This window comes from Podarcis cretensis, assembly GCF_951804945.1.
Source record: "Podarcis cretensis genome assembly, chromosome: 9".
Lineage (NCBI taxonomy): Eukaryota > Metazoa > Chordata > Lepidosauria > Squamata > Lacertidae > Podarcis > Podarcis cretensis.
In genome coordinates this window covers 63,417,467-64,570,899 of record NC_137178.1, presented here as the reverse complement: position 1 = coordinate 64,570,899, position 1,153,433 = coordinate 63,417,467, and the positions used below count along the sequence as shown (strand labels likewise).

At 43.0% G+C, this 1,153,433-nt stretch overlaps 6 protein-coding genes and 2 long non-coding RNA genes across 12 annotated transcripts in view; 4 read left to right on the top strand and 4 right to left on the bottom strand.

The window, feature by feature from the left end:
* Positions 1 to 385,433: 385,433 nt before the first annotated feature.
* On the bottom strand, positions 385,434 to 524,414 carry ARAP2 (ArfGAP with RhoGAP domain, ankyrin repeat and PH domain 2). 4 transcript variants are annotated; one of them, XM_079989593.1, is made up of 34 exons: positions 524,185 to 524,412; positions 522,126 to 522,296; positions 510,134 to 511,187; positions 501,612 to 501,682; positions 496,637 to 496,713; positions 493,156 to 493,244; positions 490,740 to 491,078; positions 489,231 to 489,300; positions 486,803 to 486,923; positions 481,622 to 481,800; positions 460,729 to 460,844; positions 457,307 to 457,506; positions 455,830 to 455,915; positions 454,214 to 454,396; positions 450,665 to 450,839; positions 449,779 to 449,907; positions 440,099 to 440,243; positions 438,125 to 438,227; positions 436,349 to 436,547; positions 434,826 to 434,889; positions 423,202 to 423,365; positions 421,707 to 421,919; positions 420,784 to 420,889; positions 417,823 to 417,970; positions 411,750 to 411,818; positions 408,237 to 408,311; positions 407,369 to 407,486; positions 403,581 to 403,709; positions 400,459 to 400,598; positions 395,068 to 395,150; positions 391,929 to 391,964; positions 391,462 to 391,525; positions 389,649 to 389,783; positions 385,434 to 386,728 (listed from the first exon to the last, which is right to left on the bottom strand). In XM_079989593.1, exons 3-34 carry the CDS (start codon positions 511,021 to 511,023, stop codon positions 386,399 to 386,401), a joined length of 5,046 nt encoding a protein of 1,681 aa, XP_079845719.1. In that variant the 5' UTR covers positions 511,024 to 511,187; positions 522,126 to 522,296; positions 524,185 to 524,412; the 3' UTR covers positions 385,434 to 386,398. The 4 variants fall into 4 exon arrangements, 3 of the variants coding, with proteins under 3 accessions (XP_079845719.1, XP_079845718.1, XP_079845720.1); XM_079989592.1 differs by lacking the exon at positions 522,126 to 522,296; XM_079989594.1 differs by lacking the exons at positions 389,649 to 389,783; positions 522,126 to 522,296 and having other exon boundaries at positions 524,185 to 524,413.
* Positions 518,708 to 973,629, bottom strand: LOC307223644. Its single transcript, XR_013842143.1, has 5 exons — positions 973,292 to 973,629; positions 971,772 to 971,822; positions 966,960 to 967,670; positions 795,128 to 795,227; positions 518,708 to 519,093 (listed from the first exon to the last, which is right to left on the bottom strand). It is a non-coding gene; the product is annotated as an uncharacterized lncRNA (long non-coding RNA).
* Positions 540,710 to 569,430, top strand: DTHD1 (death domain containing 1). Its single transcript, XM_079989887.1, has 9 exons — positions 540,710 to 541,498; positions 541,996 to 542,329; positions 545,583 to 545,762; positions 556,437 to 556,681; positions 561,458 to 561,622; positions 562,888 to 563,177; positions 563,786 to 564,030; positions 566,703 to 566,760; positions 568,814 to 569,430. Exons 1-9 carry the CDS (start codon positions 540,801 to 540,803, stop codon positions 569,161 to 569,163), a joined length of 2,565 nt encoding a protein of 854 aa, XP_079846013.1. The 5' UTR covers positions 540,710 to 540,800; the 3' UTR covers positions 569,164 to 569,430.
* A 16,110-nt stretch (positions 973,630 to 989,739) lies between the features above and the next one.
* Positions 989,740 to 1,059,998, top strand: NWD2 (NACHT and WD repeat domain containing 2). Of its 2 annotated transcripts, XM_079989588.1 has the most exons (7): positions 989,740 to 990,071; positions 1,020,948 to 1,021,036; positions 1,034,737 to 1,034,853; positions 1,044,042 to 1,044,245; positions 1,049,790 to 1,049,934; positions 1,050,654 to 1,051,243; positions 1,054,592 to 1,059,998. In XM_079989588.1, the coding sequence occupies exons 1-7, from the start codon at positions 989,921 to 989,923 to the stop codon at positions 1,058,528 to 1,058,530; spliced, it is 5,235 nt and encodes a 1,744-aa protein (XP_079845714.1). In that variant the 5' UTR covers positions 989,740 to 989,920; the 3' UTR covers positions 1,058,531 to 1,059,998. The 2 variants fall into 2 exon arrangements, with proteins under 2 accessions (XP_079845714.1, XP_079845715.1); XM_079989589.1 differs by lacking the exons at positions 989,740 to 990,071; positions 1,020,948 to 1,021,036 and having other exon boundaries at positions 1,034,754 to 1,034,839.
* Positions 997,900 to 1,062,071, bottom strand: LOC307223681. The gene is made up of 3 exons (XR_013842191.1): positions 1,062,057 to 1,062,071; positions 1,060,269 to 1,062,002; positions 997,900 to 998,103 (listed from the first exon to the last, which is right to left on the bottom strand). It is a non-coding gene; the product is annotated as an uncharacterized lncRNA (long non-coding RNA).
* On the top strand, positions 1,024,381 to 1,027,018 carry LOC307223451 (zinc finger BED domain-containing protein 5-like). The gene is made up of 2 exons (XM_079989406.1): positions 1,024,381 to 1,026,065; positions 1,026,925 to 1,027,018. Exons 1-2 carry the CDS (start codon positions 1,025,070 to 1,025,072, stop codon positions 1,026,952 to 1,026,954), a joined length of 1,026 nt encoding a protein of 341 aa, XP_079845532.1. The 5' UTR covers positions 1,024,381 to 1,025,069; the 3' UTR covers positions 1,026,955 to 1,027,018.
* A 7,889-nt stretch (positions 1,062,072 to 1,069,960) lies between the features above and the next one.
* Positions 1,069,961 to 1,130,442, top strand: PGCKA1 (PDCD10 and GCKIII kinases associated 1). Its single transcript, XM_079989842.1, has 4 exons — positions 1,069,961 to 1,070,151; positions 1,122,272 to 1,122,329; positions 1,128,250 to 1,128,304; positions 1,129,201 to 1,130,442. The coding sequence occupies exons 3-4, from the start codon at positions 1,128,273 to 1,128,275 to the stop codon at positions 1,130,114 to 1,130,116; spliced, it is 948 nt and encodes a 315-aa protein (XP_079845968.1). The 5' UTR covers positions 1,069,961 to 1,070,151; positions 1,122,272 to 1,122,329; positions 1,128,250 to 1,128,272; the 3' UTR covers positions 1,130,117 to 1,130,442.
* A 9,753-nt stretch (positions 1,130,443 to 1,140,195) lies between these two features.
* The window catches only part of RELL1 (RELT like 1), a 23,780-nt gene continuing 10,542 nt past the window's right edge, over positions 1,140,196 to 1,153,433 (bottom strand). The window contains exons 2-7 of the mRNA XM_079989845.1: positions 1,150,709 to 1,150,936; positions 1,149,030 to 1,149,101; positions 1,148,333 to 1,148,390; positions 1,147,206 to 1,147,445; positions 1,144,663 to 1,144,919; positions 1,140,196 to 1,143,281 (exon numbers count right to left, since the gene is read on the bottom strand). Coding sequence (XP_079845971.1) covers positions 1,144,700 to 1,144,919; positions 1,147,206 to 1,147,445; positions 1,148,333 to 1,148,390; positions 1,149,030 to 1,149,101; positions 1,150,709 to 1,150,936 — 818 coding nt within the window. The 3' untranslated portion in view covers positions 1,140,196 to 1,143,281; positions 1,144,663 to 1,144,699. The remainder of the gene's footprint in view (positions 1,143,282 to 1,144,662; positions 1,144,920 to 1,147,205; positions 1,147,446 to 1,148,332; positions 1,148,391 to 1,149,029; positions 1,149,102 to 1,150,708; positions 1,150,937 to 1,153,433) is intronic.

The window sequence follows — 1,153,433 nt, the reverse complement described above, 5'->3', positions numbered from 1 at the left end:
CACTATATACAGAATACCACACCAGAAGGGAAAGAGCTAGAAAGAGAAAGTGAAACCCAGGCTCCTTCTGGCCCTACTTTTATAGTCAGCATGACCTTGACAGAAAGAGATAAGAGAACCAGTTTAAGCCAGCTGTACTCAGCTTCTCTGAAGGAATAACCCAAGCAACAGGAACCTTCTGCTTGTTTCTTTCACACAGAGAAGCTTCCAGAACCCTCTTGAAATAAGTAGAATAGGAAAGATCTTTACACTTCAGATTGGTACTTTCTGCACTAAGAAATGCAAACTAACAGGGGCCCATAAAAATTTGGCGCCAAACCTTCTCAGCCAATTGGTTCCTTCAGTGCCAGAAAAATAACATAGATTGTGTGTAGAAAATCACATGGCAAGAAGTAACAAGGTAAGAAACACGTCAGAATGTTTATTGCTGTCTGCGACATATCCATACTTGTAGGTGGCATCTCCTAGAGCCTCTTGCTTAGCGATTCTTCAAAAGTAATTGGAATTTAAGTACTCGGTGAATTGATTCTCAGGAGTTTACTTAGTAGGATTTGTGTGCACAGCCACCTACTGTAGCTTTCATTAAAAATGTTAATGACAGAAGTCATATGTTAGTGGGGTTTTTTACTCTTCTTGCAGAGTTGTGACAAATCCCATTACTCAAGCAACATCTGCCCTTGGTCCCTTAATCACAATCTCCTGTTTTCATTATCTTGCTGTTAAATCTTCAAAGCACCGCAGCTCGCAACAGTTGTGAGGGGAAACGACATTTCCCTCAAGTGCGGTGGGTGGGGGAGAGAGAGGAAAGCAGCTAAATTACTTCAGAATCAATTAATTAACAAATGGAGCCTATAGATATCTGGAGTCCCAAAAGTGTTTCCTTGGGGGCTTACGGGTCTGTGGGACAGTCAGTCTGCATGCCACAGAGAAAATGTGTGCACATGTATGTCAGTGAATGTGGCCACACAACCACTAACAGGGGATTTTGAGAGGGACTTGGTGGTTCCTGCTTGGGTAAAATGTCAGAGAAATTTCAAAGGATGTAAATGGGATGGGATTGTCATATTTCCCTAGGTTGCTACCCAAATTCATGTAAAATGAAATGGAAGCTCCTTTTAGCTGTTCCCTCTCAAGCAAAGCAGCCGGAGAATGCCAAGGGAAAGGAAAAGACTCTTGGAATGAGATCCTAGGCCTACTTAACTAAGAGTAAACCCAACTGAAATAATAGAATCATATAATTGTAAAGTTGGAAGGGATCCCAAGGGTCATTCTAGTCCAACTCTCTGAAATGCAGGAATCTCAGCTAAAGCATCCATGACAGGTGGGCATCCAACCTCTGCTTATAAACCTCCAAGGAATGAGAGTCAACACCTTCCAAGGGAGACCATTCCACTGTCAAACAGCTCTTATTGTCAGAAAGTTTCCCCCAATGTTTAGTCGGAATCATTGTGATTTAATTTTGACTAGACTTGTGTAAAAAGGTAAAGGTACCCCTGCCCGTACGGGCCAGTCTTGACAGACTCTGGGATTGTGCGCCCATCTCACTTAAGAGGCCAGGGGCCAGCGCTGTCCGGAGACACTTCCGGGTCACGTGGCCAGCATGACATCGCTGCTCTGGCGAGCCAGAGCCGCACACGGAAACGCCGTTTACCTTCCCGCTGGTAAGCGGTCCCTATTTATCTACTTGCACCCGGAGGTGCTTTCGAACTGCTAGGTTGGCAGGTGCTGGGACCGAGCAGCGGGAGCGCACCCCGCCGCAGGGATTCGAACCGCCGACCTTTCGATCGGCAAGTCCTAGGCGCTGAGGCTTTAACCCACAGCGCCACCTGCGTCCCTAGACTTGTGTAGGACTGTGTTATTAATGAGAGTGGCATAAGTTTCTTCATGGTGGTAGTCATAACGTATATCCCTTTCTTGCAGTAGTAACCCTTAGCAAAGCTGAATACAAGAGATGTATCAAGTATTTATTACGTTGATTTTTTGGGTACAAACCATGAATGATTGCAGGAGCTCACCTAGGGGCCACACAATACCTTTCATTGGATTTTCTATGTATTTTTTTAAAAAAAATATTTATCTACATCTCAGCACCTGCACATTTCTAGCCATCATCTGTTCTCAGTTTAATGGCTACCTTGTTTTTCATTCTGTAGATACTTGTCATTCTCTAGATCAAGGCTTTTCTTCAGCTGGAACTCACTGGAACTTAGTTCTGGCACCTCTTTCTCTAGAAAAATAGCACTGCTTATAATACATACTCTTTCTTGGCAAGCCGTGTCCATGTTTGTTTGTAAATTAATTTCATGTAAAGAAGGGGATAATATGTTGAGATGGTCTATTTGTAAAAAAAAGTAATTTTGAAAATGAGTCTCGTTCTCAGTCTGTATCCAAGTGGAGATTTGTTATCTTTCCCAGTTATACACCTTGCGATTTGAACTTGGGCTGATTTGTCGGCATCATCTTGCTGGCCACTGTTGAGTTTCCACAACCATGTGTGACTGGTTTGGGAAGCAATACAATTGGACCATCTTTTGCCAATACAGGGAGATCCTGCAATATGAAGAAGGAGAGGAGTTGTTAGTATCAGCATCAGGAATGACTGAGGTGTCAAATTGTGATTAAGTGTGTGAATCAGCCCACACAGATCAGACACCACAGGCATACCAACAACTACTTGTGGCATCACCTCTGACTCAATGTTTTTAAGCAGGTGGTGACATGCTTAGTGCCAAATTATCTATTGCTGGGACACTAAGGCCTTGTAAATTGTTGTGTGGCTATTGCAACCATGTCCTGAGCAGAGATAGTTAACGGTGTTAAGTGCTGCTGTTCTTAACAGATCATATCATTAAAATTGTTAAGTAGCGTATTCACTTGATTCCTCTTGGTGCCCTCTGCTTTGAACCATCTCTATGTGTCTGTGACCCTTTACATATGGATAAGTAGATAAAATTGGTTAAAGATTTTTAAATAGATCGTTCAGTTGCCTTTGAACTTACATACCACCACAAAAGAGGATATGCACTCCCAAAAAAGAGGCCAAAAGAGGACATCAATTTGCATAGAATTTGCACAGACATGCACACATATGTAGGAGATATAGGTAGATTTGCATTCTGCCTTTGCTGGAAAGCAGGTCAAAATATAACTACCCCCCTTAAAATATACAACTCAATACAATGTTTTCAAATCTTTCATTGGACATTTTTTTAGCAATGTGGGGAGGACATGGGAGGCATCTTATAATTGGACAGGGAAGTGGCCTGTGGGCAGTCTATCATTCTGTTTTTCTTCCTTTTTAGTAAAGGCAAGCTGGCAACTGAGATGCTACTGCCATCCCAGCACAGTGCAAATTGAAACAACATTGCCTGCTCAGGGCATGGAAACACCATTATTTGCATTGTTCCTTATACCAGGGAAGGCATCCATCCCCTTCCTACAATTTGGAAAGGAAGTGGTAATGACATGGCTTCCCTTTCCAGGCTGCCACTGAAATTTCAATTTCAGGACACCTATATCAGCTGCAATGATCTCTGGCAGGCAAGCAAGCCCGATAAGAAGTAATGACTCTCTGGCAATTTTTTGTTTATTTACAAAAAGACACATCCAGAGCACGGCTTCTCGCCTGCTCGCATTTATGATAGTTGGTCAGTCTGAAATTCCGCCCCTTCCACAGCAGGAAGGATGACAAACTCCCGCCTTTCCCCTCTTGCCCTTCCGTCGCCATCTGATCTTATCCAGATGCCCAGAATGGGGACTGAGAGGCTGGCCTGCCCCCTCTTCACTGCCACTCAACACAGACTCAGACCTCTGCTTATCTGCTGATTGCCTAGCAATGCTCTGGCTGCCTTCTAACTCTTCCTCTTCTTGAGAGCTAACAAAGTCTTCCCCTGAAAGGGGAGGTCGAGCTGCCCTTTCTTGACTCTGTCAGCTAGCTCTCATCTGGAGAGTCACTCCCTCATTCACTTAATTCGATTTCTGAGTCTAACTCTTCTGCGCTCTGGGGGGGGGCACGTTTCTGACACCAGCTTGCCTTTAATAAAAAGGAGGAAAAGATCATCCAATGGTCCATTTATTTCATCTTGCATGTCCAGAGGATATTTTACCAGTAGTCCTTAAAACAGATGTTGGTTTGGTAAGTTCTTGTCCCAAGTTTAACTAGTTAATGCATTATCAACTGCATTTAAAGTAATTTGAATATAACCAAACTTAATGTAGGTGCTTTTCTGAGATATGAAAGTACCTTAAAATAACTTATGATTAAACAACAACAACAACAAAATACAGAGTTTGAAGGAAAGGTCATATTTTATATTTTCACATTTCCTGCTAGAGTAACATCCCAGAATCCTCCCTCTCAAGCCAGACATAAATGTACCTCACTGGTTAAAAAAAAAAAAAAGCCTTCTACTGGTTCAGAAGTTGATTAATTTGCTGATCAGACTGATTAAAAAGCTTGCAGCCCTCTTCACTACTACCAACACAACTATGAGGAGTCAGCTTCAAAGTCTTAGGCTTTTAATATGATTCCGTCTTTAATATGTGAAGGATGCAATGTAGGAATGAATCCGTGGTGACCATTTAGAATGAAATTCGAGGAAAAGCAGTGCTTTATTTGCTTCATAAAAACCTGTGAAGCATTCAGATTGAATAACGTAAGCAGAATGCAGCGCTATAAATCTTCTTAATTTACATCCTGGGTTTCATTATGCATATTGTATGGCACTCTTCAGAACTTTAATTTACAGATTTTTTTTGGAATTTCACCAATCCCAATAGAAGTGCTAAACATGCCCGTTGGAACATTTAACCAAAGTAAGTCTCTAGAGATTTACTTAATGAGTCTAGAATTATCAGTTATTTGCATTCCTAGTAGATTTAAAGCAGAAAGGCCTATTAACAAGATAATGGGCACATGCCGCTCGAATCCTAGTCTTCAGCAAACTATTTATGGAAATGAATAACTCAAAGTACAAATTTCAAAGCGTGTCACTGAATGGAGGTAGCATTTGTTCGTGTCATTGAGATAGGTAATTTGACTCAGAATGGCCGCTTATTTAGCAATGTGTGTCTGAATAGACTTGGGCAAATAACCCCAATAAACTGAAAAGTGAAATATTTCATCCGTGATGACCTTCATTGTGATCTACTTTGGGATGGAGATAGATGACAATGAGGTTGTTATTTCCTTAGAACAACTGTGATTGTAATGATGTACAGAGAAGAGAAAAAGAAAGATTGTTGAAACGAATTGTGAACATACAGATCCCCCCCCCAAGTTAAAATCTGTCTGTCAAACTGTGGTTCAGACAGAAACTGACCTAGGGCTCAGCATTCATGGCCTCGCCAAAATTATTCAGTTTATTTACTGACTCTGAAATGGGGGGGAGGAAGACATTTGCCTGAGTATTTTCTGAGAGGAGGCAGAATTCCTCAAGAATTTGTGGAGGGACATGGCTGGCCCTATCATTAGGCAGACAGAGGCAGACGTATTGGCATATTTGGGGTGTCACAAAGAGGCAGCAAATTTTTATTTCAGTTGTTATTGTGTCTTTACTACCTGAAAAGGGAAGAGGATTTTATGGGATTTTCTGCCTCTGGTGTTAAAATAATTTGACTAGCTTTGGATAGTATGCACCTTGACTGGGGAAGGAATGAAAAAGGAAATTCTCATAAGGTCTTTCAGAGAATTCCTTCCAGCTGTTGATGAATGAAACCCTATTGTTAATTCCTACTGACATATGAAGGAAACAATGTGCTAAGAAACAGGGGCTAAACCCACTGCCCCCTTCAGCAATATTAAAATAATATTAAAACTGGATCTAATTCACAGCCTGTTTGAATCTGCTCCTTCCCAGCATCCTGAATTCAATAGGACTTGCATTTGAGTAGACATGGTCAAGATTCTGCTGCAAGCCAATGAGACTCATTTTGAGTAGATATGGGATTATGTTGCTAATATCTCTTTCTCCATCCAATCTATTTTTTCAAGCAATTAGGCAGGGCTTACTAAAGGATCAAAAGGGTGGTGCTGTGGGTTAAACCACAGAGCCTAGGACTTGCCGATCAGAAGGTCAGCTGTTCAAATCCCCACGACGGGGTGAGCTCCCGTTGCTCGCTCCCTGCTCCTGCCAACCTAGCAGTTCGAAAGCACGTCAAAGTGCAAGTAGATAAATAGGTACCGCTCTGGCGGGAAGGTAAACAGCGTTTCCGTGCACTGCTCTGGTTTGCCAGAAGTGGCTTAGTCATGCTGGCCACATGACCCGGAAGCTGTACACCGGCTCCCTCGGCCAATAAAGTGAGATGAGCGCCGCAACTCCAGAGTCAGTCACGACTGGACCTAATGGTCAGGGGTCCCTTTACCTTTACCTTTTTACTAAAGGATCACTGTTTCTATTTGACAGGAGACTAATGTTGCTTTTAAATATTGGTTCTAGCTAATAAATTGCAGTGGGAGGCAGGATCCACAAACAGTGTCCTGGGACCTGGAAATCCTGCTGCCACCCCTGGGTAGGTTATGCTGAGAAATAGTGACTGGGTCAAGGGAACCCAGTGATCTTTAAGATCGAGTGGGGATTTGAACTTGGCAGTTCTACGAACTTCCAATATGCAAGTTGTGACCCACTGAGCCAAATACAGCCTACCGAACCTCAGTTTGTATGTGGTTATGAACACCCCACTCCTTCTGTAGTCTCAGTCAGTCAAAGTAGGAAGTTTGTCAAGCCTCTGGTGTGCTTCTGTATGTGGTTTGGACTACTGCAATGTGCTCTACTAATTCTAATCCAGAATGCGGCAGCTAGACAGGTGACTGGGAGTGGCTGCTGAGACCACATAACACTAGTCTTGAAAGACCTACATTGGCTCCCAGTACGTTTCCGAGCACAATTCAAAGTGGTGGTGCTGACCTTTAAAGCCCTAAACGGCCTCGGCCCAGTGTACCTGAAGGAAAGTCTCCACCCCCATCATTCAGCCTGGACACTGAGGTCCAGCATCGAGGGCCTTCTGGCGGTTCCCTCACTGCAAGAAGTGAAGTTGCAGGGAACCAGGCAGAGGGCCTTCTTGGTAGTGGCACCCACCCTGTGGAACGTCCTCCCATCAGATGTCAAAGAAATAAACAACTATCTGACTTTTAGAAAACATCCCTGTTTAGGGAAGTTTTTAACATTTGACTTTTATCATGTTTTTAATATTCTGTTGGGATCCACCCAGGGTGGCTGGGGAAACCCAGCCAGATGGGCAGGGTATAAATAAATTATCATTATCATCATCATAATTATTATTATACAATTCTCTGATAATCATTTTGCGTTAAGACTGAGAGTGGTTTGCTTGAAACCACCCATTGAGCCCACACCAGAAGTAGACTAGCTCTCTACAGTGTGAATTGACAACTTCCTACCAGAGGCAACAACAATATCCATTGCACATGAGGAAAAAGAGAGAGAGATTGATTACACATTTGAAAGCTTGTTTGTCTAGAAGGCAAATGTGGAAACCAGTCTGTTCATTCTGTACTTACCCGACTCTGTGCTTGAATCTGTCTATAGCAACAATAATACAAGAGTTATCAATAATGTGGATTTATTTAATGGGCCTGCTCTTCCTGAGAATCATAAGCCAAGAGAATAAGGGGTTTTCGGCTGGTGTTGCAATGCCAGATGAAAAGCAACCATCATTATTGTTTTTAATGGTGAATACAACTTATTGCCTATTACCTACCATGACAGCATAAGATAAGCCTAAAATGTACAAGTTGCAAAAGAATGGAAAACATTTTACAAAGGCACTTGTCACCGAAACCCCTGATTATAGTGAAATGTCTTACCTTCCAAAACTATACTCAGGAAGGCGGGGGGTGGGGGGGACCTCAGTAATTGCTTTGCAGAGTAATTTAAAGTGCTGAGGTAGCATTGTAGATTCAGTAAGGAGCTGAAGGATGTCCTGTGGAATGAAACAGTGCATTTAACAAACTGCCTTCCGAGCTGACAGAGGAGTGGAAATTTCACTGCTCCAACAATAGCTTATGGAGAGGAAATAAGTGCCTCAGAATAACAATGACATCAGTAACCCTGCGCGTCTTGCTGGCATTTGAATGTGGTTTCCACCAATCAGTGGCGTAGCGTGGGGGGTGCAGAGGGGGCCGGCCGTACCAGGCGCAACATCTGGGGGTTAGGGTTAGGGGGCGCAAATCCATGGGTTAGTGGGCGCAAATTACTTGCCTTGCCCCGGGTGCTGACAACCCACGCTACGCCACTGCCACCAATACTTCTTGCCATTCCTTCCCAACAACAGTTGCCTCCAGTTGGAACAAGGTATTATAAGAGACATCACTGCTCTCAAAAAGAGCATCTACATGCTTATTTACTTCTACATCTCTGCCCCCCTTCCAGGTTATGTAGAACAAGATGCAGGGATATGAAGTGGGATAAAGTCACTGCATCTCAGCCTAAACTGAGAGCAGCTGTGAAGATGGGATGGGGGGAAAGAGACCCACAAATGTCACCTTGAGCTCCTTGGAGGAAAGGCGGAATGGACAAATAAGGGACAAATGAAATAAACGTATCTGTTATGTACTGAGTTGCAGTGGCGTAGCGTGGGTTGTCAGCACCCGGGGCAAGGCAAGTAATTTGCGCCCCCTAACCCGTGGATTTTAGCAGGGGGCAGAGAGCTGCGAGTGCGAGCGCCCCCCCCCCCTGAGGTTGCGCCTGGTGCGGCCGGCCCCCCCTGCACCCCCACGCTACGCCACTGCTGAGTTGAATAGGATCCGAATTGCAGTAGTCTGATTGGTCCTAGAACAATAGGATCCAGAATGCAGCAGTCTGATTGGTCTGCAGGAGCCACCCAGTCCAACTCCAGGTGGAAGTGAATCCGCAACCTGATTGGCCTGCAGGAGAATCCCGGAACTAGCCAATCATGTGGGGCCCATTGTGTAAATATTGTATATAAAGCAGACATTTTGCGGGAACTTCCATTCCTCACTATGAGCTGAATATGAGCTGAATAAAGAGCATGAAATCTACACTCGACTCTGAGTATATTTCAGTATCCCTCCAGAAAGCCTGCCTCTGATTTTGAATTAGGGAATTAGGGAATGGGCCAGGTTAGGAATAATGAGAAATACCTACTCAAATTCAACAACAAAAAATGAAAAAAAGAAAACCCAAACAAGCCAGGGATACAGGGATTTTAAATGTTGGACATAGTCAAATCCAGTGTGTGACTGTTGGGTAAGAGAAGTTTTCCTGGGTGCAAATGCACAACTTCCAGTGCAACTTTACTCCCAGTTAGGCATACATAGGCTTGCAACCTAATACTGCTACCTATTACAAGCTGAATAAAGAGCTGAGCTATTCCATTATAATCATATTTGAAAGTGGTGGCTTTTTTTTTTTATCCTTAAGCAAGACAAAGGATCCTGTATTGACTCTAGAGTTCTATGCAAAAGATCTATGTATGCGGCAGAAGGAATAAGGCACATTTGCACTCTCAAAGTGCTATGTTTTCCATAACAAGGTCTAATTCCCTGGATAATGCCATATAGCACATAATAATGTACAATTCATTTTAATTTCAGCAGTTTACTCCAAGGCTGCTCTCTTAGCATGGCCAATATGTGAAAGGCCTCATAATGAAAATCAATTACACAATTATGTGCGGTCTAAGATAAAGTAGTCATTCTGATATACGCATGGGTAGGTAGATTTGCTTCTACAACTAGGACAAACTACAGCCACGTTATAGAACTAAATGTTGCTCTCTTTGTCAACACGTTAATAGCCTCATACACTGATAATAAATTTACCCTCTCTCTACCCCATAAGACTAGTGCAGATATCGATGGAATTAAAAGGCTAAACACTTTCAGTTTCCCAATTTAAGACTAAAAGCCAGATTTAAACATTGCTCTCTGCTGTGATAGGCTTTGAGATCTATGCATTAGGAAGGAGCATTTAGCAACACTGCTTGTATGCAGGCTTGTGCAACCTGTAATCCACCAAGTTGAACATATCCCATACTCCTCAAGTGTCCCGATTTAACCGGGACATCCCAGATTGGCAGAAGTCACCCTGCTACAGATCCCAATCTCAGATGCCCTGCTTTGGCTCCTGTGCCCTGGTCACTCCAGATTGTGGGACGGAAAGATGGGAATTTTGGGGTTCTGGCAGGCTGCTCTGGGCCTGCAGCATCTCCTGAGACTGTGGAACAGGAGGCAAAGAAAACAGACAAAGGTAAGAGTGGGGAGGGAGGGGAAGATTGAGTGGGTTGCTGTAAGGAAGAAGAAGAGTTTAGATTTGATATCCCACCTTTCACTCCCTTTAAGAAGTCTCAAAGTGGCTAACATTCTCCTTTCCCTTCCTCCCCCACAACAAACACTCTGTGAGGTGAGTGGGGCTGAGAGACTTCAAAGAAGTGTGACTAGCCCAAGGTCACCCAGCAGCTGCATGTGGAGGAGTGGAGACGCGAACCCGATTCCCCAGATTACGAGACTACTGCTCTTAACCACTACACCACACAGGAATGGATGGGCGAGGATGGGGTCAGTAGCAGGAAGGGGGTAAGTGACAGGCTTGATGGGATGGTGCCCCAAGTTTTCCTCTAAAAAAATAGTGGGGGGATGCAGAGCCAATAATAATAATAATAATAATAATAATAATAATAATGATGATGATGATGTATACCCTGCCCATAAATCACTGACCTCCTCTTTCGAGTCAGACTTCAGCTCCTCTTCTCCTTCTCGACAGCATCCTGCCAGTCTCTGAAATCAGGATTCTGAAATATTAACATGTGGGTGTTGAGGTCTTGCTCAAATACAGAATAATAATTATAATTAATTAATATTAATTAATTTATACCCCACCCATCTGGCTGGGTTTCCCCAGCCACTCTGGGCAGCTCCCAACAGAATATTAAAAACATGATAAAACATCAAACATTAAAAACTTCTCTAAACAGGGTTGCCTTCAGATGTCTTCTGAAAGTCAGATAGTTGTTTATTTCCTTGACATCTGATGGGAGGGCGTTCCACAGGGCGGGTGCCACTACTGAGAAGGCCCTCTCCCTGGTTCCCTGAAACTCCACCACTTACTGTGAGGGAACTGCCAGAAGGCCCTCGGAGCTGGACCTCAGTATCCAGGCTGAATGATGGGGGTGGAGACGCTGCTTCAAGTATACTGGGCCGAGGCCATTTAGGGCTTTAAAGGTCAGCACCAACACTTTGAATTGTGCTTGGAAACATACTGGGAGCCAATGTAGGTCCTTCAGGATCAGTGTTATATGGTCTCAGCCGCCACTCTCAGTCACCAGTCTAGCTGCCACATTCTGGATTAGTTGTAGTTTCCAGGTCACCTTCAAAGGTAGCCCCACGCATTACAGTAGTCTAAGCAGGAGATAACTACCATGAGGTAGGGTCTCAGCCTGCTTTCCAGATGGAGGTGGTAGACAGCTGCCCTGGACACAGAATTGACCTGTATTGTTTGAAGGGACCATATGATGTTTATGTGTCATAATACTTACTGGTTTTTCATAGTTGTCATTAGGAATAGAAAAACGTAAAGTGTTCAGTTCAGGACTCCAGCCATTCTGGAAGAGGAACCTTACATTGCCATTTGGTACTTGCAAATGACCTTTTCTCTCTCTCTCCATCTCCCCAATACTACTTGCTCATTAAAGGGCAGGTGTTGTCAATCCTAAATCTGAGAGCTATACTGCTAGTACATAGAGGGAATTAAGTTTTGCTTTGCCCTGCTTTGCCCTCATGGCATGCATCTTCCCAACCCACATGTTCACCAATACTATGCGCTGTTAGGGCGTATAATAGGTCAAGCGTGTATTATTATACGCAAGTGTGCCAATAATAGGTCAAGGGTGTATTCTCTAAGTACCATTGACTCCATTTCATGCCAGTGGTGGCTGGTGGCCATTTGGACTGCTAGGGAAGAAGGCAGGAATGCCAACAGTAGGAGGAGTCAGAGTCAAAAAGAAGCGGAGCCACCACTTGATTGGTAGCAGTTAGGAAGGCAGGCAGGTTGCTGGGTCACCGTCTCATTTGTTGTAACAGACCAGCCTCCAGTGCTTTTGACCACAGTCTGAATGCGCCAATCACACTATCTCTCAGTTCTGAAGAGCGAAGGCTCATGTCTGTACACTGCTAACTCTCCTGCCCAAATCCAGCATGCAACCACAGAGAAAGGATCAGTTTTTGTTTCTGCTTTTTGCTTGTTCAAGCTGATTTCATAGCATAGCCCAGCTCAAAAGATCTTTTCCAGATCATGTTAATCTTGCACAATCCTGGCATCCAGTTTATCACTACCCAGGATATTTGACTAACAAGGGGAGCAAAAAAAAATTCTGATGCTACTATTTCGGGGGACAATAACTCGCTTTGGGGGCTCTTTTGATTAACTTCTATTCTGTTTTTTGTTTGTAATCCATGTGAATTGTGTGATGAGTAAAATTCAGCATGTCAAGCTGGCTGTCTTTAATCCAACAAAGGGAAGAAATTACTTTCAACATCATATGCTTTTAGAAAACAGCATTAATGTGCAGTGAAGAGTATACCAGAGAACTATAGTCAATGCTTTTTCTAGTCAATTCCAATCGACACATGAAATTGTAGGTAAATTTTTGTGTGTAATAACTCTGTTTGCTCAAAGAATTACTTACATTAATAGCCTACTTGTTTGAGTAGCATAATTGTGGAGCCATTAACACATGCAACATCTGGAAAAATCACAGCATGATGTTCCTGATCATGGAGAGAAAGAGGTGATGTTGTGTTAGTTCTCAGATCTGCCATTATTCTAGTTCAATAGCATTTTTCTGTACAACAAGATTTGGTTTAATCATCACATTCAATTTGACCACATGCTAATATCAACAAATCAGATTCTCTGCTTCTGTAAATTCCATTGCCTCATTCTTCAGTTTTATTTGATAGCTACCCATGTAGTTATCCATTATCTGTGAGCATTGTGAATCAATCATTGCAGAGCCTGATTTGTGAGCTCAGAAATTTTCAGGAGAAACTGGGGGAGCCTTTTTCTAATGCTCAGATTTTATTAATTTGGTCTTAACTGCCCTGAGACCTCCAGGTATAGTGTGGTATATTCTTCTTCTTCTTCTTCTTCTTCTTCTTCTTCTTCTTCTTCTTCTTCTTCTTCTTCTTCTTCACTGGATGTCATGTAGAGCACTTAATGCATTAAATACTTAACCATGAAATAAGTTGGTTGACTTAGCTTGATATATTTTATCTAGGGCTTAGTTCTCACTGAGATGGTACTTTTGCATATGAGCTAGACAGGAGTCAAAATTTGCCAGAAGTCAGTTTCTGACCATTTTAATGAGAAAGTCCAGTTTGCAGAGTTTTCTCTAAATATTCTCCATGATGTGTGCGTGTGTGTGTGGTAGATACCATTTTTTCTCTACAATACATCCAGAAATACACAATGCCTGCATCATTGTGAAAATAAAAAAATGGTAGACAGGCAGCATTTGAATAAACTTGCAAGGAGAAAGAAGCTGAACTGCTTGCACTCCTAATGGCGAATCTCCCCGGTCTTCCTGCCCCAAATGGGTAATTTCACTTCCTTTTGAAGAAACTCAATACTGGGTGTCCTGTCACCCAGCCTTAATTTCTCTGGTCACAAATAGTGTAGAAAAATCAAGAGGCCATTTATATACAACTCAAACCTGGGCTGTACCAATTCAGACTTCAAGTGTAAACTCACAAAATTAAATGCTATTCCACGGAGAAGAACCCCGGTACATACGTGGAAGACAAGATTTCAGAAAGAAGGTATCTAGTCCCGAGATGCTGTTCTTCTTTAGGTGTAGAGATGGTGAAGTTTGGGAGCATTCAGTCCTGCGAACCCCACATCAGCAGTATGAAATGGCACAGCCCAGAAACAGATTGGCCACCTTGTTGAGAACTAGGGCAATGTGTCCTGCTTGTGAAACCGATAAAGGAAACACATTTTCCCTCTGCCTTGAACTATGGTAGACATTTGTGCCAGTTTAAATTTTCTGGTTGCTTCTTCTCCTTAGCTTTTAATAAATTCCCTTATCAAAGCTGAAAGTATTTGCACATCTTGTAGAATTCCTCGACACCAAATCTATCCCTGAGGTATTTCTGAATTAATTTTAATAGATTTTTGTGCCCGAGAAATCATTCTACATTTCAGCGGAGAGCATCAAATGACAACACAGCATACAGATTCCCCCCCCCCTTAATATTCTCTCCAGGTACGTCCCTGTCATTACTGAGACTCCTTGCTCTACAAGGGTTCCTGCTGGGGGAAAAGGTGTTGCTATAGCTTTGGGCTAATAGTAACTGCCAAGTCTGATTTTATGCCTTTCCATTTGCATCTATCCCAAAGAAACCCCTTTCCTACCTCCCTCTCTGCTCGGCTGTATCTTTGGAGGCTGTTCATCACTACTGCTCATCAACACCAAAATGTATTTCTTAGCTTGACAGAGTTGAAATGCAGAAAACCTCAGCGCAAGCCAGGAAACTCAGAGGCAAAAATTATGCTGGCATTTTAACATCTCCGGCTTTCAGCCAACAGCTGAGGAGGGATAGAAGTACCATGAGATGTTGAGTGAACTTCAAGGTGGTTCCTTTCCTCTTGCTCTTCAGGGGCTCCTAAATGTGGGGATGTTCAGGGTGACGGGAGAGGATGTATTATTTATTAATATCCTTTTTAACTTGCACTAGCAAGTTCCTTTATGTAGCAGAGTTACATTCCCCTTCTTTACAGGCACATCAGATACATGGTTGCAGGCTCGTGTGAGCCTCTCACTATTATACAATTCAATCTGTCTCAGATTGAATTGCACATTCCTGGTAAATTCCCTTGAATCCCTCTTAAAAGAATAAATATGCCACAATGTTATACAAAGTCAATAAAAGAAATTTACTCACATCAGTTCACAGTTGGATTCCTGAAGGCAGACTTAGTTTCAAATATGTACACGTGGATCTACCCCATATGGTCAAATGAAGCTGGTCAAATGAAGAAGGAAGTGAAAAAAGAGGGGAGCATCCTGCGTGACTTGTCCTTTTGTTACCTGGACAGGTTAGGTCACGCCCACCTTCTAACACATACAAAAGGAAGGATGCTCCAGCCAGGAGGAAGAGGAAGTTTCGACTGGCTGGACCAAACATTCCCTCGCATATTTTCTCTAGCATTACAAGGAATGTTGTACTTGACTGCCTCTCATGGATCACATCCCACACTAAACGCATGTTAACTTGTTTGGGTAGTAACTCTGATGGTTGACACATCATGCTCTTTTTTCCTACTCTCTTTCTCAAGCAGAACCAAGTGGTTCTACCACTGAAATGCAGTTAACCATGGCTGGATCGTACTTTTAAACTGGAGTGTGGTGTATTTTTCCCCATGCCCATTGATCATTTTTAGGTTTTTTTGCCTTGTTGCCTCCAAGCACACAAAAACCCAATATATATAAACCAACCCAGGAAAAACAGTGTGATCCCAGCATCTTTTGGAGACTTGCTATAAATTTGCCTCTTGTACAGTTTATCTGAAGAAATAGCTTCTGCAAGGGGATGGAGAATGCCTGTTTAAGACAACCCCTATGCCTCTAATGAAACTCCTATAAAAACTTAAAATGCAAAATGTTAGAATTCCTGATCTAGGATTGCAGTCATGGGACTTTTGTCTATCACATGACAGTGTATGTTTTGACTCCACAGAGTGGGAAGTGACGGAGATAGGATGTTTGTGTTACTGTGTTCCGTGAAGTGGGACTATTGTCCTTTGTTCTTTCTCTCTTTGCTGTCTGATGCTAGAGAGAGAGGGAGCCATGTTGCAGTGCTCTCTGTGTGTTTATATGTAAATAAAGTAGATTAGCCAAAATGCTGAGTTGCTGAGGTCTGTTACTCAACTGCGCAAACTCTGCGGATCCCTAAGTGTGCCGGTGTCGGTTGGCATAGGTCGCTGTGATGTTCAAGATGAAGAAAGCTCTTGAAGCTCCTGAACGATCGACCAGGAGGGAGAGAACATGCCAGTAGGGCATGTGTCTCTGCCAAAGTCCTACTCAAGTGTAGGCTGAACTCCTGACACAAAATACCTTAGAAGAGGTGCACATTTTTTAGCTGCATCAAATGAACATTAAATCAGGTCAAGAAGTTCATACTTGACATGCAATGTTAAAAGTTACAATGGAAGATCCTCCCCCCCACCCCCCTGGGCTGATTAATGCTGCCAACTGAAACAGGCTAAGTGTGAATTAAATTTCACATAATAGAAAACAAATTAACACATTAACTCTATTTAAGATGACTGATGTGTTTGATACAGTAAAATATAAAGCAATCTAAATGACATCTATGCTAGACAAGAAAATTACGTTGAGGTTGAAAGCAGAAGGGTACATTTTGCAGTGCATTCAGTATCAAGACAGGACAACTTGTGAGTAAGTTAAAAAAAACCAGCAGAGAGAATTTGAAAAATGGGGGGGGGGATTGCTGTCACTTATCTAATTGCTTGAAGTTTTTTTTTTTTTTTTAATGCTTATTTCGATAAATCTACAAAGATGGAATATTTATTTATAAATTGCAGGGGAAATTAGTCATCTAGATGGTTGGGGTGGGGGCTCATGGGCTACATAGTCCATTCAGGGCAGCCCTGTAGCAAGGGAAGATTTTGATCTTTCACATTTCAGCAGTGCCCTGTGTGAGGCCAAAATTCAGCAACCCCTTGGCCTTGCGCCTTCCATTCTTCTCAATTCACTATGTCATAGTTGCTGTGTTAAGCAACGCCTAGCATGCATCACTGTGCTAGGGAAAATAACACTTGTTGATTTTGTTGTTTTACTTCTCACACAGTTTCCTCTTTCCCCCAACATAGATGCACAATATACCAGTTTGCATGATGCTGTTCTGTTGCATCTTATTGTGGTGGCTTTTTAACATTAGGGCAGTGGCAAACTGCAAACAATGTGTCTAAATTCAGACCAAAGCCCAGCTGAATGCCCCCAAATATTCACACAAATAAAATCCATCTAAGGGTCATACATAGCAAGGGTAAGGTAAAGGTAAAGGACCACTGGACTGTTAAGTCCAGTCAAAGGCGACTATGGGGTTGTGGCACTCTTCTCGTTTCAGGCCGAGCTGGCATTTGTCCACAGACAGCTTTCTGGGTCATGTGGCCAGCATGACTAAACCACTTCTGGTGCAACGGAACACCATGACAGAAACCAGATCGCATGGAAACGCTGTTTACCTTCCCGCCGCAGTGGTACCTATGTATCTACAGGCATGCTTTCAAACCGCTAGGTTGGCAGGAACTGGGACAGAGCAATGGGAACTTACCCCATCTCAGGGATTTGAACTGCTGACCTTCTGACTGGCAAGCCCAAGAGGCTCAGTTGTTTAGACCACAGCGCCACCCGCAAGGAGCATGTTTGGATACACATAGTTCTAGCTGGGCTTGGGAAGTTGTGATGTTGGGTTTTGTCTTTACAGCAAACAACTGGTCAGTGTCATTGCAGAATATGTTGCATAGTTATGCATGAGCTGCCCCAGCTGCCATATGTGCTTGTGTGCATATGCACACACTATTAGCTCTAGGCCGGTCACTCATAGGAAGAGAGATAGGCTGTATTTCACTGTCTATTAAATGACAAATGTGATCCTTCTGAATGATGAATTGCCCAGATGTCAGTGAAATCGAGTATGGTGACATTTGACACATTTTTGTTTGTTGGCGCTTTTTGCTCCAAAGCATCGAAAGTGGAAAGAGGGAAGAGCCTAAAGACCTCCGCTTCACAGTGTGTCACTGTCAGAGCTGCCCCTAGGTCCCAGCTCACAGAGGACCAACGCCCGATCGTCGTTATGTACAAAAGTCTTTATTGAAGTTCAACTTCCATTCCAAAGCCGCAGCGCGCAGCCCTACGTCTTAAACCCTAGACCGGCGAAGTCCCGTCTGAATCTCCTCCCCTCTGACACCAGTTTAAGATCCTAGCCCTGCTCCACCTTTTCCGTTGTTCTCTCCTCCTCTGGGTCCTCCTGCCCGCCGGGGCTTTCCCCTTTCTGGACTCTTCCGACGCTGAGTCGGCTGACTCCTCCCCCTGTCTCCGGTGGGCTTTAGGACCCGGTTCCCAATCCTCATTCTCTGCTGTCCCGCGCTCCTGTACATTTGAACTTGCCTCTCGCGCCAACCCAGTGACCTTCCTTCTGACCGTCACACTGCTTCTGTCACTGCTTCCCTCTTCCGGAATACTGCCCGGATCTGACCTCCCCTCCATTGTCTGGCTCTCCGATGGAGGCGTGGCCAGCCCTGACTTATCTTCACTCCCTGGTGTGGAATCCTCTGCCCTCGATACCTGGGACTCTTCCCCCCCACTATGCTCTGGTGGGGAAGCTGGTCCTGATTTCCAACTGCTACTCTGGGAGTCCCTGCTGGCCCCTTGCTCCTGGAGTGTCCCCCTTGTGAATCCCCTTGCCCTGGCCACTGGCGCCCCCTTCTGTGAATCTTCCGATTCGCTGAAGAGGCTCATGGAATCTCTCGGGCCACTGTCATCTTCTCCTACGCTGCCCTCAGATTCTTCCCCTTCACTCTCCATCTCCCCTCTTCCCTGTGCTTCTGCTCCTGAACCCCTGACATCCATCCCCCCCTCGAAGCCCCCCCTTCCCCCCTCTCCCTCTTCGGATGCGGGTTCCGGGTGCTCCAGTGTTGTGGGGGTGAGTGCGGGATACAGTTCTTCCCCTCTGGTGTGCAGCTGGCCGGCTGGTTCCGGCCAGTCCGGACTGGGCTCGTCGACGTCGATCTCCTCTGCTTCCATCTCTCTGCAGCTGTGCTCGAACCCAGGATCCTCCCCCAACACGTCCATGTCCGTCTCCCCCCCGGTCGCCTCGGGGGATGCTGCCTGCCAAGGCCACTTCAGCAATTCCCTGCTCCGCCCCACCTCCGGTTGATCGTCCCACCAATAAGAGTGCTCTGTAACAGACCCCGAGGGTGATCCCTCCGGGGAGCGTGTGTCGGGTGCTGGTTCCTCATCTGATGAGAACCCCTGAAACGTGCTGGCTGAAAGTGTGGGTGTGAAAAGATATTCGTCGAAATAATCTGCCGGCATAGGTCTGTGTGGGAAGAGTGCATGGAACTCATCTTTGAGGTAGTGCTCCTCCATGGCATAGTACGGTACCCACCTGTTGGCGCTGGCCGGGGTACCTTCCCTGGCGAGGAGATATTCAACCCCCTCTTCCCCCCATCTCGAGTCTAAAATCTGTGACCTCGTTGAGTGGCTCTGCTCTCGGTGACCCCCCCTTCGTGGGCGCCTCGCTGAGCGGGCCTGGTGCTGTCCCTGGTGCCTGAAACCTGTGGGGTGCCTTGTAGGGCGTGAGCACTGATCTATGAAAGACCGGATGCATTCTGGAACTCTCCGGGAGTGTCAACCGGAAGGCTACTGGGTTGATCTGTGCCTCGACTTGGTAAGGGCCTAGCTGCTTGTGTCCGAGCTTCTTCTTAGCTAACGATCTGGCCGGCACTGCCTGGGCTGCTAACCAGACCCAGTCCCCCACCCGGATGTCCTCCCCAACTCTCCTGTGCCTGTCTGCCTGCATTTTGTAGGCATGCTTTGCTAACTCTAACTGCCGTCGGAGTTGCTCGTGGACCTCCTGTAACTCCGCTGCCAAGGCCTCTGCTCCCTGTGGCTCCCCCTCCCCCATTTTCTCCAATCCCGGGAAGGTTCTGGGATGCCGTCCATTGTTGGCGAAGAAAGGTGTCACCCCCGTGGACACGTGTTTCATGTTGTTGTAGGCAAACTCGGCTAGAGGTAGGTAGTCCACCCAGGTCGAGGGCTGCTGATTCGCGTAGCATCTCAGGTACTGCTGCATGATGGCGTTGACCCTCTCCGCTTGTCCGTTGGTCTGCGGGTGTCTTGCCGACGCTAGGTTGACCTTGACGTTTAGGATGCCCATCAGCTTCTGCCAGGAACTCGAGATGAACTGGCGCCCCCGGTCAGACAGGATAGACCACGGTAGTCCGTGCACCTTGAACACGTGGTCTATGAACAGCTTGGCGGTGTGCTCCGCTGTGGCCACCTTCGCGCAAGGAATGAAGTGGGCCATCTTGGTGAACAAGTCTACTACCACGAGCACTGCTGTTTTGCCCCTCGAGCTGGGCAGATCAGTGACAAAGTCCAGTGCCACCCTCTCCCACGGTTCGAGCGGGGTCTGTAGCGGTTCCAACAGTCCCGCCAGCGGTCTGTGCACTGGCTTGGCCCTTTGGCAAGTGTCGCACCTTGTGACGTAATCCGCGACTTCTCCCCGCATCTTGGGCCACCAAAAGTCTCTGGCTACTAATTCCACCGTCTTGTCCACGCCGAAATGTCTGGCGCTGGGTGCGTCGTGCAACTGTTGTAGTACTTTCGCGCGGAGGTCGTCTCCCGGTACGTAGATGGCCCCTTTGTGGAGGAGTAGGCCATCGCGTATCTGGAACTCGTCGTCCTTCACCGTGCCGCTTCGCACTTCCTCCATCTTGGATCGTGCGAAGGAATCTGTTTGCAGCACGTGACGTACCGCTTCCAGGTCCACGGTGGCCGAAGCGCATGCCCACGCTCTAGGTGTGAAAATGTGTTTGGCCGCCACCGGTGCCACTTCCTCGAGATACTGCGGCTTCCTGGATAGCGCATCAGCCATGATGTTGTTGTCTCCCGGGATATACTCTATCCTGAAGTCGAAATCCGCAAAGAACTCCGCCCAGCGGATGTGTCTCTGGTTCAGGAACCACGCCGTGCACCAGTACTCCAGGTTCTTATGGTCCGTGCGAACCTGCACTGTGTGTTTGGCTCCGATGAGGAAGTGCCGCCACGCCATGAAGGATGCATGGATGGCTAGCAACTCCCTGTCCCAGATGGTGTAGTTCTGCTCCGACTTGCTGAGTTTCCTGGAGTAGAAAGCGCACGGCCTCCAGTCCCCTTGTGGATCTTGCTGCAACAGGACCGCCACCACGGCTCTGTCTGAGGCATCTGTTTCAACCCTCATGGGTTTGCTGGGGTTCACATGTAGCAGCTGTTCTTCGGACGCGAAGAGACGCTTGAGTTTTTGAAAGGACTGCTCTGCCTGCTCTGCCCAGATAAACTTCTTCTTCTTGGAGCTGAGGGTGTCCGTGATGGCCGCCGTCTGCATAGCGAACCCCTTGATAAACTTGCGATAAAAGTTGGCAAAGCCGACAAACTTCTGGACCTCCTTCCGATTGCGCGGGCTCTTCCAGTCCAACACTGAGCGGACCTTGGCGCTGTCCATGGCCAGTCCCTTGTCGGACAGTTTGTAGCCCAGGAAATCCACCTCCGTCATGTCGAACTGGCACTTCTCCAGCTTGGCGTAAAGCCTGTGCTCCCGCAGTCTCTGCAGAACCTCCTTGACGTCCCTCTCGTGAGCCTCCTGCGATTCCGAGAAGATCAGGATGTCGTCCAGGAAGCAGACGCACTTCTTGTAGAGGAGTCCCGCTAACACGTGATGCATGAAGGCTTGGAAGCAGTGGGAGCCATTTTGTAAACCAAATGGCATAACTCTATATTCGTAGGTGCCTAGGGGCGTAAACATGGCCGTCTTCCACTCATCGCCCTCCCGCATGCGTATAAGATTCTACGCCCCTCGTAGTTCCAGCTTGGTGAAGATGCGTCCCTTCCTCACCGTCGCGAGCAGGTCGTCGATTTTGGGCATGGGGAATGCCGTGGGCTTTGTCCTCGAATTTATGACCCTATAATCAACTACAAGCCTCTTTTGGGGCGTGACTTTTTTCTTCACGAAGAACACAGGACTGCCCCCCACTGCTTTGGATTCTTGGATGAATCCCCGCTTCAAGTTGTGATCTATGAACTCCCTGAGCTCTTGCAGTTCGTCTTCAGACATGGAATACATTTTTCCAGTCGGCAGCGTCGCCCCCGGCAGGAGGTCAATTTTGCAGTCGTACGGTCTGTGGGGGAGGCAGCTTGTCCGCTTCCTTCTCGCAGAAGACCTCCAAAAACCCTTTGTACTTGTCGGGTACCGCTTGCAGCATGCCCAAGTGTAGCTGCGAACCATCCTCTTGCCCCTCATCTTCCTAGCTAGTCAGGATGCAGTGTTCTGCGCAGTAGGATGAGCAGAAGGTCAATTGACGCTGGTACCATGCTAATGCCAGGCTGTGCCTGTGCAGCCAACTCATGCCCAATACTATGGGTGTGTCTGACAGGTGAGTGACGTTGAAGCTGATGACTTCGCGGTGATTTCCAATCTGCATCACCATTGGCGGCGTTTGCTGTACCACCTGTCCTCCCAGTAGCTCTCTGCCATCAACCGTGACAACGTGCAGGGGCATCGTGGCTGGTAGGAGTGCTATGCAATGTTGCTTGATGAAGTCCACTCCTACAAAGTCTGCATTACTACCCGAATCAATAGTAATAGGAACTTCCATGGTTAGTCCACTGGGTAGCTGGATCGATGCAGTGAGTTGCACCACTGGTTTGGGCGGGAGGGGGTCTGTGGGCCGTAAGATCCCTGGGGACTGCTTCACTGACTCGTCTGACTGGGCCCCAGTGCCTCTGTCTCCAGCCAGACTCCGTCGTTTCCCTGCAGTGGTTCCCCCTGCTGCACTGCTTCCTTTACTGTTGCTGAGGCTGCAGTGTGCTTGTGGATCCTCTGGGGACACTCTTTCGCCATATGCTGAGCACTGTCGCAGATGTAACACTTCCTGTTCCCTCTAGGAGCCTTTGCTTTGACTGCTCCCGGTGTTGGGGCTCTGGTGGCTGTCTGAGCCCTGGCACCACCTATCTCCATCGGCTCCTCTCCCCCTCCCAGTAGAGGCGTGGACTGGGCGCGCGCTGTCTCTCTGGGAAAGAAAGGAGGTGATCTAGCTGGCGTGCGTCCCCAACGCCCTTCATCCTTGCTCCAAGGACGTTCTTCCAGCCTCACTCCAATCGCCAGCGCTCTCTGGACGACTTCCTCAGTGCTCTGGGGTCTCTCCCCCCTCGCAATTTCATCTTTCACAGTCCCATTCAGCCCCTCCCAGAACAGGTCCCTGACGGCGGCTGAGTTCTTTTCCCATCCCAGCGCGTTGACCAATGCAAAAAAGCGGGAGTGATATTGCCGTACAGTGGCTTTGCCTTGTTTCAGTCCATGGATCTCCCTTCTGGCCACATCCACATCCACAGCCGATAGAAAACAAGCATCCATCGCTTTAATAAAGGCATCCAAATTTTGGAGGGCTGGGTCATTATCGCGCCATGCCTTTGCTTCCCCATGGAGATGAGTTAGTATGAAGCCCACTTTCTCCTGCTCATCTCTAAAGTCCTTTTGCAGCAACTTGAGCGCAAAAACCAGGTCTGCTCTGAAACTAGGATACTGCTGCAGGCTCCCGTCGAAATGGGACACGAGGCTGCCCCCCCCTTACCTAGACCAATTCCCTCCGGCCTGGCACCCGGCAACCCCTGTTTGATCAGCATTTCCAACCTGGTCTGCAGATCCTGGCAGGCGGCGGCTGCTTCATCCTCCCTCTTTCTGGATGCTGCTATTTCCATGTTGAGCCTTGTGACTGCTTCTTGCAAGGCTGCCATTCTTTCATCCATACTCATCCTTCCCGATCTTCGTGAGCTCGCAAAGCACCAAGCTTTGCCCTTCGCCGCTTCAACTCACGCTGCGAAGGTTTTTGAGATGGGACTTACTGTCAGAGCTGCCCCTAGGTCCCAGCTCACAGAGGACCAACGCCCGATCGTCGTTATGTACAAAAGTCTTTATTGAAGTTCAACTTCCATTCCAAAGCCGTAGCGCGCAGCCCTACGTCTTAAACCCTAGACCGGCGAAGTCCCGTCTGAATCTCCTCCCCTCTGACACCAGTTTAAGATCCTAGCCCTGCTCCACCTTTTCCGTTGTTCTCTCCTCCTCTGGGTCCCCCTGCCCGCCGGGGCTTTCCCCTTTCTGGACTCTTCCGACGCTGAGTCGGCTGACTCCTCCCCCTGTCTCCGGCGGGCTTTAGGACCCGGTTCCCAATCCTCATTCTCTGCTGTCCCGCGCTCCTGTACATTTGAACTTGCCTCTCGCGCCAACCCAGTGACCTTCCTTCTGACCGTCACACTGCTTCTGTCACTGCTTCCCTCTTCCGGGATACTGCCCGGATCTGACCTCCCCTCCATTGTCTGGCTCTCCGATGGAGGCGTGGCCAGCCCTGACTTATCTTCACTCCCTGGTGTGGAATCCTCTGCCCTCGATACCTGGGACTCTTCCCCCCCACTATGCTCTGGTGGGGAAGCTGGTCCTGCTACTCTGGGAGTCCCTGCTGGCCCCTTGCTCCTGGAGTGTCCCCCTTGTGAATCCCCTTGCCCTGGCCACTGGCGCCCCCTTCTGTGAATCTTCCGATTCGCTGGAGAGGCTCATGGAATCTCTCGGGCCACTGTCATCTTCTCCTACGCTGCCCTCAGATTCTTCCCCTTCGCTCTCCATCTCCCCTCTTCCCTGTGCTTCTGCTCCTGAACCCCTGAATTCATCCCAAGTCGCTGCTAATGCCTATGAGAACTGTGAAACTAGAAAAAGGAGGAAAAAGAATAAAGGGCTGGCAAAATATTGCTTTTGCCCTTTGTCTAATTTGGGCTGCTGAAACATAATAAATGAAGAAAACACAGTGCTGATAATTTATTAAATTTAGATTATTTAAATTGCAAAAAAAAACCTCATAGCAATTTAAAGTAGCTTAATGAACACTATAGAAAAGCAAATAGAACTAATCTAAAGTATTGTTAAATTACTAAAAACCAAGAAAACAAGCCTGAGCCCTATTGGATCCTGTTTTTAGCACAGCAGCACTGGCTGCCTCTTGACTTCGAGGCCCAAATCAAAGGGCTGCTTATCACTTTTACAGCCTTCCATGGCTTATAGACCCAGCATACCTCAGGGAGTGCCCTATTCCAAATAATCCTGCCTCTTCTCTCTTCTAGACTGGTGAAGCCCTTCGCTGTCTTCCTTCTCTTTGGACTGAAAAGCATGTAAATCAGCCCCTTCCATCATCGTCTGTCAAGGATAGCTTTCTGATAGTGTTTCAAGTACTATGGCTTCTTCTATGAAATACTTGCAAGAGATGCTGCTGGCGAGCTTCAGAAATCCCATCTGGGTCATGGGGCAAATATATTTTAACGAGCCTGAAGCTGTGTTCACATATACTGTGCTTCATGCTTATGGATCAATACGGGGAAGATAAGCATTCAGCTGTATAGTTTGCCCAGTATGGAGAAGAGATGTAGATCCCAGTTGTGAAAACTGCATATTCACTTTGCCCCACATCTCCCCCAATGAAGAATCATGAGGCAACATGCTAGTAAAAAGAGAATGAGGGGCGGGGGGAGATTATATTTGTTAATATAACAAATGGAATATCTGCAAACCAGATGAACCAAATTCAGAAAGTACAGACAGTTGATGTTATTATTAACTCTGGAAGGGATGTATCCTTTCAGATCTTGGGCTTGTCAACAGTCACAGTTTGCCATTCCCCAATAATAATAATAATCAGTGTTTTTTTCTGGGGGGGAGGGTGACGCAGGGGGACACATACCCCTAAACATTTTGTGAATCTTTGTACTTTTGTCCATCTGCTGTATTTATTTCCCCCAATCTGAACTATAAAATGGTGATTTTCTTGAGTCAAAATGAGAGTATCCCTAAACATTTTTAAAGCTAATAATAATAATAATAATAATAATAATAATAATAATTTATTATCTATACTCCGCCCATCCAGCTAGGTTTCCCCAGCCACTTTGGGGAATTCCCAACAGAATATTAATAATGTAATAATAATTTATTATTTGTACCCCGCCCATCTGGCTGAGTTTCCCCAGCCACTCTGGGTGGCTTCCAACAAAGATTAAAAACACAATAAAACATCAAACGTTAAAAGCTTCCCTAAACAGGTGTCTATCTAAAAGTCAGATAGTTGTTTATTTCCTTGACATCCAATGGGGCATATTCAGCAAAATTTTATTAGGAAATTTTATCAGGAAAATGTCTCTGTCCCAAGTTCTTGATGTTGGTGTATGGGAAATCAGAAATCAGGTCTTGCACATTTTATTGCATTCTTTATCCCTGCACCTCAATACATTCGTAGAATTTCATAAAGGCCTCCTTCAGTGAGTTTTTTTTTTTTTTCTAGTTAAGGCATAGTTTCCACTGAGGTGCTTTGATTGCACGACTTCATTCTCCTGGGGTGTGGTGGGGGCAAACATAGCTCAGTTGGAAGAGACCACGGCTCTTAATCTCAGGACCATGGGTTCAAGCCCCACGCTGGACTCCTGCATTGCAGGTTGGACTAGATGCTCCTTGTGGTCCCTTCCAACTCTACAATTCTAGGATTCTATGATCCTGACATTTTCAGATAGTTAAGAAGTATAATACAGAATCAAGTTCAGCATTAATAGTCTGGATTGTCCTATCCTTGGTACCTTTCTGCTAATGAAGGGCTCTGGGACACACTACCCAGTAATAGCAGGCACTTATTTTATATTTTAGGGACACGGGTGGCGCTGTGGGTTCAACCACAGAGCCTGGGACTTGCCGATCACAAGGTCAGTGGTTCAAATCCCTGCGACGGAGTGAGCTCCCGTTGCTCAGTCCCTGCTCCTGCCAACCTAGCAGTTCAAAAGCACACCAGTGCAAGTAGATAAATAGGTACCGCTCCAGCGGGAAGGTAAACGGCGTTTCCGTGCGCTACTCTGGTTCTCCAGAAGCGGCTTAGTCATGCTGGCCACATGACCCAGAAGCTGTACGCTGGCTCCCTCGGCCAATAAAGTGAGATGAGCGCCGCAACCCCAGAGTCGGCCATGACTGGACCTAATGGTCAGGGGTCCCTTTACTTTACCTTATTTTATATTTTATATATAGAGAGAGTGCACTACTTTCATCTTCATAGTCCACACGTGAATTACTATGTGAATTAGAAGACTTCCATCAGTGGGCTTGAGTGGGGGTTTAAACCTGACTTTTCCCACATCCAACCAAGCACTCTAGCCTCCAGCTGAGGAAATATGTGCTTTAAATCATAAACAGCCCTGACAACTTTTCACATCTAAACAAAGAAAGCAACTTAGAATCCAATTTGACCCTCAGGTTACTAACTGCTTTTGCTTGGGAATAAATATATGAACGTTGTCAACAAGATAGGAAGGATGTTGTAGGAAAGGACTAGAAATATATATCACCATATTTTCCCTGTCACCGTTCAGGCAAAAGCCCTCGAGTTTCAGATCCAGCACTTATATCAAGCAGTCATCATAATGACACAGAAAAAGCAGTGCTTAAATGAGACTTGAGGTTAATATAAGGCACCCTGACATGTATACAAACGTGACAGACAGTTTAGCTGAAATAAAAATATCAGGAGTGCTGAAGGAAAATTGCAGGATGTTAAACTAATGTCCAACTGTGCAACAAGGAATATCAGTTGTTGTCCAGCTTGAAGTCGTCTCGACGACTGGGCTGCCACGAGGCTGCGAGCTGTAACCAGACTGAATTTTTCAATTAAATGATTGCTGGAAAGACAACTGAGAAGAGAACATAAGAACTCATCGGGGAGTGGAAGAGGCCATCCATTCCTTCCAAGTTCATCCATTCTTAGTACTCAGCTTCCCTATGGAAGGCATCTCATTTTCCTCTTCTGACCCCGGTGTTTTTGCCTCAGCAACTTTGTCTGACAGCCTGTTTCACACATTTATCACTCTTGGCAAGAAAAAAGTGCTCGCTGACACCTGTTTTGAATGTGTGCGAGAGAGCGAGTGTGTTTTGATATGGGGTGACTATATTTTTTTCCATATCTTACCTTCCAGATAGAGGGGAAAACAGGACGGATTCTAGTTGTGCTATTTACTTGCAATGCATGCAGACAAATTTCCCTTAGCTTTTGTTTAGCCATGAAAGTTACATTTGTGAATATTGTAGGAATTACTTTCATTTTCTTCCCCCCAAAGTAACTGTACTACTCTGTTTTACTACAACTAATAAAAAAAGGTGGTGGCGGCGGCAGCAGCAGCAGCAGCAGCAACAACAACAGTGCTCTGTGTACTCATTAGGAGTAACCTTATTAAATATAGTGGGACTAACTTCTTCACAAACCTGTGTTTGCTTGGGAATTCCAATCTGATGTCGGCATGGTTAGAATTGAAGCAGGATGCGCTATATTCCAGATTACAGTGGTACCTCAGGTTAAGAACTTATTTCATTCTGGAGGTCCATTTTTAACCTGAAACTGTTCTTAACCTGAGGTACCACTCCTGCTGCCACTGCGCTGCTGCTGTGTGATTTCTGTTCTAATCCTGAAGCAAAGTTCTTAACACGAGGTACTATTTCTGGGTTAGTGGAATCTGTAACCTGAAGCGTCTGTAACCTGAGGTATCACTGTAGTTAATTTGTTATAAAAAAATATGGATGCTATGACTACTAAAATTGACATTTTGGAACCAAAAGTGAGCACCAATACAGAAATTATTCAGGATTTGGCACAGGAATCTATTTCAACAGGACAAATTGCTGAAAAGGAGAAGGAGAAAGTTGCTGTTGTCGAACCTAAAGTAAAGTAAGGGGGAGCCTTAGCCTTACAGAGGCAAATTGAGGACTACAAGTTGAGGCCCTTTATGATTGAGACTAGAAAAAGTCAGATTTTGAAGATCGGAGCCTGGCCTGAACTAGAAAAGGAAAGTTGGAAAGATCCCTCTATGCAGGGATTAACTGACTTTTGGAATATGGACTTGGGTCAGGAGAAGATTGGAGTTCTGGGGGCCTTTGGATTTGGAGGAATTTTGAAACATGCCCGGAAATACTTTATGGATCCTAGCTTTAATTATGGAAATCTGGCTGACCCGTCGAGAAGGAATAAAAGTATCGTTGGATTGGAGTTTCCCCGAGATCTGCTCTTTAGCATCAAAGAATATGAAGCAGACTGGCAGAAGGGACGTGGAAAAGAGTTAAGAGCCTCGGACATAAGATCTCCAGGTTGATGGACTGTATGGAGTTGACGGAAGTGGCTGGTAGAGTCCGAGACTGGGGAGAGGAGATGGTGGAAGAAGATTGGAAATTTAAAGTCTATATATAGAAATATTGTAAAATTAATGAGTGATAGAAAAATGTTGGAAGGAAATTTTATGGCTTTAGCTGAAATGCTATAAGGAGTTAAGCTTAAATAAGTATACTAATTTTAATGGAAATAAGATTAAAAATATGTTAAGACATTTATATGATAGAAAATAGAGAAAGTTGGAAAGGAATTGCTGAAACAATTAATGGAAGTGGAATACAAAGAGGGAGGTGAGAGGAGGTCAATGATACAAGGGAATGAAAGATAGAATATGAAAAAGGTACGATGTATGTTTTTAAATTGTTTTTGTTTTGTTTTGTTTTGTTTATTGTGTTAGCTTAATTTGTTAAGGTTGTGTTTTGTATTGTTTATGTATTGTATTGTTTTTTTTCTTTTTTGTCCTTTTGTTTCTTTTGTCTTCTTTCTTCCTTTTCTTTTTTGTAAGCCTCAAAAGTAATAAATATTATTTAAAAAAAAATAATAAAAAATGAAGGCAGCCCAGTTTAGGGAAGTTTTTAATGTTTGATGTTTTATTGTGTTTTTAATATTCTATTGGTAGCCACCCAGAGTGGCTGGGGAAACCCAGACAGATGGGTTGGGTATACATAATAAATTGTTGTTGTTGTTGTCGTCGTCATCGTCTCCACCCATCATTGGCTCTGGATCCACCCCTTGCCAGCACATAGCCTATGAAAGATTACCCTGCCCCAGTTGCTGCTCCACACATGGCTGGTGGCTTATGACAAATAAATAAAACAAAACAAAATAAAGGACTTGCTCATCCCAGCCTAGGGCAACAGATTCACCATTAGGTGACTTAGGTGAACCTCTTTGAAGATAATGTTCCAAAGACACAACCCTATCTCTGGTCACCATCAAACTCTCCTCCAAACATTCATCCTTTCTTCATCGTTCTTATCAGCCCGTACCCATTCTATGTTTATTTTTCTTGTTTTAACATGGGCTTCAGCTAATCCTCAGTTTCCGGGTTGCTTGGTCCTTCTGAAATAATCTAACAGGATTTCCCTTTCACAGAGCTCTTAAAAATAATTTTAAAAATCAAGGTAATTTTAACTCCACATTTTTTTGGGAGGGGGCATATTCTGTAACATGTCGTTTATACAATAATAGTGCATTAAGGGTGGATTTATCCTGGACTGTCCACACAACATTCTGCTTTATTACTTGTTCTGCTGTGCTTCCCCAGAGCTACAGCATTACAGTGGTACCTCCGGTTGTGGACAGGATCTGTTCCGGAGGTCTCGTCAGATCCCAAGGTTTCTGCAACCCAAGGACCACTTCTGTGGATGCACACATGCCGAAACCCAGTAAAATACCATATTTTTTGCTCTATAAGACTCACTTTTTCCTTCCTAAAAAGTAAGGGGAAATGTGTGTGTGTGTGTTATGGAGCGAATGCAGGCTGCACAGCTATCCCAGAAGCCAGAACAGCAAGAGGGATCGCTGCTTTCACTGCACAGCAATCCCTCTTGCTGTTCTGGCTTCTGGGATTCAGAATATTTTTTCCCTTGTTTTCCTCCTCCAAAAACTAGGTGTGTCTTATAGAGCGAAAAATATGGTACTTCTGGGTTTGCCGCGCACGTGCATCCCAAAGTTTATGTAACCAGAGAGGCTTACATAAACAGAGGTATTTCCAGCTGGAGGGTCACTCTTGCACTATGCCTCAACCAAAGCAGGACACACACACACACACATTAAAAAAGTGTTAAAAGTTACAGGACTTCTGCAAGAAGTTATATAGAATGCACTGATTGGAATCAAATCAGTATGTCCATGCTGAAACTTTTGCATGTTCAAATATTATTGAACTTGAGCATGGGATCACCCATGACCATCCTGATACAACCATGAGCACAGAGCACCACAAATACACAATTTTAAAAGGGTGTGCAAAAGTGCACAGGGTAATTTGATGACTGCGGGCTATAACATTTAGTCTTAAATTTCTGGGAAATGTTGTTATCTGAATTATGTCAAACTCTATCAGAATTGGTAGAGATGTTCTGCCCAGACGCGAGTCTCCAAATTTATCTTTGTAGAGTAAATTTCACAGTGAGAAGCAGCAGCGTAGCTCAAGGCAGGCTGGTACATTTAGCTGGGTCTTACTACTACAAACGACGCAAATAGAGAGCGAGAGTTTGCTTTTTGTACACAGGACTGTATTCCAGGATCTTGAGAATGAGATGCTGAAATAACTTCCCCGTTTTAAAATTCCCCTCAAGTTTCTGCAGAAACACTTTTAAGTGTTAACTTGGGAAAAACATTAGAAACCTTTTTGAAGAAAAGTCAGCCTCTCCTTCCCTCCTTCTCTTTTTCCTGAATGTTGAATCTTGTTAAAGAGAACTTCAAATTTACCCCAGTGGACCTTTTAGAAGGTATAGAGTAAAACTTTATTTTTTTTTTTAAATCTGCCACTATTTATTCTTCTCTCTTTCTCTTTTTTTAAATCCTCCACTTCTGTAATTCCCACAGATGCTCATCTATGTTCCCTCTAATAGTTCAGAATGGTTTTCAAGGGCAGCTGTTCATGGTTAAGGGATTCTGTGCTGCAGCCACTGTTCTGACAGGTTGGTAGGTTAGGCTGAGAGGCCGCTCGTTTCTTTTTTTCCTCCCCCGAGCTTTAATACTTCAGAAATTCTTCTCCGGGGCTAGCTCCACAAAACTCAAAAGTATTGTGGGAAATTCCAAGTGCTGTTTTTGCTCTCGTGTTCTTCCAAATTCAGCATGTCTTCCACAAGCAAAGTTAATTAAATGCAAGGCTACGTAATGCGATTAGCAGCTCAGCTGCAAAAAGGTCAGTCACGTCAGAACTGTCTCTGCTGCAACAAAATTGTAGCTCACCCTCCCCCCCCCCCACACAACTCAGTATTTATATTGATGTAATGTACAGTAATTGCCTTTTTGGGAAAACACTCCAATTGAATGATTGCTTTCGATTGTTATGTTTTCCTTTTCTCTCTCTCATGCTCTTCTTGCAAATTACAACGTTCAGCCCCCATCATCTGCAGGTGCGGCTGGGAGAGCCCCTTTCTGAAATGCTGGAGACCTACTAGATGGAGAGGGCCTATGTGAGTGGGGGGAGCTGGTGCAAATTACTGAGGTCTGAGGGTCGAGATGAAGGCCTGGGTTCTGACTATCTTGCACATGTTCTTTTTTTTTCCTTCAAAAAAATAATTCTTAACAAAATATGTGGTTTTGCATGTACAGGTCTGAATTACAGATTGCGATCTTATGCAATGAACTGAGTGTTTCTGACTGTATACCTGAAGGGGCGTCTCCACATCCATCGTTCAGCCCAGACACTGAGGTCCAGCTCTGAGGGCTTTCTGGCGGTTCCCTCCCTGCAAGAAGTGATGTTACAGGGAATCAGGCAGAGGGCCTTCTTGGTAGTGGCACCCGCCCTGTAGAATGCCTTCCCATCAGATGTCAAGGAAATAAACAACTATCTGACTTTTAAAAGACATCTGAAGGCAACCCTGTTTAGGGAAGCTTTTTTAATGTTTAATGCTGTATTGTGTTTTTAATATTTGGTTGGGAGCCACCCAGAGTGGCTGGGGAAACCTAGCCAGATGGGCGGGGTAGAAATAAATTATTATTATTATTATTATTATTATTATTATTATTATTATTATACAAGCATTTGCTTCTAGGCTTTGACATTATGACACTGCAGCCTCATTTTACTATACACATTTGCATTTGTATGTTTTTGTACGTGAACACTGTATGCATACAACAAAGTTGTTGTGTGATACACATTTTGTAGTGTTGCACATACAAGTTCAGCTTTTAAAGTGTATGCAAAGATCATGAGGGTGCTATTATTATTGGTAGCAATCATTTGTCATATAATGTAACGCATGAAACAAGCACATTGCCTAGGGCCTAAGAAAAAGGTAAGGAATGAGACCCTGGAGAAAAGACAATACCAAGTTATATGCACAAATTATCTGGTCTGATGTAATGTGGCTTTCTGTGCTCTGTTCCAAGCCTGCATTTTGTGCAGGCCTTACTCAACCACTGAACATGGCTCCAATTTATTCTGAGGAGGAAATAAGAAAAACCATTGCCACATAAACAACAACAACTAACTTACATAAGTTGTCATTGTTAGGAATTGACATTTTGAAGAAGAAGAAGAAAGTTGCATCAATTCCTTTTGTGCAGCAATGTGAAAGAAATCTAAGTTTGCATTGCTTCATTTAAAGAGAGTAGCCAGAGAGGGGCAACTTGCCTTCAAAATACCGCACAAAAATGTACAGAGCGCCAGCAATTATTGCTGAATAAAATGTGTTTTCCTTCAGTTTCATATACCGCGAAGATCTCAGAATGGGAAACATATTCCCCCAAAGTTTTGTGCTAACAAGAAATCTTTCCTTGTCATCATGATCTGAAGTTTTTTTTTTTTCCTTCCCCTGCCAAAGAATTAAAGCTACAGCACAAGAATGTAAACAATATTAGGAGCTCATTAGAATGGAACTGCCTTTCCTTGCAATGGCACCTCTCGATACAGCTTTAATTGGCTGAATGACGGAAATGCTGAGCTCAAAAGCAGCCTCACTTTGTATGGAGAAAGTGCAGCTATCATTTCGCAGTTGATGTGATAGACAGGCCAAACCCTTTGGAGCTAAGAATGTTGTTTCAACTCTTCAACTATTCAGCACTGACACTGAATTCTCTCTGCCTAATCTTTCTCAGGCTTCCAGGTGCATAGGACCAGATGGAGAAACAGGCTAGCCAAACTGCACGAGCAACCAAAACAGCTGCTTGGGGACAGGAGCGCCATATTTTAATGGTCAAAGGTGTGCATGTGCCCATCCTTTGTACCTTTCCATGTGATAATGCAAACAAACTGGTACTGAAGAGTCCAGCATTCTTTGCAACATGGCTGGGGATCAGGAGGGGGGGCTAGTGATGAGGTATGGATGTGAATCCATTCACATTTAAATTGCACTTTCTGAAACAATACACACACTGAAACACAGCCATTCATCCAAATTCACACCTCTCTGAATTTTGCAATGGAATTCTCCAGTCAGGCCATGGGTGCAAAAATGCCTATACTGGTGTATATTGTGCATATAAATGCAGATATGCATGAAAATAAAATATGAAAATGTATTATACAGTTGTACCTCAGCTCCCAAATGCCTCCCGAATGATCGAAAACCAGAAGTGAGTGTTTCAGTTTTCAAACTTCTTTTGTAACCCGGACATCCGATGGAGTGCTTTGGTTTTCAAACATTTCAGAAATCGGAACGGATTCTGTTTGACTTCTGAGGTACGACTGTATTCGGGAACATCACTTGGCAAAAAAAAAAAAAAATGTATAGTAGGAAAATGACATACAAATATGTTTTAGGAGAAATTCTAACTTAAATACTGGTGAATAACCATGAGGGATATTCCCAAGCTACACAAACTGATGTAGAAATGTGGAGAGCTGTGTTAGTGTATAAGAGTTTATACATGCAGAGAAAAGGCACAATAAATAGTTAATTTACGTGTGCTTGCAGCTGCTTAAGCGTGAGTCAGCAAACTTGAGAGAGTTAGAGAGTGACTCAGCACAATATAAAGTATAAATACCCTGATGTCTGTAACAAGTTTATCTCAGTCCCTGCCCCTTGGCTAGAACCTAATCTGTGCTGCAATGCAGCATTCTGCACGTTCCCCAACAAGACAAACTTATGATTAGAGAAATGAGAGGAGCAAAACTGATGGATTCGCCCATCCCTACAGGGGCACATCTCTTTGTTTGTATGATATAACCGAACTGGGTGGCAAAATATTGGACTAACACAGAATGAAGAATCTGGTTAATATGCCTCTATTGATCTAGTGGTTACCAATTAGCTAAGTGCTGCTGACCCCCTGTTTTTCAAACACCAAGCCACAAACCCCCCACTTTTGAAAATGTTGCTATCTCTGGGGTAGTTTCTGTTATGTCCCAGCACGAAACTGGGACATGTGTCTTCCTGTGTGAAAACAGTTTCATTAAACAGAGATCAAGGTGAAAGATGAGAATTGGGTGGGAGGATCTGTTTGGATTAGCCTGACATTGAGATTTTTAGAATAGTTCTTCCCTAGAATGAGCTTCCACCTGACATCCCTTGGGCCATTAGTTCAAGAAACGCTGCAAGCTCAAGTCCTAGTTAAAATAATAATCTTTCCCCCCTTCAAGAATCTTTACTGCAGCTATGAATTAATTTCTTAGCTGCACATTCAAGCACAAAAAAAATCAATATACATTTAATCCAATTTTCAAATTTAGATAAAGAAAACACCAAGGTGTGAAAAAAATCAAAGGATATCCTTGAGACAGAGTTTAGTGAAATTACCTACAGTCCCTAATTAAACCCAATTGAATAGCTGCAGCTGTCCTTTAGAAAAATGAAAGCCAGCTAAATGTGAACTTGCATTTTTAAGGAACATATAAAAGTTTCTATGGGTGAAAGGAGAATACAGTAATTATCCCAGTCAATTAAATGGTGAGAATCAAACACATCCCTGCATTATGTACTAATGAAATTCTATGTATTGTATTCATTAGAGTTTTCTTTAATTCCAAATCCAGTGTGCAGCATTTTGTCTGTGTCTCTCTTCACAGAAGCTACGTATGTTGTGACTGTAAGGTCACAATGTTAATTGGCTATTGAGTACTTAAAGTAGGTAGTTCTGTCTTACAAATTATCTGATGTACAAATGTAAAGTCCTCTGGTCAAGGTTATGGAATAGTTCCCAAGCCAGGAAATGATTTACTGAGCTAATGTGAGTCACACCATTGAGGGGGGGAAGTAGTGCTGTTGTTATTGATTTAATTATAGAGAGGAATGCAGATTCACACATCCACACTATTTAGTATATACAGATTTAAGATGGGGGGAAAATCCTAACCAAGATGGTTAGCTCTGTGGTGTAATGGAGAAGCAGGGATGGTGGGTAAGGGATTTGATTCAATATGCATTTAAAGCCAAATCTATCAAATCTTCACTTTCCAAAACAATACGAGAACAGAAACACAGCCATCCACTGAAATTTGCACATATCTGAATTTTTCAATGCTGTTCACCAACCAAAGAATGTTTACCAAAAAATGCATATGTTAAGGGAAAGAGTGCATGAAAGTCAATATATTCATGAAAATAACAAAACATGCATTGTATTTTGCTTGAAAAGAAATGTGACCAAAACTGCATACCCAAATGTGTTTATTAAGAGAAATTTGCACTAAAATGCACTAGATTACTTTTCATGAGGATTTCAATTTTAAAAAAATGTGAATTGCTGCAGAAATGTGGAGAACTGAATTAAGATTGGGCGGAAATGAGAAATTGAGAGAACTGAAATCAACAGATTCTTCCATTCCTACAAAGTGAATGGAGCTTTGTTACACACCCACACCCACATATAGTTTTTCAGATTAAAAATTTACAGTCGCATGTCCAACATACAACATAAAAACAAGATTCCAAGGAATCTCTTGGAATTGCCTTCTCCCCTTTGTGGGGCCTATTGTTAATCATTTCCTCCTGCATCTTTCATAATCATCCAAATCTTTTATCTCTCTCTTGTATCCAAAATTCACCATTACAGTGGTGCCTCGCAAGTCGAAAAGAATCCGTTCCGCGAGTCTCTTCATCTAGCAGTTTTTTCGTCTTGCGAAGCAAGCCCATTGACGGCTTAGCGGATTAGCGCTATTAGCAGTTTAGCGGCTTTTAGCAGCTTAGCGGATAAGCGGCTTAGCGGCTTAGAAAAAGGGGGGGGAACCCGCAGGAACTCGCAAGACATTTTCGTCTTGCGAAGCAAGCCCATAGGAAATTCGTTTTGCGAAGCACCTCCAAAACGGAAAACTCTTTCGTCTAGCAAGTTTTCCGTCTTGCGAGGTATTCGTCTTGCGGGGCACCACTGTAAACTAAAAGTGTTATTCCAATCCTACTAATGATTTTAACTGTTTACAATGGTCTTTAAGATAAGTTAGAAATTTTCCCCATTCCTTATTAAAATGTTGGTCTTCCTGTGGAGCTTTGTTACTTTCAACCAGTATGGTCCTGCACTGATGATGTAACTTCCTGGATCATGTGGGACGCCTGATACTGGGATGGATCCACAGTGTTGGCTTCTCCAATGGGCTCTTGGGATCCTGATGTTACCTATGTGAAACTGTCCTGAATGAGCCCTACCCCATGAAGCTAACATGCAAAGAAAGAGCCCCATGTCATCTAATGTTATAGAAGGACTATTCTGTGATTTTTGTGTGTGTGGACTGTGTTTCTCAAGCTGTTTGCTTCCTCTTGGATCACTCTCCACTGTAGTTTCTAAAATGTGTAGGTTCATAACATTTTGAGTCGTAGCCCTGGGTTGGGATTCTCAGGCACTGGTTTATAATCCTCATTCTAAGGGGCAGCAGGCATTATCCTGCAGTCTGCATTTTGCACTTAGACACTGCACTAGATAAGGTCATTTAGCTCAACCATTTAGACTGGCAGTATCTATTGATTTCATGGCAGTGTATACATAATGCGGCGCATATGAGATTGACTTGAAGCTTACAAAACCCTTTGACTTCTAAAGACCTCACAAACACCTTGCGTAGTTCAAAAGTTGAATGCAACTTGGGAGGCTATGTATAAGCAAGTTGTCATTTGGAGAATGTAGGGGGGTGGTACATGACCTTGCCTTATGCTGCATCAGGATGTTGCTATATTTATCCAAGTATTGCCTTTCCTGCTTTAGTCTCTCCAGTATCTGAGCCTTTTCCCAACCTTGGTATTTGTGTCATTATGGATAATTTTGCCAGGGATTGAATCTGTAGCCTTCAACAGGTGAAATGCTTCCTCTACTACTAAGCTATGGGATCTGTCCTAATATGTATCCCTGATTTTTCAAGATAGTATTTTTCAGAAGCTCACTGTCTCTGCACTAATGTTGTAAACTAGGAATGGGGATGCTGTGGACTTCCAGATGTTCATCTTTGAGTTTTTGTCATGCTGGCTACGGCTGATGGAGGTTGGAATCAAATAACATCTGGAGGGCCACAGCTTCACAATCTCAGTTAAATATATCTGTATATATTGGTGCTCTCTCTCTCTCTCTCTCTCTCTCTCTCTCTCTCTCTCTCTCTCTCTCTCGTCTCACCGTCTCTTAAGTATCATTAACTTCTGAGCATGAGCTGGGTGTGTTTTTCAAAGGTGGTTGTGGTTGGAAAGGATGAAATCACCCCTTCATCTGTGCTGTGATCCTGATTTAAATCAGGGGAGTGTGTTGCTTTCCCATAAGAAATAAGAGATACACTGGCAGCTTCAGGGTTTGTATTGAATGTAATGTATAGTTTGACCCCCAGATGACACATTTTACATGTGTGAGAGAATGAAAAAAAATCTTTTTTTTTTTATTATGGTGCAGTTTTTATAAGCACTTGTTTTAATCATATATTTTAATTGGAGGCACCTTCTTAATTAATTTGTTGATTGAAAGGGTCTTAAATTGGTTAATTTATCTCAGGTTGATACAGTTGCAGCCCTGAAATGAAAGCTTTTAATATACACCCCACCTTTTTCTTCTAATTTAACATTGAATGGATCCAAGATTTAGCTTAGAGAAAATCCCTACCCCATCCTTTTACTGTGCTATCAGGAATTTCAGAGCTCATGGAGCATTGTGCATTATGCATACCCTGCAAGTGTCTCAGAACAAATGGGACATCCCATTTTCTTATGTAAGAGCTTGACGAAGGGTGTTTTCATTCTTCAAATGAAGCGTCATTTCAGGCTACAGAAGGATGTGTCTGTCTCAACAGAATGCTTTCCCAACAACAACCCAAAGGCTGAAGTAATATACCTGGCATGCTGGTTTTCTATGAACAGGGATGCTTTTTTGTGGAAAAACTTTAAGAAATTCAACACCACTCATAAACACACAAGCACATGAATGTCATAGTCCAGGAAAAAACTTATTGTGAAAATTATAAAAGCTTAAAACCCAGTGAGATGTACAGCTTGATCTTTAATGCCTGTTTTCTCAGAAGTATATCCTACTGAATTCAAATGGACTCTGGAACACAGACTTAAACAGTTTTCAGTTTAACTGAATGACTTGACTTCTCTGAATCACACTCCTGAGTTTTAATTACTTTAGGTTGCCCTCCCATCCCCCCCCCCCTTTCCTTTTTGTTCGTTATTGAGGATTTGCCCTTTCTTTTAAATGACTGGCTTTGTCTTCCATTGAATTAGAATACAAAACAGATACATGCCCAACTCTAAACATAATTATAGTTAATACAATGCAGGAGTGAACAGTGCCCCATACCTAAAGTGCCTTTCTGCAATTATTACCTATTCACGGTTGCTTTATTCTTGACTGTTAGCATTAACGTTACTAAGGAGAAGTCCATCTCCTCAACAGTCCCAGGAGACCAACTTTCTGCTTTATTGCCACGTCAACCCTTAATAAAGCCTTTAAAGCGTCATGCTTTCGTACACATCGCTGAGGCAGGTTTTTGTTTAATTCCAGAGGCTGCCAACTAGAGCAGCACTTACAGAGATGATTCATGAAATGATGCGGACAAAAAGGGAAGAAGTCACCACTCTTCCCAAATAAAGGCGGAAAATTGAATCTTGAGCAGTCCTGTAGAAGTTGTGAGGCAGTACCCAATTGCAGGTGACTAACACGACTTCTATTTCTGTATTACAATGTAGAAAGCCAAGGTTGATTTGGCACTTTTGCACAACAAACCCGCTTCTCACCCTCCACCAAAAATCAGAGGAAAAGAAAGTGATTGGGAAATATACTGGAAGGTAGGTGATGATCCTACCTTACCATGGACTGCAAGAAGATCAAACCTACCCATTCTTAAGGAAATCAGCCCTGAGTGCTCGCTGGAAGGACAGGTCGTGAAGCTGAGGCTCCAATACTTTGGCCACCTCATGAGAAGAGAAGACTTCCTGGAAGAGACCCTGTTGCTGGGAAAGATGGAGGGCACAAGGAGAAGGGGACTACAGAGGACGAGATGGTTGGACAGTGTTCTTGAAGCTACCAGCATGAGTTTGACCAAACTGTGGGAGGCAGTGGAAGAGTCGGACAAGACTAAACGATTACACAACAACAGGTGATGAAAAGTGAAAAGCCAGACACAAACAAATTGTTGACCTTTTTTAAAAAAAGGAAATTCCCAAAATTGATAAGCTTTTTTTGGAAAAGATGCAAAAAACCACATAATTTTGGGTTATGTTGCTGAAAATCCAGGACGAACATCATTTTTCAGAAATTCCCCAAGGACATCACTTCTGCCATTGTCCTTTCCAGGAAAATCCGGACATATGGCAACCCTAGTCCAGCACTTGAGAAGACATACACAAATTGCCACAAAGCAAAACCACCAGTAGTGAAACCTCCCTGGATTCATGTCTCAAATCCAAGGCCAGCAACACATCTCCCTGATTCTGTCAGTTTGCAGTTCTTAGTGCAGAAAGATGTGTAGAGATCTTTCCTATTCTATTTAATTCAAGAGGGTTCTGGAAGCTTCTCTGTGTGAAAGGAACAAGCAGAAGGTTCATGATGTTTGGGTTATTTCTTCAGAAAAACTGAGTACAGCTGGCTTAAACTGGTTCTCTTATCTCTTCTGTCAAGGTCATGCTGACTATAAAAGTTGGACCAGAAGGAGCCTGAGTTTCACTTTCTCTCTCTCTCTCTCTCTCTCTCTCTCTCTTCTGGTGTGGTATATAGTGTTAAGATTTTGACTTATTATAAGTTTAAGTGAAATCTGCTGCAACTGGATTTCTTATGGACAGCGCCAATCCTGAGTGTATTGGATTTGTGACCATGATGCTCATTTGCTTTCAGTAGCAGTAAAGCTCTGCTGGATGAAATACAATTGCCTCTGGTCTATTTTCATGGGAATCCTGCAATGTGCTTAAGTTTTTACTCTGCTAACTATACATTGGAATCTACTCTGGATCGATATTGAGTGAAATTCATTTCTACCTCAAATCTTAACATGAGCCACAAATAAATTTATTTCCCATAAGAATACCAGTTACTGGAAACTTCCAGAAACTTCTGATTTGGTCCCACTTGTGGGTTTCCCACAGGCAATCTATCTGTGAGATTTGATGGATCATCGGCCTGATCCAATATGTTCTTCCTACGCTCTTACGTTTTTAAATCGAGGAAAACTATGCAGCTGTAAAGTCTTACATAAAGTAGAACAGAGGAAAAAGAGAGAGACTAGAACATTCTCATGTCAGCAGAACGTTTTTAAAAATTAAAATGAACATTCACAGTGGCCTGACACCCCATGTGTTTGGTCGTATCTGTTTTGAGTCAAAAATCCCACTTGGAGTCTGGCACCATGATCTGAGCCAGAAAACTGGCTGGCCATCTGCCTGCATCTGTCTGTATGCAAATGCATGATTCCCCAAGGTAGGAACTTCAGCATCATTTCACTTCATTTTGTAGTTGGCTACAGTGCCTGAGAAGAACCTTATGCAGCTGGTTTTTTTATGCTGTGTGTGTGTGTGTGTGTGTGTGTGTGTGTGTGGAAGCTTACAAATAGTTGATATTTATTATACGCTCATAAAGTTAACAGCCCTGGATTTCGGGTTTGTGGAGGTTCTAGCCAGTTTACAAATATAAGCCCTCATTCTGATTTCCCCAATTTGATTATAGATATTGTGATGGAGGGGTGTGTGTGTGTAGGCCTGGAGCCTGGCTTGATTGAATCAGGATGCTAAGACTGGCCACATTCCCAGTTTAGTTCTGATTATTTTGATGCTATTCTGAAACTCTGGATTGCAAAACCCACCCATCAGCAAGGATTTCCCCTTACTCCATTTTCTTACAAATGATTCTTTAAGACATTTGCACAGAATTTACTACTTTTGCTTCAGGATGTTTGATGCCCCTAAAATGCTTAGTCATGTTTACCCATTAGTAAATCAACCTCCCAAAAGGAAACATTCAAAGAATAGAGAATAAGAACAATGGCAAACTGTGGTCACAAGCTGCAGTGTGTAGCTGAATATAGAAAAGAACTTGGAAATATAGGATTATGAGAAAGACCTATTCCAGGATTTATATTGAGGAATAAACTATCCATCATCATGCAGGGTAGAAAAAAATATTGGTAGTATTCATGGAGTTATGATGTGATGTTATAAGGCATAGGGAGAAGCTCTTTGAGAGTCACAGCTGAATTTTGCTTAAGATGAATGCTGCGGTTTCCAAAATATTGAAAGAATTTTCAGTGTCGAGATAATACTTAGCTGGATGGGCTCATGTTCTGATCTGACAGATTCCAATGTTCTTACAGTAGATCATTTGACCATGTCTGAGCTCAGCAGGGTGTGCTTTGGGCTGTTTAGTTGAGGGGATAGTACCAAACAGAGTAACAAACAGAGGAGGGTTTAAGAGCCCAGAAGCAAATTCATCATCGGAACTGTGCAGAAGTTTGACCTCCAAAGTAGAAAACCTAGATTAGCATGGGTCAAGGTCAAAGGCAGCAGTCAGGAAAAGGGAACACTGGTATAAGCAGAAGTCTCATACTTAGACCAAGGAGTAAACTCTCAGCTTGGAGAACAAGGACTGCCCTATGGAGTCAACTGGCATTATGCAAGCAGGCTGGTATTGCAGCCTAGGTTTTGCAACCCTTGAACCACTGTTGGCCTGTCATGTAACCAGGTGGTATAGGAGACAAGCCCCTTGATCCTGGCGGTTGGAAGCCTTTGTTTGATGCACACACAGTTTGGTGTTTTGCAGTCAAGGACAAAGAGGTGGAGCCAGAGAACAGCATGCTAGGTCAAAGCCAAGGAGGAATATTGAAATATTAAAATTGAAATACTTTTATTGTCACTTGTACAACTTGTATACAGTGAGATTACACGAGCACCCTCCACTCAGCTCTCTTAGTCTTTTTTTTAAAAAATAAATTTTTATTAAATTTTTTCCCATAAAGTCTCCAATCATACAAATTTCCACATCACATATTTTAACTTATTGGACCTCCCTCAACTCCTCTGACAATCATCCGTAGTTAAATTTCTATCTTCACATTCCTTAATTATAATATCGCCTTTAAATAAAATTTTTCTGTCCTCATTTACATTCTTGCAATATTCCTTATTTTTTCACAAAGCTTCTTTAAAACACACTAGTGTTGTGTGTTCCTCACAAACAGTTTTCAAATATTCTCTTAGTCTTAATTCCCCTCGTTTACTGATGCACACCCACCAAACCCGAAAGTCAGCGTACCACAAAGTGATGCAGTATGAAAGGACACTTTCTATTGTTGACCGGTAGAAGGAGATCATCAAATGTTGATTGACATCGTTCTTCCACAATACTCTGAGGAGATGGAGTCTCTGTTGGGCTTTCTTAACCACCTGGGTTGTATTGATTTTCCAAGTAAGGTCTTTGCTGAGATAAACTCCTAGGAATTTAAAGGAAGAGACTCTCTCCACACTTCCCTCCCCGATGTACAGTGGGGCTAGTTCTCTTCTCTTCCTCTGAAAGTCCAACACCATCATCTTTGGTACGCTGAGAGGGGAATCTAGTGGGCAATAGGCTGAGTCTAGTGGCATGTATTACTTGCTTTTCAGACTGGACAACTGACTGGTTACACTGCCAGTGGTTTTCAACCAGTGTGCCGTGGCACCTTGGGGTCAGGGGTGCCACAGGCAACACTGGACTCTGTCCCTCTTTCCTTCCCTCCCTCCTCCAATGCCCTATCATGTCTCTACCCCCCAAAGGTTTGCATGGCTGTTTGTTGCAGCAGCCCTGGCTACAAGTTTCTTAGGTGAATTGTGCCTCTGGAGGTGGCCAGGGGGTGCTGGTTTCCAGGAGCTGAAGCTGCCTCAGAGTAAGCAAGAAAGTGGGTGAGGAACAGCCAGCCAGTCCATCAACCCTTGTTGTTGGGAATGGACGACAAATGGGAGGCCAGGCAGGCGCCATGCTGGCCTTTCTTGTGGTTGCCATGTGCAATGCCTACCTGGGAGCTAAGCGTCCAGTGCTGAAGGAGAACCTTTCTGCCATGCAGGCCCAGCTGCCTCTCAAGGTGAATAAGGTGCTGTCCTCATGCTCACTTTTGGCCAGTCTCCATTGGGCTGCTAAGGCTGGGCCCATCTACTTCCCAGGCCCCTGGGGGGAAGTGTGAGGAGGCACATCTCTTTGGGGTGGGGGGGGTGGCTCAGAGACCAGGGGCTGCTGTGGTGGCTGCCCGGAGGACTCCCAAGGAGAGGGGAGAGGTGAGAAAGCTCACCAAGGAGAGTGTTCAAAAAGGAGTGAGGGGCTGCCGTCTCTGCAGGTAAGGGGTGACATAACTGGGCTTCTGAAGCTCGGAGCCCGTTTCCCCACAGGGGAGCCACAGAAAGAATGTAGTTGGTCAAGGAACTCAAAAAGGTTGAAAACCTCTTTGCTACAGTATTAAAATCCTGGCTTTCGGCAGTGCTCTAAAATAAGTCTTCTGGTGGGGGAGATTTCCTCTGGAGTGTCATTAATTTTTGTTGAAGAATCTAAGAACTGACTGAAAATAAAGCTACAAATTATATTCAGCAGTGTTCTCTTAAAGTTCACATGGTGTAAAACCCTTCTCACCATTAAAAAACTGTGAAAAGCTTTCCAAAATAAAGCTTTTAATGATTATAGTCGACATTTCTGAGGTGACAGCCATCTGGTAGGATAAGTGACAGCAGTATCCATGTCTTCTGTATAACAGGTTTTGTCAATAGCCCCCTCTTTAACTTTCAATAATATTGCTTTGAAGAAGATGGAAGTCTCCTCTCCCAAACTTTGTATTGGATCGTGGAGTTGTGAATTTGTTTCCAATGGGAAATTATGTATTAGGAATATATCATAGTTTCCATTTTTTTAAACTTCTGAATTTTCTACACGCACAGCCTGCTTTCAGCCATTGCAAGTTAATTTGTAGTTTCTCTGCATACGTTTTTAGCAAGATGAAACAACCATCACAACCATCTTTGCCCTTGCTCAGATGCTGACTTCTGTAGCCTTTTACTTACTGAAGGAACTTATTATCTGACTGTGTAATCTTAGGCGTGTCTACTCATTGAATTTCAGTGTGATTTATCCTTAAGTAACTGTGGATAAAATTAAAACAAAATAAAAAAATTCCTTCCAGTAGCACCTTAAAGACCAACTAAGTTAGTTCTTGGTATGAGCTTTCGTGTGCATGCACACTTCTTCAGATACCTGAAGATACCTGAAGAAGTGTGCATGCACACAAAAGCTCATAGCAAGAACTAACTTAGTTGGTCTTTAAGGTGCTACTGGAAGGATATTTTTTTATTTTGTTTTGACTATGGCAGACCAACACGGCTACCTATCTGTAACTGTGGATAAAATTGCTCTTCCCTAACCACACTGTGAGGTACGCAGGTGGCGCTGTGGGTTAAAGCCTCAGTGCCTAGGACTTGCCGATCGAAAGGTCGGCGGTTCGAATCCCTGCGGCGGGGTGCGCTCCCGCTGCTCGGTCCCAGCGCCTGCCAACCTAACAGTTCGAAAGCACCTCCGAGTGCAAGTAGATAAATAGGGACCGCTTACCAGCGGGAAGGTAAACGGCGTTTCCGTGTGCGGCTCTGGCTCGCCAGAGCAGCGATGTCACGCTGGCCATGTGACCCGGAAGTGTCTCCGGACAGCGCTGGCCCCTGGCCTCTTAAGTGAGATGGGCGCACAACCCCAGAGTCTGTCAAGACTGGCCCGTACGGGCAGGGGTACCTTTACCTTTTTAACCACACTGTACCACACTGCTGCTCATAAAATCTACACTTTCCTTCCCATTGCACCTGCAGCCACAGTCATTCCTGTTGGTTCCATCACAGTACAAAAAATATTGTCAAATGTGAGCAAACAGTATGTGCAAACAACCAATCAGAGAAAGGAATATAGCGATGCATAACCTCAGCATCGCCCTGCAGGGAATAATTTCCAGCACTTTGCACACACAAAAGGTAGGGAGCCTTACAGTATTGTAGCTAGCTATCAGAGATCAATAAGAAGTAAATTAATTTTCTTTTGTGATTGTGATGTGTTTCCTCTCACCCCAAGTTAGATAAAGAACTTGATTGCAAGTGCAATATCCCTGTATTGAGTTCTGTCTAGATGAGAGCTGGTGAAAACAGAGTTACTGACCTCTCCAACAAAATGCAAGATTACATTAAGTCCTTCGTTTGTACTGCCTCTGTTTAATCTGGTCGGGTGAATGGTGTACCAAACACTCAAATGTCATTGCCGATATGTTAATCTGCTGGAAGCTGCATGGTGACTGAAAGGTAAGAGGACTTCATGACATTTGCAGAGAGAACCTCAACCAGCACTCACTCAGCAACCCAGCCAGGTTGGGGTATAAATTATAAAATTATCATCATTATTGTCAGGTGCTGGTGGTGGTTGCTCATGACTCCGATCTGACTTTTACAGGTTTTATTGGTGCAAATTATTTACAGTGCAGAACCACAAAGTTCATGTCCGTCTTAGTCACTTGCAGATTCCGGGAGTGGCCCCTTCTGCTCCCCTCCCCCAGCATAAGAACTTACACAACCCAAATCTCTGCCTCCCCTCCTTACGTTTCACCCCTCTGCACAAGCTGGGCGACGGAAACGGCATGTCTGCTTCCTGGCTAGCCGGACTAGGTGAGGCGCTTGGGCTCTCAGTAGCACCTTTGAGCCCTCCCCTCGCTTGGCTGCCCCTTCCCCCCCCCAGCTCCACTGGAGGTGTGGCTCTCCCCACCGCTGGATGAGGCGCTGCTTCTCAGAAGCATCAGAGGCTCTCTGTATCCCCCTGCCTCCGTCCTCTGTTCCGATGGCAGTCCCCTGACAATTATTATTAAAGGCAAAGGTACCATTGACCATTAGGTCCAGTCGCGAATGACTCTGGGGTTGTGCGCTCATCTCGCTCTGTAGGCCAAAGGAGCCAGCATTTGTGCACAGTCATGTAGCCAGCATGACTAAGTCGCTTCTGGCGAACCAGAGCAGCGCACATAAATGCCGTTTAGCTTCCCGCCGGAGCTGTATCTATTTATCTACTTGCACTTTGACGTGCTTTTGAACTGCTAGGTGGGCAGGAACTGGGACCGAACAACAGGAGCTCACCCCGTCGTGGGGATTCGAACTGCCGACCTTCTGATTGGCAAGCCCTAGGCTCTGTGGTTTAGACTACAGCACCACCTGCGTGCAAATGCATACCTGCTAAAGAAGGCTCAGGCTGTGACGATGGAGTCAGCTACGTGTGCTTGCATAGGAGATCCTGCCTCTACCACTCCCTCCCAGGTCGCCACATTAAGGTATTACCTGGAATTTCTTCTCCCTTGATTAATAATAATAATAATAATAATAATAATAATAATAATAATATCATCTGCCTGTTGTTTGTCTATCTTCCTTCTCTCACTCTTCCCACTGTATATATTTGTGTCTATGACCTTCTTTCATAGGTGTCCATTTATCAACTTCTTCCTTTTCAGTTGAGGTCAGTGCTCTGGCTTGCTATTTTTTAGCATATATTGGGTCAAAGTTAGATGGCAACTGACAGCCCCTTTGCATAATGCTGCTCTACCAAGACTCTTTCCCAGGGTAATGGTTTTGTATGTCTGTGAGGTGACTCAGATTGTGACTGACCTAGGCTCACCCCATGGACTTCAGTAGAGTGGAGATTTGACCTGGGACACCCCAAATCTAACACCGGCATTATACTCATTACCTCCTTCACTACACACAGCCTGAAAGAGTATCTCTGCTGAGTAGAGTAATTGATGACATGACCTTTGCCTTTTACTCCCTTTCCTCAAGAGCAGAGATAAAAAAGAAGGAACGGAAACCAATGTTTTCTTTCTAACAGTCTCCCTATCCAGTGGACTGGAGGCAAAATCCATCAGTTTTCAATTAGAACCATGTAACCTTCCTGTGTTTTTCCTGAGAGTGACATAGTAGCCCTTCTTAGGAGGCAAAGAACTTGAAATGGACACAGATTGATTTGCAGACATTTCTTAGTGCTTAAGCCAGCCAGCTACGGAAATATTAACTTCGCATAGGAAGGTCTGTCTTGCTACCCAAAATATAATTGACTCCTGGTGGAGGACAGATTAAAGATAAACAAAAAGAAGTTTCCAACCTGCTGGCAGGTAAGTGCTGTATAAATTAGTGCTAAACTTAAATTGACCAGGGGCAGGGGTGGTTGTGAATGTTTCCACCATCATAAAATGTGTCTTCCAGGTTTGGTGATTGCTTTATAACTTTCCTTGGAAAGGTGTCAGGTGAAAAGGGAAGATGTCCCGGTTACCTAATCAGCTCCTTGGCTCAGTCTAATACTACAGAGCTGACGAGCTGGGAAGGCACATCAAATCACACATCTCATTGAAGACTATGTGACACAGACAGCATTTGCATATGGTAACACATATAGATGTAGATGTTTTTCTGGAACTCACTAGCTTTCTCCATAATCCAGTGCATGTTTGCAATTTGGTCTATGGTTCCTCTGCCCCTTTGAAATCCAGCTTGCACAAGAAGATCAAACCTATCCATTCTGAAGGAAATCAGCCCTGAGTGCTTACTGGAAGGACAGATCCTGAAGCTGAGGCTCCAATACTTTGGCCACCTCATGAGAAGAGAAGACTCCCTGGAAAAGACCCTGATGTTGGGAAAGATTGAGGGCACAAGGAGAAGGGGACGACAGAGGATGAGATGGTTGGACAGTGTTCTCTACTAACATGAGTTTGACCAAACTGCGGGAGGCAGTGGAAGACAGGAGTGCCTGGCGTGCTCTGGTCCATGGTGTCACGAAGAGTCAGACACGACTAAACAACTAAACAACAACACATATAGAGGTACATCCTTCCACTTCCTTGCAGAAAATCTTCAGGAGAAGTAAAGGCTAAGGAGTAAACCCCACACAAAACCAGAGTGGAGTCCCTAAAATGGTTGGCTATTGCCTTGTATGCCTCCTTCTGGCAGCTCTTGCAGTCAAACATATTGCTCAGCTTTCATTTGGACCACATCAGCAAGGCCAAGAGGGAGGTCTTGTCATTTGGGCAGCCCAGGACTTGCATCCTGGGGAGGTAACTTTGATTCTGCTGATGCAGCGGTTTGACTTCACCCCTGGAGGCACACTCCATTGTCTCTCGAGACAGATGGATACCAACAAAAAAAGAAGATGTGCAACTTTTGTAGCAAAAAATGAGAAGAATCTTGTAGGGAAAAAATCACAAATGCAGAATGTTATGAAAACTCTAGTAATAACTGGAAAAATACTGAGTTATTATATTATTAATGTGGTCTTCTTTCGCTTGCTTTGTGCAATTAACTACCCCTGTGCATAACTTGATAAATAAGAAACTAGCCCTCATTATTTTATGTCCTGGATTGTAGATGAAACTAATGTGTGAGCAGCTGCATTGTCTGATAGCCAACTCTCATGCAGACACAGAAGGAAAATGTTCATCTGTGCACCATGGATCGAGCAGACTAAATGACAGTGGGCTTTTTATCAATAGCTAAGCTTTTTATTCATTTTATGAGTTAATAGGGTTCAATTAATGTTGCTGAGTTGCATGGTTCTTGCAGCTGTCTCTGGGGCTTTGGTGAAGTTGAGAAGAAAGCTTAATGAATGGTTGAATGGTTATATTGGTACCCTAGTAATTAGAGAACGGGTAATTAATGTGCATCTGTGGTAGGCTCTTGGGTGCTGTCAACGACCCTGTAGTGTGCAAGAACAAAAAAGGAAATTATGCGCTTGGTGAGGGAATACAGCTTTTTCTATTCCTTAAATTTTAGATGTGCATCTTTGTTTAATTAGAGGAAGAAAATGAATTCCCAGTAAAACCATTAAGCGACATGCAACAAGTGGTTAAGACTGACATGGACTGTGAAAGTGATCAGGAAATCTGAACAGACTGGAAGCTTGTGTGTGTGTGTGTGTATGTGCGCGCGCGCATAGTAGTAGGTGAAAAACTCTTAAAGAAATTGGGGGAAAAGGAACTCTGAAAATGTTGGCATAATGTAGTCAAATGGCTGCAATCCTATAGACACTTTCTTGGGAACAGGGGTGGATGGAATGGTCTTTGTTCAGTCTGTGTCTATTTCACATGAGACCAAATGAAAATCCATTCCAGAACTTTCCAAGCTGTGTGTCATGACACATTAGTGTGTCAACTGCAGTATGTAGGTGTGTTGTGTGACCCCTCCCCACGCTCCTTCCAGGCCTGTAAAGGGGTTAGTTTAACCCAGGGGTCAGCAAGGTTTGTCTTGCCTGGGTGGATCAGTCCCACGGAGATCCCTCTGTGGGCCAGATCATGTGGGTGTGAGAGCGTGTGCACCCGCGATTTTCAGCATCTGCGGTTTAGCACAGTGCGTGAGTGGGCAACTCGGTTCAGGGGCAGCTCATGAGCCGGTCAAACGACCTCCGCAGGCCACTTCCGGCCCATGGGCCTTAGGTTGCTGACCTCTGGTTTAACCTCTGGTTTGCTAATACAGTGGTACCTCGGGTTACATATGCTTCAGGTTACAGACTCCACTAACCCAGAAATATTACCTTGGGTTAAGAACTTTGCTTCAGGATGAGAACAGAAATCATCGTGCAGCAGCGGTGCAGCAGCAGCAGGAGGCCCCATTAGCTAAAGCAGTGCTTCAGGTTAAGAAAAGCTTCAGGTTAAGAACAGACCTCCAGAATGAATTAAGTTCTTAACCCGAGGTACCACTGTAAAACTGAATTGCTGTGTCATGAAAGGATACATGTCTAAAAAGTGAAAAGTTTGGAAAGCTCTGGTCTATTCTATCAGTTTGCAATTTCATATGTGGATGCTTTTTGTTGTTGTTTTTTTAAAAATCTGCACAATATCCTCATTGTAAAAACTTTTAAGGAAACACACACAAAAAACAAAACACTAGTTACAATTTTATGAGGTGGCCTGGGGGCTGCTTTCATTGTATTTTTCTTTTCTCTTACAGTTTCCAAGATGGCGGGGGGGGGGATACTCCAGTGCTTTGTTATGTGTTGTCTTTTCCTGGTTGATAGTAGGGGGGCCAGGGCAGAGATGGCTGCCCGATCAGCATATGTGAGCCACCATGTTTTTTTCTTCATACAGTTATCCAAGACAGGACAGCAGTTAATGATGTATGGTGGCTTCCTGGAGCATTTCCAACCCGCATGGCAGGCAAATGTTTTCCAGCTGCTTGGAGCAGCTTGGCAACTGTAAAAGAAAAGAGAAAAGAATATGCTACCCTTAGGCTACCTCATTCAAATTCATCAGAAGCTGGATTCTGGAACACAGCACTGCACATTGCTTGGGCAGCTCTGTATTGGGTGAGTTTGCTTACCACTCCAATATCCTTCTCAATCCCTGCCTGGGAGTAATTCTTGCTGAATTCAGTGGAGCTGACTTCATAGATAGGACTATGCTACAGGACTCCCATCTAATTCCACTGGAATTAAACTGAAGCATATGGGTAACTCTCATTTAAATGAAAAGGACAAGAAGAAGAGGAGGAGGAGGAGGAGGAGGAGGAGGAGGAGGAGGAGTTTGGATTTGATATCCCACTTTATCACTACCCTAAGGAGTCTCAAAGTGGCTGACATTTTCCTTCCCTCCCTCCCCCACAACAAACACTCTGTGAGGTGAGTGGGGCTGAGAGACTTCAGAGAAGTGTGACTAGCCCAAGGTCACCCAGCAGCTGCTTGTGGAGGAGCAGGGATGCGAACCCGGTTCACCAGATTACAAGTCCACCGCTCTTAACCACTACACCACACTGGCTCTTGAAAGTGTTTGGATGAATTGTGTCCATTGATCTCAAAAGCAGGGATTTTTTAAAAGCAGAACTCACCAAAACTCAGTTCCGGCATCTCTCAGGTGGGTGCCATTGTAAGAGAGTTCCAGCACCTCTTTCTCTAGAAAAATAGCACTGCTCTAAAGCATTGCCGGTATGGAAAGTGTTTCAGAATGCTTACCTGATCTGTGCTCAGAACAACTCTGTGGGGTAGGTTGCTAACTCTGATAACCTTCTGATCCACCAAGGAAGCGGTCTTTGGCTAAAGCAGTGTACACATGCAGTAAAGAGCAGAAGAAAATGCAAAATGTTTTACAAAAGCATTTGCAAAGTGTTTCACCAAAAAGGGGTGTGTGTGTGGAACCAACATTGTAAGCGTTCAAAATAAAATAAAGCAGCCATTTTACAAGATAACAATAGAGAAATATCAGCAAATGACAACATAAATGACCCCGGTCAATTTCAACAAATCAATAAACAATCAAGGCAATATTGCCAAAAATATAAGCCACAAAGTGTGCATTCATGCTTCTTAGGTATTATGGACCAGAAGTGTGAGCTCACTAACACAGGTATTAAGGTAAAGGTACCCCCTGACTGTTAGGTCCAGTCACGGACGACTCTGGGCTTGCACGCTCATCTTGCTCTATAGGCCGAGGGAGCCAGGATTTGTCCGCAAACAGCTTCCAGGTCATGTGGCCAGCATGACTAAGTCGCTTCTGGTGAACCAGAGAAGCATGGAAACACTGTTTACCTTCCTGCCAGAGTGGTACCTATTTATCTACTTGCACTTGACATGCTTTCGAACTGCTAGGTTGGCAGAGCTGGGACCGAACAATGGGAGCTCACCCCGTTGCGGGGATTTGAACCGCTGACCTTCCGATCAGTAAGCCCTAGGCTCAGTGGTTTAGACCACAGCACCATCCATGTCCCCTAAAACATGTATAGCCAACCTGTAACACTAGGAGCGACAAGATAGAGGTAACTGGAGTTTGTGATGCTTCTAGCTGGAAGCAGGAATCTCCTGCCATAGAATCTAGACTGCACGTCACCCCTGCCTCTCCCACAATGCTCTGCTGATTGCTTTCTGGCTCTGTAATCTGGGAGCAAAACCACAGGGCACGGAGACTACAAACAGTGTACATTGGAATGGTATTTTCTGACACTTTGGACTTGCCAGCCCTTGCCATCAATGTGCTGGGGACATCTGGCATCTGTGTACCTCATTCCCTTGTGCCCTTTGGTTGTGACAGGTTATAATTAATTGTTTCACGGGATATTGCCGTATGTTTTGTGCTCTACAACTGCATGGAGTTTGATGGAGGCTGAGTCAGTTGACCTTTTAGGTACGCTGTAGCCCTACATTCCTATGATTATACACTTTAAGATATCTTTATTGTTATAATTATTTCAGGCAATTTTCAAAAGCACAAATGGTAGCTAAGCGCTCTACCCATAACTGCCACATAGATCTTTGAATTTCTACTCCTATTGCTGTTAATTGAAGGTAGATCCTATACTGTTGCTTCTTGCATAACATTTTGATGTTTAATTAAACTGTGGTTTGGGATTAAAGTCTAGAGAGTACAATATTTCTTTTAGTTTATCACAACTTCATTTCACAATTATTACAATCTTTCCTCTGGGGAAATTAACTACAATTGATTTTTTTAAAATACTCATTTTTATTCTAAGCATTTAAAAAAAAAAATTAAATCATAGACCCAAAATAATTCCAGCTGCTATGATTAGATGGTGAAACGTTTTATGAGAGACTGTATTCTATTTTGGCCAGGGGTGGGGTGTTGGGTTTACTAATGTAAATTAAAAACTTCAGAAAATTCCATCAGTAGAAGTTTTTCAGTTGTTCTCCTCAGTTCTATTTTTTCTAGAAAAAGAGGTGCCGGAACTCACCATGAACGCCTCCATTGTTTTCTTATAATGGCAATGGGACCAATCTGAGAGGTGCCAGAACTGAGTTCTGGTGAGTTCTGGCTTAAAAAAACAAACAAAAAAACACACCCCTGGTTCTCCTTAATATATAACTGGCAGTATAATATGCAGAATGCAAGGACTTTAAAAGGCAGTACTAAATTCTCTTTGTGTTCAGTAGGGTTTTGTTTGTGCCCAATTTGTTTGTCAGCGACAGTGCATCTGATGACTGCAGTGTCAATTCATGACTTGGACGTGTAAAAGAGCCATCAAACATCACAGTTATAACACCATACTTTTGATGGAGGCCACACGGATGTTTAGCCACCAATGGTCAAGGGTTGAGTGGCGTTTGCATTTCTTTCACTTGAGGACTTGCATGACCTCTTAGTGGTGCAAATCTGCTAGCACATCTGCTAAAGCCAAGCAGATTTCGGTATGGTTTCAAATTGGATGGGGGACGGAGGATTGTGTTGTCATTCCTGCATTGTAGTCAGTTGTACTAGATCAGGCATCCCCAACCTTCGACCCTCCAGATGTTTTGGACTACAATTCCCATCATCCCTGACCACTGGTCCTGTTAGCTAGGGATCATGGGAGTTGTAGGCCAAAATATCTGGAGGGTCGCAGGTTCGGGATGCCTGTCCTAGATGGTCTTCTGAGTCCCTTCCCATTCTAAAATTTCATGATTCTATGAACTGCCATGATTCTATGAACTGCCATTTGACTTGACATTGGGAGATACTACGTTTTGTTGCAAGGATTATTGCATGATAGTTGATTCACACAAGCAAATCATTACCTGGTGGCAATAGTCAATGAAAGTGAACATTGATGTGTGGACTGATCCCTCAATTCAATTTTTAATTTCCCAGTTGTTGAAAAGCTCAAAATAATTTCATTTGTATGTAAATAATAATAATAATAATAATAATAATAATAATAATTATACCCTGCCCATCTGTAGAAGCATAGTTCTCTCCATTTGTCACCATGGTTCTTATTATGAATGTTGGGGCAATTTCATCTATGTATATAAATGTTGCACATGGTCAGTTGGAGGACGCAAGACCATTTCACTTAATTTCTGGTCACTTAATTTACATCAGTGAATGAAAGCATGAGTGTTGAGCAGCTGGAATTTCACATGGATATTGTTAGATGTTTGCTAGTTCTGACAGCCATGAAATGAAATTGGAATTGTTCCACATGCCTATAACAACTCGCATTAAGCATTGCAAGCCAATCCTTCCATGTTTACCTAGAATAGAGTTCTAGGACTTATTTTATAGTAAGTATGTTTAGATTTCAGCTTCAGTTTTATAATGTGGTGTAGCAGAGTGTTTCCACAGAGTCCATATTAGCTACGGGGATATTTCCCTGATATGCAAAATAGATCATGTAAGTTCAAGCCTAATTAGTCACCCAACCGTCTGCCTTGTCTAATGCAAGTTGACACCCTTCAACGTCAGATTTAGGTGGTGTGGGTGGTTTCCCTGCACAGGGTGCCAAGCCAAGGTTGCACAAAACTGCGAACATCCATTTGGGAGCACCAAAATTTCACCTCACCATATTATGAAAGATTAGCAAAGTCCACCACTGCACCCTTGTTTAGCATCAATTAAGTGATGGAGGCAGGTAATGGATGTGGAATTCTAAAGGATAATTCATTCATTTTTTCATTCATTCATTCCCTTTAGATCCCATATTTTCTCTCAATGAGCTCAAGGTAGTGTACATTTTTCTGCTGCTCATCATTTAATCCCCACAGCAACCCCATGGTATAAATTAGGCTGAGAAGCAGTGACTAGCCCAAAGTCACCCAGTGAGCTTCATGGTCAAGTGTGAATTTGAAGCCTGGTCTCCCAGTCCTAGTCCAATACTCTAAGCCCTGTTTCCGCCACTAAGGACTGTTAGGCCCCAGTGCTATGCATACTTCCTTGGAGTAAGTCCCAGTGAGTACAGAGTATAAGCTTGTATAAGATTGTGTGTTTAAATTATTTTGTTTACCATCAGGTGCCAGGTTATATAAAGCCGTAGCAATATCCTCCTCACAATAATCAAGACAGTGAAACTCATAACAATATAAATTCTTCCCAGCTCTCTACATTTATATTCTGTGGCACTTCCATTGCATATTTTTTTCTGAGAGAGTTTTGTTTCCTTTAAAAAAAAGGAAAGGAAAGAATTGCCAATTGATTTACCAACAAATTCACTGTATATTGCCCTTTCTCCTAGGGTCTACCATGTCTATTAAAAAAGAGAAAGCAAACAGTGTTGAGGATATTTCAAAGAAACATTGCGCTACCACAGAAAATTTGCTCTTATTACTTGCAAACTTATTTCATCCGCGCAGCAGTGTCTCATTTTTGAAGTAATAAGTGTCGTCTTTGGAGACCTCTGAGTGTAGTGAAGAGTAAAATAATCAGAATTATCTGATCCTCTGGAGTGCATCTTCAATATCAAGGAAAGGGAAAGGATTGAAAGTGTGAAAATAATTTTCATCCCACAATGCAAAACATCTCCCTGATGGTATTAAGAGTTTGATTTCAAAGCACGTCCGTACCCAGTTGGTTAAATGGAAATAAAGGGGCTCATCTCTTTAAACGCTCCCTTTATGTTTTAGACAGAGGTGATTCCAAATTTTACAGGGAAAAGTAGAAGCAAATCATATAGTTAGGGGTTTATTTCTATGTGTATTACATATGCATAGAGTTGTGGATATTTGTATAAAATAAGATGCCGCAGTTCCTTAGATAAATAAACTAGGCCCGAGCAAAACCCACAGCATTTTTTTAAATCAATTTTTCTTGCCATGAGCTATAAATTTGCATGGGAAATCCATTGGCGCATTCAGATTCCTGGCAGATTCTGTTTCCATTGCCATTTTTTCCTTATTATCAATTGCTTGCTTCAAGTCAGTATTGTCTGGAGGAGAAAATGCTACCACTTGATTTGGCAGAATATAAACAAATTGGATCAAATACTATTAATACTAGGAAGGGAAGGAATCAAAAGAACACAAGAGTAGCCAGTGCTATTCTTCTAGAAAAAGAGGTGCTGGAACTCACCACAAACAACTCCTTTGTTCTCTTAAAATGGCAACTCTCACCCACCTGAGAGTTGCTGGAACTGAGTTCTGGTAAGTTCCAGCTGAAAAAACCTTGAGAGTAGCCATTCTGCATCCAGCCAATGGCCCATCCTGTTCTTACAGTGGCCACCCAGATGCCTGTGAGAAACTGGGAAGCAGGATTTGAACACAGCAACTGGCATTCAAAAGCATTCTACTTACAACAGTGGCTTTTTAAACTACCTGGGCCGGATTTAGGTTTGATGAGGCTCTAAGCTACTGAAGGTAATGAGGCCCTTTATATGTCCAGCTGTCCTTTCTCAACAACAAATTGTCACTATTTTTTGTGTTGAATATACAAGGTAAAGGGCAAAGGGACCCCTGACCATTAGGTCCAGTCATGGCCGACTCTGGGGTTGCGGCGCTCATCTCGCTTTATTGGCCGAGGGAGCCAGCGCACAGCTTCCGGGTCATGTGGTCAGCATGACTAAGCCGCTTCTGGCGAACCAGAGCAGCGCACGGAAACACTGTTTACCTTCCCGCCAGAGCGGTACCTATTTATCTACTTGCACTTTGATGTGCTTTATAACTGCTAGGTTGGCAGGAGCAGGGACCGAGCAACAGGAGCTCACCCTGTTGCGGGGATTCGAACCACCGACCTTCAGATTGGAAAGTCCTAGGCTCTGTGGTTTAACCCACAGTGCCACCTGCGTCCCTATTGTTGAATATATGCTGCATGGTAATTTATCGACCTAATAGGTATCTAAAGCGATTTGTATATAACAAATATGTATTTTATCACATTGGTTTTCTTTTATTTGTTTTTTATCTTATATTTTGGAAGGGTACATCCAGGTTTTTTCCCCTTTGAATTTTTTTGGGGGGCCCCAGGAGAGTTGGGCCCTAAGCTATAGCTTGTTTAGCTTATACGTAAATCCGGCACTGGTGGCGGTGGGGCAGTTATTCTTTCATTTGTTCCTATACTGTGTATTTTTGTGCTTTTCTACTGTAGCCCACCCTGTGATCCTCCGATGGAAAGCAGTATAGAAATTAAAAAATACATAAAAATGAAATAAATAGAATATATCCTTCATGTTTAGTAGCAACAGATATACTTATCCTCCATGAAAAGATGGTGCTATCAATGGCCAAATCATTGACTAGCATGATCTTTATTTCTGATTTTCAGTCTGACAGCGTTATTGCTTATGTAGCCAAAATGGCGTCACTCATGCACAAAGAATGGAGGAAGTATCAACGAACGTAAGCGCTGGTCTAAGAGGAAATGCTCATTCATTGGCTGGCACATACCACAATATTGGCACACGATTAAACGAACACAGAAACAGTTGCATTTCTCTGTGCTGGTAAAGGCACCAAGCTCTCCATGTAACAATTATCTAAGATATGCATATTTAAGAAACTCTTAAGAAGACTGAATGTAAGCCTCCTACAAGAAGTAATCTCCAAAGGTATAAAAAGAAACCCTAATCTTATTTAGTTTAAGAAAAGGCTTTCCAACAATTCACAGCTGCCAAAGGAACAAAAAAAAAAAAAAAAAAAAAATACATAATGAGTTTGGCATCGCTAGAATAGATCTCTTGTGGGTAGGGATCAGTGAATCTGTCAATTTCAGTTCCTCATTTTTTTTCCAATTATAAGTTCATTTCTCTTCATGTCTGCATCAGTTTGCAATTTCTTTCCTCGTGTAAAATTAAGCATCATTTTAGTGCATTAGATTTCTGAATGTATACATATTAGCCTGCATCTCCCCCTAAAATAAAGCATTTTTGTACGTTGCCTTAATATATAAACATTTAGTAATATATGCATTTAAATGGAGTTTTTGTGCACATGACTTAGCAGAACTGGATTGCAAAATTCAGAGAAGTGTTAATTTGAAAGGATGGTTGCACTTCAGTTCTCATACAGTTTCAGAAAGTTCATAACAGGTAGATTCACCTTTAAATTTGAACTGAACCAAATTTCTAACCTGCCCCTACGTACGAAAGCTCATCTTTCAGGCTATTGTGGAACGTAGTTTACTATTAATAACCATTGCAGGGTTAAGCTGTGGGTGGCAGGGCCTAAGTATGGTGTAATTGCAGTAAACAGGACAACCGCTAGGGATTCATACAGACCACAACTTTATTGATTGTCAACAGGTGTCAGGGGCTCAGGAGCAGAGGCACAGGGAAGAGAGGAGATGGAGAGCGAAGGGGAAGAATCCGAGGGGAGCGTAGGAGAAGAGGACAGTGGACCGAGGGATTCCATGAGCCTCTCCAGCGAATCGGAAGATTCACAGAAGGGGGCGCCAGTGGCCAGGGGTAGGGGGTTCCCAAGGGGAACGCCCCAGGAGCAAGGGGGCAGCAGGGACTCCCAGAGCAGTAGCTGGAAATCAGGACCAGCTTCCCCACCAGAGCAGAGTGGGGGGGAAGAGTCCCAAGGATCGGGGCCAGTGCATTCCCCACCAGGGAGAGAAGATAAGGCAGGGCTGACCACGCCTCCATCAGAAAGTCGGACAACGGAGGAGAGGTCAGATCTGGCCAGTGTCCCGGAAGAGGGAAACAGTGACCGAAGTACTGTAACGGTTAGGAGAAAGGTCACTGGGCTGGCGCGAGAGGCAAGTTCAAATGTACAGGAGTGCGGGACAGCAGAGAAGGAGGATTGGGAACCGGGTCCTAAAGCCCGCCGGAGGGAGGGGGAGGAGCTAAGCGACTCAGCGTCGGAAGAGTCCAGAAAGGGCAATGCCCCAGCAGGCAGGAGGACCCAGAGGAGGAGAGAGCAGCGTAAAAGGTGGAGCAGGGCTAGGATCTTAAACTGGTGTCATAGGGGAGGAGACTCAGACGGGACTTCGCCGATCTAGGGTTTAAGACGTAGGGCTGCACGCTGTGGCTTTGAAATGGAAACTGAACTTCAATAAAGACTTTTGTACATTACTACAGCCTAGCGTTGGTCCTCTGTGAGCTGGGACCTAGAGGCAGCTCTGACAACAGGCTTCGGCACGGGCATTTGAAACAACCAACCTATCTGCTAGTTGGTTATTTTGGCAGGGCTAACCAAGGTTATAGGTCGCCTTATGAAGTACCCCAAATCAGAGCAAATCACCTTGGACAGAAATATTTCCATGCTGGATCCCTTAGATGGGATTCCCTGATTCCTTAGAACGGTCGGAGTTCCGACCCCACCATCCAACTGGACTAATAATAATAATAATAATAATTTATTTTTTGTACCCCACCCATCTGGCTGGGTTTCCCCAGACACTCTGGACGGCTTCCACAGAGACCAAAAATACACTAAAATGTCACCCATTAAAAACTTCCCTGAACAGGGCTGCCTTAAGATGTCTTCTGAATGTCAGGTAGTTGTTTATCGCTTTGACATCTGATGGGAGGGCGTTCCACAGGGCGGGCACCACTACCAAGAAGGCCCTCTGCCTGGTTCCCTGTAGCTTTGCTTCTCATAATGAGGGAACCGCTAGAAGGCCCTCGGCGCTGGACCTCAGTGTCCGGGCTGAACGATGGGGGTGGAGATGCTCCTTCAGGTATACTGGGCCGAGGCCGTTTAGGGCTTTAAAGGTCAACACCAACACTTTGAATTGTGCTCGGAAACGTACTGGGAGCCAATGTAAGTCTTTCAAGGCCAGTGTGATGTGGTCTCGGCGGCTGCCCCCAGTCACCAGTCTAGCTGCCACATTCTGGATTAGTTGTAGTTTCCGGGTCACCTTCAAAGGTACCCGTAGAGCGCATTGCAGTAGTCCAAGCGGGAGATAACTCGGTGAGGATCCACCCTTATCCACCATCAAGTTGTGACAACGGCTATGAGATAGGCAAAACCCTCAGACGGACCCAATTTGTCTTAAGGCAAATTTCTCCCTGGCTCCAAATCCGACGACTAGAGACTTCAATAGCAAAGTCTTCTGCGGGTCCTGCTCCCTTACTGTCATGCAGATTCACACATAGAGCATTGGGGTGTGTGGGGGGGGGGGAGAGACCAAGCTCTGACTTGAGAGCAGATTGTGAGAATGGCATTCTTATATACCAAAGGGAAGCCAAGCAGACAAATTGTTCCCTGTCACCTGCTCTCAGGCCATGCTGCTAGGGCCACTTGCAATTGGCTACAATCTCAGGTGAGCTTCAGTAGTTAATGCAGCCAGCAAAGGAAGTAGCAATGCCCTTCCACAGCCATGCTGAAGTCGAATGGGGGGCTCACTGCTGCAGCTCATGCCAGAGCCGCAACTGCCACTGCTGGCAGGTGTCTGAGATTTGGTTATTGGCATTGGCTTAATAATACATGGTTGCAGGGGTGCCAACTTGGTCCCACAACCGTGGGTGCCTGGGGTTGTGGGTGCCATGCAGCGTGCATGGCCCTGGCACTGAAATTTGTGGGTGCCTGGCACCTTCATGGGGAATTTTGTGGGTGCTCAGGCACCCAGGGCCCCAGGGAGTTGGCACTAATAATAATAATAATAATAATTTATTCCCCGCCCACTTAGTTCACCCTTCACATTTTTGTGGTTGGTTCCCACATCACCTCAGGCAGAGGGCCTTCTCAGTAGTGGCACCTGCCCTGTGGAACGCCCTCCCAGCAGATGTCAAGGCAATAAGCAACTATCTTCCTTTTAAAAGACATCTGAAGGTGGCCCTGTTTAGGGGAAAAAATTAATGTTTGATGCTGTACAGTGGTACCTCGGGTTACAGACACTTCAGGTTACAGACTCCGCTAACCCAAAAATAGTATCTTGGGTTATGAACTTTGCTTCAGGATGAGAACAGAAATTGCACAGCGGTGGCGCAGCGGCAGCGGGAGGCCCCTTTAGCTAAAGTGGTGCTTCAGGTTAAGAACAGTTTCAGGTTAAGAACGGACCTCCAGAGCGAATTAAGTTCTTAACCCGAGGTACCACTGTATTGTGTTTTCAATATTCGGTTGGAAGCCGCCCAGAGTGGCTGGGGATAATAATAAAATTATTATTGGGGTATAAATAAATTATTATTATTATTATTATTATTATTATTATTATTAGTATCAGTAAGCTCTTGTCATGTGGGATTGCACTGAGGCCAGCTTTCTCATGCCCCACTATATAGTTGCTTACACAGACATGAGAACTAGCACAAGAGTGAAGATGGGTTTTGCCTTCTCCATCACCTCTTTAAACCATTTTTCTTGTTCTTTTCCCATGGCTGCAAGCTCACATGAGCCTCCAGGTACTTATGGGCACCATTCCACCCCCAACAATGCCTCCTTTGAAGAATGTTACAACATGACATTGTGGTGGGAAATAGCAGCAACCACATCTGTCGACCCACAATGCCTAGGGAATGGCTCTAATTCATGATTCACAGCAGAGTTCTCAGAGAACCACGTGGGCTGAAAATGGTGGCTGCTTGCATGTGGCCAGCAAGAAGAATTTTTCTTAAAAAGTTAAAAACAAAACCAGCTACGGTTGCCACCACCCAATAATCTTCAGAAATGTGTGAATAATTTTGACCCCATTTCTGAATGAAAATTTCTCATCTAAGAATTGCTACCTCAGCCTTAGAAGGAATAACATGATCAAGGCAGCCTTATATTAGGGGACACAGGTGGCCTTGTTGTCTAAATCACTGAGCCTCTTGGGCTTGCTGATCAGAAGGTCGGTGGTTCCAATCCGTGTGACAGAGTGAGCTACCATTGCTCTGTCCCAGCTCCTGCCAACCTCGTAGTTTGAAAGCATGCCAGTGCAAGTAGGTAAATAGGTACCGCTGAAGCAGTAATACAGTAATTTCCATGCGGTATGGTTTCTGTCACAGTGTTCCGTTGCCTTAGAAGCAGCTTAGTCATGCTGGCCACATGACCTGGAAAGCTGTCTGTGGACAAATGCCAGCTACCTTGGCCTGAAATCAAGATGAGCGCCACAACCCCCTAGTCACTTTTGACTGGACTTAACCACCCAGGGGTCCTTTGCCTTTACCTTTTATCTTTATATTAGCAGAGATTCCATAGATGATTGAGATGACATGGAATCTGGCCACAGGGAAGCAGTTTTTTTTTCTTTTTCAAACTTTATTTTTATTAAACTATGAGAACTCCTTTCATTAAATGATGGGCTACCAAGCTGTCTCAGTATAATATACGAATTAAGCCTTAGAGGAGATGAGTTGAAGGACATCCAGCAGGAAATAAACATCAAAGTTCTGACTTTGCTGGAAGCAATCTGAGATAAGCCAATAACTTCACTCAAAACTAGGGACGTGCAAGGCTTCCCTTTGTATTTTTGTGGATATGCTCATAGATCTCGGAAAGTGTCCTTGTGTGTTTGGGACATTTATTTGTAAAAGCAGATGCATAGTTTTCCAGAGGTCGATTTCCCAACTTGTTAGATTGAATGTTTGTGTGTGTTACTGTCTGTTCTTTAAAAGTACTCTTTTTTTTCTCAACTTAGGTGTGTATGCACAGAACTCCTTAGTTAAAAATGAAAATGAATAATTCATAGTTAAGAATGATTAAAAAGCATTCTGGGAATGGGAGGAGAAAGGGTTTCTTACGCTCATTCTCCAAGGACTCCAGGCAATCAATTTATTGAACATTCATTCTGAACTGTTTTGGGGGAGGTTATATGACAATGGGCATTCATCCTGAATTCATCCTAATTTGCATCTGCAGTGCTTATCCATATTACTGTTAATCACCCATTCATCCCAAGCTTTCAGTTCATTTCCTTGTTAATTTTCAATCTGCTAAAGGTTCATTCTTTTTTATGCATCTGGGTGACACAACACTTTAATACACTATTATTATTATTATTATTATTATTATTATTATTATTATTTCCACAGCCACTTTGAGTGGCTCTCAACAGAACACTAAAAAGATAAAGGTAAAAGGTAAAGGACCCCGACAGTTAAATCCAGTTGCGAACAACTCTGGGGTTGCAGCGCTCATCTTGCTTTACTGGCCAAGAGAGCTGACATTTGTCCACAGACAGTTTTTCCATATTATGTGGCCAGCATGACTAAGCCACTTCTGGCGAAACCAGAGCAGCGCACGGAAATGCCGTTTACCTTCCCACCAGAGCGGTGTCTATTTATCTACTTGCACTTTGATGTGCTTTCAAACTGCTAGGTTGGCAGGAGCTGGGACCGAGCAATGGGAGCTCACCCGGTCACGGGGATTCGAACTGCTGACATTCCAATCGGCAAGCCCAAGAGGCTCAGTGGTTTAGACCACAGCTCCACCCACATTCCAACAGAACACTAAAAACAGAATAAAACTTCAAACATTAAAAACTTCCCTAAACAGGGCTGCCTTCAGATGTCTTCTAAAAGTCAGATAGATGTTTATTTCCTTGACATCTGATGGGAGGGTGTTTCACAGGGTGGGTACCACTGCCTGGTTCCCTGTGACCTCACTTCTTGCAGTGAGGGAACAGCCAGAAGGTCCTCGGTGCTGGAATCTAAATTTCTGGTGTTCGGAGGTGCCATCTTCTTAAGCACTTGGGGGGGGGGCTGACACAACATCCTACTGTTGCTCCATGCCCGGCCTCAACAAGCCCCACCCCTGGTCCCCTCTAAAAAACTTTGAAAGAGCCCACAATGCTTTGACCCCCCTGGAGCTAGCCCCTATGCTGGTATGTGCTGGAATCCTCCTACAAAATAATGAAACCACAGAAGTGACTCAAAGTGCTCCTGTTTCTGTTTGTGATGGTGCAGGTTCATAGCGACTCCTCCCAAGGATGTATGCAAACCAAGTTTCACTTGCGAGAGGGTGCTGCTTCGCTAGTGGTGTTTGTACCTTCAGTTGACTGTGCAGGGCAATGCTCACTTGTTCGCATTTGAACATTTAAATTTGTGCAGTTCTTCCAAAGCTTGCACTGTAAGATGCCCTCTTTTCAATTCTAGGATCATTATTTGGAAACTTGCTGTTATTTCTAGGATAGTTTCCAACAGTTATGGATGTTTGTTTTGGGGGTGTTTGTATGTTATGTTGCAGAAAGAAAAAGAAAAAGATGATTGTTTACTGCAACCCCGATGAAAGCACTGTTTTCACCCAAGACGCTGCTCAATTTAACGTCGAACAACAGATGATCTTAATCCATCTTGTCACTGATTGATTGCCGCTTAGTTGCTCTAGAGTGCTAGTAAAATTTAACATAAAGTGAAATTTCAAGGCAAATGTGGAATTTTCTGCTCTTGAGGAACAATAGCCAAAGAACTTCACAGAAAGCTGAAATACATTCATTTGCATTTCAGGGGGAAAAACTCATCTGTAGGTTAACAATGGATATCCTATGAAGGCATATTCCTGTTTGACCTTTCAGGAGCTACACACATGGAATGTCTCACCATAGTTTTGTTTAATGCTGTCCACAAGGCTTCCCGTGCAGTTCTTACAAGTGTTGCCAAATCAGGGTTTCAGGGTGAGGAGTTTGCACAAGTGGAAGAGGCTCCAGACTTCAGAAATGAGTTTTGCAACTTGGAGAGTGCTTTGATGCATGTGCGGGTACAGGTCTTGGCAGCACCCCCAAACTCTCCCATATGCCATTTGCATCACTTGAACCCAGTGAACACCCAAGCAGGACCAATATTAAATGGAAATTTGGAGGTTCCCACTTGGTCAAAACTTCTGAAGAATTCTCAAGAAGGTGAATTGCTCGGATGACACACTACAATGAATTGTCTTCAAAGAAAAGGTGTTTCAATCAGAGTAGTGAATTTCTCAGATTCAGGTGGTGTGTGTGTGTGTGTGTTTCTCTGTCTGCATCCTAGGAATTGATGAATTTGTCAGTTTGGGTCCCCCCCCCCCCCAGTATTAATTTCAGTTCTCCAATTTCCATTTGAGTTGGCAGGATGCATTCAGTTTTGTTTAATATGCATTTTCATTGTTACTTTCAGAACTTATGCTTTTTAATGCACAGTTTACTGTATTTTTGTACAGTGGTACCTCAGTTTTCAAACATAATCCGTTCCAGAAGACTATTCGAGTTCTGAAAAGTTCAAAAACTGAAAACTCAATAACCGACAACTAGGCCTCAGGAACTTGCACTCAGCGGAAGCCACGTGGCATGTTCAACTTCTGAGGTGTGTTCGAAAACTGAAGCATTTATTTCCAGGTTTACGGCATTCCGTAAGGTACCACTGTATTTGTTACTTTGCATTGCAAAATTTGGAAAACTGCAAGTTTCAAAAGATGATTGTGTTTTGCTTCACACGTTGTTTCGGAAAATACAAATTTGGTAGGTTTACCTTTAAGTACAAATTTCTTCCCCATCTCTGATTTGTTTGCAATGAAGCTCTAAACCAGGTTCATATTTTTAGAGCAGACATCAAAAGATAAGTGTTTACTATGAAGATATGATGGGGGTAGTGACAGAATGTGGTCTGAGAATTGAATCACAGTGCTGGCAGTGTATCCTATTTAGAATACATGATTAAGTCATAAAAATCAATTTCAAACAAATTAATCCCTCCATTCTTTTGTCACAGAAACAAAGTGGGATTTGCTTTAATCGTGTATAAATATATTCCGTTTATGTCGGTTGAGGTGCCCTGTCAAATCTATTTTGTTCTCCTTTGCTACTGAACTGAAAGAAACCAGATGTGGTATTGCGCAGGCTGATGAGAGGGAATGGACTTCTTCAAAGATCCAACCAGAAAAAGCAATGGTTCCTCACAATTACAGTCATATTTGAAACTTGTTAAACTAAAATATACCTGACACACTATCAAATGTTGTCTACAGGCAGCCAATATGCAAACCCTACGTTATCTACTTTTTTACTTGCAGATTAGTCAGAAGATCTTATAGGAGAAATGGAAAGAAACACCCTTTCAGACATCAGGCCAAAGAGGTGGGAGTGCCAGAAATTTCCAGGAAAGGTTACTAAGGCCCTTAGAACATATTAAACCTCTAGGACTGGCGAGAAATGCCCTGGTCCTCTGATTCTGCAGCCCCAACTGTTATATTGTTAATGGTATTTGGGGGGAACAAAAATGACAGCTATCAGCTGTTCAAAGCTCCATAAGCCTCGTCGATGTCTCAGCCCCAAAATGCAAAATTGTCACAGCTCAGATTTGCCTCATATTCAGGAAGGTGTATGGGTTGCAATTAGTTGTGAAACATGAACATCACACTTCAGGAAGACTGCAAGTTACAGAAGTAGCAGGGAAATCTGATATACGTGGGTGAGTTCCCACTGAGATGCAGGTCCCAACTTCAGTAAAATATTGGGAGGTACCTGTTATGTATTCAGTGGTCTGTGTTTGCCTGAGCTTCAGTCTGGACTCAGGATTCTGAGCCCCTGTGTTCTGATTCAATACATGATATCCAATCACAGAACATTTCATAATAATAAATAATAATTTATTATTTATACCCCACCCATCTGGCTGGGCGGCTTCCAATCAAGTGTTAAAAACAATACAGCATTAAATATTAAAAACTTCCCTAAACAGGGCTGCCTTCAGATGTCTTTTAAAGAGAAAATAGCTGCTTATTTCCTTCATATCCGAAGGGAGGGCGTTCCACAGGGCGGGCGCCACTACCGAGAAGGCCCTCTGTCTGGTTCCCTGTAACCTCACTTCTCTCAATGAGGGAACCGCCAGAAGGCCCTCGGCACTGGATCTCAGTGTCCGGGCTGAACAATGGGGGTGGAGACACTCCTTCAGGTATACAGGACCGAGGCCGTTTAGGAGTTTGGGCCTCTGCCATTGCCCCTTAAACTCTGAATCATGATTCACAGCTTGGGAATTTAGACAGCCAATCACATTGGGAGTGGCCCAGCCCTTCAGAAATCTATATAAGAAGTTGCTTTGCTCCTGTTGTCCAGTTCTGTTATTTCAATAAAGGTTATTGCTGTTATCACTGTGTCTTGCCTCGTGGGAACCCACCTACTCTTCAGTACCTAGCCCGCATAATCAATAACAATATGTGGTGCATGCAGACCATTTCAATGGCAATGCCCATAAACTTAGGGAGGTGGCCCACTCAAATATTTTATTGGGGAGGGGTGAAGGGACCCCGGCCCCTCAGAATTAGCTCCTATGCTGAGATGTGTGAGTGAATCTTCACATATGTTATTGTTTCAAGCACAACGTTTTTTCATTGTGGCCACTTCACGGATTCCGCTGTCAGTCATCAAGGTCTGGTTCACATGTGCTTGTCTACCACTTGATTTCTCTGTGCACTTGAAGAAGGGAAGCTTATTTCACTGAAAAGTATTGGATGTGAGGGAAATATGGAAGTCCTACCTGCAGCGCTAAGTCTGTGATGACCAATTTACACAAGCATATCATCACCTGATACTACTGTCATCAAGGGATGAACATGTGTATACAAAGAACACATAAGCGGCCCTTAACCAAGTGCAGAAAAATCAGGTGATATACCTGCATGTGTGAAACAGGACAAAGCACTTAAATTGCAATTCTAATCCTATTTAAAGGGGATTAAGCCCCATTGAGTTCAATGGGTCTTATTTCTGAATAGGTTTGCACTGTTGCTTATTAAATTTCCCTGCTAGGCCATAACGTCTAAGACATCCTAATTCTGTACACAATAAAGTGTTATTCTAGGTAACATTTGTTCAGTGTCTATAACCTTTACAATTCCTCCTGTGTTTTTTGCTTGATCCTGGAAACTATTGTTCTGAGTTACCATCTGAGGGAAATTAATGTCAGAAGTTTGGCCCACAAAGATGTCCGTAGCTTGTCAGCATCTATCCAGGTTTGTTTGGAAGGGAAAAAAGAAAAGAATATCTTCTTTGACTAAATGTGTGGAGCTAATTAAAAGGAAATGGCAGCATGTTCAGTCTGCTTCCATTCCTGTAAGATTTGGAGACCACAAAGGAAAACAATTTTTGTCTGCCATTTAGTTAACTCTCCAAGGTATGCCTGCTGTTGAAGTATCCTTCAAGCTGCACAGTACATATAAATATGTAAATAGATTTCAAATGCATTTTTATGGCAGTTTCATACAGCTTCAAGCTATACCTGTTAGAACCCTTTAAAAAAAAAGACAACGAAGGCAGGGCTGTGGAAACCAGAATAGGCTTATTTTGGAAAGCTGCTGCTCTCCCCACCCCCAGAAACCAGAACAACAGTTCCTTTATTTATTTCTTCAAATTAAAGACTGTCATATGTCAAAACAATTTATTTACTTTACTCTAGATATTTCACTTCATACTGAATGATGAATAATGGATCCGGGCTGAATGTGATACCAGATGGCTTGATGAAGCCCATGTTTGCAGTTAGATTTTCTATTTCATTAATAAATGTAGAGCTATCGAGCACTTTCTTTTTCACAGCAAAGAATATGCCAAGAGAGGAACCTGGGGCTGGATTTGACGTGGCCACTGAGCCAATTTCATGTAATGGCAAGGAGAGAAAATCAGGGGGGAATGGGGGTGAGGCAGCAGAAAGAGAAAAACGAGGTGTCTTCAGCTACTTTTGACTCTATCCTCACCCACCCTTGCCACCATTGTTAGTCAGCCTCTGACAGAATGGTCACCCACCTCAACCAAAAAAAAAAAAAGCCTATTTCAGTTGTAGCATGCCCATGAAATGGAACTGAGGGCAGGACTGAGAAGACAGGGACTGGCTTGGTTCTTACTGGCTCTCATTCAGTTTTGCAGGATAAAATCCAGGAAACTGAGACATTTCCAAAACCTAACCCTTTCCCCAGTCACTAGCATAGTCAGGGGTAGAAGCACAGAGGCTCTCTGCAACCTTCAAGGGTCTCCTGCAGTATATCTTCTCATGTGAAAAAGTTGCCTTTTGTAATCTTGTGACATTTGGTCATGTGGGAGAATCTTTTCTCTGACTGTGTATCTCTCTGTGTGTTTTTATATATATACACACATACATGGAGAGAGAGAGGGAGAGAGATGTCCGCTGTGTCTTGGCCACACTCCCATATGACCCAAATACTTGCATGGCTATGAAAGCGGGCAGGAGAGACATAGCCTTGAGACCTTTCACTGGAAAATCCTATCAAACATCCTCCCTCAGCACAAACAGCTATGTTTGATAGTTCTTCTTCTTTAGCGATCACTTGTAGCCAAGTAAGATTGTCTTCCATGAACACAATCTTCACAGTGAGTCCATAAGTGACTGTGGAGGCCAATTCTGGATTCACACGTCCTTCCACAGTGGGGACATAGGTTTCCGGGTGGGAGTTGATCCCGGTGAGGGTTTGCCAAGCATGCCTTCCTCTTAGCTTGTTTTGCCCTGAGTTCGAGCTGAGGAGATTTCACCCCTCCCATATCCAAGAATCTGCTGATGTTCTCTGCTGATTCTCCAGAGAGGAGGGGGCGGTTTCTGCTCTCTACTTATTCCGCTCCAGCCTCACTTCAGAGAGAGAGAGACTGAGTGTTAGAGAGAGATCGTGTGTATAGATAAGGTTGCTGCTAAGAGCAGCTGCAGACACTCAGTGCAGTTCAGCATTTTCGTTTAGACCTCATTTAGCTCTGTACATAGTTGTGTATTTTATTTTATTTTTAAAATAATATTTATTAAAGTTTTAAAAGTTACAGAAAGAAAAGAGAAAGAATTAAACATAACAAAACCATACAATACAATACAAAGACAAAAATACTACATATACATAACAAAAATAAAACAAAAACAATTAAAAGAAAGAAAAAAAACACATCCAATACTTTCAATGTTATTAACTTTCATTTACTTGTTTCAGCGACCTCCTCACACCTTCCTTTTTTTGTATTCTACCTCGATTAATTATCTCAGCAAATCCTTTCCATCTTCCTCAATTTTCTGTCCTATCATTTAACTTAACAAATTCTAACATTATTTTTTCCTTTAATCCATTTACAATCTATTGTACTTAATTCTTTATAGCATTTCTGCTAAAGCCATGTAACTTCATTCTAACATCTTTCTAACATTCCTTAATTTTGCAATATTTCTGTAAATAATCTTTAAATTTCTTCCAATCTTCTTCCACCATCTCTTCTCCCTGGTCTTGGATTCTGCCAGTCATTTCCGCCAATTCCATGTAGTCCATCAACTTCAACTGCCACTCTTCCCGGGTGGGTAAATCTTGAGTCTTCCAATACTTTGCGATGAGTATTCTTGCTGCTGTTGTTGCATACATAAAAAATGTTCTATCCTTCTTTGGCACCAATTGGCTGACCATGCCCAGGAGAAAGGCCTCTGGTTTCTTCAGGAAAGTATATTTAAATACCTTTTTCATTTCATTATAAATCTTCTCCCAGAATGTCTTAATCCTTGGGCACATCCACCAAAGGTGAAAGAATGTACCTTCAGTCTCATTACATTTCCAACAATTGTTTTCGGGCAAATGATAAATTTTTGCAAGCTTGACTGGTGTCATGTACCACCTGTAAATCATTTTCATTAAATTCTCTCTTAGGGCATTACATGCCGTAAATTTCATACCTGTGGTCCATAACTTTTCCCAGTCAGCCATCATAACATAGTTGTGTATTTTAGTTGTAGATAGAATAAAAGAAGATATTCTGCAGAGCTGCTCTCCAAGTCGTTTATGCTCTGCTATACTCTGCTGTGCGACGACTGTCTTCTTGTTGGAGTGAATCCGGTGCTCACAACTCTAAGCTGTGAGTCCACAGCACTTTGACCTGTTCCTGTGCAGAAGGTGGTCTCTGGAAGTGCTACCCAGCTCGCCTAGCCCAGTCGGGGCTGAAGTGTGTGAGTCCAGTTGGTGGCACTGGCTCAAGGGCGATGCTGACACGAGCATCTTCAAAGCCCATGACACCTTTGGTAAAGGCTTGCAGGCCAGTGTTTCCCAGTTGTTGGTGTTTATACTACATTTTTACTTGTACCATGACTGAGGGAAAGAAGTGAGGAGAAACTTTTCCCAGACTGGGCTTGCCTTAGTCTCCTCGTCAAATCTGCCTAAGAGTTACCCATGCTGCCAAGATAGGCATAAGGACCACTTCTGGAGAGAAGCAAGATGTGGCAACACCCCCCTCTCCTCCTCCCAAGAGCAGTTACAATGGGAAAAACTATACCATAGTAAACTGATTCAGTTCCATTGTTTTGGAGAACAATATTGGGGAAACTTGCTTACACTGTTGGTATGACATCCATGAAAGCTGTGGACATGGGACAAATCTGACTTGTATGAGGAGGTACATTACATCTCCTAATAATAATAATAATAATAATAATAATAATAATAATAATAATTTATTATTCCCATCTGGCTGAGTATCCCTAGCCACTCTGGGCAGCTCCCAATCAAGTGTTAAAAACAGTACAGCATGAAATATTAAAAACTTCCCTGAACAGGGCTGCCTTCAAATGTCTTTTAAAGATAGGATAGCTGCTTATTTCCTTCACATCTGAAGGGAGGGTATTCCACAGGGTAGGCGCCACTACCGAGAAGGCCCTCTGTCTGGTTCCCTGTAACCTTACTTCTCGCAATGAGGGAACTGCCAGAAGGCCCTCGGCACTGGATCTCCGTGTCCGGGCTGAACAATGGGGGTGGAGATGCTCCTTCAGGTATACAGGACCGAGGCCGTTTAGGGCTTTAAAGGTCAGCACCAACACTTTGAATTGTGCTCAGAAATGTATTTGATTTACTTTCAGACTGTTGGTACAACAGAAAAATAATTCATATATTTCAGGAATCCCTGGGGCAGATTTATGCTCATGTTTTTAACATTAAAAAGAGGTTAAGGAAGGGTTGTGGTAATGTAGATGGACACATGACACATTGCTTTTAATAATCTTAATGCCTTATTAAAATGTGATACTAGAGGGTTCTGCATTGCAACCAGCAGCGTTTTAATGGAAACAAACCAAGAACAAAGTAAGAAAAAATACCTTAAATTACAAGTATGCCCTGTGACATTTTATGTATTACATATTTTAGCTATATCTTACATCATTCTATTAATGTTAAATAGGTCAGTGTAGGTTCAGCCCTGGTTTTCCTCTGAAGTATCAAATATGAGTCACTGCCACATTTTGTGCCACATTTGTTAATAAAGGTGGTTAGAAATGGATTTGGACCATGGAAGATGGTGGACTGTTCTTTGCTGAAGATCTTTAATCAGAGGCTGAACAGCTATTCAATTCCAGAGTCTGCACTGACCAGGGCCCCTTCCCAAATCTGTGATCCAGTTATGAAAGGAATAATTTTTGGCACTGTTTAGAGTGTTTATGCGAACAAGAAGCACATTAACTCAAGCCTCACAAATACTGTGATGGAAATAAAACTCCAGTTGAGTTTCCTTTCACCTGAGTGAGTGTAGGATGGCCATGCCCAGAAGCTGCTATCCTAAAAAGGTTCAGGGATGTAAATACCATTGAAACCTGTGGACTGATATCTGAGTAAAAACGGCTGTCTCCTCAGATCCTAGTTTTTTCTCAGCATTGGCAAGATAATTAAATGGAAGTATTGAAGGCCAGCCAGTGGGTGAATTCATCCTGTTACTAGAAATAGCTCATATGAAAGTGTTTTCCTCCAAGCATAATGCAGATTTATTATCCTTTTTATCCATGGGGGTAAAAGGAAATGCTGACACAACAAGCTCAGAAATCAGTAAGTTACAATCCAAAAGGACAAAATGTTTCCAATGTGCTTTGGTATTATAAAAGCTGTTAAAAAAATGATAGTGTTGAGTGTTTTTAGTTCTTGTGGTTGTCATCTAAACACCTTTCATCATGCAGAGAATGGGGGAATGGTAAAAAAAGGAATTCTATCCCTTACAGCACAATCCTAGACCTGTCTACTCAACTCAACAATTCTTACAGCTGTGGAAGAGATGCTTAACTGTTTCCCCACAAGGTGTTTTTCCGATCAAAATTCCCTCTCCCTGGCTATCCCCCCTACCCTTAAGGGGGGGGGGAATATGTCCATATCTTTTCATCTATGAGTAAAGAATAGCTTGTGGGAAGCAACTTTGATTTAAAAAGCAAACTTCAAGGAACCTGATGGTCAGTCCCAGTGCCAGATTTACGTATAAGCTAAACAAACTATAGCTTAGGGCCCCACTCTCTTGGGGGCCCCCCAAAAAAATTAAAGGGGAGAAAACCTGGATGTACATTTCCAAAAGTATAAGATAAAAAACAAATGAAATAAAACCTACATACAGCAAGAGTTGACACCCCGCTTTATCACTACCCGAAGGAGTCTCAAAGCGGCTCACATTCTCCTTTCCCTTCCTCCCCCACAACAAACACTCTGTGAGGTGAGTGGGGCTGAGAGACTTCAGAGAAGTGTGACTAGCCCAAGGTCACCCAGCAGCTGCATGTGGAGGAGCGGAGACGCGAACCCGGTTCACCAGATTATGAGTCCACCGCTCTTAACCACTACACCACAAAAAGACAGCTGGACATATAAAGGACCCCATTACCTTCAGTAGCTTAGGACCTCATCAAACCCAAATCCGACCCTGGTCAGTCCCTCTGCCTCTGCTGCAGTTCAGTAATGACAAACACATTACAGTCCAGTCCATCACACTACTACATGGGGATGGGAATAAGTTTATCCCGTCCCATTCTTGCGTAGATTTTAAATGGGAAGTCTTGTAAAATCCATGCAGAAAAACTAATATCACTAACAATGAAGGAGGTAGTCTGGCAGCTGTCTTCATGGGACCAGCCATGTTTTTCTGATGCAATTACTTCTGAGAGCGATGGTTTTTGTTGTTTTTGCTGTATTCACATGGCTACCCCTGAGCTAAACACTACAAAGAATCCCAGGAACTTAGAAATTAGAGGAATGGGCTTCAAGATGGCTGGTATTTCCAGGCAGCCTCGAGCCCAGCACCTCTTTTTCTAGGATTTTGGCACTATATAACTCTCCTATCACTTAAAGATGTGCACCACAGAGACTTGATAAAACATGAAACATGTTCTCCTGCTTTCTTCTCTTGGCTGCGGAAATGGGTGGAGTTGTTGTTCAGCAGCTCACAAGCATGGGTGGTTGGTTAAATCTGGGTTGCATACTCTCCAAAAATGTATCAGTTGATGTATCAGAAGGCAAAGTTTTTCCACCGCTATGTAAAGGTAAAGGACCCCTGGATGGCTAAGTCCAGTCAAAGGTGACTATGGGGTTGCGGCGCTCATCTCACTTTCAGGCCGAGGGAACCAGTGTTTGTCCACAGCTTTTTGGGTCATGTGGCCAGCATGACTAAACTGGTTCTGGCGCAACGGGACACTGTGACAGAAACCACAGTGCAAGGAAACCCCATTTACCTTCCCACCACTGCAGTACCTATTTATCTACTTGCACTGGAGTGCTCTCAAACTGCTAGGTTGGCAGGAGCTGGGACAGAGCAACAGGAGCTCACCCTATTGTGGTGATTCGAACCGCCAACCTTCCAATCGGCAAGCCCAAGAGGCTCACTGGTTTAGACCACAGCGTCACTCACAGCCCTTACTCTTCCACCACTACACCAACAGAACACAGCACAAACGCCCTCTGCCATCCTGAGAAAACCTGTTCTAAAGGTCCAAACAATCCACATGAATTGCCATAAGATCCACTGTCCTGTAATATCACCTATGAGCTTTAACTACTGATGAAGCCCAGGACGGCGAAACAAGGCCAGTATTCCAGAAATCCTTGTCTTAGACTCTGTGAAAGGATTCTGTGGAACTGTAACAACCTTTCATGTGGATTTTTGGACATTATGAACAGACAGGTGGAATAGACACTATAAGACGGATGGACCTTATGCATGAACTGACTAGAGAATGATCCGATCCACTGGGTCTTCTGCTTTGTTTGTTTGTTGAACTTTATGAGTTACTTCCATTGAAATTTATGATTTGATGCATGAATAGTATACCTTATTTATCTAAGAACACAACTGGTTATATCTCGTGTGTTTATCAAGGTAGGAAGCCGGCAGCAGTGGCAATGGAGATGACATGGGGAGGAAATGGGATTTTCCCTCGCCACTGCCGCTGCCACTGCCACCATCGCTTGGGACATGTGCTGGCTCACCCTCCTCCCCAAGCTTTGCAGCACTGGTGGGGGAAATAGGGACATTCTGGGATCAAATCAGAAGCCAGGGTGGCTTTCATAATTATGTCCCTGGAAAATCATGAGACTTGGAGGCTATGGCGTTGATGAATTATATGTTATACAGGCCTGTGATAAGTGAATGCCTTTGTATAAGTTTCTAGCAGGACAGGTAGAGAGTGAAATAGATGAAGCAGAGTATCCCCCTCCCCCCCAAAAAAATACAGTTTCATTTTCCTGAGATAAATAAACACAGAAGCTCAGGTGTGTTCCCCCCCGCCAGGCTGAGAGTTTCTCTAAATGATTGTTCCATTTTCCTATTTAAATGTGCTATTTTTCTTCTTTTTTCAGACTCAGACCTTGCTTTATGTTTATGGTACCTTTAAATTGGTGATTTCCCCCCCTTCACGGTGTGTTTATGAATTGGAGTTCAAAAGATAGACACATTAGTGCCCATTAGACTGTAGTTCAGATGATAATGATATGATTAGAAAAGCACATTTAGAACTAAATTATTGTACTTTCTGATTCAGTAGCTATTATAACCTTCATTAATAATGTTAGCCCTTTATTTTCTCTTGCTTTCACTTCACTCCATATCATTTCAGACTTCCATTGCAAAAGTGTTTTTGTTTCATTAAAGATATAATTTTGTACTGCTTCCAGTGTTTTCTGCAAAATAGCTTTTCATAAATTACGTGCTGGGTGGCTCAGAGGGGATACCAGGAGTATGGAGAGGTACTTTCAGGTTGCTAGCACTTCGAGGACTGAAATATTCAGTAGGGCTGGTCCTTCCAAGATTGCACACAAGTGTGCATGTGCAGTAGACTATTATTATTTTGAGTCATTATTGATATATTATGTCAGTGTGAAACTCATGGCATCATTACGAGTACTGTGCCATTGCTCATTTGTAAGTCGTTGCGTCCTTCACAGGGCTGGCTCACTCATGAGGCAGGGTGAAGCAGCCACGGATGGTGGAAGTCCCTGAGATGATAGCCTGGTGGGCATCTCACGTGCCCTGTCACTTCTGCCACCAGTGGAGAAACAGCAATGGCATCACTGTTGATTTCCTGTGAGATCTTGCAAGACCTTGCCAAAATCTTGTGAGATCCCACAGAGCACAAGAGAACTCATGAGATTTTGGTGGAAATTGGTGGCACCCAGAACATGGCAGACAGGAGGGTTGTGGTGCCAGCAGAGATGGGCAGTGCAGTTGAGGTGGTGCGGCACAGCAGGCAAATTTACGCCAGTGGCGAAACAGGACATGCCACCCCTGTTCCAACATAGAGAAAAATTGGGACATTTCTAAGCCAGGATGTTTCCATATGTTCTAAGTGGGCCTGTCAATTTTGCCATCCATCAAGCTACATGCAGACTCACCCAGGGCTCAAATCTTCTCTTTCATAGCAGCCAACTCCTAGGGGCTGAGGTCCCTGTGCACCCACCAATAAAATATTTGAGCACCCCCCCCACACACACAAAAGGTCATGGGCATTGCCATCCAAATGGTGTGTGTGCACTGCATTGTATGATCAATTGTTACTCTCTCCCTGTCAGCATCGCCCTTGAGCCAGTGTCACCAACTGGACTCATCCACTTCAGCCCCGACTGGGCTAGGCGAGCTGGGACGCACTTCCAGAGACCACCTTCTGCACAGGAACAGGTCAAAGTGCTGTGGACTCACAGCTTAGAGTTGTGAGCACCGGATTCACTCCAACAAGAAGACAGTCGTCGCACAGCAGAGTACAGCAGAGTATAAAGGTAAAGGTACTTTCGAACTGCTAGGTTGGCAGGCGCTGGGACCGAGCAGCGGGAGTGCACCCCGTCGCAGGGATTCGAACCGCCGACCTTTCGATCGGCAAGTCCTAGGCGCTGAGGCTTTAACCCACAGCGCCACCTGCGTCCCCACAGCAGAGTATAGTAGAGCATAAACAACTCAGAGAGCAGCTCTGTAGAATAACTACTTTTATTCTATCTACAACTATCATACAAATTATATACAGAGCTAAATGGAGAAGCTGAACTGCACTGAGTGTCTGCAGCTGCTCTTAGCAGCAACCTTATCTATACACACAATCTCTCTCTAACACTCAGTGTCTCTCTCTCTCCGACACACTGACTGACTGACTGACTCTTTGATGTGGTGCTGGAGCAGAATAAGTAGAGAGCAGAAGACCGCCCCTCCTCTCTGGAAAATCACCAGACTCATCAGGAGATTCTTGGATATGGGAGGGGTGAAATCTCCTCACTCCCCCCCCCAATATTTTGTTTAAGTTTGCACCCCTGTTCTCTTTTGACTGCTCTCCTGATGAGTTGCAAAGATGTCTGGGAAGCTACAAACATATCTAGTGGTGTGAATTTCCGTTGGTATGTCACAAGTTGTTTCAGATCCGGTGAAAACCCGCAGCGTTACAAAATAAAACTTACATATGTGAGTTGTTAACTGTACGGATGTGTAGAAAAGGGCAGGCACAGCACAGCTGAAGGGGCACTGAAGCCTGGGGGAGATAAGGAAGATGAGAAGTGGTTCTTCACTGCCTTCACAACTACACAGTAAGCATATGCTCTTCCACTCATGCTTGGTCAGTTTCACAGAACATCCTTCAACTACCTGTGCTCTAGCAATCACCTGGCCTGTTGCATCGTCCTTAATTCTCTGATGTAGGAAGATGTAGAATGAGTACCACAGTACCAAAGAGGGTGCTTATGGGCAGCTGCATCAATAGGACTCTTCCATGCCCACAATTTTGTGACACATGAAAGGGCCTGCAAAATGTGTGTAGGGTAGGATTACAGCCTGATTAATCCATTCTTACTAGTCAGAATGTAGCCTTTGCTTTAAATTACTTTTTCCTTTTCGGTGCTCCCCAGCATAACTTTGTCACTGATAACAATTTCCCTGAGGCAGAAGCTTTGTATATGGATAATTTTGGGGGGCCACTACCAGCCAAATATTATGGCTATGCTCAGTGTTTGTTTGTTTTTAATAGGATGTAGCACTCAACAATGTGTTTCCCCCACCTGGAGTTCATAGTGATATAGACTAACAAGATCTATACCATGGGATTTGCCTTACTGCAGCTTGATGCCACATGGAACAATGCCACTGTAATGTCAAAAGCAGCAAACTGAGCATCTGTGACAGCAAATGGACCATTTCCTTCACTCCCCTCCTCAGCTACATTGGATTGAGAAATGACTTTTTGCAGAATAACTGCACAGCATGGCAGGTATGTGTAATGGAACGTAGCAGCATGTTGTGTTGTGTTACCTGCAATAATAGATTGCAGGTGTTGTGGCTGAAATTCATCAAATACAGAAACTTGACAGTGAGTTTCTTAACCATTTTCAGTGCAACTATGTTGTTGCAGGAGCTAGCAACAATGGCGTATCAGCCTCTTCAAGTTCTGGGAAACACCAGCTTAGGGGCAAACTCTCTGAGGGTCTCTTTATATTAGTTATGTTGGGATATTGACCTCTGAACTCCATGCATGTTGAGATATTGACCTCTGAACTCCACACATTCTCTGATTTGTTTACATGTTGAAGAAGTAAATCAGAAATTTTTAAAGTTCCTCCCTTTTTTTGCAAGAGATATTGGCTCCTCCATCTTTCACCCCAAGATAAACGATTATGTTAGGTGCAATGTAGTTGTTTGTAATTTTCGACAAGTTGCTATGTAAAGTTCCTATAGAAGTTGGGCCACACTGGTTGGGCAGGTTGTGAACTTCACAACATGGCAGATGGTCATCCAGCCTCAACTTTAAAACCCTCCAGTGGAGGAGAGTCTACAGCAGCGGTTCTCAACCTGTGGGTCCCCAGATGTTGTTGAACTACAACTCCCATCACCCCTAGCTAACAAGACCAGAACTCAGGGATGATGGGAGTTGTAGTCCAACAACATCTGGGGACCCTCAGGTTGAGAAAGGCTAGTCTACAGCCTCCTAAGGGAGTTTGCTCCACTTACCATCAGAAAGTTCTTCCTGATGTTTAGTCAGAATCTCATTTCTTATGACTTGAATTCATTGGTTTGGGTCCTAGCCTCCAGAGCAGGAGAAAGCAAGCTTGCTCCATCTTCTATGGGACACCCCTTTAGATATGTGAAGATTGCTATCATATCTCCTCTCCATCTCCTATTTTCCAACTCCCTCAATCGTTCCTCATAAGGCTTTGTTGGCAGACGCTTGAACATCTTGGTCACCCTCCGTAAAGTGTCTATTCAAAGTGGTTGATGAATAAAGCTAGTGGAATTTATTGACTGTATATACACAGAGATACTGTTCTATCGGGATTGCAGCCATGGGATAGCATCCTCCGAATTCAGACTATGGAGGCAAGGAGTGAAATGTCCACTTCGGAAACACAATTGAGTTTCAGGTATGCAAAAGACCAGTTTCAATTCTCATTAAAACAATATTGAGTCTTCGAAATATAAACAATCCTGGCTCCAAACTACAAAACCAGGGTTCACCCTAAGTAACCATCCAGGAGCTGTCTTTGTGTAGTCAGAATTCCAGTTTCTTCTTCCCCTGCTTGCAAATCTAATTAACAATATTCCTTTAAAAAGAAGATTACTTTCCATGTGCAATTAAGTGAAATTCAGTCTGCTTTAAGCGTTTTGATATAGCAATGAATATTTATAAACGTAATAGAACTTCACCCTCACAGGGAGCTCCTTTAATCTTATTTGAAGCAGCACGGGGTCCAACTCTCAGTGGATTAACATCATATTTTCTTTCTTACATGGTAAATTTTTTTTAAAAAAAAAAATCTTAAAATGGTATATATGACCAGATGATTTTTCAATTCTATACCAAAGTGATATGTGAATATAAATGACAGTTCAAACTCTGCTATGCTCATATTAGCGTGTATATCTATATTGTCTACTGCTTCATGTTACGATATGAAAGTGATTTCTCAGGCTCTGCTACTTGTTTCTGCCCCATTAGCATATCTTCTTATGCCGCTGTAAGCGCCAATAGCTTTGGCTGTGTAATGAAAATAAAATAAAGCTCTGCAGAAAGAGAACAACAATAATTTAAAGAGGAAAGAAGTGGAATCACTTCTATGGATAGCCTTTTTTTTTAAAAAAAAAAACCAGACTCCCTGTGTTATTTCCTTTGATGTATTCTATGGAGGGTTCAGTATCAACACTGACTGCTGTAGAAATAATATTTGGTCCAAAGTCTCTGAAGAAATGGGACAGCACAAACTGTTTTCTGTTAATCTCCGAAACACATTGCTGCTCAAACATTACGCACCAGTCCTAAGATCCTTGAAATAACAATGCTGTCCGCTTATATAGCAGCAGTTTGGAGATGTAACAGTAAACTGTGGTTTCCATTACATGAACAAGCTGTAGCGATCCTCAGGCTTGCATCTCCTCACACCCAGGAACAGAGGAAGGTGTCTTGCGCCAAATCAAACCATTGGCATATCTAGCTTAGTGTGGTCACCACAAACTGGCAATGGATCTCCTGGATTTCAAATGGAGTGTCTCCCAGCCCTACTTGGAAATGCTGGGGACTGTTCATGAGATATTTGAAGCATGTACTCTCCCACTGACCCATGACTCTTCCTGAGCCATGGTTCTTTTCCTGGGTCCCCCGATGCAGTGATGAGAAAGAGGCCAGAAACTTCCACTTTGACTATAAACTAACCACAGTTCCTTGTTACATCTGAACCTGTGGGAACTGGTGAGTTAAAACTCTGTTCTTATTGATTTCAAACAAGTCAGGATCATAATGTTTGAACGAAGTCAATGTGTTTTGAATTAGGCACTCTTATTAGTTTAAAGCTGGAATTGGTTGCTCATCCCAACCAAACCAGAGGAGGAGAGGGGCAGGAGAACATGTGAGCCGAAGGCTTTTGCACTATGTCTGAACTGGGCCAGTATTGTTGTTTTTACTGCTTTCAATATTTGCAGTAATTTCATATCACAGATGAAGGGGGAAGGATGCTAGAACTGAGAAGTGGTGTCTTGGTGGGGTCACCCAGAAAGGTCATGCCAGAAGTAAAATTTGGAGTACACACATGCAGGATCACACAGCATCTCTTAACCACAAAGCTCACAATGCGAGCCTGCATAAAGAGATACTTAAGCAGGTAGGTATATCTACTTTGTCTACAAAGAAGAAGAAGAAATGTTTTGTTTCAATGCAACATAGTGAATCTCAAAGGTCAAACAATGCAAGAGATAGCTGTAGGTTTATCACAGTACCACGCAGAATGCAAATGAATCCAGAATCCAGTCAAATGAATCAGCATGGGTGTGATATGATCCCACCTGGTATCTGCTAGGATAGCTTATTAATCATTTCTTGATAATACACATACACAGACTCATCCAAGATCAAAACATAGATAGCAGATTGCCTACCAACCTTACATTTAAAGTAAGCAGCAGCAAGTCCAAACTGAAAGCAACTTAAATCTCTGTATTACTTGAAGCTGTGTATTTGATTTCTTCAAGAACACTTATATGTCAAGTCTACAATCATCCTGTGCAGTCTTCCTTCTATATAGACTAGAAACATCTCTGGGAAAGGGTGCTGGAAAGTACATCAAGAGACATTCTGGAATAAAAGCTGGGAACTATGTAACATATTATGGGTATGTGCTGATTGTTTCTTAGAATCTTGTTTCTCCAGTTCAAATCTGAATGGCTGAACTTGTAGCTCAAACACATACACACACAAACCTGGCCACTCACAGTTTTAAATACATTTTTTAAATACATTTTGTGCCACCATCGTACTATCCATAATTTTTGATCTATGCTTAATTACCTAATTGTTTGACCATCTAAATATTATTATTATTATTATTAGTATTATTATTTCAGATGGAAATTGGATACAGTGAGAAAAACATGGTTAAAATATATATCAGTATTATTACTTAATTAATTATTCCTGTTATTCACTTATAAATAACATAAAATTTTCTGAATGCTCCCAGAAATGAAACAATAAGACAGTCCCTGCTCAGAGGTGCACAATCTGCTACATGCAATACAGAAGGGAAAAGACATGGGGAGGGAAGAAGAAAGCTAGTCTATGTAGTCTGCAATCATACACACACTTACCCAGGAGTAAACAACATTGAAGTTAATGGGATTTAGTGACTCCCTGCTTGAAATCGAAAGTATGGAAATATACAGCTGCATTCAGAAGAGTGGAGAACAAAAGAGAGAGGTCTTTCCAGAGTAACTCTGAGTCAACAGAGCCATAAGGCACAAAGGAGATCAGGAATAACTAATATGGATATGATACTTGATAAAGCAATAAAAGAACAACTGATGAAAATTAAAACCTCGCACAGGAAGAAAAAAGAACTTCACTTGCGAATTTGCAAATTACTATATGTGTTAATACGAATTGAAGTCAATTATTGTAGCTGTGCTATAAGGGATTTTATCAAGAGTGGATTGTATTTGGTTTGAGCAATAGTCTGGAGGCAGAATTAAAGGGAATCAGACCTTGAAGTACAGCACGTGGGAAGCCACACAAATGTTATAAGCGGCTATGTAATTTATTAGTATTTGAATTGGTATTGCTATTATATGGTGCTTATTGGGCTTTTGTAATTGAAAATTAAGAAAAAAAACTATTTAGCATAAAAAATATCAATGGGGTTTATTTCTGAGTAATATGTATGTACAGAATATGGTATTCTGAGTCAGATACCAATTGCTGGAGTTGCAGTTGGGTTATAACAGTTGTGTAGTCATTATAAATGGATAGAGATTATGGCTGGGGTGGGATCTGGCTATGCCATCTTGCAATGTCCAGCCTCCATGTTACGAAATGTTGGCTCTGAACACACAATCTGTACCTTCCATTTCTGCAGCATGCAGATTAGTAGCTGGACCCTATACACACTGAAGTGAATGCACATACATTACCGTGTCGATGAGACCTTGAAATGTGCGGAGGTTTGGCGAGGCAAAGGGATTTATTTGTATTCAATCTGACAAGAAAGTGGCTTTGATTGATTTTTGATGGCAAACGAGCCTGTCATTCAGTTAGAAAAATTTGCACACATTTGCTTTCTCCATATTTCCTCGGTGACATTCACAAAAAAGAGAAAATTATTTTGGATGTCACAGTGTTTTCAGATTGCCCAAAGGGATGGCTTTGTCAGCCATCTTCTAAAAGACAGAAAGAATTCAACATGGGATGGCTGTCGGCTGCATTTTTTAAATGTAGCCAAACAACTATATCTATCACTTCTAAGACAGTTCTGAGAATCTCATAATTGCAGTCCTTAGATTTTACAGACACAGAATCATAGAATCACAGAATTGCAATTTATCATCGTATTGTTTGGAGTAGCTGGGATGTTTCATGCAAACCCCAAAGTAGCTCCTGCCACTTTCTTTCCCAAGGTTATTCCGACTTTGGTTTTTAAGTTATTTTAATAAAAAGCTGCAGGGGGAAAATATATATTTATTTGTGCTGTAGAGCTTTTTTCGCCAGAACGTGTTTGCAAGAGCGGACACTTACGGCAGTATGAAACCCAAGTTAAACATGTTTCAGTCCCACTATGCATATACTCCAGTTGAAATCAATGGAATTTAGAAGAGCTTTGATCTTCACTCTTCCATTTTTCAGGAACTTTTGGGTTCAAATCAGGAACTGCATCATCTGATGCTGAGATCTAGCTATGTGATCTCATACCCTCCAACATTTCTCCAATGAAATATGGACATCCTATTCCATCAACATCACCATCACCATAATCATCATATGATTTATGCCCTGTCCATATGACTGGGTTGTCCCAGTCACTTTGTGTGGCTTCCAACACATATAAAAACATAATAAAAAATTAAACATTAAAAGACTGCCATTACAGGATTGCCTTCAGATGTCTTCTAAAAGATACTTATAACACTGACATGGGCGATCGCCTAACTCCATAACCTGATGTATGTCTCTGATAAAAATAGGGATGTCCTAAGGAAAAACAGGACATTCTGGGATCAAATCAGAAACCGGGATGGTAAATCCAGGACTGTCCCTGGAAAATAGGGACACTTGAAGGGTGTGTGATCTAAGATGGGCTGTTTGAATAACTCAGCATCATCTTAAAGCCCAGAAGCGGCTCTGTGTTTGCACCATTGGCCCCTGTGATGGGCAGAAATTATGAAGCCTCTTGATTGGCTAGGAGTAGCCTAAATGCTAAGAGCTTTTTGCTCTGTTCTGGCTACAGCATTTATTCACAAACTGTTGGCCTGAGCCACTCAGACTAATAGGCAATGAATATTTCAAAGCTTTGAAGAATGCCTTATTGTGTGCACTTTCTTATATGTGTGTATGCACACATGTGTAGCTATATCTATATAAGCTCTTTTGCTGTATTGTGGAAGAGCAGCAGTGAGGAGCCTTTAGATCAGATGTCTAGGTAGGCCTTAGAGATTGGCCTGCCAGGCTGTTTGGGACAAGCCACATCTACCTTTCCCATCATATATGCATTAGATAATAATCTCAGCAAATGATCTTAACCTTGCAGGGCCAAATAAAAAGCCAAGCCTAAAATAGGATGCCTTTTGTGATTCTACACCAGGCTTAGGCAAACTTGGCCCTCCAGATGTTTTGGGACTACAACTCCCTTCATCCCTAGCTAACAGGACCAGTGGTCAGGGTTGATGGGAGTTGTAGTCCCAAAACATCTGGAGGGCCAAGTTTGCCTATGCCTGTTCTACACCCATAATCCAGATGTTTTATGACCTGAGAAGAAAGCAAAACTACAACCTCAAAAAAACAAAATGCTGCGATGTGGGAAAATTCCACTTCCTGCTTATCCAAAATCAATACGATTCCTTCCTCGGAGTAGAAATCAATTCTGGGCAGAGAATTAGCATTAATTTAGCAGTTTGCCTTAAAATGTCTCACAGATAGCCACACGTGTAGCACTTTGAGTAGTTAATCACACACACTTCTCTTGTTCCTCATAATTACATTTCCAAAGTCAAGTTTGCTGCCCTGATTCAATGGAAAGTGTGATCAGCAAAGCTCGAAAAGCACACAACTTGACCCACCAGCGGCATGATGGATGCCTTTATGCTTATTTGGAACATTCATTCTTTGCATTTTTCTTCTCCAGTTAAATATTTTTAATCCCCCACTCCAAAATAATCTGTATTATGTATCACCTGCTGGGATTCCAATATAAACTATTTGAATTAATAACATTTCCCCCTTTTCTTTTTAATTAAACAGAGTAATCCTTCTCTGTCAATGAAATATTTTGTAATTCCCAATTCTTACCTTGAATGTGTTTCACTTTATTCAGCAAATTCAACTTTTCTGCTGCCTCTGCATTTCTCAAACTGTATATTACTGTGACTCCCATAGGTGTTTTCCTCACTTTTTACGCTGTCTGGAAAAGAAACTATGAAACACTTTGGCAGAGTTCATGGAAGACCACTAGCTGTCGATGCCTGCTAGCTTCAATGGAAATCAACATCTTCCATTGCAACACTCCCAATACTTCACTATTCAAAACTGGGGAGTCACAGCTCTTTTTTTGTATGTGGAAGCCTATTAAGGACTGCCTCTGAATATATGCATTCCCTCATCCCCATTGGCTAAGGATTTGTCCATAGCAGAGTTTAATGCATACTTCCAGCTGTTTGCATTCCCATTTAATTTGTGTTGATGTCCCCCTGGCAGCCCACAGTCTTCGCTTATCCAGACTAAATATAATCAATTCCCTCAACCTTTCCTCATAAGATTTGGTTTCCAGACCCTTAATCATCTTGGTTGCCCTTTTCTGTCCCTGACAAAAGTCCACAACAGAATTCAGGTTTTGAGGCATGTAGCAACACACATATTTTTAAAATAAAGTAAAAAAAAAAAAAATAGTGCAGTTTTGTTTTGTGCAAATTTGGAGCATTAGAAAATTTATCCTTGAGGAATTGTTGTTTAGTCATTTAGTCGTGTCCGACTTTTTGTGACCCCATGGACCAGAGCACGCCAGGCACTCTTGTCTTTCACTGCCTCCCGCAGTTTGGTCAAAGCTTGAGGAATTAGATCTTTGCAAATCCCAGTATGAACTGAGCTCCTGGACTACTGGTTAGGTTTTAGAGGTCCATTGGCTTTTACCTTTCACAAATGTTGCAAAACAATTCTTAGTTCAGAATATATAAAGAATACATTTTAAGACTCAAATTTTGAGTGAAAATGCACGTGGAAATGTCCATTTTTAAAAATCGGAGGATAAATGTGGAAATGAGGTAGGATTGTGGGTAAACAATTGTGAAAGGAACACAGCACAGAAGCAAGTTTGATTTGCCCAGTCTCAATTATCACAGCAACGTGAGAGCATTGTAATGGACACAATGATTCTGGGGGAAAGTTGGAATCTCAAAGTTCATGTAAATGTGGGCCAAATCTTAGTTACTGCAGAGCAACAACTTGTCAGTTTCCAAAGCTGGTCCTCTGCTCTGTTGATGGGGAAAACTGTTAAACCAGCATTGGGTGAGGAGTGGAGTAACTTCTCAGTTAATGCATGATCTCAAGTAGCGTTTTTGTCACTATATGGTGTGGAAAATGGGATTATTAAAGCTATAATTGATAGTGACTTCTTGCCTTTCCTCACTCCATGTTCTCTTACTAGGATCAAATTTACTTACTCCTTTCAGGCAGGAGATCCCAATGGCGGATGCTCACAGAACGTGAACTTTTCTTTCCAAAATGTTCCACTTCAAACAAAACGTAAACAAAACCAATGGACGTTGGGGTGATCTCTTCCTGGAAACTGTGTAACCTGATTTAGACCCTTTAACCACTTTCTACAAATGCTTGTTTGGGTGGGATTATTATTGAAAACCGAGAGAAGCAACTTACTGCCATGACAAAATTACTGCCTTGCTTAGGAAATACACAAGCTTCATATACTCTGCCCTGACAGAACCTATATTATCCCTATAATGCAAGAGTGTCTAATTAGAAAGCGTTTGATAAGCAGTCGGTTATCAGCATTAAACATATGTGTCACTATTCTTTGTGCACATAAACCTATTATTTCTAAATGAAATCAGAGTCATTAGATCAGAGAGGCTTACTGAAATAGAACTTTCTTCATTACTAAGCAAAATTGGGGATTTCTCTCTCTGAAGAGGAGCATACATATCGTTTCAAAGCAAATGACACAGTAATAGATGTAATTAGCACTATAAAGTGCTCAAGAGTCTTGAGAAAATTAATATGAGAGTCTTGAGTTTGAATGCATTAGATTACTTCTTAGGTCATCTACATATTCCATTACAAACAGGTTTTTAAGTATATTAGCTTTTTAAACAGGCTTATGGAGAAATAGATACTTCATGAAGCAAAACACCAGTAAATTATTCACACAGGAGAGAAAGGAACAGCCACCATTATTAGAGATGGCTTACAATATATATTTCCTTCTTTACAATCTCAACAAATAAATAAATCTGCATAGACAGAACATTGGAAGACATCATACTAAAAAGAAGCCATTTGATGATATTAATATTTAATATTTACATTGGAGTACAAATGCAGCAAACAGAGAATGAAGGCATCTTTAAAGATGGTAACAAAAGTTCCAAAGTTTGGCATATACTCATATAAATTTAGAACAGAATATTATGTTTCCTCAAGAAAATACCTTAATTTGTCAGCTGCAGAGCTCCTTTTTGTTGCACGGGATTCTGGGATATTTTTCAGAATATACTTGCAGTTCACGCAAGACACCTACCAGACTTGCCAGGCTTGTCGCTTGCATTCTAAACACAGGCTCAGTATTATGGCTGCAAATTGTTTGTATACATCTGTGATAAGTGGGCCTTAGTTATCATCTGTCATTCAAGGAAGCTTGCCTGCCACTACTGACCTTCTCACCAAGGAAGCCTCATAGGTTTCCAACAGACCTAACAACAAAGCTTGAAAGCCACCAGATTAAAGCCATAGAAATGACTGCATTGGAGACAAATCAGATTAGAGGTATTTGTGAAGAGGAGAATATATGTGTTTCTCTTGTACACATTAAATATGTTTTACACCAGGCATAGGCAAACTCGGCCCTCCAGATGTTTTGGGACTACAACTCCCATCATCCCTGACCACTGGTCCTGTTAGCTAGGGATGATGGGAATTGTAGTCCCAAAACATCTGGAGGGCCAAGTTCACCTATGCCTTACACTTTTGCTCAAAATCTCTGTATTCAGAATAAGGGTAGAATTCTTTCCCCATGATAGGAGCACAATGTTTGCATCAGTCACTATGCAAAGCTCCATGTATGCTCTGCTTCTGGTCTTCCACCTTCACTTTAATGCTGTTACAGCTTCATGTCTACACAGTTTGGGATGCCTATATTTGTACTCTTCACTGAAAAGAGAGAAACCTGTGCATGAAACTCTCATCATCTGAGGCCCAGGTGGGAAGAGTCACTGACTTGTCAATCACCTGACACCACAATGACATCAGGTGACCCATGCATAGGTCTTGTAGGGCACTTTGCAAAGTGCTCTGCAAGATGCAGCTTTGCAAGGGGCTTCTTGACCTCACCATCAGCTAATAGTTCTGTCTTGATAAGCTCTTTGCAAAGTATTATCTTGCAGAGCACTTTGCATAGTTGTTTGCAGGCACCCCTGATCATCACTGACTAGAAGCCCCCTTTTAGGCTTAGTCGGGTTGTTACCTGCCCCATACCTGCTGTTCTGTAGAGGAGGTCAGCATGACTTGGCCAAAATCCCTCTTGGGCCTAACAGATAAGCTTGGCGGGCCTAGTTAGGTCCATGGGGCAGACGTTCCCCACCCCCTGTTCTTATGTATTTTTATTTCAACACTTGATCTTAGCCAAAATCCCCCAGAGGATTTACTAGCACCATAGATTATATCCTAACATCTAATAATGTGCCAATTAACTGAGATACCTTCAGGATAATTCCCAGAGCTGAAAGTGACCACTTTCCACTTGAGTTATCTCTGACATCATTCGTTTCTCCTGCCTTTCCTAAATTATTGGATGAAACGGAATATCTGATACTTGGAAACAGAAGGTTAAAATGCAATGCACAGGTCCAAGAAAAAATGATTCTGATCCTGGATTCCCTCGAATTTGCTTTATTAAAGGGGGAAATGTTGTTAGAAACAGGAAACATAATCAGACTTTATGACGACATATTCAACCGAATGTGCCCACTGATGACCACCACTAGTGTGATAAAAAACAAAAAGTTTAAAAGACGGACTTGGTTTGATAAGGAATGTCAGAATAGCAAAAAATGCCTATCTAGGGAATTTAGAAAACTGAAGTTAAAGCAGGATAAGCACAATCTTGCTCTACAAGCTGAGGTAGCCCAATTACGATACAATTATAAATTATTACTTAAAAGCAAGAAACAAATATATTATGAGTAGTTTTATTTCTAGCTTTTCGGATTTAGATGTTCCAATACAAACAACTTCTCATAACTGGGTGGACTGAGTGGAGTGGATCTCAGAATTCAGAAGGAAGAGCAAAGGGTAGAGTCTCAACAGCCTCTGGAAGATTGAGGAATGGGGACCATCACAAACTGAATGTGTGCTGATTAGAGGAGGAAAGTAGATGGGGGAGATGCTTCTTGCTCATTCAGGTTGGAATTTGAAACCCTAATCAGGATCGGGCCTGTTACATCTACCTCCCTTAAGCTCAGCACTGGCACCCCACAGGGATGTGTGCTGAGTCCCTACCTGTACTCGTTGTATACATATGACTGTATTTCATCTGATACATCCACTGTAATTATTAAGTTTGCTGATGATACTACCATAATGGGTCTAATTACAGGTGGAGATGAATCAGTGTACGGGGGTGTGTGTTCAAAATACCTAAATATTAGCAAGGCAAAGGAGACGGTGGTGGACTTTCGGAGGAAGAGAGGGGAACTAGTCCCATTGTATATCGGGGGGGGGGGTTGTGTGGAGAGAGTCTCTTCCTTTAAATTCCTGGGAGTTTAGCTCAGTGAAGACATCACTTGGAAAAACAATATAACTCAGGTGGTTAGGAAGGCCCAACAAAGACTCCATTTTCTCAGGGTCTTGTGAAAGAACAACGTTAAACAACAATTGATGACCTTCTTCTACCAGTTCACAATAGAAATTGTCCCCTCATATTGTATCACAGTGTGGTACGTTGGCTTGACAGAAAGTCTTTACAGAGTGTGGTGAACACAGCACATGATATCATGGGCTGTCCCCTGAGCCCGCTAGATGACATTGCAAGGGATTGTTGCCTTAGGAGAGCGAGAAAAATTCTCAGGGACAATTCACACCCCAGCCAGCACCTCTTTAATATTCTATCCTCAGGCAGGAGATATAGAAGTATAAACAGTCGTACCAACAGGCTAAAAAACAGTTTCTATCCATAGGCTGTTAGGCTGCTGAATGGAAAATAATATAATGCAATTGACTTTGGGGTTGGTGTGTTGTGCAACAAGCACACAGAGTGCAATGAGATTGACTGTTTTTGGGGGGGAGGCTCAGTTAATTTCATTGTACACAGGTTGTACATTGACAATAAATGTATTAAATTTAAAAATAAACTTAAAAATAAATAATCTCATTTCTTTATGCAGCAGATTTTTAAAATATTTACCACAGAACAGGGGATAACCAATTTCTTTATCAACAAAGGTTACTGCATACTCCAGATACTGAAACAATCCATTCTTTCCATGAATGTGCAAGCACTTTATAATAAAAAGTGCTTCACCCAGCAGTAAACACTTCACCTGATTTGGAGTAGGTGTCTGAAGCTATATAGTGGGGTGAGGAATGACTGCATTTCCTAAGCCAGTTGCACGATCATATTATAAAGTAGTGGTGTTCTGTGTTCAAGCACAGTTTCCTTTTATATATAATTTTGTTATTGAAAATATCAACATGCAACATTATAAAAACCAAAGTAATCAAAATAGAAAAACGAAAAGAGGGGGAGGAAAGAAAACAATAGGAGGAAGAGGAAGGAAAGGGAAAAAAATACAGAGCCCTTTATCTGTGCTAGTCTTAACCCCTGTCCCACACAAAAGCAGGTAGACCCTCCCAGATTTCTCCTGGGAGCTTCCCTTTCTTCTCCCAGCACCCCAATCTTTCTTTATGTTTTCAATGTATTTTGAAAAATTTGGTGTGGCGTGAGCAAATTTTTATTCTGAAAGTGTAGCCCAGAGAAAAGATTTTGAGAAGGCACACAAATATTCCTGAAAATGTATCTTTTCTTTTCAGAGGAAACAATGAGCTGTGTTTTTACTAAGCCTTGATGAAACTTTGATAAGCCCACCAGAAGCCAAATAACATTGCTAGTGAGGCCTCATTGTGTCTAAGAAAAAGAAGAAGACTTTGGATTTGATATCCCGCCTTTCACTCCCTTTAAGGAGTCTCAAAGCGGCTCACATTCTCCTTTCCCTTCCTCCCCCACAACAAACACTCTGTGAGGTGAGTGGGGCTGAGAGACTTCAGAGAAGTGTGACTGGCCCAAGGTCACCCAGCAGCTGCATGTGGAGGAGCGGAGACGCGAACCCGGTTCCCCAGATTACGAGACTACCGCTCTTAACCACTACACCACACTGGCTCTACAATCTCCAAGGATTTTGCCTCAATGGAGGGGTCGAGTTTTGACTAGGTAAAAATTACTCTATTTTTGACCCATGTCACTTTAGCCAGTGTTTACCCATATTCTGTTCTCTTCCATTTCCCAATTAATCTGCAGTGAAAAATGAATAAATCACAAAATATGAATTTAGATACAGATGTGAATCTGCATTTCCCCTTAAAACGCACACTTAAACATGTGCTTTCATTTAGAGTATATATTTAAATATGTATGTTGTTATGATTTAACTCTCCATAACTAGCCTGGAAGATTTAGAGAAGTGTGAAGTCTCTTTGATAGCTACCATCTACACATAAGGCAGAGAGGGGTGGACCAGGACATTTTGTACAGGAATTCTCAAAGGACTTATTCTTCAACCTTGGTTTAATTTATTTCCAGCCCTAGAACATATGGACCTATGAATCTGCTTAAAGAATTTTAGTTTAATATTCAGAATAATACCAAACAGAAAGTAAACAGAAAGTTAGTGTGACAGTATCTGACCAGATGTTTATTTAAGTCACCCAATAATCTATTAAATTGTGTATGTATACACACACAAACCCACAAATTCAGAAGCTGCCAAAGTAAGTTGATATTAACTGAGTCAAATTCTAACAGTGTCCTCAGTTGTGTGTGTGTGTGTGTGTTTTACAATGCACTTTCAAAACATCAGATATTTAATATTCAGCTGCATCACTACTCTGTGTTATTTGTTATTGCCGGCACAGTTTTGACACTGGAATCAAAAGTTATCATAGGCTGAAACCACTATCAATGGTACTTACCATAAGTCGTGTGGGCTTGTGACAGAAGTTCCTCCCGTTAATTAATTCATTAATCTGCCCGTATCAAAATTCTATTTGGCACATGTACATTTTAATGAAGCAAATTCTTTCTCCCCTTGACCTTGTTCTTGTGGGGGCAGGGAGTTCACCTTACATAATTATTTTAATTGCTACTAATTATGGTAATCAGGCCTTTCTCATAAAAATGAACAACTCAGGTAATGAATAACAAATAATGAATAAAGATCTAACTTCGAGTATTAATAGACATATTAGCATACATTTTGATCCCAGCCCTGCTTACAGGACTGATTTTCCATTAGGTGTCCTGCTTCAGGGTGACAGGTAAATTTGGATTAATATCTAAAAGGGTCATGCAGTAAAGATCATTGATTTGCTGTGTCCCCAAATCCTGAAGCCTTAACTTAATATCTATTAGAATGCCCTTTATATGAGTCAGCAAGAGAAAAGTTCTTGGAATTTTTAAAGGCTTATTTTTGTATGACACACACAGGTATATTGATTAGACAACAACATTTCCAAAGATTTCTTCTCCTAAATTAACTGACTTCCAGGGTCGATGAACAAGAGAACATCTATGTGCAGAGGAAATAGTTGCTGCAACCTAATTGATCCCAGATATATCTTAGAAGTGGGAATCATAGCTTGAAGTGTATGTGAAAATATAGACCTTAAAAATACCCACATTTGGTAACAAAAAAAATGTTCCAAGGGCCCAGGCATTTTTACTCATATCTCAGTTTCCCCCACCCCCAGCCCAGCATAAAAAATTGTGTATGTGATCTACGGATAAAGGACAGTATACACATTTTAATAATCATTATCATCTCCTTCCTGAATTTCTCAAGATCCAACCCCATTTATTCCAGATGATCACCATAACATATATATCTTCACTTGAATTTTTTTCTGTGAATTGTGACAGAATTCTATTTGACTCGAATAATCCTTTGTATATGATATACTATATTCTTTGTATATGATATAGTATATGATATACTTAGTGATGTATGGAAGTGAGAGCTGGACCATAAAGAAGGCTGATCGCCGAAGAATTGATGCTTTGGAATTATGGTGCTGGAGGAGACTCTTGAGAGTCCCATGGACTGCAAAAAGATCAAACCTCTCCATTCTGAAGGAAATCAGCCCTGAGTGCTCACTGGAAGGACAGATCCTGAAGCTGAGCCTCCAGTACTTTGGCCACCTCATGAGAGGTGATGTTGGGAAAGATTGAGGGCACAAGGAGAAGGGGATGACAGAGGATGAGATGGTTGGACAGTGTTCTCGAAGCAACAAGCATGAGTTTGACCAAACTGCGGGTGGCAGTGGAAGACTGGAGTGCCTGGTGTGCTCTAGTCCATTGGGTCATGAAGAGTCGGACACGACTAAACAACAACAAATATGATATACTATATTCACCTGCAAATGTGTTTGTATTCAAAGGAGTAGCATATGCCAATATTGTTAGTAGGGAGAGAAAAAAATATGTCACACATAAATGTATTGATTGGGACTGTGCCATCATTCATCGTACGTTTTCCCTTTCCCATTCAGTGACTCTCCCTTGTAGGCGACTTATCTTTTAAGCTCCCCAATTAACAGTAGCAGTATTCAGAATATTGTGTGGCTTGGTCAGAGGTTAAAAATGCAAACGAATTCACTGGCTCTTTTGATCTGTCACTAACACACTTGTTCTCAGCTTATTGTGCCCTTGAGGTTGGGTCGTACCATAGTGCACCTGGCAACTGTTCTCAGATCCTTTTTATCTTTCTGGGATTATTTCATGAGAGGGAAGCATGAGAGATGTCAAAGGTTTATAATCCTTCTCATTTCTCTTCCACATCCTGCCCCGGGCACTTTAGCTCTCTTGCTAAGAAAACATTTTAAAAATGTAAAAGTGAATTGTTTTGATGAGGGTGGTTTTCATTAAGGCATCAGCTTCCAGATGACAGTGGACAGTATGGATACAGTTTGACATATGGCTGAACTGAAATGAGAGGGGCATTTGTGACATTTATTCCCCTGTGAACAGCATCCCCATTTGGGGTCAGTTGCAAGGAGTTACCTCACTCCTGATTGTTCCTTTGGCCTTTGAAGGCCTACATTACCACTTGGCTGATATAGCCGTCTTGGTGGGATTATTTTTATAGATATTTTATTGCTTCCTGGACTGTGTTTATCTCTCAGTCTGCTCCTCTGTCCAATTACTGTAGCCAACACTCCCCAAGAAGATCACGCAGTTGGCATTCAAGTGTCACCAGTAGTCTGTTGTGAGAACCAATGGTAACAGAATCTTCCCCAACTGGAGAATCCATCCTGGATTTTACATTTCCGTACTTCTGGAATGGCTTCCAGGTCGAAACTGGGAAATAAGGTGCCCTTGTGTCCAACTTTACAAAGTACAGTCCTCCCTTTGTGAAGGACTATCAGAGGGCAATCTCATATCCTCCAACATTTCTCTGTTGAAAATAGAGACGTCCTATTCCATCATCATCATAATTCTATTATTTATATCCCGTCCATCTGACTGGGTTGCCCCAGCCACTCTGGACAACTTCTCACATATATAAAAACATAATAAAACATTAAACATTTAAACACTTCCTTATAGAGGGCTGCCTTCAGGTGTCTTCTAAAGGTTGTATAGTTACTTATCTCCTTGGCTCAGGGGGTCGCATAACTCCAAACCCTCCAACATTTCTCCAATGAAAATAGGGATGTTCTCAGGAAAAGCGGGACATTCTGGGACCATATCAGAAACTGGAATGGTTTCAATAAAACTGGGACTGTCCCTGGGAAATAGGGGTGCTTGGAGGGTCTGCAATCCTTTATTTGAAGGCATCCTCTCAAAACCTAGAAGCACCTTCCAGCAGATACACAAGTCACCTGGTGTCTTGCATTATAATAATTATTTTAAATAATTATAATTATTTAAAACTTGCACCTTTTGGCATGCATTACCATAATCACGTTTTATGCAAATAGATACCTTCTTTGAAGTCAGTGAATAAACAGCCACTCTGTTTGACAAGGTGGAATATGGTTGGATTCCAAAGGAGGTGTTTCAGAATCTTATTAGGAGGAAATTAAATACTAGATTTAAAAAAGAAAATATGAGGTATGTCACCCCCCTCTTTTTTATTGGTGAAATTGTGTGGCAGCACACCTTGCCTCATTTTGTAAATATAATAAATGAAGAAACATTCGAAATTTCAAAAGTTTACATATTCAGGATTTCACCAAAAAGTCAAACAGAAGAAATGTTTCGGAAAATACATTGGAATAGATGAGTGGCATTTTACTAAAGTTTCTGGAGATTGCTTGCAAAGTTTCAATTTCAGAATTGAATTGCCTTTTTCCTGTTCCAACTTTGCTACATAATTGTTCTGCTCCTTCCCATCTATCAAGATGCTCATTATGAAGCACAGTTCTGTAACGTCCATTGAAGTAATGGGTAGCTAAGGGTGCTCGGCATCTTTAAATGTTTCTGTTTATTAAAGAAAGCAGAGGGAAAATAATATTGTTGTAACATTTTCTTTTGTCAGCTAAGCTAATGAGAGACTGAGCTGAAATCCAGCAAGAGATCATTAGCAGCCATGGCTCTGTGTGGCATTTTAAATATCACATGAGTATAAGGTTGGCCTTTTGTTGTACAGGGGTGTAAAGCACTGCTATTAGAACATCTGTTCTATTTGCCGGCCGTGTGAAAAAGAATTAATTAAAGAATTAATCAAATTGCAGTTTCCATAAACCCCTGTTAGAAGAAGGAATGCATTCTTGAATTCTGCCTCCCTTTTCATTCTTCGTAGTTCTAAGCATGATGAAAATCAATACTCCACTTTCAGTTAGTGACTATAGTTTAGAATACGGTATAGTTTACCTTTCCATTCATAATCTAATGATTATAGGTTTTCTTCTACATAAAATCATTATTCCAGCATAGAATCACTCAGGAGGCTGAAAATAATCGTTGCAGACTATTAATACAAATGGAGGGGTATCCATTATTACCATGATGTGCCCTGAGATTTGGGCTGAAGTCTCATCATCAGTTTCCAGCCTGAATCACTTAAGGGTTCGATAGGGGAGATAAAGAAATCTGAGGTCTCACCTATACTTATCTTTTGCCCCATGCTTTCTAGGCACAGGTCTGAGTTTTTAAGCTCCGTGTCAGAGTGATTTCTATTTTGCTTCTTTGCCTTCCCCAGGAAAATCCACTCTTTAATGCTGAATCAGTACAAACAGCAATTCAGGTTTTCCAGTACCGCATTTCAGTGGTAAAGAGTGGGTTTTTGCTGGGAAAGCAATGGGGCAAAAAAAAGGAAAGGAAACTCAAATGTGGAGCTTTAAAGCTCAGAGCTGTGTTTTAGAAATGCAGCACAAAAGAAAGACTGGATGAGTCCCGAGTTTTAAATGTCCTCAGCCCTGTATACCTGAAGGAGCATCTCCACCCCCATCGTTCAGCCTGGACATTGAGGTCCACCTCAAAGGGTCTTCTGGCAGTTCCCTCACTGTGAGAAGTGGGATCGTCCTCAGCGAGGGTCCTGGTTGCACAAGGGCCCTTAAGACACCCCCCGCTTGGTTGGTAGGTGCTGGGCATGGCCCAGGCCTTGCCAGTAGGGCCCCACAGTCACGCCAAGCCATTTGAGCCAATCTGATGCAGGTGGCATGATTGGGGCCCCATAAAAGTGGTGGTGTGGCGTGGCTGAAGCACTTAGAATCATAGAATCATAGAGTTGGAAGAGACCACAAGGGCCATCGAGTCCAACCCCCTGCCAAGCAGGAAACACCATCAGAGCACTCCTGACATATGGTTGTCAAGCCTCTGCTTAAAGACCTCCAAAGAAGGAGACTCCACCACACTCCTTGGCAGCAAATTCCACTGTTGAACAGCTCTTACTGTCATGAAGTTCTTCCTAATGTTTAGGTGGAATCTTCTTTCTTGTAGTTTGGATCCACTGCTCCGTGTCCACTTCTCTGGAGCAGCAGAAAACAACCTTTCTCCTTCCTCTCTATGACATCCTTTTATATATTTGAACATGGCTATCATATTACCCCTTAACCTTCTCTTCTCCAGGCTAAATATGCCCAGCTCCCTTAGCCGTTCCTCATAAGGCATAGTTTCCAGGCCTTTGACCATTTTGGTTGCCCTCCTATGGACTTGCTGCACGCTGCCAAACACCTACCCTTCTGTCCCTATTTGTTGGTGTTGCTGCTTTGGCCTTGCTTCAGATATTGGTTGGTCGCCTGTTATGCAAATTGGCAGTGGCCACTTGGTTTTCGCCTACCCCCTTAGCAATCATCACAACTTCATAAGGTTTGGCAGTTAGGCATTGGCCTAGTGAGGTGTGTGAGAGGGGAGGTGTGGCCATCACCTGCCCCTCCATGAATAAGGGTATTCCGGTAAAGGAATCTGGGATCCTGGATCTTGTCCGAAGTCCGCTTGAGGGGCTAGGGCCATGCCAGGACCACAGGAACCCCGGGGTGAGCTTTGGTTGATCTTCACCAATGTTGCTCCCTTGTTTGGTGTTTACCCTTCCAGACTACCAGCCAGAGAGGCAGGAGTCAGTTATAGTCTGTTGCCAATGCCTAAGCCAATACCACTCACTTTGCTGTAATCAATAAAGTTGTGGCCAAAATTTGGCCAATTAACTGTAAACCAAAATTACGTCTCACTGTGAAGTTATTTACTTGGGGAAGGGCTTGGGGGCCTCGGGGCGCAAGTGGAGCTACCGGGAACCAGGCAGAAGGCCTTCTCAGTAGTGGCGCCCGCCCTGTAGAATGCCCTCCCACCAGATGTCAGGGAAATTAGTAACTATATAACCTTTAGAAAACACCTGAAGGCAGCCGTATATAGGGAATCCTTTTAATGTGCAATATTTTATTATGTTTCCATATATGCTGGAAGCTGCCCACAGTGGCTTGGGCAACCCAGTCAGATGGGTGGGATTTAAGTAATAAAATTATTACTATTATTATTCTGATACAGATTGCCATCAGGTAAAGGACCTTCATCAGATCTCAACTCCTGCGGTTCATAAGTAAGGAATATAAAGCAGACCGCAGGTGTTCCTCTAACGGTTCCATTGAGAGCTATCAAAGTCTCAGCATACTGGTATTTAAAGAAGCTGTAGCGTGAACAGGAAGCTGATTTAGCAAACAATCAAGGTTTGACATCTTCAGAAACAGGTTTAAAAAGAGAGTGATGCCTTTGGACATAATACAGTGGAATCATTTAGCATAAAGGATGGAGTCAAAAGATGAAGAGAGGCAATAAATGACTACTGAGTTCATGGCTGCCCCTTGTTATTAGAATATAAAACCAAAATGAGCATAATGGACACTTATACACCACAAGCATGGCTATTTTTGCTATCACATGTATACAGCTATTATAACCTCCCTGCTTGGTTTATCCATATGAGGTCCTTTGATTATGGCTCTGCTAGTCAGCTGGCAAGAGGTGTAGGAGACAAAAGCTATAAGCCAATCGAGGAGCTGACCCAGTCATAATTAGGCATGGAATGTGCCTTTCGAAATTGTCCATTCATAAGTCTATTCAATCCTGCTTCTGCAAGATTCAGGGGGGTTTTTAAGGCACACAGAATTTGTGTATCTGAACACCTTCACACACACACATTTCCTCTCAAAATCTTCTTCTTTGGTGATCACTCATAGCCGAGTAAGATTGTCTTCCATAAACAAGGTTTTGAGCCAAAGCCTGCACTGCAAATTGCAGAGAAGGGAAAAATGTGAAGATTAACTATTTTATTTCACTTTTTATTTATTTAAAAGATTTCTTTTTTTAAGAAAACAACATTATTTATTGGCTTTTAACACAAATTAAAAATGCATTTTGGTATAACCTATATAAAGAGAAAACTAAATATAATTACAACCAATAAAATTTTTGATTAAAGTCAGCTTTTGGGTACCACACATAATAAACATCTTTGTTAAGGGATCAACTCAAATAAGTGCAAGAAATTAACATCTGAATCAAGTTCTTTTCTTTATCCCATTTTCCTGCTTCAGGGTGTAGGGGTAACAAACCTGAGGACACTTAAAAGAAGTATGAACACCAACTCAAATTATCCATCCCATCAAAAAACTGGAGATGGAGACTAGCCTTGTACCTATATATTAACATATATCACATCACATCATGCCATAACAAAATACATTTATCTTTTTAACTTTGGCCTCTAAGGACTTTTAATTTAAATGTCATTTTTTTTAAATAACACTGTATCCTATACCTTTGCATGCCAGTGATCCAGATTAGCTCTTATCAAGTCCCTCTCAAATATCACAATTGTGAATTCTACTGCAATAAGAAAGTGTCCAACTGATTCGTTGCTATTTAAAAAAGAAATTAAGGAGTGTCAGTTGTAGAGAAAGTGTCACATGACTTTTTTTAATCGTTCCAGTTTCATGGAATACTGCATTCCAGAAGAACCAATTAACCTTTGGACATTCCCACAACAAATGAAAGTACATCCCAGGGTGTTGTCACCCTGCCAACATTTTACTGAGGAACCATGGCTTCAGAACCGGTTGTGAATCAAATTAAACACAAGTTCTTTGTTTCTCATCTATAAATAAGTAAGGTCGAAGGATGAAACTATGTTCCCACCCACACATTGGTGTGTATTGGGTTAGTTTGTTGAATTTGTTGAGCATCCCTAGTCAAGATGCTTTCGTAAGGTACCAGGGCACATATGCAGAAGGATGTGGTGATCTGCTTCTCTTCTTCTTTCTTCTTCTTTGGCGATTACTCATAGCCGAATAAGATTGTCTTCCATAAACATGGTTTTAACAATGAGTCCATAAGTGACTGTGGAGGCCAATTCTGGATCCACATGCCCTTCCACAGTGGGGACATAGGTTTCCGGGTGGGAGTTGATCATGATGTGGATTTGCCAAGCGTGCCTTCCTCTTAGCACATTTCTCCCTTGCATCCTGAGTTCGAGTGTCTTCAAAGTCCATGACACCTTTGGTAAAGGCTGTTCTCCAATTGGAGTGCTCACAGGCAAGTGTTTCCCAGTTGTTGATGTTTATACTACTTTTTTTTTAAAAAAAAAAACACGCCTTGAGAGTCTTTAAACCTCTTTTGTTGACCACCAGCATTACGCTTTCCATTTTTAAGTCTGGAGTAGAGTAGTTGCTTTGGAAGATGATAATTAGGCATCTGCACAACATGACCCATCCAACGGAGCTTCTAACATGACCTTGACCACAATAGGAAGAAAATCTGTAGCGTTCTTTACTTGATTATCATATTTTTCTTTGTAAGTGTTCAAATTTGTATCTTAAATTTGACCTTTGAGTTGAACATTTCCAGTTCCCCGAACTTGTTATTGCTTTACATAACAACTGGTAAATAGCACCCATCTGTCTGGTCTTTGCTATGCTGGGGAAGGTCATTAGCTCTTCCTGCAAACTGGAATTTAAGCATTCTTTTGACAAAATTTCAGCTAGGTCCATTTTATGTCCACAGCAAAGGGGGGAGGGTAGCAAATGAGAAAGCCTAGGCACTTTTTTTCATGCAACGCAGTTGAAAACTACACTTGAACCAAAGTGATTGACATTCACAGTTTAGTAAACAGAAGCCTCCAAAAATATACATTTATATTAAGAACTTGAACTAATTCTAACACCTCCTACATTTTGTTAAATTTATCAAGCAAGCCGGTCGTGCATCACTTTCATAGGTTCAAGTTTCAAATGCTTTGTGAATAGTTCAGTGTATGTTTGTCTATTAATAATTTATTGAAAATCACTCAGAAGATACAGAAAACCAGGCAGAGGGCCTTCTCGGTGGTGGCGCGTGCCCTGTGGAACGCCCTCCCATCAGATGTCAAGGAAATAAACAACTACCTGACTTTTGGAAAACATCTGAAGGCAGCCCTGTTTAGGGAAGTTTTTAATGTTTGATGTTTTATTTTGTTTTTAATCTGTTGGGAGCTGCCCAGAGTGGCTGGAGAAACCCAGCTGGATGTGCTGGGTATTATTATTATTATTATTATTATTATTATTATTAATCCTTGTTCTGATACCAGGGGTGCAGAAGGTCCCAGGTCCAAATCCTGGGATCTCAAGGTAGGCCTGGGAGAGAATCTTGTGGATCTACTGCCCATCATTGTAGACAATAACTAGATGGACCATTGAACTGGTCATAAACAGCAGTTTCCTATGTTCCTATGAAAAATTCAGAACTTGAGAGGACAGCGGGCGCAGAATTGGGAGGAATGCTTCATTTTCACAGATAGGTCCAGCCTTCTCACAGTGAATTATTTTCCCGGGGCAGTTAAATCACAGTGATTTGGGGGAAGGAATTAAAACCGTGTTATATTTTCCATGGGGACCTGTGTCTTCTATGCAAATCAATAGAGACATTTCCATCGTATCCCCCAAAATTCAGGGAGTCAGAGACCCACCTGTAAACAACGACCCTTGAGGAAATGAGCTCCTTGCTGCAGGCTAGCATTTCCCTCACCCCACCCTTTGCTTGGAATTTACGCTATTTTTCTCACTACCCCTTTCCCTAGCCAAGTCAATGGAGAAAGATCTCTTTCCCAAGGAAAAGAAGTTGTATCCTCTAAAATCCACCAGGGCAGCAGATCCCAATGCCAAGCTTTATTCCCCCCTCCCTTTGTTCCTGATGTAGATCTTTCTTCACCCCTTCTTCCCTGGCAGGGAGGGAAGTAGCATCTTGGGTTCTGCCTCAGGTGCCAAAATGTCTTGGGCTGGTCCTCTCAATATGCCAGTGAAACTCAGCTCTGCTTATTCTTTGCATTTTTAGCAAGTGTAGTGGTGGCTATCGGAGGATTCCACTGGAAATTCTTACCATTTGCCTGTTCATTAGATGGCAGGAACAGAAATCTTGCAACTGAGGAGTTCAGTGGTACCTCGGGTTACAGACACTTCAGGTTACAGATGCTTTAGGTTACAGACTCCACTAACCCAGAAATAGTACCTTGAGTTGAAAACTTTGCTTCAGGATGAGAACAGAAATCGTGCAGTGGCGGCAGGAGGCCCCATTAGCTAAAGTGGTACCTCATGTTAAGAATGGACCTCCAGAACGAATTAAGTTCTTAACCCGAGGTACCACTATATCTGCTTTTGAAATCTGGACATGTTGCATAAAAAATTGTTTTATTCACAGCATTTTTTGGATGTGTTCCATCCACTTAAATTAATTACTCAAGTTTTGGCCACAGCAGACAGTGACACAAACAGCACAAATCTTAGGGGAAGCCAGACTGTAGTGGAACAGAAAGAGTGCTGATTGTGACAGACTCAGAATGGAGTGGAAACGGCTGTCTCCTTAATATCCCTAACCAGTGTCTGGCTTCAGTGGTGGACTGAATGAGCTGAGGAACTGTTAAGATTGAAATAATGCACTAGAAAGTTCACATTTCAACTGTGTGCATTTAAATGTAAAAAGCACACTACTTTAATGTAAAAGAGACTCTTTGCAAGCTCTTCAATGCACCTATCTCTAAATGAAGCATTGTGCATGACCCTTTTATTTTGTGTGCACTTTTTGTGCACTAAAACTGAACCACAAACTGTGTCGTCAGCTGAACAATCGAGCAGGGTGTTACACTTCAGGTTCACAAACATTGGATTGAGACAGTCCACTGCAAAAAGCAGCCGGAACAAATTCTTATTCTTTCTCTAGGCTTAAGTCTCTTGTGCTGGTGGTAACCTAGAACAGGGGTCTACAACCTTTAAGACAAAAAGAGCCACTTGGACCCGTTTCCAAAGGAAAAAAAAACTGGGAGCCGCAAAACTCATCATTATAAAAATAACTTTTTTGTCACTTTTTTATTATTTCTTTGTTTGACCCCCTCAGAATTACTCCTCCTCATAGAAATAAACGTTAAATTAACAAGTTACCTTTTGTGTGTGTGTGTGTGTTCTTCACTCCCCTTCAAAACAGTGACCAGCGTACATGCCACCTTTCAATGCAGTGACCAGCGTACATGCCCTTTACAATGTAGCGGGCAGGCGGGCGAGAAGGTGACATCGGGATGGTGCGTGACTAATGCACGCACCGTCCCCATGCGACATCACAGCCAGTACAGTGCCCACCACAGTGGGGAGTGTTGGGGCGCACAATGCGCCTCCTCCCCTCGCTAGTATCCGTCCCGGAGCCGCGGCAAAGGTGTAAAAGAGCCACATGCGGCTCCGGAGCCGCGGATTGCAGACCCCTGACCTAGAATACACACGACTGTGAGTGTATGCATGAAGTGTTGTGCAAAAGTCCTCCAAACTGAAATGCCATATGTTGCTTTTGAATTTCTTCGATTTCAGATCTAGCGGTGCTGCTAAAGACCACCCACGTTGACTCTTTATTTCCTAGCTGCTTAGTTGATCAGACTTCATTTGTAGCTCAAGAATAAATTAATCAGCTTTTAGATCCTGTCCCTCAGTCCTATAAATGGGATATTAATCAGCCAACTGCTGGGTGATGCTCTCTGTTTGGAAGAAGAAAACACGGCCTCTTTAGGATTTACTGATAAATATCTGCTAAAGATAAGTAGCATAGCAGATTAGGTAGCAGGAGATTAGGATCCTGTCCCCCTCCTAGTCATAAACTGTATATAGAGAGAAAAGAGACAAATTTGGTAGGAGCAACTTTTCTCCCTTTTGCAACCCTGTGGCCTGTAAACAGAACCTTTTGAAGTTTTATTTTTGCACATTGTTTCATTTGTTTGTATTTTACATTGCCTCTTTGTTTTATTCTGAATGTCACTCTGGATTCATGCTTTTCAGAAGAGAATGTAGCTAACAAATGCTCCACATCAAAGGTTCTCAAACTGTGAACTGCAAGGAGCTACCATTCTGATGACCCATGGAAAGTCAATAATATCTGTACTTGGCTCTGTACCAAAAACTCAGAGAGAGAGAGAGAGAGAGAGAGAGAGAGAGAGAGAGAGAGAGAGAGAGAAAGAGAACGAAAACCATAAGGGTCATCTAGTCCTACCCTCTGCAGTGCAGGACTCTTGAACCCATAACCCATGTGGTGCTTGTACCCATAACCCTGAAATTAAGAATCTTACTTTGGACAATGGAAATTGAGGCTACTTTGATGAGGGACAGATTTATTGAAGAGGCTAAACAAGGCCCACATTTAGGTGCAACCTATTAATTTTCCCCTATTTTTTTTTAAAAAAAAGTTAAAGTAAAAGTTCACAGTGGCTGACCAAAGGCTGAAGGGGGGAGGGGACAGATCTTAGATAATCCATTACGAAAATATTTTAACATTCTGATAACATTTATTTCCCAGTCGGATGCCTGCAGGAAGTCCGCATACAAGGTATGAACATAGCAGCACCTTCCCACCCAACAACTGGTATTCAGAGAGGCATAGTGCCTCAAATACATGTGTATACTTCTCTTTAGAAATAATCCAGGCTCCTGGCCATCACTACAACTTTTGAGCACGAATTCCATAATTTAATCATTATGAGCTGGATGAAGATGTACTTCCTTTTGTCTTTCCTGCACCCAACTTCATTTGATGGCCTGGGTTCTAGCGTCTTTGGGAAAGCACGAACAATATTTCCTCACAGGGGAACTTCCTCCAGCCCCCTGGTCATTTTCTGGTTGCCCCCTTTCCACCTCTGCAATATCCTCCCTGAGGAGAATTCAAACAGAGCTGTACAAAGTATCCCAGGCATGGCTTCACCATCAATATGAATAAAGTCATCAGAAGTTTTGTATCTGAACCCTTTGCTTAAGGATACATAACATGGAATGTGCATTATTGGGGTTGCCATGTCTCTTCAAGGATTAAAATGGTCTTATCCAAGTTTCTAAAAACATACACAGTAATCCCACAACTTGTGTGTATTTAATTTGCGTGCATTCAGCTTTACGCGCATGGGCAAATAAAACAAGGGGGCAGAAATGGGGTGTGCTTCTGGGCAAAGCGACATTGGCAATCCCACCTACCACTGAACCCAATGAGTTTTGACTATACACGATCTGGGCTTTAGGCACGATCCTCCACAAAAGTTGCAGGCCTATTGTACAGCTGTTTTCATTAACGTTGATGTAGATTTCTATTTTCAAAAACCAAATTGGTACTTTTGTTTGGAATACAAAGTATATCTTCAAGGGATATTCCTCTCTCAGCATTCTTTGTCTATGAGCTATGGTGTCCCTTTGGAGCTTTAGATGGGCACCATATGGAGGAGGATGTGACAGCAGTGGGTGGTCAGAATCTGCCAATAATATCTGGGAAGGACTTGCAAAGGAGGCTGAACGCAGCACGAGTCCTCTTCTCATTTAGAACCTGTGGCAGAGGCAGCTGGAGCTTTCTAGATGAGACAAAAATGCTCTTTCCTATTGAACAGCTTGGCTCTTGCATCTTCCAGTGCTTCCTGTCAATTTCCCAGAAGCAGCTTCATTTTCTTTACACCCTCTCTGCAAGCTGCAGAAGAGAGTAGCTGGGGGGTGGTGGGAGGGATTGGAACGGCTGTTTTCAAACTGAACTGATAGAGGCAATTGTTAGAATTCCTGATCTATGATTGCAGTCATGGGATTTTTGTCTTTCACATGACGGTATATGTTTTGACTCCACGGAGTGGGAAGTGATGGAGACAGGATGTTTGTGTTATTGTGTTCCATGAAGTAGGACTATTGTCCTTTGTCCTTTCTCTTTGCTGTCTGATGCTAGAGAGAGAGGGAGCCATGTTGCAGTGCTCTGTGTGTGTTTATATGTAAATAAAGTAGATTAGCCAAAATGCTGAGTTGCTGAGTTCTGTTATGCATGATGCGCAAACTCTGCAGATCTTTAAGTGTGCCAGTGTCTGTAGGCATCGTTGGCTGTGATGTTCGGGCTGAATAAAGCTTTTGAAGCTCCCAAACGATTGACCAGAAGGGAGGGAACATGCCAGTTGGGCATGTGTCACTGCCAGGGTTCTACTCGAGTGTAGGCTGAACTCCTGACAGCAATAGCATACCCTCCAACATTTCTCTGATGAAAATAGGGATGTCATATTCAATTATTATTTTTGTTGTTCTTGTTGTTGTTGCTGTTGTTATATTTATACCGTGCCCATCTGATTGGGTTGCCCCAACCACTCTGAGTGGCTTCCAACATATATAAAAACATAATAAAACATCGAACATTTAAAAAGCTTCCATATACAGGATTGCCTTCAGATGTCTTCTAAAGGTTGTATAATTACTTATCTCCTTGGCTCGGGGGTCGCATAACTTCATACCCTCCAACATTTCTCCAGTTAAAATAGGGATGTCTTAAGGAAAAGTGGGACATTCTGGGATCAAATCAGAAACCTAGATGGCTTCTGTAAATCCAGGATTGTCTCTGGAAAATAGGGACTCTTGGGGGGCCTGCAATAGTGGTATGTCAGATACGGTAGGAAGGTAACAGGAAAAGACTGATAGAGAACAGCAGGATTCCAGCATAGAAGAGCAAAGAAGACAGAAGCAGCAATGTAGAGGTTGAGTGCATGGCAGAGCGAAGAAATATGCAGCTGTACTTGAAACAGGATGGCCAACTCTGTCTGTCCATATGAAAAGATACTATGTTTGTTTGTTTTTTAAATTTTATTTTTGCTTTTCAGGTTTATACATTTCACTAATTTTACAGTCATTTTAACATTTCAGAACTTGACTTCCTTCCCCCTCTTTCTGCATATCCAAATTAACTTAATTTGCTCATTTATTCATCTACTTTAAATATATACTCTTATCAAACTGCAGGTTGTTACAACAATCCTGCCAATCTTCTTATCTGTTTACAATTTATCTGTAAATATTCAATAAACCATTTCCATTCTTTTATAAAAAGTTTGTTGTCTTGATATCTTATTCTTCCGGTAAGTTTCACCATTTCTGCATATTCCGTAAGTTTTTGTTTCTATTCTTCCTTTGCTGGGATTTCTGCTTCTTTCCATTTGTTGTGCAAGTCACATTCTTGCCGCTGTAGTAGCATATATGAATAAGTTTCTATATGGTTTAGGTAGTTCTGTCCTTATAATTCCCAAAAGTAAGTAAGAAAGAACTTGAAGGCATGTGGTTGAAAAAGAAGTCACCCAATTCCAATTGGGTGGTTGAGCTTAGAAAGGGAAGTTTGAAGATGCCCTCTTAGGTGCAAACAGGGAGTTTACCAACTCTCATCCATATGTATCTTACCGCTTGATCTCTCCTCAATGTTGATGGCCACTTAACTCTGTGACATCATCCATTTTAGCTCACTCAGTGCTTGCTGTTTAGGTATCAACATCAAATCCACACTTGTCTTCCATTGGCCTTCCCCCACCCCTTTCTGGTGGAGTGAGGCAGAGGTTTCTGCTCAGCACTATTTGACATCTCCCTAGGTACAAGCCCAGGAATGGTACCTCCTTGTGCTTCAGGTGACATGGAGTTCCCTAATTCCTCAGCTCCAACTTTTTTAAAATCTTGAAATTATTAGTTGTGAGGGTATGCAGCTATTTTTAAACAATTTTAGATGTCCCTAATTGTTTTAAAATGTTTTCAGGTGTTCATATTTGTTTTTTAAATATTTTAGATGTTTTGTTTTTAATTGTATCATTTTTACTACTGTGTTCTCTTCTGCTCTGGGTTCCTTTGGGAGGAAGGCTGGAATAGAAATTGAACGAGAGGAAGAGGAAGAAATTCAAAAGATCTCCTCGCAAGGAAATCATTGCTCCTTCAGTTAACACCTACAGCAACCCCTCCTGTCACATCTACATCAAATAAAGCTGGTATAGCTATTTATATCTTCTCTTCCACCCAGATGACATTATACTTGGAGACCCTGAAGCAAAAATCTCAGCATGTGAACAGCCAGAAAATGAAATAAAACCGGGAAAAATTGGGTGGGGGGGAGGAATTGAACATCTGCTTTATGTTGTCTTGCTGTATCAGCCATGGTATGGTGTGATCTCTTCTTTATAACATATATGAAGCATTTTTCAGTGTGTTGTTTAGTGTATTATTTATTGTATGTCAGCAAAACTCCTAGATCCAGCAATGAAAGATAGCAAAGGGATTGGAAGAGTCCTCGACCAGAAGGAGGAGGAATATCAGGAAGAATGGAATAAATTTAATGATTATTTAGTTAAATTTGTTAAGTTAAATTAACTGGAAATAGCTTGCAGATACCTAATGGGCTTAGGATTTTATTTATGTTAAATGATAAAGTAATATGTTAAATTCTATAAGGCGAAGATTTAAGGATGTTAATGTTTAAGTTAAATTTCATAAAAATTGGGATTTGGAAAACCATTAAAAGGATATGCAATGAAATTCAACTAAGGGGAAGCGAGGAAGTCATTTAACAAAGTTAATAACTGTAATTTTCAATAAGGCTATGATTTATGTTTGTTATTTTTGTTTGTCTTGTGTGTTTGTTTGTTTGTTTGTTTGTTTATAATATTGTAAAAACCAATAAAAAATTTGGGGGGGGGAAGAAAAGAAGAAGAGAGAGATTGGATTTACTTTCTTAAACCTCCAACTTTTCTGAAATGTAGACGGAAGTATGCTCAAAACATGGGAGGGGGGGGGGTGAAAAAGGAAAAGCCACACCACTTACAAAGCACAGAAACAAAGGAGGTGAACTTCAAAAGGTAGCGAAGGAGATGAGAAATGTCTTTCATAAGAGCACTCTAGTTGCACTTATTATGGTTTGAGTGCTAATACTCTTCACCAGAGACTGATGGTTTTCCCCTTTTGGGAGGAAACAAAACCATCCGTTTTCTACAGCACCTTTTAGGTTTCCTTCTTTGTTTTTGACATGGTGGTAACACCTCACTTCCAATATCAAAGGGACGAGGGAGAATTTTGATTCAGTTTGCACTGAAAGGGTTGAACCCAACTAATTTACACTTTCTGAAACAACGTGCAAAGCAAAATGCAGGAAGCTCCTTTGAAATTCGCATTTCCCTGAATTTTGCAGGGCAGTATTCCATCCAAGTAATATAACTTGTGGATTGACTTACAAGGCCGATATAAAAAATAAATAAATGGGAAGGGAAACCCAAAAAAGGTGGGGAAGGGAAAACAAAAGATGGACAAAACACCACATCAAAAATTCTGGCTACCTTTTTCATTCCCTTACGAAGACTTTAAATATATATATATATTATTTATTATTATTATTTATACATACCCCACCCTTCCCCCTAACGGCACTCAAAGTGGCTTACAGATAAAAGCAAGAATCCCTACAAACACAGAAAAAAAGTATCTTTAAAAGCAACAAAACATAAATACAATTAAAACTATATATACGATCTGTTTAAAAGATATAAATAATTACAGTAAAGACAGCACGGCACCAGCCTTTTCGTTAAAATCAATCAGTTCCCAAAGTCTGTTGGAACAATATTTCTCTCCCATTGTTTCCAATTAGAAGGAAAATAAACTAGGTCTGGGTTTTCTTAGACATTTCCCCACATTTCTGAGGTGTGTCGGGGAAACTGGAATATTGTGGATGTGTCAAATCAGAACCTCCGCCTGATCTTCTCCAGGCACACAAATTCTTTTTTCTTTACCAGTGGTGGAGATCCAAAGCTGGTAAGACAAGGGCTTTGGAGATTTTTTCAAGTTTGCCCTCTCTCTATGCCCTCGGAGGCTGTGATATAGCGCAATCTATCCATCTAAGAGGCCCTCTCAGGGACTATGTGAGTGCAGCCCAAATGTTATAATTATACATTTATTAGCAAATCCTACTTGTATTCTGTGGGCACAGACCCGAGTCTATGATTGTTACTGAATGGGAATGTTATTCTCTGAAGTCATGATTCTGCTGTTTCACATCTTCACACTTCTGTGAAAGTAAACCAGAAGCAACTGACTTCCCTTTGAAAAAAGCAGCTGGTCACAACCTGTCAGGGACCGTGCTGAGGAGGGCTGCACTAAGGAGGAATGGTGGGAGCCTCCCCCTCCCACTGCTCCTGATCCGGATCCTGAATCTTCCCAGGAGCAGAAGGACAGTATAGATTTGGAACAGTGGTTTGCAGAGGGACATAGTTCAGAAGGCAAAAGCTGGGAAATACTGGATGGGGAACAGCTAGGAAAAGACACACTGGAAGAGAGAGGGTTAACAGATTCACAGTCTCTGGATAGCATCCACCCACCTTCTCCAAAATCATGGAGAGCTCAGAAAGTCTCAGAACAGAAAGCACAGAGGCTACAAGCGCAGATTACAATTTGTAGGAGTGATGTAGATTAATAGGGACAGAAGGGCTTGTGGTTTCTTTTTCTTTTGTTGCTGTGTATACTGAGCTTGATGAAGAGTTCTCTAAAACTCAGAAATCAGCTCATTGCTTTGCGGTGGTTTTGTGTTTTAATTGGTCCTAATAAAGTGGCGCTGTGGGTTAAAGCCTCAGCGCCTAGGGCTTGCCGATCGAAAGGTCGGCGGTTCGAATCCCTGCGGCGGGGTGCGCTCCCGCTGCTCGGTCCCAGCGCCTGCCAACCTAGCAGTTCGAAAGCACCTCCGGGTGCAAGTAGATAAATAGGGACCGCTTACCAGCGGGAAGGTAAACGGCGTTTCCGTGTGCGGCTCTGGCTCTGGCTCTGGCTCTGGCCAGAGCAGCGATGTCACGCTGGCCACGTGACCCGGAAGTGTCTCCGGACAGCGCTGGCCCCTGGCCTCTTAAGTGAGATGGGCGCACAACCCCAGAGTCTGTCAAGACTGGCCCGTACAGGCAGGGGTACCTTTACCTTTAATAAAGGTATCACAATACTATTTCTTTTTTATTTTATTTTTTAATCATCAACACATTCACCTGGCTTTCTTTGCCTCATAAATTCACAACATAACTTCTATCCAAATAAGTGACAGACTCTCTTGGTTAGTTTTTGATACCTTGCACTAAACCTCATTAAAATCTTTGAAAAGCTAACACGTTGCTGCTAATAAGCAGATCTGTCAAAAGGGCAAACATTGAAAAATTATCAGTTTGAGAAGAAAATGGGAAATAAAGTACACATTTAAAAGATCATAAATGTGGACCTTCAGATGTCTGAAAGACATTTTCTTTTGGAACTGAAGTGCTTTTAGAGTTCAGGATTTAGTTAAAGGCAATAGTAAAAAAAAAAAAAAAAATCAATGCGCAGCCCAAGATAAAAGGTGTAGCAGTGCGACTTCCAGGGATCAAAGCATTCTAAAAGAATGATTTCCTCCACCCACTAACCCCTGCACATGTCACAGAAGTCTTTAAAATAGCAAAGCTTATTTTGTGGTTATAGCTGGAAAGGCACCACTCTAAACAGCGAAGCACCACCTCTAGCTACTCAGGTGTGACATTTGCTTTAGAAATTTCAAATCCCCATTTACAGAGTATATTATAGACTATACTATTAACATTCTTGATATAGTACTCTGCATGCATCTCAGTTTGTACAAAATGAGATCAGAGCTACGGCTTGCAGGCAGCATTGGACAATTGAAGAAGAAAAAAAACTAGAGAACTCAGATAAATATTAATGTCCTCCTTTTAAAAACATTTCAGAGAGAGAGAGAGGCCAATACATAAACTCTCCAAATATATCTGGTAATGAAAATCAAGTTGAAGCTACATTAAAGTAGTAAAATGTCAACAGGGATATTCTAGTTAAAGCACACATTCTGATATGTAAGAAGCAGGTGCCAGTCATTTTATGTCGCTAATTGTCAATACTGGCTGGTTTTCTTTTCACAGGTATCTCAGATTCTTTGTTCAACCCTATACTGTATTGGCATAAATCCAGGATTGTTATACCAATGCCAAAGCAGGTATGTCCTATTTTACAGGCAACAGTATTTGAAGGGCTCTGTGGTTGAAGTTCCGTTTAAAGATAAAGAACTGTAAGAAGGATTAAAAAGAAAGAAAGGTAAAGGAACCCTGGATGGCTAAGTCCAGTCAAAGACAACTATGGGGTTGCGTCACTCATCTCGCTTTCAGGCCAAGGGAGCCAGCATTTGTCCACAGACAGCTTTCTGGGTCATGTGGCCAGCATGACTAAACCACTTCTGGTGCAACAGAACACTGTGACAGAAACCAGAGCGTACGGAAAAACCATGTACCTTCCCGCCACAGCAGTAACTATTTATCTACTTGCACTGGTGTGCTTTCAAACTGCTAGGTTGGCAGGAGCTGGGACAGAGCAATGGGAGCTCACTCCATTGTGGGGATTCAAACCACCAACCTGTGGTTTAAACCACAGCGCCACCCATGTAAGAAGGGAGAGTGAGTTGAGACCTCCATCAACGGTTTGCACCTGAACTGAGCACTCATTTGGGTCCCTTGGTCACAATCTTCCGAATTATGGTGAGATGTATTATGCCTATTTAAATTATAGGAATCATTGATCAATTGGCATCTAAACATATCAATGTGCCCACGCAAATTTTATGCAGCTCTGTGTCATCTTTTGTCTTCTCCTTTGGCAATAATGTGTTTCCTTTGTTTAGGCTTGCACCACCATTCCTGATTCAGGTGTTATGGAGAAACAGTGTTGCCTGTCACTCCTAACAACTGTTTCCACTGTATCAACACTGATAGACAGTGTCTGCAAATCCCCTTTTCATCATGGAGGTGTGTCACAAGGCAATTGGGCCTCACAAGCCAAATGGGGAGGCCTAGTGGCCGTTATTAGACCCACAGGCCAGAGGTTCTTCACCAGCATTTCATAATAAAGAGTGATGGGGTTGACAAGCAATTTGTAAGAAGCACAAAGGGAGACGATATCATGCAACCAACCAAAGGGGTTTCAAATGCAATAGGAAGGAAAGAGCACTCTTCTCTGTTTTCGCCACTGGTAGACTCCCTTATTTACCCAACCGTCACAAGGTATTAATGCTTTGTCTTATCTAATCTTATGGTACTGGTTACTGTTTCAATGCATTCTTTGTTTGTGTTTTATTATTGGTTGTATTGTGCTGCATTTTAATTGCTCCTTGCTTTGGAATCACTTTGCTATTTTTTTTAAAAAAAAATGAATGAATTAATGAATAAAATGAACGCATTCATCATAAAAGGATCCCATTCTGGTTGATAGTGAAGTGTGCAGAAGGTGCCTCAGATTGCAACTCAACAGCTATATGTAGTGTTTTTTTTCCTCTTGACTACTTTAAGATAACTTCTCCAGCCTACACGTGAGGATTACTAATCATATCTGGAGCTGAGAATGGCTTACTTTAATTTCTTTTATTCAGCCCTGGGGCCTTTTTAACTGCATGTAATTTCTTCAGCCTCCAGAGAAAGATGAATCTTTACCTTTTTGATTTGTTTCTATTAGCCCCGAGAAACGCCTCTCTCAGATTTATTACCTCATCCTATTAATTAATGTAATTAATATATTTACTTCCATCCTGAGAAAAAGTATAAAGTCTTTTTAATTATACTGTGCTTCGTATATTTTTCAGTCTTGGGAGACACAGGGCTTATTTGAATAATGAAACTTCATCAATCTTCAAAGGACTGTTTCACAGCAGCCTTGACTGATACTGTCAACACCTCAGATCCCAGAAATGGCTTTGCATTCAAGCCGTACTTATGTCATCACCGTGTGTCAGACCTCTTGTGGTTTGATCCAGATGCACTCTGGAGTCTCAATTAACTTTCCAAAAATACAGAGTATGTCCTAGAAATTAATTCATTTACTGTGGATTATTTTTGGTACGGATCTGGGAATGGGAGGGAGGGGTCTGCCCAGTTGTATTGTTTCACACCACCTGCAGACTCTGCCAACCAGAGTCTGCAGTGTCTTAGAAATATGGTTTCTTCACACATATTTACACCTGACTTTTATGGAAGGAGAGTAGATGTCATGCTCTGTGGATAAGGTTGGCCAGATTTTGATCATGGAAGGTGATCATTGCTCGTACCGAGTGACCATCATAGTATAAATACTCTATAGAAGCTGTATCAGTTGGCTTTACTACACCTGGCAGTATATCATTTAAGATGTTCAAGAGGTGCTTTATGCGATCTATATATGGGAGGAAGCCCTTCGGTTTTGGGTAGTTGGCGAATACAGTGGTACCTTGGGTTAAGTACTTAATTCATTCCGGAGGTCTGTTCTTAACCTGAAACTGTTCTTGAAGCAAAGTTCTTAACCCGAGGTGCTATTTCTGGGTTAGCAGAGTCTGTAACCTGAAGCGTATGTAACCTGAAGGGTATGTAACCCGAGGTACCACTGTACAAGTTTTTGGGGTATTAATACCAAGCTCCAGCCTTTTTTCTGGCTTGAAACTTGCCGGACCTGTAGCATGTTCCCATCAATATTATGGGTCACCACCTCTCTACTACCCATGTTGCCAGTTGGTATCCTTCCAGGGCTCTGGGAAGTTAATTCCATTGTTACGTTTGTTTCAGAGAAGCAGAATAGTTTGGATTTGATATCCTGCTTTATCACTACCCGAAGGAGTCTCAAAGCAGCTAACATTCTCTTTTCCCTTCCTCCCCCACAACAAACACTCTGTGTGGTGAGTGGGGCTGAGAGACTTCAAAGAAGTGTGACTGGCCCAAGGTCACCCAGCTGCTGCATGTGGAGGAGCAGAGACACAAACCTGGTTCCCCAGAATACAAGTCTACCGCTCTCAAGGTTTCCTTCTCAGATATAGACTGGGGCTTTGCCTTGATTGTTCCTACTTTGCCTTTCTCATTATGGAAGGAGAGTTCACAGCATTTAAATCCCAAAATGGGTTTGTCCTTCCAAGTAGCTGCATTGGATTTAGCCTCATCCTAAGCACCATCCCCATGTCTCACTGAAACAGCCTGCTCCAGCCATCCAGCATGGCTGCTAACCTTCAGTTCTCACATGGAGTTCTGCCCACTTTCTACTCCTTCTTCCCAGAAGCGCCTGCTCCCAAAACCTGTGTTGTAATAGGACACCCTTTTCCCCTGTGATGACATCACACCCATTACCCTGGCAACCTCCCTCTGTGCCTGGCCAAGCCTTCTGCATGGTCAATGACTTCCATTGAGTAGCTAATGGCTAGCCACCAGCACCAGTCTTCATTCCACGACCCACCATCATCAGGCTGGTCTTGTGGGAACGTCCCCACTGAAATATTGGGTCCAGTTCTGAGTACCACAATTTAAGAAGGATGTTGACAAGCTGGAACCTGTTCAGAGGAGGGTGACCAAGATGATAAAGGATTTGGAAACCAAGCCTTATATAGTGGTACCTTGGGTTAAGAACTTAATTTGTTCTGGAGGTCCGTTCTTAACCTGAAACTGTTCTTAACCTGAGGTACCACTTTAGCTAATGGGGCCTCCCGCTGCTGCCGTGCCACCGCCGCACAATTACTGTTCTCATCCTGAAGCACAGTTCTTAACGAGGTATTATTTCTGGGTTAGCGGAGTCTGTAACCTGAAGCATCTGTAACCTGAAGAGTCTGTAACCCAAGGTACCACTGTATGGAACAGTTGAGGGAACTGGGTATGTTTAGCATGGTAAAGTAGAGCCTGAGAAGAGATTGATAGCCATCTGCAAATATCTAAAGAGCTCTCATGTGGAGAATAGAGCAAGCATTTTAACTCCTCCAGAGGATAGGACACAAACCAATGGCTTCAAGTTACAAGAAAGGAGATTCTGACACAACATGAGGAAGATCTTTCTGACAGTAAGAGCTGTTTGACAGTGGAAGAGACTTCCATGGGAGATGATGGACTCTCCTTCCTTTGAGGTTTTAAAGCAGAAGTTGGATGGCCATCTGTCATGTGTGATCTAGTAGAAAGTCCTGCATTCCAGGGGGTTGGACTTGATTACCCTTGTGGTCCTTTCCAATTCTTTAGGCTTAACACACAGATCTGGGTGGACACCAAACCAGTAGGACCATGGTTCACTTCTCTGAGGCTCTCATAAGAAGGGAGAAGGGTTCCTTCCAATCCTTTCTGTGATGCCACAGGTTGAACTTGTAGATGTGCCCAGGAGACTGGAAGTAGATATTACCTCCTGGTTTAGGGGACTTTCCTGATATTTTCTTTCAGTTGATCTATTTGCAGATCCTCCCATTTTATTATATTTTTTAGAAATATAAACATTTCTCCACAATGCTGTTGTCTCCTGAGTCTTCTTTATGGGTGTGCTAGTAATAGCAACATTGGGACTATTTTTTGTTGGGACCACAGTAGGGAAAAAAATTAACCCCTCTCCTTACATGCTGATCCCCCTCCTCCACCATGGCTACTATTTTTCAAAAATCAGATGTGCGAACTTTTATTTTTCATTTATTTATTTAGCAGTAATAATAAATCTTTAAGTGGTTTACATAAAAAAACCCGTCATTTAAAAACAGTGATAAAAACACCAGTACACATGATACAGTTATCAAAATATAGATAAAATCAATTGCTTTAGAAATAAATATGTCTAAGTAGGCTCGCCTAAACAAAAATAGTAAAATGAAAGTGCCTGCCTAATATTAATATCATGTATTTTGCATGTGATCTAGTTTAGTCCTCAGGCAAATTTTGAAGGGATTTCTGCTAATCTTCAGGGAATTATTTCCTCCACTCCTTCAGTTTCTCCTCCTTGTGGGTTTCTGGGAGATATCTGATTTGGCAGAACAGGAAAGAGAATGATTAAATGGACTTTTGGTTTCATCCACCAGGGCTATTATGTTCTTATCCCCAGACCTCTTCAGCACTTGTGCCTTCAGTTTTTAAAAAAGGGTGCAAATATGGAAGTTCTGTTCAGATGAGATATCTGCAGCCATCCCTGATCATTTTCATTCATAAAGTATGAAAGTAGAGTTTCGTTTTGATTTACCAGGTCTTAACTCACTACTTTTGTACTCCTGAATCTTAAAATTCACCGTTGCGAGCTCATCATGTGTCATGAAATAGAAACCTGTCTCCAATGCACGCTGAGATGTTATCCCGTATTGCCTTTCAATTATCAAATAGCTGAATTCCCTCTCTCATGCCACAATTACCAGTTATTTGCTGTAAGAGATTTTTATAAAATGCCACACTGGCAGGATGATTTGGTGGCAGACTTTCAAAAACGTATGATATTCTTCTCTCTCTCTCTCTCTCTCTCTCTCTCTCTCTCTCTCTCTCTCTCCTCATCAGATTGCCTTCCCATTTTTCACAAACATATCTGGAAAGTATACCGACGTAAAAATATACCGTATTTTTTGCTCTATAAGACTCACTTTTTCCTTCCTAAAAAGTAAGGGGAAATGTGTGTGCATCTTATGGAGCAAATGCAGGCTGTGCAGCTATCACAGAAGCCAGAACAGGAAGAGGGATTGCTGCTTTCACTGCGCAGCGATCCCTCTTGCTGTTCTGGCTTCTGAGATTCAGATTTTTTTCCCCTTGTCTTCCTCCTCCAAAAACTAGGTGCCTCTTGTGGTCTGGTGCGTCTTATAGAGCAAAAAATAGGGTATATACTGATACCTCTTAATTTGCATTTTCTCTTGCCCTCAGTACAGCTGCTCCTCTGCTTTAAATCATGACCTCCACAGTGTGTTTCATATGTGACTGGATGCAGGCCTTAAAAAAAATTAATGCTGGAGGAGACAAGGGCAGAGGCAAGCAAAATAAATGTGAGTGGAGGGTGTCATTTTTTCATCTTTCGGACCCCCTGAGAAACTCACCCAACCTGCTGTACTTGGAGCTGAATGTGGAGAGTGAAGATAACTGACTGCTGAAAGGGACACAGCTGAGGGCAGCCTGTTGTATCCGCCTTGGTGCCTGCCCTTAAAAAGCAACCCTAGAGTGAAAAACTCAGGTAAGATAAGCATCCGTAATCTTTGTCAGGTTTTTTTTTATGGGAGAGCTGTAACTTTGCTTGGGCCATGGGTGAGAATTAAGTGCCTAAGAGTGGAAGAATGTCAAAAAGAAAAGGAACTCATATTGGTTTATAGGGTAAAGGTAAAGGGACCCCTGACCATTAGGTCCAGTCGTGGCCGATTCTGGGGTTGCGGCGCTCATCTCGCTTTATTGGCTGAGGGAGCCGGCGTACAGCTTCCGGGTCATGTGGCCAGCATGACTAAGCCACTTCTGGCAAACCAGAGCAGCACACGGAAACGCCGTTTACCTTCCTGATGGAGCGCTACCTATTTATCTACTTGCACTTTGACGTGCTTTCGAACTGCTAGGTTGGCAGGAGCAGGAATCGAGCAACAGGAGCTCACCCTGTCACAGGGATTCGAACCACCGGCCTTCTGATCGGCAAGTCCTAGGCTCTGTGGTTTAACCCACAGTGCCACTCACACATTAGTAATCTTGTATTCCTGTAGCATTTTCGTGCATAACAAATAGTTATTTATTTTTGTAAAATTGATTGTTACTTAAGTTATCTGTTGTTGCTTTAGTTTTCTGTACACCACCGAAGAGGGATTTTTTTTTAAAAAAGGTGTCATAGAAGTTGAATAATTAAATAAATATTACAAATAATGGTACAGCACATGATATCATGGGCTGCCCCCTGAGCCCGCTAGATGACAACGCAAGAGATTGTTGCCTTAGGAGATCGAGAAAAATTCTCAGGGATGATTCACACTCTGGCCAGCACCTCTTTAATCTTCTACCCTCAGGCAGGAGATACAGAAGTATAATCAGTCGTACCAACAGGCGAAAAAACAGTTTCTATCCGTAGGCTGTTAGGCTGCTGAATGGAAAATAATATAGTGCAACTGACTTATCAGGATGGTGTGTTGTGTGACAAGCACACAGAGTGCAATGAGACTGATTGAGTGTTTGGGGGGGGAGGCTCGGTACACAGGTTATACATTGACAATAAAGGTATTATTATTATTATTATTATTATTATTATTATTATTATTACAGGCACGTCCAACTCCCAAGAGACTGCGATCTACTCCCAGTATGGAAAAAAAATCTGGCAGTGATCTAACCATTGTCATTGGAGGAAGGAGGGGCATGCGTGGGGTGGGTGGGTGGAAGGGAGATTTGCTTTTTGGGGGGAGGACTGATTTTTTTTTAGGGGGGAGTGCAAGATGGTGAGGCCCAAGGCCAGTCCATTTGCAGGTATTTCCAAGGGTGGAATGGGTGATACAGAGGTATACTGTGTGCATGACATCTGCATGGCTGTTGCACTGATGACTGCAACACAGATCGTGAATTGGGGATGATGTTAGAATTCCTGCTCCATGATTGCAGTCATAGGATTTTTGTCTATCACATGACGGTATATGTTTTGACTCCACGGAGAGAGTGGGGCCTTAAGCTATAGCTTGTTTAGCTTCTACGTAAATCCGGCACTGCATGCGAACCACAAAGTGACCTTTCCAGACAATGGAACAACTCTTCTTTTTAAAGATCTCTGCAGCTGCGATCTCCTGGGTGATGTGGATGCCATTAGGCAGTTGAATGTGCACACATACTCCATCCATTTCCCTCCCTCCCTCCCTCCCACCTCTTCCATGCAGCCCTGGGCGCTGACAACCCAGGCTATGCCACTGACAGGGGCTTCCACCGCAATGGATTTTTCATTGTTGGTGGAGACTAACAGAGGCTGGGAGAGATATAACCTGGCATAAAGATACCTCTGCCTTGCCTGCTCGCCCCATGTTTTGCAATGTGGGTTAGTATTGCACTGTTACATACTAGTAATCTTTATCACTCTGGATATTATATTCTATCATTTATGCTTGCGAAGACAAATTACTACGCATACTCTCCAACATTGCACAAAAGTACATTGACTGATTTGCTTAATTAATGTGCATCGCATGCGCCTCAAAACTATAGAAAGCATGCAGCATTGTTCTGAAGAAGTTCTTCATTGCTGCCTTCCTTACTGCTAGAGGGGAACGTAAATTGGTTTATTCTCTTTATACATGGATTTTATGAATCTGAGCTTAAGATTAGTGCAATTTTCACCGCAGTGCCAATGCAAGTGCCCCCATCTGAAGTAATAAATACTTAATATACAGTTTCTTGTGCAGGTCATGAATGTAATTTGAATAAAATTTGACTTGCAGAGGACAGCTTCTTGGCACCAAAATGATAATCACTCTGAATGATATGTAATTTGTACATGTAAGGTCTTTTTATCCTTTTAATTTAGTCTAGATGCATAACCAGAATCATAAAACGAGCAGAAAGACTGATGAGCTGGTGTCATGAAACTTGGGATTCTGTTATGCTCTTTTGAAGTTCTCCTGATTAATACATTTATTTATTGCATGCATTTATTTTGTTTATGGGGGGGGGGGGATTCTCTCCACTTGTGCTAGGTTCTAAAAATAGGCAGACTAAAGAGTATGCTTCCCATTGCCAATGTTCTTTGGGGGTTTTAATTGCTAACTATACCACAAAAGTAATGCTAGTTTGACTGTGTGTCCCTAAACCTATTCGCTGGCTGCACAGTGATCAGATTTCAACCAAAATCAGTCATTGCAAGGTAAAATAACTTGCTGTAGTGGGTAGGGAGACTTAAGAGGCATTCTGTTTAGGGAAGTTTTTAATGACTGATGTTTAATGTATTTTTCATCTTTTGATGGAAGCTGCCCAGAGTGGCTGGGTATAAATCATAAATTAGTATTGGTAATAGTAGTAATCCTCGTTTCTTTCTTTTTCTCCAAAAGTGAGTTTTGATTTTAAAAAGCTTCTGCTGTATCACAGATTTTTCACCATGGATCTATTCCTGTGTTGTTGTTTTTTATGTACAAAGTCAGACATATCTACAAAAATGTGGTCATTCTTGTTCCAATGCATGCATCAGGAACTGGATGTGGGAACCAGTTTACTCATCTGCAGGGTATAGAAAATTGCATTGACACCTTAAGTGGTTTTTGCATATGAAACTAAATTTTTTTTTGTTCCCCACCAAAATATCTTTGTCCACCACCTCCCAGAAACCTAAACCATAAGCCCTCCTCTGAAGTCAAAAAGGAAATTCATAATAAAGTGAATGCTGATTAAGGGGTTTTAGCAGTTCATTAAAGATGCTCATATAACAAGTTTATGAACATCTTTGATAAACATTTGGATTTGTTGTGCATGAACTGCTGTTGAATAGTCATTAAACTGTCCCTAAATTTATTCATTATGAATGCTTATTAATTTCTCATGAATTATTATAAAAGTCAGGCTGCTGTGGCAAGCATGCAGAAACAGAGAATAATCTTCCGTGACATGGTTCAATTGCAACTAACACTAAAATAATATTATAGTCTATGCTATTATTAATGCAAATTAATGAATTGAAATATATTATTAATGCAGTGATATTCCCTGAATCAGAATTAATTGATCAGATGCAATCTAAAGGCAGCAAACAGGGGAGTCTTGAATAACAATTTTTGTCAGAACAAAATAAAAAAATTCCTTCCAGTAGCACCTTCTTCAAATACATGCACACGAAAGCTCATACCAAGAACTAACTTAGTTGGTCTTTAAGGTGCTACTGGAAGGAATTTTTTTATTTTGTTTTGACTATGGCAGACCAACACGGCTACCTATCTGTAACTGGAATTTTTGTAAGAGTTATCACTGAAGACCACAAATTGCAAATGCTACCTGCGTCCCTTGAGTATGGTGTTATGTTGATGCACATGTTCATTAGAGACATGCCTGTTGAATTAGGGGTGTCCTGTGGTCTAAACCACTGAGCCTAGGGCTTGCCGATCGGAAGGTCGGCGGTTTTAATCCCCGCAACGGGGTGAGTTTCCGTTGCTCGGTCCCTGCTCCTGCCAACCTAGCAGTTCAAAAGCACGAAGTGCAAGTAGATAAATAGGTACCACTCTGGCGGGAAGATAAACGGCGTTTCCGTGTGCTGCCCTGGTTCGCCAGAAGTGGCTTAGTCATGACCCGGAAAAATTGTCTGCAGACAAAGATCGGCTCCCTCGGCCAATATAGCGAGATGAGCGCCGCAACCCCAGAGTAGTTCGAGACTGGACTTACCGTAACTGTCAGGGGTCCTTTACCCTTACCTTTAATTCTCCTATGGCTTTCCAGATATTGTTGGAAGTGTCAAGGAAGAAAAGATAAGAAGACCAGGTGTGGGGAACCTTTTAAAGTCTGGGAGTGAGCCTGATAAATTTAATTCAGTTTTTTGGCTCACAATTATTTTTGGGGTCAATTTCTCTTTTCCCTGTACTACTGAGTCAAGACTTCTCATGCATAATCTCATGTCTCTCTCTCTGTCTCTCTGTCTCTCTCTCTCTCTCTGTGTGTGTGTGTTTTCATTGCCTTTGCGACCATAACAAATTGCAGGGATTTCTTTAAGGTTATCAGAGGTTGTCCTTAAGTTTTGGTTGCATCAATTTATCTCTTGATCTAAATCTGCTACAAGATAATGAAAGAAGTCATGAATCATTGCCACTGCTTGATGGCCATTAAATAGCATTCACCAGACTGTATCATAGTTACAGCTCATCAAATAAAGCTTTGAAATAATATGTGCCTCCTCGTATGTAAATAAGGAATTAGTATTTCCTTTAGCAATGATTTTAAGTATACAGTTTTTAAGCAAATGTGTGGAGGCTGTACCTGACTGTGTGAAACTCTGTGTTAATTTCTGTTAAACAAGTAATATTAATGATGACTGCTAATTTGGGGGTCCAAATAAATGGTAGTGCTTATTTGAGCAATTCCTGGATAATTGGGACCTCCAAACAGGGTTCAGATTTGCTCATTAACAACCCAGCGAGGCACAAAGTAAAGCAGGGGTAGCCAATGTAAGGTCCTCCAAATTTTATGGGCTACAGATGTTATGGACTACAATTCCCATCATCCGTGATGATTGGTCATGCTAGCTGAGGATGGTATGATTTCTAGTCCAGATGCATGTTTGTAACTGAGATGAATCCGTTAGTTTGCTGGTACATAATGATACCGATGAAGTTTACATCGGTGTTGCATACTACCCCAATCTCCAAGTGGTGTGAGATTCCAGGGGTTCTAGCTGGTTACCCAGGGTTCTTGTTTCCTTCAGAATGAGGGACAGTGGAGGCTGTGGTGTCTTTATGGTTTATTTACATGTATATACAACGTGAGCCTACAATGAAAGGATTCATTGTATTAGCATTCCAGTAGGGTCTAGCTTAGGGACGCAGGTGGCGCTGTGGGTTAAAGCCTCAGCGCCTAGGGCTTGCCGATCGAAAGGTCAGCGGTTCGAATCCCTGCGGCGGGGTGCGCTCCCGCTGCTCGGTCCCAGCGCCTGCCAACCTAGCAGTTCGAAAGCACCTCCGGGTGCAAGTAGATAAATAGGGACCGCTTACCAGCGGGAAGGTAAACGGCGTTTCCGTGTGCGGCTCTGGCTCTGGCTCTGGCTCTGGCCAGAGCAGCGATGTCACGCTGGCCACGTGACCCGGAAGTGTCTCCGGACAGCGCTGGCCCCTGGCCTCTTAAGTGAGATGGGCGCACAACCCCAGAGTCTGTCAAGACTGGCCCGTACGGGCAGGGGTACCTTTACCTTTACCCTTTAGGGTCTAGCTTGCATCATAGCCACAGCCTTGAATTCAAGCAGAAATCAGGCCTGGTTCTGGCCCTCTGCCTTCCTAGCCTGCTGCTTTGCTTCCAGGTTCTAGCTCATGTAACTCAGCTCTGGATTTTGTCTTTTCTCAATAGCATCCAGTGAGTAGAGGGAAAGGGCCACACCCATTTGTGGCCCAGAGCTGTTTCCTTTGTTACATCAAGAACCCATATTGAGAGGACCATCATCAAGAAGCTCGTCTGGCTATTCAAATAATTTGAACCCTTCCTTAGATTTTAATACTTGCTGGATCCAAGAATGAGAAGGGTCTTGGCATACAGCTTACTCCCCACCCAAAACTCATAACATTATTATCTTCTTATAAAATAAAATTATATGAAATTTGTAGAAACTTCCTAGCCCATCCAATTGTTAAGTGGAATATAATAAAATATAATATATTAGGATTTTGGAATAAAGTTCATAGTTAGCCATCCAGGAATCCTGTAATTGTTTAGGTACCACAACTGTTGACTTCTTCATGTTTCTTAACATTTCATCATGCTGATGACATAAAATTTCCCTCTAATCTTACCATCATCCAAGAACCCAGGATTTCACCTAGCAGCCAGTGAAATCTATCACAAAGCTCTAGTGTCATAGATTTGGACATTTCATCCATTTTGATCCATCATGGCTTTTCATCTGTAGTCCACATTACTGTGATCAATGGTTCTGATGTTCTAGGTAAAGGTAAAGGTACCCCTGACCATTAGGTACAGTTACAGACGACTCTGGGGTTGCACGCTCATCTCGCTCTATAGGCCGAGGGACCTGGCATTTGTCTGCAGACAGCTTCCGGGTCATGTGGCCAGCATGACTAAGCTGCTTCTGGCAAAACCAGAGCAGTGCACGGAAACACCGTTTACCTTCCCGCCGGAGTGGTACCTATTTATCTACTTGCACTTTGACGTGCTTTCGAAGTGCTAGGTTGGCAGGAGCTGGGACCGAACAATGGGAGCTCACCCCGTCACAGGGATTCAAACCACTGACCTTCTGATCGGCAAGCCCTAGGCTCTGTGGTTTAGACCACAGGGTGGCTATCAAGTAAAAGGCATCCCATGCCAACTGCCCCTCATACCAGAGCCAATCCTGATGTTTACTATTTGTATATTTGAATATTTGTAGTTCGTATATTTGTATTTGTATAGTTCAGCTACTACATCAAACCAGTTAGTACATAATAACAAAATGTGTATTCGCAATAAGCAGAAACATCAGTGCTTGCTCTTGTACAGCTCCAGTTAAGACTTTCCCTCCTGTATATATGTTATAAATATGCTGAGAAGAAGAAGAAGAGAAAGAAAATCTCCCTCTGCAGAGCGTGGACTTCAGCAATAGTTAGTGATGTTGCCCAGCTTGCATAAATACTGGAGTGAAAGGAATATATCTTCCCTTAATGCTTGAGCTAAACATCCATTAATGTTGATGAGAGTTATACATGCACATCGAGGGAACGATATAACCCAAAGCTACTTAATTTATGAAATCAGGATCTCGTCTTATTATCTAATTATCTGCGTCTTATCAGAAATGATAATTGCACTTTGGAAAGTGGGAAGAAGACCCAAGCCTGAGAATGCAGATTCAGTGCTGCTGCCTGATATTCTCTGTGCTGTATATAAACACAAAGGCCGGGAGCTGCATAGATTTTTTTCAAAAAAATAAATGAATAAAATGTGGCAATGGCTCAGTAGAAAGAGGAATGGGAGAATAAAAAGTGGATTATTTACCTGGTGTGGACTGTCAGGGCAGAAGCCTACACACAGATGGTTCTGAACTGGCAGGCTGAACATAGGCTGCACACTACAACCCAACTCTCGTCAAAGGATTTGATTTTCCTGTCACACTTTTGTGGTGCAAGAGTGCCCCTCCAGTTGGCAATAATGCCATAACATTGAGGAATCATCACAGGACAACTACTAAAGCAGAATGATGTGTGGATGACCCAATATAAACCCACTACTATTGCCTCAGTGACATGTCACACAATGAACCCACCCCCCAAAAAAGGCCACCAGTCTATAGGGGCCCTACATTTGGAATATTTCCTTCCACAGCTGGCTCATTTATTATCTTCAGTGAACCTACAAGGTTAGAATAAATCAGCAGAAATGCCCATAACTACACAGTGGGAAGTACCAGAGAAAGGTGTTTTTTTAAAAAAAATAAAAAAATAGAAAATATATCCAGCATCTGCACAATTATTTGGCATTTTTTCTTACAGCACAGATGAATGTGCTCTGTGCCACCCATTTCAGCAAATCCAGCTGAACAGAATATATTTACATTCCCACTGTTTGTTTCTTCAACCTATTTATTGGATAGCTTAGCCTCAAGTTGTTTTTAATTAGCTGATAAGGGAAGCAATGACTCTAAACTCCACGAACATTTTATTACAGAGTGTTTGAGTATTAATTGCTGCCAATTTATCAGCCCCAAAGCTCTGTAGCGCTGTGGGGAAAAAATGGGTTTATTGTTGTTTGCTCTATATTTATGAGCGCAATCTCAACATCAAAATATTAGTAAACAAAAACTATCTTTTGAATATGGATTTTCACCCTACTCCCATTTTATTCACTGCTTGAAGAATGAGACCTGGTCCTTATCTTGTGCATTTAGCACCCAAAAACAGAATTTAATTAAGATCCCTTGGCTGCATCTTGTGCCTTTTTAAAAACGGATTGTTCACTTCTTTCCTCTTCATTTCTTTTACATTGTCTCATCTGTTACACTGGTCACAATCTAGCCTCTCCGCAAATAGAGGGGATGAGATTCAAGTAATTGTTGGTGTCCAGAGTCACAGGGCTCTGATTTTCTCCTACCATTCTTTCAATGTTCATTGAACAAATGTGATCTACTGCATTAGGCTGATGAAGGCAGACGGCCATGTGTAGAACAGTGAAAATGTCCCGGAAGGCCTGTAAACCATTGTGGCAGTTGTTAGGGAGGAATGGTGGAGACCGCCTCCCCAGCCTGACCCTTCCAGAGAAAAGGAAGACAACTGGGGTTTGAGGGAGGTCACAGCTCAGAGGCAGATGAGGGGGAAAGTTGGGAAATAATGGAAGAGGAGAAGGAAGAAGCACCAGGGGGGTGACAGTTGATGGACACAGTGTCTTTAGAAAGCATTCCAGACCAACCCCCTCTCAGAACCCAGCGAACCTTGAAAGTAGGAGAGCAAAGAGCTCAAAGGCAGAGGGCACTTGTCAGCACTCATAGGGATGACACATGAGGGAGTGGAAGAGACGGAGGGGGTGGGGTTTCACTCAGGACAACGCCATTATCCGAGAGGCTGTGTTCCAAAGCCTCTCTCTGTAAATATTGAATAAAAAGCAGGTGGTAAGAAACTTTTCCTTCTATTTGTATGCTCCTGGCAAACCAGCTGGGGGAGTTGCTTGCAGCCTCCTGACAGTAGTCAAGTTTGTTAGAATTCCTGCTCCATGATTGCAGTCACAGGATTTTTGTCTATCACATGACTGTATATGTTTTGACTCCACAGAGTGGGAAGTGACGGAGACAGGACGCTTGTGTTACTGGGACTATTGTCCTTTGTTCTTTTTCCTCTTTGCTGTCTGATGCTAGAGAGAGAGGGAGCCATGTTGCAGTGCTCCGTTTTCTTCCCTGTTGCAACTGATACCATCACCCTGAATATGATGCCGGCTCCACTTTTACAAATTACAACTGTGAAGAATCCCATTAGAGAAGGCAGCATGCATTCTCTGCAAATCTAAGACTGGGCTTTTCAACTTTTCATAGTATAAAAAAAAAGTTTGTGGCCCGCCTCCTCCTACAAAAATAAAAATAAAAATGAGACGGTACATCAAAGCATAACAAACAACACAGAGCTATACAATGAATACCAGAAGGAGAGCAATTTCAGACAGCTGCAAAAATATTATTCCTTATAGCTGATGTTGTGCGGATGTTATTTTCTATTTAGAAACAGTTGGCTTTGCAATCTCATTATGGCATGCAAAGCATTATACTTTTTTGTGCAAGGATAGGGTGAGTACAGGGAAGATAGAGGAAGGATGTTTCTAAGAACATAAGACTGCCAAGTTGCACCAGAGGTGAAACTAAGACTTTCTGATGGATACTATCAAAAAGGTTCTCTCTTCTACCCCCCCTTTTCTTCAATTGCTAATTCTAATGTGTTAATGATTTCCAGTGGCACGGAAAAATGGCAAGACATCCCAGTGCAAAAATTTACATGCCATGCATGATGCAGATATGAATGCCAAGTTTCCTCTATATGTAGTCTGGATCAATTTTCACTGGCAAGAGATTTCATGGGGTGCAATACTGCAGATCATAACAAACTGAAGAATTACAGAATTGGTGGGTGACAATGGGTGTATAGTAGACATGCTTTGTAGGTATAGGCTCCTGGTGGCAGTACCTGTCTAAGAAGATCTCAATTATGAGGTTGGGAGAAACTGACTAATAATAATAATAATAATAATTGGTGAGGCATTGTCAGTCATAATAGATAGCAATGACATTACAGAGGGACCTGGTGATCTTACAAAAACTTATATAAACATCAAATTAAATAGCTTCCACTGTAAGGAGGGGAACTGGATTTAGAATAGATAATTCACAATTCCTGTGGTTTAGAAACTCTGTTTTCTGAAATGGCATAGTCTAAGAAAGCTTTCAGGCTTGTTTATTTACATGCTGACTTGCACCTAAGTAAATCACATGGGTGGATTCATTACTCGGCCTGCCCTTTAGTATCTGTTAATACTTACTTTGGGTTCTGATATGCAGAGCGTTTGACCCTGTCAGTGGCAGTCAGTGATGCAGAGCTTGGGGAAGTGGAGAAGCACAGCATGTAACTGATGCTGGGAGGGGCACAAGGTAATTTGTCCTCTAAATCTGAATAGTGGCTGAACATTGACACTCCTCTGTACCTGTGATGGGCAGAAAATTCTCCCACTTGATGGTGGATTTAGCCTTCAAAGCTTATACAAAAAGAGGAGAGCACCTTCGCATTTGGCCCAAGGGGGTTAATCAATTTGGGTGAGAACCACCTTTATAAAAAGGGGAAGGGTGACACAACCACTTCCTTCCATGCAACACCCCATCACACTTACACAACTGCCCTTTGTTAGAATTCCTGCTCCATGATTGCAGTCATGGGATTGTTGTCTATCACATGACGGTATATGTTTTGACTACACAGAGTGGCAAGTGATAGAGACAGAATGTTTGTGTTACTGTGTTCCGTGAAGTGGGACTATTGTCCTCCCCCCCCCCTTGCTGTCTGATGCTAGAGAGAGAGGGAGCCATGTCGCAGGGCTCCGCGTGTGTTTATATGTAAATAAAGTAGATGAGCCAAAATGCTGAGTTGCTGAGGTCTGTTACGCCAGCTGCGCAAACTCTGTGGATCCCTAAGTGTGCCGATGTCTGTTGGCATCAGTCACTGTGATGTTCAGGCAGAAGAAAGCTTTTGAAGCTCCCAGATGATCGACCAGGAGTGAGGGAACATGTCAGTTGGGCATGTGTCTCTGCCAGGGTCCTACTTGAGAGTAGGACGAGCTCCTGGCACCCTTGGCACAGTCTGAGATTAGCCACTCACCTGTCTAGGGGCTGAGTAGGAATTATTTGGCCATCAGTAACCAGCTCTTAAGTCACCTTTTTTCACCTGCTCTCTACCATGAGATAACCCTGAGCCCAGTGGTATTTGGTTGCTTGGTTTAATGGGACTTTGGTTTAGCTGACTGTGTGGACTTAATTTACTGTGGACAACTAGGTAAAATGCAGTGAGATGTACATGGCTGGTGGAAGAAGAAGAAGAAGAAGAAGAAGAAGAAGAAGAAGAAGAAGAAGAAGAGTAGTTTGGATTTGATCTCCCGCCTTTCACTCCCCTTCAGGAGTCTCAAAGCGGCTAACATTCTCCTTTCCCTTCCTCCCCCACAACAAACACTCTGTGAGGTGAGTGGGGCTGAGAGACTTCAAAGAAGTGTGACTGGCCCAAGGTTACCCAGCAGCTGCAGGTGGAGGAGTGGAGACTCGAACCCGGTTCCCCAGATTACGAGACTACTGCTCTTAACCACTACACCACACTGGCTCTCTCACTGGTGGAAGAAGGAACTGAGCCTTAACACAGGGCTGCGAGCAAATGGCTTTGAAGGCAAAAGGCAGGATGACAGTGTAGCACTCCAGACTCATAAATTAACCCCGAAGAAGAAAGTGATTACAAGGTAAATGGGAAAGTTGCTGATAAGCCGAGTGGTTCTAACTCCGTAAATGCAGGACAGAATTATGAGGTTCTGTAGCTACAAAGGAGAAGGCAAACAGAATACTTGATACACATGAGAAGGCTCCTGGACTTCCTCCTGGAGGAGTAAAGGATTCCTCAGAAACCATTAGTGAATGAAAGCGGATTCTGCGGTTCTGAGAGTACATTAAGCCCAAACATGTTTTGGCTACTTCTGGTAAGCAATTTGGGGTCTCTACAACTACCTCCCAGCCATTGCCAGCCAGCTGGGGCAAAGGGTGCTGCTTGTTTTAATGATTGCAACCTGCTGGTCTTACACTGCCACATGTGGGACATCAGGGTGGACAAACAGGGACCACCTCAACCCATCTTCGTGAGCTTGCATCAAAGCGTCACACTAATCCAAGCCAAGATAGAGCTGCCCATGTTAAGAGACAGTTAGCCTTTTGTCATTCCTCTTTGGTTTCTGAAGAATTACATACCAGCAGCAGGAAAGTTAATTGAATTTTATAGCTGCAGATCCTGATTAAAAGCTGAATAAAGTTGTGATATTTTACATCAGTTCTTGTCTCTCAAGTCCTCATCTTGGGGTCTGTGGGAACACTGAAGGAGAAACAAGAGTTCTTATTGAACAGTGTATCAATCTTTTCCATGGGCAGGTCTCCATACAGAGAAAATGGAGTGCAGTCATAATATTTTTTTCACGCATTGGGAATGTTTCTTTTATTTGATAATGGAATGTCTAAATTCAACAAGCGTAAACTGTACACAGTCAGTGCTGATTTTGGGGTGGGGGTGGGGACAGAAACAGTGAATGTGAAAAGCATCTGTTGTATGATTTTGTTTATACTATTTTTCTAGAAAAAGAGGTGCTGGAGCTCACCTTGCACATTTCCCTTGTTCTCTTAGAATGGCAATGGTGTCTGCCTGAGAGGTGCCAGAACTGAGTACTAGCAAGCTCCAACTAAAAAAAAGCCCTGCTCCTTAATGACCACAACTAATAGATATTGGAACAATATGGGTTGCTATATTTCAAAAAGTAAAAACCAGGACATCCTGAAAGTTGCTTAGCGTTTTTTTAGGAAGACCCCAAAACACCAAAAAACCCACAAGCACCTCATTCAGAAATTCCTCCTGGATGTCAATTCCACCTTTGAAATCACAGTAATGTCTGGGAAAATCCCAATGTATGGCAGCCCTAATATATGTTGTTGTTGTTTAGTCATGTCTGACTCTTCATGATCCCATTGACCAGAGCACGCCAGGCACTCCTGTCTTCCACTGCCTCCCGCAGTTTGGTCAAACTCAGGTTCATAGCTTCAAGAACAGCGTCCAACCATCTCATCCTCTGTCGTCCCCTTCTCCTTGTGCCCTCAATCTTTCCCAACATCAGGGTCTTTTCCAGGGAGTCTTCTCTTCTCCTGAGGTGGCCAAATTATTGGAGCCTCAGCTTCAGGATCTGTCTTTCCAGCGAGTACTCAGGGCTGATATCCTTAAGAATGGGTAGGTTTGATCTTCTTGCAGTCCACAGGACTCTCAAGAGTCTCCTCCAGCACCATAATTCAAAAGCATCAATTCTTCAGTGATCAGCCTTCTTTATGGTCCAGCTCTCACTTCCATACATCACTACTGGGAAAACCATAGCTTTAACTATACGGACCTTTGTCGGCAAGGTGATGTCTCTGCTTTTTAAGATGCTAATATATGTATATAACAGTAAAGGAGGGTATTTGCTTCCTTGGCATAGCAAAGCTGTACATCCCCATTTTTATGCATTACTGGGTTGACATGATTAATGTTTTCTGTTATTCTAATGGTTTAAGTCATGTTGTGTATTGTGATTGCAATAGAAGGGTAGGATATAAATGATCTGAATATAGTAAATAAAGCAAATGCAGCCATTTCACAGTTTATGAAAAAGGCCACTATGATTTCTCTGTGTGGTCAGAGATGTAGTTGCTCCTTCAAGCCTCATCACATGTGGCCTGAGACATGAAGGGTCTGGGTTGATGCTTCCCAAGTCTCCTTAATGATGACTCCTTTAATACAGAGAGCTGAAACAATATTGCCAATATTAGAGTCTGGAGAGCAGTGCTGAATGTCAGGGACAAGTAGCAGAACTGTGTTAATTAAACCACTATGGCGACTGTTGTAAGAGAGATAAATCTACGAATGAGTCAGCAGTGCTGTTTAATTGCCTTTGACCATTTATGCCTACCTAGGACGAGTTAGATCCTTATCCAAAGTACATCCAACTTTACTTTTTCTGCTTACACAACTATGTTCTAGACCCTTGAGCACTTTAAACATCATTGAACTGGAAACAACCCAACCAAAGGTGAACTGTTATGCTCCCTTTTCAGAGATCTCTGAGACAATACAAAGAATAATTCCAATGATTTTATTGTGTTTCTTCTGCTAACATCAGCATATTCTGGCAGTGTATTAATTCACCCATTCTCGAAGACAAAAGGGGGAAACTGTGCTATTGAACAATCAGTTATCATTCATGTTTAGGGGGCAACTGAAAAACTGTGTGCACAGTGAAGGAAACACATATCCTCAACGCCAATAGGGTCTAGTGGATTGCATGGTAGGCAATCATTGTGTTTGCATAGAATGGTAAAGACTCTCCTCCTGCAAAGAGGGGAGGAGTTGTGGGCGGGATCCAATCTCTGCCTCAAGCAGGGAGCGTTCGCCCCCTGCCACCCACTCACCTGGCTGGCGCACCATGCCCACGGGCAAGAGCCCAACCAGGCGGCTTGAAGGGGCGTGGACAGCAGCTTAACTTGTTGCTGCGCCAGTCACGGGTCTCACTTTTTGCCATCCCGGCGCAAGTCACACACCCTCCACTCCCTCAGAGCTCAGGGTTTCAATTTCTCTTTTGGCCTTGCTATGGACCTTAGGTTGGTCGCCCTGGTTGTCCAGGGGGCCTGGTAGGAGTTTTTCCATTTGGCATTAGGCTTTGTGGTTTTTTCGCCTACCTCGTAGCAACCGTCACAACTTTCGTGGTATTGGTGGGTAGGTTAGGCATTGGAATGTGTTTGCGGTGGTGGAAGGGCTAGGTGTGGCCATCGCCTATGCCTTCAATTTTGGGTATTCCATTAAAGGAATCCGGCGGTCGTGGATCCTGTCCAATGCCTGTGTGGCGGGGGGCCATGGCACGACCCTCGGTGACATCAGGGGAGAGCTTATAGTTGGATTAGCATCAACGGGCTCCACCTACTGGTGAATAAACCCCCCTTTTTAGACTCACCCCTCTCCGAGTGGGTGGAGTCAAGTCACGTGATCCAATGTCTAAGCCAATACCTTTTCACTTGCTGTCATCAATAAAGTTGTGGCCTTTTCTTGACCCATTAACCTTATATTATGTGTCCTTGTGTCTTCATTTCACTAAGCGAGGATCGGGTCCTCGAACCACAAATCATGGCTTAGTACTATGCTGATGAGCATCCATGACCCTGAAGCTTTGCTGAAGCTAAAGTCTCATCTGCACTACCACTTTAAACAGTCTCCCCTTCAAAGAATTCTTTGGGCTATAGTTTGTTATGGGTGCCAGGAATTGCTATGATATCCCTATTCACCCTCGCAGAGCCATAATTCCCAGAAAGGTTTAATAAACAATCCTTCTTCTCAGGGACCTCTATGAACTATAGCCCCCAAGATTCTGTGAAGGAAACCATCATTGTCTGAAGTGGCATAATGGTGCTTTAGATGTATGGTGTAGATGGGTTTAGCATTAAATCCAGACCATGCCTGCATACCTCCTTCAGCTCAATGGAAAATAAAAATTTGGAGGGGGGGGCACCTTCAATTCTCTTGGGGGCGGATCCAAGTACAGATGTGTTAAATCCTTAGTGAATGTTTAATAGGCTTCTCAAAACTCTTTTGTCTTCTTTCAAGATGTCTTAGGTTAGAAGTTTTGCCTGAAGAACTTCCTAAGCTGCATTAAATTCCATGTAAATCAAAAGCTTGCCAGCAATCTCAGAATGCAGTCTTATCAAAACTCTTGGGGTCCCCTCAAAATCCCTCAGATGTTTTGCCTGAGAAGGAAATCCCAAACTCTCTTAGAATTTTGCTTCAAGTGAAATTTCAAGGGCAACTGGAAGAGATAGAAATCTGACTAACTTTAGACTTGGCCCTGGAAGAAGAACACTCAAATCCCAGCTTCAGCATCATTGCACTAGGTGGCTCTGGGTTGTGTTTCTATTACTCACCGATTTCAGTCTGTTCTTTCCCCTTTTTTCAAGTGCAAAGAGATGGCTGCACACAGTGATACATATTAAATATGAAAAACAGCAGGCTTCATTGGTTGCAAAAGAATAAAGCTTGCTGATACTCCAAGCTGAAAACAGAAGGTCCTATTCGGTAACTGATAACTTGGGGAACATTGTAGATTTCCCCTGCAGGTAATTTTTAAGTGCCTTTGGCTCCAGATTATCAGTGCACTCCTGGGGGTGGGGGATATTTAGAGATATGAAAACAGGCTGTTGTTTGCAACCTTCAGAATCATAATCAACCTTCATGATCGTAATTTTAAAAGTCCCTGGCTTTTAAAGAAAAAGAACTTCTATTGGGAGCTCGCAAGGGTTTAAACCGTAGACTAAAAATGGTAAGATACTTGCCCAGCAAATTTGCCCAGCAAATTATATTCCCACTGAATATCATGGAAGCCGTGCAACTACAAGCTCTAATAATTACAAGTTAGTGGCTGCATTTACAGAAGAAATCAACAGGGAGCAGATAATTTTGAACAGCTTTCATGTGGCTGGTTTTCCAAAAAGAACACTGGGAATTTTGACTCTAAGAATCCATTATTATTGGATTTCTCTAGCCCTGTCAAAAAGGAGAAGAGAGGAGAGGCTAAAGTTGTAGATTCTACAGGTTCTATAGTTATTAAACAAAATGATGAAGGGGAGGCAGAGTAAATGGATATGACCAAAAAGATCTGTTATTTGTACTGTCCTTAAGGCAGAGTGTAGCAGATTTAGGGTTGAACCAAATGCCCCTTGCAAATTGGCCACCCTATTTACAGGTGGAAAATTTGTGAATTGCGGATGGGGTGGGGTGGAGAGACATTTTAGTGATTTTTTAATTTTAAAAAATCCTGTTTTTTTCACAGAATGGCCCAGAAATTGTGTCTTACTTGGAAAAAAAATATAAAGAGGAGTGATTCATTTTCAGTTGCTGCTGATAATAAGCTTTCCTGGAGCTTTCAAAGAAACCTGTTTCCCTCTTCTTCCCCACCTTTCACTGAGAAAAGCTCCACTGCTGTTGTGTTGTGGTAAAATACCCTCCACTCAACTTTCAAAGAATTCCCTTCCTTTTTGGGGAGAAAAATTAGGACAGATGGGACAGCATATTTGAAGAGGCCATTTTTTTGTTCAGTCTATTATTCTACAAAACATACACAAATCCTTGGCAGCTGTGCTGGTAGCAGAGTTCAGGGCTTTTCCATCAAATGAATTTTGTGTGTATGTGTGAGAGAGAGACTTTAAAAGTTGGTGCCTGTGTTGGGTTGTTTTCCTCTTCCCTTCCCACCTTCCACTCCTGCTTTTGTCATGTGTTTTTGAGTGTAAACCTGCTTGCAGTGGCAGTCTTATTTTCGGGAGGTTTGGGTTTTTTGCTGAAGAGTGAAGTAAAATCCCAATCCTATGACACAGACCCTTTTTCTTTGCCTTCACATCCAGTCTGAAGAAAAGTTCTTGAAAACCTGAAAACTTGCTGCCAGTTTTATGACAGTTTATTTGATTCTAAAAAGCTTGTTTTATTATTACTCTTTCTTTTGAATTCTCCCCCCACCCCCATGGATTAACATCACTCCCCACAACGTATTAATTCCCCCCAAGAAATAATCTCCCTGTATTTTGATGGTATAGGTAAACTTTCTTATGCCTTTCCCTTTTATGACAGCCTCATTAAATATTATCTGTGTACCAGCCCCCAAAGGACAGCAGCTGAATTTTATTAAAACCTCCTTTGGGTTGTGGCATGTGTTGGTGTTATGACTAAAATGGCGCACTTTGCCCCTGAGTGAGCCCTGTTGCCCTAGGACATCAAGCAAATTCTACTGCCACGAATTATGGTCTCTCTCCTATTAGATGTTTTCCCTGCTTGTCAGGAATTGTGCTTGTCACTGTGCTAAGATGCAGTTTATAATGAAAGTGATAATGTACCATATGGCACTTGCTGTAGGACGGCGGGAACACATTCAGCTACTCACAGGCTATTAATCAAATCCTGGCGCACAGCTCTCTGAAACGACGCAATCTCGCTCCTCTCTGCTGCAGTAGAAAAATCGCTCATCCAAATTCCTTCAAGGATCTTTGAGTTAGTTATTGTACAATTCCACCGAAGCAACAATGTATTGTCATGAAGGCAGCTCAACTTTCCCAAAGCTGGTCTGTTGAAAATGCCAGCAATTTATGTTTGCAGTAACCATAATAATATGGAATCATCATCATCTTCATAAAATATTACAATGAACTTCATTTGATCAATCCATTCACAGTTGAAGTACCACATTTTTTCCTACAAGCGATTTGTAGCTCCATTCTTTGTCCCCGTTATTATGCATAATTGCTTAAGGTTGTTTTTTCTCTCCAAATCAAGGGCATTGTGCTAAAGATGATCCCCCATCCTCTCAAAATCATAGAACAAGGAATGGCTAGGAGATTCTCCCCCCCCCCTTTGGGAGGCATTCTTTCCTCCATACAGTGGCTGGGGTAGGGGCAGGGCACAAGGCTGTGTTTGGACAGCATCCATAATATAGCCTGTGCTATTTATTAAAAGGCATTGATAAAGTTCTTAATATTTTAGAAATCTCTTTGAAAATCTAGCACTTTGTCCCCATCTTTACTTCTGCTGAGTTCTACAGTATAAGAAGAGCCTGCTGGATCTAGTCCAGCATCCTGTTCTCACAGATAGAAAACCCACAAGCAGCGTGATGGCCTGGGACTCGGGCTTGGACTCGGAGCCAGAGGAGTCTCAGTCTGCACCGGATCCTTTGCCTCAGGCAGCATCTGAACCTAGTCTGGGGCCTGATTCTGAAGAGCCCCCATCTGCACAGGCTCCCCTGCAACAAGCACCAGCTGGGCTGAGTCAGGGGCCTGAGCCTGCCCTGGCTCCAGATGCAGGGATTACCGTATTTTTCGCCCTATAGGACACACTTTTTCCCCTCCAAAAATGAAGGGGAAATGTGTGTGCGTCCTATGGGGCAAATGCAGGTTTTCGCTGAAGCCTGGAGAGCGAGAGGGGTCGGTGCGCACCTACCCCTCTTGCTCTCCAGGCTTCAGGAAGCTTTCCGCAAGCATGGCTTGCGGAGAGCTTGCCAGCACCCAGAAGCTCGGGGCGCGCTGAGCTCAGCACGCCCCAGGCTTCAGGCTTTGCGCAGCTCTCCGTTAGCCACGGCTTGTGGATAGCAGCCTGTTCTGGGGGCTGGGGTCGGGGAAAGCTTGGGCCAGGGGGGAAATTTTTTTTTTCTTTATTTCCCCCCCAAAAAACTAGGTGTGTCCTATGGGCCGGTGCACCCTATGGGGCGAAAAATACAGTACCTCGTTGCCTTCAGCTGGGCAATCACTTACAGCTGCTCCACTACCAGCTCGGTCAGAAGAGGCTGAGGTGGCCTCTGGATCTAGTAACCCACCAACATCTCCCGAGCTGCAAAGACTGAGGTCTGAGAAAAGGAGAGACTTGAGTACTCGCAGGAGGAGTGCTCGCCTTCAGGCGAGACAGGGAGGTGAGTCGCCAGGGGATCAGGACCGGCTGTTACCCCGACAGAGATAAAAGGCTGCTGGACCCCGCCCCAGGTAGTGGGAGCAACGTTGCTGTTTCCCAGAACCTGCCTGTGATCTTGTGCCTGACCTAGCCTGGTTTTCTGCCTCGTGACCTGCCTTGGCCCTGTCAGACTGACTCCTCACGGAACCCTTGGATTTGGGACCAAACCTGGACCGCGTTACTCAGGTTACCCCAGCACAAGCAGGACCTGAGCACAAAGGCACTCTCTGCCCTCTGTGGTTTCCAGCAAACCATGGAGGCAGAGCAGGGCCCTCAGGGCTAGTAAGAAAACTGAGATTAAGGAGGATGGACAAGCAGTGCTAACCCCTGGCTTTGTGGGATAAACAGCCCAAACAGCTTAAGTCTAATTAATGGATGAAGGAGTTAAGACCATAGAGTAGGATGGTCCAAAGGCTGCATGTGGCCCTTGCAACCTTTTTTGGAATCCCTGAGCAACATGCCCAAGTCCTTATGCTGCCTTCCCAAAGCCAGGTGAGTGAGGTGATGGACTCTGGAAAGGAGGGCAGTCAGAGACCTCAGCCCTCCTTTCCAGAGTCCCAACTAGGCTTTGGGAAGGAGGTGGGAGGGACTTAAGGACTCAGTCAGTCCTTAAGTCCTCCCACCTCCTTCCCAAAGCCTAGTTTGCCCTTTCTCAGCTTGGGGAAGGAAGTGAGAGAGCTCTAGAACCCTCCTAGAGCCTTGTGTCTCCTTCCCGAAGTCCAGCACTTCCCTTAACCAGCTTTGGGAACGCAGTACAAGGACTGGACTGGAGCATCAATTTTTTGCCTTGCTTTCCCCTCCCACACATGTGACAAGGCAGTATGTGGCCCATATATTGAAGTACTCCTGTGGCCCAATTGGGATGAAAAGTTGGACCACCCTGCCTTAGCTAGCTCACTTTCCCTCACCTTAGGAGGAAGGGTTATCAAGCCTTTTTTCTTCCATTCCCCCATGCAAACCCTACCAGTGAGGAAGTCTAAGTTGGGTGCTCCAAGCTTAGACTGTGTGGCTTAAGCAAGCCATCTTTGTTTCTATACAAATAATTTAGAAACCTTCACCACTTTGGAACCTACGTTTTACTCCTTGTGTTTTTTATTGCTGTATAGGAAAGCACATGAATCTGACATTTGAGGAGTTTGTAAGTAAACTATTTTTAACTTACCAAGCATGTTGTTTCTTTTTATGCTAGAGACGTGGGGAACTTTGGAAGCAATAGGCTATATCTCCATGCTTTACTTTGCTGCATATTTTGTGATTTTAAATCTCTCCTGGGGTTCCCTCACCAAAGAGTACTTACCCTAAACCTGGATCTTGGAATCCAGGTAATTCTTCTTTTTTATTATATATTTCTCCTTTAACCAAGTAAAGTACCAACAGGCTTAACTGTAACTAAGACAGATGAGGGCAAGCTAAAGTTGGCAGGGAAGCACCCTATTCACTCTAATGGAGCAATCTCCACTGGCTAGGTGTCAGGGCCTGGATACTACCTGGCCTCAGAGCATGTGAAATTTCTTACTTTTTCCAATGCTTAGACCCTGGATCTTCCTGCTTGTTCTTGGCACCTAGTAAATCAGATACAGACTTACCTCAGAAGTAGAACAGAATCCGTTCCGGAAGTCCGTTTGACTTCTAAAAAGTTCAGAAACCAAGGCGCGGCTTCCAATTGGTTCCCGATTGTGCAGGTACATCGGAAACAATAGCTGAAGCTGTGCCGGACGTTTGGCTTCCAAAAAAATGTTCCAAAACTGGAACACTCACTTCCGGTTTTCAATCGTTCAGGAGCCAGAACGTTCTACTCCCAAGGTGTTCGGGAGCCTAGGTATGACTATATAGGCATTCCCATCCTCCATTTTTTAAAAATAGGACATTGGCAGAGGTGGGCTCATTGAGCCCAGGATTGCATATGAAAGACAACTTCAATATTTGCATCATTATCTTCCCTGAAGCAAGTTTATTGTGTCGCCACCCACACTCATCCTGCATTCAAGAAATCCTTCAGTTCGAAAATGCTATTGTGTAGCATGTAAAGGAACACATCCCTTCCTAGAAGCTATTAATTCTGGTGGCTAACACTTTAATTTTAACAAGGATATTAGCTTTATGCCTCGTTGTCTGTTGTATTATCTTTCCTTCTCTCACAGCTCATTTAACCATATTTACCTGGAGTGTCTGTGTGACCCACATCTAATGGCCCACTTCATTACAAATGATCACCTCCAGGATTGCTTCTAATGACCCCATTCACTTAAAAGTTTTAATGCTACCAGCTTGGGGGCAAATGAAATCCTGCTATTTATTTATTTTTTTAATGGAAAGTAATCTCAGAAGGGTGCCATTTTGAATAGAGAAGTCGAGGGAAGTTCTCCTTAACCCTTTCCTCACCTGCCTTTCACCATTCATTTTTCACCAGCTATATTTTCCTCATGTGGGGTTCCAGATACACGTTATTTAAAAATGAGCACCAATTTTAGTCTGAAAAGACAGATTTAAAAAATGTATTAAAACAACTGGCCATTTGGGTTATGGGATATATCACAACTTCTCAAGAAAACCCAGCTGACACATATTCTAGTATATGTGTTTCTTTCCAAAGAGGGATATCGAAACCTGGCTGGTATGTGTTTGCCACACTTATCAAGTATTTATATATTTTAGTGAACATTTCCCTGTGTCTGTGTATTGGCTGCATATGGTATAGAGCAGATTGAAGGCTGCATGAGGGAGGGAAGGAAGACTACTTCAGCAGCATTGAATACACCCATTAAATTTATGTCTCATCCCTCAGCACGTGATACTGAAGTGAATCACACCAGTGAAAAGAAAGCAAACAATAAAAATAGTAGCAAAATATACTTCAAAATACAACCTCCTCCATCAATGCTTTTTTTGGTCATTTTCACTGTTGTGAACTAGGCTTCAACTGAGGTAGAGTAGGGATGTGGATTATTATTATTTTGTATGGCAGTCCAGATTGCTATCTGTTCCCATCCCTATGAGCCAGCTGTGGCACCTTTCAGTCACTTGATATCATTACAATTTCACAGCGCTGTTGTTCAGCTCAAGTAATGTGCACAAAAAGGCATATCCCAGGCTGTTCTAGCAAATGGCATATGAAGACAAATATCAGGAAAATCTGCTTTGCAAAATAATAATAATAGTAATAGTAGTCATAATAATAGCTTTTTCTTGCCAAGGCAACTCAATGTGGCTTACAAAAGACCAACATGTATTTAAACCTAAAAAAACCCCATAAATTAAAAAAACCAGCCCATATTAATAGACTAACAGTCACAACAATTATGTTAAAATTTGGGAAAGTTATCCATGAAGGAGGTTTTACTTTTTGAGTAAAGCCACACAGGAACTGACAATAACCTTGCAAGAGCATAATGGAACAGGACTACAAGCATGTGTCAGTATGCACTGTATCAACATTCAGAGGTGCCTGGGATTTTCCAGCTGGAACTCTCCAGAACTGAGCTCCAGTATCTCTCTGATGGGCAGCGTTGCCATTCTAAGAGAACAAGACAGGTGTTCATGGTGAGTTCTGCCACCTATTTTTCTAGAAAAATAGCGCTGAGAGTCACAGCAACATTTTGGTTACAGCGAACTACAACTTAGAAGAAGAAGAAGAAGAAGAAGAAGAAGAAGAAGAAGAAGAAGAAGAGTAGTAATAGTAGTAGTGTGGATTTGATATCCCGCTTTATCACTACCCGAAGTAGTCTCAAAGTGGCTGACATTCTCCTTTCCCTTCCTCCCCCACAACAAACACTCTGTGAGGTGAGTGGGGCTGAGAGACTTCAGAGAAGTGTGACTGGCCCAAGGTCACCCAGCAGCTGAATGTGGAGGACTGGAGACGCGAACCCGGTTCCCCAGATTACAAGTCTACCACTCTTAACCACTACACCACACTGACACTTAGTATTTATTGAGTAAAATTGCACATAAGTATGTGTATATTAGGGACACGGGTGGCGCTGTGGTGTAAACCACAGAGCCTAGGGCTTGCCGATTGGAAGGTTGGCAGTTCGAATACCCGTGACGGGGTGAGCTCCTGTTGCTCAGTCCCTGCTCCTGCCAACCTAGCAGTTTGAAAGCATGTCAAAGTGCAAGTAGATAAATAGGTACCACTCCGGTGGGAAGGTAAACGGCATTTCCATGCGCTGCTCTGGTTCGCCAGAAGCGGCTTAGTCATGCTGGCCACATGACCTGGAAGCTGTCTGTGGTCAAACGCCGGCTCCCTCGGCCTATAGAGCGAGATGAGAGCTGCAACCCCAGAGTCGTCCGCAACTGGACCTATCAGTCAGGGATACCTTTACCTTTTTATGTGTATATTAGGTGAAGTTTGCACTAAAATGCTGATGAATCTTCAAGAGGACTTTTTTTGGTCAACTAATGGGAAAATGTGGAGAAATGAACTTAAGAGAGAATTGAGAGAAACTGAAAGCGACAGATTCAGCTATCCCTGGACTCATGATAGCTATCTGTTGCTTCTGGTGTCAGAGGCAGCAAGAATTTCAGTTGCTGTGGAACATGAGCTGTTGTGCTCATGACATGATTCTCAGTTTCCCACAGATATCTGGTTGACCACCAGAACAGAATGTTGTATTAGATGGGGCTTTGTCCTGACCCAGCAGAACAATGATGTTACTAACCATAGCGATGTTCAGCTAAATTTCAGCCACAATTAAAAGATCCAAGCATAAAACAAAAAGTTATTACAAGAGACAGATAGAAAAAGAGAAACTATTCAAAGAGTCCACATGAAAAAAGGTCTACTATTCCTTCCTTCGAAGCAACCAGCTCTCACCTCTCTGAATTCCTGCTTTCATGTCATCATAGCAAGCTGAAAAGAAACCCAACAGACCTTCTTTTTTTTTAAGGTATGATTTATCTTCCAGCGGACATTTGTACAGTGAAGATATTCTTGAAGATGAATCTGTAACTGAAAGTGAGATGGCACTGCAAGAAAATCAATGAGCTGGCATCATTTTGAAAAAGTCTCTCTAAAATTCCTACAAATAGACACCTTTTGGAGTAACTGTTTTCCAGAACAGGAGTGTTCATAAGACATGTGACTAACAGCTTAACACAAAATACATAATTGTGGGAGAGAGAAACAGAGAGTAAGGTATATTTGCTTGATAGTGCACCTTACACTCAGAAACAGAATCTACAAGCTGAGCAATACACGACACCCTAGCTTTAATATGTAAATTGATTTATTGGGTAGATGTCAGCATTGTGTTGTGATCATAAAGGCACTAAAACATGGAATAGGAATATGGAGACTCAGTGCAGCAGCACATGTCAGTGGATGAAGAATTAATTTTGTGCCCCATCAAAAGGATGATATCCAACCAAGTTTCTGAGTAAGAGCTAACCCAACAAAATCAGTGGATCTTTGGGATGCTTTGCCAGCATCAACAACCTCTTCACAAGGGCCACAAAGATTTTTTTTTTAAAAAAAAACAATAATCTCTGAGCTGGCTTTAGGTGGCTCAGAATAAATTTATTATAAACAAGTGGGACCTGCGACAAATGTGAAGTACTCCTGTTCACTATGCCCTCCATGCCTTTTCCTAGGATACTCCATTCCATCCATATGCTCAGACATAGAATCATAGAATCATAGAGTTGGAAGAGACCACAAGGGCCATCGAGTCCAACCCCCTGCCAAGCAGGAAACACCATCAATGCACTCCTGACATATGGTTGTCAAGCCTCTGCTTAAAGACCTCCAAAGAAGGAGACTCCACCACACTCCTTGGCAGCAAATTCCACTGTCGAACAGCTCTTACTGTCAGGAAGTTCTTCCTAATGTTTAGGTGGAATCTTCTTTCTTGTAGTTTGGAACCATTGCTCCGTGTCCGCTTCTCTGGAGCAGCAGAAAACAACCTTTCTCCCTCCTCTATGTGACATCCTTTTATATATTTGAACATGGCTATCATATCACCCCTTAACCTCCTCTTCTCCAGGCTAAACATGCCCAGCTCCCTTAGCCGTTCCTCATAAGGCATTGTTTCCAGGCCTTTGACCATTTTGGTTGTCCTCCTCTGGACACGTTCCAGTTTGTCAGTGTCCTTCTTGAACTGTGGTGCCCAGAACTGGACACAGTACTCCAGGTGAGGTCTGACCAGAGCAGAATACAGTGGCACTATTACTTCCCTTGATCTAGATGCTATACTCCTATTGATGCAGCCCAGAATTGCATTGGCTTTTTTAGCTGCCACATCACACTGTTGGCTCATGTCAAGTTTGTGGTCAACCAAGACTCCTAGATCCTTTTCACATGTACTGCTCTCAAGCCAGGTGTCACCCATCTTGTATTTGTGCCTCTCATTTTTTTTTGCCCAAGTGCAATACTTTACATTTCTCCCTGTTAAAATTCATCTTGTTTGTTTTGGCCCATTTCTCTAATCTGTCAAGGTCGTTTTGAAGTGTGATCCTGTCCTCTGGGGTGTTAGCCACCCCTCCGAGTTTGGTGTCATCTGCAAATTTGATCAGGATGCCCTTGAGTCCATCATCCAAGTCATTGATAAAGATGTTGAATAAGACCGGGCCCAAAACAGAACCCTGTGGCACCCCACTAGTCACTCTTCTCCAGGATGAAGAGGAACCATTGATGAGCACCCTTTGGGTTCAGTCAGTCAGCCAGTTACAAATCCACTGAGTGGTAGCATAGTCAAGTCCACATTTTACCAGCTTCTTTACAAGAATATCATGGGGCACCTTGTCAAATGCCTTGCTGAAATCAAGGTAGGCTACATCCACTGCGTTCCCTTCATCTACCAGGCTTGTAATTCTGTCAAAAAACGAGATCAGGTTAGTCTGACATGACTTATTTTTCAGAAATCCATGCTGACTATTGGTGATCACAGACTGTTTGCTTAATGATCTGCTCCAGAATCTTCCCTGGTATTGATGTCAGACTGACTGGGCGGTAATTATTTGGGTCCTCTCTTTCCCCCTTTTTGAAAATAGGGACAACATTTGCCCTCCTCCAGTCTGCCGGGACATCGCCTGTTCTCGAGGAATTCTCAAAGATGACTGCCAGTGGTTCTGAGATCACATCTGCCAGTTCTTTTAATACTCTTGGATGCAGTTCATCTGGCCCTGGAGACTTGAATACATCTAAACTAGCCAAGTATTCTTGTACTATCTCCTTAGTTATTCTGGGCTGTGCTTCCTCTGCTGAATCATTTGCTCCAAATTCTTCAGGTCAGGCATTGTTTTCTTTATCGGAGAAGACTGAGGCAAAGAAGGCATTGAGGAGTTGAGCCCTTTCTGTGTCCCCTGTTTGCATTTCACCATCTTCTCCTCTGAGTGACCCCACTGTTTCTTTGTTCTTCCTTTTGCTACGAACATACCCATTAAAGCCTTTTTTGTTGCTTTTAACCTCTCTAGCAAGCCTGAGTTCATTCCGTGCTTTAGCTTTTCTGGCTTTTCCATTTTTTGTACACATCCTTTTTTAATATTAACTCAGTTAAAAGTTCTTAAGATAGCCACCCTGGCTTCTTTAGGCACCTTCCATGTTTCCGTCTCATTGGTATTGCCTGAAGTTGTGCTTTTACTATCTCCCTCTTAACAAACTCCCAGCCATCATGAACTCCCTTTCCTTTTAGTATTACTGTCCATGGGATCTCACCCAGCACTTCCCTAAGTTTTATGAAGTCGGCTTTCTTAAAGTCAAGAAATTGAGTCCTAGTATGCTTGGCTGCTCCTTTCCGCTGTATAGTAAACTTCAGAAGTATAGTAAACTTTAGGGATTCATCTTTAGGGTAGTTTTATAAATATTTTGCAAACCTTGGTTTTCTTCCTGACCTGAAAACTCTCTCTTGTGCATGGCAAGTTCTGCTTTGGCTACGTATGCAACAACACTCATGTCAGACTGTCAAAAATAGAGGGAATAAAGTTTTGTTTAAATGTTAAGTTTGATTTATTCCATTTTCACTTGTTGCCCCCATGTGGGGAAGTAAGCAGTCCTCCATTAATTGACACCTTTCTATCTACGCCGTTTCTTTGTGGGAGCTCTTTCTTCCTTCCTTCCTTCCTTCCTTTCTTTCTTTCTTTCTTTCTTTCTTTCTTTCTTTCTGTGGAGCAGCTTGTGGCATGACAGACAGCAATAGCAGGGAAGGATACTGGTTTTGCAATTTGTTCTATTTTTTATTTAGTTCTTTAAACATTCAGAATGATCTATGTTGAGTGAGGGTCAAGAAGCAGGTAGGAACAGGGAGAGTTAAAGGCTGCATATGCTTAGGAAATCCTATTGGCAGTCCTGTTTCTTGTATACCAGTGCCAGCCTTGACTACTTTGGACAACCTTGACTATACGGCCTGAATATATGACTCAATAAAATCAAAGAGAAAAGTAAACTGATGAATTCCACCCCGCCCCCCCAAAAAAAACCTCCTCAAAAAATGAAGGTTCTGAGTTGGAACCCTAGGTGTACAGTCCAAGATTATCAATTGAGCTGTCCCAGATTCTTATTTGTAAAGTTCACCTTATAATAATAACAATCAAGGATGGTCTCTTGAAAAGCTATTTGTGCAAAATCATGACTAATTTCTCGCCAAATGTTCCCATCAAGTAATAGCAGAGTTCTCATTTGATTAAAATATCTCAAGAGGTTCCCTGCCTGTCAGAGAGATCAAATTAAAATTGTCAGTTGAGTGTCGTCAGTTACAGAACTTCTAGTCCTGTGATTTGAAAAGTTGCAGTGGCAACTTCCCACAAGACTGACATCATTATCTATATAATACCGTTATTAATGAGGGTCTGGGGAATTTCAATGCCAATAGGAAGCAAAGTAACTTATTATTATTATTATTTTTTTTAAAAAAAACAACTCTGTAGGCTAGATCATTCAGAGATGGTCTACCAAAAAGCTGGATGGGATGCCTGGGTTACTCCACTCTGTGCAACCCACAACTGGAAAGAAAGCTCTTTGTGCGAGTGTGTTTTCATGACTGCCATCGACTTCAGGATTCAGAAGTGCAGCAGTCATGTGAAGGAGACAAGCTTAATATAAAAATCCTTTTTTCTGTGCATAAACGTTTGGTTGCTGTTGGTGGGTCAGGACGGCATCTTCAAGCTTGTTCAGACAGGGGGTGCAATCCGGCAATATTTTTTTTACATCCCTTGGATTTTAAATGGGACATGTATTAAAATGATCCAGGCAAAGTTAAGCACTTTTAAGTCTCATACATGCCAAGTGATGAGAACAGTATGTAAAATTTTTACATTAATACCAGAGGGGGTTAATTTTCATTATAGTCCTGGGTAAGGGATCTCAAGATCCAATGGTCCCTCATACATACATACATACATACATACATAATTTTATTTGTATGCCACCTTTCCACAGTTGAAACCATGCTCAAAGCGGCTTACAACATGGGGGAAAAAACACCCACATAACTGCAACAAAAGTAGTCATAAACAGAAGGTCCTGTGCGAGTGCCTGGAGGCGGTTGGAGGATGGATGGCGGCTAATGGATTGAGGTTGAATCCTGACAAGACAGAAGTACTGTTTTGGGGGGACAGGGGGCGGGCTGGTGTGGAGGACTCCATGGTCCTGAATGGGGTAACTGTGCCCCTGAAGGACCAGGTGCGCAGCCTGGGAGTCATTTTGGACTCACAGCTGTCCATGGAGGCACAGGTCAATTCTGTAACCAGGGCAGCTGTCTACCAGCTCCACCTGGTACGCAGGCTGAGACCCCTCCCTGCCCGCAGACTGTCTCGCCAGAGTGGTGCATGCTCTAGTTATCTCCCGCTTGGACTACTGCAATGCGCTCTATGTGGGGCTACCTTTGAAGGTGACCCAGAAACTACAACTAATCCAGTATGCGGCAGCTAGACTGGTGACTGGGGGCGGCCGCCGAGACCACATAACACCGGTCTTGAAAGACCTACATTGGCTCCCAGTACGTTTCTGAGCACAATTCAAAGTGTTGGTGTTGACCTTTAAAGCCCTAAACGGCCTCGACCCAGTATACTTGAAGGAGCGTCTCCACCCCCATCGTTCTGCCCGGACGCTGAGGTCCAGCGCCGAGGGCCTTCTGGCGGTTCCCTCATTGCAAGAAGCAAAGCTACAGGGAACCAGGCAGAGGGCCTTCTCGGTAATGGCGCCCGTCATCAGATGTCAAAGAGAATGCCCTCCCATCAGATGTCAAAGAGATAAACAACTACCTGACATTCAGAAGACATCTTAAGGCAGCCCTGTTCATGGAAGTTTTTAATGTATGACATATTAGTGTACTTTTGGTCTTTGTGGAAGCCGCCCAGAGTGGCTGGGGAAACCCAGCCAGATGGGCGGGGTACAAATAATATATTATTATTGTTATTATTAAGCAAAACATTAAAAAAAATATAGCTACTTTAGCTGCTCTGCGTAGCTCATACATTTTTCTTGCCACTGTTCTTTCGTTGGGATTTCCTCATTCTTGCCGCTGTTGTAGCATATATAAATAAGTTCTTTGTTTTTCTTTGCAGGTCTTGTCCTACAATCCCTAACAGAAATGCTTCTGGTTTTTTTACAAATGTCATTTTTTTCAACTCATTATATCATTTCCCATTTTTTTTAAACTTCTCTACATTCCCACCACATATGATAAAAAGTCCCTTCTTTTTCTTTACATTTCCAACATGTATTTGACCCGGTTTTGTACATTTTTTGTACAAAAATAAATCATAACAGGATCTAAAATGAAGAAACGAAGATACAAAAAACCAACAGCAACTCCCCACCCCAAGGCAAGGCTAAATCTGGCAGCTGTATTTTAATACTGCTGCCTTGGAACCTTATGATAAAGGGCAGGTAAGAACTCAAACAACAAAAATAATAATTGACATGCCCCTCAATGAAGATGAATGAAACGTTTTAGGGGGACACCTCTCCCCAGCCCTCCCAATATCTATAAGTTTTAAAATTGATGTTATGGACTGTTGTTTTGATGGGCTGTTGTGACCCATCTATCTAGGGCAGGTAACTGCAATCTTACCAACATGACAAGACGTCCACATGCGGGACAGAGCGGAATGGCCATTTCCACAGAGAAATAGAAGCACAACTCCAGAGCATCCCTAAACATGCAGCTTATGTACTTGGGCTTCATGCCAGACACAAAATACAGCAGGGTGACTTCCGCATTCCTCAGACACAAACACAGCTTTACCCTTTAAGTGTATGAAGAATTAACCACAGTCTGGGCAAACGACCAAGATGAGTCTTAGCTTTAACGTGCACCTTAATCCTAGACATGTTTATTCAGAAGTTAAGTCTGTCTGAGTTCCAACTGGGTTCGGTGGGACTTGCTCTCGCGAGTGCATAAAATTAGCAGCATTAGTTTAGCATTCATTTCTTCTCTCATCCAAAGCTGCTGTTGGACCAATACAATAAAAGCAGAAGTTGTTGCCGTAATGAAAATCTCCTCAGAAAATCCACCAGATGATACTGATGGTGATAATTCTAATATGCAATGCTAGATTTAGGGTGCTTCAAGAAAGGTGTTTATTGTAGGATCTGAGCAAGATTTTTTGCAGCACTGACACTATGTAGTTGGCATCAAAATGTCAGCCTCTATTCCACTTCACTTTTTTTACCAGATTTACCCTTTCTGGGGAAAATCTGATAAGCAGAACAACCCATTTGCAATACATGGAAATACCATTTGCAAATTAAGCCTCTGTCTGGAAGCAATCTTTATTAAAAGGGACTGGCTTTAGATAATTCAAAATGATCTTAACAGATTAGAGAACTGGGCACAAGCTAACACAATGAATTTCAATAGGGACAAATGTAAGGTTCTGCACTTAGCCAGGAAGAACCAGGTGCGCAAATATAGGATGGGGGACACCTGGCTTACTAGCAGTACATCTGAAAAGGATCTAAGGGGTCTTGGCGGACATGAGTCAACAGTGGGATGCTGCAGCAAAAAAAGCTATTGCTATTCTAGGCTGCATCAACAGAAGTATAGTGTCCAGATCAAGGGAAGAAATAGTACCATTCTATTCTGCCTTAGACCACACCTTGAATACTGTGTCCAATTCTGGGCACCAAATTTAAGAAGGATGTTGACAAGCTGGAACATGTGCAGAGGAGGGCAACCAAGATAATCAAGGGTCTGGAAACTAAGCCTTATGAGGAACGCTTGAAGGAGCTGGGTATGTTTAGCCTGGAAAAGAGGAAAGTGAGAGGAGATATGATAGTCAGATTCAAATATTTGAAGGGCTGTCCCATGGAGGAGGGAGTATGCTTATTTTCTCCTGCTCTGGAGGATGGGACATGAAGCAATGACTTCAAGTTGCAAGAAGGGAGATTCCGACTAAACATTCGGAAAAACTTTCTGGCAGTAAGAGCTGTTCAGCAGTGGAACAGACTCCCACGAGAGGTGGTGGGCTCTCTTTCCTTGGAGGTTTTTAAACAGACGTTGGATGGTCATCTGCCATGGATGTTTTAGCTGAGATTCCTGCATTGCAGGGGGCTAGACACTTGAGATGCCTTCCAACTCTAAGATTCTATGATTCTTATTGCGTGGACAGGCGGAGTCCCCCAGATCCCGGGTACCCCCCCCCCGTCATGTGGAATAATGACTCAAGACAATGTGCTATGGGATTAAATTGGCCACAACTTTATTAAATTTCAAATGTGGGTAGACCTTGGCTCAGGCATTGGGCGTTCTCCCTCCCCAGTCCCCAGCCAGGGACCTAGGGAGCTTCAGGGTTATCCAATGTGTGTGGGGGGGATGGGCCGGCTCTGGAGAACATATGTTCAAGCAGAGATAGCCGCCCCCGTTAGGCCGCCACCGCAGGGGAGATCAATGACGACCTTTCGGCATACGGTCAAAGCCTCCCTTCAGAAACCCCTTTAACGGGGAACCCTGGTATCGCCGCCGCAAAGAGGAAGATGGACTAAAGGATTCCGCCCAAGGCCTGATACCGCCAAAGTTGTGATGTTTTGCTATGGGAAAGGCGAAACCTGCCAATGCAGGGAAATTCCTTTCCGGCCCTTTAACAGCAACCTTAACGTAGCAGCGCCCGCATACCTGTGAAGAAAAGTTAACCTGCAATACCTGTGAAGAAAAGTTAACCTGCAAAATAAGACATTAACTAAGGGTGGGTAGGGTGGGAGAAGCTCTGGAGCCAAGTGAGGATTCCCAGGTAAGATCCTCCCTCTATTGTGTGGGCAGGTAATCCCTCCCCTACCTGGCCTGGTCTCCTTGGCAACGCTTCCCCCAGGTGGGATTGTACAACTGACTGAGGTAGGCGGAGACCTCCAGGTATCCCACCTGAGGGAGGCAAAGCCAAGCCTATGCTGTTGGAGCCGCTCCAGATCTAGGGGCTGCACGCGTGCACGCAAAGGGCGCCCCCCGTTTTAAGTGGGGAGCGGTCATTCTAGCCTCAGGCATGCAGAGGGGGGCCTTTAAGACACATAAATCAGAACAATGTAAACTTTTTTAAAAAATCTGAAATTGTGAACTTAACACAGGCATAGGCAAACTATGCCTATGGGCGGGTGATCCGGTGCAGAAAGCCAAGAGGACGCCCAGTGTTGGGCGTCCTGTATTTATTGCTTCTGATCCCTCCTCCGAATTGGCAACATTCAAAACTCCCCAGTAACCCAAATCAACCACTTAAGGGCTTGGTTTTATCCAAATCTGCCCAGTAACAACAGGGTGGCTTGTATCCCCCAACCGCAACACATGCTCTCAATTAGGGAGAACACGTTTTGTTTAAAGCTTCCTGGATACACAAATTGGTCAACTAGCACTAGGTCACATGTTCCCAACACAAACTTAACAATGTAATAGGCTAGGTTAGAGTTTACATGTGTTGCAAAATATGCCATCAACAACAAAAGCTCGTGAAAAAAAGAAATTAAACATACAGACACCTGTTGTTAAACTTATGTTATGCTTTGTAATACATTTTTGCTGATTTCCTCCAGAGTCCTCAGTTTTTCTCCTTTTAGTTACAGTCAATTAAATCAGATTTCCATGACTTGCCATAGAAATGCAAAACACAGGAAGAATTATTGGCAGTATCTCTCATTTCACTCCACTGCACATATTAATTTCATCACTGCTTTTACCATCTGCTCAGGACCTAATTTTAAATACAAAATAAAACACGCAAATATGCAGCTGGAAATGGTGTGAGCCCATGTGCTGTGGAAGTGTGTATTCAGAAGTACGTGTGTGTTCACATTAATTTCAGTGTATCACATGAGGGGTGGGGAGCCAAACTCATAGAAATTAAGAGTTGAACTTGCAGATAAATAATTGTAAGAATTGATCTGATGGGTAGAGCTGATTGCAGACTGAAGTTCATTTACCCAAGATGTTCAATAAATGGCACGGGACACAATCCAGCTCAACTCCTGCTGATATTGTTTAACTGAAATAAATGCTTAGACTTTGGCTGTCTGTCTCTTGGATCCTTTAGAAAGGCTCTTAAACCCACCCTTTGGTGGTATATTGTTTAAATGCAGAGTGTGTGTGTGTCTATATAGTCATACCTCGGGTTACAGATGCCTCAGGTTACTTTTTTTGGGTTATGGACCACCATAACCCGGAAGTACCGGAACGGGTTACTTCCGGGTTTCGGCGTTTGCGCATGCACAGCAGCGCCGAATCATGACCTGCACATGCGCAAACGTGCTGCTGCGGGTTGAGAACATGCATCCCTCATGGATCACGTTTGCAACCCAAGTGTCCACTGTATATATAAAACAAATACAATATCTTGTTACGCAGATGGAATAGTTACAACATACAGAGCGCAACAGGCTGAGTGTTAATGTTTGTAACAATTTTCTTCACTGGTTACTTCCTAGAATATGAATCAAGTCCAGCATGTACGCCATAAACAATCCTTAAGCAAGGTATATAAGCCTATTTAATTAAATCCAATGCAGATATATTTCTTCCTTTCTTCATACATTCTTGCTTTAGTTCATATATTACACAGTCCTCGAATGTGGTTAAGGAAAGGTCCCCGGAATGTCATGGATAATACAGCTCATAAGGTTGGCTAGCATAGGTAGCAGACATAGGGAGGCTGGCTCAGGTAGCTGGGTAGGGTAGAAGGTAGAAATATTATTGGGGATCATCCAAGAATCATTGCTTATGTAATCTGTTACACACTATTAATAGCTGAGGAAGCCCTCCGGGGTGAAACAAGGAAATATCCGGAATTCTTGTTCTAAATTGGATTTAATTAAATAGGTTTATATACCTTGCTTAAGGACTGTTTATGGTGTACATCCTGGACTTGATTCGTATGATAGGAAGTAACCAGTAAAGAAAATTGTTACAAACATTACCACTCAGCCTGTTGCACTCTGTATGTTGTAACTATCTATATATATGGTCATGTAGAGTTGGTTTTGCTGGAGACTCTAAGACACTTTTATGGAGAAACCTTTTCAAGAAGTGGGGTGTAAATGTTGTTGGCATCTGTCTGTCTCAATAGACAATGGAGTGCGCCTCTGAGGTGAAGTCAAACTGTAGCCTTATTAGACTTTACTGATTGGTGGGCTCTGGGTTGTTCCCGGACGAGAGGAAGGAAGTCAAATGACACCGAGGGTTGGTTCAGAGAAAGAGTTCTTTATTTCTGCTCTCCGGAGCAGCAGAAAGGCACTTGCGTGGTCAGTCCACAGCAAGTCCAAAGAAATGAGAGATTTCATGCATTATATATATCCTCCAGGCACCCTCTTCCCCCCTTCCCCAGGAATCCAGTCACGTCAGCTTGTACATGCAGGTTGACATCACAGATGTTCCTGCTCCGGTACTCTTAACCATAAAAGGGTTTTCCTTCCTGTACTTCTGACCATAAAAGGGTATTCCTGTTCCTATACTCTTATCTTGGAGCAAGAGGTCACCAACTCCAAGAACACATTCTGGCGCTGTTCCCGGACTAGGACTGTGCATCAGAGTGTGTTCAGAATGTAAGATAAAACCTAGACGTGCCATCCCTACTCTGCTGGAACAGCCAAGGTCATCCTTTGCCGTGACTGATAAAGGAGAGAGCTTTGTTTATACAGCTGTGTTCTTGTTATGCATTTGCTCAACAGCTCAAGTTAATGCATTTTAGAAATGCTCCAAAGAAGAAAGAAAGAAAGAAAGGGGGGTTTTGGATCCCATTTCAAACTGACTGCACAGAAACCCATTCCTTCATTAATGTAAATGTTGTTGGCATCTGTCTGTCTCAATAGACAATGGAGTGCACCTCTGAGGTGAAGTCAAACTGCTGGAGAATCACAGTGCTTGCAGTGGCTACAGAGACCGGTAACTGGGGACAGGAAATATGTAGTGGTATGGAAACCAAACCCTTTGCTGTTAGTCTGGCTTTGTAATTCAGCATCACCATGCAATGAGGCAAGGGTAGCTAATGTGGCAGTGTACTAAACAACTCTTCTCATCCTGAACTAGTGACTGCGCTGGGGCTGATGAAAGTTTGAGTCTAAGAGGTAAAGGTAAAGGACTTGACTTGACTCATCTTGCTTCAGGCCGAGGGGGCCGGTGTTTGTCCACAGACAGCTTTATGGTTCATATGGTCAGCATGACTAAAGTGCTTCTGGTGCAATGGGACACTGTGATGAGATCAGAGAGCATGGAAATGCCATTTACCTTCCCGCCACAGTGGTACCTATTTATTTACTTGCACTGGCATGCTTTCGAACTGCTAGGTTGGCAGGAGCTGGGACAGAGCAACGGGAGCTCACCCTGTCATGGGGATTTGAACCACTGACCAAGAGGTTCAGTGGTTTAGACCACAGCACCACTTGCTCCCTTCTGGAGTCCAATAACATCTGAATGGCACTATATTTGTCACTCCGGTAGTCAGGATTTCACAAATGAGAAGAACTGTATTGGTTCAGATCAAGGAGCCATCCTGCCAGTTCCAGTTGATTCTAGGAAACATATCAGCATGGCATGATAATGCAACTGTCCTCCTGTGACATTTATCCCTAGCAATTCAGAGAGAAACTGTCTTTGGAAATGAGAGTTTTATTTAACTCTCAAATCTAGCAGACATAGATATATCCAGTGCTATTTTCCTAGAAAAAGAGGTGCCAGAACTCACCATGAATATCTCTCATGTTCTCTTAGAATGGCAATGACACCCACCTGAGAGGTGCCAGAACTGAGTTCTAGTGAGTTCTGGCTGAAAAAAAGAGCATTGGATATATCATCCATAAATTTATTGAAGGGTAAAATCTAGGGGGTGTCCATTCACCAATGGAATGGGCCCCCTTGGCAAAACCGATTTCCCACCCAGTGTAGTCCTCTTGGCATTCCCTCTGAATCTATTTGTGAGAGTCGGGGTCATTTGATGTCACAATGTAGAAAAACCCATTTTGTAACTCTTTGTTCTATTATTCATTTCATGACAAAACGGTCAGCAAGCTATTTTGCACCCCTTGATTAAAGCTGGATAGTTTTGCCAGAGCCTTGATGATGAACTTGCCCCAGGAACCTTATCTGACCTTCCCTTAACTAGAGCCCTCCATTTTATCCAATCAGATGGAGGGATCTGCTCCTCTCCTGTACAGCACAGGTTTCTCTTCTGACTGCCTTTCATGAAAATGACATGATAGACAGTGTCTGATAAGAGTCCATTTGGAAGGACAAGTTGCCTCATCCAAAAAGTGCTTGTGGTACAAAATCTCATCTTAGACTTTTCATAACTTGCAATCTCGAGGTGGGGGGGGGGGAGAGAAAGAACCCAGAGCCTCAAAGCCTGAGAGACATATGGGCAGGTGTCAAAATGCACCAGTTTCTTTTTTTCAATTTATTTCCTCAAGACTGCTGGGAAATTGACATTTCTCTAAGTACACTTGCTTTGAGGAGTAATTTACTGGCTTTTGTAGAATGCACAGGCAAACGCTGAGTTATCCGAACTCTTTCCTCTGGATTGAGGCGACTTCTGAAAACATGATTTACTCACAGAGCCTGTACAGCTGAGGGATTCATCGGTTGGCTTGCTCTGCAAGTGAAAAAGGAAGAGAGCAGGAGCAACAACAATAGCCAAGAGAGAGAGAAAATAGAAATTTATTTTATTTTATATTTATTTTTGCTATTTATTACACTTATATAACACCTTGTCTCACCTTGTCTTCCAAGGAACTCAATGTAGTATTCATGGTTTGCCTCCTCCCCATTTCATTCTCACATCAACCTGCTAAGAGATGGTGGCTGGCCCAAGGACACCCAATGAGCTTCATGGGTGAGTGGGGATTTGAACTCTGATCTCCCAAGTCATAGTCCAACACTCTAGCCATTACACCACACTGGCATTCCTTCATGAAGGATGGAGGTCTTTCCCTCATCCCAACCCTGCTGGCAGAGTTGAACGTTTTTGTTTCTAAAGATGTTCATGGAACGTATGCTCATCTGTATTGGGCAACTAAGTTTTTTTTAAGGGATTTGCTTAGGATTACCATATTTCACAAAGTAAAATCCAGAACACCCCGAATGTTGCAGAGGTTTGTTTTTGTTTTTTTTTTGACAAACTCCAAAACACCAAAAAACCCACGATTTTTAGATTGACTTGCCTAAGATCCAGGACAAAGCACCGCCTTTCGGAAATTCCCCCAGACATCCATTCCCCCATTGAAATACCAGTAATGTCTGGGGAAATCCGGACGTATGGCAGCCCAAAATTTGCTTAAAGGAATTTCTTCTTTTTCAAAAACTCTATATCAGAGGCCCCAGTAAGATTAGAAAAGGGGAAATGAAGCTGTGTAAGTGATGCTCTCACAGTCTTTTCTCAGTTATTCTTTAAAACCATTCCTCCAGCTAATTTTGAATGCAAATGCCCAACCTGCAAGGGTGCATTTAATTATTTAATTACCTATCAATCATGTTCCTCTTCTGCTTCATGGCAGAATGGAATGTGCTGTCCTTGGTGCAGATGCAATTAAAAGCAGTCCTGTTACAAACAACACAAATAAATGCACCTGACACACACAAAATACATAGATTGGAGGGGGCAGAAATGGTGAGTGTCAATGCTTCTCAGGAAACGAGATCAAATCGTTTGGAATTTAACAGCAGTAGCACCACCATTGGGGTGGATTTCATAAGCATCCGGTTCCTCAGAACTATGAGTCCAAAGTCTAGGATGGAGTGAATGTGTGCACAAACTCAGGACCTGCACATAGATGAAGAAGAAGAAGAAGAAGAAGAAGAAGAAGAAGAAGAAGAAGAAGAAGGGTAGTTTGGATTTGATATCCCACTTTATCACTGCCAGAAGGAGTCTCAAAGCGGATAACATTCTCCATTCGCTTCCTCCCCCACAACAAACACTCTGTGAGGTGAGTGGGGCTGAGAGACTTTGGAGAAGCGTGACTGGCCCAAGGTCACCCAGCAGCTGCATGTGGAGGAGCAGAGACGCAAACCCGGTTCCCCAGATTACGAGTCTACCACTCTTAACCACTACACCACACTGGCTCTACTTACAAGTATTTACGAGATAGTGTGCTGAGTTTAGGGGTGGGAGATAGGCTGTATGCCCCAGTCCCATCTAATTTTGGGATCCAACGATCATCCAATTGCTGAAATAGCCAAACAAGTTTCTTCGTAATGCCCCCTAAGTATGAGTCATTGAGGTAACCAAGTGGCTCTGTGCCAGAGGGCAAATGGGTGCCCCCCCTCCATCAACTGCCTGGTTCTATTATTATTCTATTATTTATTAAATTTATATAGTTAGAAATACAAAAGAGAGAGTTGAGGTGTGTGAGCTAGAAGCAGACTGTAGGCTGGGCAGCTTACAGACAGAGCCATGCCTGATTCTGGCTGGAATCCAAGGCTATGGCTATGGGAGAAGCAGGAGTTTCTTGGGGTGTTAATGCTATGAGCCCCTCCGTCGTAGGCTCAGGTTTAATATATGCATAAATAAACCACATATACTAAAGTCACCCCCATGGGACGTGGGTGGCGCTGTGGTCTAAACCACTGTGCTTAGGGCTTGCCGATCAGAAGGTTGGTGGTTTGAATCCCTGTGACGGGATGAGCTCCTGTAGCTCGGCCCCAGCTCCTGCCAACCTAGCAGTTTGAAAGCATGTCAAAGTGCAAGTAGATAAATACGTACCGCTCCGGCGGAAAGGTAAACGGCGTTTCCATGCACTGCTCTGGTTCGCCAGAAGTGGCTTACTCATGTTGGCCACATGAACCAGAAGCTGTATGCCAGCTCGGCCAATAAAACAAGATGAGTGCCGCAACCCCAGAGTTGTCCGCAACTGGACCTAATGGTTAGGGGTCCCTTTACCTTTTCTTACTAAAGACATCACAGCCTACACTTTCCCTTATTCCAAAGAAAACCAGTCCCTGAGTAAATTCCTGTAACCCCTTGACTCTAGCACTTCTCAGTGATTAGAGTAATTGCCAAAATATCTAATGCAGGGGGTCAGCAAACTTTTTCAGCAGGGAGCCAGTCCACTGTCCCTGGTGGGAGGCCAGACTATATTTTGGGGGGGGAAATGAATTCTTATGCCCCACGAATAACCCAGAGATGCATTTTAAATAAAATGACACATTCTACTCATGGAAAAACACACTGATTCCTGGACCGTCTGTGGGCCAGATTTAGAAGGTGATTGGGCTGGATCCGCCCCCCGGGCCTTAGTATGCCTACCCGTGATCTAATGCCAATAACTGGATTTTCAGCTAGATGACCTCATGGGTTAGGTTGCATACTGGGACTTTATCTTCTCATTCCCCTTGCAGATATTATTATTAATAAAATGTGTCTCACCTCTTTATTCCCAGGTCTAGTTGCAAGAATGCAAAATGTTGCCAGTTGCTGTAGAGGACGTCACAACAGGCCTATGATATATTACAGCATTTAGAGACATGTATGTGCTTTCAAATAAGGAACATGATGCACCTTTCAACCTATTGTGGATAATATGAGTATGATGGACAACGATTCTGATATATGTTGCACATACAGCAGACACATGTCCTAAACATATAACATCAGCATGAAGAGGGATGCGGGTGGCACTGTGGGTTAAACCACAGAGCCTAGGACTTGCTGATCAGAAGGTCGGCGGTTCGAATCCCCACGACGGGGTGAGCTCCTGTTGCTCAGTCCCTGCTCCTGCCAACCTAGCAGTTATAAAGCACATCAAGCGCAAGTAGATAAATAGGTACCGCTCTGGCGGGAAGGTAAACAGTGTTTCCGTGCGCTGCTATGGTTCGCCAGAAGCAGCTTAGTCAAAATAATAATAATTTAAAAAAATCAGCATGAAGAAAGTCAGAATATCTGTGGAAATAAAGAGATGGGCTTCACAAGTCCTTCTGTTGATTGGATCTGACTGCCACTCTATGGTTTCAGCCTTTATAGCATATCTTCCTTCCAGCCGGAATGTGTTCTTTCTGTTTCATGGGAACCAGATGACAGGGCGCTACACTGAATCAGCATGCAAGTGTGCTACGAAGCAATTATGTTTGATGGTGCAGATGTGCTCAAATTACCTTTCCTTCCTGACTTCAGAAAATCTGCTTCGAAGAGACTAAAGGGAGCATTTCTTCCATTATTAAAAATAAATTACTGGCTGAACTGCAGCATGATTCGGCTCATTCGAACAATTTAGAGCACCAAGAGGAGAAAATAAAAGAATGTACGCATTGTACTACTAACAATGTATTGTACAATAGTTTTGGCTCTGCAATATAATTTGCAAGCAAAAGGTCACAAACTAACACAGAGTTAAATGAGCTTAAGTGTTTAACAGAGCAACCCTCTGTCTTAAACATTCAACTTGTTGAGTTCGGTCAATTTCTATCCAGCTGTACTAGAAACTAGGGCTGTGCATGGCACCCCAATTTGGTGATCCTGATTCAGCCCCAATCTGGGATTGATCATGGACCAAAATAACCCCCACTCTGAACTAAATAGGAGTCCTTGCACAGTCCTAATGTTTAATTGGGGCTTTGAAACCTAATTAAGCATGTGGTTGGTGGTAAGGAGGTAAGGTATTCCCTCCTTTCCTTGCTCTTTGACAACCCCCTTTTAACAGCCCCAGATTGTTCTGTGTGGGCTGAATCCAGGGCGATCTTGAGCCTGAATTGGGCTAATTTGGTTCAGGATACAGGATTTTTCCAGACTGGATGCACAGAAATCACTTTGCTTTAAAAAAGATGTCTATTTGACTGTTGTTGCTAATACTGAAATAGCTATTAGGAGGTATTTTTAAAATATAAAGGTAAAGGTAAAGGTACCCCTGCCCGTACGGGCCAGTCTTGACAGACTCTGGGGTTGTGCGCCCATCTCACTTAAGAGGCCAGGGGCCAGCGCTGTCCGGAGACACTTCCGGGTCACGTGGCCAGCGTGACATCGCTGCTCTGGCGAGCCAGAGCCGCACACGGAAACGCCGTTTACCTTCCCGCTGGTAAGCGGTCCCTATTTATCTACTTGCACCCGGAGGTGCTTTCGTACTGCTAGGTTGGCAGGCGCTGGGACCGAGCAGCGGGAGCGCACCCCGCTGCAGGGATTCGAACCGCCGACCTTTCGATCGGCAAGCCCTAGGCGCTGAGGCTTTAACCCACAGCGCCACCTGCGTCCCACTTTTAAAATATAATCAGCCTTTAATCACATCTCACCTTTCTCACTGACCGAATCGCATCATTTTTTTGTGTGTATCATGTTTGAGCTTGTCAGACACCAGTTCAGGATGTCGACTGAATAGACAACTCCTCCCTCCAAACGCACCTGCCATCATAATTATGGGTATTTTGTTATATCACATGGGAAATGGGTACTTAGGAAAACCTTTTGTCTGAGTAGTGACATGTGCCAGATCAACTACTCTAATAGTCATTAAAACCTCAGATCCTTCGACAGTACACTACAACATTTTTACAGGAAGCCTTTTATCTTTCCCCCTTCCGGCATCTTCTATATAATCAGGTTCATCAACACAACACCAGGAAGCATAATTTCAAAGAAACGAGCTGGATTTTTGCTGTGTGGTTACCGCAGGTATTAGTTGAGGTCATGCAGCTAAATCTACACCAACCTGCTTTGAAAACCCCACCCCTCTAACTGTTATAGGCAAATAAGTATGACTATTACAGTGGATTGGGTTGAAAGATTAAAGAAAAGAGAATAATAAAAGAGCAAAGATACATCAAAGTCTGTAGGAGTTGCATATTTATCTCATGAGGGAGGTGTGCACAAATGCAGATTTCTCCATGTTTATGAAGAGCCATGTGCATGAATCAAAGGTGCATCTAAATGGACATTGGCCAGCACATCCCAACACATGTGCCACCTATCTAAAATGCAACAAAATGCTTCTAACACAATGTAGATAGCTATCTACAAGTTGGTGCAATTGCTAGTTCCACGTAAACTTTGCTTTTAGCAGCAAGTTTATCTGGATCAGGATGCAAGCATCTTGAACGATACATTTCAAATCACTGATGTTATTCAATTAAAGAAATATGAATCATCTCCCAACATATGCAGCAAATGAAAAATGCATGTATCCCATCACTAGAAATACAAAAGAGAAATCCATAGGAAACATCCAGAGAAATAAGTTCCCCCAAGTTCAGTGGGTTACTTTTCTAAGTTTGTCCACACTTCCAATTGTCCTGCACCTAGAAAACATGGGTCTTAGAGGTCTTCTGCTTGTCTCGTGCTTTCTAGGCATGGGTCTGAGCAGTTTTTCGTTTGCCCGGCTGTTGCTGCAGGAAAACCCGATTGATGCTTGCTCCAATTCAGTAGCAAAGAGTGGCTTTTCCCATGGCAAAGCTGTGGAAATGTGGACAAGCCCAAAGTATGGACAGGAATGCTGCCTTGGCTCCCTCTTCCAGCTTCCCAAATGCTTGCACCACAATAAAAGCAAAACCACCAGCACCAGGGATGGCCCTTTTAATCTTTGGATTTATTCAGTTTGCGTTCGCAATGGAGATCATTTAAGGTGCAGTAAAAGTGAAAATGAAGTTTAAGAACACTTTGTTAAACCTGAGGGATATCTGACTTGGTCAGCAAATCCAGCTCTTGAAATATTTAGCAGCTTAGGTTTAACAGTTTTCTGATTGAACATCAACACAAGCTGACGTTTTGTAGTGTAAATCAATGGATGAGAAATCAAGTACTGTGCATACATCCCTTCCCCAGTAGCAGGTAAAGGGGGAAATAGTCCCACAGCAGCAGCAACAGCAAATGATTATACATTAGCAAAAGGGGGAAGGGGACGGTTCCTGCCTTTGTTGCTGTGGTTGAAAGACAATGGAGTGTGCCTTGAGTCAAACCAGTGTGCTTGCAGCACCAAACTGGACTCTCTGGGGTGCAAGCCTGGGCAGTGTGTATGGAGGTGTTGGGATGCCCAGATGACAAGACTCCTCTCTCAGCCTTGCTGATATGGTCCAAAGGAAAGGAAAGCAATACATTTGGCACCAGTCTGGCTTCAGGAGTTTCCAGAAGGAGGCATACAAGGTGCCATCCAACTGCCTTGGGGACTCCACTGAACATTTGTGTAGGTTTTACTCTGTAGTGTTTTTCCCCCCTCCCAAAGATATCTCATAAGGCAGCAGAGGTTTAAGATCAGTTTTCCTTCTCTTAGATGGGCTACTTCCCAGGTTGACCAGCCCCATCTGCCCCTAACCTCCCTCTGCAACACATGCAGAAACCCCTTCTAGACTGTTGGTCTAGTCTGCTTAATCCACCAGATCTTGTCTTTGTATTCAGGGGAATTCACCAACTCACCAAGAGTTTGAGAGCCATCGGCTGCCCTTACCTGGTTTAGCTGGCCAGTCGAAGCTGTTTCCCAGGATGTGGCGGCTGTCACATGCTGACAGCTTTTTAGGAGCCACAAGTGAGGGAGGAGTTCAGGGTGGGGACCAAAGGTGGACAAACTACCCCAGAAAGAGCACATCAGAGGTACTACCCCTCCCCTGACACCCCATATACCCTGATCTCTGCCTTAAGGAGTTTATACTCTAGACAGTGTAGAGAATGATATAATACTTTGTATTCAGTGTTATTTTTCTAGAAAAAGAGGTGCAGGAACTCACCATGAATACCTCCCTCATTTGCTTAGAATGGCAATAGCACCCACCTGAGAGGTGCTAGAACTGAGTTCTGGTGTATTCCCACTGGGGAAAAAAATCCCTGTTTGTATTTATGTAGTGGTTTTGAGTGTTCCAAGTACTTTATGATTAGAATTCCTGCTCCATGATTGCAGTCATGGGATTGTTGTCTTTCATATGATGGTGTATGTTTTGACTCCACAGAGTGGGAAGTGATGGAGACAGGATATTTGTGTTACTGTGTTCCATGAAGTGGGACTATTGTCCTTTGTTCTTTTCCTCTTTGCTGTCTGATGCTAGAGAGAGAGGGAGCCATGTTGTAGTGCTCCATGTGTGTTTATATGTAAATAAAGGTAGAGTAGCCAAAATGCTGAGTTGCTGAGGTCTGTCACGCAAGATACATAAACCCTGCGGATCCCTAAGTGTGCCGGTGTTGGTTGGCATCGGTCACTGTGATGTTCGGGCAGAAGAAAGCTTTTGAAGCTCCTGAATGAAGGACCAGGAGGGAGAGAACATGCCAGTTGGGCATGTGTCTCTGCCAGGGTCCTACTCGAATATAGACTCAATTCCTGACACTTTCCTGGGTTGCCATTCTATAAACATAAAGTCTCCTTTTCTTCCTGGAAGGGGCTACAATAAAGAAGAGGTTCCCACAATGGCAGGAATGTAGGATCCAAGACATTGTTGTGTCAACCTCACAACCATCCTTTGAGGTAGGTCAGCATTACTGTGCCTATTGCAGATAAAGGAAGGGGCTGAGAGAGTAGCTTGCTCAAGGCCACTTATTCAGCCTTCCTGAACCTGGAATCTTCCAGACGTTTTCTACTCAAGCTCTCACCAGCTCTAGCCAACATTGCCAATGGTCAGGGATGATGGAATGATGGGAGTTGTAGCTGCAGGCTGGGGAAAAGGCGAGTTAATGGCAGAGGTGAGATTTGAACAGGACAATTTCTCTTTTGTAGATCAGGAACAAGGAAGAAGGTAGGAAGAGAAATGTAACTAGGGATTAAAGTGGAAGAAATGGAATCACATATATGTAGGCTTTGCTTCGATAGGGGATGAGAGCTATTGGTCAAGGCAAAGGTTTTATGGAAGTAGAGGCAGAGGTGATGGTGGTGGTACCCAAATCTCAATTGGATTCTCACACAAGCTACTGTAAAAGACACCTAAGTGGAAGTAACCTGCCTTGTATATTCCTTTCTTATTCATAGGAAAGCTAAGCATGGCTGTGTGGGCAGTGGCAGCCCTTGGGGTCTCAAATTTCAACATTAGGTGCCCCCTGCCTCTCACACTCCATTCCAAATCATAGTTGTGACATCCCTGGTCACACACTCCTAAACCTACCTCTGGTGTAGGGGATCAAAACATTTCCCTTGCATGTATATTATTTACAAGTGGAGAATGCAGCCGTGGGAGCTGGTAAGATTCATATTTAATACACACACAACACACGCATATATATATATATATATATATATATATATATATACACACACACACACACACACACACACTTTTCAAACAGAAGCAATTATGTCAACTTCAGTTTCTTCCTTGGATGTCAGATCCTCTTACAGAATTCATGAGTGGTTTAATAGGACTTACCATAATGCAATGGGAGAGAGGTTAAGACCAATGCAACAGAAAATAAATGAATCCTTTATTGAATATGCCAGTGTTAAGATCTGATACAAATAATAAAAGGAAATAGAGGGAAAATGGAATTATAAAGGCAGAAACACAGAGACTGAACATGCTACTATTCACCCACATGGAATTTGTAGACCAGAAGTTGTTAATAATATTACTTGAGTCTAAAATATTGTCTATTGGCAACTGGCAACACACTATAATAGTCTGCTATACTTAACATTGTTCTTTAGCCTATAATTAATATACACACTTATGGCCTGATGACCTGCTAGCATAACCTTTTATCACGGCAGCGCAATTCACTCCCCCACAGTTAAGCTCCTGGCGTTGCTTTTATTATAAGTCCTTTTTGGAGAGTTTTATCACCCGCAAGTTTCACCTTGAGTTTCAGATTTGGAATGAGGATTCCAAATGACGGATTCTAAGATACCTTCGAATTCTACTGTGGAAAGATCAGATCAGAGACCCTGAGACCTGGACCTTTTCCCAGAAACAATTATTTTCTCTTCACAAAATTCTTCCCGATCTTTTATGCTGAGATATGCCACCCTTTCCTAATTATTAATGCATCATTCATCATTTGGGAGTTCCAGTCCATCACAAGTACAAAATCTATTATGAAGGACATCATAGAGGTGCTGTAGCGTTGCGACTAATCAGGCCCGGATTAAAGCAACCGATGTCCCTGGGCTAGAGGACCTTGGGAGACCCAAGTTTAATAGCATCTGATCATGAGGAACAAAAGCTTGTTTTCTTCTTTTATCCACTCAATGAAGTACTTTTCTCTATCTATTTTGTCTACTCTACTTTATCTACACTGATGAAAAAGGACTGGTGATAAATTCATAACCTTTCATAAGTTTACAAAATAATAATAATAATAATATCTTTATTGTCATTGCCCCCCCTCGGGGACAACGAAATTTACTTGGCTGCTCCATCCACCCAGGTAGGGCACTCCACACAAAATCAAAACAACTATAAAAACACTAATTAAAACAATGCAATATAATACAGCAAGGAAGATTAGATGACTTTCAAAGTCCAGGTTTCCCATTCAGGGCCAAGATCGCTATGGAGAAGAAGCTGTTCTTGAGACGGCTCGTTCTCGTCTTCATCGTCCTGTATCTCCGTCCCGACGGCAGGAGCTCGAAGAGACAGTGACCAGGATGCGATGGATCTTTTACTATGTACAGTGCCTTCCTATGGCACCTTGTGGCATAAATCTGCTCTAAGGTGGAAAGTGGGCAGCCAACAATGCTCTCTGCTGCCTTAACAACTCTGCACAACCCCATCCTGTCCTGGTTAGTACAGCTTCCGTACCACACACATAAGCCATAAGTGAGCACACTCTCAATGGCACAGTGATAGAAGGCAAGCAGCAGTTTCTGCGGAAGATGGTTTTTCCTTAAGATTCTCAAAAAGTACAGTCTCTGCTGCGCCTTCTTCACAAGCCCCCTTGTGTTGACACTCCAGGACAGATCCTCTTGTAATTCAATACCCAAAAATCTGAACGTTGTTACCCTCTCCACACAGACCCCATCAATCAAAAGTGGCTGGACATTGCTCTTCTGTCTCCTGAAGTCCACCACAAGCTCCTTTGTCTTCCTTGTATTTATGAGCAAGTTGTTAGCTCTGCACCACTCTATCAGCCGCTCCACCTCATCTCTATAGTCCGTTTCACCCTCCCTTTCAGAGATGAGCCCAATCACGGTTGTGTCATCTGCAAATTTAACAACCCTATTACTAGGGTGAGCAGCGACACAATCGTACGTGTAGCGAATATAAAGGAGAGGACTAAGGACTTCCGGGTTAGCGCGATCTGGTTAATGGCGGATTCCCTCCGAGCTCCGGAGGGAATCGGCTCCGCTGGAGAAGGGTTCTACCGCGACGGCGACGCGGGGACCCTCAGAAACCACAGGCGCTGAAGCCTGCGGACTTGGTGACTCGGCGGGCACCTAAAGCGCCCCCCCGACCCACGAAGAGCCTTTTTAAAGGCTGCGGAGAGGGTACGGGGAGCGGCGTGGTGCTGTGAGTGGACCGCTACTGCAGTGGAGCGAAGCCGCAAGCCATGGCCGGAGACCGCTGACTTTCTTCCCTGAAATTCGGACTTTAATTAATCCGTGAGTAGAATGGAATTTGGACTTTAAAATTTCTACCCTTGAATTCGGTACGACCGGGGGATGTGCTAAAGGGAAGTCCGCACCCCCCTGCTTACAGAAGATTTAAAGCAAGGATCGGAGAACTAAGGTGGAGAGTTTTTTCTTTTTGGTGTTTTTTAAAAGATAATATTTTCATGAATTTGACAGAAGAAGATTTGTGCTGGAGAGTAAGAGTGGAATTTTAGAAGCTTTTGTTTAAACCCCCCCAGACCCGGGAGTGTCCTGTATGTGAGCTGGAGAAAAAGGAACAAGGAGTTTGACAGCTGTCAAAGGAGCTGTCAAACGGGCAGTGAAAGTTAAAAATCTTATTATTTAACACCTTTCTGGACTAAATTTGTTACATTTAAATTAAAGTGGTTGGGAACAAAGTAGTGAAATAATAAAGTAACGGACTGTTGGGAAAAGACTATTAAGTAACTAGAATCCCCCTAGGGGAAACATTGAAACACTACAATGGCTGCAGATGGAAAATTACAGGCAGAGATAGAAAGAATGTTTTTTCTCGTGGGAAAGTTGCAGGAGCAGACTACGGCTATGAGTAAACAACTTATAACCTTGAACTCTAAAATAAGTGACTCTGCTGAATGCACAATGGACTTGACCGGGAAAAAATCTGCAGCTGAATTAGAAGAGACAACTTCGGAACAGGAGGAGAGGGAACAAGGGCCAGTACAGATGGAGAGTACCAACCAGAAGCCTACATTGTCAGAACACAAAGAAGAAGACCTTTGGATTACAAATCTGCAAAAGATGCGAAAGAGGAGGGAGGAAGCCCCTGGAACACTTGGAATATTTGAATTTAAAAGAAACAAGAAATATGATTGGGGCTTCCTCTTTGAGTATGGATTAGCTGATCTTTCGCAGCAGCTGGTACCAAGTACTTTGGATGGAAGAAAATTTGATGAGACTGAGCTAGAACTCCTTCGAGACCCGAGGACCAACAAAGAGGGCTACCAACAAAATTGGCAGAGAGAGACTGACAGAGATTTAAAGGCCTCAGATGTGAGGAATCCAGGCTAAAAACTGTTTTTGTGGACATGGGGACATTGGGAAGGGACAGAAACCGGGGCGGGGGGGGGGGGAAGATTTTTTAAAAAAAATGTTTATGACCTTTGTGTTTGATTATTATGACCTATTTTTAAGATAAAAGGGAAATTCGTGGAAGGAATTCGAGTCGACCTTAGAAAAGGATTTAATATTTATAAGAAAACTGGATAAGTAAAATTTGGCCAAGTAATAAGAATTAAGTATTTCTTTAAATATATATATATATAATAATAATATGTAAAGGATGAGAGATATGAACTTGCTGAGCTAATTTAATTGAATTAGGATGTATGAAGGGGGGTGGGGGGAGGTCAAGAACTGGGGTTAGGAAAGTAAGGGTATGAAACTTTATATGTGTTGTCTTGGTCTGTGTGTGTGTGTCTGTGTCTATAAAATGTGAAAATTCAATAAAATTTAAAAAAAAATAAAAAAAATAAAGGAGAGGACTAAGTACGCATCCCTGCGGTGTTCCTGTGTTAGTGTTAAGCGTATTAGAGGTATAAGGGCACAACCGAACCCTCTGGGGGCGGTCTGACAGAAAATCCAATATCCACCCACACAGTGATAACGGAAGCCCCAGATCTTCCAGTTTAGACATCAGACGTTGTGGTAGAATGGTATTAAATGCCGAGCTGAAATCTAAAAAAAAGTATGGAATTAATGAAGACATTCACACAGAACATTCATAGGGAAATCATAGCCATGTTATAACAATACCATGTTATCCAAAGTCAGAACAGCTTTCTTTCAAGCTCTTCTGGATGCAAACTGATCCATTACATCAGGCATAGGCAAACTCGGCCCTCCCAATGTTTTGGGACTACAACTCACATCATCCCTAGCTAACAGGACCAGTGGTCAGGGATGATGGAAGTTGTAGTCCCGAAACATTGGGAGGACTGAGTTTGCCTATGCCTGCATTACATCATTAAAATCAGCAAGTCACTGTTTGTCATAGGAGCCAACAGCTAGGGGCTGAGGTTCCTTTGCCCACCCCCCAATAAAATATTATAAAATATTGGAGGGGGCCAGTATCCTCAAAGTTGATGGGCATCGCCATTCAAATGGTGTCTGTGTGCCACAACTTGTTACAGTGGTACATCGGGTTACATACGCTTCAGGTTACAGACTCCACTAACCCAGAAATAGTACCTCGGGTTAAGAACTTTGCTTCAGGATGAGAACAGAAATTGTGCAGCAGCGGCAGCAGGAGGCCCCATTAGCTAAAGTGGTGCTTCAGCTTAAGAACAGTTTCAGGTTAAGAACGGACCTCTGGAATGAATTAAGTACTTAACCCGAGGTAACACTTTATTGATTATGCAGGTTATGGCTTACCTGCCCCCCAACCTTTCATTCAAGTAGGTACTCCTGGTAACTGATATACAGTCATAAACTCATGTTTAATGTTGCTAAGCAACTGAGTCTAGATAGTAAAATCGGCCTGTTTTTTATTCTTCTATTTTTGGGCAAGCGGCCAAGGTCTGTCCCCCCCCCCCCAGGTTATGAGGCTTTGGGCTGCAGCCTACTCAGCCCGTATGTAAATCCAGCACTGCAGCTAAGAGACTGAGCAATCAGTGAGAGGCCTTGGCTTGAATCTTGCATCTGTGATCTCACACTGCAAAGCAAACTATTCTCTCTTGGCCTCATGCCTCACATCTACAATATGGCTAGACTAACACTGACCTATCTGTCAATTGTTGTAACGATTACATGATTCGTGAATATAAGAAAAGGCTGCTGAATCAGACCAATGTGTAAACTCTCTTCTAGACCCGCAGACAATGGTAATAAATCTAATGTACCACAAATAGACCAGCTATTTCACAGCAATATAATTTGCCTATAAAAGGTAAAGGGACCCCTGACCATTAGGTCCAGTCGTGGCCGGCTCTGGGGTTGCGGCGCTCATCTCATTTTATTGGCCGAGGGAGCCGGCGTACAGCTACCGGGTCATGTGGCCAGCATGACTAAGCCGCTTCTGGCGAACCAGAGCAGCACACGGAAACGCCGTTTACCTTCCTGCCTGAGCGGTACCTATTTATCTACTTGCACTTTGACATGCTTTCGAACTGCTAGGTTGGCAGGAGCTGGGACCAAGCAACAGGAGCTCACCCCGTCACGGGGATTCGAACCAACGACCTTCTCATCGGCAAGTCCTAGGCTCTGTGCTTTAACACACAGCACCACCTGTGTCCCTATGGATCCCCTTTTATACCTTAATATTTTCCTTAGCTCTTTTGCTCCTATCTTCCTGTATCTTTTCTGATGAGACACCCATTTTCCAGAGAAGGTAAAACCACATATATATTTTTCAGCCAGAACTAACCGGAACTCAGTTCTGGCACCTCTCAGGTAGGCGCCATTGCCATTATAATAGAACAAAGGAGGTGTTCATGGTGAGTTCTGGCACCTCTTTTTCTAGAAAAATAGCACTGGGTAAAACTAATCTCACCATACTTGAGTTGCCACCATCATTTCATAGCAAGCAAAGGCCTGGGAAAAAAGACTATATACGAAGAAGAAGAAGAAGAAGAAGAAGAAGAAGAAGAAGAAGAAGAAGAAGAAGAAGGAGGAGGAGGAGGAGGAGGAGGAGGAGGAGGAGGAGAAGAAGAAGAAGAAGAAGAAGAAGAAGAAGAAGAAGAAGAAGAATTGGTATTAGGCAATTTACAACACAACCCTATGCATGCCTGCTCAGAAGTAAGCCCAATTAGTTTAATAGTACTTGCTCTCAGGAAAATGCATATAGGGTTGCAGCTTTAGTCTTCTTTTAAATCTCTCACTGGATCATTATTATCAGTCTGGGGCCTGTAGAGCCGCCATGTTGGAAGAGCCCAGTGCAATAATACAGCAATACATTTTGCCAGCTGCCACAGATTTAAAAATGAAGAAGAAAGAAGCTATCTAGAATCCATTGAAAAGATGGAGCTACTGCTGTGTTCTTGTTCCAGGCCTCTGCGGTCAAATAAATTAGATTAGTTGGCATTCAGAGTCACCATTGCATACAGAATGATTTTGTGAGCTTAGTGAAATTTTCATTTTCAGGAAAATGAGTTGTCTCCTCCCCTCTTTTTCAAATCTCTACTTCACACATTAATCAATTAACTGGTGCCATTGATACAGACACTGCCTGGACTGTAGCTTGAAAATGGAGGGCAAAAATCCAGCTACAATTGGAAGAAAACAGTCTTTGAAACCCTTTACCTGGGTGATACCCTGAGGTAAGATTCTACCCATTCTGCAAAACGAGGTGGTATGGTGAGGATTGTGCAACTTCAGACGGAATTAAATGATTTGGGATTCTGCCATTTCTGTGGCATTTCCTTTGTGGACCACGTTGCCTGCCAATTATTTGTGGCAAAGCATGTGAGATGTCTCCATTAAAAATGCAGTGGCTTAGATCCTAACTTCCATGAATAGAACAGAGTTCATGGATCCTCCCCTTTCTCTGCAGCTCCCTGTTCTATAGCTAAGGTGCCCCTACCCAAAAGGCCTGCTCCTCACATTTAATGGGGGCATTTAACAGGGCATTCTAAGATGATATTCAGGTTTGGAGACAGTACAGACATGTACAGTAAGTGAGGTTCATCACAATACTTTGATATAGTGTGTTCTCCCTCATGGAGAGCACAGGTTGCGAGCGGGGCTGACGAGACACCTCACTGTTGCTAGGCAAATGGTTTGGTCATCCTTTAAGCAGGGGCGGGCTGTTACTGGGGAAATCTAGATGTTGCCATTTGTTGATTGACAGCCCTATTTGTTAAATACAATGCTCGCAGCGACAAACTTCCTCTTTTCGCTGCTTACTTCGGATGACCCGCCCTCCCTTCCCTAATTTTAGGCTGTTTGCTTGACCTTGCTATGCCTGTCATGGGGTCATCTGCTTTGGGGCAGGGGCCTGGTAGGAATTTTGTCCATTTGGCTGATTAGTGTGTGCCACTTGGTTTTTTGCCTACTGCGTAGCAAATCGTCACAACTTGTAAGGTTTGCGGTTAGGCATTGATTTTGGAATTGGTTGGTGGAGGGGTATGGATTCGGCTGTGCCTGCCCCTCCAAAATGCTGCTGTTCCCGTCTCTCTCCCCAAAATGTTCCCAGTCCCGTCTCTCTCCCCAGGTGACTTACCCTTCCTGACTTCGCGGGGGGTGCGAATGTCAGAGCTGTCCCCGTGTGGGGTCAGTTAGTGCTACCAATGCCTAAGCAACCACTCACATTGCTGTAATTTGAATAAAGTTGTGCCCAAAATCATGCCAAAAACCTTAAACAAAAATTATGTGTCAATTGTGTTATTCTTTGGGGGGGGGTGTCTTGGGGACCTCGACACGCAATATGCACCTAGTGATGGGTTATCACCTCAAGGTTTCCACTGAATTGACTCAGTGTCAGGCAGATAGACAGACAGACTTGAACATGTCAGGGCATGACTTGCCTTAATTTGAGCTAATCCCAATTAATCCAAACCCTGTTGTGCTCTTGATTTGAGACCAAATCAAAACCATTCCCTACCCTCTAGCTCCAAAGCCTCTCCCTCTCACTTCATCTCACTTGCAAACTGATGTCTTGTTGTAGATACCTGAGTTTCACTGCCACTCATTGTTCCCCATCAGTTCCATGTTCAAAGTGAAACTCCAGCTGATAATGCACTTTGTTCAACCTGCTTCTTATTTATTAAGTCTACCAAAGACCTTTTTTGCTTGTTCTCAAAGGCAAATCATCACAAGATGGCAGCTAACTGATCATCCTCATATGTTTATTTGAAGGTAAGAGCTGGACAACAACACAGAACACTGAGGCCACCCCAATACAAGTTTGATGAGAGTGCCTCAATACAAGTAGGAATCCAGTTGTTGTTTTTCAAGAGAAAGCCCACGAAGAGGGCATCTGCTGAACAGAAACATGACATTGATGGACTGCCAAATGAAAAGAAGCTGGCTTGAACAAAACAAACAAGCAAGCAAACAGGCAAAAAAGCCTGGCACTTGATGCCTACAGCTGGGAACTACCATGGAGTTGCTGTTTGACCTGTTTTGTGTTTGTCTTTTTAGTTAACTGGTTGCTGAAACACTGAAAGTTGAATTGGAGACTGACAAGCTATCAGTGCTGTTGTCTTCTGTGTTGAAGCAGCTCCTAGGTTTATTGTGGGTGGTAACTACTATCACTCCTCTTCAGAGGAGCTTGCTAGGACAATGGCTTTTTTTTAGCAACAGTGAAAAGAAAATGTCGCAATGAGATCCTGTGTTGGGATTTGTTTGGCAGCAGTTGCTCATTCTTTCAGTCAGAATAACAATGGAATTTTCCATAACACAAAACGGGAAGATAGTTTGGGAAGTCTTTTTTCAAGGGGAGATAAATCTTCACAATGGGTGGGGAACTTCCCGCCTGAGCACTCAATTAAGCTGCCTGCTTGGCCTACAAGGCCATTTTCTCCAAACCACATCACTTTCCCCACACTTAACATATGTGACGTCAAGTGTGGAGCAGGTGAGGAAACAGCTCCAAAGACACTATTGCAGGGGTCGGCAAACTAAGGTCCGTGGGCTGGATCAGGCCCAATTGCCTTCAGGACTCGGCCCACAGATTGTCCATGGATTGGTGTGGGGATTCGGTTTGTTCGGGCTGTGCCATTCCCCCCCCCCCCGTGCCATTCCATTTCCTCCCCTCTCCCTCAAACACACTGCAGCGGCGCCTCCTCCCTCCCTCCCTCCTCCTGGCTTCTCCCTGCCCTGCCTAAAGGAGGGAGGGGGCTGGGCTGAGCGCAATTTTAAGCAGCCCCTCTCTGGAGCCAGCCCTTTCATGCCGCTCATCGTCCCTCTGCTGCCGCCACCCTAGTGCTCCTGTGGGCCAGAGAGTGGAGCGGATGAGCTCACTCTGCCTACCCACGAGAAGCAGCAACAGCAGCGGTGGTGGTGGTGGCGGCGGCAGCCCCTGGGAAGGTAAGCCTCTGTTATTTTCTCCTTCCTATAGGGAACCTGGGACGCAGGTGGCGCTGTGGGTAAAAGCCTCAGCGCCTAGGGCTTGCCGATCGAAAGGTCGGCGGTTCGAATCCCTGCGGCGGGGTGCGCTCCCGCTGCTCGGTCCCAGCGCCTGCCAACCTAGCAGTTCGAAAGCACCTCCGGGTGCAAGTAGATAAATAGGGACCGCTTACCAGCGGGAAGGTAAACGGCGTTTCCGTGTGCGGCTCTGGCTCGCCAGATGCAGCTTTGTCACGCTGGCCACGTGACCCGGAAGTGTCTCCGGACAGCGCTGGCCCCTGGCCTCTTAAGTGAGATGGGCGCACAACCCCAGAGTCTGTCAAGACTGGCCCGTACGGGCAGGGGTACCTTTACCTTTACCTATAGGGAACCTACATAGGGACTCTTGGATACCCCATAAGGGAAATGGAGCAGTTTTTCCTTTTAACACTATTTCCTAAGAACCTCTCTGCTGGTCCAACCCAATGCCTGGCATGCAATGTAGGAGTAAGTTGCACAGTTCTGTTGAGATTGGGCCATTCTAAAGAAATAAAGGAGAATTCTCTTGAAAGCAGATTAACCCCATTCACACAAAATAGTTCCCATACCTATAAGCCATCTATGGAACAGAACAAACACTTTTGACACATAAACTATCAAAGGCTTTTTTATGACAGTTCATTTAGGTATTGAATTGAATTAATGGCTGGTTGGTTAACCCTTGTATTATTATTTTTCCTACTCCAGCTGAAAGCAATGGAATTTAACCTAAATGATGGCTAACTTAACAAGGATATAGCAAGTATACAATTTGTATATTAGCACATTCCCATTTGAATGGGAATGCCCATCAACTTTGTGGGGGCCCAGGCCCCTCAAATATTTTATTGCAGGGGACTGAAGCCCCCATGGCCCCTCGGGTTTGGCTCCACTCTTGTGGTCCCTTCCAACTTTACCATTCTATAAGAAAAAAATTGTATTTTCTCATGTGCTTCTCCTTTGATCCTCCATGATTCAAACAGAAGGCTATTTAGTAGTGATGGTCTAACTGGAAACTCTCAGCTTATAGGCAAAGGCACAAAATATACTTTAAAATACATCTTCCATGCTCTTATATTTCAGGATGGTCTTCTAGAATGTCTGTGATAGCTAGGTGGTGAAAGAAGCCATCAGCTCACAAATAAAAAGATTGCCACATCAGCAAATGTGTTAATCTCAACTTTGCAAATCCTGGGGCCTTATGAAACATCACTAATCATTATTTGGATTAATTATCAAATCATTATTTGGATGGCAGCTTGGTTGACCCTTTTTTTTAAAAAAAGAAATGATTGATTCCTCTGCCTCACACCCCACCCTAAACCCCATACCATGTAAGTGAGGTTCATCAGAATATTTTGATATTATGCAACTAGTGATGGGTTATCATCTCAAGGTTTTGACTGAATTGACTCAGTTTCAGGCAGATGATAGATGATAGATAGATAGATGATAGATGATAGATAGATAGATAGATAGATATAGATAGATAGATAGACAGACAGACAGACAGACTTGGACATGTCAGGGCATGACTTGCCTTAATTTGAGCCAATCCCAATTAATCCAAACCCTGTTGTGCTCTTGATTTGAGACCAAATCAAAACCATTCCCTACCCTCTAGCTCCAAAGCCTCTTCCTCTCACTTCCTCTCACTTGCAAATTGATGTGTTGTTGTAGATACCTGATTTTCACTGCCACTCATTGTTCTCCACCAGTTCCATGTTCAAAGTGAAACTCCAACTGCTAATGCACCTGCTTCAACCCATATTGGACTTGTTCTGTACTTACATTTATGGTTGGGGAAAAGTTCCAACTGAATGGTCCCCATCTATAAAAAGAGCAAAAGAGAAAACCCAGCCAATTATACTTGTATTAGTTAACTTTCAAAATCCAATACTAAGTGCAATCCAATTATGAACTGGCAAGAAGCATAAAACAATAGAATTGTAGAGTTGGAATAGACTCTGATGGACTAGTACAAGCCCTTGTAATGCAGGAATCTAAATGTATGCATCCATGACTATTGGCCATCCAACCTCTGTCTAAAAACCTCCAGTAAAGGAGAGTTCACCAGCTTCCAAGGGAATCTGTTCCACTGTCAAACAGCTCTTGGCATCGGAATCTTTTTCATGTTGTTTAGCCTCCTTTCTTATATCTTGAAGCCATTGTTTCGAGTCCTACCATCCAGAGCAGGAGAAAACAAGTGTATTGTATCGTTCATGGTGAGCATCATATCTCACTCTCTTCTTTTCCAGGCTAGACATACCCAACTTCCTCAACCATTCCTAATAAGGCTTGGTTTTCAGACTCTTGCTCTAGATGTTGCTCTCTTCTGCATGTGTTCCAGCTTGTCAATAACCTTCTTAAATTATAGCACCCAGAGCTGGACACAGTACTCCAGTTGTGGTCTGACCAAGGAACTGCTATTCTTTCTCTTAATTAGGACACTATATTTCTGTTGATGCAGTCTAGAATAGCATTGGGTTTTTTGCTACTAAAACACACTGTTGACTCATATTAAGCTTGTGGTCCCTAGATCGTTTTCACTCGTAATACTGGTAAGCCAGCTGTCCTGCATCTTTTATCTGTGCGGTTGGTTACTCCTGGCTAATTGTAGAACCGTACTTTTCTCTGAATTGGAATTCATTTTGTTAGTTTTGGTCCAGTTCTCCAATCTGTTAAGGTCATCTTGAATCCCAATTCCGTCTTCTGCAGCATAAGCAACCCCTCCCAGTTTGGTATCATATGCAAAAAATTGATGAGCATTTCCTCAATTCCTTCATCCTAGTCACTTATAAAGACTTTGAACAACAGCGGGTCCAGGACAGAACTTTATGGCACATCACTTGTCACTTTCTCCAGGATGACAAGGAACTCTTAATGAATGCTCTTTGGGTTCGGTTAGTAAACCAGCTACCAATCCACCTTCGTCCAACCCACATTTTATCAGCTTCTTTGCAAGAATATCATGGAGGACTTTGTCAAAAGTCTTGCTGAAATCAAGATACACATCTTCTAGTGAAACTTGAAAATTGGGGAGTAAGTAATATATTGGCATATGAGCAAGCAGGCTTTCAAGCTGCTAGGTCTGCAATTAATCATTGCTTCCTTTTATATCCTCTTATACAAAAATATACTATAAATTGCACTCATACTTCATATCTGGCCTTTATCGATCTTTGGTCTGCATTTGATACTATACTGAAAGAGTGACTTTTTGAGAAACTTGAGGAGCTACAAAGAGATAAATATATTTTATATCACATACCTGCTCTGTATACTAACATCTCCTTTAAAGTTAGGGTGAGCATCCATAGGGAACTTACTGATTCTATCAAAACCACAAAAATGGCATGAGTCAAAGACGGAGCCTGGCACTGGTGTGTGTAGTAATGGTCACCTCCAAGCCAGTCTGGGTACAGTGCCTCCTGAGAAATACCTGGCCACAACAAAATGCCCCCCTCTATCTGCCCACCCTTTCCCTGTGTGAGAATTCATTGCCCAGTAAAGCAGTTTTTCCCCCTGCAAGGCTACCCTTCATCAATCCACTAAAAACTTCCCTGAGGTCTCATTCAAGACTCTCTTAAGAGTGTAGTTTATGGTTACAGGTTGCAGGGTGTTTAAAATAAGCTGAAACCACAACAGGTTTATGAAATGAAATCTAAAGTTGACCAAAACAAAAATAGAAAGTTTTCAGAAGAACTGCATTAAAAGGTTTCAGGAAAAATCATATCCCCAACGAAGCAAAAGAACAAACAAAACCCAGTCTTCTTTCCCTTTGTCTCCCGTATCACTCTCTACAGCCACTGCAGGAACTGCAACCTTCCAACAGTTTGACTTCACCCCCAAAGACACACTCTTCCATTGTCTCCCAAGACAGGTGGATACCAACCACATTATTACATTTTTGGTCATACTCCGCCTTATCAGACTGATGTACAGAATGCATGAATGAATCTTTATAAAAGTGCCGTAGCCTAACTAGTAGTTCACCCATCTCTGGGGCTGTTATGAAAGCATACATTCACAACTGGTTGGCATAAGAGATTCCATAGCACAATTGCCAACTGAAGTTATAGCTAGGATCAGATGGATCCTATAATCCCTAATATGCAAATAATTAGTTGTTTCTTGATTTATACTTGATGCAGAAGGCCAGTTATTGCAAATCATTTTGCCAGTGCAGTTTTAATTTACTTCAAAACATGGCTCTTGTTAACAGATTGACGAACACGGTGCCAATATTTTCTTTGGCCAATCCTCTCTGCATCCTGAAATAAAACAACTATAAAATGCTTTGGTTTGTAGAAAACACTGAGGTCCAGAGCAACACATCTCTGGTGAAGCATTACAGCAGCTGGTCAGGGACACAAATGGCCCAGCTGTATGGAAGGAACAGCAGTTTTACCATTATAAGGTATCATTAAATAAAAGGCATAGACCTCTATATCAGATGCTCAACCAAACCACACAATTCTCTACATCAGGGGTGGCCAACTCCCAAGAGACTGCGATCTACTCACAGAGTTAAAAACTGGGAGTGGTCTACCCTCTTTTGGGGGGTTCAGGTCAAAGTTGTTGGGCTTTTTTATGGAGGAGGAAAGTCCCATTTTTGGGGGGTGCAGGGCAGAAAGTGTTGAGCTTTTGGAGGGGCCCAAAGTTGTTGAGCTTCTTTGAGGGGAGCCAGTGATCTACCACAGACCTTCAGTGATCTACCGGTAGATCACAATCTACCTGTTGGACGTGCCTGGTCTACATCTATATGTGCAGCTGAAAGACCCTATGATCCAATTCCACAAGCACTTTAATATTGGACTTTTTCAAACCTCTGCTGTGCTATGACACTTGGGGCAAGTCATATCTCTAAGCCTAAACACAGCAAAGTTATAGCCAAAATGGTCTCAGCTGTGAATGCTATGTTTAAGGTGCATCTGAGGCTATGAAGATGTGCTCATAGCAGCACATTTGCTGAGATCGTTGGGATCTGCAGCAAGGCAGGATTTCCTAACTCAATCTCTGTGGGCAAGTTTAACTGGGGAAAGAGATGCTCTCAGCACCAAATTGGGAGATTAGCAGATTCATGCTCCCCTTTGCCTGCTCAGCAAAAGGTGAACAGAGGGAATCTGGATTTCTCCATCCTTCTCCTGCTGCCCAGGGTGCCAAGGAGTGGGAAACCTCCAAGGACCAAAGGTGACAATGAGGGGGAGTGGACTGCCTCCACTGTAGATGTCTCAGGATGCTCACAAGGGCCACCTAATCTATGCCTCACACAGACATCTGAACTACCTTCCAAATGTGGGCAATTTAGAAAAGAAAAGCCATAGGATCAAAGAAACAATTAGCTGAGTTGCCAATCCAGTCAAACAGAAAGAGTGTGGAGTTTGCCAGTTTGAGAAAAGTACAACGTAATGCCTAGTTGTTGTTGTTTAGTTGTTTGGTTGTGTCCAACTCTTTGTGACCCCATGGACCGGAGCATGTCAGGCACTCCTGTCTTCCACTGCCTCCTGCAGTTTGGTCAAACTCATGTTAGTAGAACTCATGTTAGTAGAACTCATGTTCAAAAACACTGTCCAACCATCTCGTCCTCTGTTGTCCCCTTCTCCTTGTGCCCTCCATCTTTCCCAACATCAGGGTCTTTTCCAGGGAGTCTTCTCTGCTCATGAGGTGGCCAAAGTATTGGAGCCTCAGCTTCAGGATCTCTCCTTCCAGTGAGCACTCAGGGCTGATTTCCTTCAGAATGGAGAGGTTTGATCTTCTTGCAGTCCATGGGACTCTCAAGAGTCTCCTCCAGCACCATAATTCAAAAGCATCAGTTATTCAGCGATCAGCCTTCTTTATGGTCCAGCTCTCACTTCCATACATCACTACTGGGAAAACCATAGCTTTAACTATACGGGCCTTTGTTGGCAAGGTGATGTCTCTGCTTTTTTAGATGCTGTCTAGGTTTGTCATCGCCTTTCTCCCAAGAAGCAGGCATCTTTTAATTTCATAACTGCTGTCACCCACCGCAGTGATCATGGAGCCCAAGAAAGTAAAATCTCTCACTGCCTCCATTTCTTCCCCTTCTATTTGCCAGGAGGTGATGGGACCAGTGGCCATGATCTTAGTTTTCTTGATGATGAGCTTCAGACCATATTTTGCTCTCTCCTCTTTCACCCTCATTAAGAGGTTCTTTAAATCCTCCTCACTTTCTGCCGTCAGAGTTCTGTCATCTGCCTACTTAGCCCCTTAACAGCTCACAGTCTGAATGATGTGTGGGTAGGTGCCACATTGAGTCAAACAGGAAGAAACAGGGAGGGCTTCCTGTGACATCTAGATTGTACAAATCTGCCCCACCCTCTCCTTCTTTCTTCTAAAGGGACAAATCAGCACCCGGATTAATGTGTGTATATGTGGGGGCTCTTATTTAACAGTGATGTAGTTCACCTGTTTTAGTCTGCAGAGACTTGGTGAAATATCATGCTGATCAGAAAAGCTCCCCAAAATGAAACTAGTTTGGCAGTTGTGGAGCCACAAGGACTTGTGTCCTTGACTTGTGATAATGCCTCTTTCTTAGTCAAATGGAGAGGAACCTGTAGCTTTAGCACAGCTGGAATGCAAAGGTAAGTGTCTCCTTCATTGCTTTGCACAGTTTTGTTTCTGATTCTGGCTGCCACTGGTGGAAGTTTCTCCTATATGTGATTCTATTTTGCTTTTAATTTTATGATTTCACTGAGGGCACTGAGACCAAATCATCTCCAAGTAAAGTGAAGCCAAGGAAAACAATTCATGACCATAGCATTAGGATCTATTAGGATTCATGACCATGGCATGGTGAAAACTTTCATTTAATGCAATATGTTGACGAAGTGCTTAAAATAAAGAGGTGTTAAATATTCAGTATTTATTATTACTGTTCTTCATACTTCAAGTAATATTAGAGCTGAACATAAAAATGCAGAGTCTATCAGACCTCAAAGAAATGAATATTGGAGATCTTAATTCAAGATGCAAGCTTCCCATCAATACTTATGAAGTCCATGCAGAGAAAAAAAATACCCTTCTCATTGATCATTCATATACTGTTCCTATAAACAATATTCCCAAATTTAATTTCACATTTTGACTCATTAAATTGAAGTTGCTAATATCTTGCATTTTTATGCTGAGACCTATGAATGAAGGATGGTATGCAAATTTTAAAGAATAAAATAATGTAATGTAATATCATTTCATTGGTTGGTTAGCTGGAACAGCAATCTGAGTTTTGATCTATCTCGCCCTTACCTGCACTCCCAATACCAGATTAGTAAAATGTTTTTTTAATCAAATGTAACATAGTAAAAGCCATGCAGAACTGGGTTGATTTAAATTGGCCAGAAAATCCTGTGTACATAATGTGTCTTTTGCATTTTAGTCCAGTCCCCAAGCTATTTGTAAGGTAAAGGTAAAGGTAAAGGTAAAGGGACCCCTGACCATTAGGTCCAGTTGTGACCGACTCTGGGGTTGCGGCACTCATCTCACTTTATTGGCCGAGGGAGCCGGCGTACAGCTTCCGGGTCATGTGGCCAGCATGACTAAGCCGCTTCTGGCGAACCAGAGCAGTGCACGGAAACTCCGTTTACCTTCCCGCCGGAGTGGTACCTATTTATCTACTTGCACTTTGACAGGAGCTGGGACCGAGCAACAGGAGCTCACTCCATTGTGGGGATTCGAACCACCAACCCTCTGATCAGCAAGTCCTAGGCTCTGTGGTTTAACCTACAGTGCCACCCACGTCCCAGATTTGTATAATTCCCCAATAATTTATTTCACGAGGCATCTCAGAAATAGAATAAATAAATGGAGTGGCATAAGGGGACAACCAGCTATATATAGTGACAACCACTTAACATGGGGAAGGTTGGACAGTTAAAAATAGACCAAAGGAGAGATTTGTGGATTTCATTGAGAGCCCTCCCACTTTCTCCTCCTAATTCAAGAACTGCTTCAGTCTGTGTTTCCTGCAATATGCCATTGTTCTCTGGAGGTCCACTTGGAGTCTAATCCTGTGTATTTCTATGAATCCTGGATGCTCGAGACACTGTATTAACAACCTTGAAGTTCTTACAGCTGCACTCCTAGACTTTGAGAGCTGAGAGCAAGCCAGAAAACCTGTTTAGCATGTGATAGAGGGGAGCAATGGAACACGGTTAATGGATTTCTCAATGCCAATGACAAACCATTGTGCCAGTACAGTCAACTACTTCAACCCTTGCTGCTCTTGTTATGTTAATCTAAGTGCTTGCAGTTCAAATCAGGTTAGGAGTAATAAGGACTGCACTACACAGAACAGAAACCACAACAAATAACAAGCTCAGCATAAACAGTTGGTTAAATATAAATGGGGGGGGCGGGGCAGGTTCAAACTATATGTGACGACAGTAGATCATAACCCAGGGGTCAGCAACCTTTTTCAGCCATGGGCCGGTCCACCATCCCTCAGACCATGTGGTAGGCCGGACTATATTTTGGAAAAAAATATGAATGAATTCCTATGCCTCACAAATAACCCAGAGATGCATTTTAAATAAAAGCACACATTCTACTCATGTAAAAACACCCTGATTCCCGGACCGTCCGCAGGCCGGATTGAGTAGGCAATTGGGCCTTTGGTTGCCTATGCCTGCCATAACCCTTAAACTTGAGAGTCTGGTAGAGTGCATGCATCCAGTAGTTTAAGAGCAAAATGACTACAGTGGTACCTCGGGTTAAGAACTTAATTCGTTCTGGAGGTCTGTCCTTAACCTGAAACTGTTCTTAACCTGAGGTACCACTTTAGCTAATGGGGCCTCCCTCTGCTGCCGTGCCACCACCCCACGATTTCTGTTCTCATCCTGAAGCAAAGTTCTTAACCCGAGGTACTATTTCTGGGTTAGCGGAGTGTAACCTGAAGCGTCTGTAACCTGAAGCGTCTGTAACCCGAGGTACCACTGTACGCAGATAAAAAATAAAATATTATGAATGGGAAGGAATACACTGAACCTGGATTTTAATGTGGTCTCCATGATTTCATCCAGGAGAATTGCGACTGCATTGCTTCCTCCATTGTGTAAAAACCTGTCTTTTAAGCTGCTGAGCAATGGTGACATCGCCACCGACAGACTGGACTGGCTCCTGCATAGGGCTCTATGCCAGCATGCACTTCGGATGCAGATACATCAAATCCCCAAGGGAGGGATTTTCTGTTACTTTTATGGAGAATTGTACAGGGAGAAATGAAGAGCTCCATGCATGTAAAAGCTAGGAGCAGTTGTGTTTTTTTCTGTAGAATTCCATCCTGATGTTTGTGTTTTGTTTAGCACATAGCTTACAGGGAGGTTAGAAAACATTGATTATCTTATTGAGCATTTGCTATGATTTGTCTGTAAGGACAACAGACAATACAATGTTGTGTCAAGCAAATTCTTTACCACAGTTTCCAGTTCATTTTCCTGTCACTTTCCTGATCCTTTTTTTAAAAAAGGGTAGTGTAAGTTGTGCGGAAATCAGTTTTTACTTGTGCAACCTGCATTTGCTGGTAAATGACTGAATTGCACCTGGAAATGGTGACTACCTGGAAGTAACTAGAGACTGAAATAGCACTCTGCATCATCTAACACCATCTGTGAAGGTGCTACACTCAATATGCCAGCAAGTTTGGAAAACTCAGCAGTGGCCATTGGAGAAGATCAGTCTACATCCCAATCCCAAAGAAGGGCAGTGCCAAAGAATGCTCCAACTACCGCACAATTGCACTTATTTCACACGCTAGCAAGGTTATGCTTAAAATTCTTCAAGGCAGGCTTAAGCAGTATGTGGATCAAGAACTCCCAGAAGTGCAAGCTGGATTTCGAAGGGGCAGAGGAACCAGAGACCAAATTGCAAACATGCGCTGGATTATGGAGAAAGCTAGAGAGTTCCAGAAAGACATCTACTTCTGCTTCATTGACTATGCAAAAGCCTTTGACTGTGTCGACCACAGCAAACTATGGCAAGTTCTTAAAGAAATGGGAGTGCCTGATCACATCATCTGTCTCCTGAGAAATCTCTATGTGGGACAAGAAGCTACAGTTAGAACTGGATATGGAACAACTGATTGGTTCAAATTTGGGAAAGGAGTACGGCAAGGCTGTATATTGTCTCCCTGCTTATTTAACTTATATGCAGAATTCATCATGCGAAAGGCTGGGCTGGATGAATCCCAAACTGGAATTAAGATTGCCGGAAGAAATATCAACAACCTCAGATATGCAGATGACACAACCTTGATGGCAGAAAGTGAGGAGGAATTAAAGAACCTTTTAATGAGGGTGAAAGAGGAGAGCACAAATATGGTCTGAAGCTCAACATCAAAAAAACGAAGCTCATGGCCACTGGTCCCATCACCTCCTGGCAAATAGAAGGGGAAGAAATGGAGGTAGTGAGAGATTTTACTTTCTTGGGCTCCATGATTACTGCAGATGGTGACAGCAGTCACAAAATTAAAAGACGCCTGCTCCTTGGGAGAAAGGCGATGGCAAACTTAGACAGTAACTTAAAAAGCAGAGACATTACCTTGCCAACAAAGGTCTGTATAGTTAAAGCCATGGTTTTTCCAGTAGTGATGTATGGAAGTGAAAGCTGGACCATAAAGAAGGCTGATCGCCGAAGAATTGATGCTTTTGAATTATGGTGCTGGAGGAGACTCTTGAGAATCCCATGGACTACAAAAAGATCAAACGTATCCACTCTTCAGGAAATCAGCCCTGAGTGCTCACTAGAAGGACAGATTGTGAAGCTGAGGCTCCAATATTTTGGCCACCTCATGAGAAGAGAAGACTCCCTGGAAAAGACCCTGATGTTGGGTAAGATTGAGGGCACAAGGAGAAGGGGACGACAGAGGACGAGATGGTTGGACGGTGTTCTCGAAGCTACAAACATGAGTCTGAGCAAACTGCGGGAGGCAGTGGAAGACAGGAGTGCCTGGCGTGCTCTGGTTCATGGGGTCACGAAGAGTCGGACATGACTAAATGAATAAACAACAACAACAACAACAACAACAACAACAACACCATCTAACATCCACAGCCCAACTCAAACCAAGCCACAAAGGCTGCCATGACACTGTTATTCCTTTGCTATCCTGATTCACTCAGCCAGTGATGTGATGTGAGGACAGCACAAGAAGGCCATGCCACAAAGTTTGCTGTGTCAAACACTGGGCCCCAGATGCCCCTTTTTATTGTGCATTCATAATGATATGTGTCTGTGGTGGTATTTCAGTGGTTATACATGCACCCACTTTTGATATTTGCATCTGCAAAGGGTGGAAGTGCCACTTAAATTCCAATCTCTGCATTTTTTGTAGCTTCCTGCTGAAATCCTGTAATATTTCACACCAACACTGTTCCAGGTTGTGTATGCATCCTGCTTTTTGTAGTGCAAGAGTACCCCTCCAGGCAGCAATCATGCAATAACACTGGGGAAGCACTGCAGGACAAATAATAAAGCAGAATGATGTGTGGACAGTCCACTATAAATCCACCATGAATGCACTATTATTGTGTCAGTGACATGTTGCAGGATATACCCACAAGGAAACACTGGTCCGGAGTGGACCATTAGGAGGAAGAGGGAAGAAAGAGATGCTGAGCAATAGCATCCCTGTGTTTCTTGCAAAATCTCTCCTTCTGTCCTTGACAGCAAACCAATTCATAGACAAGCAAAGATTTACACATGCACTCCCTGTAAGCTGCCAGCAGTGCCCTGGGTGGAGTTGAATTGCTTCACCTTCTATCTTCTAACAAGGAGGAATGCCAGTCCTAGAAGGATTGTGTTATGTGAAGTGCCAACAGCTAATTCGGCCGTTGAAGGCAGCTGCAGTTATGCAGATAAAAATCCTTTACTTAACAGTACTGCAGTGCCTCCTAAAGGTCAGCTGGGGATTAAACAGGTTTCCGCCTTGCTCTGCTGCGTTTTCGAGGGTTGCTTTTTTCCCTTTGCCTAAGCAGAGAATCTGGCACTGTTTAAAAGGGATAACTTAAATGGTTGAGATAATTTCAATTGCTGGTTTGGGTGGGGGGGGTGGGGGGGTGTTTTAAGGGGAGTTTAAAAAGAAAAGTCTTTTTGAGCCATGAATTTGTCTCCCTGATCTTCATCTGCCTGGATTTCCATGATAACTGATTAGCTCCTGTGGATGCTCCAATTATAAGCTTTAGAAAATCAGTCAAAGAAGCAAATTAATGCTTGGGGGAGCATTAGAGAGAAGAGAAAGTTTTAATCTTTTTTCCAGAATTGTGGGTGAACAGAATAACATTGACTTTTCAGGAGATTAACAACCATATCTGTATGGACTAATGACCACTTATCATAAGGCCCCCGGGAGCAGCGGTTTGTGGGCCGGCACGAACATGATGGAGCTGGGCACCCTCTTCCTGTCCCATGCAGCCATGTGGGGATAAAATCCTTCTCCTGCAGTTGTGCAAGTTGGCAGGGTCCTGCCTGTTTGAATGAGCCAATGACGGGCAGTCTAGTGGGCATAGCCACCTCATTCATAAAGAGGAGCCTCAGCTTTTGCTCCTGGCTCATTTCCCACCCTTCCTATGCATCAATCTCCAGTCTTGCCCTGAGTTACGTGGACAGGCCATGCTCAAGACATTGCTATGGAGGTTCTCAGTCACCATACTGAGGACCAGGTAGGAAATTTTCCTGCAGACGAATCTGGTCTGTCTGGAGGTTTTGCCTACTTCATAGTAATGGTCACTAACTGTCACACTACACCAGTGTGGTGTAGTGGTTAAGAGCAGTGGACTCATAATCTGGTGAACCGGGTTCGCGTCCCCACTCCTCCACATGCAGCTGCTGGGTGACCTTGGGCCAGTCACACTTCTCTGAAGTCTCTCAGCCCCACTCACCTCACACAGTGTTTATTATGGGGAAGGAAGGGAAAGGAGAATGTTAGCCACTTTGAAACTCCTTAGGGTAGTGATAAAGCAGGATATCAAATGCAAACTCTCCTCTTCTTCACAACTTTATGGCACGGTTGGATCCATAGCCTAAGTGGGGCTGGGGGTGTTGGTAATCCCATCCCCTCCCACTAAAAAGTTTTGGACAGTTTGATAAAGGGGTCTGTGGGGTTCATTCTGATGCCTAGATGACAGGCTGACTGGCCAGGGCACCCCTCCTGAGTGGCAGGCCTAGATGGATTGCCCTGATTTGATGTACGTCATAGGGTGACCCTCAGTCTGGGGTTGACCTAGCGAAAACAATCCATCAGCAGTCACGTTGATTGATTCAGGATACATACCCAGTGCCAATACCTACTTACATATGTAATCAATAAAGTTGTGGTCTATTCAAAACCAAGGTTTTCTCCTGTGTTCATTCATCTTTCTTTCTCCAGGAGAGCAGTCCTGTTGGCTGTTTGCATGCTGTGCCTGGGCTCACAATAAAACTCACAGGATTTCTTGTTTTGTTTTCTGAGAAGTGTCTTGGGAACGGCGGAGGGGGGAGTTAGGAAATCGTACATATTCTGCTTTTTTTTTTTTTTTGAAATGTGAAATGCTACTCCCCAGTTTTTCGAATTAAATATTTTGCTTATTCAGTAGACATAAACACCTTCATGTCTCTCTGCCTTAAGGCATTCTCTGTTTGTTTAGTAAATCGGTTCATCTGGGACTTAAGGAAATGTTTGCTTGCCTTGAGAACTCCATTCGGCCTTTGTGGAATTCAAATTGAAATCAGTTTGTTTTACTCAAATACATTTACATGAATAGGTACTTTTCTTTGAATGGCCTGGAAACATTCGATTCAAATGTTTCCATGGCAGGAAATTTGCATTAAAGAGGAAAGTGTTGCAGTAGCATGGCTGCATAACTGGTCAGCTAGTGACACAGCTGCTGGAAAACATCTAGAATCTATGGAAGCCTCACACTGGAATCGTTACATCACATAATTTTTGACTGTGCTCTTCACTTACCGGCTAGGAGCAAGTTTCTTGCTCAATATCTTAAGGGAATTGCCGATGATACGATTGAAGCCAAACTGAGATATCTACTAATTGACGATGACCCCCTAAGATCACTCATGGTTGCCAGATTCTTGATCAGCGTCCTACCCCTAAAGAAGAGAAACGGTCTCCTGTGTGGCTTGGATAACCCTTTTAAACCATGATCTATGTTTTAGGTGATATCACCATTGTTTTAAACCATGATCTATGTTTTAAGTGATATCACCATTGATATCCGTGATTAATTTATGAGCAGAGGGCGATGTATAGGTTACAAATTTATTGTAATGTATGATGGTCGTCCTTGTTTTTGTTTTGCTTCGGTTCCTGTTTGTCTTTTGTAAGTTTAGGCGATTTTAAATCTGGAGGTCTAAGTATAATATGTTGGTATGGGAAACTGTCGTGTAATGGGCCAATGGCCGTAATAAAGATCAGTCCAATCTATGGAAGCCTCACTTGTCCCTTGACTTACTGTTGAAGGAGGGTGGGGAGCTCTGGCACCTGATTTAAAGGCTATCTGTAGAGTGCCTCACCAAAATATTCTCTTGAGTCATTAAGTATCCATGCATACTGAACATGTATAGGTTGGGACAGCAAACTCTGCTGTTGATTCTAATGTCTGGAAAGAGCATTTGTACATACTGCTGCACACATGGAAATCCATTAAGTAATGTGAATGGAAATTATGCACGCTGTGTATCCATATATACAGTGGTACCTCTAGTTAAGAACTTAATGCATTCCAGAGGTCCATTCTTAACCTGAAACTGTTCTTAACCTGAAGTACCACTTTAGCTAATGGGGCCTCTTGCTGCCGCCATGCTGCCAGCACGTGATATCTGTTCTCATCCTGGGGCAAAGTTCTCAACTTAAGGTAACTCTAACAGGTTAGCGGTGTTTGTAACCTGAGGCATTTGTAACTCGAGGTACCACTGTAAAGTGCTTTTTTCTATTTGAAAAAGTATGTTTAGCAGTACTCTCATTTTAACTCAAGAAAACCACCATTTTATAGTTCAAATCGGGGGAAATAAATACAGTAAATGGACAAAAGAACAACGATTCACAAAATGTTTAGGGAGATATGTATATATATATATGGGACGCAGGTGGCGCTGTGGGTTAAAGCCTCAGCGCCTAGGGCTTGCCGATCGAAAGGTCGGCGGTTCGAATCCCTGCGGCGGGGTGCGCTCCCGCTGCTCGGTCCCAGCGCCTGCCAACCTAGCAGTTCGAAAGCACCTCCGGGTGCAAGTAGATAAATAGGGACCGCTTACCAGCGGGAAGGTAAACGGCGTTTCCGTGTGCGGCTCTGGCTCGCCAGAGCAGCGATGTCACGCTGGCCACGTGACCCAGAAGTGTCTCCGGACAGCGCTGGCCCCTGGCCTCTTGAGTGAGATGGGCGCACAACCCCAGAGTCTGTCAAGACTGGCCCGTACGGGCAGGGGTACCTTTACCTTTTATATATATATATATATATATATATATATATATATATATATATGAATTGTAGAGTTGGAAGAGACCCTGAGGATCATCTAGTCCAACCCCTGCAATACAGGAACATGCAGATGTCCCATATGGGGATCAAACCTGCAACCTTGGCATTATCAGCCCCACACTCTAACCAACTGAGCTTTCCAGGCTTGAGGGATATGGGCGGCTAACTTGCACTAAGGATTGGTGACTCTGACTATTTTGATTTCTCTCATTTTTCCAGTCTTGAGTTAAGTTCTCTACATGTCTATATATATATATATATATATATATATATATATATATATATATATCCCCATGAAAATCTATGAGGATTTCATTGGAAATTTCTCCCAATGCACACACATGTGCATGCCATGTTTCCCGATGTAGAAAATTTTACAAAGAGCTATTTCCCCTAATACAATACATTTTTATCCTGAATTTACCCTAGCATGTATTAGGGTTGCCATATTTTGAAAAGCAAAAAAAGAGGACACATTTGCTATGACAACCCTACCCATGAAAAAGAGGGCGTGTCCTGGAAAAAGAGGACATACGACAATATTGTATGTATTTTTGTGCACATTACTTGGCTGGAGAACTGCGCTGCAAATTTCAGAGCAGATGATACATTGGGCTAGAGATTTTGGGTATAACATCCAGCTTTCATCTTGGGAAAAGTTATGGAAAGAAGAAATAAAGTTTACTGCATGCTGTGCGTTGAAAGAAAACAATATGGAAATGATGTATCATTGGAATCTAACACTGAGTAAAATTGCTAAAATGTACAAAACAACAAAATTGTGTTGGAAATGTAAAGAGAAGGAAGCTACTTTTTACCATATGTGGTGGACATGTACATTGGTAAAGGCTTTCTGGGAAATAATATATAATGAAAATGTTGAAAAATACATTTGTTAAAAAACCAGAAGCCTTCTTACTAGGTATAATAGGTGAAAAGTTACCAAGAGAATATAAAAGACTTTTTATGTATGCAACGATGGCAGCAAGAATGCTACTAGCCCAGAGATGGAAGGAAGGAGAAATACCAACAAAACAAGAATGGCAGATGAAACTGATGGAGTATGCAGACATGGCCAAACTGACGAGCAAGATCAGAAACCAGGAAGATCAAGTATTTTCTAAAGCCTGGAGTAAATTTGAAATTTATTTAAAAGACCACTGTAAACAGTTAAAAACTTTGGCAGGGATGTAATGACACACTTCAGGTTACAGACTCCGCTAACCCAGAAATAGTGCTTCAGGTTAAGAACTTTCCTTCAGGATGAGAACAGAAATCGTGCTCCGGTGGCGCAGCAGCAGCAGGAGGCCCCATTAGCTAAAGTGGTGCTTCAGGTTAAGAACAGTTTCAGGTTAAGAACAGACCTCCGGAACGAATTAAGTACTTAACCTGAGGTACCACTGTAGATGGATAATGGTAAAAGATGCAGCAAATTTAAACTTAAAAATGGAACCCATGGATGGAGGAACGGAGGTCTGAATATTCAAAAGAACCTTGTATTTTAATGTCTGAAGTGGTTATGTTTTATATGTATAAAATTATGAAAAAGCCAATAAAAATGAGAGGGGGGGGGAGAGAGAGAGAATTTGAAGGATGGTTTTGGAAAATGTGAATTAGACATCTTCTCCTTTGATTGTGACATTCATCACATTTCTTCCCCATCCCTAAATTGAACCATAGATGTCAACTCTTATTTCAAAAAGAGGAGTACCCCTTTATGAAACAGAAGAGCAGAAAAGGTAATTCAGTTTGGGCTGCATCTGCCCAGAATCCCCAGAAGCTTTGGGAAGAACAGGTTGGCTATCATCACTGTGAGATTACTCAGTGCCAAGATGTGCGGTCGCCTCCAGAGACACTCTTTAACTTTCCTCCAAAATTCCCAGACAGATGCTTCACCTGAAGAGAACCCTCCACATCTGCGGCAGCTTTCGCCTCAGGCAAAATTCTGCGGCAATTTATCTTCTTCTTCTGTTTGCCCTCTTCCCCACTGAGAAACTTACCAATGTTCTTTGGATGGCGATGGGAAATCTTAGTCCTGAGAAATTCTGAGTGTGAATTTTGCTCAAGGCAAAATGTGGTAGCACCTCAAATTCCAAGAGTCTGCCTAAAGTGATTATGGACACAATGGTGTGGGGTAGCGGGAATTATTGACAGCATGGTCCAGTTGGTGACTAATCTACAAGCAAGAGAGAAGTACCATGGGTAACTGATGCTTCTTTGGTCACTTGCATGGAAAAACTACTACTACTACTACTACTACTACTACTACACTTACCACTTTTTCTTTTCTTCTTTTTAAATATATTTTTTTAATTAAAGATTTCTTGGTTTACCAAAGTATGTGCAATGTCTCTTTTTTCAAGTTACATTTCCTACAGATCAGTTTCATTTGTTGAGACGTTAGTGTTACATTGGGGAAAAAAGGGGGAAAGAGGTGGTGAGTGGGTTGAGGTCGGGTGGCAATGCTTCTATTCTACTTTGCATCTGTGTGGGGTTTTGTGTCAGCGTCACTTGTGTGGGTTCTCCTTACTATCCGCTTGTATTCCTTTGGTGGTGAGAGAGGTTGGGGGTGGCCTAGGGTGTGGTTGGTTGTCTTTGATTGGCTGTAGTAAAATTTGTTTTCATGTGTGGGGTGTGTGTGTGTGTGTGTGTGTGTGTGTTTGGATCAGGTTAGTCTTTTAGAAGACATCTGAAGGCAGCCCTGTTTAGGGAAGTGTTTAGTGTTTGATGCATTACTATATATCAATATTTTGTTGAAAGCCGCCCAGAGTGGCTGGGGAAGCCCAGCCAGATGGGCGGGATATAAATAAATTATTATTATTATTATTATTATTATTATTAGCCAGATTGATTTGAATGATGTTGGTGAGTTCTTGTTGTTGTCTTGTTGGGCTGTGTATGTGATAAAGGGTAACCATATCAGGGTGAAGGGGTCTTCTTCTATTTGTCCCCATGTCAGTTTCAGTTTGTTGGTTAGTTTTTCTACTAAGGCTGTTTCCCATACTGTTTTATACCATTGATCTATGCTTACTCCTGATAGGTCTCTCTAGTATCTGGCTATGATGCTTCTGGTTGTTGAGAGTAGGTGGGTTATGAGCTCTTTGTGTTGTGAGTGGGCATTATTGTCTTGGAAGATGTTTAGTAGGGCCAAAATGCTTCACATACTTTATCCCAGCAATCCTTACAATCAATGCTGTTTCTCTAGAAATTAAGGTGCCAGAACTGAATTCCAGTGGGTGGCTGCTGAATAAAAGCCCTGCTTACACTAGACCTCTAAAGTAGGTCATTATCTTGTATCCCCAGTGTGTCATCGGAACTGATGTGGTAGTCACAAGTATTTACTTCTGTACTGTATTGTGGTTAACAACTGCAAGTCCATAAAATAAATATTTAAGATTAACACATCGGCCACAAACTAGCTTTAGAAAGATTTAGTTTCCTTCAGAAGTTGGGAAAGAAAGGCTGCAATGTTATAGTAAACACACCTACTTAGGATTAAGTCCTGCTAAATATTATTATTATTATTATTATTATTATTATTATTAATAATAATAATATCCCGCCCTCCCCAGCCGAAGCCGGGCTCAGGGTGGCTAACAACAATAAATGTGATTATGTCTGGGTAACTGCACCTAGGATTATATTTTTTAGCATTATTTTCTTTGTCTTCCATGCCAGGGATGGTTTCCAGTGCTAGGTAGAAAGCTATCTAGCATCTCGAGCAAGAGGAATTGTCTCAACCTGCCCTCCACACCAATATCTGTCTGTTTGCTGAAAATCTGGGAGCGATATGAGCTCTGGAAATCATTTACAAAGGTCTCTGTCATCACTGATCTACCTGACAGCTATTGGTATCTTCCACAAAAGCTGGAATCCTGAGTTCATCACAGACATATTTTTTTCTTTATTGCCTATATTTCATTGCCGAATCTTCATGTTGAGTTCCCTGTTCTTATGCGGAGCCCTCCCCAGGGCATATATTTTCCCCCTAATACAACAGAAAGCAGGATTTTTGACAATCCTATAAATAAAGTCAAATCCTACTCTTTCAAATAATATCATTGGAGATACAAGGAAGCCTGTAACAAGTCTACTGAATCAAACATGAATTGCTGGTCAGGGAATAGATTGTTTTTTATGACTAGTCCCATCTTTGGTTAGCAAGGAATGGGAAAGTCATACATCTCTGCTAAAGCCAGATAATGGCTTTCTGTTGTGCTCCCTTTGGTATTTTTGACACTGTGAACAGAACTGGACTCCCACATATGGATCTAGCATTGACTAGATATGAATATTCTGGCTAGTGCACATGAAAAGAGCTGGGGTTTGCAGTCTAGGCTAGGGATTCCCAAACTCCTGATAGCTGAGACATACCTTTTTCCTTAATTAAAATTGGATGAACACTTAACCCTCACAGCCTCATAAATGTACTTGTTGGGGTAGTATTCAACCACATAGCTGCACTAGTGCAATGGGATTTCCTCCCTCTCTTTTTCCCTTGTGTACTCAACACTACCACTAAATCTGCTCTGCGGGTTGGGGGAACCAACAAAGCAGAAATAGGGGGCCAGGTGGAGGCAGGAGAGGGAAAGAATATTCTGTTGCACATGGATAAATCCTTGTTCTAATGGAAGATTTTGCTTAGTGCTACATTGAATACAAGGGACGCGGGTGGCACTGTGGGTTAAACCACAGAACCTAGGACTTGCTGATCAGAAAGTAGGCAGTTCGAATCCCCGCGACAGGGTGAGCTCCCATTGTTTGGTCCCAGCTCCTGCCAACCTAGCAATTCGAAAGCACGTCAAAGTGCAAGTAGATAAATAGATACCACTCTGGCGGGAAGGTAAATGGCATTTCTGTGCGCTTCTCTGGTTCGCCAGAAGCGGCTTAGTCATGCTGGCCACATGACCCGGAAGCTGTACTTCGGCTCCCTCGGCCAATAAAATGAGATGAGCGCCACAACCCCAGAGTTGGCCACGACTGGACCTAATGGTCAGGGGTCCCTTTACCTTTAACTTTACATTGAATACAACCCTTTGAGGGTGTAAGAATTGTCCATTCCATGAAGATGATAGGAGGATGGACCCACTGAGAGCAGAAGGGAAGCCCACTGTTGATGCCCTTTCCAAGACCCCTTTCCAATCCCCAATCCTTGGAGTCATAAATGGATCCCACTCACTATGCTTTTTCCTGCTTTGTTGTTCTGAGTGTGGTTCCAGAAGCAGGTAATTCTGCTGCAACTGGGGGCTAACCGAGTCATACCCAACATAAGGTTGATGCAGGTGTTATTCAGGTGTAGGGCATGGCTGCATACAGGCCAGAGCACAGCCACACTTTTAATCCCACTCCCCTGTTGAGTTTTCTTTCTTTGACAACACCACATTGTGTTCAGCTGTCAATCTAGAACGTCCAGTGCATGAGTTGCTCCTTCCAAGCCTAAGCTCCATGTTGTAGGGCACAGACTGGTTGTGTGTAGAGAAAGGCCAACTCTCAAGCTTCTCCTTGGAGCCCCTGCATGTGAGGAGAGCCCAGACACAAGAAGGAGTTTAAAGATTAAATGCTGACAATTATGCAGAGCTCACATGGGAGTAGCACATGCATAAAGAAGGGTCAGTGCAGAAAAGTGTGACGCGGCAGCTAAAAAAGCCAATGCAATTCTGGGCTGCATCAATAGGAGTATAGCATCTAGATCAAGGGAAGTAATAGTGCCACTGTATTCTGCTCTGGTCAGACCTCACCTGGAGTACTGTGTCCAGTTCTGGGCACCACAGTTCAAGAAGGACACTGACAAACTGGAATGTGTCCAGAGGAGGGCAACCAAAATAGTCAAAGGCCTGGAAACGATGCCTTATGAGGAACGGCTAAGGGAGCTGGGCAAGTTTAGCCTGGAGAAGAGGAGGTTAAGGGGTGATATGATAGCCATGTTCAAATATATAAAAGGATGTCACATAGAGGAGGGAGAAACGTTGTTTTCTGCTGCTCCAGAGAAGCGGACACGGAGCAATGGATCCAAACTACAAGAAAGAAGATTCCACCTAAACATTAGGAAGAACTTCCTGACAGTAAGAGCTGTTCGACAGTGGAATTTGCTGCCAAGGAGTGTGGTGGAGTCTCCTTCTTTGGAGGTCTTTAAGCAGAGGCTTGACAACCATATGTCAGGAGTGCTCTGATGGTGTTTCCTGCTTGGCAGGGGGTTGGACTCGATGGCCCTTGTGGTCTCTTCCAACTCTATGATTCTATGATTCTATGATCAGAGGCTGGTTGGAAGGAAGCCAAAGCCAGAGCAATCTATCATGATGAATCACACTGGGCAGCCTGTTCTGCATGTAGTCACTCTTTAACTCAGAAGACCATTTGCCTTTTTAACAGGATAAATAATTTCTTGTGGCACATTCACAATCGTCTTGCAACACATTAGTGTGCCCTTGCCACACATTTTGAGAACTTCCTGTTCCAGATGCCTTCTCTATCTATCTATCTATCTATATCCCACCTTTACTCCAAGGAGCTCAAGGTGGCATATATAGTTTCACCCACCTTCATTATATCCTCACAATAAAACAGACCTGGTACCTCCTACCCTACTCTATCAACCAACACAAACTCTAGATGTCACCTGGAACAAAGACATTGTCTGCCCTGGGGGACATCCATGGCTAAGTGAGAGAGCAACTGCTCTTCAGGCCAAAGGTCCCAGGTTCATACCCCGGTAGTGTAGTGAAGGCCTCTGAAACCCTGGACAACATCTAGCAGTCAGTATAGACAATTCTGAGCTAGATGGGCCAATGGACGGACTCAATATATGACAGCTTCCTATGTTCCTTTGATGTTACAGCTGGGGAGCTGATTCACTTGGTAGATGGTCTCCATCTAGCACTGACTGTGTGATGCTCAACCCACACTGGTCAATTTAACCATGCAAGCAAACCATGCACTTTGTTTTGGATAGCTTCCCATGAGTAGTTAATGCTGCTCTATTCCAAGTACTGCTTTACAAAAGTGGCATCCACTCCACTGAGGTCCAGGACATAAACTACACTCCTAGTGAAGCTTATGATTTGGTCTAGAAATGCCTTTATTTTTCCATATATATATATATATATATATATATATATATATATATATATGCATTTATTTCCAGGAGTCTTTCTTCAATCACATTCTAAATTTTGTCAGCTCACTGGTTTCATGGCAGATAATGTCATCTAATAGTGAACATTTAAGATTTTGTATTATATTTGCTTCCCATCCAAATTAAAAGCATCTTTTGAGAGACTCTATCCATTCATTCCTTCATAATGTAGCTGTCAAACTGATAATTTCATCATTAAGATCCCTATATTTATGTAGATCATAGACATCTAGACGACTTGCTTTTGTCATACTTTCTTTGCAATTAAATATTGTGGGGAGGGTTTATTATGAGCTAGAAAAGGCACAGTTTCATCTAGGGCTATTTAGGCAAAAGCTCAGTTGTAAGAGGCCCTAGTTATGAAATCCATTGATCAAGTTAATAAAAGGAAAAAAAGCACAAGTCTTCATTCTGCTTTTTGTGGCCTTGTCTTATCCAAGACAATATGAGAATATAATTAGTATCAATAGTGGCCCTGTTAATTTGGCCCCTTTTGTACACAGTATTTCATAGAAATCACTTTCAGAAGAAATAGTTGGTTTTCAGGGAATGGTTTTGGCTGGCTGGCTAAACCAGTTGAGGGCAGCCTGTGGGTCTCAAACCCTCAGTTACTTAGGGACTTCCCCTGCATGCGATGACAGTTTCTGGTGGATTGAATGGATGAGACCAATGGTTAAGAAGGAGGTTTCTGAACATGCTGTAGAGAGAAGTTAGCAGCAGATGGGGCTCATCAACCTGGGAAGGTAGCTCATCTAGGAGAAGGAAAACTCTGATCCTAAAGCTCAGCTGTCTTGCATGATATCTTCAGGAGGAGAAAGGGCTAAGGAGTAAATTGGGGTCTCTAAGACAGTCCAATGGCGCCTTGCACACCTTCTTCCGGGAACTCTCGCAGCCAAGCTGGTGCCAAATGTATTGCTCTGCATTCCTCTGTGCCTTATTAGAAAGGTCAAGAGGGGGGTCTTGTCATCTGGGTAGCCATACACACTGCCCAGGCTTGTGCCCTGCTAATGCAGCAAAAACAACATGGGAGGCAGCAGCTACAATTCTCTGCAGCCACAGCAGGTGCTGTGATTCTCCAGTGGCTTGACTTCACCTCCCAAGACACACTTTGTTGGCTCTTGATACAGACAGATGCCAACAACAACAAATTATGGGGTAGGAGGATGGAGGATTGGGCCAAAAGGCTGAATATTGCCCTCTGGGCTTCTCCGTCTAGACCTTGATGCTCTCCCTTCACCATGCCTCTCACCAGCTGGACTCAAAGCCTTCACGGAGTGTTTTGGCCTGAATTGAATGTGTCGTTGAACATGCTTGAGTCATCCCCAGACTGTGAAAACAATGTTTGGTGTTTTTAAGCAAGTGAGGGAGCAGTGGGAGATGAAAATGAACTGGGAAAGTAGGTGGGAAAGGAGGGTGGTAGCACTGCTACCATAAAGAGGGGCATGGGGTGGGGAGTCCAGTGTCCCAATTGTGCAATGCTGATTGCCGAAGAATTGATGCTTTTGAATTATGGTGCTGGAGGAGACTCTTGAGAGTCCCATGGACTGCAAGAAGATCAAATCTATCCATTCTTAAGGAAATCAGCCCTGAGTGCTCACTGGAAGGACAGATCCTGAAGCTGAGACTCCAATACTTTGGCCACCTCATGAGAAGAGAAGACTTCCTGGAAAAGACCCTGATGTTGGGAAAGATGGAGGGCACAAGGGGACGACAGAGGACGAGATGGCTGGACAGTGTTACCAGCATGAGTTTGACCAAACTGTGGGAGGCAGTGGAAGACAGGAGTGCCTGGCGTGCTCTGGTCCATGGGGTCACAAAAAGTCGGACACAACTAAACGACTAAACAACAACAACACTTTAGGGCAAGATGAAAATATTGATAACAGTCAGATATCGCTGTATTTAATTGTAACACTAATGCTGCACTTCTAGACACACAGACCTAAGAATAAGCCCTGTTAAACTCAAATGTCAATATGATTGTGCAATGTTCTTGTTTAGAGGCTTGGGACTCTTAGAAATAAGAAACTGGACTCAGGCTATGCTTGCTAGATGGAGCTGTTTATTTCAGAGTTCTTTCCTTGCTTGCAGTTACAAACAGACTGGGCTTTACGCTTCCAGACTTCTCTGTAAGTCCTGGAGTGGACAAGCTTAGACCAGAGCATTCTAGTATACTGATCTGAATCGAGAAAATCACAGGAAGCTGCTCTACACTATCACAATATTGTCTACAATGGCTGGGAGAAGTTCTTTAGGATTTCGGGCAGGTTTCTCTCCCCATCCTGCCTGAAAATGCTAAGGATTGAACCTGGAGTGTTCTGCATGGAAAGCACTGAGCTGCGGTCTTCCCCAAATGAATGAACATGCCATAGAAATTACCGTATTTTCCCATGTATAAGACGCCCCTAGGTATAAGATGACCCCTATTTTTTTAACCCAAAATTAAGAAATTGTTTAGCTTGGGGGGGGGGGGAGGTCACTTCTATCAATCGCTCACTGCCAATTGCTTGCCACAGCCACTGCCGATCACACACCTCACCGCAGCCGCCAGTTGTCTGCCCTCTTGCCACCACAACAACCCACCCGCCCACTTGCCACAGCCACAGCCAATCACCAGCAGGCCTTGCCGCAGCCACCAATCACCTGCCCAATTGCTGCTGCCAATCTCCTGCTTGCTGCTGCCATTAATTGCATGCCCCCCCTGCATTCACTATTCATTTATAAGACGACAACCAATTTTTGCCTCTTTTTTCAAAGCAAAAAGCATCATCTTATACACGAAAAAAATACGGTATAACCCTCTTTGGTTATTTGCAGGAACAAAGTTTTCTAGTTGCATGGATGGGATCCTAAGTGCCTAGCCATCAGAGAGATAAGGTTCTGGGTATCAACCTGTGAAGAAGTGATTGAAAATAGCCTTACAGCAAGGCAATTAAATTCTTCTTAATTTCTCAAATTCTGTGACCCTCTTCTAAAGCTTATCCGTGCACAATGTGCCACTTTACTGCCCAGTATTTCCTGATTCCTCCCCCATAAGCCTCTTTCTATTCACAACACAAGAAATTATCTGCCCATCCAACAGTTTGAAGACCTAACATAAAAGCGACACCTCCTGCATAACAGAATCATTTGCTTGCCATGACTCCTCTTGCATGCCCCAGCTATGTTAATGAGGGAGAGCTGCAGAGCCACGATAAGACTGCCATACAATGAAGGTCCCTTCAAAGCTATCCAGGTAAATAAATAATAAAAAAGGAGAGATAATACAGGAAAGCAGCTTTATTGCATTGTAAGGACACATAGTGGGACTATTCTAGCATGCGGGCTAGAGCCTTTCAAGGAAGCTTTCAGGTAAATTTTCAACAGACTGTAGACTCCTAACGTTAATTTGGAGTTGCATTTTAACATGTCGCCATGTTATTCCCAACTTTCCCTGAGCAGGGAGAAGTTTCAGGGGTGGCACTTCTTCAGAGATTATCCTCATTGTTTGAGAGCTCACTGGAGATGTCAGTCTGTGCAGCAGCATCACTTAGGAAGCTGCCTTATATTGATTCAGAGCATCAGCCTATTTTGGTCAGTGCTGTCAACATTGACTGGCAACAGCTCTCCAGGGTCTCAGACAAGGAGTCTTTTCTCAGGCCTAACTGAAGACGCCGGGGATCAGACCTTGGACTTCCTGCATGCAAAGCAGATTCTCAACTACTGAGCTACGGCCTTTCCCTAAGCTAAGTTGCAAAGCAAAAGCTTTGCCAGCTACCACTGAGCTACAATTGTTTTTTCCCCAAAGCAAACAGCATGCATTTGAAGCTCCTCAAGACTCTTCCTTCCAGCAAGCCGCAAAACAGAACTGTTTTCTTTGCTGTTTAGCAAAATCAGAACATAGTATCTGCCCCAGCTGGTAGTAGGTGTGTCTGCTGGTAGTAGCTATTGATGGTCCAGGGAAGAAAGCTTTTCTAATGATTATAAAATAATTAGAATGACAAAATATGTGAGTGCTAAAGAAATATTATAATCATAATAATTAGAAGATATGTGAGGGCCAAGTAAGGAATTATCAACAGGCAGGCAAGTACACCAAAGGCAGCCAAAGACAACCAGTCATAACACTGGTGTCCTCATGGAGAAATTCTGGGTGTTGGTGTAGCATGGAGGCTAAAGACTTGTGAAGTATGCACCAGGACTTTACAACTTCAAACCTCATCAATTAATCAATCAACACTTTCTTACAGTCGTAGACCAGCATAAGGAGGGAGGGGTACAATAATTTTAAATCATTTAATTTTTTTTTTAAAAAAAAAACCCACTAAAAGGAGTTAAAACAGAATATATATATATAAAGGTCCATAAGAATCCAAAAGAAGCTAAGAAAGTCTAAAAGAAGGGTTAGGAATAACAGACAAGTGTGAAAAAATGCAAAAGGCTAGTATATATAAAACCACAGCTATCAGTCTACAGAGCACTCCAATATGAGTGCTCATTATATCTAGTTTGCGGCACAGGCATCATCCGTCGAATCTTCAGCGCTGCTGTGCAGATTCTGGCAACGTTGTATGTTATAGCTGGATTGGTATCTGAAAGCAGCAGGGAGGTATAAAATTGTCCTGTGCACGGGGGCATAGGAAGGGGGTGCAGGGGGTACAGCTCACCCCATCCCTGAGGGGGTGACAAAATGGCACACCGTGGGGGGGGGTGTCACTTACAGTGGGGCCTGGCCTGCAGCGTGCCTGAGCCACGCGTCTCTCCTAGGAGTGACGTGGAGGCCCATGCTGTCTGAAACGGCAGCATGGGGCTTGCACCCACCAGGCAGGCTCCATGGGCAGCTCACCGCGCCACCCAACAGGGTGGATCACTGTGGCGTTTCTGTGAGTGGATCGCCCCACCCCCATGGGTAGATTGCCCCGCCCCCGCTGCTCCGGGTGCCAGAGCAGCTAGCTACGCCCCTGCCTGTGCGCCCTGGGTACTTATGCAGTGATCGTAAGATGAGGTTAGTATGAATGTCTGTATAATAAAGACAGTAGGGACGTGGGTGGCGCTGTGGTGTAGACCACTGAGCCTTGGGTTTGCCGATCAGAAGGTTGGTGGTTCGAATTCCCGTGATGAGGTGAGCTCCCATTGCTCGGTCCCAACTCCTGCCAACCTAGCAGTTTGAAAGCATCCCAAAGTGCAAGTAGATAAATAGGTACCGCCCTGGTGGGAAGCTAAACGTTGTTTCCATGCGCTGCTCTGGTTTCGCTAGATGACCCGGAAAAACTGTCTGCAGACAAACGTTGGCTCCCTCAGCCAGTAAAGCAAGATGAGTGCCGCAACCTGAGTCGTTCGCGACTGGACTTAACTGTCAGGGGTCCTTTACCTTTTTTTATATAATAAGGATACTGCTTAAACCTCAAATGAGTCTCATATTCACTGGATGGCTTTAGGAACAGTGTTTACTCTCTAGTAATGAACCATTCAAGGGACGCACGTGGCGCTGTGGGTTAAAGCCTCAGCGCCTAGGACTTGCCGATCGAAAGGTCAGCGGTTCGAATCCCTGCGGCGGGGTGCGCTCCCGCTGCTCGGTCCCAGCGCCTGCCAACCTAGCAGTTCGAAAGCACCTCCGGGTGCAAATAGATAAATAGGGACCGCTTACCAGCGGGAAGGTAAACGGCGTTTCCGTGTGCGGCTCTGGCTCGCCAGATGCAGCTTTGTCACGCTGGCCACGTGACCCGGAAGTGTCTCCGGACAGCGCTGGCCCCTGGCCTCTTGAGTGAGATGGGCGCACAACCCCAGAGTCTGCCAAGACTGGCCCGTACGGGCAGGGGTACCTTTACCTTTACCTTTAATGAACCATTCAACCTTATTTCTGTCCAGTGCTAGTTTCATGAGTACATGAAAACAGATCTGTCTCATCCCACTTATGTGTGGATTTTTTAAAAAGGCAAAGTCCTGCAAAATCAGCATAGTTGTACTTATGAGGTGTTCTGAGAGCTGCCTTTTTCTTTTTCTCATTTTAAAGCAAACCATTCCATTGGAATATCTCGTAAGCATAGCAAGAGTAAAACCTCTTTGACACTCCAGGAAGTGACTGTGCCTCATCATGTGGCAGTCTTTTTTTTCTGATAAAAATAAGAATGACACCAAACTGGGAGGGGTGGCTAACACCCCAGAGGACAGGATCACACTTCAAAACGACCTTGACAGATTAGAGAACTGGGCCAAAACAAACAAGATGAATTTTAACAGGGAGAAATGTAAAGTATTGCACTTGGGGGGGGGGGAAATGAGAGGCACAAATACAAGATGGGTGACACCTGGCTTGAGAGCAGTACATGTGAAAAGGATCTAGGAGTCTTGGTTGACCACAAACTTGACATGAGCCAACAGTGTGACGCGGCAGCTAAAAAAGCCAATGCAATTCTGGGCTGCATCAATAGGAGTATTGCATCTAGATCAAGGGAAGTAATAGTGCCACTGTATTCTGCTCTGTTCAGACCTCACTTGGAGTACTGTGTCCAGTTCTGGGCACCACAGTTCAAGAAGGACACTGACAAACTGGAACGTGTCCAGAGGAGGGCAACCAAAATGGTCAAAGGCCTGGAAACGATGCCTTATGAAGAACGGCTAAGGGAGCTGGGCATGTTTAGCCTGGAGAAGAGGAGGTTAAGGGGTGATATGATAGCCATGTTCAAATATATAAAAGGATGTCACATAGAGGAGGGAGAAAGGTTGTTTTCTGCTGCTCCAGAGAAGCCGAAACAGAGCAATGGATCCAAACTACAAGAAAGAAGATTCCACCTAAACATTAGGAAGAACTTCCTGACAGTAAGAGCTGTTTGACAGTGGAATTTGCTGCCAAGGAGTGTGGTGGAGTCTCCTTCTTTGGAGGTCTTTAAGCAGAGGCTTGACAACCATATGTCAGGAGTGCTCTGATGGTGTTTCCTGCTTGGCAGGGGGTTGGACTCGATGGCCCTTGTGGTCTCTTCCAACTCTATGATTCTGTGATTCTATGATTCTATGATTCTATGATTCTAAGATTCTAAGAAGGTTGCCTCACAGGATTTCACCCATGTGGTGTCATCGTACTCACCCTACCTCACAAGTATGTAATGTGTTTAGTTATTGATGGACCATGCACTGATGGTTTCATAGACTATTCTGCATAACTATGTATGTGCATGGTCTGGGAGGTGAAACAGGCAGAGATTGAAACACTTTTCTCCCAGCATGGCTCCCCTGAGTTGGGGGGTGGGGAGAGACAGCTGGCTTCTCAGCAGGTGGGTAGCTGGTGCTTACCAGAAAGCAAAGAATGAGGGATGGTGTTGTGGGGAGGTCAGCGTGGTGCAAAAGCACTAGCTGGAGCACCAAATTGGCTCTGCCAGTATGCTTGCACTGGGCCAACTTTTCCACAGATGCTTCTGTGTTCTCAAATTGGCCAGGGGTGCCGCCCTCTGGCAGGTTCTGGGCCCATTCAGAAATGTCCTGGGCAATATGTAGGGTGTGAAATTGGGGGCAATACACTTTGAAGCTTGGGTCAAGCCAAACAGATTCATTGCTTGCTTTATCACAGATTTCTGTAGAAGGAACCAGTGTTTCCACTCATCGCTAATATTTAGCGATTTGAATGCTTAAAATCTGCTTTATCTCTCATGGGGGGGGGTAATTACTTTGGTGGAAGCTGTCTGAGAAACAAATGTCCACTTTGAGAAGATGGTAGAACCAGAATAGAAGGCGATGGTGGCGGTGGTGGAGGAGGAGGAGAAAAGCTAGATTCGGGTTTTTTTAGCGATTAAGAATCATTACTAACTTTTTACATTTTGTATATTATTTATTTATTTTAACTACATCTCTTGGGATTAAGCCTACCTTCTGTAAACAGAGGAAGCAGTCCATCTCCATCTCATTACTGAGTGCCATCAGGGGTGATACTTCACATCCATTTAGTCGGGTGCTGTTTAGAAGGATATATAAAGGGAGAAACTGATAATGGCACTTGCTTCCAGAAGAGTTATAGTATCCCTTTTCTTCTAATTGAAGGCAGGAGACATGCTGAGGCCTCAGAGGTGCCTAATTGAGTAGTCCTTCCTTCAGATATTGACCTAAAGTATGTCTAAGTGGGACTGCCACTTTTAGTTGTGTGGTGTCACGAAAACATAAATAACTGACAAAAGGGCACAACACATTTTCCATGGTTTCATGATGACTTTAAATATGCAACAGAAACCCAGTCACGTGACCCTCCCCATTGCATACTATTAAAGGGTTTAGAAAGCATAAACATCACTTGTGGCTGATCCATTAGGGCAAATGGGGCACTGCCCCATCTGCTTGTTTTCTTACTTATAGCTAGTCTAGGGCATGGGACTGTCTGTCAGCTTCCTTCTCCTTAGTCTCAGTGTTGTTGAAGAACTCATCAGGCAAGAGTATAAGCGCAAAATCGCATTAGTTAGCTCTGTTAGTTCTGTTTCCACCTTGGGCTCCCTGTTTTCTTCCTGTGGCTGGACAAGGGGTGCCAACTTGAATAAAATATTGGGGACGGCAGTTATGCCCCGCACCACGTAATCGATCACAAGAGGCAGAGCGCACACACCATTTGAATGGCAATGCTCACCAACTTTGGGGGGCCCTGGCCCTCTCAAATATTTTATTGGGTGGGCCTGAAGGGATCTCAGACCCTATGAGTTGTCTTGTTCTATCAGTGTGATGGCCTGGGAATCTGATTCAGAGGCTGAACCTGAAGAATCCCAGCCTGCACAGGAGTCCCCACCTCCAGGGCCGGATGAGCCGGGGCAGGGGCTTGAATCTGAAGGGCCCGCACCTGTGCCGGATCCTCAGGAGCAGACACCAGATGAATCCACTCTGGCTCCTGAGGTGATGGAGGACCCATTGCCTACAGGTGCTCCTCTCCCAGCCCTGTCAGGCGAAGGTGAGGTTGCCTCTGGGTCCAGTAACCCTCCAGCCTCTCCTGAGCTGCAGAGGCTCAGGGCAGAGAGGCAGAGGGAACTAGGTTCTCTCAGGAGGAGTGCTCACCTCCAGACCAGGAGAGGCAAGTCACCTGTGGGCCGGGACCCTTATGCCTCAGAGGAGATAAAGGCCAGTCAGCCCAGTCCCAGGTTGCGGGAGCAACATTGCTGGAAACCTGTTCCTGCCAGCACCCTGACCTGCTCTTCCAGAGTTCCTGACCACGACTGGCTCCTTGCCTTGGACCCTGCTTCGCCCTTGACAGATAGCCTCCAGACCCTTGACCCAGGACCGGACTCAGACCACGCCGCATGGTAACTCCCCAGGGACCAGCACAATCAGCTTGACAATGAGGAGTGGTGGATGAAACTGATGAGTGGGCACCAGGAGAAGAGGAGATGGAAAATGACTTGGAAGAAGGAATTGGTGATCTGGCAGTTCCGTAACAGCCAGGAGACGAGTGTCAGAAGCAGGAGAAGTTGCAGGACTGGAGTTGGAGAGTGAAGAACAGGTATAGGAGGAGATAAGATAAGTCAAGATAAGTCAAGCTGGTGTAGGTCAAGGGCTTTCACACCTCCTCCTCCTGCCTCCACCTTCCCTGCTCCATTATCTCCTGGGACCAGGAAAGGATTGAAACAGGAGGAGCAGAAACAGGTTACATGCAAGCGTAGTTCTCACTTGCGCTCAGCTCAGGTGAGAGAAATACATAAGCAGAGGTCAGGGACAGGACCTCTCTGCTGCTCCAGCTGCCTGATTGGATGCACACCTGGGGAAGGCTGAGAGATGTAGAACTGATGGACATGCCCTCCCTTAACTTGTAGGTGTACTTTTGACAATAAAAAGTTATTTCCACAACCTGGATATTGCTTGCCTGACAGTGCTGTGACACTGCCCCAACAGCCCCAATTAATGGCAGCAGGTGCCATTAATTAAAAAAAAAGTTTAGGAGGGAAAGATTAATAATATTAATAATATTAATAATAATGTAGTTGAATATTGCAAAGAGCTCAGTTCAACCCCCTTTACAAAACGGAATTGTTTCCAGCTAATTCCAGCTAACAAACCTAGACAGCATCTTAAAAAGCAGAGACATCACCTTGCCAACAAAGGTCCGTATAGTAAAAGCTATGGTTTTCCCAGTAGTGATGTATGGAAGTGAGAGCTGGACCATAAAAAAGGCTGATCGCTGAAGAATTGATGCTTTTGAATTATGGTGCTGGAGGAGACTCTTGAGAGTTCCGTGGACTGCAAGAAGATCAAACCTCTCCGTTCTTAAGGAAATCAGCCCTGAGTGCTCACTGGAAGGACAGATCATGAAGCTGAGGCTCCAATACTTTGGCCACCTCATGAGAAGAGAAGACTCCCTGGAAAAGACCCTGATGTTGGGAAAGATGGAGGGCACAAGGAGAAGGGGACGACAGAGGACGAGATGGTTGGGCAGTGTTCTCGAAGCTACCAGCATGAGTTTGACCAAACTGCGGGAGGCAGTGGAAGACAGAAGTGCCTGGTGCGCTCTGGTCCAGGGGGTCACGAAGAGTCAGACACGACTAAACGACTAAACAACAAATTTAGTTCTTTCAGAATTCCTAATTTTGGCTGTAATCCTGATTTAGGGTTATAATCCTAAACTCATTTATCTGAGAGCAAAATCTGCAGAATTCAGCAGGACTTTTGAGCAGACATGGTTAAGTCGCAATGTGGGTTGAGTTTGCTCTTAAAAAGGAGGGAATCAGCCCTAGTACTCAAGACTGAAAGAGTTTAATGAGCTTTTAACTTAAATAAATAAACAATCCCCCTAATAACCAAAAAAGGACTCCTCTGGAGCTGTTCAGTGCTCTGCAGGCAGCCTCCTGACTAGCTGCACTTCTTGGAAACCCCTGCAGATCGCCCTGATGTAGCATCTGCAAGCTGACATTCTGGGAATCTGGAAGAATAAGAAGTCAGCTCAAAAGCAGACATAAAATTCATATTTGCTCTTGAGGTAAGAACAACAAGCAAATTCCCCAAGAATTCCCTCTAAGTTTGAAACCCACTTCCTTTTTTTTGTAGTCAATTTCTTTTTACCCATTTTGAACAAAAATGGTGGGGTGGGGGGAGCCAGGTGAAACACCAATGCATTTTAAATAAAAGGACACATTCTACTCATGTAAAAACACACTGATTCCCAGACCATCTGTGGGCTGGATTGAAAAAGGCAATTGGGCCACATCCGGCCCATGGGCCTTAGGTTGCCTACCCCTGGCATAACCCTTAAACTTGAGAGTCTGTCAGGCATATGGTAGAGTGCATGCATCCAGTAGTTTAAGAGCAAAATGACTACAGTGGTACCTCGGGTTAAGAACTTAATTCGTTCTGGAGGTCCGTTCTTAACCTGAGGTACCACTTTGGCTAATGGGGCCTCCCGCTGCTGCTGCCGCGCCGCCACCGCACGGTTTCTGTTCCCATCCTGTTGTTTTTTTTTAATATATTTATTAGGTTTTTATAAGAAAGCAAACACATAAGAACCAAAAAGGTGAAGAAAAACAAAAACATAATCAAAAATCCACATAAAACAGATCAAGAAAACAAGATACAGAACGTATAAGATTCCTTCCAACAATAAAAAGAAAAAAAAAGAAATAAAAACTCCAACTTTTAAATTCATGTTTGATTAACTTCCTTTCTTGACTTCCTCACGCCTCCCTTTTTTGTGTTCCTCTTTACCCAATCGGATACAGCAAATCCTTACCCTCTTTCAGAACTCATTTCTAATTATTAAAATCACTCTATTATGTCTCCAATCTTTCCTCCTTATCCTTAACATATTATTTACTTTTGACATAATAAAACTTTTGTCTTTCACCCTCTTTCTATTACCTTTTTGCATATTTTTTCACACTGTATCACTAATGGCATATTATTTTCATATCCAACATCCTTTTAACATTCAGAAACTTTGCAGTATTTCTGCAGATAGTCTTTAAACTTCTTCCATTCCTCTTCCACCAATTCTTCTCCCAGGTCTTGGATTCTGCCAGTCATTTCTGCCAATTCCATGTAGTCTATTACTTGCATCTGCCATTCTTCCAAGGTGGGCAAATCTTGTATCTTCCAGTACTTTGTGATGAGTGTTATTGCTGCTGTTGTCGCATACATAAAAAACATTCTATCTGTCTTTAACACCAATTGGCCGACTATACCCAAGAGAAAGGCCTCTGGTTTCTTGAGGAAGGTATATTTAAATACCTTTTTCAGTTCATTATATATCATCTCCCGGTTTCTGTTCCCATCCTGAAGCAAAGTTCTTAACCCGAGGTACCATTTCTGGGTTAGTGGAGTCTGTCACCTGAAGTGTCTGTAACCCAAGGTACCACTGTACTTAACAAGTACTGTATATGTGGTTGCTGGAAGGGGTGGCCAATGGGTTTGGAGGTGTGGCCAGCAAGCACAATGCTGTCCCTCCTCACCTTCCATGTGTGTTTGATGTACATCATGAGTGGGGAATATTTTAGAGCTCAAGGCCCACATTCCCTTCTGGACAACCTCCCAAGCACCACATGGGCAGGGCTAGAGGCGAACGTGTAACAAATGTATTTAACACCTAATAAATTGGCTAAAATGTACAAGAAGGTTCCAAATAATTGTTTTTTGGGTAATGATATATGAGGAGATAAAAATGATATTTAATATGATTATACAAAAAAAACAACAACCCTGAAGCTTCTCTACTAGGATTATAGGGAAGAAATCCCACCAAAATATGATTAAGCTGCTTATGTATGTCACAACTGGACCTAAGATTCTGTACACACAAAAACTGAAGGGACCAGAAGTTCCCACCAAAGAAGAATGGATAAGTAAGGTGGTGAACGATGTGGAACTGGCAAAGTTAACAACCAAAATAAGAGAACCTAATGACAAAGGTTTTGTGAAAGAATGAAAGCCCTTTTCGGAGTTTTAAAAGAAAAATGATTTTGTACGATGAATACGCCACTAGGATTTGAACTATCGGCAACAGAAGAACTTAGTGATTACAGTGGTACCACGGGTTATAAATGCTTCGGGTTACAAACGTTTCAGGTTACAGACTCCGCTAACCCAGAAGTAGTACCTTGGGTTAAGAATTTACTTCAGGATGAGAACAGAAATCGTGCGGCGGCAGCGGGAGGCCCCATTAGCTAAAGTGGTACCTCAGTTTCAGGTTAAGAACGGAGCTCTGGAACGAATTAAGTTCTTAACCAGAGGTACCACTGTATAGTAGTGTTGTTAAGCTATAAGAGACAGAAGACAGGGTGCATAAGAGGGAGAGAAATAAAAACACCATGGGAAAAGGGGACAGGAAGTCGACAAAAATAACAAAGAAAAAATGTTTTACTATGTATTGAAATGCATGCATTATTTTTTTTGGGGGGGAGATATGATAAAAAGTGTAATAAATGTAAATTTTACCTTTCTACAGTAGACTAGTTTCTTTGCACACCTCTCAATTCAGACAAGCAAAAGGCATCGTCAGACTTCAGCCACACATTCCACTGATGTTCCCCATCCCTGATGTACAGCCTTTAACAATGCATGCCCATGTCGCGTCTGTAGCCATTCCCTAAGGTTCAGCCAAACTGATCGAGAAAGAAGGAATTGTGCAGCAGAATGCTTCAGCTATCTTGGATGGCTTTCCTTGCCTTACAAAACTTAACCTAATGTAGCTTAACTTAATCATGCACACACACAACGAAAGCAAGGGGAAAAAATGCTTCTGCTACCAGATTCTGAATTACAGTGGTGCCTCGCAAGACGAAATTAATTTGTTCCGCGAGTCTCTTCGTCTTGCGGTTTTTTCGTCTTGCGAAGCACGGCTATTAGCGGATTAGCGGATTAGCGCTATTAGCAGCTTAGCGGCTATTAGCGGCTTAGCGGCTTAGCGGCTAAGCGGCTATTAGCGGCTTAGCGGCTTAGAAAAAGGGGGGGGGAGGAAAAAAACTCGCAAGAACTCGCAAGACATTTCGTCTTGCGAAGCAAGCCCATAGGGAAATTCATCTTGCGAAGCACCTCAAAAGACGGAAAACTCTTTCGTCTAGCGAGTTTTTCGTCTTGCGAGGCATTCGTCTTGCGGGGCACCACTGTATCTGTGATACGATTGCAAACACATGGACCGGCTGCAGCCAGCCGTACTATAGAAAGAGAAAGGATAGTATCTATTTGTTTTAACACCAGTTTGTTGCGAAGAAATATCTGAAATAGTCACTACTGGATACAGCTTTTCCTTAAGCTTCTGTCAGTTACTTTTCAAAAAGGTCTTTTTAAATAAAGGAAAAACATTGCTTTAGCATATATATATTCTCATTTAATGTTTCCCTTCATCCCTGTGAAGTACTGTTTTCTGTACCCTATCGGGGAGCCAATTCATTATTAACAGAGCTTTAAACAAATATGCACTCATGACATCAGTCTGCCTTTTTAAACTGCACCTCTGGGTGTCCTCTGAACCTTTTATGAGGTAGCTTTTAGACGTACGACAACAAAAAAGAATAAAAAATTACTAGAGAGGCTCCTAGAAAGAGAGGTATTGCAGTTTAAAATGTATTTTAAAATCTTTGAAGCTTTAAATAACCCAGCAGCTTTTAATTTGAAGTGCAATAAAAGTTCTACATAGCAGAAATTAATACAGAGTCTGATCCAATAGCGTCTTATTTTCCTGGCAATTCAGATTTAAATGAAGGGAGAGTAATATGCAGCATGCTTATTCAGAAGTGTGTCCTGTTGAGTTCAAATGCCCAGCAGGTATGCTCAGCAATTCAGTCTTATTGAAAGACTTTGAGAAACTATTGAAAGCCATATTCAGAGGATCACCAAATCTTTTCACTTTGGGTTTCTTGCAGTTTTTCACTTTTTCACTTTTAAGTTCTGTTATCTACATTTTTTAATCAGTATACAGTTTATTTACATATTTTGTTGATAAAAAGTACAGTGGTACCTTGGTTCTCAAATGCCTTGGTACTCAAACAACTTGGAACCCAAACACTGCAAAACCGGAAGTAAGTATTCCAGTTTGCAAACATTTTCGGAAGCCGAACATGCTCCGTTTTGAGTGTTACACTTCTGATTTGATTGCCACACTTCCGTTTTGAGTGTTACGCTGAGGTCTGCCTGTTTTTGCTGTTTATTTTGCATTTTTGTTTTTGTGGCTCTTTTGTTTTGTTTTTGAGACTGTGTGGAACCCAGTTCAGCTACTGATTGATTGATTGATTGATTGATTGTGTGACTGCAGTACATTGTTTATTGCTTTCATTTTATGGACCAATGGTCTCGTTAGATAGTAATATTCATGTTAAATTGCTGTTTTACGGGTTGTTTTCAAAATGGATTAATCCATTTTGTCTTACTTTCTATGGGAAAGCATGCCTTGGTTTTGGAATGCTTTGGTTTTGGAACGGACTTCCGGAATGGATTAAGTTTGAGAACCAAGGAACCACTGTACTCATAACAATGATTTTATCCCAATAAACACATATTTTTGCAACCAATTCCCCCTAATATAATATCATTTCACTAGAGTATGCATTTTTTGCATACTTTTCTTTTCAGGGAGGGTGTTAGAGGGGTTTTTTCCTCTGGTGGCAGATGGACAGAAGCTATGACACCATGAGACTGGTGTAAAACCAAATCAAATAAAGGTTTTATTACAAAACAACAAGCTTGTGGGTGTTTTTCCTGCAGGCAAAGTTCAAACTGCAGCTTTTCCTCCTTTTGTAGTCATGGCCAGCTGTATCCAATCAGCCCAGAGCTTACAGAAACTGTTCTTAAAGGTACAAACATCCTTACTGTTTCTTTGCAGAATGAATCCCAACAGGGGGTTGGAGAACTACCTTGCAAAATTGTCTGACATGCAAATTTTAAAGGAGAGCTGCATTTCAGATCACTCTTATGTTGTTGGAAGTATGAGTTATACTCCTATACCATGCAAACTGAACAGCATTCCCCCCTGCCTTCCTGTTTTCTACTACTTCTCTACGGCTATCTAGTTACTCCTGAGATAGCTGGAATATAGCTGGGACAGCCGAGTCAGAAGAGCGTGAGACTCTTAATCTCAAGGTTGTGGGTTTGAGCCCCGTGTTGGGCAAAAGATTCTTGCATTGCAGGGAGCTGAACTAGGTGACCCTTGAGATCTCTTCCAACTCATTTTTTACAAGAAAAGCACTAATGTTTATCTCAGGGATGGGCATTTGGGACTCTGCCCCCACCTACACTTCCCCCCAGGCCACACCCTTTCTTCTGAGGCCACACCCCTCACAAGCCTTACTTCATACCTCTTCCATTGTTTTTTGGCCTGGCGCAAATGTAACCTTGAAGTCTGATCATGCCTCTTAACTCGCCTGAACGCAGGACAGGGAAGCAGTGTAAATTAGAAACTAATTTACTGTACAAATGTGAGATTTGCATTTATTTGCTTTTGCCTCTGGCCCCGCCCACAATGAGGTTTTGGTTCCTGGAAGCTTCTCTACCCCTCAGTAAGGAAACCTGCTTAAATTTAGGGTGCACCCTGGAGAAGGCACACAAAATTTCTCACACAGCATTTGTCATGGTCATTCCAGGTATTGCAACAGGGATCTGCGAAATGGCCATGAGACTACCATTTTCAGAGGGATCCTGACAGAAACATACAACATAGTCTGGAGATGATGGAAGGCAATGAAGTGAAGGAGAAGCCATACTGTTGGGGGTTTTGCTTGCCATCTTCAGGAAAAAGAAAAGTTTAGGAAATTAAACTTTGGAACAAATGCTAACAAAGCAGGTTATCTAAGAGACAATATTATCTCTCATGAATTTAATAAAAAAGCACCAAAAATATCAGAGAGCAGATAGCAGATAGCAGAACCCTTTACCTTTCAATAATTCTTATCGACATTTGAAGGATTATTACATCCTTTTATTTGGTACAGCGTCTGTGTCACCGCGAAAAGCAAAATAAATTGCTTCCAGTCTAGATGGTTTTCTGGTATAGAGATTTCAAAACTCGATTAGCCAGTACCCCAAGTATTTTATAGAGTAGTTATGTGTAGCTGTATAGACACTGGACAAATATTGCTAATACACCTCCCTGTGCAAGGCCATTTAACACCCTTCCCCCAGATCTTGAGGCGCCAGCTTAAGCCAGGCTTTGGGAAGGAGGCCAGACCCTCCAAGTCTGCAGGGACAGTCCTGGATTTACAGAACCCGGCCCAGTTTCTGGTTTGATCCTGGAATGTCCCACTATTCCTTAGGCCACCCCTATTTTAATATTTTAATATTTTATCATGTTTTTAATATTCTATTGGGATATTATGTTTTTAATATTCTATTATTATTATTATTATTATTATTATCCATGCACCTTGCTTGAAGCTTCTCCCTGACAGTGGGATCCACAGACCACTCCCTCAAGCCCTCCAGTGGATCCATACTTCTCCCTCCAGTTCCACTAGGACTTTCTCCTAGGTCAACAATTTATTGGGGTTCTGACCTGTCATCCTCCCACAACCTCCTAGAGCCCTCACCTGTATTGGAGTCCTCCATATCCCAAAGATCCTCCCATTTCTCTGCATCAGTCAGACCACCCTCTCTAGGAATTCTTCATGGGACTAGTGCTACAAAGTAATTTTGTGGGCATGGGGTGAGGATGCTTATTCTTAGGAAGCAGGAGAAACACTTGGCAAAGGATTGCTGTCTCCTAGCTCGGCCGCTTTCAAATGATTTGGTTGTGAAATGTCTGCTTGCTGTACTACAGACTTTCAGATCCATTCTCTGAATTTCAAAGATCTGATTGCTTAAACCCTGGACCCTTCAGACTGCCGAAGAACTTCTGACAGATATTGGTAGAGTGAGGAAAATCTGCGGCCTTTTATATTTCTCACTTTTGAAAATCATATTTCTTCAGCATAATGGATGAGCTGCCATGATTTACAAGGAAATAATTTCACCGAGGGTTTTGGGAATCTGACGATATAATATAACAGGAGAAGAGGTCTTGATTGGTTTATGGTTTTGCTGAAACCCGGAGGGGAAATTAATTTCATTTAAATCGCTGCTTGTCAAATCCATTGTTATTGTTGTTTGTAATATATGGATCCAGCACATTCCTAAAGTCTGGAGATATTTTAAGCTAATAAATGTTTTAGTAGTTTAATAACTTTGTTAGAAATGATTGAAACAGCATAAATACTTAATATTGGGTGGAAGGAAGAGATGCTGGAAATTAGTGTTTATTGTGGTTATTGTACTGAGGTCACCATGATCCCAGTTCTTTGAATTCCTTGGATGTTGCAACCTGTGTCATGAAAACATGAGGTTGGGCACTTAGTTACACTGAGAGTAGACCCTTGTCTGACTTAAGTCCCATTGATTTCAATGGCTGCTCTAAGCACGACTAAGTCTGCATTCAACCCATATAATTAAGATGTCGGCATTGATGGATTATGGGTTCAGATTGCATGAAAACAGGTCATCATTTTATGAAGTACATCCTGCAACAAAATTGCCAGTGCCCATCTGGTGACTTTTACCACATTGACAAAGCACTAATTGGACAATGAAAATGTTTAATGGGTCTGTGACCGCATAATAAAATTTGATTGATTTGACAATGAAAATGTCTATGTTTTGGCATGCAGCTTAAGGGGAGGCTAATTCAAATTTGGTTAGAGTCCTTCCTGGACAATTCCACCTTAGAACACAAGTAGGCATGGCTGTGTTTCCTCCATCTTCAAGACCCCTTCCACTCAGAAAGCATTCAAACCAAGGAGAAGATTAGGCTAAAACATTTCTCCTTTGCACACTTGATTCTAATATATTCATTCATTCATTCCATTTCTTTTTTAAAAATTAAATTTTATAAAACCGTTAGAGAAAGCTATTTCTCAAGATATATTAAATTTGTTTGGAAACAAAAGGCATATCAATATTGCAAAATGATGAAAATATTATGTGCCAAAATAATAAGACAAATTTCAATGAAATAGCAAATACAAAATATAAAAACATGAAAATTATAAGAGCATCTCATATTAAATCACAAAAACACAGCAATAAACATAAAGCCAGAACATCAATCAGAAGCAAGATAAAACAAAAAAAGTTGGAAAGTCAGAAAAAAGGAGACAGTGTTCTTGTGTTCTATGCAGATGAAGGAAATAAGAATGTGGAAGTAGTACATTCAGAGACTATTGATGGTAATCTGGAATTGATATCAGGTAATTCAGAATCCTGAAGCATGACGGAAAATTTGGTTGGGCAGATTTTTTAAGGAATCTAATAAAACCCATTTCCACCAGTCTTCTTTTGGTCTATCAAAAAAGGTAAAGGTAAAGGACCCCTGACAGTTAAGTCCAGTCATAGACTCTGGGGTTGCGGCACTCATCTCGCTTTACAGGCCGAGGGAGCTGGCGTTTGTCCGCAGACAGTTTTTCCGGGTCATGTGGCCAGCATGACTAAGCCGCTTCTGGCGCAATGGAACACTGAAACAAGAGCAGCACACAGAAACGCTGTTTACCTTCCCGCCGGAGTGGTACCTATGTACCTACTTGCACTTTTTTTTGGTGTGCTTTTGAACTGATAGGTTGGCAGGAGCAGGGACCGAGCAACGGGAGTTCCCCCATTGCGGAGATTGGAATTGGTCCATCAAATAAACAAATTCCTAAATGTAGTGCAGCAAGATCTATATGGCCACAGGTTTCCTACCTCAGAATTAAGCTTTATGTGGCAGCCATGTATTAAAACTTTCAGTGTTGGGGATCTATCTGGAAATCTCACTGCATCACGCTCTCTCCAACATGGACTTAATAATTTCCTTCATTGGGTGCTGAACAGCTGGAGCTTGCCAAATGCAGGAAAGATGGACAATCTCAGCCAGTGAATTCCTGGCCCCTTAGACTCTGAAATGAGTTTATTATGGTGAAGATCACACATCATATGAAAGTAGCTGAAGGCTTCATTGAGCAAAGGCATTTTCTACTCAGTGGTAATCATTTATGCCTTATATTAAAGGAGGGTTCCAACTGGCGCAACCAGACTTCCAAAAATGGAGCTAGGTGGTTCTACTGCTATGATTAGATTGGGCTGCTATGGCAATGCTTTTTGTTTCTTTGTATCCAATATGTTTGTGAAATAAACATACATGCAAACATATACAGTGGTACCTCGGGTTAAGTACTTAATTCGTTCCGGAGGTTCGTTCCTAACCTGAAACTGTTCTTAACCTGAAGCACCACTTTAGCTAATTGGGTTTCCCGCTGCCGCCGCACTGCCAGAGCACGATTTCTGTTCTCATCCTGAAGCAAAGTTCTTAACCGAAGGTAATATTTCCGGACTAGTGGAGTCTGTAACCTGAAGCGTATGTAACCCGAGGTACCACTGTACATGCACACATATAGACATACCTTTGAAATAAAAATTAAAGTTCAAATGAAATGGCTGCAGCCTAAATGTCTGCCCATATTCCAAAAAGAAAGGAAGACGGGAAAGCATTTATTGTCTAGCAAGAATTGCACATTTAGAACTCTGTTTCTACTATTTCAGATTCATCAGAACTGGGCAGCAGCAGCCAGCATTCGGTCCAAATATGGTTATCAATAAAGCAGGCAGAGATGGAAGGCGATGCTGCTCTGAACTGGAAGAAACTGTCACCCAGAGTGATTTATCATATGCATAAGAGTCATAAAAAGACTGTGAGTGATTTCTCTGAGTGGCTTCATACATTATATCAGTATTAAATAACAGGGGTGAAAGATAAGAAGCTTGTGCTACACAGCACAAACGAATGAAGTCACATTAGGTGGAGGAAACCCAAGTCCTACTAAGTGATACTAAGGAATGACTTTCCTTAAGAGACTGAAGAAATGGCTCAGTAAGGAGAAAACTTCAGTCACTGGAAGCCAGGAGAACAGTCACTTTCCATCTCAGAACAACTGCTATGATCTGATAACCAGGCAAAGGTCTTGGAACTATGCCATCTTGGCTACTATTAATAGCTCTTCTAGTAAGATTATTAGGGCTCAGTAAAATTTACCAGACATGATGGAAAAGTATGCTGAGCTCAAGCCCACACACGACCTTTGGGAACTCAGTAAAATGGTCATGCAAGGAGTGCCTTTATAATTTCTAATTACATATGTTTAAAGACGCCATTTGTTTCGTGACTCATTCATTAAAATCACATTTGGTATTTAGCTCCTTCGTTAGAGACACCGTAGTTTCATTACTAACATCTATTTTTGTTCAGCTTGCCTTTTTTTTTTTTGTTGCCTTTTCATTGTTCATTTTTACAAAAGAAAGAACTGGCCCCACACTCAAATATACCTTGAATGGTTCAGAATCGTTCACATGGGAGTCTGTATTCAGAGTTCCATGCGTCTAATGGCTCCATTCGGTTCAATTACAGATGGAATACTCGCTGCATTGGAGGGGAGAACATTAGATTTCCCCAATCCCCAAAAAAATCAAATAGGAGACTATATGCTCTGCATTGGAGGGCTGCTCCAGTTGTCCCAAGAATGTCCCACGGAAGTGAAATTTTACCACACCACAACCACTCCCCTCTTGTGTAAAATCTGTGAGTGGGGTGGGATTTTGACCCTCCCTTGAAGGCAGCTTTTCAGAGACAGTTATTCCTATGTCCTTGTAATGCTGAGAAAAAAAGCTCATCTGTAAATGTATGTGTGTATACAGTATATATGGTTTAAAAACAAATTACATTCAAATTTATAAAGTGGTAGTGTGATTTGTCTCGATAGATAGTTTGCTTCCATTCACATTTTCTACAAATGTAGAAAGCTTAGACACATCTCCTCCCTTTAAAATAGTGACAGTTCTGCTGCTGAAGTGAAACACCTGACAGTAATTAAGGATACAAAAATGGAAGCTTGTTTTGGATAAAATATGACAGGGGTGTTTGTTTTTCCTCTCCTTCTAGTATTCTATTGGCAGGAGAAAAGAGCTAAAGCAAGTCCTAAGTCGGTCAGTGTGCCCACTGTTTATTGCCAAGTAACAATTGATTCTTGTCAACTGGGACTGATCCACACATGCATGTTCATCACAGAACAAAGTTGGGTGACTGGCATGTGTGAATAAGATTTCAAATATCAAGCACCACAGAGAAAACATTCATATCACCTTGGACACAATGACTTGGCTCCTAAGTTGCTCCTCCATTCAAAGCAGGGTTATGGTTTCTGACAACTACCTCTGTCCGAAATCCCACACTATTCTTAAATATCCCCCACCTCTCAGGTATAGGTCTCGGGAGGCAGGCAGAGGGGGCTGCAGTGTGAATTGACAGGCAAGAAAATCCTATTCCATGAAAGTAAAATTGGTTTGGTTCACAGAAGAAAAATTAGGATCCAAGCAAATGACAATTAAACACACTTGCACACACAGAGAAACAAATATTGGGTTATCAAGTGGGGAGAAATAAAATGATGTGTATATGCATGTGAACTTGCCACATGGTAGATTTGTATTTTTCAATCTTTATCCAGTGGTACCTTGGTTTACGAACTTAATCCGTTCCGGAAGTTCGTTCCTAAACCAAAGCATTCTTAAACCAAGGCGTGCTTTCCCATAGCAGTGGGGGACTCAATTTACAAATGGACAGGAAGCAAAACATGTTCTACTTTCAAGGCAAATATCACAAACCAAAACACCTACTTCTGGCTTTGCAGCGTTCTTAATCCAAGTGGTTCATAAACTAAGCTGTTCTTAAACCAAGGTACCACTGTATTATGATCTGTTAGAAGGGACGTCAGTGGCACTGTGGTCTAAACCTATTGGGCTTGCCGATCAGAAGGTTGGCAGTTCGAATCCTGGTGACAGCGGTTTTGTGCACTCTGATTTCCATCATGTTATTCCGTTGTGCCAGAAGTGGTTTAGCCATGACCCAGAAAGCTGTCTGTTGGCAAACGCCAGCTCCCTCGGCCTGAAAGCGAGATGAGCACCACAACCCCATAGTTGCCTTTGACCGGACTTAACCATCCAGGGGTCCTTTACCTTTACCTTTTTATTACAATGGGTATTAAAACAAGGAATGTTAATCAGGCCCAAATTAAGCCAAATTAAGCACCAAACCTGCTAGCAAATTTTCAAAGCTAAGCTGGGCCTGGTATGGTTTCAAATTAGATCACAGCTGTAAACTTACAGATTTGAAAATAAGGGAGCAGCAGCCTCGAAAATAAGGGATCAGCAGCCAAAATAAGGGATTTTCCAGGCACAGGTATGTTCAACTTCTGAGTCCCTCCGAGCCAAAGGCAGAAAGCCCAGCCAGCAGCCAAACGAAGTCTCAAGTGGTGGTTCCCACAGCGCAGCAACCCGGCAAAGGGGATGCAGCAAGGAAAACCACCGTCACCTCTCCGCTGGGAAGCGCTGAGCAAAGGCGAGTCCCCAGGCAATGCGGCCGATTTGATCAGCACAAGGCATGCAAGCTCCACCCCCCAGTCATTCTTAGACTCCTTATTAGGTGAGCAACGCAGCCAAGCAACACAGTTGGAGCCTCCTTCCTCCCTGGCCAGCAGGGAGGGAGGGAGAGGAGCTGCTTCCTTTGAAACCCAGAAAATTTAAGGGACATCATCAATGAGGCACAGCAGCAGGACACGGTGCTGGGATAAGGGAGTTTCCCGCCAAATAAGGGACGGTTGACAGCTATGAATTAGATGGGGTACCGTGTGTTGAGATTACTGCATTGCAAGGGGTTGGACCAGTTGCCCCTTGTCCCTTCCGATTCTATGATTCTATGTAAAAAAGGAATTCAGAATGTTTGCATATAAGAACTTCAAAAGTGAATGGAAACTCATATTTCCAACTCTCATTAAATGTAGCATCAACCTTTTGAAGTTCTTTTACCATTTCAGCTGGACGATATAAAAAATCTTCTCTGTCTGATCTTTTGTTATCTGCCAGGCAGCCTACTTGAGGCCATCAGATATTTTTTGTCTCCTGACCTGTGTTCCACTGGGAATTTGTTTAATATCTGCTATTCACTATCTAAGAACAGATTATACAAAGCTCTTATGCAACAGGAAGCTAATTGACTTTAAATTAGTGTCTGCTTTGAAAAGCAGTACCCATGATTGACTAGAACAGAAAATCTTCCATGTTCAGCTTGGGCATTAGGGAGGATGCATTGTAATTTTTTCATGTGCTAGATTGTTTGGGTGCTTCCAGATATCACAGATTTTCAGTGGGATTCAGGCTGCATGATTAAAGTTAATTTGGAGTTCATGTGCAGTATGTCATGACACAAAGGTTCTTGAGAGCAAAAGAAGCAGTAAGGCCTACAAGAACTGCTAACTGCTAACTGTTAACAGCAAACTGGTAAGTCACTGTGACTCATGACTCATCTTGGGTGATGACTCATTCTCCCTATAAAACTAGTCATCTTCTCTATGGGCCTCAGTCAGAGAGCTGTATGGATTGTGTATGGAGTAGTCTGCATAGCTGTCAACCTTCCCCTTTTTTGTGGGAAATTCCCTTATTCCAGTGCCGTTTCCCGCTGCTTCCCGCTACTATCCCAGATTGTTAGATATCCCGTAGACTGTCCCCGGGACAGGTGAGGCTGCTGATCCCTTATTTGCAAATCTGAAAGTTGAAAGTTATGGTAGTCTGTGGAATAGTGCTGTTGTTGTTGCTATGGAAAGCTAAGGCAGACAGAGTGACTCTGGGACTCTAGTAAATCACTAAGACTGTGCCTCTGTGAAGAGTCAAATATATGCTATGAGCACTCTGTGTATGCTCTTTAACTATGCTGTTTCTGAACAAGTTTATTTTCTTTAGTAAAGTTTTATTCTGTTTATGAAGAAGACTCTGTGTTGATTAATTTACTGCTGTGCGATACAATAAGCCCAAGTGCCCCCCCTCCGCACTGGCAGAGGAACGGGGGGTGGGGGGAGCGCACCACCCCTAGTACCATCGGGGAGGGGGGGTACCATCGTGGCCGCCCCCGGACATGTGCCACCCCCCCACACACCATGCCAGATGCCACACCCCGGCAGGCAGCGCAACATGCCCCCAGGTCACACACCACGGCCCTGCGGGCAGTGTGCCATGCCCCCAGGATGCACGCCATGCCCGCCCAGACGACATTCCATGTCCCAGGGCGCATGCCACGCCCCTGGAATGCACGCCAGCCACACCCCCGCCTGCTCTCCACCCCCGGTGCAGGAGCATGCAGCTTTGCCACTGCCCCCCCCCCATTTCTGAGATAAGGAAACTGAAAGGAAGATGAATTGGAATGTCTGGAACTTGCTTGACGCAAATGCTTATCCGTCTATCTACAGTGGTACTTCAGGTTAAGAACTTAATTCATTCCGGAGGTCCGTTCTTAACCTGAGACTGTTCTTAACCTGAAGCACCACTTTAGCTAATGCAGCCTCCCGCTGCTGCTGCACCACTGGAGCATGATTTCTGTTCTCAGCCTGAAGCGAAGTTCTTAACTCGGGGTACTATTTCTGGGTTAGTAGAGTCTGTAACCTGAAGCGTATGTAACCTGAAGCGTATGTAACCCAAGGTACCACTGTATATCTATATCTATCTATCTATCTGCCATACGACGGAATTTCCTGGACAGAGTGGGGATTCAGCTCTTGTAAATAGCATCCAGGCGCAACTCATGTTGGAAGTGTAGATTTTAGCAAATTTCCTAAAAAATTGCTCAACCCCCCCCCCTTCTCTCTCTCTCTCTCTCTCTCTCTGGAGATTTCACCAAAAAAAGCCCAACAACTTTGGCCAAAAATATAAAAAGCTCAACAAATTTGGCAAAAAAAAAAAAAGTTCAACAACCTCCTTTGTATGCATGGAGGGCTTTGTGTGACCCACCTCCATCTGAGTCCAACTTTACCCATGTTTCAAAGCCACCATGCGTCGGCTGTCTTACTGGCAGCAGCCAACGGAATGGAATCGAGTGGAAATTGCAGTATGAGCAACCAGGCAAGTCTCACCCAGGCTTTTATCAGCAATCTAAGTGGCTAAGGGGAAAAGGATGGAAGGAAGGAAGAGAAATAGGGCAAGTGGAGACGAGGAGTAAAGTTGATATGGAGAAAATGTCCCCCTAAAGATAGATAGCAGAACAAAAGTTATTTTATCGCTTGCTGCCCAAATACCTTAGGGAGGTTGACTTGCTCGATGGGGGGGGGGGGGGGGAGAGAAAAAGAAAAAATAACAGAGGGCAAAAAGAAGCTGATAAACTGCTGCATTCACCAAAAGATAAATGACCACAATGCTCTGGCTTCCAACATTCTAAGCAACAGAGAGCCTTTTTTATCTTAATGAAGAATGCCTTTTCTTAACATTTCTGTTCCCAGCCTTATTTTTACTGAAACTTGTTATTTTCTCTGTGCACAATTAGAGCGCAGACAAATATATATAAATGGACACGAGAGATTCATTTCCTGATCAGTTTCTAGAATAAATCATTTCTGAGCATGGTACAGTGCATTACTATATAATAATAATTCCCAGAATTTAATTTGGATGCTAATTAGATTTATTGCAATGCCCTGTACTAAAGAAAATTGTCCATTGCTATGCTTCTTTTCTTTTCTTTTCCTATGTTAAAGCTTTGTACCAATCACAACGAAAGGAAACCTGCAAGAAGTGGGTGTAAAAAGAGAAAGGATCTCATTTTTTTGGAACTCACTCGACGATCCTGTTGTTTACCAAGTCTGCACAATTTGTGGTCCAGCAGGCCAGCAGAGACCACTACCTGTCCAATAGGTAGTGGTCTCCCCATTCATAGGAAAAGATCATCTTATCCCTGAGGGAAGGGGACTTTTTCAGTTCAAACGATGCATTCTCTCATGGGTAAAATCCCTGGGCTATATGGTGGGCGGGGCCAAGACCCAAAAGTGGGCGGAGAATTCCAGTCCGGCTAAAGCCTGAGGTTTCTACGCTCCCCCTTCACATCTTGTCATCATCCATCCAAGCAAGGAAGAGGCATGATCACAGTTCAAAGACATGTTACAGCCAATCAAAACCACATTCCAAGAGGGTGTGTCTAGGGGAGTGGCCTAGATTAGCTCCACGAACTACAGATTCCTCGAGGACCAGAGATCCCCCCTGACTTAACTGCTCTGTGTTTCAGACCATGCAGTCCTTGTCATGAGATACCTAAACTGTATTCACTTAAGACCCATTTTTACTATTTTATTTTCAATTGTTAACAGTCTGTTTCCTCTCTTCTTGGTGGTTTATATCTTCTCACCATTGTTTTGCATTAAGTTTGTTTAAACAGGGAGAAGCATTACCCTCCCCTACTGCAAGACGCGAGTGGCACTGTGGATTAAACCACAGAGCCTAGGACTTGCTGATCAGAAGGTTGGCGGTTCAAATCCCCACGATGGGGTGAGTTCCTGTTGCTCGGTCCCTGCTCCTGCCAACCTAGCAGTTCAAAAGCACGAAAGCTCCGGCAGGAAGGTAAACAGTGTTTCCGTGCGCTGCTCTAGTTTGCCAGAAGTGGCTTAGTCATGCTGGCCACATGACCCGGAAGCTGTACACTGGCTCCCTCAGCCAATAAAGCGAGATGAGCGCCACAACCCCAGAGTCAGTCACAACTGAACCTAATGGTCAGAGGTCCCTTTACTTTTACCTTTTACTGCAAGATAGTTCTAAGTTCTGGAGCTTTGCATGTGAGTACTTTCAATTATTCAGTGTGTTTTTATTTTATTATTCACTTCTTATTATTTGAGGGTGTCTGTGTGCCTGTGTGTGCAATGTGCCAAGTGACTTTCATTTCATTTGTTGTGAGTCTCTCGCATTCTTGTCATCCCTTCCAATCTACAGTTCTAGGAAAGTAATACTTGAGTAATATTTATCCAGCTATCGTTCTCTCATTAGTTGCCTCTATGGTAATTTTGTGATTTTGTCCATGGTAGTCTTTTCCAACCTTGTTGCTAGACTCCCATGAGCCCCAACCAGCATGGCCCAATGAGAAAGGATGATGGGAATTGTAGTCCAAGAACATCTAAGGCTGAGGAAATAATTTCTCATCCATTCCTCCCCCCCCCCCCCCGGCTAGTGCCAACCCCTCCAGCTCCAAAGATCAGAAGAGCTACATGAGTGAGTCTATAGCAGGGGTTGGCAAGGTTTACAGGCCATGGGCCGGATCACTCCCACAGAGATCATCAGGCGCAATTTTTGGCATCTGAACATGCGCAGACCCGATTTCTGGTGCCGCTCAGCTAGTCCCCATGCTATGTCAGTTTAGCGCAGCATGCGGGGGATTCGCCGAGCGGGCGGCTCAGTTCAGGGCAGCTCGTGGACCAGTAAAATGGTCTTCATGGGTCGCATCCAGCCCATGGGCAGCACGTTGCCGACCCTTGGTCTATAGTACGACTCATGCAACACGTTGGCGACTAATATACACACAATTACCAAATTAATTGGTAACCAAATTACCAAAATAATTATACATTCTTTATCAATCTTCTGAGAAAAATACAAAACCTTATGCAAAGCCACAGAGGCTTGCAAACTACCCAATCTAAGATGAACTTGTAATGTCTGATTTTAATGGATTTTTCAAGTGCTTAACTCAGTCTTTTGTTTTCTTTATCTTTTTAGGTAAGTTCATGAAGATATCAACAAAAGGTAAGTTCGGTGTTGTTCATAATACCAAGAGATGCTAGTGAAGTTGTAGATGGATGTTAGTGAAGTTGTAAACAGGGTGCCAGCGTTTTGCACCTGTTTTGCCCTGGCAGTCCAAGTAATCAAGAGGCCAATGTTTGCCCCCGATGGGGCCCTTTTACTGGGACTTGCAGGTAGCACACTCCCAAGATAGTTTTCCGGGCTTCTTCAGTAGTCTAATCTCAAAGCCTTGATACATATATTGATATTCAGTTTCATAGAGAATACTATTTATTGGCTTAAGTTTAAGAGACTGATTTGCTTAGCCATCTTCTATCATCTATAGCATCTGGAGAACTGCATGAAATTAGACAGTTCTCCCACAGGTTACCTCACCCCAGTGCTAGTGGAAGCCTTTATTGGACCAAAGACCTCCTAGAAACAGAAAGACACGTTTTAGTCACCCCATGGCAAATCTGGATTTAAGCTCTTGTGTTTGAGGGGAGGCAATATCAGTGGGATAAGTTACATCTGTGATGGGTGATACAAGTCATTGCTTCATGCTTCACTCTTCAGGTATCGGGCATGCTTGTGTGAGGCAGCATGAAGAGTAAGTCAAGAGAGTGTTCATCAACATACCCTCTAGTTGTCTACGGATCATCAATTTACCTTACATCTTGTATATTTTTAGACACTGCAGACTACTTCATGTCAGCATGCAAGGGCAAAACTCAGTTAATGTCAAACTGACAGGCGAGCTAGAAGATTTTAAAGTGAAATTAGCTCTCTGAAGGTAACACCTCAAATCAAAACAGCTGGATGTGTTTCCACTGACAGCCAAAATAGTCCCAAACAGAGAGATGATTTGTTCAACTATCTGTGAATGTGTTTCCCCACATGAAAGGCAGCTTGGACAGTATTTTCCATCCCCACAGGTATTTGAGTTTGATTGGGATGAGAAATCCATTCTTACCTAATTCTGTTCTAACTGCAAGCCATTTATTCCTGAAACTACAGGAGCCCCCACCCCTAAGATAATCGCACACTGAATCTTGAAGATGAAGCGCACAGCAAGTTGCCACACTGAATAATCTGAGGTAGCCACAGAAAACAAATAGCAAGGAACTGGATCTATTGCCCTACTGCTTGTGTTTCTAAATGTGTGGGGGAATCTTACTTTTTCACCAATAACTGCAGGGGGGAAAACAAGTCTCTTTGACTATGCAGAAGGAGAACTTTCTTCAACATCTATCTTTACATGACCCAGCTCTGATTTCACACTTCACGGCAAAATATGAATCCCTGTTGCATCCTGAACCACAAACAGATTAGGCATAGTTTCAGTGAGTCTGGGTTATAGGGCTTGTGTCTTCAGAGTGTGTCAGCTCAACCTCAACATGATTCCCTCCAGAATTTGTTAGGCTTTACTTCCTATCAAGCTCGACAACTAGATGGAGTTGATGGGAATTGCAGTCCAACAACACTGGCTATTCCTGCTATACACAGAGTGTCGTGGATCCTCTTGTACCAAAATTGCACCATCCACACTCAAGAGGGAGAGATCAGCAGGCTTGGGGGGAAGGTACAACCTAAGTACAAAAGGGATGCGGGTGGCACTGTGCTCTAAACCACTGAGCTTAGGGCTTGCTAATCAGAAAGTCAGCTGTTCAAATCCCTGAGATGGGGTGAGCTCCCATTGCTCGGTCCCAGCTCCTGCCAACCTAGCAGTTCGAAAGCACGTCAAAGTGCAAGTAGATAAATAGGTACCACTCTGGCAGGAAGGTAAATGGCATTTCCATGTGCTGCTCTGGTTCACCAGAAGCGGCTTAGTCATGCTAGCCACATGACCCGGAAAAACTGTCTGCAGACAAATGTCTGCTCCCTCGGTCTGTAAAGCGAGATGAGCGCCACAACCCCAGAGTCGTTCGTGACGGGACTTAATTGTCAGGGGTCCTTTACCTTTTTTACAACCTAAGTACAGGCATCCCTCCACTTACACATGATTGACTCGTGCATGGTGATGGAAAAATCAATCAATCAATCAATCAATCAATCAATCAATTTAAATCAATTCAAACCTCAAAATGGTGAGGGAGAGCTCAAAAGTCCTTGCGGCTCATGGGGAGACCCTCTCCAGAGCATGAGGAAGTTTTAAAGGCTTAAAAAAAGAATTTATGGGTTCCAAAATGGCCCATGGGAGCCCTCGCTGCCACTATTGGACGAAAAGCTGCATTGCAGCTGTCGGAAGTGCTGTTCCCTGCCCTTTCTGGTGATCTGGAGCCAAAAGTACAGTACAGGGTGCTTTTTGTAATGTAGGGTTCTGAAGCATAAGAGCCAATTCCTGGGGGCTCAGGAGGCTTCAGGCCCCCAATAAAATACTTGAGGTGGCCAAGCTTCCCCAAAGTTGATGGGCATTGGTATTCAAATGTTGTGCATGCTGCGCATCATGTGATCGACAATCCGGAGCAGGGCCTACCTACCCCCCCCCCCAATATTTTATTAAAGTTGGCACTCCAGTTCTGAAGAGCTCTGAACTTTTTTGTTGTAAAAGAAGAAGAAATCACTTTTGTTCCCCGCTCCGACGAGACTCCCCACTTATTCGCATTTCCCTTATGTACACAGGGACCTGGAACATAAAACATAACCCCCAGAATATAAACCCCCAAAAATAAAAACTTTAAGGGAAAATGCTAAGGGGGGAGGAATACCCTCCCCCACAAAATAACACTATCAATCTCTAAGCATGTGCAGTGACCACAGAATGCTCTCTTGGGTGAGGGAATGGAGCTGGAGCAAGCAAAGGGAATGAAATGAAATATAGGATGCTCAAAGAAGGGATTGTTGGTGGTTTGGAACCTAGAAAAGGAGCTGTCCACAAAGCAACATATCACTACACATCTTGTTGTATTGCGGGATAAGAGCAAAGACCCATTTAGTCCAGCATTCTATTTGCAGCCATGGTCCACAAGGTATCTCTGGAAGTTAGCAAGTTGAGGCAGGGCACAAAGATGATGCCCATTTCTGTTTGCTTGTCTCCAATATCTACACTTTACACACATACTTCCAGGGCCACTTCAGCTTCAGTTGCATAAACCATCTAAAGGTAAGGTAAAGGTAAAGGACCCCTGGATGGTTAAGTCCAGTCAAAGGCAACTATGGGGTTGCGGCGCTCATTTCGCTTTCAGGCCGAGGGAGCTGGCATTTGTCCACAGACATCTTTCTGGGTCATGTGGCCAGCAGGACTAAACCGCTTCTGGTGCAAGGGAACACATGATGGAAACCAGAGTGCACAGAAACGCCATTTACCTTCCCACCACAGCAGTACCTATTTATCTACTTGCACTGGTGTGCTTTCAAACTACTAGGTTGGCAGGAGCTGGGACAGAACAACAGAAGCTCACTCTGTCACAGGGATTTGAACTTCTGACCTTCTGACTGGCAATCACAAGAGGCTCAGTGGTTTAGACCACAGCACCACCCGCATCCTTATATAAACCATCTAGGAATCTGAGACAAGAGAAAAAGAGACTCCAAATTGAGTGCTAATCTTTTAGCTCTGTGACACAAGTTGCTGTTTCTTAAAAGAAAGAAAGAAAATTGCTATTTATCAGGAGAAATGTGAATGGTTTAAAAGGTACTGTAATCAGGGATGATAGGAACTCCATAAAAACCCCCACAAATCTTATCAGAATCCTTTGGGTTTCTTTCAAAATTCCTCAGATGCATTGCCCAAAAAAGCACAAAATTCACTTTGAATTCCAGAGGCAACGAATGGAGAAACACCATGCATGAATGAACATGGGGGTTGCCCTTTTCACTCATGTCAGGGAGCCAATATGTACCACAGGATTCCTTCAATAGCTGAAGATTCCCTAACTCCTCAGGGCAACCTATTCCATTACTCAACTAACCTTGCTGCTTTTACCATCGTTCACAGTGTTACCTTAATTGACTTTCTGGAGTTGCATTTATTTCACCCAGAGCATAATTGAAAGCGAATTTCAGACTACCTCCTCAGGCACAAGTTTGGAGGAGCTTTGAGGTAGGCCAAATGAATTCTAATAAACCAGCAACATTCCTTGGGGAATGGTAAGGCACACATGTCTCTAGATCAGTGGTTCCCAACCCGTTTTTGGCCATGTCCTACCTTAGCATCTCTAAAATCCTGATCCCTGTGACATATAATTCTTACCATTGAAAAAGTGAAACCCTATTCACGTGGAGGAAGCTTAAAAGGCCATTCATTGTTAATAGTGCATTCTCGAATTGCCCCCCTTAAAAATCAAATTGCCCCCCTGTGAGTTGTGTGCCCCATGTTGGAAACCACAGCTCCACATCTCATTTTGTTTTTTGTATAAGTTCCTCATCAGGTGTGACATGTGGAATTTCAATAAAAAACACAAGTTTTTTTTAAAAAAAAACCAAAGCAGGAAGATGAGATATAGGGGTGTCTACTTGAATAAAATATTGGGAGAGCAGGTAAGCTCCACCACGCATAATTGGTCACAAGGCATGGTGCACACACACCATTTGAATGGCAACGTCCATCAACTTTGGGTGTGGCCTCCTTAAATATTTCATTAGGGGGGCGAAAGGGACCTCACCCCCTGAGAGTTGGCTTCAATGATGAGAGAAGTGATATTTCTTAAGGGAGTTCAACACATATCTACCTGATTACCAACGTTTTGGGGACATTTGCAAAGCAGAGAATCTCTCATGGGTACCACACACATCTTGCCAATTTTCCCTCCCCATCAGTACTCCTAACAAATTTCAGCTAGATTTGAGGACCAAAGGTTCCTCACCCCTGCCCTAGTCTTGTCACTAGTCTTGTCTTAAAATGATATTGGAAGAGAACTTGGAAATACTTTCTCGGGTGTGTCATGTGAAGAATTTGAAGGGAAGGTAAAATAGTTCTGATGAAACGGGTGAAATTTCATGGCAGGGCAGGGGGAGTCCACACATCCCTTACCTTTGTCCTTTGGCGTTCTGAGTTGCCAAATGTTAAGTGCTCCCACTTTCAAAACATAAAGTTGGCATTTGTGTGTTTCCCTAAGCAACAGGCATCTGCCAGCCAAAAGCCATTAAAGGAAGAGCAACACACACGCACACAAAAGAAGCAATATAGGAAATTAAAAGAGCACAATGCTTGTGCCTCTTGAGGATGAGCACTGAATCCTGAGCAGGTATAGAAAAGGTTCACTTAAATAAGTAGGAAGCTGAATTCTCATCAATCACAGCTTCGCTCTGGCTGCGCTAGAAGACATTATCCTACTGCAGTGAGAATTAAAGGGAATTATAATGAATAACTATGGTGCTGCTAAGTGTCAGCGCTATAATATATGATATGATACTTTCCTCCTATTGTGGCTGGTGTACGCATTGCCCAGAGCCATCGCTGCAGGCAGAGTGTCAGGGAAAGGGAGAGAGGAGAAGGGGGAAAGAAGCATAACAGCTGCCTCCTGGCATTTCGCAGCACTCCCACCTTTGCACGAAGCAATTTTCTTTTCACCTCCGGGTCAGGATCGTGGCTTGGGCTGGAAAGAGAGCAAACGAGCAAATAAAAGGATAGTTTGCTTCCTCTAGAGGGAGGAAAACAAGCAGAAACTTTAACTTACAAAGGTTCCTATAATGATGGCAACCCTTCTATGTAAGCAAGGTTACCAGTCCCCCTCTCTGCCTCTGGTCTTGGGCCAATAGCCTCTCTCTTTATTTTCCCCACTCTTGTTTTCAATGATAAGGGGTCTTTTTATCCTCCCGCTTTCCTCCCTGCCAGCTCCTCAGGGGCTTTCTGGCTCTCAGCTCTTTCTTTTATACCTTACTCAATGGCCTCAGGCAAATTATGAAGTTTCTCCAAGGGAGGATAATGTGTAACCCCTGCTTACGGTAGCCAAACCTTCCTTGACTGCTTTAACAGGCATTCCATTCTCTATCCTTCTCTCTAACTGAGCATGCTACCTCTAAAGATGATTATCGCAGATTATTATACCAGTAGGCACATATTCTTCTCCTACAGTGGTTTAAATTGCTTGCACTATGTCCATGTTGGGCCCCATCTGCACTGCATTTATAGCAGTATCATACCGCTTTAGCCATGGTTTCCCCAAAGAATCCTGGGAATTATAGCTTGAAAAGGGCACTGAGCATTTTTTAGGAAACCCCTCTTCCCCTCGCTCAACTACAGTTCCTTGAGTTTGCTGGGAAAAGGGATTGATTGTCAAACTATTCTAGGAATTGCAGCTCTATGGGGGGGTGGCCTCCTAACAGCTCTCAGCACTCTGAGTGAACTACAGTTCCCAGAATGCTCTGGGGGAAGCCATCACTGTGGTGTGACGATGCTTTAAATGTATAGTGCTTATGGGACCTTACACTTGCACATTTTGTGAGCCAACAAGATAACCGCAACCCACTAACCATGTCTTGTGGCCCATCAGGAACTCGGCAGATGCCCTGTTGATGCAATGGATGTGGAAGGTGTTTGAAAGTGGGCAGCTCAAAATATATTCCCTACCCCCAGCACAACCAGGGTGCTAAATTGTGCAGGGGGAAGGTTCCACCGTCAAACTCAGGGAGGGTTGAAGGCAATGCACTTTAGGGAACAGAGCTTACATTTAAAGAGAACACTAATCGGGTTCTAGTTTGCTATGTGCAGGGAGTTGTCATATCTATATATACAGTGGTACCTCGGGTTACAAACACCTCGGATTACAAACACTTTGGGTTTACAGACTCCGCTAACCCAGAAGTAGTACCTCAGGTTAAGAACTTTACCTCAGGATGAGAACAGAAATTGTGCGGCGGCAGTGGGAGGCCCCATTAGCTAAAGTGGTACCTCAAGTTAAGAACGGTTTCAGGTTAAGAATGGACCTCCAGAACGAATTAAGTTTGTTAACAGAGGTACCACTGTGTGTGTGTGTGTGTGTGTGTGTGTGTGTGTGTATATATATATATATATATATATATATATATATATATATACTGTAAGGTGCAACAGTCAATATAATGTCAGTCAGCTGCAGTCTGAAGTGGCCCGTTCCACAAACAGTTTTGCCGTGTTGTGAGTTGTTTTATCTACACCGGACGAAAGGCAAAAGTCCTAATTTCAACACCCTGAATTTGCATATTTATGGAATAAGATGGAGTCGTCAGAGTCACATGGCTCCACTTCATTCAGAGGTGTATGGAGTGAACCAAGTAAAAATGGATTCTGTAGGTAGTCTCTCCAAATTAGATATTTTGTCTGTGTGTGAAGGACAGCATAAACAGACAACGCACACTGATGAACCATCACAGAATGTGTTTTCTTAAAATGATGGCTACTAAGAAAGTAACAGAGAAACTCAGCTCAGAGTAGGTTGAATGAGAGAGAGAGAGAGAGAGAGAGCTTACCCCCCAAGCCTCTGTACATTACCTTGTTTGTGAATTTCTCTTTGTCACTATTATGGTTTCCCTAAGCAATTCACCACAAAGGAACAGAAAGGAAACAGATAGGTATGATCCATCTAGTGCTGAAATGCTTTTAATGAAAGTATTGTGGTTTCAAATGAGTGCTATCCATTATCTCCTTTTTTGAACCAGATGAAAAATCATGAGGCTTCCATCCAATATGTGCCAAAGAAAAAGCACAATAAAAATGGCATTGAAATATATGAGCTCAGTGACAGTGGTATTAGTCACATCTTATACCTTGACCTTTCTACTAGCAGGGACATTTAGTAAGCTGTTATAGGGGTTTGGCATTTTCAGTTGTAATAAAACTCCTTAATGCCACTCAAATGCTTAAACTGGGAAGATCCCCATTTTACCGATCCTTTTAACGGATGTAAAACAGAAAGTAAAGAACTCAGATATGTTTTCAACTTCTAGTTGGTTTCCATGGAGGTTGTTAAGTTTCTTCAAAGAGATTGCTGCATGGATGAGGTGGGGAAATCAAATTGCATGTTATCATTATTTAGATTGTACAGACTTATAATTTTTTTTTTTTTGTACAGTGTAAGCACTCTAGAAAGAAAAGAGCAAACAAATCAATACACAATGCCTACAGAGTGATGTATCCAAAAACCTGCCCATCCACTGACTTGACTAATGAAGAAGTGGGTCACATGGGAGATTGGTGAACTCCCCAGTGCACCAGTGAGAGCCAGTGTGGTGTAGTGGTTAAGAGCGGTAGTCTCGTAATCTGGGGAACCGGGTTCGCGTCTCCGCTCCTCCACATGCAGCTGCTGGGTGACCTTGGGCCAGTCACACTTCTTTGAAGTCTCTCAGCCCCACTCACCTCACAGAGTGTTTGTTGTGGGGGAGGAAGGGAAAGGAGAATGTTAGCCGCTTTGAGACTCCTTAAAGGGAGTGAAAGGCGGGATATCAAATCCAAACTCTTCTTCTTCTTCTCTTCTTCATATGAGGCAAAGTGTACACTCTAGGGGTGGATCTAAACACAGGGAAAATGCTATAAATGTCAGAAATTAGATCGTTATAACAAAAGAAAAAATCCCTATGGTAAATCAAATTTTTAAATTTCCTGCTCTCTGCCGCCATCTGGTGTTGCATGCTTATAGTGCATTCAAATTGCTGTTTCTTTACTAATGTAGCTGAGACCTGGATCAGACTATACATGCAAAACACTATCATTCTCTCTATTTTTCATGGTCAGACAGTAAGTGCTATTGCTTATATAGTCAAAATGGTATCATGCATACACAAACGGGAGACATCAGCAGGCCTGGGAGAAACACAAAGTTGGAAAAAAAGGGGGGCCCAAATAAGCCTAAGTATAATTTGGGCATGCTCAGTGGTCATAGCATGCCAACCGGTTTTAAATGATACTGTGGTGGCTTGATCAGGTTTATTATTTTAACTGGTTCTATTCATTTATGTAACACAATTTATATACTGCTTGGTTGTAGTAAAACCTCTAAGTGCTTGACAAAGAAATGTTAAAATTATCAATAGAGTGAGAAACAATTTAAAGCATTAAAAAGATTTAAATATTAGAGTAAAAGACATTGAAACACATCAATAGTTATGTATCTAGATAGGCTTGCCAAAACAAAAATGTTTTATGAAAACACTGAAAATAGTACAGCTAATTATTTGATATGAGAGAGAGAGCGAGAGAGAGAGTGCACATGGTGGCTTGATAGATAGATAGATAGATAGTATGGAGGCAGAGGGTAGTTACCTTAAAAGGTGGTTTACAAATCTTTTAAATGAGCTTTATCTCAGTGATAGAGGAACTGTTGTAATGCAGAAGGCTCCAGATTCAAATCCTAGCATCTCCAAGTATGGCTGGGGGGGGGGGGGGACTCCCGATAACAATCACACATAGGTAAAGGTAAAGGTAAACGGACCCCTGACCTTTAGGTCCAATCGTGGCCGACTCTGGGGTTGCGGCGCTCATCTCGCTTTATTGGCCGAGGGAGTCGGTATACAGCTTCCGGGTCATGTGGCCAGCATGACTAAGTCGCTTCTGGCGAACCAGAGCAGCACACGGAAACACCATTTACCTTCCCACCGGAGTGGTACCTACTTGCACTTCGTGCTTTCGAACTGCTAGGTTGGCAGGAGCAGGGACCAAGCAATGGGAGCTCACCCCGTTGCAGGGATTCAAACCGCTGACCTTCTAGTCAGCAAGCCCTAGGCTGTGTAGTTTAACCCACAGCGCCACCCGCATCACACATACTGCACTAGTAATCAAAGGAAAACAGAAAATGTCACTGCAGTCTAAACATTTCAGATGATGTGTAGTTTGGACCTCATGTTGTGTTGAATACCACTAGCTATCTGCTTAGAGCATGGAGGACTGGATCCTGAATTACTTCCCTGAAGTGGTAATTGGAAGGACTGAACACTGTCGAATCAAGGCTCTTGGGTTGGGTTTTCAGCCCATAGAAATATATAAAGCTTCCTAGTGGATCAGAGATTATACCACTATATTCATTGCCAAAAGGAGTAAGGAATTATGGCCTTAGGGGAGGCTATCATGTGCAGGGGGGAGGAGGGAGCTGGTGAAAAGCCCCTCTGAACCAAAATTCATCTCTCATCTTGCAGAAGATGAGGAGGCAGGTAATATTTCCAGGGCTTGGGAACATTATACATCTAATATGTCCCGAAGTCAAATTCACCGGTCATAGATCCTGAGACCATGGGTGGTATCAGATACCATATAAAAGAATAGACTTGCCAGGAATTACCTCTAGACCTCAGGCTTGGAAAACTGCCTTCTGTGCTGTATTGTTTCACTGCTTGTATGGTTGTTATATGTCCCCTTAAATTTTCATTCCCTTGTTGCCCCATGGCTCACACTGGGGTCCTTCTCCTCATATCCCTCAGTAAAGCAAAAGTTTCCCTTCATGTGTAATAGGATCTTTGTGCCAGGGGCTTTGAGAGCTGTGCTGCTGTGCAGTCATAAATAGCATGAGAAGCACAGCAGACTAGGAACTTCTGCAATTTATGCTGAATTCCAGTCTCAAACTTTCTCCTGGTGCTGTCTGCCTGCAAATTATAATGTTTCATGCATGCTGATCAGCATAACCATGGTTTAATCAGCCATGGTTATTTAAATTGTGATGATAGTACTGGTATTTATTTTCTTTTTCTAAGAACTGGGACTCAATGGGGAGTTATCATTATCCAGTGCTTTTTTTTCTGGGGATACGCAGGGGTACGCATACCCCTAAACATTTCGTGAATCTAAGTTTGGCCTCATTGAGTGACAGTATTTCAATATGAGTAGGAAAATGAGAGTACCCCTAAACATCTCTATCTCTATCTCTATCTCTATCTCTATCTCTATCTCTATCTCTATCTCTATCTCTATCTCTATCTCTCTCTCTCTCTCTCTCTATCTCTATCTCTATCTCTATCTCTATCTCTATCTCTATCTCTATCATCTCTATCTCTATCTCTATCTACAGTGGTACTTTGGTTCTCAAATGAAATTCATACCGGAAGCCATTTTGGCTGCTGAAACGTTCAAAAACCAAGGTGCGGCTTCCCATTGGTTCCAAGAGCTTCTTGCACTCAAAGGAAGCCACATTGCACATTCAGGTTCTGAAAAACATTTGAAAACGGAAGCATTTACTTCTGGGTTTTCAGCATTCGAGAACCGAAACATATAACAATGGAGGCATTCAGGAACTGAGGTTCCACTGTATATATCTATATCTATATCTATATCTATATCTATATCTATATCTATATCTATATCTATATCTATCATCTATATCTATATCTATATCTATATCTATATCTATATCTATATCTATATCTATATCTATATCTATATACAGCTATAGATACAGCTATAGCTATAGCTATATCTATATCTATCATGTCTATGTCTACATCTACATCTACATCTATATCTATAAAACACAGTGTGATGGAAAGTTCAGCTAGACCCCAAGAAATGTTCGAAAACCGAGGCACGGCTTCCCATTGGTTGCAAGAGCTTGTTGCACTCAGCAGAAGAAATGTCGCATGTTTGAGTTCCGAAAAACATTCGAAAACAGAAGCATTTAGTTCCAGGTTTTCAGTGTTTGAGAACCAAAGCATACGACAACGGAGGCGTTCGGGAACGGAGGTACCACTGTACTTTATTTTCGCAAACTTCCTCAGCTGAAGTTGCCTTGGGATCCAAGCCAATGTTTTGATCCGATATGAGCAAAATGCCCTTCACCAGGATGGACTGAGAATGTGTTGTATACTTCATAGATCTCTAGCTGCTGTGGCTGGGACAAAGAGTAATTTTGCTTCTCTTCAAATGTGCCCCTGGATTTCAGGCCACTTACATTGTGCTATATACCTCACCGTGAGCCACAATGACACCTGTTCCCTTTCCACTGCATAGCCCTACTTTTGAGTCTGTTGCTTGGCTATGTTGGTGTGTGACAAAGAAACAGAATTAAATACTGGTGTTTGTGGGTGTAAAATATTATCAGTGTTTCTGATCAATCTATTCTCACAGAATATTTCCAAATTATTTGGGAATGTTGGGAATATTTGCAAAAATGAATGGAACACGCATTCATCAAATTACCTTAAAAGCCGCTTGAAAGCAGAGACCAAGAAGACAAGAAATTCAAAAAAAAAAGGGAATAGTTTGTTGTTTATTTAGGAGACCACTGTAAGCAGATGAAAACATTAGCAGGATTTTCATCTCACTTGTATTGTAACAAATACTATGGACAATATGGATAGATATAAAACACAGATTATAAGCAGTTGAAAATTTGAACAATAGAGCCCATGGAGGTTATGGGGGGAAGTCTCGAGATTCAGAGTATTCTCATTCTATGGATATGTATTTGGTACAGTAATTAATTTACATTTGTAAAATCAAATGAAAATGATTTTTAAAAAAAAAAAAAAAAAAAAAGCAGCTTGTAAAACTTTTCTTACCCAATGAAAGCTCTTGTTCCAAGTTAAGGAAAAGTTAATTTGGCAGAACTAGCCCCGAGACTATCCAGATTATCTGACGTATGAGGAGCTTAGCAAAAAATAAAGAAGACAGATTTATGCTACTGTGAGCGGCAAATGGGGACCAGGAACTTTAATACCTTTCTTTGATTGCTCATCTGGACAAAAAGGCCCTTTATAAACAGAGCGAACATTTTCAGTGCAGTTTCTCCTACATCAATCAACCTTCGTACCATGCAGTTTGGGAAAGTTCAGTGATTCCTGTCTACTGTTCCAAAACCTATCATTGCAAACATCAAGGGCTTTACCTACTTAGTGCTCGAACGTACGAATCAAACGTTCAATTCCTGAAGATGTAAGATACCTCATGAGACTCCATCACCTCAGTTTTCACTTGCTCCTTTGTCTGGTTGAAGGTCTTCTCAGTTCAACATCATATCACATGAAAAGCAAAGAGACTGCTCTTCTCTTGAAAGCGTAAACCTCTTCGTACCTAACTGTGGTTCTTCCAATAAATGGAAGTTATTTGCTTCAGATTATTTTCGCTGAAATTAAGGAAGTGAATCCAGATCATGACTCCTCTGGAAGAAGAGGAAGAAAGCCAAGAGTTGGAATGGCATCTCAGCAGTATAGGATGTTTATTGTACATTTACAATTATATACTGTCTAATTTCAACCATTCTTCTTTGAATTTAAATGTTTCGAGTAGGAATTTGCCTAAACTGCTCACAAGTTTTCATGGACATTTTTGATAAAGTTGGGAGGCGGGAAACACTTTGAATATTTGGGAGCTCCTTGCCCTTATGCCCATTCATTTTCACTGGGCTCTCTTATCGTCACTCTGACTTCATCTGCCCCTCATGACATCATCACATAGCAAAATTATGTCAGTTTATCAGCATTGTGATATAATTTCTATTCATTTGGGTGATCCCTATTTGGATAGTATCACTTCTGTGACTAATCTAGTATCCATTTCTCTCACTATCAATTAATGATGAATAATAGATCAGTCTATTTCTGGTTGTTGCCAGTGTTGCATGAGTTCATTCATTTCTCCATTCTGTCCAGTTTCAGTATTAATCTGTGATTATTTATTTTAATGTACACAGTTGTGTTGTTAAATAGTGTCAAGATATGTATTTTATACCACTGTGCACAATTATACAGTATCTCATTTGTGCACATTTTAAAATACATTTCTTCTAAAGTATGCATTTTTTGCATATTCGGTACTTTTTAAAGTCAAAACTCTATTACAAAATTCAGAGAAGAGTGAAATCTGAAGGGTAATTAGGTTCTGATCCCTGTAATATTTTGAGAAGTGTGAATCAGGTCAGCTCACAAAAGGACTTAACAAAATTCCTCTTCATACTTACTACGCATTATTTTTAGTATCATATATCTAATTGCCTACACTATGTTCACTCCAAGATCCCTGATTGGTTAGGATCGCCAATATGACTGAAGTGAGAAAGTAAAAGAAGGCAAAAGTTCAGGTGGAGGATGGAATGGTGCTGAATCAAGAAAGCTTTGGGAAACAATTTTACCAAACAGGAGTTGAAGGAAATACTTTTTTGGGTTTAGTTATTTCTCTCTAAAATCCCTACATTTAAAAATAAAAACTGGGGGATATTAAGAGTTTTTGAGTAAGATCAGTACACAGAAATGAAAAATTAAATGTGAGCCGAAAAGAGAAACAAGTAAAAGAACACAGTAGTCTATATTCTCAAAGTATTTTTCCCCAGAAATAGAAAATAAAAAAGGAAGTAGGTAGCAGACATATTCGAATGAAGAGAGACAAGAGTAACTTTCATTTCCAAAGCCTTTTTTTAAAAATGAAATTTGAAATTTGAAGCTAATCAGACAATGCCAGCTAGTCTTAGCCCCGAGGCAGTAGGAGGAGAATTCCAAGTGTGGAGTTATTCAAATTTAATGAATTTATTTGAGCTATCTTATCTGGCCTCCGGCTCCCAGTATTTTCCAAAGGTCCTGGTCAGCTATACCATACTGTTACTATAAAGAAGACAGGGCATGAGATATGGGGGGGGGGGGGGAGATAGAGAAATATCACATCACTGAATAAACAGCTGGAATCTCTGTGCTCACATCTCAGGCCTATATTTTGATTTGAAATACGTTCATTAAACATTGGCATGGTATTTGACTTGTATGGTACTCATTAAACATTGCCATGGTGTTTGACTTCCCTCCATTTTAGATCGAATGCAACTGAGGATAGGACTGTCCAACACTCTATTGCAAAATAAATCGGCTTCTAGAACATTCGACTCCATCTCACTCACTTTCTATCCAGTTAGCTTTTTTGGTACCCTTCTACTTACTGTAGGGTAGAAATGCCCTTAACTGTCGCTTTAGAAACCTCAGGGAAAACAGAGCCTGCTTTATTGGTGTACTACAGTGGGTCTCCAAACTGTGCACTGAGGAACCTTCAATCTTTCTTGTATGCAATGCTATTTTTCTAGAAAAAGAGGTGCCAGAACTCACCACAAATGCCTCCTCATATACAGTGGTACCTCGGGTTACATACGCTTCAGGTTACACACTCCACTAACCTAGAAATAGTGCTTCAGGTTAAGAACTTTGCTTCAGAATAAGAACAGAAATCGGGCTCCGGCGGCACGGCGGCAGCAGTAGGCCCCATTAGCTAAAGTGGTGCTTCAGGTTAAGAACAGTTTCAGGTTAAGTACAGACCTCCAGAATGAATTAAGTACTTAACCTGAGGTGCCACTGTAATGGCAATGGCACCGGGTCTCTGTCGAGTTCTGGCTGAAAAAAGCCCTGCTTTTATGACATGTCACTCACCACTAATAAACTGCTCCTGCAATATGCAGCTGCAGGAGTGCATTTGGTGGGTTCCAAGCAGTGCTTTTTTCCTAACAAAAAAATTAAATGTTTAGGGGTAATGCAATAATTTTCATGAACGATTATTTATTACAACTGCAGTCATAAAGAAAAACGTGAAACACAGAGGAAAAAATGAGATATACAGGTGAAATTGCCGTGTTGGCACTTTGCGATAAATGAGTGGGTTTTGGGTTGCAGTTTGAGCACTTGATCTCTCAGAGGTTCACCATCATTGGCCTAGAATGTACTACTATGAAACTAAGTATCAATTCTAAACAATATTCAGTGCTGCCCTGTATATACAATTTCAACTTGTAGGCAATGGCAATTCTTTGTTTCAATTCAAGGCCTTCAACTGCCTTAAACTTTTCTATTTTTATTTTATTTATATCGTTTTTTTTGTCCACAGAAAGCAATCATAGTTTATTCCTACATGACAGGTATTGTGCAGAAGTCTCAGCTGAACTGAGCAATGTGTGTATAATTATTGTTTCTTATGGTAGAAATTATAGTTTAGCCGAGCTCTAAAGTCGTTTGCTGCACTGCCACAGAGACTAATAAGATCAAAGGATTTAAAACAACACCCACAAAGAAAGAGACTCTTGTGTGATGTTGACACATTTATTTCAAACTCACCCACCAGCATCTGTCTGTAGCTGAGGACTGAAATAAAGATGTGGACACAAAAATCTGGGTTGAACAATGGGTCACTTCTGTTAACATTGACCCCGAACCTGGAGATGAAACTCTTTCTATAGGAACTAGCCATAAGGTGTAAGGAAACACCTGCAGCTCTTTGAGTGGGGAAGGGCAACAGTTTTAGAGTTGCTTTTGTGTTTCTGGTTTTAAAATTCACCTTCATGATAGAATGGAATAATATCAGACTCTCCATATGTCTGTATTTTCCAGGGACAGTCCTGGATTTACAGAAGCCATCCCAGTTTCTGATTTGATCCCGGAATGTCCCGCATTTCCTTAGGACATCCCTATTTTCATTGGAGAAATGTTGGAGGGTATGGAGTCATCTGACCTCCAAACTATCTGAAGGCAGCCCTGTATAGGGAAGTTTTTATAATGTTTAATGTTTTTTTATATATGTTGGAGCTCACTGGAAGGACAGATCGTGAAGCTGAGGCTCCAATACTTTGGCCACCTCATGAGAAGAGAAGACTCCATGGAAAAGACCCTGATGTTGGGAAAGATGGAGGGCACAAGGAGAAGGGGATGACAGAGGACGAGATGGTTGGACAGTGTTCTCGAAGCGACCAGCATGAGTTTGACCAAACTGCGGGAGGCAGTGGAAGACAGGAGTGCCTGGCATGCTCTGGTCCATGGGGTCACGAAGAGTTGGACACGACTAAACGACTAAACAACAAACAACAAACAACAACAACATATATGCCGGAAGCTGCCCAGAGTGGCTGGGGCTACCAAGTCAGATGGGTGGGTGATAAATAGTAAACTTATTATTATTATTTGATATAGAAAAATAGAGGTGGTTGGCTTTTGCTTCCCAACTCCCCAAGGGACTGAGTCCCCTAAGTCCATGGTCGGTCAGAAATGAGTGGATGGAGGCAGGATGCAGTGAAAGCAAGGCAGATCTTTATTTTTCTGTTGCAAGAGAGACCCAGAACCAAGAAGAAGCATCTTTTTTTAAGGGTTTGCATTTTGGCATGGAGAAGAAGGACATCCCCTCTACAAACAGTCAGAAATTACGTCACACATAACGTGGGATTGCTGTGGCTCAGGCAGGCCAAGGTGTGATATTCCTGAGGATTTGGCAAGTTTCACATAGTTCCAGATACAGTTTACACAAAACATTAACATTTTATAAGATAATCAGGATGCCCGACAGACATCCCTCAATGCAGAGCATCTGGGCAAATGATGACAATTAATATAAAGGATAGATACAGGAGAGGAATCCCTTCATGAACTTCCCCTGATTGCTATCAGCCTACCTGTTCTCAGGCAAGGGGGATTAAGGAGGCAGAGGAAATTCTGAGAGTCTTTAAGAGAGCCAAGAGGGTTTCTGGATTGCTCTCCTGTACTATGTTAGACATGTGCTTTATATACTTATGTATGTGAGTTTACCTTGTGCAATTATCAACACATTCTATATTTGAGACTTTTGAATTCCTATATCATCATCATCATTGAATAGGACATCCCTATTTTCATCAGAGAAATGTTGGGTGCAATATATTCATGTAAAGAAACAAAATTGGACTGATCCTTTTTTGTTTAGATGGTTAATCTACTGTCTTTCCACCAGTGGCATAGCGTGGGGGGGTGCCAGGGGTGCCGGCCGCACCGGGCGCAACTTGGGCGGGGGGCGCACTCGCACTAGCAGCTCTCTGCCCCTACTAAAATCCACGGGTTAGGGAGCCCGCGCTCGCTCGGCTTGGCGAGGAGGTCACAGAATGGGGAGAGCAAAGCCTTCTGCCGCGGGCAAAAAAAGGAGAGGAAGCCGGGCGGGCGGGCGGGCGGGCGGGCTGGCTGGCTGGCGGGGGTCTGGCTGCGCCTGCTGCTGCTGTTGCCGCTGCTGCCGGGCTTTGACAGCTTGGCAAAGCGGAGGGAGAGGAACTTTATGGTAATTGCGGCTCTCTCTCCACTGGCCACCTGGGTAGTGAGCCGAGCCGAGCAGGGAGTCTGGCGAGGGGGCGGGAAGAGACTTTCCCCCCTTTTTTCCACCTCGCCTGGTCAAAAAGGAGAGCGGAGTCTCCTCAGGGCGCCCTCAGGCAGGGCAGGGCAAGGCAAGCAGAGCGAGGAGGAGAGAGAGGGGAAGGGGGGGGGAAGCAGCCAGGAAACGCCGCGGTGTGGAGGGGGAATCAATTAAGGAGAGAAAGCGAAAAGCCTTGGAGAAAGGGAAAAAAAGGAAAGAAAAGAGGCAGCTCCGGAAGAGCGCGGGGGAAAGAGAAGCCTCGCTGCTGCTGCTTGGGAGAGTAAATTACTGTACTTGCCTTGCCCCGGGTTAGGGGGCGCAAATTACTTGCCTTGCCCCGGGTGCTGATAACCCACGCTACGCCGCTGCTTTCCACCAATTCATTGATTCTGCAGTGGCTTCATAGATGTAGTATGACAAGGTCTACTCTTTTATCAGAACCAGGAAGTGTAAATCTTAGCTCCTTTCTGGACAAAACAACAACTAAGGGTCAAACCAGGCATTCCATTAATTACTTGCTTGACCCCTAAGTGGCTTCTATGAAGGACTTCTGAAATGAGATCATGATATTGACCCTCGTGCAAATGGGAGCAGGGGGAGGCATGGTGTTTATTTATTAAATAATGAATTGAAAGGCCCATAGTTCAGTGGTAGAGCATCTGCTTTGCTTTCAGAAGGTCCCAGATTCAATTTCCAGCATCTCCAGGTAGGCTGGAAGAGATCCCATCTGAAAATTGGGCAGCTTCCTATGTTCAGAAGTGTCAGGGACAAGCCAGTGGTTTCAAGCTCCCCAGAGAGAGGGAAGAACCTGGGAGTGGAAGAAGAGGGCAAGGCACCCGAGGGGGAAGGAGATAATGAGGAAAGAGCTGTGGGAGTAAGCCGAGAGGAAGAGGCAAGAAGGGCTAGTGAGACAGGAAGTTCACAGGAGCAGCAAGGGTTAAGAATCGGGGGGGGGGGGAGAGAGGTTTACAACAGCCCTCTGAGATGTGTGGAGAAGAGGAGGGCTGAAAGGTGAGGTGGCGTAGCGTGGGTTGTCAGCACCCGGGGCAAGGCAAGTAATTTGCGCCCCCTAACCCTGAGTGAGCCAGGTAGGAGCAGAGAGCTGCGAGTGTGAGCGCCCCCCCCCATGTTGCGCCCGGTGCGGCCGGCCCCCCCTGCACCCCCCACGCTACGCCACTGGGGAGACTTAGTCATATCATGGGATGCTGGAGGGGCAAAGGCAGGCCTCAGCAGAGATCTGAGCTGAGTGACTCTGATGGATGATAACGATGGTTAATGACCCATTGTAAATACTGTAAATAAAGACTATAAAAACATAAAGAGGCTCCAGTGGTGATTGTTGTGAAGAGAGGACACCCTGAGCCTGACAAGAAGCATGCAAGCACACACCTCAGATCATGTCTTGCTTGGCCCTAACAAGAAGGACAGAAATCAAATTGAAATGGTTAGTCTCGAGGCTCGTGCACAATTCACGAAATTCCCAAGTGCCTCCATTGGACACAATGTCACAAACTCGTCCGTCAATTAAATGTAAAATAAATGGGTGCATTACGAAAACTTCAGTACATTTTGAGAGACCGAAGGGCACATAAGTGAGATTTCAATTAAATAAACAAAAGCTTCCATTCATTCTTCAGAGAAAAGGGCATCTTTAACCTTTTCACTCTTAGCCCCTGTTACCATAACATGCCAGAACCAAAAGAGTCTCAGTGTGTCAGCCCCATTGATTAAAATTTGCCCCTGATGATTACACAACCAGTGTTTTAGTTAGCTAACCTGCCAATTAAGCCAATTACATCTTGAAAATGCACATATTAAGTGCTGCTTAGTGTTTATTAAAATATATGAATGTTCATTTACAAGCAGAGGCTCAGAAAGATGGTGGATGATGTTAAGAAGATGCCTCTGGTATTTACATATTAGGAGATCTGTGATTTATATTCATTATTTACAGTCTTTTGTTGAGCTCAGCTGGATTAGGGTGTCCTCAAATGGCTAGAGGGGGATGGAGATAAGACGGGGAATGGCAGACTGTGATCCATTGCTCATATTTCTTGTTTTCATAAATCTCTGTCTGAAACTTAAGTACAATGATGAAACTCTAAAGAGGTAATATGGTAATGGGGCTTATTTCATTAGAAGTCGAGGTTCTCAGCCTTTTTTCCTTGAAGGCAGATAATTTATCAAGATGTAAGTAAAAGCGGTGCAATTAACACATGAGACTGAACTTAGTAAGTCTGGAAAAGCTTTTATCACTACCCCAAAATAAAGTCTTTCTGAAGTGGCCTTATTGCACTGCGTCTCAGTTGCCATTCAAAGGGAACATATTACCTTTTATCATCTAATTTGGTTCTAGGACTGATACGGCTAATATTCACATCATATTTATATGACTAGTATTTATATAATAACTTTAATATTTAAAGCATGCTATTGTTGCTTTCCATTTAATGAACAACCTTCAAGGGTCAAACTACATGTTACACACAAAACTATATAACTTTATTTTATGTATTAATTAAATCATTTAAATATTTATACAGCACCTTTCTATTTTTTAAAAAAAAATTATTAAATTTTACCATTTATATTTCAACATCATAATGAATTCACATGATCAAATATCAAAAACACAACCCATTTAACCCTGTGGCTTCCCCCACCCTGTGGCTTCCCCCAACTTCCCCTTCTGGTTTTTTGGTACATTTATTCCTTCTGCTTATATTGTTTAACCTAATTTCATAATCTCTTTTACAGATACTCATATTCCTCTTTCTGTCATATTTTAATGTCTTTTTACATACTTTTTTTCTTAATTGTAAGTGTTTATTCAAACCCCGCAAGTGAGTCTATTCCTTTACAATATTTCTGTGGGTACTGTATAAATGGATTCCAGTCTTTTTTAAATTCACTATTGTCTTTGTTTCTTATTGTTTCAGTAAGTTTTGCCATTTCTGCATAGTCCATCATTTTGACTTGCCAGCCCCCCTTTGTTGGTATCTTGTCATCTTTCCAAAGTTGAGCCAGTAGGCACTTTTCTAGACCAAATCCACCCAAAGCAGGGAACAAAACGTAAGCAGAAATGCAACTCAAAATTACAATAAATAATTAAAACCCAAATATTATATGAAACATGCAAAATGTAAAAACTATAATAAAAAAAACCAGTTCTAGAACCATCATAACTCATCAGTCATGGTGATGAGTGAATAAAGCATATCGATTTAGAACTATTTAAAATGGATGAGTTTTCACTGCCTTTTTGAACATTGCAACTGAGTGGGCCAACCACACATCACACATTCCTGGGGAAGGAGTTCCATAAAATAGGGGCCACTACTGAAAAGGCCCTGTTTCTAGTGCCCACCAATCAAACTGTTTGTAAAGGAGGGACAGTTCTGATTAATATGGGAGCAAGTGAGACTTGAAAACAACATGGCCCTGCACCTTTTAGGACTTTAAAGTTTAAAACCAGCTCCTTGAATTGGGTCTGGAAGCTGTGTCCACACCTTGCAAACCTTCCAATGCCTCTCCTCTCCCCACTCCCTCTTGTTTAGCAGTGACCTCTGTGTTGGGAAATCACATTGTTCCACCCTGCAAGTTGCTACTGGCGCAAGTGATACTGAATTGGTGTAATATGTTCTGATCATCAGGCCCTGATGAGCAGATGAGCAGCCACACTGTGCACCATCTCAAGGTTCTATGTTGACTTTAAAGGTGGACCATGTTGTCTTTAAAGGTAGAATAAATTTCAATAACGTGGTGAGGGACACCTCATGCTACTTTTAGGGTGATTTGTCCACCTTTGGTCCCCACCCAGCACTCAGCTCTCATTTGTGTCTCCTAGAAGCTGTCAGCAAGAGACAGTTGCCTCACCCTGGGAAACAACTTTGACTGGCTGGCTAAACCAGGTGAGGGTAGTTGATGGGTCTCAAACCTTCTGTGAGTTAAGGACTTCTGCTTCATGCAAAGACAGGCTTCAGCAGATTGAGTGGATGGGTCAATTGTGGATCCAGCGGTCAAGAAGGCAGTTACTGTATGTGCTGTAGTAGGAAATGAGGGGCAAATGGACCTCATCAACCTGGGAAGGTAACCCATCTAGGAGAAGGAAAACTCTGATCCAAAACCTCCACTGCCTTTCAGGATATCTTCAGCAGGAGAAAAGGCTAAGGAATAAACTTTGCACAAATCTGAGAACTATGGAACATTATTTCAATACATGATCACAGCAGTGAAACCTTTATATGCACAAAGATGGAAAGATTCATCATTACCTATCGTGGAGGAACGGTTGCTAAAATTATTGAACTCAGCTGAGGTGGCAAAGTTGATGTGTTTAATCAGATAAAAAAATATTGTCAATATTTACTAAAGACTGGAAACTCCTTACAGTGGTACCTCGGGTTAAGAACTTAATTAGTTCTGGAGGTCCGTTCTTAACCTGAAACTGTTCTTAAACCTGAGGTACCACTTTAGCTAATAGGTCCTCCCACTGCCACTGCACTGCCGCCACATGATTTCTGTTCTCATCCTGAAGCAAAGTTCTTAACCCGAGGTACTATTTCTGGGTTAGCGGAGTCTGTAACCTGAAGCATCTGTAACTTGAAGCGCCTGTAACCCGAGGTACTGCTGTATAGACTTTGTGTGTGAGAAAGATAATGAACTCACGATATCTGGGTTTGAGGATTGAAAAAATGTGGAGAACCTGCAATCCTCATGATGTTGTGGGACTTCAACTCCCATCATTCCTGGCCATTAGCCATGCTAATGGGGCTGATGGGGGTTGGAGTCCAATGGCACCCAGAAGTTCCCCAGCCTGAATTATCCCCAGCCTATGGTGCTCAGAGTCAGTCTGCCCCTGAACTCAGAGGTCCCATCTAGCTAGGATGGTCAAGCACCCATCTTCCATGATTCTGTCCTAGTATATCATTAGCCCTGCATGATATTCTCTCTCCTGACCATCCTCTTCCCAACCAGAAGTCTTCTTCCATCAAACATATTGGATCAAATTGCCCATTAACTTCAATAAACCAAATAAATCATTTTGCCATGCATCCCATGTAGCTTTCTGGTTATTTCCTATTCTCGGTTACAAGGCAGCAAAAGCAGTGTTTAAAAATTCCTTTTGTGAGCAGTAATTAAGACAAACATCACCTCAGGTCCTATAAAAGCACTGAGGCACTTTATGGTGTGGCTGTTAAGCTGAGACACTACTGGCTCTAAATCATTTCTAGTTGCAGATCCATTGTCTTAAAAAAAAAATGAAAACACTTCTAAATACTGCAGATTAAAAGTGTGCATGTTGTCATTTCCTCTGGGACTCAGAGGATCCATATTCCCATTTAGGAAGCTGCCTTCTACTGAGTCAGATCATTGGTTCATCTAGCCCAGTATTGGTTTCTGAAAGGGGACTTTTTCAGCCCTATTGGGAGATGCTGAGGAATGAACCTGGCATTCTGTGCATGCCAAGTATATAGTCTACAACTGTTCAGTGACCCATCGTCAACATCTCTCTCTCCTCTCCTATGTTTATCATTTGAGCTATACAAAAACCAGAATCTGCTTCCTTGATAGACTAGTCTTCTAGATAAAGGGTCTTTTGATTCAAACCCTTCGATCAACCCTCACTTGTAGTCTCAAGTGCTACGGTTTCAGAAAAGATGTACCAGAATTGATGGTGTACATTTGTGCAGAAAATGCACACGCATTTCATTATAGTTTAGCTATAGTTGTATTCAGAAGTTTAAAAAACTTTTAACACTAAACTAGAATGTAAAATAGCTCTTAGTAAGTGTTGACTCTTAAAGAGAATTATCAACAGCAGAGAAAAGAAAGGATACCCCCCTCCCCATTTCTTAACTAAGGTTAGTTCAAATTATAGGTCAACATATATGTGCCACTATTTTATTTTATTTTTAAGATAAAATAGCTGCACATCTCTTGAGGGAACAAAAAGATTGATAGCACAAATTTCTGTGTCAGAAAATGCACATTAAAAACCTATAGCTCAATTTGCTTTTTCCTGTGTTGATTATACCAAGGCAGAGTGGAAATCTCCAGCCTATTGGTAAACTTTAAAATAATAAATAGTGATTAGACATTTGGCATTTCTAAATTGTCTATGAAAGAAAACAACAACATTCTAGTGATATGTCTCTCTTTATATCTGCAACACTGTATTTAGAGAAATGAAATAGTGCCTCCCCAGAATTACGTATAAGCTACATAATATTCATTTGGTTGACCCGCCAGATAGACTCTGCCAGCCACAGGACCTTGTGATATCTGTACACAGTAAATGATGCATCAAGTTAATAGTGCCCCGTTGCAAGAACTGATTTGCTGTGATTCAATGAGCTAGTTTAGAAACAATCTCCCATCACAGAGGTTTCCAATTTTGATCTCTGCGGTCTGAAAAACCTGCTGCTGTGAGGAGCAACTTTGAAAGATACTTGGCTGATTTACCTTCTCCCCAACCCTGGTCTTCTGCCTACTGTGAAGAAAACCTCTAGGTTTCATACACGACTGACCTACTCACAAAAGCCTACTGTAGAATGCTGGGAATGGGATTTTTGCTGCAATTGTAATCAATGAACTTAATGTCTAGAACTTTGAGGCTCCAGCAATTATGGACAAACTATATTGAATAATACAATACAATGTGTTCTTTTTTTTAAAAAAAAGTAGGAGAAAGCTAGAAAGCATAAGCTGCCTTCATTTGTTAGGCAACAAATATGTCAATTAGTATTATAAATGAGGAGAAGGTTAGCCATTTATATTTAGTGCTGTGCTGTGCAAACCGAGATCATTCAAAAAGCAGCAAAATGCAAGCAGATTAACCTAAAAACAATGCAGGGAGTCAGTACAGATGCTTCAATGACGGTATTTTCCTAATGGGGCTAGTAGACTAGTTTCAACAAACACACTTTTATCCTTCTCCTGGTCAAGCACGAGGTAATAGTATTCAATTTCTTACCTGCCCTTTGCCACAAGTCCCAGGGTGAGTTACAGCTATTTAAAATATGATATTATACTCAGTGGTGGGTCTCAAAATATATACATCTCAGATGTCAAAAGGCATGGGAAAGGGGGTGAATATTCAGTATGAGACAGAAACTGTGTTACGAAGGTGACAGATAAGTTAAAACATATTATTATTATTATTATTATTATTATTATTATTATTATTATTAGCCTCCCATCTGACTGGGTTGCCCCAGCCACTCTGGGCGGCTTCCAACAAATTAAAACACTGTAAGACATCAAACATAACAAACCTCCCTAAACAGGGGCTGCCTTCAGCTGTCTTCTAAAAGCCAGATAGTTGTTTATTTCCTTGACATCTGATGGGAGGGTGTTGCACAGAGTGGGCGCCACTACCGAGAAGGCCCTCTGCCTGGTTCCCTGTAACCTCACTTCTCATAATGAAGGAACTGCTGGAAGGCCCTCAGAGCTGAATCTCAGTGTCCAGGCTAAATGATGGAGGTGGAGATGTTCCTTCAGATGTGCAGGGCCAAAGCCCTTTAGGGTGTTAAAGGTCAGCACTAACACTTTGAATTGTGCTCGGAAATGTACTGAGTACAAAGCCATGCCAGTGAGGGATATGGCCTGGGAGAAAGGGGTGTGGAGATAGGAAAACCTGTAGAACCACATGCAGCATCGAGGCCTGAGGTTTCCCACCCTCTGCTTTGAGGAGATACAAGTTAACAGATCTGATGTCCATTTGAATGCACATTTCCATCTACCTTGTGATGCTCACCTGAGCCCCCTGAATGTACAGTGGTACGTTGGGTTACATACGCTTCAGGTTACATACGCTTCAGGTTACATATGCTTCAGGTTACAGACTCCACTAACCCGGAAATAGTACCTCGGGTTAAGAACTTTGCTTCAGGATGAGAACAGAAATTGTGCTTCGGCGGCACAGCAGCAGCAGGAGGCTCCATTAGCTAAAGTGGTGCTTCAGGTTAAGAACAGTTTCAGGTTAAGAACGGACCTCCGGAATGAATTAAGTATTTAACCCGAGGTACCACTGTATATTTTGATGCAAGTGATGTCATACCCTCCGACATTTCTCCAATGAAAATAGAGACGCCGCATTCCATAATTATAATTTTACTATTTAAACCCCACACCACTTGCCCCAGCATTCTGGGCAGCTTCCAACATATATAAAGACATAATAAACATTAAGCATTTTCTTTAAAAAAAAAGCTTCCCTATACAGGATTGCCTTCAGACTTGGGTTGGATAACTCCATACCCTCCAGCATTTCTCCAGTGAAAATAGGGATAGCCCAAGGAAAAGCGGGACATTCCGAGATCAAATCAGAAACCTGGATGGCTTCTCTAAATCAGGGATGTCCCTGGAAAATAGGGACAGTTGGAGGGTCTGTGATGTGCATTTGGGGCCTCCAGGCCTTACACACATATGACTAGTTGGTCACAGCAATGGCTGAAGCAAGATCGTTTTTTTTTCAAAATAGAGACCCACGCTAATTTCCCTTGACCCCCAAAGGGTCTTCTTTAATTAGCTGATATTTTTAGCATTGCAATGCCTTACATATATACATATGTAAGCCTTTGTACTGGGATTCTTTCTTCAAATTAATTAATTCAAAGCAACTCTCTTTAGTTATTTTTGCTGCGAAGCCAAGGACTGCGCTAATGACTCTTTCTAGGGCAATGTATCAGCTTTAAAAGCCATTAACTTTCTATGACTTTTCTGCATGCTAATGCTAATTATTATATTATTCCCACTGTTCTTGGAAAGCAATTGAAATTCGAGCTCTGAAATGCTGGGAGTGTAACATTGCGTTTAATTGTTCTATCTTTACTGTGCTGATTTGGTTGCTGCGGGTCTGAGATAAAACAGATACGAAAGTTGATTGTTGGTGGTGGGGGGTTTTTTTGTTTACACAAGCACAATACATTCCAATAGTGCTAGAATGTTCTTCAAACTGGCCCAGAGTGCAATTCTGCTTCTGCCATAGCATTTGAAAATACATAAGAAAGCATCCAGAAAAATTATCATTGGAACTGACTGTTGGCAAGGCCGGATGTGAATATTTTTCAAGTGCAAGGCATGTTTTCCAAGGTAATATATATTTCTTAGTTACATCTGACCACTCTGAAATTGCTCAGACCAATGTTTCCTTTGCCATTTTCTGGATGCTTCCCATAAAATCCTTTCAAAGCATTGGCACATTCTAGTGTGAGATGCTGCCCAAGAGAAAGGGGAAAGGGTTTTACAGTCAGCCTCGTGTTTTTGTTCAAAAGTATTGTTGATAACGTTTGTTCAAAGCTACTACGGGGAATCTGCTTTCAGAACGAGAAGATGAAAACTTTTTCTGCACAGAGTTTGTAATATACTAAGCTTGGATTGCGAGAAAAGCATAACTGGGTTAGCAATCCTCAAGGCAGCTGTGAGAAATTGGCAATTTAAGCTCCATGATTGATTAACAGCCGTCAACATTACAAAAAAAAGCAGTCCATTTGGCTATAATGAGTTCCTTGTTGGCAATCTAAGAAGGGTGGTTTGGGTATGGAGATTGAGGCATGTATTTCATCATGGGATTTTGTCTTTTCTGTCTTTTCTTCGAGGTTCATTAATTGAATGGGGGAGGAAATAAGCCATCAGCTGTAATTACACCTGAGAGCCAGTGTGGTGTAGTGGTTAAGAGCAGTGGACTCGTAATCTGGTGAACCGGGTTCGCGTCTCCGCTCCTCCACATGCAGCTGCTGGGTGACCTTGGGCTAGTCACACTTCTCTGAAGTCTCTCAGCCCCACTCACCTCACAGAGTGTTTGTTGTGGGGGAGGAAGGGAAAGGAGATTGTTAGCCGCTTTGAGACTCCTTAGGGTAGTGATAAAGCGGGATATCAAATCCAAACTCTTCTTCTTCTACACCTTCGGAACCAACCGACCAGTTGATATTAAAAACAAATCATGTTACTCTGGATGAAATTCCAGGATTTCTGGAATCTGTGAGGTGCTATCATGAAGCTTTCTACCCCTTAAAAACATGTAAAGAGCCTCATTTGGTTTATATAAAAACATTTGTAGCCCACCTCTCTGTAAGCTGAAGATGTGTCACAACAATCACAGAATCACTGAGTTGGATGGGACCACGAGGGTCATCTAGTTCAATCCCTGCCGTGCTTTAACAACTGAGCTATCCCAATGTCAATGCAAACCAGTGGTTTTTAATGAGAGCCATCACATGATCAGAGCAACAAGACGGGTGAATGACTTTGGCAGCAAGTTGGATGTGGGTAGATAAAGCTGAGGTAATGAAAATCCGAAGGGATGTTGATAGCAGAGGAAGAAAAATAAGGATGATGGGTTGAAGATCTGCATGGAAAATCTGTGGTTTTGCTCACCATGGTTAACACAATCCACAGTCTACGAACCTGCTTTTAAGTCTGGTTGCTTTAGAGTTGCTCACAGTTACCCCAAACGAAGGTGCATACTAACCAGAGTTAGCTCCAGGAATGAAGCTGGAGGAACTGTTCACAAAGGCAATAGATGTGTATAAGCCAATGTGGTGTTCCAGGAAACAGAGATTCCCAGCTTAGATCTCCTTACCATAGTTACGAAATCAGACTGTGCTACATCTTGCCGAAACACTGCTGAGGTCATTTTCAGCTTAGATGGTAATTATTACTTTTTTTTACAATGCTGTGTCATCTTTCTTTTAATTAAATTCTCAAACTGCTGCTCTGAAATTAAAGCTGGAAAAATATTATCTAATTAATATGTCGGTTGCTATTAGAGTTGCAAGGCAGCAGCTGTATCAGATTCACTTCAGGGTTAGAATCGCTAAGGACAATGTTCTGCAAACGGCACAGGTTTGCTAGTACAGTGGTGCCTTGCAAGACGAAATTAATCCGTTCCACAAGTCTCTTCGTCTAGCGGTTTTTTCGTCTTGCGAAGCAAGCCCATTGACGGCTTAGCGGATTAGCGCTATTAGCGGTTTAGCAGCTTTTAGCAGTTTTAGCGGCTTATCATCTTAGCGGATAAGCAGATAAGCGGCTTAGCGGCTTAGAAAAAGGGGGGGGGAAACCCTGCAGGAACTCGCAAGACATTTTCGCCTTGTGAAGCAAGCCCATAGGAAATTCGTTTTGTGAAGCACCTCCAAAACGGAAAACCCTTTCGTCTAGCGGGTTTTCCGTCTTGCGAGGCATTCATCTTGCGGGGCACCACTGTAGATGGAGTCCCTATCAACTGTCAGCCTTTTTACCTTTCTTTTTGTACTCAGATGACGTATTTTAAGCTGGATGCAGTTTTGGGGGTCTTTCTTCTCCTTCCAACCTCTTGTATCCCCTGACAAGCTGCTCTGGAGGGTTGGGTGGGAAGGAGTAGTTTCTCAGGGTGCTTCTAAATGGACATGTTTCCAAATGGATGTCAAGGGTGTGACCGGCGTTCCTCAGGCATGTGGGATGTGAAACACAAGAGCAGTCAAGTACAACATTCCTAGAGTGAACATGTTTACACATGGGGAGGAATGTTTGTCCAGCCAGCAGGTAAACTTCCTGTTTCCTTCCGGGCTGGGACAGACTTCCTCTGCATGTGACTAGAGGTGGGTGTGGCCTCACCTGTGCAGGTAACGACAAAAGCACAGGGCAGCCATCTCTCTCTCTTTGACTACATGCATCAAAAAAGCAACATCTGCTTAGCCAAAGATGCTCTCTCGCTTCCAGCCAAGGGAGGACAAAGGGACGGTCTCCTTATGTTTCCAGGTGTATGTTACTTTTCTAAGCTAAGTCTGCCTTCTGGGATCTGATTGTGAACAGAATGTGAGTGAGTAAACTCTTTTTATACTTTTATAGGAGACTGTGTCATGTCTTATCCTTTATGGGGAAATAAGGGGGAAATACCAGAACGGTTATTATAGAGGCTTTAGCGAGCCTGAGCAAACACATCCACTGTAAGTTTAAAAGGGGGGATGTTACTAAATTGTGAACTTGTTAACACAAGTTGGAAAGGCTATAATCAAACAATATATCCTCTTCTGCATCCCTGAACATTCCCACAAGGCATGCAAGCTTTTTGCAGTATCCACATGGCTGCACCTGACTTTACAAAGATTATCGTAGAGCTGGGGGTGGTTCAGAAAAGGGCAACAAAAATGTTTAAGGAGGTGGAGCAACTTCCCTATGAAGAAAGATGGTGACTTTTGGGGCTTTAGTTCAGAGAAAAGGTAAGCAGGGACAGAATAAGAGGTGCATAAAATTATGTGTGATGTGAGAAATGTGGATAAAGAACTCAGAGACATCCAACGAAGGTGAATATGAGGCAAAAGCTGGCAAAAGGAGGTCCTTCTTCTCACAGCACATAGTTCCGGCATGGCCAAACTTGGCCCCCCAGCTGTTTTGGGACTACAATTACCATCATCCTTGATCACTGGTCCTGTTAGCTAAGGATGGTTAAAGTATAGAATTCACTAACACAAGAGGTTGTGATGGCCACCAGCATGTATTAAAGGTAAAGGTAAAGGGACCCCTGACCATTAGGTCCAGTCGTGACCGACTCTGGGGTTGCAGCGCTCATCTCGCTTTATTGGCCAAAGGAGCTGGCATACAGCTTCCAGCATGTATTAGGATTAGATTTAAAAGGAGGTTGGACAAATTTATGGAGGATATCATTGGCCACTATCCAAGATAGATGTATTCTACGTCTACTGCAAAGAAGGGCTTAGTTGTGCTTGGGTTCTGTTTGCAGGCTTCACATGGGAATCTGGTTGAACATTATGAGAAAAGAATGCAGAATGGGATGGATCTGTGGACTGATCCAGCAGAGCTCTATGTTCTTATGCTGTTATCAAATTGCCAGCCGTTAGGCCCATTTAATCTGGATTTACTCTTCCCATGGGAAATTAGATAAATTAACCAATAAGCATCTCGCCAATGACCCCTTTGTGATATCTCAATGACCCTTTAATGGCGTTAAGCCTCTATCTGGAAGCATCCTCAATCCTTTCCACAACTGGAAGGGACTTTCATGGAAGGCAGGCTCTTGAGCCAACAGATGGAGTGTTAGATAGAGACAAATAGATATGGATATAGAGGCATTGCTAGTTGAACTGTAAGGTGATCATTTCTCAAGATGTACTTCTGTGGTTTATTTTAACAAGCATTTTATAGTTTAGGCGAAAAGAGTGCTTATTTTAAACAAGTTCACACTTTCCTTACAGCAGCCTCATTAAAAAGGAAGAAAATGGAAGTGGTTTCAGTAATGGGGCTTAAGTGTTAGATAATACTATCAATTATTGAAATTCATTAATTAAGCAAAATATTTGCTGGAAGTTGCTACATAGCTCTCTCATTCTGAACGTTTTGCTATCAAAACAGAGTCTCATTAAAATTTTACATGCTAATCAGCATGTTTACAATTTCCTTTCTCCCAGCTACAGTTCTTTTGCACCGTGGGTTGAATTTTATTGCCTTCTACCAATTAACTCACAGGAGGAAATGTAATTTGCAGGTTGCCCAGATGCTTAGATGGAAGAGAGACCAGGGCAGAAAAAGGACATTGGATTTGGAAACCTTATTGTATTTAACAGTATGGGTGATTGATATTTGTCAGATGGCCTGGTTATTATTTTTATAGCACTGATTTTGAAAGTGGGTTTTGATGGACACGTAAATCTGGGAATAGTTATGGGTATGGATTGTGCCCAGTTATCCTAACACAATATCTGGGTGCATAATTATTCATGGCTGGATCCGGCACCAATATAGTACAATTTGATCAACAGGATCACATGGGTCAAGCAAATTGTGTTAGATTTAGGGAACAGGCCATAGCTCAGTAGAAGGATCTTGCATCCAGAAGGACTGCAGTCATTGTGTTTTAAGATGTGGGTGCACATAAATGACACATCAGTGTATGAGATGGCGCTTGTGGTATCTATGTAGGTATGAAGGATGGGACCAGATGAGTGCATGAGTATCTGTGTGGGCATGGCTCTTTTGGATGCAAAGAACAGATATAAGACCATAAAAAGCTGTTTATACATTGGTCCATTGCTCCCTCTAGCTCAGCATTTCCTTCGCTTACTGGCATGGGTCTCTGGGGTTTCAAACATGAATTGTTTCCCAGCCCTACCTGGAACATTCTGCATGCACTGAGCTATGGCTGTTCACCAGGTAACAGTCAATTCTGATGATTTCAGAATCCATCATTGTCTTTAGGCACTTCAAGTTTTTATACTTACCGTATTTTTCGCTCTATTGGACACAGTTTTTCCCCTCCAAAAATTGAGGGGAAATGTGTGTGCATCCTATGGAGTGAATGCAGGCTTCTGCCATAGCCGTGCGCAACCCCTCCGGCAGGGAGAGGCTGCACGGGGCTATGGCTTCTTTAGCCCTGCGCAGCGTCTCCCGGCAAGGAGAGGCTGCACGGGGCTAAAGGGGAAGCCAAAGCAGCGAGCGGGATCCATCCCGCTTGCTGCCTTGCCTTCTTCCATAGCTGCGTGCAACCCCTCTGGCAAGGAGAGGTTGTGTGCAGCCTGTATGCTGCTCTTTGGGGCTGGGGGGGGGAAATATTTTTTTCCTTGATTTCCCCGCCCTATGGTCCGGTGCACCCTATGGTGCGAAAAATACGGTACTTATTTTCGTCACCTAACATTGAAGACCAAACAAACAAATAAACTCAACTACCCAGACCTGCAGGAGCTTGCTTTATCCTTCCTGTCATCATTTAATTGAAGAAATATTTCAGCTCATACATCTTTTTCTCCTCTCCAGCTTTTCTCTTTTCTCTCCTTTCCTTGTTCAGCTCTGGAATAGAGATAAACCAAAGTGTTTTATTTCGCCTAGACTCTAAGAAGATCTACACCTCCTGATCCTTTTTTCAGATGCGATGTGATTGTTCAAAATGAAATAAGCACCAGTACCCATACAGAACTTCGTCTTGGCTTTCCTTCCCTAATCCAATTTGCTAATCTTTTCCTCTGTGTCATATTAAAAATGGTACACCCATTGAATATTTTGGCGTTCTTCGCAAGGAAATGGTTTTAAAATCAGGCAACACTGAAATAACCAGAGCTACACTAAATGGATATTTCTTACTATTGTTCTCTGTGCTTTAGTTTCCTTGTCTACTAAAATCCTTTGGTATGTTTGCTGTTTTACTTTAGAATACATATGTGTGATGTTACCATATATGAGAGAATGCTGGAGGGGAAATAGTTAAATAGATTGCACAGACAGGACCCAGGGGGTGGAGTCAGTGGGTCTATAAAGGAGTTCTGAGAGGAGTTCTGGGGAGTTAGTTGGGAGTCGTGGTTGGTTGGTTGGTTGGTTTGAGTGGGTTGGCTGGTTGGGAAAGGCAGTTGGTAATACAGAGACAGTTAGGGCAGTTGGTCCTTGAGTGTGGGGTGGTAGCAGAGATAGAGAGAGGAACATAAGACTAAGAAAGTAAAGAGGAACACTGTTTGGAATGCTGTAATAGTTTTGTTTTAAGTCTGAAATAAAATACACTCTTCTTTATGAATTGAAAAGCTGACTGAGAAAGAAGTGATTTAACCAGGGAGGACCTGGTTGGTGGCAGCGAATTAGTGGTGTACGGGTCAATAGTCCGTGAGACGACCGGGGGCTCCGTACGAACGCCACAATAAGAACATGTTTGATAGAAGGAGACTATTTGTCCACCTAGATCAGTAGTGGAGATCTTTATACAGCCTGAGGGCCACAGCCTTTTATTTGCAACTTTCCCGAGGCCACTTGCCAGGGACTATGTTCAAAAGGAGGTTTCTTCACACACATCTCTACCCTTCAAAGGAGGCATTATCACAGTTCAAGCGCACATTCCAGCCAGGAAGAAACTCTCAAAGAGAGTACACAACAGGGCCAGTGAGAAACATAGCCTGGGGAGAAAGAGCATAGCCTGGACAAATTCCAACAGCCAGATAGAGAGATCTGGACCCTGGACCAGGTACCCCACCTTGATCTAGATTCTAGCTATTATCTACTCTGAAGGATAGCAGTTTTTTAAAGCTTCAGAACAAGCAGTTCCCTAGCCCTTCTGCTTGAGGTCACTTTCAATGGAAATGGCAGGAACTCATTTTTGCAAGGCGAAGCACCATTAGGTCCAGTTGTGACCGACTCTGGGGTTGTGGCGCTCATCTTGCTTTATTGGCCGAGGGAGCCGGCGTTCAGCTTCCAGGTCATGTGGCCAGCATGGCTAAGCCGCTTCTGGTGAACCAGAGCAGTGCACGGAAACGCTGTTTACCTTCCCACCGGAGCGGTACCTATTTATCTACTTACACTTCATGCTTTCGAACTGCCAGGTTGGCAGGAGCAATGGGAGCCCACCCCGTCACGGGGATTTGAACCGCCGACCTTCTGATTGGCAAGTCCTAGGCTCTGTGGTTTAACCCACAGCACCACCCGTGTCCCAACTACTGTAAGTGATAGTTTCTCCCTAATGCCATAACCCATAGAAGCTATATGGTGTCAGGGACTGGCTGGATGAGGAAGAGTGGTGGAATCCATCTAACCAAGAGCCTCCCCAGGGGAGGCACAGAGGAAGAGGATTTTGAGCCTAGAGATTCGTGGTGGGACTCTGGCCACACCTCAGAGGAGGGGATGAGCTGGGAAATGCTAGAAGCAGGGCTCTTGAGGGATAATCAAGAGACAGGACAGGGTGAGGAGATTTCCAGGCTGGATGTGGGTGCCGAGAGCAATGATAGAGCCCCTCTGAGAGCTTCTCTGTTGACAGCTTGCAGCCCCCCCCCAAACGAGGCGTTTATTGCATGGTGCCAGGGCTGTCTTAAGCATATGCGGTGCCGGGGTGCAAAGATCCACCCAGCGACCCCCCCCCCAGGTTGCCCAATCCCAGGCACGCAGGAGGGTGGAGCTGGCCGGCTGCCTCAGTGTCTTGCTGGCTCAGTCACTCCCAAACTTGTAGCACAGAACAGCCCACAGCAGAAGAGCTCACCACGGTGCTCCGACTGATGGGCAGGCTCTTCCCCGGACTCAACTCTGAGAATCCGGCACCTGGGTGCCCCACACCTTAGCGCCTTGCATGGTGCTAAGCAGCAAGCCAGGCAGACACAGAGGGAATTCCTTGGGGTGGAAGAGCACAGAGAGAGGGTCCTGAGACAGAGAGCTAGGGAGTGAAGGAGGGACTGCAAGGCAGTTCAGCCAACTACTTCATCAAGACAGGATTGCCCTTTAAAAGTCTCTGTGCATTCTTTGTTTTGCTTTCCTTAATAAACTGCATATTAGCCAAGCATCTCTCTCTCTCTCTCTTTCTGACCTGCGTATGACCTGCTCTCCCTGTCATGACATATGGCCAGCCATGGCTAGTGCCCTTTGGAACTGATAGGGCAGAAGGCACAGAGACCAAGAGTAGGTGGTGCCAGAGCTGATGACAGATGGAGTCAACTAATTCTCATTTCATCTCTCCATCCCCCTTACTGTTGAGTTCTACAAGTGGCAACACTGAGACAAAGGAGGAGGAAGCTGACAAACATTGCCACTCTCTAGGCAGGTTATGAGTAAGAAGGCAGGCAGGTGGGGACTGACAAAGATCAACTGAGGTCGGTGGGCAGCAGTGTCGCGTACACTCAAATAGACTTGCCTCCACTGGATATGGTGCAACATATTAAGCTAAGGCTGAGTTCATAGCTTTGCATCATGTGGATTATTTCCAGGAACCCAAGCCCTGATACCACTCAGCCTTGCAAGGCTACAGCCCCATGATTACCTCATAGCTACTTTCTTATTTAGGTCCTTTATTTTTTGAGTAAATACTGTAAATAAGGCCAAGTTAGGCACTTCCTTGTTCTTGCTAGCAACTACTGTGCTGCCATGCAGTGGCATCTAGGACCAGCATCTTGGGTTGGCACTGCTGGGCACTTTCCAAGGCCCATACCCAAACAGGGCAGCCACAGCCAACTCCCTGGCCTTGCTGCCTGTTCACCTTCAAGTATGTGAGTGTGAGGAGAAAGAAGCAGTAGCTGTGGGATGTAATCCACTGAGAGCGGTCAAGTACAACTTTAATTGTAATGCTAGAGAAGACATGCAAGAGAATGTTTGGTCCCTCCAGTCAAAACTTCTGGCTGGAGCATCCTTCCTTTTGCATGTGATAGAAGGTGGGCGTGATCTTACCTGTCCAGGTAACAAAAGGACGAGTCATGCAGCACACCTCTTTATTTTTCACTTCCTTTGTCATTTAACCAGCTTTTAGCTAGGACTTTTCTGCAAGCTCTCAGCTAACAGAAGCACTGGGATTAACCCCCCCCCCCCAATATGGGGTAGATCCACCTGTACGTATTTGTAACTAAGTCTGCCTTCAGGGATCTGATGTAAGTAAACTTCTTTTATTGACTGTGAATAAGATTGTCACATCTTTATTCTTTTAAGAGGGATTCAAGGGAACTTACCAGGAACATACAATTCAATCTGAAGACAGACTGAATTGTATAATAGTGAGAGGCTTACACAAGCCTGCAACCAGCTATCTGCTATGCATGTAAAAAGGGGAATGTAAACTCTGCTGAGTAAAGGAACTTGCTAGCACAAGTTGGGAAGGATATTAATAAACAATATATCCTCTCCTGCCACCCTGAACATTCCCACAGTAGCTTCTCTTTCTGGGCCAATGTAAAGACTGGGTCCCAGTGGAAGGGGCAATTGACAGAGGCAAGGAAGATGGGGCCCATTCAGGGATGGCAGCCAACTGAGGGCATCTTGCCTGATGGCCCACAAAATCTGCAGTTGATGCTGGAGCTAACTGGCTGAAAGGAGGACGAGCAATCAACATAGTCCTTGGGGAGCTCTTTCCAGAACACTGCATCCAGAACCAATTGTATGAAATGGGGCTTAGTTGTCAGACAAACGGTTCCACTCAAGGAATCCTGCTTTAAAAAGAGATGTGGGTTATAAACACACACACACACACACCACACAATCCTTGTTTCAAAAATGAATCACGATTTCCTCTTAATGTGTAATTACGGTTTGTAGTCTGGACAGTAAAGCCCTGATTGCCATTGTAAATGTTTTGAATCCTAGTGTCACTTAGCAACCAACATAATTTTTTTTTAAGGGTTTCAATCAGTAGTTGGTGGCAGGATCTGAAGTCTGGAATTTTAATGAGAGAAAGATCAATAGCTGTATTTTGGCGCTGCCAGTGAGTTTAAGTTTATCTGTATTAAGTGGATTTTTCTATTGCTTTGAAAAATTAAATTATGATGTTTGGGAGCAAAGGTTATCTCTTTAAAAGAAGTCAAGGGGCAGGATGGGTCACGAAGGCCAGTATGGATAGACTCGAACGTGACTGGCTGCTGTGAATGCCACAGGTTGCACAGGCAGTGAAATGTTGTAGTTCTCCTTGACATGAACAAAGGGACTTGTGGGTCTTGCTAGATCCAACCAGGATGTGGGAAAGGGATCCCTGTCTTCTGATTCCCAGCAAAAAAGAAACAACACATGTTACAAAAAGATAGCCTTCCTGGAAAAGCACTGAAGATGAAATGAGTTCTGAAAGCGAAGAAAAGGCAAGTGTGTCAGTTTGTCAGCCAGGCACTGCAGTAGGACATGTGAGCCTTTGGCAGGTAGAATAGTAGTAGTAGCCTCAGCTCCATGCTGTAAATCCGGCACTGGGGCAGTTTCCTCTTCCACTCCAAAACCCAATCATACCCAGTGCAAAGATGCAGAAAAATTGCCCCCCTCCCACATCAAAAGCTAGGAAAGAGACAAGGCTGGCACACTGAAACATGCAAGCACATAGCAGGGGGTAGAATGTACTTGGGATTCACAGGAGCTTTTAATTTCTTGCAGCACACTAGAGAGTCTCTCCTGGCACACAGTTTGGTTTTTCCTTTTCTACCTTATTGAAGATCTAGGAGTATATATGCACCCATGTTGCATTACACCAGGAAAAACAACTATCCTTTGGTTTTAGAAGTTCAATGTGTATATATTACTTTCCAGTGTTTTTTTTTTCTTCTTCTTCTTAAAGTTTTCAGAAGATATCAAAGAGGAGAAAGATTGAGTTTCTCACTGCTGGAAATGGCAAGCCCAAGTACATCAATTGAATTGATCACAAACTCCAGGGTATAAACAAATTGATTGTAGCTCTGATGGTCTAGGCTGGGATCTATTGAAGATGATGAAATGAGACTATTATTCAGGTAAATCAGTTGCTTGGCCTCTGTTAGTAAGAAAAGAGAATACTGGATTTAGAATCAAAGGGAATAACAGAGAAGCTCTGCACAGAAGGATAACCAGGGAGCTTTATTAGCCGAATTTGCACTCCCAGATCATTTACACTTCATGAGCCTCCTGAACCAACAGAGAAATATTCCTAAACTTATCCTGGTTCTGATGAACCTTGTAGGAGTTACTGGAGTTTACACAAAACTATGTGATATCCAGTACTATGTGTGGACTTCAACTTGGAAATATAGATATATAATGTTCACTTGTACATTTATTGTTGTTATTTAGTCTTCGTGACCCCATGGACCAGAGCACGCCAGGCACTTCTGTCTTCCACTGCCTCCCGCAGTTTGGTCAAACTCATGCTGGTAGCTTCGAGAACACTATCCAACCATCTCGTCCTCTGTTGTCCCCTTCTCCTTGTGCCCTCCATCTTTCCCAACATCAGGGTCTTTTCCAGGGAGTCTTCTCTTCTCATGAGGTGGCCAATGTATTGGAGCCTCAGCTTCACGATCTGTCCTTCCAGTGAGCACTCAGGGCTGATTTCCTTAAGAATAGATACGTTTGATCTTCTTGCAGTCCATGGGACTCTCAAGAGTCTCCTCCAGCAGCATAATTCAAAAGCATCAATTCTTCGGCGATCAGCCTTCTTTATGGTCCAACTTTCACTTCCATACATCACTACTGGGAAAACCATAGCTTTCACTATACAGACCTTTGTTGGCAAGGTGATGTCTCTACTTTTTTCACTTGTACATATAAATGAGCAAATAAACTTTATGCCAACTCAGTTGCACTAAGGGTCAGTTTTCATATCCTTGTTCCTCATCCAACTTCTTGCACATACGACTCTGTGAGTATTGATTCCATGTCATGTGCAGAATGCCCACACTGCTGCACATCAGCTCCAACAAAATGCATTTACGTTGCATGAATTTATGAGACCAGGACACATCTAGAATAGTAGGCTTCAATATGGGCCTCCAGAATTTCTGTCCGATGTGCTGAGTCCTGAAACCTGGGTCTGTTATATCAGGGGTGGTGACAGTAGATTGCTAGTTATTTTATTGATTCCTACTGTATTTTTACTGCCAAGGAATGGGAGAGGTGTTTTCAGGCTGTTCTGCCTCAGGTGCCAAATCAACTTGCACAGCCTTGTGTGCTTGGGAAATAAAGGGCATTAGTTGCTCCTCTGAGGCAGCAAAATGTTTATGCCAACCTTGCAGCTAGGCCTGTCCACCTGCTTGTGCATCCCATAATGCACTTTCTTTGGTGATATACTAGAGGCGAAACTAGAGGCTGTCTGTGTGCTGCAGCATGGCCCAGAAGGCCATTATATCATATTTTGGCCTTGACTTATGACACATTTGTCACACACACAAAAGGGATTGGCAATCACTATTATAGATACATATATCAGGCTGACAGTCTGAACAGCTGAGCTTCCAGTGTATTTGAAAGGGAAATGGATCTGTGGCTCTCTTTTCAAAAGCCTTGATCGACTTTTCCACTTCCTTTGATGCAAACTTCATTGTACTCCATCACTTTATAGCAAGTTGCTACAGCTCTAACCTCTCCCCCCACCCTGCAAAATCCAGTTGTTTGTTCTAAAATCTTTCCTCTTTCAGAACTTTGACAGCACATCAACCAACAAATCTCACTCATGACAAGCCCTAATGATTGAAGCCCGCCTCTTGATTTCTCCCAGTATCTCAATCTGTTTCTGATTCAATACGGACTTTAGCATTATTAGCCAGCCTTGCTTTTTACTGTCTCCTTTCATCCATCAAGCACAAAATACATGTCACCTTTAGAGACATCCGAACTGAAAAAGTTCAGGGAAGGAAGGGGGATGAAAATGAAAATAGCAGAAATAGAGTGTTTCATCTCAGGACTCTGCATACACAAAATCAACTTCTGATGATTGACTGGAAAATGGTTAGTTAGCTGTCCAAAAGAGACAGTGCTAATTTTATGATCTGTACCTTAAAAATAATAATAATGGGGTCATGGCCTTTGGGGAGGAAACCATCAAAGAAGCCTCAGCAATACTGAGCCTAGGCAAGATGTGCTCATCAAAATATTGAAACTGAAAGAATAAACCACTTGTTGTGCCTATCAATGTGACCTTACATTATGATCTTGTTTGATACCATAGGTTGTCAAAGTTTCTTTCTTTCTTTCTTTCTTTCTTTCTTTCTTTCTTTCTTTCTTTCTTTCTTTGGCAGGGTTCCCTTTGCTTTGTTTTTGGCAGAAAGCAAGTATGCATCATCATCAAGACAAAACGACTTAAAAACAAGAATCACCAGTCAGATAGTAGTTACTGCAGATGGTTGCAGTTTATCTACTCGCGTCTGAATTCCACACGGGTGTGTGCGTGTGTGTGTGTGTGTACACAACACACAAACATATATGATCAATAGGTAGGTAGATAATATAGATATATAGAGTCGACAAAGTACAGTCAACATTTAAACAATGCACTCATAATTCACACATGGGCCTAACAAAGAAATACAAAAGAATGGTCTAAAGAGCAGCAGTCCAAACTTAAATGTGGATCTCAGCAACCAACCGATACAATACCTCATTCTGATGTTCTCTAGGTGTCTTGAGTAGCAGAAGTCTGCCCTTGTCTGAAATGAACTCGACCAGAGCTTTCCAAACTGGGTGTCACGACACGTTAGTGTGTCGGCTGCAGTGTGTAGGTGTGTCATGCGAATGCTCCCTGTGTTCCTCCTGGGGCTGTAATGAGGTTAGTTTAATCTCCAGTTTACTAGTGAAACTGAATTACTGTTTCACAAAATGATGCATGTCTAAAGCGTGTGCCATCAACGCAGTGCTGGATTTAAAGGTAAAGGTACCCCTGACCATTAGGTGCAGTCATGGCCGACTCTGGGGTTGTGGCACTCATCTTGCTTTATTGGCCGAGAGAGCCGGCGTACAGCTTCCAGGTCATGTGGCCAGCATGACTAAGGCACTTCTGGCGAACCAGAGCAACACATGGAAGCACCATTTACTTTCCCAGCGGAGTGGTACCTATTTATCTACTTGCACTTTGAGGTGCTTTCGAACTGCTAGGTGGGCAGGAGCAGGGACTGAGCAACAGGAGCTCTCCCCGTTGCGGGGATTCGAATCGCGACCTTCTGACTGGCAAGTCCTAGGCTTTGTGGTTTAACCCACAGCGCCACCCGCGTCTAAGCTAAACAAGCTATAGCTTAGGGCCCCACTCTCTTGCCCCCCCCCCAAAAAAAAAAAACCAAAGAAAAAACTGGATGTACATTTCCAAAATATAAGATGAAAAACAAATAAAATAAAACCTACATACAGCAACAGTGTTTTGTGTTGTGTAGGCTCCTATTTGTTATGTGCAAATTGCTTTGATACCTATTAGGTCCCTAAATTATCATATAGCATATATTCAACACAAAAAAAACCAGTGACAATTTGTTGTTGACAAAGGATCGCTGGACATATAAAGGGCCCCATTACTTTCAGTAGCTTAGGGCCTCATCAAACCTAAATCGGGTCTTGCATCAACGTGAACAGTTTGGAAAGCTCTGAACTAGACAGAGAGCACAGATGAGGTCTGGTGCAATTTGTACCTAGACAATCTACCAAAAATGTGTTCCACTATTCACATAGATGGGAGTATTTGGGGTCATTAAAAAAACTGTGGGCTGTACTGCACAGATTCACCCTCACCTCCAGGAAAACTCAGTGGGAGTGGCTTTGAGGGCCCAGACTTAAGTATCAAAAGACTTTACTGTAGTGAGCTTTTTGGCACAATATATATTCATTTTGTTTTACCAACAGCATCCATTCACTTCTAATGTGACCCACAGAAGTGCTGCTTATATTAATTAAAAATAGTAAGCCAGTTATAAGGACCCAGCCTTGGCAAATAAAATCAACTTGAAATGTAACATGCCTGCTCAGGCCGTTATTTACATTCACTAAAGGACGATAAAAATTAGACATTATAATGGGATTTAAATATGCAATAGTTCCTCAGCCCACAATTTTAACTAGTGTGGGAATTATTATTTTTTGCACAATTATTTAACCATAAGTCTTCTAAATTTCTCTTTTTTAGGGCTGCTTGGTTGCTTATAAATATTTCAAGGGCATGAATGGGGTGCTATAAAATTCATGTAGTTCACTCAAGAGACTGGAAGAGCTCTGTCAGCATCCTGGCATTCTGTTGGGAAGTCGGTATTTACACATTCTTGATAAAATGTATATTATATTCCAAAGGCCTGGCTATGTCTTTGCTGTAAATACAGAACACAAAGCAGTTCAGCTGCTTCTTATATTTAGCACTGTAAGTAGATATAGCTGCTACATACACAGAACTCTATGCAAAGCCAATGGATTAAAAAAAGAGGAGCAAATTGTTTTTTTTTCCTGTAATCTCATTTGAATTTTCAGTGGCTTCTATATTATGTTTGTTGGTCCACCTGGGCTATTGTTTGACAATAGCCCTGATATCCAAATGGCCCTGATATCCAAATGGAATAAAGGTGACATATTCTGTGCATCTGCATCAAATAAAGAGGTCATAATGTTCAGTTTCAGTAGAAGGTATCAATTATGGAAACTCCCAGGGTTAGTTGTCATCATCTGATTTTCAGAAGGACAGACAAAGTGTATACATCCTACAGGACATTTGGAAGTAATTCATAGAATCATAGAATTGTAGAGTTTGAAGGGACCCCAAGGAACATCTAATCCAACCCCCTGTAATGCAGAAATAAGCAGCTACTCCATACGGGGATCAAACCTGCAACCTTGGCGTTATCAGCAAAATGTTCCAAATAACTGAAGGGACGCGGGTGACACTGTGGTCTAAACCACTGAGCCACTTGGGCTTGCTTATCAGAAGGTCGGCAGTTCGAATCCCCATGTAGGAGTGAGCTCCTGTTGCTCTGTCCCAGCTGCTGCCACCCTAGCAGTTCGAAAGCACAACAGTGCAAGTAGATAAATAGGTACCAATGTGGCTGTGTGCTCTGTTTTCCGTCACGGTGTTCTGTTGTGCCAGAAGCGGTTTAGTCATGCTGGCCACATGACCCGGAATGCTGTCTGTGGACAAACGCCAGCTCCCTTGGCCTGAAAGCGAGATGAGCGCTGCAACACTGTAGTTTTTATTGATTTATTTTTATTTTTACCCAATAACTGAATCATCAAGGCACAATGTCATACTCAATATATGGTGGCTGAGGGGCATTTTAATTCGCTGTAAGATCCATTATGTGAATAGGGCACAGGAGTCATGGGAAATGGCTCTCACGGGAAAATGTAGGTGAGTCCCCTGCCACATGCTGGCAGTTATTTTGTAGGTGAAGTTAAATAGGTGGGACTGCTAAATTAGGGTGGAATCATAAGCAGGATGTGTGCAGAAGAAGTATACATTTATTCCAAATCGTAGACAGGACCATTCCCTTCCCATGGCCCAATAAACTGCCCTCCCACTTATGTAAATGGAAGAGAAAATAAACATGCACATGATACTGCCTCCCATGTTTGGTTTTCACCAAAAGAAGCTGTGAGAATGACAATTGCAAAGTTTCTCAGCTAAAACAATTCAGAAACGATGAAGCAAAGGCAATGTGGAATCAGATTCTGATCTGCTTTGCGGTTACTGCACAAAGGCAGACTCAGACATGGAGATGAGGAGCCTTATTGTCCCCTAGAGTAAGAGCAGGGTGGCATGAATGTCAGGTGCCTTTTATACAAGCACGCTTGGATTCACATGAGTTAGACTCTGCAATGAAGGGACAACCTTTTTGACAAGTTGTTTCTAGTCATTTTGTCAAGGCCAGTACTCTCACAAGGCAAATGACTGAAGATTTTGCAGCGCCAGCCAAGAGTCCTCCGGAGATATTGCTCTCTTGTACTACACATCCAGAAGTTTAATTTCATTTATTATAACTTCATAATTCCAAATTAATATGAACCTTTTTTGCCCTTGCCAAACCGTTGCAAAATGTGTTTAAAGACAACATGGTACCCTACAGATGTGGACCCCAACTCCAACAGTCCCAACCAGCATGACCAATGGCCATGAAACATGAAAGTTGGTTATCCATAACATCTGGATGGCACAACATTGGTTAACCCTTTTTAAGAAGAAGTGACAGATCCAATAGCATTAGCATCAATTGCATTGCGTGACCAGGCAGCGACAGACCCAGACCCCAATGATCATAAGGAAGGAATAAAGACTCTGACGTTATATGGAATTAAAATTAGGCCACAACTTTATTGAACTTCTGAATGTAGGAAGACCTTGACTTAGGCCTTGGGCATGTATCCCCCCCAGTCTCCTAGCTGGGGGTACTGGGGCTCATCAGGGTAAATGGGATATGGGGGTGTTCTGCTAGACGTAAGTGCATGCAGGCAGCCCAGCCCATGTCCCCACACACAGGGTAGTTCACTGACAACGTTTCAGTGTATGGCCAGTGACAGCCCATATATATAACCCCTTTAAGAAGGGGACCCTGGAATCATCCCCCCCCCCCATATAGGGAAGAAAAGACTAAAGGATTCCACCCAAGGCCATAACCGCCAAAGTTGTGAGGAATTGCTATGGGGAAGACAAAACCTGCCAATGCAGGAAAATTTCTTCCTGGTCCTTCAACAGCCTGGTCCTACAGCCATAGGCTGTAGGCAGTGCCCACTACACAGGAAGAAAAAGTTAACCTGCAAACAAAACATTAAACTAAGGGAGGGTAGGGAGTGTGAATCTTCTAAGCCGACTGCCTGGATACTGTCGGCTCCACCCCCTTATATAATTGTGACTGGCCCCACCTCTCAGCGGGGACGCAGGTGGCGCTGTGGGTTAAAGCCTCAGCGCCTAGGACTTGCCGATTGAAAGGTCGGCGGTTCGAATCCCTGCAGCGGGGTGCGCTCCCGCTGCTCGGTCCCAGCGCCTGCCAACCTAGCAGTTCGAAAGCACCTCCGGGTGCAAGTAGATAAATAGGGACCGCTTACCAGCGGGAAGGTAAACGGCGTTTCCGTGTGCGGCTCTGGCTCGCCAGATGCAGCTTTGTCACGCTGGCCACGTGACCCGGAAGTGTCTCCGGACAGCGCTGGCCCCTGGCCTCTTAAGTGAGATGGGCGCACAACCCCAGAGTCTGTCAAGACTGGCCCGTACGGGCAGGGGTACCTTTACCTTTACCTTTACCACCTCTCAGCAATGAAACTAAACTACTGAGGCTGGGCGTGAACCTCCAAAAATTAACACTGAGAGGCAAGCCAGCCCGTTTGCCAGTAAGTTCCCTGGGAACTGTGAGCACCACATGCGATCCCGCAGAGGGCAACCACAATGTAAAGTGTGAGTGCTCATTAGTCACATGGGGAGAAGATGTGCATGCCATTTTCTTTTGACTGATCCTGTATTATTAACAACCTTTACCAATTTTTTTAAAAATGAATGCATTTCAGAGTCATTTTAAAAGATGCACCTACTCTGCATTTCACTGCAGTATAAATACACAGAAATCTATGTTTTTGAATTTGGGGTATATCTGCACAAGCACAAATCACAAGTTGTATGACGCTTGCCACTGGCACATACTTGTGGTGGTACTTCTGGTGCTGAGGAAACAGAAGTCTAGTTTAATGATTAGTTCCATTATTTTTGAATTCTATTTTTTTATTTTTTAAAAAATTCATTTTGTTTGATATATCTCTGTAAAAATTTAATTTAGAAAACTATATATATAGTTATATACATACACAGAGACACACACACACACACACACACACATATATACACACACACACGCGTGCACACACACACACACATATATATATGACTAATGCAAACATGTTAAAGCTATGGTTTTCCCAGTAGTGTTGTATGGAAGTGAGAGCTGGACCATGAAGGCTAATCGCCAAAGAATTGATGCTTTTGAATTATGGTCTGGAGGAGACTCTTGAGAGTCCCATGGACTACAAAAAGATCAAACCTCTCCATTCTTAAGGAAATCAGCCCTGAGTGCTCACTGGAAGGACAGATCCTGAAGCTGAGGCTCCAATACTTTGGCCACCTCATGAGAAGAGAACACTCCCTGGAAAAGACCTTGACGTTGGGAAAGATGGAGGGCACAAGGAGAAGGGGACAACAGAGGACGAGATGGTTGGACAGTGTTCTCAAAGCTACCAGCATGAGTTTGACCAAACTGCGGGAGGCAGTGGAAGACAGAAGTGCCTGGTGTGCTCTGGTCCATGGGGTCACGAAGAGTCGGACACGACTAAACAACAAAAATGCAGATGTAGCTTTAGAACATAAGAAGAGCCTTCTGGATCAGACCAAAGGTTCATCAGGTCCTGCATCCTGTTCTCATAGTGACCTACTTTATACCTGTAGGAAGACCAGAAGTTGGGCATGAGTGCAACAGCATCCTCTCCTCCTGTAATCCCCAGCAGCTGGTATTCAAAAGTATACTGCCTCTGACACTGGAGGTAGAACATAGCCTTATATTCCATGAGCATGTTCTTACTGAAGCTTTCTGCTGAACCAGAAGTGTGGGAAGCAGCAAGGAAGAGATACTGCATCTCGTGGAAGTGGCTGAGCAAAAGACTCCTATACCGCTTATACTGAATCACAATTCTCCTGGTCCCCGGGATGCAGGTGGCGCTGTTGTCTAAACCACTGAGAATCTTGGGCTTGCCGATTGGAAGGTCGGCGGTTTGAATCCCTTTGGCGGGGTGAGCTCTCGTTACTCAGCCCCAGCTCCTGCCAACCTAGCAGTTCGAAAGCACACCAGTACAAGTAGATAAATAGGTACCACTGCGGTGGGAAGGTAAATGGTGTTTCCATGCGCTCTGGTTTCCATCATGGTGCCTCCATTGTGCCAGAAACAGTTTAGTCATGCCAGTCACATGACCCGGAAAGCTTTCTGCGTACAAACACCAGCTCCCTCAGCCTGAAAGCGAGATGAGCGCCGCAACCCCATAGTCGCCTTTGACTGGACTTAACCGTCCAGGGGTCCTTCACCTTTACTTTTACCTCTCCTGGTCCCGTGTTTATTTCTGCTACCCCATATGATAATGAGGTAGCAGAAGTAAGCATGGGTACCAGTAAGTGTAGTGGCAGGAATTGGATAGACTGAATTTCTGCAATGCTTTTCTACCAATATATTCGGCCCAAGAAGGAGCATGGTGCCTGAATATGGCTGGCTCCCGTGAAGCTCAATAGAAATCTGTTTACAAGAGTACCTTGAATGTTGCAGAAAGGAAGGGCTGGAGATACGGACTTATGTATTTCATGCAATTCCCTCTCACGCTTCCTGAGCAGATAGGAGAATCATGCATGAGCCAATACAGGAAAGGGAAACAGAGCTCTGTGGAATCTCCCACATGCAAGTGCTATGGCCATATTTGAGCTTGATCAAACCCATGGCAGGAAGTTTGATTGGTTTCCGATTATAAGGCCACATGTGACTAGGTTATAAGTCTCGTGTGCCTGTTTCTTTCTGATGGCAATTCAATTTCATGCAAGAGCTTTTGAACTGAAGATACTATTCTTTTTCAGCTCTATTCGTATGTAGCCCCAATCAGATACACTGAACCAAGTTAATCAGCTCCTCATAGGGAAGAGTGAATGGTACGACTCAATCCAGCCCATCTTGAACAGCTGAACTAGCTCACATCAGAGCAAAGCGCCCAAGGTGGGAACGAATGAAACTTGCAAGATTACCAGATGTGAACTTTGCATCCCCTATTCATCAAGAGACCATGGGGATCTAGAGTTATGGGGTTCCCTGAGATAAGAAGGAAGAAAGAATCAGAATGCTGCTTTTGTCAAATGATAATTGTTTCAGCGAATGGCCCGAAACTCATTTCTGAAGGACTGTGCAAATATTCATCACATTTGCAAAGGCTGAAATTATTCTTCCTCATGCATATTGATACATGCAGATGCACATTGAAGCCTCATTAAAGCAGATTGCAAAGGTTTCCACAACAAACATCACACTTCCAATGTTTTTAACAAATGCTAAGCACAACTTATTAAAGGATTCTAACAGCACACTCCCCGATGAAATGAAGACAAGACTACCAATGGCTACTATTTGTAAGGGCTATGTTTCACCTTCACTGTCAGAGGCAGTATACCAGTTGCTGTAGATAGCAAGCAGGAAAGTGATGTTGCACTTAGATCGTGTTTGGGGGTTTCCTATAAATATATGATTGGCCACAGAGTATTGGGCAGGATGTGGTTTTGCCTTGGTCCAGCAGGGCTCTTCCTATCTTCTTATGTGCGAGAAGTTTTTTCTTGGGGCAGAGTTCTGATGTTGCAGCCCTGCTAACATCAGAACTGAACTCACAAACTATTTAGGATACACCCAAGAGAAGTAACATCAAACAAGGTGTGGATTCAAGGAACCAGGCTGTACTGCAAGCTTGTACATCTTGTGATCTACAAAGATGAATGTCGCTCACCAAACGTGTACTGTAATCTAGTTATGTTCGCCGTGTTCACAATTGCCTGGTTCATAACAGCAATTTGTATAGTCTACTATGCTCAAATGTATTACCTCAAAAAATTCTAAGGTTTTTTTTTTAATCTAAAGAGATTATGTAACCGCACAGAATATGATTTTAGTTTAAATCTATTTTTGAGTAAATGCTGGAAACTAATCACAGTATAGAGGTAAGGAAATGCCCCTGAATTGTGACTTTTTTAAAGAAGAAGAAGAAGAAGAAGAAGAAGAAGAAGAAGAAGAAGAAGAAGAGAAGGAGGAAGAAGAAGAAGAAGAAGAACAACAACAACAACAGAAACTCTGGAGGTCTGAGGGGAAAGAAAGCAACACAGCCTCCATGCTTCTCCAGTCCATATGGTTTATAGCTCACTCAAAAGCCTTTTATATAATCTCTGTTATATATTTTCTGTTTCAGGGAACTTGTAGGCATCTACAACTACAACTACAACTACCAGACTTTTAGAAGACATCTGAAGGCAACCCTGTTTAGGGAAGCTTTTAATGTTTAACAGACCACTGTATTTTAATACTTTGTTGGAAGCCGCCCAGAGTGAATCATAGAATCATAGAATCATAGAGTTGGAAGAGACCACAAGGGCCATCGAGTCCAACCCCCTGCCAAGCAGGAAACACCATCAGAGCACTCCTGACATATGGTTGTCAAGCCTCTGCTTAAAGACCTCCAAAGAAGGAGACTTCACCACACTCCTTGGCAGCAAATTCCACTGTCAAACAGCTCTTACTGTCAGGAAGTTCTTCCTAATGTTTAGGTGGAATCTTTTTTCTTGTAGTTTGGAACCATTGCTCCGTGTCCGCTTCTCTGGAGCAGCAGAAAACAACCTTTCTCCTTCCTCTATGTGACATCCTTTTATATGTTTGAACATGGCTATCATATCACCCCTTAACCTCCTCTTCTCCAGGCTAAACATGCCCAGCTCCCTTAGCCGTTCCTCATAAGGCATCGTTTCCAGGCCTTTGACCATTTTGGTTGCCCTCCTCTGGACATGTTCCAGTTTGTCAGTGTCCTTCTTGAACTGTGGTGCCCAGAACTGGACACAGTACTCCAGGTGAGGTCTGACCAGAGCAGAATACAGTGGCACTATTACTTCCCTTGATCTAGATGCTATACTCCTATTGATGCAGCCCAGAATTGCATTGGCTTTTTTAGCTGCCGCGTCACACTGTTGGCTCATGTCAAGTTTGTGGTCAACCAAGACTCCTAGATCCTTTTCACATGTACTGCTCTCAAGCCAGGTGTCACCCATCTTGTATTTGTGCCTCTCATTTTTTTTTCCCCCAAGTGCAATACTTTACATTTCTCCCTGTTAAAATTCATCTTGTTTGTTTTGGCCCAGTTCTCTAATCTGTCAAGGTCGTTTTGAAGTGTGAGACTGTCCTCTGGGGTGTTAGCCACCCCTCCCAGTTTGGTGTCATCTGCAAATTTGATCAGGATGCCCTTGAGTCCATCATCCAAGTCGTTGATAAAGATGTTGAATAAAACTGGGCCCAAGACAGAACCCTGTGGCATTCCACTAGTCACTCTTCTCCAGGATGAAGAGGAACCATTGATGAGCACCCTTTGGGTTTGGTCAGTCAGCCAGTTACAAATCCACTGAGTGGTAGCATAGTCAAGTCCGCATTTTACCAGCTTCTTTACAAGAATATCATGGGGCACCTTGTCAAATGCCTTGCTGAAATCAAGGTAGGCTACATCCACTGCGTTCCCTTCATCTACCAGGCTTGTAATTCTGTCAAAAAACGAGATCAGGTTAGTCTGACATGACTTATTTTTCAGAAATCCAAGCTGACTATTGGTGATCACAGCATTCCTTTCTAGGTGCTCACAGACTGTTTGCTTAATGATCTGCTCCAGAATCTTCCCTGGTATTGATGTCAGACTGACTGGGCGGTAATTATTTGGGTCCTCTCTTTTCCCCTTTTTGAAAATAGGGACAACATTTGCCCTCCTCCAGTCTGCCAGGACTTCACCTGTTCTCCAGGAATTCTCAAAGAATTCCAGCCAGATACCCAGCCAGATGGGTGGGGTATTATTATTATTATTATTATTATTATTATTATTATTATTAATACAACCATAGAATTAGGAGGGACCCATAGGGTGATCTAGATCAACCCCCTGCAATGCAGGAATCTCAACTAAAGCTTCAAAGACAGATGGTCCAAGTTGCTGGGCTCTTATCAGCCCCAGTCAGCATGGCAAATATTCAGAGATGATGGAAATTGGAGTCCAAGAACATTGGGGGGTGGTGCAAGCTTCGTACCCCTGTTTGGATGAAACTCACATTAAGAGTCAAATTAGACTCCTTGAGAACACTTAGATGTTAATGTATTTATTCATTGTTAGGATTTTCCAACAAGATGGAGCAGATTCTATTCATTATTCATTAACAGAAATCGGAGGGGTATGACAGACTGATGCTTGACCCTTTGTTTTGTTGGTGTTGAACCCTTTTGACAGCGGTAAAGCCTTACAAAGCCTAAAATTTGCAGTGCAGCAACATTTTTGAATGATATCATTGAATGATATCAGAATATTAAAGACTGCTACTCAATATAAATGTGCTTTGCTCCTGAAACAAACACTAGTTATATACCTATATATTGATTTCCTTTTAATATATAATATGGTGCGAAGACAAAAAAAAAAGGAAAATGTTTCTGCACTTGTAATAGCTGTGTAGAAGGGAGGATTTTAGCAAGCACGGCTTGAAACACACACAACCTTTTCTGACATTGTCTCCTCAAAATGGTTTTCAGAGCCACCATAATGCAGAAAGCAATGGCTGAGTTCAATCAGTGCACTTAAACAGTAATGGTAGATTACAACTCTTACAGCAGAAAGTACTGCTTTAATATGATGCCTTCTGGTTTAGGGAAGTGTCTTCCTACTTAGAGATGGGTGATGAATTCAATTTGATTCACGTTTAAAGCTACCTAAAGCACATTTTCTGAATCAAAACACAGCCATCCTCCAAAATTCATGCTTCTGCATAGCTTGTAACACAGTTCTCCAACCAAATAATGTGCCCACAAAGGCATATGCTAGGATAAATTGTGCAGAAATTGTGTATATTTGTGGAAATAGCATTCCAAAATGCATTATATACGAGAAAATTGCTTTGCAAAAAAATGTGCATATTGGGCAAAATTGCATACAAATGCACACCAGAATGCTGATTTTTTTTTTTAAAAAAAAAAGCAAACTGATGAGGAAATGTAGAAAACTGAGCTTACGATTGGAAAGATGAAAAACCGAGAGAAACTGAAATTGACATATTTGCCCATCCTTACTTCTTCCTCGCATCACCCCTAGCAGCATCAGGACTGACACACAGGCAGAGATCTGAACAAACCTCAATAATTTGTCAGAAGCCAGTATATCTTGATACTGTAGTAGCTTTACTGGAAATGTTCGAGTGTCAGACTTGACTCTTGTTCCGCAAAGTGGGACATGGTGATTAGTGAGAATTTGCTCTGCAGTCAAACTGAGATTGCTGTTATTACCTTTTAGATCATCAGCAGATTAATTATGCATAACAAAGAGAAAGTGCACCTTATAAATAAAATATTAATAAACAAAATACTGCAGTATTTTATTGTTAGAAGCGGCAAGGGAAATTTCATCATTTAGATTCAAGCAGTAATCAAACCCATCAAAGATTAACGGTACTATATTGGATTAAAATATTAAAGACTGCTAAATATAAATGCTTTCCCCCCCCCCCTCCCAAGAGAACAATGTCTTGACTTTTGTCTTGGTAGAAGCAGCTTTGAAAGATAAACTGTTAAGATATTTGTCTCTCCTTCTCTAAAAGATTATGAATTTCAAATCAGGTTTGCTTCCACAAATTGCACTCTCTAGAAAGACTTATTTGATTAATAGCAGAAAAACACCTGGATGTTTCTTGCTTGCTTCCCTCCCCCCCCTTTTTTTCCACATGTATGCTCAGATATTGGGGGGGGGGTCATGTTTTGAAAAGGGGAAAGTCTTTAAATTTGTAAGATTTTAAAATTTTAACATTTGTAAGATGCCTGGAGGGGTTCCACCTCAAATGGGGGACAACACAGAGTATTTCTCCTTGGGGGGTGGGGGCATTTGGGAGCAAGGACTGCACCCATATGAAAATGCAAGATATGTAGATGGTGGAGTGAGGTTAAAGCAAATGGAGCTCTCCAAGGTGAAAGAATGAGAGAGGAAAAGAAAGGAAAGCTCCCAGGTGAGAGCTGAGAGGACCTGCCATTTTCTGTGTACACTCTTTTTCCACTTTAGATATACTGCCACTCATTACTCTTCCCTTTGTTGTTTGTTATAAGAATTTTAAGGTCTTATATATATAATATAGATGTTCAGAAATGCATCAAGCAAACACATACAAATATGTAAACCACATATCTGAAAGCCACAGAAAAGTCCTGAAACCATTTTCTCTCTCCCAAAATGACCTCAAATATTTCTCTGCAAGGTCGAAGGAAATGGGAAATCTCCCCATTGTCTCTTTCACAAATCCTGTCTGAAGGGCACATTTAAGATATGAATAGGGTGTGAGCCTGTGACCTGTGACCTGGGTTCAGGAACTGAGTAGTTATCATAACAAAAGAGTGGCCAGGATGCACAGGTAATCCAATCAGGTAACCTGGCAGACAGGAATAAACAACACACCCAGATTTCTTGGACTCCAGGGCAGGCAATTTAAAATGTCTATATAAGGGATTGCGTGCATGCCTCGGGCCCTCCCCCTTGTGTGTGTGGGGGGGGGAGCACACTGTTACAACAGTTTAATAAAGATCAGGCTTACTAGCTGCTTTGCTTCTCAATATTCTCTGGTTGGTCTCTGTTATTTTGTCCTACTGATAGAGAACCTACAAAAGGACTCTGTATGGGCTCTTGGGTACCCCATAAGGGAGAAGGAGCAGCTTTTTTCTCATAACATGTTATTATGCTCTATAGTTATACCCTAGATAAGTAGGTAACAACCTGCTATGAGACTATGGTGGAATCTACACACATATAAAAAAACGCTATGAAAATGCTTTTTTTTAAAAAAAAAAAAACATGTTTTGAAAAATACACTGAATTTGGCATAGTTCAGCTGTGGATATAGTGACCAAGCCACAGTTCTATCTTCTGAAATGTTCTTTCAGTCTCTGTCCTGTGAGCCAACCCCAGGGTCCAGCAGGCTTCTAGACTGAATTGGGTCAGAAGCAAAACAAAAACCTCGAATACCCCGCATTAACTGGAAACTGAACTCTGGTGTTATTAATCCTAAAGGATTACATTTACTTTGGCTATGAAATTTTGCAACCAAATGGAATAAACACATTGCATGCACAAAGCCTTTGTTCTTAGCAAAGGCAAACTCTCTGTACTCACCCATTAAAGCACAAAGACGGAGAGAAAATAATTTCTAAAGTAAAACCTCCTAAGGCAGCAATAGTTATACTGCACGCTTAAAAAAGAAAGAAAGAAAATCTAGATAATGATTGAAATATACACATAGCCATTTTTAGTCCTTCCAGAATGATTCTAATTAAAACTTTCATTAACTACTTTATATTCCGATGAATGCAAATGTAGTGGCCAAACATCCAACACAGAGAAGGATCTATATACATTCCCCCCCCTCAATTGTGCTGTTTCCAAAGCCTTTTTCAAATAATTTATCTTCTCCGTTAGAAACATAAACAAAGTGATTTGTAATCCCCCTGTATTTTAATGATTTATCGAGATCCTCATTGCTATTAATTACAGATGGGTCTTAAGTTCACATTTTAAGTATCTCATTTAATTTTTCAAAGCCAAACCTCAGAGATGTTTGGCTCCATTATTATAGCATGCTGGTATTGCTGTCCTGGTGATTATGAACTGACCTTTCGCTATGCTTTTGTGTAGCCTAGCCCCAAGTGGTAGACAAACTAGATTTTAATAGCTGGAAATCTCTCTTTTGCCTATTGAATGCCATACACTTTAGAGCAGCCTTTCCCAGCCTGTGGGTCCCCAGATGTTGTTGGACTACAACTCCCATCACCCCTAGCTAGCAAGGCCAGAGCTCAGGGATGATGGGAGTTGTAGTCCAACAACATCTGGGGACCCACAGGTTAGAGCGAATAAATGTTGCACTCATATCCCATGTTTCCTTCGAGGAGGTGAAGGTGGTCCACATCCGCATTTCACCCTTACAACAACCTTGTGACATGAATCCACACCTTTGATCTAAAGTGCTACAGCCTGGGCTCATTCTTCTTAACCTTATCTCCTTTGTTTTCTCTTGTTCTGGCAAAAAGCACCTGGCTCTCCGAAGTGGGTTTTCCCCTCCTTTGAAAGTTTTCTGTCACCTTCGTTTTAAGATCAGCACACAAATTGTCTAACTTCATTTTTTATTGCCCTTACAGTAAGTAGAAACTTACTGGGTGGCAAAGAAGATCCACTCTAAAACTAACAGCCCGGTCCATTTTGGTTATTACAGACACAGCAGGCTCTCACTCTGCTGCTGACATTTATTTTGAGACGTGTTCCATTTTGGCATGGACTTAGCAGGGCATTGACATTTACTAACACGAGCAGCGCATTGTTTAAAAAATTGTGTGGAAATTGGTTGAATGAAGCAAAAAATAAACAACAAAGACCTCAAAACACAATTGGTCCATTTGCAAAATGCAATAGTTAAAACAAATAGGAAAATCAGTTTTGCTTGAAGGATTTCTTCCAAATTTACTTCTCCAACGAACATTCCAGTTTGCTTTTTCACAAATTATGAGGATTCTGCTTCCATAGCTGTCAAGTTTTCCCTTTTCTTGTGAGGAATCCAATTCGGAATAAGGGAATTTCCCTTAAAAAAAGGGAAACGTTGACAGCTGTGTCTGCTTCCCATACACAAGAAATAACAGTTATTTTTTAAAACTGTTCAATTCTTCTCATTCATGGAACTGGTTTATATAGACTTATCTACAAATGCTGGGTTCCTTTCATTTCCTGGTTTACAAATTAAAGTGCTGGGTCTTGTTATTTCAGTATGGAGAAGGGAGATGACCCAAAACAAATATACCTGGGTTTCACCAGAGTTCTTGCTCCACCTGACAGTAGAGGCTGCCACACCCAACTCAATCTTAATTCCTCCAAGCCCACCTGTCTTGTTATTTACAACCAGTCCCAGGCTATCAGCTTCCTTCTCCTTAGTCTTGGTGTTGCCCTTGTTGAGCTCAGCAGGGAGAAGGATGGGCATGAAACTAGAATTAGCTTCCTGTATCTGTCATTGGCTCTAAATAATAATAATAATAATAATAATAATAATAATAATAATAATAATAATTTATTTATACCCCACCTATCTGGCTGGGTTTCCCAGCCACTCTGGGCAGCTTCCAACAGAATATTAAAATACTATTAAACATTAAAAGCTTCCCTAAACAGGACTGCCTTCAGATGTCTTCTAAAGCCTCATTACAGCAGAGGACAACCCCCCTTTTTGGCAAAGCAGTCAGAGCCAACTTCACACATATTTGTAGGAATGGAACTACTACTGCTACTACTACTGCTACTATTACTAATTTATTATTTATACCCCACCCATCTGGCTGGGTTTCTCTAGCCACTCTGGGTGGCTCCCAACAGAATATTAAAAACACAATAAAACATCAAACATTAAAAACTTCCCTAAACAGGGCTGCCTTCAGATGAATTATAAAAGTCAGGTGGTTATTTATTTCCTTGACATCTGATGGGAGGGTGTTCCACAAGGCAGGTGCCACTACCGAGAAGGCCCTCTGCCTGGTTCCCTGTAATCTCACTTCTCGCAGTGAGGGAATGGCCAGAAGGCCCTCAGGGTTGGACCTCAGGCTGAACAATGGGGGGTGGAGATGCTCCTTCAGATATACTGAAGGTTGGTCTACCTGCAGTTGGTCACTCTACCAGTCCTAATGGGTGCCATTGGCTATGATCCTAAAAATCTTTGGTTCAATTTTCACCTGCTTCCCCAAAGGCATTGATAAATGTAGGGCACAAGAGCTTCCCCAAAGCTATCCATAAATGGGATGTGTTTAAAGAAGAGCTGTGGGATGAGAATTTCGAATCCCAGTCTCTGAAATTGCTTCTCTCTGTGCAAAGAAAGTACTGCAAATGATGCATTTCCAAAACATTTCTCTCTCTCTTTTTGGTGTTTTGTTTTGTTTTTAAGTACAAAAAAAGGCAAAGGGAAAGAAACATATTTAACGCCTTGGAAAGGTTAGCCAGCTATTTTGTCAAGTGCCTTCCTCCGAGCCCTCCAAAACAACTGGGCCAATTCAGTGTGGAAACAAGGCACAGATGATATAAAGGAAGAGACTCCTTTGAACCTGCAGCTGCACTGACTGCCGCTCTCTGTGACGAGCAGGCCAATTCCATGAGGAAAGGGAAAGAGCACAAGATATAAAAAGGATCAAAACTGTTTGAACCAGCAGCTGTGCTACCTGAAGCCCTTAATCTTTCCTGGCAATCTGTTTGAGACACACTTTCCTTCAGTTAAGAGGACTAAGAGGCTTTTGCTGACTGCTGATCCTATGAGAGAAGCCGGTCCAATTCTCCCACCGTATTTATTGGAATGCTCAGATATATTTGGAATGAGGAAGGGGGTGGGGGTGGAGAGAAGTAACTTTTCTTTTGGTTGGGATGAAACCGAAATTGGATTTGGATCAGCTGGCTTGGATGAGCTTGTACTGAACCGGACTCTAGTATAGAGTCTTTCTTTTCTTTTCAGTTATCAAGCAGGGAAAAGGCTTGTGTAGTTCATGGTAATGAGAGAGAACTATACTGAAATCTGGCACTTCTGACCAGAATGAAAGACAATCTCTGCAGAGACAAGAAAGGGGGCTGCTGAATACTGCCAAGGAAAAAGATTGCAATTTATCCTTGAGTAGAAAAGCAGGTGTATTGTTCCATTTCAAGCTGCAATCTGTCTCATACTCTCCACAGGCAAGCCATCTCAGTAATGCCCCCCCCTTTTGCTTTCTATCGCAAATGCCCCCTCCTATAACCCTAACATTTCTGTCTTCTGTAGTCCTCTCATTGCTTGTTCAGACATGCACGCAACTGACTTTTCTCAGGTTTTCAAGGGTGGGGAACCATTTTTAAGTTGAGGGCTCTATTCTCTTGTGGGCAAATGACTGAGGCCACATGCCAGAAGTGGTCAGGGTCAGAGCTGTGGGTGAATGGTTAGCATCAAAGCCAAAAATACCATTTTGGCCTGAATATAAACCACATTTTTTCTCCAAATTCCAATCGTGAAAAGTTAAAGTGTGGTTTATATTTGTGAACTTATGCAGCCAGCAAAGTGGTGTGGCTCCCTCCCCCCCCCCCCCCCGCCGGGAAGCAGCCTGGGAGCACAGAGCAATGGCTCCCAGCCCAGCCCCCACTCCCAAGCCTCCCCCGAGCCATCAGAAAAAAAGGAGGAAGGGGGAGGCCGCCGGCAAAGCGGCTCGGCTCCCCTCCCCAGAGAACAGCCCAGGAGCATGGGGCAATGACACCCATCCCATCCCAAGCCTCCCCCAAGCCACCAAATTTTAAAGGTGCACCTTATTTGCGGGTGTGCCTTATATTTGGGCCAATACGATAGGTGGAGATATCCCTTTTCTCACAGACACTTTATTACCTCAATCACTGTCACCCCTTCTTTCTCCTCTTCATTGCCATTCATTCTCTGGTGCACACAAACTGCATATCAAGCCACTCATACACGCACAAACAAGGATGTATCCTTCCATCCATCGTCTGTTCATTCTTTCATTCCCTCTCACCAATCAACTCTAACACACCACTTCCAGCTATGTGCTGAAAACTTCTACCTTTCCCATCAGCAGTGATCCCAGCCTATACTCTTCTGCCCTTGGGGTGAACCAGGATGTCTGCCACTATACAATGAGCAAGGGAGAGGGGTCCATTTAACCATCTGCCTCCCATGGGTTACACCAAAGCTTAAAATTATGGCACACCATATCCTAGATCATCCTCAACAGGTGAGGCATTGTTCAGTGGTAGAGCATCTCGTTTGCATGCAGAAGGTTCTGGATTTGGTCCCTGGTGTCTCCTGGTAGTCCTAGGGATGTGATTGATTGATTGATTGATTGATTGATTGATTAGACTTCTTGCCCACCCTTCACCACAAGGTCCCAGTGCAGCTTATAAAAATAGAACCTACAATAATGAAGCCATTACAATTATGTTGTTGTTTCCACTGCCTCCCGCAGTTTGGTCAAACTCATGCTGGTAGCTTTGAGAACACTGTCCAACCATCTCGTCCTCTGTCATCCCCTTCTCCTTGTTTCCCAACCATCTTTCCCAACATCAGGGTCTTTTCCAGGGAGTCTTCTCTTCTCATGAGGTGGCCAAAGTATTGGAGCCTCAGCTTCAGGATCTGTCCTTCCAGTCAGCACTCAGGGCTGATTTCCTTCAGAATGGAGAGGTTTGATCTTCTTGCAGTCCCTGGGACTCTCAAGAGTCTCCTCCAGCACCATAATTCAAAAACATCAATTCTTTGGCGATCAGCCTTCTTTATGGTCCAGCTCTCACTTCCATACATCACAAATATTATACAATGGTGTGTGTGTGTATTACAATTATACAATACGTAAAACTATTCAAAATGGAAGAGAACTGTCTGCTCCCTTGAGATTGTCTGCCAGTCAGTGCAGATTTGGGGTGCTTAACATCTGAGGGGAAGTAGCAGATCACCTGCTTTGCATGCCAGAGGTCTTAGGTTCAAGGATGATGGGAGAGGCTTAAATCCCGAAGAGATGCTCCAAGTCAGTCAAGACAAGACCAAGACCAAACTAGATGGACTAATGGCCTGGCTCAGCCTAAGCTAGCTGCCTATGTTCCTGTCCCTTTTCTAAGCTTGCTGTACTGCTCAACTCCTCTTACAAGTGTTCAATTTTATATCTATATATTTTGAGAGATGCAAGCAGAGTAACAATAGAGAACTACCATCTATGGTGATAGGAATGCTGGATAATTCTACAGCATTCATAATGTTTATTGTGCAGTATTTCTCATTCATACATATAGTGGGGGGGGGGTCAGAAAGACGGAGGGGATAAAACTTATTCTATTTCACTGACACATTAATCTATTTCAAGCTTTAAAAAACAGTTTCTGCTTCAGCCTCACATGATGGAGCTGCACTCTCAGCAGAACCCAAGAGAATATTCAGTCCTTCAGTTTGTGGTGCTTAAATATTGATTTTGGTAATCAATCAAAGAAACAAATTTTACTATTAACAAACATAAATTTTTCATTTTTGAAGGGGAAGGGGTGGTAAAATCAGCTGCCGAGATGACCTGTTTCACAGCCATTCCCTCTAAGCCTGTTATTCAGATGGACATTGCTGTCACTTCATTGGTACAAACTTCATCAATGACTGAGTGTAATTTCTCTCAAGAGATGAATGCACAGAATAATGTAAAATCCTGGCAATACCATGGCCCTTCTTATCAAGAATATGCAGCAGAGAAGCTCAGATTAGAGTGCTGAGACCACAGAGTGCATATGGCCACTTTTGGCTGGCATGCTAGCTGCACTGTCTTCCAGACAGAGATAGTTTGCATCACACTCCAGGAACATCCCATGACACTGTAGATGTGTGATTCCACTGAGAATAGTTTGAAAGCTGCAGTTAGTGTAGAAAGCACAAATTTTGATTGGCACAGGCCACTCATATGTCACCAGTCTTGAAAGAACCTTATTGATTGTCCATTTACTCCAGGGCTTAACTTGAAGTTCTGGTGCCTACTCTCAAAATGATCAATGGTTGGAGCCCAAGAAAATGATCACATGCTAAGGCCATCAGCTGATGCCTTTCTCCAAATGTTACCCCCATTTGAAGTTTGCATCTGCTACATTTGATACAGTATATGACCTAGATGCAGTGACACCAAAAATGGTGTGTGTGTGTGTGTGTGTGTGTATCCTTCTTGACCACATCCTTTGCTTTGTTGTTGTTTAGTCATTTAGTCGTGCCCGACTCTTTGTGACCCCATGGACCAGAGCATGCCAGGCACTCCTGTCTTCCACTGCCTCCCGCAGTTTGGTCAAACTCATGCTGGTAGCTTAGAGAACACTGTCCAACCATCTCGTCCTCTGTCGTCCCCTTCTCCTTGTGCCCTCCATCTTTCCCAACATCAGGGTCTTTTCCAGGGAGTCTTCTCTTCTCATGAGGTGGCCAAAGTATTGGAGCCTCAGCTTCAGGATCTCCCCTTCCAGTGAGCACTCAGGGCTGATTTCCTTCAGAATGGAGAGGTTTGATCTTCTTGCAGTCCATGGGACTCTCAAGAGTCTCCTCCAGCACCATAATTCAAAAGCATCAATTCTTTGGCGATCAGCCTTCTTTATGGTCCAGCTCTCACTTCCATACATCACTACTGGGAAAACCATAGCTTTAACTATACGGACCTTTGTTGGCAAGGTGATATTTCTGCTTTTTAAGATGCTGCCCATAATAATCCCTTCTTTACTGCCCACAATTCAAAGAGTGGTTTAAGTTTCAGGTACTGGACATTTGTGAAGTGCTTATCTTACATTATTGGACCAGACATTAAACTGGCATTTAGATTAAACATCAAGCACTTTCACCAAAAGAAAGCATTTGTAGTGTGTCTTCTCTTCTCAGGGAACAAAGACCATGTTGTTTGAAGTTACCCAGTTCCTTCAATAAATACAGTTTATCAAGCCAGTTAACAAATGGTAAAAGGCAAGAAGCAAGATAGGAATTATTCATTAATATGCAAGCTAGGGTTGCCATATTTCAAAAAATAAAAACCAGGACACACTTAAAGTTGCTGATTTTTCTGTATAGAAAGACCCCCATATTGTTGAGCTTTCTTTCTTTCTTTTTACAAATACACCACAAAAAATCTTGATTTTTCTATTGACTGTACTGAAATATTTGGACATAAGGCAGCCCTAATGTAAGCAATTTCTTTTTCTTAAAAAAAAGAGAGTCCAAATAAATTGTTGGCTTTACAGTTTATGGGATTTGTGGTTCCTATGTAAATTACTAGAACTGTGGAAGGGGTACAATCAGATCAGAGCCATAATGGGGGACAGGGTGCTAAGGACTTTTGCTCCTTTGCTCACGAAAACCCAAAATGATGTGCAACACCAGGAACAAAGCAGGAGTTGAAAAACCACCAACTTTTCTAAAACTCCCCCCTCCCTAATATGATGCCACTGACAAATCTTTGGTGGTGGGGAGGAGAAACAAAGGCCTATGTGGCCTGAGAGCCATGGAATAGCCTCCCTCAATATATTCAGGGAAGATAGAGAATTATCTTTTAGAAAGTAGACAGAAGCAGGGGTGAAATATCAAAGTCACAGATGATGAATATGACTCAAGGACTAACTATTGTATCAAAAAGCCTGCAGTAAAAAATTGAATAGTGACATATTTAACTGGTTTGTGGTAGTAACATTAGATGCAATAAGTCAATATAGCTGAGAGTTCAAGTCATAGATAGCTCTAATCATGGATACAAAAAAATCCAGAGGGTTGTTAGCTCTCCAGCAGAGAAGTTGCTGAGGGATATCTCATGCTGATATCTCATCCCATTTTTCAAATCCTAGCACTGTGGAGTTGCAATGATCTGAGTGAAATCTGAAGGGATAGGTGGATCTGTCTGTTTCAGTTTCCCTCTGTTCCTCATTTTTCCAGTATTAAAATCAGTTCTACACATCGTATTGTGCTCTCTCTTTCCCTCCCTGCTTCTCTCTCTCTCTATGAAAATCTTTATGAAAAGTCGTCAGCATTTTAGCGCAAAGTTCTCCTTATCTACACAAGTTTGTATGCAATTTTGCCTAACAAAATGCATTTTTGTATGTTATTTTCACTAACATATTCATTTCTATGAACTTTAGCCTGGCAAATGCATTCTTGTACACATCGTATGGCCGGAGAACTGCATTGCAGGATTCGGAGAATTGCAAATTCAAGGGAAGCTGTGTTTCAGTTTTTGTATTGCTATGGAAAGTGAAAATTCAATAGGTTTGCCTTGAAATGTGACGTCGATCCCCCATCCCTCATAATCTGGTCCAGTTCCTGACTACTCCTTCTAATCAAGCACTCCAAATCAGTGAATTAGTCCATATAATTCCAAATATGAAGAAAGGAGGCAACTGAATCTAATATGGTGAACATTTGCTAGAGGTGCTGTAGGGCATATAATGTTAATAAAATCCATCTGTTGATTCAAAGAAAGAAACAGTGCCATGGGGACTTGCACAACTCCCAGGGGAATTCCGCTTGAGGGAACTTGCTTCTCAAACCAACTTACACTCCCAAACGAAAGAAAAGCCCAGGAGGATTGAGATAACTAAACGATGCATCCAATATAAATATTTTGATGGTTAAGGTAGATATAGCCTAATGCAAATGGATCTCTGCAGGGTGACGAGTGTCATCTATTGTATTTTCTATAAATAGCCCTGCCTACAATATGAACATTAAAAGGAGGGATGCTAATTTGCTTGACTATTTGTAAGCCCTTAATATCAGAGGATTATCAGGTTTCTAAATCAGTTTTCAACTGCAGGGAGAACAGTAATTACTGTAATTATGAACTGCAGATAAATGCCACATTTTCATTTAAATAGTTCAAACTCACCAAGGTAATCTGCATGCATAATTTGACCTCATCAACACCTGTACTTGTTTCTGATTAACTGAGATCAGTGACTATATATATTCATGGATACATTATTGTGCATAATACTATAGCATGGCCTGTGGATGCAACATCACAAAAATAGCAGGAGGGAATTCAAACTGATCTTAAATTATGATTGAAATCTCATAGGTAGGACAAGTGCATGAATTTGATTAAATAGAGATATGCCAGCTCTTACTTTTTCACCCTTGGCTCATTGAAAAGCAAAGATGCTTGAGTATAAAGAAATCTCTCATTTGTCGTCGTTGTTTCCACCCCCACCCCCCCGATTATTCTTTATAAATCCACTCTGCCTTATCTCCATTTTATCAAACTTCGGAGAGTAGCTTAAATCCTAAACCAAACAATAGCCCCTAGTGCCTACTTGCTCACATAATTGTCTTCAACTTTTGGTCTCAGACAAATCTTTCAAGCGAGATAAGCAAAAAATGTAATATGGAAGTATTTCCCAAATTAATAAACAATTTTCAGTGGAAAAATGGCCATGTATTTTATCAGAGCAGTATATAAACAAAGTTAATGGTATCACATTCCAGATTCAAATGCTTTCTATTGCCAATGCAGATTGAATTACCCAAGGAAAAATCGCCAGTAGAACATCCACTGTAGTGTCGTAGTTAGAGTGATGGACTAGGACCTCAGAGACCAGGGTTCAAGTCTCCACCTTGCCACGAATCTCACCCAAGTGACCTTGGGCTAGTCATTACCTGACCTATCTTACATCATTGTGAGAATAAAATGGGGAAGAGGAAAACCACATGTGTCACCTTGAGCTCTTTGGAGAAAATGGTAGAATATAAATACAACAAACAAACAAACATGGCCCCCCAAAACCAGACTCTGTTAACTACTGCCTTATGACTTATTCACAGAGGATAGGAATATCAATTAGATCTTATAATGTGAAGGGAAACAAAAGGTACTTTCAGCACCATGGACAGCTAAAGTGCTACTGAGACTTCTGAAGGTGGCTTTGTGTCTAATTAAATACCACCTGTTTGAAGGGTCATTGTTTTATTGCTTAATGAGTGCAGGTGGGAGATTAGTGATGAGCATCTTGTCAATTGCCCCTTGAACAGCTTCTCTTAATTGTACCCCCATCAATTTCTGCTCCCGTGGAGCAAGAGGTTTAATCAATGGGTTCCTCTCATTCTATAAAAAATTAAATAAATGCAAAGCAGTGTTATTTCCCTACTTCAAAAATAAGAAAGAAGTCAGTGCCCCCTTTGGGAACAGAAACTGACATTGCAACACTTGTCAGGAAGGACTAAAATGGGTCAGAAGTAGCAAGGAAGAAACTTCTATTAAACTGTTGGGAACTGCGACAGAACACAACTTGTGTGTGTTTAAACATGCTTGTGAGTAAACTCTATACCGTTAGCTAATATAAAGGTAAAGGTAAAGGGACCTCTGACCATTAGGTCCAGTCGTGACCGACTCTGGGGTTGTGGCGCTCATCTCGCTTTATTGGCCGAGGGAGCTGACGTACAGCTTCCAGGTCATGTGGTCAGCATGACTAAGCCGCTTCTGGTGAACCAGAGCAGCGCACAGAAATGCTGTTTGCCTTCCCGCCAGAGCGGTACCTATTTATCTACTTGCACTTGATGTGCTTTCGAACTGCTAGGTGGGCAGGAGCAGGGACCAAGCAACAGGAGCTCACCCCGTCACAGGGATTCAAACCGCCGACCTTCTGATAGGCAAGTCCTAGGCTTTGTGGTTTAACCCACAGCGCCACCCGCGTCCCACGTTAGCTAATATAGCTCTGTATTAATTGATTGCATGGAACTTCCATTTTAATTCTGCTTTGAATTAATGTGGAAAAGCAATGCTTCTGCAGGACATTAGAGATCTAATGTGAAAAGAAGTACCAGGTATGAACTGTGGGGCAAGACAGAATGGAGCAATTTCTTTGGGGTGCAGCTGTTTGTCTGTCTGCACAGAGGATGCAAGGCAACACTGTGACTCAGGCCCTGCCCCAGAAACCAATCAGACTAGCCAAGTGCCTTCTGGGGTATGGGAGATCTTTCTTCCTTTGGTCCACTCCTAGGCTATACAGCATTAAATCCTGCACACCACAGAATATATAACAGCAGAATTCTAGCCTTGAATTTGGATCAGTGATTTAAGCACTTTGAGTTTATGGAATAAACTATTATACTTGAAATTGCCCCTTGCTGTTGCTGATGACTGATTTGAAAAGTGTCATTTGATCTCCAGTAGCATTATTCTGTCACTTTCCAGAAATCTCCTTTTATTAGTGAAATCCATACAACCCATTTCAGCAGACCAAGAGGCCATGTGTATATCAAAAAGGCACCACGCAGCTCTTTAGTGGTGGATACAAAGCACTAATAACAGGATCCATTTGCCTATTCAGTGCACCAGACTTTATACTAGAAGGTATTATCTTCAAATATCTAACAAATCTCCATGGAGCATAAAATAAACCAGGCCAGCACAATTTGTGACTCATCAAGCTACTCCTCCCCCCCCCCCTCCAGACTTTACACAGCCATTTTAATTATTTTACATTGACGTTTACTTTCTTACTTTTAACTGCCCTGTGATCATCTTTGATGAAGGGCGGTGACATTATTTGTAGAGGAACAGTTGGTGAGAAAATCCCGCTTTCTTCTGCCACCCTTCGACCCAAAAAAGAGGAGGGCTGCAAGAAGTTTTGTAAGGAGGACTATGTGAAATATTCCAGAGAAAAGTATGAAGACAACTATTAGTGAAGGACCATTAAAAGTAATAGTGAAATTAATGAAATGCAGATTAAGTGATAAAGATTGAAAAATCTTCAGATGTGGTTGATGGAAGTCCAAAACACTGAATAAGATGAGTAAATATGTTGTATTTTATTTATTTTTGAAATTTCATGTAAAAAAAGTTTAAAAAAAAAATTTAAGGGATTTCCTAACCAAGGCCTCCTCCCCACTGGGTTCAATGGGGCTTAATCAGATAACTCTACCCCCCCCCATCCAGTTTCCTTTCCCCACTTTCAGCTATTCCGCAGCACACAGTACAAAGGAAATCACAGGGAGAGATGTTTCAAACATTCCCTCCCATGATCCTAGTTTAGCTTATCCCGGATTTTGGCTGGTCAGAAGCATCTTTTATGTTCATAAAACCTTTCCTAAAATGGTTAACTCTTCCCTCCACTGTGATCCTGATTATAATTAACCCCATGCTGCTATAAAGTTTCCCCCCTAAGAGTAATAGTGGCAGAGAGAGAGAGAGAGAGAGAGAGAGAGAGAATTTTCATTTGAATGGTGAGTGGGATCGTGATGCTGAGAAAATTTGGGAAGCAGGAGTATCACATAGGAGGCAAGCCATTTACCAGCCACCTGAGCTCACAATTTGGTGACCAATTCTGATAGCACCTCCAATGGTTTTTTCTTCCTTTTCCATAGCAAGGGCCAATGTGATAACCTTCCCAAGATAGTTTTGTACAGTTGTTTTGAGTCAGTGTAAAATGCAAGTTTACAAGCTAAGTGATATGGATAAGTGACATGAATCCGTATCTTCACATAATATGGCATGTTGTCCACATGTAAGCTTCCCTCATATCTTTAAGAGCAGCTTGGTTTGGAGATGATAATATTAATTTCCATGTTTTGTAAAGCCTCATCTGCTAATTTCCATATTTCAATCTTCCTGTTTAGAAGACAAGAGCAAGTCAGGCATGTTTGTTTCTAAGCAGTTTGCAATTTTAACTGCAAGTGGAAGACACCTTACGTAAGTTTAACAGTATTCTGGCCTTCATTTATTTACCAGTAATAAGCCCCAGTTCAAAGAAAGCCCAAGCTAATCATAAAATAAGATACTATTTAGTAGAATTATAGACCTAGTCCGAGTTTAGCCTCCATTACAGAATTATTTTATTTCAAGATTACATATTAGTGCCCCTAATAAATGGGAAAGCTAATAGATAGGAGCAAATTGATATTAAGCACCAGATGCAACATTACCAAACATATCAGAAAATGTGATAGCAATTATCAGAGATTGTTTAATCTCCTCCTGATTATTTTAGCCATTTGTCTATATGATAGCTAATATTGCTTCACCCCAATGCATTTTCTCTCCCTGTAGTTTACATCATTAATATTCGCAAGCTAACGGAACATGGTAGGCGAGGAAGAGAAAACAAGATGGGGTCGAATCTAATTTTAATAGATTTAATAATGAAGAGTTACATAGGAAATATTGGTGAGTTTCTGCATGTTCGCACCTGCTGCTTCTGGCACTCAAATTTACCCTGTTGAGAATTGATCAGAGACAATCCCTGCCCCATATATTGTGCACCATATATTGTGTTCCTATGATAAGTCATAGGAACTTGCCTTACACTGAGTTAGAATCATCATCAATTTTATTTATATCCTGCCCTCCCCAGCCAGAACTGGGCTCAGGGCAGCTAACATCAAAGTATATAATACATTAAAACATAAAATCAAACAATTGATTAAAATACAGCATAAAATCAAATTAAGATCAGAATAAAATCAGATGGCAACCCACGAACCATGAACTATTGGGCTTGGGAACATTAAGTGCTCACCAGGCCCAGTTATTTGTACTGGTCTTATATGAGCTGGGACACGGGTGGCACTGTGGGTTAAACCACAGAGCCTAGGACTTGCCGATCAGAAGGTCGGCGGTTCGAATCCCCACGATGGGGTGAGCTCCCGTTGCTCTGTCCCTGCTCATGCCATCCTAGCAGTTTGAGAGCACGTCAAAGTGCAAGTAGATAAAGGTAAAGGTAAAGGGCGGGAAGGTAAATGGCGTTTCCGTGCGCTGCTCTGGTTCGCCAGAAGTGGCTTAGTCATAGGACTTCCGGTCGGCGCCAGCGCTTAATGGCGGTCCGAGCCTCGAGCTCCGAGGCAGGACTGCTCCGTTAGTTCGGGTCTTACCCGCTACGGCAAGCGGGGGACCCCTAAAATCACAGGCGCGGAGCCTGTGAACAAAGGAGATTCGGTGGGCACCCTTTGCGCCCCCCGGTACTGTGAGGGAGCCTTTTTAAAGGCTTCTGAGCGGCATCGGGGTAAGCGCGGTGCTGAGAGTCGTCACCCAGCTAGCGGAGTGAAGCCGCGTCGCCATGAGCGGAGAGCGCCGATTCCTTCCTGCAATTGGAATTTGACCACAACACCCGTGAGTAAGATTGGAAAAGCAACGGGACTTTAAAAAAAAAAAAATTGGCTGAAAACGGGAAAGGCAAAAATTAAGGAAGTCTGCCTCCCCGGAACTGCAGAAGGAATAAAGCAACGAAAATCAAGCTGCACTTAAAGGGAACCTTTTTAATTTTTTTAAGCTGTCAAACTGACATCGGACTTAAAACCTCCCCCCAGATTGGCAGGAGAAGGGGGGAAGGGATTGGAACGTTGTTAATCTGCTGGAAAATTAATGGAAAATTAAGACCTTCCATTGCCAAATCCCCTGGGGTCGGGCTGCCCAAACAAGACACCGGGATGTGGACTGTCAAACTTTGAGAAGTGGGGACTTGTTTGCAAAAAAGTTATCGGACCTTAGATGTACTTTGCTGCATTTTGGCCACATAGAAAAATAGAGACATTACAATTTGGACATTGGAAACTTTTGGCTATTGTTATACTTCCTTGCTTCTTTGTTTTCTTCTATCTCTGCCATTTGGATACAATTGAATGCTCCCTCTAGAGGGCTCTATCTGAAACTGTTGCACTTGAAAAAGTAACAGTGGGATTTTCCACTTGGGAATCAACTCTGTGAAAACGACCTTGAGGATATGAGTGCCCCTACAGAAGAGATAGTAACAAGGCAGAAAGCAAAACAATCTCACAAGAAAAGGGCCTCTATATCAGGAACTGCAGCTGTGCAGGAAAAAACACCAGCTTCTATGGATCCTATGACTCAGGCTCTACTTAAAATAAATCAATCCCTGGAAGCATTGACAAAACTTTCGACAGAGAATTCTAAAAAATTAACAGAGTTGACAACAAGGTTGGATGTGAATACGGCTAGTGTTGCATCGAACACAGATTCTATAAATAGATTAATTCAGGAAAGTTCAGAAACACGAAAGATTGCAGAAAGTGCAAAAATAACGGCTGAAGAGACAAGGGAAAAATTTGGGCCTATTATTAAAAAAGTGAATGAGCATGATGCAGCCCTCTCCTTACTGGAACTTCAACGTAAAGAGAAGAATTTAAAATTTAGATTGGTGCCTGAAGGGGAAGGGGACAACCTTGTGAAATTTCTCACAGAGAACATCATAACTTTTTGGCAGGAGGAATGGGAGGAAGATGAGGAACTTGAGATAATATCAGCCTTTCGACTGGGTAGAAGGCAGGACAAAAAACCAAGGGACTGCCTAATTACATTGAGATCAAAAGAAGAAAGAGATAGAATATTGAATTTGCATTATCAAAAGGCATTGGTGATCCAAAATTGTCAGATACAGATTTTTAAGGACATTCCTAAATACATTTTAGAGGTGAGAACATATTACAAGAGTTTAGTAGACCTGCTGAAGAAAAACACAATACCATTCAGATGGGAGTTTTCACAAGGATTGTCCTTTAACTTCAATGGAAGGAAGATTAAAATAAAAACAATTCAGGACAAAGAACTATTTCTAGAGAAGTATCTGGAGGATCTGCAGAAAGGAACCGTGGAGGAGAGGGAACCACCCGATATAGCAAATTTGTCATTTGGACTTTCACTACCACCATCGGAGGAAGAGCAGAAGCTTGGAGCAGTTGGAGGAACAGCTACCTAAATACAAAATGTCTCTGCAACTCCTTAGTTGGAACTGTAATGGTTTGAACCTTCCTCGGAAAAGAAGACAGGTTTTTCACATTTTGAAGAAAGAACAATTAGACATAATATGTTTGCAAGAAACCCATATTGCCAGGATACACAGGAAATTATTAATAAATAAGAGACTCGGTCAAGAATTCATCTCATCAGACAAAGTAAAGAAAAGAGGTGTGGTGATCTATGCAAAGGAAAAGTTGGCTCCAAAACTAATATTTAAAGATGAACAAGGAAGATACCTGGCAATTGAAATACAAATTCAAGGAGAAAAGATATTAATTGTGGGAGTTTATGCCCCAAATGAAGGGAAGGCTGAATTTTTTAGGAAGTTGCATGAGACATTAGTTGACTTTTTAGATTATAAGACAGGAAAATAGGATTTCAGAAAGAGAAGTCAAAATTAGAAACAGAATTGTTGGAACCCAATACTAAGAATTTATCAAGAATGTATAACTTGCTGTTAAAATGGAATACACAGGATGAAACGGTGAAATCAGCTATGATCAAATGGGCACAAGATATAGGTCATGATATCATGTTTGCTGACTGGGAACAATTATGGACCACCGGTATTAAATTTACTGCATGTAATGCTTTAAAAGAAAATATTATGAAAATGATCTACCGGTGGTACATGACCCCAGTCAAGCTAGCAAAGATTTATCATTTGCCTAATAATAAGTGTTGGAAATGTAATGAGACTGAAGGCACTTTCTACCACCTTTGGTGGACCTGCCCAAAGGTTAAAGCTTTCTGGGAAATGATCTATAATGAAATTAAGAAGGTCCTTAAGTGGACTTTTCCTAAGAAACCAGAGGCTTTCCTTTTGGGTATGGTGGGCCAAGTGGTGTTAAGAAAGGATAGGACTTTCTTTATGTATGCCACTACAGCAGCAAGAATTCTACTGGCAAAGTATTGGAAGACGCAAGAATTACCTACTCTGGAAGAATGGCAAACAAAGGTGATTGATTTTATGGGACTGGCCGAGATGACGGGCAGAATCCGGGACCAGGGGAAAGAGACAGTGGAAGAGGACTGGAAGAATTTCAAAATATATCTTAAAAATAATTGTAAAATTGAGGAATGTTAAGATGTCAGGGGGTAAGAAGTAAAGAATTGCAGCAGTAAATAAAAAAAACTTAAGAATTATTTACGAAAAGGAATTAAGACAATGGACTTAAGGGTTGCTAAAGAATTATTAAACAAGGATGCAGGGATGGGGAGGTATGGGGAAGTCAAAGAAAAAAGGTTATGAACCGATGAGTATGAAGTTATACTGTGTTATATTGCTGTTTATTATCTGTGTGGAAAATTAATAAAAATTATTATAAAAAAAAAAAAAAAAAGAAGTGGCTTAGTCATGCTGGCCGCATGACCCGGAATCTGTACGTTGGCTCCCTTGGCCAGTAAAGCGAGATGAGCGCTGCAATGCCAGAGTCGGCCATGACTGGACCTAATGGTCAGGGGTCCCCTTTACTTTTACCTTATATGAGCTGGTGGGAAGAGTTAGCGAGGCCACTTACATGCAGGGTCTTGTAGACAGAGGGGGGTCAGACTGGCCCCAACCAAAGGCCTAGAAAACTAGTCCATTTAGCTTACACTGACTAGCAGCTGCTCTATGGGGTTTCAGACAAGATATATTGACTAAAAATGTCTAGTAAACAAGATCAGTAATTGGATTCCTATTTGGTGAGCTAATATGACAAAAACTGGGGACTGAGGATTGGAGCAGTCATTCTGTGATACAATGGCAGTGGACAAAGCTGTATGGTAACTCTTGAATAAATGTGTGTTTTTGTCAGAGACTGGGCAGAGGAGGAGTGGTGGAGACCGTCTCCCCTGCCTAACCCTTCCAGAGAAGAAGGAGACAGTTCAGAATTACAACAGGGGTTTGAGGGAGGTCACAGCTCAGAGGCAGTTGAGGGGGAAAGCTGGGAAATAATGGGAGAGGGGGAGAAGGAAGAAGAAGCTCCAGGAGGGCAACAGCTGATGGAGTCAGTGTCTTTAGAAAGCATTCCAGACCCCGCTCTCCCAGAACCTGGCAGGCACTGAAAGTAGGAGAGCAGAGAGCTCAGAGGCAGAAGGCCACCATAGTGATGACGCATAATGGGAGAGATGGAGGGGGTGAGGTTTCACTCAGAGCAACACCATTACACTAAGAGGCTGCATTTCTAAGCCTCTCTCTGTGAATATTGAATAAAAAGCATCGGTAAGAACTTTCCTTGCCTTATCCATTCCTGGCAACCTACCTACATGGAGATGTGGGGATTTAAACAGAGAGCTTCTACATACAGGGCATTTCCTGTACCACCGAGCAATGGTGGTACCACCTTTTACCACAAAGCATCTTCAACACAATACAGTGGTACCTCGGATTACATACTCTTCAGGTTACAGACTTTGCTAACCCAGAAATATTACCTCGGGTTAAGAACTTTGCTTCAGGATGAGAACAGAAATCATGCTTTGGCGGCGGCAGCGGGAGGCCCCATTAGCTAAAGTGGTGCTTCAGGTTAAGAACAGTTTCAGGTTAAGAACAGACCTCCAGAACGAATTAAGTTCTTAACCCAAGGTACCACTGTATCTGTAAACATCTTAAAAACAGCAGAAAATACATCACAAAAATGATCATATAATACAAAAAGATAAAAATAATAACACAGCCATAATAAAACACCTAATTAAACCAGCATAAACCCATTTAAACCCAGATGATCTTTTTAAAAAACCTCTCCAGGATTTCAAGCAGGGTTCATTTCCAGGACTACCTAGACATCTCAAGGACTGAGCTAAAGCCAACTCCATATTTTGCTCCCACTATGTTTGCCTTGGAGTGCATGGAGGTGGGGATTGTATTTCAGAATCCTGTTAGTATGAGTTGCTATAGCTCTCATTCTTCAAGCTTCTGTCCTTGGTTCTGTGGAAGGTAAGCAACTTTTGTGAACCTGTGAGAGGGGGGAAACTCCGCCATTTGTTGAGAATTATTTTGCGTTCTTTAAAGTATTTCCCACAAAAATCTCTTTTTTTCTCACTCTCCTTGATTTATTTGCCCATGCTTCCATGAAAAACCTAATTGGTTGTGGCACCTCTTTTTATTTGGTTTGCAAGCGTCAGAGAAATCCTCGTATCAGTGAGAGCATCATCATCATATTGCCACTTGCAAAACTATCCACAACTTGTTGATGCCAACCATATGAAATGTCATTCTGGTCCAGTGAGTCTGTGGGCCACAAGGAAATGGTGCATAGAAAGCAAACAGGTATAAAATGAATTCCTGAAATTAGGGGAAACAGAAGGTAGTTTTTTGAAATACACAGTGGCTCTCAGCTTTAGATAGAACCTACATTAGGAAAATGGGACACAGATGGCGCTGTGGGTTAAACCACAGAGCCTAGGGCTTGCCGATCAGAAGGTCGGCGGTTCGAATCCCCGCGAAAGGGTGAGCTCCCGTTGCTTGGTCCCTGCTCCTGCCAACATAGCAGTTCGAAAGCACATCAATGTGCAAGTAGATAAATAGGTACCACTCCAGCGGGAAGGTAAACAGCGTTTCCGTGTGCTGCTCTGGTTCGCCAGAAGCGGCTTAGTCATGCTGGCTACATGACCCGGAAGCTGTACGCTAGCTCCCTTGGCCAAGAAAGCGAGATGAGCACCACAACCCCAGAGTCGGTCACGACTGGACCTAATGGTCAGGGGTCCCTTTACCTTTACATTAGGAAAACATTGAAAGAGATCTTAAAATCTCAATATTAAAGATATTGCAAAAAAAAAAACAAATTTCAAGTGACCCTTCTGTTCATACATTTAGATATGGGAACCTTTCTATTTTCTTGTGAGGGAAGCATTTCCTCAACAAAGGTGGTAGGTGACCCAAGCTAGTGATGGGAAGGAACAGAACCAGAGGTTCGGGAAGGGGGCTGCAGCAGAAAATGGATGAGAAAAGTCATTCACTCTCTCTCTCATATCCACTCCAGCCTTATCTTGCCATCCACATTAATTTAGGCCAATGACATTCGATTCTGCCATGTCCTAGATAAAATGAGGACTTTCAATATCACAATCCTACACATGTTTTCCTGGGAGTAAGCCCCACTGTTTCTGAGTAAACATGGCGTAGGCTTGCTCCGCATGTCTCCTCTTAACTTTCTGCTTGGGAGGAGTTCCATTTAATTGCTCACAAAGTGTCTCAGAGGGCACCGAGTTTGACAGTGAATTAGAAGCAGCGAAAGGATATTTCACTGATGCTGAGAAGGGGGAATAATGTTTAAGCTAGACGTGTTCTCATTCCTAATTGAGAAGATGTCAACCTCACTCCCGACCCCTTAATTCCTGAGAGAATGGTATGTGACTTGGCCACAGAAATGGTTCTATGTAGGGGGTTTTTCTTCTCCTCGGTCACCTACAGCTGACCTAGCAATATGGAGAACAGACAGAACTTTTTAAAAGTGGGTTTTGTCTGGCTTTGGCTTAGTTCCTCTTGAATGCACTTCCTTTTGCTTCACTGTGAATATTCGCCAATGTCACTGCATCTGGACTGTAGACTTGGCTTGTTTTTAATTAACTCCTCAAGATGATTTTTTTAAAAAAATAAAAATAAGTAAAATCCTTAGAACAAGGTATAAAGGCTACAATCCTTATCCTTCCTACTCATGAATAAGCAATGTGCATTGATGGCACAGTGTTAATAATTAATTAAAAAAATAAGTCCTCTTGATGCTTGCGAGGGTTGCTCTTGAGCAAGCACGTTGAGGAGCTCATCAAAACTTGTTCAAAAGGATACCAAAGCCCTAGAGAGACTTCTGCCGACTTTGAGACTCTTTCTATTTGGCCCTAAAATAATAAGATCTCATTAAGCTGACTGATGGGAATCATTTTTCTATATTTCATGTTGCTCATTTCTATTGCTTTGTTATTTCTTAAGTGGGCCTAGCACAATATCACTTCCAAGGAGGATGCAGCTGATCCTCAGAGCGCTATTTCACTGCAACCCATTGAAAAGACTACAAAATGAATGCAGTCAGTGGATTCCTTGACAACACAAGCTTCTTGCAGCAGAATGTTTATCCATCTCTGAGATATGCCAGAATGTACAGATGCAACATTCAGGTTTTAAATGTCTAATCCAAACATGCATTTTGTATGACAGATTTTAGTTTCAAAATTCAAATTCTTTAGACTTCTTTGGTTTGGATGTTGTTTTTTGGTTTTTTTGGGGGGAGAGGCAGAATCTGTTAAGAAATAACAGAGCTTCTTAACTGTAGTATAATAAAGGCAATTGGTAGTTATCTTATTAGTTGCTGTCATCTACTGAACAACCCCCCCCCCCGCAAAACATCAAATATGATCAAATGTTAAATGCTGTCATATGTCACCTATCAGCAGCTGTCAGTTACTAAAATCATTGCTTGCCAGCTATGAAACACAGTCAACTTACAGTGCAATTCTATTGTGTCTGCTTGGAAATTACACTGAATTTACACTGAAATTCATTGAAATGAAATGAGTGGTATTTCATATCTCATTTCAGTTTAGATGCACATATTGTAGATTTTAGATACATTATTGTAAAGTTTAGATATGTTAAAATCATGCCATCAAATTTATGACTGCCTATTTAATTTCCCCCAAAGCTGAAAAGTGGACGAGATGAGAATTTTGTCTCATGAAATGAAAATTTTGTACGTTTTCTGAACCTCTCTACTATAAAAATTTTGGAAAGCTGTTTGTTTGCTGTGCATTTGGCCATCTTTTAAGAGGTTATAACCAAATTTGCATTTTTGTTCCTGAGATCAAGGAGCAGATTTTCATCTATTTTTTTTTTATATACAGTTGGACACCATTTTGAATCAAGACAGCAGACTAAACCTTTCAAAACTGCAGTGATTCTAACAACTGGTTTCAAAACTGCACTGATATTTTGGTTTCTTAGTATTTCAAAACAACAGCTGGTGCAAGGCTGTATTGGGCTGTGGAAAGATGGCATCTTTGTTTTCTTGAGAGAAGCCACAACCTCTTAAACTAGCCTTTTCTAACCTGGTGCCCTCTAGATGTCTTCTAAACATAGCCAAGATTTTGGTTAGGGGAGGGCAACCAAAGTTGATGAGCTTTCTTGGCATTTTTTAAAGGAGATGGTGTCTGCCCCCTCCCCAAGTTGCTGGGAAATCATCAGTAAATATACCCCCAGACTTTGGAATGGGGGCAGGCTTCTCTGGAGGGGCAGAACCTCACTTAATGGAATACTTTCAATGTTTTTCAATAACTTTGGTGGATCTAAGATCCTGGCCCACCCCCTTGGCTACACCCATGACACCATCCCTTACCATTGGCCATGTAGAAGTCCAGAACATCTGGAGGACAGCAGCTTAGGGAAGGCTTTATTTTTACTTTTGACAATTGGCCATAATAGCTAAGTTTTTGTTGTTGTTTAGTCGTTTAGCCACGTCCGACTCTTCATGACCCCATGGACCAGAGCACACCAGGCACTCCTGTCTTAGCTAAGTTTTGGGACGTCAAATCAAGTGGATTTCTTTCCATCTTCCCATTGGACTCCCATTATGGCACAGACTCCTGCCGTGGAAGTTTCTTGCCTTGGTTCCCTAGAAGAAAAGGTTTTCTTTTAACATGTACACATAAATAAATATGTGCATTGTTTTGCAATGTACGTCATTTACATATTCATTGAAGTTTAATTGCTGCTGTTCCAATAGGTGTGCCTTGTTGCTTTTCTTGATGTCTGTTGATTTTGCATAAGTTGTTCATTGCCTCCTTACTCCACTTCTTATTGTGAATTTAAAAGCCAATGGAATACATCATTGATCATTGCTCCTTTTCACATGGCAGGAATACCTTAGTGCAGAAAAAGATTTCAAGGTGTCAAGCACAAAATTGTGTTTCCTACAAACATTTTAAGATTAGCTTGAGCATTATCTATCTACTGACTTTTTTCTGATCATTTTCTGAATCAAATACACATTTATGAAATGTTGCAATAAAAAGGGACTTCTATCAAGTTAAGGGCAGTACTTAATAATGGCAATAATCCAGGACAAAAAGAGAAAGATACCAGCAGGGTGCTAAACTGTCTCTCCCTCATGCCTGAGTGAAGGAAATGAGACAGGATGACAAATTTATACTGAATTGTGAAATCTAAGAAGCAAGATAGGCTGCAATGAGACTTACTTCTGAGTAGACATGGTAAAAAATTGAGGGCAAGGATGACTTCATAATAGGCCATTAGCTACAGCATTCACTTTGTCTTTAAGGTGCCAGTAGATTGTTTGCTGTTTCACCCATTAAAGACGAACTATGGAAATTCATTAACTTTGATAGGGAACATGCCAGGAAGGTAACTGATTCGTAAATACCTTTTTGATGGCTGAGATACACATGTCTATCATGCACTGCAATATGCCAAAGAAAAAATTACTTACATTTCTGCATCAGTAGGCAGAACAGAAGAAAGACCTTTGTACAATAAACCAGTTGTGGTGGAATAGAAAATAGAGATGAAAGTGCCAATGAAAGTTGGAATGGGTTAAAACACGTTTGTACATCCCTTGCTAAGTGGAACCTACCTGCCCAGATATAGTATGACCATAAGTTATTTAATAACAGCAGAGGGAGGAAAGAGAAGCACGACCATGATCAACTCTGCTGAGGTGGTTGGACTAGATTACCCTCTGCTCCTTCCAAATCTACAGCTCTATGATTCCATCAGGCTCCTACCTCCAGCAGCTGTCTCCTGCCAGCAGCCACTACATCTGGTTACATGCAAAGGGAAGGAAGGGAGGAAACCATCAGGCTCTTCCCTCTGTCACCTGTCACTTGATACCATCCATTACAACAGACTACAAGAAGAGAGAGGGAGGGAAAGCAAGGCTACTCCTTTTGACTCTGCCAAGAGGCCAGCAACTTCTGACTCTTCCTTTCCTTGAGCAGATTCCATTCCAGCTGGTCATTCTTAAAAGTTCATCATAACCAAGAAGTAGCACATGAGTTTGCTTTTTTCCTTCTTCCTCCCAATACTTTTTTTTTTTTTGTTGTTAATTTTGTGTCATGTATTTTAGATTGGCATTACAAACTTCTTATTGATATTTATCAGTTGTCCTGAGACCTGAGGTCAAAATGCTTTAAATAAATAAATGCTAAAGAAGTTTTGAACCCAATATCAAACATCTTGGACCCTGTGAATCTTGATGATGTTGCCACTGGGGGCTGCCCAGTTGGCATTTGATCCCCTGACAGGGCCTTCTCAGTGGTGGTTCCCAATTTGTGTAATGCCATTCCTGGTGAGGTGCACCCACCTCCCTCTTTACAGGCTCCCAGGAAGAATGTTAAAACATTCCTGTTTCCCCAGGCATTTGGTGGTTGACAGATGCCCTGAAAACATTGGCTGAGGAAATGTGGATTGTTCTTAGCTGCTTTTAGAACATTTTTAATGGTATTGTTATTGATCTGTTTGCTGCCCTGAACTCCTTTGAGAGGAAGGGTGGGTTGTCAATTTAATAATAATAATAATAATAATAATAATAATAATAATAATAATAATTTATTTAAGCACCATCAGTATACATGGTGGTTCACACAAGAAAGACAGATCCCTTGTGTCTTATGTTTAAACTACATACAACTAAATAAATCAGGTTACGCAACTGTTAATAAAATACAGTGCCAAAGATGGTGACAAAATACCATGAGCATTTCATGGTCCACTTTGTTTCCTGGTGGTCTGAGCAGCTGACGTATGTCAGGAAAGTTTCCTGCTGTTAAAATTCTCTATCTACTTGAGCGTTCCACTTCTCTCCCCATACACCATCTGTCTCCTTCCCTTCCTTTCAAGATTCAAAGTGTAAACACTGAGAGCTAAAGAGCAGGGAAACCAAGAATAGAAGATGTGAAACCTAAGCAGTTTCTGAGCTCTTTGAAGGGTCCCCATAGATATCCACGTACAGGGAGCCCCCAATGGAGAACTTCGTCGAAAAGGCAGACCTCCACCTTGAGCCTCTCCACCAACACAAACAAGTGGAAGCAGCATGCCATTCTTTCCACAGTGAGAGATGAAAGTGATGGCTGAATACAAAAAGAAGATGCATATGCTACTAAGACAACTAAATCATAAGTAAGCAGCCAAATGGGCTCTAAAAAACGCTACCATAGGAGGCACAGCTGTTTGACAAGACAGAGAGAGCATCTTCCAATACAGATTAAATTCTGTGTTGCAAATCACATTCATATTCAAAACATTAAGACCAGAAAGGGGGGAGAGAGAGAGAGGGAGAGGAAAAAGTGATGGAAAACACTGCTTTCATAAGTGCACACAAACCAATTAGATGAAAACGTAATTTTGAGGGAAAGCAGTGGCAGTTTTGACTGCCAAACAATTTTGATTGGCTGCCTTTTGATGTGCAAATCAATGGTGCTGGGTTAGCTACCCGCAGGGCAGAGATGACCAAAATGTTTTGCTGTTTGAGGCAGGACAGTAGATGGAGTCTCTTCCCCTGCGCCCCAATTTCAAGAGACTAAACACTCAAGAGGAGAGAAGTACGGTAATCAGATGGCGTGTGTCTCTCTGTGTGTGTTCATGGTACCCAGTCAAAATTCCAAATGTGCCAAGGAGACTCAAAACATTGGTGACCCTTTCTCTAGGATTTGGGCAACACTTAGTTCAAACTTTATACAGTACCATTTCCACATGGACACATGGAATCCTGAGGCATTGGAGAAGATGCATGGATGCACTGTAGTGTATGCTGCCATTTTGTGTGAGGTGTTTGTGAGACCTGCTGTGCTTAATTATTGTCTGTCCAAATAGAGAGTTTCCGAGAAGGTCTCAGGGCAAAATTACGATGTCAGGTTTTCAAAACAAAAAAATCTCCACATTAGTTTGAGGGATCCCACAATCCATTCCAATTTCTGAAGTTGCCTCCTTGTTTGCACAGAGGCACATAAGGCAACAATGGGGAACGTTTGGGCAGATCAGGAGTGACAACATTCCCTTCATGGCCAATGTCATTGGTGGGCAAGACCAGGGACAAAGTGGTAGAGCAACAAATGTAAATTTACCTTTGTACTATAGGTGCACTCTTGACACCCTTCTCTCTATCCTCTATGCAGGGAAGCAAGAAGAACTACTCAAGTTCAAGGACAAATTTTACCTGTGTACAGTAAGCTAGTTTCACTGTTTCCCATATATAGGCAAGCAAGAAACATTGTCAGAGTTCAAGGGCATATTCTAGCCAATCCAACACACTTCAGGAGGGCCAATTAGGGGTGCAGCCTTGGTTTATTGTATAGCTATGGAAGAATATCCAAATCTGCAACTGAAGTGTTACAGCTCAGAAAAAAGCTTTGGCCCCATATCTGCTGTTTGTGTGGACTTAATGTAACATCCTGTCATGTTTTTCTTTGTGCACCGAGATCCAGTAGAATAAATTCTACCGTACTTTATGAGCTTGTACTGTGTACTACCGGCAACTGGAAATACGGCTCTTAAGGTACACATGTACAATCTAAATGATTGTAGCTCGAATATCCTCAACTGTGCAGTTGTATTTATAGAACGAAAAAGCTTCAAATAAATTGTGTGCATTTCTACTGTGGGAAGTAGCCACAGGATGTGAAGTTCAATAGATCACCAGGCCAATCCCCTGAACATGCCAAAATCTATTATACCGCTGTCTCTTTTAACGATTCCCAAAGTTCTTGTGCTATATTTAACAGGCTTAAAAAAAAAATTCTCAAATATACGGCCAAGATCCATGTCCACAGAAAAAGCATTTCTTTTGTTTATGACTTTTGGGGGTGGGTGAGGGAAGCATACCTGATGGATCTGCTTTGATTCATTTCCTTCCATACCTCCACCACCCCCAAAGCTGTTTCAAAATCATTATCCTCCCGTTTAGCTCGATTTTAAGCTCTGCCCTTGATCTATTTTTAAATGGCTGTGATTTTTCTGGAGTTTAACTCGCCATATCAATTTTAAGAAACAAGCATTCCTTCTGGTTTCCCTTAGAGATTTCAGAATCTCAAAGCAATTTGTCCCCCAAATTATTATGAACTCTCTCTCCTACTTCTCTACTACAGTGCCCCCAATTGAGTTTCAGCTTCTAAGACGCAGAGCCTGTTTCATCTTGTGGAAACTTTTATTCCCTCAGCTCTGTGTCAGAGGCTCATCTTCCTGGACATTTTAAAGGGTTTTCTCTCCCCTGCCTCTCGTTGTCAAAAATAGGAAGTCATGGTTTTCAATAGATAAGCCTTGGTTTATTGATACAAAAGCTTGGAGTTTTATTTCTCCTCTGCTGCTGTGCAACTTGCCTCATATGGAGTTAGTTTTTCTTATCAGCATTGTATCTTGCAAAAAGGCATTTTCTTCCACGAGATTTTTCTGAGCACTCCAATGCTTACACTATAGTATTCTGAACAGGGTACGTTATTTAGGAAGGAACCAGTGAAATCTATTGGATCTTTCCTCACCCCCCCTCCTTGAACTTGGATTTCAGTAATAGAAATAGAGTTTATAGAGAACAAAAAATGCTGCCAGAGCCAACCTTCAGGCAGATTATCTTTCCAAGTGGTTTAGAAGTAGATCTGTGAATCTCATGGTCTGAGGCAGGGCCTAACCCGATGAAAAAAGCTACAGCTATCTGTGTTTAAGTCCCAGAACCCTATTCAACACACAGCTTATTAAGGATATGTAACCACAGAAGTTGAAGGTTGTAGAATAGGCACTACAGATTTTGACAGCCCTGTTCAGTGCTTGGAATGAACTAGTTCAGTTTAAATAAGTTCACTGAATTAGCTCAAAAATCTCTGAACTGTACCTCACAGTAGCTCCCATAACTGCCAGGTGAACTGAACATGAAATAGGTTCATTTTGGGGTAGAATTTTGAACGGTTTCTAGTTCATCTTCAATTTCATTCTCTTACCTGTAATTTAAAAAAAATAAATATTTCCACTCTTTAGACCTTTAAGTTTAACCATTGTAATTGTTGGGAAATATAAATAAAACCATTCACATGCCACTGTGAGTTTTTAAGGGTTTTTTTTTTTGTCTTTTTGGGGAGGGGTCTTTTAAGTTTATTCTATACTTCAGCACAGCAGCTTCATTTGGATGAACTTGATCTGAACTGTGTACTGAACTGATATGATATGAATTACTTCCCCTTTTGGGACATATTGAACTTGAACTAAAACTACCGTATTTTTTGCTCTATAAGACTCACTTTTTCCCTCCTAAAAGGTAAGGGGAAATGTGTGTGCGTCTTATGGAGCGAATGCAGGCTGCGCAGCTATCCCAGAAGCCAGAACAGCGAGAGGGATTGCTGCTTTCGCTGCACAGAGATCCCTCTTGCTGTTCTGGCTTCTGAGATTCAGAGTATTTTTTTTTCTTGTTTTCCTCCTCCAAAAACTAGGTGCGTCTTGTGGTCTGGTGCGTCTTATAGAGCGAAAAATACGGTAGTTCCTTTTAAAAATGATCTTTCCAAGTTCTGAGACTGACACATCCATCCGCCAGCTTTTCTCAGCTCTACGTTTGCCATCACATGGCCTGAGTAAGTAACCCCTTCTCAGCATCATTTTTCAACCAGGAATGTGGAAAATGACAAGTACAGTGGTACCTTGGTTGTCAAACGGCTTGGCTCCCAAACAAATCGACTCCCAAACACCACAAACCCGAAAGTGAGTGTTTCAGTTTGCGAACATTTTTCGGAAGCTGAACATCTGGCATGGCTTCCACGGCTTCTGATTGAGTGCAGGAAGCTCCTACAGTCATTCGGAAGCCACAGCTTGGTTTTTGAATGATTCCAGGAGTTGAACGGACTCCCGGAACGGATTAAGTTCGACAACCAAAGTACCACTGTATTAGGTGAGGGCTAATGATGAGTGCCACAAAGATATGTGCATTGACCTCTTGAATAGAAATAAATGGACCAGTGGACATTTGTCATGTAGAGAATATGTTGGGTACACATACATGTTACTGTACACACCCATTATTTTTGTATCTTTCCCTCCTAACCTCAGCAGGAATAACTGGGACAAAAGGTTCTTTGAGACATCACATAGGAGCCAGCAAAAGAGGTGAGAGAAACAGCTGACCGGCTCAACAGTAGACCCGTTAGCTTCTTAATAATAAATCAATAGGACCACTCCACAGTGAGGACTAAAATGTCTGCTAGTGATGGGTCCGTGTCAAAGCTCTGACTTTACCATAGATCTAGGTTCTATCCCTCTTAGCTCCATGCACTGTAAAGGTTTATTTCATTTCATTGGAAGTCTCAGCTGTGATGTACTTTCTGCTTTTGTGCTTTTCTCCTCTTCAATGCTTGGTTGAATTTAAAAGCTCTAAGCAACCAGCTTTGCTGGTTACCGCAGCACAGGATCAAAAGCATTGATGCTTGACTGCTGTCTAACAGAATCTTTTCAAGTTTTTCAAGTGCAAGTTCAGTGTAATAGCTCCCCATCACCACCGAAGCATTTCTTCATTCATGACATTAGTGTCACTGAGGAGAACGAGCAAATTATCCAGGGACACCGAGACTTGCAGCTCTCAGATATGTTGCCTGTTTGCATACTTTCACAGGAAGAGGGCAAGACCAGGTTAAGCGATGAAAGCACTTCAAACATCTTGTCTGATAAGGTTTGATGTTAGATTGATGAGCAACTCTGATAAAAAAATATATTTACTTAACTTGGCAACTTAAAAGTCATGCTAAGCAATCGGAAGAATTGTTTAGTGTGGCTCTTTCCCCTGATTCCAATTGCAGTCTGAAGAGACCAGAGAGAGCCATATGACATGGTTCTGATGATCATCTAGCTTGGCACCAAAGCTGCTTTCATGTGGCATGCTTAAGGAGGAAGCCCATGTTCTCTAGGAGGGCATACCCTCCAAAATTTCTCTGATGAACGGCGAGAGTCTTAATAGCACAAGGATGGAAGAATGAGGAAATCCCGACTAAAGAATTATGGCAAGAGAAATTGATGGACTATGCAGAACTGGCAAAACTGACACATAAATTACAGGACAAGGATAACTGTGACTTTAAAGATTAATGGGAACCTTTTACAAAGTATTTAAAGATCCAACAAAGTGAATTGGACTCTTTGGCAGGCTTTAAATAAACATTCACAAACTCTTTATTGATAATAATCAGTTAGACAAATTAAGGATTTATACAATTTTGTAACATGTAGAAAATAGCATCTATAGAAAAACCAGAGATTGGAACTGAGGGAAGTTGGGGTGGGGGTGGGGAGGGTGGGTTGTTTTATGGGAGGGGGTAAGGGGGGGGGAATTAAGGATGATATGTTTTAAGATAATATGTTCTGTTTAAATTCCTAATAAAAAAATATTTAAAAAACAAAACAAAACAAAATTTCTCTGATGAAAATAGGGAATGTTCTATTCCATCCCTCTAACATTTCTCCAGTGAAAATAGAGATGTTCCATCCAGCATTTCTCCAATGAAAACAAGAACATCCTAAGGAAAAGCAGGACATTCTGGGATCAGATCAGAAACCAAGGACAGCTTCTGTAAATCCAGGACTATCCCTGGAAAAGAGGGACACTTGGAGAAGGGCAGCTAAAGGCCATAGGAAGCAGTAGAAGGTTTCCCCAGTGGCTGAAAAGGGAGCTCTTGTGCAGCAGCAAAAAGCTTCATTGCTGTCTTGCCAGTGGTGTTCTGCCGGCAATGGGGGCAAAACCAGGACATTCTACGGGCAGGTTGCAAAAAGGTGAGGAGAGTCTTTGGATGCACAAGATTCTAAGCCCCCTGGTGCTCTCAGCCTACTCCCAAACAAGCTCCAAGACTAGACCAGCCTTTGAGTTAGTGTACTTAATTCCCACCTGATGTCAGTGGAAAGAGGTGGTGGAGGAGAAGAAATAGAAGGATAGAAGAAGCAGTGGAGGCTGGTCCACTGGGGTGAATGGAGCCCTACCCTCACTTGTCTGCCTTCTAACTTACAACCAGCCCAGAGGGTGGCACTGTCTGGGGCCGGTTTGTTCCCCTTAGACTCAAATGTTGCTTTTGTTGAACAGGAGAATGGTGCCAAAACTAGAATGAGATGGCTTTGTCTGTCATTGGCTCTGATCACATCAACTGTTGGGGTCTTTGCCCTACCAATTCCAATGGGCACCACCCACCAAAGCAAAAAAAAAAGGGGGGGGAAGCTGCTCCCACCTCCAAATCTGGATGGGGTGATTGCTCCAACATGAATTCTTCTCTCTCTATATATATATCCTATATCTCCATTGTGAAACAACAGCAAACAACATAATGCACATAATGCATGTCAATATCTATCTCCCTCTTAGGAGCATGATCACAATCACTTTCCAAGACCTCCCCACAAGAAGAGATGTCAGAGGCATTGCTTCTCTGTGGCAAAAATTGAAATGGCATTTAGGTAAAGGTACCCCTGCCCGTATGGGCCAGTCTTGTCAGACTCTAGGGTTGTGCGCTCATCTCACTCTAGAGGCCGGGAGCCGGTGCCATCCGCAGACACTTCTGGGTCACGTGGACAGCGTGATGGAGCTGCTCTGGCGAGCCTGCACCAGCGCAGCACACGGAACGCCGTTTACCTTCCCGCTATAAAGCGGTACCTATTTATCTACTTGCACTTAAGGGTGCTTTCGAACTGCTAGGTGGGCAGGAGCTGGGACCGAAAGACAGGAGCTCTGTTGGGATTCGCAGGATGATGAGTAAGTCTGCAGGCTTCAACAGGCTGATGCAATACTCTGTGAAGTGCTGGGTCAGAGTGACTCAGCAGGAATATGATTGGCTATCACCTGTTTTAAAAGGAAAGCCTGTTCAACAGTAAGTGTGGTGGTTGTGCTGTGGTGTGGTGGAGAGTATTCGTTTGCCTTAAGGAGCAGGTACTCTGTATGGACTGTTTTTGTAAATATCTGTATATAAGGTAAAGGTAAAGGTACCCCTGCCCGTACGGGCCAGTCTTGACAGACTCTGGGGTTGTGCGCCCATCTCACTTAAGAGGCCAGGGGCCAGCGCTGTCCGGAGACACTTCCGGGTCACGTGGCCAGCGTGACATCGCTGCTCTGGCCAGAGCCAGAGCCGCACACGGAAATGCCGTTTACCTTCCCGCTGGTAAGCGGTCCCTATTTATCTACTTGCACCCGGAGGTGCTTTCGAACTGCTAGGTTGGCAGGCGCTGGGACCGAGCAGCGGGAGCGCACCCCGCTGCAGGGATTCGAACCACCGACCTTTTGATCGGCAAGCCCTAGGCGCTGAGGCTTTAACCCACAGCGCCACCTGCGTCCCTATACCTGTATATACCTGTATATAGCTGTATACAGCTCACATTAAAAATACCTGTATATAGCTCACATTAAAAAGACTGCACTGGGAAAAACCTGGGACTCTGAGCGTTTCTGCTAAAAACGCCGCGAGGAACTCGCGACAAGCTCACCCCCACCGCGGGGATTCGAACCACTGACCATACGATCGGCAAGTCCTAGGCACTGTGGTTTTACCCACAGCGCCACCCACGTCCCTGAAATGGCATTTAGTGACCATTAATGTACATATTTGACACCATGTCTGATCCTGCAAATAGGTACAAATTAATCCTCCTCCAAATCATTTAGCTTCAGTAACCCAATTTTAGGTACTATAATTCATACTTAAAATAGCAATTTCCTGTACTTTTTTTTTTGAAGGGGAGCAGTGCCTCACATGACTGACACCACTAACACAGCCAAAAATCCCTACTCATAGATAATTAGCATGTGGAGGAGAATGCTAAGCTATAATGCTTTTCCAGACATCTAGTCTTCTATGTTCAGGGAATAATAATGAGTCTCTGATAGTAATCCCATATTGTTCATAAGCATGACTTGCAACTACCAGAAGCTGTGCATCATCAACCTGGATAGTTCAGTTGGTTATAGCATGGTGCTGATCACTGGTGGAGGAAGAGGGGGGCAGGGAGAGCACACCACCCTGGCAGTGCACTCCTGGTGGGGTGCCATTGTGGTTGCCCACCCCGGGTGCCACGCCCCCACAGGCAGTGAGCCACACCCCCGGGATGCACGCCCCGCCCCTGTGGGCAGTGTGCCACACCCCCAGGACACGTGCCAGCAACGCCTCCACCTGCTCTCCACCCCCCATTGCCGGAGCTTGAAGCTCCGCCACTGATGCTGATAACACCAAGGTTGCAGGTTCAGTTCCCATATAGGGTAGCTGCACATTTCTGCATTTCAGGGGTTTCGACTAGATGAGCCTCAGGGTTCCTTCCAACTCTACAATTCTATGATTTTATTGTGACCCCAATCCTGTGGAACTCTTTCCTAATTAAGATTAGGCAGATCCGCAGTCATTTTGAGGTACTTTTATGTTTATAGGATTAAAATTAATTCTTCTTCTTCTTTGTATTTGTAAACATTTTATGTACAATTGGAGATTCTGGATATCAAGTCCAACGGGGCTTCCCCGGCTTCTGATTGGGTTCAGGAGCTTCCTAAAATAAATGATTTTGCTATGGTGGAATGTTCAGATATGTTAGCAGTCACCTGCCCTCTGAACTGGCACAGCCCAGACATTTCTTTGCCCCCATGGTGTGGGTTTATCTAAGCACAAGATGGAAGGTCTGTGACTCAGATCTCTTGTTTGGTTTATTTTTTGTTTGGTGGAGGCTTTGTAAACCCCCATGGGGAAATGGCACTAAGGGTTTAGGGTGTAAGAGGAAGGAATCCTCCTGGTCTTCCAAGCACTTTTGTGATATTACTAATTAGTAAATAAATAAATTTAGAGGATCCTGATTATGAATTTCCTATTCACATCTAGTTTGGGCCAGAGAAATAAGGGGGAAAGTCTTTGTGGTGTTGCTTGTGAGCATTCCCTAATTCCAAGCAATGCTCTGATATACAGGGTTTTTTGTTAAAAAAAGGAAAAAGTCCTTTGCTGACTGAATGGAATAAAGCAAGGTATAAAAAGGCAATCAACTTTCACTACAGGATTCTTCCCAATTGCAAAATTGCCTCATTTATTTCACTAAGCTGCTACACATTACAGGTTTGAAGAGTAAATCATAAGGATCCCAATAACAGAAATTACTCCAGAAGTGAAAATTCTTCACTTGGCTCTAACAAATGATCTAAAAGGAAGGGCAAGGTAATGCATCTCAGATTGAAAGGGTTGCTCAGCTAGAGAAGGGGTAAAGCAGTAACCCAGCAGATGGACACAGAAAATGAACAAGCCAGATTTACTATTACGATAATGGGCAATGACTGCACTCAAATTGCTTTTCATTTTCTAACCAGTAGCCCTTCAGAACTTCCACGGCCTACTAATTTCAATTATATATTAACTGATGGGTATTTTTTGCATGCTTTAAAGATAGACAGAGTGCTATCTTAACATGGGCTCAAATAAGGGTGAGTGAAGCTGTCCGTTTCTCTTGGTTTCTCATATTTCCAATGTTAATTTCGGTTCTCCACATTAGTTTGTGTTTTCTTCAAAAAAAAGGTCATCATGAAAATCCATCAGAACCAGACGAAGCATGAAAAGGCTGGAGAGAGCTTGGCTTCATGCAAGTCTCTGATCTCCTGGGGAAAGCCCAAGAGAGGAGGGGACTTAGAAGATTCTGGGGAGTCAGGGACTTTTGATTTCAGCAAGTGATCCAAGGGGGCAAGACCTACCAGGGATGAGCTGCTATGCTCATTAGGCCTGACACCCCACCTAGTCTGTGCAGATTGTGTTCTTGGTAATAAAGAGTTAAGTCCAGCTTACACAGTGTGATTTATTGCCAGCTCGCTCCTGCCCTAGGCGCTCTCCTCTGTTAAGAGGCTTTGGCAGACTTATGTGGCTACAGTGCTGGTGCGCAAAACAATACAGGTTGACTGGATCGTGCAATTCTTTTCATTTCCCACAATGGCAATGTCACATGAAATGTACTGCAGTAAATTAAAAGGGTAGTGATGTACGGAAGTGAGAGCTGGACCATAAAGAAGGCTGATCACCAAAGAATTGATGCTTTTGAATTATGGTGCTGGAGGAGACTCTTGAGAGTCCCATGGACTGCAAGAAGATCAAACGTATCTGTTCTTAAGGAAATCAGCCCTGAGTGCTGACTGGAATGACAGATCCTGAAGCTGAGGCTCCAACACTTTGGCCACCTCATGAGAAGAGAAGACTCCCTGGAAAAGACCCTGATGTTGGGAAAGATGGAGGGCACAAGGAGAAGGGGACGGCAGAGGACAAGATGGTTGGACAGTGTTCTCAAAGCTACCAGCATGAGTTTGACCAAACTGTGGGAGGCAGTGGAAGACAGGAGAGCTTGGCATGCTCTGGTCCATGGGGTCACAAAGAGTCGAACACGACTAAACGACTAAACAATAACAACAAATTAAAAGGGTAGCTAGATCTATCCACCTGGTACATGTCAAAGTGCCAGACTGGGGTGGGGGGAGATTAAGTGAGGATCAATCAGACATCAGCTGTGGGATCTACCCAGGAGTTGGAGCCCGCAAGCCCACAAGCCTGTGTCCGGGGGAACCTGCGCGAAGCACGGGGCGTCCTCCGGAGGGCGCCCCGTGCTCCGCACTGCCGGCTGCCGCCCGCAAGCCCTGCGCGCCGGGGGGAGTTCCCCCGGGCGCACAAGGCTTGCGGACACCTGCGCGAAGCATGGGGCATCCTCCAAAGGGCGCCCCTTGCTCCGCGCTGCAGGCTGCCGCCCGCAATCCTTGCGCGCCCGGGGGGAGTTCCCCCGGGCACGCAAGGCTTGCGGATAGCTTCCTGGAGCCTGGAGAGTGAGAGGTGTCGGTACGCACCGACGCCTCTCGCTCTCCAGGCTTCAGCGAAAGCCTGCATTCGCCCCATAGGACGCACACACATTTCCCCTTCATTTTTGGAGGGGGAAAAGTGCGTCCTATAAGGCGAAAAATGCGGTATATTTAAATACCTTTTTCATTTCGTTATAAATCATCTCCCAGAATGTCTTAATCCTTGGGCATGTCCACCAAAGGTGAAAGAATGTACCTTCAATCTCATTACATTTCCAACATTTATTATCGGGCAAATGGTAAATTTTTGCAAGCTTGACTGGTGTCATGTACCACCTATAAATCATTTTCATTAAGTTTTCTCTTAGGGCATTACATGCCGTAAATTTCATACCTGTGGTCCATAACTGTTCCCAGTCAGCCATCATTATGTTATGTCCGACATCTTGTGCCCATTTAATCATAACTGATTTCACCATTTCATCCTGAGTGTTCCATTTCAACAGCAAGTTATACGTTCTTGACAAATTCTTGATATTTGAGTCTAACAATTCTGTTTCCAATTTTTATTTTTCCACCTGGAAGCCAACTTTTTTGTCCAAATTGTATGCCTCCATTATTTGGTAATAATGGAGCCAGTCTCGCATTTTATTTTTCAATTTCTCAAAACTCTGCAATTTTATTCTGTCTCCGTCTTGTTCCATAATTTCCCAATATTTTGGCCATTTGGCCTCCATATTGAGTTTTTTCTGTGCCTTTGCTTCCATTGGTGACAACCATCTTGGGGTTTTCCTTTCTAACAAATCCTTATATCTTATCCAAACATTAAACAATGCTTTCCTAACAATATGATTTTTAAAAGCTTTATGTGCTTTTACCTTATCATACCACAGATATGCATGCCAGCCGAATACATTATTGAAAGCTTCTAAATCCAACACGTCAGTGTTTTCAAGAAGCAGCCATTCTCTCAGCCAGCAAAAAGCAGCTGATTCATAATAAAGTTTAAGGTCTGGCAGGGCAAATCCACCTCTTTCTTTAGTATCAGTTAATATCTTAAATTTTATTCGAGGCTTTTTGCCCTGCCAAACAAATCTGGAAATATCTTTCTGCCACTTCTTGAAGCAATCCATCTTATCCAAAATTTACAATGTTTGAAACAAAAACAACATCCTTGGCAACACATTCATTTTTATCACAGCAATTCAACCTAGCAATGATAACTTCAAATTTGTCCATATTTCTAAATCCTTTTTCACTTCAGTCCAACATTTTTCATAATTAAGTTAAACAAGATGAAAACTAAGGTTCTAGGGAGCCCTGGAAAATTTCCAAGGATGTCAGGCAGTGGCACTGACCTTGGTCCATTGCACTTGTTCCCCATTCCACAACAGAGGCAGAAGCATAATGCAGATTTGAATCACTGTTGTACAAGACATCAGATGTTACATTTCACTTAATGCACAAAAGTCTGTGTAATTAAACTACCTCTCACTTGTACCCGTGCAAGCATGTGTACCAAAAAAAAAAAAAAATGCAAGCCTGCTGCTTGTTTGGGACACAATGCCAAAGCTGCGGTTTTCACTTTAGGAGCAGACTATATAATGTATTCATGGCACCCCTATCTTGTAATTATCTTAAGATTTACGGTTTATGTGGTTTCACAGTGCCTAGCATCTTGCCATTTCCACTTTAGTTGGTGTCATGGAAGGCTAAACAGACACAAAACTGGGAAGCTAGACAATATTACAGTGGTACCTTGGGTTACATACACTTCAGGTTACAGACTCCACTAACCCAGAAATATTACCTCAGGTTAAGAACTTTGCTTCAGGATGAGAACAGAAATCGTGGAGCAGCGGCACGGTGGCAGCAGGAGGCCCTATTGGCTAAAGTGGTACCTCAGGTTAAGAACAGTTTCAGGTTAAGAACGGACCTCCAGAACTAATTAAGTACATAACCCGAGGTACCACTGTATCTCTTTCAAACAAGAACAGGAAAGGAACAGGAAACTCGTAACTGTACCCAGATTCAACTGAGTCCACTGCCACCTAGTACTGAAACTAAATAATTGCATTGTCTGCATAACTGGGATCTCTAAGCTCTGCTTTTCATATAAACAATAGCAGATTGTCCCATTCCTGAATTATAACTGTTTAAAATAGCCAAATGTCATGCATGTGGAGTATTAGCAGTTAGTCTGGCTTGGATCTGTCTAACAGCACTACTGAAAATTTAAAAGAATGGCACCATGGGAATATTTTAAAAGCTTAGAGTACATTTTGCACTCACTTAGCTGAAGGGAGTTCAAAATGTTCTCAATTATGTGTTCCTAAAGTCTTTTCTTGTAAATATACCTGCTTCTTTGTGAGTAATAAAATTCCTGCAGGCTTCTAAGTGAGCAGGCTTCGAAACAAGAGAAAAAGAAATGTTTCTATTATTATTTTTTAACGCTTCCCTTAAGATGATTAAAGTGATGGTGATTTTCTTCTTCCATAGGTGACAAACTATATGGAATTTCAAATAGATGGAAAAACATGCATATTTTTTTTAAAGTGCCGTGTGCATCTGAGTTAGCAGCATTAAAAATGAACCTCCCGTAGCTCTCCTGTATAATTCCATATACACTGTAGACACTTGAAGCCTCATCATTGTTCATGTTAAGCAATAAAATATATGTCACACAATAATAGAATACTATGCGAGTTGCACATTAACAAACACCGCCAGAAGCCAGTAGATTATTTGGTATGCACGATGTAAAGACAGAAGAGAGCTAAAAAATAATGGTTGGACACTGTGAAAAAACTAGTGTCACTGGAATACAAAAAAGGGTATTATTCTGTGCTACAAGTGCTACTTTATGGCTAGCTGGCTCTCCAACCAACCAAACTCTATCTACTGCAACAAAGGAACCAGATAGGCTCCTGTACTCAGGGCCATTGGAGATCATGCCAGTAAGCCTCTGTTTAGTGTTCCCCTTTGCAAGAAAGCTATCGCTGATGAGTCAATAGTTCACTTTCCAAAGATTTTGCTGATTATTAGAGGTTACCCAAAGAGTGCAAGGAATGAACTTCTTCTTATGTCAATGTAGTGATGATAGGTGGTGTTCAACTAAGTGTTACGCAGAGCAAATTCACCGAAATTAATGGACATGACTACACAGGATCCCTTAATTTCCATAAGTCTACTCTGAGTAAGACTTTGCCCCAAAGGGGAACAAACCTGCTGCTTCCACAAAAATGTGAGGCTCTGCAAAGGATGTATTTAAATAAATCTTACATAATAGAAAATGCCAACAGCATCCCATGACCTTCATCCTAAGAAAATCAAATGCAAGGTATGCACTGGGAACCTTGTGATCTCTTACCGCTTGGAGAATATATATATTTCTGAACCTCTGCTATTGTTGCTTTCCAACCTCACCTACCCCACACACCGTTTAGACCTCCCCTCCCATTTCTTATCCTGTAGAACAGCCATTCAGACATTGCAGCTGGGGTTCCATTGCTTTCCTGTATCTCCAATATCACAGATCACTGCTTCTTACCGAGAAGTGGGAGGAAAGATGTGGGAAGCGTGGTGAGTGGTGGCAGGGTCGATCTGACACTTCTGCTGTGCACGCCATGCCAATGTCTCCACACCTCACCTTTCAGTGTTTCAGTAAGCAGTAGTGATCCATGGTGCTGGGAAGCCAGAAGACCTCCACCCACGCTGTGTAACTGGCCGCTACTTCTCAGCTCACCATAACACCCAGCCCCTCAGTGATGGAAAGTAAGGAGTAGGGAAGTGGTAAGCATAGCAGGAATGGGGAGCAGTTAATAGAGAACTGCCTTATTCTGTTCTGAATGTTCCTCTGTGGCTCACCTGGGACTGCTCCCCTGCCTCCTGCTCACCAATGAGGGTGAGTTTGGGGGTGAGGTGTCATCATGCTGTAGTTTGCAGTGCCACCTGTCTGTTACCAAGCAAACTGCAATGTGACAACACCATTGCATTCTTGGTATACAGTAAGATATACAGTTGTACCTTAGTTCTCGAATGGAATCCATTCCAAAAGTCCGTTTGACTTCTGAAAACATTTGAAAACCAAGGCGCGGCTTCCGATTGGCTGCAGGAGCTTCCTGCACTCAATCGGAAGCTGCGGAAGCCTTGTCGGATGTTCGGGTTCCAAAGAATGTTCGCAAACTGGAACACTCACCAAGGTACGACTGTATATGTATCAGCTTAACTGTTTGGGCTCCCTTCCCACCCTAAGAATCATGAGAGCTATGTCTTGGTGATGGTTATACTAGAGATCCCTAACTGAACTACAGTTCCCAGGTCTCTGAGAAGAGGATATAACAATTAGCCAGTTTTAAGTCTGTGGGGTGGATTTTCTCAGTAATATATAAATGAATAAATACACAGGCATAGCCTACAGATTATTAGTGCATCCTTATATAAACCCAAAGCAGTTTCATAGTTTTATATTTGCTCAGCTTCCATGTAGAAAAGGTGTTTTGTTTTGGATTTCTTATAAAGTCCTGCATGACTCTTGGCTGTACTCCTCAACCGTATCTCTCAGCTTAATTAAGTTGGTTTCTTCACGCTACAAATACCCTTCCTTGTTCAGCAGCAAGAATAAGAGGTAAAAAAAATAAAATCAAAATCAAGGGACATTCACTGAGCCATGAAGCTGTCAGTCCATCATAACTTGAATATTGATTATTATGAGCTGGTGACATTCCCTAGGCTCACATATCATAGTTGTTGACTGAGAGCTTTAGACTTAATTGAATGTGGTGCTGGTGCAAGAAGTGATGAACAATGCAGTGGATGTACAAGCTAAGCTTCCCAGCAGCCCAAGATGCATCAGAAAGTTATGAGGTGCTACGCACTTTCCAAAGCTCTGAAAAAGTTTCCTACTTTTAAGCAGAACAAGGCATTATCGAAAATTGAAAATAAAAAACAGGACTGCCTCCTCTAACCTATCAACCCTGTGTTGTTATGCCCCCCCCCCCACACTAAACTGTCTAGTTCAGGGGTGACTCCCGTCAGCATCAGCCATCAGGACCAAGGATCAAGCATGATGGGAGTTATAGCTTACAGCATCTGGAAGCAAATCCTTGGTCTAGTTCATCAAACCTCAGTCATCCACACACACACACACATAACCATGGAAAGGGTTGAACCTAGCTATTTGGGGATACCTAGGGGGAAAGAGACCAACAATCATCATTGCTCTCTTTTCCAAAGGAACTTCATAAACCTTATAAAGGCTGCCTGGGGCCTCCTAGTCCTCATTCATTTATTTGGTTCCATTTATGAATTGCTTCCTCTAAAATACCTCAGACTGGGGAAAAAACAACAACAGCAAAAGTAATGCCCTATGGGGGAAAAACAATTAAAAACCATGCCATGTATAACCATTTCATGTGTAAAAACTATTTCAGATCCAACACGGATATAAAGATAAAGATCTCCACTTAAAAGGCTTGCAGAAAAAGGAAAGTATTCAAAAGGCACCAGGAAGACAATGGAACAAGGCCTGTCTGATATTAAATGGGAAGGAGTTCTAAAAGGTAGGTGCCACAGTACTAAAGGCCCGACTCCTCAATCGTACAGAGCAGACGTCCTGGTGAGATGGTATCTGCAGGAAACCATCTCCTGCAGAGTGCAGAGTGAAGCAATCAGTTGGGTGCATTAGGGGTGAGAGGATGTTTTAGGTCTCATGTGCCCAAGCTGTATAGGGCTTTGTATGTGAGGCAGAAAAGTGTGAAAGAATCAGCTATTGAACGCAAGGTAGGGGGGCCCTACAAAAAGCAGAACAATTCTCTTGATAGCCTTAATCTTCTTATCATACTGCAAAGCAAAGCAAAATGGGAAGGGATTTTCAGTCCTTTTCATCATCAGGTGGGAACCCATGGAGAAAATCCAACAATTCTCTTTGCATAGAACCCTGAGATTATCCTGACCCCAGTTGTTCAACAGGAGCATTAGGCTCATCCATGATGAACAAACAGATGCAAATTCAGCAAAGCTCCTTGTTGCATTGACAACAGAAATCTTAATAACTAGCTTGTGGTGTTCAGCAATGAACTCAGTAGGACTATTACACCTTAAGTCTTAGTACTTCCATTGAAAGGCACTGTGAGTTGATCTAAAGCAGTGGTTTTCAGACTTCCTCCCTTCAGGGTAGGAAGTGGGCATTGATTCCTCGGCTGATCAGTTCTTGAATATCAAGAAGTCCCAAATGTTGAACAAACAATCCTACATTCTAGCCGTCGTGCACAGGTAACAGTCCTTAAACACCATAGAGACTTGGTTCAGATGACTTCTGTTGTTACCACAACTTTGTGGTTAAATTGTTTGTAGTGTTGCACGCCACCCTAATCTCTGAGTGGTACGAGATTCCAGGGGTTCCAAGCACTTACCCATGGTCTATGCTCCCCTTGGGAAATGAGGCACAGTGGAGACTGTGGTGTCTTCATGATATAAGGTTTACTTACATAAATATATGAGATGGAGGGGTTCACAGCATTTACACCCCAATATGGTCTTGCTTCTCCCAATAGATTCCAACAAAAAACAGTCATGCATCTGTCTCCCAACTGCCCAGCCTGCAGCCTTGCTTCTACCTTCTAGCTCACATAACTCAACTCTCCACTCAGGCCTCTGTCTTCTAACTACCAGTGAGTTGAGGGAGGGAGGGATACCATCAGGCACAGAGCCACTTCCGATTTTTCAGCCCATACTCTGTTGCTGAGATAAGCCCTTTTGCTATAGCTCTAGGTGAAGGCTGAGGTGGCAGACAGACAATCACTCTAGAGTCGGCTGACCTTTCGTCACACTGTGAATTTAAACCCATCTACACTATCAAGTCACTGTCAGATAAAATATGGTGAAAGCATAACTCTACAGCTGATTACTTGGCATAGTTATTAATGGCCAATGACATACTTTTGCTAATTTCTTTCACAGTTTCTTTCTGCTGTTGCTGCAGCTCATTCTGTCTCATAATTTAGTCCTCTGTGTCTCAGCTTTCTTGATCTCCTCTATTCCTTCTCCTCTTCTCTCTGTTGCTTCTTCTTCTCATTGCACCTCAGCTGCTCTTCTGCTGCCCCTTAAACTCTTCCATGCCTGTCTCCTCCATTTCCCTAGATTTCGTGACATTTTCCTCTCCACTTTCTGCACCATTCCCTCTAGAGTTCCATATAATGGACTTTCAAGAGGGAGCATTGTGCACCAACTCTGCAAAGTTACGAAGACTGGTGGCAACACTTCCCAAACTTTCTGGACTTTCTATTAGGGATCCAATTTGTAAAGCTTTCCCTTGCTGTCACTGCTTCAAACCATCTGACATTTAACAGAAAAATAACGTCTTTCACAACACTACACATTTAAAGCACTTTGTGTGTTCAAGAAATGTCATAATGCCATTAATTCACATTTTGGAGGTATGTAATTTTTGCTCTATTACAGAAGACTGCAGCCAGCAGAGTGATTGCATGAACACAGGGGGGGAAATCTACAGGGGACTTGTTTGGAAAACATTTTTTAAAAAATGAAAAATGAAAAATCAATAGTAAATGCTGTCAGATCTTTGATTTGTGAACCTGGGGGTGCGTGTTCAGTGGGTCTGTGAGGTAAATCCTCTTTTACCAAACAAAGCCTAAACAGTGAAGGACAACTAATCCCTAGCCATTAGAAGATTTTTAAGGTTGGATACAGTAGAAGATGTTAAGTTCAAAGCAGGAGGAAATAATTAATGAAGTTTGTTTTCCTTTTGACAATATATATATAGGCGCATAATGAAGGCACCAGGAGAACTTCCCTGGGGAGAGCATTCCATAGACGGGGAGCCATTGCAGAGAAGGCCCCATTCTCATGTTGCCACCCTCCGGACCTCTCGAGCAGGCGGCCCACGAAAGAGGGCCTCAGAGGGATCTCAGGGTCCAGGTAGGTTCATATGGAAAGAGGCGGTCCTTGAGGTATTGCAGTCCTGAGCCATTTAAGGCTTTATAGGTCAACACCAGCACTTTGAATTGGGCCCGAAAACTAATTAGTAGCCAGTGCAGTCGGACCAGGATGGGTCTAGTATACTCAAACTGTCTTGCTCCGGTGAGCAACGTAGCTGTTGACTTCTGCACCAGCTGAAGTTTCTGAACCATCTTCAGAGGCAGCCCTACATATAACACATTAGAGTAATCTGCAGTGGTCAACAAGTTACCTGTAAGAAGCCAACAAGCAAGGCATGAGCACAACAGCAGTCTCCCCTTTTGTATTTGATTTCAAACAATACCTCAAAGATGTAAGAATGAAACTGGCAATGAGCAATGAAACAGGCTATCTGGTATCCAGATATTTACATGCTCGACTTCCCACAGTGCCTAAGCATCCATAAAGGGGGAAAAGGAGTCATCCACTTAATGATGTTTAAATCTACAACCCAGCGCTAATATGCTGCATTCCCTGCTGGGGTTGTAGGTTATCTGAAGGCACGTTGATCTTTGCCGATCATCAAATGGACTACATAAACATGTTGATTTGGCATGCAGTACAGGTCTGGGCCTTCAGGTAAAAAGAAGACAGCATTAGCAAATAAGTCATAAGAAGTAATGTTCACAAACCTTTTTCTTAAAAAAAAAAGAAAAGGCGCCTTGTGCTATATGAAGAATAACAGGTATTAGAACGAGGTCCCGTTATCTCTGGAAAACACATTTGTTAGGCATATAAACAAGATATAAATTATGTATACCTTTGCTGCACCAACAAAAATATAACCCTTACGTTAAAAAAAAAATCATTAAATTTTAAATAAACTGCAGCATTAGCTCGTGAGAAAATTGTTTATTTCAAGACATTTCTGCACCCATCAAAGGGCAAGTGATACTATTTGTTATTCCTGGTGGAAGAAATGTTGAATCACCGGGAAGGCAGTGCTTAATTGCAGAACTTTGGGTTAAAAGTTTGGGTAACGGGAAGGTGACACTAATTGCTACATTGAAACCTGACCTAGGGAGTCAGTGACAAAATGCAGCTGAATAAAAAATCTGGCTCCCAGGTAGGAGGCTGTTAGGGTCTGGCTGGATGAGGAGGAGAGGTGGAAACTGCCTGACCAAGAGCCCCACAGGGAAAGCACAGAGAGAGAATTTGGATCCTAGATCCTGGTGTTGGGAAACCGACCACACCCCAGAGAAGGAGAAGAACTGGGAAGTACTGAAAGTGTTAGGAATGTGGCCCCCCAGGACCCAACAGAAGGGTCAGCATTGGGAAGTGAACAAAAGGTTATGTTAGAATTCCTGCTCCATGATTGCAGTCATGGGATTGTTGTCTATCACATGATGGTATATGTTTTGACTCCACAGAGTGGGAAGTGACGGAGACTGGATGTTTGTGTTACTGTGTTCTGTGAAGTGGGACTATTGTCCTTTGTTCTTTTTCCTCTTTGCTGTCTGATGCTAGAGAGAGAGGGAGCCATGTTGCAATGCTGTGTGTGTTATATGTAAATAAAATAGATTAGCAAAAATGCTGAGTTGCTGAGGTCTGTCACGCAAACTGCACAGACTCTGCAGATCCCTAAGTGTGCCGATGTCTTTTGGCATCGGTCGCTGTGATGTTCGGGCTGAAGAAAGCTTTTGAAGCTCCCGAATGATCAACCAGGAGGGAGGGAACATGCCAGTCGGGCACGTGTCTCTACCAGGGTCCTGACACTGACAGCCCACAGCCCTCCCTTCCCATGCCGGACGCTCCTAGCTCAGATGAAGAGGGAGAGTTGGAAGGTGGCCAAGGTGAGGCCAGGCTGCAAACAGATAAGATAGGCTTGGGAACTTGTCCACTGACAGTGGGGAAGGGCCAGTCCAGACTCTCAGTCCTCAATCTCGGTGTTGGGAACACCTCAAGAAGAAGCGGAAGGGGAGGGAGAGAAATACGAGGTTCTGGCGTCGTTCCTGTTGGAGGCGGAGCTCTGATTCAGATGAGAGCATCTATCGTTGCTGAGAGGGAGTGCAAAGCTCCGCTCTGGATGTTTATTTCTGTAAATAAAACTACCTTGAAATGATGGGAATCTTCTTACTGCTGGTCAGCCAGCTCGTTACCGGAGATCGTTATAGAAAGCTGGGAGCTTGGAGGAGAGAAAAGGCAGGTGCCCAGCCCAGGACAGAGACAGGAATCAGAATTGGCAGCTCCAACCAGAGCTACCCTGACAGCTTCTCTGTTGACAGCCTACAAGCACCCCCACCACTCTCTGAACAAGGCGCCTATTGCATGTGACTGAGCAGAGAACCAGGGAGAAATCGAGAGGGTCCCTGGGGGCTCACCATAGACAGAGAGAAGGGCCTGACACAGAGGGACAGGGAGTGGAGGGGGAGTTACAAGCCAGTAACTTCATCTAGACAGGAGCAACCCTTAGAAGTCTCTGTGTGTTCTATGTTCTGCTTCCTTAGTAAAGACGCTAAGTGTAAACAGTGGAGAAACTGCATGCTCTGGCACCAGGGGCAGAGAGCAGGCAGGGGCATGGCTGGCGCACATCCCGGGGTGGTGGTGCATGTCCCAGGGGTGTGGCATGCATCCTGGGGTGTGGCACGCATCCTGGGAGCATGGCACATTGCCCGCGGGGACGTGGCATGCGTCCTGGGGGCATGGCGCCTGGCACGGTTGGGGGGGTGGCGCATGTCTGGGGGGCGACTGCAATGGTACCCCCTCTCCGATGGTGCCTGGGGTGATGCGCTCCCCTGCCCCCCGTTCCTCTGCCAGTGACTGCAAGTTATCAAGTGTTTCACTGTTTTTCTCTGAACTGCAGGTGACCAGTTCTCCTTGTTAGCTCCCTGACAGAGGCTCATATATGCAAACTCCACACAATGAAAGGTGCCTTCTGGTACAGGGGTAGTCAGTGTGGTGCCTTAAAGATGTTGTGGACTCCCAACTCTAAGCAGACCCAAGCAACATGGCCGAAGATCAGGGGTGATGGAAGTTGTAGTCCACAAAATCTGGAAGTCACCATGTTGGCGATCCCTAATCTAGTTTGTCTTGAGGTATATGGAGTGCCCTGTTTTGAATTAACTAGAGGCAGGTATGAAAGGGTACTGTTGCCCTTCGTCATTGTTAAGTAGAATGCCTGAATATGTATCTGGGCTTCTCAATTTTTCTCTGAGCAGATCCACCAATGGTAGCATTATTATCTAGACAGGCAGCCTCATTCATGTACAGTACATATTTTTTTCATATACTACTTGTGCCTCAGAAATTGACACTGTTTTGTAAATCCATTCAAAGCAATGCAATCTTATTTCCCCAATAAGATGACCCTGCTGCCACACACAAAAATCATACTCATTTGGAAATAGGAATGTTTGAGGATTTTGATTTGTCTCATTCTGAAGCAAACTGACCTGATCTGCAACTTCCAGGCTCAGAAAGTAATGATCATTTGGATTTTGTACTTCTCTGAGTTTTTCAAAATATTTCTTGGTCCAGAAAATGTACCTAAAGGCATTTAAAATGCCTTTTAAAATCTCACATACTATTAGAAATAAAATAGTATTTAAATACATATGTCGTGATAAAATATGCAATTAAGCAAATGCATATTTAAATATGAATTTTATGCAGAATATTTTTCCCCAAGTTACAGATAAATGCAGAAACAGACAGAACAGACTTACGACTGAACACGTAAAATTGAAATGTACTGGAAATAGAATGATCCATCTATCCCTAATAGGAACTCCCAAGTAAGGCTTGTTAAAACAAATGGAGGCTGTGCAGTAATAGCTCTTATTGGATTACATCCTAGGTCTGAACTGTGTCTTCCCAGCAGTCAAGAGACTAAGTATCTACACAGCTTTCATCACAATCATTTTTTAAAAAAAATGGGCAGATAGATTCAAGACTAGAGAATGCAATGCTGAATCCCAGGGTGGCAGAATATTGTCTCAGAAGTTATACTCCCCTCATCAAACTACATTTACTCCTGATCCATACATGTGGACATGATTTCAGCTATGGATGGGTGAATCATTTTTCCACTCTTAAGTTCAGTTCCCCATCAGTTTGCAAATTTAAAAAGAAAAAATAAATCCTCATGGAAATCCAGCGGAGTTTTAGTCTGAATTTCTCCTAATGTAAACATCTTTGTAGACAATTTTGTCTATTTTCCACAAAGCAATTTAACATTTGTGTGTGCTAGTTTCACTAATACTGATGCAGTTTACTCTGATGTGTGTGTGCATGAATATGTACACAGTTCTTGCCAATGCAAAATTCAGAGAAGCGTGAATTTCAAAGGACAGTTGTGTTTTGGTCCTCATTATTTTAGTTACATTTGCCTGTAAATCTGAACCAAAATGAATGTCTAAGCCATCCCTAATCATCTTCTCCCCATGATGGCAGTCTCTGCGCACTGACTTCCAGCTGGTTACTATACAAGTTTATTTGGGCGAGGCAGGGAAAGTAAGTGGGCAGGTAGAAGAGCAGACAGGGATGGGCAGGCATACCAATGGAGCCAATTCAGTGGTCCTGCATAAGTGCAGCTCCGACCCCACCACTGCCCTGCCCTTGACTCGTCCCGGTACAATCCAGTAAACAGCAGCAAAACTGCTATCAGGAAGGCAGTGGCACAGCAGCACTTCACTGCCCCAGCTGCTCCTCTCTCTGTGTATTGATTGACCAAGTTATGAGGGAAAAGGCTTTGGAGAACTAGATCTCTCCTCCCTTCAAGATAGAATGGTCCTTAGGTAGCCCTGTGGTGAAAGTTGGAGTGGGATGAGAGACCTTGTTAAAATTCCCTCTTCTATCCCCTGTTGAAGACCCAGGAGCCTAGTCTTCTTTTTCACCTGCCCACCTGAATTCCTGGGCTGACCTCAAAGCCAATGGAAGAATGCTTTCTCTAGGGCAGTGATGGCCAAACCTGGCCCTCCAGCTGTTTTGGGACTACAATTCCCATCATCTCTGACCATTGGTCCTGTTAGCTAGGGATGATGGGAGTTGTAGTCCAAAAACAGCTGGAGGACCAGGTTTGGCCATCACTGCTCTAGGGTATGCATGGTTGGAAAGAGAACTCTGAGTAGCCCCACATTCTATGTGTGGCAATAAAATATTGTGAATTGGTGTTACACACACACACACACACACACACACACTGCTTTTAGTGAAAATGTTCTTTAATTCAGCAAAGGAAAACATACTGAAGTAGGTTTTGAGAGAGGAGGGAGGAGAGAAAGAGAGAGAGAGAGAGAGAGAGAGAGAGAGAGAGAGAGAGAGAGAGGTATTAGAATAGCTAAGCCTACCTCGTGGAATAGGGGAATTAAATCTAATTTTCAGTATGACCAAGCAGTGCTCTCACCAGCTACATTTTCTATATTCATAATATGCATGGTGTTGCCTTGAAATGCTGTGGGGATTAAAAAGAAATATATATATTTGAGAGAGTCAGCAATCTGCAGGCAAGACCACTATTGTCTAGTTAATAGGTTTAAAAATCAGGAGACATGCAAAATACCAATTTAATGTGCCCACATTTAACCATCTCCTATTCTTCTACTTACAGAAAGTTTACTTTGGAAGAACAATGATTCCTAAATCCTTAACTGCGAGTGATGTACCATTCTGAAGCAGCATAGCTGGTGATTATAAAGAGGACTTATTACGTCTGAGTCCATCAAGATTCAGATAAAACCCCATGACCTTGAAAGACAGACTTTTGCTATGAGCCACCATTCAGTTGAGCAGTAGAACATCAGAAATTCAGTTCTGATTTCAGACATGAGGATGGTGTCATTTCTTTCTCACTGTAGCTCTGTCCCATCCCAGTAGCAAATAACCATTTCTACTACAGTTACCTACTCATCAGAGCAGCAGCAGCTCCCATGGATATTTCTAGGGAGCTAAAAGAATGTCTAAAAATTATGTTAATGTGGGTTGCTTTAATGATGTAGATTGTAAGCATACAGGTGAGGCACCACAAGGAAGACTGGGTACCACCTTCATAGTTGCTGACTGTTAAATGATAACTAATCAGAGGCAGCTACAGTTGTAAATGGCCCAAAAAAAAAAAGGAAAGGAAAGGAAAGGAAAGGAAGAGGAGCAGGTTTGCTCAGTTGTGTAGAAGGTAGAAATACTCTTTGTAATGAAGTGAGAGCAGTAGTTTACTTGCTCAAATTAACAAATAAGAAACTTTTGATAATTTAAATTCTAGATTAAAATTGATTACTTAATTGAGAAGGGGATTGTAACAAAAACACTTAGGCCTAATTTGAATAGTAGAGTGCCTGGTATCTGGTGGGCAATCTCATCCTTTATTTCCACACTGTGGCTGCAGACCAAATCGCCTGTCGGGAGAGTTATGAGATTCAGGTGAGGGTCAGATGCCTTTTCAATCTAAGCAGGTATATAAGAGGCCTTCACCCTCCAGAGCCTGAAGGGGCCAAACATGTGTTGTGAATACATGTATTCCTCCTTCATTCCATAGCCCACTTCTAGGAATCTAGCTAAATGATGCAGTACTGTGTCAACTCTTCCATGTGCAAAGAGGGCGATGGAGCTCCCTGAAAGCTGCTTTGTTTGGACAGGAAAGTAGCTCGGATGAAAATATCTGATAGTTCTTAAAATGAACAGCATCTGAGTTAGATGATCCAAAGCCATCTAACCATGCTGAAAGCAATCTCTCTCCCTCCAGGTGTCCGTTTATTACCAAGTGTTGTCTTTATTATCTCTGTTTACAGCCATAAGTGGTAGAGTAAATAAACTCTTAAATAACACCATGTTGAGGGAACAGAAACAAATATTGACTGAATTAGAGTCAGCCTTTGCAGCACTTTGCTGCAAGAGATAGGACTCGGTGGGCAAATGTAATTAATGAATCTTTTCCCAGGGTGTGTTGGTAGCCTGCGCCTTTAAGCAGGGCCATGCAAGAGCTAGATGTTTTTGGTTTTACAGAAAGTAAACTCCGCTAAGAGACTACATAGTAAGGCACTCCGGGATTCAAGCAACCAAATCCTAGCACTCTAGTCTCACTCGCATGTGTCACCCTGACACCTTACCAGAAAAGGGAACTGTCGGCCTTCTCATTGCAGTACTTAAGTAGTCAGAACCACTGAGCATCTTGGGCTTGCCAATCAGAAGGATGATGTTTTGAATCCCAGCAACGGGGTGAGCTCCTGTTCCTCTGTCCCTGCTCCTGCCAACCTAGCAGTTCGAAAGCACACCAGTGCAAGTAGATAAATAGGTACTGCTGTGGCGGGAAGGTAAACGGCATTTCTGTGCACTCTGGTTTCTGTCATGGTGTCCTGTTACGCCAGAAGCGGTTTAGTTGTTTAGTCATGCTGGCCACATGCCCAGGAAAGCTGTCTGTGGACAAACGCCGGCTCCCTTGGCCTGAAGCGAGATGAGCACTGCAACCCCATAGTTGCCTTTGACTGGACTTGACTGTCCAGGGGTCATTTACTTAACTGAACAGAACGCAGCTGTAGGATATATACAACGCAGTCAAACCAAGAATGCACGTTTGCTAGATAGACACATGAATGGAGCTGAAGCTCACAGAGTTTTCCTGTAAAATTGCTAGAGATAAGTCTTGAGAGACACTCCCTGCACTCTGAAAGGGAGAGAGTGTGGCCATATATAATCTATTCACCTGGCAAGGCACTTTCGCCTCTTTCCAGCAATGTGAGAACATGAGCTAATAATCTCTTTGTTATTGAATTACCATTTTAAGACTGCCTGAAAAAACTGCTGTATCTGTTACTCTTCAACAAGTAAATGTTATTTTTACAAGATTGTTTGTGTGATTATTGTTTTCAGTCAGAGAAAGAGGGGAATACCAGTAAAATCCAGTCTGCCTTAAAGCTTCCTGGATTACTTAAACTCAAAGGCTGAAACTAGCCTATCTAAGCTTCCCATTTTAAGCTGCAAAGAGATCCACTGGAAAGAGATCTCACAAACGTAAGGAAGGGATGATAATATCTAATAAATATATCCTCTCCGAGCATCTATTCACATTCTACGACAGCTACAGCATCCACACTGTCAAGTGACACAATAATGTTCCACATGGACCTAGAAACACATTTCAGCCTGGCTCTTCTCCTTAATTCAGTCATAATCTAAGGGGGTCTTCAGACTGTTAGTATTTGGTGGAATAAACTGGAACAGAGCTGTAAGTTTGTACATTAAATGCAGGTTGAAGTGCTCCGTCATCCTTGCACAGCTTTTTGGGTTTTTAAAGGACTTCTGTGGTTTGGAAAATGTTAGGGAAGTGCATTCAAATTTTGGGGGTGAATGGATTATTTCTGGCAGTACCAGCCCAGTCATAAGGCAGGTGAGGCCACTGCTTCAGGCAGCAGAAACCACACCGGGCCGCACACCAGTGGGTGTACTGCCTACCCCACCAACTCAACCAGAGCCACTGACATCAGTACCGATTTGGGGTAAGAACGCTGCTGAAAATGGTGTGATGTTGCCCGAAATCAGGACCGATTGTGTTGCTGCTTCTCTACCAGCAGCAGATGGGGCAGAGCAGACAGTAGTGGCATGGACTGATGGGATGCAGAGGAACGTTGGGAGGAACCAGCTGGGGAACTCCCAAAGGAAGAAGGCTCAGAGCCTGGGGATTGGTGGTGGGACAATGATGAGTGGCCAGAAGGAAAAAGAGGGAGAAGACTGAAGGGGTTTTGCCAGAAACTGAAGAGGCAACAGGGCGTAGTGAGTGGGAGAATCTGTGGCAGAATGCAAATATTAACTGGCATACACAGACCAATTGGAAATGTAATATTTACAAAATGGTCTGGCACTACTTCCATTCCGTTGCTTTATTTTCGTTAAAAAGCAGGCACACATTCCAACAATTAATCACGATCAGATTATCAAGATAAGATGTGTCCACTACGGTACAAAAATATAAGAACTAAATATAAGAGTTTATTTCTTGTAGGGGGGGAAATGTTGGGGTGTGCAAGAGTGCCATTTGTATACGAGCTTAGTTAAAAGAATAAGTGTTCCCTTTTTGAAGTGCCTTCAATCACAATTGGACATTTTCCCTACAGGAATTCTGAGTCAAGAAAATATCTCCTGTTTTTCCAAAAGAAACATTTCTGCTGCCAAAGAACCTGTGCTTGGTTACTAGGCTTTGTGAGCCAACAGTGGCATCCAGTGGAGAATCCATTTATCAAAGAAACATATTTACTATTGCTGTGTTTCTTCGCATTCCTCTGTGCTATTGTGCTTTGGGCCTAAAAGGGACAGCTCTCAAGTCTGCTACAGGCATATAGCATTAGCATCTCCCCGTTACCGTTTTGTAATGCGGTGTGAACAGTATAACAATGCAGTCTACTGAATAATGGATATCATAAAATTGCAAGAGGATTTTATGCTATATCAGAGCGAGAGCTATTTTGTGCGTGCAGCAAAGTCATCAGAAACGTATTGAGAATTGCTAAGTAGATGCTCTAAACTGGGTCCAGTCCATGCCCCCTAAAATTTCACAGATGCAAGAACATTCTTCGGTACCGCAAACATCCCTCCTCTCACAGATAAAAATTAATGCCTGTGTTCCTCCATCTGAAATGCATTTTAGCCCTAAAGGTAAAGGTAAAGGTACCCCTGCCCGTACGGGCCAGTCTTGACAGACTCTGGGGTTGTGCGCCCATCTCACTTAAGAGGCCGGGGGCCAGCGCTGTCCGGAGACACTTCCGGGTCACGTGGCCAGCGTGACATCGCTGCTCTGGCCAGAGCCAGGGCCAGAGCCAGAGCCGCACACGGAAACGCCGTTTACCTTCCCACTGGTAAGCGGTCCCTATTTATCTACTTGCACCCGGAGGTGCTTTCGAACTGCTAGGTTGGCAGGCGCTGGGACCGAGCAGCAGGAGCGCACCCCGCCGCAGGGATTCGAACCGCCGACCTTTTGATCGGCAAGCCCTAGGCGCTGAGGCTTTAACCCACAGCACCACCTGCGTCCCCTCATTTTAGCCCTATCCAAGTGTTATTGCAAGTACATGAAAATCCATATGTGAAGGTGTGATGGCATTACAAGCATCACAGAATCATACAATCTTAGAGCTGGAAGGGACCCTGAGGGTCATCTAGTCCAACCCCCTGCAATGCAGCAATCTCAGCAAAAGCATCCTCCAAGGAAGAACAGTCCTCCACCTCTCGGGGAAGTCTGTTCCACTGCCAAACAGCTCAGAAAGTTTTTCTGAATGTTTAGTGGGAATGTCCTTTCTAGTAACTTGAAGCCTCTCCCTCAAGAGCAGGAGAAAGCAAGGGTGCTCCCTCTTCCATGTGACAGTCCTTAAGATATTTGAAGATGGTTATCATATCTCCCCTCTCAGTCTCCTCTTTTCCAGGCTAAACATATCCAGCAACTTCAAGTGTTCCTCATAGGACTTAGTTTCCAGACCCTTGATCATCTTGGTCGCCCGCCTCTGCACACGTTCCAGCTTGTCAACATCCTTCTTAAAATTGTGGTGCCCAGAATTGGACGCAGTATTCAAGGTGTGGTCTAAGGCAGAAAAAAAAAAGGTAAAGGGACCCCTGGCCATTAGGTCTGGGGTTGCGGCGCTCATCTCGCTTTATTGGCCGAGGGAGCTGGCGTACAGCTTCCGGGTCATGTGGCCAGCATGATTAAGCCGCTTCTGGTGAACCTGAGCAGCGCACGGAAACGCCATTTACCTTCCCGCCAGAGCGGTATCTATTTATCTACTTGCACTTTGACGTGCTTTCGAACTGCTAGGGTGGCGGGAGCAGGGACCGAGCAACGGGAACTCACCCCGTTGCAGGGATTTGAACTGCTGACCTTCCGATCGGTAAGTCCTAGGCTCTGTGGTTTAACCCACAGCGCCACCTGCGTCCCTTCAATACTAGTAGCTGGGAATGAAAAGTGGGTAGACTCCTGGTGCACTCAGGTTATGCTGGTGGGCTTCCCATATGCATCTGGTTGGCCACTGTGGCAACAGGGTTTTGGGCTAGATGGGCCATTGCCCTAATCCAGCAGGCTCTTCTTATCTTCTTATGAGACACTGGGATGAGCACACTTTTGCTGCTGCCCTCCTCTCCATCCCTGTTGCTCTGCCCAAGTTATGGGATAGTTTTCTGAAGCAAGGGAACCTCTCACACTCAAGGAAGTTTCTGTGTGATGTAGAACATAGGAACAACTGGGTTCTGCAGTGTATGAGGAAAAGTCAGCTCCCCTCTGCAAACCATTAACCCATGGAGGGTGAGGTGGGTAGAAATAATGCCAAGGCCCTGGCAAGGCTTCCAGTTGAGGCAAGAGCAGAAAAAACAAGGTAGAGTTCTTTTTAATGAGTTTTATTCAATCCTAATAGCGAGAGACAAAAGAGCGCAACAAACCTTAACAATGGTTTTGCTCCAAACTGGGCTCCTCCTCCCTCTTTCCTAGCAATAGCATCTTCTCTTATGGTGGCCTTCCATGGTCAAATTTCTCTGATTCCATTGTTCCTGTACTCTTAACGAATGCCAAGTCCTCAGAGATGGGGGATCAGAAACACTTTCCAGTGACAATGTGTCATCTGGCTGCCCTGCCACAGTTTCTCTCCCTCTTCTTCTAACACTGCCCAACTTCTCTGATCGTTTATCTCTGAGTTATGACTTTCCTCAAACCCCTGCTGTAAATCAAGGATTCCTCCCTCTTCTCCTGCAGCATCAGGAGAAGAGTGGGGGGGTGATCTCCACCATTCCTCCTCCTCCATCTCGCCTTCTTGAGTCCAATCCCTGACAAATAAGGAACAGAGCTCGTGTGAGAGTAGCTGCCCCTCACCTTGTATAGAATTTCTGTGTTACATATTAGCCTCTTGTTGGAGGCTATCCATCTAAAGTAAAAGGTAGAAGGTAAAGGACCCCTGGACGGTTAAGTCCAATCAAAGGCGACTACAGGGTTGTGGCGCTCATCTTGCTTTCAGGCTGAGGGAGCCGGCATTTGTCCACAGCTTTCCAGGTCATGTAGCCAGCATAACTAAACTGCTTCTGGTGCAATGGAACACCTTGACGGAAATCAGAGCACATGGAAATGCCGTTTACCTTCCCACCACAGCAGTACCTATTTATCTACTTGCACTGGTGTGCTTTCAAACTGCTAGGTTGGCAGGAGCTGGGACAGAGCAGTGGTATCCATCCACACTGCAAGAGCATGTCCTAAGCAACATCACAAGTTACCTGTTAGCACAGCAGAGGAAATATCTTTTTCCATTTACTCCTCCTGAAATCCCACACCCCTTCCATGTTGCCCGAACCATATAAAGAAAGGCCCCTGCTCCTATGGGAAACAATTGGTTATTGTTTTGTGTTTTTGGTTTACGTGTGTTTCAACTTGGTTTTTAATCTGCAAACCACCCTGAGATATTTTGATGCAGGGTGGTTTATAAATAAATAAGTAAAATAAAATTGAAGCCGAAGGGCCAAACTTACATGGGATATGAAATGTGCCTTGGCATCAGAGCACAACTTGGTTGTTGGCTTTTAATTGATCAGTCAGAACAGGTATGGGGAGAAGGGGCAGGTAGAGGGCAGGGCTGCCCTGGGTGTGAAGATAGGGGGAGCAGAGAGGAGAGGAGCACAAGGAGTCTTGATTATATATATATATATATATATATATATATATATATATATATATAATGCTTTGTGCCCCTTTCTAAAATTTATTTATTGGTGTGCGCTTTTCTTTTTGTAAATACACCAAAGCAAAAATAAACTTGAGATTAATCTGTTTTCTCAGGAAGGTGGAGGGTCTGTGTGCTGTGTCCCATTGGTGGAGGGTTTGTGTGCTGTGTCCCATTGGTGGAGTGGTGGCGGCACTCACCTCTGGTAAAAAATGCTCTGGGGGGGGTGGCAAGGGTTGATAGAAAAAGTGGGGGTCAATGAGGGTCATTTGTGTGGGAATGATAACTCCTGGTGGGGTGGCAGAAGCACGGATGCCAAAGGGGTAGCATACCCTCCTTCCAACATTCCTCAGCGGAAAAGGTCCTTTTATCTGAGGAATGTTGGAGGGTATTGAACTCGGGAATTGTAAATGTGCTTTAAATGTGCATTGTGTACACCGCCCAAGTCACATTGTCTCTCACAATGGCCTATTCTGCCTGCAGAAGCCACTTCAGTCGAGCACTCATACACAGACACTGGGAAAGGCAGCTTGAACTTTTGAAGACTGACTAGCTCCAGCACACTGTCAGCATTAGATAGGACAAGTTGTCAAGCTGAAAGAAATTCAAATCACAAGGTAAGAGTTTTTAAAGCTAAGTAGTTCTATTCCTGTCCCCCCTCCATCCCCACACACACCAAGTTTCTGAAATGCAACTGATGTTTCTGTGGGGACGAGTCAAGATAGAATAATAGATTTGAGAAGGGAAGATGTATTTAAGAAACAAAAGATCGCAGCTGACTGCACAATTTCTCTCCAAATGACATGGAATACCTTTCCTTATAATGTGATCCCCATAAAAACAGAATGCCCTGCAGCAGGGAAGATGAACGGCGGTCACCATTATGGCACATCTGCCCTGGGAGGATTTATTATTTTATATAGAGTATTTGTACCCCGCTTTTTAGCCAAAAATCTTCCCAAGGTGGTTGTCCTTACAATCAATTTAAACTAGACAATCCCTGCCCACAGGCTCACAATGTTTTAAGAAAATGACACACAAGGAAATATGAACAGGGAGGGAAGAGGAAAAAATAATCTCAGGCAACAATTCTTATATAGGAGTTATTATAACAACCAGCTGGCATAGAAATGGTTCAAGAGCAGGAAGTGCCTAATGGAGCTGGTCTTTCAGCACAGCTGATGGAACAATGTGACTATCCATGGCCCTGGTCTACTGAGCTGGGAAGTTTACACTACTGCACATTGGATAGTTATGCTACCACAAGGACCATGAGCGCTTGGGTTCTCCCCACATCTTGCCATAATTCCTGATGCCTTTAGGGTGGCATCAGGAACTGTTTTACGGAGAGAATTTGAAAGGCTGTCACTACAGTCCTCTACATGAAGGGCTATCTGGTACAATTCCAGTTTTTTAATTTCTTTATTATGGCTGATGAGAATTCTAGGTTAAAGATAAGGAACAATCAAAAGGGAGAGTTGGAGCCTTAAAGTTGCCCATCAAGAAGAAGAGTAGAAGAAGAGTTTGGATTTGATATCCTGCTTTATCACTACCTGAAGGAGTCTCAAAGCGGCTAACATTCTCCTTTCCCTTCCTCCCCCACAACAAACACTCTGTGAGGTGAGTGGGGCTGAGAGACTTCAGAGAAGTGTCTAGCCCAAGGTCACCCAGCAGCTGCATGTGGAGGAGCGGAGACGCGAACCTGGTTCACCAGATTACGAGTCCACCGCTCCTAACAACTACACCACACCATTAGCTACCCTCCCAACACCAGGGTCACTGCTGAGAACCTGGACGAGACTGGGGTGGGGTGGTGGCCAAGTCAGGGCTTTGCAATTTGATGCTCCCATGGGTGCTGCTCTGTAGCTGAGGTCTCCCCATCACTGCACTCCAGCTATGTTGATGTAATGAGCAGCAATGCTGAGGTAATAGGACAATTCTGTTCCACCCCATATACTGCTAATGTATACAGGTATACAGGGCCAAGGCTGTTTAGGGCTTTAAAGGTCAGTACCAACACTTTGAATTGTACTCAGAAATGTACTGGGAGCAAATGTAGGTCTTTTAGGACTGGTGTTATATGGTTTCGGCGGCCACCCCCAGTCAGGGAGACAAAGCAACATCTTCTCTTTTTCGATGCAGCAGAAGTGGCAAGATCTCTAAGTCCCTGCTATTATTTTTTTTTTTTGTCATAGTTAATGTATCTCAGCACAAATAGGATTTGATTGTATTTGGTTATTTTTAAGGCTGTTTAATTCTTGAGGAAAGGTTAGTTGATTCTTAATTAAAAAGAAAGGAGATGCACTGGAACAGAAACATGGAACCATTTTTCTGTCACTTTACATACTTTTAAAGTTACAAATCAGGTCCACACATGGCAACGTATATATGTTGTATATGAACAGGCCGTGGTAGAACACCTTTCCCCACCAGGTATGAAAACTTGAAGGTGAAATGGAGCCTACCTTACTAAATTCCTTTACAATGAATCTCCTGCTTGTGGTCCTTTTCTTTCTCCCTTTCTTTTTTCACAATTGTCAGATCACATGAGCAGGGCTTGCTAACAGAAGTTACATCAATAGGCTCTGGTTGACACTCAAAGCTCTGGGCACAGTAGGACAGGTCGGATGAGTGTTTCCATCATGTGTAAAGAAGGCACAGAGTAGACCAATCTTCTCCAACTCTTGGGTCTCTGGGTGTCATTGGAATATAACCACATCAATCTCAGTCAGACTGGTGGTCAATGGGGTCAGGAATAATGGTGGTCGAAGTGCAACAGCATCTATAGAGTCACAGCTGGGGAAGGCTGCTCTAGAGCTATACATGGACCACATTTTTCAAAAAAACCTCACTTATGTCTCACAATTTCCCAGGCACAGATATAGTTGCTACAAAGCTTTGCCTCACTCTAGCCTCTTTCTGCAGAAGGTGAAGGTCAGTTTCACCTTTCTTCGCCTGCTTTCTGTTTTCTATCTGAGGACAGGCCAAACCTACTTCAGAGTTTCCGTCAAATGCCTCAAGTCAGTTGTTGATGATATTTCTTTCACAGCCTCCAAGTCTTCCTTAAATGCTAAGCAACCCATTCTCAGCAGCACGAGGGACACCCAACACAGCTCATCTGTCTACGATATGCAAACGCTGACCTTACGAGGGGTGTCAACGCTTCTACTGAACTCTCAATAAACCATTTCTCAATTTGCACATGCCTTGTCTTTGCCACCACTCATCTGGCATGCTTAATTACCTCCCCCTCCATGGCAGCAGGAATCTCACAGCTAATAATAAACATCTCTTAATATTTTCAAAAATGAGATCCACTTAACCATGTCATTCTGACAGAATGTGGTTAACGTAAGAGGGAGGTACACTGATTTAGAACCAAGGGCAGTCAGACAAGGAGTGTAACTTCAAAATATGTTTCTTGAGCTGTAAGAGCCACTTCATACGTTGGAGTAGGTGGAGAAATCATCTTCTGGTACTGGTATGTTCATGGGGTGTGGGGGAAAACAAAACCAAAGCTGGTTTCTCTCGTTTATGGGATGAGGCCCGAACTCTCAAACAACTTCTAGGCTAATCATGCTGCCTGATCTAAGGGGGAAAGGGAGACTTTTATGGCCACTCTACCCTGCTGTTCCCTTGTCATCTCCTCAGCCTCAGTAAAGGTGAAGGTAAAGGACCCCTGGACAGTTAAGTCCAGTCAAAGGCGACTATGGGGTGCGGCACTCATCTCGCTTCAGGCCAAATGAGCCGGCGTTTGTCCACAGACAGCTTTCTGGGTCATGTGGCCAGCATGACTAAACCGCTTCTGGCACAAAAGAACACCGTGATGGAAACCAGAGCACATGGAAATGCCGTTTACCTTCCCGCCGCAGTGGTACCTATTTATCTATTTGTACTGGTGTGCTTTCAAACTGCTAGGTTGGCAGGAGCTGGGACGGAGCAATGGGAGCTCACCCCATTGTGGGGATTCTTTCTTTCCCTCCCCCCCCCTTGGTGGATCTGGATGGCTCTGCCTTTTGTAGCCAGAGTTGGGTGGTGGTGCATGGACTGAAAGTGACACCCCTAATTTCACCAACTGAAGGATTTGCAATGGGCTTGAGCTCTGGCACCTGCTTATCCAGCACATATCAGTGTTATTCATAACAGTCCATAATTTTAATGACAAATAGATCTCTCTCTCTCTCTCTCTCTCTCTCTCTCTCTGAAATCAAAGGATACATTTCATACAAGTTGAAGTCATATACACAGCTGGCTAGAAGGAAGGTATGTTCCAGGAGAAGGCGCCAGAGAAGTGTTCAGTGTGTGAATGAATGATAAGATCTTGTAATGGTTCTAGGGGTTGCTTGTGCGTAAACCGGCGCCACACCTGGCTGGGTTGCCTGAATGAACCTTTTCTGTCCGGACAGCCACTCGCCTGTGGCTGTCTCAATTGCTGGCAGAATCCGTCAGTGGGCGTTTCCTGAACTTCTTCCAGCAAAGAAGCTCTTTGACGCCTAGTCTCCTCCTACTCTCCCTGCGTGGAAGCCTTCTGCGCAAGGAGGGTGTGGGCAGCGGAGGACCCTTACTCTCTCCGCTGCTCCCCGGCAAGGAGTCATGGGACCACCTCGCCGATTCCCCCATCTGCCCCCCTTCTCCACTGGTGCTACGCTGATTCCCTTCCCCAGAAGATGGGCTGCCTCTCCCCATCCCGGGACGCTCTCTGGAATCCCTCTGGAGCCCGCTCTCTCCCTCCGGCCCTGATGGCAGTTCCCTGACAGATCTGTTTATCACATTGCAGGGTGCTGCAACATAATCATTCACAGAAATTATGCGGAGGACTACCCAGCACAGCAGACTGAATATTGAAGCACTTCAGCCACAAAACTGCAGTCTTTTGCCTCGTTAATCGGTAAAAAAACCCCAACAACTTTAAGATAGCTGCTGATGCCCAAGGATTAGAGGCAATTGACTATCACCCTGTTGACCTGACATAATGTTAGCAAGCAGCGGACAAGGAATGCTCTATGGAGAAATACAGGAGTCCCATGGTGCAAGAATCTGACAACTTTTTTTATTCCCTGCAGAGAAAATATGAGAGCAGCAGGACCTGACAAGCAGCAAGGCTCAGTATCAACACTGTATCATCTGGTGTTCCCGTAACAGCGCTAATATAGATAATGACAACAAAGAAACTGCCTAAATGGGAGGTATTTTTCATAAAGAAACACGTCCATTTCTTGAAGCATTTTTGACAATTACAGGAGAAGCAGCATTTTCTTTTTGACAGTTACAGGAACTTTCCTGAGTTTGGCTTTCAGGAGATTGCTGTACTGCTGACCATGAGGAAGGCTTCATGACAATATCTAACAAAAAGAAGTTTTAAGGTTTACATAATTCACCCTTGTGAGTATAGGGTTATACACAACAAAGGGTTATACACAAAGGGTTATACACAAAGTCATTACATCAGTGGAATGCATTCTGTTTGTGCAATGGAACTTTCCTCTCAACGTGGCATGTCACCCCATACCCCCAATTTGTTCTGGTGGTTCCCTTGTATTTTAGTTTTTGTTGGAAGCTGCCCAGAGTGGCTGGGAAAACCCAGCCAGATGGGCGGGGTATAAATAAATTATTATTATTATTATTATTATTATTATTATTATTATTATTATTATTATCCTTCCTTCACTCATGCTGGCGTAGCAGAGCAAATTCCCCTCAATATGGCTGGAAGCTAGTTTGCAGATTCATTTGAATCTCTTAGTTAAGATTATTTCCTGATGTCCCCTTTAATCCCTCTTAAAATAATAAAGACACAAGAGTCTTTCTGAGTAAAGTAACAAAAAGTTTACTCACATTTCAGTTCACGATATGATCCCCAAAAGGCAGGCTTTACTTAGTGGTTACACAAAGAAACTGTGAGTTCATCTCATATGGAGATTGAGCTCATGTGCTGCTGGCTGAGAGCCAGCAGACAGCAAAATTACAATAAAAGAGCAAAATGGCTGCAGGAGAGCAGCATGGCAGCAAGAGATAGAACAAGACAACACTGGAGCAAGACAACTTCAAGATGAACAAAACTAGACTGAGAAAATTGCTGCATGACTTGGCTCTTTTATAGAGTCAGCCAGAGCCACGCCCATCTCCCAGGTCACATGTAGGGAGAAGAACAGGAAGTTACACTGACTGGATGCCCCCCTGTCTGTGCCCACTCTAGGGAAATAAGGAATGTTGCATTTGACGGCACCAATGGATTACATCCCACAGATTCAACAACTCATTCCGCCCTCATAGGACCTTTCCTGAGTTTGACTCTTAGGAGGTTGCTGTACTGCACCCCATTTACAAGGCTCTACACCCAGGAAAAAAACTCTATCATAAAGTATCAGTGTTTACATCATTGGTATATCTATCCTTCTGGTTGTGAGGTCACCAGGAGTGCAATAAAAGTGGGGTGCTCATGACAATTCTGTTCAATCCTGTTTAAAATGCCCTTTTGTTCTTTATGCTAGTAAAAAGGGGTGTCGGTAGTCTTTGCGGGTTATCTGTCGTAGCTGCTGTGGTTCGAGGGTCTCTCCTGCCACAATGCAACAACCAGTTCATGAAGATGGTGAAGGAGACAAGCAGGATGAAAGGAAAATGAAGAGGCTACTGTCTGGATCTACTGAAGTCATGTGAGGCTGTATAGCTAGCTGGGTTATAAACAAGTTTTATAAGGCCTCTCCTCCTTCCGGAGGGGAGGTGTTGTGAGCGGGAGACGATTCCCGCGTCACGCAGGGGGCATTCTGCCCCCCGGCCCCATTCACATGGCTGGCACAGAGCAATGGATCCAAACTATAAGAAAGAAGATTCCACCTAAACATTAGGAAGAACTTCCTGACAGTAAGAGCTGTTCGACAGTGGAATTTGCTGCCAAGGAGTGTGGTGGAGTCTCCTTCTTTGGAGGTCTTTAAGCAGAGGCTTGACAACCATATGTCAGGAGTGCTCTGGTGGTGTTTCCTGCTTGGCAGGGGGTTGGACTCGATGGCCCTTGTGGTCTCTTCCAACTCTATGATTCTATGATTCTATGCCCCCGGCTGAGCACCCAACCGGGGGGCTTGGTGGGGGGCGTGGTTGGCTGCTCAAATGCAGCCGCGCCAGCCATCGTGCCCATTCAGTCACCTTTCACCTCGAGTCACCCACCCACCACTCCCTTTTAGGCTTAACTCTTCTCATAACCTTGCTATGGACTTATGGTTGGTTGCCCAGGGGGCCTGGTAAGATTTTTTTCCAAGTGGCAAATTGGCACCGGCCTTTTGGTTTTTTTCACCTACCTCGTAGCAATCGCCACAAATTTCTTGGTATTTGGTGGTTAGGCATTGGAATGTGTTGTTGGTGTGTGGAAGGGCAAGGTGTAGCCATCGCCTACCCCTGCAATTTTGGGTATTCCGTTAAAGGAATCCAGCGGTCGTGGATCCTGTCCGATGCCTGTGTGGCAGGGGGCCATGGCACGACTCTCGGTGACATCAGGGGAGAGCTTATAGTTGTATTAGCATCAACAGGCTCCCCCGACTGGTGGTTAACCCCTCATCAGACTCACCCCTCTCCGAGTGGCTGGAGTCAAATTTGCTCTTGTCCAATGCCTAAGCCAATACCTTCTCACATGCTGTAATCAATAAAGGTGTGGCCTTTTCTTGCCCATTAACCTTATATACACTGTGTCCACGTGTCTTTATTCCCCCAAGCGGGGATCGGGTTCTCGAATCACAAATACATGCTGCTTTGTATTTTGTTGTTGTTGTTGTTGTTGTTAGCTTTTCCATGCTATCAGTCTTCCCACTTCCAGTGAAGATGGAAATATGCAACACCATTATGTACTGCAGAGAGATGTCTTGTAGTAGGCCAAAGACTGGCTCTAGGTTTCTGTAGCACCCAGACAAGAGACCTTCGCTGGCCTTTCTGCAGCCCTATGCAATTACTACCATGTCTGGATCATGTCTGTGGGATTACTTTCCCTCTCTTTATGGGGATGTTGTGGATAGTAGGAGAGGATATATTGATTAAATATTATCCTTCCTCACGCTAGTGAGTCAAGTAGTAGAGCACATTCCCCTTATACAGCTGGAAGCTAGTTTGCAGATTCGTTTGAATCTCTTTAGTTAAGCAATCCAGTCGGGCTTGCCCAGATTGGATTATTCCTGCTAAGTCCCCTTTTGATCCCTCTCAAAAGATTAAAGACACAACAGACTTTCCTTAAAAGTAACAAGAAGTTGTGGTTCGAGGACCCGGTCCCTGCTTGGAGGAATAAAGACACGAGGACACAGTATATAAGGTTAATGGGCAAGAAAAGGCCACAACTTTATTGATTACAGCAAGTGAGAAGGTATTGGCTTAGGCATTGGACCACGGAAGATTTGACTCCACCCACTCGAAGAGGGGTGAATCTGAAGAGGGGTTAACCACCAGTCGGGGGAGCCTGTTGATGCTAACACAACTATAAGCTCTCCCCTGATGTCACCCCCCCCCCACAGGCATCGGGCAGGATCCACGACCGCCGGATTCCTTTAACGGAATACCCAAATTTGAAGGGGTAGGCCGATTGCCAGTTGGAAAAAACTCCTACCAGGCCCCCTGGGCAACCTGGGCGACCAACCATAGGTCCATAGCAAGGTCAAGAGAAAAACTAAGCCCTAAGCCCTAAGGGAGTGGTGGGTGGGTGACTCGCGATGAGAAGGTTAGCAAATGGGCTGAATGGCTGGCGCAGCTGCGTCTTGAACAGCAAACCATGCCCCCCCCAAGCCGCCCGATTGGGTCTCAGCCGGGGGCGTGGCACACCAGCCGTGTGGATGGGGCAGGGGGGCAGAATGCCCCCTGTGTGACACGGGAATCATCTCCCGCCCACAACACCACCCCTCCGGAAGGAGGAGAGGCCTTTGCTTACATTCAGTTCACAGTTCCCTCAAGGCCAGCTTTGGTTTGTAGTTACACAGTTACAGAGATAGCTGTGGATTCATCCCATATGGGGATTCATCCCATGGGCTTCTGGCTGAGAGCCAGCAGTGCAGTCCAAGAGAGTCAGAATGAAGAAAAGAACAAAAGAGAAAGATGGCTGCGTGACTGGACCTTTTGTTGGGTCTACCAGGGTTACGCCCACCTACCTGGTCACATGCAGGGAGAGGATGCTCCAGACCAGGTGTAACAGGAAGTTATACTGGCTGGAGTAACATCCCCTGTCTGTGTCCACTCTAGGGAAACAAGGAATGTTGTATTTGACTGCTCCAGTGGATTAAATCCCACACTCCTCTGCTTCAGCATTCCTAGAACCAGCTTCCACTTCCTCTCAGGGACCTGCCTAGTCCAGTGCCAGAGACCTAGGCATGCAGCATAGCTCCTTTCTCTCCCCCCCCCCCCTCTTTGCCACTGTTCACTATTTGAATGCTGTAGAGCTCGTCTGACTTCTGGTGACTCCTCTACTGTTGACCAGAGGCACCAGGCTCTGGACTGACTGAAAACCAACCTCTGGGCTATCCTAAATGTTGTTCTGTATACCATGGTGGGCATCTTCAGTTTGAATTACATTGGGTGCCTCTGTATCAGTCTCCCCAACCTGGTGCCCTTGCTGTGCTGATGGGAGTCCAAAACACATGGGGTTGGGAGGGGCTGCTCTCTAGCAATGTTGAACAAAGCCACCATCAGAACCTATCACAACTAGGCATCTCTTTGCACAAGAGGTAAAGTGTGTGTGTGTGTGTATAGATGATAGATAGATGATGATGATGATAGATAGATGATAGACTAATCAGAATTTTTTGTCTCATCTCTACTGACTACTTATCTATTTTCCACACTGACACTGTGTGGAAAATATATGCCTTTTGTCCAATTCCATGCAGCTTTAATGTTTCCCAGTTTTATTTTCTAATATAGGTGGTATTAAATATTTAGCTGGGACGAGTCGAGGTAGCAGGTAGAATCGAGTATAACTTTAAGCTTGATGAACACCAACATTAGCAAAAGAAGAGAGTTCAAAGAGAGCATTGTGGGTGCAGAAAAGTCAAATATCAGAATAATTGTGACTCTGAAGCTGTGTGTTGAGTAGTTGCTGCTTACCAAAATAGGACCCAGTCTGGGGAAAGGTAATCTTGTTTATGTCCTACCCAAAAAAATAGACTTCAGTTGGGACTAACTTATCTCATTGATTTCAGTGAGACTGAAATGTACAACTTTTGATTTGGACTATGGTCTTTAAAGCAGTTTTCACCAAAACACATCCAAGATATTCCCCCCCCCCCCCCCCGATCTGCAACTGATCTTATTAAACATTTATGTATTCAGACAATGAAAAAGGTTCTGGAAACCAAGTGTGAATTAGAGGACTCTTCCTGAGCCCTGCTTCTAAAGGACAATGAAATGGCTACATGTTTAGGGAATGCAAATCCAAAGAGAGATTTTGATAACTTTCAAGTTCAAGTCAAAGTCATATCCTTTGCTATCTTTAATAGTAACCCAAAGGCAAAACGGGGGGAGGGGATTAAAAAAAAATTCATGTGCTGATGAAAAAAAAAAGGAACTAAATCCAGCTGTGACCTTCAGGTATATTCCTGCATAAGCTGACAGCAAGATGTCCCACAAAAGATGTCCCAATGGGTACCAATATCAAATAGATTGTCCTTTTCATCTGCAAACTCAGAATTCTTCCACGTGTTTGAGTCTTCTTGCCGCCAGAGTCCCTAATCTTTTGACAGAGTCATTGACAACCTTTTATCTGTTCAAACACACTTCCCTGATGATCTGAACAGTTAAGGACTATCTTATCTTCTGCAAGAACACATGCAAGAATAACTAATGCTGTAGTCTGTGAGCTGGTTTACACATTACTTTTTGAAAATAGAAGCACATTTGCCCAGGCAGGAACAATCTGGGACACTGTGAGGTTGATGAAATAATGGATATAGGACATAGGCATTGGGTGAAATCAGGCAATTATTGATTACGGTGGGAGGGGGGTTGGCATGGCCATGGGCCAAAGATCATTTCCTTTGCCTGCTCAGCCCATCCTGGTGGAATAGAACTCTATTGTAATAATAACAATAATATAATAAATTTTTATTTATACCCCGCCCTCCCCGGCCAGAGCCGGGCTCAGGGCAGCTAACACCAATAAAATTACAATAAAACATAATAGGGGGAAACAAACAAACAAACAACCAGTTTATTAAAATACGGGTTAAAATACAATTTAAAATGCAGCCTCATTTTAATAGTAGCCCATAAATCAAAACCATAAGGGGAGGGAAATATAAGGGCCAGACTGAGTCCAAACCAAAGGCCAGACGGAACAGCTCTGTCTTGCAGGCCCTGCGGGAAGATGTCAAGTCCCTCAGGGCCCTAGTCTCTTGTGACAGAGCGCTCCACCAAGCCGGGGCCAGTACTGAAAAGGCCTGGCCCCAGTTGAGACCAATCTAACCATCTTGTGACTTGGGACCTCCAAAGTGTTGTTATTTGTGGACCTTAAAGTCCTCTGCGGGGCATACCAGGAGAGGCGGTCCTGTAGGTACCTAACCCCACCTGCATATGAATCAGCCAGCACTGGACCCTGGCACGGTGCAAGCCAAGCACCCGGAATATCACTGGGTGACTGGAGGAGAGATTCTAGCCGAGCAGAGGCACTAACCAGAGCTTAGGGAAGCTCCACCCTACCCTCTGCCCATGTCCCACGATAACTCTCGCTCTCACTTTTGGCTCTCCTCATGGAACCACCCGCTGCCCACAAAAGCTCCCATTCCTGCTCTCGCTCTCTTCCTCCCACTAGACAAATCCTCTTCCTTAAACAGGTTTGAGAAGAGGAATGAGCTTGAACACATGAAAATGGCATCCCGTTTTTCAAAAATAGGATGGGAAGCACTTTTCTCCAAAAAACCCCCGCAGGATGGTTACATTTTCCTAGGGACGGGTGGCAACCCCACACATGTATCCTACGGTTGTGCCAATTTTTTTTTTATCCTGCTTTGTTTTGATTTTTTATCATTCCTCATCAATGAATGAGAAAAGATTTGGGTTCAAAAATCATCCAAAGAGAGAGATTTTATTGAAATTCTCATGGGTGGGGTGCAGAGCTTTTGATGCAATTACCTTATTAATAAGGGGTCCAAGGGTGTTTGTGAGTATCCTTTCATTCTACAAATCATCTTAATGGTGGTCTGTGCCCCGCAACCTTCCAAGGTGCCCTTATTCCAATCATAGCCCAGGGGGAGGCATCACAGAGCACTAGGAAGGAAAAATACAATACATACAGCACCCAATGACATCTCACAATGATAAGTTTACACTCACTGAAATTCTAAAGAATTTTTCCCCTTACATTTTTTTTTATTTGGTTTTTCTGATTAAAACTTTACATCCACATATCAAATGTACAACATAGAAACAAGATTCCAAAGAATATCTAGGACTTTCGTCCTCCCCTTTGGGGGTCCTATTGTTAATCATTTCCTCCTACTTCTTTTATGATAATCCACATCTTTTACATCTTCATTGTGTCCAAAATTCACCATTAAACTACAAGTGATATTCCAGTCCTACTAATGATTTTAACTGTTTACAATGGTTTTTAAGATAGGTTATAAATTTTCCCCATTCCTTATTAAAATTTTGGTCTTCCTGATTTCTGATTCTTCTGGTCATTTTAGCCATTTTGGCATAGCCCATCAACTTGAAAGATATTCTTAAGGGTCTTGAAAATGGGGCAGAAATAATGGAAGCCTCTTTCACAGATAAATAAAACCGTTTGAGAAGCAGAAGGATGGGTTTCAGCACAGAAATAATCTGTAATTGTCATTCAAATGCCATTTCAAACCATCAACCACAGGTAGAATTTTAATGCCTTCTGAATACTTTCCACAGGAGTCAGTTCACACATTCAAGGAGTCATCAGGTGTTGAATGCATAAATGAGCAAAGCGACTTCATGTTGCAAATTCTTCTCCTAGAATAAGTTGTTTCTGTTTACTTTCCAATATTCACCGAGGATTGTGAGAACCACAAATAGCAAGACAGCTTCTCTTGATGCAATCTGTGTTTTCACATAATGACTTTCTCAAATTAAACTGAAATTAGGCACTAATTCTGTCAATTGCCAGAAACTGCAAATACCTAAGAAGTGGGACAGAATAGATGTCCTTACCAATAGGACTGTTAATGTGCCCCAATTCTAATGCAGAGGCCTTTGGATTATAGAATTGTAATTTAAAATGAAATCCAAAATTTCCCAAGTGATTTGATCAGTATTCCATGGCAGCAAATAGGAATCTATTCCATTTTTAATAAGCAAGTGTCCCCAAAAGGGGGGAAAAGGCATTGCCTATTAAAAAATAAATAGAATCAAAATTGTCGTGGTTTCTTCATACCGTTATTAGAAGGCAAAACTGTTTTTAATTCATGGGGATAATACTAAGTTTAATGTCCTACCATTTCAACATTTCCCTGCATTTATTATGAGTTTAACAGATTGCTTTTGCTTATCACTACTCTGTATGCATTAGAACTTTCACTTGTAACTTTTGCTAAAGTATTTTAATTAAAATGAGACTGTTTACATTTGTTTATGGCACATTAATATTCCAGTGTGCATAAAATTTTTACTAAATAATATTAAATAATTAAGAAGTCATGCATTATTTATTGGTCCTGAAGAGTTTCCTATAACAATGTAAACCATGGTGCTATTCAGTTATTGCAAAGTCAAGTTGGTGACAGAAAATGAATTTGCCTCATAAATGCAGAGCAAATGTAAAATGACTAGGAAATAATAAGATAAAAATGACTAGGTTACATTCGTGTTATAATGTTCCCTAAAGGTAGCATGGCTTTGAATTCCAGAAAAATAAACGTGGAGTGCGGCAAAAAGAAGGAAAGAAAAACTGCACCTGTAAAACACCTGGTTTCTTGTCAGCATTTTATTTCAGAAAGCTGTGAAGTGTTTATTGAAAAGTATCATACCTTTGAGAAGCAACAATCATGCTCGAAACTTTCCGTAAGAGCATTCTGATGAGAAACCAGTTTTTGATGGAATCACAATTAGTGGTCATTAAGCCATTTTGTCAAATCTAGACAGCATCTTAAAAAGCAGAGACACCTTGCCAACAAAGGTCCGTATAGTAAAAGCTATGGTTTTCCCAGTAGTGATGTATGGAAGTGAGAGCTGGACCATAAAGAAGGCTGATCGCCGAAGAATTAATGCTTTTGAATTATGGTGCTGGAGGAGACTCTTGAGAGCCCCATGGACTGCGAGAAGATCAAACCTATCCATTCTGAAGGAAATCAGCCCTGAGTGCTCACTGGAAGGACAGATGCTGAAGCTGAGGCTCCAATACTTTGGCCACCTCATGAGAAGAGAAGACTCCCTGGAAAATACCCTGATGTTGGGAAAGATGGAGGGCACAAGGAGAAGGGGATGACAGAGGACGAGATGGTTGGATAGTGTTCTCGAAGCGACCAGCATGAGTTTGACCAAACTGCAGGAGGCAGTGGAAGACAGGAGTGCCTGGCGTGCTCTGGTCCATGGGGTCACGAAGAGTCGGACATGACTAAACGACTAAACAACAATAACAAAGCCATTTTGTTCCAAAGACCTAGTTCATATGTTCAGCTGGAAAACTTACAAAATCTCATACTGCATAGGGAGGGAGATGTGAGAAATAAAGGGAAGAGTTTGGGGAGGAGCCAGCTAATAAAGCCTAGTTTTGTTCCCCCCCATCCCCCAATGATTGGCTCTTCCATCCACATGGTTTTCTCCAACTCCTCCCTTGGGAAAAACCATGCAAAGTCTTCTTCCCAGGGGAGTTGGGGTGTGGCAAAGATTCCTCCAATAAAAGGTGAGCACAGCAATCTCTAAACCAACGTTACAAACTGTACTGTGCATGTGTGTGTCTGTTGGTCAGTTGGACAATCAGTGTGTATTTTGCAAAAAAATTATATACCACTTAATTGTAAACAATAAACATGTCATTAAGTGAAAAGAAATTGTACCAAGCTTTAAGCAAACGATGCTGGCTTTAAAACTACAATCAATTCAATTCAAAATGCTCCATAGAGTTGATTACAGTAGTACCTCGGGTTAAGAAGTTAATTTGTTCTGGAGGTCCGTTCTTTATCTGAAACTGTTCTTAACCTGAGGTACCACTTTAACTAATGGGGCCTCCTGCGGCCGCCGCACCACTGCCACCTGATTTCTGTTCTCATCCTGAAGCAAAGTTCTTAACCCAAGGTAGTATTTCTGGGTTAGTGGAGTCTGTAACCTGAAGCGTCTGTAACCCAAAGTACCACTGTACTTGCAGATAGAAGCCCAACTTACCCATCTTTCCATCTCTTGGGCACACTCATTTCATGCTGTGATCATGAAAATTTTGTTGTTTCTTTTCTGGAAAGAGGTCACAAGACACGGATTTAATCTGGTAAAATGATGCCACTTCATAGTTGTTTTCTAGCCCCAATTCTGGAGCGTGGAAACTCCGGGACAGGGGCGGGCAAGAGACAAAGTGTTGAATATACATCCTCAACAGAGACATAATTCTTGCAGTTGATAGGCTGCAAATGGGTGAAAAGGTAACTTTTGAAAAAGGGGATACATTTTGAGACTCTGAGGTTCATTTATGGAGGGTTGCGGAGGGAATAAAAGGGTTCTTTTTCTTCTTCCCTAATTAAGAATATTCTATTTTTATCCATAAAGGTTTTAAAAGCACATAATTACCAAGTTTTAAACCTTTACGTATTTTTATATAACTATATATGTTTTATTTAAAGGAACTGTTATCTACTTAGCAAGAGAATATATTTTGAAAAATAGTTCACTGGGATTAATGGAAAGCAAAACCACTTGTATTAATAGCGATGTGTATGAAGGATTATCTTATTTTGGATTACTGTGGGCAAAAGGTTTCTAAACCTCCAATGAAACTTTGAACCATAAAGGCCATTATATAACTGGCAAGCCATGCACTACACTGCGCACACAGCTAGCCCATAGAATAGAGAGCTGTTACCAGCAAAGCAATTGCTGATGGGAAGAATTCTACATCTGCCAAGTAAAACTGCACTTCCTGCAGAAGTCAGTCCATTCATGTGAAGAGTTGGCAAACTCTGCACAAGAATAGGCTAACTCCCATGGTCATTTGGGATGCTTACATAGGCAAACACATTACCTGTGGCTATTGTCATATCTGTTTTAGCCCTAGCATATTTATACAGTGGTGGCACTGTGGGTTAAACCACAGAGCCTAGGACTTGCCGATCAGAAGGTCGGTGGTTCAAATCCCTGTGACGGGGTGAGCTCCCATTGCTCGGTCCCTGCTCCTGCCACCCTAGCAGTTCGAAAGCACAAAGTGCAAGTAGATAAATAGGTACCGCTCCGGCGGGAAGGTAAACAGCATTTCCATGTGCTGCTCTGGTTCGCCAGAAGTGGCTTAGTCATGCTGGCCACATGACCCAGAAGCTGTACGCTGGCTCTCTCGGCCAATAAAGCGAGATGAGCACCGCAACTCCAGAGTCAGCCACGACTGGACCTAATGGTCAGGAGTCCCTTTACCTTTACCTACCTCGAGTTACAAACGCCTCAGGTTACAAACGCCTCAGGTTACAAACTCTGCTAACCTGGAAGAGTTACCTCGAGTTGAGAACTTTGCCCCAGGATGAGAATGGAAAACATGTGCTGGCAGCGCAGCGGCAGCAAGAGGCCCCATTAGAGAAAGCATGCCTCTAGTTAAGAACAGTTTGGACCTCCGGAATGAATTAAGTTCGTAACTAGAGGTACCACTGTACAAGGAAGAAACACATGCCACTTCTCCATCAGGCTCTTTTATAGTATCAGCCCCAGCTGAATGTATGAACTTGGAGGGAGGTGTCACAGTAAAAAGTATCTGTGAGCAGATGACAGTGCTCTGGCAGGGCAGTGTGTATGGAGATCCCAGGCTGCCCAGGTGACAAGACCAACCCTCTCATCCTCACTGATGTGGTCCAAGGAAAGCAGAGTAATATGTTTGGCAACAGCTTGGCTGCAGGAGTCGTGAGAAGTAGGTGTACGTACAAGGTGACGCAACCATCTTAGGGACTCCACTCCAGATTTGTGTAATACTTACTTCTTAGCCTTTTCTTCTCCCGAAGATATCCTGCAAGGCAGTGGAGCTTTGGGATCAGATTTTTCCATCTCCTATATGGACTACCTTCCCAGGTTGATGAGCCCCATTTGCTCCTCATTTCCCACTATAGCACATGCAGAAACCACCTTTTTTTTCAGTTGGAACTCACCAGAATTCAGGTGGGTGCCATTGCCATTATAAGAGAACAAGGGAGGCATTCATGGTGAGTTACGGCACCTATTTTCTAGAAAAAATAGCACTGCATGTATGCCAAAACATGCTCTCTGTTCACAGCAAAGTGCCATATCTGTTTCATGGGTTTCTACTTTTATAAAAAATCCACACGGAAATGTGAGTCCATCCTTGTCCAGCATGAAACACAGAAATGGGGCAAAACTATTTTTGACTGATACATTCATCTGTGTTCCAGACCTGTGACAGTTGCCCTGGATCCCAATATCTCTATTGGCAAATCTATCAGTTTTGGCTTTTCTCACTTTTTCATTTTATCAGTTCTGCATGCATTTCTCCATATTTTCATTATCAGTTTGTGGGTTGCTGTTGCTGTTGTTGTTAAGTCCTTATGAAAATTCATCCAAATTCTAGGCTGAATTTCTCCTAATACACATAATTTTGCAAATCAATTTCCCCCTGATGCAGTTTCGTATGTTATTTTCATTTACAAATGCATTCTTATGCACACTTTACTTTAGTCTATGCATTTTTGCACATTTGACTTGAATGAAGAAGTAGATTGAAAAATTCGGGGAAGTGTGAATTTCGAAGGATGGCCCTGTTTCGGTTTGCCTATTCTTTCGGAAAGTGTAGGTTTGATGAGCTCACCTTTAAATGTGAACGGTATTGAATTTATCTTGCATCAAAGGGTGCCCCTGCTTGCTTCTTCCCTCATGGGAAGGGAGTCTTCTGGATATATATATATATATATATTTCTTTTTTTTAAGGGGGAGGAAATAATTGGAACATGCCTAAACAGCAATTTGTAGTTGCTGGAGATCTCATTATGAACTGCTCTGAAGCGAAATGAGCAAAGGGTTCTTTGCTATCAGATGGCACAGTGCAAATGCAAGGCGGACGTTGGGGGTGTGACTTCTCTTCTGAAGCAACATTTGCACATTACAAACCTGGCAAGTTAGCTCATTAGGATTCATCTCTATATGAAATGAACATGTTTTGCATAAAGAGGGAAATGAATGAGTAAAAAGAGCTCATTACTGATTTCACAGGAATTGCTATGCAGGCTTTCAATGCAACCCACAAAAGCTTTTTATATAGCCTATGTTCCTTTGAAATTAATAAAGAGTCCATTCCTTTCACACTTAGGATTGTGAAGTAGTTTGAAGACAAAAGGCCCACTCTCCACCACACGCCTAATTGAACTTGGGAATAATATCTGAGTTTCAAAACTTATGACACATGCAATATGTGTGGCAAGTCGTTATCATGAATAACCTCAAAACAAACATGGGTACCAGTATTAGAAGGGTGAGGTAAGCTTGAATTACTCTCCTTATACTGTAGATGGGTATAATAATTAGCAGTGTATCTCAAGGATAAAGATTCAGTTTATACCCCATTTTAGTGCTTTGGAAAGTGGTCTGGTTTCGCTGAAATTGCGTCAGAAACAGAATATTGCTTCACCAAACTTTGTGAATTCCCATTAAATATCATTAGGAAATGACAGGTGAGGTGGCTACCCACTACCACTGACATTTTGGGCAACTCCTTAAAGGGGTCTTAATCACACCCCAGTCATTTTGAGGGCTGAATGGATGTTTGTCCAACGCAAGCCAAGAATGTTCACATACATTGCATTCAAAAAGTACACCAACAGCTTTGTGCCTGTGTACACATGTAACTGAGCTGTAGACTTGCACAGTTATTCACATGCAACGTTCGATGTTTGTGTGGTCTGTGTGCACCATAGTTCATCTGTATAAATCAATCAGTGTGCACTTTTTCACACAAACACTTCTACAAGTGTGGAGATAGCTTACACCTGTCTTTAGTACAGTGTGTGAACAAGCCGACTGAGGTCTCTGGCTTGTTTGAATTGTGGGCAGGGGGTGGGAAAATGACTTAATGGGAGCACAGGACATTGCTTTCAAAGTGTCACTCCTTGCACCAAGTGTAATGGCTAGAATTTCACTCCCTACCAACCGTTGCCTCTCCCCAGTAAGTAACTGAGGCATACCTGCCTCATTTACTTGCTCTGGGTAGAAGAAAACCTTTGCATCCCTGAAAAACAGCTGGTGAGGAGAGATAACGTGCTTCTTCAACAAAGACTGCAACACCAAGCTACTAAACTCTAACCACCATCACCCAGCTGCTATAGCAAGAAGTAAGAAGAACTTGGTGATATTATTTCTTTATTTGCTTAGATGTATATGTGGCTTAATAAACGAATAAATAATGCATCCAAGCAGTTTACATGAATTAGTAAAACTATATATATATTAGAAAATACTGACGATATTGAAGATTGAGTAGACGCAATAAACATTCTGAAATACAGATAATATCAGCAGAGTTAAAGAACAAATATGCACAACGTAATTACAGGTCTGGATAAGCTTGCCGAAGGAAAAGAACGTTCTTAGCAGGCATCAAAAACAACAGCCTGAGAGAACAAGGGATACTTAAGGCCTGAAGGAAGGCAGAAACCCAGTCCAGCAATCTCAGGCCATCAGCTCCCAAAGGGATGCTCAGCCAGTCTGAGAAAACAGTTGTTTTGAATTTTGTTTGTTCACGTTCGCAGTTTCAAACTGCAAACTGCCTTAATAGCAGAGAGAGGTGGTGTAGGCATGCAGTAGGCAAATAGATTTAATCCATTCTGACTGCAACAGAAGTCTCCGCTGGCATCCAAATGGAGCTTCCGTTAAAATGCAAATAGCAGCTTGAAAGTTGGGGGTTTTGTCAGGATTGTAGGCAGGCGGGAAAGAGAAACTCTGCCTCCTCACTCATCCCATGGTTACACAAAGTTTCTCAACTCCCATGGAGCTTCATTCACAGCCATGCCATGCATTGAAAGAACATTTAATGCATGTTTAAAACACATGGTTTCTCACAGAAAATCCTAAGAGCTCTAGTTTAACTTTCACATAGCTACAGTTCCTGACAGTCCCCAGGATTTTGGGATGGATTATATGAATGACACCCAAGAGTCAAGATGCTCACCATTTTGGAAACCTATGTGTGTGGGTTGGCAGTCAGTGTTGCTAGGGATTCCATGGCCCTTGCTTTTCCTGAAGTTGACACATTGATATCAATGTATCAATGGTTAAGGTGAAGGAGCATGTCAATGGTGGATTGGGAGAAGTATTGGATTTGAAAGATCCAATACTCTCCCATTCCTGCCAGACTGGAGAGGGGAATATATAACAACTCTGGACTCTTTCCCAGGCCATGACTTTGAGAACATAAGAAGCAGCTGGGAACAGAGGAGCTCAGGGATATTCTTAAAAAAACAATTGTATAATTTGTGTGTTCTTGTTTCTCAATTTGATCCTTTAATGTAGTTTTGTATGTTTTGTGGTATTTGATGCAATGTGATTTGCAAGGTCCCCTGGCTTTTGTAAGCACTCAAAGAAAATGCATACACAACTCCAGTCACATCAGTTTTGAGCCTGACATGGAGATGTTTGTGCCTCCTTATGTGTGTTGTTCTAAAAATGCTTCCCATTTTCACTTAAATTCCTAATGGAGTGCTTTGGCAACATTTATGGGATTTTTTTGGGAGGGAAAGGGGGAATCAAAGCTCCTGTATCTGTAATTAAAAGTCTAGAACTTGATTTCAGTGGTGTGCTACTCTTCAATGAAACGTTCAGGCAGAATCAATAGGCTTATTATGACCCATCATTCCTCTAGGACTCTCATTTACCCCTGAGCTTTATATTGCCTTTCATTTCCCTCATGAGGTCAGCTCGTTCGCCATCATACACTTTTGCTCTGCGTACGAGCTGGAAAAGAGCTGTTACTATATATACCGCATGTGCTGTCATTTGTTTGCTCCCAGACTGCCTGTAGTATCCAGGCACCACACAATGGAACCGAGTGAGAAAGTTAGAAAAGGGATGTTGGGAAGAGAAATGAAGAGACATAGATCACAATTCTGGCTTAAAGGTCAGGAAGGATGAACAGGAAAGGTTTTCGCACAATAAGGGACACAGAAAAGTAGAAGAGGTGCAAAGCAGAGCAGCGTAAGCCATCCGGGTACATGTCTGTGTGTGTTCACACTAACCTGTGCAAAAGCTCATGTCTCGTTATTTAAGAGATGTGTCTACTGCCCTTTGTCAAAAAGACAGCAGGGCAGTTTACAGCATAATAAATATAAACAACATAGTATAAATCCATATTATGTACTAATCTCAGGTGTAACTATAAAACAGAATACATTTTTAACAAGAGCAGTGCTATGAAAAATGGGGAGGGGGGGAATCAGTGTCAACAATCATATACTTCTCTCTCTGCAAAAGTAGCCCTTAAACATTGCCCTCAGATAAAATCTTTGACATGTTTTGAAGATCGCAGTGGATGCGGGTGGCGCTGTGGGTTAAACCACAGAGCCTAGGACTTGCCGATCAGAAGGTCGGCGGTTCGAATCCCCGTGACGGGGTAAGCTCCCGTTGCTCGGTCCCTGCTCCTGCCAACCTAGCAGTTCGAAAGCATGAAGTGCAAGTAGATAAATAGGTACCACTCCGACGGGAAGGTAAACGGTGTTTTCGTGAGCTGCTCTGGTTCGCCAGAAGCAGCTTAGTCATGCTGGCCACATGACCCGGAAGCTGTACGCCGGCTCCCTCGGCCAATGAAGTGAGATGAGCACTGCAACCCCAGAGTCAGCCACGACCGGACCTAATGGTCAGGGGTCCCTTTACCTTTACCTTAGATCGCAGTCTCTTGGAAGTTGGACGTGTCTGATATATTCTACCAAGAATAGGGACAATTAACGATAAGTCAAAAAATATGCAAATATGCAGTCAATAAAGTAATGATGGACACATACTGAGGATGAGGGAAGCCCCAATATATGGAAGAGTTTTATTTTCTGTGTAAAAAATTCTTTGTATTTGAGGTGATTTGTTTTCTTTTTTGTTCTTTTGTGGCGGAGGGATTTAATACCTAAAATCAATACAGATTAAATTTCAAAAAAAGAAGAAGCAAAAGCAGCCCTTAATACACACACATACTGTACACTCATTTACAGACCCTCCCAGCGCCCATCTGAGAATTTTCCTGTCCTCTCCCAAACTCTCAACCTGGGAGATCTCCAGTTCCCTGTCACTCCATCAAGGTATTTCCGTCTCCTATGTGCCACTTTAAGTAGGGTGCTGTCCCTACTTTCCAATAGTGGCAAGAAGGGGAGACAGGAAAGGATAAATTGTAAGCTGCCTTTTTCGATTGAAGAGTAGGATTAATATTAAGGGGGGAAAACCCACTAGATAAATAAATAAAACCTTGCAGGTCTTTGGGGGGGGGGCAGGAGAATTTTATTTCTCACCCTGCTTCCATGGGGAGTAGCAGAAGTGTAGATAAACAGGCAGTGCCAAATCTACTAGTTTTCCATCTCTGATTTATTCTTTATACATACCTGCCAATTGCTAAGTTTTAAATATATGTATATATATATTTCAGTTTGGCTTTAGTTATCGTGCACCCTTTATGCTTCTGAAATAGCCTTTGCTTTCCTCAACCCCATCAATTCCCATGCCATCAGCTGCATTTTTTCCTGCCGATACAATGATTTTTGTTTAATGCTACCTGCATTTGAAGGGAGTGATTCATCATACTGCTAGGTAGCCATTAAGCTGGTACACAAGGGAATTCCACTGATCCATGTTGCTCCATAAAAAAAAAATAGGCTGTAAAATAGCCAAGGAATACAGTACAAAAAGGAATTGACCTGAAAGTATGCAGAGCAATTTGTAAACTATTCTGGGTTATTATTTTTAAATATCTAAATTTCATTTTTTTTCCCCAAGTCATTCAGGAAATATGCAACTTCCTCTGAATTCCACTGATCAAGCTACAGGCTGACTAAATGCTCTTCTCCTTGTGAGTTTAGGCAATAACAGAAGCAAATTTTCTTTGGGTTTACCTGCTGGTGATGCAATAGATATTTCAGGAAATATGTGATTTCTCCCTTATTGAGGTTGTAGAGGATTCAGAAGGAATTACCTCTGTTTTATTCCTTAGTCTATAAACTAAATGGAAATCTGTCAATTGCTGAATTTGGCTTTTTCCATCCATCATCAGAACAACAAAAGCTTCCCTCACACCCAAATGTATCTACCAAATCCTGTTACCAACAGCAACAGCTGAAAGCCACCATTACTTTTCATTTCAGAAGTGCACTGTTGTTTATTTTAAACAACATAAAATTACAGCATCTATGACATACGTAGAAGATACACAAATAATAGAAACTGATGAATGCAAAAGGTACATCACACAGTTTATGCCACTACCCAAAAATGTACATGAAATTTCCGTCTCTACCGGCTGAAGGTGTGTTTTTTGGCTGCTAAACCGTCTTATTAAAATGCAAATTTTGACCTTCCACCTAGTATTAACCAGAAGCTTGTCTCCCCTGAAATCCTTTGGGAAAGATATATTTTGAAAGAGAGGAATGATTATCTTGCCGGATTGCAAGTGTTTATTTTAATTTTCTTTCCTCCTGGCCTTTTTGGCATTTGAAGGTACTTCAGCAAAATAAATAGGAGAAACTAGTTTGGAACTGTCATCATTTCAAGAAGGGATGCTTAAAAATAGAAGTCAGAAGTCTAATGAGAACACAGCAGTGCCCCTTCTCAACTCAGGGAACATTTTATTTCTGAGCAAATCCTAAGGGACAACTCAAAATAGCAGCGAGGGCTTTTCCTCCCCAGGGGTGGCAAGTTTATTTGAACTGGCTGAAATGCAAGGCAATGGCAGGAGGGACAATGAGCGCGCAGTCTTGTATGTGTGTCCATCATTTGGTGACCACAACATTCAAATATGCAATCACACACTGCTGAAGGAACTTTAGTTATCACTTCATATTGCTTTGAAATGTAATAGTTTTCAGTTGCCATAGGAAACACCAACAAGGCAATCCGCTTCATGTCTCCTCATCTGCACTGAATTCAGTGGGACTTATTTCCAGGTAAGTCTGTATGGGACTGCGCCCTTAAAGTTTTTCATTCTGCCTCTTTCCGTAAGTCTGCTGTATGGACAGTGTTATACTTACAGATGACACTGAAATGCTTCATTGTTCAGTTCAGAGGCTGAATCAGATCCTCTCGCCTTTGTTTCTCTCTGCCATCACTTTTCATAAGCCATCAACTGCACTCAAACCATATACGCAAACACCCCTGACTACTGAGACTCTTGCTCTGTGCATCTGATGAAAAGAAATGTAGCTCATGAAATCTTGTGTCATTTAAAGTGCCACAAAGCTCTTGGTTGTATTTACTGCTGTAGTGCACTAACATGGCTACCCTTCTGGTGGTAACCATTGCAGAGCCTGCAGGCAACAAAATAATTTATAATAATAATTTATTATTTATACCCCAGCTGAGACACTCTGGGCTGCTCCCAACAGAATATTGGGACTCCCCTGTGTGAGTGCCTGAGGGCCCTGCTCTTGCCACTTACCACCTGGCCCGGGGCGGGGCCTGAAGCCTCAAAAGGACTGCTCTGCTGCCCAGGAGGACTCCCCTGTGTGAGTGCCTGAGGGCCCTGCTCCTTCCTGCCACTTACCACCTTGCCCAGGTTCTAAAAATTCCCTTTCCCTTTAGATTTATTATATATCGGGGTGGGATGGATGTTTGGGTGGGCTTGGGAATTTGTTAGATTTTGATGAAGTTGTAATTTTTGCAGTTTTTATTTGTATTGTTTTATTGTTTTCTGGGTTGTTTTTGTTTTTTTGTTTTTTGTTTGTTTTGTTTTAAGGTTTTATTGTTTTAGGCTGGGAAAGAATAACATTAATTGCCATCAATGGAGGCTACTATAAGGCTTGGGATTGCTACCGTGGAGGGGCGAGGGAGGTATGGCGGTGGGGGCAGATGTTATAGGTGAAGGGGATCGAGATATAGATATGCTCGTATCCCTTCCTATCTGCGCCTCATCCCGAGGGACGAGGGTAGGGTGAGCAAGGATTACTCACCTCCATCACTGGTGCTGTGCAATGCCAGGTCTATAGGCAACAAAACCGCCACCCTGCGAGATTTCTTTATCTCACAGGGGGTCGACCTAGCTTGTGTGATGGAGACCTGGGTGCGCGAAGGGGCAACAGTTACCTTACGAGAGATGGCGCCCCCTGGTTTCTCCATCCTCCACCAGTCACGGACTGTGGGCCGGGGCCGGGGGGGAGGGGTGGCATTATTAATCTGGGAAGATTGTCCTTTCAAGGCTCTACCACCGTCATCGATCCCCGGCATTGAATATGTTGGCCTAGTGTGGGGCTCCGAGGAGAGCTTGGCTGTCTGGCTGGTGTACCGTCCACCTAGCGCACCAGCAGCCACCCTGTCAGGCCTATTGGAGGCGGTGGCCAGCTGGGCCTTGGAGTTCCCTAACCTATTGGTATTGGGGGACTTCAACATCCATGTTGATGCCACTCCCTCCTCACAGGCTCTGGACCTGGTGTCTTCCATGGCGACACTAGGGCTCTCCCAGTTTGTTTCAGCCCCACACATCAAGCAGGCCACACGCTGGATTTGATCTTTGGCGTAGGTATAGATGTGATCATGTCTCCTTCGATGAAGATGCCATGGTCTGATCGCTACGCTCTGAAAGCCAGGATTGACTTTCCACCCCCACCCTGCTTAGGTGGTGAGCCGATTTGGGTTCGCCCGCAGAGGCTGATGGACCCTGATAGATTCCGCCAAGCCTTGCGGGACCTTGCTCCCCCTGGCGACTCATTGACTGAGCTTGTTGAGGGCTGGAATATCCAGCTCCTGGCAGCCATCGATGAGATCGCACCTAAGCGCCCTCTGTGACCCCGCAGAAACCGGGCTCCCTGGTTTACTGAGGAGCTCCGGAAAATGAAGCGGGACCTCAGATGGCTAGAGTGAGTATGGCGGGGTGTCCATAACAGAGCCTCAAGAACATCTTATAGGGCTTTTATGAAAACCTACGAGATGGCGTTGAAGGCTGCTAAGAAGTCTTACTTCTCGGCCTCCATTGCATCCGCTAGCTCTCACCCGGTGCAATTATTTAGTATAATCAGGTCTTTAACGTCCCTTGAGGGACAGCCAAATTTAAATAACAATTTGACACACAGCTGTGAGGCATTTGCGAGCTTTTTTGCGGAGAAGGTCTTGTTGCTCCGTCATGACCTCCCTGCCAATTTGGATACAATAAAGGAACTGGAGGCCCCTCGACTGTCCTCGGGTCCAGTATTGGACCACTTCGACCGGATATCCCCAGCCGATGTGGACAGACTCCTCCGAGCTGGAAAGCCCACCACCTGTCCTCTCGACCCGTGCCCGTCTTGGCTGATTAGAGCGTGTCCAGACGAGGTGCGGGCCCTCCTGGGGGATATCATCAATTTGTCCCTTGGCACGGGGACATTCCCAGGGGAACTGAAGGAGGCAGTGGTGTGCCCGCTCTTAAAGAAAACACCATTAGATCCTTTAGATCTATCCAATTACCGCCCGGTTTTGAATCTTCCGTTCCTGGGTAAGGTGATTGAGAGAGCGGTTGCTGAACAGCTTGGTGGGTTTCTGGATGAAACATTGGCTCTGGATCCATTCCAGTTCGGCTTCTGCGCTGGTGATGGGACCGAGACGGCTCTGGTTGCCCTAACAGATGATCTTCATAGACAGCTGGATCAAGGCGGGTCGGGGCTGCTGATTCTTCTAGAGCTGTCAGCAGCTTTTGACATGGCCGATCACGAACTTCTGGACCACCGCCTTGCCGACGTGGGGATCCAGAGCACAGTCCTTCAATGGCTGCGCTCGTTTCTCTCTGGTCGGGGACAGAGGGTGGCACTTGGGGGGGGGGGAATTGTCATCACGCCACTCCTTGGTGTGTGGAGTACCTCAGGGTGCGATACTCTCCCCGATGCTTTTCAACATCTTTATGCGCCCCCTCGCCCAGCTTGTCCGGAGTTTTGGGCTGGGTTGCCATCAGTATACCGATGACACCCAACTCTATCTGTTGATGGATGTCCATCCTGACTCGGCCCCAGACACACTGACCAAATGTTTGGAAGCTGTGGCTGGATGGTTATGTGGGAGCCGGTTGAAGCTAAATTCTTCGAAGACAGAGGTCCTGTGGCTGGGACGGGATGATATGGGATTGGGGGGGCAACTCCCATCTCTTGCGGGGGCACAGTTAGTGCCAGCACCATCCGTTAAGAGTTTGGGTGTAATCTTCGACACCTCCCTTTCCATGGAGGCGCAGATTGCAGCTATAACAAAGGCGGCATTTTTCCATCTCTGCCAAGCTAAGCAGTTGGCTCCTTACCTCTCTCGCCCTGACCTAGCCACTGTGATCCACGCAACGGTCACCTCCAGACTGGATTATTGTAACTCGCTCTACGTGGGGCTGCCCTTGATACTGACCCAGAAACTCCAGCGGGTGCAGAATGCTGCAGCGAGACTCCTTACGGGGTCTTCGCTGCGAGATCACATTCACTCGGTGCTATACCAGCTGCACTGGCTCCCGGTGGAGTACAGGATCAGGTTTAAGGTGCTGGTTTTAACCTTTAAAGCCCTATACAGCCTAGGACCCTCGTACCTACGGGACCGCCTCTCCTGGTATGCCCCACAGAGAAACTTATGGTCTTCAAATAAAAACATCTTGAAGGTCCCAGGCCACAGAGAAGTTAGGCTGGCCTCAACTAGAGCCAGGGCTTTTTCGGCCGTGGCTCCGATCTGGTGGAACACTCTGTCACAAGAGACTAGGGCCCTGTGGGACTTGACATCTTTCCGCAGGGCCTACAAGACAGAGCTGTTCCACCAGGCCTTTGGCCAGGACACAGCCTGACTCCCTCCCTCAGCAATCTTCGCGGAGCTCTGGCCCAATGGTTGCCAGTGGCTTGAATTAATTAATTTTATAATGAATGATTTTTAGAGTGTTGTTTGTGCTGTACTTTTGTACGGTTTTATTGTTGTTAGCCGCCCTGGGCCCGGCTTCGGCTGGGGAGGGCGGGATATAAATAAAATTTTTTTTTTATTATTATTATTATTATTATTATTATTATTATTATTATTATATTAAAATAACAAAAAACATCAAACATCAAACACTTCCCTAAACAGGGTTGCCTTCAGATGTCTTCTAAAAGTCAGATAGTTTTTTATTTCCTTGACATTTTATGGGAGGGTGTTCCACAGGGCGGGTGCCATTACCAAGAAGGCCCTCTACCTGGTTTCCTGTAACCTCAATTCTCACAGTGAGGGAACTGCCATTAGCTGGTGGACCTCAAGTGTCTGGGCTGAACAATGGGGGTGGAGATGCTCCTTCAGGTATACTGGGCCGAGGCCGTTTAGGGCTTTAAAGGTTAACACCAACACTTTGAATTGTGCTCAGAAACATATCAGCAGCCAATGTAGGTCTTTCAGGACCAGTGTTATATGGTCTCGACGGCCACTCCCAGTCACCAGTCTTTCTGCCAAATTCTGGATTAGTTGCAGTTTCCAGGTCACCTTCAAAGGTAGCCCCACGTAGAGCGCATTGCAGTACTCCAAGTGGGAGATAACTAGAGCATGCACCACTCTAGCAAGACAAGATAAACACATTTTAATTTGAAATTATATTATATATTGTGACTCCATCTCTCCCTCCCTCCCTCCCTTTACATGTTTTTATCCTTTTAAAATCAGGGACAATTAACAAACAATTTCTGACTTATGTTGGCAGTATAAGAAAATAGCTTAACTGGGCAGGGGAATGAGTCGTGAAATCAAATGTTGGCAGTACAGCCCCAAAGAAGTCTATGTTTTATGTTCTATAAAGAACTATGGGACATGGCCAAGTGTTTTGAACATTGGAAAAATGTCGACTTTATATGCACTGTTGCCAGTGTTTGGCATCCACAAATGCGTAATTCCAAGAGAAAGCAGAATTTCTTTTGTGCACATGAAAAATCAACATGGTCATTACTTTAAATGCCATTGGCTATCTGTCAGAGAGTTCATGAGAAGGTCTTCACAGAAAACTATAAAAACAACAGGATGATGATTCATTCACTTATTTATTCATATGCTGCTCTTCTACTAAAAAGTAAAGAGAGGCATGCAACATAAAAATAAAACCTTATATGGTAATCGATAAAAAGTACAACCATTTTTTAAAGCGACAACAAACTACAACCAGCACAAGGAAGCCGAACTTGAATCTGATAGTAGCTGGAAGATTAGATGTTGCATGTTAAAACTTGAAACCATAAGAAGAGCCTGCTGAATCATAATAATTTTAATATTTGTACCCCACCCATCTAACCAGGTTGCCTCAGCCATTCTATGCTTCCAACATATACAGAAACATAATAAAACATAAAACATTTCCCTATACAGGGCTCCCTACAGATGTCTTCTAAAGGTTGTATAGTTACTTATCTCCTTGACATCTGATGGGAGGGCATTCCACAGGGTGGACACCACAACCGAGAAGGCCCTCTGCCTAGATCAGGCCAAATATATTCAGCATACTTTTCTCACAGTGGTCAAATAGATGCCTCTAGGAAACCTGCGAGGAACACTGAGCACAACAGCACTCTCCCCAGTCTGTGATTCCCAGAAACCATTATTCAGAAGTGTACTGCTTCTGATAGTGGAGACAAACAATACACTATGTGTTACACATTAAACGCCCATTGACATAAAAGCATCCTCAATTTTTGGTGGAAAACACACAGAGAGAGCACTTTATTCTGACATTTCCTTACCTGATAATTTCCACCTTCTACATGATCATTCACAGGACATGAAAGCCTTTTCTGGAAAAGTAGCATAATCTACCAGAAAGTTAGTGCACATTTCTGCTGTTATGCACTTCCAGTGAAATCTGTTAGCAACCTCCTTAACCTACAGATTACGGGCATTTTGTGTCATAATTTAACATGGCAAAGTTTGGGGTAGTGTTCCAGCGTTGAGTTCTTTCCCACTATTTAAAATGTAGCACAACTATATATATATATATATATATATATATATGCAGTGGTACCTCGGGTTAAGTACTTAATTCGTTCTGGAGGGAGGTCCGTTGTTAACCTGAAACTGTTCTTAACCTGAAGCACCACTTTAGCTAATGGGGCCTCCTGCTGCTGCCGCACCACTGGAGCACGTTTTCTGTTCTCATCCTGAAGCAAAGTTCTTAACCCGAGGTACTATTTCTGGGTTAGCGGAGTCTGTAACCTGAAGCATATGTAACCTGAAGCATATGTAACCTGAGGTACCACTGTGTGTGTGTGTGTGTGTGTATACACACACACACACACACACACACACACATATATTTATATACCGTATTTTTTGCACCATAACACTCACTTTTTTCCTCCTAAAAAGTAAGGGGAAATGTCTGTGCGTGTTATGGAGGGAATGCCTACGGGTGGCATGCCTACGGATTTTCCTCCTCTAAAAACTATGTGCGTGTTATGGTCGAGTGCGTGTTATAGAGCGAAAAATACTATATATATATATATATATATATATATATATATATATATATATAGGCATATAATAGGAAAACTTACACAATAATTCCCACATCTGAATGTACCCACAAAGAAGGAAAGGGCATTCTAGAGTTGGAGCATTGCCACAGAATAGGCTGCCCCTCTCATGCTAACCAGCTGAACCTTCCAGAACATTACTGACAGCAGGCCTTCAACGTTGCTCTTAATTTCCATGCAGTTTTAGATAGGAGTACTCAATCTTTGAAGGGCTTTGAAGGCTAGAACCAGCACTTTGAACTGGGCAGTTGACATAAGACTGGGGTTACATGCTCTGACCCACAAGCACCAGACAGAAGCCAGGCTGCTGCATTTTGGACCAGCTGAAGTTTCCAGACTTATCTTCAAAGGCAGCCCCATGTAGAGTGCATTACAATAAGGTAGGATGGATGACTGAAACCAAGTCTATCTTCTCCAGGTTAGTTTCAAAGCTGACACAAGCTGAAGCTGTTAATAGGCACTGATAGGAACTTGCATTACCAAAGGGTTCACGGGAAGCCATGGATCAAGGCAAATGACACACCTGCTTCTTCATGGGGAGTGCAACCCTACCCAGGACTGCTCCATTTAGATAACCAGTGTTCTTAACTAATAGTACTTGAACAGTATACTGACCTGAACAGAACACTAAATCTTGTGTTAGCCCAGCTAAGTGCATCAGACCAGGTAACATCTGAAATCTGAACCATGAAGATCTCAGCTGCTTCCAACGAAGGACCTTGGCATATACCGTATGTTAAAGTACCCCAACTCTGATGACAGCAGCACAGCTATTATTGGTCCAGAGATGGAAAGAAGACAAAGTCCCGACCGGAGATGAATGGCTGATAAAGATGATGGACTACGCCGAAATGGCGAAAACGACTGGAAAGATTGGAAACCAAGAAGGTAGAAATGTTAACAAGGAATGGGAAAAAATTATAAGTTACCTAAGAGAACAATGTAAAAGTAAAGGTAAAGGTAAAGGAACCCCTTACCATTAAGTCCAGTCGTGGCCGACTCTGAGATTGCGGCGCTCATCTCGTTTTATTGGGCAAGGGAGCCAGCGTACAGCTTCTGGGTCATGTGGCCGGCATGACTAAGCCGCTTCTGGTGAACCAGAGCAGCACACGGAAACACTGTTTACCTTCCTGCCAGTGCTTTCAAACTGCTAGGTGGGCAGGGGCAGGGACCAAGCAACGGGAGCTCACCCCGTCGCGGGGATTCGAACCGCCGACCTTCTGATTGGCAAGTCCTAGGCTCTGTGGTTTAACCCACAGCGCCACCTGCATCCCACAGAATGTTGTAAACAACTAAAAACTTTGGCAGGATTATAATAACACTTGTAATGTAACAAGAACCAAGGTAAAAATGGATTTTTAAGTAAAAATGAAGAAACGATGATGCAGTAGAAAGAGATTGACAGTGGAACCCATGGAGGGGTGGAGGGAAGTCTAAGGATTCAGGGAATCCTATATGTTTATGTTTATGTTTATCCTGGGCTGCTTCCTGATAGGGAGCAGCACCGCTTTGCCAGCAGCCTCCCCCCCTTCCCCCTTCCTTACGGCCGCTTGAGGGAGGCTTGGGAGACATGGTCAGGACGGGAGCTGTTGTCCCACACCCCCAATGGCCCTTGTGGGCAGCTGATTCAGCAGCAATACCGTAAGGTCATAAATATAAGCCGCACTTTAACTTTTCACAATTGGAATTTGGGGGGAAGGGAGTGTGGCTTATATTCGGGCCAATACAGTAATTAATACTACTGCTGCTACTACTACATTCATACCTCATGTTACGAACACTTCAGGTTACGTCTTTTCAGGTTGCATCTTGCGGCAACCCAGATGTACTGGAAAGGGTTACTTCCGGATTTCACGGCTAGCGCATGCGCAGAAGCGCTAAATCACACTTCGCACAAGCGCACAAGCGCCAAATTGCGACATGCACCTGCGCAGATACAACACTTCAGGTTGCGCTCTTTTCTTTTCTTTTTTAAATAATATTTATTAAAGTTTCAAAAAAGTTACAATAATAAAAAAGAAAAAAGAAAAAAGAAGAAAAAGAAGCAAAAAGTACAAAATACAAAAAAGTAAGAACAATTAAAAACAAATCAACCTTTCCATGTCTTGACTTTCATTTACTTGTTTCCCTGATCTCCTCGCACCTCCCTTTTTTGTATTCTAGTTCAATTAGTCATTTCAGCAAATCCTTTCCATTTTTACTTCTGTCTTAATAATTTATCTTGATATATTATAACTTTACATTCTCACCTATTAACAATCCATCTTTAAATACTCCTTTATAACATTACTGCTAAAACCACATAACTTCATTCCAACATCCTTCTAACAATCCTTAATTTTATAATATTTCTGTAAATAGTCTTTAAATTTCTTCCAATCTTCTTCTACCGACTCTTCTCCCAGGTCTCGGATTCTGCCAGTCATTTCCGCCAGCTCCATGTACTCCATCACCTTCATCTGCCATTCTTCCTGGGTGGGTAGATCTTGTGTCTTCCAATACTTTGTGTTGAGTATTCTTGCTGCTGTTGCGGCATACATAAAAAAAGTTCTATCCTTCTTTAACACCAATTGGCCGACCATGCCCAGGAGAAAGGCCTCTGGTTTCTTCAGGAAGGTATATTTAAATACCTTTTTCATTTCATTATAGATCATCTCCCAGAAAGCCTTAATCCTTGGGCACATCCACCAAAGATTGTACCTTCAGTCTCTTTACATTTCCAACATTTATTATCGGGCAAATGATATATTTTTGCGAGCTTGACTGGTGCCATGTACCACCTGTATATCATTTTCATAATATTCCAGGTTGCGCTCTTTTCAGGTTGTGGAAGGGCCTCCAGAACGGATCCGTTCGCAACCAGAGGTACCACTGTACTACTACCCTGGTAATAATAATTACCTAGGCCTGACCTAGAGGCATTTATAGTTATTCAAGACCAGGAGGAACTCAGTGGGCTATCTGGGACTGGGATGAGCTACAGCTATGAGCATTAAGTGGCTCATTTTGGAATGCACAGACCAAGAGACTCCTAGTTCAGGAACTGCTTCCTCCTTGCACACACATCACTAGCTTTAGCCACACTGTATTCTCCCTGGATTTCTTGGCCTCAGATATTTATGAATCACAGTAAACTGCAGGAAGCTTCTCTGTCTATAGTTCTGGGCCCAATAACTGTTGTCATAATCCAACTGTACTTGCCAGTGGAAATCACATGCCATTTATCACTGCTGAGCATAATATGCTATTTCTCAACCATGTCTGAGCTTCTTTCCACCACCAGAAATTCTTTCCCAAAAATGACTCTAGTGGGGTCTTCTCGTTGCCACTTCTCTTTAACAGATCATGCATGATTTTAATTAGGTAATCAAGTGTCTAGATGCATAATTTCTACTTAAAGAAAAAATATTGCATTTTGGGTGGCTTCATTTCCTTTCACTGAAGTTTCATGCTCTGTGTACAGTCATACCTCAGGTTACAGACACTGCATGTTGTGTGATTTTAGGTTGCGCGCCGCGCCGAACCCGAAAGTACCGGAATGGGTTACTTCTGGGTTTTGGTGCTTGCGCATGCGCAGAAGCGCTAAATCGCGCTTTACGCATGTACAGAAGACCAAATCACAACCCGCGCATGCGCAGAAGTAACGCTGTGGGTTGCCAACGCTGCGGGTTGCGAACGTGCTTCCCACACGGATCACGTTCGCAACCCGAGCGTCCGCTATAATTTCTTTCATATCAGGGCAATTCTGGATGTGTGCCTATTACAGACCTTACATGGTGCTGGTCAGCAAATAATTTTTAAAGGGGGATCAAGGGCTCCACTGTACCTCAGAAACAAATACTTCTATCTTGTCGGGATTAAACCTCAATCTGTTAACCGCCATCCATCCTCCTTCCTGGCTAGCAGCCACTGAGACATTGCTCTGAATTTGAAATGCAGGCGGTTGTTTTGTAGACCTCCCATCTGAAAGAGACACGCAAAAACAATTGGCTGGGTGACCCATGATGATAAGCCAAACCATGACTTACTGGGACCAGGTAAATGTGCATAATTTCAGGGGAAAGCTCCTAGCCGCTATGTGTCCTGTCCCCCCCCCCCCCCAGTCTCTCTGTCTCTCCTTCTGCACCACACCTTGTCGTCTGAATCTGGGCTTGTAATTAAGCTATCTCCACACTAACCATAATCTGTAGTCCACATTCATACGGTCCTGAGAAGCCATGGCTTCACTTTCTGTGACATACAGACCAGATCAATGCGAAAGCCATTTGAGAGCTTGTACAAAATCCTAAAAATAGAGAATGCTGCTAAAGATCTCCAGCATTGTGCAAAAATGCCAATGTGATGTCAGATCATTGTAAGCGGCTCCAAAGGAAACCTTTTGCCAGATCCAGGAAAAGCAACACAATTTTACAAAATAGTTACAAAAATATAACTTCTGCGCCAGCAACAGGAGGTGATTCAGCTCGCTAGCTGGCAATAAAGGTTGTTTACCAGGTTCTGGACTCCTAATTGGGTTGTTGAGCTTGCTAAGTAGCAGCTGGTCTTTAATTAGTTGAAAAATTATTACCACTAAAAGTTGCCACCGAAAAAAAAGGAAAAGGAAAAGGAGGATATAATTAAAATGTTACAATCCATATGGTGAGACACTTATCTGCACTTGTCAATAGTTCTTGCTTTCCTTTCCCCTCCTCTTGCTCAGCATTAACGACAGTCAAAAGAGGCGATTTTGGTTTCTCTCTCTCTCTCTCTCTCTACGATTTTTTGTCAGAGAAAATATGTAGCTCCAAAATACTAAATGCATTGAGAGACCAAAGCTCAGATATACTAACTCTCTGACTATGAAATTATCTGTGTTGCTAGCTTCTAAGTATGAAGTGTAATGATTAATGAGTCATCCCTGTTAGCACATCAAACATAAAGTACTATAATGGAGCATCAGAACCCTTTTGGAGGGGGGCGTTTTAACAAAAATTAAAGAAAAAAATAATATAGCCTAGACATTTCTGACTTTGGGACAGGAAGATGACATTGTGGATGAGCTGCTTTCAAGAATAAAATAAAACCATTTTTACAACAACCCATGCCTACACTGTCATTAACAACATTAACAAATAAAATCCTATGTGAAACAATTTACAACCATAAACAAACCATGTGAGGACCCAGGTGAGGCTGCAGAATCAGACCTAGAGCAGTTTCTGTCAAACTGATGCCTTCCAAATATTTTCGGAATGCAACTGTCAACAGATAGCACATAGCTCAGTTAGTAGAGAATGAGACTCTTAATCCCTGGCTTGTGGGTTTGAGACCTGTGTTTGGCAAAAAAATTCCTGCACTGCAGGGGGTTGGATTAGATCAGGGTTTGCCAAGCTTGGGTCTCCAGCTGGTTTGGGACTACAATTCCCATCATCACTGACCAATAGTCTTACTAGCTAGGGATGATGGGAATTGCAGTCTGGAGACTCAAGTTTGGGAAACCCAGAACTAGATGGTCTTCATGTTCCCTTCCAACTGTACAGTTCCATGATTCTATGATTCTTCAGACTAAGCCAACATGGTGGAAGGTTAACCTAACATATGTACATTCTCTAACCCAGAGCCCATGAAGTTTGCTTCTCCAGCTGTAGGTGATACTGCAGGGATGGGGAACCCTCAACCATCCAGATGTTGTTGGACTACAATTTCCATCATCCTTGATGACTGGCCATATTGAGTGAGACTAATGGGATCCAACAACTGAAGGGTCATAGGTTCCTAAGCCCTGTTATAGGGGAATCCTCACCTACAGACATAAGTTACTTCTCTGTTGATCAGGCCAGGCTGAAGACCAGGCAACCATTATAACGAACAAGAGAGGAATGGAAGCAGCTGCAGAAGAATGGCCAAACATGAAAAAGGCAAGAAAGAGAATATCTTTTACAAGAGAACTTAAAAATACTTGATTACGAAAGTGCATGCTCTAAATTAAAACACCCAAGAAATGCTTGATACAATGCTCAGCCATTACGTGGCCCTTATGAAACGTGACCCTTATGAAAAGCAATATGGTAATGCAGTGGTACCTCGGGTTAAGTACTTAATTCGTTCCGGAGGTCCGTTCTTAACCTGAAACTGTTCTTAACTTGAAGCACCACTTTAGCTAATGGGGCCTCCTGCTGCTGCCGTGCCACCGGAGCACGATTTCTGTTCTCATCCTGAAGCAAAGTTCTTAACCTGAAGCACTATTTCTGGGTTAGTGGAGTCTGTAACCTGAAGCGTATATAACCTGAAGAGTATGTAACCTGAGGCACCACTGTATCACAAAGCCAGTTGTGAGTGAGAGCAAGAAGAACTTAGTTAGAATTGGTGTCTGGGAGTGAGCTGAGTTCCAAATACAGCCCTCTAGACACTCGTTCCAAGTGGGGTCAGTGCTTCTTGCTTTCACCCCAAATTGTGATTCCCAATTGGCTGATATCTGAAATTCTACAGACTGTCATGAGCATTTATGGCACTGTTTAATTAAATACTACTTTTGGGGAAATTGTGAATACAAAACAATATGCAAAAGATGACCACATGAATATTAAGCTGACATTGATAAAAATTAAGATTTGGGTGCATTTAGTTTGTAATTCCTCATTCATTCCGGATAGATGTCTTGTGATTCATCTGTTTCATCACACCCTGTTATGTGTGTTCATCAAAGCCAGTCTAGGAAAAGAGATTTTTCAGGCATTTTATGCCTGGAACCTGGAAGGTATTGAAGTACCGGTAAGTCATGTTTATTAGCATCCTTATTTTATCCAATACACAGTATAGAATTGGAAAGCCTTTACATGGTTCATTTTTCATGCACATTAATTATGTGAAATTAGAGCCACAGAGAGTGGGCTATTAAGTGCTGATTAGACCATAATATCAAGAACTCTACCAGTGCTGGTAATGATGTACCTAATTTTACTTCCAAAGGGAACAGAGTTCATTACAATTTTAATTTGTTTCCCCACAGTTCAATTATAACATGCTTAATGTGCTACATATTAACCTTCAGGGGCCTGAACGTAAGTATAGCCCCAACCAAAATTGCCTTTCTCACTTGTTTTATGTGAACAAAACAGACCCGGCTAGAGCCAAATCTTTGTTTTCTATCTCACCCATCAGTCATTTGCCTACATTTTCCACATGGTTAAAGCCACTTACAATTCATAAGGTTAGAAGGCAGATAGAGGGACAAAGGCTTAGTTCTCACTGAGAAAATAAGCCCGTGTTTCACTTGAACCACTTCAGACTGCAGCTGAGGTCTCTCGTGGTGAAATGCTCTCCTGCCAACCAAAATGATTCCTACACAGAGCAAGCAACGCATGCCATGAAAAATAACACTAAAGAGAAATCTTGTTTTTTTTTTATATATATATGGAGAGAAGTTTCATGGCAGAACAGCATTCAGTCATCTCTGTCACAAGAGACTAGGGCCCTGAGGGACTTGACATCTTTCCGCAGGGCCTGCAAGACAGAGCTGTTCCACCAGGCCTTTGGACAGGGCACAGCCTGACTCCCTCCTTTGGCAATCTTCACAGAACTCTAGCCCAGTGGTTGCCATCAATTTGATTTGAATTAATTTTATAATTAAATGATTTTATAATGTTGTATTATTTTATTGTTGTTAGCCGCCCTGAGCTCAGCTTTGGCTGGGGAGGGCGGGATATAAATAAAAAATTATTTATTTGTTTGTTTGTTTGTTTATCTGATCTCCCACCTGCAGCCTGAAATGATACAGCCCCAAATTCAGGTTTCCTATTTCAATGAAGGATGTAGTACCTCTGGTGGGGGGGGGGGTGTGCATTGTGGTCCTTCTGGGGTAATAACAATAATAAGTTATTATTTATACCCCGCCCATCTGGCTTGGTTTCCCCAGCCACTCTGGGAGGCTCCCAGCAGAATATTAATAACAATAAAAAGTGATAAAACATCAAACATTAAAAACTTCCCTAAACAGGGCTGCCTTCAGATGTCTTCTAAAAGTCAGATAGTTGTTTATTTCCTTGACATCTTATGAAAGGGCGTTCCACAGGGCGGGCGCCACTGCCAAGAAGGCCCTCTGCCTGGTTCCCTGTAGCCTCACTTCTTGCACTGAGGGAACTGTGGGAAGACCCTCGGAGCTGGACCTCAGTGTCTGGGCTGAACGATGGGGAAGGAGATGCTCCTTCAGATATACTGGACCGAGGCCGTTTAGAGCTTTAAAGGGCAGCACCAACACTTTGAATTGTGCTCGGAAATGCACTGGGAGTCAATGTAGATCTTTTAGGACCGGTGTTATATTGTCTCGGCGGCCACTCCCAGTCACCAGTCTAGCTGCCACATTCTGGATTAGTTGTAGTTTCCGGGTCACCTTCAAAGGTAGCCCCACATAGAGCGCATTGCAGTTGTCTCGGTGCTGGACCTCAGTGTCTGGGTTGAACGATGTGGGTGGAGACGCTCCTTCAGGAGTACTGGGCTGAGGCCGTTTAGAGGCCATTTAAAGGTCAGCTTGGCTACCTTAAAGGATAGTTTATCCACTTTTGGTCCCCAGTCTGCACTCAGCTCTCACCTGTGGCTCCTAGAAAATGTCAGCATGTGTATGTGGCTTTAGCAGAAATGTTATAAAGGATTAAGTAATAATGGATTGTTAATTGGTGAAAGAAGAGAGTGTAAAATTACAGTATGGTAAGATAAATTATTAGGATAAAAACAAAGATGGGAAGGATTTGCTGAAATATCTAATTGAACTAGAATACAAAAAAGGGAGGTGTGAGGAGGTCAAGGAAACAAGCAGATGAAAAATAAGTTATGGGAAGGTTTGATTTGTTTTTTTGTTCGTATTCTTTTGTGCTTTTTTCGGGGGTTTTTTGTCTGTTTGTATCTATTGTGATGTATTGCTTTGTTTTTTCTTGCTTAATTTAGTGTTTTCTTTTTTGTAACCTTTAAAACTGGAATAAATATTATTTTTTAAAAAAAGAAAAGAAAATGTGACAAAAGCTACACCCTGGGAACAGCTTCAACTGGCTTCAACTGGCTGGCTAAGCCAGGTGTGGGTAGCTCATGGGTCTCAAACCCTCAGTGAGTTATGGACTTTACCTACATGCAAAGTCAGGCACCGGTGGATTGTGTGGATGAGGCCAATAGTGGGTCCAATGGATAATAAGGCAGTTTCTGCATGAGCTTTAGAGGGAAGTGAGGGGCAGATGGGATTCATCAATCTGGGAAGACTAACACCCCAGGGTGGTCACTTTGGTGCTACTAACACAGTGGTTTAACTTCGCCCCACGGAGGTGCACTCTTAAGTCAGACAGATGGCGACAACAAATTTCTGCGAGAATTAGACCAACGGTGGAAGGAAGAAAGAGCTAGACCAGTCTTCTAGCAAAACTGGACACAAGGGGCTTAGGTTGGGATGTCTCAGTTTGCATCGCAGCACAGGGACCCAATGCTGCACAAACTCAAGAGATTTCGGCCGCACAGTCAGGCAGCCCCATTGACTTTCACTGGGTTGATACCTTAGTTTTTGGACGCCGAAAACCCGGAAGTAGCTGCTTCGGTTTCCGGGTGCTTATCGGAAGCCGAATGTGCCACGCTGCTTCCGTATGGAGTTTTCCAGACATAAATGCTTCTGGAAATGCCTGCTTTGGTTTTCAAACATTTTGGAAGTCAACCTTCCGGAACGGATTATGTTCGAAAACCGAGGTTCCGCTGTACTAGTGAATGGTGCATAAAAGGGTAAACATTCACACTCTACAGTGGCGCCATAAATGTCAGGACAATGATGTTAGCTATACAAAATGCTCCCTAACACTCTCCAAGGCATGGGTCATAAAGGAAAGGGAATCACATATCCCTGGGCATGGTCAATGCCTAGGTGACTTTGGACAAATACAGAGAGCCATGTGAACATGCAATCATCACAGCACAAAGAGTTTAAACAAAGGTTATAGAGGTCAGATCAGTGGTGTAGCGTGGGGGGTGTAGGGGGGGCCGGCCGCACCGGGCGCAACATCTGGGGGGGCGCTCACACTCGCAGCTCTCTGCCCCTACCGGGTTAGGGGGCGCAAATTACTTGCCTTGCCCCGGGTGCTGACAACCCACGCTACGCCACTGGGTCAGATCATGACCGCACTAGCCATCTCGAGATATTTATGAAGAGATTTTATAGAGTGATGTGTCAGACCTCCTAGTGACACATTGTACACAGATTTGCATTTCTGATATACAAGTTTTTCTGATGAACATAGGCTGGGCTTGATGCTCCAGCAACCTCTCAAATTTAATGATTTTATGATCAGCCCTCAGGCACATCAGTGGCATAGTATAATTTGCCAAAATTGCTGCCGCACAGTGGGCCAGTCAGGGACTAAACATAGGATTGAACTATTTATTTACTTGGCCATTCATGTGCTGTTTTTCTGCCCTCAAGGTGGATTCATATACTAAGCTCTGCCTCTTGCCTACTGAATCCCTTATTTAGCTTGGGGTATTCTAGATCTTGTGCAATTTGGTTTGAAATCAAATGTTCCTTCTTTAGTTTCATTCTGACAGTTCCGACATCCATTTTAAGCACCACAGAGCTTGACTTTATGTCAGTGTCACTTTAACCCAAGACACAATGCACGCCAATTTCATGCCAGTTTTATTCAGAAGAACTCACTCCTTTAGAAAACTCCAGTATCAGTGAACTGAAATTGACATGAAACTGACACATCTAACCATTACAGAGTGACTTCAACAACCTTAGGAGAGTTCTCCCAAGATCCATGTGGACATGATGGAATGCCAGATGCAACACTAAGTGCAATAAATTCTATGCCCCAGTCAATCATGCTAGCTTTCTTTCGATGTGATTTTCTGACTGTCTGAAATGAATCATAGAATCATAGAATCATAGAATCATAGAATCATAGAATCATAGAATCATAGAATCATAGAATCATAGAATCATAGAATCATAGAATCACAGAGTTGGAAGAGACCACAAGGGCCATCGTGTCCAACCCCCTGCCAAGCAGGAAACACCACCAGAGCACTCCTGACATATGGTTGTCAAGCCTCTGCTTAAAGACCTCCAAAGAAGGAGACTCCACCACACTCCTTGGCAGCAAATTCCACTGTCGAACAGCTCTTACTGTCAGGAAGTTCTTCCTAATGTTTAGGTGGAATCTTCTTTCTTGTAGTTTGGAACCATTGCTCCGTGTCCGCTTCTCTGGAGCAGCAGAAAACAACCTTTCTCCCTCCTCTATGTGACATCCTTTTATATATTTGAACATGGCTATCATATCACCCCTTAACCTCCTCTTCTCCAGGCTAAACATGCCCAGCTCCCTTAGCCGTTCCTCATAAGGCATCGTTTTCAGGCCTTTGACCATTTTGGTTGCCCTCCTCTGGACATGTTCCAGTTTGTCAGTGTCCTTCTTGAACTGTGGTGCCCAGAACTGGACACAGTACTCCAGGTGAGGTCTGACCAGAGCAGAATATGCTTTGCTTTCAGGACAAAACCTTCAATGCTGGTACCTAAATACATCCATGCGCCTTGTGGATCAGAGGTTGGCAAAGTTTTTGTGGCTTGGGCTGGTTCATGGTCCCACAGTAGGCATGCACAAACACTATTTCCGGTGCTCATTCCGGTGCGGAGGAGACTTGCGCAGCTTCCCGTTGGCTGCAGAAGCCAGTGAGGAAGCCAGCCAGCATCGCAGAAGGTGGTCCCCGCTCTGGTCAGTGCCAGTTTAGCGTGGCTCACGGGAGCCAACCGAGCGGGTGGCAGGGGTCCATGGGCTGGTTAAACGACCCCTATGGGCTGCTTGTGGGCCATGGGCCTTAGGTTGCCGGCCTCTGTTGTGGATAAAGGTAATGGAATGCCATGCAAGTTTTTCTGTCTCCGCATACTTGGATCTGTGGTCCTTTCCTTGCTTTGTCTGGGATTCAACTTTTCTTCATCAAAGAAGTTAAACTGAATATTTCATCCAAAATTTAGCAACCACGGGTTATTTTTTGTTCTATGTTTTCGGAACTATTGTTCCCTTTTTTTAAAAAAGGGCCTGAACTGTTAGTTTTAAGTAGTAAACTACAACCCTATGCATATTTAGATACAAGTAAAACACAGGTTCTCGAAGCTACCAGCATGAGTTTGACCAAACTGTGGGAGGCAGTGGAAGGCAGGAGTGCCTGGCATGCTCTGGTCCATGGGGTCACGAAGAGTCAGACATGACTAAACGATTAAACAACAACAATAACCAAAACACAGGTTAATAATACTAATACATTGTACCTTGGAAGTCGAATGGAATCCATTCCAGAAATCCGTTTGACTTCCAAAATGTTCAGAAAGCAAGGTACAGGTTCCAATTGGCTGCAGGAAGCTCCTGCAGCCAATCAGAAGCCGCGGAATCTGTGTGAGATGTTCGGGTTCCAAAAGAACATTTGAAAACTGGAACAGTCACTTCCGGGTTTGCGGTGTTCAGGAGCCAAAACGTTTGACTTCCAAGGTATTCAGGATCCAAGGTACAACTGTAATAATAGTAATAATAGTAATAGTAGTAGTAGTAGTAGTAATATTTGTATCATACCCATCTGACTTGGTTTCTCCAGTCATATGTTGGCGGCTTCCAACATATATGAAAACATAATAAAACATTACCCATTATGTCTTCTAAAGGTTATATAGTTACCTCCTTGACATCTGATGGGAGGGCGTTCCACAGGGTGGGTGCCACCACCAAGAAGGCCCTCTGTCTGGTTAAAACTGCACCCACCCATGGGAATGCGGCACCAGAGATGTTGCTGAGCTTTGCCATGCAGGATACAAACCTTGGTGATTCTGAGTGTTACCTTAAAATCATAGCTAGCTTCACATGTGCACACCTATTTCAGGACTACATTTTAAGAGTTCTTCCCTCCTGCCCACCATGCATGGTACCTGGAGCCCTGTTATGCCCTGGAAAAAAACAACATTTAATGTGACTCCTTGCACCTGAGTTGCTTCCTTTACTGGCTTTCATATACAATGAAGTGGAGAAAAGAAAGGGAGAGATTCCCTCCCTCCAGAGCAACAGCTGCTATCCAGTAAAATGGGGTAGGGACTCACAGAGACTGGTAAAAGGAAAGATCCCAGTGCCACCACAATTATTTCATTGCGAGTACAAAAGGGTCAAATTTTGTCCTATCCAAGTCTTGAGCAGAATCCAACCATGAGCAAAGCTTAAAAGCTTAAAAAAAATGATTAGACAATATTCAGAAGCATCAGCAATGCTACAGTGGTACCTCAGGTTAAGTACTTAATTCGTTCCGGAGGTCCGTTCTTAACCTGAAACTGTTCTTAACCTGAAGCACCACTTTAGCTATTGGGGCCTCCTGCTGCCGCTGCGCCGCTGGAGCACAATTTCTGTTCTCATCCTGAAGCATCCTGAGGTACTATTTATGGGTTAGTGGGGTCTGTAACCTGAAGCGTATGTAACCTGAAGTGTATGTAACCCGAGGTACCACTGTACTGAATCCCAGTTGCTGGACACCAAGGAAATGGGAGAGTACTCTTGTGCTCGAATCCTGCTTGCTATTTTCCCACAGGCATCCCATGGGCCTTTTCTTTTTAAATATATATTAATTTTTATTAATTTTCCAAATTTTAATAAATTGATCCAAATTATTTAAAATTAATATTTATTTATTTTTTGAAAAAAGGTTTCCCACTCCTGTTACAAACACATGTCCATTGCTTCCTGATGTTGCCACTTCATTGTTCTTCTTTAATCACCTTCTCATCCTTCTGTTAATTTTAAACCATTTTGATAGCTGGCCTTTCTTGTTTCCTTACAATCAGCACCTTTGTTGTTTCCCAAACATATAAAAATCCATTTCACGTGTGTAGCCCTTCCGGCCCTCTGTTTCTAGACCTGGTGTGTAGAGATAATTTATTGCCATCATCCTTTGTCCATTCACATCCCACTCCTTTGAAAACAATCCTTCCGTTGTTCAAGGACTTGGTGGGCTATAAATAACTCCAAGATCCCCGCTGCACCATTAAAACTCTGGGGATTATTTTCCTCAGCCTGCACTTAAAGAACAAAGTCACCCCATGGGCATTTTCTGTGGTGGCTCCCCATTTGTGGAATGTTCTTCCCAGGGAGGATGACCTGGCGCCTTCATTACATATATTTAGGCGCTGGTGCTGGAGGAGACTCTTGAGAGTCCCATGGACTTCAAGAAGATCAAACCTCTCCAATGTGAAGAAAATCAGCCCTGAGTGCTCACTGGAAGGACAGTTCCTGAAGCTGAGACTCCAATACTTTGGCCCCCTCATGAGAAGAGAAGACTCCCTGGAAGAGTCCCTGATGTTGGGAAAGATGGAGGGCACAAGGAGAAGGGGACAACAGAGGACAGAGGCTCTTATGAAGCCTGAGGTAGTCACCCATTACTCAGCACACCAGATCCTTATTCTTGACTTGTTCTTTCTTCTTTGTTCAATAAAGAAAAGCTCTGTGAAAATAGGGCCACCCTGTAACAGCCCTGTGACCACAGGGAAGGGGTGGGAGAACCGGCTTCTATTATGTCCACTGTAGCTCTCCCCATGCGCAGGTGTCCATCATGGTTGAACTAGATGGAACTCCCAGCATTCAGTATGATTCTTAGTAAGTATGTGTAGGAAAGTGTCCCAATAATATTGAGCCAAGCAAATAATAAATACCTAGATTAATAACTCCGAAATAGCTTTCTTACAATAATTGAAATATGTAAATAGAAATAGAAAATACTATTCAAACCCGAGCACGATTAGCCCTTAATTGGCACATATTGGAAACAAAGAAAACAGGTCATTAAACGTATTCATACACGGAATGAACCAACCCCAATTTACTCCTAATGGGTAGTGTAAAAATTGCAGCTCTTGGTGAATTAATGCTGAGATTTAAAAGCAGGGGAAAGGAATTATATTCTATGTTACAATTGGTAAAGTATTGTATTAACATAAACAATGTTCATTACCAAAGTCAGAATGACTTAAGGAAGAAGAAAAAAAGGTAAATCTCACTTCGGAACAGAAATTGGAATAATTAACAGCAGAAGCTCTTTTAAAAGGATGAAGCCTGCATCGAAAGCACTCCGCCACTCAATCTGCACATCAAGGGAGCTTTGGACTGATCACAGGAATCAGTTAAAAAGCGCTAACAAGTGTACTGGGAACACCCAAATCCTTGGCCATGTTGAAAGTAGTTCTTTGGAGTCCAGCCACTGTCTGCTAATAGCTAGGGGGGGGGGGGACTTGATCAGATTGTCAGTACTAGTGAATTATTTACTTGGCAAGACACCACAATTGCCCTTTCTTCTTCATAGAAGCCACCTTTGCATAGCTACAGAACCCAGAATTTAATAACTGGCTAAAAATAGCTAAAGGGTTGTGACATCTGACCAAGCGAGTCAGGGATGTGGGTGGCGCTGTGGTCAGAAGGTCGGCGGTTCGAATCCCTGCAATGGGGTGAGCTCCCGTTGCTCTGTCTCGCCTCCTGCCAACCTAGCAGTTTGAAAGCATGCCAGTGCAAGTAGATAAATAGTTACCACTGCGGTGGGAAGGTAAACAGTGTTTCCGTGCACTCTGGTTTCCGTCAAGGTGTTCTGTTGTGACAGAAGCAGTTTAGTCATGCTGGCCACATGACCCGGAAAGCTGTCTGTGGACAAATGCCAGCTCCCCTGGCCAGAAAGTGAGATGAGTGCCGCAAACTCATAGACACCTTTGACTGGACTTTATGATCCAGGGGTCCTTTACCTTTTTACCAGCACTTAGCTCTCACCTGTGAGTCCTAGAAGCTGACAGCATTCAATAGCAGCCACACCCCAGGAAACGGCTTCTACTGGTCGGCTAAACCAAGTGAGGCTGGCTGATGTGTCTCAAAGCCTTGAGAAGCTAGAACCTTCCCCTGTGTGTGAAGATAGGCTCTGGTGGAATGAGTGGATGAGACCAATTGTGGGTCCAATGGTCAAGATGGTGGTTTCTGCATGTACTGGAGAGGAAAGTGGGGGAAGATGGGGCTCATCGACCTGGGAAGGTAGCCCATCTGGAAGAAGGAAAACTCTGATCCCAAACCTCCACTGCCTTGTGGAATATCTTCAGGAGAAGAAAAGGCTAAGGAGCAATCCCTACACAAATTTGGAGTGGAGTCCCTAAGATGGTTGGATGGCACCTTGTGCGCCTTCTTCCAGCAACTCCTGCACCCAAGCTGTTGCCAAATGTATTGCTGTGTTTTCCTTTGGACCACATCAGAAAGGCCAGTGTGTGTGTGTTGTTATCTAGGCAAATACACTGCCCAGGCTTTCACCCTGGGGATGTCACTTCAGTGCTGCTAATGCAACAGTTTGCCTTCACCCCTGGAGGCACAGTCCATTGTCTCTCAAGACAGACAGATGCCAATAACTACCTTATCATGTGATGTACAAAAGGACAAGTGCATCGTGACTATTAGTCCTATGTCACTCTTATCAGAGTTATCAATCCTGTTACCTCAGAGTAACACTCAAAACGGAAGTGTGGCACTAAAATTGGAAGTGTAACACTCAAAACAGAAGTGTGGCACTCAAATTAGAAGTGTAACACTCAAAATGGAGCACGTTCGGCTTCCGCAAAAAGTTTGCAAACCAGAACACTTACTTCCGGGTTTTCAGTGTTTGGGTTCCAAGTTGTTTGAGTACCAAGGCGTTTGAGAACCAAGATACCACTGTAGAGAGGAAGATTGTCTTCCTGGGCATTTACTTAAATGTTCTTTAAAATTATTATTAATTAGGTTAGAATTAGATGATAAAAGAGATCTGTGGCTGCTGCATATTATTTCCAGCCCAACCCAAATTCTTGTGGACTTTCAACAAAATGTTGCAGCGTGATGAGCTCCTGTTTGAGAGATTCATTTGAAGCTCCCATTCAGTTTTCCATGCCCACTGAGCATCCCTAGTAGTCATTGAGATTTGTTTTTTTTAGGAGGGGGGGGTCTTCTTGGGACTTCTCTGACTTACATAATAAACATTAGGAATAGAAGGATGTGTAGACATTATTATTACAAAAGGCAATAAAAAGGATAAAAGGCATACAACGCCAACAACCAAAATAAAATAATATAAAATACAGGTCGAACTTCACAGTGACCCATCAGATACAATAAAATGCATGACAGCAGCTACTCCAGCAAGGCTGGGATGAAAAAGTGAGAGGAATCTTTAGGGTGTGCTGAAAATATAAGATTGTCGGTGCATACATTTCTTAGAGGGGAAGAGTGTTCCACATGGCTGATGCCTTTATACTTAAGGCACAAAATAGTATTTGAGATTCAAATTCATCTTCTAAAATAAGTGGTATCAATGAATTTGCAACGGAATGGGAGCTATGAGGGCAATGGTATCACATCACTGCCTCGACAGCATGGTGGAGAAAGATGTGGCATTGCTTCTTTTTGGCACAGCCATGCATATCTTGAAATGTCTATTTCTGCTCCAACAGGCTGTGCAACTTTACTTCTGCAATTCAACAACCAGATAGGTTGATTGGTAAAATAAGGAGAAGCAAGGAACTTTCTGAACTTTTTTGCTCTTAAACTAGACAAAACCTTCCTGCAGACATTTTAAAAGCTTAAGATATTTTTAAATAAAATTTTAAAAAATCCCTGGGGGGGAATAACTAGCTCCCTCTCCCAAGAAACTCTACCACAATATGCAGATTTTGTTTATATAAATGCCAGCTTTCATTTTTCACAATGAATTGATTCAGTGCTAACCAGCATGAGAAACAAGTGGAATAACAGTGATGGCAGAACAGTTGGCTTATCAGAAATTAAATATAAGTACAGTAGATTGATTTTTATTTATTTTTACTCACTGAGCTATTGAAAAGAGAGAAAAAAATGCAGCAGCAATTCACCATTGGCTGCAGTCTGAACCTCTGCAGGGATTGGATGTGCATGGAGAGCTCCTTTTGAGAATGTTTTTCTCCAGCACTGGGGAGAGTAGGATCAAAATTTGTTTGTGCACCACAGATGCTGAATCACACCGATAATCCTATCTGCCCTTAGCTGCACATGATATATATTTTTCCATGAAGATTGAGGCAGTTTGGGGCATTGCTGCATTACTGAACAGGCCAGCAAGCCCTGGCCTGGGATCCATTACTGTTCTAACAAAGTGCTAATACAGTCCACCATTTTATTTTCATCTAAAATGTGTTTTTATGGTCTGTATTATTTTCTTAATACTATAATCTAACATAAGTTTGCCATGGCCTTTGTCTAGAACAATAAACATACGAACTTGAACTAAAAAAAAATAATCAGTTTAAGGTTCATGATACTTTAATGACAACGAAAAAGTTCATTAAATGGACTGTCGAGACACCCAAGAATTTTCAGGTGGTCCAAGGTGCAGAAATATTTCAGAACTGGTCCTCTGCACTTATTATATATACATCAGTTACATTTAGAACTAACAGTGTTAAGATGACCCCTTATTCACTGCCAAATCCCATTAATCTTTCCCTTCTCTTCCAATTGCCTATAAAATCTGTTACAGGAAATGACACAGCTTGGATTCACAAGTGAAAAATGATGGCCAGTATCACTTTATTCTTCAGTATCTTAGCAGCAGCAAGTTGTACATAAATAGGTATAAATCCACTTTTTAAAAAACGACGACGCAGTATATTACATTCAAGAGTTTGGGTAAGGTGACTATAGTATCCTCGTCAAAATACTGGTCTGATCTGCGCATACGGCAGAATGTGAAGTGAGAATGAGATTGTTGTAGCCAAATATGATGGGTTGGACTGTTCCAATTCAGACTGCAGATGCAGGAGGATTTTAATGCTATTGTTTGTATAAAAAGTAAAATAAAATAAATTCTCTGCTCGGGAAAACTAGCACTGGAGGAAATAGTACAAAATCAATGACTTCTGCATTAGGGCCAAACTACATGGTTTAGCCCTCAGTGTGTGATTTTTCTTTCAGAAACTGCCAATGTGGTGAGTGGCAGAATTCTGATTGGGAACTTGGTTTGCAATGATAGGGGAATTTAGCCATCTCTCCCTCCTGCAATCTAGATCAGTTCCTCACACACCTCCCAATATGTAGGTGAGAGGAAGCTCCCATTTCTCAAAGAAAGAAAACATGAACTCAGGGGAAATCTTAATGCTGAAAGTCATGCAACTTTGGCTCTTAGTGAAAATTCTGCAGTCTGTTGTTCTCAGCCTTGCCTATGGGCAAGTTTGCAACCTATGTCACTGATAGGTTTCTAGGTCATTGTGTAGTTTCCTTGAACTGACAAATCACATTTCAAACTCCTCAAAGCTTTTTAAAAGAACGCTCCATTCTTTGGGAAGCTCTATACGCCATACAATGAAGATAACCATGTGATTGCAATATAAAGATGAGTTGTTCATTCTTGGCACCACACAGTCAAGGTCCACGGATTGGTAGTCAACACCCACTTTCTCTTAGATCATGGACAACATATTGTGTTTCCTAGAATATTTAAGTCTCTGATGTGCAAATCTGAAGAAATGATTCTAAGTGTTTTCATGGACAATTCTGTGCCTGTGCAGGACACTGTTGAGTTCCTGAATAACATTTGCTGGAAGCTGCTTATCAGATTCCTGATGGGTTTGGCCAGTCTTGCTCTCATTTTTCTTTGGCGACTTGCATTCCTTGTAGGGTCTTTGGGGTAAGTCAAGAACATCTGCCCCCGTGTCATCCAAACAGATGAGGCTCCGGTGTTTTCTCGCACGGGTTCGGGCTTTCTCCTCCTTGCGTTCCAAACACTGAGCTACCAACGTCGCTTTTTGTTTTAAACCTTTCCTGTCTTCGGTTAAGTCGCTTTCAAATTCCAGTTTTGAATTCTGAAGAAAGAGGAGCACAAGTTGAAATGCATGCTCAATACACCCCCAAATAATTATCTGTAGCTCATTTAGTTTGAAAGCAATTGTGGCCATTGTTTGTGAAACAGACAAGAATTTTTATATAACTTTCCCTCACAAGCAAGGCTTTCTGCTGCTACCCTGGGATTGCTATATTTCCAAATGTGAAATTCCAGACAAAGCTGTTGACATTTTTTGGCTGAAGTTGTTGAATAAGCTTTTGGGGGGATTTTAAAGCACTAAAAACACACACGCCCTAGTTGCCATATGTCCAGGCCTGCCCAGACATTTTGCTGATTCAGCGAAAATATGCCCGGACGCCATTTTGACATCCCAATTCCAGGACATGTCTGGGAAAACCAGGACGTATGGCAGCCCTCCTTCTGAGAGAGACATGGTTTGAGACAACACATAAGACTGATGTTGTCTCCCTCATGGTGCCCTCTCTCTGCAGCTTCCTGTCTCAAGAGGTTTGGTAATCTCTTTTCTGTGTTCCATGGGAATGGAAATCTTTCCTTTTAAAAAATAAACCTTTGATTTTGTTGCTGCTTTATGTACTGAGTTCATGGCTTCTGTGTTTTTGCTGCTGCTATTGTATTACATTAATTTAATTCCATTTATATTTATTTATTTTACTTTATTAAGTACTGTTTTTTTAAAATTCATTCAATTCTAACCCACACTTCATCTGTTGATTAGTTTTAATATTTTGTTGGGAGCCGTACAGAGTGGGTGGGACAACCCAGTCAGAAGGACAGCATATAAATAATAATAATAATAATAATAATAATAATAATAAATATTATTTCAGGGTGGAGTCCAATACAAGCAAATATGTGTTTTGTTTTGAGAGCTGGATCACATTATGATGGTTTGTAAGCCATTTTATGGAGAGGAGCAACATGGTATACTTTTTTTAAAAAATAAGCAAATAAATAAGTTCAATACTGAGGTGAGCTCCATTTCATGTTACTTCCTATTCTGCCCTACTGAGGCAAAACAGAAAAGGAGGTCATTGTATCGTTAGCATTATGAATTTCTAAAGTGCTTAGAGCCGGGATGTCCCTTCAGATGTTGTCTAACTACAATTCCTATTATCCCTGACAATTGCCCCAATGTCGGCTAAGGCTGATGAGAGCTGAAGTACAACATCATTAATCTCAGGGTTGTGGATTCAAGCTCCCTGTTGGGCAAAAGATTCCTGCTTTGCAGGAGGTTGGACTAGATGATCCTCACAGTCCCTTCCAACTCCACAATTTTATGATTCTAAGATCATCTGTGGGGTACCAGGATCCCCATCTCTGAAGAAAAAGAAACACGAAACTACAGTGGTACCTCGGGTTAAGTACTTAATTTGTTCTGGAAGTCCATTCTTGACCCGAAACTGTTCTTAACCTGAAGCACCACTTTAGCTAATGGGGCCTCCTGCTGCCGCTGCACCGCCGGAGCACGATTTCTGTTCTTATCCTGAAGCAAAGTTCTTAACCTGAAGCACTATTTCTGGGTTAGCATAACCTGACGCGTATGTAACCTGAAGCGTATTTAACCTGAGGTACCACTGTATAATGTGTACAAAAATAAGAAGAAGCCGCAGACCCTTCTCCTCAAGGCTTGTAACTTGAGAGACTGAACACATTAAACAATATATATATTGAGAGAGAAAGGTCTGCCTGAAGATGCCAGAGTGAAAAATTAATTTTGAGAACAGTAGAATTTGAGCCAGACGAGCATCAGGAGGTCCTGAGTTCTAATGCAGTAAGTGAGAATGGATGCAGTTAAGGAAGAGAAGATATAATTTAGGGTTCATAAGGTGGAAGGACATAAGAACTCTGAAGGATTTGAGGAGGGACATGGAGAAAGAAGAACATAAAGAAGAAAAATCAGAACAATAAAGTCGTTAGAAAGTCAATAGAAGATTATCATCATTAACATCCGTTGTGTATGGAAAGTTTCTTTTGTATTCCCAAACTGATAACTCAAAAATGAATCATATCCACATAGGCAAACCATCTGTTATGCCCCCATGTGTATATGCAGTGATTTCTAGTCAAGTTCGATGGGTAAGTTAGAGCTATAAATTTTATTTTCTCCCTACCTCACCTAGAAACAGAACTAAACACTCATACCCAAAAGACACGACTGCACTCCTTGTGGGAGCACATGATTCATCTTGCAAGGCACATATGTTGAAGAAACAAATCCCAACAGACCCTAAATGTCTGCTGCTATACGAGGAGGCCTCAGTTGCTATGGTTCCAGCCAATTTCTTCTTCAAGTTGAACAACATTATAATGAAAATATATGGCTGCTAAGTTCCAGATGAGGCTTAATTTACTATTTCAGCTGTTTAGTGCAATTCTAGATATACACTTTTGAGAACTTCCCTGCTTTGGGGGGAATAAGCAGTGATATGGCACAGGCAAAAAGTGAAATTATTCTTTGATGGATGCATTAGAGCTCTTGAAGTGCAATAATTTTTCATTTAATTCAAATGGATATTTTGTCCCCTAGATAAGACTTCTATTTAATGAAAAATTAATCTGACAGAAAAAAATAAATAGAATTATTTATGAGTGCCAATGCAGTTAGATGAATCTCACAAAATGCGCCACAAATCTTTAACATCAACATGTTATTATGACATAAATTCAAATATTTAATATACAGAACTAATTCCATACAAAAGAGAGTGTGTATATTATCCTTTGCCTTCAGTTAATGGATGCCATTTTTTAAACTGTTAAATTTCTTTCTTTAATATAGGCTGGAGTGTGCTATGTTTGTGTAACTGCAAAGGTCTCTGCGTTAGGAATATCTACTGTTCTAATTATCACTGGACTAGAACACCTACAAAAAGTGGAGTAATATAAATGCTAATAACCAGATATATCCAGCAACCCACCTCTGATGTGTTGACTTTGGTTTTGAGCACACTTCTTTCTTGTTGGATTGGTATTAAAGGCAAGCCACCAATTTTTGGATTTTTAGTAACAGATTGCTTTCTTGTCTTCCCATCTGGTGGCCAGATATCACTGTGCTGTGGAAAATTTGTCAAGTCGGAGACATTATTACTGCGAAGTGCAATCTCTTTAGTATACAAAATTAAAGCAGTATATTTTAGAACGCAGTGGGGTTCTCACATGTGAAGAAAAGCAAAGTGGTGACCTTTGAAGCCCTTCTAAGGCAATTGGTGACCAATGCATGCAGGGACTATTGAGATTAGGCCCGTCAGCACCCCAGCTACAAATTAGCCAAGCCCCCAGCAAATCTACACTCATCGCCAGTCAAAAGAAGGCCGCACTCTCAATATTGCCTTCATGCATTATCTACTGTTGGCTTGCACTTGATATAAACAAGATTGCAAAACATATTTTAAACTGACTCTTGTGGGAAAGTTGTCAGGAGCTGAGGAACATCTAGATCACCCCTGGAAGATGGAAGGCTTCATCTCCTCAGATCATCTAGATCATATCTAGAATGAGCTGAGGAACATCTAGATCATCCCTAGAAACCATCTGATATTTGGCAGGCTTCATCCCCTCAGAAGGGGAAACCATGTATGCAATTCACATCCAATTCTGGAAGACTATTAAGAAGTTACAGACTTAAAAATATGTAAACGTCCCCAGTATGAAAACTCCTATATGTATTTGCCAAATTGGGGACTGGGGGGCAGACAGCTTTGCCTGTAAATTCTATTCACCTTTGTAAAAAGGAGTGTGTGTGTGTGTAGATAGGTAAAGGTAAAGGATTCCTGGACAGTTAAGTCCAGTCAAAGGTGACTACGGAGTGCAGCACTCATCTCGCTTCTCAGGCTGCGGGAGCTGGCATTTGTCCACAGAGAGCTTTCCGGGTCATGGGGCCAGCATGACTAAACCACTACTGGCCCACGGAACACAGTGACGGAAGCCAGAGTGCACAGAAATGCCGTTTACCTTCCCACCGCAGCAGTATCTATTTATCTACTTGCACTGGCATGCTTTCGAACTGCTAAGTTGGCAGGAGCTGGAACAGAGCAATGGGAACTCAACACTGCTGCGGGGATTCGAGCTGCTGACCTTCTGATCGACAAGCCAAAGAGGCTCAGATAGACAGACAGATAGATGATGGATGGATGGATGGATGGATGGATGGATAAGAGACATTTTCAGATTGCCCGTTGACTAATGGGAATGAAACAGATTTTAGGATAGAACAGATAAGATTTGAACCCAAATATTGATTTGAAGCAGAATGGTGTCAAATAGATCTGAAACAGTCCAGACTGCTTCCAAAGGTGCTGATTCTTGGGGTTTCTGTGCACCCCTAGGAGTGAGGTGGTGTCACTCTGTATATCAAAGAGACCATTAAGTGTAATAAATTAGAAATCTCAAATGATGTGAACATCTCCACAGGGTAGCAATAGCAGGCCCTCAAAATAATTCAGTAGTGGGGAGACACACCCCTCCCCCATGACCAAAATGGTGAGAGCAGCCTTGAGATACAGAATGAAATCAGAGAGGTATCTAAAATGAGAAAGGTTTTATTGAGGAAAGATGTCATGTGTAGTTTACAATTTATGTTGATAAGGTAATTTTTTGTTTAATGAGTGTGTAGGTGTGTATGCATACAGACAAATGCATTAATACATACCTAACACATACATTAAAATGCAAAATTATTTTCAAGAACCCAGAGAGTTTTTCTTTTGAATAATGATATAAAAGAACTAATACCTGTGCAATAAAAATGCTGCTTAGCCAATCCAATTGGGAATCCTGTCCATCACAACACAAATGCCTAGAAGACACACATTAATTAGCGTGAATTCAGTTGCAGTGACATAATATACTACACAAGCAATGCCAGTCAGGTTGGCACTATAATTGCTTGCAATACTTCAGAAAAATCTAAGCAATAATGGAGAAGACATGGATCAAATCTGAAGATACATCACTATGCATGCTTAGCGGACAGATTCTGGCATTGGTAGAACTCATACTTTCAGTCTTTTAGTGTCTAGGGAAGAGGCGGTCAGTGTGCTATAGTAAAACAAGTGTTGGTCTTGAATTTGGGGTATCTGGTCTCAAATTCAGGCAAGAATCTCTTTGGGTGAGTCATTCTCCTCATTTAATTAAAAAAATAGCCATACCTTTCCAGATGCAATGAAAAATGGGAAATTGTTTCCGTGCCAATTACTTACCAGTGATGTTTTTCAGAATACAATGTGAGACCCCAACTGCAAAAAACAATAAAACAATTAACACATACTTATTGTGTGTGTGTGTATAGGGGGGGGGGAGAGAAGAAGTACACACTGGAGTTTAGGTAAAGGTAAAGGGACCCCTGACCATTAGGTCCAGTCGTGGCCGACTCTGGGGTTGCGACGGTCATCTCGCTTTATTGGCTGAGGGAGCCAGCGTACAGCTTCTGGGTCATGTGGCCAGCATGACTAACCTGCTTCTGGCGAACCAGAGCAGCACACGGAAATGCCGTTTACCTTCCTGCCGGAGTGGGACCTATTTATCTACTTGCACTTTGAGGTGCTTTCGAACTGCTAGGTGGGCAGGAGCAGGAACCGAGCAACGGGAGCTCACCCTGTCACGGGGATTCGAACCGTCAGCCTTCTGATCGGCAAGTCCTGGCTCTGTGGTTTGACCCACAGCGCCACCCGCGTCCCGTTATGAAAGCGAAAGCCCTTCAACTTTGGATACCAAGATGCTGTGGGACCACAATTCTCACCATCCCAGACTATTGGCTAAGAATAATGGGAATTGCAGTCCAGCAACATCTGGGGCAGAGACATAGCTATTTGGGGGGCCTAGTTGGGTCCCCACATAGAGCCTCCAAAAGGGCTCCATTGAGGATCCTGGCCTCTGTGTGTGTGTGTGTACACATATGCGCATAGGGAGGGTGCCAAACTGGGTCTTTGAGTCAGGTGAAATAAAGCCTAGTTCTGCCCTGAGGCTGACAAAGACTGCAGCATAAGCCATGGGTTGTATCAAACATTGCGGCCCTTCTCCCCTGTAGCCTGCTTAAAAATGCTTCTTGGCAGGGTCGGGATGACCTACTGAATATTGTGGACCTACTGAATATTGTGTAATGGGGCAGTGGGACTGCATGTTTCAGGCAACAAACCCAAGTGGATCGTTGGTGGGCCCTGATTCCAGTGGTGCAAAATGCTGATCAATACCACTTCAGGGCAAGGTTCCTCAGAAAAGAATTTTCAGGCAATTTTTTGAGGATTTCTGTGCTGTCTGGCCCCATCCTATTGAATGTACTCTACTCAATGTATTTTAGAGGAATGATCTCACATAACATATACAAAACAACAACAAATGGGGAATCTGTATTTGCGTATCTGCTCTTACTGCTCATGAATGGAAGGGTTTTTGGAAAGATTAGTGATGGGGGACAGTGGAAGACAGGGGCACATTCTCACTGTATTCATTAGATAGGAGCTACCTTAAGGTAAAAAGGTAAAGGACTCCTGGACGGTTAAGTCCAGTCAAAGGCGATTATGGGGTTGAGGTGCTCATCTTGCTTTCAGGCTAAGGGAGCCAGCATTTGTCCACAAACAGCTTTCTGGGTCATGTGGCCAGCATGACTGGTGCAACGGGACACCGGGACATAAGTCAGAGTGCACAGAAATGCTGTTTACCTTCCCGCCACAGCGGTACCTATTTATCTACTTGCACTGGTGTGCTTTTGAACTGCTAGGTTGACAGGAGCTGGGACCGAGCAACGGGAGCTCACCCCATTGCGAGGATTCGAACCGCCGACCTTCTGATCAGCAAGCCCAAGAGGCTTAGTGGTTTAGACCACAGCGCCACCCACATCCCAGCACATGCACCCAGTTCTGGCCAGTATTTATCCCAAGTATGTGGCCTACAGAAAGTTAGCAAAGGGTGATTGTCATCCCTGGGCCAACTATCCTTTAGTCACTCCCAGTTTAAGTTTTTCATCCAGTGCTTTGAAATTTCGTTGAGTTATATGCAATAAACCAATAAAGACAAAATAAGCTACCATTTGCCAGCCTGAGGGAAATTATGGTCAAACTGTGGTTTGGTGCTAACTAAGGTTAGCGGGTGGTGCTGTGGGTAAAACCTCAGCACCTAGGAATTGCCGATCGCATGGTCGGTGGTTCGAATCCCCGCGACAGGGTGTGCTTCCATCGTTCGGTCCCAGCGCCTTCCAACCTAGCAGTTCGAAAGCACCTTCGGGTGCAAGTAGATTAATAGGGACCGCTTACCAGCGGGAAGGTAAACGGCGTTCCGTGTGCTGCTCTGGTGCCAGTTCGCTGGAGCAGCTTCGTCACGCTGGCCACGTGACCCGAAAGTGTCTGCGGACAGCGCTGGCTCCCGGCCTATAGAGTGAGATGAGCGCACAACCCTAGAGTCTGGCAAGACTGGCCCTTACGGGCAGGGGTACCTTTACCTTTACCTTTACCTTTTAAGGTTAGTAAAGGGACGCGGGTGGCGCTATGTGTTAAACCACAAAGCCTAAGACTTGCCGATCAGAAGGTCAGCGGTTCGAATCCCTGCGACGGGGTGAGCTCCCGTTGTTCGGTCCCTGCTCCTGCCAACCTAGCAGTTCGAAAGCACGTCAAAGTGCAAGTAGATAAATAGGTATTGCTCTGGTGGGAAGGTAAACGGCATTTCCGTGCACTGCTCTGGTTCGCCAGAAGCGGCTTAGTCATGCTGGCCACATGACCCGGAAGCTGTACGCCGGCTCCCTCAGCCAATAAAGCGAGATGAGCACCACAACCCCAGAGTCATCTACGACTGGACCTAATGGCCAGGGGTCCCTTTACCTTTACCTAAGGTTAGTAAAAATGCCAGTGCTGAGGTAACAATAGCTGAAGTAGTGGCGAGTCTGCAGGATTTGGCAATTGTGCAGTACTGTGCCTGCACCGAGTCAAAGTTGTACCTCAGGGAAGGCAAATGTTTCTTCTCTGGATCTGAGCTTGACACCGAGATGATCAAATTAGTGTGTTTTACTGCCTCCCACATTGAATATCTGCCTATCACTAGAATTCAGGTCAGAGGATTAGAGACAATTTAAGCACATAACCAATACAACCCACAAGAGACAGCATGTTGAGATAGAAAAGGGTGGTCAATAATGCAATTTCTTAGCACAGAAGCATTAGGACCACTTGGGTAAAAGAGCAACTAATATTATGGGAATGCAATTTAAGAGCAGGACAAAACGATGGATATAGATTAGCTTCCTTGTTTTCGTTGGTTGTTAAAAGTTTTGTGTTCCTGTCTTGTCAATAATGCAGCATGCCTGGCTAGAAAGAAACCAACACAGCCTTTTCTTTTATCTTCTTTTCTTACTTTGTTGGGGGCTTCAGTTTCTTCTTCACTCCAAGATACAGTTTCAGTGATTTGACCGGCAGCACTTTCTCAGGCTTGCTGCTCTGTTGAGATCAGAAATGTCTAAATCAATGGAATGGAAATGTACTAACTGGAACGCTGGAAAATAAATATATCTCTCTCTCACACACACACACACACACAAACATATATATATATAGCCCATTATCAGCTTTTCTTCTGGCTATCCCTTCTTGCCATTTCATTACAGGCCAATTTATTCCAAATCATTCTCCCTTTCAATTAGCATGAAAATGGAAAGCATTCGTCCCTGGGGTGCACTTAAGACGTAATGCAGAAAACTGGTTAATTTTACTTATTTGACTATGCTGTTTATAGAAAGTAACGACCAAAGATGGGGGGGGGGGGGAATACAAAAGCAAAGAAGCGGAAACTCTTGAAATATGAAGAATACTATAGTCCTACCTCAGCTCCCAAACGCCTTGGGAGTCGAATGTTCTAGTTTCCAAACCACTGAAAACCAGAAGCGAGTGTTCCCGTTTTCAAATGTTCTCTAATTTGAGTGCCACACTTCCGTTTTGAGTGTTACGCTGAGGTCTGTCTTTTTTTGCCATTTATTTTGCGTTTCTGTTTTTGTGGCTCTTTTTTTTACTTCAGTGACTGTGTGGAACCCATTTTAGCTACTGATTGACTGATTGTGTGACTGCAGTACATTGTTGATTGCTTTCATTTTATGGATCACTGGTCTCCTTAGATAGTAAAATTCATGTTAAACTGCTGTTTTAGGGATTGTTTTTAAAAGTCTGGAACGGATTAATCCATTTTGCATTACTTTCTATGGGAAAGCGTGCTTTGGTTTTGGAACGCTTTGGTTTTGGAACAGACTTCCAGAACGGATTATGTTTGAGAACCAAGGTACCACTGTACTGGGGAAATACCGTTAGAAAAGGAGAAGAGACCCTCACTGACCTATTTCTAAGGATATGACAAGCTAAATCCCTACCATAAATCATTACACATCTCTCTTTTGGGGGATGGATCCACCAGGAATCCAGAAAAGCTGAACCCAGTTTCATGGGAGCCCCTCTACATCCTCTTAACTTCCTCAGGCTCAAGTTGGCACACATGTACAGTAGCATCCCATGACTTTCAGGCAAATTCAACTCACTGCTGAGCTCTCTCTTTTCCTTCGTATTTTGTGGCTAATGGGCCTTGCAATGTTTCAAAAATAATTTTTAATCCAATTCTGCCACAGTAATAAAAGCAGCCATTCATGCAAAAGAAATGTACTTATTAATCTAGGTATGCACAAGTGAATAAGTTTTTAAATGATAGCTTAGCAGTGTAATATAACATTTTCAGGCAATTGATTGGTTATATTGCACATAATGAAATAAACATATCTGTGCTGACATCATCTGATTTAGAGGACTTGCACTGGCATGATTGAAAAAAGGCATTAATTACAGGGTAAATAAAGAAGCATTAAAACAAAGAAAGGCAGAGGAGGGGAAAGGCAGCAGAAGGGGAAAGGTGGGGCAAAATTGGAAATGGGATAGGGAATTTTTTTGCTGGAGCATTTTAGACACACTTCTCGTCAATTAATGGTATGTAATATACCATATTTTTCGCTCTATAGGATGCACTTTTCCCCCTCCAAAAATGAAGGGGAAATGTGTGTGCATCCTATGGAGTGAATGCAGGCTTTCGCTGAAGCCTGGAGAGCGAGAGGGGTCAGTGTGCACTGCTCTCCAGGCTTCAGGAAGTTATCCGCAAGCCTTTGGAGCGCGGTGGGAGTTCCCGCTGGGCTCAGAAGGCTTGCGGATAGCAGCAAGCTCCGGGAGCGAAGGCGAGGTTGCACGCAAGCTCACCACCGCTCCCGGACCTCTTCTGGGGGCTGAGGTCAGGGGAAGCTTGGGCTTCCCCCGCCCCAGCCACGTGGCTAAAAACAAAGCCAAGACAGCTAGCGGGATCCATCCATAAAAAAATTTTCTTTATCCCCCCCCCCTAAAATCTAGATGTGCCTTATGGTCCGGTGCGCCCTATAGAGCAAAAAATACGGTACTTGAAATTAAAAACTGCAGAATGACATCCACATTAGACTTCTTAGTGCAGAACCACAAAGAAGTTTGTAATAATAATAATAATAATAATAATAATAATAATAATAATAATAAATTTTATTTATATCCCACCCTCCCCAGCCGAAGCCAGGCTCAGGGCAGCTAACAACAATCAAACAATCAAATAATCCAACATTCTAAAAACATTTCATTATAAAAATTAATTAAAATCAAATTGATGGCAACCGTTAAGCAAAGTTCTGTGCAGATTGCCATTGGAGGGAGTCAGGCTGCGCCCTGACCAAAGGCCTGGTGGAACAGCTCTGTCTTGCAGGCCCTGCGGAAAGATGTCAGGTCCCGCCGGGCCCTAGTCTCTTGTGACAGAGTGTTCCAACAGATTGGAGCCACAGCCGAGAAAGCCCTGGCTCTGGTTGAGGCCAGCCTAACCTCTCTGTGGCCTGGGACCTTCAGGATGTTTTTATTTGCAGACCGTAGGTTCCTTTGTAGGACATACCAGGAGAGGTGGTCCCGTAGTTAGTGCCAAATAATTCTTTCTTGCAAAGAATTTGTAGTGACACCACAAAAAAAGGTTGCCCAGGATTGAGATTGCTCACCTGTTCTATCAAGTTCAGAACAGACTACTCACTTATCCTGACATCGCTACTGTACAGCAGTAATGTTGATCAAGAGCACAGAATTATAAAGCAGTCTCAACATAAGGACAAGGGGGTAAGTTAAAGGAGAGGTGGGGTAGTTAGATACAAGTTCTTTGCAATGTTTTGTCCTGAAAATATATGATTCAGACATTATATCAAGGGAATATTTTATGCTTCTATTTTTTTAAAAAAATGTTTCCATTCTTTTATAACAAATAATATGCCTTTCTGCTTTTCTTTTTCTTATGTACACATCACCACAAGAAGTGAAATGTTAAGGGAAAAGTTATGAATGGGAGCAATTTAATGGTATGAAATGCAAAGTTTAAGGCAACTTATTAAATCAACCCAGTGATAAACACTTGCCAAGTGCTAATTAAGACTTCAGTCATGCCCAGTTACATGTGCACAAGTTTTAAAGGTGCCAATTTGTACTCACAAATGTGCCAATTTTAGATTGTAGCCCTAAATAATTAGACATCTTTTTAAAAACACAGCAGCCGTGCCAATTAAAGGACAGTTTAAGGTTTTTAGAAAAAAAATATCTATGCTTAATACCATCATAATATTAACACATACTTTACTGGTCAGCTGAAAAGAAAAAAAGTTCCATTTTTCCTTAGGAAACACAGAAGATGAGAAAGGAATTTCACTTTCTCCCTTAACATTTTATGAAATCAAGATGTTCTGATGAAACATTGCTAACCAATTAATTAAAACGCTTGAGAAAGCCAAGATAATACTAATAGTATAACTCTATACATATCTACTAAGAAGTGGGCCCTTTCAAGTTCAATGGCACTTACTCTCAAGTAGGTGTGTTTAGGATTTCAGCCATAAATATGTTAATCATCCTCTTGAACAATGGAATGTATAAGGATAAAAAAAAATGTGATTAGCTAGTAAAAGGAGGCCACAGACCATGTTTAAATACTTTGGAGTCTGCCTTGCCAAGTCAACAGAGCATCCTTAATGCACTCTGATTTGGAGACCAAGACTAACTTCTAATTTCAGCTCTTGTTTCAACATTAACTATGGGAACCCTGGATTGGTGAGCACCCCATTCCAGATTCTGACTCATAATTTATGGGAGCCGGTGTTCAATTCACACAATGGAACAGTTGTCCATTCAGGCAACATGTGGTGTTAACTGAAGCCACATTGACAGCCAAAAAACATGGTGACCATGTTCACATCTCCTTTTCTGAGAAGGAAGACACAGGCCTGGTTTACTGTATTTTTTGCTCTATAGGTAAAGGTAAAGGTACCCCTGCCCGTACGGGCCAGTCGTGTCTGACTCTAGGGTTGTGCGCCCATCTCACTTAAGAGGCCGGGGGCCAGCGCTGTCCAGAGACACTTCCAGGTCACGTGGCCAGCGTGACGAAGCTGCTCCGGCGAGCCGGCACCAGTGCACCACACGGAAACGCCATTTACCTTCCCGTTAGAAAGCGGTACCTATTTATCTACTTGCACTTTTTTTAAGGGGTGCTTTCGAACTGCTAGGTGGGCAGGAGCTGGGACTGAAGATAGGAGCTCACCCCGTTGTGGGGATTCGAACCGCCGACCATGCGATCGGCAAGCCCTAGGCGCTGAGGTTTTACCCACAGCACCACCCACGTCCCTTTTTGCTCTATAAGACTCACTTTTTCCCTCCTAAAAAGTAAGGGGAAATGTATGTGCATCTTATGGAGCGAATGTAGGCTGAGCAGCTATCCCAGAAGCCAGAAGCCAGAACAGCAAGAGGGATTGCTGCTTTCACTGCGCAGCGATCCCTCTTGCTGTTCTGGATTCTGAGATTCAGAATATTTTTTTTCTTGTTTTCCTCCTGCAAAAACTAGGTGTGTCTTGTGGGTCTGGTGCGTTTTATAGAGCGAAAAATACGGTATGTTAGACAGTTGGAAGCTTGTCCAAACCAAGCACCCATCACAATCGGCGCATGTCTGGTTCCGCCATGGCTTCTGCTTGGCCCTGAAAGGTACCAGTCTTAAGTCCATTAAATGGCATGAACAATGTGTGGATATGAAAGGTAAGGTACTTGTGCTTCCCTTTTGGATTTCAAGATTCCCTATCACAAAAACATCCCACCTTCAAAGAAGAGCAGATCACTAAAGAAAATTTGTCCTTAGAGCCTGTTATTTTACAGCCTTGAACTTCCCCCTCCTACATTATCCAAAGCACTCTTGCCCAATCTTGACGTTCCTCCTGCTATCGTTTTTCCTCTTCACCATCACAATTTACTCAGATTAGGTCCTCTCACCTGTCTCATGCTTTCGCTTGGACAGACTCACTGATGGTGAGAATACAGAGAGAAGGGAACAAAATAATTTTTTCTTCCCATATGATTCTTTTTTTAAACAAACAGACTACCCAAGCTCCACAAACCAGTGAGGTGCCTATTAAAAGTGTTGGCAACACATTCGACATTCACTCAAGTGTGTTTGAATTAAATGTTACATTAATCTTCACTCTTGTGCAAAGCAGAATAAATTCCTTTTGAAACTCTGACTTTCTTTTCTTTTCTTTTTTTTTTGTTATACTGAATGTTTTCCAACTTTTCACGTCAGCAAGCAGAACAAAAAGCGTCTAATGTCAGTTGTCAAACCCAACGTGAAAAGAAGGATTTTAAGCATAATTGCTCGTGATTTAAAAGGACTCAGTGCAGGCATTTATACCTTCATATCCTTGTAAAGGAAAAGATTTCCTTCCCGCAAAACAAAATAACGCTCCTGAAACTTATTTCCAGACAGTAATTTGGATGGTTCCTCTTTGTATTTCAGATAGCTGGCTTTTACGGTGCCTTCTGCCTTCTTTTCTGTCAAGATGATAAAAAGAGCACAGTATTTTATTTTATTTTTTAAATAAACACTCTGCAGAGTACCGAATTTCATAAATCCTTAACATTAATCTCCACAAACAGAATACAGAAAAAAATAAAGATCCTTTGACTGCCTCAATTTATTTTAAACACGGTTGCCCTTGGCAGACAGAAGGCTTATGCACAGTTTGATTACTTTAACTATGGTTACGTATTACACCCTGAATACCGGATTTAAAGTATTAGCCAAGAAATCAGGATGCGAAACCCATTTTCATTCAACCAGAGTTAACTGTTCTGCCTGGATCAAGCGAACAAAGGTGAAGATAATTTCCTCTTCAGAACATGAAATGAGAAGCAGGTGTCTTCTTATACCTTACATAACTTTTAAAGGAAACTGACACATTCATTTTTCAAACAAAAGGCATGGATTAGTTTGACAAGTTAAACCATGGTTTTGCTGGATGCTTGGAATCTTAACCAGGGTAAAGCAACAAATGGTCATCAGCAGGGTTAAGGTAAAGGGACCTCTGACCATTAGGTCCAGTCGTGACCAACTCTGGGATTGCGGCGCTCATCTCGCTTTATTGGCCGAGGGAGCTGGCGTACAGCTTCCGGGTCATGTGGCCAGAATGTAGTGAACCAGAGTAGCGCACGGAAACGCCGTTTACCTTCCCACCAGAGCGGTAACTATTTATCTACTTACACTCTGACGTGCTTTCGAACTGCTAGGTTGGCAGGAGCAGGGACTGAGCAACGGGAGCTCACCCCCGTTGCGGGGATTCGAACCGCTGACCTTTTGATCGGCAAGTCCTAGGCTCTGTGGTTTAACCCACAGCACCACCCACTACAGCTAATGACCAATATCTGAACACATCAGACCACTTTGCAATAGAAGGTCTAAAGGGAGGAGGCCTTTACAATGAGCTCTAAGGGAAATGGGAGGGGTGTTGGAAGGTTTGGCAAGATCCAGGGGGTGGACCATTTGGTGAGGACAATTGCACTGTTCCCACCCGCTATTCCCAGCGATTGGGAATTCTCGGTAGTGGGCCTTCTGGGTAATGGCACCCACCCTATGGAACGCCCTTCCATCAGATGTCAAGGAAATAAAAAACTGTCTGACTTTTAGAAGACATCTGAAGGCAACCCTGTTTAGGGATGTTTTTAATGTTTGATGTTTTTAATATTCTGTTGGGAGCCGCCCAGAGTGGCTGGGGAAACCCAGCCAGATGGGCGGGGTATAAATACATCATCATCATCATCATTCAGAAGAACGGTGAAGGTAGAACTTAACCGGCAGAGTTAGCAGCCATTAATAGCCTTGCCCTCCATGAATGTGTCTAATTCTCTTTTTAAACCTTCCAACATTTCATTTTTGAAGTTTCCTAACCTCTCGTTTTCATCAGCCCCTGACTGAAGGAATATAAACATGTCTATGTTAGATGGGAACCAGAATGAATTGGGGGGGGGGATGTGTTGAATGAGAAGGGTGAAATGACCTTCAAGGGTACACCCCCACCAAGTTCAGTCCTCCACTTCTTTGAGATTGGGAGTAGCCTCCCTTTCTGGACATTGCTATGGATTATAACCAGTTGCTGTATTTGGAGTTGGGGAGAAAAATTTCCCCTCAAGTAAATTGACCAAACTGGAGTTTTTTGCCTGCCTCATGACAACTGTCACAGCATTGGGTGATGCCTTAGTCGTGTTTGGAGGGGAATCTGTAAGACTCTGCCTGCACCTTCAAGGAAACGGGGTCTTCTGTTAAAGAGATCTTGGAGGAGCTGCTACTGTCTGAATGACCAGACAGGGGCTAGGGCCACAACTTTCTTCCAAAAGGTCAACCAAGTATGGTAGCACCTATTTGATGTACAGTGGTACCTCGGGTTACATACACTTCAGGTTACAGACTCTGCTAACCCAGAAATAGTGCTTCAGGATGAGAACAGAAATCATGCTCCGGCGGCGTAGCAGCAGCAGGAGGCCCCATTAGCTAAAGTGGTGCTTCAGGTTAAGAACAGTTTCAGGTTAAGAAAGGACCTCCGGAAGGAATTAAGTACTTAACTTGAGGTACCACTGTACAGTCGTACCTTAGAAGTCGAACGGAATCCGTTCCGGAAGTCCGTTCAACTTCCAAAACGTTCGAAAACCAAATCACGGATTCTGATTGGCTGCAGGAAGCTCTTGCAGCCAGTCGGAAGCCACGGAAGCCCTGTCAGATGTTCGGGTTCCAAAAGAATGTTTGCAAACCAGAACAATCACTTCCAGGTTTGCGGCGTTTGGGAGCCAAAACATCCAAGTTCCAGGATCCAAGGTACTGTATGTCATAGGACATCCTCAACGTTGGTTCAACCTCTGGGCAGGCTGGTTTATATAAGTTACACCCTTCTTTCTCAGGGGGAACTCACCAGAAGTCAGTTCCGGCACCTCTTGGGTGGGTAACATTGCCATTTTAAGTGAATGAGGGAGGTGTTCATCGGTAGTTCCAGCACCTCTCTTTCTAGAAAAACAGCACTGCCTAAGCCAAAACTCCTTATATCCGCAATCAATAAAGCTGTCGCCTAATTTGAACCAAAGGATTGTTGCCAATAGCAGCCGTTCAACTGCACTGCACAGAGTGGGGGGGGGGGGAAGGATCACATCATCTGGGCATGCAGTTCCCTTGGTTTATTTTATTCCAATAACATTTGGCTCCTTCCAAGACTGAGACTTATTTTCCTGCTGCCTATGATAGCAAGATAAGGAGCTGCTCTCTATTTTTCAAAAGAAACCTTCTGTAAGCACACTGCAGTTAATCTATCAGTCTTGGGAAATTATAGGGCAAGGTGATGGCTGCACTCCAATGGCCCCATACGACACTTATCTCACAGAAACCTCTTTGAAACTTGAAAGCTCAGCCAAGATTAACATATGAAAGTCTTTGTTGGGAAGTGACATGGAACATGACATTCTTTTTTTAAAATGAGTTTCTCTCATACATACCGTTGTATAGCTTCATTGTGTCTGCTGTCAGAAACTTCTTTACGACAAGATATGCACTGCTGGGGTTAGGCAAAGAACTCCAATGGAGAATTTGCTCTAGAACATTCTCAGTATAATGCAAAGGTCGTTCTGGGAGGGGAGAGGGGCAGAAAAAAGCCGTAACTAAATAAGATTAAATTCTTATTTCCATTTACCATAGCTTCCGTTGTGGATGTTGCTATATCACGGAAGTCAAATTACGTATTCTGGCCAGCACAACTATGTCAACACAACTCTTACATCTCTCTATACATTGCACCTGAGCTATTTGTACATAAAATATACAGCCTTCTTCTCTGTTTAAATCAGGGGTCAGCAAGGTCTATCTTGCCTGGGCCGGATCAGTCCCGCGGAGATTCAGTATGAAGTACATTCACTCCTGTCTTCATAGATTACATAGACCAGCTGTGATAGAGAGAATTACACAGCTACAATGTTGACTTAATAAAGGAAGGGGCATACAAACTGTATCCTAAAAATCAGGTGTTGACATAAGGGTTGCAGAAAGAAAGAAGGTGGCTATAATATAGCAATAATGTCTCCTTTGCTACTTGCTCCCCCTCCTAGAAATCACTAGAAGAAATAATAGATGTGAGGACACTTATGCGTGCAGCTGCCCATGCAATCGAGGACCAGACCTGAAGATGGGATCCTGTTCTACATGCAAAGGCTGCCTGAGTAATTAAGAGGCCTTATTAGAATCAAGTGTTGAGACTACACAGACTCTTCTCTTCAGGCCTTCTCTCTGTGTGCATAGACAATGGGGAAGGACAGCGGATGACTCACTAGCCGGATCATCAACTTGTCATGGTGGGAGGGCTTGCACATTCCTATGACCCTTGTGAGCAAAGCCGCCAGGAGTCTCCTCTCCTAGCAGGGTCACCCAAGGTGGTAAGGTCAAAGGGGAAGAACTAGACAAACAATGATCCAAGAAGTCCTCAACGGCAGAAGAGGCGGAGGATAATAAGTGGTATGTTGCAATGGCTGTGAAGGCGGATGAAGGCTGCAGCAGATAATAATCTACCCGTCATCGTGATACTCATGCCTTACTGTGAAGACTGTGCGTTGGTCAGTGTGCACTGATCTCCACACATAAAACAAATTCATGCACAGGTGTCTTTGCCTTTACCAAAGGTGTCATGGGCTTTGAAGGTACTCAAACTCGGGAGAAACGTGCTAAGAGGAAGGCACGCTTGGCAAACCCTCACCATTTTCAACTCCTGCCTGGAAACCTATGTCCCCACTGTGGAAGAACGTGTGGATCCAGAATTGGCCTCCACAGTTACCTACAGACTCACTGTTAAAGCCGTGTTCATGGAAGACAATCTTACTTGGCTACAAGGGATCACCAAAGAAGAAGATGACAGTGGATGAGGAGGAGGAGCAGGGGTGCCATCTCCTTTTGGCGCCCCCAATAACATTGGGCCCCCTCCCAATATTCAAAAGAGAAGGCCAAGCATGGAGCTGAGCATGGCACAGTGTCAGTGGCTGGCTCCTTCTCCTCCTCCTCCTGCCACAGAGGGATAGGAACAGCCCCTGGTGGGTGGCAGCAGCAGCAGCAGGAGCCATGGCCAATGAAGTCATGGTGCCACCACATTTGGCTCCACCTCAAGCTCCTCTGACATCATGACGTCTCATGTGCGACATCACGTGCTGTATGATGTCATCACCCCCCACCCAGCAATTCTCCTTCGGAAGCCAGCACGAGGAGGAGTCAGTGGATACAGTCAGGGAATTGTGTGAGCTAAAACACCCCAATAGGCCTTGTGAGAGTGGCTTGGTTCAAATGCCATGCCAAGCCAAGCCATGGCTTGGCATAAATATGGAAAGAGATTGCTCCCTGGTCATTCTGCTGCTACTCTGAGTTAAGCCATGGTTTGGTTTAATGTGTTGTCTGATCCTGGGCAAATCACGACAAATCAGACAAATCACGAACTGCAAACCATAGGACAAATCTTGGTTACAGTCGTACCTTGGTTGTCAAATGCCTTGGTACTCGTCCATTTTGGTTCCCGAAAGCCGCAAACCCAGAAGTGAGTGTTCCAGTTTGCAAATGTTCTTTGGAAGCCGAATGTCTGATGTGGTTTCCCCAGCTTCCGACTGAGTGCAGGAAGCTCCTGCAGCCAATCGGAAGCTGTGTCTTGGTTTTTGAATGTTTTCAGAAGTCGTACCGACTTCCAGAATGGATTCCGTTCGACAACCAAGGTACGACTGTATTTGGAGAGAGCCAAACCACGAGTCCAGGTTGGGACTACATGCTAAGCCTTAATTCAGCACAGAGCTCCAACCAGGAAGGAGCAAAGCAGTTCTTTCCATGAGCCCACACACTGTGCTAAACCATGGTCTGGCTTAGCATGGAACGTGAACCACACTACATCCCAGTCTTGAGCTGGGATGCCACCAAACATGGCAATTCTCCAGTGAGTTCTTCAGTGTTTACAGGTCTTTACAACATGAAACACACACTCCCTTGTTGGCAGGGCAGAAAATTCATTATGGAATGAATTGTTGGATGCTTACACAGTAAAAGCTTCTGAAAAATTCTAGCAGTTTTTGGAAGGGGGGTATTGCCTTAGGAGGAGTTTAAAAAAGGATAAATAAAGGGCTTTGTTTAACCCTTACAGCAGCTGTCTTCCAAAACCAGTTAAACTTAATGGCAATTAACTCTTACACAAATATAACATCTTATCTTCAGTTCCACCTTAAAGCAGAAGCTTCAGTAGAAAAAAGCAGCAAAACAAGACACATCCACTAAGAATGTGTGTGCTCCCAGAGCAAACACCTACTGCTTTATTTATAGTTGCATTGAAGACCATCTGTCATAATGGATTATATGGTACATAAATCATCCTATTGAAATGCATTAGTTATTTTACTGGCAACACACCTCATTTGCAAACTATCCATCATATAGAAATTACTGCAGAAAAAAATAAAAAATAAATTATATACTAGAGATCCCATTTTTACAGCAATCCCTCTGTATAAGACCAGATAATTTTGCCAATTATTTCTGCTGGTATATATGTAAATAATTCAGTTTATCTTTAATATTTCAGTTCCAATATTTCAGACATCTAAGCTGTCAAACTTACATATACCATTATTCTGCTCCCAAGGTCATTATGTGTCTTCCGGTAAACAGCAAGAGAGCTATTTGTTCCAATCCAACAATAAATATCAGACGGAAATTGCTTTCTTGAAAATGCAAGGTTTTAATATACTTCTCTTCCCAGAATTTGGTTTCAGCCAGTTAAAGAAATTCTAATTTGAACTGAGATTTTTTTTCTTTTTTCTGTTTTTAATATTTAACTCCCCACAGAGCTGAATTGTACCTGAAGGTCGTTTTTCTTGGTCCAAGATCCTACTAAGACGCCTCAAGGTGGTATCACTTCAGAATGCAGATAGAGGAATGCTGAGGTCCAGGATTACATGTATACAGTGGGGTTTTTTGGACCTCAGCATTCCTCTATCTGCATTCTGAAGTGATACCCCTAAGTACCCCCTGAAAAAAAGCACTGCATGTATATCACAGAAGTCATAAAGAAGTCAAGATGATATGGCCAAGGTAGCCCTCAGCACTGTGCACCCTTAATACAGGTCTGGGCAATCCAATTAGATTTAATATTTGCATTTATTTTAAAAAAATGTTTAAAACAAACTACCACAGCCTTTTATACAATAAAAACATCACAGAATGAATAAATACAGATATACAAAGACAACAGCAAAATAGGGAAGTCACAAACCTAGCTCTCCACTTTCAATCACTTCAAATGTAGCCCACATATCATCTTTATGGGGTGTGATGTTTTTTATTCCCAATATGTCATTTGTCAATTCTTCTGCTTCCATTATTGGCGATACCTGCATGGAAGACCACAAATAGTCCTGAAATCATTAAAATAAGCCCTAAGACCGTAAATTGTGCTGGAGGTTTATGCTCTCAGTCACAGGACAAAGACCTGCCCAACTTCTACAACAAGGGCAACTGCAAAAGAATGTTGATACATTTATCATTTTTTTTACCCAATTCATCATTAACTGGGTAACAAAACATTGGAAAGGACTCACATTGTTTTAGAAAAACAGAGAGGGGGTCCTAAAAACATTCTTACCATAGCATTCTTACTTAATTAAACATTTCCCAAAGTCTAGAAGAAAAAATCTATCATAGGATTTCTGCTCATTTACTGCTTACTGTATTTCTCCAGGCTTTTAAAAGCAATTCCCTCCTTTATTCTATATGCTTAAAGAATAACGGAAAGCGACAATATTTCATTTGATATAAATAAATGGTTGAATTTTTGTTTTTTTAAAAAAATCCTGGTTGTATGGCTTGGGGAAATGACATTTGGTTCACCATATGAGAACAAACTGGTATGCTTTTGCTATGTGTGCATTTCCACGCATAGAGCACACTAAAGTCAGAAAGTAATACATTTATTTTGCTTTCCAAAAGAGTAACTGTATTATTATTATTATTATTATTATTATTATTATTATTATTAAAAACACCTCTGTGTTGGGGTTTGAGAGCAACACCCTTGGCAGTCCTTGGCAGAAAAAGGGTGCCACCTCGAGTTGAAAGAGTATAGAAAAATAAATGATCCAAACCCGTATTATAATGCTGCAGTCCGGCTCCTTTCTTTCCACATAAACTTCAATAAGCATGTCTCCTGCCTGGGAAACCTAGAATAGTAGGTAAAAATGGAAATGTTAAAGAGATAATCCAGACTCAAGTTTTCCTCTTGCATGCTACAACCAAACTCCACACCAGTGTTCAAAACTCCTATTGTTCTAGGTGTGCTTTGCGATGGAGAGTTTCATTCACGCAAGCAGTTTCTGAGCTCTGGGTGCAGTATTGCACCTAAGATTTCAGATTAAAACTGCAGAGTGGAAGGAAAGATGGACCTTTTTCTGCCTTCCCACTTCCAGCTACTCTCTGAAGACTGGAGAAGAGACTCTCTTAAGAATATTAGGGGGTGGGCAGTGGAAGAGGACTAGGCCATGTGAAAAATGAACATAATATTTTAGCTGCAGTTCATTCATTTTCAGCTTTGTATTGCGAGCCCATGGGCTAACACATCCCCCAGCCCAGAATAAGGAGACACAACACAATGATGTGTGGGGTAAATTAGGCCACAACTTTATTGATTTCAGTTGTAGGAAACCTTGGCTTAGGCACTAGAGGGCATCCCTCACATCCTCGTTTAGGTCTGAGGATGTGCAGGATGTGAGGATGTGGAGGACACTGCAAAATGTGAGATTTACACAGCATGCCCCCCTCCCACTTCACCGATGCTGGGAGTTTGACCTTACGCCACCACTCAGGGCCAGTGACTCCCACAATCACCCTTTAATGGGCCTTGCAAATGCCGCCGCATGGGGCTGCATAATAATGCTACCCCCCCCATTCCGAAGATAGACTATAGGATACCACCCAAGCCCTAAAATTGCCACCCGAGACCATGAATGAGGGGACGTTTGGCAGGAGCATGTCCTTACCTGGCCCTCATTCCGCCCACCAGCCAGCCACCGACTGGTCAGCCAGGTGGGGGGGCGGAGCGATGGACAGCCCAAAGGTGGGGGTATCACCCAGGCTTGGGGAAGCCCACACCAGGTCACAAATCCTGCCCACCGCTTGATTGGTGAGCAGTAATTCTTGCTATAAAAAAGTGTGCCTAGACATTCCATTGTTGCACCCATTGCGTGGTGAGTTCCCGCCTCCCCCCGAGGAAATAAAGACAGAGGACACAAGAATTCAGGTTAATGGGTCGAATTAGGCCACAACTTTATTGATTATAGGAATTGAGCGGTATTGGCTTAGGCATTGGTCCTAACTACTAACCGGCTTGAAGGCCGGGAGGGTTAATCACCAGTGGGAGGAGTCCTGCTAAGGCACGTCAACTAGGACCTCCCCCGGTGTCACCACATGGGGGCGTGCCGTGGGCCCACACCTCCTTAGGCTTAGGACAAGGCCATGCCCCCCGGAATCCTTTACCGGACTACCCTTGTTTGGGGGAAGGTGATGGCGCTCCTTCCCCCCTTCATTTGCATAACAATAGGACAGTACCCCCACCAATGCCTAACCGCCACTTGAGCCCAGACTCGCCACCAATACCCTGAAACCTGTAACCAATCCCTAATTCCTGAAATAATATCGCTCAGCCAAACATCATTTCCCGCATCGGAAAGATGCACGCCATCATTTCTATAGAGGGCCACCTTGGGCAGCTGGAGCAAGGGGAAGAGGAGGAGCCTCGCTGCAGCAGGTTTAAATAGCCAAGGCCCTGCCCCCGGAGCCAGCCGATTGGCTGGCCCGGGGTATGATGCGGCCGGGGATTCCCTTTGCTATCGCGGGGGCTTGAGCCAGCCCCCGCAAGAGTAGGGGAGGGGCGTGAAGCCCGCAACCCCACCTCCTATGTTATCGCGGAAGTGGCTTAACCTAGGTTTAAGGTGTTATTCAGCTCTGAGCTTTCATATCTCAGTTTCTAACACTGCTCCACACACAATGTTCCTTTCTTATACATGGTGAACTGAGCTTATACATGGTGAATTTGATATGGGTCTTGGGCACCCCTTCCCCATATGTGGTTTACCCTTAGATGCACTTCCAGCAGATGGGCTGAAGTGGAACAGCAATGGCTCTACCCAAGGTCAACGCCAAACCGTTCTCTACTGTAACTAATGACGTTGTGGCCATATTCAAGCCCAGACCACCCAGTATGCTGTTGTCCTGTGTGGTTATTCAACTCCTTAGGGAACTGTGGGGTCGCACAAGGCCCTCATCACCAAAAACCTGAAGGAGGGGGAAGTCTCTTTCTGATAGGAGGTAGAATTTCACCTTGGAGGAAATCAAACTACACATGCAAAAGAATGGAGGAAGGCAGGATTTCCTATTCACACGCTTGGATTACCGTAGTTCAGATTGCCAGGGGTGCTCATTTGGTAGAGTATGCAGGAATGTTAAGTCTGACCCCAAAAAACTCCACACATGTAACATGTGTTGCCCAACATGAGAGTGGGGGATTGTTACAGTGCATGAATTGGGGAGGGTAAATTTTCCATGGGATGGAGAAATATATCTGTGCTTCTAGGATTCTAACTGCATCTATTGGAAACAATGGGACTTTATTTAGAGGAATTTTCTGTAGAAATACTGCATTTTCTGCAGCTAAACCCACAACATCACTATGTTTGAAAGAGTCACATAATGGAGAAATTAGGACTTTAAGGTCACAGTGCCTTCTGAGAATTGAAACTAATGGAATCATTTGCGAGGGGGAAAAACATTACAAAGCGACTTTGAAGAAAGCTTCTTAATTATACTGGCAACGATTCAGAAAAAGCCTATTTCCTGGTGAAATTTGCTTTTTAGATGATATTACGGGGAAAAGGTTGGAGGAAAGAATGAAGTTGACATTTGATTTCCACTGGGCGTATGTAAACAACTGAGCATTTGAGGAAGGAAAAAAAATGTGTTGCAAATTACGGCAGCAAACAAAAACAGCTGGCAAAGTGTTTGGTGGGCAGGAAAAAAAATGAAGAACCGTTAACGAAGTGCCAACTGGAACGGAAAACAAGGTCATCGTAAGTGACATGAGAAGTAGGAGATTTTTCTTTGAGTTGAAATAGAAGTTTGGGCTAAATGAGTTTTATTTTTAATTTGGCTTTCTATTTTTAATCACTCTGAAGATAGATTTACTGCTCCTACCAGACAAAAAACTGCTGTTAATTTTCGTATTTCCAGCTGCCTTTCACTTCTATACAGATAGGTGCTGTATAAATTGTACTGTAACATCTATATACTTTTATTTTTGACTTTTGAAGGTTAACAAAGAAGGTTGGCTCATGCAACCAAAAGACAGGTGCATCACCTGAATAGTTTGCATAAAACAGCTGGATATCGGCTGCATTTAGCAGATTCTGACTTTCTTTTTAAAATAGATAATGCCACGTACAGAGGCAGATCACTGCTTCATCTAGCTCAGTATTGTTGAAACTGACCATCAGGGTTTGAGGCAAAAGTCAGTTCCAACCCTACCTGCCTTTCCGCTTGCAAAATATTTGCCTTACTGCTGAGTGACAGCTCTTCCCCTGAACAAGGAAGGAAATGTCATTACTCACCTGAGTATCCTTCCATTTGGTAATAAAGCTATTTTCAATATCCATTTGCTTCACCTGATCTTCATTCACCTGTTCATAAAAAAATGGCAATATTGGTGCCTCTATTATTTATTATTAGGGACGTGGGTGGTGCTGTGTGTTAAACCACAGAGCCTAGGACTTGCCGATCAGAAGGTCGGCGGTTTGAATCCCCGCGATGGGGTGAGCTCCCGTTGCTCAGTCCCTGCTCCTGCCAACCTAGCAGTTTAAAGGACATCAAAGTGCAAGTAGATAAATAGGTATTGCTCCGGCGGGAGGGTAAATGGTGTTTCCGTGCGCTGCTCTGGTGTGCCAGAAGCGGCTTAGTCATGCTGGCCACATGACGCGGAAGCTGTACGCCGGCTCCCTCGGCCAATAAAGCGAGATGAGCGCCGCAACCCCAGAGTCGGCCATGACTGGACCTAATGGTCAGGGGTCCCTTTACCTTTTTATTATTTATTATTACTACTACTACTACAATTTGTATGCCAGCTTTCATCTGTAGATCTCAGGACAGTTCACAACATAAAAATACAATTAAACAAACACACATAATAAAAAGAAGAGCAGAAACAAACCAATAATTCCCCCTCTCAAAACAAATTTAAGGGTATCGGATGTCAAAGGCCTGGTTGAAGGAGAACATTTTCACCTGGCGCCTAAAAGTATATAATGAAGACACCAGCCAAACCTCGCTGAGGAGAGCATTTCAGAAATGGGGAGCCACTGCAGAGAAGACCTGTTCTCATGTTGCCACCTTCCTCTCCTGGAGGAAGCACACAAAGAAGGGCCTCAGATGGTGATTGCAGGGTCTGGGTAAGTTCAGATGGGGAGAGGCAGACCTTGGGGTATTGTGGTACTGAGGTGTTTAAGATTTAATAGGTCAAAACCAGCACTTTGAATTTGGATCAGAAACTAATGGGCAGACAGGGCACTTGGGCCAGGTTTGGTATCAGATGCTCAAACTTTATTGCCATAGTGAGCAACATGACTGCCAAATCTTGCATCAGCTAAGCTTCCTGAACTGCCTTCAGAGGCAGCCCTATATATAATGCATTGCCTGCAGACTGTCTCGCCAGAGTGGTGCATGCTCTAGTTATCTCCCGCTTGGACTACTGCAATGCGCTCTATGTGGGGCTACCTTTGAAGGTGACCCGGAAACTACACTTGATCCAGAATGAGGCAGCTAGACTGATGACTGGGAACGGCTGCCAAGACCATATAACACTGGTCCTGAAAGACCTTCATTGGCTCCCAGTATGTTTCCGAGCACAATTCAAAGTGTTGGTGCTGACCTTTCAAGCCCTAAACGGCCTCGGCCCAGTATACCTGAAGGAGCATCTCCATCCCCCACCATTCAGCCTGGACACTGAGGTCCAGTGCCAAAAGCCTTCTGGCGGTTCCCTCACTGTGAAAAGTGACGTTACAGGGAACCAGGCAGAGGGCCTTTTGGATAGTGGCGCCCGCCCTGTGGAACGCTCTCCCATCAGATGTCAAGGAAATAAACAACTATCTGACTTTTAGAAGACATCTGAAGGCAGCCTTGTTTAGAGAAGTTTTAAAATGTTTGATGTTTTATTCTGTTTTTAATCTGTAGAGAGCTGCCCAGAGTGGCTGGTGTATAAATAATATATTCTATTATTATTATTATTATTATTATTATTATTATTGCAGTAATCTAACCTTGCACCATTCCTAATACAGTAAAACAAAATAATCAAGGTGGCTGTGTTCCTGCAAGGCACACCAACTTTAAAAGTGAGGAAGACAGTGCCCTGGCCTACACATAGTGGAGGAGACATACTCTGAAAATAATTCTTCAGGGATGCTTCTTCCATGTTGCTATTATCAGGTGGGGTTCAGTCACATATTGGCCGACCACATTGCACAATTACAGTTGCACAACAAGGCCACCTCTCCCACAGATTGGACATTTGGCAATAAGGAAAGTGATGAGGCCATGTACTGGAAAGTGTGGAATAACACTTGGTGCAACTTCATCTAACCTCCCCGCAAACAAATCAGAATGAATGCTTATTAATGACTGACATCATCTAAACTCCCTGCAAAGAAATCGGGATAAATGTTCAATCAATAGGTTGTCTGGAAGTGCCCTTAGGCACAACCAGTGCTTTTTTTTCTGAGGGGACATAGGGGTACGCATACCCCTAAACATTTTGTGAATTAAGTTTGACCTCACTGAGTGGCAATATTTCAATATGAGTAGGAAAATGAAAGGGACACGGGTGGTGCTGTGGGTTAAACCACAGAGCCTAGGACTTGCCGATCGGAAGGTTGGCGGTTCGAATCCCCATGATGGGGTGAGCTCCCGTCGTTCGGTCCCTGCTCCTGCCAACCTAGCAGTTCAAAAGCATGTTGAAGTGCAAGTAGATAAATAGGTACCGCTCCAGCGGGAAGGTAAACGGCGTTTCCGTGCGCTGCTCTGGTTCGCCAGAAGCGGCTTAGTCATGCTGGCCACATGACCTGGCAGCTGTACGCCGGCTCCCTCGGCCAATAAAGTGAGATGAGTGCCGCAACTCCAGAGTCGGCCACAACTGGACCTAATGTTCAGGGGTCCCTTTAGGAAAATGAGAGTACCCCTAAACATTTTTTTTTAAAGAAAAGAAGCACTAAGCACAACCAATGCCAGGGATTAGTCTCCTAATTTTGTCCCCACACCCATCCACTCTCCCTATACTTGGTGGCTTCTTAGCATTCTTTTTTTTTGTGAAAAGAAAACTCTGCAAGTAAACAACTATGATAATGGTTGTAACTGAGACTATTCCCTATTCTAGTTTTCTATCTACAATGAATTTTGACACAAAAATGTGGGTCTGCCACAGAGCTGGGGAAACTTTGGTCCTCCACCTGTTGTCTGAATACATTCGTACCTTGGATCCCGAACGCCTTGGTAGTCGGGATGTTTTGGTGCCTGAACACCGCAAACCCAGAAGTGAGTGTTCCAGTTTGCAAACGTTCTTTGGAACCCAAATGTCCAAAGGGGCTTCCACGGTTTCCGATTGGCTGCAGGAGCTTCCTTCAGCCAATCAGAAGCCACACTTTGCTTTCTGAACATTTTGGAATTTGAACAGACTTCCGGAACGGATTCCGTTCGATTTCTGAGGTACCACTGTATGGATCACACCTTCCTTCACATTTGACCACATTGCCTGGTGGGAGAGGACAGCCTTTCATCAGCTAATGCTACCGATTATCCCTACAGCCTGAAGAACAGGCGCAGACCAGGACAACTTGAGGAAGCCAGAACTGAACTTGCTGCTGAAACATTTCACACAGTTTAAATATACGTAATTCTAAAGCACACACGTGTGTGTATTTGATAAGTTTAACCATACCACATAAAAAAAAATATAATAATGACAATACCTTTCAGGGAGTGAAGAGCCGATCCCAGCTGAGCTAAAGGTTTGTTCCGAGCTGTGAGTGTTTTTACACATTTTGGGTAGAATCTCTACCAGGAAATTTTCAAAAATAAGTCACACGAAAACAAATGGCAGCTGTGCACGAGCATAGCTAATAGTGCTCTTGTACAGCTCTCATTCATTTTCATAGGAATTGCACAAGCAAATATCCTGGTGAATTGCGCACCCTGTTCTTATGCATTTGATTTTTATTGCTGCCTGTTTTCCTGTGATCTTGCGTTCCAATGTTTATATTAGAACATTAATGTGGCCCATAGGTCATCTCGCTGGTGTAATTAAAGTGCAGAGGAAAATCTGTTTATCCCCCCTCCAGGCATTTCAAATTGACATGCAGGTATTTTAGCTGTTGCCTTTTTTTTTAATACGGTTTTATCGCTGCTGCTTTTATTGTTGTTTTATGGCATCTATAAGTTATATATCACTTTGAGTACCTTGCCCAGAGGCAGAAAGGGAATTAACAAATTTTCTAAATAATAGATTTTTATTCCTATTTCACAGTGAAACAATTTGAGGGCCCTATCAGACCCAAATGCAGATGATGATGATAATGATTCGGAAAATAAACAGAGTAAAATTGATGTTCACGCTAAAGGATTTACAGTGCAATTCTGACCCCCTCCTGAAGCACAGCTGAAGGGAATTAGGGTGGAACATACATGCAACTCCAGCACTTCCACTCCAAAGACTCTGGAAAGCTCTGCAGGTGTTGATCTACCAACACTAATGTTCCCTTGTTCCCATAGCACATCCACGGACTGGGTCTCCAACCACCATAGGTATTTTAACTTCCTTTGGTGGTGTGAGTGGAAGGAACAGTATTAAAAATGAATTAGTAACTGCTGGAGGTGGGGAGAGCGGAATTAAAAAGCCACCACCTCAACTTCTGCCCTGGCCTATGTAATAAATAAATAGTAATAGTATGGGACACGGGTGGCGCTGTGGGTTAAACCACAGAGCCTAGGACTTGCTGATCAGAAGGTCAGCAGTTCGAATCCCCATGACAGAATGAGCTCCCATTGCTCGGTCCCTGCTCCTGCCAACCTAGCAGTTCAAAAGCATGTCAAAGTGCAAGTAGATAAATAGGTACCACTTCAGCGGGAAGGTAAACAGCGTTTCTGTGTGCTGCTCTGGTTTGCCAGAAGCGGCTTAGTCATGCTGGCCACATGACCCGGAAGCTGTACGCTGGCTCCCTCGGCCAATAAAGCAAGATGAGCGCCACAACCCCAGAGTCAGTCACGACTGGACCTAATGGTCAGCAGTCCCTTTACCCTTTACCTTAATAGTAATAGTAATTAATTGTACCTTGCCCATCTGACTGGCCTGCCCCAGCCACTCTGGGCGGCTTCCAACATACCGTATTGGCCTGAATATAAGCCTCACTTTCCCCCCAAATTCCGACAGTGAAAAGTGCGGCTTATATTCGCAACCTTATGGTATGCAGCCAGGAGCACAGCAAACTGTTGCCCACCCCATACGTAATCCCCCATCCTCTCCCCCAAGGCCAGAAAGTAAGATATCGAGGAAAGGTAAAGGCCACTGGCAACACAACGTTGATTCCCCCCCCCTCCCATATGCAGCCAGGAGCATCAAGGAATTTGTAATCAGGTATTTTTTTCCTTTTCCCTCCACCAACTTGTAATCAGGTATTTTTTTTCTTTTCCCTCCACCAATTTTAAAGGTGCGGCTTATATTTGGGTGTGGCTTATATTCGGGCCAATACGGTGTATAAAAACATAATGAAGCATTACACATTCAAAAGCTTCCCTATACAGGTCTGCCTTCAGATGTCTTCTAAGGGTTGTTTATTTACTTATCTCCTTGACATCGGATGGGACGGCATTCCACAGGGTGGGCGCCACTACCAAGAAAGCTCTGTCTGGTTCTCTGTAGCTTACCTTATTGCAGTGATGGAACCACAAGAAGGCCCTTGGAGGAGGACCTCAGTGTCCGGGCTGAATGCTGGGAGTGGAGACACTTCTTCAGGTATACAGGGCCGAGGACGTTTAGAGCTTTAAAGGTCAGCACCAACACTTTGAATTGTGCTCGGAAATGTACTGGGAGCCACTGTAGGTATTTCAGGACCGGTGTTATATGGTCCTGGCAGCCGCTCCCAGTCACCAGTCACTGCTGTGAATAATGAACTTTAAAAAAAAAACACACACCCCTAACCCTCAGTTTTAAGCAGCTATGGTTTGCTTCTGTCCATGTTCTTTAACTCTCTCTTTCCCTCCTTCTACTGTCTCCACTCTTAGTGCTTCTAATTTGTATACTCCTTGAGTGCAGGGATCTCTCAGTGTGCTAACTACATCATGGACAAGAAGATATACCTGTATACAGGTAATCTAAGATGACCATCAGAAAGTTTTTCCCCCCTCAAGGGAGGACACTGGGTGCAACCCATAAGTTTAGGTTTAGCTGCTCTGAGTCAGTCTAACTTCAAAAGGAAATCCTTCAGATTGAAAATCAAAGAGAGAGATAACGGTGTTTTTCAGGCCTGATGAAAGCATTTCTGAACATGAGACAAAATGCTGTTTATGATGCCCCATTGCTGTTTTCAGCCATTTGCTAAATTATATTATTGGAGAAATCTGATAAATGTGCTGGTTACTTACATCAAAGAGATGCACATAATTTATAATCAGGTCTTCGATCACATCAACTTCTTCGCTGGTTTGGCCTTTGGTCTGAAACAAGCACGATGAAAACACCATGGCTAGATTGTGAGGATCCATGTGATTGATTTCCGAACACTTTTGTACCCTGCGCAAAGTTAATAAATCCATTTAGAAGGCTTCAGTAGGCATTGGCTTGTGTAAGGGAAGAATCCCCCAACCCACGACACAGCATGCATTTCCAACACAGCACCTCCACTTAAAAGCAGGCATCCATTAAAATGAAATTATGCATCTCATTTTTTCCTAGATCATTAACTCACAATTCTCTTGCCACCTGTTTTCATACAAACAGATTGTTCTGCCTTTACACAAACAGATTGTTAGAGTATGGTGAAGTTGCTCCCTCCAGCTAGGCCAGGGTACAGGACTGTTTGAAACAGTGAACAAGCCAGCTGCCTTGGGAAGGTCAGAAGCAGAGCAATATTATGGAAAACACCAAAACTAGTTGCTTCTTCTCCACATCTGGCAATCAGGGGTATACTCTGGAGGGACGTAAAGGCCACCTTCTGACCATTGGCTATCTTATTCAGCAAATGGGACATGGGTGGTTCTGTGGTCTAAACAACTGAGTCTCTTGGGCTTGCCGATCAGAAGGTCGGCAGTTCGATTCCCTGCAAGTAGATTCCCTGCAAGTAGATAAATAGGTACTGCTGCGGCGGGTAGGAAAACAGCGTTTCTGTGTGCTGTGTGGTCCCGTTGCAACAGAAGCAGTTTAGTCATGCTGGCCACATGACCCAGAAATCTGTCTGTGGACAAATGCCAACTTCCTCGGCCTGAAAGCTAGATGAGCGTCGCAACCCCATAGTCGCCTTTGACTAGACCTAACTGTCCAGAGGTCCTTCACTTTTAGCTTTTTTTACCTTATTCAGCAAACAACCACCACCGCCACTAAGCTTGTGAGATTTCATACCTTCACAGCTAGAAGGGCTAGGAATTTTTGTAAATAAAATCAATGTGGAAATCTCAGAAAGTGGACTTTCCCCCATTCAATAGTATATTTGTATGAAACCACTCCATACATAATCCTGGACTTGTAGAATATTAATGGTGACACAGATTGAAATTCCCAGTTCCCAGACAGTTAACTGATGTGACTCCAATGTCAGCTACCTCCAGGTTCGAGAAGCAGTATATGTGGGGCTGCCACCGAAGACAGTTTGGGACATGGCAGTTAATTTAAAATACAGATGTTCAGGCTTTGTGAATAAATACACTTCCGGCAAGATCCATCACCAAGTGAAATACACCAGCATCTGGAAGTTTTCAGTTGCTATGGATTGGATTGTCATGGCTAGCAGTGACAGAGCATAGCGCGGAAGAGCTGTGAACCAGGAAGCCACCAGGTTAAAATCTTGCCTCACCCATGAGTTCCTTAGATGGCCTTATGCATAGTACTATTCTCAACCTTCAGGGGTGACTGCCATTGTTTATGTAGCCCAAACTTCACCAGCTGTGTACAAGAGAAAGGTGCTGGCAGAAATTGAGGGCCTGACTGACAGAAGTACTGCAACAGCTTATTATTACTTATTACAGTTTATAATAATATAATATAATATAATATAATATAATATAATATAATAATAATAATAATAATAATAATAATATGTTATATAATACATTGTGCAATATATTCACACCATTGCTTAAGGGCTGTTGTAAGAATTCTAAGGTCTCAAATAGAAATTAAATATTCATAAATGTACAAGTCAAGCACATACATAAGTATATAAACCACGTGTCTGAAATAGTACAGGAGAACAATCCTGAAGCCATTTTGACTCTCTCTGCAAGGAGGAAGGAAATGCAAAAGCCTCCCCATTGTCTTTTGCTTACAAATCCTGTCTTAAGGGCATATTGGTGTATGAATAGAGTGAGCCTGTGACCTGGCTTCAGGAACTAAAGTATTTTACCATCACAAAAGAATGACCAGGCTGCCCAGGTAAAGCAATCAGTGAAGAAGAAGAAGAGTTTGGATTTGATATCCCGCTTTATCACTACCCGAATGAGTCTCAAAGCGGCTAACATTCTCCTTTCCCTTCCTCCCCCACAACAAACACTCTGTGAGGTGAGTGAGGCTGAGAGACTTCAGAGAAGTGTGACTAGCACCCAGCAGCTGCATGTGGAGGAGCAGGGAATCAAACCCGGTTCCCCAGATTACGAGTCTATCGCTCTTAACCACTACACCTCACTGGCATTTTCAGGTATGCTGGCAGACAAGATTTCTGCTGTAGACCGCCTCCTTCTGTGGTGTATGTATGATGTTTTGGGGTGGTGGTCTTGGGCTACAGGGTGGGCAATTTCAAAAGTCTATATAAGGGCTTGCACACCTTTGTTCTCCTCCCTCCTGCATGTTTGTGAGTGGGGACCCTGTTGCAACAGTTCTTTGAATAAAGACCAGGCTTACTAGCTGCTTTGCTTCTAAATATACTCTGGTTGGCCTCTCTTATTTTCTCCTACCAATAGGGAACACACCTAAGGACTGTATATGGGCTCTTGGATACCCCATCAGAGAAGAGGAGCAGTTTTTTTCTTATAACAGGGCTATCAGCTGCCAACTGGCTTGTGCTGATCCTCATCTTTAGTTGTCATCTGGTGATCCTGTTTGCTAGTAATGTTTTGAGATTGCTTCTTGTGATTTTATTAACATATTTTGATGTTACATGCAAGCCCACCTGGAAAGATTTGCATTCTGCAAGGGAGGGGAAATGTCAGCTATGATAATGGCCCCTTAGAGCATTCCAAGGATTCCTGAGATAGTATATAAATAAAATTTTGAACGCTATCTGGTATATCTAACATTCATTTCTCCCCAAAGACCTTTGACAAAGTTAAAAGAAGATGCATAGAGAGCTTTCTGATATAATACCTTCTTTTCAGTAGATTTATCAACACACTGACCTGTAAAGGTGCTCCATTAAAGCTGCCAACGTCGCCCTATTGACTGGTGGAAGTGTTCGAATAAAAGTGCTGTACTTTTTCACCCTCTTTTTCTCATCCAGTGTATCTGATAGAGAAGAGGGGGGGATTAAATTACCCAGCATTAACAGCAGTGCAATCCAAAAGAGAAGGATATTGATCCGCCATCTCAGCAGCATCTAGTCATTTAAGATTATTATTCAGCCAATCCACCCCTACTTCACTGACACAATATTGGTAAATTCTCTTTTGACGTGCTATGTTTGAAGGGAAACAATTTTGAGAACAAGGAGGTTACGCCTTGCAACTTTTGTATTCTTGTACCGCCTGCAATGAGTCTCAGGCTAAGTATCCATAAAGCAGATTCTTCTGTTTGCTCATAGATGCAATTAATGGGCAGAGCTGATTAAAATACAACTGGGCAAGACATACAAATAGGTAGAATGGAAAAGTGAGTCTTTCATTGCTCAGAGCAGGTTACCTGGAGGTCACAATATTGATTGGAATACATCCCACTTGAATGACACCATTAACAACTCAGATAGTCTAGTCCACAGTCTGAAAAATATGTTTTTTCCTCCTCAGCTCGGTGTTTTCCCCACTGTGCTTCTTTCAACAACCTGTTGTTCTAAAATGTGTTATACCCACTTGTCCCCATGTTCTGTTTACTGATAACCATATTTAATTAGAACCCATCCTTCTCCAGAGCTTAGAGAGGGGCAAAGGCACTTATGACCTGGAATTGAATGAGACATCTCATTGCGTTTTGAGCCTCACTGAGGCTCAGCACAACATCAGAGAGAGCTCCAAAAAAAATTTCAGGCTTGGAAGGAGGACAGAAAGGGGAGGCTCAGAAAACAGATGCAATGTCTCTACGGCTTCATCGAAAACATGCAGCACATTACCTAATGCAGAAATCCAAAATGGATAAAGTTCTTTGGTAAGCAGTGCATCATCTATTTCAGACAGAAAGCATTTCAGTGCATCAGTGACATCTTCCAGCTGATTTGTCCCAGCCCTCAGCTTAACACTTCTTGCGTCTTTTTTGAAGCACTCCAGAAGTTCGTTCACACGAGAAGGATCGCCTCCTTTCAGGTAGATGTGTTTGCTACCCAGACCTTAGAGAAAGTAACACAAAATCACTTTCCAAAAAAATTAATTATGCCTTAAATCAGGGGTTGTCCACCGGTTCCCTACCGCCCACTACTGGGCGTCTCAGGATTCTAGGTGGACGCTCCTGCAGCCAATCAGAAGCTGTGTCTTGGTTTTCGAATGGTTCTGGGAGTCGAATGGACTCTTGGAACACATTCTGTTCGAGAACCAAGGTACCACTGTACATGGTATCTCAACTTTTCTCAGATGTTTTGCCATTCCAGCTCCATTCAGCACTGCTTGCAATCCTTTAAAGTTTCAGATTACTCTATGTACATCTGCTTGTATGCCACAGTACCCTAATGGTACGGACATTTATTCGTTTCTTACCTATCTTTTATGTGCCATGCAAAAACATTCCCAGGGTTTGGGCTAATTAAACAATCTATGATCTTTTAAATTGTATTGTTTTTTCTTTGCTACTATGGTATGTATTTTTTTAACTGCCCTGTGATTCTTGGATTAAACCTGGTATAGAAATTTAAGTAAACAATAATACTTCAAGGACCACTTCTCCCCACATAAACTGTCCCAGACTCTGCGATCAGCATCTGAGGGCCTTCTTCCCGTGTCTCTGCCACGTGAGGTGCAGAGGGTGGCTACACAAGAACGGGCCTTCTCTGTAGTAGATCTCTGTTTGTGGAATGATCTCCCCAGGAAGGCTCGCCTGGTGTCATCATTATACACCTTTAGGCACCAGGTGAAAACGTTCCCCTTCAACCAGGCCTTTGGCTGATTAATAGTCTACAGCCTTTGAAATGTGTCTGTGGGAAGGGTGGGGGCTATTGTTTTGCTCTTCTTGCTTTAATTATTTACACGTGTTTTTAGCTTGTCTTCTGTTCTGTGAACCACCCTGAAATCTTGTGGTGAAGAGCCGTATACAAATTTAATAAATAAAAATAAAATACCGTATTTTTCGCTCTATAAGACGCACTTTTTTCCCTCCAAAAATTAAGGAGAAATGTGTATGCATCTTATGGACTGAATGCAGGCTCCATTTTACATTTGTACATTTGTACATTTTAGACACACACAGACATTTGTACATTTTAGACACACACAGACACACACACACACACAGCCATGCAAATAACACAGTGCAACAGTGTGAACCTGTGACAAAGTGTGGTCTTTGCAAATAGCAGTTCAAGCCCCGCTAATGTAATCTGATATAGATGCTTCTTAAGTACTCTATCTGGATGCATCTCCAATTTTCAGGAACTTGAACAAATGCTCTGCTCCACTTACCATACTGCATAACAAATGCAATACAGCTGTTCACTATAATCGGGACGTCATTTCTGCTGAGCTGCTGATCTTCTAACACGTTGCCATCTGTACCTGCTGCTTTTTCAATTGCGCTGTGCCAGACTGTGAAATCCAACTTTGTGTGGCCGTGGATATATAATGTTCTGCAAAAAAAAAAAAAAAAAGTTTTGGGGAAATATTTTGAAAGGAGCAATAAGAGGGTGAGTGGAGAAAGAGATTCTTATTTTAGTGAAAAAGAGCAAGATGGATATCATATGGATAGGTGAACACAGACCAACTGAACAGCTGGCAATAACCTAAGGCTGAAAACAGCCACGATGCTGCTTCTCTCTCACTTTTGAGAGAATATTCAAAGAGAACATGAATATTTCTCCTCAGTGTTAACTTGGATGATGGGGAGGGTGGAGTGAATCACATATAGTTTGATCCTCTTCAAAATTTGTCAGCTTCTTTGGGCAAATTTCTCCCAATAAACACATAAGCAGTGTTGATTAATAGGCATATTGCTGCAAGCAGTTCCTCCTATTGTAATGCATTTTGGAAGGTTCTTTTCACAAACGTATGCATTTTTATGGGGATTTTCCTCTAATATATGCATTGTGTACATACTGTTTGGATTTTAAAGGTTAACAGTTTGGTTCACATATCAGTTTGAGGATTGTGAAAAAGGTAGTCTCCAAGTGTCCCAAGTACCGTATTTTTTGCTCTATAAGATTCACTTTTTCCCTCCTAAAAAGTAAGGGGAAATGTGTGTGTGTCTTATGGAGTGAGTGCAGGCTGCGCAGCTATCCCAGAAGCCAGAACAGCAAGAAGGATTGCTGCTTTCACTGCGCAGCGATCCCTCTTGCTGTTCTGGCTTCTGAGATTCAGAATATATTTTTTTTCTTGTTTTCCTCCTCCAAAAACTAGGTGCGTCTTGTGGTCTGGTGCGTCTTATAGAGCGAAAAATACAATAATTGCTGGAGGTGTGGAGATAAATCAGGGACATGTGGTGGCTATGTAAAAAAAATCCTGGCATTTTGGGAGCGTATCCACTTAGAAATACAAAATAAAATAAAATAAAGACTTCCTTTAAGAGAAAACCAGAAGCTTATCTCCTGGGCATCACAGATTCGGATATCCTGCAAAAAATGAAGAGTATATTTTTATACGCCACAGTGGCAGCAAGAGTTCTTATCGCTAGAAAGTGGAAGAATGATGAAATCGCCTCTACCCATGAATGGATCCAAAAGTTAACAGATTATGCGGAGCTAGATAGTTTATCAGAAAAAATAAAGAACAAACCAAAACAGGAATTTATTTCAAAATGCTAAGTCTTCAAAGTTTATTTGAAAAACAACTACAGTAGATTAAACTCGGTGGCAGCATTTGAATAACCTTAGTAGTAGATTTAAGAAAGATGTGAAATTTAAGATAAAGCAATGATTAGTTAATTTAAGACAAAAATGTGTTTTGGCAACAAATAATAGATAATTGAAACAAGGAATGGACAGGAGGTTGGGCCTATAGTCCAAGGACTGCTTTTTGCTTTATTGATTTGTAATTAATATTGTCATTCTCACTGTTTTGTTTGAATTCTTGTCTTGTTTTTTTTCCTTTCTTGAGTATCAGAAAAGAAAAGAAAAGAAAAGAAAAGAAAAGAAAAGAAAAGAAAAGAAAAAGGTAGTCTCCCATGAAAGGGCAAAATAATTTTGATTTTTCCCTCCATCCCTCCTTGACACGGAAATTTGCATGAATGACAAAATGCAGTTTGGACAACAAAAGCTCTAAAAATTCATGCTTTTGATAAATTTACTCAATACTCCTCTTGGATATATAAGCTTTTATTGTCCTTCATTAAAAATGTATTATTTCCACATCATCTGCATTTGGGGGCTATTTTAAGCCTTTTGAATCATAGTACCCCTTGTAATCTTGCTGAATTTCTCAATATCTACAGAGGCACAAAAATGAATCAATGGTTGAGAAGATTTAAGATGCTAGATCCCATAAGATAGTATGACATTGTGCAGAATAGATACACTCAGGAATAACTAAGTGAGATCATGAGCAAAAGTAAAGCATAATAAATATCCACCAAACAACTGAGGAAGTGAACACATGAAACTTTATTTTCTTTTTCTTTTTCTTTTTACTCTGCCAATGTGTTTTCTGAGGAAATTCACCACTTAGGGTCAGGAAATGGAATCAACAATGGATTTAGTCCTGTGAGAGGGTGGGTGGGTGTGTAAGAGAGAGGGGGTTATTCAAGTGCCACTGTATTCTGCTCTGATCAGACCTCACCTGGAGTACTGTGTCCAGTTCTGGGCACCACAGTTCAAGAAGGACACTGACAAACTGGAACGTGTCCAGAGGAGGGCAACCAAAATGGTCAAAGGCCTGGAAACGATGCCTTATGAGGAACGGCTAAGGGAGCTGGGCATGTTTAGCCTGGAGAAGAGGAGGTTAAGGGGTGATATGAGAGCCATGTTCAAATATATAAAAGGATGTCACATAGAGGAGGGAGAAAGGTTGTTTTCTGCTGCTCCAGAGAAGCGGACACGGAGCAATGGTTCCAAACTACAAGAAAGAAGATTCCACCTAAACATTAGGAAGAACTTCCTGACAGTAAGAGCTGTTCAACAGTGGAATTTGCTGCCAAGGAGTGTGGTGGAGTCTCCTTCTTTGGAGGTCTTTAAGCAGAGGCTTGACAACCATATGTCAGGAGTGCTCTGGTGGTGTTTCCTGCTTGGCAGGGGGTTGGACTCGATGGCCCTTGTGGTCTCTTCCAACTCTATGATTCTATGATTCTATGATTCTAAGATGTATGTGGTTATTTATAGAGCTCTTGTATCCAACTTACTCACAATGTGATTCCAGCAACCAGTATAACTCTTTTCAACTGAACAATGCCTCAAGCTACTTTGAATTCTGACAAGAAGTGTCAGGTGTCAGAAATAGTATAACCTCTGGAGAGCCTCTATCTGCTATAACTCCAATCCCCTCTGTGAAGTCTCCCCTCAGATTCTCCACCCCAGTCAAACTGGTTCATTGAAAAAGTATTTCTCAGTACAGCCAGCCAAGATGTGCTCAGTTCTAGATGTGTGAGTCCTTTTCTCTACATGCACATCAATCTGGAAAGGGTACAGAAAACCTGACCAAGCTACCATATAAACCCCAATGTGACTCTTTCCAAAGGACCCATGTGTTGTAGTCAAACAGCTTCTACCTCAAACCTCAGTTCTCAAACGGCTCCGTTTTTGAACTTTTCGGTTCCCGAATGCCGAAAACCCAGAAGCAAAATGCTCCGGTTTTCTAACGTTCCTCAGAACTCGAATGTCTGATGAGGCTTCCGCTTGAGTGCAAGAAGCTCTTGCAACCAACTGGAAGCCACGCCTCAGTTGCTGAACATTTTGGAAGTCGAACAGTCTTCCGGAACGGATTACGTTCAACAACCGAGGTTTGACTGTATAGCTCAGTGAATAGCGCTCTTGAACTGTATGAGAAACTGTTAGGTTGGCTGGTCACACAGCAGACATAGGGAGAGGGAAAGCTTTCTTTTGTGGGGGGGGGGGGAATACAGTTAGACTCCCAAGGCAGCCGCTGAAGTCAGATAACACTTATTTCTTTGCAAGGCTTTCCTTGCAAAGGGTTTCAGAAGTTTACTGAAGTGTTAGAGGAGCTTCTCTCTGAATTTCCAACATAATGCGCTGTTCCTCTCTTTCAAAGTCAAGTGTATGCAGTGTGAAAAGAAAAAAATGCAGAAAAACAGGAGGATTTATCTTATGGGTTAAGAAAGAACTGAACAGAAACCTCAAATTACACTTTTCAGATGTCCAACATTCACAGGAAATGGAAGGTCAGAAAAATTTCATTTTCTGACCAGAAAACTGCTATGTACATGAAGAGAACAATGGAAGTTCACTTTTTGCAGTAAGAGATTTAGGCTGCATACATAATGCACATTTATATCACATATGCACCCAACAAATCCTAGGAGATGAGCTTTGCTAGGTTACTGGGAATTGTAGCTCTGTCAGGGATATGCTTCAGTTCCCAGGACGGGAAGATGTGTTTTAAATGTACGATGTGCATGCAACCTTTTAGGTGTGGGAAGGATTTAAAGTGCTGAAGAAAGGATTGTATTAATCTAATATTTATATCCCACCTTTCCTTCAAGGAACTCAAAGATGGCATATATTTGTCTCCCCACCACACACACACACACATGACAGATATTCTCACAGCAACCTTGTGTTAGATTGAGAGATGTCAGCTAGTGAACTTCATGGATACTTGGAGATTTGAACCAGTTTCTCTACCAGACATTTTAGATACACAACAACAACAGCTCTCAAGAAGCCATTTTGTAGCAATAAAGCAATTTGGTCCACCTTTTATTCAAAGTTATCCAAAATATAATTCAAAAGCAAAAGCTTTTGAATTATGGTGCTGGAGGAGACTCTTGAGAGTCCCATGGGCTGCAAGAAGATCAAACCTATCCATTCTGAAGGAAATCAGCCCTGAGTGTTCACTGGAAGCCAGATCCTAAAGCTGAGGCTCTAATACTTTGGCCACCTCATGAGAAGAGAAGACTCCCTGGAAAAGACCCCTGGTGTTGGGAAGGATTGAGGGCACAAGGAGAAGGGGACGACAGAGGACGAGATGGTTGGATAGTGTTCTCGAAGCTACCAGCATGAGTTTGACCAAACTGAGGGAGACAGTGGAAGACAGGAGTGCCTGGCGTGCTCTGGTCCATGGGGTCACAAAGAGTCAGACAGGACTAAACAGCAACAACAACAACATCCAAAATATACACCTCAGCCAATACACGTTCCATGCATTATACCCACTGAGTTTAATACGCATTCCAGCAACACCTTCATAGTTCCAAAACAAGAAGCTATAAAGCCTCCACACACACACACACAAACACACACACACACACCTCCTAATAACTAGGCTGGCTGCAGCAGTCAGAAGGTGGTTTTCATTTTGCTAGGCTCACAAAAACGGACAATACAATTTGCATAGCAAAAAAGTGCAGCTGAACACAAGACAAATCTCAGCAATGCTCAGGGCAGCATTTTAGAACTTCTCTGTTGCCTGCTCCAATGGGACACATTAACATCAGGCATGCTCCTGGTGTAGGCTTACCTGTGCTCTGTCCTTGAGCAGAAAATACCAGGATACCTGTAAAGTAGCTACATATGTTCACATGAAAGGGCTGCACAGGATATCTTCAAAAGAGAGATGGGGAACCTCTCCCCCTGCGTCCTTCAACATTATGGGACTCCAGCTCTCATCATCTTTCACTATTGGTGAGGCTGGGTGGGCCTGGTAGGAGTTGAAGTCCAACCATTTCTGGATGGTCTCAGGTTCCCATTCCTACTTTATTTTTTATTTTTATTTATAATAATATTTATTAAGAGTTTAAAGATTACAAAAAGAAAGAAAAAGAATTAAACAAATCAACATAACAAAATACAAAAACAAAAACAAAAACACTACATAAAACATTGAAAAAACAAAACAAAACAAAAACAATTAAAAACACTTCCAATATTTTCAATCTTAACTTTCATTCACTTGTTTCATTGACTTCCTCACGCCTCCCTTTTTGTATTCCACTTCAGTAACTGTTTCAGCAATTCCTTTCCGTCTTCATCTATTTTCTGTCCTGTAATTAATCTTAACATATTCTAACCTTGTTTTTTTCCCCTTTAATACATTAACAATAGGTTCCCATTCCTACTTTAGAGGCCAAAAACCCAGAAGGAGAGCACCTAAGTTGCAAAAGGTCCAGACTTCAATCTCTGACATTTCCAGTTCAATGGAGCTTGAGGAGCAAAGCTGAGACCTTGGAGAGTTGCTATCACACAGTTGGAGCAGACCATGCTGGCTAGATCAAGGGCTTGACTGTGCATGATTCTTTCTTTCTTTCTTTCTTTCTTTTTAAAAAATACTCTAGAAACTTGCAATTCAGAATATTTATTTTGTTAAGCTGCATTTTAATGCAGTATTTACATAGTGTGGATAAGCATTATCTTTCTTTGTATTCCCAACACATTTACATAGTTGATTACTTCAGAACTGCCTGGCCAACAACCAAGGCAAATCTAAGAAACTAGCTGCACCTCAAAGACTAACAAAATTATAATGGGATAAGCTTTTGTAGACTATTGTACATTTCATCAGAAGAAGGAAGTATTATTGTGAGTTGCAGGGTTGTCTGTCTGTCTGTCTCTGTGTGTGTGAGAGAGAGAGGGGGGGTGATAGATGAAAGATGATTAGATAGATGATAGATAGATGATAGATATAGATAGATAGATAGATAGATAGATAGATGATACATAGATAGATAGATGACAGACAGACATTGGTATCAGAAAGAGAGAGGAAGGATAGATTAGATAGATAGATAGATAGATAGATAGATAGATAGATAGATAGATAGATAGATATAGATGATAGATAGATAGATATAGATAGATGATAGATGATAGATAGATAGATAGATAGATAGATAGATGATGATGATAGATAGATAGATAGATAGATATAGATAGATAGATGATAGATAGATAGATATAGACAGATAGATGATACATACATAGATAGATGACAGTCATACATTGGTATGAGAGTTGGAGGATAGATAGCTAGATAGATAGCTAGATAGATAGATAGATAGATAGATGATAGATAGATGATAGATAGATAGATAGATAGATAGATGATAGATAGATAGATAGATAGATAGATAGATAGATAGATGATAGATAGATGATAGATATAGATAGATAGATAGATAGATAGATGATAGATAGATGATAGATAGATGATAGATATAGATAGATAGATAGATAGATGATAGATAGATAGATGATAGATAGATAGATAGATAGATAGATAGATAGATAGATGATAGATAGATAGATGATAGATAGATAGATAGATAGATAGATAGATAGATAGATAGATGATAGATAGATAGATAGATAGATAGATAGATATAGATAGATATAAATGATAGATAGATAGATAGACAGACAGACAGACAGACAGACAGACAGACAGACAGATAGGTAGATAGGTAGGTAGATAGATAGATAGATAGATAGATGATAGATAGATAGATAGATAGATAGATAGATAGATAGATAGATAGATAGATATAGATACGTAGATAGACAGACACATCGGTATCAGAGAGAGAGAGAGAGTTGGGGCCATGGTGAACAGTTAACAGGGAGGTCAGAAGGAAAGGAAATGCAAAAAATGCAGAAATGCACAGTGATAATTACCCGTGAAAGTACAAAAACCACATCAGATGATAACACAGACATCCTAGCATTGTTGTTGTTGTTGTTTAGTCGTTTAGTCGTGTCCGACTCTTCGTGACCCCATGGACCAGAGAACGCCAGGCACTCCTGTCCTCCACTGCCCCCCGCAGCTTGGTCAGACTCATGCTGGTAACCTCGAAAACACTATCCAACCATCTCGTCCTCTGTCGCCCCCTTCTCCTTGTGCCCTCCATCTTTCCCAACATCAGGGTCTTCTCCAGGGAGTCTTCTCTTCTCATGAGGTGGCCAAAGTATTGGAGCCTCAGCTTCAGGATCTGTCCTTCCAGTGAGCACTCAGGGCTGATTTCCTTAAGAATAGATACGTTTGATCTTCTTGCAGTCCATGGGACTCTCAAGAGTCTCCTCCAGCACCATAATTCAAAAGCATCAATTCTTCGGCGATCAGCCTTCTTTATGGTCCAGCTCTCACTTCCATACATCACTACTGGGAAAACCATAGCTTTAACTATACGGACCTTTGTTGGCAAGGTGATGTCTCTACTTCTCAAGATGCTGTCTAGGCCTATCATTGCCCTTCTCCCAAGAAGCAGGCGTCTTTTAATTTCGTGGCTGCTGTCACCATCTGCAGTGATCATGGAGCCCAAGAAAGTAAAATCTCTCACTGCCTCCATTTCTTCCCCTTCTATTTGCCAGGAGGTGATGGGACCAGTAGCCATGATCTTCGTTTTTTTGATGTTGAGCTTCAGACCATATTTTGCACTCTCCTCTTTCACCCTCAATAAAAGGTTCTTTAATTCCTCCTCACTTTCTGCCATCAAGGTTGTGTCATCTGCATATCTGAGGTTGTTGATATTTCTTCCGGCAATCTTAATTCCGGCTAGGGGTTCATCCAGCCCAGCCTTTCGCATGATGAATTCTGCATATAAGTTAAATAAGCAGGGAGACAAAATGCAGCCTTGTCGTACTCCTTTCCCAATTTTGAACCAGTCAGTTGTTCCATATCCAGTTCTAACTGTAGCTTCTTGTCCCACATAGAGATTTCTCAGGAGACAGATGAGGTGATCAGGCACTCCCATTTCTTTAAGAACTTGCCATAGTTTGCCATGGTCGACACAGTCAAAGGCTTTTGCATAGTCAATGAAGCAGAAGTAAATGTCTTTCTGGAACTCTCTAGCTTTCTCCATAATCCAGCGCATGTTTGCAATTTGGTCTCTGGTTCCTCTGCCTCTTCTAAATCCAGCTTGCACTTCTGGGAGTTCTCGGTCCACATACTGCTTGAGCCTTCCTTGTAGAATTTTAAGCATAACCTTGCTAGCGTGAGAAATTAGTGCAATTGTGCGATAGTTGGAGCATTCTTTGGCACTGCCCTTCTTTGGGATTGGGATGTAGACTGATCTTCTCCAATCTTCTGGCCACTGCTGAGTTTTCCAAACTTGCTGGCATATTGAGTGTAGCACCTTAACAGCATCATCTTTTAAAATTTTAAATAGTTCAGCTGGAATACCATCACTTCCACTGGCCTTGTTATTTGCAGTGCTTTCTAAGGCCCATTTGACTTCACTCTCCAGGATGTCTGGCTCAAGGTCAGCAACCACACTACCTGGGGTATATGAGACATCCGTTTCTTTCTGGTATAATTCCTCTGTGTATTCTTGCCACCTCTTCTTGATGTCTTCTGCTTCTGTTAGGTCCTTTCCACTTTTGTCCTTTATTATGGAAATCTTTGTACGAAATGTTCCTTTCATATCTCCAATTTTCTTGAACAGATCTCTGGTTCTTCCCATTCTATTGCTTTCCTCTATTTCTTTGCATTGCTTGTTTAAGAAGGTCTTCTTGTCTCTCCTTGCTATTCTTTGGAAATCTGCATTCAATTTCCTGTATGTTTCACGATCTCCCTTGCATTTTGCTTGCCTTCTCTCCCCCGCTATTTGTAAGGCCTCATTGGACAGCCACTTTGCTTTCTTGCATTTCCTTTTCATTGGGATGGTTTTCGTTGCTGCCTCCTGTATAATGTTACGAGCCTCCATCCATAGTTCTTCAGGCACTCTGTCCACCAAATCTAAATCCTTAAACCTGTTCCTCACTTCCACTGTGTATTCATAAGGGATTTGACTTAGATTGTATCTTACCGGCCCAGTGGTTTTTCCTACTTTCTTCAGTTTAAGCTTGAATTTTGCTATAAGAAGCTGATGATCTGAGCCACAGTCAGCTCCAGGTCTTGTTTTTGCTGACTGTATAGAGCTTCTCCATCTTTGGCTGCAGAGAATATAATCAATCTGATTTCGATGCTGCCCATCTGGTGATGTCCATGTGTAGAGTCGTCTCTTGTGTTGTTGGAAAAGCGTGTTTGTGATGACCAGCTTGTTCTCTTGACAGAACTCTATTAGCCTTTGCCCTGCTTCGTTTTGATCCCCAAGGCCAAACTTGCCAGTTGTTCCTTTTATCTCTTGACTCCCTACTTTAGCATTCCAATCCCCTATAATGAGAAGAACATCCTTCTTTGGTGTCACTTCTATAAGGTGTTGTAAGTCTTCATAGAATTGGTCAATTTCAGTTTCTTCAGCACCAGTAGTTGGTGCATAAACTTGGATTACTGTGATGTTAAAAGGTCTGCCTTGGATTCGTATCGAGATCATTCTATCATTTTTGAGATTGCATCCCAGTACAGCTTTTGCCACTCTTTTGTTGACTATGAGGGCCACTCCATTTCTTTTACGGGTTTCTTGCCCACAGTAGTAGATATGATGGTCATCCGAACTGAATTCACCCATTCCCGTCCATTTTAGTTCACTGATGCCCAGGATGTCAATATTTATTCTTGCCATCTCATTTTTGACCACCTCCAACTTACCCATGTTCATGGTTCTTACATTCCAGGTTCCTATGCAATATTTTTCTTTACAGCATTGGACTTTCCTTTCGCTTCCAGGCATATCCGCAACTGAGCGTCCTTTCGGCTTTGGCCCAGCCGCTTCATCAGCTCTGGATCTACTTGTACTTGCCCTCCGCTCTTCCCCAGTAGCATGTTGGACGCCTTCCGACCTGAGGGGCTCATCTTCCAGCGTCATAACTTTTATATGCCTGTTGTCTTTGTCCATGGAGTTTTCTTGGCAGGGATACTGGAGTGGCTTGCCGGTTCCTCCTCCAGGTGGATCACGTTTGGTCAAAACTCTCCACTATGACCTGTTCATCTTGGGTGCCCTGCTCGGCATAGTTCATAGCTTCTCTGAGTTCTTCAAGCCCCTTCGCCATGGCAAGGCAGTGATCCATGAAGGCAGGCAGTGATCCTAGCATAGATGAGCTAATTAACCCCTTAGAGTCAGGCAAAAACTTCCTTCATCCTTAAACTTCAACTTGCAAGGTCCAGAACCAGCCTTTTTTATCACATTATTCTTCAAACTTTCATACATGCCCATAATACCATATTAATAATAACTAGAAGGTAAAGAAAGCTCGTTTCATTATGTCAATTATCTTGATGCAAAGGTCTCACTTCAAAATGCATATGTGGGGTGGACAAGCTGCATATCCCCATATTCACTGACATCTTTAAAACAAAAGGGATTAATAGTTTGGGGCTAACTGCTACAATAATTATTGATGATGCAAGAATTGCTTTATAGTCCTATTCATGCATGCAGGACATTATGTGGACCCTGCTGCATGAGCCCTTCCTCCCAACCTCTGGACATTGTGAAGGAAAGGTGAAAAGGAGAAACTTACATGAACACTGGTGCACCCAGAAGCAGTTCATGAGATGTGTATTTCTGCTTCTGTTCACAAATCTTACAACAATGCATGGGTGTTGGGTGTTATAGCAAAACGATGGCTGGGGGTGAGGTCTAGACCCAGCAGCTCCACATTAACATTAATTATGTGATGCATGTGAAAACAGAGGTGAAGGCTGAGAGCATCATTTTCACATATGAAAATACGACATACCAATTTTTTTTCTTCCAGACATGCATGGAAGATAATATGTCTGCCCCACTAAATTTTAGAATAGTGTGTGTGTGTGTGTGTGTGTGTGTGTGTGTGTGTGTTGAGATGATAGATAGATAGATGATAGATTAGATAGATAGATAGATAGATAGATGATAGATAGATAGATAGATAGATAGATAGATAGAAATAGATAGATGATAGATAGATAGATAGATAGATAGATAGATAGATAGATAGATAGATGATAGATAGATAGATGATAGATAGATATAGATAGATGATAGATAGATAGAGATGATAGAAAAGCAATTATGAATCTGGAATAAGATTTTGGATATAGGAGATACGCATTTTTGCCTAACTATCCCTTACCTTCCTTTCTCAACCAAAAGCAGGACATCTATTTTTTCTCCGTTTTGGATTATGCTGCTGATTGCTGAAAAATGGACAAAGAAACCAAACCATTTACAATTGCCTAATGGAAGTTTAAAACAGACACACAACATTTAAAAAAAGCAGAATCAATCTTTTGGAAGTTATACTGCAAAACAGCAACAGCAGCTGAGCCTGGAAATCTGCTTTAATAATCATTAGTCTCTGGGTAAGCATTAAATGGAAGCTGGCATCTAGGAAAGGTGAAACAGGCAGCTCTCTCTGTGAGTAATAATGAAGACAAGTAAAGCAATGAATATGTTTCCTATTAAGGACAGTCAAGTGAAGTCAACAGAAATATTTCAGCTCTTAGGTTGGGAACTATATACAAGGGTGTAAAAGGGGAGAGGGGTACATAAAGGTTGGGGTTCTATGGCAGTGGAATTCAAAAAGTACACCCTGTGGCAATTCAGTTGGAGCCCAAATGTATGCAAACTTCCCCTTCCTAGCAGGAGCAATCCGTGATAATGCCATCGTTTAGACCAGCTGAGTAAATTAACATTTCTATAGTGGGACAAGAAACCATTAAGTCCCTTGGAATTTGGTGAACTCTCCTTCCTTGGAGGTTTTTAAGCAGAGGTTTGATTGTCATCTGTCATGGGTGCTTTAGTTGAGATTTGTGCAGTGCAGGGAATTGGACTAGATGAAATAATGTCTCTTCATTCATTATACCAAAATGTGTGTGTGTGTGGATGTACAGCTATCTATTTATAAATCTACTACATCTATCTATAGGGACGCGGGTGGCGCTGTGGGTTAAACCACAGAGCCTAGGAATTGCCGATCAGAAGGTCGGTGGTTCGAATCCCCGCGACAGGGTGAGATCCCGTTGCCGGTCTCTGCTCCTGCCAACCTAGCAGTTTGAAAGCACATCAAAGTGCAAGTAGATAAATAGGTACCGCTCTGGCGGGAAGGTAAACGGCGTTTCCGTGCGCTGCTCTGGTTCGCCAGAAGCGGCTTAGTCATGCTGGCCACATGACCCGGAAGCTGTACGCCAGCTCCCTCGGCTAATAAAGCGAGATGAGCGACGCAACCCCAGAGTCGGTCACGACTGGACCTAATGGCCAGGGGTCCCTTTACCTTACATCTATCTATATATCATCTCACGCAGTTCACCCATTACCATATCAGTGTGGGAGTCACTTTGTCATAGTTTGTAAATTTGGGTATTATTGTAATCGGTTCCTTCTCATGTGAATGTTGCTCAATACTCTGAGGGTGACATCGTGCAGGAAGAAGCTATGTCATTGGCCTTGCCCACATTTCCTTTATCCATGCATTGCTCAAGAAGAGTGGGAAGACGTTACAGAGAAGTAACTCCCATACCACTGGATACCCAGTTATGGAAGTTTATTACGCCAACACACACAGAGACACACACAGCATCTCTGTGTGTCTTGCCCTTCAAGCAAGTAAAGTTCTATGAACTAGCTCTTAAACCCATGATGTTTCCAAAGTCTTACTTAGCTCCTGGAGCCTCCGTAGATACATGGAATCCTCCTGAGAGTTTTCTGGTTCCAGGCAAAAATACAAGCTTGACTTCTCTACGGCAAACCAGCCTTTCTTCCAGTTATCAAGGTTCTGGCAGTCTTTGTAGTACAGCTGGCCAATCAGATCATAGTCCCTCTCCAAAAGACATTTGCCAACGATGGGTACAAAGTGCTATTCCAAATGAAAATAAAGAAAATAAGTGCACATAAAAATCAATACTAGAAACTAAATCAGTGCCGGATTTACGGATAAGCTAAACAAGCTATAGCTTAGGGCCCCACTCTCTTACCGCACCCCCCAAAAATATACCGTATTTTTCACTTCATAAGTCGCACCGGACCATAGGGCGCACCTGGTTTTTAGAGGGGGAAATCAAGAAAAAAAATCTTATTTTCCCCCCAGCCCCAAAGAGCAGTGTACAGGCTGCACACAACCTCTCCCTGTCGGAGGGGTTGCGCGCAGCTATGGCATAAGCCAAGACAGCGAGCAGGATGGATCCTGCTCGATGTTTTGGCTTCCTCTTTAGCCATGCGCAACCCCTCCGGCAGGGAGAGGCAAGACTCTCCTGGCTTCAGCGAAAGGAACCTGAAGCCTCCAGAACACAGTGGGAACTCACGCTGCACTCTAAAGGCTTCAGGTGGCTATCCCTGAAGCCTGGAGAGCGAGAGGGGTCGGTGCGCACTGACGCCTCTCACTCTCCAGGCTTCAGCGAAAGCAACGCGAAGCCTCCGGAGCACGGAGGAAGCGCTCCCTCTACGCTTCGGAGGCTTCGCGTTGCTATCGCTGAAGCCAAGTAGCCTGCGATCGATCCATAGGACGCACACACATTTCCCCTTAATTTTTGGAGGGGGGAAAGTATGTCCTATAGAGCGAAAAATACGGTACTTCTTAATTGTATTTCAGTTCAACAATTACTTTGATAAAATACATATTTTATTATGTGCAAATGGTTTTAGATACCTATTAGGTCCATAAATTACCATACAGCATATATTCAACACAAAAAACAGCGACAATTTGTTGTTGACAAAGGACAGCTGGACATATAAAGGGTCCCATTACCTTCAGTAACTTAGGGCCTCATCAAACCTAAACCCGCCCCTGCACTAAATGCCGTATGACCTGTTGAGTTTTAAGTAAAATTCAGATTGACTTTACTTCCCAAATATTGAAATGGTCCATGACCTATTTCTTAACTTTAAAATAATTATAGCTTGACTTTACATCACATATATTAGAGGCTCAAGGTTGCTTAAAAATAAAAATGACACACAACAGAATTTTTTTAAGCACCGTAAAAACTAGCATAGAAAAACAATTAGCAGAACTATACTGATGATACTGCAACTCAGTCTTTAGATGACCTCGACCAGAGGACTTGGGCATTTGTTAATAGCAGGGTTTGTTTGTTTTTAAGCAATGAGGGTTGGAGGAAATCAATATTTTGAGACATCAGAAATCAGTGTCTCCTCAACCTGATTCCCCTTAATGTGTTCAACCAGTGCTTTTGAATACAGTTATTACCTTAAAATTCAAGATTATTCTGATCTATGTTTTATGCCTGCTTCAGAAGCAATTATAACAACAGATATTTTCCATTAAGAAGTTGTGGGCAGAAACACATTTCCACATTCTCCAGATCCAAATTCACTTGTATTGAAACCTGGTTTCTCCCAAGATTCTAAGCTAATAGTGCCAACTTCACACACAGTGCAAATGCTCTTGACTTATCTGGAATAGATAATTACCTTAGCAATTGCCCGAGTCCATTTTCTTTGAGTATGCGCAGCTTCAGCACAGAAGAGAAACACATGTTCTGACAGTAAGTAGATTTCAAAGGCAAATATAGCTCTAAAACCACCAAGGACAAGGAGAGTCAATTCTATTTAGTATAATCCTCATAAAAGCGAAGTAACAAACGTTTCAATTATTCCCCCATATTTTCCTGCATTATACTCATAATTGAAAAAGGGGAAAGCAGGTTGTAAGAGTGACACCAACTAAAAGGTTTTATTTATGGTTTGTGTGTTTTTAAACAATATAAAATTAATCGCTCATCTGACTGTTTAACGAAGAGGGAATGGATGACAGGTAAGTGGTAGGAGAATATGCAAGTTTAAAAGAGAAAAAGATGGGACTAATGGGTTGTGGGTGGGTGAAGTTGAGTATTCAGTATATTTGTTAATTTAATTGCCACTCAAGTTATTTCAAGTTGAAGGTAGATCAAAATTTCTTGAATCCCCTGGGGTAGCTCAGTTGATAGAGCACGAGACAGCTGGTAGAGCATGAGACTCTCAGGGTTGCAGGATCAAGCCCCATGTTGGGCAAAAATATTCCTGCATTGCAGGGGTTGGACTAGATGACCCTTGGGGTCCCTTCCAACTCAACAATTCTGATTCTGAATCGTAAAGGGGCATGTCAAGGCACTGCCAAGGCTCTGGGAAGCTATTCCTCCCCCAGTTGCAGCAAGAGCAGAGGAAACAAGGAGAGGCCTTTTTTAATGAGTTTTATTCAGTCCTAATAAGGTAAAGGTACAGGGACCCCTGACCATTAGGTCCAGTTGTGACCGACTCTGGGGTTGCAGCACTCATCTCGCTTTATTGGCCGAGGGAGCCAGGATACAGCTTCCGGGTCATTTGGCCAGCATGACTAAACTGCTTCTGGCGAACCAGAGCAGCACACAGAAACGCTGTTTACCTTCCTGCTGTAGCAGTACCTATTTATCTACTTGCACTTTGACGTGCTTTCGAACTGCTAGGTTGGCAGGAGCAGGGACTGAGCAACGGGAGCTCACCCCATTGCGGGGATTTGAACCACCCCCCTTCTGATCAGCAAGTCCTAGGCTCTGTGGTTTAACCCACAGCACCACCTGCCCAAACTGGGCTCCTCCTCCCTCTTTCCTAGCAACAGCACCTTCCCTGACGGTGGCTCCTTGTGGTCAAATGCCTTTGAGGCCTTTGTTCCTGTGCTCTTAAACAAACATTGTGTTCTGGGAGAAGGGGGATCAGAAATACTTTCCAGTGACAATGTGTCAGCTGGCTGCCCTACCACAGTTCCCTTCCCCTTCTTCTAACACTGCCCAATTCCTTTGTTCACCTATCTCTGAGCCGGGACTTCCCTCAGGCTCCTTAAACTCCTGCTATAAATCAAATCTGCATTCCTCTTCTCCTGCAGCATTATTCTGAGTCTTATTCTGCTTGCCCATTCTCTTCCGTAAACATTCCCCAGACCGCTTTATTTCTCCAGCTAAGTTCCGAAAGCTGAATTAAGCGAGAAAGGGTGTTTCTTACATTGGAGGGGAGGGTCATTTTGCAGGTGGCAAATCGGTCAGTACAGGAAGAGCTAAATAACTCTTGCCAATTCTTCTCTGTAACTGTCCCTCCATGCCACCCCTACAAACACATTATCTTCTATGTTTTGGAATAGGTGTCTGCATCATAGCTCTGCATTCTGCTTCCCCATCTGGAGAGAGCAGCGTTAGGCTATCTCAGCTGCCAGTTCTGGTTTTAAAAGGCCTGGAGGGATCTCGGGAAAAGCAAAAGAGAATGTAGTCACAGCAGCTCTTGAAGCCAGCAGCAATAGTTGGGAGGGAAGCAGCACATGCAACAAGAGCAGGGGGGTAAATATTTGTTTTCCAAGTCCCCAAACCAACTGTGCTTTGGGGAGGATATATTTCAAATAAGAATATTTAAGAGGGTTTTTGGGGATGATCCAGAACTTACCCCATGTGTGAAAAGGAGTTTGCTTTGTGAATGACAAGGCAGATGACTTCATTAAGGTCAATCATCCCATTGGGGGAGGCAGTCTTCTCATTTTCATAGTAGCTCAAATAGCGACTTTCCAAAGCACACCATCTCTTATTGCAGTCTGCATTTATGTTAAAAAGGGAAAAGGGGAGATGCGTGAGTCTACATATCAAGGAAATAGTGCATAGCAAAGTTTCCATATTTTTCCGTGTATAACACTAGGTTATTGTCATGAAAAATTATTCCAAAAACTGGGGCTCGTCTTATACATGGGTAGTTGAGAGGTGGGAATTGTGATTGTTTATCAGCAGAGTTTTAGTGGGTGAATGGTGGATGCGTCAAGGTCCGCCGGCTATTGGCTGCTGCGGCAATTGGGTGGGTGATTGGCGTTTGCTTTCTGTGATCGTGCAGATGATTGGCGGTTTCTTCGCTGTCCTCCATGTGATTGGCTTCTGTGGTTCTGCGGGTGAGCGATTTTCGGCACCCCCCTCCAAATAAAGCTCCACAAGTGTGGGCAATCTTCCCCCAGAAAGCTCAACAACTCTTGGCAATCTCTCCCCATTTTCTCAATTTTGAGTCCCAAAAAGGAGGGGGCATCTAATACATGGGGGTGTCTTATAGACAGAAAAGTACGGTAACACTGAAAAAAGACTCTTGCAAAACTTAAGGCTTTCATTTTCTTTTGCCAACTAATATCTGTGATATTAGTTCAATAAAAGGTAGTTTTCAAAGGAGGAGGAGACACACTTTAAGAAACACAATTTGGGAAACACAATTTGGTTTTCTTTGCAGAGAGTATCTCTCAAAGTAGGATTAAATAAAGCAACAGCAAATGAGCTGACAGGGTTTTATCTTCTTAATAACAGGTAAAAGTACCATGTAGAGCTACTCAAATGTTATTCAACATATCTCCACTCTGGTATACATGCAGATCATTCAATACACACACAGGTCTAGTCCACATATGCAGCAGAATGATGTGAGAATGAGGTGGAAGAACAACCTCCCCTAGATTAGTATCCTTCAGATGTTTTTTCAGACTACAACTCTCATCAGCCCCAGCCAGCATGGCTAATGGTCAGGGATGCTGGGAATTGGAGTCCAATGACTTCTGGAAGGCCCCAGGTCCAAGAAGTCTGCAGCAGAGTCATGAGCTGGTAGATTTGACCAGGCCAATTCAGACGCCAGAGCAGGACTGCATTTTTGAATGCTCTGTGTTGTAAGAGGATGTCTGCAAATACAAACTAGTACAAGATGGGGCTGGCTAGGCTAGAACATTTCTACTGTCCCAGAGGTCCGTTCTTAACCTGAAACTGTTCTTAACCTGAAGCACCACTTTAGCTAATGAGGCTTCCCGCTGCTGCCGCGCGATTTCTGTTCTCATCCTGAAGCAAAGTTCTTAACCCGAGGTACTATTTCTGGGTTAGCGGAGTCTGTAACCTGAAGCATATGTAACCTGAAGCGTATGTAACCCGAGGTACCACTGTATTTGTAGTTATTATTTGAAAAGGAGTTATTTTTATGTGAAGTCCAGCTCCCATCGTCGCTCCTGCAGATCACAAAAGGGTCCTCTTTTTTCCAGGACACACCCTCCTTTTCATCATAGTGATACATAGTTAAAAGTAAGGGTAAAGGGGACCCCTGACCATTAGGTCCAGTTGTGACCAACTCTGGGGTTGCGCACTCATCTCGCTCTATAGGCCGAGGGAGCCGGCGTTTGTCCACAGACAGCTTCTGGGTCATGTGGCCAGCATGACTAAGCCGCTTCTGGCAAACCAGAGCAGCGCACGGAAACACCGTTTATTCGAACCGCCGACCTTCTGATTGGCAATTCCCCAGCTAAAAGTAGCAGTTGGCAAATGTGTCCTCTTTTTGGCTCTTCAAAATATGGCAGCCCTACGTATAGCATTTTATATATGGTTTTAGTCAGAACTGTGCTGTTCTTTAAGCTTTATGTTTTTAACTAGCTCTATGTTTTATTGCTTGTTGTGTTTGCTAGTGAAGGGGTTCATTGTTTCGGTTTGTTACTATGTTATGTATTTTTGTGTTTTTATATTGCAAACCGCCCTGTGCTCCTCGGATGCAACACGGTATAGAAATTCAATAAATAAAATAATAAATACATATGCAAAATACAGGTGGAAATCTTTGGAATAGAAGTTGTATTTTCTGCACTCTGCAGTCTTTGAGAAGGGTATGATTCAGATTTGGGATTAAAAAAAACCTGGAAATTGTGAGGGCTTCCGTAGTAGCAAAAGCTTGAAACAAAAGCAAAAATCCACAAAACACATTAAATAAAACACTAATGCGGTTCCCATGTGCACAAGCACACACAGAGAGAAGTCAACAAAATGCAACTGAGCTTCCTAGACATGCATCCTTTTTTTTAGTATACAGCTTTAAAATCTGGTTTTTCCACAATCTTGGTGCACATTAAAACTAAATAAGGATGTCTCAGCGAACAGACTTATGTAGACTGCTTGTTACATTTAGGCCTTTAGCAAATAAATATTACAGCTTTAAAGGACAAAGTAGCTGCACACATTAGTTAACTGCCCTCACAATTCTTCAAGAGAACATAAAAGTAACATTCATTTATGTTTGTGCCTCATGTAGTGCACCATTTCTTGCTTTAACCATCACCCAGGTAACAAAACATTATGGTTTTTAAGGACTCATTTGAACTGCACCTCGTATTTAAAAAGTGTGTAGCTTCTCAAATAGCCATGAATAATTTCCCATAGGTGCTGGTTTGCTTGCTGAAAAGCTAATGGTCTTTATAGTAGTGCTATTCAGATAAGCCCCCGACACATGTATAAGCAATGGAAATTCCATTTTTTTCCCCAGCCCTCTCTGCACCCCCCCCAAAAAAAATGGCACCCCTGGACAGGTATTGGGGGTGCATGGGAGGCTGCACAGAGGAAAATAGGAACAGGAAGTCCCACCATGTGAGACGTCCACCCAGTAAGTAAGCTGATATTATGATTGACATCCAACCATCCCTGCTGACTCCACCCCCAATGTCCATGGAATTCCCCAATCTACTTTATGGAACTGAATGTCAACTGAAGAAGGGACGCAGCTTAAACTTTTGTGGCCACAGGAGGGGGAAAGGCAAGCTGATGTTCAGATGATCTCGTGGCCACACCTTGCTTTTTTCCAATAAAAACAGTGGCGGATTCAAAAAGATGAATTCAAGTAGTCATGAGCTAACCCTTTTCCAATTGAGGAATTTAGCACACAGACTGCCCTCCTGGTTCTGTGGCTTCTCCCATGACAGAACTAAAGTGTAGGCAACAAATGCACAGTGTTGGGAAAGGTCAAAGTTATGTAACAGGATTGGGGGGAAGCTAAGAGCAAAGTGCAGTGACGTATGGAAGTGAGAGGTGGACCATAAAGAAGGCTGATCGCCAAAGAATTGATGCTTTTGAATTGTGGTGCTGGAGGAGACCCTTGAGAGTACTATGGACTGCAAGAAGATCAAACCTATCCATTCTGACAGAAATCAGCCCTGAGTGCTCACTGGAAGGACAGATCCTGAAGCTGAGGCTCCACCTCATGAGAAGAGAAGACTCCCTGGAAAAGACCCTGAAGTTGGGAAAGATGGAGGGCACAAGGAGAAGGGGACAACAGAGGACAAGATGGTTGGACAGTGTTCTCAAAGCCACCAGAATGAGTTTGACCAAACTGCGGGAGGCAGTGGAAAACAGGAGTGTCTGGCGTGCTCTGGTCCATGGAGTCACGAAGAGTTGGACATGACTAAACAACAACAAAGAGCAAAAGTGACCCGGTGAGAGCTATAGAAAACCAGGACAAAGCAAAGACAAAGTTTAATAATAATAATAATAATAATAATAATAATAATATTTATACTCCACCCATCTGGCTGGGTTTCTCCAGCCGCTCTGGGCGGCTTCCAACAGAGCACTAAAATACAATAACTTATTAAACATTAAAAGCTTCCCTAAACAGGGCTGAGTTTGACCAAACTGTGGGAGGCAGTGGAAGACAGTAGTGCCTGACGCGCTGTGGTCCATGGGGTCACAAAAAGTCGGACACAAATAAATGACTAAACAACAACAACAAACAGGACTGCCTTCAGATGTTTTTATTTATTATTTATTATTTATTATTTATTATTTATTATTTATTATTTATTATTTATTATTTATTATTTATTATTTATTATTTATTATTTATTATTTATTTATACCCACCCATCTGCCTGGGTTTCCCCAGACAATTTGGGCGGCTCCCAACAGAATATTAAAAACACAACAAAACCTCAACCATTCAAAAGTTCCTTCAGATGTCTTCTAAAGGTTGTTTAGTTACTTATCTGTTTGACATCTGATGGGAAGGTATTCCACAGGGCGGGCACCACTACCAAGAAGGCCCTCTGCCTGGTTCCCTGTAACCTCACTTCCCACAGGGAGGAACCCCCAGAAGGCTCTCAGCACTGGACGTCAGTGTCCTGGCTGAACGATGGGGGTAGAGACACTCCTTCAGGTATACTAGGCCGAGGCTGTTTAGGGCTTGAAAGGTCAGCACCAACACTTTGAATTGTGCCCAGAAACGTACCGGGAGCCAATGTAGGTCTTTCAGGACCGATGTTATATGGTCTCAGCGGCCACTCCCAGTCATCAGTCTAGCTGCCACATTCTGGATCAATTGTAGGTCACCTTCAAAGGTAGCCCCATGTAGAGCGCATTGCAGTAGTCCATCATGGAAAGGACAGACGGCTCTGAAGTTTGTCTAAGTGGAACCAGCCTGACATCAGCCTCCATCTGCTTCTATAGTGGCTGCAGGAAGGCAGGCACTAAGGAAACACAGGTATTCCCAGGTGCACTGGCATTCCAAAGCAGGGAGATACCTTATGGGGAATTCAAGGTTGCACCTTGTGAAAATGGCATAGGCTCCCGCAATGCTTTTGTTCCCATCTAGGGCTCTGGAAATATGTAGAAATATGTGCCTTGTCTACAAATACAGACAGATACAAGTCTCCACTCCCATCAGGGATCTACAGATTTGCAACAAATTGCCTTGTTCTCATCTCCCGGATCATCTGGATATTCAAGTCCAATCGGTGTCTATTTTGACCAAGGCTTCCAATAAATCGATGGGTTTACACAGCTTGTTTATAGATCAAAAGCAGACGAAGGAATGTTTTCTGAAACAGCCTCCTTTTAACACTTGCCACAACCTCGCTGGGTTTCCAAATAAGAAGATCTTTTTAAAGCAGAATATCGTATTTTGACAATTTCAGGTTTACTGAAACTATACAGACACGGATAGAAGAAAGAAAAACCTAAGTGGCAAAGCAAAAAAACACCTCTGAACTTAGAAGAATTGAAAGCTGCAGGAAAAAACATGTAGCCTGACAGGAGCTGATTGCAAAATGAACAGTTGAATCATAGCATGCAATAGCTAAAAGGTGGTGCGCTTGTTTTCCATGAACACTGGAAATAGAGGCCAAGACAGAGTCAATCTATTTTACGTTGGCAGAGGTGATGGTAGAAAGCCCACTCAGTATTGTGGGGCTATAGCTTTCACAAAAACACAAAGACACACACAAAATCAGGCTTTACCTGAAGATATATGCGTAACAGATTTGTAACAAATAGGAGAAAAAGCCAAGGAACACTATAATATTTTAAAGCTTACCAATGCTATTCTTCCAAGAAACCACTACATGTCAAGATTTGAGAGCCCATCCTATGAAAATATATACCTAGCATCGTCATGTACAACTATTATGGTGCCTGTTATCTTAAGATGAGCAGTGGGGGGAAACAGAGGGCCCTTGATTTTCCTTCCTTCACCCCACAACACCACAGGTCCTTCACCTTTTCCCCCTTGGTCTTCCAACCAACTCTTCCCTTTCCCCACTGTGAAATCCTTTATCCAAGCCTCAGTCATCAACACTACAAATGACTGAGAGGGTCATTTGCGTAACTCTCCTTGTCTCTTTGTCACAAGGGAATGTGACCAAGACATCATCTGTATTAATAGAAGGTACACAGAACTGCTTCGGTTTGGCATTGTAGTGACCAAGCACCTCCTTAAAGCAATCTGTTATGACCTTGCAACATCAAGAAGCAATTCTGCAGTAACTGTTGTCCTGTGGGATGATTAAATAGGACAATAGTTTCAAATACAGTGGTACCTCTACTTTCGGATGCGATCCATTCCAGGGTGCAATTCACACCCTGAAAAGTCCATAAGTAGAGCGCCGCTTCTGTGCATGCGCGTGACACGATAGAGCGCTCCTGCACATGCGCGAAGCGGCGAACCCGGAAGTAAACACTTCCATGTTTCCTGTGTTCATAACCTGAAAAAACGCAACGTGAAGCAAACACAACTCGAGGTATCACTGTAGTGGTGAATTACCCATCATTCCTGAATGAAGCTTCCATGTTAGTGGCACACATCCTAGGCAGTGTTTCGAAAGGGTATGAGCTATCTCCACTCTATGGGGCAGCGAGAAGTAATCCTTGCAACAGGGCAACACATTTCATTCTACCCCTGAAAACTGCAAGCCTCTATGTTGTGTAACAGCATTGAAACACCTTTCCATTTTGCCATGTGGTAATCTGCTGTTCAAGAACTACAAATCTCCTGTGGGCATATGAAATTAATGTCGCGGCTAAAATGGCCGCTGTTTCTTTAATGCGAATAAAGCTGGGTCAGCATGACTCAGTGGTCTGCACCAAGTTGTATATATAAAGTGAGAAATGTTAGTTTGTGCTGAGGCTGGTGTTTGGGTTGGTTGCTTGGTTGGTTGGTTGATTGGTGCTGGTGTGTATAGTTGTTCAGTTGTGTTTTGCACAAAGACTTTTAAGAATAAAACTCTGCAAGGATATTCTCGTGGACTCTTTTATGCAGACAAGGGTCCGAGGACCAGGCTGAAGAGACAAAGGGAGGTCAGAACCCTTTCCTTCTTTTTTTTGCTTTTTACAAACACTGACAATTAATCCCACAATATATTTAAACTCAGGCTCTAATAAAAGGCATAGGACCCAACTCCACACCCAAACGCTACCACTTTTTGTTACACCATTTGGTGCCCTTGCAGTAGAGGTTCCCATAAAAGGCTTTCAGAAAAACATATCTTTACAACTTAATTTTCGTTCTCTAAGAACCACAAAGAAATGAATAAATACAACTGAATTATAAATACAAATGTTTGGAATTAAGTAATTTCAAGAGGGGTATACCACATTTTTCACCCCATAGGACGCACCGGCCCATAGGACGCACCAAGTTTTTATTTTTTGGGGGGGGAATAAAGAAAAAAAATATATTTCCCCCCCAGGCGCTTGTGGGGCCGGCAACGGGGAGAAGCGCTCTTCTCCCCGCGGCCCGCCTGCAGACCAGGTCCGGGGACAGCGGGAGGACGCGCTGCGCCTCCCCGCTGTCCCCGGAGCTTGCGGGGCTGGTGGCCGGGAGAAGCACGCACCTCCCCACCGTCAGCCTCCAAACCACATTGGGAGACAGCGGGATGGCGGCGTTCCGCCTCCCCGCTGTCCCCCGACCTTGTAGGACTGGCGCTGCGGCTCTCCTGAAGCCTGGAGAGCACCGACCCCTCTCGCTCTCCAGGCTTCAGCGAAAGCCTGCATTCGCCCCATAGGACGCACACGCATTTCCCCTTCATTTTTGGAGGGGAAAAAGTGCGTCCTATAGGGCGAAAAATACGGTACTTTGTTTTGTAAGGCGTTAAGGTGCTACACTCAATATGCCAGCAAATTTGGAAAACTCAGCAGTGGCCAGAGGATTGGAGAAGATCAGTCTACATCCCAATCCCCAAGAAGGGCAGTGCCAAAGAATGTTCCAACTACCACACAATTGCACTCATTTCACACGCTAGCAAGGTTATGCTTAAAATTCTACAAGGCAGGCTTAAGCAGCATGTGGACTGAGAACTCCCAGAAGTGCAAGCTGGATTTCAAAGGCGCAGAGGAACCAGAGACCAAATTGCAAACATGCGCTGGATTATGGAGAAAGCTAGAGAGTTCCAGAAAGACATCTACTTCTGCTTCATTGACTATGCAAAAGTCTTTGACTGTGTCGACCACAGCAAACTATGGCAAGTTCTTAAAGAAATGGGAGTGCCTGATCACCTCATCTGTCTCCTGAGAAATCTCTATGTGGGACAAGAAGCTACAGTTAGAACTGGATATGGAACAACTGATTGGTTCAAAATTGGAAAAGGAGTACGGCAAGGGTGTATATTGTCTCCCTGCTTATTTAACTTATATGCAGAATTCATCATGCGAAAGGCTGGGCTGGATGAATCCCAAGCCGGAATTAAGATTGCCAGAAGAAATATCAACAACCTCAGATATGCAGATGACACAACCTTGATGGCAGAAAGTGAGGAGGAATTAAAGAACCTCTTCATGAGGGTGAAAGGGGAGAGCGCAAAATATGGTCTGAAGCTCAACATCAAAAAAATGAAGATCATGGCTATTGGGCCCATCACCTCCTGGCAAATAGAAGGGGAAGAAATGGAGGCAGTGAGAGATTTTACTTTCTTGGGCTCCATGACCACTGCAGACGGTGACAGCAGTCACGAAATTAAAAGACACCTGCTCCTTGGGAGAAACGCGATGGCAAACCTAGACAGCATCTTAAAAAGCAGAGACATCACCTTACCAACAAAGGTCCGTATAGTTAAAGCCATGGTTTTCCCAGTAGCGATGTATGGAAGTGAGAGCTGGACCATAAAGAAGGCTGATCGCTGAAGAATTGATGCTTTTGAATTATGGTGCTGGAGGAGACTCTTGAGAGTCCTGTGGACTGCAAGAAGATCAAACCTACCCATTCTTAAGGATATCAGCCCTGAGTGCTCACTGGAAGGACAGATCCTGAAGCTGAGGCTCCAATACTTTGGCCACCTCATGAGAAGAGAAGACTCCCTGGAAAAGACCCTGATGTTGGGAAAGATGGAGGGCACAAGGAGAAGGGGACGACAGAGGACGAGATGGTTGGACAGTGTTCTCGAAGCTACAAACATGAGTTTGACCAAACTTCGGGAGGCAGTGGAAGACAGGAGTGCCTGGCGTGCTCTGGTCCATGGGGTCACGAAGAGTTGGACACGACTAAACGACTAAACAACAACAACAACATACTTGGTTTTGACTTAACTGAACTACATCTTTAATCCTAAGGAACTTTTTTTTTTTTATTCCCAGAAAGCAAGCTTGAATATGATCCCCATTAACTATCAAACTAATTTGTCATAATTTAGGCATTTTTAAAAAATTAGAAAAAACTTTTTTTTAATTTATTCTTCTTTGGAACTATTGGAAAATAAAACCTAATTGATCTCTTATAATGTACACATGGAATTCATTAGGGTAAGCAGTATTTTAAAAGAAATCAAGTGTGTAGGAATTATAATACTTGCTATACGTATTACCGAATCATTCCCTCTCCTTCTATTCTTCGTTATGAACTTGTGATCAGAGAATCTTATTTTATTTAAGGGAACATTTCAGTCTCTTTGCATACACATCATTTCACAAAAACATCCCCCCCCCCTTGTATTACCTTTAAGGTTCTAACATAAAACAGGAAAGGGCTGCAATCTGACCAATGGTCTAAAAACCAAGTCAAGCATTGGGGTGAACAGGATGGGAAAGAGACTGTAATACCTTCTTTTAGTTTCTTCTCTGTAAACGGCTTTGTAGCATTGAAGGAAACCTTGTACAAATAGTCACAAAGGAAGGAAGAAGAATCTCGACAGGAAGCATTGTCCGAATGAACTTCATAGTTAGGGAAATCTGTAAAAGTCACAGAAAAGTATAATGAAAAGACTATGAAACACGTATCAATAAAACAATAGAAAAATTATTAGCTATTGGAATTTTATGTGAAATTTGTGGGAATTTTAATAAAATATATTTAAAAAGGTGTATACCTCAATTTATTTCTCCATCCAGGCCCTCTGCCCCTTCCTTTTTTCTCTTTCTTCCTTTCTCCCCACCTCTCTCTCTCTCTCTCTCTCTCTCTCTCTCTCTCTATCTATCTATCTCACACACACACACACACACACACACACACAGACATACACATACACATGTCCCAAGGCAGCAAGGTGCCAAAACCAGGAATGTACAGTCATACTTGGAAGTGGAATGGAATCTGTTCCGGAAGTCCCTTTGACTTCCAAAATGTTTGAAAACCAAAGCAGGGCTTCTGATTGGCTGCAGGAAGCTCCTGCAGCCAATTGGAAGCCACGGAATCCCCATCGCACGTTCGGCTTGCAAAAATAGTTCGCAAACCGGAACACTCACTTCTGGGTTTGTGGCGTTCAGGAACCAAAATGTTCAGGAACTAAACTGTTTGAAGACCAAGGTACGACTGTAAAGGGGAATTTACCTGCAAGTGTACAGGATTCATGATTTTTATCTAGCTTACAAAAATCCAATCATAGCATCCAATATACATCAAAGAGTTTTGCAAGTAGTGCTTCTCCATTTTGTCATTATTTGATCTTTATATCAGTATTAATTTAAAATACATTGCACAAGTCTGTACCTGAAAACTTATTGTGGTGGAGGAATTCCATCTGCAGCCTTTGTCCAAATTTCTTGGCTAATAAGTATGGGGTACTGTAGACAGGATCTCCTGTAGCGCACATCACATCTGCTCCGCTAAACAACAACATCATTGTTTCCAATACGTCCTGCTTAACTACCGCAGCACACAGGGCCTGATCATAAAGATGAAAAGCATGAGCTACAAGTAGAACACCAAACAGGAAGGAATTAATGACTCTTAATGCAATGGGCGGGACGCGGGTGGCACTGTGGGTTAAACCACAGAGCCTAGGACTTGCTGATCAGAAGGTCGGCGGTTCGAATCCCCGCGACGGGGTGAGCTCCTGTTGCTTGGTCCCTGCTCCTGCCAACCTAGCAGTTCGAAAGCACCTCAAAGTGCAAGTAGATAAATAGGTACTGCTCCAGCGGGAAGGTAAACGGCATTTCTGTGTGCTGCTGTGGTTCACCAGAAGCAGCTTAGTCATGCTGGCCACATGACCCAGAAGCTGTACGCCAGCTCCCTCGGCCAATAAAGCGAGATGAGCACCGCAACCCCAGAGTCAGCCACGACTGGACCTAATGGTCAGGGGTCCCTTTACCTTTAATGCAATGGGCAATCTCAGCGGTCTTGTCACACTGTAGCCGATGCATTCAGCTGAAATTCACTCAGCAAGGTCAAAGCTGGCCACATTTCACAGGCAGCTATCATAAGGTTATTAAATCACAATGTGCTACAATTATTGGGGGATTCGTAGGTCTGGACTGACATCCATTAAGACAGCTTAGCTTGTACAGGAACTATTACAAGCTCTGTTCAGGAGGCGAATGGGTTATAAAACGTAAAGGTAAAGGACGCCTGGATGGTTAAGTCCAGTCAAAGGTGACTATGGGGTTGCAGCGCTCATCTCATGTTCAGGCCGAGGGAGCTGGCGTTTGTCCACAGACAGCTTTCCGGGTCATGTGGCCAGCATGTCTAAACCACTTCTGGCACAGCGGAACACTGTGATGAAAACCAGAGCGCATGGAGACGGCATTTACCTTCCCGCTGGAACGGTACCTATTTATCTACTTGCACGGGTGTGCTTTTGAACTGCTAGGTTGGCAGGAGCTGGGACAGAGCAACGGGAGCGCAACCCGTTGCGGGGATTCAAACCACCGACCTTCTGATCGGCAAGCCCAAGAGGTTCAGTGGTTTAGACCACAGGGCCACCCACATCCATTATACAAAATGTATATGTACACATACACACCTAACTTTTGTTATATTATTATCAATAATATTTGTATACTGCCCCATACCCACAGGTCTCAGGGTGGTTCACAATGTAACATCACAATATAAAACCACAAAATGCGTAATAAAAATGAAAACAAGAACCATCAAATAAACCACCCCCTCCCAAACACAATTTAAAAGGGCATTAGATGTCAACCAGCCAAAGGTACTCATTTGCCTGTTGCCTAAACGTGCATAATGAAGACTCCAGAATCCAGCCACAATTTTCACACATTCAGCTAGACCGCCGAGCAGAGCACATGTTGTACAATTTGTATGTGCACAGGGTCTCTCTCTTTTTTTTAGTGTCCGTGATCATGCATGCAAGATGCACATGTGCAGGCAATCTACAGGGAATTTGAGCTAGTATGTGGATGACAACAAGGCACCTCTTCTCTGTACAGGCATTTATTTGCCATCTGAGCAGGGCTTCTATCATCCATGGATGGAGGAAAATGCATAACACCTGGGTTTAGCCAGAAATGTAGGTCACAAATTTATGGGGTTATGCAAATACATATTTTTCTTTTTTCTCATTTTGAGCAACGTTAACTGGACTCTGACTTCTCAAGGCAGACACAGTAAGGAAACCTTATAAGGCATTATTTTAAAAAGCTACACAGGAAGCATAATCATTTTACTATTTGTTTCAGCAATACTGGTGACACATCGATCCTCTAGAGGATACTGTAGCTCAACTGATTATGTTGCTGGTCCTTGTCTACCTCTGCAGATCAAAACAAAATCCTTTCTGAACACTTACATTTAGAAGTCACAGAACAGATGGAACAAACTGAAATATCTTCATTTAACCCTAGTAGTGTAACTACTGTCACTTGGCATTCTGGAATAAAATTGTAATAGTGCTGTATACCCTACATATAAAATACAGAGCTCTCTTAGGTGAAGCCAAGGCCTTCTTTGAAGTTCTAACGTTCCTCCCCTCTTTGAACAACAGACCTTCATGCCATATAACAAGCTATCTTTAAATCTCTACACCATTTCAAAAGCAATTTGTTATACAGAGCATGAAGACCACATGAAATTACAAGTTCAAAGCTCCCCTTGGAGGTATAGTACTAGCTATGTGATTCTCTGGATTCTGGCCTTCATAAATTGCATACAATAAAATTAACAATTAATTGAACTATTAATGTGAGTTCATCAACATAACTAAGAAAAGCCAGAAATAATTGAAGCGGTCAGGGGGAGTGATTGTATCTAATGTTAGTCCTGGTCTGATCCTCTGGCTCTGCAATGGCCTGTGGGATTTGCCACTGGAATCATGACTTGTGTTTAATCAGAGATGTTTCTTAGGATTTGGGGTCCACCCAGGGACAGCTGTGAGCCAAGGCTTCCTGCATTGCGGGGGTTTGTACTAGATCACCCTTGGCATCCCTACCAACTCTACAATTCTATGAGTCTATGAGCTGTGGTCTATATATGGGCTATACACCCAAACGCCATTTGGCATCAGTTGAAGTTTGGAAGGGCATGATGTATCTATTTGCTCACTTTGGCAATAAAGCAAACTAGGTTTTGGCCAGTCATTTTTATTGCACGTCTGTTTGACTGTGCCTTTTTTTTTTTTAACACCTTCTTGTAATCTTTCTTCTCCTGGGTGTGTCAGTTGAGTTGTGACAGAGAGCATCAACAGAGGACATCAACAGAGAACAGTCCAGTTGTGTGTTCAATTAGTCTGGGCTACTTATTCCTTTCTTTACACAGAGATGACCATTTAATAAAGTTGTGGCCTATTTAACCCCACAATTCCTCTAATCTTTTCACATACTGGACTCTAATCTACAAAAGCACAATGTCATCCAGATGTTTTGAACTACAGGCAGAATGGCCAATAGTGAGCGGTGATGGGAGTTATGGTTCAAAACAAAATTGGTGTTAGTCTTTAGTCTTTATTATGCCCAGATTCTTTGAGATAGATGATTGATAGATGATAGATTAGATAGATATAGATAGATAGATAGATAGATAGATAGATAGATAGATGATAGATAGATAGATGATAGATAGATAGATAGATGATAGATAGATAGATAGATGATTGATTGATAGATAGATAGATGATAGATGATAGATGATAGATAGATAGATAGATAGATAGATGATAGATAGATAGATAGATAGATAGATAGATAGATAGATAGATAGATAGATAGATAAATGATAGATATCAAACAAGAAAAAGAGACATACAGTCCACAGCCTCAAAAAAAGACTAGCCCCATATCCCAACATTTCCTCCAGATTTACCTGGTTTAATTCTTCTTTGGTTTTGTACAACAAAGTGCTTTTTCTGAATCTTCCTTCTTTATATTTCTGTGTAATAAAAGTTAACCTCCGGTCTGTTGGGGCATCCATACGCAACTCCTCATCGGGCTGAATGTTTCCTTCCCAAAAGCTATTTGCCCTCTTATTCCCTATCACAATAAAAAGCTGCAGAAGGAAGAAAGCAAACTTAGCAAACATTTACACTTTGCTGCCTTTCCATGACACCCAAAATCAGCTGCATGAGGTGGCTGTTTTACTCTGTCTGAACATGGGACTTGCTCTGCTGCTTCTCCTAGCCAAAGGGACTGTAATGGAGCCAAACTTCATCCTTGAGCTGCCATAGTCAAAACAAAATAAAAAAATTCCTTCCAGTAGCACCTTAAAGACCAACTAAGTTAGTTCTTGGTATGAGCTTTCGTGTGCATGCACACTTCTTCAGATACACACAGATGTGTACACTTCAGATGTGTATCTGAAGAAGTGTGCATGCACACGAAAGCTCATACCAAGAACTAACTTAGTTGGTCTTTAAGGTGCTATTGGAAGGAATTTTTTTATTTTGTTCATCCTTGAGGACAGGGAAAGGGTTGTAGGTGAGTGATAGAGCATGCAGAAAGTCCCAGGTAAATTTGCAACATCTCAAGTGGGGCTAAGAGAGAATCCCACCTGAAATTCTGGAGAAACACTACCAGTCTTTGTAGACAACCCAGAGATAAAGGGAACAGTGTTCTGACTCTGTGTAAAGGCAGCTTTCCCATGCTTTCTTAGCATCTTATTCAACAAAATCTTCTTCAGCAGTTCATGTGACTTCAGCAGGCATTATCTGCACACATCATCAAGCACATCAGCAGAGCCATATGGCCTAGATATACACTTTTAAAAAATGAAACTCTCAGGAAGCTGAATTCTGTGCTGTGCCATGCATTCTGCAGCTTTCCTGTGTTCCTATTGAATCACATCATATGCATAGCACTAGCAATAACCCATCACAGGATCCAAGAAAAATGATGAAATACTTAGAAGGTACAGATGAATTAAGGGGCATCTGTAGAAAACCAATTATGTACCCCAACATTCCTTACAAACTGACATTTTGCCATTCTGGAAACTGGAAAATGTGGGGAAATAAATTAAATTATTATGTCAGTGAAGTTCTTTAAAAAACAACAGCAAACTCTAATAGCTTGGCATTAAGGAGATCTTTTCAAAGTACTGAAGTCACTTAAGAAAATAAAAAGAGCGTGTTTTATTTAATGCATGGTGACAATGAGCTTCTATTTCCACAGTAAAACATAAAACAGCCTTATTTTTTATGTTAATGTATTTATCCCCCACACTTTCTATTCTAAGAAATCTGGCTCAACACGGGGGGGAAATCCTCACTACCATGGATCAATAAAAAGCAATAAAAAAATTAAAAAATCAGCACAAAACAATGAAGCACAGAAGCATTTGTATCAAGTGGGAAGGGACTTCAAATTAATAGACAAATTCCTCAGGAGCATCATTACATGCCACGAAACTTCACAGTAAATGTTTACTTTTCCCACTGATAAGGCTTGTCTCTCCTATTCCCTTTCCGCCCTACTGTTTCCTACCTCAATGAGTTCATTACTCCAAATGCTGGCATCCATTTTGAGGCTTCGGACCTTCGAATCTCTGGGTCCTAAGGATCTGTGCTGCCCTGGGTCAAAATAACAAGATGTAGCACGTTTCAGGGTTAGAAATTAGGGACAGAACTTTGATAAACAGATAAAGGAAAAGAAAGGGGTGCGCCTGCATCATGTGGCTTACAATATATGGCTGGTGGGCAAGATCCCGAACTCCTTCACCTGTGGATCATTTTGACAAGCAGGTTGGATCATCTACTTGTCTATTACCTGACTTCAAGTAACCTATTTTTCCTTCACAATCTAGCTTGCAATCAAGCCATGCTGCAAAGGAACATTTGTCCTCAGCAAGGTGGATTGATTCAAGCTGGGATGTGAAGGAAAAATGGTCCTTCAAAGGGATCAATTGGATTAAAAAAAAACCTCAGCAGTGGCTTCAAGCTCCATTTTCACCAGGGGTCAGCCACACTGTATAGAGTTCCCAATCAGGAATTCCAGAGTAACCAATCCTAGGGAGTGCCCAAATTTAAAGGTGCTGAATACAAGCCCTGCTTGCAAGGGAAAAATCAAGAGCACACATTCCTTTGCAGCCACATCTTTACCTGTTTCACATATTTGACATCAGGTGTAGGGCAGGTGGGCTTCATAAAATCGTAGAGTTGGGAGGGACCTTATGGAGAATCTCAACTGAAGCATCCATGACAAATGGCCTTGACTTTGAAAAACAGTTTTATGGGCCAAACTATAATCCCTACTGGATGTAGATTTGCCCCTGGGCTGGAATTTCCTTATGCCTTATTCAACTGGCCTGTAGGTAAAAAGATAAAGGACCCCTGGACGGTTAAGTCCAGTCAAAGGGGACTATGGGGTTGTGGCACTCATCTTGCTTCAGGCTGAGAGAACCGGTGTTTGTCCACAGACAGGTTTTCAGGTCATGTGGACAGCTTGACTAAACCACTTCTGGCGCAACGGGACACCATGATGGAAACCAAAGCGGATGGAAACACTGTTTGCCTTCCCACTGCAGCAGTACCTATTTATCTACTTGCATTGGTGTGCTTTCAAATTGCTAGGTTGGCAGGAACTGCGACGGAGCAACGGGATCTCACTTCATCACGGGGATTTGAACCTTTTGATCAGCAAGCCCAAGAGGCTCAGTGGTTTAGACCACAGCGCCACCCGCATCCCTACTCTGCTCTGTAGAACCCTCTAGGACAAGTGGGAGTCATTACAGATCCCACATACTATCCCTGCAAAGCTGTACAATAATTTCGCATATAATTTCATATGCTACACTTAAAAGGGATTTATCAACTATATCACAATTTTGAAAAATTAAACTGGGCTCTTGGAGCTATAATAGGATTAAAGCCTTTGCACTAGATCAGAAATAAATATGGCTGAGACACACCATGCCCTTTAAGGTAGGCATGTTGTCTGATGGAACACTCAGTTTCTTAATTACCTGCACACTTCTTACAAATGACAACACAGAGATTGATGGATGCCCAGTCAGGATCCGGTTCCTTGCAGTCAGCACAGAACCTGTTTGAGTCATTGAACCAGATCTTCTCAGCTACTTCATAGTCAGAGAGAGTTTCCGCAATAGACTGCTGTAGTGCTTCGATCCACTCCTGCTTCTCTTTTTCAGACTCTGCCGTAAAGCTGAAACCCATTGACAAAGGGTCCTCCAATTAAATACAAAATAGATCAGGCCTATTTGTTTTACCAGCTATTAAGAGATGTTAGCTGCATGAAGATGAGAGCTGAGCATAAAGATAATCAAATTAATGCACATTAAATGAACCTTAAAATAAAAACCCTGCTTTGCTTTCTTACCTCAGTTAGTATTTGCCAACTTATACTCATCACCCTTATATATCATGCTTATGACAATATTTTATTCCCTTGTTAATTATGCGGTTTTAAATGTGCATTTTTTTGGACGCAGGTGGCGCTGTGGGTTAAAGCCTCAGCGCCTAGGACTTGCCGATCGAAAGGTCGGCGGTTCGAATCCCTGCGGCGGGGTGCGCTCCCGCTGCTCGGTCCCAGCGCCTGCCAACCTAGCAGTTCGAAAGCACCTCTGGGTGCAAGTAGATAAATAGGGACCGCTTACCAGCGGGAAGGTAAACGGCGTTTCCGTGTGCGGCTCTGGCTCTGGCTCTGGCTCTGGCCAGAGCAGCGATGTCATGCTGGCCACGTGACCCGGAAGTGTCTCCGGACAGCGCTGGCCCCTGGCCTCTTAAGTGAGATGGGCGCACAACCCCAGAGTCTGTCAAGACTGGCCCGTACGGGCAGGGGTACCTTTACCTTTACCTTAAATGTGCATTTTATATTTTACTTCACTTAGCAATGGTTTTTTTAAAAAAATGTTTAAGATTTTTTAAAAACTTTGTGCTAAATATGTATTCTGTAGTTGACCTCCTTTGTAATGTTTTGTTTTGAAATCTTTAAGATATTTTAGTTTTCTGTTAATTATGTTGCTTTGACTCTATACTCTATATTTGACTTTCTTCAGATTGTTTTGTTGATGTTTTGTTGATGTTTAAATATTCTGTAAACCGCTTTGAGATTTTTCTTCAAAATATAAACAGTATAGAAATGAAATAAATAATAATAATATACAAAGGGTGTGCATTGGGTCTGTGAGGAAACCAAATAATGAGGCTTTCCCTACTCTCGGAATCAAACTGTGATGTCAGGAAGCCTCCTCAATGCAGATCTGGGTTTCCACAAAGACTCATATGTTGCTCTGTTGTGTCTGTCCTTTCTGTCTCGTATACAGTGGTATACAGTGGTACCTCAAAGTCGAATGGAATCTGTTCTGGAAGTCCATTCAACTTCCAAAATGTCCAGAAGCAGTGTCGAACATTCAGATTCCAAAGAACGTTCGCAAACCAGAACACTCACTTCTGGGTTTGCAGTGTTCAGGAGCCAAAACATTCGACTTGCAAGGCATTCAGGATCCAAGGTACGACTGTACCTCTATCCTCTTCTATACCTACGCTTTGCAAGAAGTGAAGTTGTCTAAAATATTGCCTGTACACTTAGGAGTTCTGGATTTATTTCCTTTTGTCAAAACACAGCAGAGGACTTAAACAAACAAACAAACAAAAAAGTCAAAAGATTCATTTAAGTTTTTCATTAAAAATAATAATTCCTATCCTGCCGTTTCAACAAAAGCAAACAAAAAGCAAAAAAGCAAAACAGAGTTCTGAATTCTACAGGCTGCATCCTAGACAGCCTCGTGCTGTAAGTCTCATTGGAAGCCTACCAGAGGACACAAAACAAGGACCGGAAAAGATGGTATAAAGTATTTGTTAAAGTACAAGCAAGAACAGTACACACCAAGTAGCCATCTCTTCATTATTTCACAGTAAGAAAGAACAAGAGACCAGTTGCCCTCCCATAAAAGGCAGCAAGCTGGAAAGAGGGTCAGAGCAAAACGGTTGATTTCTGTTTCAAACAAGACCCTCTTGGCGGGGTCGATGCTGTGAACCACTGTTGTGGGTTCAGGTTGTATATATGTGTAAATAAACCATATATCCTAAAGATACTACAGTCTCTTCTGTGCCTCACTCCCGAAAGGAAACACAAACCCTAGGTTACCATGCCTGGAAGCTCTAGAACAGGGGTAGGCAACCTAAGGCCCGTGGGCTGGATGCGGCCCAATCGCCTTCTAAATCTGGCCCGCAGACGGTTCGGGAATCAGTGTGTTTTTACATGAGTGGAATGTGTCCTTTTATTTAAAATGCATCTCTGGGTTATTTGTGGGGCCTGCCTGGTGTTTTTACATGAGTAGAATGTGTCCTTTTATTTAAAATGCACCTCTGGGTTATTTGTGGGGCATAGGAATCCATTCAGTATTATTATTTTTCCAAAATATAGTCCGGTCCACCACATGGTCTGGGGGATGGTGGAACGGCCCATGGCTGGAAAAGTTTACTGACCCCTGGTCTAGAATCCCTTACCACTCAGAGATTGGGATGGCATGCAACACTATTTTTGCTCTATAAACAGGGTTGCCATACATCCTGGAATTCCTGGGCATGTCTTCTTTTGGGGGGTACTACATGCCCATCTAGGGGGAATTAAACATTTTAAAGCAAACGTCCTGGATTTGGGGTTTAATAAAAAGAATTGTGTGCACAGGCAGCTCTGGTTCAGGCTCGAACTCTGCCGTGGGGGACCCGGGCTCTGGTTCGGGCGACCCGGGTTCTGGCATGAGCGGCTTCGGCTTGGCGGTGGTGGTAGGGGGCTGTCAGGCAATTGCCTTAAAAAAGCTCAATGACTTTTTGTGTCCAGGTTTTTACCCTCTTGAAATATGGCAACCCTATACGACAACAGCTGCACAGATGTTACTAGCCCAGAGATGGAAGAAACAACGCAGGCCAGGGAAGAATGGCAAACCAAGTTGATGGACCACGTTGAAATGGCAAAATTAACTGGGAAGCTCAGAAACCAAGAGGACAAGAATGTTGGAAAATTTTAATAGATCTACTAGACCATTGTAAACAGATGAAAACATTAGCAGGATTTTAACCACATTTGTAAAGTAACAAAAACTGTGGATAATTTAGAGGGACAAAATATATGGATAATGAATTGCTATTTAGGTGTAAATATTATCATTAGGACCCATGGAGGGGGTGGGATGAAGTTGTGAGATTCAGAGTAATCTCTGTATATGGACTTAAAAATGATTTTGTTATATGTTGTTTATTTTTTTAAATCAAACAAAAATTATTATTTTTTTTAAAAAAAAATATGGCAACCCTACTACAGAATAATAATAATACTTCATGTAGGTGGTTTCAAAGGTTCTCAAAAATAGTTTCCATAGTTATTTACATTTACATTATCAAAACAAGTGTTCCAGAGACTTACCTAAAGCTCTTGTAGGGTGTGATTATTTCGAAAGATTGTTTGGCTGTGCGGTCTACCTGTCTCACGTTGGCTACGTTCATGGGGATTATAGTGATGCCATATCCAAGTTTAAAATCCTAGAAATGGGTGTGGAGAAGGAACACATAATTATGAAATGGCATATAATAGCTTTCAACAACAGTGATTTACAAAGGATGAGGGAAGACAGTATTTGCCCACTCAGCTTCAGGTGGCCTTGCTTGTCTTCCTGGGAAACACCTGTATCAAAGATCAATTCATTGGGAAGGCAAGCAGGAAGTTATTGTGATTCCCTTCAGGACTGGATCCATTGAGCTATAAAACTAGGGTTGCCATACGTCCAGAATTTCTTGGAAATTCATCCTTTGCAAACAGCGTCCGGGCAGAAATTGCTGGAATGTCTGGGGAAATCTGGTCGCAGCCCATGTCGGGAGTGTAGATTTTGGCGATTTTCGTTTAAAATAGCTCAGAAACTTTTTTTGCTCAACAACTTTGCCAAAAACAAACTCAAAAACATTTGTGTCCAGATTTTCACTTTTTGAAATATGGCAGCCCGGATAAAATACCCAGGTCAGATAGTGTACCAGGCCAACATGGCTGAGCCAATCTCAGCTAGTTTACCCTGAAAGACTACATCAAGTCTCCCCTCTGGAGTCACCATGAGGGTGCCACCTTCTCCTTTGAGCTTAATTTGAGTACCATTTATTTAATATATTCATACACTGTGTAATATTTAAGGCAGCCTGTAGCTGGTTTACAAACTAACAGAGGCAATATGTACAATATAACAAGCAATGAAACAGAGAAACTCTAATTATAATATATTGCAATAAAACAATAAACCCCCCCCCAAAAAAAATAGCAGCACATTCTGAAACATATTTTGAATTGGGGACTTTTTGCTGTCTTAGTTCTTAAAAAGAAAAAGGGGGGAAAGCTACTGTCTTATGTCAGGAGGTGGGGTAGCCTGACTGATGGTTGGTTTTGCTCAGGCATAGGCAAATTTGGCCCTCCAGATGTTTTGGGACTACAACTCCCATCATCCCTAGCTAATAGGACCAGGGGTCAGGGATGATGGGAATTGTAGTCCCAAAACATCTGGAGGGCTGAGTTTACCTACGCCTGATTTAGCTATTGCTTTGATGCATTTATTGTACTTTTACTGAATGCTTCATTTCGTATTAGGAAGCATTTTCATTTGTTAATGGCTTGTTATTGACATGAGGTGCTTTGAGTTCAACTTGACTGCTGGGGAAGCTGCATATAAATATTAAATCAACTCAGATGTATCACAGTTGCCAAGCTATCCTTGTCTATGTATGACTGCAGCTACCAGCCACTGAGGCCACCTGGGCCTCATGTGTCAATGCAGAATTAAAAAGTACTGTAATGGTATAGTGTGGTTACTCGTGCGTAAACTGCCTCCACTTCAATTAGATGGTTTGCTCAAACATGTTTAGGGTTAGAGCTCGCCTTCCGTGACCTGTTAGTCACTTGCAGAATCTGCCAGTGGGCGTTTCTTGAATCTCTTCCAGGATAAAAGCTGCTTGACTCCAAGTCTCCGCCTATGTTCCCTGCGCGGAACGCGTCTGCGCAAGTAAGGGGATGGCAAGGGCGTGCCAGCGCTCTCTCCGCTGGTTTCGGTTGAAGGGTCTTGGAGCCCTGACACTGATTCCTCCATCTCCTCTCTATTGGTGTCACGCTGAATTCCTTCCCCCCGACTGGTTCCCTCTCCGGCATCGCTCTGGAGCCCTGCCTCCACTTTTCGCTCTGATGTCAGTTCCCTGACAAGTACCCTCATATTAAATACTTGATCCTTCAAGGAGAGTGTTGCCCCATCTAGAACAGAATGTCTACCCACATCTTTTAAAAGTAAAGGGACCCCTGACCATTAGGTCCAGTCGTGACCAACTCTGGGGTTGCGATGCTCATCTTGCTTTATTGGCCGAGGGAGCCGGCATACAGCTTCCGGGTCATGTGGCCAGCATGACTAAGCTGCTTCTGGCGAACCAGAGCAGCGCACGGAAACACCATTTACCTTCCCGCTGGAGTGGTGCCTATTTATCTACTTGCACTTTGACGTGCTTTTGAACTGCTAGGTTGGCAAGAGCAGGGACCGAGCAACAGGAGCTCACCCCGTCATGAGGATTCAAACCTCCAACCTTCTGATCAGCAAGTTCTAGGCTCTGTGGTTTAACCCACAGCGCCACCCGCGTCCCACCCACATCTTACACACCCCTATTAATCTTTTGTGCTCAAAGGAAATTCAGAGAATTAAGCACACAGCATCCTGGGAAGCTTATGTAAACTAGGTCTCAGACCATCAGACTCCTAAGGTTGGTGTTCTTCAACCTCCAACAATTGTTGCAAAGTAGGTTAGAGTTAGGGTTTTCAGTCTGGGAATCCTCTTCATTACTTCCATTCATCACTTTGGGTCATTTTTCCATTTCCTTTTCTGTGTTGTTAGTCCTCACTCACTTTTATGACTCCAATAAAACTCTCTCTTTTTGCCTTCATTTATTTCTTAAATCAATGGTGATCTACCTGATGTATCTGCTCTGGTACAAGGCAACGATTTCTCTGGAGACTCCATAGAGGCTTATTAATGCACTCCTATCAGTCGTATGGGTGGAGAATCAGCACTATAATCACCTGTCAGCTTGGGCTTGGCAGCACATTATGTAGCAATGATGTGTACGCTAAGAGGAGGGTAAACCAGACATTATATATAGACTTGGTCAAACTAGGAAGTATGAAGAAAGGCAGAAAGTTCCTGGGATATTTAACCACAATCTAAGCCCATCATCCTTAGCTAACAAGACCAGATTTCCATCTTCCAAGCCAGAAAAGCAAATGGTTTGGGGTGATGGGAGATGTAGTCTGAAGGGCCACATTATTGCATAGGCAAGATAAGACAGACAAAAGTAAATTATATAAGATAGATGAATACATTAGCTGGAGATCACTAGAAGACTTCTAACAATCAAAAGAAAAGGAAATTGTTAAGTTATAGCATCATTTATCTCTTCTGCTTTTCTGGCACACTGCAACATGAATGATCACAGGATTTTATCCCTTTGCATTTATGATCTGGCACAGGGTTTGACCTACTGGTTCCCTGTAGACCAGAACCAGCCTCCGCAGTAATCTTATCCAGTCCCTGCAACTCACTCCAAGTTTGGCTCAATATACACAGTAAACATCTCTCCACAATTTGCCAAGAACTGTCAATCACTGTCTCTGGCTCCATTTACCATTGGCCTCTTCGCCTTCTGCCCTGCCAGACCCAATGGGAACCAGCCACCATGGTGGACCAATTGTCAGAATCAATATAAGACATTTCCTAATAAGCTATTAGAAGCAATTTCAGTTGTCTTTAAGCAACATCTCTATATAACTATTATTATGCAATTATTCCACAGACTACTGTGAACGCTACTAGATTATCTACAAGATTAAACTGTATTCAGAGCATGGGACTTGAAACCACAGTTGTGGGGGCCATTCCAAGAAAACAACACCCACCCTATGCTAAGATCTTACTTTCATAGGCTTCTTTTTTTCCTTGTTTTTTTTCCCAAGAAAACATCACATTTTATCTCACTACTCACATTTCAGGGTGCAGAGAGCTGCAGACTTTGGCTTTAAAAAGCCAAATCTATAGCATATTTTCTGTAATTCCTTTTTTTAAAAAATACATGTTAACTTTGCAGTTTATACTTTTAGCCAGGGCTTTTTATTTAGCTGGAACTCACCATAACTCAGTTCCAGCACCTCTCAGGTGGGCACCATTGCCATTATAAGAGAATGAGGGAGACATTCATGGTGTGTTCCGGAACCTCTTTTTCTAGAAAAAATAGCACTGCTTTTAGCTCTCACACTGCAGTATCTTTTAGATTTTGACCACCAATAGTAACCATTGCACAAATCTCATGCAACTCTGAGATCAAATTGGAACTAGAGGTTTTCCAGTACACAGGTCACACATTTAAACAGTACCCTATACCAGCTATCAGGCACAAGCCAGAAGTTAAGGTTAAAAGTGAATAGAATTCTCTGGAGTGATGAGGACACCAAACAAGAACAGAGGAAACACAAACATACAGAACACAGTACAGTGGTACCTCGGGTTAAGTACTTAATTCGTTCCGGAGGTCCGTTCTTAACCTAAAACTGTTCTTAACCTCAAGCACCACTTTAGCTAATGGGGCCTCCTGCTGCTGCCGTGCCGCCAGAGCACGATTTCTGTTCTCATCCTGAAGCAAAGTTCTTAACCCGAGGTACTATTTCTGGGTTAGCGGAATCTGTAGTCTGAAGCGTATGTAACCTGAAGCGTATGTAACCCGAGGTACCACTGTAATCATGTTTACTTCAAAAATAACAGAGTACAGTTGTACCTTGGAAGTCAAATGGAATCCGTTCCAGAAGTCCAATTGACTTCCAAAACATTCGAAAACCAAAGCGCAGCTTCTGATTAGCTGCAGGAAGCTCCTGCAGCCAATCAGAAGCCTCATCAGATGTTTGGCTTCCAAAACAACATTCAAAAGCTGGAACACTCACTTCCGGGTTTTCATTGGGAGCCGATTTGTTTGGGAGCCAAGGCATTCGAGATCTAAGGTACAACTGTATTTCAAGAAGTTTGTTCCCACAAGCTTTCAAGGAAGATCCAAGACAGTACGTTAAGAGGCACACTTGACACTCCACAGATCAAGTACACAGTACGCAAATCAGTTGTCTTGCAAACATCCCAAATAATCTCACATAAACAATAAGCAGAAGAGGATAACAACATCCAAACTAGATAGCATGCAGCAAGAAGGGCAATATACCGACGCAATCAAACAATCCCCATTTACACAACAAGAGTGCAATTCCCTCTCAGCTGGGCTTCTCTAGAACAGGAGCTGAACACCATAATAATTAAATGGAGCTTATTCAGAATTTCACACCCTGGTGTCTAATGGACTCCAGCAATTGTGATCACATTACGTCCCTAGCTCTGTTCATTTATATTCGGATGTCTGAAGAGTCAATATCAATGACTGGCATTTGCTTAACAGCTAGCAATAATGAAAAGATTACAGAATCAAAGACCCATGAAAAGAGTCATTCCGTCCAGCCCTGTCATTTTGACAAACCGCAAGATGTTCATCCCACCGGGCATTCATGCTGGTTGTTTAGAACAACCTCAATCATGGTCATGATCTCTTCGGGTATGTCAGGGGGAAAGGGGAAATAAGCTCTCTGACTTTTTCATGGATAACCGCAACCAGTGCCGCAACAAATTTGTTTTATGTCTGAGCTGCATTTAGCCATTTCATTATTCCAGTCCCATCTCTCTTGGAAACAAACCTCTGTTTCATGTACAGAAGCATCAATAAATGTCCATAGGGCATTTCAGCTCCCTCCTTCCAGCAGCACCCTGGAAAATCACCCCAGGATTCAGGGGAAACGCAAGGGGATGGCAACAGAAGAGGAAATTTGCACCCTTTTCTCAGTGTTTCTGTAGAAAAGCTGTGTGTCCTGCTCCTCCTTGGATCCCTGGCAGACTCCAGGAGCCTTGCTCGTCTGTTTACCAATTAGCATTCCCTTAACAAAACTATTATATCTGTCTCATAGCAACATGAGTCATGAAATCAGTTCCTTCAAGCCTCATTTGCTTGGTTCCTCTGCATCAAAACTCCTCAAATTTCTCTTAATCATCTGCTAATGTTGTCCTCAAAAACAAGCCCAAGGTCTAAAATTGGACCAAACAGAATGGGACTTGCCACTTCTGAAAATGTATCAAACTCCATCGCTTCCCTTCCACTTGTCCTTCCTCCTCCCAGGATTGTAACCCTCAAAATGCATCTGGCTAAGCTGTCATTTTGATTATTCCATGCATCTCCTGTCTGGCCTCCATCCTTGTTGCTTCTCTAGTCGATCAAGTACACAGCTGCTAATGGCAAGTCCCTGTCCTCCTCTCCCCATTCACTTGCTCCCTGCTTCTTTTTCCTGCTGCCAATCAAATGGAGGCTTCTCACTCTCAAGAACCTCGTCAAATCCCCATTTCTATAACACCCTACTGCGGAGAGAGAAAGGGAGAGTTTTAAGATGGCAATGCTTTATTTTAAAAAAGAAACATTTGTCACTATTTGAACATTAAGAGAACTTTCTTAGTCAGCTTAATCAACAAGCATAAATTGAACAAAATCTTGTGGCACTTTAAAGAAGGGAACCTGTGGACCTTCAGAAGTTGTTGGAATCCATCTCCCATGAGCCCCAGCCAACACTCAAGAGATGTTGGGGCCACTGAAGTCCAACAACATATGGACTTCCGGTCGGCGCCAGCGTTTAATGGCGGTCCGAGCCTCGAGCTCCGAGGCAGGACTGCTTCGCTAGTTCGGGTCTTACCCGCTACGGCGAGCGGGGGACCCCTAAAATCACAGGCGCGGAGCCTGTGAACAAAGGAGATTCAGTGGGCACCTTTTGCGCCCCCCGGCACTGTGAAGGAGCCTTTTTAAAGGCTTCTGAGCGGCATCGGGGTAAGCGCAGTGCTGAGAGTCGTCACCCAGCTAGCGGAGTGAAGCCGCATCGCCATGAACGGAGAGCGCCGATTCCTTCCTGTAACTGGAAATTGACTACAACACCCGTGAGTAAGACTGGAAATTGATGGGACTCTAAAATAAGAAATTTGGCTGAAAACGGGAAAGGCATAAATTAAGGAAGTCTGCCTCCCCGGAGCTGCAGGAGAAACAAAGCAACGAAAAATCAAGCTGCATTTGAAGGGAACCTTTCTTTTATTTTTATTTTTAAGCTGTCAAACTGACATCGGACTAAATTTCCCCCCCGAAAGGCAGGAGAAGGGGGGAAGGGATTGGGACATTGTTAATCTGCCGGAAAACGATTGGGAAAATAAGACCTTCCACTGTCAACCCCCCCCCCCAGGACGGGCTGCCCAAACAAGACACCGGGACATGAACTGTCAAACTTTTTAAAGTGGGGGCTTGCTTGTAACAAAGTTACTGGACCTTAGATTTACCCTGTTGCATTTTGGTTACATAGAAGACAGAGACTTTTTGGTTTGGACTCTGGAAATTATTGGCTACTGTTATACTTTCTTGCTTCTTTGTCTTTTCTCCTTGCCATTTGGATACAATTGAATGCTCCCTCTAGAGGGTCTTAAGTGAAAGTGTTGCATTTGGAAAAGTCACAGTGGGATTTTCCATTTGGAAACTAACTCTGTGAAAACGACCTTGAGGATATGAGTGGCCCTACAGAAGAGATAGTAACAAGGCTTAAAGCAAAACAATCCCAGAAGAAAAGGGGCTCCATATCAGGAACTGCACCAGCTGCACAGGAAAAAACAGCAGCTTCTATGGATCCTATGACACAGGCACTTCTTAAAATAAATCAATCTCTGGAAGCACTGACAAAGCTATCGACAGAGAACTCCAAAAAATTAACAGAGTTGACAACAAGACTAGATGTTAATACAGCCAGTGTAAAGTCTAACACAGATTCTATAAATAGATTAATCCAGGAGAGCTCTGAAACACGAAAGATTGCAGAAAGTGCAAAAAATACGGCTGAGGAGACAAGGGAAAAGGTTGGGCCTATTATTAAAAAAGTGAATGAGCATGATGCAGCCCTCTCTTTATTGGAACTTCAGAGGAAAGAGAAGAATTTAAAACTTAGACTGGTTCCTGAAGGGGAAGGGGACAACCTTGTGGAATTCCTTACAGAGAACTTTATAGCTTTTTGGCAAGAGGAATGGGCGGAAGATGATGAATTTGAGATAACAACAGCCTTCCGGCTGGGCAGAAGGCAAGACAAGAAACCAAGGGATTGTCTAATTACACTGAGATCAAAAGAAGAAAGAGATAAAATATTGAACTTGCATTATCAAAAAGCACTGGTGATCCAAAACTGTCAAATACAGATTTTTAAGGACATTCCCAAATATATTTTAGAGGTGAGGACCTACTACAAAAGCCTAGCAGACCTGTTGAAGAAAAATACCATACCATTCAGATGGGAGTTTCCACAAGGACTATCCTTTAACTTTAAAGGAAGAAAGATTAAAATAAAAACAATTCAGGACAAAGAACAATTTCTGGAGAGATACCTGGAGGATTTGCAGAAAGGAACTGCAGAGGAGAAAGAACCACCTGATATAGCAAATCTATCATTTGGACTTTTACCACCACCATCGGAGGAAGAACAGAAGCTTGGAGCAGTTGGAGGAACAGCTACTTAAACACAAAATGTCTCTGCAACTTCTTAGTTGGAACTGCAATGGCTTGAACCTCCCTCGGAAAAGACGACAAGTTTTTCACATTTTGAAGAGAGAACAATTAGATATAATATGTTTGCAAGAAACCCATATTGCCAGGATACACAGGAAATTATTGATAAATAAGAGACTTGGTCAAGAATTTATCTCATCAGACAAAGTGAAGAAAAGAGGAGTGGTGATCTATGCAAAGGAAAAATTGGCCCCAAAATTGATATTTAAAGATGAACAAGGAAGATACCTGGCAATTGAAATACAAATTCAAGGAGAAAAGATTTTGATTGTTGGAGTATATGCCCCAAACGAGGGGAAGGCCGAATTCTTTAAGAAGTTGCATGAGACACTAGTTGATTTTATAGACTATAAAATCGTAATGATGGGAGATATGAATGGAGTTGTCTCAACAAACATGGATAAAGCACAGAGACAAGTGATCTCAAAAGAAGGGAGACTACCAAAGATCTTTTTTGAAATGACTGAAACTATGGACTTGATTGATATTTGGAGAACAAGGAATCCTCTAGAGAGAGAGGGAACTTTCTTCTCTGAGGCAAAAATGACATGGACAAGAATAGACCAAATTTGGATTTCTAGCAGTCTGGCGTCAAGAACAAAAAAAGTAGAAATATGTCCAAAAACTTGCTCCGACCATAATGCGGTGAAGATGGAGATGAAACTAACAACAACTGGATCCTTTAGATGGAGAATGAATGACACCCTATTTAAGGATGAAGAGATCCATAAGAAGGCCCTTAAAACATTAAAAGATTACTTTGAGATTAACAGGAAAACAGATGTGGAAAAGAGAATAATTTGGGATGCAAGCAAAGCCGTGATGAGAGGTTTCTTAATCCAACAGAACTCTATAAAGAGGAAGCAACAAAATGAGAGGAAGGAAAAGATCCTAGAAAAAATAAAAGAAGGAGAGAAGAAATTGAGGTCCAAACCAAAGTCCCATGAGATTTTGAGAGAAATAAAGTTTTATCAGATGCAGTACATGGAGCTCATGAACCAACAAATAGAATGGAAGATAAAGCAAATGAGACAAAGAACTTTCGAATCAGCGGACAAATGCGGGAAACTTCTGTCATGGCAATTGAAAAAAAGGCAGAAAATGAACACTGTAACAAGTCTAGAAATGGATGGAAAAATTATCCACAAACCTAATGAGATAAACAATTGTTTTCAAAGTTTTTTTAAGAAATTGTATGCACAAGGGCCAATTAATGAACAAGAAATAGAAGAATTCATCAGAAAATATGGCTTACCAAAAATTCCAGAGCAAAGTAAAAGGATCTTAAATGAGGAAATAACAGAACAAGAAATAGAGGGTGCCATCCAAAATATGAAATTGGGAAAATCACCAGGACCAGACGGCCTTACGGCTAAATACTACAAAATGCTGAAAGAATGGTTGATACAACCATTGAAGGAAGTTTGCAATGAAATTCTGAAGGGGAAAAAGGCACCTGAATCGTGGAAAGAGGCTTTCATCTCACTTATACCGAAGACAGAAACTGAAAAGAACCAGGTTAGAAACTACCGCCCTATATCTTTACTCAATGTGGATTACAAAATTTTTGCAGACATTTTGGCAAAAAGATTGAAAAGAGTGTTGATAGAGGAGATTCATAAGGACCAAACAGGCTTTCTCCCAGGGAGATATATGTCAGACAATGTGAGGAACATTATAGACATTTTAGAGTTGCTAGATGTTGACATTAACAGGAAAGCAGTTCTGATTTTTGTGGACGCGGAGAAAGCCTTTGACAATATCTGCTGGACTTTTATGAAAAAGAATCTCCAAGGGATGGGGGTAGGCCAAGGTTTTGAAAACGGTATAGGTGCAATATATTCCCAACAAAAGGCCAAGTTAATTGTAAACAATGTGGTTACAGAAGAAATACCCAAAGAAAAAGGTACACGGCAGGGATGCCCAATATCCCCTTTGCTTTTTATATCAGTCCTGGAGGTTTTGTTAAACATGATTAGAAAGGACCAGTTGGTTAAAGGAGTTCAGGTCGGAGTAAGACATTACAAGTTAAGAGCATTTGCAGATGACCTAGTATTGACCTTGCAACAGCTAGACACTAGTACTAAAAGAGTATTAGAACTGATTGAAATATTTGGTCGAGTAGCAGGTTTTAAATTGAACAAACAAAAAACGAAAGTGTTGGAAAAAAACTTAACAATGGAAGAAAGAGAGAGTTTTCAGAATGAAACAGGCCTGGAAATAACAAAAAGGGTAAAATACCTGGGGTTAAACTTAACATCCAAGAATGTGAATTTATTTAAGGATAATTATGAAAAAAGTTGGGCAGAGGTAAAGAAGGATCTAGAAATATGGTCAAGGTTGAAACTTTCCTTGTTAGGCCGAATTGCTACTATTAAGATGAATGTATTGCCTAGAATGCTGTTTTTATTCCAGACGTTGCAGATTTTGGACAAGATGGATTGTTTCAAGAAGTGGCAGAAAGACATATCAAAATTTGTCTGGCAGGGCAAAAAGCCCAGAATTAAATTTAAGATTTTAACTGATGTAAAGGATAGAGGGGGGTTTGCCCTGCCGGACTTAAGACTTTATTATGAATCGGCAGCTTTCTGCTGGTTGAAACACTGGCTACTTCTTGAGAACACTGACATTTTGGACCTCGAAGGGTACGACAATAGCTTTGGTTGGCATGCATACTTATGGTATGACAAGGCAAAGGTATACAAAAGTTTTAAAAACCATATTGTGAGGAAAGCATTGTATAATGTTTGGATTAGATATAAAGATCTGCTGGAAAGTAAAACCCCTAGGTGGGTGTCACCAATGGAAGCTAGGGAAGTAAAAAAGCTTAATATGGACTCTATATGGCCAAAATATCATGAAATTTTAGAATATGATGGTGAAAGGGTGAAACTTCAGAGTTATGAGAAACTAAAGTCTAAGGTTCGAGATTGGTTGCATTACCATCAGATAAATGAGACATTTAAACAGGACAGAAAAATAGGATTTCAGAAAGAGAGGTCAAAACTAGAAACAGAACTGTTGGAAACCAATACTAAGAACTTATCAAAAATGTATAACTTGCTGTTGAAATGGAATACACAGGATGAAACGGTGAAATCAGCAAATGATTAAATGGGCACAAGATATTGGTCATGATATTATGTTTGCTGACTGGGAACAGTTATGGACCACCGGTATCAAATTTACTGCATGTAATGCTTTAAAAGAAAATATTATGAAACTGATCTATCGGTGGTACATGACCCCAGTCAAGCTTGCAAAAATTTACCATTTGCCTAATAATAAGTGTTGGAAATGTAATGAGACTGAAGGCACTTTCTACCACCTTTGGTGGACCTGCCCAAAGGTTAAAGCTTTCTGGGAAATGATCTATAATGAAATTAAGAAGGTCCTTAAGTGGACTTTTCCTAAGAAACCAGAGGCTTTCCTCTTGGGCATGGTTGGCCAAGTGGTGTTAAGGAAGGACAGGAATTTTTTTATGTATGCCACTACAGCAGCAAGAATTCTACTGGCAAAGTATTGGAAGACGCAAGAACTACCTACTCTGGAAGAATGGCAAACAAAGGTGATTGACTTTATGGGACTGGCCGAGATGACGGGCAGAATCCGTGACCAGGGGAAAGAGACAGTGGAAGAGGACTGGAAGAAATTTAAAATATATCTTAAAAATAATTGTAAAATTGAGGAATGTTAAGATGTCAGGGGGTAAGAGGTAAAGAATTGCAGCAGTAATCAAAAAAACTAAAGGAATCTTTATGAAAGGGAATTAAGATAATGGACCTAAGGGTTGCTAAAGAACTATTAAACAAGGATGCAGGGATGGGGAGGTATGGGGAAGTCAAAAGAAAGAAGGGTATGAAATGATGAGATCGAAATTATACTGTTTTGTATTGTTTTTGTTATCTATCTGAAAAATGAATAAAAATTATTAAAAAAAAAAAATGAAGTCCAACAACATATGCAGGGCCATCCATAGGTTCCTCATCCCACAAATCAATTGTGACATATGGCTTTATGGGTCAGAGCCCACCTAAGTAGTGGCCAAAAACAAGAAAGTTACACTTGGCATAGTATTACGAGGCATTACTTTTTAGCATGAGAACCCTTTAACAACACCGTGGACATGTTCGCAAATCCTCAGTAAATAGTAAAAGCCAAACTAAAAATCTCAGTGAAATGTTAGGCCTATATGGGAAAACATAGTCACTTAGGTAAGTCAGTCCCATGTTGTTCAGGGCTTTATATGTCAGCAACATCACCTTGAACTTGACCCAGTAGCAAGTTGGCAGCCAGTGCAATGCTTTAAGCAGCAGTATCACATGTTCGTGGTTGTATGATCCAATCAGCGGCCACGCAACTGGGTTCTGCACCACCATTCTGGATCAACACCAAAGAAAGCCCCCCATGAGCAGCTTGTTGTAATCCAGTCTTGAGGTTGGCAATGCCCAAGTCACAGTGGAAAGCCTTTCCTGGTCTAGGAAAGGCTGTATCTGGTGCAGCAGGTGAAAAGGCTGCTTGCCACTGGGGCCATTGGGGTCTTCAGTGACAAGGATGGAACATGGATCACCCCCGGAGTACATACTTCATCCTTTGGAAGGAGTGCAGCCCCATCCAGAAAAGACAGTCTGCCTAACTCCCAGGCCCAGGAATCACCCGTCCACAAGACCTCCTTCTTGTCAGAATTAGGTTTCACATTACTGACCCTTGTCCAAGTCACCACTGAATCCAGGAACTCATCCAAGACCACACCCAAGTCAAACATAACTGAGAAACAGAGCTAGGTGTCAGCATGCAAATGAACAAGTGCTCCAAATCTCTTGGTGCCTGTTCACTGACCCCATAATAACATGCCTAATATGATTTTTCAAGCACAGAACCTTTTTAAAAAATTAAAGCCTATATTTTAAACCCTTATGCTAATTAGTAATTAACCTAGTACTGATTATCTCCAAATCTGGAAGAGCTGTGTACAGCTATTAACCAAATGAAAAACAACAAAGCCAGCGGACCTGATGGGATACCTGCCAAAGTCTTCAAAGTGGGCGGAATTGAACTTGCACAACCACTTCACAAGCTCATCGGAAAAAATCCAGGAGAGAGAGGAGATCCCAGTAGACTTTAGGGATGCAAAAATTATCAATCTCTTTTTTCTTTCTTTTTTTAAGGTGACTGTAAACTACCAAGACATCTCTTTATTAGCTGCAGGCAGAAAAATTCTTACAAGGATCTTAGCAAACCATCTCCTAACAATATCCGAGGCTACCCTTCCTGAATCCCAAAATGGTTTTCGACCTTCTAGGGGGACAGTGGACATGATTTTCACCACTCAACAGCTTCAGGAAAAATGCCGAGAGCAAAACCAATCCCTGTATATGCCCTGTAATGCCCTGTGGAATGTCCTTCTGCAAATTGGCTGCCCAGATAAATCTTTGAACATCCTTCGGCTCCTCCATATTACAGCAACAATCGTGGATAACAATGGATCTCAATATGAATCATTCACAGTGGAATCAGGTGTTAAACAGAGTTGTGTTATTGCCGCAATGCTATCTATTATTTTCATCGCCATGATCCTACACTTTGTCGAAGAGAAACTCCCCACTGGAGTAGAAATAATATACTGAACAGATGGAAAGCTCTTCAATCTGAGCAGGCTGAAAGCAAAGAGTTAGATTACCATAACTTCCATCATAGAGTTTCAGTATGCTGGAGTGTGTGCACACTCAGAGGCTGCCCTTCAAACCATCCTAAATATCTTCGCAGAAGCTTACAAAAAGCTTGGCCTATCGCTCAACATCCAAAAAACCAAAGTGCTGCACCAACAAGCACAAAACAACCCCTCTGCAATGCCACATATCCAACTCAATGGTGTAACATTGGAAAGTGTCAATCACTTTTCCTACCTGGGCAGTTATCTTTCCACAAGGGCTGACATGGATGCTGAAATCCAGCATCGCCTGAGTTCTGCAAGTGCAGCTTTCTCCCGACTGAAGTGCAGAGTGTTTAAGGACTGGGACATTCGCAGGGAAACCAAAATGCTTGGTTACAAAGCTATCGTGCTACCAACCTTACTGTATGCTTGTGAAACATGGACCACTTTTAAATGCCATCTCCAACTCCTTGAAAGATTCCATCAATGGTGTCTCCAAAAAAAATTACAAATCACTTGGGAAGTCCAGCGAACAAATGTCAGTGTACTGGAAGAAGCAAAGATCACCAGTGTTGAAGTGATGATTCTTCAACATCAACATAGTTGGATTGGTCATGTTGTTCAGATTATCATCGGATTGGTCATGTTGGATTGGTCATGTTGTTCGGATTATCATCTTCCAAAGCAACTACTCTATTCTGAACTTAAAAATGGAAAGTGTAATGCTGGTGGTCAACAAAAGAGGTTTAACAGCCTTTACCAAAGGTGTCATGGACTTTGAAGACGCTTGAACTCAGGACGAAAGAGAGAAACGTGCTAAGAGGAAGGCACGTTTGACAAACCCTCACCGTGATCAACTCCTGCCCGGAAACCTATGTCCCCACTGTGGAAGGACGTGTGGATCCAGAATTGGCCTTCACAGTCACTTACAGATTCACTGTTAAGATTGTGTTCATGGGAGACAATCTTACTCAGCTATGAGTGATCGCCAAAGAAGAAGATTTCTGATGTTGACAGTTTTTAAGTGCAGGTATTATCAGAACAGCTAAGAGTGGGAAAACGCACACACAGGATATTATGTGTTCCTAACACATTGAGAATATATGGGTCAGTTTGTTCTGCCTGAAATAATTGGTCAAAGTGACTTCCCAGGGGAGGTAAGTGTCCTCTTGAAAAGTAAGCAACACCCTCACCTACTCAGCTGTGACAAGCACTCCAGGCCTTGTGGGGCTTCCTTGCTGTGGGAATTAATGGCTATATATATCCAGGCCATGCTTTTGAAGAGACTTGGAAGGGACCTTAAAGCTAGGACAGTGCCCTCTGCAAACTGCCTCCACTCAGAGGAAAGTCAGTTAGGTCATGCTGGCAGTGAAAATTTGGTCTAAGGGGACTCCAAGTTATTTTGTCATTTTAGCCTATGTGCTTCCACTTGGCATTTTCTTCTTCTTTTAAAGAGGAATTCATCTCGGTTTGATGGAAAATTTTCATTTAGGGCAGTACTACCAGAATAGGGTGTGCACCCAAATCCCCCCACTATTGTCATGTTTACTACTGAAGAAAAAGACTAGTCCCCATCCACAAAGCTAAATATTGGTTTGTCATGAATGTTATATACGGCTTAACTCCAGAGGAGTGTACTCACATCTGAATCCCAAAATCAACAGTTAGGCAACACCTGCATTAGGAACAACTAAAAGGGCACAAGATTTTGAAAAGAAACTGAGTTCTCCCAAAAATCTCTGTCAGGCTTGATGTTTTGCAAAGCAGTGAGGAAAGGGGAGGCATCAAAAGAAAAATAAATTGGTCTGATTGATAGCCATAAGGTTACAAATCTAGATTCAGTCACAAGATAGAGATTGCATGAATTCCTATGGGTGTTGCAGTTTTGTTATACATAGGATTCAGAGAAAAAGAGCGATGGGTGATCCCCGTTTTTGCAAGCAAATTTCAGAGGTTCTTTATTATTATTATTATTATTAATTTATTTTTAAAAATTTAGTTTACAAAATTACATGCATTGTCTCTTTTTCAGATTGTGTTTTCTACAGATCTATTACATTTGTTGTGAGACATTCGTGTTATATGCGGTATAAGATTCGGAAGAAAAAGAGTGGGGGGAGGTTCTTTGCTAGGCTCTCCCACAGCTAGCGGAGCGCTGCGCGAAGCCCAAAGCTTGGGCGTGCTGAGCTCAGTGCGCCCCAGGCTTCTGGGTGCCGGCAAACTCTCCGCTAGCCGTGGGAGAGCTGCGTCTCCTACGGCTAGCGGATAGCTTCCTGAAGCCTGGAGAGCGAGAGGGGTCAGTGCGCACCGATCCCCCTCACTCTCCAGGCTTCAGCGAAAGCCTGCATTCACCTCATAGGACGCACACACATTTCCCCTTCATTTTTGGAGGGGGAAAAGTGTGTCCTATAGGGCGAAAAATACGGTAGGTTTGGCTGCAAATGAAGATTAGACGTTTCTGACCTTAGCTTACGAGGAGGAGAAAAAGGCAGGGGGAAAGCTTGAGAGTTCAGTGTTTTGTAGTACATGTGAATAGCCTTGAACACAGATTGTATACCTTTGTTCATGTAATATAGCATGAGGAGGTAAAAGTGGCTTTTATTTGCCCCTGATTGGGAAGAGGATCCAAAATAATGGTGCTTCCTTTGGACAACACAGAATAAAGGGTAAATTGCTCTGTGATTTTTTAGATTCTCTTTCCTTGCTATGGCATCAGTGAGATAATTTTCATTTATCTCTTATAGACTAAATGTGGCTAAAATCAAAACCTCTTTAATGCCGTTTGATATATATTTAAGTTACATAAGCATTTTCAATACATTCATGTGATTTTACTTGCATCAACTCATTTACCTTCAGAGCTTGATATGAAATAACCTTGCTTCCTTCTATGCTAAGCATGGAGGGGTTACAGTCATGTGGTCCATTTGCTTTATCATTTATGTTTATGAAAACCTATGTTTCAAATCCTGCATCTGGCCTGCTCACACAGATAAGAACTTCACTAAGCATTGCAATATAAAAATTATTTTAATGTACATATATCATTTTAATAGAGCATTTTACTTTCTTTTCTTATTTAATATGGCCTGTTGTTTTTGTGTCAGTTCCATTTTTAGCTCTGAAAAGCGACTAATATATTCATAAGGTACTTAACAGACTGTCTTCAGATTAGAAATCTCTCTGTGTCGGAAGATTTTACCCTATCAAAAACTTTGAAGTTTGAAATTTACCTCAGACATGAAGTTGCACTATCAATAAACTTCGGAATGGACATGAGATTATGTTTAGCTTCATACTTTTTTTTTTGAAAAATGCTGCAATATACTTTTGGACTTTTACCTATCAAATTTAAAAGCCATCAGTATATCAACTTGACCTCTTCTGCTTTCAAACACTGTTATTAGTCTAGACAGATGTCTTAACACTACCATTAAAATAAACCTATGGGAGACACCATGGGAATAGTTCCCAAATAGATGAGGTTTTCAGCACTCTCACAACACTCCGTATACTTGCCCAAGTATCAATCAACAGAATATACTACCTCTTTCTAGGAGAAAAAATAAATAAAAATGCTAGATGCCTCTAATGGCATCTAAGATATATTCCAGGGATGGGAATCTTTGGTTCTATGTTGTATGGATACAACTCCAATCATCCCTGGCTATGGGCCATGCTAGCTGGGGCTGATGGGAGTTTAGAGACGAAGGAGGAGGAGGAAGAGGAGGAGGAGGAGAAATGTTTCTATTTCCAAACTGATGAGATGTTGATGAACTCCATTCTCCCTCTCCAACAGGGGCAATGGTCAGGGATAATGGAAGTTGCATCCCAGCATCAAAGAGAGGTCACAGGATCCCCATCCCTGCCTCAGAAATTGGCCAAGGAAGCATTTGGCCAATATTTAAGAAGAAGAAGAAGAGTTTGGATTTGATATCCCGCCTTTCACTCCCTTTAAGGAGTCTCAAAGCGGCTAACATTCTCCTTTCCCTTCCTCCCCCACAACAAACACTCTGTGAGGTGAGTGGGGCTGAGAGACTTCAAAGAAGTGTGACTGGCCCAAGGTCACCCAGCAGCTGCATGTGGAGGAGCGGAGACGCGAACCCGGTTCCCCAGATTACGAGACTACCGCTCTTAACCACTACACCACACTGGCTCTCATACATTTAGTGATGTATGGAAAGCAAAAAAAAATCAGAGAACAGGCTAGGATGATGCTTACTAAGTTACCAACTCCTCTTATGTGAATCTGCTCTTTTGTGGGTGCCTGAGTTCTGAGGCAAAGTTGACAGCAGCGCATGAGAGGGCTTTCTCTGTTGCAACGCCCCTTATTGAGGAACTCCTTGTCACAATAGGTTAAATTCCTCTTTATGTGTGTTACAGCAGAAAATATTGAACATTTTCCTTCTTAAATCAAGCTTTGGATTCAGTTGCTGCTTACCATAGTAACTGAGAGCACTGGGAGTGTTGCTCTTTGTGGCCTTTTTTCTATGCTGCTGTTTTTAGTCTGATAATCTGTCTTTTAATGCCTGTTTTAAAAATGAGCCATTTCAAGGTACACCTTTGTGGAGGGGAACAGCGGGACATTGATTTAAGTACAGTGGTACCTCTGGTTATGAACTTAATTCGTTCCGGAGGTCAGTTTTTAACCTGAAACCGTTCTTAACCTGAGGTACTCCTTCAGCTAAAGGGGCCTCCCACTGCTGCTGCACGATTTCTGTTCTCATCCTGAGGTAAATTCTTAACCCGAGGTACTACTTCCGAGTTAGCGGAGTCTGTAACCCGAAGTGTTTGTAACCCAAGGTGTTTGTAACCTGAGGTACCACTGCAACAAATAAATAAATAAATAAATAAATAAAGGCCTCACTCATAATGCTATCAGTGGGAAGAAAACAGTGTTAAAAACGCCCTTACTGAATGTACCCCACCTAACAGCTGTATGCCATTACTTTAGGACTGCGAAGGCTACATTATACCATGTCAGACCAATAGTGTCTATGATGACTGGGAGGGATTCTCCAGGGTCTTGGGCTGTGATCTTCCCTAACCTCTCTGTATGGGGTTTTTTCCTTGGGCATGCTGGAGATTGAACCTACGACCTTCTGTGTTCAAAGCATATGCTCTGCTACAAAGCTGAGTGCCTTCCTCCAGATATATATAGTGGGTGGTCCTGTGGTCTAAACCATTGAGCCTCTTGGGCTTGCTGATCAGAAGGTTGGCAGTTCAAATCCCCGTGACGGGTTGAGCTCCCATTGCTCTGTCCCAGCTCCTGCCAACCTAGCAGTTCGAAAGCACGCCAGTGCGGCAGGAAGGTAAACGGCATTTCGATATGCCCTGGTTTCCGTCTTGGTGTTTCCAGAAGTGGTTTAGTCCTGCTGGCCACATGTCTGTGGACAAACGCCGACTCCCTCAGCCTGAAAGCGAGATGAGCGCCACAACCCCATAGTCGCCTTTGACTGGACTTAACCGTCCAGGGGTCCTTTACCTTTATACATTGAGATTTATATATACACACAACACTTCTAATATTTCAGTTGCATTTGAATTCTTATCTCCTTCATTCATCAAAAATACATTGATGGAAACCTTTCCTGGCCTTATCAGAATTATCCTCATTCTAAGGTGTGGTGGTGTTGCAGGCTGGAGGCCCCTCGCCCTGGCCCTCCCCAGCAAGAACTGCCTAGCTGGTAGAATTCCTGGCTGGAAGGCCACACAGTCCTCCCAATGGCCAGGGAAGTTTGAATTCTGCCCAAGTGCTGAATTGGCCAATGGCAGGCAAGCATAGGGGCGGGAACCTGGGAGAGGGGTGGACCTGACTGGGCTTGAGGGCTTCATTCAGGTCCACTCATCCTGTATTTAAACCTCTTCTGCTGGCACGCAGTTCTTTGCCAGATTATCATAGTTTCACATATGGAGTAGCAGAGAGGAACCAGAGACCAAATTGCAAACATGCGCTGGATTATAGAGAAAGCTAGAGAGTTCCAGAAAGACATCTACTTCTGCTTCATTGACTATGCAAAAGCCTTTGACTGTGTCGACCACAGCAAACTATGGCAAGTTCTTAAAGAAATAGGAGTGCCTGATCACCTCATCCATCTCCTGAGAAATCTCTATGTGGGACAAGAAGCTACAGTTAGAACTGGATGCGGAACAACTGATTGGTTCAAAATTGGGAAAGGAGTACGGCAAGGCTGTATATTGTCTCCCTGCTTATTTAACTTATATGCAGAATTGATCATGCAAAAGGCTGGGCTGGATGAATCCCAAGCTGGAATTGCCGGAAGAAATATCAACAGCCTCAGATATGCAGATGACACAACCTTGATGGCAGAAAGTGAGGAGGAATTTAATAACTTTTTAATGAGGGTGAAAGAGGAGAGCACAAATATGGTCTGAAGCTCAGCATCAAAAAAAACAAACGAAGATCATGGCCACTGGTCCCATCACCTCCTGGCAAACAGAAGGGGAAGAAATGGAGGCAGTGAGAGATTTTACTTTCTTGGACTCCCTGGAAAAGACCCTGATGTTGGAAAGATGGAGGGCACAAGGAGAAGGGGATGACAGAGGACGAGATGGTTGGATAGTGTTCTCGAAGCTACCAGCATGAGTTTGACCAAACTGTGGGAGGCAGTGGAAGACAGAAGTGCCTGGCATGCTCTGGTCCATAGGGTCACGAAGAGTAGGACACGACTAAACGACTAAACAACAACAACAAAATCAGATGAAAATCCATGGCTGCAGGTGAAATTTAATGCAGGGCCTGTTCACCCGCAAACCATGTTTTCTCATAAGAAGCACAATGCCACTGTCATTCTGCATATGCTTCATACCTGTAAAGTTTGAGAAATACTATACAGCATTTTCATCTGGAGCACTAATACGATTACTGATTACAATTCAGGTTGGGGGAAAAAAGAAAAGCCAGACATTTTACCTGATCATTTTTGCAGATCCACACATTGTTTCCTTGCAGCAAGGTGAAGATTTTGGCTTTGTATCCTTTCAGTTCCAGATACCCGCTTTTCTCAGGAGGAACAGCGGTTCTCACTCGAGAGATTTCAGGTTGTGACTGCATAGCTCTGAGTATTGTAGCAATCCAGTCATTTCTTTCATCTAAAAAAATAAAAGGCAAGAAAATGGCTCAAAAACTACTCATTGCAAGCAACTATTCAACACGATTTTAATGCTGAATTTTAAAAATGTTTTGCTTATGACTTTGTTTCACAACACTGACATAAGCTTTGGGGACACAATGTTGAAAGGCAGGACATTAATCTGGAAATAAGGTGGAAAAATGAACTTGAAACTCAAGTAATCCTGCAGATGTATTGTGTCCTTTGAACTAGGCGTGTGAGACACAATTCATTCCATAATATACTGGTATGTCGCAATAAATGCCACTTAGATGAGTAAGTATCTCCTCTCCTGAAATATCTTTTCATAGTAGTGGTCTGCTTGTGTGACCAACACAATGTCAGAGGGGAAGATTTATGAATAAGGACTTTGTCTTCCATGAATAGAGCCATATTGTGTGTGTGTTTTTCTCCTAATCACAGGAGATATGCGCTTCTGAGTCCCCTTTCTCCATGTTTCTATTGTCCATATCAATAGAGCACTTTCGCAGTTGCAATTTTCATAGACCATCTGGTTGTAGCAAAGAAGGATAGGGCAATAAGGTCTGCATTGACTCCAGCTACAAAAGCTGAGGCTGCTGAAGAGGCCAGAGATCCGTCTTGGCTGTCTCTTAGTGCAGACTCAGGTCATCAGTCCTGAGCTTCCACAGCCACCACTGGCAGGATCGACAGCAACAGCAGCCTATGATAATATTTTAATATCTTGCTAATGATGCTGTTTTAAATGTACACTCTTTATTAGACTTCACTTAGTAATGTTTTCTTCTGAAACATTTAAGATAAAAAATTAACTTTGCTGAGTTAAATGTGCATTCTGTGGCCGACTGCCCTCTTTTTAATGTTTTACGTTGAAATCTTTAGTATAATACTTTACTTTCCCATTAATTATGCTGCTTTGAATGTATACTTTATATTTGACTTTCTTCACTGATGTTTTATTCTAGATAGCTTAATTTGATGTTTTCATGTAGGTTGTAAACCACTTTGATATCTTTTCTTAAGTATAAAGCAGTGTAGAAATTAAATGAAGAAGAGGAAGGAGGAGGAGGAGGAGGAGGAGAGAAGAAGAAGAAGAAGAAGAAGAAGAAGAAGAAGAAGAAGAAGAAGAAGAAGAAGAAGAAGCTTTAACAGATTTGTGGGTACTATAATAAACATTAACCAATTGTGCTTCTTTGGTTTTAATGGCATATTTATCTATAAATCTTTTGGCTTAAATGGCTATAAACACTAATGAAATTATGTCCACCTTTAACAAACAAACAAACAATTCCACTGTGGCCACTTTTTGACAAAAGTTTATATGAGTGCCAGCACATATTAGCTACTTTGAGCAGCAAAACAAAAAAAAGAACAACAAACACTAACTGCAACTATCATTGCAAAAAGGCCATAGCACACAACACATCTTAATGAGGAAGACAGACAACACTCCAATTCTATAGCTAACTTAATGGGGAAAGGAAAAATTCTGCATGCATCCAATCAACGAGAAGAAAGGCCTTCTGGAAAAGCTAGGCTTATACTTGACAATGGAAGTCCTCAGCCAGGGACCAGGCAAACTCAAAAGGGAGGCATTCAGTAATGTTGGGTTGTAAGATTGCCTTCTCCCCCAGTGGCACTGCCAGGTATCCGTAGCCTGGAAACTTCCATGAGAAGACTTCTTGAAAGAAAAGGTTGGAAAAAAAGAAAACAAATAGTCCCTTCCTCATTGCCTGCCTGGTCAGCCATCAAGTTTCCTTTCTCCAACTCACCAGGCAAACCACTACAGCAGCAATTCTCATCGAGGAGAGAGCATGCTTGTTTTCTCCTCCTGGAGGGTAGGACTCGGACCAATGGCTTCAAGTTGCACGAAAGGGGATTCCAACTAAAAATTCAGAAAAACTTTCTGACTGTAAGAGCTGTCAAGCAGTGGAACAGACTCCCACAAGAGATGGTGGACTCTCCTTCCTTGAAGGTTTTTAAGAAGAGGTTGGATGGTCATCTGCCATGGATGCTTTAGCTGAGATTCCTGTGTTGCAGGGACTTGGGACTATATGATCCCTGGGGTCCCTTCCAGCTCTAAGATTCTATGATTCATAGGGCCTTTGTGCACTTCTATAAACATAAAGGTAAAGGTAAAGGGACCCCTGACCGCTAGGTCCAGTCATGACCAACTCATCTCACTCTATAGGCCAAGGGAGCCGGCATTTGTCCACAGACAGCTTCCAGGTCATGTGGCCAGCATGACTAAGCCGCTTCTGGCGAACCAGAGCAGCACACGGAAACGCCGTTTACCTTCCCACCGGAGCGGTACCTATTTATCTACTTGCACTTTGATGTGCTTTCGAACAGCTAGGTTGGCAGGGGCAGGGACCGAGCAACGGGAGCTCACCCTGTTGTGGGGATTCGAACCACTGACCTTCTGATCAGCAAGTCCTAGGCTCTGTGGTTTAACCCACAGCGCCACCCACGTCCCTGAGTGTTATAAACATAGCAAAGCCCCAATCAGTCACACCCAGCCTCCTCAGTTCTCTGGACCCAAGTGGCACTCCAGTACGCTGACCTTACATGTTATTTCCATGAATGAATTCACATCCAAGTAGTGCTTAGGTTAACGGCTCCTCCATTTTCCTGTGTGATTCACCTTTTGCCAGGAGAATGTTCAAGAGGTAACTAGCTGTAATGTTTCAACTCTTGTTCCCCTCTTAATACTCTATGGCCATCGGATTTCGCGCACACACATTCCATAAATAATTCAACCTGTACAATCATCTTCCATATTGATTCTGCATCACACAAGCAAAAGGTTAATAAATGAACAGAGAAGAAATTGGTCAGCGCTCCTTTGCTGAGCTTAAGCCCTGCTTTCGGTATCTTAAAAAAAAGTGGCTGGAAACACTGCCAAAAAATGACAATGTATTATTTGTATTTATCTATCTATATGTGTGTAAGTCACAAGAAACCTAAACCACATTTTCTTCAATCTTCACACCCGAGCCATCAACTTCATATTGCTCTTTGTCAGTTCTGTACTGAACGGTGACTCACACCAGATGGCAGAAAGCACAGCTTTTAAGGGGTGTTAATACGTGCTAAAAAAGGTCCCAAGAAACTAAAACCATTTCATAAAAAGTCTTGAAAGTGCTACTTTACTTTTCTATCGTGACTATACACTAGAGTTTTGCACATTGTTAGTCCTCTCATGTATATTTTTCCTTGTTCCTCGTTCTTATTATGCAGTCAAAAATTATTATTCAGACTTTACATGACCAGAGATGATTATTTGCACTATCCAGACTCTCCTCTTCCCAGCCCTGGAGGAGCCAGTGACTATAAAATAAGGCAAGGACCCTTTACCAGCCAACCAGCTCCTATGGAGAGACAAGGCTTGTTTCTCTATAGATCCAGTGAACATATACAGTGGTACCTTGGTTCTCAAACGCCTTGGTTCTCAAATGCCTTGGTTCTCAAACGCCTTGGTTCCCAAACACAGAAAACCCAGAAGTAAGTGTTCCGGTTTTCGAACGTTTTTCAGAAGCTGGACATCTGATGTGGCTGTTGGCGATTGTTTCCAGGGCACCTGCATCAATCAGAAGCCGCCCCTTGGTTTTCAAACATTTCAGAAGTCAAACGGATTTCCGGAACAGGTTAAGTTCGAGAATCAAGGTACCACTGTATTTGGCGCTTTTGATTTTGCTATTTATTTTGCGTTTTGTTGTTGTTGTTTTTTTGAGGCTTTTTCAGTTAATTTGTGGGGTTTTTTTTTACTGTGTGGAACCCAGTTCAGCTACTGATTGATTATGTGTCTGTGGAAATGGATAAAAGCCCCCTGCCCATCCAAACAATGACTATCATCAGTGCAGGTAAGAATTATTATTTTTATCATTTACAATACTGTCTTATTTATTTTATAGTACAGTACATTGATTCTTGCTTTCATTTTAAAATTGCTGTTTTAGGGGTTGTTTTTAAAAGTCTTGAACGGATTAATCCATTTTGCATTACTTTCTATGGGAAAGTGGGCCTTGGTTTCGGAATGGACTTCCAGAACGGATTAAGTTTGAGAACCAAGATACCACTGATCTAAGCTCTTGCAGAGACCACAACTTGGATAACTGCCTCAGCATAACTCTGTGAACTGTCCAAGGTCCTGAAAGTGCTCCTGACTCAGAGGACCCATTTGACCTCTTGGCTACTGCCAACTTTGACCTCTCACAGAAAAGGACAGTGAACAGACAGGAAGGTGTACTACCAAAAGGGTTTGGGGGCTCTGGGACTTGGCAATGGGCCTCTTGCTGAGGCCTGGGCCTTAGCAGATGTCCAACGACAAGCCCTAACACTGTTTTTATCATCTTCATTTCCCTTGCTTTGTAACATGTTATCAAGGGAGATGAGGAGGAGATGTAAAGCTGCTGTTTTCAGTTACAGCCACATGTTTCAGGTAGCGCCTAGTTATTGCAATATTATGCAAACCATTGCAGTACAGCACTTACTAAAGGATCATCTGAGTTCACCAGTATTCCTATGGTCTTCATCCAACCCAAGTTAGAATGTTGACGGCTGTCAAATTTATAAAAATGTCTTAAAGTAACTGTTGGGCTATGGGGAAATCCCTCAAAGACAGAGGCCAATTGTACAGTAGCTGTATATTAGATCCAGACATTATCTGTTGGGACTCATAAGACAAGCTACTCAAGGGCTTGGTGACAAATTGCATGTGTTTTTTCCTGAAAGGTACAAAACTCAATATGACCAGAACCTCTTGAGTTCATTACAGGAATAAATGTTAGACTTATAGAGAGCAAAGATCTCAAACACATCACTAAGGAAATAACTGCTCCCATTTTGTTCTGGACTTCAAATAAAGTTGTAATCCTTGAACTGGAATAAAAGCTTCTTAAGAAATATCATCCACAAAATATTCAATCCAGCACATGGAACACTTGGAACCCAGCAGAAAAACAGAATGAACCAGCTATGGCCCTTAAATACATCCATCTTACCTTCCTTTTCAGCCCTGAAGACAAATACCCTGTGTGCTGTAACAACTTCAAGTTTGTTGTCCCCATGGGCTCTGACTGTAGACATAGCAGAGAGGAGGATTATTCCCTTAGAGTACACTTCCTGTATCAAATGCAATAAAAAGAGTCTATGAAGGTACAAGTTAGTCTCACTTGAAAAGCCCTATTTGAACTAATAGCACCAATGGCAAAGTGTAATTTTGATACGGCCTGCAAAAAGGAGAGTCTCCAATCACAAGCAGCCTAGCCCCCTTCAGGGTGTTGCTCATGTGCTGTACCTACACATGAGTAGGCCACACCAACAGGTTCCACCAGCTGATGTCATCACATACAGCGTAAATGTCTGCAGAGAGGGAATCTTTGCGTACAGAGGGACACAAACTAAGTCTCCCTACTTGGAGATGTTCACACTCTATGTATGGATGCCAGGGGTTTGGGCTAGTTGACCTTGCCCCATTCCCTACTCATTCATGCTACAATGTGCATGGAACACTTTTGAAGGGCCTTTTCAACAGTGGCTCCGGCCTAGTGGAACGCTTTGTCTCATGAGACCAGGGGCCTGCAGGATCTGATTTCTTTCTGCAGGGCCTGTAAGACAGAGTTGTTCCGTCTGGCCTTTGGCTTGGAGCCAATTTGATTCCCTCCCCCTCTTTTTTTTCCCTTTCTCCTCCTGTGATGAGGCTGCATTTTAATATTTTAATGTTTCAATATTTTAATGTTGTATTTTAATCTTGTTTTTAAGTTGTATTCATTCAACTTGTTTTTATTATTGCTTGTTAGCCTCCCTGAGCCCGGCCTTGGCTGGGGAGGGCAGGGTATAAATAAAAATTATTATTATTATATTGCTTTAAAGGTCCGAAAAATGTTGTACAGCAGAAGAGATGAGCTCAAAGTGCAGTAGAAAAATTGCAGCAGAATGGCTGTTTTGTCTTACAGTGAAAGTAGTTGCATGAGCAGCTTGAACTCAGCATTTCCTACCAGCAATAACAACAACCGCTATGTATGTGGGGGTTATTGTACACTACATGTACTTTGTTATTTTTCTCAAGGTAAAACTTGTTGTCATACATGAAGCATCATTGCTATGTATTTCACCATAGTGGACTAGCTTGATTATAAAATTTCTGGCAGCTCTCCTTCCAGAAATTATGTACTGGTGTCTGCAGGCATCTACTGTCTGAATTTGGTACTGCTGCTGCATTACAGTCACAGTGAAAATATCCAGCACAGGTGTGTGTAAGCTACTGAGGATTCCACAATCTCTCCCCTTCCCAGTTTTTAAATGCATCCTTTAATCAAAATTTTAAACAATTGCCACACACACACACACACACACACACACACACACACTTAAAATCACATCAGTGTCTCAACTGCTACAGAACAATGCTTTCAACTAGTCTTTAAAATGAAACCATAAGAGAGGTTCCTTTTCCAACATGTGAACAAAGAATGAGACTGTTACAATTATTAGTAGGGCATAAAATCCTACAGCCCGGGATTGTATTTTAGTGCTGTTTTCACAGTATTTTTCTTAACCATGTGTGTGATTTTGCAATTGTAAGCTAGTATCTGGAGTCTCCTCAAGTGGATGGGTATAAATGTTATAAACGAACAAAAAACGTAGGTTTATGGGGCTGCCACCCACTATGGCAGAGGTGGGGAACCTCAAGCCCAAGAGCAAAGTCCCTCAAGTCCAGACCTCTCTAGTCAGTCCTCTAAACTTCCCCCAGCCCTGATCCTTGACTTGCTTGAGTGCTTTGGCTGAAAAATGCCCTTGAACTCTGATAGTGCTTCTTGCTTGCACAGGCAAAGGCAGGTGTGTGTAGAAGCCTCTGTCCTTTGCGTGGCTGGAGTATGGCCTAGTCTACTGAAGTTGAAAGTCATCTCTTTGGCTGCATCCACTTTGGCCAGTGCTCACACACCACTGGAATACAGCTGCTGCAAAGCTGCCCATTATGAAGTGCATCCCTTGGGCTGAAAAAGGTCTCCCAACGCTGTGTTATGGTAACTGCTTCTTTTGTCCTTCAATGCATATTTAGCAGAAGTGGAAGGTGTGCAACATTCCCCTAAGTTTGTACAACCAGTAAGCTGCGACTAAGTACAGTTATACCTTGGATCTCAAACACCACTTGGCTCCTGAACAAATCGGCTCCCGAACAATCAAAACCCGGAAGTGAGTGTTCTAGTTTTCGAACACTCTTTCGGAAGCCGAATGTCTGAAGGGGCTTCCACAGCTTCCGATTGGCTGCAGGAGCTTCCTGCAGCCAATCAGAAGCTGCGCTTTGGTTTCCAACTGTTTTGGAAGTCGAACGGACTTCCAGAACGGATTCTGTTTGATTTCCAAGGTACGACTGTACACACTAACAGATCTAACCAAGTACATATTATCTGACCAGTGCAAACTTACCTTGTCATTATTGTAATAAGAAATGCTTTCACCATCAAATTTTACCCAGCGCTTCTGAAACACATGTTTTCTGTGTGAAAATCAAGAAAAAGAAAAAAAAAGTTATTTGGAGAGGTGGAACACCAATGGTGCAGATGAATCATCACCATCATCATATTTCTATGCCGCCTTCCCATTGTTAAAACCATGTTCAAGGAGGCTTACAACATTAAAAGATTTACATAATTACAAACATAAAAAGGCAAAAAAAAAAACCCACATCAGAAAGTACACAACCAAATTGAAACAATTTCCACGTAAATCATAAGATCTAAAAATAAAGATACAAGAATTGTTTTTAAAAGGGCTATCTAAGGTATCTAACTGTTGGAGATGCAAAAGGGATAATGCTTCTCTACAACATACCGTATTTTTTGCTCTATAAGACTCACTTTTTCCCTCCTAAAAAGTAAGGGGAAATGTATGTGCGTCTTATGGAGCGAATGCAGGCTGCACAGCTATCCCAGAAGCCAGAACAGCAAGAGGGATCGCTGATTTCACTGCGCAGCGATCCCTCTTGCTGTTCTGGCTTCTGAGATTCAGAATATTTTTTTTCTTGTTTTCCTCCTCCAAAAACTAGGTGCGTCTTGTGGTCTGGTGCGTCTTATAGAGCGAAAAATACGGTATGTTTTTTCATTGGCAGAAGGTATTTGAAACCATCAACAAAACTGTATGGAACAACCTTACCTTTAGAGAGAAAAATATCCTCTTGAATTATATACCCAGCACATGGAACCTTACAAAAGGACAATACAAGTGGCCTCTCCATGCCCTTACCACAGCAAAAATTGGAAAAATTAAAATGCATCTCCCTTCCATGATTGGATGGAAGACTTATACAAACTCACAACATACAGACAACTTGCATATAAATGGAGACTTGCCATGGGCAAATTCAATGATATTTGGAATCCATTCTTACAAATACTGTAATAGATTAAGATCTGGTGAAGTACAATAACAACCTTGTAAAATATACAGTTTAGGGGTTTTCCCCTTCCCCCTTTGCTTTTCCTTCTCTTTTCCTTTTCTCTTTTTTGTTTGCGTCTCACCATGTTTGGTGCATATGTAGTTATGCACTTTTTTAACTTTCAATAAAGATGTTACAAAAAAAAGAGAGAATTAATATCAATAACAACAATCAGCTGCAATCCTTTGCACACTACTGCCCACTGACCACAGTGGGGCGTATTTCTGAGTAAGCACAAAGTGGAGTCTGTTGATAGGCTGCAATCCTAGCCCCAGTTACTTGGGATCATAACTCATTGTATTCAATTGAATTTATTTCTGAGGAGACATGGTTAGGATTGTGCTGTTTGTCTACCATTTCTTACAAAGCTATCGCTGCCCATTAACCTCTCAGGCTTTTCAGAAGACAAAAAGGAGAGCAAGCAGAACCAGTCACCTACTGTTTACATGTTACAAAGTCCCATTAAGAAAGAAACATTCTCAGAGTTAAAGATGACATACCCCTGAGGAGACAACTTATCCAGCCATCCTTCTTTAGCCTTCTTTCCTGAAGGACCATAAAAGCAAGCATAGGGTGATATTGAGTCTTTGGAGCTACTGGCCAATTCATCACGGTGGAAAGAATATGTCTGCTCCTTAGCACTGAGGTCGAGCTTCCCACGTCTGAGCCTTTTTGATGTTTTATATTTTCCTTTCCGTGTATATTGAGCATATTCTTTCACTGAAGAGTATTCTGATTCCCCAGCAAATCTGTTTGGCGGTACAAACATATCCTCCTGGGGTATTAATTCATTGTTCGCCACATCTTCAGCGGTTTTCTGTTTCTGATTATTAAGAGTACTGAAAGCAAACACACAAAGTAACGCTACTTCAGACAATCAATCTTCCTCTTTTGCCACAGGGCGTTGCAATTTAATTCGGAACAAGCATATGAAAACAACAAAACATCCCACATAAATGTCGTAAAGAGACCTGCTGAAGTCCGACGTCCTTTTGAAAGATAAGAGAACCCTTTTTTCAGGCTGAGGGCTAAACATCAGAGCCAGAGGCACAAGTGACCACAGCAAAAAATGTAAATTTTACCTTTCCTCAGTGGCCTGGTTTCTACACACAAACACGCAAACACACACACATATGCCACTATCCAGGCAAACAATGTCTCAAACGGGGTGCAAAGCAGAACTAGCAAGGGGTGTCAACTGGGGAATTGTGGTTCGAGAAGTAGGTTAGGCTGGGAAGACTCCACATCACAACTGTAATGGATGGTGCCTCCAGCTGAAACATATAGGCAGTGCCATGCAAATATGTTTCCTCCTGTAGATAAAAAGATAAAGGTAAAGGACCTCTGAAGGGTTAAGATCAGTCAAAGATGACTATGGGGTTGTGGAGCTTGTCTCACTTTCAGGCCGAGGGAGCCAGCATTTGTCCAGAGACAGCTTTCTGGGTCATGTGGCCAGCAGGACTAAACCACTTCTGATGCAACAGAACACTGTGATGGAAACCAGAGCACACAGTGGTACCTATTTATCTACTTGCACTGGTATGCTTTTGAACTGCTAGGTTGGCAGGAGCTGGGACAGAGCAACGAGAGCTCACTCTGTCATGGGGATTTGAACCGCCGATCTTCCAACTGGCAAAAACTGATGAAAGCACTAACGCCAAGTGAATGTTACTTTTCTCCAGTTTTCATCTTGTAAACACTTAGTTCTGCTCCTAAGCATATTTACTGTAGCATAAGCCCCACAGAATTCGGTGGAGTAAGTGTGCTCGGGAGGACAGGGACTTTGTACAGGGAAGCGGAGGAAAGACAGTCCAAGATATTAGTATTTGCAATGGGAGGATATTAATCTGAAATATACAACTAGCAGAGTTCTAGAGAGCCAGTCTTTCTCACGGCACAATTTCCCTCTGACCATTCCGTTATTAAAGATGTGTGCCTTGGGCCATTTTATCCCTGCTTCGCTAGGCACATCTTAAAGAGGCAAACAGGAAAAAATAAAAATATTTGAAATAGCCCTAATCCTCACTTCCACACCAGGTTTACCAGCTCAGAGGTGCCTGCCTTGGTTGGTAGTGATTCCCTAGAGCAGCGTTTCTCAAAGGGGGTGATACTGCCCTCGGGGGGCACTCCAATGATCGGGGGGAGCGGTAGTATCCTCAGGTGCAAGTGGGAGGCATTGAATAAAATTAAGGGGCTGGTGGAAGCAAAAAGAAAGGAAGAAAATGGGCTTCACTCAGGCCCAGGAAGTGGATCGCAGCTTGCCTGTGCACCAGGCTCATCCTTCTCATTGGGATTATTTTTAATGTTATCCTTCGTTATCTTAATTTTCTGTATGTAATGCAAATGTTGCTACAGTTGAGCTTCATAAATAATTTTATAACTTCAAGCTTCAAGGTGTCTTATTTACAACGACATCTTTCTTTACTATGGAAATATAGCTACATAAAAGAACACAAATTTGTCACTGCATCTTTCTGTTTCCAGGGGGCACGGAGTAATTATTATTATTATTATTTCTGAAAAGGGGGCAGTAGGCCAAATCAAGTTGGAGCACCTATGCAGCTGAACCCTTTTGATCATTGTCAGCTTCTTATGTAAAATCAGGACTCCACTTTAGCACAAAGAATGGAAAAAACTGAGATTTCTGAAAGAATTCTAGAATAAGAGAGCAGCAGCAGCACAGGGGTGTGCAAGAACCAAACCACACTGGCTATTCCCATACTAGGCAAAAATAAATTCATTGAAATAGTGGTGATAATAATAATAATGTAAACTGGTTGCAAACATAATGCAATTTGTGAGTATTAAAAAAACACCAACCCACGAAATCCTGATTCTGATATACATGTTCTAATTCCAAGCATTTAAATCAAGAGAAGGATGTGTGATGTTTAACCAAAAGTTATAATCCAATACCGTGTTTTGTTCAGAAGGCTCTCCCCGTGAGTGTTTTCGTCGTCTCTGTTCTCTTCCGGTGTGCTTGAAAGTTCTTTGACGTAGTTTTCCTGCAAATAGAGATTCCAAAGCTGAATAGTTAAATGGGTAATTTTTGGAGAGCTAAAAGGCTTTCGGTTGCATCCAGAGATGTCCATGCACAGGCAGAAGAGACTTCCAGTAATGCAACAGGATTTCTATCCCATGAAACACAAACAGGGGGTGGGCAGATGTGAGGGACTCCCTGGTCTTGAATGGGGTAACTGTGCCCCTGAAGGACCAGGTGCACAGCCTAGGAGTCATTTTGGACTTACAGCTGTCCATGGAGGCGCAGGCCAATTCTGTGTCCAGGACAGCTGTCTACCAGCTCCATTTGGTATGCAGGCTGAGACCCTATCTGCTGGCAGACTGTCTCGCCAGAGTGGTGCATGCTCTAGTTATCTCCCACTTGGACAACTACAATGTGCTCTATGTGGGACTACCTTTGAAGGTGACCCAGAAACTACAACTAATCCAGAATGCGGCAGCTACACTGGTGACTGGGAGTGGCCACCAAGACAATATAACACTGGTCCTGAAAGACCTACATTGACTCCCAGTACATTTCCAAGCACAATTCAAAGTGATGGTGTTGACCTTTAAAGCTCTAAACAGCCTCAGCCCAGTATACCTGAAGGAGCTTCTCCACCCCCATTGTTCAGCCCGGACACTGAGGTCCAGCTCCGAGGGCCTTCTCGGTAGTGGCGCCTGCCTTGTGGAATGCTCTCCCATCAGATGTCAAGGAAATAATCAACTACCTGATTAACTCTCCAATGGTTTGAATTTACCCCCAAGGCACACTCTTCCATTGTCTCCTGGGACAGACGGATGCCAACAACAACAATATATATAACTGCTAAACTAGTTCTACACATCCAAGTGCAGGGATTTTGAGATTGCGTCAGACGGGGCAGCAAACCTCTGAGGAACATTTCCAAAACCAGTCTGTAATAAAGCCAACATGATGCCCTCCAGATGTTGATGAACTATAACTCCCATCATCTCTGACCACGGGCAATGCCAGCTAATGGGAACTGTAGTCCAACAAGATCTGGAAGGAACCATATTGGCTAACCCTATAATAAAAGGGTGAGAGAGTTGTGGTGATCACACAAGGTCCCCGGACGTTTCACCGTCTAATGATCCATGTGCCGCCACTTTATTTCTCGCTGCCACCACCCAGGCCCTACCTGGTACAATACTGAGTCCAGTCAAGTTTAAATTGGAACATAAACTTCTGTTTATTTATTGCAGTTTAACAAGTGTGTGGTTTCATAAACGGTATCGGTCAATTACAGTCATGGGGTGCCTATCCAGACCTATAACTTCCGCTACCTGCTCTCACTCACTAAACCGCCTCTCAGATATTTACTTGTCTGCCTAGCCCCTAACTGTTCCTGACTCAACTTATTTTGCTACACTAACTCAACCTACCCACAGACTCTATCCCAATTCACTTCCACTCCAACCAACCAACCACCCAACTCCCAACGAACTCTCCTTTCGCCCCTCCCAGAGCTGGTTTTATAGTCCCTCTGACTCCACCCCCCTTGGTAACTTGTTTAACTATTTCACCTCCAGCACTCTCATATGTTAATGTCACACGGGTTTGCACTTCCGAATAGAGGGTGGGGGAATTAAAAAAAAACCCAACTGGGCAAATCCTATCTCAAGTAATGCTTTAGAACACATAAATTGACCACTTTAAAGGGCATCATGTTAAACAAGAGGCTTTTTGTGACTGTCAACCTTGAGATGGGGAGAATCATTGCTCACTGATGACTTCTTTCTTGGTTGAAATCACAGCCCAGTATCACTAACATCCAAGCTCATTTTTCAGCACAGACAAGCGCCTTAAGTTCCAACTGATGCACCTTCCTCCTCCAATTCCCCAGTGTCTCATTAATATGTTTCTCCAGGCATCCCTCCGATAAACTAAAACCTTCTGTTCTCCATGTCTGGCCCAATATCCTTCTTCAGTCTTACATCTAACCACACGTAAAACCTGTCTGTGAATAGTGCTGCCTCTTGTCTGCAACTCCATCTTAGTTTCATATCATTTTCCCTGTCATTAATCCTGCAAATGAAACTTGCATAAAGCGATGACTGCATGGGATCTGGGTTTTATGCAAACTCAACAAGGCATCTATTTATTCTGAATATATGTTTAGGAATACAGTCGAAAACATCAACCTTCAGTGGATATCTTTATCCTTCCTGGGCTGAAAGAAGAAGTGAAGGCTAGCCCCAAGAGCAACATGTACCCAGACTGACAAGACAGTAGCTCTTCAGAATCAAATGAAACCCTATGTCACCTGATCCCTACTGAAGTAGTAGCTGCCATGCCACCCTCTGACCACCCACAATGCTGGCATCACAGCACAGCTTCCTTCCCCAGTTCAAAAACCCTGGCATCCTAAACACATGCATCATTTCTTAGCTGAATTAAACAGAGTACAAATCACCCATTTCGACCATAGCTAATTTTCTGTTATCTTCTTCTTCCCCTGTCTTAATGAGTCCAGTCTTCTAGATTGTTCCATATAAACAAAGTCAATCTCTTTTAACTTTGTGGGCTTCCTAATAAGTAACGCAATTTATATGTCAACTCCTAGCATTCCACTCCTTTCTCCCAATATTTTGTCACACTCTTATGTGACCAAGAAAAAGAACACAGGCTGAGACTAGATGGATGTTTGGTAAACACACTCAGCCCAGTATACCTGAAGGAGTGTCTCCAACCCCATCGTACAGCCTGGACACTGAGGTCCAGAGCCAAGGGCCTTCTGGTGGTTCCCTCCCTGTGAGAAGTGAGGTTACAGGGAACCAGGCAGAGGGCCTTCTTGGTAGTGGCGCCTGCCTTGTGGAACACCCTCCTACCAGATGTCAAGGACATAAACAACTATCTGACTTTTAGAAGATGTCTGAAAGCAGTCCTGTTTAGGGAAGTTTTTATTGTTTGATCTTTTATCGCTTTTATTATAATTATTATTAATATTCTGTTGGGAGCCACTCAGAGTGGCTGGGGAAACCCAGCCAGATGGGCTGGGTATAAATATTATTATTATCATTATCATTATTATTATTATTAATTAGAAAGCTTAACACTAACTCCAGTAGTGTTCATGCACAAGCCCCTTTACTTTATTCCATAACAGTAAATGGGCTATCATCACTAACATTTGTTGCCAAAAATGAAGTTCTGCACTTGACAAAATCTCTTCTGCAGTCTGGCACTGGGTGGCCCAGATGATGATGATATTTTATTATATTATGAATTTATATACCATCCTATACCCAGAGGTCTCAGGGCAGTTCACAGATCTCACTAACAGGAGTTCCTACACGGCATATAATGTGCTTTTATTATCTCCACCACACTCCATTAGAACAAAAGAAATTTTGCTAGTAAACGACAACTCACTGTGTCTTCTGGGCAGCTGATAAGGAAGGTTTCCCCATATGGAGAGATGGGAGGTGGCTTTTCTTCCTCAGAGTCTCCTTTAAAAGAAAATAGGGGTTGCTTCAAATAGGCACACAGAATTGCTCAATTTCTCTAACATAATAACCTGCACATGCTCTCCCAAGATAAATGCATGTACTCTATGAAGAGAAGAGCACTGAGTTGCAATGAAGTGGTACCTGTGATGGCTAGTTTGCACAAAAAAGTCTCCACTTGATGATACAATCCTAGAATAGCTCATGTGGTGCCTTTCAGATGCTGTAGACTACAAGTATCATCACCTCTGACCGCTGGTCATGCTGGCTGGGGCTGATGAAAGATGTGACACAAAACATCTGGAAGGCAACACATTGGCTAGTCCAAAGGCAACCAATAAATTGATGCATGCATGCAACTCCTAAAAAGATTGTCATACAAATCTGTTCAAATTTTTACATTTCCTATTACAGTGGTACCTCGGGTTACAGACACTTCAGGTTACAGATGCATCAGGTTACAGACTCTGCTAACCCAGAAATAGTACCTTGGGTTAAGAACTTTACTTCAGGATGAGAACAGAAATTATTCAGCAGCGACACATCGGCAGCTGGAGGCCCCATTAGCTAAAGTGATGCTTCAGATTAAGAACCGTTTCAGGTTAAGAACAGACCTCCAGAACGAATTAAGTTCTTAACCCGAGGTACCACTGTATCAACCATCAACTCTTTATTTAAAGCTGACTGAAACACCATCAGTGTACCAGTGATACCAATTTAAGCAGATGGTACTTCAAGCCCTTGATCCAAGTATTAAGCTATACAAGTCCCCTTCAATATACACGTTTCAGAAAATAATATGGGTACCCTAAGCTAATCCCATTTATCTTATTTAACATTCATTTCACTAGAACCTGCTTCTAAGTAAGCCTCAGGGCTGCTGACAATATTAATTAAAACTTCTGCAAAGGTTCATGTGCCTCCACTTTCTCAGAAACCTGTTTGTACTATTCAGCACATTTTTATTACACTCTAGCGAGGCACATAGCAGTCTAAGGTTGTCTATTTTTTTTTTCAAAAAAAGAGTATCACAATGTGGTATCAGTGAATTGTTCCCCAGATTACCTCTGTTTAGGCTGAGGATACTGTTGTTAATGTAGCCAATATGACACACCACACAAGTGAGGTATCAACAGGTTTGGGAGAAGCTCACAGTTTGGAAAAGTACAAAAAATAGAGGGGGAAATCTAAAAAGGGAGAAGAACACCCAAATAGCCCGATGCTATTTGGGTGGATGTGGCAGAAAGACATGGAAATCCAAGTGGGAAAGGAATGGAATGGAGTAATGTAGAGGAAGATCTGGGTAGCGGACTAAAACACCAGTAAGGGGGCATGTGATGAACTACTATATTCTGATTTAGACTGGGCGTATGGGAATCTGGACCCCTAAAGAGGAATCCTATGTGGAATCAACAGCCTTGATTTTATTTCCAATCCACTTTCCAAGTTAAATATCTTATTTTGCAGTAGCCGACTGGCTAACTCTCTTGCAAAGGAAATGCAAACCCATCATAAAGGTGAAACCATGGTGAAAGAAAGTATATTTATGATTAGTTTCCTTGACCTTTCACATCACTGATGGAGCTTCTTGCTTGTTTGTTCCAAGCCACACTCTTTACTTAGAAAAGAAACCTGCTTCAACTCATGATAGATTCCATAAAGCGCTGGTACCTTTGCTTCTTTGAAATCATGCAAGTGATCAGAGATGCTATGCAAGGGACTAAGATCATCTTTTCTGAAAGGAACTCTACATCTGCTCTGAAACCCAAGACTCCGCAGTACAACAGACTGCGAGTTTATCAGTTCTAAAGCCCACATCTCCAAAGGGTCCATTTGTGGGTCATTGAAATAAGAACACAGTAATGTCTTCATAGTGGTGCCATAACTTGAACCTGTTGACCTGGGATTCCAAAGATGTGCTATGTTGCTGTGAGAATGTAATGAAAATGCACCCTTTGTATTTAAATGAAGAGCATCTGTCTCTATTTAATCAATAGTTCCATTACAAACTTTTCTTCTCAACATCTTCTTAACATCTGCAGAATCTCAGGGTTGTGAGTTTAAGTGCTGTGTTGGACCAGATGATCCTTGAGGTCCTTTCCAGTTTCTACAATTCTATGATTCTTCCTAACATCATGTTGACTGAATGAAGCTGAAGCTCTCTAGTCATTACTATTTCCAGCCAGAAAGCTGTGGATGTAGACTTTAAAAAGAATCAAAAGGAAGATAAAAAAAATGAATCAAAACAATACCCACTGCCTTCAAAGTCGTCTCATCGTTTCCAGGGTGCAAAGGGGTGGGAGGGGAGGGGAAATTGTTTGGTGGTTTTTAAAGGCCTAGAGCAGACAGCAGGGTTATTTTGCAGAGCGCAAAATGTGCCTGAACATGTCCAGGTTAAGTCTTAAATATGAGCAGGCAGAAGTTCACTTCAAGCAGTTGTTTAGCCATCTTCACAGGAGGGAAAAAGTTGGAACGCTATTAACTCTCCTTAATCCTTTGCCCTCGGGGAGAGTGTCAGCTATTCAATTAAACACCAGAGCAAGGATTCAAACAGCCATGTGACTAGTTCTGCACACCCAAGAGAGAGTCAGACTTTCCTTTGAAAACCAGGAAGAGTCTCAAAATAAAAACAAAAAACAGAGTGTCCTATGGAATAGGAAGGTTAAAGAATAAATGTTTGTAGGGGTGTGAGAGGGTGAACGAGGTGGGGGGCCTTTGTTCCTATGGGAGGGCCCACCGTGTCAATCATTCTCTCGGTCTGGGCTAAGGAACCCTCTTGACTTTAAACAGCATTTTCCAATTGATGAGAATATATCCCTGCTGCTCTTCTTGTTTTGTCATTTTCCACTGTGAAATTTAGCTTTGATCTTGTGTTATTTGGATAGCTGGTTTAACACCGGAACATTTCATAGGTGCAGTCCTTTGTGCACCTTGGACTGAGGAGCAGGGAAATGAGCCAAAAGAAAACCCTCTTTCTCTCTGTCTCCTTTCATTCACACACACATACGAATTGAAACACATCTCAGTTTTCCCTCTGTTAAACACACGTCCTTTTGTCCCATCTAGTCACAGTCCAAGAGCTTCTTTTTTATATATAACGGATTCTCATTCTGTTTTGACACATTAACTTCAAATTCAATATTCTTGCAAAATGAACAAGGTGATATCCCACCCTTACCTCTGTGGTGTTTTTTCCACCCATATTCTGCTGCTTTATATGTCAAATGATATATAATACCTATTTCATCTATTACATTTATTGTCATCCTCAATCCACTGCTTATAATTCAAATCCTGCCTGTGATTTCATTTGACTACACAAATTATTCCTCTCTCTTTTTTTGTCCCGTCGCTTTGCACAGGAAAAGCCACTGTTTACAAGTGTTCATCAGATTTTCTGCAGGTAAACAACGGGTTTCCCCAGAGAAAGTTGTGGGATAATTATTATTATTTTTAAGACCTCTTCAATCTGTGACTAGAAATCAGGGGACGAACAGAATGAGCCCCAAGTTTGCTCCTACGCTCTGCCCTGCCTATATTACACTTTACTTAAGCATCTAATTTGTGGTGACAACATTATGACCTGCATGTTTAAAATGTCAGCTGCTCAGAAGAAGTTTGAAGCAAAGTTTTTCTCCTGAAACTAGTTCCAGAAGCAAGCCCTGACTGGAGAAAAATAGGATGAAGAAGAAGCTTTGAGAAGAGAAACTTGGGAACAGAACAGTTTGGCACCACCCCTTCTTTGTATGAATTATCCCCAACTGCCTGCCTGCCTGCCTATGTCTGACTGGTGGCACACATTTTTCTAAAAACAGATTCTGCTACCGTCACACATACTTAGACTATACATACACTTCCCTAGCATTTATCAAAGAAGGAAGAGATCAAAGGTTACTGATAAGTACATAGGGTACGAAAAATACATCGCAAGTGGCTTTGTGAAGTGCGATGAGAAGGCAGCATCAAAGAATGCACATGTGACTCACACATCCTGTTTCTGTGTTTCTTGGGTTTCACACCTGGAACAAACCCTGCACATGTCCTCCACAGGAGAACAGTAACAGTGAGCACATTTCTCCCTGGGGGAGATACCAAGACATTTGAGCTATGCTCAAGCACTTTTCCTTCATTACAATCGAAGCAAATCTATGCTATCTGGGGGAAAAGAGATATTAAGTAAAGCTAGAATATTTTCTTTGTTTGAAAGAAATAAGTAATTCAAGAAATGTAAGATGTGCCATAGGGACGCAGGTGGCGCTGTGGGTTAAAGCCTCAGCGCCTAGGGCTTGCCGATCGAAAGGTTGGCGGTTCGAATCCCTGCGGCGGGGTGCGCTCCCGCTGCTCGGTCCCAGCGCCTGCCAACCTAGCAGTTCGAAAGCACCTCCGGGTGCAAGTAGATAAATAGGGACCGCTTACCAGTGGGAAGGTAAACGGCGTTTCCGTGTGCGGCTCTGGCTCTGGCTCTGGCTCTGGCCAGAGCAGCGATGTCACGCTGGCCACGTGACCCGGAAGTGTCTCCGGACAGCGCTGGCCCCTGGCCTCTTAAGTGAGATGGGCGCACAACCCCAGAGTCTGTCAAGACTGGCCCGTACGGGCAGGGGTACCTTTACCCTTACCTTTTTAAGATGTGCCAACTTATCATCTATAAAGATATTTTATTTATTAAGATGGCCTTCTTGGTGTTATCATGCTATATTTCCCAAATAATAATAAATAATAAGACATTTTTATTTATACCCTGCCCTCCCCGGCCAGAGCCAGGCTCAGGGCGGCTAACACCAATAAAATTACAATAATGTGGGGAACAAACAAACAAAAACCAATTTATTATCACCTTGCTTTCTTCTTACATTTTCCAATAACTCAGAATAATTTGCTCATAGCTGCAAAGTTCAACTTACTTCTTTGTGAAATATGAATCTCGGAACAAAGGATACTTAAACCATTCACGTTTCTTCTTTCCTGAAGGGAGCTGAAAAAACACCAATGTGAAGAGATAAATATAAGGTAGAACATGCATCTAATTACTCTGATGGAAATATAGACTTTAAATCACCAGATTAAAAAAAAAAACAGTCATGTTTATTCACAAAATGCTTGCACTAACGTTCTGTGCTGCTTTCCATTTTTCAGCACAGTTAATATTTTGCCATAGGGCTTGTCCACACTTCATAGGTCCATCAGGAGAGCATGAGACCCTTAATCTCAGGGTTGTGAGCTCCATGTTGGCCAAAAGATTCCTGCTTTGCAGGGGGTTGGACTAGATGACCCTTGTGACCCCTTCCAATTCTACCATTCTATGATTCTATTATTCCACCTGCCCTAGGCAAAGGTCTAAGGCAGTTTTGCCTTTGTCCCACTGCTTTTTGCTAGATTCAGGTAGGTAGCCGTGTTGGTCTGATGCAGTCAAAAGAAATTAAAAAAAATAAATTGTCCAGTAGCACCTTAGAGACCAGGACATGGGTGGCACTGTGGGTTAAACCACAGAGCCTAGGGCTTGCTGATCAGAAGGTTGGCGGTTCGAATCCCCGCGACGGGGTGAGCTCCCATTGCTCGGTCCCTGCTTCTGCCAACCTAGCAGTTCGAAAGCACGTCAAAGTGCAAGTAGATAAATAGGTACCGCTCTGGTGGGAAGGTAAACAGCATTTCCGTGGGCTGCTCTGATTTGCTAGAAGTGGCTTAGTCATGCTGGCTACATGACCTCCGGAAGCTGTCTGCGGACAAACTCCGGCTCCTCGGCCTATAGAGCAAGATGAGCGCCACAGACCCAGAGTCGTCCACAACTGGACCTAATGGTCAGAGGTCCCTTTACCTTTACCTTAGAGACCAACAAAATTTGTTCTGGGTATAAGCTTTCGTGTGCATGCACAGTTCTTCAGATAGTGCTCAACTGGAGCAAATCCTGAGAAAACCCAACTGAAGTTCTCTCCTATTTAGCAGTAAATAGCAGGTTTTTCTAGCGTTAGGGTAGGTGGGAGTGTAGATGAGCCCCCACTTTTCTATTGCAGCACCTAATCTAAAGGCAGCGCCGAACTATTGAAGCAAATAACTAGGAATTCAATGAATATCCATGGTACTTTTATTCCAAAAGGACACGTTTGCACTTCACACTAAATCAAGGTTTAATAGGAAGTTCACAAGCTCCAATGGAAGTTGGGTTTGTGTGCTGCCATTTCCTCTCTCCCCCCCATACAGCTGGGAAGAGAAATTTGGGCACCTCTGCATTTAATTAAGCACAGCTTATCATACTGTCTCCAGCCAGAACTGTGGTAAATACCAAATATAGTTGGTTTTTTTTAAATAAGCGCTTTCTAACCCATTGTTTGAAGTTGGTTTGTTTGAAATTGACCACTGTTAGTACTGGTCAAAATATGTCACTCGGGGTAACAGGACAAACCATGGCTAGCCAAAAGAAAAAGCTTCTGAACTCCTTCTGGCTATATGGCAGAAATAACAACAACAACAACAACAACAACAACAACAACAACAACAATTTATTATTTATACCCTGCCCATCTATCTAGCTTTCCCCCGTCACTCTGGGTGGCTTCCAACAGAATATTAAAAACACAATAAAACTTCAAACATTAAAAACTTCCCTAAACAGGAAGGAGGGAAGGAGTGTTCATGGTACCTTATTCCTCTAGCATGTCATGCTATGGTTTAGCATGATATACAAAGTGACAATAGAATATTAACAGCTATTGATACATGTGCTGAACAAGGGATAAGGGCTGGATCTAGACATGTCAAAGAAGTGTTAAATGTGCTGTAAACTTTGTATGAGAAAGCAGGTTGGCAAAAATGGAACTAAACAGCGCCATCTGGTGTCACAGGGTTATAATGCACATACAACGCACATAAAGCGTTTTTTTCTTTGCCAGTGTCTCTGAGTCCAAGGTCTCCAAACACTTGCCACACATCCACTAAAAAGCAAGTGTTTTGCTACATAGTTAAGTCTATGGCAGAGAATGAATAACAATGTAGAATAAAACAGTCTTATTCAACGGCTCATGACTGTGCAAGGAATCAGCCAGTCGCTTTGACAGGAAGCATGATAAGCATCATCTCAACATCAAATGCAACGGCAAACTGATCAGCACTTCAGATGCAGAACAATGTATTTATGCAAAGTTGCAAACCAACCATTTCGAAAATCCATTTAAAAATAGCATGTCTGTTTTTGTGTGTGTGTGTGTGTGTGTGCGCGCGCGCGCACACACACACACACACACACACACACACACACACATATATATATATATATATATATATATATATATATATATATATATATATATATATATATGTCCCAAACATGCTATGTTAATTTTCAGGTGGAAGTACGTTCTGAATAATGGAAGCAGCATTATTCCTCAGCAATACATATTGAAAATAGAGATCCATGCCAAGAATACAGAAAGATAGACATAGACAAGGATATAAATCTTCTCAAAAAGGCAGAATAAAATCTGTGATAAAATAAAAAAGCTGGTTTCCCAGAAAAGTCTTCTTGTAAAACTTGCGAACTTGTTTATAACCCCCAAAATAGTATGATTCTCCAGAATTACACTGATAAAAATCCACACAGAATGGGCATTAATTAATTAACCTTTAGCTTGCCCTTTCTTCCAAAAGGTGCCAAGGTATCTTAACTTATCCCCTTGTGGAAAGGGAAGACATAATGGACTCAAAAATATGTGTGTCCCTAGTTTCAAACTACAATTCCCATCAGCCTCATGGGTGGGTGGCAATTGCTGTCCAAGATATGTGGAAGTTTGGGAAGGCTAACTATGGAGTTTAGAGTATAAATTTGGCCATATTCACAGCTGTTGTGCAAGTGAATCAACTGTGGGCCTTCTCTGTTCCCATAAACTAAAAGGCTTTTTTAAAAGTCTTCAAAAATTGCAAAATAAGTGTTATCATGTAGGCAGCATGTCACTTTGATATTATCTCAATTAGGTTTCTCAGACAAGGAAACTGTGACTCATTACTTTTATTAAAATTACAAAACAAAGTCTCTCTGAATCTTGTTAGGAAACAAAGGCAACACTCACATCATGTCAAACCACTCCTGTCTTGTAACATAACCGAATACAACATGACAGTCTTGAAATTCTGAAAGCTGGTGCTATTAATTTGCTCTTTTCAAAACACTGCATTAGAGTTTCTGAAAGATTTAAAATCAAGAAGTGATGTAATGCAGAAATGAGAGAGGATCTCTTTACAAAAGCACCAATGGAAGGTTGTCTAGCATTGGGCAATGTTCCCAGTCTCAAATTCCTATAATTCACCCAGTGGCATAGCGTGGGGACCCGAGACCCGGGTGCAGATTTTAGAAGGGTGCAATGGGGTGCAACCAAGTGCCACTACGGCAGGCTCCCTCATCAAGGCCAAAGTCATGAGGATGTCTGGGACAGCTAAACTGGTGTGCAACAAATACAAATTCATCACATTCACAGGTCTTAAGGTTCCTTCTGCAAAAAGGGGGGGGGAGCACATGAACTGAAGCACCGTATTGACCCAAATAGAAGCAGCACTTTTTTCCAAATTCCTATTGCGAAAAGTAAAGTGTGGCTTATATTAGCAACCTTACGTTATCGCTGCTGAAACAGCTGCCCACGAGGGCCATCCGGGGTGCTGGACAATGGCGCCCGTCCCGACCACGTCTTCCAAGCCTCCCCCGAGCCACCGTAAGGAAGGGGGGAGGGGGGAGGGGGAGGGGGGAGGGGGAAGGGGGGAGGCCACTGGCAAAGCGGTGCGCCTCCCCCCCCCCCCCGAGCAGCCTGGGGCAGTGGGGCAGTGGCACTCAGCCTGCCCACACTCCAGCTTGGGGAGATATTGCCCGGAGGCAGTAGTGTTGGGAGGCGGGCGCACAGCATGCTCAGAGCCAGGCACCAGCTTTGGGAGCAGGGTGCCAGCCACTCCCCATTCAGGGCGGCAGTGGCAGGAGGCAGGCCGCACCCACAAATCAGTATTGAATTTTAAAGGTGTGGGTGCACCTTATATTCAGGCCAATACGGTATTTAAGACATTGATCACATCCGAACCTGCTAGACCAGGCATAGGCAAACTCGGCCCTCCAGATGTTTTGGGACTATAACTCCCATCATCCCTAGCTAACAGGACCAGTGGTCAGGGATGATGGGAGTTGTAGTCCCAAAACATCTGGAGGGCCGAGTTTGCCTATGCTTGTGCTAGACTATCCAGTCCAGCATCCTGTTTTCACAGAGGCCTATGGGAAGCAAAAACTGAGCATAACAGCAACTCTGTGTGAGTTGCTGTGAAGAAGTATTTTGTTTTGTCTGTTTTTCAACATCCAGGATGTCCCCCAAGTTCTAGAATTAAGAGACAAGAAGAAAGACTTTTTTATCTCTCTCGATCCACTTTCTCCATAAATATTTTTATACACCTGTTTCATTTCGCCTTTTCTCTAACCTAAAAATCCCCAAACGCTGTAACCTTCCCAAGGCATTCAAGCTACAAAGTAACAGTCGGGTGGAATGCAGAATTGCAAGTAACATATTTTGTTAAGTAATAAGACACCAATTAAACAATACAATCCCGGACCTAGAATAGAAGTGGGAGAGGGGAACACAGAGTTATTTGCTCAGCGTGGCTACTCTGCATGACAGATTTGGTATTGAAATTTCAATGAGGACATTTATTTTTATTTTTTTAAAAAAACATCTCTGCAGCACACTTTAAATAAGATGTGACAAAACATGAGCTCTCTGTAGAATTCGCAGCCATGCTGCTAGCACCGCTGTGCTGTTCCATATCCCCCAAAGTTCCTTTACATTTCTAAGGACACACAGACTTCTATAATCTGTGCTTAACAAGCTGGAGGCAATTTTCAAAGACAGGTAAAGGTCTCAGGGAGGTAGGGAGAGAATCTGTCCCTTAGCCCTATGTAAGGAGAATAATAATATAGAATATTTCTTTTAAAAATCGAGGCATGAAAGAACACTAGATCAGTGCACTACACAAGGACACTAAACTTTTTCAGAGCTTGGGGAGGAATCTAAGCAGCATTAAGTATAAAAACCTTAGCTTCAAATTCAGCAGTCTGCATCTCTTAACAGATATCAGTGTCTGTGCATGGCATTTAATGCAATTCATTGAAAAACAAAGGGTGACCACAGTTCTGCAGCTTGTGCATCATGACCACAAAATTGAGGGCTGCCTATTACAGGGCAGAGGTGAATAGAGCGGATGACAAAAATGGTTTGAATGCAGTTCTGGTTTTCCCCTCTGAAATGTCTAGTTCAACCTCTCCCAAATCCTGAAGCTATTGCAATGAGCATTGCCCATTCCCCCACTTCATGCCACTGGCAGCTGTTGAATGGGCATGGAAACATATCTGAGATGATGTCAGAGCACATCATCTGTTTGAAGGCGACCTGGAAACTACAACTAATCCAGAATGCAGTAGCTAGACTGGTGACTGGGAGTGGCTGCCGAGACCATATAACACCTGTCCTGAAAGACCTACATTCAGTGGCATAGCGTGGGTTGTCAGCACCCGGGGCAAGGCAAGTAATTTGCGCCCCCTAACCCATGGATTTGCGCCCCCTAACCCGTGGATTTGCCCTAACCCCAGATGTTGGGCCCGGTGCGGACGGCCCCCCCTGCACCCCCCACGCTACGCCACTGCCTACATTGGATCCCAGTACATTTCCAAGCACAATTCAAAGTGTTGGTGCTGACCTTTAAAGCCCTAAACGGCCTTGGCCCAGTATACTTGAAGGAGCGTCTCCACCCCCATCGTTCAGCCCGGACACTGAGGTCCAGCTCCGAGGGCCTTCTGGCGGTTCCCTACCTGCGATAACTGAGATTACAGAGGACCTTCTCGGTAGTGGCACCCACCCTGTGGAACAACCTCTGTCAGGTGGTGGTGTGGTTGCTTGAGAGCAAACAGGCAAGACTCCGTCCTGTCTTTTCCAGGCTTTATTATTAGTGCAAACTATCTACAGTGAAGAGCCTCGCAAGTTCATCTCTGACTCACTCGCTAGCAGAATCTGGGAGTGGGCGGTCCTTGTACTTCCCCCAGCATAACAGTCGCGTGACCCCCCCAGCCTTCTCCTCCTTTCCTTGCGTTGAAACCTACTGCACAGACTGGGCACTGGCAAAGGGGTACTTCTCTCCTTTCTGGCCTGCTCAGCCTCAGTGTTGAGGCTCTCCCTTGCATCCCGTGTTCCTCCCAGCTCCTCTCCACTGAAGCTGGGGCTTTCCTCCTTTGCCATAGGAGGAGCTGCTTCGCAAGATCTTCGGAGGTTCCCTATAACACAACTGCCCTTCCCCCTCTCGCCTCTGACCTGATGGCAGTTCCCTGACAACCTCCCATCTGATGTCAAGGACATAATCAACTATCTGACCTTTAGAAGACATCTGAAGGCAGTCCTGTTTAGGGAAGTTTTTAATGTTTGATGTTTTGTTGTGTTTTTAATATTCTATTGGGAGCTGCCCAGAGTGTCTGGGGAAACCCAGCCAGATGGGCGGGGCATAAGTAATAAATTATTATTATTATTATTATTATTATTATTATTATTATTATTATTATTCTAGAAGTTACGGGGAGCAGGGACTCAGGACATGTCTGCAGTTTTCAAGGCCAAGCCCACATGTCTCATAAAATGGAATTATGTTCTGAAGTGTATTGCTTTGTGATAGTTGTTTTATTTTATTTTTTTTAAAAAAGGAGGAAGCCGGTCACTTTTAAATTATGTGATATCTATTTTTGACGAGTCTCTGCAAAATGTCTGCCACTCCTTCTGAGACTTACTTTGGACATCACATACTTCATTGTAAGGAGGCAAACTTGGATGTTACATCAGAAGAGTGATCAGAAGTGGTCATAGAGGAAACACTATACAGTGGTACCTCAGTTTAAGTACTTAATTCGTTCCGGAGGTCCATTCTTAACCTGAAACTGTTCTTAACCTGAAGCACCACTTTAGCTAATGGGGCCTCCTGCTGCTGCCGTGCCGCCGGAGCACGCTTTCTGTTCTCATCCTGAAGCAAAGTTCTTAACCTAAAGCACTATTTCTGGGTTAGCGGAGTCTGTAACCTGAAGCATCTGTAACCTGAAGCGTATGTAACCCAAGGTACCACTGTACTGTTACTGATTGAGTAACATTATACTGTTACCCCAATCTCTGTGGAATGGTAGCAAGATATTCCAGGGCTCCAGGCACTTAGCCAGGGTTTGTATTTCCTTGGGGGAATAATAATAATAATAATAATAATAATAATAATAATAATAATAATAATGTCTGACAACTGAGGCGTGGCTTCCGATTGGTTGCAAGAGCTTCCTCAAACCTAACCCTAACCCTCAAACGGAAGCCACAATGGATGTTCGGCTTCCAAAAAACATTCAAAAACCAGAGCGTTTACTTCCGGTTTTTTGGAGTTTGGGAGCCAAAACATTCGAAAACAAAGCTGTACAGGGGCCAAGGTTTGACTGTACACTTAAAGCAGTATCGTGCCATTTAAACAGTCATGGCTTCCTCCAGAGAATCCTGAAAACTGTAGTTGTTAGCAGACACCTATTCCCCTCATAGAACCACTATGTCCAGCATTCCCTGGGAAGAGGAATTGGTTGTTTAGCCATTCTGGGAAATGTAGCTCAGAGAAGACGCAGGGGCTGGCAGTCACTGATATAGGAGGCAACCCAGTTTGGAGGGCACCTTCGAGCCTGAAAGCACAAACTGCAGCAGAGGCAAGCACAGTTTTCATGCAGGAATGAGAAAGGCTACCCCTGCTAACACTCCAGGTTCTCTAACCGCACCTATTAATAGTTACCGAAGCCTCCCTTCCCTTATACCTAGGCTTGCCATACGTCAGAAAAACTGACATGTCCTGGTTTTCGGATGTAAGAATGGTGTCAGCAGCGGAAATAGCTCCAAAAGCTTAAAATCACTATTTTGGGCGAAGCTCAATAGTTTTAGGGTCTTCCTGAAAAAAGCTCAACAACTTTGCGGGTGTCAGAAATTTTACTTTTGAAATATGGCAACCCTACTTATGTTCTCACACGTTTATCCACATTTGTGTAATAAGCCACACTGGCCCCATCACCATCCCTGTTCTTCAACTCAAGAGCTCAGTCAAGAGACTGAGTTGCAAAGCAAGAAATTCCTGGTTCAAATATTGAATCAGCCATGGACACACTGGATGACCATAGGCCTCAGGCTCTCTGTCTGGAAATACACAGATTATTATTATTATTATTATTATTATTATTATTATTATTATTAATAATAATAATAATACCCCACCCATCTGGCTGGGTTTCCCCAGCAACTCTGGGGAATAAAACTGACTAACCTTTCAGAATTGTAAGGATTACTGAAACAGTGTACATGAAGCACACTGAGCACTCCAAAAGCACCACAAAACATAGAAATTTATTAAAGTTTACCTCATCAAAGCCTTCACCGCTGAGGAAGAGCCAGGTATTTTGGGAACCGGACGGTGCCTGAGCATGAAGGAGCGCGTTGGCCTAGGAGTTCCCTTTGTACTCTGAGTACAGGTGCGGTACAAATCGTTCTCTATCATTTCGCCTTTAAACTCAAAGAGCGGGGAGTCTGGTGGAGTATCGGAGAAGCTTTCCGGCTCTGAAAACTTCAAGCGCTCATCTCTGCCAGACTTCATTTCAGATGAAGAAAAACCAGAGGACAGAAATGATGTTTCTTCCGGTGTGTTACCTGGCTGAAAATCGACGGCTTCTGAGTGTACTTTTTCGCTGAGTGAAAGGGGTATCTTTTTGGACATCACATTTTTCACTGCATTCCTCGGAACAGAGGCAACATCTGTTGAGCATTTCAAGTCCTGACAGGATGAGCTAGGAGAATCCAAACCTGAAGACACGTTGTCTTTGACTTCTAATGACTCATGGTCTGAAAGTTTGCTATTATCTTCATACGTGTAATTACTGCCACAAGCCTTATCTGCCCAGTCACTGGCTATCCAGCTTGTTTCACCGCCGTTTGGATTTAGGATGTGTGTGCTGGAACTGCAGCAAAATGGCTGCAAACAGCTATTTCCCAGCTCTTCGGCATCATCAGTTTTCTGGCTTTCAACAGGCACAGATTTTTCGAGCATTTTTGCAAACATGACCTCCAACTGCTTGAGAATCCTTCTGCGGTGCCCAGTAGGAGTTATTCCAATTTGTTGAAGCACACTGTTGTTTATCCCCACACAGTCTCGCAAAGCATTATAGCCGAAGTCTTGGAAGTTCTGAAAGTATTGCCCCAGGTTGATGCTCACTAGGAATTCTTTTATATCCACATCAACGTCCCTGAATGACATACTGGCAACTTCATTCCTCACTTTCAGAGCTCCAAAACAGCATACAGTGCTATCCACACATATTCAGAAGCGAGACAAAATGCTTCTTTAAGCCCCCTGGACAGAATGAAATGTCTTCCACGAGCAGGAACAGCATATATAAATTCAACACACACCTTCAAATCCTACAGTGCGTGGGGAGGAAAAGAATATATGTATCAGAAAGGTACTTCATAGTCCAAGTTCAGCACTTTTTTATTGCTATAAATAAAGAACTTGAAGCCCTTTGAATGCTTTGGTTGTGGAGTACGTATCATCACAGAGCAAATAAGCATCTGGGCTTTTATTTTGTGCCAGAAGATTTTAAAAACAGATATCAGGTATGTGCTACTTTTCCTCTTAACGTTGGCTCCCTAAAGCTTGCACAATTATAGAAAACGACAAGAACGGAGCGAACACAAGCTTGCAATTAACCATTCGCCTGGTTGCCTGGGGTGAGGAGGTACCCTCTCCAAGCATTTATAAATTGGAAGAAACTGAGTTCTCTTTTTCTTCCAACAGGCCGAGTCTTAAACAAATATATATTAAGGAGGGAGGGCAAGATGCTTAGGGGTGTGGGGAGGGAGTCTTTCGGAGATTTCATAGAAGGTTGCAACTAAGCAAAAGCTCACGCAACCAAAAGAGCTGTATATGGCTTTCCTGTTCCCCTTGACTCCACTTCCTCTTAATATTATTATGAATTTGTGGGTGCCAGACCAGTTTGTGGGTTGGGGGGGGAGAGAGGAAGTAAGCTGTATGTTCACAGATTCCACTGCTGTAATAGCCAGGCCAGCTGGATGGGCCATTAAGAGAACAGAGAAAAAGGGGCTCTGTGCCAGGTGGGTAAATGGATGAGGGTCCTCTTCCAGCTCTCAGTTACTTAGAAAGACAACAGCTAGACTTCGGCAGCTAGACTGCTGACTGGGAGTGGCCGCCGAGACCACATAACACCAGTCTTGAAAGACCTACATTGGCTCCCAGTACGTTTCCCAGCACAATTCAAAGTGTTGCTGTTGACCTTTAAAGCCCTAAATGGCCTCGGCCCAGTAAACCTGAAGGAGAGTCTCCACCCCATCGTTCAGCCCAGACACTGAGGTCCACCTCTAAGGGCCTTCCGGTGAGGTTACAGGGAACCAGGCAGAGGGCCTTCTTGGTAGTGGCGCCCGCTGTGGAATGCCCTCCCATCAGATGTCAAGGAAATAAGCAACTATCTGACTTTTAGGAGACATCTGAAGGCAGCCCTGTTTAGGGAAGTTTTTAATGTCTGATGTTTTATTGTATTTTTAATATTTTGTTGGAAGCCAAGGTCAGAGAAAGACTAGGTTGGTGATATCCACGTCCCACATTGATCACCCCAGACCTTCTCCAATCTCGCTACCACTTCACCCTGACACATCCCGATCCTGGCAAGTGGTAGAGCCACTGACACACAGAAGGTGCTGCTGCTGCTCCTGCCTGCCTCTTCCCCACCCAGAACACTGCTGCCAACTTCAACCTCCGACCCAGAGCCATCTTTCCCATACGGCTTAGTGGTTTGGTGCACAAGGGCACCAGCCTCTCAGGGGCACCCCAGCGAGAGTGGGTGAGCTGTGCGGCCTTGCTGGCAGCCTCCCCTTTCCCTGTACACACACCAGCTGCACCCCATCAAACATGTGGCTGGAGAGCATGCAGCTTCCTTCCCAAGTGAGCGGCATGGGGGAGAGGTGCGCACCCCCCCCGCCCCATGGCTGGCAGTGTGCAGCTTCGCTCCCCCCACACTATCCATGGTAATTTGGGGGCACTGAGCGGATATTTGCACCCCGGCGCCGCATCTGCTAAAGACAGCCCTGCTTAGACCCTCCAAGTGTCCCTATTTTCCAGGGACAGTCCCCAATTTACAGAAGCCTTCCCAGTTTCTGATTTGATCCTGGAATGTCCTGCTTTTCCTTAGGACATCCCTATTTTCATCAGAGAAATACTGGAGGCTACGCAAACCTTGGTGAAGTCATAATACTGCACCAAGGGAGAGAGGATGGGGAAAGAATGTGAGTGACCTCTATGGGGCACTTTTGGTCTTTAAATACAGTGGTACCTCAGGTTACATACGCTTCAGGTTACGTACACTTCAGGTTACAGACTCTGCTAACCCAGAAATAGTGCTTCAGGTTAAGAACTTTGCTTCAGAATGAGAACAGAAATTGTGCTCCAGTGGCACAGCAGCAGCAGGAGGCCCCATTAGCTAAAGTGGTGCTTCAGGTTAAGAACAGTTTCAGGTTCAGAACAAATTAAGTACTTAACCTGAGGTACCACTGTATTACGTCTGCAACCAGCCACAGACTCATAGAATCGCAGAATTGTAGAGTTGGAAGGGACCGCAAGCATCATCTAGTCCAACCCCCTGAAACGCAGGAATGGTTCTGTGATTCTTTGAAAAAAGGATTGTTGGCAGCAATCACAGCCAATCCAACATTTGCAGGTCCCTGATCATCAGAAAAAATTATTTCATGGGAAAGATCCAGTTACGATCTTAGTCTTGGGAATCATGGGTGCAAGCACATGATTTGATTACAGGTACAACGCAGACTGCAAAAACAAAACATCAAGTTTCTCGCTAACTCAGTACTAAGTAACAGCTTCCCCAGTAATGACCAACTTCTTTAATGCCCTTTTGTGCATTGCTTCCCTCTTTTATGGAAATGAGGCAGGTCCTAACCTGTAGCAGTTTGCAGAAGGGTAGATAGTAATTGAAGCAATATAATCATAAGTCTTTAGGAAGTACCTGAAATACTTGCTTCTGCCCCCCCCCCTATATATTATTTAAAACATGGGTAGGCAAACTAAGGCCCGGGGGCCGGATCCGGCCCAATCGCCTTCCAAATCCAGCCTGCAAACGGTCTAGGAATCAGCATGCTTTTACATGAGTAGAATGTGTGCTTTTATTTAAAATGCATCTCTGGGTTATTTGTGGGGCATAGGAATTTGTTCATTTATTGTTATTTTTCAAAATATAGTCTGGCCCCCCACAAGGTCTGAGGGACAGTGGACCGGCCCCCTGCTGAAAAAGTTTGCTGACCCCTGATTTTTAAATTCTTGATTGAGGGTTCAAACAGCAGCCACGCAGCACTGCTTCCGAAGATCCCAGTCACAGAGACCAGCCTAGCTATCTAGTTTAGCTGCCTAAGAGAGAAAGTGCTGCTCAAAGGGGGAGATTCCATGGCTTCCACTTGCTGCACCTCAGTTCCCAATGGCTAGAATTATATTCTTCATTGCCTTGGCAATGTTGGCAGCCATATTTGTAGGCTCCTGATAAGGACGCAAGAAAGCAAAGATTTCCATTTCGCCCTGTGTTCATTGCACACAGTGTTGTTTGCATTCCACTACAGTGCACCTTCGGGCTTAACCGTTATTATTTGTGGCAGAATTTTACATAGCTGATTGCATTATGAACATGTTATTCCACACCATTCACTTCCCAATGTAACGGAAACGGAATGCATGGGGTGGGGGTGGGGTACTGAGGCATCTAATCATAAGCCTGCATTTTTATCAAAGCTTATATTTTTTGATCAGGGCCTGTATCTTAAAAAGCTTAAAGATTTTCAAATGTTTCATGCCAGGCAGAAGAGCAGCTGCCTAAGAACCTTGGCAATGTTTTTACTCCTAGACAAGGGGGCCCCCTGATTTATAGCAGAAAACAATTCTCAAAGTCGTAAAAAGGGAATTACAGGCTGAGAGCCAAGGTTACACTGATCCTACAAATTAAGGGTTGATAAATAGTAAAATGAGCCATATCTTCTTCCTAAGGTTAAAAAGGCCAAGAGCAAATTGAAAAGCAACTGGTCTGGCTGGCAGAAAGAGAGCATTTTTGGGAAGTCTTTTCTAAAGCTGTTTCTTTCTTAAACTAAGATCCTTTTAAGATTTCTTTTCCTTTTAAAAGGTTATTTATGTATTAAATATATTAGCTTAAATATAATTATGCAAAGGATTTAAGAAATGCTAGATTCTTATTTCATATAGTTGTAAGAGTTGTAACTATCCTGAAATTAAGTCAGCCACCAGCCCAGCCTCCTGCCAGACAGGAGACGCCAATCGAGCACTCCTGATATATGGTTGTCAGGCCTTTTGTTTAGAAACCTTCAAATGAAGGAGATCTCTCAATGTTGATGTGAACTCAAAATCCTTGACATATGTTTAAGATAAAAATTCAAGATTAACCATCTGTTTTGGAAGGCAATAGGGCAAGGAGGGCAAGAGGTGAGCTGGTAATTAAGATTCCTTGTTGAGACACATGTAAGATATATTACTACTTATTTGTCATTTATAGATAGAAGAATATATAGCTTTTTGATTCCCATAAAAGGACATGAGGAAATGGGTGTATCTTTTGTGATTGGTTCTAGCAAACAGCCAATAGGAATTTCAACCAGGCTGATTGGACAGAGGCAGCCACAGGAGGAGCAAGGGGGCTGGATTAAGGAAATATAAGTGCTGGCCAGAATGGCAGGAAGGCAGGCCAGAGCTTGGTAACCATATACCACTGTGCCTCATATTTATTTGTCTGACAAATAAATTATTATTTTAATTTCTCTATTGCTGCGTTGAATATTTCATTCCAGCTAAGCGTTAACCACAAGCAGGGTGCTACAGTACCATAATCAAGTTCATATAATTTGAAGAACTGAAAACAACAATAGCGACTACCGATTGAAATCATTGAATTGATTTCTGCTCCGGACATTAAATGAATAAGTGAACATTGACCATTTTCCACTAGAATTCTCTGACATCTCTAACTCCCCAGAGAGGCTTACCTGGCACCTTCATTACACATCTTTAGGCACCAGGCGAAAACATTCCCCTTCTCCCAGACCTTTGGCTGATTAAACAATCTATGGACTTTTAAATTGCAGGTGGGGAGATTATTTTGTTTGTTGTTATGTTGTGTATGTTTGTGATTTTATGCTGCAAACTCTCCTGTGATCCTCAAGTCAACAGCAGTATATAAATTATAAATTAAATTAAATTAAACTAAGGAGAAAGGGAAGAAACTATGTAAGAACCCAACAAGGGACAAGGATGTGTGCAAGTACAAACAGGAACAAGAAAACCCGCAGAGGGGGCACAGAAGGGACTTAAGAGCCTCAGATATTAGAACACCAGATTGATGGACAGGATATAATGGTGAAAGGAATGACATTACCCGAAACCAGGAAGAAGGGACGTTGGATAAAATTAGAATGAGAATTTCTTCTTATATTTTTTTTTATTTTTGGAATTAGTGTAACACTAATGAAATACTAGAATGTGCTGGAAAGGAATTAATTGGCTTTAGCAGAAAGGTTTGAAGGAGTTAAGTTTAAATATGGTTTAAATGTAAAAGTTCTGAATGTTAATGATGTTGAAATGAAATGAAGTGGTTTAAGTAACAAGGTAAAATAAGAATTTGCAAGAATGGATTGATATTAGATGAAAATTTGAGGATATAATACGTATGAATTTGCTGAACCAATTTTTAAATGGAATACAAAAAAGGGAGGTGTGAGGAAGTTAGGAAAATAAGTAAATCAATGATAAGAAATTAAAAAAGGATTTTTATTTTTTATTTTTTATTTTTCTTGTTATGTTAAATTTTGGTTTTTGTATTTTTTGTGCTTTTTGTGTTTATCGCTTTGTAACTCTTTTTTCTTGTTAAAAATCTAATAAAATATCATTTAAAAAAATTAAATTAAATTAATAAATAGATAGATAGCTCCTGAAGGCATGGCTGCACATATAAGATTGTATATGTTTTATATGAACCCAACTGTATCTGCACAGCTCTCCTTCCTCAATTCTTTTTTTTAAAACTAGGATTCACGCAAGGAGGCCTTGCACAAGACATTATCATATGTGTATGATGAAGTTGCACACTGCCAGGGTGAAGAGGTTATGTAGCCTAGGAAAGTTTATCAACCGGTTTGAAATTATCAGCTGATGATGGGTAGCTAACAACATCAAAGCATCCTGGTTTATCATCACTAGGTTGTGCAACAGTGCTTCCCTACCAGTCGTGTTTGCATAGGGCTCTGATTGTTCAAGTTATTTTTAATGGTTTACTGCATTTTCATTTCATTCCTCAACAGCATCTATATATCCAGTTATTAGGATACAGAAAAAGCAAGCAAAATATAAAACACTGTTTCCTTCAAACATAGCTTTAATATATCCAAGAGTATGCTTCTGAACTTTGCAAGGAATCTTATCCCAAGACTGAAATGGCATCACTAGTTTAACATGAGACGTATATAACAAAAACCACAGCTATTTATTATGTTTATATCTTGGCTTTCCACTAAGGAATTCAAGGTGGTGTTATTTCATTCTCCTATTTCATATCCTCCTAACATTTCTCCAATGAAAAGAAGCAGTATCTTTTTTCTTTTATTATTTTTTAAAAATGTTTAGGGGTACTCTCTTCTTGACTCAAGAAAATCACCATTTTATAGTTCAAATCATGAAAAATAAAAACAATAAATGGACAAAAGTACAAAGATTCACAAAATGTTTAGGGGTATGCGTACCCTGGCGTCCCCCCACAAAAAACCACTGAAAATAGGAATGTCCTATTCAACAACAACAAGAATTTTATTATTTATACCCCGCCCATCTGACTGGGTTGCCCCAGCCACTCTGGGAGGCTTCCAACAGATATAAAAACATAATAAAACATTAAAATTTTTATTTTAAAAAACCTTCCCTAGTATATAAGGCTGCCTTCAGATGTCTTCTAAAGGTTGTATAGTTACTTATCTCGTTTAGAAGAAATCTGAAGGCAGCCTTGTATAGCAAAGGGGTTTTTTATGTTTAATGTTTCATTATAACTCCATACCTTCCAGCATTTCTCTGCTGAAAATAGGGGTGTCATAAGGAAAAGCAGGACATTCCATTCCAGGATCAAATCAGAAACCAGGATGGCTTCTGTAAATCTGGGACTTTTCCTGGAAAATAGGGACATTTGGAAGGTCTGCTATATTATCCTCACAGCAACCCTGGGAGCGGTAGATTAGGCAGATTGAGGCTCAAGAATAGCCAGTGAGCTTCACAGCAGAGTGAGCATGTGAAGCTCGGCATACATACATAGTCCTAGTCTAACATGCTGGCCTCTGATGACAGTCATGTGAAGCAACTTAGGCAGCACACACACATGCTATCAAGGACCGACATGTATGTGCAAATGAGCTATCATGAATCTAACACACCAGGCAGAACATGCTCTGAATTCACCTTCCACACAATGCCCCATAAGGAGGGAGCAGCTCTGAGTCACCAAATATTGTACGCGCATGTGTAAACCAGCTCTGCGTCTCCACTGAGGATGAGGCATAGGTGCCAGAGACTGCCATACACCCACCTAAGAAACATTAAAAATATTACTCAGCAAGATTGCTGCTCCACCCCTCTAACACACACACACACACACACACACACAGAGGCGTTTAGAGTTTCTGGCACAAGTGCAGGAAAGGAATGACTTTATCAGCCCTACTGGCAAACTCAATTTCACACCATCCCACCCATGTAACTGAAGAGCCTTTTATTCCCCTGACAACGTTTAGGACATTGCTTGCAGAACGTATTTGCCAGCTCTGATAATCAGAGTCATTTGATTGGTAACCATGACACCCGTCTTCTTTTCATCTCAGCCCCTCCCTAAGAAGAAAGCAAGTATTCAGCCTGCACTAATTCTCCTTCCCACGTTTTCAAGCTCAGCAAACCGGCATCTTACTCATTACTTTTTATAATGGATTTTAGAGAGTCGTGGAAAGAAGGCTGCTGATTGAAATTAACCCAGCTATACAGCTTTCGGTACGGCTTGCAGAGTTTCTAATGGCGCTGTCTCGTCTTAGGCAATGCTTTGAAGAAAAGTTCAATGGTGCTTGAAAACATAGGGAAATGTGCTTCTTCAGTTGTGGGGTTCCCACAATATATAGGAACTCCCAGTATACGCAAGCAGGCAAACAAAGTGCAAGTAGACAAATAGGTACCACTCTGGCAGGAAGGTAAACGGTGTTTCCGTGCGCTGCTCTGGTTCACCTGAAGCGGCTTTGTCATGCTGGCCACATGACCCAGAAGCTATACGCCGGCTCCCTCGGCCAGTAAAGCGAGATGAGCGCCGCAACCCCAGAGTCGGCCACGACTGGACCTAATGGTCAGGGGTCCCTTTACCGTTAAAGTCTTATAAAGTGAAGAAGTCTTTCAACACAGATGAAAGCTAGATTTCATTTAAATGCGCTCAGGGGCCCCTCAAACACAACAATACAGTTTGGGAGCTTTCAAAGCTGCAATTTATGTTCCTGCACCTATTCCCATGAACAGGTTGAGGCCTGCTCCCAAGAGGTGCTAAAACCTGACTGTTGAAAGGTGACTGCCAATAAGGTGAAGTTAGCAATCAGAATTTTTTTTTAAGAAAGAAAAGGAACGATGTCAGTTATGCTTTGGAATGTGCCATCCATTGACAAGCACATTTGAATGCAGAAGATGCTCCCAGATGATGTCAGCTAGAAACTCCTGCTATACTCCTGCGAGTCTGATTCCTTGGTGATTGTGCATTATCTAGTTCTCATGTTGAGAAAAACAACAGTGCTCTCTATGTCAGCAGTACCAGCACACATTATCTCTGATCACCACCGTTTTCATAAAATAAAAGCAAGAGGGAAAGGATAAGAAGGTCTTCCATTTCAGCCCATTCCCCAGCGCAGAGCAAGTACATACAGTATTGTGTTTTTGTATATGCTGGAAGCTGCCCAGAGTGGCTGGGGCAACCCAATCAGATGGGCGGGGTACAAAGAATAAAAATTATTATTATTATTATTAAACTTCTGTCAGCCACACAAGGGCAATGACTTAAGACTCCACCATTCATTCCATGTTATATTAAAGTAAGGTAGATGTCTCTATGATAATCTGCAATGTGCATTTGACTATCTGACTTTTAGAATACATCTGAAGGCAGCCCTTGTTTAGGGAAGTTTTTAATGTTTTATTGTGTTTTTAATATTTTTTTGGGAGCCACCCAGAGTGGCTGGGGAAACCTAGCCAGATGGGTTGGGTACAAATAATAAATTAATTATTATTACTATTATGGATGAGGCAGCTTTATATTGCTTTGCTTAACTCTCAGAGAAAGGCCCTTGCTTCCACAGTTTCCCAAACTTGGGTCTCCAGCTCTTTTTGGACTGCAATGCCTAACATCCCTATCTAGCAGGGCCAGTGGTCAGGGATGGTGGGATTTGTAGTTCAAAAACAGCTGGAGACCCAAGTTTAGGAAACCCTGCTTTAGCCTAACAGAGCTGCTCCACTGCCCTTAGACCACCCAACAAAACACCCTCCACCACCCCATCTCAAGTCCTTGGGCCAACAGCTATCAGTGAGTGAAGCAACACTTGGGCTTCTATCAGTCCTTGCTTGGTCACAGTGTTGGCAACTATCTGGGAACGTGTTAGTCATGCAGGTGACATTCAAATGCTGGCAGTGACTAACTCCCATGTCCATGTGACAAGTACACGAAGTAGAAAAGGAGTTAGGCAATCAGTCCAGAGAGTGACCCAAGCAGATGTGTTGACTGAGGAGTTTAGTAGATTTTAGAGTTGCATACCATGCCATTGCAATCAGCTATCCAAAATCACCCGGTTTAGCACTATCCTATGTACAGTTGTTCAAAATTAGGAGTGCTCAGTAAAACATGAGCCACCAGGACCATGTAACGCTGGTCCTGAAAGTCTTACATTGGCTCCCAGTATGTTTCTGAGCACAATTCAATGTGCTGGTGCTGACCTTTAAAGCTCTAAATGGCCTTGGCCCAGTATACCTGAAGGAGCAGGTAAGTAAGAACGGTAAAGGACCCCTGGATAGCTAAGTCCAGTCAAAGGCAACTATGGGGTTGTGGTGCTCATCTTGTTTTCAGGCCAAGGCAGCCAGCGTTCATCCACAAACAGCTTTCCTGGTCATGTGGCCAGCAGGACTAAACCGCTTCTGGTGCAACGGAACACTGTGAAGGAAACCAGAGCACACAGAAATGCCATTTACTTTCCCACCACAGCAGTACCTATTTATCTACTTGCACTGGTGTGCTTTCGAACTGCTAGGTTGGCAGGAGCTGGGACAGAGCAATGGGAACTCACTCCATCATGGGGATTCGAGCCGCCAACCTTCCAATCAGCAAGCCCAAGAGGCTTAGTGGTTTGGACCACAGTAGCACCCGCATCCCTCTATACCTGAAGGAGCATCTCCACCCCGTCATTCAACCTGGACAGCGAGATCTAGCACTGAGGGTCTCCTGGCAGTTCCCTCACTGCGAGAAATGAAGTTACAGGGAACCAGGCAGAGGGCCTTCTCAGTGGTGGCACCCACCCTGTGGAATGTCCTCACATCAGATGCCAACAGAGATGAGTAACTATATATGGTAACTTTTAGAAGACATCTGAAGCCAGCTCTGTATAGAGAAGCCTTTTAACGTGTAATGTTTTATTATTATTTTTATATATGTTAGAAGCTGCCCAGACTGGTTGGGGCAACCCAGTCAGATGGGTGGGGGTACAAATAATAAATTATGATTGTGATTATACTCTGGATGAGCTGTTCCCATTTCACACATGTGGCCCCAGTAGCGAGGAGAAGAAAATGGGTGAATTCTTGCTTCAAACACCACCGAGACATCTATAGCATGGAATGATGCAGCCAGGAAAAGAGACACAAATTTACGGGTTACCTCCACTTAATGCCTTAAAACATGGGCAGCAAATCTTTATATGCTGGCCACATGACCCAGAAAGCTGTCTGTGGACAAACGCCGGCTCCCTCGGCCTGAAGCAAGATGAGCATCACAACCCCATAGACACCTTTGACTGGACTTAACCCTAGAGGAACATCTCCATTGGTCTCAGGCTTGTCAGCAACCCAAAATACACCACCCACATCCTGATTCAAGGTGTTTATTAATAAAGGTCTTATCTGTCCCATGAGAAAGAGCTTACAACAACCACATGTTGATGCAAGCTAAATACTGAGGTGTATTTCTCAATGAACAGGGTGCCTACAGCAATGATATGGGAGTTTTATCTACTTACCTGGGAATAAGCCTCATTCAGCTCAATAGGACTTTATTCAGAGTAGACCTGCCATGTGTACGATTGCACTGTTAAGCATTTCCTCTGACTTTCAAAACATGTCAAGGGGGCTGATATTTGTGGCCTCTGAGCAGGGCAACATGTTGAAAGAAATCCCAGGGAAACTAATCCCTGAAGAGGAACAAACAAGAATTAAAGAGACAGCTCCCTGTGAACAAGCAGCAACTCATCTCAAGAGCAGAGATTGCTTAAGTGCTGCCACAGTGTGCAGCAAAACTGTAGGCTGAGCTCTCTGTACCTATATCCCATATGAATGGTACAGCTCAGTACAACAGGTTCACATACAAGTAAAAAGCCTTTTGAGAATACAGCCTCCCCGCCCCAAAGATAATATGTAGAAACAGCAATGCAGGGACTCAATAAAAATATCACTCTGCACATGCTCAAGAACACTTTCATATATCCATACTGTATTCTCGTACCTACAGGACCGCCTCTCCTGGTATGTCCCACAGAAGAACTTACGGTCTTCAAATAAAAACATCTTGAAGGTCCCAGGCCACAGAGAGGTTAGGCTGGCCTCAACTAGAGCCAGGGCTTTTTCAGCTGTGGCCCCGATCTGTTGGAACGCTCTGTCACAAGAGACTAGGGCCCTGCGGGACTTGACATCTTTCCGCAGGGCCTGCAAGACAGAGCTGTTCCCCCAGGCCTTTGGTCAGGGCACAGCCTGACTCCCTCCTTTGGCAATCTTCACAGAATCTCTAGCCCAATGGTTGCCATCAATTTGATTTGAATTAATTTTATAATGAATGATTTTAGAATGTTGTACTATTTTATTGCTGTTAGCCGCCCTGAGCCCAGCTTCGGCTGGGGAGGGCGGGATATAAATAAATTATTATTATTATTATTATTATTATTATTATTATTATTATTATTATGGCAGTGCCATAAGCAGATGCCATGGCTGAGCCCTGGAGAACCACAAAATAAATTAAACCCAGGCCGCCATTAGCCAGTCAGAGCAGAACTGTGTTCAGCTTTCAGATACACCAATTGCAGCAAGTCTCCAAGATGGTTGGAGAGACATGCTGCAACTTGCAAATTCTATTTGTTGTTACCTCACTGCCCAACGTGCAAATACCAGAAGCAGGAGCCGCCAACTTATTTTAATTGCCCCGTTCCTCTATCTTTACCTTCACATAAGGAAAAGGCTTCACCTGATTTCTGAAAGAAGGGTGGAAAATTCTACACATGAAGGGGCTCAATAAAAGTATATTTCAATAAGGTAGCAGCTCTAGAAATCATTGTAAAATCTTGCTTTAGAGTGCCTTTGAACTAAGCCATGAACTCTCAAGCTGCTTTCTTAACCTTCAGCTTTTCCCTACAGTTTAGGGATAATCACAGCAGCCTTCCTACCTTACAGGCTTGTTTTAAAAGGTACTGATATTAGGTATGCAAAGAGCTTGAACGCTCTGAATCAAAAGAAGCTATACTCCAAGCACAGTTAATAAAAGTAAACAGGGGACTCATTAGTGTGTGCAAATTTTGAGGGGGAAATCCAGATTTTTATGTAGAAATCTAAATTTCCTATATTGCCCAATGGCTGCTAATCTATGGCTCATTTAACACTAATAGTTTTGCAATTCCGCACCGCAAAGTTGACTGAATCCCTCAGCCGTGCCCTAAATTAGACCATCTGCAACATCACTGTAAACAAGCTGCCGCTTCTCATTAAATTCGTCTCGTTAAAGTGAGCGACTTTTCAGACCCTCCAATGGAAACGTAAGAATGGAAACAAGAAACGGAGGGGTTAGGTGAATGTTTCCCTCTGCGGCAATCCCACGGGTTAAACGCAAGTCAGCATTTCCCGGGACAGAGGTTAAGGAAGTAGGTCGGATTCCAAGAAAACTCCCCAAACATTGGGGCGGGGGGGGGGGAACGACGACTCGCTGCCAGAACAACCTGGCGGTGATTTTCTGTTTTCCATTTCCCCTTTTTTCTTTCTTTTTAACCCAAGTCCACCCGCCCCCCCTTTTTTTTTTTTTTTTTGCAAACTTACCCCAAGAATTCGGATCCCGCAGGAAGCGAGGAGCTGAACTTTACGCTCGCTTTCTCTTTTCTTTTCCTTCTCTCCGCCACTCCTTCCTTCTGATTTGCTAACTGGGCTTGGAGAGGCGCTCCTGCAAAGGGCTAGCTGGCCAGGCACGCAGGTAGGTAGGCAGGCAGGTGAAGGCGGAAGAGGCACCTGGAGCAGCCGGACTGGAAGCGTAAAGGCTGCGGCGTCGCCAGGGCGCTCTCCTGCGCGCAGGGCCCGGAGAGGCGGCGGCGGCAGCAGCGGCGGCTCCTCCGTGGGGCGGTCTCGTTCGGCGGCGGAGGGAGGAAGCGGAGGTTTTGCAAGCTGCAGAAAGTGTGCTTGTCCTGCCGCTTTCTTGCTGGCCCTGCGTCGGTTGTTCCAGCAGAATTTCTGCCTAGAATACCAGGCAGAAATTCAACTGGTGAAGTTTTTTCCCCTCCCTTAAGGTGAAGGGAGAAACTTTCTAACGCGGAGTAGGTGAACTTGACTAAATTATTATTATTTTTCAATTTAATCTTTATTGGTTTATAAACAATACATCCACCACCAATAGCAAAAAGGACAATGTATCTCGAAAAGGAAACAATAAAGTTAGTTTCTTCTCCTCCTGATGACTTCCGACCTCCTCTGCGTGGGTCCTTTATTTCCTTGTTAACTGCATCTGTTTTTCAATAAACGTAACCAATATTGCATGTTGTTTATATTCTTTTTAACCTGAGTTTTTACAAGAGGTATTCAAAGCATATTAAAGATTTGACGTGGGGACAATGTTCTTTTAGATATAGGAACTTTTTTTCCTGGGAGGAAACCCAGGGGGACGCATACCCCTAAACATTTTGTGAATCTACGGTTGGCCTCATTGAGGGGCAGTATTTCAATATGAGTAGGAAAATAAGAGTACCCCTAAACATTTATTTTTTTTAAGCACTGGTTATGACCCTCGGGGTCCCTTTCAACTCTACATTTCTGTGAATACCCTCCTTTACTTCTTGGATTTTGGTGTGCCAGAAGCTGCTGATTAAAACAGCAATCCTAAATCATGCTTAGTTTAGGCTGTGGTGGTCACTTTACAAACCTAGGAGTAAGCCCAGTAGAATTTAATAGGGTTTTGCTTCTGAGTAGACAGTGTTAGGATTCTGCTGATAGTAATGTGGTTGGGTAAGTTTACACCAGGCACGCCCAACCTGCGGCCTGCCATATGTTTTGGCCTACAACTCCCATGATCACTAGCTAACAGGACCAGTGGTCAGGGATGATGGGAATTGTAGTCCAAAACATCTGGAGGGCTGAAGGTTGGGGATGCCTGGTTTAGACGCTGGGCTAAATGGTCCTCACGGGCCTCCTTTCTCTTTAGATGGTGATGTATATTACTCCACTTGCTTCAGAATATATGCCAGCCCTGCTTTGTTTTGAACTGAAATAAAAAAATTAATAAATGTTCATAAATGTACCAAGCAAACACGTACATAAATATATAAACAACATGTCTGAAGCAACACAGGAAAACAGCTCTGAAACCATTTTGACGACCAAATGATTTCTCTGCAAGGTCGAAGGAAAATGGAAAAGCCTCCCCATTGTCTTTGCATTCACAAATCCTGTCTTAAGGGTATGTCTGTGTATGAATAGGGTGAGCCTGTGACCAGGCTCAGGAACTAAGTATTTATCATTACAAAAGACTGGCCAGGTTCCCCAGGGTATCCAATCAAGTAAGCATTAACAGGTAACCTGCCAGACAGGAGGTAAACAACGCACTCAGATTTCTGCTGCAGACCGCCCTTTATGTGATGTAGGTATGATGTATCTGGGGGTGGTCTTGGACTCCAGGGTGGGCAATTTAAAATGTCTATATAAGGGCAGGGCGGGCACACCTTTGTTTTGGGTCCTCCTCCTTCTCCTGCGTGTGAAGGGGGCACCCTGTTGCAACAGTTCAATAAAGATCAGGCTTACTAGCTGCATTTCTTCTCAATATTCTCTGGTTGGCCTCTGTTATTTTCTCCAACCGATGGAGAACCTTATTACAGAACCCTCTTGCTCATTCTGCTCAGTGGGACCTGGGACATCTTCCCCGAAGTCCTTCCATGATGACAACCTTAATAATAATAATAATAATAATAATAATAATAATAATAATAATAATAATAATTTATTATTTGTACCCCACCCATCTGGCTGGGTTTCCCAGCCACTCTGGGCAGCTTCCACAGAAACCAAAAATACACTAAAATCACACATTAAAAACTTCCCTGAACAGGGCTGCCTTAAGATGTCTTCTGAATGTCAGGTAGTTGTTTATGGCTTTGACATCTGATGGGAGGGCATTCCACAGGGCGGGCGCGACTACCAAAAAGGCCCTCTGCCTGGTTCCCTGTAGCTTTGCTTCTTGCAATGAGGGAACCACCAGAAGGCCCTCGGCACTGGATCTCAGCATCCGGGCAGAACAATGGGGGTGGAGACGCTCCTTCAGGTATACTGGGCCAAGGCCGTTTAGGGCTTTAAAGGTCAACACCATCACTTTGAATTGTGCTCGGAAATGTACTGGGAGCCAATGTAGGTCTTTCAAGACCGGTGTTATGTGGTCTCGGCGACCACCCCCAGTCACCAGTCTAGCTGCTGCATTCTGGATTAGTTGTAGTTTCCAGGTCACCTTCAAAGGTAGCCCCACGTAGAGCGCATTGCAGTAGTCCAAGCGGGAGATAACTAGAGCATGCACCACTCTGGCGAGACAGTCCGCGGGCAGGTAGGGTCTCAGCCTGCATACCAGGTGGAGTTGGTAGACAGCTGCCCTGGATACAGAATTGACCTGCGCCTCCATGGACAGCTGTGAGTCCAAAATGACTCCCAGGCTGCACATCTGGTCCTTCAGGAGCACAGTTACCCATTCAGGACCAGGGAGTCCTCCACAGCAGCCCGCCCCCTGTCCCCCAAAAACAGTACTTCTGTCTTGTCAGGATTCAACCTCAATCCATTAGCCGCCACCCATCCTCCAACTGCCTCCAGGCACTCACACAGGACCTTCACCGCCTTCACTGGTTCTGATTTGAAAAAGAGGTAGAGCTGGGTATCATCTGCATATTGATGGACACCCAGTCCAAACCCCCGATGATCTCTCCCAGCGGCTTCATATAGATGTTAAAAAGCATGGGGGAGAGGACGGAACCCTGAGGCACCCCACAAGGGAGGGTCCAGGGGTCTGAACACTCATCCCCCCGCACCACTTTCTGAACACGGCCCAGGAGGAAGGAGCGAAACCACTGTATGACAGTGCCCCCAGCTCCCAGCCCCTCTAGACAGTCCAGAAGGATGTTATGGTCGATTGTATCAAAGGCCGCTGAGAGATCCAGCAGAACTAGGAAACAGCTCTCACCTTTGTCCCTAGCTCACCAGAGATCATCAACCAGCACGACCAAGGCAGTTTCAGTCCCATGATGAGGCCTGAATCCCGATTGGAAGGGATCCAAATTAAGTCAAGGTTTCCAGCTTTCCAATGGGACACTGCCTTTATAATTGTAGATATTGTCAAGGTGGCATTATTAATCTCTATGTTGTCAAAAAGCCAGGTTGAATTGCATCATCATCATCATCATCAGTGTGGTGCAGTGGTTAGAGTGTCAGGCAAGGACCTGGGCGATCAGGGTTCTAATCCCTACTCCAGCATGAAGTCCACTGGGTGACCGTGAACCAGTCACAGTTTTTCAGTCTAACCTACTTCACAGGGTTGTTGTGGGGGTCAAAGGAATGGAAAACTATGAATGCCACCTTGAGGTCTTGGGTGGAATATAAATGAAATAAAAAATATATTTCAGGGCAAATTGGGCAGGTCTAAAGTATGTAGCCCTGAAGTCAGGGATACTTGCTTCCAACTAACAATACACAGACTGCGTTGGCTGTAGTTACTTGGGACTGAGAGCCCTTGGACTCTTTGGGATTCACTATTAAACAGATATAGGATTGCACTGGCTGTATAGCTCAAGTGGGATTCAACACGTTCTTGCTTGGGACTAAAAACCCTTTCAACCTTACCCAAAAATGGAATAAGAGGTCCCAACTAAAGAATGGCAACTTAAACTGATGGAATATGCGCAGCTTGCGGACCTAGCATATAGAATAAAAGAACAAGAAGAATATACATTTAAAGAAGATTGGAAAATGTTTATCGAATATATGGGGGGAACTGTGTACACCTGAAAATGTTGGCAGCATTAAGATAGATCCAATGGTGTGAACAAGTTTTGTTGGACGTAATAATGGAATACTGAAGGGTTTGGTTTATGTAAAATGTGCAGGGATTTATGATATGCAAAGTGAACCATGGAAAGAGAAGAAGGGCAGTCATTGATATTTTAAGGTTGTTTAAACGCATATTCTAAAGTGTAAAACAGAAAATTTAATAAAAAATATAGTTTTTTTAAAAAACACCTTTCAATCTTTGAGATTTACTATTAAATAAACATGCATAGGATCAAATTGGAAGAGGGTCAGAAACCTATATTATTTGATAAAATATATGTACTTTCCCTTTCTTTGGGTAAATCCAAATCAGATATGTCATGTTCTTAAAAATTATCCATACCACATTTTCTAATGAGTGCAATAAGACTATATGACCCTGGCAGGACCCCTAACATGGCCTGCTCTTACACTGTTAGCTTGAACAGCAGAAATTATCAGGCAAGGTTATACTTCAAGGCCTTGAGATAACCTTTATCAGCAGCCCAGAGTGGTGATCACACAACTATGGGGGAAGCTCAGAAGCTGGCAATTCTAAATGCAATCTCGGAGTGAAAGCAATAAAGCAAAATCTGGGACACAGGAATGCGTGGACAGCAAAACCCATAAAACACATATGGGTCATAGGATTGTAGAGGTGGAAAGGATCGCAAGTGCCATCTAGTCCACCCCACTGCAGTGCAGCAATCTTTTGCCCGATGTGGGGCACGAACCCACAACTCTGGAATTAAGCGTTCCGTGTGTATATTAAAATAGAGGAAGTTTCACCAAGCAAGCCTATACTCATGTTGAGACCAGGTCCAGCATGGCCATTGTTGCAGGAATTTGCCCCTCCAGCAGATATCATGCAGATGCAGCCCACTACCAAAACCAGCTCAATCGCTTTTGTGACTTTTGTGATTTGTCCCCACAAAACACTTCATCACACTTTCTTCCTATCTATTCAAAGGGCCTTTGCTGCATGATACCAAATGTAACAATTCACTGATAAATGTATCTGTGTACTGGCTCACTGGAAAAACTTCAGAAATTCATATAGACATGTGAGCTCAGCTACTCAGCAAGCCCCTCTGCCAGAGAGGTAGCCATTCCAGAAATAAGAAACCCAGATGAAAACAAAAGGGTGTGATTAACTTGGCTGGGAAACAGGGAAATGTAAATATCTTTTTTGTTACACTTGATGGGTGTTTGGTGGAGGGCAGGGAGAACCATGGGGCAGGGCCCAGGATGCTCAGATTACTGCCACCAGACCTCCCCTTTCATGATGTAACCATGATGTATGAGTGATGTAGTTTGGGAGGGGGTGTAACATGGGGATTAGCAGCTAATAAAAGTTTGGGGGCTCTTTTGTTTGGGACTTCCATCTTGTTCCACCTTGTGGCGGGTGGGAGTCCTGTCGCAACAGTCTTCAATAAAGACCAAGCCTACTGGCTGCTGTTTTGCTCTGGTATTCCTGGCTGGTGTCCTTGTATTTTTGTCCAAGGGAGCCCTCAGATTTCTCTGTTAACACCATTAATTCAACATAGGATGCAGTTTACATATAACAAGAATACACTTAAGGGAGAGGAGGATGGCAACACTACCAATATTTGTTAAATAATTGCAAACTGCACAGCCAATCAGGGGCTCCACCAGTGACAATGATTACATGCAACCCACAGATAAAAGTGGCTAGCAAGCTCACAATGAATTTAAACAAAGCCCTACACTTAATGAAGTTTTGGAGGAAAGTACTAGATTGTATAAATATTACTTTGGGGGAAAGCTAGCATTGTCGGAGGATAATATTATTTTAAATTATCTACCTGCCGGATGGAATTTGACAACTGGTCAATGTCAATGGATTCTCTGTTCCCTCATTACGGCTAAAAGATTGATATTGATTCCCTGGAAAGAAAAATCTATGGACCCCTTTATTCAATGGATGGAAGATATAACAACTCTTGCAACATACAAGTGGATAGCTTATAGACATAAATTGTGTAGGGACAAATATATTGACATTTGGAGTGCATTTATATAAAAAAAAACCTGAGTAGGTTATAAGTAAACAAACGTATATGTATTAGAATAATAATTTCACTTCCATACCTTTGTATTAGATAAGTATGTACGGAATTATTATGGTTTTTTGCCTTCCTTTTCTTTCTTCCTTTTTTGTATTTTTAAGCACTTTTTCTTTATTTTATATTTTTTCACTTTATTTTGTTTAATTGAAATATATATAGTGGTACGTCGGGTTACATACGCTTCAGGTTACATACACTTCAGGTTACAGACTCCGCTAACCCAGAAATATTACCTCGGGTTAAGAACTTTGCTTCCCCACAATGAGTGGTGCCAAGCCTTTGAATCTCAACATGTACACTACAGTGGTACCTCGGGTTAAGAACTTAATTTGTTCTGGAGGTCCGTTCTTAACCTGAAACTGTTCTTAACCTGAGGTACCTCAGGTTAAGAACAGTTTCAGGTTAAGAACGGACCTCTTAACCCGAGGTACCACTGTAGTGTACATGTTGAGATTCAAAGGCTGTACACTCAAATTCAAAGACTGCTGAGATTCAAAGACTGTACACTCAAATTCCCCAACTTCATTGTACCTTTTCTCCCTCTTTTCTCACATCAACACTCTGGTCAGTGACCAAAATAAATCAATTCATACATTCTCACATAAGAGCTCCCCCCGGCTGAGCTCTCAGTGTACACAACTTTTTATCTCCATAGCAGAAGAAGTTGTGGACTCCTGCGTGGAATTTGTATACTGAGGGGGATGTGTTGCATTTGGGTGATGAGCTACATTATAGCCCATCTAGGACAGCTCAGTCAGTAGAGCACGAGACTCTTAATCTAAGGGTGGTAGGTTCAAGCCTCACGTTGGGCAAAAGGTTCCTGCATAGGATGGGGTTGGACTGGACCCTTCTAACTCTACAGTTCTGTGATCTGTGATAATGTTGATGGAGCGGTTGTCAGCATGGAGGCAGGCAGGTATTTTCTCTCTCTCTCTCTCTCTCTCTCTCTCTCTCTCTTTCTCTCTCTCTCTCCCTCCAGTGGTATCTTGGTTTGCATACATTTTGCAAATGTCAAACCTGGAACTTCATATCCTGGCTTGCAAGTTAGATCCTCCTAACAGAGGGCCCATGTTGTGCTCAGCCCTGAAACTCTTCCCCAACCAGCTTGTGGGTGGGGCTTGCCCCGCTCCAAGCTGGTGGTGCCACAGTTATGCCAATGGCCTTTAGCCAATCAGCAGCGTGGCAAGGTTGGGGGTGGGGGTGTTTATTTGGCAGCACGACGTAGGGTCCTCCTTTTGCTTCGCGCTGCCAAACACCCTCCCACCCACCCGTTAATTAGGTTGTGTTTGGCCTTGCTTTGGACTTTGGTTGGTCGCCTGTTTTGGAACAGGGGCAGGGTAGGAATTTTTTCTAATGTGGCAGATTGGCTGTGGCCACTTGATTTTTGCCTACCTCTTAGCAATCGTCACAACTTTGTAAGGTTTGGCAGTTAGGCATTGGTTTAGGGGAATGTGGGGAGGGGAGGTGCAGCCATCACCTGCCCCTCCAATGAATAGGGTATTCCGTTAAAGGAATCCAGGGGTCTGGATCTCGTCCAAAGCCCAGCGACGGGCTAGGGCCATGCCAGGACCCCATGGGAAACACAGGGGTGAGCACCAGTCTATATACATTGATGGAGCTCCCCCTGTTGGTTGTTTACCCTTCCAGCAGGGTGGGGCAGGAGCCAGATACAGTTTGATACCAATGCCTAAACCAGTCTTCCCATCATAGTCAGTGGGAAGGAAATTAATTGAGTCAGGTCCAGGGCAGATTTAAGTTATGGTCTTAATGGGAGTGTGGTTTTAGTTTAGAGGGATACGATACAGTGTTTTAAGTGTATTCCTCCCCTTCATCCCACCTTCACCAGTGGAGCAACTGGGCCAGAGATTTGCACATTTCTATCTAAATCTGGTACCAACTCATGCAACAGCCTTCAGTATTTTTTGTGCTTCTATTATGCACATTTTCTCATATAGCCAAACTCATTTGTGAAGGAAGTTGTCTGCGGAAGGTTATTTTATAGTTTGGCTCCCTGCACAATAGTTTATATGTATTTCCTCCCATTTTATAGAAATGAGAAAGCACAGTTTATCAGATTCTATAAGACATCATTCCTTGTTGTAACTGAACGAAAGTTTCAGCACCCTGCAAATTCACTTACATTGCAGTAAATCCGAGTCAAAAAGAACCTTACAAAAATCAGAAAGGAAATTGCATTCTGTGAACCTGATGCAATGCTTATATTGCAAGGAGGACAAGACAACATTATTCTAAGAGCTAACAATGTTCACAGCCTACTATGGGTTTGCAAATGTCAGCTGACAGCTTTGAACATGCCAGAGATTTTATTATCTGATATTGTCCTTTTTTTCTGAGCTTCCCCGTTAGCATCATTGGGAAGATTTTTCTTTCTCTCTCTCTTTTAAAGAAAATACAATTGCCCATTTGAAAAGTGATTTGAAATGGCGCTTGGAAATTCTCTGCAAGGAGCATTTTATTTGCCAACCTGGAAATGTTGCATGCTGAACAAATGAAACAGACGATGCACAATTATGGAAGGAACCGTTGGTCTGTTTGAGCATTGTCTCCAAATGTCTGCTTAACCATACTGGTTTGCACATCAATCTCATATACTGACACAACTTAAAGGTACAGTGGTACCTTGGTTCTCAAACGCCTTGGTACTCAAACACCTTGGTTCCCAAATGCCAAAAACCTGGAAGTGCCGTATTTTTCGCTCTATAAGACGCACCAGACCACAAGACGCACCTAGTTTTTGGAGGAGGAAAACAAGAAAAAAATATTCTGAATCTCAGAAGCCAGAACAACAAGAGGGATCGCTGCGCAGTGAAAGCAGCGATCCCTCTTGCTGTTCTGGCTTCTGGGATAGCTGCGCAGCCTGCATTCGCTCCATAAGATGCACACACATTTCCCCTTACTTTTTAGAAGGGAAAAAGTGAGTCTTATAGAGCCAAAAATATGGTAAGTGTTCCAGTTTTCAAACATTTTTCGGAAGCCATACATCCGATGCAGCTGTCGGATATTATTCCTGGGGTGCCTGCACCAATCAGAAGCTGCGCCTTGGTTTTTGAATATTTCAGAAGTCAAACAGACTTCTGGAATGGATTAAGTTTGGCGCTTTTGTTTTTGCTATTTATTTAGCATTTTTGTTTCGGGGGCTTTTTCGGTTACTTTGTTTTTGTGACTGTGTGGAACCCAGTTCAGATACTGATTGATTGACTGATTGATTGACGGCAGAAATGGATAAAAGCCCCTCATCCAAACAATGACTATAATCAGAGCAGGTAAGAAAAAGAATTAATTTTAACTTTTACCATCTACAATATAGTCTTATTTATTTTATAGTACAGTACATTGATTATTGCTTTCATTTTATGGATCAATGGTCTTGTTAGATGATAAAATTCATGTTAAATTGCTGCTTTAGGGGTTGTTATTAAAAATCTGGAATGGATTAATCCGTTTTGCATTACTTTCTATGGGAAAGTGTGCCTTGGTTTTGGAACGCTTTGGTTTTGGAACAGACTTCCAGAACTGATTAAGTTTGAGAACCGAGGTACCAATGTAGATGAAAAATCTTAAATATTTATAGAACACTGAGGATGGGCTAAATTCAACTCAGTGGTAGATCCATTCATCACTGCCCTTAAGACAGGCTTCCTCAACCTCGGCCTTCCAGATGTTTTGAGACTACAATTCCCATCATCCCTGACCACTGGTCCTGCTAGCTAGGGATCATGGGAGTTGTAGGCCAAAAACATCTGCAGGACCGAGGTTGTGGAAGCCTGCCTTAAGATATTTGAAGATGGCTATCATATCTCCTCTCACTCTCCTCTTTACCAGGCTAAACACGCCCAGCTTCTTCAACCATCCCTAATAAGTAAGGGTTGGTTTCCATACCCTTTACTATCTAGGTCACCCTCCTGTATTCAAGATGAAACAACTTCTGTGGCTAGGTGAATAGTCCAAAGAATCAGTAAACACACTAACAAGCATGAGAAGAATCAAAAGAGACTTCTGATTAAACACACTTGTGCTTCGGTAACCGATTGACACCCGTTGCCCTTTTAAAATGTGCTGTGGAAGGGGGCATTATTCGGTTGTCTTTGTGAGAGTTTTCATTATGTACTTTGTGTTTTTGATATTGCGATTTTATGTTGTGAATGGCCCTGAGATCTACGAGTATGGGGCAGTATAATGAATTTAATTAATTAAATTTAATTAATAATTTAATTTAATTAATAATAATAATTGAAGTGGCATGGACCTGTGCTTGAAACACAACGGATAGCATTTGTCGCCAACCTCAGAAGAAGATCCCTGTTGAATCAGGCCCAAGGGCCATGTTGTCCAACATGTTGTTCTCACTGTTTGCTCAACCAGAAGCTCATGGGAAATCTATAAGCAGAAACTGAGTGCAACAGTACTCTCTGTGCCTGATATTCCCAGTAACTAGTATTCAAAGTATAGTGCCTCTTGACAATGAAGCTAGAACATAGCCATCTATCTCCAGTAGTAGCTAGTGTATCCTTAATATATAGACTTATCCTCCATGAATTTGTCTAAAATCCTTTTTTCCCTATAATTTTTATTACATTTTCTGTTTTACATTTTCAAATAGTCATTTAAACAACCTTAAAATATCAGTGACTGCCCTTCTTCTCTTTCTATGGTTCCTTTTGCATAACATAAATCCCTGCATATTTTACATAAACCAAACCCTTCAGTATTCCATTATTACATCCATCAAAACTTATTTACACTGCTGGATTTATCTTAATGCTGTCAACTTTTTCAAGTGTACACAATTCCCCCCATATACTCAATGAACATTTTCCAATCTTCTTTAAACGTATGTTCTTCTTGTTCTCTTACTCTATATGTTAGGTCCACAAGCTAAGCATGGTCCATCAGTTTATGTTGACATTCTTCTTTAGTTGGGATCTTGCTTGTATTCCATTTAGGGGTAAATCCCTTTTGTAAGCTGTACAAGTTGGTGACCAGCACTACAACTTGTGGTATCCAATTCCACAGTTTTACGCACACTATGTGAATAAATACTTCTTTTTGCCTGTCCTGAATCTTCAGACATCCACCTTCCTTGGATAACCCTGGGCTCTAGAATGATGGGTTTAGAAGGGAAAAAATTCTCTATTCACTCTCCCTACAGCATGCATAATCTTTTACACCTTACTCAACTTTTTGTATAAACTAAAAAGCCCCAAATGTTTCCATTTTTCCCTCTCAGAGGAGTTGCTCCCTCCCCTTGATCATTTTGGTTGTCCTTATCTGAACCTTCTCCAACTCTGCAATACCCTTTTTGAGGTGAATCAACCACAATATTCAAAATGTGGTTGCACCATAGATTTGTGTAATGAAGTTATGAGACTTGCTCTTAACCCATTAGATTTCTAATCATGTATTCACTCTCCCTACACCATGCATAATCTTTTACACGTCTTTTGTACACCAGTTCTCTTTATTCCAGGAAGGCCACACCTATTTGTCACCTAGTAACTCCTTTTTCATTGTCAACAGTAAGTCCCTGTTTCCTTGCCAGGTGCTTATTTTGCTATAGGACAAGTGTACACTGTTTCTTAGGCTTAGCAATAAATACTAGAGGACAAACTCTCTTCAGAAAACTGTTCTACTGGGAAATCTTTTGCTTTTAGTTTACCATGGAAGCTGTTACTGATAATCTAGATCAAATACTGGAAGAGATTGGGCACCAAAACTTCAGTTTAGGAGAGCTTCTTAAAGGTGACAGTAAAGACAATGAGAAGATAGCGGAATTCCTTCCAAAACTGACTCCTCTCCTTCTAGAGCTCATGAAAGCCTTCAGCCGGCAACTGGAAGACACTTCTAAGATTCTTCAAAATACCTATCAGCTGCTAGGTGCTGTTCATGACAAAGGCTGGAAAAAAGCTTCAATTAAAGGCAAGTAAAGCTAAATATGTAAATCAAGGACTATGTAGCAACCAATTGCTCAAATGCAAGACTCAGCATACATAGTTGTATGCATTTTTAGAAATTGGTTTTCTATTACGAAAGTTCTAGAGAAAGCAGCAAACAGTTGCAATTTATTTAAGGCTTCAGTCAGGCCCGTAGGTGAGTAGAGCTTAAGGAATTCACAGAGAGCATCATAAATAAATACGAAATGGCAAAAAACACTAAAAATAAGCAGTCTTAAAGTTGTTTAATTTACCAAATAATTTTAGTAACATTATATTCAAAAATTGAAAACATGTCAAGCAAGATTGCCAACTTTAGAAACACATTTTGCTCTTGTTGCTTTAACAACCCCTCAGTCTGAAGAGATTAGGAGGTGAACACGATTGTCTCTGTGCTATGACAAGCATTCATTCCTGCAGCTCATAAAGGCACCCCCTGGGGGTGGCTTATAATCACTTAAACATATATAGACAACAATAAAAAGCTATTTTTTAAATGTCCCTTGCATGTAAGTCTAAACACAAAAAGAAAATTGACATAAGGGATCTGTGCCTCCTTCTCTATTTTGGGTACTAGTGTGTTGCCAAGAAGTAACAGGGGATGAGGGTGGTGCTGTGGTCTAAACCACTGAGCCTCTTGAGCTTGCCAATCAGAAGGTCATAACTTCAATACCCACAATGGAGTGAGTTCCCATTGCTTGGTCCCAGCTTCTGCCAACCTAGCAGTTCAAAAGCACACCAGTGCAAGTAGATAAATAGGTACTACTGTAGCAGGAAGGAAAATGGTGTTTCTGTGCACTCTGGTTTCCCTCACAATGTTCCATTGTGCTGGAAGCGATTTAGTCATGCTAGCCACATGACCCAGAAATCTGTCTGTGGACAAATGCCGGCTCCCTTGGCCCAAAAGTGAGATGAGCTCTGCAACACCATAGTCACCTTTGACTGGACTGAACCATCCAGGGGTCCTTTACATTTACCAAGAAGTATCTAGAGAGCTTTAATCTGATACATATTAAATACTTGAGCAAAGTGTTAGTATGCTCGCTCCAGCCCTTTGGAGTTCCTTTTACTGTCTCACAGAAGGAACCTCTAGAAGGCTCTTGAATCTGGACCTCAGTGTCCAGGCTGAACAATGGGGGTGGAGACGCTCCTTCAGGTATACTGGGCTGGGACCATTTAGGGCTTTAAATGTCAGCACCAACACCTTGAAATTTGGTCAGAAACATACTGAGAGCCAGTGTAGATCATTTTGGTCCGGTGTTATGGGGTCCTGGCAGCAGCTCCCAGTCACTAGTCTGGCAGCTACATTCTGGATTAGTTGTAGTTTCTGAGTCACCTTCAAAGATAGCCCTGTGTAGAGTGCATTGCAGTAGTCCAAGCGAGAGATAACTAGAGCATGTACCACTCTGGTGAGACAGAGCTCAGGCTGATAGGTCTCAGCCTGCGTACCAGATGGAGCTGGTAGACAGCTGCCCTGGACACAGAATTGACTTGTGCCTTCATGGTCAGTTGTGAGTCCAAAATGACTCCCAGGCTGCGCACCTGGTCCTTCAGGGGCACAGTTACCCCATTCAGGACCAGGGAGTCCTCCACACCTGCCTGCCCCCTATCCCCCAGAGACAGTACTTCTGTCTTGTCAGGATTCAACCTCAATCCGTTAGCTGCCATCCATCCTCCAACCGCCTCCTGACACTCACACAGGACATTCACTGCCTTCACTGGTTCGATCTGAAAGAGAGATAGAGCTGGGTATCATCCGCATACTGATGAACACCCAGCCCAGACCCCCTGATGATCTCTCCCAGAGGCATCATATAGATGTTGAAAAGCAGAGGGAGAAGATGGAGCCCTGAGGCACCCTACAAGTGAAGGTCCAGGGGTCCAAACACTCACCCCAGAACACCACTTTCTGGACTCAGCCCAGGAGGAAGGAACTGAACCACTGCATAACAGTGCTTTCTAGACAGTTCAGAAGGATATTATGGTCAATGGTATCAAAAGTCACTGAGAGATCCAGCAGAACAAGGAAACAGCTCTCACCTTTGTCCCTAGCCCACCAGAGATCATCAACCAGCACGACTAAGGCAGTTTCAATCCCATGATGTGGCTTAATCCTAACTGGAAGGGATCCAAATTGTCTGGATTGAGTTTATTAATCATGTGGAATCAGTTCCAGAATTTTGCACATCAAATCATATTTAGGCTTACATTCAAACTGCAATAGGCTTTTGAAGTAAAGGTAAGTAAACTGGACTGTAATGCACAGACGATCAGGTTGTAAAAAATATGTTGCTTTTGCTACAACCAGACAAACAGCATTGCCCCTGGAAGTTGGGCAAAAAGAAAACGACAAAGCAACTGTAAAATATAAATGAAAAGCTATTGTTTCACTTTCCCCACTTCCGCAAATTAGAGGAAGTTGTCGGTTTGGACATTGCAAGGTGAGATTCCTTCTGAGAGCACAGGGGGGTGGGATAGGCAACTTGTAATAAATTGGCTGTTTGCAAATGCGCAGGCTGAGCAAGACAGAAGCAGTATGCAGGCACACAAGATAAGTTCTTGAATGACATCAATTCAGCTTGCCAGTATCTTGAAAGATGCTTTGAGAAGTTAGGGACCTTCACTATTTTGCCTCCCTCCTCCACCCAGAGCTAAATCCAAACTGAGAATGCTTTGTCTTCTTCCCTTTATCATCTATGTGCTATGTTTTTCCCCATCTCCATTCAGACAGGTGAGATCATGTTCCAGTTGGGATAGCAAGGGACCATCAAGTATGCATATATATATTGCTTACAACCTGATATCCATAATTTAATAGACAAAAATGTTTTACCTAACTCAAAAGTTCATTTATGCCTCGGCTTCTGAGTCATGAGCCTAAAGAAAGCAACAAAAGGAGCTTTCTTTTGAGAAAATGGTGACTTAGATTCACCTTAATGGAGATGTTTGATCTGCATCAGTTCCTTTTTAGATTCTTCTCCAAGAAAGAACTCTCCTTCTCCAAGAAGGTACTCCTGGACAAAAGCCCCTGTCCTCCTTTCTTCCCTCCCTCCCTGCCTCTCTTTTGTATAAAATACTCCACAAGAAAAGAGGAGATGAGAGATGAGAACAGAGTCTGCCATTGTGTTACAAAACTGGGCAATCAAGGTCGGAGAGGAAAGAAAGCAGCAGCCTCAAAGGAGTCTGCATGATTCTGAAGAATAAAAAGTACTTTACTTGCTTAACTCTATAAAGAGCGAAATATTGAAAGTACTGCTATGTTGGCAGACGGAAGCGACAGGGAAAGGTCTGATTGAAAAGGCCTCACTTGGACATACATTCTGTAAAACTTAGATTTCCAAAACATGTGGGTCTCGTCCTTGGGAAAGGCTGTCATTACTTCCAATTACAGTGGTACCTGGGTTCTAAAATGCCTTGGCACTCAAACAACTTGGAACCCAAACACTGCAAACCTGGAAGTAAGTGTTCCAGTTGGCGAACTTTTTTTGGAAGCCGAACGTGCTCCGCTTTGAGTGTTACGCTTCCAATTTGAGTGCCACACTTCCATTTTGAGTGCCACACTTCTGTTTTGAGTGTTATGCTGAGGTCTGTCCGTCTGTTTTTGCCATTTATTTTGTGTTTTTGTTTGTGGGGGTTTTTTTGTGTGTGAGACTGTGTGGAACCCAATTCAGTTACTGATTGATTGGTTGTGTGACTGCAGTGCATTGTTTATTGCTTTCATTTTATGGATCAATGGTCTCATTAGATGATAAAATTCATCTTAAATTGCTGCTTTAGGGGTTGTTTTCAAAAGTCTGGAATGGATTAATCCATTTTGCATTACTTTCTATGGGAAAGTGCGCCTTGGTTTTGGAACGCTTTGGTTTTGGAACGGACTTCCAGAATGGATTAAATTTGAGAACCAAGGTGCCACAGTATTTGCAAGTTGTCAACATTCAATCTCCTGTACTCTTCTAGCCTGCCCAAGAAACAGAATGGGGGATGGCTTTGCAGATTAAGATAAAGTTAGGGGACTGAAGCATTCTTGCGGAGCAATCTTCTGTTAATTACAGGTAAAGGTGGGAGTGCTTGAATAAATCCACCTTTTCTGCAGCCTCCTAAAAAAAAAAGCCAAAGGGCTGTAGAAAACAGATAAGGGAACCAAGTTGGGCAATGATAACAGTGCATAAAAATGGAAGGACATGCTTAACCTTTTCACCCGAACAGATCACAAACAATGTATTACCTGTCACATATATTTCTGTTTGCTTCTTCAGAGGGGAGCAGCCTTGCAGACTGGCTTCAGAAATTAAACAAGCTCATCTTACATGTTGCCAAATACTTTGGAGACTTACAAAACCATCTGCTTGAAATGAGCTGCAGAAAATCGGATGACGTGCTGTTTGTTCCGTGTATCCCTTGGAAATCTGTGTGCGATGCTGATAAAGAGAAAGCAAATGGCACGCATTTATTGGCAGGTGTCAGTCAACCATTTCATGAACCTTCATCCGTACACAGAGGGGGGAATGAAACCCAGATGACAGAAGACAAAACGATGGAAACTGAAGCAGGTTTATCCTCAAACGAAAATATAGCTGGCAAAGAACAGGAATTTCCAGTACTTGTGAAAAATGAAGATCAGCAACAAAAATCCGTTGCAGTGCCAAATCAGGACAATGGAATAAGTTCTCAATCAGTGCTATCTCCCACTCAGAAAATTTCAGAAAACAGAGATTTGGAAGACAGTTCAGGAAACAATGGGGGAAACGTAACTGTGTCCAGAAAGCTGGAAAACAGCAGCGTAACGCATCAGCAGACGTGTCCTAATCAGGAAAAACAGACAGAGATAAAGGAAGCCCTGAAGCAGATGGGAAATGGGAATTACAGGCTGATAGCTGAGCCAGGCAGGAGTGACAAAGATGTCAATCAAAAGGAGACAAGTAATGAAATTGCCCAAAGCTACCAAGAAAATTGTACAAGGTCAGGAGACTTGCATAAAAACAGTTCCATGCATCAGTCTTCCGTTGAGCTGGAAGGAAAGGACAATGAAAGTGGCTGGATGACTAAAGAGTAAGAGCAGGTTGTCTTTTGGGGGAGACACAACAGTAGCCTTCAGGACAGATTCCGGGGGGGGGGGGTCATTGTTAGTCTGTTGCAGGAAAAGCAGCTAATAATAATAATAATAATAATAATAATAATAATAATAATTTATTTATACTCCACTCATCTGGCTTGGTTTCCCCAGCCACTCTGGGCAGCTCCCAACAGAATATTAAAAACACAATAAAACATAAAATATTAAAAATATTTCGGCCTTGGGAGCCGAACATTCTAGCTCCCGAACGATCGAAAACTGGAAGTGATTGTTCCGGTTTTTGAACTTTCTTTGGAAGCCGAACATTTGGCGCGGCTTCTGCGGCTTCCAACTGGCTGCAGGAAGCTCCTGCAGCCAATCGGAAGCTGCGCCTTGGTTCCTGAACCGTTTCGGGAGTTCAGCAGCTGCAAATCAATTCTAGCTATTGGTCTTCTTTACAGATAATATGGGTACTGTTGTATTTTGTCTGCAGGTTTCTTGTGAAAGCGAATGATCTGAGTGAACCTGAAATAGCCTGCTGCATTAGAGCCCCTCTCAGTGTGCTGGAAAATCTAGTCATCCGAGTTGTCAATGATTTGAGTTCACTGGTGGTGGATGGTTCTGAAGAACTGGTCAGCAATGTCATCCATGCTGAGTGCTGCTCTTCCGTTGGCCCACCAACGATTTATTCCATCACCATTGCGATCCCATTTAATTCACGTTACAGAGGAATGTACAAAGATATTGTGGTGAAGGTGACTGATGTCAACTTTCGGTCAAGTTATTTGACTCCTGTCTCCTTGGAAGGGCACCAAGGAAACCAGAAGGTTAGTGAATTATTGTCAAGGTTTGGTGCTCAATCAATCAATCAAATCTTTATTGCGGTCACTGACCAGGGTGGGGTACAATAATTTACAATCTGTAAAACATTTTGGAAAGCTAAAATTATTAAAACAGAAGGTATATATAAAAGAATCTATATATAGAATATATATATAGAATATATAAGAATCTAAAAGAGCTAAAATAATCTAAAAGAAGGGTTAGGAGCATTAAACGGATGTGGAAGAGCATAAAAAGTTCGTATATAAAAGGCTATGACTATCAATTTACAAAGCACCCTGATATGGGTGATCATTAAATCTAGTTTGTAGCGCAGGACATCAACCGACGGATTTTGAATGCTGCTATGCGGAACCTAGCAACACTGTATGTTGTAGCAGGGTTGGTATCTGAAAGCAGCAGGGAGGTATAGAATTGTCCTGTGCGCCCTGCGTACTTATGGAGTAGTGGGGAGATGAGGTTAATATGGATTTCTCTATAATATAGGTACTGGAGAAGCACATGCTCTATTGTTTCAGTTTGTCCAGAATCACAGGGGACACCAGAAGGCTTTAGATGAAATCACTTCGCGTTTCTAATTCATGGGAAGAAAGCAGGGCTATCACACAACCTGAACCACATACGATGGAGCTCACCTGAAACAGGGAATTTGTGGAGGTCCTTCACCCTCTCTGGCCACATGTAGCTTATTTTATCACAAAGGTCTTCTAGACGAGCATGTGCAGAGTATCGGGGCCGTCACTGAAGTTCTCCAAAAGAAACAAGCAGTTAGTCATGCTACAAATTACAGCAGCAGAGTGGGGAAAGGCCACAAAGGTGCTATTTAAGGTAGTAGGGGATGTGGGTGGCGCTGTGGTCTAAACCACTGAGCCTTGTGGGCTTGCCGATCAGAAGGTCGGTGGTTTGAATCCCCGCTACGGGGTGAGCTCCCATTGCTCTGTCCCAGCTCCTGCCAACCTTGCAGTTTGACAGCACACCAGTGACAACAGATAAATAGGTACCACTGTGGTGGGAAGGTGAACGGTGTTTCCGTGCGCTCTGGTTTCCCTCACGGTGTTCTGTTGTGCCAGAAGCAGTTTAGTCATGCTGGCCACATGACCTGGAAAGCTGTCTGTGGACAAACGCCGGCTCCCTCAGCCTGAAAGCGAGATGAGCACCTCAACCCCATAATCACCTTTGAATGGACTTAACCATCCGGGAGTCCTTTACCTTTTTACCTTAAGGTAGCTCCTATCTAATGAATTCGCCCCTGTCTTCCACTGTCCCCCATCACTAATCTTTCCAAAAACCCTTCCATTCATGAGCAGTAAGAGCAGATATGCAAATACAGATTCCCCATTTGCTGTTGTTTTGTATATGTTGTGTGGGATCACTCCTCTAAAATACATTAAGTAGAGTACATTCAATAGGATGGGGCTGGACACCCACAATGTTTTGTTCCGGGGCTGCACCTAACAAGGAGGGTGGGTTCAGAGGGAGCCCACTGCCCCAAGCTGGGTGGGAGAATGTTGCTTCAGCAGTATCCTTGCCAGCGTTGCCCAGCCAAGGAGGGGGGTGGCAAGGCTGCTGTGACTCGCCTCCTCCCAGGTCAGACCTGACCTAGGAGCAGAGCTGTGGCTTGGTGTGCGCAGCCCTGTACAGGAAAGAGGTAGTGCAGTGGCAACACAGCTGCCGTCTATTATTATTATTATTATTATTATTATTATTATTATTATTATTATTATTATTATTATTATAAATTGAATTTATATACTGCCCCATACCACAAAACCTATAAAACCACAAAATATATAATCAAAATAAAAACAACCCAATCCCCCCCCCAAAAAAACCCCACATTTTTAAAGGGCATAGGATGCAAATCAAATCAACCAAAGGCCTGGTTAAAAAGGAATGTTTTTGCCAGGCACCTTCATTATACATTATATTCTACTGGGGAGAGCATTCCACAGATGGGGAGCCACTGCAGAGAAGGCCCCTTCTTGTGTTCCCACCCTCTAGACCCCTCGAGGAGGAGGCACATGAAGAAGGGCCTCAGATGATGATCTATGGGACCCGGTAGGCTCATATGGAACCTCGGTTCTTCTCCACTCCGCCCCCGGGTCAGGCCTGGCAGAGCTGCCACTCAGAGCCAGGCTCCAATGAGGGAGCCGGTGGGGTGGTACCTGGTCATGTACCCTCTCAAAAATGTGCCCACGCATGTGACATCAGCACATGCTGTAGGCATGCTGTGCATGGCCCCGGGCACCCACGGTCCCGGGGCAAGTCGGCTGGCCTGGTCCACAGATATTGCTGGACTACAAGTCCCATCATCCCTGATCACCGGTGCTAGGGATGATGGGACTTGTAGTCCAACAACATCAGGGGGCTCAAGTTTGAGAAAGGCTGATCTAGAATAAGGTAAAGGGTAAAGGGACCCCTGCCCATTAGGTCCAGTTGTGGCTGACTCTGGGGTTGCAGCGCTCATCTCGCTTTACAGACCAAGGGATCCGGCGTACAGCTTCCGGGTCATGTGGCCAGCATGACTAAGCCGCTTCTGGCGAACCAGAGCAGTGCACGGAAATGCTGTTTACCTTCCCGCTGGAGCGGTACCTATTTATCTACTTGCACTTTGACGTGCTTTTGAACTGCTAGGTTGGCAGGAGGAGGGACCGAGCAACGGGAGCTCACCCCATCGTGGGGATTCGAACCACCAACCTTCTGATCGGCAAGTCCTAGGTTCTGTGGTTTAACCCACAGCGCCACCCGTGTCCCCGATCTAGAATAAGAGATATCTTTAAATAATGTAAATATTGACCAACCAAGGGCTGCCATTAGTGTCACTTCAAAGCACTGGGGAAATTAGAATGGAGGTTTACACTAGCAGGGCAAGGATCTGCACTCATGACCCTACTGGGTCTCAAACAACTGCCCCAGGATGCCAGGTGCTGCTGCCGAGTCTGGGCAGTCCCCATCAGAATTGCTCCTTAATTGATATATTACCAAAGCAGTGAGGGAAGAGACCACAGGAAGTGATACTCATATCTCTGCGGTAGCTAAAACTGCAAAGCAGCTACATTTCTGTGGCTATCAGATAAAGTTGCCCGGAAACAGAACAGAGAAAGCAATCTTTCTCTGTGGTTGTTAACTCTCAAGTTACTTTCCTTTTATACCTCTGATTCATGCTGGCTTCCCAGGTTAGAATTCGTTTATCGTTATCCACTTCAGCATTTTTCACTAATTTCTATCACGCAGGGGGGGACTTTTGCGGAGGTGAAAACCAGCCAGCTTGGCCTTTTTTCGGTGGTTTCATGCTTAAAGACAGAAACTGTCACCATTCCAAAGAAAGGACTTTCACGGAAGCTAAGTATGGATCCCAGAATTTCATTTTGCTGGCCTCCGTCAACTTTTACTTCTCGAGTAACAATGCACCTAAAGGTATGCTTTAAAAAAACACACAATTCGCTGGGGGCAAAAGGGTATAAACACCTTAATTTATTTTATTTTTATTTTTTTGAATATTTTATTAGTTGAATATAAGAACAACATATAATCAAATACAAGCAATCAGATACAGTTTTCCCCTAACACCCCCCCCCCAAAAAAAAAACAGCTTCACCTACGTCCAGGTAATTACCGGTACATTAGTAATATAATCAAATAAAAAATTGTTTCTACAGTTGCTGGTTTAAGAAATATCATTCCATATGCTCCCATGTGTCTTAGGTGGTTTAAATGCATGTTCTTTCTTTGATGCACATGTAATAAAGGAGGACTACGTTATGTAAAAGTTATGTAGTTTCTCACGTTGTTTTCTTTCATGTACCCTTTCTGTTAATTTTTCCATCAATATTAATTCCCAGACATAAGCATACCAAATTTTATATAAGTTCACGTTTAATGTCCTCCAGGGTCTAGCAACAGCAAGACGTGCTGCAGTTATAAGATGCACAGTGAAGTCTTTGTCTCTAAGAAACACCTTGCTTTATTAGCAGAGATCAGGGAATGGCTATAGGAGAAGCTGGGTTATAGGAGAAGCCCAAAATGGGTAGGAGTAGCTCATGGGCAAAATGGTTCCAATGGTGGAATGGTTCCTGGATGCCCTATCCACCTAAAGCCCTCATGAGATCCCTCATCCTCCTATGGGTTCTTGTGAGAGCCAGCTGGGAGGGTCAAACCCCCTATTTCCAACCCCCAGAGTAGAGAAATGGTGCCCCACACTCAGGGCTCACAGAGCTGTGGCTTTTCAGAACATAGTGAAGACCTACAGTAAACTGATACCCAAGAAAAGATTTGTTTCTGCATGGCCATGTTGGTGAAGCTCAGCTGGGGAATGGAGCACGGTGCATGGGCCATGACTGAGAGGCCCAGTAGATGGGTCCTGCCATATAACTTCCATATAACTTTTTTTTAAAAAAAATCATTTTCAGGAAATTGAGTTTGCAGATTCCCCTTACAACACAGGTGTAGGAAGAAAGTATGGCAAGGTTTCTGCTCCATATGACTTTAGACACGTAAGGTTAGCAATTGGTGAAGGAAAGAGTCTGCAAAGTTTTGTTCTTTTCCTTCTTTAATAATAATAATATATACACATATATATAATTAATAATAATATTTATACCCAGCCCATCTGGCTGGGTTTGCCCAGCCACTTTGGGAGGCTCCCAACAGAATATTAAAAACATGATAAAACAGCAAACATTAAAAGCTTTCCTAAACAGGGCTGCCTTCAGATGTACAGGTTAAGAACAGTTTCAGGTTAAGAACGGACTTCCGGAACAAATTAAGTTCTTAACCAGAGGTAGCATTGTATTCTAAAAGTCAGCTGTTTATTTACTTGACATCTGATGGGAGGGCATTCCACAGGGCAGGTGCCACTACCAAGAAGGCCCTCTGCCTGGTTCCCTGTAACCTCACTTCTCACAGCGAGGGAACTGCCAGAAGGCCCTTGGTGCTGGACCTCAGTGCCCGGGCTGAGCGATGGGGGTGGAGACGCTCCTTCAGGTATACTGGGCCGAAGCCGTTTAGGGCTTTCAAGGTCAGCACCAATGTAGCACCCTGCTTGTGGTTAACGCTTAGCTGGAATGAAATATTCAACGCAGCAATAGAGAAATTAAAATAATAATTTATTTGTCAGACAAATAAATGAGAGGCACAGTGGTATATGGTTACCAAGCTCTGGCCTGGCCTCCTGCCATTATGGCCAGCACTTATATTTCCTTAACCCAGCCCCCTTGCTCCTCCTTTGGCTGCCTCTGTCCAATCAGCCTGCTTGAAATTCCTATTGGCTGTTTGCTAGAACCAATCACAAAAGATACACCCATTTCCTATTGCCTTTTATGGGAAATAAAAGCTATATATTCTTCTATCTATAAATGACAAATAAGTAGTCATTTATCTTACATTTGTCTCAACAAGGAACCTTAATTACCAGCTCACCTCTTGCCCTCCTTGCCCTATTGCCCTCCAAAACAGATGGTTAATAGTTTTAAATTTTTATCTTAAACAGATGTCAGGGATCTTGAGTTCACATCATCATTGAAAGATCTCCTTCTTTTGGAGGTCTTTAAACAAAGGCCTGACAACCATATGTGTGCTCTAATGGTGTTTCCTGCTTGGCAGGGGGGCTGGGCTGATGGCCCCTGTGGTCTCTTCCAACTATATGAAATAAGAATCTAGCATAAGGATTTAACATTTCTTAGTTTCTAAATCCTTTGCATAATTACATTTAAGCCAATATATTTCATACATTATCATAGATAGCTTTTTAGAAGAATAAACCTTCTCAAAGTAAAAAGGAAGGAACAGTTTACAGCCTCAAAATAAAATAGGAAGAAACCTCTTCTTCTGTTTACACCCCCCTTCTCCAGCCAAGCCAGCTGCTTTTTCCATTTGCTTTTGCCCTTTTAACCTTAGGAAAATATGGCTCAAGTTTAATGGGAGGCACATGGTTTTATTTTACTATTTACCAACTCTTAATTATGTTTTTTCTCAGCTTTTTTATATTCTGTAATATGTAGGGTCAGTGTAACCTTTGCTCTCAGCCTGTAATTCCCTTTTTACGACTTTGAGAATTGTTTTCTGCTATAAATCAGGGGGCTCCCTTGTCCAGGAGGATAAACATCTTGCCAAAGTACTTAGGCAGCTGGTCTTCTGCCTGGCATAAAACATTTGAAAATCTTTAAGCTCATTTTAAAATACAGGCCCTGATCAAAATATAAGCCTTGATAAAAATGCAGACTATGATTAGATGCCTCACCAACACTTTGAATTGTGCTCGGAAACGTACTGGGAGCCAATGTAGGTCTTTAAACAAGTGACCTCTGTGCCATATAACAAACTGCTTTTGGAAGGCCTTTCAGGACCAAACTAGACTTTATTTTTATTGCCTTGTGCATGTGTGTGCTTTAAAAATGTAAAACCAGGCATGGCTTTGCAGGTGCAATTAACATTGAGACCACATCATGGGTGCAAGTAAGATTCAACCTGCCTCTCTCCAGCCATTATCCTGATCCCAACTTGCATGATAATGAATCTTGGGGGGCTTCTATTAATACTAATGGGAGCTTTCCCAACCCCAAAGATTTTCTTTTTTGGTATGAGAATCATTCCTGGGGAGGAATGATCCTCATACAAAAACCTCCCTGTATGTTATGATCCCTACCCCTTCAAATGGCTGGTATTAATTAAAAAGCAACAACCAGTCATGGTTGCTAACAGCACAATAAAAGAAAGATGGATTTTGGCCCTTGGTTTCAAAAGGGTATTGCTATGTGGCATGGCAGGCTACCATTCAAGAAACAAACTCAAACAATGTAGAACTAATTGTGCATTTCTTTAGACTCTGGGCAACATCTCAAGCAATTCATAAATGCAACTGCCAATATGTTGCTCATCTTCCTTTTAGTACAGTGGCTGGGAGCCTATGTTGTTGCTGTTCCTGTTAAGAGATTCTTGATATTGAGAAAGATAGGCTGTCATTCACTTCATCCCTGGGTGGCAGTAAAAGCTTGGGAAAGAACGGCTAGACATTTACCATTGCATATTTATCCTGCAATGTTAACTATGCAGTTCGTTGTTCAGCTCCTGCGTGGCTGCATTTTTCCTGGGAGGTATTTTGGGTTTGTCTATCGTGTTTATCATTCAGTCATCTTCTTTCATGATGCCCTACATTTCTGGGAGCCTGTCTGTGTGCTTGCGTTCTCCTCCTGAGAAATGTTGGTTGGACAAGGTACCGCCGGAATGGGCAAGCAGCATGATGTACATAACCTACAGGCGAAATAGCTCTTCATGTCCACTGTTCCCTAAGGACTCGTACTTGGAAAGAGCTCTGACAATTGCGTGTCGAGGTCCCCAAGCCACCCCAAATAACTCACACACCACACAGAAATTTTGTTTAAGGTTTTTGGCATAATTTTGGCCACAACTTTATTAAAATACAAAAATGTGAGTGGCTGCTTAGGCATTGGTTGTGACTATCTGCCCCCGGTGGGGACAGACTAACATTTCGCAACCCTGTGAAATTCAGAAAAGGGGAATACATTTGGGGAAAGCGATGGAGCAGGGAAGCTGCCCTCAGCCCTCCCCAAATGCAACCAGGGGCTCTTGCATGGCCCTAGCCCCTTGACAGGGTTCGGACAAAAGCAAAGGTGAGTCCCTGTATTCCTTTAATGGAATACCCTTGCAGCAGCAGCATTAGAGGGGCAGGCACAGCCAATCCATGCCCCCTCAACCAACCAACCAAACCAAAAACCAATGCCTAACCACAACCTTAGAAGTTGTGATGATTTGCTACACAGTAGGCAAAAAAACCAAATGGCACCAGCCAATCAGCCAAATGGACAAAAAATCCTACGGGTCCCTGCCCCAAGAGCAGACGACCCCATGACAGGCATAGCAAGGTCAATGCGAATAACCCTAAATATAGGAAGGGGGGGCGGGAAATCCGATGCACGCAGTGAAAAGAGGAAGCTCTACGCTTCGTGCAGGGAGTTTTAACGTTTCTAGTTTTTTTTTTAACATAATATTTATTGAGGTTTCAAATAAGACAAATAAACAAAAAGACAGAAAAAAACACACAAAACAAGTATACTTTCAGTCCTTATTTTCTTATACCTTATTTCCCGCGACTTCCCCTAGCCTCCCCTTCTTGTATTCCAATTCCAAATGTTAGTTCTTATCCCCAATTTTTACCTTCTTTCATTGTTATACTTAAATCCTTTTAGTAACTGATTTTAGCTTATTTACCTCAATCCTTCTACTTAAACCCTTTTTCCAAGGTCGACCCAAATTCCCTTCCATGAATTTCCCAATTTTATACTAATACCTAACCAAGAATACAAAATAAGAAATATCAAAAAGAAAATATTTATACAACCTTTGGATTCATCAAACCCCACCCTCCCTTTCCCGGTTTTGATCCCCAAACCAATGTCCATCAGTCCATCTGCTATCAGCCTGGCGATCTCACATCGGAGGCTTTTAAATCTCTCTCAGTTCCTCTTTGCCAGTTCTTTGGATAGTCCTTTATATTAGACCCCAAATCTCAGAGGAGCGCAGTCCCAAAAAAGTCGATATTTCTTCCGGCCAGACCTCCATATTTAAAAGAAATCATGAATTTAAATGTCCCAAACGCTTGAACTTTCATCTTAATCGAATTTGTAATCCAAAAGTCTTCAAGTCTCCATCTAGATAGGTCTCTCCATTCTTCATTCTCCAATTCAAGCCAAATCTTGATCATCCAATTCTTATTTTCCTTTATGACCTTCCTGTCAGGCCTCTGGCCTTCCTTAGCCTTCTGCAACATTATAACTCCTCCTCCCTTTCCCTCCAGATCCTCATGTTTCTCTTCCACTTGTACCACTTTCTCAAATTTGTCAAATTTCTTTCCCTGCTCAGCTGCAAAGTCTTTTGTTTCCGCTACAGGGGCTTTTGGTTCAAAGACAAAGACTTGAATCAAGTCCCTTCCATTTTCAGTAACATTGTTTACTGTTTCATTCAGTCCCATGACCCCTGTAGCCAAAATATTACTTTGTTCTTGAAGCTTTCCCAGGAGATAAAAAGTCTTGTTCAACTCAGTGAGTATTTTTCCACTTCCAGCCATTCTTGCAGTGTCCCAAAACCCCCTCTAGAGGGATTGTAGATATTTACTATCCTTCTAGTTCCAGTCCCAAAAACAAAATAGCTTATTTTTCGACAGTTTAAAACCAAAATGTAGCAAATCCAACTGGCAAAGACAGCAAAAACAATGTTACTTTGAATTCTCCAACTTTGACAGCTGTCAAAGTCTTCTATATCTTTCCAACAGGTTCTCTCGCTGATCACTCCCGGGTCCCGGGGGGTTGCACAGCTCTCAAAAATCCACTCTTATCCTCCGGCAAAATTACTTATACTGTCCAATCGTGAAATTAATAACTTTGTTCAGTTACAATAAAAGATATTCTCTCAACCTTAGTTATTTAGTCCTTGCTTTAAGTTGTCTACAAGGCGGGGAGATGGACTTCCTTTTTGTATCTTCCCCGGTCGTACCAAATTCAAAGAAAAAATTTCCTTTTTAAGTCCAATTTCTATATTACTCACGGGTTGTTGCTTTTTAGTCCGAATGTTCTCAGGAAAAAGTCAGCGCTCTCCGTCCATGGCATGCGGCTTCACTCAGCAGGGGAAGCGGAGGACTCTCAGCACCGTGCCGCTCCCCGTCCCCCGTTCCGAAGCCTTTAAAAAGGCTCCTTCGCAGGTAGGGGGACGCAAATGGTGCCCGCCGAGTCACCAAGTCCACAGGCTTCTGCGCCTGTGGTTTCTAAGGGTCCCCGCGTCGCCGGTGCGGCAGAACCCGATCCCTACTGAGCCGATTCCCTCCGGAGCTCGGAGGGAATCCGCCATTAGACGTTGGCGCTAACCCGGAAGTGAGTTTTAACGTTTCTAGCTGTCAGTCACAAAATGGCAACATTAACTTCTTCCCAACAAGAAGGGAAGCCCAATCAAAACCATGGCCAATGAACAATTAGCCCGCCCCACAATTTTAGAGTGTATTGTCAGCCCCCACCGCAACCCGTGCTCTCCATGAAGGTGAACACGCTATAGCAATGTTGCTCCCTGTTTCGGGGAGCCATCAATTGCACCAACAGTTGCCGCACCAATCTCCACCCTCCTATCATACCCATTTCCATGTCTGCCCAGCAACTCTAACTAAATAAAGTGAGGAAAGACTGCCAAGCAGGGCTGGCCCAAGATATTTTGGCACCTGAGGCAGACCCCAAAATGGCACCTCCCCTTCCCACCGGGGAAGAATGGGTGAGGGAAGAACTATATCAGGAACAAATCTACATTGAGATCTGCTGCCCCTGTGGAGTCTGCCGCCTGAGGCAGTTGCCTACCCTTGCCTCATAGATGGGCCAGGCCTGCTGCCATGCTTAACAGAACTGGAACAAAGGGTCAATAATTATTATAAGGAAGGGAGCAACAGCTAGCGCAGCTGCTCTGCAGATATTCCAACCATTTGGTGTGCATTTAATTAGTAAACCAATAAGAGATAATCTGACTCAAATGAATTCTTTATATTCCACGTGCTTTGGCAGTTGGTTGTTCTCTGTTGCCTGTTCTAATCTACATTTCGCTTTACAGTAGGCAGCAAAACAAGAGCAGAAGTTGTTGCTCATTCCATTCGGCAGATGCCCTCAGGAACTCAGTCCCATCTGCCAGAAGTATAAAGGGAAGTTCTCTATGGAGAGAAGGGGGATTCCCCTCTGTGCATCCAGGCCATTCATTTGCTTATAGAAAAGGGAAGTCCTTGTATGTACATGAGAGCATTGGGTCATGGCCTGTGGCCATCGTTCTGTTCAGTCAGTGAGCTTTTGTCATGCGTAATGGGAGAACAGCTGCATGCATTGCTTCATAGTTGTCTTAAATCAGAGGAAAGAATGGATTTGGTTAAAATTGCAAGTTTTTGGACCGTTATTTTTAGTGAAATGATGCATCTCAAAATGGAGAACTTGAGAACAGCCCAAGGGCTGGGGATTGGCACAACCTTCCCTTGACCTTCTGAAAGTGCCCTTCCACTGCCAACAAAATGAGGACTTTGGATTGCAGTTGTCTATGGGACAAGGAGTACCATTTTGCTGGTGTTATTCTCTATTATTAGATTTAAATTTGATGCTGACTTTTTTTTAGGAGGTAATTTAATTATTGTTTGTTATGCCAATGTTATATATCTGATGTTAGCCATCCTGGGCCCGGTTTCAGCCGGGGAGGGTGGGATACAAATAAAAGTTGTTTATTATTATTATTATTATTATAGCAGTGGCGTTCAAAGTGTGTGGTGCATCACACTGGTGTGGCAGGAGAGGAATGCAAGTGGAGCAGGAAGATTCAAGGACAGTCAAACAAACATTTGAACATTTCATTGTACAGTCAAACCTCGGTTGTCAAACATAATTCGTTCTGGAAGACCATTCGACTTCCAAAACGTTCGATAACTGAAAACTGAAAGTGGAAGTCTTGATACAATAGGGAAACTCAAAATGTAAGCTGCATAGCATGTTCGGCCTCTGAAAATTGTTCAAAAACTGGAGCAGTTACTTCTGGGTTTTCGGAGTTTGGGAGCTGAAACGCTCCAAAACGGAGGCGTTCGGAAACCAAGATTTGACTGTAATATAGTACAGTGGTACCTCAGGTTAAGAACTTAATTCATTCTGGAGGTCTGTTCTTAACCTGAAACTGTTCTTAACCTGAAGCACCACTTTAGCTAATGGGGCCTCCCGCTGCCGCGGCGCCGCTGCTGCGCGATTTCTGTTCTCATCCTGAAGCAAAGTTCTTAACCTGAGGTAATATTTCTGGGTTAGAGGAGTCTGTAACCTGAAGTGTCTGTAACCTGAAGCGTCTGTAACCTGAGGTACCACTGTATAGTATAGTATAGTATAGTATAGTATAGTATAGTATAGTATAGTATAGTATAGTATAGTATAGTATAGTATCAAAATGAGAGCAAGAGCATTAAGTAATACTGAGGACAATCCTAGTGTTTTTCAATGTATTTCTTATCAATAAGAAATTCAATGTTGTGCGAGCAAATGTTTATTCTCAAAGTGTGGTGCAGAGAAAAAGGTTTGAAAACCACTGTTCTAAAGCATTATACTCATACAGCAGTATGGTGTAGCGGTTAGAGTGCTAGACTAGGACCTGGGAAACAAGGGTTCAAATCCCCACTCCCAGACCCTCCAAGTGTCCCTATTTTCCAGGGACAGTCCTGGGTTTACAGAAGCTGTCCCAGTTTCTGATCTGATCCCGAAATGTTCTTTTCTTTACGGCATCACTGTTTTCATTGGAGGAATGTTTAGGGATATGGTAGGACATCCCCATTTTCATCAGAGAAATGCTGGAGGGTATGGAATAGGACGTCCCTATTTTCATTGGAGAAATATTGGAGGGTACGTCTCTGTTTTCATCAGAGAAATGTTGGAGGCTATGGACTCTGCTCAACATCAAAAAAATGAAGATCATGGCCACTGGTCCCATCACCTCCTGGCAAATAGAAGGGGAAGAAATGGAGGCAGTGAGAGATTTTACTTTCTTGGGCTCCATGATCATTGCAGATGGTGACAGCAGTCACAAAATTAAAAGACGCCTGCTCCTTGGGAGAAAGGTGATGGCAAACCTAGACAGCATCATAAAAAGCAGAGACATCACCTTGCCAACAAAGGTCTGTATAGTTAAAGCCATGGTTTTCCCAGTAGTGATGTATGGAAGTGAGAGCTGGACCATAAAGAAGGCTGATCGCCGAAGAATTGATGCTTTTGAATTATGGTGTTGGAGGAGACTCTTGAGAGGCCCATGGACTGCAAGAAGATCAAATGTATCCATTCTTAAGGAAATCAGCCCTGAGTGCTCACTGGAAGGACAGATCCTGAAGCTGAGGCTCCAATACTTTGGCCACCTCATGAGAAGAGAAGACTCCCTGGAAAAGACCCTGATGTTGGGAAAGATGGAGGGCACAAGGAGAAGGGGACGGCAGAGGACGAGATGGTTGGACAGTGTTCTCGAAGCTACAAACATGAGTCTGACCAAACTGGGGGAGGCAGTGGAAGACAGGAGTGCCTGGTGTGCTCTGGTCCATGGGGTCATGAAGAGTCGGACACGACTAAACGACTAAACAACAACATGGACTCTGCCACGAAACTCACTAGGTAACCTTGGGCCAGTCACTCACTCTCAGCCTAACCAACCTCACAGGGTTGTTGGGAGGATAAAATGTGGAGGAAGAGAAAGATTTAGGGCACCTTGAGCTTTCTGGAGGAAAGTTGGGGTATGAATGTAACAAATAATACAGGGCTGGTGCCACGTTTGGCAGGATCCTTCGGCATCTGCCCATGGTGATGATAGGCAGGTGCAACAACAACACACACACCAGTCAGTCTAGCTGGCCTTGGAGCAACACTGTGCCAGGGCCCCAGAGAAATTGGGGGGGGGGGGGCGGGGATTAAAATGTAGGATGCTGCCAGGAGTGTTAGGCCCAGGAATCTGTAAATCAGCTTGTTGGATTGGCAATGGGAACTCCTGATGACTCAGGTCATCCCAATGGTTCCGCCCACAGATGTTGGGCCTGCTTGACTGTGAAGAATGATCAATAATAATGGTAATAATATGGGCAATTCTCTTATTCTAACTCTGTTACACCAATCAGCGCTTTCTTTTGTACTGCTGCTTTAAGCTAGTTTCCCTAATTCTGGTAGATATTTGTTCCACAACAGGCTGCAGTCCTGTGCAATCTCAGAAGGATGTTCCACTATGTCCAATGGGGTTTACTTCCTAGTAAATGTGTTTAGGATTACAGCCATAACCTATTGATACTGTAACAGTGCAACTCATTAAAAGCTGCATGGCATCAATACAGACACATGGTGAAGGTTTCATTAAAACATGCTTCATGTTGACTAATTAAATATAGATAATGTCATTTACAAACATCCGGTTAGAAAGAATTTTTGTAACAAGATGAATTAAAGGGAGTGGGGAAACATTTATATTTCACTGGTATGGAGGCAAATTTCAGAAATGTAGATTTTTCTGCCAACAAGTGATGCTAAAATCATAAATCCTAAAACCACAATATTTATGCAGGTGCAACCAATTGAGCCATCCCTGATTTCCATGTTAAAAACAAAGAACGACATGTATCATTCAGTGGTATCTACTAGCCCTCTGGTGTATCTGCAACATCCTTCATCGCGGCCATTCAACAAATCCATCACAATTATTCTGCCTTGCCCTCCAAATCAAGAAAAGAAGATGGAAGGAAATGAGAAAGACCAGGGGAGAGCTATGAGTGCATCCATACCCAGAGTTACAACTGTGCATCAATTTCGGTGAGACAAAACAGTTCCCTGGAAACTATGCATTTACATTTTTTTTATTTCTTAAAAATACAACAGACGACATTAAGTTTCCAAGCTTTTAATGGGTTTTTCATAGTATGGTTATTCTTTTTTCCCCATGCTGTTTTTTAAGTGATTGTTTTTAAAACTTCTCTTATTGTCGATTTTTAATGTATTAAGATGTATGCTTACATCCCAGAGAGCTTTTCTATGCCAAAAGCTGGTATAGGAATATAGTGGCACCTTGGTTCTCAAATTTAATCCGTTCCGGGAGTGCGTTCCAAAACCAAAGCATTCCAAAACCAAGGCACGCTTTGCCATAGAAAGTAATGCAAAATGGATTAAAAACAACCCCTAAAACAGCAATTGAACATGAATTTTACTCTCTAACGAGACCATTGATCCATGAAATGAAAGCAAGAATCAATGTTCTGTACTATAAAATAAATAAGACAGCATTGTAGATGATAAAAATTTAAATTAAAAAAAATATATATTACCTGCACTGATGATAGTCATTGTTTGAATGGGGGGCTTTTATCCATTTCCACAGTCACACAATCAATCAATCAATCAATCAATCAGTAGCTGAACTGGGTTTCACACAGTCACAAAAACAAATTAACTGGGGAAAAAACCCAAAACAAAAACGTAAACTAAACAGCAAAAACAAAAGCACCAAACTTTATCTGTTCCGGAAGTCCAAGGTGCAGCTTCTGATTGGTGCAGGTGCCCCGGAAACAATAGCTAACAGCCAAATCGGACGTTTGGCTTCCAAAAAACGTTAGAAAACCAGAACACTTACTTCCAGGTTCTCAGTATTTGAGTACCAAGGCATTTGAGAACCAAGGTACCACTGTATTCTTTTTCCCCCATGCTGTTTTTTAAGTGGTGGTTCTCCTGCTGCCAGTTTTTATTGTATTAAGATGTATCCTTACATCCCGGAGACCTTTCCTATGCCGAAAGCTGGTATATGAATATTTTTCAATGAAACATATAAATATTTCAAACCAGTTCCTGTAGGTACTCACTCTGCAAAGAGGGCAACATTTTGTGAGTAACAAAGCATCAGATATTACTGGACCCCAGAGCCAATAAGGGGTGCATGGAGGGGTAGGGGAGGGAATAGAACCTTTGGTGGGGTGACAAGTCATGCTTCTTCTGGGGGTAGTTTGTCCACTTCTGGTCCCCACCCTGCACTCAGCTCTCACCTGTGGCTCCTAGAGGCTGTCAGCAGCCACACCAAGGGAATGGTTTTGACTGGCTGGCTAAACCAGGTGAGGGTAGCTGATGGGTCTCAAACCCTGTGTGAGTCAGGGTCTTTCCCTGCATGTAAAGACACGCTCTGGTGGATTGAGTGGAAGGGACCAATAGCGGGACCAATGGTCAAGAAGGTGGTTTCTGTACATGCTGCAGAGAGAAATGAGAAGGGCTCATCAACCTGGGAGTGGAGTTCAACTCTGCTCCTAAATTTCCACTGCCTTGCAGGTGTTAAGATATAAGGAATAGGCTCCCCCCCCCCCCATGGCAGTAGATAAGCAGAACAAAGGAAAGTCTTCTTACCAGTTAGAAACTTTAATAATCACAGCAAGAGAACAAAGAACATATCCTAGAAATGGTGGTGCTCCCACTTAAGGTTCACACCCCCTTCTGTCCCTATTAATCTACGTCACTTCTACATCTTGTAATCTGAGTTTGTGCCCTCTGTGCTTTGTGTGCTTTCTGCTCTGCCACTTTCTCAGCTCTTCTTGACCTTGGGCTGAGCGAATGATCACTTTCCAGAGAAATTGAGTCTGTTAACTCTCTCTCTTCCAGTGCTTCTCCTCCTAGCTATTTCCCATCCAGTATTTCCCAGCTTCTGCCATCTGAACTATGTCCCTCTGCAAACCACTGTTCCAAATCTATACTGTCCTCCTGCTCCTGGGAAGATTCAGGATCCGGAGCAGGAGCAGGGGGAGGGGGAGGCTCCCACCATTCCTCCTCAGTGCAGCCCTCCTCAGCACAGTCCCTGACGGCAGGACATCTTCAGGAGAAGAAAAGGCTAAAGGGTAAACCCTACACAAATTCGGAGTGCAGCCCATAACATGGTTGGATGGAACCTTTTATGCCTTCTTTTGGCAACACAAGCCAAGCTGGTGCCAAATGTATTGCTCTGCTTTCCTTTGGACCATATCAGCGAGTTCTGTCCTCTAGGCAGCTCAGGACCTCCATACAAAGTTCAGCTCCTTAAGAGCTTCAAAAGCCAGCCTGGAATTTCTCAGCAACCTTTCGTAGGTAGCTTCCCCATTTGATTTGATTTATTTTTCTGTAATCAAATTAGATTCCCCCCGCCCTCTAAAAATAGCATCCAACCTGCTAAAAGGTGTGGCTTCAGATACATTCCAGAAAGTGGTTTTATTTAAACAAGAGGGATGTACAACAAAACACTGCAATGTGGAATGCTGCTACTCTGGATTCCAGTCACTCTGTTCCATTACACGCTGTCCTCTCAGGTTTCCATTTCCCCTGTCAACAGTTGGTCAACAAGGTGAGACTGGAAAGTTCAGTGAATGGTCACAGAAATCGGACAGCGAGAAATATTCAAATATACAACCTTGCAGGCCTTCAAAATAAGCCCCCTCTGATACAATGCACCGTTGACAACATACGTAGAACTCTTGGAAACTTCTGGAGAAGTCCTCTTTCATACTGCTTTCAGTTCCCTCATCACAGCAGTTGGATTTGTAAAATGTTACAGTTCTCAGGTTTGGAAATCCAGTGGGGCCAGATCGGGAGAATATGGAGGGTGGGACAACTCAGTAACCTCAGTAATGATTTCACGCGGAATATGCAATTTTTCCACCATCGTTCAGACAGACAAACGCTCGCATCAATAACTCACAAACTCTGTCGACACTTACCTCTGTTCTGCTCAGTGACGGTCTGCCATCTTTGATGGTTTCCCACCCTTCATGGAAACTCTTAAACCACTCATACACTGTCTTTCAAGTTACAGCTTCAACTCCGTACACAATTGTGAGCATTTCGTGGGTTTCCAATGCTGAATGTATGTTCGAATATTTCTCGCTGTCTGATTTTTGTGACCATTCACCAAACTTTCTGGTCACACCTTGGATGTTCACTGAGCACATTCAGTCTCCACTGAGCAATTGTTGGGGGGGGGGGTTGCGGTGGAACAAGTCTCTTCCACTTAGCATTTTTTTAGAAGTGTGGTTTTTTGTTTGGTTTTTTGGTTTTTTTGTGTTGTTTTTTGTACTTCTGTAAATCTTGTGATTTCTCCAAGACTCCTGACACTTGTGCATGGGTGGTACAATTTTGGCTACCCAAGCATTGGCACCCAGAACGTGAACACTGGAAATAATGTGAAATAATGTGAAATAACTGCCATTGGTGGCAGTTATGGAAACCACCAGCGTTGACTACTGACTAGAAAGGATGCAAGGATCTAAACAGAAGAGGTTAACCTTTCACTTTGGACAACAGAACTAGCTCAGTTGGTAGAGCATAATACTCTTAATCTCAGGGTTATGGTTTCAAATCCCATGTTGGGCAAAAAAATACTGCGTGGCAGGGGGTTGGGCTAGATGACCCTTATGGTCCCTTCCAACTCTACATTTTTTTGAAAACAGGCTATATAGCAGCTTATACAGAACAACAAACCCCTGTGTTGCAAATTTAACACAACAAACAATACAAGCAACATGAAGACCAGTATACTAGATAGCACTGCAGTTCTTATTGCATGATATACATGATTTAGTACAACAAAAACAAAATGTGTACACTTGTAAATGCTCTAATATATTTGAAATCAAATGAACACACGTCTGTCAATCTTTGAAAGTCCGTAGAATTATAATAAGTCTATAGTTGAAACAAAGTAATAGATGCTATCCTGTGGGCTAAGCGGTAAAACATTTTTTAGACGTTCATGGTGCCGAAGTAGTAATTGAATAACAATGTAGGACAGCGATCCCAGATAATCTGACTGTTCCACTGGAATCTTCTTCAGCACAACTACAAAAGAATTCAAATATGAAACAATGACCTGTGTACACGCAAACTATATAAACTTCACACATTACAACCCATATGCTACAATAAGAAGAACAAAGTTTGACAGATGTGTGTTCATTTGATTTCAAATATATTAGAGAATTTACAAGTGTACACATTTTGTTTTTGTTGTACTAAATCATGTATAAAGGTAAAGGTAAAGGGACCCCTGACCATTAGGTCCAGTCGTGGCCGACTCTGGGGTTGCGGCGCTCGTCTCGCTTTATTGGCTGAGGGAGCCGGCGTACAGCTTCTGGGTCATGTGACCAGCATGACTAAGCTGCTTCTGGTGAACCAGAGCAGCGCACGGAAACGCTGTTTACCTTCCCGCCGGAGCGGTACCTATTTATCTACTTGCACTTTGACGTGCTTTCGAACTGCTAGGTTGGCAGGAGCAGGGACCAAGCAATGGGAGCTCACCCCATTGCGGGGATTTGAACCGCCGACCTTCTGATTGGCAAGTCCTAGGCTCTGTGGTTTAACCCACAGCGCCACCCACGTCCCTAAATCATGTATATCATGCAATAAAAATTGCAGTGCTATCTAGTATACTGGTCTTCGTGTTGCTTGTATTGTTTGTTGTTGTATATAGCAGCTTATGCTATTTTACAGAAAGAGATTTTCAGATTCTCACAATTAAGTGTTTTGATTTCCAGAAAGCTGTGGTTGCTGTTGTTTTTAAAGTAACTATTGACTCTTGTGATTCTGCAGAGCGTTGAGTGCCTCTCCAAGAAAGCATGGAGAGAATCTCCACGAATCCTTAAAATTACTGGGGTACAGAAGCAGAGAAGAGGAATGGGTCGTGCTGGATGAGATCGCGGTGCAAAATGCACGGAATGGCCTTGTGTCGTTTGAACTGGACGAGCCCTTAGACAGGTGAGACACAATCAAATCTTTTCCATCTGCAGATGCGGCAGTGGATTTGCTTGGAGAAGACATTTGTCCTTGGGAGTGAGGCTAAACCATCGTCACACTGCATCCATCTTCACTCTTGGCTTGGTGATGTCTAAATATGGCTCAGCTTTGCATAAGAAAGTCACCACTATGAGGCTATAGAAAATGAATGAATGAATGTGAGAACCAGCCCTGAAATTCACAGAGTACCATGTATTGGACACACTTCAGATTTATTTATTTTTAATAACGTTCTTTAATCTAATGATGTCCCTTCTTAATATATTTAAACACGAAGACGGTAGAATGTACAGAGAAATGTTCTTGATCTATGTATCAGATCATCAAAGTATAGGTTCTAGTTTGTATACGTAGTAGCCTATGAATTAACTCTAAGAATTATAACATGCCGTTTGGAGCTACTGTATTTGTTTATTGTAAGAATACTGTATGTCTAATTTTTAAATGGGATTAAGGATGTCATTTATAAGTGTGCTCCCAACTGATGTAGCTTTATTTAATATTAATTCTTGGATCTGATTTACATCCTATGCCCTTTGAAAATGTGTGTTTTTTTTGGGGGGGGGCTATTGGGTTTGTTAGAAGGGGCATGGGTGGCGCTGTGGGTTAAACCACAGAGCCTAGGACTTGCCAATCAGAAGGTTGGCGGCTTGAATCCCTGCGACGGGGTGAGCTCGGTCCCTGCTCCTACCAACCTAGCAGTTCGAAAGCACGTCAAAGTGCAAGTAGATAAATAGGTACCGCTCCGGCGGGAAGGTAAACGGCGTTTCCGTGCACTGCTCTGGTTCACCAGAAGCAGCTTAGTCATGCTGGCCACATGACCCGGAAGCTGTACGCCGGCTCCCTCGGCCAATAAAGCGAGATGAGCGCCATAACCCCAGAGTCGGCCACTACTGGACTTAATGGTCAGGGGTCCCTTTACCTTTACCTTTATTGGGTTTGTTGTTTTTATTTTTATTATGTATTTTGTGGTTTTATATCTTGATTTTATTCTGTGAACTGACCTGAGACCCCCGGGTATAGGGCAGTATATAAATTCAATAACAATAACAACAATAATAATATTGCACCAATGAAATGGTTGAACATAGTGAAATGATTTTCCTAGTGACTTGAAGCAAATGAAAACTGCATCGATCGCAACTGACAGTTTTGTTTGCTTGCTTCAGCCCAAGAACACACGTTCAGATCCACATATATTTTCTTTCTCTCTTTTTAAAATGCAGCTTTATTATCCTTCGCCTGTCCTCTTCTGTGGATAACACACATTTAGTTCAGCTTGTTAAAAATATGGAGAAAGACATCTACACCACAATGGTGAAAGTGGTGCTTTATCGGAAAAAAGAAGATCCGTACAAGGTCGCTGTCCTACTCGTTCCATCCAAGGAACTGAACTTGGAGCTTCAGGGACTGCGTGAGGAGGGTTTCTCTGGTCCTCCTGATCCCTCTCAGCAGTTCAAGCTGAGAGAAGGGGAGCAGGTTTATTTTAGATTTAGCGGAAATATTCATGCTTCAGGTAAATCCGTTTCCTGCTGCACAACTACATTCCATGTACATGGCCCATTCTGAAGGGTACAAATGCAGGAGGGGGTAACCCTGTCTCTGTTGCCTCCCACTGTGGCCCTACATGCCTTATGCCTGGGTTGCATGTGAATGGACACAGTGTACTAATAGATGAACACACCTAGGACTCAGCGACATTAGGAAAGAAACAGCAATTTGAATGCGCTATAAACACACAACACCAGATGGCGCCAGAGAGCAGGAAATTTAAAAACGCAGTTTTCCATAGGGATTTTTTTTCTTTGTTAAAACAATCTAATTTCTGCCTGTGTTTAGATACACCCATAGAGGTCCTCTAAAGAAGGGAGCTGTAGGTTCACACAGCCCCTTCAGATTGTGTGGGTGGTGATGGAGGAGAGGAGTTGTGGCATTTGGGCATCGAGGAGAGAATGATTGAAGGGAGCTACAGCCAATGAGAAAACAAGTAATATTTGGGGTTGGAGGAGGGTTTATTTTGTGTGCTAAAAATCTAGCATGCAACATTGGTGAATACTGATCCGTTGCATCAACTTAATCTTCTCTGCTTCCCCCAACTTTCTGTTCCCCTTGGCATATATTCAGATGATGGGGCAGCCTTTGGAAAAAGCTACAAGCTTACTTTTCATGCACAGAGAAAGCCACGGCTTGACCTGCAAATCAAGGAGGTGGATGAATTTGGCAATTACAGCTCACCACATTACAAAGGAACCGCCTTGTTCTACAAAGTGAGCAAAGAAGCCATTGCTAAAAGCTGGGAACAGCCTCTTTTGCCTGAAGACCACCAGCAGGAAGACCTTGTCTGCAAATTGGCTCTAACCTTGCCAAAAGTAAGTTGTTTACCCACATTCTCAATTTATTTATTTCTTTATTTTCTTTATTGAATTTATATACCGCCCTATATTCGCGGGTCTCAGGGCGATTCACAGAATAAAACCAAGATATAAAACCACAAAATGCATAATAAAAATAAAAACAAAAACCCAATTGCACTCCCCCCCCCCAAAAAAAAACATTTTAAAACGGCATAGGATGTCAAACAGATCAACCAAAGGCCTGGTTAAAAAAGGAATGTTTTTGCCTGGCGCCTAAAGGTGTGTAATGAAGGCTCCAGGCGAACTTCCCTGGGGAGAGCATTCCACAGACGGGGAGCCACTGCAGAGAAGGCCCTGTTCTTGTGTTGCCACCCTCCGGACCTCTCGAGGAGGAGACACACGAAGGAGGGCCTCCAGAGATGATCTCAGGGTCTGGGTAGGTTCGTAAGGAAAGAGTTGGTCCTTGAGTTATTGTGGTCCTGAGCCATTTATGGCTTTATAGGTCAAAACCAGCACTTTGAATTGGGCCCGGAAACTAGCTGGTAGCCGGTACAGTCAGACCAGGATGGATATAATATGCTCAAACTGTCTTGCTCCGGTGAGCAACCTGGCCACTGAATTCTGCACCAGCTGAAGTTTCCGAACTGCCTTCTGAGGCAGCCCTACCTATAACGCATTGCAGTAATCAAACCTTGAGGTTACCAGAGCATGGACAACAGTAGTTAGACTATCCCTTTCCAGACAGGGGCAAAGCAAGTGTTCATCTTTCATAAAAGGAGGGATAAAATTCTTTGGGGGGGGGGGGTATGTTGTGCACACTGCAAGTCCACCACAAAGCAAAACACACTTCATTCTTGCAGCTCTGCACCATCTCTTAAATTTAATGCTTTCCCTCATCCATCAAATTCCTGGATATGATCAGCATCGGTTGGCAGGTACCTCCTCCTTGCAACTTAAAAGTGGGGAGATGGGTAGTAGGAAGGGGGTGTGGTAGCCAACTTTCCCCTAACCTGCTCCCCCCCAAAAAAAAATTACAAAAATGCACCTTGGGGAAGGGATTGTGGGTGGAGAGATAGGCAGCTGAGGGAAGCCATTCACTGGGCAGCAAATGGCACAAAGGGCCATTTTCTTTTTTTCTCTCCCCCCCTTCTTGCTTGGCAAACAGTGAGCTGCACTGTATCATCTGTAGCTGTAGACAGAGGCCCAGAGGCAATTTTCTCCTAACCACTGTTGAGCAGGAAAAAAAGATATTTTCACAGCTCACCTCACACATCCACGGGGAAATTAAGGTGAAGAAGACCTTGATTATGCTGTGATGTAAGGGCTTCCTATAGGACGCAGGTGGTGCTGTGGGTTAAAGCCTCAGCGCCTAGGACTTGCCGATCGAAAGGTCGGCGGTTCGAATCCCTGCGGCGGGGTGCGCTCCCGCTGCTCGGTCCCAGCGCCTGCCAACCTAGCAGTTCGAAAGCACCTCCGGGTGCAAGTAGATAAATAGGGACCGCTTACCAGCGGGAAGGTAAACGGCGTTTCCGTGTGCGGCTCTGGCTCGCCAGGGCAGCGATGTCACGCTGGCCACGTGACCCGGAAGTGTCTCCGGACAGCGCTGGCCCCTGGCCTCTTAAGTGAGATGGGCGCACAACCCCAGAGTCTGTCAAGACTGGCCCGTACGGGCAGGGGTACCTTTACCTTTACCTTAAGGGCTTCCTATACAATGGTACTCTGGTTCACAAACGCCTTGGTACTCAAATGCCTTGGTTCCCAAATGCTGAAAACCTGGAAGTACGCATTCCGGTTTTCAAACATTTTTCGGAAGTCAAACATCTGATTGTTTGGCTGTTGTTTCTGGGGCGCCTGCACCAATCAGAAGCTGAGCCTTGTTTGTCAAACATTTTGCAAGTCAAACGGACTTCCGGAACGGATTAAGTTTGGCACTTTTTTTTTGCTTTTTTTTTTTTTTGCTTTTTTGAGGCTTTTTCAGATAATTTGTTTTTGTGACTGTGTGGAACCCAGTTCAGCTACTGATTGCGTGACTGCGGAAATGGATAAAAGCCTCCCCTCCATCCAAACAATGACTATCATCAGTGCTGGGAAGAAGAAGAAAATTCATTTAAATTTTTATCATCTTCAATACTGTCTTATTTATTTTATAGTACAGTACATTGATTCCTGCTTTCATTTTATGGATCAATGGTCCCGTTACATAGTAAAATTCATGTTCAGTTGCTGTTTTAGGGGTTGTTCTTAAAAGTCTGGAACAGATTAATCCGTTCTGCATTACTTTCTATGGCAAAGTGTGCCTTGGTTTTGGAGCGCTTTGGTTTTGGAACGGACTTCCAGAACGATTAAGTTTGAGAACCAAGGTACCACCGTAGATGAAAAACAATCTGCTCACACTGGGGGTGGGGAAAAACCTTCCGGCCACCTTTCCCCTCTCAGGTACCAGCAGCAGACTCCATGTTGGGAAGCCAGGAACCCAAACTGCTCCATCCTGCCAGCTGAAAATGTAATCTACAAGCCTATGTATCTTAATCTATGCAGCTTTGGCAATGTCATTAGTTTTTTGGTCTTTGGCATGAATGCCCCCATCTCCTTTGCTAAAGCAACACAGACTATTGTTTGCTTCATGTTTGCTTCTCTGATCCCTCAGTCATTATTGTTTCCCTCTCTGAACACCTTTTCTTGTACAGAGGGAAAAGCTTATCGTTCGTCCACAGAGCACAAAAATAATGTCAACTGATTCATCAGGTAAGAAGACTCCCTACTCTCACCTAGAGATGGAAAGGCCTGGGGGGAAACCAGAAAAATGGGGGGGAGCATTTTGTTCTGGAAAAAAATGAAAAAAGTGTGGAAAAAATGGCTGGAAAAAATGGCTTTTGAAAAAAACTGTTTTTTCCCCCAATTTTCCAGGGGGGGGGGGTTCCAGGCATTCCCATTTCTACTCCCACCCCAGCAAATGGTATGCCGTGTTTTCACACATGTTGCCTCTGAAATCATACCCTGTGAATTTAAGGACCATCTGAATCCTAGCCGAGTAGCAACAGGATATGATGAAGGGTGGATCACAATTATGGATCACATTCACAGTGTTCTTTGTGTTTTAACCTCAGGGCTGAATGTCATGTTATTCATTCAGCTTGTGTCTTCAAGTCCTAGGTGGAATCTAAAGGTAAAGGTAAAGGACCCCTGACAGTTAAGTCCAGTTGCGAATGACTCTGGGGTTGCAGCGCTCATCTCGTTTTACTGGCCGAGGGAGCTGACGTTTGTCTGCAGACAGTTTTTCCAGGTCATGTGGCCAGTATGACTAAGCCACTTCTGGTGAAACCAGAGCAGCACACGGAAACGCCATTTACCTTCCCTCCAGAGTGGTACCTATTTATCTACTTGCACTTTGATCTGCTTTCGGACTGCTAGGTTGGCAGGAGCTGGGACTGAACAACGGGAGCTCACCCTGTCACGGGGATTCGAACCGCCGACCTTCTGATCAGCAAGCCCAAGGCTCAGTGGTTTACCCCACAGCGCCACCCGCATCCCTAGGTGGAATCTTGACACATAGAAAAAACACTGTGAAAATGCTTTTTTAAATAATGTTTAAAAATATATATCGTATTGGCCCAAATAAAAGCTGCACTTTTTTCCCCCAGATTCCTACTGTGAAAAGTTAAAGTGTGGCTTACATTCGGAACTGAGCACTGGGTGCCCGCCTCTTGGCACTACCGCCCTGAATGGGGGACGGGGGCAGCTGGCGCCGGCATGGGGAGGTAGTGCCAGGAGATGGGCCACGCCCACAAATAAGCCTTAAATTTTAAAGGTGCGGCTTATTTGCGGGTGCGGCTTATATTTGGGCCAATACGGTACATTGAATTTGCCGTAAGCTCACAATCGCCATCTAGTGTCACATTTGTATAATGCACTTAAAACGCACCTAAAATGTTTTATTTGCGGCTGTATAGCTGAGTCCCTTGTTGCTGCTTCTTAGCAGCAAAATAGCTGCCAGAGGAGGGCATGTTTTACAAAGGAAAAATGGCAGGCGGGAGGTTCCTTCCATTATCCCTTGTCTTTCTTTCTTCCTGTGTGACTTCAACAGCACTTTGCACAGGTGGCGCAGCAATGGCCCTGAAAACAGATGTGATGATTGTGCAACTGGCTATCGTGTGATTGTGGTTTGTTTAGTAAATAGCAGCCACAATAGGGTAGAGGGTGAATATGAATCAGGACTACACTGAGGGGAGAGAGGGGAACAGGTTTTAACCATTTGTTCCCACTCTGGTCCTGATCTAAGTTAGGTCCACCACAGAGCTGCAACCACAGCAAAGCCAAGCAACCAGAAAAGAATTGTGCAAAAATGCCAGTTGTGCGGTTGTCGCCATGTCGGTTTTGTATCTCCGCCTGCTCTTCCCTTTCTTTCAAGAAGCAAAGAGGCTTAATTTCCTTCAAATCTTTTATGCTTATGATTTCTTCAATCCTTTAAAATACGATTCAGTGCCTTTAAAACAAAACCCTTAGCCACAAACTAGATTTAATGAACACTAACATCAGAATGCTCTCTAAATTGATATAGTCTTTTATATACTAACCTTTTATGCTCTTCCACATCCGTTTAATGCTTCTAACCCTTCTTTTAGACTCTTTTCATTTCTTTCAGATTCTTATAGTTTTTTATATATACCTTCTGTTTCAATACTTCTTAGCTTTCCGAAACATTTTACAGATTCTAAAGGATTGTACCCTGCCCTACTTATGCTGGTCTATGACCGTAATAAAGATTTGATGATGACTGTCTTAATATTTTTACTTGCAGATGCACTGTGGGACAATTTACTGTACTGGCTGTCACACGAGCTGTCGGAAGATAATGCTTCTTGCCTTGCTCTCTGTCTGCCTCTCCGCCGGAGCACTCTTCCATTTATTAAACTGAAGTGCCCTGATAATCTCACTGAACAGATCTATGAGTTCCTGTGCTTCTGGAAAAGGAATCTTCCGCGATCTGCTAACAAGCTCCAGCTCCTCTCTCGCTATCTCTATAAAAGCGGCAGAAGCGATCTCGTCGAGGATCTCCGGTTCAAATGGGAGAGCAAAGTTTTCTGGAGGAAATCTCATTGTCACCCTGATTTCTTTAGTAGGCCAGTTGGGGATGGGGAGTCTATGTAATTGTCTTTTTTCCTCTACTCTTTCTGAACGACTGCTTCATTTCAGTTATGAAAAAATGAAAACCATTCAGGAGGGAGATGTCAATAGTTAGATACGTATATTTTAACACTGCTTCATTTGCTCGGCAGTACATTTCTCTGCCAGGCCTGTAGACAGAAATTATACCTATGTGTGGTTTTGATGGGGACCCAAAAATACACGGGGTCACTGGGTACTTGTCAGCAAAGTTTTACTCAGAGCAGACATATTTAAATTAATGAACATTACGAACTTGGCTTACAGTGGTACCTCGTTACAGATAGGTAGCCGTGTTGGTCTGCCATAGTCAAAACAAAATAAAAAAATTCCTTCCAGTAGCACCTTAAAGACCAACTAAGTTAGTTCTTGGTATGAGCTTTCGTGTGCATGCACACAGCTCATACCAAGAACTAACTTAGTTGGTCTTTAAGGTGCTACTGGAAGTGGTACCTCGGGTTAAGTACAGTATTTTTTGCCCCATAAGGCGCACTGGCCCATAGGGCGCACCTAGTTTTTTTGGGGGGAAATAAAGAAAAAAAATTATTCCCCCCTGCCTGGTGTGGGGCTGGGGCGGGGGAAGCCCGAGCTTCCCCTGACCCCAGCCCCCAGAACAGGCTGCTCTCCGCAAGCCGTGGGAAGGCTCCCGCGGCTTGCGCAGAGCTACCCGAAGCCTGGGCGCGACTGCTCAGCGCACCCAGGCTTCGGGGTGCAACCAGCTCTCTGCAAGCCGTGGGAGCCCAGTGGGAACTCCCGCGGGCTCCCAAGGCTTGCAGAAAGCTTCCTGAAGCCGGCATTTGCCCCATAGGACGCACACACATTTCCCCTTCATTTTTGGAGGAGAAAAAGTGCGTCCTATAGGGCGAAAAATACGGTACTTAATTCGTTCTAGAGGTCCGTACTTAACCTGAAACTGTTCTTAACCTGAAACACCACTTAAGCTAATGGGGCCTCCTGCCGCTGCTGCGCCACTGGAGCACGATTTCTGTTCTCACCCTGAAGCAAAGTTCTTAATCTGAAGCACTATTTCTGGGTTAGCAGAGTCTGTAACCTGAAGCGTATGTAACCTGAGGTACCACTGTATTAATAGGTCTGAGTAAAACCTAGTTGAATACAGTAGAACATCGGTTGTCAAACACTTCAGAAGCCAAACAATTCAGAAGCCAAACGCAGACAATCCAGAAGTGAATGCTTCCGTTTTCAAACGCGGCTTGGAAGCCGAATTGCTTCCGAGGCGTGTTTCTCCATTTTTTAAAAGGAATTTGCCGACCGGCCATTGCACCTCAGTTGTTGAACGTTTCAGAAGTTGAACGGTCTTCTGGAATGGATTACGTTTGACAACCGAGGTTCCACTGTACCACTCACTGCAAGCAACCGTAAAAGCAGCTTAATGTATTTATATTAAGGATTGCATTTGCAATCCTATACCAACTTTCCTGGGTGTAAGCCCCATAGTACTCAGTAAAACTTACTTCTGAAAAGTGCTTTTTCTGGGGGGTACACAGGGGTACACATACCCCTAAACATTTTGTGAATCTTTGTACTTTTTTCCATTTACTGTATTTATTTTACCCGGTTTGAACTATAAAATGGTGATTTCCTTGAATCAAAATGAGAGTACCCCTAAACATTTTTTTAAAGAAAAAAAGCACTGCTTCTGAATGGCCACTTTAAACAGTTGTAGTCCCCCCCCCCCCCCCCGTCCAAGAATCTGGGGGACTGTAGAGTGGTGATAATTCTTAGGGGACCCCTATTCCCCTTAAAAGGGTAAAGGACATCTGACAGTTAAGTTCAGTCGCATACGACTCTGGGGTTGCGAACGCTCATTTCGCTTTACAGGCCAAGGGAGCTGGCCCTTGTCCGCGGACAATTTTCCCCCTGTCATGTGGCCAGCATGACTAAGCCACTTCTGAGACAATTCCCAGACTTTCCTGGAAAGAAGATATTTGCTCTGAGTGGGGAATAAGGACCTCCCAACTATTCTCAGCACCCTTAATGAAGTCCCCAGTATTTGAGCATTTTGTTTTCCAAGTGTCTTTCCTCAAATACCCCATATACCTTTCAATGAGCCAGGGATTCATCTCATCCTGAGCCCCTCAGCCCAGCAGATTGGAGCTCAGGATTTCTTCCGTAGATGGTACAGCATGAAGCCAAACCATTCATGAGAAAGGCCATTTAAATGTGGCAAAATACACTTCCAGACCCTATTTGGGAGAATAGAGAAGCCCACAGAAATACAAAAATTTGATTTTAAAATTCATGTTAAGTTTCCAGCTTTCAGTTAGAAGTACTCAGTGCTTTTTTTTCTGGGGGTACGCATACCCCTAAACATTTTGTGAATCTTTGCACTTTTGTCCATTTACTGTTTTTATTTTTCCCGATTTGAACTATAAAATGATGATTTTTCTTGAATCAAAATAAGAGTACCCCTAAACATTATTTTTTTTAGTGGAAAAAAGCACTGGAAGTACTTGTGTTTAACCACAAGATGGCCTCGGTGTCTGCGTTTTCAAAGAAAAATATGGTGCAATGTCGATACAAAAAGCTGAAATAAAAAAGGGACTTTCCTTTAAAAAAAAGAGAGAAAGAAATCCACCAGGATGTTTTCCATAAGTGTTTTGTAAACCAAATGGTCATTTACACTGACAATGAAACAAGTAGTATAAATAAACTTCCCAATTGTAGTTTCAGGCTTGAAAAGGCTTTTCGTGAGTATATAAAATGTTTCAGAACTCAAACGTGGTGTTCCTATGTGTGCATAGGCTTTTATGACCTCCAGTGGGTGCTCCAGAAGCAAACCGTGTCTTAAAAACCTGCATCTAGAATCAGTGGATTCATTCAGCATCCCTTCCTAGATGGTCAGATACTCACATGTGCCAAATAGATGCTTTATGTTTAATGGAAATGAAACTGACTTTAAAATCTGCAGTAACTATTCTGAAGCTTTGTGATTTAGGGCTTTCTCAGTTGTTTTCTATAATAGGTGGATCTAACTATTAAGTCATCAGGGTGTGCATTTAACCACTTTGTAAGATGATGTTAGGGATGCGGGTGGCGCTGTGGTCTAAGCCACAGAGCCTAGGGCTTGCCAGTCAGAAGGTTGGTAGTTCGAATCCCCGTGGCAGGGTGAGCTCCTGCCAACCAAGCAGTTTGAAAGCATGTCAAAGTGCAAGTAGATAAATAGGTACTGCTCTGGTGGGAAGGTAAACGGCATTTCCGTGCGCTGCTCTGGTTTCGCCAGAAGCGGCTTAGTCATGCTGGCCACATGACTCAGAAGCTGTCTGCGGACAAACGCCAGCTCCCTTGGCCAGTAAAGCGAGATAAGCGCCTCAACCCCAGAGTCGTCCGCAACTGGACCTAATGGTCAGGGGTCCCTACCTTTTTAAGATGATGTTAATAAAAATTAATACTGTGTACATAAAAGGAAGGAGGAGGATGAGCAGAAGGGAAAAAGTTCTGGAGAAATCAAGATTAAGAGTGTTTCCCAATTATCTGCCATTCATGATAATTCATTCATTCACAGCCATTTCTATGATGTTACATGTTCTGGCTCTGCTGATATTCAGACTTTCCAAAAATGGATGAGCTGTATTGGTATCTGAAAATAGTCATGCTCCAAACAGCATACATACCTATTGCTAGTTCTACTTGCTTTCAAAATGAATATGTGCAGATTGTATATTAAAAACACAAAGCAACAGGATGTAATAGGATAATTATTCAGTCTCTCTGTTTGCATCTTTATCTTTAGGATCATGGCTCACAAAAACATTAGTATCTCCTAGGGATTGGCAAATCTACCCATCTCAGTTTCTCTCATTTTTTCCAGTCCTAGGTTCAGTTCTCTACATTTCCACATTCAAATGTGATTTTTTTGAAAGTATTCCTAAAAACTCACCAGCATTTTAATCCAAATTTCTCCTAATATGCACATTTTTTGCAGTGTTACCTAAAATACACAAGCAATCATCCCTAATATAATGCATTTTTGCAGACATTGCTTAACTGGAGAACTGCATTACAAAAGAGTGGAGAAGAGCGAATTCTGAAGGATGGCTCTGTTTTGGTTCCATGTATTATTTTGAAAAGTATAAATTAGGTAGCTTTGCTTTTAAATGCAAAGTTAATTAAATTTTGCCCTATCTCTACCTTCGACTCACAATCAGTGTGACCAGTTGTCTACTAATCCTGTCCCAGCAATGATATGAGCTCTGTGGACAACAGTGATTTCAGCGGCCAGGTTGCTCACCGGAGCAAGACGGTTTGAGCATATTACACCGATCCTGGTCCAACTGCACTGGCTACCAATTAGTTTCTGGGCCCAATTCAAAGTGCTGGTTTTGACCTATAAAGCCTTAAATGGCTCAGGATCACAATACCTCAAGGACCGCCTCTTTCCATATGAACCTACCCAGACCCTGATACCATCTTCTGAGGCCCTCCTTCGTGTGCTCCCTCCTCGAGAGGTCCGGAGGGTGGCAACACAAAAACGGGGCCTTCTCTGCAGTGGCTCCCTATCTGTGGAATTCTCTCCCTAGGAAAGTTCTCCTGGCACCTTCATTATACACCTTTAGGCGCCAGGCAAAAACGTTCCTTTTTAACCAGGGGTTGATCTCAATGACATCCAACACCCTTTTAGAATGTGGCTGGGGGGGGGCAGTTATTGGATTATTGGTTTTGGTTTGATTTTATATGTTGTGGTCTTGTTTCTGAACCGCCCTGAGACTTCCTGGTATAGGGCAGTGTATAAATTGAATAAATATTTTATTGTATTTAAGTGTTCTGTTGGAAGCCACACAGAGTGGCTGGGGAAATTAATAATAATAATAATAATAATAATAATAATAATAATAATTAAATAAATAAACTAAAAAATAAATTTACTTCCCAGGAAAGGCAACATTCACTGTGAGGAGCGCTCAATGGCTTGCCATTTTCTACTCATTCCACTATTGTAAATAGAGGAGGGAGAGATTAGGCAGGCTACAGGAATTTCTGCCTGCCTGAGCATATTTCTTTCAGGCTCTGTTTGGCAATCAGAAGCTATTACAGGCTTCTCCGTTTCCCAAGTTCCCTCGCCTGTCGATTCACTGGAGGAAGGAGGAAAACAGCCCACGGTGGTTAATGACTGCCACCCCGTGATCAGAAAGGACATGGTAAGCCTACAGTCAGGAAAGGGAAATATCCGTTCCAGGCTTGTGGCTGGACCTGGGAGGTTGTCCCTGTCCCTCTTGCCCTCTCGCAGGCTTCACCCGAGGCCACCTTTAGGTCTCTGATGCAGATCTAGAGTGGCACGCTATCATTCGCAGCTGCTAGCGGGCAACATTTCCACACGGGTGCCTCCGCCAACTGACTCACCCAGGGCTCAAGCTTAGCTGCCAAACGCAGAGATGAGATGGAATCCCTTTCTTCAAGGGGCTGTTCTGATGACTCAGAGGACCAAAAATAAGAGAAGAGCTCACTTTGAAATGACTTCCTTCCGCACTCAAGCTCAGACACATTTGTGTGGCAAACCTGCTCTCTATAGCTCAATGTCAAAAGCAATGGACGCAAGTTACTGTATTTTTTGCTCTATAAGACTCACTTTTTCCCTCCCAAAAAGTAAGGGAAAATGTGTGTGCGTCTTATGGAGCAAATACAGGCTGCACAGCTATCCCAGTAGCTGCGCAGTGATCCCTCTTGCTGTTCTGGCTTCTGAGATTCAGAATATTATTTTTTCTTGTTTTCCTCCTCAAAAAACTAGGTATGTCTTATGGTCTGGTGCATCTTATAGATCAATACGGTAATACATAATCAGGATTTTTAAAAACCCAAACGTGTAATGTTATAGACAATGTTTAGATTCGGAGGCAATTAGAGATAAAGATTTTATTGACATGCATGATTGAAGATAATACAAAGGAACCAGAGGAGGGAGGGGAGGGAAGTCAATTCAAGTAATCCCATAATGTGGATTTAATATTGATTGTGTATGCAGTTGATTTAAATGTTTTCTCTTATGTTTTCCTTTCTTTAATGCAATGGTTTTGTTTCTTGTGAAAATTAGTAAAAATATTATACCCCCAAAAAAAATGTCAGACTGTTTCTTCCAGGTGAAACAGGTGCACTGTGTTCTACACACACACAAGAAGAAAAGGCTATTTTGAGATTAAATAGGACCCTCTCACACTGGTGCAGGACAGTCCTGGATTAAGATGAATCCTCAGTCTGAGAGATCCAAAAGGACTCTACTTATGTCAATCAAGGACCCTCCAAAAGTTTTGACCAGCAGTTCCCAGCTGGGCTGGGAAAGGCTGTCTTATGTTCTCAACAATGTCCACTTCAGTTTAACGAAAACTTCAAGTTTACAAGGTCCATGGCACTTTGTGCATCCCTTGATAGCAGATGTGGAGTGACCCACTTCCTTGTGTCAGAGGACCTCAGTGGGAGCTGTTGCCTAGCAACACCAAGTACCAACAAGAGAATATATGCTTCCATCATGGGCTGAATGAGATCCAGCTGTCCCCCCCCCCCCATTGCCTTGGAGAACAACACCAAGGAAGGTCAAAGGTGGACCCGAAAAAACTTGTCACTGTGGGATGTAATCCATTGGTGCAGTCAAATGCAACATTCCTTATTTCCCTAGAGTGGGCACAGGCAGGGGGACATCCAGTCAGTGTAACTTCCTGTTCCTCCCCCTGCATGTGACCTGGGAGATGGGCGTGGCTCTGGCTGACTCTATAAAAGAGCCAAGTCACACAGCCATTTTCTCAGTCTAGTCCAGCAGTCTTGTCTTGTCTTGCCATCTTGTTTCTGTTCTCCTGCAGCCATTTTGTTATCTTAATGTATGTTTTGCTGTCTGCTGGCTCTCTCAAAAAAAAAAAAAACACAAAAAAAACTTAGACTGAGTTTTAGCACACATGAAAAACTTAACTAACAAATACTTTCCCCTGAAGAATAGCCTTTGGACTATAATGTAACTTAAATAGAAAATTATCTTTAGAAATATTTTTCCTCCGAAAGCATTTTATTTTAAAAATCCGATTTAAATTTCTAAAAATCCAATTAAAATCAAAACAATCCGATTTAAATTTAAAAAATTGATATACAGTGGTACCTCTGGTTATGTACTTAATTCGTTCTGCAGGTCCGTTCTTAACCTGAAGCACCACTTTAGCTAATGGGGCTTCCCACTGCTGCCGCCCAATTTCTGTTCTCATTCTGAAGCAAAGTTCTTAACCCAAGGTGCTATTTCTGGGTTAGCTGAGTCTGTAACCTGAAGCGTATGTAACCTGAAGCGTATGTAACCCGAGGTACCACTGTATATATTAAAAACATTTAATTTTTATCCACTCTGCTACAACCAGTCTAGAGCTGGTACTGTCTACTAGCTTCCTCCTCTGAAGTCTCAGTGTTGCTGTTAAATATCTCAGCATGCATGAATAGGAGGGCAAAATGGATTAGCTCTGCCTGCCATTAGCTTTGGCTCTGCCTACTGTTGGTCTCCCTGCCTCTCACCTTACCAGTTCCATGGGATTTCCCTTCCCCCACATGTCTGTGCCCCATTCCTTGGAAGAGGGGAAGGAATTTCTAGGGACAGCAGTGGCCTAAGGCTACCAGAAATGGATGTCAGAGTGAAGAAGGAAATTCTCCATGTTATGTACTGAAGTTCTCACCCTGAGCCAGCAGGGGGATACTGTAGATAGTTCAGGTCCACATATGCAAATAAGAGATCGAAAGTGACGTTCAGTGATTGGATAGCTACAGAAAATGGTTACTGCTGCGTTCTAGTGGAGCTCTATATAAGCAGGCTAGCTGAACCCTGCAGTTCAGTTCTGTTCTGGCCTGTGAATAAACAAGAGCTGTTTGAAGAATCGCTGTGTCGTCTGATATGTTCACCCACAACTTAACACTCCACAGGAATGAGGGCAAAGACAGGAAAGAATCTGAAGGGGATACAGGAAACTAGGGAAAGAGGATGTAGAAGAGATGGGAGATCACAGGAACATGAAGGGTAGGAAAAGAGTGTTTTCAGATTGACTCCAATTGCGACCTTGGTCGCTAGGTAACTGTAGTTATTGTCTCCATTCTTTCCTTCCATCTGCAGAATGGAAGGCCTGTTTCATACAGTCAAACAACTTAAAATACAGCCACCTCTTAGGCGAGCTACTTAGGTGGTGCAATTTGATTCAGGGTTACAGCCATTAAAAATGCAGTGCTATGATCGCAGTCTCAGAAAGTCTGCACTTCTTCGGTCACTTGGTAGTGGCAAATATGAGGAGTATCCTGGCAAACTCTAAGGGAAATGTGTCCATGTTCAATGTTTCCCTTTCAAAACCAATGTAGCAGTGCTACATGTGTTTCCATGCAGTATCTTCTGTGTAGCACAAGAGAGAGTCCCAGAAAGGGGCAGAAATGTGGAGGAAAGCTACTGCATTCAAATACGTGCAGTCAGGTTTTTTCCCCAGCAGTGGAAGAGGGGCCAAGTCCCTAATTTCCCTTGGTAAATAAAAGCTGTTGTCTTTGTCCATGGAGTAGCATCTTAAAAAGTAGAGACATCACCTTGCCAACAAAGGTCCATATAGTAAAAGCTATGGTTTTCCCAGTAGTGATGTATGGAAGTGAGAGCTGGACCATAAAGAAGGCTGATCGCTGAAGAATTGATGCTTTTGAATTATGGGGCTGGAGAAGACTCTTGAGAGTCCCATGGACTGCAAGAAGATCAAACGCATCCATTCTGAAGGAAATCAGCCCTGAGTGCTCACTGGAAGGACAGATCCTGAAGCTAAGACTCCAATACTTTGGGCACCTCATGAGAAGAGAAGACTCCCTGGAAAAGACCCTGATGTTGGGAAAGATGGAGGGCACAAGGAGAAGGGGACGACAGAGGACGAGATGGTTGGACAGTGTTCTCGAAGCTACCAGCATGAGTTTGACCAAACTGCGGGAGGCAGTGGAAGACAGAAGTGCCTGGAGTGCTCTGGTCCATGGGGTCACAAAGAACCGGACACAACTAAACGACTAAACAACAACAACAACAAAATAAAAGCTGAACTGGCTGGGGATGAAGGCAGGGTGTGGCAGTTGGAATTGACCAACATACATCCCATTAGAGTCAGGCTCAACTCAACAGGGCCAGATTTAGATGAAGAGAGGCCCTAGGCTACTCCACTTGTGAAGCCCCTTCCCATCACCTACCCTCACAACTAGAAGGAAATGGAAGAGTGTTATAAACAAAACTGAGTGAAGCCAAGGATGATGACAGGTATTTAAAATTCTACAATTCACAATTTCTCCTCTAAAGGACATACCATATTTACACCTGAGGATTCCTTTTTTCCCATGTCAACATTTCTCCTGCATGGATCACCCACTGTCAGAATGTTTATTTTTCGTACACTTCTGTAGGGTTGGAAACACCAGTCTAATGTAAATTTTCTTTGTGTTCTGTCTTATTGAATCCCTTCATTATTTCGAACACTTCTGTCAGCGCGCGTCGAGAGCCTCCTTGTTCCCATTCAATATATGCTTCATTGTCTCCGCAGAAAAGAGCCGACTTTGTGGGAAATGACAGGAGCAGGCATCTAATTTGGCCTCGTATTCTCTTTGTGAGGAGCAAAGCATTTGTCCGTGCTTTACATACTTCATCTCCACTTCGCTAGTTCAAGGTACAGTGTTACTTTTATCGTCACTTTCAGAGGGGGGAAACAGATACAGATGTTGTATAAGAAAACAGATTTCTCGCAGAACCAACACGCCATGGCAATGTCACCCCTCTTTTCTCAGTAGTGGTATCTCAGATAAAAAGAGACAGCAGACATATTTTATTTCATGCATCATGAACAAACAAGGAACACTGTGGGAATTTCTCTTTTGTAACATTCCCTTGCATTGCTTTTTTAAGAACAATGAACAAGGTGCATCTTTACATCACAGTCGGAGAAATTTTTGTTCTCTATGTTAAAACAGATGCACTAGTTCACTTTTACTACTATTATTTTTTCTCCCTCCGTTTTCCCTTCTATTGTACAATATTTTAAGTACTATTCTTATCAGATCCCTAATGTTATTTATAGTTTGGTTTAAGCAGCATGATAAATGTCGTTAAGAACTTATCAAGATTCTTTTACAATCACACTTAAACTTTACTGCCATGATTGGCAATGATGATGATCATAATTAGGTTCTGACTTTTCCATAAGACTCAGAATAGACCCATTGAACTCCATTGACTCAACTAACTGATGTTAATTAATTTCATGAAGGCTGTTCTGAGTTCCACTTAGATGCAGTGGAACCTTGGTTCTCGAACGTCTCCGTTGACAAACGATTCAGAACCCGAGCACCCAAAACCCGGAAGTAATTGCTTCCATTTTCAAACACGCCTCAGAAGTTGAACGGCTTCCGCTGCATTTTCCCCCCATTTTTTCAATGGATTTTGCCGACTGCCCATTAATCCTCAGTTTTTGAATGTTTCAGAAGTCGAACGATCTTCCGGAACAGATTTCATTTGAAAACCGAGGTTCCACTGTACAACACAACAATGATAATAATTGGAAGCAACTTCAGCACAGACTCCCACTATGCGGACCATCCAAGGACATCAAATGTTTCCATTCTACATTTGATCCTATATCTAGAAGAAGGAAAAAAGGGGGCATCTGAATATATGGTGCCATTTTCCACTGAACCAATGACACTGGTGCATCTAGCCCTAAAACATTTAATTTTTTATAAATTTTTTATAAATAATTTTTATTAATTTTCCAACATACATTTATAATATCCAATCTAAATTTATCACATATTTTCTCTTTTTGGACTTCCTTCAGCCTCTCTAACAATCATCTATTATTCAATTTTTTAATTACACATTTCCTAATTTTTATATTGCATTTTATATACCTTCACCCTCTTATTTTTCTTCAACACAATATTCCTCAAACATTCACAGAGCTTCTTGAAATCCCACTAGCGTTGTTTGCTCATCACATATACATTTCAAATAATCTGAAAATTTCCCCCTATCTTCAATGAACTTTTGATCTCATAGATATCTGATCTTCCCCGTTAGTTTATCTAATTCTGCATAGTCCATCAGTTTCATTCTCCATTCTTCTAACGTCGGTAGTTGTTCCTGTTTCCATTTTTGGGCCAGTAGTATTCTCACTGCAGTTACTGCGTATTGGAAAAGTTTACAATCCTTTCTATTTATCTCATTTCCTACTACTCCTAAAAGAAAAACCTCTGGTTTCTTAACAAATGTATATTTCAACATCTTTTTCAACTCATTATATATATCAATTCCCAGAAACCCTTCACCTTCTTGCAATCCCACCACATATCGTAAAATGTTCCTTCTTTTTCTTTACATTTCCAACACTTATTACATGTTTTATACATTTTTGCCAATTTTACGGGTGTAATATACCATCTATAAACCATTTTCATAACATTTTCCTTTAGCGCAGTGCATGCCGTAAATTTTATATTTTCATTCCATAATTTTATCCAGTCATTGAACTGTATATTATGACCCAAATCTCTGGCCCAGTGAATCATAACCGATTTAACTTCCTCGTCTTTTGTGTACCATTCCAGCAACATTTTATACATTTTAGATAAAATTTTGTGCTCATTATTTATTATTTCCCCTAAAACATTTAATTTGTCCAGTATTGACTCCCCAGAGACTTAGGCTGAAATCTTTTCTGATATTTTCAAAATAGAAATATTGAGATTTGAATCTTGAACATTCTCTTCCCTCTTACTAAACTAGGGCTCCTCTGAACCATCAGTCTTTGGCTGTTGGTTTTACTGGGAACCAGAATGTAACCACCTGCCACAGCTGTTGTGTTTAGCCTGGATGTGAGAAGTCCAGCTTCAAATTCTTTATTTCGTCTTGAAGCTCACAGGTGGCCTTCTGCAAGTGACTATCTCTAGTCCAGACCTACAACACATGCTATTGTGAGGTTGAAATGCAGCTATAATCTCCTTGGAAGAAAGCTGGGGTATTTTAAAAAGGAAGCAAATAAACCCAAATGAAAAAGAATAGTCAGGAAACAGTTAATGTTCTATTGAATGCCATCTCCACATTTTATTCAAGTCAGGGGAAATTAGTCTGCCGCCTGAATGTTAAATCCCTTACATTGCACTGGTCTCCTTCTGATTTTATTATAAATCACGTATAAAATTCAATATCACTTTGCCAAAGAAATGTATGAAATCCAATCTTCCAAATTAAAACTCATGAACATTATTGGAGACAACATTCATCTTATATAGATTGCAGCTCCTCTGTACACAATGCTCAAATAATATGCATTTATGTCTAATTAAAATAAATGAAGCAAGATGGCAGGAAAGGCTATCAGAACTGTGTCCTCAAAATGAAAGAGGATGAGCAGAAGACCCAAAATACTTCAGAACATGGTGTATTGTGTTCAGTCATTTGAGGACATATGCTCTCTGAAGGAAAGAATGTAAATAAAACTTGGCCAGATATAATTCTTCCAAGGCATAAAGTTGGTCCTCCAGCTTTTTTCTTAAACTTATGAACTTACTCCCAACATTTCTGCAGAACTTTTTATTCATCATCATCATCAAACCTTTTTATTCACTATCATCATCAAACCTTTTATTGGCATCACATCCAAACATCCAAACATCCAAAACAAATCAATATAGAATTACCACTTCCCCAGTGGCACAAATCATTTGCTAAAAGAAAGGAGGCAGAGCAGTCTATCGTCACATCTCTAGGACTCCAGGGAGTTCAGATGTCTGCAGTGTATTTCGACGACAAAAAACCAAATAGAGATATTTAGCCACTAACTTGGTGAGCTCCTGATCATTCCCCAATAATAGAAAATGTATGACCTCCAACTCTGGTTTCCATTTGGGGATGCAGAGTTGATCCATTTGGGGATGCAGAGTTGTAACTGGCTGACTGACCGAACCCAAAGGGTGCTCATCAATGGTTCCTCTTCATCCTGGAGAAGAGTGACTAGTGGGGTGCCACAGGGTTCTGTCTTGGGCCCTGTCTTATTCAACATCTTTATCAACGACTTGGATGATGGACTCAAGGGCATCCTGATCAAATTTGCAGATGACACCAAACTGGGAGGGGTGGCTAACACCCCAGAGGACAGGATCACACTTCAAAACGACCTTGACAGATTAGAGGACTGGGCCAAAACAAACAAGATGAATTTTAACAGGGAGAAATATAAAGTATTGCACTTGGGCAAAAAATATGAGAGGCACAAATACAAGATGGGTGACACCTGGCTTGAGAGCAGTACATGTGAAAAGGATCTAGGAGTCTTGATTGACCACAAACTTGACATGAGCCAACAGTGTGACGCGGCAGCTAAAAAAGCCAATGCAATTCTGGGCTGCATCAATAGGAGTATAGCATCTAGATCAAGGGAAGTAATAGTGCCACTGTATTCTGCTCTGGTCAGACCTCACCTGGAGTACTGTGTCCAGTTCTGGGCACCACAGTTCAAGAAGGACACTGACAAACTGGAACGTGTCCAGAGGAGGGCAACCAAAATGGTCAAAGGCCTGGAAACGATGGCTTATGAGGAACGGCTAAGGGAGCTGGGCATGTTTAGCCTGGAAAAGAGGAGGTTAAGGGGTGATATGATAGCCATGTTCAAATATATAAAAGGATGTCACATAGAGGAGGGAGAAAGGTTGTTTTCTGCTGCTCCAGAGAAGTGGACGCGGAGCAATGGTTCCAAACTACAAGAAAGAAGATTCCACCTAAACATTAGGAAGAACTTCCTGACAGTAAGAGCTGTTTGACAGTGGAATTTGCTGCCAAGGAGTGTGGTGGAGTCTCCTTCTTTGTAAGTCTTTAAACAGAGGCTTGACAACCATATGTCAGGAGTGCTCTGATGGTGTTTCCTGCTTGGCAGGGGGTTGGACTCGATGGCCCTTGTGGTCTCTTCCAACTCTATGATTCTATGATTCTATGATTCTAGAAATTGCTGATGGAGATCAGCATATGGTTTACAATTACGAACCATATGTGTAAGGGTTTCCACCAGGTGGTCTTCACATGGGCAAGTTCTTTCTCCTTCCACCCTGCCTGAGAACCTTCCCCGAAGGAGGTTTGATCGATTTGAATTAAACCTGGCCAGCGAAAATGCTCTTCTTTCTTGAGGGTTAAGCAGAAATTCAAGGTACTTGTGGTTAGTTTCATGTGCCCAAGAAAGTTGAAAATAAAGAAGGGAACATGTTTTCTTTGCTGCTAATGTTAGTTCCTGGTGCTCGATATCCCACAACCTAGTTTTTATTATAGCCTTGGCAGATGGTAGGGACATTGATTGCAAAAGTTCCACTGACAGTCCGAGTTGCTGTACCTTCTTGTTAAACTGTTGTAGCCCTGGGGAAAGAAAGGGGTCTTTTTATTATTATTTAATTTCAAGGATGGTCTCTTAATTAAAGCAACCCAATGCCTATCCAATACTATCCAATACTTCCCAATGTCTGTATATCTTGGGGCTACAGATCTTGTTGGGCAACAACTTCCACCATCCTTGGCGGAAGCCCAAAAATCCCCTTCGGCCGAGGCGGGCGAGTCTGAATGGTGTCATTGAAGGGGCACAGAAGCAGCAGGGCTGCTCCGGGCCCCCACAAAAGGGGGTCCATCTTCAGCCTGGACGAAGTGACAAAGCGAAACACAGAGGAGACCTGGCTGGTCATCAGCAGACGCGTCTATGACATCACCCGCTTCCACAGCAAGCATTGAGGTGGAGAGGAGGTTCTGCTCTAACAAGCTGGTAGAGATGCCACTGAGAACTTTGAAGATATTGGCCACTTATCTTGGATGCCCAAGAAATGCTCGACCAATACCTTATAGGAGAGGTTCATCCATGTGACCATAATCCTAATGCCTCCAGGGTTCCAAACAAGTCTAAAGAATCAAGTTCTGGACAGTCTGGCTGATCCCTGTTTTGGGAGCCCTAGTCTTGGGATTGATGTATCACTACTATGTGATGGATGGGAAATCCTCCTGATTTGACCTTGCTGAACCTTTAGGACTGGAAAGCCACTGAAAATGGTGGGCTTTTACTAAATTCTGATGAACACCTAGATTTTGTCCTTCACTTGTATCAGTCAGTCCAGCAGCCCTGGTGTCTTCAAAGCCAAGAGGGAATTTGGTGGGTCCCTCTGTTATCTTTCTTGTAACTGCAGAAACAGCAACTTCCTGCCATTCTATGGCATGGCATTTCTGTCACCATTGACCATGAGTCACTTTTCATCCAGCAGCTTCTGGTTCGTCGTGATGGTGCCTCTGACCCATGCCAGCCTGCCCCATTAAGTACCAGCAGAAAGTGATGGCATGCTGCCATCATTCCTCTCTAGCAGGAGACCAGCAAGAGAAATGGCTCCACCAGCACAGCGTAGACTGGGAACGGCCACACACACACCTCTTCTTGGGTGTTTTCCTTCAGCTTCTTTCTGTACATAAAAAAGAGCCAGTGTGGTGTAGTGGTTAAGAGTGGTAGACTCATAATCTGGTGAACTGGGTTTGCTTCCCTGCTCCTCCACATGCAGCTGCTGGGTGACCTTGGGCTAGTCACACTTCTCTGAAGTCTCTCAGCCCCACTCACCTCACAGAGTGTTTGTTCTGGGGGAGGAAGGGAAAGGAGAATGTTAGCCGCTTTGAGACTCCTTAGGGTAGTGATAAAGCGGGATATCAAATCCAAACTGTTCTTCTTCTTCTTCTACATTGTTTTTGAAATGGTCAAATGAGTGCATTTTTGTTTCAGTCTTCTGGTTTACATAGTCCTAACTGTCTGCCTTTTTAATCTGCCTGATCTGTAATAAAGGACTTTCCAATTACTCTGGTTAAAAAAGAAAAACTTCCACCATCCTTGACCATTGGACCTTGCTAATGGGAGCTGAATTCAAAAACATCCAGAGAGCCTCTAGCTCTGATGCTTCTATGTCATCAGCCCTTGTTGTTATTTTAATGTATTTTTATTAAATATTTTCTTGATTTACAAAGGTATGTGCAATATCTCTCTCTCGTATTTTTTTTCCATGTAACACTTTTTTTTCTTTCTTTTTTTAAACAAATTGGTTTCATTTGTTGAGACATTAGGAAAAATAGGGGGAAAGAGGTGGAGGGGGGAAAGATGAGTGGGAGTGGGGTTGGGTGGTGATGTTTCTATTTTACTTAATATATGTGAGGTTTTGTGTCAGGTCATCAGCCCTTGTTAAAGCATAAAGGAGTCCATATACGTAGCAGATCCCCTATAAATGGGCTGCAGAGAAGGTTTAGAGATGTTGCAATCTTTGCAATGACTTAAAAGGTAAAGGTATCCCTGACAGTTAAGTCCAGTCGCGAACAGCTCTGGGGTTGCGACACTCATCTCGCTTTACAGGCCGAGGGAGCCAGCGTTTGTCTGCTTCTGCAGACAGTTTTTCCACGAAGCCAGAGCAGTGCACGGAAAACGCAATTTACCATCCTGCCGGAACGGTACCTATTTATCTACTTGCACTGGTGTGCTTTCAAACTGCTAGGTTGGCAGGAGCTGGGACCGAACAACAGGAACTCACCCTGTCGTGGGGCCTCGAACCGCCGACCTTCCGACTGACAAGTCCAAGCTGTGCAGTGGTTTAAACCACAGCGCCACCTGCAACAACGTTGTTCAGATCAAAATGCAAATTTCTTGAGCTCTGATTCTTATGAAAGCAATGTATGAGAAGTCCGGTCACCATTTATCTGGTGTATGGCTTTGCAGCCAATCAGCCAAGCCTCAACAGTTTTCCGGCGTGGGGGGGGGGGCATGCTGCCTTCCCCCTTGCATCACAACCGGCTGCATCATCTGTGCTGGGGTCGGCCCAGCCAACCTGCTGCCATGGAGGGTGTGGCCACGGGCCATTTAATTTCTTGCACGGCCGGCCGGCTCACTCTGCCTTGCCTTTTCGTCAGATCACCCTACCCACCCACCCACCCTCTTTTCATGCTTTGCTCTGATATGACCTTGCTATGGCAGTTGTCATATGTCAGCCTGGTTGTTGGGGACATGTAGGAATTTTTCCACTTGGCAAATTGGCACCACCATTGGGTTTTTGCCTACCTAGTAGCAATCATCATAACTTTTGTGAGGTTAGGCATTGGGTAAGCCTTTGTTTGGTTGGAGGGGAGGTTGTTGCCTTGCCTGCCCCTCCTCAGTAAGTGTATCCTGTTAAAGAGATCCAAGGTGTGAATACTGTCTGAAGCCTGGGCATGGGCTAGGGCCATGTCACAGCCCCTACAGGGACCCCACGGGGTGCCACTATCTGACATAAGTTCTAGAGCACCCCCTATCAAAGGTTTGCCCTTCCGTGGACTCCCTGAAGATGGACAGGAGTCAATATATAGCCTGGCTTCACCCCAATGCCTAAGCCAAACCACTCACATCTGTAACCAATAAAATTGTGGCCTAGTTGGAACCCATAAACTAAATATTCCATGTCAGTGTAATTTATTGTTCTCCTGGGAACTTTGGGGCTCGGGTGCCTTGGCATGCAATTAATTCTCTTGAATTCCCCAGAAGTTCTTTTCCAGGGAAATGAGATTATGTGCATGTGTTCAAACTGACTGAGCTACTTTGTAAGTTTTATGCAGTTCCTCACCCAGAGCTAAAACCTTCCCTTTTCACAATTTATTTGAAGGATTGTGGTAGTTGAATGTTTAGGCAGCTCTCCCTTATAGCTGGTACTTCAGGATGAGTGCAGGGTGAGTGAAATAAGGCTACGCTCCCTGGCTGTCCTGTTTTGGAACCATGTGGAATGGCAAGAAGGGTGGGCTGATTTATTCAGCACCAAGGAGAGCTCCTAATGAGCAACTTGCTCTGATGAGGGCTAGAGATGAATTAAGGCATTTTAATAATAATAATAATAATAATAATAATAATAATAATAATAATAATTTTTATTTATACCCCGCCCTCCCCAGCCAAGGCCAGGCTCAGAGTGGCTTACAAGCAATAATAAAAACAAGATGAATGATTACAACTTAAAAACAAAAATAAAATACAACATTAAAATAATGGAACATTAAAATATTAAAATGTAGCCTCATCGCAGGAGGAGAAGGAAAAGAAAAAAGAAAGAGAGGGAGGGAGGGAATCAAATTGGCTCCAAGCCAAAGGCCAGGTGGAACAACTCTGTCTTACAGGCCCTGCGGAAAGAAATCAGATCCTGCAGGGCCCTGGTCTCATGAGGCAGAGCGTTCCACCAGGCCGGAGCCAGAGTTGAAAAGGCCCTGGTTCTGGTTGAAGCCAATCTAACTTCCTTAGGGCCCGGGACCACTAGAGTGTTGTTATTTATGGACCTTGAGGCTCTCCGTGGGGCATACCGGGAGAGGCGGTCCCGTAGGTACGAGGGTCCTAGGCCGTGAAGGCCTAGCCACTGTCCCCATTCTTCCTTGCTTATGCTCTGTTGGAGAATGAGAGACATTTGAAGGGACAAGGTTCTGGAGTGAAGAAGAAACTTATTTGATGGAACAATGGCTGCAAATGATGTGAACCCTCATTTTTCATCTCAACTCAAACAAGTATGGCAGGTTTTTTAAGGGATTCATAAACCCTCAAATCCTGTTGATCAGGGGTCATAAGGGAGGGAGGGATGAGTGTGGAAATGTGGTCAAATATCAATGTATCTACAATTGTTCCCTACCTCCAGCATTGAGAATACAGTTTGTGTTGACCATCTTCTCCCTCTTGTACCATGTGCCTTGTAGATATAACAACAACAACAACAACAACAACAATTTCTTATACCTCACACATCTGGCCTGGTCTCCCCAGCCACTCTGGGTGGCTCCTTTCTTTCTTATTGACTCCTTTCCCTTACTGTTCAATGCCCACTAATGCTTTCTCCTTTTAAAAAAGAGAATTAAATCGACTCCGTGGAATTGCTCAAACCAGCACGTATGCACTTAACTCTAGAAAAATCTATGTTTCTCTTTTCAAGTTAATGTGAGATCAGAAGAGAAGAATCATTCTCACGCTAATTATCCATATTGGAATTTACCTCCATAGGCTGCAACAAAATGGATCATTTAGTTGGGGTCCAAGTATTATTTTCTAAGGACAATATGAAGAAAGCTAAACAGAAGATCTCTTTATAAAGCCATGTCTTTCTTATGCAACATGTGCAGAATTTGTTGAATCTCTGGCAAGATAGCTTTACAAGAAAGCTGCCCCGTGTTGCATCTAATAAGATCTCAGCACAATGAATAAATACCTACAGGCATCCGTTGAGAAAGAAGGGATAATTTACCATTTCCTCCCCCAGAGCATACATTCATTAGAAGAAAATAAGCAAGCAGCACTGCCACAATTGTTTACAACAAATAGGTAGCTTTAAACTCCTGTGCATCTCCACAGTCACTCCCATTGTGGCTTCTTCTGTTATTCTGGATGTTGTCTAGGAAGCTGTAATTTGGAGAAGTTGTCTTCCATCCTGATCCATAAAAACACTGTGAATAAAAGAGGCTGAGTCCAGACTCACCATGAGTTATGGGATGTTCCTACTGAAGGAAGGTAGGAGGCAGAGGCAATGCCATTAATTCTCTTGTGGCCGTCTAAAAATCCGCTCCCCCTAGAATTGCTGAGGAGTGCAACTGGATGAGGGAATTGGCAAAAATGGCCTCCTACCCTTCCTCTATTGGGAGAATGCTCTGAATCTCAGTTTTTTCACAAGTGGGAGGGGCCCGGAATCCAACCAATCAGCTGCAATGCACACATGGAAAACCCAGACCCTCCAAAGGTCCCTATTTTCCAGGGACGTCCCTGATTTAGAGAAGCCATCCTGGTTTCTGATTTGAGTCTGAAATGTCCCACTTTTTTTAGAACATCCCTGTGTTGGAGGGTATGGAGTTATCCGACCCACAAGCCATCTGAAGGCAATCCTGTATAGGGAAGATTTTTTAAAATGTTTAATATTTTATTATGTTTTTATATATGTTGGGAACTGCCCAGAGTGGCTGGGGCAACCCAGTTAGGTGTGTGGGGTATAAATAATAAAATTAGCAATGTGGAATGGGACGTCCCTGTTTCCACTGGAGAAATGTTGAAGGGTATGAGACCCATCTTTTATGAAAACTTTGTGATAAACAGGGGGGCATCTGGAATTATTTTTTATCCTCCTGTTTTTACGGTCGCTCAAACAAGACGTTCATATTGTATTAGCATTACCATTTTGTTTGCTTTTTTGTTGGTTGGTTGGTTTGTATCCAACCACCTTTGACAAATCGTCACAATGACTTATTATCCAGTAAACTCAAGAATGGTGCCAAACGGTTGCAAATTCACCCCTGAAAGGTTTGGAAGAGGAAAAAGAAGTCTTTTTATCATAGGAGAAGAAATCAGCCCTCGACGACTTAAACTGCGGAAAAACATTTTTCTGAAAAAATACCTCAGCGGAGATCACAAGGCGGGGTAAAATTTCAGCAAAAATCTGAATTTCTCCAATTCAGTCAAAACAGAAGGCTATGTAGCACAGGACAGGAAAACAGCCCTCCACAACTTAACCTGAGAATTTATTAATTTTTTTTTAAAAAAAAAACCCTAAGCCCCGGGGTCACAATATCAGAAAAATCTGAATTTCTCCAATTCACTCTAAAATGGTGCTAAATGGTTGCAAATGCTCCCCTGAAAGGTTTGGCGGTCGAAACAGAAGCCTTTTTATCACAGGACAAGAAATCAGCCCTCCACAACTTAACTTGCAGAAAAAATATTTTTTTGAAAAAATCCCTAAGCCTCGGGGTCAAAATTTCAGCAAAAATCTGACTTTTGGCAATTCACTCAAAAATGGTGCCAAACGCTTGCAAATGCTCCCCTAAAAGGTTTGGCAGTCGAAACAGAAGTCTTTTTATCACAGGACAAGAAATCAGCCCTCAGCAAATTATCCGACAGAAAATATTTTTTTGGAAAAATCCCTAAGCCCCGGTGTCACAATTTCAGCAAAAATCTGACTTTTGGCAATTCACTCAAAAAAGGTGCCAACCGGTTGCAAATGCTCCCCTGAAAGGTTTAGCAGGCGAAACAGAAGTCTTTTTATCACAGGACAAGAAATCAGCCCTCAGCAACTTAACCGGCAGAAAATATTATTTTGAAAAAATCCCTAAGCCCCGGGGTCACAATTTCAGCAAAAATCTGATTTTTGGCAATTCACTCAAAAATGGTGCCAAACGCTTGCAAATGTTCCCCTGAAAGGTTTGGCAGGTGAAACAGAAGGCTATTTATCACAGGAGAAGAAATCAGCACTCAGCAACTTAAGCGGCGGAGAAAGATTTTTTTGAAAAAAATCCCTAACCCCCGGGGTCACGATTTCAGCAAAAATCTGACTGTTGGCAAATCACTCAAAAATGGAGCCAAACGATTGTGAAATCTCCTCTGAAAGGTCTGGCAGTTGAAACAGAAATCTTTTTATCACAGGAAAAGAAGTCAGCCCTCAGGAACTTAACCGGCGAAAAATATTTTTTTGAAAAATCACTAAGCCCCGGGGTCACAATTTCAGCAAAAATCTGACTTTTGGCAATTCACTCAAAAATGGTGCCAAATGCTTGCAAATGCTCCCCTGAAAGGTTTGGCAGTCGAAACAGAAGGCTTTTTATCACAGGACAAGAAATCAGCCCTCAGCAACTTATCCGGCAGAAAATATTTTTTGGCAATTCACTCAAAAATGGTTCCAAACGCTTGCAAATGCTCCCCTGAAAGGTTTGGCAATCGAAACAGAAGTATTTTTATCACAGGACAAGAAATCAGCCCTCAGCAACCTAACCGGCGGAAAAAGGTTTTTTTGGAAAAATCCCTAAGCCTCGGGGTCACAATTTCAGCAAAAATCTGATTTTTGGCAATTCACTCAAAAATGGTGCCAAACGCTTGCGAATTCTCCCCTGAAATGTTTGGCAGTCGAAACAGAAGGCTTTTTATCACAGGACAAGAAATCAGAACTCAGCAAGTTATCCGGCAGAAAATATTTTTTTGAAAAAATCCCTAAGCCCCGGGGTCACAATTTCAGTAAAATTCTGACTTTTGGCAATTCACTCAAAAATGGTTCCAAACGCTAGCAAATGCTCCCCTGAAAGTTTTGGCAATCGAAACAGAAGTCTTTTTATCACAGGACAAGAAATCAGCCCTCAGCAAGTTATCCGGCAGAAAATATTTTTTTTGAAAAAATCCCTAAGCCCCGGGGTCACAATTTCAGTAAAATTCTGACTTTTGGCAATTCACTCAAAAATGGTTCCAAACGCTAGCAAATGCTCCCCTGAAAGTTTTGGCAATCGAAACAGAAGTCTTTTTATCACAGGACAAGAAATCAGCCCTCAGCAACCTAACGGGCGGAAAAAGGTTTTTTTGGAAAAATCCCTAAGCCCCGGGGTCACAATTTCAGCAAAAATCTGATTTTTGGCAATTCACTCAAAAATGGTGCCAACCGGTTGCAAATGCTCCCCTGAAAGGTTTGGCAATCAGAACAGAAGTCTTTTTATCACAGGACAAGAAATCCCCTGAAAGGTTTGGCAGTCGGAACAGAAGACTTTTTATCACAGGACAAGAAATCAGCACTCAGCAACTTAACCGGCGGAGAAAGATTTTTTTGAAAAAAATCCCTAACCCCCGGGGTCATGATTTCAGCAAAAATCTGACTTTTGGCAAATCACTCAAAAATGGTGCCAAACCCTTGTGAATTTTCCCCTGAAAGGTTTGGCAGTCACAGGACAAGAAATCAGCCCTCAGCAACTCATCCGGCAGAAAATATTGTTTTGAAAAAATCCCTAAGCCCCGGGGTCACAATTTCAGCAAAAATCTGACTTTAGGCAAATCACTCAAAAATGGTGCCAAACCCTTGTGAATTTTCCCCTGAAAATTCCCCTGAAAGGTTTGGCAGTCGAAACAGAAGTCTTTTTATCACAGGACAAGAAATCAGTCCTCAGCAACTTAACCGGTGGAAAATATGTTTTTCAAATATCCCTAAGCCCCGGGGTCACAATTTCAGCAAAAATCTGACTTTAGGCAAATCACGCAAAAATGGTGCCAACCGGTTGCAAATGCTCCCCTGAAAGGTTTGGCAGTTGAAACAGAAGTTTTTTTTTTTTTCACAGGACAAGAAATGTGCCCTCAACAACTTATGTGGCGGAAAATATTTTTTTGAAAATATCCCTAAGCCCCGGGGTCACAATTTCAACAACAATCTGACTTTAGGCAAATCACGCAAAAATGGTGCCAACCGGTTGCAAATGCTCCCCTGAAAGGTTTGGCAGTTGAAACAGAAGGCTCTTTATCACAGGACAAGAAATCAGCCCTCAACAACTTAAGCGGCAGAAAAATATGTTTTTCAAAAAATCCCTAAGCCCCGGGGTCACAATTTCAGCTAAAATTTGACTTTTGGCAAATCACTCAAAAATGGTGCCAAACGCTTGTGAATTCTCCCCTGAAATGTTTGGCAGTCGAAACAGGAGGCTTTTTATCACAGGACAAGAAATCAGCCCTCAGCAACTTATCCGGCAGAAAATATTTTTTTGAAGAAATCCCTAAGCCCCGGGGGGGTCACAATTTCAGCAAAAATGTGACTTTTGGCAATTCGCACAAAAATGGTGCCAAACGCTTCTGAATTCTCCCCTGAAATCTTTGGCAGTCGAAACAGAAGTCTTTTTATCACAGGACAAGAAATCAGCCCTCAACAACTTAAGCCGCAGAAAAAGATTTTTTTGAAAAAATCCCTAAGCCCCGGGGTCACAATTTCAACAACAATCTGACTTTTGGCCAATTACGTAAAAATGGTGCCAAACGCTTGCGAATTCTCCCCTGAAATGTTTAGCAGTCGAAACAGAAGTCTTTTTATCACAGGACAAGAAATCACCCCTCAGCAACTTATCCAGCAGAAAATATTTTTTTGAAAAAATCCCTGACCCCGGGATTTCAGCAAAAATCTGACTTCTGTCAAATCACTCAAAAATGGTTCCAATCGCTTGCAAATCCTCCCCTGAAAGGTTTGACAGTCAAAACAGAAGTCTTTTTATCACAGGACAAGAAATCAGCCCTCAGCAGCTTAACCGGTGGAAAATATGTTTTTCAAAAAATCCCTAAGCCCCGGGGTCACAATTTCAGCTAAAATCTGACTTTTGGCAAATCACTCAAAAATGGTGCCAACCGGTTGCAAATGCTCCCCTGAATGGTTTGGCAGTCGAAACAGAAGTCTTTTTATCACAGGACAAGAAATCAGCCCTCAGCAACTTATCCGGCAGAAAATATTGTTTTGAAAAAATCCCTAAGGCCCAGGGTCACAATTTCAGCAAAAATCTGACTTTTGGTCAAATCACTCAAAAATGGTGCCAAATGCTTGTGAATTCTCCCCTGAAAGGTTTGGCAGTCAAAACAGAATGCTTTTTATCACAGGACAAGAAATCAGCCCTCAGCAACTTATCCGGCAGAAAATATTGTTTTGAAAAAATCCCTAAGCCCTGGGTTCACAATTTCAGCCAAAATCTGACTTTTGGCGATTCACTCAAAAATGGTGCCAAACGCTTGCGAATTCTCCCCTGAAAGGTTTGGCAGTCGAAACAGAAGTCTTTTTTTTCACAGGACAAGAAATGAGCCCTCAACAACTTATGCGGCGGAAAATATTTTTTTGAAAATATCCCTAAGCCCCGGGGTCACAATTTCAACAAGAATCTGACCTTTGGCCAATCACTCAAAAATGGTGCCAAACCCTTGTGAATTCTCCCTTGAAAGGTTTGGCATTCGAAACAGAAGTCTTTTTATCACAGGACAAGAAATCAGCCCTCAACAACTTAACCGGCGAAAAAGATGCGTGCGGTGCTGAGACTCGCTACCCAGCCCGTGGAGTGAAGCCGCGTCGCCATATGCGGAGAGCGCCGATTTCTTCCTGAAATTTGGACTGAAATTGAATACCCGTAAGTAGGATTGGAACCCTTACTGGGACTATAAAAAATTTCTTGAAATTTGGCCAAAATCGGGGACGGTAAATAAAGGAATTCTGCCTCCCCCGGATTGCATGATTCTTAATGCAACGGAATTAGAAAGCTGCAATTGAAGGAAAAGTAACTTTGAATTTTTTGAACTGTTTAACTTTGACATTGAACTTTAACTACCCCCCCCCAGCAAGCAGGAGCAGGGGGGGAAGAAAAGGGAATTTGGCTTAACCTGCATGAGAGAAAATTTAAGGGAAAAATTTCTGCTGTCTCTGACTCTGGGAACAGACTGCCTGGGTGAAGCACTTTGACAGGGGACTGTCAGATAAGACCTGCTGCAAAGCGGAGACTTTATTGGATATAATTTTTGGGACTCTACAGAAATAACCTTGTTGCAATTAGAAGATTGAAAGATTGTTGTTAAAAACTTTTTCCCTCTGAGGGCTTTTGGTTGCTTTGTTTCTTCTGCTTATTGGATACACTGAATTGCTCCCTCTTCAGGGTTGAAAGGTAACAGTTGTAACATAGACTGTCAAAAAACAAGTCACTGGATTTTTCCACTTAAGAGCTGTTCCTGTGGGAACGACCTTGGGACATGAGCGGCTCCGCAGAAGAGATAGCAACAAGATCTAAAGCTAAAGCTGCACAAAAGAAAAGGGGCTCAATATCAGGCTTATTGCCAACAGGCGCAGCTGGACAGGAGAAAGGAATAAGTGTATTCATGGATTCAGTGACACAAGCACTACTTAAAATAAATGAATCTTTAGAAAATTTGACAAAGCAGAGCACGGAAAATACCAACAACTGACAGAACTTACAACAAAATTAGATTTAAATACCAAAAGCATTACATCTAATACAGAAACTATAAATAAATTGGTTCAAGAAAACGCTACAATCCGAAAAATTGCGGAAGAAGCTAAATTTACTGCAGAAATCACACAGGAAAACTTAATACCAGTCTGTAAGAAGCTTGACCAACATGAGGCAGCCTTGTCTTTGTGGGAGATGCAGAGGAAGGAGAGGAATTTAAGACTTAGATTGGTCCCTGAAAGTGAAGGGGACAACCTAGTGGACTTTCTCACAAAAGAACTTTTAGAATTTTGGCAGGTAAACCCAGAGGAAGAAGAATTCAAGATAACAACCGCCTTCAGATTGGGCAGAAGGCAAGGCAGGAAGATTCCAAGGGATTGTCTGATAACTTTGAGATCTAAAGAGGAAAGAGATAAAATACTAAACTTGCATTACCAGAGAACTCTTCAGATTGAAAATGCTTCTGTGCAAATTTACAAGGACATCCCAAAATACATTCTGGAGGTAAGAACCTATTATAAGAATCTGGTCGACCTGCTGAAGAAGAACAACATACCTTTTAGGTGGGAATTTCCACAAAGAAAGTTAAAATAAGAACAGTGCAAGATAAAGAACAATTCCTGGACAGAAACGAGGAGGACCTTCTGAAAGGAGTGCTAGAATCGACCTCTGAAACAGATCTTGGAAACCTGACATTTGGACTTAAGTCACCAACGGAAGAAGAACAGCTGCAGGGAGCAGCTGGAGGTAACTAATTAATAATGTCTCTGCAATTTCTAACCTGGAACTGTATCTTCTAGCAAAGTATTGGAAGACACAAGAACTACCCACACTGGAAGAATGGCAGACGAAAGTGATCGACTTTATGGGATTGGCAGAAATGACTGGCAGAATCCATGACCAAGAGAAAGAGACGGTGGAGGAAGACTGGAAGAAGTATAAAGTATATCTTAAGGACTGTTACAAAATTGAGGAGTGCTAAAATGTCAAGGGGAAGGAAGACGCAGAATTACAGCTGAAATTGTTGGATGATTTAAGGTGAAATTGAGAAAGATAATAAGTTTAAATTTAATTGGCAAAAAGGGTTGCTGAAAAACTCTAAAATAAGGATGCAAAAAGGGTGAGGTATGGGGAAGTCCGAGAAAGGAGGTTTATGAAAATGAGGTTAAGAAACTACATTTGTATGTTTGTTTGTATTTGTTGATGTTTCCATGTTGTTGTTGATTTGTTTTAAAATTGGAAAACTAATAAAAAAATTTTTTTAAAAAAAACAAAATCTGACTTTTGGCAAATCAGTCAAAAATGGTTCCAAACGCTTGTGAATTCTCCCCTGAAAGGTTTCGCAGTCGAAACAGAAGTCTTTTTATCACAGGACAAGAAATCAGCTCTCAGCAACTTATCCGGCAGAAAATATTTTTTGGAAAATATCCCTAAGCCCCGGGGTCAAAATTTCAGCAAGAATCTGACTTTTGGCAATTCACTCAAAAATGGTGCCAAATGCTTGCATATCCTCTCCTGAAAGGCTTGACAGTCGAAACAGAAGTCTTTTTATCACAGGACAAGAAATCAGCCCTCAGCAACTTCTCTGGCAGAAAATATTTTTTTGAAAATATCCCTAAGCCCCGGGGTCACAATTTCAGCAAAAATCTGACTTTTGGCAATTCACTCAAAAATGGTGCCAAACGCTTACAAAACCTCCCCTGAAAGATTTGGCAGTCGAAACAGAAGGCTTTTTAGCACAGGACAACAAATCAGCCCTCAGCAAGTTATCCGACAGAAAATATTTTTTTGAAAAAATCCCTAAGCCCCGGGGTCACAATTGCAGCAAAAATCTGACTTTTGGCAAATCACTCAAAAATGGTGCCAAACGCGTGTGAATTCTCCCCTGAAAGGTTTGGCAGTCGAAAAAGAATTCTTTTAATCACAGGACAAGAAATCAGCCCTCAGCAACTTATCCGGCAGAAAATATTTTTTTGAAAAAATCCCTAAGCCCCGGGGTCACAATTTCAGCAAAAATCTGACTTTTGGCAAATCACTCAAAAATGGTGCCAACCGGTTGCAAATGCTCCCCTGAAAGGTTTGGAAGTCGAAACAGAAGGCTTTTTATCACAGGACTAGAAATCAGCCCTCAGCAACTTAAGTGTCGGGAGAAGATTTTTTTGAAGAAATCCCTAAGCCCGGGGTCACAATTTCAGCAAAAATTTGACTTTTCGCAATTCACTCAAAAATGGTGCCAACCGGTTGCAAATGGTCCCCTGAAAGGTTTGGCAGTCGAAACAGAAGTCTTTTTATCACAGGACAAGAAATCAGCCCTCAACAACTTATCCAGCGGAAACAGATTTTTTTGAAAAAATCCCTAAGCCCCCGAGTCACAATTTCAGCCCTCAGCAACTTATCCGGCAGAAAATATTATTTTGAAAAAATCCCTAAGCCCCCGAGTCACAATTTCAGCCCTCAGCAACTTATCCGGCAGAAAATATTATTTTGAAAAAATCCCTAAGCCCCGGGGTCACAATTTCAACAAAAATCTGACTTCTGGCATATCACTCAAAAATGGTGCCAACCGGTTGCAAATGCTCCCCTGAAAGGTTTGGCAGTCGAAACAGAAGTCTTTTTATCACAGGACAAGAAATCAGCCCTCAACAACTTATCCGGCAGAAAATATTTTTTGGCAAATCACTCAAAAATGGTGCCAAACGCTTGTTAATTCTCCCCTGAAATGTTTGGCAGTCGAAACAGAAGTCTTTTTATCACAGGACAAGAAATCAGCCCTCAGCAACTTATCCGGCAGAAAATATTGTTTTGAAAAAATCCCTAAGCCCCGAGGTCACAATTTCAGCAAAAATCTGACTTTTGGCAAATCACTCAAAAAATGGTGCCAACCGGTTCCAAATGCTCCCCTGAAGGGTTTGGCAGTCGAAATAGACGTCTTTTTATCACAGGACAAGAAATCAGCTCTCAGCAACATATCCGGCGGAAACAGATTTTTTTGAAAAAATCCCTAAGCCCCGGTGTCACAATTTCAGCAAAAATTTGACTTTTAGCAATTCACTCAGAAATGCTGCCAAGCGCTTGCAAATGCTCCCCTGAAAGGTTTGGCAGTCGAAACAGAAGGCTTTATATCACAGGACAAGAAATCAGCCCTCAGCAACTTAACCGGCGAAAAATGTTTTTTTGAAAAATCCCTAAGCCCCGGGGTCACAATTTGAGCAAAAATCTGACGTTTGGCAAATCACTCAAAAATGGTGCCAAACGCTTGTGAATTCTCCCCTGAAAGGTTTGGCATTCGAAACAGAAGTCTTTTTATCACAGGACAAGTAATCAGCCCTCAGCAACTTAAGCGGTGAGAAATATTTTTTTGAAAAATCCCTAAGCCCCGGGGTCACAATTTCAGCAAAAATTTGACTTTTGGCAATTCACTCAAAAATGGTGCCAACCGGTTGCAAATGCTCCCCTAAAAGGTTTGGCATTCGAAACAGACGTCTTTTTATCACAAGACAAGAAATCAGCCCTCAGCAACTTAAGCGGCGGAAACATATTTTTTTGAAAAAATCCCTAAGTCCCGGGGTCACAATTTTAGCAAAAATCTGACTTTTGGCAAATCACTCAAAAATGGTGCCAAACGCTTGTGAATTCTCCCCTGAAAGGTTTGGCAGTCGAAAGAGAAGTCTTTTTATCACAGGACAAGAAATCAGCCCTCAGCAACTTTACCGGCAGAAAATGTTTTTTTGAAAAATCCCTAAGCCCCGGGGTCACAATTTCAGCAAAAATCTGACTTTTGGCAATTCACTCAAAAATGGTGCCAACCGGTTGCCAATCCTCCCCTGAAAGGTTTGGCAGTTGAAACAGAAGGCTCTTTATCACAGGGCAAGAAATCAGCCCTCAGCAACTTATCCGGCAGAAAATATTTTTTTGAAAAAATCCCTAAGCCTCGGGGTCACAATTTCAGCAGAAATCTGACATTTGTCAATTCACTCAAAAATTGTGCCAACCGGTTGCAAATGCTCCCCTGGAAGGTTTGGCAGTCGAAACAGACGTCTTTTTATCACAGGACAAGAAATCAGCCCTCAGCAACATATCCGGCGGAAACAGATTTTTTTGAAAAAATCCCTAAGCCCCGAGGTCACAATTTCAGCAAAAATTTGACTTTTAGCAATTCACTCAGAAATGCTGCCAAGCGCTTGCAAATGCTCCCCTGAAAGGTTTGGCAGTCGAAACAGAAGGCTTTATATCACAGGACAAGAAATCAGCCCTCAGCAACTTAACCGGCGAAAAATGTTTTTTTGAAAAATCCCTAAGCCCCGGGGTCACAATTTGAGCAAAAATCTGACGTTTGGCAAATCACTCAAAAATGGTGCCAAACGCTTGTGAATTCTCCCCTGAAAGGTTTGGCATTCGAAACAGAAGTCTTTTTATCACAGGACAAGTAATCAGCCCTCAGCAACTTAAGCGGTGAGAAATATTTTTTTGAAAAATCCCTAAGCCCCGGGGTCACAATTTCAGCAAAAATTTGACTTTTGGCAATTCACTCAAAAATGGTGCCAACCGGTTGCAAATGCTCCCCTAAAAGGTTTGGCATTCGAAACAGACGTCTTTTTATCACAAGACAAGAAATCAGCCCTCAGCAACTTAAGCGGCGGAAAATGTTTTTTTGAAAAATCCCTAAGCCCCGGGGTCACAATTTGAGCAAAAATCTGACGTTTGGCAAATCACTCAAAAATGGTGCCAAACGCTTGTGAATTCTCCCCTGAAAGGTTTGGCATTCGAAACAGAAGTCTTTTTATCACAGGACAAGTAATCAGCCCTCAGCAACTTAAGCGGTGAGAAATATTTTTTTGAAAAATCCCTAAGCCCCGGGGTCACAATTTCAGCAAAAATTTGACTTTTGGCAATTCACTCAAAAATGGTGCCAACCGGTTGCAAATGCTCCCCTAAAAGGTTTGGCATTCGAAACAGACGTCTTTTTATCACAAGACAAGAAATCAGCCCTCAGCAACTTAAGCGGCGGAAACATATTTTTTTGAAAAAATCCCTAAGTCCCGGGGTCACAATTTTAGCAAAAATCTGACTTTTGGCAAATCACTCAAAAATGGTGCCAAACGCTTGTGAATTCTCCCCTGAAAGGTTTGGCAGTCGAAAGAGAAGTCTTTTTATCACAGGACAAGAAATCAGCCCTCAGCAACTTTACCGGCAGAAAATGTTTTTTTGAAAAATCCCTAAGCCCCGGGGTCACAATTTCAGCAAAAATCTGACTTTTGGCAATTCACTCAAAAATGGTGCCAACCGGTTGCCAATCCTCCCCTGAAAGGTTTGGCAGTTGAAACAGAAGGCTCTTTATCACAGGGCAAGAAATCAGCCCTCAGCAACTTATCCGGCAGAAAATATTTTTTTGAAAAAATCCCTAAGCCTCGGGGTCACAATTTCAGCAGAAATCTGACATTTGTCAATTCACTCAAAAATTGTGCCAACCGGTTGCAAATGCTCCCCTGGAAGGTTTGGCAGTCGAAACAGACGTCTTTTTATCACAGGACAAGAAATCAGCCCTCAGCAACATATCCGGCGGAAACAGATTTTTTTGAAAAAATCCCTAAGCCCCGAGGTCACAATTTCAGCAAAAATCTGACTTTTGGCAAATCACTCAAAAAATGGTGCCAACCGGTTCCAAATGCTCCCCTGAAGGGTTTGGCAGTCGAAATAGACGTCTTTTTATCACAGGACAAGAAATCAGCTCTCAGCAACATATCCGGCGGAAACAGATTTTTTTGAAAAAATCCCTAAGCCCCGGGGTCACAATTTCAGCAAAAATTTGACTTTTGTTAATTCACTCAAAAATGGTGCCAACCGGTTGCAAATGCTCCCCTGAAAGGTTTGGCTTTCGAAACAGAAGGCTCTTTATCACAGGACAAGAAATCAGCGCTCAGCAACTTATCCGGCAGAAAATATTTTTTTGAAAAAATCCCTAAGCCCCGGGGTCACAATTTGAGCAAAAATCTGACTTTTGGCAATTCACTCAAAAATGGTGCCAATCGCTTGTGAATTCTCCCCTGAAAGGTTTGGCAGTCGAAACAGAATTCTTTTAATCACAGGACAAGAAATCAGCCCTCAGCAACTTGTCCGGCGAAAAATATTTTTTTGAAAAAATCCCTAAGCCGGGGTCACAATTTCAGCAAAAATCTGACATTTGGCAATTGAATTAAAAAATCGTGCGAACCGGTTGCAAATGCTCCCCTGAAAGGTTTGGCAGTCGAAACACAAGGCATTTTATCACAGGACAAGAAATCAGCCCTCAAAAACTTAAGCGGCGGAAAAAGAATTGTTTGAAAAAATCCCTAAGCCCCGGGGTCAGAATTTCAGCAAAAATCTGACTTTTGGCAATTCACTCAAAAATGGTGCCAACCGCTTGCGAATGCTCCCCTGAAGGGTTTGGCAGTGGAAACAGAAGGCTTTTTATCACAGGACAAGAAATTAGCCCTCAGCAACTTAACCGTCGAAAAATATTTTTTTGAAAAATCCCTAAGCCCCGGGGTCACAATTTCAGCAAAAATCTGACTTTTGGCAATTCACTCAAAAATGGTGCCAAACGCTTGTGAATTCTCCCCTGAAGGGTTTGGCAGTCGAAACAGAAGGCTTTTTATCACAGGACAAGAAATCAGCCCTCAGCAACTTTACCGGCAGAAAATGTTTTTTTGAAAAATCCCTAAGCCCCGGGGTCACAATTTCAGCAAAAATCTGACTTTTGGCAATTCACTCAAAAATGGTGCCAACCGGTTGCCAATCCTCCCCTGAAAGGTTTGGCAGTTGAAACAGAAGGCTCTTTATCACAGGGCAAGAAATCAGCCCTCAGCAACTTATCCGGCAGAAAATATTTTTTTGAAAAAATCCCTAAGCCTCGGGGTCACAATTTCAGCAGAAATCTGACATTTGTCAATTCACTCAAAAATGGTGCCAACCGGTTGCAAATGCTCCCCTGGAAGGTTTGGCAGTCGAAACAGACGTCTTTTTATCACAGGACAAGAAATCAGCCCTCAGCAACATATCCGGCGGAAACAGATTTTTTTGAAAAAATCCCTAAGCCCCGAGGTCACAATTTCAGCAAAAATCTGACTTTTGGCAAATCACTCAAAAAATGGTGCCAACCGGTTCCAAATGCTCCCCTGAAGGGTTTGGCAGTCGAAATAGACGTCTTTTTATCACAGGACAAGAAATCAGCTCTCAGCAACATATCCGGCGGAAACAGATTTTTTTGAAAAAATCCCTACGCCCCGGGGTCACAATTTCAGCAAAAATTTGACTTTTGTTAATTCACTCAAAAATGGTGCCAACCGGTTGCAAATGCTCCCCTGAAAGGTTTGGCTTTCGAAACAGAAGGCTCTTTATCACAGGACAAGAAATCAGCGCTCAGCAACTTATCCGGCAGAAAATATTTTTTTGAAAAAATCCCTAAGCCCCGGGGTCACAATTTGAGCAAAAATCTGACTTTTGGCAATTCACTCAAAAATGGTGCCAATCGCTTGTGAATTCTCCCCTGAAAGGTTTGGCAGTCGAAACAGAATTCTTTTAATCACAGGACAAGAAATCAGCCCTCAGCAACTTGTCCGGCGAAAAATATTTTTTTGAAAAAATCCCTAAGCCGGGGTCACAATTTCAGCAAAAATCTGACATTTGGCAATTGAATTAAAAAATCGTGCGAACCGGTTGCAAATGCTCCCCTGAAAGGTTTGGCAGTCGAAACACAAGGCATTTTATCACAGGACAAGAAATCAGCCCTCAAAAACTTAAGCGGCGGAAAAAGAATTGTTTGAAAAAATCCCTAAGCCCCGGGGTCAGAATTTCAGCAAAAATCTGACTTTTGGCAATTCACTCAAAAATGGTGCCAACCGCTTGCGAATGCTCCCCTGAAGGGTTTGGCAGTGGAAACAGAAGGCTTTTTATCACAGGACAAGAAATTAGCCCTCAGCAACTTAACCGTCGAAAAATATTTTTTTGAAAAATCCCTAAGCCCCGGGGTCACAATTTCAGCAAAAATCTGACTTTTGGCAATTCACTCAAAAATGGTGCCAAACGCTTGTGAATTCTCCCCTGAAGGGTTTGGCAGTCGAAACAGAAGGCTTTTTATCACAGGACAAGAAATCAGCCCTCAGCAACTTATCCGGCAGAAAATATTTTTTTGAAAAAATCCCTAAGCCCCGAGGTCACAATTTCAGCAAAAATCTGACTTTTGGCAATTCACTCAAAAATGGTGCCATACGCTTGTGAATTCTCCCCTAAAAGGTTTGGCATTCGAAACAGACGTCTTTTTATCACAGGACAAGAAATCAGCCCTCAGCAACTTAACCGGCGAGAAATATTTTTTTGAAAAATCCCTAAGCCCCGGGGTCACAATTTCAGCAAAAATTTGACTTTTGGCAAATCATTCAAAAATGGTGCCAACCGGTTGCAAAGGGTCCCCTGAAAGGTTTGGCAGTCGAAAAAGAAGTCTTTTTTTAACAAAGGACAAGAAATCAGCCCTCAGCAACTTATCCGGCAGAAAATATTTTTTTGAAAAAATCCCTAAGCCCCGGGTCACAATTTCAGCAAAAATTTGACTTTTGGCAATTCACTCAAAAATGGTGCCAACCGGTTGCAAATGCTCCCCTGAAAGGTTTGGCATTCGAAACAGAAGGCTCTTTATCACAGGACAAGAAATTAGCCCTCTGCAACTTAACCGGCGAAAAATATTTTTTTGAAAAATCCCTAAGCCCCGGGGTCACAATTTCAGCAAAAATTTGACTTTTGGCAATTCACTCAAAACTGGTGCCAACCGGTTGCAAATGCTTCCCTGTAAGGTTTGGCAGTTGAAACAGAAGTCTCTTTATCACAGGACAATAAATCAGCGCTCAGCAACTTATCCGGCAGAAAATATTTTTTTGAAAAAATCCCTAAGCCCCGGGGTCACAATTTTAGCAAAAATTTGACTTTTGGCAATTCACTCAAAAATGGTGCCAACCGGTTGCAAATGCTCCCCTGAAAGGTTTGGCATTCGAAACAGAAGGCTCTTTATAACAGGACAAGAAATTAGCCCTCTGCAACTTAACCGGCGAAAAATATTTTTTTGAAAAATCCCTAAGCCCCGGGGTCACAATTTCAGCAAATATCTGACTTTTGGCAATTCACTCAAAAATTGTGCCGACCGGTTGCAAATGCTTCCCTGTAAGGTTTGGCAGTTGATACAGAAGGCTCTTTATCACAGGAGAAGAAATCAGGCCTCAGCAACTTATCCGGCAGAAAATGTTTTTTTGAAAAAATCCCTTAGCCCCGGGGTCACAATTTCAGCAAAAATTTGACTTTTGGCAATTCACTCAGAAATGGTGCCAACCGGGTGCAAATGCTCCCCTGAAAGATTTGGCATTCGAAACAGAAGGCTCTTTATCACAGGACAAGAAATCAGCCCTCAGCAACTTATCCGGCAGAAAATATTTTTTTGAAAAAATCCCTAAGCCCCGGGATCACAGTTTCAGCAAAAATTTGACTTTTGGCAATTCACTCAAAAATGGTGCCAACTGGTTGCAAATGCTCCCCTGAAAGATTTGGCATTCGAAACAGAAGGCTTTTTATCACATGACAAGAAATCAGCCCTCAACAACTTAAGCGGCGGGAAAAGATTTTTTTGAAAAAATCCCAAAGCCCCGGGGTCACAATTTCAGCAAAAATTTGACTTTTGGCAATTCACTCAAAAATGGTGCCAACCGGTTGCAAATGCTCCCCTGAAAGGTTTGGCATTCGAAACAGAAGGCTCTTTATCACAGGACAAGAAATCAGCGCTCAGCAACTTATTCGGCAGAAAATATATTTTTGAAAAAATCCCTAAGCCCCGGGGTCACAATTTCAGCAAAAATCTGACTTTTGGCAATTCACTCAAAAATGGTGCCATACGCTTGTGAATTCTCCCCTGAAAGGTTTGGCATTCGAAACAGAAGGCTCTTTATCACAGGACAAGAAATCAGCCCTCAGCAACTTATCCGGCAGAAAATATTTTTTTGAAAAAATCCCTAAGCCCCGGGGTCACAATTTCAGCAAAAATCTGACTTTTGGCAATTCACTCAAAAATGGTGCCAACCGGTTGCAAATGCTCCCCTGAAAGGTTTGGCAGTTGAAACAGAAGGCTTTTTATCACGGGACAAGAAATCAGCCCTCAGCAACTTATCCGGCAGAAAATATTTTTTTGAAAAAATCCCTAAGCCTCGGGGTCACAATTTCAGCAAAAATTTGACCTTTGGCAAATCACTCAAAAATGGTGCCCACCGCTTGCAAATGCTCCCCTGAAAGGTTTGGCAGTTGAAACAGAAGGCTCTTTATCACAGGACAAGAAATCAGCCCTCAGCAACTTATCCGGCAGAAAATATTTTTTTGAAAAAATCCCTAAGCCCCGGGATCACAATTTCAGCAAAAATTAGACATTTGTCAAATCACTCAAAAATGTTGCCAAACGCTTGTGAATTTTCCCCTGAATGGTTTGGCAGTCGAAACAGAAGTCTTTTTATAATAGGACAAGAAATCAGCCCTCAGCAACTTAACCGGCAAAAAATATTTTTTTGAAAAATCCCTAAGCCCCGGGGTCAAAATTTCAGCAAAAATCTGACTTTGGGCAATTCTGTCAAAAATGGTGCCAAACGCTTGTGAATTCTCCCCTGAAATGTTTGGCATTCGAAACAGAAGGCTCTTTATCACAGGACAAGAAATCAGCCCTCAGCAACTTATCCGGCAGAAAATATTTCTTTGAAAAAATCCCTAACCCCGGGGTCACAATTTCAGCAAAAATCTGACTTTTGGCAAATGACTCAAAAATGGTGCCAACCGGTTGCAAATGCTCACCTGAAAGGTTTGGCAGTCGAAACAGAAGTCTTTTTATCACAGGACAAGAAATCAGCCCTCAGCAACTTAACCGGCAAAAAATATTTTTTTGAAAAATCCCTAAGCCCCGGGGTCAAAATTTCAGCAAAAATCTGACTTTTGGCAAATCACTCAAAAAATGGTGCCAACCGGTTGCAAATGCTCCCCTGAAAGGTTTGGCAGTCGAAACAGAAGGCTTTTTATCACAGGACAAGAAATCAGCCCTCAGCAACTTATCCGGCAGGAAATATTTTTTTGAAAAATCCCTAAGCCCTGGGGTCACAATTTCAGCAAAAATCTGACTTTTGGCAAATCACTCAAAAATGGTGCCAAACGCTTGTGAATTCTCCCCTGAAAGGTTTGGCAGTCGAAACAGAAATCTTTTTATCACAGGACAAGAAATCAGCCCTCAGCAACTTAACCGGCGAAAAATATTTTTTTGAAAAATCCCTAAGCCCCGGGGTCACAATTTCAGCAAAAATTTGGCTTTTGGCAATTCACTCAAAAATGGAGCCAACCGGTTGCAAATGCTCACCTGAAAGGTTAGGCAGTCGAAATAGAAGGCTTTTTATCACAGGACAAGAAATCAGCCCTCAGCAACATATCCAGCGGAAACAGATTTTTTTGAAAAAATTTCAGCAAAAATCTGACTTTTGGCAAATCACTCAAAAAATGGTGCCAACCGGTTGCAAATCCTGCCCTGAAAGGTTTGGCAGTTGAAATAGAAGTCTTTTTCTCACAGGACAAGAAATCAGCCCTCAGCAACTTATCCGGCAGAAAATGTTTTTTTGAAAAATCCCTAAGCCCCGGGGTCACAATTTCCGCAAAAAATTGACTTTTGGCAATTCACTCAAAAATGGTGCCAAACGGTTGAAAATGCTCCCCTGAAAGGTTTGGCAGTCGAAACAGAAGGCTTTTTATCACAGAACAAGAAATCAGCCCTCAACAACTTAAGTGGCGGAAAAAGATTTTTTTGAAAAAATGCCTAAGCCCCGGCTTCACAATTTCAGAAAAGAATTGACTTTTGGCAATTCACTCAAAAATGGTGCCAAACGCTTGTGAATTCTCCCCTGAAAGGTTTGGCAGTAGAAACAGAAGTCTTTTTATCACAGGACAAGAAATCAGCCCTCAGCAACTTAACCGGCGAGAAATATTTTTTTCAAAAATCCCTAAGCCCCGGGGTCACAATTTCAGCAAAAATTTGACTTTTGTTAATTCACTCAAAAATGGTGCCAACCGGTTGCAAATGCTCCCCTGAAAGGTTTGGCAGTCGAAACAGAAGGCTTTTTATCACAGGACAAGAAATCAGCCCTCAGCAACTTATCCGGCAGGAAATATTTTTTTGAAAAAATCCCTAAGCCCTGGGGTCACAATTTCAGCAAAAATCTGACTTTTGGCAAATCACTCAAAAAATGGTGCCAACCGGTTGCAAATGCTCCCCTGAAGGGTTTGGCAGTCGAAACAGAAGGCTTCTTTATCACAAGACAAGAAATCAGCCCCCAACGACTTAAGCGGCGGAAACAGATTTTTTTGAAAAAATCCCTAAGTCCCGGGGTCACAATTTTAGCAAAAAATTCACTTTTGGCAATGCACTCAAAAATGGTGCCAACCGGTTGCAAATGCTCCCCTGAAAGGTTTGGCAGTTGAAAGAGAAGTCTTTTTATCACAGGACAAGAAATCAGCCCTCAGCAACATATCCGGCGGAAACAGATTTTTTTGAAAAAATCCCTAAGCCCTGGGGTCACAATTTCAGCAAAAATCTGACTATTGGCAAATCACTCAAAAATGGTGCCAACCGGTTGCAAATGCTCCCCTGAAAGGTTTGGCAGTTGAAACAGAAGGATCATTATGACAGGACAAGAAATCAGCCCTCAGCAACTTATCCGGCAGAAAATATTTCTTTGAAAAAATCCCTAAGCCCCGGGGTCACAATTTCAGCAAAAATCTGACTTTTGATAATTCACTCAAAAATGGTGCCAACCAGTTGCAAATGCTCCCCTGAAAGGTTTGGCAGTCGAAACAGAAGGCTTTTTATCACAGGACAAGAAATCAGCCCTCAGCAACTTATCCGGCAGAAAATATTTCTTTGAAAAAATCCCTAAGCCCCGGGGTCACAATTTCAGCAAAAATCTGACTTTTGGCAAATCACTCAAAAAATGGTGCCAACCGGTTGCAAATGCTCCCCTGAAGGGTTTGGCAGTCAAAACAGAAGTCTTTTTATCACAGGACAAGAAATCAGCCCTCAGCAACTTAACCGGCGAAAAATATTTTTTTGAAAAAATCCCTAAGCCCCGGGGTCACAATTTCAGCAAATATTTGACTTTCGGCAATTCAATCAAAAATGGTGCCAACCGGTTGCAAATGCTCCCCTGAAAGGTTTGGCATTCGAAACAGAAGGCTCTTTATCACAGGACAAGAAATTAGCCCTCTGCAACTTAACCGGCGAAAAATATTTTTTTGAAAAATCCCTAAGCCCCGGGGTCACAATTTCAGCAAAAATTTGACTTTTGGCAATTCACTCAAAAATGGTGCCAACCGGTTGCAAATGCTTCCCTGTAAGGTTTTGCAGTTGAAACAGAAGGCTGTTTATCACAGGACAAGAAATCAGGCCTCAGCAACTTATCCGGCAGAAAAAGTTTTTTTGAAAAAATCCCTAAGCCCCGGGGTCACAATTTCAGCAAAAATCTGACTTTTGGCAATTCACTCAAAAATGGTGCCAACCGGTTGCAAATGCTCCCCTGAAATCTTTGGCATTCGAAACAGAAGGCTCTTTATCACAGGACAAGAAATTAGCCCTCAGCAACTTAACCGGCGAAAAATATTTTTTTGAAAAATCCCTAAGCCCCGGGGTCACAATTTCAGCAAAAATCTGACTTTTGGCAATTCACTCAAAAATGGTGCCAACCGGTTGCAAATGCTTCCCTGTAAGGTTTGGCAGTTGAAACAGAAGGCTCTTTATCACAGGACAAGAAATCAGGCCTCAGCAACTTATCCGGCAGAAAGTATTTTTTTGAAAAAATCCCTAAGCCCCGGGGTCACAATTTCAGCAAAAATTTGACTTTTGGCAAATCACTCAAAAATGGTGCCAACCGGTTGCAAATGCTCCCCTGAAAGGTTTGGCATTCGAAACAGAAGGCTCTTTATCACAGGACAAGAAATCAGCGCTCAGCAACTTATCCGGCAGAAAATATTTTTTTAAAAAAATCCCTAAGCCCCAGGGTCACAATTTCAGCAAAAATCTGACTTTTGGCAATTCACTCAAAAATGGTGCCAAACGCTTGTGAATTCTCCCCTGAAAGGTTTGGCAGTCGAAACACAAGGCTGTTTATCACAGGACAAGAAATCAGCCCTCAACAACTTAAACGGCGGAAAAAGATTTTTTTGAAAAAATCCCTAAGCCCCGGGGTCACAATTTCAGCAAAAATTTGACTTTTGGCAATTCACTCAAAAATGGTGCCAACCGGTTGCAAATGCTTCCCTGTAAGGTTTGGCAGTTGAAACAGAAGGCTCTTTATCACAGGACAAGAAATCAGGCCTCAGCAACTTATCCGGCAGAAAATATTTTTTTGAAAAAATCCCTAAGCCCCGGGGTCACAATATCAGCAAAAATTTGACTTTTGGCAATTCACTCAAAAATGGTGCCAACCGGTTGCAAATGCTCCCCTGAAAGGTTTTGCAGTCGAAACACAAGGCTTTTTATCACAGGACAAGAAATCAGCCCTCAACAACTTAAGCGGCGGAAAAAGATTTTTTTGAAAAAATCCCTAAGCCCCGGGGTCACAATTTCAGCAAAAATTTGACTTTTGGCAAATCACTCAAAAATGGTGCCCACCGCTTGCAAATGTTCCCCTGAAAGGTTTGGCAGTTGAAACAGAAGGCTCTTTATCACAGGACAAGAAATCAGGCTCAGCAACTTATCCGGCAGAAAATATTTTTTTGAAAAAATCCCTAAGCCCCGGGGTCACAATTTCAGCAAAAATTTGACTTTTGGCAATTCACTCAAAAATGGTGCCAACCGGTTGCAAATGCTCCCCTGAAAGGTTTGGCATTCGAAACAGAAGGCTCTTTATCACAGGACAAGAAATTAGCCCTCTGCAACTTAACCGGCGAAAAATATTTTTTTGAAAAATCCCTAAGCCCCGGGGTCACAATTTCAGCAAAAATTTGACTTTTGGCAATTCACTCAAAAATGGTGCCAACCGGTTGCAAATGCTTCCCTGTAAGGTTTTGCAGTTGAAACAGAAGGCTGTTTATCACAGGACAAGAAATCAGGCCTCAGCAACTTATCCGGCAGAAAATATTTTTTTGAAAAAATCCCTAAGCCCCGGGGTCACAATTTCAGCAAAAATTTGACTTTTGGCAATTCACTCAAAAATGGTGCCAACCGGTTGGAAATGCTCCCCTGAAAGGTTTGGCAGTCGAAACACAAGGCTTTTTATGACAGGACAAGAAATCAGCCCTCAACAACTTAAGCGGCAGAAAATATTTTTTTGAAAAAATCCCTAAGCCCCGGGGTCACAATTTCAGCAAAAATTTGACTTTTGGCAATTCACTCAAAAATGGTGCCAACCGGTTGCAAATGCTCCCCTGAAAGGTTTGGCATTCGAAACAGAAGGCTCTTTATCACAGGACAAGAAATCAGCGCTCAGCAACTTATCCGGCAGAAAATATTTTTTTAAAAAAATCCCTAAGCCCCAGGGTCACAATTTCAGCAAAAATCTGACTTTTGGCAATTCACTCAAAAATGGTGCCAACCGGTTGCAAATGCTCCCCTGAAAGGTTTGGCAGTCGAAACACAAGGCTGTTTATCACAGGACAAGAAATCAGCCCTCAACAACTTAAACGGCGGAAAAAGATTTTTTTGAAAAAATCCCTAAGCCCCGGGGTCACAATTTCAGCAAAAATCTGACTTTTGGCAAATCATTCAAAAATGGTGCCAACCGGTTGCAAATCTTCCCCTGAAAGGTTTGGCAGTCGAAACAGAAGGCTCTTTATCACAGGACAAGAAATCAGGCCTCAGCAACTTATCCGGCAGAAAATATTTTTTTGAAAAAATCCCTAAGCCCCGGGGTCACAATTTCAGCAAAAATCTGACTTTTGGCAATTCACTCAAAAATGGTGCCAACCGGGTGCAAATGCTCCCCTGAGGGGTTTGGAAGTTGAAACAGAAGGCTTTTTATCACAGGACAAGAAATCAGCCCTCAACAACTTAAGCAGCGGAAAAAGATTTTTTTGAAAAAATCCCTAAGCCCCGGGGTCACAATTTCAGCAAAAATTTGACTTTTGGCAAATCACTCAAAAATGGTGCCCACCGCTTGCAAATGTTCCCCTGAAAGGTTTGGCAGTTGAAACAGAAGGCTCTTTATCACAGGACAAGAAATCAGCCCTCAGCAACTTATCCGGCAGAAAATATTTTTTTGAAAAAATCCCTAAGCCCCGGGGTCACAATTTCAGCAAAAATTTGACTTTTGGCAATTCACTCAAAAATGGTGCCAACCAGTTGCAAATGCTCCCCTGAAAGGTTTGGCATTCGAAACAGAAGGCTCTTTATCACAGGAAAAGAAATCAGGCCTCAGCAACTTATCCGGCATAAAATATTTTTTTTAAAAAATCCCTAAGCCCCAGGGTCACAATTTCAGCAAAAATCTGACTTTTGGCAATTCACTCAAAAATGGTGCCGACCGGTTGCAAATGCTTCCCTGCAAGGTTTGGCAGTTGATACAGAAGGCTCTTTATCACAGGACAAGAAATCAGCGTTCAGCAACTTATCCGGCAGAAAATATTTTTTTGAAAAAATCCCTAAGCCCCGGGATCACAATTTCAGCAAAAATCTGACTTTTGGCAATTCACTCAAAAATGGTGCCGACCGGTTGCAAATGCTTCCCTGCAAGGTTTGGCAGTTGATACAGAAGGCTCTTTATCACAGGACAAGAAATCAGCGCTCAGCAACTTATCCGGCAGAAAATATTTTTTTGAAAAAATCCCTAAGCCCCGGAATCACAATTTCAGCAAAAATCTGACTTTTGGCAATTCACTCAAAAATGGTGCCAACCGGTTGCAAATGCTCCCCTGAAGGGTTTGGCATTCGAAACAGAAGGCTCTTTATCACGGGACAAGAAATCAGCCCTCAGCAACTTATCCGGCAGAAAATATTTTTTTGAAAAAATCCCTAAGCCCCGGGGTCACAATTTCAGCAAAAATCTGACTTTTGGCAATTCACTCAAAAATGGGGCCAACCGGTTGCAAATGCTTCCCTGTAAGGTTTGGCAGTTGAAACAGAAGGCTCTTTATCACAGGACAAAAAATCAGGCCTCAGCAACTTATCCGGCAGAAAATATTTTTTTGAAAAAATCCCTAAGCCCCGGGGTCACAATTTCAGCAAAAATTTGACTTTTGGCAATTCACTCAAAAATGGTGCCAACCGGTTGCAAATGCTCCCCTGAAAGGTTTGGCAGTCGAAACACAAGGCTTTTTATCACAGGACAAGAAATCAGCCCTCAACAACTTAAGTGGCAGAAAATATTTTTTTGAAAAAATCCCTAAGCCCCGGGGTCACAATTTCAGCAAAAATTTGACTTTTGGCAATTCACTCAAAAATGGTGCCGACCGGTTGCAAATGCTTCCCTGCAAGGTTTGGCAGTTGATACAGAAGGCTCTTTATCACAGGACAAGAAATCAGCGCTCAGCAACTTATCCGGCAGAAAATATTTTTTTAAAAAAATCCCTAAGCCCCAGGGTCACAATTTCAGCAAAAATCTGACTTTTGGCAATTCACTCAAAAATGGTGCCAACCGGTTGCAAATGCTCCCCTGAAAGGTTTGGCAGTCGAAACACAAGGCTGTTTATCACAGGACAAGAAATCAGCCCTCAACAACTTAAACGGCGGAAAAAGATTTTTTTGAAAAAATCCCTAAGCCCCGGGGTCACAATTTCAGCAAAAATCTGACTTTTGGCAATTCACTCAAAAATGGTGCCAACCGGTTGCAAATGCTCCCCTGAAAGGTTTGGCATTCGAAACAGAAGGCTCTTTATCACAGGACAAGAAATCAGCCCTCAGCAACTTATCCTGCAGAAAATATTTTTTTGAAAAAATCCCTAAGCCCCGGGGTCACAATTTCAGCAAAAATTTGACTTTTGGCAATTCACTCAAAAATGGTGCCGACCGGTTGCAAATGCTTCCCTGCAAGGTTTGGCAGTTGATACAGAAGGCTCTTTATCACAGGACAAGAAATCAGGCCTCAGCAACTTATCCGGCAGAAAATATTTTTTTGAAAAAATCCCTAAGCCCCAGGGTCACAATTACAGCAAAAATCTGACTTTTGGCAATTCACTCAAAAATGGTGCCAACCGGTTGCAAATGCTCCCCTGAAAGGTTTGGCAGTCGAAACACAAGGCTTTTTATCACAGGACAAGAAATCAGCCCTCAACAACTTAAGCGGCGGAAATAGATTTTTTTGAAAAAATCCCTAAGCCCCGGGGTCACAATTTCAGCAAAAATTTGACTTTTGGCAAATCATTCAAAAATGGTGCCAACCGGTTGCAAATCTTCCCCTGAAAGGTTTGGCAGTCGAAACAGAAGGCTCTTTATCACAGGACAAGAAATCAGCGCTCAGCAACTTATCCGGCAGAAAATATTTTTTTGAAAAAATCCCTAAGCCCCGGGGTCACAATTTCAGCAAAAATCTGACTTTTGGCAATTCACTCAAAAATGGTGCCAACCGGGTGCAAATGCTCCCCTGAGGGGTTTGGAAGTTGAAACAGAAGGCTTTTTATCACAGGACAAGAAATCAGCCCTCAACAACTTAAGCAGTGGAAAAAGATTTTTTTGAAAAAATCCCTAAGCCCCGGGGTCACAATTTCAGCAAAAATTTGACTTTTGGCAAATCACTCAAAAATGGTGCCCACCGCTTGCAAATGTTCCCCTGAAAGGTTTGGCAGTTGAAACAGAAGGCTCTTTATCACAGGACAAGAAATCAGCCCTCAGCAACTTATCCGGCAGAAAATATTTTTTTGAAAAAATCCCTAAGCCCCGGGGTCACAATTTCAGCAAAAATTTGACTTTTGGCAATTCACTCAAAAATGGTGCCAACCAGTTGCAAATGCTCCCCTGAAAGGTTTGGCATTCGAAACAGAAGGCTCTTTATCACAGGAAAAGAAATCAGGCCTCAGCAACTTATCCGGCAGAAAATATTTTTTTTAAAAAGTCCCTAAGCCCCAGGGTCACAATTTCAGCAAAAATCTGACTTTTGGCAATTCACTCAAAAATGGTGCCAACCGGTTGCAAATGCTCCCCTGAAAGGTTTGGCAGTCGAAACACAAGGCTTTTTATCACAGGACAAGAAATCAGCCCTCAACAACTTAAGCGGCGGAAAAAGATTTTTTTGAAAAAATCCCTAAGCCCCGGGGTCACAATTTCAGCAAAAATTTGACTTTTGGCAAATCATTCAAAAATGGTGCCAACCGGTTGCAAATGGTCCCCTGAAAGGTTTGGCAGTCGAAACAGAAGGCTCTTTATCACAGGACAAGAAAACAGCGCTCAGCAACTTATCCGGCAGAAAATATTTTTTTGAAAAAATCCCTAAGCCCCGGGGTCACAATTTCAGCAAAAATTTGACTTTTGGCAATTCACTCAAAAATGGTGCCAACCGGTTGCAAATGCTCCACTGAAAGATTTGGCATTCGAAACAGAAGGCTCTTTATCACAGGACAAGAAATCAGCGTTCAGCAACTTATCCGGCAGAAAATATTTTTTTGAAAAAATCCCTAAGCCCCGGGATCACAATTTCAGCAAAAATTTGACTTTTGGCAATTCACTCAAAAATGGTGCCGACCGGTTGCAAATGCTTCCCTGCAAGGTTTGGCAGTTGATACAGAAGGCTCTTTATCACAGGACAAGAAATCAGCGCTCAGCAACTTATCCGGCAGAAAATATTTTTTTGAAAAAATCCCTAAGCCCCGGAATCACAATTTCAGCAAAAATCTGACTTTTGGCAATTCACTCAAAAATGGTGCCAACCGGTTGCAAATGCTCCCCTGAAGGCTTTGGCATTCGAAACAGAAGGCTCTTTATCACGGGACAAGAAATCAGCCCTCAGCAACTTATCCGGCAGAAAATATTTTTTTGAAAAAATCCCTAAGCCCCGGGGTCACAATTTCAGCAAAAATCTGACTTTTGGCAATTCACTCAAAAATGGTGCCAACCGGTTGCAAATGCTCCCCTGAAAGGTTTGGCATTCGAAACAGAAGGCTCTTTATCACAGGACAAGAAATCAGCCCTCAGCAACTTATCCAGCAGAAAATATTTTTTTGAAAAAATCCCTAAGCCCCAGGGTCACAATTTCAGCAAAAATCTGACTTTTGGCAATTCACTCAAAAATGGTGCCAACCGGTTGCAAATGCTCCCCTGAAAGGTTTGGCAGTCGAAACACAAGGCTTTTTATCACAGGACAAGAAATCAGCCCTCAACAACTTAAGCGGCAGAAATAGATTTTTTTGAAAAAATCCCTAAGCCCCGGGGTCACAATTTCAGCAAAAATTTGACTTTTGGCAAATCATTCAAAAATGGTGCCAACCGGTTGCAAATCTTCCCCTGAAAGGTTTGGCAGTCGAAACAGAAGGCTCTTTATCACAGGACAAGAAATCAGCGCTCAGCAACTTATCCGGCAGAAAATATTTTTTTGAAAAAATCCCTAAGCCCCGGGGTCACAATTTCAGCAAAAATCTGACTTTTGGCAATTCACTCAAAAATGGTGCCAACCGGGTGCAAATGCTCCCCTGAGGGGTTTGGAAGTTGAAACAGAAGGCTTTTTATCACAGGACAAGAAATCAGCCCTCAACAACTTAAGCAGTGGAAAAAGATTTTTTTGAAAAAATCCCTAAGCCCTGGGGTCACAATTTCAGCAAAAATTTGACTTTTGGCAAATCACTCAAAAATGGTGCCCACCGCTTGCAAATGTTCCCCTGAAAGGTTTGGCAGTTGAAACAGAAGGCTCTTTATCACAGGACAAGAAATCAGCCCTCAGCAACTTATCCGGCAGAAAATATTTTTTTGAAAAAATCCCTAAGCCCCGGGGTCACAATTTCAGCAAAAATTTGACTTTTGGCAATTCACTCAAAAATGGTGCCAACCAGTTGCAAATGCTCCCCTGAAAGGTTTGGCATTCGAAACAGAAGGCTCTTTATCACAGGAAAAGAAATCAGGCCTCAGCAACTTATCCGGCAGAAAAATTTGACTTTTGGCAATTCACTCAAAACTGGTGCCAACCGGTTGCAAATGCTTCCCTGTAAGGTTTCGCAGTTGAAACAGAAGGCTCTTTATCACAGGACAAGAAATCAGGCCTCAGCAACTTATCCGGCAGAAAATATTTTTTTGAAACAATCCCTAAGCCCCGGGGTCACAATTTCAGCAAAAATCTGACTTTTGGCAATTCACTCAAAAATGGTGCCAACCGGTTGCAAATGCTCCCCTGAAAGGTTTGGCATTCGAAACAGAAGGCTCTTTATCACAGGACAAGAAATCAGCGCTCAGCAACTTATCCGGCAGAAAATCTTTTTTTGAAAAAATCCCTAAGCCCCGGGGTCACAATTTCAGCAAAAATCTGACTTTTGGCAATTCACTCAAAAATGGTGCCAACCGGTTGCAAATGCTCCCCTGAAATCTTTGGCATTCGAAACAGAAGGCTCTTTATCACAGGACAAGAAATTAGCCCTCAGCAACTTAACCGGCGAAAAATATTTTTTTGAAAAATCCCTAAGCTCCGGGGTCACAATTTCAGCAAAAATCTGACTTTTGGCAATTCACTCAAAAATGGTGCCAACCGGTTGCAAATGCTTCCCTGTAAGGTTTGGCAGTTGAAACAGAAGGCTCTTTATCACAGGACAAGAAATCAGGCCTCAGCAACTTATCCGGCAGAAAATATTTTTGTGAAAAAATCCCTAAGCTCCGGGGTCACAATTTCAGCAAAAATCTGACTTTTGGCAATTCACTCAAAAATGGTGCCAACCGGTTGCAAATGCTCCCCTGAAAGGTTTGGCAGTCGAAACACAAGGCTTTTTATCACAGGACAAGAAATCAGCCCTCAACAACTTAAGTGGCGGAAAAAGATTTTTTTGAAAAAATCCCTAAGCCCCGGGGTCACAATTTCAGCAAAAATTTGACTTTTGGCAAATCATTCAAAAATGGTGCCAACCGGTTGCAAATGCTCCCCTGAAAGCTTTGGCATTCGAAACAGAAGGCTCTTTATCACAGGACAAGAAATTAGCCCTCAGCAACTTAACCGGCGAAAAATATTTTTTTGAAAAATCCCTAAGCCCCGGGGTCACAATTTCAGCAAAAATTTGACTTTTGGCAATTCACTCAAAAATGGTGCCAACCGGTTGCAAATGCTCCCCTGAAAGGTTTGGCAGTCGAAACACAAGGCTTTTTATCACAGGACAAGAAATCAGCCCTCAACAACTTAAGCGGCGGAAAAAGATTTTTTTGAAAAAATCCCTAAGCCCCGGGGTCACAATTTCAGCAAAAATTTGACTTTTGGCAATTCACTCAAAAATGGTGCCCACCGCTTGCAAATGTTCCCTGAAAGGTTTGGCAGTTGAAACAGAAGGCTCTTTATCACAGGACAAGAAATCAGCCCTCAGCAACTTATCCGGAAGAAAATATTTTTTTGAAAAAATCCCTAAGCCCCGGGGTCACAATTTCAGCAAAAATTTGACTTTTGGCAATTCACTCAAAAATGGTGCCAACCGGTTGCAAATGCTCCCCTGAAAGGTTTGGCATTCGAAACAGAAGGCTCTTTATCACAGGACAAGAAATTAGCCCTCTGCAACTTAACCGGCGAAAAATATTTTTTTGAAAAATCCCTAAGCCCCGGGGTCACAATTTCAGCAAAAATTTGACTTTTGGCAATTCACTCAAAAATGGTGCCAAGCGGTTGCAAATGCTCCCCTGAAAGGTTTGGTATTCGAAACAGAAGGCTCTTTATCACAGGACAAGAAATCAGCGCTCAGCAACTTATCCGGCAGAAAATATTTTTTTGAAAAAATCCCTAAGCCCCGGGGTCACAATTTCAGCAAAAATCTGACTTTTGGCAATTCACTCAAAAATGGTGCCAACCGGTTGCAAATGCTCCCCTGAAATCTTTGGCATTCGAAACAGAAGGCTCTTTATCACAGGACAAGAAATTAGCCCTCAGCAACTTAACCGGCGGAAAATATTTTTTTGAAAAATCCCTAAGCCCCGGGGTCACAATTTCAGCAAAAATCTGACTTTTGGCAATTCACTCAAAAATGGTGCCAACCGGTTGCAAATGCTTCCCTGTAAGGTTTGGCAATTGAAACAGAAGGCTCTTTATCACAGGACAAGAAATCAGGCCTCAGCAACTTATCCGGCAGAAAATATTTTTTTGAAAAAATCCCTAAGCTCCGGGGTCACAATTTCAGCAAAAATCTGACTTTTGGCAATTCACTCAAAAATGGTGCCAACCGGTTGCAAATGCTCCCCTGAAAGGTTTGGCAGTCGAAACACAAGGCTTTTTATCACAGGACAAGAAATCAGCGCTCAGCAACTTAAGTGGCGGAAAAAGATTTTTTTGAAAAAATCCCTAAGCCCCGGGGTCACAATTTCAGCAAAAATTTGACTTTTGGCAAATCATTCAAAAATGGTGCCAACCGCTTGCAAATCTTCCCCTGAAAGGTTTGGCAGTCGAAACAGAAGGCTCTTTATCACAGGACAAGAAATCAGCGCTCAGCAACTTATCCGGCAGAAAATATTTTTTTGAAAAAATCCCTAAGCCCCGGGGTCACAATTTCAGCAAAAATCTGACTTTTGGCAATTCACTCAAAAATGGTACCAACCGGTTGCAAATGCTCCCCTGAGGGGTTTGGAAGTTGAAACAGAAGTCTTTTTATCACAGGACAAGAAATCAGCCCTCAACAACTTAAGCGGCGGAAAAAGATTTTTTTGAAAAAATCCCTAAGCCCCGGGGTCACAATTTCAGCAAAAATCTGACTTTTGGCAATTCACTCAAAAATGGTGCCAACCGGTTGCAAATGCTCCCCTGAAAGGTTTGGCATTCGAAAGAGAAGGCTCTTTATCACAGGACAAGAAATCAGCGCTCAGCAACTTATCCGGCAGAAAATATTTTTTTGAAAAAATCCCTAAGCCCCGGGGTCACAATTTCCGCAAAAATCTGACTTTTGGCAATTCACTCAAAAATGGTGCCAACCGGTTGCAAATGCTCCCCTGAATGGTTTGGCAGTTGAAATAGAAGGCTTTTTATCACAGGACAAGAAATCAGCCCTCAACAACTTAAGCGGCGGAAAAAGATTTTTTTGAAAAAATCCCTAAGCCCCGGGGTCACAATTTCAGCAAAAATTTGACTTTTGGCAAATCACTCAAAAATGGTGCCAACCGGTTGCAAATGCTTCCCTGAAAGGTTTGGCAGTTGAAACAGAAGGCTCTTTATCACAGGACAAGAAATCAGGCCTCAGCAACTTATCCGGCAGAAAAGATTTTTTTGAAAACATCCCTAAGCCCCGGGGTCACAATTTCAGCAAAAATTTGACTTTTGGCAATTCACTCAAAAATGGTGCCAAACGGTTGCAAATGGTCCCCTGAAAGGTTTGGCATTCGAAACAGAAGGCTCTTTATCACAGGACAAGAAATCAGCCCTCAGCAACTTATCTAGCAGAAAATATTTTTTTGAAAAAATCCCTAAGCCCCGGGGTCACAATTTCAGCAAAAATCTCACTTTTGGCAATTCACTCAAAAATGGTGCCAACCGGTTGGAAATACTCCCCTGAAAGGCTTGCCAGTCGATAAAGAAGTCTTTTTTTAACAAAGGACAAGAAATCAGCCCTCAGCAACTTATCCGGCAGAAAATATTTTTTTGAAAACATCCCTAAGCCCCGGGGTCACAATTTCAGCAAAAATTTGACTTTTGGCAATTCACTCAAAATTGGTGCCAACCGGTTGCAAATGCTCCCCTGAAAGGTTTGGCATTCGAAACAGAAGGCTCTTTATCACAGGACAAGAAATCACAATTTCTTCCCTGAAAGGTTTGGCAGTTGAAACAGAAGGCTCTTTATCACAGGACAAGAAATCAGGCCTCAGCAACATATCCGGCAGAAATTTTTTTTTGAAAAAATCCCTAAGCCCCGGGGTCACAATTTCAGCAAAAATCTGACTTTTGGCAATTCACTCAAAAATGGTGCCAACCGGTTGCAAATGCTCCCCTGAAAGGTTTGGCATTCGAAACAGAAGGCTCTTTATCACAAGACAAGAAATCAGCGCTCAGCAACTTATCCGGCAGAAAATATATTTTTGAAAAAAACCCTAAGCCCCGGGGTCACAATTTTAGCAAAATTCTGACTTTTGGCAATTCACTCAAAAATGTTGCCAACCGGTTGCAAATGCTCCCCTGAATGGTTTGGCAGTCGAAACAGAAGGCTTTTTATCACAGGACAAGAAATCAGCCCTCAACAACTTAAGCGGCGGAAAAAGATTTTTTTGAAAAAATCCCTAAGCCCCGGGGTCACAATTTCAGCAAAAATTTAACTTTTGGCAAATCATTCAAAAATGGTGCCAACCGGTTGCAAATGGTCCCCTGAAAGGTTTGGCAGTCGAAACAGAAGGCTCTTTATCACAGGACAAGAAATCAGGCCTCAGCAACTTATCCGGCAGAAATTTTTTTTTGAAAAAATCCCTAAGCCCCGGGGTCACAATTTCAGCAAAAATCTGACTTTTGGCAATTCACTCAAAAATGGTGCCAACCGGTTGCAAATGCTCCCCTGAAAGGTTTGGCATTCGAAACAGAAGGCTCTTTATCACAGGACAAGAAATCAGCGCTCAGCAACTTATCCGGCAGAAAATATTTTTTTGAAAAAATCCCTAAGCCCCGGGGTCACAATTTCAGCAAAAATCTGACTTTTGGCAATTCACTCAAAAATGGTGCCAACCGGTTGCAAATGCTCCCCTGAAAGGTTTGGCAGTCGAAACACAAGGCTTTTTATCACAGGACAAGAAATCAGCCCTCAACAACTTAAGCGGCGGAAAAAGATTTTTTTGAAAACATCCCTAAGCCCCGGGGTCACAATTTCAGCAAAAATTTGACTTTTGGCAAATCATTCAAAAATGGTGCCAACCGGTTGCAAATGGTCCCCTGAAAGGTTTGGCAGTCGATAAAGAAGTCTTTTTTAAACAATGGACAAGAAATCAGCCCTCAGCAACTTATCCGGCAGAAAATATTTTTTTGAAAAAATCCCTAAGCCCTAAGGTCACAATTTCAGCAAAAATCTCACTTTTGGCAATTCACTCAAAAATGGTGCCAACCGGTTGCAAATGCTCCCCTGAATGGTTTGGCAGTTGAAACAGAAGGCTTTTTATCACAGGACAAGAAATCGGCCCTCAACAACTTAAGCGGCGGAAAAAGATTTTTTTGAAAAAATCATTAAGCCCCGGGGTCACAATTTCAGCAAAAATTTGACTTTTGGCAATTCACTCAAAAATGGTGCCAACCGGTTGCAAATGCTCCCCTGAAAGGTTTGGCATTCGAAACAGAAGGCTCTTTATCACAGGACAAGAAATCACAATTTCTTCCCTGAAAGGTTTGGCAGTTGAAACAGAAGGCTCTTTATCACAGGACAAGAAATCAGGCCTCAGCAACATATCCGGCAGAAATTTTTTTTTTGAAAAAATCCCTAAGCCCCGGGGTCACAATTTCAGCAAAAATCTGACTTTTGGCAATTCACTCAAAAATGGTGCCAACCGGTTGCAAATGCTCCCCTGAAAGGTTTGGCATTCGAAACAGAAGGCTCTTTATCACAAGACAAGAAATCAGCGCTCAGCAACTTATCCGGCAGAAAATATATTTTTGAAAAAAACCCTAAGCCCCGGGGTCACAATTTCAGCAAAAATCTGACTTTTGGCAATTCACTCAAAAATGGTGCCAACCGGTTGCAAATGCTCCCCTGAAAGGTTTGGCAGTCGAAAAAGAAGTCTTTTTTTAACAAAGGACAAGAAATCAGCCCTCAACAACTTAAGCGGCGGAAAAAGATTTTTTTGAAAAAATCCCTAAGCCCCGGGGTCACAATTTCAGCAAAAATTTGACTTTTGGCAAATCACTCAAAAATGGTGCCCACCGCTTGCAAATGGTCCCCTGAAAGGTTTGGCAGTCGAAACAGAAGGCTCTTTATCACAGGACAAGAAATCAGGCCTCAGCAACTTATCCGGCAAAAAATATTTTTTTGAAAAAATCCCTAAGCCCCGGGGTCACAATTTCAGCAAAAATCTGACTTTTGGCAATTCACTCAAAAATGGTGCCAACCGGTTGCAAATGCTCCCCTGAAAGATTTGGCATTCGAAACAGAAGGCTCTTTATCACAGGACAAGAAATCAGCGCTCAGCAACTTATCCGGCAGAAAATATTTTTTTGAAAAAATCCCTAAGCCCCGGGGTCACAATTTCCGCAAAAATCTGACTTTTGGCAATTCACTCAAAAATGGTGCCAACCGGTTGCAAATGCTCCCCTGAATGGTTTGGCAGTTGAAATAGAAGGCTTTTTATCACAGGACAAGAAATCAGCCCTCAACAACTTAAGCGGCGGAAAAATATTTTTTTGAAAAAATCCCTAAGCCCCGGGGTCACAATTTCAGCAAAAATTTGACTTTTGGCAAATCACTCAAAAATGGTGCCAACCGGTTGCAAATGCTCCCCTGAAAGGTTTGGCATTCGAAAGAGAAGGCTCTTTATCACAGGACAAGAAATCAGCGCTCAGCAACTTATCCGGCAGAAAATATTTTTTTGAAAAAATCCCTAAGCCCCGGGGTCACAATTTCAGCAAAAATCTGACTTTTGGCAATTCACTCAAAAATGGTGCCAACCGGTTGCAAATGCTCCCCTGAAAGGTTTGGCATTCGAAACACAAGGCTTTTTATCACAGGACAAGAAATCAGGCCTCCGCAACTTATCCGGCAGAAATATTTTTTTGAAAAAATCCCTAAGCCCCGGGGTCACAATTTCAGCAAAAATCTGACTTTTGACAATTCACTCAAAAATGGTGCCAACCGGTTGCAAATGCTTCCCTGAAAGGTTTGGCAGTTGAAACAGAAGGCTCTTTATCACAGGACAAGAAATCAGGCCTCAGCAACTTATCCGGCAGAAAATATTTTTTTGAAAAAATCCCTAAGCCCCGGGGTCACAATTTCAGCAAAAATCTGACTTTTGGCAATTCACTCAAAAATGGTGCCCACCGCTTGAAAATGGTCCCCTGAAAGGTTTGGCAGTCGAAACAGAAGGCTCTTTATCACAGGACAAGAAATCAGCCCTCAGCAACTTATCCGGCAGAAAATATTTTTTTGAAAAAATCCCTAAGCCCCGGGGTCACAATTTCAGCAAAAATTTGACTTTTGGCAAATCACTCAAAAATGGTGCCCACCGCTTGCAAATGGTCCCCTGAAAGGTTTGGCACTCGAAACAGAAGGCTTTTTATCACAGGACAAGAAATCAGGCCTCAGCAACTTATCCGGCAGAAAATATTTTTTTGAAAAAAATCCCTAAGCCCCGGGGTCACAATTTCAGCAAAAATCTGACTTTTGGCAATTCACTCAAAAATGGTGCCAACCGGTTGCAAATGCTCCCCTGAATGGTTTGGCAGTTGAAACAGAAGGCTTTTTATCACAGGACAAGAAATCAGCCCTCAACAACTTAAGCGGCGGAAAAAGATTTTTTTGAAAACATCCCTAAACCCCGGGGTCACAATTTCATCAAAAATTTGACTTTTGGCAATTCACTCAAAAATGGTGCCAACCGGTTGCAAATACTCCCCTGAAAGGTTTGGCAGTCGATAAAGAAGTCTTTTTTTAACAAAGGACAAGAAATCAGCCCTCAGCAACTTATCCGGCAGAAAATATTTTTTTGAAAAAATCCCTAAGCCCCGGGGTCACAATTTCAGCAAAAATCTGACTTTTGGCAATTCACTCAAAAATGGTGCCCACCGCTTGAAAATGGTCCCCTGAAAGGTTTGGCAGTCGAAACAGAAGGCTCTTTATCACAGGACAAGAAATCAGCCCTCAGCAACTTATCCGGCAGAAAATATTTTTTTGAAAAAATCCCTAAGCCCCGGGGTCACAATTTCAGCAAAAATTTGACTTTTGGCAAATCACTCAAAAATGGTGCCCACCGCTTGCAAATGGTCCCCTGAAAGGTTTGGCACTCGAAACAGAAGGCTTTTTATCACAGGACAAGAAATCAGGCCTCAGCAACTTATCCGGCAGAAAATATTTTTTTGAAAAAAATCCCTAAGCCCCGGGGTCACAATTTCAGCAAAAATCTGACTTTTGGCAATTCACTCAAAAATGGTGCCAACCGGTTGCAAATGCTCCCCTGAAAGATTTGGCATTCGAAACAGAAGGCTCTTTATCACAGGACAAGAAATCAGCGCTCAGCAACTTATCCGGCAGAAAATATTTTTTTGAAAAAATCCCTAAGCCCCGGGGTCACAATTTCAGCAAAAATCTGACTTTTGGCAATTCACTCAAAAATGGTGCCAACCGGTTGCAAATGTTCCCCTGAAAGGTTTGGCATTCGAAACACAAGGCTTTTTATCACAGGACAAGAAATCAGCCCTCAACAACTTAAGCGGCGGAAAAATATTTTTTTGAAAAAATCCCTAAGCCCCGGGGTCACAATTTCAGCAAAAATCTGACTTTTGGCAATTCACTCAAAAATGGTGCCAACCGGTTGCAAATGCTTCCCTGAAAGGTTTGGCAGTTGAAACAGAAGGCTCTTTATCACAGGACAAGAAATCAGGCCTCAGCAACTTATCCGGCAGAAAATATTTTTTTGAAAAAATCCCTAAGCCCCGGGGTCACAATTTCAGCAAAAATTTGACTTTTGGCAATTCACTCAAAAATGGTGCCAACCGGTTGCAAATGCTTCCCTGAAAGATTTGGCATTCGAAACAGAAGGCTCTTTATCACAGGACAAGAAATTAGCGCTCAGCAACTTATCCGGCAGAAAATATTTTTTTGAAAAAATCCCTAAGCCCCGGGGTCACAATTTCAGCAAAAATCTGACTTTTGGCAATTCATCAAAAATGGTGCCAACCGGTTGCAAATGCTTCCCTGTAAGGTTTGGCAGTCGAAACACAAGGCTTTTTATCACAGGACAAGAAATCAGCCCTCAACAACTTAAGCGGCGGAAAAAGATTTTTTTGAAAAAATCCCTAAGCCCCGGGGTCACAATTTCAGCAAAAATCTGACTTTTGACAATTCACTCAAAAATGGTGCCAACCGGTTGCAAATGCTTCCCTGAAAGGTTTGGCAGTTGAAACAGAAGGCTCTTTATCACAGGACAAGAAATTAGGCCTCAGCAACTTATCCGGCAGAAAATATTTTTTTGAAAAAAATCCCTAAGCCCCGGGGTCACAATTTCAGCAAAAATCTGACTTTTGGCAATTCACTCAAAAATGGTGCCAACCGGTTGCAAATGCTCCCCTGAAAGATTTGGCATTCGAAACAGAAGGCTCTTTATCACAGGACAAGAAATCAGCGCTCAGCAACTTATCCGGCAGAAAATATTTTTTTGAAAAAATCCCTAAGCCCCGGGGTCACAATTTCAGCAAAAATCTGACTTTTGGCAATTCACTCAAAAATGGTGCCAACCGGTTGCAAATGTTCCCCTGAAAGGTTTGGCATTCGAAACACAAGGCTTTTTATCACAGGACAAGAAATCAGCCCTCAACAACTTAAGCGGCGGAAAAATATTTTTTTGAAAAAATCCCTAAGCCCCGGGGTCACAATTTCAGCAAAAATCTGACTTTTGGCAATTCACTCAAAAATGGTGCCAACCGGTTGCAAATGCTTCCCTGAAAGGTTTGGCAGTTGAAACAGAAGGCTCTTTATCACAGGACAAGAAATCAGGCCTCAGCAACTTATCCGGCAGAAAATATTTTTTTGAAAAAATCCCTAAGCCCCGGGGTCACAATTTCAGCAAAAATTTGACTTTTGGCAATTCACTCAAAAATGGTGCCAACCGGTTGCAAATGCTTCCCTGAAAGATTTGGCATTCGAAACAGAAGGCTCTTTATCACAGGACAAGAAATTAGCGCTCAGCAACTTATCCGGCAGAAAATATTTTTTTGAAAAAATCCCTAAGCCCCGGGGTCACAATTTCAGCAAAAATCTGACTTTTGGCAATTCATCAAAAATGGTGCCAACCGGTTGCAAATGCTTCCCTGTAAGGTTTGGCAGTCGAAACACAAGGCTTTTTATCACAGGACAAGAAATCAGCCCTCAACAACTTAAGCGGCGGAAAAAGATTTTTTTGAAAAAATCCCTAAGCCCCGGGGTCACAATTTCAGCAAAAATCTGACTTTTGACAATTCACTCAAAAATGGTGCCAACCGGTTGCAAATGCTTCCCTGAAAGGTTTGGCAGTTGAAACAGAAGGCTCTTTATCACAGGACAAGAAATTAGGCCTCAGCAACTTATCCGGCAGAAAATATTTTTTTGAAAAAATCCCTAAGCCCCGGGGTCACAATTTCCGCAAAAATCTGACTTTTGGCAATTCACTCAAAAATGGTGCCAACCGGTTGCAAATGCTCCCCTGAATGGTTTGGCAGTTGAAATAGAAGGCTTTTTATCACAGGACAAGAAATCAGCCCTCAACAACTTAAGCGGCGGAAAAAGATTTTTTTGAAAAAATCCCTAAGCCCCGGGGTCACAATTTCAGCAAAAATTTGACTTTTGGCAAATCACTCAAAAATGGTGCCAACCGGTTGCAAATGCTTCCCTGTAAGGTTTGGCAGTTGAAACAGAAGGCTCTTTATCACAGGACAAGAAATCAGGCCTCAGCAACTTATCCGGCAGAAAATATTTTTTTGAAAAAATCCCTAAGCCCCGGGGTCACAATTTCAGCAAAAATCTGACTTTTGGCAATTCACTCAAAAATGGTGCCAACCGGTTGCAAATGCTTCCCTGAAAGGTTTGGCAGTTGAAACAGAAGGCTCTTTATCACAGGACAAGAAATCAGCGCTCAGCAACTTATCCGGCAGAAAATATTTTTTTGAAAAAATCCCTAAGCCCCGGGGTCACAATTTCAGCAAAAATCTGACTTTTGGCAATTCACTCAAAAATGGTGCCAACCGGTTGCAAATGCTCCCCTGAAAGGTTTGGCAGTCGAAACACAAGGCTTTTTATCACAGGACAAGAAATCAGCCCTCAACAACTTAAGCGGCGGAAAAAGATTTTTTTGAAAACATCCCTAAGCCCCGGGGTCACAATTTCAGCAAAAATTTGACTTTTGGCAAATCATTCAAAAATGGTGCCAACCGGTTGCAAATGGTCCCCTGAAAGGTTTGGCATTCGAAACAGAAGGCTCTTTATCACAGGACAAGAAATCAGCCCTCAGCAACTTATCCGGCAGAAAATATTTTTTTGAAAAAATCCCTAAGCCCCGGAGTCACAATTTCAGCAAAAATTTGACTTTTGGCAATTCACTCAAAAATGGTGCCAACCGGTTGCAAATGCTCCCCTGAAAGGTTTGGCATTCGAAAGAGAAGGCTCTTTATCACAAGACAAGAAATCAGCGCTCAGCAACTTATCCGGCAGAAAATATTTTTTTGAAAAAATCCCTAAGCCCCGGGGTCACAATTTCAGCAAAAATCTGACTTTTGGCAATTCACTCAAAAATGGTGCCAACCGGTTGCAAATGCTCCCCTGAAAGGTTTGGCATTCGAAACACAAGGCTTTTTATCACAGGACAAGAAATCAGCCCTCAACAACTTAAGCGGCGGAAAAAGATTTTTTTGAAAACATCCCTAAGCCCCGGGGTCACAATTTCAGCAAAAATTTGACTTTTGGCAAATCATTCAAAAATGGTGCCAACCGGTTGCAAATGGTCCCCTGAAAGGTTTGGCATTCGAAACAGAAGGCTCTTTATCACAGGACAAGAAATCAGCCCTCAGCAACTTATCCGGCAGAAAATATTTTTTTGAAAAAATCCCTAAGCCCCGGAGTCACAATTTCAGCAAAAATCTGACTTTTGGCAATTCACTCAAAAATGGTGCCAACCGGTTGCAAATGCTCCCCTGAAAGGTTTGGCATTCGAAAGAGAAGGCTCTTTATCACAAGACAAGAAATCAGCGCTCAGCAACTTATCCGGCAGAAAATATTTTTTTGAAAAAATCCCTAAGCCCCGGGGTCACAATTTCAGCAAAAATCTGACTTTTGACAATTCACTCAAAAATGGTGCCAACCGGTTGCAAATGCTTCCCTGAAAGGTTTGGCAGTTGAAACAGAAGGCTCTTTATCACAGGACAAGAAATCAGGCCTCAGCAACTTAAGCGGCGGAAAAAGATTTTTTTGAAAAAATCCCTAAGCCCCGGGGTCACAATTTCAGCAAAAATCTGACTTTTGACAATTCACTCAAAAATGGTGCCAACCGGTTGCAAATGCTCCCCTGAATGGTTTGGCAGTTGAAATAGAAGGCTTTTTATCACAGGACAAGAAATCAGCCCTCAACAACTTAAGCGGCGGAAAAAGATTTTTTTGAAAAAATCCCTAAGCCCCGGGGTCACAATTTCAGCAAAAATTTGACTTTTGGCAAATCACTCAAAAATGGTGCCAACCGGTTGCAAATGCTTCCCTGTAAGGTTTGGCAGTTGAAACAGAAGGCTCTTTATCACAGGACAAGAAATCAGGCCTCAGCAACTTATCCGGCAGAAAATATTTTTTTGAAAAAATCCCTAAGCCCCGGGGTCACAATTTCAGCAAAAATCTGACTTTTGGCAATTCACTCAAAAATGGTGCCAACCGGTTGCAAATGCTCCCCTGAAAGGTTTGGCAGTCGAAACACAAGGCTTTTTATCACAGGACAAGAAATCAGCCCTCAACAACTTAAGCGGCGGAAAAAGATTTTTTTGAAAACATCCCTAAGCCCCGGGGTCACAATTTCAGCAAAAATTTGACTTTTGGCAAATCATTCAAAAATGGTGCCAACCGGTTGCAAATGGTCCCCTGAAAGGTTTGGCATTCGAAACAGAAGGCTCTTTATCACAGGACAAGAAATCAGCCCTCAGCAACTTATCCGGCAGAAAATATTTTTTTGAAAAAATCCCTAAGCCCCGGAGTCACAATTTCAGCAAAAATCTGACTTTTGGCAATTCACTCAAAAATGGTGCCAACCGGTTGCAAATGCTCCCCTGAAAGGTTTGGCATTCGAAAGAGAAGGCTCTTTATCACAAGACAAGAAATCAGCGCTCAGCAACTTATCCGGCAGAAAATATTTTTTTGAAAAAATCCCTAAGCCCCGGGGTCACAATTTCAGCAAAAATCTGACTTTTGACAATTCACTCAAAAATGGTGCCAACCGGTTGCAAATGCTTCCCTGAAAGGTTTGGCAGTTGAAACAGAAGGCTCTTTATCACAGGACAAGAAATCAGCGCTCAGCAACTTATCCGGCAGAAAATATTTTTTTGAAAAAATACCTAAGCCCCGGGGTCACAATTTCAGCAAAAATCTGACTTTTGGCAATTCACTCAAAAATGGTGCCAACCGGTTGCAAATGCTCCCCTGAAAGGTTTGGCAGTCGAAACACAAGGCTTTTTATCACAGGACAAGAAATCAGCCCTCAACAACTTAAGCGGCGGAAAAAGATTTTTTTGAAAACATCCCTAAGCCCCGGGGTCACAATTTCAGCAAAAATTTGACTTTTGGCAAATCATTCAAAAATGGTGCCAACCGGTTGCAAATGGTCCCCTGAAAGGTTTGGCATTCGAAACAGAAGGCTCTTTATCACAGGACAAGAAATCAGCCCTCAGCAACTTATCCGGCAGAAAATATTTTTTTGAAAAAATCCCTAAGCCCCGGAGTCACAATTTCAGCAAAAATCTGACTTTTGGCAATTCACTCAAAAATGGTGCCAACCGGTTGCAAATGCTCCCCTGAAAGGTTTGGCATTCGAAAGAGAAGGCTCTTTATCACAAGACAAGAAATCAGCGCTCAGCAACTTATCCGGCAGAAAATATTTTTTTGAAAAAATCCCTAAGCCCCGGGGTCACAATTTCAGCAAAAATCTGACTTTTGACAATTCACTCAAAAATGGTGCCAACCGGTTGCAAATGCTTCCCTGAAAGGTTTGGCAGTTGAAACAGAAGGCTCTTTATCACAGGACAAGAAATTAGGCCTCAGCAACTTATCCGGCAGAAAATATTTTTTTGAAAAAATCCCTAAGCCCCGGGGTCACAATTTCCGCAAAAATCTGACTTTTGGCAATTCACTCAAAAATGGTGCCAACCGGTTGCAAATGCTCCCCTGAAAGGTTTGGCAGTTGAAACAGAAGGCTTTTTATCACAGGACAAGAAATCAGGCCTCAGCAACTTAAGCGGCGGAAAAAGATTTTTTTGAAAAAATCCCTAAGCCCCGGGGTCACAATTTCAGCAAAAATTTGACTTTTGGCAAATCACTCAAAAATGGTGCCAACCGGTTGCAAATGCTTCCCTGTAAGGTTTGGCAGTTGAAACAGAAGGCTCTTTATCACAGGACAAGAAATCAGCCCTCAACAACTTAAGCGGCGGAAAAAGATTTTTTTGAAAAAATCCCTAAGCCCCGGGGTCACAATTTCAGCAAAAATCTGACTTTTGGCAATTCACTCAAAAATGGTGCCAACCGGTTGCAAATGCTTCCCTGTAAGGTTTGGCAGTTGAAACAGAAGGCTCTTTATCACAGGACAAGAAATCAGGCCTCAGCAACTTATCCGGCAGAAAATATTTTTTTGAAAAAATCCCTAAGCCCCGGGGTCACAATTTCAGCAAAAATCTGACTTTTGGCAATTCACTCAAAAATGGTGCCAACCGGTTGCAAATGCTCCCCTGAAAGGTTTGGCAGTCGAAACACAAGGCTTTTTATCACAGGACAAGAAATCAGCCCTCAACAACTTAAGCGGCGGAAAAAGATTTTTTTGAAAACATCCCTAAGCCCCGGGGTCACAATTTCAGCAAAAATTTGACTTTTGGCAAATCATTCAAAAATGGTGCCAACCGGTTGCAAATGGTCCCCTGAAAGGTTTGGCATTCGAAACAGAAGGCTCTTTATCACAGGACAAGAAATCAGCCCTCAGCAACTTATCCGGCAGAAAATATTTTTTTGAAAAAATCCCTAAGCCCCGGAGTCACAATTTCAGCAAAAATCTGACTTTTGGCAATTCACTCAAAAATGGTGCCAACCGGTTGCAAATGCTCCCCTGAAAGGTTTGGCATTCGAAAGAGAAGGCTCTTTATCACAAGACAAGAAATCAGCGCTCAGCAACTTATCCGGCAGAAAATATTTTTTTGAAAAAATCCCTAAGCCCCGGGGTCACAATTTCAGCAAAAATCTGACTTTTGACAATTCACTCAAAAATGGTGCCAACCGGTTGCAAATGCTTCCCTGAAAGGTTTGGCAGTTGAAACAGAAGGCTCTTTATCACAGGACAAGAAATCAGCGCTCAGCAACTTATCCGGCAGAAAATATTTTTTTGAAAAAATACCTAAGCCCCGGGGTCACAATTTCAGCAAAAATCTGACTTTTGGCAATTCACTCAAAAATGGTGCCAACCGGTTGCAAATGCTCCCCTGAAAGGTTTGGCAGTCGAAACACAAGGCTTTTTATCACAGGACAAGAAATCAGCCCTCAACAACTTAAGCGGCGGAAAAAGATTTTTTTGAAAACATCCCTAAGCCCCGGGGTCACAATTTCAGCAAAAATTTGACTTTTGGCAAATCATTCAAAAATGGTGCCAACCGGTTGCAAATGGTCCCCTGAAAGGTTTGGCATTCGAAACAGAAGGCTCTTTATCACAGGACAAGAAATCAGCCCTCAGCAACTTATCCGGCAGAAAATATTTTTTTGAAAAAATCCCTAAGCCCCGGAGTCACAATTTCAGCAAAAATCTGACTTTTGGCAATTCACTCAAAAATGGTGCCAACCGGTTGCAAATGCTCCCCTGAAAGGTTTGGCATTCGAAAGAGAAGGCTCTTTATCACAAGACAAGAAATCAGCGCTCAGCAACTTATCCGGCAGAAAATATTTTTTTGAAAAAATCCCTAAGCCCCGGGGTCACAATTTCAGCAAAAATCTGACTTTTGACAATTCACTCAAAAATGGTGCCAACCGGTTGCAAATGCTTCCCTGAAAGGTTTGGCAGTTGAAACAGAAGGCTCTTTATCACAGGACAAGAAATTAGGCCTCAGCAACTTATCCGGCAGAAAATATTTTTTTGAAAAAATCCCTAAGCCCCGGGGTCACAATTTCCGCAAAAATCTGACTTTTGGCAATTCACTCAAAAATGGTGCCAACCGGTTGCAAATGCTCCCCTGAAAGGTTTGGCAGTTGAAACAGAAGGCTTTTTATCACAGGACAAGAAATCAGGCCTCAGCAACTTAAGCGGCGGAAAAAGATTTTTTTGAAAAAATCCCTAAGCCCCGGGGTCACAATTTCAGCAAAAATTTGACTTTTGGCAAATCACTCAAAAATGGTGCCAACCGGTTGCAAATGCTTCCCTGTAAGGTTTGGCAGTTGAAACAGAAGGCTCTTTATCACAGGACAAGAAATCATGCCTCAGCAACTTATCCGGCAGAAAATATTTTTTTGAAAAAATCCCTAAGCCCCGGGGTCACAATTTCAGCAAAAATCTGACTTTTGGCAATTCACTCAAAAATGGTGCCAACCGGTTGCAAATGCTCCCCTGAAAGGTTTGGCAGTCGAAACACAAGGCTTTTTATCACAGGACAAGAAATCAGCCCTCAACAACTTAAGCGGCGGAAAAAGATTTTTTTGAAAACATCCCTAAGCCCCGGGGTCACAATTTCAGCAAAAATTTGACTTTTGGCAAATCATTCAAAAATGGTGCCAACCGGTTGCAAATGGTCCCCTGAAAGGTTTGGCATTCGAAACAGAAGGCTCTTTATCACAGGACAAGAAATCAGCCCTCAGCAACTTATCCGGCAGAAAATATTTTTTTGAAAAAATCCCTAAGCCCCGGAGTCACAATTTCAGCAAAAATCTGACTTTTGGCAATTCACTCAAAAATGGTGCCAACCGGTTGCAAATGCTCCCCTGAAAGGTTTGGCATTCGAAAGAGAAGGCTCTTTATCACAGGACAAGAAATCAGCGCTCAGCAACTTATCCGGCAGAAAATATTTTTTTGAAAAAATCCCTAAGCCCCGGGGTCACAATTTCAGCAAAAATCTGACTTTTGGCAATTCACTCAAAAATGGTGCCAACCGTTTGCAAATGCTCCCCTGAAAGGTTTGGCATTCGAAACACAAGGCTTTTTATCACAGGACAAGAAATCAGCCCTCAACAACTTAAGCGGCGGAAAAAGATTTTTTTGAAAAAATCCCTAAGCCCCGGGGTCACAATTTCAGCAAAAATCTGACTTTTGACAATTCACTCAAAAATGGTGCCAACCGGTTGCAAATGCTTCCCTGAAAGGTTTGGCAGTTGAAACAGAAGGCTCTTTATCACAGGACAAGAAATCAGCGCTCAGCAACTTATCCGGCAGAAAATATTTTTTTGAAAAAACCCCTAAGCCCCGGGGTCACAATTTCATCAAAAATTTGACTTTTGGCAATTCACTCAAAAATGGTGCCAACCGGTTGCAAATGCTCCACTGAAAGATTTGGCATTCGAAACAGAAGGCTCTTTATCACAGGACAAGAAATCAGCCCTCAGCAACTTATCCGGCAGAAAATATTTTTTTGAAAAAATCCCTAAGCCCCGGGGTCACAATTTCAGCAAAAATCTGACTTTTGGCAATTCACTCAAAAATGGTGCCAACCGGTTGCAAATGCTCCCCTGAAAGGTTTGGCATTCGAAACAGAAGGCTCTTTATCACAGGACAAGAAATTAGCGCTCAGCAACTTATCCGGCAGAAAATATTTTTTTGAAAAAATCCCTAAGCCCCGGGGTCACAATTTCAGCAAAAATCTGACTTTTGGCAATTCATCAAAAATGGTGCCAACCGGTTGCAAATGCTTCCCTGTAAGGTTTGGCAGTCGAAACACAAGGCTTTTTATCACAGGACAAGAAATCAGCCCTCAACAACTTAAGCGGCGGAAAAAGATGTTTTTGAAAAAATCCCTAAGCCCCGGGGTCACAATTTCAGCAAAAATCTGACTTTTGGCAATTCACTCAAAAATGGTGCCAACCGGTTGCAAATGCTCCCCTGAATGGTTTGGCAGTTGAAATAGAAGGCTTTTTATCACAGGACAAGAAATCAGCCCTCAACAACTTAAGCGGCGGAAAAAGATTTTTTTGAAAACATCCCTAAGCCCCGGGGTCACAATTTCAGCAAAAATTTGACTTTTGGCAAATCATTCAAAAATGGTGCCAACCGGTTGTAAATGGTCCCCTGAAAGGTTTGGCATTCGAAACAGAAGGCTCTTTATCACAGGACAAGAAATCAGCCCTCAGCAACTTATCCGGCAGAAAATATTTTTTTGAAAAAATCCCTAAGCCCCGGAGTCACAATTTCAGCAAAAATCTGACTTTTGGCAATTCACTCAAAAATGGTGCCAACCGGTTGCAAATGCTCCCCTGAAAGGTTTGGCATTCGAAAGAGAAGGCTCTTTATCACAGGACAAGAAATCAGCGCTCAGCAACTTATCCGGCAGAAAATATTTTTTTGAAAAAATCCCTAAGCCCCGGGGTCACAATTTCAGCAAAAATCTGACTTTTGGCAATTCACTCAAAAATGGTGCCAACCGTTTGCAAATGCTCCCCTGAAAGGTTTGGCATTCGAAACACAAGGCTTTTTATCACAGGACAAGAAATCAGCCCTCAACAACTTAAGCGGCGGAAAAAGATTTTTTTGAAAAAATCCCTAAGCCCCGGGGTCACAATTTCAGCAAAAATCTGACTTTTGGCAATTCACCAAAAATGGTGCCAACCGGTTGCAAATGCTTCCCTGTAAGGTTTGGCAGTTGAAACAGAAGGCTCTTTATCACAGGACAAGAAATCAGGCCTCAGCAACTTATCCGGCAGAAATTTTTTTTTTGAAAAAATCCCTAAGGCCCGGGGTCACAATTTCAGCAAAAATCTGACTTTTGGCAATTCACTCAAAAATGGTGCCAACCGGTTGCAAATGCTCCCCTGAAAGGTTTGGCAGTCGAAACACAAGGCTTTTTATCACAGGACAAGAAATCAGCCCTCAACAACTTAAGCGGCGGAAAAAGATTTTTTTGAAAAAATCCCTAAGCCCCGGGGTCACAATTTCAGCAAAAATCTGACTTTTGACAATTCACTCAAAAATGGTGCCAACCGGTTGCAAATGCTTGCCTGAAAGGTTTGGCAGTTGAAAGAGAAGGCTCTTTATCACAGGACAAGAAATGAGGCCTCCGCAACTTATCCGGCAGAAATATTTTTTTGAAAAAATCCCTAAGCCCCGGGGTCACAATTTCAGCAAAAATCTGACTTTTGGCAATTCACTCAGAAATGGTGCCAACCGGTTGCGAATGCTCCCCTGAAAGATTTGGAATTCGAAACAGAAGGCTCTTTATCACAGGACAAGAAATCAGCGCTCAGCAACTTATCCGGCAGAAAATATTTTTTTGAAAAAATCCCTAAACCCCGGGGTCACAATTTCAGCAAAAATCTGACTTTTGGCAATTCACTCAAAAATGGTGCCAACCGGTTGCAAATGCTCCCCTGAATGGTTTGGCAGTTGAAAAAGAAGGCTTTTTATCACAGGACAAGAAATCAGGCCTCAGCAACTTAAGCGGCGGAAAAAGATTTTTTTGAAAAAATCCCTAAGCCCCGGGGTCACAATTTCAGCAAAAATCTGACTTTTGGCAATTCACTCAAAAATGGTGCCAACCGGTTGCAAATGCTCCCCTGAAAGGTTTGGCATTCGAAACAGAAGGCTCTTTATCACAGGACAAGAAATCACAATTTCTTCCCTGAAAGGTTTGGCAGTTGAAACAGAAGGCTCTTTATCACAGGACAAGAAATCAGGCCTCAGCAACATATCCGGCAGAAATTTTTTTTTGAAAAAATCCCTAAGCCCCGGGGTCACAATTTCAGCAAAAATCTGACTTTTGGCAATTCACTCAAAAATGGTGCCAACCGGTTGCAAATGCTCCCCTGAAAGATTTGGAATTCGAAACAGAAGGCTCTTTATCACAGGACAAGAAATCAGCGCTCAGCAACTTATCCGGCAGAAAATATTTTTTTGAAAAAATCCCTAAACCCCGGGGTCACAATTTCAGCAAAAATCTGACTTTTGGCAATTCACTCAAAAATGGTGCCAACCGGTTGCAAATGCTCCCCTGAATGGTTTGGCAGTTGAAACAGAAGGCTTTTTATCACAGGACAAGAAATCAGGCCTCAGCAACTTAAGCGGCGGAAAAAGATTTTTTTGAAAAAATCCCTAAGCCCCGGGGTCACAATTTCAGCAAAAATCTGACTTTTGGCAATTCACTCAAAAATGGTGCCAACCGGTTGCAAATGCTCCCCTGAAAGGTTTGGCATTCGAAACAGAAGGCTCTTTATCACAGGACAAGAAATCACAATTTCTTCCCTGAAAGGTTTGGCAGTTGAAACAGAAGGCTCTTTATCACAGGACAAGAAATCAGGCCTCAGCAACATATCCGGCAGAAATTTTTTTTTGAAAAAATCCCTAAGCCCCGGGGTCACAATTTCAGCAAAAATCTGACTTTTGGCAATTCACTCAAAAATGGTGCCAACCGGTTGCAAATGCTCCCCTGAAAGGTTTGGCATTCGAAACAGAAGGCTCTTTATCACAGGACAAGAAATCAGCGCTCAGCAACTTATCCGGCAGAAAATATTTTTTTGAAAAAATCCCTAAGCCCCAGGGTCACAATTTCAGCAAAAATCTGACTTTTGGCAATTCACTCAAAAATGGTGCCAACCGGTTGCAAATGCTCCCCTGAAAGGTTTGGCAGTCGAAACACAAGGCTTTTTATCACAGGACAAGAAATCAGCCCTCAACAACTTAAGCGGCGGAAAAAGATTTTTTTGAAAACATCCCTAAGCCCCGGGGTCACAATTTCAGCAAAAAATTGACTTTTGGCAAATCATTCAAAAATGGTGCCAACCGGTTGCAAATGGTCCCCTGAAAGGTTTGGCATTCGAAACAGAAGGCTCCTTATCACAGGACAAGAAATCAGCCCTCAGCAACTTATCCGGCAGAAAATATTTTTTTGAAAAAATCCCTAAGCCCCGGGGTCACAATTTCAGCAAAAATCTGACTTTTGGCAATTCACTCAAAAATGGTGCCCACCGCTTGCAAATGGTCCCCTGAAAGGTTTGGCAGTCGAAACAGAATGCTCTTTATCACAGGACAAGAAATCAGCGCTCAGCAACTTATCCGTCAGAAAATATTTTTTTGAAAAAATCCCTAAGCCCCGGGGTCACAATTTCAGCAAAAATCTGACTTTTGGCAATTCACTCAAAAATGGTGCCAACCGGTTGCAAATGCTCCCCTGAATGGTTTGGCAGTTGAAACAGAAGGCTCTTTATCACAGGACAAGAAATCAGCGCTCAGCAACTTATCCGGCAGAAAATATTTTTTTGAAAAAATCCCTAAGGCCTGGGGTCACAATTTCAGCAAAAATCTGACTTTTGACAATTCACTCAAAAATGGTGCCAACCGGTTGCAAATGCTCCCCTGAAAGGTTTGGCAGTCGAAACAGAAGGCTCTTTATCACAGGACAAGAAATCAGCGCTCAGCAACTTATCCGTCAGAAAATATTTTTTTGAAAAAAACCCTAAGCCCCGGGGTCACAATTTCAGCAAAAATCTGACTTTTGGCAATTCACTCAAAAATGGTGCCAACCGGTTGCAAATGCTCCCCTGAATGGTTTGGCAGTTGAAACAGAAGGCTCTTTATCACAGGACAAGAAATCAGGGCTCAGCAACTTATCCGGCAGAAAATATTTTTTTGAAAAAATCCCTAAGGCCTGGGGTCACAATTTCAGCAAAAATCTGACTTTTGACAATTCACTCAAAAATGGTGCCAACCGGTTGCAAATGGTCCCCTGAAAGGTTTGGCAGTCGAAACAGAAGGCTCTTTATCACAGGACAAGAAATCAGCCCTCAGCAACTTATCCGGCAGAAAATATTTTTTTGAAAAAATCCCTAAGCCCCGGGGTCACAATTTCAGCAAAAATCTGACTTTTGGCAATTCACTCAAAAATGGTGCCCACCGCTTGCAAATGGTCCCCTGAAAGGTTTGGCAGTCGAAACAGAAGGCTCTTTATCACAGGACAAGAAATCAGCCCTCAGCAACTTATCCGGCAGAAAATATTTTTTTGAAAAAATCCCTAAGCCCCGGGGTCACAATTTCAGCAAAAATTTGACTTTTGGCAAATCACTCAAAAATGGTGCCCACCGGTTGCAAATGCTCCCCTGAAAGATTTGGCATTCGAAACAGAAGGCTCTTTATCACAGGACAAGAAATCAGCGCTCAGCAACTTATCCGTCAGAAAATATTTTTTTGAAAAAATCCCTAAGCCCCGGGGTCACAATTTCAGCAAAAATCTGACTTTTGGCAATTCACTCAAAAATGGTGCCAACCGGTTGCAAATGCACCCCTGAATGGTTTGGCAGTTGAAACAGAAGGCTCTTTATCAGAGGACAAGAAATCAGCGCTCAGCAACTTATCCGGCAGAAAATATTTTTTTGAAAAAATCCCTAAGGCCCGGGGTCACAATTTCAGCAAAAATCTGACTTTTGACAATTCACTCAAAAATGGTGCCAACCGGTTGCAAATGCTCCCCTGAAAGGTTTGGCAGTTGAAACAGAAGGCTCTTTATCACAGGACAAGAAATCAGGCCTCAGCAACTTATCCGGCAGAAAATATTTTTTTGAAAAATCCCTAAGCCCCGGGGTCACAATTTCAGCAAAAATTTGACTTTTGGCAATTCACTCAAAAATGGTGCCAACCGGTTGCGAATGCTCCCCTGAAAGATTTGGCATTCGAAACAGAAGGCTCTTTATCACAGGACAAGAAATCAGCGCTCAGCAACTTATCCGGCAGAAAATATTTTTTTGAAAAAATCCCTAAGGCCCGGGGTCACAATTTCAGCAAAAATCTGACTTTTGACAATTCACTCAAAAATGGTGCCAACCGGTTGCAAATGCTCCCCTGAAAGGTTTGGCAGTTGATCAGAAGGCTCTTTATCACTGGACAAGAAATCAGCCCTCAGCAACTTATCCGGCAGAAATTTTTTTTTGAAAAAATCCCTAAGCCCCGGGGTCACAATTTCAGCAAAAATTTGACTTTTGGCAATTCACTCAAAAATGGTGCCAACCGGTTGCGAATGCTCCCCTGAAAGGTTTGGCAGTCGAAACACAAGGCTTTTTATCACAGGACAAGAAATCAGCCCTCAACAACTTAAGCGGCGGAACAAGATTTTTTTGAAAAAATCCCTATGCCCCGGGGTCAGAATTGCAGCAAAAATCTGACTTTTGGCAATTCACTCAAAAATGGTGCCAACCGGTTGCAAATGCTCCCCTGAAGGGTTTGGCAGTGGAAATAGAAGGCTTTTTATCACAGGACAAGAAATTAGCCCTCAGCAACTTAAGCGGCGGAAAAATATTTTTTTGAAAAAATCCCTAAGCCCCGGGGTCACAATTTCAGCAAAAATTTGACTTTTGGCAATTCACTCAAAAATGGTGCCAACCGGTATCAAATGCTCCCCTGAAATATTTGGCATTCGAAACAGAAGGCTCTTCATCACAGGACAAGAATTCAGCGCTCAGCAACTTATCCGGCAGAAAATATTTTTTTGAAAAAATCCCTAAGCCCCGGGGTCACAATTTCAGCAAAAATTTGACTTTTGGCAAATCATTCAAAAATGGTGCCAACCGGTTGCAAGTGGTCCCCTGAAAGGTTTGGCAGTCGAAACAGAAGGCTCTTTATCACAGGACAAGAAATCAGGCCTCAGCAACTTATCCGGCAGAATTTTTTTTTTGAAAAAATCCCTAAGCCCCGGGGTCACAATTTCAGCAAAAATCTGACTTTTGGCAATTCACTCAAAAATGGTGCCAACCGGTTGCAAATGCTCCCCTGAATGGTTTGGCAGTTGAAACAGAAGGCTTTTTATCACAGGACAAGAAATCAGCCCTCAACAACTTAAGCGGCGGAAAAAGATTTTTTTGAAAAAATCCCTAAGCCCCGGGGTCACAATTTCAGCAAAAATCTGACTTTTGGCAATTCACTCAAAAATGGTGCCAACCGGTTGCAAATGCTCCCCTGAAAGGTTTGGCAGTCGAAACACAAGGCTTTTTATCACAGGACAAGAAATCAGCCCTCAACAACTTAAGCGGCGGAAAAAGATTTTTTTGAAAACATCCCTAAGCCCCGGGGTCACAATTTCAGCAAAAAATTGACTTTTGGCAAATCATTCAAAAATGGTGCCAACCGGTTGCAAATGGTCCCCTGAAAGGTTTGGCATTCGAAACAGAAGGCTCCTTATCACAGGACAAGAAATCAGCCCTCAGCAACTTATACGGCAGAAAATATTTTTTTGAAAAAATCCCTAAGCCCCGGGGTCACAATTTCATCAAAAATTTGACTTTTGGCAATTCACTCAAAAATGGTGCCAACCGGTTGCAAATACTCCCCTGAAAGGTTTGGCAGTCGATAAAGAAGTCTTTTTTTAACAAAGGACAAGAAATCAGCCCTCAGCAACTTATCCGGCAGAAAATATTTTTTTGAAAAAATCCCTAAGCCCCGGGGTCACAATTTCAGCAAAAATTTGACTTTTGGCAATTCACTCAAAAATGGTGCCAACCGGTTGCAAATGGTCCCCTGAAAGATTTGGCATTCGAAACAGAAGGCTCTTTATCACAGGACAAGAAATCAGCGCTCAGCAACTTATCCGTCAGAAAATATTTTTTTGAAAAAATCCCTAAGCCCCGGGGTCACAATTTCAGCAAAAATCTGACTTTTGGCAATACACTCAAAAATGGTGCCCACCGCTTGCAAATGGTCCCCTGAAAGGTTTGGCAGTCGAAACAGAAGGCTCTTTATCACAGGACAAGAAATCAGCCCTCAGCAACTTATCCGGCAGAAAATATTTTTTTGAAAAAATCCCTAAGCCCCGGGGTCACAATTTCAGCAAAAATTTGACTTTTGGCAAATCACTCAAAAATGGTGCCCACCGCTTGCAAATGGTCCCCTGAAAGGTTTGGCAGTCGAAACAGAAGGCTCTTTATCACAGGACAAGAAATCAGGCCTCAGAAACTTATCCGGCAGAAAATATTTTTTTGAAAAAATCCCTAAGCCCCGGGGTCACAATTTCAGCAAAAATCTGACTTTTGGCAATTCACTCAAAAATGGTGCCAACCGGTTGCAAATGCTCCCCTGAAAGATTTGGCATTCGAAACAGAAGGCTCTTTATCACAGGACAAGAAATCAGCGCTCAGCAACTTATCTGTCAGAAAATATTTTTTTGAAAAAATCCCTAAGCCCCGGGGTCACAATTTCAGCAAAAATCTGACTTTTGGCAATTCACTCAAAAATGGTGCCAACCGGTTGCAAATGCTCCCCTGAAAGGTTTGGCATTCGAAACAGAAGGCTCTTTATCACAGGACAAGAAATCAGCGCTCAGCAACTTATCCGGCAGAAAATATTTTTTTGAAAAAATCCCTAAGCCCCGGGGTCACAATTTCAGCAAAAATTTGACTTTTGGCAAATCATTCAAAAATGGTGCCAACCGGTTGCAAGTGGTCCCCTGAAAGGTTTGGCAGTCGAAACAGAAGGCTCTTTATCACAGGACAAGAAATCAGGCCTCAGCAACTTATCCGGCAGAATTTTTTTTTTGAAAAAATCCCTAAGCCCCGGGGTCACAATTTCAGCAAAAATCTGACTTTTGGCAATTCACTCAAAAATGGTGCCAACCGGTTGCGAATGCTCCCCTGAAAGATTTGGCATTCGAAACAGAAGGCTCTTTATCACAGGACAAGAAATCAGCGCACAGCAACTTATCCGGCAGAAAATATTTTTTTGAAAAAATCCCTAAGCCCCGGGGTCACAATTTCAGCAAAAATTTGACTTTTGGCAAATCATTCAAAAATGGTGCCAACCGGTTGCAAATGCTCCCCTGAAAGGTTTGGCATTCGAAACAGAAGGCTCTTTATCACAGGACAAGAAATCAGCGCTCAGCAACTTATCCGGCAGAAAATATTTTTTTGAAAAAAACCCTAAGCCCCGGGGTCACAATTTCAGCAAAAATCTGACTTTTGGCAATTCACTCAAAAATGGTGCCAACCGGTTGCAAATGCTCCCCTGAATGGTTTGGCAGTTGAAACAGAAGGCTCTTTATCACAGGACAAGAAATCAGCCCTCAACAACTTAAGCGGCAGAAAATATTTTTTTGAAAAAATCCCTAAGCCCCGGGGTCACAATTTCAGCAAAAATCTGACTTTTGGCAATTCACTCAAAAATGGTGCCAACCGGTTGCGAATGCTCCCCTGAAAGATTTGGCATTCGAAACAGAAGGCTCTTTATCACAGGACAAGAAATCAGCGCTCAGCAACTTATCCGGCAGAAAATATTTTTTTGAAAAAATCCCTAAGCCCCGGGGTCACAATTTCAGCAAAAATTTGACTTTTGGCAATTCACTCAAAAATGGTGCCAACCGGTTGCAAATACTCCCCTGAAAGGTTTGGCAGTCGATAAAGAAGTCTTTTTTTAACAATGGACAAGAAATCAGCCCTCAGCAACTTATCCGGCAGAAAATTTTTTTTTGAAAAAATCCCTAAGCCCCGGGGTCACAATTTCAGCAAAAATCTGACTTTTGGCAATTCACTCAAAAATGGTGCCAACCGGTTGCAAATGCTCCCCTGAAAGGTTTGGCATTCGAAACAGAAGGCTCTTTATCACAGGACAAGAAATCAGCGCTCAGCAACTTATCCGGCAGAAAATATTTTTTTGAAAAAAACCCTAAGCCCCGGGGTCACAATTTCAGCAAAAATCTGACTTTTGGCAATTCACTCAAAAATGGTGCCAACCGGTTGCAAATGCTCCCCTGAAAGGTTTGGCAGTCGAAACACAAGGCTTTTTATCACAGGACAAGAAATCAGCCCTCAACAACTTAAGCGGCGGAAAAAGATTTTTTTGAAAACATCCCTAAGCCCCGGGGTCACAATTTCAGCAAAAAATTGACTTTTGGCAAATCATTCAAAAATGGTGCCAACCGGTTGCAAATGGTCCCCTGAAAGGTTTGGCATTCGAAACAGAAGGCTCCTTATCACAGGACAAGAAATCAGCCCTCAGCAACTTATACAGCAGAAAATATTTTTTTGAAAAAATCCCTAAGCCCCGGGGTCACAATTTCATCAAAAATTTGACTTTTGGCAATTCACTCAAAAATGGTGCCAACCGGTTGCAAATACTCCCCTGAAAGGTTTGGCAGTCGATAAAGAAGTCTTTTTTTAACAAAGGACAAGAAATCAGCCCTCAGCAACTTATCCGGCAGAAAATATTTTTTTGAAAAAATCCCTAAGCCCCGGGGTCACAATTTCAGCAAAAATCTGACTTTTGGCAATTCACTCAAAAATGGTGCCCACCGCTTGCAAATGGTCCCCTGAAAGGTTTGGCAGTCGAAACAGAAGGCTCTTTATCACAGGACAAGAAATCAGCGCTCAGCAACTTATCCGTCAGAAAATATTTTTTTGAAAAAATCCCTAAGCCCCGGGGTCACAATTTCAGCAAAAATCTGACTTTTGGCAATTCACTCAAAAATGGTGCCAACCGGTTGCAAATGCTCCCCTGAATGGTTTGGCAGTTGAAACAGAAGGCTCTTTATCACAGGACAAGAAATCAGCGCTCAGCAACTTATCCGGCAGAAAATATTTTTTTGAAAAAATCCCTAAGGCCTGGGGTCACAATTTCAGCAAAAATCTGACTTTTGACCATTCACTCAAAAATGGTGCCAACCGGTTGCAAATGCTCCCCTGAAAGGTTTGGCAGTCGAAACAGAAGGCTCTTTATCACAGGACAAGAAATCAGCGCTCAGCAACTTATCCGTCAGAAAATATTTTTTTGAAAAAATCCCTAAGCCCCGGGGTCACAATTTCAGCAAAAATCTGACTTTTGGCAATTCACTCAAAAATGGTGCCAACCGGTTGCAAATGCTCCCCTGAATGGTTTGGCAGTTGAAACAGAAGGCTCTTTATCACAGGACAAGAAATCAGCGCTCAGCAACTTATCCGGCAGAAAATATTTTTTTGAAAAAATCCCTAAGGCCTGGGGTCACAATTTCAGCAAAAATCTGACTTTTGACAATTCACTCAAAAATGGTGCCAACCGGTTGCAAATGGTCCCCTGAAAGGTTTGGCAGTCGAAACAGAAGGCTCTTTATCACAGGACAAGAAATCAGCCCTCAGCAACTTATCCGGCAGAAAATATTTTTTTGAAAAAATCCCTAAGCCCCGGGGTCACAATTTCAGCAAAAATTTGACTTTTGGCAAATCACTCAAAAATGGTGCCCACCGGTTGCAAATGCTCCCCTGAAAGATTTGGCATTCGAAACAGAAGGCTCTTTATCACAGGACAAGAAATCAGCGCTCAGCAACTTATCCGTCAGAAAATATTTTTTTGAAAAAATCCCTAAGCCCCGGGGTCACAATTTCAGCAAAAATCTGACTTTTGGCAATTCACTCAAAAATGGTGCCAACCGGTTGCAAATGCACCCCTGAAAGGTTTGGCAGTTGAAACAGAAGGCTCTTTATCACAGGACAAGAAATCAGGCCTCAGCAACTTATCCGGCAGAAATTTTTTTTTGAAAAAATCCCTAAGCCCCGGGGTCACAATTTCAGCAAAAATCTGACTTTTGGCAATTCACTCAAAAATGGTGCCAACCGGTTGCAAATGCTCCCCTGAAAGGTTTGGCATTCGAAACAGAAGGCTCTTTATCACAGGACAAGAAATCAGCGCTCAGCAACTTATCCGGCAGAAAATATTTTTTTGAAAAAAAACCAAAGCCCCGGGGTCACAATTTCAGCAAAAATCTGACTTTTGGCAATTCACTCAAAAATGGTGCCAACCGGTTGCAAATGCTCCCCTGAATGGTTTCGCAGTTGAAACAGAAGGCTTTTTATCACAGGACAAGAAATCAGCCCTCAACAACTTAAGCGGCGGAAAAAGATTTTTTTGAAAAAACCCCTAAGCCCCGGGGTCACAATTTCAGCAAAAATTTGACTTTTGGCAAATCACTCAAAAATGGTGCCCACCGCTTGCAAATGCTCCCCTGAAAGGTTTGGCAGTTGAAACAGAAGGCTCTTTATCACAGGACAAGAAATCAGCCCTCAGCAACTTATCCGGCAGAAAATATTTTTTTGAAAAAATACCTAAGCCCCGGGGTCACAATTTCAGCAAAAATTTGACTTTTGGCAATTCACTCAAAAATGGTGCCAACCGGTTGCAAATGCTCCCCTGAAAGGTTTGGCAGTCGAAACACAAGGCTTTTTATCACAGGACAAGAAATCAGCCCTCAACAACTTAAGCGGCGGAACAAGATTTTTTTGAAAAAATCCCTATGCCCCGGGGTCAGAATTGCAGCAAAAATCTGACTTTTGGCAATTCACTCAAAAATGGTGCCAACCGGTTGCAAATGTTCCCCTGAAGGGTTTGGCAGTGGAAATAGAAGGATTTTTATCACAGGACAAGAAATTAGCCCTCAGCAACTTAATCGGCGAAAGATATTTTTTTGAAAATTCCCTAAGCCCCGGGGTCAGAATTGCAGCAAAAATCTGACTTTTGGCAATTCACTCAAAAATGGTGCCAACCGGTTGCAAATGCTCCCCAGAAAGGCTTGGCATTCGAAACAGAAGGCTCTATATCACAGGACAAGAAATTAGCCCTCAGCAACTTATCCGGCAGAAAATATTTTTTGAAAAAATCCCTAAGCCCCGGGGTCACAATTTCAGCAAAAATTTGACTTTTGGCAAATCATTCAAAAATGGTGCCCACCGCTTGCAAATGCTTCCCTGAAAGGTTTGGCAGTTGAAACAGAAGGCTCTTTATCACAGGACAAGAAATCAGGCCTCAGCAACTTATCCGGCAGAAAATATTTTTTGAAAAAATCCCTAAGCCCCGGGGTCACAATTTCAGCAAAAATTTGACTTTTGGCAATTCACTCAAAAATGGTGCCAACCGGTTGCAAATGCTCCCCTGAAAGGTTTGGCATTCGAAACAGAAGGCTCTTTATCACAGGACAAGAAATTAGCCCTCAGCAACTTAACCGGCGAAAAATATTTTTTTGAAAAATCCCTAAGCCCCGGGGTCACAATTTCAGGAAAAATCTGACTTTTTGCAATTCACTCAAAAATGGTGCCAACCGGTTGCAAATGCTCCCCTGAAAGGTTTGGCAGTCGAAACACAAGGCTTTTTATCACAGGACAAGAAATTAGCCCTCAACAACTTAAGCGGCGGAAAAAGATTTTTTTGAAAAAATCCCTAAGCCCCGGGGTCACAATTTCAGCAAAAATTTGACTTTTGGCAAATCATTCAAAAATGGTGCCAACCGGTTGCAAATGCTCCCCTGAAAGGTTTGGCAGTCGAAACACAAGGCTTTTTATCACAGGACAAGAAATCAGCCCTCAACAACTTAAGCGGCGGAAAAATATTTTTTTGAAAAAATCCCTAAGCCCCGGGGTCACAATTTCAGCAAAAATTTGACTTTTGGCAATTCATTCAAAAATGGTGCCCACCACTTGCAAATGCTTCCCTGAAAGGTTTGGCAGTTGAAACAGAAGGCTCCTTATCACAGGACAAGAAATCAGCCCTCAGCAACTTATCCGGCAGAAAATATTTTTTTGAAAAAATCCCTAAGCTCCGGGGTCACAATTTCAGCAAAAATCTGACTTTTGGCAAATCACTCAAAAATGGTGCGAAACGCTTGTCAATTCTCCCCTGAAAGGTTTGGCATTCGAAACAGAAGGCTCTTTATCACAGGACAAGAAATTAGCCCTCAGCAAGTTAACCGGCGAAAAATATTTTTTTGAAAAATCCCTTAGCCCCGGGGTCACAATTTCAGCAAAAATTTGACTTTTGGCAATTCACTCAAAAATGGTGCCAACCGGTTGCAAATACTCCCCTGAAAGGTTTGGCAGTCGATAAAGAAGTTTTTTTTAACAAAGGACAAGAAATCAGCGCTCAGCAACTTATCCGGCAGAAAATATTTTTTTGAAAAAATCCCTAAGCCCCGGGGTCACAATTTCAGCAAAAAATTGACTTTTGGCAAATCACTCAAAAATGGTGCCCACCGCTTGCAAATGGTCCCCTGAAAGGTTTGGCAGTCGAAACAGAAGGCTCTTTATCACAGGACAAGAAATCAGCCCTCAACAACTTATCCGGCAGAAAATATTTTTTTGAAAAAATCCCTAAGCCCCGGGGTCACAATTTCAGCAAAAATTTGACTTTTGGCAATTCACTCAAAATTGGTGCCAACCGGTTGCAAATGCTCCCCTGAAAGGTTTGGCATTCGAAACAGAAGGCTCTTTATCACAGGACAAGAAATTAGCCCTCAGCATCTTAACCAGCGAAAAATATTTTTTTGAAAAATCCCTAAGCCCCGGGGTCACAATTTCAGCAAAAATTTGACTTTTGGCAAATCACTCAAAAATGGTGCCCACCGCTTGCAAATGCTCCCCTGAAAGGTTTGGCAGTTGAAACAGAAGGCTCTTTATCACAGGACAAGAAATCAGCCCTCAGCAACTTATCCGGCAGAAAATATTTTTTTGAAAAAATACCTAAGCCCCGGGGTCACAATTTCAGCAAAAATTTGACTTTTGGCAATTCACTCAAAAATGGTGCCAACCGGTTGCAAATGCTCCCCTGAAAGGTTTGGCAGTCGAAACACAAGGCTTTTTATCACAGGACAAGAAATCAGCCCTCAACAACTTAAGCGGCGGAACAAGATTTTTTTGAAAAAATCCCTATGCCCCGGGGTCAGAATTGCAGCAAAAATCTGACTTTTGGCAATTCACTCAAAAATGGTGCCAACCGGTTGCAAATGTTCCCCTGAAGGGTTTGGCAGTGGAAATAGAAGGATTTTTATCACAGGACAAGAAATTAGCCCTCAGCAACTTAATCGGCGAAAGATATTTTTTTGAAAATTCCCTAAGCCCCGGGGTCAGAATTGCAGCAAAAATCTGACTTTTGGCAATTCACTCAAAAATGGTGCCAACCGGTTGCAAATGCTCCCCAGAAAGGCTTGGCATTCGAAACAGAAGGCTCTATATCACAGGACAAGAAATTAGCCCTCAGCAACTTATCCGGCAGAAAATATTTTTTGAAAAAATCCCTAAGCCCCGGGGTCACAATTTCAGCAAAAATTTGACTTTTGGCAAATCATTCAAAAATGGTGCCCACCGCTTGCAAATGCTTCCCTGAAAGGTTTGGCAGTTGAAACAGAAGGCTCTTTATCACAGGACAAGAAATCAGGCCTCAGCAACTTATCCGGCAGAAAATATTTTTTGAAAAAATCCCTAAGCCCCGGGGTCACAATTTCAGCAAAAATTTGACTTTTGGCAATTCACTCAAAAATGGTGCCAACCGGTTGCAAATGCTCCCCTGAAAGGTTTGGCATTCGAAACAGAAGGCTCTTTATCACAGGACAAGAAATTAGCCCTCAGCAACTTAACCGGCGAAAAATATTTTTTTGAAAAATCCCTAAGCCCCGGGGTCACAATTTCAGGAAAAATCTGACTTTTTGCAATTCACTCAAAAATGGTGCCAACCGGTTGCAAATGCTCCCCTGAAAGGTTTGGCAGTCGAAACACAAGGCTTTTTATCACAGGACAAGAAATTAGCCCTCAACAACTTAAGCGGCGGAAAAAGATTTTTTTGAAAAAATCCCTAAGCCCCGGGGTCACAATTTCAGCAAAAATTTGACTTTTGGCAAATCATTCAAAAATGGTGCCAACCGGTTGCAAATGCTCCCCTGAAAGGTTTGGCAGTCGAAACACAAGGCTTTTTATCACAGGACAAGAAATCAGCCCTCAACAACTTAAGCGGCGGAAAAATATTTTTTTGAAAAAATCCCTAAGCTCCGGGGTCACAATTTCAGCAAAAATTTGACTTTTGGCAATTCATTCAAAAATGGTGCCCACCACTTGCAAATGCTTCCCTGAAAGGTTTGGCAGTTGAAACAGAAGGCTCCTTATCACAGGACAAGAAATCAGCCCTCAGCAACTTATCCGGCAGAAAATATTTTTTTTAAAAATCCCTAAGCTCCGGGGTCACAATTTCAGCAAAAATCTGACTTTTGGCAAATCACTCAAAAATGGTGCGAAACGCTTGTCAATTCTCCCCTGAAAGGTTTGGCATTCGAAACAGAAGGCTCTTTATCACAGGACAAGAAATTAGCCCTCAGCAACTTATCCGGCAGAAAATATTTTTTTGAAAAAATCCCTAAGCCCCGGGGTCACAATTTCAGCAAAAAATTGACTTTTGGCAAATCACTCAAAAATGGTGCCCACCGCTTGCAAATGGTCCCCTGAAAGGTTTGGCAGTCGAAACAGAAGGCTCTTTATCACAGGACAAGAAATCAGCCCTCAACAACTTATCCGGCAGAAAATATTTTTTTGAAAAAATCCCTAAGCCCCGGGGTCACAATTTCAGCAAAAATTTGACTTTTGGCAATTCACTCAAAATTGGTGCCAACCGGTTGCAAATGCTCCCCTGAAAGGTTTGGCATTCGAAACAGAAGGCTCTTTATCACAGGACAAGAAATTAGCCCTCAGCATCTTAACCAGCGAAAAATATTTTTTTGAAAAATCCCTAAGCCCCGGGGTCACAATTTCAGCAAAAATTTGACTTTTGGCAATTCACTCAAAAATGGTGCCAACCCGTTGCAAATGCTTCCCTGTAAGGTTTGGCAGTTGAAACAGAAGGCTCTTTATCACAGGACAAGAAATCAGCCCTCAGCAACTTATCCGGCAGAAAATATTTTTTTGAAAAAATCCCTAAGCCCCGGGGTCACAATTTCAGCAAAAATTTGACTTTTGGCAATTCACTCAAAAATGGTGCCAACCGGTTGCAAACGCTCCCCTGAAAGGTTTGGCATTCGAAACAGAAGGCTCTTTATCACAGGACAAGAAATTAGCCCTCAGCAACTTAACCGGCGAAAAATATTTTTTTGAAAAATCCCTAAGCCCCGGGGTCACAATTTCAGGAAAAATCTGACTTTTTGCAATTCACTCAAAAATGGTGCCAACCGGTTGCAAATGCTCCCCTGAAAGGTTTGGCAGTCGAAACACAAGGCTTTTTATCACAGGACAAGAAATTAGCCCTCAACAACTTAAGCGGCGGAAAAAGATTTTTTTGAAAAAATCCCTAAGCCCCAGGGTCACAATTTCAGCAAAAATTTGACTTTTGGCAAATCATTCAAAAATGGTGCCAACCGGTTGCAAATGCTCGCCTGAAAGGTTTGGCAGTCGAAACACAAGGCTTTTTATCACAGGACAAGAAATCAGCCCTCAACAACTTAAGCGGCGGAAAAAGATTTTTTTGAAAAAATCCCTAAGCCCCGGGGTCACAATTTCAGCAAAAATTTGACTTTTGGCAAATCATTCAAAAATGGTGCCCACCACTTGCAAATGCTTCCCTGAAAGGTTTGGCAGTTGAAACAGAAGGCTCCTTATCACAGGACAAGAAATCAGCCCTCAGCAACTTATCCGGCAGAAAATATTTTTTTGAAAAAATCCCTAAGCTCCGGGGTCACAATTTCAGCAAAAATTTGACTTTTGGCAATTCACTCAAAATTGGTGCCAACCGGTTGCAAATGCTCCCCTGAAAGGTTTGGCATTCGAAACAGAAGGCTCTTTATCACAGGACAAGAAATTAGCCCTCAGCAACTTAACCGGCGAAAAATATTTTTTTGAAAAATCCCTAAGCCCCGGGGTCACAATTTCAGCAAAAATTTGACTTTTGGCAATTCACTCAAAAATGGTGCCAACCCGTTGCAAATGCTTCCCTGAAAGGTTTGGCAGTTGAAACAGAAGGCTCTTTATCACAGGACAAGAAATCAGCGCTCAGCAACTTATCCGGCAGAAAATATTTTTTTGAAAAAATCCCTAAGCCCCGGGGTCACAATTTCAGCAAAAATCTGACTTTTGGCAATTCACTCAAAAATGGTGCCAACCGGTTGCAAATGCTCCCCTGAAAGGTTTGGCAGTCGAAACACAAGGCTTTTTATCACAGGACAAGAAATCAGCCCTCAGCAAGTTAACCGGCGAAAAATATTTTTTTGAAAAATCCCTTAGCCCCGGGGTCACAATTTCAGCAAAAAATTGACTTTTGGCAAATCACTCAAAAATGGTGCCCACCGCTTGCAAATGGTCCCCTGAAAGGTTTGGCAGTCGAAACAGAAGGCTCTTTATCACAGGACAAGAAATCAGCCCTCAACAACTTATCCGGCAGAAAATATTTTTTTGAAAAAATCCCTAAGCCCCGGGGTCACAATTTCAGCAAAAATTTGACTTTTGGCAATTCACTCAAAATTGGTGCCAACCGGTTGCAAATGCTCCCCTGAAAGGTTTGGCATTCGAAACAGAAGGCTCTTTATCACAGGACAAGAAATCAGCCCTCAGCAACTTATCCGGCAGAAAATATTTTTTTGAAAAATCCCTAAGCCCCGGGGTCACAATTTCAGCAAAAATTTGACTTTTGGCAATTCACTCAAAAATGGTGCCAACCGGTTGCAAATGCTCCCCTGAGAGGTTTGGCATTCGAAACAGAAGGCTCTTTATCACAGGACAAGAAATTAGCCCTCAGCAACTTAACCGGCGAAAAATATTTTTTTAAAAAATCCCTAAGCCCCGGGGTCACAATTTCAGCAAAAATTTGACTTTTGGCAATTCACTCAAAAATGGTGCCAACCGGTTGCAAATGCTTCCCTGTAAGGTTTGGCAGTTGAAACAGAAGGCTCTTTATCACAGGACAAGAAATCAGCCCTCAACAACTTATCCGGCAGAAAAAGATTTTTTTGAAAAAATCCCTAAGCTCCGGGGTCACAATTTCAGCAAAAATCTGACTTTTGGCAAATCACTCAAAAATGGTGCCAAACGCTTGTGAATTCTCCCCTGAAAGGTTTGGGATTTGAAACAGAAGTCTTTTAATCACAGGACAAGAAATCAGCCCTCAGCAACTTATCCGGCGGAAACAGATTTTTTTGAAAAAATCCCTAAGCCCCGGGGTCACAATTTCAGCAAAAATTTGACTTTTGGCAAATCATTCAAAAATGGTGCCAACCGGTTGCAAATGCTCCCCTGAAAGGTTTGGCAGTCGAAACACAAGGCTTTTTATCACAGGACAAGAAATCAGCCCTCAACAACTTAAGCGGCGGAAAAAGATTTTTTTGAAAAAATCCCTAAGCCCCGGGGTCACAATTTCAGCAAAAATTTGACTTTTGGCAAATCATTCAAAAATGGTGCCCACCACTTGCAAATGCTTCCCTGAAAGGTTTGGCAGTTGAAACAGAAGGCTCCTTATCACAGGACAAGAAATCAGCCCTCAGCAACTTATCCGGCAGAAAATATTTTTTTGAAAAAATCCCTAAGCTCCGGGGTCACAATTTCAGCAAAAATTTGACTTTTGGCAATTCACTCAAAATTGTTGCCAACCGGTTGCAAATGCTCCCCTGAAAGGTTTGGCATTCGAAACAGAAGGCTCTTTATCACAGGACAAGAAATTAGCCCTCAGCAACTTAACCGGCGAAAAATATTTTTTTGAAAAATCCCTAAGCCCCGGGGTCACAATTTCAGCAAAAATTTGACTTTTGGCAATTCACTCAAAAATGGTGCCAACCCGTTGCAAATGCTTCCCTGAAAGGTTTGGCAGTTGAAACAGAAGGCTCTTTATCACAGGACAAGAAATCAGCGCTCAGCAACTTATCCGGCAGAAAATATTTTTTTGAAAAAATCCCTAAGCCCCGGGGTCACAATTTCAGCAAAAATCTGACTTTTGGCAATTCACTCAAAAATGGTGCCAACCGGTTGCAAATGCTCCCCTGAAAGGTTTGGCAGTCGAAACACAAGGCTTTTTATCACAGGACAAGAAATCAGCCCTCAGCAAGTTAACCGGCGAAAAATATTTTTTTGAAAAATCCCTTAGCCCCGGGGTCACAATTTCAGCAAAAAATTGACTTTTGGCAAATCACTCAAAAATGGTGCCCACCGCTTGCAAATGGTCCCCTGAAAGGTTTGGCAGTCGAAACAGAAGGCTCTTTATCACAGGACAAGAAATCAGCCCTCAACAACTTATCCGGCAGAAAATATTTTTTTGAAAAAATCCCTAAGCCCCGGGGTCACAATTTCAGCAAAAATTTGACTTTTGGCAATTCACTCAAAATTGGTGCCAACCGGTTGCAAATGCTCCCCTGAAAGGTTTGGCATTCGAAACAGAAGGCTCTTTATCACAGGACAAGAAATCAGCCCTCAGCAACTTATCCGGCAGAAAATATTTTTTTGAAAAATCCCTAAGCCCCGGGGTCACAATTTCAGCAAAAATTTGACTTTTGGTAATTCACTCAAAAATGGTGCCAACCGGTTGCAAATGCTCCCCTGAGAGGTTTGGCATTCGAAACAGAAGGCTCTTTATCACAGGACAAGAAATTAGCCCTCAGCAACTTAACCGGCGAAAAATATTTTTTTAAAAAATCCCTAAGCCCCGGGGTCACAATTTCAGCAAAAATTTGACTTTTGGCAATTCACTCAAAAATGGTGCCAACCGGTTGCAAATGCTTCCCTGTAAGGTTTGGCAGTTGAAACAGAAGGCTCTTTATCACAGGACAAGAAATCAGCCCTCAACAACTTATCCGGCAGAAAAAGATTTTTTTGAAAAAATCCCTAAGCTCCGGGGTCACAATTTCAGCAAAAATCTGACTTTTGGCAAATCACTCAAAAATGGTGCCAAACGCTTGTGAATTCTCCCCTGAAAGGTTTGGGATTTGAAACAGAAGTCTTTTAATCACAGGACAAGAAATCAGCCCTCAGCAACTTATCCGGCGGAAACAGATTTTTTTGAAAAAATCCCTAAGCCCCGGGGTCACAATTTCAGCAAAAAATTGACTTTTGGCAAATCACTCAAAAATGGTGCCCACCGCTTGCAAATGCTCCCCTGAAAGGTTTGGCAGTTGAAACAGAAGGCTCTTTATCACAGGACAAGAAATCAGCCCTCAGCAACTTATCCGGCAGAAAATATTTTTTTGGAAAAATCCCTAAGCCCCGGGGTCACAATTTCAGCAAAAATTTGACTTTTGGCAATTCACTCAAAAATGGTGCCAACCGGTTGCAAATGCTTCCCTGTAAGGTTTGGCTGTTGAAACAGAAGGCTCTTTATCACAGGACAAGAAAGCCCTCAACAACTTAAGCGACGGAAAAAGATTTTTTTGAAAAAATCCCTAAGCCCCGGGGTCACAATTTCAGCAAAAATTTGACTTTTGGCAAATCATTCAAAAATGGTGCCAACCGGTTGCAAATGCTCCCCTGAAAGGTTTGGCAGTTGAAACAGAAGGCTCTTTATCACAGGACAAGAAATCAGCCCTCAGCAACTTATCCTGCAGAAAATATTTTTTTGAAAAAATCCCTAAGCCCCGGGGTCACAATTTCAGCAAAAATTTGACTTTTGGCAATTCACTCAAAAATGGTGCCAACCGGTTGCAAACGCTCCCCTGAAAGGTTTGGCATTCGAAACAGAAGGCTCTTTATCACAGGACAAGAAATTAGCCCTCAGCAACTTAACCGGCGAAAAATATTTTTTTGAAAAATCCCTAAGCCCCGGGGTCACAATTTCAGCAAAAATTTGACTTTTGGCAATTCACTCAAAAATGGTGCCAACCGGTTGCAAATGCTCCCCTGAAAGGTTTGGCAGTCGAAACACAAGGCTTTTTATCACAGGACAAGAAATCAGCGCTCAGCAACTTATCCGGCAGAAAATATTTTTTTGAAAAAATCCCTAAGCCCCGGGGTCACAATTTTAGCAAAATTCTGACTTTTGGCAATTCACTCAAAAATGGTGCCAACCGGTTGCAAATGCTCCCCTGAAAGGTTTGGCAGTCGAAACACAAAGCTTTTTATCACAGGACAAGAAATCAGCCCTCAACAACTTAAGCGGCGGAAAAAGATTTTTTTGAAAAAATCCCTAAGCCCCGGGGTCACAATTTCAGCAAAAATTTGACTTTTGGCAATTCACTCAAAAATGGTGCCAACCGGTTGCAAATGCTCCCCTGAAAGGTTTGGCAGTCGAAACACAAGGCTTTTTATCACAGGACAAGAAATCAGCCCTCAGCAACTTAAGCGGCGGAAAAAGATTTTTTTGAAAAAATCCCTAAGCCCCGGGGTCACAATTTCAGCAAAAATTTGACTTTTGGCAAATAACTCAAAAATGGTGCCCACCACTTGCAAATGCTCCCCTGAAAGGTTTGGCAGTTGAAACAGAAGGCTCTTTATCACAGGACAAGAAATCACGCCTCAGCAACTTATCCGGCAGAAAATTTTTTCTGAAAAAATCCCTAAGCCCCGGGGTCACAATTTCAGCAAAAATCTGACTTTTGGCAATTCACTCAAAAATGGTGCCAACCGGTTGCAAATGCTCCCCTTAAAGGTTTGGCAGTCAAAACACAAGGCTTTTTATGACAGGACAAGAAATCAGCCCTCAACAACTTATGCGGCGGAAAAAGATTTTTTTGAAAAAATCCCTAAGCCCCGGGGTCACAATTTCAGCAAAAAATTGACTTTTGGCAAATCATTCAAAAATGGTGCCCACCGCTTGCAAATGGTCCCCTGAAAGGTTTGGCAGTCGAAACAGAAGGCTCTTTATCACAGGACAAGAAATCAGCCCTCAGCAACTTATCCAGCAGAAAATATTTTTTTGAAAAATCCCTATACCCCAGGGTCACAATTTCAGCAAAAATCTGACTTTTGGCAATTCACTCAAAAATGGTGCCAACCGGTTGCAAATGCTTCCCTGAAAGGTTTGGCAGTCGAAACACAAGGCTTTTTATCATAGGACAAGAAATCAGCCCTCAACAACTTAAGCGGCGGAAAAAGATTTTTTTGAAAAAATCCCTAAGCCCCGGGGTCACAATTTCAGCAAAAATTTGACTTTTGGCAAATCATTCAAAAATGGTGCTAACCGGTTGCAAATGGTCCCCTGAAAGGTTTGGCAGTCGAAACAGAAGGCTCTTTATCACAGGACAAGAAATCAGCCCTCAGCAACTTATCCGGCAGAAAATATTTTTTTGAAAAAATCCCTAAGCTCCGGGGTCACAATTTCAGCAAAAATCTGACTTTTGGCAAATCACTCAAAAATGGTGCGAAACGCTTGTGAATTCTCCCCTGAAAGGTTTGGGATTCGAAACAGAAGTCTTTTAATCACAGGACAAGAAATCAGCCCTCAGCAACTTATCCGGCGGAAACAGATTTTTTTGAAAAAATCCCTAAGCCCCGGAGTCACAATTTCAGCAAAAATTTGACTTTTGGCAATTCACTCAAAAATGGTGCCAACCGCTTGCAAATGCTCCCCTGAAAGGTTTGGCAGTTGAAACAGAAGGCTCATTATCACAGGACAAGAAATCAGCCCTCAGCAACTTATCCGGCAGAAAATATTTTTTTGAAAAAATCCCTAAGCCCCGGGGTCACAATTTCAGCAAAAATTTGACTTTTGGCAATTCACTCAAAAATGGTGCCCACCGCTTGCAAATGCTCCCCTGAAAGGTTTGGCAGTTGAAACAGAAGGCTCATTATCACAGGACAAGAAATCAGCCCTCAGCAACTTATCCGGCAGAAAATATTTTTTTGAAAAAATCCCTAAGCCCCGAGGTCACAATTTCAGCAAAAAACTGACTTTTGGCAATTCACTCAAAAATGGTGCCAACCGGTTGCAAATGCTCCCCTGAAAGGTTTGGCAGTCGAAACACAAGGCTTTTTATCACAGGACAAGAAATCAGCCCTCAACAACTTATGCGGCGGAAAAAGATTTTTTTGAAAAAATCCCTAAGCCCCGGGGTCACAATTTCAGCAAAAATTTGACTTTTGGCAATTCACTCAAAAATGGTGCCAACCGGTTGCAAACGCTCCCCTGAAAGGTTTGGCATTCGAAACAGAAGGCTCTTTATCACAGGACAAGAAATTAGCCCTCAGCAACTTAACCGGCGAAAAATATTTTTTTGAAAAATCCCTAAGCCCCGGGGTCACAATTTCAGCAAAAATTTGACTTTTGGCAATTCACACAAAAATGGTGCCAACCGGTTGCAAATGCTCCCCTGAAAGGTTTGGCAGTCGAAACACAAGGCTTTTTATCACAGGACAAGAAATCAGCCCTCAACAACTTAAGCGGCGGAACAAGATTTTTTTGAAAAAATCCCTAAGCCCCGGGGTCACAATTTCAGCAAAAATCTGACTTTTGGCAATTCACTCAAAAATGGTGCCAACCGGTTGCAAATGCTTCCCTGTAAGGTTTGGCAGTTGAAACAGAAGGCTCTTTATCACAGGACAAGAAATCACGCCTCAGCAACTTATCCGGCAGAAAATTTTTTCTGAAAAAATCCCTAAGCCCCGGGGTCACAATTTCAGCAAAAATCTGACTTTTGGCAATTCACTCAAAAATGGTGCCAACCGGTTGCAAATGCTCCCCTTAAAGGTTTGGCAGTCAAAACACAAGGCTTTTTATCACAGGACAAGAAATCAGCCCTCAACAACTTATGCGGCGGAAAAAGATTTTTTTGAAAAAATCCCTAAGCCCCGGGGTCACAATTTCAGCAAAAAATTGACTTTTGGCAAATCATTCAAAAATGGTGCCCACCGCTTGCAAATGGTCCCCTGAAAGGTTTGGCAGTCGAAACAGAAGGCTCTTTATCACAGGACAAGAAATCAGCCCTCAGCAACTTATCCAGCAGAAAATATTTTTTTGAAAAATCCCTATACCCCAGGGTCACAATTTCAGCAAAAATCTGACTTTTGGCAATTCACTCAAAAATGGTGCCAACCGGTTGCAAATGCTTCCCTGAAAGGTTTGGCAGTCGAAACACAAGGCTTTTTATCATAGGACAAGAAATCAGCCCTCAACAACTTAAGCGGCGGAAAAAGATTTTTTTGAAAAAATCCCTAAGCCCCGGGGTCACAATTTCAGCAAAAATTTGACTTTTGGCAAATCATTCAAAAATGGTGCTAACCGGTTGCAAATGGTCCCCTGAAAGGTTTGGCAGTCGAAACAGAAGGCTCTTTATCACAGGACAAGAAATCAGCCCTCAGCAACTTATCCGGCAGAAAATATTTTTTTGAAAAAATCCCTAAGCTCCGGGGTCACAATTTCAGCAAAAATCTGACTTTTGGCAAATCACTCAAAAATGGTGCGAAACGCTTGTGAATTCTCCCCTGAAAGGTTTGGGATTCGAAACAGAAGTCTTTTAATCACAGGACAAGAAATCAGCCCTCAGCAACTTATCCGGCGGAAACAGATTTTTTTGAAAAAATCCCTAAGCCCCGGAGTCACAATTTCAGCAAAAATTTGACTTTTGGCAATTCACTCAAAAATGGTGCCAACCGCTTGCAAATGCTCCCCTGAAAGGTTTGGCAGTTGAAACAGAAGGCTCATTATCACAGGACAAGAAATCAGCCCTCAGCAACTTATCCGGCAGAAAATATTTTTTTGAAAAAATCCCTAAGCCCCGGGGTCACAATTTCAGCAAAAATTTGACTTTTGGCAATTCACTCAAAAATGGTGCCCACCGCTTGCAAATGCTCCCCTGAAAGGTTTGGCAGTTGAAACAGAAGGCTCATTATCACAGGACAAGAAATCAGCCCTCAGCAACTTATCCGGCAGAAAATATTTTTTTGAAAAAATCCCTAAGCCCCGAGGTCACAATTTCAGCAAAAAACTGACTTTTGGCAATTCACTCAAAAATGGTGCCAACCGGTTGCAAATGCTCCCCTGAAAGGTTTGGCAGTCGAAACACAAGGCTTTTTATCACAGGACAAGAAATCAGCCCTCAACAACTTATGCGGCGGAAAAAGATTTTTTTGAAAAAATCCCTAAGCCCCGGGGTCACAATTTCAGCAAAAAATTGACTTTTGGCAAATCATTCAAAAATGGTGCCCACCGCTTGCAAATGGTCCCCTGAAAGGTTTGGCAGTCGAAACAGAAGGCTCTTTATCACAGGACAAGAAATCAGCCCTCAGCAACTTATCCAGCAGAAAATATTTTTTTGAAAAATCCCTAAGCCCCGGGGTCACAATTTCAGCAAAAATTTGACTTTTGGCAATTCACTCAAAAATGGTGCCAACCGGTTGCAAACGCTCCCCTGAAAGGTTTGGCATTCGAAAAAGAAGGCTCTATATCACAGGACAAGAAATCAGCCCTCAACAACTTAAGCGGCGGAAAAATATTTTTTTGAAAAATCCCTATACCCCAGGGTCACAATTTCAGCAAAAATCTGACTTTTGGCAATTCACTCAAAAATGGTGCCAACCGGTTGCAAATGCTTCCCTGTAAGGTTTGGCAGTTGAAACAGAAGGCTCTTTATCACAGTACAAGAAATCACGCCTCAGCAACTTATCAGGCAGAAATTTTTTTCTGAAAAAATCCCTAAGCCCCGGGGTCACAATTTCAGCAAAAATCTGACTTTTGGCAATTCACTCAAAAATGGTGCCAACCGGTTGCAAATGCTCCCCTTAAAGGTTTGGCAGTCAAAACACAAGGCTTTTCATCACAGGACAAGAAATCAGCCCTCAACAACTTATGCGGCGGAAAAAGATTTTTTTGAAAAAATCCCTAAGCCCCGGGGTCACAATTTCAGCAAAAAATTGACTTTTGGCAAATCATTCAAAAATGGTGCCCACCGCTTGCAAATGGTCCCCTGAAAGGTTTGGCAGTCGAAACAGAAGGCTCTTTATCACAGGACAAGAAATCAGCCCTCAGCAACTTATCCAGCAGAAAATATTTTTTTGAAAAATCCCTAAGCCCCGGGGTCACAATTTCAGCAAAAATTTGACTTTTGGCAATTCACTCAAAAATGGTGCCAGCCGGTTGCAAATGCTCCCCTGAAAGGTTTGGCATTCAAAACAGAAGGCTCTTTATCACAGGACATGAAATTAGCCCTCAGCAACTTAACCGGCGAAAAATATTTTTTTGAAAAAATCCCTATACCCCAGGGTCACAATTTCAGCAAAAATCTGACTTTTGGCAATTCACTCAAAAATGGTGCCAACCGGTTGCAAATGGTCCCCTGAAAGGTTTGGCAGTCGAAACAGAAGGCTCTTTATCACAGGACAAGAAATCAGCCCTCAGCAACTTATCCAGCAGAAAATATTTTTTTGAAAAATCCCTATACCCCAGGGTCACAATTTCAGCAAAAATCTGACTTTTGGCAATTCACTCAAAAATGGTGCCAACCGGTTGCAAATGCTTCCCTGAAAGGTTTGGCAGTCGAAACACAAGGCTTTTTATCATAGGACAAGAAATCAGCCCTCAACAACTTAAGCGGCGGAAAAAGATTTTTTTGAAAAAATCCCTAAGCCCCGGGGTCACAATTTCAGCAAAAATTTGACTTTTGGCAAATCATTCAAAAATGGTGCTAACCGGTTGCAAATGGTCCCCTGAAAGGTTTGGCAGTCGAAACAGAAGGCTCTTTATCACAGGACAAGAAATCAGCCCTCAGCAACTTATCCGGCAGAAAATATTTTTTTGAAAAAATCCCTAAGCTCCGGGGTCACAATTTCAGCAAAAATCTGACTTTTGGCAAATCACTCAAAAATGGTGCGAAACGCTTGTGAATTCTCCCCTGAAAGGTTTGGGATTCGAAACAGAAGTCTTTTAATCACAGGACAAGAAATCAGCCCTCAGCAACTTATCCGGCGGAAACAGATTTTTTTGAAAAAATCCCTAAGCCCCGGAGTCACAATTTCAGCAAAAATTTGACTTTTGGCAATTCACTCAAAAATGGTGCCAACCGCTTGCAAATGCTCCCCTGAAAGGTTTGGCAGTTGAAACAGAAGGCTCATTATCACAGGACAAGAAATCAGCCCTCAGCAACTTATCCGGCAGAAAATATTTTTTTGAAAAAATCCCTAAGCCCCGGGGTCACAATTTCAGCAAAAATTTGACTTTTGGCAATTCACTCAAAAATGGTGCCCACCGCTTGCAAATGCTCCCCTGAAAGGTTTGGCAGTTGAAACAGAAGGCTCATTATCACAGGACAAGAAATCAGCCCTCAGCAACTTATCCGGCAGAAAATATTTTTTTGAAAATATCCCTAAGCCCCGAGGTCACAATTTCAGCAAAAAACTGACTTTTGGCAATTCACTCAAAAATGGTGCCAACCGGTTGCAAATGCTCCCCTGAAAGGTTTGGCAGTCGAAACACAAGGCTTTTTATCACAGGACAAGAAATCAGCCCTCAACAACTTATGCGGCGGAAAAAGATTTTTTTGAAAAAATCCCTAAGCCCCGGGGTCACAATTTCAGCAAAAAATTGACTTTTGGCAAATCATTCAAAAATGGTGCCCACCGCTTGCAAATGGTCCCCTGAAAGGTTTGGCAGTCGAAACAGAAGGCTCTTTATCACAGGACAAGAAATCAGCCCTCAGCAACTTATCCAGCAGAAAATATTTTTTTGAAAAATCCCTAAGCCCCGGGGTCACAATTTCAGCAAAAATTTGACTTTTGGCAATTCACTCAAAAATGGTGCCAACCGGTTGCAAACGCTCCCCTGAAAGGTTTGGCATTCGAAAAAGAAGGCTCTATATCACAGGACAAGAAATCAGCCCTCAACAACTTAAGCGGCGGAAAAATATTTTTTTGAAAAATCCCTATACCCCAGGGTCACAATTTCAGCAAAAATCTGACTTTTGGCAATTCACTCAAAAATGGTGCCAACCGGTTGCAAATGCTTCCCTGTAAGGTTTGGCAGTTGAAACAGAAGGCTCTTTATCACAGGACAAGAAATCACGCCTCAGCAACTTATCCGGCAGAAATTTTTTTCTGAAAAAATCCCTAAGCCCCGGGGTCACAATTTCAGCAAAAATCTGACTTTTGGCAATTCACTCAAAAATGGTGCCAACCGGTTGCAAATGCTCCCCTTAAAGGTTTGGCAGTCAAAACACAAGGCTTTTCATCACAGGACAAGAAATCAGCCCTCAGCAACTTAACCGGCGAAAAATATTTTTTTGAAAAAATCCCTATACCCCAGGGTCACAATTTCAGCAAAAATCTGACTTTTGGCAATTCACTCAAAAATGGTGCCAACCGGTTGCAAATGCTTCCCTGAAAGGTTTGGCAGTCGAAACACAAGGCTTTTTATCATAGGACAAGAAATCAGCCCTCAACAACTTAAGCGGGGGAAAAAGATTTTTTTGAAAAAATCCCTAAGCCCCGGGGTCACAATTTCAGCAAAAAATTGACTTTTGGCAAATCATTCAAAAATGGTGCCCACCGCTTGCAAATGGTCCCCTGAAAGGTTTGGCAGTCGAAACAGAAGGCTCTTTATCACAGGACAAGAAATCAGCCCTCAGCAACTTATCCAGCAGAAAATATTTTTTTGAAAAATCCCTAAGCCCCGGGGTCACAATTTCAGCAAAAATTTGACTTTTGGCAATTCACTCAAAAATGGTGCCAACCGGTTGCAAACGCTCCCCTGAAAGGTTTGGCATTCGAAAAAGAAGGCTCTATATCACAGGACAAGAAATCAGCCCTCAACAACTTAAGCGGCGGAAAAATATTTTTTTGAAAAATCCCTATACCCCAGGGTCACAATTTCAGCAAAAATCTGACTTTTGGCAATTCACTCAAAAATGGTGCCAACCGGTTGCAAATGCTTCCCTGTAAGGTTTGGCAGTTGAAACAGAAGGCTCTTTATCACAGTACAAGAAATCACGCCTCAGCAACTTATCAGGCAGAAATTTTTTTCTGAAAAAATCCCTAAGCCCCGGGGTCACAATTTCAGCAAAAATCTGACTTTTGGCAATTCACTCAAAAATGGTGCCAACCGGTTGCAAATGCTCCCCTTAAAGGTTTGGCAGTCAAAACACAAGGCTTTTCATCACAGGACAAGAAATCAGCCCTCAACAACTTATGCGGCGGAAAAAGATTTTTTTGAAAAAATCCCTAAGCCCCGGGGTCACAATTTCAGCAAAAAATTGACTTTTGGCAAATCATTCAAAAATGGTGCCCACCGCTTGCAAATGGTCCCCTGAAAGGTTTGGCAGTCGAAACAGAAGGCTCTTTATCACAGGACAAGAAATCAGCCCTCAGCAACTTATCCAGCAGAAAATATTTTTTTGAAAAATCCCTAAGCCCCGGGGTCACAATTTCAGCAAAAATTTGACTTTTGGCAATTCACTCAAAAATGGTGCCAGCCGGTTGCAAATGCTCCCCTGAAAGGTTTGGCATTCAAAACAGAAGGCTCTTTATCACAGGACATGAAATTAGCCCTCAGCAACTTAACCGGCGAAAAATATTTTTTTGAAAAAATCCCTATACCCCAGGGTCACAATTTCAGCAAAAATCTGACTTTTGGCAATTCACTCAAAAATGGTGCCAACCGGTTGCAAATGGTCCCCTGAAAGGTTTGGCAGTCGAAACAGAAGGCTCTTTATCACAGGACAAGAAATCAGCCCTCAGCAACTTATCCAGCAGAAAATATTTTTTTGAAAAATCCCTATACCCCAGGGTCACAATTTCAGCAAAAATCTGACTTTTGGCAATTCACTCAAAAATGGTGCCAACCGGTTGCAAATGCTTCCCTGAAAGGTTTGGCAGTCGAAACACAAGGCTTTTTATCATAGGACAAGAAATCAGCCCTCAACAACTTAAGCGGCGGAAAAAGATTTTTTTGAAAAAATCCCTAAGCCCCGGGGTCACAATTTCAGCAAAAATTTGACTTTTGGCAAATCATTCAAAAATGGTGCTAACCGGTTGCAAATGGTCCCCTGAAAGGTTTGGCAGTCGAAACAGAAGGCTCTTTATCACAGGACAAGAAATCAGCCCTCAGCAACTTATCCGGCAGAAAATATTTTTTTGAAAAAATCCCTAAGCTCCGGGGTCACAATTTCAGCAAAAATCTGACTTTTGGCAAATCACTCAAAAATGGTGCGAAACGCTTGTGAATTCTCCCCTGAAAGGTTTGGGATTCGAAACAGAAGTCTTTTAATCACAGGACAAGAAATCAGCCCTCAGCAACTTATCCGGCGGAAACAGATTTTTTTGAAAAAATCCCTAAGCCCCGGAGTCACAATTTCAGCAAAAATTTGACTTTTGGCAATTCACTCAAAAATGGTGCCAACCGCTTGCAAATGCTCCCCTGAAAGGTTTGGCAGTTGAAACAGAAGGCTCATTATCACAGGACAAGAAATCAGCCCTCAGCAACTTATCCGGCAGAAAATATTTTTTTGAAAAAATCCCTAAGCCCCGGGGTCACAATTTCAGCAAAAATTTGACTTTTGGCAATTCACTCAAAAATGGTGCCCACCGCTTGCAAATGCTCCCCTGAAAGGTTTGGCAGTTGAAACAGAAGGCTCATTATCACAGGACAAGAAATCAGCCCTCAGCAACTTATCCGGCAGAAAATATTTTTTTGAAAATATCCCTAAGCCCCGAGGTCACAATTTCAGCAAAAAACTGACTTTTGGCAATTCACTCAAAAATGGTGCCAACCGGTTGCAAATGCTCCCCTGAAAGGTTTGGCAGTCGAAACACAAGGCTTTTTATCACAGGACAAGAAATCAGCCCTCAACAACTTATGCGGCGGAAAAAGATTTTTTTGAAAAAATCCCTAAGCCCCGGGGTCACAATTTCAGCAAAAAATTGACTTTTGGCAAATCATTCAAAAATGGTGCCCACCGCTTGCAAATGGTCCCCTGAAAGGTTTGGCAGTCGAAACAGAAGGCTCTTTATCACAGGACAAGAAATCAGCCCTCAGCAACTTATCCAGCAGAAAATATTTTTTTGAAAAATCCCTAAGCCCCGGGGTCACAATTTCAGCAAAAATTTGACTTTTGGCAATTCACTCAAAAATGGTGCCAACCGGTTGCAAACGCTCCCCTGAAAGGTTTGGCATTCGAAAAAGAAGGCTCTATATCACAGGACAAGAAATCAGCCCTCAACAACTTAAGCGGCGGAAAAATATTTTTTTGAAAAATCCCTATACCCCAGGGTCACAATTTCAGCAAAAATCTGACTTTTGGCAATTCACTCAAAAATGGTGCCAACCGGTTGCAAATGCTTCCCTGTAAGGTTTGGCAGTTGAAACAGAAGGCTCTTTATCACAGGACAAGAAATCACGCCTCAGCAACTTATCCGGCAGAAATTTTTTTCTGAAAAAATCCCTAAGCCCCGGGGTCACAATTTCAGCAAAAATCTGACTTTTGGCAATTCACTCAAAAATGGTGCCAACCGGTTGCAAATGCTCCCCTTAAAGGTTTGGCAGTCAAAACACAAGGCTTTTCATCACAGGACAAGAAATCAGCCCTCAGCAACTTAACCGGCGAAAAATATTTTTTTGAAAAAATCCCTATACCCCAGGGTCACAATTTCAGCAAAAATCTGACTTTTGGCAATTCACTCAAAAATGGTGCCAACCGGTTGCAAATGCTTCCCTGAAAGGTTTGGCAGTCGAAACACAAGGCTTTTTATCATAGGACAAGAAATCAGCCCTCAACAACTTAAGCGGGGGAAAAAGATTTTTTTGAAAAAATCCCTAAGCCCCGGGGTCACAATTTCAGCAAAAATTTGACTTTTGGCAAATCATTCAAAAATGGTGCTAACCGGTTGCAAATGGTCCCCTGAAAGGTTTGGCAGTCGAAACAGAAGGCTCTTTATCACAGGACAAGAAATCAGCCCTCAGCAACTTATCCGGCAGAAAATATTTTTTTGAAAAAATCCCTAAGCTCCGGGGTCACAATTTCAGCAAAAATCTGACTTTTGGCAAATCACTCAAAAATGGTGCGAAACGCTTGTGAATTCTCCCCTGAAAGGTTTGGGATTCAAACAGAAGTCTTTTAATCACAGGACAAGAAATCAGCCCTCAGCAACTTATCCGGCGGAAACAGATTTTTTTGAAAAAATCCCTAAGCCCCGGAGTCACAATTTCAGCAAAAATTTGACTTTTGGCAAATCACTCAAAAATGGTGCCCACCGCTTGCAAATGCTCCCCTGAAAGGTTTGGCAGTTGAAACAGAAGGCTCATTATCACAGGACAAGAAATCAGCCCTCAGCAACTTATCCGGCAGAAAATATTTTTTTGAAAAAATCCCTAAGCCCCGGGGTCACAATTTCAGCAAAAATTTGACTTTTGGCAATTCACTCAAAAATGGTGCCAACCGGTTGCAAATGCTCCCCTGAAAGGTTTGGCATTCGAAACAGAAGGCTCTTTATCACAGGACAAGAAATTAGCCCTCAGCAACTTAACCGGCGAAAAATATTTTTTTGAAAAATCCCTAAGCCCCGGGGTCACAATTTCAGCAAAAATTTGACCTTTGGCAATTCACTCAAAAATGGTGCCAATCGGTTGCAAATGCTTCCCTGAAAGGTTTGGCATTCGAAACAGAAGGCTCTTTATCACAGGACAAGAAATTAGCCCTCAGCAACTTAACCGGCGAAAAATATTTTTTTGAAAAATCCCTAAGCCCCGGGGTCACAATTTCAGCAAAAATTTGACCTTTGGCAATTCACTCAAAAATGGTGCCAACCGGTTGCCAATCCTCCCCTGAAAGGTTTGGCAGTTGAAACAGAAGGCTCTTTATCACAGGACAAGAAATGAGGCCTCCGCAACTTATCCGGCAGAAATATTTTTTTGAAAAAATCCCTAAGCCCCGGGGTCACAATTTCAGCAAAAATTTGACTTTTGGCAATTCACTCAAAAATGGTGCCAACCGGTTGCAAATGCTTCCCTGTAAGGTTTGGCAGTTGAAACAGAAGGCTCTTTATCACAGGACAAGAAAGCCCTCAACAACTTAAGCGGCGGAAAAAGATTTTTTTGAAAAAATCCCTAAGCCCCGGGGTCACAATTTCAGCAAAAATTTGACTTTTGGCAAATCATTCAAAAATGGTGCCAACCGGTTGCAAATGCTCCCCTGAAAGGTTTGGCAGTTGAAACAGAAGGCTCTTTATCACAGGACAAGAAATCAGCCCTCAGCAACTTATCCTGCAGAAAATATTTTTTTGAAAAAATCCCTAAGCCCCGGGGTCACAATTTCAGCAAAAATTTGACTTTTGGCAATTCACTCAAAAATGGTGCCAACCGGTTGCAAACGCTCCCCTGAAAGGTTTGGCATTCGAAACAGAAGGCTCTTTATCACAGGACAAGAAATTAGCCCTCAGCAACTTAACCGACGAAAAATATTTTTTTGAAAAATCCCTAAGCCCCGGGGTCACAATTTCAGCAAAAATTTGACTTTTGGCAATTCACTCAAAAATGGTGCCAACCGGTTGCAAATGCTCCCCTGAAAGGTTTGGCAGTCGAAACACAAGGCTTTTTATCACAGGACAAGAAATCAGCCCTCAACAACTTAAGCGGCGGAAGAATATTTTTTTGAAAAAATCCTTAAGCCCCGCGGTCACAATTTCAGCAAAAATCTGACTTTTGGCAATTCACTCAAAAATGGTGCCAACCGGTTGCAAATGCTCCCCTGAAAGGTTTGGCAGTCGAAACACAAGGCTTTTTATCACAGGACAAGAAATCAGCCCTCAACAACTTAAGCGGCGGAAAAATATTTTTTTGAAAAAATCCCTAAGCCCCGGGGTCACAATTTCAGCAAAAATCTGACTTTTGGCAATTCACTCAAAAATGGTGCCAACCGGTTGCAAATGCTCCCCTGAAAGGTTTGGCAGTCGAAACACAAGGCTTTTTATCACAGGACAAGAAATTAGCCCTCAGCAACTTAACCGGCGAAAAATATTTTTTTGAAAAATCCCTAAGCCCCGGGGTCACAATTTCAGCAAAAATTTGACTTTTGGCAATTCACTCAAAAATGGTGCCAACCGGTTGCAAATGCTTCCCTGTAAGGTTTGGCAGTTGAAACAGAAGGCTCTTTATCACAGGACAAGAAATCACGCCTCAGCAACTTATCCGGCAGAAAATTTTTTCTGAAAAAATCCCTAAGCCCCGGGGTCACAATTTCAGCAAAAATCTGACTTTTGGCAATTCACTCAAAAATGGTGCCAACCGGTTGCAAATGCTCCCCTTAAAGGTTTGGCAGTCAAAACACAAGGCTTTTCATCACAGGACAAGAAATCAGCCCTCAACAACTTATGCGGCGGAAAAATATTTTTTTGAAAAAATCCCTAAGCCCCGGGGTCACAATTTTAGCAAAATTCTGACTTTTGGCAATTCACTCAAAAATGGTGCCAACCGGTTGCAAATGCTCCCCTGAAAGGTTTGGCAGTCGAAACACAAAGCTTTTTATCACAGGACAAGAAATCAGCCCTCAACAACTTAAGCGGCGGAAAAAGATTTTTTTGAAAAAATCCCTAAGCCCCGGGGTCACAATTTCAGCAAAAATTTGACTTTTGGCAAATCATTCAAAAATGGTGCCAACCGGTTGCAAATGGTCCCCTGAAAGGTTTGGCAGTCGAAACAGAAGGCTCTTTATCACAGGACAAGAAATCAGCCCTCAGCAACTTATCCGGCGGAAACAGATTTTTTTGAAAAAATCCCTAAGCCCCGGGGTCACAATTTCAGCAAAAATTTGACTTTTGGCAAATCACTCAAAAATGGTGCCCACCGCTTGCAAATGCTCCCCTGAAAGGTTTGGCAGTTGACACAGAAGGCTCTTTATCACAGGACAAGAAATCAGCCCTCAGCAACTTATCCGGCAGAAAATATTTTTTTGAAAAAATCCCTAAGCCCCGGGGTCACAATTTCAGCAAAAATTTGACTTTTGGCAATTCACTCAAAAATGGTGCCAACCGGTTGCAAACGCTCCCCTGAAAGGTTTGGCATTCGAAACAGAAGGCTCTTTATCACAGGACAAGAAATTAGCCCTCAGCAACTTAACCGGCGAAAAATATTTTTTTGAAAAATCCCTAAGCCCCGGGGTCACAATTTCAGCAAAAATCTGACTTTTGGCAATTCACTCAAAAATGGTGCCAACCGGTTGCAAATGCTCCCCTGAAAGGTTTGGCAGTTGAAACAGAAGGCTTTTCATCACAGGACAAGAAATCAGCCCTCAACAACTTATGCGGCGGAAAAATATTTTTTTGAAAAAATCCCTAAGCCCCGGGGTCACAATTTTAGCAAAATTCTGACTTTTGGCAATTCACTCAAAAATGGTGCCAACCGGTTGCAAATGCTCCCCTGAAAGGTTTGGCAGTCGAAACACAAGGCTTTTTATCACAGGACAAGAAATCAGCCCTCAACAACTTAAGCGGCGGAAAAAGATTTTTTTGAAAAAATCCCTAAGCCCCGGGGTCACAATTTCAGCAAAAATCTGACTTTTGACAATTCACTCAAAAATGGTGCCAACCGGTTGCAAATGCTCCCCTGAAAGGTTTGGCAGTTGAAACAGAAGGCTCTTTATCACAGGACAAGAAATCAGCCCTCAGCAACTTATCCTGCAGAAAATATTTTTTTGAAAAATCCCTAAGCCCCGGGGTCACAATTTCAGCAAAAATTTGACTTTTGGCAATTCACACAAAAATGGTGCCAACCGGTTGCAAATGCTCCCCTGAAAGGTTTGGCAGTCGATAAAGAAGTCTTTTTTTAACAAAGGACAAGAAATCAGCCCTCAGCAACTTATCCGGCAGAAAATATTTTTTTGAAAAAATCCCTAAGCCCCGGAGTCACAATTTCAGCAAAAATCTGACTTTTGGCAATTCACTCAAAAATGGTGCCAACCGGTTGCAAATGCTCCCCTGAAAGGTTTGGCATTCGAAAGAGAAGGCTCTTTATCACAGGACAAGAAATCAGCGCTCAGCAACTTATCCGGCAGAAAATATTTTTTTGAAAAAATCCCTAAGCCCCGGGGTCACAATTTCAGCAAAAATCTGACTTTTGGCAATTCACTCAAAAATGGTGCCAACCGTTTGCAAATGCTCCCCTGAAAGGTTTGGCATTCGAAACACAAGGCTTTTTATCACAGGACAAGAAATCAGCCCTCAACAACTTAAGCGGCGGAAAAAGATTTTTTTGAAAAAATCCCTAAGCCCCGGGGTCACAATTTCAGCAAAAATCTGACTTTTGACAATTCACTCAAAAATGGTGCCAACCGGTTGCAAATGCTTCCCTGAAAGGTTTGGCAGTTGAAACAGAAGGCTCTTTATCACAGGACAAGAAATCAGCGCTCAGCAACTTATCCGGCAGAAAATATTTTTTTGAAAAAATCCCTAAGCCCCGGGGTCACAATTTCATCAAAAATTTGACTTTTGGCAATTCACTCAAAAATGGTGCCAACCGGTTGCAAATGCTCCACTGAAAGATTTGGCATTCGAAACAGAAGGCTCTTTATCACAGGACAAGAAATCAGCGCTCAGCAACTTATCCGGCAGAAAATATTTTTTTGAAAAAATCCCTAAGCCCCGGGGTCACAATTTCAGCAAAAATCTGACTTTTGGCAAATCATTCAAAAATGGTGCCAACCGGTTGCAAATGGTCCCCTGAAAGGTTTGGCATTCGAAACAGAAGGCTCTTTATCACAGGACAAGAAATCAGGCCTCAGCAACTTAAGCGGCGGAAAAAGATTTTTTTGAAAAAATCCCTAAGCCCCGGGGTCACAATTTCAGCAAAAATTTGACTTTTGGCAAATCACTCAAAAATGGTGCAGACCGCTTGCAAATGATCCCCTGAAAGGTTTGGCAGTCGAAACAGAAGGCTCTTTATCACAGGACAAGAAATCAGCCCTCAGCAACTTATCCGGCAGAAAATATTTTTTTGAAAAAATCCCTAAGCCCCGGGGTCACAATTTCAGCAAAAATTTGACTTTTGGCAATTCACTCAAAAATGGTGCCAACCGGTTGCAAATGCTCCCCTGAAAGGTTTGGCATTCGAAACAGAAGGCTCTTTATCACAGGACAAGAAATTAGCCCTCAGCAACTTATCCGTCAGAAAATATTTTTTTGAAAATATCCCTAAGCCCCGGGGTCACAATTTCAGCAAAAATCTGACTTTTGGCAATTCACTCAAAAATGGTGCCAACCGGTTGCAAATGCTCCCCTGAAAGGTTTGGCATTCGAAACACAAGGCTTTTTATCACAGGACAAGAAATCAGCCCTCAACAACTTAAGCGGCGGAAAAAGATTTTTTTGAAAAAATCCCTAAGCCCCGGGGTCACAATTTCAGCAAAAATCTGACTTTTGACAATTCACTCAAAAATGGTGCCAACCGGTTGCAAATGCTTCCCTGAAAGGTTTGGCAGTTGAAACAGAAGGCTCTTTATCACAGGACAAGAAATCAGGCCTCAGCAACTTATCCGGCAGAAAATTTTTTTTTGAAAAAATCCCTAAGGCCCGGGGTCACAATTTCAGCAAAAATCTGACTTTTGGCAATTCACTCAAAAATGGTGCCAACCGGTTGCAAATGCTCCCCTGAAAGGTTTGGCAGTCGAAACACAAGGCTTTTTATCACAGGACAAGAAATCAGCCCTCAACAACTTAAGCGGCGGAAGAATATTTTTTTGAAAAAATCCCTAAGCCCCGGGGTCACAATTTCAGCAAAAATCTGACTTTTGACAATTCACTCAAAAATGGTGCCAACCGGTTGCCAATCCTCCCCTGAAAGGTTTGGCAGTTGAAACAGAAGGCTCTTTATCACAGGACAAGAAATGAGGCCTCCGCAACTTATCCGGCAGAAATATTTTTTTGAAAAAATCCCTAAGCCCCGGGGTCACAATTTCAGCAAAAATTAGACTTTTGGCAAATCACTCAAAAATGGTGCCAACCGGTTGCAAATGCTTCCCTGAAAGGTTTGGCAGTTGAAACAGAAGGCTCTTTATCACAGGACAAGAAATCAGGCCTCAGCAACTTATCCGGCAGAAAATTTTTTTTTGAAAAAATCCCTAAGCCCCGGGGTCACAATTTCAGCAAAAATTTGAGTTTTGGCAATTCACTCAAAAATGGTGCCAACCGGTTGCAAATGCTCCCCTGAAAGATTTGGCATTCGAAACAGAAGGCTCTTTATCACAGGACAAGAAATCAGCGCTCAGCAACTTATCCGTCAGAAAATATTTTTTTGAAAAAATCCCTAAGCCCCGGGGTCACAATTTCAGCAAAAATCTGACTTTTGGCAATTCACCAAAAATGGTGCCAACCGGTTGCAAATGCTTCCCTGTAAGTTTTGGCAGTTGAAACAGAAGGCTCTTTATCACAGGACAAGAAATCAGGCCTCAGCAACTTATCCGGCAGAAAATATTTTTTTGAAAAAATCCCTAAGGCCCGGGGTCACAATTTCAGCAAAAATCTGACTTTTGGCAATTCACTCAAAAATGGTGCCAACCGGTTGCAAATGCTCCCCTGAAAGGTTTGGCAGTCGAAACACAAGGCTTTTTATCACAGGACAAGAAATCAGCCCTCAACAACTTTAGCGGCGGAAGAATATTTTTTTGAAAAAATCCCTAAGCCCCGGGGTCACAATTTCAGCAAAAATCTGACTTTTGACAATTCACTCAAAAATGGTGCCAACCGGTTGCCAATCCTCCCCTGAAAGGTTTGGCAGTTGAAACAGAAGGCTCTTTATCACAGGACAAGAAATGAGGCCTCCGCAACTTATCCGGCAGAAATATTTTTTTGAAAAAATCCCTAAGCCCCGGGGTCACAATTTCAGCAAAAATTAGACTTTTGGCAAATCACTCAAAAATGGTGCCCACCGCTTGCAAATGATCCCCTGAAAGGTTTGGCAGTCGAAACAGAAGGCTCTTTATCACAGGACAAGAAATCAGCCCTCAGCAACTTATCCGTCAGAAAATATTTTTTTGAAAATATCCCTACGCCCCGGGGTCACAATTTCAGCAAAAATCTGACTTTTGGCAATTCACTCAAAAATGGTGCCAACCGGTTGCAAATGCTCCCCTGAAAGGTTTGGCATTCGAAACACAAGGCTTTTTATCACAGGACAAGAAATCAGCCCTCAACAACTTAAGCGGCGGAAAAAGATTTTTTTGAAAAAATCCCTAAGCCCCGGGGTCACAATTTCAGCAAAAATCTGACTTTTGACAATTCACTCAAAAATGGTGCCAACCGGTTGCAAATGCTTCCCTGAAAGGTTTGGCAGTTGAAACAGAAGGCTCTTTATCACAGGACAAGAAATCAGGCCTCAGCAACTTATCCGGCAGAAAATTTTTTTTTGAAAAAATCCCTAAGCCCCGGGGTCACAATTTCAGCAAAAATTTGAGTTTTGGCAATTCACTCAAAAATGGTGCCAACCGGTTGCAAATGCTCCCCTGAATGGTTTGGCAGTTGAAACAGAAGGCTTTTTATCACAGGACAAGAAATCAGGCCTCAACAACTTAAGCGGCGGAAAAAGATTTTTTTGAAAAAATCCCTAAGCCCCGGGGTCACAATTTCAGCAAAAATCTGACTTTTGGCAATTCACTCAAAAATGGTGCCAACCGGTTGCAAATGCTCCCCTGAAAGGTTTGGCATTCGAAACAGAAGGCTCTTTATCACAGGACAAGAAATCACAATTTCTTCCCTGAAAGGTTTGGCAGTTGAAACAGAAGGCTCTTTATCACAGGACAAGAAATCAGGCCTCAGCAACATATCCGGCAGAAATTTTTTTTTGAAAAAATCCCTAAGCCCCGGGGTCACAATTTCAGCAAAAATCTGACTTTTGGCAATTCACTCAAAAATGGTGCCAACCGGTTGCAAATGCTCCCCTGAAAGGTTTGGCATTCGAAACAGAAGGCTCTTTATCACAGGACAAGAAATCAGCGCTCAGCAACTTATCCGGCAGAAAATATTTTTTTGAAAAAAACCCTTAGCCCCGGGGTCACAATTTCAGCAAAAATCTGACTTTTGGCAATTCACTCAAAAATGGTGCCAACCGGTTGCAAATGCTCCCCTGAAAGGTTTGGCAGTCGAAACACAAGGCTTTTTATCACAGGACAAGAAATCAGCCCTCAACAACTTAAGCGGCGGAAAAAGATTTTTTTGAAAACATCCCTAAGCCCCGGGGTCACAATTTCAGCAAAAAATTGACTTTTGGCAAATCATTCAAAAATGGTGCCAACCGGTTGCAAATGGTCCCCTGAAAGGTTTGGCATTCGAAACAGAAGGCTCCTTATCACAGGACAAGAAATCAGCCCTCAGCAAATTATACGGCAGAAAATATTTTTTTGAAAAAATCCCTAAGCCCCGGGGTCACAATTTCATCAAAAATTTGACTTTTGGCAATTCACTCAAAAATGGTGCCAACCGGTTGCAAATACTCCCCTGAAAGGTTTGGCAGTCGATAAAGAAGTCTTTTTTTAACAAAGGACAAGAAATCAGCCCTCAGCAACTTATCCGGCAGAAAATATTTTTTTGAAAAAATCCCTAAGCCCCGGGGTCACAATTTCAGCAAAAATCTGCCTTTTGGCAATTCACTCAAAAATGGTGCCCACCGCTTGCAAATGGTCCCCTGAAAGGTTTGGCAGTCGAAACAGAAGGCTCTTTATCACAGGACAAGAAATCAGGCCTCAGAAACTTATCCGGCAGAAAATATTTTTTTGAAAAAATCCCTAAGCCCCGGGGTCACAATTTCAGCAAAAATTTGACTTTTGGCAATTCACTCAAAAATGGTGCCAACCGGTTGCAAATGGTCCCCTGAAAGATTTGGCATTCGAAACAGAAGGCTCTTTATCACAGGACAAGAAATCAGCGCTCAGCAACTTATCCGTCAGAAAATATTTTTTTGAAAAAATCCCTAAGCCCCGGGGTCACAATTTCAGCAAAAATCTGACTTTTGGCAATTCACTCAAAAATGGTGCCAACCGGTTGCAAATGCTCCCCTGAATGGTTTGGCAGTTGAAACAGAAGGCTCTTTATCACAGGACAAGAAATCAGCGCTCAGCAACTTATCCGGCAGAAAATATTTTTTTGAAAAAATCCCTAAGGCCCGGGGTCACAATTTCAGCAAAAATCTGACTTTTGACAATTCACTCAAAAATGGTTCCAACCGGTTGCAAATGCTCCCCTGAAAGGTTTGGCAGTTGAAACAGAAGGCTCTTTATCACAGGACAAGAAATCAGGCCTCAGCAACTTATCCGGCAGAAATTTTTTTTTGAAAAAATCCCTAAGCGCCGGGGTCACAATTTCAGCAAAAATCTGACTTTTGGCAATTCACTCAAAAATGGTGCCAACCGGTTGCAAATGCTCCCCTGAATGGTTTGGCAGTTGAAACAGAAGGCTTTTTATCACAGGACAAGAAATCAGCCCTCAACAACTTAAGCGGCGGAAAAAGATTTTTTTGAAAAAATCCCTAAGCCCCGGGGTCACAATTTCAGCAAAAATCTGACTTTTGGCAATTCACTCAAAAATGGTGCCAACCGGTTGCAAATGCTCCCCTGAAAGGTTTGGCAGTCGAAACAGAAGGCTCTTTATCACAGGACAAGAAATCAGGCCTCAGCAACTTATCCGGCAGAATTTTTTTTTTGAAAAAATCCCTAAGCCCCGGGGTCACAATTTCAGCAAAAATCTGACTTTTGGCAATTCACTCAAAAATGGTGCCAACCGGTTGCGAATGCTCCCCTGAAAGATTTGGCATTCGAAACAGAAGGCTCTTTATCACAGGACAAGAAATCAGCGCTCAGCAACTTATCCGGCAGAAAATATTTTTTTGAAAAAATCCCTAAGCCCCGGGGTCACAATTTCAGCAAAAATTTGACTTTTGGCAAATCATTCAAAAATTGTGCCAACCGGTTGCAAATGCTCCCCTGAAAGGTTTGGCATTCGAAACAGAAGGCTCTTTATCACAGGACAAGAAATCAGCGCTCAGCAACTTATCCGGCAGAAAATATTTTTTTGAAAAAAACCCTAAGCCCCGGGGTCACAATTTCAGCAAAAATCTGACTTTTGGCAATTCACTCAAAAATGGTGCCAACCGGTTGCAAATGCTCCCCTGAATGGTTTGGCAGTTGAAACAGAAGGCTCTTTATCACAGGACAAGAAATCAGCCCTCAACAACTTAAGCGGCAGAAAATATTTTTTTGAAAAAATCCCTAAGCCCCGGGGTCACAATTTCAGCAAAAATCTGACTTTTGGCAATTCACTCAAAAATGGTGCCAACCGGTTGCAAATGCTCCCCTGAAAGGTTTGGCATTCGAAACAGAAGGCTCTTTATCACAGGACAAGAAATCACAATTTCTTCCCTGAAAGGTTTGGCAGTTGAAACAGAAGGCTCTTTATCACAGGACAAGAAATCAGGCCTCAGCAACATATCCGGCAGAAATTTTTTTTTGAAAAAATCCCTAAGCCCCGGGGTCACAATTTCAGCAAAAATCTGACTTTTGGCAATTCACTCAAAAATGGTGCCAACCGGTTGCAAATGCTCCCCTGAAGGGTTTGGCATTCGAAACAGAAGGCTCTTTATCACAAGACAAGAAATCAGCGCTCAGCAACGTATCCGGCAGAAAATATTTTTTTGAAAAAAACCCTAAGCCCCGGGGTCACAATTTCAGCAAAAATCTGACTTTTGGCAATTCACTCAAAAATGGTGCCAACCGGTTGCAAATGCTCCCCTGAATGGTTTGGCAGTTGAAACAGAAGGCTTCTTATCACAGGACAAGAAATCAGCCCTCAACAACTTAAGCGGCGGAAAAAGACTTTTTTGAAAAAATCCCTAAGCCCCGGGGTCACAATTTCAGCAAAAATCTGACTTTTGGCAATTCACTCAAAAATGGTGCCAACCGGTTGCAAATGCTCCCCTGAAAGGTTTGGCATTTGAAACAGAAGGCTCTTTATCACAGGACAAGAAATCAGCGCTCAGCAACTTATCCGGCAGAAAATATTTTTTTGAAAAAAACCCTAAGCCCCGGGGTCACAATTTCAGCAAAAATCTGACTTTTGGCAATTCACTCAAAAATGGTGCCAACCGGTTGCAAATGCTCCCCTGAAAGGTTTGGCAGTCGAAACACAAGGCTTTTTATCACAGGACAAGAAATCAGCCCTCAACAACTTAAGCGGCGGAAAATATTTTTTTGAAAAAATCCCTAAGCCCCGGGGTCACAATTTCAGCAAAAATTTGACTTTTGGCAATTCACTCAAAAATGGTGCCAACCGGTTGCAAATACTCCCCTGAAAGGTTTGGCAGTCGATAAAGAAGTCTTTTTTTAACAATGGACAAGAAATCAGCCCTCAGCAACTTATCCGGCAGAAAATATTTTTTTGAAAAAATCCCTAAGCCCCGGGGTCACAATTTCAGCAAAAATTTGACTTTTGGCAAATCATTCAAAAATGGTGCCAACCGGTTGCAAGTGGTCCCCTGAAAGGTTTGGCAGTCGAAACAGAAGGCTCTTTATCACAGGACAAGAAATCAGGCCTCAGCAACTTATCCGGCAGAATTTTTTTTTTGAAAAAATCCCTAAGCCCCGGGGTCACAATTTCAGCAAAAATCTGACTTTTGGCAATTCACTCAAAAATGGTGCCAACCGGTTGCGAATGCTCCCCTGAAAGATTTGGCATTCGAAACAGAAGGCTCTTTATCACAGGACAAGAAATCAGCGCTCAGCAACTTATCCGGCAGAAAATATTTTTTTGAAAAAATCCCTAAGCCCCGGGGTCACAATTTCAGCAAAAATTTGACTTTTGGCAAATCATTCAAAAATTGTGCCAACCGGTTGCAAATGCTCCCCTGAAAGGTTTGGCATTCGAAACAGAAGGCTCTTTATCACAGGACAAGAAATCAGCGCTCAGCAACTTATCCGGCAGAAAATATTTTTTTGAAAAAAACCCTAAGCCCCGGGGTCACAATTTCAGCAAAAATCTGACTTTTGGCAATTCACTCAAAAATGGTGCCAACCGGTTGCAAATGCTCCCCTGAATGGTTTGGCAGTTGAAACAGAAGGCTCTTTATCACAGGACAAGAAATCAGCCCTCAACAACTTAAGCGGCAGAAAATATTTTTTTGAAAAAATCCCTAAGCCCCGGGGTCACAATTTCAGCAAAAATCTGACTTTTGGCAATTCACTCAAAAATGGTGCCAACCGGTTGCAAATGCTCCCCTGAAAGGTTTGGCATTCGAAACAGAAGGCTCTTTATCACAGGACAAGAAATCACAATTTCTTCCCTGAAAGGTTTGGCAGTTGAAACAGAAGGCTCTTTATCACAGGACAAGAAATCAGGCCTCAGCAACATATCCGGCAGAAATTTTTTTTTGAAAAAATCCCTAAGCCCCGGGGTCACAATTTCAGCAAAAATCTGACTTTTGGCAATTCACTCAAAAATGGTGCCAACCGGTTGCAAATGCTCCCCTGAAGGGTTTGGCATTCGAAACAGAAGGCTCTTTATCACAAGACAAGAAATCAGCGCTCAGCAACGTATCCGGCAGAAAATATTTTTTTGAAAAAAACCCTAAGCCCCGGGGTCACAATTTCAGCAAAAATCTGACTTTTGGCAATTCACTCAAAAATGGTGCCAACCGGTTGCAAATGCTCCCCTGAATGGTTTGGCAGTTGAAACAGAAGGCTTCTTATCACAGGACAAGAAATCAGCCCTCAACAACTTAAGCGGCGGAAAAAGACTTTTTTGAAAAAATCCCTAAGCCCCGGGGTCACAATTTCAGCAAAAATCTGACTTTTGGCAATTCACTCAAAAATGGTGCCAACCGGTTGCAAATGCTCCCCTGAAAGGTTTGGCATTTGAAACAGAAGGCTCTTTATCACAGGACAAGAAATCAGCGCTCAGCAACTTATCCGGCAGAAAATATTTTTTTGAAAAAAACCCTAAGCCCCGGGGTCACAATTTCAGCAAAAATCTGACTTTTGGCAATTCACTCAAAAATGGTGCCAACCGGTTGCAAATGCTCCCCTGAAAGGTTTGGCAGTCGAAACACAAGGCTTTTTATCACAGGACAAGAAATCAGCCCTCAACAACTTAAGCGGCGGAAAATATTTTTTTGAAAAAATCCCTAAGCCCCGGGGTCACAATTTCAGCAAAAATTTGACTTTTGGCAATTCACTCAAAAATGGTGCCAACCGGTTGCAAATACTCCCCTGAAAGGTTTGGCAGTCGATAAAGAAGTCTTTTTTTAACAATGGACAAGAAATCAGCCCTCAGCAACTTATCCGGCAGAAAATTTTTTTTTGAAAAAATCCCTAAGCCCCGGGGTCACAATTTCAGCAAAAATCTGACTTTTGGCAATTCACTCAAAAATGGTTCCAACCGGTTGCAAATGCTCCCCTGAAAGGTTTGGCATTCGAAACAGAAGGCTCTTTATCACAGGACAAGAAATCAGCGCTCAGCAACTTATCCGGCAGAAAATATTTTTTTGAAAAAAACCCTAAGCCCCGGGGTCACAATTTCAGCAAAAATCTGACTTTTGGCAATTCACTCAAAAATGGTGCCAACCGGTTGCAAATGCTCCCCTGAAAGGTTTGGCAGTCGAAACACAAGGCTTTTTATCACAGGACAAGAAATCAGCCCTCAATAACTTAAGCGGCGGAAAATATTTTTTTGAAAAAATCCCTAAGCCCCGGGGTCACAATTTCAGCAAAAATTTGACTTTTGGCAATTCACTCAAAAATGGTGCCAACCGGTTGCAAATACTCCCCTGAAAGGTTTGGCAGTCGATAAAGAAGTCTTTTTTTAACAATGGACAAGAAATCAGCCCTCAGCAACTTATCTGGCAGAAATTTTTTTTTTGAAAAAATCCCTAAGCCCCGGGGTCACAATTTCAGCAAAAATCTGACTTTTGGCAATTCACTCAAAAATGGTGCCAACCGGTTGCAAATGCTCCCCTGAAAGGTTTGGCATTCGAAACAGAAGGCTCTTTATCACAGGACAAGAAATCAGCGCTCAGCAACTTATCCGGCAGAAAATATTTTTTTGAAAAAAACCCTTAGCCCCGGGGTCACAATTTCAGCAAAAATCTGACTTTTGGCAATTCACTCAAAAATGGTGCCAACCGGTTGCAAATGCTCCCCTGAAAGGTTTGGCAGTCGAAACACAAGGCTTTTTATCACAGGACAAGAAATCAGCCCTCAACAACTTAAGCGGCGGAAAAAGATTTTTTTGAAAACATCCCTAAGCCCCGGGGTCACAATTTCAGCAAAAAATTGACTTTTGGCAAATCATTCAAAAATGGTGCCAACCGGTTGCAAATGGTCCCCTGAAAGGTTTGGCATTCGAAACAGAAGGCTCCTTATCACAGGACAAGAAATCAGCCCTCAGCAACTTATACAGCAGAAAATATTTTTTTGAAAAAATCCCTAAGCCCCGGGGTCACAATTTCATCAAAAATTTGACTTTTGGCAATTCACTCAAAAATGGTGCCAACCGGTTGCAAATACTCCCCTGAAAGGTTTGGCAGTCGATAAAGAAGTCTTTTTTTAACAAAGGACAAGAAATCAGCCCTCAGCAACTTATCCGGCAGAAAATATTTTTTTGAAAAAATCCCTAAGCCCCGGGGTCACAATTTCAGCAAAAATCTGACTTTTGGCAATTCACTCAAAAATGGTGCCCACTGCTTGCAAATGGTCCCCTGAAAGGTTTGGCAGTCGAAACAGAAGGCTCTTTATCACAGGACAAGAAATCAGCGCTCAGCAACTTATCCGTCAGAAAATATTTTTTTGAAAAAATCCCTAAGCCCCGGGGTCACAATTTCAGCAAAAATCTGACTTTTGGCAATTCACTCAAAAATGGTGCCAACCGGTTGCAAATGCTCCCCTGAATGGTTTGGCAGTTGAAACAGAAGGCTCTTTATCACAGGACAAGAAATCAAATCAAAGTTTATTAAACGGTCACAGACCAGATTAACTCGTACAGCTAGTCAGCAAAAGATAACACCAGAAGAACAAAGGACAATTTCAATACAGATTAGGTCATAACAACAATTTAAAATTAGACAGCATAAATAAAATTAAATATTTGCCTTCACCTGCATATTGACATTGGAAAGCTCTTGTTTCCTGCGCCTAATAGCAGCTACACAGAATTTGGCAACATTGATCGTAATTTCAGGGACCTTATCTTCTACCAAGGCTCTCATACATAGGAGTTCTGGTTTATTTTTAAGCTTTTGTAGAACTGGGGCAATAAAGGTCAGACGTAAGTCCTCGTAATAACTACAGTGCAGCAATACATGCAGACTTGTTTCCACTTCCGATGAGCCACATGGGCAAACACGTGACTCATATGGTTTGCCCTCATATCTGCCTAACAACAGGGCAGAGGGCAGAACGTTGAATCTGGCCAGGGTAAAGGAGTGTCTGTACTTAGGTATTTGTAAATCAGCCAGATAATTTGCGGGTGAGAACCCTCTCCCAAAGTCTCTAATTGTGGCATGTTTATCCATTTTGCCCATATGACATTGCAGCTCTATGTCCCTAATGCGTTGGAGCACTTGACTTCTGGCACTCTCATATCCTGCCGCTATTAAGATCTGCGGGGAGAATCCCAAGCTTCTTATCTTTTCAAACAGGGAAGCTTTCCAGGTAGAATGAAAGGTGTCTAAGAGTGTTAAGGGAGCCAAACCGGCCGGGGAAAAAATAAGTTTTAACCAGTAGTGTATCTTTAGAATCCACAGCCGTGCGTTAACGGGTGGTTGTCCAACTTCTAAGCGGACAGCTATATTAGATACACAAGGGGGGATCCCCAATAAACACCGATAGAATTTTGTTTGAAATGCCTCCATAGGCGCAAAATTTTTAAAACTGCAGACCTGGGATCCATAAGTGAGTTGTGGGAGTATTTTTGCAGCAAAAACCTGGGAGGCCGCCGGAACGTATTTTCCCCCTTTCCCATGAAAGAATCTTGTAAGGGCTTTACTGGCCCTTCCTGCGTTGGCAATGGCGTTTTTCATCTGTTGGTGCCACGAGACCCTTTCCTGAAAAGTTATTCCCAGGTATTTGAAAGTTGCTACCTGGTCAATAGGTTGACCATTAATTCTCCATTTGTGTTTCCTTCTTTTTTTTGAGAACACCATAATTTTAGATTTGCTGTAATTTATTGATAGTTGTTCCGCTTGACAATAGTCAGCAAGTGATCTCAAAAGCTTCCTCAAGCCAACACAGGAAAAGGAGAGTAGGACTGCGTCGTCCGCATACAGAAGCACCGGGAGGGGCACACCTGCCAATTTGGGAGGGTGGGCATTTTCTTTCGCCATATTTACTGCTAGAGAGTTGATATAAAAATTAAATAGCGTTGGCGCGAGGACACATCCTTGTTTAACCCCATAGTGCGTTTGAATTTCTTTAGTTAGATGGCCTGACCGATCGCATCTTTATCACAGGACAAGAAATCAGCGCTCAGCAACTTATCCGTCAGAAAATATTTTTTTGAAAAAATCCCTAAGCCCCGGGGTCACAATTTCAGCAAAAATCTGACTTTTGGCAATTCACTCAAAAATGGTGCCAACCGGTTGCAAATGCTCCCCTGAATGGTTTGGCAGTTGAAACAGAAGGCTCTTTATCACAGGACAAGAAATCAGCGCTCAGCAACTTATCCGGCAGAAAATATTTTTTTGAAAAAATCCCTAAGGCCTGGGGTCACAATTTCAGCAAAAATCTGACTTTTGACAATTCACTCAAAAATGGTGCCAACCGGTTGCAAATGCTCCCCTGAAAGGTTTGGCAGTCGAAACAGAAGGCTCTTTATCACAGGACAAGAAATCAGCGCTCAGCAACTTATCCGTCAGAAAATATTTTTTTGAAAAAATCCCTAAGCCCCGGGGTCACAATTTCAGCAAAAATCTGACTTTTGGCAATTCACTCAAAAATGGTGCCAACCGGTTGCAAATGCTCCCCTGAATGGTTTGGCAGTTGAAACAGAAGGCTCTTTATCACAGGACAAGAAATCAGCGCTCAGCAACTTATCCGGCAGAAAATATTTTTTTGAAAAAATCCCTAAGGCCTGGGGTCACAATTTCAGCAAAAATCTGACTTTTGACAATTCACTCAAAAATGGTGCCAACCGGTTGCAAATGGTCCCCTGAAAGGTTTGGCAGTCGAAACAGAAGGCTCTTTATCACAGGACAAGAAATCAGCCCTCAGCAACTTATCCGGCAGAAAATATTTTTTTGAAAAAATCCCTAAGCCCCGGGGTCACAATTTCAGCAAAAATCTGACTTTTGGCAATTCACTCAAAAATGGTGCCCACCGCTTGCAAATGGTCCCCTGAAAGGTTTGGCAGTTGAAACAGAAGGCTCTTTATCACAGGACAAGAAATCAGCCCTCAGCAACTTATCCGGCAGAAAATATTTTTTTGAAAAAATCCCTAAGCCCCGGGGTCACAATTTCAGCAAAAATTTGACTTTTGGCAAATCACTCAAAAATGGTGCCCACCGGTTGCAAATGCTCCCCTGAAAGATTTGGCATTCGAAACAGAAGGCTCTTTATCACAGGACAAGAAATCAGCGCTCAGCAACTTATCCGTCAGAAAATATTTTTTTGAAAAAATCCCTAAGCCCCGGGGTCACAATTTCAGCAAAAATCTGACTTTTGGCAATTCACTCAAAAATGGTGCCAACCGGTTGCGAATGCACCCCTGAATGGTTTGGCAGTTGAAACAGAAGGCTCTTTATCAGAGGACAAGAAATCAGCGCTCAGCAACTTATCCGGCAGAAAATATTTTTTTGAAAAAATCCCTAAGGCCCGGGGTCACAATTTCAGCAAAAATCTGACTTTTGACAATTCACTCAAAAATGGTGCCAACCGGTTGCAAATGCTCCCCTGAAAGGTTTGGCAGTTGAAACAGAAGGCTCTTTATCACAGGACAAGAAATCAGGCCTCAGCAACTTATCCGGCAGAAATTTTTTTTTGAAAAAATCCCTAAGCCCCGGGGTCACAATTTCAGCAAAAATTTGACTTTTGGCAATTCACTCAAAAATGGTGCCAACCGGTTGCGAATGCTCCCCTGAAAGATTTGGCATTCGAAACAGAAGGCTCTTTATCACAGGACAAGAAATCAGGCCTCAGCAACTTATCCGGCAGAAATTTTTTTTTGAAAAAATTCCTAAGCCCCGGGGTCACAATTTCAGCAAAAATTTGACTTTTGGCAAATCATTCAAAAATGGTGCCAACCGGTTGCAAGTGGTCCCCTGAAAGGTTTGGCAGTCGAAACAGAAGGCTCTTTATCACAGGACAAGAAATCAGGCCTCAGCAACTTATCCGGCAGAAATTTTTTTTTGAAAAAATCCCTAAGCCCCGGGGTCACAATTTCAGCAAAAATCTGACTTTTGGCAATTCACTCAAAAATGGTGCCAACCGGTTGCAAATGCTCCCCTGAATGGTTTGGCAGTTGAAACAGAAGGCTTTTTATCACAGGACAAGAAATCAGCCCTCAACAACTTAAGCGGCGGAAAAAGATTTTTTTGAAAAAATCCCTAAGCCCCGGGGTCACAATTTCAGCAAAAATCTGACTTTTGGCAATTCACTCAAAAATGGTGCCAACCGGTTGCAAATGGTCCCCTGAAAGGTTTGGCATTCGAAACAGAAGGCTCTTTATCACAGGACAAGAAATCAGCGCTCAGCAACTTATCCGGCAGAAAATATTTTTTTGAAAAAAACCCTAAGCCCCGGGGTCACAATTTCAGCAAAAATCTGACTTTTGGCAATTCACTCAAAAATGGTGCCAACCGGTTGCAAATGCTCCCCTGAATGGTTTCGCAGTTGAAACAGAAGGCTTTTTATCACAGGACAAGAAATCAGCCCTCAACAACTTAAGCGGCGGAAAAAGATTTTTTTGAAAAAACCCCTAAGCCCCGGGGTCACAATTTCAGCAAAAATTTGACTTCTGGCAAATCATTCAAAAATGGTGCCAACCGGTTGCAAATGCTCCCCTGAAAGGTTTGGCAGTTGAAACAGAAGGCTTTTTATCACAGGACAAGAAATCAGACCTCAACAACTTAAGCGGCGGAAAAAGATTTTTTTGAAAAAATCCCTAAGCCCCGGGGTCACAATTTCAGCAAAAATTTGACTTTTGGCAAATCACTCAAAAATGGTGCCCACCGCTTGCAAATGCTCCCCTGAAAGGTTTGGCAGTTGAAACAGAAGGCTCTTTATCACAGGACAAGAAATCAGCCCTCAGCAACTTATCCGGCAGAAAATATTTTTTTGAAAAAATACCTAAGCCCCGGGGTCACAATTTCAGCAAAAATTTGACTTTTGGCAATTCACTCAAAAATGGTGCCAACCGGTTGCAAATGCTCCCCTGAAAGGTTTGGCAGTCGAAACACAAGGCTTTTTATCACAGGACAAGAAATCAGCCCTCAACAACTTAAGCGGCGGAAAAATATTTTTTTGAAAAAATCCCTAAGCCCTGGGGTCACAATTTCAGCAAAAATCTGACTTTTGGCAATTCACTCAAAAATGGTGCCAACCGGTTGCAAATGCTCCCCTGAAAGGTTTGGCATTCGAAACAGAAGGCTCTTTATCACAGGACAAGAAATCAGCGCTCAGCAACTTATCCGGCAGAAAATATTTTTTTGAAAAAAACCCTTAGCCCCGGGGTCACATTTTCAGCAAAAATTTGACTTTTGGCAAATCATTCAAAAATGGTGCCAACCGGTTGCAAGTGGTCCCCTGAAAGGTTCGGCAGTCAAAACAGAAGGCTCTTTATCACAGGACAAGAAATCAGGCCTCAGCAACTTATCCGGCAGAAATTTTTTTTTGAAAAAATCCCTAAGCCCCGGGGTCACAATTTCAGCAAAAATTTGACTTTTGGCAATTCACTCAAAAATGGTGCCAACCGGTTGCAAATGCTCCCCTGAAAGGTTTGGCAGTCGAAACACAAGGCTTTTTATCACAGGACAAGAAATCAGCCCTCAACAACTTAAGCGGCGGAAAAAGATTTTTTTGAAAAAATCCCTAAGCCCCGGGGTCACAATTTCAGCAAAAATCTGACTTTTGACAATTCACTCAAAAATGGTGCCAACCGGTTGCAAATGCTTCCCTGAAAGGTTTGGCAGCTGAAACAGAAGGCTCTTTATCACAGGACAAGAAATCAGGCCTCAGCAACTTATCCGGCAGAAAATATTTTTTTGAAAAAATCCCTAAGCCCCGGGGTCACAATTTCAGCAAAAATTTGACTTTTGGCAATTCACTCAAAAATGGTGCCAACCGGTTGCAAATGCTCCCCTGAAATATTTGGCATTCGAAACAGAAGGCTCTTTATCACAGGACAAGAATTCAGCGCTCAGCAACTTATCCGGCAGAAAATATTTTTTTGAAAAAATCCCTAAGCCCCGGGGTCACAATTTCAGCAAAAATCTGACTTTTGGCAATTCATCAAAAATGGTGCCAACCGGTTGCAAATGCTTCCCTGTAAGGTTTGGCAGTCGAAACACAAGGCTTTTTATCACAGGACAAGAAATCAGCCCTCAACAACTTAAGCGGCGGAAAAAGATTTTTTTAAAAAAATCCCTAAGCCCCGGGGTCACAATTTCAGCAAAAATCTGACTTTTGACAATTCACTCAAAAATGGAGCCAACCGGTTGCAAATGCTTCCCTGAAAGGTTTGGCAGTTGAAACAGAAGGCTCTTTATCGCAGGACAAGAAATCAGCCCTCAGCAAGTTAACCGGCGAAAAATATTTTTTTGAAAAATCCCTTAGCCCCGGGGTCACAATTTCAGCAAAAAATTGACTTTTGGCAAATCACTCAAAAATGGTGCCCACCGCTTGCAAATGGTCCCCTGAAAGGTTTGGCAGTCGAAACAGAAGGCTCTTTATCACAGGACAAGAAATCAGCCCTCAACAACTTATCCGGCAGAAAATATTTTTTTGAAAAAATCCCTAAGCCCCGGGGTCACAATTTCAGCAAAAATTTGACTTTTGGCAATTCACTCAAAAATGGTGCCAACCGGTTTTAAATGCTCCCCTGAAAGATTTGGCATTCGAAACAGAAGGCTCTTTATCACAGGACAAGAAATCAGCCCTCAGCAACTTATCCGTCAGAAAATATTTTTTTGAAAAAATCCCTAAGCAAAAATCTGACTTTTGGCAATTCACTCAAAAATGGTGCCAACCGGTTGCAAATGCTCCCCTGAATGGTTTGGCAGTTGAAACAGAAGGCTCTTTATCACAGGACAAGAAATCAGCGCTCAGCAACTTAGCCGGCAGAAAATATTTTTTTGAAAAAATCCCAAAGCCCCGGGGTCACAATTTCAGCAAAAATCTGACTTTTGGCAATTCACTCCAAAATGGTGCCAACCGGTTGCAAATGCTCCCCTGTATGGTTTCGCAGTTGAAACAGAAGGCTTTTTATCACAGGACAAGAAATCAGCCCTCAACAACTTAAGCGGCGGAACAAGATTTTTTTGAAAAATCCCTAAGCCCCGGGGTCACAATTTCAGCAAAAATCTGACTTTTGGCAAATCACTCAAAAATGGTGCCAAACGCTTGTGAATTCTGCCCTGAAAGGTTTGGGATTCGAAACAGAAGTCTTTTAATCACAGGACAAGATATCAGACCTCAGCAACTTATCCAGCGGAAACAGATTTTTTTGAAAAAATCCCTAAGCCCCGGAGTCACATTTTCAGCAAAAATTTGACTTTTGGCAAATCACTCAAAAATGGTGCCAACCAGTTGCAAATACTCCCTTGAAAGGTTTGGCAGTCGAAAAAGAAGTCTTTTTTTAACAAAGGAAAAGAAATCAGTCCTCAGCAACTTATCCGGCGGAAACAGATTTTTTTGAAAAAATCCCTAAGCCCCAGGGTCACAATTTCAGCAAAAATCTGACTTTTGGCAAATCACTCAAAAAAGGTGCCAAACGCTTGTGAATTCTCCCCTGAAAGGTTTGGGATTCGAAACAGAAGTCTTTTAATCACAGGACAAGAAATCAGCCCTCAGCAACTTGTCCGGCGAAAAATATTTTTTTTGAAAAAATCCCTAAGCCCCGGGGTCACAATTTCAGCAAAAATCTGGCTTTTGGCAATTCACTAAAAAATGGTGCCAACCGGTTGCAAATGATCCCCTGAAAGGTTTGGCATTCGAAACAGAAGGCTGTTTATCACAGGACAAGAAATTAGCCCTCAGCAACTTAACCGGCGAAAGATATTTTTTTGAAAAAATCCCTAAGCCCCGGGGTCACAATTTCAACAAAAATCTGACTATTGGCAAATCACTCAAAAATGGTGCCCACCGCTTGCTAATGCTCCCCTGAAAGGTTTGGCAGTTGAAACAGAAGGCTCTTTATCACAGGACAAGAAATCAGCCCTCAGCAACATATCCGGCAGAAAATATTTTTTTGAAAAAACTCCTAAGCCCCGGGGTCACAATTTCAGCAAAAATTTGACTTTTGGCAAAGCACTCAAAAATCGTGCGAACCGGTTGCAAATGCTCCCCTGAAAGGTTTGGCATTCGATAAAGAAGTTTTTTTTAACAAAGTACAAGAAATCAGCCCTCAGCAACTTATCCGGCACAAAATATTTTTCTTATAAAATCCCTAAGCCCCGGGGTCACAATTTCAGCAAAAATCTGACTTTTGGCAATTCACTCAAAAATGGTGCCAACCGGTTGCAAATGCTCCCCAGAAAGGCTTGGCATTCGAAACAGAAGGCTCTATATCACAGGACAAGAAATTAGCCCTCAGCAACTTAACCGGTGAAAAATTGTTTTTTTGAAAAATCCCTAAGCCCCGGGGTCACAATTTCAGCAAAAAATTGACTTTTGGCAATTCACTCAAAAATGGTGCCAACCGGTTGCAAATGGTCCCCTGAAACGTTTGGCAGTTGAAACAGAAGGCTCTTTATCACAGGACAAGAAATCAGCCCTCAGCAACTTATCCGGCAGAAAATATTTTTTGAAAAAATCCCTAAGCCCCGGGGTCACAATTTCAGCAAAAATTTGACTTTTGGCAATTCACTCAAAAATGGTGCCAACCGGTTGCAAACGCTCCCCTGAAAGGTTTGGCATTCGAAACAGAAGGCTCTTTATCACAGGACAAGAAATTAGCCCTCAGCAACTTAACCGGCGAAAAATATTTTTTTGAAAAATCCCTAAGCCCCGGGGTGACAATTTCAGGAAAAATCTGACTTTTTGCAATTCACTCAAAAATGGTGCCAACCGGTTGCAAATGCTCCCCTGAAAGGTTTGGCAGTCGAAACACAAGGCTTTTTATCACAGGACAAGAAATTAGCCCTCAACAACTTAAGCGGCGGATAAAGATTTTTTTGAAAAAATCCCTAAGCCCCGGGGTCACAATTTCAGCAAAAATTTGACTTTTGGCAAATCATTCAAAAATGGTGCCAACCGGTTGCAAATGCTCCCCTGAAAGGTTTGGCAGTCGAAACACAAGGCTTTTTATCACAGGACAAGAAATCAGCCCTCAACAACTTAAGCGGCGGAAAAAGATTTTTTTGAAAAAATCCCTAAGCCCCGGGGTCACAATTTCAGCAAAAATTTGACTTTTGGCAATTCATTCAAAAATGGTGCCCACCACTTGCAAATGCTTCCCTGAAAGGTTTGGCAGTTGAAACAGAAGGCTCCTTATCACAGGACAAGAAATCAGCCCTCAGCAACTTATCCGGCAGAAAATATTTTTTTGAAAAAATCCCTAAGCTCCGGGGTCACAATTTCAGCAAAAATCTGACTTTTGGCAAATCACTCAAAAATGGTGCGAAACGCTTGTCAATTCTCCCCTGAAAGGTTTGGCATTCGAAACAGAAGGCTCTTTATCACAGGACAAGAAATTAGCCCTCAGCAAGTTAACCGGCGAAAAATATTTTTTTGAAAAATCCCTTAGCCCCGGGGTCACAATTTCAGCAAAAATTTGACTTTTGGCAATTCACTCAAAAATGGTGCCAACCGGTTGCAAATACTCCCCTGAAAGGTTTGGCAGTCGATAAAGAAGTTTTTTTTAACAAAGGACAAGAAATCAGCCCTCAGCAACTTATCCGGCAGAAAATATTTTTTTGAAAAAATCCCTAAGCCCCGGGGTCACAATTTCAGCAAAAAATTGACTTTTGGCAAATCACTCAAAAATGGTGCCCACCGCTTGCAAATGGTCCCCTGAAAGGTTTGGCAGTCGAAACAGAAGGCTCTTTATCACAGGACAAGAAATCAGCCCTCAACAACTTATCCGGCAGAAAATATTTTTTTGAAAAAATCCCTAAGCCCCGGGGTCACAATTTCAGCAAAAATTTGACTTTTGGCAATTCACTCAAAATTGGTGCCAACCGGTTGCAAATGCTCCCCTGAAAGGTTTGGCATTCGAAACAGAAGGCTCTTTATCACAGGACAAGAAATTAGCCCTCAGCAACTTAACCGGCGAAAAATATTTTTTTGAAAAATCCCTAAGCCCCGGGGTCACAATTTCAGCAAAAATTTGACTTTTGGCAATTCACTCAAAAATGGTGCCAACCCGTTGCAAATGCTTCCCTGTAAGGTTTGGCAGTTGAAACAGAAGGCTCTTTATCACAGGACAAGAAATCAGCGCTCAGCAACTTATCCGGCAGAAAATATTTTTTTGAAAAAATCCCTAAGCCCCGGGGTCACAATTTCAGCAAAAATCTGACTTTTGGCAATTCACTCAAAAATGGTGCCAACCGGTTGCAAATGCTCCCCTGAAAGGTTTGGCAGTCGAAACACAAGGCTTTTTATCACAGGACAAGAAATTAGCCCTCAACAACTTAAGCGGCGGAAAAAGATTTTTTTGAAAAAATCCCTAAGCCCCGGGGTCACAATTTCAGCAAAAATTTGACTTTTGGCAAATCATTCAAAAATGGTGCCCACCACTTGCAAATGCTTCCCTGAAAGGTTTGGCAGTTGAAACAGAAGGCTCCTTATCACAGGACAAGAAATCAGCCCTCAGCAACTTATCCGGCAGAAAATATTTCTTTGAAAAATTCCCTAAGCTCCGGGGTCACAATTTCAGCAAAAATTTGACTTTTGGCAATTCACTCAAAATTGGTGCCAACCGGTTGCAAATGCTCCCCTGAAAGGTTTGGCATTCGAAACAGAAGGCTCTTTATCACAGGACAAGAAATTAGCCCTCAGCAACTTAACCGGCGAAAAATATTTTTTTGAAAAATCCCTAAGCCCCGGGGTCACAATTTCAGCAAAAATTTGACTTTTGGCAATTCACTCAAAAATGGTGCCAACCCGTTGCAAATGCTTCCCTGAAAGGTTTGGCAGTTGAAACAGAAGGCTCTTTATCACAGGACAAGAAATCAGCGCTCAGCAACTTATCCGGCAGAAAATATTTTTTTGAAAAAATCCCTAAGCCCCGGGGTCACAATTTCAGCAAAAATCTGACTTTTGGCAATTCACTCAAAAATGGTGCCAACCGCTTGCAAATGCTCCCCTGAAAGGTTTGGCAGTCGAAACACAAGGCTTTTTATCACAGGACAAGAAATCAGCCCTCAGCAAGTTAACCGGCGAAAAATATTTTTTTGAAAAATCCCTTAGCCCCGGGGTCACAATTTCAGCAAAAATTTGACTTTTGGCAATTCACTCAAAAATGGTGCCAACCGGTTGCAAATACTCCCCTGAAAGGTTTGGCAGTCGATAAAGAAGTTTTTTTTAACAAAGGACTAGAAATCAGCCCTCAGCAACTTATCCGGCCGAAAATATTTTTTTGAAAAAATCCCTAAGCCCCGGGGTCACAATTTCAGCAAAAAATTGACTTTTGGCAAATCACTCAAAAATGGTGCCCACCGCTTGCAAATGGTCCCCTGAAAGGTTTGGCAGTCGAAACAGAAGGCTCTTTATCACAGGACAAGAAATCAGCCCTCAACAACTTATCCGGCAGAAAATATTTTTTTGAAAAAATCCCTAAGCCCCGGGGTCACAATTTCAGCAAAAATTTGACTTTTGGCAATTCACTCAAAATTGGTGCCAACCGGTTGCAAATGCTCCCCTGAAAGGTTTGGCATTCGAAACAGAAGGCTCTTTATCACAGGACAAGAAATCAGCCCTCAGCAACTTATCCGGCAGAAAATATTTTTTTGAAAAATCCCTAAGCCCCGGGGTCACTATTTCAGCAAAAATCTGACTTTTGGCAAATCACTCAAAAATGGTGCCAAACGCTTGTGAATTCTCCCCTGAAAGGTTTGGGATTTGAAACAGAAGTCTTTTAATCACAGGACAAGAAATCAGCCCTCAGCAACTTATCCGGCGGAAACAGATTTTTTTGAAAAAATCCCTAAGCCCCGGGGTCACAATTTCAGCAAAAAATTGACTTTTGGCAAATCACTCAAAAATGGTGCCCACCGCTTGCAAATGCTCCCCTGAAAGGTTTGGCAGTTGAAACAGAAGGCTCTTTATCACAGGACAAGAAATCAGCCCTCAGCAACTTATCCGGCGGAAACAGATTTTTTTGAAAAAATCCCTAAGCCCCGGGGTCACAATTTCAGCAAAAAATTGACTTTTGGCAAATCACTCAAAAATGGTGCCCACCGCTTGCAAATGCTCCCCTGAAAGGTTTGGCAGTTGAAACAGAAGGCTCTTTATCACAGGACAAGAAATCAGCCCTCAGCAACTTATCCGGCAGAAAATATTTTTTTGAAAAAATCCCTAAGCCCCGGGGTCACAATTTCAGCAAAAATTTGACTTTTGGCAATTCACTCAAAAATGGTGCCAACTGGTTGCAAATGCTTCCCTGTAAGGTTTGGCTGTTGAAACAGAAGGCTCTTTATCACAGGACAAGAAAGCCCTCAACAACTTAAGCGGCGGAAAAAGATTTTTTTGAAAAAATCCCTAAGCCCCGGGGTCACAATTTCAGCAAAAATTTGACTTTTGGCAAATCATTCAAAAATGGTGCCAACCGGTTGCAAATGCTCCCCTGAAAGGTTTGGCAGTTGAAACAGAAGGCTCTTTATCACAGGACAAGAAATCAGCCCTCAGCAACTTATCCTGCAGAAAATATTTTTTTGAAAAAATCCCTAAGCCCCGGGGTCACAATTTCAGCAAAAATTTGACTTTTGGCAATTCACTCAAAAATGGTGCCAACCGGTTGCAAACGCTCCCCTGAAAGGTTTGGCATTCGAAACAGAAGGCTCTTTATCACAGGACAAGAAATTAGCCCTCAGCAACTTAACCGGCGAAAAATATTTTTTTGAAAAATCCCTAAGCCCCGGGGTCACAATTTCAGCAAAAATTTGACTTTTGGCAATTCACTCAAAAATGGTGCCAACCGGTTGCAAATGCTCCCCTGAAAGGTTTGGCAGTCGAAACACAAGGCTTTTTATCACAGGACAAGAAATCAGCCCTCAACAACTTAAGCGGCGGAAAAAGATTTTTTTGAAAAAATCCCTAAGCCCCGGGGTCACAATTTCAGCAAAAATTTGACTTTTGGCAATTCACACAAAAATGGTGCCAACCGGTTGCAAATGCTCCCCTGAAAGGTTTGGCAGGCGAAACACAAGGCTTTTTATCACAGGACAAGAAATCAGCCCTCAACAACTTAAGCGGCGGAAGAATATTTTTTTGAAAAAATCCTTAAGCCCCGGGGTCACAATTTCAGCAAAAATCTGACTTTTGGCAATTCACTCAAAAATGGTGCCAACCGGTTGCAAATGCTCCCCTGAAAGGTTTGGCATTCGAAACAGAAGGCCCTTTATCACAGGACAAGAAATCAGCGCTCAGCAACTTATCCGGCAGAAAATATTTTTTTGAAAAAATCCCTAAGCCCCAGGGTCACAATTTTAGCAAAATTCTGACTTTTGGCAATTCACTCAAAAATGGTGCCAACCGGTTGCAAATGCTCCCCTGAAAGGTTTGGCAGTCGAAACACAAAGCTTTTTATCACAGGACAAGAAATCAGCCCTCAACAACTTAAGCGGCGGAAAAAGATTTTTTTGAAAAAATCCCTAAGCCCCGGGGTCACAATTTCAGCAAAAATCTGACTTTTGGCAATTCACTCAAAAATGGTGCCAACCGGTTGCAAATGCTCCCCTGAAAGGTTTGGCAGTCGAAACAGAAGGCTCTTTATCACAGGACAAGAAATCAGCGCTCAGCAACTTATCCGGCAGAAAATATTTTTTTGAAAAAATCCCTAAGCCCCAGGGTCACAATTTTAGCAAAATTCTGACTTTTGGCAATTCACTCAAAAATGGTGCCAACCGGTTGCAAATGCTCCCCTGAAAGGTTTGGCAGTCGAAACACAAGGCTTTTTATCACAGGACAAGAAATCAGCCCTCAACAACTTAAGCGGCGGAAAAATATTTTTTTGAAAAATCCCTAAGCCCCGGGGTCACAATTTCAGCAAAAATTTGACTTTTGGCAATTCACACAAAAATGGTGCCAACCGGTTGCAAATGCTCCCCTGAAAGGTTTGGCAGGCGAAACACAAGGCTTTTTATCACAGGACAAGAAATCAGCCCTCAACAACTTAAGCGGCGGAAGAATATTTTTTTGAAAAAATCCTTAAGCCCCGGGGTCACAATTTCAGCAAAAATCTGACTTTTGGCAATTCACTCAAAAATGGTGCCCACCACTTGCAAATGCTCCCCTGAAAGGTTTGGCAGTTGAAACAGAAGGCTCTTTATCACAGGACAAGAAATCAGCCCTCAGCAACTTATCCGGCAGAAAATATTTTTTTGAAAAAATCCCTAAGCCCCGGGGTCACAATTTCAGCAAAAATTTGACTTTTGGCAATTCACTCAAAAATGGTGCCAACCGGTTGCAAACGCTCCCCTGAAAGGTTTGGCATTCGAAACAGAAGGCTCTTTATCACAGGACAAGAAATTAGCCCTCAGCAACTTAACCGGCGAAAAATATTTTTTTGAAAAATCCCTAAGCCCCGGGGTCACAATTTCAGCAAAAATCTGACTTTTGGCAATTCACTCAAAAATGGTGCCAACCGGTTGCAAATGCTCCCCTGAAAGGTTTGGCAGTCGAAACACAAGGCTTTTTATCACAGGACAAGAAATCAGCCCTCAGCAACTTAACCGGCGAAAAATATTTTTTTGAAAAATCCCTAAGCCCCGGGGTCACAATTTCAGCAAAAAATTGACTTTTGGCAATTCACTCAAAAATGGTGCCAACCGGTTGCAAATGCTTCCCTGTAAGGTTTGGCAGTTGAAACAGAAGGCTCTTTATCACAGGACAAGAAATCACGCCTCAGCAACTTATCCGGCAGAAAATTTTTTCTGAAAAAATCCCTAAGCCCCGGGGTCACAATTTCAGCAAAAATCTGACTTTTGGCAATTCACTCAAAAATGGTGCCAACCGGTTGCAAATGCTCCCCTGAAAGGTTTGGCAGTCAAAACACAAGGCTTTTTATCACAGGACAAGAAATCAGCCCTCAACAACTTATGCGTCGGAAAAAGATTTTTTTGAAAAAATCCCTAAGCCCCGGGGTCACAATTTCAGCAAAAAATTGACTTTTGGCAAATCATTCAAAAATGGTGCCCACCGCTTGCAAATGGTCCCCTGAAAGGTTTGGCAGTCGAAACAGAAGGCTCTTTATCACAGGACAAGAAATCAGCCCTCAGCAACTTATCCAGCAGAAAATATTTTTTTGAAAAATCCCTAAGCCCCGGGGTCACAATTTCAGCAAAAATTTGACTTTTGGCAATTCACTCAAAAATGGTGCCAACCGGTTGCAAATGCTCCCCTGAAAGGTTTGGCATTCAAAACAGAAGGCTCTTTATCACAGGACATAAAATTAGCCCTCAGCAACTTAACCGGCGAAAAATATTTTTTTGAAAAAATCCCTAAGCCCCGGGGGTCACAATTTCAGCAAAAATTTGACTTTTGGCAATTCACTCAAAAATGGTGCCAACCGGTTGCAAACGCTCCCCTGAAAGGTTTGGCATTCGAAAAAGAAGGCTCTATATCACAGGACAAGAAATCAGCCCTCAACAACTTAAGCGGCGGAAAAATATTTTTTTGAAAAATCCCTATACCCCAGGGTCACAATTTCAGCAAAAATCTGACTTTTGGCAATTCACTCAAAAATGGTGCCAACCGGTTGCAAATGCTTCCCTGTAAGGTTTGGCAGTTGAAACAGAAGGCTCTTTATCACAGGACAAGAAATCACGCCTCAGCAACTTATCCGGCAGAAAATTTTTTCTGAAAAAATCCCTAAGCCCCGGGGTCACAATTTCAGCAAAAATCTGACTTTTGGCAAATTCACTCAAAAATGGTGCCAACCGGTTGCAAATGCTCCCCTGAAAGGTTTGGCAGTCAAAACACAAGGCTTTTTATCACAGGACAAGAAATCAGCCCTCAACAACTTATGCGGCGGAAAAAGATTTTTTTGAAAAAATCCCTAAGCCCCGGGGTCACAATTTCAGCAAAAAATTGACTTTTGGCAAATCATTCAAAAATGGTGCCCACCGCTTGCAAATGGTCCCCTGAAAGGTTTGGCAGTCGAAACAGAAGGCTCTTTATCACAGGACAAGAAATCAGCCCTCAGCAACTTATCCAGCAGAAAATATTTTTTTGAAAAATCCCTAAGCCCCGGGGTCACAATTTCAGCAAAAATTTGACTTTTGGCAATTCACTCAAAAATGGTGCCAACCGGTTGCAAATGCTCCCCTGAAAGGTTTGGCATTCAAAACAGAAGGCTGTTTATCACAGGACATGAAATTAGCCCTCAGCAACTTAACCGGCGAAAAATATTTTTTTGAAAAATCCCTATACCCCAGGGTCACAATTTCAGCAAAAATCTGACTTTTGGCAATTCACTCAAAAATGGTGCCAACCGGTTGCAAATGCTTCCCTGAAAGGTTTGGCAGTCGAAACACAAGGCTTTTTATCATAGGACAAGAAATCAGCCCTCAACAACTTAAGCGGCGGAAAAAGATTTTTTTGAAAAAATCCCTAAGCTCCGGGGTCACAATTTCAGCAAAAATCTGACTTTTGGCAAATCACTCAAAAATGGTGCGAAACGCTTGTGAATTCTCCCCTGAAAGGTTTGGGATTCGAAACAGAAGTCTTTTAATCACAGGACAAGAAATCAGCCCTCAGCAACTTATCCGGCGGAAACAGATTTTTTTGAAAAAATCCCTAAGCCCCGGAGTCACAATTTCAGCAAAAATTTGACTTTTGGCAAATCACTCAAAAATGGTGCCCACCGCTTGCAAATGCTCCCCTGAAAGGTTTGGCAGTTGAAACAGAAGGCTCATTATCACAGGACAAGTAATCAGCCCTCAGCAACTTATCCGGCAGAAAATATTTTTTTGAAAAAATCCCTAAGCCCCGGGGTCACAATTTCAGCAAAAATTTGACTTTTGGCAATTCACTCAAAAATGGTGCCAACCGGTTGCAAATGCTCCCCTGAAAGGTTTGGCATTCGAAACAGAAGGCTCTTTATCACAGGACAAGAAATTAGCCCTCAGCAACTTAACCGGCGAAAAATATTTTTTTGAAAAATCCCTAAGCCCCGGGGTCACAATTTCAGCAAAAATTTGACCTTTGGCAATTCACTCAAAAATGGTGCCAATCGGTTGCAAATGCTTCCCTGAAAGGTTTGGCATTCGAAACAGAAGGCTCTTTATCACAGGACAAGAAATCAGCGCTCAGCAACTTATCCGGCAGAAAATATTTTTTTGAAAAAATCCCTAAGCCCCGAGGTCACAATTTCAGCAAAAATTTGACTTTTGGCAATTCACTCAAAAATGGTGCCAACCGGTTGCAAACGCTCCCCTGAAAGGTTTGGCATTCGAAAAAGAAGGCTCTATATCACAGGACAAGAAATCAGCCCTCAACAACTTAAGCGGCGGAAAAATATTTTTTTGAAAAATCCCTATACCCCAGGGTCACAATTTCAGCAAAAATCTGACTTTTGGCAATTCACTCAAAAATGGTGCCAACCGGTTGCAAATGCTTCCCTGTAAGGTTTGGCAGTTGAAACAGAAGGCTATTTATCACAGGACAAGAAATCACGCCTCAGCAACTTATCCGGCAGAAAATTTTTTCTGAAAAAATCCCTAAGCCCCGGGGTCACAATTTCAGCAAAAATCTGACTTTTGGCAATTCACTCAAAAATGGTGCCAACCGGTTGCAAATGCTCCCCTTAAAGGTTTGGCAGTCAAAACACAAGGCTTTTTATCACAGGACAAGAAATCAGCCCTCAACAACTTATGCGGCGGAAAAAGATTTTTTTGAAAAAATCCCTAAGCCCCGGGGTCACAATTTCAGCAAAAAATTGACTTTTGGCAAATCATTCAAAAATGGTGCCCACCGCTTGCAAATGGTCCCCTGAAAAGTTTGGCAGTCGAAACAGAAGGCTCTTTATCACAGGACAAGAAATCAGCCCTCAGCAACTTATCCAGCAGAAAATATTTTTTTGAAAAATCCCTAAGCCCCGGGGTCACAATTTCAGCAAAAATTTGACTTTTGGCAATTCACTCAAAAATGGTGCCAACCGGTTGCAAATGCTCCCCTGAAAGGTTTGGCATTCAAAACAGAAGGCTCTTTATCACAGGACATGAAATTAGCCCTCAGCAACTTAACCGGCGAAAAATATTTTTTTGAAAAAATCCCTAAGCCCCGGGGTCACAATTTCAGCAAAAATTTGACTTTTGGCAATTCACTCAAAAATGGTGCCAACCGGTTGCAAACGCTCCCCTGAAAGGTTTGGCATTCGAAAAAGTAGGCTCTATATCACAGGACAAGAAATCAGCCCTCAACAACTTAAGCGGCGGAAAAAATTTTTTTTGAAAAATCCCTATACCCCAGGGTCACAATTTCAGCAAAAATCTGACTTTTGGCAATTCACTCAAAAATGGTGCCAACCGGTTGCAAATGCTTCCCTGAAAGGTTTGGCAGTCGAAACACAAGGCTTTTTATCATAGGACAAGAAATCAGCCCTCAACAACTTAAGCGGCGGAAAAAGATTTTTTTGAAAAAATCCCTAAGCCCCGGGGTCACAATTTCAGCAAAAATTTGACTTTTGGCAAATCATTCAAAAATGGTGCTAACCGGTTGCAAATGGTCCCCTGAAAGGTTTGGCAGTCGAAACAGAAGGCTCTTTATCACAGGACAAGAAATCAGCCCTCAGCAACTTATCCGGCAGAAAATATTTTTTTGAAAAAATCCCTAAGCTCCGGGGTCACAATTTCAGCAAAAATCTGACTTTTGGCAAATCACTCAAAAATGGTGCGAAACGCTTGTGAATTCTCCCCTGAAAGGTTTGGGATTCGAAACAGAAGTCTTTTAATCACAGGACAAGAAATCAGCCCTCAGCAACTTATCCGGCGGAAACAGATTTTTTTGAAAAAATCCCTAAGCCCCGGAGTCACAATTTCAGCAAAAATTTGACTTTTGGCAAATCACTCAAAAATGGTGCCCACCGCTTGCAAATGCTCCCCTGAAAGGTTTGGCAGTTGAAACAGAAGGCTCATTATCACAGGACAAGAAATCAGCCCTCAGCAACTTATCCGGCAGAAAATATTTTTTTGAAAAAATCCCTAAGCCCCGGGGTCACAATTTCAGCAAAAATTTGACTTTTGGCAATTCACTCAAAAATGGTGCCAACCGGTTGCAAATGCTCCCCTGAAAGGTTTGGCATTCGAAACAGAAGGCTCTTTATCACAGGACAAGAAATTAGCCCTCAGCAACTTAACCGGCGAAAAATATTTTTTTGAAAAATCCCTAAGCCCCGGGGTCACAATTTCAGCAAAAATTTGACCTTTGGCAATTCACTCAAAAATGGTGCCAATCGGTTGCAAATGCTTCCCTGAAAGGTTTGGCATTCGAAACAGAAGGCTCTTTATCACAGGACAAGAAATCAGCGCTCAGCAACTTATCCGGCAGAAAATATTTTTTTGAAAAAATCCCTAAGCCCCGAGGTCACAATTTCAGCAAAAAACTGACTTTTGGCAATTCACTCAAAAATGGTGCCAACCGGTTGCAAATGCTCCCCTGAAAGGTTTGGCAGTCGAAACACAAGGCTTTTTATCACAGGACAAGAAATCAGCCCTCAACAACTTAAGCGGCGAAAAAAGATTTTTTTGAAAAAATCCCTAAGCCCCGGGGTCACAATTTAAGCAAAAATTTGACTTTTGGCAAATCATTCAAAAATGGTGCCCACCGCTTGCAAATGCTTCGCTGAAAGGTTTGGCATTCGAAACAGAAGGCTCTTTATCACAGGACAAGAAATTAGCCCTCAGCAACTTAACCGGCGAAAAATATTTTTTTAAAAATTCCCTAAGCCCCGGGGTCACAATTTCAGCAAAAATTTGACTTTTGGCAATTCACTCAAAAATGGTGCCAACCGGTTGCAAATGCTCCCCTGAAAGGTTTGGCAGTTGAAACAGAAGGCTCTTTATCACAGGACAAGAAATCAGCCCTCAGCAACTTATCCTGCAGAAAATATTTTTTTGAAAAAATCCCTAAGCCCCGGGGTCACAATTTCAGCAAAAATTTGACTTTTGGCAATTCACTCAAAAATGGTGCCAACCGGTTGCAAACGCTCCCCTGAAAGGTTTGGCATTCGAAACAGAAGGCTCTTTATCACAGGACAAGAAATTAGCCCTCAGCAACTTAACCGGCGAAAAATATTTTTTTGAAAATTCCCTAAGCCCCGGGGTCACAATTTCAGCAAAAATTTGACTTTTGGCAATTCACTCAAAAATGGTGCCAACCGGTTGCAAACGCTCCCCTGAAAGGTTTGGCAGTCGAAACACAAGGCTTTTTATCACAGGACAAGAAATCAGCCCTCAACAACTTAAGCGGCGGAAGAATATTTTTTTGAAAAAATCCTTAAGCCCCGGGGTCACAATTTCAGCAAAAATCTGACTTTTGGCAATTCACTCAAAAATGGTCCCAACCGGTTGCAAATGCTCCCCTGAAAGGTTTGGCATTCGAAACAGAAGGCTCTTTATCACAGGACAAGAAATCAGCGCTCAGCAACTTATCCGGCAGAAAATATTTTTTTGAAAAAATCCCTAAGCCCCGGGGTCACAATTTTAGCAAAATTCTGACTTTGGCAATTCACTCAAAAATGGTGCCAACCGGTTGCAAATGCTCCCCTGAAAGGTTTGGCAGTCGAAACACAAAGCTTTTTATCACAGGACAAGAAATCAGCCCTCAACAACTTAAGCGGCGGAAAAAGATTTTTTTGAAAAAATCCCTAAGCCCCGGGGTCACAATTTCAGCAAAAATTTGACTTTTGGCAAATCATTCAAAAATGGTGCCAACCGGTTGCAAATGGTCCCCTGAAAGGTTTGGCAGTCGAAACACAAGGCTTTTTATCACAGGACAAGAAATCAGCCCTCAACAACTTAAGCGGCGAAAAAAGATTTTTTTGAAAAAATCCCTAAGCCCCGGGGTCACAATTTAAGCAAAAATTTGACTTTTGGCAAATCATTCAAAAATGGTGCCCACCGCTTGCAAATGCTTCGCTGAAAGGTTTGGCATTCGAAACAGAAGGCTCTTTATCACAGGACAAGAAATAAGCCCTCAGCAACTTAACCGGCGAAAAATATTTTTTTAAAAATTCCCTAAGCCCCGGGGTCACAATTTCAGCAAAAATTTGACTTTTGGCAATTCACTCAAAAATGGTGCCAACCGGTTGCAAATGCTCCCCTGAAAGGTTTGGCAGTTGAAACAGAAGGCTCTTTATCACAGGACAAGAAATCAGCCCTCAGCAACTTATCCTGCAGAAAATATTTTTTTGAAAAAATCCCTAAGCCCCGGGGTCACAATTTCAGCAAAAATTTGACTTTTGGCAATTCACTCAAAAATGGTGCCAACCGGTTGCAAACGCTCCCCTGAAAGGTTTGGCATTCGAAACAGAAGGCTCTTTATCACAGGACAAGAAATTAGCCCTCAGCAACTTAACCGGCGAAAAATATTTTTTTGAAAATTCCCTAAGCCCCGGGGTCACAATTTCAGCAAAAATTTGACTTTTGGCAATTCACTCAAAAATGGTGCCAACCGGTTGCAAACGCTCCCCTGAAAGGTTTGGCAGTCGAAACACAAGGCTTTTTATCACAGGACAAGAAATCAGCCCTCAACAACTTAAGCGGCGGAAGAATATTTTTTTGAAAAAATCCTTAAGCCCCGGGGTCACAATTTCAGCAAAAATCTGACTTTTGGCAATTCACTCAAAAATGGTCCCAACCGGTTGCAAATGCTCCCCTGAAAGGTTTGGCATTCGAAACAGAAGGCTCTTTATCACAGGACAAGAAATCAGCGCTCAGCAACTTATCCGGCAGAAAATATTTTTTTGAAAAAATCCCTAAGCCCCGGGGTCACAATTTTAGCAAAATTCTGACTTTGGCAATTCACTCAAAAATGGTGCCAACCGGTTGCAAATGCTCCCCTGAAAGGTTTGGCAGTCGAAACACAAAGCTTTTTATCACAGGACAAGAAATCAGCCCTCAACAACTTAAGCGGCGGAAAAAGATTTTTTTGAAAAAATCCCTAAGCCCCGGGGTCACAATTTCAGCAAAAATTTGACTTTTGGCAAATCATTCAAAAATGGTGCCAACCGGTTGCAAATGGTCCCCTGAAAGGTTTGGCAGTCGAAACAGAAGGCTCTTTATCACAGGACAAGAAATCAGCCCTCAGCAACTTATCCGGCGGAAACAGATTTTTTTGAAAAAATCCCTAAGCCCCGGGGTCACAATTTCAGCAAAAATTTGACTTTTGGCAAATCACTCAAAAATGGTGCCCACCGCTTGCAAATGCTCCCCTGAAAGGTTTGGCAGTTGACACAGAAGGCTCTTTATCACAGGACAAGAAATCAGCCCTCAGCAACTTATCCGGCAGAAAATATTTTTTTGAAAAAATCCCTAAGCCCCGGGGTCACAATTTCAGCAAAAATTTGACTTTTGGCAAATCATTCAAAAATGGTGCCAACCGGTTGCAAATGCTCCCCTGAAAGGTTTGGCAGTTGAAACAGAAGGCTCTTTATCACAGGACAAGAAATCAGCCCTCAGCAACTTATCCTGCAGAAAATATTTTTTTGAAAAAATCCCTAAGCCCCGGGGTCACAATTTCAGCAAAAATTTGACTTTTGGCAATTCACTCAAAAATGGTGCCAACCGGTTGCAAACGCTCCCCTGAAAGGTTTGGCATTCGAAACAGAAGGCTCTTTATCACAGGACAAGAAATTAGCCCTCAGCAACTTAACCGGCGAAAAATATTTTTTTGAAAAATCCCTAAGCCCCGGGGTCACAATTTCAGCAAAAATTTGACTTTTGGCAATTCACACAAAAATGGTGCCAACCGGTTGCAAATGCTCCCCTGAAAGGTTTGGCAGTTGAAACAGAAGGCTCTTTATCACAGGACAAGAAATCAGCCCTCAGCAACTTATCCGGCAGAAAATATTTTTTTGAAAAAATCCCTAAGCCCCGGGGTCACAATTTCAGCAAAAATTTGACTTTTGGCAATTCACTCAAAAATGATGCCAACTGGTTGCAAATGCTCCCCTGAAAGGTTTGGCAGTCGAAACACAAGGCTTTTTATCACAGGACAAGAAATCAGCCCTCAACAACTTAAGCGGCGGAAAAAGATTTTATTGAAAAAATCCCTAAGCCCCGGGGTCACAATTTCAGCAAAAATCTGACTTTTGACAATTCACTCAAAAATGGTGCCAACCGGTTGCAAATGCTCCCCTGAAAGGTTTGGCAGTTGAAACAGAAGGCTCTTTATCACAGGACAAGAAATCAGCCCTCAGCAACTTATCCTGCAGAAAATATTTTTTTGAAAAATCCCTAAGCCCCGGGGTCACAATTTCAGCAAAAATTTGACTTTTGGCAATTCACACAAAAATGGTGCCAACCGGTTGCAAATGCTCCCCTGAAAGGTTTGGCAGTCGAAACACAAGGCTTTTTATCACAGGACAAGAAATCAGCCCTCAACAACTTAAGCGGCGGAAAAAGATTTTTTTGAAAAAATCCCTAAGCCCCGGGGTCACAATTTCAGCAAAAATTTGACTTTTGGCAAATCATTCAAAAATGGTGCCAACCGGTTGCAAATGGTCCCCTGAAAGGTTTGGCAGTCGAAACAGAAGGCTCTTTATCACAGGACAAGAAATCAGCCCTCAGCAACTTATCCGGCGGAAACAGATTTTTTTGAAAAAATCCCTAAGCCCCGGGGTCACAATTTCAGCAAAAATTTGACTTTTGGCAAATCACTCAAAAATGGTGCCCACCGCTTGCAAATGCTCCCCTGAAAGGTTTGGCAGTTGACACAGAAGGCTCTTTATCACAGGACAAGAAATCAGCCCTCAGCAACTTATCCGGCAGAAAATATTTTTTTGAAAAAATCCCTAAGCCCCGGGGTCACAATTTCAGCAAAAATTTGACTTTTGGCAAATCATTCAAAAATGGTGCCAACCGGTTGCAAATGCTCCCCTGAAAGGTTTGGCAGTTGAAACAGAAGGCTCTTTATCACAGGACAAGAAATCAGCCCTCAGCAACTTATCCTGCAGAAAATATTTTTTTGAAAAAATCCCTAAGCCCCGGGGTCACAATTTCAGCAAAAATTTGACTTTTGGCAATTCACTCAAAAATGGTGCCAACCGGTTGCAAACGCTCCCCTGAAAGGTTTGGCATTCGAAACAGAAGGCTCTTTATCACAGGACAAGAAATTAGCCCTCAGCAACTTAACCGGCGAAAAATATTTTTTTGAAAAATCCCTAAGCCCCGGGGTCACAATTTCAGCAAAAATTTGACTTTTGGCAATTCACACAAAAATGGTGCCAACCGGTTGCAAATGCTCCCCTGAAAGGTTTGGCAGTTGAAACAGAAGGCTCTTTATCACAGGACAAGAAATCAGCCCTCAGCAACTTATCCGGCAGAAAATATTTTTTTGAAAAAATCCCTAAGCCCCGGGGTCACAATTTCAGCAAAAATTTGACTTTTGGCAATTCACTCAAAAATGATGCCAACTGGTTGCAAATGCTCCCCTGAAAGGTTTGGCAGTCGAAACACAAGGCTTTTTATCACAGGACAAGAAATCAGCCCTCAACAACTTAAGCGGCGGAAAAAGATTTTATTGAAAAAATCCCTAAGCCCCGGGGTCACAATTTCAGCAAAAATCTGACTTTTGACAATTCACTCAAAAATGGTGCCAACCGGTTGCAAATGCTCCCCTGAAAGGTTTGGCAGTTGAAACAGAAGGCTCTTTATCACAGGACAAGAAATCAGCCCTCAGCAACTTATCCTGCAGAAAATATTTTTTTGAAAAATCCCTAAGCCCCGGGGTCACAATTTCAGCAAAAATTTGACTTTTGGCAATTCACACAAAAATGGTGCCAACCGGTTGCAAATGCTCCCCTGAAAGGTTTGGCAGTCGAAACACAAGGCTTTTTATCACAGGACAAGAAATCAGCCCTCAACAACTTAAGCGGCGGAAAAATATTTTTTTGAAAAAATCCCTAAGCCCCGGGGTCACAATTTCAGCAAAAATCTGACTTTTGGCAATTCACTCAAAAATGGTGCCAACCGGTTGCAAATGCTCCCCTGAAAGGTTTGGCAGTCGAAACACAAGGCTTTTTATCACAGGACAAGAAATTAGCCCTCAGCAACTTAACCGGCGAAAAATATTTTTTTGAAAAATCCCTAAGCCCCGGGGTCACAATTTCAGCAAAAAATTGACTTTTGGCAAATCATTCAAAAATGGTGCCCACCGCTTGCAAATGGTCCCCTGAAAGGTTTGGCAGTCGAAACAGAAGGCTCTTTATCACAGGACAAGAAATCAGCCCTCAGCAACTTATCCAGCAGAAAATATTTTTTTGAAAAATCCCTAAGCCCCGGGGTCACAATTTCAGCAAAAATTTGACTTTTGGCAATTCACTCAAAAATGGTGCCAACCGGTTGCAAATGCTCCCCTGAAAGGTTTGGCATTCAAAACAGAAGGCTCTTTATCACAGGACATGAAATTAGCCCTCAGCAACTTAACCGGCGAAAAATATTTTTTTGAAAAAATCCCTAAGCCCCGGGGTCACAATTTCAGCAAAAATTTGACTTTTGGCAATTCACTCAAAAATGGTGCCAACCGGTTGCAAACGCTCCCCTGAAAGGTTTGGCATTCGAAAAAGAAGCCTCTATATCACAGGACAAGAAATCAGCCCTCAACAACTTAAGCGGCGGAAAAATATTTTTTTGAAAAATCCCTATACCCCGGGGTCACAATTTCAGCAAAAATCTGACTTTTGGCAATTCACTCAAAAATGGTGCCAACCGGTTGCAAATGCTTCCCTGAAAGGTTTGGCAGTCGAAACACAAGGCTTTTTATCATAGGACAAGAAATCAGCCCTCAACAACTTAAGCGGCGGAAAAAGATTTTTTTGAAAAAATCCCTAAGCCCCGGGGTCACAATTTCAGCAAAAATTTGACTTTTGGCAAATCATTCAAAAATGGTGCTAACCGGTTGCAAATGGTCCCCTGAAAGGTTTGGCAGTCGAAACAGAAGGCTCTTTATCACAGGACAAGAAATCAGCCCTCAGCAACTTATCCGGCAGAAAATATTTTTTTGAAAAAATCCCTAAGCTCCGGGGTCACAATTTCAGCAAAAATCTGACCTTTGGCAAATCACTCAAAAATGGTGCGAAACGCTTGTGAATTCTCCCCTGAAAGGTTTGGGATTCGAAACAGAAGTCTTTTAATCACAGGACAAGAAATCAGCCCTCAGCAACTTATCCGGCGGAAACAGATTTTTTTGAAAAAATCCCTAAGCCCCGGAGTCACAATTTCAGCAAAAATTTGACTTTTGGCAAATCACTCAAAAATGGTGCCCACCACTTGCAAATGCTCCCCTGAAAGGTTTGGCAGTTGAAACAGAAGGCTCATTATTACAGGACAAGAAATCAGCCCTCAGCAACTTATCCGGCAGAAAATATTTTTTTGAAAAAATCCCTAAGCCCCGGGGTCACAATTTCAGCAAAAATTTGACTTTTGGCAATTCACTCAAAAATGGTGCCAACCGGTTGCAAATGCTCCCCTGAAAGGTTTGGCATTCGAAACAGAAGGCTCTTTATCACAGGACAAGAAATTAGCCCTCAGCAACTTAACCGGCGAAAAATATTTTTTTGAAAAATCCCTAAGCCCCGGGGTCACAATTTCAGCAAAAATTTGACTTTTGGCAATTCACTCAAAAATGGTGCCAATCGGTTGCAAATGCTTCCCTGAAAGGTTTGGCATTCGAAACAGAAGGCTCTTTATCACAGGACAAGAAATCAGCGCTCAGCAACTTATCCGGCAGAAAATATTTTTTTGAAAAAATCCCTAAGCCCCGAGGTCACAATTTCAGCAAAAAACTGACTTTTGGCAATTCACTCAAATATGGTGCCAACCGGTTGCAAATGCTCCCCTGAAAGGTTTGGCAGTCGAAACACAAGGCTTTTTATCACAGGACAAGAAATCAGCCCTCAACAACTTAAGCAGCGAAAAAAGATTTTTTTGAAAAAATCCCTAAGCCCCGGGGTCACAATTTAAGCAAAAATTTGACTTTTGGCAAATCATTCAAAAATGGTGCCCACCGCTTGCAAATGCTTCGCTGAAAGGTTTGGCATTCGAAACAGAAGGCTCTTTATCACAGGACAAGAAATTAGCCCTCAGCAACTTAACCGGCGAAAAATATTTTTTTAAAAATTCCCTAAGCCCCGGGGTCACAATTTCAGCAAAAATTTGACTTTTGGCAATTCACTCAAAAATGGTGCCAACCGGTTGCAAATGCTTCCCTGAAAGGTTTGGCATTCGAAACAGAAGGCTCTTTATCACAGGACAAGAAATCAGCCCTCAGCAACTTATCCGGCAGAAAATATTTTTTTGAAAAATCCCTAAGCCCCGGGGTCACAATTTCAGCAAAAATTTGACTTTTGGCAAATCATTCAAAAATGGTGCTAACCGGTTGCAAATGGTCCCCTGAAAGGTTTGGCAGTCGAAACAGAAGGCTCTTTATCACAGGACAAGAAATCAGCCCTCAGCAACTTATCCGGCAGAAAATATTTTTTTGAAAAAATCCCTAAGCTCCGGGGTCACAATTTCAGCAAAAATCTGACCTTTGGCAAATCACTCAAAAATGGTGCGAAACGCTTGTGAATTCTCCCCTGAAAGGTTTGGGATTCGAAACAGAAGTCTTTTAATCACAGGACAAGAAATCAGCCCTCAGCAACTTATCCGGCGGAAACAGATTTTTTTGAAAAAATCCCTAAGCCCCGTTGTCACAATTTCAGCAAAAATTTGACTTTTGGCAAATCACTCAAAAATGGTGCCCACCGCTTGCAAATGCTCCCCTGAAAGGTTTGGCAGTTGAAACAGAAGGCTCATTATTACAGGACAAAAAATCAGCCCTCAGCAACTTATCCGGCAGAAAATATTTTTTTGAAAAAATCCCTAAGCCCCGGGGTCACAATTTCAGCAAAAATTTGACTTTTGGCAATTCACTCAAAAATGGTGCCAACCGGTTGCAAATGCTCCCCTGAAAGGTTTGGCATTCGAAACAGAAGGCTCTTTATCACAGGACAAGAAATTAGCCCTCAGCAACTTAACCGGCGAAAAATATTTTTTTGAAAAATCCCTAAGCCCCGGGGTCACAATTTCAGCAAAAATTTGACTTCTGGCAATTCACTCAAAAATGGTGCCAATCGGTTGCAAATGCTTCCCTGAAAGGTTTGGCATTCGAAACAGAAGGCTCTTTATCACAGGACAAGAAATCAGCGCTCAGCAACTTATCCGGCAGAAAATATTTTTTTGAAAAAATCCCTAAGCCCCGAGGTCACAATTTCAGCAAAAAACTGACTTTTGGCAATTCACTCAAAAATGGTGCCAACCGGTTGCAAATGCTCCCCTGAAAGGTTTGGCAGTCGAAACACAAGGCTTTTTATCACAGGACAAGAAATCAGCCCTCAACAACTTAAGCGGCGAAAAAAGATTTTTTTGAAAAAATCCCTAAGCCCCGGGGTCACAATTTAAGCAAAAATTTGACTTTTGGCAAATCATTCAAAAATGGTGCCCACCGCTTGCAAATGCTTCGCTGAAAGGTTTGGCATTCGAAACAGAAGGCTCTTTATCACAGGACAAGAAATTAGCCCTCAGCAACTTAACCGGCGAAAAATATTTTTTTAAAAATTCCCTAAGCCCCGGGGTCACAATTTCAGCAAAAATTTGACTTTTGGCAATTCACTCAAAAATGGTGCCAACCGGTTGCAAATGCTTCCCTGAAAGGTTTGGCATTCGAAACAGAAGGCTCTTTATCACAGGACAAGAAATCAGCCCTCAACAACTTATGCGGCGGAAAAAGATTTTTTTGAAAAAATCCCTAAGCCCCGGGGTCACAATTTCAGCAAAAATTTGACTTTTGGCAATTCACTCAAAAATGGTGCCAACCGGTTGCAAACGCTCCCCTGAAAGGTTTGGCATTCGAAACAGAAGGCTCCCTAAGGTCACAATTTCAGCAAAAATTTGACTTTTGGCAATTCACTCAAAAATGGTGCCAACCGGTTGCAAATGCTCCCCTGAAAGGTTTGGCAGTCGAAACACAAGGCTTTTTATCACAGGACAAGAAATCAGCCCTCAACAACTTAAGCGGCGGAAAAATATTTTTTTGAAAAAATCCCTAAGCCCCGGGGTCACAATTTCAGCAAAAATCTGACTTTTGGCAATTCACTCAAAAATAGTGCCAACCGGTTGCAAATGGTCCCCTGAAAGGTTTGGCAGTCGAAACACAAGGCTTTTTATCACAGGACAAGAAATCAGCCCTCAACAACTTAAGCGGCGGAAAAAGATTTTTTTGAAAAAATCCCTAAGCCCCAGGGTCACAATTTCAGCAAAAATTTGACTTTTGGCAAATCATTCAAAAATGGTGCCAACCGGTTGTAAATTCTCCCCTGAAAGGTTTGGCAGTTGAAACAGAAGGCTCTTTATCACAGGACAAGAAATCAGCCCTCAGCAACTTATCCTGCAGAAAATATTTTTTTGAAAAAATCCCTAAGCCCCGGGGTCACAATTTCAGCAAAAATCTGACTTTTGGCAATTCACTCAAAAATGGTGCCAACCGGTTGCAAATGCTCCCCTGAAAGTTTTGGCAGTCGAAACACAAGGCTTTTTATCACAGGACAAGAAATCAGCCCTCAACAACTTAAGCGGCAGAAAAAGATTTTTTTGAAAAAATCCCTAAGCCCCGGGGTCACAATTTCAGCAAAAATTTGACTTTTGGCAAATCATTCAAAAATGGTGCCAACCGGTTGCAAATGGTCCCCTGAAAGGTTTGGCAGTTGAAACAGAAGGCTCTTTATCACAGGACAAGAAATCAGCCCTCAGCAACTTATCCGGCAGAAAATATTTTTTTGAAAAAGTCCCTAAGCTCCGGGGTCACAATTTCAGCAAAAATCTGACTTTTGGTAATTCACTCAAAAATGGTGCCAACCGGTTGCAAATGCTCCCCTGAGAGGTTTGGCATTCGAAACAGAAGGCTCTTTATCACAGGACAAGAAATTAGCCCTCAGCAACTTAACCGGCGAAAAATATTTTTTAAAAAAATCCCTAAGCCCCGGGGTCACAATTTCAGCAAAAATCTGACTTTTGGCAATTCACTCAAAAATGGTGCCAACCGGTTGCAAATGGTCCCCTGAAAGGTTTGGCATTCGAAACAGAAGGCTCCCTAAGGTCACAATTTCAGCAAAAATTTGACTTTTGGCAATTCACACAAAAATGGTGCCAACCGGTTGCAAATGCTCCCCTGAAAGGTTTGGCAGTCGAAACACAAGGCTTTTTATCACAGGACAAGAAATCAGCCCTCAACAACTTAAGCGGCGGAAAAATATTTTTTTGAAAAAATCCCTAAGCCCCGGGGTCACAATTTCAGCAAAAATCTGACTTTTGGCAATTCACTCAAAAATAGTGCCAACCGGTTGCAAATGGTCCCCTGAAAGGTTTGGCAGTCGAAACACAAGTCTTTTAATCACAGGACAAGAAATCAGCCCTCAACAACTTAAGCGGCGGAAAAAGATTTTTTTGAAAAAATCCCTAAGCCCCAGGGTCACAATTTCAGCAAAAATTTGACTTTTGGCAAATCATTCAAAAATGGTGCCAACCGGTTGCAAATTCTCCCCTGAAAGGTTTGGCAGTTGAAACAGAAGGCTCTTTATCACAGGACAAGAAATCAGCCCTCAGCAACTTATCCTGCAGAAAATATTTTTTTGAAAAAATCCCTAAGCCCCGGGGTCACAATTTCAGCAAAAATCTGACTTTTGGCAATTCACTCAAAAATGGTGCCAACCGGTTGCAAATGCTCCCCTGAAAGTTTTGGCAGTCGAAACACAAGGCTTTTTATCACAGGACAAGAAATCAGCCCTCAACAACTTAAGCGGCAGAAAAAGATTTTTTTGAAAAAATCCCTAAGCCCCGGGGTCACAATTTCAGCAAAAATTTGACTTTTGGCAAATCATTCAAAAATGGTGCCAACCGGTTGCAAATGGTCCCCTGAAAGGTTTGGCAGTTGAAACAGAAGGCTCTTTATCACAGGACAAGAAATCAGCCCTCAGCAACTTATCCGGCAGAAAATATTTTTTTGAAAAAGTCCCTAAGCTCCGGGGTCACAATTTCAGCAAAAATCTGACTTTTGGTAAATCACTCAAAAATGGTGCCAAATGCTTGTGAATTCTCCCCTGAAAGGTTTGGGATTCGAAACAGAAGTCTTTTAATCACAGGACAAGAAATCAGCCCTCAGCAACTTATCCGGCGGAAACAGATTTTTTTGAAAAAATCCCTAAGCCCCGGGGTCACAATTTCAGCAAAAATTTGACTTTTGGCAATTCACTCAAAAATGATGCCAACCGGTTGCAAATGCTCCCCTGAAAGGTTTGGCATTCGAAACAGAAGGCTCTTTATCACAGGACAAGAAATTAGCCCTCAGCAACTTAACCGGCGAAAAATATTTTTTTGAAAAATCCCTAAGCCCCGGGGTCACAATTTCAGCAAAAATTTGACTTTTGGCAATTCACTCAAAAATGGTGCCAACCGGTTGCAAATGCTTCCCTGTAAGGTTTGGCAGTTGAAACAGAAGGCTCTTTATCACAGGACAAGAAATTAGCCCTCAACAACTTAAGCGGCGGAAAAAGATTTTTTTGAAAAAATCCCTAAGCCCCGGGGTCACAATTTCAGCAAAAAATTGACTTTTGGCAAATCATTCAAAAATGGTGCCCACCGCTTGCAAATGGTCCCCTGAAAGGTTTGGCAGTCGAAACAGAAGGCTCTTTATCACAGGACAAGAAATCAGCCCTCAGCAACTTATCCAACAGAAAATATTTTTTTGAAAAATCCCTAAGCCCCGGGGTCACAATTTCAGCAAAAATTTGACTTTTGGCAATTCAATCAAAAATGGTGCCAACCGGTTGCAAATGCTCCCCTGAAAGGTTTGGCATTCGAAACAGAAGGCTCTTTACCACAGGACAAGAAATTAGCCCTCAGCAACTTAACCGGCGAAAAATATTTTTTTGAAAAATCCCTAAGCCCCGAGGTCACAATTTCAGCAAAAAATTGACTTTTGGCAAATCACTCAAAAATGGTGCCCACCGCTTGCAAATGCTCCCCTGAAAGGTTTGGCAGTTGAAACAGAAGGCTCATTATCACAGGACAAGAAATCAGCCCTCAGCAACTTATCCGGCAGAAAATATTTTTTTGAAAAAATCCCTAAGCCCCGGGGTCACAATTTCAGCAAAAATTTGACTTTTGGCAATTCAATCAAAAATGGTGCCAACCGGTTGCAAATGCTCCCCTGAATGGTTTGGCATTCGAAACAGAAGGCTCTTTACCACAGGACAAGAAATTAGCCCTGAGCAACTTAACCGGCGAAAAATATTTTTTTGAAAAATCCCTAAGCCCCGGGGTCACAATTTCAGCAAAAATTTGACTTTTGGCAATTCACTCAAAAATGGTGCCAACCGGTTGCAAATGCTCCCCTGAAAGGTTTGGCAGTCGAAACACAAGGCTTTTTATCACAGGACAAGAAATCAGCCCTCAACAACTTAAGCGGCGAAAAAAGATTTTTTTGAAAAAATCCCTAGGCCCCGGGGTCACAATTTCAGCAAAAATTTGACTTTTGGCAAATCATTCAAAAATGGTGCCCACCGCTTGCAAATGCTTCGCTGAAAGGTTTGGCATTCGAAACAGAAGGCTCTTTATCACAGGACAAGAAATTAGCCCTCAGCAACTTAACCGGCGAAAAATATTTTTTAAAAAAATCCCTAAGCTCCGGGGTCACAATTTCAGCAAAAATTTGACTTTTGGCAATTCACTCAAAAATGGTGCCAACCGGTTGCAAATGCTTCCCTGAAAGGTTTGGCATTCGAAACAGAAGGCTCTTTATCACAGGACAAGAAATCAGCCCTCAGCAACTTATCCGGCAGAAAATATTTTTTTGAAAAATCCCTAAGCCACAGGGTCACAATTTCAGCAAAAATTTGACTTTTGGCAATTCACTCAAAAATGGTGCCAACCGGTTGCAAATGCTTCCCTGTAAGGTTTGGCAGTTGAAACAGAAGGCTCTTTATCACAGGACAAGAAATCAGCCCTCAACAACTTAAGCGGCAGAAAAAGATTTTTTTGAAAAAATCCCTAAGCCCCGGGGTCACAATTTCAGCAAAAATTTGACTTTTGGCAAATCATTCAAAAATGGTGCCCACCGCTTGCAAATGCTTCCCTGAAAGGTTTGGCAGTTGAAACAGAAGGCTCTTTATCACAGGACAAGAAATCAGCCCTCAGCAACTTATCCGGCAGAAAATATTTTTTTGAAAAAATCCCTAAGCCCCGGGGTCACAATTTCAGCAAAAATCTGACTTTTGGCAATTCACTCAAAATGGGTGCCAACCGGTTGCAAATGCTCCCCTGAAAGGTTTGGCATTCGAAACAGAAGGCTCTTTATCACAGGACAAGAAATCAGCGCTCAGCAACTTATCCGGCAGAAAATATTTTTTTGAAAAAATCCCTAAGCCCCGGGGTCACAATTTCAGCAAAAATCTGACTTTTGGCAATTCACTCAAAAATGGTGCCAACCGGTTGCAAATGCTCCCCTGAAAGGTTTGGCAGTCGAAACACAAGGCTTTTTATCACAGGACAAGAAATCAGCCCTCAACAACTTAAGCGGCGGAAAAAGATTTTTTTGAAAAAATCCCTAAGCCCCCCGGGGTCAAAATTTCAGCAAAAATTTGACTTTTGGCAATTCACTCAAAAATGGTGCCAACCGGTTGCAAATGCTCCCCTGAAAGGTTTGGCATTCGAAACAGAAGGCTCTTTATCACAGGACAAGAAATCAGCGCTCAGCAACTTATCCGGCAGAAAATATTTTTTTGAAAAAATCCCTAAGCCCCGGGGTCACAATTTCAGCAAAAATCTGACTTTTGGCAAATCACTCAAAAATGGTGCCCACCGCTTGCAAATGCTCCCCTGAACGGTTTGGCAGTTGAAACAGAAGGCTCTTTATCACAGGACAAGAAATCAGCGCTCAGCAACTTATCCGGCAGAAAATATTTTTTTGAAAAAATCCCTAAGCCCCGGGGTCACAATTTCAGCAAAAATTTGACTTTTGGCAATTCACTCAAAAATGGTGCCCAACGCTTGCAAATGCTCCCCTGAAAGGTTTGGCAGTTGAAACAGAAGGCTCATTATCACAGGACAAGAAATCAGGCCTCAGCAACTTATCCGGCAGAAAATATTTTTTTGAAAAAATCCCTAAGCCCCGGGGTCACAATTTCAGCAAAAATTTGACTTTTGGCAATTCACTCAAAAATGGTGCCAACCGGTTGCAAATGCTCCCCTGAAAGGTTTGGCATTCGAAACAGAAGGCTATTTATCACAGGACAAGTAATCAGCCCTCAGCAACTTATCCGGCAGAAAATATTTTTTTGAAAAATCCCTAAGCCCCGGGGTCACAATTTCAGCAAAAATTTGACTTTTGGCAATTCACTCAAAAATGGTGCCAACCGGTTGGAAATGCTCCCCTGAGAGGTTTGGCATTCGAAACAGAAGGCTCTTTATCACAGGACAAGATATTAGCCCTCAGCAACTTAACCGGCGAAAAATATTTTTTTGAGAAATCCCTAAGCCCCGGGGTCACAACTTCAGCAAAAATTTGACTTTTGGCAATTCACTCAAAAATGGTGCCAACCGGTTGCATATGCTTCCCTGTAAGGTTTGGCAGTTGAAACAGAAGGCTCTTTATCACAGGACAAGAAATCAGCCCTCAACAACTTAAGCGGCGGAAAAAGATTTTTTTGAAAAAATCCCTAAGCCCCGGGGTCACAATTTCAGCAAAAATTTGACTTTTGGCTAATCACTCAAAAATGGTGCCCACCGCTTGCAAATGCTCCCCTGAAAGGTTTGGCAGTTGAAACAGAAGGCTCTTTATCACAGGACAAGAAATCAGCCCTCAGCAACTTTTCCGGCAGAAAATATTTTTTTGAAAAAATCCCTAAGCCCCGGGGTCACAATTTCAGCAAAAATCTGACTTTTGGCAAATCACTCAAAAATGGTGCCAAACGCTTGTGAATTCTCCCCTGAAAGGTTTGGCAGTCGAAAAAGAAGTCTTTTTTTAACAAAGGACAAGAAATCAGTCCTCAGCAACTTATCCAGCAGAAACAGATTTTTTTTGAAAAAATCCCGAAGCCCCGGGGTCACAGTCTCAGCAAAAATTTGACTTTTGGCAAATCATTCAAAAATGGTGCCAACCGGTTGCAAATGCTCCCCTGAAAGGTTTGGCATTCGAAACAGAAGGCTCTTTATCACAGGACAAGAAATCAGCCCTCAGCAACTTATCCGGCAGAAAATATATTTTTTTGAAAAAATCCCTAAGCCCCGGGGTCACAATTTCAGCAAAAATTTGACTTTTGGCAATTCACTCAAAAACGGTGCCAACCGGTTGCAAATGCTCCCCTGAAAGATTTGGCATTCGAAACAGAAGGCTCTTTATCACAGTTCAAGAAATCAGCGCTCAGCAACTTATCCGGCAGAAAATATTTTTTTGAAAAAATCCCTAAGCCCCGGGGTCACAATTTCAGCAAAAATTTGACTTTTGGCAATTCACTCAAAAATGGTGCCAACCGGTTGCATATGCTTCCCTGTAAGGTTTGGCAGTTGAAACAGAAGGCTCTTTATCACAGGACAAGAAATCAGCCCTCAACAACTTAAGCGGCGGAAAAAGATTTTTTTGAAAAAATCCCTAAGCCCCGGGGTCACAATTTCAGCAAAAATTTGACTTTTGGCTAATCACTCAAAAATGGTGCCCACCGCTTGCAAATGCTCCCCTGAAAGGTTTGGCAGTTGAAACAGAAGGCTCTTTATCACAGGACAAGAAATCAGCCCTCAGCAACTTTTCCGGCAGAAAATATTTTTTTGAAAAATTCCCTAAGCCCCGGGGTCACAATTTCAGCAAAAATTTGACTTTTGGCAATTCACTCAAAAATGGTGCCAAACGCTTGTGAATTCTCCCCTGAAAGGTTTGGCAGTCGAAAAAGAAGTCTTTTTTTAACAAAGGACAAGAAATCAGTCCTCAGCAACTTATCCAGCAGAAACAGATTTTTTTTTGAAAAAATACCTAAGCCCCGGGGTCACAGTTTCAGCAAAAATTTGACTTTTGGCAAATCATTCAAAAATGGTGCCAAACGGTTGCAAATGCTCCCCTGAAAGGTTTGGCATTCGAAACAGAAGGCTCTTTATCACAGGACAAGAAATCAGCCCTCAGCAACTTATCCGGCAGAAAATATATTTTTTTGAAAAAATCCCTAAGCCCCGGGGTCACAATTTCAGCAAAAATTTGACTTTTGGCAATTCACTCAAAAACGGTGCCAACCGGTTGCAAATGCTCCCCTGAAAGATTTGGCATTCGAAACAGAAGGCTCTTTATCACAGTTCAAGAAATCAGCGCTCAGCAACTTATCCGGCAGAAAATATTTTTTTGAAAAAATCCCTAAGCCCCGGGGTCACAATTTCAGCAAAAATCTGACTTTTGGCAAATCACTCAAAAATGGTGCCAAACGCTTGTGAATTCTCCCCTGAAAGATTTGACAGTCGAAAAAGAAGTCTTTTTTTAACAAAGGACAAGAAATCAGTCCTCAGCAACTTATCCAGCAGAAACAGATTTTTTTTGAAAAAATCCCTAAGCCCCGGGGTCACAATTTCAGCAAAAATTTGACTTTTGGCAATTCACTCAAAAACGGTGCCAACCGGTTGCAAATGCTCCCTGAAAGGTTTGGCATTTGAAACAGAAGGCTGTTTATCACAGGAGAAGAAATTAGCCCTCAGCAATTTAACCGGCGAAAAATATTTTTTTGAAAAATCCCTAAACCCCGGGGTCACAATTTCAGCAAAAATCTGACTTTTGGCAATTCACTCAAAAATGGTGCCAACCGGTTGCAAATGCTCCCCTGAAAGGTTTGGCATTCGAAACAGAATGCTCTTTATCACAGGACAAGAAATCAGCCCTCAGCAACTTATCCGGCAGAAAATATTTTTTTGAAAAAATCCCTAAGCCCCGGGGTCACAATTTCAGCAAAAATCTGACTTTTGGCAATTCACTCAAAAATGGTGCCAACCGGTTGCAAATGCTCCCCTGAAAGGTTTGGCATTCGAAACAGAAGGCTCTTTATCACAGGACAAGAAATCAGCCCTCAGCAAGCTATCCGGCAGAAAATATTTTTTTGAAAAAATCCCTAAGCCGGGGTCACAATTTCAGCAAAAAACTGGCTTTTGGCAATTCACTCAAAAATGGTGCCAAACGCTTGTGAATTCTCCCCTGAAAGGTTTGGGATTCGAAACAGAAGGCTCTTTATCACAGGACAAGAAATCAGCCCTCAGCAACTTATCCGGCAGAAAATATTTTTTTGAAAAAATCCCTAAGCCCCGGGGTCACAATTTCAGCAAAAATTTGACTTTTGGCAATTCACTCAAAAATGGTGCCAACCGGTTGCAAATGCTTCCCTGAAAGGTTTGGCATTCGAAACAGAAGGCTCTTTATCACAGGACAAGAAATCAGCCCTCAGCAACTTATCCGGCAGAAAATATTTTTTTGAAAAATCCCTAAGCCCCGGGGTCACAATTTCAGCAAAAATTTGACTTTTGGCAATTCACTCAAAAATGGTGCCAACCGGTTGGAAATGCTCCCCTGAAAGGTTTGGCATTCGAAACAGAAGGCTCATTATCACAGGACAAGAAATTAGCCCTCAGCAACTTAACCGGCGAAAAATATTTTTTTGAAAAATCCCTAAGCCCCGGGGTCACAATTCCAGCAAAAATTTGACTTTTGGCAATTCACTCAAAAATGGTGCCAACCGGTTGCAAATGCTTCCCTGAAAGGTTTGGCATTCGAAACAGAAGGCTCTTTATCACAGGACAAGAAATCAGCCCTCAGCAACTTATCCGGCAGAAAATATTTTTTTGAAAAATCCCTAAGCCCCGGGGTCACAATTTCAGCAAAAATTTGACTTTTGGCAATTCACTCAAAAATGGTGCCAACCGGTTGCAAATGCTCCCCTGAAAGGTTTGGCATTCGAAACAGAAGGCTCATTATCACAGGACAAGAAATTAGCCCTCAGCAACTTAACCGGCGAAAAATATTTTTTTGAAAAATCCCTAAGCCCCAGGGTCACAATTTCAGCAAAAATCTGACTTTTGGCAATTCACTCAAAAATGGTGCCAACCGGTTGCAAATGCTTCCCTGTAAGGTTTGGCAGTTGAAAAAGAAGGCTCTTTATCACAGGACAAGAAATCAGGCCTCAGCAACTTATCCGGCAGAAAATATTTTTTTGAAAAAATCCCTAAACCCCGGGGTCACAATATCAGCAAAAATTTGACTTTTGGCAATTCACTCAAAAATGGTGCCAACCGGTTGCAAATGCTCCCCTGAAAGATTTGGCATTCGAAACAGAAGGCTCTTTATCACAGTTCAAGAAATCAGCGCTCAGCAACTTATCCGGCAGAAAATATTTTTTTGAAAAAATCCCTAAGCCCCGGGGTCACAATTTCAGCAAAAATTTGACTTTTGGCAATTCACTCAAAAATGGTGCCAAACGCTTGTGAATTCTCCCCTGAAAGGTTTGGCAGTCGAAAAAGAAGTCTTTTTTTAACAAAGGACAAGAAATCAGTCCTCAGCAACTTATCCAGCAGAAACAGATTTTTTTTGAAAAAATACCTAAGCCCCGGGGTCACAATTTCAGCAAAAATTTGACTTTTGGCAATTCACTCAAAAACGGTGCCAACCGGTTGCAAATGCTCCCCTGAAAGATTTGGCATTCGAAACAGAAGGCTCTTTATCACAGTTCAAGAAATCAGCGCTCAGCAACTTATCCGGCAGAAAATATTTTTTTGAAAAAATCCCTAAGCCCCGGGGTCACAATTTCAGCAAAAATCTGACTTTTGGCAAATCATTCAAAAATGGTGCCAAACGCTTGTGAATTCTCCCCTGAAAGATTTGGCAGTCGAAAAAGAAGTCTTTTTTTAACAAAGGACAAGAAATCAGTCCTCAGCAACTTATCCAGCAGAAACAGATTTTTTTTGAAAAAATCCCTAAGCCCCGGGGTCACAATTTCAGCAAAAATTTGACTTTTGGCAATTCACTCAAAAACGGTGCCAACCGGTTGCAAATGCTCCCTGAAAGGTTTGGCATTTGAAACAGAAGGCTGTTTATCACAGGAGAAGAAATTAGCCCTCAGCAATTTAACCGGCGAAAAATATTTTTTTGAAAAATCCCTAAACCCCGGGGTCACAATTTCAGCAAAAATCTGACTTTTGGCAATTCACTCAAAAATGGTGCCAACCGGTTGCAAATGCTCCCCTGAAAGGTTTGGCATTCGAAACAGAATGCTCTTTATCACAGGACAAGAAATCAGCCCTCAGCAACTTATCCGGCAGAAAATATTTTTTTGAAAAAATCCCTAAGCCCCGGGGTCACAATTTCAGCAAAAATCTGACTTTTGGCAATTCACTCAAAAATGGTGCCAACCGGTTGCAAATGCTCCCCTGAAAGGTTTGGCATTCGAAACAGAAGGCTCTTTATCACAGGACAAGAAATCAGCCCTCAGCAAGCTATCCGGCAGAAAATATTTTTTTGAAAAAATCCCTAAGCCGGGGTCACAATTTCAGCAAAAAACTGGCTTTTGGCAATTCACTCAAAAATGGTGCCAAACGCTTGTGAATTCTCCCCTGAAAGGTTTGGGATTCGAAACAGAAGGCTCTTTATCACAGGACAAGAAATCAGCCCTCAGCAACTTATCCGGCAGAAAATATTTTTTTGAAAAAATCCCTAAGCCCCGGGGTCACAATTTCAGCAAAAATTTGACTTTTGGCAATTCACTCAAAAATGGTGCCAACCGGTTGCAAATGCTTCCCTGAAAGGTTTGGCATTCGAAACAGAAGGCTCTTTATCACAGGACAAGAAATCAGCCCTCAGCAACTTATCCGGCAGAAAATATTTTTTTGAAAAATCCCTAAGCCCCGGGGTCACAATTTCAGCAAAAATTTGACTTTTGGCAATTCACTCAAAAATGGTGCCAACCGGTTGCAAATGCTCCCCTGAAAGGTTTGGCATTCGAAACAGAAGGCTCATTATCACAGGACAAGAAATTAGCCCTCAGCAACTTAACCGGCGAAAAATATTTTTTTGAAAAATCCCTAAGCCCCAGGGTCACAATTTCAGCAAAAATCTGACTTTTGGCAATTCACTCAAAAATGGTGCCAACCGGTTGCAAATGCTCCCCTGAAAGATTTGGCATTCGAAACAGAAGGCTCTTTATCACAGTTCAAGAAATCAGCGCTCAGCAACTTATCCGGCAGAAAATAGTTTTTTGAAAAAATCCCTAAGCCCCGGGGTCACAATTTCAGCAAAAATCTGACTTTTGGCAAATCACTCAAAAATGGTGCCAAACGCTTGTGAATTCTCCCCTGAAAGGTTTGGCAGTCGAAAAAGAAGTCTTTTTTTAACAAAGGACAAGAAATCAGTCCTCAGCAACTTATCCAGCGGAAACAGATTTTTTTTGAAAAAATCCCTAAGCCCCGGGGTCACAATTTCAGCAAAAATTTGACTTTTGGCAGATCATTCAAAAATGGTGCCAACCGGTTGCAAATGCTCCCCTGAAACGTTTGGCATTCGAAACAGAAGGCTCTTTATCACAGGACAAGAAATCAGCCCTCAGCAACTTATCCGGCAGAAAATATATTTTTTTGAAAAAATCCCTAAGCCCCGGGGTCACAATTTTAGCAAAAATTTGACTTTTGGCAATTCACTCAAAAACGGTGCCAACCGGTTGCAAATGCTCCCCTGAAAGTTTTGGCATTCGAAACAGAAGGCTGTTTATCACAGGAGAAGAAATTAGCCCTCAGCAATTTAACCGGCGAAAAATATTTTTTTGAAAAATCCCTAAACCCCGGGGTCACAATTTCAGCAAAAATCTGACTTTTGGCAATTCACTCAAAAATGGTGCCAACCGGTTGCAAATGCTCCCCTGAAAGGTTTGGCATTCGAAACAGAAGGCTCTTTATCACAGGACAAGAAATCAGCCCTCAGCAACTTATCCGGCAGAAAATATTTTTTTGAAAAAATCCCTAAGCCCCGGGGTCACAATTTCAGCAAAAATCTGACTTTTGGCAAATCACTCAAAAATGGTGCCAATCGCTTGTGAATTCTCCCCTGAAAGGTTTGGCAGTCGAAAAAGAATTCTTTTAATCACAGGACAAGAAATCAGCCCTCAGCAACTTGTCCGGCGAAAAATATTTTTTTGTAAAATCCCTAAGCCGGGGTCACAATTTCAGCAAAAATCTGACATTTGGCAATTCAATCAAAAAATCGTGCGAACCGGTTGCAAATGCTCCCCTGAAAGGTTTGGCAGTCGAAACACAAGGCTTTTTATCACAGGACAAGAAATCAGCCCTCAACAACTTAAGCGGCGGAAAAATATTTTTTTGAAAAAATCCCTAAGCCCCGGGGTCAGAATTTCAACAAAAATTTGACTTTTGGCAATTCACTCAAAAATGGTGCCAACCGTTTGCAAATGCTTCCCTGAAAGGTTTGGCATTCGAAACAGAAGGCTCTTTATCACAGGACAAGAAATCAGCGCTCAGCAACTTATCCGGCAGAAAATATTTTTTTGAAAAAATCCCTAAGCCCCGGGGTCACAATTTCAGCAAAAAACTGACTTTTGGCAAATCATTCAAAAATGGTGCCAACCGGTTGCAAATGGTCCCCTGAAAGGTTTGGCAGTCGAAACAGAAGGCTCTTTATCACAGGACAAGAAATCAGCCCTCAGCAACTTATCCAACAGAAAATATTTTTTTGAAAAATCCCTAAGCCCCGGGGTCACAATTTCAGCAAAAATTTGACTTTTGGCAATTCACTCAAAAATGGTGCCAACCGGTTGCAAATACTCCCCTGAAAGGTTTGGCGGTCGATAAAGAAGTCTTTTTTTAACAAAGGACAAGAAATCAGCCCTCAGCAACTTATCCGGCAGAAAATATTTTTTTGAAAAAATCCCTAAGCCCCGGGGTCACAATTTCAGCAAAAATCTGACTTTTGGCAAATCACTCAAAAATGGTGCCAACCGGTTGCAAATACTCCCCTGAAAGGTTTGGCAGTCGAAAAAGAAGTCTTTTTTTAACAAAGGACAAGAAATCAGCCCTCAGCAACTTATCCGGCAGAAAATATTTTTCTGAAAAAATCCCTAAGCCCCGGGGTCACAATTTCAGCTAAAATCTGACTTTTGGCAATTCACTCAAAAATGGTGCCAACCGGTTGCAAATGCTCCCCTGAAATGTTTGGCAGTTGAAACAGATGGCTCTTTATCACAGGACAAGAAATCAGCCCTCAACAACTTATCCGGCAGAAAATATTTTTTTGAAAAAATCCCTAAGCCCCGGGGTCACAATTTCAGCAAAAATCTGACTTTTGGCAAATCACTCAAAAATGGTGCCAACCGGTTGCAAATACTCCCCTGAAAGGTTTGGCAGGCGAAAAAGAAGTCTTTTTTTAACAAAGGACAAGAAATCAGCCCTCAGCAACTTATCCGGCAGAAAATATTTTTCTGAAAAAATCCCTAAGCCCCGGGGTCACAATTTCAGCTAAAATCTGACTTTTGGCAATTCACTCAAAAATGGTGCCAACCGGTTGCAAATGCTCCCCTGAAATGTTTGGCAGTTGAAACAGAAGGCTCTTTATCACAGGACAAGAAATCAGGCCTCAGCAAGTTATCCGGCAGAAAATATTTTTTTGAAAAAATCCCTAAGCCCCGGGGTCACAATTTCAGCAAAAATCTGACTTTTGGCAAATCACTCAAAAATGGTGCCAAACGCTTGTGAATTCTCCCCTGAAAGGTTTGGCAGTCGAAAAAGAATTCTTTTAATCACAGGACAAGAAATCAGCCCTCAGCAACTTGTCCGGCGAAAAATATTTTTTTGAAAAATCCCTAAGCCCCGGGGTCACAATTTCAGCAAAAATTTGACTTTTGGCAAGTCACTCAAAAATGGTGCCAACCGGTTGCAAATGCTTCCCTGTAAGGTTTGGCAGTTGAAACAGAAGGCTCTTTATCACAGGACAAGAAATCAGCGCTCAGCAACTTATCCGGCAGAAAATATTTTTTTGAAAAAATCCCTAAGCCCCGGGGTCACAATTTCAGCAAAAATTTGACTTTTGGCAATTCACTCAAAAATGGTGCCAACCGGTTGCAAATGCTCCCCTGAAAGGTTTGGCATTCGAAACAGAAGGCTCTTTATCACAGGACAAGAAATTAGCCCTCAGCAACTTAACCGGCGAAAAATATTTTTTTGAAAAATCCCTAAGCCCCAGGGTCACAATTTCAGCAAAAATTTGACTTTTGGCAATTCACTCAAAAATGGTGCCAACCGGTTGCAAATGCTTCCCTGTAAGGTTTGGCAGTTGAAAAAGAAGGCTCTTTATCACAGGACAAGAAATCAGGCCTCAGCAACTTATCCGGCAGAAAATATTTTTTTGAAAAAATCCCTAAACCCCGGGGTCACAATATCAGCAAAAATCTGACTTTTGGCAAATCACTCAAAAATGGTGCCAAACGCTTGTGAATTCTCCCCTGAAAGGTTTGGCAGTCGAAAAAGAAGTCTTTTTTTAACAGAGGACAAGAAATCAGTCCTCAGCAACTTATCCAGCAGAAACAGATTTTTTTTGAAAAAATCCCTAAGCCCCGGGGTCACAATTTCAGCAAAAATTTGACTTTTGGCAAATCATTCAAAAATGGTGCCAACCGGTTGCAAATGCTCCCCTGAAAGGTTTGGCATTCGAAACAGAAGGCTCTTTATCACAGGACAAGAAATCAGCCCTCAGCAACTTATCCGGCAGAAAATATATTTTTTTGAAAAAATCCCTAAGCCCCGGGGTCACAATTTCAGCAAAAATTTGACTTTTGGCAATTCACTCAAAAACGGTGCCAACCGGTTGCAAATGCTCCCCTGAAAGGTTTGGCATTCGAAACAGAACGCTGTTTATCACAGGAGAAGAAATTAGCCCTCAGCAATTTAACCGGCGAAAAATATTTTTTTGAAAAATCCCTAAACCCCGGGGTCACAATTTCAGCAAAAATTTGACTTTTGGCAATTCACTCAAAAATGGTGCCAACCGGTTGCAAATGCTCCCCTGAAAGGTTTGGCATTCGAAACAGAAGGCTCTTTATCACAGGACAAGAAATCAGCCCTCAGCAAGCTATCCGGCAGAAAATATTTTTTTGAAAAAATCCCTAAGCCCCGGGGTCACAATTTCAGCAAAAATCTGACTTTTGGCAAATCACTCAAAAATGGTGCCAATCGCTTGTGAATTCTCCCCTGAAAGGTTTGGCAGTCGAAAAAGAATTCTTTTAATCACAGGACAAGAAATCAGCCCTCAGCAACTTGTCCGGCGAAAAATATTTTTTTGAAAAAATCCCTAAGCCGGGGTCACAATTTCAGCAAAAATCTGACATTTGGCAATTCAATCAAAAAATTGTGCGAACCGGTTGCAAATGCTCCCCTGAAAGGTTTGGCAGTCGAAACACAAGGCTTTTTATCACAGGACAAGAAATCAGCCCTCAACAACTTAAGCGGCGGAAAAAGATTTTTTTGAAAAAATCCCTAAGCCCCGGGGTTAGAATTTCAACAAAAATTTGACTTTTGGCAATTCACTCAAAAATGGTGCCAACCGTTTGCAAATGCTTCCCTGAAAGGTTTGGCATTCGAAACAGAAGGCTCTTTATCACAGGACAAGAAATCAGCGCTCAGCAACTTATCCGGCAGTAAATATTTTTTTGAAAAAAATCCCTAAGCCCCGGGGTCACAATTTCAGCAAAAATTTGACTTTTGGCAATTCACTCAAAAATGGTGCCAATCGCTTGTGAATTCTCCCCTGAAATGTTTGGCAGTCGAAACAGAAGGCTTTTTATCACAGGACAAGAAATCAGCCCTCAGCAACTTATCCGGCAGAAAATATTTTTTTGAAAAAATCCCTAAGCCCCGGGGTCACAATTTCAGCAAAAATCTGACTTTTGGCAATTCACTCAAAAATGGTGCCAAACGCTTGCAAATCTTCCCCTGAAATGTTTGGCAGTCGAAACAGAAGTCTTTTTATCACAGGACAAGAAATCAGTCCTCAGCAACTTATCCGGCGGAAACAGATTTTTTTGAAAAAATCCCTAAGCCCCGGGGTCACAATTTCAGCAAAAATTTGACTTTTGGCAAATCACTCAAAAATGGTGCCAACCGGTTGCAAATACTCCCCTGAAAGGTTTGGCAGTCGAAAAAGAAGTCTTTTTTTAACAAAGGACAAGAAATCAGCCCTCAGCAACTTATCCGGCAGAAAATATTTTTTTAAAAAAATCCCTAAGCCCCGGGATCACAATTTCAGAAAAATTCTGACTTTTGGCAATTCACTCAAACATGGTGCCAACTGGTTGCAAATACTCCCCTGAAAGGTTTGACAGTCGAAAAAGAAGTCTTTTTTTAACAAAGGACAAGAAATCAGCCCTCAACAACTTAAGCGGCGGAAAAAGGTTTTTTTGAAAAAATCCCTAAGCCCCGGGGTCACAATTTCAGCAAAAATTTGACTTTTGGCAAATCATTCAAAAATGGTGCCAACCGGTTGCAAATGGTCCCCTGAAAGGTTTGGCAGTTGAAACAGAAGGCTCTTTATCACAGGACAAGAAATCAGCCCTCAGCAACTTATCCGGCAGAAAATATTTTTTTGAAAAATCCCTAAGCCCCGGAGTCACAATTTCAGTAAAAATTTGACTTTTGGCAATTCACTCAAAAATGGTGCCAACCGGTTGCAAATGCTCCCCTGAAAGGTTTGGCATTCGAAACAGAAGTCTCTTTATCACAGGACAAGAAATCAGCGCTCAGCAACTTATCCGGCAGAAAATATTTTTTTGAAAAAATCCCTAAGCCCCGGGGTCACAATTTCAGCAAAAATCTGACTTTTGGCAATTCACTCAAAAATGGTGCCAACCGGTTGCAAATGCTCCCCTGAAAGGTTTGGCAGTCGAAACACAAGGCTTTTTATCACAGGACAAGAAATCAGCCCTCAACAACTAAAGCGGCGGAAAAAGATTTTTTTGAAAAAATCCCTAAGCCCCGGGGTCACAATTTCAGCAAAAATTTGACTTTTGGCAAATCATTCAAAAATGGTGCCAACCGGTTGCAAATGGTCCCCTGAAAGGTTTGGCAGTCGAAACACAAGGCTCTTTATCAAAGGACAAGAAATCAGCCCTCAGCAACTTATCCGGCGGAAACAGATTTTTCTGAAAAAATCTCTAAGCCCCAGGGTCACAATTTCAGCAAAAATTTGACTTTTGGCAATTCACTCAAAAATGGTGCCAACCGGTTGCAAATACTCCCCTGAAAGGTTTGGCGGTAGATAAAGAAGTCTTTTTTTAACAAGGACAAGAAATCAGCCCTCAGCAACTTATCCGGCAGAAAATATTTTTTTGAAAAAATCCCTCAGCCCCGGGGTCACAATTTCAGCAAAAATCTGACTTTTGGCAATTCACTCAAAAATGGTGCCAACCGGTTGCAAATGCTCCCCTGAAAGGTTTGGCATTCGAAAAAGAAGGATCTTTATCACAGGACAAGAAATTAGCCCTCAGCAACTTAACCGGCGAAAAATATTTTTTTGAAAAATCCCTAAGCCCCGGGGTCACAATTTCAGCAAAAATTTGACTTTTGGCAATTCACTCAAAAATGGTGCCAACCGGTTGCAAATGCTCCCCTGAAAGTTTTGGCAGTCGAAACACAAGGCTTTTTATCACAGGACAAGAAATCAGCCCTCAACAACTTAAGCGGCGGAAAAAGATTTCTTTGAAAAAATCCCTAAGCCCTGGGGTCACAATTTCAGCAAAAATTTGACTTTTGGCAAATCATTCAAAAATGGTGCCCACCGCTTGCAAATGCTTCCCTGAAAGGTTTGGCAGTTGAAACAGAAGGCTCTTTATCACAGGACAAGAAATCAGCCCTCAGCAACTTATCCGGCAGAAAATATTTTTTTGAAAAAATCCCTAAGCCCCGGGGTCACAATTTCAGCAAAAATCTGACTTTTGGCAATTCACTCAAAAATGGTTCCAACCGGTTGCAAATGCTCCCCTGAAAGGTTTGGCATTCGAAACAGAAGGCTCCTTATCACAGGACAAGAAATCAGCGCTCAGCAACTTATCCGGCAGAAAATATTTTTTTGAAAAAATCCCTAAGCCCCAGGGTCACAATTTCAGCAAAAATCTGACTTTTGGCAAATCACGCAAAAATGGTGCCAAACGCTTGTGAATTCTCCCCTGAAAGGTTTGGGATTCGAAACAGAAGTCTTTTAATCACAGGACAAGAAATCAGCCCTCAGCAACTTATCTGGCAGAAAATATTTTTTTGAAAATATCCCTAAGCTCCGGGGTCACAATTTCAGCAAAAATCTGACTTTTGGCAAATCACTCAAAAATGGTGCCAAACGCTTGTGAATTCTCCCCTGAAAGGTTTGGGATTCGAAACAGAAGTCTTTTAATCACAGGAGAAGAAATCAGCGCTCAGCAACTTATCCGGCAGAAAATATTTTTTTGAAAAAATCCCTAAGCCCCGGGGTCACAATTTCAGCAAAAAGCTGACTTTTGGCAAATCATTCAAAAATGGTGCCAACCAGTTGCAAATGGTCCCCTGAAAGGTTTGGCAGTCGAAACAGAAGGCTCTTTATCACAGGACAAGAAATCAGCTCTCAGCAACTTATCCGGCGGAAACAGATTTTTTTGAAAAAATCCCTAAGCCCCGGGGTCACAATTTCAGCAAAAATTTGACTTTTGGCAATTCACTCAAAAATGGTGCCAACCGGTTGCAAATGCTCCCCTGAAAGGTTTGGCAGTTGAAACAGAAGGCTCTTTATCACAGGACAAGAAATCAGGCCTCAGCAACTTATCCGGCAGAAAATATTTTTTTGAAAAAATCCCTAAGCCCCGGGGTCACAATTTCAGGAAAAATTTGACTTTTGGCAATTCACTCAAAAATGGTGCCAACCGGTTGCAAATGCTCCCCTGAAAGGTTTGGCAGTAGAAACAGAAGGCTCTTTATCACAGGACAAGAAATTAGCCCTCAGCAACTTATCCGGCAGAAAATATTTTTTTGAAAAAATCCCTAAGCTCCGCGGTCACAATTTCAGCAAAAATCTGACTTTTGGCAAATCACTCAAAAATGGTGCCAAACGCTTGTGAATTCTCCCCTGAAAGGTTTGGGATTCGAAACAGAAGTCTTTTAATCACAGGACAAGAAATCAGCCCTCAGCAACTTAACCCGAGAAAAATATTTTTTTGAAAAATCCCTAAGCCCCGGGGTCACAATTTCAGCAAAAATCTGACTTTGGGCAATTCACTCAAAAATGGTGCCAACCGGTTGCAAATGCTCCCCTGAAAGGTTTGGCAGATGAAAAAGGAGGCTCTTTATCACAGGACAAGAAATCAGGCCTCAGCAACTTATCCGGCAGAAAATATTTTTTTGAAAAAATCCCTAAGCCCCGGGGTCACAATTTCAGGAAAAATTTGACTTTTGGCAATTCACTCAAAAATGGTGCCAACCGGTTGCAAATGCTCCCCTGAAAGGTTTGGCATTCGAAACAGAAGGCTCTTTATCACAGGACAAGAAATTAGCCCTCAGCAACTTAAACGGCGAAAAATATTTTTTTGAAAAATCCCTAAGCCCCGGGGTCACAATTTCAGCAAAAATCTGACTTTGGGCAATTCACTCAAAAATGGTGCCAACCGGTTGCAAATGCTCCCCTGAAAGGTTTGGCAGATGAAACAGGAGGCTCTTTATCACAGGACAAGAAATCAGGCCTCAGCAACTTATCCGGCAGAAAATATTTCTTTGAAAAAATCCCTAAGCCCGGGGTCACAATTTCAGCAAAAAACTTACTTTTGGCAATTCACTCAAAAATGGTGCCAACCGCTTGCAAATGCTCCCCTGAAAGGTTTGGCAGTCGAAACACAAGGCTTTTTATCACAGGACAAGAAATCAGCCCTCAACAACTTAAGCGGCGGAAAAAGATTTTTTTGAAAAAATCCCTAAGCCCCGGGGTCATAATTTCAGCAAAAATCTGACTTTTGGCAAATCACTCAAAAATGGTGCCAACCGGTTGCAAATGCTCCCCTGAAAGGTTTGGCAGTTGAAACAGATGGCTCTTTATCACAGGACAAGAAATCAGCCCTCAGCAACTTATCCGGCAGAAAATATTTTTTTGAAAAAATCCCTAAGCCCCGGGGTCACAATTTCAGCAAAAATTTGACTTTTGGCAATTCACTCAAAAATGGTGCCAACCGGTTGCAAATGCTCCCCTGAAAGGTTTGGCATTCGAAAAAGAAGGATCTTTATCACAGGACAAGAAATTAGCCCTCAGCAACTTAACCGGCGAAAAATATTTTTTTGAAAAATCCCTAAGCCCTGGGGTCACAATTTCAGCAAAAATTTGACTTTTGGCAATTCACTGAAAAATGGTGCCAACCGGTTGCAAATGCTCCCCTGAAAGTTTTGGCAGTCGAAACACAAGGCTTTTTATCACAGGACAAGAAATCAGCCCTCAACAACTTAAGCGGCGGAAAAAGATTTCTTTGAAAAAATCCCTAAGCCCTGGGGTCACAATTTCAGCAAAAATTTGACTTTTGGCAAATCATTCAAAAATGGTGCCCACCGCTTGCAAATGCTTCCATGAAAGGTTTGGCAGTTGAAACAGAAGGCTCTTTATCACAGGACAAGAAATCAGCCCTCAGCAACTTATCCGGCAGAAAATATTTTTTTGAAAAAATCCCTAAGCCCCGGGGTCACAATTTCAGCAAAAATTTGACTTTTGGCAAATCATTCAAAAATGGTGCCAACCGGTTGCAAATGGTCCCCTGAAAGGTTTGGCAGTCGAAACACAAGGCTCTTTATCAAAGGACAAGAAATCAGCCCTCAGCAACTTATCCGGCGGAAACAGATTTTTCTGAAAAAATCTCTAAGCCCCAGGGTCACAATTTCAGCAAAAATTTGACTTTTGGCAATTCACTCAAAAATGGTGCCAACCGGTTGCAAATACTCCCCTGAAAGGTTTGGCGGTAGATAAAGAAGTCTTTTTTTAACAAGGACAAGAAATCAGCCCTCAGCAACTTATCCGGCAGAAAATATTTTTTTGATAAAATCCCTCAGCCCCGGGGTCACAATTTCAGCAAAAATCTGACTTTTGGCAATTCACTCAAAAATGGTGCCAACCGGTTGCAAATGCTCCCCTGAAAGGTTTGGCATTCGAAAAAGAAGGATCTTTATCACAGGACAAGAAATCAGCCCTCAACAACTTAAGCGGCGGAAAAATATTTTTTTGAAAAATCCCTAAGCCCCGGGGTCACAATTTCAGCAAAAATTTGACTTTTGGCAATTCACTCAAAAATGGTGCCAACCGGTTGCAAATGCTCCCCTGAAAGTTTTGGCAGTCGAAACACAAGGCTTTTTATCACAGGACAAGAAATCAGCCCTCAACAACTTAAGCGGCGGAAAAAGATTTCTTTGAAAAAATCCCTAAGCCCTGGGGTCACAATTTCAGCAAAAATTTGACTTTTGGCAAATCATTCAAAAATGGTGCCCACCGCTTGCAAATGCTTCCCTGAAAGGTTTGGCAGTTGAAACAGAAGGCTCTTTATCACAGGACAAGAAATCAGCCCTCAGCAACTTATCCGGCAGAAAATATTTTTTTGAAAAAATCCCTAAGCCCCGGGGTCACAATTTCAGCAAAAATCTGACTTTTGGCAATTCACTCAAAAATGGTTCCAACCGGTTGCAAATGCTCCCCTGAAAGGTTTGGCATTCGAAACAGAAGGCTCCTTATCACAGGACAAGAAATCAGCGCTCAGCAACTTATCCGGCAGAAAATATTTTTTTGAAAAAATCCCTAAGCCCCAGGGTCACAATTTCAGCAAAAATCTGACTTTTGGCAAATCACGCAAAAATGGTGCCAAACGCTTGTGAATTCTCCCCTGAAAGGTTTGGGATTCGAAACAGAAGTCTTTTAATCACAGGACAAGAAATCAGCCCTCAGCAACTTATCTGGCAGAAAATATTTTTTTGAAAATATCCCTAAGCTCCGGGGTCACAATTTCAGCAAAAATCTGACTTTTGGCAAATCACTCAAAAATGGTGCCAAACGCTTGTGAATTCTCCCCTGAAAGGTTTGGGATTCGAAACAGAAGTCTTTTAATCACAGGAGAAGAAATCAGCGCTCAGCAACTTATCCGGCAGAAAATATTTTTTTGAAAAAATCCCTAAGCCCCGGGGTCACAATTTCAGCAAAAAGCTGACTTTTGGCAAATCATTCAAAAATGGTGCCAACCAGTTGCAAATGGTCCCCTGAAAGGTTTGGCAGTCGAAACAGAAGGCTCTTTATCACAGGACAAGAAATCAGCTCTCAGCAACTTATCCGGCGGAAACAGATTTTTTTGAAAAAATCCCTAAGCCCCGGGGTCACAATTTCAGCAAAAATTTGACTTTTGGCAATTCACTCAAAAATGGTGCCAACCGGTTGCAAATGCTCCCCTGAAAGGTTTGGCAGTTGAAACAGAAGGCTCTTTATCACAGGACAAGAAATCAGGCCTCAGCAACTTATCCGGCAGAAAATATTTTTTTGAAAAAATCCCTAAGCCCCGGGGTCACAATTTCAGGAAAAATTTGACTTTTGGCAATTCACTCAAAAATGGTGCCAACCGGTTGCAAATGCTCCCCTGAAAGGTTTGGCAGTAGAAACAGAAGGCTCTTTATCACAGGACAAGAAATTAGCCCTCAGCAACTTATCCGGCAGAAAATATTTTTTTGAAAAAATCCCTAAGCTCCGCGGTCACAATTTCAGCAAAAATCTGACTTTTGGCAAATCACTCAAAAATGGTGCCAAACGATTGTGAATTCTCCCCTTAAAGGTTTGGGATTCGAAACAGAAGTCTTTTAATCACAGGACAAGAAATCAGCCCTCAGCAACTTAACCCGAGAAAAATATTTTTTTGAAAAATCCCTAAGCCCCGGGGTCACAATTTCAGCAAAAATCTGACTTTGGGCAATTCACTCAAAAATGGTGCCAACCGGTTGCAAATGCTCCCCTGAAAGGTTTGGCAGATGAAAAAGGAGGCTCTTTATCACAGGACAAGAAATCAGGCCTCAGCAACTTATCCGGCAGAAAATATTTTTTTGAAAAAATCCCTAAGCCCCGGGGTCACAATTTCAGGAAAAATTTGACTTTTGGCAATTCACTCAAAAATGGTGCCAACCGGTTGCAAATGCTCCCCTGAAAGGTTTGGCATTCGAAACAGAAGGCTCTTTATCACAGGACAAGAAATTAGCCCTCAGCAACTTAAACGGCGAAAAATATTTTTTTGAAAAATCCCTAAGCCCCGGGGTCACAATTTCAGCAAAAATCTGACTTTGGGCAATTCACTCAAAAATGGTGCCAACCGGTTGCAAATGCTCCCCTGAAAGGTTTGGCAGATGAAACAGGAGGCTCTTTATCACAGGACAAGAAATCAGGCCTCAGCAACTTATCCGGCAGAAAATATTTCTTTGAAAAAATCCCTAAGCCCGGGGTCACAATTTCAGCAAAAAACTTACTTTTGGCAATTCACTCAAAAATGGTGCTAACCGCTTGCAAATGCTCCCCTGAAAGGTTTGGCAGTCGAAACACAAGGCTTTTTATCACAGGACAAGAAATCAGCCCTCAACAACTTAAGCGGCGGAAAAAGATTTTTTTGAAAAAATCCCTAAGCCCCGGGGTCATAATTTCAGCAAAAATCTGACTTTTGGCAAATCACTCAAAAATGGTGCCAACCGGTTGCAAATGCTCCCCTGAAAGGTTTGGCAGTTGAAACAGATGGCTCTTTATCACAGGACAAGAAATCAGCCCTCAGCAACTTATCCGGCAGAAAATATTTTTTTGAAAAAAATCCCTAAGCCCCGGGGTCACAATTTCAGCAAAAATTTGACTTTTGGCAATTCACTCAAAAATGGTGCCAACCGGTTGCAAATGCTCCCCTGAAAGGTTTGGCATTCGAAAAAGAAGGATCTTTATCACAGGACAAGAAATTAGCCCTCAGCAACTTAACCGGCGAAAAATATTTTTTTGAAAAATCCCTAAGCCCTGGGGTCACAATTTCAGCAAAAATTTGACTTTTGGCAATTCACTGAAAAATGGTGCCAACCGGTTGCAAATGCTCCCCTGAAAGTTTTGGCAGTCGAAACACAAGGCTTTTTATCACAGGACAAGAAATCAGCCCTCAACAACTTAAGCGGCGGAAAAAGATTTCTTTGAAAAAATCCCTAAGCCCTGGGGTCACAATTTCAGCAAAAATTTGACTTTTGGCAAATCATTCAAAAATGGTGCCCACCGCTTGCAAATGCTTCCATGAAAGGTTTGGCAGTTGAAACAGAAGGCTCTTTATCACAGGACAAGAAATCAGCCCTCAGCAACTTATCCGGCAGAAAATATTTTTTTGAAAAAATCCCTAAGCCCCGGGGTCACAATTTCAGCAAAAATCTGACTTTTGGCAATTCACTCAAAAATGGTTCCAACCGGTTGCAAATGCTCCCCTGAAAGGTTTGGCATTCGAAACAGAAGGCTCCTTATCACAGGACAAGAAATCAGCGCTCAGCAACTTATCCGGCAGAAAATATTTTTTTGAAAAAATCCCTAAGCCCCAGGGTCACAATTTCAGCAAAAATCTGACTTTTGGCAATTCACTCAAAAATGGTGCCAACCGCTTGCAAATGCTCCCCTGAAAGGTTTGGCATTCGAAACAGAAGGCTCTTTATCACAGGACAAGAAATTAGCCCTCAGCAACTTAACCGGCAGAAAATATTTTTTTGAAAAAATCCCTAAGCCCCGGGGTCACAATTTCAGCAAAAATCCGACTATTGGCAAATCAATCAAAAATGGTGCCAAACGCTTGTGAATTCTCCCCTGAAAGGTTTGGCAGTAGAAACAGAAGTCTTTTTATCACGTGACAAGAAATCAGCCCTCAGCAACTTATCCGGCAGAAAATATTTTTTTGAAAAATCCCTAAGCCCCGGGGTCACAATTTCAGCAAAAAACTTACTTTTGGCAATTCACTCAAAAATGGTGCCAACCGCTTGCAAATGCTCCCCTGAAAGGTTTGGCAGTCGAAACACAAGGCTTTTTATCACAGGACAAGAAATCAGCCCTCAACAACTTAAGCGGCGGAAAAAGATTTTTTTGAAAAAATCCCTAAGCCCCGGGGTCATAATTTCAGCAAAAATCTGACTTTTGGCAAATCACTCAAAAATGGTGCCAACCGGTTGCAAATGCTCCCCTGAAAGGTTTTGCAGTCGAAACAGAAATCTATTAATCACAGGAGAAGAAATCAGCCCGCAACAACTTAAGCGGCGGAAAAATATTTTTTTGAAAAAATCCCTAAGCCCCTGGGTCACAATTTCAGCAAAAATCCGACTATTGGCAAATCAATCAAAAATGGTGCCAAACGCTTGTGAATTCTCCCCTGAAAGGTTTGGGATTCGAAACAGAAGTCTTTTAATCACAGGACAAGAAATCAGCCCTCAGCAACTTATCCGGCAGAAAATATTTTTTTGAAAAAATCCCTAAGCTCCGGGGTCACAATTTCAGCAAAAATCTGACTTTTGGCAAATCACTCAAAAATGGTGCCAAACGCTTGTGAATTCTCCCCTGAAAGGTTTGGGATTCGAAACAGAAGTCTTTTAATCACAGGACAAGAAATCAGCGCTCAGCAACTTATCCGGCAGAAAATATTTTTTTGAAAAAATCCCTAAGCCCCGGGGTCACAATTTCAGCAAAAAGCTGACTTTTGGCAAATCATTCAAAAATGGTGCCAACCGGCTGCAAATGGTCCCCTGAAAGGTTTGGCAGTCGAAACAGAAGGCTCTTTATCACAGGACAAGAAATCAGCCCTCAGCAACTTATCCGGCGGAAACAGATTTTTTTGAAAAAATCCCTAAGCCCCGGGATCACAATTTCAGCAAAAATTTGACTTTTGGCAATTCACTCAAAAATGGTGCCAACCGGTTGCAAATGCTTCCCTGTAAGGTTTGGCAGTTGAAACAGATGGCTCTTTATCACAGGACAAGAAATCAGCCCTCAGCAACTTAACCGGCGAAAAATATTTTTTTGAAAAAATCCCTAAGCCCCGGGGTCACAATTTCAGGAAAAATTTGACTTTTGGCAATTCACTCAAAAATGGTGCCAACCGGTTGCAAATGCTCCCCTGAAAGGTTTGGCATTCGAAACAGAAGGCTCTTTATCACAGGACAAGAAATTAGCCCTCAGCAACTTAACCGGCGAAAAATATTTTTTTGAAAAATCCCTAAGCCCCGGGGTCACAATTTCAGCAAAAATCTGACTTTGGGCAATTCACTCAAAAATGGTGCCAACCGGTTGCAAATGCTCCCCTGAAAGGTTTGGCAGATGAAAAAGGAGGCTCTTTATCACAGGACAAGAAATCAGGCCTCAGCAACTTATCCGGCAGAAAATATTTTTTTGAAAAATCCCTAAGCCCCGGGGTCACAATTTCAGCAAAAATCTGACTTTGGGCAATTCACTCAAAAATGGTGCCAACCGGTTGCAAATGCTCCCCTGAAAGGTTTGGCAGTCGAAACACAAGGCTTTTTATCACAGGACAAGAAATCAGCCCTCAACAACTTAAGCGGCGGAAAAAGATTTTTTTGAAAAAATCCCTAAGCCCCGGGGTCATAATTTCATCAAAAATCTGACTTTTGGCAAATCACTCAAAAATGGTGCCAACCGGTTGCAAATGCTCCCCTGAAAGGTTTTGCAGTCGAAACAGAAATCTATTAATCACAGGAGAAGAAATCAGCCCGCAACAACTTAAGCGGCGGAAAAATATTTTTTTGAAAAAATCCCTAAGCCCCTGGGTCACAATTTCAGCAAAAATCCGACTATTGGCAAATCAATCAAAAATGGTGCCAAACGCTTGTGAATTCTCCCCTGAAAGGTTTGGCAGTAGAAACAGAAGTCTTTTTATCACGTGACAAGAAATCAGCCCTCAGCAACTTATCCGGCAGAAAATATTTTTTTGAAAAAATCCCTAAGCCCCGGGGTCACAATTTCAGCAAAAATCTGACTTTTGGCAATTCACTCAAAAATGGTGCCAACCGCTTGCAATTGCTCCCCTGAAAGGTTTGGCAGTTGAAACACAAGGCTTTTTATCACAGGACAAGAAATCAGCCCTCAACAACTTAAGCGGCGGAAAAAGATTTTTTTGAAAAAATCCCTAAGCCCCGGGGTCATAATTTCAGCAAAAATCTGACTTTTGGCAAATCACTCAAAAATGGTGCCAACCGGTTGCAAATGCTCCCCTGAAAGGTTTGGCAGTTGAAACAGATGGCTCTTTATAACAGGACAAGAAATCAGCCCTCAGCAACTTATCCGGCAGAAAATATTTTTTTGAAAAAATCCCTAAGCCCCTGGGTCACAATTTCAGCAAAAATCTGACTTTTGCCAATTCACTCAAAAATGGTGCCAACCGGTTGCAAATCCTCCCCTGAAGGGTTTGGCAGTCGAAACAGAAGTCTTTTAATCACAGGACAAGAAATCAGCCCTCAGCAACTTGTCCGGCAGAAAATATTTTTTTGTAAAATCCCTAAACCCCACGGGGTCAAAATTTCAGCAAAAATCTGACTTTTGGCAATTAACTCAAAAATGGTGCCAACCGGTTGCAAATCGTCCCCTGAAAGGTTTGGCATTCGAAACAGAAGGCTCTTTATCACAGGACAAGAAATTAGCCCTCAGCAACTTAACCGGCGAAAAATATTTTTTTAAAAAATCCCTAAGCCCCACGGGGTCAAAATTTCAGCAAAAATTTGACTTTTGGCAATTCACTCAAAAATGGTGCCAACCGGTTGCAAATGCTCCCCTGAAGGGTTTGGCAGTCGAAACACAAGGCTTTTTATCACAGGACAAGAAATCAGGCCTCAACTACTTAAGCGGCGGAAAAAGATTTTTTTGAAAAATCCCTAAGCCCCGGGGTCACAATTTCAGCAAAAATTTGACTTTTGGCAATTCACTCAAAAATGGTGCCAACCGGGTGCAAATGCTCCCCTGAAAGTTTTGGCAGATGAAACAGGAGGCTCTTTATCACAGGACAAGAAATCAGGCCTCAGCAACTTATCCGGCAGAAAATATTTCTTTGAAAAAATCCCTAAGCCCCGGGGTCACAATTTCAGCAAAAAGCTGACTTTTGGCAAATCATTCAAAAATGGTGCCAACCGGTTGCAAATGCTCCCCTGAAAGGTTTGGCATTCGAAACAGAAGGCTCTTTATCACAGGACAAGAAATTAGCCCTCAGCAACTTAACCGGCGAAAAATATTTTTTTGAAAAATCCCTAAGCCCCGGGGTCACAATTTCAGCAAAAATCTGACTTTGGGCAATTCACTCAAAAATGGTGCCAACCAGTTGCAAATGCTCCCCTGAAAGGTTTGGCAGATGAAACAGGAGGCTCTTTATCACAGGACAAGAAATCAGGCCTCAGCAACTTATCCGGCAGAAAATATTTTTTTGAAAAATCCCTAAGCCCCGGGGTCAAAATTTCAGCAAAAATTTGACTTTTGGCAATTCACTCAAAAATGGTGCCAACCGGTTGCAAATGGTCCCCTGAAAGGTTTGGCATTCGAAACAGAAGGCTCTTTATCACAGGACAAGAAATTAGCCCTCAGCAACTTAACCGGTGAAAAATTTTTTTTAAAAAAATCCCTAAGCCCCCCGGGGTCAAAATTTCAGCAAAAATCTGACTTTTGGCAATTCACTCAAAAATGGTGCCAACCGGTTGCAAATGCTCCCCTGAAACGTTTGGCAGTCGAAACACAAGGCTTTTAATCACAGGACAAGAAATCAGCGCTCAGCAACTTATCCGGCAGAAAATATTTTTTTGAAAAAATCCCTAAGCCCCGGGGTCACAATTTCAGCAAAAATCTGACTTTTGGCAAATCACTCAAAAATGGTGCCAAACGCTTGTGAATTCTCCCCTGAAAGGTTTGGGATTCGAAACAGAAGTCTTTTAATCACAGGAGAAGAAATCAGCGCTCAGCAACTTATCCGGCAGAAAATATTTTTTTGAAAAAATCCCTAAGCCCCGGGGTCACAATTTCAGCAAAAATCTGACTTTTGGCAAATCATTCAAAAATGGTGCCAACCGGTTGCAAATGGTCCCCTGAAAGGTTTGGCAGTCGAAACAGAAGGCTCTTTATCACAGGACAAGAAATCAGCCCTCAGCAACTTATCCGGCGGAAACAGATTTTTTGGAAAAAATCCCTAAGCCCCGGGGTCACAATTTCAGGAAAAATTTGACTTTTGGCAATTCACTCAAAAATGGTGCCAACCGGTTGCAAATGCTCCCCTGAAAGGTTTGGCATTCGAAACAGAAGGCTCTTTATCACAGGACAAGAAATTAGCCCTCAGCAACTTAAACGGCGAAAAATATTTTTTTGAAAAATCCCTAAGCCCCGGGGTCACAATTTCAGCAAAAATCTGACTTTGGGCAATTCACTCAAAAATGGTGCCAACCGGTTGCAAATGCTCCCCTGAAAGGTTTGGCAGATGAAACAGGAGGCTCTTTATCACAGGACAAGAAATCAGGCCTCAGCAACTTATCCGGCAGAAAATATTTTTTTGAAAAATCCCTAAGCCCCGGGGTCAAAATTTCAGCAAAAATTTGACTTTTGGCAATTCACTCAAAAATGGTGCCAACCGGTTGCAAATGCTCCCCTGAAAGGTTTGGCAGATGAAACAGGAGGCTCTTTATCACAGGACAAGAAATCAGGCCTCAGCAACTTATCCGGCAGAAAATATTTCTTTGAAAAAATCCCTAAGCCCCGGGGTCACAATTTCAGCAAAAATCTGACTTTTGGCAAATCACTCAAAAATGGTGCCAAACATTTGTGAATTCTCCCCTGAAAGGTTTGGGATTCGAAACAGAAGTCTTTTAATCACAGGACAAGAAATAAGGCCTCAGCAACTTATCCGGCAAAAAATATTTTTTTGAAAAAATCCCTAAGCCCCGGGGTCACAATTTCAGCAAAAAGCTGACTTTTGGCAAATCATTCAAAAATGGTGCCAACCGGTTGCAAATGGTCCCCTGAAAGGTTTGGTAGTCGAAACAGAAGGCTCTTTATCACAGGACAAGAAATCAGGCCTCAGCAACTTAAGCGGCGGAATAAGAATTTTTTGAAAAAATCCCTAAGCCCCGGGGTCACAATTTCAGCAAACATCTGACTTTTGGCAAATCACTCAAAAATGGTGCCAACCGGTTGCAAATGCTCCCCTGAAAGGTTTGGCAGTTGAAACAGAAGTCTTTTAATCACAGGACAAGAAATCAGCGCTCAGCAACTTATCCGGCAGAAAATATTTTTTTGAAAAAATCCCTAAGCCCCGGGGTCACAATTTCAGCAAAAAGCTGACTTTTGGCAATTCACTCAAAAATGGTGCCAACCGGTTGCAAATGCTCCCCTGAAAGGTTTGGCAGTTGAAACAGATGGCTCTTTATCACAGGACAAGAAATCAGCCCTCAGCAACTTAACCGGCGAAAAATATTTTTTTGAAAAAATCCCTAAGCCCCGGGGTCACAATTTCAGGAAAAATTTGACTTTTGGCAATTCACTCAAAAATGGTGCCAACCAGTTGCAAATGCTCCCCTGAAAGGTTTGGCAGTTGAAACAGAAGTCTTTTAATCACAGGACAAGAAATCAGCCCTCAGCAACTTGTCCGGCAGAAAATATTTTTTTGTAAAATCCCTAAGCCCCACGGGGTCAAAATTTCAGCAAAAATCTGACTTTTGGCAATTAACTCAAAAATGGTGCCAACCGGTTGCAAATCGTCCCCTGAAAGGTTTGGCATTCGAAACAGAAGGCTCTTTATCACAGGACAAGAAATTAGCCCTCAGCAACTTAACCGGCGAAAAATATTTTTTTAAAAAATCCCTAAGCCCCACGGGGTCAAAATTTCAGCAAAAATTTGACTTTTGGCAATTCACTCAAAAATGGTGCCAACCGGTTGCAAATGCTCCCCTGAAGGGTTTGGCAGTCGAAACACAAGGCTTTTTATCACAGGACAAGAAATCAGGCCTCAACTACTTAAGCGGCGGAAAAAGATTTTTTTGAAAAATCCCTAAGCCCCGGGGTCACAATTTCAGCAAAAATTTGACTTTTGGCAATTCACTCAAAAATGGTGCCAACCGGGTGCAAATGCTCCCCTGAAAGTTTTGGCAGATGAAACAGGAGGCTCTTTATCACAGGACAAGAAATCAGGCCTCAGCAACTTATCCGGCAGAAAATATTTCTTTGAAAAAATCCCTAAGCCCCGGGGTCACAATTTCAGCAAAAAGCTGACTTTTGGCAAATCATTCAAAAATGGTGCCAACCGGTTGCAAATGCTCCCCTGAAAGGTTTGGCATTCGAAACAGAAGGCTCTTTATCACAGGACAAGAAATTAGCCCTCAGCAACTTAACCGGCGAAAAATATTTTTTTGAAAAATCCCTAAGCCCCGGGGTCACAATTTCAGCAAAAATCTGACTTTGGGCAATTCACTCAAAAATGGTGCCAACCAGTTGCAAATGCTCCCCTGAAAGGTTTGGCAGATGAAACAGGAGGCTCTTTATCACAGGACAAGAAATCAGGCCTCAGCAACTTATCCGGCAGAAAATATTTTTTTGAAAAATCCCTAAGCCCCGGGGTCAAAATTTCAGCAAAAATTTGACTTTTGGCAATTCACTCAAAAATGGTGCCAACCGGTTGCAAATGGTCCCCTGAAAGGTTTGGCATTCGAAACAGAAGGCTCTTTATCACAGGACAAGAAATTAGCCCTCAGCAACTTAACCGGTGAAAAATATTTTTTAAAAAAATCCCTAAGCCCCCCGGGGTCAAAATTTCAGCAAAAATCTGACTTTTGGCAATTCACTCAAAAATGGTGCCAACGGGTTGCAAATGCTCCCCTGAAACGTTTGGCAGTCGAAACACAAGGCTTTTAATCACAGGACAAGAAATCAGCGCTCAGCAACTTATCCGGCAGAAAATATTTTTTTGAAAAAATCCCTAAGCCCCGGGGTCACAATTTCAGCAAAAATCTGACTTTTGGCAAATCACTCAAAAATGGTGCCAAACGCTTGTGAATTCTCCCCTGAAAGGTTTGGGATTCGAAACAGAAGTCTTTTAATCACAGGAGAAGAAATCAGCGCTCAGCAACTTATCCGGCAGAAAATATTTTTTTGAAAAAATCCCTAAGCCCCGGGGTCACAATTTCAGCAAAAATCTGACTTTTGGCAAATCATTCAAAAATGGTGCCAACCGGTTGCAAATGGTCCCCTGAAAGGTTTGGCAGTCGAAACAGAAGGCTCTTTATCACAGGACAAGAAATCAGCCCTCAGCAACTTATCCGGCGGAAACAGATTTTTTGGAAAAAATCCCTAAGCCCCGGGGTCACAATTTCAGGAAAAATTTGACTTTTGGCAATTCACTCAAAAATGGTGCCAACCGGTTGCAAATGCTCCCCTGAAAGGTTTGGCATTCGAAACAGAAGGCTCTTTATCACAGGACAAGAAATTAGCCCTCAGCAACTTAAACGGCGAAAAATATTTTTTTGAAAAATCCCTAAGCCCCGGGGTCACAATTTCAGCAAAAATCTGACTTTGGGCAATTCACTCAAAAATGGTGCCAACCGGTTGCAAATGCTCCCCTGAAAGGTTTGGCAGATGAAACAGGAGGCTCTTTATCACAGGACAAGAAATCAGGCCTCAGCAACTTATCCGGCAGAAAATATTTTTTTGAAAAATCCCTAAGCCCCGGGGTCAAAATTTCAGCAAAAATTTGACTTTTGGCAATTCACTCAAAAATGGTGCCAACCGGTTGCAAATGCTCCCCTGAAAGGTTTGGCAGATGAAACAGGAGGCTCTTTATCACAGGACAAGAAATCAGGCCTCAGCAACTTATCCGGCAGAAAATATTTCTTTGAAAAAATCCCTAAGCCCCGGGGTCACAATTTCAGCAAAAATCTGACTTTTGGCAAATCACTCAAAAATGGTGCCAAACATTTGTGAATTCTCCCCTGAAAGGTTTGGGATTCGAAACAGAAGTCTTTTAATCACAGGACAAGAAATCAGCCCTCAGCAACTTATCCGGCAGAAAATATTTTTTTGAAAAAATCCCTAAGCCCCGGGGTCACAATTTCAGCAAAAAGCTGACTTTTGGCAAATCATTCAAAAATGGTGCCAACCGGTTGCAAATGGTCCCCTGAAAGGTTTGGTAGTCGAAACAGAAGGCTCTTTATCACAGGACAAGAAATCAGGCCTCAGCAACTTAAGCGGCGGAATAAGAATTTTTTGAAAAAATCCCTAAGCCCCGGGGTCACAATTTCAGCAAACATCTGACTTTTGGCAAATCACTCAAAAATGGTGCCAACCGGTTGCAAATGCTCCCCTGAAAGGTTTGGCAGTTGAAACAGAAGTCTTTTAATCACAGGACAAGAAATCAGCGCTCAGCAACTTATCCGGCAGAAAATATTTTTTTGAAAAAATCCCTAAGCCCCGGGGTCACAATTTCAGCAAAAAGCTGACTTTTGGCAACTCACTCAAAAATGGTGCCAACCGGTTGCAAATGCTCCCCTGAAAGGTTTGGCAGTTGAAACAGATGGCTCTTTATCACAGGACAAGAAATCAGCCCTCAGCAACTTAACCGGCGAAAAATATTTTTTTGAAAAAATCCCTAAGCCCCGGGGTCACAATTTCAGGAAAAATTTGACTTTTGGCAATTCACTCAAAAATGGTGCCAACCGGTTGCAAATGCTCCCCTGAAAGGTTTGGCATTCGAAACAGAAGGCTCTTTATCACAGGACAAGAAATTAGCCCTCAGCAACTTAACCGGTGAAAAATATTTTTTTGAAAAATCCCTAAGCCCCGGGGTCACAATTTCAGCAAAAATCTGACTTTTGGCAACTCACTCAAAAATGGTGCCAACCGGTTGCAAATGCTCCCCTGAAAGGTTTGGCAGATGAAACAGGAGGCTCTTTATCACAGGACAAGAAATCAGGCCTCAGCAACTTATCCGGCAGAAAATATTTCTTTGAAAAAATCCCTAAGCCCGGGGTCACAATTTCAGCAAAAAACTTACTTTTGGCAATTCACTCAAAAATGGTGCCAACCGCTTGCAAATGCTCCCCTGAAAGGTTTGGCAGTCGAAACACAAGGCTTTTTATCACAGGACAAGAAATCAGCCCTCAACAACTTAAGCGGCGGAAAAAGATTTTTTTGAAAAAATCCCTAAGCCCCGGGGTCATAATTTCAGCAAAAATCTGACTTTTGGCAAATCACTCAAAAATGGTGCCAACCGGTTGCAAATGCTCCCCTGAAAGGTTTGGCAGTTGAAACAGATGGCTCTTTATCACAGGACAAGAAATCAGCCCTCAGCAACTTATCCGGCAGAAAATATTTTTTTGAAAAAATCCCTAAGCCCCGGGGTCACAATTTCAGCAAAAATTTGACTTTTGGCAATTCACTCAAAAATGGTGCCAACCGGTTGCAAATGCTCCCCTGAAAGGTTTGGCATTCGAAAAAGAAGGATCTTTATCACAGGACAAGAAATTAGCCCTCAGCAACTTAACCGGCGAAAAATATTTTTTTGAAAAATCCCTAAGCCCTGGGGTCACAATTTCAGCAAAAATTTGACTTTTGGCAATTCACTGAAAAATGGTGCCAACCGGTTGCAAATGCTCCCCTGAAAGTTTTGGCAGTCGAAACACAAGGCTTTTTATCACAGGACAAGAAATCAGCCCTCAACAACTTAAGCGGCGGAAAAAGATTTCTTTGAAAAAATCCCTAAGCCCTGGGGTCACAATTTCAGCAAAAATTTGACTTTTGGCAAATCATTCAAAAATGGTGCCCACCGCTTGCAAATGCTTCCATGAAAGGTTTGGCAGTTGAAACAGAAGGCTCTTTATCACAGGACAAGAAATCAGCCCTCAGCAACTTATCCGGCAGAAAATATTTTTTTGAAAAAATCCCTAAGCCCCGGGGTCACAATTTCAGCAAAAATCTGACTTTTGGCAATTCACTCAAAAATGGTTCCAACCGGTTGCAAATGCTCCCCTGAAAGGTTTGGCATTCGAAACAGAAGGCTCCTTATCACAGGACAAGAAATCAGCGCTCAGCAACTTATCCGGCAGAAAATATTTTTTTGAAAAAATCCCTAAGCCCCAGGGTCACAATTTCAGCAAAAATCTGACTTTTGGCAATTCACTCAAAAATGGTGCCAACCGCTTGCAAATGCTCCCCTGAAAGGTTTGGCATTCGAAACAGAAGGCTCTTTATCACAGGACAAGAAATTAGCCCTCAGCAACTTAACCGGCGAAAAATATTTTTTTTGAAAAATCCCTAAGCCCCGGGGTCACAATTTCAGCAAAAATCCGACTATTGGCAAATCAATCAAAAATGGTGCCAAACGCTTGTGAATTCTCCCCTGAAAGGTTTGGCAGTAGAAACAGAAGTCTTTTTATCACGTGACAAGAAATCAGCCCTCAGCAACTTATCCGGCAGAAAATATTTTTTTGAAAAATCCCTAAGCCCCGGGGTCACAATTTCAGCAAAAAACTTACTTTTGGCAATTCACTCAAAAATGGTGCCAACCGCTTGCAAATGCTCCCCTGAAAGGTTTGGCAGTCGAAACACAAGGCTTTTTATCACAGGACAAGAAATCAGCCCTCAACAACTTAAGCGGCGGAAAAAGATTTTTTTGAAAAAATCCCTAAGCCCCGGGGTCATAATTTCAGCAAAAATCTGACTTTTGGCAAATCACTCAAAAATGGTGCCAACCGGTTGCAAATGCTCCCCTGAAAGGTTTTGCAGTCGAAACAGAAATCTATTAATCACAGGAGAAGAAATCAGCCCGCAACAACTTAAGCGGCGGAAAAATATTTTTTTGAAAAAATCCCTAAGCCCCTGGGTCACAATTTCAGCAAAAATCCGACTATTGGCAAATCAATCAAAAATGGTGCCAAACGCTTGTGAATTCTCCCCTGAAAGGTTTGGGATTCGAAACAGAAGTCTTTTAATCACAGGACAAGAAATCAGCCCTCAGCAACTTATCCGGCAGAAAATATTTTTTTGAAAAAATCCCTAAGCCCCGGGGTCACAATTTCAGCAAAAAGCTGACTTTTGGCAAATCATTCAAAAATGGTGCCAACCGGCTGCAAATGGTCCCCTGAAAGGTTTGGCAGTCGAAACAGAAGGCTCTTTATCACAGGACAAGAAATCAGCCCTCAGCAACTTATCCGGCGGAAACAGATTTTTTTGAAAAAATCCCTAAGCCCCGGGATCACAATTTCAGCAAAAATTTGACTTTTGGCAATTCACTCAAAAATGGTGCCAACCGGTTGCAAATGCTTCCCTGTAAGGTTTGGCAGTTGAAACAGATGGCTCTTTATCACAGGACAAGAAATCAGCCCTCAGCAACTTAACCGGCGAAAAATATTTTTTTGAAAAAATCCCTAAGCCCCGGGGTCACAATTTCAGGAAAAATTTGACTTTTGGCAATTCACTCAAAAATGGTGCCAACCGGTTGCAAATGCTCCCCTGAAAGGTTTGGCATTCGAAACAGAAGGCTCTTTATCACAGGACAAGAAATTAGCCCTCAGCAACTTAACCGGCGAAAAATATTTTTTTGAAAAATCCCTAAGCCCCGGGGTCACAATTTCAGCAAAAATCTGACTTTGGGCAATTCACTCAAAAATGGTGCCAACCGGTTGCAAATGCTCCCCTGAAAGGTTTGGCAGATGAAAAAGGAGGCTCTTTATCACAGGACAAGAAATCAGGCCTCAGCAACTTATCCGGCAGAAAATATTTTTTCGAAAAATCCCTAAGCCCCGGGGTCACAATTTCAGCAAAAATCTGACTTTGGGCAATTCACTCAAAAATGGTGCCAACCGGTTGCAAATGCTCCCCTGAAAGGTTTGGCAGTCGAAACACAAGGCTTTTTATCACAGGACAAGAAATCAGCCCTCAACAACTTAAGCGGCGGAAAAAGATTTTTTTGAAAAAATCCCTAAGCCCCGGGGTCATAATTTCATCAAAAATCTGACTTTTGGCAAATCACTCAAAAATGGTGCCAACCGGTTGCAAATGCTCCCCTGAAAGGTTTTGCAGTCGAAACAGAAATCTATTAATCACAGGAGAAGAAATCAGCCCGCAACAACTTAAGCGGCGGAAAAATATTTTTTTGAAAAAATCCCTAAGCCCCGGGGTCACAATTTCAGCAAAAATCCGACTATTGGCAAATCAATCAAAAATGGTGCCAAACGCTTGTGAATTCTCCCCTGAAAGGTTTGGCAGTAGAAACAGAAGTCTTTTTATCACGTGACAAGAAATCAGCCCTCAGCAACTTATCCGGCAGAAAATATTTTTTTGAAAAAATCCCTAAGCCCCGGGGTCACAATTTCAGCAAAAATCTGACTTTTGGCAATTCACTCAAAAATGGTGCCAACCGCTTGCAATTGCTCCCCTGAAAGGTTTGGCAGTTGAAACACAAGGCTTTTTATCACAGGACAAGAAATCAGCCCTCAACAACTTAAGCGGCGGAAAAAGATTTTTTTGAAAAAATCCCTAAGCCCCGGGGTCATAATTTCAGCAAAAATCTGACTTTTGGCAAATCACTCAAAAATGGTGCCAACCGGTTGCAAATGCTCCCCTGAAAGGTTTGGCAGTTGAAACAGATGGCTCTTTATAACAGGACAAGAAATCAGCCCTCAGCAACTTATCCGGCAGAAAATATTTTTTTGAAAAAATCCCTAAGCCCCTGGGTCACAATTTCAGCAAAAATCTGACTTTTGCCAATTCACTCAAAAATGGTGCCAACCGGTTGCAAATCCTCCCCTGAAGGGTTTGGCAGTCGAAACAGAAGTCTTTTAATCACAGGACAAGAAATCAGCCCTCAGCAACTTGTCCGGCAGAAAATATTTTTTTGTAAAATCCCTAAGCTCCACGGGGTCAAAATTTCAGCAAAAATCTGACTTTTGGCAATTAACTCAAAAATGGTGCCAACCGGTTGCAAATCGTCCCCTGAAAGGTTTGGCATTCGAAACAGAAGGCTCTTTATCACAGGACAAGAAATTAGCCCTCAGCAACTTAACCGGCGAAAAATATTTTTTTAAAAAATCCCTAAGCCCCACGGGGTCAAAATTTCAGCAAAAATTTGACTTTTGGCAATTCACTCAAAAATGGTGCCAACCGGTTGCAAATGCTCCCCTGAAGGGTTTGGCCGTCGAAACACAAGGCTTTTTATCACAGGACAAGAAATCAGGCCTCAACTACTTAAGCGGCGGAAAAAGATTTTTTTGAAAAATCCCTAAGCCCCGGGGTCACAATTTCAGCAAAAATTTGACTTTTGGCAATTCACTCAAAAATGGTGCCAACCGGGTGCAAATGCTCCCCTGAAAGTTTTGGCAGATGAAACAGGAGGCTCTTTATCACAGGACAAGAAATCAGGCCTCAGCAACTTATCCGGCAGAAAATATTTCTTTGAAAAAATCCCTAAGCCCCGGGGTCACAATTTCAGCAAAAATCTGACTTTTGGCAAATCACTCAAAAATGGTGCCAAACGCTTGTGAATTCTCCCCTGAAAGGTTTGGGACATCGAAACAGAAGTCTTTTAATCACAGGACAAGAAATCAGCGCTCAGCAACTTATCCGGCAGAAAATATTTTTTTGAAAAAATCCCTAAGCCCCGGGGTCACAATTTCAGCAAAAAGCTGACTTTTGGCAAATCATTCAAAAATGGTGCCAACCGGTTGCAAATGCTCCCCTGAAAGGTTTGGCATTCGAAACAGAAGGCTCTTTATCACAGGACAAGAAATTAGCCCTCAGCAACTTAACCGGCGAAAAATATTTTTTTGAAAAATCCCTAAGCCCCGGGGTCACAATTTCAGCAAAAATCTGACTTTGGGCAATTCACTCAAAAATGGTGCCAACCAGTTGCAAATGCTCCCCTGAAAGGTTTGGCAGATGAAACAGGAGGCTCTTTATCACAGGACAAGAAATCAGGCCTCAGCAACTTATCCGGCAGAAAATATTTTTTTGAAAAATCCCTAAGCCCCGGGGTCAAAATTTCAGCAAAAATTTAACTTTTGGCAATTCACTCAAAAATGGTGCCAACCGGTTGCAAATGGTCCCCTGAAAGGTTTGGCATTCGAAACAGAAGGCTCTTTATCACAGGACAAGAAATTAGCCCTCAGCAACTTAACCGGTGAAAAATATTTTTTAAAAAAATCCCTAAGCCCCCCGGGGTCAAAATTTCAGCAAAAATTTGACTTTTGGCAATTCACTCAAAAATGGTGCCAACCGGTTGCAAATGCTCCCCTGAAACGTTTGGCAGTCGAAACACAAGGCTTTTTATCACAGGACAAGAAATCAGGCCTCAACTACTTAAGCGGCGGAAAAAGATTTTTTTGAAAAATCCCTAAGCCCCGGGGTCACAATTTCAGCAAAAATTTGACTTTTGGCAATTCACTCAAAAATGGTGCCAACCGGTTGCAAATGCTCCCCTGAAAGGTTTGGCAGATGAAACAGGAGGCTCTTTATCACAGGACAAGAAATCAGGCCTCAGCAACTTATCCGGCAGAAAATATTTCTTTGAAAAAATCCCTAAGCCCCGGGGTCACAATTTCAGCAAAAATCTGACTTTTGGCAAATCATTCAAAAATGGTGCCAACCGGTTGCAAATGGTCCCCTGAAAGGTTTGGCAGTCGAAACAGAAGGCTCTTTATCACAGGACAAGAAATCAGCCCTCAGCAACTTATCCGGCGGAAACAGATTTTTTGGAAAAAATCCCTAAGCCCCGGGGTCACAATTTCAGGAAAAATTTGACTTTTGGCAATTCACTCAAAAATGGTGCCAACCGGTTGCAAATGCTCCCCTGAAAGGTTTGGCATTCGAAACAGAAGGCTCTTTATCACAGGACAAGAAATTAGCCCTCAGCAACTTAAACGGCGAAAAATATTTTTTTGAAAAATCCCTAAGCCCCGGGGTCACAATTTCAGCAAAAATCTGACTTTGGGCAATTCACTCAAAAATGGTGCCAACCGGTTGCAAATGCTCCCCTGAAAGGTTTGGCAGATGAAACAGGAGGCTCTTTATCACAGGACAAGAAATCAGGCCTCAGCAACTTATCCGGCAGAAAATATTTTTTTGAAAAATCCCTAAGCCCCGGGGTCAAAATTTCAGCAAAAATTTGACTTTTGGCAATTCACTCAAAAATGGTGCCAACCGGTTGCAAATGCTCCCCTGAAAGGTTTGGCAGATGAAACAGGAGGCTCTTTATCACAGGACAAGAAATCAGGCCTCAGCAACTTATCCGGCAGAAAATATTTCTTTGAAAAAATCCCTAAGCCCCGGGGTCACAATTTCAGCAAAAATCTGACTTTTGGCAAATCACTCAAAAATGGTGCCAAACGCTTGTGAATTCTCCCCTGAAAGGTTTGGGACATCGAAACAGAAGTCTTTTAATCACAGGACAAGAAATCAGCGCTCAGCAACTTATCCGGCAGAAAATATTTTTTTGAAAAAATCCCTAAGCCCCGGGGTCACAATTTCAGCAAAAAGCTGACTTTTGGCAAATCATTCAAAAATGGTGCCAACCGGTTGCAAATGCTCCCCTGAAAGGTTTGGCATTCGAAACAGAAGGCTCTTTATCACAGGACAAGAAATTAGCCCTCAGCAACTTAACCGGCGAAAAATATTTTTTTGAAAAATCCCTAAGCCCCGGGGTCACAATTTCAGCAAAAATCTGACTTTGGGCAATTCACTCAAAAATGGTGCCAACCAGTTGCAAATGCTCCCCTGAAAGGTTTGGCAGATGAAACAGGCGGCTCTTTATCACAGGACAAGAAATCAGGCCTCAGCAACTTATCCGGCAGAAAATATTTTTTTGAAAAATCCCTAAGCCCCGGGGTCAAAATTTCAGCAAAAATTTGACTTTGGGCAATTCACTCAAAAATGGTGCCAACCGGTTGCAAATGCTCCCCTGAAAGGTTTGGCAGATGAAACAGGAGGCTCTTTATCACAGGACAAGAAATCAGGCCTCAGCAACTTATCCGGCAGAAAATATTTCTTTGAAAAAATCCCTAAGCCCCGGGGTCACAATTTCAGCAAAAATCTGACTTTTGGCAAATCACTCAAAAATGGTGCCAAACGCTTGTGAATTCTCCCCTGAAAGGTTTGGGATTCGAAACAGAAGTCTTTTAATCACAGGAGAAGAAATCAGCGCTCAGCAACTTATCCGGCAGAAAATATTTTTTTGAAAAAATCCCTAAGCCCCGGGGTCACAATTTCAGCAAAAATCTGACTTTTGGCAAATCATTCAAAAATGGTGCCAACCGGTTGCAAATGGTCCCCTGAAAGGTTTGGCAGTCGAAACAGAAGGCTCTTTATCACAGGACAAGAAATCAGCCCTCAGCAACTTATCCGGCGGAAACAGATTTTTTTGAAAAAATCCCTAAGCCCCGGGGTCACAATTTCAGGAAAAATTTGACTTTTGGCAATTCACTCAAAAATGGTGCCAACCGGTTGCAAATGCTCCCCTGAAAGGTTTGGCATTCGAAACAGAAGGCTCTTTATCACAGGACAAGAAATTAGCCCTCAGCAACTTAAACGGCGAAAAATATTTTTTTGAAAAATCCCTAAGCCCCGGGGTCACAATTTCAGCAAAAATCTGACTTTGGGCAATTCACTCAAAAATGGTGCCAACCGGTTGCAAATGCTCCCCTGAAAGGTTTGGCAGATGAAACAGGAGGCTCTTTATCACAGGACAAGAAATCAGCGCTCAGCAACTTATCCGGCAGAAAATATTTTTTTGAAAAATCCCTAAGCCCCGGGGTCAAAATTTCAGCAAAAATTTGACTTTTGGCAATTCACTCAAAAATGGTGCCAACCGGTTGCAAATGGTCCCCTGAAAGGTTTGGCATTCGAAACAGAAGGCTCTTTATCACAGGACAAGAAATTAGCCCTCAGCAACTTAACCGGTGAAAAATATTTTTTAAAAAAATCCCTAAGCCCCCCGGGGTCAAAATTTCAGCAAAAATTTGACTTTTGGCAATTCACTCAAAAATGGTGCCAACCGGTTGCAAATGCTCCCCTGAAACGTTTGGCAGTCGAAACACAAGGCTTTTTATCACAGGACAAGAAATCAGGCCTCAACTACTTAAGCGGCGGAAAAAGATTTTTTTGAAAAATCCCTAAGCCCCGGGGTCACAATTTCAGCAAAAATTTGACTTTTGGCAATTCACTCAAAAATGGTGCCAACCGGTTGCAAATGCTCCCCTGAAAGGTTTGGCAGATGAAACAGGAGGCTCTTTATCACAGGACAAGAAATCAGGCCTCAGCAACTTATCCGGCAGAAAATATTTCTTTGAAAAAATCCCTAAGCCCCGGGGTCACAATTTCAGCAAAAATCTGACTTTTGGCAAATCACTCAAAAATGGTGCCAAACGCTTGTGAATTCTCCCCTGAAAGGTTTGGGATTCGAAACAGAAGTCTTTTAATCACAGGAGAAGAAATCAGCGCTCAGCAACTTATCCGGCAGAAAATATTTTTTTGAAAAAATCCCTAAGCCCCGGGGTCACAATTTCAGCAAAAATCTGACTTTTGGCAAATCATTCAAAAATGGTGCCAACCGGTTGCAAATGGTCCCCTGAAAGGTTTGGCAGTCGAAACAGAAGGCTCTTTATCACAGGACAAGAAATCAGCCCTCAGCAACTTATCCGGCGGAAACAGATTTTTTTGAAAAAATCCCTAAGCCCCGGGGTCACAATTTCAGGAAAAATTTGACTTTTGGCAATTCACTCAAAAATGGTGCCAACCGGTTGCAAATGCTCCCCTGAAAGGTTTGGCATTCGAAACAGAAGGCTCTTTATCACAGGACAAGAAATTAGCCCTCAGCAACTTAAACGGCGAAAAATATTTTTTTGAAAAATCCCTAAGCCCCGGGGTCACAATTTCAGCAAAAATCTGACTTTGGGCAATTCACTCAAAAATGGTGCCAACCGGTTGCAAATGCTCCCCTGAAAGGTTTGGCAGATGAAACAGGAGGCTCTTTATCACAGGACAAGAAATCAGCGCTCAGCAACTTATCCGGCAGAAAATATTTTTTTGAAAAATCCCTAAGCCCCGGGGTCAAAATTTCAGCAAAAATTTGACTTTTGGCAATTCACTCAAAAATGGTGCCAACCGGTTGCAAATGCTCCCCTGAAAGGTTTGGCAGATGAAACAGGAGGCTCTTTATCACAGGACAAGAAATCAGGCCTCAGCAACTTATCCGGCAGAAAATATTTTTTTGAAAAATCCCTAAGCCCCGGGGTCACAATTTCAGCAAAAATCTGACTTTTGACAATTCACTCAAAAATGGTCCCAACCGCTTGCAAATGCTCCCCTGAAAGGTTTGGCAGTCGAAACACAAGGCTTTTTATCACAGGACAAGAAATCAGCCCTCAACAACTTAAGCGGCGGAAAAAGATTTTTTTGAAAAAATCCCTAAGCCCCGGGGTCACAATTTCAGCAAAAATCTGACTTTTGGCAATTCACTCAAAAATGGTGCCAACCGGTTGCAAATGCTCCCCTGAAGGGTTTGGCAGTGGAAACAGAAGACTTTTTATCACAGGACAAGAAATTAGCCCTCAGCAACTTAACCGGCGAAAGATACTTTTTTGGAAAATCCCTAAGCCCAGGGGTCACAATTTCAGCAAAAATATGACTTTTGGCAATTCACTCAAAAATGGTTCCAACCGGTTGCAAATGCTCCCCAGAAGTGTTTGGCAGTTGAAACAGAAGGCTTTTTATCACAGGACAAGAAATCAGCCCTCAGCAACTTATCCGGCAGAAAATATTTTTTTGAAAAAATCCCTAAGCCCCGGGGTCACAATTTCAGTAAAAATCTGACTTTTGGCAAATCACTCAAAAATGGTGCCAATCCCTTGTGAATTCTCCCCTGAAAGGTTTGGCTGTCGAAACAGAATTCTTTTTATCACAGGACAAGAAATCAGCCCTCAGCAACTTAACCGTCGAAAAATATTTTTTTGAAAAATCCCTAAGCCGGGGTCACAATTTCAGCAAAAATTTGACTTTTGGCAATTCACTCAAAAATGGTGCCAACCAGTTGCAAATGCTCCCCTGAAGGGTTTGGCAGTCGAAAAAGAAGGCTTTTGATCACAGGACAAGAAATCAGCCCTCAACAACTTAAGCGGCGGAACAAGATTTTTTTGAAAAAATCCCTAAGCCCCGGAGTCACATTTTCAGCAAAAATTTGACTTTTGTAAATTCACTCAAAAATGGTGCCAACCGGTTGCAAATGCTCCCATGAAATGTTTGGCAGTTGAAACAGAAGGCTTTTTATCACAGGACAAGAAATCAGACCTCAGCAGCTTATCCGGCGGAGAATGATTTTTTTGAAAAAATCCCTAAGCCCCGGGGTCACAATTTCAGCAAAAATCTGACTTTTGGCAAATCACTCAAAAATGGTGCCAAACATTTGTGAATTCTCCCCTGAAAGGTTTGGGATTCGAAACAGAAGTCTTTTAATCACAGGACAAGAAATAAGGCCTCAGCAACTTATCCGGCAGAAAATATTTTTTTGAAAAATCCCTAAGCTCCGGCGTCACAATTTCAGCAAAAATCTGACTTTTGGCAAATCACTCAAAAATGGTGCCAAATGCTTTTGAATTCTCCCCTGAAAGGTTTGGCATTCGAAACAGAAGTCTTTTTATCACAGGACAAGAAATAAGCCCTCAGCAACTTCTCCAGCGGAAAAAGATTTTTTTGAAAAAATCCCTAAGCCCCGGGGTCACAATTTCTGCAAAAATCTGACTTTTGGCAAATCACTCAAAAATGGTGCCAACCGGTTGCAAATGCTTCCCTGTAAGGTTTGGCAGTTGAAACAGAAGGCTCTTTATCACAGGACAAGAAATCAGGCCTCAGCAACTTATCCGGCAGAAAATATTTTTTTTGAAACAATCCCTAAGCCCCGGGGTCACAATTTCAGCAAAAATTTGACTTTTGGCAATTCACTCAAAAATGGTGCCAACCGGTTGCAAATGCTCCCCTGAAAGATTTGGCATACGAAACAGAAGGCTCTTTATCACAGTTCAAGAAATCAGCGCTCAGCAACTTATCCGGCAGAAAATATTTTTTTGAAAAAATCCCTAACCCCCGGGGTCACAATTTCAGCAAAAATCTGACTTTTGGCAATTCACTCAAAAATGGTGCCAACCGGTTGCAAATGCTCCCCTGAAAGGTTTGGCAGTCGAAACACAAGGCTTTTTATCACAGGACAAGAAATCAGCCCTCAACAACTTAAGCGGCGGAAAAAGATTTTTTTGAAAAAATCCCTAAGCCCCGGGGTCACAATTTCAGCAAAAATTTGACTTTTGGCAAATCATTCAAAAATGGTGCCAACCGGTTGCAAATGCTCCCCTGAAAGATTTGGCATACGAAACAGAAGGCTCTTTATCACAGTTCAAGAAATCAGCCCTCAGCAACTTATCCGGCAGAAAATATTTTTTTGAAAAAATCCCTAAGCCCCGGGGTCACAATTTCAGCAAAAATCTGACTTTTGGCAAATCACTCAAAAATGGTGCCAAACGCTTGCAAATGCTCCCCCGTAAGGTTTGGCAGTCAAAACAGACGGCTTTTTATCACAGGAGAAGAAATCAGCCCTCAACAACTTAACCGGCGGAGAAAGAGTTTTTTGAAAAAATCCCTAAGCCCCGGGGTCACAATTTCAGCAAAAATCTGACTTTTGGCAATTCACTCAAAAATGGGAAAAATCTGACGTTTTACAATTCTCTCCAAAATGGTGCCAAACACTTGCAAATCTTCCCCTGACAGATTTGGCGGTCGAGACAGAAGGCTTCTTATCACAAAACAAAAAAATCACCCCACCACAACTTAACCTGTGGAAAAAGATCGGGGTCACAATTTCAGCAAAAATCTCAATTTCTCCAATTCACTCTAAAATGGTGCTAAATGGTTGTAAATGCTCCCCTGAAAGGTTTGGCAGTCGAAACAGAAGGCTTTTTATCACAGGACAAGAAATCAGCCCTCCACAACTTAACCTGTGGAAAAAAGATTTTTTTAAAAAAAAAAAATCCCTAAACTCCGGGGTCAAAATTTCAGCAAAAATCTCAATTCCTCCAATTCACTCTAAAATGGTGCCAAACTGTTGCAAATGCTCCCCTGACAGATTTGGCGGTCGAAACAGAAGGCTTTTTATCACAGAACAAAAAAATCAGCCCTCCACAACTTAACCTGTGGGAAAATATTTTTTTGCAAAAAAATCCTTAACCTGCAGGGTCACAATTTCACCAATAACTGACATTATCCAATTCACTCAAAAATGTAGAAGAAAACACTCTAGGTACAAGAGATGTCCCGCAAGTGGTTTTAGTACCTCTTTGCAATATTGGAAATGCAAATAATAAAATCAATACTGCAGTGTAAAATACGGGGAACGTGATGAATGACATTAGAATTAATCGCACTACAGTCTCAAGCTCGCAAACCGGCAATAAAACATTTTTTTTTGTTCCATTTTATCGTATGTTTGTTTCTGCAGCGTTTTCGTAAAAGCCAATTTTCGTAATGTCGCAAATTTACTCCACACTTTTCACATTCGGATGTTGTGGAGGCTGGTGTGAGGCTTGTATTTGGGGCAATACGGTATACTTGGATGACAGCGGACCAGTGTGATCATTGTTTCTCCAAGCAGTTCATTTGCCCTCCCAACCACTCCATTTACCCCAACAACTGCCCACTGAGGCAGGTTGGGCTGAAAGGGAGCAGCTGGCTGAAGATCTTACAGTTATCTTCCAGTCAAAGTGGGTCTCACCGTTCCACTTTTAACATGCACCACTGCAGTAAAATGACTCTCGTCACCTCATGACAACATTTTAAGTTGATCAAGGAAAGAAGGAGACTTCTTCCTGTCACCTCAACCAGACTTCCCCAACTTAAGGCCCTCCAGATGTTTTGAACTACAAATTCTGCCATCTCTGACTATTGGGTTGATGGAAGGTGTACCCCAAATGTCTGGAGAGTATTAGACAGAAGAAGACTGGTCTAAATGCTTGCTTCTAAAGGACTCGCCCACCCTCAAGTGTCCGCACATTCTCCAACATCTCACCAAAGTCGAATGCTTTCTATCAGTAGGGTTTCATAAGGCAACATAGGACTAGGACAACATTTGGCAACATTACTGCAATGAGCTCTATGTGGGGCTACTATTGAAGGTGACCTGCAACCTACAACTAATCCAGAATGTGGCAATGAGACTGGTGACTGGAAGTGGCCACATAACACCGGTCCTAAAAGACCTGCATTGGCTCCCAGTACGTTTCCAAGCACAATTCAAAGTGTTGGTGCTGACCTTTAAAGCCCTTGGCCCAGTATACCTGAAGGAGCTTCTCCACCCCCATCGTTCAGCCCGGACACAGCTCTGAGGGCCTTCTTCTGGTTCCTTCCCTGTGAGAAGTGAGGTTACAGGGAACCAGGCACCCTCCCATCAGATGTCAAGGAAATAAACAATGATCTGACTTTTAGAAGACATCTGAAGGCAGCCCTGTTTAGGGAAGTTTTTAATGTTTGATCTTTTATCGTGTTTTTAATGTTCTGTTGGCAGCTGTCCAGGGTGGCTGGGGAAACCCAGCCAGATGGGCAGGGTCTAAATATCATCATCATCATCATCTTTGTTGATGCCAGGAGCTGCATCCTCCCCAACTGGATTTGAGACAAGGAAAGTGTGGGAGCATGGAGGGTAAGTTGCAAGCAAGGGCAATTGATGTCCTTTTGCCCAGCATCATTGCTGATCCCAGGACCCATTTGTTAAGGCCTCAGCGTTCACTTCTAATTTCCCAGCTCTGCGTGAGGGATCATGAGAGATTTCTTGACCTTAAACCAGAAGGTTTTCTGAAAGTTGAATAGCCTCTTGTCCATTCCACTGTTCCAACAAATCCTGCATCCATGGGTGTAAAATAAATTGCCCACTGCTAGTTGGCTCACTGATTTCAGAGCAGATTTGCGGATAATTTTTATTCTGACAGATGCAGCTTTATTTATAGTGCCAAAATAGAGCACTTTGCCAGTTATGTTTATTTTTGAAATCTGCAAACACATCAGCAGCTTCCCAAAATGCACAAGAAGCCTCGGGAACTATTTTCCCAACAACATTTTCCTTTTCTAACTGAATATATTTTAGGAGTCCTAATTAGATGAATATTTGTCCATCAGATTGAAATGATAGCAGGTGCTGGCTTTTCAGCTCCCCTTTGGAAGAGAGGAGCTACTAGTCGTGAGCAAATGAGGACATCTGCATTTAAGCAACCAAAACATGTCTTCCTTTGTGACTAATTTGTTGATTTGTCCATGTAGAAATCATTTTGTTACGTGCTTCAAAACAAATCTTGGAACACGCAAAGGCAAGCCCGGTGCTACCATGTGAGATTAATGTATTTATATACTTAATCTTGTCTGTGCAAAACTCCTAGGTAATTAAGTTGTCATAATAATAATAATAATAATAATTCCTGTTATGTACTGAAGTTCTCACCCCAGGCCAGCAGGGGGATACTGTAGATAGTTTTCTCTCAGGTCCACATATGCAAATAAGGGATTGTTCAGTGATTGGACAGTTACTGTTGCGTTCTAGTGGAGCTCTATATAAGCAGGCTGGCTGCACCCTTCAGTTCAGTTTCTGTTCTGGCCTGTGAATAAACAAGAGCTGTTTGAAGAATCGCTGTGTCGTCTGATATGTTCACCCACAACTTAACAATTCCCATATTAGAATCCTCCAGTTCTGAAGTTACGAGGACCACAGTTGTCTTGTGTCTGTCAGCATGATCATTCTGCCTGTGTGGTTAGCTTTGCTGTTAAACATTCTCCCCTGCTGAGAGCTTGAGGGCCCTGCCTTGCCTCTCTCCAAATGGCTTAGGGTGGGAACTGACAGCCTGGAGCAGCTCCTGGTGCACAGGCCACAGGGTTCTGCTGGACCTCCTGGTCGGCCTCAACACCAAGTGCAGTTGCCACTCGCTGCTCCAGAGGGACAGTCTTATCTTGGGCTTCCTCAAGTCGGAAAGGACCTCCTGATTATCAAAAGAGATATGGGCAAGTTCCTAAAATGTATAGAAATGAAGACAAAAATTTTGTTGGAAGTGCAAGGAGAAGGAGGGGAATTTCCTCCATATGTGGTGGACTTGCTCCAAAGTGAAAGCCTTCTGGGATACAATATAAAGGTAAAGGGACCCCTGACCATTAGGTCCAGTCGTGGCCGACTCTGGGGTTGCGGCGCTCATCTCGCTTTATTGGCCGAGGGAGCCGGCGTACAGCTTCCGGGTCTTGTGGCCAGCATGACTAAGCCGCTTCTGGTGAACCAGAACAGCACACAGAAATGCCGTTTACCTTCCTGCCAGAGCGGTACCTATTTATCTACTTGCACTTTGACGTGCTTTCAAGCTGCTAGGTTGGCAGGAGCAGAGACTGAGCAATGGGAGCTCACCCCGTCTGGGGATTCAAACCGCCAACCTTCTGATCGGCAAGTCCTAGGCTCTGTGGTTTAACCAACAGTGCCACCTTGTCCCTTGGGATACAATATATAATGAATTAAAAAAGGTTCTGAAATATAACTTCAATAAAAAAATCAGAGGCATTTTTATTAGGTTTAATTGGTGAGGAAATACACAAAAGAGATGTAAATATGTTTATGTATGCCACAGCGGCTGCAAGGGCACTTCTGGCTCAGAAATGGAAGCAGCAGGAACTTCCAACGTTGGAGGACTGGCAGGTCAAGACGGTGGAGTACGTAGAGATGGCCAAGCTGACGGGGAAGATCCGGAATCAGCGCGACAAACTGTTTCAAAAGGACTGGAACCAATTTATATTTTATATGAAAGAAAATTGCAAACATTTGAAAACGTTTGTAGGTCTGAATTGAAATGTTTTGTAATGCAAATATAAGGAACTGATTTACCGATAATAAGGTGAAATATTATAATTTAACAAGTGATTATAGAAATTCGAAGAAGATGGAAAGGTATGTGGATGTCAGAAAGAGGGAGGGAAGGAGGTCGATGCTCTTATAGAGTAATATATTAAGTTATAGAATTATGTAACAAAATGTGAACATGATTCAATTGGTCTCGGCCCAGTATATCTGAAGGAGCATCTCCACCCCCATCGTTCTGCCCGGACACTGAGGTCCAGCACCGAGGGCCTTCTGGTGGTTCCCTCACTGCAAGAAGCCAAGTTACAGGGAACCAGGCAGAGGGCCTTCTCGGTAGTGGCACCCGCCCTGTGGAATGCCCTCCCACCAGATGTCAAAGAGAACAACAACTACCAGACTTTTAGAAGACATCTGAAGGCAGCCCTGTTTAGGGAAGCTTTTAATGTTTGATGTATTTAATTTTTTGGGAAGCCACCCAGAGTGGCTGGGGAAGCCCAGCCAGATGGGCGGGGTACAAATAATAATAGAATAGAGTTGAAAATCCAATAAAAATTATTTTTTTAAAAAAGAAAGAGATGTGGGCAATTCCTCCTCAACAGTGCCTAGGCAGGCTACCTGGAGTCAACATCCACCTTACCACTGGCAGTAGGCCTGAGAGCCCCACCATCTCCACCATGGCCCGCTACTTGAGGACCCCAGCCAGCGTAGCATCTGGCTGAGCTGGCTTAACAATAGGCATTATGTCCATTTGTGTATTTTAATGAAGTGAACAGAGTGAAAGGTTACGAGTCATGGGGTTTCTTGCCAAATCATGCAAGATGGTAAATTTAGATTCAGAAGCAATACAAACGCAATACAATACAATACAAACACAAGTGGGTAAGAAGATTACAGATTTTATTCCAAACAGCAATCAGTATATCCACTGCCAAGCAAACACTTCAATCTGCCAGGGGGAAGCCCTGAAGATAATAATAATAATAATAATAATAATAATAATAATAATAATAATCTTATTTATACCCCGCCCTCCCCAGCCAAGACCGGGCTCAGGGCGGCTAACAACCAATAATAAAAAACAAGTTGATTGAAATACAGTGGTACCTCGGGTTACATATGCTTCAGGTTACAGACTCCGCTAACCCAGAAATAGTACCTTGGGTTAAGAACTTTGCTTCAGGTTGAGAACAGAGATCGGCCTCTGGCGGCGCGGCAGCAGCAGGAGGCCCCATTAGCTAAAGTGGTGCTTCAGGTTAAGAACAGTTTCAGGTTAAGAATGGACCTCCAGAACGAATTAAGTACTTAACCCGAGGTACCACTATACAACTTAAAAAACAAGATTAAAATACAACATTAAAACAATTAAAACATTAAAATGCAGATGTGGCAAGGTGACTCCCAGATAGCCTTCTTTTGTACAGCTCTGTGGCCAACAGCCTGTGTGTGAACTCCCAAGTGCTATGTCCCAAAACAAGATATTTTATAGATGCTGTGCTCTGTTAGGGCCAGTACAGGTTCTATGAGCTACTCTACATCAAAGATACAAAATGCCAGGCCATACACCAAAGGCTTTTACTGACCAGAATAGAGAAAACAATAAAACATAGATAACCAGAGCCAGGAAGAGATAATCAGAGACTGGAAGAGCTGACCATGTCAGATCACTAATCTCCTCATACAATAATCTTACGGAATAATGATTCCATACATGGGGGTGCAGAAATTGTGTGAATGAACTTAGTGCTTAGCTGATATTTTAAGCTGCCATTTTGTTAATGTTTTTAATATTGATTTATAGATTCTAAATGCTGCATTGATTTGTTAATCACACGACTTGTCATAATTGTGAGGTTTGGCTTATTTTTTTTGGTTGCTGTTTTGTTAAGTTTTCTAAAGGTTGCAACTGTTTTATTGATAATTTGTTAATTATTTTATATGATGTACGCTGTATTCATGTTTCGCTATTATGTTACAGTAATTTATTGGTTGTAAGCCGCTTTGAGATTCATTTGAATGAACAGTGGCATAGAAATACTGTACAATAAACCAATCAAATCAAATCAGTCAATTTGCGCAGAGATCAGTCTGCCGAAAAAAGGGAGAGGAAATCAACATATAACAGCAGCTAGCATCTCAACACATGATAAGACCTGCAAGGAAAAATAAATGCTTAAATGACATGCTTATCCCTTCCATGTCTCAGCTGAGTATGTAGACCATCTCACGAGGAATATATGCCTCATGTTTCTCCGAGATGCGTTGCATTCCTGAACTGCATACTTTCTCAGTATCTGGTCAGTGGACTTGTTTACAGTCATGCTCATTAGTTTCTGTTTAATGGACCGGTTGACTGAAACAGTGTCTCAAAATATGATGTGCAAAAACAGGCAGAAGCTCCATCAGCAGTGTGTGTGGTTGCCTGCAGACAGACTGTTTACTGAGCTTTTGTCATGATTTGCTTTCTTAAAGTTAACAGGGAGGTTATATGCTGTCACACTTTCCATCTGATAAGTCGGTGTATATAATAATAATAATAATAATAATAATAATAATAATAATAATTTATACCCCGCCCATCTGGCTGGGTTTCCCCAGCACTCTGGGTAGCTTCCAACAGAATATTAGAATACAATAACCTATTAAACATTAAAAGCTTCCCTAAAGAGGGCTGCCTTCAGATGTCTTCTAAAAGTCTGACTATGATCATCTACAATACTGTTTCATTTATTTTATAATGCAGTAGATTGATAATTGCTTTAATTTCATGGTCTCATTAGATAGTAAAATTCATGTTGAATTGCTGTTTTAGCAGTTGTTTTTAAAAGTCTGGAATGGATCAATCCATTTTGCATTACTTTTTATGGGAAAGCGCGCCTTGGTTTTAGAATGCTTTGGTTTTGGAACGGACTTCCGGAACAGATTAAGTTTAAGAACCAAGGTACCACTGTATATAATACTTAAAAAACAACAACACAACACAACAGGTCTAAACATCAATAGCATATCAATAAAAACTGGTTGGTTAAGGAAAATACTTTCTAGTCTGAACAGTATCATTTTTAAATACATGCAAAAGAAGAGATGAGTCCTGCCAGACTTCTACTGGCAATAACACTCACAGGGCAGAGTCAGTCACAGTAAAGACTTGGTCCCTGGTAAAGAGCAACCAAACCTTTGGGGCACTGAGTGTTGCTGCAGGCAGAATCCCTGATCTGGACCTTGTGCAGAGTAGAAAGGAATATGCTCCACCCAGAGAACGCGTTCCAAAAAGTTTTACTGCAAAACTGTTGTAAACTAGTTAAAAATAAAACATTGCAGAAATATAAAGTAACACATTGCTATTTAAAAAACTAGCAATGTGACATGCTCCGACCATAACGCAGTGAAGATGGAAATGAAACTAACAACAGCTGGATCTTTCAGATGGAGAATGAATGACACCCTATTCAGAGAGGTGGAGATTTACAAAAAGGCCCAAAAAACTTTGAAGGACTACTTTGAGATAAATCTGAGGACAGAGGTGGAGAAAAGAGTGATTTGGGACGCAAGTAAGGCCGCGATGCGAGGTTTTCTGATACAACAGAACTCTTTAAAGAGAAAGAAACAAAATGAAAGGAAGGACAAAATTTTGGAAAAAATAAAAGAAGGAGAAAAGAAATTGAGGTCTAAACCAAAGTCTCATGAAATCCTGAGAGAAATTAAATTCTATCAAATGCAATATATGGAATTGATGAACCAGGAGATAGAATGGAAAATTAAACAAATGAGACAGAGGACATTTGAATCAGCGGATAAATGTGGGAAACTTTTAGCATGGCAATTGAAGAAGAGACAGAAACTAAATACAGTCACAAGCCTGGAGGTGGATGGAAAGAACATTTTTAAACCAAATGAGATTAGTAATTGTTTTCAGAGTTATTTCAGGAGATTATATGCACAAGGGCCGGAAAATGAAGGAGATATGGAAGATTTTCTTAAGAAATATGGATTACAAAAAATTTCGCAACAAAGTATGTTGATCTTAAATGAGAAAATAACAGACCAAGAAGTGGAGGGTGCCATTCAAAATACGCAACTAGGGAAATCTCCAGGACCAGATGGACTAACCTCCAGATATTATAAAGCATTGAAAGAATGGTTAGTACAGCTGCTTAAGGAGGTTTGTAATGAAATATTAGAGGGGGAAAAGGCACCTGAATCGTGGAAAGAAGCTTTCATCACACTTATACCAAAGACTGAAACTGAAAAAAACCAGATCAAGAACTACCGCCCTATATCACTACTTAATGTGGATTACAAAATATTTGCTGACATTTTAGCAAAAAGACTGAAGAGGGTTTTAATGGAGGAGATTCATAAGGACCAGGCAGGCTTTCTCCCAGGAAGACACTTATCAGATAATGTAAGGCACATAATTGATATTATGGAACTGCTAACTGTAAATATTAACACGAAGGCAGTCCTGATTTTTGTGGATGCGGAGAAAGCCTTTGATAATATCTCTTGGAAGTTTATGAAGAAGAATCTCCATGGGATGGGGGTAGGTCAAAGGTTTGAAAATGGTATAAGTGCAATATATTCTGAACAAAAGGCTAAGTTAATAGTAAACAATGTGGTTACTGATGAACTTTCCATAGAAAAAGGGACACGGCAGGGGTGCCCGATATCCCCATTACTTTTTATATCAGTCCTGGAGGTTTTGTTGAACATGATCAGGGGGGACCAGCTGGTAAAAGGAGTTCAGGTCGGAGCTAAACACTATAAATTGAAGGCATTTGCAGATGACCTAGTATTGACTTTACAAGAGCCAGACACTAGTACAAAAAGAGTTTTAGAGTTAATTCAACTTTTTTGTCAGGTGGCAGGATTTAAGTTGAACAAACTAAAAACTAAAGTTATGGAAAAAAACTTAACAAATGTTGAAAGAGAGAGATTCCAAAATGAAACTGGGTTAGTGGTGGTAAAGAAAGTAAAATACTTGGGGATTAACATGACATCTAAAAATGTGAACTTATTTAAAGACAATTATGATAAATATTAGACAGAGGTAAAGAAAGATCTAGAAATATGGTCAAATTTGAAGCTTTCCTTGTTAGGCCGAATTGCAGCGATCAAAATGAATGTATTGCCTAGAATGTTATTTTTGTTTCAGACATTACAAATTGTGGACAAACTAGATTGTTTCAAGAAGTGGCAGAAAGATATATCTAAATTTATCTGGCAGGGCAAAAAGCCCAGAATAAAATTTAAGATACTTACTGATGCAAAAGAAAGAGGGGGGTTTGCCCTGCCGGATTTGAGACTGTACTATGAATCGGCAGCTTTCTGCTGGTTGAAAGATTGGCTACTTCTTGAGAATGCAGATATTCTGGATCTGGAAGGATTTGATAACAGGTTTGGTTGGCATGCATATTTATGGTATGACAAGGTTAAAGTTCACAAGGGTTTCAAAAACCATATTGTTAGGAAAGCATTATATAATGTTTGGATTCGGTACAAGGATTTGTTGGAAAATAAAACTCCTAGGTGGTTATCACCTATGGAGGCTAAGGAGGTGAAGAAACTTAACATGGAATCCAAATGGCCGAAATATTCTGAAATCTTAGAACAAGAAAGTGGTGAATTTAAACTACAGAGTTTTGAGAAATTAAAGCCCAAGGTGCGAGATTGGCTTCATTATTACCAAATAATGGAAACTTTTAAACAAGACAGGAAAATTGGCTTCCAGGTGGAGAAATCGAAATTGGAAACAGAACTGTTAGAACCCAATACTAAGAATGTATCAAGAATGTACAATTTGTTGCTGAAGTGGAATACAATAGATGAGACAGTTAAATCAGCCATGATTAAATGGGCACAGGACATTGGTCATGACATTATGTTTGTTGACTGGGAACAGTTATGGACCACCGGTATTAAATTCACGGCATGTAATGCCCTAAGAGAAAATATTATGAAAATGATTTACAGGTGGTACATGACCCCAGTCAAACTTGCGAAGATTTATCATCTGCCCAATAATAAATGTTGGAAATGTAATGAGACTGAAGGTACCTTCTTTCACCTTTGGTGGACCTGCCCAAAGATTAAAGCCTTTTGGGAAATGATCTATAATGAAATTAAGAAGGTACTTAAATGTACTTTTCATAAGAAACCAGAGGCATTTCTCTTGGGCATGGTCGGCCAATTGGTGTCAAGGAAGGATAGGACTTTTTTTATGTACGCCACTACAGCAGCAAGGATCCTTCTAGCAAAGTATTGGAAGACACAAGAACTCCCCACACTGGAAGAATGGCAGACGAAAGTGATTGACTTTATGGGACTGGCAGAAATGACTGGCAGAATCCGCGACCAAGAGAAAGAGACGGTGGAGGAAGATTGGAAGAAATTCAAAGCTTATCTTAAGAACTGTTACAATATTGATGAGTGTTAAAATGTCAAGGGGAAGGAAGATGCAGAATTACAGCCGAAAATGTTTGATGATTTAAGGTGAAATTGAGAAAGATAACAAATTTAAATTTAATTGGCTAAAATGGTTGCTGAAAAATTGTAAAATAAGGATGTAAAAAGGGTGAGGTATGGGGAAGTCCAAGAAAGGAGGCTTATGAAAATGAGGTTAAGAACTTACATTTGTGTGTTTGTTTGTATTTGTCGATGTTTTTATGTTGTTGTGGTTGTTTTGTTTTAAAATTGGAAAACTAATAAAAATTATTATAAAAAAAAATAAAAAAACTAGCAATGTGGTCCAGTCTTCTTTTTAGTCCTTAATACACTTCAATAAACTTTCCTCTCTCTGGTCCCAGAGAGAGCTCCTATGCAAGCCTTTTGCTTATTATGGATCACTAAGATGAGCTTCTACTGCTGTCGACTCCAAGAATTGACTAAAATGCTGAGTTCTCAGGTTGCACCATCCTGCTGTGAGAGATCTCTGCTTAGGTTTCAGGAGTGAGTCTTCAGTTAGCCTTAAACACCCTCCTTGCCACATTTGCCATAGTTAAACCTCCTGCCTGATGCAAACCTCTATGCATAGCATTTTAAACTTATACCTCTAACATGGGGGGCCTCAGTGATCAAAGGAATCAGGTGGTTTAAGGTACTTTGAAATCAGTTGTCTAGGTCTTTGTGAATTAACACACGAACACTAAACCTGGCCTGGAAGCAAATTGGCAACCAGTGTACAGTGGTACCTCGGTTTTAGAACGCAATCCATTCCAGAAGACCGTTCGAGTTCCGAAATGTTCAAAAACTAAGGCACAAGGGGCAGCCTGCAAATTTAACTGAGAATATTGAGAAACACTCAGTGGAAGTCATTCGACTTCTGAGGCACGTTCAAAAACAGAAGCATTTACTTCTGAGTTTTTGGCATTCAAAAACTGAAGTGTTTGTCAATGGAGATGTTCAAAAACTGAGGTACTACTGTAGTTCTCTCAGCACAGGAGTGTACTGCTCCTGTGAGTACCCTGGCCACTGCAGTCTTCACTAGTTGTACCTTCCAGACCAGATGTTTTAGATTTCAACTCCCATCAGCCCCAGCCAGCACACACAATGGTCACGAATGATGTAGTGTTGTAGCCCAACACTATCTAGAGGGTACCGGGACACGGGTGGCGCTGTGGTCTAAACCACTGAGCCTCTCAGGCTTGCCAAGGGGAAGGTTGGCATTTCGAATCTGAGCAACAGAATGAGCTCCCAAAGCTCTGTCTGAGCTTCTGTCAACCTAACAGTTCGAAAGAATAACAGTGCAAATAGGTAAATAGGCACCGCTGTAGTGGGAAGGTAAACGGCATTTCTGTGTGCTCTGGCACTTATCACAGTCCTCCGTGCACCAGTTGTTGTTTAGTCATGCTGGTCACACGACCCGGAAAGCTGTCTGTGGAAAAAGGCCAGCTCCTTTGGCCTGAAAAGCAAGATGAGTACCGCACCCCATAGTTACCTTTGACTGGACTTAACCGTCCAGGAGTCTTTTACCTTTACCATGTTGTTTACACCTGATCTAGTGGACTACAGGTATAAACCCCTTGGTTGTATTTTGTACAGGTGTGTTCCAACAGACTGAAATGTTTCTATCCTGTGATAGCAAAGATAAGTAAAAAGAGACTGTGCCCCAGCTGTTTCCCAGATAAAAAAGGCCGTTTTGGCAGTTAGCCCCCCGCCACGATAATTTCTTTAGTGTGCCCCCTTTTTAATGTCCAATTTCAAATATTTCTGTAAGCTGATCAGAGCCTTTAGACTACAACATATGTATGATCATGGATATAGATTAAAACCATCCAACAAATAAATTGCCGTAAAAATCTAAGCAAGATAACTTTCAGTCTATCATTTCCAGCATACTCCTTGGAATCAATTTCTCAATTAAGCCCCACAGCAGCTATTCTTATCAGTGCTTTGTAACAGCTGTCTTCAAAGGCTTTCTGGGGGGAAATGCAATTGTACTTATTTTGCAAATACTGTTTCTATTTTCCCTTTTTGCAGTTTAGGCATATTTAAACATGCATTATTCAAATCTCCTTATCAGTTGGCTTAGCTTGACATGAAACACTACAAACAACCTGACACTTCTTGAAAACTGGAAAATTAATAGATTTAGACTGGCATGCATTAATATTCCAGAAAGATTCTCATTTTCAAATAAATGGCATTTTGCCAAGATTTAGAAGGAATTAGTCTATGCTTAAGGAGCCCTAAATGAGGACATTTTGCTTAAGTTTATGAGCTTCAGATGTGATTCACTGCATAATTTCATTGATGCTTTAATGCAAAAGGTTTGAAAAGCCAAGGTACAAATGGAAAGGCCCATTTTACAATGCACAATCATCCATGAGTCCACATTCTCTACTACGTCACAGCTAATTTCACTTTTTGTGCTCTGTTGCTTGGTGCAAGAAGCTGATAGCAACACTATTAATACATTCCTATTTAGAATGAGTCATCTTCTCACATGGCTTGCAGGTGTTATTCAAAAGAGAATGTTTGGTAAAAATTTTGCCATCTGTTTCCACTAGCAAAGAGTCAGGGCAGTCACAAGCACAAAGTCACTTCTACAGTGAACCCAAAATTTAATACCTCATTTACAAATAAGGCACAAATGAGGCACAACAACCTGTAATAATAATAGGGATCCACTTAATACCACACATATAATTATCTAAACTGCCGTACAACTATAATTTATTTGTGATTAATTCATGGTCAGTTCAATCCTATGCATGTCTACTGAAATGTTACTTCTATTGAATTCAGTGGGATATACTCCCTGATGCATAGACTGATTTTCATTTCACTGGGAGAAAGCCCGATTGAACTCAATTTTGACTTAAACTTCATGCAAAGGATTGTGCCTTTTTTTTTATAGGAACGACGGGAGAACACCTCAAGGGAGAGCTGCCTTGAAAACAGAATTAAGACTGCAATCAAAATCTTGTCTACAAAGAAGTTAGTCCTACTAAATTCCTAAGTGGGTTTAGGATTGCAGTCTAAATTGTATTTATCCTATGGCAACTTCTACCAAGCTGGTGGCTTCCAGATGTTAAATTACTACAACTCCTATCAATCCCAGTCAGCACAGCTATGAAGGCAGGGGATGATGGAAGTTGTAGTCCAAAATATCTGAATTGGCATAGCTGTTCCATGGACTAGAACAAGGTATACAGGTAAACCAAGCCCCATGCTCAAATAATATAGACTTTCAGTCACATTATAAATTTCAATTGGAAAGGGTTGCTTCTGCCAAAGACATTCAAATGTACAAAGAACTATACACCAGACACCAGAAGACTTTGGCTAGTAGTTATAACACTCAGGAGCTGGTCTATTGCACCTTGAACTTTCAGGGTTACTGTTTCAATGAATGACCTACATCTTAAAATGTAATGTTTGTTTGCATTGTGTTAGAAAACATTTTGCAAAGAGAAGTTTGCATTAGGTTTCACTCTGACAAATGCGGCAGAAAATGTTGGATGTTTCCACTTCACTATTTAGGCAAACTGATGACTCATCCCGAAAACCCAAGCTGCAGCCTGAGACCCCAGTGTCTTTATCAGTGAGGGAGCCTGTAGCAGTAGCAGTTGTGGCTAAGCTCTGCGATTATGAAAAAACAAGTTGCTTAGGATCACTCTCTCTGATACCAGAGAGAAAATTTTATTGAATTGTATTATGAACTTAAAGGAAATCTAGACTGCATTAATTGCTGTTTAGAGCAATGTGTTACGAACAAATATTACAAAAACTGTTATATTGCAAAAACTGTTATAAGACTGTTCTGCAGTAAAGTTTTGAAACTCATTTTGCGGGCAGAGATCAAATTAATTTTACTCTGTACAAGGCCTGGATCAGGGATTCCATTGCAACAATTCTAACAGAGTTAGAGTTGGTTATCCCTGATCTAGGCTATCCCTGATCTAGGCAGGTCAAATCATGTGGCTACTTTTCAAGCTTGTGCCCCACTTTCATTTGGACCATAGACATTATAGTGGGAAGAACCCACATGTTCCAACCAGTCCACATGAGAAAAGATGACCACATCACCAGTGTGCTGTCAGAGTTGACTATGGTGGGGAAGATTTTGCAGCAACAAGCACATGGGTAATGTCTGGATCAGACGCATACAATGACATATAAATTGGCAGGTGGCATAGTGTGGAAGTGTCATAATCTGGACCTTGAGCAGAAGCCAGGACTTTGAGGCAGGGGAGGAGGACTCAGATGGGTCAGGAGCCACAATTCCCTTGAACTGGGACTTCTTGAGACAGATTCTCCTGACATAAGCTGACTGAAAGACAACAGAAAACTAGCCCTTTAAGGCTCACCACTCCTCAGGCCTAATAGGGGCATTTTGGCCAAAAGGCCTCATCTGAGCTCCAGCACTTCTTGAAACAAACTATCAGCTTTGAGTTCTCTAAAAGGTTTGTTACTGTAACTGGAAACCTCTGTGTTGAAGCCACATGCTACTTGCTACCCATTTTTTATTTGTACCCACTGTGCGGACACCTTTTCCATGTGAAAATGGACATGGATGATTATTTTCTACAGAGCCCACAATGATCTTGACATCTGCAGCTAGATGGCGAATGGTTATGCGATGAGCCTCCAAAATGGCGGCCTCCACTTGCTGGATGGTGTCTTCATCAATGGCGGACTGTGGTCACCCAGAAATGGGAGCCGTTTCCACCGAAGTCCAACCACACTTGAACTGACGATGCCAGTGCTTGACTACATCATACAATGGGGCATCCTCCCCATAAGTCCCTTTCATCTCATCAAACATCTCCCGTGGTGTGCGCCCTTTCAAGTACAGCAACCTGATGACTGTTCTGCATTCAACTGGTTACATTACCAGACGTTACTCCATGTTAGCACCCGTAGCAGATAAACTGTTAGGAGTTCAGAGCTACAAATTACCTTGTAACCTATGGAGAGATGTATCATTGTTGTTGTTTAGTCGTTTAGTCGTTTAGTCGTTTAGTCGTGTCCGGCTCTTCGTGACCCCATGGACCAGAGCACGCCAGGCACTTCTGTCTTCCACTGCCTCCCACAGTTTGGTCAAACTCATGCTGGTAGCTTCGAGAACACTGTCCAACCATCTTGTCCTCTGTCGTCCCCTTCTCCTTGTGCCCTCCATCTTTCCCAACATCAGGGTCTTTTCCAGGGAGTCTTCTCTTCTCATGAGGTGGCCAAAGTATTGGAGCTTCAGCTTCAGGATCTATCCTTCCAGTGAGCACTCATGGCTGATTTCCTTCAGAATGGATAGGTTTGATCTTCTTGCAGTCCCTGGGACTCTCAAGAGTCTCCTCCAGCACCATAATTCAAAAGCATCAATTCTTCGGCGATCAACCTTCTTTATGGTCCAATTTCATTCTCCTATGATAACTGGAAGTGAGTCAGGGGAAATCTTTAATGAGTGACCCTCGTATTTCCATGTCCTGTGCAGAGTGTTTCTGAACATCCCCTTTCTAGAAGTAGCCCATCCTTTGGATTTGGCCTTGCGAGAGAATGTTACTCTTGGGGAAGAGGAAGAGGCGAGGAGACTGTTGAGTGTCATACACCAGCCCTTGAGCAACCTAAAGGGGCTCTTTGCAGCCTATATGTTTTGCTTTCAGTCACCCTGTCTAAACTTCTCTGTGTGGACCTTTCTCTTGATGATTTTTATTAGCATGGACATCTCATCCTAGGGGACAGATTCCATTTTTAAAGAGCCTTCTGGTAATGAATGTACAGTACTTTGGCATTACATAACAGTCCAATACGGATGACATATTAATTTCCTTCCAGTTATGTTTTTTTAAAAGCTTATTTGATTCATGTTTTTTCAAATATAGAAGTTTCATCTTTAGAAACTTTGCATGGAGAGCAATTTTCTTTTCTTTTTTTGTAATTTGTATGACCTTTAACTTATCATAAATTATCTATAATCTTTGTAGCATATAACATTGCAGGAGTTAATCAAAGCATGTCAGAGATTTCATATGTGAACAATGTTCTTTTAAATATAATCTGTATATATCCCATTGATTATTAAACTTTTGGTTTGTCTGGTTCCTAATTTTTCCTGTCATCTTTGCCAATTCTACATAATCAAATAATTTCACCTGCCACTCCATTGTAGTTGGTATTTCATCTACCTTCCACCATTTGGCTATCAGCATTTTCGCGGCGGTGGTTGAAATTACTGAGAGGTACTTAGGATTTGAAGGGACGCGGGTGGCGCTGTGGTCTAAACAGGTATTGTCAGCAGATGAAGTTCCTGTACAGTGGTACCTCGGGTTACATACGCTTCAGGTTACATACGCTTCAGGTTACAGACTCCGCTAACCCAGAAATAGTACCTCGGGTTAAGAACTTTGCTTCAGGATGAGAACAGAAATCGTGCTCCGGCGGCACGGCAGCAGCAGGAGGCCCCATTAGCTAAAGTGGTGCTTCTGGTTAAGAACAGTTTCAGGTTAAGAACGGACCTCTGGAATGAATTAAGTACTTAACCCGAGGTACCACTGTACACATCTTGATAAAAATGAGCAAAATGCCAACCCCTTTTTCAAAATTAATACTGCTGTATTTGGGATGCATACATGCCAACGGGATGCCTTTATTAATAACTCTAATGGCTGGAATTACTTCTGTGCTGACATTTTAAGATGATGACTCAGCCATGATTACTTTAATGACCTAGCTGGAGCTACGTTAAGTAACTGTTTGACCCCACAGTAAAACCACTTTTTAGAAACATGTGGTAGATACTGATGTGCTGCTTCTTTAGATTAGCAAACTGTTGGTGGCTCTATCACACAGGACTTCTTTGAGTGCTATGCATGCAGAGTGTGATCATACTTAATGCAAGCCCATATCTAAATCATTGTCCTTCTCATTGCCATAGGCTGTATTGTAATTCAATTAGCTAAATCTTCCTCAGTCACAATTTCATCTTTTATAAGTTGCCAGAGCAAGAGCCTTCTACCCAGATGTGATTCTCTGATTAGATTTTCCCTTTCGTGACAAATTCTATTTTATTTTGGTTATTTTGATTTTGGTTATTTTACTGTTTCAAATGTTGTGTAAGAACAATTTTTCTTCACTGAACCTTGAAAGCACTACCAGTGCTATTTATTTCATTTGCTTTCAAATTTATACTTCATTTGATTGTTTAAAAAAGTGGTTTATTCACTTATGTGAGTTGGAGCATCATCCAATTATCAACTGAGGCTGAAACAAGGGCACTGCAAAGGTATTCTGTGCCAGAAGCTAAATCTCAGATGGTAACCCTGAAGAAACTTCTGGAGATTAATCTTGGATGGGAATATGGTTAACTCTATGAAACTTACTGTTTCTTAGTCTTGTTCAAAACAATGAAGCCTTGATTATCTACAATAAATAAATTAACCTCAAGCAGAAACCTAGACTAAACTCAATTTTAGTAAAAACTCCAAATATAGCTCCAAACTGAGAAAGAGCACAGTATACACAGACCCTTATGAACAAAACCGTAGGCTTAGACTTCAGCTGAATCTCAATTCAAGCTTTAACTGGACTTTAAGTGAAAGTTAATGGTAAGTGTAGACCTTTTTTAATTAAAAAAATTACATCTTTAATTTTAATTTTAAAAGTAGGCATGTTTGGAAAAGGATCAGTTAAGGCAGGCTTATTGTGAGTCAGACCTTTTAGATTCCCACAGTGTCTCAAACTGTCCAAATCCTTTAATCAGGGCTCATTGTCCACTTTCCAGATTAAAAAACAACATCATTCCTAGGGGGCTCAGCTGAGTCAAAAGTCCTTTAAATTGCCAATCACTGAAGTCCTCTCTGGAAACACTCCTACATTTCTGCCAAAGTTTCACAGCATGTTTTTTCCTTTCGTCAAGTAATTCATTTATCCATATCATAGCTGTCAACTTACAGATTTGAAAATAAGGGACCAGCAGCCTCGAAAATAAGGGATCAGCAGCCAAAATAAGGGATTTTTTGGGCACAGATATGTTCAGCTTCTGAGCCCCTCTGAGTCAAAGGCAGAAAGCCCAGCCAGGAGCCAAACGAAGCCTCAAGCGGCGGTCCCCACAGCACAGCAACCCAGCAAAGGGGATGCAGCAAGGAAAACCACCATCACCTCTCTGCTGGGAAGTGCTGAGCAAAGGTGAGTCCCCAGGCAACACAGCCGATTTGATCGGCACAAGGCATGCAAGCTCCACCCCCATGTCATTCTTAGACTCCTTATTGGGTGAGCAAAACAGCCAAGCAACACAGTTGGAGCCTCCCTGGCCAGCAGGGAGGGAGGGAGAGGAGCTGCTTCCTTTGAAACCCGGGAAATTTAAGGGACATCATCAATAAGGGACAGCAGCAGGACACGGCGCTGGGCTAAGGGACTTTCCTGCCAAATAAGGGACGGTTGACAGCTATGATCCATATACATAATTCCCCCAAATTTATTTAGCCAGTCTTTAATCTGACTCCCGTTCCCTTGCCATGCTCAGGCTTGTTGTATACAGAATACTGTTAGTACAGTCTTAATAAGTCTGCTTCTTATATTCCCAAGCACTCTGCTCCTCAAGCAGACCTGGAAGCTAGGCAAACCCTGGAGGTGGTAAACTACACAAAGAGAAAACTTTGAATGGACTCCTGGAATGCATTCTGTTCGAGAACCAAGGTACAGCTGTATTTGAAACATCATTGAAAAAGTCTGCAAACACCGTGTCTCGCGCCCTCCCCACCCCTTTATTACCCTTTTCATGACATTTTTGGGTTGCAATGCAGGGCCAGTGAGTGGGTGGGGCGTGGGGGACAGTGAGTGGGACCATAGGGTCCCGAAGGCACATTCAGCCCCCAGACCATGTGAGCTGGTCCCTAAATAATTGTAAAGATTGAAAATGCTTGTGTCCATGGAGCTTATGCAATCCTTTTGATTGAACAGATTGCACAATGCCTGGTCTAGAATCAATTGGGCAGCTCTAACAGCATTCTGCCCTTCATCTTCTCATAACTTCCAAAATCTCCATCATTTTAGACTGACAGCTGTGCTATCAAGTGGCTATCCTACATCGGCCCCCTCTCTCCCGATGCTACTCCATTGCCAAACGACTGTTTATTACATATTTCCGATTCACATTTCCATGAGCTGCATCTTTGATATATGCTTTGCTGTTAAACTTTCAAAGCTTTATTGTAAAATTATACAACTGACATTCTGCCTGTGTGGCTTTTAAGCATGGCTTTCTCATGTTCTTGTCGTATCTGGGGGATGGGAAAACACCGTTACACCTGATGGGTTCCCTCCCCCTTGTGCGTTTCATTCCAACAAATGTACTCTGTAATAAGTACTGACAAAGTGCAATAAAAAAATCTAACCACATTTTGCTTTTATGAGGGTAAAGGAAAGTTCAGTAGGAAAAAGTTCTACCTTGGCAATGAATGTTCAAGTATGCCCTTAGGGTGGTTTGTGTGTGTGTGTTACCATTTCTAAAACCTTTTAACCAATAGTGGTTACAATAAAAGACATGTGTAGGCTTATTTTTATTTTACAGAAGAGTATAACCCACATGGATTTTCCCTGTGTTATTGGTCAGAGTTGAAATATGGATGCTGCTAATGAAACGATCCGCAATTGACCCATCTTCTTGACACACAAGAAGGAATTATGCATGATTTGTGATATTAGACTGGATATTTGGATATGTGAAGATTCTTATGCATACAGATTGTTATCTAGACTGTGGTTTCTTCCAGACTGGCATCCTGAAATGGCATTGAAATAGCATATCAATAGTATTGGAAGCAAGATCGTGTCTAACCACCTCCATACCATCATGAGGACATTGTCATGAATGCCACTTGAGAGCCCTGTGCTGCATGCCCTCATTTGCAGGCCCCCTCCTCTTGCTCTTCTCTTGCCCACAGAAATTCCTCCTGTTTCAGGAAGTTGAATCTACAATATCTTTTGTCAGGGAACTGCCATCAGCCCAGACGCGAGAGGTGGAAGGGCAGTTGTGTTATAGGGAACCTCCCAAAGTCTTGTGAAGCAGTTCCTCCTCTGGCGAGGAGGAAAGCCCCACCTCCAGTGGGGAGGAGGTGTGGGACCAGGGGGTGCTAGGGAGAGCCTCAACACCGACCCTGAGCAAGCCGGAGAGGAGGGAAGCACCTCTTTGCCAGCGCCCATTCTGCGCAGTAGGTTTCGGCGCAGGGAGGGGAGGGGAAGGTTGGGGGTCACACGACTGTTATGCAGGGGGAGGTACAAGGATCGACCACTCCCAGATTCTGCTAGCAACTGAGCCAGACATGAACTTGCGACACTCTTCACTGTAAATATTTTGCACTAAGAATAAAGCCTGGAAAAGACAGGTCAGAGTCTTGCCTGTTTGCTCTCGAGCAACCACACCATCACCTGACACTTTTCTCTGGTTTTCATTGGGTATTTGACAAGACTCAGGGCCTGTCCTGTAATTAGGCAAAATGGGATAGCAACCTCAGTTGGCAAACACTAAGTGTCAGGCTTCAGTGAATCAGCTTCCTTCATCCATGGCAGTAGATTAGAAGATCAAAGAAAGGAATGTTGCACCACTTACAAACTTCAACAATCACAGCAAGAGAACAAAGAACACATCTCCTAGAAATGGGGGTGCTCCCAATTAAGGATCACACCTCCTTCCATCACTATTAATCTACGTCACTCCTATGTCTTGTAATCTGAGTATAAACCCTCTGTGCTTTCTGTTCTGAGACTTTCTGAGCTCTTCTTGACCTTGGGCTGAGTGGAGGAATGCTGTCCAGAGACTGTGAATCTGTTACCCCTCTTTCTTCCAGTGTTCCTTCTCCTAGCTGTTCCCCACCCAGTATTTCCCAGCTTCTGCCTTCTGAACTGTGCCCCTCTGCAAACCACTGTTCCAAATCTATACTGTCCTCCCGCTCCTGGGAAGATTCAGGAGCAGGGGCAGGAGCAAGGGGAGGGGTGGCTCCCACCATTCCTCCTCAGTGCAGCCCTCTTCAGCATGGTCCCTGACATTAAGGGACCTCGGTAGATAGAGCATTGGGGGCCATGTGAACTTCCCTGACCCCCCCCCCATGTTAGCCTCCTTACCTTGGGCATAATGGAGGACACTGTCCCATTCTCAATGCTGAAGTAAGAATCAAGTGCCTATTATTATTTATTGTCGTCATAATCATCACCATCATTTATATACCACCTTTTTCTTCCAAGGAGTTCAAGGTGTACATGGTTCTCCATTTCATCCTTCCCACAACTCTGTGAAGTAGGTAAGGCTAAGAGTCAGTGACTGGCCTAAGGTCACCTACTGGGCTTCATGACTAGAGTAGAGATTCAAACCCCGGTCTTCCAGGTCATTGTCCACCACTCTAATCATTATATCACAGTTGTATAAAGAATGGATGAGGGCATCATCTTGTCCTTTGGCTCAGACAGCAAATTGTCATGGAAACCCTAGAGACCGGCTGAAACTCACAATCAGTTGTCAATCACATCTTCACATTGCTCACATATTACAGTGTTCACTCTGTAGACATGGGGTGTTCCCAGACTTCTAACTGTTTTCTTGTGGGATTCAACCAAGCACCGAGACAATCAGGTTACACAATTACTGTTGATTTGGCAGTCCTTGTGCAACAAACCTACTCCTCTCCCAAACTGGACTTTTGCTGATGAAAAAGGTGACAAGGAAATGCACTACAAAGTGTGAGGTACCACTTAGTGCAATGTCAGCTAATAACTGAAGTCTCACTGAATAGCGAACATCATCTAGCCAAACAACTCAGGATGAATGCTTAAGAAACAGGTCATCAGTTGACTAGGAAAACATATGCATCTTAAAGCTACACATCTTACATGGAAAAACCTCAGAGTTTCCATTTTGAATCCAGTCCTGAACCCAAAGCCCGTTGGGATTTCAACCCCATTTCAGATCTTCACCCCAGTGTCAAGATATGGTAATCCCATTTCTTTGTAATGTGTGTACTGGGCTGGAATCTAATAATAATAATAATAATAATAATAATAATAATAATAATAATAATAATATATTTATACCCCGCCCATCTGGCTGAGTTTCCCCAGCCACTCTGGGTGGCTCCCAATCAAGTGTTAAAAACAATACAGCATTAAATATTAAAAACTTCCCTGAACAGGGCTGCCTTCAGATGTCTTCTAAAAGTCAGATAGTTGTTTATTTCCTTCACATCTGAAGGGAGGGTGTTCCACAGGGCAGGTGCCACTACCGAGAAGGCCCTCTGTCTGGTTCCCTGTAACTTCACTTCTCACAATGAGGGAACCGCCAGAAGGCCCTCAGTGCTGGATCTCAGTGCCCGGGCTGAACGATGGGGGTGGAGACGCTCCTTCAGGTATACAGAACCGAGGCCGTTTAAGGCTTTAAAGGTCAGCAGTTTTGAACAGTTATGAACAGTTACAGTACAGAATAAAGTCTTAATGATGCTACAGTCTTATCAGTGGCTGAATCCTTTTCAGTATATATCAATACATGCAAAAATTGCAGTGTAAACAAATCAACAAGCATATCCTTGGATGGCAGGAAAGAAAGTGTCAGGAAACATGACTCATTTCTTTTCTATCGATTCAGAATGTTTTGCTGCCAAGCTGCTATTCCTAATGTAATTGTCTAACCTTAGCTATCATGACATCACATATATCAGTGTCTTTATATAGCCAAAAATAAAATAAAAACCTGCTTAGAGGATTGAAGCAGCAAACTAATTAGAGCTGCAATAGCACACAAAAGCTAATAGCAAATCTTTTGACACAAGCCTGATTTCCCCCCCCCCCTTTTCCTGGAATTTTGCAAATGGAGATTCTTAAGAAGGGATATTTGTCATGTTACGAGAAAATAAGGAAGTCTATTTCATTAATTGCATTTCATCTGAGGAAATGAGATATTATGAAACGAAATGGAGCTTCTGAAAGGATAATATATTCCCAGGCGGAGTGGCACAGAATTTGTATGGCAGTTCGACAAATGACATGAGCAGGCCTTGTAAGCGATGCCTCTTGAAAAACATGATCCTCGTTGATGTGCTGCTAGTGCTACCAATATCTGGGCACAGCTTCAAGTGCAATGAGGCACAGTCACTCACATAGTTGTTCCATCCTGGACCAGCTACTGTCAGTAAGCCTGTGTCTAAAGAGATGCCTTTGGCCCTTGGTTTGCCTAGTGATGGGTCAAGGGTGCAGTATTAATGCAAGGAGGTGGAGTGTGGACATCCAGGACAATCTTAGAACCAGAGGGAGCTGCTTTATGCAGTTAGACCATGGGTCCATTTAGGGATCTCCCAGATAGCTTCTTTGTGTGGGAATGTTAAGGACAGTAGGAAATGATATATTGAATAAGTATCATCCTTCCTTCCACTCACACTGGTAAGTGATATAGCAGAGCAGATTCCCCTCAATACAGCTGGAAATTGGTTTGCAGATTTGTTTGAATCTCTAAGTTAATATTATTTCCTGGTGTCCCCTTTGATCCCTCTTAAAAGAATAAAGACATAAGAGTCTTTCTGAGTAAAGTAACAAAACGTTTACTCACATTTCAGTTCACGATTTGATCCCTGAAAGGCAGGCTTTTCTTAATATTGGTAGTAGTACAGTGGTACTTCGGCTTAAGAACTTAATTAGTTCTGGAGGTCCGTACTTAACCTGAAAATGTTCTTAACCTGAAGCACCACTTTAGCTAATGGGGCCTCCCGTTGCCGCCGCGCCGCCACCGCACAATTTCTGTTCTCATCCTGAAGCAAAGTTCTTAACCCGAGGTACTATTTCTGGGTTAGCAGAGTCTGTAACCTGAAGCGTCTGTAAGCTGAAGTGTCTGTAACACGAGGTACCACTGTAATAATAATAATAATTTGTTATTTGTGTCCCACCCATCTGGCTGGGTTTCCCCAACCACTCTGGGCAGCTCCCAACAGAGGACTAAAAACAGAATAAAACTTCAAACATTAAAAACTTCCCTAAACAGGGCTGCCTTCAGATGTCTTCTAAAAGTCAGATAGTTATTTATTTCCTTGACATCTGATGGGAGGGCATTCCACAGGGTGTGCACCACCACTGAGAAGGCCCTCTGCCTGGTTCTCTGTAACCTCACAGTGAGTGGAGATGCTCCTTTAGGTAGGTATACAGGGCCGAAGTTGTTTAGGACTTTAAAGATCAGCACCAACACTTTGAATTATGCTCTGAAACATACACAGTGAAACTGTGAGTTCATATCATAGAGAGACTGAACTTATGTGCTGCTGGCTGAGGGCCAGCAGACAGCAAAATTTACATTAAGACAACAAAATGGCTGCAGGAGAGCAGCATGGCAGCAAAAGAACAATAACAAGACAATAGTATCAAGATGAACTGAGAAAATGGCTGCATGACTTGGCTCTTTTATGGAGTCAGCCAGAGCCATGCCCACCTCCCAGGTCACATGCAGGGGGAGGAAGCTCCAGACCAGTGGAACAGGAATTTACACTGACTGGATGTCCCTCTGCATGTGCCCACTCTAGGGAAATAAGGAATGTTGCAATTGACTGTACCAATGGAATATATCTCAAACTTTGTTGAATAATCATCCTAACTTGCTTGCACAAAGCTTATGGGAAGGTTAGATCATGTCCAGCCTTTCCTGAGCATTCATTCTGATTTGCTTATGGGGAAGTTCCATGGTGTCAGGATGCTGTCAGCGGCTCCTGGCTGGTTGCCCAGAAAAGTATAAAGACGAGGGAAAGTTTCTTACCGCCCTTTTTTATTTCAGTCTTTACACAGAGAGCCTCTTGGATAATAGCGTTGATCTGAGTGAATCTCCACCCCACCTTCTCTCCCACTTCCTAATTCATTGTCAACATCATCTCTTCTATGGGTGATGCTAAGTGCCTTCTGTCTTCAAGCTCTTTGTTCTCCTACTTTTAAGGCTCGCCGGGTTCTGGGAGATGGTGGGTCTGGAATGCTTTCTAGTGACAACGTGTCAGCCAGCTGCTGCTCCCCCTCTCCTATTCCCCCCAACTTTTCCTCTCATCTGCCTCTAAGCTGTGACCTCCTGCAAACCACTGTCTTCCTCTTCCTCCTCCCTGGAAGGGAGCAATGAGCATTCATCTTGATTTGCTTGTGAGGTGTTTATATGTCTTTCCATTAATAATGTGTTCATCCCATGCTTCTCAGTGCTCCTTTCACGTGTGTGTGTGTGTGTGTGTGTGTGAGAGAGAGAGAGAGAGAGAGAGGCTTCCTGCCTCCTAGTCCCATTGGGCATTAGCCACCACTGTTTATGTGTACTTCCCCCTTTTAAATGTCAGGCAGAGAAACTGAATAAAACATTTGGGGTGGGAGAAGAACCAGCTTATACTCGCAGGGATCAGCAAACCTTTTCAGCAGGGGGCTGGTCCACTGTCCCTCAGACCTTGTGGGGGGCTGGACTATATTTTGAAAAAAAATATGATCGAATTCCTATGCCCCACAAATAACCCAGAGATGTATTTTAAATAAAAGCACACATTCTACTCATGTAAAAACATGCTGATTCCCAGACCGTCTGTGGGCAGGATTGAGAAGGATGGATCTGGCCCCCAGGGCTTAGTTTGCCTACCCATGTTATACTGTCACTATTTAGGTATTGTGCTGCTGAAGTGAAGCACTGCTCTGTTTCATAAACATAATTAAGCATGTCAAGGCTTGCCAAGTTTTGAATTTAATAAGGCAGTAATGTCATTTTAAAATTTGGCCAGTATCATAAATATTATGCTGTTGAAGTGTGTGTGTGTATTATATATATGGGTATTTTTGTAAGATACACCAGTACTTTTCATGCCCCTGCATTCCCTTCTGGAAAAGCTAAAAGCTAATTTGTTCCCACAAATTTGAACTGTGTAGCATCACATTGTGGAAGAGAATTGTATGATGCAGAGTTAGGAGGATGTCAATTCTCCCTTGATGCCTCTGGAGGAGGCCTAAACCGGTCTGGATCTAGCATTGCTTTCACACTATAACCCAGTGCTTGCTGAAGTTATTACGACTCAGTATATTCAGCATTTATTCAGCAGAAAATTGTAGAATGTGCCATGACAGGTAAAATATGAAGAGTAATAAGCTAACTGGGAGGTTCAAAGGCTGCGACTAGCTTGCCTTTCACAGATAAACCTTGAGTTTGACACACAATGTTGCTTTTAGTTCAGAGCTAATAGAAAATCTACTTTCCCTTTCCCCCAGGAATGCAAAATGAATGCTACGGCCACTGATGTATAGCCTATATACAGTAGGTGTCACATTTAAGCTCACATTCCATTATATGACATAATACATGTTGTTGTTGTTATTGTTGTTGTTGTTTTCTACCCCATCTTTTTCCCTGACAGGGACTCAGACATACTCATCTAAAACACCCTTACATAAAGTTGACCCCTTAAAAGTCTCAGCCTAGAAGGTCCAGCAGAAGAGAGAGAGTTGTTGAAGCCACTTATCTCTGCATATACAGGTGGGGAATCTGTGACCCTCTGTCAGCTTCGCCAGCAGAGACCTCCCTAGAGAGCCTGGGCGATCCCCCCTCCCCTTGGGCTCGTAGGTCACTCCGTATTAGAGAACAGAGAATGCATAGGGGTGGAACTGTTGGGAATTCCATTCCATCCTTTGCTGCACATATGTGGGATTGTTACATGTCACATGTCTGTTTACATTCCAGCACAGATTGCTGAAGTCCCGTGAGCGGAATATCCACTCTGTATTGCTTTTGTTTTCTCTCTCTCCGAGAAGAACGACAAGGAGAGAGGCCATGTTTTCCCTTGTCCTGATTTATGTATAATAAATGTGTAGTTTAGTACAGTATCCACGCCTCGAGCCTGATCTGTTGTGTGTTTACTCTGCTGAGTAATGTGTGCTCTTGCATGCACAGCAGCAAGAGTCGTGGACGCACCTCGGAGGACAATGACTGATGGATCTCTGCAGTGGCAAGGCTGAGAAGGGAGACACTCCGGCTGGGGCCAAGGCAGCTGGTTTTCATCCCAGGTTCTGACCCAGGATGTTGCTGGGGACGGAAGGGCTCAGAGAAGCCAACACCTCTCTTTGTGGAGAGATATGGATTATTGCTTTGCAACCAGGTGACTGAATAAAAAGGACTATAAAATACAAACTGCTTGTGATTCTTGCCTATGAAGTTACCGGACAGCATGCAAGGATACTGCAACATTTTGTCACAGGTTCCACTTGTATTGTATTGTATTGCATTGCATTGTATTGAGTAGTGTTTTGCAGATGATAGAAAACGTATTGATTATTTTATATAATATAGGAAATTCCATTAGCATCTGTTAAGATCTGAAAGATAATGTACAATGATGTTTAGCAACTAGCATATTTTCAGCCAGAGAAAAGATGAGCCAGTCACATCAGTCAACACACCTTTAAAAATGTAGAGACATGACATAGCAACTTGGGGAAAGGCTCATTAAAGAGGAAATGTATTACCTGCCAGACTCCCAGTTACACTATGAAAGGGTCTGAATAATTAATTTAGGAGACAAAAGTGGATGGAACAAAGGATGAGAATACATTGCTTCATTCATTAACTAGGCAGGTTTGAATATTCGTTTTGACAGGTTCATGCTAATGTGACTGATCGTATGCAAGCTCTTAGAGGAGGTACTAAAATTGAGCTTGCTTTTAATCAGAGATGGCAATCTGGAAGGAGAACACATTAAGGCTGGAAGCGTCTAAAGTTCATGATGTGTTAGGCCACACGGGGAGCAGATTAAACTTTCAAAGAGTTCTCCAGTCTTCTAGGAATTTCCCCCCTCCGTCAGTAACAAAACTGTTCACTTCCATGGTGTAGAGAACCTACCTGGGGAATAAAAAGAGATTCCGTGCTTGAATGCTGATCACAGACCCTCCAAGTGTCCCTATTTTCCAGGGATGTTCCTGATTTAGAGAATCCATCCCAGTTTCTGATTTGATCCTGGAATGTCCCGCTTTTCCTTAGGATGTCCCTATTTTCACTGGGCACATGTTGGAAAGTGTGGAGTTATCTGACCCCCAAACCATCTGAAGGCAATCCTGTATAGGGAAGCTTTTTTAACGTTTAATGTTTTATTATGTTTTATATATGTTGGAAGCCACCCAGAGTGGTTGGGGCAATCCAGTAAGATGTGTGGAGTTTAAATAGTAAAATTATCCTTATGGAATGGAATGTTCCTATTTCCATCAGAGGAACATTGGAGGGTATGAGAACAATCTTCTGTGAAAACTTTGGGATAAACAGGGGGGGGGGGCTAGAATTATTTTTGACCCTCCTGTGTGATGGTCGCTCGAACAAGACTTTCATGTTGATATTACCATTACCACCATCAGTTTGTTTGTTTGTTTGTTTGTTTGTTTGTTCAGCTTCCAAAAATAGTTCGCAAACCGGAACAGTCATTTCCGGGTTTTGATCGTTCGGGAGCCAAAACGTTCGAGAACTAGGCTGTTTGAAAACCAAGGTACGACTGTACAACTGTTTTCAGAATTCAGAAAAACTACAACACACTCCTAGTGAATCTAATTAAAAACACTTATAAATCCAGAAAGAAAGTGAAATTGTATTCCAGTTATGCCGGTAGAATTACATTAGTAAATAACTCTTCCATATATACTATGCATACAAAACCGGGGCAGTAAAATCTCCATTATGTTCTGCCATCAATGTTCTGAGAACATTTTTGAAGTTAAGCTTGGGGACCAGTCCTGCAGGGCCAGCCTGCCCATGAGGCAAGATGAAGCCAATGCCTCAGTCTTGGAACCATCTGGAGGTGCATCAGATTTGGGCATGCAAGGAGAATGCCACTCACCGCCTCCTCCGTACTGACACCAGCTCCTTCCCCCTTCCTGAAACAAACAGTGATGCCCCCCTTGCTGCCCACTGACTCCTCCATCAATGTCTTGCTCATGCCTCCACTATCTCCTCTCACTTGTCACCCAACTCCTCTGACACATCAATGCCTCTTCTTCCACGCCGCCACTGACAACAACTCCACCTTCTCACTGACAGCAACTCCTCCTCTCCACTGGCCTCCCTTTCCTCTACTTTTTCACATTGGCAGAGGAGGAGTTGACATTGTCAGGAGGACAACATCAGGGAGGAAAGCAGTGTAGGCAGGAGAGAGGCAGAACTTGTTTTGCCTCAGTGGAAAAATGTTCTGGGCCAGCCCCATAGTCCTGTAACATACTGCTTACTATTGGAGCTTAGGAAACTATAAGCCAAGACTGAACACTTGGGGGGATAACTTTTACTAAAAAACTGGAGGCATTTCTATTAAGTATTTTAGATAAATAGATCCCAAAAAATCTGAGAGAGGTATTCTTGTATTCAACCGCAGCGACTCGTATACTTGTGGTCAAGGGATGGAAAGAACACGGGGCTCCAAAAATAACAGATTGGCAAATCAAATTACAGGAATTGGTGGAGACGGCGCAACTGACTAGTAAACTCAGAGGAAACTCAAAGCAAAAATTTGCGGGAAAATGGGATGGTTATAGAAGATATGTTCAAAAATACAATAATAGTTTTGTCTCTGTGCTAGCATTCGAGTGATAAAGGAATTAAAAAGAGGTGGACAACAATTAAGGATTTATTATGTTTTCAGAATGTATTAGAAAATTTATATAGAAAGGTTTATTGTTTCGTGTACATTCAAATGTAAAATAAAATATATGCAAAGGGACTTGACAGGAAGTCAAAGTAGAAGAAAAAGATTTTGGAAGATAAAAGGGGGGGAAATATTTACTTTCATTATTATCATTTTGTGTGCATGTGTGGGTGTCTGCACATATGTGTGTCTTTTGTATGTGATGTTTGGGAGGAAATAAGACGGTAAATAACAAATAACAAACTAAATGTTGATGTATGTAATTTTTATTTCTTAATTATATTTAGTGGTAGTATGGCTGTATTGTTTTTTGTAACATAAAATCATTCAATAAAAAATATTTTTTTTAAAAAAAAGACTGAACACTTGGAATCCGATGGAAGGATAAAGTTTTGTGATAATATTTGGGCAGTCTGGTCCCATCTACTCTACTCCCAGTAGGGTACCCCCCCCCCCAGAAAAAAAGAGAGCAAAGGGAAGCAAATGTTTAGTGGAAAGTTGACAAGCTCAGGAACTCTTAATGGGGAAAGTGCACTTAGTAGAATGCAAATTCCACTTGAATTATATTTTTAATTTGTGTCACAGAATTACCTATGGAAAAAATTACTTAACCTTGATCATAGCAACAAATTACATTTCCAATTAGTGCGAAGAGTGTAATTAAATTTGCTCCTGGACTCTTAATATGGCATTTAGCTTAATTGGGGCCAACGTCTAATACGAACTGAAAGACAGAAGAGGATATGAATGTCATTGATAAGCTGGATGTTTGGCATGTGGGCATCATGGAAAGAGAATAATTTTTGTTGTTGTTGTTGTTGTTTAGTCATTCAGTCATGTCCAACTCTTCGTGATGCCATGAACCAGAGCACGCCAGGCACTCCTGTCTTCCACTGCCTCCTGCAGTTTGGTCAGACTCATGTTGGTAGCTTTGAGAACACTGTCCAACCATCTCGTCCTCTGTCGTCCCCTTCTCCTTGTTCTCTTTCCCAACATCAGGGTCTTTTCTAGGGAGTCTTCTCTTCTCATGAGGTGGCCAAAGCATTGGAGCCTCAGCTTCAGGATCTGTCCTTCCAGTGAGCACTCAGGGCTGATTTCCTTAAGAATGGAGAGGTTTGATCTTCTTGCAGTCCATGGGACTCTCAAGAGTCTCCTCCAGCACCATAATTCAAAAGCATCAATTCTTCGGCGATCAGCCTTCTTTATGGTCCAGAATAATTTTACTATAGACCTATTTCTATAACTTTAACTTTTTCCAGAATGCCATATTAACCAGCTATGTAACATTTTACACATAAAGCAAACAATGCAATGGAGATCAATTTGGTGGCAGTGATGGGCCAGAAACCTGAGTTCTCCACCAGCATTCAGTCTTCAAAGAGTCATGTAGAGGAAACTCTTCCACGTTGTGAGAGGTTCATTATGCCATGGTCCTTGAGTGAAATGGAGGCATCCACTGGAACCAATTAAAAAATGTTCGGGATGAAATCGTTCACGTCTTTCCCAACTGGTGTACCAATGGCAACTGCCCGTCTTGTCAATATGGCTACTTTTCAGTGTGTGCAGCCTGAGAATAGGGACAGACTCTTTGGGAAAGCTAGACCAATAAGGTAGCCACATGTCTCACTTTACAATGAACAGTCCTCTATTTGAACAGCTTTCAGAGGAAAGTTTGGAGGACTGCCCAGTCCAAGAACCATAAAGACAGCAAGTCTTGAAGTTGACTCCTGCAGACTAAAGCAAGAACGCAGGTCACCTGTTCACAGTCTTCGCCCACTGATGATGATGATGAGGAGGAGGAGGATATTACACTGGTACCTTGGTTCTCAAACATAATTCATCAATTAGACTTACTTCTGTATAAACACTTGATTAGGGATTGGGCCATGTCAATTTCAGTTTCTCTTAGTTTCTCATTGGTCCAATCTTAAGCTCCTTTTGTCAAATTTCCAGTTTGGGGTTTTTATTCATGAAAGAAATTTTTCTGGTGAAAATTCATCAGCATCATAGTGTGAAATTCTCCCAATATTCACATTTTGGTATGCAATTTTATCAAGCATTTTCATTTTTGCAAAACTGTTTCCCCAAATATAATGCACTAATATATGCACCGGTATGCACACCTTACCCTAATATAAACATTTTTATACAGTGGTACCTTGGTTCTCAAACTTAATCCATTCCGGAAGTCCATTCCAAAACCAAAGCTTTCCAAAACCAAGGTGTGCTTTCCCATAGAAAGTAATGCAAAATGGATTAATCCATTTCAGACTTTTAAAAACAGCAATTTAACATGAATTTTACTTTATAACAAGACCATTGATGCATAAAATGAAAGCAATAAAAATGCACTGCAGTCAAACAATCAGTCAATCAATTAGTAGCTGAACTGGGTTTCACACAGTCGCAAAAAAAAGGTCACAAAAATGCAAAATAAGCAGCAAAAACAGACAGATCTCAGTGTAACACTCAAAACGGAAGTGTGGCCCTCAAATCGGAAGTGTAGTGCTCAAATCGGAAGTGTAACACTAAAAATGGAGCACATTCAGCTTCCCCAAAAAAGTTCGCAAACTGGAACACTTACTTCCAGTTTTGCAGCGTTCAGGTTCCAAGTTTTTCAAGTACCAAGGCATTTGAGAACCAAGGCATTATTAATATGCTACCCATCTAACTGGGTTAACCCAGCTACTCTGGGCTGCTTCCGACAAATTAAAACTCATTAGGGCATTAAACATTAAAACCTCCTTGAACAGGGCTGCCTTCCAATGTCTTCTAAATGTCAGATAGTTGTTTATTTCATTGACATCTGATGGGAGGGCACTCTACAGAGTGGGCGTCACCACCAAGACGGACCTCTGCCTGGTTCCCTGTAACCTCACTTCTTTCTATGAGGGAACCTTTCTATGATTGCCTTTCTATAAGGCCCTCAGAGCTAGATCTCAGTGTCTGGGCTGAACAATGGGGCTGGCAGATATACAGGGCCAAAGCTGTTTAGGGTTTTAAAGGTCAGCACCAACACTTTGAATTGTTAGTTAGATGCATTGTATTTCTATATATAATATACTATAACTATAACTATATTGCATCAATGCATATGAATTAGCATATGCAAATTTAATGCAGACCAGTGTCCTTTTCTGTCCTTTTGGTGATAAACAAGTTTATTAACAGAGGATGCCTGCGTCTCTGTCTTACCCCACTTGTGAGCTCCCCAAGGCAGTCAGCTATTACCATGCCATTTTCTTATATTTTCTGTGGTGAGGCATCAACACTATTATAGGCCTCTGGCCAAGTCATCTGGGTACTGTCAGCAGTTCTATGGCCAGGGGCAAGAGATGTCCCTTTAAAATTTCAGTACATTCTGATATTAAAACAAAAACCCAATCAAGACCAATTATGTGAAGATGATATGCCAAATTAATTCTGGGTGCTTTTAAAAGCAAAGTTGCAATGGAAATCCTTATAAATGCCTAGAGCTTATCAACTGGCTTTAAAAAGGTTCTCTGTGAGATTAATCTGGAATGTCAGAGGATGTAATCCATTTCAGGAAAACAACAACACACTAGAACATGTAAGCTCAATTGACTTGGAAGTCGGATGAAAGCTGATTAATTTCTTTCTTCCAATGCATCGTATTCTCTTCCTGTATTATTGGTACTTTTCTTACCTGACGAGGATGTTATTCTTTCATGACTGTTAATCTCTATTTATTAATGGAATGCAAAGCTCTGTGAACATTTGAAATTACTCAATTCCCCGAAAGGAAATGAAAATATATCTGGAGATTTTGTTAGATGACTCTCATTGTGTGTGTGTGTTTTTGAACTGCACTCACCCCACACGCCTGCCCTGTCAAATGAGTTATTGTTTCAAACAGGTTTGCATCAAAACTATCACACCAAAGGGCCTGATTCAGCCAATGCTGGGTACATTTCTGGAAATTTTCATGGGAAAGCTAAGTGTGTGCTTGGGACTCTGAAATCAGTGAGACATAAAATCGAAAGCTCTTCAAATAAAGGATGCCTCAAAAGAGAGGACTGTTCTCTTTAAAGCAGGGCACAGGACACCCTCTAATTTAGCTATGTGGAACTTCTGGACCAGAGGTCTAATTGGGCCTGTGAAGCTGTTTTGGCCAAGCCACCTGCCTTGTAGCTGACATCATATATGGCAGGTAAAGATACAGCTGAGCCAAAAGGAAGTTTGCAGGCTCTGCCCACCTGTCATACTTGGACCACAGGGAATGAAGGGGATAGGAATCCAGCCCAGCAGCTGAATCCTGTTCAAACTGAACTGGGAAACTCAAGGGCTGAGAGATTTCATGTACAGATATTTCAGGGTCTTGAAGGAACAGGTATATGGTATAATTGACAGTCAGTATGTAGCTTTTCTTGGGAGAAAAGCAATGACAAACCTAGACAGCATCTTAAAAAGCAGAGACCTCACCTTGCCAACAAAGGTCCCTATAGTTAAAGCTATGGTTTTCCCAGTAGTGATGTATGGAAGTGAGAGCTGGACCATAAAGAAGGCTGATCACTGAAGAATTGATGCTTTTGAATTCTGGTGCTGGAGGAGACTCTTGAGAGTCCCATGGACTGCAAGAAGATCAAACCTATCCATTCTTAAGGAAATCAGCCCTGAGTGCTCACTCCAATACTTTGGCCACCTCATGAGAAGAGAAGGCTCCCTGGAAAAGACCCTGATGTTGGGAAAGATGGAGGGCACAAGGAGAAGGGGACGACAGAGGACAAGATGGTTGGATAGTGTTCTCGAAGCTACCAGCATGAGTTTGACCAAACTGCGGGAGGCAGTGGAAGACAGGAGTGCCTGGCGTGCTCTGGTCCATGGGGTCACGAAGAGTTGGACACAACTAAACGACTAAACAACAACAATGAAGCGACTGGCAACGTCAGGTCTGAAAATAGGGAGCTTGGAGTATCTGGCTTTGTCCGGTAAACAGAGCAATGCATTTTACTTGGTGCTAATCAGGCTCCAACAAACTCATGTTACAATCTCCAGGGCCCTGAACTGGAAAGTCTTGATTCATATTTTGGTCAACTGTTTGTGTGGGCAGATAATCCCCATTCTTTCCCCTGGTCTTATAGGACATCAATCTGACAGTGATGTCCAAACATCTAAGACACTCATTCTCCAGGAAAGCATTTTCCCCATCACTGACTATACCAGGAATAGCAAGTGTCAGGCTCAGTAACAGCTGAGTCATTTCCTTCCTAGCGTCTTCTTGAGGGGAGTCACGGATCTGTCTGTGTCTGTCACTGGCCTTCCATGGAGTCAGCTTTTGGGCACCTGCTTCAATGACTTGGTAGCTCCTATTCCACCATCCTTTTTGTATCTTTGTGTTTCCCAGTCATACTGTGCTCTTTCTTTCTTTCTTTCTCTCTCCCACTCTGTGATTAATAAACAGTGGGACCTTGGTAGTTGCATGGCTTGGCTCCTGAACAAATTGGCTCCCGAACACCGCAAACCTGAAGTGAGTGTTCTAGTTTGCGATCGTTTTTCGGAAGCCGAACATCTGACGTGGCTTCCACGGCTTCTGATTAAGTGCAGGAAGCTCCTGCAGCCAATCGGAAGCCGTGCCTTGGTTTTTGAACCGTTTCGGAAGTCGAACGGACTTCCGGAACAGATTAAGTTTGAGAACTAAGGTACCATTGTATATCATTTCTCCTTAGAAAACAGGAAGTCATCATGCCATATGCCTAAAGCTAAAGAAAATCTCCAAGGGAGTATCTCCTGCTGCTTCTGATTGCAATAAGTTTTCAGGAAAACCGATGTCATTAAGCCTATCTGAGAGTAACCAATGTATTTAAAGTATAACAATCTGTTCTGATGAAGCAAGAGTGTGCAACCTTTTGTCTGTTAAGGGCAGCATTTCCTTGGGGGTCATCTGTTGAGGGTAGGTGGGACTAGAGCCTCGGCCCAATATACCTGAAGGAGCGTCTCCACCCCCATCGTTCAGCCCGGACACTGAGGTCCAGCTCCGAGGGTCTTTTGGTGGTTCCCTCACTGCGAGAAGTGAGGCTACAGGGAAGCAGGCAGAGAGCCTTCTCGGTAGTGGCGCCCGCCCTGTGGAACGCCCTTCCACCAGATGTCAAAGAGATAAACAACTACCTGACATTCAGAAGACATCTTAAGGCAGCCCTGTTCAGGGAAGTTTTTAATGTGTGACATCTTAGTGTATTTTTGGTCTTTGTGGAAGCTGCCCAGAGTGGCTGGGGAATTCCCAGGCAGATGGGCGGGGTATAAATAATAAATTATTAGTATTATTAGAGCCAAACTAGGCAGCGACACACATTTTCCTTCTCATTTTCTCATTCTCTCTCTCTCTCTCTCTCTCTCTCTCTGTGTGTGTGTGTGTGTGTGTGTTCTTTCTCTCCTCCACCCAACAGGCTGCAAGGGGAGGAACAACTATCTCTTTCCAGAGCCCTGATCTGATAGCTTACATTGGCTTTTGAACTCGAGTTGTCTACCCTGCCATAAAGTACCTTCTTTTTAAAAAATAAAAACAATAAATCATACTGTGGATTTGAATACTCCTGGTCTTCTTGAAGACATGGCTATGTATTTAGCTATTAATAATCATGCTTAGTACTTGAAATTATTAAGATGGTTTTCTTAAAAAAAAGCCCTCTCATGGGGGAAAATTGATTTTTAAAAAGCTATTTTTATTACACGGAGTTTAAGAGGTGATTAAAGCAAATATAGCTATATGATTAGGCTTCATCTAATCATTGCGAGAAAGCAAAAAAAGCTTAGGTTTAGCGACAGTCCATCAAGGAGGATCATATATGCGCACACGGGTTAAAAAAGCAGGCCTTGTTTCAAAAAGGTAGAGACCATCTTTCAGAAGATGTCAGGAAGGGCACCTTCAAATACAGCTATCATCTGACAGCACTTGAAATAGAAGGTTGTCCTTGGTGAAGTAGGACATACAACCACACAAAGCAAAATGTACTTTCATGTAGCATAGTCTAGTGTCGCATATACCGTATTTTGCGCCCCATAGGACTCAATTTTTCCCCTCTAAAAATGAATGGGGAAATGTGTGTGCGTCCTATGGGGCGAATGCAGGCTTTCGCTGAAGCCTGGAGAGCGAGAGGCATCGGTGCGCACCGACCCCTCTCGCTCTCCAGGCTTCAGGAAGACATCCGCAAGCCTTGCAAGCCCGGCGGGAGTTCCCGCGGGCTCACAAGGCTTGTGGGCAGCAGCCTGCAGGCGGTGTGGCATTTAAAAGCCACTTACAATTACAAAAAAAAAGGTGTAGGATTGCCATACTTCAATAAGCGAAAATACGCACACAAAAGTTGTTGGGGTTTTTTTGCAACCCCCCCCCCCAGGAGGAGAAGGAGATTTTGAGCTATTTCTAAGGAAATTCGTCAAATTCTACACTTCCAACATGGATTGTCATATGTCCGGATTTCCTGGACATTTAAGTGATTCCGCCTGGATGCTGTTTACGGTGGCTGAATCCTGCTATGTCCAGAAATTTCGGACGTATAGCAGCCCTAATAAGGTGGATCCTAAAAATATACATCTCAGGTGTCCAGAAGTTATGGTGCCTCCAGAATCATTAAAAATACATATACATAGAGTATTTGGTTTTGGAGACCATGTGCATGAGTTGTTTATATAATGACTTGCCTTTCAGAAAGTGACTAGAGAGATTAAAAAGCCATGCCTTTAAGACAGGGCTGGCTGGAAAAGTATACTAGTAGACATGGAACTCATTTTATAATTGTGTGCTCCTGACGTTGTTGCTAGAGGTGGTAGTATTAGGTGTTATTTTAACTTGGTCTGGATGGAAAACATTATATTCTATCCATGCATATTTTAGCACTTAGCTCACATCAATTATATCCATTTAAATAAATTATACTCCGTTTGAATTTTAACCACATGAAAAGTTCACAGGAAGTCCCACAGGGATGTAGCATGTTGTTCATTATATCGCCTCCATGTCTCATGTTTGTATTTCTGAGAGGAATCTTTCCCATTCACAATAAATCCCTTTTGGCATCCCGTTTGTTCTTCAGTCCTCCAAGGAATACATTTAACCTGGTGGCATGTAAGCGTTGCTACTGAATCTTAATTACTATGAAAGATAATCTGATGTAGAACCGAAACCATCTTAATCAAAAGAAGAAAATGAAATGGTAACAGTCAGCCTTGCGCTCTCATAGACTGAATAAATGCAAAAGAGCAAAGTATGGAAAATTACAGGTACAATAAATCAGTGATGTTCAACATTTCTGACTCCAGGATGTTGTTTATCAATCTCTTCATTTTCTGCGCATGGGATGCTGTTGGGTTGCTGACGATTCTGGTGCAGGTTTTATTGTACTTTTTCAGTTCATGTTGGTATGTTGCAAGAGAGATTAAGGTTGTGCAATTAAGGTGGATAAAAGTGTTCTGTCACAATAGCGAAAGATATCCATTTTTTTTAAAGTAACAAATTCTATGTTGTTAGGAAAGTGACAAGGAATTGCACTTAGTATTTCCTGATGACAGCCCCCAAGGGCTTTAGATATTGTTATTGTTGCCAACTGTTGTTCATTTTCACAGAGTAACCCAAAGTTAAGAGTCCTTCAAATCTGAAAAAGTTTCATCTGTTCATAACTACTGGTTCAATGAATGTATCAGTTTAATACAGAGGCATGTATGCCCCATGTATTCTACCTGATATAATTTTAGATATGCTTTCACCTGTATTTCTTCATTTTTCAACACTCACTTTCCTCTTCTTTCTCTTTCTGCTTATTCCTTTGATGCAGTAAAGGTAAAGGGTAAAGGGACCCCTGATCATTAGGCCCAGTCATGGCTGACTCTGGGTTTGCGGCGCTCATCTCGCTTTACTGGCCGAGGGAGCCGGCATACAGCTTCCAGGTCATGTGGCCAGCATGACCAAGCCGCTTCTGGCGAATCAGAGCAGCGCACAAAAACACCGTATACCTTCCCACCAGAGCGGTACCTACTTATCTATTTGCACTTTGATGTGCTTTCAAACTGCTAGGTGGGCAGGAGCAGGGACCGAGTAACGGGAGCTCACCCCGTCGTGGGGATTCGAACCGCCGACCTTCTGATCGGCAAGTCCTAGGCTCTGTGGTTTGACCCACAGCACCACCCGTGTCCCACTTTCATGCAGTACTCTTAGCCAAACGTTATCAAAACAAGAAACTGCTCTTGTCTCTAGCCGATTCGTATAAAAAGCTGGCTTAATCTTTTAATTGCCTAAAGCTAGTCTTTATTAATATGCTACAGAGCATCATGAAAGATTATAAAGGAGTATCTGACAACTAACAGAAGAACAAGAGCAGTTCAGAAAATAAGAATGTTCTAAGTGCACAGCACACTGATCAGTAATGCTGTTTAATCAATCTGCCATCTTTCCTCAACGGCAGTCTTTGAAATTAAGTCATGTTAGTCACAAAAGCCTTATTGTGATTCAGAACATTCTCAGATACAGTTGTAAGATTTATTAAATCATTCTGGGTCTATTAAGAACAGACTGTTGCATGAAAGAAGTGTGAGCATTTTTTAAAGAAAGCTGCCAGTTCTGTTATATGCATGTGTATGTAGCATGTAAGGGATGCGGGTGGCGCTGTGGTTAAACCACAGAGCCCAGGACTTGCTGATCAGAAGGTCAGCGGTTCAAATCCCCACAACGGGGTGAGCTCCTGTTGCTTGGTCCCTGCTCCTGTCAACCTAGCAGTTCGAAAGCATGTCAAAGTGGAAGTAGATAAATAGGTACCACTCTGGCAGGAAGATAAATGGCATTTCCGTGCACTGCTCTGGTTTGCCAGAAGCGACTTAGTCATGCTGGCCACATGACCCAGAAGCTGTATTCCGGCTCCCTTGGCCAATAAAGCGAGATGAGCGCCGCAACCCCAGAGTCGGTCATGACTGGACCTAATGGTCAGGGGTCCCTTTACCTTTATGTAGCATGTATTTTAGCCCCTAATACTGGGCAGATGACCTAGTTAAAGAGGAGCTACTGTTGTCTCCTGTGCCATGCCCCACATTTTTAGGGTTTTTTAAAGGGAGAAATCCCTAGAAGTCACATGGTTAGGAATGGAGGAGAAATTTACTTCAGTTTGCATTAAAAAGGTGAACCTACATAATTTTCACTTTCTGAAAAAAAATTGTGAACCAAAACTCAGTAATTCTCCAAAATCCATACTTTTCTGAATTTTGCTATGCCACTTAATGTGAATGTCACAGTGCCAATTAAAGTGTACAGTGGTACCTCAGTTCTCAAATACATTGGTACTCAAACAACTTGGAACCCAAACACTGCAAACCCAGAAGCAAGTGTTCCAGTTTGCGAACTTTTTTTTGGAATGGTACACTTCTGCTTTCAGTGCCACACTTCAGTTTTGAGTGCCGTGCTAAGGTCTGTCCGTTTTTGCTGCTTATTTTGCCCTTTTGTTTTCGCGACTTTTTTGTTTTTGTGACTGTGAAACCCAGTGCAGCTACTGATTGATTGACTGTGTGACTGCAGTACGTTGTTTATTGCTTTCATTTTATGGATCAATGGTCTTGTTAGATAGTAAAATTCATGTTAAATTGCTGTTTTAGGGGTTGTTTTTAGAAGTCTGGAATGGATTAATCCATTTTGCATTACTTTCTATGGGAAAGTGTGCCTTGGTTTTGGAACGCTTTGGTTTTGGAACGGACTTCCAGAATGGATTAAGTTTGAGAACCAAGGTACCACTGTACAAAAATGTTTATATTAGGGTAATGTGTGCATACAGGTGCATATATTAGTGCATTATATTTGGGGAAATAGTTTTGCAAAAGTGAGAATGTTCGATAAAATTGCATACCAAAATGCAATTCTTTCGTGAATAAAAACCCCAACCTGGAAATTTGACGAACTGAACTTAAGACTGGACCAATGAGAAACTAAAAGAAACTGAAATCGACATGGCCCATTCCCTAATCAAGTGTTTACACAGAAGTAAGTCCAATTGATTGGGACGCAGGTGGCGCTGTGGGTTAAAGCCTCAGCGCCTAGGGCTTGCCGATCGAAAGGTCGGCGGTTCGAATCCCTGCGGCGGGGTGCACTCCCGCTGCTCGGTCCCAGCGCCTGCCAACCTAGCAGTTTGAAAGCACCTCCGGGTGCAAGTAGATAAATAGGGACCACTTACTAGTGGGAAGGTAAACGGCGTTTCCGTGTGCGGCTCTGGCTCGCCAGAGCAGCGATGTCACGCTGGCCACGTGACCCGGAAGTGTCTCCGGACAGCACTGGCCCCCGGCCTCTTAAGTGAGATGGGCGCACAACCCCAGAGTCTGTCAAGACTGGCCCGTACGGGCAGGGGTACCTTTACCTTTACCTAAGTCCAATTGATTACAAGGGAAAATAGGGTTTTTTGAACATGAGATCATGTTTCAACAAGCTTCTGCTTCTTATCTAGAGATCGGGGAGATATGCACTTTTCCCAGGGTTGAAATGCCAATTCCCCTCATAACAAAAATGCACATCTCTCCAGAAAAGAAAAGTGGGGTGTGCACAGAGGAGGCAAGAATACTTCTAACCATCTCCATGGGCACCATTACTTTCTTATAAGCATGCTTAGATGAGGCACCTACGCTGGGTGGTTACAAGGGGGCACTTCTGTGCCAGCAACATAGTCTCTATGGTTGGCCGCTGTGACCGCCAGAGGGTCCCTGTGCACCTACACAACCTGGGCCCCCTTAAGCTGCTCCTGCTGCCACCATTATTATTATTATTATTATTATTATTATTATTATTATTATTATTATTTGAATTTATATACCCCCTATACCCCCTATATATATACCCCCTATACCCAGGTGTCTCAGGGCAGTTCATAGAATAAAATCAAGATATAAAACCACAAAATACTTAATAAAACTAAAAACAACAACGCCCCCTCCAAAAAACCCCCCACATTTTAAAAGTGCTTAGGATGTAAATCGGATCAACCAAAGGCCAGGTTAAAAAGGAACATTTTTGCCTGGTGTCTAAAGGTGTATAATGAAGGTGCCAGGTGAATTTCCTTGGGAAGAGCATTCCACAGACGGGGAGCCACTGCAGAGAAGGCCCCGTTCTCATGTTGCCACCCTCCGGACCTCTCAAGGAAGGAGCACACAAAGGAGGGCCTCAGAAGATGATCTCAGGGTCCAGGTAGGTTCATATGGAAAGAGGCGGTCCTTGAGGTATTGCAGTCCTGAGCCATTTAAGGCTTTATAGGTCAACACCAGCACTTTGAATTGGGCCTGAAAACTAATTGGTAGCCAGTGCAGTCAGACCAAGATGGGTGTAATATGCTCAAACTGTCTTGCTCCGGTGAGCAACCTGGCTGCTGAATTCTGCACCAGCTGAAGTTTCCGAACCATCTTCAGAGACAGCCCAACATATAATGCATCCCTTTTCCCACTTGCAGAATTCAGGACTCTGCAAAGACATCTTGAGAAGCTGTGTTAGCTTAAGGGTTTTTGTGACGCTTCCAGCATTTTTCAGGGCAGTTGGAGACCATGTCATCCCTGACCATTGACCATGCATGCTAAGGCAGATGGGACACCTCTGGCACACCATAGGTTCTTGACACCTTCTATAGGTTGTGAATGACAGTTTGCAGATGTTTCGGACAGGGCCAGCTGCATGACCACACACCCAATAATTTTTTGCTGCCCCCTTCATGTGATTCATGCTTCCTTCTCAGTCTTATTGACTTCATGGTTGTTGTGCTAAAATACTGCTTAACTCCTCCTCAAAGGTTGTGATACAAACGGAACAAGCAAGATATGGAAATTCCTGAGGTAGCTTCATGTTGTACAAAAACTACCTCCACCCACCTCTTTAAGTTATCAAAGTGTGACCTGATAGAAACAGCAGGAATCTTCTGCCCAGAGCTCACAATTGCTCGAGGAAAGAAAGAAAGAAGAAAGATAATGGCAATTCAGATTATCTCGAAAGCCATGTCAGCCATTCTAGTTTCTCCTGAAATCAATTCTCAGCAGGCAGGCCTCATGCCTTATCTTCAGACTTCATTCCGTATATAAATAGCATGCAGTGGGAAAGGTTTGTTTATGAAAGGAATAAAGCACCGTGACTTGAAGGGAAACTGTATCTATTGCCTTATTACCCCAATTTTTTGGAAGAGGAAAGAAGTATCTTCGGTGTTTCTGTGGGAACCGTTGCACAAATGCACATGATGATAGCTCTGCAATCTTATGAGGTGATTCTGTGGAGCTGACTGTATAAAGCTCACAACTCAGAATATATGTCCAGGAGTTGTTGTTGTTTAGTCGTTTAGTCGTGTCCAACTCTTCGTGACCCCATGGACCAGAGCACGCCAGGCACTCCTGTCTTCCACTGCCTCCCACAGTTTGGTCAGACTCATGTTTGTAGCTTCAAGAACACTGTCCAACCATCTTGTCCTCTGTCGTCCCCTTCTCCTTGTGCCCTCCATCTTTCCCAACATCAGGGTCTCTTCCAGGGAGTCTTCTCTTCTCATGAGGTGGCCAAAGGATTGGAGCCTCAGCTTCAGGATCTGTCCTTCCAGTGAGCACTCAGGGCTGATTTCCTTCAGAATTGAGAGGTTTGATCTTCTTGCAGTCCATAGGACTCTCAAGAGTCAGCACCAGAATTCAAAAGCATCAATTCTTCAGCGATCAGCCTTCTTTATGGTCCAGCTCTCACTTCCATACATCACTACTGGGAAAACCATAGCTTTAACTATATGGACCTTTGTTGGCAAGGTGATGTCTCTGCTTTTTAAGATGCTGTCTAGGTTTGCCATCGCCTTTCTCCCAAGGAGCAGGCGTCTTTTAATTTCGTGACTGCTGTCACCAGGAGTAGCATTATTAATAGGCTGGTTTTAGGGGTCTATCCTAATCCCAGCTACTGATGACACTCAGCTCTATTTCTCCTTTACATTTGAAGGTGAGGCAGTGGAAGTGCTGGACCTGTGTCTTGCCTGGTAATGGATGAAAGCCAACAAACTGAAGCTCAACCCAGATAACACTGAGGACACTGTTAGTGGATGGTTCCCTAGACTGGATGGGTGGCAGATTGCCTGCTCTTGATGGGCTTACAGTTTCTCTGTTCGTAGCCTGGGGATACTCCTGGATTCTCTGTTGTCACTCAAAGCTCAGGCGGTTTCAGTGAGCTGGAATGCCTTCCATTAGCTTCGGCTGGTAACCCAGTGACGCCCCTATCTGGACAGGAATAGCCTAACTACTGTTGTCTATGCTCTGGTAACTTCAAGGTTATACGTAGTTATATACAGTAGTTAGGCATTATACGTAGGGCTGCCTCTGAAGATGGTTCAGAAACTTCAGCTGGTGCAGAATTCAGCGGCCAGGTTGCTCACCGGAGCAAGACAGTTTGAGCATATTACACCCATCCTGGTCCGACTGCACTGGCTACCAATTAGTTTCCGGGCCCAATTCAAAGTGCTGGTGTTGACCTATAGAGCCTTAAATGGCTCAGGACTGCAATACCTCAAGGACCGCCTCTTTCCATATGAACCTACCTGGACCGTGAGATCATCTTCTGAGGCCCTCCTTCGTGCGCCTCCTCCTCGAGAGGTCCGGAGGCAATATGAGAACGGGGCCTTCTCTGCAGTGGCTCCCCGTCTGTGGAATGCTCTCCCCAGGGAAGTTCACCTGGCACCTTCATTATACACTTTTAGGTGCCAGGCAAAAATGTTCCTTTTTAACCAGGCCTTTGGTTGCTCTTATTAACATCCAGCACCCTTTCAGAATGTGGCTTTTTTGGGGGGAGGGGTATTGGGTTACTGCTTTTGGTCTTATCGTGAACTGCCCTGAGACTTCTGGGTATAGGGTGGTGTATAAATTGAAATAATAATAATACAGCCTTGTGGGGCTATATGAAGCAACAGGCCACCACTTCACCCACAAATCTGCCACCATGTCTGGTGGTCAGGGTGGAAAGTGGGGAATAGGCAGCTTGCTACAACAGCCTGGAGCTGGTGCATTCTAACTGTGGCTCATGGGAGTTGTAGTCCAACATCATGTTTCCCTGCTGTAATCCACTGTCCCTAGAAGAGGAAATGATGCCTTTTCAGCTCTGCACCAAAATATCTGGGTTTGGGTCTGGCAGTTCACAACTATTCCATCAAACCCTAAAGGCTGGTTTTACCCATGCCTTGCTGTGATTTTATTTTTGTGCTGTATTATGATTTTTAATTAAAAAATTAAACTTAATATAACAAGCACCTGACCTTGAGAGGAATTAGTTTTACTAAATTTAGTAAAACTAATTAGTTTTACTAAATTTACAGAAAGACTTTGGAAAAAATAAAACTTTTCAAAACTCAATTTGCTAATTATAATAATTCAGCTCCGTGAAGTTATTCATTAACTTTGCCACAGCAGGAGCTATAGAAGGTACTGGAATAATATATAGATTCAGAGTACAACACAGCATGATAAACTGAACGAATGAACAAAGAATAAACTAGCAGTGCACTGAGAAATTCAGCAACCTTTTCTTTTTTTAAAGACCCAATGGACAAGAAAATCAGGAGAAGGTACTTTTAAGAAATAAAATGACACTACTTCCATCTTGTCCAAGGCTTGGTTGATTTGTCCCAGCATGAATTGAAAGAGCATGCCTCTGTGATGGCAGAATTCTCTTTTGCATTTACAGGAGATACCAAATTCTATGAATCCGTATGTAATCTAAACAGCACTGTTTATGGACAAGAGGATGAACCACTATCAACATGCAAGGGGTATCACTAAGATGGCTGGTAATGAATCCTTTTTTTAAATTTTATATTGAATGCTCCTTGAAAAATAAAAAGTACAAAATTACAATTGCACAAAGTAAGACAATACACAATAAAGAAGAAGAAACAAAAATTAGAAAGAATGTAGACAACAAAACAGAACCAAAAATGGATATTTTGTACATTACATAAAAGTGGGGTTGTTATTGTAGTTTACCAGACCTTAACCTAACATGGTAATTATAAAAATGAATTCCAAATATTGTTAAAATTGTCTGTGGCAAGTCTGCAGTTGTACACAACTTGTTCATGTGTAGCAAGTCTGTACATACCTTCAATCCAATCACTGGAGAAAATAAAACTTTTAAAACTAAGCCTAGTATACCTGAAGTAGCATTTCCACCCCTATCGTTCAGCCCAGACACTGAGGTCCAGCACCAAGGGCCTTCTGGTGGTAATAATCATAATCATAATCATAATCATAAAATAATAATTTTATTATTTATACCCAGCCCATCTGGCTGAGTTTCCCCAGCCACTCTGGACAGCTTCCAATAGAGTGTTAAAAACAATACAGCATTAAATATTAAAATCTTCCCTACAAGAGGTGAGGTTACTGGGAACCAGGCAGAGGGCTTTCTTGGTAGTGGCACCTGCCCTGTGGAATGCCCTCCCGATAGATGTCAAGGAAATAAACAACTATCTGACTTTTTCGGCTTTTTGCTCTGCAAAGTTAATCCACAGTTTTTGTAAGCAGAATTCAAAGCTTCCATTTGCATTTTACTCTTGGGTGCGTAAATATTCTGCCCAAATTAAGTTAATGTAAGCAAGCATCCACTTTTGAAAAGCCATGCCTGGGTTTCCATTACTATTATTACTTTAGTAAGTCTATTAAAATTGCTTACCCTCATCAAACGCATCCTTTAGCCGGGAACTAATTTTTTGAAGAGATTTCAGGTATGCATTAATTGATATGTTAATTCCAAGTGTGATAGATTGAGCAGACTTGTCTAATAATGGATCTGTGTTCTAACATATGCTCTCCTAAATAGCCACAGATTCTGAAGAATGGTGGTATGTTATCACCTACCAGTCTACTCCAGTAGGGATGCAGAACCTTTGCTTTTCATACTTCTCTAAATGTTGCAATACACCAAGTACATATTAAAATACTTCTCTTGAACTGGTATGTAGACTCGACTCAGTTATTAACCTTTGCTTTTCATACTTCTCTAAATGTTGCAGTACACCAAGTACATATTAAAATGTGAATTTTGGGTTTAAAAGTATTCAAAAATGTGCCTCTTAGGATCTAAAATGTGCACAAAAATAATGTGTTTTAAAATGCAATTCTTAGAATGATACAGAAATGTGTCAGGATGACATATGTACACCTTTGAAACTAATGTGAACCAGAAATAGATTGATTCATTCCTAGCTCCAGGTACTTATCAGCACTGCAACATGAGTGCCTGGCAATAATAATCCACTTTGGGTATAGAGGCTGCAGTAGATTTGAATGTGTTCTATGGGATTATGGAATTCTCCTTGCACTTGGGTTAACCTTGCTCAAATAACTTCCCAATGTGATTTTGAGATAGTGATCCAACTTCTTTAAATTTGCCTGTGCTAAATAAGTTATGAATTAGAAAGGCTTTCTCCTCTGTTCCATTTATCGTCTCAGTCGTTTGGCAATTTGGATGTGGTTGAGAAGCAAATTCAAAAATAAAACAACCCCAGATGAGGTGTTCTGAAAAAAAAATAAACATTTACCAGGTACCAGTTTCTATTAAAAATGACAAAACCATTAAGGAAATGAATATTTTACAAGCTTATGAATATAGATGGGAAAGAACACTGGATAAAGCAGTTTTCTTTTCCCTCTATGTCGATGGTCTAACAGCATGTGATTTAGTTGCCTGGTCTGTAAGAAAATGAGACAGCAGATATTTTTGATAACTACGAATCTCCTACATTCACTTGCTGCTGCTCTGTGGTGGCAGGGATCTCCCCCAATGTAAAATTCATGTAGAATCACCATTTCATGTACCAGGTTGCAATTTTAAACCCTGTATCTTCCAACCCAAGTTAGATTTGGACAGGAGTTAAGAGGTACCGAAAGGGGACGCGGGTGGCGCTGTGGGTTAAACCACAGAGCCTAGGGCTTGCCGATCAGAAGGTCGGCGGTTCAAATCCCCGCAACGGGGTGAGCTCTCGTTGCTCGGTCCCTGCTCCTGCCAACCTAGCAGTTTGAAAGCTCATCAAAGTGCAAGTAGATAAATAGGTACCACTCCGGCAGGAAGGTAAATGGTGTTTCCGTGCGCTGCTCTCGTTCGCCAGAAGCGGCTTAGTCATGCTGGCCACATGACCCGGAAGCTGTGCGCTGGCTCCCTCGGCCAATAAAGCGAGATGAGCGGCGCAACCCCAGAGTTGGCCACGACTGGACCTAATGGTCAGGGGTCCCTTTACCTTTAAGAGGTACCGAATCGGGCATTACTTGTCTCGCCATTTCTTCCAAATCAACAACGTGGTTTTTGTGTATGGATTCTGAACCTTGCCCAGTTTTTCCCATTTTAAAACCCTAAAAGTCTTGCTGCTGTAGCATCTCGTCCTCTAATTTTATCCAGCTCTTTCTAGCCCACGTGATTATAAAGTGAAGTTGGCACAGCTGGAAAATTTTGTAATAAAGGGATCAATTTGGAAATCCCCAACCTACTTACATCCAGTCATCTGTAATCTAATTTTAGGGCCAGTGGGGGGGGGGGGATTTATTACCAAATATAAATGCAATTTACAAGGTCTGCCATTTCTTCAAGACTGTCGGCTGATCGACAATGGTGAAAACCTGGAAAAGAAATTAAGTTTGGCCTGTCTTGAAAAATACCGTATTGACTCAAATATAAGCCGCACCCGAATATAAACTGCACCTTTAAAATTCGGGGGGGGGGAGAGAGAGAGAGAGAAAGACAAGACCCAAATATAAGCTGCTCCCTTAAAATTCCGCAGGCACTCACACCCGTTCTGTTTTACCATATGTCTGTTTCAGCAGTGATATCATAAAAGCCAATTTTTGTAAGGTTGCGAATTCAAGCCGCGCTTTAACTTTTCACAGTCAGAATTTGGAAAAAAGTGAGGCTTATATTCAGGCCAATACAGTATTTTCAAGTGTTTGATTAGAGCACAATGGTTTAATTTAAATAAGGCCTTAATTTCCAAGATATCAAAATGAAGCTTTACAACCTGAACTTTGAGTATGCCACCAACTTCAAGCTGAGGATTAGTATTATAAAAGCACAATAGCTAACGTTTCAGAGTTAACCTGGAGACCAGCCACTTGGGTGAAAAACACTATCTTCCTTTTCATTTTGGCTGCTGAACTTCATGGATCCTCTAACATCATCACCATTTCATCAGCTTACTTGTTGAGCAAGTGCTCTTCAAGTATTATATGCAAAGTTCCTATCATATAATTTAGAGACAATGGGTACAAAAAACACCTTCAGTAAATATTGCCATTCCAGGTAGTCAAAGGCCTTGAATATAACAAGAGAGTGAGGGATACCAAGGGGCAAACCTTGCATGTGGTGCTACGTATAGGATTCAACGACCTCCTAATATGTCTATGATTGATCTAAATGGACAAAATCTGAAACCATCAGATTTAATAATAAGGTTGCTATGTTGAATGAGAAGAGTTTCTGATCCTGATGCAGGAGAGTAATAAGTCAATAGAATTCTTGTTCAGAATTCAGTTTCTTGTTCCTTAACCATCTATCCATCTTCACAGGGAACTCTGGGAATGGTAGCTCTGACAACTCTCAGCTCCCTAAACAAACTACAGCTCCCATAATTCTGTGCAGGAAGCTATGACTGTTTATAAAGCGGTATCATAGTGCTTTAGACACTGCAAATGCTCTACATGGGGCTACCTTTGAAGGTGACCCGGTAACTACAACTAATCCAGAATGTGGCAGCTAGACTGGTGACTGGGAGTGGCCGCTGAGACCATATAACACTGGTCCTGAAAGACCTACATTGGCTCCCAGTACGTTTCTCAGCACAATTCAAAGTGTTGGTGCTGACCTTTAAAGCCCTAAACGGCCTCGGCCAAGTATACCTGAAGGAGCATCTCCACCCCCATCGTTCAACCTGGACACTGAGGTCCAGCTCCAAGGGCCTTCTCGTGGTTCCCTCACTGCGAGAAGTGAGGTTACAGGGAACCAGGCAGAGGGCCTTCTCAGTAGTGGCACCCTCCCTGTGGAATGCCCTTCCTTCAGATGTCAAGGAAATAAACAATGATCTGACTTTTAGAAGACATCTGAAGGCAGCCCTGTTTAGGGAAGTTTTTAATTTTTGAAGTTTTATCGTGTTTTTAATATTCTGCTGGGAGCCGCCCAGAGTGGGCGGATGGGCAGGGTATAAATTATTATTATTATTATTATTATTATTATTATTATTATTATTAAATGTGAATGTGATCTTAATAGGACAGACTATGGCTTGGCTTGTTCATAATATATTTTTTAAATAAAATATTTATTCAAATTTTGAAAATTACAAAAAAGAACAATAAAAAATAAAAATAAAACAAAAGACATAAGAAATACAAACAAACAATTAAAAAAAACAAACAGATCGGACCTTTACATAGCTTTCTTTCCTTTACTTATTTCCTTGACCTCCTCACACCTCCCTCTTTTGTATTCTAGTTCAATTAGATGTTTCAGCAAATCCTTTCCAGCTTTGTTTTTATCCTAATAATTTATCTTAATATACTGTAATTCTCGTCTTTCACCAATTAATAAATCAATTTTAACCTAATCCTTTATATCATTTCTGCTAAAACCACATTACTTCATTCCAACAACCTTCTAACATTCCTTAATTTTGCAATGTTTCTGTAAATAAACTTTAATTTTTTTCCAATCTTCTTCCACCGACTCTTGGCTTGTACATAATAAGATAAGTAGAGAAACCTTTGGGACAGACTAAATAAAACTTACTACATACCTAACTTAAAGCAAACTTTACAGACCAGAGATGAAGGAAGAGGGTAGGGAGAAATCCACTGACTCAAATTTGTTCATACAGATCCTGGTTCACTCTGGACAAGCAAAAAGCCCCTCCACAGAACTCTCCTTTCACCCAAATCTGATGCACATCTGCGAACCCAATTTCCACATCTACTTTGTGAGCCACCACATCCAATTATCTACCTAATATATTAGAACCTGGTGGTCAAGGCAAACAGAAAGTCATCCACTAAATGTTCTAACTGAAAAACGTCACTTGCATTCAATGCAAATGTCATTTGCTTAACCAGAGAATCAGAAGCAGATTTAATAGTCCAAATGAAAAGGCTAAAACAGCTGCCTAGCTTTTCACGTATGCACACTGTGACAACTTTTTGATTTATAAATTAATCGGACGCTTGTAAAGAAATATTCCTTTTGAAAATGTCAAATGAATCTCTCCCTTTGCACTTAGCATTTCTGGAGAAATGGGAAACCCCGTTTCAAAGATATACGCGTAATTTTCTGAATCACTGAAAAATACATAAATCCTTCCCTAATATAAAATGAATGAAATTGATGGTTTTGAACTGCAGCAGACATGGGATCACCCATCTATAAAAGAAATAACTGTGAGAAATGGATTTGCAGATGGGGTGGAAGAGATCCCTTATCAACTAGCTGTTAGTGGAGAGTTCAAAACAGGTGAAAGCTAAATATATAGTTTAAATTATGCCCCAGCTGTTCAGGACTGAAGGCATCCGAACTGGTAACCTTCATTAGATTAGATTAGTGTGGTGGGTTAATTAATTAACATCTTGATTGTATACCATATTTTCCTCTACAAAGAAAGTGGAGACAGTTTAGCGCTTGGAGGGAAGCAATCATATGTGGGTTGGAAGGACAAACTCCTGCCTCTTTAATAGTTGGAATAATAAAATGCAATTGTCTGTAATCTTGATTATAAAGATCAATGGCGGGTGAGCAAGGAGTCATTAGTATTGTAGAATTGGATATAACTATAGAGTGACGAAATGGAACTTTTAAGCTCATAATAAAATAAAATATTGAAGTCAAAGAGAGAGAAAGAACTCTGCTTACAACTTGGAGAGAATTTAGAGGTGAAAGCTTTCGAACCTCTGGCGTTTTTCTTGGAAGAAGAATTGAAAAAGTGTAAATGGAAGGAATAATCTTTTTAAAATGGAAAACTACTGCAAATATAGCAGGAAATGGGAACAGAAGATATGGAACTGGCTGCAAACTAATTAATACATAATAAATAAAAAACAATGAAATATTATTTTGATATATGATCACAGCAGATATATGATATGATATATGATCACAGCAGAAAGGCTCTTTTGTGCACAACGATGGAAAGACTAATTATTGTTTAATATGGTGAAATGGTTGTTGAAGTTATTGGAGACAAAGCCGATACGTTTTATTAGAGAAAACATATCCATTTCTTAGTAATAATAATTGGAGAACCCTTTTGTTTTTGTTTTTTTTATAATAATTTTTTAATGATTTTCCAATTTTACAACAAAATAACATACACACATCAACAAACAAAGACATACAAACAAGTATAATTTCATATCCTCATTTTCATAAACTTTCTTCCTCAGACTTCCCCATACCTCACCCTCACTGCATCCCTGTTTTACAGTTTTTCAGCAACCCTTTAGTCCAATTAAATTTATAACTTATTATTTCTCAATTTCATCTTAATTCATCAAGCAGTTTCAGCTGTAATTCTGCATCTTCCTTTCCCTTGACATTTTAAAGGTAAAGGTAAAGGTACCCCTGCCCGTACGGGCCAGTCTTGACAGACTCTGGGGTTGTGCGCCCATCTCACTTAAGAGGCCAGGGGCCAGCGCTGTCCGGAGACACTTCCGGGTCACGTGGCCAGCGTGACATCGCTGCTCTGGCGATCGCTGCTCTGGCGAGCCGCACACGGAAACGCCGTTTACCTTCCCGCTGGTAAGCGGTCCCTATTTATCTACTTGCACCCGGAGGTGCTTTCGAACTGCTAGGTTGGCAGGCGCTGGGACCGAGCAGCGGGAGCGCACCCCGCCGCAGGGATTCGAACTGCCGACCTTTCAATCGGCAAGTCCTAGGCGCTGAGGCTTTAACCCACAGCGCCACCTACTCCTCAATTTTATAACAGTTCTTAAGATAAGCTTTAAATTTCTTCCAATCTTCCTCCACCATCTCTTTCTCTTGGTCACGGATTCTGCCGGTCATTTCTGCCAATCCCATAAAGTCAATCACTTTCGTCTGCCATTCTTCCAGTGTAGGTAGTTCTTGTGTCTTCCAATACTTTGCTAGAAGAATCCTTGCTGCTGTGGTGGCGTACATAAAAAAAGTCTTATCCTTCCTTGACACCAATTGGCCGGCCATGCCCAAAAAAAATGCCTCTGGTTTCTTATGAAAAGTACATTTAAGTACCTTCTTAATTTCATTATAGATCATTTCCCAAAAGGCTTTAATCTTTGGGCAGGTCCACCAAAGGTGAAAGAAGGTACCTTCAGTCTCATTACATTTCCAGCATTTGTTATTGGGCAAATGATAGATCTTCGCAAGCTTGACTGGGGTCATGTACCACCTATAAATCATTTTCATAATATTTTCTCTTAAGGCATTACATGCCGTAAATTTAATACCGGTGGTCCATAGCTGTTCCCAGTCAGCAAACATAATGTCATGACCAATGTCCTGTGCCCATTTAATCATGGCTGATTTAACTGTCTCATCTATTGTATTCCACCTCAGCAACAAATTATACATTCTTGATAAATTCTTAGTATTGGATTCTAGCAATTCTGTTTCTAGTTTCGATTTCTCCACCTGGAAACCAATTATCCTGTCTTGTTTAAAGGTCTCCAATATTTGATAATAATGGAGCCAATCTCGTACCTTGGGCTTTAATTTCTCAAAACTCTGTAGTTTAAATTCGCCACTTTCTTGCTCTAAAATTTCATAATATTTTGGCCATTTAGATTCCATATTAAGTTTCTTCACCTCCTTAGCCTCCATTGGTGATAACCACCTAGGAGTTTTATTTTCCAGCAAATCCTTATATCGAATCCAAACATTATGTAGTGCTTTCCTTACAATATGGTTTTTAAAGCCTTTGTGAACTTTAACCTTATCATACCATATATATGCATGCCAACCAAAATTCTTGTTTACAAAGCTCTTGTACTACCAACCTTACTGTATGCTTGTGAAACATGGACCGCTTATAAACACCATCTCCAACTCCTCGAAAGTTTCCATCAACTGTGTCTCCAAAAACTTTTACATATCACATGGGAAGACTAATGCCAGTGTACTGGAAGAAGCAAAGATCACCAATGTTGAAGTGATGATTCTTCAACATCAACTTCATTGGACTGGTCATGTTGTGCAGATGCCTGATTATCGTTTTCCAAAGCAACTACTCTACTCTGAACTTAAAAATGGAAAGCGTAATGCTGGTGGTCAACAAAAGAGGTTTAAAGACTCTCTCAAGGCAAATCTTTTAAAATGTAGTATAAAAACTGACAACTTGGAAACAGTGGCCTGTGAGCGCTCCAGCTGGAGAACAGCCTTTACCAAAGGTGTCATGGACTTTGAAGACGCTCGAACTCAGGACAAAAGGGAGAAACATGCTAAGAGGAAGGCACACTTGGCAAATCCACACTGTGATCAAATCCCACCCAGAAACCAATGTCCCCACTGTGGAAGGACGTGCAGATCCAGAATTGACCTCCACAGTCACTTATGGACCCACTGTTATGGAAGACAATCTTACTCAGCTACAAGAAAAAGAAGATTATTAAAGTACTATTGGAGAGGGGCAAGAACTGAAGCTTAGTGTGAAGAAGATGTAACCGAGGATAGCAACTGAAAATGTGAAGGACTTTTGACTCATAAAGCTTTATAGATTTGTTCCATCAGTGCAATATTATTAAAAGGAGAAGAAAAGGTCTCTCAGAGAGGCTGAGCCTTGGCTCCTCTGTGCCTGCTCCATATATTGGCAAGAAACAACTATAGCAGAAATTAGGATCTTCCACCAGCTCTGTCTGTCATTGGCTTTGGCTCCACCTGCTGTTGGTCTTCCCATCTCCTGACCAATCAGTCTCTCTCTTTTTTTTAAAAAAATCATTTTGATTTGATTTTACCAGTACAAAGTTATTTAAAAAACCAAATATGTATCCATATACAGAGATTTCTCCGAATCTCAGGACTTCTCCTCACCCACTTCACGGAGTCCCATTTTAAACATTTAAAACTGCTTCTTCTTCCGACTTCTAATTTTTATATCAATCCATATTATCCATGGTTATTGTTACGCTACAAGTGAAATTAAAATCCTGCCAATGTTTCCATCTGCTTACAGTGGTCTCTTAGATAACTTATAAACTTTCCCCATTCTTTTGTAAAGTTTCTGTCCTCTTGTTTCCCGAGTTTTCCAGTCAGCTTTGCCATTTTGGCATAGACCATCAGCTTGGTTTGCCATTCCTCTCTTGTAGGGACCTTGTCTTCTTTCCATCTCTGGGCTAGTAGCATCTAGGTGGCAGTTATTCCACACATAAAAAGTCTTTTCTGATCCTTTGGAATACAGTGGACCTCAGGTTATTCCGGAGGTCCGTTCTTAACCTGAAACTGTTCTTAACCTGAAGCACCACTTTAGCTAATAGGGCATCCCGCTGCTGCTGCACTGCTGGAGCACAATTTCTGTTCTCATCCTGAAGCAAAGTTCTTAACCCGAGGTACTATTTCTGGGTTAGTGGAGTCTGTAACCTGAAGCGTATGTAACCCGAGGTACCACTGTATATCGATATTCCAGTCTCAGTGGGTACCAGACACCACAGTGTATAAACTATGGCCTTTAATGCATGCTATCCAATTCTTTCAAGACCCACACTGATGCACATCTTCCAGGATGCACTCCTGGGTGAGCTGCATAACTTGCACCTCACTCTTGCTGCCCCACAAATTTTGGGGTGAGATTTTGTGTGCCCCCCCTCTATATGCCTTTTCTGGATGAGAGCATGTGAGATTGCAGGACCCAAAATGGCCAGGACGATCTTATGCCAAAACATTTTGAGAGAACAAATTTGATTCATGCATTCTTTGCTCTGTGATCTTAAATGAGTTGGCACTTTATAAATATTCTTACAAGCAAATGAGATATTCTTTCCTTTTGTGGAACTCAATAGCATTTTCTGCCAGTTCCCCTAATAAACGCTTCCCCAGTTTAGGACTGTGTGTGCTCTGATCCTGTTCATGTTTACTCAGCAATAAAACCCACTGAATTCAGTGAATTGGACTTAAACATTCATAGGATTACAGCTTGCACTACAAACGTCAAGAGTAATTACATTATAGGAAGGAAGAATGCAAGAAGGCATACCACAGGAAGATCTTGGAGAAGACAAATGGTTTGTAGTATAGTTTGGCTGAAGGTTTAAGAATTTAAACAAATTGTTTTCTTCCTTGCTAGGACCACACAATTTATCAAGTCAGAGGCCTGGCTCAGTTTATTACATTATTTTGCCATGCATGAAAATCCATTTGCTGTTCTGTCTCTTATTGTAAATGGTAATTTCCTGGGTGGCTGCACAGCTGCTTTCCTATTTAAGTCCGGTATGATAAACTCAGCCACACACCCTTTTCCTTTCAATAAGCCCTAAAGCAGTGTAACCAAAATATCTCCTTCCCAGATAAAACTCCAGATATACAAACAAAACACACCCACACCCGTACTGTAGTGTGTGCTGATAATTCAGCAGGGTGCAGTTATTTCTTCAAAAATTTGTCTGTAAAACTGATCTGTCACTTCCTGCCTAAAAAGCCATCCAAGGTGTGGGACACTAGCCATAAACTAAAATCCCAAAACCAACAATTGGGTAAAAACAGGAAAAGGCAGAAGGGAAGGGGCAGGTAAGGGTATAGGGGCGCGGGTGGCGCTGTGGGTTAAACCACAGAGCCTAGGACTTGCCGATCAGAAGGTCAGCGGTTCAAATCCCCACGACGGGGTGAGCTCCCGTTACTCGGTCCCTGCTCCTGCCAACCTAGAAGTTCAAAAGCACACCAAAAAGTGCAAGTAGATAAGTAGGTACCGCTCCAGCGGGAAGGTAAACGGCATTTCCATGCGCTGCTCTGGTTCGCCAGAAGCGGCTTAGTCATGCTGGCCACATGACCCGGAAGCTGTACACCAGCTCCATGGGCCAATAAAGCGAGATGAGCGCCGCAACCCCAGAGTCGTCCACGACTGGACCTAACGGTCCGGGGTCCCTTTACCTTTTTCAAGGTAAGGGTAAAGGACCCCATGACTGGGGGTACCCCCTTCTACCCTGTCTGTTAATTCCTTTTCGTAGGGCATGTTCACCTGCAGCAGTTTCATACAACTGTGCCCAGAAGGGAACCAGGGCAATCACTGAATGGCCTTCAGACAATTAAAAATGTGCTTTCACATTTTACACAGCACGGATGCCCACTTTTGTCACCTGAAAAAGCTGTGAAGGTAATGATTGCATATGCAGTGCATTGTCACGGCCACCACTGATTGGGTCTATGGCTGATTATCATGTGCCTACCAGGAAGGGTCAATGCCAACAGCAAATTACACTATGCATGAATGAGTGGTCAAGGATTACTTTCAGTGGCATTTGACTTATGGGTTATAACTTCCTTCTGCTACCACACGATTGCAGAGAAGGGCAGACTTCAAGCTCACAGGATTTACTTTGTTTCTCCTGAGTCACTTCCAGACTGCCAGTATTTGGGGGGAGGAAATCAGCAGCCTGCTGGAAATTTAGATTTATTTGGATAAAGTAAGTTGAAGCTGCTGCCTGTTACACAGAAAAGTCATCTTACTAAAATAAGGGGGGGACGGACATTTGCTGTTAGGAAAGTGATGGGGAAATGCACTAAAAAGTGTGGGATAAAGTACTGATTCACAGGGGGGCACATAACCATCACACAAGCACATGCAGATGAATGCTCGTGGTTGTAGAACGTCCCTGCACACAAATCAGAATGAATGAATGTTCAGTAAAGACCAGATATAATCTAAGCTCTGAGTAAGCTTTGTGCAAGCAAATCAGGATGAATGCTCAATGAACAGGCTGCCTGGAGGAGCCAAGTGCAAAATGGTGACTTAGAATTAAGGAAAATGACACTTCTGTGTTATCTCAGCCCAAGGAATTATTTCTGTGAGCCAAAACTCAGCTTTGAATCCTTTCATACAGAAATCCAGCCCTGAGTTCCCACCAAGCTTTATTTCAGCAGCCTGATTTTGTTTGGGGAGAGTTATGGTCATTGTGAAGGGACGCGGGTGGTGCTGTGGGTTAAACTACAGAGCCTAGGACTTGCCGATCAGAAGGTCGGTGGTTCGAATCCCTGCAACGGGGTGAGCTCCCGTTGCTCGGTCCCTGCTCCTGCCAACCTAGCAGTTCGAAAGCACGTCAAAGTGCAAGTAGATAAATAGGTACCACTCCGGAGGGGAAGGTAAACGGCGTTTCCATGCGCTGCTCTGGTTCACCAGAAGCGGCTTAGTCATGCTGGCCACATGACTCGGAAGCTGTACACCGGCTCCCTCGGCTAATAAAGTGAGATGAGCGCCACAACCCCAGAGTCGGCTACGGCTGGACCTAATGGTCAGGGGACCCTTTACCTTTACCTTATGGTCATTGTGTAACAACTGGGAGTCAGAAATCTTTGCTGATCTACTGGAAATCACTTCTGCCCACTACTCCAGCGTAATCTATGCAATTCTTGTTATCACGGGTTCCAGAAATATATATGTTGCTAATATATGAGTGTCACATGGCTGATATATATGGCTGAACATGCTTAGGCAAGCTCTTGAATAATGAAAGGTTAGGGATATGCAGAACATTCTGGAAGGCTCTGTAACCAGCTGCTAATGAATACGTTAAGAATTCCAGCAGAGCGAAGATACAAATTGTGATGTAATTTCTCCCCAGCAATTTCCATTTTCCTGATTATAATAACAGCAGGCAAAGCGTGCACTTGCTGTCTGGGGGATGTTCAGAGAACACTGAATGTGGCATTCAAGTCATTGCTCGATGTCAGGTTGCCAAATAAAACCCTCTCTTGCTACAATGGTGGAGTTACTTACAAGAACCCATTAGACAGAAAATCCCAATGTCTCCACACCCCAATTAATTTTCCTGTTCATTGGAAGAACCATGATAAATGAAGAAGGAATTCTCTGAAGAAATTGCTCTTAATCAAATCTGCTTTCAGAGGAAGCTTTGCGCTAAAGCAGATCGACATTGTATGTTCCAAGCATCTTTTGCCACGTATACTCCCACTGTACCCCATTTTTGGAAAGCTGTTGGTTAAACCACAGAGCCTAGGACTTGCCAATCAGAAGGTCAGCGGTTCAAATCCCTGCAACAGGGTGAGCTCCTGTTGTTCGGTCCCAGCTCCTGCCAACCTAGCAATTCGAAAGGATGTTAAAGTGCAAGTAGATAAATAGGTACTGCTCCGGTGGGAAGGTAAACGGTGTTTCCGTGTGCTGGTTCGCCAGAAGTGGCTTAGTCATGCTGGCCACATGACCCGGAAGCTGTATGCTGACTCCCTCAGCCAATAAAGCGAGAGGAGCGCCCCAACCCCAGAGTCGGCCACGACTGGATCTAATGGTCAGGGGTCCCTTTACCTTTACCTTTACCTAAACCATTAAATAACCATGTACCAATAAGTTGGAACCTTGGCCCAATTTAGGGTCCCCCAGATGTGTGTACAGATATAGTGGTACCTTGGTTCTCAAATGGCTTGGTAGTCAAACACCTTGGTTCCCAAACACCAAAAACCCAGAAGTGTCTGAGTTTTCGAATGTTTTTTGGAAGCCGAACGTCCAATGTGGCTGTCGGCTACTGTTTCCAGGGCACCTGCACCAATCAAAAGCTGTGCCTTGGTCTTCGAACATTTCAAATGGACTTCCAGAACAGACTAAGTTTGGCGCTTTTGTTTTTCCTATTTGTCTTGCGTTTTTGTTTTTGAGGCTTTCTCGGTTAATTTGTTTTTGTGACTGTGTGGAACCCAGTTCAACCACTGATTGATTGATTGTGTGACTGTGGAAATGAATAAAAGCCCGTCATCCAAACAATGACTATCATCAGTGCAGGTAAGAACAAAATTTAATTTTGATTTTTATCATCTACAATACTGTCTGATTTATTTTATACTACAGTACATTGATTATTGCTTTCATTTTATGGATCAACGGTCTCGTTAGTTAGTAAAATCTATGTTAAATTGCTGTTTTAGGGGTTGTTTTTAAAAATCTGGAACAGATTAATCCATTTTGCATTACTTTCTATGGGAAAGGACGCCTTGGTTTTGGAATGTTTTGGTTTTGGAACAGACTTCCGGAACGGATAAAGTTTGAGAACCAAGGTACTACTGTATTTAAAGGGGGGAGTGTCCACAAACTTGTTGCTATTTCTTGCAGCAAGCATTCCATGAGTTTGCAGATAACAGGGGATAAGAGAAGGAAGGTTGTCCTATAGCTTCTTCTGAGCCTTCCATTGTCAGCTAGAAGCAACCATTCCATCACACTTCTTGAGCTGCTCCCATCCAATTGGTCACTATAAGAAGCATAACTTTAAAGAGCTGATCCCCAAGTTTGCTTTACTTTTCCTCCTCCCTCCCCCTCCCTTTTCCTTTGTTTATCATGTCTTTTAGATTGTAAGCCTGATTGCTCCTGTGACTATTTCCTTGGTGTCCTTGTCTCCTTGGCTGCTTCTTCTTCTTATTTCCCCTTCCAGATTAGTCATGTGTGTGATTCCACCCAATTAGGCATTAGAAAGCAAATGGGATCTTACAGTGATTAATTTTGCCCAGGTGATATTGCTTTGGTTTTATTTGCAGGCATTCCTACTTCATGTTTCAACTCTTGACAGTTTCCCCAAGTTACCAAGCATAGCTGAAAGTATTTGCAGAAAACAGAATCATTTCAATGCAGCTTTAAAGTTGCTCTTAAAAAAAAGAAGTAATTTAGTTTTTGTGTAAAATTCTGCGTGTCTTTTCCCCCCTAGGGCCATATCTGGAAATGGTACAGTCGCCTCAAACAAGACAAATGCTATCATACAAGAATAGCAAGTTATTTCTGAATATATATGAAAGCATTCTGCTATGGCATTATGTTATATGCAGCTGTACTGTAACTTGGCATCCAAACCAATTCGATCTGCCCAGATCCAAGGCAAATTTTGGCAAGGAAATCTTCAAACAAGCTCCAGGTTTATTCTCTCATGGTACTGTCACATGGTTGTTTGTTTAATCTTGGTGTCTGCAAATAGATGATATAGTCCTTCTATCTCTACATCAGCCACTAGTCTCTATGCATCCGCTTGCAAATATCACCAAGAGATGCTGTTATCTCTCACAGAAGGTGTGATGTCTCCAAGTGAACTGCAGGCAGAAAAGGAGCCATATGGTATTGAAAAGACACCAACTGACTAGAAGCATTTTGCCGTTGTTATTGGTTTGTTCTCAAATTCAAATGCTTGATGTTCTTGTTTGGTGAGCAAGTTCTACAAAAAGATCACAAAGACTGTTTTTAATTTTTTTTGACACTTATTACAAAATGAGAGACAAAACCTTCTTGCCCAAAGGGATGGCTATTAAGATTTTGCTATGAAGGGTGCTGAAGGGTATTGAAGACTGGATTATTATTCCTATATCTACCACATGTTTCTAAAAAGTGGTTTTACTGTGGGGTCAAACAGTTACTTAACGTAGCTCCAGCTAGGTCATTTAAGTAATCATGGCTGAGTCATCATCTTAAAATGTCAGCACAGAAGTAATTCCAGCCATTAGAGTTATTAATAAAGGCATCCCGTTGGCATGTATGCATCCCAAATACAGCAGTATTAATTTTGAAAAAGGGGTCGGCATTTTGCTCATTTTTATCAAGATGTGTACAGTGGTACCTCTGGTTAAGAACTTAATTCATTCCGAATGTCCGTTCTTAACCTGAAACTGTTCTTAACCTGAAGCACCACTTTAGCTAATGGGGCCTCCTGCTGCTGCCACGCCGCTGAAGCACAATTTCTGTTCTCATCCTGAAGCAAAGTTCTTAACCCATAGGTACTATTTCTGGGTTAGCGGAGTCTGTAACCTGAAGCGTCTGTAACCTGAAGCGTGTGTAACCCGAGGTACCACTGTATACATTTTCAGCAAGCATTTGAATCACACTACAGGGGGTCCTTCTCAGATGGCAGCAGGGACAGCATTTCAAAAGACAGGGGACCCCATGGAAAATATCCATTTCAATATTTCCACTAGATGATGATGATAATAACAACAATAATAGTAGTAGTAGTAGTAGTAGTAATAATTTATTTATACCCCACCCATCTGGCTGAGTTTCCCCAACCACTCTGGGCAGCTCCCAACAGAATATTAAAAACACGATAAAACATCAGGCATTAAAAACCTCCCTAAACAGGGCTGCCTTCATATGTCATCTAAAACTCAGCTGTTTATTTCCTTGACATCTGATGGGAGGGCATTCCACAGGATGGGCGCCACTACCGAGAAGGCCCTCTGCCTAGTTCCCTGTAACCTCACTTCTCGCAGAGAGGGAACCACCAGAAGGCCCTCGGCGGTGGACTCAGTGTCCGGGCGGAAGGATGGGGGTACAGACACTCCTTCAGGTATACTGGGCCGAGGCCATTTAGGGATTTAAATGTCAGGTATAATAGGACAAGAATTACCAAAGGATTAGAAAGTACTGAAAGACAGTTTCAAGAATACCATATGCCCAGGGATGGGAAGAAGAAAGAGCCCCATCAAAAGAAGAATGGATAATAAAGATGATGGACTATGCGGAAATGGCGAGGCTGACCGGGAAGATCAGGCACCAAGAAGATAACAAATTTAATAGAGAATGGCATAACTTTATAGAATATATTAAAGAACACTGTAGAAATCTAAAAACGTTAGCAGGATTGGCATAGCACTTGTAATTTAAAATCAGAAAGGATAAAAATGAAGCATAATAATTTGGATAAAGGTAATTAGATGCAGTTAGAAAAGGAAGATGGATTTTGGAAGCCAAGGGAGGGGTGGAAGGAAGTCCAGGGGTTCAGGGAACCCGAAAAAGGTACTGATATGGACTATTGTTTTATGAAAATAAGTGTAAGTGTGTGTGTGTGTGTGTGTGTGTGTGTGTGTGTGTGTGTGTGTGTGATTTGTTTTTCTTTTTGAAACTTTTTTACACCCCCGCCCCATTATTTATCCATGGAATTTTCTCTGTTTTTGCCAAATTTGTATTTTGAGTTTCCAAATGGGCTTCATCTTCCCTCATGAAATAGACAGACTTATTAGGCTGACTCACTAGTTTGAGACATGTAAAGAGAGCAGAGTAATATAATGTATAATGAGCCTTGGCTAGGGGAGGTCAAAGGGCAAGTTATTCCTTCCAGCCCTGATTGCTCTCATCAGGCAAATGCTTATAAAAGCTTTGAACCCAACACCTTAGAACTCATTACTTCAGCTTCCACTAATGAATCTCAAGGAAAAAGCTGAGCCTTCCTGAGATTTATTACCATAATGCAATTAACCTTTTCTCCCATTAATTCTGGGATACTTCGGAGGATAAGGAATCTCATAGTCTAAGTAAACACAAAGAGCAAATCACATGGTAAAACTTCCCTAAACACAGCCTCTCAGGTTGCTGATACCTGCTGACTGCTCCCCATTTAAAAAACCCTCATTGCACGCAGAGAGCTGGGTGCCAGAAATGAGGCGTTCAAAATTAAGACTTCAATATTTCTGTCACATCCATGGACGTTCTAAAATTTCATTATAAGCGCCTGAGATTGGTGTCCCTGCTCTTTTTGTTTTTAAGGGAAATTCTTCCTTTCCCCATATTTAAAAAAAATATATTTCTGCCTTGGTTTCCTCAAAAGTCAAAAGGCTTCAACTGGAAAACAAGAACCAATGACATTATGATGTTTTCAAGCAGCAGCCAGGAAGACTGCAGCATCTAGTCTCCAATGCCAGATTTATGTATAGGCTAAGCAGGCTGAAGCCTAGGGCCTCTAAATCTAGGGGGCCTTGCCAACCCTCCCACTGCCCAGCAGGCAGTCTCCCCTCTCTGGCCTGCCCAGGCCTCCGGCCGGGACCCTGGCAGAGACACATGTCCGACTGGCATGTTCTCTCCCTCCTGGTCAATCGTTCGGGAGTTTCAGAAGCTTTCTTCAGCCCAAACATCACAGTGACTGATGCCAACAGATATTGGCACACTTAAGGATCTGCAGAGTTTGCGCAGCTTGCGTAACAGACCTCAGCAACTCAGCACTTTGGCTAATCTACTTTCTAAAATATATACACACACGGAGCACTGCAACATGGCTCCCTCTCTCTCTAGCATCAGACGGCAAAGAGAAAAAGAACAAAGGACAATAGTCCCACTTCAGGGAAACATCCTGTCTCCATCACTTCCCACTCTGTGGAGTCAAAACATACACCGTCATGTGATAGACAACAATCCCATGAGTGCAATTATGGAGCAGGCCTGCTCACCATTCTCCTAAAGAGGAGAAGCCTAGCATGGAAGACTTGTGTATAGTACGCAGATCTGAAAGGGCCACAAAGGATAAACTACCCAAAAGGTATGCTGAAGAGTTTGCTAAAACAGTCAGTAACAGCTGTTGTTAGTAACTCAGAGAAGGTTTGGGAATCTTCAAGCTTCCAAGAGGTCCAAAGTTTAACCTCAGAGGATGCTGAGCCATGGTTAAATGCCATGAAGGCTGAACTTGATTTTTGAATTTTGATTGAACAAAATTTAAAATTCGGCTTTGTAATTCAGAATTTATGTGATGTAATTTAATTTGATTTGATTGGCCGGTTAATAAAAATTATTTTTTTAAAAAAAGAACTTGATTCCTTAGAGAGGAACAAGACCTGGGAACTAGTTCCAGGCCTGCCCAGGTCACAAAAGGTTTACAAAGTTCAGTTATTGCAAAAGCTTTTCAGTGTTAATTTTATGCATTTTTAACAATTGCCATAGTATTTAACAATAATATCTTATGTCCTTTAGAGGAGAAATTGTGAACTGTAGAATTTTAAATACCTGTCATCATCCTTGGTTTCACTCAATTTTGTTTATAACACTCTTCCATTTTATTCTAGTTGGGGGATGGGGAGGGGCCTCACAAATGGAGTAGCCTAAGGTCTCTCTTCATCTAAATCCGCCCTGCTAATCTCCTAAGGACTTGTAAAACGAAAGAACAGGCAGTCACAAAACCTCTCATCAAACATAGGATAAGCAGAGCAAAAACAAAAAAAACCTACTTCCTGGGCACGAGAATTTTTCCCCTTCAATAATTTTCATATGAAATTAGTTAATTAGGTAAAGGTAAAGGTACCCCTGCCCGTATGGGCCAGTCTTGACAGACTCTGGGGTTGTGCGCCCATCTCACTTAAGAGGCCAGGGGCCAGCGCTGTCCGGAGACACTTCCGGGTCACGTGGCCAGCGTGACATCGCTGCTCTGGCGAGCCAGAGCCGCACACGGAAACGCCGTTTACCTTCCCGCTGGTAAGCGGTCCCTATTTATCTACTTGCACCCGGAGGTGCTTTCGAACTGCTAGGTTGGCAGGCGCTGGGACCGAGCAGCGGGAGCGCACCCCGCCGCAGGGATTCGAACCGCCGACCTTTCGATCGGCAAGTCCTAGGCGCTGAGGCTTTAACCCACAGCTCAAAACACATAGAAGAAATATTGCGCTCAGCACTACTTTAACTTTAGCGCTAGTTTCCCATGTGTGTGGCTTATTTTCATAGGAGAGCATTCATCGCCATCATCATTACTAATTAGACTACGCCCATATTAAACACTGTAGAAAATGAAGATAGATGGCCCTAGCCACAAAGTTGCAATCTACTAAACAAACCCATCTTAAGTTCTACATTCCAAGAATAATTCCCCTCTATGATAAGTTACCGGTAGTTATCACCTCCTGGTGAGACTGGGTGGACATCACTATGTCTGACATCAAATCCTAATTATTGGGTTCTTTTGCCCCATCTTTTTGTGCCTGCCAAACAGCCGTGTCATGCTTATGATAATATTCTATTCTCTTGTTAATTATGCTGTTTTAAATGTGCATTTTATATTTGACTTCACTTAGCAATGTTTCCTTTTGAAATGTTTAAGATTTTTTTGTTTGTGAGCTTTGTGTTAAATATCTATTCTGTAGTTGGCCTCCTTTGTAGTGTTTTATTTTGAAATCTTTGAGATGGTATTTTGGTTTCCTGTTGATTGTGCTGCTTTGACAGGCTTGCTTTATATTTGACTTTCTTCAGAAATGTTTGATTCTGGATTGTTTTATTGAGGTTTAATATGCTGTAAACTGCTTTGAGATTTTTCTTTAAAATATAAAGTGGTATAGAAATTTATAAATTAAAAAATTAAATTAAAAATGAAAGTTAACCAGCATGAGTTTACAAGAAGGTCGTCCAGAATAAAGATGAGCATGCCAAGGCAGTTTAGAGGGAAGGGGTACATGCTTAGCAACTTAGGAACTAGTGTTATACTGAGTCAGATCATTAGTCCACCTAGTTGCACTCCATTGCATTTTCACTGTACCATACCCTCCAACATTTCACTGCTGAAAATAGGGACATCCTATAATAATTTTTATTATTCATACCCCCACCCAATTGACTGGGTTGCCCCAACCACTCTGGGAAGCTTCCAATGTATACAAAAACTTAATAAAACATTAAACATTCCGTGGTACCATGGTTCTCAAACTTAATCCGTTCCGGAAGTCCATTCCAAAACCAAAGTGTTCCAAAACCAAGGAGCACTTTCCCATATAAAGTCATGCAAAATGGATTAATCTGTTCCAGACTTTTAAAAACAACCCCTAAAACAGCCATTTGACATGAATTTTACTATCTAATGAGACCATTGATCCATAAAATGAAAGCAATAAACAATGGACTGCAGGCACACACACAATCAATCAATCTATCAGTAGCTGAACTGGCTTCCACACAATCACGAAAACAAAAAGAGCCACAAAAACGCCAAATAAATAGCAAAAACAGAATACAAAATAAATAGCAAAATAAATAGCAAAAACTGACAGACCTCAGCATAACACTCAAAACGGAAGTGTGGCACTCAAAACAGAAGCCTAACACTCAAAACGGAGCATGCTCGGCTTCCGAAAAAAGTTCACAAACCAGAACACTTACTTTTGGCTTTGCATTGTTTGGGTTCCAAGTTGTTTGAGTACCAAGGCGTTTGAGAAGCGAGGTACCACTGTGCCTTCAGATGCCTTCTAAAGGTTGTATAGGCTCGGGGTTGCATAACTCCATACCCTCCAACATTTTTCTGATGAAAATGACCACTCCCCGCCTAAAATGGGGGGCGCCCTTTGCGTGGACGCGTGCAGCCCCTAGATCTGGAGCGGCTCCAACAGCATAGGCTTGGCTTTGCCTTCCCTCAGGTGGGATACCTGGAGGTCTCCGCCTACCTCAGTCAGTTGTCCAATCCCACCTGGGGGAAGCGTTGCCAAGGAGACCAGGCCAGGTAAGGGAGGGATTACCTGCCCACACAATAGAGGGAGGATCTTACCTGGGAATCCTCACTTGGCTCCAGAGCTTCTCCCACCCTACCCACCCTTAGTTAATGTCTTATGTTGCAGGTTAACTTTTCTTTGCAGGTTAACTTTTCTTCACAGGTATGCGGGCGCTGCTACGTTAAGGTCGCTGTTAAAGGGCTGGAAAGGAATTTCCCTGCATTGGCAGGTTTCTCCTTTCCCGTAGCAAAACGTCACAACTTTGGCGGTATCAGGCCTTGGGTAGAATCCTTTAGTCCATCTTCCTCTTTGTGGCGGCGACACCAGGGTTCCCTGTTAAAGGGGTTTCTGAAGGGAGGCTTTGACCGTACGCCGAAAGGTCGTCATTGCTCTCCCCTGCGGCGGCGGCGTAACGGGGGCGGCTATCTCTGCTTGAACATATGTTCTCCAGAGCCGGCCTATCCCCCCCCCCACACACACACTGAATAACCCTGAAGCTCCCTAGGTCCCTGGCTGGGGCCCGGGGAGGGAGAACGCCCAATGCCTGAGCCAAGGTCTACCCACATTTGAAATTTAATAAAGTTGTGGCCAATTTAATCCCATAGCACGTTGTCCTGAGTCGTTATTCCATATGTCGGGGGGGGACCGCGCGGGATCTGGGGACTCCGCCTGTCCACGCAATAGGGATGTCCTAAGGAAAAGTGGGACATTCTGGGATTAAATCAGAAACCAAGATGGATTCTGTAAATCCAGGACTGTCCCTGGAAAATAGTCTGGTCTGCTGTACCAACCTCCTTGACACCTCCTTCCCCTCCCTCCCTCCCTCCCAGTAAGCAGCACTATTTACATGCATTGCTCCGCCTACTTTTGCCTCTGGCCATGGCCACCACTGACATGTGCCCCCCACCCAGAAGGGTGTGTGGTCTTTAGGATGCAGCCTTTGCCCTAAAACCTTCCAGCTCCATTTGTATGCCTTCTTCAAACTAAGAAAACAACCACAGTCCTCTTCATACTCATGAGAATGAAAAAAAAACTACCTATTAGGGAAATGTTTTTTAAAAGTATACTCTCTCTTTTTAATTCGATGTACTTTTTCCAGAGCTGCTCATTTAGCACACTGATGAAAACCTCAGATAGCAGATGTTCTAGTCTGCCAGAAGCCACAACTTAGAGAGGGAGGGAGGGAGGGAGGGAGAGAGACCCAAGGGCCTAAAGTTAGGTTCTCAAAAGAATATTTAAAGAATTGAGTGAGTAACCTCATCTCCCAAAGTGAGGAGATTTCACCCCTCCCATATCCAAGAATCTCCTGACGAGTCTGCTGATTCTCCAGAGAGGAGGAGCAGTGTTCTGCTTTCTACTTATTCAGCTCCAGCACCAAGTTAGTCAGTCAGTCAGTCAGTCAGTCAGTCAGTGTGTCGGAGAGAGAGAGAGACTGAGTGTTAGAGATCGTGTGTAGAGATAAGGTTGCTGCTAAGAGCAGCTGCAGACACCCAGTGCAGCATTCATTTATGCTTAGACCTATTTAGCTCTGTATATAGTTTTGTATTATAGTTGTAGTTATAGAATAAAAGAAGATATTTTACAGAGCTGCTCTCTGAGTCATGTATACACTGCTAGACTCTGCTATACTCTGCTGTGCGACGACTGTATTGTGGAAGTGAATCCGGTGCTCACAACTTTAAGCTGTGAGTCCACAGCACTTTGACCAGGTGGTCTCTGGAAGTGCGTCCCAGCTCGCCTAGCCCAGTCGGGGTTGAAGTGCATGAGTCCAGTTGGTGACACTGGCTCAAGGGCGATGCTGACACAAAGTGCCCCTTTAGCTTCAATGAAATTGTGCAGGTGGGGTAGGATTCATACATATGTCTTGCCAAATACAAGGTGGTTCTTTTTCACGAGATTCAGAAGCGATACAAACACAAGTGAGTGAGAAGATTAAAGATTTTATTCAAAACAGCAAGCAATATATACATACCAAGCAAGCGCTTTGATCTGGAAAGCCCTCAAGAAGTGGCGAAGTGACTCCCCCAGGTAGCCTTAGGTTTCACGAGCTTCTCAGAGCTATGCCCCAAAACCATTCGATTTATATTGATAGCTAGCCTGTATGGCTTGCCCAACTGCCTGCGTGCAGTTTATTCAATAAATGTATGGTCATTGATTTTGCTTCCAACTAGGTTGTATGGGTGCTAATGGTAGCACATCAGTGATCACCACAGCAGGTTCATAGGATCAGTTTGCCCATAAGCCACATGTTGATCTGCTGAACTCTAGGTCCCTTCTGGAAATATATCAAGCAAGCATCCTGATTTGTTTCCGCAAAATATATGTGGAGGTGATACTTCAGCACCATCGTGTGGTTATTATCGTGTGGTTATTATCTTGCAGGTACGCAGGTGGTGCTGTGGTCTAAACTACCGAGCCTCTTGGGTTTGCTGATCAGAAGGTCAGGGGGTTGAATCCCTGCGATGGGGTGAGCTCCCATTCCTCTCTCCCAGCTCCTGCCAACCTAGCAGTTGGAAAGCACGCCAGTGCAAGTAGATAAATAGGTACCACTGCAGCAGGAGGGTAATCAGTGTTTCCATGCACTCTGGCTTCCATCAAGGTGTTCCGTTGCATCAAAAGCGGTTTAGTCATGCTGGCCACATGACCCGGAAAACTGTCTGTAGACAAACACTGGCTCCCTCGCCCTGAAAGCGAGGTGAACGCTGCAACCCCATAGTTGCCTTGGATGGAACTTAACCGTCCAGGGTCCTTTACCTTTTTTACTTTTTATTATCTTACACTCTCCACTGTAGTTTCCCATCACTTTTCATACAGCAGAAGGTCCAGTTTGTGTATGTGGAACTACGTTTGTTATGCCAGAGCGCTAATGAAATATACTCAGAGTCGAGAGTGGATTTCATGCTCTTTATTCAGCTCACAGTGGTGAGGAGGAATGGAAGTTCCCCCAGAATGTCTGCTTTATATACAGTTACAGATAGGTAGCCGTGTTGGTCTGCCATAGTCAAAACAAAAAAAATTCCTTCCAGTAGCACCTTAAAGACCAACTAAGTTAGTTCTTGGTATGAGCTTTCGTGTGCATGCACACTTCTTCAGATACACTGAAACAGAAGTTTCCAGACCCTTCTATATAGTGAGAAGGTGGGGAGGGGTATTGCTCAGAAGGGTGGTGGGAATGGGTGATTGGCAGATAGCTGTGATGAGCCTGTTGACGACTCTTAACGACTGCAATAGGTCTTACAGGAAAAAGCAAGGGGTGAGAAGGTGAAAAATGGCTTTGTCATGTATAATGAGATAAGAATCCAAGGTCTTTGTTAAGACCAGGACTCTCCATGGTTTTAAGTTTGGTGATAAGTTGCAATTCAGCAGCTTCTCTTTCCAGTCTATTTCTGAAATTCCTTTGTAGTAAAACAGCTACTTTGAGATCTTGTATAGAATGTCCTGGGAGATTGAAGTGTTCTCCTACTGGTTTCTCTGTCTTGTGATTCCTGATGTCTGATTTATGTCCGTTTATTCTTTGGCGTAAGGTCTGGCCTGTTTGTCCAATATAGAGAGCTGAAGGACACTGTTGGCATTTGATTGCATACACAATGTTAGACGATGAGCAATTAAATAGTCCCGAGATGGTATGTGTGATGTTGTTGGGGCCAGTAATGGTGTTGTCCGGGTGTATGTGGCAGCAAAGTTGGCATCTGGGTTTATTGCAGGCTCTGGTGCCAGTGTCCGTGTTAGGTCTGGTTGTAGTATTATTGTGGGTTAGGAGTTGTTTAAGATTGGGTGGCTGTCTGTAGGCAATGAAAGGTCTTCCTCCCAGAGCTTGAGAAAGAGAACTGTCATTGTCCAGGAGAGGTTGTAGATCTCTGATGATGCGTTGTACTGTTTTAACTTGGGAGCTGTATGTGATGACTAGAGGTGTTCTGTTATTTTCTTTTTTGGGTCTGTCTTGCAGCAAGTTCTCTCTGGGTATCAGTCTGGCTCTGTTGATCTACAGAGCCAGACTGATACCCAGAGAGAACTTGCTGCAAGACAGACCCAAAAAAGAAAATAACAGAACACCTCTAGTCATCACATACAGCTCCCAAGTTAAAACAGTACAACGCATCATCAGAGATCTACAACCTCTCCTGGACAATGACAGTTCTCTTTCTCAAGCTCTGGGAGGAAGACCTTTCATTGCCTACAGACAGCCACCCAATCTTAAACAACTCCTAACCCACAATAATACTACAACCAGGCCTAACACGGACACTGGCACCAGAGCCTGCAATAAACCCAGATGCCAACTTTGCTGCCACATACACCCGGACAACACCATTACTGGCCCCAACAACATCACACATACCATCTCGGGACTATTTAATTGCTCATCGTCTAACATTGTGTATGCAATCAAATGCCAACAGTGTCCTTCAGCTCTCTATATTGGACAAACAGGCCAGACCTTACGCCAAAGAATAAACGGACATAAATCAGACATCAGGAATCACAAGACAGAGAAACCAGTAGGAGAACACTTCAATCTCCCAGGACATTCTATAAAAGATCTCAAAGTAGCTGTTTACCAAAAAAGGAATTTCAGAAATAGACTGGAAAGAGAAGCTGCTGAATTGCAACTTATCACCAAACTTAAAACCATGGAGAGTCCTGGTCTTAACAAAGACCTTGGATTCTTATCTCATTATACATGACAAAGCCATTTTTCACCTTCTCACCCCTTGCTTTTTCCTGTAAGACCTATTGCAGTCGTTAAGAGTCGTCAACAGGCTCATCACAGCTATCTGCCAATCACCCATTCCCACCACCCTTCTGAGCAATACCCCTCCCCACCTTCTCACTATATAGAAGGGTCTGGAAACTTCTGTTTCAGTGTATCTGAAGAAGTGTGCATGCACACGAAAGCTCATACCAAGAACTAACTTAGTTGGTCTTTAAGGTGCTACTGGAAGGAATTTTTTTTGTTTTGCTTTATATACATTATTTACACAATGGGCCCCACTTGATTGGCTAATTCCGGGATTCACCGTTAGGCCAATCAGGTTGCAGATTCACTTCCACCTGGAGCTGGATTGGGTGGCTCCTGTGGACCAATCAGACTGCTGCATTCTGGACCCTATTGTTCTAGGACCAATCAGACTGCTGCATTCTGGGTCCTATTGTTCTAGGACCAATCAGACTGCTACATTCTGAATCCTATTGTTCTAGGACCAATCAGACTGCTGCATTCTGAATCCTATTGTTCTAGGACCAATCAGACTGCTGCCTTTTGGATCCTATTCAGCTCAGTACATAACAGCAATATAGCTGTTGTTTATCGCAGTGTATCCACTCTCTTTGGAGCGGTTGTTAAAATACCCTTTTGCATACACAGCACCTATACGAATGTGGGAAATGTGGGGAAGATCTGTGCCAAAGTTACAGTCTCTCTCTGTGTGTGTTATCTTTCCCGTGAGATAGAAATACTGAATGGGAAGGGTACCAGCCAAGTCTTCTTCTAAATTTGCTAGTATTGGAGCAGGAGGTGAGACCACTCCATAAGCAGGTTGGGGAACAACAGGCCTATCTGTCTATGATTGAACTTCGGGCCAGGGAAAACAACCTAAAATTGAGGTTTATACCAGAACTTGAACACGAACAAGGGAATTTAACTGAGTTTTTAACAAAAGAATTTTCCAAGTGGTGGCCTTTGGAGGAGGAAAAGGACTTTAAAATTGTGACTGCTTTCAGACTTGGAAAACTTACAAGGGAGGACAAGCCCAGAGACTGTTTGATTACCCTGAGATCCAAGGAGGAAAGGGATAAAATATTAGGACTACATTACGGAAAGTCACTCGAAATTTTGGACAAAAGAGCAGAGATTTACAAGGATATTCCTAAACAACTTTTGGCTCTTAGATCTACCTACCTTGAATTAGTCAAGCTGTTGAGGAGCAACCTGATTATCTTCAGGTGGGAATTTCCACAAGGACTATCTTTTACGTTCAGGGGGAAGAAGATTAAAATTAAAACAGCTGAAGACAGAGATAAATTTTTGAATTCGTACGGAGAGGACCTTCAGAAAGGGATTGAAAGACCCTTAGGGGCTGGACCACAGCCTGAACCCACATCTACACCTCTGGGGTCTGTAGACCAGGATAAAAAGATACCACCACTAGAACAATAACAGATTTGACCAGGATGTCTCTGCAACTTCTGAGTTGGAACATAAATGGCGCCAACATCCCGGAGAAAAGGAGAAGGATATTTCATATTTTGAAAAAAGAACAATTGGACGTTATTTGCTTGCAAGAAACACATGTGACTAGGCTACATAGAAAAGTGTTAATAAATAAAAGATTAGGCCAAGAATTTATTTCATCGGACCGAGTAAAGAAAAGAGGTGTGGTGATATATGCAAAAGAGAGCCTGTCACCAAAATTTCTATTTAAAGATGAACAAGGACGAATTTTGGCAATAGAGATCCAGACCCAAGGAGAAAAGTTTTTTGTTATTAGGAATTTATGCGCCAAATGAGGGAAAATCGGAATTCTACAAGAAGCTGCACGAGATTATGCTGGATTATCTGGACTATGATAACATCATTATGATGGGAGATTTGAATGGAGTGGTATCAACCAACATGGATAAGTCACATAGCCAAAACGTGACAAAAGACGGCAGACTACCGAAAACATTCTTTGACATGACTGACAACATGGACTTGATTGACATTTGGAGAACAAAGAACCCTCTAGGAAGAGAAGGAACATTCTTTTCTGAAGCCCAACTGACATGGACAAGAATCGACCAAATTTGGATAACCAGAGGCCTGGCACCCAAGATAAAAAAAGTGGAAATCTGCCCAAAGACTTGCTCCGACCATAATGCGGTGAAGATGGATATGAGATTAACTCCAACCAGCTCCTTTAGATGGAGGATGAATGACAACTTGTTTAGAGATCAGGACATTATTAAAAAGGCCCAAAAAGCTTTGAAGGACTATTTTGAGATAAACCTGAATACTACGGTGGAAAAAAGAACTGTATGGGACGCAAGTAAGGCGGTCATGAAGGGGTTTCTGATACAACAGAATACTATCAAGAAAAAAGTACAGAATGATAAGAAAGATAAGATCTTGGAGAAAATTAAAGAAGGCGAGAAGAAGTTAAGATCGAGACCGAAATCAAAGGAGATATTAAGAGAAATTAAACATTATCAAGCACAATATTCAAAACTGATAAACCAGGAAGTGGAATGGAAAGTTAAGTTAATGAAACAAAGATCCTTTGAATCGCAAATAAATGTGGAAAGCTGCTAGCATGGCAGCTGAAAAAGAGACAAAAGCTGAATACAGTAACAAATTTAGAAATTGAGGGAAGAAATATTCAGAACCCAGTGGAAATCAGAAAGTCCTTCCAGAGATATTTCAAACAGTTATATACTCAAGGGCCGCAAAATGAATCAGAGATAGAACAGTTTCTAAAGAAGAATGGTTTACCAAAGTTGACTCTCCGGAATAGAACAATCCTGAATTATAAAATAACACAATTAGAGATCGAGGAGGCCATTCAGAATATGCAATTGGGCAAGTCTCCAGGGCCAGATGGGCTTACCTCCAAATATTATAAGACATTGAAAGACTATTTGATACATCCATTAATGGAGGTTTGCAATGAAATTATGGAGGGGAAGAAGGCACCGGAGTCGTGGAAAGAAGCTTTCATCACATTGATACCTAAACTAGAAACTGAAAAGACACAACTTAAGAATTACCGCCCCATCTCCCTCCTAAATGTGGATTACAAAATATTTGCAGACATTTTAGCAAGTAGATTTAAAAAAGTCTTAAATGAAGTAATTCACAAGGACCAGGCAGGCTTTCTCCCAGGTAGACATTTGTTTGCAAACACAAGGAACATTATTGATATTTTGGAACTCCTGCAAACAAATATTAATACAAAAGCAGTTTTGATATTTATAGATGCGGAGAAGGCCTTTGATAATATCTCCTGGAAGTTTATGAAGAAAAATTTGGAAGGAATGGGAGTGGGGCGGGGGTTTTATAATGGGATAGAGGCAATTTATTCAGAGCAAAAGGCAAAACTGATAGTCAACAATGTGGTGACAGAAGAGTTTAGAATTGAAAAAGGAACACGACAAGGTTGCCCTATATCCCCTTTGTTATTTATATCGGTCCTAGAAGTGCTCTTGAATATGATTAGTGGGTGGAAGGTATCCAGGTCGGAGCGAAACAATACAAACTGAAAGCATTTGCAGATGACCTAGTTTTGACCCTACAGGAGCCAAAGCCCAGTACTAAAAGGGTATTACAACTGATTTATGAGTGGCGGGATTTAAACTTAATAAGCAAAAAACTAAGGTTTTGGGAAAAAAATTGACTTCTTCAGAATCAGAAAGGTTTCAGAAAGAGACAGAATTAAATGTGGTTAAAAAAAGTGAGATACCTAGGGGTAAATATAACAGCGAAGAACAAGAACTTATTTAAAGACAATTATGAAAAATGTTGGTCTGAAATTAAAAGGGATTTAGATGCTTGGTCAAGACTGAAACTTTCTTTGACAGGACGTATTGCTGCAATTAAGATGAATGTATTGCCAAAAATGTTATTTTTGTTTCAAACTTTGCAGATTGTGGACAAAATGGAGTGTTTTGGGAGGTGGCAGAGAGATATTTCAAGATTTGTCTGGCAGGGCAAAAAGCCCAGAATCAAGTTTAAGATATTAACTGACGCTAAAGAAAGAGGGGGATTTGCCCTGCCAGACCTAAAGTTGTATTATGAATCAGCAGCTTTCTGCTGGTTGAAAGACTGGCTACTTCTTGAGAACACTGATGTTTTAGACTTGGAAGGATTCAACAACGCGTTTGGGTGGCATGCATATCTGTGGTATGACAAGGCTAAAATACATAAGAATTTCAAGAACCATGTTGTCAGAAAAGCAGTATTTAATGTCTGGTTGAAATATAAAGACTTATTGGAAAACAAGACCCCAAGGTGGTTATCACCAATGGAGGCTAAGGCCGTGAAAAAACTCAATATGGAGGCCAAATGGCCGAAATATTGGGAAATAATAGAAAAAGATGGAGATAACTGGAGGTTGCAGAGTATGGATAAAATAAAAGATAAAGTGCAAGATTGGCTACATTATGCTCAGATTAAAGAAGTTTTTAAGTTGGATAAAAAGGTAGGATTCCAGGTGGAAAAATCAAAGTTAGAAACTGAACTGTTAGAACCCAGCTCTAAGATACTTTCAAGAATGTATAATTTGCTGTTAAAATGGAATACACAGGATGAAATGGTCAAATCAGCCATGATAAAATGGGCACAGGACATAGGGTACAACATCATGTTTGCTGACTGGGAAAAGTTATGGACCACAGGTTTGAGATTTACGGCATGTAATGCCTTGAAAGAAAATATTATGAAAATGATATACAGGTGGTACATGACCCCAGTCAAGCTTGCAAAGAAATACCATGTGTCTGATAATAAATGTTGGAAGTGTAAAGAAGCTGAAGGAACATTCTTTCACCTCTGGTGGACTTGCCCTAGAGTGAAGGTTTTCTGGGAAATGATGTATAATGAACTGAAAAAGGTATTTAAGTATACCTTCCCTAAGAAACCAGAGGCCTTTCTCTTGGGCATTGTTGGTCAGAGTGTGCAAAAGAAGGATCGAACCTTTTTTATGTACGCTACAACAGCAGCAAGGATACTCATCGCTAAAAGCTGGAAAACTCAAGAATTACCCACACTGGAAGAATGGCAGATGCAACTGATAGACTATATGGAACTGGCGGAGATGACGGGCAGAATCCGAGACCTGGGAGAAGAACTGGTGGAGGAAGACTGGAAGAAATTCAAGGACTATCTACAAAAATATTGTAAATTGTATGATTGTTAAGAAAGATGTAAGATTAGCAAAAACATGGCTTCAACAAACTAGTTATAAAGAATATAAATTTAAATTCAATCGGAAGATGAAAAGATAAATTTGGGATAATTAATATTTTATGATTAAGCTTCAATAAGAGTATGTTAAATCCCAAAATTTGAGACATTAAATATTGGAAAATTATATTATATGAATTAAATCAAGTTAATAATTTGCTGGTAAAATTTATGTTTAGAAAGCAGGAACAAGAGATGTGAGGAAGTCCAAAGTTGAGAATGAAATGTGGATAATGGAAAATATTATGTTATTATGAATGTCTTTTATTGGTTATATAAAATTTAATAAATATTATTAAAATAAAAATAAAAATAAATTTGCTAGTTTTTTTTAATCTTGTCTCATGGAGGAGCTTTCATACACCTGAGCCACATTGCCAGTCTGAAGTGGCGCAGTCCAAGCTCCAGTTTTCCACTGCAGTGAGAACAAGCCAACTCAACAGGAGAGAATTGCCAACTCAACAAAACAATTAGTCTTCAGAAATGAAATTTCCTTCCTGCCGATGGGAGATCAACGTCTGCCTATAATGAAAAGGCAGCAATTTCCCCTTTTACCTCTTAAAGTCAATGCTGCAAACTTGATCTCCATTAATCAGATGTCCTTGTCACTAGCTATAATCAATCATACATTGGAAGAAGAAGAAAAATCACTGGGTTTTCATTACATACATTTCTTGTAACTAATGAGAAGAGAAGCAAGATATTCAGCCACTAATATATCAAACACATTCTTTCTGAAATGGATTTATTCCCAAATCTTCCTAGGAATGTGGAATTTTCCCAAAGGGAACAAACAATGTTCTGATTTGGGGTAATGCTTCAAGATTTATAAAATGTATATTTTAAAATCTTTTTTAGTGTGTAGGTTATTCAGAACACTGAAGACAGAACTATATGCCAGCAGCAAACACAAGAGTTTTCTTTGTTGTGAAAAGTGCAGGGGACAGCTTTTTTGTGGGCAGTTTTAAGTTAGGAGCGGAGGGGAATTGAACTTCTGGCCTGTTTATTCTGCATTCATCCCGATTCATTTGCACAAAACTTATGTGGTAGTTAGACTATGTCTGGCCTTTACTCATCATTTGTTCTGATTTGTTTATGGGGTGGTTCTATGACATTAAACATTTATTTATTTAGTAAGTTGCAGGATGGTTTGCAACAAGGCAAATGGATTTTTTAAATAAAAACACACACCATGAAACCCAAAACAGCACAATCCTTTAAAACACACACATTTTTTTTAAAAAAAAATATTTTATTTTACAAATGCAGACTTATAAAAATACAAAATACATATCCATATTTAGATTTTTCTCTGAATCTCCAGACTTCCCCCCCTCCCCTCCGTGGGTCCTATTGTCAACCTTTTCAACTGCATATTATTTCATAATCCATATTTTACATCTCTCCATGTTGTCCATGATATTTGCTGCATTACAAGTGTTATTAGAATGTTTTCATCTGCTTATAGTGGTCTCCTAGATAAAGTATAAATTTTCCCCGGTCTTTATTGAAGCTTTTGTCTTCTTGGTTCCTGAGCTTTCTGTTCAGTTTTGCATTTCAGCCTACTCCAACAGCTTGGTTTGCCATTCTTCTCTAGTAGGGACTTTATCTTCTTTCCATCTCTGGGCTAGTAGCATCCGTGCAGCACTTGTTGCATACAAAAAAAGTCTTTTCTGCTCCTTTGAGATATCAGCAATTCCTAATAGAAAAGCTTCTGGGTTTTTAAAAAAATAAAGGTTATTTTAAACATCCCCCCCCAATTCATTATATATAATTTCCCCAAAACAAATTACTAATAGGAGCAGCGATCAGGTCTCTCCTCCAATGGCCTGCCAACAAAAGATGCATCTAAACTAACCACCTAGAACTATAGAAACAGATGGCCATATGTATCTCAGAAGGGAGGGGGGTCCGCCTGCATGGAGCCACCACTAAAAAGGCCCTTTCTTAAGGCTCAGAACCACATACTTCATACTGCAGAAGAAGCACCAGGAATCTTACCTACTGATCCTAGAGCAAAGGCATATTGATGCATTCACCCTGATTTGCTTGCAGGGTATTTACACATCTTCCCATTCATCATTCACTCATCCTGTTATGTATTCAGTGGTCTGTGTTTGCCTGAGCTTCAGTCTGGACTCAGGATTCTGAGCCCCTGGGTTCTAATTCGATACATGATATCCAATCACATAACATTTCAGGATTTGGGCCTCTGCCATTGGCTCTTAAACTCTGAGTCTTCCGGGTCGGCGCCATCGCCGAATGGCGGACTCCCTCCGAGCTCCAGAGGGAGTCGGCTGGGTATGGGTCGGGTCCTGCCGTGCCGGCGACGCGGGGACCCTCAAAAACCATGGGCGGAGATGCCCATGGACTTGGTGACTCGGCGGGCACCGTTTGCGCCCCCCCCGACCCGCGAAGGAGCCTTTTTAAAGGCTGCGGAGCGGGTGACCGGGGGGGGGGGTGTGGTGCTGTGAGTCTAATGCTTCCCCTGCCCAGCGAAGCCGCATGCCATTCGGCGGAGAGCAACGACTTCTTCTTTGAAAATTTCGGATTTGGACTAAAAGGAACAACCCGTGAGTAAATTGATTGGACTTAAAAGGGAAATTTGATCTTTGAATTTGGAGCGAGCGGGGGGAGTGCAAAAAGGAAGTCGCCCCCCCCCCGTTGTAGATGGCTCAACGCAAGGATTTGACAACTAAGATCGAGAGATGAACTTGTTTACCTGAAAAAAAAAATTAACTTCACGAAGGGAAATTACAATAATTGTGCTGGAGGAGAAGACTGATTTGTGGGAACTAAAATGCAACCCCCCCCTCCCCCGGGAAACGGGAACGATCCGCTATGAGAGACTGGTGAAGAGACACAGAAACTTTGACAGCTGTCAAAGTAGCTGTCAAAGCAGGAAAATAAAAGAGAACTTTGTTACGATGGCTTTGCTGGTTAGATTTGTTACAATTTGGACATAAATTATTGGAAATAAAGGCAACAAGTTATTTGACTTTTGGGTCTGATTTTGAAAGGAATTAAGTTACCATATTCCCTCTAGAGGGAGGCTGGGACATTGCAACAGTAGCAGCAAGTGGAAAAATACTATGAATTTGAGCAGGATCTGTTATCTCTTGGGAAAGCTGCAAAAACGAAGCATTATTTTGTCTACAGAGGTTTCTATACTAAAGGAGACAATGGATTTATCTATTGAAGAAAGGAAGGGACTTGACGCAAGTTATGTTCCTGAATAACAAAAGCCTCTGTGGAGAACAAGAAGTTTCTGAATTAGAAGGTTTCTGCAGCAGAACAGGAAAAAGCAACCTGAGGAATAAGAGCTGGACCAAATTTGAAGCCGGAGTATTTGGAACATCCAGACTTTAAAAGGACCAAGAAATAGAATTTAAGTTAGATTCTTAAACATAGAGGTCTGGATGGAAGAACAATGACTTTTTCTGAGAGTTTTTTCGAGATTGGACTTTCTGAAATTAAAAGCTATCAAAAGACGGCAAAGTGGAGTTGAGATATAGACGTGGATACACCAGGCTGGCAGTAGACAATGGATGAACTTTGGGGATTGGAACCGGGGAATGGGGGGGGGGAGAGATTTGGAATCCAAAGGCTGTAAAATTATATATTATTTCTTTCTTTTCTTTTTTCATGTTTGTTGTTTGAAAATAGGGGAATTCGTGGAAGGGAAATGGGGTCGATCTTAGGGAATTATATAAAATATAAGGAGAAATGGTTCATTAAGATAAATAAGATAAATTTATTTGGAATAAATGGGTTATTTAAAATTACAAATAAGGTTTTAAAATTTGGGGTAAGAATCTGTGGAATCAATTTAAGGGAAATGGAATACAAGAGGGGGAGGGGGGGGAAGTCCGGGAAAGATGCCACTGAAACCAAGTGTAAATCATATTTGTTTTTTCTTTCTTTCTTGCTATCTTTCCTTTTTATTCTGGAAAATTTTTAATAAATATTATTAAAATAAATAAATAAATAAACTCTGAGTCATGATTTGCAGCTTGGAAGTTTAGACAGCCAATCGCATTGGGAGTGGGAGTGGCCCAGCCCTTCAGAAACGTATATAAGCAGTTGCTTTGCCCCTGTTGTCCAGTTCAATTAGTTCAGTAAAGGTTCTTGCTGTTATCACTGTGTCTTGCCTCATAGGAACCGACCTATACTTCACACCCCACATTTTTAAGTCCCTATCACTTTCCAACCTGTAAGAAATCTGGATTTTTAAAAAGCAGATTTATTGCTCTAGGGCAACAGGGCACTTTACATTAGTTGTACAAACCTAAAATTCCAGTGTGTGCTTGAATCCATCCTATAAAATAGTGACAGATTGGAGGTGAAGGAAAGGAGTGCATAAGTGGCCAGTCTTGCTTTGCACAGCACGAAAACGTTAGCAACTGAACGTTCCACCAGTCTTTACTTTATCTTCTGCTTCTTTGTGCACCTTAAGGCAAGATAAAAGGGGATGGTTGAACCTTCAGGCATGCTGTATAAATCATGCCTCTCCTTTTCTTAACTCCCATACTCCAGAGAGTTTTACAGTGCTTTGGTTTTAAGTATTCCTGCAGCCTTTCCCTATGCATATCCCTTTGCAGCCATTAGCTCATTAATCTTCACAACAATCTGGGGAGATGGTTCGATATTATCCCCATTTTACATGCTGAGAGAGTGACTTGCCCAAGGCCACCTCAGGTGCTTTCATGGCTGGAATGACTATGAAGCCAAGACAGCAATTCTATCCATACACGTCTTCTTGGGGAGAGGTGCCATTAACATTTATGAGATTACTTCTGAAAAATCAGGCGGGGTGTGCCTCAAGTTGAATTGCCAACTGATCGGTCCTGGTCACATGTCTTTGAGCATTATCTTAATGTCAGAAATTAGCAGATTAATTTTGGGAGAAGAATAAGAAGAGTTTGGATTTGATATCCCGCTTTATCACTACCCGAAGGAGTCTCAAAGCGGCTAACATTCTCCTTTCCCTTCCTGCCCCAGAAACACTCTGTGAGGTGAGTGGGGCTGAGAGACTTCAGAGAAGTGTGACTGGCCCAAGGTCACCCAGCAGCTGCATGTGGAGGAGTGGGGAATCGAACCCGGTTCACCAGATTACAAGACTACCGCTCTTAACCACTACACCACATGCAGCACAGGAACTTAAAAACAATTACGACTCATATACATACAACTCATAATAAAAGCAGGAGTGTCAAACTTAGCCACACTCTTCCAGCCACAATTGCCCTCATCCAAAAGAAAATAAGAGGGAAATAAAATTAGAAACATACAATGAATTTTTATTTTATTTCAGCTTTATTTCAAAGGGAATGCAATCCTATATTTATTTATTGCATTTACTGTATTATACAACTTTTAAAGAGCAAAAGGTAGCACACGTGCCCCCTCTCCCTGCCTCACAATAATCCTGTGCAAAAGGCTAGGCTGAAAGATAGTATCCACCCCAACATTACCCAGTAAGCTTCATAGTTGAGTGCGGATTTCAGCCTAGGTTGTCCAAGTCGTAATTTGATATCATAGCTGAGAGTGGCTAACCTATGGCCCTCCATATGTTCCTTGTCTGCGAGGGAGGATCATGAAGATAAAATTATCAGCTCCAAATATCTGCAGATCCTGATATTGTTGAAGGCATAGGAATAGCAGCCAATAAAAAAAAAAAACATTGGCAACCCTACTCCAAAGACCAGTGGTATATTCAACTGCTGCTGCTAGCTCAAATACAAAAACCTGTGACCTTTCAAGGCCTGGCATCTTGTTGGCTGCTGTGAGAATAGGATGCTGGACTAAATGGGCTCTTTATGTCCTGATAAGCCATTGTTTCTCTGCACCATTTCCTGAGGCATTCCACAGGCCTCTGTTTAGTTTCTTCAAACTGCAAGCAATAATAATAATTTATTATTTATACCCCACCAATCTGGCTGGGTTTCCCCAGCCACTCTGGGCAGCTTCCAACAGAATATTAAAAAGAATAGCACATCAAACATTAAAAACTTCCCTAAACAGGGCTGCCTTCTGATGTCTTCTAAAAGTCAGGTGGTTATTTATTTCCTTGAATGGCGGGCGCCATTACTGAGAAGGACCTCTGCCCGGTTCCCTGTAACTTCACTTCTCGCAGTGAGGGAACTGCCAGAAGGCCCTCAGATGTGGGACGTCAGTGTCCGGACTGAACAATGGGGCTGGAGACACTCCTTCAGGTATACTGAGCCGAGGCCGTTTAGGGCTTTAAAGGTCAGCACCAACACTTTGAATTGTGCTCGGAAACATACTGGGAGCCAATGTAGGTCTTTCAGGACTGGTATTATGTGGTCTCAGTGGTCACTCCCAGTCACCAGTCTTGCTGCCGCATTCCGGATTAGTTGTGTGTCGAGGTCCACAAGCCACCCCAAATAAACACACAATTCAGACGGAATTTTGATAAGGTTTTTGGCATAATTTTGACCACAACTTTATTAAAATACAAAACATGTGAGTGGTTGCTTAGGCATTGGTTGCGACTATCTGACCCCGGCATGGGGACAGACTGACATTCGCATGACCGCGAAAGTCAGAAAGGGGAAAACACTTTGGGGAAAGCGATGGAGCAGGGAACCTGCCCTCAGCCCTCCCCAAATGCTCCCAGGGGCTCTTGCATGGCCCTAGCCCCTTGACAGGGTTCAGACAAAAGCAATGGGGAGCCCCTGTATTTCTTTAACGGAATACCCTTGCAGCAGCAGCATTAGAGGGACAGGCACAGCCAATCCATGCCCCTCCACCAACCAATTCCATAAAACCAATGCCTAACTGCAACCTTACAAGTTGTGACAATTTGCTATGCAGTAGGCAAAAACCAGATGGCACCAGCCAATCAGCCAAATGGACAAAATTCCTACTGGGCCCCTGCCCCAATAGCAGACAACCCCATGACAGGCATAGCAAGGTCAACACAAACAATCCTAAATAGAGGAAGGGAGGGAGGGAGGGAGGGAGGGCAATCCGATGCACACAGCGAAAAGAGGAAGCTCAACGGTTCGTGCAGGGAGTTTTAATACTTTTGGCTGTCAATCACGAAATGGCAACATCAACAACTCCCCAACAACAAGGGAAGCCCAATCACAACACTGGCCAACTAATTTACCCGCCCAGAAACAGTAGGGTGTCTTGTTAGCCCCCACCGCAACACCTGCTCTCCATGAAGGAGAACACGCTTTGTAGTTTCCAGGTCATCTTCAAAGGCAGCCCCACATAGAGCGCAAGGCACTTCCCCCTTTAAGTTAGGGGGATTGATGAGGCATTTTGTAGTACACTCCAGAAAATTGTCTCCAAAATATCATAAGGAAACCCCCATCCACGAACAAGTTAGAAACAAGATTTCCTTCCTGGAATCTGTATTTGCAAAGCCTGAGTCACTTGTCCCCTTGTATAGATGAAGTTGGTCTTTAAACAAATTTGATTTAATATTCTATTTCTGGACTATGTAGCAGGAGAGCTATAGTTACCCATTTCTATTTAAGCCACTGCTTCTCCCCGTTATTTGAATGCTATTTATTGCCTGCTAAGATATTCCCTTTGCATAATCAGATGTGGCACTACTACAGGTTGAAATCGCAGCTCGTGGATAGCATGAAAGAAACTGTCACTTGCAATCATGTCACGGAGGGCTTTCTTCTTATGCTCAGGTTTTCCTTGCCCATTTTTATTATTCTCAGGGCTGGTGACTTAAGGCTGGAATGTGGTGATTCATGATTACACCCCAGGGGCATTTTTTGTGAATTCCATTCAAGAAAAAACGGCAGGCTTGTTTACCTCCTAATTCACTCAAGTATAAAAGCAGTGGACAGTTTTTTAAAAAACAAAAAACAACAACAGGAGAATACTTCACATGACTAGTTCCTTTATTACAGGCATGTCCAAAGTCCGTTTCCAGGGTCTAATCCGGCCCCTGTGGCAGTTTATTTCCTGGGGTAAAATCCAAAAAAAAAAACCTCCACAACTTCAACCCTAAAAAAAGCTCAACAAATGAACAACTTTGGTTGGCCTTCTGGTCGGCCCTCACGGCCATTCACTTCATCAAATCTAGCTCTCTTTGAAAAAAGCTTGGACACCACTGAAAGAAATCACACTATGCATGTGTCATCAGACAATATTCTCAGAAGCACTTTAATTTGTCTTTTGACTTGGGTTTCTCATCAAAATTGATATGCATTTTAAGAGGTAATTTTCTCCTCTCCTCTTTTTTTTGGAATAATGTATATTTTTAACTATTGTTTTTTATGTTTACTTTGATTATACACACACACACACACACACACACACACAGTGGTACCTCGGGTTAAGTACTTAATTCATTCCGGAAGTCCGTTCTTAACCTGAAACTGTTCTTAACCTGAAGCATCACTTTAGCTAATGGGGCCTCCTGCTGCTGCCTCGCCGCCAGATAACAATTTCTGTTCTCATCCTGAAGCACTATTTCTGAGTTAGCGGAGTCTGTAACCTGAAGTGTATGTAACCTGAAGCATATGTAACCTGAGGTACCACTGTGTGTGTATATATATATATAACCTGACTTTTACCGATAATTCTAATGTCTATGTTATGTTATATGTAAACTGCTTAGAGGTTTTCAGCAATTAAGCAGCATACATTAAAAAAAACCAAGTAAGTCAGAGTTGAAAGGTAATTGCATGAGGATTGTAACTATAATTGGCAGGCTCTTCCCTTTCTGACCTCAGCCAGGCGAACTGCCTAAAGAATGCATCTCAGCAGGCACTAGGTCATGCCTTAAGGGAGAAGGAGCACTTTGGGTGACTCCACCTCTCTGCAAATAGGCTTTTAGAAATATCTGCTCAAGACTCAGAACACAGGCAGAAAAATGGTCTGTATAAGTGTGCTGAATGAGGACATGGGAGACTAGGGTTCATATCTCCACGCATTAAGCTCACTGAAGATCTTGGGCCAGTCACTGTCCCCTGGCATAACCTACCTGGTTATGAGGATGAGATTGTCAGGAGCTCAGCCTACACTTGAGTAGGACCCTGGTAGAGACACATGCCCAACTGGCATGTTCTCTCCCTCCTGGTCGATCGTTTGGGAGGTTCAAAAGCTTTCTTCAGCCCAAACATCACAGCGACTGATGTCAACAGACATCAGCACACTTAGGGATCTGCAGAGTCTTCACAGCTTGCGTGACAGACCTCAACAACTCAGCATTTTGGCTAATCTACTTTATTTACATATAAACATACACGGAACACTGCAACATGGCTCCCTCTCTTTCTAGCATCTGATAGCAAAGAGAAAAAACAAAGGACAATAGTCCCACTTCACGGAACACAGTAAGACAAACATCCTGTCTCCGTCACTTCCCACTTTGTGGAGTCAAAACATATACTGTCATGTGATAGACAACAATCCCATGACTGCAATCACGGAGCAGGAATTCTAACAGAGATGAGGGTGTGTCGAACCACAAATGCCACTTTGAGCTTGGAGGAAAGGTGGAATATAAACTCTCCAAGGCCCTGAATTACTAACTAGGAAAGAACATTGGGGTGGGGTGGGATCTGGGTCTATCCAATGTGAAGGGCTCCTTGTTCACTTGGCCCTCTATTTTTCCTGAGCAAGGCCTCCACATAGATACTCAAACCCACAGGATAAAGACCAGGATGTCTAACAGGAAGATGGGAGGTCTCCTCTTACCTGTCCAATTTGATGCTAGCTCTGATTGCTTACTGACTAGCAGCTTCCACTCAGACCAGCCTGGGAGAAGAAGACCTTAAAAACTGAGCTGTCCTATGCAGTTTTGTCCCTTCTGATCATCAGGAATCCAGACAGTGACTTTCTCTGCAACAGAAAACCTACATGTGACTATCTTCACTGCTATATGTGTGAGTAGATCGGGAGCACTGTGTTGTTAATAAATAAACTGCTGATTTATTAATCATAGGAAAGAAATATGGCCTCGGCCTAGTATACCTGAAGGAGCGTCTCCACCCCCATCGTTCTGCCCGGACACTGAGATCCAGCGCCGAGGGCCTTCTGGCGTTTCCCTCATTGTGAGAAGTAAGGTTACAGGGAACCAGGCAGAGGGCCTTCTCGGTAGTGGCACCCACCCTGTGGAACGCCCTCCCATCAGATGTCAAAGAGATAAACAACTGCCTGACATTCAGAAGACACCTGAAGGCATCCCTGTTTAGGGAAGTTTTTCATGTGTGACATTTTAGTGTATCTTTGGTCTTTGTTGGAAGCTGCCCAGAGTGGCTGGGGAAACCCAGCCAGATGGGCGGGGTACAAATAAATTATTATTATTATTATTATTATTATTATTATTATTATTATTATTATTATTATTAAAAAATAAGCCTTTTCTTTGCCATCATCTTCACCAGAGGGTGGGTCCAAAAATGGGTTTTAACCTATCTTTGATCATTTCCACCTAGAATCTTCTGCCATGCAAGAGATCTTGTAAAAGAGATCTCATTGTATGGTGGAAGTGAAAGAAAGACAAATTCCATGCAACTTTCCTCTTTATTGGGAAAAAGAATGAAACTGAAACACCCAATGTCACAATATTATTATTATTATTATTATTATTATTATTATTATTATTATTATTATTTACCACCCTTTATCCAAGGATCACAGGGCAGTTTACAACATAATACAAAACATAGTAACAAACAAAACAATAACCCCATAGAACCATGGAACAGTTTACAATATAAAAACACAAAAATACATAGTAACAAGTGAAACAATACACAATACAATACACACCCACACCCACACCCACAAACACAAAGTTTAAAAGGCCATAAATTGTTTAATTAGCCAAAGATCTGGGAGAAGAGGCTTTTTTTGGCCTGGAACCTATAAAAATCCATTAGAATTTAGCCAAACCTTTCAGCCCAGTTTGCTTCAGGTGGGGTGAATATAAAATGACGCCTAAGATTGGGTGTGGGGAAATTCTTCCAAAGTTTGTTAGGAGACTAGTTTTAGAATGCACATGGTGGTGGTTCTTTTTCTCTTTCACTTTAAAAAGCCTTGTGAACATGTAGTGACAGCAAGGCTCACTGCAGTCTCCACACACGATCCTTGAGTCGGAATATAATGGACTCTGTGCTAGTTAATAGGGGCATCCTTCTTATGACCAAAAGGCTAAATAAAGTGTTTCATGAATCCCCAAGGCCAGACCCCCCAAACTGAAGGTGTGCTTGGGCCCTGATAAGCACAGGATCAAAATAAGCCCTGACAACAGCTTTTACCTGTGCTAATGTTAAGAAACGCTCCCTTGTTTCCTTCAAAATGGAAATGGGCAAATAGGAAATTGTGCCTTTTGGCAGCTAGGAAGATGAATTAGTAATTGCGTAGCAAATGCACCTTGTCATTTTAATTTTTTTGCCAGAATGCACATTCCAGTCAGCAGGGGTGTTGTTCTATTATTCATAAGACATGAGATAAGTATTGTTTGAAATAATGAACCAGGGTGATTCGGCAAAATTCAGAGGCAAGGAGCACTTATGTGCGCGTGCAGTGTAGCTTTTCAGTTCGTCTCAATACATTCTCGTGCTCCTGAAGAAAAAAGCAAGGACCAGCCATGATCACAATCATTCTCTAGGGCCATAACTGCTAGACCTTTTCTGAAAACGCACAGTGATGTTCAATGCATGTATGCAGCTGTCAGGCTTTAGGGAATCCAATCCTCCTCCCTCACAACAGACTGCCAGTAATGGAAATACAAGAAGCTCTTACCAATGTCTTTTATTCAATATTCACAGAGAGAGATTTAGAAATGCAGCCTCTGAGAGATTTAGAAATGGCTTTGAGTAATTTCCCCCCTTCCCTTCTCAGTCATCAACAGCACCACCACCTCTTACGGGGGCTACTTGAGGCCAATTGCCTCTTGGCTCTCTGCTCTCCTACTTCCACTGCTCGCCGGGTTCTGGGAAAAGGGGGGTCTGGAATGCTCTCAAGTGATAATGTGGCAGCCAACCGTTCCATCTTCTTCTCCCATTATTTCCCAGCTTTTCCCCTCTTCTCTCTCTGAGCTGTGACCCTCTGCAAACCACTGTTGTAAATCTATACTGTCCTCCTCTTCTTGGGAAGGTTCAGGAGGAGGGGGAGGCGGTCTCCACCATTCCTCTTCTGATGTTCAGTCCCTGACAGCAGTTTGGGTTCTGAACTGACACCACTGAAAATTCTGCGAGTATAGCAGCCCAAGAGAGGTAGCTGCTGAATGTGTGGACTAACTCCTCTTTGGTATCAAAGGGACTAAGACAAATTATTGGAGGATGAAACTATCAGTGGCCGGTAATAGTCATGATGGCTGTATATGCTGCCTCCAGGGCTGTTGCTGTGGAGCAACTGTTTGTAGGCTTCCTGTAGGCATCTCATTGACCCCTGTGAGAAAGAGGAGGATGTCACCAGTGTTGCTGTTTCTACTGCAGCAGACTTCTGTTTGGAACTTCCATTGCCTCTCCTCACCCCCCTAGACACTCTCAAGATTGGTTCCTTCTGGTTCCTTCCTGTTTTGGGGCTAAATAGGGAAGGGGAGGAGGAGGAGGAGGAGGAGGAGGAGGAGGAGGAGGAAGAAGAAGAAGAAGAAGAAGAAGAAGAAGAAGAAGAAGAAGAAATTTATTTATACTCCACCCATCTTACTTCATTTCCTCAGCCACTCTGGTGGCTCCCAACTGAACCAGCATGTTCTTATGAGACAAAAGGTGTTTGTTTGGTTTTTGTAGATATCTGTACCATAGAGTCATAGAACTGTGTTTGAAAAGGTGATCAGAACATTCTATCTGTGATGTTTAATCTGCAATGGTCCCTCCACATGTCCCATGCCGTAAGTTGCAAACTTATAGGCCATCTTTCCAAAAACAATTGTTTTCCAAGGTGATATGCCAATAGCTATAAGCAGTGCTTTTTTCTGGGAGGATGCAGGGGTACGCACACCCCTAAATATTTTGTAAATCTAATGGGAGAAGAAGCTACATTTTTAATTTTTTGAAAAAAAGTTTCTTCTCTAGCACGGTGAATCATCAGTTCCATTGAATAGCACGGTGAATATTCACTTCCATTGTTACCCCTGATGGCAGCCTCATTTCCTGTCACGGTGTTTCCTGAGTCTCAGACAGAAGCGGGTGTTTAATGTGTGAAGTAGGAGTTGGACTCTAGCATGGTGATTGGTCAGTTTCGTTGTTTCCACTTCTGATGGCGGCTTCATTTCCTTTCCAGGTGTTTCCTGAGCCTCAGATGGAATTGAGCGTTTAATGTGTGAAGCAGTGTGGAATGTGGATGTGTGGCGTTTTACCGATGAAAGTTTGGCCTCATTGAGGGGCAGTATTTCAATATGAGGAGGAAAATTGTTGTGGACTCCAACAGCAAGCAGAGGAATCCGGAAGGTGTTAGTGCACACAACCTCATGCCAATGTGGAAGTTACAGTGAGCTGTCAGCTGTGTAATATGAGGTAATGCATGTTCTTTGTACTTTCGTCCATTTACTGTATTTATTTTCCCCAATTTGAACTATAAAATGGTGATTTTCTTGAGTCAAAATGAGAGTACCTCTAAACATCTTTTTAAGGGGGGGGAGCACTGGCTGTAAGACTAAAAAAACAATTGCCCAACCTTTACCAATATTTAGATTTCAAAATGTACAGATTTTAGGTTTTCAATTTCATTTTAACCAGTCAATTTAGTGTAAAATCTAATCAGATGCACCAGAACATCAAAAGAATACCCTAATCGCCAGCAAAATACAATTTCCATTAATCTTTGAGGGACGCTGTGAACCAGACTTGTGTGTTTTTTAGTGTAGTAAAGAGGTTTTATTATAGATATTTTTAAAAGTTTTTAGTGTAGATGGTATATCGGAAGGACTGATGCCCATGACACCTTAATTCAAAACAATTCTATTAAGGCAAATAGGGGCAAGTGAGGTGTATGTTGTGGCCAAATTATGGATTCAAATCATGATTTCTCAAATGAAAGCTTGTCTTCACATAGTATAAATTGGAAAGATAGGTTCTGCAAAGCTCATCCGAAAAACAAGACTGTTTAATTGGTTGATGTTGTCCCCTTCAGTGAAGGTAAAATAAAAAATAAAAAAATTCTGATGAGGTGTTAACAGCATTCAAAGGCAATGCGGTTGCAATTTGAAAGGTAATTTCTCACATCTTATCAGCTCTAGACAAAAGACACTTAACTGCACAGCTAATAAAAAATAGATTTTACCATCAGTATGACACAGTCAGTAAAACACCTTGGGGAATAACTTGTAATTTAAGGGGAGATGTTGTTAAACTGCTTTCGCCGTTCTGAGACTTGGTGCAAGCTCACAGTAGCTGCCAGCACCACAAAAGGTTGTTTCAGGAGTACATGGGAATATTAGCAGGATCGTGGTTTGTTAGTGGGGAGCTGCCAATTGGGTCAACCAGGGTCTCCACTTTGGGAGAGTCAATGCAGCTGCCATGATTTCTTTGATCACACCACGAGAGGAGCAAAGGAAGCTTTCTTTTACTGAGTTAGACCATTGGTCTGCTCACTGTTGCTCACTGTTATATACACTGACTGGTAGCAGCTCTGTGGGGCTTCAAATAGTCCTAATTGGAGATGAGTTGGATGTGGGTTGCACTGTGGTCTAAACCACTGAGCCTCTTGGGCTTCCCAATCAGAAGGTCAGTGGTTCAAATCCCTGCGATGGAGTGAGCTTTCGTTGCTCTGTCCCAGCTTCTGCCAACCTAGCAGTTTGAAGCACACCAGTGCAAGTAAATAAATAGATACCGCTCCTGTCGGAAGGTAAACAGCATTTCCGTGTGCTCTGGTTTCCATCACGGTGTTCCGTTGTGCCAGAAGCAGTTTAGTCATGCTGGCCATATGACCCAGAAAGCTGTCTGTGGACAAACGTTATAATAATAATAATAATAATAATAATAATAATAATAATAATAATAATAATAATTTATTATTTATACCCCACCCATCTGGCTGGGCCTCCCCAGCCACTCTGGGCGGCTTCCATAGAAACCAAAAATACAGTAAAATATCACACGTTAGGGCTGGCCTCCCACTTATTCTACACCTCTCATGTCAAACGTTGGCTCCCTCGGCCTGGAGCGAGATGAGCGCCGCACCCCTTAGTCACCTTTAACTGGACTTAACTGTCCGGGCTCCTTTAGTAAACGCTCTGGCCTGGTAATGCCTTTGCAGTCTTCTGTGGGCACCACACTGGCAACCCCAGCCACAACATCATACCAATTAGCTATCTCACTAACGGAACCTCCTTCCAAATTCTAACCACCTTACAGTTCAAACCTCCATAAGCTTACTCAGAAATAAGTCCAATTGTATTCAACAGTGCTAACTTCCTAGTGTGTTTGAGTTTGCTGTCTTAGAATGCTCCTGTCCACCACAAGTAGCTTCTCACCAGTATTCTCAAAAAGAATTACATATGCAGTCATTTGAAGCCAGGCAAAAAATAGCAAGGAGTATTTTTGTTTCTGTTCTCCACCCTCCTAGTTCAGTGCAGCACTAGTCAGACACAGTGAACCAGCAAAACCCTCTTGGGAACCATAAATCTTTTCATGCATATTTAAAGCTAAGTTGGGAATGCCAGTATAACATTATAACATTTCCAGTAACTAGAAAAAAGCATCTCTAGATACATATCCTAAGCAGTTTAGAAAGGTCAGCACCTTGGACAGCAGAGATCAAGATAGTATGCTGATATTGAGATTTCAGTCGGTGGTGTGATCACAGATATTTTCCTGCTTGGCCTCCATTGTTCTGCGTCAGCATTTTCTCATTGTATGGTTTCACCAAGCCTGGCTGCACTTCCCTCACCTACTAAAAGATCCTTGCAAGAAGGAAAGTGGTAAGTTCGTTAGATTACCCTCTTTCAGCAAAGGTGGTCATGTCTGATTATCATTGGCAACCCGCAAGATCAGCATCTTAGTTCTGCTTCTGAGTTTGTTTATTGTAGATTCTACTTGAAGTGTAACTTAGAACATGGAATCCATAAACCACAAGATTCTGTAAGGACCATGAGTTTGTGTGGCTACTAAGAAGGCTTCAATGGCCTTTAAAAAGAATTCAGTGAGCACATGGAGGTTAGGCCTACAATAATGGTTAGCCATGGTAACTGAAAAAGGAACCAACATATTTTGGAGTCAGCAGGTCTCCGAGTAGCATTCACTGGAAACAATCAACTGAGATAGTTCCTTCAGCATGTTGTTTGTTAGCCTCCAAGCGTTGTTGTCCATTGCTAAGCATGTTTCGCCATCAGTTCCTCATCTAGGAATCATAGTAAAGGTAAAGGTAAAGGTAAAGGTAAAGGGACCCCTTACCATTAGGTCCAGTCGTAACCAACTCTGGGGTTGCGGCGCTCATCTCGCTTTATTGGCCGAGGGAGCCGGCATACACCTTCCAGGTCATGTGGCCAGCATGACTAAGCTGCTTCTGGCGAACCAGAGCAGCACATGGAAACGGCGTTTACCTTCCCGCCAGAGCGGTCCCTATTTATCTACTTGCACTTGGACGTGCTTTCGAACTGCTAGGTTGGCAGGAGCAGGGACCGAGCAACGGGAGCTCACCCCATCGCAGGGATTCGAATCGCAGACCTTCTGATCGGCAAGTACTAGGCTCTGTGGTTTAACCCACAGCGCCATCCACGTCCCAGGAATCATAGTACAGTACTGCAAAGATGGGATAGGAACCTCTAAGGAAATGTTAGGAAGCTCAGCAAACTACAATTCTCATGATTCTGTAAGGGGAAGTAACTGCAGTAAAAGTGACATGAAAGCCATATGTTTGTAGATGTAATTCTTAATATTTTGTTGGTTTTGAAGTGATGGCCTGTGAATGGGGGTGGGGATGTTGTATCAAACATCAGTGGGTTAGATCAATAGGATTCTATCTCTTTGAAGTAGCCCGTAAAGGGGGGGCGGACTTCTAAATGTCTGCTTTGGGCATTACGACAGATGGCAAGAATTTAGACATAACTCATTGCACAGTTTCACATTGGATTTTTAATCTTACAAGTGTCAAAATGTTAGGAAACAGTCCTGAACTCCTGAGGAAAATAACAGAAGGGCAAGCTCAAACTTGTTGGTGTTAGAATACATTACACATCCGATAATACAAAAATACAGCCTTTGACATTTCTAAATGCTTCTTCTTCTTCTTCTTCTTCTTCTTCTTCTTCTTCTTCTTCTTCTTCTTCTTCTTTCCTCATATTTCTACACATATACCCAAACTGTGAAGGGGAAAGAAGAGAGACAGAAAAGGGCTAAAGCCCAAAGGTGCTTGTAAGATGTTTCAGCATTTTAAGCGGTTTCTGTTGACGTGAATTTTGGGAAGGGCATCTAGTTCTCATCTTGACTCATGTGCCTCCTGCAAGGCAAACGTTGCTTAGAGTATTTGGTTTGAAGTGATATTGGTGGTGGTAGGCGGATAACATTTCCACAGAACCCAAATTTAAACTGAATCAAATCTTTGCAGAGGATCTGAAGAACAATCAGGAGAGATTTTCTAATGAGATGTCATCGAGAGAGACAATACCACAGCCGGCCCTTGAGGGTTGCAACGGTTAGCGGCAAAATCAAGCCAGACCAGCTTTGCTTCTGTAGTATTTGCTAAAGGGAGGGTGAGGAGAGAGAGGGGGAAAAACATACTTGAACTTGAGGTTCATACAAGGACAGGTATAAAAAGAATCACTGGGCAAACCACGAAAGCTTCTGCTGAAGGGAAATGTATGCAATGTACCCCAGGCTTTATTTCAGCTTAGTCACAATATTCTGCAGGAGGCGAGATGGTGTGCTGAGAAAAAGTGGGGCTGAACCTATTTACAAAGGAAAAAACTGAATGGAAAACAAAAACCAATGCATTTTAATAAATGCATATGGAGAATAGTAATTCTTAACATCTGTGTTGTGCTTTAAACTGAAATTACTGCTCAGTAATTCCTACAACAATCCTATAAGGTACTGGAAATATGTATTGTATGCTGGTGTGACATGATAAAGTAACTCTCCAGTTACCAATTTTCTAAGTTCCTTATTTCAGGGACCACCCTATAGTTCAGAACATTATTCCAAACTGTTATGAGACATAACAGAAGACATCTGAAGGCAGCCCTGTTTAGGGAAGCTTTTCATGTTTAATAGGTTATTGTATTTTAGTGTTTTGTTGGAAGCTGCCCAGAGTGGCTGGGGAAACCCAGCCAGATGGGCGGGGTATAAATAAAAAATTATTATTATTATTATTATTATTATTATTATTATTATTATTATTATTAGAATCATAGAACTGTAGAGTTGAAAAAATTAGAATCATAGAACTCTAGAGTTGAAAACCTATGGTTTTCCTAGTAGTGATGTATGGAAGTGAGTGCTGGACCATAAAGAAGGCTGATCGCCAAAGAATTGATGCTTTTGAATTATGGTGCTGGAGGAGACTCTTGAGAGGCCCATGGACTGCAAGAAGATCAAACCTATCCAGTCTGAAGGAAATCAGCCCTGAGTGCTTACTGGAAGGACAGATCCTGAAGCTGAGGCTCCAATACTTTGGCCACCTCATGAGAAGAGAAGACTCACTGGAAGAGACCCTGATGTTGGGAAAAATGGAGGGCACAAGGAGAAGGGGACGACAGAGGATGAGGTGGTTGGACAGTGTTCTTGAAGCTACCAGCATGCGTTTGACCAAACTGCAGGAGGCAGTGGAAGAAAGGAGTGCCTGGCGTGCTCTGGTCCATGGGGGCACGAAGAGTCGGACACGACTAAACGACTAAACAACAACAACAAGAAGAGTTGAAAGGGTCCCCGCCTCCAGGGTCTCTAGTCCAACCCCCTGCAAAGCAGGAATCTCAGCTAAAGCATCCATGACAGATAGCCATCCAAGCTCTGCTTTAAAACCAAGGAAGGACAGCATCTGGAGGGCACCATGTTAACTATCCCTGATCCTACTTGTGGGTATTAAACATCTATTGAAATGTAGTTCAAGTTTTGCATTCAATTTTATCAGGTTTTTGCTATGCAAGGCGTAATGGAATCACAGAAAGTCATCCGAGGAAGAAACATTTCTAAAACAAAGGTGGTGAACTGCCAGCCAGTGGGCTGCATCTGGTCCGCCAAGGTTGTGTTGCTTGTTTTTTGATTTTTTTATTAATAATTTTTTTATTAGATTTTCCACAGTGATAATACAAACCACAAAGCAAAATGATACACAAAAACAGAAAAAGAAAAAAGAAGAAAGAAAAAAAGGGGGAGGGGTAACAATAAACAGATAAACAATAACAACAAACTTAATTCTTCACAAATCCAACCTTTTAAACATCTTGGTTGACTTCCTCAAATACCACCCTTCTGAGTTTCCTTGTAATTAAAAGTAACAGCTTTCCAATATCATTATTAAACTAAAACAATTTCCATTTATAGTCCATCTTATTCACTTTTCTTAACATTCTAAATCCCATTTATTTAATTATAACTTAATTTAATCCTTGGCCTATTTGTTTCTATCAAGTATTTTCTAATTTTTTATTTTACAATATTTATTCAAATAGCTGAATAAATAATAAAGGTTGTTGTTGCTGTTGTTCTTTGCTTCCAAGATACAGTACTAACTGATTTTCCCTGCAGAGGCAGAATCTGGGGTAACATTGTAGTGCTGGGTGGGCAGAGATATTTAGAGTCTATCACAGGGGGCGGCAAAGTTTTTGTGGCCTGGGCCAGTTCACGTTCCCACAGACACTGTGGTCGGCCGGAGTGTGTGTGTGTGCGCGCGCACGCACACACACACATGACAAACACTATTTCCAACGCTCCTTCTGGCGCGGAGGAAGCGTGCGTAGCTTCCCATTGGCTGCAGGAGCTTCCTGCAGCCAATGGGAAGCCGGCCAGTGTCGTGGAAGGCAGTCCCTGCTCTGCTCTGCACCGAGTGGGTGGCAGGGGCCCCCGAGCAGGCGGCAGGGGTCCATGGGCCGGTTAAATGGCCCCCATAGGCCATTCGTGGCCTATGGGCCTTAGGTTGCCAACCCCTGGTTTAGAACACGGATGAAATTCCATAATATCCTTCAGAAGAATGCAATAAGGTTCAAGGTTCAAAACACTGGATAAGTTGGAAGAAAACAATATAGTCCCACCTAGAGGTTGGAGGTATGTACTTATCCCATGTACTGAGAGTCCCATGGACTGCAAGAAGATCAAACCTCTCCATTCTTAAGGAAACCAGCCCTGAGTGCTCACTGGAAGGACAGATCCTGAAGCTGAGACTCCAATATTTTGGCCACCTCATGAGAAGAGAAGACTCCCTGGAAAAGACCCTGATGTTGGGAAAGAGAACAAGGAGAAGGGGACGACAGAGGACGAGATGGTTGGACAGTGTTCTCGAAGCTACCAGCATGAGTTTGACCAAACTGCAGGAGGCAGTGGAAGGCAGGAGTGCCTGGCGTGCTCTGGTCCAGGGGGTCACAAAGACTCGGACATGACTAAACAACTAAACAACAACAACAACTTATCCTATCTTTCCAAGTTTTTTGCGGATTTCAATATTAATAGCATTCACCATGTGACCAACTTTAGCCTTCCTTCAAGTTGCTTAGAACTCTTTCTTTCATTCCTATGTTCTCAGTATGCAAAATGGCTGCATTTAAGTAGGGATTCCACAATATTTCTTCTGTATTTTGTCACCTAAGAGATACCAGATAATGCCGATCCTAAATGTCAATGCTTCTGTGACTTAGCTTTGTTATCTCCTAGCTTTTTCCTCGATTGAATTTTCAACTGGCAACGTTCCTGTTTTCTCTCTGGAACGATTTTAGTCTATGTTAATAGTTTTCAGATGTAGTATATCTAAAAAAAGGAGAAATGACATGAGGAAACTCGCAGCTGGGTTTCAAGGGCGCTCTTTCCTGTAATAATTGTTTTAATGGCCACATTTGATTTTACAGGAAAAGCTTGCAAGGCTTTTATTTTTATTTGGTCTAACAGCTGTGGTGTTGGCAACACATGCTGAGCACTGCTGTGGGAGTGCAGCCATTAAACTTGTGGAGAGTATCAAACTTCGCGCAGTTTAAACTTAAGAACTCATTTTTACACATAACATGGAGTGTATTGCTATAGTATTGCTACTATAGCCTTTACAATGAATTATTAAATATAATCAATGAATTCCTCAATAGCATAAGTTGAATATTTTTTTAAAAAAAATGGGCACCAAATGTTGTGTAATAGACAGGTTTTTTAAAAAATTAAAAAATCCAGTGTTTTTTCATATTTTCTTCCCAGTGTGCAATAACTAGACAAGTGTTTAAGATAATAGGTCAGGAATTTGTGACCTTCCGTTGGTATCTAACGCCGAGTAAAATTGCTAAAATGTACAAAACAAGTTCAAAATTGTGTTGGAAATCTAAAGAGAAGTAAGCTGCTTTTTACCATATGTGGTAGACATGTACATTGGTAAAGGCTTTCTGGGAAATATATTGTTAAAAAACCAGAAGCCTTTTAAAAAGACTTCATGTATACAACAATAGCAGCAAGAATGCTACTAGCCCAGACATGGAAGGAAGGAAACGTACCAACAAAAGAAGAACGGCAGATGAAACTGATCGAGTATGTGGAAATGGCAAAACTACAGGGAAGATCCAAAACCAGGAAGATCAAGAATTTACTAAAGACTGGAGTAAATTTGTAATTTACTTAAAAGACCACTGTAAGGACACTTGTAATGAGGAATTATTTATGATAATTATGGTTAATTAATAGATAGGTAAAGGTAAAAAGTAAAGGGACCCCTGACCATTAGGTCCAGTTGCGGACAACTCTGGGGTTGCGCCGCTCATCTCACTTTACTGTCCGAGGGAGCCAGCATACACCTTCCGGGTCATGTGGCCAGCATGACTAAGCCGCTTCTGGCGAACCAGAGCAGCGCATGGAAATGCTGTTTACCTTCCCGCCAGAGCGGTACCTATTTATCTACTTGCACTTTGCCGTGCTTTCAATCTGCTAGGTTGACAGGAGCAGGGACTGAGCAACGGCAGCTCACCCCATCACGGGGAATTGAACTAATAGATAGATAATGGTAAAAGATGCAGTGAACTTAAATTTAAATATGGAATCCATGCTCCTGTTTAGGTTTCCAGACATGCAATTCCTTTCCCCTCTTTTCTGGTTTTCTCTTCCTCCCTCCTCCAATAGTCAGCCAGCATTCCATGTCCACTGAGAATATTCAGGCCTCATTGGGCTGTTTTGTGGTTCCCCTACAATGCCTCCCCTGTCTCTTTGCAAGATTATTTTCTTAAATAATCCAGAGCCAGTGTGGTGTAGTGGTTAAGAGCGGTAGTCTCGTAATCTGAGGAACCGGGTTCGCGTCTCCGCTCCTCCACATGCAGCTGCTGGGTGACCTTGGGCCAGTCACACTTCTCTGAAGTCTCTCAGCCCCACTCACCTCACAGAGTGTTTGTTGTGGGGGAGGAAGGGAAAGGAGAATGTTAGCCGCTTTGAGACTCCTTCGGGTAGTGATAAAGCGGGATATGAAATCCAAACTCCTCCTCTTCTTCTTCTTCTAAAAAAAAATAATGACAAAGTATTTGTACAGAAATATGTAAAAAACAATGTTAAGGACTGTAGCCCAGGAAATGCCAACATAAATTAATTTGGATTGGAAGCAGCATTGCTTCAGTCATCGTGTTGCATTATCCCACTACAGAATAATGCTGAATCTCTCAGTGAAACGATGAAGATATTTCAGGTTGAAAACTCAGGTGAGGCTTATATACCATAGGCATTTATTACTATCGCCATTGCTTAAGCATTCATTGATTTTTAATTAGGCAGTTGCTTCCAGTTTCTTATCTGCCCTTCAAACACCTTGTGAGGTAGGCCAATATAATCCCCATTTTATGGAAGAGAAATTGAGGGTGACGTATCGTGGCTTGCCCCAAGACCATTGAGTTAGTTTGTGACTGAGCAATAACGTGAGAGCAATTGAAAATGAGTTTACCCCAGTTGCTAAAAATAATTGGATAGATATGAAAATGTTTATACTACAGCAGCTATAGAGTCTAAACCACTATTAAATTCATTATAGAAATGTGTGGGTTAAAATGTGTTCGATAAGATGGTTGTCTGTACCTACTGCCTTGCCAGCTCAAGAGACACAATGGGACTCCACTGCCATCATCTTGATATGTCTACTCCAAAGTAAGTTCACGGGAGTTTACTCCCAGGTAACTGGATATAGGATTGAACCCTTAAATTATGGCCTTGCCACATCACCAGAAAAACCCCATGGGATCAGAGGTCTAGGCATTGTTTGACTAAAATCTTTAGTTGAACATTAATGTTAATATGACATTGCTTAGCAGATCAGTTATTGCAAATAAGAATTCGCTAGACCTCTTCCACAGTACATAATTCTCTCTCTCTCTCTCTCTCTCTCTCTCTCTCTCTCTCTCTCTCTCTCTCACACACACACACACACACACACACATTAATTGCTGAGCAATTAGCTATTGTACTTTTTTTCTGAAATCCCAACCCCACTTACCTCGGAGAGCAAGCCCCACATAATTCAATAAGATGGACTGCGGAGTTAGACATGGATTGCATCCTTCAACAACAAAATCTTTTTACATACCCAGGATAAAAAATGTAAACTGCCATCTTTTGAATCACCCAGTCATGGTTCAGTAGTGGGGAGAGTGAAAGATTCACACCAAAAGTCAAAGCCCTTCTCTTGCACGTATTCAAGATGAAAATACAAAACAAGATGCATATTTTCAGAGCATTTTCATTGTTATTTATAAATACTTCATAATAATCAGGGTTATTGGGTGTTCCTGGGGAATAATCATATGTGTTGGAAATATGAGGGATAACTTCCTCAACCTTTCCCTGATATTTTGAAAATATATACCTCTGTGGCTTATACCCATTATATTAATGTTTATAGATTGTGAGAGACCATATTTTTGTTAGATTAGTGCCTTGCAAGTAATCCGAAATGATCAGTTGAAAGTCATTTATGGCAGGTCGCTCATGGCAGACGTTCTCCTGATAGCTGGGAATGTAATGCTCATCTAAGATTATTTATTTGTTACCTTTTACAGACAAGCAAACTCAAAACGACTTAGAAAAGCAAACATTAAAAACAAGAGTAGAACCAATCTAAAATGATATGTATAAAAAAAGGAGTTATACCTCAGCATCTCCCCACTAAAAGCTAAGCAGAAAATTAAGGTCCCAAGACCTGGGTGAATATAAACATTTTTGTCTGGTGCCTTAAAACAGATAGTAATGTTGGCAGACATTGTTGTTGTTTAGTCATTTAGTCGTGTCCGACTCTTTGTAACCCCATGGACCAGAGCACGCCAGGCACTCCTGTCTTCCACTGCCTCCCGCAGTTTGGTCAAACTCATGCTGGTAGCTTCGAGAACACTGTCCAACCATCTCGTCCTCTGTCGTCCCCTTCTCCTTGTGCCCTCCATCTTTCCCAACATCAGGGTCTTCTCCAGGGAGTCTTCTCTTCTCATGAGGTGGCCAAAGTATTGGAGCCTCAGCTTCACGACCTGTCCTTCCAGTGAGCACTCAGGGCTGATTTCCTTCAGAATGGATAGGCAAACATATCTCCCCCAATTTTGGATGAAAAAAAGTTAAGGAAAAAAACATTTTCATACACACAGGAAAATACGGTAAGCAACAATATGCATGTGTTTGGGTATAAAAGAGCCTTCCACAGCTTCATGATTTTCAGATTTTTTTTACTTTGCTTACCATCAACCATACTGGAAGTTGTAGTCCAAAACATACTGAGGGCACCAGGTTGGGGGAGCCTGTTATATATATCTCAGTCTCAGGCATTGATTCTATTTATAGCACAACTTATATTATTGATACACCTCCTCCTCGCCATTTTTCTCAGTATGCACAGGGGCGCCACATCTGACTTAGGAATCGTTCTAAGAGTAGACATTAAATGAACCTTTTGAGTAAGTGATTGCCGTAGTCGGTGCATATGTGTTCTAATTATCTAGGCAATGAAGCAGCAGATTGGTGTTTCTCTGGTTTATTTTCTGTACAGCACAGTTTTTTGCTCATTTTTAAATCAGAATCAGATGAGAGAAGACGGTGCTATGTTATTTAAGGGGGCCTCCAAAGAGCCAGTCCAAATCCTACTGAGATTGGAAAGTGTATCCATTTGATGTATTGTAATTGGGGCTGCAGGTTTTAATCAGCTATCCTTGTGATTAATGGAATAAAATTGCATTCCTGTAAACACTTACCTGAGAATGTTCCAAGTACATTGAAATTTGCTTTAGAGTAACCAGGCTGTACATTGGGTGCCAAAGCTTTAATTACAAATTTAAAATGGAAAGCAAGCTGAGGTTTTAGATTTTTGAAAGCCCTGGTCAAGGGTACCATTTAGGAAACTAGGAGGGGGGTGTAAATGATGTCTTCTTAAAGATACACTTCAGACCACATATTTCTCAGGAGTCTCTCTTCACATGAGATACCATGAAGAGAGAAAGGCGTGGAGTGGAACACAAGCCTACAGACATTCAAGAGAGCTTGTGGACACATGGTGCCAGAATGAGCATGTAAGGTCTACTCTGCGATTTCCTCTGCATAACTAGTGAACTGTGATCCTTCAAGATGATGGTTTGTGGTCTGAAATACTTCCTTTGTACATGCCACCGCATTCACCAAAGCAGTCTTTCTTAACCTGGTACCCTGCAAATGTTGTTGGACTACAATTCCCATCATCTCTGACCATTAGCTATGCTGCCTGGCACTGACAGGCGTTGTGGTCCAAAATGTTTGGAGGGCACCAGGTTGAGGAAGGCTGTAATAAGAGATTACTAGTTACTGTCTGCTGACTTTGCTTGAAGTTTGTTTGGCTAGTACAAGGAGGTGGTTGGAGGATGGATGGTGGCTAGCAGATTCAGGTTGAATCCTGACAAGACAGAAATACTGTTTTGCGGGGACAGGGGACGGGCGAGTGGGGGATTCCCTGGTCCTGAATGGGGTAACTGTGCCCCTGAAGGACCAGGTGTGCAGCCTGGGAGTCATTTTGGACTCACAGCTGTCCATGGAGGCGCAGGTTAATTCTGCGTCCAGGGTGGCTGTCTACCAGCTCCATCTGGTACGCAGGCTGAGACCCTACCTGCCCGCAGACTGTCTTGCCAGAGTGGTGCATGCTCTGGTTATCTCCCGCTTGGACTAATGCAATGCGCTCTACATGGGGCTACCTTTGAAGGTGACCCGGAAACTGCAATTAATCCAGAATGCGGCAGCTAGACTGGTGACTGGGAGTGGCTGCCCGGACCACATAACACTGGTCCTGAGAGATCTGCATTGGCTCCCAGTACATTTCCGAGCACAATTCAAAGTGTTGGTGCTGACCTTTAAAGCCCTAAATGGCCTCGGTCCTGTATACCTGAAGGAGCATCTCCACCCCCATCGTTCAGCCAAGGTACCACTGTATTAGATATATTGTTCTAAAACATTGCAGGCTATACTCATAAAATAAAACATTTCTCGCCTCCGTCAAAACAGGAAATGTTCTCTTTTGCTTTCTCCTCCTAGTTGCTGGTTGCTTTGCAGAGCTCTCTTGTGCCACATTTTAATAACATTAAGAGCAGAACATCGTGTGGCCATATGGTTATCAAAACCATTCCTTAACCCTTTCTTAACATTAAAAACCACAAGTGTAGATTCGCCCCCTGTCACAATTAACTCACAGTTGACTGCTGTCCAGATCTTTCTGTGACTTTTTAAAAACTGAAACGTGCTATGGATTTTACCGTTACATTCTTTATTTCTGTTTCAGTACATGGAATGGTGTACTCTTTTATTGATTGCATGTTTCGCTAGCTTCCCTAAGGGCTTAAAAAAACCCAAAAACATGTTACAAAAACAATACAAAACAGTTATTCTCCATCTTTGATATTATGCAGTGTTCCATATCTCCTCCATTGCTATGAGACTCCAGGTCCAGTGTACAGCCAATGGTGTATAAGTCCCTTTCTGTGGTCTCTCCAGCAGTCACTGGATGAAATCCAACTAAGACATACTCAGAGTAAGTCCGTTTATGTCAATGGGATTACTCTGAGTATGACTAATCTTGCCTGTCCCATCTGCCCCACTGAATCCCTATATAAAGGGAGTAAAAGGGGATAGTTTAGGACAAGGGTAAGCAATGAGGAGCCCTCTAGGTGCTGCTGGAATATTACTTTCATCGTTCCCAGCCAGCAAGGGTTTTGGAGTCCGGCACCATTTTGAAAGCACGGCATGGGCTGTCCTGATTTATTTTGCATAGTAGCAAAATCTCAGCAGCAACAGCACATCCAATTCAAAAGATTTTGCTGGCCTTGGAGGAATAGAGCCCAGCTGATGGTACTCCTTTAAGGATGGCCCAAGTATTCAATTTAACAGAACAAGGTTGCCAATTTACTGTGGATGACTAGAGGCAATAGAACAAAAACAAATCCTCCCTAGCTACTGTTCAAAGATCACCAAGGCTGACATATCACTGTAACTCATCACTATTTGCTAATAAGGTTCAGGCTTGACATGATACAGCCCCATAATTGGGCACAGAGCTGGCAAATGATGGAGCAGCCAGGGATACAGCTCAGAATCTCATTTAGAGACTCAAAACTATGTGTCAGTCAATTGAGACACGAGAGCAACAAGAGTAAACTGCAGAACATCTTGCAGTATGAATTATACAAACACAGCTGATTGGGCAAAGCGTCGCACCAAACAGCTCCTATTTGGAATGCCAACTTTGCCCATTCATCAAACTGTCATATTTATTAAAACTTAAAATCCCTGAGTCCAGACTGAGCAATGCTTCCAGAGCCCAGTTACACAGACCTGCTCATAATCCATCAAGCGATACGTGGCAATTTATTGTACTTACAAAATCTGACGTTATGGTTTCCGTCAAGAAATGGCCTTGACTCATTTGATCAATGTACATTTTGTGCCTGATGGAATTAATTGCTCGGGATATGTTTGGTATGAAAATATTGATAAGCACTCGTTCCAAGCCCTGACTTTTTCCTTAAAATCTCAGTGCAAAATAATGTGATTTAGGAACAGGAACAGCAAAGATCAAGGAGATTAGCTTCTGTGTTCATCTGTAGCCCTGCTCAGCCATTATCCACACACACACACACACACACACACACACACACACGGTTACCATTGAAAAAGAGGGAGAGTGGGAACAAACCCATTCGATAAAAGGTAAAGGTAAAGGAGCCCTGGACAGTGACGTCCAGTCAAAGGTGATTATGGGGTTGCGGCACTCATCTTACTTTCAGGCCAAGGGAGCCAGCGTTTGTCCACAGACAGGTTTCCGGGTCATGACTAAACCGCTTCTGGTGCAATGGAACACCGTGACGGAAACCAGAGTGCATGGAAGCACCATTTACCTTCCCGCTGCAGTGCTACGTATTTATCTACTTGCACCGGCGTGCTTTCGAACTGCTAGGTTGGCAGGAGCTGGGACAAAGCAACGGGAGCTCACCCTGTTAGGCAGATTCGAACTGCCAACCTTCTGATCGGCAAGCCCAAGAGGCTCAGTAGTTTAGACCACAGCACCATTAGCCCCACCCCATGAACACTGCAGGGAGAGGGACCAATAGTCTGCCCCCTAACACAGTGGTAATCCCAGGGGATGGAGAGAGAAGGGGAACAACTGAATAGGCAGGGGCTTTTTTCAGCCAGAGCTCACAGGAGCTTAGCTGCGGCACCTCTCAGGTGGGTGCCATTGCCGTTGTAAGAGAACAAGGAGACGTTCATGATGAGCTCCGGCACCACTTTTCTCTAGAAAAATAGCACTGTGGATAGGGCTCATATAATGATAATATACAAGCCTAGAACAGAGCTAACCAAGGGTTAGGAGAATTAACCGGGCCACTGGATATGATTATGTTTTACTTTTCTTTACTTTTAAGCAAGTTGATTAAAATTCTTATCAATGGCACAATCAGGCCAAGGGAGCCAGCGTTTGTCCACAGACAGGTTTCCGGGTCATGACTAAACCGCTTCTGGTGCAATGGAACACCGTGACGGAAACCAGAGTGCATGGAAGCACCATTTACCTTCCCGCTGCAGTGCTACGTATTTATCTACTTGCACCGGCGTGCTTTCGAACTGCTAGGTTGGCAGGAGCTGGGACAAAGCAACGGGAGCTCACCCTGTTAGGCAGATTCGAACTGCCAACCTTCTGATCGGCAAGCCCAAGAGGCTCAGTAGTTTAGACCACAGCACCATTAGCCCCACCCCATGAACACTGCAGGGAGAGGGACCAATAGTCTGCCCCCTAACACAGTGGTAATCCCAGGGGATGGAGAGAGAAGGGGAATCAACCTACAGGGTGTGTGTGTGTATGTTTGTGTAGGTAATGAGATAGGAAACATTATAGAAGTAGACCCCATTCAGACACTCACTATTTTATGTTATTATTCAATCTCAGATTCAGAGGCTATTTTGACCTTTTAATCAAGCTGGTAATCAGACATTTTTAATTCCATCCTTGCCCCATGAGCTTCTCTGTCAAGGTGTTAATGGCTGTCACTAGTACAGCCTTCTGTCCCCCCCCCCCCCATTAATAATGTTATCCTGTAAGAGCTATGCAATAAATGAATGTTGTGTCACACACAAAGTAATTACGGATGTGCACGTTTTGACACAGGCCTGGTTCAGGTGCTCCCAAACTCTGCATGCAAATGAGCAATCCCTCTGCAGATGAGCAATAAACTCAACCATGTAGATATAAGCCTAGGCTGACAGTGAGGAATTGACTGGGTTGAAGCTGTGAGGAAAATCCAAACGTGAAGGAAGTGCAGCTCCAAAGATTGCCATCAAATTAGACCCAAATCAGTGTATGAAGGCAATTTGGAAACTTGGTGTGAAACATCCAAGACCAATGAAATGTCAGCTCTTATACATCAGGTTGCCCTTTCAGGACTAGATCACCATCCACCCCAGATAAACATTGGGTGGAAATGTCCTGGAACAGAACGAGGAGAAATACAGGAGACTCTGTTTGTTTGTTTGCTTGTTTGCTTGCTTGCTTGCTTGCTTGCTTGCTTGTTTTTATAATATTTATTTATTGTTTTGTAGCCCCAAGATGCTCTCAGGGTAGCTTACAAAAGATTTTTGTAATGCAACCTGTGCTGGTCCCGAGGGTTAACTGTGCGGTGAGGTCCGAGTCCAGTCCGAGGTCAAGGGTGTGGTATGGAGGCTGTCCGTCAAAGCTGAAGCTGGGTCCAAGGCAGGGAGTCGGGTGGGGTCAGGAACTCTGGCAGAACAGCAGACCAGGGTGCAGGCAGGAACAGGCTACCAACAATGTTGCTCCCGCAACCTGGGACTGGGGCTGGCTGGCTTTTATCTGCCCCAAGGCATAGGGCGGCACCAGTCCACAGGTGACTCGCCTCTCCTGGCCTGGAGGCAAGCACTCCTCCTGCGGGAACTTAGTTCCCTCTGCCTTTCTGCCCTGAGCCTCTGCAGCTCAGGAGAGGCTGGAGGGTTACTGGACCCAGAGGCAACCTCAGCTTCCCCTGACGGGGCTGAGAGTGGAGCAGCTGCAGGCAATGGGTCCTCCATCACCTCAGGAGCCAGATCAGACTCAGCTGGTGCCTGCACCTGAGGATCCAGCACAGGTGAGGACCCTTCAGGCTCAAGCCCCAGCCCCGGCTCAGCTGGTTCTGGAGGCGGGGACTCCTGTGCAGGCTGGGATTACTCAGGTTCAGCCTCCGAGTCCAATCCCAGGCCATCACACAACCACATTCAAAAAGATTTAAAGATTTAAACCAGGGATCAGCAACCCCGTGGGAAGCAGCCCACAGAGGTTGTTTAAACGGCCCATGAGCCACCCCCAAACCAAGCCGCCTGCTCGGCAAGTCCCCATGCACTGCGCTAAACTGGTGCAGCATGGAGCGGGGACTCGCTTCCACAGTGCAAGAAATCACGTTTGCACAGACACAAGCCAGCCCACAGAGCGATCTCCACAGGAGTGAACCAGCCCTGGCAACGTAAACGTTGCCGACCCCTGATTTAAACACATAATCAGAAATAGAATTATTCAGGAAGCATGTTTTGTTTTGTCCTCATTCTTGATCTTCTCTGGTATTGCCAGGATGAGGGCCAGGGCAGCCAGAACTCACTCTGTCCATGATGGAGTCAATTCTTCCTATGCTGACAGTCCCTGAGCAACAGCTCCTGCTAACACCTTTGAGACAAGTGAGAGGGGCTGAAACAATTCTTCCCTTTTCTGGGATGGAATTTCTACCTCATCTTAATAGCTCTGATCCAATTTAGAGACCACGTCCAATTATTTATGCTCTCTGCTGCACTAATGTAAATTCCAATAAAAAGATACCACTTGATAGTTTCTCCGACGCACTGAATTCAGCTTGACAACCAATAACAAGTGAACACGAAGAACTGAGAGCCAAGAATGACATAAATGCAAGGGAAAGTAGTTTTCTTTGACAACAGCTGAAAGCTCTCTGAAAGTACACTCAAGGTAAACAGACAAAGGTCACCTTATTTCCAAGACGGCATTTGATTTAGAAGACAATGAAAAGATGGAATTGTCTTGAAAAAGAAAGAAAGCCTGAAGGTGTGTGCAGTGAAACACAGTTGCTGCGTGGTTCGTTGCCATAAGTTATCATTTCAGAAATACAGTCCTTGAAGGAGAGAGGGGATGCCAAGGCAAATTCAACTGAGGAAGAATATGTAAAAATGTGAAAAATAGCCAGCACAGCAATTTAGACCATATATAGATATTCTGAAGTTTAATTAAAAGTGCATTGACGTGCATGGAAAAGATTTCTCTGCTCTTGAGTTACTGGCAGTAGCACTGTGAAGGTGAACTCAAGGTGAAGTTCAGGGCTTTATTTTATTTTTTCAGAGCAGGGTGGTGGTGTTATCTGCCAGCACACCAGGGCTGGACTTTCCTTGCACTGGCAAATGAATGAGATGATGATGAGAACAGCAATTTCCACTATTGTTTGTGATCAGTTAGCATACAGGAAGCGGGAGAATGAGGAAAGCAATTAAGCAGAGGCCGGATACCTCTGTCCTTTTCTTTGGCAAGGTTCCTTCTTCAGGACAGCTGTATAAACGACATCTTCTTTGGAAGGTGGTTGGCATTTCTAATTAAAGCTAAAGGTTGCATTTCCACTGCCTTTTGGTTAATTCTCAATGTGTTTTACAAGAAAGCATCAATGAGCCTTACGTATCCTTAGCTACATAGCCACAGGTAGCTGCTGATAGGATGGCAGCCATGCTGGTCTTAACTAACTTGGTATTGTGCTGTGTATTACAGCTCCTGGTGAGACTGTCTCGCCAGAGTGGTGCATGCTCTAGTTATCTCCCGCTTGGACTACTGCAATGCGCTCTACGTGGGGCTATCTTTGAAGGAGACCCAGAAACTACAATTAATCCAGAATGAGGCAGCTAGACTGGGGAATGGGAGTGGCCACTGAGACCACATAACACTGGTCCTGAAAAACCTACATTGGCTCCCAGTATGTTTCTGAGCACAATTCAAAGTGCTGACTTTTAAAGCCCTAAATGGTCTTGGCCCAGTATACCTGAAAGAGCGTCTCCACCCCCATCATTCAGCCCAGACACTGAGGTCCAGCTTCGAGGGTCTTCTGGCAGTTCCCTCATTACAAGAGGTGAGGTTACAGGGAACCAGGCCAAGGGCCTTCTCGGTGGTGGTGCCTGCCCTGTTGAACGCCATCCTGTCAGATGTCAAGGAAATAAACAACTACCTGACTTTTAGAAGACATCTGAAGGCAGACCTGTTTAGGGAAGTTTTTAATGTTTGATGTTTTATCATGTTATTAATATTCTGTTGGGAGCCGCCCAGATGGTCGGGGTATAAATAAATTATTATTATTATTATTATTATTATTATTATTATTATTATTATTTATGAGGTAGGTAGAGAATCATCAGAGCTGCCTGCATTTTGTAACTCTCCTGGGGGCATGGCTATGACAGCAACCATGATGAGTTTTTGTATTTCAAATTTTACCACTGTACCACTGATGTATGACATTCATCATTATGACACCACACCCTCTTCCAATGCTGGATCTAAGGTGGGGCACAGGGAATGTGCAGGTTAGATGGATGGCAAAGTTACCAGTTTGCTACAAGTCAAGAGAAAGAATCTGGATCTGGCAGACCAAGTTTCCCACCAGCACTTTAATCTCCAAGGTGGTAGCGGAGGGGGAAATAGCTCTTAGCTGAAGGAAAATAGCTATTTGCCAAGAGGGCGATTCCTCTAACTGTAGAGTGAGGCTCAAGTGCTTCCCTCAGGGCAAAGCTGACCAGCAGCATTCATAGACACTCTTACCCAGGCATAGGCAAACTCGGCCCTCCAGATGTTTTGGGACTACAACTCCCATCATCCCTAGCTAACAGGACCAGTGGTCAGAGATGATGGGAATTGTAGTCCTAAAACATCTGGGGGGCCAAGTTTACCTATGCCTGCTCTTACCTATGAGCATCACTTATGAATGTTCAATCAGGTCTGAAGAAAAATGTGTTAAGGCACAAGCCCTGCACAGGGCAGTGATGGAGATTCTCATCTACAAACTGAAATGGGTTTTGAAGGTGGCGAAGTGATGGTGACGGCATGAGTTCTGGACCCAAAGGAGGTGAAACAGGTCAAAATATAGTGTCCATTCTCATATAACAAGAGCAACTAAACTAGACAAATGAAGAGCTGTTTGCTCACCCAGTAACCATGCAAGACAACTGACAAAGCAAGCTTGTTCCCATGGTGATAATCTAAATCAAGGAGTCTTTTATTATTATTATTGCCAACAGAAGTGTTGTTTTATTATAGCAGATGCTCTTCCTTTGTCACTGCCTTGCATTTCCATCTATTTCAATAGATTGCACTATATTATACCGGGTGTGTGTGTGTGTTATATTAAGTACACTTTAGAGGCTCCCAAATAAATGGGTACCAGGGTTCCTTGAGCTCAGCTCCTTTTTTAAAAAAAAATCACTCAAGGTCAGTTTTCAGCTTGCTTGATTTCATCAGCACTGGATTACTCAGGACTGGATAACTTGCAGCTGAATGTGTGAATTGACTTTGCTGAATAGCGGACCATCATATCTGAAGTGACATGCCGTGATGTGAACATTCTGTCTTTGGTGTTTGATCTGTGATGGGCCATGTACCGTAGTTGTCAAGCGATGAACACACGGAAATCGACCGCACCTGCGGCTTCCTTGCCTTTGAGAAATATAAAGGACAATAGCCTTGCCCTGCACAAATAACAGAACAGTCAGATGGGGATGTGTCAAGCAGAAAGTAAAAGGTAAAACAGTAAATCTATGCTAGTAAGAGAAGGCATTCATCCTAGCTTCTGACATTATCTACCACATGATAGAATTACCTGTGCTTCCTGATCTCCATACAGTGGTACCTCGGGTTACAGACGCTTCAGGTTACAGACGCTTCAGGTTACAGACTTCGCTAACCCAGAAATAGTACCTCGAGTTAAGAACTTTACTTCAGGATGAGAACAGAAATCGTGCGGTGGGGGCGCAGCGCAGCGGGAGGTCCCATTAGCTAAAGTGGTAAAGGTAAAGGTAAAGGTAAAGGGACCCCTGACCATTAGGTCCAGTCGCGACCAACTCGGGGGTTGTGGCACTCATCTCGCTTTATTGGCCAAGGGAGCCAGCTTACAGCTTCCGGGTCATGTGGCCAGCATGACTAAGGCGCTTCTGGCAAACCAGAGCAGTGCACGGAAACACCGTTTACCTTCCCGCTGGAGTGGTACCTATTTATCTACTTGCACTGCGTGCTTCCGAACTGCTTGGTTGGCAGGAGCAGGGACCGAGCAACGGGAGCTCACCCCATCGCGGGGATTCGAACCGCTGACCTTCTGATTAGCAAGTCCTAGGCTCTGTGGTTTAACCCACAGCGCCACCTGCATCCCATAAAGTCCCATAAAGTGGTACTTCAGGTTAAAAACAGTTTCAGGTTAAGAACGGACCTCCAGAACAAATTAAGTTCTTAACCCGAGGTACTACTGTACTTCTTAGCAATGTCTAATGTCCAAAGAGGGGCTTCTATAGCAGCCAACAACATGGTGGGACAGTACCATTCCTGTGACCTTCTATCTGTCACATCCGTGCTGCCTTACGGGTGGCACTGTGGTCTGCACCACTAAGCTTCTTGGGCTTGCAGATCAGAAGGTCGGCGGTTCAAATCTGTGTGGCGGTGTTGAGCTCCCGTTGCTCTGTCCCGGTTCCTGCCAACCTAGCAGTTCGAAAGCATGCCAGTGCAAGTAGATAAATAGGTAGCACTGCACTGAAGGGCATATTGCTTCAACTTTATCCAGCATGAATCTATTTGTAAATGTGTCAGATACTGTTAGCAACATACTCAGTTATATAAGATTATTGTCCACGATCTAGATTAAGTTAGTCATAACTTCAGCCCCATTGAAAGTAATGAAATCAGTTAGTCAAGACTAACATAAATCCCATTATTTTCAGTAATCTTGGCTGGACACTAGTTTTGGACCCAAAACTGAATGTTCATTTTCTTAAATTTAGGTCGTATTCTCACACAAATTCCCTTAGTGTAACCATTTTGAAACACACTTTAGAAAACATTAATGGGTGGCGCATTACTGCAGTCCTCTAAATAAATGTGTTAATGAGAAAAGTTTTGTGGAAGTACAATCTATTTGTTTGGCATTTTCATGATTTAAAATTAGGATGCTCCATACACAGATTGATTTCACTTCTTTCTGCCCACGTTATGTATGTAAATAGAGAATAGAGGATGTGCCATGTTACAAAATTAACATGACACATCCTCTTCACATCTATATATACATAGTTCAAGAAGGTGTTCAGCTGCAAAGGAAATGTTGTGTACATTCCATACAGAGTTAAACACTTTTATATCCCATTCATTTCAGAGAGATACAGAACCCAGAAAGTGCTTAGGGGCACGATCCTGTAATATTTAGATGGGAGTAAGTCCTACTGAGCTCAGTGCAGCTGACTTCTGAGAAGGTTTGGACTATAATTCCATACCCTCCAGTGAGTGTCTGGAGATGGTTGGAGGATGGATGGCGGCTAACAGACTAGGGTTGAATCCTGACAAAACAGAAGTACTGCCTTTGGGGAACAGGGAACGGGCAGGTGTGGGGGAATGGGGTCCTGAATGGGGTAACTGTGCCCCTGAAGGACCAGGTGTGCAGCCTGGGAGTCATTTTGGACTCACAGCTGTCCATGGAGGCACAGGTCAATTCTGTGTCCAGGACAGCTGTCTACCAGCGCCGTCTGGTACGCTGGCTGAGACCCTGACTGCCCACAGACTGTCTCGCCAGAGTGGTGCATGCTCTAGTTATCTCCTGCTTGGACTACTGCAATGCGCTCTACATGGGGCTATCTTTGAAGGTGACCTGGAAACTACAACTAATTCAGAATGTGGCAGTTAGACTGGTGACTGGAAGTGGCTGCTGAGACCATATAACACCGGTTCTGAAAGACATACAATGGCTCCCAGAAGTTTTTAATGTTTGAAGTTTTATCATGTTTTTAATATTCTGTTTGGAGCCACCCAGCCAGATGGGTGGGGTATAAATAAATTATTATTATTATTATTATTATTATTATTATTATTATTATTATTAATGAAAAATTCAGGGCACCCCCCATCTCCATTGCTCACCCCCTCTCTGCTGCTGACCACTTCCTTGCCCACCCAATCACCCCCTCCTTCCTCGCCTCTCTTACTTTCACTGTCTTCGGTCTCCTGCTAAGCAGCCTAGAGTGGCCCAAAGACCCGCTGTGCCAGGAGACACAGCTCAGCCTGAAACGGCCTCCAAGAAAATCAGGGCATCCCAGATTGGGATCAGAAGCCGGGGTGTTGTTGTTTAGTCGTTTAGTCATGTCCGACTCTTCATGATCCCATGGACCAGAGCACGCCAAGCGCTCCTGTCTTCCACTGCCTCCCACAGTTTGGTCAGACTCATGCTGGTAGCTTCGAGAACACTGTCCAACCATTTCGTCCTCTGTCGTCCCCTTCTCCTTGTGCCCTCCATCTTTCCCAACATCAGGGTCTTTTCCAGGGAGTCTTCTCTTCTCATGAGGTGGCCAAAGTATTGGAGCCTCAGCTTCGGGATCTGTTCTTCCAGTGAGCACTCAGGGCTGATTTCCTTCAGAATGGAGAGGTTTGATCTTCTTGCAGTCCATGGGACTCTCAAGAGTCTCCTCCAGCACCATAATTCAAAAGCATCAATTCTTTGGCGATCAGCCTTCTTAATGGTCCAGCTCCCACTTCCATACATCACTACTGGGAAAACCATAGGTTTAACTATACGGACCTTTGTTGGCAAGGTGATGTCTCTGCTTTTTAAGATGCTGTCTAGGTTTGTCATTGCTTTGTTGTTGCTTTTCTTCCAAGAAAGCCGGGGTAGCTTCTGTAAATTCGACATGTCCTTATTAAATTGGGGCACTTGAGAGGTCTGTAATAATTCTATTGAGTTCAGATAGACTTGGAAAGTCATGACTTAACTGCAGAATTTAGCGGCCAGGTTGCTCACCGGAGCAAAACAGATTGAGCATATTACACCCATCCTGGTCTGAGCACACTCGCTACCGATTAGTTTCTGGGCCCAATTCAAAATGCTAGTTTTGACCTATAAAGCCTTAAATGGCTCAGGACCGCAATACCTCAAGGACCGCCTCTTTCCATATGAACCTACCCAGACCCTAATATCATCTTCTGAGGCCCTTCTTTGTGTGCCTCCTCTTCAAGAGATCCGGAGGGTGGCAACACGAGAACGGGGCCTTCTCTGCAGTGGCTCCCCGTCTGTGGAATGCCTTCCCCAGGGAAGTTCACCTGGTGCCTTTATTACACACCTTTAGGCACCAGGCAAAAACATTCCTTTTTAACCAGGCCTTTGGTTGACGTGACTTACATCCTATACCCTTTTAAAATATGGCTCTTTTGGAGGGGGTGTCATTGGGTTATTGTTTTTATTTTTATTTTATATATTGTGATTTTTTGTGAAACGCCCTGAGACCTCCAGGTATAGGGTGGTATATAAATTCAACAAGTAATAATAATAATTTTGGCTGGATCACTCCCACAATTCTTTTGGGGGTAAAAGATGCATAAATGGGGGGCATGTTGTTTACCTAATTAAATAGCATATACAAAGTATTTTTCCTCTTTTTGTGCTTCCTTGCCACAAAAGATGGTGGGAGATGGGGCTTGCTCTGAGATATAGTAGAATTCTGGCAGGCTAGAGAATGATTGGGTGCATGTGAGTTCCTCCATTCAGATACAAAGCCATGTCTAGCTCTGCAAGCAAACCATGTAATGTTATTTACCTGCATAAGTATTGAGCAAACTGAACATAATCACCAAGAGACAGGGGTTCAGATAAGGAGACCGCCTTTTTTTTAAAAAAAACAACAACCCAAAACCAAAAAACCACTAGGATGGCTTTATTTTCAATGCTGTAAGCAATTGTGCGTTGAATATTTCATGGCACACATTGTTGAAAAAGTGGCTGAAACATGAAATATTTATTAACGCAGTGAAACATCCTTGTGTCAGGAGTGATTTCATAGAAATCTGTTGTAATAAGCTATGATGGAGCCCAGGAAAAAGATTGCCCTTCGAAGCAGGCCAAAGAGCGTCTGAAGAGCATCCTGGGATGATTTGCTTAAGTGTTATGAAACATCTAAGTTACCAAGGACAAGGTAGAAGAGGCAAGACTGAACTCTAGATAGAGTTATATTGGGGAATCCCTGTACAATCCAGAAACCATGGAGATCATCATGCAAACAGTTCAAGGATCCTAGAAACACACATACAATCACTTTGACCTTGCTTATCACATCCCCGATTGTGGTTCCATGCACACCATACATTTGAAGCACACAACTTCATAGATTCCCGGACACTGTAGTTTGTTAAGGGTTTGTTAAGGAGGGACGCGGGTGACGCTGTGGCCTAAACCACTGAGTCTCTTGGGCTTGCCGATTGGAAGGTCGGCGGTTCGAATCCCCACAATGGGGTGAGCTCCAGTTGCTCTGTCCCTGCTCCTGCCAATCTAGCAGTTCCAAAGCACGCCAGTGCCAGTGGCGTAACCAGGTCAGGTGAGCCTCTTGGGCTTGCTGATCAGAAGGTCGGTGGTTCAAATTCCCACAATGGGGTGAGCTCCAGTTGCTCTGTCCCTGCTCCTGACAACCTAGCAGTTTGAAAGCACACCAGTGCAAGTAGATAAATAGGTACCACTGTGGTGGGAAGGTAAACGGCATTTCCATGCACTCTGGTTCCCGTCACGGTATTCCGTTGCGCCAGAAGTGGTTTAGTCATGCTGGCCACATGACCCGGAAAGCTGTCTGTGGACAAATGCCATCTTCCTTGGCCTGAAAGTGAGATGAGCGCCACAACCCCAGAGTCGGCTTTGACTGGACTTAACCATCTAGGGCTCCTTTACCTTTTTTTTTTTTACTTGGGAGGGGATCCTATTTCAGTGGACGGCACTACCGAATCTTAGTGTAAAACAGCAGCCTTACCTTGCTTGTGTGATTTTTTATAAATCTTTTAATGTTCCCTTTGACAAAATTGAAATTGCTGACAATCAAGACCAGACACCAGGAAGTCTTGTGCAGGCTTGACTGAGAGCTCTGTATAATCCCTTGAGCAAGCTCCCTATACTAACTGTCCCCTGTTTTCACCCAGGTGTTTTTTTTAAAATAACAACCCCTGAGTGAAGGTGACTATCCCAAATCCAGTCCATGAGCTTTGTAGCCAACCAGGGTCTCCCAAGCTGAAGTCTAGCACATGTTTTCTACCATGCATTTTTGCCTCTCTTAAGGGTGATAGTGATGCTGTATCTGTCTATTTAGAATCGGGGTTTGGGGGCAGAGGAGGCTATGGAAGAAGAGTGAGATTAAAACGTTGCATGAGCCATCATACTTCAAATGTTTTGATGGAAAAATAAAGTTATGCCATAAAATAAATAAATAAAGGGAAGGCATGCTGAGAGGGCAGCTGGTAAGGAGCCCAAGCAATTATCTGCAGAACCGCTGCAGGTTCAAATCTATGAAAAAAGGGGCCTAGGATATGCCAGGCAAAGGACTGTTTCTGGAAAAAGCAATATATTTTAGTCCTGCCTTGCGGATTATCCTCTGGGTCCATTTGAGTTCTGCCCCGATTCTAAGGCATCATAACAGGGAGGAAAAGACCCCCCCCCCACTTCCATCAAACCTCAACGGTTTTAGAAAAGGTTTTTTGATTTTTCTGTTTTGTGTATGTGTTTGTCGTTGTTGTTTTGCACTGTCTAAGTATTTGAATGAACTCGGCAGCTTGCCTTTGTCTCCCCACCCTCCCTGTGTGATCCACTTATGAATGAATGCATTTTGCAAATGAAGCCCCGCCATTCACAGAAAAGCAATCAGGCTTTGTGTCCTGTAGGGAGGGGAGGGGAAGGACTGAGGCTGTCAAAGCCCCGAGCTGCTCTCGCAAATCTTCTGCTCCGGTGTTGACATTTCTCTTCTTCTTTTTTTCTCCCAGCTGCCCATGTGACATGGCACGTTCTGTCAGCTCCCCGGATCCCTGGCAGCTATTGTTCTGTGAAACAATAGCAACTGGAAATGGCAACCTGCATTTAGCCCGCAGGAAGGAATCAATTTGTGTAATAATGACAGAGAGAGAAGATACCTCTCTGCCTCTCAGTCACACTCAGTTTTAATCACACAAGGCTTCAAATGTAAGGTAAGGATGCATAGGAGTCAGGGTATCCTTATGGAAAAAGTAATGTTAATGATTACTTTAATGCTTTTGAATTATGGTGCTGGAGGAGACTCTTGAGAGTCCCATGGACTGCAAGAAGATCAAACCTCTCCATTCTGAAGGAAATCAGCCCTGAGTGCTCACTGGAAGATCCTGAAGCTGATGCTCCAATACTTTGGCCACCTCATGAGAAGAAAAGTCTCCCTGGAAAAGACCCTGATGTTGGGAAAGATGGAGGGCACAAGGAGAAGGGGACGACAGAGGACGAGATGGTTGGACAGTGTTCTCGAAGCTACCAGCATGAGTTTGACCAAACTGCGGGAGGCAGTGGAAGACAGGAGTGCCTGGCATGCTCTGGTCCATGGGGTCACGAAGAGTCGGACACGACTAAACAACGACAATGTTAATGATATATTGGTTGAAATCAGGGTCAGCCCACCCATGAGACAAGGTGAGGCAACTGCCTCAGGTGACAGGCTCCACAGGGACAGCAGATCTGGGAGATCACATCTGACACTTTCTTGGCAACCGCACCCCCAATGTTGCCTCCACAGTGGCCTCTCAGTGAATAAGAGGCACTGCTGGTCTCTTCCCACCCCCTGTTCCCAATGTTTATATTTATATTTATATTTATTTTTCCTTGTTCCCAATGTAGGTCTTCACCCCCTTCTTCTTCCCTGGCAAGGCAGGGATGCCATTTTGCGGTTCAGCTCAGGTGCTAAAATGCCTTGGGCCTGCCCTGGTTGAAAAGCTGATTCTGCATTAGTCAGAGTAAGTGTAAAGCTTGGTTCTAAAAGCAGCCACATCCAAACCACAGGACCACAGGAGGCTGCCTCATACCAGATCAGACTATGGTTTGTCCATCTAGCCCATCAAGCGTCTACTCAGACTGTCAGCAGCTCTTCAGAACCTCAGGCATAGGCTCACTCCCATTATCTGTTCCTGATCATCTTAACCGATCAGGAATTGAAGCTGCCACCTTCTGAATACGGTCACTTCGCCTACCTGGGCAGTTATCTTTCCACAAGGGTCAACATAGATGCCGAAATCCAGCATCGCTTGAGCTCTGCGAGTGCAGCTTTCTCCTGATTGAAGTGCAGAGTGTTTGAGGACCAGGGAAACCAAAATTCTTGTTTGCAAAGCTATTTTACTACCAACCTTACTGTATGCTTGTGAAACGTGGACCACTTATAAATGCCATCTCGAACTCCCAGTGGCGTAGCGTGGGTTGTCAGCACCCGGGGCAAGGCAAGTGATTTGCGCCCCCTAACCTGTGGATTTGCGCCCCCTAACCCTAACCTCCAGATGTTGCGCCCGGTGCGGCCGGCCCCCCCTGAACCCCCCCACGCTACACCACTGCGAACTCCTCAAAAGATTCCATCAAGAGTGTCTCTGAAAAATTTTACACATCACTTGGGAAGACAGGTGAACTAATGCCAGTGTACTGGAAGAAGCAAAAATCATCAGTGTCAAAGCATTGATTCTTCAACATCAACTTTGTTGGACTGGTCATGTTGTGCAAATGCCTGATTATTATCTTCCAAAGCAACTACTCTATTCCAAACTTTAAAATGGTAAGCACAATGCTGGTGGTCAACAAAAGAGGTTTAAAGACTCTCTCAAAGCAAATCTTTAAAAAAATGTGGCATAAACACCGACAACTGGGAAACATTGGCCTGAGAGTGCTCCAATTGGGGAACAGCCTTTACCAAAGGTGTCATGGGCTTTGAAGACGCTCCAACTCAGGACAAAAGAGAGAAACATGCTAAAAGAAAGACACACTTAGCAAACCCTCACCATGATCAACTCCCACCTGGAAACCTATGTCTCCACTGTGGAAGGATGTGTGGATCCAGAATTGGCCTCCACAGTCACTGACAGACTCACTGTTAAGATTGTGTTCATGGAAGACAATCTTACTCAGCTACGAGTGATCGCCAAAGAAGAAGACATGTGGTGGGCAAGTGGTCCTTTATTAGCAGTATGGCCATCCTCTCCTTCTACTCTCAGGCAGTTATGGGATCCACTTCTGTTCTGGATGTCGTCCCCTCTTCATTTGCAACTCCCGACCCTTCTTAATGCAGCACGAAAGTTTCAGTGAAAGCAATAAATATGATGCATAGAACATCAACATCCCTTGGTGCATAGGTGAATTTTCAATCCATCCTTTTATTTTATTTTATTTTATTTTATTTTATTTTATTTTATTTTATTTTATTTTCCCTGTAATTAAGGGGGCTGGCGCATGCGATGTGCACATGCTGTGCAATGTGCTCATGTGATGTGATGTGCTGACATCGCACACACGCCACACGACGTGCTGGCATGGCCAGCATGACTCAGCCGCTTCTGGCGAACCAGAGCAGCGCACGGAAATGCCCTTTACCTTCCCGCTGGAGTGGTACCTGTTTATCTACTAGCACTTTGACGTGCTTTCGAACTGCTAGGTTGGCAGGAGCTGGGACCGAGCAATGGGAGCTCACCCCGTCATGGGGATTCGAACCGCCAACCTTCTGATCGGCAAGTCCTAGGCTCTGTGGTTTAACCCACAGTGCCACCCGTGTCCCATTCATAGAATTATATATTCTTAAAAAGCTTTCTCAGAGCCCCCACCCCACCCTTGCTTTTGGAGAGGTTGTTCCTCAGAGCATCCCTGAATTTGGAGCATAGTTTGGTATGCTATTTATGTTGTTGCTTCTGCTCCTGCGTTTATATCCCTCCCAGGAGATTGAGGTTGCTGAGAGGCAGTGACTGGCTCAAGGTCACCCAATAATCTTCATTGCTGAGTACGGATTTGACCCCTGGTCTCCCAGGTCCTAGTATGACACTCTAACCACTACACCAAACTGGCATCACAGATTCCAGGTTTTTTGCAGCCCATCCCAAAAGATAACACTGGGATTCAGTTGTAAACCTTTGAGAAGACCTAACAGTTTATTTGAAGAAGTGTTTTCAAATTATTGGCCTTCCCAAGTGTTCAGAAAGTTGGTTTTCTTTCTGTGAAATCATTGGCTATTTCTTCCCTTTAGCCTCAGAACATCTATCATTCTTTCTTTAATGGCCCATCGCTTCCCAATGAGTCATGGTTCTTTCACAGCAGCAGTAAGCCAGCAGGGGCCAACTTTTAAAGGCATATTTCATCTTTATTGTTTTGACATTTTCATGTAATGTTTGAAACAAATTGGAAAGTGTGCAAAGTTATAGGAAAAAAGAAGGTATGTGCCCCGCATTGGTTATCTTGCATAGCTTGTGCTAACGCTATGCAGAGGAATTGGTACCCTGAGGTCGATCGGACTCTTACTTGCTGCAGAGGCCATTATAGTTATTTATGGCATCTTGTTGAGCATCACTACCCAAGGAATGTCAGTGATTGCAATCCAGCTCTATTAAAATCAGCAAGAGCTTTGCCAGTGGCTTCATTGAGATGTGAATTGCACCCAATATGTTTAACAATGGCCCCTGTAGATATATGGCTTCAGTAGGCTTTTACACTTGGGCTTGCTAAGCCGTGCAAGTTAAGAAGGAAATTAACTCCAGTAAATTTCCATCAATAGGTGTACTTACGAAATTTCTGCGCCATAACTGCTAACCCTGCCCTGTCCATTTGTGAATCATTGCACTCAGAAGTTGGTTTTTTCTGATCCATCCTCTCTGACAAGTTGCTTCAACACATTAGAAAGCATCGTGTGTGAAGAACATGTCATGAAGATGCCACTCCAGAATATCTGTCCATGGAGGCACAGGTTAATTCTGTGTCCAGGGCGGCTGTCTACCAGCTCCACCTGGTACGCAGGCTAAGACCCTATGTGCCCGCAGACTGTCTCGCCAGAGTGGTGCATGCTCTAGTTATCTCCCGCTTGGACTACTGCAATGCACTCTACGTGGGGCTACCTTTGAAGGTGACCCGGAAACTGCAATTAATCCAGAATGCAGCAGCTAGAGAGGTGACTGGGAGTGGCCGCCAGGACCACATAACACCAGTCCTGAGAGATCTGCATTGGCTCCCAGTACATTTCTGTCTCCTTGCTTGGGCAGGGGGGTGCCTGTAGATTTCCATTGAAACAGTAGGTGGAGCCCTCACACTCATAGGTAAAAATGTTTTATTTGTCTCTTCCTCAAGTGAATCGCTAACAGCTTTGTGGTATGCCTCCCAGGTCTTCTGCTGATGAATAAACCCTGAAAGAGTCCCTAATGTGCTACCATTATCTCTGAGCAGCCAGAATTACACACTGTGTGTGTGTGTGTGTGTGTGTGTGTGTGTGTGTGTGTGTATTTCCTTTCACCTAACAGGCTTCTGAGTTCAGCTTCACTTCATTGCCATAATTATATATCATAGACCCAGAAACACTTTGGTTTTTAAGAATTGAGTTGAAGACCAAATTGCTGCATTGCATCTGTGTTTGGAAGGTGGGGTGGGGTGAAACGAAGACCTATCGCTGGAGCCTTTTCTCAGAGAGCTTGCTGAAATGTGTGATTGCTATAGATTGGACAGCTTTCAAATCAGTCGATTGCAATGCTTTCCACCCCCAACTCTTCCACCTCCACCGCCGCCCACCCTGTAACTCACAGGCTGTTCCAGACTGCTTTGATTTTTCATCCCAATAGAAACAAATGAGAAAGAAATGGATTCCTTAAAATGAAATAAAAGGCTTTACTCTTTCGTTTGTATTCCAGTTTGTTTTTATAACTAAGCTATAAGTTGGTGAATAGTGGGATCCATTCATTTTGGTTTTTGCTTGCTTTAAAAATGAATGCACAACTCAAGACTAGTATGCGCTGTGCAGAAATGGGGGCTGTGCTGACCACAAACTCCAAATGTTGGTGAGTTCTAAACATGCACCAGTGAAGGCAATGGAGGAGCACAACCTTCTTTGAAAATCTTCACCAAGCATTTCCCAAACATTCACACCTCCCTTTTCTTTCTTTTTTTGAAAATCATTTTTATTTGATTTTACAAGTGTAGAGTTATACCAAATCAATATCAACATTTATAGATTTCTCTGAATCTCTAGACTTCCCTCCATCTCCTCCATTGGTCCAATTGTCAACATTTTCAGCTGCGTAAAGGTAAAGGGACCCCTGACCATTAGGTCCAGTCGTGGCCGACTCTGGGGTTGCGGCGCTCATCTCGCTTTACTAGCCGAGGGAGCCGGTGTACAGCTTCCGGGTCATGTGGCCAGCATGACTGAGCCACTTCTGGCGAACCAGAGCAGTGCATGAAAACACCATTTACCTTCCTGCTGGAGTGGTACCTATTTATCTACTTGCAATTTGACGTGCTTTTGAACTGCTAGGTTGGCAGGAGCAGGGACCTGAGCAACGGGAGCTCACCCCGTCGCAGGGATCCGAACCGCTGACCTTCTGATTGGCAAGTCCTAGGCTCTGTGGTTTAACCCACAGCGCCGCCTGCATCCCTATACTTCCGTCTAGACTTCCCTCCATCCCCTCCTTCAGTCCTGTTGTCAACATTTTCAGCTGCATATTATTTCATAATCCACATTTTAAATCTTTGCATATTGTCCATAGCATTTGTTACATGCCAAGGTGTGTGGTGGAGTCTCCTTCTTTGGAGGTCTTTAAGCAGAGGCTTGACAACCATATGTCAGGAGTGCTCTGATGGTGTTTCCTGCTTGGCAGGGGGTTGGACTCGATGGCCCTTGTGGTCTCTTCCAACTCTATGATTCTATGATTCTATGATTCTAAGTGTTATTAAAATCCTGCTGACATTTTCATCTGCTTGCAGTGGTCTCCTAGATAAATTGTAATTTTTTCTTAAAGTTTTTGTCTTCTTGGTTCCTGAGCTTTCCGGTCAGTTGTCCCATTTTGGCATAGTCCACCAGTTCACACACCTCCTTTTTCTTTATGGCATCAGAGACAGGGCAAATGGAACATTACTGTTTCACTGGGGTTAACATTGTTTATAGTTTCAAATGTCTTCACATGTTTCTTTTTTTAGTGTGTTCAGTGGATACCATTTGCATGCCGGCAAGTGACGAAGAATAACTGCTGGCAAAGATAATCTTAATTGTGAAGGAAGGAAATTTGTTGCCTATCATTCACCCTTATTCAGCTGTGTTAAATGAGTTTAATATTGTGAATGAAAGTGCGGAGTAAATTATAATTTGACACACCATGTTTTTATCTACTTATTTGCACAGCTTATTTATTTAACCGGAGTTGTTGGATAAAAACAGAGTGGGAAGTAAAGAAGAAGAAACAGTTTGAGATTGATCATGTTTCATGAATTTAAAATAGCACAGAAAACGTCACTTCCAAGCCAACCGCAGATAATATGTTTCCATTATTTAGTTGCCTGTAAGTAGGCTCCCTGATTTTTGTGTCCACTGACTTGCCGCCACTGCAATTCACATTCTTGAGAAGCCATTTGACACAAGCCAAGGGAGAGGGAGCAAGCACCAAAGGAGCTCTCGAAACAATATCACAAATTGTGATTTGGCTGGCTTTTGCCAACATCTGCTTCTGATCATCCCATTGGGCTCCCAGCTGCAATTCTGCTCAGCAGCTGTTAGAGACTCCATTGATATAATTATTGGGCTGCCGCTGCTATAAATGGGAAATTATATATTTCCTCCTGCCACAAAATGCCGTTGAGGGCTATTTCTCTCCCACACTCCTTCTAAACAAACAAACCCCAAAAGCTTTTGGAGTAGACTTGACTTCCCCATAGAAATCAGTGAAAGAGACTTTCACACAGCGATTTTTAAGTGATTTGTTTCCCTTTACAGCTGCATTCTCCCTCGGAGCAAACGTTGAGGCACTGTGAGTATAGGATTCAAACCAGATTTAGTTACACTTAAAGCAGAACCATTCAAATTAATGGGTCGACAGAACGTAGGACTAACAGCACAGTCCTAACCACTGTAGGAGTTCCAAATATCCATAGTATTGTCAGCAAACTTTTTCAGCAGTGGGCTGGTCCACTGTCCCTCAGACCTTGTGGGGGGACTAGACTATATTTTGCAAAAATAAAATAAAAAAATGAACAAATTCCTATGCCCCACAAATAACCCAGAGATGCAGACCTCCAGAACGAATTAAGTTCTTAACCTGAGGTACCACTGTACACAGCCCAACAAGTCAACAACACGAACCCACCGACAGCATACAATTCAGTATGGCTAACTTAACCTTACAATGCCTCCCTCCCCATGCACAAACAAATCTCACTACAGCCAACCAAAGACAACCAACCACACCCTAGGCCATCCCAGCCTCTCTCATCACCAAGGAAACATAAGCAAATAGAAAGAGAGCCTACCCAAGTGACGTAGAAACAAAAACCCCACACATACACTAAGTAAAAGAACATAAGCTTTACCACCTCATCCCCTCTCTCCCATCCCCCCTTTTTTCTTCCCAACCCTTCACTGCTTATAACGCCAATGTCTCACAACAAATGCAACTGATCTGTAGAAAACACAACCTGAAGAAAGAGGCAATGCATGTGCTTTTCTAAACGAGGAAAATCGTTAATAAAAATTATTTCAAAGTCAGAATGATAATAATAATTCCATCATTAGATGGAAATTGCTTCACATTTCTTTATGCAAAGACCCATTTAGCTCTGTATATAATTTGTATGATAGTTGTAGATAGAATAAAAGTAGTTATTCTACAGAGCCGCTCTCCGAGTCGTTTATGCTCTGCTATACTCCGCTATACTCTGCTGTGCGACGACTGTCTACTTGTGGGAGTGAATCCGGTGCTCACAACTCTAAGCTGTGAGTCCACAGCACTTTGACCTGTTCCTGTGCAGAAGGTGGTCTCTGGAAGTGCTACCCAGCTCGCCTAGCCCAGTCGGGGCTGAAGTGTGTGAGTCCAGTTGGTGACACTGGCTCAAGGGCGATGCTGCAAACACAGTGATGAAAAATGGTTTGTAATTACATTCTGCTTATTCCAGCCGCAATTTTTTAAAAAAGTAATTAGGCACCCTCTGTTCGTTAAGTGAAGACATTTTCCCCAGGGGTGTGGGGGGCTGTTTCGCAGTTGCACATCCAACGTTTTATCGCTCACTAACTGTAGGTTTGGTGGAGGACTTCCAGGTGTGAATAAGCCATCGCAAATTCATTGCTGCAGGCAGATTTGTCACATCGTCCAGTGCCAAAGTCGGATTGCTCATTTTGCTCTGAGTCTGGAAGCAATCAAACCTCAAAGCGATGAGCCATCAAGTCATATACATGTGTATGTGAACCAGCCTTTTCCTATCCCAGAGCCAACTAGTGCAAACTAAAGTCCTACTCAGGCAAGAATGTTTTGGCACAGAGGTGACCAAACCTATTTGGCCTACAGCCCCTTTTTCAGGAAAAAAACAAAGCAAACAAACAGAAAGATGCAGTGACAAATTTGCGTTGGTTTTTGTATCTGTATTTCTACCTATGTCCTACAACATAGTAAAGAAAGATTAAAATCCCATGGGATGGACCAGAGTGAAGCCTGCTTGCCATTGGTCAGGGCTGCCATACATCCGGAATTTCCCAGACATAGCAACGAAACATATGATAGTCGGAAACAGTGTCCGCGTAGTGGAAGAAGAAGAAGAAAAGAGTTTGGATTTGATATCCTGCTTTATCACTACCCTAAGTAGTCTCAAAGGGATGTGGGTGGTGCTGTGGGTTAAACCAGAGCCTAGGACTTGCCTATTGGAAGGTCGGCAGTTCGAATCCAAACGACAGGGTGAGCTCCCGCTGCTCGGTCCCTGCTCCTGCCAACCTAGCAGTTCGAAAGGACGTCAAAGTACAAGTAGATAAATAGGTACCACTCCAGCGGGAAGGTAAACAGCGTTTCTGTGCGCTGCTCTGGTTCGCCAGAAGCGGCTTAGTCATGCTGGCCACATGACCTGGAAGCTGTACGCCGGCTCCCTTGGCCAATAAAGCGAGATGAGCGCTGCAACCCCAGAGTCGGTCACGACTGGACTTAATGGTCAGGGGTCCCTTTACCTTTAAACAGGGCTACCTTCAGCTGTCTTCTAAAAGTTTGGTATTTTTCTCTTTGACATCTGGTGGTAGGGAGTTCCACAGGGTAGGTGCCACTACCGAGAAGGCCCTCTGCCAGGTGAACTAATTTAAAATCTTCAGGGGTCCCTTTACCTTTACCTTTAAGTAGTCTCAAAGCGGCTAACAATCTCCTTTCCCTTCCTCCCCCACAACAAACACTCTGTGAGGTGAGTGGGGCTGAGAGACTACAGAGAAGTGTGACTAGCCCAAGGTCACCCAGCAGCTGCATGTGGAGGAGCGGGGAAGCGAACCCAGTTCACAAGATTACGAGCCTACTTCTCTTAACCACTACACCACACTGGCTCGCTGAAATCGCTGAAATGTCTGGAAAAATCCATATGTATGGCAACCTATGTCAGAAGTCTAGATATAGGCGAATTTCCTAAAAAAAATAGCTCCAAAACCTCTCCTTTTTTTGAGATTTTGCAAAAAACAACAACCAAAAAACCCCAGCTCAGTAACTTTGCCAAAAAACTCAACTAAAACAGGCAAACTGAAAAGGGTTCACCTGAGCCCAGGAAAACCTCTCGCCTCCAGCACGATGGCCGAATCCAGGGGAGGCGTTGTCACCATCACACAACAGCACCCAAAATATATATATGGTTTTTCAAAATTCTCTTCTCTTCTTTCTTTAAGCTTCCACTGTCTCCTTATTTTTATTCAATTCTCACCCCCCTTTGCACTTTTGGTTACTACCACCAGTGCTTCTTTTTCTTCTAAAAAATGTTTCTCATTTTGACCCAAGAAAATCACCATTTTATAGTTCAAATCAGGAAAATATAGTAAATGAACAAAAGTACAAAGATTCACAAAATGTTTAGGGATATGTGTACCCCTGCGTGCCCTCCCCCAAAGCACTGACTACCACCCCCTGAATAGTTCCAGAACCCTCAAGGGGGCAGTATCGCCCACTTTGAGAAACACTGTTATAACCTAAGGGATGGAGGTCATGAGAATGGAAGACAAAAGCCTTTGCTGCAGACATGTCTGAAATAGCTCCATGCTCCTTTAATGAAACATCAGCTACTCTAGCTTCTCCTGGGGTAAGTTAGGGCTTGGCTTTTCCTAAACGTGCATTTTCAGGCCATTTGTCTGTGCTTTTAATTGCTGACTCAGATGAGCTTTTACAATAATTTGAGTTTAGTGTTCTAAGGCAGGTTGGGCCAGCTGGCTGTGTTCAGGCTGTGGCAGCTCCCTAAAGAAAATCTATCTGGTCGTTGACCGCTCTGCCAAATGTTCCTCATAGCGTAGCAATGATCTTTGCTTACGGTTTCACTCAGAAGGAAAGGGAAACAAAATGTTCTCACGTCGCAAGGGAAAGGGACTTCTTTCATCTTTTAAAGTGGCATCTCTCATTGATTTTCTGTGTGACATGTATGGGTACATTACTCTGCAATGTGATACCTGAGCTGTTGTGCTTCCATGTTTGTGAAGCCGACACTGCTAGATGACACCAACCCCCCCCCCCCATGGAGCCTTCTAAATCCTGAAGAAGACACAAATATAAATGAGAGGGTCCTCCAAATTGCACAAAAAACTGATGGGACCCAAAAGCAATAGAATAAGTAGTTAATGATGAAAATAGCTGTGGTGTAAACCACTGAGCCTTGGGCTTGCCAATTGGAAGGTCGGCGGTTCGAATCCCCGTGACCGGGTGAGCTCCCATTGTTCAGTCCCAGCTCCTGCCAACCTAAGCAGTTAAAAAGCACGTCAAAATGCAAGTAGATCAATAGGTACCGCTCTGGTGGGAAGGTAAACGGTGTTTCCATGCGCTGCTCTGGTTTCGCCAGAAGCGGCTTAGTCATGCTGGCCACATGACCCAGAAAACCTATCTGTGGACAAACGTCGGCTCCCTTGGCCTGTAAAGCAAGATGAGCGCCTCAACCCCAGAGTCGTTTGTGACTGGACTTAAATGTCAGAGGTACTTTACCTTTATATTGCAGAAGGAAGATTTTCCAAAGTTGGGGTGCCCTGACTGAAAATTTCCTCCAAAGCCATCCACCACACCTCCCTCACTGAGGGAATGTGGACAAGAGACTTTGATGAAGAGCTCAAAGTCCTGGTTTGTGGAAATGAGTGGTGCTTACAGGAACGTGGGTGGCGCTGTGGTCTAAACCACCAAGCCTCTTGGACTTGCTGATCGGAAGGTCAGCAGTTCGAATCTGTGTGACAGGGTGAGTGCCCATTCCTCTATCCCAGCTCCTGCCAACCTAGCAGTTTGAAAACACACAAGTGCAAGTAGATAAATAGGTACCGCTGCAGTGGGAAGGTAAATGGTGCTTCCATGAGCTCTGGTTTCCGTCACGGTGTTCAGTTGCACCAGAAGCAGTTTAGTCATGCTGGCCACGTGACCCAGAAAGCTGTCTGTGGACAAACACTGGTTCCCTGGGCCTGAAAGTGAGATGAGTGCTGCACCCCATAGTTGCCTTTGACTGGACTTAACTGTCCAGGGGTCCTTTACCTTTTCAGGAACCAGCACAGAATCTGAAGGGTCACACAACTCCTCCAGTTATATATACATTATGTTGTTTATTATGTCACTGTATTGAAAACCTACTCTGTGTTCCTTTTGGCACATAAATGTCATAAATAAATAAATAAACCCTGTGCTGTGGGAACCATCACATTCACACCTTTCACTTAAAGGACCTGGCTTCCCCCCAGAATGCTGGGATCTGTAGTTCCTTCTTCACAGAGCTACCATTCCCAGCACCCTTAACCAAGTACAATTCCCAGGATTCATTGGGGGAAAGACATGTGCTTTAAATGTGTGCTGTGGATGTGCCTCTGATAGGTAGACATCCAAACTCTGCCCACCATGTCACTACTCCGGCTACCATGAGAGCACAGAGACTTTTATTATTACTATTTTTGCTCAGCTTGTTGTTGTTTAGTTGTTTAGTCGTGTCCGACTCTTTGTGACCCCATGGACCAGAGCACGCCAGGCATTCCTGTCTTCCACTGCCTCCTGCAGTTTGGTCAAACTCATGCTGGTAGCTTCGAGAACACTGTCATCTCATCCTCTGTCGTCCCCTTCTCCTTGTGCCCTCCATCTTTCCCAACATCAGGGTCTTTTCCAGGGAGTCTTCTCTTCTCATGAGGTGGCCAAAGTATTGGAGCCTCAGCTTCAGGATCTGTCCTTCCAGTGAGCACTCAGGGCTGATTTCCTTAAGAATGGATGCGTTTGATCTTCTTGCAGTCCATGGGACTCTCAAGAGTCTCCTCCAGCACCAGAATTCAAAAGCATCAATTCTTTGGCGATCAGCCTTCTTTATGGTCCAGCTCTCACTTCCATACATCACTACGGGGAAAACCATAGCTTTAACTGTACGGGCCTTTGTTGACAACGTGATGTCTCTGCTTTGCTCAGCTTAGTTCTCCATTATCTGGCAGAAGTGGAGAAGGGAGTCCTCTTCTGACAGAGCAAGTGCTGAAAGCAGCTTTGATTCATGGGGGCGCTAATGTTTGTGAACACATGCAATACGACTCCTCGCCGTACTCTGTGGTGACAGCAGCATTATTTAATAAACCATGACAAAGCTGCCATGAATATTGGATGGTGAATGAGCCCCGTGGCAAGGGAAGTGTGGGGTTCGACAAGAAGTCTGAGGCCAGGCAAAGGCATCAAGCCAAGCCAAACACATTTCCTTATGCATGTAACAAGTTCACTTCTGGTGACCTTTTTGCATCAGTCCTTCCACTTTAAATACAGGGCATGATGTAAATCTACTGTACATTGGGGGGGGCATGTATATGGGGGGGCAGAATCCACTTTCAGTGTCTCATCTGGTTAAGGTTTAACATCTTCAGACTGCAAGCCTCAGCTCTTTAAGGTCAAAGGCATTTCGCAAGAGACATGCTAATTTAGTTCCTGCAAATTATATTTCAGCCTCCCCCCCCTCTCTCTCTCTGCCTGTTCCCAAGTAAACAGATCCAGTAGGGAAATGGGTGCATACTGGGGCAAGCATCTTTGAAATGCTTTTAAAGAAACACACAACTACACACATGGCCTCGACTGACCTTGCTCAGAAGGAATGCAGGAGTGATGCCTGGATTACTCTGAAAGTGCAAAGGAAAATCGTGGCTGATCTAAAGAGCAGGTAAGAAGGGGAGGTGTTTTGTGGTTCCTTTTCTTGCGTTTCTTAAAGGCTCAGATTTTAGAGGAAGCCTGCAAGAAATGTGACCTACCAAGTCAAACGTGGCTTTTGAGGCTGGTGGGTCACATTGTACAGTAGTACACAGAGAGGGAACTCTAAAGCCCACAATCCCAGCTTAAGTGCAGCCCATTTTATGTGTCTAATGGCCTATCAGCATCTCACAATATAAAAATACAAAAACATATACAGTGGTACCTCAGGTTACATATGCTTCAGGTTACGGACTCCGCTAACCCAGAAATAGTGCTTCAGGTTAGGAACTTTGTTTCAGGATGAGAACAGAAATCGTGCTCTGGTGGCGCGGCGGCAGCAGGAGGCCCCATTAGCTAAAGTGGTGCTTCAGGTTAAGAACAGTTTCAGGTTAAGAACGGACCTCCGGAACAAATTAAGTACTTAACCCGAGGTACCACTGCACCATAGTAACAAACAAAAACAATGTGTACTGGTGTCAGATTCCTAGCTAGGTTCCTTCTTCTTTTTTAATTTTTTAATTTATTTATACTTTTCAAAATTAATACATTTCATTAGTATTACAATCAATTTAACATTTCAAAATTTCACTTCCTTCCCCCTCTTTCTGCGGTTCCTTAAATTTATTTTCAAATATCCAAATTCCTTTAATTTGCTCATTTAATTGTCTACTGTAAATATATATTCTCTTATAAAACTGTAGGTAATTATGATAATCCTGCTAATGTTTTTATCTCTTTACAATTTATCTGTAAATATTAAATAAACCATTTCCATTCTTTTATAAAAAGTTTGCTATCTTGATTTCTTATTCTTCTGGTAAGTTCCGCCATTTCTGCATATTCCATAAGTTGTTGTATCCATTCTTCCTTTACTGGGACTTCTGCTTCTTTCCACTTTGGGGCAAGTACCATTCTTGCCGCTGTAGTTTCTGTCCCTATAATTCCCAAAAGAAAAGCTTCTGGGTTTTTTAATAAAAGTTATTTTGAACATCCTTTTCCATTCATTATGTGTCATTTCCCAGTAAGCTTTAACCTTACTGCAAGACCACCACATATGATAAAAAGAACCTTCTTTCTCTTTACATTTCCAGCATTTGTTTGATTTAGATTTATACATTTTTGCCAGTTCACTTGGTGTTAGATACCAACAATATATCATTTTCATATAATTTTCTCTTAAAAGATGTTGTTGTTTAGTCCTTTAGTCGTGTCCGACTCTTCATGACCCCATGGACCAGAGCACGCCAAGCGCTCCTGTCTTCCACTGCCTCCCACAGTTTGGTCAGACTCATGCTGGTAGCTTCGAGAACACTGTCCAACCATCTCGTCCTCTGTCGTCCCCTTCTCCTTGTGCCCTCCATCCTTCCCAACATCAGGGTCTTTTCCAGGGAGTCTTCTCTTCTCATGAGGTGGCCAAAGTATTGGAGCCTCAGTTTCACGATCTGTCCTTCCAGTGAGCACTCAGGGCTGATTTCCTTCAGAATGGAGAGGTTTGATCTTCTTGCAGTCCATGGGACTCTCAAGAGTCTCCTCCAGCACCATAATTCAAAAGCATCAATTCTTCAGCAATCAGCCTTCTTAATGGTCCAGCTCTCACTTCCATACATCACTACTGGGAAAACCATAGCTTTAACTATATGGACCTTTGTTAGCAAGGTGATGTCTCTGCTTTTTAAGATGCTGTCTTAAAAGATAACATGCTGTAAATTTTATATCCATATTCCACAATTGTTCCCATGCTTCCATATCTATATTATGACCGATATCTATTGCCCAGTGTATCATTGAGGATTTTACTTGCTCATCCTTTGTCTCCCATGGCTAGGTTCCTTCTTGCTGTGTCATGGTATGCGCTGTGTCAGGGAACTGCCATTGGAGCCAAAGGAGGAGAGAGGGCTCCAGAGGGATGCCGGAGAGGGTCCCAGTAGGGAGAGAGGCAGCCCATCCGCTGGGGAAGGAAATCAGTGTAGCACCAGTGGAGAAGGGGGGGGCAGATGGGGGAATCGGAGAAAAGGCTCCTGGACTCCTCACCGGAGACCAGCGGGGAGAGCACGGGTCCTCCACTGCCCACACCCTCCCTGCGCAGAAGACTTCCGCGCAGGGAGAGTAGGAGGAGACTGGGTGTCAAAGAACTGCTTTGCTGGAAGAAGTTCAAGAAACGCCCACTGACGGATTCTGCCAGCGACTGAGACAGCCACGAGTGCAAGGCTGTCCAGAGGGAAAGGGTTCAACCAGGCAACCTAGCCAGGAGTGGCGGCAACTTACGCACGAGCAACCCCCTTAGAACCATTACACGCTGATTAGAAGTGTATGCTCTAGTGTCCTTGCTGCCAAGTTGTCCATGCACTGAGTACAGCAATGTCAAGGGGTTATCAGAGCCGTCTTTCCCACTGGGTTTACTGGTGCATTGCGCCAGGGCGCCGGCCTATCTGGGACACTCCAGCTGGCGAGGAAGCTCCTCGGCTTTGCCGGCGGCCTCCCCTTTCCCTCCTGCACGCCCGCCAGCTGTGCCCAGTCAACCATATGGCTGGCGGGCATGCAGCTTGCCTCCCAAGCCTCCGTGGAAGAAGAACAATCCCCGCAGAGGCTTGGGAAAAGGTTGACAACTCTGGGAAACGGGGGTGGGGCACTGGAGGGATCTTTGCACCACGGTGCCAGATATGCTTAAGACAGCCCTGGGGCTTATTTTGCCTTGGTTCAGTTTTTTTTAATTATTGGTTCAGTCCATGCACGGCTTATGTACGAGTGCCATTGGCGCACAAGAGTGTAATTGGTAGGAAAGAGTGTTGCCGTGGTGTGTCTGCCAGCGTTGCGGCATTATCTCTCCTGCAAATTGATATCATGTTGCTGATTGAAATGTATTTGATCCAACTGCGTCGTGCAAGCATTAGCATCTGCTGACATCTGAAGGACCATAGGACTGCTCTGCCAGATACTATTAAATAATAATTAAAAAAAACCAACCAAACCTCAAATGTCATAGTTGGGTGATGGTTCTCTTAATTTATGCTCTTACAAATGAACTACAGTGGTACCTCTGGTAACGTACTTAATTCGTTCCGGAGGTCCGTTCCTAACCTGAAACTGTTCTTAACCTGAAGCACCACTTTAGCTAATGGGGCCTCCTGCTGTTGTCACGCCACCAGAGCACAATTTCTGTTCTCATCCTGAAGCAAAGTTCTTAACCCGAGGTAATATTTCTGGGTTAGCGGAGTCTGTAACCTGAAGCGTATGTAACCTGAAGCGTATGTAACCCGAGGTACCACTGTAGATGTGCCCAAGAGGATTCAATCCGGATAGCTGGTGCTTTTCGTTTGTTTCCCTCCTGCCATCCCTGGAAAACTGTACATAGGATGCATCTTGGATGAAGCTGAAGGTAGAAATACATGCACATATTCTCAGTTATCAGAAGCTGAAGCAAATGCCATGAGCAAGGCAGCTCTGCAGCTTTTAATCCTGCTCACGAGCAAATGTCATTCAATACTGCCTTTCCAAAGCAAGTTGTTTGCTAACCTTCCTTTTTCATACAAGTCAGTCCAGGCACAAAGCCCACCTGGAGAGAGACATGCCACTTTTTAACCTCATTTAGGAAGCATTTAACTGGAGCTTTTAGCACACTGTGCAACTATTGTGCTGATACTTATCCCAAATCATATCATATTTGCCCATGTGTGCTGGTAAGCAGCAGGTATTTTTCTCCCCTAGATAACATGCATTCACCATGGGAGGGATGCATTGCTCTCTAACAGCCATGTGGACCAAAAAAAAAAAGACCGTGTGCAGTCTCAGAATCCTGAAGATCCAGAGATCTAGATTCTGTAGCGATAAAGGGTGCACAAAAAGTAGTATAATGATGAAAGCCTATCCTGGTGAACTTTTCTGAGGCACAATTTCAAAAGCATCCTTGCTGGCTCTTCACATTTCCTTGCTGCTTTCTACGAGTGTTGCTCATTAAAGATTTCCCCTGAACCACTTCCGGTTATCATAGGAGGATGAAATTGCACGGATACATCTCTCCATAGGTAACGTGGTAATTTGGAGCTCTGAACTCCTAACAGTTTCTCTGTTACAGGTGCTAACGTGAAGTAACATCTGATAATGTAACCAGTTGAATGCAGAGCGGTCATCAGGTTGCTGTACGTGAAAGGGCGCACACCATGGGAGACGTTCGATGAGATGAAAGGGACTTATGGGGAGGATGCCCCATCATTTGATGTAGTCAAACACTGGCATCATCAGTTCAAGTGTGGTTGGACTTCAGTGGAAACGGCTCCTATTCCTGGCCAACCACAGTCCGTCATTGATGAAGACACCATCCGGCAAGTGGAGGCCGCCATTTTGGAAGCTCGCCACATAACAGTTCGCTAACTAGCTGCAGATGTCAAGATCAGTGTGGGCTCTGTAGAAAAATATCATCCATGACCATTTTCACACAGAAAAGGTGTCCACATGGTGGGTTCCCCGGCTGCTGACACCTTTCCAGGAGCAGGGACAAGTCACATGCTCACTGGCTCTTTTGGCCATGTGTCACGAAAACCATGATGACTTCTTTGCCAGACTAATTTCTCAGGACGAAACATGGGGATTCTTTTTTCTGTCAGGGGACACATTCCTTCAGATTCCTTCAGAAGCAATCTTTCAGGGACCAGTTGGCTGTGGTGTCTGCGGCCAGAGACAAAAGTAGGAGGAGTTTCACAACTATAGGAGAATATTCTGCACTCACTCTCTCTGTGTGTCTCTGTGCTACCATGTCTGTGTAGATGCATCTTTCGATCTCTTTTGATTTTCCCAGCACCATTATCCTGCTGCCTTCTTCCCTCTGCTCCCATGGCTCTGTCCTGCTCATAATCAGCTTGCCTTCCCTGGGAACTATCCTTAGTGCTGAACCAGTCCTTGGGATCTGTCCTTGGTCCTGAAGCATTGCCTTCTACATCTTAATATTACCCCTGTTTTTCAGGCTACTCCTTTGTTCTTGCTCCCAACTCAGGGGATACCATGCAGGTGTCCCCCAACTTACTCATGCGCAACCACGTATATGTGCAGTGCCAAGAAATAATTACATAATTCAATTCAAACCCAGAAATGGTAGGAGCTGGAGAGTCCTTGTGGCTCACGAGGAGACCCAGAGCCCAAAAATGATATCAGTGAGGGTATAGGAAGCCCAAAGAGACTGGAGATGCAGTGGGACTTTGTTAGACTGCTCAGCCTCCCTGCCTAACACTTATCCTCCAGTCTCCTGCCAGCTCCAAAGCTTCAATTCTAGTTGTGGGTGTTTTTGGATACAGAATTTTTGGGTATGGATTATAATAATAATAATAATTTTTTATTTATACCCTGCCCTCCCCAGCCAGAGCCGGGCTCAGGGTGGCTAACACCAGTAAAATAACAATAAAAACATAATGGGGGGAACAATTTAAAATACGGGTTAAAATACAATTTAAAATGCAGCCTCATTTTAATAGTAGCCAATAGATCAAAACCATAAGGGGAGGGAAACATAAGGGTCAGACTGAGTCCAAACCAAAAGCCAGGCGGAACAGGTTTTGCAGGGCCTGCGGAAAGATGTCAAGTCCCGCAGGGCCCTAGTCTCTTGTGACAGATCATTCCACCAAGTCAGGGCCAGTACTGAAAAGGCCCTGGCCCTGTTTGAGACCAATCTAACCACCTTGCAAATTGGGACCTCTGCCTCGCCGCAGCATTCTGCACCTGCTGGAGTTTCTGGGTCAGCTTCAAGGGCAGCCCAGCGTAGAGCAAGTTACAATAATCAAGCCTGGAGGTGACCGTCACATGGATCACTGTGGCCAGATCAGGGTGAGAAAGGTAAGGGACCAACTGCTTAATACGGCAGAGATGGAAAAATGCCACCTTTGCTGTGGCTGCTGTGGATTGAAGATAGATTGGAAGAGAAGGTGCTTAAAGGGTTCTCGGAGGGTGCTCTCCACTTCACTCAATTTCACTTATGCATGTGGGGGCCCAGAACATAACCCACCCACCCCACCCCACCCCGTATAAATGGGAAAACACCTGTACTTTTCAGGCTGACATTGTGGTCCATCGAGCCTTATTTTCCAGTTAGTGCTACAACCATCAAATTAGGCAGCGTTGGTGAAACAAATGCCCCTTTAGTAATGACCAGCTTTTTCGTTCTCCTTGCCAGTTGTAGTTGCACCTGTTTTCAGCGCCCAATAAGACTAGTGAAGGAAAATCTAAAGTACACAGCTATTAATAATTCCATCTTACTCTGTTATTTATTCTTCTTGGCTAAGTAGCATGCTGTTGGTGGAGATGCATTATCAAGGTTCGACTTCGGTTCATAAATTCTTTTGAGCTGTTGAATGGCTTTTAAGTGTTTGTGTATGTATATATATATATATATATATATATCTTTAAATGCTTGCAGTGTGCAATCTCAAAACTTGTGCATCTAAATAATTAATCTCGAGTTTTCTGATGACCTTTCCATTTAATTCCATTGAGGCTGCAGTTGTAAGCATACATATTAGGAAGTAAACTCTGTGGTAAGGCTTTATTTCTAGTGAACCTGGGAGAACAGGGTTCAAATAGACATTTTCAGCAAGCATTTGAATCACACAAGGGAGTCCCTCCCAGGTGGCAGCAGGGACAGCATTCCAAAGGGCAGGGGACACCACAGAAAATATCCATTTCAATATAATAACAACAACAACAACAACAACAACAACAACAACAACAACAACAATAATAATAATATCAGACATTAAAAACTTCCCTAGACAGGGCTGCCTTCAGATGTCTTCTAAATGTCAGGTAGTTGTTTATCTCTTTGACATCTGGTGGAAGGGTGTTCCACAGGGCGGGTGCCACTACCAAGAAGGCTCTCTGCCTGGTTCCCTGTGGCCTCACTTCTCAGAGTGAGGGAACCTCCAGGAGGCCCTCGGGCTGAATGATGGGGGTGGAGATGCTCCTTCAGGTATACTGGGCTGAGGCCGAGATGGAAGTCTACAGTTTGCAGAATGGTTAAGGCATCATTCATTTGGTAGTGGAATCAAAAATTAAATATATGAATGCACAAAAAGAAGTCTTCAAAGCAATATAAAGAACACAGTCTGAAAGATAATTTGATTATTTTAATTATAAAATGGTAGCAGTTTGAGTTGATGTTGAGAAACATATGATTTATAATGCAAACTTAATTAGAATTTGTTCTTTAAGACCTTGGTAGTAGATGTGCTCTTTTGATAAATATATAAAAGTTCCCAAATCAGTCACGGCATGCATGTACTTCTGTCCGTCCTCCTTTCACTTTCTTTCCTTGAGTAATTTGCTTGGATGAGGCTAAGAAGTTAAGAAAGAATTGCAGGTAATTATGAAGTATTAATGTCACTGCTTGGAATTCTTTGAAAAGCCAAAAAGGATCCTTCAAAAATATAAATCCCTTTTTATAACCATTATCTTTGCTGTAGCTAGGAGCTGATCGTGGTCAAAGTCTTTCAAACTCAATGTCAAGAATTTAAAAAAAAAAAAAAATTGCTATTAATTTGATCAGGTCAGCACTGACTCCTAGGACAAAGCTGGATGTCTGGAGCACAATTTCCAATTTCAGAGAGAGAGTGATTCACTGTGGAGAGCAAAATTCTCAGCAAGATTTAAAAGGCCTTCTCTTGAAAATATTAAGAGCATATGCTATGATTACATTCTATACCTTCTATTAATTCTTATGCCATAAAATAATGGTATCAATTTTGTGAACATTAACTGGGCACTCTCTCCTTTTAAAAAGCCAACACAGATATTTTGGCCTTCAGCAAGCATACCTAGTATTTATTTATCTCTATTTACCATATTTATATAAAGCTACCCAGTAACATTGTTCCTGGGACTGCCGAGGCCATAAATTGATTTTTAAAATACCATCAAAAACACACCGGCCTAAAAGCTGTTGGATTCCATCTCCCATGAGCCCCTGGCAAGAAGGACAGTGGTCAGGGGTGATGGAAGTTGTAGCCAAACAACATTTGCATCATTACAAATTCCAGCAATGAGGAGAATAACATCAGACAACTAACAAATAGATAACATATAAACAGTGGTTCCTTACATTAAAAACACCGATTTTTAAAAGAACCTGGACAAAGCTTTCTACCTGCTCCAAAATGACCCCAGAGAAGGTGGGCCTCTCAAGACCATTCCACAAGGTAAAAAGGTAAAGGTAAAGGACCCCTGGATGCTTAAGTCCAGTCAAAGGCGACTATGGGGTTGCGGCACTCATCTCGCTTTCAGGATGAGGGAGCCGGCATTTGTCCAAAGACAGCTTTCCGGGTCATGTGGCCAGCATGACTAAACCGCTTCTGGCACAACGGGACACTGTGACGGAAACCAGAGCGCATGGAAACACTGTTTACCTTCCCCGCCGCAGCAGTTCCTATTTATCTACTTGCACTAGTGTTTTTTATGTATTTTTAATCTTTTGTTGGAAGCTGCCCAGAGTGGCTGGGAAACCCAGCTGGATGGGTGGGGTAGAAATAATAAATTATTAATTTATTAGTAGTAGTAGTAGTAGTAGTAGTAGTAGTAGTATCATTACAGTGGTACCTCGGGTTAAGTACTTAATTCGTTCCGGAGGTCCATTCTTAACCTGAAACTGTTCTTAACCTGAAGCACCACTTTAGCTAATGGGGCCTCCTGCTGCCGCTGCACCGCCAGAGAACGATTTCTGTTCTCATTCTGAAGCAAAGTTCTTAACCCGAGGTACTATTTCTGAGTTAGCAGAGTCTGTAACCTGAAGCGTATGTAAGCCGAGGTACCACTGTATTATTATTTCAAACTGCAAGGCTGGCAGGAGCTGGGACAGAGCAACTGGAGCTCACTCCTTCGCGGGGATTCAAACCACCAGCCCAAGAGGTTCAGTGGTTTAGACGACAGTGCCATCCCAGGATGCTCACTCTTGATAAACATTTTGCTTCAATTGACACGAGCAGTTATAACAATTGTCACAAATTGCTGAAATCCAGTGTGTCAACTTGAGGTGAAAGATCTGCTAAGGTATGGAAGAGCTTCCTTGGCTACTTTTCACTGAGGTGCACCTATGGACTGCCATTGCCTGATGACTGGACTCATTGCACGTGAAAAAAAAGAGAGGCTGTGAAAACTGTGGAACAAAGAGGAAACGCTGGCTTTGACAGAAGCAGGCAGCAAAAAGGAGTGAGTAATGGAACAACTGAGTGATTCTGAGGTAAATCTGTTGGCAGGTGTTGAGAACCTGCAGGGAAATTCTCATTTGGCAGGTCCAAGCGCCCTCATCTCACCTCAGTGCAAAACACGTAGTATTAGTCTTTCTCTGGTCAAAACGAATCCAGCAGCGGACTGGATCATGGAAGAGAGAGGCCAAAAAAAGAAGAGAAGAACAAAACGTGAAAGGGTTAATTTAGCCAGAATCGGTGTTGTTCTGGTTTAGCTATAACAAAAGCCACATTCAAACCAAACATTTTGTAATGGTTTTTTATTTAATTTTACAAATAAAAAGTTATAACAATACCAAATACATATCCGTATAAAGAGATTTCTCTGAATCTTGAGACTTCCGTCCATCCCTTCCTTGGGTCCTATTGTCAACATTTCCAGCTGCATATTATTTCATAATCTATATTTTGTACCTGTCCATATTATCCATAGTATTTGTTTCATTACAAGTGTTATTAGAATCCAGCGGAAGAGAGAGCTGGACCATAAAGAAGGCTGATCGCCGAAGAATTGATGCTTTTGAATTATGGTGCTGGGGGAGACTCTTGAGAGTACCATGGACTGCAAGAAGATCAAACCTATCCATTCTGAAGGAAATCAGCCCTGAGTGCTCACTGGAAGGACAGATCCTGAAGCTGAGGCTCCAATACTTTAGCCACCGCATGAGAAGAGAAGACGCCCTGGAAAAGACCCTAATGTTGGGAAAGATGGAGGCACAAGGAGAAGGGGGCGACAGAGGACGAGATGGTTGGACAGTGTTCTCGAGGCTACCAGCATGAGTTTGACCAAACTGCGGGAGGCAGTGGAAGACAGGAGTGCCTGGCGTGCTCTGCTCCAGGGGTCACAAAGAGTCGGACACGACTAAACGACTGAACAACAACAACAACAACAACATGTTTTCATCTGCTAACAGGGGTCTTCTAAATAAATTATAATTCCCCCCCCCCCATTCTTTCTTGAAATTTTTTTCTTCTTGGTTCCTGAGCTTTCTGGTCAATTTTACCATTTCGGCTTAATCCAACAGCTTAGTTTGCCATTCAACTCTGGTAGGGATTCTTTCTTCTTTCCATCTCTGGGCTAATAACATCCGTGCGGCTGTTGTCGCATACATAAAAAGTCTTTTCTGCTCCTTTGGAGTGTTGGTACCTACAATTCCTAACAAAAAATGCTTCTGGGGTTTTTTTTTTACAAAAGTTATTTTAAACATTTTTTTTTCCAATTCATTGTATATCATTTACCAGAAAGCTTTTATTACCTTACACAACCACCACATATTGTAAAAGGTACCTTATTTTTCTTCACATTTCCAGCAGGTATTTGTACTTCTTTTATACATTTTTGCTAACTTACTAGGATTAAAATACCACTGGTACCATGCATTTTAATCACTATGATACCACTTTAGGCAGTCCCAGCTTCCCTGAAAAAATTCTAGGATCCATAGTTTGTTATCGGTGCTGAAAATGGTTAGGAGACCCCTATTCTCCTCACAGAGCTACAATTCCCAGAGATCCTCATGAAGAGAGATTCATTGTTAAACCACTTGATTTAACAAGTGGTTTATCTCTTCGAGAGAAATAAATGAAGCATAAAATTAAAGTGAACTAAATTAAAATATTCAGGAAAGTAGGCTATGTTTTAAGTTACTACAAACATGGTTACAAGTGTCTAGTAAGCATTTATTATTTGCATGGGTGTTTACAATTTGAAAGCTTTGTAACTTTGCTCATATGTTCTCATTAGAAATGAAATCCCAATACATTCCATTTGGAGTAAATGGGTGAATGGCTAACCACATATTTGAATCTCAGGATGATGTGGAGTCTTTTGTTGAATATTGAAAGGTTGGTTGCATTGGGTGGGTAACATGTCCTGCTATGTATAATGCCTGGGGGTGGGAATGGGCTGAATCTGGTTCAGGAAACTGGGGGAAGGATCCAGAAAAGACAGAGGAGCTAAGGTGGACAGGTCTGGAATTAGGCAGGATGCCCTGTTCTAAAGGGGTTTGTACTTCCCTTGAAGGAACCAGTTTATAATCTGGGGCACTCCTGGAACCATCTTTGTCAACTGAAGCCAAGTTGCCTTCAGTGGCTAGGGATGCTGATTCACCAGTTTTGGCGTTTCCTGGACAGAAGTAGCCTGACTTGTTGCTGGCATCAATTTGTCCCAAGAAAGAATGGAGTATGCCTCTGGGGGTGAAGTCAAACCAATGCATTAGCAGGACTGGAGTGACCATCCTTGGGGTGCAAGCCTGATCAGTATGCCCAGACAACAAGACCCCCCTCTCATCCTCCCTTATGTGGTCCAAAGGAAAACAGAACAATGTTCACTTATTTGTCCACTGGTATAGATTGATATACGCTGCTATTGCTGCTTTCGGTGTGCAAATGATACGCAATTGATTATGCTTCCCCCGTTTGAAAGGAGTGGAGCAAAATAATGAAACGACAGCATAATTTATGTAATTAATTAGGTAAATTACACAAGTTATGTCACTTCACCACTGCGGACTACGAAGCAAATAGTGTAGGTTTTTTGATGGAACACTAACTGCAGTGGAATGGAGACAGTGTTGCATGCAACAAAAATAGACTGGAAGGCAAAGCAATGCCTTCTAACATCCTTAGCTGCAGCAATTTCCTGATAAAATAATACTCCTCCTCAACACTGCTGCTTCTATATGCCTCCAAAGGTGTTGTTTAAGCACTTCTTAAAAAAGGTAATGCGTGCTTTGATTCTATGGCTCTTTCCACTGAAGAGCACATGAGGATTTTCGCTTTTGAAGAGCAAGTGTCAACAACTGCCAAAATTGGCGCAAAACCTACCTTTCAACTAATGAAGGAACAGAGGACTGGCTCTTTAGTAGAAACAAGCTTGGCTGTTCCGTATAGCTGCCTCATAATTGCAGGCTTAGTATGAATGCCTACAAGCAATTGTAGCAGGGATGAAGGTCACAGTCCGTCAGCAGTCGAGGAAGTGTGGCCGAGCGCTCTTTTTGACAAACAGACGAACGGGACGCTGGCTCTTCAGCTGCCATTGTGGAAATGTGTGAGAGCCTTTCAGATAACTGACACATAATTACAGGCTTAATTTGAACTCATGCAAGCAATTGTGGCAGGGATGGGAGAAGGTCACAGAACATCAACCTCGTCGCTTGCAAAGCAATATTGGCACACTGGGGTGCAACACTTGTAGCCCAAAAGAGGTTCCTGCTGCGCGGATGTCATTTTTTAAATAAAAAAAAATATGTATGCATACAACGAGAAAAAACTGCACACTCAACGAGATATGGAGGGATGCACAAAACAGGCAGATGGAGACTTCTAATGAGCTTTTCCTTGGCTGCCTGCCATTTGTAGAATTTGTGACTGATCAAGGAAAAATAAACTTGGGGAAAAGCTAGAGAATGATCCCTTATAATGCTGCAGTCATCTACAGTCATTTCTGAACCTAATCAACCTTCTGTTTCTCAACTGATAAGTATTGGGAAACTCGCTAATATGATACTTATATTTTTAAAAAAATATCTTTTATCTAACACTTTGGAATGCCTGCCTAGGGAATCTCCTTACCTAAAAGCTTACTGCCAAAAACTGTACAGCATATGGTTTCCTATATAAACACGTAAAACTTACTATAACTGTGTCAGAATATTGGTCTAGCCCAGTGCAATCAACTTTGGCTGGTAGCTACCTTACAAGTCTCAGTCAGAGATATATCCATGGGGGGCATGAGGGGCACAGGGGTGGTTGCCCCAGGTGCAAAAATGTTAGGGCATGCAAAATTTTAACCCCCAGTGCTGCCTCAATACAGCTGCGTGCTTCCATCACTGGGCTCTGTTGAAAACAGCTTCTCCATGCAAACCAGGAAGTGACCTCTCCAGAAAATGGAGCAGCTCTTCTTATCTTATCTTTGTGGCTGTGATCTCCTGGGTGACATGGATGCCATTAGGCAGTAAAATGTGCATGCATGCTCCATCCATTCCCCTCCCACCCACACCCACCTTCCACACAGCCCCAGGCCCTGGCAGTTCATGCTATGCCACTGGGTATATTCCCGATCTGCCAGCTGAGGTACTTTAACCAGAGTTGCTGAAAATCTGTAAGAAGAATGAGCCCTACTGGGCTAAACCAAAGGCCCATCTATCCCACCATCCTATTTTCTCAGTGGCCAACCAAAGGCCTTGGGAAAGCCTGCAAGTCAGATTTCTTGTGGGCAGAATGTGTGTTCTATGGCCCCTTCCCAACAAGGCTCCACTTTCTTCATAGGTATCTCCATCTAAGCAGGACATCCTGTTTCACTGCCTGACGTGAAAAAGGAAGGTGATGCCACACAACCCTGCTGTGACATTAACATATGAGAGTGCTGGAGGTGAAATAGTTAAACAGGTTACCCAATCAGGACCCAGGGGGTGGAGTCAGAGGGACTATAAAACCAGCTCTGGGAGGGGCAAAGGGAGGAGTTCATTGAGAGTTGGGTGGTTGGTTGGAGTGGGAGTGAATTGGGATAGTTTGTGGGTAGGTTGAGTTAGTGTAGCAAAATAAGCTGAGTCGGGAATAGTTAGGGGTTAGGAAGACAAGTAAATCTGAACAAAATAAAAAGATTCCTTCCAGTAGCACCTTAAAGACCAACTAAGTTAGTTCTTGGTATGAGCTTTCGTGTGCATGCACACTTCTTCAGACACACTGTGTATCTGAAGAAGTGTGCATGCACACGAAAGCTCATACCAAGAACTAACTTAGTTGGTCTTTAAGGTGCTACTGGAAGGAATCTTTTTATTTTGTTTTGACTATGGCAGACCAACACGGCTACCTATCTGTAAGTAAATATGAGAGGTGGTTTAGTGAGTGAGAGCAGGTAGCGGAAGTTATAGGTCTGGATATGCACCCCATGATTGTAATTGACCGATATCGTTTATGAAACCACACACTTGTTAAACTGCAATAAATAAACAAAAGTTTATGTTCCAATTTAACCCTGACTGGACTCAGTATTGTACCAGGTAGGGCCTGGGTGGTGGCAGCAGGAAATAAAGTAGTGGCACAGGAATCAATAGACGGTGAAACGTCCAGGGACCCTGTGTGATCGCCACACCTGCCCCCACCAAAACCTTCCTGACCTGGGCCATGTGGCAGCCCCCCCCCCCAGCAGCAACAATAGCAGCAGTGGGTTCTGGCGAGATCCTGTGATTTCACAGAGTTCTTGCAAGATCTCATGAGAACTTGCAGAGCCAGTAGGGTAGTCTTGACGTTCCACCACCCAAGGTGACTGACTCAGCCCTGTCTGCTAGCTTCCTTGTAGACCTAATTGTAGCTCGGCAGCCTTGACCAGTGTTCTCCCCCTTGCACATTTTACAGATGTATGTCCCTCTTGTTACAACCATTACCCAGCTCTGCAACCTGAACACACCAGAAACCTATTCCAGTGATGTTTCCATATGTCACGGTTCATGGGCGATCAAAGTCCCGGCAGGGGACGTCAGGATTGGGGGCAAGATGGCGGGGTGGGAGCAGGAATGCGGGTCCAGAAACTAGGAAGCCAGGAGTCCGAGGGTCAGAGAGTGAGGAGTCAAGAAGCTAAAAGTCTGAGGGTCAGGAAGCAAGGAGTCCCGAACTCAAGGGTCCGAAGATCAAGAAGCAAGGAGTCACGAAGACAGGGGTCCAAGGATCAAGAAGCAAGGAGTCATGAGTCAAGGGTCCGAGGAGCAAGGAGTCAAGGAACTAAACACAGCAAGGCAGGGAACGTGTTGCTGTGACAAAGAGCTGAAGGGAAATGCTGACCTTATATCCCTTTCCAGCTCTTGCCACCAGGTGCTGTGAGTTACCAATCGGCCTCACCTGTGATGCCGCACCTTGCCTCTTCAGAGCAAACTTAGGAAGGCCCCAGTCCTGGTCACAGGGCCTGGCTTCTGCATGCACACCTGACATCATAGGTCAATGGACCTTACAGCTCGATCATGTGAGACTCCTGTGTTATTGCTTTCCTTTGCTGAGCAGAGCTGCCCAAACGGAAACATGGCAATTAGGGCACATAAAAGCCTTCTGAAGAGATTTCTTACTTTTTCTTCCCCCATCTGTGGAAAGCGGTACCCAAAAAAGCAACAAGGTGAAAAAGTGATGCAATTGTACACGCATGACTGTTGGATCATTAACTGGCAATGAAGAGCACAGGGAGGGAGGAGATGATAGCTGGCTTCTAGAACACCTTTTGTTCACCATGTGCTGCAGTCAACTCAAAAGTCGCGGAAAGGGCACAGAAAGTAGCTCTTTGCAAAATCTTGTAAAGGGTTAGCACTTCAGAAGTGCACACACACACACACACACACACACACACACACACCGGTCTTAGAAGAAGTTATTTTTGTTGCCATTCAGAAACTATAGACCAGCTGTGTCAAATGCTGTTCGGCCTTTTTCAATGAAACAAGAAAAGATGAAAATGGGGAAATAAATATATTTTGGAGTGGAGGAATATTTTTGCTTTATACTAAAAGAGAATGGATGGGACGCAGGTGGTGCTGTGGGTTAAAGCCTCAGCGCCTAGGGCTTGCCGATCAAAAGGTCGGCGGTTCGAATCCCTGCGGCGGGGTGCGCTCCCGCTGCTCGGTCCCAGCGCCTGCCAACCTAGCAGTTCGAAAGCACCTCCGGGTGCAAGTAGATAAATAGGGACCGCTTACCAGCGGGAAGGTAAACGGCATTTCCGTGTGCGGCTCTGGCTCTGGCTCTGGCCAGAGCAGCGATGTCACGCTGGCCACGTGACCCGGAAGTGTCTCCGGACAGCGCTGGCCCCTGGCCTCTTAAGTGAGATGGGCGCACAACCCCAGAGTCTGTCAAGACTGGCCCGTACGGGCAGGGGTACCTTTACCTTTTTAAAAGAGAATGGGCTTTATGCATACCATACATTTAAGAACATTTCCCCCATCACTGAGCTACAGTTCCCCACATCCTTAACAAACTACAGCCCCAAGGATTCTTTGAAGGGAGAAATGTACTTTAAATGTATGGTGGGTGGGTGGGTTAAATCTAATATTTTGATTTAACCGTATTTTATTTAATGTGACTGCACAGACTGAATTGGCTTTATAATATACTAGCAAAATGGCTAGGAAGCAATGGTGGCCAGTTTATGGTTAGAACCCATGGTGAGTATATAGGCACACAGAGACACACTGAACTCCATCTCCAAGATCCTAGGCAGTGAAGAACCTCCAGCTTCATTCGTACACTGAACTGAACTTCATTCATACCCTGAACAAGCTTCATTCATACCCTTCATTCATTCATACTCAAGCACAGCCAGCTAGTTGCCAAGGGGTCATGAGGGCAGAAGTCTTTTGGTAGGGCCCACCTGCCTCCCAGTATTTTCAGGTCTTCTATTTATTTTAAATGGTGACATCTAAAACGTTATGAATAAAGCAACTAAAAATATTACACTGTTGATCGCCACTGAAATGAGCACATAGAAAGCTCAAAGTTACATTGATTAAGGCATTCCCTAGAATGAGATAACCCAATTCACTTCCAGGCATTTTCTTCATTTTCTAATATTCAGGTACTGCACTGAACCTTTGCTGAGAAAATTGACATGTTGGAGAGGGTTTAAAAAACAAACAAACCTGCCGCCATTTCTCTTGAGCATTTTTTCCCACCTGTTTGCAGCCATTACTCTCCATCTGTTTCTCGTCGAATGCCATTTTTTAACTTGCAAGAGCTTCTTCATTCAGTTATGCCAACCTGGCCGTGACCATAGCATGTAGTCAGTCAGTTCTGTGACATGACAACACCACTTTGGGCCAATTAAGCCCTTCCAGGTTAAAGCACAGAGCCTAGGACTTGATGATCAGAAAGTCGGCGGTTCGAATCCCTGCAACAGGGTGAGCTCCCGTTGCTCGGTCCCTGCTCCTGCCAACCTAGCAGTTCAAAAGCACGTCAAAGTGCAAGTAGATAAATAGGTACCACTCCGGCGGGAAGGTAAACGGTGTTTCCATGCGCTGCTCTGGTTCGCCAGAAGCGGCTTAGTCATGCTGGCCACATGACCCAGAAGCTGTACGCCGGCTCCCTCGGCCAATAAAGCGAGATGAGCGCCGCAACCCCAGAGTCAGCCGCGACTGGACCTAATGGTCAGGGGTCCCTTTATCTTTACCTTTATTGCCTACCCTCAGAATGTCTGCGTGAAGTTTGCATCCTCATTATTCAGCAGACAACAATCTGTTACTTCCTTATCTTGCTGTGCTTGCTGCTTCAATTGTCATAGGTGCTGGGAAGCAAAGCTTACTCCTCCTCACACACCCCCCCCCCAGTTAATCCAGGTATAGTTACATGTAGACAGATACAATAGACCGGTTGGAGCACAATGGGGATGCCCTTTTGGGTGTGCATCTGAATCCACAAGCCACAAAGTAATTTACTGCAAAGCTTTCAATGCAATGGGCATTGCGGCAACTGGATCAGGCTTGACTGAGTAATAATGGGGGAATTTTTCTTTTTCTCCCAATGTGCTTCTCCTCTCTGAAACAGAGCATAATGGGGAGGCTTTTTACAGGGTGAAGTATATTTGCAAAACACACACACCCTATAGCACTCAGCCGCACTAATTAAAATATCAAAAGTGAGTTTTCTCCATGCCATGATGGATATTGCAGCTTTAAGTGCATACTGCAGTAAACAAAAGTGGGAGCCGAGTCTTTGTGGAAAATCACTACAATTGCATAATAGCTTGCCTTCTTAGCATAATGCATTTGTGATTAATGAATATTTAATCCGAGGGATGCATTTACTTTTGTCAGAGGGATAAATGCACAAAAGATTGTGTACTGCATGGGAAGCATCAAATGGAAATAGATGTTTATATGGCTCCAATTAGCATGGGGTGCATTTAGCAAAGCACACAGAAAGGCTGAAAGTCAGAAACTCAGGGCTCGTTTTGATCAGCTGTAAAGCAAAAGATAGTGCTTTGATGGTTACTAATGATGTTCAGTAGTCAGATGCCACACAGGTAAGCCCAGCTGTCCAGTAGTGGTTTGCTAGATGGGCTTTTTGAAAGGCATTTCAAAGAGACATAGGACTGGTTCAAACATATCTATATTTCACCACATAATGGCTGTAAAACTGAATGGTGACTTCATGTACGTGCATCAGGGTTGCCACAGTCCAGGTTTCATGGGTTTCATCTACAGATATATCAACAACAAAAAACCTCCTATCCAACAGGGTTGAAGTAAATGTCCTCAAGAGAATCATTTACTGTTTGTTTGTTTTCATTCATGAAGTAAAGGTAAAGGACTCCTGGACAGTTATGTCCAGTCAAAGGTGACTATGGGGTGCAGTGCTTATCTTGCTTTTAGGCCAAGGGAGCCAGCATTTGTCCACAGACAGTTTTCCAGGTCATGTGGCCAGCTGAGGAGTGGCCACTTCTAGCCACTGAGGAGTATCTCCACCCCCATCGTTCAGCCCAGACACTGAGATTCAGCACTGAGGGCCTTCTGGCAGTTCCCTCACTGTGAGTAGTGAGGTTACAGGGAACCAGGCAGAGGGCCTTCTCGGTAGTGATGCCCACCCTGTGGAACGCCCTCCCGTCAGATGTCAAGGAAATAAACAACTATCTAAAAGACATCTGAAGACAACCCTGTTTAGGGAAACTTTGAATGTCTGGTGGTTTATTGTATTTTTAATATTTTGTTGGAAGCTGCCCAGAGTAGCTGGGAAAACCCAGCCGGATGGGCGGAGTAGAAATAATAAATTATTATTATTATTATTATTATTATTATTATTATTATTATTATTATTTATTATCTGAGCCCTCAGTGATATAGCTGGACCCAGACTGTGAGCCTCCTCCTTCAGGGTAAGTGCAACCCCATCCACAGTTGGCAACTGACCAATTTCTCGGACGTGGGAGCTACTCAACAACACTGCCTCCATTTAGCCAGGATTCAAGCTCAGCTTGTATTTCCTCCCCCATTTCACACACACTGCAGCCAAGCAATGGTCCAGGGATTGCACAACCTCTCCTCCTTCAGATGTTGCAGACAAATACAGCTGAGTGTTGTCAGCTGAAACTCCAAGCGGCTTTATGTAGATATTAAATAGTGCTGGAGATAAGATAGTTCCCTGCAGAACCCCACAGTCCAGAAGCCAGTGAGCTGAAAGGCACTCTCTCAATGCAACTCTTTGGACTCAGATTGGAATACAGTGTCCCCAATTCTCATTCCCTGGAGCCATTCCAAGAGGACCACAAATCTCATCATCCCTGACAACAGGCCATGCTGGCTGGGGCTGGAATCCAACAATATCTGGAAGGTCACAGACTCCCCACTCCTGCTATACAATATTAAGCGTACTGATATCCATTTCTTTCAAAACTCAGCCTCATTGAATATCCACAAGTTCTAGCTTCAGGAGAGCAGGAGGAAAACCTTATCCTCTTTTTTTCCTACTACGCCACGTGTAATTTTGAACACTTTGATCATGTCCTCTCTTACTCACTCTCCTTTCATCTAAACTGAAAGACTGGAAATGCTGTAACCTTTCCTCACTGGGGAATTGATCCCTTTGGTTGGCCTTTTCAAAAACGTTTTCTTCTGGCTTTCAAAAAGCACCTGTATTGATGCTTGGGAAGCAGACAATTTTGAACAATGTAATTGATTGATTATCAGTAAGGATGCCAATTCCCTCCCCCCACTACTCTGCAATTTAGATTTGCAGGTGACATGCAGTGAATAGCATCACCTGTCGATTTCCACATTGTTAAAAACAGGAACATGCCAACTGGTTTTGCTTTTTTCTGGTGGGTTGGCAAACCTTAATGATCTATTAAAAGGCACCATGGGGCTTTAAAAAAAATCGCTTGTTCGTTTTTTAAAAAACATACATTTAAAACCCCCCACATTTATTCATTTTTTAAAATTATTAAATCGTTTTTATTTGATTTTTTTAAACAAATTCGTTCACACTCATAATCACAAATAATAAAAATCACACAAGATTCTTCCGAATCTCAAGACTTCCCTCTTCTCCTCCGTGGGTTCTTTAACTAACTTTTTCAACTGCATCTTATAAGTCCTAATATTCAGTCCTCCATTATATCCAAAATCTATGCAACATTACAAGAGTTATTTAAGACCTGCCAAAGAGTTCAAGTGTTTACAGTGGTCTGTCAAATATAATATAAATTTCTCCCATTCTTTCTTAAGGAATAAAGGATTTATTGAATCCTCCAGCTCTCAGATTTTCCAGGTCATTCTTGCCATCTCTGCATAATCCTAGTGTAATCTGCCAGTCCACCCTGGTAGGGATCTTTATTCAAAAGTTACACTACAGTTTTGACCACTGCCATAATACCACAGAACGATCGTGCCAATCCTCAATCCCTCATCGCTGTCATGTTGGCTTGCCAAATACCCTCAATAGGAACCCAACAACCCGTCTGGTTTACTATATATTTTCCATCAATATATCCCCTTCACAGACACCTGACTGAAACAAATACAAGAGGGTGGAATGGAGATTCATCAGGATATAAACGCATCAGCTCCTGTGTGTTTTCTCTTCTTTCATTCTATTTTGAAGCCTCTCCCTCTACTATTCCCCCCCCCCAGTAAATCAGTGGGCCATTTTGCAGGTCTTTCTCGTGATGTTCAAGAGAGAGCATTAGCCAGAGAGAGGAAGAGCTGCCTTTTATGTATCCATCCAGTTGGGAAACATCGATTCTGCCGCTCATACTTAGAAGCCTGCAAATTGGCACTTTCCATACCTCTCTGAGAATTAAAATGTCATGTTCACACTGGGCAAGAAAGGAGTCATCAGGTGCTCATTATAGTACGCAGACTAGAAAGTGCTTCCAAACCCTTTGCTCTCTCTACATGATAAGTTTTTAAAGGTTAATTAACAACAGGAAGTGATAAAAATTTATAACCTACCACTTATCATTTTTTAATGGCCGCGATTTCCAGCTCCTTATTGTGAGGCGGCCTAGGGTTGTTGTTTTTCAACCCAGCTCCTGGCTGTATACAGCTGAGGAACCCCTTGGACAAAAATACATATTTAATATCCTAGAAGTTCTGCCCCATGCTGACAAGATGGTATTTTTTACTCCGTCTAGCTTCCAACAAGAAGTTAGAAATAAACATTGCTTTGGAATGTAAAGAAGGGACTCATGAATCTTAGTTAAGCTGAGAGTCTGAATTTACTTCACAGCGAAGATGCCCCATTAAGGGTATAAGATTACCTTGCTGGATCAGAATTGTTCTCCATCTAGTACAACACTCTGTGCTCACAATGGCCAACCAGAGGCCCACAGGAAGTCTGCAAGCAGAAGCTGAGCTCAGCAGCACTCAGCAGCTGGAACTGAGAAGAATACAGGCACCAGCCTTGGAGGGAGCTGGAAACCACAGGAAGAAGAACAGTTTGGATTTGATATCCCGCTTTATCACTACCCGAAGAAGTCTCAAAGTGACTAACATTCTCCTTTCCCTTCCTCCCCGACAACAAACACTCTGTGAGGTGAGTGGGGCTGAGAGACTTCAAGAAGTGTGACTGGCCCAAGGTCACCCAGCAGCTGCATGTGGAGGAGCAGGGAATCGAACTCAGTTCACCAGGTTACAAGTCTACTGCTCTTAACCACTACACCACACTGGGGAGACTGCTTTTGTGCTTGAATCCTGTTTGCTAGTTTCACACAGGCACCTGTTTGGTCACTGTGAGAACAGGATGCTGGACTACATGGGCCCTTGACCTGATGAAGCAGGCTCTTCTTATATTCTTATGTAAGGTAAGGTAAAAGGGAAAGGACCCCAGGACGGTTAAGTCCAGTCAAAGGCAACTATGGGGTTGTGGCGCTCATCTCGCTTTCAAGCCGAGGGAGTCGACATTTGTCCACAGACAGCTTTCCAGGTCATGTGACCCGCATGACTAAACTGCTTCTGGTGCAACGGAACACTGTGACAGAAACCATGGTGTGAGGAAATGTCGTTTTCCTTCCCACCACAGTGGTACCTATTTATCTTTTGCACTGGTGTGCTTTTGAACTGCTACGTTGGCAGGAGCTGGGACAGCAACGGGAGCTCACTCCGTCATAGGTATTTGAACAGCCAACCTTCTGATTGGCAAGCCCAAGAGGCTCAGTGGTTCAGGCCACAGCGCCACCCATGTCCCCTAATGGAAGTATATAAGCTTATGCACATATGCAGAAAGTGAATATGGAAAAGCTTTTTCCAATGTCATAATACGCAACCTCAGGGCCATTCAGTGAAGCCGAATGTTGGAAGATTCAGGACAAACTAGTACTTCTTCCACCAAGAAGATTTCGCTTCCTCAAGATGTAGTGATGGCCTGGGTGGCTTTAAAAAAGGATTAAACAAACTATGTTCTACATGAGAACATAGTAGGGATGCGGGTGGCGCTGTGGGTTAAACCACTGAGCCTAGGGCTTGCCGATCAGAAGGTCGGCAGTTCAAATCCCTGCGACTGGGTGAGCTCCCGTTGCTCTGTCCCAGCTCCTGCCAACGTAGCAATTCAAAAGCACACCAGTGCAAGTAGATAAATAGGTACAGCTGTGGCGGGTAGGTAAACGGCGTTTCCATGTGCCATGGTTTCCGTAACGGGAGGTCTTCTTGCTGGTCCTGCCCTCAAGAGCTTTCTGTATCAGAGCTATGATGACTGGAACAAAATGAGCCAAAGCTGGAGCGCATTCAATGCTTATTCCAAGATCAAAATAAAATGTTTCATAGAAACTTAGCATTTATATTGCTTTCCAGGGAAGCATTTTTCTCTGCAGCTTTTTCTTTATACAATACTCTAGTCTCTTGCAAACAGCAGTTGTTGCCCTCTTTAATATTTGTTTGATGGTTATGATATATCTTTTCCACACCGTAGTTGATTTAAACACCACTCTCAGTTCCCTCCCTACTCAGCTTGCTTTGTCTTATTTGAAAGTGGCCAGGCTTCATTAAAAAAAAAAAAAAAAATTCAAGGTTGCCAATTTTCAATCTGGTGACCCTCCAGTTTCCTCAAGAGCACTGCAGTTCTTAATAAGGTTGCCAGACCACAACTGTCAGAGACCAGGCTGAGGGGTACTGCTCTGATGACAAATGGTGAGAGCCTCCACCTTTCCCTGCTCCTGACCAGAATCTTGAAGCTGCCCAGAAGCATTGGAGCAGTATAGATTTGGAACAGTGGTTTGCAGAGGGGTATAGTTCTGAAGACAAAAGTTGGGAAGAACTGGAGCGTGAACAGCAAAGTGTAGAACAGCAAATGAGAGAGTGCAAACAGACTCTCTCTCTCTTGCTGGAAAGTGTCCAGCCTATCAGTTCAAGGTCATGTAGAGCAAATAAGATGGCTACACAAAAAGGACAGTGGTTGTGAGATCAGGTTGCAAGACGGAAGTGACTAGGGGGGAAGTGGGTGTAATCCTTAATTGGGAACACCTTCATTCCAAGAATGGATGTTTAGTTCTTTTGCTGTGATCATTAAAGACTCTTTAAATGGTAAGGGACTCTTTTCGCTTTGTCCTGCTTATCTATGGCCAAAGGGGGAGAGGAAGCCAAGACTCCAGAGCCTGAAAACAACCTGGAGGGCAAACTCTGAAGCCACACAGAAGCCACAAGTGCAGCCACAGTGTGCTCTGGTACCATTTTGGCTTCTCTTGCCCACCTGTCAGGAATGAGCCAGCTCCTAATGGAACATTACAGTCTGCTGCAGAACTGGAAAGTTAAATCTGAAGCAGGCTGAACAGCAACCAGGGCTTAGTGAAATGTCCCCACCCCTTGGAATGCCAGTTGCCGAGGGAACGACTGAGAGCGGGCTGGAACACAGCCAAAGCTCTCAAGAAGCGCAATCAGGCGGGAACAGACACAGAGATAGTACAACAGAGCAGGAAGAGGTTGGAGCTAATGCAATAAATCCAAGGTGTCATTGAATGGGAGGGCTTCTAGATAGGAAGCAAAAGAAGAGGCGCAAAGGACCATGGTTCAATATATTCTGTAGAAATCAAAAGAAGTCTTCAGAAGGATCATCTTGAATAATGATGCTGGAGGCTTTGTTAGAGCCATCCAGAGCTATCTGTCCATTTTTGCAATAAATCCTCCTTTTTAATTAGTTACGCTTACTGTGTTATCAAGTGGACAGCCTGGACTCCTGACACTACCAATACACCTCATGCTGGAACAAAAGGTATACTGGATGATGATGATGATGATGATGATCATTATTATTACATTTTTATTTATGCCCCACCTTTTCTCCCTGCCAGGAATCAAGGCAGCTTACAGATTTTTTAAGAAATCACAAAAAATCATAGAAAAAGCAATAATTAAAAACAGTTAATTTCAGAATACAGAAAAACTCAGTGTAAGTATGTTAAACCGCAAATAGGATTTCAGTAAGAACAGCAGTGGGGATGAACTTTTTCTTTTTTTTCTTTTTATAAGGGAAGGTACAGAGTAACTATAATATGCAGTATAAATTGAAATTTTGGGGGAACCAGGGAGGGAGGGAGAAATGGGAAGTTGTAGGTGGAATGATTGATTGCTAAATGTGAAATTTAGTTGAACTGTTTATTTGTTCAAAAATTATAAATAAAATTATTAAAAAGTATCATACTGGCACATTCTTACATATTTATTTATACCCAACCTTTTCTGCCTGCCGGGACTCAAGGCAGCTGACAGATAAAACAAGAACCACAAAAAGAACCAGAGAAAAAGCAATCATTAAAAAAAACAAATAAACATTAACAGAATTAAAGTTATAAAAACAGCATGGCATCAGCACTTTCATTAAAAGCAATCAATTCTCATAGCTTCTTGGAACAAGAAGGTCTGCCTCTGATTTTGCCTAATGGAATAGTGCTGCCCTGTCTATGATAGATAGCGCCAATCCAATCCTCTGATGGGGGCAGGTGAGTGAGAAAAAGTGAGGCTAGATATCGCCCCCCGCTCCTGCCCCTCATATTTAGCCTGGTGACTACACAGCCCCCAACATCTGGATTTACAGAGTCATTATGCTGCATCTATTTGTCCTGCATTGTTCCTGGTCCAGCTCAGGGCATGTGTACAGAAAGCTACTTTGGTGCACAAATGCCTCTGTGCAGATTGGTATAACAATCTCTGGCAGGCAAGCAGCCTGATAAGCAGCAAGGACTCTCCATCAGTTTTATGTTAGTTTATTTACAAGAAAAACACATCCAGAGCGTGGCGATCAGCCTGCTTTCATTAACAGTAGTTGATCAGTCTGACTCATCGTCCCTCCCACAACAGGAAGAACACCAAAATCCTGCCTTTCTCCTCCTTCCCTTCCATTGTTCTCTGAGCTTTTCCAGTCTCCTAGTACGGGGACTGAACAGCTGGCCTGTCTCTTCCCCACAGACACAGCCTCTGACTCTGGCTTATCTGCTGGTTGCCTGGCAACGCTCTGGCTAACATCCAACTCTTCCTCTCCTTCGGAGCTAACAGCTTCTTCCCTGGGATGGAGGGGCTCTGGGCTGTCCTCTCTAAACTCTGACAAACAGCTCTCATCTGCAGAGTCGGCCCCTTGCTCACTTAGCTCAATTTCTGAGACTGACTCTTCCGCTGAGTTCTGAGGGGCCACGTTCCTGACAACATTCCTGACCACACTGATAAGCAGTTCCTGAAGACTTATTTGCCACCTGCCTTCTGTTTTGAATATATATATTCTGTTTTACAATTTAGAATATTCATTTAAACACCTTTAAAATATCAATGACTTTCCTTCTTCTCCTTCCATGGTTCATTTTGCATATCACAAATCCCTGCATATTTTACCTAAACTAAACCATTCATTATTCCGTTATTACATCCATCAAGACTTATTTACACTGTTGAATTTAACTTTATGCTGCCAGCGTTTTCAAATATACACAGTTTCCCCCCATATTTCCAGGAAACATTTTCCAATCTTTTTGTTTTCTTATTCTATGTGTTAAGTCCGCAAGCGCATATTCCATCAGCTTAAGTTGCCATTCTTCTTTACTTGAGACCTTGCTTCATTTTCTAACAAAACACGGGCCGCAGTAGTAGCATACATAAATAACCATTTTTGACACCTGGGAATTTCCATCTGAATTATCCCCAACAGAAAGGACTCTGGTTTTTTCAGGAAAGTATTTTAAACATTTTCCCCCCAATTCATTATGGATTATCTCCCAATACTCTTTTACCCTTTTACAGGTCCACCACAGATGAAAGAATGTTCCCTCAACCTCATTGCATCTCCTGCACTTATCTGATTCAGTCTTCTACATCTTAGCAGGCCTACTTGGAGTTAAATACCACCTGTAAATCATTTTCAAGTAGTTCTCCTTCAAGGAATAACACGCTGTAAATTTTGAAGCAGTTTTCTAAAGTTTTCCCCAGACTGTTTTGACTTTTGTACAGTGCCTAGACCTTTTTTCAAATGCAATAATAAAATGGTTGGTGATTTTGCAGCTACTCTTAAATCATGGAGTACCACGAGGCTTAAAAAATACAGGGTTTGCGTACCAAAGCACATTTGCCCTTTTCAATATAGATCTCACATGGAGAGAAAAAGATTGTGATCGCAATTCCTATCCCAGTACATTTGTGAAACTTTCTGTACTACCTATGCACATCCAACCTTGATCCATGCTCACATGTCACATAGAGGATGTCACACAGAGGAGGGAGAAAGGTTGTTTTCTGCTGCTCCAGAGAAGCGGACACGGAGCAATGGTTCCAAACTACAAGAAAGAAGATTCCACCTAAACATTAGGAAGAACTTCCTGACAGTAAGAGCTGTTCGACAGTGGGATTTGCTGCCAAGGAGTGTGGTGGAGTCTCCTTCTTTGGAGGTCTTTAAGCAGAGGCTTGACAACCATATGTCAGGAGTGCTCTGATGGTGTTTCCTGCTTGGCAGGGGGTTGGACTCGATGGCCCTTGTGGTCTCTTCCAACTCTATGATTCTATGATTCTATGATTCATCTTTAATGCACACAAGGATCATCCAGATAATCTATAATATAATAATAATAATTTATTATGTATACCCCGCCATCTGGCTGAGTTTCCCCAGCCACTCTGGGCGGCTTTCAATCAAGTGTTAAAAACAATACAGCATCAAGTATTAAAAACTTCCCTAAACAGGGCTGCCTTCAGATGTCTTTTAAAGAGAAGACAGCTGCTTATTTCCTTCACATCTGAAGGAAGGGCATTCCACAGGGCAGGCGCCACTACCGAGAAGGCCCTCTGTCTGGTTCCCTGTTACCTCACTTCTCGCAATGAGGGAACCGCCAGAAGGCCCTCGGCGCTGGATCTCAGTATCCGGGCTGAACAATGGGGGTGGAGACGCTCCTTCAGGTATACAGGTATATAATCTGATAAATATATGTATTCTGAGAGCAATGCTTTGCCATAGCAATCCCTGTTCTCCCACATACACATGTGTTCATTGTACCCGCAATGATGGTGTGAAAAGTACTCTTGTTATTTATAGATGGCAGTATAAAATGTTTTGGAGGAACACATGCAACACTTTAAAAAAAAATGCTCACAGCATGAAAATGTTCATTGAATTCAGAAGCAGAGAAAGGGGTACAGATGGTGCATTGTGACAGATTTTCTCATTTCAAAGAATTAAAATGTGGACTTTTGCCGGACCTTCTGTCTGCAGTGAAAAGGGCAAATCATTATCCTGAATCTCATCCGCTCTCAAGTTGCTGTGACCTTTCCCCTCCAGTTTTCTCTGTGTACAAACAATTTTAATTAGTACTGTAATAAAACATCACGAGGATTCAAACACTGGGCATCTGAAGCCAGCAGTGTCAATTTGAGAATCTGTACAAATCACTGATCGTCAAGATCTGGGATGCAAAACTTTGGGTTATAATATATGCTTGGGGGTTATGTTCCTCATCCATGCATCCCGTTTGCATTTTTAAAAATTGACTACCCCCTCCTTATTCATGGGTTCAAGTAAGAAAGCATTTCTGTCACTCTCCCAACATAGCAAAACCTGTGGTCATCCAATTAAACTGATTGGCAGGCAGCAGAGTCAGCTCAGACAAATGACTTTTTCAAACAATTCATAATTAATACATGGGAATTTCTCCCACAAGATGTGGTGACAGTCACTAGCTTAGGCAGATTTAAGAAGAGATCATGGAAGTTAAGTATTTCAGTGGCTGCTGTCATTATGGCAATTATATGGGATTGCAGATTCAAAGGCAATATGCCAATGAGCGTCATTGCTGGAGGACACAGCAAGAGGAAGCTATGGCCTCTGCTTGTGACTGGAGAAATTTAGCTGGACATGGGACTAGATGCTAGACCCAAATGAAATCTGGTCCAATTCCACTGGTCAAAAGATCTTGAGTATGATATAATTGTCATCTTGTGAAAAGTTATGGAAGGAAGATTTAAAATTTACAGCATGTTGTACGCTGAAAGAGAACTATATGAAAATGATGTGCTGATGGTATTTAACTCCTACTAGGTTAGCAGAAATGTACAGAACTGCTACCAATATATGTTAGAAAAGTAATGATAAAGAAGGCACTTTCTACCATATGTGGTGGCTGTGCAAAATGTTTAAGGTAACTTTTGGGGGAAAACCAGAAGCTTTTTTTACTAGGAATTACAGGTGAAGAAATACCAAAGGAGCAGAAAAGATGTTTTATGTATGCAACAACAGCTGCGAGGATGCTTTTTGCCCAAAGATGGAAGGAGGATAAAGTCCCACCCAGAGAAGAATGGATAATCAAGGTGATGGACTATGTGAGATGGCAAAATTGACCGGGAGAATCAGAAAACAAGACAAGAAATTTAATAAAGAATGGGACAAGTTTATAGACTATCTTAAAGAACACTGTAAAATTTTGAAAACTTTAGCAGGATTGACATAACACTTGTGATGTATGAATTTGATGGTTAAAATGGGATACAAACAAAATTTGGATAAATACAATAAGATGCAGTAGAGAAAATATTTGCAGTGGAAACCGTGATGGAGCGGGAGGGAAGTCCAGGGATTAAGGAAATCCTATATATGTATTAAACTGATGATATTGGACTGTAAATGTTATATGAAAAAACTGGATGAAGAAGAAGAAGAAGAAGAAGAAGAAGAAGAAGAAGAAGAAGAAGAAGAAGAAGAAATCTGGTTCTTTTCAGTAAGCCTCTTTTTAATGAAAAACCAGAATCCCAGTGCCGCCACCATTACCAGTTTGGCACACAGACATCACCACCAGGAAAAAGAAAAAAAACACCCTCTTAAATAATTGATCCTAACTAAGACCAATACCTTAGGTACCTTATATTATGATTTTCAGTCACCTCCTTGACTATCCTATAAGCAAGGTACTCTGAGATTAATAACTACCAAAGTTGTCTGTATCCCTGCAAACAGTGCATAGTGCATTACTTGTTTCACATGATAATCTCAGCGCTTATGCCTACAGGGAGTAGTAAAATAAATGTTAGCTTTACTCTCTGCACTGGGGAATGATATACATGTTTCATTAAGGATGCTTTCTGGTGGGTAATTGAAATAGGAGAGAATTGTTCTCTTAGTTAAGGAAAAAGTCTGAAATCAATTCACTTTCCTTAATAGTCAAACACAGAGAAAAATCAGTAGCAATCACCCCTCTTGGTCATTTTACAGAATGTTTGTAATAAAGTGTTTCATACACTCCTTAGTTTGGGAGGTCCATGAAGTAGAATAATTGAATAATTTTATATGTCTAAAGGTAAAGGTAAAGGTACCCCTGCCCGTACGGGCCAGTCTTGACAGACTCTGGGGTTGTGCGCCCATCTCACTTAAGAGGCCAGGGGCCAGCGCTGTCCGGAGACACTTCCGGGTCACGTGGCCAGCGTGACATCGCTGCTCTGGCCAGAGCCAGAGCCAGAGTCGCACACGGAAACGCCGTTTACCTTCCCGCTGGTAAGCGGTCCCTAGTTATCTACTTGCACCCGGAGGTGCTTTCGAACTGCTAGGTTGGCAGGCGCTGGGACCGAGCAGCGGGAGCGCACCCCGCCGCAGGGATTCGAACCGCCGACCTTTCGATCGGCAAGCCCTAGGCGCTGAGGCTTTAACCCACAGCGCCACCTACGTTTATATGTCTAGATGCTGCCAAACCCCCACACAGTGTTAACTGCTTCTTCTCACAGTTATTGAGGACAATGTGTTCTTCTGCCGATTTTTAAAATATGCAGTTGGAATGTGTGTCTCTCTGTTTCAATTTACTTAAAAGGGCTCTGGGCAGGTGGACAAAACTTATATTCGGCACTCTGGGCACAGTGACAAAACAGAATATCATCTGAGTTCGCTGTCCAAAAAGGAATTAGACTCCCTGCAACATAAGGCTGCTCACCCTCAGTTTCATAATACAAAATCCAACTCGTTTTTCCGCCTCCTCCAGACAAACCGAAGAAGGATGGGGAGAGATTTTAAACTGCCTCCAATTCATTGGAATTCATGGGGAAACTCTGAGCGATCTTGGGCGCAACCGGCAGTTACAAAATCAAATAAACGTAAGCAGGACTGTAAACTAAATTTTGTAGAGTAGACCGTGGTAGAATTTAGCAAGGTGACACCAGGGCCTGTGAGGAGGTTTACCATTCCACCTGTCTACTTCCATAGTTGCAATTGCTACTCTGAACAATGCCAGAAGGATTTTGGGTAGGAATCTTCCTGACCAAACACCAGGGAGACCTTTCTGACAGTAAGAGCAATTCGACAGCGGAATAAACTCCCACAAGAGGTGGTGGTCTCTCTTTCCTTAGAGGTTTTTAAGCAGTGGTTGTCATTTAAATTCTACTCAATATTACCAATTCTACTCAATATTACCTTCAATATTACCAGTTCTACAAATTCTACTCAGTATTGATCCAGAGTAGATTCCAATGTATAGTCAGCGGAGTAACAACTGAAACACGTTGCAGGATTCCCAAAAATAGACCAGAGACAATTGTACAGTGGTACCTCAGGTTACATACGCTTCAGATTACACACTCTGCTAACCCAGAAATAGTGCTTCAGGTTAAGAACTTTGCTTCAGGATAAGAACAGAAATCGGGCTCCGGCGGTGCGGCGGCAGCAGGAGGCCTCATTAGCTAAAGTGGTGCTTCAGGTTAAGAACAGTTTCAGGTTAAGAACGGACCTTTGGAACGAATGAAGTACTTAACCTGAGGTACCACTGTATTTCATCCAGCAGAGCTTTACTGCTACTGAAGGCAGATAAGCATAATGGTCACAAATAATTTGCATTTTATTTATTTGTTAACATTCTTATATTACATCGGTAAACATTGTCATATTACATTACAGGACTTACTATAATATAATTTCCAACATGTATACAAAAATTATATAAAATTGTATATACCTAGAAAGAAAATGAAACCAAAAAAAAGAAAGAACAAAGAGAAAAATAAAAAAAATCATATACATATTTCATATACACACTAGACTTCCTTTCTATCCCATTGTATATTCCTTTTTTTACAAATGAATGTACTCTTATTATTGTATATTTCGTTGCATTTTATCTAATACATTCCTATATCAATATGTGCTCTTAGTCTTATTTCTCAACTCATTCTCACTCCAACGTCAATCAAATGCCAGCATAGATAACGAACCTTTACTGTATTTTTGAACGTATGTTTTATATCTATCCCGATGGTCACAAATCCAATACATTCAGGATTGGCACTGTCCATAAGAAATCCAGTGGCACCAGACTTAACTGAAACTTGCAATAACTTATAAGATGTCTAAAACTTCACAGGAAGCATACTATGTGCAGAACATCACATCAGAAGGAAAAGAGATAGAAAGGGAAAGGGAAACCCAGGCTCCTTCTGGCTCTTACTTTTACAGTGAGCATGACCTTGACAGAAAGAGATAAGAAAGCCAGTTTAAACCAGCTTTACTCAGCTTCTCTGAAGGAATAACCCAAACATCAGGAACCTTCTGCTTGCTTCTTTCACACAGAGAAGCTTCCAGAACCCTCTTGAATTAAGTACAATAGGAAAGATCTCTACACATCAGATCAATACTTTCTGCACTAAAAAAAGCAAACTGACAGGGGTTGGATGGCCATCTGTCATGGATGCTTTTGGTGAGATTCCTGCATTGAAAGGGTTTGTCTACATGACCTTCCAACTCTATAATTCTATGATTCATATTAAGAGCTTAATGGCAATGAAGACAGACACCCAGCTACTCCTGATGTGTTACCACAGAGAATCCCCACCCTACTCCAGGGTGGTAGCACACCAGAGGCCAGCTCAGCTGGCTTTACACAGCTGCAGGCTTCCAAATTTCAGAATTATCTTCAGCTGATAAGTCTGCAGCATTTTTCTCCAGTGAACACAGAATAAATGAATCTGCTCTGTATAGTTCTCTCTTTATGGCAGACTGGCTCTCCGCCCCCCCCCCCCCCGCCAAGAACAAAGGACATACAGTGGTACCTCAGGTTACATATGCTTCAGGTTACATACGCTTCAGGTTACAGACTCCACTAACCCAGAAATAGTGCTTCAGGTTAAGAACTTTGCTTCAGGATGAGAACAGAAATCGTGCTCTGGCGGCGTGGCGGCAGCAGGAGGCCCCATTAGCTAAAGTGGTGCTCCAGGTTAAGAACAGTTTCAAGTTAAGAACGGACCTCCGGAACGAATTAAGTACTTAACCTGAGGTACCACTATACCTGATCTTGCCAATGTCTATATACATTTGAGATATTGAATTGGCTTTTGGTACAGGAGCACATTTTCAGATTACAGTGGTTCAGTATCTGAAAATGTTCTAGAAGCTTCCGCCTGTCTTCATCCTGACTACCTCTGAAGAGCTTTGAAATGATGTAAATGGAGAATTGCACTTCTTGGTCCTTTGCATTGGCCCCCTGAAGGAGCGTCTCCAACTCTATTATTCAGCCCAAACACAGAGGTCCAGCTCCAAGGGCCTTCTGGTGGTTCCCTCGCTGTGAAGTTACAGGGAACCAGACAGAGGGCCTTCTTGGTAGTGGTGCCCACCCTGTGGAATGCCCTCCCATCAGATGCCAAGGAAATAAACAACTACAGTGGTACCTCAGTTCCCGAACATAATCCACTCCGGAAGACTGTTCGAGTTCCAAAATGTTCAAAAACCGAGGCACAAAAGGCTGTCTGCAAATTCAACTGAGAAAATTGAAAAGCACACAGTGGAAGCCATTCAACTTCTAAGGTGCGTTCAAAAACGGAAGCATTTACTTCCGGGTTTTTGGCGTTGGCATTCCGAAATGTTCTTCAATGGAGATGTTCGAGAACCGAGGTACCACTGTATCTGACTTTTAGAATACATCTGAAGGCAGCCCTGTATAGGGAAGTTTTTAATGTTTGATACATAATTGTGTTTTTAATACAGTGGTGCCCCGCAAGACGAATGCCTCTCAAGACGAAAAACTCGCTAGACAAAAGAGTTTTCCATTTTTTGAGGTGCTTCGCAAGACAAATTTCCCTATGGGCTTGCTTCGCAAGGCGAAACGTCTTGCGAGTTCTTGCGAGTTTGTTTCCTTTTTCTTAAAGCCGCTAAGCCGTTAATAGCTGCTAAGCCGCTAAGCCGCTAAGCCGCTAATAGCCGTGCTTCGCAAGACGAAAAAACCGCAAGACGAAGAGACTCGTGGAACGGATTAATTTCGTCTTGCGAGGCACCACTGTATTTTGTTGGGAGCAGCCCAGAGTGGCTAGGGCATATAAAGAAGAATTAGAATTAGAATTAGAATTATTAGAATTAGAGGCCATATAATGAATCTGCAGCATTACATAAGTACTGCATCATCCTATGCATGTCTAATCAGCCCACACTCACATACCAAAACACACACACACAATGGGAAAGTTGTGGAAGGTTCATTTACAATATTACGATGTAGACCAGCAGGAAGCACAAGGCAGTTTCTGCTCTCCGTCCATTAGGATAATAGCCAAAACCACTCTGAGAATTCACAAGTTCATCTAGGCATTTGGCCAACTTTTTCAGCAGCTCAGTGAGATTTATTTATTTGTTTGTTTGTTTGTTGCAAGAATTTCAACAGCTAGAAGTCTGGCACTGAGATGATGATGATGTCCTACTGAAAATCAATGGCATTTAACACATAGACAAATGGGAACCATACCAGGGAAAAAAACACCCAGCGTTTTTCATCTGTGTTTTGTCAATAAGTGTTGCTTCTTCACCTTTGCTCTTTGGCTCATTCATGGTTTAGGACAAAGGAGGTTTCTGGGATGGTTCCACATAGGAAGAGATGCCACTAGAATTCTTTACCTACCAGCATAACAGCCAACTCCTACGGGCTGTGGGGGCTTTGGCCCCTACGGGACCATCTCTCCTGGTATGTCCCACGGAGAACCTTACGGTCTTCAAACAAAAACATCTTGGAGGTCCCGGGCCACAGGGAGGTTAGGCTGGCCTCAACCAGTGCCAGGGCTTTTTCGGCTGTGGCCCCGATCTGGTGGAACGCTCTGCCACAAGAGGCTAGGGCCCTGCGGGACTTGACATCTTTCCGCAGGGCCTGCAAGACAGAGCTGTTCCACCAAGCCTTTGGCCAAGGCACAGCCTGGCCCCCTCCTTTGGTAATTCTTCACAGAACTCTAGCCCAATGGTTGCCATCAATTTGATTTGAACTGATTTTTTAATGAATTGATTTTAGAATGCTGTATTATTTTACTGTTATTAGCCGCTCTGAGCCGGCTTCGGCTGGGGAGGGCGGGATATAAATAAATTATTATTGTTATTATTATTATTATTATTATTATTATTATTATTATTATTATATTAAATGGGGCCCGGCCCCCACAAAGTTGATGGGGATTCCCATTCAAATGGGGTGTGTGATCAATTATGTGATCATGCCTACCAGAGAATTCCATGTCAAATGACAGGAGCCATCACAGAGCACTTGGTCCTTTAGAAATGAACACGACACGAGATGACCAGAACAGGCTTCCTAAAGCAATCAAAGGATCAGATTTATTTAGTCCATTGATGAATTGCTTCCTATGAAACAAGTGATGGAACAAGGGAAACATGTATAAAAACAATTTCAAATGCAATGCAGGCGCACTATTGTGTTCCAATACTAGTCCTACTCCGAGGAGACCCACTGAAGTTATTGGACAGGACTATCTTGGGTTTCATTGGGTGTATGCTGAGTATAATTTAGTTGTATGCAACGGTGAGAGAGGGTCAGAAGTGCAGGCTTTTGCTCCTAAGGCAAAATTTGTAGATCTGGCACTGATTCTAAGTCTGCCCCACTGAACCACTATGTAAACACTTGGCTTCAGCTGATTGTTGTTGTTTAGTCGTTTAGTCGTGTCCGACTCTTCGTGACCCCATGGACCAGAGCACGCCAGGCACTCCTGTCTTCCACTGCCTCTCGCAGTTTAGTCAAACTCATGCTGGTAGCTTCGAGAACACTATCCAACCATCTCATCCTCTGTCGCCCCCTTCTCCTTGTGCCCTCCATCTTTCCTCCATCTATGTAAACACTTGGCTTCAGCTGATTTTTGTTGTTTAGTCGTTTAGTCATGTCCAACTCTTCGTGACCCCATGGACCAGAGCACGCCAGGTTTGATCTTCCTGCAGTCCATGGGACTCTCAAGAGTCTCCTCCAGCACCATAATTCAAAAGCATCAGTTCTTCTCACAAGCCTGAAGTCTGCCTGCTCTTTCTGCAGATAATGCTGAGCTAAATGAATCCACGTTCTGACTCCGTGCAAGGTGACTGCTTGTGTTTTTCAGTGGGGAGAAGAGAAGTAAGAGACAGGAGCTGCTATTTTTGGTTGCAACTGACACATGCAACATAGGGTGGGAGGATGGAAAAAGGGGGCAGGGACCCTACACCTTGAATAATCGGGTAGAGGAGGAAGAATTTCATTGCTGCATTTCCAGGGCATAGCTTAGAAGCTCTACTGTCAGTATAAACTCCCCAGCAGTACACATACCACCATTTATTTTTAACTTTTTAATTGGTTCCTCTCCTCATTAGAGAATTGCACCACAGCCTAGAAATTCTTCAAACAAGCAAGTATTGTTTTTGGCTGAATTGTCATCTTTTTAATCAGTGTGTTGGGAAGGGCTCCTAATTATATGTTTACCTAAAATGGCTTGGGTTCCCCACCCTCCTAAAAAGTAGCTTTTGTGCAAACGATAAACTACTGCTTTCTAAACTCAGTGTCTAAAAGTTACCCCAAGTGACAACACTATTTTTAAAAAATTGTGAGTGTGTACATGTTCATCCATTTAGGGACGCGGGTGGCGCTGTGGGTTAAACCACAGAGCCTAGGACTTGCCAATCAGAAGGTCGGCGGTTCGAATCCCCGCGACGGGGTGAGCTCCCATTGCTCAGTCCCTGCTCCTGCCAACCTAGCAGTTCGAAAGCACGTCAAAGTGCAAGTAGATAAATGGGTACCGCTCTGGCGGGAAGGTAAACAGCATTTCTGTGCGCTGCTCTGGTTCCCCAGAAGCGGCTTAGTCATGCTGGCCACATGACCCGGAAGTTGTATACTGGCTCCCTCGGCCAAGAAAGCGAGATGAGAGCCGCAACCCCAGAGTCAGCCACAACTGCACCTAATGGTCAGGGGTTCCTTTACCCTTTATATGTTCATCCACCTGTATGTGAGTCTACTGGCAGACAATGCAGTTCTTTCAGCACAGGCATAAGAGGGGACTATGCACTGAGTATCCTAACTGCTACATTATGCACTATCTTAAACTTCCAAAGCAAGGGGACAGGTACTCTAGTACCTTTCTAGTAGTCTAACTGTTCTATTACCCAAGCATGCATGGGGCAGCCTTTGAAGGTGACTTGGAAACTACAACTAATCCAGAATGCGGCAGCTAGACTGGTGACTGGGAGCGGTCGCCGGGACAGTATAACACAAGTCCTGAAAGACCTACATTGGCTCCCAGTACGTTACTGAGCACAATTCACAGTGTTGGTGCTAACCTTTAAAGCCCTAAATGGCCTCGGCCCAGTATACCTGAAGGAGTGTCTCCACCTCCATTATTCAGCCCAGATGTGAGAAGTGAGGTTACAGGGAACCAGGCAGAGGGCCTTCTGAGCAGTGGCTCCCTCCCAACAGATGTCCAGGAGATAAAGAACTACGCAACTTTTAGAAAACATCTGAAGGCAGCCCTGTATCAGGAAGTTTTCAACGTTTGATGTTTTATTATGTTTCTGTATATGCTGGAAGCTGCCCAGAGTGGCTGGGGCAACCTAGCCAGATGGGCAAGGTACAAATAATAAATTGATGATGGTGATGATGGTGATGATGAACCACCACCATAGCCAGGCTTTGCGTCTTGAGGCCCCAAGCCTGCCCCCCATGAAATAACTACACACAGACACAGAATTAAGGTTGATGGGTAACATTAAGGCCACAACTGTATTGATTGCAAATTAAATGTGAGTGGTGGTTGACACAGGCATTGGCAGAAGACTATAACAGACTACTGCCCCAGTTGACAGAGTCTATGTAGGTAAAGCTATGGTTTTCCCAGTAGTGATGTATGGAAGTGAGAGCTGGACCATAAAGAAGGCTGATCGCCGAAGAATTGATGGTTTTGAATTATGGTGCTGGAGGAGACTCTTGAGAGTCCCATGGACTGTAAAAAGAACAAACCTCTCCATTCTGAAGGAAATCAGTCCTGAGTGCTCACTGGAAGAACAGATCCCGAAGCTGAGGCTCCAATACTTTGGCCACCTCATGAGAAGAGAAGACTCCCTGGAAAAGACCCTGATGTTGGGAAGGATTGAGGGCACAAGGAGAAGGGGACGACAGAGGATGAGATGGTTGGACAGTGTTCTCAAAGCTACCAACATGAGTTTGACCAAGCTGTGGGAGGCAGTGGAAGACAGAAGTGCCTGGTGTGCTCTGGTCCATGGGGTCACAAAGAGTCAGACAGGACTAAATGACTAAACAACAACAAATTGATTTCTGGGGTAGGGGAATGACTTCATGTTTATAGCTCTACAGTCTCTTCCCTCTCTCCCCCCTCTATCTTTTTAGCAGGCACATTACCATCTTGCTGTGAATTGCATAATTCATATTAATTAAATCCCCCCCCCCTTTTTTTAATCCCAGCTGGAATAAAGCACAGTCAAAATGAATTCCATCCTCCTCCTGGCTTTGGGGAAAATATACAGGAGAGGCTGCTCATCACCTCTTCCCTGCACAGACCACCTCTCGTGGAAGGATAAAGAAGAGTTTAATTTGAGAGCAAGGTTCAAAGGAAAGGGTTTATGAAATTTTCATCACAGGCCAATTTGACAATGTTTGTTTTGGCTATACCTTTTGAGTTTTAATCCTAACGGAAGGCAAATGCTAATAGCTCATCACCTCTAGCTTCAAGAGGCGGCAAGCTGCTGAGATGCTATTTAGCATCCCAGCAGGAGCCTCTTTTCCACATCACTTAAGACCTGAGAGTATAAAAAGAGAGAGTGAGAGAGCCCTAGAAATAGAAGGGAAGTGGAATGTAGTCTGTGATTCCCCTCAGAAGGAACTTCCACACAACCAGCTCACACAAATAGTTGCTCTTAGGTTAGATATCTGAATTTGGGCCTACACAGCTGGTCAGCCATGGAGCCAACATGGCAACCGACCAGTCAAGTATGGTGGCCCAGGAGGACCTCAGTAAACGTCCTCTCTTTGCTGCCTGCCTAGAACTGCTAAAAAAAAGAATGAGTGTGATGTCCAGCACAAGGAAAAAGTGTAAGCCTTATGGGCTGTGTTCAGCTTGGTGGATCACAGTTGTGGAAGCGTCAAATTAGGGTGGCCATGTGTCCTGCTTTGCAGAGGGCAGGCCTCTATTCAAAGATCTTCCTAGTCCAAGTCTGTTTTAAAGATCAAGAAAGAAGAGAGCAGGAAGGTTAAGTCTCCCATCAACAGTTCTGTGAACCGCCCTGGGACCCCCGGGTATAGGGTGGTATATAAATTCAAGAAATAAAATAAGAGTTTGCATATGGACAGCAAACTGATCAAACATGCTACTGACCTCGTCACAGACGTTCCTACCTTGTGTAATGCCTTTCTCTCTATACTGGAGAGAGAAATATTTCTTGATCATGTACACAAACATGAGCACAGTCGTTACAGGTTTTCCAGCATTCCAGATACAGTGGTACCTCGGGTTACATAAGCTTCAGGTTACACATGCTTCAGGTTACAGACTCTGCCAACCCAGAAATAGTACCTCAGGTTAAGAACTTTGCTTCAGGATGAGAACAGAAATCATGCTCCAGCGGCACGGCAGCAGCAGGAAGCCCCATTAGCTAAATTGGTGCTTCAGGTTAAGAACAGTTTCAGGTTAAGAACGGACCTCTGGAACGAATTAAGCACTTAACCCGAGGTACCACTGTACAGACACCAGATCCCTGAGTCATCCAACACCGAGATGTTTCCTACTGCGTAGTGATACTGCACTTTGACATTTGATATTGCTACAGGACAACCAGCCGCTATTACATCCTAGCGTGTTGACAGTATGAGAGTTAATCATTAATGAAGTTTAATTGGTTGCTAATCCAACAATACAAAGTGGCTAATTGTTTGCTTTGTGCAATTGTTACCAAATGAAATCCACGGCTTTTTTAAATGAGAAATGTTGACTCCTTCCTCAGTCCCACTTTTGTGTCTGTGTTCTGAGGCTGCGATTCTAAACACGCTTATTAGGGAGCAGGTCCCTTTGAACACAGTGGGAATACTTCTGAGTAAACATTTTTAGGATTGGACTATCAATTGTCCAGAAATTGATTCTGGTCTTGGCGATCTCCACTTGTCTTTTTCTTGATGTTGTATTATTTTAATGTTGTTAGCCTGCCTGAGCCCGGCTTCGGCTGGGGAGGGCGGGATATAAATAATAAAAATTATTATTATTATTATTGATCATTGGCTATTCTTTCTCTGTTCACCAGCTCACCATACAGAGAGCTTGCTATTCTTTTCTCTTTTTAAAATTTATTTATTTGGTTTTGCAACATAGAATTTTACAGAGATATATCAAACATAAATCATAAAAACAAGACTCCAAGGAATCTCCTGGACTACCATCCTCCCCTTTGTGGGTCCTATTATTAATCCTTTCCTCCCGCATCTCCCTTTTATGATAATCCAAATCTTTTACATCTCCATTATGTCCAGAATTCAGCCTTAAACTACAAGTGATATTCCAATCCTACTAATGATTTTAACTGTTTACAATGGTCTTTAAGATAAGTTATAAATTTCCCCCATTCCTTGTTAAAAATTTGGTCTTCTGAATTTCCTACTCTTCTTACTCAATTTAGCCATTTCAGCATAGTCCATTAATTTCATCTGTTATACTTCTTTGGTAGGGACTGTATCTTCTTTCCATCTCTGGGCCAGTAACAACCATGCAGCCATTGTCGCATATATAAATAGTGTTTTCTGCTCCTTTGGGATTTTGGCCCCTAGAATTCCTAAAAGGAAGGCTTCAGGCTTTTTAACAAAGGTTATTTTAAACATTTTTTTAAAAAAACCTCAATATATATCATTTCCCAAAATCCTTTTACCACCTTACAATTCTACCACATATGATAAAAGGTGCCTTCCTTTTCCTTACATTTCCAGCATACATATGAGCATGTTTTATACATTTTAAAAATACATTTTTGCTAATTTAAAGGTAAAGGGACCCCTGACCATTAGGTCCAGTCGTGGCTGACTCTGGGGTTGCGACACGCATCTTGCTTTATTGGCAGAGGGAGCCGGTGTACAGCTTCCGGGTCATGTGGCCAGCATGTCTAAGCCGCTTCTGGTGAGCCAGAGCAGCGCACGGAAATGCCATTTACCTTCCCACTGGAGTGGTACCTATTTATCTACTTGCACTTGGACATGCTTTTGAATTACTAGATTGGCAGGAGCAGGGACCAAACAACGGGAGCTCACCCTGTCACGGGGATTCGAACCGCCGACCTTCTGATCGGCAAGTCCTAGGCTCTGTGGTTTAACCCACAGCGCCACCCGCGTCCCATTTTTGCTAATTTGCTAGGAGTTAAATACCACCGGTACCATCGGTACATCATTTTCATATAATTTTCTTTCGATGTATAACATGACAAAAGCTTGCTATTCTAGGTTACAACAGAAACTCCCACTACTGACCCTCTTTGATTCGTAACCCTGTCTCCTTTCTCAGAAATTAATATCTCAACTAAAGTTGTTTCTAGCACAGTGTTTGACCCTGGAAATCAGTACTGACCACTGCATTGAAGAACATTCCCCAATGTCTCTTTGACCATGTGCTGTCAACCTGTGGTCAAGATAGCGAAGGGTGTTAAAGAAGACAACTGGTCCCCTGATAGTTGTGGGGAAAGAGCCCGGACAGATGAATGTATCTTTGTGGGAAGAACTGTACATCCAGTTGCAGCTAAGGATGAGGCAGCAGTTTGCATTTACAGGGAAACCTACCTAGTTCACACTTTCTGAAAAGCTGTGGAGCAAAACACATCCTCTGAAAATTTGCACTTCTCTAAATTTTGCAGTGCAGTTCTGCAGCCAAGCAAAGTGTAGAAAAATACAAAATGTGCATGTGTGTGTGTATATTACTGAAAATAGCATACAAACATGCATTACATTTGGGGAAACTGCTGTGCAAAAACATGTATATTGGGCAAAATTGCATACAAAAAAAAAGTGTGTATTAGAAGAAATCCATACTCAAATATTGATGGTATTTGGGAAGGACTTTAAAAAAAAGCAGACTGACATGGAAATGTGGAGGACCACATTTAAGAATGAGTAAATGAGAGAAAGCAATTTTAAAATATTCTCCCAACCCTGATGGGAGAACATTATGTTCTTTGTCAACTGTTACTCAGAAATATATTGCCACTGATCACTGAGGTTCAGTTTTAGGTCTCCCTTACAAATAGGCTCCCAACATTTTCTGATCCACAAAATGTTGTGATTCGAGGACTCGATCCCTGCTTGGGGAATAAAGACACATGGACACAGAATGTAAGGTTAATGGGTAAGGTAAAGGCCACAACTTTATTGATTACAGCATGTGAGATCGCTTATCGATTACAGCATGTGAGAAGGTATTGGCTTAGGCATTGGACCACGGAACATTAGACTCCACCCACTCGTAGAGGGGTGAGTCTGAGGAGGGGCTAACCACCAATAGGGGAAGCCTGTTGATGCTAATCCAACTATAGGCTCTCTTCCTGATGTCACTGAGGGTCGTGCCATGGCCCCCCGCCACACGGGCATTGGACAGGATCCACGACCGCCGGATTCCTTTAGCGGAATACCCCAAAAAGTCGGGGAAGGCGATGACCACACCTTGCCACCCGAAACACCAACAACACATTCCAGTGCCTAACCGCCAAATACCACGAAAGTTGTGATGGTTGCTATGAGGTAGGCGAAAAAAAAACCAAGAGGCCGGGCCAATTTAGCCAATTGGAAAAAAACTCCTACCAGGCCCCCTGGTTAAGCAGGGCTACCAACCAGAGGTCCATAGCAAAGTCTCAGGAACAGCTAATCTAAAGGGAGTGGAGGGTGTGACTCAAAGAAAATGTGTGTGCAATGGTGGGGATGGCTGGCGCGGCTGCGTTTGAGCAGCAAGCCACTCCCCCGTCGAGCTTCCCTATTGGGTGCCCAACTGGGGAGGGGCATGGCACCAGCCCTGGAGTTGAAGCAGGGGGCGGAGCGCCCCCTGCATGACGCGGGAATCATCTCCCGATCACAACCCCTCCCCTCCTGGGAGGAGGAAAGGCTTTCTAGGCCGCTGGCCCATCCACATCTATATTTGTCATTTGGGGTGCAGCTGCCTACAAGCCTTTGATAAACCCTTCCTTGCATCAAGTTCCCTCATCCCATTGCGAAAGACACCAAGGCATCTAGCAGCAACTCCACATGTTGTGGCAGTGAATATTTTTTTTACATGTGAATCCATTTAAATTTACCTTAAACTTGGCATCAACCATTCCCAGCACGTGTAGTAATTGTGTTTGCTGAGGCAATAGAAGTTAGAGCAAATACATTGAGAACTTCAAATTCAACATCTAGTGAGTCTGTCCGGTTGGTTTTGCCCAAATGGGATGCTCTAAGCCATGGGTAGGCAAACTAAGGCCCGAGGGCCGGATTTGGCCCAATCGCCTTCTAAATCCAGCCTGCGGGCGGTCCAGGAATCAGCGTGTTTTTACATGAGTAGAATGTGTCCATTTATTTAAAATGCATCTCTGGGTTATTTGTGGGGCATAGGAATTAATTCATTTCCCCCCCTTCAAAATATAGTCCAGCCCCCCACAAGGTCTGAGGGACAGTGGACTGGCCCCCTGCTGAAAAAGTTTGCTGACCCCTACACAGCTTACAAATAGAAATGCTACATTAATACAGTGGTACCTCAGTTTAGGGACGCGGGTGGCGCTGTGGGTAAATCCTCAGCGCCTAGGGCTTGCCGATCGCATGGTTGGCGGTTCGAATCCCCGCGGCGGGGTGAGCTCCCGTCTGCGGTCCCAGCTCCTGCCCACCTAGCAGTTCGAAAGCACCCTTAAAGTGCAAGTAGATAAATAGGTACCGCTTTCTAGCGGGAAGGTAAACGGCATTTCCGTGTGCTGCGCTGGTGCCGGCTCGCCAGAGCAGCTTCGTCACGCTGGCCACGTGACCTGGAAGTGTCTCCGGACAGCGCTGGCCCCCGGCCTCTTAAATGAGATGGGCGCACAACCCTAGAGTCGGACACAACTGACCCGTACCTCAGTTTAAGCACGGCCTCATTAGGGAAAGCGTTCCTCAGTTTAAGAACGGCTTTGGTTTAAGAACAGACTTCCGGAGCAGATTAAGTTTGTAAACAGAGGTACCACTGTAGACAAAGCAAAACTGCTAGTTCATCAGCACAACAATGCAAAAGGCAAAGGACAGCTAACAGTGCAAGCTTAGCCATGTCTACTCAGAAGTAAGTCCTGTGGTGCTTTCTCCTAGGTAAAGTGACGTAGGATTGCATAAAGATAAATTATAGTCCTGGAAAGCTACCTAGAAAGGCAGATCTTAGTAACAATTTAAAAATAGCAAACAAATATTGCTTGCATTGTCCTTGTTGCAGAGTGCATGGGGTTTTTTGTTTTTTTTTTTGTTTTTTTTTGTTTTAAAAAGAGGTGAGTGTCTTGTAACAGCGCTCCTGGCAAACAGCCTGTGAAATGTATATCGCATGCCCGCAGTCACATCTTATAATCATAGGATTAAATAAAAATAAAAATAAAGAGGCAGATATAAGGAACTGTCAAACAATTCCTGCCCCAGTTCACAAAACACAAGCGTAAATGCGGCCTGGTGTCAGACTGAATCATTTTCAGTTACAGAAAAGGAGAATTAACAAACACCACTGTGTTACTAGAAGCTGCTTTGATCAATACGGGACTGTTCGCCAGCCTCGTTCAAAGACTATTAGATAAAAAGTTAATGGCCTCTGAGTAAAAGCACATTCTTGAGCATTTTCTTTGTGAAATCCTGGGAAAGGCATTACAGACCACAATCTGAGGTGTGTGCCAGCTCCTTAAGCCGAGGAAATAGGTGTACACAAATGTGATTCCGTAGAAATGGAGGATCAAGAAGATCAATTAAAAGAGGTGTGGGGAAATTATGGGAGAAACATACGTTGAAAATGCTGTTTATACGAATAAAAGAAGATTATTATAAATTAGTTTGGAGATGGTATTTAACGCCAGTCAGATTAAATCAAATGAACAAGGAATATCCGGTGTTATGTTGGAGGGGGTGCCAGGAAACAGGGAATTATGTTCACATGTGGTGGGGGTGTAAATATGTACAATTTTACTGGCAAAGGGTGTTTAAGGAGATAACAGAAATCACTGGGGTAACGCTGACCGAAAGTCCAGAGGTAGCATTATTATCAATTTACGATGTGGTGGAGGGTTCACAGGCTATGAAAGACTTGCTCACAAAATTATTGACAGCTGCACGCATTATGATAGCTAGGAAGTGGAAGGGGCAAGCAGAATATCAAATGGAAGAATGATATAAAGAGGTGTAACAGGTAAAGGTAAAGGGACCCCTGACCATTAGGTCCAGTTGTGACCGACTCTGGGGTTGCAGCACTGATCTCGCTTTATTGGCCGAGGGAGCCGGCGTACAGCTTCCGGGTCATGTGGCCAGCATGACTAAGCCGCTTCTGGCGAACCAGAGCAGCGCACGGAAACGCCATTGACCTTCCCACCGGAGCAGTACCTATTTATCTATTTGCACTTTGATGTGCTTTCAAACTGCTAGGTTGGCAGAAGCAGGGACCGAGCAACAGGAGCTCACCCCGTCGCAGTGATTCGAACCACCAACCTTCTGATCGGCAAGTCCTAGGCTCTGTGGTTTAACCCACAGCGCCACCCACATCCCTCTATAAAGAGGTGTGGGATATAGCTATTAATAAATTAGCATGTGCCATTAAGGTAGGATGGGGAATATGCAGAAGAAATGATTCTGAGGAGATATGGAGGGTGTTTCTAGAATTGGTACCGTTAAAACAGAAAGGGGTCAAACCATCGCAAGAGGTGTTGAAATTTTGGGAGGTTGGATAGTTACAATGGAATGGTCTCGGTGGTGGGGTGCACATTTTTATTCTTATTTTTTTTTTTATTACTTTGTCAAAACAAAACAAAAAACCCCACAAATGTGATTCCATAAATTGGGACCACCTGCTCCAGGTACGTGGCATGAAATTACAGGCCCCCTTTCCTCCTTTGAACATTGCAGAGAATTCTGAGAGTGACAGTGCGTTTTTCACTTCATGCCAGGTAAGAGAGACAAAGCAGTTTCCTTGCATTTAAATAAAAAGGCAAGGCTGTTAACTTTTCGCCCTGCCCCCAACACCATGGTCATAATCACCTTGTGGTCACTTAACACTTTCGGTTTGTCCCAGACGGAACATAAACTGGGTTATAATTTCTATTAGGCTTTTATTTTTATTTTTTTTAAAAAAAAAATTATTAACTGGCCAATCAAATCAAATCAAATCACATCACATAAATTCCGAATTACAAAGCCGAATTTTAAATTTTGTTGAGGGAACCCATATTTCAAGATCCGAAGGGGGATTCTGATCATCTTCTTGCCACTGCATTAATGTCCAAATCAGTCCAAACAAAGTTCATAATTCTATCCAGTCTTATCTTGCTGTTTCCACATCACATCTTGGTCATATATTTTCTCTTTTTTCTTTATGATCTCTTCTGATAGTCTCCTTAAACCGATAAACACCAATAATAATCCTGTGTGAATTTTTCCATTCTTCCAGTCCTCAAATCAAGATGGTTTCCATATATCATCGCCTTCATAGATAACAGCGCTCTTTCCATCATTAATTACAGAACTGTCGTTCTTAAGTCCCACTGAGGAGTTTCACCCACAATATAAAAACAGCTCTATTTCTCTATTTCTCCTCTCAGACTTAAGTCCTCCGACAGAACTTCCCAATATGGCGACGGAATTTTTAACTGCGTCATTCCAAAGCCCTTATACATTCCACGCTCTTCTTAAAACATGCTTTGGTTCGAAAGTTTATCTCCACACAGCCTTAAATCCACAGCTTAAGTCCTCAAAACGACATTTCTGACTTGTGAGGGGGGGGTTCTTGTTTAATCACATAAGGGAAAGAAAGGAAAGTTTTTTTCCCTCCCCCATCAGTCCCTTTGCCATACCGAGTCTTGGCGTATCTTCTCATGATTTATACTTGTTCCTCCGACTCGTCTTGTTTTATCAGAGATCTCTTCTGTTAGCAGTCTTTACTGCCCCTTCTTCCTTGAAATATGTGCATTCGCTTCATCCAAATTGTTTCTTTTGAAGTTCTTGCAGCTAGTGGCACGGATCAGAGACAGCATCCAGGAGTGCCGAAATCCCACAGGAGGGCATTGTGCCTAGTGCCCCCATCCCCACAAATTCGGGGGTGGTATAGGGCACAGCAGGCAAGGGCAGTCCCCCACCACAATCCTGGGGGAGTAGGGAGGCTATTTACTCCCATCACAGCCTCCAATTTACCTCGTGCGGGTTGGAGAGACGTTATTGTCAGCCATCTTCTGATGCGCCCCTAGTGGTCCCCCCCTATTAGGCTGCTTTTAATGGTACTTAATCATACCAACTTTCGCCCCCAATACAGAGCCAACTATACTGGGAAATCCATATAAGTGCATTTAGCAGGTAAGCTCTGATAGTTAATTTCCAATATTTCATCAATTAGAAATTCAATAGACACCAGCTACCATTTAGACTCAGTGCCCAAGTAGCTATTAAATATTGGAGGGGCATCGGCTGAAGCACACACTCATGTGATCTTTTTAAAGCTCCAACTCTTTTTCTATTAACAACGTTTATCCAATCTAATCAAAGCGTTCCCTTAGAAAAGTTTCTGAGTCCAATTTGGCACTCTTTTGAAGACGGGAACAATTTTGTTCAAGCTCCATTCTTTTGCCAAGAGTATTCAGCTTCACAAAGAATTTAGCAAGGTTGAGAGTCTACAGATCAGGATTCAAACAAAGGGTAGCAGGGGATATTTGTTCCTTCGTGCATCCAGATGAGCTTTTACTTTCACAATGGAAACCAGTGGGCAAAGGGATTGTGCAGATAACATTGAAGTGACAGAATGACTTAAAGGAGGAGAGAGGAACGTGAGCTGTGCTGTTACCAGAGCCCGCGAGTCAAGAAGAATTCCTGTAGATCTCCATTCTGGGGAACATTGGGGCAAATGGGGCACTGCCCCACCATTCTCACTCTGTCCTCAGGCAGCCCCGACCTTCCTGACTAGGGGTGGGTGAGTCTGCCAATTTTGATATCCCCCTTCTTTTCCAGTTCACATTTCCACATCAATTTACGAAAGTCATTGCGAAAATTCATTAGCATTTTCCCTGCAAAATTGTCCTAACGTACGCATTTTTTTTATGGACGCGGGTGGTGCTGTGGGGTAAACCACAGAGCCTAGGACTTGTCAATCAGAAAGTCGCGGTTCGAATCCCTGCAACGGGGTGAGCTCCCGTTGCTCGGTCCCTGCTCCTGCCAACCTAGCAGTTCGAAAGCACGTCAAAGTGCAAGTAGATAAATAGGGACTGCTCCGACGGGAAGGTAAACGGCATTTCCGTGCACTGCTCTGGTTTGCCAGAAGTGGCTTAGTCATGCTGGCTACATGGAAGCTGTACATGGCTCCCTCGGCCAATAGAGCGAGATGAGCGCCGCAACCCCAGAGTCAGTCACAACTGGACCTAATGGTCAGGGGTCCCTTCACCTTTACCTTACGCATTTTTTGCAAAGCAGAGTACTGTTTATTTTTCCTTTGAGTAACATCAGGGAAGAAAGGGCCAAGAGGGGGAGTCAGCTACTTGTCAGGGGGTGTTTGCCCCACCCCACGTGGCAAGCCACAGCTTTGGCATTCCGTATGATCCCACCTGATCTGGATCTGCCTCATTATCAGTTAAAGTGGTTAAAGTCTCACAATCCTAATTGTTTCATTGTCTTGATATTATCATAGTTGAGTAACTCCCTTAGTTGTTAGTTGTGTGGCAAAATGGATATAGATCATAACCTGTGAGGAGAACCTGAGCTTACAGGGTTAAACAGCTCAGAGTGTACGCACTGCCTACTGTTAGGAGGAGGGAGGAAGGAGACCCTACGTCATTTCCGAGTGTCTCCAGTCTTTGTTTTCTCTCTCTACTTTCGCTTTTGAGGAGAGAGGACGTGTTTTCACGATGCTGTTCGCTGTGGACGATAATGGATAGTCTGCTGTAAATAAAACTGCTTTTAGCTGCTAATATCCAGTCTGGACTTTGTTTGGGCACCCTGAAGAAAGCATTTGAGCTTACAGCTTTCTCTTAACGCTGCTTCAACTCTGCGTTTGCTCAGAACCTTTGGAATGTGGCCTTTGAAGTCCAGCGTAGCTGCGCAGCGGAAGCACACTGGACGCCAGGATTTATCTGAGCAATAAATCTACTATCTGACATAACCATTGGGACTAGCAAATTCCCTACTCATCAGTAGGGATATATTATGACTATATTATCACTTTAAATAGCCATTTAGCTGCACTGAAGTGACCTCACCATGGCGCAAACCTTGGCAGTGTCTAAGGAGGTCCTGGGCTACTCAGACGACAAAAAACCCCTCTGGGGCTCTGTTATGTACTGAGTTGAATAGGATCCAAAATGCAGCAGCCTGATTGGTCCTAGAACAATATGATTCAGAATGCAGCAGTCTGATTGTCCCTAGAACAATAGGACCCAGAATGCAGCAGCCTGATTGGTCCACAGGAGCCACCCAATCCAGCTCCAGGTGGAAGTGAATCTGAAACCTAATTTGCCTACAGGAGAATCCTGGAATTAGCCAATCACGTGGGGCCCATTGTGTAAATAATGTATATAAAGCAGACATTATGGGGGAACTTCCTTTCCTCCTCACCACTATGAGCTGAATAAAGAGCATGAAATCCACTCTCAACTCTGAATATATATATATATATATATATATATATATATATATATATATATGGGACGCAGGTGGCGCTGTGGGTTAAAGCCTCAGCGCCTAGGACTTGCCGATCAAAAGGTCGGCGGTTCGAATCCCTGCGGCGGGGTGCGCTCCCGCTGCTCGGTCCCAGCGCCTGCCAACCTAGCAGTTCGAAAGCACCTCCGGGTGCAAGTAGATAAATAGGGACCGCTTACCAGCGGGAAGGTAAACGGCGTTTCCGTGTGCGGCTCTGGCTCGCCAGAGCAGCGATGTCACGCTGGCCACGTGACCCGGAAGTGTCTCCGGACAGCGCTGGCCCCTGGCCTCTTGAGTGAGATGGGCGCACAACCCCAGAGTCTGTCAAGACTGGCCCGTACGGGCAGGGGTACCTTTACCTTTACCTTTTTATATATATATATATTGGTTTTTAGCTTACAAAATTATAAAACATACCTCACAGTTTATCACAGATACATTCTTATTTGGACTTCCATCAGCACCTCTGATAATCCTCCGTCTTAATCACTTCTTATGCCTTTCTTAACTTAATATTGCCATTAAATCTCTTAACATATCATCTCCCTTTTTCCATTTTTACAATATTTCTAATATTACTCCTCACAGAACTTCTTGCAAACCTACAAACGTCATCTGATCATCACAAATACTTTTCAAATAGACTCTGATTATATTTCAGGCTCACTGATGTGGTCCAAAGGAAAGCAGAGCAAAACCTCTGGCACCGGCTTGGCTGCAGGAGTTGCTGGAAGGAGGCATAGAAATACAATAAATTAATGATATATAATGAATTGGGAAAAAAATGTTCAAAATAACTTCTTATTTAAAAAAACAACAACCAGAGGCCTTTGTATTAGGTATTCTAGGTGCTGATATCCCAAGGGAGCAGAAAGTACTTCTTATGTATGCGATGACAGCAGCACAGATGCTATTAGCCCAGATATGGAAGAAAGATAAAGTCCCTACCAGAGAAGAATGGCAAATTAAATTGTTGGACTATGCCAAAATGGCAAAACTGACCAGAAAGCTCAGGAACCAAGAAGACCAAAGCTTTAATAAGGAATGGGGGGGGGGGAATTATAATTTATCTTGGAGACCACTGTAAAAAGATGAAAACATTAACAGGATTGCAATAACACTCATAAGGTAATGGGTATTATGTAGATAATGAAGATAGATAGATAGATAGATAGATAGATAGATAGATAGATAGATGATGATAGATAGATAGATAGATAGATAGATAGATAGATAGATAGATGATAGATAGAAGATAGATAGATAGATAGATAGATAGATAGATAGATAGATAGATAGATATAGATAGATGATAGAATGATTAGATAGATAGATAGATAGATAGATAGATAGATAGAAGATAGATAGATAGATAGATAGATAGATGATAGATAGAAGATAGATAGATAGATAGATAGATAGATAGGTAGATAGATGATAGATAGATAGATAGATAGATAGATAGATAGATAGATAGATAGATAGATAGATGATAGATAGATAGATATAGATAGATGATAGAATGATTAGATAGATAGATAGATAGATAGATAGATAGATGATAGAATGATTAGATAGATTGATGATAGATAGATAGATAGATAGATAGCTAGATAGATAGATAGATAGATAGATAGATAGATGATAGATAGATAGATGATAGATAGATAGATAGATGATAGATAGATAGATAGATGATTGATAGATAGATGATAGATGACAGATAGATAGATGATAGATAGATGATAGATAGATAGATAGATAGATAGATGATAGATAGATGATAGATAGATGATAGATAGAATTTAAAAAGATGCAGTAGAAAAGTTTTAATAACAGAACCCATGGAGGGGAAGGTTCTAATGTATCCTTATTTTGTTGGAAGCTGCCCAGAGTGGCTGGGGAAACACAGCCAGATGGGTGGGGTACCAATTAAAAATATTATTATTATTATTATTATTATTATTATTATTATTATTATTAGTCAGGGGACATGGCAAGCTGCTGTGTGGTGTTGGGGGTGCAGCTAGCTGGCATGGGCCTGTTGACACTGGTTCATAAGTGTGAATGTTGCTTCAGAAACAGGCTAGAAACTGGTTCAAAGAGGATGTGGGGATAGCTAAACCTGCAGGATCCACAGGGTCCTTCAGAAGGCTGTCAGGCAGGTTAAGTTGGGGCAGTGATCAATATTCATGTAGAAGCTTGGACAGTTCATGCAGAAATGTTCTGTACAAGCTGTGCCTATGTTAAAAATATACTCTTCACAATTAGACACCATTTGACAAGAATTTAGCGAACAAGATCTATTTAGGGTATTAAAGACAGGACAGCTATAGCAACATGTTTTCATTACACATGGCTTCAAACAGTTCCTGTGCTGATGTGAATATTTCAAAATTGTTAAACACCGGTCCAATTAGGAGGTGTGCACACTGCTGGATTTGTTTAGGAAAATAACACACATACCCAAACATGAAGAATTATAACACTGTAGTACACATTTAAGGTGGAGAGAGCAAACCTGCGAGTCTGACATTTACTTTTTAGGAATTATAGAAAGGTTTTGCTTGAATTAATTGCCATTTTTAATATAAAATAATAAATAACTTTTACATATTAAGTTAAACCACACTAAAGGACTGTTTACAAACTATTTGGTTTATGAGCGCCGCAAAACCGGAAGTAGTGTTCCGGTTTGCAAACTTTACCTTGGTCTATGAAAGGAAGCTGAATAGTGGAAGGGAACTGGCAGCGAGAGGCCTCATTAGGGAAAGCGGGCCTCAGTTTAAGAACGGATTTGGTTTAAGAATGGACTTCAGGAACGGATTAAGTACGTAAACCGAGGTACCACTGCAATGGACTTCCGCACAGGAATTTCAGGAGGGACAAGCTAGTTAGTCCTGGCAGGAGCAGACTTTGATATTTCAAATTTCAGAGGCACCCTGTGCAAGACCAAAATTCACTCCCATACACACCTTGCCTTCCATTCTGTTCAATTCACAAGATCACAGTTGTGGTGCCCTGCAGCACCCCCTTGGCTCAGCACACAGTGTGATGGAACCAGCTGCACTTCCCTAAATCCTAGACAGCGTCTTCCAATCCAGAATGTTGGAGAACAAGTAACAGTATGTTTGTGGAAAGTATGTGAAGGTTGGAATGTGAAGGTTGGGTTTGCAAGAGAACCATGTGAGAATTGCCTCCATCAGTTGTGTTTGGATCTGGAACAATAGTGTGGACATTCAAGTTTCTGTGCTGGTCCTGTGGGTTACCTGAGAGGCGAGGTCCAAGTCCAGTCCAAGGTCCAAGGTGCATATGGAGGCCGTCTGTAGTAGCTGAAGCTGGGTGCAGGGCAGGGTGTCAGGTGAAGTCATGAACAGGCATGCAAGCAGGAAACCAGGGTGGGTCAGGAGCTCTGGCATAAGAGCAGGACAGGGTTCAGGCAGGAACTAGCAACCAACAATGTTGATCCCGCAACTTGGAACTGGGGCTGGCCAACTTTTATATGCCCCAAGGCATAGGGCGGCCCCAATCCTCTGGTGACTCGCCTCTCCTGGCCTGGAGGCGAGCACTCCTCCTGCGGGAACTTAGTTCCCTCCGCCTCTCTGCCCTGAGCCTCTGTAGCTCAGGAGAGGCTGGAGGGTTACCAGACTCAGAGGCAACCTCAGCTTCCTCTGACAGTGCTGAGAGTGGAGCAACTGCAGGCAATGGGTCCTCCATCACCTCAGGAGCCAGAGCAGACTCAACTGATGCCTGCACCTGAGGATCCAGCACAGGTGAGGACCCTTCAGGCTCATGCCCCAGCCCCAGCTCAGCTGGTTTTGGAGGCGGGGAATCCAGTGCAGGCTGGGATCCCTCAGGTTCAGCATCCAAGTCCGAATCCCAGGCCATCACAGTTTCTCTCTAAAGTGTCATCACATGAAGGTGATTCCCTAGGGAACAGTTTGAATATTCCTGCTCTTCCCTCATTTCACTGCTTCTGCTGTTGCCATAGAGATCTTCTCAGTAAAAAACCCATTGTGCTGACAACCATAGCAGCCATGGCTATGATGAAGCAGAAAGATGGTGGAAGCATTCAAGTTGCATTCAAGCAACAGCCCTGCTATGGCCCAACGTTGTGGTGCAGCAGTAAAACTGCTGGCACATTTGCCAAGCTAAGCAAACTTGATGGAGGACTGCATGTTGAGATTCCTGCATTGCAGGGCATTGGACTAGATGACTTTCTGGGTCCCTTCCAACTCTATGGTTCTACATGAAACCATGTGTATGACTAGTGACACCAGCAAAACTTCTAATTATGTTGTCCATCCTTCGAGTTGAGAAGGATGTATAATCATCTCTGACTGCGAGACAGTGAAATTGTAATATGTCCATAATTAAAACTGAATGCTGTTGCAGTTTTTCCCCCTTGCACCTACATGGTCTGGGTGGTTGGAATTACTAAGCATTCAGAATGCACCAGTTCCTGGTAAACGGCAAGGACAGAATATGAGACTGGTAGGAGCTGCAACACATTAGGTTCTCTGATGAACAATGTGGTGCTTCTGTTTTTGGTTTCTTCATGCCTGCTGTCTCCTTGGTTTGCAAACAAAACACGTGATAAGACTGGCTGGTCAAAGAAGGGTGCATCCTGGCTCATGATACACACAGGTGAAGAAAGCTGCACTTGCCTGATGCATATGCACTAAAAATTTGGCTGTTTCTGAAATTGATAATATAGGAATGTTTTGTTCAAGAATATACCACTGGACTCATAAATCAGGCCCTGTGACTACACATTGCACACGTATTTTACAGAGGGGCAATTCCTATTGGAAATGCATTATGCATAGAGGGGAGATTTATCTCTTCCCTTCCCAATGTGATCAGAACTAAAAATTGACCCCAGTGGTCAGATAGCTTAAGGGGGGTGGGAACTTCCCACTGGTGCCAATGGGAACATTTTTCTTGGTGATGTAACTCCAAATCACAAAACGGTCATTTCACCCAACACTGGTTGAGTTTGGGGTTTCTGTTCAAGTAAAAGTGCAGGGCATGATTAGAAGAGCCCTCCTCAGTCTCTCAACACCAGTCAAAGATAGTAGATTCCCATTGCTGTTGTTTTCCATGCCATCATTATAAAGCCTTAAAAGGCTCAGGACTGCAGTAACTTAAGGACCACCTCTTTCATATGAACCTACCCAGACCCTGAGATCATCTTCTGAGGCCCTCCTTCGTGTGTCTCCTCCTTGAGAGGTCCGGAGGGTGGCAACACAAGAACGGGGCCATCTCTGCAGCGGCCCCCCATCTGTGGAATGTTTTCCCCAGGGAAGTTTGCCAGGTACCTTCATTACACACCTTTAGGCGCCAGGCAAAAACATTCCTTTTTTAACCAGGCCTTTGGTTGATCTGTTTGATATCCTATACCCTTTTTAAATGTGGCTCTTTCCGGGGGCGTTATTGGGTTGTTTTTATTCTGATTATATATGTTGTGATCTTTTCTGTGAACCGCTCTGAGACCCCCGGGTATAGGGCAGTATGTAAATTCAATAGATCATCATCACCATCACCACTGAACTGGTTTATGTGAGGAAGGGAATCAGAATGTCTAAACCACTCATTTATTGATATTAGATGGTGGGTGTTACAGTAAGTACATTTGGGGACAAAATAAGAAATGCTATGGAGATTTCTAACACCAGCAGGCAAACTCAGTGATAACCCCAAGTCTTGAGTGAAAAAGGCTATACCAACAAGTACCATAATCAAGTTCTTTTGGCAGAGCCTACGGGTGGCGCTGTGGGTTAAACCACAGAGCCTAGGACTTGCCGATCAGAAGGTCGGCGGTTCGAATCCCTGTGACGGGGTGAGCTCCCGTTGCTTGGTCCCTGCTCCTGCCAACCTAGCAGTTCGAAAGCACATCAAAGTGCAAGTAGATAAATAGGCACCGCTCCGGTGGGAAGGTTAACGGCATTTCCGTGCGCTGCTCTAGTTCACCAGAAGCGGCTTAGTCATGCTGGCCACATTACCCGGAAGCTATACGCCGGCTCCCTCGTCCAATAGAGCGAGATGAGCGCTGCAACCCCAGAGTCGGCCACGACTGGACCTAATGGTCAGGGGTCCCTTTACCTTTACTGTAAGTTGAGGAACAACCCCTGTTATGCAGCTGGTGAGTGAAGCTCTCTTCCTATCCTATTCTAGTTCTTTACCTCCTCAGATTCTGGTGAGATTTTTTGAGACAAGCCTTTCTCCCAGACGCCTTAGGTGTTCAGTGTAAATGTTGTAATTTGGATTTTTAAAAGAGCCTTGCCTCAAACAGTTTCAAATATCTTTCGGTGGATATTTGATTGACAGCAAGTATGCTGTTCCAATTAATATCGGTCTTGGAACCTACATAGGAAGATTGCTGGGGATATGACTTTAGCCCAGCTGCTGAAAAACTAAGATTGTGGTGATTGATGGAAGAAATTTTTGTAGCTGCAATAGCTGGTTAAAGTCCAGAAGACCTGAATAAGAAACAGGGCCCTTCTTAGCATACTAATTTGCATTTTAACAGTCTAACATGGATTCCAGTCTGGGCTGTTTATGAGCCTGTCAGCAACAGTCACATTTAAGATGACAAAATGACTGACAACCATATTACTATGCCCATCTTTATAATCTTCTTTGGCGGAAAATAAGTGACAGCTTACCTAATACCTGTCACCCTTCATCAATTAGTTGTAAGCCATCCAGATACAAAGTCCAAATTGGATCAAAGAAGACACAGTTGGTGAGGCGTGAACATTTCGTACATTTTGAAATGCGGATGTGTTTTACAACAGAACCCATCTGAGTTATTTATTAAGAATACTTTATCACATTTTATCCTGCTTTTCTTCCACGGAGCTCTGGGTGGCATACATGTAAGCAACACAGCAACTCTGAGAGGGAGGTTAGTCTGAGACATGGTGATTAGCTCAAAATAATCCAATGAGCTCCATGAATAACTGGGGATTTGACATTGGACACGGGTGGTGCTGTGGGTTAAACCACAGAGCCTAGGACTTGCCGATCAGAAGGTCGGCGGTTCGAATCCCCACAACAGGGTGAGCTCCCATTGCTCGGTCCATGCTCCTGCCAACCTAGTAGTTCGAAAGCACATCAAAGTGCAAGTAGATAAATAGGTACCGCTCTAGTGGGAAGGTAAACGGCGTTTCTGTGCGCTGATCTGGTTCGCCAGAAGCAGCTTAGCTATGCTGACCACATGACCCAGAAGCTGTACACTGGCTCCCTTGGCCAATAAAGCGAGGTGAGCGCCACAACCCCAGAGTCGGTCACGAGTGGACCTAATGGTCAGGGGTCCCTTTACCTTTACCTAACAACTTTAAAGGGTCTCTCGGTGTCCTGATAGTTGCTGACTTCCATTACTCTGAAGTCTGTTTGTGGAAAATCATTAATAAATATATGTGAAGGCTGTATTTGGAATAACCGTGTACAGCTCCAGCGGTCTCATCTCAAAAAGAAAATGGTGGCACTGGAAAAGTTTCAGGGGGAAAAATAATAAGATCAAAGGATCTGAGAAGGATATACTTTATGGGGGGGAAGGACTAAAATGTGGAGCTTTCCTTTTTAGCAAAAAAAGATGACCAAAAGAAGTCCATAAAATTACATATAGTATGGAGGAGAATCATGAGGGGATTTATTCCCCAGTTTCAAAATAACAGAACTCAGGATTACCCAATAAAAGTGGTCAAGAGCAAGTTCGGAATGAACAGAAGGAAGTCCTATTTTACACATAGTAATATATGGAACCCACAGCTGTGAAGAATCAGGCTAGCTAAAGTTGGAAATAGGATACTGGTCTAAATGCACCCTTTGTTTCATCCATCAGGGATCTTGTTATGTTTTCATGATGGGGATGTGAAGTGGAGAATGCAGGTTCAGTTCCCTACAAGATTTGAAATACTGCAAGATACAGTATGTGAGACATGGAGGAGGAAGAGGAGAATTAAAGCATATTTGTTTGCTTGTTTAAACCATTTTTGCCTGGCAGCAACATTCTCTTTCTACTGCACTGCTGACAGAGAGAGCTGTCACTCTATGCAGAAAACATATCTTAAGCATTGATGTAATCAAAGACTGCCCAAGGTATGTTGGTACCTGCTGAAGAAAAATATAAATTGGCCCTCTGGGAAAAATAAAAATAATTGAAATAAAGTAATTAAGATTTTGCAATTCTTTCATGCATGGGTGGTGTCAGGCCTGAGGAATCTCTCCCTCCCCTCCCTAGCGATTCAAGGAGCCGGGAGGAAACAAGAAAGCTTTTAAGTAAGATTTATTCAGTCTCTGCGATAACAGACAAGATGAGCTGCTCACTCTGACTGCGCCTCCTTCCCTCTTTCCCAGCAACACCTGCTCCTACGGAGTCTTCTCTTGGACAATTTCCTCTGCACACGATGCTCTCGTATCCTTAAAAACCTTTGCGTTTGAGAGGAAGGCAGGTCACCTATGCTGTCTAATGAAGTGTCGGTTGCCTGCGCCATTTCTGTTCCTGCTTCTGTTAAATCCTCATATCTAGGCTGTTCACCAACCTCTGCCTGATTCTCTTGGTCATTGCTTGGGGCATAAAATGTTATCCACCCCTGTTTTAACTTTTTTTTGTGCTTCAGGGTCTTTAGAATCATAGAATCATAGAATCGTAGAGTTGGAAGAGACCACAAGGGCCATCGAGTCCAACCCCCTGCCAAGCAGGAAACACCACCAGAGCACTCCTGACATATGGTTGTCAAGCCTCTGCTTAAAGACCTCCAAAGAAGGAGACTCCACCACACTCCTTGGCAGCAAATTCCACTGTCGAACAGCTCTTACTGTCAGGAAGTTCTTCCTAATGTTTAGGTGGAATCTTTTTTCTTGTAGTTTGGAACCATTGCTCCGTGTCTGCCTCCTTTCTCCCTCCTCTATGTGACATCCTTTAATATATTTGAACATGGCTATCATATCACCCCTTAACCTCCTCTTCTCCAGGCTAAACATGCCCAGCTCCCTTAGCCGTTCTTCATAAGGCATCGTTTCCAGGCCTTTGACCATTTTGGTTGCCCTCCTCTGGACACGTTCCAGTTTGTCAGTGTCCTTCTTGAACTGTGGTGCCCAGAACTGGACACAGTACTCCAGGTGAGGTCTGACCAGAGCAGAATACAGTGGCACTATTACTTCCCTTGATCTAGATGCTATACTCCTATTGATGCAGCCCAGAATTGCATTGGCTTTTTTAGCTGCCGCGTCACACTGTTGGCTCATGTCAAGTTTGTGGTCAACCAAGACTCCTAGATCCTTTTCACATGTACTGCTCTCAAGCCAGGTGTCACCCATCTTGTATTCAAGTAATACAAAAGGGTCTTATTCCCCACGCTTCTGTTCTTGAGGTGGTTCATACTGAGTGAGCTTTACTTTTAGTTTCTTATTTTCTTCCAACATGGCTTCATACTTCTCTTTCATCTCTGCCACTTCCAAGCGAAGTGAAGGAACAGGTTAACCAAGCCTGAAACCTGCTTGTGCAGAGCTACCCAAATCAGGCCCCAATAACTCCCAAATCCCTTCTGCAAGGATCCATTAGCTAAAGTTCATTAACTTGAGCCATTGTATAAGCATTGAACCCAGCTGTACAAACATAGCCGTCTCCCTTTTCAGTCCATGAAGGCTTAATGACGGATGGCCTTGTCAGTTCCGAGTGGAGATGGGATGGAAGATCCGGGTCTTATCTTGTAGGTTGTAAATATCCTGACCACAGACCTTGCCTGTCAGGCCTGCCAGGAGTACCCCTATAGCTGGGTGACCTTTTTCACCCAAGATAAGCACACAGGAACAGGGATATCTGTTCATGTTCAAGGATGTCAACTTACGTGTACAGGCTCATGAGGCTGGATTCCTGGGGAAGGGGGAGAGGGGGCTTGGAGAGGATATATACTGTATGCAAGTTCTCTTTCTTTTGTGCTTGCTGTGAACCGATTCACACAGTACCTTTCTGCTGCTCCGGAGAGCAGAAATAAAGACTCTTTCTCTGAACCAAACCTCGGTGTCTCTTGACTCCTTCCTCCCCTCTCGGGAGCAACGCAGACCCAACCAATGGGAAAGGTCTGGAAGGCTACAGAAGGGCTTCCACTTCCGGATTTTCTGGAGCAGTAGCTCCTAAATGGTGTTTCATAAAGTCCAAGGCACAGCTGGGTTTCTCTGGTCCTTTGTATAAGGCCACCAGGACTTTGGTGAGGCTGTCCATGACGCCGGACTTCTCCAGGTAGCAGTGGAACTGCTATCCACCCCTGTTTTAACGAAAACCTGCTGCCTGCGATGAGTTTCCTCAACCTGCCTAACGGATAGGCTGGCCCTGAATGACACTTGGCTTGGCTGAAAATGGACAATTTACTGGCATTAAAGAAAAGGCAGCATCAAGAATTCTTCAGAAGGCATATGAGCAGGAGCCAAGTGCAGTGAAAACAGATGAATTTCCAAGCGCCTTGACTTAGCTAATCAGAATTAACTACCTGGTGAGCGACAGAGCTGTTACAAAAGTGTCAGTCACCGGGAAAGTGTGCATTTCTGGCCTTTCAATTCTGGAGGGGGAAGTTCTAAAGCTTCTGTTAAGCCAAGTGTGCTGGAGTTCAAGATATTTACGAAATATAAGACATTGTGGGGGATGGGAAGGAATCGTTGGCATTTACAGAACAGCTATTATAGTTGGCAAAGAAACAGTTCTAAAAAGAAACAGACAGCATAATGATTACCCCGAAGCAATGTGCTGCAGACATATATGGTTATGCATATTAGTACTTTGGGAATATATGGGTAAGTAAAACTTCTTATAAAATGTGTCACTGCAGGGTCTCCGTTCTCTAATTTAACATGAATTGTCCACTAACTACCTGACAGCTTGGTAGAACAAATCGGTTCTATTATTACATACCTGATTGTTGGAGAGTTTTCCCCCTCTAGTCTCAGGGTGTAGTTACTTAGGTTGCAAATTGATTTAGATGTTGTACTGTTTAATCTTTCTTTTCTTTACCTTACATATATATATATATATATATATATATATATATATATATATATATATTTGAAAAAGCAGTTTGCTATAGACACAACTTCTGCTGACGTTTTTGTGGTTTGGAGTTTCTGAGTAGCAGGCGACAAGGTGGTATTCAAAGTGGCTTTATCTGGGATGCAGCCAACAGATTGTATATACATGGGCAGAGCTTTGCAAAGGATTTTTGTGCACGAATAGATTATTGAGGCATGAGCCACTACTGCCAATTCCCGTGCAGTATATTCAGCTATGACTGTGTTTACACTCTTGTTTACTGTGAACTCACTGCATTACCAGTGCTGGGTTTATAACTTGTGTCCACACAAAATTATCCAATATTCATTGAAAATCCAGGCTTGGCATTATGGCTAGATAAAAATTGCTTCTGCTTCTTGCCATTTTGACCTTGAATGAAGCCGATACGTCAACATGCTTGCTGAACATTTCAAGAGAGGGGAACTCTGGGTTGTTGTTACTTAGACTGCTCCCGGAAGAAATTGCTGGAAAGAAACCGCAGAATGAATACAGAGAGGGCAACCATGCTGAATCTTGAATATCATGCAATTGATTGTGCTACAAGATTCCCATATGCCGCTGTGTATTAACAACAGCTATTACAAAAGAGAGGAGGATGCTCAGGTATCATGTTTTCTTTGTAGTCTTCCCATCTGGGCTTTCACATAACACATTCATATGCCCCTAGGAAACTATCCTCTTACAACCTTATCAACAATACAGTTGAAAATTAATCTCCAAATCAGATTTGAAGCTTGCCTTCTGCTTTATTTATTCTGCTGGAAATGCCAGAGGGAATGATCGCGGTCCAGTAGGATTGCTTACTTATGGGTACTTCAGCATTGCCTTCAGTTTAATTGCTGCCGAAAGATACAGCAGTGACAGAGCAAGCCTCTGTTTGCCAGGAGTCATAGAATCATAGAATCATAGAATCATAGAATCATAGAGTTGGAAGAGACCACAAGGGCCATCGAGTCCAACCCCCTGCCAAGCAGGAAACAAAGCTGAGGGAAAGCAGGAGTCCAGCTGAGGGACCTTTGGAATCTGGGTAAATGTTGTTCCACCTGGGTAAATGTTGTTCCACAGGGGGTATGCTGGTCTTTTGTGAGTGGTAGGAACCAAACTGGGGTTGATCAAGACTGAGATTGGGCGGTGTCAGGGTAGCCAACAGAATCCAAAGCCCCCTCATTTCCCCAAGGTACCCCAAAAAGGAGCATGTCATCCACCCCACCCCAGTGTGGCTAGCAAAGAAAATAAAAAATAAAACATTTGGGGGGAGGGAATTGTCCTCCCATTCTGGCTAGAGTGGGCTGGTGGTAAGGTAAAGGTAAAGGTACCCCTGCCCGTACGGGCCAGTCTTGACAGACTCTGGGGTTGTGCGCCCATCTCACTTAAGAGGCCAGGGGCCAGCGCTGTCCGGAGACACTTCCGGGTCACGTGGCCAGCGTGACATCGCTGCTCTGGCGAGCCAGAGCCGCACACGGAAACGCCGTTTACCTTCCCGCTGGTAAGCGGTCCCTATTTATCTACTTGCACCCGGAGGTGCTTTCGAACTGCTAGGTTGGCAGGCGCTGGGACCGAGCAGCGGGAGCGCACCCCGCCGCAGGGATTCGAACCGCCGACCTTTCGATCGGCAAGCCCTAGGCGCTGAGGCTTTAACCCACAGCGCCACCTGCGTCCCCTGGGCTGGTGGTACAAATACAATAATCAGTAAAGAGTTTAAAACTGTAAGACATGCTTGATTGTTGTTGTTGTTTAGTCGTTTAGTCGTGTCCGACTCTTCGTGACCCCATGGACAAGAGCACACCAGGCACTCTTGTCTTCCACTGCCTCCTGCAGTTTGGCCAAACTCATGCTGGTAGCTTCACGAACACTATCTGACCATCTCGTCCTTTGTCGTCCCCTTCTCCTTGTGCCCTCCATCTTTTCCAACATCAGGGTCTTTTCCAGGGAGTCTTCTCTTCTCATGCGGTGGCTAAAGTATTGGAGCCTCAGCTTCAGGATCTGTCCTTCCAGTGAGCACTCAGGGCTGATTTCCTTCAGAATGGAGAGGTTTGATCTTCTTGCAGTCCATGGGACTCTCAAGAGTCTCCTCCAGCACCATAATTCAAAAGCATCAATTCTTTGGCGATCAGCCTTCTTTATGGTCCAGCTCTCACTTCCACACATCACTACTGGGGAAACCATAGCTTTAACTACACGGACCTTTGTTGGCAAGGTGATGTCTCTGCTTTTTAAGATGCTGTCTAGGTGCTTGATTGGGATCTCCGAATTATGATTCAACAGGACTGCATTGCTCTTGTTGGGACCTGTCAGGGATCCTTTAGGTTTTTTTGTTTATTTACTTTATTTATGTAACAAAATTTATATGCTGCCTGATTCTAAAAACTAAACAAAAACTCTACGCAATTTAAAAAAATGTAAAATAAAACATTAAAATTCTCAGTAAAAAGCCAAGTATCTAAAAGCATTCAAAAGATAAATTAAAATCAACACTAGCTAAAAAGAGGGAAAACACATATAACCTATGCATGTCTGGATATTTTTGTCTAAACAAAAATTGGTTAAGAGTACAGGGAAGGCGGGACGCGGATGGCACTGTGGGTTAAACCACAGAGCCTAGGACTTGCCAATCAGAAGGTCGGCAGTTCGAATCCCCGTGACGGGGTGAGCTCCCGTTGCTTGCTCCCTGCTCCTGCCAACCTAGCAGTTCGAAAGCACGTCAAAGTGCAAGTAGATAAATAGGTACCACTCCGGGGGGGAGATAAACGGTGTTTCCGTGCGCTGCTCTGGTTCGCCAGAAGCGGCTTAGTCATGCTGGCCACATGACCCGGAAGCTGTACACTGGCTCCCTCGGCCAGTAAAGCAAGATGCGTGCCGCAACCCCAGAGTCGTCAGCGATTGGACCTAACAGTCAGTCAATCCCATTCTTGGTTTGTTTGATTCCTGATTTTCCCTGTCATCTTTGCTCATTCTACATATTCAAATAACTTCACCTGCCATTCCAATTTAGTTGGTACTTTATCTCCCTTCCACCATCTAACTCTCTTTATGTCATTGTCAAGATTCAGAGGTAGAGGAGGATGAGCCAGTCAAGTTTGCTATAGTGCCAGATGGATGACTGACCTGGGTTCCTAACATTGAACTGATGCTCATGGACCTGCACAGATGTCTTCCCCTGAGCCCAATTTGCCTGAGGAACAAAGTGCCCCCTGCTCTTCACCTGCTCAATGGTGGAGGGGAAGCTACAGCAAGAAGCAAGAAGCTACAGAGCAGATGTCAAGCACTCACCTTCAGGTCAGGGAGCTGGCCACAGAGAGTACATTAGGCATGTCCAAAGTCCATTTTGGGGCCCTAATTCGGCCCGCCGGTCAGTTTAATCTGGCCCCTATGGCAGTTTATTTCCTGGGGATAAATCCTAAAAAAAAACTCAGCAACTTTGATTGGCCCTCACCGCCCTTCACTTCATCAAATCTGGCCCTCTTTGAAAAAAGTTTGGACACCACTGGAGTACATGGAGCTCAAGCAGTGCTCGAGAGTTGTTCACTTGGAGCTATCCAAGGTACTGAAATTCAACCTGCCTTGCCTCATGAGTTCCTGTTGAGTACCTGTAAGAACATCTTGATCCTGTCTCCTGGTTCTTTGCCCCAATATTCTCTGTGGTCCTAACTACAGTGGAACCTCAGGTTACAGTGGGGATCCATTCTGGAGGCCCTGCTGCAACCCAAAGCATAGCTTCTGCGCGTGCACAAATGGCACAAACCCAGAAGTAACCCATTCCAGTACTTCCGGATTTGCACCGGTCTCAAGCCAAGGGTGTTGTAAGCTGGAGGCAACCTAACCCAAGGCTCCACTGTACTAGATTTGTCCTCAAGTTTCTCCTGGCTCCTGCCTCAGCTCACGCTGATGCCCTCAGCCCAGCCCTGACAGTTCTTGTGTGCTAACTCCTTCTCTAGGAGCCTAAAGACCTAAACTCTGGCCGCAGAAATCTTTCCTTGCAGCCACATCAGAAACTTGCTTCAAAAACCAAACAACACCTGATAAATTAGCTGATCTGGACTCCTATGGATGGTAGGGTGGGATATACCACTCAAAGCAACACCCTGAGGCTCCTCTAAGAGCAGGTGGAGATACCACTACTCTCCCTAGCTCATGTAACTTGATCTCCTCCAAGATCTGAGAATTCTTCACCAGCATTACCGCCCATTCAACTATCATCTGATTCAGTGGCTTCATATGGATGATAAATAGCATCTGTAACAGCTATAGGCTCCAGAGCTGAGTCAGCATCTCCAAGAGATACTCTATACATATGTTCAGATAGAAATAAAGTCAGTGGTGAGCCGTCAACAAGCCTTGAAACAGTAGTCAGATAATAATAATAATAATAATAATAATAATAATAATAATAATAATTTATACCCCACCCATCTGGCTGGGCTTCCCCAGCCACTCTGGGCGGCTTCCAAGAAAATATTAAAATACAGTAATGCATCAAACATTAAAAGCTTCCCTAAACAGGGCTGCCTTCAGATGTCTTCTAAAAGTCTTGTAGCTATTTTTCTCTTTGACATCTGGTGGGAGGGCGTTCCACAGGGCGGGCGCCACTGCCAAGAAGGCCCTCTGCCTGGTTCCCTGTAACCTGGCTTCTTGCAGTGAGGAAACCACCAGAAGGCTCTTGAAGCTGGACCTCAGTGTCCGGGTAGAATGATGGGTATGGAGACACTCCTTCAGGTATACTGGACCAAAGCCATTTAGGGCTTTAAAGGTCAGCACCAATACTTTGAATTGTGCTCAGAAACATACTGGGAGCCAGTGTAGGTCTTTCAAGACCGGTGTTATGTGGTCTTGGCAGGTGCTCCCAGTCACCAATCTAGCTGCCGCATTCTGCATTAATTGCAGTTTCTGTGTCACCTTCAAAGGTAGCCCCACATAGAGCGCATTGCAGTAGTCCAAGCGGGAGATAACCAGAGCATCCACTCTGGCGAGGCAGTCCGCAGGCACATAGGGTCTCAGCCTGTGTACCAGATGGAGCTGGTAAACAACTGCCCTGGACACAGAATTGACCTGTGCCTCCATGGACAGCTGCGAGTCCAAAATGACTCCCAGGCTGTGCACCTGGTCCTTCAGGGGCACAGTTACCCCACTTGGGTCAGGAGAATGGTGTGGTTTGGTTTTGATCAATTAACTTATTAGCTTGTGATAAGTATACTAAATTTATTTAATCAAATGGCAAGACTCATAGAATACAAGCTGTGTGTGTGTGTGTGAGAGAGAGAGAGAGAGAGAGAGAGAGAGAGTTCCCTGTTTCATCAGCAGTGGAAGAAAATAAAATTAAAGAGATTCATCATTCTATGCATCATTAGAAAGATGGTTCCCAATTTTGAAAACTATTTCCAATGAAAATGAAAAGCAGATTGAAAACTCTGTTTGGAATCACTTTTAACAGGGTGTCTTAATGGATCTATGTGAATGCACACATTCCTGTTGTTGTTTTACTCTGCCAAGGAGGTGCAGTTTATGTCCCACGGTTGGAAAGGCAGTGGAAGATAGAGAAATACATTAAATAGAAAATATAGTGGAAATTCAAATTGTATTTCCTTTTAAAAAAACAACAACAAACCACACATATCCAAGTCTTATCAATGTGATAATAAGTTCTCTAAATCTCCATGCAGGTCTTCTTACCGGCTTCTTCAAGAAAATTTGGCTTAAGAAAAGACAATAATAATTTCTGCTCAGCACTCTGGCTTGGTATTATGCAAGACTATACAGTTCTCATACTTACAATAACATGCTTTTCAGCCATCCTTACATGTTATATAGTCATCTATGTTTGCCATGTTCCCAGATGGTAAAGTAAAGGTAAAGGGGCCCCTGATCATTAGGTCCAGTAATGACCGAATCTGGGGTTGCGGGACTCATCTCGCTTTACTGGTTGAGGGAGCCGGTGTACAGCTTCCGGGTCATGTGGCCAGCATGACTAAGCCACTTCTGGCGAACCAGAGCAGCACATGGAAACGCCGTTTACCTTCATGCCGGAGCGGTACCTATTTATCTACTTGCACTTCATGCTTTCGAACTGCTAGGTTGGCAGGAGCTGGGACCGAGCAACGGGAGCTCACCCTGTTGCGGGGATTCGAACCGCCGACCTTCTGATCAGCAGGTCCTAGGCCCAGATGGTAGAATGTTGAGAATAAAATGAAAATTTTAAAAAAAATATATGAAAATATCAGTGCATCTTTTATTAGGGGTGGTATCCTAGCACATACTGGAGATTTATGCTGCCTTCCTGTATTTTTATTTACAAGTTGAGCAGGATGGCACCTAGAAAGGCAGCACAAGTCTTTTAATGCAGCATGTTCCACTGAAAGCAACCACATAGCTTTGCAGCCTTCCATTCAGGGGGCTCCTTTATGCAAAACACATCTGGTGAAAGAATAGTGCTTTTTCTGATTTTTTTTTAATTTTATTTTTTTGGCAAAAAAGGGGAAAGAAACAAAAATTGCATGCCAGCCATGGGAGCAAAAACATCCTCATTTGCTAAAATACTATGTGGTTGTGGCTCCATGTACCATTCAATAAGGTTGATGGAAAATCCTAGACACATGGAATCTCTGTGTTTCCAGATAGCAACCATAAAACCTCTCTTTTTCTTTTTTCTTTTGACTAACATTATTTGTTGATGCTACCCTATGACCTTTTAATGAGGGTGAAAGAGGAGAGTGCAAAATATGGTCTGAAGCTCAACATCAAAAAAACGAAGATCATGGCCACTGGTCCCATCACATCCTGGCAAATAGAAGGGGAAGAAATGGAGGCAATGAGATATTCTACTTTCTTGGGCTCCATGATCACTGCAGATGGTGACAGCAGCCACGAAATTAAAAGACGCCTGCTTCTTGGGAGAAAAGCAATGACAAACCTAGACAGCATCTTAAAAAGCAGAGACATCACCTTACCAACAAAGGTCCATATAGTTAAAGCTATGGTTTTCCCAGTAGTGATGTATGGAAGTGAGAGCTGGACCATAAAGAAGGCTAATTGATGCTTTTGAATTCTGGTGCTGGAGGAGACTCTTGAGAGTCCCATGGACTGCAAGAAGATCAAACGCATCCATTCGTAAGGAATGGATCCATTCTTAGCCCTGAGTGCTCACTGGAAGGACAGATCCTGGAGCTGAGGCTCCAATACTTTGGCCACCTCATGAGAAGAGAAGACTTCCTGGAAAAGACCCTGATGTTGGGAAAGATGGAGGGCACAAGGAAAAGGGGATGACAGAGGATGAGATGGTCGAACAGTGTTCTCAAAGCTACCAACATGAGTTTGACCAAACTGCAGGAGGCAATTTGAAGGGTCTGGCGTCCATGGGGTCATGAAGAGTCGGACACAACTAAACGACTAAACAACAACAACAACAACAACTAACAGAACCTCTAAGTCAGAGCAGGACAGGATATTACAAGGTAGAATAACAAAGAAGGATAAAGCAAGCAGAAAACAGCCTCAGTGTGTAATTGGAGGGTCCCCCAGTAGTGATTTTAGTATGAGAATAGGTGTTACAAAGATACAAATGTTCCTATATACAACAGAGGACGAGATGGTTGGACAGTGTTCTCAAAACTACCAACATGAGTCTGACCAAACTGCAGGAGGCAGTGGAAGACAGGAGTGCCTGGTGTGCTCTGGTCCATGGGGTCACGAAGAGTCGGACACGACTAAACGACTAAACAACAACAACCCAGCATTGAGACAGCAGACAACTTGGGGAAAGGACATTTCAGCTGTCCCACCCGTAGGATTTCTCCACCTACAGAAGATCACCTGGTGCTTAGAGAAGTAACTTTCCAGCAACAAGTGAAGACATATATGTCCAGCTTTTGCCAATAGGCTGCAGTTTCTTTTCTGTAAACTATTTTGAAATAATTTGCCCAGATGTGCACATTATTCAGAATCAGTATGACTCCCCACAAGGCATTGTGCTAAAATGATACTGTATTCTATTCTAAAATGATTGTTATCTTGTGTGAAATGTACTATAGTTGGCCAAAACAATGTTTGCCATTCTCGGCCAAAGATGTCATGGGCAACCGACACTGGAAATATTTGTTTGACATGAATTTCTCAGGAAATGCACTTGTGTAATGGAACAACAGACGAGGAGGATGAAAGGTCAATTTTGATGTGGTGTGGGGAAAGCCTCCCAGGTCTTCATCACATCTAAGTTAGCACTTCCTTGAAAGTTCAAGGTCATCTTGACCTATTTCTCCTTTCACTTTCAATAAATCTCAGGGTTACTTTGAAACCTCAACAACCATTTTCATGTCCTCCTGTAATCAGCATGAGCTTCTCACTGAATTTCTGCTGTTAATAAATAAATTGATTATATTGCACCAACTGTGTGTTTAGTGTTTTACAATGTAAGTGGACAACCTGTAGCCCTGAGGGGGGTCAACCTCATTTTATGCAGCCTCAACACCTCCTGATACTGCCCCATTCCTCCAACCCATTAGTTCCTGCCTTCTCTTAAATTCCTTCTTATTTTTCTTCTTTGATAGTGACCCTATCAAACCCAGTGGGGCATAGTTTTGAGTAGTCCTGTGCAGGGTTGAGGATTTTATCTGAGGTAGCCATGATGAAAATTGAACCACGGTGGTCTTGAGTCCAGATTAGTTAATCCATCATACCATTGTCTCTCGCACTGTCCTTCATAAGTTCTGGCTCTGACCAATGCCAGAATGTGGCCCCTGACAGTTTACTCTTGAGGGATTGCGGCCCTTGACAGAAAAAGGGTTGCCCACCCATTTCCCAGAGTCCATTGGTGTTCTTCTTTGGTAGCCATTCTGGCTACAAATTTGCTTAATGGAGTTTCTCCCTGGGAAGCAGTGGAAGATTCCTTCACTGCTTCCAATTTTAGGCTCTCAAGAGGCTCATATTAAGGCTCTAGCCATGAATACAGATAACTGAAATGCTGTAGATTTCAACGAACGATGGCTTAAGAGCCTACTGCTAGACAATCTGACAGGAAACAAATGCAAGAAATAAAATAAATAGAATTAGTGTCGAAGCCCATTTTTTTTATGCCTCCTGAGCAGTAGCAGATAGCAGAATGGAGCAGCAGTGCTCACCTGACCTCCCAACAGCTGAATAACTGCAATTTACCAGGAAGGAGTGGGCAGAGCAGTGTGGATGTTGCAGTTCAAATACACCTGCAGAGCCAATGCAGCCTCCTGCCAGTGCATTCGCACCATGCCAACCTCCCTGCTGACTCGGTGCTTCTCTTCTCTTTCCTGGTAAGCAGCAGTGACTTAGCTGTCAGGAGATCAAGAGAGAGCCCATCTGCTACAGCCACTGACTTAAGACTATGACTTAAGAAACCATATTGTCAGGAAAGCATTGTTTAATGTCTGGATGAAATACAAAGATTTATTGGAAAATAAAACCCCTAGGTGGCTCTCACCTATGGAAGCAAAGGCCTTAAAAAAGCTTAATATGGAATCTAATTGACCAAAATACTGGGAAATTCTGGAGCAGGAGGGAGATAAAGTGAAATTGCAAAGCTATGAGAAACTTAAGGATAAGGTGCGAGACTGGTTACATTACTTTCAAATAAGAGAGGCCTATCACTCGGACAGGAAAATTGGTTTCCAGGTGGAAAAATCAAAGCTGGAAATAGAATTGTTAGAACCCAATGCTAAGATATTGTCGAGAATGTATAACCTGCTGTTGAAGTGGAATACTGAGGATGAAACGGTAAAATCTGCAATGATAAAATGGGCACAAGACGTTGGTCATAACATTATGTTTGTTGACTGGGAACAGTTGTGGACTACCGGTATGAAATTCACGGCATGTAATGCCTTAAGAGAGAATATTATGAAAATGATATATAGGTGGTACATGACCCCAGTCAAACTTGCAAAAATCTACCATTTGCCCAATAATAAATGTTGGAAATGTAAAGATACTGAGGGGACATTCTTTCACCTTTGGTGGACGTGCCCAAGGATTAAGGCTTTCTGGGAGATGATATATAATGAACTGAAAAAGGTATTTAAGTACACTTTCCTGAAGAAACCAGAGGCCTTTCTTCTGGGCATGGTCGGCCAATTGGTGTCAAAGAAGGACAGAACTTTCTTTATGTACGCTACAGCAGCAGCAAGAATACTCATCGCAAAGTATTGGAAGACACAAGATCTACCCACTCTGGAAGAATGGCAGATGCAAGTAATAGACTATATGGAACTGGCTGAAATGACCGGCAGAATTCGAGATCAAGGAGAAGAGCAGGTGGAAGAGGATTGGAAGAAGTTTAAAGCCTATCTACAAAAACACTGTAAAATCTTTGAATGTTGAGGACATTGAAAAAGAAAAGAAGGGGTTCTAGTGACTGAGTTAATTAAGAGTATAAAGGGAGGGATTAAGAGTCAAAATGAATAAAATTGAGCTTGCTGAACTAATTATTACATAGAATACAAGATCGGGAGGCGGGTGGAAGCAAGGAAAATAAGGTTTTGAAGGTTATAATTGGAAAGTGAGTTTATTTTTATCTCAAAATTTCCTTTTTCTTTTTTCTTTTTTCGTCTTATTTTTTGTCTATGTTGTTTTCTTTTCTTTTTTGTATAATGTTTGTGAAAATTTTTCTTTTGTAATGTTTGTGAAAATATGCTTTTTTGTTCTTTTTGTGGAAAATGTAATAAAATTATTTAAAAAAAAAAAAATAAGACTATGACTTAAGACTAATAAAAATGAGCGCTGGGGCCATCAGTGTCCTCGGCCACCAAGCAAGGTTGGCACCCTAGAGAGAAGAAAAAGGTAATGGAGTTGAGGCATAGCGAGCCAGCAAGCGAGAGATTCTCTTTCCCCTGTGTGAAAACCATCAGGGTTTTGCTCCCCCTCTCATTTTCTGCCAAGAGCTAGCCAACTTGTTGTTACCTACAGCAGCAGCAACAGCGGCTGTGTCAAAATGGCCTGACTATTATCAGATGACCTGAGATTCCAAGAAGAAAGGTTCCCTTGCATCTCTCCCTTGCTTCTGCTGCACTATCAAAGGTTATGCATCTGAAAGCTTCTTGTCACTGTAAGCTTCTTTTTCTGCAGTGACAAAATACTGAAACTTTTTATCAGAAATTTTAAAGTTTCTACTTCCCCTGTCCTCTTACATGTCTGAAAAATTCACACCAGGCCTGCTTTAAGTGCATAGTGTTTCCAGTAAAGCCATCTGTAGTACAGTGGTACCTCATGTTACATACGCTTCAGGTTACATACGCTTCTGGTTATAGACTCTGCTAACTCAGAAATAGTACCTCAGGTTAAGAACTTTGCTTCAGGATGAGAACAGAAATCATGCTCCGGCAGCGCGGTGGCAGCAGGAGGCCCCATTAGCTAAAGTGGTCTTCAGGTTAAGAACAGTTTCAGGTTAAGAAAGGACCTCCGAAACGAATTAAGTACTTAACCCGAGGTACCACTATCAAATATCCAATTCTGATTGACTCAGCAGTTAAAACTAATATTGTTATTTCTTTAAGCAGCTGACTGTTATTTTACTTGTGCAGATGGCAACCATTTTAGGTTGGCACACGATCACCAACATGCAGGTACTTTTGGACAAGAAAGAGGGAAGAATGGAGGGAAATGGGGGGGGTGGAACAGGGGGTGAACATGGGCAGGGCAGAACTGTGCTTATGATCGCTGTGCCAACACACACACAGGCCAGGAACAGAACCCATGGTCAAAATGGTCTTTGCCTGTAGTGGAGGAAATCGAGGCAGCCTATAGAATCATAGAATCATAGAGTTGGAAGAGACCACAAGGGCCATCGAGTCCAACCCCCTGCCAAGCAGGAAACACCATCAGAGCACTCCTGACATGTGGTTGTCAAGCCTCTGCTTAAAGACCTCCAAAGAAGGAGACTCCACCACACTCCTTGGCAGCAAATTCCACTGTCGAACAGCTCTTACTGTCAGGAAGTTCTTCCTAATGTTTAGGTGGAATCTTTTTTCTTGTAGTTTGGAACCATTGCTCCGTGTCCGCTTCTCTGGAGCAGCAGAAAACAACCTTTCTCCCTCCTCTATGTGACATCCTTTTATATATTTGAACATGGCTCTCATATCACCCCTTAACCTCCTCTTCTCCAGGCTAAACATGCCCAGCTCCCTTAGCCGTTCCTCATAAGGCAACATTTCCAGGCCTTTGACCATTTTGGTTGCCCTCCTCTGGACACGTTCCAGTTTGTCAGTGTCCTTCTTGAACTGTGGTGCCCAGAACTGGACACAGTACTCCAGGTGAGGTCTGACCAGAGCAGAATACAGTGGCACTATTACTTCCCTTGATCTAGATGCTATACTCCTATTGATGCAGCCCAGAATTGCATTGGCTTTTTTAGCTGCCGCGTCACACTGTTGGCTCATGTCAAGTTTGTGGTCAACCAAGACTCCTAGATCCTTTTCACATGTACTGCTCTCAAGCCAGGTGTCACCCATATAGTAGGTCATTTTTTTCTTTTGGGAGTGTTGAGGGGGGAGAATGAGAACTGCATAATTTGTAGTGACTGTGCAAAAGCAAAACAAAAATATGTTTAATTTTAAAATTGATGTGCTCAGCCACTAAAGATGCAATGCATATACAGGGTACATGTATACATAAGTCTGGAAAAGTCTGTGTCTTACTTTTCCCTCCCTTGGTGTGCACACCTTCTACATCAGAGAAAAGGCTTCAGGGGTCAGTGAGCTATATTATTTCATGGGGTGATTATCTTTCTCCCAATGGTCCTCTCTCACAAACATCCATATAAGCACTAACAACACAAAACTGGGGTGTAATTTCATGTCTTCTCTTTCTCTCCTTTGTTGTCCTCCCCTTCCCTCTAGCACCTATATTCAGTCTGCCCCAGCTGGCAAACAAATTATAGACAAGCAGTGCCAGATTTAGGGGTGGTTCCCCCACGCACAAGGTGCCAACATGAGCAGGTGCAAAATTGAGAAGCTCCATAATTGAGAAGATCCATTTGGGAGCACCAAATTTTGGTCTCGCACAGGGCACCATGTTATGAAAGATCACCAATTCCACCCCTGTAGACAAAGGGCACAGGGAAAAATATATACAGTGGTACCTCGGGTTACAGACGCTTCAGGTTACATACGCTTCAGGTTACAGACTCCGTTAACCCAGAAATAGTACCACAGGTTAAGAACTTTGCTTCAGGATGAGAACAGAAATCGCGTGGTGGCGGCGTGGTAGGCCCCATTACCTAAAGTGGTGCTTCAGGTTAAGAACAGTTTCAAGTTAAGAACGGACCTCCGGAACGAATTAAGTTCTTAACCCGAGGTACCACTGTATACCGTGGAGTGATCCTGTTCATCCTCTCCCATGATAAAATATTCCATTTCCGGGAGGGGGCTTTTTCATTTCCCCCCTAAATTCCCAGTATTCTTTGTCTACTGAGCATGCTCAGTCCTCATTGGGCTGTTGTGGAAGGTTTTTGTGTGTGTTTGCAACCTTACAGGTTTTATCCCTAATTTTTGTGCAAACTTTTGGCATTTCCTTGACTCCTCCCTATGTCTCTGTAGCCCAATTGTGGCTAGAATAATGTTGGCATGACTTGAGTTTGCTATTACAAGTGCTGTTGGTTTGGCACTTTAGCCTCTCATCTCCTATTCTCTTCCTTAAAATAATAATAAAGTTTTCCATTATTTCCCCTGACAACTTCTGGGATCTGTGTAACACTCTGATAATGCTTAGAGTCTGAATTATACAACGTGTCCTGTCTCTTTAAACCTAAATCCTGAGTGTGACAATTGAATGCAGCAAATCAAGCCTATAATGTATCAACTGAAAGAATAGGATAAATGATGTGGTTTTCCAAGAATAAAAATGTCATTTAAGTATTGTCATACAATACAGTGCCAAAAGCCAAAGCCCGTAGGATCTCAGCATTTCTAAAAGAATGCCCTAGATACTGAGACCTAAGAAAGGAAAGAATCGCTGCTAAAGTATTTCAGATCGTTCTGTTCCAGTTCAGTTTGTGGCACCTGCAGTTCTGCTGGGAATGGCCATTCATTGTGTAAGAAAGAAGTCACCAATTATTTTCTTTATACAGATTATTGTGTGGCCGGCTGAAAGGTCTCACTTTTTCTAGATTCATAAGTGTACAATATCCACAGTTCAAAATAGTTCTGCAAACTTTGCTGAATCTTGACAGCCTGCAGGTTGCAATCAAAACAATAAACATGTACAAAACAGCAATGGGTGGTACCCAATGTACCACAAAATTAAAGTCATCTAGCAGTAAACTTGTGCTAGCAGAATAACGTTGCACAAGGTTGTCATCAAGCGTTGTCCAACAGATTGCACAACAAGAAACAGCTATTGCATAAGGGAGAACGCAAATAACTTTGCAAATATTGTTGTGCAAGCTATTTCACAGCAAGAATCAACTCTTACACAACAAGCTTCTGCTAGAACAACTGTTGCATTGGGTTCCTTGGTGGCCCAACCTTTTAAGCTCTGCCATCTGCTGATTATGCTACTGGACAGACAACATTGGTTATGGCACAATATGTGCATATGATACATGAGTTTGTTCATTCAACGTTTTCAAGAATCTTCAAACAACTTCTCAGAAGAAGAATGGCCTAGAACCAAAGGAGCTCTCATGTAGTTCCAGGGATGCTTGAACTTGTACTGTATTTCTCAACATGTATTCTGCCAGATGGTGGATTCCAAACACATTGAGCAAGAAGATCATCCATTCAAGAGAAGAACTTTAGAATTCCTCTGGCTGCATCCAAGTCATTAGCAAATGGCTGATGTCACCCTTCAGACCCAAACCATCAGTTAGTGGTACTTAAGAGAATGAAAGCAGAGACATCACCTTGCCAACAAAGGTCCGTATAGTTAAAGCTATGGTTTTCTCAGTAGTGGTATATGGAAGTGAGAGCTGGACCATAAATAAGGCTGATCGCTGAAGAATTGATGCTTTTGAATTATGGTGCTGGAGGAGACTCTTGAGAGTCCCATGGACTGCAAGAAGATCAAGCCTCTCCATTCCGAAGGAAATCAGCCCTGAGTGCTCACTGGAAGGACAGATCCTGAAGCTAAGACTCCAATACTTTGGCCACCTCATGAGAAGAGAAGACTCCCTGGAAAAGACCCTGATGTTGGGAAAGATGGAGGGCACAAGGAGAAGGGGATGACAGAGGATGAGATGGTAGGACAGTGTTCTTGAAGCTACCAGCATGAGTTTGACCAAACTGCGGGAGGCAGTGGAAGAAAGAAGTGCCTGGCGTGCTCTTGGGGTCACGAAGAGTCGGACACGACTAAACGACTAAACAAACAAACAAGAGAATGATGATATGGAAAAATTAATTTAAAAGGTTATAAATGAAGCATAGGCCAAACTACACAAAAAGGATCTGCTTGGGGCAGGGCTGCTAGGATCCTGATAATTATCAGTCCCCTCTCCATTGATGCTATTTGCATTTTTAAAGACATGTGCGGAAACTCTAAAGAAACAGTGTGGGCTCCAGAGGAATTAATGCTGCTTTGAATCTGTTACTGCTTATGTGCTTGCTTCTGCTTATACATTTGTAAATAAACAGATTATTAGGAAGGTAGTACCATATGTATCCAGTGCTCCCTTCTCCACAGAAAACTTACCTGGCAAAGGCTGCTTTATGCTTCCTAGCAAATGAGAAACAGAGGCCCTAAAACAATATATTGCCAAAATTTTTGACAGGGCAGTCTAGGCGTTTTTCCAAAGCATTTTTATAGTAAAACAAAACAGCAACACTGTCACAGGGTTATAAAGTAGGTGAAGTATATGTCCACACTGCAATAATCCCCCCCCCCCCTTGCCAGTATCACAAGGACAACATGTAAGAGTTTTTGGGTTTTTTTACAACTGCAAGAAAAACAGACATCCAACTCCCCCTTTCCAGTTGACATTTACAGTATCCAGTCCTAAACTGCCTTGTCAATCCCCTACACATGAACCTTCTGTATTGTATTGTGTTCTTCTGGAAGATAAGATAGCTGAAATGGTAGTGGTGTCTCTAAGTTTTAATTGGATCAGTCGTTTAGTCTTTCAGATGCCAGTCCTACCTCTGGACTGGGACAAGAAGAACTTAATGAGAAAAGTAGGTCACTTAGTTACTGGGGGTTTTTTTGTTTTTGTTTTTTTTTAAAAAAAGAACAGATTTTTTAAAAACCATGGCCTCCTGATTTATTTATTTTTTAAAAACCTCATTTTACAAAGCATTACCCATGTTCAGGGGCCAAGGACTTTTCAGGGTGGTTTCAGTCAATCTATCAAATATGCACTTGCATTTCAAAATCACTGAAAAGATCGCTATAATCTGAAACAACTGTAATTTAAATGGAAACTAGCTAAACTAGCATAAAACAGGGCACTAGCTACAGCTATCTGTATTTGTTGGCATTCAATTGGGCTATCAAAGCAAAAACAGACAGATACCTTCCGTGCAGATGTTCGGCGTAGCGCTTATTTAGAGACAAAGCATGTGGCAACAAAATTATGAAATGTGTCACTCTGGCCTGAAGATAGCATCTGTTGAAATTATTGGGTGTCTCATTTATAATTTATCTGGAACAGACTCTCATTGTTCTTGATGTACACACTGTAGTCCACTGAGCCATTATATATTTATTTGCTTCTGGGGAATTTAAAAGAATATTTCCATCACAAAACTTGTCTCAACTAGCCCAAGGCAAGGAGTTAGTTAGCAGTTCCTCATGGAAAAATTTATTCTGTATCGCTTACCAACTGCACACAAAGCTTGGTGACTGAGAATTAGGAATGAGCAAATAACTCCTTCTGCTGGGGTAGTGTGAATTATCATTTCTAGATCAGTGATCTCTGGTATCCAGCTCAAGACAAGGCCCTACCTCTGCAAGACAAGCTTTAGTCTGTCTTGATCCATTGTGATATGATTGCTCCAGCAAGAGGAAAACTGGTAGGTGCTGGAATAGACTGGAAGCATAAGGTGAGGAAGATCAGGACCATGGACAAGGACCGAGTTGCTGGTTCAGGACCACAAGTAGCACACCTGCAGCTGAGGGTCTAGAAAAGTTGGTTATCAGTGGCACAAACAATAACACATCCCCAATGGGTTTGCCTGTCTCAGATTGAAGTTATCACGGTTAACTTGATTTATGCCTCAGGATATCAGTCTCTGAGATTCAAGCATCTTTTACAATATGTGTTGCTGAAAAGCATGCATCAAAAGAGCAGCTGCTGGTAACATTGAGTGGAAGATGTAAATAAAGAAGCAAAATAAACAGGTGGGAAACAATCTGAAGTACTTGCATGTACAGAAATGTTTCGGCATCAGTTGTGGGTGAATAGAGATGAATGATTAATAGTGAAATCATTTGCATGTCTGACCAGAAGAAAGTCCCACTGAAGTCAATAGGGCTTACTTCCAGTCTGAAAAGGCTTACAAACATTACTGGGTGAACTGGAGGGTAGAAAAAGTTTACATGTATGTCGTGCTTTTATTCTGGGGGGGACACAGGGGTACGCAGACTCCTAAACATTTTGTGAATCTAAGTTTGGCATCATTGAGGGGCAGTATTTCCATATGAGGGACACGGGTGGCGCTGTGGGTAAATCCTCAGCGCCTAGGGCTTGCCGATCGCATGGTCGGTGGTTTGAATCCCCGTGGCGGGGTGAGCTCCCGTCGTTCGGTCCCAGCTCCTGCCCACCTAGCAGTTCGAAAGCACCCTTAAGTGCAAGTAGATAAATAGGTACAGCTTTATAGCGGGAAGGTAAACGGTGTTTCAGTGTGCTGTGCTGGTGCTGGCTTGCCAGAGCAGCTTCGTCACACTGGCCACGTGACCCGGAAGTGTCTCCGGACAGCGCTGGCCCCCGGCCTCTTAAGTGAGATGGGCGCACAACCCTAGAGTCGGACACGACTGGCCCATACGGGCAGGGGTACCTTTACCTTTACCTTTATTTCCATATGAGTAGGAAAAGGAGCCCCTTCATGAATCACTGCCTTGCCGTGGCGAAGGGGCTTGAATAACTCAGAGAAGCTATGAGCTATGCCGTGCAGGGCCACCCAAGATGGAGAGATCATAGTGGAGAGTTTTGACGAAACGTGATCCACCTGGAGCAGGAACTGGCAAGCCACTCCAGTATCCCTGCCAAGGAAACTCCATGGACAAAGACAACAGGCATAGAAAAGTTATGACGCTAGAATATGAGCCCCTCAGGTCAGAAGGTGTCCAACATGCTACTGAGGAAGAGCGGAGGACAAGCACAAGTAGATTCAGAGCTGATTAAGCAGCTGGGCCAAAGCCGAAAGGTCGCTCAGTTGCGCCTGGAAGTGAAAGGAAAGTCCAATGCTGTAAAGAAAAATATTGCATAGGAACCTGGAATGTAAGAACCATGAACCTTGGTAAGTTGGATGTGGTCAGAAGACAGGAATGCCTGGCGTGCTCTGGTCCACAGGGTCACGAAGAGTCGGACACGACTAAACGACTAAACAACAACAACAACAGGAAAATGAGAGTACTCCTAAACATTATTATTTTTTAGGGGAAAACACACTGCACATATGCTTTGACATGTCAAAGACAACTAGGCATGTTCCAGCTCAATGCTTCCTAGAATTGTAGCAGAGTCAGTTCACACATGTATGTTTATAGTTTTAGGCTGAAATCTTAACAGTTACATGAGTGTAAGCCCCACTGGATTTGGTAGTGCTGAATGCTGAGCAAACATGATTGGAGTTCCCCGTTATTGGCTGTAACATCAAAAGAGTGACTTGCATGTGTGAATGCGACAAATCATCGTGGATAGAATTGGGCTATTGCCTATTGTCACTCAAACTCCTTGCTGTTTGATGTTGACAGTTAACAAGAAAAAAAGAAGATGCACGAGTCTCTTTTGAGTTCAGTACTTTCTCCCACCAGCTGTCCTCTCAAATTTCTGAAAAAAAACTTCAAACATGCAAAGCTTTCGTGAACAACCTGATGGTAGCTTTTGAATTTTAACCATCTCCCTCTGAAGTTGTCCCTGACACAATCTCTTCCTGCTTCCTAAGAAGAGGTAACTAATCTGGACATTGGCATTTTACCCACAGGGGCTCGGATAAAAACTGGAATGCAAGATCTGACTACTGCAAGTATACTGACAAGGGTTTCCTCCAGTATTCTTTATTAATTTATTTATTGTGCACAAACTAAGATGTGCTTTTTTCTGAATTAGGACTGGAGACACTCCTACCGTTGACAAGATTTATTTTAGGGTCAAACTCGACAAGATGGCAATCAAGCAATTGGCAATTGTGTGGCTGGCATATTTAAATTAAATTACATACAAATGTGGGATGTGGATGGTGCTGTGGGTTAAACCACAGAGCCTAGGACTTGCCGATCAGAAGGTTGGCGGTTCGAATCCCCATGACGGGGTGAGCTCCCGCTGCTCGGTCCCTGCTCCTGCCCACCTAGCAGTTCAAAAGCACGTCAAAGTGCAAGTAGATAAAGAGGTACCGCTCCGGTGGGAAGGTAAACAATGTTTCTGTGCGCTGCTCTGGTTCACCAGAAGCGGCTTAGTCCTGCTAGCCACATGACCCGGAAGCTGTACACCGGCTCCCTCGGCCAATAAAGCGAGATGAGCGCCACAACCCCAGAGTCGGTCATGACTAGATGGTCAGGGGTCCCTTTACCTTTACCTTTTACATACAAATGTAGAGGGTATACCAAATTGGGCCCCTGGCAAGGGAGCAAGGGAGATAAGTGGGGTCCCAAATCTGGATTTGGGGAAGGCAATGACTGCAATTATACATTCTTTATCAGTTGTTTTTTTTTTTTTAGAATATACATATTTATCTGACTTTTTAATGGAATGATCCTTCATGTGGCTTACAACAGCCTCCCACAACACACACACTTGACCCAAACCCATACAACCCATTCTTATCTCCTTGGCAAACGGATGGGGCCAGAATGTTCTTTCCTTCTGCTCTTCAGTCCCAGGTCTACTGACAGTTGGAGCCAAGAGTCTTTTCTTGCAAAGGGAGGGAAACAAAACTCTCCATCTGCACCTTGAGAGCCAGTGTGGTGTAGTGGTTAAGAGCGGTGGACTCGTAATCTGGGGAACCGGGTTCGCGTCTCCGCTCCTCCACATGCAGCTGCTGGGTGACCTTGGGCCAGTCACACTTCTTTGAAGTCTCTCAGCCCCACTCACCTCACAGAGTGTTTGTTGTGGGGGAAGAAGGGAAAGGAGAATGTTAGCCGCTTTGAGACTCCTTCGGGTAGTGATAAAGCAGGATATCAAATCCAAACTCTTCTCTTCTCCTCTGGCTGATGAATAGAGTCACACTCTTTTTTCCTGGGAGGCAAAGGGTACAGACTTGCTGCTGCTGCTGCTGCTGCTACTGCGTTAGTGGACAGATACAAAAGAGTTTAAAGGGTATAGGATTTCGTTTTGGATGACGTGAGCAAACGGGGAAATTGTCAGTTTTGCAAACTGGAGAGGGAGGGCCAGGGAGAAGAGGGTGGTTTCTTTTATGCAGTACTTTTTTCTGGGGGGCGCAGGGGTACGCATACCCCTAAACATTTTGGGAATGTAACGGGAGAAGAAACTAATTTTTTTTATAAAAAAAAGTTTATTCTCCAGCACAGTGAATCGTCAGTTCCATTGAATAGCACAGTGAATCGTCAGTTCCGTTGCTACCCCTGAAGGCGGCCTCTTTTCCTGTCACGGTGTTTCCTGAGTCTGAGATGGAAGCGAGCGTTTAATGTGTGAAGTATGAGTTGGAATCTAGCACGGCGACTAGTCAGTTTTGTTGTTACCACCTCCGATGGAGGCTTCATTTCCTTTCCCAGTGTTTCCTGAGTCTCAGACGGAAGCAAGCGTTCAGTGTGTGAAGCATTTACTGTATTTATTTTTCCCGATTTGAACTATAAAATGGTGATTTTCTTGAGTCAAAATGAGCGTACCCCTAAACATTATTTTAGAGAGAGAGAAAGCGCTGGTTTTATGCTACAGAGAGAGTTAAGATGGAATTGCAGCCTGCAATAATGGAAGGAACAGAAGCCTCTTGGGATGTGAATGTTATGCACTCTCTCCATCTAGTCTCAGGTTGTATGTATGTGTGTGTAAATAAACCATATATCATAAAGACACCACAGTCTCTGCTGTGCCTCACTGTCCAAAAGGAAACACAGACCCCTGGACTCCCACAGCACTTGGCGATTAGAGAGGCATGTAACACTATCTTGATGGATGCCCCACCTCAAGTTCTCAATATTATTGAAGAAACTTGGAGGAAACGGAAAGAATGGTGACAATGCTCAGAAAGACCTCTTGTCAATCTAGGCCAACACCTCTAAGGTTCCTGGGCCTGATTTAACATGTGGGTTTTTTGGGGGGAGGGTCACAAACCAAACGTCAGCTAACCCCTTACAGTGGTACCTTGGTTCTCGAATGGCTTAGTTGACAAACAAATCAGCTCCTGAACACCAAAAACCCGGAAGTGTTCCGGTTTTGAAACATTTTTCGGAAGCTGAATGTCCAACACGACTTCTGCTTATGTGCAGGAAGCTCCTGCAGCCAACTGGAAGCCACGCCTTGGTTTTTGAATGGTTTTGAGAGTCAAACAGACTTCCTGAATAGATTGAATTTGAGAACTAAGGTTCCACTGTATTTTTTATAAAAAAAAAACACATAATCTGCTAGCAAGCCAGTAATATCTCATTTAAGTAGCTTCACCCGCTATTACTACAGACTTGCTGCATTTTAAGCATGCTGAGCTGCTCACTGCTGCTGCATGGAAAATTAGTGGGTAGATTTCTGGATTTAAAAATGGGTTCTCTTTTAAAGGGTGCTGCAGCATATCACAACATTCATGAAGACAAATCTTCTCAATTGGGAAACCTGCCCTTTCAACTGGGCAGCTTGCCCAAGCAGAAAGCCTCCCTTATCAACTATAACTAATGGCTGCCTCTCTCACCTGTTCCCTTCAATTATTTAGGTGTTCCCAGCACTTAGATTGGCTTCCCGCTGACAGCATCCTGGAGCATGTCTATTAATCATTGACTGTCCTTGTGCTCCTTCTTCTTTTTTGCAATGGACTCAACCAAAAATAGAACATTATTTTTCCATCCAGATGAACAAGTGACAGTTGTGTGCTTCAAGATTTCACACCTCCTCCAAAACAGGCGATCCATGAATACCCTAACAGGCATGTGCCATAATGTGAGCTGAATGTATATCAAACACAATATGAGGCACAAACAAGATAATAAATACCTAGGACCTCTATTGCACACCTTGTTTCTGTACCCATTGCAGTATGTTTCCTAAGGGACCGTCGTGGTCCCTTCCAACTCTGTGATCCTTTGATTCTATGATTCTACATACTGTAAACATTGAGGAGGTTGACTGCAGTCAGTGGCATAACATGGGGGAGGCACATAGGGGTGCAAAATTGTTAGGGGTGCAAAATTTCAACATCAGGTGTTGCCTCAATGGAGAGGTGATAGATAGATAGATGATAGATAGATGATAGATAGATGATAGATAGATGATAGATAGATAGATGATAGATAGATAGATAGATAGATAGATAGATAGATAGATAGATAGATGATAGATAGATAGATAGATAGATAGATAGATAGATAGATAGATGATAGATAGATAGATAGATAGATAGATAGATAGATAGATAATAGATAGATAGATAGATACCTGGCTGGCTCTTTGGCAATTCTTCCCCCAAACTTAAAACCTCATCTGCACCAGCTACTCACAGTATGCAACCATCAAAAAGCGTCTTGGTTCTCAAACATCGAAAACCTGGAAGTAAGTGTTCCGGTTTTCAAATGTTTTTCGAAAGCTGAACGTCTGATGCGGCTGTCAGCTATTGTTTCCCGGGCTCCTGCACCAATCAGAAGCTGCACTTTGGCTTTTGAACATTTTGGAAGTCAAACGGACTTCTGGAATGGATTAAGTTAGGCGCTTTCGTTTTTGCTATTTGCGTTTTTGTTTTTGAGGCTTTTCCGGTTAATTTGTTTTTGTGACTGTGTGGAACCCAGTTCAACTACTGATTGTGTGACTGCAGAAATGGATAAAAGCCCCCCCATCCAAACAATGACTATCATTATCAGCTACAATACTGTCTTATTTATTTTATAGTACAGTACGTTGATTATCGCTTTCATTTTATGGATCAATGGTCTCGTGAGATATTAAAATTCAAGTTAAATTGCTGTTTTAGGAGTTGTTTTTAAAAGTCTGGAATGGTTTAATCCATTTTGCATTGCTTTCTATGGGAAAGCACACCTTGGTTTTGGAACGCTTTGGTTTTGGAATGGACTTCCGGAACGGATTAAGTTTGAGAACCAAGGTACCACTGCATGTACAAAGTATATAAGTTCATAAAAGCGTACAAGTTTGCTTTGGACCAGTAAGGTTAATAAGGGAGGACTATCTAGAATGAGAGAGCCAATTAGAGGGCAAGAATCTCTATGTCCTGCCCACACCTTTTATGAGTGAGAGATACATGAAAGGTAATGGAAACACCCAACAGGGTTTGGGGGTTCAGGTGTGTGGGCATGCAGTACCAGATGACATGCTTAAGAGAAATGGGGGGGGTGTCAACAAAATGCTGCAAAATAGCTTGTCTGTTTGCCAAGCATTCTTCAACTACTGCTGTTAATAAAGCCATTGTCTTGGAGAAACACGTTTTGGCATCAAAATAGTGGGGAAATGTACCTAAAACAAAGCAGAGAACCTCTGATCAAAAACTGACAATAAGCTAGCTACCCAACAAGAATGAGAATGGTAGTGCCAAAAGATATGCCAAAAACTGGGGTGGGGGTGAAGAGAGCCGCTTCTTATGAAGGTGCAAAGTCTGAGGTGAGGTGCTACTATATATATATCCAAAACTGGAATAATGTGAGGCTACTGAGAATAGAAGGGACGTGGGTGGCGCTGTGGGTTAAACCACAGAGCCTAGGACTTGCCAATCAGAAGGTCGGCGGTTCAAATCCCTGCGACGGGGTGAGCTCCCGTTGCTCGGTCCCTGCTCCTGCCAACCTAGCAGTTCGAAAGCATGTCAAAGTGCAAGTAGATAAAGAGGTACTGCTCCGGCGGGAAGGTAAACGGCATTTCCGTGCACTGCTCTGGTTTGCCAGAAGCGGCTTAGTCATGCTGGCCACATGAACCGGAAGCTATACGCCGGCTCCTTCGGCCAATAAAGCGAGATGAGCGCCGCAACCCCAGAGTTGGTCACGACTAGACCTAATGGTCAGGGGTCCCTTTACCTTTACCTTACTGAGAATAGAAGAAACATATGGATAAGTTGCCTGGAATGTACCTGAGAGGCAAAAAAAAAAAAAAAAGTTACTCAAAGAAGAAGGTCAGCATTCCATCTGAAATGAAGAAAATTCTTTAAAAACAGAACAGAATCTCATGGCACCTTGAAAACGAGTTTCACTGTGGCATACATTTAAAAGCAAGAGTGAATCACCTTTTCTCAGAACTTCTGGAGACAATGTCAGCCTGATCCAGAGATTTATGCCTAGAGGGATTTTGCAAAATTATTTTTCCAGGAATCTGGGCACTTTCAGACAAACGTTAAGTGCTACATTTATTTAAAAACCACAAGCATTTAATATTAAAATACATGTTCCATAGCACAGCTTCCTTACATAAATTATGTGTTTTAGAATAAATGTTGAAAGTGACTCTTCACATAGTTTGAAAATACCCTTTTTAGACCCTTCTCCACCAGGGAAAATTGCTTTTTAAAAGCACATTCCCTTACCTCCAGCAATTATCCCCAGCAGCTACCTGGAGGACATATTGGAGCTACCTAGAGATCAGAACATCAATTGCCTATTATTTCATTACTTTCTTTAGTTATAAACTGTTATTAACACTCACAACCTCCAAGCCAGGGGTGAGAAGCCTCTGGTCCTCCAGATGCTGTTGGGCTCCAACTCCCATCCTCCATAGCAGTTGGCTATGCAGGCTGAGGCTGATGGGAGTTGGAGTCCAACAACATCTGGAAGACCTACAGTTCCCCATTCCTGCTTTAAGTGGCTTACATGTTGTTTAGTTGTTTAGTCGTGTCCGACTCTTTGTGACCCCCTAGATCAGAGCAGACCAGGCACTTCTGTCTTCCACTTCCTCCCGCAGTTTGGTCAAACTCATGCTGGTAGCTTCGCGAACACTATCCAACCATCTCATCCTCTGTCATCCCCTTCTCCTTGTGCCCTCCATCTTTCCCAACATCAGGGTCTTTTCCAGGGAGTCTTCTCTTTTCATGCGGTGGCTAAAGTATTGGAGCCTCAGCTTCAGGATCTGTCCTTCCAGTGAGCACTCAGGGCTGATTTCCTTCAGAATGGATATGTTTGATCTTCTTGCAGTCCATGGGACTCTCAAGAGTCTCCTCCAGCACCATAATTCAAAAGCATCAATTCTTCGGTGATCAGCCTTCTTTATAGTCCAGCTCTCACTTCCATACATCATAAAAACATCAAAATATAATCAAAATATGGCTTATATAAAAACAATGGCTTACATAAAAACAATCAAAATATAATATGTTTAAAGTTTTATTGTGTTATGTTTTTATTTTATATATATATATATTGGAAATAAATTGAGTACCACACAAAACAAAAAACTAAAATTAGCAGCCAGTGTCTAGGAAAGCTTTGGTAAAGATGTACGTTTTTAAAAGAGGCATTTAACGCACATTAATGCATCTGCCTCATCAATTACTGAAGGGAGGGCATTCCAGATTTTGACACAAAAAGTAAAATATCCTCCTCCTGACTCATACATTTGGAAACATGGAGTTCATGAACTGTGCCCCAAGGAGATGGTCCAAGGAGGAAAACGAGGCGTCCAAACATCTCCAGCAATGACCCAGAGATGGATGAAGATACCACCATTATGTGTGCCTCCCCCCATGTTGGTGACTGACTGACTCTCCATTCTGGCTCTTATTTAACTAGATGTTAAGAGAGAGGCAGGACATACTTGAGGAGAGGGATGATGATGGAAGCGATGATAGTGGCATTCTTCTGAGGAGCACCAGATGACCACTGCTGTGGTGGACCTGCAGCAGCTGCCTGAGGATGCTGAGGAACCACCATTGCTGATGCCACAAGAGATGCTGTGATCTCTTTTCTGGGACACTGCTGAGCACAGCGTTGTCACCTCTATAATTGTCAACGTTCTTACCCACTTTTCAGTTAAACTGCATAATTGTGCACCGACAGCATGTTTGCATTTGAATCAAGCAGCCTCTGGTTGCATGTAAACAGCTTAGAAGCCCATCTTGGCAATTAAACAGTCTATAAATTAAATTGTAATAACATTACCGTATTTTTCGCCCTACAGGACGCACTTTTTCCCCTCCAAAAATGAAGGGGAAATGTGTGTGCGTCCTACGGGGCGAATGCAGGCTTTCCTGGGCTTTCCCTGTGCCTGGGGGGGGGGGGAAATAATTTTTTTTTCTTTATTTCCCCCTCCCCCCAAAAAATTAGGTGCGTCCTATGGGGCGGTGCATCCTATGGGGCAAAAAATACGGTACATGTGTCAGAATAATACAGTTGTAGTGCTGAAACCCAATTTAAAGTGTTTAGAAAAAACACACGATACAGGATACGTTTCTGTGAAATGTTCTATTATTAATAACTGAAGCAACATTTTGTGTGATCACAGAAGTAGTTAACAAGCCACTTACAGAGATAAATGTTCCATTTGCAAAAAAAAACACTTTTGGATTTTTTTCTCTCCCCTGCAGTTTCCAGCCATTTTGTAGGGATGTTTCCAGCTCACAGCTACAATGTCTTAACCTTGCAATGACAGCCGTGCAACCTTAGCTATTTGCTCAATGGATTATCTGGCAGAGAGCAGTGTCTGAGCAGTTTGGCTGGCCTCCTTCCTGGAAGATTAAGCAAACAGTCTCTTGACGTCCATCCCCCTCCAACATTTCATGGATGTATATAGGAACATTTGTATCTTTGTAACACCTATTCTCATACTAAAATCACTACTGGGGGACCCTCCAATTACACACTGAGGCTGTTTTCTGCTTGCTTTATCCTTCTTTGTTATTCTACCTTATAATATCCTGTCCTGCTCTGACTTAGAGGTTCTGTTAGTTGTTGTTGTTGTTGTTGTTGTTGTTTAGTCGTTTAGTTGTGTCCGACTCTTCATGACCCCATGGACGCCAGACCCTCCAAATTGCCTCCCGCAGTTTGGTCAAACTCATGTTGGTAGCTTTGAGAACACTGTTCGACCATCTCATCCTCTGTCATCCCCTTTTCCTTGTGCCCTCAATCTTTCCCAACATCAAGGTATTTTCCAGGGAGTCTTCTCTTCTCATGAGGTGGCCAAAGTATTGGAGCCTCCGCTTCAGGATCTGTCCTTCCAGTGAGCACTCAGGGCTGATTTCCTTAAGAATGGATAACTTTGATCTTCTTGCTGTCCATGGGACTCTCAAGAGTCTCCTCCAGCACCATAATTCAAAAGCAACAATTCTTCGGCGATCAGCCTTCTTTATGGTCCAGCTCTCACTTCCATACATCGCTACTGGGAAAATCATAGCTTTAACTATACGGACCTTTGTTGGCAAGGTGATGTCTCTGCTTTTTAGGACGCTGTCTAGATTTGTCATTGCTTTTCTCCCAAGAAGCAGGCGTCTTTTAATTTCATGACCGCTGTCACCATCTGCAGTGATCATGGGGTTCTGTTAGTAAAGAGACTGTAATCACTTCCTAAGAAAATTTCAAAGTTAACCTGATTTGAACTCAAAGCAGCAATCCAGATCAGATCACTATATGCTAAGAATCAGGCCCAATCAGTGAAGCTAGCTTTGAGACTCTTCCAAATGAAAATCTTCCCCCTTCTTTTGGTGGGCATCTCTTTAGGCTCCTGTAAGGATTTTTTGAAACTGGATTCTATCCAAACGCGATTCCTTAGAGCCATCCTTAGGATTCCCCCCTCGGTAGCGGGTGCGGTCATGAGATTAGAGGTCGGCTGGCAAGCTCTGCGGTACGTGGCCTTGAAGACGAAGCTCTGGCTATGGCTCAAGCTCTGTTTTAAACCAGTGGGTATTGCCCCCTTGATATTGAGGGATGATTTCCAATCATCATGGGAAAGGGAGGTCATTAACGAGGTTCAATCCTGTGGATTGTCTCACCTTTACTTTGAGTCTATGACGTACAATCAAGCTAGAGATGTGATCTCCCGGAGACTGAGCGATATTGCCAGACAAGAGGACATAGCCCAGGTAAAACCAGGGATATTCCTAGGGGACCAGATTTATCGGACCATACCAGCCCCCTATCTTGCAGAAGTCCACTATGTGGAATACCGCAGACTTCTTACAGCGGCTAGATTAAATGTCCTTGACTCTGCGATATTGTGGGGAAGGTACAGGGGAGTACCATACGCCCAGAGAACCTGTCATTGTGCTATTGGTGTGGTTGAGTCCACCGAACACATTCTCTTGACTTGCCCTTCTTATGCAGAGCTTAGACAAAATTTTATAGACCCACTCCTATGTCAACTTAGCTTCCTACCCGGATAAAACCAGGTTTTACACTTGCTGAATAATGTCACTAGAGCTATACCTTTTTTGGTGGCCAAATTTCTTTTTTTAGCCTTTAAGCGTTGCAAGACCATAATTGACTGTATTGATATGGGGCTATCTGTTTAGCCCTTTTTAGTGTTGGCTAAGCTCTAAAATCTTTCTGGATGTTTTAACTGTGTATTGATAAACGTATTTGTATTTGTATTTTCTGACTGACGGTTGAATAAAAGGTTGATGATGATGATTTGAACTCCCTAAAGCACCTTGAACTATAGTAGTCTAGCATAACTACCTTGTGGGGAAAACTGAATAAAAGTGTCATTATTTATAAGTTGAAGGAGGTGGGTATGTTTAGTCTGGTAAACAGGAGACTCAGAGGAAACAGGATAGTCATCTTTAAATATCTTAAGGGCTGTCAAATGGAAGATGGAATTAGCTTGTTTTTTCCTGCTCTGGAGGATGGGACATGAATCAATTGCTTCAAGTTACAAAAAAGGAGATTCTGACTAAACATCAGGAAGAATGTTCTGACAGTAAGAGCTGTTCAACAGTGGAAGAAACTCTCACAAGAGGTGGTGGGTTCTCCTTCTCTGGAGGAAGGATGGTCACCTGTCATGTATGATCTAGCTGAGATTCCTGCATTGCAGGGGCTTGAACTAAAGGACCCTCAGGATCCCTTTGAACTCTTCATTTCTGTGATTCCTAACAGCACAGAGCTGAATCGTTCTGGTCTTTTGAATTGGGTAGTCTCCATGAACCAATCTCATGCCCAGTGTCAATTTTACAGCTCTAAAGTCTACTATCCTCCCTGAATCTGACAGTGAAAGAAGCCAGGAAGTGATTCCTCCATACCTCTGGACTGTTTCTGCCTACATGAACCTTCTATTTCTCCTTGCCCCGGCATCTGCCAGATTGACATCTGTTGCAGATTTGACATTGACAGTAGCACTAGAACAGGCATGTCCAATGTCCGTTTCGAGGGTCTAATCCGGTCCACCAACTGGTTTAACCCGGCCCCTGTGGCAGTTTATTTCCTGGGGTAAAATCCTAAAAAACCCTCAACAACTCCAACCCTAAAAGAAGCTCAACAACTCCAATCCTAAAAAAAAAGGTCAACAAAATTGTTTGGTCAGCCCTTTGAAAATAATAATAATAATAATTTATTATTTGTACCCTGCCCATCTGGCTGGGTTTCCCCAGCCACTCTGGGCGGCTTCCAACAAAGATTAAAAATACATTAAAATGGTTGACCCCCACGGCCCTTCACTTCATCAAATCTGGCCCTCTTTGAAAAAGATTGGACACCACTACACTAGAACATCAGCACCCCATATTTTCCGTCACTGGGCCCTAGTAGAGATCAGTGCAAATCTCTACTCTGGATCTTCAGAACGAGGAAGCACTAGTGAATCATGAAACCCTTGCTGGAAACCATTGTAATTCAGCCCTCAGCCTTGTCTAGGTAACCAAAACAAAGGAAGTTTTACTTGAGAAATAAGGCGGTGAAGCAAAAAATGAGAGGCGAAAGGTTCTGTACACACTTCCTCTGATGAATCATTCCATATTCAAGAACTTTCTGGTTTAGTCTGTAAAACTAATATAAGGGAAAGGAAGCATGAGAACAAATTCATTAATCTCTTTGAAGGATTGAGAGGACCATCGCATAAAGGACTATAAATAATAAAAGCCAGAGGTACCGATCAACAACAGAGGTAGCTGAACAGAGGGATGCAGAACTTTACACTGCCTCCCCACAGTAAAAGCTGGACTCTTCCCAGCTATACATAGAATGTCTGATGAGGGGCTCGTAAGTTAGCTCAATAAAAATATCACTTTACATAAGTTGTCTTCTTCAGAGATACTGCAACCGTTTAAACTGATTTTTTATATTCCTTTTTTTTTTGTTATAAATGGCCCCTGAGAACTCATGGTAAAGGGTGGGTGGCTAAGAAATCAAACAAATAAATACATAGTACAAACCAGAGGGGCAAATGGCTCTTTCTTTAGGTTTGGCTGCTAACGATGAATGGAAACACTGCAAACAGGCATTTGGCCTTGCCATATGCTGCAACCTTCAAGACCAGCCTCTGAAATACAGCTCAGTCCAGCCTGAAAGAGCTGGTCCAAAATGTCAACATGCCAGCCATGCTGTAGTTCCTTCACCTATAGCACCCGGAACCAATCAATCTGTAACCTAGGAGGAGTAGCCATGGGTTTCCCCCACTTCTGTATAAGACATCAGTTGCTGAGACATGTTCCATTATCTTCTCTCCAGGTTATTTTCCCAGAGCATCAGTGATCTCAGTTCCATCAAGAACTACAGGTAATGGCATTGATCCACTAAAAAGGACTAAGTTGAGGCAGACCTGAAATTATTGCTGGCTTTTATATTTTCAAGGAGAGAATGTCCATGTGTCTCTGAACATCTGCCCTAAAAACAGAGGTAGGGCAACTCATCCATTCTGAAGGAAATCAGCCCTGAGTGCTCACTGGAAGGACAGATCGTGAAGCTGAGGCTCCAATACTTTGGCCACCTCATGAGAAGAGAAGACTCCCTGGAAAAGACCCTGATGTTGGGCAAGATGGAGGGCACAAGGAGAAGGGGACGACAGAGGACGAGATGGCTGGACAGTGTTTTTTATGTATGCTACAACAGCAGCAAGGATACTTATCGCAAAGTATTGGAAGACATCAGATCTACCCACTCTGGAAGAATGGCAGATGAAGATGACAGACTACATGGGACTGGCAGAGATGACTGGCAGAATCCGAGACCAGGAGAAAGAGACAGTGGAAGAAGATTGGAAGAAATTTAAAGATTATCTTAATAAATATTATAAAATTAATAAAGGTTAGAATTGACATGGGTTTAAAAACTATGTGGTTTTCAGGGGTGTTGATTATGGAAAAAGAATAGAATTATTAAAAAATATGGGAAGTAAGGGAATGGATTTGCTGATTAGATAATGAAATTAGAATACAGAAGGAGGAGGTATGAGGAGGTCGGGGAAATTAGGTTTAAGAAAATAAGGATGGAAATTATACTTGTTTCTTTTTGTTTTTTGTTTGTGTATGTTTTTACTGTTAAACTTTAATAAAATAATAGAAGAGATGGTTGGACAGTGTTCTCGAAGCTACCAGCATGAGTTTGACCAAACTGTGGGAGACAGTGGAAGACAGGAGTGCCTGGCGTGCTCTGGTCCAGGGGGTCACAAAGAGTCAGACGCAACTAAACGCCTAAACAACAACAAATTGCACATGGTCTGAGAAACTGCATGCCTCTCGTTACAGTGCAGATTATGATCTCTATTGCAATGATTTGAGCAGAAAGCTGGATAATGCTGTTCCCTTCCTGAAGCAAGCTTTTTGCAGTTAAATCCAAAAGATATGCATTTGTGAAATACACCATTGAATGTGGATAGACTTCTAGCTTATTCATCATATCCAGGCTTCCCTTTTGGGGAAGTGGAAACCCTTTCCAGATGTCTTTAGCAAGCGAGCCAAGCCACGTGCTATGCTAGAAGGCAAATGGTTGATTCAGTGTTTTTTCCTATCCTAGTCCTTCCTTCATCACATTTCAGAGCACAACTCTGGCACAGCCAAGCTTGCAGAACATATCCAAGACGGCAGTTAGTAAGGCAGTGCATTATGCTCCATCAGCTTACAGAAATCTCTATTAGGCACAGTAGACTTGAGCCAGAAATCCTACTGATTATTATTTCTGCCACGGGGGGGAAAGACAACCTAGAATCACACAGTGAAATTCCTAGTTGATTGCAAGGATTGTCTCTGAGATTAAGTGCTTTGTTCCAGATCTGGAACAGGTGTAGAGGCTTTTTGGCACATCTGCGGCAGCAAGTCAAGAGATAGGCAATGAAAAAGGATAACCTAAACACGCAGCTAAATGAGTGTAAAAATACTTGCAGCTGTTGCACTGGATTCCCCAACTGATTTTACGAACCGTAGCAGATCTGGAGAAGCTACCCTAGCAATGAGAAGGACATTTTCAATGATGATGATGACAACACTTCTCTGAACATCTTTGCAGGGGTGCCCACAGAAACTATCATGAGATATTAACATGGTTCTTTATCCACCTTTTATTTACAATCTAGCATTAAGCCTGTTGACTTGGAGGTGAATCCTGTTTAGTGGGTCTTATTCCCAAATAAATGTGCATAAGGACTGCAACCTCAGAGAAATGGTAGAACAATTAATTTAACAGTGATATAATTGCATATATGCACATAGATTTTTAATATATATATATAGTTTTAATTCTTTCAATGTTAAATTGTTTTTAATTGTTTTTCCCAATGTTTTTAGCAGTTCTTATTTTTATCCGTAAGCTGCCTTGAATCCCTTCAGGAAAAAAGGTCGGGTAGAAATAAAGGCAGGGAAGTAATAATAACAATAACAAAAATACTGTATTTTTTTAAGTGTGTGCTTTGAATTCTGCTCATAAGCTTAATAATTGAATACTCGCTATTTTATCTTAAGTATGTACCACAAACCGAAACCATATTTGTGTCGGGGTGCCATTTGTTTTAAATGAGCACCTTCTTCTTCAAGTAAGGATGTTTAGGATTGCAGCTCTGAATTACCAAATGTACAGAAGGTGCAGCTCAGTTAAACTGGAGGAAAATGCTGATGATATTCTCCATAACAGATGGTCTTCTCTTAGCTTGACTGCAGGCATGTTATGTGCTCCCTGAATCTAGCATCTTCCTAATTGCCGTTTCAAATTCTGTTGTAAGATTACTTGCCATAACAATTTTCTTCAAGAGCGGGGACAAAGCAAGACTGAATGAAGTGCATGAGGACATTTTCGTGAGCTTCCTTTCCCTGGTTTTATGTCCTAACTGAGCTCTGATTCCCTATTGTGCCACCTTAGAGAATCTGTGTGGTCTGGGTCAAAGTCCTACCTTTGCCACAGACTCAGTAAGTCACTTCCTCTAAACCTCAATTTTCCCTTCTGTAACATGGGACTAGTAACCTGAACCAAGAGGGGGGGGGGAACATGTGCTACAAAGGCTATAAATCAGGGGTCAGCAAACTTTTTCAGCAGGGGGCCGGTCCAATGTCCCTCAGACCTTGTGGGGGGCTGAAATATTTTTTGGGGGGGGGAATGAATGAATTCCTATGCCCCACAAATAATCCAGAGATGCATTTTAAATAAAAGCACATATTCTACACATGTAAAAACATCAGGCAGGCCCCACAAATAACCCAGAGATGCATGTTAAATAAAAGGGCACTTTCTACTCATGTAAAAACACGCTGATTCCCGGACCGTCCGCGGGCCGGATTGAGAAGGTGATTGGGCAGGATCCGGCCCCCAGGCCTTAGTTTGCCTAACATAGTCTGGCCCCCCACAGGGTCTGAGGGACAGTGGACTGGCCCCCTGAGGAAAAAGTTTGTGACTCCTGCTATAAACTATGGGGACTGCTCCTACTGGCACAGGAAGCAAAGGACTTTTCCTTATTCCTCCTCCCTCTGCAACCTCCTCCCCGCACTTTTCAGTAGCTACTGGGGTAGGGTGGGAAATTGGTCAAAGGGGCCTCTCTGAACCATTGCATTACCTCCAAGAGAGGGGATTTAAGGGGCAAAAGGAGATTGGTGGCTTTGGTACCCCTTCTGCCCCGACCCACTGGGCTGCCAAGTTGTTGCAAGGTTCTGTGACATCATGAGAGCTTGGCAGCTCAAATCATAGCTGTCAACTTTTCCCTTTTGCTTGGACAATCGGACCAGAAATTATTGAAAGAATGGGGATGTGTTAAAGAGCATATGAAAAAACATTGTTCTGGAGTAAGCCTTTCGGTATGTAATGAATGATGCTTTACAGGGTTAAAGAAAAAGAAAAATGGCATCAAAAAGTATAAAGATAGAAGTAATCTACATTAGACACAACAATTTAGAAAGAGTAAAATTTTTGAGGTCTTAGAACAAAGGAAGGAAGTCAATATGTGTATATGTATGTAATGACTAGATTAGAATGAAGATATGGTTTTATTTATAGATGTGTGCTTTTTCTTTTGTTTTTTCTTTTCTTTTTTGTGGGTTCTGTTTTTCTTTCTTGTTTGTACAGTATTATTTTGGAGTCAATGTTTGTAATTTTTGTTGTAATTCAGCATTGAAAATAAAAATTTTAAAAAGAAAAACGTTTCCCTTTTCTCGCGAGGAATCCTATTCGGAATAAGGGAATTTCCCTTTAAAAAGGGGAAACGTTGACAGGTATGGCTCAAATCCCGTAGGACCTGAGATTTCAGGATCTCGTGAGATTTGTCAGCGAGATTTGTGGAACCCTCTAAAAGGGGCCTGCACACATAATACCTCATAACTACTACCCATTTGATTGCCACTATTCCATCCAATTATCCAGAAAAAGAATTACGTTGTTGGCACTGCATGCCAACCCCATCGCTACCTTTCTTCAACAGGAATCCGCTTCTGGATCATAATAAAAGCTTCCATGAACAGAAAGAGCCTTTCCATTTGCAGAAGATAAAGTCTAGATCCAACTCAATAATGCCTTTTCTTAAACACAAATATTTAGAAATTTGAGAAAAGGCATTTGTATTAAAGCCATAGAAACATTTTAAAGCAGGAGGGGGATAAGGATAAAAATGCTTACATACTCTAGAATACAAATAGTTCGTTTCCCAAGGAGTCAACAATCTAGGGCAAGATTCAGTTCTTTAAAATCCCTTTGATTTAAATGACGGCTATTCAAGCTCTTTCAACGAGATCCTTAAATGCTTAACTTTGGCTGGATCATATCTAAATTTGGCATTGAGGAAGACAACCGGTGTAGGAGGGGTAAGGGGGGAATGACTAAAAAGAAAACAGAGAACGGGGAGGAATGGAAGAAGCACCAGTAACAAGGGATGGATACGAGCCATATTGATATGATTTAAACACCTACATTTAGAATTTGAGGAAAACATGATGAGCTTTTACTTATCTAGCTTCGAAGGGAGCTGAGAATTTTAGACCGCCACATTTCTTCCTTTCTTCCTTTCCTCCTTTTTTTTTTTGAAAAGGAAAAACAACTCCATTTGACATTTTACCAACACTTCTGCAGTTACAGAAGATAAGGCAGATTTTCTTTAAAGCTGAAGATGAAATAACATTGCTTGTACCACTGCCAGCTGGCAGACCATACTAGAACTTAGAAATGAAAGGGGAATATTTCTGCATTTGCATTTCAGCAGCAGTAGCTAAGAGGAGAAGTTCTGTAGTGCTTCTTTCTTGGGTTTGGTCTGTTTCCTAATGTGAAATAATTCAAATATTAGATCTGAAATGTTGTAATGCTTCATGACTTCATAGGAATATTTTTCACACATCTCTTGCACAAGTGTTGTTGTTTTTTAAGCGTCTTGTTATTATGTTTATACCCCATCCAAACCCATGGGCTCAGCACAGGTCATGATAATTTTACCAAAGTTACCAGGGCTAACAATTTAAGGGAACGTTCCCACCTTTGGCATTCAATGGGTCTACATTCGAACACTTCAGCTGAGCACTATCTGTACTGCCATGTCAGCGAGAAGGCAGCTGAAATGAAGCACTTTACTGTTGGAACCATTTTCTACTGTTTTAGAGTCTAAGTTCACATGCTTTGTAAGTAATGGGTATGGATTGTTTTATTATTATTTATTTATTACATAATCTACATTTATATCTCAACCTTTCCTTTTTTTAAAAAAATAGATTTTTATTAAGATTTTAAAGATTACAGAAAAAAAGAGAAAATAATAACAATCAAAGAAAAAACAAAAAACAATACATATATAAAAAAAGAAAACATCATCAAAAACCAGAAAACAGAAGAAAAAAGATAAAAAACAAGTCAAACCTGTACATCACTTTCTTACATTCCCTTATTTCCTTGACCTCCTCAGACCTCCCATTTTTGTATTCTAATTCAATTTGTTATTTCAGCAAATCCTTCCAACCTTATTTTTATCTTAATAATTTGTCTTAATATACTATAATTTTACATTCTCTCTTTCACCAGCTCATTTTAACTTAATCCTTTATGTCATTTCTACTAAAACCACATAATTTTCTTTTCCCAACATCTTTCTAGCAATCCTTAATTTTGCAATATTTTTGAAGATAAACTTTGAATTTTTTCCAATCTTCTTCCACCGACTCTTCACCTTGGTCCCGGATTCTGCCAGTCATCTCAGCCAGTTCCATGTACTCCATCACCTATATCCCAACCTTTCCACCTAGGAGCTCAAGGGGGTCTGCATGGTTCTCCTCTTTCCCATTTTATAATCACAACGACCCTGTGAGGTAGGTTAGGCTGAGAGTGAGTGACTGGCCCAAGGTCACTCAGTTAGCTTCATGGCTGAGTCGGGATTTGAACCCAGATCTCCCAGATCCTAAAATGACATGCTAACCACTACAGCAGGGCTCAGCTGTTAAGTTGTGGGTGAACATATCAGACGACACAGCGATTCTTCAAACAGCTCTTGTTTATTCACAGGCCTGAACACAACTGAACTGAAAGGGTTCAGCCAGCCTGCTTATATAGAGCTCCACTAGAACGCAACAGTAACCATTTTCTGTAACTGTCCAATCACTGAACGTCACTTTCGATCCATTATTTGCATATGTGGACCTGAACTATCTACAGTATCCCCCTGCTGGCCCAGGGTGAGAACTTCAGTACATAACATCAGCAACCTTTTTCAGCCATGGGCTGGTCCACCGTCCCTCAGACCATGTGGTCGGCTGGACTATATTTTGAAGGGGGGGAAATGAATGAATTCCTAGGCCCCACAAATAACCCAGAGATGCATTTTAAATAAAAGGACACATTCGACTCATGTAAAAACATGCTGATTCCCAGACCATCCGTGGGCCAGATTTAGAAGGCGATTGGGCCTCATCCAGCCCACAGGCCTTAGGTTGCCTACCCTGCACTACAGCATACTGGTGTGAAATCAAGAAACAAAGGTGAACGTGGACAAAGAAAAAGTAATAAATTCCTAACAGCTCACTAAATTTTTATCATTCTGATAGGTAAAGGTACCCCTGCCCGTACGGGCCAGTCTTAACAGACTCTAGGGTTGTGCGCTCATCTCACTCTAGAGGCCAGGAGCCAGCGCTGTCCGCAGACACTTCCAGGTCACGTGGCCAGCGTGACGAAGCTGCTCTGGCGAACTGGCACCAAAGTGCAAGTAGATAAATAGGTACCACTCCAGCGGGAAGGTAAAAGGCGTTTCCGTGCGCTGCCCTGGTTCGCCAGAAGCGGCTTAGTCATGCTGGCCACGATCCGGAAGCTGTACACCAGCTCCCTTGGCCAATAAAGCGAGATGAGCGCCGCAACCCCAGAGTCGGTCATGACTGGACCTAATGGTCAGGGGTCACTTTACCTTTTACATGGGTTCAAGCTCCATGTTGGCCAAAAGATTTCTGCATTGCAAGGGATTGGACCCTCATCCAAGTCTATGATTCTGTGATTCTTTGTAAGAGGCATTTCATACATTGCCCAAGGTGATAGGTACTACTGGTTGCACCATGCTTAGAAAGTGAATTCTGACATGATCTAGCTCCAGCAACCAGCTGGACTCTGGGAAAGCCTCTCCTCCTCAATAAGGTGGCTTGCGGGTGGGGTTTAACTGCTCAAACGCGGCCACAGCGGCGTTTCCCAGACATTGTGCTGCTGCTTCTCGTCGGATCTGGTTTCCCCAATATTAATAATAATAATAATAATAATAATAATAATAATAACTGCAGCTTGCCTTTCATTCTGAGCCGCCTTGGAAGAAAAATATAATGCTCTGCAAATACATCTTCAGGTACAATAATATGACATGTAGCTGAATTATGTGTTTTCATTGTTTCAAGAAGCTGCTGTTAGGTAAGGCATAACACACTAGGAAAATGACTTGTTGCTGACAAGAAGTTTCAGCAGCAGCTGAATGCAACTACCCAGTAAGATGAGGAAGGGGGAAATGAACAGCATCATTAGAGTAACTACTATCTCATTGTGTGCCTTAGATCTGCAAAGGTCAGCCGTGCTTCATTCACCGGTTCATCAGAAGTACCAAGGTGTTTTTCCCCTCCATTTCATACAAAGCCACAAAGAGAGTGACAGTAGCTCTCTCTAAAAGACAGGGCACCTAAAGGCCACATCTAAACTACGTAATCCATTATTAATCGTTTACCCAGGTTTCCAAAATACAAAATAAAAACCAAAACCTGTGTGGATTCTATGTATGCTGGGAAGACAGCTATGCTACACTTTATAGGCATTAATAATATCAAATAACACCAGTACCAAGCCACTCCACTTTCAAGGACGTATTATAAAACATTTAACAACGTTTATCAATAGATGCATATATGGTGGGAGTAAATGTTTGTATTCTAATGGTTGTTAATGTTGCTCTAGTGGGTTGTCTTAAATTATTATGTTTTACACTGCCTTGGTAACTTCCGGTTTATAAATAATTTTAATCAGCAAATAATATGTGTTTATAGCTAAAGTATAAAGTCAATGGAGTTAAATAAAAGAAGAGAACGACAAAAGGGATGGGAGAAGCTGTTTGGTTGTGTCCCTTTATCATCTTTAATACATGCCTAGATTTGAAGAAATGTATCTTCTGGTTTGTTTCTTGAACACTACCTGCTACCTGGCTGAACGGTTTGTCATCTGTTTCAGCCATAAATAAAACGATGGTGTAGACTTGGATTTGTAACTGCTAGGATTACTGTATCACTTCGACCTTTGCTACCCATCATCTACACTGTTCTAACATTGAGATCCATGTGCCACGCAAGTTCAAGTTTCAAAAGAACAATGATAATACAATGAGCTGTTTAATATATGTCTACCGAGGCTTTTAAAAATATATTTAAATATCTCCTTAGAAGAGAAAAGTAATCTTGAAGCACTTTATATGAATACCTGTATGATATGTATCTCCAATAATAAAAATGATACTTCCAGGAAAGGGTCCACAGGACGGACACATAATATGAAGTTAACATTGGCTCATTAGCCTAACGTCATCTTTGAACCTTTCCAGTATTATGTGCTCAAGTCTGAAGGATGGGATTTAATATGGGATTGGGAGGAATTGAGAGCCCTTCTACTGCAGAATGTATGATTTAGCTGCATTGTGATCTTAGCCCAACCCTACCTTCTGTGTCTGATCCTGCTATAAACTGAATGCAAAAAGGGCTTCTAGGTTTGCATAGGGCCATAAGAAATTATGAAGAGCCCTGCTAGATCAGGCCAGCATCCTAGTTACACTGTGGCCAAACAGATGCCCATAGGAAGCCCGCAGGCCATGTGTGAGCAGGGGCGGACTTGGGTCTTTCAGATTTCAGTGGTGCTCTGTGCAAGGCCAAACTTCTGTTCTGCTCAATTCACTATGTCATGGTTGTGACAAGAGTGTGGTGAAACTGGTCACGCTGCCCTAAATTGCACCTCTGGTGTGAGGAGGAGGAAGAGGAGGAGGAGGAGGAGGAGGAGGAGGAGGAGGAGAAGAAGAAGAAGAAGAAGAAGAAGAAGAAGAAGAAGAGGAGGAGGAGGAGGAGGAGGAGGAGGAGTTTGGATCTGTGGGTTAAACCACAGAGCCAATGGCTTGCCGATCAGAAGGTCGGCAGTTCGAATCCCTGCGACGGGGTGAGCTCCTGTTGCTCAGGTCCCTGCTCCTGCCAACCTAGCAGTTCAAAAGCACGTCAAAGTGCAAGTAGATAAATAGGTACCACTCTGGCAGGAAGGTAAACGGCGTTTCCGTGCACTGCTCTGGTTCGCCAGAAGCGGCTTAGTCATGCTGGCCACATGACCCGGAAGCTGTACGCCGGCTCCCTCAGCCAATAAAGCACGATGAGCGCCGCAACCCCAGAGTCGGTCACGATTGGACCTAATGGTCAGGGGTCCCTTTACCATTTACCTTTAAGGAGTCTCAAAGCAGCTAACAATCTCCTTTCCCTTCCTCCCCCACAACAAACACTCTGTGAGGTGAGTGGGGCTGAGAGACTTCAGAGAAGTGTGACTGGCCCAAGGTCACCCAGCAGCTGCATGTGGAGGAGCGGGGACGCAAACCCGGTTCACCAGATTACGAGTCTACTGCTCTTAACTGCTACACCACACTGGCTCTCAAGCACAGCAGCATTTTCCCCACTTGTGATTCCCAGCACCTGACATTCCGCCATCTCTGTGGCGCAATGGGTCAGTGTGTCCGGCTGTTAACCAGAAGGCTGGTGATTAGAGCCCACCCAGGGATGGCTGTGGGCAGGATTCCTGCACTGCAGGGGGTTGGCACAGATGGCCCTCCCTTCCAACTCTATGCAAGGGTGCCAACTTGAATAAATGGGGGGCAGGTAAACTGCGCCCCACATAATCACAATATGCAATGCACACACACACCATTTGAATGGCAATGACCATCAGCTTGGGGTGGGGGCTCGGCCCTCTCAAATATTTTATTGCGGGGAACCTCAGCCCCTAGGAGTTGAGTGCTATGAAATTTCCAGGAGATTCAAAGAGATCACCCACAACTTTCACCTGGCGAAGTTTGGGTGAGCCCAAAGTGCTCCCGAAAGCAGCTGAGCAAAGGCTGCATGGTGCGCCTCTGCACCCACTTCCTTACCCTGCCCGTGCCCAGCTGATCTGATGCCAGAGCTCACAGTCTCTCTCTTGCCTCAAGGGGAAACACTCAAGCCCGGCAGACGATTCCAGATCGGCGCCCCCCTTCTTCTCGCAGCGGATCATCCGGGCCAGGCTCTCCTCGCCGCGGTCTTTTCCTGGCCCGCTTTGCGGCTGGGGGCCGGGCAGGCGCCTCCGCCCCCTGGAGGAAGCGCAGGGGTGTTTCTCTGCGTATGGACTTGTGTCTCGGCAATAGGAGGCTGGCAAGGCGGCGGCGGCGGCGGCTGTCTGAGCCCGGCCAGACATCATCAACCTTTCTGCATATTTCATTGGAGCTGCTCGCCGGGACACCGGGACACTGACCGCTGCAAAGCAGCTCGCCGGCTTCCATTGTGCGCGCCGCTTCCTTCCCGTCTGCTGCTTTGACGCTTCAAAGCGGGCTTTTCTCTCGCTTGGTGAATACCTAACCTTTGCTGCTTTCCGCGCGCTCGCCGTGCCCTTGCAACAAAACATCCAAGGGGGTTCTCTGAACTCTTTCCTCCTCCTCCTCTTCTTTTCTTTTCTTCCCCCCCATTTGGAGCGCCCGAGCCGTGCAGGACTATAAAAATATCTCGTTTGCAGGAGAGAGATTGCACGAGCAACTTCGACGAGAAGACGACTTGGAGGACAGAGAGAGAGAGAGAGAGAAGAGTTGCAAGAGAAAAGCTCAGCCCTAGCTTGCTGGCTGGCTGGCTGGCTTGCCTGCCTGGCGATTTCGAAGTGGCATTGCAATTCAGCAAAACCATTTCGCAGCCTTCCCGAGCCGAGAGGGAAACCGCAGCAGCGGCTAGCGCCTGATCCAAACCGATCTCCTTTTCTTTTTTGCTTGTGCGTTTTTGCGCGCGAGAAGGAAGCGGCCGACTGGCGTCGTCTCTCGAAGCGCCGCTTGCATTGAACTAGGGCAAGAGTTGCAAGACTTGAGCGGCCTCGGAAGAGCAGCGAGCGCGGCGGGGTCGAGCAGGGCGCCGAAGGGAAGCCGGCCCCGGCGTGGCCCGGACATTGCAGCGCGCCCCTGCCTATCCTCCGCGCCTCGACGACGCGCCCCAGCGCTTGGCCCGGGGCGCAAACTTTTCCTCTCCGGCCGAGAGCGCTGCGCTCTTGCTTCTCCCGGAGCTCCCCTCTTCCCGGTCGCCCCGTGATCTCCCGCCGCCGCCCCCGCCGCGGCTGGCCCCCGAGGGGAGCTGGCGGCGGTGCGGCGGCGGGCTGACGAGGACCCGCATGGCCGCAGAGCGCCGACGGCGCCGGGGGTGGTGGTGGTGAGCCGGGCGGGCTGCGGAGGAAGAAGAAGGAGAGGCGAGCGCCCGGAGGGAAGCTGCAGCCGCCGCTTCCTTCGCCCTTCCGCGAAAGGACGGCCGGGAAAGGAGGACGGCGAGGCGGAGGAGGAGGAGGAGGAAGAGAGACGGCGACGGCGATGTGGCCGGGCGGCGCGGCCGGCAAGCTGCCCTGCCCGCGGGACTCGGCGCTGCGCAGGGCGGCGTTCTCCGGGAACCTCTCGGCGCTGCCCTTGCACTTGGCGCCCAGCGGGAGAAGCGTCAGGGTTTTCATCAGCGCCAATCCCGAAGGTAAGCTTGCGCTTCCCCGAGGGGCTCGGAAGGCTTGGCCGCAGCTCCGTCCAGCGACCCTTTTTACCTCGGAGCGGCCGCTCCGCGCTTGGCGGAAGGCTTGACACGGCCCAGGCGCGTGGGCCGCCTTGCGGAGCTGCTGGGCGCGCTCTGGATGCCCGGAGCCGAGCCTGGAGATGATGATGATGACACCATCATCATCATCATCATCATCAATATTATTATTATTATTATTATTATTATTATTATTACTTACTACTACACCGCCCATCTGGCTGGGTTTCCCCAGCCATTCTGGGCCACGCTCAACGGAAAATTAAAAGCACAATAAAGCATCAAACATTAAAAACTTCCGTAAAAAGGGCTGCCTTCAGATGTTTTCTAAAAGTCAGGTAGTTGTTTACTTCCTTGATGTCTGATGGGAGGGGGTTCCACAGGGTGGACGCCACCACCGAGAAGGCCCTGTGCCTGGTTCCCTGTAACCTCACTTCTCGCAGTGAGGGGACCGCCAGAAGGCCCTCGGCGCTGGATCTCAGGGTCCGGGCTGAGCGATGGGGGTGGAGACGCTCCTTCAGGTATACTGGCCCAAGGCCGTTTAGGGCTTTGAAGGTCAGCACCAACACTTTGAGTTGTGCTTGGAAACGTACTGAGAGCCAATGTAGATCTTTCAGGACCGGTGTTATATGGTCTAAGAGGCCGCTTCCAGTCCCCAGTCTAGCTGCCGCATTCTGGATTAGTTGTAGTTTCCGGATCACCATCAAAGGTAGCCCCACGTAGAGCACATTGCAGTAGTCTAAGCAGGAGGTCACTAGAGCATGCACCACTCTGGCGAGACAATCTGCAGGCAGGCAGGGTCTCAGCCTGCGTACCAGATGGAGCTGGTAGACAGCTGCCCTGGATGCAGAATTGACCTGTGCCTCCCTGGACAGCTGTGACTCCCAGGCTGTGCACGTGGTCCTTCAGGGGCACAGTTACCCCACAGTTACTTCAGAGTGGCCTGCTCTGTGCTTGGTGGGAGGCTTCACGTAGCCCAGACGCATGTGTTGCCCCTCAGGGTTGCTGGGCACGTGCTCTGGACACCCCAGAGCTGAGCCTTGAGAGGCCGCTGCATCTCTAACAGCCCACATGGTGACATTTTGTTCCGCGTGCGGCTTGGGGGGGGGGGCTGGATGGAATGCTGGCCTCTGTCACGAGGTCAGCTTCATGTCCTGAGATATAATAATAAATAATAATAATATATTACTTGTACCCCACCCATCTGGCTGGGTTGCCCCAACCACTCTGGGTGGCTTCCGACAAAATATTAAAAATACAATAAAACATCAGACATTAAAAACTTCCCTAAACAGGGCTGCCACTGGCCTCATCGGTATTGCCCAACATGTGGACTGCAGGGGATAAAACAATGGTGTGAAGCTAAAGCAGGGATTCCCAAATTTAGGTCTCCAGCTGTTTTTGGACTACAATTCCCTTAATCTCTGACCACTTTTGCTTTTTGGAGGGGGGGAGATAAACTTCCAACTAGTTTTATTATTTATTTGTGTGTCCATGGACTACCACGTTTCAGCTTTCAGGGTGGCCTACGAGTGGTTCCGCCATTTTGGGGTACGCCTCTAGCCTCCCCCTTCTAGAGAAAGGGGAACATCTCCTTTTCAAATTGTTTTTATTAAAGATTTTCTGGGGTTATAAAAGCAGTACTATCTATCTATCTATATATATATTTAGTGGTACTTTCATTTTGGCTCAAGAAAATCACCATTTTATAGTTCAAATTGGGGGAGATAAATACAGTAAATGGACAAAAGTACAAAGATTCACAAAATGTTTAGGGGTATGTGTACCCCTGCGCCCCCCCCCCCGAAAAAAGCACTGTATAAAAGTACATGCAGTGTCTCTATTTTCAGATCATACAGTCCTCTTTACAGAGCAGTCGTATTCGATACTGTATTCAGTATTAGGTTGGGGGGGAAGAGAGATGGGGGGTGAGAGATAAGAGGGATAGTAAACTTTTTATCCTTTACCTAGTATATATGTGAGGTTTTTGTGGGTAGGTGAACATCTTCTGAGGACTCCTCTGGGTGTCCTTTTTACTGGGCCTTCATGTTGTTGTGGGGGCGGGGGGCGTTTGGAAGGGACCACAAGCATCATCTAGTCCAACCCCCTGCAATGCAGAAATCTTTTACCCAGCCTGGGACTCGAACCCACAACCCTGAAATTAAGAGTCTCATGCTCTTCCAACTGAGCTATCCCACTTACTTTGTTTGCTATCGTTGCCCATCCTATAACTTCCTGCTGAAATCCTGTAACTTTTTATAGCAGAAATCTTCCGGTTTATTCCCACCCCCTCCTGCTTTTATTGCGCTATAGTGCAAGAGTGCCCCTCCAGATGGCAATAATGTGACAACAGAACAACTAATAAAGTGGATTGAGCTATTATTGCACCAATGACATCTTGTAGAATGCACCTGCCCAAAAAAACCAGTCTGGAGGGGCCTTTAGACTTTTTGTGTAATCCTAGTGTTGTGTTTGTACTTGAATGCCTGGCCTGGAATCACCCTAATCATTTCACTCCTTGCCCTCCATTTCTAATCTGCACATTTTCCTCTTACAAACTTCTAGTAAAGTGAGGGTGGGGGGGATCAGTTGGACTGTGCATGGCCCAAATTTGAAGGGTCTAGCTAACCTGAAAGTACCATTGCAATTAAAGTGCCATTAAGTCAGTCAGTAAGTGAGGCAATCATTAGATTTAGAGCAGGTTGCCACTTGGGACTTGTATAGTATTTAAAGGGAAATAGCTTGCCTTACAATTCCACTTCGTTATGTATGTCAGTGAGTGCCTTCTAAAGTTAGAATCCAATAGACTTCATTTGGCGGTTTATGATATTTATTCTGTGTGGACGTGCACATTAGTATAGGTTTGTGGAGCACTCTGGCACGTGAGTGTCATATTTAAACGGGCAGATTAGGTCAGTTTTGAAATCCTTTCTGAACCTATGTAGAAGACAAGCTCCATTAAACGCTTCTTTGTCAGTTTCCTTCGGGGATAGACACTCCGCTATTCCCCATCCCCATTTTACTTCAGCCTTGGCTGATAAAGCACACTAAATAAGGAAATCTCCTAATCAATCTGGTGGCCTTGCTAGCAGGAGACCTCATCACTTGCCTGCTTTTTTATTGCCATTCTCATTGTTTGAGACAAAAACACAGCTAAAAACAGGGACCTTGGTGGCTGCAGTACATGGTGTCCCAGGGAGCACTGGTGCCTAGTCCATTACTTACAGGAAGAGTAGTGGGGAATAAGAGGAAGATGCTTACAGTCTCTCTTGATGAAGCCTCCTCAGTTCTCGTATGTAGAACACCTGAGCATTTAGCTGCAGCCACGTGTGTGTGTGTGTGTGTTTGTGTGTGTGTGTTCTTCCTTGTATGGTTACTGCCTCTGAAGCAGCCCCCAGTGCTGAGTTGATTCCCTCGCTGCTCATTCCTGCACAGCAAACTCCACTTGCCCAAGATCGCTCTTCCATAAAGCTGTTGAAGGTATAGGAGGAGCCCTTACAAGTGGTTACAAGTGGTTCTGCATTCTGAAAAAAAAGATGACTCTTAGATTGGTTAACGTGGTTCGCAACCTGTGGGTCCCCAGATGTTGTTGGACTACAACTCCCATCATCCCTGACCACTGGTCATGCTGGCCCACAGGTTGAGAAACACTGAAGGGTGGCAAACCGTGGCCTATTAGGCTGAGTCCAGCCTGCCAAACCACTACAAGTGGCCCGACAGCTGCTGGTGATTTGAATCACCATCACAGCACCAGGCTGAAAAAGAAGTTTAAAGTTCTCCTCTCAACATTATGAAGGAAGCATTGCCCCATTGAATTGTTAGGATGATGAGAGGGGCACTTTGAATCTTCACTGCAGTGGGGGCAAGTGTTGTGTGTGCGAGTGAGTTGATGTGTGTTTGAAGATAGGAGTGTGAGAGATTGAAAGAGTTTTTCTTCATCTATGCGTGGTGTGTGTGTTGTGAATTTGTGGTGTATATCTCTGTGTGTACACAACCACTTTGGCCATGATCACTCTTGTTCCCATGCTGGCAAAAAGCTTTTGGATGACTGGCCAACTTGAGCCCAATCCTTTAAAAAGGTAGCAGCAACCCCGCTTTAGTTGATTACCAGTTACACTGATTGAAGGTTGCCACTCTAGAAGGCAGTTGTAGATGAAGGCATATAAAAATATTGTTATTTTGGTTACTTCATTTATTGGTGACCTTTTGGTTGTAATAGCTCCCAAGCTCACAATGAAAACAATTCACAAAGTAGTCCAAATCTGAGGAAATAAATCCACTCGTCAAGAACCCTGCCCAAGTGGCAACAATTTGCAAATTACATACCAGTTTGCACTATTAATCAAATTTGAATGTGATGCATTTTCCTAGCTGGATAGAACTTTCATTCTAACCCACATATGGGCCATTATTTCTGCAATTGCATATTCCATATATTTTGCTACATGAGCTATCAGCCAAATATGTAAACATGTAATTGTTGCACAGGGACGCAGGTGGTGCTGTGGGTTAAAGCCTCAGCGCCTAGGGCTTGCCGATCGAAAGGTCGGCGGTTCGAATCCCTGCGGCGGGGTGCGCTCCCGCTGCTCGGTCCCAGCGCCTGCCAACCTAGCAGTTCGAAAGCACCTCCGGGTGCAAGTAGATAAATAGGGACCGCTTACCAGCGGGAAGGTAAACGGCGTTTCCGTGTGCGGCTCTGGCTCTGGCTCTGGCTCTGGCTCTGGCTCTGGCTCTGGCTCTGGCCAGAGCAGCGATGTCACGCTGGCCACGTGACCCGGAAGTGTCTCCGGACAGCGCTGGCCCCTGGCCTCTTAAGTGAGATGGGCGCACAACCCCAGAGTCTGTCAAGACTGGCCCGTACGGGCAGGGGTACCTTTACCTTTAATTGTTGCACACAGGACTTGGGGCAGAATTTCTTACACAGAGGTAATATCTAGGTAAGGAATTTATGAGTCTGCCATATACGTCCCTGTTTCAGGTATAATGCTAAACCATAAAAGGCTGCAATGAGGAAGTTCAAAGCATCCACTTCCTGTTTTTCACTAACTACAGTTTCCTGGTACATCGCACAGACTGTGATTAGTTTAAACCATATCTCAAACTATGGTTTATGAACCTGGCTTGTTAATGAACTATAATTTAAACCAATGCTTTTCAGACTTCAGGCTTGTGGGATCTACAATGTGTTTTTCCTAGAAACCAGGGCCAGGTGCAACATATTGGCTCACAGGCTGGAACTGTCTAACATAAATCATACACTGGAATAACCTGAAGATATGAATACATATCTACATCTTCATACAGGTCGGGGGTTTGGAATACAAAACTTTGTGCCAATAATATATGCACAAAGACCTGGTCAAAGGCAAATTATTTATATTCATATTTTACAGGAGAGGAACACAGAGACTAAGAAGTGACTAGCTTTATAACTTTAATAAAAATGTATTTAAAAAAAAAAAAAAGAAGTGACTAGCCCGAGGTCATTAAAGGCAGGGAGATAAATTTTACTTGCTATGGTTAAATTACTGGGAGTCAGAAACACTTGCTGATCTACTGTAAGTCATCCCGAGAACTACCATTAGAACCTGGTCTATGTTTTGCCCTCCACCAGTTTAAACTAGCCATAGTTGGCACCATTTTTAGACACAATAAACAACAGTTAGTGAAAGGCGGGAACTGGATGCTTCCAAACCCTCACAGCCAAGGGGAGTGTATGAGCCCACTCATTCATAATTTAGTGTTATGTCAAAATAGGCCACTGAGCCAAACCACTAATACAGCTACTCACTGACTATTTTGGTTCGCAGTGGCTGTCTCAAGGCCACAGGCAGTCCTGCTTCTTGTGGTCCTCTAACCGGAGGTAACAGGGATTGAATTTGGAACCATGTTATGTGTCAGAGCTGTTCCCTCTCTGCAATCAGGATTCAAACCTATGACTTGTGGCACATTTTCAAAGTGAAAGCCCTGTGCTTTTCACATAGTGCTATTCCTTCATCAGGATCTTTGATTTCATCAGTCAAAAAGTATATCAATAGTGCAAACAATAACTGAATATAACACTTAAAGTGATAAAGCAATGGGCATGGATAGTAAAGATCCTAAGATTTAATGGCTGTCATGCAGTGATTCTGCATATACAAACTTAGGAGGAATTTCCATTGTACATGCATAAGTCAAGGACTAAGATAACCAAGTTATCTTGTCAACTCACTTAAACAATTTCATTGTCGGCCATCAGTGTTTGGGAATCCTAATTCTGGAAATGCTAATTACAAAGCTTTCTAAACATTTCGGGAGGTGTTCATGTCCAATTTGGATAGGGCATATACCAATTAAACCAAATCATTTATATTCATATGATAGGTCTGCAAGAGAAACTACTGCATACTTGTAGACTTGATATATTTGGATGTAGTGTATATGTCAGCACAATTATGTATTCACTAGTTTAGCGTGCATTAGACAAGCTGCTTGTTGCCATTTTCATTTGCAAGCTACTTCAGAATAATCAGCAATGAATTAGTTTTAAAAGCAGGCAGTTAGTTTCATTCCAACCAAAGTCAGTCTCAACTGAAATCAACGAGACTTGAGTTAGGCTGCAAGCTTGTTCATATGGATTTGGGAATTAGACAGAATAAGTATTTACTACCAAGCAGACATGCATAGAATTAGGCTGGAGGTCGCAAGTAACTTGTACCCCCAAAAAATCTCAATAGTGAAAACAATAACTGCAGGTACTTAAAATAATAAAGCAATCTGTCATTGTTGGCAAAGATCCTAAGATTTATTGACTGTAAGGCTGCAGTCCTTTATAGGGCAGTGAGAACTGCAGCCTGATTCTATGTAGATTTACTTGGAAGTAAGTCTTCACTGTGTTCACTGAGTCTCACTACCAAGTAAGTGTGCAAAGGAGTACAGTTATACCTATTTCTAACTTTTGTTAGATTGGAACAAATGCTTTCAAAAGCCTCTGCCTTTTATTATTTTTATATGTGTTCTGTTGAGAATAATCAGCAGCTCAACCATGTTTTGAAGATCGTTTGCCAAATCAACAATGAGCTACTTGAATTACTTGGCAGCTCAAATGTTTCATGTGGCTTTTTTCAAGCTATTTTTCTGTTACATGCACTCTTTTACATACACCAACTCTGTGGAAGTTTACAATTGGTTTATAAGAAACGAAATCACTGCAAAGCTCTGGTATACAGACTATAATCTAAAAATCAATTGCCTCTTTAGGGCAAGGATGCAGAACTGACTGCTGTCCCCAGGCCCACCCCGTCTCCTTGCACCCCTTCTCCCCATTGCTGAGCTGTTATCACTGATAAAATTAGCTGCAGGAGGGAACTGCAACACGAACTCCCTTCTCCCACCTGCTTGCTCAGCTGACCAGAGATAACAGCACAGCACTGTGGAAGAGGAAGCGTGGCAGAATCCTACTGCCAAAGCTGCCCTCTTACACACCGTTGTACCACAAGCTTCACAGAGCAGCAAAAGTGCCAGCAGGGCACCTGTTGCAGGTGTATATAGGAAGATCTCAGTACCTGTGCAGGTGTATATAGGAAGAGGCACGCCTTCAGATAGTTGGAGCCCAAGACATTTAGGGCTTTGTATGTCAACATAGGAGGGACGCGGGTGGTGCTGTGGGTTAAACCACAGAGCCTAGGGCTTGCCGATCGGAAGGTTGGTGGTTCAAATCCCCACAACAGGGTGAGCTCCCATTGCTCGGTCCCTGCTCCTGCCAACCTAGCAGTTCAAAAGCACGTCAAAGTGCAAGTAGATAAGTACCACTCCGGTGGGAAGGTAAACGGCGTTTTCGTGTGCTGCTCTGGTTCTCCAGTAGCGGCTTAGTCATGCTGGCCACATGACCTGGAAGCTGTACGCTGGCTCCCTCAGCCAATAAAGCGAGATGAGCACCGCAACCCCAGAGTCGGTCACGACTGGACCTAATGGTCAGGGGTCCCTATACCTTTACCTATGTCAACATAAGCATCTTGAATTGAGCTCAGAAGTACAAGTGCAGCTTTTTTTTTAAGAACGGATGTCAGCATCCTATCCTCTGTGTTCTACACCAGTTGCAGCTTCTGAACCATCTTCAAGGGCACCCCCACACAGAGTGCATTAAAACAACTGTGTCCTGCAAGCTCAGTAAAGTTTTGGTGTTTGGCACAGATACACCACACACACACCAGATTAATATAGTAATTCTCCGTCTCATTCACCCCTAAGAGACATTGTTAAAACAATTTTTAATAATAACCACACAGCCTGTTTGTGAAGACCCCATTCTCAACCTGGGAGAGAGTCCTGGAATTGCAAAAGCACCTTAAACTTTAGTGGTCTAGCCTTATGGGGAAAACTGATAAAAATTGACATCATTTACAGCCATACCTTGGGTCTCAAATGCCTTGGCTCCCAAACGATCGAAACTGGAAGTGAAGATGAATGTTTGGCGCGACTTCCGATTGGCTGCAGGATTCTCCTGCAGCCAATCAGAAGCCGTGCCTTGGTGGTGTAGAGTGGTGTAGGCTTTTAAGCATTTGCTGCATAGTTATACAGAAGAAGCATCTTCCCTGGTGGTGTAGAGCTCCAATGCTAGCTTCCTGGCATTAGCTCAGCTGCCAGGAGCAAGATGGCAGTGAAGCCGAGGTTGTGCAACTGCACTGGGGCTCTGCCAGCGTGCTCGCACCAGCACAACCACCTTGTCCCTCTGTCTCCCAGTAAGCAGCAGTGACAATGTTGCCAGGAAGTAGCCATTCCATTTTCAACCCATCAGGCAAACCACTACCCGCTAAATGCTAACAACCATTGTTTCCTGCTGACAACATAGTGAGTACAGAGCACTAAACCATGGTTTAGCAGTGCTTGAATGAGCCCAAGCAAAGCGTCGAGCTTGCACACTCCTTCTCCTCTTCCATCCATCACTTCCTCCTGTGCAGCTGAGTTTTTCTTTTGAAGTTCCTGACTTGGTGATATGTTTGAACCAAGGATCCTGGTTAAACAAGCTCTGTTAGGCTTCATAACGAACCAAGTTTTACCATGGGTCATGAATCTCTGTGCTGTTAAAAGTTTAAACTTCTTTAAAGAGTTTGTTTTAAGTCAGGAACCCTGGTTTAATGCTAAGCTATGACTTTTTAAAAGTGAAACAAAACTCTGTGGAAGTGTAGCAATAGGGGTGTCGCATGTGAGCCAAGGAAGTGAGAGCTGGACCATAAAGAAGGCTGATCACCAAAGAATTGATGCTTTTGAATTATGGTGCTGGAGGAGACTCTTGAGAGTCCCATGGACTGCAAGAAGATCAAACCTATCCATTCTGAAGGAAATCAGCCCTGAGTGCTCACTGGAAGGACAGATCCTGAAGCTGAGGCTACAATACTTTGGCCACCTCATGAGAAGAGAAGACTCCCTGGAAAAGACCCTGATGTTGGGAAAGAAGGAGGGCACAAGGAGAAGGGGACGACAGAGGATGAGATGGTTGGACAGTGTTCTCGAAGCTACCAGCATGAGTTTGACCAAACTGCGGGAGGCAGTGGAAGACAGGAGTGCCTGGTGTGCTCTGGTCCATGGGGTCACGAAGAGTCAGACACGACTAAACAACATGTGAGCCAGAAACATTGTTCAGGCTCATCCACATATGTAGCTCCTAAGCATGGTTTAGTGTTGTGTGAGAATGTAGCTGCTATACCACCTACTGTGCTCAGTAATTTGCATAAAATTGGAGAACAGTATTCTAATGGAGTTTAGGGATACTGTGTTTTGAATATTTTTATGAATGAGCTTAGCAGACGTGACTTCTTTGCTTTGATCCAACAGTGCATGTTTAGTGTTGTGTATTTAAATTGCTTAATGTAAATTAGATCAGAAGTGGAGCTTTGCATACTGAAGAAGTGCTAGAAAAGCGATAAATAACAACTTGAAGATCAAGCTTGTGCGTTGTTAATCATGTCTTAAGTTAGACATTGCTTTCACGCTTCGGCTCAATTAGCATTTGGTCCTCATCTTTTCACATGCAAATTGTGGTGAAATATTTATTAGGGAGCATCACAAAAGATTCAAGTCGTATTAATAAATGGCATAGTTTAGGTTATGCAGCTAGGAGGGAAATGTTTCAATCAATATTTTGAGAGCACAAGAGTATGTTTCATTGCCTAATGGAACAGAACACAACATTGTCTCTGAGTAATCAGAAACAAGCATTAAATATGCAAATTCCTTTTTGGCCTTTAAACAAAACAAAACAAAGTTTTTTCTTCAGTGAATATATATCATAAAGACCATTCCAGACCTGAAACATGGAATACACTTTTAAAAATTACAATATATATCCTCCTTTCTCTTCCTTCTGTCTGAATTTTCTTCTCATGTATGCACGTGCGCGCGCGCGCGCACACACACACACACACACATTTCTGCTACACCTGCTGAAATTCCTTCCTCACAACTATTAGAGTTGCAGGAGCCAGGTCCTCTTCTGCAGCTGACCACCCTACAGATTCTGGTCCCTGAGGCAGTGAGAAGCCCATTTCAGCCCTGGGACAGTTGCTGGCACATCCTCACACGGCAAGTCCTTCTGCACTCTCTGAAGTTTAATTGTAGCCGTACCATCTGCACAAAGGGATAGCAGCGCCCTTCCAGACAGTAGGAAATAGAGCAGGAACAAGTGACAGTGGCCTTTTGTCCTTCAGATGGCACACACCGTTCTCACTGGCTGACTTGCTCTCCAGAAGCAAACTTAAGCACACCTTCCAGGGAGTAAGTCCCATTGCACAGTATAGACCAACAAGGAGGAGTAAATATTACCAGCGCTCCATAAAACTAGCTCAAGGATGCTAAGTATTAATGTTTTTCTTCACTTCTATTAATGCTTAGGCACAGCACAGGCAGTGTAATTTTTTTTTAAAAAAAAAATCCTGCACCATAGGAGAGGCTGCAGTCCTAAGAAATATGTCTTCTTGCACTGAACAGGACTTCTTAATAAGCGTTCTTCAGAACTTACTGAAATCCAAGGTCAGCAGTACCACCCACTTTTTGCATCTCCCACTGCACACATTTTGTGGATATTAACGATGATAAAAGTGCCATTTGGAACCACAGTTATAATTGCCTTTCCAGCTTGTTGTGGCAGATCAATGTTTCAGCAATGCTAAAGAACCCTTGCATTTAGAGGGGTGTGTACATTCAGAATCAAGAAAGAACATGGCGTAATGGGGAAAGGGTTCATTGGACAAAGTGCTGTGTATCACTTAACCTCTGACCTAGCAGGGCGAAATTTTTTTAAAAAGCCATTTAAAAAAGTAATTTTATATTTATGTATTTACATGCTTTTTTAAGAAAAGCAGATTTTAAAATTTCAACTTGTAGAAAGTGTCTCTTTTTAAAAACAACCTGCTCGTACTGTTTGACTCTTTCTGGCACTTGTAAGTCTTCCTTACTTAAGGTTGCCATCAACTTGTCTTGAGAAAATCTCTGTGACTTCAATATTTGCATGACTGACAGAAATTCAACATGTGTGTCATCTCCCATCTTTGTGTCAGGAAACACTGCACTTATTCCATTTCTGCCTGTCAGTTATATGCTAAAGATTCAGAATTTCTGTTGGAAGAAGAAAAGTGGCAATCCTACTTCAGATTAACATGATGTGAGCCTTTGGGAGGGGGGGATATATTATTCGCATCTTTAACTGTGTTTACCTCCTTATGGCGAGAGGCAGAAGGCTGCTGTGGTTTTGACTACAGCATTCCTTAGATCCACCTATTTCATATCTTTTTCTTAATTCCCAAGTGCAGGTTTCTATACTCCCACATGATGGAAGATACAAAACTGACAGTTGCTTTGTTTCCAGATTCTTTTCGCTCTCTCCCTGGGGTTTTTGAGAAATACAAGCACAGTCTCCAGGTACTTTTGAAGTATAAACACAAACAGCACCTGCCTGGATCTGTATCGATCTGAAGCGACAGAGAAAGCACTGCCAATCTTTCTTTACACAGAGAGGTAATGATTTTGTGCCCCTCAGTAATCCCCTCAACACAAAAGCCCCAGCTTTTAATGGGAAGACATAATGTACAGGGAGCAAAAGGGGCACATCCTCTTCTGGCAGATCATAACAAACAGCCAGTTTCCCCATAGTCTACAACAGAGTGCCCTTTCTGCCAAATAGTTGGCACACTTTTAGCCCAATTAATGAGGATTTCCTGGACCTGTTCATCCTTAAACATCCATGTGTAGTGGCGCAGTAGGTTTCGTTCTTCATAACTGCATGTACAGCTGCATGCAAGAGCAACATAATGTAAATAAAGCTCACAAATAAGGCAGCTGACATTGCAGAGAGAAGAATTCCATTCCTTTTGTAGTGGCTGCTTCAGCAGAGCAACTTTTATTTATTTCCTTATTAAAGCCCCAGCAGCCATATGCTAAGCTGTTAACAAATATTTTATGTTTAGATGCAACATGGAGATCTTTACTATCTTGGTGGCTTTCTTAGAACACAAATTAATAAGTAGTACATGGAGACAAGGTCATATAAAATTGTTCTAGTCATGCTTCTTTGAGTTATTGAGGGTGGGATCAGTGGGGTAGCGTGGGGGGTGCAGGGGGGGCCGGCCGCACTGGGCGCAACATCTGGGGGTTAGGGGTAGGGTTAGGAGGCGCAAATCCATGGGTTAGGGGGCGCAAATTACTTGCCTTGCCCCGGGTGCTGACAACCCGCGCTACGCCACTGGGTGGGATATCTCACTCATCGTTGGTGGGTTATAAACATATAAAACCATAGCATATCATAAACAATACAGTGATATGCTAGAAGAGCAGATAAGCACACCTGAAAAATTCATACTAAAGCCAACAGATACTGTTGGCAGTTCCCTAAAAATACATCATATACATCACATAAGAGCTTGCAGAAATAGATAGGATTCAAGCTGGTTCTGTGCAATAGGGTTCCAGCCTACACTGAAGCATGCTTGCACTGAGGGTTTTTCACATAGGCTTCACCAATGCAGACATCCATGGCGAAGCATGGACAGCAGCAGGTGTGTGGAAGGCATACAGGGCCAGTGCTGAGCCAGTGGCATGGTCCCACTGCTTGAGAGCAGCACATGTGAAAAGGATCTAGGAGTCTTGGTTGACCACAAACTTGACATGAGCCAACAGTGTGACACGGCAGCTAAAAAAGCCAATGCAATTCTGGGCTGCATCAATAGGAGTATAGCATCTAGATCAAGGGAAGTAATAGTGCCACTGTATTCTGCTCTGGTCAGACCTCACCTGGAGTACTGTGTCCAGTTCTGGGCACCACAGTTCAAGAAGGACACTGACAAACTGGAACGTGTCCAGAGGAGGGCAACCAAAATGGTCAAAGGCCTGGAAATGATGCCTTATGAGGAACGGCTAAGGGAGCTGGGCATGTTTAGCCTGGAGAAGAGGAGGTTAAGGGGTGATATGAGAGCCATGTTCAAATATATAAAAGGATGTCACCTAGAGGAGGGAGAAAGGTTGTTTTCTGCTGCTCCAGAGAAGCGGACACGGAGCAATGGTTCCAAACTACAAGAAAAAAGATTCCACCTAAACATTAGGAAGAACTTCCTGACAGTAAGAGCTGTTCGACAGTGGAATTTGCTGCCAAGGAGTGTGGTGGAGTCTCCTTCTTTGGAGGTCTTTAAGCAGAGGCTTGACAACCATATGTCAGGAGTGCTCTGATGGTGTTTCCTGCTTGGCAGGGGGTTGGACTCAATGGCCCTTGTGGTCTCTTCCAACTCTATGATTCTATGCCTCTTTGTATATGTACCTCACCTTCATGTGCTTGACATGGAGGGAACATCAGCCGTGGGCATTTGGAACCTATTGTACAATTCTTCAGATCCCAATCTGTCTGGTGATGGTTGTTGTGGTGGTGGAGTTGGCATCCATCTGCCTCAAAAGACAGTAGAGTTCATCTCTGGGGGTGAATCCAAACTGCTTGTTAGTTGTACTGAAGTTACTTCCCCATGGTTCAAGCCTGGGCAGTGTGTATGGAGGTCCAGCAGAGGTTTAGGATCAGAGTTTTCCTTCTCCTAGGTAGACTACCTTCCCAGGCTGATGATCTGCCCCTCACTTCCCTGTACAGCACATGCAGAAACCCCCTTCTTGACCATTGGGCCCCCTATTAGTCTTATCTGGTCAGTCCACAAGAGCCTGTCTTTGTATGCAGCGGAATTCCCTAACTCACGGAGGTTTTGAGACCCATTGGCTACCCTCACCTGGTTTAGCCAGCCAACTGAAGCCATTTCCTGGGATGTGGCCACTGTCGAATGCTGACAGCTTCTTGGAGCCACAGGTGGGAGTTGAGTGCAGGGTGGGACCAAAGCATTGCTGTCAACTTTTCCCTTTTCTTGCAAGGAATCCTATTCGGAATAAGGGAATTTCCCTAAAAAAATGGGTTGTGTGGCTATTCCCGCCCCCTCCCAGAGAATGGAATAAATAAAGACACAGGACACCGAATTTTAGGTTAATGGGCGAAAATGGCCACAACTTTATTGATTACAGGTAAGAGTGGTATTGGCTTTAGGCATTGGCCCTATCAGACTAACCGGTATAACCGGGAAGGGTTAAGCACCAACAGGGGGAGCCCCCGAGATGCACATTCCTGGGCGCTCCCCGAGGGGTTACCGCTCGGGAGTGCGCTTTAGGCCCTAGCCTCCATAGGTTTCGGACAAGGTGACGCCCCCTGGAGTCCTTTAACGAACTACCCTTCAGCATTTGGGGGAGGTGATGGTATTCCTCCCCCCCCCCATCTCATTTGCATTATAATACCCCTGCCAATGCCTAACCACCCAAACCAAAATGTTGTGACGTTTTGCTACGATGTAGGCGAAAAAACCAAGTGGCTTCCAAATATAGCCAGTTAGCCAAATGGAAAAACTCCTACCAGGCCCCTTGCAGCGACCAGCCGAAGCCCATAGCAAAGTCCCGATGAGAAACTAAAGGGTGGGAGGGAGGGAAACCGCAGCTGCTGAAAGGAAAAGAAAGGGGCGAGAATGGGCTGCCCGGACCTTAAGTGCCCCTTACTAGTCCCGCCCCCGCCGCCAGTTGATTGGCTGGCGTGGTGAATAATGAATACTGATGAACCCGGGATTCCCTTGGTCCTGCGGGGCTGCAGCCAGCCCCGCGAGAGTGTGAATGGGGCGTGAGCCCGCAACCCCCCCCCCCCCCAGATGTCGGGAGTGGCAAAATGTTGACAGCTATGGACCAAAGGTGGACAAACTACTCCAGAAGAAACACAGCATGCCCCCCACCACTATCCTTTCTCTAACAACCCCCCCACACCTGTTATTTAGATAGTTTTATGCTGCTTTTCGCCTAAACTGGTTACCATTTGCCGTGAATAGCATGTAATAAATCCACAAACAATTCTTGCTTGTGTATTGTACGTTGTTGACTTGGCATCATTGCTGACATGTGCCTTTGCCCCCAAATATTGTTGGAATCTGGTTGTGGGTGCACACAAGTACGGTATATGACTTGAGCAGCAGGATTTTCAGTTTGAAATGAAAGATATTTCCTTTGTTGGTTTTAATTTCATAAAATTAAAGTGCCCAGCAGATACACTTCTGATAAAAAAAAGGCTTCTGGGGGGGGGGGGAACGTGATCATTGTATAGGTCCCTGTAAGCATTATTTTTAGTGGCAGCAGAAGAATTAGCACATGTCATGTTATGACTCTACTAATAGCATTGGAGTAGCTCGAGATGCTTTGGTGCTTATAATCTAGGTTACAGGAAAAAGTTTGATGATTTCAGCCAGAATAATAATCGAGGAATATTTTTAGAACTTGGAGCATTTTCTTTAATGTAAGCAGAGTTTAAGATAGCTACTTTATCCTCTTTTCTGGGGATTTAATTAAGGGAGGAGAACAGAGGATCAGATCGGAGAGCAGAGTCAGTCATGCTTAAGTTCAAATAAATCTAGAATAACTCATACAAGCATAAAGTTGGAAAGGACTTCATGGGTCATTTAGTCCTGTTTACTGCAACTTGAGTCATCATCCATTGTGCCTAATTATTGACTTACGTATGTGGGCATCATAACTGATGTTGGTGGTCGTCACTGGGCATCCAGGGGGTGGGGCGGGGCGGAGTACCTGCAATTTACAGTGCTAGTGATTGCTTCAGAAAAGAGATGGCCTTGCTTCCTGATGTACCCCTGGCATCGGCACATCCAACTCTTATCACAGTCACAAAAAGCGGAATGCACTCTTAAACTACCCATTATCACTTCCTGGTCCTTGCGTGTCATCTTTGTGTCTTCCTCAAATCACTCCTTAAAACTCACTCCCCCCCCCCAAAAAAAATAACCCCACATAACTGTTGCCTGGCACCTAAGTACAGTGGTACCTCTGGTTAAGAACTTAATTTGTTCTGGAGGTCCGTTCTTAATCTGAAACTGTTCTTAACCTGAGGTACCACTTTAGCTAATGGGGCCTCCCACTGCCACCACACAATTTCTGTTCTCATCCTGAAGCAAAGTTCTTAACCCGAGGTGCTATTTCTGGTTTAGCGGAGTCTGTAACCTGAAGCGTCTGTAACCCGAGGTACAACTGTACATGCAACTATATGTAAGTCATCCCTGTATTTAAGCACTGGTAGCCATAGCAGAGAAGGAATTCCACAAAGGCCAATGAGTAGACTGGTAAAAAGGTAAAGGTAAAGGGACCCCTGACCGTTAAGTCCAGTCGCGGGTGACTCTCGGGTTGCGGCGCTCATCTCGTTTTTCTGGCCAAGGGAGTTGACGTTTGTCCGCAGACAATTTTTCTGGGTCTATGACTAAGCTGCTTCTGGCGAAACCAGAGCAGCACATGGAAACGCCGTTTACCTTCCCGCTGGAGCGGTACCTATTTATCTACTTGATGTGCTTTCAAACTGCTAACTTGGCAGGAGCTGGGACCGAGCAACAGGAGCTCACCCCGTCGCGGGGATTCGAACCGCCGACCTTCCGATCGGCAAACCCTAGGCTCTGTGGTTTAGAGGGAATTAGCACCTCGTCCCTCCTCTGCACCAATGATGGAAAACAAGTATGGTGCTATGGGGCCAGAAGGCATGGCCCACTGTTCCTCTTCTGCCATCCCCTGGGAGACTAGTGAATTTCTTTGAAGGCTAGTAACTTTTGTAGGCTCTTGGTGAGAGGCTGATTTAGAGTAGGGAAAGGTGGAGAAAGGGACAATGAAAAAGGATAAATAGGCAGGACCTGCCTTCTCTGCAACAAAAGGTGGAAGCGTTTGGGTGTTCTTACTTTAGAAAAAAAGATGATGTAAGGGGAGATATAGCAAGGATATGTGAAATTAGTGGTTATTTGGAAGATTAGAGAGAGCTTTTCCCTTCTCAGCGGCTGTGGAACATGGGGATTGCTCAGTGAAACTGGCACTAGGTTCAGGACAGACGAAACCAAGTATTTGCACACCTTTAACCAATCTAGAGAGCTGGACCATAAAGAAGGCTGATCGCCGAAGAATTGATGCTTTTGAATTATGGTGCTGGAGGAGACTCTTGAGAGTCCCATGGACTGCAGGAAGATCAAACCTCTCCATTCTGAAGGAAATCAGCCCTGAGTGCTCACTGGAAGGACAGATCCTGAAGCTGAGGCTCCAGTACTTTGGCCACCTCATGAGAAGAGAAGACTGCCTGGAAAAGACCCTGATGTTGGGAAAGATGGAGGGCACAAGGAGAAGGGGACGACAGAGGACGAGATGGTTGGATAGTGTTCTCGAAGCTACCAGCTTGAGTTTGACCAAACTGCGGGAGGCAGTGGAATACAGGAGTGCCTGGCGTGCTCTGGTCCATGGGGTCATTAAGAGTTGGACACGACTAAACGACTAAACAACAACAACCAATCTACAATATTAAAAGCAACTCCAGGGGACATCTGGATTAGGGCTACAGAGAATGGAAATGGGCTTTTAGCCCTTTGTCTATGACATCTTCCCTATGGAAATCACACATCAAACTGCTAACTGCACTCATAGCAGTTTCCTCCAAGGGCTTGTAGTGGCTTCATTGGGTTATTAATAATGATATTTAATAATAATATTAATAGGAATTCTTCCTCACCTTTCACCATAAATATAAAAATGCAATTTTAAAATCAGCCTTAAAAAAACAAATACCAGCAAGCAGAAGAATGGGGTGGGTCCTAAAATATCTCTCATGTGTCAAAGGCCACCTGGCACAAGAAGAAGATTTGGAGTAAGTCTCACTGAAGTCAAACAGACTTGCTTCTGAGTAGACATGGTTAGGGATGCATTGTGAGTGTGAGATTGCATTGGTGTAGCAGCTAATTTGGCACCCAGTTTGTTATTAATTCCTGGAGCAAGTAGCAAGCAAGCATAAAAACATGTAACTTTTCATCCTGTTATGTTTAGTGTTTTGTTTCTATATATTGAAAGGTACCTTTTAGCATTGTTAATGAAGAATGCTACAATTTATGAATGCTACATAGTATATGTGGACTTGTAGAATTATTTTTTAAAGATGTGGTTTAAGGGAATGGCATATGGAGTTGGTGTCTTTTAAGTGTGCAAAATGAAAATCAGGAAGGACTAAAAAACACTATAGTTAAGAGCCTCCAAGCAAGCCAAAATATGAAGTGATGGTTTAAAGCTGGCTTCCAGGTCCTCATTTGTTTGGAAGCTATTAGCTATCACTCTCGGTTCAAACATAGCAGGAAGATATGATATCTTGCTGTATTAAGCTAAGATTTGATTGACTATGGCCACTATGGTGTGCGTGTGTTTTTAAGTCGTGCTTACTGCAAACAAGTTTGGTAAGTTTTTATACATTTATAATCAGCTAATTCAGTACAGTTGTACCTTGGAAGTCGAATGGAATCTGTTCTGGAAGTCTGTTTGACTTCCAAAGTGTTTGGAAACCAAAGTGTGGCTTCTGATTGGCTGCAGGAAGTTCCTGCAGCCAGTTGGAAGCCCCATCAGATATTCGGCTTACAAAAGAACGTTTAAAAACCGGAACACTCACTTTCGGGTTTCAATTGTTCGGGAGCCAAAACATTTGAGAACTAGGCTGTTCAAAAACCAAGGTACAGCTGTACATGGTATTTAAGGCTGCAATCCTTAAGACTGGTTAGAGTTGTGCTGCAAGTGCGTCTTCCACAATGTAGGCATAATTACTTTTTATTAAAAAGCAGGGATTTGGCCATCTCCAATGGCCTAACTGAACATCACAACCAGCAATCAGCCTTCTTTATGGTCCAGCTCTCACTTCCATACATCACTCCTGGGAAAACCATAGCTTTAACTATATGGACCTTTGTTGGCAAGGTGATGTCTCTGCTTTTTAAGATGCTGTCTAGGTCTACTTCATCTACATATTTGTAAATATATAACACTTGCAAATATGACAAACACATAGTAGATCTCCAGTGTTCTCTCCTCACAAGGAAGCTGACCTTGCTGTCAAATGTATTCCCACTGAAGGACCTGGATGGGGGCTACGGTTGCTGAATAATATTGGCCTCCAGGCTGCAGTCATGGCCAAGACAATGACTGAATACATGAGAGGCTGTGCCTGCAATACAATATCCTTTTCTGCATCAGGAAAGTTATATGCATCATTTTATGGGCTTGACACAAAGTATAGGCTTTTTGGTTTCACCCGGTTTTTGACCATCTATTGTTTCACCCAGGTTTTCCTCCATATGCAACAAGTTTCAGAAAAGTACATAATTTGGTAAAGTAATCTCTGTGGCAGCAGGAGTCCACTGCACACTTTTTAAAATGAGCAACATATGAGAAAGCACATGAAATGCTAAATGCAGTCAGTAAATGTAGTTGAGAAAAGTGCTCAGAGGGAGTTGCAAGCCCCTGCTTCAGTTCAGGGATGACCTAATTACACTGCCTTTTTTTAGTAGACTCCTAGTTTCACAATGTGCGACTGTCGGTAAAGTGTACCAATTTAATTCCCTCAATTTTACGTCTGTCTGTCTTTTCATTTTCATAATGCTGCATATCAGGCACATAAGAAACCAACTGTATATTCTCTACGTACAACAAAAAATAAAGTTGGGTAAGTATCAGGTTTTTCCCAGTAGTGATGTATGGAAGTGAGAGCTGGACCATAAAGAAGGCTGATCGCTGAAGAATTGATGCTTTTGAATTATGGTGCTGGAGGAGACTCTTGAGAGTCCCATGGACTGCAAGAAGATCTAACCTCTCAATTCTTAAGGAAATCAGCCCTGAGTGCTCACTGGAAGGACAGATCGTGAAGCTGAGGCTCCAATCCTTTGGCCACCTCATGAGAAGAGAAGACTCCCTGGAAAAGACCCTGATGTTGGGAAAGATGGAGGGCACAAGGAGAAGGGGACGACAGAGGATGAGATGGTTGGACAGTGTTCTTGAAGCTACCAGCATGAGTTTGACCAAACTGCGGGAGGCAGTGGAAGACAGGAGTGCCTGGCGTGCTCTGGTCCATGGGGTCACGAAGAGTCGGTCACGACTAAACGACTAAACAACAACAACAACAGATGAAGTAGAAAGCAAGCGGGCACACAAACAGGCATTGTTAGTCCTAAAGCAGTGTCGGATCCCATATGCGACTGCACACTTTGAACCTCCCCGAAGATGCATCTTGTCAGCTAGCTGCAGTAGCCCAAACTACTTTATTATTGTCATGTATTTATTTATTATGGCCCTTTATATAATGCCATTCAACAATCTGCATTAACAAAAATAATATAAATAAAATCAATATTTTTAAAATGAAATAAAATTAATATGATTAATATATTAGCATGCCTTCATTCCTGAGGGAATCCTTTCTCTAACCTTCATATGCACACACCAAGCACCTTAACGTGAACCTTGAGCTCTTTGAAGAAAAGTCTACAAGGACCAGAATTACCACAGTCAAAATTAATTTGTAAAAACAAGTACTCCTTGTACTCAGAATATGTTTCCTGGGTGATTTCTAAAAGGAAAAGAAATGTGTGACAACAACGTAACGATAATCAGAAGTAGTATTGCAGTTAAAAAGTAGATGGATGCAACGAACCAAATCTATTGAATTAACGAGACACGGTGTATCGTTTATTTGTATTTAAAATACAGAAGCAGTTATATATTGAAACCCGAAAGACAGCATAGCAAAAGTGTAATGCTTTTGTTATTACTCATTAATATTCTGCCAGCCCTCTCTCTTTCTTTGCACCAGTAAGCCAGACAATCTGAGCATGTAATAAAATGCAGGTGACTGATATAAAATTTGTAGATCATGAGGTAGTTGGTGGCCTTCTCACTGCACCCAGCCTTAATGTATGTAACAATGTTTTCTGAAGCCTTTTGGAACGGTTCAGTTTGAATAGGGTGTTGTGCAAGGTGTCATTTGTTTTGTTCCTGTGCCATCACAAATATCTCGTTCACAAGAATCTTAAAAAATATTTCTTGTTAAAGAATGAATGTGAGCAAGCCAAACACACAAACAGAATACATCTCCTTTTACATTATTTTCAAAGGGAAGGGCAAAACTGGTGAGTGAACCAATGTTTGATATTCTCATATGATATGTTCCAGGCAAGGTGGAATTATACTCTAGGTGAAAATCCCATTGTGAGCACTTTTAAAATCCCAAATCACTATGGGTATATTTAGTAATCTGTCACTCCAAACATTAATCTGCACGTGGGTTGCTGCTCAGGAAAGGAAAGTTTGCACAGGAAGTGAATTCCTCTGAGGATAAGCAGCTTTCATATTCTAAAAGCAACCTTTTTGGTGAGTCAAGTGCACCTTCAAGTAGGGAAAAACATCTGTTAGTTACTAGAGGTTTGGGGAAACACTTAGCTAAAACAGCAGTGTACCGTATTTTTCGCTCTATAAGACGCACCAGACCACAAGACGCATCTAGTTTTTGGAGGAGGAAAACAAGAAAAAAAATATTCTGAATCTCAAAAGCCAGAACAGCAAGAGGGATCGCTGCGCAGCGAAAGCAGTGATCCCTCTTGCTGTTCTGGCTTCTGGGATAGCTGCGCAGTCTGCATTCGCTCCTTAAGACGCACACACATTTCCCCTTACTTTTTCGGAGGGAAAAAGTGAGTCTTGTAGAGCAAAAAATACAGTATTCTCTTCCATGGTGAGTAAGGTTATCAAAAATGTTATAATTGATTCTCTAACGTCTCTAGAATAAAGAGGAGGGAGAAAGACAGACATCCTTTAGATTCCATTGAGTTCTGTTTATTATTATCAGGTTGAGGCCAACACAATTGCGAGTCCATGTGCTGACCCCCTGGCCCGGGAGCCAGCCCATAAATAAGGAGACACAACAACAAGTGTATGGGATCAAATTAGGCCAAAACTTTCAGATGTAGAAAACCTTGGCTTAGTAATAATAATAATAATAATATATTATTTATACCCCGCCCATCTGGCTGGGCTTCCCCAGCCACTCTGGGCAGCTTCCAAAAAAATATTAAAATACTGTAATGAATCAAACATTAAAAGCTTCCCTAAACAGGGCTGCCTTCAGATGTCTTCTAAAAGTCTGGTAGTTGTTCTCTTTGACATGTGGTGGGAGGGCGTTCCACAGGGCAGGTGCCACTACCGAGAAGGCCCTCTGCCTGGTTCCCTGTAACTTGGCTTCTCACAGTGAGGGACCCGCCAGAAGGCCCTCAGCGCTGGACCTCAGTGTCCGGGCAGAACGATGGGGATGGAGACACTCATTCAGATATACTAGTCCTTCAGATATACTTAGGCATTGGGCGGCATCCCTCTCAGTCCCGGTTGGGTCTGAGGATGCGCAGGGCAGACAGGTGTTGTGAAGGGGACTGTAAAATGAGAATTTACACAGCGTGCCCCCCACTTCACCTGATGTAGGGAGTTTGACCTTACAGCGCCGCTCTAGGCCAGTGACTCCCACAATCAACCCTTTAACGGGCCCTGCATACGCCGCCACATGGGGGTATATTAACAATGCTACCTCCCCCCATTCTGAAGATAGACTATAGGATTCTATCCAAGGCCTAAAAACCACCAAAGTTGTGACAATTGCTACGGGCAAGGCAAAACCTGCAGACTAGGGAATATTCCTTCCCGGCTCTGGGAAACGGCAACCATCGTGCAACCCTAGCAATACCCATGGACCTGAAAAGGAAAAGGTTAGCCTGCACATTAAAATTAGAGGAAGGGGTGGGTGTGTGATGCTCCAGAGACCGAATGGAGAGATGGTCGGCTGGAGCCCAGCAGTATTTGGTCTTTGCTCCTCCCCCCAGCTGGCCGCCAATTGAGTAGCTGAGGAGGGGGTGGAGCAACAGCCAGCAACTGAAGGGGGGTGTCATCCTGGCATGGGAAGCCCACTCACGGTCGCAAACCCTGCCCCCTGCTTCGATGAGTGAGCGGTAATTACTTTCAGAAAGTCTGTTATGAGTGTGTACCTGGACTCGCATGTACACAGCGAGCACTATTGTATGTTCATATACACAGTGCTGAGAGGTTGAGGATCTTTTGCTGGAGTTATGGCTTGTGTTTGTTATGGATGTGTGTTAATCTATGCCCACAAGAAGCTCTTGTGCAAACAAAGCTTGTTTATTATAGGAAACAGGAGTGACAGAATATATAAAAATGCTGCTATGGACAGCAAAGTTACAATATAAGCAAGTTTTGTTGTTGTTGTTGTTTAGTCATTTAGTCGTGTCCGACTCTTCTTGACCCCATGGCACTTCTGTCTTCCACTGCCTCCTGCAGTTTGGTCAAACTCATGCTGGTAGCTCCGAGAACACTATCCAACCATCTCGTCCTCTGTCGTCCCCTTCTCCTTGTGCCCTCCATCTTTCCCAACATCAGGGTCTTTTCCAGGGAGTCTTCTCTTCTCATGAGGTGGCCAAAGTATTGGAGCCTCAGCTTCAGGATCTGTCCTTCCAGTGAGCACTCAGGGCTGATTTCCTTCAGAATGGATAGGTTTGATCTTCTTGCAGTCCATGTAACTCTCAAGAGTCTCCTCCAGCACCATAATTCAAAAGCATCAATTCTTTGGCGATCAGCCTTCTTTATGGTCCAGCTCTCACTTCCATACATCACTACTGGAAAAACCATAGCTTTTACTATACAGACCTTTGTTGGCAAGGTGATGTCTCTGCTTTTTAAGATGCTGCCTAGGTTTGTCATTGCTTTTCTCCCAAGAAGCAGGCGCCTTTTAATTTCGTGACTGCTGTCACCATCTGCAGTGATCATGGAGCCCAAGAAAGTAAAATCTCTCACTGCCTCCATTTCTTCCCCTTCTATTTGCCAGGAGGTGATGGGACCAGTGGCCATGATTTTAAAAGGTAAAGGTAAAGGTACCCCTGCCCATACGGGCCAGTCTTGACAGACTCTGGGGTTGTGCGCCCATCTCACTTAAGAGGCCAGGGGCCAGCGCTGTCCAGAGACACTTCCGGGTCACGTGGCCAGCGTGACATCGCTGCTCTGGCGAGCCAGAGCCGCACACGGAAACGCCGTTTACCTTCCCGCTGATAAGCGGTCCCTATTTATCTACTTGCACCCGGAGGTGCTTTCGAACTGCTAGGTTGGCAGGCGCTGGGACCGAGCAGCGGGAGCGCACCCCGCCGCAGGGATTCGAACCGCCGACCTTTCGATCGGCAAGTCCTAGGCGCTGAGGCTTTAACCCACAGCGCCACCTGCGTCCCCTGGCCATGATTTTAGCAGATTACAATACATACATGCCTTAATTAAAGAGCAAAGGATGCCATAACTTTAAAAGGTCTACAAATACGTGAGCATAGACTAGAACTAGAGATAAATGTGGGGAGGAAAGTATACCTGTCCTTAAAGCAAACAGAAGTATCCTGAGCCGTGGGGAACCCAGGTTAAATTCCGTCCTGTTGGAGCTATGAGAGCCAACTCACCTTTGAATCCACTGTATTTTTCCGTGTATAAGACTTGGTTGTTTTTTCCTTTAAAAAAAGTCAAAAATTAGGGGGCATTTTATACTCTGGGCCATCTTCCCCCATTTTCTTAAATCTGAGTCCCCCAAAATAGGAGGCATCTTATACATGGGGACGTCTTATAGATGGAAAAATACGGTAATTTATATATATCCTGGGTCTTCAACCAGGCACCTCTTGAGCAATGTGAAACATCAACCCCTGTGATTGCCAAGCAGTCACAGTATGGTGAACTGTGGGGTCATCACCTTGGCCTCTAGCTCAGACTATTTTACTTGTTTGATGGTAGCATACATCTGAAGATAGCTGGGAGGAGGAAAAGAAAGCCTGGAAGAACAGTGGAAAGAGAAGAAAAATCCACCCAAGTACATCTCCCCCATGACGTTTTTCCATATCTGCGACTTCCAATTGCAAGTGCTCTACATTTACAGATCGGCTCAAAGGGGCGAAAGAAAGCTTCGCCAAAGCCTTAGATGGAGTTTGGACTTGGAGCTCAAGGATCTCTTGAAGGAAGGATGCTGTGCCTAAAAAAAAGCAGTTTTCTCTATACAATGGCAGCTCCTACACTTTCAGCTTCTCTAATGTCGGGAAAGGGGGTTGAGAGATTCAGATGAAAGAGTGTGTAGAAATTCAGATAGCTGTGATTATTGGGGCATTATATGCAGAGACAACATTGCCATAACACTAGAAGACTGACAGCTTTATTTTCCTCGGTGGTGTTCAAAAGCTTTTTGTAACATGAGCAGCACACAGCGATTCAAAGCAATTTCTCTGAAAGAAATGCTACTTAGTGGGAATTATTTGTTGCTGGATATTGTTGTGTGTGATTGAAATGTCACTCCCTGCCCCCTATATTTAACAACAGATTCAAGCCGATCTTTCCCAGTTACAAACAGCAGTGGACTGAATAGAGCATATACAATATGATATACTAATGAATGTAATTGGTGATCTATTTACTGACCTATTTATTCCTAGTTTTTCTTAGTTGCCCTTCACCTTAAGGTCCCAGGGTGGGTTCTATGAAGTAAAACTCAACCACGAAATAATGCATAATGAACAAACCATAAAACCAGCAATAAAAGCATGAAGCATAAACTGTAACTGATAACGCCGTTTACAGGGAGGTCAGTGAAAAACTCACACTATGCTTTTAAAGGCCAGAGTACAGTGGTCCCTTGGTTCTTGGAGTTAACCCGTTCCAGGATTAATCCGTTCGACTCCCGAAACTGTTCAGAAACCAAGGTGTGCCTTCCAATTGTCTGCAGGAGCTTCCCTCACTCAAGCGGAAGCCGTGTTGGATGTTCAGCTTCTGAAAAACGTTCACAAACTAGGACACACCCTTCCGGGTTTGCGGCGTTCGGGAGCCGATTTGTTTGGCAACTAAGCCACTCGGGAACCAAGGTTCCACTGTATATAAAAAGAAGGCCCTGCCATGAGCTACTGCCCCCTGAGACTTCTAAGGATGGCAGCACTGTCAGCAGGGCCTTTGCTGATCTCAGTACAACAACTGGCACGAGAGGAGAGGAGATGCTCCTTCAGATATTTGAGCCCCAGGTTGCTTATGACTTCATAAGCAGAGCCAGTGTGGTGTAGTGGTTAAGAGCGGTAGACTCGTAATCTGGGGAACCGGGTTCGCGTCTCCACTCCTCCACATGCAGCTGCTGGATGACCTTGGGCCAGTCATATTTCTTTGAAGTCTCTCAGCCCCACTCACCTCACAGAGTGTTTGTTGTGGGGGAGGAAGGGAAAGGAGAATGTGAGCCGCTTTGAGACTCCTTAAAGGGAGTGAAAGGCGGGATATCAAATCCAAACTCCTCCTCCTCTTCTTCTTCTTCTTCTTCTTCTTCTTCTTCTTCTTCTTCTTCATGCATTAACATAGACACCTTGAATTGGGCTCAGAAGCAATGCAGATGCTTCAGATGTAATAGGAGTTTTTACAACCATGGCGGACTTCATTCTGGCTGCTTCATTCTGCACCATTTACAGCCTCCATGCTGTTTACCGTATTTTTTTCTCTATAAGACTCACTTTTTCCCTCCTAAAAAGTAAGGGGAAATGTGTGTGGGTCTTATGGAGTGAATGCAGGCTGCGCAGCTATCCCAGAAGCCAGAACAGAAAGAGGGATTGCTGTTTGCACTGCGCAGCTATCCCTCTTGCTGTTCTGGCTTCTGAGATTCAGAATATTTTTTTTTCTTGTTTTCCTCCTCCAAAAACTAGGCGCGTCTTGTGGTCTGGTGCGTCTTATAGAGCGAAAAATACAGTATATGCCACTTACAATTGTAATCATCTCTAAGCTGCGTACAACAAACGTAACAAATACAATAAGGATAAAATCAATTAAAAACTACCCATAAAATCATAAATGACTTCAAATGCCTGCTGAAATTACTGATTTGTTTTTTGGGGGGGACTTGTTATATTAACTGTTATATTAATGAATGAATTTCATTAATATGGCAAGGGTGAATTTGGCATAGATAGAGAGATAGATGATAGATTGTGAGCAGCCTGCCTGAAGCATTGCGGACTCGGTAAGACTGATAACTGAGTGCTTCATTTTGCCAGTCTGTCATTCAAAATGAAGCCGGGACTGAACTAGGCTGCCACTAGCTGTGTAGCCCTTTTGTGAGTTCTGTTTTTGTGTTTCACCTCCTGTTGATCGTGAGAAAGGCTATCCTTTAATCCTTGCCTCTTAAGCGCAATGAGACAAACAGAGTGGTGTATAGGTTCGTGGGAAGGTTGAACACAGGCAGCATAAGATAACATTACAGGATCTTAAAAGCGGTAGTGTTGAGATTGAATGGCCAGAAGCAAAAGTAGACAAGGACTTGTTCACTTTTAATAGGTGCACAGAAGAGCAGGCATTACAAGCTGCATCTGCTGAAATTCTCTCTTCTGCCTCTGCTCTATTTTTTGCATCTGCTATATTGTCATCTCTGATACAGTCCCTGCGCAAACATGTCATACTAAGGATTTTCAGCAGCTCAACCAGCCCTGTAGCTGTGCTTTTTTTAAACAGCAGATGACCTCCCAGAATTAGGTGGAGAAACATTATCATTTGCTAATTGGTGCACATCACACTGTTGTTAAAGCTGCAGCAGAAAGGGCCATTTTAAACTTGTAGGATTGTTCTGTCAGTCTGAAAAAACCTGTTATCTGTACACAGTCTTATGTGACTTGAGACTTCAAAGACACTAAAAGATTCTTGGCACATAATTCATTTTTATTTATTTTTTTACAAACAGGCTCCCATGCCCACTAACACGCAGATTTCAGAATGCCTAATTAACGTGATACAAAAATAACTTGTGGTCCATTTCTATTTTGGCAGCAGGAAAAGGACATTTAAGTATGTATTTTCCTCTGCAGAAGGCTCGCGTTTGAAAACCTCCCTTCTGGCACAGCTCTTTCTTGTTTTATTTTAGAGTGAGCTAATCCCACAGACTTCTTATCATGAAAAGTCAGTTTAGATTTGTATGTAATTAAACCAGGTTATCTGTCATGCAACCTAATTAGTTCATTCCATCTTAATTATGTGTAATTTCCTTTCCAAGCTCAGAAGCACCAGACCCTGGAAAGACAGGAGGGTGCGCAGGAATTTTTAACATACATACATACATACATACATACATACAAGAATTGGTAACACACTCTATTTAAGTTGGAAGAGTTATTCTGCCTTTTAAGTGGTTTGATGTAGTGATCAGATGGGATTACCATGAGGAATTATAAAATATACGTCAAGCCATTGTGTCCACGATGAATGCATTGTGTTGACTGGGTTTGATATATTGACAATAATTTCTGATTAAATTCCTTAAGCTTCTACATTTATGCCATTTTCCCTCTACTGCCCATTTCTCTTGCTTGACAAGTCACATACAAAGCCCAGCTGCCAGTTGCTTTGCCAGGCATGCATCCTGGGCCATAAAGATAGTGGGCAAGATTCTTTGATGTAGCTTTTCTGATATGTTAAACTCAGGATGTTGATCTTAGGGCCTGGAAATAGTTTCACAGGAAGGTGATAAAGATGCCTATCTCCTTGCCATCCTTCCATCCTCCCCTGTTTACTCCTGAGTTTCTCTAGTCCTCTTTTATTTACTCTCAGATTATGTATGCATGCTCAGAGTAGTTAAAAGAATTTCTTTTGATCTAACTTTGTCCCCACTAGGGGTTTGTTGAAACGCTCAGAGGAAATCTGATTGGTTCTTACGAACACGGTGTAAACAGTTGCTTTGTGAATAAAACAACTTGGGCTGAGGGGTGGAAAGGCAGAGATTATTATACGCACCCTTCCCAGAGTCTTGTGCCTCTGTGTGTATTCTTATTAATCTGAGTTCAATCCTTCCTTTACTTTGTGAACGCCTCAGTTTGCAGAATAAACACATGTGCAAAAGTGCCAATCCATAGCTGATCCCTGCTTTAAGCACCAATATTCCCTTGCATTGGCGTTAATTGAAGTTGGCAACACAGTGGCTTTTCCTCTGCTTGTGTGGCTGAAGCCATGCCCACAAATTATATTTTTTGCAGTGAGATCATTCTTCTTGCAGGGGGTTGGACTAGATGACCCTCATGTTCCCTTCCAACTCTATAATTTTATGATTCTATGGTGGCAGGTAATTGACAGGTGGGTTGCCCCACCCACCCGTCAAAATCATCTACAGGAGTGAAGATCTTGCCTTCTGCTTGATTCCGTTCTCGACTATTATTTCAATCTATTTCAAGAGTACATGCTTAGCTTGGCCCACTCTGAGGTCATAAGAAGAAACAAAGGATTTACCGCTTGCATTTCTGTCCAGATGAACCACTTAAGCTTGAGCTTGTTCAACCTCATCCACTCCAAAACCTTCTCCGGATAATTGATTGCTGCTGGAATAACTCTGATTGTGGATTATTGGACTGTTCAAAACATTTTATCATTATTTATTTATGATCACTGTTTCATTCTGATACACATTTGAGCTGAATTGCATATCCCCTTTTCTATTTTAGATCTCTCGTTGTGAGTGATCCTAGAGCAGGCATAGGCAAACTCAGCCCTCCAGATGTTTTGGGACTGAAACGCCCATCATCCCTAGCTAACAGGACCAGTGGTCAGGGATGATGGGAGTTGTAGTCCCAAAACATCTGGAGGGCCAAGACTCTAGGTCTAGCAAAGGGTATTTGCTAAGGATTTTGTCAGCCTAGGTAACCTTCACTTTTTCTTTCAGTTAAATGTAAAAATCTCCCATTCTTACAACATTTTGAAGTAGTTACTGAGAAAGACTGGATCTACTTTTATTGTGCTATGGTGAGCTATCGTAGTGGACTGTTTGACACACTACTCATAGCAAACTCAAGTCTGGTGCTAAGAATGTCCTTAACAGGGCTACAGTCAATTCTGATGCATTAATGGTTATATGTGTATCATACCTTAGTTTGCAAACTCAGGTTTGTCCCCAGCTTACATTTGCAAGAGTATACTTACAAAAAATGTAGCATTGATAAATGATAAAGTATAATAGAAAATCTTTTAAAATGTTTATTAACTGTAACTGTAATCTTTTAAAATGTTTATTAACTGTAACTGCTGGGCTGCTGCTAGCCTTCAGAATGTCTCTTCTTCCTTGCTAACTGTAATAATAATAATAATAATAATAATAATAATAATAATAATAATAATAATGTATTATACACAACAGCACAAGGTTGAATTATTGGAGTGAGTGTTAAATTAAATATTGGTAAATGTCACAACAAGCATTTTGGCTCAACAAGATATTCCCTAGAGCATCGAATTCAGATTGCTGCATTAAGCTTGTGCTCACAGCTTTTAAGATTAGTGTTCTTTCCTGCATGAAACTACAGCGCTATTTAAGCCCACAGTTGTCACAACTATTGTTAACAAGCCTCGTTTCTTTGTTGCCTGCAGATACAGTAGCAGAAAGGAGCGCATTACGAGAACATGTGTATCCTAAACTACGAGAATTCTGCAGGGAAAACTACGGACTTGAATTTCAGGTAGAGTTTTCCTCATTAAATATTTAAGTTGTGGTGCACATGCAAGAAATCTTTTAGATTGATGCTGTACGGTGGACCTTAAGGTATCATTCTATGCAGAATTTGTTTAAAATGCTCTAGTTATCTCCTGCTTGGACTACTGCAATGCGCTCTACGTGGGGCTACCTTTGAAGGTGACTCAAAAACTACAACTAATCCAGAATGCGCCAGCTAGACTGGTGACTGGGGGCGGCTGCCGAGACCACATAACACCGGTCTTGAAAGACCTACATTGGCTCCCAGTACATTTCTGAGCACAATTCAAAGTGTTGGTGTTGACCTTTAAAGCCCTAAACGGGGGAGCGTCTCCACCCCCATCATTCTGCCCGGACGCTGAGGTCCAGCGCCGAGGGCCTTCTGGCGGTTCCCTCATTGCGAGAAGCAAAGCTACAGGGAACCAGGCACAGGGCCTTCTCGGTAGTGGCGCCTGCCCTGTGGAACGCCCTCCCATCAGATGTCAAAGAGATAGCTACCTGACATTCAGAAGACATCTTAAGGCAACCCTGTTCAGGGAAGTTTTTAATGTGTGACCATTTTAGTGTATTTTTGGTCTTTGTGGAAGCCGCCCAGAGTGGCTGGGGAAACCCAGCCAGAAGGGCGGGGTACAAATAATAAATTATTATTATTATTATTATTATTATTATTATTATTATTATTGGGGTGTGATCATTCCACACGTAGGTGTAGCTACACTCGTGGGAAGGATCAGCTTGGGCTGATTGCAACCCTCTCTTCCCTCCTCCTCCCTGGCTGACTCTTGGCTACAGACACATTCTATGGCACTGGCTACTACTTCCATGAGGAGAGTGTCGCATGCCTCCATTCCTCGCCTCTTCTTTGTCTCCAGCCCAGTAATTTGAGGGGGCCTTGCAGAAGAGAAGGGGCAAATAGATGAGCATGTGCAAGACATGCACTGGACTCCTGTTGAAAGTAATGGCCAGCATACTATGGTGTGTGAGTGACTGAGAGCCAGACAGGTTAGCGTAATAATGAAGGCTCCCATATCCATCATTTGTTTTGACCCCATGGGGATGAATTTCTTCTTTTTTAAAAAAAAATTAGTTTTTATTAAGTTTCTTACAAATATAACACGTACTACAACGAAAAACACACAAAACCACAAATATAAACAAAAGAGAAAATAAGAAAATAAAAATACATATCAACAAACACCCAAACAATACAAATTAACTGGCTATTTAAACTTCTTACGTCATTAAGAAGAGCCCTCCCATCTGAATTTCCTTGTATTTAAATGTAGCAGTTTTCTGATATCATTATTCAAACACAATATTCCAGTTAAAATCAAATTTCTTAACTTTTCTTGAAGTTCTAAATCTCAATGATTTTACTAACTCTTACTTTCATCCTAGGCCTATTTAGTACTTTCAAGTACGGTAATTTTTAATTTTTAATGTTACAATATTTATTCAAATAGTCTTTAAATCGTGGGGATGAATTTCAATTTGGACGTATCAGTCGGACTTGAGTTTATAATGATTGGACTGTGCCTGTTATTATTCAACAAGCAAAGTGGCTTTGGCAGGGAAACACACTTAACTTCTCCTGCATACATAGGTGTTGTTCGAAAGATGAGTTCCTGTGTCAAATCTAGGTGGGCACCATAGTTTACCTGCCAGCTTCACCTTCACTCAGCGGAGATCACAAACTCGTTTCCAACTCCCCTAGCACCCTTCAGACATTTCCCTTCAGACCAGAGCTCCCATCAGCCAAACCAGCCGGGACGATTGCTGGGGCTGATGAGACTTGTAGCCCCACACATCTGGAAAGCACCACCTTAGCGAAGTGATTCATGAGTTGGACACAACAGGGATATTGAATTTTGACCAAATGCATGTGACTTTTAGGTTTTCTCCAATGGTTCACAGTTTAACATGATTGTTGTTGTTGTTGCTTAGTTGTTTAGTCGTGTCTGACTCTTCGTGATCCCATGGACCAGAGCACACCAGGCACTCCTGTCTTCCACTGCCTCCCGCAGTTTGGTCAAACTCATGCTGGTAGCTTCGAGAACACTGTCCAACCATCTTGTCCTCTGTTGTCCCCTTCTCCTTGTGCCCTCCATCTTTCCCAACATCAGGGTCTTTTCCGGGGAGTCTTCTCTTCTCATGAGGTGGCCAAAGTATTGGAGCCTCAGCTTCAGGATCTGTCCTTCCAGTGAGCACTCAGGGCTGATTTCCTTAAGAGTAGAGAGGTTTGAACTTCTTGCAGTCCATGGGACTCTCAAGAGTCTCCTCCAGCACCATAATTCAAAAGCATCAATTCTTCGGCGATCAGCCTTCTTTATGGTCCAGCTCTCACCTCTATACATCACTACTGGGAAAACCATAGCTTTTACTATACGGACCTTTGTTGGCAAGGTGATGTCTTTGCTTTTTAAGATGCTGTCTAGGTTTCTCATTGCTTTTCTCCCAAGAAGCAGGCGTTTTTTAATTTCGTGACTGCTGTCACCATCTGCAGTAATCATGGAGCCCAAGAAAGTAAAATCTCTCACTGCCTCCATTTCTTACCCTTCTATTTGCCAGGAGGTGATGGGACCAGTGGCCATGATCTTAGTTTTTTTGATGTTGAGCTTAACATGATTACAAGATATCAAAATATTATCTCTGAACAAAAAGCAACTAGGAAGAAAAATAAATGCATTTTAAAAAATTGAAATAACTCCACCAATCATGGCTAACACTAACCCAAATAAAATGTGTAGAAATCATGGTTTATAGACAGTGGATTAGTTGGGCTAGTTTTTGGGATATTCCCATTGGCAGGGGAACCCACAATTTTCTGAGTTCTCATTTGTAATAAGACACATATATGATGTACTCAATATCTGTGGCCATTATCTGTGACCTCTGTACATGCTCAGTTCTCACTGGGCCATTTTTGTTTTGCTCCATTAGGTGTGCTATGTTTTGTTTTGTTTTCAAAGTATTCACTGACATCGGAAGCAACATTCCTGTGTGCCTTTATACTTCTGCCAAACCTGGGGTTTAGCGTAACAATGCTGATATCTTCATTTTGTTTCTTACTGATTTTGGCTACAATTCTGTCAACCAGATTCTGTCACAATTCTGTCACCAGCAGGTTACATTACTAGAGGAAGTAATTCCAGTACCTAGGAAAAGTTATTTTGAAACCAATTTTTAAAAAATCAGTTACCTTCTAATCCTCAGATAAAAAGGCTGATTTTGGTAATTTGTTACATATTGTAACTATGTAAATTGTAACCGAATAAGGTAACAAAAGGCATCATACAAATGCCTTGAAAATATATACAATATATCTTATCCTTTATGGCAGTGTTTCCCAACCGGTGTTCCGCGGCACACTAGTGTGCCGCGAGACGTTGCCTGGTGTGCCGTGGGAGGGAGGCGGGCGAGTCGGGCGGCAAGAGGCGGGGCGGCGGCGGCGAGCACACGCGGGGCGGCGAGCGAGCTCCCTCCCACATCCCATCGCCGCTCGCTTCGGCCGGCCTACTGGGCTGTCGCAGGCGGAAGGCCTGCGCATGCGCGAGGTTTTCGCGCCTTCGGGATTCCCTTCACGCCTTCCTCCTCCCGGGTCCTTGAGAGCGCGGGAAGCGGCAGCGCGAGACCGGCGTTGAGACAAAAACGCAAAGTTCCATTCAGGGCTCCCCTTTTGCCTCGTCGTCTCACAGTTTGGAAGATAGCAGCTCTCCAAATTAATAGTCCTCTTTGAATAGGCGGGGCCTGAGCGTTCCACCAATTTAGGCCTCCTGCCGGGATGTGATATGGCTCCACCTTCCTCAAGGTGGTTCTGCTTTTAAATATTTTCCACCCTGTCACCATGAGGACTAGCGACTTCTTTTCGTAAAATATAAAATCGCTGCTCCTTGCTCTCGTGAGACTGTGTGTTTTAATTCGAAAAGGGTGTTCCGTGTACATTTGTGCGAGCTGTGCTGTAAAAAAAAGGGGTCTGTATCCGTTTGTCAGTGGCAATTGGATGGCCGGATACTGCAGTGATGGAAAAGTTTTTGAAAAGAAAAGAACTGGACTCTGAACAAAATTTGGAGCCAGATGAGAGCCCAAGTATGAGTGGGCATGAAAAGAAAGCAAAGATGGTTAGCTCAAGCAAATTCTCTGGCACAAGGCAATATAACGAAAGCTATATTTCATTTGGATTTACTTTCACCGGAGATGCAAACCAACCAACTCCACTGTGCGTGGTGTGTGGTGAAAAGCTAGCTAACAGTGCTATGGTCCCAAGCAAACTTAAACGCCATCTCCAAACGAAACACCCTTCGCTTCAAAACAAGAATGCGGACTATTTTGTTCGCCTGCGTGAAAACACGGAGAAACAGGCAACTTTCATGAGACAAACCTCAAAGGTAAATGAAAGAGGTCTTAAAGCTAGCTATCACGTTGCTGAACTTATAGCCAAGTCAAAAAAGTCGCACACTGTGGCAGAGACATTATTACTTCCCACCTGCAAAGCTATTGTAGAGGAGATGCTCGGACCTGAAGCAGCTAAGGAAATAGCCAAAGTCCCTCTCTCAAACAACACAATTTCCAGACGTATTAATGACATGTCTGCAGACATTGAAAGTGTGGTTTTGGAAAAGATCCATAGCAGTGAGAAATTTGCATTACAACTTGACGAGTCTACTGATATCAGTGGACATGCTCAACTCTTGGCCAATGTGCGTTTTGTTGATGGTGATGCAATTAGAGAAAACTTCTTTTTCTGCAAGGCATTGCCAGAAAAAGCAACAGGAGAAGAAATTTTTCGGGTCACATCAGAATACCTTGAACAAGGAGGACTTAAGTGGGAAAACTGCACAAGTGTCTGCACCGATGGAGCTGCAGCCATGGTCGGGCACACCAAAGGCTTTGTAAGCAGAGTGAAGGAAAGAAATCCAGATGTGATTGTTACGCATTGTTTTTTGCACCGTGAGGCCCTCGTAGCCAAGACTTTACCAGCAGACCTAGTTCATGTGTTGGATGATGTTGTGCGCATGGTAAACTTTGTAAAGTCACGACCCGTGAAAAGTCGCATATTTGCAGCTTTGTGTGAGGAGATGGGAGCGAAGCATAAAACCTTGCTGTTTCATACAGAGGTCCGGTGGTTGTCGCGTGGCAAGGTCTTGGTTCGTGTGTATGAGCTGCGGGAGGAACTTAAAGTGTTTCTGACAAATGAGAGGTCAGATTACGCAAAGCTGCTTGCAAGTGGTGAGTGGTGTGCAAGGCTGGCATACCTGGCAGATATATTTCATCATCTGAATGAACTGAACACACGAATGCAAGGCCGAAATGAAAACCTGCTTACAAGTACAGATAAAATAAATGGATTCCGTTCAAAGGTGCAACTCTGGCATCAACACGTGGAAAGTGGCAATCTTGAAATGTTCACACTCACCAAGCAATGGCAAGGTGTTCACACTGCTGCACTGTGTGAGATAATAGGTAAACATTTAAAAACTCTCGAGGGGAAGTTGTCATTTTATTTCTCTTCAGTCTCCACTGAATGCCTTGACTGGGTTAGGGACCCTTATAGCTCAGCATCAGTTGGTGGAAAGGACATGACTTTACAGGAGCAGGAGGAACTAACTGAACTGAGACAAAATCGTGGTTTCAAGCTAAGATTTGCTGATCTACCTTTGGACAGTTTTTGGTTGGAAACTGCCAAGGAGTTCCCCCTTCTGGCAAACAAAGCTATTTTGATATTGCTCCCATTTTCCACTACATATCTCTGTGAGTTGAGCTTTTCAAGCATGATTGCTATAAAAACTAAATACAGAGAGAGACTGAGAGCTGTTGACGAAGAGCTACGTGTGTGTCTTTCTTCGATTCCAGCCAGAATATCAGCTTTGTGTTCAGCCAAACAGGCCCAGGTTGCGCACTGAATAAAGTATTTTATAATTTTTCATATTTCTGTTTACTTACTATTTCATAATAAAGTAATTATAAAATACTTTCTTTGTGTTTATTTGATTCCTAGTAAAGAGAGTTACTTTATATATAGTCAATATAGGCACAGAGTTAATTTTTTAAACATTTTCTAATGGTGGTGTGCCTCGAGATTTTTTTCATGAAACAAGTGTGCCTTTGCCCAAAAAAGGTTGGGAAACACTGCTTTATGGACCTTCCGTGCCTACAATTTGCAGTACAGTACAATGGGACCTCGGGTTACATACGCTTCAGGTTACATATGCTTCAGGTTACAGACTCCGCTAACCCAGAAATAGTACCTACCAGTGCTTAAATACAGGGATGACTTACATATAGTTGCATGTACAGTTGTACCTCGGGTTACAGACGCTTCAGGTTACAGACTCCGCTAACCCAGAAATAGTACCTCGGGTTAAGAACTTTGCTTCAGGGTGAGAACAGAAATCGCCCTGTGGCAGCAGCGGGAGGCCCCATTAGCTAAAGTGGTGCTTCAGGTTAAGAACAGTTTCAGGTTAAGAATGGACCTCCAGAACGAATTAAGTACTTAACCCGAGGTACCACTGTAGTTCGTTGGCTGTCTATTGTCTCTATAGACTTGGTATCTTATCTTGTCATCAGTTTGAAAACCCAGAACATTCAGCTGATCAGCCTAAGGATCAATTGATTTTGAATCAGATGCTTCTCAGCTCCTGTTGGTTTTCCCCACAACATTAACGTCGTAGGGCTATGACACAGAAGCATCAGCTTTGCATAATTTTTAACGAACGAGGAACACGCACACAAAATGGGACTAGGTTCTTATGTTGTACAACAGAATGCGTGCATACCTAATCAGGCATCCAAGTATTGCTGTTCAGTGGCCAAAAATACTGAATTGCAATGATGTGATTATGCTTGGCACATGGAAACCAGAACTGGGACAGTAGTATGCCAACTTATGCTGAAGGGCAGGCTTTTCGTTTGCAAGTTCCTCTCTTTTTAAAGGTCAACGAATTGCCTTTCAGTTGCACGTTGTGTGAATACTGATATTAAGTAGTTGTTGGTTTGGGGATGATTTTTGTTGCTGTTGTTGTTACTTTACACCCTCCCTTCTAACTTGATAATGTAAAGGATTAGTGCAGTTACGTGTGTCTGATGCTATAGTTTGTAGCATTTATACATACCAACTATTTTTTCAGGTTCTTAGACATGGTTATGTTGTTGGATTCAGAAACATTAGCAAATTTGAATATTAAGAGGAAATCCCATCACCCATTACTGGAAGAAGTTCCCAATATATCGACAGTAAAAATCCAGAGGTTTGCTGCCTTCAAGGGCAAAAAATCTGCACTTTTGACTTACACATTTAGTACCTGTTTTCAGTGCCAGATGCCGTTGACAAGCAACAGAGCTTAGCTTTTATCACCGTGCCCTGTTTGGGAAATCCCAGAGGCATCTGGCTGGCTATTAATGGAAAACCAGAATACATGGCCCCTCAATCTGATCCAAGAAGAGAATTGTTGTGTTGTGTACCTTCAGTGGCTTCTATACCATAAGGTTTTATTTCCACAAGCCTTGACTAGATCCCTTATTTGGGGGATTAGCCTGCAAACTATGTTCAATAGAAAGGAAATCCTAAACGAATCCTAGCATTATTTCAATAGGTCCTACGCTACATTAAGATACTGGTAATAGAGTTCCTTATCAGGCATGCCATTTAGAAAAAAAGGTTAGTCCCCCAGCCTCTCACAATTCTCTGCTTTCTTTCTTTAAATTACACACCCTTGAGATAATTAACAGAGCTGTTTAATTCAAACCTTTCTGAATCCAAGAGTTAGCACATTGGCAGAAGCTTGTGATGCACAATCGATGTTGAAGAATACAATAGTAGGCCATATTCATCAGAAAAAAAATAAATGGCAGTAGTGGGGATGTAAATATAAACAAGAAAGATGTTCAAGTGCCTGTGCAGTTAAGAAGACCATGATCTTTAGCAAAACTGTTCTGTAGTCCTTATGTTATCCAGCCAGAACACACACATGCCCAATGCAGAAGCTTTCATTCTGGTGATAGTATGCAAATCTTTGCAACTAATTCAAGGAGCAATCTGTGCACACTTAGTAGGATGCAAGCCCCACTGTCTTCCATGGTATGTCTTCCAAATAAACTTGCATAGGATTACCCCTGTTGGTAACTAAAAAATATTTAACTACAGTTGCTATGTTTTAAATCCCCTTCATGGATCACTGCCTTGCTGTGGCGAAGGGGCTTCAATAACTCAGAGTTTTCCCAGTAGTGATGTATGGAAGTGAAAGCTGGACCATAAAGAAGGCTGATCACCGAAGAATGGATGCTTTTGAATTCTGGTGCTGGAGGAGACTCTTGAGAGTACCATGGACTACAAGAAGATCAAACCTCTCCATTCTTAAGGAAATCAGCCCTGAGTGCTCCCTGGAACGACAGATCCTGAAGCTGAGGCTGCAATACTTTGGCCACCTCATGAGAAGAGAAGACTTCCTGGAAAAGACCCTGATGTTGGGAAAGATGGAGGGCACAAGGAGAAGGGGGACGACAGAGGACGAGATGGTTGGACAGTGTTCTTGAAGCTACCAGCATGAGTTTGACCAAACTATGGGAGGCAGTGGAAGACAGGAGTGACTGGCGTGCTCTGGTCCATGGGGTCACGAAGAATCGGAGATGACTAAACGACTAAACAACAACAACAACAAAATGTTTTAAATTCTGGAAAGACTGGAGAAGCAGTAACATGGGCTATCCCTGTTCTCTCATTCCTGCAAGAGTTGAAGACCCTCTCTATTTCAGTGACTGCTTCCCATGGTCAATAGCAACTGACAGAGCAATCCTATACTTGCATCATATGGAGACTGGAAATAGAGTTGTCACTGTTCCAGTGAAATGTCTGCATATCCAATAAGTGCTCAGCCCAAGAAGGGAAAGGGGAGGAAATACAAGTGTACAAAATACCAAAAGTGTGTAAAAATTACAGGTGCACTCCCTGCTGTCCATGGAGAAAACCAGCATAGTCCACCAACCAGGGATTGTGCCAGCAGCAGTGTCCCATGCCTTGCATAGGTAAAGGTAAAGGGACCCCTGACCATTAGGTCCAGTCGTGACCGACTCTGGGGTTCCTTTATTGGCCAAGGGAGCTGGCGTACAGCTTCCGGGTCATGTGGCCAGCATGACTAGGCCACTTCTGGCAAACCAGAACAGCGCATGGAAACGCCATTTACCTTCCTGCCAGAGTGGTACCTATTTATCTACTTGCACTTTGATGTGATTTCAAACTGCTAGGTTGGCAGGAGCAGGGACCGAGCAATGGGAGCTCACCCTGTCATGGAGATTCGAACCACTGACCTTCTGATCGGCAAGTCCTAGGCTCTGTGGTTTAACCCACAGCGCCACCTGAACAACAACACAAACACATACCCCATTGCCAGCACATACCCGTGCAAGATGATGTCACGGTGCCCACTCCCGTCAGCTCTATTAGCAATAACCCTCTTGCTGCCAGTCCAAAAGCATCCTTCCATACTCCAAGTATCCACTGTTTGGGACAACACAGCACTCACAAAGGTCTCAGAGCAGGCATTCTGGAGACCCACCTGGGCAAAAGTTAAGGTTCCTTCCTTGGATCCCAATATATTGTTGGAATACAACCACCCAGTATTGATACCCAAAGTTGACAAGGCTGCTATAGCTCCTCAGCCAGTATAAGATTGTGCCCTGGGACTCTATCACAACCCCTCCTCTTAAGACTCTTCAGTTACTCAGTTCTGCTTCTCATTGTCTTGGTTTGTGTATATGAATTAAGCAACTGCATAAGCGGCAAAAGCTATGAGAGAACCTCCACTTTCTCTCCACGCTGAGAAACAGCTTTTTTCCCCACTGTGTGGTACCAGAGAAAACTAAGGTGTATGGGGGGGGGGGAGGAAGCTTATTTCTGATAAGGTCTCTGCTAGGGGCGGGACTGAGGCCATGGGGCACAATTGGCTTATCCCTAAATTGTGGCCTGCAGGCTCTTCAGCAGATTATTCCAAATTTAAAAGAAGCATCCCATGAAAATTCCACGTTGTCAAAGATGACTTTGCTCACTTCATTGCATCCTCATTGTGCCACCCCACAGAGCTTTCCTGGGTAGCGTGGGGCGTTTTACAGTCTGGCCAGGGTAGTTAGCAGAACCAACAGTAGTTTTGCTGTTTTGCGAAGCATTTTGAGGATAAATTTGCTTGCACCCACTGGGACCTTGACTGCACTATTACAGCAGATGAGTTTTGAGAGGTGCGTGTGCAGAGCACTGTCTAGTCCTGTTGTAGAATCATAGAATCATAGAATCATAGAGTTGGAAGAGACCACAAGGGCCATCGAGTCCAACCCCCTGCCAAGCAGGAAACACCATCAGAGCACTCCTGACATATGGTTGTCAAGCCTCTGCTTAAAGACCTCCAAAGAAGGAGACTCCACCACACTCCTTGGCAGCAAATTCCACTGTCAAACAGCTCTTACTGTCAGGAAGTTCTTCCTAATGTTTAGGTGGAATCTTCTTTCTTGTAGTTTGGATCCATTGCTCCGTGTCCGCTTCTCTGGAGCAGCAGAAAACAACCTTTCTCCCTCCTCTATGTGACATCCTTTTATATATTTGAACATGGCTATCATATCACCCCTTAACCTCCTCTTCTCCAGGCTAAACATGCCCAGCTCCCTTACCCGTTCCTCATAAGGCATCGTTTCCAGGCCTTTGACCATTTTGGTTGCCCTCCTCTGGACACGTTCCAGTTTGTCAGTGTCCTTGTGCTGGATGAGTTTCATTTAGTAAGGCTTGAGGATGTGGACAAGGTGCGACCACTTGTGCTCTGGACCCTTGACACTCTTGGCTGATAAAAATTAGCAGGGAGGCGACTGTTGGAAATTCCTTTCTGGGCTCAGTTCAAAAGTTCTGGTTTTGACCTATAAAGCTGTAAATGGCACAGGGCCGCAATGCCTCAAGGACCATCTCTCTGCATATGACGACCCAAACTTTGCAATCATCATCTCAGGCCCTTCTTTGTGTGCCTTCTCCATGAGAGGTCTGGAAGATGGCAACATGAGAATAGGCCCTTTGCTAAAGTGCCTCCCTGTTTGCTCTCCCCAGGGATGTTTGCCTAGCATCTTCATTACATATACAGTGGTACCTTGGGATGCTTAATGTAGCTTAGGACCTATTGAATATGCCAGACCCATTTACAGCCAAGGGCTATTAACCCAAGCCTGCTGTACAGTGGTACCTCGGGTTACAGATGCTTCAGGTTACATATGCTTCAGGTTACAGTACTTAACCCGAGGTACCACTGTATTTAGGTGCCAGGCAAAAATATTCCTCATCTCCCAGGCCTCTTTGTCTAATTAAACAAATGGGTCCTTTGAAACTGCAGGAGGTATTGTTTTTGTTTATTACTATATTATGTAATTTTGCATTTTTATATTGTAAACACTGCCCGCAGATGAAGGACAGTATAGAAATTTAATAAACGGTAATGGTGATGATGATTGTGAATTCATCTCATAATGTAGTTTTTCAAGGCTTTGAAGGATGCAGTCCTCTAAGGCAGTGTTTCCCAACCTTGGGCCTCCAGCTGTTTTTGGACTACAACTCCCATCATCCCTAGCTAGCAAGACCAGTGGTCAGGGATGATGGGAATTGTAGTTCAAAAACAGCTGGAGGCCCAAGGTTGGGAAACACTGCTCTAAGGGTACATCTCGTGGACTTAACTACTGAGTAAGCATGCATAGGGATGTACTGTTGTAGAGTTGTACAAATGACAGAGTGGAGTTTCATTCCAGGCATCTGGAGCATATAGCAGACTGAAAAGTTTGTAGAGTGCAGCTTTTCTCCTGTTATGACTCATTTCATAGCACATTGTTGGCACCAGACAAACGATGAGCTGATAATAGCAGCTGCAACACCCCCTCTCAGAGCACTCCGCATGCAGTCTCCTTCTCTCCTGTTCCCACACCTTCCCTTGTTCCTCCTGTTGCATAGTCCTAGCCCCCACACCCTGCAAATATCCCCCATACTTCATCATGGGGAAAGGTTTTGGGTTTTCTTAGCTGATCTCCACATTGGGGCCCTAATGTGTAAATTGGATGTCAGAATTTGCAGGCACAGGGGAAACGGTGCAATTCAGTAGCAGCAAATACAGTGGTACCTCTGGTTTCATACTTAATTCATTCTGGAGGTCCGTTCTTAACCTGAAACTGTTCTTAACCTGAAGCACCACTTTAGCTAATTGGGCCTCCTGCTGCCGCCACGCTGCCGGAGCATGATTTCTGTTCTCATCCTGAAGCAAAGTTCTTAACCCGAGGTACTATTTCTGGGTTAGCAGAGTCTGTAACCTGAAGCGTATGTAACCTGAGGTACCACTGTATAGGCAAAACATACTGCCCGAAATTCTTTTGCCAGTCTTTGCTCCTTTAAACACGGCAGTGTCCCTCTTTTCCATCTGAGCTAAATTATGAAGTGAAGTGATGCCACACTGTCTCACTTAATCTCTTTAAATAAAGATAACAGCTTCCCCCCCGCACAAACACACACGTACACTAACTTGCATCTTATTAACATTATTCAAATTAGATCTTTAGGCAAAATCGAAAGTCTAAACAGCAAGCCATCTGTCATTTTATATTCACTGAGACTATTGCTTCCAAAACAACAAAATATTAAGGGGGGGGGGCGGGGAATGGCATTATGGGGGTCTGAGTTGTAGTGGTTTGTCTTCTATGGAAGGTACTGTGGAGGTTTCAAACCTGGCTTCTTCTTCTTTTCCTTTGCTTCGTTCTTTTCTTCGTTCTTCCTTTTTAACTTTTGAGCCACCTGCCGAAAGTGAGCAAGGCTGTTTCTTTCTTCTCAAACTGCTGGCCTTAAATGTAGAGACAGACGTGAGGCTAATCTTTCCCCAGAGTGATGGGATCCACACTCAAACCTGCCCCCAAATTCTGGACTTCGACTTCAGACCACACCAAAATCAAGCCCCAGAAAACACCAAACATTTTAAAAAAATATATATTTCAAGACCTGAATGGCATATGCAAAATGTCATACCAAAGAACTTTTTCTCTCATGGCCACTTGAGATACTGAGAAACTTTATCTTTTTTTTCCATTTAAAAAGATTCTAGCCCTCATAGTTATAAATGGTTGCTGGTAGCAATTAAGGCTCTGTACAGTGGTACCTCAGGTTAAGAACTTAATTCGTTCCGGAGGTCCGTACTTAACCTGAAACTGTTCTTAACCTGAAGCACCGCTTTAGCTAATGGGGCCTCCCACTGCTGCTGCGCCGCCAGAGCACGATTTCTGTTCTCATCCTGAAGCAAAATTCTTAACCCGAGGTACTATTTCTGGGTTAGCAGAGTCTGTAACCTGAAGCGTATGTAACCTGAAGCGTATGTAACCTGAGGTACCACTGTACAGGTAAATAGCTTCAGTCTCTAGGATTCTGGGAGGGGCCCCCCAAAGTGTTCTTGTTCTGTGCCACTGGGGGCATAGCTGTCAACGTTTCCCTTTTTTTAAGTGAAATTCCCTTATTCCGAATAGGATTCCTCGCAAGAAAAGGGAAAAGTTGACAGCTATGGCTGGCGGTCCCCTACCACCCAAGATTAAAAGAGGGTAAACAAAGTCAACACCAAATCTCTGATCGCTTCGTTGTTATATGTTGGAATGTTAAATTGTGAAGCGTATTAACAACCACATTGTTTGTTGGATTTCCAGGTCATTGACCTATACTGGGGAGTGGAACCAGAAGAATGGGACAGACCAGAGTTGCAGAAAACTCGTATGAGGCTCTTAGAAGATTGCTTGAAAACATCTGCAGGTCCATGTTTTGTTGTGGGTATAAAAATACTGCTTTATCTAATTAACCTACAAGCCGTAGTGTGGTTAAAGATGCTTTCCTAAGGACATACCTTTAACAAACAACCTAATAGTTCACTTTATTTTAACCTCACTCTGCAGCCACTACAGAGTGCCTATATATCAGCAACTCTTCCAATAACCTCATGATGTTACTGACACCCCTGTGAAAATTAGTTATGTAAATTATGGTGCACAGGAACTGACCTCAATCTTTGCTGCTTCATCGGAGGGAGTATATATTTTACATAACGCTTGCAGATTTGTTTTTAGAACATCTGTTTCAGGTTCTGGATGTTTCGGATGGGGGTGAAACAGGGGTAGCCAGTCCTACAGATCTTGGCTGGACTTCAGCTTCCATCAACCCCAGCCAAGATGGCCAGTGGTGAGGAATGATGGGAGTTGTAGTCTGACAGCCTCTGGAAGACACCACACCAGCCACCACCACAATAAAACTATTGCGGTAACCCACAAACAGATGCAGCAGAATAGCAAATTTTCAGCAGCAGAAGTCTTGCTGTAACAAATTTGATACTTGGCGTTGCTGGCTGGAGCTGACAGCAGTTGGATTCCAACTGCCACATGTTTCTCATCCCTGCTCTGTATCTAATTTTTATTAACTGGCCAATCACATCAAATTAAATCACATCATATAAATTCCAAATTACAAAGCCAAATTTTTAAATTTTGTTGGGGGAACCCATACTTCAAGATCCAAAGGGGAATTCAGATCATCTTCTTATTACTGCGTTAATGTCCAAATCAGTCCCAATCAGTCCAAACAAAGTTCATAATTCTATCCAGTCTTATCTTGGTGTTGCCACATCATATCTTGTTCGTATAGTTTCTCTTTTTCCTTTATGATCTCTTCTGTTAGTCTCCTTAAGCCGATAGCAAGTGTAATAATCCTGTGTGGATTTCCCGTTCCTTCACTAAGTCCAGATGGTTTCCATATATCTCCTTCGTAGATAACATCACTTTATCCATCGTAAATTTTGGCATTTGTCGCTCTTAAGTCCCACCGAGGAGTTGATTCACGATATGTAAACAACTCTATTTCTCTCTTTCTCCTCCCAGACCCAAGAGCTCCCACAATGCCTCACAAAACGGCAAACGGCATTTTTTCCTGACTGCGTCACTCCAAAACTCTTAGCTTTCCAGCTTCATCTTGAAACATTGCTTTGGATCGAAAGTTTATCTCCACACAGCCTTAAATCCACAGCTTAAGTCCTTAATTTCTGTATCATCTGTAATCGCCACCAGCTGTATCTTCTTGTTCTCCTCCAGGGTTGCAATTGCACTGATGCCTGCTCTGAGCCCAGGAGCTCTCTGGGTAGAAGTATCACCTTCCTTTGCAGCATTTTGCTCCACTCGAGCTAGAATCATCATCTCTTGCTTTGTCTCAGGCCTGTATTTGTGGGCCAGTTTCAGAAGCCAAGTAGCTTGTGGGAGCTATTTAACTGCCAGGGACACCTTCAGACTTTTGCAGAGGATGGCTCCTTGGTCAGACCTAACAAGATCGTTTCCCAAAGTGGGTCAGATCCCATTTGGGCTGGTTATCTTGCCCAATAATAATAATAATAATAATAATAATAATAATTTACTTATATCCCTCCCTCCCCAGCCGAAGCCGGGCTCAGAGCAGCTAACAACAGTAAAATAATACATGATTCTAAAATCAATTCATTATAAAATCAGTTCAAATCAAATGAATGGCAACCTTTGGGCTAGAGTTCTGTGAGGATTACCAAAGGAGGGGGTCAGGCTGTGCCTTGGCCAAAGGCCTGGTGGAACAGCTCTGTCTTGCAGCCCTTGTGGAAGATGTCAAGTCCCGCAGGGCCCTAGTCTCTTGTGGCAGAGCGTTCCACCAGATCAGAGCCACAGCCGAAAAAGCCCTGGCTGTGGTTGAGGCCAGCCTAACTTTCCTGGCCTCCAAGATGTTATCGTTTGAAGACTGTAAGGTCCTCCGTGGGACATACCAGGAGAGGCGGTCCCATAGGTACAAGGGCCCTAGGCTATATAGGGCTTTAAAGGTTAAAACCAGCACCTTAAACCTGATCCTGTAGTCCACCAGGAGCCAGTGCAGCTGGTATAGCACCGGGTGAATGTGATCCCGCGGCGAGGACCCCGTAAGAAGTCTTGCCGCAGCATTCTGTATCCGCTGGAGTTTCTGGGTCAGTCTCAAGGGCAGCCCCACGTAGAGCGAGTTACATTAATCAAGTCTGGAGGTGACCGTCGTGTGGATCACAGTGGCTAGGTCAGGGCGAGAGAAGTAAGGAGCCAACTGCTTAGCTTGGCGGAGGTAAAAAAAATGCTGCCTTTGTTATAGCTGCAATCTGCGCCTTCATGGAAAGGGAGGTGTTGAAGATTACACCCAAACTCTTAACGGACGGTGCTGGCACTAATTGCGCCCCCGCAAGAGATGGGAGTTGATGCCAAAGATCTTGGGCCTTTTTTCAAAGAGTGTGTTGACGGCCCTCATAGTCTCCTGCTTCTTGACCACAGCAGGAGCTGCGGCCACCTTCTTTGCCTTGGCCTGTTTTCTCCCTATGACAGCTTGATGAGGGAGGAAATCTGGCAGGTGAACATACTACAGGTGAACCTAATGGGAGTGTCAGGAAATAAGCAGGAGGTGTGAAAAAATTACCATAGTGATTGTGCTGGTGGCAGCGAATTTTTACCAGAAAAACTGTATGTATCAAGAAGGAGATCAGGGGGAAGGGGGTTGGGAAAATAGGTGCTGTGAGAAATGAGGCGAGTAGAGAGAGAAAGAAATGATCAGATAAGCAAAGAGAGAAGGGGGAAGAGAGAGAGAGAGGCAGGCAAGAAGTTGGTGGAGGGAGAGAGAGAAATATACAAATAAGCAATAAATCAAAATGGATAAACTAAATATTCTAGTAATTGTCACCCATGGTTTGCTCACATGCATGCAATAGCTGAAAATTTGCTGTTTCATATGCTGTAGGCCTGTGGCTTTTAGAGATAGATGCTTTTAATATTAGAGGGAGAAAGAGTAACCTGTTTTTTTTGTGGGGGGTTCAAGAACCATCTTGGCTTTTTATTGTTTGAAGATGACCATCAATAGGAGTATATTAAAACTGCCAAATATAGCATAGGCTTCTTAGCCAGTGAGTTATCTTAAACAAGACAACTTCGCTAAGATTTTTGTGTGGCCATAAAGAGTTTCACCACAATTTCAGATCTGAATGGAAAATGTAGAAATTGCCTTTGTCACTTGTTGGCAGTTTTTGTGTTATGCAGACTTATGTTTGCTTTTAATTGCTGGTTATGCTAATGCATTCAAATAAGTTGAGCTGTAGCTCATTTCTAACAATTTTCCAATCACAACTTAGAATTTTAATGCTCAGAGCGCAGAGATTAGCAGAGTACTGAATCACAGTGGTTGTTAAAAGAACAATTCCATTCATAGATTATCCCATCTCAAGAAGTATTTGGAACAGGATCAGTTTTGTGGAGATACTTTCATATTTTTTCCTTGTTGGATCTGTTAATGGACATTCTGGATTACAAAGTTAAAAGCAACAGATTCGTTTCATTTAAAAAAAGTGGAGAAATTGGAGGAAGAATTGTAGGACGGGACACTGATAACCACTTAATATAGCTTTGTGTGAGTTTTCTTTTCTTTAAGGCTCTGTACCAAAGAATAGCAGGGAATAATAGGAAAGTAATAGAAGATATTTCTGTATTCATGTTTGTTGTGTCTTCTCTATTCATAGCAGCAAATTCAGCAAAGCAATTGGGTGGCAGGGGGTGGGTAGCAGCAACTTCCCTGCAGATATGTGTGCAACTAACCCAGAGATTCCCTGACCTCATGCCATCCCAATGAATGCAACAGCAATACAGTGGAATGAATTTTTCTTTCACAACACATTCAACAATCGTGAGCTGCTTGTATAACTCACCTCCATCTTTGAAACGTATTGTGATTGGCATGGCCGATGGTTGATTGTTAGATGCCCATACCATCTTCTGCAGTTAGGCAGCCACCTTGGCACTTTGGACCGGCAACGTTGGCGAGAAAATTGCGGTGCCGTTTCTGTTTGATCCATTTGCTTCTTTACTGCCTATAATTTTAACTTTGCTCGTAGGCATTTCTTTCCTCAGTGAAGCTGCCGTAAAGGTAAAGGACCCCTGACCGTTAGGTCCTGTTGCGGACCACTCTGGGGTTGCGGCGCTCATCTCGCTTTACTGGCTGAGGGAGCCGGCGTACAGCTTCCGGGTCATGTGGCCAGCATGACTAAGCCGCTTCTGGCGAACCAGAGCAGCGCACGGAAACACCGTTTACCTTCCCGCCAGAGTCATACCTATTTATCTACTTGCATTTGTGCTTTTATCATAGGTTGGCAGGAGCAGGGACTGAGCAATGGGAGCTCACCCCGTCGCGGGGATTCGAACTACCGACCTTCTGATCGGCAAGCCCTAGGTTTAGACCACAGCGCCACCCGCGTCCCAAAGGCTACCATAGCTCTGCTCAAATGGAGTAGTCATTTCCTACAAGCTTTCAGTCACACTGCTGTTGAGAGGCCATCTCTTTATGAGCCAGGTTTTTGCACAGCGGCACGTGCTCTTTGAGCATTGCAATTTCAATTTGTGCAAAAGTTGTCGTTCTCTCCCACACGGAGACACCAGTATGTCACAAGGACACACTGATTCTTCCGTTCTTCTTTGTAGCAGAAAGGTCGATGCCTAGCCATCCCTCACTTTGATCAAATGTCATTTCAAAAGATGAAGGCAAAATATTATTATTTTCAGGCCACATGTGCCTGAATTTTCAGAGAAACAAAACATGATTAAACAGAGAAACACCGAGCACTATTTTCTCATCATTTGGTCTGACAGCCAAGAGGCAGAAAAGTATTGCTTAAGGGTCATGATGTCCTGTTATTAAAAGCCTCTCCTTAGCATTGGCTTGGATACTAACAGTGAGCCCTAAATAAAAGGGAACGGAACTGAGAGCTGTTGATCTTTCAACCCCTCGATTGCCAGGATTGCTTGTGCTGGTTTGGGCAGGAGGCAGAGTCAGTGCAGCTGTTTTCCGAATCATGTCCATTGTTTGCTCCGGACTATGACAAAGCAGAAATATACACTGGTGTGTTCTGTTTTTTAGGGAGGGGAGGGGAACTGAAAATTGAATTTCTGTAAAACCATTACTATTATTTATAAACTGCTAAATGATGCTCTCAATGCTAAACAATGAAAATGAAAATAAATCCCTGCTAGCTGGTTGCAGTGGAACAGACAAGAAACAAAAGGAATAGAAAGGGGAAGAGTGAGGAATCTGCAGTGTGTTCTCAACAGACTCTAGATACTAGTAAAATTTGGTCACTGTGCATAATGTTCTCCAAGTTTGGTTTGTTAAAATCCAAATCTCCTCCTCCTCTTCTTCTTCAAAAATCTTTGACAGTATTTGAAACATCTGCTTTTGCTACAGATGGTTTCAAACTAGCTAAGAAAATACATTTTATTGCCTCAATTTTTTCAATAGCTAGAGAGTGTACTTTTCTTTTTAACATGTTGATTCTATGTGTTATTTGCATATTCCATCCTGCTTTTGTAAACCACTCTGGAAGCTGCACAAGGGTGACATATAAAGCTTATCTTATAAACCTTCTATAAGAAAAACTACTTCAGTAGTTCAGTGGGAACATTTTTACATAATCTTTACGTTTTTAAAGTTAGTGTGGTAGTGGATGGAATGTTCAAATCCCTACTCCACCATGAAACTTAGTAGCTGAATTTGGACTGGTGACGTTCTCTCACAATAACCCACCTCATAAGCTGTTTTGGAATTTCATGAAGGAATGGTGAGATAAAAATATAATAAATTGGTTTAAAAAGAAAGAAACTCATTTCCTTTTCACCTCAATAACTCAGTTGCTGAGAGAAATAAGAATTTGTAATTATTTTGCATAACAGCTTTTAGACATTCCTACTGTCTTTGAATATGATTTTTTTTTAATTTCTAAAAATCAACTAGTTCTAATAGAATGCCATCTAGTGGCTCAATGTGATATGCTAGTTCTATGTGTGATTGTTAGGGAAAAATTAATTTGTTTAAAGGCCAATCTGCTCATTATGTTAAATACTGGAAATGTATACTCGATTCTGACCAAACTAAGCCTCCTGATGTATATTTTGCTCTATACACTTCCAGAGTTAACACTAAATACATTACTTCTGGTAAATGGGCCACCATAGCTGCTAGAGGGCCGTGAAAATTTGTGTCCCAGGCTCTTTAGACTCTACCTATGTACTATCTGAAACCAAAGGGTTGTCAGATTTGAAATATCTGGCTCTCCTTACCCCCGCTATTCTTACCATTCAATCCTGAATGTTTACACAGAAGTAAGTGCCACCGACTTGATGGCAGTTACTCAATAGCAAGAAATTCTACGTGGGATTGTTTTCATTATTTGTATAAATTACTTTTCCATGAGTGACTGGAAGATTTGAACCTTATTCTGCTCTGGTTGCACTTTGCTGTCAGGAACATTTGTGGCAGGTTTTATTTTGGGAGCTAAGTTGTTTGTAGTCCCACTTTCCCCTTTGATTACGCTCGTTAATAATCAACTGTACAGGAATCAAGTCAAGAGGGGCTACTATTATCTGCGTATAAATTAGGAAGATAATCTACCTCAAAGTCTGCAGAGTATGTGTGGTGCTTTTCATCAACATCATGACTCACTCAGAATATTAAAGCACCTCAGGATGAAAAGCCTACTTGGGGTTCACCCAGATTACCTATTTATTGAGCATTCCTTCAGAATTGTTTGTGGGGAAGTTACATTGCAAAGAGCATTCATCCTGATTTACTTGTGGAGTATCTGTGTGTTTCCCTGTCACTTTCCTAACCACAAAAAGTCAATTATTATTATTTTTTAAGTGGATTTGTTGTTCTGCGGCAACAGAGCACCTTAATCCATCTTAATTCACAAATTCCCTGGTTATGCCCTTGAATCCCTTCCCCAAAATACTGACAATCTGGAAGCGCCTTCAGATTCCACTTGTATTGTCATTTCAAGCTCCCCAGAAATTTAGCTTTAATTGCTTTGAACAATGGTCTTCAGCTTAAAATCTTAGCACTTTAAATTATTTCAGTTTCACTTTTCCAGAAGACAAAGAGGCACTTTTCAGAAATCCGTGGGAATTCAACTTTTATGTATTCACTGTGTTGTTTAATAGTGCCTTTTAAAATGTAAGTAGGTAGGTAAGTAGATTTAGTAGTTATTAGCTTTGGCTGTTTAAGTCAGAAGTACCTGTTTCCCATTACTTGCCATTTTCCTAACTAACCAAAAGTCTGTGATTTTAAGTGGCAGGCAGAAATTCAAATGCCACCAGGTTGCAGGGGCCTACAGTGGCCTAGTTTGAAGCTTATGTGAACAAGCAATGTGCTAACACAGGGCGCTTAAAAGTTCCCACTGCACTCACTTCCTTTGCTACCAAACAAACCAGAGGCTGGCTTCCATGTCATTTGAACTCCGGCGCATGGCTTGCTTCCTCCAAACATACCACAAGTGGTAAGCAAGGTCTGTTCTTGGCTTACCACCTGCGGTTTGGGGAAAACAAAGCATGATCTCAGGTTTGGGTAGCATGACAATCATCCTTTAGCTCAGGGGTCAGCACGCTTTTTCAGCAGGGGGCCGGTCCACTGTTCCCTCAGACCTTGTGGGGGTCCGGACTATATATTTTTTTGGTGGGGGGGGGGGGGAATGAATGAATTCCTATGCCCCACAAATAACCCAGAGATGCATTTTAAATAAAAGCACACATTCTACTCATGTAAAAACATGCTGATTCCCGGACTGTCCGCAGGCCAATTTAGAAGGCGGTTGGGCTGGATCCGGACCCTGGGCCATAATTTGCTTACCCTAGCTTGTTTCATCTGTGATGTAGCAGAACTAGAAGAGGAGCACTGTGGGAGCTTTAGAGAAGTGTGGGAACTTCAGAGCAGCACGTATCACCACACAGCTTGTTCATATTAAACCATGGTTTGTTTTAAATTATGATCTAGTGTGATGTGACCTAGTATTGAAGGTGCTCGAGAGAATCACCAGCTACCTACCTTCGCTTTGTAGAAAAATTATCTTGTAAAGTCTCTTCTTACCGCACACAAGCAGCCCAATTGCTATTTACAACAATTGCTATTTGCAACACTGCTTTAAACGATAGCAACAGTCTGTTATTAAATTTTATTGATACATCTTAACCGCAGGGAGGGAGGAGGACCAACAAACAAAGAGAAGCAAAGTAGCAGCGCACTCACGTTGTGCCATGGTTTGTTCATTCTAGCCGTGGTTTAGTTTAGCATAATGTGCAAACCAGGCCTGTATCTGTCAGTTTGCATGAACATGATGCAGAGTTCCCCAAAAATAGACCAGAGGAAATTGTACTTCATCCAGCAGAGTTTTACTTGCTACTGAAGGCAAATGAGCATAATGGTCACAAATCCAATACATTCAGGATTGGCACAATCCATAAAAATCCAGTTGCAGCACTTACAATGAAACTTACAATACAGTGGTACCTCAGGTTAAGTACTTAATTCGTTCCAGAGGTCCGTACTTAACCTGAAATTGTTCTTAACCTGAAGCACCACTTTAGCTAATGGGGCCTCCTGCTGCTGCCGCACTGCTGGAGCACAATTTCTGTTCTCATCCTGAAGCAAAGTTCTTAACCTGAAGCGCTATTTCTGGGTTAGCGGAGTCTGTAACCTGAAGCATATGTAACCCGAGGTACCACTGTACAGTGGACGCTCGGGTTGCGAATGTGATCCATGCGAGATGCACGTTCACAACCCGCAGCACATGCGCCAGGTGAAATTTAGCACTTCTGCACATGTGTGACCCCCGAAACCCGGAAGTAACCCGTTCTGGTACTTCCGGGTATCAGTGGGTCCATAACTTGAAAAAACACAACCTGAAACATCTGTAACACGAGGTATAACTGTATTTATAATAAGACTAAACCTTAACACTATAGCATACAGAACAGAACACCACAACAGAAACAAAGAGTTTTTTCCTCCCCAATGGGCAACAGTATCTTCATAGCAAGCAAGACATGCACAAACTAGGTAACTCAGACATCACTTAGTATGTCTTTAGCTTTGTTACTAAACTTTACTTTGTCTTGCACGTACACAGGGCCTTCTGGGAGAAAAATATGGCAGCATCCGAATACCAGGAGAAGTGGAAGCATCTGAATTTGAAATGATTCTGGATGCTGCTATCGAGGCCAAGCTGGAAACAAAGATTTTGGAAGAGTGGTATTGCAGAGATGAGAACTCCGTGCCACCGATGTATTACCTCAAACCGAAATTTGAAATGCCGAGGAACAATCCCAACATGGTAAATCGCCTTCCTGAAATGTATAGGTTTCCATTTGTTTCATAGTCATTGGGTGTCATTGGCTAGTTTTAACCTTTAAAGCCCTATACAGCCTAGGACCCTCATACCTACGGGACCGCCCCTCCTGGTATGTCCCACAGAGAAACTTACGGTCTTCAAATAAAAACATCTTGAAGGTCCCAGGCCACAGAGAGGTTAGGCTGGCCTCAACTAGAGCCAGGGCTTTTTCAGCTGTGGCTCCGATCTGGTGGAACACTCTGTCACAAGAGACTAGGGCCCTGCGGGACTTGACATCTTTCCGCAGGGCCTGCAAGACAGAGTTGTTCCACCAGGCCTTTGGCCAGGGCACAGCCTGACTCCCTCCTTTGGCAATCTTTGCAGAGCTCTGGCCCAATGGTTGCCATCGGTTTGATTTGAATTAATTTTATAATGAATGATTTTAGAGTGTTGTGTTGTGTTGTGTTGTGTTGTGTTGTGTTGTGTTGTGTTGTACTGTTGTACTGTTTTATTGTTGTTAGCCGCCCTGAGCCCGGCTTCAGCTGGGGAGGGCGGGATATAAATAAAATTTGTTGTTGTTGTGGGATATAAATAAAATTTGTTGTTGTTGTTGTTGTTGTTGTTGTTGTTGTTGTTGTTGTTGTTGACTATAGTTAACAATTTACCACGTTTATGGAGATACAACGTTTATGGTGTGAGCAAGAGGAACAAATTGCATGGCGTAGTATTGCCTCCAAACTGGGGAATCATCATCTATTTTGCTACCAAACAAATCACAATGTGTAAAGCAAGGTTTGGCCTATGACTTAGCAATCATAGTTTTTTTCATAGAATTGTGGCGTTGGAAGGGACCAGGAGGTTTGCTGTGTTATGCGAACTCTGCAATTCTCTCCAGGAATCGGTCGGAATTGTAGGACTGCAAGGAAGCTAGAGGTCTCTAACAGAACTCACAGCATCCTACAGTTGCGTGGCCAGTTCCCCCCCCCCCCCCCCAGGAAGAAATAAAGACACAGGACACCAAGAATTAAGGTTAATGGGCGAAATAGGCCACAACTTTATTGATTACAGGAATGAGTGGTATTGGCTTAGGCATTGGCCCTTATCGACTAGCCGGCTTCAGCCCGATTGTATGAAGACCAGCAAGGGTTAACCACCAGTAGAGGGAGTCCTGCTGAGGCATTTCAACTAGAAACTCCCCCAGAGTCACCGCTTGGGGGCGTGCCTTGGGCCCTCACCTCCATAGGCTTCGGACAGGGCCACGCCCCCCGGAGTCCTTTATCGGACTACCCTTATCTGTGGGGGGGAGGCAATGGCGCTTCCCTCCCCCCCCCCACATACACTTAACCCTCCTTTGCCAATGCCTAACTGCCAATGCCAGGAGTTGTGACGAGTTGCTACGAGGTGGGCAAAAAACCAATTGGCTGTATATGCCAATTACCAATTGGAAAAAATTCCTACCAGGCCCTGAGGCGACCAGCCGAAGTCCATAGCAAGTCAGGGAGCCTGCCTAAAGGGAGGGAGGGTGGGAAACCGAAGAGCTGGCTGGCGCGGATGCAAAGAGGGGGAGCCTCGGCCGCGCCAGCTCTAAATAGGTTAAACCACGCCCCCTACTCCAGCCAGCCAATTGGCTGGCGGGGAGGATGACGGGGCCGAGGATTCCCCTGGATCTCGCGGGGGCTAGAAACATCCCCCGCGCATGTGGGGTGGGCGTGAAGCCCGCAACCCCACCTCCTCCCAAGCTCAGAAGGGACTTTGCGTGGCGAGTCCCCCCCCCCCCCAAGGAAGAAATAAAAACACAGGACACCAAGAATTAAGGTTAATGGGCGAAATAGGCCACAACTTTATTGATTACAGAAATGAGTGGTATTGGCTTAGGCATTGGCCCCTATCGACTAGCCGGCTTCAGCCCAATTGTATGAAGACCGGCAAGGGTTAACCACCAGTAGAGTGAGTCCTGCTGAGGCATTTCAACTAGAAACTCCCCCAGAGTCACCGCTTGAGGGCGTGCCTTGGGCCCTCACCTCCATAGGCTTCGGACAGGGCCACACCCCCCAGAGTCCATTGGGAAAGTCGTGGCAGTTAAATTGGTAAACTTACTGTGACATCTCAAAGGCCCTTCTGTTATCACGATCTAGCTTCTATTACTGTTACATCTCCATCGTATTCCTCCATCTGTTTCTGCATCGGTTCGCTGGCCAGGAGCTGTGAGTGCAGTTCAAAAGCCCAAGTCAGACCACCCTTGAATAAAAAGTTCAAACACTGCGCTGGTTTGAAGAGATAGGGAGACATTCATATCTAGCGGCTGTTGAGCAAAATAAATTGTTGATTGCAATCCAGCTCTCAGCTGGCAAGAGTCCATAGCACACACAGAAACATGCACACCATCCCGGGATTGGCATTCTTCCTGGCACTCAGCAGAACAGCCAACGTTTCATGAAAATGAATTATCCTCTTATTGAGCTACAAAGTCAAGATACTTTTGTAAAGCAGAACGGGATCCCTCCCTAAAGTTGTCCACAGCTCCTAGCAGAGTTGAAATCTGTAAACTAATAGGTTCAAAGGGCGATAACACTGTGCCAAACTAAATCCCCTTGAACTTCAAACTGATTTCAAACTTGTTCAGTTGTTAGACAAACACAAAAGCAGCTTTCTTTTATATATTTTCTGTTTTATGCATGAATGACTGTATTGAAATATATAATAATAATACTAATTTATTATTTATACCCCGCCCATCTGGCTGAGTTTCCCCAGCCACTCTGGGCGGCTCCCAATCAAGTATTAAGAACAATACAGCATTAAATATTAAAAACTTCTCTGAACAGGACTGCCTTCAGTTGTCCTTTAAAATTAAAATAGTTGTTTATTGCCCTGACATCTGCTGGGAGGGCATTCCACAGGGCAGGCACCACTACTGAGAAGGCCCTCTGCCTGGTTCCCTGTAACCTTACTTCTCTCAATGAGGGAACCGCCAGAAGGCCCTCGGCGCTGGATCTCAGTGTCCGGGCTGAACGATGGGGTTGGAGACGCTCCTTCAGGTTATTCAGGACCGAGGCTGTTTAGGGCTTTAAAGGTTAGCACCAACACTTTGAATTGTGCTCGGAAACGTACTGGGAGCCAATGCAGATCTCTCAGGACCGGTGTTATTTAGTCCCAGCGGCCACTCCCAGTCACCAGTCTAGCTGCTGCATTCTGGATTAATTGCAGTTCCCGGGTCACTTTCAAAGGTAGCCCCACGTAGAGCGCGTTGCAGTAGTCCAAGCGGGAGATAACCAGAGCATGCACCACTCTGGCGAGACAGTCCGCGGGCAGGTAGGGTCTCAGCCGGTGTACCAGATGGAGCTGGTAGACAGCTGCCCTGGACACAGAATTAACCTGTGCCTCCATGGACAGCTGTGAGTCCAAAATGACTCCCAGGCTGTGCACCTGGTCCTTCAGGGGCACAGTTACCACATATTGAAACAAGAGTTAACCTGGTTAAGTTTGATTAATACGGAGGTGTCAGGCTTTTGAGCTGCTCAGTGGCCCCAATATTTTGGGGCAGAGAACAGCAGCACCCCAATATTTAGGGGACTGCCACCCACCACACGCCCCAGCCTCCACCCAGCAGCCCAGAAGCCAGGTGGCAGCTGGGACAAACAAGCACAGAGCCCTCTGCCACAATCATCTGAGCGCCATCACATGATGCGTCACGTGACATGTCATGTGACACATCGCCTGACCGCACCCCCTCAGTGTGGGGGGCAAGTTGGCACCCCTGGAGCTACTACAGGAGATTTAAGGTCTGAAACAGAAGCCCAGTACACTGAGGCCTCAGATTCTTTTTCAGGCATAGAGAGTACAGGGCTGCTGCACAGTTTATGAACTTGACTCCTTGATATAACAACTAGGATTACGATTTTTATATCTTTTATTGGGGGGGGGGTCATATTTGACCACCTGACCTGAGGTTCCCCACATCTGTTATTTTGGACTTATAAATCTTGTTGCTTAAAAAAAGAAGAAGAATGTTACAGCTATGTTTGTTACTGGTTTTTTATCCAGATGTTTTATTCGTTTTCACATTTGTTAAGTTTGCTGAAATTGTGCGTTACCTTGTGTCAGGGAACTGCCATCGGAGCCAGAGGGAGAGGGAGGGCTCCAGAGGGATTACGGAGAGTGTCCCAGGAGGGAGAGAAGCAGCCCATCTTTTGGATAAGGAAATCAGCGTAGCACCAGTGGAGAAGGGGGGCAGATGGGGGAATCGGCGAGGTGGCTCCATGACTCCCCGCCGGAGACCAGTGGGGAGAGCACGGGTCCTCCGCTGCCCACACCCTCCCTGCGCAGAAGGCTTTCGCGCAGGGAGAGTAGGCGGAGACTAGGTGTCAAAGAGCTTCTTTGCTGGAAGAAGTTCAAGAAACGCCCACTGACGGATTCTGCCAGCGACTGAGACAGCCACGGGTGAGTGGCTGTCCGGACAGAATAGGGTTCACCCAGGTAACTCAGCCAGGTGTGGCGACGACTTATGCATGAGCAACCCCTAGAACCATTACACCTTGCAATCCCGCTTGAAGTCTGTGCTGAATGTAGATGTATTTTGAATAACACTATATGACATTAGAGACATAAACTAGCCAGAGTTTTTATGCAATGTTGATTTTAATGTGCGAGATAGAAGACTGGGTTTTCACTCCTTCCATTAAAACAGTGTTATTGTGCAATTGTATGATAATACGTGGTAGTAATTTATTGTGTGCTGTTAAGCCTCACACAACTATCACTCTCTAATCATAAGTCTTGCTCAAATTTGCATGTACATAACTCAGTTTCTGTACATTGATTGATCTACATGTGCAGCAGAATAGACAGGGCCACTTCAAACTCAAGGCGACTGAGGGAGAAATTTGCATTGCTTTTCTGAAAACAGAAAACTCCCACAGCAGGGAATGGGCTAACCTAGAACATTTCCCAGTGCTTTGTTAGCCTTTATTTTCTGTAATTTTTTAATGTGAGAGAGTCTTCAATGTGTGTAGGCAGAAGTGGTACTGTTACCCCTTTCACCTCATGCTGAACTAGAATTCTGAACTGGAAGTGTGTGTAGACTCAGCTTTGATAAACAGCAGCTAAATGTATGAACTGACTCCACTGAAATGCACTGCATATCGGGTGACATGAAGCAGCATGAAAGTTCTGCCTGAAATATTATATCACAGTTCTCTCTAGAGTATCTGATATCCAATTATAACATTCAATTTGTCACTTGATGTTGCAGTAATTTTGTTAGGGATATGGATGTGTAGGGCAGCTCTGTAATGAGACTTTCCTTATTTTCAGTAGGTGTTATACTCCTTATTACCTAACCTTCATGGTGTAAGCCCCATCTATTCCAGGCATTCCTGGAAATAAGGGAAAAGGAGAAATGTTTGACTATGGGGGAACTTCGTCTTTGCTATGTTATTTTAGCTATTGTTGCCCGATCTCTTAAATGCAACCCTGGTGGTTGATGAAGAAATTGATGCTGGCATGTACAGCTTTAATTAACTATTTGTTTTTGTTGTTGTTTTAAAGATGGAAGCATCTACGAACCCTGTCAGTGACAGCAAATGGCAGGAGATATCAGAAGAGATTAAGATGATGATTAAGACAGCTGTGAAGATGCTTTATGAAAAGGGGAAAATGAAACACAGTCAAGCAAAGAGATATCTTTCCTCTGGTAAACATTGAATTCGGGCATGCAGTGTACAGATGGTCATACATATATTTCTGTGATCATGCACATGCAAAAAAGGAAACATTTTCCTTTTATTTTGATTGTAATAAAAGTAAAGGGACCCCTGACCATCAGGTCCAGTCGTAGCCTACTCTGGGGTTGTGGCGCTCATCTTGCTTTACTGGCCAAGGGAGCCGGTGTACAGCTTCCAGGTCATGTGGTCAACCACATCTGGCAGACCAGAGCAGCGCACGGAAACGCCGTTTACCTTCCCGCTGGAGCGGTACCTATTTATCTACTTGCACTTTGACGTGCTTTCGAACTGCTAGGTTGGCAGGAGCAGGGACCGAGCAACAGGAGCTCACCCCATCGCAGGGATTCGAACCGCCGACCTTCTGATTGGCAAGTCCTAGGCTCTGTGGTTTAACCCACAGCGCCACCCATGTCCCTTAATTGTGTGTAATTATTAATTGACTATGACCATGCCTAGCTTCTGTCTCTTGGTCATGGCGCTGAGCAACCAAGAGACAGAGAAGGCAATGCAGAGACTACAAAGTACATCAATTCCTCCCTTCTGGAACCTTGTCACCAGCAACAGAATATAAGGGAAGGGTTGGAAAAAGCTTAGGTAGTCTGCTTCAGTGTTGAATGCGACAGAGCACTTTTCATTCTGTTTTGCATGGACTTTAGATTTCCTCTTTGCGCTTTTGTTCCCCTCCCAGCTATCGAAGATGAATTTGATTTCGCCTTAGGAAAACAAACCCCAGCTTTCCTGAAGAAGTGTGTTTGCTACATTCGGAAGATTGCAAACATAGAACGTTTTGTTAAAGTTCCAGAGATGGAGAAATACATGGACGTGTTTCATACGGGTGGAAAGTTTCTGCGGGACCCGGAAGCGCTGGAGAAACTCATCAAACTCAGGGATGAATTTGTTCCTACCATTGTTGCTTCATCAAATTTGAGAGTCTACACCTCTGTCACTCATTGTGACATCAAACATGGTTACACCCAAGAAGTAGAGAACCACTATATCGAAGGGCTTGGCAAACAGTTCTATGAAGACATGGTGGATATAATCCAGGCAACCGTGCAACAGAATTTTGACATAGAGACAGACTGGCTGTATGATGAAGTCCTTCAACATTCCTCACTATGTAGAACCTACTCATCATTCTATGAGTACAGATGTGATGCTAGGAATATTATGCACAAATACATTCTCCCTAGGAAAATGGGCCACATTAACCCTCTTGTCATATATGGAGGACCATGCACTGGAAAAACATTTTTATTAGCGGAAGTGGCAAAGAAGGTAAAACACACGCAAACACCTATGTGTATTTATTTTGCTGCTGTAAATTTAACTGCAAAATTACTATGTTTTAATTTGAGTACATCTATTAACCCATATTTTTATGACAAGCTATCATGATAGATGCTCCTAAAGACTTCCCACTGTGTTGTCCTATTCTTAGAGCAGCTTGGTACAAAAATTGCAACTGCATAAATTCGTCAACACACCCTCTTTTTCCTATGCTCTGAAGTTCTGAGGGTGGGTTGATTATTTTAGTGACCACATTCTTCATTTTGCTAAAAAATAAAAGTATGTTTTGTAAAGACATATTTGCTTTCTTTACATCTTTTTGAAGAAGGGGTACATTTCATCCCATATATAATATCCAGCAGTTTGGCAAATTGCCCTTCTTTTAATACTATTCTTTCTGCACCAAGAAACCCCTGAGTATGTGCTCATCTGGCACAGAAAATTCTTGAGCATGTTCTAGGACCCCCAGTCAGTTCACATAAATTAATATGCTGGCTTCTTATGCCTTAACATTGCCATTTGTGAACTGAACATTTACCTAGGAATATCCAACTGTCCACCATGGCTTTCATTGAAATTGTTTTTCCGGAAAACCTATGGGCCATTATTTTTCTCATCACTGAGAAACCGCCCTGATTTTCTATTGCAGGCATTAAAATTGCTGGCATGCTGTGATCCATCAGTTTCTTTTGAGGGAGATGCATGTATAGACTTCCTCCGCTGTTGAACTGAGCACCTGCTCAAGCCACAGCACTGTGAAGATAAGAAAAAATAAAATTCAGCTAGGCAGCCATACACTCACTTCATCAAATATGCAAGAATTACACTTCCATTGCAAACAATACTGCTCTTGAATTGTTAGCAGCACTTTTAATGACTTGCCGTATATAACAGTGATAGGGGACTGGTTCCCATGCAACATTTGCCACTGTGGACTGGCTCCTGGAATCATTCTGGTGGAATGGTTAGCATTGGGGGCGGGGAGTGTTTCAGGGAAAATATATAGGTAAAAACATAATGTTTTTATCTGTATTGGATCTTTAGATTTATTGTTGTTTAATTCTAAATGGTTTTATTTCTTCTTATGAGCTACCACCCTAAGAGTTTTGGGGATTTTTTCATAGAATCATAGAGTTGGAAGAGACCACAAGGGCCATCGAGTCCAACCCCCTGCCAAGCAGGAAACACCATCAGAGCACTCCTGACATATGGTTGTCAAGCCTCTGCTTAAAGACCTCCAAAGAAGGAGACTCCACCACACTCCTTGGCAGCAAATTCCACTGTCGAACAGCTCTTACTGTCAGGAAGTTCTTCCTAATGTTTAGGTGGAATCTTCTTTCTTGTAGTTTGGAACCATTGCTCCGTGTCCACTTCTCTGGAGCAGCAGAAAACAACCTTTCTCCCTCCTCTATGTGACATCCTTTTATATATTTGAACATGGCTATCATATCACCCCTTAACCTCCTCTTCTCCAGGCTAAACATGCCCAGCTCCCTTAGCCGTTCTTCATAAGGCATCATTTCCAGGCCTTTGACCATTTTAGTTGCCCTCCTCTGGACACGTTCCAGTTTGTCAGTGTCCTTCTTGAACTGTGGTGCCCAGAACTGGACACAGTACTCCAGGTGAGGTCTGACCAGAGCAGAATACAGTGGCACTATTACTTCCCTTGATCTAAATGCAATACTCCTATTGATGCAGCCCAGAATTGCATTGGCTTTTTTAGCTGCCACGTCACATTGTTGGCTCATGTCAAGTTTGTGGTCAGCCAAGACTCCTAGATCCTTTTCACATGTACTGCTCTCAAGCCAGGTGTTTTTGCCACAGGGCAACCTGTAAATACTGTTAAAAAGTAAATGCCAGTCAATTGTGTGGTGGAAGTAGCACCACAAAGTGATTTTCATTCTCAGCTTTCCTGACCTAAATAACCTTGCACAATATAGTAAAGTCAAGGCTTTATGGAAATCATTTTGTAGCACATAAGGATATTTTCCCCATTTTTTATAATGTGAAATTTGAGGAAGGTGGGTCTTCCACCCCAGAAATAACCACGTACTTTAACTCTATAATGGTCTACCACCATTTGGTTATCTTTCCTAAAAATTATATCTATCTGCATGAGTAAATGGATCCAACCCACTATTTCCAACATGACTACTTCAGTAGGATCCGTGTAGAACCTGCCAGTCGTTGAAGCCCTAAGATCCTGCTTAGTTGTCACAATTTACACTGGCCAAACATGAATTCATACAAAGGTCTTGTATAGAATGTCCAGAAAAAAATTAGTACATCTCTGATTTTTCCATTTATTAAAAAGAGAGAGAATAAAAGAGAAAGCCACATGATGTAATTAATTAGCAATAGCGACCTGCAGACTTAAATAATATCCCTTGCAATATTCCTGTCGCTCATTTGAATATCACAGAATAGAATAATACTCATGTTTGCAGTCTCCAGCACCCAACTTTGTTCACCTGCTCAGTGGGCCAGCCAAATGGTGGGTTATGGCTTCCAAAGTTATCGGTAGGGAAAGTAAGAAGGTGCTAACAAAGTTTAAGTACTAGGGACAGAGCCACAACCTACCTGGTAGTTAGCTGTGTAGCATCTACTTCCATAGTAGAGTGGAAAACCCCAAAACAGACTTAACAGCACACCTTGACTCAAAAGTAAGTCCTACTAAATTCACTGAGGCTCACTCCCAGGCAAATGGGGTTAGGATTGCAACCTAAGGGTGGAGCGTCTCCACAGCCATCGTTCACCCCAGACACTGAGGTCTAGCTCCAAGGGCCTTCTGGCAGTTCCCTCACTGTGAGAAGTGAGGTTACAGGGAACCAGGCAGAGGGCCTTCTTGGTAGTGGCGCCCGCCCTGTGGAACACTCTCCCATCAGATGCCAAGGAAATAAACAACTAGCTGACTTTTAGAAGACATCTGAAGGCAGCCCTGTTTAGGGAAGTTTTTAATGTTTGAAGTTTTAAATCTGTTTTTAGTCCTCTGTTGGAAGCCGCCCAGAGTTGCTGGGGAAATCCAGTCAGATGAGCAGGGTATAAATAATAATAATAATAATAATAATAATAATAATAATAATAATAATTACCTAACTAAGTCATACTCAGAATAGATCCATTTGAATCAATGGGCGAAAGTTAGTCATTGACATCACTGGATGAATATGATTTAGTTGGATATTACCCTTAAATCTGTACTACTTAATATTTGTTCATAAAGCAGAGTAGAACTGCTTTATGTCTGTCACATTGTTATTGTTCTTTCTTTATTGTTTGATTTGCATTAGCTCTGCTAGTCCACATATTAATCTATTTATACTTCTGCATTTGTAGGCTTATGCTTGGCTAAAGGAAGAAATGGGACCAGAATCTGACCCTGTGGTAGTTATAAGGTTTTTGGGATCCACAGAGATGAGTACAGATCTTAGGAACCTCCTTCAAAGTATTTGTGAGCAGTTAGCAATTAACTACCGATGCCTCGTACAAAGCTACCCCAAAAAAATCCACGACCTTCGGGACTTGTTTATAAACCTTTTGAATGAGTCTTCATTTCATAGACCTCTGGTTCTGATATTTGATGCTCTAGAGCAGCTTTCGGATAACGATGATGCTAGAAAGTTATGGTGGCTCCCTGTTCATCTGCCCCGTTCGGTCCGAATTATTTTGTCAACACTGCCGAACAAACATGGAATACTGCAAAAACTGAGGTGCCTTATACACGACGATGATAACTATATTGAGTTGACTCCTAGGGACAGGAAGATGTGTAGTCAAGTTCTCAAGCAGCAGCTGCTCCAAGTCAAGAGAAAAGTAACATCAGGCCAACAAATTTATGTCAACGAAGCTTTTTCCAAATGCACACTGCCCATGTTTGTAAATCTAACCTTCCGAGAAGTCCGAAACTGGAGATCTCACAAGGATGTTGATGAGTCTTCTCTCTGTGTTACTGTTCACGATAGCATAGAGCAGATGTTCTGGTCTCTAGAGACCAGCTGTGGGCCAAGGCTTTTGTCCCGAGCCCTTGGCTACATCACCATGGCAAAATCTGGTTTGAGTGAAATGGAACTGGAAGACATTTTAGCACTTGACAACACAGTTATGTTTGAATTAAATGAAAGCATCAGGCAACACAACCCTCTGAGGGTACCTTACATCTACATTGCAAAGCTGAAAGAGGGACTAACGGGATACCTGATAGAAAGGCAAGTAAAAAACGTTACGCTACTAGTTTGGGCAAACAGGCACCTGCAACTTATAGCCCAAAAGATGTATCTTCACAACGAAGAAGACATTCACGAAATGCATACCGTGATGGCAGAGTATTTTCTGGGTGTTTGGTCAGGAGGCAGAAGGAAATCTCTTTACAGTGAAGATCAATATCTGAATGGTTGCCTTGACAGCGACAGTCGGAGCATGAATGATGACGAGAGGCACATCATGGACCAGCCAAATTTCGATAGGCAGTCACCTGATCAGCCTTGGGTATTCCAGTGCAACCCTTTGGAGCCTGACATCTTTTTTGTCAACCACAGGAAAATGACAGAGCTTCTGCACCACCTCACACGATGTGGGAAAACAGATGACATGTTGTATGGTGTCATTATGAACTTCAGCTGGCTGTACACCATGATCAAAATTGGGCAGTTTGACAAAGCCCTCTCTGATGTGGAGTTGGCCTATAACTACTCGCAGGAAAAAGAGCTGAAGTTCCTTGCAACCACGCTCCGTGCTATAAAATACAAAGTGATGAAATACCCAGGCACTCTCTCAGCTGAATTGCAACAGAGGCTTCTCCCAGTTGCAAGCTCCTTGCCGAAACTGAGGCAGCTTCTTCTGGAATGTGACAAAGATGGCCCTAAATATTGCTCCATTGTTCCATTGCATTCCTCTATGGATGTGACTTACAGCCCCGAGAGATTGCCTTTGTCCTCCAGTTGCACTCAAGTGACAGAAATCCTGCCCACTTTTAATCCAAATACGGTCATTGTGGCTCTAGAAAACGGCTCCATCAGTACCTGGGATGTAGAGACCCGCCAGCTACTGAGGCAAATTACAACAGCTCAGTCAGTGATATTGGGCATGAAGCTTACAAGTGATGAAAAATACCTTGTGGTGGCCACAACAAAGAACACTCTCTTGATTTATGACAACCTAAATTCCTGCCTTCTGTCTGAGGTAGAGATTAAGGGATCAAAACACGGTGGGATTGGTGTAGGTTCTAGTTTTATAAATGGATTTACATTGTCAGTAAACCATGCACTGTCTTGGCTGGAAGCTAGCAAAGATGTCACCGTGATAGATCTACTCTATGGCTGGCCACTTTATCAGTTCCATTGCTGGTATGAAGTGACTTGTGTCCAGTGTTCCCCAGATGGAATGTATGCTTTCTGCGGACAGTACTTGAATACTGCATCTATATTCCATTTAGGTAGCGGAGACAAGCTGGCCAGTGTGACCTCTGAGTTTTCCGGTGGCTTTGTCAAGTTCCTTCTTGTCCTAGATACAGCTCAAGAAATGGTGATGGTGGACAGCGAAGGTGGTCTTTCCATTTGGAACACGGAGGATGTCGCCAACCCCCAACTAACAGATGACTTTGATTGCAAGAGAGGGGACAGCGACTTTGTCAGCTTTGAATTGGCTGACGATCAAAGTGCAATTTTAATATGTAAGGCCCTCAATATAGAACTTCTTGACACGGCCATGTGGAAAATAGTTGAAAAGTTTAGAGCGAAACATAACGAGCGATTTGTATCAGCTGTACTGTCCAAAAATGGTGACTGTATTGTTGCTTCTATTGAAAATACCTCTGCCATTTTTGTTTGGAGGAGAGACACAGGGCAGTGCATGGCCAGCTTACAAGAAATCTCAGGAAACATAGTCAGATTAATTAAATCCAACCATCATAACATGCTGCTATCCTTATCTACCAGTGGTGTCCTTTCTATATGGGATATAGATATCATAACTGCTATGTCCAACATTGACAAAACAGGCAAGCCAATCCAAAGATTGGTCTTGTCTGCTCGGGGTGAAGTGATTTATACACTCGATGGGTCTGAAACTATACATAAGTGGAATTTTGGCACGGGGTTCATTGAAGCTGTGTTTAAGCATGAAAGCATTGTTGAAAACTGCGTGCTGACTTCCACTGGTGATTTGATGATTACGTCTGATGATAAATGCAGTCAGTATGTATGGCACACTGGTTCGGGTGAAAATCTGTTCCGTATCAACGGACAAAAGATATGTCAGCTCTTGATAACACACAACGATCAGTTTGTCGTCTCCCTCTGTGAGCAAAATGCATCAAGGGTTTGGAGACTGGCAACAGGCCACAGAGTTTGCAATATTCTTGTAGCCTTACAGAATGCATTTATAACTACAGCTAACACATTTGTCGTTGGTATGACAAAAAATAAAGTCTTGGCAGTGAGTTTGTGGACAGGGAGTATAACCAAGAAGTTCTGTTGCGATGATGGCATTGCCATCGTCGATATTAAACTGATCCCAGATTGCCCTGATATTGTAGTCTTCATAACATCTACTGAAACTGTAAACATCTGGAGTCTTACTGAAGAAGTAATTTGTAGACGTGTGCAACTGCCCAACACTTTCTTGAAGACTTTGGAAGATTTTGAAATATCACCCAACGGAAAACTGGGCATCATATCCCGCGGCGATGAGAATATCAACGTCCTTGATCTTCACAGTGGCAAACTTCGTGTTGTCCACGCTTCCGGTATCATCTGGAGGCAGAAGCTGTCTCGGGACGGCCGCTACCTTGTATACATTTGTTTTCGCACTGGTGAAGAGGATGATGATAATGGTGCAATCTCTATCTTGATTGTAATGAGACTAGCAGATGGCAAAAACATTGGTGCTTGCTCCCTTTACAAAACACCAACTTTCCTTGCTCTTTCCCAGAGGCATTTGAACATCATTGTAGGTTTTGATGATGGAAGCATAGGCACTTACACTGTAGTGGATCGAGTGGATGCAGCGCTGAAAATTAAAATTGCTACTTCAAATAGCCGACAGATTTTCAGCAATGCAACACAAGTGATTAGACCGAAGTGTCACAATTATAATTTCAAGGTGACAGCAGACTGTATATGGAGGGAGTCTACAGAGGTATTTGCAAGAGACAGTCCCATCACAGTGACAGACCCCGAGGCAGGTGAGGCAACTCCAACCAAAAAACACAACTATTGTTATGACAAAGTGTGCTCTGCCATAGATTGCAGAAGCCACGGGTTCACCCCTGACAATTGATCATAAATTAACAAGAAACTAGTTCAACAAATCTCTGCTTATCCCATTTATATTTACTACCAACAAATCAGGAAAGAGCAAATTTAAAGCAAGTTTAATTAGTGGCTGCAGAGTTTAGAAAGAAATACAGTATTCAAATATAAGGCTTCCTGCAATGCTTTGAGTGAAAATTTCTAGCAATATCATTTATTATGCCAACCTAAAATGTTGGAGGAAGAAAATGTTGTAAAGCTTTCTAACAAGAAATGAAACTACATTTCATATTGGAATGAGTTGGTTCAAAAATTTTAAAATCCAGGTGGGCATAAGCCTAAATCTCTGGCTACTTCGAATTACTATCACGTGCAAAAAAAAAAAAAAAAATTATCCTTCTGATGGTGCAAATGACAATGTCACATGTCAGTCCGGATGCATTCTGTAAGCTTTTGAAGTAGTAGCTATTTGTATTATGGGGGGAAATGGGGGCAAGCACAATTCGGTCAGTAAACAGAACTCCAGGGTCTTGCAGATTTCATTCGGGTCAAATGCTTCATAGGAATCGCTGCCACTAAAATCAGTGAGACTTCACTTTGCTTGGATTGCGCCCATTGTGCAGAAAGAATAGAGAAGCTGAGCATTGTGTCTAGTACTAGTAAAACACACAGTAAACCCATTAAAACTAATGGACGTAGGTCCATTAATTTCAGTGGGTCTGCTCTGAGTACAACTTTGGTTGGCTACAACCCTGATAACCTACAAATCAAAGATAGGCACATGTGACACAATAAATCAGTCATAATAACAAACTGAAAGTTACAAAATTTCTACGTTTGGACTTCTATTCAAGTTTTTCTATTACAAATCATAGGAACTGCTAGATCATGTAAGAAAGGAACTTAACTCCTGAAATAGTGTTGTTTTCTGTCTCTTTCACACTGTATTTTAGTACTGTGTATAAAATAACATTTTCAATGAAAAAGGGCATTAAGAGTCAAACCCACCCACCCTGTTCCATTATATCTTTTGTTGTAAAAAAAATGGTATCATTAGTTCTGTTGTCCCAAATATTCCACTCCTTGCAGAAGTCTGAACAGGAAGCATTCAGAAATGCTGTGTGTGTCGCTCTTGATTCTCGTAGTGTTTGCCTTACTATCATTCCTGTTCTTCCCTGTGTGAAACACAGATCAGATGACCAAATACTCTGGGACTAACATTACGCTTCTGTATGTGCTGGGGGGGGGAGATTCTGGCTGCCCCAAAGGGGTCTTTCCTGTTCGACTTTCTAATGAATTTCTTACTTCTGTATACAGTATTTATGCCTCTTCACTTCCTGCTGTAGGACTGTTCATGGCCTTTTTATAGAACTGTATCAATTTCAAGGCAGAAGTTGTGGGATACCCTTCTTTATTTCTGATTGCTTGGCTCACTCAGTTGAACCCAGAAACAAGCTACATACATTCTGACGCCCCAATCCACAGCTCTATTAAGGGGAAAGTACTGCATTTTTTGCTCTATAAGACTCACTTTTTCCCTCCTAAAAAGTAAGGGGAAATGTGTGTGCGTCTTATGGAGCAAATGCAGGCTGCACAGCTATCCCAGAAGCCAGAACAGCAAGAGGGACCGCTGCTTTCGCTGCACAGCGATCCCTTTTGTTGTTCTGGCTTCTGAGATTCAGAATTTTTTTTTTCTTGTTTTTCTCCTTCAAAAACTAGGTGCGTCTTATGGTCTGGTGCGTCTTAGAGAGCAAAAAATACGGTACTTGGAATGTAGTGGCCAATTTTTCACACTTCTCATGGGAGATGCAAACTACATGAGCTGCCTAAGCCTGAATGGCTTGTGTGTGTGCTTGTGTGTGAGAGTGGGGGCCTCATCCAGGCCTAATCACAGCTCGTATGTATTTTAAAGCGAGAGAGCTAAATAACGCACGCATGAGCCATTCCTGCCAGGCAGCATTTTGCAGTAGAATATCCATCTCTAAATTTCAAATAACCCAGCCCTGGGAGCTGAGACTCACCAGGATTTGTGTCACTAATTGACCACAACCACAGATTCGTCACAGGCAGACCATTCGTGTCTCCCACTCGACGACAACTCAAACTCAGTATTTTTCAATCCAGATACTTCACACATTCCACCGAGTTTCATCAAGTGCTGAATTGTCAAGTGATGCAGGGTCAGACATGCAAGTGAGAACCAGCCCAACGATTTTGCTGCAAGTGCTTATATGATAAGCAAGAACACCAGCACAATGTTCAGCAAACTGAAACACAGAGTTAGCATTACAGGGGCATTGAGTTGGTGTAAGCAGCAGATCAATGGAGCCAAGAATTTAGGATCGGGGTGTCTGTTGTAGGCAGTTTAATGGAGCTGTGGAATGGTGAGAGGTTTGTTTTCCTTACTGCTTATCTTAAATGTGGCATGTCCTTGGCACACGTTTCAAAGGATGTGAATGAAACCGATTTGCTTGTATTCTTAGATGTTGAAAACTGAACTCTGTCACTACTCGAGAGTAGGGTACCTGTTTGTTTAGGCTGGAGTCTGCCCTAATTACATATAAAGTGGCGGAAAGTGGCTTGATTTTTTCATTTATTAAAAAAGGGGAAAGGTTTCAGGAGTGGAGGTGCTAAACCTTTGCTCCCAACAACTATTTCTCCAGTGTCAATTCTTTCCCTTAACTGGGCCCTTAATACCAGTCAAGATACAAACACCTTTGGCAAAAGAGGTTAACTATAGGTGCATCCCCGATAATATACCCGTTGGCTTTAAAATTTGGACACGCGCAAGCCACGCTTTATGCATGTTTGGGACAGACCCGAGTTGAAACAGATGGGTCTGCCACTATCACTTCTGTTTTGAGTCTTAGTGACCAAATTTCCAGGAAACAAATACCTAAACTAGGGAATAACTGCAGTGTGTGACTATTCTATGTAAAAGCCAATCTAGTATATATATATATATCAAGTGACTTGAATGATTTTCCTAACTTGTTTGCAACCAATAGATCATATTGAATGTTTTTATGTAAACTTTGTATCGTTGGGGAAGAACTACCCAATCAGAGATTTATATTTTCATAAATGTTAAATTTAGTTAAATTTTGTTACAGAGTTGTTTAAATTAGAAATCTATTGCTGTCTTCAAACAATATACAGTCTTGTGTATGCATTGTTTGTATGAATAAATATAAACTACATAATGAAACTAGGGCGGGATTTTTTATTTCGAAAAAGCAAATTTCCTCCTGGTGTCAGTCCAGATGAGTAGCACAGTGCAAATGGAATTTCAAAGTTCTCTGCCAGTGTCCCAAAGCTTTGCTGACCAGTGGCAACGAGCAGTAATCATCACTTAGTCTGAATAAAATCCCATTCCCAAGGTTTTGTAACTTGCTAAAATCATGGTAAGGTGTGAAATCAAATGGAAGGATTTTCAGACGGCTGAGGAGCACAGTTCCGAATGATACTCAGTGAGTTCTATAAGACAGAGAACATGACAGCTGGTTAGATTGTAGATGGAGGATTGTAGATTGTAGATTGCTCCTCTTAAAAACCTGGAACACTGGTTCAAGGTTAAGGTGAAGCTAAGCCCCCGCCTCATGGACTATGCAACTTTTATTCTTCCTGATCTAGCTACATTACTTTTCCGAGATAAATTAATGGCCGCCAGTTCCTCCTATGGAAAGAAAGTACTTCACTTAAGGATTGCAGTGGAAGGATGAATCTGCCCACTGTGTATTACACTACAGTGGTACCTCTGAATGCGAACGGGATCTGTTCCAGAGCCCCATTCGCATCCAGAAGCAAACGCAACCTGTGTCTGCGCGTGCACAGGTCACAATTCACCGCGCATGCGCATGACGTCATTTCTACCGTCTGAGCACGCGCGAGCAGCAAAACCCGGAAGTAATGCGCTCCGTTACTTCCGGGTCGCCGCAGCGCACAACCTGAGAATACTTATCCCGAAGCTACTTCAACCCGAGGTATGACTGTAAAATGATCAGCTGTTCCCTGATAAAGATCCCTCTGGAAATCATATATACCTGGCTGGACATGTTGCAAATATAATAGCAATACATGGTTTTTGTACAGCAAGCCTTTTCCTTAACTTTTCAAAGCATTTCACATATGGAGTCACGAAAATACCCTGTAAGAAAGCCTTGTGCTGTTGTGCCCATATTAACAAGAGCTAGTTGTGACTTGGGGGTGTTAGGGGAGAGTTAGTGCCTCTGGTGGGGGACACATCGTGCTTCTTCTGGGATAGTTAGTCCACCTTTGGTCTGCACCTTGCAGTCAGATCTCACCTGTGGCTCTTAGAAGCTGTTGGTGTACAACAGTGGCTGCACCACAGGAACAGTTTCAACTGGTTGGCTAAACCAGGTAAGGGTAGCCAGTGGGTCTCAAACCCTCAATGAGTTACATGCTTCCTCTGCATGCAAAGACAGGCTCCAACAGATTGAACAGACATGGCCAATAGTGGGTCCAACAGTCAAAAATGTGGTTTCTGCACATGGTGTAGAGGGAAATGAGGGGCAGATGGGGCTCATCAACCTGGGAAGGTAGCCCTTCTTGGAAAAGGAAAACGCTGATCCTAAACTTCTGCTACCTTGTTGTATATCTTCAGGAGAAGGAAAGACTTGTTTAGTCGTGTCCGACTCTTCATGACCCCATGGACCAGAGCACGCCAGGCATGCCTGTCTTCCACTGCTTCCCGCAATTTGGTCAAACTCATGCTGGTAGCTTTGAGAACACTGTCCAACCATCTCGTCCTCTGTCGTCCCCTTCTCCTTGTGCCCTCCATCTTTCCCAACATCAGGGTCTTTTCCAGGGAGTCTTCTCTTCTCATGAGGTGGACAAAGTATTGCAGCCTCAGCTTCACGATCTGTCCTTCCAGTGAGCACTCAGGGCTGATATCCTTCAGAAGGGGTGGGTGTGTGATGCTCCAGAGACCGAATGGAGAGATGGTCAGCTGGAGCCCAGCAGTATTTGGTCTTTGCTCCTCCCCCCAGCTGGCCGCCAATTGAGTAGCTGAGGAGGGGGTGGAGCAACAGCCAGCAACTGAAGGGGGGTGTCATCCTGGCATGGGAAGCCCACTCACGGTCGCAAACCCTGCCCCCTGCTTCGATGAGTGAGCGGTAATTACTTTCAGAAAGTCTGTTATGAGTGTGTACCTGGACTCGCATGTACACAGCGAGCACTATTGTATGTTCATATACACAGTGCTGAGAGGTTGAGGATCTTTTGCTGGAGTTATGGCTTGTGTTTGTTATGGATGTGTGTTAATCTATGCCCACAAGAAGCTCTTGTGCAAAGAAAGCTTGTTTATTATAGGAAACAGGAGTGACGGAATATATAAAAATGCTGCTATGGACAGCAAAGTTACAATATAAGCAAGTTTTGTTGTTGTTGTTGTTTAGTCATTTAGTCGTGTCCGACTCTTCTTGACCCCATGGCACTCCTGTCTTCCACTGCCTCCTGCAGTTTGGTCAAACTCATGCTGGTAGCTCCGAGAACACTATCCAACCATCTCGTCCTCTGTCGTCCCCTTCTCCTTGTGCCCTCCATCTTTCCCAACATCAGGGTCTTTTCCAGGGAGTCTTCTCTTCTCATGAGGTGGACAAAGTATTGCAGCCTCAGCTTCACGATCTGTCCTTCCAGTGAGCACTCAGGGCTGATATCCTTCAGAATGGATGCGTTTCATCTTCTTGCAGTCCATGGGACTCTCAAGAGTCTCCTCCAGCACCGTAATTCAAAAGCATCAATGCTTCGGCGATCAGCCTTCTTTATGGTCCAGCTCTCACTTCCATACATCATTACTGGGAAAACTATAGCTTTAACTATATAGGCCTTTGTTGGCAAGGTGATGTCTCTGCTTTTTAAGATGCTGTCTAGGTTTGTCATTGCTGAAGAAAAGACTACACAGGTCCCGAGTGGAGTCCCTAAGACAGTTGGATAGTGTCTTGTTTGTATGCCTCCTTGTAGGCCAAGAGGTCTTGTCACCTGGGCGGCCCAGGTCTCCCATAGACACTGCCCAGGCTTGCACCCTGGAGATAGCACTTCAGTGCTGCCAACACAGAGGTTTGACTTCACCCCCGGAGGCACACTCCATTGTCTTTCGAGACAGACGGATGCCAACAACACGTGGTGGCTTGGCTAAGGCCACCAGAGAATTGATGTGAACTTCGCAACTCGCAAATGGAACCACTGCAAACGTTCCTGGACTACAGATTGCAAAACGGTGGGTTACAGTAGAGAAATGGGTCTTGGTAGACTTAAGACCAGGCTGATAGCAATGCTTCACAGGAGGGAAAGCAGAAGAAATTGTGGGGAAGTCACATGTCAAGAGTTCTACTGCCATGAGATATAGTGAAGATGTGGGTCACACCAAGTAGAGGCAAGAAGCTTACACTCCACCTTTGGAATGCATTTGCTATTGTGGCCACAATTATAATTTCGTTCTCTAATTCGTATGGAGGGTTTGGGTTTAATAATTTTGGAGGAAAGGTAAACAGCTGTATATTGCAGCTAGATGGCGCAGTTGACTTGTTTTCCCCTCTCTGAACACCTGTCACGGCATATTCACCGAAGACACAAGTAAATGGGCACTGCTTACCTGCCATTGAAGTCAGTGTCCAAACTCACAATCACTATAGCAAGTTGGGTCTGCCCTTGAAATATTCTATACAGTCATACCTTGGTTTTCAAACAGCTTAGTTCTCGAACGTTTTGGCTCCCGAACGCCACAAACCCAGAAGTGACTGTTCTGGTTTCCGAATGGTTTTCGGAAGCCAAACATCTGACATGGCTTCCGATTGGTTGCAGGAGCTTCCTGCAGCCAAGCAGAACTGCGCTTTGGTTTCTGAACATTTTGGAAGTCGAACAGTTTCCAAGGTACGACTGTATATCCGTATGGAGATGGAGAGAACCAGATGTCAAATCCTACTCAACCTTTATCACTGCCAATAAAAACAGCCAAGTGCAAGAGTAAATTTTAATAGCTTTTTTATTTTCCACAGTTTGGCATGATAGCCATTCCCTTAATTCATCAAGGATGTAGTAAATGGAGTTTGGAGAACTAGAAACATGAATTCTCATAGCCAGGGCCGGCCAACCCATGAAACAATTGCCTCAGGTGGCAGGATCCACAGAGGCAGCAGATCCCAGTGTAGATCCCCTTGTTCCTGATGTCAATCTTCACTCACCCCTTCTTCTCTGGCAGAGAGAGGGGCACCATTTTGAGGTTCTCCTCAAGTGCCAAAATATCTTGGGTCAGCCCTGCTCATAGCTAAATTATTTGCGGTATATTCCCTATTATCCTAAAGGTTGTATGCAGATAACACTCCATTATTCATCCTCATGGAAAACAACATTGACGTTGGTTGCTGCTATTCCTACTTTACAACAAGAAGCTGAGTGAATGAGCCAGCTTTCCGAAAGCAACTTCTGGTGCCATTTACCAGAACCATACCTTGTTATGCCAGAGATTTCCAAACGTCCTTTCTATGAATATGATTTCCATTTTTTTCTGCAAAGGAACATTTATGGAGGATTCTGGAGTATATTCTAGGGCAGGGGTCAGCAAACTTTTTCAGCAGGGGGGCCAGTCCACTGTCCCTCAGACCTTGTGGGGGGCCGGACTATATTTTTTTTGAGGGGAGGGGAAATGAACGAATTCCTATGCCCCACAAATAGCCCAGGGATGCATTTAAATAAAAACACACATTCTACTCATGTAAAAACACCAGGCAGGCCCCACAAATAACCCAGAGATGTGTTTTAAATAAAAGGACACATTCTACTCATGTAAAAACATGCTGATTCCCGGACCGTCTGCAGGTTGGATTTAGAAGGCAATTGGGCCAGATCTGGCCCCCTGACCTTAGTTTGCCTACTCATGTTCTAGGGCAGGGGTCAGCAACCTTTTTCAGCCGTGGGCTGGTCCACCGTCCCTCAGACCTAGTGGGGGGCCAGACTATATTTTGGAGGGGGGAAATGATGCATTTTAAATAAAAGCACACATTCTACTCATGTAAAAACACCAGGCAGGCCTCACAAATAACCCAGAGATGCTTTTTAAATAAAAGCACACATTCTACTCAAGTAAAAACAAGCTGATTCCTGGACCGTCCATGGGCCGGATTTAGAAGGCAATTGGGCCAGATCTGCCCCACCCCACCCCCCCAGGCCTTAGTTTGCCTACCCATGGCTTATGCAAAGGAGCATTCTGCTCAATGTAGGCTTAACATTTGCATTATTACCTAAATTAAAACAACAGCTGCTTTTTTAAAACCCATGAGGGTAGAAGTTCCTTAGCCTAAAGGTAAAGGTAAAGGTACCCCTGCCCGTACGGGCCAGTCTTGACAGACTCTGGGGTTGTGCGCCCATCTCACTTAAGAGGCCAGGGGCCAGCGCTGTCCGGAGACACTTCCGGGTCACGTGGCCAGCGTGACAAAGCTGCATCTGGCGAGCCAGAGCCGCACACGGAAACGCCGTTTACCTTCCCGCTGGTAAGCGGTCCCTATTTATCTACTTGCACCCGGAGGTGCTTTCGAACTGCTAGGTTGGCAGGCGCTGGGACCGAGCAGCGGGAGCGCACCCCGCCGCAGGGATTCGAACCGCCAACCTTTCGATCGGCAAGCCCTAGGCACTGAGGCTTTAACCCACAGCGCCACAGATCAAGTGTAGTATCTGTTCCTTAGCCTACAGCAATGGAAATAAAGAATGGCTCTGTGATTTGCAATTCTGTATCCCAGAAGCCCTTTCTTACTCCACACTTGCAGTCTTCATTTTCTTTTCTCTCTCTCTCTCTCTATATATATATATAAAAATAATATTTTTATTGGTTTTCATTATAACAAACATAACAATAAACATTAAGAAATAAACAAATTAAACAACTGTATCATTTTGCATAATGTTTGTACATTCAATACAGTACCGAAATATGGGATTTCTCCAATCCCCCGACTTCCCTCTACCCCCTCCATTATTTCATGGTTAAATCGTGCATGTCCAAATCATATTTCCATCCATTCATATCTATTTTTATCTATTATGATAGTATTGCAAGTGTTTTTTAGAATCCTGCTGATCTATTTACTTGTATACCATGCTTTGTCATATATGCAATAAAAGTTCCCCATTCATTTTTAAATTTGTTAGCAATCCTGATTTCTAAGTCTACCCGTTAGTTTGGCCATCTCTGCATATTCCATTAACTTAATTTGCCCCCCAAAATGTGGGAATTTTCCCCTCTTTCCAGCATTGGACTATCAATATTTGTGCGGCTGTAGTCAAATAGATGAAAATATTTTTATTTATTTGTATTTCTCTTCATATAATTCCTAATAGGAGGGCTTCTGGTTTTTTAACGAAGGTTATTTTAAACATTTTCTTCAGTTCATTATGTATAATTCCCCCCCCCAAAAAAAATTATACCTTAGCACTGCCACCACATATGATAAAATGTACCTTCTACTTCTTTACATTTCCAACATTTCTTATCTTCTGATTTATACATTTGCGATAGCTTGACTGGTGGTAAGTACCGCCTATACATCATTTTTAGTCTTCATTTTCTTCCCTCCGTACAGTGAAGGAACTCTCATGCCTTTCCGCCAAAACCGGCACCCAGATTTTGGCAACTAGTCGCGCAGAACTCTTGTGTGCCAAAAGGGTGCAGAGGAACACCTCAGGCAGCCTAGTTCCTTGTGTGACGTGTGCACCTTGCTTCCTTCAAGTGTATCTCTTTGAAGCTACAGTCCTTACCTGGAAGGAGGTATGTGACTGAAACCAATGGCACATAATTAGCAGATTAATCATTGCTAGGCTCTCAAGGCTGTGAAAGCCAGCCTTTGCTTCTCATAGGCTTGCCAGCTCTTCAATCACCTCTGTAAAAAGGTAAAGGTAAAGGTACCCCTGCCCGTACGGGCCAGTCTTGACAGACTCTGGGGTTGTGCGCCCATCTCACTTAAGAGGCCAGGGGCCAGCGCTGTCCGGAGACACTTCCGGGTCACGTGGCCAGCGTGACATCGCTGCTCTGGCGAGCCAGAGCCGCACACGGAAACGCCGTTTACCTTCCCGCTGGTAAGCGGTCCCTATTTATCTACTTGCACCCGGAGGTGCTTTCGAACTGCTAGGTTGGCAGGCGCTGGGACCGAGCAGCGGGAGCGCACCCGCCGCAGGGATTTGAACCGCCGACCTTTCGATCGGCAAGTCCTAGGCGCTGAGGCTTTAACCCACAGCGCCACCTGCGTCCCTTAATCACCTCTGTAGCTATGTCTTTAATAGCAATTTGATGTGCAGTTCATAGAGTTGGAAGGGACCCCAAAGGCCATCCAGTCCAATGCTCTGCAGTGCAGGAATCTCAACTAAAGCATCCATGACAGATGGCCATCCAACCTCTGCTTAAAAACCTCCCGAGGAAGGAGAGTCCACCACCTCCCGAGGGAGACCCTTCCACCATCGAACAACCCTTATTGTCAGAAAGTTTTTCCTGATGTTGAGTCAGAATCTCCTTTCTGGTAACTTGAAGCCATTGGTTTGAGTCCTACCCTGCAGAGCAGGAGAAAACAAACTAGCTCTGTCTTCCATGTATACAGTGGTACCTCGGGTTACAGACGCTTCAGGTTACATACACTTCAGGTTACATACGCTTCAGGTTACAGACTCCGCTAACCCAGAAATAGTACCTCGGGTTAAGAACTTTGCTTCAGAATGAGAACAGAAATCATGCGACGGTGGCACAGCAGCAGCAGGAGGCCCCATTAGCTAAAGTGGTGCTTCAGGTTAAGAACACTTGCAGGTTAAGAACGGACCTCCGGAACGAATTAAGTTCTTAACCAGAGGTACCACTGTACTATGATTTTCTGCCCCTCGGGTTGCTGATAACAGTCACAAGTCCAGGCTGGTGTTTTGTTTTGGTCACCTGACAACCCTACTTGCTGCTGGTAGAAATAACACACTCCAAAGGCACTTCTTGTCCCAGGGTCTCCTCATGTAAACAATGCCGGTGGTATTCTTTGGAAGGCAAATATCCAATAGAGACTTCTGACAGTGCTGTCCAAAGCTACACCTGTCTGCTCAGGTGGCCCCTTGGGTGGAAAGGAGATCATGGGGAGCTTTTATTTCCATAGAGCGCTGCCAAGAATAGTGGTGTTTCCAGTTCCTGAGCTCTATCCACCCAGCAGGAAAAGAGCTGTCGATTTTGTGATTTCCAGAGGGAGCAAAGTACCGAAAACACACAAAAGCACGGTCACAAGAACCTTGCTCGGATTGCTACAGAAATAGCCATTGTGTAGTAAAGCCATCACGTGGGCTGCTGGAGGTTTGCTTGCCCTCCCCCCGCCCTCCATCCTGCAGGAGCAATGAAGTTTGGCAGGTTTCCTAGCTTGCAGGTAAAGGGTTACAGAGTCTAGGAAGTATTAAATGCAAACTTTAAAGGCTTTTATTTTCATCTTCCGTCACATGACTCCTGGGTGCCCAATGACACTCGCGACAGTGTCTCTCATTAGGAGGTCATGCAAACTCCCGCCTGCTAAAGGAGGCATTTGTTACATATTTAGCATTCAAATGCAGAAGCCAGGCTTAAGCTATGGGAGATCCTAATCAGTAGCCAGCTCCGTTTCCCCAACAGCGCAGAAGCTGCAGGTAAGCGAAGCTCTTCTGTCTTTCAAAACTTCTGCCACTTTCCCTGCGAGGCTTTTGAAACTGAGACACCTGACATAATGTTCTGTGTTGTAGCAGAAGGTCTGTGATGCTACCTTCGGATAGAAACCTGTTAAGAGTTTCACTTGTTGCTGCAAGAAGCACTGTTTGGTTCTACTTTAAAACCAGCAAGTACGTTCCTCTAGCCATCAGTGGCTCCAGGCTTTTGAAAACTTCTCGTTTGTGCATTTCTTCAACAGATGGGTTGAGGTTGAATGGCGCTGTCGACAGGTGTTTATCGTGGGAGCAGGGCTACTAGTGCATGAAAGGCACCCACACAATGTTGAAAGCATCACGTGCCAGCCTATATTTCCTGTCCCCAATTCCCTGGCACTTTAATCCAGATTTACCCTTGGGGTGGGGTCTCGTAAAGTGGGGAGACCATCTGTTGTCGGAGACCTCTTTGTGATACTACCGGTTTGCAAATTAAGCCCCAAATCTGGAGCTGAATATCAGGTTGACTCCTGACTTTAAATTGTAACATGCATGGGGATAGGTAGCAATTGGTGGAAATTGCTTGGGGGGGAAATACTATATATTTGGCACATGTCTCTCGAAAGTTTGTGATATGTTTTGTGTGAAAAGTGGCTTTGCCTATTGATTTCAAATTCCATGAAATTCAAGAGAATTCTTCTTACAATTGGGAAAAAAGTGAATGCATTAAATGCACATTTGCAAATTTGTGTGTGATAACAGATACACAGATGAGGCTCTCTGATGAGTGGGTGGCAGGGAACGTGGGCGAAAATATATCGCATAAGAAGCTGGTGGCTGGGGTGTAAATGGGATCGGAAGGAAGAAAAGTGAATAATTATAGAGTCTGAAAAAATAGCACGCTTCTGATTCTAAATCAGGTGGATGTACGAATGTGAACTTAGGCAATGATTGTCTTGAGTTGCTGCTGTCAAGTTCTACATGTCCGATGAAAGAAGGACAATGGCGGGAGAAAGGGATATTTTCCCACCTCCTCCGCCGGTGCTTTCCATTTGATGTAACTTGATGTCTTTTAGGAGATTGTTTTTGTTACGACCACTTTGGGAATGGAAAAAATGACACCTAACAGCACACAACCCATAGCCAAGATCTGCTGGGATGATCAAGCCTGGAACAGACAGAGATTGCGGGCTGTGCAGGCAGAGCTCAGCTGGGGCCCAGCTGAGCCAGGTCTATACTGGCTCAGCCAGCTTAAGCCAGTGAAACGTATGCTGGAGGAAGTCCCCCAAAAGTGTGGTTTGGGGTATAGCAGGGGCAGGATGAGCAAGGAGAGACTTACAACTACAGACATACCTTGGTTTTCGAACAGCTTAGTTCTTGAACGTTTTGGCTCCCGAATGCCGCAATCCTGGAAGTGACTGTTCCGGTTTGCGAACTATTTGGAAGCAGCCAATCGGAAGCCGCGCGGTTTCCGAACATTTTGGAAGTCAAACGGATTTCCGGAACAGATTCCATTTGACTTCCAAGGTACGACTGTATTCCAAACCTCTTTTATCTCAGTCATGTGACATAGCAACCAAGAGTAGACTTTGAGAATCTTTTGTGATATGGCGCCCTGTGTGAGGCCAAAATTTGGCGCCCCCAAATAGATCTTCTCAATTATGGATCTTCTCAATTTGGCACCCTCTTGGCTCAGTGCAATTTAGGGGCAAATCACCCACAGCGCCCGCCCTAAATCAGGCACAACTGGTAAATTAGCCGAACTTATACTGGCAAACAGAGTGCTGTAAGTCAAGTTCTATTGTAAAGGCTTGTTTTCTTTCTGCCAGACTTGGGCCACCTCAGCTGTCAGTTGTCTCAATCCTGAATAGAGTTTGGAATAGGATGAATTTATGTTAGCATAAATTCCACTGGCTTCCTATACAGTACTTAGGATTGCTCTGAAACACACTTATTATGGCATAAGCTTTCACGAACTAGCATTGTCCTTTAGACATAAACCAATGAAAGCATGTGATATATAATAAAAGTATTAGTATTTAAGATGTTGCCAGACTCTTAGTTCTGTTGCAGGGGGAAAACCAGTCACCTTTCTCCTTCGGGACAGTTCTGTTTTGGGAGTGAGCGGCCTATAAATCTAATGCTATGATTGTTCTAGAACACAATGGTGTTTTGCTGTGCTCCACTCGCTGATCTTGTTAGTTGCTGTGTCTGACAATCCTGGTATCTATTTTTCTATCAGTTATTTCCATTGGGGATTTAAAGAGACTTTGTGCACATACTGTGCAGCCTTGTAGATGTTTGCATAAAACATTTGAGGTGCCCTCTCGAAAAATTAGCTACAGTGTGTTACATACTGTAGCTCATGCGTTTGTAGTGGCTCTGGTGTGCATCTTAGAGAAGTTCGCAAAACTCTAAAAAGAAAGTGTTGCTGTCTGAGTTTAATAAACAATATGGGCATGCTGGCTGCAGACCAACCAGTAAATGTCCTGGATCACTGATCTGAATCAGAAACCCTAGTATTACTGATTATTTTTATTTTTAAAGGGAGGGGTATCCAGTCATGAACCTCCTGCCATTTTTTTCTAGTTATGCCCGAGATTGTGGTGATTGGTGGCTTCTGATTCAGGAGTAGAGGTCTTGACCATTCTAGATGAAGTCATTCTTCTTCCAAAGGTGAGGTAACTTCAGCCTGAAATGAGTTTCAGCATCCATCTTGGTATTCATGGTTCCCCTTGTGGCGGCCAAGTGAAAGGAGTGTTTTATATCTTCTTAACTACATTAGAAGAGACGCGGGTGGCGCTGTGGGTTAAACCACAGAGCCTAGGGCTTGCCGATCAGAAAGTCGGCGGTTCGAAGCCCCGTGACGGGGTGAGCTCTCGTTGCTCGGTCCCTGCTCCTGCCAACCTAGCAGTTCAAAAGCATGTCAAAGTGCAAGTAGATAAATAGGTACTGCTCCAGCGGGAAGGGAAACAGCGTTTCCATGTGCTCTGGTTCTCTAGACGCGGCTTAGTCATGCTGGCCACATGACCCGGAAGCTGTACTCCGGCTCCCTCGGCCAATAAAGCGAGATGAGCGCCGCAACCCCAGAGTCAGTCACGACTGAACCTAATGGTCAGGGGTCCCTTTACTTTTACCTAACTACATTAGAAATTTGCTTGGAACTTGCAGCTATTTCTGAGTCATTAATTAATGCCAGTGTTAGTGAGCTTATTTCACTAATGCTGAAGGAACTGAGTTTCAAAGTGCTGGTCTTGTCCGTCAAAGCCCTATATTGCTTGGGCTCTGCTTATCTTGTGAGGCGCCTACTCCAAACTTCTGAGGTCTACAGGGGAAGCCCCTGATGTAGGGTAGAGCCTTCTCGATGGTGGCACCACTTTTTGGTATTAAGGAAAGAAAGCAGGAGAGGAAGCTGGCAATCTACTCAAATCTAGGGCATGCTATGGATGAAGCCTTGACTTTGGAGTGAGCTTGATTCTGCAGTTGTTGCCAGAACTGATGGTGTATCGTAGGATCAGTTTCAGCTTAGACTGGAACTATTAACCAGTATCAAATACAATCATACCTCAGGTTGCGCTTCAGGTTGCGGGGGTTTTTTTGGGTTATGGACGCGCTGAAACCCGGAAGTACCGGAATGGGTTACTTCCTGGTTTCGGCATTCGCACGTGCACAGAAACGCTAAATCGCACTTTGCGCATGTGCAGAAGCGCTGAATCACAACCTGCACGTGCGCAGATGCGGCACTGCGGGTTGCGAACATGCCTCCCGCACGGATCACATTCGCAACCCAAGTGTCCACTGTACTCACTCTGAGGGAGGGTGGTGGTGCGGATTGTGACAGAAGAACAGATCTATCAAAATCTGTTTTGCATGATACTGAAGTGGTATCTCTGTTTTCATAGTCTCTGAACACCAGATACAGGGAATAAATATCAAAAGTGGGCTGTTGTCTTTTCTATGGCCTATTTGTAAGGTATTTGGAACCATGTGGCTAGCCACTGAATGCCAGGCTAAATGAACTCTCAGTCAGTTCTTATGTTCTTGAAACTTATAAATGTTTCCCACTGAAACGTAAGGGACAAGAAGTGCTTAGCTGAATGGCCCCTATACATATATATATATCTATTTAAGGACATACAGACGATTGCTGCTACTGTTTGCTTGCTACATCGCCAGTATGGGGAGGGAGTGGCCACCAAGCTCTTTTATTGTGCCTTCACTTTTATTTTAAATAACGACTGTACATAGTGGCTGGGTGGGTCCTGGACATCCAGTATTGTAAGATACTCAAAGGTAAATGTGAGAGAGATGTTTAGTGACGTCATATGTTCCTGGAACACTTTAAAAGAGAATAGCAAATATTTGATCAGGGAGGTAAATACAACTGTTCAATGTCTTTGGCACAACACCGATAAACCATTCCTAAATGAATCTTGTCTTAGTCTGGATTTCATACCTACATTATTCAGAGGCAGCAAACAGGGCTTAGTATAAACTGTTTTTTTATAAACCGTCTCCAACATATACTGGAATACAGTGGTACCTCGGGTTATAGACGCTTCAGGTTACAGATGCTTCAGGTTACAGACTCTGCTAACCCAGAAATAGTACCTCGGGTTAAGAACTTTGCTTCAAGATGAGAACAGAAATCGTGCTCCGGCAGCTAAAGTGGTACCTCAGGTTAAGAACAGTTTCAGGTTAAGAACGGGCCTCCAGAACGAATTAAGTTCTTAACCCGAGGTACCACTGTAGTCCTTTTGGACACTATCTCTAAAGCGTTATGAAAATATTAAATGCATATTATCCAGAAGTGCTCTTCCTGTACTTGTAAGTCTCTTTTTCTCCTTGCCTGAGGGCTTCCTTACACATTGCAGAAATCGCTTTTCCACTTCCTATGCATTTACAGTCATTTTCTCTGCGCCAGCGAAACTTTTTTGAGTCCCTGCTGAAGGCATTTAAACATGCCTACCCAGATGTTTAGAAAGTTTGTAGGAGTTTTAATTTGTTTTAGTCTATTTTATTGCCGTTTTAACCTTCTGTATGTTATCAATTATGGTTGTCAATTTTTTAGCGGTTATTTTTATTTTGTAAACTGCTCTGAGGTTTTTCTAAAAGCAAGCGGTACATAAATTTTGTGAAATAAATGAATAGCATCTCCTGCTCTGGCTTTCGGAGCAAAGTGTCTTGGTAAATTGACCGTAATGGTGTGTGGGTACTGCTTTTAACTTACCAACATTTAATAAAATGCCTAATGGATTGAGGTTGAATCCTGACAAGACAGAAGTACTGTTTTGGGGTGACAGGGGGCGGGCTGGTGTGGAGGACTCCCTGGTCCTGAATGGGGTAACTGTGCCCCTGAAGGACCAGGTGCGCAGCCTGGGAGTCATTTTGGACTCACAGCTGTCCATGGAGGCGCAGGTCAATTCTGTGTCCAGGGCAGCTGTCTACCAACTCCACCTGGTACGCAGGATGAGACCCTACCTGCCCGCAGACTGTCTCGCCAGAGTGGTGCATGCTCTAGTTATCTCCCACTTGGACTACTGCAATGCGCTCTACGTGGGGCTACCTTTGAAGGTGACCCGGAAACTACAACTAATCCAGAATGCGGCAGCTAGACTGGTGACTGGAGGCGGCCGCCGAGACCACATAACACCAGTCTTGAAAGACCTACATTGGCTCCCAGTATGTTTCTGAGCACAATTCAAAGTTCTGGTGTTGACCTTTAAAGCCCTAAACGGCCTCGGCCCAGTATACCTGAAGGAGCGTCTCCATCCCCATCGTTCTGCCCGGACGCTGAGGTCCAGCGCCAAGGGCCTTCTGGCAGTTCCCTCATTGCAAGAAGCAAAGCTACAGGGAACCAGGCAGAGGGCCTTCTTGGCGGTGGCGCTCGCCCTGTGAAACGCCCTCCCATCAGATGTCAAAGCGATAAACAACTACCTGACATTCAGAAGACATCTTAAGGCAACCCTGTTCACAGAAGTTTTTAATGTGTGATATTTAGTGTATTTTTGGTTTCTGTGGAAGCCGCCAGAGTGGCTGGGGAAACCCAGCCAGATGGGTGGGGTACAAATAATAAATAATAATAATAATAATAATAATAATAATTATTATTATTATTATTATTAATTATTATTATTATTACTGATCCCACAATGAAATTGCTTGTGCTTATTATAGCACAGGGCTGGCCAACTCCCAAGAGACTGTGATCTACTCACAGAGTTAAGAGCCAGTGATCTACCTGTGATCTACCACAGACATCCAGTGATCTACCAGTAGATCACAATCTACCTGTTGGACGTGCCTGTTACAGCACAATTGCAATTCAAACACATTTTACTGTCTGTTGTGGAAAGTAGCCAGTGGGCTGCCATTCTGTGGCCACTGAATGTTGTTCATTGCATTATTTATTGTGGTTCACCTGCCCTTAGGATTTTATCCTTAGAAATAAAGGGTGTGTACCCCTCCAAACCTCAGAGTGACCATGCGTCTGCTAATACCTTCCTCCTAGACAAAGGTGGTACTGGTGACTTGGTTACACTTCCATGAGCAAAGGAATGTTTAGAACTGGAAGTGAATTACAGTGATAAATTTGGCACTTTGGCACCAACAAATGCTGGTCCAAAATCTCTTCCCTGAGGCAGCCGCTTCACGCTGCCTATTTACACAGGAATTCCCTTGATCTCTCAACCTGAGCCTCCTGGTCCACTCGCTGTGTTGTTTTACAGGTGAAACTCAGAAAATTAGAATATTGTGGAAAAGTTCATTTATTTCAGTAATGCAACTTAAAAGGTGAAAGTAATATATGAGATAGACTCATGACATGCAAAGCGAGATATGTCAAGCTTTTATTTGTTATAATTGTGATGTTTATGGCGTACAGCTGATGAAAACCCCAAATTAACAATCTCAGAAAATTAGAATATTAAATGAATATTAAATCTCCTGGTAGACGCTTACGTTGACCCTGGACTTAATGAAGCACAGTGGACCAACACCAGCTGATGACATGGCTCCCCAAATCTCTTTTCTGATGAGAGCAGCTTTTGCATCTCACTTGGAAACGAAGGACCCAGAGTCTGGAGGAAGAATGGGGAGGCACACAATGCCAGATGCTTGAAGTCCACTGTGAAGTTTCCACAGTCTGTGTTGATTTGGGGAGCCATGTCATCAGCTGGTGTTGGTCCACTGTGCTTCATTAAGTCCAGGGTCAACACAGCTGTCTCCCAGGAGATTTTGGAGCACTTCATGCTTCCTTCCACAGACGAGCTTTATGGGGATGCTGATTTCATTTTCCAGCAGGAATTTGTCACCTGCCCACAGTGCCAAAAGTACCAAAACCTGGTTCAATGCCCATGGGATTACTGTTCTTGATTGGCCAGCACACTTGCCTGACCTGAACCCCATAGAGAATCTAGGGGCATTGCCAAGAGAAAGATGAGAGACATGAGACCGAGCAATGTAGAAGACTGAAGGCTGCTATTGAAGCTTCCTGGTCTTCCATAACACCTCAGCAGTGCCACAAGCTGATAGCACCCATGCCACGCCGCATTGAGGCAGTAATTGATGCAAAAGGGGCCCAAACCAAGTTCTGAGTACATGTGCATGCTTCTACTTCTCAGAGGTCCAATATCGCTCTATTTGCAGTCCTTGTTTTGCTGATTTCATTTAATATTCTAATTTTTTGAGACTGTTAATTTGGGGTTTTCATCAGCTGTACACCATAAACATCACAATTGTAACAAATAAAGGCTTGACATATCTCGCTTTGCATGTCATGAGTCTATCTCATATATCTTAGTTTCACCTTTTAAGTTGAATTACTGAAATAAATGAACTTTTCCACAATATTCTAATTTTTCGCGTTTCACCTGTAAGTGTATTGCCTTTTGATCTGTTTCACTGATGGATGTTTTTATTTTGATGTTGGCATAACTGGTTTATACTACGTAGACTACTTAACAAGGCTATTTTGGCATTCAAGTGGTACATTTGTACAAAAAGAGTTCTTTGGAGTTGGCTGTGCTATATAAGTTTTGCAGATTGTCTAATTCAGGAGTCTGCAAACTTTTTCAACAGGGGGCCGGTCCACTGTCCCTCAGACCTTGTGGGAGGCCGGACTATATTTTTTTTGGGGGGGGGGAAGAAAAAAGAACGAATTCCTATGCCCCACTGCAATGGTTCTGAGGGGGTTGCTCGTGCGTAAGTTGCCGCAACTCCTGGCTAGGTTGCCTGGTTGAACCCTTTCTGTCTGGACAGCCTTGCACTCGTGGCTGTCTCAGTCGCTGGCAGAATCCGTCAGTGGGCGTTTCTTAAACTTCTTCCAGCAAAGAAGTTCTTTGACGCCAAGTCTCCTCCTACTCTCCCTGCGTGGAAGTCTTCTGCGCAGGGAGGGTGTGGGCAGCGGAGTACCCGTGCTCTCCCCACTAGTCTCCGGTGAAGAGTCCTGGAGCCTTTTCTCTGACTCCCCCATCTGCCCCCCATCTCTCCTGGTGTTACGTTGATTTCCTTCCCCAGCAGATGGGCTGTCTCTCTCCCTGCTGGGACCCTCTCCGGCATCGCTCTGGAGCCTTCCCTCCACCTCTGGCTCTGATGGCAGTTCCCTGACACCCACAAATATCCCAGGGATGCATTTTAAATAAAAGGACACATTCTCCTCATGTAAAAACACCACACAGGCCCTACAAATCACCCAGAGATGTACTTTAAATAAAAGGACACATTCTACTCATGTAAAAACACGCTGATTCCCTGACCATCCGAGGGCCGGATTGAGAAGGCGATTGGGCCAGATCCGGCCCCCAGGCCTTAGTTTGACTACTCATGGTCTAATTCCCCGCTTTCATCGCAACTGTGATTTTCACATTAGTCTGACTCTCTGTGATTGTTATTCTCCTACAGACTGTGTTGAGCCAAAAAGCTGTCTTTTCACAGAATCATAGAGTTGGAAGGGACCACGAGGGTCATCTAGTCCAACCCCCTGCAATGCAGGTATCTTTTGGCCAGTGTGGGACTCGAACCCACAACCCTGAGATTAAAAGGCTCATGCTCTACCGACTGAGCTCTCTCTTTTAACGAGTTAATTTTCCCACTACCATAATATATGGCAGGAGGGAAATCTAAATGATCTGTTGCTGTCGTCGCTAACAATTGTTTCCATTGTGTCTCACGCATCACCCGTTCCATTTCACACGGTCATAAATTCCAGAAGTGTTCATCTGTGTGCAAAATCAAAGAAGGGTTTAAAAAGTTCTATATAGGCCAAGTAGGTGCTACGGAAAAATTAGTGTTTGATCTTAAATACAGCCAAGGGGCAATTCTATGTTGTTGGACATGTAACACTGTTGGTCTAAGTATGTGGAAGTATGTGAAATGTAACTGATATGCTTTTGTGCCTAATTGAACTATTACGTGTAGTGCTGTATATAAGGAAACCATTACGATTTTAACTAACGCCTTATCTCGGTGGGGAGGGGTGTTATGTACTGAAGTTCTCACCCTGGGCCAGCAGGGGGATACTGTAGATAGTTATGCAAATGAAGGATCGAAAGTGACGTTCAGCGATTGAATGGATACTGTAGATAGTTATGCAAATGAAGGATCGAAAGTGACGTTCAGTGATTGGATAGTTTTAGAAAGTTGTTACAGTAATGTGGTACTGGAGCTCTATATAAGCAGGCTGACTGAGCCCTTCAGTTCAGTTCTGGCCTGGCCTGTGAATAAACAAGAGCTGTTTGAAGAATCGCTGTGTTGTCTGATATGTTCACCCACAACTTAACACTTCTCTGTTGCCCCAGAACGCCGAACTGGATCTAATGGGCTCAAGTTACAGGAGGGTCTGTTCAGGTTGAACATGCAGAGAAAAATGCTGTTACATTAAAAAATTGTGTGATGGGAATCTGCTACCTAGAGGACACACAGGGTCATGTACACAAGCAATCTTCCTTTTCAGGCTTTCTACTTTATATACAAAAGGTGGGGCACAATGATGTCACCTGTATGAGGAAAGGAGGAACTTGTCGCATGCTATCTTCAGTTAATTATTTCTATAAATATAAATCTACTGCCCAAATTCATCAGACTCTGGTTGACTTTTAAACAAGTTTTAATCGATTAGCCGAGCCCTTTAAACATTGCAATCTAAATGTTTCTAAGTTTGAATCATCCGAGGGTGCCTTTCGTCTGCCACTGTTTTTTTTCTGGGCGAAGGCTCCGTACATTTAGCACTCCTGGCAGATGTACAACAGGGGCAGCATTTTCCTATTGCTGTGTGCTGAGGGAACCCTATACCCACTGATGGCGGAAGTTATTGTGCAGTAGTTAAAGGCAAATGGCTTGGAGGAAGAATTGCATGGCTATACCCTCCAGCATTTCTTTGATGAAAATTTTGTTGTTGTTTAGTCGTGTCCGACTCTTCGTGACCCCATGGACCAGAGCACACCAGGCACTTCTGTTTTCCACTGCCTCCCGCAGTTTGGTCAAACTCATGCTGGTAGCTTCAAGAACACTGTCCAACCATCTCATCCTCTGTCGTCCCCTTCTCCTTGTGCCCTCCATCTTTCCCAACATCAGGGTCTTTTCCAGGGAGTCTTCTCTTCTCATGAGGTGGCCAAAGTATTGCAGCCTCAGCTTCACGATCTGTCCTTCCAGTGAGCACTCAGGGCTGATTTCCTTCAGGTTTGATCTTCTTGCAGTCCATGGGACTCTCAAGAGTCTCCTCCAGCACCGTAATTCAAAAGCATCAATTCTTCGGCGATCAGCCTTCTTTATGGTCCAGCTCTCACCTCCATACATCACTACTGGGAAAACCATAGCTTTTACTATGCAGACCTTTGTTGGCAAGGTGATGTCTCTACTTTTTAATATGCTGTCTAGGTTTGTCATTGCTTTTCTCCCAAGCAGCAGGCGTCTTTTAATTTCGTGGCTGCTGTCACCATCTGCAGTGATCATGGAGCCCAAGAAAGTAAAATCTCTCACTGCCTCCATTTCTTCCCCTTCTATTTGCCAGGAGGTGATGGGCCCAGTGGCCATGATCTTCGTTTTTTTTGATGTTGAGCTTCAGACCATATTTTGCACTCTCCTACAACAACAACAACTTTATTATTTATACTCCATCCATCTGACTGGGTTATCTCAGCCACTCTGGGCAGCTTCCAACATAATAAAAACATAACAAAACATTAAACTTTTTTAAAATTAAAAACCTTCCCTATACAGAGCTGCCTTCAGATGTCTTCTAAAGATGTCTTCTAAAGGTGGTATAGTTATTTATCTCCTTGGCTCAGGGGGTCACATAACTCCATTCCCTCCAACATTTTTTCGATGAAAATAGGAACGCCCTAAGCAAAAGCGGAACATTCTGGAATAAAATCAGAAACTGGGATGGCTACTGTAAGTCCGGGGCTGTCCTGGGAAAATAGGGACACTAAGAGAGTCTGCATGACAGGCTGGCTAATGGTTTAACTGGTGTTAAATGGTTGAAGCAAGTTAATAAAAGGAATAAATAAAATAAAAGGAATAAAAGGAATTAATTAAAATAAGGCAGACTCTACACACCGAGTGACTGCAGTCGTAAGCAATTAAATGGATTAGGAATGTCTGCCAAAGCCCAAAATCCCTTTGCTTAAAGAGATGTTTGTGGTACCTGTGGTTGGTAAGAAGGATTTTGTATTCTTTTCTTGACCTGCTATATGCCCTTAGCGGTTCTTATTTCCTCCCTGCTCAGTGACATCAGCTTAATGCCCACCTAGCAATGGTTTTCTCCCTTAACACCACACACCTGTCACATTTTAAAAGCCAAACAACAAATATAACACCGTACAGCCCTGCAAGTGAACTGCATGGTCGCAGACAATGTGATAATTAACAAAGAATAGCTTCTTACAGCCCAAATACCAAAGCAGAAAACAAAAGCTGAGCAGATTACCCAGCCATACTTTTTTCCTGGTTGCAAGTTGATGATTAAGAGCAAAGCAAGCACTTTGTTTTCGTTCTGGCAGAGTTCCTTTAACAGTTGCCTGACAGGTAAAAATTCAGTAAGGCGATTCTTTACCTGTCATTGTATTCCCACGCCAGGTAAGACTGCACCTGTAGTGTATGTCTTTTGTGTTTTGCTTGCCATTCAGCTATTAAAGGCACAGGAGTCCGGCAGGAAAAAAAGCTGGCGACCATTCAGAGCTAGCAGCGTTCGAAACTCCCATTGTTCAACACACGCTTTGGGACAGGGAATTTGATGAACGCAAGCAGTTTCTGAGCTCTGGGAGCAGTACTGCGCACCTAAGATTTCAGATTAAAACTGCCACTGCTGGAACGAAAGGAGGACCTTTTTCTGCCTCCCCACTTCCAGCCACTCTCTGAGGACTAGAAAAGGGACCCTCATAAGAATATTAGGGGGGCGGGAAGGGGAAGTATGGCTTTGTTTTTTGCAGTCTTCAGATGAGGACTAGACTATGTGAAAAATGAATATAAGCCTTTAGCTGCAGTTCATTCATTTTCAGCTTTGTATTCTTGTTATAAAAAAGCGCACCTAAACATTCTGTTGTTGCGCCCATAACCTAGGTTTAAGGTGCCATATAGTTCCTAGCTTTCATATCTCAGTTTCTAACACTGAGGGCTAGTATATTTAGAGTGGTTTTGCTTCCTTTTTTCCTCACCTGCTTTCGGCATTACATCTCCTATTTTAATATTAAATTTATTTAGGAAGTATTTCAATACTACTATTTTAGAACTGTTATACGACTGTGAATCACGTTCCTGCGAATTACAGTTCAGTTTTAGTTCCATATTCAAACTGATCAGCCACTGCACTGACAGGATGTTGAACTAGATGGGGCCTTCCAGCAGACTCCTCTTACGTAATTCTACAAAAGAGTACAGTGTACGAACTTTATTCGAGAAGGCTACCATATTTAATCGCCAAGAAAGCCATTTCCAGTTGTTGTTGTTGTTTAGTCATGTCCGACTCTTCGTGACCCCATGGACCAGAGCACGCCAGGCACTCCTGTCTTACACTGCCTCCCGCAGTTTGGTCAAACTCATGCTTCGAGAACACTATCCAACCATCTCGTCCTCTGTCGTCCCCTTCTCCTTGTGCCCTCCATCTTTCCCAACATCAGGGTCTTTTCCAGGGAGTCTTCTCTTCTCATGAGGTGGCCAAAGGATTGGAGCCTCATCTTCAGGATCTGTCCTTCCAGTGAGCACTCAGGGCTGATTTCCTTCAGAACGGATAGGTTTGATCTTCTTGCGGTCCATGGGACTCTCAAGAGTCTCCTCCAGCACCATAATTCAAAAGCATCAATTCTTCGGCGATCAGCCTTCTTTATGGTCCAGCTCTCACTTCCATACATCACTACATTTCCAGTTACCACCTGCCTAATGTCAGGTGGTGGAAGAACCTCAGTGAGAGCATCCTTCATCCTTCTCTGGGTTTGGGCAGGGGTCACATTTTTCTACAAGGCCCCCGTGCCTTTTTAGCAAGTGTGTAACAAGCTGAAATTGAACAGGCAAAGCTGTTGCATCTTGGGGAAGCCCTTTCCTCCATGAGACATAGGTCATCATGCCAACTTTTTGCCCCTTGGCCTGCTGTACTTTGTAGTTTCCTAAGAAAACCAAAGAAGCTGTAAGTCAATGCTGTTTCCATTTCTAGAGCTCCACTCAGCAGAGTTCTTTTCTGGAAAACTGGATTTGGGCCTAATCGTCCTTCATGATTATAGCATTGATTATAGAATTCAGTGCTACAATCACATCTATAAAGGAGAAGCCAAATAAGGTGCTCTGGATTTCAGAGTTTTGCTGGATAAATAAACTTCACTTCTACTGTCTGAAAGAGGTTATTGTCTCTTTAAAACTTTAAAAAAAGGTCCTTGTTATCAGCATGTATTTTTGGTTTGCCTCCTCTGGGTGGGGCATGGAAAAGACAATATTTGCCTGCCTTGTGGTTCTATTCTTTTCACACTTGTATGTTGTATTCTCTTGCCCCACACCCCCAAATTGACCAGATGGATTTATATCAGGCTTTTGTTTCAATTGTCAGGATACATGGAATTGTTTGAGATAGATAGATAGATAGATAGATAGATAGATAGATAGATAGATAGATGATAGATAGATAGATAGAGAGATAGATAGATTAGCATTGTAATGTTTTGTAATTAATACATTTATGTCTATCCAAATAAATTAGTATATGCAAATTTTATGCAAAACTGGGTTCCCTCCCCCCCTTTTATGTTGCATTTCCTCTCTTTTTCGGTAACGCAGAATTGGGTACCACTTATTTTTTTCAGGCTTATCCACACAGGACTTTGGTGTGGGTTTGAAACTGCAGGTGCCTTGTTAAGGTGGAACATTCTCCACATGGGCGTTCATCCCCATCCACAGTGGCAAATTTAAATATATGTGCTCTTTTTCTTTTTCTCTCTCTGGGTTGCAACCCTGTTTCAACACAGGAATTATCTGAGTGAATGAGCATTCAACAAAATAATCGTTTTTAAAAACAGAATCTACTGCCTCTTTGCCCTTGTGTCACACATTTCGGAGCAAGAAATGGCAGGCTTGGAAACCTGTAATGTATCATGTTGTGACAAGGAAGAAACATCATAGTGAAGACTGGGTTTATTCCCTCCCAATTTCCTATAAAATAAGCTTCCAACAAAGAAACTTAAAACAATATAATCCTGAGACTAAAGTTACAGTCGCTTCACTTCAAAAATGAAACCTCTTCCCAACCTTTGGCCTAGCATGGCATACCATAGATCATTTGTTTGCATGTCCTGGAAAGTGTCATTAAGGCACATAATTATCATATGCACCCTAAGGTGAAATAATGTGGTATCTATATAAGTAAAGGTAAAGGTAAAGTGACCCCTGACCATTAGGTCCAGTCGTGACCGACTCTGGGGTTGCGGCGCTCATCTCATTTTATTGGCCAAGGGAGCCGGCGTACAGCTTCCGGGTCATGTGGCCAGCATGACTAAGCCGCTTCTGGCGAATAAGAGCAGTGCACGGAAACACCATTTACCTTCCCGCCGGAGTGGTACCTATTTATCTACTTGCACTTTGACGTGCTTTTGAACTGCTAGGTTGGCAGGAGCTGGGACCAAACAACGGGAGCTCACCCCGTCGCGGGGATTCAAACCGCCGACCTTCTGATCGGCAAGTCCTAGGCTCTTGTGGTTTAGCCCACAGTGCCACCCGCGTCCCTCTATATAAGTAAGTGAAGCTATTACACGCAGTGATGGAAGTGGAGAGGAGCTTCCATACCTTGGAAGTCGAACGGAATCTATTCCAGAAGTCCGTTCGACTTCCAAAACGTTCGGAAACCAAAGTATGGCTTCTCCTCCTGCAGCCAATCGGAAGCTGCGGAAGCCCAATCCGACTTCCAAAAATAGTTCGCAAACCGGAACAGTCACTTCCGAGTTTGTGGCTTTCGGGAGCCAAAATGTTTGAGAACTAAGTTGTTCGAAAACCAAGGTATAGATGAATGTCTTGAAAGGGTAGCTAATTCTTAGTTGCTTACTAGCTGTGGTTGCCTTCTTAACAGCAGGTAGTAGGGAGAAGTATTTGAGTTATTTTTCTGCCTCAGAAGCCAAAATAACCCTGTTGACCTTGGGTAATATGCGCCTTGACTTGGCACCATTTTGTCCTTTGCCTCAGGCAGCAAAATGTCTTGAGCCAACCCTCCTCATTGTTTTGAGGCAACCTGCTGTTAAAGGCTCAGCTGGGAGAAAAACAAGAGGAGTGGAATAAAGAATAAGGGAGAGTATTTCCCTGTGTATACAAGCCACTCCTGTTCATTGGCACCGTGAAGTTAAAAAACAAGATCTCATTGGAAAAGTTTACATACTACTTCTGAGCATGTGGCATCACAAGCTGTCCTCGCTAGGGGCTGGAGCCTCACTTTTTGTTGGTAACTTTAGGTGAACAGAGAGCCTATTCTTCTTGAGAGGGAAAAATGGATTAAATGGCTAGTTGGCCGGACTCCAGACAATGCTAAATCTCTTAAAGGAACAAATGTTTTCTTCAGCTTTTAAGCATTGTTCCACTGCAGGACTGCAAAAGACTGTAAATAACATTAAGATAAAGAAATCAAACACCTTTCCATTCAATAGCAGGATGGAAATAGAAACTGTGCTTCGCATTATAGTCTTTCCCCTGTATATATGGATTGCAACCTGCCCCTTGGGTCAATTAATTGGCTTTGCAATTCACTAAGACACAATTGCTTGGATTTGAACATTTTACTCCAAATGGTTGTGGCTTTATAAGAATGCAAGTCCTCCTGTCACATCTCTTATAAATGTGTCAAGGAAATTCTTTTTGAGAGAGATAAATCAATTGGGGGAAAGTATCTTAGGTCTGAGATACAGATTAAATTATATGTTCTACACAGTTGTTGAACCCTGTCTTTTTTATATAAAAAAGAGACAAAATTGAACGTGATGTTGGACTGGGAATAGACAGATTTGAAACAATTTTCGTGAGAAAAGTATTGAGAGACCACAATCTCATACCTTCCAACATTTATCCAATGAAAATTACCTCACAATGTACAAGGGAAGGGAATGAAATAAAGTTTTTAGCTGTAAGCTAACTTGAGTCCCTGTCATGGAAAATGGCAGGGAAGAAGAAGAAGAAGAAGAAGAAGAAGAAGAAGAAGAAGAAGAAGAAGAAGAAGAAGAAGAAGAAGAAGAAGCAACTGTGAGAATGATCAGGAACATACCAGAAAGTAAATCCTATTGAACTCAGTGGGACTTAGTTCTAAGGGAAAAAATGTTTGGGGATTGCAATGTAAGACTGCACAGTCTTTACCCAGTTACCTGGGAGTAAGCTCCATTGAATACAGTGGGACTTACCGTATTTTTCGCCCTATAGGACGCACTTTTTCCCCTCCAAAAATGAAGGGGAAATGTGTGTGCGTCCTATGGGGCGAATACAGGCTTTCGCTGAAGCCTGGAGAGCGAGAGGGGTCGGTGCGCACCGACCCCTCTCCCTCTCCAGGCTTCAGGAAGCTCTGCGCAACCCTCGGGAGCCCGGCGCAAAGCCGTGCCGGGCTCCCGAAGGTTGCGCAGAGCTGCCTGTGCTCCCGGGCTCCGCGCAGTTCTGCGCAACCCTCGGGAGCCCGGCGGGAAGGCGCGCCGGGCCCCCAAAGGTTGCGCAGAGCTGCCTGCATTTCGAAGCCTCTTCAGCGCGCCTGGGCTTCGCACAGCTTTCCGCAAGCCTGGGGAGACTGGCGCGGCTCCCTAGGCTTGCGGATAGCAGGCTGTTCTGGGGGCTGGGGTTGGGGGAAGCTCAGGCTTACCCCGCACCAGCCCCATGCATGGGGGGGAAACAGTTTTTTTTCTTTATTTCCCCCCCCCCAAAAAAAAAAACTAGGTGTGTCCTATAGGGCAGTGCGTCCTATGGGGCGAAAAATACGGAATACGGTACTTCTCAGTAGACAGTGTAAGCCTCCATTTACACTAAAGGAATAAACACTCCACATGTTTCCTTAAAAATGGCTGGCAGCTGAAGCATTGCAGTGACATTTTCCTTCAAAATTATAGGAAGGGCTTCGTACGCTTTCAGGAATTTTATTTTCAGTATAAACAGAACTCAGTTTCTTGCACCTACACACACACACACAACCACTTTTAATTGTTCTCCAAGATATAAAGGTAAAGGTAAAGGTACCCCTGCCCATACGGGCCAGTCTTGACAGACTCTGGGGTTGTGCGCCCATCTCACTTAAGAGGCCAGGGGCCAGCGCTGTCCGCAGACACTTCCGGGTCACGTGGCCAGCGTGACATCGCTGCTCTGGCGAGCCAGAGCCGCACACGGAAACGCTGTTTACCTTCCCGCTGGTAAGTGGTCCCTATTTATCTACTTGCACCCGGAGGTGCTTTCGAACTGCTAGGTTGGCAGGCGCTGGGACCGAGCAGCGGGAGCGCACCCCGCCGCAGGGATTCGAACCGCCGACCTTTCGATCGGCAAGTCCTAGGCGCTGAGGCTTTAACCCACAGCGCCACCTGCGTCCCTCTCCAAGATATAGAGGGGAGGAAAAAGAGAAGCCGGGACGTTCTGGGATCTAATCAGAAACTGGGGTGGCTTCTGTATTTTCGGGACTGTTCCTGGAAAATAGGGACATCTGGAGGGTATGCAATCTTTCTTTTCATGCTGAACAGTTGCTGGTGTGTAGACAGACTGGATGCGCAGTGATTGTGCCAAATGGAGAAGGAACTGGAAAGTCTTGTGTGTATCCCAAATCACCAGTCTGTAACGTCCCCTAGGCCAGAGTGATCCCTTGTGAGCTCTTCTTGGCCTTTGTGTTAGATGGTAAGGTAAAAAGGTAAAGGACCCTGGACGGTTTAGTCCAGTCAAAGGCGACTATGGGGTTGGGGTGCTAATCTGGCTTTCAGGCCGAGGGAACCAGTGTTTGTCCACAGACAGCTTTCCAGGTCATGTAGCCAGCAGGACTAAACCGCTTCTGGCGCAATGGGGCACCGTGACGGAAACCAGAGCACACAGAAATGCCGTTTACCTTCCTGCCGCAGCAGTACCTATTTATCTACTTGCACTGGCGTGCTTTTGAACTGCTAGGTTGGCGGGAGGTGGGACAGAGCAATGGGAGCTCACTTCGTTGCAGGGATTCGAACCGCCAACCTTCCAATTGGCAAGCCCAAGAGACTCAGTGGTTTAGATCACAGCACCACCCTCATCCCTAGGTGGTAGGCTCAAAGGATCATGGACTCATCTTGGATATTCACATTGCAAAGCACTTGTACACTGTGTAAAAATAATTTAATTGCAGAGTGTGAGCAAGAACCAGGCTTTGTTAACAGTGCAACACTTGGACATGTCTTCAGTGTTTGTCTTTATCTTACATGATAGCCAATACCTCTGTCACTGTTTTCCTGCTCTGCAGAGGAATGGCCTAAAGCAGCAATTTGCCTAAGGCCCTCCAACAGGAAAATAGCTAAGTCACGGATCTGAACCCAAGTTGAGGGTGAATGTTGTGTCCTCGGGGCCATTATTGGTTCCATGCCTTGTGCCCTTTGGTGGAAAGATACAGCTGAAGCTATCCTGCTGTTGTTGCCATTGTTTTAAACTATCCTGCCCATTTTTTCCTTAGCATAAGAAGCGATAAGTTTAGAGCAGGTGGAACAAAGTGTTCGCAGTGCGTTCCAGTGAACCCCAGAAATATTTTCATTTCTGTTTACCTTCCAGCTTTGAGAGTTGATAGTAAAGGACAGTACTCTCTCAAGTTTTGCAATCTGTCACACTGAAAATGCAATCTCAGCTGTTATCTCTGTCTCCTTAGGAAACAACAAAAAGTACTGTTTTCTTCTCTAACACTCACTGCCTCCATCTATATATCCTATTTAGTTTTTTAGGGAGTTAGGATTATTTCTCCCCTTTCAAAATCCTGTTTAAGTCTCTTAAAGCATGTCTCATGATGTTTGGGTCTGCAAATCATTAGTTCTGCAAACTTCATGGCAAATCCCTTCCCCCCAATTTTGTTCCAGTCTGATGTGGAGAAGATGCTGAAAAATTGAAAATACTCATTTCATGTTCCTAACACAAGTTAAAACTGAATTATTCCAAACCTTCAATTTGCAATAGGTGCAGATAATCTCCTAGCAGTTGAGAGCTAAACCAAGGACAGTGGTACCTCTGGTTACGAACTTAATTCGTTCCGGAGGTCCGTTCTTAACCTGAAACCGTTCTTAACCTGAGGTACCACTTTAGCTAATGGGGCCTCCTGCTGCCGCCGTGCCGCCACCGCGTAATTTCTGTTCTCATCCTGAGGTAAAGTTCTTAACCTGAGGTACTACTTCTGGGTTAGCGGAGTCTGTAACCCGAAGTGTTTGCAACCTGAAGTACCACTGTAAAGAGCTAGTATGGTTGCATTCTGCTCTATAAAGACCCTAGACGCATAAATTTTTGCTCTGAAAATACAATGACATTCATCACAGAGATTTCTTTCACTAAAGCAGTTTTATCTAGTCTCTCCTTCTGTTAAGTTAAGCTTTCATGGCATACCGCTTTGCTATAAGAACAAAAGAGGGAATAAATAAAATTGAATGTCAATTTAACAAGTTGCAACTTGAATTGAATTGAATTGTTATGTATTCAGTGGTCTGTGTTTGCCTGAGCTTGAGTCTGGAGCCCCTGGACTAAGGAATCTGAGCCTGTGTTCTAATTCATGATATCAAATCACAGAACATTTCAGGATTTGGGCCTCTGCCATTGGCCCTTAAATTCTGACTTATGATTCGCAGCTTGGAAGTTTGGACAGCCAATCACGTTGGGAGTGGGAGTGGCCCAGGCCTTCAGAAATGTATATAAGCAGTTGCTTTGCCCCTGTTTTCCAGTTCTGTTTGTTCAATACAGATTCTTGCTGTTATCACTGTGTCTTGCCTTATGGGTACCCACCTACACTTCATAAATAATCAACAAAACCAGGCCTTATTTACTCTGCTGCTGAGGGTATAAAAAAGGCCCAGTTCACTATCCTGCTGACCAAGGAACTATGTTGAACACTGGCCCATTTTTATTCTAACAACCTAATGAGATAGGCTAGATTGAGATGGATTTGATGATGTACATCTGAATGTGTGGAACCAGCTCCACTCAAAAGCATTACTGTTGAGATGATGTGAGATGCAGGCTCAGTTCTGTGACCTTTCACCATTCGCACATGCAATCCTTCGCATTAAGTCGCAGTGATCAAATAGTGTATACGCACATGTGAACAAGAGCTTGGTCTTATGAAGAGGTCTTTTGGTTGGCTGACCCATTGCGGATCATGTGCAGTTTTGTAATATCAGAAGAATCAGGAAACATACAATATCTGTTAACTAAATGCTCCCTCTGATAGGCCTGGCTCCCTTAGACACAGTGTGTGTTAATCAGTGTTTTACTCAAGAGCCACAGCCAAAGCAGTAATAATTATGCAGTGAAATGTGTGATTACTATCACAAATGCTTTCATTCCTAATTATTGCTATTATATTCATGAGTCGGAAACTGAGGCAACTTCTAGGAAAGCAGCACACACAAGGTTACATGGGAATCTATGCAGAGAATTAAGCTACACACCACCACCTCTCCCACAATGCACTATGTGTGCTATACTTTTCCTACTACAGTGGTACATCGGGTTAAGTACTTAATTCGTTCCGGAGGTCCGTTCTTAACCTGAAACTGTTCTTAACCTGAAGCACCACTTTAGCTAATGGGGCCTCCTGCTGCCGCCGCGCTGCCGGAGCCCAATTTCTGTTCTTATCCTGAAGCAAAGTTCTTAACCTGAAGCATTATTTCTGGGTTAGCGGAATGTGTAACCTGAAGTGTATGTAACCTGAAGCGTATGTAACCCGAGGTACCACTGTACAGTGGAACCTTGGTTCCCAAACAGCTTAGATGCTGAAAAAATCGGCTCCCGAACGCCGCAAACCTGGAAGTAATTGTTCCGATTTGCGAACGTTTTTTCGGAAGCCAAACATCCAGCACGGCTTCCACGGCTTCCGATTGGGTGCAGGGGCTTTCTGCAGACAATCAGAAGCCGTGCCTTGGTTCTTGAACTGTTTTGGGAGTCAAACAGACTCCCAGAGTGGATAAAGTTTGAGAACCAAGGTTCCTTTGTAGTGGTAAATGAAGCTTGTGTTCTGCAGGCATAGATATGTTTCTTGCTGTCTTTAGAAGGTTCTGTTCTCCCAAAGTCAAGTCTGAAGAGGCAGCTGGATTCCCAAAGCCCAACATTCTCTTCCACTTGCGATGGATTGACTTGCTCTGTATTCAAAAGACCACTTGCTTTGGCATCAGTCTGTCTCAGAATGTGTGTTCAGAGGTAAAGTCAAACCATTGTGGGGTTGCAGTGCCTGCTGTGGCTGTAGAGACTGATAACAGGAGAGACATGTTTTGTTGCAGCTGGGGCAGATGAAGGCGTTTCTTCTCTCTGTGCTCCTTCCAGTTCTTCCTTCCTTCCATTCTTCCTCTGATCATTGCTGCAGATACACAACCTGACTGTCTGTCTCCAGGTGTTGTAATCACCTGCAAGGGCTACACGGTCGATGTTGCCAGCCTTTGTGTAACTTTTGCAGACATCTTTGTAACACAGAGTTGGTCTGCCAGGAGGACTAGTGCCCATAGAGCATGTCCTTAAGCATCCTGCCATCTCCTATTCTGCAGACAGGACCAAGATAGCATAGACATCTCTGACACAGGAGTGCAAAGCTGCTGCAAATGCAGTGGTTGTTTAGACATTTAGTCGTGTCTGACTCTTCGTGACCCCCTGGACCAGAGCACGCCAGGCACTTCTGTCTTCCACTGCCTCCTGCAGTTTGGTCAGACTCATGCTGGTAGCTTCAAGAACACTGTCCAACCATCTCGTCCTCTGTTGTCCCCTTCTCCTTTTGCCCTCTCCATTTTCCCCAACATCAGGGTCTTTTCCAGGGAGCCGTCTCTTCTCATGAGGTGGCCAAAGTATTGGAGCCTCAGCTTCAGGATCTGTCCTTCCAGTGAGCACTCAGGGCTGATTTCCTTCAGAATGGATAGGTTTGATCTTCCTGCAGTCCATGGGACTCTCAAGAGTCTCCTCCAGCACCATAATTCAAAAGCATCAATTCTTCGGCGATCAGCCTTCTTTATGGTCCAGCTCTCACTTCCATACATCACTACTGGGAAAACCATAGCTTTTACTATACGGACCTTTGTTGGCAAGGTGATGTCTCTACTTTTAAGATGCTGTCTAGGTTTGTCATTGCTTTTCGCCCAAGAAGCAGGCGTCTTTTAATTTCGGGGCTGCTGTCACCATCTGCAGTGATCATGGAGCCCAAGAAAGTAAAATCTCTCACTGCCTCCATTTCTTCCCCTTCTATTTGCCAGGAGGTGATGGGGCCAGTGGCCATGATCTTCGTTTTTTTGATGTTGAGCTTCAGACCATATTAATGCAAATGCAGTAAAGGTAAAGGTAAAGGTACCCCTGCCCGTACGGGCCAGTCTTGACAGACTCTGGGGTTGTGCGCCCATCTCACTCAAGAGGCCGGGGGCCAGCGCTGTCCGGAGACACTTCCGGGTCACATGGCCAGCGTGACAAAGCTGCATCTGGTGAGCCAGTGCAGCACACGGAAACGCCATTTACCTTCCCGCCGGTAAGCGGTCCCTATTTATCTACTTGCACCCGGGGGTGCTTTCGAACTGCTAGGTTGGCAGGCGCTGGGACCGAGCAGCGGGAGCGCACCCTGCCGCGGGGATTCGAACCGCCGACCTTTTGATCGGCAAACCCTAGGTGCTGAGGCTTTTACCCACAGCGCCACCCGCGTTTGTTTGAGACTCTTCCCTTCAATGTATGTTCACCACACTACCTGTCCTTGTTAAAAGGTGGGTTGTGGTATTAACAAATCCTTATAGTAATATCCTTTTGGTTACTGCAATGTCCTCTGTAGAAGTAAACAGTAGCTTGCTAAAACTGAAATTGATTGTCCCAACAATGTGTGATAATTACAGAGCACGAGAAAAGTTTCTAGTGTAGGTGCCTGCCACATGTCACAGCACTGACATTTCCTCCTGGTGTAGTTTCACAAACCTATTTATCACTTGCAACGTCAAATGAAGGCTTGCACTTCTGAATGGGATACATCAGGTGTCGCTCACAAGATGGTGTGTCTGTGTTGCTTCACATCACCTGAAATCCAAAACTTTTGAGCAGGAACATTCCACACATACATTTTTTTTGAAAAAAAACTGAGTCTACAGCTTTCAATCTACACTCTGTGTAGAGAAACCAAGTGGTGTACCTAGATGTGTGAACCTATATGGCTTGATTCAACTTCTTCTTTCTTCTTTGGCGATCACTTGTAGCCGAGTAAGATTGTCTTCCATAAACACGATTTTAACAGTGAGTCTGTAAGTGACTGTGGAGGCCAATTCTGGATCCACACGTCCTTCCACAGTGGGGATATACCGGTAGGTTTCCGGGTGGGAGTTGATCACGGTGAGGGTTTGCCAAGCGTGTCTTCCTCTTAGCATGTTTCTCCCTTTCCTCCTGAGTTTGAGCATCTTCAAAGCCCATGACACCTTTGGTAAAGGTTGTTCTCCAATTGGAGCACTCGCAGGCCAGTGTTTCCCAGTTGTCGATACTACATTTTTTAAGAATTGCCTTGAGAGATTCTTTCAGCTACCTTGTTCCCAGCACTAGCACAATAGAGCTTCCATCACACGACCCCTTTGACTCCTCCAGATGTGCTCTGGGGGGTCAAGAGAGCCCCAAAGCAGCATGCAGGAGCAAGAGAGGGGAATTTGTTCCAATCAAGCAAGCAGAAATGCTTCTGCTGAAAGCACAATCTCCTTAGAGCTACTTTGAATTGCACCCTTAATCTCCAGAATATTCACAGAAGGTGGAGACAGGAAGTTCTTCCAACAGAGGAACTTCAAAGAGACGATACGAAACCAAATACCAAATACCTTGCCCCTGCTGAAGTATTAATTATGATTGATATGACTTTATTTAATTGTGAGCTCTTAATAATACAGGAGCAGCGACAAAATGAGAATCCGATCCAAGCACAAGTTGCCCACGCCCCAAATAACTCTCCACTTTAGGATAATGACAAGGTACAAAGAGCGACTTGAGACAAACAGGTGAGAATCACATGGAAGGAGGTTAAAGGGACGATAATTTATTCTCTGCTGTTTACACAATGAGGACACCACCTTCGTCAGTTGGGCCTGCAGCTGTTTCCTTCAGATTGCATCTCCAGAAGAGTGGAGAGAGAGAATGAGAGAGAGAGCAAGAGCGAGAGAGAGAGAGAGAGAGCGAGAGAGAGAGAGAGAGAGAGAGAGAGAGACTTCACCCTTGGAATGCAGCCGGACTTGCTAAGCAATTGAGACAATTAGAGAGGGAAAACACTTGCCCGTCATGAACAGCAGCTTTGATTCCAGTAACCACGTAACTTCAGACTAAGGTGCACAGCTTTTCCCAAGCCCCTGTTAGCTAGCATACCATGCCCTCCAACATTTCTCCAGTGAAAAGAGGGACAGCCTATTCCATAATCCTAATAATTTCATTATTTATACCCCATCCATCTGAAGCCACTCTGGGTGGCTTCCAACATATATAAAAACATAATAAAACATAAAACTTTAAAAAAACAAAACACCCTTCCCTATACAGTGGTACCTCGGGTTACATATGCTTCAGGTTACACACTCCGCTAACTCAGAAATAGTACCTCGGGTTAAGAACTTTGCTTCAGGATGAGAACAGAAATCGTGCTCCAGCGGCACGGCGGCAGCGGGAGGCCCCATTAGCTAAAGTGGTGCTTCAGGTTAAGAACAGTTTCAGGTTAAGAACGGACCTCTGGAATGAATTAAGTTCTTAACCCGAGGTACCACTGTACAGTGCTGCCTTCAGATGTCTTCTAAAGGTTGCATACTTACTTATCTCCTTGGCTCAGGGGTTGCATAACTCCATGTCCTGCAACATTCCTCCAGTGAAAATAGGGATGTCATAAGGAAAGGCGGGACATTCTGGGATCAAATCAGAAACCAAGGCAGCTTCTGTAAATCCAGGACTGTCCCTGGAAAATAGGAACATTTGGAGGGTCTGGCATACTTTTCGGAGTTAAAATTTTGAAGCACACTTGTTTTGAAAGACTTGTTTTGGGGAGTATAAACACACTCAGAAAGTCTGCCCCCATGTTTCTGCAGAAATCCCTGTTCTGGGTGTGCCTGCTGACTAGGTGAAGCCTAAAGCTTTCAGGAAAAGATGGGCAGGCATTCTTTGATGTTGGGTCATCTCTACACTGGAAGCGATCGAATGATTCACTGTCACGTGCAGAGATACAGCAGGGTTTCAGAGCCAGATTGGAAGGAGAGGAAGCGATGTAGATCAGCAGCAGAGTTCAGTGCATGGCATCAACACCAGTACATGGTCCAATAATCAGTATAAGGCAGCTTCCTATTTTCCAAGGAAGCAAGGCCAGAGAATTCATCTGTGTAAAGGTGCAGTAGACAAGTGTCCCTTGGGCTCAGAGAAGCCCTGACATTATTTATTTCCCTGACAGAGCCAGCTCAGCCATTAGGGAGACTGAGAAGACTGTTCAGGCCTCATCACCAATGCAGAAGTGGCACCAATATTGGCCAAAATTGCTTGAGATCTTGCAAAGTGGGCAAGACCTTGTGAGATGTCATCCAAATTATTATTTATTATTATTATTATTATTATTATTATTATTATTATTATTATTATTATCATCATCATCATCATCATCATCATGATCATCATTATTATTATCATTATTTATTTATTCATTTATTTATACCCTGCCCATCTGGCTGGGTCTCCCCAGGCACTCTGGGCAGCTCCCAACAGAATATTAAAAATACAATAAAACATCAAACATTAAAAACTTCCCTAAACAGGGCTGCCTTCAGATGTCTTCTAAAAGTCAAATCGTTGTTTATTTCCTTGACATCTGATGGGAGGGCGTTCCACAGGGCAGGTGCCACTACCGAGAAGGCCCTCTGCTTGGTTCTCTGTAGCCTCACTTGTCACAATGAGGGAATTGCCAGAAGGCCCTCGGAGCTGGAGCTCAGTGAACGATGGAGGTGGAGATGCTCCTTCAGGTATACTGGGCCGAGGCCGTTTAGGGCTTTAAAGGTCAGCACCAACACTTTGAATTGTGCTTGGAAACGTACAGGGAGCCAATGTAGGTCTTTCACGACTGGTGTTATGTGGTCTCAAGCAAGATCTCAGCCAAAATTAGCGCGCTTTTCCACCAATGGTGGAGGTGGCATGGCAGGCAGGGAAGTGGGGACAAGCAGCAGCAGGTGAGCCAGGACAGGACAAGAGACACTTCCCATTTCACCTGGTGGCAAAACAGGATGCTCTGACCCTGATTCCTGATTTGACCCTGCCCCGGCTTAGCATGCAGGATTGAGAGTTACTATCAATGGAAAGAACCCTTTTGGTAGTTCCTCCATCAAAATCTGGGGGTGGGGTGCTCTGTAAGAGGGCATTTGCTGTGCAGACTCTTAAGTTTCCCATGGAAGAGCACCTGGAAACTTCACGATATGATTTTCAGAGAGCGTTGATGACACACCTTTCTTCCTTCCTTCCTTCCTTCCTTCCTTCCTTCCTTCCTTCCTTCCTTCCTTCCTTCCTTTCCTTTCCTTTCCTTTCCTTTCCTTTCATATATATTTATATATTTATTAAATTTTCTAAATTACATTTCAAAATATTCACTTAAACAACCTTAAATCAATGACTTCCCTTCTTCTCTTTCCAAGGTTCGTTTTGCATACCATACATCCCTGCATATTTTACATGAACTAAACCATTCATTAATCCATTGTTGTTACATCCATCAAAACCTATTTACACTGCTGAATTTATCTTAATGCTACCAGCGTTTTTAAATGAACACAATATTCACCCATATGTTCAGTAAACATTTTCCAGTCTTCTTTAAACATACATTCTTCTTGTTCTCTTATTCTATAAATTAGGTCCGCAAGCTTCACGTATTCCATCAGTTTAAGTTGACACTCTTCTTTGGTTGGGACCTTGCTCATTTACCATTTTTGGGCTAACAAAACACGGGCCGCAGTAGTAGCGTACATAAATGGTCTTTTTTAACACCTGGGAATTTCCCTCTGAATTATCCCCAACAAAAAGGACTCTGGTTTTTTTGGAAAGGTACTTTTAAGCGGTTTTTTTTCCATTCATTATATATCATTTCCCAATACTTTTTACCCTTTTACAAGTCCACCACATATGATAAAACATACCCTCAACCTTTTTACATCTCCAGCACAACACACCTCTTTCCCCTGAATTTTGATGTGTGCAGTGTATAGTTTTAAGATCCACTCTGTTTTTGTGATTGTAAGTTAGAATCATAGAATTGTAGATCATACTAGTCCAAACCTCTGGAATGCAGGAAATGTTGTGTTTTGATTGTTGTAACCTGCCCTATGACTTTAGGGTGAAGGCTGGGTAATAAATTAAAACAGCAGCCACAACAACAACAACTGTTGCAAAGCAACTGTGCAGAAGTTTTTTAAATAAAAATGTGAAAATGTTTATTTTTAAATGCTACTTGATAAGCCAGCGTGGGAAAAACCACACTCCCTTGATGCCCTTTTAAGCCCTCTAAGCTAGAAGTTTTCCGGATGCTTGACAACACTAATGAGGAGAACTTTGAACAAACACTCTTAAACTAAGCAATATAGAGAAGCTTGTTTAATGGCAATATTTTGTGCGGTGGGCTTTTTTTAAAAAAAAAAACCAAAAAACCCTGAAGTTTACACACAGCCATACTTGATTCAGAGTGAAAGCAAACATTTAAACTTCAATGGCTTTGGTCTAGGATACCTTAGGGATTAAGGGACGCAGGTAGCACTGTGGGTTAAACCACAGAGCCCAGGGCTTGCCGATCAGAAGGTCGGTGGTTCGAATCCCCCGATGGGGCAAGCTCCCGTTGCTCAGTCCCTGCTCCTGCCAACCTAGCAGTTCGAAAGCACGTCAAAGTGCAAGTAGATAAATAGGTACCACTCCAGCGGGAAGGTAAACGGAGTTTCCATGCGCTGCTCTGGTTTGCCAGAATTGGCTTAGTCATGCTGGCCACATGACCAGCTCCCTTGGCCAGTAAAGCGAGATGAGCACCACAACCCCAGAGTTGGTCACGACTGGACCTAATGGTCAGGGGTCCCTTTACCTTTACCTTAGGGATTCTCCCCCCCCCCCAATACTATCCTGTTTCCTAAGATCAGAAGGAGAAATCTGCCTCCATGTTCTTCTTAGAGTGAAAATGACTGGGTGTGCAAGAGTCTGAGACTTTTCTCGGTGACTTTACCCATGTTATAGGACATCTTGTCACATGAAATGTGGTTGCCCCCCCCCACCTCACAGTGTTTTACACGTCACTGAAGACCTTTCCATTCCAGCAGGCTTTTACTTTATGAGGCAGATAGCATTTTATGAGCTTTATTTTAACTGTTGCCCCTTATCTTTTCTGTGCAATTGTTTCATATATTTTTAAAAAGAAATGTTAATGTTTGATGGTGCAAGCTGCCCCGAGTGGTCCTTTTACACTAGCAGGGCAGGAATTAAATGGTTCAAATGCTATTGCTTTAGCCGCAGTGCAGAGAATACTACCTACATGCATATATTAATTTATTCATCCACAAGGAGGGTGGGAGGTTATTTTAAATGTATTCTGACTAGTACTGAAATGGAAACATTTTTTTTCGAAAGCAGCTCAAATAGTAAAACAAAGAGCAACATTTGTCCCCACTATGGTGGTGGTTTATTTGTTTGTTTAACAAAATCAGTAATAATAATAATAATAATAATAATAATAATAATAATAATAATAATATATTTAAAGGTTCTGCAAACAATGCAGAAAAAGCATGGAATTCCCATACAGAAACAAGGAACTTGTTATTTATTATAATAAAAAGCCAGTGTGATATCTTTGCAAAGAAATGCTAAAGCTCCAAGTCTCCACTCAGTCACCCTGGCAATGATATTTTTTAAGAGAACAGAAATTAGACTTTTTTTCCTTCCCTATATGTTGCTCTATACAAACCCATGGTGCTTCCTCCTTTTATAACTGGGCCAATTCATTTTTTCACACACAGGAAAAAACTTCACTATAGGGGGGACGATTATATATTTAGAGGGCTGCTGCAAGAATTACTAAATCAATTGACGTAAAACACTTCAGGATTTGAAGACTGCTACATAAAATCTGAGCATTTTATGATCAGTGTTAAAACATACCTAGCACGTGTTCAAGACCATGGGACAACACAGTGTATTAACAGTCATTTGTCTTTTTCAGTTAGAGTCTGTTATGGTATGGGAGTGGGAGATAGCGGCTACTTCAGCAGAGGAATTCAAAACTATTATATTTTTTCCGCATTCCAAAAAAAATAACTATCCCCACAGATGCAACATGTATTGTGGATTGTTTAATAAAATCTCCATGGAACACATGTGCAAGCTCCGATCTTGCAACATCTTGGTGCCCAAAATAAATTTCCTTACCATAGCAAGCAAACTTTCAACTTTTATGTATGCTGGTGTTTTGTTTTGTTTTTCCTTTTGAAATGCAGCTGCAATAGAAACTAGCAAATGAGACCTTGTGCCTTTCTACTAGTCAGCATAGTGCACCCTCCCCAAAAAGTTCATTGCAAAATTCTGACCTTGTAGCACCCTGCTTGTGGTTAACGCTTAGCTGGAATGAAATATTCAACGCAGCAATAGAGAAATTAAAATAGTAATTTATTTGTCAGACAAATAAATATGAGGCACAGTGGTATATGGTTACCAAGCTCTGGCCTGGCCTCTTGCCATTCTGGCCAGCACTTATATTTCCTTAATCCAGCCCCCTTGCTCCCCCTGTGGCTGCCTCTGTCCAATCAGCCTGGTTAAAATTCCTATTGGCTGTTTGCTAGAACCAATCACAAAAGATACACCCATTTCCTCTTGCCTTTTATGGAAATCAAAAAGCTATATATTCTTCTATCTATAAATGACAAATCAGTAGTAATATATCTTACATGTGTCTCAACAAGGAATCTTAATTACCAGCTCACCTCTTGCCCTCCTTGCCCTATTGCCTTCCAAAACAGATAATTAATCTTGAATTTTTATCTTATACATATGTCAAGGATTGAGTTCACATCAACATTGAGAGATCTCCTTCATTTGAAGGTTTCTAAACAAAAGGCCTGACAACCATATATCAGGAGTGCTCGATTGGCGTCTTCTGTCTGACAAGGGGGGCTGGTGGCTGACTTAATTTCAGGATAGTTACAACTCTTACAACTATATGAAATAAGAATCTAGCATTTCTTAAATCCTTTGCATAATTATATTTAAACTAATATATTTAATACATAAACAACCTTTTAAAAGGAAAAGAAATCTTAAAAGGATCTTAGTTTAAGAAAGAAACAGCTTTAGAAAAGACTTCCCAAAAATGTTCTCTTTCTTTCTGCCAGCTCTTCTTCTCTTGTTTCTCAGCCTCAAAAATAGAAAGAAAGAAAACCTATTTTCTCCAGCCAAGCCAGTTGTCTTTTTCACTGCTCTTGACCTTCTTAACCTTAGGAAGAAGATATGGCTCATTTTACTATTTATCCACCCTTAATTTGTAGGGTCAGTGTAACCTTGGCTGTCAGCCTGTAATTCCCTTTTTACGACTTTGAGAGTTGTTTTCTGCTATAAATCAGGGGGGCCCCTTGTCTAGGAGTAAAAACATCTTGCCAAGGTTTTTAGGCAGCTGGTCTTCTGCCTGGCATGAAACAGAACATTTTTAAGCTCATTCTTAAAATACAAGCCCTGATTAAACATATAAGCTTTAATAAAAATGCAAGCTTATGATTAGATGCCTCAACCTTACATTCTGAAAGGTGAACTGTTCCCATGCTGAACCAAAATAGATTACATTTTAGGGTCCTTCATAAATACTGTTTCCTCACCCACAGAAGCAAACCAATTTGATTATGCTTTCTTGTAATTTCTTGGGAATTATATAAATATCAGCAGAACCTCATTTACAACTCACCCTGCTGTTGCGCGTCGAGGTCCCCAAGAAAAACACAATTGACACTTAATTTTTGTTTAAGGTTTTTGGCATAATTTTGGCCACAACTTTATTCAAATTACAGCAATGTGAATGGTTGCTTAGGCATTGGTAACACTAACTGACCCCGCATGGGGACAGCTCTGACCCCCCGCGAAGTCAGGAAGGGTAAGTCACCTGTGGAGAGAGATGGGACTGGGAACCATGCCTCACCTCTCCCCAGAATGCTCCCAGGGGCTTGCGTGGCCCTAGCCCCTTGCCAGGGGGTTTCGGACAAAAGCATGGGGAGCCCCTGGGTTCCTTTAACGGAAAACCCTTGAAGCAGCAGCAGCATTTTGGAGGGGCAGGCACAGCCAAATCCATAACCCTCCACCAACCAATTCCAAGACCAATGCCTAACCGCAAACCTTACAAGTTGTGACGATTTGCTACCCCATGACAGGCATAGCAAGGTCAAGCAAACAGCCTAAAATTAGGGAAGGGAGGGTGGGTGATCCAAAGCACGCAGCGAAAAGAGGAAGTTTGTCGCTGTGAGCATTGTATTTAACAAATACAGTGGTGCCCCGCAAGACGAATGCCTCGCAAGACGAAAAACCCGCTAGATGAAAGGGTTTTCCGTTTTTTGAGGCGCTTCGCAAGACGAATTTCCCTATGGGCTTGCTTCGCAAGACGAAAACGTCTTGCGATTTTTTCCACTTTTTTCTCCCTTTTTCTAAGTCGCTAAGCCGCTAATAGCCACTTAGCCGCTAAGCCGCTAATAGCGCTAAGCCGTTAATAGGGTTGCTTCGCAAGACGAAAAAACCGCTAGACGAAGAGAATCGCGGAACGGATTCTTTTCGTCTTGCGAGGCACCACTGTAGGGCTGTCAATCAACAAATGGCAACATCTAGATTTCCCCAGTAACAGCCCGTCCCTGCTTAAAGGATGGCCAAACCATTTGCCTAGTAACAGTGAGGTGTCTCGTCAGCCCCGCTCGCAACCTGTGCTCTCCATGAGGGAGAACACACTTTGTCAGAAACTAATATGACCTTATCTCAAAAAGGAGACACATAAAAGGTAGACAGATGGTACTATAATGGTAAAGACTTTGAGCCCCACTTTGGGTGAAAGATTCCTGCGTTTCAGGGGGTTGGACTAGATGATTCATGTGGTCCCTTCCAACTCTACAATTCTGTGATCCTGTACATGGAGGAGCTAATCCAGAGGATGTGGAAATTATTGCATTCTATTGTCAAACCTTTGTTGTCAAACGTAATCCATTCCAGAAGCCCGTTCGGTTTCCGAAATGTTCAACAACTGAGGCATGGCTTCTGATTGGCTGCAGGAACTTCCTGCACTCAAGCGGAAGCCACATGGGACGTTTGGCTTCCAAAAAATGTTAAAAAACCGGAACACTTACTTCCAGGTTTTTGGCGTTCAGGAGCCGAAACATTCCAAAATGGAGGCGTTTGGGAACCAAGGTTTGACTGTACCTGGTTCATGACAAAGTAGACATTTGAACCAAGGGAACTAATATGTAGCTTAGCCACAACTTGTGGCACTTGTCACCTCGAGTGATTTCTCATTGTTTCAGTGCTTAGGAAATTCAGAAATGGTAATTGTAGATAGGAGATCCACCACTTTCTAGTTCCAAGCTGGAATTAATGGAACTAATTCAACAGAAATACCGGTAATTCTACACTGCTATCAGCCACAAGTCACTCAGTTGGAGGTGCTCTACACATGTTATCATGAGTGGTCCTCCCTCCTGTACTTTGCTCATGTAAACCTGCATGCATGCAACCTGTCCACATCTTTAGAGAATGCCTTTGCCGAAGTCATATGCCTTTTCACAACTTATGCAGAACACACATACGGAGCAGGAATAAGAACAGATATATCTGAACAATTCAAAGTGTTGGTGCTGACCTTTAGAGCCCTAAATGGCCTTGGCCCAGTATACCTGAAGGAGCGTCTCCACCTCCATCATTCAGCCCAGACACTGAGGATCAGCTCCGAGGGCCTTCTGGTGGTTCCCTCCCTGCGAGAAGCAAGGTTACAGGGAACCAGGTAGAGGGCCTTCTTGGTAATGGCACCCGCCCTGTGGAACGCTAACCCATCAGATGTCAAGGAAATAAATAACCACCTGACTTTTAGAAGACATCTGAAGGCAGCCCTGTTTAGGGAAGTTTTAATGTTTAATGTTTTATTCTGTTTTTAGTCTTCTGTTGGGAGCTGCCCAGAGTGGCTGGAGAAACGCAGCCAGATGGGTGGGGCATAAATAACAAAGTAGCAGCAGCAGCAGCAGCAGTAGTAGTAGTAGTAGTAGTAGTAGTAGTAGTAGTAGTATAATTCTATTACTATGAATACGTGTGAAGTTGCCTCTGGCTGCTTTGCCGGAAAAGAGAATTTCATCTGCTGTAATGAGGCATTTCCTGCCAACCTAGCAGTTCGAAAGCACGTCAAAGTGCAAGTAGATAAATATGTACCGCTCCGGTGGGAAGGTAAACAGCATTTCCGTGCGTTGCTCTGGTTCTCCAGAAGCGGCTTAGTCATGCTGGCCACATGACCCGGAAGCTGTACACCGGCTCCCTTGGCCAATAAAGCGAGATGAGCGCTGCAACCCCAGAGTCGGCCACGACTGGACCTAATGGTCAGGGATCCTTTACCTTCACCTAATGAGGCATTAGTCTCCTGTTCTTTCCAACATTGAAACATAAATTATCAATGCTGCAATGTGATTTAGATACCCAAGATTGTCCTCTGGTCACACTAAGCCCCTGGAAGACAAATATTCTTTCCTCGATTCTCCAAATGCTGCTCTTATTTCTGTGCCACTATTACACAGACTGTTTCCACAACTAGCTGTGGGGTTCTTTTCCTCACCAACAGCAGTAGAAACTGATCACTGAGGAGAAAAGTGGAGCAAAGACCAAGTGTGACATCCTCTTCCTTGCAATCCGCAGGCCCAAAGGCTACAGCCTACAGCCTCGTCTCTGTGACCTGCTCACTGCCCCCATCTTCAGCAACTATCAGGAGGCTCCCTGTCTGTGTACACAGCTATTATAGCCGCTTTGTGATAGACAAGTATTCATCCAGTTCTGAAAGGGGATGGAACTGGGCCAGGCTGCAACTATCCCTGTCAGGCAAGAGGAGCCAAATGGTGAAAGCAGTCTGACCAGCTTGACGTGCTTTTTTTTGCTTTTAGCTCCGGGGGAAAAGTTCCAACTGCGCGTGTTCCTGCCTCTATCTGGATGTCACATGTGGGAACAAGATGCTTTGATTCATAAAATAGTTCCCAAAAGGATCAGAATACAGTGGTACCTCGGGTTAAGAACTTAATTCGTTCCGGAGGTCCATTCTTAACCTGAAACTGTTCTTAACCTGAGGTACCACTTTAGGTAATGGGACCTCCCGCTGCCACCTCACAATTTCTGTTCTCATCCTGAAGCAAAGTTCTTAACCTGAGGTACTATTTCTGGGTTAGCGGAGTCTGTAACCTGAAGCGTCTGTAACCTGAAGCGTCTGTAACCTGAGGTACCACTGTACAGCAGGCTTGGGTTAATAGCCCTTGGCTGTAAATTGGTCTGGCATCTTCTTCTCACAGTCTTGTCGTTAATCTTCAGGAAATACTCTGTGTGTTTTATGACAAAGCAATTCCTGTCCTGCTGCCCCCCTCATCTCCAGTTCTTCAGCTCCAGCTTTTCTGGTTTGATGAGAGCTATCTGGGAGAGCTTTTTTAAAATGTTAACAAACTAAAGAGAGGACTCTGTTTCTGAAATATACTCGGAGTCGAGAGTGGATTTCATGCTCTTTATTCAGCTCATAGTGGTGAGGAGGAATGGAAGTTCCCCCAGAATGTCTGCTTTATATACATTATTTACACAATGGGCCCCACGTGATTGGCTAATTCCAGGATTCTCCTGTAGGCCAATCAGGTTGCGGATTTACTTCCACCTGGAGCTGGATTGGGTGGCTCCTGTGGACCAATCAGACTTCTGCATTCTGGAGCATATTGTTCTAGGACCAATCAGACTGCTGCATTTTGGATCCTATTCAACTCAGTACATAACACTTTCTCATTTATCTACCTCAGGAGACACCAGCAGCATGGTTCACAAGTGCCTCCAGAGGTCTTCTCCAGAAACCACAAACCCTCCTTTCCCTGATGAAATTAAACAACAAAATAGCATATGTTAAATGTAGCCATTTAACATATGATATTTTAAGATAATATGCAATAATGACAGCGTTACAAATACGTATTATACGCAGATATGCTGATCAGAGGGCTAGTTTGGCTCCAGCTGGCTGTCAGGTGTTTACCTAGTGGCATACCTGGGATGCAGGTGGCGCTGTGGTCTAAACCACTGAGCTTATTGGGCTTGCCGATCAGAAGGTTGGCGGTTCGAATCTCCGATATGGGGTGAGCTCCCATTGCTCTGTCCCAGCTCCTGCCAACCTAGCAGTTCAAAAGCACACCAGTGCAAGTAGATAAATGGGTACCGCTGTGGCGGGAAGGTAAACAGCGTTCCATGTGCTCTGGTTTCTGTCACGGTGTCCTGTTGTGTCAGAAGTGGTTTAGTCATGCTGACCACATGACCCAGAAAGATGTCTACAGACAAACACTGGCTCCTTCTGCCTGAAATCGAGATGAGCGCCACAACCCCATAGTCGCCTTTGGATTTAACCGTCCAGGGGTCCTTTGTCTTTACCTTTTACCTGTGCCTGGGGTTCCTACCACGTTATGTGTGAAACGTGTTTGGAGGAATCAGAGAATTGTAGACCCATGAGGGCATCTATTGCAACCCCCAGCAACACAGTAGTATTTTACCCTTTGAACCCATGTCCCTGACATTGAGTTCCTTACTCTCAGGACTGAGCTGTAAAAGCTGATGTATAACTAACCCTCCCACAATATGAGCAATTAAAATGCAATACTGCAAGCAAAGTGTAAATAGAAAATGGATTGTTGCCACAATTGGTTAAAGTACAGCCTCTCTGCTTTTATGCAGAATTGTTTTATTCATGCTTTTGGTTTCAATGTATGATGCTGATATTAGATAGGGATGCGGGTGGCGCTGTGGTCTAAACCACTGAGCCTCTTGGGCTTGCCGATCAGAAGGTCGGCAGTTCAAATCCCCGTGGTGGAGCAAGCTCCCGTTGCCCTGTCCCAGCTTCTGCCAACCTAGCAGTTCAAAAGCATGCCAGTACAAGTAGATAAATAGGTATTGCTACGGTGGGAAGGTAAATGGTGTTTCTGTGCGCTCTGGTTTCTGTCACGGTGCCCCATTGCGCCAGAAACGGTTTAGTCATGCTGGTCACATGACCCGGAAAGCTGTCTGCGGACAAACGCCAGCTCCCTCGGCCTGAAAGTGAGATGAGCTCCACAACCCCATAGTCGCCTTTGACTGGACTTAACCATCCAGGGGTCCTTGACCTTGACCTTTCCTTTACCATTTTACTTTATGATGCTGATTTTAGTAATTTGAATGGTACTTGCTATATTTTATTTCTTTTTGTAAGCTGCTTTGCGTTTTATTTTAAAAGTGGGGTATAAAATTTTGAAGCGCGCGCGCACAAACACACATAACATCAGGGATGAAAAGGTTAAGCTCTGTATTATTTCTCCTTGATCCTTACCTCAAAGGGATTCTGGTATGCTACTTGGTTGCGGAAAAGCACAAGCTGGTTTCATGTAACTGTGCATAACAAAAGAGCCCCAGTCTGGGGTCAGACTTCCTTAAGAAAAGCATTCCTTTAGGAAAGCAGGGAAATCGTTCTATAGCCTGCAAGAGAAGAGATACCAATTTGAGCAATCCAAAACACTGGGATTTGATCCCAGATGAAAACTGAACACATCAGTGTACACCCAAGTCTTCCCTGCCCCAGAGACTGCAAAAGGTCAAACACCAAGTCAACTGCGGCTTTGATGACAACAATTTTATTTCATTCCTATGCTTTGAGGGGAGGCTGGGACATGAGCTTTAGTGCAGTGCAGCTAAGGAAATTGCCAAAGCTGGCTTAGCATTTTTCATTGAGATTTTAACCATGTGACATAGAGAGAACATATTATTCAGGAACAAAATGGAAGATTATAGCAAGTGCTAGGAACTGCCATCAACTAGAATTCCATTCTTTTAATATATAATCCTCATAGAAAGGTGCAGAAAAATCTCGGCAGTTTACAACACACACGCCACACATCTTCTCAAACCATTGACAGTTCCCACCAAAGATCTAGAGCAGGGTTTCTTCAGCTGTTTTTGGACTGCAATTCTCATCATCCCTGACCACTGGTCCTGCTAGCTGGGGATAATGGGAGTTGTAGTCCGAAAACAGCTGGAGACCCAAGTTTAGGAAACCCTGATCTAGAGCATGTGCTCATAATACATAGTATTTTTTGCTCCATAAGACACACTTTTTCCCTCCTATAAAGTAAGGGGAAATGTGAGTGTGTCTTATGGAGTGAATGGCGCTGTGCAGAGAGGTAGAGCTGCACAGTGCGCCTTCAGCAAAGTGGGAGGAGGAACGGAGCCCCTTCTGTTCCTCCTCCCGCTTCGCTGAAGGGGCGCTGCACAGCTCTCCCTATCTGCGCAGCACCTCTCCATGAAGGCAGGGTGAGCCTTCATCCCGCTGCCTGAGAGAGGCTGCGTATGGCTATCCTATAAGCCAGGACAGCAAGAGGGATCGCTACACAGCAATCCCACTTGCTGTCCTGGCTTCTGCCTTAGCCCCACGCAGCCTCTTCCGGGCAGGGGGAGCCTTCATCCCGCTGCTCTGAAGAGGCTTGGCGCAGTTATCCCAGAAGCCAGAACAGCTACACGGTATCCCAGAAACCAGATCCCTCTTGCTGTTCTGGCTTCTGGGATTCAAAATATTTTTTTCCTTGTTTTCCTCCCTCCAAAACTAGGTGCGTCTTATCGTCTATAGGGTGAAAAATACAGTAATCTACCTGCCCGTCACACACCACATGCTCCCTAGGCCCTTCTCCACACGGCTTTGCATGCACAATTTTTTTTTCTCCCAGGAACTCTGTAAACCTTAGGTTTTCTGCCTGTCACTTCCAGAGCATGTGTCTGGCATGCTGTTTGCTGGGTCAACACATTGCACAGGCCTGCCTTGCAGCATTCTAGCAAGGTAGATCAGGATCATCATTGCTTCAATGCAGATATGAGGCTGAGATAATAGTGGCTGGTGCAAGGCTACCTGGTCCAATATGGCTGAACTGATATCTGAACAGGGGTGTATTTGGGTAATATTTTGTCATATGGTGCCCTGTGTGAGGCCAAAATCTGGCGTCCCCAAATGGATCTTCTCAGTGCTATTTTTCTAGAAAAAGAGGTGCTGGAACTCGCCATGAATGCCTCCCTTGTTCTCATATAATGGAAATGGTGCCCACCTGAGAGGTGAGTTCCACTGTGTTCCAGCTGGAGGAAAAACCTGGATCTTCTCAATTATTGATCTTCTCAATTTTGCGTCTCCTTGGCTTGGCACGCTGTGCAGGGGAACGGCCCACACTGCCTGAAATCCAACGCTGATCTGAACTTTAAATTTCCCTGGTCACGTGCTCTTAACATCAAGTCAGCAGCAGCACTACTGATTTCGGCCAAGACAATGGACATCAAACATCTGTCAAAGGTCTTGGGCCTCTGCATGTCGGCCGCTCATGTCATGCCTTGGTCAAAATGCCGTGCCAGAATTCTTCCGTGGTTTCTGTTGCCCCACCAGTAGGCAATTACTCACAACCAGCGAAGACTGCTCAAAATGCATTGTGAGAGTGTCTGGGACTTTTGTCATTTCCAGTGGTTGTAGGAAAAATAATCCCACCCATGCAGTGATCAAATGATGGAAAAGGCTTTCGACATGGCAACATAGGCCATGGTCCATGTGGTCTTAACACATGCACTGCAGCAGCAGCCAACATGGTGCTCGTCTAGGGCTTGTTGAACGCCCATAATTCCTGGCCGCTGGCTATGCAGACTGGGGCTGATGGGAGATGTAGTCCACAAACAACTGGAGGAGCCGATGTCGGCTGCTCCAGAGTCTTCAGAGTTGTAAAAAGTGAAGCTGGAAAGGGTCTGTTCAGCATAAAGTCAGCTGGCCTCTATTCTGAAAGTCATTCCATTTTAAACCTAAGCATGTGGGGGTCTAGTGACTATTAAACGATGGTGCTTGAAAGGCTCGCCTGCATTACTCAGATAAAAAATGTTCAGTTATTACTTTATATATTGCAGATATAGATCTTTACATTCATGCCAGGAGTAAGCTATGGTTCAAATTAAGCTGCAGTGAAACCTGTCAACATATAATTTAAAGAACATGCAGTGAGCGAGAAGGGGCAGAAATTTCCTCAAGTGCGATCTTGAGGCCAATGTGCCCCCCCCCCCAAAAAAAGGATGCATAATTTCTGAGCATGTTTATTCTACTCAAATGTTTGTTGTCCCAAGTCTGCTCTGTTGTCTAGCACCAGCGCTTTTGCCAGTCAGCAAATGATCTGGTGAGCTTCCTGTTTTTCAGATGTGTAACTTCCACATAGTGCAATATTTAGGACAAGAGATTGTGACTCAACAATTTTCGGTGGCTGGCGTATAGTATTTGCTGTGACTCTATGTCATTTGCCAACAAGTGATGAATGGAAGATCTTCTGTTGTGGGTTTTGTAGCACCAGCTACGAAAGAACATTTCTACCAATGAAAATGATTCACCTTAAGGCAAACCTGTTACCTTCCACATGTTGCAGAACTCCAAATCCCATCATCCATGTCCCAGTCTATAGGCCATACTGACTAAGAGTAATGGGAGTTGGAGTTGAACAACACCTACATTTCCCCATTCTTTGTATAAAGAAGAGTCTTCTAGGAGGCTGTTATGTACTGAGTTGAATAGGATCCAAAATGCAGCAGTCTGATTGGTCCTAGAACAATAGGATTCAGAATGAAGCAGTCTGATTGGTCCTAGAACAATAGGATTCAGAATGCAGCAGCCTGATTGGTCCTAGAATAATATGCTCCAGAATGCAGCAGTCTGATTGGTCCTAGAACAATATGCTCCAGAATGCAGAAGTCTGATTGGTCCACAGGAGCCACCCAATCCAGCTCCAGGTGGAAGTGAATCCATGACCTGGTTGGCCTACAGGAGAATCCCGGAATTAGCCAATCACGTGGGGCCCATTGTGTAAATAATGTATATAAAGCAGACATTCTGGGGGAACTTCCATTCCTCCTCACCACTATGAGCTGAATAAAGAGCATGAAATCCACTCTCGACTCCGAGTATATTTCAGAGGCATTCAGACTTATAAATATTTTTCTCTTTCATAGACAATGTGGGGTGAGTTTTATGTATTATGATGTGTTGTGTCTCACCTTTCTGGCTCATACGGGGCCTCCAGGGCTCATAAGCATGTCAGAATAAAATAATGAGGATCAGAAGATGGAAACAAATTTCCAACACAGTATCACAACAAGGCAACACACCTACACATTCTCAGGACACCTGTTTAACGGAGAGATTGATGAACACTGTTTCCCCTGTTACCTGAAGATTATTCTTTACACCCTGAGTAATCGTAAATGTTCTTATATCTGTAGGGGGCAGAGAACTCTTGTGTTAGGCCTTCAGCAGACTCTCCAAGTCTCCCTATTTTCCAGGGACAGTCCCAGATTTACAGAAGCCATCCCAGTTTCTGATTTGATCCAGGAATATCCCGCTGTTAATTAGGACGTCCTTATTTTCATCGGAGAAATGTTGGAAGATATGAAGTTAATCTGACCCCCAAGCTACCTGAAGGCAGCCATGTATAGGAAAGGTTTTTTAATGTTTAGTGTTTTATTATGTTTTTATAGATGTTGGAAGCTGCCCAGAGTGGCTGGGGCAACCCAGTCAGATGGGTGGGGTGTAAATAATAATAATAGAAGTAATAATAATATGTCCTTTTTCATCGGAGAAAAGTTGGAGGGGATGCTTCAGTTCTCTGACATGAACGATTGAGTTCCCGGTCAGTCACTTGTCTGTGGAATATTTGCTTGAAGGAAGGAAGAGCACTGGGCTGTAATGAAACTGAAATAACATATTTCATATTTTATCTTTTCTTTTATCAGCAGGGGAAGTTTGTGTCTATGACTTGCAGGAAGCAATATTCAACATAATGGGTATGCCTTAAGACAACAATAGCTTTTCTAGATAACTCTGAACTTGTCAAAATGGCCCAAGGCTATTCTTATCAGCTTCCTGGAAGAACATCAAGGAGTACTGGCAAGATTAGGACTTTGGGAGATATTGTAGATATTGTAGCCTTTTAATCAAAACTGGTTGTGCAGTTGCATATTACGGACCTAGCTTAGTTATAATCTTTTAAAGCTCTTAGAACCATCTCCTCCATATGATCCTACCAGGTCCCATCATGCATAATTGATCACAAGATGTGGTCACACAAACCATGTGAATGGCAATGCCCATCAACTTTGGGGGGACCTGGCACCCTCAAATATTTGGGGGCTGAAGGGACCTCAGCCCCTAGGAGCTTGCTTCGATCCACACTGCCCAGGCTTGTGCGTGAGGCGGCAGTTATGAGTTAATCGGGTCCTCCCTTAAAGAGGGCATGTGTTGCGGTGAGACCTGGACAACCGACACCCTGTGTTGTGGGTGGGTGGGTACGTTTGGATAGCCACAACACCCGATTGGTAGGTCCCTTGATGCAGGGTTCAATCAGGCCAATGGGACGCCAGCTAAACAGATCAAGGGACCTATATATACCTATGCACATGACCCAGAGCTTCCTCTTTCGGTTTGTGCATCGGAACACCCGCCCACCTTTCCCTATATTTAGGGCTGTGTGCTCGACCTTGCTGTGCCGTCGTGTGTCGTCTGTCATTGGGACAGGGGCACGGCAGGAATTTTCCCCACTTGGTTGATTGGCTGGTGCCATTTGGGTTTTGCCTGCCGCGTAGCAAATCATCACAACTTGTAAGGTTGCGGATAGGCTCTGGTTCAGGTGATAGGGATGGGAGAACGCTCTTGCCATCCCTATGTGAAGGGTATTCCATTAAAGGAATCCAGGGACTCGATAGTTTGGTTAACCCCGGAGAGGGGGTTGTGCCCGTGCCTGAGTCCAGGGGGACATCTGGGTGGCGGACATAGTCTGTTCCTGGCTTTCCGCTTATCCAGGTGTTCACCCTAGGCTGACCTATGCTGGTGCCCTGGGTCAGCGCTACCTGCAACGGTGCAGGGAGCTAGTCAAACCAGAGGCTATGCAACTATTCACTTTTGTATCAATCCAGTATATTTTATTTTAATTGTCGAATGATTCTATGATTGCGAATGATTGTGGCAGCCTTTGGCTATGTGCAATAAAACTGACTGACTGACTAAAGTTGTGGCCTAAATTTTGCCAAAAACCAAACCAAAATTTGAGTCTTGTCTGAATGTATTTAGGGGGGAGGTTTCTGGGTCTGAACACACAATTAAGCCCTCTGTGAAAATGTTTCAATGGAGGAAATGGCAGATACGAAGGACCCACTGACGGGCCCCTGCTGTCAGTGGGCCCTGGCAGGGTATTAGCTTGCAGTGACAGTGTACCAAGCAATGTTTGGTACTCAGGTCTAGCTGATCTCTTAATTTCCCATAATGCCCCAGAATGATGCTAGGTTTAAAGGTCTCAACACGCAAAAGGTCTCTGCAGCTACAGCAGGTGCTGTGATTTTCCAGAGGTTTGACTTCACCCCCAGAGGCACACTCCATTGTCTCTGGAGACAGACTCATGCCAACAATAACAACTACCAATCCTTTGTCACACAAGGATCTTCTTGTGTAGGCATCGCTGAGATTCCTTACGTCTGAAATTATATTGTCAGAAGGCGACGAGCGTAATAATCATCTGATTATTTTGCTACCTTTATCCCGAATTTTTTTTTTTTTTAAAGGACGATATGAAGCCAGAAGTAGTGAACAATGTTTCCTGTGTGTTTGTGTGTGGTGAGAATTGTTGCTTGGAAATCCTGACAGTGATTAGCCTCTGGTACAAAGCTGTGGTGCTTTCAGATGGCAGCCAAATGGGAGCTCCAGTACTGGAAATGTGGCAGAAAATCCATCAAAGAACAAGTGTCCCAGCACAGGAGTTTGGTGTAAGTCATGGTGGAAATGAAGATGTTCTGAACTGCCTCCTGCCGTCACATGTTGGCTTGGTCTTATGGGAGTTGTAGTATAATCAACTGGAGGACACCAGGAGGGCTTTAAAGGCTCTGTCATCTGGTGGTGGTTTTGATTTGAAAACAAAAACAACCTGCGCTACACCTTGGAAGCTAATACCAGTTTGCTGACATTGTAAATATTTTGGTTTGCTGGTTTTTAAAAATAAATCTTTTTTTTTTCTTTTTGCATGTTCAGACCCAGAAACCTCCCCTCTAAATAAATTCACACAAGACTCTAATTTTGGTTTTGGTTTTTGGCAGAATTTAGGCCACAGCTTTATTGATTACCGCAAGTGACTGTTTGCATCGGCTCTGGTTCAACTAGCTCCCTGCCATGCAGGTAGCGCTGACCCTGGGTTCCAGCATAGGTCAGCCTAGGGTGAACACCTGGATAAGCGGAAAGCCAGTAACAGGCTAACTCCGCCACCCAAATGTCCCCCTGGACTCAGGCACGGGCACAACCCCCTCACAGGGGTTGACCAAACCATTGAGTCCCTGGATTCCTTTAATGGAATACCCTTCACATAGGGATGGCGAGACCATTCTCCCATTCCTATCACCTGAACCAGAGCCTATTCACAACCTTACAAGTTGTGACGATTTGCTACGCGGCAGGCGAAACCCAAAGGGCAACAGCCAATAATCCAAGTGGGGAAAATTCCTGCCGTGGCCCTGTCCCAACGACAGATGACACATGACGGCATAGCAAGGTCAAGCGCAAAGCCCTAAAAGTAGGGAGAAGTGGGTGGGTGTTCCGAATGCACGCACCAAAAGAGGAAGCTCTGGGTCACGTGCATGGGCATTAATAGGTCCCTCGAACCGTTTAGACTGCATCCCATTGGCCAGATTGCACCCAGCTTCGAGGGACCTACCAATCGGGTGTTGGGGCTGTACCCACCCGCAACACAGGGTGTCGGCTGTCCAGGTCTCACCGCAATACGTGCCCTCTTTAAGGGAGGACCCGATTTACCATGCATTTATGATATTTTTAATTTGTAAACCGTATTGTGACCATTTGGTAAAGGTGGAAGTGTAATCTCTAAACACAGAAATAAAATGGGTGCTGGAGTCAAGAAGCAACAACTCTCCTCTTGAAAGTAAACTTCTAGATACCAGCACTGCAAGCTGAAACCTGCAGAACGCAACCTCATGCTATATGCACACTGATCAAATTTGTAATAGGTGTACCAACATCTTCACAAAATGTGACACAGAGAGCATGTTACCAAGGACAACTTCCAGAAAACAGAGGCTGTCCAATGGTTAATAGGGACAGATGGGGCCCTGTGGTCTAAACTATGAGTAGGCAAACTAAGGCCCAGGGGCCGGATCCAGCCCAATCGTCTTCTAAATCCAGCCCGCGGACAGTCCGGGAATCAGCGTGTTTTTACATGTGTAGAATGTGTCCTTTAATTTAAAATGCATTTCTGGGTTATTTGTGGGGCCTGCCTGTTGTTTTTACACGAGTAGAATGTATACTTTTATTTAAAATGCATCTCTGGGTTATTTGTGGGGCATAGGAATTCATTCATATATATTTTTCAAAATACAGTCACCCCCCCCCCCAAGGTCTGAGGGACAGTGGACCTGCCCCCTGCTGAAAAAGTTTGCTGACCCCTCCACTGAGCCTCCTGGGCTTGCCAATCAGAAGGATGGCAGTTCAAACCCGCCCGATGGGGTGAGCTCCCATTGCTCTGTCCCAGCTTCTGCCAACCCAGAAGTTCGAAAGCACACCAGTGCAAGTAGATAAATAGATAAATAGTGGGAAGAGAAACAGCGTTTCCATGTGCTCTTGTTTCCATCACAGTGTCCCATTGCTCCAGAAGTGGTTTACTCATGCTGGCCACATGACCTGGAAAGCTGTCTGTGGTCAAACGCTGGTTCCCTCGGCCTGAAAGCGAAATGAGAGCCACAACCCCATAGTCGCCTTTGACTGGACTTAACCATCCAGGGGTCCTTTTTTTTTACCTTTATATTGTCAGGGGGTTGATTCAGCCTGCCAAGGGATAATATAATAATTAAGCCTTCCAATAAGCTGCCCAGGCCAGGGGACCAATATTATGAGGAAGCATCAATTAATCTCACACGGTCCAAGAGCTGTGCCCCAGGAACCCTTGGGGTTAAGCAGAGGTTGCTGAACCCTAATTCCCAGGGCAACTGTTTGCAACTGTTGGCCTGGAATATGCCTGTCATTTCCAGTAACTCTAGTTGCTGGAAGAAGCACCCTAAGTAGTCAGCGGTACAATATCCTCTCATTAAGCTTGATGAAGATGGTTGTTGTGTGCTTATGAGTCCAGGGAATAGAATACGTAATTATATATATTTCCCACTGTTATGTACTGAAATTCTCACCCTGGGCCAGCAGGGGGATACTGTAGATAGTTTGTACTCAGGTCCACATATGCAAATAAGGGATTGAAAGTGACGTTCAGTGATTGGATAGTTACAGAAGTTATTACAGTTGCGTTCTAGTGGAGCTCTATATAAGCAGGCTGGCTGAACCCTTCAGTTCAGTTCTGTTCTGGCCTGTGAATAAACAAGAGCTGTTTGAAGAATCACTGTGTTGTCTGATATGTTCACCGACAACTTAACACCCACCACTGGAACCTCAGACTAATTATTTGTCTGAGTGGGAGAGAACAATAGCACCTGAAGGTCAATTCTCTCCTTCTGCTGGGGAAAAAAAAAATCCATTCCTGACACCCTTCTATTTCTAAACAAAATCAGATTAGAAATTGATCTTGTTTATGTTAATTCTTTATCCATGAGCTAAAAACTGACCCTGCTGCATGCTGAACTTCAAGCTGCATTTGCTTCTGTTCAGTAACCTCTAGGACAATCTGTATTTCTCTGTTACAGTTCTGTCGTGCTTCAAAAATGCAAATAAAGACAGTATTCTGTTGATAATACAAACAGCAGAGTCCACATAGAATCCATCTCATTTGCCTATTTACAGCAGGATTAGAAAGCTGAAAGAGCAGGGGTGCCTTTAGCAGGACGGCTGTGTAGTGTAGCCAAGGAAGTCTAAGCTAGGAAACCTGGGTTCAAATCCTGCTCCATTATGAAGTTCACTGACATAATCTCTCAGGAGTGTTGTGGGATACATAGGGGTTTCATCCCCATTTACACTGGCCTGAGGTGGTTGGAGGAGAAATGGAATGTATATGTAATAAATAAAACAGTTGATAGAACTGGAGGGTGAAGAATCAAGGCATATTTTATTCCTCTAAGACGGTGGGATGGAAAATTGGATGGGCCACACCACCCACCTTTGCTGAAATAAGGAGAACCATGTCCTATTTCATGCTGTCAAGCCTAGTATGGCCGTAGCCACACACCATCTAATATCTGAGATACTATGGTCGCCTCTGTCGTACAAAGAGCTGGTGGTGACATTCATATATATGTTTTATTTTTTGAACTCATGTTGCCATTGGAACCATTCTTTGCAAGAATAATTATTATTATTTCAGAACCTACAGTGAAATCCTAACCATGTCTACTCAGATGTAAATCCTACTGAATTCAGTGGGGCTTACTCCCAGGTTAAGTGGGGTTAGGAGTGTCGCTCTAGCCGTTTAAAGGAAAACACCAACAGTAAGCAACACTAGTTCCTCAACTACTACCAAAGTGGGGTGGGGAGACAGGCATAGGCAAACTTGGCCCTCCAGATGTTTTGGAACTACAATTCCCATCATCCCTGACCACTGATTCAGTTAGCTAGGGATGATGGGAGTTGTAGTCCCAAAACATCTGGAGGGCCAAGTTTGCCTATGCCTGATATAGGGATATAAATATATGAGTAGCAGAAGTAGCTTAATTTGGTTTCCTCTGTCACTTAAAGTTGTGGGGTGGTGTGTGTGTGTGTGTGTGTGTGTTGATGTTCCCATGTTCTTATTTTTTTAGCTACCCTGGGCAACCTTTCTCAAGTGCTCTGTGTGTGTGTGTGTTAAATTTTCTGTTTTAGAATTTAAAATACTCATTTTACATCCTTAAGATATCAATGACTTCCCTTCTTCTCTTTCCATGGTTCATTTTACATATCATAAATCCCTGCATATTTTTAAAAAACAATACCATTCAGTATTCCATTATTGCATCCATCAAAACTTGTTTACACTGTTGAATTTATCTTAATGCTGCCAGCGTTTTCCACTGTACACAATTATTTCCCATATATTCAATAAACATTATCCAATCTTCTTTAAATGTATGTTCTTCTTGTTCTCTTATTCTATATGTTAAGTCTGCGAGTTGTGCATATTCAGTCAACTTAAATTACCATTCTTCTTTGGTTGGGACCTTGCTCGTTTTCCACTTGGGGGCTAACAAAACACGGGCCGCAGTAGTAGCATACATAAATAACCTTTTCTGACACCTGGGAATTTCAGTCTGAAGTGTTTAAAGCTGGGGTTGCAGCTTTAAAATGATAAGACTTCCTCAAGCTGAATGTTGAACTGCCCTGTATGGGAATCCTGTGCAAATCAAGCAGATCACGAAATCTATGTTCTTTCCTGCGCCTTCGAGAGATTCCTTCTGCTGCATATTTCTGCAATAGATGGAGCGTTTGCTACCCGGAGGGGGGAAAGTCACCAATCAGCTGCTAACACTCAGGTTGCAACATGGCGGCCCAATGCTCTGTTGCCCTGCCACTGTCTTCAGATGGCGTCAAGCTGAGCTAGCAGAGGAAGAAGTTATTCGTATAGGCAGGTTGTCCTGAACCCTTAACCAAGCTGTCATTCTCATGGACCCAAGTCATCTTACAGGACCTCCTGAATATTGCAAAGGCTTTTGAACGAGGAGAGGAAATGCAGAAAAGGCTTTAAGACTGTACTCCAGTTACCTGGGAGTAAGCCCCACTGAACTGCTTAGTAGAACTGCACAAGATTGCACCGCAAGCGTTCTAGGCAGTATTGACAGTGTTAACCGTATTAACAGCATGAGGTGTGTGCAGAAAATACAATTTTTTATTCTGGGATCTGTGATGATTTGAGGCTAAGTATAGAATCATAGAATCATAGAGTTGGAAGAGACCACAAGGGCCATCGAGTCCAACCCCCTGCCAAGCAGGAAACACCATCAGGGCACTCCTGACATATGGTTGTCAAGCCTCTGCTTAAAGACCTCCAAAGAAGGAGACTCCACCACACTCCTTGGCAGCAAATTCCACTGTCGAACAGCTCTTACTGTTAGGAAGTTCTTCCTAATGTTTAGGTGGAATCTTTTTTCTTGCAGTTTGGAACCATTGCTCCGTGTCCGCTTCTCTGGAGCAGCAGAAAACAACCTTTCTCCCTCCTCTATGTGACATCCTTTTATATATTTGAACATGGCTATCATATCACCCCTTAGCCTCCTCTTCTCCAGGCTAAACATGCCCAGCTCCCTTAGCCGTTCCTCATAAGGCATCGTTTCCAGGCCTTTGACCATATTGGTTGCCCTCCTCTGGACACGTTCCAGCTTGTCAGTGTCCTTCTTGAACTGTGGTGCCCAGAACTGGACACAGTACTCCAGGTGAGGTCTGACCAGAGCAGAATACAGTGGCACTATTACTTCCCTTGACCTAGATGCTATACTCCTATTGATGCAGCCCAGAATTGCATTGGCTTTTTTAGCTGCTGCGTCACACTGTTGGCTCATGTCAAGTTTGTGGTCAACCAAGACTCCTAGATCCTTTTCACATGTACTGCTCTCAAGCCAGGTGTCACCCATCTTGTATTTGTGCCTCTCATTTTTTTTGCCCAAGTGCAATACTTTACATTTCTCCCTGTTAAAATTCATCTTGTTTGTTTTGGCCCAGTTCTCTAATCTGTCAAGGTCGTTTTGAAGTGTGATCCTGTCCTCTGGGGTGTTAGCCACCCCTCCCAGTTTGGTGTCATCTTCAAGTAGTTCTTGAAGCCATCGTCAGGCTTCTTGTGTAGGATGGCTGTTTGTGAGAAGCGTCACTACATGTGTTGCCCCTATGTGCTTTGCTTTACAGGGCACCTGTAAGTAGGCTGTCCGCATTGTAATGGCAAATGCAGTGTTGATATAATGCATGAGTGGAATTGCTGGTTCTCACAGTCGCCCTTTGGACATATATACTGCAATGTGGATATTTTTGCACTATTAGATTTATTAACTTGCCTTATCCAATGGCCTTTTAATAGAATGCAGCATTCACCTTTTTTAAGATATATGTACAGTCGTACCATACCATGTGACACGGGTGGCGCTGTGGGTTAAACCACAGAGCCTAGGACTTGCCGATCAGAAGGTTGGTGGTTCAAATCCCCGCGAAGGGGTGAGTTCCCGTTGCTCGGTCCCTGCTCCTGCCAACCTAGCAGTTTGAAAGCACACCAGTGCAAGTAGATAAATAGGTACTGCTCTGGTGGGAAGGTAAACGGCATTTCTGTACGCTGCTCTGGTTCGCCAGAAGTGGCTTAGTCATACTGGCCACATGACCCAGAAGCTGTACGCCGGCTCCCTCGGCCAATAAAGCAAGATGAGCGCCGCAACCCCAGAGTTGGCCACGACTGGACCTAATGGTCAGGGGTCCCTTTACCTTTTACAGTCATACCTCAAACAGAAGTCAAACAGAATCCGTTCCGGAAGTCTGTTCAACTTCCGAAACTTTCGAAAACCAAAGTGCGGTTTCCGTCTGGCTGCAGGAAGCTCCTGCAGCCAATCGGAAGCCACGTAAGCCCCGTCAGACGTTTGGCTTCCAAAAGAACATACGAAAACCAGAACACTCACTTCTGGTTTTTGATCGTTCGGGAGCCGGAATGTTTGACTCCCAAGGCGTTCAGGAGCCCGAGGTATTTATTTAGAAAAACACCACCCTTACTCTGATAAATGCTCGTAAGGCCTGCAAATACTCCCATTTTTATTTTGCAGTTCATGAGATAAGGTTCTCCGATGAACAAAACAGCGATGAAAAACAGGTTAGCTGAACAAAAAAGCAGTGCATGAGTCCATTAGCACTTGCAGTTCTGAGGTGAAACGATACGACAGTAGTATATTGGTGCTGTCAGCTTCTAGGAATGCTAGTCAAACAGGCTGTGCTGCTGGCACAGCTATGGTTCACCTCCAAACTGGCTCTGTGTTGCACGGTCCGGTCATGTATTTTTGGAGCTTTGATGCAATGTTGATGACCACCCTTGGTCTACATAGACCACATGCCTGAGCTTCCAGCAATCGCAGTGACTTTTGAGTAGACTACTGTTGTTATTTCAAACTGCGTTTTAGGTGACCCTGGGGCCCGTAGGAGCTCATTGCAGCGAAGATTGGTAATGGCAGAAAAAGCTTCCTCTCCGAAGGCAGCTTGGGCCACCATCTTGCTGCAAGGGATGGCCTTGGCAATCTGCTTCCCCACCAAGCTACAGCTGCCTTGTATGGCCTTGGGACAACTGTTATCTCAATAGCTGAAGGTGTATAGAAGAAAAAGGATCTCCATTCAGATGGTTTTATTTTGCACTAACTTTCCAAAGGCCTATGACCAGACCATGTGGAAGGGAAGGAGATGCTTAGAATTTTATATATTTATTTTTTAACCCTGCTGCTCCTTTGAGGTTTAAGGTGTGGGAAGGATTAGTGACAACCAAGTTCAAGGCACGACTTTCAGGTGAAATATACAGTGGTACCTCGGGTTAAGTACTTAATTCCCTTCGGAGGTTCATTCTTAACCTGAAACTGTTCTTAACCTGAAGCACCACTTTAGCTAATGGAGTCTCTCGCTGCCGCCGTACCGCAGGAGCACGATTTCTGTTCTCATCCTGAAGCAAAGTTCTTAACCCGAGGTACTATTTCTGGGTTAGCGGAGTCTGTAACCTGAAGCGTATGTAACCTGAAGTGGAAGTAACCCGAGGTACCACTGTATTGGTTCAGCCCAGAGCATTTCAAATCCAGAAGTTCCACTGTACAAGTATGTGGGATTGGAAATACATAATTCAGACTACACGTGCTTTGGGACACTGCTTTCAAAACATGGTCATTAGGGGCACAGTAGTGGTATAGCTGGATAAAATTGGGGTGCCTGCTTTGATTTTACATTGAAGAAAATGTTTTGCAAAGTTTCAACATCCGCTCTCATAATAATGAGGGGCATTATTATTGCAACAGCAAATTAGCCCAGTTATTTCCTCTTAGCATCCTGCCACAACTTATTGTCTAGTGCAGCAGGGCTCAGGAACTGGGCAATGCTGAAAATTTGACCTGCACCTGCCAGGTGTAACACAGGGGAATCTAAAAATCTCAGAATATGCAGGCAGACTTCAATAGGCATAGAATAACTTCATTTTTGTGACTTGCTACTGTGCCCTGGCACGTAGTTTGGGATCTTGCATGAGGGTGACCATATGCCTACAGCAGATGGGTATCTACTAATCAAATCACATCACTGTCATTTCAGATGCCTCTGCTCAGCCAGAAGTTAAAATCATGGTCCTTCAACTCTCGCTGCTTTATTGGTAAGTAGGATATTAAATTACATCTGCCGGTGGCCCTGCACAAAGTGTGTGTTTTGTGTACAATTCCAGCTGTCCCTCTTGTTTGATGCCTTGCTGAAATAATGTTTGTCCCCTCCTCTGAAGTACTAGTTTTGGCTCTTCCGAAATTCCTGCTATTTTGGAGGCGGGGGAGAGAGTTAAATCACATACCAGGAAATTGAAGTAGTGCAGCTACAGCTGTTTCTGGTGCTGTTGTGCAGCAAACCCACTTCCCTAAAAATCAGGGCAATGTGACAGGAAAATGCAGAGGAAAGTGATGAATAGCAATTGTCCGATGTAACGGTGTCTAACCTCTATGCAAACTAATCAGAATGAATGCTCAAAAAAGAGCTGGCGTCGTCTAACCTTCCCGCAACGTTTTGGGCAAACAAATTGGGATGAATGCTCAATAAAGGGGTTGTCTTAAAAGTGAACTACCGTATTTTTCGCTCTATAGGACGTACTTTTTCCCCTCCAAAAATTGAGGGGAAATGTGTGTACGTCCTATGGAGCGAATGCAGGCTCCTTGGCTTCAGCGATAGCAACGCGAAGCCTCCGAAGCGCAGAGGGAGCGCTCCCTCCACACTCTGGAGGCTTCCCGTTGCTTTCGCTGAAGCCTGGAGAGCGAGAGGGGTCAGTGCGCAGCGACCCCTCATGCTCTCCAGGCTTCAGGGATAGCTGCCTGAAGCCTTTGGAGCACAGCGGGAACTCACGCTGCGCTCCGAAGGCTTCAGGTTCCTTTTGCTGAAGCCGGGAGAGCAAGACTCTCCTGGCTTCAGCAGTGAGGGAGAGCTGCGCAGCGCCCCTTCAGCCAAGCGGAAGGAGAAATGTGCCAAGCGTCCTATAGAGCGAAAAATACGGTATGTCTGGTTGAAGGAGATCCCTTACAAGAAAACAGTAAAGGAACTGACCTCTAAGACCTTCAGATTAGAGCAGTTGCTGTTGAGCGTTTTTTAGGGCAGCCGCTGATTTCAGGGAGAAAAATTTGAGAAGTAACAGGACAAGTCAAAATGATGCACCTCTTAAAAGACCAAAGCTAGCTAACTAAAGAGAAAATGTATGAAGATTTCCCCAGAAAGCAGTTCTGTGGATCAAAAACCACTTCTCAACCTACCTAGGTGCAGAGAAAAGTAGACTCCAGGGCTGTGAAAACTCTCTACCTTTCACATTCTTTCACTCAGAAAAACCCCAGGTGCCATGGTTTACCTCTCACTGAGTTAAAATTCACAGTAACAGTGCCCAGAATTCTTTGAGGGCAAGAATGTGCCTCCGAGGCATAGCCTAAGTGTAAAATAATAGTGATAGCTTCTTCCCTGAGCAGAGGAAATAGCTATTAAGTCTGTGGTGTAAATATGTCCATAGATTTTCAGGCTCCATGGTAGACACTGTAGCCCCACTGGCTAGAGACAGGTCACCTCTCCAGATGAGTGGAATGAGGAATAAAGCAAATGTATGTTTGTGAACAACACAGAGGTTATCTGGGGGGGTTTTGGTCAGCCAAAGGGTCGAAGCAGTGGGCCAAAGGTGGTCCAGGGACGGCCATGTCACCTAGACACATCTTTGATGCAAAGACGATCCGGCCTTTGTTAGCTTTATGGTGGGAATAAAAGTGGGTCAACCAGCAGCTCTGTGAAAGATTAACTTACATGCAAACATGGTGTTGGTTACTCAGAAGTCCGAGTATTCAAGGAAAAGGCTTACGAAAATATAAAAAAGAAAAATCCAGCTCCTTTAAAAAATCCAAAAAAATAAACCCTTAGTTCTGAACACCTGACAGAGTTACATGTTTTCAAAATGTTCTCAGGGAAATTTGAAGAGCTTTCCAAGTTTGGAGGGTTATTTCATTTCCGACAAAAAGCCACGAAGTGCTAAGAAGCGGTTCGTGCCGGTATTTCAGATTTGAATTCTGCTCTTTCGTACCAACCTGGGTTAAAATTTGAACCAGTCCCCATACCTGCGTTTGCCATGCTCCCTCTCTGATTTCTATCTTAAAACCACAGGTTGTGTTGTGCGGATAAACAGGCCTTCGCCACATAAACAAAGAGCAGCGTTTTAATGAGAGTGGGCGAACGTTCCTAATGGTTGCTGCAGTGATGTAATTAGCATGCATGTAATTACAGAAGTCTGAATGTGCGTCTCCCTACTCCCACCTTACTTTTCAGGAAGGACTTCTATTTAATTTGAACTCCTGCTTCAGGCCTTGTTTGCAAGGTGGCGCTGGTTAATATTCAACCAAGGAAATACTCTCCATTTTCAGTTTTCTCCCACTGCACAACAAGGAAACACCTTTGCTTTTCATCTCCTACTTGACCCTTGAAATATTCCGGGAATCAGTGTGTTTTTACATGAGTAGAATGTGTTCTTATATTTAAAATGCGTCTCTGGGTTATTTGTGGGGCCTGCCTGGCGTTTTCAACATGAGTAGAATGTGTGCTTTTATTTAAAATGCATCTCTGGGTTATTTGTGGGGCATAGGAATTCGTTCTTTTTTTTTCTTCCAAAATATAGTCCGGCCCCCTACAAGGTCTGAGGGACAGTGGACCGGCCCCCCGCTGAAAACGTTTGCTGACCCCTGGACCAGCCGGTCAAGGGATTTCCTGATTGTGCTCACATATTGTTGCTTCCCTAGATTTTTATCTCAGAAATCTTTGAAACCCACTGTGTGGCTATGTTATCCTATTTCCCACCTTCATCAACACCCTTCTTTTATATATTTATTTATTTATTATTTTCTTGCATTTCTATTCCGCCTTTCTTCCATCATGGAACCCAAAGGGGCATCCATGTAGTTTTAGAAGACATCTGAAGGCAGCCCTGTTTAGGGAAGCTTTTAATGTTTGGTAAAGGTAAAGGGACCCCTGACCATTAGGTCCAGTCGTGACCGACTCTGGGGTTGCGGCGCTCATCTTGCTTTATTGGCCGAGGGAGCCGTGTACAGCTTCCGGGTCATGTGGCCAGCATGACTAAGCCACTTCTGGCGAACCAGAACAGCGCACGGAAACGCCGTTTACCTTCCCGCCGGAGCAGTACCTATTTATCTACTTGGACTTTGAGGTGCTTTCGAATTGCTAGGTTGGCAGGAGCAGGGACCGAGCAACGGGAGCTCACCCCGTCGTGGGAATTCGAACCGCCAACCTTCTAATCAGCAAGTCCTAGGCTCTGTGGTTTAACCACAGCGCCACCTGCATCCCTTTAATGTTTAATAGGTTATTGTATTTTAATATTCTGTTGGAAGCCGCCCAGAGTGACTGGGGAAACCCAGCCAGATCGGCGGGGTATAAATAATAAATTTTTATTATTAATTATTATAGTTTCCAGAAGGTCTCCCATCCAAACACTGAGCAGACCCTCGCACTGCTTAGCTTCAGCAATGTGGTGGCCTCGTGCCTTTTGACCAACTATAAGCGCAACATACACATGCAAACTACATTTTCAACAGTTTCGAGCCTTTGTAAAAGCTGTGGCCCTAGCTGTCTTGCCAAAGGCAAGGTGGTTCTTTTAAAATGAGATTCAGAAGCAAAACAAAATACACAAGTGAGTGAGAAGATTAAAGATGTTATTCTAAAACAGCAAGCGATGTACAGTGGTACCTCGGGTTAAGAACTTAATTCGTTCTGGAGGTCCGTTCTTAACCTGAAACTGTTCTTAACCTGAAGCACCACTTTAGCTAATGGGGCCTCCCGCTGCCGTCGCGCCACCGGAGCACAATTTCTGTTCTCATCCTGAAGCAAAGTTCTTAACCCGAGGTACTATTTCTGGGTTAGCGGAGTCTGTAACCTGAAGCGTATGTAACCTGAGGTACCACTGTATACATACAGTCCTCAAGAAGCAGCGTAATGACTCCCCCAGGTAGCCTCAGTTTGCACAGCCCTGCCGCCAGTCAGTCTGTGCGCGAGCTTCCAAGAAATTCTGCCCAAACCGTCTGGTTTTATAGATATGCCTCACTTTCTCAAAACAACGTCCAACATCAAAGAAGGTACCCAGCATCAGTGGCATAGCGTGGGGGGTGCAGAGGGGGCCGGCCGCACCGGGCGCAACATCTGGGGGTTAGGGTTAGGGGGCGCAAATCCACGGGTTAGGGGGCGCAAATTACTTGCCTTGCCCCGGGTGCTGACAACCCACGCTACGCCACTGCCCAGCATTATCCTCCCAACTGATTAAGGCAGCTGTGTGGGGGACTTCCCTTCCTCCCAACTGTTCTCGGGACATTAAAGACTGTTTTCACACCATCAAAAAACTTAACAAGAGGGAGGGAGGGGGAAGGAACAGAGGCAGGAAGGGCTCCGTGTCAGATCACTAGCTCCTCAATACATTTTCTCTTCCAGATTCATTTCCCATACACTAACCCAGTGTTTCCCAACCTTGGGCCTCCAGATGTTTTTGGCCTACAACTCCCATCATCCCTAGCTAGCAAGACCAGTGGTCAGGGATGATGGGAATTGTAGTTCAAAAACAGCTGAAGGCCCAAGGTTGGGAAACGCTGCACTAACCTAGCCAATTTAACCACCATGCCTTGTCAATGGGACAAGTTGAAATCAATGGGACTTAGCTTGAGTGCTGTTGATTGACCTGGGACTGTCCCATTGATTTCAGCTGGACTTAAATTCAGCTCATTGGTCCAGTGCGACTGCCAGCATGGAAATCATTCCCCAAATATGTCCATATTCAACTGCTATTGCAAGGAGTGGGACAGATACGTTATGTAAAAAGAGCATTAGCTCCCTGTTTGCGGAATGCTCTCCCCAGGGAGGTTTGCCTGGCACATTTATTATGCACTTTTAGGCCCCAGGCAAAAATGTTCCTCTTCAACCAAGCCTTTGGTTGATTGACATCTGGTACCGGGTTGGCGCTGTGGTCTAAACCACAGAGCCTAGGGCTTGCTGATCAGAAGGTCGGCGGTTCGAATCCCTGTGACAGGGTGAGCTCCTGTTGCTCAGTCCCAGCTACTGCTAACCTAGCAGTTCGAAAGCACATCAAAGTGCAAGTAGATAAATAGGTACCGCTCTTGCGGGAAGGTAAACGGCGTTTCCGTGCGCTGCTCTGGTTCGCCAGAAGTGGCTTAGTCATGCTGGCCACATGACCCGGAAGCTGTATGCCGTCTCCCTCGGCCTATAGAGCAAGAGGAGCGCCGCAACCCCAGAGTCGTCCACGACTGGACCTAACAGTCAGGGGTCCCTTTACCTTTGTTGTTGTTTAGTCATTTAGTCATGTCCGACTCTTTGTGACCCCGTGGACCAGAGGATGCCAGGCACTCCTGTCTTCCACTGCCTCCTGCAGTTTGGTCAGACTCATGCTGGTAGCTTCAAGAACCAACCATCTTGTCCTCTGTCTTCCCCTTCTCCTTGAGCCCTCAATCTTTCCCAGCATCAGGGTCTTTTCCAGGGAGTCTTCTCTTCTCATGAGGTGGCCAAAGTATTGGAGTCTCAGCTTCAGGATCTGTCCTTCCAGTGAGCACTCAGGGCTGATTTCCTTAAGAATGGAGAGGTTTGATCTTCTTGTAGTGCATGGGACTCTCAAGAGTCTCCTCCAGCGCCAGAATTCAAAAGCACCAATTCTTCGGCGATCAGCCTTCTTTATAGTCCAGCTACCTTTACCCTTTTAAATGTGCTGTGGGTGTAGGTGGGGAGAGGGGGATATTGGCTTGTTTTCGTTCTTGTTTTTAGTATGCATTTTGTTTTGTTTTCAACTTGTATTTTTATGTTGTGAGCCGCCCTGAGATCTATGGATAGAGGGCAGTATACAGACTTAATAAATAATAATAATTTAATATTACTATTTTATAATCTATAATCCAACAATCTCATTCAAAAATAAGGAGTCCGCTATTGCTGCTTCTTTTTGCAACATTTCACATCGTGCATGAAATACCTGCTGAAACTCTGCCTGTTTTCTGTCTTTTCAGATAATTAACAAAGAAGAATCCAGATGGGGTGCAGGTGCTGTAAAATGATACAAAGGTACAAGCAGACTGAGGCTGGATCTCTACAGATATAAAAAATGCTAGGGGGAGAAAACATTATGGGGGGGGAGCTCCCAAGGCAATACTGTATGCCAGGCATCCCCAAACTCAGCCGCCAGCTGTTTTGGGACTACAACTCCCATCATCCCTAGCTAACAGGACCAGGGATGATGGGAATTGCAGTCCCAAAATATCTGGAGGGCTGAGTTTGGGGATGCCCGCTGTATGCCATTGACTTTGGATTCCTCTCTACAGTGCCATCTAGTGTCACATTTTTATAATGCATTCTTAATGTTATAAATTGACCTGTGTAGCTGAGTCCTGAGTGTCATCTGGGGTAGGGCGAAAATGATAATAGTTATATATCTGTAAGGATATCTCTGAAGCTGCACCAATATTGCTGCACTCCGGATCCCACCAGCCCCGGCCAGCATGGCCAATGGTGAGAGGTGAATAGAGATGTAGAACAGCAGCATCTAGAGGGTCTGGGATGCCCTAGCATTATTTTAAGCTACCGTATTTTTCGCTCTATAAGATGCACCAGACCACAAGACACACCTAGTTTTTGGAGGAGGAAAACAAGAAAAAAAATATTCTGAATCTCAGAAGCCAGAACAGCAGGAGGGATCGCTGCGCAGTAAAAGCAGCAATCCCTCTTGCTGTTCTGGCTTCTGTGACAGCTGCGCAGCCTGCATTCGCTCCATAAGACACACAAACATTTCCCCTTACTTTTTAAGAGGGAAAAAGTGAGTCTTATAGAGCAAAAAATACGGTAAAAATTGGTGGCATTTCTGAAACTTGCAACAAAGACTGCATGTTTGAAGCACGAAACTGACCCTTTTTTTATCTGTCACGAAAAGAAAATGCTAACTGTGGCTCTTAACCTTTTTCTAGTTACATCTTTGAACCCCAAGACGTGCCAACATCCGGGTACATCAATGAAATAAACAACTTCAAGTCCGACGAGCAAGACGGAGGCAAATTCAAATGCAAGCAGAACAACGACATCCAAGTACACAAAAACGAGCTGCAGACCGGGGAATTACAAACAGCAGCAAACAGGCACAAATTAAACAACAATAAAGAGGCCGTTCTGAACCACAGAGGCAGCGCTCTTCGTGATGAAGGACTTGGGAATCTTGCCGAAAAGTGCCATTTCAATGTAAATGGGATCCATTCCCATTCTGGTGCGAACCTTCATCCCAATCCCAGCGCAAACCGAAACAGAGAGATCAGCACACACACCTGCTCTGCTCAGCGAGCCAGTTTTTCAGTCCAGGGGTTGCCTCAGCAAAGCACATGCAATAACCATGAGATTCTGGAAACTGATGTTCTCGCAAAGGTATCTTCAGAAAAAAGAAGTGCCCTATATGAGGAATCTCAGAGCGCTCCAGGCAATGACACGCACCTGCCTGGACCCACTGATCCCCCCAAAGGCGGCTATGCTGGAAAACAGAGAGCTGTGGGAAATGAGAGTCCGTCAAATAACCACACACATACAGGCCAAAGCACAGAACACAGCACATTAAGCAGTCAGCAAGACCTGCCATTAGGTGAGTCTAAAAGCTGGGATTCAACAGACAAAGCCTGTAGAACAGGCCAGCCAAAGGTATGTTTCAAGGACAATGTAACCGACGGCATCCCGTCTCCAAGGACCAAGGCGGATGCGGTGCGAGAAGCTAGATTTGATTGCCATAATGACATTAATGGAGAACTGGAGGAGGAGGTTGATGCCGAAGTAGCAGAGGCTCTCGCAGCCCTGGAGGCTGCTACGGCAGGAGAAAATTTTGAGGAGGAAGAGGACTATTAGGTGACAACCAAGACGCCAGTAATAAGCCTCGCTTCTGGGGCTGCATGAAATTCTGTTTTTCCAAGGCCTGCCACTGCAGGTGTAAGCATTTGCCCAGGACTCCCACAAATAGCAGAGCGGGATATATCACTAGGCCAGGTGAGCTAACAAGAGCAGCCAGTGTTGTGCCCCGTGCATTGCACCTAAGCTGATATATCACAATTAACATCAGCCGGTCTAATGCTTACGTACCAGCCCACCTGCACCATGAGGTACCTGCTACTGCCAGCCAAAGCAGTCTCTCTTGTTTGCCAACATGACCACTCTGGCTGCTATGAATGCTGCCAAGAATACAGTGGTGCCTCGCAAGACGAAAAGAATCCGTTCCGCGAGTCTCTTCGTCTTGCGGTTTTTTCGTCTTGCAAAGCAAGCCCATTAGCGCCTTAGCGGATCAGCTGTTAAGCGGCTTAGCGGCTTAACGGATCAGCTGTTAAGCAGCTTAGCGGCTTAGCGGATCAGCTGATAAGCGGCTTAGCGGCTTAGAAAAGGGGGGGAGGGGGGGAAAAACCGCAGGAACTCACAAGACATTTTCGTCTTGCAAAGCAAGCCCATAGGAAATTCGTTTTGCGAAGCACCTCCAAAACGGAAAACCCTTTTGTCTAGCGGGTTTTCCGTCTTACGAGGCATTCGTCTTGCAGGGCACCACTGTAGTTACCAAATATGTCCCACTCTAGGGAGAATACTGCCTTCTGGGTCAAGTTTGCTTCCAACTGGAGAAAAAGGAGGAAATATTTGGTTAAGGAAAACCCCAAGCTTCCCTTTAGTCCATTCACCGGGGAGTAATATTGATCTCTCAGAGAAGCCAGTATGTTGAAGGTTTGTCCTTTTCTCGATCTACCAGGGCTTACACGCTAGGCTGTGCAAAATGTCTCAAAGCAAACCTGGAAAGTGGCACTTTTAAACAGAGCTCACCCAAAACTGCTGCTCTTTGTGAGATTTTTCAGCAGTGCCAAACGTGCCTCGCCTTTTGGACATTCTTCTCGTGCTCCAGGTGAAAATGTTTTGTTTGTTTGCTTGTTTACGAGGACCTGAGTGACATCACCAGACAGACAAACCTAATTGAATGCGCCGGTTTATGGTGTCATCACACTCGCTGCTCAGTCACTAATGATTAACTCACGAAAGCTGGAAGCAGCCTCAACCAGGGTGCTCAAAAGCATCAGGTATATAAATGGATATTTGCACCGTCTAAGGCTGCCAACACATGATAGTTTATTCCACTGCCCTGACCTTTCCCTAACTGTTAATTTACACATTATATTTGAGCTTTCGTGTGATGTAAAAGCCACTTCTGGAGAACCAACAGAATATGGTACATGTTTAGTGCCCATTTCTGTGTTACTTGATTCCAGAAAAAAATATGTTTGAGGCCCCTTAACCTGGAAAATTCCAAGAGTAAAGTGACAAAACTTGGGCTGGTATGATGGCATACAGTTGTTTCCAGCTGTTGTCAAAGAGGCATCATGGAGGAACAGAAGCACACATGTGGAAAGGCTGAGGGGAGTAGTGACAGTGTCCAAAAATATTCGTTATTGTGCCACAGTGTGTTCACTGGTGTGAATGAAATTTAGCGTGACAGTCGAAGAGCCACAGTTCCATAACATAACAGGTACTGCAGTGTGTAAGGAACATTCGAAAATAGGACACAAGTGCTAGCATTATAATCAGGAAAACTAATACAATATTCCCCACATCCAAATGCACACAGAGCTTGCTTTGGGGAAACTTCTGCCACAGTGAAATAGTAGATGCTTCGCTGATTGCCGCACAAAAATCAGGGCTGGAGACATTTAGCTCTGTTCTAGTGCCATGTATTTCCCCCTTATAAAAGTACTTAAAAAAAAAAAAATCTTGATTAAACATTTATCTTGAACCACTGCCTACACATTCCCAGTTGGTATCAAAGTATCAATCCAAGCTAATTATGCGCTACAGAAGTTCCACCCAATTGCAGCCTCCTTTCTGCTGATTTCTAATGGCGCTTCCCATGCTGTTGGGAATGTGTCTTCGTGCGGCAGCAAGTGCCATTGAGCCACTGAGGTTCCTTAGGGCTAAGGATGACAAGTGTTAATTCTTGGCAGTGCCAGAAACGAGCATTCCAGCAAGCTCACGAGATCCGCCCTGTGGAATGAAACAGCACGAGACCGAGGTATTTTCATGTGGCGGTCGGAAGTGCCATTAAGTGCAAATTAACACGAAACTCGAAATGTCAGATGGTTGCGAGCACAGGGCAGGTTTGCACATGCATTTTGATTTCCGGTGTCCTTATCGCTCAGTGCGCTCACGGTGGAATGCCTCAAAGAACTCCGTCCGAGAGCATCATTTGGGACAGTTTGAAAGCTCTGCCTCCAGTGTGTGTTTGAACATTCACACATGCAACTGTACTGATAGCAGCAAGCTGCAGAATCACGGTGCCTGTTGACCACAGGTGCTGCTAAGCACCGTATTTTTAGCTCTATAAGATGCACCAGACCACAAGACGCACCTAGTTTTTGGAGGAGGAAAACAAGAAAAAAAAAAATCTGAATCTCAGAAGCCAGAACAGCAAGAGGGATCGCTCCGCAGTGAAAGCAGCAATCCCTCTTGCTGTTCTGGCTTCTGGGATAGCTGCGCAGCCTGCATTCGCTCCATAAGACGCACACACATTTCCCTTTACTTTTTAGGAGGGAAAAAGTGAGTCTTACAGAGCAAAAAATACAGTACTTAAAAGTCTTGGGATGGAGCTGTATGACACAGCTCCTCAAGGAAGTTGTATATGCTAATTTATATGTATGGATGACTGGGGAATTAAATGGCAGGTGACTGAAGTCTCACCTAGCCACCCTATAAGCAAATGTTTTAAATTGAGTTTTAAAGGGGGTGAGTGGAAGGGATAGATGTTCTGGGGCCCACCACAAAAGACCCATTCCTCAGACCCCCCCCGGGCCACCCCCTATCAGAGCCCATTGTCAATTGCAGAAACATGCCCAGAAAAGCATTTTTAGACACTTGCTTTTATTGAAATTTAAATATAACACGACAAACAGAAACAAACATTTCAGTAAAGCAAGAATCAATGGAGGACAATAATTTGGCACTTGTGTCAATTACAATAAATTGTGTACATCTCAGGATATTTTCCTCTGGGCAATCCTTAGAATGCTTTCCTGTGCCTCCCCCCTCTGAAATAGTCCTGTTTAGGGCCAACTAAAATACATTATTTTTAACAACAACAATAAGAATAATTTATTATTTATACCCCACCCATCTGGCCAGGTTTTCCCAGCCACTCTGGGCGGCTCCCAACAGAATATTAAAAGAACGATAAAAGATCAAACATTAAAAGCTTCCCTAAACAGGGCTGCCTTCAGATGTCTTCTAAAGGTCAGGTGGTTGTTTATTTCCTTGACATCTGACGGGAGGGTGTTCCACAGGGAGGGCGCCATTACTGAAAAGGCCCTCTGCCTGGTTCCCTGCAACCTCACTTCTTGCAGTGAGGGAACAACCAGAAGGCCCTCAATGTCTGGGCTCAACGATGGGGGTGGTTGAGGCCATTTCAGGCTCTAAAAGTCAGCGCCAACCAATTGTTCTCGGAAACGTACTGGGAGCCAATGTAGATCTTTTAGGACCGGTATTATATGGTGCTGGCAGCTGCTCCCAGTCACCAATTTGGCAGCTGGATTCTGGATTAGTTGTAGTTTCCAAGTCACCTTCAAAGGTAGCCCCACATAGAGCGCATTGCAGTAGTCCAAGCAGAAGATAACTAGAGCATGCAGCCACATACCTGGTCCTTTAGATCCACATTTTTCCTGTTCAGAATCTGGAAATATCCCTATCCCCCGGAAGCATTACTTCTGTCTTGTCGCGGTTCAATCTCAACCTGTTGACCACCACCCAGTTTTTAAAACTGCCAGAAGTTTAGGCGTGTTAGTCTCTGTGTAGCAACAATACTAGCGAAAGGGTCTGGGGGCCATTTTAAAGATGAACCAATTTATTGTGGCACCAGCTTGAGTCTGGGCTAAGGGAAGAATGGTAAGCAATAAGGTTAGAAGCCGAGAGACAAAGATAAAGCTGATTTGTCTGAACTCTCCTGCTGCCTGATTTTCCCGGTTTCTCTCCCTCCTCCCTCCATGGTTTCTGCATCAAAATGGGAGTTGCTGACCAGCAAATTAAACGAGTAGGCAAGGACAAGCAAGGTGTCCCAATAAAAGCGGCCTCCAAAACAGTACAATGAGGATTCATGAGGACATGAACCAGTTTTCCTATGACAGTTAGAGTAGAGCCATAGAAACCTGGTCCCAAATTTAATTTACTGATATTTGAGAAACACTTGGCATTCCGGAAAATATTTCTTCTCTATTGGCCAGATATTCCCTGGAATTTCAAACTACTGTATTTAACCTCCTTTCGTTAGCTCTGATTTTGTATTTGTCAAGAAAATCTACTGTAAACTGTTAATAAATTGTTTTAAATATAAATAAGAGATATCAGTTGACTTTTATCTTAAAGCCTCTCTTCTTTCCCTAAAATGTCCTTGTGTGTGTGTGTGTGTTTCACCCCCATCCTCCCCCAATCTATTTTATTGATTGAAAATGTGGAGCAGCCCAGTCACTTTCATGACTGAACAAGGATTTGAATACAGATCTCTCACGTAATTTGATGGTGCTGTATCATACAATGTAGTTTTAACAGCAGCAACGATTTCACAAACGACTGCCTTTTCTCTGCTTTCATTTCTCCTTGCACCCCATCTCCCCCATACATGAAAAAGGGGAACAGACAATAAATGCAGGGGGGGCGGTATAAGAAAATACATGGGGAAGGCCAAGATTACTATTGTTTCTTAAAATAGCCCAGTCATCCAGCATTCCTTCAAAGCACTCTCCTACACGCTAGGAAAAAGCAATGCAGGAAAATGTTTTTGCGGTTCAATGCTACGAAAAAGGAAAATGGATAAAAACACCTGGTATTTTTGCATGCTCCACACAAATTAACACAGTTGCCCAAACTCCAGATCATTTTTCTCCCGGCAGGTGTACAGCAGAGCCATCTGCAGGACTGAATAATTACTGCAGCTATTATCACATCTGGAATAATTCTAATGTGGTAGCAGTGAATCATTTATTAAAGCAAGAGCCAGGGCTACCAGCTGGGATTAATTATTTTTAAAAGGTTCGTTAAAAAGCAAACAGTAGCTGTGCTGGTTCACAGGGAGGCAAAAAGACCCCCCTCCAAAATCCAACCAAAATGTCACAAAAGTGCATCTACAGCTATTGTGCATGAACAACACTTCCTTTGGCTATATAAAGATCCACATTGAACACTGGAAATAGAAATAATGAGGCATTGTTGTGAAAATGGGACTTTTAACCTTCTGAAGGCAGAAGCAGCAACTGGAACATTTTTTTTTTAATGATTACCAAAGTTTATTGATTGCTATTAAATATAACTACAGTCGTACCTTGGAAGTCGAACGGAATCCGTTCCAGATGTCCGTTTGAATTCCAAAACATTCAGAAACCAAAGCACAGTTTCTGACAGGCTGCAGGAAGCTCCTGCAGCCAATCAGAAGCCATGGAAGCCCCGTCAGACATTTGGCTTCCAAAAAGAGTTCAAAAACCAGAACACTCACTTCCGGGTTTCGATCGTTCATGAGCCGAAACATGTGAGTACCAAGGCGTTCGACAACCAAGGTACGACTGTACATTTAAAGCACATATGAAGCACTTTCTTCCCTTCGAAAGAATCCTGGGCACTGAAATTTCCACTCACAGAGTTACCATTCCCAGCCACCCTTTAAAAACTACAGTGCCCAGAATTCTTGGGGTGGGAGAAGAATGTGCTTTGGAAGTTCTTTGTAGTGTGTACACAGACTCAGGCTTCCAATTTAATATGAGATCCAGGAACCAAATGTAAAAAACTTTGCAAATAATAAGGAATAGTGTTTATTCAGGACCAGGTATGTGTCAGTTGTGGTATTATTTCTTTGAATGTTGATTTCAGGTTTTATTTTTACTGATCTTTTTGCTGAAGCAGACTGTATCTGTGCCATAGGCCAATTTCGAAGAGGAAAGGTTAAACAGGTCAGCATAGGGTCTCTCTATGTAATAGATGGAGACAGAAGAAACATTAAAAATGGATCACAAAGAAAGTAGCAGAAGAACATTTCAATCCTGCGAGACTCACTCCAACATTAAGATCACTGTATTTAAAATAGAAAGTGACCTTAAGGTCAGAGAGAGAGAGAGAGAGAGAGAGAGAGAGAGAGAGAGAGAGAGAGATTCGGTCCCACAGGACTGAAGTGTTCCTTTGCTATTTCTCTTATTTTTTATGTCTGGTCTAAATCTATCTATTACACAGCACAGGGACTCCAGCTTGGCCCATGCAACATTTTGTCTTCCAAATTGTGTCATGACAAAATATGCAGCCTGCTTCAGCCAAAAGACTGCATTCGGGAAGAGAAGCTGGTGGTAATCATCATTTCCCAGAATTAGCCTTCTTCATGCGCACCCTAGGATACGAAGTGGTATGGTTGGAGTTCATCAGCAGTTTTAATTGAACTTGCATGGTTTCCTGTAAATGCAACCCATTTGAAAGGTGACTCTAATCTGGTGTGGACGTAACATTTGTTCTCCTTCGCTCTCAAGCATGCCATGGCAGCGACAGTTGTCACTTCTTCTTTTATATATATAATTTTTATTAAATTTTCTGTTTTAGAATTTAAAATACTCATTTTACATCCTTAAGATATCAATGACTTCCCTTCTTCTCTTTCCGTGGTTCATTTTACATATCATAAACCCCTGCATATTTTACAAAAACTATACCATCCCGTATGCCATTATTGCATCCATCAAAACTTATTTACACTGTTGAATTTATCTTAATGCTGCCAGCATTTTCAGCGATACACAGTTATTTCCCACATATTCAATAAACGTTTTCCAGTATTCTCTAAACGTATGTTCTTCTTGTTCTCTTATTCTATCTGTTAAGGCTGCGAGTTGTGCATATTAACTTAAGCTGCCATTCTTCTTTGGTTGGGACCTCGCTCGTTTTCCATTTGGGGGCTAACGAAACAGGGGCCATAGTAGCAGCATACATAAATAACCTTTTTTGACACCTGGGAATTTCAGTCTGAATTATCCCCAACAGAAAGGACCCTGTTTTTTTCGGGGAAAATTACTCGATGGTTGTCACTTCTTTCTGATCCCCAACAGATGGTGGTATGGGGATATATAATTTCTGACCATGGAGGTGCCATTTAGCTGTCCTTGCTACCCTACAGATTCTAATTCTGATTATACTATCTGAGTGTCAAGTATGTAATCAGTGTAGCATCATGCACACAAAAGAGAGATGTATTAGCAGGCCTGGGAGAACTTTGAGGTTTGCAAAGTACAAGAAAATATTTAGGGAAGTGAAGAAGCTCAGGAGAAAAAAAACCAGCAATGGATCAGTGAATACTGATTATGGGCATTGGGTACATAATGCTGAATAACAGTAAGGGCGAGGAAACTGAAAACTGGAGGACAGAGGGGTAATGAAATACAGTAGTACCTTGGCTCCCAAATGACTGAAAACCCAGAAGTGAGTGTTCCAGTTTTCAAACTTTTTTTGGAAGCTTCCGCTATTGTTTTCGGCATGCCTGTGCAATCGGAAACCAATTGGAAGCCGCGCCTTGGTTCCCAAACGTTTTGGAAGTCGAATGGACTTCCAGAACGGATTCTGTTTGACTTCCGAGGTAGAACGGTATAATAATAACTTTATTATTTGTACCCTAAAAAAAGACAACCAAGTTTGTACCACCAAAGAAGAGAGACCAGCCTCAACGAAACATTTTCGTTCAAATTCCAAACGTGAATGTCCAACTACGTTGGATCTGGATAGAGAAGCTGATCGTGCGACAACAGGTTGTGTTGAAGAGGTAGAGGCCACAGAGGAGTCACTGCCAGACAGGTCAGGAGGGAAAAAACCAAAGCCTCCGAGACCAAAAGATGCTACTAGTAGGTCTGCTTCTCTTTTCTCCCTCACCTTCTTCAGGATGTGGGGAGAAGAGGGAAAGGAAGAGCGTAAATATTTCCTAGAGGCCACAGTGCTGTGAGAGAGTCGACTGCTTCTGCTACTGGAACAGTGTGCTTAGATACTTAGCAGTTCATGAAAAACATGAAGACACCCGCTTAATTTTCAAGGCACACTCCATTTTTGCTAGCATTTACCCAATGCTGCTAAGCTTTGGGAGCAAATGAGAGCACAAAAATGAGGCTTGCTTTTCAGCTTTTGCAGGACGTGGGGTGGGAGGCAGTGGGAAGACAAAGAAGTGAAGCCAAATTTCTTCCAGCCTGGGTTGGAAAGAATAGAGGAAAATCTGAGGAATCTTTGTGCTTTTTTTTTATTTTACATAAAGCAAACAAGTGGGAAGGCAAAAGCTGATAAGAAAACAAAATGGTGGGAATGAGCCAGGGACTAAAGGAGAAAAAGGAACAAAAAGGCAGAAAAAAGTATCCTCTCTCGGCCTTTGGGTGTCTTGGAGACATTTTCAAACCGCCACAAAAAACAAAACCGCAGTAAAAAGGACAACTTTGAAGCAACACACTAGCAGGGAATGGAAGCCATCACCGACTAAGCTAAAAGCCAAAACAGACCTCAGAAGTCTCATCAAACAGCAATTTCTGCCTCAGACCTTAGGAGGAGCTCAACTCCCATCTGATCTCATATTTCAGGCTCACTTGTTCAGTGTGCAGTTTCTATTAATTTGCCACATTAACAAGATCCATCATGCTTAATCCCACCACACGTTCATTCATTTAGAAAGGCAATGCACAATATTATCTGAAATGTGCGTTTTTATGTCCTGCTGCTTTGATCAATTCCCAACCTCTGTCTTTTCTGTTTAAATGAAAAGCTGTATTAGGGGTTTTCTTTGACTCAGTTAAAAAACACTTAGGCCAGCCTTGCTTTTCCAGGAATTTAAAAAGTCAACATCTTATTGGAAAGCAAATGACGTCTGACTGGAAAGAAAGCAACAGGAGAACATTTTTTTAAAGAGTTTTGTATTTTTATTTTTCAAGTAGTACAAAATCTATATACTAACCGTATTGTTAAAATACATTTAACACAATGTGAAAAGCGAGATTCAGCCTTACTATGTCAGTCCGTATATCATACAATCATAATGATAAGAGTTTCATGTGTTATAAGACAGTTCTGCAACACTCTTGTTCAAGTGTAGCAGACAACACAGCCGCAATCCAAATATTTTTGTCAACTTCAGCAAATATACATACACACAAGAGTATGCACAAGCATTTCCCCACTAAACAGATCCTCAATGCAGTCTGCTCTAGGCCCAACCAATCACAAACCTGAATTAGGCATGGCAAAACTATTTGATTCAGTTCGCATTTAAAGGCAAATAAAGATAATTCACATTTCCCAAAACGCTATGTGAACTGCCATCTTTCAAAATCCACACATTTCCAGAATTGGCAAAGCAGTTCTCCAGCCAAGTAACGTGTACAAAAATGCATGTTGTGGGGATACAATTGTGAAAATGAGCAAAAATGTGTTATGTCAGGGAATATGTAAATATAAGGAAAACGTGGCTCACAAAAATATGTATATTAGGCAAAATCGCATACATACATGTAGGAAAAATTCACACTAAAATGCTGGTGAATTTTCAGAATTATTTTAAAAAAATTATTGCAAACTGATGTAGAGAACTGAATTTAAGACTGGTAAAATGAGAAAGTGAAGCAGAGTCATCAATCCCTTATCTGGAATCAGACCCTTCTGAAGAGGCATTGGATGAATCAGGTGTTAGATGCAAAAGTTCCCCTTCAGAGGTAGGATTGCATCCTGTTTCCACATGTAGATTAGGCTCCAGAATTGGGGGTTCACATTTTTTTTTTTTGCATACCTAACACAATTGTTAAGCACAATAGCATTTTAAAACACCTTCCATTAAAATTGCAGGACTGTTATGGATGCAGCGCTTTCAGAAGGTGAAATGTTTTCTCAGCAACCCTTATTCACCTCTACTGGCCATTTAAAAAAAAAATAAAAAATAGCAATTTCTGATACAGTGGTACCTCGGCTGTCAAACGCAATCCATTCTGGAAGACCGTTCGACAACCGAGACGCAATGGGCTGGCAGCAAATTCAATGGGGGAAATGGAGAAACACGCCTCGGAAGCCATTTGAAAACGGAAGGAATTACTTCCAGGTTCTCAGTGTTTGGGTTCTGATTTGTTCGGCTTCCGAGACGCTCAAAAACCAAGGTTCCACTGTACTGAGACAAAGTGATCCTACCCAACCAGGAATCGCATAAGCCAAAATCCTAGGTCACCCTTACAATGGTGTAGCATCAGCTGCTAACACCCAGGGTGGCGCCAGCCCCTGCCACCAACACTGATGGAGGAATCCCACCCCCAGCGGAACAAAGTAGGGCCACGCTGAGCCGCCTGGGCAAGGAAGAGCCTGACCAGGCCGCACCCCCACACTACACCCTGATCCTTAACTCCTGCGGGTAAAAGGTAAAGGGACCCCTGACCGTTAAGCCCAGTCGTGACCGACTCTGGGGTTGCGGCACTCATCTCGCTTTATTGGCCAAGGAAGCCGGCGAACAGCTTCCAGGTCATGTGGCCAGCATGACTAAGCTGCTTCGGGTGAACCAGAGCAGCGCACTGAAACGCCGTTTACCTTCCTGCCACAGTGGTACCTATTTATCTACTTGCACTTGAAGTGCTTTCGAACTGCTAGGTTGGCAGGAGCTGGGACCGAGCAACGGGAGCTCACCCTGTCGTGTGGATTCAAACTGCCGACCTTACGATTGGCAAGCCCTAGGCTCAGTGGTTTAGACCACAGCACCACCCGCGTCGACTCCTATGGGTAGGTGTGACTAATTCATCCTATCCTCCATTTTTAAAAAGATGGGTTTGGTTCCTCGTGTAGCCCAAAGGACACCGTCTACGCATGAGAAGGAACTATGGAGCAAGCTTCACAAAATTATGATGAACAATCGCTTTCTTTGGATTTGCACCATAATTATTATGACATTGCAAGGTCACTATGCCACACTGTCAATCTTAGGTATGCGACAACATCAAAAAGCCAATTTGGGGTAAGGTGTATTCTTCATTCCCTCATTCACGGGCAAACGTTTTCTGCAAAAAGTGCTTTCCTCCTCCTGTTCGGCTCAGTCCCAGATAAATATACTGGATATCTGGCAAAGGGTCTGTTTATTTAACCAAGTCATACCTAATTTTAAGGGAGCTATCATAATACAGTGCAACCTACATTTTCGTCTACTTCCAAGCCATTACTGTTAAGTGTTGTTATTATGATAAAATTTCAGGTTTATGAAGCCCACAGAACTTGTATTATGCTTATGTGAATAAGGCTTTGGGGTTGGTTTGTTTTTTGTTTTTGCTATTTTATTTTAAACCTTAAATGGAGGGACTAAAACTACATGCAGCATTTTCAAAACAGGCTTTGGTTTATTTTATTTTACCTTATTTATTAAATTTATATACCACCCTTCACCCATAGAGCTGGTGGTGGCTCACAACATAAAAATACAAGATAAAAAAACCACAAAACGCGTAATAAAAACAAGAACAAAAATGAAACAATAACCCCCTCCCTGAAACACATTTACAGGGTTTAGCCCTGGTTAAAGTTGAAGTATTACTTCTCACGCCTTTTATATGAGCCCATTTCCATTGTGCTACAAATATATTTTTTGATGTGCATGAATAATCAATTTCTGCAAGTAGATCCTAATTTAAACTACAAAGAGGTAGGGAAAGTGCTCCCAAAAAACCAGAAATCTCTGAATTGCAACCTCCTACTTTTGCTTGGTTCAAGCTGACAAGATTTTATTTACTGTTAGAGTGGACAGCTTCCTAATCTGGGCATATTTATAAAATTAGTTATGTATATACAGCGAATCTTTTGCAAAGAAAAGAATGAGGGTTTTTTTTTAACTCTGATAGTCTAATCAGTTATCTTCCCAGATAATGCCCTACCACTATCACGAAAAATATTCCTCACAGTTTAGAGGCCATTTGGCAATGAACAGTAGCAGCTTCTCTGAAACATGCCACTAGTGGAGAATTTCAGAAGGTTCATTGCCTTCAAAGTTTGCCTTGAAAAGCACCATCAACCAAAAGTAAAAATATTTCTCTCTATATATATTTGTTTATTTGTTTCATAAAATTCATACGCCGCTTGATTATACAAAAACCTCATAGCGGTTTACAAACAAAAAGATAAAATTATCAATAAAAAAATTGACAATAATTTAAGGCCAATGCATGCAGAAAGTCATCAACTGCCTCCGCAGTAATTCAATCCCAAATCTGCAGGAGCAGAATATGGTGTTTTGGGATTCTTTCGAGATTTAATACAACATCTATCAAGGTTCATGACCAAAACAGGTTTGTTAGAGATCGTAGAGCAGGCTTCCTCCATCTCGGCCCTCCAGCTGTTTTGGGACTACAACGCCCATCATCCCTGACCACTGGTCCTGCTAGCTAGGGATCATGGGAGTTGTAGGCCAAAAAACATGGAGGGCAGAGGTTGAGGAAGCCTGTCATAGAGGTTGCTTTGAGCACAAAAACGGTAATTGTGTGAATATACTGAGAAAATACAATTAAGCAATGCTTAATTTAGCAATCATTGGCATTTAGCAATAAATGCAAAATATAGCTCGACTTTGGTCACCTCCCTTACAGAAACAGCGAATGTATCAGACTTTGCTCCTTGGTACATCAAACACACGACGACACATTTTAACACTGCAGTACGGCAGCAGAGGCATCTTGGCAAACTGATTATTGTTTGTCATTTCTAAGAAGGATTTCATTCAGTTCAACTTTATTCGAAGTGGGAAAACATAATGTCTTATAAATATAAAAATTGCTGACTGTGTGCTCCAGTAACTTGTCAAATAACTAAATTGTCCTTAAAATTTTAGTTACTAGAGCACTTAAAATACCTGGGACCAAAACCTGCATGGATTCAGTCACAAAAATTATGCGCGCCGATAGTGCATTTATATACTTCTCTTCAGAGACGTCAGTGTCCCAGTTTTGAATTTTCCCCAAAGCTATTGTGTGTGCTTTTCCTCAAAAGCCTCCATCTGCAAGAGAAACAGAAACGTGCCTCACTTTAAGGGACAAACGGCCTTTTTCCAACGTGCATCTCTTTGGCAGAAGGCCCTGTGGCACGCCCTCCCATCAGATGTCAAGGAAATAAACAACTATCAGACATTTAGAAGACATCTGAAGATGTCTAAACATCTGTTTAGGGAAGTTTTTAATGTTTGATGTTTTATTCTGTTTAATATTCTGTTGTGAGCCGCCCAGAGTGGGTGGAAACCCAGCCAGATGGGCGCGGAATAAATAATTTGTTGTTGTTGTTGTTCCCTTAATATTAAACTTGGCCCAATAACTGTGATCATCGTACAAAGCATCAATATTCTGCAATTCAGTGCTCACTTTCAAGGGACACTGTTACTCAGAGTAGACCCACTGAAATTAATGAACATGACTACACTAGGTCCATTAATTCCAACAGGTCTGCTCTGAATCAAAGTGATAATGCCACCCATTATCTCCATGCATATCCACAGACAGAACGCTAACAAAGGTAAAGGGACCCCTGACCATTAGGTCCAGTCGTGACCGACTCTGGGGTTGCGGCACTCATCTCGCTTTATTGGCCAAGGGAGCCGGCATACAGCTTCCGGGTCATGTGGCCAGCATGACTAAGCCGCTTCTGGCGAACCAGAGCAGCGCACGGAAATGCCGTTTACCTTCCCACCGGAGGGTACCTATTTATCTACTTGCACTTTTGACGTGCTTTCAAACTGCTAGGTTGGCAGGAGCAGGGACCAAGCAACAGGAGCTCACCCTGTCGCGGGGATTCGAACCACCGACCTTCTGATCGGCAAGTCCTAGGTTCTGTGGTTTAACCCACAGCGCCGCCCGCATCCCAAAACGTTAATACCTAAAGACAAAAGGCGCTTTTGGAGTTTATGAAATGATATTACCCCTCACAGACCTGAATTTTGTCAGAAACATGGCAATCTTGCGTTTTATAAGGTAAAGGTAAAGGTACCCCTGCCCGTACGGGCCAGTCTTGACAGACTCTGGGGTTGTGCGCCCATCTCACTTAAGAGGCCAGGGGCCAGCGCTGTCCGGAGACACTTCCGGGTCACGTGGCCAGCGTGACATCGCTGCTCTGGCGAGCCAGAGCCGCACACGGAAACGCCGTTTACCTTCCCGCTGGTAAGCGGTCCCTATTTATCTACTTGCACCCGGAGGTGCTTTCGAACTGCCAGGTTGGCAGGCGCTGGGACCGAGCAGCGGGAGCGCACCCCGCCGCAGGGATTCGAACCGCCGACCTTTCGATCGGCAAGTCCTAGGCGCTGAGGCTTTAACCCACAGCGCCACCTGCGTTTTATAAACCTACCTATAAATTATTTAAAGTCCTAGGTTCAGAACTGACAACATACTGACCTCTGCTTGGACTCCCATCATTTTCTGGGTCCAGCTGTCATGCTGAGCCAGATCTCGTCCTATCCTCCTGCTTGGCAGGTGTGCGCTGCTGATCATCTGGTACCTGCTTGGCAGCAGGTGTGACTGGCGCCTCTTTCGAGGCTTCTTTGACAGGGGTAGCCGGCATTTCACCATTGACACTTTCGACGCCACTGACAGACATCAAGTTCTTACGTTCCTTGGACGCAGATTTGTGTTCCACCTTTGTGACTCTAAACCTGTAGGGACAAAGCTGAGCTATTAAAGCAATCCAGCATTTCACTACCGCCTCTGCAAAATTAGGAAAGGCTTATCTAAATTTACAATTGTATTAGTTTTGAAATGACTGAGGGGCTTATTGCTTTGAAAGGTGTCTTGATGATATTGCTGGGAGACTGTTTTGGGGGGACAGGGGGCGGACGGGTGGGGGGGACTCCCTGGTCCTGAATGGGGCAACTGTGCCCTTGAAGGAGCAGGTGCGCAGCCTGGGAGTCATTTTGGACTCACAGCTGTCCATGGAGGCACAGGTCAATTCTGTGTCCAGGGCAGCTGTCTACCAGCTCCATCTGGTACGCAGGCTGCGACCCTACCTGCCTGCAGACTGTCTTGCCAGAGTGGTGCATGCTCTGGTTATCTCCCGCTTGGACTAATGCAATGCGCACTACGTGGGGCTACCTTTGAAGGTGACACAGAAACTACAACTAATACAGAATGCGGCAGCTTGACTGGTGACTGGAAGCGGCCACCGAGACCACATAACACCGGTCTTGAAAGACCTACATGGGCTCCCAGTACGTTTCCGAGCACAATTCAAAGTGTTGGTGCTGACCTTCAAAGCACTAAACGGCCTCGGCCCAGTATACCTGAAGGAGCATCTCCACCCCCATCCTTCAGCCCAGACACTGAGGTCCAGCACCGAGTGTCTTCTGGCAGTTCCCTCACTGCGAAAAGTGAAGGTAAAGGGAACCAAGCAGAGGGCCTACTTGGTAGTGGTGCCCGCCCTGTGGAACGCCCTGTGGAAATAAACAACTATTGGACATTTAGAAGACATCTGAAGGCAGCCCTGTTTAGGGAAGGTTTTGATGTTTGATATTTTATTGTGTTTTTAATTTTTTGTTGGAAGTTGCCCAGAGTGGCTGGGGAAACCCAGCCAGATGGGTGGGGTATAAATAATAAATTATTATTATTATTATTAACTATCTAAACAATATGTGGAGAAGTAGGCAGTTAGAAATTATGGCTGCGCTTCAATTACAAATTCTAGAAGAGTAACTATGTTAACAAACTAATGGATGCTCTTTTAAGAATTTGTCCCTCCAGAGCAGGGAGTCTCAAACATTCTACCACTACGGTAATTCTGAACATAATTCAACTGTTATCATTCCCTAAATATTATTCCCCCGCCTCTCTTTTGCACTTTAGTCACCGTTCTCATCAGCACTACAAACATGGGACTTTATCAGAATGTAGATTGTAAGATGGAGCTTATAAACCATGCAGAAACAAATGTGTTATAACACACCTAGAAATTTGTCTTTGGCTTTTTCCTGTAAAGCAGTTGCAGCAAGGGGTCTTGAGTCCTCTTTCGGTTTTGAAGCGGGCAAGCCCAGCCCGACAGAGTCAGGATGCCCTAGAGTTCCCTGCACCAATGGAAAAACCTACGGGGAAACTTCTCCGTTCGCATGGAGCTTCCAAACTCATTTTCTGCACCAGTTCGTCCTCAATAGTACCACAAACAAAGGGAGCGATATTCCAGCTGCTGTGCAGCTGGGATTACGAGGGACTAGGCCTGCACAGGAAAGAAGCTGGCCAATTTCTGCTGAAGAGATAGACTGGCCTGTTTCACATTGTAGCTGAACTAAACTAGACGTAGGGTTGCCTTATTCTGAAGAGCAAAAAAAGAGGACATCTTGAGGCCTCTTTCCCCAGCTCGGGTTGGCAGAAGCCATGCCTGAGCCCACACCCAACAAAGAAAACAAACAAACAACACCCCAAATGTTCAAGTTAGGAGGAGAAAGTGTGATGGACCTTTAATACCAAAACCCCAGGCATTTCCTTTAAAATGTAAACCCCACCCCCGGATGGGAATGCCCCCCCCCCAAAAGAGGGCATGTCTGAGATTTCCCAGATGTATGGCAACCCTAAACTAGAGTTTAAATGTGAAGGTGCACTACGATCACGCACGCCACCAAAACTGCGAATCCACCACAGTACTGAGAATCAAGTAGAGTTTGGATGAAGAGTTTGGATTTGATATCCCACTTTATCACTACCCGAAGGAGTCTCAAAGCGGCTAACATTCTCCTTTCCCTTCCTCCCCCACAACAAACACTCTGTGAGGTGAGTGGGGCTGAGAGACTTCAGAGAAGTGTGACTGGCCCAAGGTCACCCAGCAGCTGCATGTGGAGGAGCGGAGACGCGAACCCGGTTCCCCAGATTACGAGTCTACTGCTCTTAACCACTACGCCACACTGGCTCTAGTCAAGTCATGGTTTCACCTAAAATGAAATTATAAATGGGCACACCTTCCAACAGACAACACTGTAACCTCCCCATGCCGGGCTCTTCTTGGTTCTTTGGCTTTTTTAGCTGGACTGAACAGGTGCCACCTCTTCTGATTGCAGCGGCTACAGTCACCCGTTCCGGCAACTCCACCAACCGTATGCAAATGGCGGCCTCGGCAAGTGTGTTTCAGCTGAGGACCTCCGGACGATGAGGGAGACACTGGACTTGTTGGACTGCCTGGCGTAGTCGGACTAGTAGGGCTATATTTAAAGAGCAAAAAACACAAACGTTACAGGACAGAAATGTAGTGTGGTATGGTGGTGGACATGTGGTGGACAGAGGACGAGATGGTTGGACAGTGTTCTCAAAGCTACCAGCATGAGTTTGACCAAACTGCGGGAGGCAGTGGAAGACAGGAGTGCCTGGCGTGCTCCGGTCCATGGGGTCACGAAGAGTCGGACACGACTAAATGACTAAACAACAACAATCTACAGTGCCGCTTGTACACATTCATCACCTTTTAGAAAAATATAACAATAATTAAAAAATCTCTATTTAAAAAGGAGAGAAAAAAATGCCAGCCATGGAGGGCAGGTGCTGTAACAAGCACAAGTCAATCCACAGCTGGCTTCTCAACAAACTTGCAATGCCAGTTTCTCCTGAGTGAGACCCTGGAGGGAAAATGGTTTGAACAGTGAGTCTGCTTCCAGAACAACTCTCCCCCATCAAATGTTTGCGCCTGTACGCAGCCTAAGTTCAAGTATGTGTAACCAGACATATTCTTTCACCTGACCTATGTTTCCTTGCCTCCTCATGCTCTCTCCTGATCTGTTGGATGTTTAAATTGTTAAAAGTTCGCCAGAAAACTTAGCTTAACTCTGTGAGGCACCATATGCATTGATGATGCAATTATAGGTATATGCGAGCATATTTATTAACTCACGCAGACAGGATTTTTGTAAAAACATGCAGCTGTCTCTAGCTTAATGTAACATGCACCCAACTTTTAAAGACACATATATGAAAATCTGTCTGAAAAAGCCTGCATTTGCAAACTTCAAACAAACCGCCTTCTGCAACAACCTCAAAAACCATTAACATCTTGTCTCCACCGAATGTGGAGCATAAAATGAAAAAAAGCTTTTACCTTTCAGGATCATATACAGAGTTATCTGCCACCATGGCCTTCAGAACATCAGCATTAGCTGCAAGAATGACATAAATAAGAAATACTTAACATTTTGGAGTTGATCTCTTTGAACACGGTTGGGCTAACTTGGACATTACGCACACTTATATCAGTAAGATAACATGCCGCAAATAACTTTCGTTCTACTCCTGACCCCAAAAGCAGTTTGAATCCTTGGGAAAATATCTCGTTGGCATGTATGAATGAGAAAGTGTATACGGTGCGTGCTGTGAATTAAGAGTCCTAAATTAAATGTCTTCCAAAGGCTGCATATTGGTGGAGATAAGAGGCAGTTCAAAAAGTGGGAGGGGTCTCTTCCTCCCCCGGCCCCCACCATTCCACCTCTCTCTCATTTACACATATATCTTGAAGCCATTTTGATTGAGAAAAGCATTGGAGAGAAAAAAATGATTGCCAGGGGGTGATCTTTGTGGATCTAGCAGCATATGGTGTGAGGTGGTTCATAAATATTCCTCCCCCTCTCCTCTGGCTGCTGATACATGCCTAACTGATGCCTCCAACTGGAGCCAAAGGAAACTTAATAAAAATGAGCCTAAATTCTGCAGATGGGAGGCATAGTGAGGAGGGGAGGCTGTGGGACAGAGGCTCCTCATGATCTGCACATTCATATTTTTTAAATAGCCGTATCGCATACCTTCGTTTTTCATAATGTAGTCAACTATTTTCCCCACGGTGTCACCATTATCATTCGTACTTTCGTTCAGCTCTGGAAAGAGAAAGAAAGATACGTCTTGTGGGCTGGATAAATAACCAACCAGGACTGGAGATGTAAAGAATCTGGTAAAGTTAAAGCTATGGTGGCTGGGGTGGGGAGCAATGTCTTTGGCCAATTGGTGCCAAAGAAGGACAGAACTTTCTTTATGTATGCAACAACAGCAGCAAGAATACTCATCGCGAAGTATTGGAAGACACAAGATTTACCCACCCAGGAAGAATGGCAGATGAAAGTGATGGACTATATGGAACTGGCGGAAATGACTGGCAGAATCCGAGACCAAGGTGAAGAGTTGGTGGAAGAAGATTGGAAAAAATTCAAAGTTTATTTACAGAAACATTGTAAAATTAAGGAATGTTAGAAGGTTGTTGGAATGAAGTAATGTGGTTTTAGCAGAAATGATATAAAGGATTAGGTTAAAATTGATTTTTTAATTGGTGAAAGACGAGAATTACAGTATATTAAGATAAATTATTAGGATAAAAACAAAGCTGGAAAGGATTTGCTGAAACATCTAATTGAACTAGAATACGAAAAAGGGAGGTGTGAGGAGGTCAAGGAAATAAGTAAAGGAAAGAAAGCTATGTAAAGGTCTGATCTGTTGTTGTTTTTAATTGTTTGTGTGTATTTTTTATGTCTTTGTTATTTTTCTTTTTTATTGTTCCTTTTTGTAACTTTCAAAATTTGAATAAATATTATATATATATAAAAAAAAATGTTTCCCTGAGCGGGGAGGAATAGAAAAATTGCAACAATGCCATGTTTTCCTCCTTATCTAACCTTACTTTGCTGTTTATCATAAGATGCACTGTTTAATTTTACCATTTGACATATTGATGAAATTTACTCAGAGTGAAAGGTAAGACTACTTTTATTGCCATAAAAACAAAATGTATGCACATAACTTATTTTAATAACTGAAGTCTTGCTTTTCCAGTGTGATGGATATGGCCTGTTTTTGTGGACAATTCTGTGAAGTTCAGGTGTAATGCTTATCAGTTCTGGCCTTGGATTATGTTCAGCAACACAGTCGTACCTCGGAAGTTGAACAGAATCCATTCCGGAAGTCCGTTCAACTTCCGAAATGTTTGGAAACCAAGGCACGGCTTCCGATTGGTTTCCGATTGCACAGGTATGCCAGAAACAATTGCAGAAGCAGCAGCAGACCTTCCGTTTCCGAAACAAGTTCGAAAACCAGAACACTCACTTCCAGTTTTCGATCTTTCAGGAGCCGGAACGTTCGACTCCCAAGGCGTTCAAGAGCAGAGTTACGACTGTAATACCTTTAGCCAGGAAATAGTTACGGGAAATTAGTAAACTACACAGGTATCATATTATGAAAATCACAGGCCCTGGGCCAAAACCTTGCTAACCTGCTGAATGATCTGGCTCTGGTCATCAGGGAAATAAATAAATCAACTGCAAGGTTAAGCACAGTTTTGCAAGTTTCCAAGGTCCACCTGAACAGAGCTTGCAGATCACCAGTGGTATATAGACCAGTTTGAGAGCCTCTGATCCAAGCACTATAAAAATGGGGTTAATGCTTGCTGTTCCTTATTTCCATATTATTTCCAGTCTTTTAAATCATTCTCGCCTACCTATCTTTTCCCCAAGCTGCTCCTCCTCTTGCTCAGATTCTGTTGTACAGCGATATCCTTTCTTCTTTAGCATATGGCAGATGAAAACCCCCAGGAGTCCCATGAGGAAAAAGACAGGAATCAGGAAATATGCAATATATTCGGGGTGCTGCCCATTTCCTGACGATCCACTTTCAGGTTTATTGGCGACATCATCTGCGCTATGGCTTGCCAAGGTACGAGGGACCCCTATGAAAACAAGGGGGGAGAAAGACTACAAAATTAGTGGGATTTGTACAGCAATGCTGATATTTTATGCTTTCTACAGCGCTTCTCAGTCCAGAAACTAAATGTTCCCCAAAAGCAAGGCACCGGATGAGCAAATCCTGAATCCTGTAGCCAAGTATGTATTTTATTTTGATGGCAAGTAAAATTGAATTCTATAATGCAATTGTTTAAATTACTTTAATTTAGCTGTTCTGCTTAAGCATAATCATAGAGTTAACAACATAATTATAAATTTGATTTATCCACTGCATTGCATTATTATGTGTTACAATATTTCGTTATTTTTATGCATTAAAAGAATGAATTCATCAACATGGGCCTTGCTTGTGGAAATATATAATCAAACTTACTGACTCAATTCATACAATCACACCATGCTACTTTGTTCAAAAGTGGCCAGCAATGGTTCACAACTCTGTATGACAACCAGCACCAGAAAACCTTGGAAAAACCATTGTCACAGCCATGCCTCCGTCTCCAAAGGCACCATGGAAACAGGAGTGAAATTAAGAAAGCCAAGTGCTGAGAAGAGTTGAAATGAAAGCAGACAAGCAGCTTTAAATCAGTTTGTTTATTCCAAATGCTAAAAAAGAAAGAAAATTGAGCCTGTATAAAGCCTCTGAGTGCTTCAGAAATTCCCACAATGTAGTATGCAATATTTCAAGTTATACCAGACTATCTTTGTACACAAAGAGAAAATGTGACATTTTAAGTAAAACTGGAATAGTTCACACCTTCTTTGAATTCTTCTCTAATTCTAGAAGGACGCTAAGCTGTAGCCCTTTCTACTTTATACCTCCACTTAATTTCTAACACTCTAATATTTAATCATGCCTTCCTCACAAAACCACAGTACCAGCAGAGACACTTATTTACACAGAGCTTCTAATGGTAAAGCCCAAGCAATATTTATATATTCCCAATTTCTGAAAAATTTGCAAATGTAACTTCCCGCTGAACATCCAGCTTTGCTTCTGATGTTTGGGATAGATCAAACGGTCTGTCTGCAGGTGGACAGAAATTCATAGCTATGGTTTCCCTTCATCTGCAATGTGCTAATTAGGAGAGCTGCCAGAATTCACAGCCATTCCTAGACAAAACTGTGGTTTTGATGTGTAGCTTCCATTTCCCCCCCCCCCTCCTTGGGTTCCTCTCTCTTTTTGACAAACAGAATCACATAAGGAATCCAACAGCGCAGTCAATCACATCAGAGACTGTTCAGCAGTTGTTGTTGTTGTTTAGTCGTTGAGTCGTTTAGTCGTGTCTGACTCTTCGTGACCCCATGGACCAGAGCACGCCAGGCACTCCTGTCTTCCACTGCCTCCCGCAGTTTGGTCAAACTCATGCTGGTAGCTTCGAGAACACTATCCAACCATCTCATCCTCTGTCATCCCCTTCTCCTTGTGCCCTCCATCTTTCTCAACATCAGTGGTTTAGACCACAGCGCCACCCGCGTCCCTCTAATACCACTTCCTCTTCCCTAATACCCCATACATTCCTGGAGGTTCATATAACCCATCAGATCTATGCCTAGGGTGGAGCAGAGGTGTAACAAAACAGATGTTTATATTGAAGTACAGTGGTACTTTGGGTTACATACGCTTCAGGTTACAGACTCCGCTAACCCAGAAATAGTACCTATGGGTTAAGAACTTTGCTTCAGGATGAGAACAGAAATCGTGCTCCGGCGGCACAGAGGCAGCAGGAGGCCCCATTAGCAAAAGTGGTGCTTCAAGTTAAGAACAGTTTCAGGTTAAGAACGGATCTCTGGAACGAATTAAGTACTTAACCCGAGGTACCACTGGATAGCTGTACCACTGTATAGCCAAGAGGAAACAGTTCTCTTGACTGACTATAATTGCAAAAATGAGACTTTCAGCAGCACCACTGACTATAATTGCAAAAATGAGACTTTCTGCAGCACCAAGTATCTTTATTTTTCCACTAAAATATGAAGAAACTGCTGTCAGAGACCTAAGTTGATGAGGAGCAAACTAAATTAGACAGGTGATGAAAGTCAGCCAGATTTTCATGCTGCTAACCCACAAGTCTGTCTGTGCAAGCTTGCTAAAGTTAGCCCCTTCTATAGGAGGAAGTTCTACTCAAAGTAAAGGCACAAGGCTTTCCGCTCTTTAATAGCAGTAATGATGTCATTTCATCTTCCTAATCTAGCCCTTGAGGAAGCTTGCAAGCAGAAAACAAAAGGGAAGCTGGCAGACAAATGGCAAGAAATGTTTTCCGCAGGGTGAGAAAATTAATGATCCTCATAAGTTCATAAGTTCTGTCACAAAAGCAACAAGAGTGAATAGCCGCTAGATATATGTTTGTGTTTTAATTTAAGGCGGTCAGTGGATTAAACAGTTTTTAGCTAATAATAATAATAATTTATTACAGTGGTGCCCCGCAAGACGAATGCCTCGCAAGACGGAAAACTCGCTAGACGAAAGGGTTTTCCGTT

Bases quoted from the DNA above. Each gene is read 5' to 3' on its own strand.
- ARAP2 (XM_079989593.1), bottom strand. From the start codon at position 511,023: ATGTCATTCAGGGACGTTGATGTGGATATAAAAGAATTCCTAGTGAGC. The intron at 454,397-455,829 runs GTAGGAAACAGT...TTCCTTCTGCAG, and splicing joins GGAGTAATGAACTCATTGAG to CTTTTTATTGTGATAGGGAA. The intron at 386,729-389,648 runs GTGGGTTGCTGG...CTCTTTCTTCAG, and splicing joins CCAAAGTCAACACATCAGAG to AATTCAAAACTGGAATTTGA.
- LOC307223451 (XM_079989406.1), top strand. From the start codon at position 1,025,070: ATGGAAAAGTTTTTGAAAAGAAAAGAACTGGACTCTGAACAAAATTTG. The intron at 1,026,066-1,026,924 runs GTAAACTTTGTA...CTTTGTGTTCAG, and splicing joins TGGATGATGTTGTGCGCATG to CCAAACAGGCCCAGGTTGCG.
- PGCKA1 (XM_079989842.1), top strand. From the start codon at position 1,128,273: ATGGGGTGCAGGTGCTGTAAAATGATACAAAG. The intron at 1,128,305-1,129,200 runs GTACAAGCAGAC...ACCTTTTTCTAG, and splicing joins TGCTGTAAAATGATACAAAG to TTACATCTTTGAACCCCAAG.
- DTHD1 (XM_079989887.1), top strand. From the start codon at position 540,801: ATGAGCTGCAGAAAATCGGATGACGTGCTGTTTGTTCCGTGTATCCCT. The intron at 561,623-562,887 runs GTGAGACACAAT...TTTAAAATGCAG, and splicing joins CTGGACGAGCCCTTAGACAG to CTTTATTATCCTTCGCCTGT. The intron at 563,178-563,785 runs GTAAATCCGTTT...GCATATATTCAG, and splicing joins CGGAAATATTCATGCTTCAG to ATGATGGGGCAGCCTTTGGA.
- NWD2 (XM_079989588.1), top strand. From the start codon at position 989,921: ATGTGGCCGGGCGGCGCGGCCGGCAAGCTGCCCTGCCCGCGGGACTCG. The intron at 1,021,037-1,034,736 runs GTAGAGTTTTCC...TTGGATTTCCAG, and splicing joins ACTACGGACTTGAATTTCAG to GTCATTGACCTATACTGGGG. The intron at 1,051,244-1,054,591 runs GTAAAACACACG...CTGCATTTGTAG, and splicing joins TAGCGGAAGTGGCAAAGAAG to GCTTATGCTTGGCTAAAGGA.